This window comes from Barbus barbus (genome assembly GCF_936440315.1).
Source record: "Barbus barbus genome assembly, chromosome: 18".
Lineage (NCBI taxonomy): Eukaryota > Metazoa > Chordata > Actinopteri > Cypriniformes > Cyprinidae > Barbus > Barbus barbus.
This window is the reverse complement of record NC_136746.1, coordinates 20908552-22061984: the sequence shown is the minus strand read 5'-3', so window position 1 is coordinate 22061984 and position 1153433 is coordinate 20908552. Positions and strand designations below refer to the sequence as shown.

At 37.5% G+C, this 1153433-nt stretch overlaps 27 protein-coding genes and 2 pseudogenes across 47 annotated transcripts; 14 read left to right on the top strand and 15 right to left on the bottom strand.

The window, feature by feature from the left end:
- Nucleotides 1-98539: 98539 nt before the first annotated feature.
- Nucleotides 98540-105101, top strand: LOC306884642 (BTB/POZ domain-containing protein 3-like; the record flags this gene model as incomplete). The annotated part of the gene is made up of 4 exons (XM_079440701.1): nucleotides 98540-98850; nucleotides 99801-99891; nucleotides 102160-102278; nucleotides 104069-105101. 4 exons carry the CDS (start codon nucleotides 98540-98542, stop codon nucleotides 105099-105101), a joined length of 1554 nt encoding a protein of 517 aa, XP_079296827.1.
- An 86823-nt stretch (nucleotides 105102-191924) lies between these two features.
- Nucleotides 191925-225390, top strand: LOC306884722 (serine palmitoyltransferase 3-like). 2 transcript variants are annotated; one of them, XM_079440868.1, is made up of 13 exons: nucleotides 191925-192022; nucleotides 194380-194508; nucleotides 195164-195364; nucleotides 199028-199182; nucleotides 200028-200176; nucleotides 204353-204477; nucleotides 205894-205987; nucleotides 213231-213336; nucleotides 213708-213927; nucleotides 215806-215932; nucleotides 219802-219937; nucleotides 221226-221355; nucleotides 223027-225390. In XM_079440868.1, the coding sequence occupies exons 2-13, from the start codon at nucleotides 194398-194400 to the stop codon at nucleotides 223138-223140; spliced, it is 1668 nt and encodes a 555-aa protein (XP_079296994.1). In that variant the 5' UTR covers nucleotides 191925-192022; nucleotides 194380-194397; the 3' UTR covers nucleotides 223141-225390. The 2 variants fall into 2 exon arrangements, with proteins under 2 accessions (XP_079296994.1, XP_079296993.1); XM_079440867.1 differs by lacking the exon at nucleotides 191925-192022 and having other exon boundaries at nucleotides 194059-194508.
- A 1790-nt stretch (nucleotides 225391-227180) lies between these two features.
- On the top strand, nucleotides 227181-245163 carry LOC306884542 (isthmin-1). Its single transcript, XM_079440490.1, has 6 exons — nucleotides 227181-228250; nucleotides 234947-235162; nucleotides 237435-237702; nucleotides 239946-240089; nucleotides 240228-240317; nucleotides 241349-245163. The coding sequence occupies exons 1-6, from the start codon at nucleotides 228122-228124 to the stop codon at nucleotides 241864-241866; spliced, it is 1365 nt and encodes a 454-aa protein (XP_079296616.1). The 5' UTR covers nucleotides 227181-228121; the 3' UTR covers nucleotides 241867-245163.
- A 2665-nt stretch (nucleotides 245164-247828) lies between these two features.
- LOC306884272 (threonine aspartase 1-like) lies at nucleotides 247829-274860 on the bottom strand. Of its 2 annotated transcripts, none has more exons than XM_079440010.1 (14): nucleotides 274640-274860; nucleotides 274077-274276; nucleotides 273100-273167; nucleotides 272346-272414; nucleotides 269828-269948; nucleotides 269257-269341; nucleotides 268134-268213; nucleotides 266593-266684; nucleotides 260940-261113; nucleotides 259743-259821; nucleotides 256395-256505; nucleotides 254276-254383; nucleotides 253303-253376; nucleotides 247829-249779 (listed from the first exon to the last, which is right to left on the bottom strand). In XM_079440010.1, exons 2-14 carry the CDS (start codon nucleotides 274204-274206, stop codon nucleotides 249687-249689), a joined length of 1284 nt encoding a protein of 427 aa, XP_079296136.1. In that variant the 5' UTR covers nucleotides 274207-274276; nucleotides 274640-274860; the 3' UTR covers nucleotides 247829-249686. The 2 variants fall into 2 exon arrangements, with proteins under 2 accessions (XP_079296136.1, XP_079296137.1); XM_079440011.1 differs by having other exon boundaries at nucleotides 247835-250196.
- A 61071-nt stretch (nucleotides 274861-335931) lies between these two features.
- Nucleotides 335932-868225, bottom strand: macrod2 (mono-ADP ribosylhydrolase 2). 2 transcript variants are annotated; one of them, XM_079440480.1, is made up of 21 exons: nucleotides 868208-868225; nucleotides 867995-868104; nucleotides 866056-866160; nucleotides 852601-852702; nucleotides 720641-720670; nucleotides 666477-666593; nucleotides 516145-516266; nucleotides 480334-480364; nucleotides 462905-462978; nucleotides 389371-389452; nucleotides 376103-376147; nucleotides 373101-373154; nucleotides 366916-366951; nucleotides 366167-366211; nucleotides 362626-362691; nucleotides 359349-359444; nucleotides 357044-357118; nucleotides 348180-348248; nucleotides 341037-341093; nucleotides 340214-340288; nucleotides 335932-337490 (listed from the first exon to the last, which is right to left on the bottom strand). In XM_079440480.1, the coding sequence occupies exons 2-21, from the start codon at nucleotides 868029-868031 to the stop codon at nucleotides 337459-337461; spliced, it is 1350 nt and encodes a 449-aa protein (XP_079296606.1). In that variant the 5' UTR covers nucleotides 868032-868104; nucleotides 868208-868225; the 3' UTR covers nucleotides 335932-337458. The 2 variants fall into 2 exon arrangements, with proteins under 2 accessions (XP_079296606.1, XP_079296607.1); XM_079440481.1 differs by lacking the exons at nucleotides 866056-866160; nucleotides 867995-868104; nucleotides 868208-868225 and adding an exon at nucleotides 865310-865534.
- Nucleotides 763396-774403, top strand: LOC306884729 (leucine-rich repeat transmembrane protein FLRT3-like). The gene is made up of 3 exons (XM_079440881.1): nucleotides 763396-763700; nucleotides 769372-770096; nucleotides 771220-774403. The coding sequence occupies exon 3, from the start codon at nucleotides 771248-771250 to the stop codon at nucleotides 773195-773197; it is 1950 nt and encodes a 649-aa protein (XP_079297007.1). The 5' UTR covers nucleotides 763396-763700; nucleotides 769372-770096; nucleotides 771220-771247; the 3' UTR covers nucleotides 773198-774403.
- Nucleotides 868226-870324: 2099 nt separating the features above from the next.
- mad2l1bp (MAD2L1 binding protein) lies at nucleotides 870325-872732 on the top strand. Of its 2 annotated transcripts, none has more exons than XM_079440203.1 (3): nucleotides 870325-870694; nucleotides 871280-871557; nucleotides 871643-872724. In XM_079440203.1, exons 1-3 carry the CDS (start codon nucleotides 870355-870357, stop codon nucleotides 872171-872173), a joined length of 1149 nt encoding a protein of 382 aa, XP_079296329.1. In that variant the 5' UTR covers nucleotides 870325-870354; the 3' UTR covers nucleotides 872174-872724. The 2 variants fall into 2 exon arrangements, with proteins under 2 accessions (XP_079296329.1, XP_079296330.1); XM_079440204.1 differs by having other exon boundaries at nucleotides 870333-870586; nucleotides 871643-872732.
- A 306-nt stretch (nucleotides 872733-873038) lies between these two features.
- On the bottom strand, nucleotides 873039-877006 carry LOC306884198 (epoxide hydrolase 1-like; annotated as a pseudogene). The gene is made up of 9 exons: nucleotides 876963-877006; nucleotides 875641-875850; nucleotides 875232-875412; nucleotides 874867-875061; nucleotides 874564-874693; nucleotides 874176-874390; nucleotides 873970-874068; nucleotides 873351-873519; nucleotides 873039-873247 (listed from the first exon to the last, which is right to left on the bottom strand). The product of its transcript is annotated as an epoxide hydrolase 1-like (transcript).
- A 2244-nt stretch (nucleotides 877007-879250) lies between these two features.
- Nucleotides 879251-881011, top strand: cst3 (cystatin C (amyloid angiopathy and cerebral hemorrhage)). The gene is made up of 3 exons (XM_079440209.1): nucleotides 879251-879578; nucleotides 880439-880549; nucleotides 880643-881011. Exons 1-3 carry the CDS (start codon nucleotides 879378-879380, stop codon nucleotides 880718-880720), a joined length of 390 nt encoding a protein of 129 aa, XP_079296335.1. The 5' UTR covers nucleotides 879251-879377; the 3' UTR covers nucleotides 880721-881011.
- Nucleotides 881012-881496: 485 nt separating this feature from the next.
- Nucleotides 881497-883458, top strand: LOC306884390 (glycine N-acyltransferase-like protein 3). The gene is made up of 5 exons (XM_079440206.1): nucleotides 881497-881887; nucleotides 881987-882094; nucleotides 882184-882304; nucleotides 882376-882505; nucleotides 882620-883458. Exons 1-5 carry the CDS (start codon nucleotides 881813-881815, stop codon nucleotides 883017-883019), a joined length of 834 nt encoding a protein of 277 aa, XP_079296332.1. The 5' UTR covers nucleotides 881497-881812; the 3' UTR covers nucleotides 883020-883458.
- Nucleotides 883459-884417: 959 nt separating this feature from the next.
- Nucleotides 884418-886592, top strand: LOC306884392 (glycine N-acyltransferase). Its single transcript, XM_079440208.1, has 5 exons — nucleotides 884418-884699; nucleotides 884893-885009; nucleotides 885097-885205; nucleotides 885294-885420; nucleotides 885647-886592. The coding sequence occupies exons 1-5, from the start codon at nucleotides 884625-884627 to the stop codon at nucleotides 886041-886043; spliced, it is 825 nt and encodes a 274-aa protein (XP_079296334.1). The 5' UTR covers nucleotides 884418-884624; the 3' UTR covers nucleotides 886044-886592.
- On the bottom strand, nucleotides 886009-888387 carry mgme1 (mitochondrial genome maintenance exonuclease 1). Its single transcript, XM_079440205.1, has 4 exons — nucleotides 887218-888387; nucleotides 886921-887143; nucleotides 886669-886801; nucleotides 886009-886436 (listed from the first exon to the last, which is right to left on the bottom strand). Exons 1-4 carry the CDS (start codon nucleotides 887741-887743, stop codon nucleotides 886305-886307), a joined length of 1014 nt encoding a protein of 337 aa, XP_079296331.1. The 5' UTR covers nucleotides 887744-888387; the 3' UTR covers nucleotides 886009-886304.
- Nucleotides 888368-896339, top strand: LOC306884387 (sorting nexin-5-like). The gene is made up of 13 exons (XM_079440202.1): nucleotides 888368-888526; nucleotides 889145-889249; nucleotides 889402-889512; nucleotides 889700-889821; nucleotides 889912-890035; nucleotides 890493-890588; nucleotides 890697-890802; nucleotides 890907-890982; nucleotides 892036-892075; nucleotides 892158-892244; nucleotides 892669-892828; nucleotides 893120-893205; nucleotides 894087-896339. The coding sequence occupies exons 1-13, from the start codon at nucleotides 888491-888493 to the stop codon at nucleotides 894135-894137; spliced, it is 1200 nt and encodes a 399-aa protein (XP_079296328.1). The 5' UTR covers nucleotides 888368-888490; the 3' UTR covers nucleotides 894138-896339.
- A 9496-nt stretch (nucleotides 896340-905835) lies between these two features.
- Nucleotides 905836-925856, top strand: rrbp1a (ribosome binding protein 1a). Of its 2 annotated transcripts, XM_079440676.1 has the most exons (28): nucleotides 905858-906089; nucleotides 907699-909549; nucleotides 912197-912351; nucleotides 912484-912606; nucleotides 912987-913139; nucleotides 913480-913598; nucleotides 913858-914011; nucleotides 918197-918335; nucleotides 918603-918730; nucleotides 918837-918871; nucleotides 919090-919144; nucleotides 919276-919313; nucleotides 919412-919493; nucleotides 919592-919629; nucleotides 919732-919807; nucleotides 919922-919962; nucleotides 920093-920180; nucleotides 920962-921054; nucleotides 922089-922181; nucleotides 922300-922389; nucleotides 922474-922566; nucleotides 922795-922866; nucleotides 923553-923648; nucleotides 923879-923962; nucleotides 924106-924186; nucleotides 924848-924931; nucleotides 925139-925282; nucleotides 925368-925856. In XM_079440676.1, exons 2-28 carry the CDS (start codon nucleotides 907716-907718, stop codon nucleotides 925404-925406), a joined length of 4227 nt encoding a protein of 1408 aa, XP_079296802.1. In that variant the 5' UTR covers nucleotides 905858-906089; nucleotides 907699-907715; the 3' UTR covers nucleotides 925407-925856. The 2 variants fall into 2 exon arrangements, with proteins under 2 accessions (XP_079296803.1, XP_079296802.1); XM_079440677.1 differs by lacking the exon at nucleotides 924106-924186 and having other exon boundaries at nucleotides 905836-906089.
- Nucleotides 925857-926109: 253 nt separating this feature from the next.
- cfl1l (cofilin 1 (non-muscle), like) lies at nucleotides 926110-929494 on the bottom strand. Its single transcript, XM_079440678.1, has 4 exons — nucleotides 928707-929494; nucleotides 927245-927540; nucleotides 926671-926747; nucleotides 926110-926540 (listed from the first exon to the last, which is right to left on the bottom strand). Exons 1-4 carry the CDS (start codon nucleotides 928707-928709, stop codon nucleotides 926428-926430), a joined length of 489 nt encoding a protein of 162 aa, XP_079296804.1. The 5' UTR covers nucleotides 928710-929494; the 3' UTR covers nucleotides 926110-926427.
- Nucleotides 929495-953681: 24187 nt separating this feature from the next.
- On the bottom strand, nucleotides 953682-1001740 carry jag2a (jagged canonical Notch ligand 2a). Of its 2 annotated transcripts, XR_013785469.1 has the most exons (26): nucleotides 1001491-1001740; nucleotides 1000654-1000974; nucleotides 984135-984195; nucleotides 977773-978027; nucleotides 974017-974077; nucleotides 972801-972931; nucleotides 969942-970061; nucleotides 969641-969754; nucleotides 969413-969526; nucleotides 966687-966733; nucleotides 964781-964954; nucleotides 964548-964698; nucleotides 963614-963778; nucleotides 963395-963508; nucleotides 962699-962812; nucleotides 962505-962618; nucleotides 962307-962423; nucleotides 962086-962113; nucleotides 961749-961834; nucleotides 961268-961381; nucleotides 960317-960432; nucleotides 959836-960090; nucleotides 959581-959712; nucleotides 957729-957882; nucleotides 956203-957340; nucleotides 953682-955799 (listed from the first exon to the last, which is right to left on the bottom strand). XR_013785469.1 is itself a non-coding variant. In XM_079440807.1 (25 exons), the coding sequence occupies exons 1-25, from the start codon at nucleotides 1001551-1001553 to the stop codon at nucleotides 956874-956876; spliced, it is 3588 nt and encodes a 1195-aa protein (XP_079296933.1). In that variant the 5' UTR covers nucleotides 1001554-1001740; the 3' UTR covers nucleotides 953682-956873. The 2 variants fall into 2 exon arrangements, 1 of the variants encoding a protein (XP_079296933.1); XM_079440807.1 differs by having other exon boundaries at nucleotides 953682-957340.
- Nucleotides 1001741-1014204: 12464 nt separating this feature from the next.
- ftr81 (finTRIM family, member 81) lies at nucleotides 1014205-1017748 on the bottom strand (the record flags this gene model as incomplete). Its single annotated transcript, XM_079439917.1, has 7 exons — nucleotides 1014205-1014713; nucleotides 1014911-1014952; nucleotides 1015042-1015095; nucleotides 1015344-1015500; nucleotides 1016224-1016457; nucleotides 1016754-1016849; nucleotides 1017158-1017748. The coding sequence occupies 7 exons, from the start codon at nucleotides 1017746-1017748 to the stop codon at nucleotides 1014205-1014207; spliced, it is 1683 nt and encodes a 560-aa protein (XP_079296043.1).
- Nucleotides 1017749-1020953: 3205 nt separating this feature from the next.
- ftr80 (finTRIM family, member 80) lies at nucleotides 1020954-1032160 on the bottom strand. The gene is made up of 8 exons (XM_079439890.1): nucleotides 1032108-1032160; nucleotides 1027525-1028140; nucleotides 1027207-1027302; nucleotides 1026824-1027057; nucleotides 1026363-1026519; nucleotides 1023089-1023133; nucleotides 1022959-1023000; nucleotides 1020954-1022499 (listed from the first exon to the last, which is right to left on the bottom strand). Exons 2-8 carry the CDS (start codon nucleotides 1028113-1028115, stop codon nucleotides 1021931-1021933), a joined length of 1734 nt encoding a protein of 577 aa, XP_079296016.1. The 5' UTR covers nucleotides 1028116-1028140; nucleotides 1032108-1032160; the 3' UTR covers nucleotides 1020954-1021930.
- A 3071-nt stretch (nucleotides 1032161-1035231) lies between these two features.
- On the bottom strand, nucleotides 1035232-1077139 carry brf1a (BRF1 general transcription factor IIIB subunit a; the record flags this gene model as incomplete). The annotated part of the gene is made up of 19 exons (XM_079440035.1): nucleotides 1077089-1077139; nucleotides 1075010-1075225; nucleotides 1073885-1073965; nucleotides 1071208-1071381; nucleotides 1066237-1066268; nucleotides 1064874-1064946; nucleotides 1058479-1058628; nucleotides 1056488-1056581; nucleotides 1056157-1056283; nucleotides 1055984-1056023; nucleotides 1055768-1055860; nucleotides 1052999-1053268; nucleotides 1045323-1045384; nucleotides 1044961-1045042; nucleotides 1044801-1044856; nucleotides 1044449-1044711; nucleotides 1038764-1038815; nucleotides 1037294-1037453; nucleotides 1035232-1035269 (listed from the first exon to the last, which is right to left on the bottom strand). Exons 2-19 carry the CDS (start codon nucleotides 1075185-1075187, stop codon nucleotides 1035232-1035234), a joined length of 2025 nt encoding a protein of 674 aa, XP_079296161.1. The 5' UTR covers nucleotides 1075188-1075225; nucleotides 1077089-1077139.
- On the top strand, nucleotides 1060367-1064369 carry btbd6a (BTB (POZ) domain containing 6a). 2 transcript variants are annotated; one of them, XM_079440703.1, is made up of 5 exons: nucleotides 1060367-1060593; nucleotides 1061806-1062023; nucleotides 1062187-1062277; nucleotides 1062434-1062552; nucleotides 1062860-1064369. In XM_079440703.1, exons 2-5 carry the CDS (start codon nucleotides 1061812-1061814, stop codon nucleotides 1063890-1063892), a joined length of 1455 nt encoding a protein of 484 aa, XP_079296829.1. In that variant the 5' UTR covers nucleotides 1060367-1060593; nucleotides 1061806-1061811; the 3' UTR covers nucleotides 1063893-1064369. The 2 variants fall into 2 exon arrangements, with proteins under 2 accessions (XP_079296829.1, XP_079296830.1); XM_079440704.1 differs by lacking the exon at nucleotides 1060367-1060593 and having other exon boundaries at nucleotides 1061372-1062023; nucleotides 1062860-1064363.
- A 12932-nt stretch (nucleotides 1077140-1090071) lies between the features above and the next one.
- On the top strand, nucleotides 1090072-1100289 carry LOC306883947 (butyrophilin subfamily 1 member A1-like). 3 transcript variants are annotated; one of them, XM_079439488.1, is made up of 5 exons: nucleotides 1090072-1090329; nucleotides 1091413-1091760; nucleotides 1092314-1092589; nucleotides 1096224-1096371; nucleotides 1099144-1100288. In XM_079439488.1, exons 1-4 carry the CDS (start codon nucleotides 1090290-1090292, stop codon nucleotides 1096346-1096348), a joined length of 789 nt encoding a protein of 262 aa, XP_079295614.1. In that variant the 5' UTR covers nucleotides 1090072-1090289; the 3' UTR covers nucleotides 1096349-1096371; nucleotides 1099144-1100288. The 3 variants fall into 3 exon arrangements, with proteins under 3 accessions (XP_079295614.1, XP_079295613.1, XP_079295615.1); XM_079439487.1 differs by having other exon boundaries at nucleotides 1096224-1096393; XM_079439489.1 differs by having other exon boundaries at nucleotides 1090082-1090329; nucleotides 1092368-1092589; nucleotides 1096224-1096393; nucleotides 1099144-1100289.
- Nucleotides 1100290-1109676: 9387 nt separating this feature from the next.
- Nucleotides 1109677-1111234, bottom strand: LOC306884196 (butyrophilin-like protein 9; annotated as a pseudogene). The gene is made up of 3 exons: nucleotides 1110925-1111234; nucleotides 1110238-1110537; nucleotides 1109677-1109977 (listed from the first exon to the last, which is right to left on the bottom strand). The product of its transcript is annotated as a butyrophilin-like protein 9 (transcript).
- A 5394-nt stretch (nucleotides 1111235-1116628) lies between these two features.
- Nucleotides 1116629-1119812, top strand: LOC306884537 (CD276 antigen-like). 2 transcript variants are annotated; one of them, XM_079440482.1, is made up of 5 exons: nucleotides 1116629-1116745; nucleotides 1117395-1117478; nucleotides 1117610-1117954; nucleotides 1118063-1118332; nucleotides 1119069-1119812. In XM_079440482.1, exons 2-5 carry the CDS (start codon nucleotides 1117439-1117441, stop codon nucleotides 1119182-1119184), a joined length of 771 nt encoding a protein of 256 aa, XP_079296608.1. In that variant the 5' UTR covers nucleotides 1116629-1116745; nucleotides 1117395-1117438; the 3' UTR covers nucleotides 1119185-1119812. The 2 variants fall into 2 exon arrangements, with proteins under 2 accessions (XP_079296608.1, XP_079296609.1); XM_079440483.1 differs by having other exon boundaries at nucleotides 1116639-1116888.
- LOC306884540 (uncharacterized protein) lies at nucleotides 1119577-1123684 on the bottom strand. The gene is made up of 2 exons (XM_079440486.1): nucleotides 1123362-1123684; nucleotides 1119577-1122992 (listed from the first exon to the last, which is right to left on the bottom strand). Exon 2 carries the CDS (start codon nucleotides 1121819-1121821, stop codon nucleotides 1121261-1121263), a length of 561 nt encoding a protein of 186 aa, XP_079296612.1. The 5' UTR covers nucleotides 1121822-1122992; nucleotides 1123362-1123684; the 3' UTR covers nucleotides 1119577-1121260.
- Nucleotides 1123562-1126834, top strand: tmem234 (transmembrane protein 234; the record flags this gene model as incomplete). Of its 3 annotated transcripts, XM_079440488.1 has the most annotated exons (6): nucleotides 1123562-1123624; nucleotides 1123730-1123872; nucleotides 1124230-1124381; nucleotides 1124481-1124547; nucleotides 1125605-1125697; nucleotides 1125783-1126834. In XM_079440488.1, the coding sequence occupies 5 exons, from the start codon at nucleotides 1123860-1123862 to the stop codon at nucleotides 1125887-1125889; spliced, it is 432 nt and encodes a 143-aa protein (XP_079296614.1). In that variant the 3' UTR covers nucleotides 1125890-1126834. The 3 variants fall into 3 exon arrangements, with proteins under 3 accessions (XP_079296614.1, XP_079296613.1, XP_079296615.1); XM_079440487.1 differs by lacking the exons at nucleotides 1123562-1123624; nucleotides 1125605-1125697; nucleotides 1125783-1126834 and adding an exon at nucleotides 1124905-1125315 and having other exon boundaries at nucleotides 1123832-1123872; XM_079440489.1 differs by lacking the exons at nucleotides 1123562-1123624; nucleotides 1123730-1123872 and having other exon boundaries at nucleotides 1124217-1124381; nucleotides 1125783-1126298.
- Nucleotides 1126207-1131687, bottom strand: LOC306884535 (doublecortin domain-containing protein 2B-like; the record flags this gene model as incomplete). The annotated part of the gene is made up of 14 exons (XM_079440479.1): nucleotides 1126207-1126511; nucleotides 1126852-1126923; nucleotides 1127147-1127323; nucleotides 1127402-1127473; nucleotides 1127536-1127645; nucleotides 1127755-1127932; nucleotides 1128052-1128111; nucleotides 1128440-1128479; nucleotides 1128973-1129119; nucleotides 1129241-1129372; nucleotides 1129460-1129530; nucleotides 1130219-1130276; nucleotides 1131202-1131400; nucleotides 1131606-1131687. 14 exons carry the CDS (start codon nucleotides 1131685-1131687, stop codon nucleotides 1126401-1126403), a joined length of 1509 nt encoding a protein of 502 aa, XP_079296605.1. The 3' UTR covers nucleotides 1126207-1126400.
- A 2437-nt stretch (nucleotides 1131688-1134124) lies between these two features.
- Nucleotides 1134125-1137190, bottom strand: LOC306884538 (IQ domain-containing protein C-like). The gene is made up of 5 exons (XM_079440484.1): nucleotides 1137105-1137190; nucleotides 1136641-1136784; nucleotides 1136182-1136482; nucleotides 1135961-1136082; nucleotides 1134125-1135124 (listed from the first exon to the last, which is right to left on the bottom strand). The coding sequence occupies exons 1-5, from the start codon at nucleotides 1137144-1137146 to the stop codon at nucleotides 1135086-1135088; spliced, it is 648 nt and encodes a 215-aa protein (XP_079296610.1). The 5' UTR covers nucleotides 1137147-1137190; the 3' UTR covers nucleotides 1134125-1135085.
- Nucleotides 1137191-1137637: 447 nt separating this feature from the next.
- On the bottom strand, nucleotides 1137638-1144257 carry ccdc28b (coiled-coil domain containing 28B). The gene is made up of 6 exons (XM_079440485.1): nucleotides 1144063-1144257; nucleotides 1142189-1142441; nucleotides 1141891-1142063; nucleotides 1141528-1141682; nucleotides 1139829-1139851; nucleotides 1137638-1139329 (listed from the first exon to the last, which is right to left on the bottom strand). The coding sequence occupies exons 2-6, from the start codon at nucleotides 1142422-1142424 to the stop codon at nucleotides 1139275-1139277; spliced, it is 642 nt and encodes a 213-aa protein (XP_079296611.1). The 5' UTR covers nucleotides 1142425-1142441; nucleotides 1144063-1144257; the 3' UTR covers nucleotides 1137638-1139274.
- Nucleotides 1144258-1144774: 517 nt separating this feature from the next.
- Nucleotides 1144775-1151770, bottom strand: tmem39b (transmembrane protein 39B). Of its 7 annotated transcripts, none has more exons than XM_079440475.1 (10): nucleotides 1151588-1151770; nucleotides 1150348-1150386; nucleotides 1149165-1149357; nucleotides 1148840-1149059; nucleotides 1148666-1148749; nucleotides 1148419-1148573; nucleotides 1146464-1146806; nucleotides 1145949-1146136; nucleotides 1145267-1145387; nucleotides 1144775-1145134 (listed from the first exon to the last, which is right to left on the bottom strand). In XM_079440475.1, exons 3-10 carry the CDS (start codon nucleotides 1149293-1149295, stop codon nucleotides 1144901-1144903), a joined length of 1476 nt encoding a protein of 491 aa, XP_079296601.1. In that variant the 5' UTR covers nucleotides 1149296-1149357; nucleotides 1150348-1150386; nucleotides 1151588-1151770; the 3' UTR covers nucleotides 1144775-1144900. The 7 variants fall into 7 exon arrangements, with proteins under 7 accessions (XP_079296601.1, XP_079296602.1, XP_079296599.1 ...); XM_079440476.1 differs by having other exon boundaries at nucleotides 1150348-1150437; nucleotides 1151588-1151757; XM_079440473.1 differs by having other exon boundaries at nucleotides 1149165-1150386.
- Between the last annotated feature and the right edge of the window lie 1663 nt (nucleotides 1151771-1153433).

Sequence of the window (1153433 nt, the reverse complement as noted above, 5' to 3'; positions counted from 1 at the left end):
TTTCACCTCCCTACCTTTTCCTAGAAATTTTTTTCCCACTTGTGTTAATCTGACTGCTTGTTGATACAAATAGTTACAGTCTCCCTCTCAAGCGTGCTTCAGTTAGCCTAAACAAATACCTGGTCTGTGGTCCTCGAGATACGTCTGCTTATGTACAATACACCTCTTAAGACATCTGTTACGAGTCCAGCCTTGTACACAGCGCTGAGAAGCTTCCTGTTGCTTACCCTGTGTTTACTCTACAGCTCACCGAAGGAGGGGAATATCCTGTCACTCCATGCTTTCTCACATCCATCTCCCTCTTTCTCTCATTCGGCCCCTCCAAGGATCTAAACAACAGCAGAACCCTGAGAACTGACCTGTGAAAACTCCTTCATTTTTCCCTGCGCTGGCATTAACAGAGACTTTGATGGAAGTTCTTTCCCTGTCACCCGGAGAGAGGCTCATCCACTCTGTCTATATGGCACTTAACCACGGCTCTCAGACAAACACAGAGGGTATAGCGTGGACACGGAACATCCGTCATGGCCGACTAGCGGAAAATAGACCCCTCAAGCCCTATTACTCTCTCCTCTGTCAGGAAGGAGTTAACCCCGCAAAGACTGGACATTAGGGGCAAATGTTAACAGAGCGTGTAATTAATGTCATGAGTCCCCTTGACCAATGGGGCGGACTCGCGCTGTCTGTTCTCAACTAGCCAACATGATCAGAGCGTGCAGGAATTCATTCAGATCTCTTAATCAATAAGTAACCCTTATCAAAGGCAGATTGTATCCTACCTGTTGTTCCAGAGAAAGTAAACAGGATTAGCAGCTGTAGCAGAGCACCTTCCGTTTCCAATCCTTTTTACATGCAACGCAGAAGAACTCACGAAATAGAGAAGAAACTACGTGACTCAAGAAACTGAATCAAACTCACTGAACCAAATTAAGCATCAAAGGTGAGCAGTTGTAGTACTGGGGATTTATTTATTTTTTAAAGAATTCACAGTTCTTTTAGAACAGGTTAAGAGCGTTAATCAACGTATGTAATTATGATCTAGCAAAAATATGATCTGCCATAAATATGGAAAGAACAGACACAATCTGGCCTCAGGCATCGTAGAAACATCTGTCTGGTCCACAAATGGAAAAATCATTATGCAGCACATTCCAGGATTTAGTAAAGCATTCCTTTTACAGTAATTACAGTGATGGCAGGATTGGACAAAATTTGGAATTTAAGAATTGGCTTCTTTCAATTCACAAATTGGAATTTGAATTAGAATTGGCCATGCTCTACAGTATGCTAAATTGGTTTTTGAATTGGAATGAAAGGTAGTTGAATTTACTGAAGTGCAATTCAAAGAAATTCAATAGGCTTTCTGGGAAATATGTAAATGGGAAACGTCTTGGGTTACGTATGTAACCCCAGTTCCTCGAAGGAACGAGACGCTGCGTCAGGAGACGCTTTGGGGAACGCCTACAGCGTAACCAGCTCTGAATACCAATGAAATCTGTCCAACGGATGGGAGGGATGTCACAGGCGAGGTGACGTAATGACCAGCTGGTATAAAAGCACGTGCAGTGCAACCGGCGTCAGCTTCTAGAATGAAGCAAGCGCTGGCAGGGATGCCGGAAGTATGGCCTCGCGACGCAGCGTCTCGTTCCTTCGAGGAACTGGGGTTACATACGTAACCCAAGACGTTCCTCTTCAGGAACTCAAGCTGCGTCAGGAGACGCTTTGGGGAACGAGATACCCACGGCACCAGACTTCCAAATCCCTGCCCTGTGTGTATCCATACGGAGCACAGCTACGGCAAGAGAATGGTTGGAAATCACCCCGTTGAACTGAGGCGGACGAGAACCGAACTGGATTCTGTAGCCTCTTTCTACAGTGCGCAGGACCCATCGAGACACATTTGGCAGTAGTTTCCACGTTGCGAAATAGTCTCCTAAGGGAACCAGTCTCTCGAGACTGGCCTCTGGTGTAATCACCGAACGACCGAACCAGCTGCTCTAGAGACCCCCGAAGGAAGAGACTGAGATATGTGCTCGCTGGAGACCGCTGCGCCCTGAAGCACCATAGGTGGCAGGGTTGGCAGAACGATCTCCTGAGGGCGCTGGGGGGCGACGACCGCTGTGTACTGCAGCAATCGTCGCTTTACCCCAGCGGGGGCTACCCTCATAAGCCCTGGTCCACCACCATCAGGGCTTCTTGGCCGAAGACCTCCTTGCCTGAAGCATGGTCCGCAGATCCTGCTTAGGCTGAGAGGTCCTCGGCCACGCACCGTTCTTTCCACCCCTCTTACGAGGAGGCGCACGGGTGGCCACGCTCTCCTTTTGCGCCTCCCTATGCGAGGAGCCAGCACGCGGCAAGGGCTGCTCTCGCCCAGCAGCCCCGAGAGCCGGAGAGCGGCGAGGGAGAAACCGCTGGAACGCCGCCACCTGCCTCCCAGCCTCCTGGTGCCTGCTGACAACCGAATCAACAGCGTCACCAAACAGGCCGGAAGGCGACAGCAGGGCGTTCAGGAGGAAGACCCTGTCGCGTTCTTTAATATCCGACAGGGTCAACCACAGGTGCCTCTCCGCCGCCACCAGGGTCTGCGATAGACCGCCCAATGGCATGGGCGGTCTCCTTGGTGGCGTGGAGAGACAAATCAGCGGTTCTGCGGAGCTCACAAATGCCCTCCGCAGAAATTCCCTCGGTCCGCATGTTGTCAATTAAGGCCTTGCAATAGCTGAAGTGTGCAGCTAAATATTGGGAGATCAACCATATCCTCAATAATTGAGACATTTCGAAACAGTCTCTTTCAGTCAGTATCCCACATACAGTAATATGTAAATTTGTACTTTTGAAATGGATATATGTGCAGCCTTCTGCGTTTCAGTAGGCCTACAGTAACTGTCATCTAAACTATTGTTATAGTTTGCCTCAGGTAATACTACACACAGTTTTCTACAGTCATGGTGAAAAAAACAACTAAACATTTTGACCAGTGTGGCTCACACGATGACAAAAATACTTTATATTTTGGTGGCCTTGGCCAAATTACCGACACGTTAACTAGGTTTTGAAGCATGAATGAAATGTTTTGGGTGAGTAACTACATTTTGCAGACATGCAATAAAGTTCTGAAGTTCCAGCAAACAGTTTAGAGAATGTTAAGACTGTTTCGGAAAATGTGCCAAAGCAATTGAAAAAAACTGTAAATTGAGAAATAAAACATTTGGGAAGTACCACACTTATAACTGGTTTTTGTAGTATTGTTTTGAATTGATCTCATCAGTGTGTAAAACTGTTCTGTAGTGTGTGTGTTTTTGACTGTTTGTGTGTCATGTCTGAGAGCAAAGTTTGTTTTTTCAGCAAGATTGAGATGTTTTGAGTGGAGAGATTCATTTTGACCTGAATATAGGAAGTTTGGGGGATTGAGTTAGAAGTTATGGATTCGTGTTTACTGTTTTGAGAATACGAGGTATAGTTTCAAGAAATGTGTTTAAGCAATCGAGAAAAACTGTAATGCTTCATTTGAAAGAGTGCCTGTTGAATTTTTTGAAACCGACTTCAAGAAATTTAAAACTTAAACAGCAAGAATTGTTCAACTTTTAAACTAAAATTACTGTCAAACATAGCTGTCAAGCCAACATTCAGAGCTTGACAAACCTTCCTTTTTTTCTTGTTACAAATTACGCTTAGTTTATGAATTTTGAGATTCAACTAATTTGAATTCCACTTAAAATTCCATTTTTTTTTCAGCATAAAAGTAATTTAAATGAAAAATGCAGATATTTATGTACTGTAGATACTTATTTTTTAAGTTAAGATTAAGATTTATTATTATTTAAAATATAATAATTAATTGAATAACCATTTGAATTTGATTCTGACATTAGGACATTAGAGAATGTTCATGAAGATGTGGATGGTACAAAGCAAACAAACACAGGCACTTACTATTCATTTTAATTCTAAAAGAGCATCAAGGCTGTGAAATGCTCTGGAAACATTGGAAACTAGATCTGCTGGTAATTGACATGGTTTCATGACATCCAAAAAAATCGCCCCTCTACATTTCCTCGGTCTAACCCAAACACTGATAGCAATCACAAAAATGATCGCATTGGTGTTCTATTCCATGTGCGGGGAGAAGGGCCCTGCTTTTCCTCTCTGAGTGCTGTCTCACTGTGTGGCATCAGTCACACACACAGATGCTGGGCTTTATCTCACCTTTTGCGTTAATTTCCCAGAACCTCTGGCACACAAGGTCAGCTACACCAGCCCAGTATTTCATTCTCCATTCTCCAAGATGTCTGGGTAATATATTTAAATAGTTGACATGCTAGCCTGAGGTTTACTGATAGACATATCAGGGAATGCTTAAAATATGTCCACATGTTTTATCTTTATGGGTGAAGCTGGAACAAATTCTCATTCCTTGTAGCAGACCTGAAGTTGAGATTTTATTGATGAATTCACAAAGCATACCATGAGCTTATCACTACAAGTGTTGTATTTGGCATTGGTTATGAATCCCCACTTTCCCCCTTATGTTTTCTTTCATTCCCACCTTTTTTTCCATTCACATCCACCTCTGGATGCTGTGGCTGTGGAATACAACTAGAAATATATTTTTCTCCACTTCTGGGAAATATCAGTTTGGGGAATGCATCTCTATGTTTGTTCCTTTAAAAGGGGATTGTATCACAAGCAATTAAATTTGGACTTTGATATACTATGAAAAAGAGCTTTTATTGAAATTAATCAGTTTAATGCTAATGTTGCCAACGACCAGAATAATTATGATAACAGTTAAATGGGGGGAGGTTTATCAAATCTTGTGTTGTTTCTGGCTGCGCGTAACACCTACAGCTCTGTAAATTCTTCTGATAGATCCCAAAGTAAGAAACGTTTTTTTGTACTAGAAGACGTGCCTTTTTTAAGCTAATGTTTATGACTGAGACTCAACCAAAGGTCCTTTCAGAAATGATTGAGATGTGGATGGATAGATATGTTTTGTAAAAAAAAATTATATATACTACCATTCAACATTCTGGGCTCAGCAAGTCCAATTTTTTTAAAGAAATGAATGCTTCTAGCAAGGATGCATTAAATTGATCCAGTCATTGTCCATATAGAGACTCTCCATGTCCCTCATATGTCACCGGCCAGCAGTGATGACGAAAGTCTCCTGACTCTCTTGTCAATGGCGGTTAGTGGCCCTACCACATGAGAGCATTCCTAAAACCCTGCAGTCCCACCACAAGCTCATATTTACTGCATGTGGTAGAAGCTCCACACTGGAACCACAGAAAACACATGACCCAAACATAAACTGCGTACACAGATGCACAAACACACACACAATACATGCAAAGACTCACCATCGATAGAGTATATCATCACACTAACAACATGCAAATTGTTTTGCTCTCCTCTTTCTGTTTTAATCTTTCTTTTTGTCTTTTTCTAGACAACTCAAACCAGACCATATGGTAGAAGACTAGAGGTTTCAACATTCTCAAAGCTAATGCAAACAGATCTGTGGTTTTGCAGTGTGTGAGAATAAAGATATAGATACTACATCTGCAATCTTGAACTCTGGGCTTCATGCGGCTGACATTATCCAAAAGCAAAGCTGCTTTTTACTTGTAGCCTCTGTCATCAAAATGACATTGTCGACCTTGTCATGTGAAATTAGTACAAATCCTGTTCTTAGGAAATTTAATTGACCCTGGTTTAATTGGGTTAAATCGCTTTCACAGAAAATTTCCTCTCCTTTACGATGGTTGTTGGCCGTGTTATGAGATGGACATCCTTTCACATAGAGCTTTCCTTCATATAGACTTCCCATTAGCAGCCAGTAATAAGTGTGGGGAGTCGTTCCTTTGATTGTGAAGTGTCTCAGTAGTTTTAGTGGTACTTGGCTATTATCATTCTCAGAGGTAACACGCAAAAGCCCCTTTTATGTCTTCCCTGAACTTTGGCCAGCTGGATGTGTTTAGGAGGGTTATAATGTAACAGAGGTTCAAAAGACTTCACTACCTTCCATTTACCTCTCCTGCCGTTCGTGTTGTGTTGCTTTAATATGCTTCCATAGGGGTCTGGCTGTTATAAAAGCCAGATGGGTAAAGAAAAGAGAGTGGGGAAAGTGGAGATGAGAGGGAGAACATGGTTAAGAGTGAACATGGTTAAGAGTGAGATCTTTAGTGAGGAAGATGGAGATTTTGTTATGGCATGTGCCATCAAAATTAGATGAAGTCAATGGTATCTTTCAATCATGTTTAAAATTATCACTAAAAATGTGTCCTAACCAGGCATGAAAAGCAGTTTTCTCTGTGTAAATCCAAGTTTCTGTCTCAACAGCGACAAGTTAAATTGATATTTGCTGCTCTCTTGGTTGCTCTTTCTGTGCTCTTTCTGTGGCGTCGTTGATTGAGATAAATATCAAATTATTTACAGTTTATTTATGCAAGGTACTATATATGGGTTAACAGACTATCTATAGGCTACCTGCTGATATTGGATATTTAATTGGGCATGTCAAATAATTTTGATCAAATCTGAAAATAAATGTAAATTTTTGTAATATTATGTAAAATTATTGATTTAGAGATTTATTCATTTTGTTTATTTTTTTTTTTTTCATAGTCTTGGCCATTTCTTGTTTAGCAGCCATCATATTTTCCCTTGTGTTTTCAAGTCCTTCATTTGTTACAGTTTTTGTGCTAGTTTACAAGTAAGCGTGCTTCATTTAAAGTGACTGAGATTGCTGCCTCGTTCAAATGTTGTTGTCTCCTTAAGTGAGGCACTTAACCCTAGGAAGAACCTTACTTTGGAGCAACTGTCCCTGTGATTAGTCCAATGTAACTTAGACCACCTCCCTGAGATCATGTAAGTAAATAATGTTCTCATGAGGCTTGCGTCACTGAAACCAGATTTCCATGGATACATGGTGGGATACTGTAAAATTTTACAGAGGTCTGGTGGTGTGACATGGGCGAGCCTGCACCTCACCTCCATTATAAAACTCTGGACCAGGCTGCCTTTGCATAAAAAAAGTCATAAATAAATAAAAAACCTCAATTCCTTCCCCATCAGCGAACAGCAAGCCTGCAAGGAAAAGAACAAGAAAGCGGGAGAGGGAAGTCAGATACGAAACAAACTGGCTCCCAGAGCACTTTACTGGAACCACTAATACTCGCTGGCCCTCCAACGCGGCCTAGTGTTTCAGCCAAAACCCTACTCTGAGGCAGAGAGGGCCACCAATACAGTCATTATAACAATTCTGTTTCTCCTTTTCCTGGTTTACAGTCAAACAGGGTTATGTCATTCAGACTGAGAAATCATAAAGCTGACATTGCGCAGCTGAGAAGGTTATGGATTCTACATTTAGTTACAAATGTTGTTGACATGAGTAGAACTGGCAACCACTTCCACTAGTTCCTCTTTCAACCAACCGTGGATGTTCTTGAAATGTTATGCTATGCTCAGAGGTATGCTCAATGTATTTTTTACTATTTTTAAAGGGTTCTCTTACTCACTGTCGTTCCAAATCCGTATGACTTTTTATCTTCTGATGTTGTAACAACACCAAAATTTCAGTAGTTACCAGTGCTTCATAAAATTTGAGGTTACCATAGTAAAAATTATTGGAACTACACTCTCATGAAAAAGGCACGTAAGTTGTCACTGGGGCAGTACATTTTCAAAAAGTACACCTTTGTACCTTATTTACCCGTAAAGGTGCATGTTGATACCTTAAAGGTAGATGTTAGTGCCTAAATTGTGCATATTAATAACTTTTGAAAGGGTACCGCCCCAGTGACAGCTTTCGTACCTACTATTTTTTTGTGCTATTATTTTAACTATTTGAAAATAAGAAATATTAAATGAGTTAATTATTAGTGGTAATAATAATTAAATACATTAACAAAACATTAGCATTTAACCTTCACATGTCTATTTTGATGCACATTTGTCACTCCCAAAATTTTGCATTGTGTGCTTAGCAACAAGTAAAATATGACTTTGAATGGGTGATAATCACTGAAGCTGTCAATCACTTCAGTTTAGTGTGAGCTCACTCTTGCAAAAACTTGTTACAGTCAATGAAGCATACCGAACTTAATGAACGCACTGTAACCAAAAACATCAGTGTTTTGAGTGGTGTTGTGTATAATTTAAACATGTCTGATTGGCCATTGCATTCACATGCTCAACAGACAAGTCTGTGATTGGCTACAGTGCTCAACACTTAAAAAAAATGTAATTAGAAACCTGTGAAGCTTTTTACAGTGTTCACACAAAAATACATGGTATTAGGCAGTGCCTGGTATCATCATATTTTTTAAATTTCAGTATCGGCTTCGTACACTGTTGACAACACTACTTTATCGAGTGTCCAAGCTGCTCTCTTCCATACAGTGAATGTCAGTGGTCACAATGGTTGCCAAAAAGACCATAATAGATAAAAACTTAAAAGAATGAATCAATTTGACTATATTTCAAGTCTGTGATAGCTTTGTGCACAGACAAATTTAAGTTGAAAATCATGTTTATCAGCTGTAGTCACCATTCACTTTCCTTGTATGGAAAAACTGCTTCGACCTTCAGCTAATGATATATGTTTTCCACATACAATGGAAGAATGAAAATCATATGGTTTTGGAAACGACATGAGGGTGAATAAATGCTGACAGAAGTTTCATTTCTGCGTGTTCTATTCCTTTAAGCCCTAAGACTTCATCATAAGATAAGGAGGCCCAGACATGTTCTCTGACATGCTCAATGGCTGAAATTCTTGAAGAGCAGATTGATGGAGTGAGATGCTTTAGATTCAAAGTGGTTTCATGCGGTACAGTACGCTGGTCCTCTGGATCGGAGGTGTTATGCTGCTGTCTAGTCAGACAATGCCCTGAAGTGAGATGGATCTATGTTAATCGCCAATAACAGCACTGACAGCGAGAAGAATGAAGACTGAAGAACCGGCTCCCTTATAGCGCCAAGAGTTCTTCATCTGCGCTCGGGAGAGGGAGTGAGAGGGAGAAAGCGTGCTGTGTATTTACTCAGGTGTGTTCCTGTTCTTGGCAACTGTGCTACAACAATATTGAAAACAGGCTGCTGAGCTTCATGAACAACCTGAACGAGGGTATGATGTTTCAGTCAAATCTCGGGAGCTCCCCCTCCTCGCTAAAACATTTCTTTATCCGAAATGCAAGTCATGGAATGTGTGGCGATTCGAGTGAGTGCCTCAAGAAAATAGTCTTTTAATTTTTTGTAGTCAGTGCCAAATTTTGCTTTTGATCATGAATCTGTTTGAAAGTTGAGTTTGTCTTTAAACATTTACATTCATGTGTTTAACAGATACTTTCATCCAAAGTGGCTAACAAATGAGAAACATAAGCAGTTTGCCTTATTTACTTGACTAGATTGAACTGAATAAATGAGTCGGTTCTTTTCAGTGAACTGAATGATTCCTTTATGAATCGGACTGATTCGTCAATCTCACTGACTCTCTCAAGATTAAGTGATTAAATAATCACTTAAAAGGGATGTTATTTATTCACTCTCATGTCTTTCTAAATCTGTTTGCATGTTTTTTGTTTTGCAGATATTTTGAAGGAAGGATGTTATTAACGAACCCATTTTCTTGCATTGTATGTCCATATAATAAAAGTCAATGTGAATTGAAAATGCTTGGTTACCATCTTTATTTAAAATATCTTATGTTCTACAGAAGAAAGAAATGCATTTAAGTTTGCAATGAAATGAAGGTGAGTAAATGACCAAATTTAGATTTTTGAAATTTTGGTCTGTTCCTCACACAAAGCTATGACTTGGAATATGGGATGCAAGTTATATGGAACACTTCCATGACATTTTCTCAATGTTAATAGAACAAATAAATAAAAAAGGTTCTATTCATTCACTCCACTGAAGAAAAAAGGAGGTAAGAATGATGAACAGTAAGGGTGAGTATAATGATGCAATTTTTACTTTTGGATGCACTGTTCCTTTAATTGCACAAATGTATAACCATCCCACTGTTATCTACAACTACTAGCAGATAAATTATGACTTTTAGACATTAAAGATTGCAAATTTCCATGACTCCAAGTTTCGTGATTGTAAATTGAAACGATTGAACCTATAAATTTGTCTTTTACAGCATCAGTTTTTGATACTGGGATCGCTGCAGTGTAGGGATACAACTGTTTAACAGTTTCACAGAATGCCACATTTTATCCAATGACATCATTTTCTGGATGAAACTTCAATCGCCTGGGGTCTGTGGAGTTGCATGCCCCACACAATGTGCCTGCAGTGTGCTAATGAAAATAGATGTTTGTTCTGCTTCTCCTCAGAGCTATCCAGACCATTACCAATGCTTTTGGATAGAAGTTTTCCAGGAGACGTTTTTCCTTACTTCTAAAAGGAAGCACACAGCGCGTTGTGTACTCACTTTAAAAAGTAAAGCAGTCTCACATGGCCAAATAAGCATAGAGAACTCTTGCCAAGAGTGAATACATAATATTCAAAGTGCAGAAAATGGACTCACTTTTAATTGTTTCATGTAACAAATAACCCTGCTAAGCCTGAAATTTATGTCAGATGCTTGGAGACATGTCAGACTTCACCCAGCAGAGATGGAATGTAGAGAAGACAGACTGGGTTAGGGTGTGTCTTCATATTGGGACATGTTTGTGTGTGCAAGCTGTGAGTAAGGCCATGTCTTCTGTCTGGTCCTTGATGAGGACCTCTGCTAGTACCTTGCCCCATGGACTGTTCATGGGCTTGCTATGGGAGACTGGAACTGTGGCTTCTTTTCTCCAGTGGCCTCCAGGCTTCATAAGGACATTCCAAATACTTGCTTTGCAAGTTAGGAAAGGAGAGCTAGAGAAAACTTGTCAAGAGCCCACAGAAGCAATTATTGCATTATGAATCGCTAGTGTTGGAGGTAATGCACATAATACAAATTATTTTTTTTCAAGTAATATGTTTACATTTGCACCCTAATATCCAAGTTACTGTTTCAAATAATTAACATGAATTACATATTTTTCAGCAGAAATTTTAAACAAAGAAATTAAATTAATTTGGTTTATCGATTTACTATTTAATTTATGTATCTATGAAAATGCTATTTTCCTTAACATATGTTTTTAACACAAGTCATGCAGTTTTGTAAGACAATACTTAAAAGTAAATATAACATTTGAACTTTTCAAATGTAAAAAATATAAGTGCTGAGCTGAGCAATAATATAGTTACATTTTTTCAATAAAATATTTATGTAGCATATGTGTATATTGCGTGATGTCTAATTTCTGATATTTTATGCAAAAACCACTGTCAGTGACTAGTGTTAACTAATTTCATAAATCTTTTTTTTAAATAATTCATTAAATGTGCAATGACAGCTAGTGGTTGAAATTTGTACTGCGGTCTAAACTCAAAATATTGTTTATTATATATTGGTTGTCAGATTGAAGACAACACGAACGAGTGCAACTGACAATGGAAGACAACAAACCTTACACTGTAAACTGATGAGCTGATTTATTTGCATTTTAATATGCCTGTGGTGATAGTGCTTGTTAGATGGAGGCCAATTAAGGCTTTTTAGGTCGGGTAGAATCTGTGATTATTGACCCAGTTCGTTTGCTGACTTCCATGGCTGCAGTATGCTGTGTTTTCTGCAAACTGGCAACCCAGGCTGTTGAAATATTCTGGGGTAAACTGTAAGTGGGCGGAATCACAACAAAAAAAAAGACCAGAACAGACCAAAACAAAAACAGATATTCCGACACAGAAAACACATTTCCAAAATAGAACAACTGGCTGTAGCGCTGTTTTTCGGAGAAACAAGTATGTGATCTTACCATGTTTCCTGAATATCTGCAAATGTAATATGGTGTTTTTGTGCTTTATTACAGTCAAAAAATTACCTGCAGCACATTTAAAGTCTGAATTGCTAAACTTTAGGGATTTGATTCTTTAATGTGTGTAGTTGGCAGGGAGGCGACACTAGTTCTCTCCAGGCCAAATTGACTCTGACGTTAGGGAGGATATTCCTCATCTGTTGCCATTGTTGGAGATAATGGGAGCCATATTACATAAACACTACATCATAGGTAGCCTTTGACCCCGTCTTATTTCCAGTGATGCCGCTCTGTGGCACTCCCAAGACGGCAATCATGCGTGAAGCTCAATGGGATATACTTTCACCTCAAACCCACCAGCTCAGAGTTGGCAGAGGCTCTGCATATGAATACAGAATGACTAGAAAGTTGGGGCAAAAGCAGAGGATTTGGGGTGGACACACTCGATGCAAAAATACACCACATGTTAGCAACTGAGGGCAAGTTATCCGGAAAGCTTTATTAAACATGGGCATAGCCGTTATGTCTGTGACCATGAGCTTTTATAGCACCAGAGCCTGTAAAGAGGCTTTACTCAATGGCCTGTGTAATCTATCAAATGACTTATGTCAGCCATAACCAGGGCTTTTGCGGAAATTGGCTCACTTGCTTTCCTTCCAGACTGGAAACTGTGGAACTGTCGATCTGTTTTGTATTTTTTTTCTTAACGAGGCATGTTTACAAGGTTTGTTTACAATGATAGAATCAAAGCGCTGCTGCAATACAGAGAGACTTCGCCCTGTGGTTGGTTGTGGTTATCGTATGCAGATTTTGCAAGCCACTCTGAAATTCCAATAGGTCAGGTTTATAAGCTGCCAAATAATTTTAGTCGGATCTGTTTCACGTAATAGCTTTGAAGATATCACAAATCAGTAAAATCACAACATCTGTAAACGGAAACAGAGTTTGGTATTAAGATATTCCACATATTGAAATATTTTTGTAGCGCAACTGATAGAAAATGCCGCTAACAACGTTAAGGTCAAAAGTTCAAATCCGAGAGAATATAATGATGAAAATATTTAGCTTGAATGCACTTGGATGTTGCTTTGGATGAAATGGAAACGTACAGCACAACAAATTTCTCTTGAATAGAATTTTATAACATTGATTTTTGAAGTCTTTGTTGTGTTCACTGAAGTTTATTCAGCTGCCTTTCTAACCATGTTACTTTAAATCCATGATGTTATGCTTTATAACTTATTACAAAGCGCTCTGGAATACTTGATTTGGATTGTTTTTTTTGCAGCATTCTGAAAGTCAAATTAAAATTCCTTGTAAACAATTTCATCCTGGTCTATAATAATTTAAATTTAGTGTTATTTTAGAATTGAATATATTATTGTTATTTTTGATCAAATATTTTGAAATGACTAATTTATTTATTTATTTACCACTAAAATTTTCTCACTTATTGGAAAAGAAGACTTAATGTGAACATTCTTCTCTTCATCCGTGTATTCACCATGGAGGTCCGTGTTAGTTGTTAGCATTTACTGAGTACAGAGAAAGCGAGACCTCAAAGTGTTGAGTGTGTACCCCCCAGACCGCAAAAGTTATTAGTTGTGTTAGACGGTGTCTATAATGGTTTAAGCACCAGGGGCCTCCGAAAGAGCCGTTTTGCTGTTAATTAGAGAGCAGTGATTTAGCCCCGTGGAGAGGCAGGCCACCAGTGCACTCACTTCCTCTCATCTTCACACTCGTAGTCACGGCTCCTCCTGAGCAATGAGTCAGGCCTGCGCGGCCCATGCCAGACAGGAAGCCCCATCTGCCCTGCACCCAGGCTCATCATTTGCCAACGGTGCATGGCCTGATTTCAGGTGAAACTGATTAAGTGAAACAACCAAAGGTTCTTCAGCAAACCCCCGCTGACTGTGTGCTTGATCTTTATATCTTTCGTGCATCTTTATACTCTCACACATGCTGAACAGTTTCAGAATTCATCTCGTTTCCTGCGCAAATTGGTTATAAAATTTGGTCTCATCTTCACCTAAATCAGAGGTTCTCAGACTTTTTCAGGTGGCAGATTAACTCAAATTCATCATTTTATTTATCATTAAAGTTAACTAGACTGCTGTTAAACCTTAAGGAGCTGACTGCTCGCTACACTGAAAAAAATGGTGTAGGATTTACTTCGAAAGTACATTTAAAGGATTCACATACTTTCAAAAACTTGCTACTATAATCTACGCGCATCAGTGTTCATGCATAATGCTGACATAAACACATTTGCAAAAAAATCCCAGCGATATTGTTGTGGAGTACAGGTGGTTTATATGATTTTTCCTGTCCCAGATGTGGTCAGTTACCTTAGATGATTCACTGCCTGTCAGCATGGGTCGATTTTAATCATGGTTATATGTTTTAGGTCTTCCATATGTGTCCTGAGGACCTGCATGTCCCTCTATCTCTCTGCTGTTTACACTACAGGAAAAAACCATCGTCAGATTAGAGTGGTCTGCCTCATCTCAACTGCTTCCACATTACTGCAGAAGTCACTTTTAAAGGATTTCCTTGAGCCATCAGATGCAGGTGCTCTTCAAAGATCAAAAGAGACCAAAAGTAAGCCCGCTCAGATCTCAAAGAGCCTGGTTTTATCCTGTCATGTACATTGTAAAAATGCTTTCTGTCTCCAGCTGTGATTTGAATTCGTAGAACATGAATTTTCTCCACATGTTGTTCTGGCTCACAGACCGGGCCTCTTGTGGATACAGAGAATGACTGTCATTTGACCTCTTTTCATCAAACGAATGTCGGGCTGATTCCAGTTAACATAACGGTAACTGAAGTTTAAGTCGTCATTTTTACAACACTGTAGCTATAAATTATGATGAAATCTTGTGTTGGGATGCGACTTGTTTGAATGATAATGGCAGGAATGTTTTGCCAACCGGCATCCGCAATAGGCAAAATTAAAGATAAAATAGAAATGGTAAAACTGAAACAGTCAATGTGTTTGTTACCAACCTCCATATGAGGAGTGTGTATATGTATGTATTAATTTATCATTTTTACATTTAAGTCCAATGTAAGTAAATTCATATCCCATTTTTAATGTTTTTACAATTCAGAGATTGAAAATGTATGGAAACCCATTAACCTTATGCTTAAATCATCATGTAAACCAATATTTTCTAAATTTATTTAGGGATGGAGTTATTTGAAGTCTTTTCAAGTGCATTTTTGATGCATAATATGTCTATTTTTAACTTTACTTGAAAAGTAATTAATCTGACAATTTGTCCAAAACATCCTGTGTAAATAGTGCAAGTAAAAAAAAAAAAAAAAAAAAAAGAATGTGCACTATGTTTTGTTGGGTGTTGACACAAATTTCAGAATTTATATTGATTCATTTAGATATATATCAGTTATAGTACATGTCAGTTTCTCTCAAGGAAAAATCTCTCTCAATTAATACTGTAAACTATAAAGGGAACCATGCCAATAAATATATTACTGTAATTTTAAAAGTTAAAATTAATAAATGATTTGCATTAAAATAAATTAAATTGCACATTTTGCACATTGCACAATTTCAGTTTTTGTAATAATTATGTTTATAATAACTTTAAAGTGTACTCCAGTAAGTTTTTTGAAATATAAACATTTAAACGGTGGCTGTCAAAAAACTTTGAAACTAAACGAAGCGTTTAACAGATAACTCTGTGTTTTATTGTGTTAGTTATCTGTATATTTTTTGTTATTTTTTTACTTAATCAAAAGAACCCAACTGCAGTTTGATTGAGATGAATTGAAATGCCCCCCCGAAAAAAACAATATATTGGTTCATAAAAACGAGAATCGATTAATATTGAGAAGTTATTTTCAACCCAGCCCTACTGTACACACCATTTAGATTATTTATTTATTTTCAGAACTACCTTCTCAAATCTACTATAATTTGAAAATGGTCTACTATAATGGAAAATGGAAAGAGGCAATTACGTATCATTTGCCCTCTTCCATCAAACCCAGCAAGTGAGCCATGGCAAAGTCCAGCAACTCGAACCACTGAGCAAACACAAATTACAGTTTAGACTTTCTGTTGGACTCTGTTTCCATAGTTTCTCACAGTGTTTCATTGAAGAAACCTTTTTTAATAAACTCAATAAATAAAGATTTAACTGTAGTGTTGTAGACCCAAGTCATGTCAAGCCTATGAAATCTGGACAGGAACTTGGAATCTCTCTTCCTCCTGGCATATTCTAGGGCACCTATTGCCAGCCGTCCCAAAGTTACACCCTTCTGACTGACTCTAACCACCACCGTCCTCTCCAACGTTGATGTCAGCATTTGGAGAACGTTACTACAGTGTTATCCTCTGAGTGCGTGCAATGTCTTAGGGGCCCTTTTTTGATGAGTGGGATCTCCCAGAAATCAGTGCGCTTAATAGCTTTTATATTGACAAAATCTATTTAGCTCTAAATCCCTTGTTGAGAACGAGCCAAGAGTGCCTGGATAATCCTATAATCTTTGAGAGGTGGAAAAATACACCATAATTATCTGGGGAACAGTTGCATAATTATATTTTGTTGCAGTTATTAACGACTGCATTACATTGCTGATTATGTCACAAGACTCTTCTCTGATTATGAAACCAAACCCACAATATAAGATATTTTTGAGCTTTCAGAAGTTTGGGCTCTGTAAGATTTTTTAATGGTTTTTAAAGTCTCTTCGGTTCACAAAGGCTGCATTTTTAATAAAAAATGCAGGAAAACAGTATTACTGTAAAATATTTACAATTTAAAAGAACTGATGCTCAGCATTTCTTATCTTGTTCTTCCCAATGTTTTTGTGGAAACATTGATTCTCCCCACTTCCAAAAAAGTCTACACTGAATACATGTATGGTTTACAATATACTTTTGTAACATAACTGACTAAAATTGAATTAAATGCATACAGTCTTCAAGGGTAAATATGATATAGGTAGAAGAATATGTGAGGTCAGAAAACAATCGTTTAAGTGAAACCATGTCCTGGGCCGCACCATCTGGTGTTCTATGAGGGGGGAATCCCACACTGCTGGTCTGCTTTTTGCTCCGTGGCCGCTTGGTAACACCACTCTGGACCACAGTCATTAATCTTTGTGCTTTTAGGTTAGGGCCTCCTGCTGAGTCCAATAAACATAATGCAAAGCAAACACATAGTAAAGTTAGGTTGATGTAAAGCATGAGAATTTGTTTTTCTGAGTAGACCATGTCTTGTTAGGTGCTTTGTTGACAGGAGAAATCATGAACATGGACAAGGTATGAAGAAATTTGGTCAATAAGGTTCTCTTTATTAACATTAGTTTGTGGAAAACATCATACTTTTTTTTTTTCAGGATTATTTGATAAACACAAAGTTCACAATCAATTTAATGCATATTTACAGAATAAACAACATATTAATTTCTTCTTACTGACCCCAAACTTTTAAAACAGTAGTGTATGTAGAAATAAAAGTAAAAGTATTACTCATTGTCAGTTCATGTTAGGTATTGCAACTAATGTTGACATATAAAACCTTATTGTAAAGTGTTTCCATTTCTTTCACATTTGCATGAAATAATGTGATAGCATGTTTGCGTAAATACTTTTTTGCCTGTTTTCGGGCTGGTTTTTCCAGGCCTCATCTAATGCCTCTAAAGCACTTTCCATCTCATTGCCTTCCTAAAGATTAAATAACAACTATGGTGGTGATTGATTGAAAGAGAAGTGTTATTTGCCATTCATGCGACAATATAAACCCTCCCATAAATACATTTTCATTCTGTGTTTTTACTGCTCATTGAATTTTCTGTTCAGTGGTTCAGTACAAATTGGTAAACACAACTCTTTAAATATAGGTTGAACCACTGAGCTAGAAAAAGCATTAAGACTCGCCACACCCCAGCCTGAATCGAGCCTAGAGGTATATGGATGTCTCACTGTTAGATGTGAACAATGCTGTCTGTCATTCCCAAGCTTACGGAACATATTCCTACTGATGCGAGGAGTCAAACAGTGCGCGGTGCACGGTGCCCCCGACCCATCCCTGATTCGGAGAAGTGTCATTTTCATGACTGAGTGCTCTTTAGTGTCAGATAATGACTGTTCTCAGATCAGGGGGGAGAAAAGATAAACAAGTGGATTTTCTGGTTGGGTTGACTCTAATACCACCTTCTCTTGACCGTCGATTTGTATTAAGTGAATGTATGGTGAGAACTGACACTGGATGTCACACATGAGCGTCTCCACTTGGTGTGTTTTTTCAGAGACAAGCAAACACAGAGGTGGAAAGACGTTCTGGAATGAGGCTTTTCAAAGTTAAGACGCTGAGATGCAGCCTAGGCTGATAAACTAGATCCAGAAGGAAGAGATAAATGCCTTCTTTCCTTGTTCTGACATGTATTCCCATTGATAGAAGGGTTGTGGGAATGTGAATGAGCACAGTTTAAACAGCAAAAGCTTTACCCATTAGCGTCTACTGTATGAGGCACACCCAAGCTAGGCATTGACTTTCCTGTCATTTCTGTTTGACTTATGGAGGGATACTTATAAAAAATGTTTTCTTCACTTCTTTCTGCTGTGGTTTTTGGTCGAACCCTTGATTCTCCAGAGCTTAAGTCACAGATTCTTTTGAGAAAACTCTTATACAAGATCTTCCTAATCTTTGGGTGTTCGTCAAACTCTGATTTCTCGAGGTGGTCCAGGTGGTCCTTCGTTTGCGAGAGAGTCTACTGTTTGAACTCAGTAGGAAGGGTCTTTGTTCCCATTCTTATTGTCATTCACATATATTGTCTGTGGTTGTTTTGTCAAATTCCTCTGTACTTCTGTCAAACATTCCTCTCCCCTCCATTGGCCTACTCTTTTACTTGTTTCTCATTAAAAGTTCAGGGGGAGACAGACAGAGAGGAGAGGGGGGAAAAAAGCTTGTTTGGTGCTGGCCTGGGGGCCTCGTGCTCTGTTGTGGGAAGCAGCGTGAATGGTAAATGGAGGGAGGTCTCACTCAGGGGGAGATGACACCCACGTTTACAGAGGAATTGAGGTATTGTAACACGCACTGATGTCAGAACGTGAAATGGAAAGTATGGTGCCCTTTCGGAAAGGAGGAGAGTGACTCAGGTGACAGGACGAGAGGAGAAGAGTTTAAACGCAGTGAGAACTCTCTTTATGGCTCTGGCTGGACCGTTTCCCGACCTCCTGTGTCTCTTCATGAAACAGAGCAGACCTTCCTTACATGAAAAGCCGCAGTGACAGCACCTGTTTGTTATTTGGCCTAATGGACTGGGAGCTTTACTCACCAACGAGCAAATCAACTTGGGGGGGCTTGTTGCTTTGTTGCGCACTCACCCACTACCTCTTCCATCTCTCTCTTGTTTTCATCTTTCTCTCTCTTTTTCTTACCAAGGTTATTATAGTTTTGCAAATTGCTTTTTTTTCTTTTTTTTTGCTTTAGTTTAGGTTTAATCAGTTTCAGCAAACCAATCAGCCATTTGTGCAAAAATACATAAAAGGTGGAGGAAACCGTTTAAGTTGTCCAGTTTTGGCTGGTTGCCGTGAACTCGTTAGTCCCTCCTGGTATATGTTATAATATATATATATATATATATATATATATATATATATATATATATATATATATTTCCAAGCCACATGTACATTATTAATATGTATTAATTTCTTATTTTTTAATTGTTTATATATTTATATTTTGTGATTAGTAGTGATTATTAGATTAGTAGAGTGATTTGTATTGCATTTTATTTATATACACTGCTGTTCAAAAATTTGGGATCAGTAAGATTTTTAATGTTTTTTTAAAGCTTCTTATGCTTGTCGAGGCTTTATCTATTTGATCAAAAATACAGAAAAATTTTGTGAAATATGATTGCAGTTTAAAATAACAGTTTTCTATTATAATATACTTTATATTTTATTCCTTATAATGTATTACTGTGAGGCAAAGCTGAATTTTCAGCATTACTCTAGTCTTCAGTGTCACATGATCCTTCAGAAATCATTCTATTATGCTGATTTATAATCATTATTATGATCATTGTGCTGCTTAATTTTTTTGGAACATGATACTTTTTTCAGGATTCTTTGATAAACATTAAAAAGAACTGTGTTTTAAATGCATCTTTTAAATGCTGTTCTTTTTAACTAGTTATTCAGAATCAAAGAATCAAAGAAAAAGGTATAACAGGTTTAAAAAATATATTAAGCAGCACAACAGTTTAACACTGATAAATTAGCATATTGGCATGATTTCTGAAGGATCATGTGATACTGAAGACTGGAGTAATGGCTGATGAAAATTCAGCGCTGCGTCACAGAAATAAATTATATTTTAAAGTATATTAAAATAGGAAACCAATATTAGAAATCGCAATAATATTTCACAATATTACAGTTTTTTATGTATTTTTGATAAAATAAATACAGCCTTGATGAGCATAAGAGACTCCATTAAAAAGCATTAACAGCATTTTGGGGGACTGAGATGCAAACTTTTGAAAACAGTACAGTTATCTTCATCTGTGTAAACTACAAAAAACACAAATTTGTGAAAATGGTGACATAATAATGCGTATTATGTCTTCAGTCTATAGGCATGTGCGCAATTGCGTGGTGTTTCTTTCAAAGTGTTGCATACCTTTGCATTAACTATTAATGAAGTTTTCATCTCTTAGTCTTCACTTTTAGTATCTAATAATAATTTTATTGATATGCTGTATCTCTACCTGTCTTCACCCTTTAAGCTGTGCAGTCAACATGTTGTAATGCACCCATGTGGTACATTTTCTCCAAGCGAGATAGGGAGGACCACATGAGGCACGGTGCACAGGATCCACCAATGACTCGCACATATAGACCACATCCTTCCCTCGACTGCTGACAGACAGCAGCCCAGAGCATGCACAGATAAATGCTTCCACCAACAGTCCTCTCATACGAGACTTGCTGTTTTGAAGTGTGTCTGTGATTTCAGAGAATCCCTAACTTCACTTTTTCCTTCCACCCTGTCTCTTCCCTCTCCTCTTGTGTTTTTGGAGTCTGTGGAGAATGCTGACATGAGATTTCCTGCCAGTGTGTTTTCCTGTTCAGAGCACTATTACTTCATTCAGAATGTTTTTTTTTTTTGGCAATGTGCTCATCCATCATCAGATTCCTTGAGGACAGAGCTCTTTGTGGACGTACAGCTCATATGTCTTCAAATCTGTACGGTCCGGTCGATTATGCCTTAACCTTGTTCTCTCCTCCCATATCCTGGGAGAGACCGTGCCTCTTTCCATTGTAAAGTGGTTTAGATTACACTGCCTCATTGTTGATTTCTGCCTCTTTCATCCTCAGTAACTAAAATGACAAACACATTTCTCTTTAGACTTCCAGAACACAGTTCATTTGTCATATCTCGCTCGCATCTCTCTCCAGGCCTGCTGTGAAGATACAGCGGCTCAAAGGGGGAACGGCTTCACTCTGCAATCTGGGGTCTCCTAACAAGATATCTGTGTATCTAATATTCAACATGTGTTTTAATGTTTCCACAGGAGGTCTTCGTAAAAATAATTTTTTCTTCATCAAAACCCGAACTTGCGAAAGTGAAAATAGGAGAGGAGCAAAAACAAAGGTCTAAAACCCTGAAAACTTCCAGCTCAGCATTCGGTCCTTTAAATCAAAGTGCCGCCGTTGAGACCAAACAGTGAGTCAGACACTGGAGGTAACACAATTTCCATGCAAATTCGCCATGCTTAATAAATCCAAGTTGTCGAAAAACCACCCTTCGCGAGTGGTGATGGCCTCGCTCGCACGCCTCCTCCGAAACGGTCTTTCCACTCGCCTTCTCGCCGTCTCTCTCTCTCTGTCTCTCTTTCTCTCTCTGTTTAACAGTTGAAACTCGAAGAAAAGGATCAATAAAACATTATGTTTCATCATTTTTTCCATTCTTTAATTTTCACCACAAGGCTGACATGTTTTAAGAGGTGCAACCTAATATTGCATGAACTCCTGGACCCACCACAAAGATCTCTGGGTAACGGCAAGGGGAGGAAGTGCACAGACAGGAAGACGGGCGTGTATGGAAAAGCACACTCTGCTTGGCTGCAGCAGCACACCCTTAAGTAACAACATATGGCAGCGGAGGAATTCTTCTGATTGACGGTCGCATGAATGTCACCCTGCCGCTGTGGACACATGTCCATGTTGGAGGACTGATAAGAGTAGCCGTACCTAATTCCTTTCCATGTTCTCCTCTTGGAGTAGGCATCACAATGGGTATGATTCATGGGGTAATTCCGACAGCTACTGACTTGGCTCCCGCTCGCATTTGGGAAGAATGTGACCTCACAATACTGTTCTTTCAAAGGCCTATCCCTGTCTGTTCTTCTCCCAGACCCGGCCTGAAGCATGCCTCTGTTCCTGAAGAGGGAGAGAGGGAAGTGGGGAGAAATCGAGGGAGAGAAAAAGTGGAGAGAGTGAAACTGTGTGTGTGTGTGTGTGTGTGTGTGTGTGTGTGTGTGTGTGTGTGTGTCTTTCCCTAATAGCCAGTCTGGAGGAAGGCAGGTCATTGTCATTCCAGGGCAAAAGCAAGCATGGACAGCATTATTCTTCTTGCTGTACATGACTATGTCTGTACATGACATAGGTCTACATATAACAGACCTCATCTGTACAGCTGCGTCACAAGCAGCTCAACTGTTGAATCAGAAATAAATATTAAGACAATAGAGTTCATAATTCATAATTGAAGAATTGGGTGCTATGAATTGAAGTGTGAATTTGAATTCGCCACACCCCACAGGAAGCTAAATTGGAATGACAGAAAGAGGATATTAATGAATTACAATATATTTGCAATGATATATTCAATTTCTGCTAAATGACTCATTATAAATAAAAAGCAATATTTATATACTGTATGACTGTTTTTGTTGTTCGTATATAAAGCCTATAAATCTTTTTAAAACTATAACCTTTCAGAGAAAAAGTCATCAAATTATAAATATTATTTTCTGGTATTTTAAAAATTTGCAACCCATGATGGCAGAGACACTGGGGTACTTTCAGACCATTAGTGCTACTAATTAGCTCTCCTGAATTAGAAAGATAGTTATTTTATAGTTATTATTATTATTCTTATTATTAGTTTTATTCTTATTCTTATTATTATTTTAACTGGAGTGCAGAGTTATCAGACATGGGAAATAAATTAGAGTTGACAGAATCTATATTTTTCTTTTAGAACAGAAGATCTTGAGACATCTTGGACATGTCTTGGAGTGTTTTATAATTACTTATAGAATATGTATGTATCTTCGACATCAATAGATTGGAAATAAGAAAATGAGAGATTGTACAGTGATTGAGTTCCCTCTATGTATAGTTATCATGTATCATGTATTGTTAAAACACAGACCCTAATATGCACAAAAATGTATTTGTAGAATTTAAATATCTTGACCCTGGATATTAGCCATATAGAACCCTTAAAATAGCGAGTCTCTAAACATCTTTCTCAATCTCAGTCTTAAATTCATAGTTTGTCGAGACCCTCAGCGCTGGATCTTCACATCCAGTTGAAGTGATGGAGCGTCTGCTAACAGTCTGTGTTGAATCAAGCGTGTTCAATATCACAGCCAAATAGGGCACAATGTACTGTTCATATTAAGACATTTTCCATATTCATTTCTCACAGGTGCTTTACCTGTATTTTGAGTTATGCATTGCATTGTTTTTTAGGGTTAATGTCCATAAACTTCACAGATAATATCATAGCAAAAACTTATCAGCACCTTCTTTCCGTTTTTCTACCGATTTTTTCTTATAGTGTGAGAGAAAGAGAGAAGGCAGGAGGAGATGTGATGCTGTAGACTTTCCTCATCATGGGCCACAAAACTACTCACCACAAGCCTTCATTGGTAAATGCATACTTTTCAAACACATCACAGATACATACATAAAAGACAATAGACTCTTCAGGCTGTCACTCACTAACTGGGTCACTCAAAACAGCTGGACAGACTTTTGTCTGGTGTTCACCCACACATCTCCCATGGTAGGCCAAAACCACCACGTGGTTTGTCATCCATCTACGCCAACTGTGCATGTTAGATCTCAAAGCAGTCATCCATCTCTTTCTTATTAGGCGTCTCACCATACAAACAGCTCTGAGTCATGTCCTAAACTTCTTATGATACTCCATTCAAATTGTTTATACAGATTTATTCCAAAATCATCATGTTAAATAGCAACTCTACAAGTGAGCACCTTCAATCAGCACTAGACCAAACAACTAATTTTTTAAGACAGCCAATTTTAAGACAGAGCCAGAGCCAATTGCATAGCCATTTAAGTCATTTGTTTTTTCCCCTACATTTTTCTGCAACAAAAGAATGAGGCATTTTGGGGCAGACAATGCATTGGCAGGGGAAGAAAGGTTGAGGGAATTGTTAAAAATGGGCTCCTGGGCAATCTCTCAATTCTTCCATGAGCGCACACCCCTTGGCTTTGAAACGTTTTAATCAAGACATCACACTCTTATTTGCTCTCTTTAGCCACTTTGCTAAGTGCTAAGTAAGTTGATTTCCTGGAATTGTCTCCTTTTGTAAGTCAAAGAAAACTGGCCCTTGGTCATAAAAAGCAAGATAGTCAAAATAACCTTAATTAAAAATAAGATCCTTCAGAAATGGCCAGGCTTCTTTTTTTTTTGGCAGCCAAACAGACTCGTTTAAATACATTAATGGTAAGAAATTATCAAACTGAAGTGTCTGTTTTATATAAAATAGTAAATGAGCTGTTTTCAGTTAGCATAAATTCAAAACTTCACTGTTTGATGACATACTTTGATTTGCAGATGATCTGGGCTCCTAGACGTCCGGTGAAGTTGGAAGAATTTGGCATTGTTGGAAGTCTCAAAAAAGCATGTTGGCTTTTCAGAAGTGATGATTTCAAGATCCGCCAATTCATTCTTATCGGGACCAAGAATGAATGTTTGATATATGGATATATTTAACTTGCTTGGAGTTACAGCATATCTGATTACTGGTGTTAATGACAGCCTTGAAACTAATGTTATAATACATTGTGAAATAAAATAAAAGCTGTCCAGTTTATAGCATTGCATGAACTTGCTGTTTAGAGGGAAAGTGATTCACTTAAAAGGCTACAGTGAATGTTATTCCTTACAGCAAGCTTTTATTAGCATTGTTGCATTACTATAAATAGCTTTAAAGACTGAGGAGTTTACACATGGTCTGGTTCCATGAGAGTTTCTTTTTGTCTTTAAATATTGGTCAAGTGCATGAGAGTAGCTGTTGGTTCGACAAGCAAGTAGACTAGACATCTATTTTACAAAACTAGAGCTTGGTTTATTTCCAAGCACAGTAAACGTGAGTCAAAAAACCATCAGTTTAATGACTCTCAAGAGGCAGGTCCCACACCAGAGCGGTCCAGAACAGCCCAGGAGGTCAGATAGCAAAACCATCTAGCCAGTTTCGTGGCGCTGTACAGATATAAACCCAATAATAGGAGCAGATGACGTCTTTTAATAACCTGAATGTTTTTTTGCTTAATTCTTGAGAAAATATTGTCTGAGCTTGTTAAATGTCTACATCAGTGTGTTTTATAGGCCATAATTGCTTGTAATGCAACACACAGTAGAGCTGGCAAATGCATATGAACAACACTTCTGCAATAGCAATGGTTTTCTTTATATGCACAATAAAATGTGTATGTAGTCCCGTATTTCCCGTATAGACGCAACAAAAATAAATATATGATTTGCACTTAAAATGTTGAAACTAACGGTTTAACATCATTGCTGTTACTATTTACAAATCCAAACAATGTCACTGTTTAATTTTACAATGTGGCTAGCATCTTCAATAAAACAGCATAGCATAATGCAACTGTTGTTAAGCATCCAGAAAAAGACACACCGCACTCAAAAAACAAAAAACAAAAAAAAAACAAGTTAGGGCCTGGGACTGCAGCATTAGCTAACTTCCACATGATTAACCATTTTGAATTCCTCATAACAGTGTTTCTGTCACAATAGCTTCTCAGACATTTCCTTGAAGATTTCTATCTGCAATGCAAGCACTCCCTGGGAAATATCACGCTAATCACCGTGATTCCAGCATGTGCCTAATTTTCCCCTGGGAGTAATGTATCTGGAGCATAATGCACAAATGAAAACAATCAAATCGCCTATTGAGGTAAGAGGAAAATCATGTTCAGGAGGCCATGCTGGTAAAACCACAGATTAAAGATGCTTAATTGTATGTAGGGTGTGCATACAACTAAGTAAATGCACTGCAAAAATGTCTTTATCTCTTAAGCAGTGTTACTTTTCAAGTGGAATCATTGTTTCATAAATAAATACAATCATTGTGTATTTATTTTTGCAATATGTGTCATTGTGTTTTACGGAAAAAAAATAATTTTTCAAATGTACTTCTATTCTGCATTGAATGCAGTGCAAGTTTGGCAGTAAGTGCATTTTCAGCAGCACTGCACATTTTTAAAGCTCACATGATTCACAGATTGCACATCTGTGGAGTCAATCAGTACTGCAGTCGCTGAGCCAGTGTGTAATCACAAAACCTTCCTCAAGAACCGGAAGACAGTAGACACTGAAGCCTTTCCTGTCAATGAAAGTACATATTGTAATGAAACAAGGAAGCATAAATTGGGAACACCTAATACGAAGTTGGGTAGAACTTCCCTTAGAGTTAGTATCTGTACTTAAATGAGGGGTTATATGAGGATTGAGAGATCCACCTCTCATTGTTTGAAGGGAAAAAAAACAATGTTAACAAGATTAATTGATGTTAGAGCCCTGCAAAGGGCCTCAAATTTAGGCCCTAGCCCATCCCTGGCCCGAGACGCTCAGGCCCTAGCCCGGCCTGTGTCCGACAGCTTATCAGAATTACCAGCCCGAGTTCGACCTGAGCCCGTCTTTTTTCCCCTACTCCCAAACCAGCTTACTACTGTTTCAGCTATTAAAATAGTTCAGATTTGTATGTAATGGCAAAGTGATTATATTTTGTTTAGTTTTTTTATTAAGTTAATTTAGAAAAACGTTTGGAGCATTTTTTTGTTCGTTATAGCCTAAGTTTTTCTTTTTTTAATGTAACGACCAAGCGGCAGACAGTGAGCTGATCATAGTCTAAACAATGTTTAAACGTTAAACCTAGATAAATGTGCGCTGTATCCAATAGTTTGTGCGCAGAGTGGCAGCTAAAGCCGCTTTGCAGGACATCAGTGCAATCACTTTTTTCAGTGGATAAGCCATCATTTTTGCTCATAAAGGTAAGAGTAATACATCATTCGGGACTGTAAAGGGTCTACTTTTATTTGTGTGCACTCACAATATCAAACGTTGTGCTTTTATAAAATTAAGAAAACAAACATGATGTGCTTTCTGCCGTCTTGTCTTGAACAGGAGCACTTCACAAAAATGAACCGATACTCAGCGAATACATGCCTCACAGACATGAAAATTTTAATATCTATAGAAATAATATCTATAGAAAAATTAGCTAGGCTGAAATGCAGGGCTCTAATTGATATTCACATGTAGAAAGACCAAATAGGAAAGATGTCAATATTAGAAGTCTTGCAATTACTTTCCTAGGCCATGCATTTGAGTGATGAACTATATCTATGCATATTTTAATCTGGCTGTGATTATTGTTTTAAGAGCAGGCCTGTGTGTTTAGATATTGGATGATGAGATTTTCCATTATGACTGAAGGCTGGAATTAAAGGAATAGTTCACCCAAAAAATGAAAAAACACCCTCAGGCCATCCAAGATGTAGATTAGTTTGTTTTTCATTAGAATAGTGAAGAAATTTAGCATTATAATCACTATCTCATCAATGGATCCTTTGCAGTGAATGGGTGGTTAGATAGATAGATAGATAGATAGATAGATAGATAGATAGATAGATAGATAGATAGATAGATAGATAGATAGATAGATAGATAGATAGATAGATAGATAGATCTTTATTTGAAAGGTCCACTGGTCATAGCCGTGTTTATATAGTAATGCTCATGTGTGTTGACCTACTTTATCATGAATCCCACACATGAGTACAGATGTGCATGTGCAGTGATGCCTGCATAAAACTGTTATGTTTGTGTGAATAATACTGTTCTTTCTCAGATTTGGGTCCATCTGTTACTCTTTAATCAGCTTAAGCTCAAAGAGGCTTCAGCGCCTCTTGTCTGTGCTCTATTGCAGTTTCTGCTTTAAACACTTTCAACCATACCACTGTTTAGCACTAACATTACAGTCTTTATGGACTGTGGACTAAAACCTTGAATGGCATTTAAATGAATATAGGGGAATCACCTCAGTATTTCACAATAAATGATTTAATCTTATTTACCTTAATTGTAGTGGAAGCTGATTGGTGCCCATCAGTGGGTCAGTGTGCCAGCGTCAGTGGGATGATGACCCATCTGTGGATGTTTCCACATCTGCACACTCTTAATACTGTAATCCAGCATCACACACATATTACACTCATACTGTTCAGTGTTTAGCCGAAACCAAGTGGACTGTGCGCAGTGGTTGGTGCTGTTATATGGATTTCTGACCACTATTCAAGAAGACATTGAATGTGAGGTGAATTTTTTTTTGTCTTTTGAAAGCAGTTTTTTTTGTTTTTTTGTTTTTTACCTTTATTGGGTTTCTGTTTTGTTGTGTTGTGTAGAAAATACTTTTGTTACTTTGAGTTTGATGTGTTTGGTCAGGTGTTGCAGTAAGGATATTGTTGTGAGTATAGAGAGATGGTTTGGCCGCCACACATGGTCTCATCCACAGCAAGTGTGTGCTAATGGGTTTACATTACGCTAATAAATCACCATCATCCATAAACTGGTTGTGAGAGTATGTTTACGAGGCTTTAACAGCTCCTCACCTGTGCCAGCATCTCTCATTTAGCCGCCCTGGCAGCTAGCATGCCTGGCACTCCTCATCTGAATCCGACACAGTCATGGGTTTAGTGAATACTGAGGATTGTTTCAGGGTCTGTTTTATGCACATGTTGTCAGTAACTGTTGCTTTCACATTTTCACATCAAATACCAATGCATATTTTCCTCAATAAATGAAGCAAAGTTCTGCCGTTAGAAGTTTGAAGTAGGTAAGATTTTTATTACAGTAAAAACAGTAATATTGTAAAATATTATTGCAACTTAAAATAACTGTTAAACATATCAATATTGTAAACAGTTATGCTGCTTAATATATTTTTGTAAGCAATTATATTTTTGAGCATTTATTTGAAATAGTAGACCATAAATAGAAACCATTTGAAACTACCTGTAGTTAATTTTCAAGGCATCCAATGCAGTTTGGTTTTAGAGCAAAATACTCAACGGAAACCGCAAATTGTTTTTTTATAGAAAATATTAAAACTTTCTTAGATAAAGGTGGTGTAGTTGGAGCAGTGTTCCTTGATTTAAAGAAAGCATTTGACACCGTTAATCATAGAATCCTTATGTCTACGTTATCTTGTTTTAATTTCTCATCACATACACTTAACTGGATAGAGTCATATCTATCAGCTAGATTTCAGTGTGTTAGAGTACACAATCACCTATCCAATGATTTAGGTACATCAACTGGTGTTCCGCAAGAATCTATCTTGGGTCCAATGCTTTTTGCTATGTATATAAATGATTTTCATCTTTCATGTCCTGGCATCAATATACAAATGTATGCGGACGATACAGTAATTTATGGTAATAGTTTGACACAAGTTGCAAATGAACTTACGAATTCTATGGTTAATGTGTCGGCATGGCTAAAAGAGAATTGCTTACAACTAATTGTGTCCAAAACAGTATGTATGTTTTTCTCTAAGTCTAACAGTATTATTAAAGAGCTGGATGTTTACGTGTCAGGGGTGAGGCTGCAGGTAGTGCCTCAATATAAATATCTGGGAATACTGATTGATTCTAAACTTACATTTAAAGCTCAAGTTAAAAAAGGTTTGTAAGCAGGTTAAGTTTAATCTCTATAATTTTAAGTTTATTAGAGATTACATGTCATTAGAGGCAGCTAAGATGTATATGTATTTTATGGTTATTTCTCACATGACATACTGTTTATCCACCTGGTCTCAGGTGAATCCTTATACAAACGTACACTTAAAATCGATAAGAAATCGGTACACTATCATCATTGTCCAATACTGACAAAATATAATTTTTCATCAAAAAGCATGATTAAATATGCAAATGTATGCTTGATGTATAAAATAATTTATGGTTTATCTTCTCCCCCTCTTGGTCAGTTAGTTCATATTAGAACAACTGATTATCGCTCTACAAGAGGCGCATTAAGAGGAGACTATATCATTCTGCTTAGACAAAGTAAATTTAGTCAGTCTGCTTTTTTCTGTCAAAGCTGCACAAGAATGGAATACTATTCCAACAACTATAAGAGATCTAGACACATATGCTTTATTTAGGGTTCAATTGAAGAATTGGTTAATCACTACTTAGATTTGTCAACACTAGAATCTTATATCTGCTAGCCATCTTATTATTGTTTGTATTTTGTTTGCATTGTTTTTAATTGATCCTATATTGTTTTCAATAGACTACTGTATGATTGTATTGTGTAATTATAAAATTTTCTATTATGTATTTTTAATCAAATATTCTTTAGGGTGACTTGTAACATCTTGTCCAGGGACTACGGATGAAACATAGCCTTTGGCTAACTCTGGTACATTTACAGGAATGTAAAAAAAAAATAAATAAATAAGAGTATTAATTCCTTAAAAAAAAAAAAAAATCTTACTGTCCCCAAATTTCTACATTTCAGGTTTGATCTGGAGATTTATCATTTGAATCAAGGCGTAACCATTTCAGTGACATAAATGCAAAGTGATTCAGCCAAAATCCTGGAAACTTGTTCTAAAATCTTTGCTTTGCATGAAAACATTTTACCTGGAAAAATCTGCCTCCGCAGCGTCTCTGCACTTTTGAGAAACAACAGCTCAGTTAATCAGAGCATGTCATGTTGTATTTGGACGACTTTCAACAAGTTGTAGGGTGGTGCTGGTGGTTTTATTGCTAAACAGTGAAACTAATCAGCTCTCTTGTCTATCTTGAATGTGCACAGACAGGTGGATTCTCAGTTTCTCTCCCAGCGATAACTGTGTTCTTAGTTCTTATGTTGTATCATGGATAAAACATATCACTGATAGTAAAAACATGTACAAAGACCAGAACTGTCAATTCTGTGATGACCCTTTTTGATCTTATTCTATCCAATGATTTGTGTACATACCAAAAATCTGTTTGTTTTTTCATTTTAGTTTTCTAGCAAGCAATGCAGGTTGATAAAAACTAATCATGATCTTATCTACATTTATTCACATTTCAGAAACCTGAAAGATTTCCCTGAGAGAACCCAAAGCAGCACAATAAAGGTAAGTATTTCTCATGTCACATACCAGACAAGTGGATTTCTTGCTACATTGAGCAGTGCCTGCTTCTTTCGCTGACAGGCCAGGTAGTCCTGGGTCAGATAATGCCTTTGAGAGGCACAGACACAATAGTTCAAAGGAACAGCGCTGGCATTTGATCCATTGTCCTGACAGGCCTTTGGAGACCACCACCCACAGAGCATCATCTTACCCGGGTGGAAAGCCAGAGAGCACAGCTTGCTCTGGATTAATTGCAGGTGAGCCGTATCGGTGGACTGTAGTGGGCGACAATCAGCCGAGCCATTGTTTCGTGATCTTTGATGAGGTTTTGTGTGGTTCTCGATGACTTCTTGGGTTGGTATGCACATTACTTTCCTCTCACACTTTGGTCAGAGTTATCTCATATGGCTTGAATGAGTGACTCAGGTTTGATCTGAGTACTTTTATCTATCTTGCATGCATCTCTGGCTGTCTTCAGCCGAGCTCAATCATTCTCCACGATGCTTTGATGTGATTTGATGGAAAGTCTGTTTGTCTGTGTGGTCCTGGTTGGAGATCATGACCCAGACTGATGTCATGATGTCACGGGTCATCAGATCAGAACTTTTAAATCCACCCTTCTCTTTTTTTTTCTCTCATCAGGCTCTCAGGGAGCTTAAGCAATCTGTCGGTTGTCATGAACAATGATCATATGACAGGATTAGCCACCCAACAATCATGACTGAACAGCTTCTGTTTATTTTCAGAGCAGTTACCTCATCATTAATAATGCACGGTACACACGCATTTACAAACCTCACTGTTTGCTGTAACAGTCTTGTCTCACAGCTTAGATTCCTGTCAAACATGTAGCAATTAATAAAATGTAATCCTGCTTTCACTGGAAGTGTTCACGTGATATTTATCAGATGGCATAATTAGAATGATGCAATGCCTGATGGCAATTAATAATAGCACAATACTATAATTTTTAGTTCTTTAAATGTAATCACAGTCTATGGTATCCGGTGTAAATGTTATACAAGAAAAACAAATGTCAAAGTAAAAAATGAGAGAAAGATTATTCTGGATGGTAGGCCATATAATGAGATTAAAATAATAACTATTCTATACAATGCATTACTACAAGTGGATATATTTTAGTCCTAAATCATTGCTAAACTTTTTACAGAAATGCATGGCTATGGGATTCTAAATTCTGATTGGATAAGCCTTGAAAATAGCCAATAAATGTGCACCTTTGACAGTATATCAACTGAATTCCTGTACTATATTCCAAATTCTGTATTTGCTGCTGTAAATATCTTGCAGTTAGGCTAATGAACTACAGTGCTGTAATTTTTGTTATATTTTGATTGTTATTGAGAAACATTCACTTTGGCACTGCTAAAAAAATAAAAAATAATAATTTAATTATTTACTTGAAAATTTTACTTTTCAGTGTTTTAGTAAATGGTGCAAAAAGACTATGCACTTAATGCTTTGTGTTCATGATATTTTAGTTGTATTTATTGCCTAAACATGTAAAAATATTGTTATTGCTGCACGTTGCAATTTAAAAAGAGATCTGGTTCTCCCAGTTCCTGAGCCATAATATTTCCACTGCAAATGTGTCACTCTCTCTTTTTTTGTTTGTTTCTTTGCCTTAAAAAAATAGTTTTTATTCTCGTAATATCATAACCAGCAAGTCTGTGTCATTGCATGCTTGACAGGGTTATCCTGAATGTGCATTTAGAGTTGAGAAATAAATTCCATTGACGTCAATGAAGTCTTTCTCTAAATTTTTTATTTATTTATTTTTTTCATCTACACAGCAGACTTTTTTTGTGTCACTTTTTTTCCTAGTAAAAGACTAGACATGTGTTGTCATGTACTTTTGTTTACTTTTCACTTTTAGATGAAAAAAACAAACACAATTATATTCAGTTAATAATAAATAACATTATATTCAGGGACACACAGGTTTTTAGATTTTTAATGTATTTATTTTACTGTGTACAGGCTGATGCTCTATGGCCTTTCTGAGTTTTTGAGTCTCAGTGGCTGTGTGAATTGCATGATTTATGGGGTTCGGACAGAGGGCAGATCTTTATCTGCTGGATGGGATACTTTAGCCATTGAATAGGAAGGATAACTGTTGACTCAGCAAAAATCTCTAAACAGTGTGAAAGCAGTTTAAATACATTCACAAACATATCCGCAGACACCCCCCCCTCCCCCAAAAACCACCTCAGGCACGAGCTTTTGAGGTCATGGGTGAATAGATGTTTTGAGAGGTATGGGTTTGTGGGTAATTGGACTGACAGCGGAGTGGAGTCAGGGCTGCTTAATGTTTATTTACCTCTTTTGTTGTGCCATGAGCAGGGACAATGAAACGCTCTGGCCTGGGCCCATGATGACATCGCCTCTTGTGCTGTCAGGGCCCGGATGCCATGAGCTTTTGCAATCCAAACTTCCTCTTTGCCAAAAGATTTCCAGGGATTCTTCTGCTACGTCAGCCTGAATGAAGGCACAGGCTGAATCTGGATATGGGATGAGGTCATGAAAGACCTGAGAAGCAAAATAATGATGTCTGAACTTGTTAAGCTGAAGTCATTGTTGTCTTTATTGAAGGTGCGGTGACTGGATAAACAAAGCTTCTCTCTTTTTAAAACACGCTAAGTTGCTAATGTGTTTTTAAATGCTTTTTCATGGTGGAGTTTTGTTACAGTGCAGGTAGAGCTACTTTTGGGGCGTCTCAAGCATTTAACACTCTAGTGTTTTTGTTCTCTCCATTCTGTTGTTTTGTAGGTCAAGATCACACGCCCTTATCAAAACACAACTTTCAGGTCTTTGCTGCCCTTTGGCATTCTGCTCCGGTCGTTAGCATGCAGCGTTGGTGCTCATGGGCCGTTTCTGTGATGCAATGGAGGGCTGTGCTCTTCCAAGGAGAGGAACTTCCCTTATCTAGCGCATTCCTGAGAGTAGCTGCAGGAAAGGGTTGGGCTCAAACCTTGTGCATTTATTACAAGAGAGAAATATAATCAAAGCCTGTGTGACGCAACACTGCCAATCAATGTCTTGACAATTATTACACCCCAAGCTCATTTCCACACTTTGAAAAAGATTTACAGGCTTGTTTAACGTCACTTTATGCAGTGAACCCAAAGGTGTGCTAAATATATTTTTTTTTATTGCAGGATTAATGCAAACTTGTTTAACTATGAAACATATTCAAATTCTACTGTAAAGCAGCTCTAAAAGACATTAGTGTCATTATTCAGCTCAATTTTGTTCAGTGTAGATTCAGTTAAGCTCAATAACAGTGTCCATGTTGCAATATTATAAAAAGAAAATCGATTCAGCTGTAAAGCAGCTCTAAAAAGACAATAGCATCATTATTTAGTTCAAGTCAGTTCAGTTGTGGGAAGTCGTGGCCTAATGGTTAGAGAGTCGGACTTGTAATCTGAAGGTTGCGGGTTCGAGTCTCCGGCCGGCAGGAATTGAAGGTGGGGGGAGTGAATGTCCAGCGCTCTCTCCACCCTCAATACCACGACTGAGGTGCCCTTGAGCAAGGCACCGAACCCCCAACTGCTCCCCGGGCGCCGCAGCATAAATGGCTGCCCACTGCTCCGGGTGTGTGTTCACGGTGTGTGTGTGTTCATTGCTGTGTGTGTGCACGTTGGATGGGTTAAATGCAGAGCACAAATTCCGAGTATGGGTCACCATACTTGGCTGAATGTCACTTCACTTCACTTCACTTCAGTGTTGATATAGTTCACTTCAATAACGGTATTTTCAATTGTGAAAAAAGTTCAGTTCAGCAGCTCTACAGAAGGTGATATTGTCATTATTCAACTTAAGTCAGTTCAGTGTTAATTCAGTTCAGTTCAATATCAGTGCCTATGTTGCAAAATTATTAACAAATTTGATTTAGCTGTAAAGCAGCTCTACAGAAAACAATAGTGTCATCATACAGCTCAATTCAGTTCAAGATTTGTGCTTATCTGACAGTGTCAGTGCAGTCTAATCGATAACATTATATTCAGTGCTTTCAAAACCCCAGCTAAGCAAGCCAAAAGCAACTGTGGTAAACATGACAAAACATGAGAAAACATGAACAAAAACCTACTGTTTTCATTTTTAATATTAATTTTTGCATAAAAAGGGAACTACATGTTCTACTAAAATGCTAATTTATCAAGAGAACAGTATTGATATTTTTTGTGCGTCTACCAACCTTTTAAAAAATTTTTTTAAAGCATTACATTTACAAGAGGCAACAGCAGTTTATATCTTGCTTTCTAAAATATCATTTAATCTGCTCTAGAAAGAGGAGTTTTCATAGTCACCACACCTTGAAGAGCAGATTTTATCAGTGATTTTATCACTTCTTGTATTGTGCACGGAAATTATTCCAAAAGGCATACAATAAGGTTGGAACGGGGAACATTTTGGGTGAACTATCCCTTTAAGTACTGAAAAATCAGGACTATAAAGGGATGGTTGTTTGCTAAGGTAAACTTGCTAAAGGTTATCAAATTGCTGACACGCCGTGTTGTTGGTTTTGTGCAGTGAATGACTGGTTTTGCCTGTAGGCTCACTGACAGATGCTGTATAAAAGAATGAAATGCTGTGAGGAATGCAGCGTTTGCCTGAGAACACGTCATTGGCAGCATCGGTGATCCTGAACTAATTCGGACAAGAGCCGGAACGGGAGACAGCAACCCAAGCACCGCTCGTTTAACCCTCCATCTCTACATTTCAACATTACACCGGAAGAGCGTGAGAGAGCTGATTGTCAGAAACCGACTGTTGCCGTTTACTCTGCTTTTGGCCTCGGATTCCCATAGGCTTAGAGGTCACCACAACCAAACAGCAGGGGTGTAAGAATGATCCTAATGTTGCTTCTTGAAGGAGGAATAAAAGATGGCTTCAGGCGGATCGGGTGTCAGCCGGGGTCAAGGCAAGTGGAGGACCTTTGGCAACTTGAGTATGTAGCAGCTTGCCGCTGTCTACCGTAGGATATCATACCCATGAGACGCCAACTGGGCGGAACAGGAAAAAGATCACAAATGGTGCCTCCTTCAGAAACGGTGATTTAAATTTCCCCGGGTGTTTGGCTTTTATTAGCTAAAGAGATTTGTTTTATCCTGTACCAGACAGGTGCCAAACATGGAAACATACATATTTTTTCAATATTTCTTTGTTTAAAAAATCACTTTAAAAGCAGCAGTTCTTAATTATCTTTGCTCTTCTTCATCAATTTGATTAATATCTGCTGTCTTAATCAATATAAAATGCACAAAAACATATATTAAATTTAAATGATGCACCAGGCAAATAGCTTTAATTATTATTATTATTATTATTACTATTTTTATTTTTATTTTTATGTTTGGAGGCCTGTTTTTGCCCCCCCCCCCCCCCCGTGATGTATAAAGCTACAACTGTGAGATATAAAATAAATTGCAGGATACAAGTCACACTAAGGGATATTAAAGTTACAATTATCATAAAGTAAATGCCTATATAAAAGCCATTTAGCTGAACTGTTTATTAAATTTGCCCTATAGACTTTCCAACTAAACAAACAAAGCTTAAACAAGCTCGCTGAGATGCAAGTCCTGTCTAAGCAAGCAAATAAAGAGATCTGTCTGGGTTTTGATTATAAGTTGAGCATGAATAACCCTCGTGGCTATTCTTGGTCATTTGAAAAGGCCATTCAGTGTCAGGAAATGAAACAGTACTATTCCCTCATAAGCTAATTGGCTGGATTGCAGGTGTCTAGTTTCCTATAACCGTTTCTCCAGCACAATAAATTTAAGTTCCCTTGGTTACAGGGCCTATTGGCAAGCTGAGGATCCGTGTTTGTTTCTGATGAGGTGGAGAACTGCACTTTTCTGTATCAGGTGTAGGTGCTCTATTCCCAGGTTTGTGATTAAGTTTGTGTTCCTGTGCTGAAATATATTGTCACGATGCTCATTTGTGCTGCAGGGATCCAGCAGGACACCACAAGCCTGAGAAATGGTTCTCACGGCTTTTGGCAGCTGATCGCAGGACGTTCATTAGCCTCTGTCAACATGCATAATGTGTGTGTGAGTGTGTGCATGCGTGTTTGTGTTCTTTCAAGCACCGGCTTTGTGCTTTGTTAGCGGTCTGTTGCTCCAGTGAGTTTATATGATGGTACTTTGAGACTCTAGTTGGCAACATAATAGATTCTGAGGTCGGCTTGGATGTTTCTCTGATATTTATTTTATACAGCAAGAAGTTAATATAGAGTACATGTAGAGTACACTTGTTTGGATTAAATTTGGCCAGTGAATTAGTTTTTTCAAATATAGTTCCAAAAGAAGTTCCACACTTGTGGTTTAGAAAAAGCAGAGTGATAGAAAAAGTGAAATGTTGTAACACTGCTCAGCCAATCAGATTGGAGATCCAGAACTAACTGTATTTTTGTAATAAACAAATTCAAGAAATTTTAAACAATTGCTTCCAGCTAAAATACAAGTCCCCTATCCATGATATTGCTTTCTCCAAGGAAAAGTCATCTCGTCTGAATCAGGAGAGAAATATGTACAGATCGAGCACCATTTACAAGCAAAAACAATTCTAAACAAATATGTTGGTGGGTTTTGTTGTGAAAGGACAACAGTAGATGGACTTTTTCATTAGAGGAATCATTATTATGGATTATGGGCTGGTATTTTGGTCAGAAGCAAGGGTTTAAAGTTAATATGCCTTAATGTTGGATTTGTTTCTTACAAACACAGCTTTTCACTTCACAAGACGTTAATGGACTGACTGGAGTCGTGTGGATTACTTGTGGATTATTGTGATGTTTTTATCAGTTGCTTGAACTCTTATTTTGACAGCACCCATTCTCTTCATTGCACAGCAAAGTAATTAAATGCAAAATTTTCTTAAATCTATTCTGATAAAGAAACAATCTCATCAACATCTTGGATCGCCTGAGAGTACATTTTCGGCAAATTTAAATTTTTGGGTGAACTATTCCTTTAGCTCTGATCATGTTTTAAAATGAAAGTTTTTTTTATTTCAGAGAAACCATTTGAAGTGGTTTATGCTTTCTTTCTTTTTTCTTTCTTGTTTAAAGTAATGTCTTTATTTTAAGGGTAAAAATATGATTAGAAAAGTGTAAAACAGGTGGATAAATAATTACATTCGTCACTGCAGGTTTCCAACGTCACACAGCTGCCTGTAATCCGGCTGGGGAAATTACACCATGTCCAACAGCAATAAAAGAGAGAGGAGGGGTAGTCACATGATAACTCTCGCTCTTTTGCTGCTTTCTCTCGTGTACATTTCACACACTGACCCACAGAACACTGTCACACAAGCTGAACTGAGGATGAATATTTTAAACACAATTTTATTATGCTTTCTGATTCATGGATGAATACAGCTAAAGGGATAGTTCACTCAAAAATTTAAATTCTGTCGTTATTTACTGATTCGGTTGTTCCAAACCTGTGTGACATACTTTCATCTGTAAAATAAAAGAAGATATTTTGAAGACAACAATGGATAGCACTGACTTTTTACTGTAAGGATAAAAAAAAAAAAATATGTTAAAAAATCTTTCCTGTTTATCAAAATAAAAAAATGGCATGATTTCATTCATTATAGAAGTGAATTTGCAACTCAATATGTAAAAATATTCCCACGTTTAGTTTTTTATTGGCCTCAGCATCTCTGTGTGTTTTTTTTTTTTTTTTGGTGCCTTGGGTTCTGTCTCATGGAGCCCATGGCAAACCCATTTGGTGTGAGTAAACACATTCCTCAGCTGCAGAGCGTGCCACAAGATTAGTTATGACTTTGGAGAATGATTTTAAGAGGGAAACTTTGTCTCAAGGAGAAGATTTGTGTATGAGGTAAGCCATGAGCCATGTGTGGCTTTCATGAAATGCATATGTTTGCCCAAAAATAAACTCATCAGTATTAGAAGTTCGGCCCATAGAGCAGACACAAAAATTAAACCGGATTTAGCCATCATAGCGGATGTATGTGAGGAATGTGACACTGTCATGATGCTATCATGTGAGAATGAGTTGAATGATGAGAAATTCCAATAACAACTGTCTTTCATTAATTTGACTTTTTGTTTTATTAAAGGGACAGTTCACCCAAAAATAAAAATTCTTGGGTAATTCCAAATACGTAGAAGTTTTTAATTCCATACAGTGAAAGTCAGTGGGATCAAATGCTGTTTTGGACACCACTGACTTTCATTGTATGGACAAAAAGCAGTTGAAGCATTATAAATATCTTCTTTTGTGAAGAAAGTCAGTCATACATGTTTGGAATGATCCAAGAATTTTTGTTTTTTTGGTATCCCAAAAAAAACAAAAGACAGCTCTTTAGATAGCTGTGTGCAAATAGGTCAATACTGTTTTTGAGGTTATGTGGTTGAACTCTGGATGTTTCAGAGTTGAAGATCAAACTGAAACAGAGATTTTCTTTGATTTAGAAGGAGCAGTCAGGTTTAGGCTCTTCAAGGCCTGCCAGAAAGCCTCCTCATTTTTATTCATGAGCTCTTTTCAGCCTTTGTCCCATCAAGCGAGTGGACTTGTGGATTAGAGCCACCTCGTGTCAGAATATCGTCAGGAAAAACTCATGACACCCTGGGCAATTTGTTCAAAAAGGAGGGAATTTAAAGAATAGCACTGTAGCCATCTGCTCGTTCTGCTTGTCTTTCTTTGAAGAGGAGGTGTCTTCCTCCATCACTTCCCCTGCTAGTGATCAATATGGGCCGTCCAATCAATTGCCACACTCAATTAAACCTTTATAATTCCTTTCAAGCAACATACTTCTAAAGAAGCGTGAAGTGAAAAAGCAGCCCATCCAAATTACACTCTAGTAGCTCTTTTATTGGGCTGCCATACAATAGAGCTTGACGGAAAACAGTCCTCATGTTTTGGAAAATAGGTCAGGCTGTATTGAAAAGGAGAGTCTGCCAGGCAGCCGGTGTAATCGGGTGTGGACGGACTCGTTTTCTGAACTGCTGCTTGCCATATTTGATGTCCTATTGTTTCCTCTTCTAATCTGCCCATTCTCAAAGTGTTGCAATTAATTTGGGCTGATTTCTATAGAAACTCAGGCGCGAGTGCCATTAAAGGACTTTAAATGGGCGTGAAGGTTTACTAAATGGTGCATTGTGAAAGTACAAGTTAAGATACTCCATATAAAGTATGTAGTGTTTGAAGTTATGATTTTTTTCACCATTGTGATTTTATATCTCATAATTATGACTTTACATCTTAAAATTGTGATGTTATATATCATACTTGTGACATTATATCTCACAATCATTTATGCACACAATTGTGACTTCATATCTCATAATTGTGATTTTATCATAATTGTGACTACATTGCACAATTATGAATTAATATTATTTAACATTGACACTTAATCATTATGATAAATGTGATTGTCACACATTTGTGACTAAATCTTATAATTGTGACATTACATGTCTGAATACAGTCATAATTGTGATTTTATATCTTATAACAATGACTTTATATTTGACAATCATGAGTATCTCATAATTGTGATTACAGCTCACAATTATGCATTTAAACGCACAACCATAACTTCATATCTAATAATTATGACTTCATTTTTTACAATTATGACTTTATGTCTCATAATTGTGACTTTACATCTCACAGGTATACATTTATGACTTTATATTTCACAATTATGTCGAAATGTTTCACAATTATGACTTTTTATCTCAAAACTGTGACTTTATATCTCACATTTATGACTTCAGTAATTGTGACTTTAGACCTTAAAATGACTTTATTACATTGACTTTTTCTCATAACTGTGACAGTATTCATAATTGTGAATTATATCTCATAATTATGACTTGCACACAATTGTGATTTTACATCTCAGTTATTTATACTCACAATTGGGACTTAATATCTTCATTGCACAATTATGACTACATTGCACAATTATGAATTAATACAATTTAACATTAAAATGTAATTATTTTCATAAATGTCACTATATCACACAATTATACCTTTAATTCTAATAATTGTGACTTTACATATCTAAATACAGTCACAACTGTGATTTTATATCTTGCAACTATGACTATATTTCACGATTATGAATACATCATAATTGTGACTACAATTCACAATTATGCATTTAAACTCAGAACTATGACTTCATATCTCATAATTATGACTTCATATTGCACAATCATCAATATGAAGTCAATTGCCTTTATTTATTATAAGTTTGTCATGATTTTGACTTTACATCTCACATCTATGCATTTAAACTTTTATTTTTTTATCTCATAATTGTGACTATATCTTACACTTGTGCATTTTCACACACAATTGCGACTTAATATCTTGTGCATTTTGTGCATTTATACTCACAGTTATGACTTCAATAAGTGTGACTTTAGACCTTAAAATGACTACATCTTAGAATAGTGACTTTACATGTCAGTTGGTAATTGAGACCATGTCTCATAAGACTGTAACTTTGTTTCTCACAGTTGTTTCCACAGTCCTATATGTCTCGCAATTGTGATTTAATTTCTCAAAATGGTTATTTTGTTGTAATTGTGACTTTACATCTCACAATTGTGACATTATTTATTATTTATTTACTCGGTGTACAGTTCTTATGGCTGTTTTTGTATTATGTTATGAAAAGGTTCATTAGAAAGATCATGAGATTGACAGTGAAGACAGACAAATTACCATGTTTTGACAAGAAATTCAAGGGGCTTCATTTACATTCTCTCCTCCCTCTTTGAACTGATAATGCGTTTGCCACAATAGGACTTTTGACCAGACCGCAGCTCCCCCTGGTTACCACAGAAACTATAGAGACCCTTCTCTGCTCATCTGGGCCCTCTCCCTTGTTTTCCTCTCTCTGCTTCTTGTCCTCTGTAAATTATATTGACTGAAATATTTTACATCTGATTTGAGAAAAACAGGCAAAGTCAAGCTAAGCCTTTTTATCTTTACCAGTGAATCCTTGATAACAGTGGACCTGCGTCTTAAAGTAGGAACTGGTGGTCATAAACACCATTCCCATGGGAAAGTTTGTAGAAAGCCTCAGTTTATCTTTTCCTTCAGCGCAAAACGTTTCCACTGCAGCTCATAATGCCATTAAATGTTTGTGTGGGGAAAGTTGGTCTAAAGAAAGGGTTTGGGACACGTCAGAAACCCTGGGCAACCCACATCCTGTAAATCAAGTCTTCATGAGCCACAAACACACACACTTTTTCATTCTTTCGCTCGTTTTCTCTCTGCATAAAAGCGAGGGGAGGATAAAAGAAACGCACAATGCTGACATGCACGAGACGAGTGGCCCCTTCTATAAAAAGATAAACAGGGGACCAACCAAAGAAAGGGAGGGAGAAAGAGAGAGATTAATTCATGTCATCATCTTTACACACTGAGAGCCAATCAGCTCATTTTAAAGACAAATGAATTGGGTTTTCTTTTAACCACACTAGGCGTGGGAAAAGCACGGGTTCTTATGAAAAGAGGGAAATAAACTATTCCTTGCCTTTAACACAAAGCCAAGTAGTGTGTACAGTTTTTAACTCTCATTTTGTGCTGAGTACATGTTTTTCTACATATGTTAAAAATTTAATAAAATAAATATCTGTAATTATTTATATAAATTATTTTAAATTTATATTAAATTTATATTTTATATTTTTAATGTTTTATATATTATATATTTACATTCAAAATATGAATAATACATTATTAATGTAATAATAATAATTTTATTGTTTGATTTTTTTTATTGTAAAATATTTTTACTGTTACACTCTCTACTGTTACATATTTTGGTTAGATCATTAGGATTATGAATATTAATTGATGGATTTTATAGAAGCTTCAAATAGTGCCACCTCTTATCCCTGGTAAAATTACTGTAATGCACAGCCTCTTGTTAATTATCACTTCAATTGACCCAATATGCTGAGACCTACAGCTGTAGCAAAGAGCACAGCAGTTGTTTCACACACACATCTGAATAGCTTAGTTGCTCTTTTTAAATGCAAGTTGAAAAAATATCTCATTGCTCATTCACACAGAAGTATTAAAAATTGCACCACCCCCACTCATTCACACACACACACGCACACACACACACACACACACACACACACACACACACACACACACACACACACACACAGTCCAGCAGCCCTATATTCTCACTGCAGCTAAACTTTGGTGGTCTCCAGCCTTCAGTGGATAATTGATTATGGGATTGAAGCCACAGGGCTTTAAAGGGGGAGAGGTGAAAGAGGTTTCCAAGGTCAATGCCTCCCTTCTTCTTCTCTGCCTCCTTTCTCTCAAATATTTGGACAGGGTCTTCAATGTGATGGTCATTAAGGTTCAGCCAGCAGGGGAAACTCCAAATATTTGGCTGTACTTGCTGCAACTTTGGAGTCAGGAGCGCTGCAAAACATGAGGAATGTGTTTAGGTGCATCTTAGTAGTTTCTGGTTCACAGGCAAGGAGAAAGCAGACTTCTGAAGAAAACACAGCCGGTTAAGCCATACAAAGCATGCTTTGGCCTCGTCATTGATTTTTTTCTTCATATGCTCCTTATTTTGCAGCTTTTATGTGGATGTTGTTTAATGCACTTTGTATTTACCCCTGTCACGTTCAATGACATTTGCATTGAGCACTTTTCAAAATATTGTGTTAAGAAGATTTTTTTTTTTAACAGAGAGTCATTTACAGGAACAGAATTCCAGAAAAAAAGAGTCACGTGTTAATTTAATCCCTCGAATCACAACATGGCAGATAAACAGCAGATAAACACTCCTGCAAAAATCTGTCCACCATCCATCCACCGCACAGACTACAATTTTATTTCTATAATTGCATCCAGGAGGGGAACTTGAGAGCACGAGTTGAATCTTGTGCTTAAGCCTTTGTGAACTTGTGAATGATCATTTGAAGGATAGTCTCACACTAGTCATGCTAATTATTGTCTTGGTGAACAGTATTGGTTAGTTGCTTGCTCAAGACCAAAATGTACTGGCATCTCAGTAACTCTCTAATTTCTGGATTATGCGTCAGTGGGAAAGCATGCTAGAAATCAAAATCTTTAACCGTCATGCAGTGTTGCCAGATCTCACTAGATCGGTATCGCTGGTCTGTCAAAACAAACCCATAAGTGACTCACCTCACCAAAATAGGCTTGCACAACTGAAAATAAATCCGTTTTATTTGTTTGTTTTTCACAATGCACAGTTTCAGAGCAGTTTTATAGAAAACTACGATGTTAATGTTTAAAACATCATAAAATCTTCATGCATTTTAGTTGCATTTAATACCGGACGATAATATAGTTTACACTTTGCAGCAAAACAAGAAATCGAGCAGTTGTGATTTGCTTGATAGTATATATTTCACCCTATGCATTGTATATTGCGATTAATATAGTTTATAAATGAGATTTACTATAGTATATATTGCTTTACGTGTATGGCAAATTGTGTTGTACTATATATATCCAAATTTTAGTAAAACACTGGACGTTAGTATAGCTCGCAGTCGCAACTATGATATTATTTATTTATTTATTTATAATAACAGCTAAAGGTTGCTTACAATTATAGAACAAGCAACACTGGCATTTTATGCAAATATATCCATGTTGTTTTGTTTTGTCTTTTTATTTATTCTCTTGTTCACTGTCACTATCTTAAATATTATGCATAATCAGCATTTGATTAAACCTAATGTAAACTGCATTATTTGTTTCCTTGCATATTGTTGTAATTTAGGCAAATTCCTTGAAAACAAGGCAATTAAGGAATCCATTGCCTATAGTTTTTGAGGCCTGGGAAGGTGGTGAAAGAACCTGACTGTAAATATGAGTAAGACTCAACCAATTAGATTTGCTAAACCCAAAAGGGGGCGTGGTCATACAAACCAGCTTGCTCCGTGACAGTGAACAGGAGAGCGGCCCAGGGAAACACGAGCAACACAGGAAATGTTCAATATGTTGGAGAGTGTTAAAAACCGTGCTGCAGCTTTCTTTAGCGAGGAGCCCTTTCTGACAGTGCTGAAACTCACTGTTGTTCTTGGCTGGGAATCTGGGCCCTCTCCCGGATCTACCTCTCTCTTTCTCTCTCTCTCATGCTCTGTGGCAGCGAGTGCAGTCAAAACCAAAAGAAAACATGCTTCGAAAGAGAAAAGTTGGGAAATAATAGAAGGGGGATAGTACCCCTCTCCTCATTTGCCATGAAGAATGTATTTATTGCATGTATTTAGGACCAGTGCCTAAGAGAATCTCATTATATAAGATATATAGCCAACCACTTAAAAATGATTAACATGATTTCATTATTTGAGTGCAGAATGTGTTACGTTAGCTCATTACGAGAGAAATTAGTGTGAAACATCTTTGCAAAATAATCTCATCTGAAATATGAGCTCTTGGCAAAAGCTTGTGCATGAAAATGTTTGACAGTGCAAGACAGCGTTCAGTTTGCAGTTGTTCTCAAACAGCGTTTGAATATCGTGTAAAAGAAATGAAGGGGAAAATTGCTTTTGCTACAAATATTTGATTAAGGTATCATGCCATATCTGTTTTGCTGAGCGGTAAATGAAAAGCATTTGTGTGGTTCTTCAGTAACACAACCCAAAAAATGGAATGCCAAGTTGCAAAACTCGCCTCTCCCTCTCCTTCCTTCAACTCTGATAGCAGAACATCTGCACGCTAGTGACACTCTGTGGCAACCGTAGGGAATCCTCTGTCTCCTTACTGTGCACAGATACAGCTTAAAATACAAAATGTAAACTAAATACAGTACAATTTGGTTGTCCATATGAGTTTGACTGCCTCTCAGAGATCTGTCAGAGGTGTTTCCACCAGGTTTCCTGAAATGAGACCCCAGTAGTGTTGTAGTTCTTTATCAGTCTGTAATGTGAACGTGTGTACTGGATTTTGGAATCTGGAAGGGGGATGAAAGGAAAAAGTTGTCAAGCTTTAACTCAAACTCTTTAAAAGATGCTCAAAGCCATTAAAAGTTTAGGAGCTACCGCAGCCTTGAAGGAACACACTCAGTCTCTATTGACTGTGGGTTCCTGACAGATAGCTGCAGTCTGACAAATGCCATGTTTCCTCAATAGCAACTTATAATTGGCATTATTGTGAAAGTGGCTGCTTGATGAAGATTGAACTGCAAGATGGCTGAAGTAAATGTTTGTGCCACTAGAAATGACGGAATGTGCAGTAGTTGCTTTATTTAGTTTTTTGTTTCATTTTGTGTTTTAATTTTATTTTATTTTTGCTCATTATAAATTTATATATTTCATTGCGGTATCGTATAATCATGTTATTGGGCATGAAAATATCATTATACTGTAAAATACAGAACATGATGAGTAATTATTTTATGGCAAATCTTCTTCCCTCTGACCTGCTCTGCTGATTAGAAACATTTATAGTACCAGTTGCTCTTTTTACAAGCCTGGAAAAGCAACTTCTACCTGCCAAGAAAAGTGAATGACGCACATAAGCCACTGTGCAATCGTTTCTCAAAAATGTAATGTATGGGTAAAATATTTCATTTTAGTCATGACTAGACGAGTTGAAATCATGAAAATGCACTCCAGTACATTCTCAGCATAGCAGCTGACTCTCTCTATTGTGTGGTTTTCATTGGGTTCCTGTAAAATCCCATTTGTTAGAGTACATAAAAGTGTTGTTTCAAATTCTTTACATGGTTATAACTAGGCCTACAAGGAAACTGTGCACACAGAACTCCTTTACACATCCCTTGCCCCTTATGTGTATATTAAACATTTTGGCAATTTGATAACTTTTTTTTAGCCACCAGTTGGTAAATACACTAGTCAACATCTGAAGTGGATCAAAAACCTTTCATCACAGTTGTCCTAAAGCCTAAAACCAAAATGCGTTCTTATCTTAGGTCAACTTTTTAGATCCACTTCAAATGTTGACTACTATATTAACCTTTTTTCAGCTGTTTAACATATCTTTCATTTTCTAAATAAATTCCACAGAACGTCCCACAAAATCAGAAGGAAATGTAAGAAGCAATATGCAGATTGTTGTCTTGGCCTAGCTTTAATTGATGCTTAGTCATGCAACACAGTTACTGCACAGCCAACCATGTCATCCTTTATTGTGCACAAATGTTTTTGCTTAAATACATATATAAATATCAGTGGAGCCTTTGATCAATGGGCTTAACAGCTGGCTCTTAAAAAAAGTACTGGAGCATGGCGACTTTTTCTTCTGCGTGGAGTGCTTGATACAGTGCTTGCAGTTCTTTCTGCTCCTACTGTGCTCAAAGGCACTGGTGATAATTAAAACATTATGATTTGTACTTGCAGGCATTTTATTGGCCCTGAAATATAAAGGTTATACAAAAGCAATCCTCTAACAGCAATACATTTTTGTGTTTTATGAATGTACAGTATATTCCTTGTACTGTAATCCTTCTTTGCAGTTGTATGACCTTTAAAAGTTTGGGGTCGGAAAGATTTTTTCCCTGCCAAGGCTGTATTATTTTATTATTTTGTATTGTTAACATTAATGTTATGAAATATTACAATTGAAATTACTGTTTTTTTGTTGTTGTTGTTTTTAATAGTTAAAATGTAATTTATTCCAGACCTTACTGTCACTTTTTAATTAATTTAATGCATCCTTGCTGAATAAAATTAGTTTCTTTCAAAAAAAATTAATGGTAGCATCTCAAATTATGAATCTGTATTTCAGTGCAAAAACTTCCGATTTACTCAGCTACCTACAGTCCAGTTTAGTCAGATGTGCTAAAATACCACATTCAAATTAAGTCATTGTCATTTATTTTGATGTAAACACGCCTGCTTTGTGTACTTATGCTCATTAGAGTGCACCTTATTCACAAAATAAAACCTGGTGCAATTACCATTGAGCTATTGCTAAATATGGAATTTTGTTTAAACTAGATTTTTTTGTGCTCATTTTCTCAATAATAACTCAAAAATGATCAAATGAAAGTGAAGAACATTATAACCAGACAAATTGTATTCATTCTTAGTAGCTTCCTAGGGTATCAGGTGATCCAGAATGCTTGGCATTAGCAGCAAAGCTTAGCAAAACACAGCAACTTTGTAGGTGGAACAGATTTCACAGTTGTACCGTAACTACTAAAGTTTATCATATTGTTTCATATAGTGCTAACTGTAGTGAACTGTAATTTTTTCTACATACACACGGTAAGGTCAGCTATGCTCTTAATTGTATTCACACATCTCTTTGAGGGCTGAGCAGTGTCCTTTGTACTTTCCATATGAAAGGCTCTTAATTGAAACTAGCATTCATCTCAAGTATTCATCTGAGCCAAAGCATAAAGCCTCATCCTGTTCTCTTTCAGGCCACTGCTAAGCAACAACCTGCAGAGGATTTATTTTTTTACTGCTAGAAGGGTTTCTGTGAGAGAGGCTTGCATAATGATGCTTTGAGGGGGTCTGTTTTCCTTTCGATGAAGGTTTAGGTGATAGAGGTGAAAAAGCTATGTTTATATCTCTGTGATCCTCAGACTTTTAGTTTCTTCTGGGACTGAAAGTGTCAGAAGGGCTTTTGGTGAACATCAGGGAATGGGGAGGAAGTAGAGATGGACATAGCAAAGCATGCGGATAACCGACATTCCAGACGAGAAAACACCATTGGCGTTGTACAAAGGTTCCTGTGTTGCTCCTGCTTCCAGACGGGTGAGAACGACTGCTTGGAGTCCAATCAGGAAAAGCCACAGAATCCCAAGGCTGTCGTGGATGAAGAGAACATCCATATCGTTGTTGAAAATTTGGGAATAGACAACCCTGGATTTAACCTTTCTGAAGTTGAGCACTGCGGTCCACCTCAACAGATCACCATGGGCCGTTCTGTTAGTTCTGTGTCCATGTGCCAAAGAGCAGCTCTGAAGAAGAAACTCGCACCACTTTCCTCTTTACCGCTTCAGTGTAGAGAGATCCAGAACAGTGAGGACGACTCTACTGTTGAGTCTCTTCTGTATGGTTCTGGCAGCACTAATGTTGGAGATGGTGGTCTTCTCACTCCACCAGTCATTAACCTCATACCTCCGACACCTTCTGACGTAATAGATGATGACCAGTTCTTTGACATAAACTCAGAAGAAGAGAGTTTGCAGCAAACCTCAGGCAGCGAAGGAGTGGACAGTATTGGCAGTGCTGCTATGGGAGAGCAAGAGAGCGAGGAAGATGTAGACCAAGACTTGGAGTCTGAAGGTAATCATAAGACCAAAGATGAAGAACATCCACAGGTGGAGCCTCCAGAGGAGGAAATGGCCAAGAAGAAGAGCATAGACAAGTCTCCAATCCACTTCCTGCGTAGCACCTTTCATGTACCCCCACTTCCTGAATACCCACGAAAAAGTAAGCGATGTGATGATGCCACTGGCACGTTCGAACATGACTGGAGAGTAGTTTTGCTTTAATCATGATCAATTCTGAAATAGTCATGTGTGTTTGCATTGTCAGGAAGCCTCAATACTGGAATCAGTATGCTGCAGTTCACTGAACATAATCTGGGTGAGTCTGCTTTGATTTGTGATGAATCTTCACAGTAGTCTTTAGTGCCTTGAGGACCTATGCATACATTTTTTTAAAATATATAGTATTCCATAGTGATAATTTTTTGTTGTAATTACTGCAAACAGTCTGTATTTTATTAGTCTATTTTGCATATTTAGCTGTTGTGATATTGTAGTAGCTTGGCAAATATTGCGAAGCTGATGTCTTATATGGCACTTTTTATGAATATTGTACAAAACGGGGAGAAATGCTTAAAAAATATATTTTTTCCCATGTGAATGTAGGTGTATACATTAACCTTCAGAAAAATGTTCATCTTCAACCTTGAGAGGTCATATTAAATTAAATATGATATTTTTATGGGGTTGCATATCGAGTTATTTTAAATATGACTTAAAATACAAAAACTATTGCAAATTCAAATAAAGAAATGAATAAAAATGTTTACTACAATTAATAGAAAATCAATATGAATAGCAAAAATTCAAATGATTATCAAACTTTTGACATTGTATTATTTTTAATTATTGAATACTGCTGTAAAAGGCAAAATCACTGATTTTGATAGGCTGAAATCCATATATATATATTTTTAATCTAAAAAATCTTAAACCTTTTTTTTTCTAAACAGAAATAATCAATTTGTGTTTAAGATAGTTTAGGTAGTTTTGATAAAAAGTACATTTATATATTATTAAAAAGTACTTTTATCAAATAGTTCTAATATTTAATATATTTATCTAATAGTTCTAATAACAGAAAATGGGGTTGTGTGTCTAATGTTTATAAAAAACTCATGGAACACTGAAGTACACTGTTTTGGTGGAATGTGCTGTTTCATTAGAGACTCTCTAATAGAGAGAGAGGGAATTAAAAATGTTGAGAATTTAACCTAATAACAGAAGAATTATGGTGCATATACATCTACAAATATTTCAAGGTTAATAGGTAAAAAATATGTAACCTTTGATACCACAATTTTTTTCGATGAGGCAGAAATCTAAGACAGTCTAAATTGTTCATCATCTGCGTATTTTTTCTGAAATGCTGAAAACGTTCGTGATTCTTTTTTTTTTTTTTTTTTTACTCATGTCCTCATCCAGGTGTGGTTTTCTATGGAAAGGGCAGAGGGTGTGGGTGGACATGCCACTGTGCAGGTCTCGTCATGCATAAAGCAACTCCTCACAGCAAAGATATTTAGACCCTGAAGTGAACTGTTGTTCCTTACTGAAAACTAAGATGATTATTGTTTGGTCTAGAGAAACGACACCCACTGATGTGCCGTTCTGTGACCAAGGGCTAATCTGTTTAGGACAATGGTGTCTATGCTGTTGCGAAGGGCAGCTTTTGTAGATATTTATCCCAAGATTCCCTAGCGTGAAGCCATATGACCTGTTCCCAAGCATTGTATTCCAGTTAGAAAATTTGACACAGTTGTTCCAGACATCTTGAAGAAGTTGTCACAGATCTTCTATGAATAAGTCTTTCTCAATGTTCGTTATTCTTTTTTCTGTTGTTGTTTTACTACACCATTGGTGCTGACAACACAGGTGCGTATTGCGGTGCAGCCCTAAATCGATTAACAGTTGAATGTGTTTCTTCATAATTCACTCTTCTGAAAGTTCAGTGAGTTTGGTTCAGAGGAAACTGTATTCTCTGGTGCTGTGTTTCAGAATATTGGTCCAGAGTACAGTGGGGCCCTGTGGAAACAGCTGGCAGGGCGGAAAGACCTAGATACTTCCCATGATCCAAAAGGCCTCTCTCGCTCTGATCCTCCAAATATCTGTACCTCTACATCCCTCGGCCATGTGGTTTTCCATTAATCCATTTTGCAATTTACTGGCTGTTTGCAGGGAGGAGAATGTGTTGGACTGCAGCACATATGCGTGTTATTCTCCTGCAGCGAGATCTCGTTGTCGGTTCCCTCAGATCTTGACCTGTGTTAAGTCCTTGGCTTTACTGAGTTTTCCCTGCAGTCTCGGGGCAGTCTCTGCACATATCCTCTTCCTGTTCACTGTCTAGAACGACCAGAGGCTGTCAGAGGGCTGACTGCACCACATAGACCGTGTGAAGTGGCCCAGTTTCTATAAAGCCTCCTGTCCTTTGCTGGATCATTTTGGCTCTGTCTGGGAACTAAACAAGCTGAGACACTGTTTCGTTTTTTTTTTTTCTTTCATAATTACGATCTGAATAGATGTAGTTGATAGAGCTTAAGTTAAGTGCAAGTTTTGCAAGGAAAAAAAATGTTGTTTGGACAATTTCACACAATTAGTCTAGGAAGTTGGACCAATTCTGAATGTCAGTTTAAAGGTCAAATTAATCTCACAATTTAATTGTTCTAGAAGGAAGTCACTCTCCCTTCTCTTGCTTGTCAAGTCACATTTATTGTCATTTCAAAAGTATAAAATGAAATACATTTTAGCAAGTTTGCAGTGCAACTTATAGAGATGACAGTGAAGACTTGAGTCAACAATCATTATTCTTTTTCATTGCAGTCAGAAAAATTATTTTGCTGGTTGTTCAGTGTACTTATGTACCCCCGTAAGTGCTGACCGTATTTTCCCCTTGTTGTGTTTTCTGTCATCACCATGCATGACAAAAAATAAGTAAAAATAAAATAAAGTACAAAAAATGTTTAGCATTTAGCATGCTATTGCTAGCTAGTATTTAACTGTAAGAGATTCAGCTGAGGTCGATGTGTCTAATTAGGCTAATTAGGCTTTGCCTAATTCAGTTTCCACCAAAAGAGATGTCTGAGTTGAGTTTAAATGGTAATTTTATGTTAAGAAATCTCATTTCCCACCACTGTCCACAACTGAATTAACTTTACCCAAAGAATTGCTACTTCTTCACACAGTCAGCCCTATCTGCCTTGATCAACAACTGTCACAGTAGACTATTACTGCTTTTGGAAATAAAAAAAAAGTCATGGCTGAATGGTAAATGATTGAACATAAATCTTAAAATTCTCCAGTGAACAGACACATAGGCCCTGATTAACCAACTTTCTAAATGAAGGATATTAAATTGCAGTCTATTACGTTGTTTGTGTTTTGGTCATAATGTAGGTGATGAAAAATTGCGCAAAATAATGCCCTGGTAACAGTAGCAGAAATTCTAATAATAAAATTGTGGTGCAGAGGACTGGTATAAGTAAAAAATGGCATGAACTGGTCGCATCTTTATATTTCAGCAGAACAAATTTTATATTGCTTCTCTAGCATCATTTTTTGGTTATGGAGAAGTGCATCCACACTGCTGACATGCACCCGCTGTAGCTTATTCATTTATATTTACATTTACATTTAGTCATTTACCAGATGCTTTTTTATACACATTAAATATATGCTGAAATAGTCAAATTATGTCATTGTAGATGTGCTTATTCAATGTGCTGTAAGTGTCAATGTGCTGTAAGTGTCAGGGCATTGAGGAGCTTTAAGGGGAAAAAAAAACTGTTGCAAAGTCGGTCAAATCTAGTATACCTTTTTTACGGGTCGAGAGTTCATTGGAGAAACGAATGGGGTCTTATGTGATGCTCTAGGTCCTGTTCACACACTGTTTGTGGCAAATGTCTGATATGGGAGGGAGTGAGCTTCCAATAATTCTCTCAGCTGTTTTTACAAGGCGTTGCAGGGCCTTGCGGTCTGAATCATTGCAACTTCCAAACCATGTTGTTAGGATGCTTACAATTGTTTCTCTGTAGAATGTGGTGAGAATGGGTGGGGGGACGTTTGCCCTCCTCAGTCACTGCACAATGAGATGCTGCTGTGCTTTTTTGGCCAGCGAGGTGGTACTAGTGATGTGCAGACACAGAAACGTCTCCATCCTGACTGTCTCTACAGAAGACTCATTGATGTGCTACGGGAGGTGGTCATTGCAGTGTCAGTTTGTTTTTGTCAACATTTCGAGACAAATTGTTTTTTTGCACAGCAGTCTACTAGATGCTCCATTCTGTGTGATGACTCATCGTTGTCGCTGATGACGCCCACTGCTGCGATTTCATCCCTGAACTTGATGATGCGGTTTGTACTATGTTTGACAGTACAGTCATGAGTCATTAGGGTCAACAACAGCCCCGTGGGGTTCCAGTGCTCAGCATGATGGTGCCAGACCAGTTATTGCCTATCTCGAATATCTGAGGTCTCCCAGTAAGGAAATCCGGATATAGAGGGAGGTGTTATTGTTGTGCAAGATCAGTTTATCTGTGACGTTTTAAGATTGTGTTGGTTGTGTAGAATATGAATTGCGCAACTGATGAATCTATAGGCCCAAAAAACAGATCTCTATGATATACATGCTCCACAAAATATTTAACTATTGAATTGATATAAGCCAGTGATATTCCTTAGGCAATGTACAGTACAAACGTGGCACTGATGCCAAAAACATACTGATCCCTGTTATGCAGAACCAACAGGAATCAGAGAGTGGACTTTTGACAGGACTTAAGACCATCATTTCAGTGTCAATTCCCAGCACTTGTTTGTTTTTCCTGCTTTTTTTTATGAAGGAAAGGGAGGGGGTTCAGAAAGCAGTGCGGTTATGGGAATGTTAGAATGTCTGCTGTCTGTGGGAAAACATAGCGTGTCACTGGTCACTAAAGTATGCCACTGGCCAGACAGTCCCTGACTTGTCCTTTTCACTGTCAGCCAAGTTTTGCAACATCCCACAGTATCGCAGTGTGGTTTGCTGTGTGTTGGCATGTATTTACAGAGTGTGAAGACAAGGCTCATGATAAATCAGTGATGACTGATGCTAAGGAGCCCATGTAAAAACAATCATAGTGAAAAGAAAGTGCTTTCATTCCTTCCTCAACATTATTAGCTCAAGTATTAGCACTAGCAAACAGAGATTAAGTAGCTGTTTCCGGCTGACATTATTAATTTTACACAAATTCCAACCAAGCTTTCAAGTGTGTTCCACAGAGCACAATACACCAAATATGGAGCTCTGGATTGTCCAGACTTGAGTTTGGGACCAATTTTTCCCATGTTAGCTTGAAGTTCTACTTGTTTTGTTTCCCAGAGAAGGACTCAATGACCCAGACAGAGTTAGGGCTTCTCCGGATCCAAAAGTTCTTTCCCATCAGCTCAGAGGGCATCTGTTAAATGTGTTGACATCTTGGTGATGTGTTGTTTTACTCATTTAGATGACCTGAGCAACAAGGATGCCTGCAGCCATGAGTTGCTAAAGGAAGAGTTGAGGCTACTACCGCTGAGCAGTAAGATAAGCATGCTAAGTCACCAAAAGGTAAAATCACTCAGCATTACCTTTTCAAATAGTACCTGTTTAATATAACCCATTAACATAATCCAGATTTCACATGGAATATATCATTTAAAAGGGTTTTACATGTATGAATGCTCTTGTTTATCATCCTGTCACAGAAACCAGCCACTAGGTCCTGTAGTTTGGGCGATACGGTGCCAAGAAGTCATACCTTTCACTCCACATGTCAAGGAAGAGATGAAATCCTTGAAGATGAGGAATCCCCACGTCAAAGGAGGATAACTGTTGGTAAAGACATGATGTGACATTATATTGTGTGTGACCCATTGCCTGAATTACAAAGGCTGTGTAGAGGCTTCCCACTAGACATTTTAACTAGTGTAACCAGAAAGGCTTTCTTGGTTAAATAGTTTAACCAACACCAATCTTTCCTGGTAAAAAGGATTCTTAAGGTGGTCCACCAGCTAGACCTGTCATTTTTCCTCTTCCCAGCATCGTACATTCCGCAGTCCAAGGACAATACTGGAAAAAGTGTAGTGAAGGTAAGGCCTTTTTTTGTGTGTGTGTAAGACTGTGAAAAATAATCTCTTTTTTATTTTCTGCTTCAGATTCTCAAGATTCTCATTCACATTATGTAAGATGCCTCAGAGCATGTCTCATGATTTTTTAATCTGAGTCAAGTCAATAAACAGCAGGTTTTTATTCCTTCATAATTTTGAACATACACTTATTTTTTATAACCCCACTGACCTTCTGAAATGTCAAAATCTGTAAAATAGCATAGGCAGTGGAAAAATATAACATTTTGAAAAAGTGCATGCAGTTTAAAATTTTTAATTTTAAAATACCCCTCATTTTAATGTGCAATCAGGGCATCCACGGTGATAGGGTATACGCAAGTACACTCATGCTTTGTCTTTCGTAGGAGCGCAGAAAATTCTACATGGTTAAAAAAACTTCAGTCTTTTAAGGTGGAATGTTCTAAATTGGTCTTTTTTGTGTGGACATGTCTGTCATTGTGTTAATTCTCTGTTAACGTGCAGGGGTATGTTCATGAAGATTTATTTCAAGTTATGTGTATACATGCATGCATGTTGTATGTGTTTGTCTATCTGTCTTATCTGTCTTTATTTAGTGGGATTCTAATGGGTACAGAGCCAAACCTTTAGCAGAGCTGAACACGGAGGAGGTTTGCCAGTGGTTTAGTAATATTGGTCTACAGAAATGCCTGCCCTTCATTAGAGGTAAAGTACATTTTGCACATTTGTTTTTGTCATATCCCCACCCTTTTTAAATGTTTGAATTCACCAAACATTCAAAGAGACAAATGCATAGCCGCAAACCAACAACTTAAGAAGTATTTCCATGCATCAACTGAAAAAAAGAGGAAAAGCAACATTTACTAGCTAATACAACACCATAGAGACTTTTACCATTTCTAGCTAATGATTTGCAATGCCTATTTGTAACACATTCAAACCAATAAAGAGCTATTTTAGAGATCCATTAGTGTTATTTATCATAAGCAACAGTTTGAAGAGATGTTAATAAAAATGCTTCGGGGGGATCCAACCTTACAGAGGCAGAGTTCAGTGGATCTCACATCGCTTCTGTTGATCTCAACACCCTCGAAATCCTTCAAGTGTCCAATCTGGAGGAGAGAGAGAGGCTGCTGTCTGCCATTTACCATGAGTTACACCCGCCAAACTCCACCACCCAAAGACTCGACTCCCTCCTTGGTACCATAATACAACCATGAACTGTTTGAGTCCACATCTAAGTACTTTGACTGCAAACTTCTGGTACCAAACTTGTTTTCTTTCCCTCAAAAGAAAGGTTTGGTCCACACAATGTTGGGAAATTCACAGCAGCTTTGGTGTCCATGACCAAGTCAAAATCTTCTCCTCAAGTTAGCAGCCTCAACATGAACCGATGTTCATTCAAATTCAGGTAGATCATCCTTTTATGTAGAATGTAAAACACTGCATAATCACAAATCATTACCAAAATGACATTTTCATAACCGTATTTACAGGCTGACTTGAATATCTACCCTGTTCTCTCTCACAGACAGAAAGAACAAAATGCAAGATTTCAGAAGAACTCGCATCTCATTGAAATCACAGTCAATGGTTAAATTCTGACCATGTGATTTTGACATGTAACATTTCAGCATATAATTTTAAAAATTAATTTTAAAGTTTTACAAATGCCTATATCTGTCTGTTATTTTGATTTAGTGTCAGATCGAACAGTTCATTTAAGGACACCCAAAGAGACAAGTGTGGGAAAAGTGGTGGAGTCCTGTCTGAGGATGCTGGGAATTAAAGAAGACAAAAATCACTTCAACCTGAAAAACAGTGAAGGTTTTGTATATAAAACAAGCAAAAATGAGTATATTTATATGTGCATATGTCTTTGTATAAGAATCATGTAAAATAGAATACTTGTATACTACTTGCAGTAAAGCAGATTATAAAATAATGATGGATATTTGCCTAGCATGTCCATTAGTGTGTCCTTTGGGATAATGCAAACACACACATACACACATAAAAGCCTAGGAGAGTATGTATTAAAAGTTAATCAAATCAATCTGACTTACGCTCAATTTATTGTATTATTTTTAGGGCTTTTTCATTTGTCTTCTTTGGAAAAGATCAGCCAGTTAGTCTTGCGTTTGGAGAGAATCATATATGGCTTGTGGCTTGTAAGTGCTCTGGAATTTACACAGTGAATTTACTTTTACATACCGTCTCTATTTTTCCACGTTTTTCAGATGAGTTCTCCCCTGAGCAGCAGATTGGAGATTTGCCTGGCTCAGAGACGAGACTAATGGAGCTTTACTTATATAGGAAGGTAGACAGAGTTGTATGTTTTAGCTGAGTATTTCAATGTAGTAAAAAATACAAACATAACTGTCTTAGGAGATTTATTTAATTTAAGATTCAACTTTTGCCTCTCAAAACTTGCAGGAAACACAGAAAGCGGGTCATTATTCATCAGATAACAACATTATTTGTACCACTGACAATATTCAGAGCACAAATCTGCTAAACAACACTGGGAAGATTCAAGAGCTAAATCAACAGGTGGCCTCCCTTCAAAATGTCATCATACAGGTAAATACATCCTGTCTTCTGTTTTACCATTGTAAATAAACACTGGGGCTGGTTGTCACACAGGAAACTATAGGTCAAATTACGCAAATCCTTATTTTCTCTAGTAATGGATTTCTTGTTGGTTTCTTATTCAAAGCCCTCTTAAATAAGAAGAATTATTGTGATTTTTTTTCATAAAACTTTAAACATTTTTAGAATTGTGTCTACTTATAGAGCATGTCATCACAGAGTCTGTGTGTGTTCAATGAATTGTATCTTTTTTTTCCCTGGGCAGTGGAAATGTTCAATAGTTTTTTTTTTGTAGCCGAAGTTTAGAGGTATGTTCTTACGCAGAAATAGACTTGCAAAAATAAACCTACTCTAAGGGAAAAAAATGTGACAACTAACTCTGTTTTCCACTATTGTTTTTAGCTGATCTGTGTCTGTATGATAACCAGGTTCAGGAGCTTTACCATGGTCTGGTAGCCTTCTGTTCGGAGCTGAAGAAGATGGAGGGGGAGATGGATGCAGTGCAAACAGACAGCTTTGAAGTGAAGAGGCTTCTTGGTGAGGCCCAGGACAATTTGCAGAGGAAAAGACAGAGCCTTCAAATGCTCAGGGACAATCTTAACACTGCACCAGTGCAGAAGAATAAGTAAGTATGTGCTCTTACCATAGTATAGAATAAATCAGAATAGAATGTTCTGGAGGTTAATACAGAGCCGTTGGGTAATTATATGGGATTATCATAGGGAAAAGGAAGAGGGAAAGGAACTGTTCATTAATGCATTGGTCTTTATGGATAATGATGTGTTCCATCTTCCAGAAGGAGAGGCTGGAAGAACTGATGATCAGAGTTGGTTTTGGATGCCTTTAGTGTAATTTACTTGTAGAGAGTGCACAGTATGTCCTGTGATTTTTGATGCTCTGTTTACAGTTTATTTTTCTGTGGCGTCAGTGCCGAAGGTCATTTGAATGAGGATTATGGGTAGTCCACAAATCTTTCCTAATGTCCTGAAGTGCTGAGAAAGCTGCTCCCTAGTCCACCTTATGATTGGACCCATAATGCCAATGTTTAATGTCATTTCTTAACATCTTCATGGTTCTGACTATGTTTAAAGGAATAGTAGTTTGCCCCCAAATGACAATTTTGTCATTATTTACTCACCGTTATGATGTTTCATGGTGTAGTTTTTTTTTAATGGAAGACAAAAGCACATTTTTTTAAGGATCTGCCTTATCATATGAAAACAGTTACCTCTGCAAAACGGGAATCCGTACCTGTTTAATTTATGAGGTGTGCAAATAAAGAGAGGGTGTTTGAGGAAAAAACCGGTGTGGGTCTCACCCAGTAGTTTCCTGCTTTTTCTCAGCATTACGGTCATTGATTTATTCTGACATCTTTTTGAGCTGAACAGATTGAAAGCAGGAATGGATAAGGGTGTGAGAAAATAGCATCATGAATCAATATGTCCAAGTCCTCATTAATTACCTGATAAGCCACTTAAGTTGAAGGCTTATTGTTTTATGTTACGTTATGTCCTTCAAGTGCTTGGCCATTTCCCCAGCAAAAATGCAAACGAATCTTTCAAGTTTCAGAGTTTTTGGATGACATTAATCTAAGATATTTGGGTCTGAGAACATGAGAGGTTTAGACCACTTACATTTATTTTAGATCGAGCTGCAGAATAATAAAAAAAAAACTAATGTTTGATATAAAGTGACGAATATTGGAAGTCTGTTGGAAGATGAGCTTCCTAATCCAAGACAAAGATTACAGGAATAGTTCTGTAAAAATAAAAATTCAGTCATAATTTACTCCCATTTTGTTCCAAACCCTTATGGGTTTCTGTTTTGTGATTATAAGAGGTACATTTTTAAGAGAGTATTGAAAACTCTTTAGTATTTAAAGTATAAACGTATCATAAAACTAGTCCATATAATTTGTGCGCTATATTCCAAGTCTTCTGAAGCCGTACAGTAGCTATGTGTGAAGAACAGACCAAAATGTAAGTCATTTTGGGGATACAAATTCTCAGTTTTAATTTTTTTAAATTCCCACTTTCTAATTTTTAAGAGAACTATTCCTTTAAGAGAGCTCAAGGGAGCAGCTTGTGTTTGTTTACTCTTCAGACCATCAGAGGTCCGACTTCTGGAGAAGATGAGGCTAAACTGCCAGGTGTTTAAAGACGAGATCACACTAGTCCACCTCAATCGACAGGTGGCTCACCTGCATGCAGTTCTGGAGAAGACACAGGCTAAGGTGAGACTGGAACCCCTGATCTAGTTTCTCAAAGTTTTCAGAGTTTCCTGGTGCAGTATGAAATGATATAGTGCTGACATGTGAACGCAGGCCAGAAGTTATTATTTTAGACCACATTTTAATGAGGCTGAACATATGGCACTAATGTGAGTATTACAGTCTTGGCTTTTCCCAATATGCAAGCACTTTGTTGGACATACAAAAACATTTTGGGGAAAAATGAACACAGTTAATCGACATGAAGTCTTGAAGCTTTTCTTGTAACATATAAGTTACCTCTTTCAAAGTTTTTAAACAAATCTTCACAGGAAGCAAATTAATTGTCATTTCGCAATGACCACACCAGTGAGTCATTGGCACCAACGCCACTTGTTTTTCAAAAGCCAGGATGACACAAAATGCTAGTGTAAAACTATCCACGTCGTGGCCGTACCTGTGATTCTTTCCCACCTCTGTGCTCTTAAAGCAGCTCTTTCATCTCATCGGTAGAGACCTAACGAGGTGCCATGAAAGGACACATGCCGACTGGGGCTTTGCAAGAAAAGAGCGTGTCACGTTGCCGCCCTCAGGCCACAGTCTTTAGGTGCTGAGTTGGTGGGAAAGAAGCAGTGGTGCTAATGTTTATCATATGACCTAATCAGGGGAAAGGCGCAGGTCAGGACACAGAGCAGTCTGGGAACTAATACAAGCCTAGGACCTAATAAGGAGCAGGCTGCCATTTATTTATTTTTCCCTAGATTATCTAACAATAAGGAAATATTTCATCATCGCCTCTAATCTCTGCGATCCGTCGCGACTGCAGTGCATCAGAAAAGACAGGAAGAGGGCGGGGAGGAGTTGTTGAAAAAGAGCGAAAAGTAATGAGGCGGCAAACGTAAATACAGGGATTTGGGGGAAAACACCTCTAAATAATATGGCCCAAACCTTTTCTAATCTTCTCTTTTTTATTTCAATTTCAATACACTTAATTTGCAGTCGTGGTTGCAGACTCAGATTAGGTTTCACTATTCTCATGGGAAAGGTGGTCGAGATACTGTGATTGCGGCCAAGCACGAGAGCTCCCAGTAGTTGGGCTCACTTTGATTGTTCCCTCTTCCCGATGTCTTGGCGGTCACCGTGTTGAGCTGCACTGGCTGCTAAGAGGTCCAGTGGCTAATAGTTGTGGCAGCATTTGGCTCTCTTATGGATTTATAGTCCATCTCCAGCTTGCAAATCCGTTATTGTAACTGACAGTGCCTCACTTATATCAGTAAAACCAGCCACGCTTTTCTAACCAAGTCCGGAAGCCTTTCTTATGCGAAACACAATCCTACAATTCGGGGCTTGGCACGGCTTCCTCTCCCATCTCATAAGAGTTAGGGGATTTCTGAAGGTGTGCCCATTTCTCAACCGATTGTTCTTCGCGCAGCATCTCCCAATTCTCTATGGTTTAAAAGTCAGTTGCCAAGTTATATTCTGCATTTCCATTGTTCAGCTTGCTCTTCTGTCTGCTCTGTGGCCAGTAGCTATTCCATCACCTCTCTCCATCATCAGGTTAGGATGACATTATGAGCAAATGAAAGTTGACCAAAATGATTAATTCTTAAGTACCTGCCCTTATGCTACTTCTCTTAAGTAATTGAGCAAGGCCCGAGCTATACGGCCTGCCCTAGGGAATCCAAACAGTGTGGTGATAAGGGCTCCTAAGCATTTCTGCAGGGGGGTTTCCTGTGTGAGCGAGCCGTCTGGTGCCCCTGTCTGGGGAGAGGCTCAGTAGCCTTGGCCGCAGGGCTTTCACACGCTAGGAGACTCGAGCCCTCACCTCGGTTTTCTGTTGCGTGTTCAGAGAAACCTGATCACTCTGCATCTATCTTTTCACTCATTTCCTGTATTCAGTCTTTGTCTCGGCTATTGGTTTGGGGGTGTGGGCTTATGTGATCCTGCACGTTTACCAGTGATGGACTCATTAGTCATCATGAGTCATGACACGTTTTGGCCCCTTCAGTGACCTGTTTTACAGCTCATTTTGTATATACATTTATACTGTATTTTAAATATGTTAAATTTTACCTGTTTTATGACAAGTCTGAAAAAAATTCAGAAAATAATACAAAAAAGGGTTTAATGGCTGGTACACTGTAAAAATAAAAAGTTGTAATTAAAGATTTTTGGAGTATGTTTTACAAGAAATTAAACATTTTCTACTTCAAAATTTCACATTAAGTTCAATGTGTTACTTTTCCATTTCTTTGTGTAATTGTTTGTGAAATTTGCTAGCAATTTCTGACTGGAAATTGTTTCTACACCCGTTTTTATTTATTTATTTATTTTTTTAATGAAATGTTCTCTCCTAATTCACACGCCATTAGTATGTGTGATGACAACTTAATTTTAAATCCTGCTTACTCCACAAATAATAAAGCTCATTTTCTCTACGGCAGTCAGATGATGGAGGCTGTCAGCTTTAACACTGTACACTTTTAAAAGTGTTGTTTCAAGGACAGATCCCTTGGCTCTCCACTTCTGTTACTATAAAATGGGAGCAGTGTCTCACTGAGGTGAGCTGCCAGCTATTCACTGCTTTTGATGCTTGTTAAACAGATTTTTTTTTCTTTTCCTGCAGGAGAAAGCCGAGAGGAAGAGCCCTACTCTGACTCAGCTGGTCTCTTTGCAGTCTCCTGTCATGCTGGTGGCCACCCAAGTGAAAGCAGACCCAGATGGTCATCACGGTTTCTCTGCGCACTGGGTGGAGGGCCAGGGTCTGATGGTGGTACACAGTGAGGATGCTAATCTCTGCCTGAATGACAGGTAATTGTCCGCCCAATTGATTTAAAAACATCTTTTAATGATTGTTTGAATCTATATTATTAATATTTTTAACATATTTTCAAGCTTATATTTACCTGCACCAAAATGTTACAGAAACATTTAAAGGAACAGTTCACCCAAAAATGAAAACTGGAACATCATTTTTGAGTGATCTATTCTTTCCATCATCCGTAACCTTTGGGTCACAGTCTTAAACACAACTGAAATGTGAAAGAATGTGAGATCAAAGAGGTCATTTCAGTGCAGTAGATGTTTTGATGAATTAAGCCTCTAATTGGCCTTTCATAAAACATACCAAGAGACATCCCAACTTTTCCAGCTTTTAAGAGCAGAGAGGATCACAGAGGTTCCATCGGCTCTTGTGTTTTTTCCCCTGTTGCTATGGAAATTTGTAGGAGACAGGGAGCATAACAGGAAAACACTGAAATGTAAAACTTGGATGACTACGTACAAGGAACAGATAAAAACATGAATAATACATGGCCATGCAGTTTAAATATTCCATTTGTGAGCTAGCTTTTTTACAGAACGCATAACAATATACATGCAAACACATGTACGAGGAACAAAGGGAGGGAGGGGCAAAAAATAAGAATTGAAAAGGGGGATCTGAGAAACATGCATGTATTTGGTAGTTAATTACCAAACCTCTGGCAAAACTCTTTTCACAGTCAGTGAACAAATATAAAGGCAAAAGTAATTTTCCTATTTTCAGAAACACATCACATTAAATAAAAGCTAATGAATGCAAAAAATTCGCAGGCTTAAAAATTGTTTTTCATGTTATCCATTAATTGTTTTTTATCCCTTAATATTTTTTTTTACCAATGCTGCTTCCATATATACAGTAGATACAGTCAGGTCCATATATATTTGGACACAGGCATGAATTTTATTATTTTAGCTGATGACCAAAACATATTCAAGTAACAATAATATAATGTATATTACAGTAATATAGGATGAGTATTCTCATCAAAATTGGAGGAAAGTTTAATGAATTACAACTCAAAAGTTGTTTCATGGACAGGCGTGGGCTAGTCTTTCATTATTTTTACATCAATTAAGCAGGTAAAATGCCTGGAGTTGATTCAAATTGTGCCATTTGCATTTGGAAGCTGTTGCTGTGAACCCACATCATGTAATCAAAGGATCTCTCCATACAAGTGAAATAGACAATTGTTAGGCTTAAAAAAAACAAAAACAAATCCATTAGAGAGATAGCAGAAACATTAGGAGTGGCCAAATAAACAGTTTGGTACATTCTGAGAAAAAATGCACTAGTGAGCTCAAGCAACATAAAAAGGCTTGGATATCCACGGAGGACAACAGTGGTGGATGATCGGAGGATCCTCTCCATGGTAAAGAAAAACCCTTTCACAACATCCAGCCAAGTGAAGAACACTCTCCAGGAGGTAAACGTGTCACTGTCAAAGTCTACAATCAAGAGAAGATTTCACAAGAGCAAATATAGAGGGTTCATCACAAGGTGCAAACAAGGCCAGAGTAGACTTTGCCAAAAACCATTTAAAAACCACTTCTGGACAATCATTCTTTGGACGCCTGAAATTAAGTTCAACTTGCACCAGAATGACAAGACGAAAAACGTACGGAGAAGGCTTGGAACAAGCTCAAGATCCAAAGCATGAAACATGGTGGAGCACTGTGAAGGCATGAGCATACATGGCTTCCAGTGGCTCTGGGTTACTGATGTTTAGTGATGATGTGACAGAGGACAGAAGCAGTCGGATGAATTCTGAAGTTTACATGGATACTCTGTCCAGATTCAGTCAAATGGAGCAAAGTTTATTGGGCGGCACTTCATAGTACAAATAGGTGATGACCCAAAACATACAGCAAAAGCAACCCAGGAGTTTTTGAAGGTAAAAAAAGTGGGATATTCTGCAATGGAAAAGTCGAACTCCTGATCTCAACCTGATTGAGCATGCATTTTACTTACTGAAGACAAAACTAAAGCCAGAAAGACCCACAAACAAACAACAACTGAAGTCAGCTGCAGTAAAGACCTGTCAAAGCATCACAAAGGAGGAATCCCAATCTCTGGTGATGTCCATGAGTTCCAGACTAAAGGCAGTTATTGCCTGCAAATGATTCTCAACAAAATATTAAAAATAAACATTTCATTTATGATTATATTTATTTGTCCAATTACATACATATATTACATATCAAGATGTCAAAGCTGTGAAGATTTGGATTTTGTGTTCTCCCTATATCAAAAACTGTATAACTAGACTTTTGATACTTTTGTTAAGAAACTGTTGAGTTGGTAAAAAGTAATAGTACCCAATGATCCCTTTATAAAATAGGTACATGGCGCCCGCTAGCACTGATGTCAGTGTTGTTGTTCTGAGAATGTGGGTGTTTGTTTCAGGCTGGTGGAGGTAAATGGAGTAAACGTCTTGGGGAGCAGTGAGGATGAGTTGGAGCTGATGCTTAAGACACACACTGCCCATATCGTTGTTCTTCGCCAGCTGGCCCAAGAACCTTCACAGGAAGACCCATCTGCCCCCACTTCAGACAGACTTCAGCTCTGAGGGATCACCAGGATATATAAATGCTGCAGAAACACCAAGCAATGTAAACCAACTAAACACTGTCCAGATTAAAACTTTCTTTCCTATTTTACTGGAAGAACACACACAGACACACCTGACTTGGTCTTATATTATGTTTTATCCCACTAATTAACTTAATGACATTTGTCTTGTAAGATAAGAGAGTTATATGTTCACCCTGCATTACAGTCATTTCAGGTCAGTTTAATTTTTGGGTGGGTATGACTTCGTGTTTTTGGGTTGATACAAATGTAATAGCCATAGTCTCAATTAATGGATGGGTCAGTCAAAAACTGCTCATAAAAATGGCAATTGCATGGGAAAAAGGCATTTTGAATTCTAAATTGCATTCAATATGCATATGATTTTTGCCTTAAACTCCTAATTTGCTGATTATTAGTAATTAGTAAGGTAGTTGTTACGTTTAGGTATTGGGTGGATTATGGATGTAGAATATTGTCATGCAGAATATGTGCTTCATAAGTACTAATAAACAGCAAATATGTTAAAACTAGGCATGCTAATAAGCAACTAGTTAATAGTGTGAATTGGTCCCTATACTAAGGTGTTACTGAATTTGTAAATTATGAGCTTCATGAAGGGAATTGTGTTCAGGTATGGAATATTCTGTTAGGAAGGACGCAGTCTTTGTTATATACCCTGACCTGACATTTTTTTGTAGTGTCTGTCATAGATTTAATCAAAAATCAGTGTTAGAGAACACACACACACACACACACACACACACAAACACTAAAGTGTGACAGATGTGTGGGTTTAGCCCCACATCTTGCCTCTGTGGACCCCGTGTATCCGGTCTTGTTGTTGAACCTTGTGGGTTTCATTGTAAGCCTATTAATAAGAGACTGGGCATTCTAGCTGGCATGCCTATTAATAAGAGACTGGGCATTCTAGCTGGCATGTGGGACCTCCAAATGGAGGGATGTGACCTGACCCATGACCTCTTAACCTTTGTGGTGGAATTTATGTGGTCATGTGAATCTAACTGTGGGAGTTGAAGAAAGTCTTGAGGAAAGGAATCGTGCTATTGCTGACGTTGTGGAAGAGAATTACACTCTGTATAAGTATGTTCAAGTACAGTGCGTGATTCATTTGCCATTGTTCAGACTGTGCTCACAATGTTTTTCTCACAGGCAACTGAAATGTACAGAACATTACATGAACACTAATCTAAGGTACAACTATTCATCAAAACTGCCACATCTGTCATCAAACAAATGTGCCTTTGGTGAATCGGCCCATGGGAAGTATAAAACAATCAACAGGAAGTGTCCATCCAAAGCTAACACGATAAAGATAAAATATGATTTATCTGCACAAACTGTTCACACAAGGGAGGGCAATCCAAACACACTTTCATAAACAGTGCTCCTGGCAAGGAAAGAAAGACATTGTGGGATTCTCAATAGCCCTTCCCCACCCTCTCTAGTCATGACATGTCTCCTAAAAATGTTCTTTCTTTATTTTCTTTTTGATAAAGAAAAAAACAACCAATGCACCCAAATAAAAACAAGCATAAGAATAATGAAGAGAAGATTGATTTATAATACAAAAACCATAGTTGCACAAGAGTCAAAAATGCAAGAAAATGAAATAAAAAAGGATACTATTAAATATCTGTATCAGTTGCTAAATATTAAGAAAGCGAATACAGTTCTCTCATCACTTGAGGGCAAAACATGTTTCTGATTCCTGTGGGATTTTTCTTTGTTTTCTCTCACAGCAAAACAAATCAGATAACAAACCCACCTAAAATAATAATTAATGATCTCTTGTGTGTAATTCATTAAGTTAATACTGCAGTATATGCAAATACTTAATCATTATTGTGCTGAGTACCAGTGCTGATCAACTAAAACACGAACATATGTTATTGTATGTTAACACTTTACAATAATAGGACTGTTCATTGTTAGTTCATGTTAGCTCAGGGTTATTATAGCTGCAGTCCGTAACTTATTCCAGAATTCCAGTTTTAAATGTGCTTCTGATTACAGATAGCCTGGGATTACACAAGATTTTTATTTTAAAGACAACCAGTTCAAAGGGAGAATAGTTTGCTTTTTGGGTTAAAAGAATTTCTTAATATGAAATTCGAATGGCATGACAATTAGAGATTAGACTGTACAGGAATTGAAATCTACACGCTAATACACACTAGATTCATTGTCAACTCATTGTCATGCAATGCTGATGTTGTTAACATTAATAATTTGAGAATAAAGTATAACAATAGTAATAATTTGCATGGTTAGTTGTGATATGAGCTAACTGATTGTTAGATTTAATCACCATTGGTAGCGCAATTTATTGTAATGCTTTTTTCCTCAGTTGGTCAGAACAAACATGGCAGATTTGTTACTTGTTCAGATGGCAATATACTGTGAAAATTCTTATTTGGGTCATATATTCCAAGACGTAGACTAGAATCTGTGATTCCTAAGCACAGTATCCACACCGGTGCGGTGACTGACAGACTGACACACATACTCCTCAAACCGTTATATTCATCCGCGCTGGAGCCGTGCCGGAGCACAACCCCACGCTAGGAAGATAATTCCGCACAGAGCTGCAATTCCAGGTTTTCAAACAGAGATGGCAAAAAAGAGGCAAAACTTACGGACTGCAGCTTTAAATGATATTATCTATTAATAATAGATCTATTAATAAATGTTCAAATGAACATTAACTAGAATTAACAAATGCCTTAGAAGTATTTTTCATTATTTATTTATGCTAACTAATGCGGTTAATTAATGTTAACAAATGGAACCTTATTGGTATGTTGTTGTTGTTGTTTTTAATATTTATTAATTAAATGTATTTCTTTTTTTTATATATGTGTTTAAGTAAGCACATTCAAACATGAATTATGCTAATGGTGCTATTTCTCATTTTTCTTACACTGCAGTTCTTGAAATGCGTCCAGACCTGTCATCTGTGTATGGAAGACCTAAGGATGCCACAGCATGAATATTCCCATCATCACAGCAGGAATTGCTCCAGCGCACCGACTGTCAGACATAGCTGCTAAAGTTTATGGAGCAGAAACATTTGCCACATGCAGACGTATAGCGCATTTCTGAGGGATTGCCTTCCCTCTGGCCAAAAACCTCCATATATGCATTCTGTTAGGATCTAAAGCCAGTAAAAATAGTTTGGCCTCTTTTAGAGGGAAAAAAGTTTTGCTTAACAAACGGAGGGGGCAGCTCTGCATTTCAGAGTTGTTTTTTTGGTGAAAGTGAGGGTGGCTGTGGCTTTTCGGAGCTTTCTGGCAGGCTGTACTTTAACTTAACAGCCAGTGCAATATGTCTAGAGGACACCGACTGGCATGTGTGTACCGCATTCAAAGACTATATCAGCTCAGTCTACAGGGCCGCTGATGTATCGTTTAACATGGACACGTTTATCCTTGTAATGTATGCAATGTGTATTGTTAGTGTCAGTTGATATTTAAATATAAACCCAGAGCATTTCGACCTTATGGTGTGTGTACAGAGTTAAACAGCTGCAGCCAATCGATCCAAGTACACACAATTTAGCCATCTATCCTTTCACTCCCTCTTTACATCCGAATGAGTAATTCAAGGCAAGGGCATTTAGATATTTGCCAAGTTCCATAATAACCTGCAGTGACAATCTTGTCTCCATTTACTCCAAACATCACTGGATAGACTCAGGACTATCGCCCAAAATGGGTCACTAAAGATGATGGAAAGGAGTCGGTTATTAACAACATATGCTGTTTTAGCATATATGTATTTTTGGACGGTACTTACAGGAGGAAGATGTTCTAGTTGTGCACTCTTGCATTTCGCTTGTTGGCTGACCCTCGAATCGTACAGTAACACCCCTGGGCATCTGTTCTGTTTTAGTATTGTAGATATGACCAACTCCAGCTTTCCAGATAAGCAGAAGCAGACATCTGTCTCTCTCTCTGAACTCAGCACTTCCAGGTTCATCTCTCTCCCATCTGCCCCCCATAACATGAGCCCCACTCCTGCCCACCCGACATTTAAAGAGCTCCTGGCATTTGTTTGAAGTTAGTGTAGGCATTAGCTCTGGTTTCCTGCTTCAAATCCTTATGCAGACCCAATAAAAGGTCTTTAGGTTGAAAATTCACTAAAGTAGATTACTGTCTGTACAGAAATGTAATACAAACAAACTTGGCATTTACTGGCTATTATGAGGAAATTTCTCTGGCAGCCAGTGACCTTGTCCCTCATGAGGCTTTATGGTTAGTCTGAGATGGGCAGGAACTCCTTGCAATCCCCACCAGCATTACTAGTTTTACCACGTAATCGACAGCTGCCCAGTTAACACGGGTTTGTGCTGTATATAAAATATTACATATAAGTAACATTGCACGAGTAAGATTGAATGAGGGTGAGACTTATTTTATAAAAATTCAATAAACTAATAAAACCACATCCAAAGGAAAATTAACCATTGTGTCTCCAAACAACACACAGTAGTGGCATTACTTAATAAATCATTGTTTTTGAATGAATCGGTTGTATGAATAATTCAATTACTCACTCATAATACTGTTTTTCCTGAATGATTCAGTGCTGTTGAATGCATTAATGACTCATAAAGATTGGGCCTGTCCCAATACCCACACTTGTGGTTTTTGCACTTGAACACTTGTCCACTTACGATAACATTTCCTGTATTTGTCCCAAGTGTTCAAGTGTGTGTGAAGACCACAAGCGTGAGTAGAACTTTTGATTGCTCAATGGAACACAATTAGTGAAGTTTTTACAAAGCTTTATTTACACATTTTGATTTTCAATATTTTGTACTTTAAAATAGACTAAATGTCTTTTCAGTAGTCTTTACATCACAGACAACTTAATTTAATTGTGGTATATCTAATAAAGTGATAAAAGCAGTTTTGCAAATGTTTTACAAAATTTCTGCACAAACAAATTCTGCAACACTTTACATTTTATTATTAAATTATGAGTAATTCTTACATATACTTACACTGGCAAGTTTTCCTCAAACTTTTATGCTTTTAGTGCATGAGTTCCTGAATTCATGTGACAAATGATAGATGGGATACCCTTATCCTCAAATACCGCTCCATAGCTGTATTATAGATAGAGTGTATTTAGTGTGCACTAAGGACACTGAGCATTGGCATTTTCAGAACTGGGACAGTCAACTTTCTCAAGTGGACAACACCGCAAGCGTAGGTACTGAGACAGGCCTACTGTCGCTTGTCTCGTTACTGAATGGTTCTTTTTTTATTATTAATTGTTTCAGTGAATAATTCAATGATTCATTCATAAGGAGTGTGAATTTTTTCCTTACTGAACAAATCAATGTGTCCAAACAAATTAACTCACTGAAACCACCAGTGACTCATGGGAGTGATGCAAACAGTGAAAAGTCCCAGCGTAAAGAGTATTAATAATATTAATACTATACACATTCACATGATTTGTTCCGGTGTAATAAATTACCTGTATTCATCCACATTTTAAAAGTCACTTTCGATAAAAGCATCTACTAAATGATGCAAGATGCATTAGTATAGCAGAACGGAGCTGAAAGGAACTGGTTTGTCTTTGACATCTGGGTTGACTGATTTGAACCGCATACTTGGTGAGACAGGGAGTATGCTTATTGTCAGGAGTCAGAGCCAAAGTTTTTCTGTTATTGAGGGGAGTTTTCAGCACGTAAATCTGGCCTCTTTGGGACCGTCTGGCTGGCAGGCAGGAGCACGGTTCAATCTTCGAGGACTGCACATGCTCTTCAAACACATGGAGACAGGCCAAGGGCCGAAATCAACCCCAAGCTCGCATTTTGCGTGTGGTCAGGAAGATGGTTCGTAATAAGAAATAAATCAGGAGTAACATGCCGTGGGCTGTGAGGAGCTATTAAAATGGGAGGCGACGAGGAAAGTTGGACAGTTTGAATTGGAAATGCCTAAACTAGTTCTGACAGGTAGCCTATAGGTTTCTAACCACCTGGGGGAGGATGATGGCATCGAAATAGTTGTAAAACACGTTGGGGTCATCCAGCTCTGAAATTTTCTGTGGAAATTCTCACCTGACAAATTCTCACCCAAAATTTTCTAACAGTCAGTCTGCTTTAACACAACTCTATCAACATGAGTATAATGGAATTACTAGGAAGCCTTCCTGCAGCTCAAACTAGCGATAGAAACGCCAAGGTCATGGGTTTGATTCTCAGAAAGCAAGAACTGATGAAATGTGAACCTTGAATGCTGGCTCTTTGAATTAAAGCATTTGCCAAATGCATAAATGTAAAGAAGTCATAGGTGTCATGCCTATTCAACCACACCTCAGATTGAGCCTTATGTATTTTGAATGCGCATAATGCATTCATACATATTTAACAGTGCTACAAAATTGTTACCTTTTGGTGAATTTTACCATTTTGAAGGCAAAATATGTGGCCCATGTGATTTATGTAGAACCAAGAAGTGTTTGTATGCGGATGGTTGAGGGAATATGGACAAAATTATGGCCATAATTTCCCTCCCCCCACTCATGAAACACAAACAGTGTTATCAAAAATCAACTGTATGTTTTTCTACATGTGAAAATGCAGGGCAATCACTGGCAGTCAAGTTCAGGTGAAGTTTTGGTTGGTTCATTATAAAAATATACTATATTATAAAATAATTCAACCTGTCCTTGTTCCCATGTATACTATAACACCACTATCATGAAAAGAAACTAGGTGCATGACACCCCTGACCAGAATCGCTACAATACACTTCCAGATTGCAGTAAATGAGTCAGCAATGGGTCTGTTTAAATTTGCGGATGGATCAGTCACATGACAAGACAGCAGGAAGGTCAAACACGCACTCAAAATTAGGGCCAAAGGGTTTCATGAAAGGGGGCTGGGTGAAATAAATAGGGGAAATCCTCAAGGCTTCCGATTTCATTTCCCATGCATTTACAAAAAGAGTTTCTCCATTCAAACTGGTAGATCTCACACTACAAGGAGGCCGTAGACACTTGAGAAATTCCCTTAGGATGTTTATGTCTTGACCTCACAGTGATTAGCGGTTGCCCCATGACTTCTCTTCTGACTTCCAAACAACAACTTCAGAGTCTGAGATATTGTAGAGAGTTTAACAAAACATCTACTGCCATCTTCCTGTGAAAAAAGATACCGCATCAATGTTATTGTTATTTAATTTGGTATTTAAAAAAATATGTTGTATGCTCTAATCTATATTAGTAATTTTCAAAGGAGATGAGATTGCAAAAAAGTACATTTTTTGATGATGTCTGCCGTTAGAAGAGTTTTTCTGTCTAATAAAAAAAAATAAAAGAAATGAAGATCAAAGGCTTTTCGAGCCTCTGGGGATCTTTGGCTCCTGGATTTGCTGGTGTTGGGTTTTCTTACATAATAAAAAATTCTTCCCACACTCTAAACAAGCAGTTCATTTATAAACACTGTACAATTACTGGCACCGACTATACCACTGAAACTGGGAGAGAGGCAGATTGGGTAAGGAGGAGGGAGAGAGGTAGACCCAAAACGAGCAAAGTGCTAAAAGAACTGAGCGGTGTGAAGTCAGAACTGCAGGGCACACTTGAAAGAAAGTCTATTCTGATGAGATATAAAATGCCTAGTAAATCTTAGCCTGGTCAGAGAGAGCAACCACAGTTTTATGTTGACATGCAATTTAGGACTCATTTTAGCTTTACGTCATAATTATTTGGTTAAGAATCTTATTTATTTATTTACTTATTTATTTATTATCAACTTAAAGTCTGTTAACTACTAGCCTATAGGCTATAACTTCCTAGACGGCTTTGAACATAATTTTAATTTATTATTAAGATGTTATTAAATTCTATAGATAGATAGATAGATAGATAGATAGATAGATAGATAGATAGATAGGCCATGAGAAAATTGTAAGTGTTACCTCATGTTTAAGTGATATGATGGATCATAACGTAGCGATACTTTCTTATGTGTACCACCAGGGGGCAGTACCGAACTAAATAATCTGTAAACACTTGAAGCGCCACAGGTAAACCACACTACACTTAATTTTACCGACCTTTAAGTGAAACACATTAAGTATACATGTGAGGGAAACTTTTAACCTAGACACGATTTAGATTTAGAGAGCCACCAATAGTAATACAAATTCCAGTGTGAGGATCCAGTGGAAAGACAATAGCCTATATAGACACCCTTAACGTTTTCTTATTTTCCAGTCATATGATATAATATTTATAGCATCAAATCTATCTATCTATCTATCTATCTATCTATCTATCTATCTATCTATCTATCTATCTATCTATCTATCTATCTATCTATCTATCTATCTATCTATCTATCTATCTATCTATCTATCACTTGAAATGCTTTATCTCGGAAAGTTCACAGCTGTTTCTTTGAGAATATTGGAATATTGGAAAATTAGGGTTTAATGATACTTTTTTTTATCCTTTTTATTTTATATAAATCAATCCACTATTTGTTGGCACTTTAAATTCTGAAGGTTTTTTAATTTTTTCATGTAATTTTTTTTCTTTTTTCCCCACAACACATTATAGACTTGAACTCAAAGATAATCTGAATAAGTCAAGGATCACCTTTGTCATTTGTTTTGTAGTGTAACAAACAACTGTGTTGTTTTGTTTTTTTCTCAAATGGGCACTTGATGGACTGCAACAACCTTGACAAGATCAACTTCCTCTATGAACCAGAGAGCAACAGAAAGATGGACTGTGACTGTTCATGGCAGTCAAACTCTCAATGCCTGATGGAGAGAGACAGGCTAGTAAATAGAAGTTAATCGGTCAGAGAGCGTGAAAACATCCACAGCTCCATAGAGGCCTGCACATCCGAGGCCCCTGGAGACCACCCCTGGACCTGATGCCGCCTGACACAACGCCAGCTTTTCTGAGGGCAGCAACTCAGCTACCAGCCGGTGTTCTTGTCATCTTGTACAGGAGAAATTAAAAAGGAGAGATAAAATATAATTTCAAGGCCGAGTATAATATGTGAGGGTTTGGTCATTCCTTTTTTTTATCACACACATTTGTTATCTCTTTGTGTTTTCTGTCTGTTTCAGTCTAGGCCGTTTTGTACTCCCTGAGGAAGACTTGGAGGGGAGGAATAAGAGGTTGCTGAAGTCCTGAGCACTACTGATCTTCACCCAGAGATGGTGGAACTTTGCCCAATGTCTTCACAATTAAAGATGGCATCTCTTCTCCATTCCGACATGAAGAAATATGTACCCCCTGGATAGGGGGAGAAGTTCACACATGAAAGTCATTCAAGGACAACGTTTGTCAGGGTAGTTTGGAAATGCAGTTTGAATGCTGGCAAGGAGAGAGGGTAACTGAAGTCTGCCAATTTGCTGGTGCCTCATGTGGCTTGGAACCAACTTTATCTGCAAAAGTGACATTCCATTTAAGCTGCTTGTCCTTCATAATTTAACTGGACACATGTTCAAGCCACTGGGATAGTTTTTTTTTTTTTTTTTGTGACATTTCTCTGTCCTTTAAAACTGAATTATAAGAAGTGCCAATTCCAAAATCAGTTAATTATTATTATTTTTTTTTTGGTTGTTATACTTTTGTAAATATGTCAGCTTCCAGTTTTTGCAGTAGGTGATACAAATATGAATTACGGGATAATGGATACTGATGTGTTGCAGGCGCTGAATGATTCCATTTATTCATGCAGACTCCTCTTTCTCGTTCCCATTTATCAAAGGAGACCTCGCTGTCACCGCTGATGCGTGGCTGAATGGAGAAATTACATGTTTCTCTGGTTGTTGAGTGACTGTATCACTTTGGAGAGCATTTGTGTTTTGACAGCTTCCTGTCGACCAATTTTCAACCTGACATTACTCTGTAATAGAAAATTGTAAGGGGTTGGTAGAGATAGTGTTTGCACTTTAGCCCTGTTCAGTGAAGTCCCGTCATGCTTGGTTGATGGCTACCTAAAGCTGCCTTACTATGTGGTTTGACTAGACCTGATTTGAGCCAATTTCCCAATTTGTGGTGGCTGTGGAGAGATAGTGGGCACTAAATCAGAGTTTATTGGGCTGTTGTTGTGATGGGGTAAATCAACTTTTTGTATAGGGCTGCTTTCACTACTCAGGATCTCTATATATCTTGAGATCTCCACCTCAGAGTTGCTTCACCTTCTGTTGCCAGGCATGATTTATTATATGCAAATGGTTGTATTTTAACAACATTTCTGAAAACGAGCTTTCCAAATCTTTGCCTGTTTTATTACCTTCTATTGGATCTTCTTGCAGATTTTAACTGTTGATTCTATTGAATTCTTAATTATCCACTGTTATACAAAATAAAACAAAATCAAATCAAATACAGATCTTATTTTTAAAAGCTATTTAGCAAATGTTCACAATGCTCTTTTTCATACAGGGGCTGTTAAGCTCCAAAAATGATGAAAAATGAAAAAACACCGCAAAGTAGACCATACAATTGCTATATTTGCAGTCTTCTGAAGCTGTTCAAACCTTGCTTGAGAAAAATGTTTTATTATGAAAATGTAAATATGTGCATATTCAAATTTCAGGAGATTTGAGAGCTTATGTTTGGGAGCAAAACAAAAGACAGTATAAATTTAGCTCTGCTCCTCACTTAAAGCTTTTCAGAACACAAATCATATTTATGATACTTTTATGTTCTTTTTTTGGTCATATTTAGGGGTTGCCAGCTCCTGGTCTCCATTCACTTTAATTTTATGGCATCTCCTTTTGTATTCCACAGATGAAAGAAAGTCTATTGGTTTGAAGAAGAAAGATTTTGCACAATGCATTTTTGGTTGAACTCTCCCTTTAAGGAACTTGAACATATCCAGTGGTCACACATGGTCTTTCTCCAATGTTTATCCAAAGTCGTGTTTAAATGTAGAGTGATAAATAACAGACGTGAGTCATTCAGCTTTCCAGCATTCTAAGAGCTCATTGGAGAAGCAATGAACTCTGTTTCAACTCCTTGCACTTTTGACACGTGTCAATATGAATAAAGTTCAATCCTCTGAAACGTGACCTGTGAAAGTCGCTTGTGTGGAGTTTCTGTGCCTAAAATGAAGCCAGCTCCACTAGTATGTTTCCATAAAAACTAATTTTCTACATCAGTACATCAGGTTTACATTATGCTGGACAAGATACAATGGAAAAGCACAAATGGTCAGAAATAAGTAATGAAATCCTTCATTTTTCTTTTTCTTCATTTGTAGTTGGACCAAGCACATGTCTTTAAGGAACTCCCTTTTGAGCACGGCCTGTCTAGACTCATTGTCCGTCTGCCCACCGCCTGGAGATGTGAAATATTGATTAGCTCATTCACCCACATGATCCAATGCTGGCTTCTCCTGTCAGGCTTATTTAAACTCTCACCCGTGAAGGGGCTCCCTTGTGAAGGCCAGTTGAAACCAGCAATCAGCAAGGAACCTGAAGGTGAGAGACGCTTCTCAAGGACTGGATACAGGGGGGAGGGGTGAAGAGGCAGATTTCTTTCACTATAATTACCTTCATAATTCCTAGGAATGTCTTCATGAGAATAGTTTTGGATTTGAATTTAGAAATACATTTAAAGTTTCAGTTAAAGTAAAAGACAGATCCTGTGTGTGTGTGTGTGTGTGTGTGTGTGTGTGTGTGTGTGTGTGTGTGATTAAAAGGGGGGAAAAAAGAAACAGATGACCTGCTTTTACTAAACCTGGTGCCCCCATACACACTCCACTTTCCTTTCAGATGTCAGTTTGCCAAGATGATGGCCTTTGAGGTACCAGATAAGTGAAAAGGTTACAACTGCAGTAGCCAGCATGCTAAGCTGTGTTAAGCCTCTCGTTTGTCTGCCCAAAAGGTCATTCATTTCTTTCGCAGAAGTCAACCGTTTTGGTAATAGTTTTGCTCTCTTGTGCTGAAGCCAGTGAATGTGAGTCAAGCATTTTTGCTGGTCCTCCTTCCTTGTATTTTCGACCCTTAATTCTCTTCAGTATCCCATTAATTTCCCCAGGGTTATGTTAAAGGATCAGTGTAGCAAAATGAAAGGATCTGGAATTTTTCAGTGAATTCATGAACAGGGATGGTGGAAAAGGCAAGTTAACAGGTTACAGTACAGTAAAGATCAAGACTAGAGAACAACCTACAATTTATCTTAAATTTCGAGGTCACTGCTTAGCCCTATTTGTAGTTAAATATAAAAAGTGAAATATATTCTGATGCACAGTATAAAAAAACATCATTTGATAAACATTAGAGAACACTTTCAGATACCTCACAGTTATTGGTGTTAATCTGGCACCTGGTGCTAATTTCCTTAATTATCTATACAAATATAACTGGAAGCTTAACTTTCCAGTTTTCACTGACTTTGCAAGATGGTGAGCCATTCTGAAGTGACTCAAACCCTCCAGTAGCAGGTTTTCCAGATGAAGGCCAATAGCAGCCATAGAAAGAGAAGTTGGTTATTGCAAATATGTGATTTCTAGAATATTGCATCTTTACTGTGCAACTAACTCATTCAAGCCCCCAAAAAAGGCTGGTCATCCACAAAAGGCAAATGCATGAGAGGACAGGATAATGGAGAGAATTTCAATGGCCAATCGGTTCAACACTGCAGCTGGAATTGCTCACCAGTTCAGCACTGAACAGGGTAAGTATCTGTCTCTGCATAAGGTGTCTCGTCTCTATTTTTAACAGTCAACCTAGTATAATTTTTAATGTTGACCATTTATCAGTTATAGGACAAAACACAAAACCAATTATTGATTTTGCTGTGTCTGCAAATACAAAATAACTGGTGTAAGATTGTAAATGTAAAAACAACATTTAAAGTAAAGAAAGCATTGATGAGAAAGTGAAAGTGAGAAAAATGTACAAAGAGACTCCAGCAGTGTTGTGATTAAAAGCCTGATATACAGAAATCACCCATTCAACTAAATCTATAAGAGATGAGAATTTTAATTCCTGTGCTCAGAATATGACACAATGCATTCGAACTTAAAGGGGATTCCTCACTTTTCAGGCGGGCTCATATTTCAGGGCAGTAACAGGGAAGACGGGCATTTGGACATAATCTCTCTGAAAGGGGCTAACAAGCCGAAGAGGAAAATAGGATCAGGATCCATTATGCTTTTACAGAGCAAGATCTAAATCCTTCTCTCATTATGTTATTAGGCTCTCTTGTGTCCCAGTTTGCAAAGAATTCTCTTCCACCCAGACACACTTATTTATTTATTTGCACAGAGAATATAGGTCACACATTTTAAGTACTACTTATAAATTTTTTATGCATTGCAGCTTTTATTCAAACGGGCACCAGCGTTTGCAAATTGTTTTTGCTGCAGAATGACTTTGGCGATGTCAAATGTTACAGTTTAACAAAGAATATCACTTGGTATGCTGTATAAACTCCGTTCACTATGTCTCATAGTGTCATTGTGGTCATGAACATACAGATTTGAATTTGAACTGCAGAAACATGCTGAATATCAGATCAGGTATAGATGTACATTTCTAGATTTAGTTACTGAGTGAAATAGTTTGAATTAAACTGGTCTGTCTGATTCATATGACTCCGCTGTGAACCCATAGGACTTTTCTGCTCTTTCATTATTATGCTGTAACCTGCCATATCCAAATTTTAATGAAATCCACATTGTTAGTGATAGAACAGAATCTTTTCTATTCCAGCTTTCGTCTCTTTTTGCAGGCAATTTTCTGTCATGTTCTTCAGTGCCTCATTGATTCTCTCTGTGGATTATTTGAAAAGACATCACAGGCGCTACAATCACTTTATCATTTATTGTGCGTCTTACGTGTCTCAGATCAGAATATGGCATATAGATTTCCATATGGATTCAGTAGTTTGTTATTTTCCTTGATGTAGACCTAAATATGTCACTTGTTGCATGCAGTTCTGTTGACTGTATTTTTTTTTCTTTCAAGTAATGGATTAATTACACAGGATTGAGTTTGGTTACAGTGGGTTATAAGGTTTCCTTTGGCCAATTTTCAATCCCATGAAGGAGTGACCCATGAAACGGTGGGTTACTGAGATCTATCAGAATTGTGCCCTCAAGCACAGTGCTCAAGCCAGAGTTAAATTGCAATTAGTGGATGATAAACTGCTGTGGGTAAAAAATATATTCTAAATGACAAGCAAGACTGGGTAGTAATTAGTCAGTTGTTTAAGTGGAAGAAAATTAAAAATCTAATACAGTTTTGAGCATACTAAAGGTGTAGAGCAAAGCTCAGCAGCAATGTACCAATGTTTCCTCACCAGACCTTAGCAACTGTATTCGCTCCAGAAAAATGCACAGCTCATTAGCGGCTAAATGCTATAAAATGCACATAACCTGTAAAATTGATGGCCTTCACTAAGAAAACAAACAATTTTGAAATGGCTGATCCATGGTTTGATGCACAGCTGTTGATCTCAAGAAGGTATATAATACCTGGAGAAAGTTAGAATACCCATTCATCTCAAAGGCAGTTGCTTAACTTATGCAGGAAGTATTAAATTTGAAATGTATCATCGTTACTTATAAGAATTCATGGCATATTTTGAATGGCTGATAGTTTAGTTACAGAATCTACCAGCAGGAGACAGTAGACAGAATTCGGTATACTTCTCTAGAATTCTGTACTACACTTTACTTTGTAAGTAGAGCTTTATTGTTTTCTTTATATTTCTGTCAATTATATTTCCAAATTCAGTTTTTGTTGTTGTTTTTCTATCCATAAGGTTTGTGTTTCACATTGGCAAAGCATTTCATATGAAATGTTTTGGTCACCTTTACATAACATAAATTGCTCACTTTCATGGTTAACCTTGTGGTTGACTTTGTGGCTGACCTTTGCTGCAACTTGTGTCTCATTCACATGAATCACATGTATCACATGTATGTTCAGATGTTTCTATTATGTATAAGAGAGATATAGGTACTATTTGGCTTTGGTTGGAGAGTCTCAGTGGTGAGGCTTCCCTCCTGGAGCTAACTATGGAACGTGGAAGAGTAATTCCAAACAAAGTATTAAAAGGTATAAGGTTGTTTATATACCATAGTATTGTATTTGGTGGAGATATGTTAACATGTACATATATATATATATATATATATATACTAAAATATGATTCCTCTATCCATAATATTGCTTTCTTCAATGAAAAAGTCATCTCATCTGAATCGGGAGAGAAATATGCAAGAAAGAAGTATCAAGTAAATCTGTTTACAAATGAAAACTTGTCCAAAAGTCCCAAAAATTTCTAAATAAATATGTTGGTGGATTTTAGAGAGGACAACAGGGGATGGACTTTTTCACTGGAGGAAGCATTAATTATTATAAATTATGGACTGGTAAGTTAAAATGCATTAATGATAAATTTATTTCTAACAGACACTGAGATTTTCACTTTACAGGACATTAATTGATAGACAGGCTGATTTTCATGGTTTTCCTGGGGATTATTGTGATAATGAAAATGTTTTTATCAGCTGTTTGGAATCTCATTCTCATGGCACCCATTCACTGCAGATGATCCATTGGTGGAAAAATGAAGTAATGCTAAAATCTGTTCTAATGAAGAAACAACCTTTTCTACATCTCAGATGGCCTGAGGTGAGTACATTTTCAGCCAATTTGTGTGTTAAATATTCCTATAACGTGAGTAAAACTGTCTTTATTTTCCTTGCTGAGCCAAGTATGGGATGAAAGGGAAGCTTTGCAAATCAGACTTTCACTTCAGACTCGTCAATCACTTTGATCTGTCAATCTGTATTGTGTCTTTATTTGTACAAAGTATAGTTATGAAGCCTGTTTAACTATAGAAGAATAAAACTCTTAGGATTAATCAAGCTAATTGTAAGCTAGGGAAGTCGTGGCCTAATGGTTAGAGAGTCGGACTTGTAATCCAAAGGTTGCGGGTTCGAGTCCCCGGCCGGCAGGGATTGTAGGTGGGGGGAGTGAATGTCCAGCGCTCTCTCCACCCTCAATACCACGACTGAGGTGCCCTTGAGCACCTCTGCACTCGTACTTCACCGAACCCCCAACTGCTCCCCGGGCGCCGCAGCATAAAATGGCTGCCCACTGCTCCGGGTGTGTGTTCACGGTGTGTGTGTGTTCACTGCTGTGTGTGTGCACGTTGGATGGGTTAAATGCAGAGCACGAATTCCGAGTATGGGTCACCATACTTGGCTGAATGTCACTTCACTTCACTATTTGTGATCGCTGTGCTATCTGATCACAGAACTGGAATAGTTGGAGGTGCTGGGAAACAGAAATGAACTAATCTGTTTCATGAAATCCTACGTGCCACAAATCAAGAGGTGCTCCCCTGTGGAGATATCCGAAGAAAAATACAGCAGCTGTGTATGGCTTTCATCTCAACACTCCGTACCTTCGCCCTGGGTTAATACCTCGATCTCCATGGAGACCTTTGTGCTATTTTGTAACCTGCGTCTATTGTGGTTTCTTTTCATACCGTTGTTTATTGACTTTTCGGTCGTACTTCTCAAATGGAGCCAAATATATCTTGAACAAGTCTCGGTTCACTGATGTTTATTCTTGTAATATTCTCAGGGACTGAATACACGGAAATGTTTTCTTTGAGTTTAGGCCTAATTAGCAAGGTGTGTTTGAAAAGAAGGAACATTAAGCCTTAATGAATCTTCCGTTGCCAATGAAAGAATATAACCTAGTGTTTTACCTTACATGAGCAAAGCAGCCTATGGAGCATCTAAGATGGTGAACCTTAAAGAAAGTGTTTTAACGTGAAGAAATATGTTGTTAGTGAGTCAGATGCTGAGCTTTTTCTGCCAAATTTTATGAACAGCTCGATTCTCCCCATGTGTCTGCTGCATGAGTCTGTATTTTTTGCTTGTGTACGCGGTAGAAAAGGGCAGCATGCGTTTTGCCTTTAATGTTAACACCTCATTATCCTGATTAGCATGGCTGTGATTATGTTAGCGCTGATAAAAACTGAAAAGGTCAGACTGAGGTGACACATGTTGTTAAGCTTAGAGGAAATCATTAAGAATTAGCTCTGAGAAGGTTAACCAATCCTGGTCTAAAAACAACTGGTTGCTGATGTGGACTAAAGATTTGGGATGGAATACTTAGTGTTTGGGAGTGTTTCTTCTTAAAAGTAATGTTGTACAGTATTGTGTTACTCATTATAAAAAGTAACTAATTATGTCTTTTTAAGTGCCAAGTTACTTTTTAATGCTTTGTTGCATGCAGTGTCTAATGCTATGTTCCATTTACTTCGGAAGTCAGAGCTGACGTCACACCCAAAGTGATCTCTTTCCAGTGCACAAGTTGGAAAACCAAGATGGATGAATGCCTTGTTAGCAATACCAGTCAATAGAAACACTTAAAAAGGATTATTTTGTGCAGATAATGCTGAAGTATCACCTCCACAGATAGAGGTTGGATAGTAGTGCACCACTCAGTTTAGTTAGACAGAAACATAAGTGCTAATAAACAATATATTACTTCTGCTTCACTTATGTTGATACACTGAGCAGCTATTTTAGGTCTGAAGTTGTTGCAGTTCCTTTGAGTTTCTGAGACTTTGTCCACACTAATGTTTTAATTTGAAAACATATTTTTCTCTCCATTTTGGCCTTCCGTCCACACTGAGGCTACATTTACAGTAGTGCGTTTTCGTTTAAAAACGTATAACATTTGCTATGGTTATACCTGTCGTTTACACTACTCTGGCGTTTTCGTTTGAAACGCCATTTTAGTTTGAAAACTCTGGGGTTGCTTTTCAGTGTAAATGGACCAAAACAGAGACTTTTGAAAATGATGGTGTGGTTACCCACATTTACTGTACGCATCCTTGATGACTGTGTAAATAATAACATCATGATTACTGTTGTACGTGAATGAATGGTCATGTGACATGTGTTTTCGTTTGTGTAGTGTGGATGGAGATAATTTCTGAAATGCAGTGAAAATGCCAATGTAGACAAGCACTAGTGTGAACAGGGCCTCTGAGTGAACATTCCAGTTAAAAGTTTCTACTAGGAACTTGGAATTTCCAACTTCCCCGTACAACTGGAATGCTCCATAAAAGATGCTTTTCAATGTGGCAGTGCATTGTATGTATTTACACAGGAGCCCCAAAACATTGATGTGTGTTACTCGCTTGAAGAAATATTACTATATTAAAGGTGTAAATTTAAGAAGTAACGTTACTTTACTCTTTACCCGAAATATGTAACATACTCCACTGGAAATGTTTGGTTCCATCAAAAACAGAAACATACAGACGAGCTCCAAACTTTGATCAGAACTCAGCTTTTGGGATTTTTACATTGCACCACTTTCTAAGCTCCTTTGAAAGGTTTGAAAATGTTCCTCGTTAATTGCTATGGATATAGCTTGTCAGATAGACCCACTTTCACAAAACCCAATTTTCCACGTACAATACCTTTCATCTGCACAACTGCTCCCTGAGCCTAGCTCTCAGCTCAGGACAAAAATAAATGAATTATCATAAATATATGACAGAGAAAGCTTTTTAATTGCACTGTGTAAGAAAAAAAAAGCCAGTTACATTTTTATAATGATCCACCCCTTCTATAAAGCAATAGGCTGACTTGCTCCGAGAGAAGCGACATTTCTGTTGTTTTTCCTTTTTTCCCTCCTTTCACTCTCTTCCACATCTTTTTCTTGAAATGCCACAAATGTCATTGGCAGAAAGGGACAGCATCATTATTGTTATCTTAACGACGTCCTTGCTCTCTTTTATTAAGCCAGAAGAGAGCTTTCTCCTCCTCCTCCTAACAAAAGTGTATTCATTATAGACTGTCTGCCTCCTTTCCCAATGTGAAGCTCAGAACAGAGTCTCCGAACAACGAGACCTCATTCTAATACTCCTACACCTGGTTAGACAACCACGCACACCTTCAAATCCCCTGGGTCGATAGGATTGAGGCTGATGACCTGAGTGGAAAGCAGTGAAAATCTCTTATAAGGCCATCAATCCATCAAAAAATGTATATAATTGATTTCATGGCATGCTTATCAGTTAATTGCATATATTAATATTGGTTAAGATGCCACCCAAATGAAAATTTTGTAACAGAAGCCTTTATATATAATGGGTTATAAAATAATTTTTAATGCATTAATTATGCCTTGTGATGCACCTCATAATGCATTGTATGATATCATGAATAATTGTAATCATAGTTATATAATATAATACTTATCCCTTCATTGTTACACCTTTAAGAATGCATTAAAACACATGAACAATCAATTTCAGATGTAAAAAGGATATATGAAAAGATGTAATGTAATGCATTACATCAAACATTACAGACATTTATAATGCATCATACATGGCTTCAAGAAAAGTGGTAGCAGTAATTCAAACACATTTAAAAATCAAAAATTGAGATGTGCAGTAGGTAGACTTCATCTTTAGTTTTGCAGTTTTTATATAAAAAAAGAATTTTGGCAAATGACTGATAATATAATTGGCTCCTAATGCTGTGAGGGGGCCCTGCATAGGGCAAGGGTGTCCCGTACAGCAGGGGGTGAGAAACAGATCGTTTACAGTGGTAAAGATAGACTCTGGACTGAAGAGGAGGAGTGACATGATGGTGTAATGAAGTAAAGTATGTAGGTGTGGGTGTGTGTGTGAGACAGAGATTGTGAGAGAGCGATATGAACGAGTGGGTGGTTGTGCTCTGTGATGGTGGGCTCAGGGTGAGGAGGTCAGCTCTCCATGAGGTCTGCTCACAGCAAACACACTCCTCCTCCACAAACAGGACTCCTGGCCAATCCCGACTCCGCTTGACTGCAATGTGTTTCCAGTTTCCGTGAGCATCTCCCTACGTACCTATCGGCTGATTCTAATTTAGCCATTTAAGAGCTGAGAAATACATTCATCCTTATGTGTTGTTGATACCTGATATAATAGCAATAATGTACAAAAATGTAACAATGCACTTAGTATTTTTTTCTGATTAAAGAGTTTTTAAGCATCAATGGTACTTAAAAAGCGGTGGTACTGGTGGTTACCCAGTACATTTTACAGCTGAGGTCAACTAAGAGTGAGTTTGATCTGACTACTCTCTAGAACTGTAAAAGTGTGTGAAAGAGAGAATCATAGTTGGTTGTAGTCATATCCATATGAAAGCATAGTTTAATTTTACATGGAGCGCAAAAATACCATTTTGAGATCACATGACCAGCCAAATATTACTTGCTTATATCTTTGTCAGTAAAAGTTCAAACTGCTATATTGGCCAGTGCAACATAAATGTAAAAAAATAAATAAATAAATAAATTGCAACTTTAGTGATTCTTTCTTCTTTCCGCTAGTTGTGATGACCATAATTAATCACTGATTATGTATGAATGGTATCTTGGGATGCATTAATTAGCATTTATACATGGAAATAAGGCTAATCATTCAGAATTATCGAGAGAAACAAGCTGATTTAACTTACCTGTTAGATAAAAACTTGTAGGAATAATTATCTAATGAAAATGTCATCCTTATCCCCTAACTGCCAGATAATAATTCTCTTAATTGCGGAGACGAGGCTTGCGGGTGATGAGGGTCCAGATAAAGGGCATCATGGGAGTGCCAGTTTCAAACACGATGCTAAAAAGGAAAAAAAATAAAAAGATAGAGATGTTGCCTTGGTACCTAGATAAAATAAGTTTAAGCAGAAGTAAAATAACTAAATCTAAAACGTGTGGGGGACAACAAATATGTGTCTTTTCTGTCTAATACACTGCTTGGGCATTATGGGTTTAATCAAATCCTATTTTTCCTTAATTTTATTCAAGTAAATGGGTTGTGAATGTAATTTTTCTTTGAGGTACAGTGGACATAGAGAAAGACAACGTAAATACTCAAATGTCTTTTCTACTGACTGACTTTGTTCTTCTGTTTTGTCCATTTAGCCATCACCTGCTTAAGTTATGTTCTTTTTATTTAAATATTGTTTCATAAATAAAAAATGGATGGTCTTTTGCAAGCAAGAAACCAGTGAATTTAGATATTTTTGCTGCTGGCCTCGACCAGATGGCAGAATCACCTCCCCTCCCACACACAGCTACACACACACACACACCCTCAGCAGAGATGCTCGCTCACACACACCTACACACAGCATACTCGCTCATGCACCATAATTGGTCCTATCAGTGGTCCTATCGATGTACAACCTACTGGCCCACAGCATGTAACAGTAAAAAGACACAATTTAGCCCAGACACATTGTGTCATTGTCCCTCTCTCAAAGTTCAAAGATCAGTGCAGCTAATTGACATGAATATATTTAAACAGAATTATATAAGCAACCGAGCAGTTTATTGAGTTTAACTACAACTTGTTGTCACTGAGTGTTAAGGAGTTTTGAGATTATCATTTGAGTTGAAATGTTATTGTATTAGGAGAGAGAGCAAAGATACGAAACTAGTGTTGGAAATTGGTTGCCATGGACAACCATCAAATACACAGCTTATTGTATTTATCTAAAACTATTTAACCAATCAGAATCGAGTATTCTACACAGTTGTACAGAACTGATTCTTTTCATTAATGTCTGATTTTGAGTTTTCATTCTTTTATACAGTAATTGAGGTCAGTACGAGTGATGTTTGGTTGAATTTTAGTCATTATATTGAAGTACTAGTGTGGAGATTTGATTGACAAATGAGGGCTTTATATTTAATGAAATCTAGATGAGTTTGATTGAGGTGATGCCAATGATTGTACAGGTCTTTTTAATTTTTTTCAATTTGCAGAGGTTTAGTCCCACTTCTCCCCCGCTGAAATTATTTGAACCACTTCAATGTGACCTCAAAATGCTGGATCATGTTTGGAAATTCCAGCTAATATTTTCTTCAATTTTAAACATGAATTTGACACTAGATTGACACTGGTTTGATTCTGTTGAATGGTTTGGTTTGGTTTGATTTAATTTTCATTTTAGGCTAAAGGTTTATATATAAGGTTTATATTAATGTGCTTGTTATAGATATGCTGTTATATTACTATTAATGAGAACCCTGTCATTTTAATGGTTTAGGGCTTGTTCTCATTCATTACTAGTTCTGCATGTGCATGTTTACTTGAAAGTTCAATGTATTGTTTAGCTAATGTCTTAACATTGTTTATGTGCTAAGGGTTGTTAGTAATAGTATTTGTTATCATTATTGTGGGTTTTGTGTACCATTTGTCTTCAGAGATGAACTAGCATCTGTTTCTTCAAGACCTGGCTCTCTTTTGGAGTACTGGACAGGTTTTGTCCAGATTGACTGTCGATGTCCACTCTACTGCTCTTGCACAGACTGGCTCTGCTGCCATCCTTCTGTGAGGGACAGCAGAACCAGGTCATCCACGCAGAACAAACACTTGATTTCAGTGCCACATAGAGTGAGACCTCTTTGTCTCTCACACTGGACAGATCAGAAAGTACTTTTTAAGACACCCAGTTATTTAAGAAAATTACTCAGTGATTGCTGTTTCCTTTTGTCTGGAAGATATCTTCACCTCGGGTCACCTTGTTCCACTTTACTGTAAGTCTGTAATTTAGTGTTTGGATGGCAAAAGCGTTTCCAGAGCAAAACTTACAGCTGCCCAGGTAGATAGCAGTAATCACAACACATGTCCTTGTGCCCATATCTGACCACAGCATGGGGAGATGGACGCTTGTTATCTGGTTTGACTGGACCAGAGCTGCGCTGCACACGTGGGCACAAACAGACCGCCGGCTCCCTCTGTCCACCAGCCCCCTTCTGCCTCAAATCCTCTCAGACCACTCTACCCAGCAAGTCTCCTGTTTGGACAGCAGCGTGAGCCCTGTCCCTGGTCCAAAGCCACGGCTTCCTCCCCTCTTCCCACCTGTCAGGTGCTCTTGGCTCTTTTAATGGGGGAGGAAAGGGAGGGGAGGGGGGACAGCAGCCACCCTGCCGAATCCGGCGCCTGCCTGCCTGCCTCTCCGTGCCAACCTTTACGGCTGTCTCTCAGCTCCGCTCCACTTCCTCTAAGCCAAGACTCCCAGCAGGTGTCCCCACAGAATGGAGATCTGTCCGAATTGCCGCGGCGGTCCGGCTCTTCTCGTCTTCCCTGGCTGTTGTGAGAGACAGAGAGGTCATACATTTCCACGCACATTCATGGAGCTCTTTTTCCTCAGTCGTGCAGAAAGAGTCACAGAAGTGTTTCTTTGATGGATGTGTGACTTATTAACATTCATAAAATCGCATAGCTTGTCAGTTCTGTCGAAATTACTTTGTGAAAGATGAGAATCTCATTACCATGATTACATAAAGCATTGTTTTGCCATTGTTATTTCACGCCATGTGTGGTGAAAAAATGGGAAATGCAATTTGTTGTGCTTGCAAAGTGTTAATGAGGCTAGCAAGCCCTTAGCGAAATGTGCAACCACTACACTGCATGAAACCATCAAGAGACTGAACAATTACACAAACAGCACAGCTTTTGAGAAGAACAGGCGTCTGTATATCGTTATAAGATGGATTCATTACGAGTCTCATTATAAGTATCAGCTTTAAACATTAGTGCAACAGTTTATATTCTGTTTCACTAATGGATGGATGCCTTGGAAAAGTATAATAGTAAGGGCTGTTCACACCAAGGACAATAATTGTAACTATACAAGATTTAATCATTCTAAATCTATGAGAATCCTGAACATGGAAGTCTTGTCCACCTCATAACGGAAAGATGCTTTACATTTCCAGTCTCTGGTGTTTCTAGTCAAATTAACGCACAGCTTAACCCTTTTCGCATTTTTGTATTTAGTTATATTTACAAAGTTTCAGTTTAATTAATTCAGTCATTCTTTTTACCCCATTTTAATGGTTAACGCTAGAAGGGATACAGCTGTGGCTACTGGGCATGCACACATCAGTATAGCGTCATTTATGTCACACTGTACACTTTGCATTATTGTAAGGGGTAGGTGTAGACCAGGGATGGGCAACTTCGGTCCTGGAGGGCCGGTGTCCTGCAGAATTTAGCTCCAACCCTAATCAAACACACCTGAAGAAGCTAATTAATGTCTTCAAGATCACTAGAAAGTTACAGACAGGTGTGTTTGATTAGGGTTGGAGCTAAACTCTGCAGGACACCGGCCCTCCAGGACTGAAGTTGCCCATCCCTGGTGTAGACGTTAATAAAACACAATCTAATAGTTAGAAAATTGTATTTATTGTTAGCTTCCGGCCGTAGCTGTATCCCTTATAGCCACAACCCATTTTAACATGAATTTCTATGGAGACCGGAACAGGAGAGCATCCAAACGAAAGTTAGAATCTACCGTGGCAGTGTTCTTCGGTTACTCAAGAAAAAGTTGGATAGGTATAATGATAACATCACAGAGGAATGATATAGACATTTTCTATTTGATTTTTTTTTTCTATCTAAAGGATAAAAACCCACTTGATTTTAAAGAACATGCTAAACAGAACATTACCATGAATGTTATATAGTTATATAACGCACCTTCCAGGTGTCAGCAGCTATTAAAATCAGTATTATTAAAGGCAACATTCATACAGAACTCGCACTGGTAAATTTTCAGGACTCACAACCGCATTTTCGGTGAACCTCCGCTGTGTGAACGGAACCTTACTGGACAACTGTGTCACGTTATTGCCAAAGCCACTAGAAGGCAAGCTTGCAACCTTTAACCAAAAAAGCGTAACAGCTAATGCTAACACTTCCGGTTTGGCAGTACGTGGGAAAGGAGACCAGAGGCGTTTTTTTTGTGTGTTTTTTTTAATGGATATCAATGGAGGAGAGGCTTCACTACGCTGAATGAAAAGCTTATTAGAACAAACAGCTTATCATTTAATGAATCGACTGTCAACTAATCTTCAAAATGTTTTACACTAAACAATACTTTTGGATTGAACTTTTTAAAAATTTTACACCGAAAAAAAAAGCCATTTTATAAGAGAAGTTACTGACATTTTGCGACAAGTGGGATTCAGCTTACAGCACTTTTTATTCATTCCTATGGTATCCGTAAACGGCGATTGAGTGTGGCACAACTGACTGAAATCAACTCTTTCAAATTCAATGACGTCAAGACTGTAATGTGATTGGTTATTACGCCACACGTGGTTCAAGTTGAACGTTACACTTTCTCCAAGAGTAAGTAATACAGACCCTTTCATCTCCCAATAGTAAGACAATCTCTATCACTGCATCAGTTCTGGTAACTTACAGAGACATAGATATGAGCTGCGTGCCATTTAAAGAGTTAAATATAATTGCAGCAAACAAAAATGCGAAACAGAATGCGAATTACATTTTTGGAATCCTTGGGTCAAGGCAGACAAAAGCCTAAAAATCCGATTTGCGCTTCGAGGTAAGTTTTTTCCGCAAAATTGAGCTATGTCCAAAACCTACTTTTGCGAACTAGTCCTAGGTTTTTCACCCAATCTGAACCAAACCAGTGCAGAAAAATTCTCTGGACAGTGAATATCAATAATTATCGAAAAAAAGTAGAAATTTCGACTCACTGTCGCAATGGGGTGCCAAAATGTTCGAAAGTGGAGGCCAATTGTTTACGAAAAAGGCTATAACTCGTGAACAAAATGAGATATCTTCACCAAACTCGGGTAATTTAGAAAAGGGGTGTGGTCACATATACACAAAAGCCTATAAAACCTAAACAAAGACTTGAAACTTTACAAAAGTTGGTGAAAACGTGGCACGTGGCTCTTAACAAGCATGCAAAGTTTCATGGAGATCGGACAATAGGTGGTGCTATAACAGTGAAAAAGGCCTCTAAAACACCGTATTTCTATAGTAAATGACCTCAAATTGCAATAAAATGTTCATAATATTCACTTATACACTATATCTTCATATCATACGATAGATCTCCTCATTCTGAACAACTTTGCCAATGACCAATGCTATCAATCAAACTGTTCATTAAATATTTGAGATTATTTAAAAAAACCTACTTGAACTAGGGAATTAGACATGGTTTTTAAAATCAAAATCAATAAAATCAGTACAGTACTATTCTCTAGACTCTCTAGGTCAATAATTATCAAAAAATGTTGAACATATGCATTTGGACTTATAAACCGGCCATTTTATAATATCTTCTTTACATAGTGTACCCAAAGGCCTATGAATCCTAAAAGAAAGCCCACAAATTCACAAATCTGTGTAAAATGATGCATAATTTAATTTTTAACAAGCATACAAAATTTGAAGAGAGATTGGGCAATAAATAACACTATAATAGTTATAAAGGTTAAAAACAGTCTTGTATGAGAAATTGCAATTTATAACCACTAGATGGCAGCGGAAGACCACTAATGGGCTCATTCAACTAACTCAGTAAGTTAGTTCCCTTCCAGGAACTCGAGCTGCCGCGCTCTGAACTAGTGTAATCTGTCCAATGGAAGGGCGAGACGTCATAGGCGGGTGACGTCACCGACCGGGAAGCATAAAAGCATGTGCGGTGGAGCCGGCGTTTGCTTTTTGTCATTCAGCAACCGTTACTCTGTCTGTCGATTTCTGTTGTGAGTCTTATTTAGTGTTGTCTGTCCTGGCACAATCACTTGAAATAGGTTCCAGCAATATGTGCAAGCACTGGGGCGAAAGCAGATCGCATTACAGGCTGTGTGTTCCTCCCTGCACACGTTATATCACTGCTGGGGATACACGCAGTCTGTGTGTGGTCTGCTTGAAAGCAGAGCACGCAGATTCAGCTCTCGAGGGAGCTGACTGTCCGTTTTGTGAGCTTTTTTCATTGCTTATGCTTGCTCTCTGAAGGCTCTCTTTGAAAAAACAAAAAGAGAGGAGTGAGGTTTCACTAGCGTTGAATGAAGACGGAATGAAGCACCTATCTTCTTCCCTTCCCTAGACCTGTCTTCCTCCGAGGAGGTGGACGCGTCAATGAAACAGTGTTTGCACAAGCATATTATGAATGAGAACTGCGCGCAGTCAGCTCTAAAAAAAAAAAAAGAAGAAAAGGGGCTGATTGTGCTTCTCTCCGCTGTACATCTCGCATTCCCGCCGCTGCTGAGGCACGGCGGCCAGTGAGATTGCGGGGATCACAACATGGATCTGGCGAACGGGTTAGAGACGGGTTCTCCCCATCTCCTCCTGCATTCCCCAGATCTAGCGCTCTCGCTCGTGGAAGCCCGCGTGTGCGGTTCTTCCCCCTTTGAGTGAGAGCTCGCTGTTGCTGCGCGCGTTGCCGAGGCGACGCGTGCATTATGTATTCTCATTCATATCAGAGCGATGCCCGGGGTGGAACAGACGCTCGCGAGCTATCTGTCCCCTTGCCCGGCGTTGTCTCTGAAGGCTCGCGGCTGCAGGTCAGGCTGGTGCGTGTCTGCACACCATGGCAGTGTTACAGGCGCACCAAGCTGACGTACCTGCTTAGAGAGTTGGATGAGGGATGGGGCTCAATTTGACTGGAATATAAACTGATCTCTGAGCTCCCTAGAAACGCTGTCAGTGGTCGACCCTATCTGACATGGAGAAGATAAGGTCTTCCTCATGGGCGCCCCGATTGCGCCTTCTGGCCCGTTCGGCGAGGCCGTAATTTGAATTTGAATTTGAATTTATTAAGGGAAAGCCCCTTGAGATGCTACATCTCATTTTCAAGGGGGACCCAATAGCACACACAAAAAACAATACAAAACAGCACACAAATAATTCACCAAAAAAAAACAACAGCTCACTACCCTATTCACCCACCCACAGTCTGCAACTATAAACAAAAGCATATACATACAAGAAAACATATTTTTTAAACATATAATTTCCGTCGTCGACAGGTACCAAGAGACCTGTATACTGGCGGCGGCATTTCAGCGGTTTCTCCCTCGCTTATCTCTAGGTCAGGGGGCTGCTGGGTGGGAGCAGCCCTCGCCGCATGCCAGCCCCTCTTCAGAGAGACACAAAACAGAGCGTGGCTACTCGTACCCCACCGAGGTGGGGCCGTGGTGGCAAACGCTCTGGGTCGGGGACCTCTAAGGCTAAGCCGGCTCTGCGGACCGTTCTTAAGTCTAAGAGGTCCTCGGCTAAGAAGCCCTACGGGCGTAAGGCTCCGGGCTTATGAGGGCAGACCTCTCTGGGGCAGAGCGGGTGTCCATCTCCCCCCAGTGCCCTTGGGAGACCAGTCTGCCAACCCTGCCGGGGTTCCAGGGTGCAGCTGGCTCCAGCAAGCAATGTTCTCAGTCTCTTCCGCCCCTAAGTGTAGCGGAGCTGAGAAACTCGCCTCCCCTGCGGGGGTCTCTAGAGCTCCTGGTGCCAGCAGCTCTGAGTACACCAGAGGCCAGTCTCGAGAGACTGGTTCCCTTAGTAGACCATTTAGGCAGCATGGAAACTACTGCCAATGTGTCTCTTTGGGTCCTGCCTTGCAGGGTCTGGGTTCTATCAGCCTGATCTTCCTAGGAATGACGCGGGTCTGAGGACCGTCGTTCATTAGGGGGCTTCAGCTGAGGCAGTCCTGATGCTATGGCCAGGACTTACGAGGGCAGACCCCTCTGTGGCAGAGCGGGTTATACCTCATTATACGGTACCAGTACCCCCCCCCAGTTGAACCGCTCAGTCACGTGACTGAAGTTCAGGGTGCTTACACTCTTCAGTCATGTCTCAGGCCAAGTCCGAGGACTGGTTTGTCACGATAGATCTAAGGACGCATATTTCACTGATTTGCAGGCCCTTCATGGCCCCTTCTTATCTCGTCTTTGCCCCTGGTCTGGCCAAAGTGTTTATCTACCCTCGAGCGGGTTATTTCCTAGAGACCCTCTTCTATACCACGGCCTGTCATGCTGCAGGCCTTCAGTTCTCCTCCCTTTGGGGAGCCCGACCAGAAGCTTAATTGTATGTGCCAAGGAGTATGGCGACCTCCAAGGCCTTTCTGGCAGAGGTTTCAATGCAGGATATCTACAATGCTGTGGGTTGGTCCACGCCCCTCACCTTTGTTCGGTTCTATGACCTTGATCTTAGGGCCACTCCGGGCTCTTCTGTTCTTTCGCCCTCGTAGTGCTCCTGAGGGATACACACAGGGCAGGGACTAGGAAGTCTGGTGGCGTGAGCATCTCGTTCCCGTAGCGTCGTCGACGCAGCTCGAGTTCCTGGAAGGGAACATCTCAGGTTACGTATGTAACCCCGGTTACCTGAAGGGAACGAGACGCTGCGTCCCGAGGCCATACTTCCTGCACCCCTGCGAGCGGTTGCTTCATTCCTAGAAGCAAACGCCAGCTCCACCGCACGTGCTTTTATGCTTCCCGGTCGGTGACGTCACCCGCCTATGACGTCTCGCCCTTCCATTGGACAGATTACACTAGTTCAGAGCGCGGTCACGCTGAAGGCGTTCCCGTAGCGTCGTCGACCGGGGTTACATACGTAACCTGAGACGTTCTCAAACACTCAAACACAGTACCCCCAGTCCTGCACATTTTGTATGTCTCCCTCATCTATCACACCTGATTCAACTCATCAGCTCATTAGTGGAAACTGCAAAACCTGAAGTGGGTGTATCAGATATAGGGAGACATACAAAATGTGCAGTGCTGGGGTACTTCATGGAGAGGTTTGAGAACCACTGAACTAACTTAAACTGTACTGTTCATAGGTTTGATGGATTCATGCTTAGATATTATAAAATCCCTGTTATAACATTTGAAATCACATTTAGTCAAAGTTTATAATTTTGTTCATACAGATATATCAGTTTTTACAATTATGCCAGATTATGATTACAGTAAAACCGGAAAATGACATATAAACTCTTAAAAGGGAACACTTGCAATAAGTATTGTCACTTATCATTTATTTAAAATTGTGTATATATCTTATAAATTATTTAAAATGTTTAATGTGTATATATATATATATTTTATATATATCTCTGCAAAAAAATGTGTGTGTGTGTGTGTGTGTAAATATGCTTATAGAATATTAATATAGTTCAAGTTCAAGTTCATTTTATTTGTATAGCACATATACAACAGCCAAACAGGCTGACCAAAGTGCTTTACAGAAGAAACCACATACACAGACAAACAGACCAGACAAAATTTTATATAACCCGAGTTAAAAAAATAAAATAAAATAAGCCATATCACAGTAGTCAATACACTAAGGAAAACAAATACGTTTTTAGCAGGGACTTAAAAACAGACAGTGAAGGGGCAATTCTAATCTCTAGAGGCAGGGCATTCCAAAGTCGAGGCCCTGCCACTGCAAATGCACGCTCACCTCTGCGCTTAAGCCTAACGTGAGGGACTACCAACAAAGCCTGGTCACAGGATCGAAGGCTTCTGGACGGAGTGTAGGGATGAAGAAGTTCAGAGAGGTAGACAGGGGCTAGGTTGTGAAGGGATTTATATACAAAAAGTAAAATTTAATTTTTTACTAGTTTATTTAATATACTAGTTCAATCATTTAATGTGAGTGTATGTATGTTGTGTGTCTGTGAGCCTATTCTCCATTTTGGATGTGTTTAACTGTCAGCCATAAATCCAGGTCCACCTTATGTTCTGATACCTTGAACCCTGGTAATCGCTGCTTGCAGCTATATTTATATTTACATTAGTATTAGAGGTGTTATTCACTGCTAGCGCTGAAATATAAAAGAGGATTGACAGCAGTTGCTTTTTCATACAGTTGCGACTTGAATCAGTTTTCATTTAGAAAATATGCTTCTTTTTTCTTCTGGGGAATAGTTTCAATTTGGGGAAGATCAATTTGCAGGTTTTTCTGTAGCTTGGTCCCAAGCTCAGTCTGTCAGTTGGTCAGACACTGGGAGACAAGCTGACCAGCCTTCTAAACCAGTTGAGCACCATCTTGGCCAGGGCGGGAGCTTCTAGACCAGCTTAAATCTGATTTAAGCTTTTTTTTCAGCAGGGGCAAAGCTCAGATCCAGATCAGACATATCATGAAAAGAAAATCTCATTTAGCCAGTTTCTCTTAAATCTCACCTTCTCTCTGGCTGTCCCCAACCATCCTGTGAACACCGTTTCCAGGGCAACATCCCTGGTGGCCAGCAGACGCAGAGAACAATGATTGTCCAAAGCAGAGGGACCTCTTCAGAATCTGCAATGTCAAGACAGGTGCCAGATGTTCTATTTAACACTTTTTTTCAATCAATTAATGAATTTTCAGATAGATAGATAGGAAAAGTTTAAATCAGTGTTATAAGGTTGTCTTGCATTGTACAAATTCAGACCCTGCTGCAAGCAATCTCATCAGATTTATGTGCTTTTACAGAAATGTGTTCGGTTCCTTGATTTCTGTAATGTGTTTCTCAGCCAAGGAACAAAAGGCTTAGCAATGTAATTCAGTGAGAGCAGGAAAGATGTCTAGAGCCGAGCTGTGTGCTACATGCATTAAACATGACATGTAGGGCAATGTGTATGGTAGTAGCCGGGACTTAAAATGAAAATGCTCTTCACATGTGAAGAAAGGATGTATTCTGTGCTGAGCCACACATCACTGAGGAGATTTAAACTTTAATTTAATCTGTGACAGGAAGAATTGGCAGCAAAACACTGTGCTTTATGGTAAGAAGCACCAGTTATAAGGGTGAATATAAAACAGAATATACTATTATAATATATTTAATATTAAATAATTTTTTAAATAATTATATTATTATAATCTAAATGGTTGGTTTTTCCAGTACAACTACTTAAAAAAATCACTCTGAACCATATTGTTAAATAATTTGAGCCATACTCTTTTAAAAGTGACATTTAACTAGATGAAATAAAGCATTCTGCACTCACGTGAGTTCCCATTTCTTTCACAATCTTTATATTTCATGACTTCTATTACGTTATAAATATTAATCAACAATAGGCTGCTTAGAGAGATGCTGAAGATCAGAATGCATCATTCTAAGGGGAAAGGGGCTGGCACTTTAATCAAAGAGGTCTTAGCATATTCTAGTAGGTGCTGCTCATGGTGGCTGCAGCCAATCATGGCTCTTGAGAGTGCTTATTGGTTGGGCTGTGGGGGATGTCTGGCTTCCATCTGTAGGGGGTTACTCTCTCCACTCCATCCGTCCATTCAGCCCCCACAGTCAGCAAAATACACATCAGAGCGCAGGTCCACGGCAAACGAATCCTGCAGAGCTCCGTGTATGAGTGTTGATGTGTGTGTGTGTGTGTGTCAGAGTGTCAGGAGGAGAGAGAGAGAGACACACAGCGTGGACTAGCTGCTTCTCAACCACTGCAGGAGTATTAAATCTGAGACCGTCTCACATACTGAAGGAGAGAGAGAAGACATTGAAAGAAGGACGTTTATCTAGCAGCACAGTTATGGAGACTCATCTCTGCTGTCCACTGGCGGATCAAACTAGAAGCAAAGGACAGAAAAGTCAGACGCCGAATTGACTTTAATCTTCTGGTGGAAGAAGGAGATTATATTCCCTGACAGTTTGCTTTTAGAAGGTGAAGATTAGGAGTGGATTTTTCTTCTTTCTTTCCTTTTTTCCTCTGTTTTAGTTAATTGCTCTGTTTTTGGGGGCTCCTCACCCTCTCCACAAGTCGTCACCTCTCTCAGATCCTTCCTTTCCTTCCCAACATCTTCTCTGCATGCTTTTCCACTGCTCTGCAGGTGAACACACTCATGGTGGATGCCAAGGGAAGGAACATGAAATGTCTGACGTTCTTGTTGATGCTTCCAGAGTCAGTTAAGAGCAAGTCCAGTAAAGGCTCCAAAAAGGGGAGTCCCAGCAGCTCGTCCAAGCTGCCCCCTGTGTGCTATGAGATCATCACCTTGAAAACCAAGAAGAAGAAGAAGATGGCAGCGGAGATCTTCCCCACTAAGAAGCCGGCGTCGGCCACCACGGTGCAACAGTACCAGCAGCAGAACTTGAACAACAACAACACCATCCAATGCTGCAACTGGCAGGGTCTGTACTCCACGATCAGGGAGAGGTAGGTCAACTTCAGATGTGTTCAGAGAGGGAGACGAGAATGGTATTGTTTGCGCAGAGAACATCTGCCGACAAACACAGCATTTATACTGTGATAGCTGATACAGTGGAGTCCAAAAGTCGAAGAGCACATTTAAACCTGAAAATGCGAAACTGTAGGTTTAATTGAAGAAATATTCTGAACTTTTTCTAATTGATTTCTAATCAAAGAAGCACATTTGTGACAATGATCATGTGAACTTTCAGATGGTCACATTCTCAAATCATACTGGATAACTTTTTGGAGCTCACGCTGCTGTAATTAAAAAAAAAAATCTAACAAATTGTTATGCTATTTAAATAATTTGCCATAAATGTATTAGTTATTTAAAAAAATATTTTATTAATAATTTAAACGATTTATTAAATGAGCATTTTCACAAGTTCCGCCCTGTATGCATTGTCCCAAAAGAGGCAAAAGAAAGGAACAAGTTTTGTTTTATATGCATGGCTTTGTTCTCTGTCAAAGGGTAATGTTTACTTTGTCGTCATGGGAAAGCCCCATGCCGGCCAAAACAAATGTGCGCTCTCGGACCTGGCTTTGTAGTCACTCTGGAATAGCGTTCCTTGTTTACCTACGGCTCCTATGTGGCCTGGACCCCAATAATACATGAGGAAGATACCATTGTGGACTCCCATTGACAGGGCCCAAGGATTTTCCTGAGAAAAACGTGTGTAACCATTTTGTACGTGAAGTACTGCTAAAGTACAGAATTCTGTTGAATTTATGTTTTGCCAGGTATAGATTTTGTTTCCAAATAGAATAAGAGTTGACCATTTCTGTTTATTTCAAGTTCTATGATCATTTCTCGTCTATAGAAACAAGAGAAGAATTCACTTCTTCTATACAATCAAGTAGAAATCTTTCTCAGTTTTTTAGTCTAAAATCATTCTCCTCAATCTTCTCTACAGAAATGCTGTGATGTTCAATAATGAACTGATGGCTGACGTTCACTTTGTTGTCGGTCAGTCCGGAGGAACTCAGAGGCTTCCGGGACACAAGGTAGGACCACCTGATCTGCACTGTGCAGCAGTACCAGAGAACAGCTTTAGGATTTTCATAAGCGATGTGCGTCACTGCTGTTGCTAATGACAGCTAAATTCTTTCTCTTGTTTTCAGTCTAGCTGGCCATGTGCCTTTCTGAGACACTCCTCAATTATTGATGAAAATCAGGCAGAAGGCAGTGGGGAGATGTCTGTCTTTTGACAAAGAGTCTTATTTTCATGCTGGGTTTGTGCTGTATTAAATAATCAGATTTTGTGGTCAAAGTTTTTCAACTGTACAAAAGCATTTTTCATAAATATGTGAATAAAGTTCTGATGTCCGATGTTTGTACACTCAGTGGATGTATCTCCCAAAGGTTTTCTCAATAAACTGCTTAATTGGTCATTTGTAAAATGAAACATCATCAGACTTTGACCACACAAAACAAATTTGAGCCATCTTATTTTTTTAAATCTAAATATTGCAATATTGGTTACATATTTAGTCATCTGGTTTTCAAATTGAGGCAACAAAGGGTTCTAGGGTTTCCATGGAAAATTTCAGATAATTTTTTTTATAATGGTAACTGTATCAAACTGTTTACATTTTTATATTTTAATTCAACATTATTATTGAGATTGATAATGAATTTTCTTTCATATTGAGAGGCAAAAAAAATATTTTAGAGCGGAATTTGTTGACAAATCACTATGAAAATGCATTCAAAATATGAATTGAATTAAACATTCTCTAAATAATAAGTGTGCAAACCCCTGATCCAACTGATCTCCACTAAGTAAAAACCATTAGAGGTCTTCCGCTGTGACCTCTTCAATACTAGATTTCCAATAGCTTTTGTTGTAAAATGTTCATGGGGACTGGCATTATTACATAGGACATTATTATTTTTTTAACCTCAGGCCAATTTTAACTGCACCAAAACCCCATTTAAACCAGTTCTTGTTTCACTCTCAGACTTTATTTAAAAAGACAGGGCTAATCTGGTGCCTACAATTCAGGCATGACTCATCTTTTTTCCATTTAAGAGGCTAGAATTGAAAGCTGTGTTCGGCTGATATGTGATGCTTTATAAAGCACACTTAGGCAAGGGCATTGTATTGCTTTGCTGCATAGCCACAGCCAATATTGCAATGGGCCATGAAGAGTTATTACAGAGCACCTTTTTTATGATGTCCATTTGGCTGGCGTTCTGCTATGCATTATAATTTTTATTTGAGAAGGTTATGTTTGCTTCTAGGATAGGCTTCCTTGCATAGGAGCGCTTTGCTAAATTACTCTCGCCATTTATATGATGTTCCTCTTAGTTACAATACATTTGTCATGGGCTTTTCACATCAGGGATCCTAAAGAAGAACACACCTTTACTTAAAAGGCCAAAATTAAGTTTGCTAAATGGAAAAGATGCACGTGTGAGAGTATTGCTAAAATGAATGGTAAATATTCACTTCTGCTCCTGTTATATAATGCATCTGCAATGCTGTGTTGGCCTCAGATTTCATCATTAGCTACGTGCGCCCATTAGCATCAACGAGATAACTTTTAGCTCTTTCACACCATTGTGAAACACTCTTTGCTTTGGAGGGAAAAGCAAATGCCATTCACATGAATGGCAATCACGTGTCTTGTAAACCCAAGGGGAAATTACAGTCGTAATTAAGCATGGGTCTTTGTGGGTGAAATTTTGTGTGTGCTTCATGCTCAAATGACTCCAGGGGAATGGGATCAAGCTGAAATTTAAAACAGCCAAGCGTTACCTATACAATGCAATCGACTCAGAAGAAAGAAAACCTGAAGGGCAACTTCTGAGGAATTAAAGATCGCTAGCTGTGCCTTTCTGATTGCGGTTTATAAGAAAGAATGCTTCATTGTATGGGTTGTATGTAATTTAGAGGTGATTACATGAAACCATCACCTGCCACCTGGAAAGTTCTTTTGATGTGTGTGAGTGTGAGGGGAATAATCAGGGGTTTTTTCTTTTAAATCGAGGAGAGACATAAAACCACTTTAGTGTCAGGTCATAAAAAATAGGTCACTTTGGAAAAGTACAGACTTAACAATAGCTGAATGCTTTGAAACCGTTTCCATCTACACCACATGAGTCCTTCAATATACAGCTGATTTTATAGGTTTGCACTGGTTTTTGTTTGAAACTCAGTGCTGACGTGTATATTATTTAAAATTAAGTGATGGATACTGTTGATCCTTATGATAATTGATAACGCAAGTCATGTAAAATTAATTTATACTTCTTGTTTTTCTCATTAGTATGTCCTTGCTGTGGGTAGCTCGGTTTTCCATGCCATGTTTTATGGAGAGTTGGCAGAGGACAAGGATGAGATCCGTATCCCTGATGTAGAACCTCCAGCCTTTCTGGCTATGCTGAAGTAAGTCCCCTTATGTAATTGTACCTTGTCTGTCAGGTCTGTGCTGGCTGACCCTTTTCTCATCTGCCTGGTTAAACCATTATTATCTTTCTGTACAGATTATTTAGTTATTATTGTTTTTAATTAAGCGCAGGAGTGAAGAAAATTGTTCTCTCTGATCTAAGTACCCCTCTTTGGACTTCTTCCAGAGGGTTAATCGACTACACTGACATGTAATTTCTTTACAGCCAACAGTTCAAGACCATTAAAAGCAGTATTTCCTTTGGAAGAAGTCTTTTCTGATTGAAATCGACTGTGCAATTAGCTTCATTTGAATATACTGAAGATATCAAATAGTTTAATTTGACTTCATTGAGTACCCAATTGAGATCATTTAAGTTCAAAAAACTCCCCAGCATGACTTATGGAGCACATTCACTAAAAGGTTGCACCGCTAATAGAACAAAAACCTGCATATTATTTTAATCACACGCAATTCAGTTTAATCAGGTACCAATGTACAGCATGTTTGCTTGTTAACTGATTTGCATAATTTCTTTTAGTGAATCAGATGCTAAACCTGCACAAAGCACGTGTCAATAAACAGTATCACTGGCCACAGTTCATTCTTAGTTAATGTCCCCTTATCTCTGCTGGAAAAAAACATAAGTTGATTTTACTTGGTCTTCTAGCTTGATCAAATTGGCTATCAGCTGGCCTAGCTGGTCTTGAAAAACAAAAAGACATGTTGAAGCAAACTAAAATGGCATGGTTACATCAGCCATTTTTGTTTTAGCATGTTGGCTTTTGTTAGAACTATCGGTTAGGTTTAGTGTAGGAAGTACATGAAAGGCACTAACCGTTTAGTGCCAATCACTGGACATTTGAACTACTACAACAACCATCATAGTAAAATGTTGCCAGATTTCACATTTATCTATTTCATATAAAGCGAAACACGCTTTTAAAGCCACTCACTAGAGTCAAAAAGTGGACCAAAGTGAGCTGGTGCTGTGTCTCCAGAATTGCTGTGGCTCATGCCCAAAGTCTTTTATATGTATCAGGGGGAACTCTGAACAGTAATGGCACTTGATGCTTAAATGTTGAATAGAACTCTAGCTTAAACAAGAAGAAAATAAATAATGAAGTGAGCTTAGCTTGTCCGCCTCTCAGAGGGCGTAGGACCATGACAGAAGATCTGATAGATCTTAACTCATGCTTTACCCATCTCTCTTGAGAGTCCTTCTGTGTTCTCCACTCTCTCTCCTCTTGCGCTGGCTCATCTCTCACTCCTTCCATCTCGAGAGATTTTTGTTCTCTTTGCCTCTGAGCCTTTTATCCCTCCTCCCCCACTCTCCTAAAGAAGTGTAAATTATACATGTTGTTTCTGTTTACAGAACACGTCTATTGAACATTGTGTCCATTATGATGCTTCTTTATAGGTAATGACTTCTAGTCCAGAATGCGTTGCAGGACATAGTATTAGATTTGCAGTAGATCTGCGTAATGCATTATACTATGATCAATTCAGCCTGTTCTGAAGGACACAATCAAAGCCAAGTTAATTCCTATTCCACAAAGTTATGGCTATTGTCAGAATAGTGCTTTTTGTTATAAGAGGTGTTGCAAAAGACAGTATTTCAATTGACTAAAACACATTGTGGTTCATGCTGGTAGCACATCATAAAATAGTAGCTTCTAGCTGGGCTAGTAATAGCAGGCTACAATGCAACTGAACTATATCCATTTTGAATGACTACGGCTGATGATGTACGACACAGCTCACCTTGTTTTTTTTTTCTGTTACTCAGGTACATTTACTGTGATGAAATTGACTTGAGTGCCGACACTGTACTGGCAGCATTATACGCAGCCAAAAAGTACATAGTCCCGCACCTGGCTCGGGCTTGTGTCAACTTCTTGGAAACAAGTTTGAGTGCAAAGAATGCGTGTATTCTTCTATCTCAGAGCTGTCTGTTTGAAGAGCCAGACCTAACGCAACGCTGCTGGGAAGTCATTGACGCTCAGGCTGAGCTGGCACTTAAATCCGAGGGCTTTTGTGACATTGATGCTCAGACCTTGGAGAGCATTCTCAGACGAGAGAGTCTGAACGCTAAGGAGATTGTAGTGTTTGAAGCTGCACTAAGCTGGGCGGAGGCCGAATGTCAGCGGAGGGAGATGAACTCAAGTATCGACAACAAACGCAAGGTATTGGGCCAAGCCGTCTACCTGATCCGTATACCGACCATGGGTCTTGATGATTTCGCAAATGGTGCTGCGCAATCAGGAGTGTTAACGCTAAACGAGACTAATGACATTTTCTTATGGTACACAGCAGCTAAGAAACCCGAGCTGCAGTTTGCCTGCCAACCTCGTAAGGGATTGACGCCACAGAAGTGCCATCGCTTCCAGTCGTGCGCCTACCGCAGCAACCAGTGGCGTTATCGCGGACGCTGTGACAGCATTCAGTTTGCTGTAGATAAGCGAGTGTTTATTGCAGGTTTCGGGCTTTATGGTTCAAGCTGTGGATCTGCTGAGTACACTGCCAAGATCGAGCTTAAACGGCAAGGAGTCGTTCTGGGAACCAATCTTAGCAAGTACTTTTCTGATGGATCCAGCAACACCTTCCCAGTTTGGTTCGAGTATCCGGTTCAGATCGAGCCTGACACTTTCTATACGGCCAGCGTGGTTTTGGACGGAAATGAACTGAGTTATTTTGGACAAGAGGGTATGACGGAAGTTCAGTGTGGGAAGGTGACCTTCCAGTTTCAGTGCTCTTCGGACAGTACCAACGGCACAGGAGTGCAAGGCGGCCAAATTCCAGAGCTCATTTTCTATGCCTAAGTTTCTCTTGGGAAAACAAAAAACTGCCCACCATACCAGTGTGATATAGATTTACATTACGTACAATATATGTTTTTGTATTACATGGCAGAATTCAACTTCTCCAATGCTGCCAGCTCGAGCAAACCGAGACATAACAGGCATTACAAGGGCCTTGTTTTGAGTTCTTAGTAGTTTTTTCAGCGGCTGTCAAAGCACGAACAGTTAGACTGCATTTCCTCCTTGTCTTAAAAGTGAATTAAATAGTTTATTTTGTGCTCTGTATAAATCTGCACCTGTTTACAAAGGAAAATCTCATTTCAATGGGATGAAAGTTGTTGTCTAAGCTCCTTTGGGTGCCAGAGCCTGGCTGTTGCTCTTTATCTTGATTGATTTAAAAGGGTTTTGATTTATTTAATTTGAGAGGGGACATTGTGCATTGTATATATTTAAATGTGTGAACTAAATTATAAATATATATAAATATATAAATATTATCACTCCGTGGCTATATCCACTGTTTACAATGACTATACGCCATGTTAGTGAACGCTTGCACATGTATATTGTAGCAATAGTGAACAAAATATCCAAACTCATGATAACAGACTAACTTCAGTATTTCTCCTCATCACGATTCAAGGCAATCAAGATACCTAACATCAAAGATACTGTCTCCATATCTAATTTTTTGATTAAATGTCATTGTCAAGCACAGATTACCTTAGACACATATTGTTTAGAATAATCACATCATTTAGATTTAGAAACATTCATCCATTCCTTGCATCAGTCATAATGAGAAATATAAACTATATGTTTTTAGGATAAACCTATGTAGAGTTTGCACTGGAATAAACAATTTTCATTCAGAGTCTTTGACCCTGCAGTAACCTTAGTCAAGAGACAGATGTCATATTTAATGTTTCGTAAGTGAAAACAATGCTGTGAGGGACAAATGTATGGGTTATACTGTTTTGAAATAAATGACTAAAGAAAAATGGTGATATTGCTGTACATCAATCCTTAACAGTTTTCATTTTTGGAAGCTAGATTAATATGACCTGACTGAGGTCAGTGGAATCAATTGTACAGTGCTTCATGTTGTATTATATTCAGCAGAATGAACATCCTAAATATTTCTTACAATAAAATGTTTCTGTTCTCTAATGGATTCTGTGAAACGTGACTTAACAGTTCACCACGCACCAATATGTTTTAAGTCTCTTTCATGTCAGTTTAATAAAGTGCACTAAGAAACTAACTGAACTACCGTTAATTCAGCTGAAATAACAGGTTAAATATTCACAGGCACCACCATCACACAATCTGACGTTTTGGGATATTGTGTCATCATTTCCACCTCTATAAATGTTGTGTTCATGCCTAATTAGCAGCATAATTAGCTGTCACCCAACAAACCCATCTTCACTTCTACTAAATGGGATGTTGTCAACTAACATTTATATCACGTATTTGTAAAGACAAGATAGTTCAAGCATTTGATTTGGATTGCATTGGGCTGTAATTACCAGCATTGTTGTTTTCCCCCTCTTATTTTCATTAAGGTGTCAAGAGCAACAAGGAAGCAGAATGCTAATTCTATTCCCTGCTGAACTTTTAGTGACAGACATAATAGCGATGAGCAGAAAACAAATAATTGCTCTTTAAACTGATCAAGGAATGACCAGTCACATTTCACTGACAAAATCTAATATTACAGCTTTCATTTTTTTTCCTTCTAATTTTACACAGTGAGCATGACAGCAGAATATTTGGTTTGTGAATCAAGTCAGCACTGTACTGAAGTCGAAACACTAGGGTTATACAGATCACCAACCAGGTGCACTATAAAATGTCCTTGAACAGCCATTTTTATACATTCAAATCAACTAAAATGTGTTCTTTTATGGACTTTGGTATGTTGAGATTTTGTTAACGTCTTTTTTTCATCACATGAGATACGTTAATCTTTGTGCACTACTTAGAAGAAGTCATTGATGGAGCTTGCTGTGCGTTTATGATGAACACTTCTGTGAATGTGTATAAAGCATATGTTTGTGTGTTACAGTACAGAGAGACTTATGAATGTGTATGATAGTCGAACATGCAAATAAACTGAACAAGCAGTTCTGTTATGACATCAAGAGTGACTTCTACTTGTATTTATTTTTTTATATTTTTAGATGTGCTCTGGCCGGATTTTTGATGATTATTTTATCAAACACGTTTACATGATCAAAATATATATCCATTTTGAAAACTATGCGTCTTCCTCCTTCAGCAGTCTGCATGATAAAGATTTGATCCATTAGAAATGGATGCAGAAATAAAGCTAATTGGTACACCCTTCATTATAAATAGTTACAAATAGGGCATGCAAAAAGGTTTTACATACAGTAATTGATAGAAACATACAGTGCTTCTATTTAGCATAAATAATACGTACAAGCTATAAGTAGTAAGTAGATGGTTAGAATGTAAGACACCAGAATCAGAAAATGTCAAAAAAAAAAAGCAAGAATGCAGCGCAAAACAATAACATAGTATTGGAGACATTTAAATTAATAGTTCTCCCAAAATGTAAATTTGCTGAAAATTTACTCGCCCTCAGGCCAACCAAGCTGTTTCACTGGACAAAGCAATATTATGGATAAATGACTCATTAAATGACTCATTAGCTTGAAGCAACTGTTTAAAGTAAAAAAAAAAAGAAAAAAAAAAGGTTTTGTTACAAACATGCAGCTTTTCACTTAACAAGATCTTAATTGTTAGACTGGAGTCATGTCGATTACCTGTGGATTATTTTAATGTCTTTATCAGCTTTTTGTATAAACATTTTAAAAGAAGAAACAAACTCATGTTTTCATCAGCTGTTTGGTAAATGCTATTTTAGAAGAAACAAACTCTACATCTAGGATGGCCTGAGGTAAGTAAATTTTCAGCAGATTTTCATTTTTGGATGAACTACATCTTTAGAGTAAAATGTAGATGTTTTCTAATAGCATTCCGTACTCTACAAAGTCTGACATGATCACTGTGAATGGGAAATCTGATGAATTCCACACAGTATGTTTTGGGACCAAACATTTCAGAGTGATTTTACCCTGTTGCTAATATGCACATGCAATATTTTTAATTGCCCACAAAGGCAGAGAGAGAGAGACACTCGCCTCTTTAGGGGACCTGGCGTACTGGGTTTACAGACTGTCAAAGCTGTCCCCAGCAAATGCAGATGATATATTGAGCTTGAAATTACACTTCAGTCAGCTAGAGGAGGAAAAGTAGAAAGGAAATCTGAAATGGAGGAGGGAAAGACAGGGCAAAATATGTGGCTCTTGCAATACAGCATTTATCTTCATAACTATACTGGATATTGACTTTATTTAAATGAATAATTTGCAATGAGGGAAGTGGTGTGTGGCCAAGTATGGTGACCCATACTCGGAATTTGTGCTCTGCATTTAACCCATCCAAGTGTACACACAGTAGTGAACATACACCCGAAGCAGGTAAGCATTTTCGTTACATGTTTACCTCTCCACCCCAGTGATAGTGAATAAGGAACGAATTGATAGTTATGACTTAAAATTGCTTTCGTCAGTTCAAGATACCTTTTATACAAAAAATACAAGGTTTTTGAACTGTGTTTCTTCAAAATGATGAATAAAGTTAATGCATCAGGTGTGTTTATTTTTAATATAATATAGTTTGTATTTAATATTTGAAGGTGCTGTAAACTGACTCGTCATGCTGAATAATTATATTATAGTTGAACAATAATAATTTCCACAAAATCTCTATCAATATAGACCTTATGCATCAAGGAAACAAGCATGCAACAGTCTTTAGAATTTTGTCTTTGAACTTACGTGTTTGCAGTAATTAGCTGGTGGAGTGGATTTACTCATTGTACAGTTAACAAAAGTTATCACGAGCATTGTAATGTTCGAAGTGAATGTCGTCATAAATGTCGTAGACCGGAAAGATTTTAAGGCGAGACGCTGCAGGTGAATAGGGTAAAAAAAAATAACTAATAGTTATCACCTTACTTACCTAGTTGATTGATTACATTGATAATTGCAAGCATTTTTTGTATTACAAGCTTTCTAAAATGTTAAGTTTAAATATAGAAATTAGGCATTATTTGATGAAATATGTGCTAATTTTCATACATGTCTATAACAAAAATCTAAACACTGGATGAAGTTGGTTTCAAAATTCTTATTTCATTTTATTGACATATTTGAGTCAAACGTTTTTACAGAGGGAATTTTGGGTATCTCATTTTGTCACTGCATAATTCAGAAAATAATTAGAACAGACAGAAAACAATATATTTTCACATTTTTTGGGGGGAATAAAATGTTGTATATAATCAAGCAAATTATATATGAACAAATCCCTCTGTAAAAACCTTCAGGATATAGACAGGAATAAAGATGTAAAGTTTGGTGTGTGTAAGTGCTACTGAAGTGGAGATATATGGCTCAATGTAGGAGAGAAAACTCATTTTGAGAAAACGGCCTTTAAAAATATGTATTGTAATTGAAATCTATTGACACAAATAGATAAAGTGTTATAAAAGAAACACTTAGTGTCTTTTGGATGTTTTCTTTCCACTAGTCTGAAAAAATACCCAAAATCTCAAATTTGACAGGTGCATGAAAAAAACTGTGTTTTTGCCTGCAGTGTCTCCCCTTAAAACAAGGGTTCATTCATAAATTCGTGCAGCCTTATATCTGTAGAAATACAAACGAATACAGAAGACAACATGTGCAGCGCTGAGAAAGGGGTGGGGCTACATGATGTCTATATGCATTCTAAAAATAAGAGCTTGATTGACAGGCGATCCGACCAATCATAATGCCAAATCTGCCATTTTGTCCGACAAACAAATCAGACAGAATAGTATAGATCGGTGGACTTAAACTTGAAAAATTGTGTGTAATGTTGTCTTGAAATAAAAAACATTCTGATGTTCATTCATGTGTATTTCATGCTTTAAGTAAATATGAAAAGACGATCGCGTCTCGTGCTGCTTGAACTGATGCAATACAGTGATCTGTCATGACATATTGAAGAGCCACAAATCTGTATTTATTGTTTGGATTTCTTAAAAAATGACAAATTTGAAAGCTTGTTTTACAACCCGAATTCCGGAAATGTTGGGACATTTTTAAAATTTGAATAAAATTAAAACTAAAAGACTTTCAAATCACACGAGCCAATATTTTATTCACAATAGAGCATAGAGAATATAACAAATGTTTAAACAGAGAAATTTTATTATAAGACCACATTTTATTTAATTTTTATCTACTTAATGAGCTCATTTCAAATTTGAAAATTTGAAAATTTTGAAAATCCTTACTAGCTTGTACTTATTTGAACAATGACTGAGACTTGGTGTTACGAGCACTTCCTCTGTCTGATTGCCTCTTCAAGATGAATCGCTTTTTGTATTCCCCAATTGTAAGTCGCTTTGGATAAAAGCGTCTGCCAAATGACTAAATGTAAATGGAATACTTTAAAATCATAGTTCTTCAACGTCAAATTGCAAAGGCTTTGCAAATCTACAGTGCATAACATCATCAAAAGATTCAGAGAAACTGGAGAAATCGCTGCGCTTAAGGGACAAGGCCGAAGACCTTTGTTGGATGCCCGTTAGTCTCAGCCTCAGACGTCACGCCCATGGACCGTTGGCTAAATGTCTGATGCATATGGCACACTTTTCTGGAAACACTTCAGGAATGTCGAAGTCGTCATCTGACTGGTTGAATTAAACCGGATTTCCAGGAGACGCGAGTGTCTCGTTTATTTTCAGTCCGCCGGGAAACAAAGATGCCAATGGCGCCAAACCCCCTCACGAAAGAAGAAAGCCATCATGTTTACAAATGTGACGGCGAACACTTATCAGGTCAAGTAAATGCTGGATTTTCAAAAGTATGTGAAATATTTAAAGTTCGCGGTATATAAACTTTAAAATACATCCGAGTTTCACACACCAGTTTGTTTTTGTGGCGACATTTCCACGCCCGAAACGTGACGCTGAACGAAACGAACTGTGATTGGCTATTTGACATGTCGGTCAAACGGCCTTATGGGCGGGCCTTGGCCAGTGAAACATTCTACGATACATTCCAGACCTTCAGCCGTCAGTCTGAGGTCCGGCTACGCGAGACTGGATGCCCGTGGTCTTCAGGCCCTCGGACGACACTGCATCACTCATCAGCATGATTCTGTCATTGACATTACTAATTGGGCCCAGGAATACTTCCAGAAACTATTGTTGGTAAACACAATCCGCCGTGCCATCTGCAAAAAAGGAAGTCATATGTGAACATGGTCCAGTAGCGCCGTCGTGTCATGTGGGCCAAGGCTCTTTTAAAATGGACTGTTTCAAAGTGGAAAAGTGTTCTATGGTCAGACGAGTCCAAATTTGACATTCTTGTTGGAAATCACGGATGCCATGTTCTCCGGGCTAAAGAGGAGGGAGACCTTCCAGCGTGTTATCAGTGTTCAGTTCAAAAGACAGCATCTCTGATAGTATGGGGGTGCGTAAGTGCATACGGTATGGGCAGCTTGCATGTTTTGGAAGGCACTATGAATGCTGAAAGGTATATAAAGGTTTTAGAGCAACATATGCTCCCCTCCAGACGACATGTATTTCAGCAAGACAATGCAAAACCACATACTGTAGCTATTACAACAGCATGGCTTCGTAGTAGAAGAGTCCGGGTGCTGAATTGGCCTGCCTGAAGTCCAGATCTTTCACATATAGAGAACATTTGGCACATCATTAAACCTGGAAACCTATATCAGGCAAGAATGGGACCAAATTCCAACACCAAAACTCCAGAAACTCATAACCTCGATGCCCAGATGTCTTCAAACTGCATAGAAAAGAAGAGGAGATGCTACACCATGGTAAACATGCCCCCATCCCAACTATTTTGAGACCTGTAGCAGGCATCAAATTTGAAATTAGCTCATTTTGTGCATAAAATAGTAAAATTTCTCAGTTAAAACATTTGTTATCTATGTTCTATTGTGAATAAAATATTGGCTCATGTGATTGAAAGTCTTTTAGTTTTGATTTTATTCAAGTTTAAAAAACGTCCCAACATTTCCGGAATTCGGGTTGTATACCAGATGTAACCTGCTTTGTCTTGTCTGTCAGCATGTTGTCAGTTTCCTCTTTGCTCCGCGAGGAGGGTGGGTTTTTGCGAAGGGTCCATGTCGTAGTTATGTAGTCATAGTTTTCTATGAAAAATACAAGATTTTTGAACTTCTTAATCATTCTTCAAAATGAATTTAGAATTTTGTCTTTGATCTTACATTTTTGCAATAGTTGCTAAATTTTTTACACCCGTATACCTTCATGCTGTGGAAATACAAACAGAAGAAGACAATGATTGCAGCGCTGAAAAAGGATCGGAGCTAAGGTCTATATGTATTCTCAAAGTGGAGTGTTTTCCACACATAACCAACTAGTAATCAACTTTTCTCTTTCAGTTATCAACTAGTTTCCACGCGTTGTTAAACTTGTTAATACAGTCTTTTTGACCTGACTTGAATGCATCAAAAATGCAGATTTTTTGCTCTGATATACTACAAGCAAATGTGGTCCAACTGTTTAATGAATACCTAATTTTTTCATTAGCTCTCAGCATGTCATTAACCTAGCATCTAAACTTGGCATCTGTCTCATTTTAATCTGCACCCTTACCTATTGCCTTTTCATCTACCAGATCATATTTCTCATGAAGGTCTGTGCAGCCAAGCTTTTATTAATGCAAAACACGGTTTCATCAAGCCTCTTGTTTTGCTTTGTACCGTTTAATAGAAAGCCGCTTTTCCCCAGAGCGGGCCATCAACATGAAGAGGTGTGTTCAGAGCCATCTTGTCAGAGCCTCCATTTACCACACCTCCAGTGATCAATACTCTGTCCGTAGATTTCTTTTGTAAGAACTCTCAAAAGGACAGTAACCAGCCTCAGTGGATCGAGAAAATGGAGCGAGTAATTTGGTGAGCTTTGATTGTTGGGGCTACATGGCATTTTTTTGATTACCTGTGAATAGGTTCTCAGATGAGTTCAGGACTGTTAAATGGCTGTATATAAACAGATCAATAGGCTGTCATGTCAATCAGCAGACTTTCATTTAGAATTAGTCTCAAGAACTAATTCTTGCCGCTAACTTTGACAGGCTCATTTTGAAAGTGCTTGAGTGCTAAGTGCCGTTCAGGTCACGTATTTTAAAAGAAGAATGTGGTCTTATATAGATTTTAAGATCATGGCACAGACACATTTTTAATGCTAGAAAAAGTGCTACGGTTACGATTTAAGAGGAAATGTGCACTTTTCTCCAGCTGCCAAATGCCTATATTTTTGGTTGCATACATGAAAGCACTTCACCTGAATAAAAAGTCTAAAAATACCCTCTCATCTAGGAGGAGTTTTTCCTCATTTAATGCAACAAAGTTATAGCTGAAGTAACTGTTCTGCACTGGCTCAATTTAGATGATCTTTTGAACCATACATTTCATAAAGCATCATTAAAGATTCATTAAACTGCCTCTACAAACGGTAGACAGTAGTAATGTTCATTTTTATCTAATGTGACAATGTATTATGAACCATAGCATCATCCATAAAGGTTTCTTTTCAACTGCATAGGCTAGAGATTACTTTCTGACAAGAGCTACTCAAAATGCACTAGAAGGCTGGAGAAATCCCTGGAAAGGGCTTTTTTTTTTCTAGAATCATGTCCACACTGGCATGTTCTTTGTCACGAAATGTCTAGTAGCCCAGCCAGAGAATCTAGTGTGGATTGACCTTTCAGTACATAATGCAGACACAGTAATAACCACTTGAGTATCTGCTTCAAGCAACTCGGTTAGTCTTAAATCCCAGAAAAGCGGTGCTCTCAGAATGAAAGGACACAGACTTTTGGGGCCCTATTTTCATGGGTAATCAAACAGTGAAAATTTTACATAATTTACATTCAAGTAGCCTACATTTCAGATATTTTAACAAACAAATAAGGGCAACAATGTGGCTGTACAGGTATTGTCACCCATTTTTCCATTAAAAAGTTTTCATTTACTCGCTATAATAGTAGTGAGTTCATTTAAAAATGCTGATACATTGACGAATGAAACAAGTGACTGCCTTTATTAACTGAATTGACTGAATGATTCTATGACTCATTCATAACAATATATATATATATACATACACACACACACACACACACACACAACAATTTATATATGTGTCTGTGTGTGTACATTTTTTTTTCCATTTTCATTTACAATCCAGCTATTTTTTTCCTGTCTTGTTAGCGACAGTAAAAGACCACGCTAAAGGGCAAAACTGTTGAAACACTGTAGGTACTGACAAGATAAATGTTTCATGTTCTCAATTAAAAGAACACACTTGTTTGTTCGCATGCAGTGAACAAAATCATTTATCTTTCACAGCCAATTTTGGTCACATGCCATAGAAGATATATTTTGGATCTTGGATGAAGTCATCGGACTGAAATCTGTCAGTCAAGGTCATTTTTCATTTAGACTGGTGGAGCAATTGCAGGTAGCAGATTGACTTTGTCATCATTTTTTGTGTCTGTGTGTGCTTTTCCATTCTGAAACAACTTATTCATGCTGCTCACCGTCCCAGAAGTGTATCTTATTTGAATATAAATTAGATAACATTCTGTCTTTAAAATCTCTCCATCTGAAATAGCAAGCTTAAGCCCAATATTTTGTGGCACTTTTCTGCAGAAAAAAACGAATAATGTTATTATAACCCTCACAAATCTTACATCAGTATTTGAAAGCAGTGTCTCTGTATGCTTTATTTCTTGGTGATTTGGTTTTCCTTCCTTTTCCATTCTCCATCATAAAACCAGAACAGGTCATTTTTATTCCTCCAACAATTATCTCATCTTTACTCACACCAAAGTATTAATTTCCTCATTGTAAGAAATAAAATCTACATAATCTCTCTTTCACATGCCTCTTAGCTTGCAGTCAGTGTATTAGCCAGCTATCAGTTGACCCTCTGAAGCCTTATATTGACTAACATGTGATAAATAAAAACAATCAGTCAAACAATCACACCTAAAACATCTCGTCTTTAGATGTTAACTCAGAGATCATAGATTTGGTTGATCATGTTTGGAAGAGGGAATTTCAGGCTTGAGAAACAGTGGACTAAATCAAATGATCGCAAGCTAATGCTCTCAAAGATCAATGGATCTGAGAAGCAATTACACTAATGCAGCACACTGGAAGCTAAAAATCCCATACTACTTGTGCACGACAGCTCTGATCTAGAATCTTCTGTTTGTTCTCCAAGATTCCATGATGTAAATCAATATTAAACTTTCCATTATACTGCATAGTCAAAATATTATGTTAAGATTCCTTTTTGTTTAATGTGTACCTGTAACATACTGGAAAATATATCTTAAGATGGTAAACTGTGTTGGTAGAAGGTTTCTAGCTGGTCTAAGGTGGTCATTTGCTGGTCCATCTTAGTCATACTATGTAAAGGTGGTCAAACTGTTTTTTAGAACATGAGTGTAGATCAACATAGAGCAGCTAGAATCCAGCTACTATATTATAAAATGCAGCTAACACAGCCATTGTATTATACCTCTGTAGGATATCAGAGACTGAATCAGACAATTTTAAGATGCATCAGAACATTGAAACCTGAGGAGCTGGAATGCAGAGAGGCCTTAAGGAACAGGACGTCATAAATCTAGTTTGGAGCAAGCAAATCCCAACTAGCAAGCCTCTGTCACCAAACAACTTGCAACACCGAGGAAAAAGAAACACTTATTGATAATTCCAATTCAAGAAGGAGACTGTCAAATTTGTTGCAAGTAATCAAGACTGATGTTCACATGTAAACCTGTGATAGAAAATCATTAGCTACAGACTCTTTCGGGCGTGTCTCCACATAGAAGACAGTCCAACCAACATTCCTTTGTCTAAAAGAACATGCCTTCGTTCTCCTTAGAACTATACAAGACTTTCTTCTCCATATGCACATAAAACCATCCTAAAAAGGACATTTTTTTAATGTTGTACCCACATATCATGTTTTAATCAAATAGTATGTCTTTTTAATCATTATTGAATAGCTCGAGCCTTAAAGATAAATATTGCATATTTAGTATGTATGAGCTCGAAGATTCATGCTGTGAATGTTTCTTCCAATCAATTCTTTGTCAAATGCATCATAGTCTTGTTATGAAATCATGTTCAAAAAGGTATACTTTGCCAAAGCCTGTAAAGTTTGGACCTCTGACTGAACGGATAACAAGTTGATTTATGATTTGGTGGAGAAACAGACCAACACCCCAAGCAAGGACAGTATCTAATTGGTCAAGACATCCAGAGGGGATGTGTCCAGAAGCGAGTTTAAAACTCTTGTCCGCTTTCTCCTCTCTCTCTCTCTTACTTTTTACGCTCTTACCCCTGCTCTCCAACCCTTGTCTCTCTCTTCTGGCCCACGTGCCATAATGAGAACAGAACAACTTAGTCTCGTTACATCCTTTTATTTTTATTCTTTTACTTTAGTTCTTTTCTTTCCGTGGAGTTTCGTGTGTTAATGTAAGTTTGATACAAAGTCCAGCTTCGACTGCACTTGCTTCAACTTCCAGCAAGCCAACGCCCAAGAGACATCACTTCAAAGACTACTGAACTTCCAGCCAATCAGATACTTCGGGAAACCCCCTGTCTGCAACGAGGACACAACCCCGTTACACAGGCAAAGCAAGCAACACACACCTCCAGATTCTAACAGGTTCTAATTGGTGTATTTAATATAAATTTTAGCCTCATTGAGAAACTCAAAGCGAGGGTTAAATAAGTGATTGATGGTTGTTCAGGTCTATGCAATTGAACATATTGCTGTGAACTTGGGATTTCACATTTCCATTCTCTTAAACTCATCCTTTCCTTATTTTCTCTCTTTCTGCAACGTGTGAATGTGTGAATGCTTGTGTTCATGTGTTAGATTAGTTTATGTCTTTATATAAATAAAATCTGATTTATATTTTAAAAGAGAAGTATCTTGTGTTTTCTGCTCACAAGTTAATGCCTTAATCTGTCGATTTCGTTACTGTGCTATTTAATAGTGTTTTCACTATATTTGGGATTTTAATATCCAGTGCAGAGTTTGTCATACGGCTCGTTCAGTGAATCGCCGTAACACTGATTCTGTTCAAATCCCTATAAAATCATAAATGATTCCCTTTGAGCTAAATTAAACTATTTCTTTAAATTACGTATTAATATTATAAAATGTAATACCCCTACACCTCTATTGACACTACTTTGTATTTACAGACCTAGTTTCTTTCAAACTAACCAGGATGGTCTGAAAAAAAACCTTACGCTTTGTCATGTAATGCATAATGAAAAAACTGTGGTGTCTATAGCCTATTTGCATGTGTGTGTGTGTGTGTGTGTGTGTGTGTGTGTTTGTGTGTCTGGGGTGAATGTAAGGGTGAAATTGCTTTATCCACTATTGAATGAGTGTAGGTTTTACTCACAGATTGTGCTGCCTCTGAGACACGTTTCTAATGACTAATTTAGAGGGTTTGTGGTTTTGAAATGGGGGTTGGAAATGTTAATTTGGTAATATTGATCAGAGGTAAAGAGAAAGACTTTGAGAAAGACTGAGAGCGAGAGAAAAGCCAAGGCTTTTACGGATGCTAGCGAAGTCGATACTGAAACCTTTCTCACACTCTCTTTATGCACAGTTTCCCTTCATAGCACAGAAATGTCAAGTTCAGCCATACATGAAACATAAGTATTGGCTATTTGGAGATGTATATAGATGTCTGAGATATGATTTCTCATCTAAAAAGACAAATTGGAAATAGGGTGATTGTTGTATTCAGCAAGAACTTTAGACAGATTAAATATCCCATGAAATTGCTTTGAAATGCCAGTCCTCTTTCCTCGGTTGATGTATTTCCTGTTGAAACAAGAGGTTAAGGCACATAGAAATACATATCTACAGTGCCCTCCAAAAGTATTCGAACAGTAAAGACAAAATTGCTCTGTTGGCTGAGGAGTCAAGACATTATGATTAAAAGATGAATATGAGACAAAACTACAGAATGTCACATTTTATTATTGGGTGATTCAACACATAGATGTTTTACCAGCTAAGAAGTCCAGCACTTTTAGAGTTTCATCCCCCTATCTGATGTGAGCATAAGTATTGGAATAGTTGCCTCACAGGTCTTTCTAAGTGATCAGCTGTGTCCTGTTGCATTAATTCTTCAGATATTAAAAGCAGGGAATGTGTCGTATCAGTTATATCCATTACTTCTGTATTCTGAATCTTGCAATCGATGATGACCCACACAAACCAGGATGAAGATGAGGGAGCTGACTTTGAGAGAAAAAAAACAAGCAATGGTTTTGGATGTTTCAACTAATTGGATGGTAAAAGAAAAGAGGAAGTCAATTAGAGCTATGGCAAAAACAAAGGGCATGGAGAAATCAAGAGTTTGGAAACCACCAGCGACACCAGCAACCAACAACGACATGATTAGCTGAGAAAAACAACAGTAGTTGATGACAGACAAATCATAAAAGCTGTGAAAATTAACCCTAAAAGACGTGTCTGTAAAATCACCAACAACTTCCAGAAAGCTGGGCTGATGCTCTGACAATCTACTGTCCTCAGGAGACTTTGACACAGAATTACAGATGCTACACAGCAAGATGCAAACCTCTGACCAGCACCAAAAATAGAAAGGTGAGATTAGAGTTTGCAAAAAAGCACAAAGGTGAGCCAGAAGAGTTTTGGAACTGTGTTTATGGACCAATGAGACAAAGATGAACCTTTATCTAAGTGATGGGAAAGCAAAAATGTGGAGAAACTATTCAGAATTATTTTCCCCATGGTACACAGCAATAAAGAAGGCTGTGAAATAAATCTGTATTGTTTATCCTTTTATCTCGTTTTTTTTTTTTTTAAAATCACAAAAAACTACCCTTTCATCAAAGTAAAACAATTGAAATTGGGAGGGGGAAATCACATCATGAAATAAATGTTTTTCTCCAATACAAGTTGGTCACAATTATAATAGGATAAGACTCAGAGCTGTTATCCTGACGAATGGAGGTTGCAAAAATTACTTTTTTAATGTAACACATTCCATGTGACGTTGGTTAACCAACAGTTACGATCGCTCTCAAGTTTTTAACAAATTGTTTGGACTAAATGTCACATTACACTTACAGGCCCATTTATTCAAATGAAATTTTCCGCACGGTCTTCTATTTTTTCCAGACTTGTCACCTCTATTGCACAATTAAGGCCCACATTGAATAAAATCTCTTTTCTCTGTTTATTTATTCATTGTGAGCGGGCGGTGGTAAATCGTCTCGAGAGGCAGTGGGCGGACACGCAACCTGGCTTTATGTAAGATTATCTTTGCTATTACCAAGCACAACAGTTTCAAATAGATCAATATGACAGGGATTTCTGAGGAGGAAAACATCCCAGTCTGAGAGAAAATTGGGATTTCACTTTGGATATATATCTTGGAACATAGTTCGTATGACCCTCAGTGTCACAGTAGTTTATCTCTAACAGTCATGCATAGGTTTCTCTCGGACTGCCAAACAGCATAGCTGTCATGTTCAGACTATCATTACTCTGTCTGCCTCTATATTTTTACTCACAATAAGTATCATGTTTACCAACTCTGCCTGTTTGCTATCAATAACTCCAATATATGCTTAGGATATTATCTTGTGTATTGCAAATAGAATCGCTGTTTACTTCTCAAACTGAGAGATGATTCTGTAGGTGATGCACTATGCTAATCTGCATTCTCTTGGAAAGCTTGCCTCCATATACCTGTCATATTTTGCCATAATGGTGAGACGTGATCAAAACCCTAGATTCTGGCAACAACACACACAGAAAGAAGGGCTGAGCAGAGCACTTTTTTTTAAAGGTAAGGCTCTTTAAATCAGCCGTGCAAGCCTGCTCTGAGTCCTTAAAGTCAGAGCCATGAAAGCAGCAAATCAGAGGCGCCGTGTCCCAGGGGCCCCGTATAAAGATGCTAAGCTAACTAAACAGGATCTGGGAGCCACTGAAAAAAGACATAAAGACCAAGAAAACACTAATACCTGACACACAACACGCAGTCCAAACTGCTCTCTTTCTCCATATTGAAAGATATTACTGTGCATGCATTCATACAAAGATGCTGATTTTGCATCAGTCAGTGTTTAAAAAAAATCTGAATTTAAGAATGAGCTCCTTTCCAGTTAATAAATTGGATGGGGTTTGAATTTAAATTGGAATTTAGAAGATGAATTGGAATGATGGGAAGTGGAATTTACTGAATTGCATAAAAAAAATTCAACACAGTCACAAAGAAATTTCCTTTGTCCAAATTGTCCATCAAAACATAAATTAGTTAAATCTTTAGTTAATTAAATAATTCACTTTGACTAATTGTGCAATTCTCAACTTACTAGACAAAATTCGTTTGACTAAATTAAGAGTATAGAGTTCACCCAATAATGAAAATTTGCAGATTTTGCTTCACAAAATGTTAATAGATGGACTAGAGACATGCAGATTATTTGTAGATTATTGTGATGTTTTTTTTCAGTTGTTTAAGTTTCAATCTGACTGCACCCATTCACTGCAGAGGATCCATTGATGAGTAAGTGATATAATGCTGAATTGCTCCAACACTGTTCCGATGAAGAAACAAACTCATCTAAATCTTGGATGGCCTGAGGAAGTTTTAATAATGTTAACCTTGTCATACCACAAAATGTTTTAAAAAATAGAAAATTAATATAAATGTAGAATATAAATTAATATAAATATTATGTATATACATTATTTGTATTAATTATTTACCTCAGTTCAAATTCAGGAAATTAATTCTAATTTAAAAAGGCATTCTGATTCTGAAATCAATTCTGAATGGCAGCCCCAGCCACTAGAGCTTTGTAATATGACAGTCAAGCACAAAAACAACTACAATGGATATGATGCTCTTTTGTGATGATATGCAGTGTGAATAACTGACCTCAATTATCTGAGTGTCTATAGAGAGCAAATGTAGAATCCAGTGTATGCTGAAGCTCAATAACCCTTTTAGCCAGGCTAAAGATGGCGTAAGCTTTTGGAAAATACCAAGACCTAATTAGAGTTAATGGAAAATACACTTTATTGCCCTGCACTGATGGAGATGAATAGCGTATCAAACAGCGAGATTATTCAAAATGATTGCATTTCGCTTTTGCATTCAGCACAATTTGAACGGCTTAATGCAAAAACACACACTGACAGGTGAATGCTTTTACTTATTGTATGTTTATCAGCCATATTCATCTTATTGTTAGGCACCGGGCTGCTTAGTCTCGGGAAAACATCATCTCTCCAAAAGCCATTCTTTTGTGTCTGAGAGAGGGATTGAAGAAATGAACGTCACTTAGAATAGGAGTCAGCACAATTTCACAACACCAGCATAATGTGTTTTTTGGCCCCTCCACCTACACACAACGTGCACAGAATTCCAAGCACCTCGATCCATGTTTCCTCCCTTTAACTGACCAGGATTATGCTTGGAATATTAGCCTGGTTATGGAAATGTGTTAAGGTTAAGGTAAGGAACTACAGTCCAAAAAACACTTTAAAAGAATAGTTCAATGAAAAACAAGATAATTTACTCACCCTCGTTGTTCCAAGCATATATGACATTCTTTCTTCATCGGAACGCAAAAGGAGTTGTAAAGCAGACATTCGTGTGTTATATTCCAAGTATTCAGAATAGCTTCATTTGACAAATAAACAAAAACTGCTACTGTTTTAATTAAAAAAATTTAAATTTCTATTATAGTAACTGTTTTAAAAAGCAATAAGGTACTTGAGGGCCGTGTTAAACTGTGAACAGTCAAGGCTGAAGTGATTTCATTGTTAGATTCACAATTTAGGCAAAAATCTTGTATCGAAATATGCTACATTTTTGCAAAACAGGACTGTCACTAGTTTTCTGCTGTTTGTCATCTTCTCCCAGAGGATACAGAGTGGTGAAAACAAGCTCTTCAGTTTTATGTTTTCCTAATGCCTATGCTGAAGGAATCCAAATATAGTCACCCTACAAGCTCTTTGCAAGGTATCACATTGTTGCCTCGACAAGCACAAATGCAAATGTATGTTTTGCATTTAATTTTGCCACCTTAATACTTCAAAGAGGCAGATGACTACTTGTTTGGATAATGAAGTGCATTTCTTTCACATGCAGTTTTAAAAAGTGAATTAAAGTTTCAGCAGTGTTATAGAATGATAGCTATTTAACCTGTAAAGCAGTAAAGGTCAACATAGTAAACAAGATGTAAAGAATAACAAGATGTCCCACAGTAAACTCTAGAGCTTGTTTTTTGTTACATACTGTATGTTAGATACTGACAGACACACAACTCAGTCAAAACATTTTGGACGCACTGCTCCTTTGAGTTCTATTTTTAGATTCTAATGTTTACAGCATGCAGTGACAAGTACTGACTACAGCATTAGTGCCAATGATTTAAAAACGCATTATATGAATGTGATAATTGTCTTAAGCGAATGATTTTAATGAAATTCCAGTTGTTTATCTTTGAGATGTCAATTCCAGTTTTCCTCATGTTGAACCTGCATAACACAGTTTTGTGGCAAATTGAACCTCTTGTACGGAACACGTTATGCCAATTTTATTTGGCTGTCAGGAGAAAAAGCACAAATTATGCTGTGTATTTCCACTCCGACACACTCCATCACTTGCCTGAGATGGAAATTTAAACAAATAAATGAAATGCTTACCTAATGCCCCCGTGCTTTTCATGTAATTTGTTCAGAAATATTCTCAGAAGCACCATTTGATTTCGCTCATGGCAAACCTACACAAAGTATCTGACTTATACTAATATTTATTGATAGATTTATTTAGCTTGTTGTTTCACTGAACTATTTGTGATGGAACAGTGGAAACACTTCACCTTATTACATTTGAACAAGTCTTACATATAGAAGTAGATCTATCTATGTTATAGCTTACAGCACACCTTTAAACCTGATATATTATTCTGTAAATAATCAATTCTTAACTATTTTTTTCAGCGTATCTTTTGTACGGTAACTATAATTTCAGTAAAATTACCTTCATCCCATTGTTGATATAATTAAAAATAATGAATTACAATATTGAACAGCCAGTGAGCTCAACTCATACAATATAGACTCATGAGATGATGCTGCATGAAGGTTGCCATCCTCAATTTTAAATGCACAGCAGAAATAGCAGATTAATTTGGACGGTGCATTAGAAAAGCCTTCGTTTAATGGTGCCATTGGGGAAAACTGCATTTCCTTTGATCCGACTCTTATGTTCATTCATGGCTCTTTCTGCAGTGGTACATTCCAAATTAGAGCAGCTCAGTTAGCGACTGTATCATCAATAACTGTCAAGAATAGCAGCCTTACCCCTCCATCCATCAAATAGGCCCATATGACAGGCAGCTAAAGGACCAACTAAACAATGATGACCAAACCCAGAGTGAAGCACTTACCTTGTATTGGCTCTCCATTCCGCATGCACTTACCTAAGTGGATAAAAGAAGGGAATAAACAGAGCAGTATAGTTAAATGAGAATAATCAAATGAATGAAGTCTACTCGGGAAGAAGGGATTTTGTGCTTCCCTCTAATACTAAAAAAACATGTTCGTTTGAAAAGTTGAACAGTTTTTGATGAAAAATAGATTTGATATTCTTCTAAAGTTCACCCGATAATCATTATTCTCTATCTTATGTCGATCCAAATAAATATGCTTTTTTTTTGCTGTAGAAGACTTCTTTCTGTACTTTTCCCTTCAAAGATGCTTCAAAGCATCAATAAAGCTCACCATAAATAGTCCATATTACTTGTGTTACTTCTGAAGCCAAAAGACTGATAAACAGTAATTTTGGAACTCATGAACTGGATCACTGAATCACTGAGTTGAACTCATGAATGAATCGAATGGTTCTTGACTCACTAACTCAATGATTCAGTCACAACAATTTGAATTAGAAGCTCAATGGAGGAGAAGATTATAAGTGAATAATATTCTTTTTTGGATAATAATATACTTTAAACATTTGCCATCACTTCCTCAACCACAGTATTAGTAACGCTCATGCAGTAACATTAATAGATTTATGTATTTTAAAGCCAAGGAAAGAAAACACAAAGTATAGTGTTATAAGTGTAAATCATAGTGTGAATAGATTTACTAAGTTAATAACTGTAGAAATGCTTTATCACAGTCTGTGAAAGGGTCTATGATATTTTATTTTAATTATGAGTTACTATCTTTTTTGTCATGAATTAATAAAACTTGTAATATGATGCACAATGCATGTGGACTACTTTTATGATGTTTTTTGGAAGGACAGATAGGGTCACTATAAACTATCATTATATGGAAAAGAGTGTGTGAAGATGACATGAGGCTGAGTAAATAACGAAGGAATTCTTTTGAGATGCATTTCAGAAGGCAACAACCGGCTGAAATTCATACAGTTGTGTGAGAGCATATAGTTTTTACATTGCATTAGATGTCTTTGTTAAAGCTGCACAATGTCACAGCCTGTCAGAGAGATGAATATCACAATGCGTCTAAATGAGTCAGGCAGACAGAAAGCAGCACACACACACACAAAACATGTACACACACAAACATACTTATTCTCTGATGCTGATCACTTACTATGAGCAGCGCTCAAACATTCACTGAAACTGTGGCAGCCCTTTTCATTATTTAACACTACCTCAAGGCTTCGATCCCCCTCTGTCTCTCTTCGCCTGTTGGAGACAAAGACAGGAACAGGAAAGAGGATCCCTAAACACACCCTTCAGTCAGACCACAAACTGTGGCTTTGCAAATGAAAGGGAGCACACTTAGCAGGAGACTACTGTGGAATTAAAACCAATCCATACTTTGTAAAATATCTATTATTAAATGAGCACTCCGAAATTTATTAGCATACGCTGTTTATGTTTTGTTTTTTATTCTCAAAAGAGGGCTGACTTCTTCAATATTTCATGCTGAGACCAAGTCCCTCTGACGACACATCGCCGCATGATGGGAATCAAAGGAAGTTGCTCTGGTTGAAACTGGAATGGACCTTCATCCAAACTGTGACGGCAACGCTTTACAATTTCATTTGTGGAGAAGAACAGAAAGACCCCCATGGAGAAAACATCTGTCTGTCAAGGCAAAACAAGTTCATGTAATGCTTTTTATGTGTTGTAGCTTATCAAGAGCTAAAGACTTTTTTTTTTTTTTTTTTTTTTATCTGGGCTGACCTATTTACTTCTGAGGAAAATCAAAGTCTACAGCACTGTATGTGTGGAATTCACACACCAAACCCTTGAAGGACCCTTTTTCTCGTGAAAAGCACAGTTCATTAACTAACTGAGCATAAAATTATATTTTATTGGCTTTTTCTTTGTACAATTTAAATAGCGAAAGAGCAGGTTAAGCCACTTCTATTGTACTGGAGCCATTATCTATTCAAAGATGCTTTCAAATTCTGAACTGTTTCTTTTTATTATTTATTTTAAACGCTTTACTGAAAATGTTCAGATTGACACTGAATATTATGTAATTGTGCAGTGGAGAATTAATGTTTGCCTCATTTTGAATGTTAGCTAAAAGATTAGCTCTGGAACTATAATAACTACAATTTAAAATTAGTTGAAAGTGACATTTGCGGAAGATGAAACTTGCTAAACAGATTTTTATACTTGTGGCAGAAGTTCACAGGACTCAATATTGCACTTTTTGTTTAATGTAATATATTAAATATTTGAAATAAAATAAATTAATTAAATATACTCTTATATGGAACATAAAATTCATTTTCAACCAACTTAATTTTAAATTCACAAACATTTTAGATGTGCTGAAAAAATTCATATGCAAAATTCAAATAAATGTTGATTTTAATATCTCATCTCTTGGATAATTTAACAGTTTTAGGATGGTAGGTTTCTTGCACCAAACAGTAATAATTTAGTTGTTCACTTCCTCTCTTAATTAAACAGGGTTTATGCCACTGTATTACTATTGTATGCTGGGTTAAATACAACCCAGTGCTGGGTAAATATTAGACAGAACAAATGCTGGGTTGTTTTCAACCAACGGTTGGGTTAAATGTTTAACCCAACCTTCTGGGCAGTAACCCAACCGCTGGGTCTAAACAACTCAATCGCTGGGTTTGTCCATATTTTACCCAGCACTGGGTTTAACCCAGCATTTTTTAGACCTCAATGTAAATGAACTGTTATCACTGGCTAACCTTTTACCATTTGAATGTCGCTTACAGGTTTCGAGTCTAATCAAGGGATCAGGGTTTGGGGCACAAGCCAAGCAGCTGCCTTTGAGATTAATAAGAATGCTATCGGATAACTTTCTCCAGGTATTTTAGACTTTCTTGGGACCAATACAGTTGCTGCTGCCCCATCCATCAATAACAGCCTCTTGGCAAAGCCTGCATTTCACACTGGCAGGTTCACAAAACATCTGAAATGGGCCACACAAACTGTGAAGGTCGTATTGAAATGATCAGGGACCTTGGTGAAAATAAACTTATAAACAGCCAAAAGTCTAATATTGGGATATTTCCAAAACATTACGCAGAGCCGCAGGTGCAAACCAACTGTGGTCACCTTAAAGCTCCTGGCCCAGTTGCAACAAACCCCTTAAGTGAATAAAACCTCTAAACTAGTTAGGTGTAGTTTTATTGTAATTGATTTAAACCTTTGGTGATTCTTAAGTAGGGTTTGTTGTGATCTAATACAGGTTTGAGTTTAAGGTGATCAGGGTTATTTTAGTGTTATTTACACTATTATCGTATTTAGTAATATTTTGAATTGCCTTTTTAGTAATTTTGTAATTTGTTTTTGTCATTCTTTTTAAATATTTCTATTTAACTTTATTTTTATTTCAGTTCGTCATTTTAGTACTTCCTCAAATGATTGTATTTTATTTCAGCTTCACTTCAATAAACAAATACAATTTGTCTGCAACACAAAAGAAACAAAAAATCAGAATAACAATGGGATCCAAACAATAAAACCGTAAAACTGTAATACATATAATGTAATGAATGATTCTCGATGATTTCACTCTAAAAAAGGTTCTGCAAAAATATGAATTTGAAGGAATTTTCCGTATTTATTTATTTTTACAGGTGTTTTTTACACTGCATTAAGTTGTGTTTTAGAGTTATAAATATCCGTAAGCAGAAATATCCATAATGTATTAATGGATAATGTCCCACTAATGAGCTGCCAGTTCTTTTTCTATTTCTTTACAGATTTATTTCTTACAGTGTTTTTACACACTTCTATGAGCATGACATATGTTAGTTTTTTTTATTAATACCATAAGAACACAAATTGGTTTGCAGTTCTTGTGTGTTGATCCTTTCAGCCACTGCAGCTAAATAAATATATTTAATAGCTCCCGAAATCCGTGAGCACTTGCCGGAATGAACCTCAACACACGCATACACTGCATTACATAAATTACACTTAAGCAGCACATCTGGTTCCTTCAGGTATTCAATACGGCACTTCCAGCAAGATTTGCAGGATTAGAAACAGTAAGCTGGACGTGAGATCAATACATTGATTCCTCAACCCTTCCCACCGCTGGTTACAAGACGCATTTAATTTCCCAACAATTAGCAGCTATGTGTGCATGATTTTTTTTCTCTATCAAAGAACTTCTTTTCAACTTGCAAACAATTCTCACTTAGCGTCTGGAAAAAGACTCTGCAGCATCCGATGGGAGAGCGCGACGGGAACTATGATGGATGCTGGGTCAATATCTGCAGGGCATTAGCAGCTCCCTGAAGGCTTGTGTGCTAGCGGTTAGCAACACCCATCAGCCTCCATTATTCACTCACACGGGCAGAAGACATTTCTAAAATGCACCAGAGATGCGTCCTTCAGGATGTTGACCCGCAAATGGAGATCATCTGTAATTTAACAAGGTCTCTTAATAGATTTGGCCCCAAAGGTGTTCAAAACCACATTTCATTAGGAGATTTGGAGTTCAGTTCATGGGACAAGATTGGTAAATGTCTGCTGTGTTTTTTTTTATAAACAAATAGTTGACAGGTGACTAATATTGTGGATATAAGCCTTCCGTAATTGAGCCCTTTTCATGCATTGGGAGCAGGGCCATGTATCTAATGGCATGAAGCGCGGATGTCACGACACTGTGGGAGCTGGTGAGACAGGCATTATGGTGTATTAAAACGAGCTGGAGGTGATGGAACAGGAATGCACCATGATGAGAGTACTGAACAGCACAGCACATAACCCACGTAACCCAATGAGCTGTCAGCCATGAACGCCCATTACCCACCCCACGCTACAGGACTACAGATAAACAGCCAGGGTGTTGTGCGGTCCACTGAGGACTGAAACAGAAAGAAACCGAGAGAGTGAGGCACAGAGAGAGCAATAAAGAAAGAAATATTAGTTTTAGTAAAAGCAAAACAACATGTTTGAGAGGTTAGAGGGCCATTCGAACAAGGCTGAATTTGGAGAACATGGAAAACAGCAATGATGGCTCTGAACCCCTAATGGATCTGCCTACATGGTCAGGTAGATGCATTGAAGTGTCATCTTCTCCCACACTGAATGTGTCACTTCGCTCTAAAAACATACCCTGCCTTTCATGGATTTCCAAATGTCTGCTTTTCTGAGAATGATGGATAGATAATTATAAGATATTAAAGGAAAGCTAGTACAGCTAGAATAAAATACTTTCTGATGTTGTTTACTCAATAAATGCCCACAAATTGTCAAATAGATCTACACATCCAATAATAAGATTTGCCTGCAAACATCAAATCACAAAGAAGCATCAAGCGCATTAATTAATTCAGTAACACAGGGACCAATTCTCACTATTAACTAGTTGCTCATTAGCATGCCTATTATTAACATATTGACTGTTTATTAGTATAAGCACATATTCTGCATGACTATATTCTAAATCCCTAATCTACCCAATACCTAAACTTAACTACTTCCATACTAACTATTAACAAGCAGCAAATTAGGAGTTTATTGAGGCAAAACTTGTAGTTAGTGGTTTGTCAATGGCGAGAATTTGACCTTATAATAAAGTGTGGCCAATAACTCAGATGTTTATGTGCCTTGTGAAGACTTAAGAGGTCAAAATAAATATATATATTCAGTGCACAAATGTCTAGAATCTTCAGTAAATGCACCAAATTAAAGATGTACATTATCTATTTGAATGTGGAAATCGATCTGCTAGAGAATTGCATCTCAATTCCATATCAGATATAAAATGACAACAATGGCATTATACATTTTGATTATAGCTCAGAATTTGCAAAGAAATAGTATGTTTTAGACTAAAACATGCATATTTCAGCGTTAAAAGGACATGTCTCTGTCAATCAAAAGCTGTAATTTCATATGAAAGGTGGCACTTCCAGTCCAACAACTACAAGTCAGTGGGTACTGCTACAAATCATATATTTATGTCATGAAGCCTGTATACTTCTCCCTCATTTTCTTGTCTCCGCTTTAAAATGTTTTTTGAAGGTGTGAGAGTGCATATCAAGAATTAGTGTCAGCTTCCACAAGGTACCAAAATGCAAACAACTTCATCTTAATCACTGCCAACTGCAAATCATTATGGAGAACGGCTCTCTCTATCAGTCTAATTGACACACATTTCTCTACATTTCAAGACTGCAGGTGATGGCACGCTTCACCCTGTGAAGGATAATGTTCATCAGGAAAAAACCTTTCACCTGTAGTCCAGCCCAGTTTGGGTGAAAGCCAAGTCTATGTTACATTAGCTGAATGCAAAGAAATAGAGAAGTTTGTGCATCATGCAGGGGACAAAAATAAGCATTTTGGACACATAAATTCAAAGCATTTGAGTAAATGAATGATTGTCAGCACTGGGAAAATTAATACTCAGAGTGGAAAAATGACTAGGAGTGGAACAGACACGTCCTCATTCATTATAATTGATTATGGCTCTCTTATTTTAAACACTTTCAGCAAAAGCATTTGTCCCAGCAGTATCTCTATAAGAGCAGAGTGAAGGTCACATATGCAATATAATGCAATGCTGGGATCCAAAAGCATTTCAAGATTCAAGATTTTTATTTGTCACATGCAAAATTATACAGAGTATAACCAGCAGTGAAATGTAGGTAAATTTTAGGGAAAAATTGCAATCCGAGAGACTAAGTATATATTAAATTATTCATGTAATTTAATATTATTCCTTTTTTTCTTTCTTTCCTGTTTCGTCCTCTTCCCTCTGGTAGTGGCCAGGGGTTTTGCTGTGGTAATTGCAGAGCTTCAGAAACATGCAGATGAACCTCTGAAGTGAGGAAGGAAATGAAAGAGGAAGAGGAAGAGGGGGGGTGGACTCATAATTAGCTGCTCACCTCCCTGCCTCTCTGCAGGCATTTCCCAGGAGGATGCCTTCCCTAACTCTCTCGCTATATGGCATGACACCATTATATTCACTTCAGCATTAGGTGGATGGTTCTCACCGCCACCGGTTGCCAACACTTTGGGAGACCTGGAGGAGACACTTTGATTTAGAGCACTGGCTGCGCTAGACTCTCTGTGGCAGGGAATAAAAGCTGGCTGGACATGAAATAAATACCAATTTTATTTACTTCTGAGCGTTTGCCTCTTTGTATTAGACAGATATAAATAGTGAGCCACCAAATAAATGAGAAAAGGATTACTCATTTCATTATTAAACACATATTCCTAATGATATTTACAACACTAATTGTCAGTAATCTTGCTCAACAGGTCTAATTCTTGTTTTTGCAGATAATCTAAAGGTGTTTGTAGGTGAAACATGGTACAGCAATATATTTTCTGAATGGCTGAAAAAAAACAACAACCGGGAACAGTTTTTCAGAGGTTATAACAAGGGAAAAGGAAAGTAATTTCAGCTGGATGACATTCATTTCCTTTGAGGTGCCATAGCAAGGATATAAAAATAATAGTTTTTTAATGTAACATTCTGCACTGCAAAAGGTTGTCCGTGGAACAATTTGGTATTTCTGCATAATGTCTTATATGGTGCTTCTCATATACACTTCTCACAAGAATAGTGGGGTGTTTCTTCAACTTCAATGTACGAGGGGTTCAATATACCCCCCCCCCCCCCCCCCCCCAATTAATACTTTATTGGAGTAGGCTACTCTTCACAAGAAAATACTATTTCAGTCTTACTTCAAAAATGTCAGGTTTAATTCAACGTCAGTTGCCATTTCTTTGTAATTATTTGTTCAATTTACATGCAATTCTTGGGTGAAAATTGTAAATTATACACCACATTTTTTATTCAGCATATATGAACATCACACTATTTTTAGTTAATTTTCAAGTGCATTTTTTGTTTATTTTATATAATTATTTAGATTATTCCAAAGTTAAATTTTTCAAAAATTCAATTTCAATTTTTACACAATATATAGAATTTTAATAAATAGAACAGATATAACTATCATTCCCATATTTGAAGAAACACCATTATTTTAGCTGGAATAAGAAAATATGTTGCCAGTATATCTGTCAAATATACATCTAAGAAGAACTACTCAGATGGTTGAAATTTTCAATCCTGACTTTAAAAACCTGATCATGTGTCTTTAATACAAGTGCCAATATGAATACTTTAAAGAGGCTTTTAGCATTTTACATTCCTTAGCATCCTTTTCAGACCTAGAGAAGTGTGAACTATTCAGCAGCACTCTGGGCTTTCTGAGCCACCGTTTCTTCTAGCTTGTGTTGCTGATGATGCAGCAGCCGGATGTGGTAAAATTTCACACCTTATTCCATCTCCTAAACACATACCATCTCAGCCGAAGACCCAATTTCCCTGAAATGATGGGAGGAAAACCTCACCAGAATGTTTGGCCCTGGGTTAAACCAAGGCCAATGGAAGCTCGCTTTCTCCGGTTCGTTCTTTGTGAGCAAGCCAGTCCTCCTTATCGCCGGGCTGGGGGTAATAGGATTGCCTTTCACACCAAAGGTCTCCTGCAAAAGAACAGGGAAGGAAGGAAACCAAGGCTGGGCACACACTCACGCTCTCTCACGGACAAACAAGAGAGCCCGTCACACATGGCGAGCAGTAAAGCAGTGTATTTTTTCAGAGCTTGGCTCAGCTACGGAGAGTGACGGGTCACCTCAGCAGAGGCTTAGCTGGGATATCTGAAGGCCAGATATGACAAAATGAAAACTGCGAACAGTGCAGCTTTTAGAGGAAAAATTCGGAGGAAAAAAGGATAGTCGGCAGCTATGAGCTCAGAGATTTTCCCTTCTCAGTGATTCTTATTTATTTATTTGCTTGTTTCTTTTAGAAATATAGATGATGGTGTGAATTCCTTAATACTCTGCCGGAAGCTTCAGCTTTGTACTCGAAGGTGAAACATAAAACAGTTCACTCGGAAGTACGGGATTGTGGGAAAACCTCCACTTTGACCAAGATCTCACCTTGCATTCACAGATGAAATATTGATAACCCATCATTAGGAAATTGATTCACAATCAGTTTCGCATTGATTGGAGATGTCAGCCTTGAAGGTGATGGAATGAAAATATGCTTTGATGTTACCCTCAGCTAGCCTCATTATCATAAATGCAATCTGTTTTACAGGCGCCATGCGTCAACTTACATCAAGCGGTCACCTTGAGGAAGGAAACATGGAAAGAGAGGCGGATTAATTGATGAAACTGGCAGAATAAGCAGGTGATGACTGAGTTGACAAGCCCTGTTTTTAAAGGGATAGTTAACAAAAAAATTAAATAAAATTCTAAAAATAAGAGTACATGGAGTCCTAAACTACTCACACTGCATGGAAAAAGAGCAGCTTGAACATTCTGTCAAACGTCTTTCCTTTGTCTTCCATGGACAAAAGAAAGTCATACAGGTTTGGAATGGCATGAGGATGAGTAAATGAATTATTGGTTGGAGTATCCCTTTAAATCTAGAAATATAAGCAGCCTAGGGCATGAGGCAGAGCGACAGAGTTCTCTATTAGGTCTCACTGATAGCTGTCTTGCTCCTTCAAAGTCACAGGGCGGAAAAAACCTGCAGGTTAAACAGATGTGTCTGATAACAGTACCTTATCACGTCCCATCGCTTTCTTTCCAAGGTTGATAACTTCATGTGGAAACCTCGAGGCCAAGTAAGCTGGATGTGATAAACTACAATGATAAATATCTTAAATAAATGAAGTCATTTTGAAATGGTGTGGGCCTACAGTTTGTCTAAAAATATAGAGCTCATAAATGTAATCTTCAAAGATCTAAAACAACAAAGGAGAATGCGGACTGTAAACAAAAACTCATTTTCATGCATTCAAATGTGCATTTCAAATGGTGAAAGTTTTCTGGTTTGTACATTACATGGTTGGAAAAAAAATATTTAAAAACATATGTATAGTATTTATCACAAAAATCTCATTTTGCTTTTCTGAATTAAACAGAACCATTTACACTAAGCAGCATCAATACAACAAGACAAACTATGTATATAACTGACCAAATAGCTTGTGTTCAAAAAATGTATGCGTACAAGTTCAGTCACAAAACTATTAAAAATCATTTTAAAATTAAGTTAGCAGCTTTGCAGTTTTCTCCATAACTGATTTCCATATGTGTGTGCATACTGTACTATTCCTCTCTTCATTCCTCCACGCACCCTAATTGATTTCCTGACAGGCAAGACCCCGATAAGAGCTGGTCAGGGATAATGGAGAAAAGCCAAGGCGCAAAGACTCTCGCTCTCTCCATCCTTCTGCTCCTGGTACTTATCAGAGACTTTGATCTCAGGAGTCTCGTGACCCATTGTTGAGCATGAATCCCATTCAAGGACTGAATACAGCAGAAACACAAAGCCTGACCCGTTACGAACACTGCTGCTGTCCTACCTGTCTCTTGCACTGGACCTGAATGAATGAAAGAGAGAAACCAATTAAGAAATCTGCCCAAGAGGCTTCATGGCAGCTGGAGGCTGCCTTTGTGTAGTTTCCTCAAATATCTGAAGTATCAACAAAATGCACCTGCCTATCATTTATACCTGCATTTTTTAAAAAGATCAAGTTTACCTGATGTTCAGAAATTATTTACTCGCTCTCATCTTGTTCCAATCCTGTATGCAGTTATTTATTCTGTAGAACAAAGAGAATTTAAACAAATGTTAATTTTAAACAAATGTATATTCAATTATCTTTTTCACATGCAGTTCCAATATACTAAAACCAATACTGATTTTATTTAGGTGTCACTTTATTTTGCATTCCTGTTTCTCATGTACATACTTGTAGTTATTATAGTAATTATAGTTATTATGTATTTATTAATACCTAAGTATTTATTGCAACCTAAATCGTATGTACAGTCATTTGCACTGAGCTAGTCTCTCCCCATCTACCTCATAGCTTGCACTATATGTCATAAAACAATGTATATACACATTTTTATATCTATTTATAAACCTTGTTATTTGCACTTCTGGTTAGATGCTAACTGCATTTCATTGGCTCTGTACTTGTACTCTGCACAGTGACAAAGTTGAATCTAATCTAATCTAATCTAATTATAGTAATTACAATAGCTAGGTAATAACTAGGTACTAACCCTGAACCTACCCCTAAACCTAACCTTAACCCATGTAGTTACCTTATATTACCAATACCAGTACACTGTAGGTACACCATAAGTACATGTAAATACACACAAATTTATACACATTCAATTTCAATACATCCAAAACCATTTATTTTGGTAACACTTTATTTTAAGGTGTCCATAATACAGAGTAATTACCCAGTTAAGTACTTAAACGGGGGAAGTCGTGGCCTAATGGTTAGAGAGTCAGACTCGTAATCCAAAGGTTGTGGGTTCGAGTCTCCGGCCGGCAGGAATTGTAGGTGGGGGGAGTGAATGTCCAGCGCTCTCTCCACCCTCAATACCACGACTGAGGTGCCCTTGAGCAAGGCACCGAACCCCCAACTGCTCCCCGGGCGCTGCAGCATAAAATGACCGAGTCTGTTACACAGCTACTTATGTAACTAAAATATTGTTACGTATGTGTTGCAGACTTTATGCAATGTAATGATAAATGTAAGTACACAAACATAAGCTACTTAAAATGAAGTGTATCAAGATTGTACACCTTATCCAGCTGCACCTTAGTTTGGTTTAACCCACCAATACACAGCTAAAATATATGTAATACATTTCTAATTACGTTACAATTACAGAAAATACACAGGCATAAGCTACTTAAAATAAAGTGTATCAAGATTGTTCTTAAGTGTACTAGTAGTTGTGTAACAGACTCTGTTACTGCCTATTACATCTACATAATTACAAACTGTAATTACAAGCTGTTCCATAACTTAGTTACATGGTAAGTACATTTTGTTCCATGTAAGTACAACGGCTACTACTAAGTACTTAATTAGGTAATTACTCTGTATTATGACACCTTAAAATAAAGTGTTACCTTTATTTTAATTATTCTTTTATTTGTCCTCTGTTAACAACATATAACTAAATTGCTAAATAAAAATTAAAACCATTTTATTTAAAAAAACTATTTAAAACTAATTAGAAATTATTCATTCATTCATTCATTCATTCATTCATTCACTCATTCATTCCAGTAGTTATTTTAGTACTTCTAAAATGTTGCCTTGAAAACTAGCTAAACAAAGTTTGTTTTAGTTCACTATAATAACCCTACTGCTATACTTATTTTCCATCTTAAACATTGACTTGTCATTAAACAGAGAAAATTCTGCATTTTTAGACATCAAGACTATTGATTAATGCAAAAATTAGGTTGATTGTTATCTTTTAAAATGTCTAAAATGATCAATCACAAATCACATTAAAAATACATATGAAATGCAGACTGATGAAAAGTTATTTTCTCGGCCTTCAACAGTTGTGTATCACTTACTTTGATATATTACAGTAAAAGCATATTGGTAACGCCATTGAGTGCCAGTCTCCTACAATTAAATTCCCATAATTTGTCCATATCCTCTGCTTCCTATAACTCCTCTGACCTGAGTTCAGGTTTGTATTATGCACACCAGGATGTATTTCCATTAGATTAGGTTGTGTTATCCCGGCATTTCATTTCTAAACGTGAAATCTGGTGACATCAAAGCCCGCCTCTGCCCTCTGAATTCCCTTACTGAGCCTCACACTGTTTAATGGCTGAGTGAGCCATGCTCATATCCTTCCAGAACAATCCACTTCGCTGCTGAGCTTTGAACTGGTGAGTTGCTTCCACACCTTTGATTTATGTGGCGAAGGCACTGTAAAAGCCCATGGGAGACATGCTCGATTGGGTGGCTTAGTGTGGGTGATCTCATGCATACATACCAATATGCAGGGCCTAACGCATAAGGCGAGCACATGGACATAATGTCCACATATGGCAGGACAGACACTCTTATGCTTCAGGACACACAATCCTTTTCATGCTGACAGAGTCTGTCTGTGCCTGCTCATCATCACAGGCCCATATATCGCTGCATATTATGAATATATGGATTTGTTCTTTATCTTTATTTAACTGCCTGTTCAGTAGAAGATCCATATGAGAATAAAATGCAAGGTTGAAGAAAAGTGTAGCAACCATATGCCCTTCTCCCACTATAAGTATACCACTTATCCCACTATATAAGTGATGTGAGTAATCCAACATCTGGCTTTAAGCAAATCAGGTAGAACTAATGAATGAACTTCACCTAATTAATATTCATAAGCTCAAATCTAACATCTTGTTCATTCCAATTTTCACATTATTAAATGTCACGAAACTGTACAACTCTAATTTGTCTTGGGATACGTAGGGTGTATTAACCCTATGTAACTGAACACACACTGTGATGGCATATTTTTTTCAAATTCTGTCATTTCATTATATATGTATGGGAAAATGTGCTTTCATTATCGCAAAATAAACCCGGACCGGGTGAACAGGTCTTGTATTACCCTGAAGGGGTTTAATTTGTGGTAATAATGGAATGTAATAATTTTGTGATAATGACTGTACATTATCCTGCTTAATACAGGAAAAAATGATCATGAAACATTTATTTGAGTGAATTTAAAAGATGATGGCATGAAATGATGATGACTAAGAAACTAGCACAGTTTTGTAGGATGCTGGTCAATTTTACAGTTCAATGTATATATATCATATGAATGTAGGATATTTAGGCTTTACTATTCTTTTGGGTCACCTTTCTTCTCACCTTTGAAAGCAAGGTTTTCTAAAGAAAGAAGCAGTTTTTCAATACATCCAAATCTGATCCATCCAGACTGATTCAATATCATTTTAAATGAATCTGCAGTGCATCATAAACCAACAATGGAAATTTGGAAGCCTCACAACCTAAAACGCTCTACATTTGTGGGGACAAGCCAACAGTTCCAATAAACCCGCTAAATAATATCTTAATGAAAATCTAAAAATGCAAAAAGGTTTATGTGAGGGAAAGATTTAGGGGTTAGGGGATAGAATATTTCATTAGCTCAGAGAAAAAAACAAAACAGCGGAAAGATCCCACAATGAGAGAAAAACAACTGTGTGCGTGGACGTGCTGAAAGTGATGCCTGCTCTGGCTCATCCATCACAGATAAATGGCAGATGGCTGGGACAGGACGTGCGCTAACATCATCACGACGGAAATACAGTGAGAGCTTTACCTGCTGCTAATCCACTTAGTCTTAACAAAGCTGTTTTAATCCATCCTTCCCTCCTTCACTCTCTCCCTCTGCTCTGTGATGGACAGAGTAAAGCCTCCCAGTACAGAGATGAAGGCAGAAAGAGCTTACTCTGCATATTTCTGTTACCGAAACAAGCTTAAACAGATCTCTCTCCCTCCTTCGTGTACCGATTTTAATAAGAAGCAGCACAAAGTATTGATTTTAGAGGATTATTAGTTCAGGGTTATACATTGTTGTTTTCTAAGTAGAAAGAAATAACTTTGTATGTTAAAATAAGTTAGCAAAACTAGAAAAGTGAGTAAGACTTGTTTTAAAAGCCTGAGATGTGACCAAGTTTGTTTGTGGGCAGGTTATGCATTTCCATAGTCATTGACGTTATGTCATGTTGAAAGAACATTGGCAAGAAAACAGTTAAATATTGCTTATTCATATTCAGCTTTTGGTCATTTGTATTACATGAGCATGTTCCACCTGAGTTTTTGTTAGGACCTCCATTAGGAGAAAAGGCTCTTAAAATCAGGGTTTCTATAAATTGAACCAGGCGTTCTTTTTATTAGACCAATGTCTTCAAAGACTTTATGTTGAAAACAAACATAACATTCAGTAAAAAGTGAAGGACATTCTTTACTCTGTCATCTGTAGTGTTCACCTCAATGAAATGATAGCAGATGCAATAAATGATTTCCCAGTTGTAAATAAGCTGGTGGCAGGTCAATGCCTCATCCAGCGGTCTCAGGGGGTAAACCCCCTCATGAGCTTATAGCCTAGTTTTATACTGACTAATTTTCACAGTTTGTTTAATGTATTAAATGTTTCCTTTTTTTTCACTAGGTCACAGAAAAATCATGCCACACCTTTAGGCATCCATTATTATGAGGGTTAATATCATATGTGTAAAATACAGATTTTCTATATTTTCTAGGTTGTATAATAATGTAGTAAAAGTTGTGTTCAGCAGTATTTAGTACAAACCATGGGTGGCTTGTTAGACTTCCAAAAAGGGCAAATGAAAGAAGTCCATTTAGCAAAAGCATCTGTAACCTTAAAGGGATAGTTCATTCAAAAATGAAAATTCTGTCATTAATTACGCACCCTCATGATGTTCCAAACCCATAAGACCTCCATTCATCTTCGGAACACAAATTAAGATATTTTTCATGAAATCTGAGAGCTCTCAGACCCTACATTGACAGCAAGGGTCCTTACACGATCAAGGTCCAGTAACGTAGCAAGGAGATCGGTAAAATAATCCATGAACGGAGGTCTCACGGGTTTTGGGTGAACTAACCCTTTAACAGTCTAATGTTTTGTGTTTTAAGAACAAAAGACTATGAAAAGATTATTTGTACACAAAGCATAGCAAGACTTCAGCAAAGAAAAATTGTGGGCAAAAACTGAAAGTGAATGTCAGGAACCATTGAACACGAAGAAGGATTGTGTCCAAACAACACAGAGCTACTGCAGCAAAAGTGACATCAAACATCAATATTCACCTTAAAGACTGATATTTTCACATTTAAGAGGTCATTGAACTATAAAAACATCCTGTAAGTTTCAGAACTCAAAAGTTCAAAAACAGCTTATAGGCAAGGCAAGTTTATTTATATAGCACATTTCATACACAGTGGTAATTCAAAGTGCTTTACATAAAAGGAAGTGAAATAGTCATTAAAAATAATAATCACAACAATAAAAAACAAAGAATTAAAAATAATAATAATAATAATCACAACAATACAAATAAAATTACATAAAAATTGATTTAAAAATAATTTAAAACAGTTAAGAATAGAAAATAGTGTGATATTATATTGAAGTCAATCTGCCAAAACGACAGATTGTGGAATATGCCACTTTATGATGTAATAGTGTGGCTAAATGCCATCTCCGCAGAAGATGATCAATGCCTGCTTTTACATCACTGCCTGTTTAGCCCCGCCCACCAATTTGTGCATGAAAAACAGTCTTTGCATTGCCTTTCTTCTGATCCCAACGTTAGGAAAGAGTGCATTAAATTTCCAGTTCCATACCACATACATATTGTTTGCTAGCATAATCAGTCTGTGGCATTGCAGAAATATTAGGTTATTATTTATAAATTCTATGCTATTGCATTGCATTTATAAAAACTATTGCATTCACCCAAGCCGGTGGCTCACGCTCAGTGGCCAGGAACCTGTGTTCTGTTGCTAGGCAGCCTTCAGAGAATTGATCATGAAATCATGGGGGAGTGAGAAGACTGATCTATCTATCAGAGATCTTGGCCTCCATTAGGGGCTCTGAATTAATTAGCATCAGATGAAGCTCATCCAATCTGAGAAAAACCACAGTACTTGTTCAAAAGAGAGAAAAAAGTTTGGGTATTGGGAGAAGCATCTCTCTGATTAAAGAGCCACCAAACTTTGGATTACACATCTAATTAAAATAAGAGATTAAATGGATAGACCCCCCCCCCCCCCCCCCCATCAATTTACTAATTTGCATGTAATTTCAAACCTGTAACCACAAATTTTAAAAATGATTTCATTAAATAATGGTTTAATTTTGTTGTGTTTTTTCACAAAACCCCTTGTAATAATGACACTAATGACAACATTTCCATTTTAGGTTAATTATTTCTTTAAGGCAATCATGAACGGCAATTAAAAAATGCTAATTGTATGTCTTCTGGAAACAGTGGACCTCGCCACACTGTCCTTGTGAGCTCCGAGGGGAAGCAGGTGTGACTGCTTCACTCTTCCAGAGCTCTTGACAGCGAAGCAGAGAGAGAGAGAGAGAGAGGAAGAGATCATTTAGCCCTAGATACGCACACTGAATACTGAGTCGCAACAGAAGAATCGGCTATTCTGCTTGTGGATGCTGAGGTGCCCTTTCGAGCTGCGGGGATCTGCCAAGTGAAATGCACTGCCAATGTGTCAGGAGAGGCAGTGAATACTGAGACAGGAAATCAGGTCTAGAAGATGGGTAGCAACCTTGATTACAGAATACTCTGACATGTAGCGCCTGCATTTTACAACGTGGCTTGTAATATTGCTTTACAGCCCTTTGAAAGCTTTGTTTCTTGGGGGTATATAGGTGAAATATATAGTTGTATTAAAGGGATATTTCACCCAAAATGATAATTCTGTCATTAATTACTCACCCTCATGTCGTTCCAATCCCTAAGACCTTCTTCAGAAAAACACAAATTAAGATATTTTTTTATGAAATCCGAGAGCTCTTACGGGTTTGGAACGACATGAGGGTGAGTAATTAATGACATCATTGTCATTTTTGGGTGTTTTGTTCAAAAGTTTTCCAATAAATCCAAAAATATATATTTACATTTATTTTATATGTTATTGATAAGCAAGCTCAAATAGAATCCACAAGTCAAGTCACCTTTATTTATATAGCGCTTTTAACAATGTAAATTGTGTCAAAGCAACTGCACAATATCAAAAAAGGAAAATAGTGCGTCAATAATGTAAAATGAAAAGATTAAAAAAAAGATTTTCAGTTAAAGGCATTTCATTATTGAATTCAGTGATGTCATCATCCAGCTCAGTTCAGTTTAAATAGTGTCTTTGCAATCAGGTCGACGATATCGCTGGAAATGAAGTGTCCCCAACTAAGCAAGCCAGAGGCGACAGCAGCAAGGAACCAAAACTCCATCGCTGACAGAATGGAGAAAAAAACCTTGGGAGAAACCAGGCTCAGTCGGGGGGCCACAATACTTTTTTTTGCATTTTCTTTGCTAATATTGGAATGTAAATGTACTTAAATGTGGTTAATGTGTTATGTACAGCTAAAACACTCTAAAAGCTCAAGCAAATTAGTGAAACTTGACATTCAAATGGTAGTCGCTATATAGAATAATGGATGTTTGAATTCTGCACAAATGTTCTGAGTTTTCTGTGAGCACCAAGTCTTTGTGGGCCTGCTGATAAGATAGATTTTACAGCAATTAATTTTAAAGATACTTTATGGCTTTAATATAGACATAATTGAAGGAATAAGAAGGTACATTGATGCATGATCATCTCTAAACATACTTAGCTCAAATACAAATTACTGTAAGAATTATGATGACGTGAAGATGAGTCTTCAATAAGTGGGAACATATAGCGTAGATGCCTGAGAATTTTTAGCATATAGTATCATATTTGTTACATGAATTGCACTGCATTGTATGTTTATCTTTTTTCCAAATTTTAAAAATTCAAACAGTGTTGGGGATAACGCATTACAAGTAAAGTGAGTTACATAATAATATTACTTTTTTCAAGTAACTAGTAAAGTAACACATTACTCTTTAATTTACAGTTTACTTTTACAATTTAAGTTACTTTTTTCCCATTTATTGTGTGAACATGCTGTTACTGTAGTCCTATACTAAATGTGAATGTGCATTAATTCATCCCACTTGCAAAAAACAGATTTAATATTCATCAAAATGAATTAAAATAGTGAAATGCAAACTCAGAATATGACGCAAACCTGCAATAATTAAATATATTAGATACACAAATGTATCTAATCCCATTTTATTAACCAATGTATTTGCTGCTGACCTTTGATGATCCAGTTCAACCATACTAATAAGCAAAAATTAGCTTTCCTTCAGCCTGAGGTTTTATTCATTACACTTTTTGGTGTGAAAGGTGTAACGGAGCGAACGAGACGTGCGGATCCAAGTGCAAGCTTTTATTTATAAACGTAGTCAATAAACTGGCAGGGTCAAACAACGGCAAACAGATATGGTACGGGCAAGACACAGAGCAATCCTAGGGCTAGCGAGAGTCGACGATCGGCGAACAATATCCAACAGGACAAGGCAGAGAGATAATCCAGGTATACGAGCCGTAGTCCAAGAGAGGTGCAAACAGAGTCCAAACGGCAAGGCAAAGGGGTAAAACCAGGAAGCGCGGGCAAGAATCAAAACACTAGAAAAACACACAAGGCAAGACTATGACAACAAAGGCAGCTAACACTAGGGGAGTGATAAACGCAATACAATACTCAGCAGAGAGGAAGAGGAAGTCCATGGTTTATGTAGGGTGTGTGATCAGTGCAATCAGCTGTGTGTCATCAGTGCAATGGATGATGGGAATTGTAGTCTGAGGTGGCGTGCAACAGTTAGTGTGGTGCAAGAGTCCATGTGGTCAGCGAGTGACCTCTGGTGGTGAGTTAACGGAAGTTCATAGACCAGATTCATGACAAAAGGCCTTTTACATTTGCTATAGTTAGAACTTCTTGTATTAAAAACAATCAAGCCCTGCTCATATATAAAAAGTAATGCAAAAGTAACGTAACACATTACTTTCCATAAAAAGTAGCTAAGTAACGCAGTTAGTTACTTTTTTAGGGAGTAATACAATATTGTAATGCATTACTTTTAAAAGTAACTTTCCCCAACACTGAATTCAAATATTTAATATGTCAAGCTTTATAGGGTTAAAAGTCATGACAAAAGACATTGCTCAGTTTTAAAACACTTTTAGCTGCAGTATCGGACACATAGAGCCAAACAGATACCTTTTTTGGAAGTTTTACCCACCACCTAACAACAAACAGTTCACATATATTACCTGGGTGACGGTATAGTGCAAAGTTCTGCAAACTTCTTCTTACTGCCACTTTTTGCTAGTTCAGCTGAAATTTTTTCTGCATTGCTGTCTGGTTTTTTGGAAAATCTTGGCTCTCAGCGTCTCTGCCCACACTGTCTGCGGTTCAGAGTAAACGCTTCAAGTACGAAGTTGGTGCATTCAAGATGATGTCCTTCACTATGAAGAGAAAATTTACAAATTTACAAAAAATATACAATACTAATAATACATTCTACACTTATACTAAATCTGCAATTGTTCGAAGTATTGGTAGGTATTATTCAGTACCGAAAAATTCACCCATGCATTACAGTCTCGTCTCGTTTATTTTTCTTTTAAAATGTTGCCATTAGAGTCACCTGACATAACCAGTGGCATCACATGCTGTCTCTGTTGTATTAGCTCTTGAGAAGCTAATGTGTGTTTTCTCCTTTTTCTTTTCCAGACGTCAGTCTCTTGACCCCCTCAACATCATCTCTCGACTGGGTCACTCATTCCCCTTCATCACAGCATTTGTATTGATGTGTGATGTGAAGTGTCAAGCTATTCATTTCATGTTTCTTACATTGAGGAGTGATGTGTCTCAGCTTTACACGTCAGTATGCGGCAAAGCGGAGGGGGGGGGGGGGGGGGCAGCACAAGGCATGACAGGCTATGATCTAATATTCCCATCATTTTAATGAGATGGTAATAACAGAGGAAAGCAGATCCGTCCTGTCTCCCACATTCCTGTAATTCAGCGCCGTGGATCCCTGTCCCTGCTCTCGCAGGACTCTGGTACAGCCTTATTATAATAATGACCTGGAGGCAACACAGATTTAAAGGTGTTTGAGAACATTGTGTAATCTGGTTATGGAAGACAGAGATATATGTCATGATTTTATATTCAGAAGTCTGAGTCATTATATAAATGCTACAATGCATCTCATGGAACAACCCAGAAGACTATGCAATTCATTTGACATAGGGCTATACAAAGACTGAGGTTGACAGAAAAACATAAGGATGTTAAGCCTTTGAAAAGTTTAAAAAGGCCAAATTCGATTTCACACTGAATGTTTGTATCCTGTTGATTGGTACGAGGCAAAAAGTTTATTCCTTCAGCATAATTATTAATCTTGGCTACTGGATAGATTATGGAGTCTTTCCGGAAAGAAACTGGGTCACTCAGTATGCTGTTCTATACATACAAATGAAGGAGTCAAACTCAGTGCTAAATCTGTTCTTCAGAAGGTACTTCAACGCATTATTGACAAGACTGTGGAATTTTCTTTTTAACATGATCTTTTTTCCACTACCACTGGCCTACTTAAATTTCAGAGCTTTAGTGCAATTGTCTAAACTGAAAACTCTGCATCATAGGGCTACACATGGATTTGAACCATGAGAAATCACACCAGTGAAATAAGCTTTAGCTTGTACTTGTATATCAAACTCTCCTCAACTTGGAAGGAGGCCAGTGCATTCAGTGTGCTCTACAAATACTAACAGCAGAGATTTTGTTCAGAATGATCAATAACAGCCGTATTTTTTCACCCAGCTGTCTAAAATGGTACCCAACCACATGAATTCACACTAGACAGAAGCATTGTCTGTGCTCCAAACCAATGTTTCAGGTAGTTCACTGGTGCAGAGTAATTACAAAAGGACAGATTTAAGCCACCTTTGCATTCAGCATTTAAATGCAAAACCTACATCTTATTAATTATCCATCCAATAATCCAGTTCGACTAGCTGCTAAATGTGCTGAAACAGTGCTGTGCAATTAATGTTGTGGAATTAGCAGCCACAGAAAGCAGGCAGTAAAGAAAATTCTATAATTCTATGCAGATAAACATCAAATTTTCATTATTGGGTGAACTATCCCTTTAAAGGTACTAAGTGTACATTTCAGTATCTAAATGGTACATACTGTATTAGTACCTTTTGAAAGGATACTGCACAGTAACAGCTTCTGAACCATTTTTTTATTTTCTGAGAGTGCTGGGGTGATGATTATTCAACTGATAAAACATACTATACAGTATACATATAGCGCTATGTAAACTGTATTATTGTCAAGCTCTGATTTGCTAAATGTGACTAAAAGGCACATTATAAACGCTGATAACAAGATTTTCTGTAAACCTTGTTTGAAACAGTCTACATCATGAAAAGTGCTATACCAATAAATTTTGACTTGGCTGTGATAACTGCACTCTCTTGCTGTTTTCTCTCAGAAGAGCATGCAACTGTCATTTCCAATAAAGCTGTAAAATCCAGTGGAGCTGTAGAGTTTCCTCATTATCTGACTTGAGTGGACATAAATGCCATGCAGTCTGTTCTCAATAGGCTTAATCTTTTAAAAACTTGCAGAGCTACTTAACTGGCCTCCATTACACCTATTTTTACCTGCATGACTTCCTGTTCTATTGAGGGGTGAAAAGACTGATACATTCCCCAAGTCTTCATCTCTCTTAATATGAAGTAAATGACCTAGTTTAAAAAGCATTTAGTTAGAAATGATGATGCTAATTATCTCAATTACCCCTTGCTATACACTAATGGAATTTTGAAAGCCACCTCTGAAACTTTTATAACTAGCTTTTATTACTTTTTTTTCCACTTCTGAGAGTTATAATCAGTCTTTACACTGCCTTCAGAATGGCTGTCTGATTGGACACGGTTTTTAATATAGTGTTATAATTCATTCCACACTTCTCTTCAAATAAACGCCCTGCCTTGAATGGCCTTGCTGCACAGTTGGTCTATTTGTCCGGATTGAGCAGTGGCTGTTGACGCGCGGTCTTCTGTGAGTTGCCGTTCATATTGATTGGCAGTGGGTTCGCTGTGCTAAATTCACCGTTCTCGCTCACAGTGGCTTTCAAGTTCAGTAAATGCGTCTCTGTGACGACGGTCCTTCTGAAGTGTGTGTCAAGTGCTGTTTGTTTCTCAGTGCATATTTACTTCCCTCACAGTCAATTTCCACAGTTCATTGACTGACCTGAAAATATGCTGAAAAAGACTCAGGCTTGTTCACAGAGGGTATGATGGTGCTTCAGAATGTAACAGTCCATGCTCCTTCAACGGATGACTCTTGAGGAAATAGATATCAGACAGACACAGAAAAATAAAAAAATATATATTCTTAACGGTGAATGTTAACTCCTAGTGTAAATAATATGGTAAATACAATGAGATTGCTTTGTTTATCTTGAGGGCCTTATACAGTCTTATGGAGCATGTTGAGAAAAAAACGCATACACTGAAGCATACAATATGGATGTGTTGACAGCATCTAGAAGGTAAAATGTATTTACATATACAAAGCTTTAAATAGGTAAAAAGTATACAAAAATAAAATCGGTATAGTTACATTTTATTATGGTATGATTAGCTAAAATGAAATAATATATTTCATATTATTTCATATTTAATAACAGCTCTAAAGGTAATCAAACATAAACTGCTTCAGTCAGTATGTCAATAAATAGACATTACTGTCTATGCAGACATATGAAAATGAATTTGTGCTAGAATCAGACTTTATGTATGAATACCTCCAATTGTCAATGAGATCACAGTGAGTTTACAGAACAGGGTCCAAGTCTCTTTACCTGCTGTATAGCACTGATGGCCCCTTAAGCTTGACTTTCGGAATGATTTGAGTCAAATGAACATTAATTTCAGGGCTCCATACCTCAGGCCTCCTGCTGCACTCCGGCTGCTCAAAGTGTAATTACGTTACTGTATCAAGCAATGTAATAGCACAGACTCTCCTCTCTCGAGGCGGTAGGTTTCTGCAAAATTCTCTAATAAATGAATCGCGGGTTTGATGCTTTTGGACTCAGGTACATGTAGGGTTCTACTTCTGCTCTCTGAGCTGCAAAATGAGATTGATCTTCATGGCTGCAAGAAGCAAAAATAGTTTTTAGCGTGATCTTTAAAGAGTAATGAAAGAGTCCAACATTTTTTTTTTTTGGGAGATATTGACAGATATTTAGTTACTGCACATAATAGAAGACAATATTAGTCTCAATTATTTGAAAAACACCTAGTTTTGATGTACCCTACAAATGCAAACCATTTCATATTTATTTATGCATTAAATTACAAATACACTGTACACTGTAGCCATGTGTACCCTACTAAAAAATAAATACACAAATGTATTTGAAGTACATTTATTTCATGCTAAGCTAAATAATTTAGGTACTTTAGGCACTTTAAGTGTGCGGAGGTCCAACTAAAGTAATATAATAAAGTAAATTTGATTAAAGTGGAAAAATTGTGCTAAAGTGGAACTATTGCAAGTATACTTCAGGTACACTTTTAGATATCTTGAATTTAAACATCGATATTGATATTATTCAAAGATCATACAATTCTCATCAATAGTGACATATTTTGGGCATAATATTAAGAATAGTACTCCAAGTAAAGTTAAATTATATTTTTTTATATCTGTAAGTCTCAATCGATATGTTGGTAAATATGTTAATAGATTTGAACTAGCATGAAGTAAATGTATTTGAAATATACTTTTTTACAAGGGTATCTGTGGAATATCTTGAGAGCTTACAAATCAGTCTATAATATTTTTGAGCTTTTTGTCTCAGGCAATTGTGAGTCATATATTTATGAGAACCTTTGATGCTGTTAACTCCTTCAAAGTAAAAATAAAACTGACTGGATCAGACAGACAGTTGTCTTTTTTTTTTTTTGCTATATATTTGTCCACTGTCATTCATTGATTTGCTAAGAAAGCATCAGTTAACAACAAAATGGTGTTATTAACTGAACATAACAGAACATAATTTAAACTGTATTCACATTTGTGACTAATTGTGATTCAATGATAACATTCGGGTCTAATTATCTTGTATGGAGAAAGGGCATTGTATGAGCTCAGAATACTTGAAATATAGCATCATACAGACTGTTTTATGGTCTGGAATGACATAAGAGTGAATAAATATTTCAAAGAACTTTCATTTTCGGGTGAACTATTCCTTTAAGGTCAAAAACAGAGTCTGTGGCTTAACAGCGTGCATTAACCTTATATTGTCAGAGAGGATGGATCCTTAGAGACAACAAAACAAAGATAAAGAGAGAGCGATGACTTGCTTTGAGACGTTTCGGTGTGGCACTCAGATGAGCGTTCCATCTCAGGATCAAAGCCGACAGAGAGCTCATCTTAAGCAAGATCTAAACTCACACAGAGGAGTCAAGTGCATCTCTTTCCCCGCAGTCCAGACACAACTGCCACTCTGGAACAGACAGAACAGACAGCAGAAAAGGCCACAGGGCAGAGAAGAAAAAACAAAAGAGCTTTTTGAATCCACACACACACACTTTCATTCCTGCTAGATGAGGCTTTGCACCACAGGATCACTTTCCCCTGCAAATCTCATTAAACATGCAGCGACTCTGTGTTTCTGCTGATGTGGTGTGCTGGAGATGTAATCTGCATATCTGCATGTCTAATGCCAAATTATTAAAGATTGTGTTAAGCGCTTCAAAAAATATATGCTCAGGTGAGAATAAGGGGGAGGGCAGCATTAGACTCAAGTCCTTGATCTTTTCCAGCTTTTAAAACGCATTCATGAGGACACAAATGCTTTCCGTTATCCTCTTTAAATGCACAGCTGCATTCATTTGACCCAATAAAGTAAGCTGTTGATCTTTCTTTCCATTTCAGAGAACAAAAACAGTCTTTCTACACTACCGTACGATGCTCTCAGGGGACATAGCATCTTATGATAGAAGAGACAAAATCAAGTGGGCCAGAAAAACTCTTCGGTGTAGTCCTAGTTTCTCAAGGTTATGTGTAAAGATAGCTCCAGTTTGCCATTGCACTGTTGTTGGATGTGGGTTAGTATTGGGCTAAGCAAGCCCTGTCATTAGAGACATGTTCAAAGTAGCCGAACAGATGGGAGCATTGTTAATTTAAACACTGGGGAGTCTAGAGTACAGGCTTTTTTTTTGTCTGCCCAGACTCCAATCAGACCCCTCTGACACATTGTGTGTGTTTTTTTTTAGTTTTTTTTTTTTTGCTGGTTGGTCGTCTAGCATGTCTGCATTAATGCGCTGGATCTTAATGAGTGTTGAATACTTAGTGACACTTTCAACTTATTTTTAAGAGGAAGAAGACATCAAAAGTGCAACGCCAGAATCCTTCTAAAGTCATAGTATAGATAAGTGCACATTTCTGCTTCAGTAAAAACTGACAATACTCCAGATAATACATCTGCATCAGAGCTCAGGCTGATCAGCCAAGCATATATCATTTATTTCTTATTTTACTATGGAATAACGAGCTACCTTCACTTAAGACTCTCCATGAAGCAGAGCTGAAACTCATAAGTCGTTCCAGCACATAAAGGCATGGAAGAGTTTAAGGAGATTCTGTGGAAGAAAAATAAAGAACATTTTTTGATTTTTGCATTCAAGCCACCACTGTTATAAGAATGGCTCATTCAAAATAAATCATTTACTCACTGTCATGTTATTCCAAAACCATATGACTTTCTTTCTTCTGCAGAATACAAATGTAGAAATTATTAATAGCAATGTGTTGGTCACACTTTTCCATGCAATTACTATGCACAGTGAGATTTCAAGCTTCAAAAAGTACTAACATTCAAGTTATTATTCACTAATAATCTATTCATTCAGTTCAAATAATACAATTTATTTGTGAATGAATATGTCAGACTGATTTTGTGAACTGACCAGACCAAATTATTGAAAATTCAAATTTGGGCAAAGTTTTTTTTTTTTTGCATCTGAACAATTTTTGTTCAGCAAAACAAAAACTGTTAGCTGACAGTTCATTTTGAACAAGAGAAATCTCATTTAAGTACAGGGAATAATTTTTATTAGTATTCTTGTGGAATAATCCAACTTCATCATGTTTATTGCATATGGAACAGCTGTGAAATTAGGTGGTGGTCATTGAAAGGTCAGTATAGTGTATACATTAATATGCATTACAGTCATAAAATATCCTGCTTTCATAATATAACATTTCCTTAACAGCCATGTGTGTATGAATGTGTTATGACATATGCCTAATGGGCTGCAGGCACACACATAAAACACACACTCAACCAGTGTGCTGATAGTCACATGATATGTCTCCATCTTGTGCAACAGGCAATCAGTCAGAGAAACTGACCAGAGGGTTGATCACTTTATAGCAGCACAAAAAGTAAATCATATGGGCTGATAATATTCTTATATGGACAGCAAAATGACCTCACTAGTAAGTCGTCTATACAATGACTGCACAAAATGTCAATTTTGTATTCTAAATAATCTATTAATTAAAAATGATCGTAATGGTTGACTGACATTCAGTCTAAGTGTGAATAAAATGTAATTAAGTACTAGAAAAAACATAACAAATATGTAATATTTGTTATACTGTAATATTTGTAATACTGCAAAGTTCCTTTGCAGGGGGTAGTCATGGCCTAATGGATAGAGAGTTGGACTTGTAACCCGAAGGTCGTGGGTTCGAGTGTAGGTGGGGGAGTGAATAACCAACACTCTCTCCACCCTCAATACCACGACTGAGGTGAGACCCTTGAGCAAGGCACCGAACCCACCGAATGGCTGCTCACTGCTCCAGGTGTATGTTCACTACTGTGTGTGTATTTGGATGGGTTAAATGCAGAGCACAAATTCCGAGTATGGAACTTCGCCACACACCACTTCTTACCCTTAATATGCATGTCATTAGTCTCATTTTAAGATAAATGCCATATACTGAAAATGGATCAGAATATGTTTTTACCCTTGTATCAGATGGAGAATAATAAGGGAAATGTGTAAACTGAATCTGTCTTGTGTGTGTTTTTATATTTATTTATATATATATATATATATATATATATATATATATATGTATATATATATATATATACATATATATATATATATATACACATATACATATACATATACATATATATATATACATATACATATACATATATATATATATATATATATATATATATATATACATATATATATATATATATATATACATATACATATATATATATATATATATATATATATATATACATATATATATATATATATATATACATATATATATATATATATATATATATATACATATACATATATATATATATATATATATATATATATATACAAAATGTTGCCTGGCTGCTAAAAAATAATTGACCTCAGCCACAGAGAATTGCATATTGGCTGACTGGAATTAATATATTTTAGGCAGCCTGACATTTATGCTCAATTAGACTGTACTGTTGAAATGATTAAGGCATGTATCGCAAACGCATAAAAATTACATGAGCCTTTTAGAGAATGAAAAAAGCATCTTTAAGTCATACAGGTCTATTTTCTTGTTCTCTTTCTCTTGATGAAAAGAGAAATACAGACAGTCATGTGCAGATATCTGGTGCAGCTCAATTTAACCAAGGATCAAATCCTCTGGGAGTAAGTATGGCACCTTTATCAAAAGCATCACTCTCAGCAGTCTGCAAGAGATACACCATAGATGCTTGTTTGAACTATATAGCAGCTCTAAATGTAGAAAAATGACTGAAATTGAAATTTTTTGTAAAACGTTTGGCAAAGCCGACACCAACAAGGAATGTTCAATTAAATAAAGCTAAAATTTGATTCATTTCAAGTTAATTGTTTTAAATCATTTAAACAATCAGTTAATTAATAATTCTTACTGTGTGCTTCAATGCCCTCTATTATGATTTTAGAGGTACTGAGCCTGTTCTATGTCCATAAAAACGTTTCTAATAGACCAGTATCAGCACAAGAGGAAAAGGATAGTGACCTATTTTCAGCAGGCTGCTCTATTTTCTTGCACACCTGGGATGAGAATACAAGCCGGCATAAAGTTTATCTGTTTTTTTCCCCCCTTCTTTTTATCTGTCAGTCGCTCCCTGTTATGTCCTCTTTCAGTTCATACACATATGACCCATGTTTATTTCCCCAGGTTCAGAGCAGCAGAGCTCCAGTGTTGAACCACTAAACCGAAATGCAGTTGTACAGATGTGGTCTCTGAACGCACACAAAAGAAACGAGCAGGCTTAATTGAGCTGGGTAATTGGCCATTATTTACCACCGCTGGCTCCGACACATCTGTAGAGCTCATTAGTGTGAGAAACTCACTCAAACGAGGCAGGAAAACGTGACAGGCTGCTTTGTTTTAGCTGTTATGTAACTGCAGGGTGCTCTCGTGCTCATAATTGACCTGGATGAAACATGTTTCAATCTCTGTACCTTTGTAGTTAATGGTGCTTGTGTAGGCGGGTTTACAAGATGTGAGTCCTGTACATACAGTACATGACTTCTCTGATTCTTACATTTGACAGTAATAGCAGGCTGCACTAGCTAGCAATAAATCTTTTAAATGATTAAATTGGACAAGGTTCAAGAAAAACACTTTTTTTCTGGCCAGCAGTTCAGATTTTTATCATTTTCACTAGCCTACACACACACACAAAAAAGATTATTCAAGAAAAAAAAACACTTATTCTTTTATCTGATTTATATTATAGACTTTTATTATATTATATATTTTCTTATATGTGTTATACAGGAGCGTGGTCTTTATTTAGTGTGAAAAATAAAATATTTTATATAATGTTCCTAAAAACAATGTCATATTTTGTGTGTGCGCACTAAATTTAAAATAAATAAAAAACTAAATACTTACTTAATAAACCCACTTTTATTGGAACACAGTGCATACGGTTTAAAACATTACTGATTTGTTTATCATTTTCAAACAAATCTAATTGATGCTTCCAAGACAAGTCATCCTAAGCAAAATTTTAATAAATATATAATCTAACTAGGTGAAATTACTTTGGTGATAAAAATTCACAACAATAATGTTCAATTCCTCATAAAACACCAAATGTAGTTTGCCAGTTATTAAAACACATGTACATCAACAAAGTAAAATGTAGTGACAATACGGATGGATGTCAGATACAACAGCAAATGTTCTGAGCAGATTAAAGCTGCTATACGCAGTAAAAAACTAAATTGATCCAGAACCAATGAGTTTCACATTGAAATTCAGCCACTAGCCTCAGATGGGAGTAAATGTATTTTCCCCAGCTGCCCCTGACAGCAAGTCTCGGTTCTGTTTACGTGCTTCAGCTCCCATTACAGCCCTGCACCAATTGCCATCAAAATAGATCTCCAATTTTGCAAGTGGGATTCAGACCTCCATCAAAACAATTGCCTGTCATGCGGAACAACAGTTGGCAATGTTGCATTTGATGAGGCAATCAGTCCACTGATCCCATTGCATATTAGCAGATCCTAATGACTCTTCGCATCAGAAAGAACCATTCAGCACACTGACCACACATTCTCATCAAGGGCTGGTAAAAAAATAAATTTTTCTTAAAGACATAGACTGAGACATTTCTATTAAAAGATGTTTAAACAGCTCATTGAAATAGCTGATTAGTGATTACATTGTATAATGCATAACGTAGGAAACCATTTGAAAAAAGTATTTACTTGCTGTTTTGAAAGCAAATATATGTAATATTTTTATTATTAATAATAACAACAATTTCAGCATATAAACTTGACTGCCATTAAAAAAGCCTTTCAAAATCAAAGTTCCCAATATTTGCACCAATGAATTTGACTGAAAACGTTTCCTTTCACTTGCAGGAATTATGTTGTTTCGAAATGAGGAGCCAAAGTCAACAAAGTTTATTTTTATATTTATTTAATTTTTTAATAAAAGGTCAATTCATGTTCCAGTCATATTTTTTTGATTAAATGAACTATCATAAATAAAAATAACAATTCTATTTATTTATATTCTGACAATTCTATTACATTAACAATTTAATCAATATTCTATTTATTAAATCCAAATATGAATCTAATCAAGTTAGTGTTTTTAAGCATTTTACATTTATTCCAAAATAATAACTCAAGGCAGTAACATTTTAAAGAATATTTATTGTATTTGTGAACTTATGTTCAGCTATTCTTTTCAATAATTAACTTTAACTTTTATCATCAGTCATTAAAGTACAGTAAATACTGGTCACAGATATGGATATTTACTTTAAATTTCACCACTCACTAAAAACTTCCACAGATCATTTTTTCATGCCATTTTAACTCTTATTTTGACGTAAAAAAAAAAAAAAAAAGTGGTTATATCTAAGTTTGTGAGTAATTAGCCATTATATTGTTATATTACATTGTTCATCCAGACTGATTCACGAATGCAGAATGTACACAAACACAAGAGGTGGGATTTATCACATAAACCAATAATAGGTAAACATAATCAGTCATATTCAATCATATCATGTTGGAGACATTGCCTCCTCTCATGTGACTTTTTCCATTCATTCTCAATTACCCCCCCTCCAAACTCACGGCAAGCTTTAGAACTCAATGGGCTCAGGGGAGGTGAGAGAGATGCGGGCTCTTGCTGTAAATTTACCTGCTTATGTCACTGTTGGACAATGTTTCTTTAGAAAAATTTGTGATTTATTAACTTTTTAATGTTATATTTTGTAACATTGGCATTGTTTTATTTTTGTACTACAAATTGTTTTCTCATCCAATATTTTGAGCAGGCACTGCCTCCCTTGCCTCCTCAGAGGAAACACCCCTGATATATACAGACATTTTTCATGAATTGCACTCATGAAAAGAACTCTCTAGCTGAGAGAGTTCTGGCTAGTCAAGCAGAAATAGAAAGAAATTTGTTTTTTTATTTACTACAGAATTCGACTTAAGAGCTTGAATTCTTCAAATCTGGATGTCGCTAATTAAAAAATGTCCTGATATTTCCTGGTTTTCCATGAATAAATCCTAAAGAGAAGATTGAAAAAGAATAAATGCATGCAAAACAAAACACTGTGAAAATGAAAAAGAGAAAGGAAGAACCCACTGCACTGAAACATGACCATTTAAAATTCAAAGCCTCTTTCATTGAAGAGTAACTCAACTCTGAAATGTGTTGCTTCAGTAGATCAAATAATAGAATTATGTGCATGTCGACCTCTGTCTTAATTACTGCTTTCAAAACATATTAATCAGGCAATCAGAGCAGGTCGGCCCTCTGCAAGGAACAAGTCGCGGGGAGCGAACAGGGAACTCTACATTACTCTCATTAGAAGCACTTGGATATTATTCTGTATGTGATCTTCTTTAATTAAATAAAAATTTGATTTAAAAAAGGGTGAAGCACTGCTGAGCTGCATCGCCAAACGCATAACATGCAGTAATCTCACACAATCAGTGAAACCTGTGAAGACACATTGTGCAGTCCACAATGGGGAAAAATGATTGTAGCATCAAGTGCTTTGACAGAGGCAGATTGTTTTATGACTGTACATGTGTATCCTAGCAACCTGGGCCCCTTACATTTGCTCTGCATGAGTGGCCTGTAGCTCATGTCACCATGAACATTTCCTGTGAACATAAAGGAGATAAGAAATATGGTGTCATAACAATTTTTCCCAAAGTAAAAATAAAATTATTTATTATATACCAGATTGAACAATGAAACATCTAGATTGTTGGTACTCAACCTACAAACTGGTCACAGTGCTCTCTCTGGCCATTTGATGCACATTGTAGAATTGCTCTGGATTACTGCTGGGTTCTTTCCATAATTAGCTATCAACAGCAGAAAGCTATTGTGGACTAAGGACACAACACAATTATTTTTTTCCATTGACTTCTATTTGTCCTTTCTGCAGGTCTATATGATGAAAAAAATGCTAATCTGCACAATAGGCACAATTTAGCTCAAAACTGGAAAGCACTTATCCAATCGGTTAAGCACTAATCTTAATCAGTCCACCTGGAAACAAAGTTATGTCAATAAGAGCTTATGAAGAAAAAAAATGACTGGGTCTGCTGGGTTGGTGACATTAAATCTATTAAAGATATTCTGAGTTTCGTTTGAGGCACTTGAACTAGCAAATAAACTAAATATCCACATGCAAAACCAAATTCGTTCATTTTTTTTCTGTATAATCATTGTATGTCATTGTAAATCAACTACAAAGATATTATTTCAATTCTTTTTTTTAACGCCGCTCTATAATTCTGCCCCTAAATGGCACATAAAACTGAGGTTGGTCACTTTACAATTCAGTCAGATGGTTTCCTCCTTTCAAAACAAGACTTATAATTAATGTTGTTTCAAAATGAAAAGTTGAATACTAAAAAGAATTTGCTGAAAATGTACTCCGGTATACTCAACCATCCAAGATCGATTGTAGGGGATTTGTTTTTTCAAGAAGCTTTATCTTAATTTGCACATTGTTAATATTACTGCTGCTATTATGATCATGTAGTTGCACTCAATTTGCTACGTTACTGTACTATTGTTTTGCACATAATTAAAAATGTGCACACTCACATTTTCAGATGTACATAGTCTATATTTCTATATTTATTTCTACTTCTGCAACATAGCTTTACTTTTATTATGTTTTTGTTTGTATGTGTGTGTGTGTGTGTGTGTGTGTGTGTGTGTGTGTGTTTATTATTATTATTATTATTTTTTACATAGTTTGCACTTGTATTGGCATTCACTGTGGACAGCAAAGAAAGAATTTAATTGTATAGGGAAACTTGTTTTTCTTGCTGTGCACATGACAATAAAAGCTTTAAATCCCTGAATAGAGGTGAGTTTATTTCTTCATTTAAACAGATTTTGAGAAATGTAGCATTACACCACTTGCTCACCAATGGATCCTCTCCAGTGAATGGGTGCCATTAGAGTAAGAGTCCAAACAGTTGATAAAAAACTTACACAATAATCCAAGGCGTTTTAACCTTAAACTGTCGCTTCTGGAGCGCTTCTGGATTTTTAGAATTCTCAGCAATGAATAGTGAAAATTCTATAGTAGGAGGGGATTTCAATTGTATTTTAAACCCTGTTATGGATAGATTTCCCCCAAAAATATCCCCACTCTCTCCGCAAGCAAAATCTTTAAATGCAGTTTGCAGGGACTTGGGTTTTGTAGATGTCTGGGGATTTTTCCATCCTCTGAGCAAGGAGTTTACCTATTTTTCAGCACCCCATGTGTGTTACACAAGAATAGATTATTTATTTAGACCAAGAACCTCTCTGGACAGCATATCCGATAGTTGTATTGGGAAAATAGTTTTATCAGACCATGCTTGTGTAACAATAACTGTTAATTTGAAAGGAGATTTTGGACAGATCAGACATTGGAGATTTAATTCTACCATTTTGAAGGACACCAATTTCACATCTTTAGAAATGAGATTAGATATTTTTTTGATATAAACCAAAAATCTACAGATGACCCATCTCTTTTATGGGAGACAAGTAAGGCCTATGCCAGAGGTTTAATTATTTCATTTTCAGTTAATATGAAATGGAAAAAACAAGAGAAGCAGGAAGTACTAGAAAAAGAGCAAAGAGGGGTGGATGACTTGGTTCTTTCACTGGACGCTGAAAAGGCCTTTGACTGCATAGAATGGCCTTATTTATTTTCAGTACTGATATGGTTTGGACTAGGAGACAATTTTGTAAAATGGATCAGAATATTGTATGTTCATCCATGGGCTGCGGTCGTTACCAATGGTCTTAGATCGGACAGTTTTATTACACATAGGGGACTAGGCAGGGTTGCCCTGTCACCCCTTCTCTTTGCGATGCCACTAGAGCCACTGGCAGGTTGGCTAGGTTGCTTTATCCTATTCAGATGATCCCAGTTGCGTTCTTTAAAAGGGTCCTAAAAGATTTGAATGGATGGTTAAGCTCTTTCATATGGAGCAAAAGACGACCAAGGCTTAAGATGTCAGTTTTACAATTACCAGGATCTAAAGGGGGTTTAGATCTAGCCAATATTACAACATATCAGTTAGATGCCCATTTGAGAAATATTTATAATTGGATAACAAAAGATGTCTCCTCAGTATGGTTAGATATTGAAACAAGTTTATCCAAATATTCATTACCAGACCTATTGTTTTTTAAAAGTTTTAAAATCATTAAAGAAAGTCGTGTTAATCCTGTTACTCTTAATACACTTAGAGCATGGCGGCTCTTTACATAATACAGATTTTCAACCAGGAATGGTGGATACTGGCTTTAAGCTCTGGTGTGAAAAGTGCATTGTTAAGCTACAAGATTTGTTTACTGGACAAATAATGGATAAATATGAGTTATCAGAATCAGAATTTTTTTTTCTTTTTCTTTTTTTAAATATCTCCAGTTGAAAGGCTGCTTTTGCAAACAACTAGGAGAACATCGATTAGCCTTTTCTATAACACTTTATGCTCTATGAATGGCACTGACTCACAGAATATTAGGAAGAAGTGGGAAAAAGAACTATCAATTCCGATTGATGAGGATGTTTGGGATGAAGTCTGGGAGTGTGCTAAAAAAATATCAGTCTGTAACCGTGCAAGAACAATTCAGCTAAAGATACTGCACAGACTACATATATCTCCTAATCGTAGACATACTTTTAACAGTTCTTTTTCCCCATTATGCCTTAAATGCAAGACCGAAATTGGTACTCAGACTGTTCTATGGCCATGCCGTTTGATACAGGATTACTGGTGTAAAATCCTTGAAATGTTTGGATCTAGATTTAAATCCTTTGTCATTGTTACTAGGATTGCCTGATAGTAAGGTAACTTCTCTGGCTAACAGAAGGCTCTTTGATGTCATGACATTTTCGGCACGGAAAAATATTCTTTTGCAGTGGACCTCTGATAAAGCCCCCTCTGTGAAGGGTTGGCAAAAAGTGTTAATGGAGCTATTACCACTGGAATACCTTACTTGTATAATTCGTTCAAAGATGTGGACCTTTTCTATAAAGTATGGGAACCATTTGTAAATTATTTGGACCCTGGGATTGCCAATATTATGTTGTTTGGATTTCATGGATGAAAACTTCTGTAATTCTGAACGATGAGGACTTCGACCAATATGTTGAAATTTGGACAATTGAGCTGTTTTTTTTTTTGTTTTTTTGCTTGTTTTAGTTACTTTTCTTAAGATCAAAATTAAGGGATGTTGTTGATGTCTTTGTCTATTGTGACTTGCAGTTTGTGGAAAATCAAAAAAAAAAACATCTGGTTGCAACAAATTCTTGCTGGAGGGCTGCCCGCAGAAATGAAGCAATGAAGAGAGACCACGGAGCCCAAGGCTAAGGGCCCAAACTCACTGTTCTGCAGCTCTCAGCTGTTCAATTTACCCAGCAAACCACAAAATATCCCAGTCAGCGAGGATGTCCATGATTTCACTTCAAACAGCTTCCTTAATGGCAGGCATGAGGGATTCGAGAAAAGTTTCGGACTACTGGTTTGCTTTTTTCTAATTAATTCATTAAGTTTTTGCACAGCAGTCTAACGTGCCTTAAGATCACGTCTCTCCTCGTTTGCCTGGGAATCCTTGAAGAGGCAATAATCTCATGTTTAAAATATCAGGCTTTTTGTTGTTGATATTTCCCCTTCAGCTATAATTAAATTCTTAATTATCAAGACGCAGTCACAAGGAACACAGAAGCAGGGATTTCAATTTGGAGACCCCCTGTATCATCCCGAGGGTCAAGAGAGGATTGTGGGAAGTGAGTGGGGTATGAATTGGAAGAGAAAGGAGAAAATAAGAGAGTTATGGATTCTTTTGATGGATATAATTCGCAGCGCTGCTTTGCTTCCTGCTGCCATGAGCTCACCTGATTCACTGACATCTTAATCAAGTGTTCCTCTGGAGGAATCGCTCTAGATTACGGCTTGGTTCTTTCTATTAACGGCAAGCAACAACAGCAAGCTCCTGTGGACTAAGGACACAACACAATTAACTTTCCCTTCGTCCTTTCTGTAGGTCTATATAATGGGACAACTTTGGGAAGTGTGTATGTTGGGCAAAAATTAAAGTTATAGTTCAAAGGGGGAAAAAATGATTATTTGGTCACCATCATGTTGTTTTAAATCTGTATGCTGTTCTTTTTCCTCTGAACACAAAAGGACACATTTTGAAAAATCATTATACTAGACGTCTTTTAAACAGTGTTCCAACCAATATGAAAATGAACGCTGATTTGTGTTTAAATTAATGCACTACCATTTAAACTTTGGGGATGGTAAGATTTTTAAATGTTTTTGGAGTCTCTTTTGCTCACAAAAGCTGCATTTATTTGAAAACTGCTTTCTGTTTTAACATAATGCATTTTATTCCTGCGCTGTGATTATATGTCTTAATTTTCAGCATTTTTCATGCTCATGCTCATTTATTTTTATTAATGCTGAAAATAGTTATACCGCTTAATATTTTGTGGAAATATTGTTGATTTTTCAGAATGGTTTTTACACATGATATTTCAGGATTCACTGATGAATATAAAGTTCAAATGAACAGCATGTATTTGTAACATTATGAATGTCTTTGAATGAATGTAATGCACCCTTGCTGGATAAAAGTATTTATTTTTTTAAATAAATAAATGACAGACACAAACTTCTGAACAGAATTGCCTATAAAATGTGTAAATATTTGGCTTAATTTTGAACTTTCTGGTCAACTAAAATGGTTCATTATTTGTCTAAAATAAGATGCAATTATGGATAAAGTAAATTTGACTAAAAATGAAAGAATATGACATGACAAAATATGGACAATTTTAAAGGATATTTGGAAACTATGGCTGTAAAAAACTGTAAAAATGAACAGTGCTTCAAAAGCCATATGATATATGCTAAATGGAGTTATAGTTATAATGACAGAATGTTCATTATTGGGTGAACTATTCCTATAACATGATTTCAACACACATATACAGTTCTTTTTCATCTATTTATGATTAAAGCACTGGAAGGAAGGGCGTAATGTATAAACTTTGACTCACTGATTGCTGAAATGCAGGTTCTGCCATGGTCACGAGGATAGCTGAGGACGCTTTTCCCTCTCTCACACAGGGATCTTGATGATTGGTCTATTTTGGAGTGTGTCCGGGACTCAAAGGAATGAAGCTGACACTAATGCAGAGTGGAGGTGGCACAGAGGTGCACTGCGGATGTGCTTGCACTCTTTAAAGTGTCAGCACTGCTATGCCGGCACTGCGCCTACCTCCTCCAGACATTACAACGCAGTATGTGCCTCGAGGAACATGGGTAAAGGATTGCCCCCGGCTAATTCAACATACCTCCTCAACATTTCATTCTTGTCGGCCATTGTGCAGGACCTCAAAGAAATGTTTGACTGTGCTCAATGCTTGAACACTGATATCTTCCTGCATTTTCTTCAAACTTCTTTTTATCTCTCTGGGTTTTTGTAAGCTGCCCCTCTTAAAGCAGAGATCTCCCCCGCAGGCCTCGTTCCCGCCTTCTAGGTCAGCTCTTCTGTGATGTCATGCATTTTGCTGGCCAGATGCAAAGGTGGCACTGACTCCTCCAGTTCTCTGCAGCACGCATCTCCCACGATTCATAGGTAAAGAGTTCACATCCTGGAATGGTCAGATACGCTGAATGGGCTCTGTGGGAAACAGCTTTTGCAGTCTGATTAGTTCTGACCCATACAGATGAGTAATTCAGATAAAGCAACACATGAAACCATCCAGTCACAGGACATCTGTGAAACGGGAGTCTAAAAGGCAGGTGAATTCTCAGGGTCATTCTGGTACTAATACCACCAAAACTTGAGTTCACTCAATAATATAAGTTTTGTCATTAGTTGACCTTTTGTGGTCAAAAGTTTACTTACACTTTGCACTATCTGCAAAATGTTAATTATATTACTAAAACAAGAGGGATCATATAAATGCATTTTATTTGTTTATTTAGTACTGGCCTGAATAAGATAATTAACATAAAATATGTTTACATAGTCCACAAGAGAAAATAATGGTTGAATTAAAAAAAAAAAAAAAAAAATGTTTTATTAAATTAAATTTATAAAAATGATTCCGTTCAAAAGTTTACATATGCGTGATACTATGTTGTTACCTGGATGATCCACAGCTGTTTTTTCCCCTTGTTTGTCCTGAAAAATTAAATTGCCTTCTGTTCTTCAGAAAAATCCTTCAGGTCCATACGCAAATTCCTTGGTTTTCCAGCCTCTCTTGCATATTTGAACCTTTTCCAACAATGACTGATTTTGAGATCCATCTTTTCACACTGAGCACAACTGAGGGACTTATACCCAACTATTACAAAAAGTTCAAAAACTCACTGATGCTTCAGAAGGAAAAACAATGCATTAAAGGAACACTCCACTTTTTTTGACAATAGGCTCATTTTACAACTCCCTAACAGTTAAACAGTTGAGTTTTACCGTTTTTGAATCCATTCAGATTTCCGGTTCTGGCGGTAGCACTTTTAGCTTAGCTTAGCATAGAGCATTGAATCTGATTAGACCGTTAGCATCTCGCTCAAAAATTACTAAAGAGATTTGATAATTTTCCTATTTAAAACTTGACTCTTCTGTAGTTACATCGTGTACTAAGACTGACGGAAAATTCAAAGTTGCGATTTTCTAGGCCGATATGGCTAGGAACTATACTCTCATTCCGGCGTAATAATCAAGGAACTTTGCTGCCGTACCATGAGTGCAGCAGGCGCAATGATATTACGCAGCACCTGAAAGTAGTCACCGGCTATATCATAACTAGTCTCAGCCTCAGACGTGACGTGATGCCCACGGACCGTTGGCTAAACGTCTGATGCATATGGCACACTTTTCTGGAAACACTTCAGGAATGTCGAAGTCGTCATCTGACTGGTTGAATTAAACCAGATTTCCTGGATACGCGAGTGTAGCGGTTGGCCGGGAAACAAAGATGCCGTGGCACCAAACCCCCTCACGAAAGAAGAAAGCCGTCGTGTTTACAAATGTGACGACGAACGCTTATCAGGGTCAACTAAACACTGGATTTTCAAAAGTATGTGAAATATTTAAAGTTCGCGGCATAGAATCTTTAAAATGCATCCGAAAGTTTTACACACCGGTTTGTTATTGTGGCCACATTTCCACGCCCGAAGCGTGACGCTAAATGAAACAAACTGTGATTGGTTGTTTGACATGTCAGTCAAACGGCCTCATGGGCGGGCCTTAGCCAATAAAACCTGTCATAGATTCCAGACATTCAGCCATCAGTCTAAAGGTCTGGCCATGCCAGACTATATCATAACTAGTTACCTAGCTGGGGGACTACTTTCAGGTGCTGCGTAATATCACTGCGCCTGCTGCACCCGGAATGAGAGTATAGTTCCTAGCCATATCGGCCTAGAAAATCGCAACTTTTAATTTTCCGTCAGTCTTAGTACATGATGTAACTACAGAAGAGTCAAGCTTTAAATAGGAAAATTATCGAAACTCTTTGGTCATTTTTGAGCGAGATGCTAATAGTCTAATCCAATTCAATGATCTATGCAAAGCTAAGCTAAAAGTGCTATCGCCAGACCCGGAGATTGGCGGAATGGATTCGAAAACGGTAAAACTCAACGTTTAACTCTAGGGGAGTTGTAAAATGAGCCTATTTTCAAAAAAGTGGAGTGTTTCTTTAAGAGCCAGAGGTGTATAAGATGTGTACATTTTCTTATTTTGCCTAAATATATATTCTTTTCCCATTTAGTACTGCCCTTCAGAAGCTACAAGATACTGTACTTATGTTCCCCAGAAGACAAAATAAGTTGCATTTATCCTGATCTTCAAATTCAAAAAGTTTTCACCTCCAGGCTCTTAAAAAACTCCACATATACATGAATTAATAAGACACAGAAGCACCTTAAAACTATAGCAAATAGCTATTGATTGCTGCAGAAAAAAATGAACTGCTATAATAGAATTCTAAAAATTTGTGAGTTTAAAAGTTTATTGAAACGGAAAAGAGTGAGAGAAAAAAGAAAAACGTATATGTCACGTTCAACAGGAGCAAGGAGTGAAGAGACTCTGGAGATAATGTTCACAATGTCTTTAATAGAAACCAAATGCCAAGGAACACTGAGAACGCAGAAGACATGATGCACACAAATGACATATAACAGCAGACACCAGACTCAGGGAAACACAGCGCTTATAAACAATTAGATAAATAATGACACACGGCTGGAAACTAATGGAACTAAATCAACGAGAGACAGAAACTGGGTCACGGAGCACATGGGGAACAAAACACAAGACAAACGCGAGTCTGACATCATGCTCCCCTCCGGAAGGCACGTCCTTGCGCCATATAGCATCCCATGGGGAGGGGGGGTGGGCGCTCTGGAGGCCTCCAGTGACAAGGAGACAGGACAGATGGCCTCCATGGCGGTGCCCATTACGGGACCCACGGTGGAGCAGGGAGCTCGGGCGGCCATGGCAGGTCAGAGGACTCGGGGTGCCATGGCGGGTCAGGGGACTCTGGAGGCCATGGCGGGTCTGCAGACTCTGGAGGCCATGGCGGGTCAGGGGACTCGGGGCACCATGGCGGGTCAGGGGACTCGGGGGCCATGGTGGATCAGGGAGCTTGGGCGACCATGGTGGATCCAGGGATTCAGGAGGGCATGGCGGGAGCGCCTCTGAGGCCGCAGCCCCAACCCCAGCCTCTACGGGCCTCAGTCAGTGGTGGCCGGCAGGGAAGTTGGCCCCGTACCAGAACAGCGAGTTGATGGTGGCGTTATTGAGAGCCGTCGCCGCGGTGAACTCGCATAACTCCCAGGAATACACCACAAAAGGGAGATCTCGGCGGGCAAAGGCGATGAAACGAGCGGCGACTTCCATAGCCGCGGAGAGAAAACAAGTAAAACAAAAACTATGAAAACGGGTGGAAAATTGCAAAGGTAACTGTTTTCGGTCCGCTGTTCTGTCACGTTCACCAGGAGCAAGGAGCGAGGAGACTGAGGAGATAATGTTCACAACGTCTTTAATAGAAACCAAATGCCAAGGAACATGGAGAACGCAGGAGTAGAATGTACACGAATGACTTATAACAGTGGACACCAAACACAGGGCTTATAAACAGTGGAGTAATTCGATAAATAATGACACACGTCTGGAAACTAATGGAACTAAACCAAAGAGAGACAGAAACTGGGTCACGGAGCACATGGGGAACAAAACAAGACAAACATGAGTCTGACAATATATATATATATATATATATATATATATTTGCCCATTTTTTTATCAAATTGATTGTTTCAGGGAGCAGAAGAATTTAATTATCTTTTCTTAATTTAATTAATTTTTGTTCTTCATTAACTATTATTTATGTTAATAGTTTGTATATTTTTTACATCTTTTGAAGCCATTCAATAGCTTTATGTGAGGAACAGACCTAAATTTCAACACATTTAATACAAAAGAGTAAGTTTTAGCATGGTTTGAGATGTCATCATGTGAAAAATTTTAATGCCAATTTTATGGTGCTTCTGTATCCTTTTTGAAGTTTGACAAGCCTCACTTCTAATTTATTGTAATTGCATAGACAAAAAAAAGATATTTTAAAATTTCTCATTTTGTGATTCACAGAATATAAAAAAGCTCATATGGGTTGAAAAGACACAAGGGTGAGTAAATGACAGCATTTTCATTTTGGGGTGAACTAATCTTTTAATGGTCTGACCTACTTTGCAACCTTTGTGTAAGTAAACTGCATGTCACCAGTTTAACTCCAAAATAAGTTTTTACAGAGATACATTTTTGCCGGATGCGGATGGGCTGCGATGAAGGATGACTCCGCACTTGTTTGATGAGCTTTAGCTTTAGCTCATCAGACACGCCTCACCAATCAGCAAATTAAAACCATCCGAACAGCTGGCTCATCCTGCCGTTTGAATCCGGCTCATAATTAGGGCTGGAGATGAAGGGGGTGTATCATAATCCATAAAGTACAGATGCATTGCTGATCATTTTTATTGCTGCTGTTTTTCAAACATCTCAAAAGATTTTTTAATTGCAAAGTCTTTGCAAAAGTTCTGTTCAAGAAGTTCTGCTTCTGTTTCAGTTAAATTAGGACAATTGCTCCGACTTTCATAATTGACCAGTTTTGCCCTATTTATAACCTCATTTTAAGTCAGCAGGTCTAAAATGAAATAAAATGAACTTAAAATAATAGTTTTAGTCAAATAGCCAGTTAATATACCATGACTGCTTTTTCTTTTATGTGATGGACAACAATAAACTTTCTATTGTTATTTTGCTACAAGAAAAGCTGAAACTAATTGTGGTTCTATTGAGACCCAAACAGCCTCTTTCAGGCATATAAAAGTTTTGAGAGTTTATGAGTTTGCCCACAAAATAAAGTGTTGACCAGTCACCTTATAATAAGCTTCTCACAATGTTTCCTCTAAAATCAGTGGAGAAATAAAAGAGGCCGAATGATAATGATGCTGGTAAAGTTTGTCAGCCCAAACCTCATTTAGTAGTCTCAACGGAAATTTTGTATCAGTAAAGACAACGGCAGCATTTAAAATGGATCACTTGGCTCATGAACTCGCTGAACCTCAGTGTGTAAAGTTTCTTTCTACTGCAACATTTAGAAAGACATGACTGAAGTTTTGCAGCAGCTCAATCTGGCTTTCTCTTTGACTCTTCGGCGCCTTCCCGGTTTGAACGTCCCTCAGGGAGAGAAGATTGGAGTTCACAGATGCAGTATTGCACAAAAATAAATAAATATATGGATTAAAAACGGTAAACACTGATGTCATTTGCAAAAAGAAATGGGCTATAAGTATGTATTGAAGTGTCTCTTTTCGCTTATTTATCAGCATGTTTATGTTTTCTAAAAAAAAACATATATATATATATAAACCTGTGTAAATGAGGGAATGTCTCTGAATGTTGCAGAAATGCAGTGAGTCTTTGTGGTCATCAGCTTTTACTGTTGTTCACACAACCTTTGAGTCCGGACAGGTTTCAGAGATATTATTTTATTTTGCAATAAAACCGAGAGCCTTTTTGAAATGGCAGATGCAAATCGAGGTGCCAAAATCATCCTTTATCTTTCTCATAACAATGAGCAGTTAATTTCACCTTCAAGAACAACATGACCCTGAAGATGAGATGATGCAATTGCCACAGTAATATTTCCATTCTAAAATTAGGCTTCTATTATTTGGGAAAAGAATAGAGCCCAAATTGAGTTTGGAATATGGAGAATTTCAGAGAGATGATAATCATATTCAGATGCCTTTCAGTCTCATTTGGCCTAATATCAATGATAACACATTGTGTGAACATGCTCACATCCTGTGCAATTTTTATTCCACTATATTCAATATGGACTTTAGACAGACAGTATAATAGAAAGACAGACTGACTGATTACTATTGGGTCTATACATATACAGTTCGAACCAGAAGTTTACATACACCTTGCAGCATCTGCAAAAAGTTCATTATTTTACCAAAATAGGAGGGATCATACAAGATGCATGCTATTTTTTATTTAGTACTGACCTGAATAAGATATTTCACATAAAAGACATTTACATATGGTCCACAAGAGAAATAGTCAAATTTATAAAAATGACCCCGTTCAGAAGTTTACATACGCTTGATTCTTAATACTGTGTTGTTAACTGAATGATCCATCTTTTCACATTGAGGACAACTGAGGGACTCATGTGCAACTATTACAGAAGATTCAAACTTTCAGTGATGCTCCAGAAGGAAAAACCATGCATTAAAAGCCGCGGGGTGAAAACTTTTGAACAGAATGAAGATGTGTAAATGTTTTCTTATTTTGCCTAAATATCATATTTCTTTCATTTAGTACTGCCCTTCAGAAGTTATAGAAGATACTTTCATGTTTCCCAGAAGACAACATAAGTTAAATTTGCCCTGATCTTCAAATTCAGAAAGTTTTCACCCCCTGAATCTTAATGCATCATGTTTCCTTCTGAAGCATCAGTGAGCGTTTGAACCTTGTGTAATAGTTGCATATGGGTCTCTCATTTATTCTCAGTGTGAAAAGATGGATCTCAAAATTATCCAGTCATTGTTGGAAAGAGTTCAAATACACAAAAATGCTGAAAGCAAAGAATTTGTGGGACCTGAAGGATTTTTCTGAAGAACAGCAGGCAGTTTAATTATTCAGGACAAACAAGGGACTCATTTATTATTAAATATTATGATATATTATTGTTATTATTACTTTAATTTTTTTTTATAAAATTGAAAATAATATAAAACAATCTCAAAAAATAATCCCATTAGTGTTTTTTATATTTCAAAATTTCACCTCAAATTGTTTTCCTGATAATATAATTATCATAATTTTGTTTTAAAATGTAAAAACGTGGTTTAGTTTTGCACCCCACTGTATGTTGATACTTTATATGAGCTTTCCAAATGTCTTGTTATATGCAAAGCACCTGCCAACCTCGGGACAGTTTGAAGACAAGGTCACTTCATTGGACTGACCCCTCTCGCAGAGCATTGAGCAGTTTCATAATAAGGTGTCCAAATTTTGCATTTTAGACACCTTCTTGACTTGTGACATCTCCTCAGCTAAAGTCTCTTTCTCACACTCTCTCTCTTTTTATATGCAGTGTACAAAGACAAGAGGAAAGAAAAATGACCAACAAGATTGGGGTGTTTTTCTGCATGCAGTACTCAGGGTTAGTGAAATTAGGGTTGGCATGAAAAGAAGGAACATGCATGTTTTACTTTACTCAAGTTGATGCCAGGTCTCTGTACCATTTGTTTGTTTTGTCCCTCTTGTCACTGTATGGCTTTATTAAGTCAGTCTCTACAGGCTGTTAGTACACTGGTCTTTGATCCTCTCCATTATCATGAATTCCTGCATGATTTTATATGTGTAACCATGAGCATTTGGCTCTGAGATTCAGACAATCAGCTTTTTAAAATGCTGGAAATGTATTCAAACACTCCGCACAGGCATATGTTTTGGATATATGCCTGATTACAACACTCTTTTCCATAATTTGATAAATTACTGCTGCCATAATCAATAGTAAATGTACACAAACATATCTTTTAATTGGAATTACATTTACTGTCTGATTTGAATACAATAATGCATGCTTTTTGTTAATAAATAAAAAATGATGAGCCTAATTAACAGAGAAAGAAGGCATTTTTGCATAAAAAATGTTCACTGTACTATGTCAGAGATTTTACGCAAATAACTGTTTAGTGAATTTGCCACCGAGTATTACTTCCAGTGAAAGTCGTGTTCGTGAAAGTAACATCATCAGGCAGATTCAGAGTCTCACAGCTCGTACTAAGTTGCTAAACTATTCTCATTGATGCCCTTGCTGAATCTGAATGACGGCTTTCATTTCCCCCAGCGTTCAGAGGCGCACACAGCGCAGAGCTCCGATTGAGTTGTTCACTTCTCCTCCAGTGAATTCTACCTCACGAAATGTAGAGGATCTGTAATACCATAGGAAATTTGCATATCAAACATTCCATAGTTATCACTCGAGGGAGGTCCTCCAGTGCACATTCTCATGTTTGTTTGCGAGTTGATAGTCAAAGTTGTTTTGGTCTTATGCTAAAAGTGAATGCATTATTAGCTGCACTGTTAATGTGGTGTGTATATTCTAGGTTGCTGCTGATTTTGGGTGAGTTGATTCTGAGTTTAGTTAAAAAGGAAGCTGTCAAAAATGATTGTGCTAGCCTTTAATATAATTGTGAATGTACATCCAAATTGCACTAGTAACTGATCATAATCCAAATAGATGGTGGCTACCTGCAATACAGTTTACCCAGGTGCTAAATATTCTAAAATGGTGCTGTGTTGTGATTAGGTTATACACCGATCAGATTCGAATTGAAAATGACTCTTTGAATTTTAATTTAAGGAATCAAAAGAAACTGAAATTAAAATAAAGAATTTTTTTAAGTAGATATGTCAATCTTTTTTTTTTATGCTGACAGTGTATAGATTGAAATTATGTACATTTACATTGCATACATTTTCACCTTGCATAATTGATCAAATGATCAAGAAGAGCATTATAATAAGAACATATGGGCATAATGAGTACGCTTTATGCATTATAAAGAGACAATACAGATGTTTGACACAGTATCTGAAGCGATTTACATTACACATTGAGCATGGTATAATTAATTCATCAAATGATTATCAAATGATGGGGAAGAGCATTATAATCTGTGTTGGGGAAAGTTACTTTTAAAAGTAATTTTAAAAGCATTACAATATCGTGCTACAAAAAAGTAACTAATTGTGTATCTTAGTTACTTTTTATAGAAAGAAATGCATGATACACTTTGTTATTTTTGCCACCTGAGCTGGGCTTGCTTATTTATTTTTAAAAACAAAAACAAAAAAGTTGAAATTAATAAGTCTCAGCCTGAATGAAGTGCCTCTGTCAAGGTCAAGGTCAACTTTATTATCCCCGAACGGCAATTAGTTTCACAGTAAACCATATGCAAACAACAAACAAGCACCACAACACACAGACCAAAACAATGACTTCCATTAATAATATACATAAAATTATTTGTAATTTAAAAAACCGATGGCAGCTGGTATAAAATAATTTTTAAATCTATTGGTCCTACATAAAGGTAAATAATATCTGCGAAGAAGGAAGCATTATGCAAGGGTTGGCTGGGATCATTCATAATTAACTCAGTCTTCTTCAAAGTCCTGGCCTTATACAAGTCATTCAAATCATTTAAAGTGGTGCCAACAAGCTTACCACACACTTTAACAATACCCTGCAATCTGTCTCTGTTTTTAACATTAAGTGACCCATACCAACGCACAAATGAGAAAGTAATGACAGATTCAATACAACAAGAGTAAAACATCTTCATGAAAGTACTGTCCACTTTAAAACTGCAAAGCTTCCGCAAGTAGAACCTACGCTGGTGGGCTTTCTTACACACAGCATCCACATGAGCCTGAAAGGTAGCTTTGCAGTCTTTGTCTCTGCACCTAACTCCCAATTTCTCTCAATATGGGGACAGGAGAGGTGTTACGTTATGCCCAACACTGATTATAATAAGGTATTTATACACAACATATTGGGTTAAACTTAATGAGCACACATTTGGTGATAATTCTGTCAGTGAAACAAGCCCTAACATAAACAAAAAACCACAGCAACTCTTCATAAATCACATAAGCAGGAATGTACAAGTAGGGCTCGCTGCAGTCCACAACATCCAGGGGGCATGGTTGGATCCACATGTAAGGGGTGGAGATTGGTAGGTTTAGGGGTGGAGATGGAGTGGGTTTAGGGATCAGGGGGTGGAGATGGGTAGGTTTAGGGGTGGAGATGGGGTGGGTTTAGGGATCAGGGGGTGGAGATGGGTAGGTTTAGGTATATGTAAGGTGGGAGGAGTTTGATCTGGATCCAACCACGCCCCCTGGCTCTTGTAGGCTGCAGCGAGACGCTTCTCGGAATGTAGGAAAAATAGAAGCAAGCAAAAAGTTCTGAATCCTGCACACTGCTATAACTTGCAAATTTTATATACAATATTTTGATCATGCGACCTTCATCAGGCATCACTTCTCTGTTGATTCAAGCCCTAAAACAACACAGGCAGCACATGCACAATTTCACCCATGTGTGTTTTCCCCTATGCGTTCACCTCCCTAATGTATAGCCTTTTCAGAGTTCTATAAGAGCAACCTTCAAGCCTGATCCATTCTGTCCTTCTTAATACGCCAACAACACAACCTCATCATGTGTGACAAGACTGTTTCTGCCTCAACCCAACACTGCTGCCCTTCATAAATAATTAAAGATCTAATCTGTGATATTTCCAAAGGTCAGCAGCACAACAAAGCGACAAAAAAAAATGCCAGCTGCCCCATTTCTCTCAACGTTTTCACTTTCTTTTCTACTTCCGGCCTGAACCTTTTGAGAATTCCAGGAGAAAAATATTTTTTTTTCGTTTCTTTTTTTTTTTTTTTGTGAGCCAGCAACTATTGAACTCTCAGGAGTGACCTACAGTCCGTTTTAAAGCTTTGTAGATAATGATACAAAATTCTCACACAAAACCATGGTCTGCTCTCTCGCACAGCTCACAACCTCAGTTCAGCTAAATGCTAAGGAGCAAAGGTCACTAAAGCCTTCCTGCATACCAAACTGCCTAAATGTATTATTTAAATACATTTGAATATAAATATGAGTTAGCGCTAACCTTGATTGGTCTCCTTGATGTATTATCTATAAGTTTCCACAAATCTCCAGACTCAGGAGAACTACACTATCTTCCACCCAGCTCAGGAAGTTACTTTTAAGTCTTTCGGATGCCAGCAAAGACATTCCTAATCCGTGAGGTATTAACTCTACAATACTATTATTCACATCACGAATGCAGTAACACGAAACTTTCAGAGTTATTAAAAATTAATCCTTGTGTATGATTTTAACGCATGCGTTGTTTTACTAGCGACGATCTACGCTGTAATTAGCGCAGTTATCATGTCTGTGTCCACAGACTGAGTTATGCAAATGAAGCACGCTGAATGAAATGTTTAGTGTGCTGGAGATTTATTCAACTGTTTAAAGCTGACAGTGAGCTTAATCATTACAGCTTGCTGAATTTTTTCTGCAAGCTAGGTTTTATCTTGCCTTCTCGACAGAAACGTCAGAGAAATACACAGAAGGGAAAGTTTTCTTTAGCCTCGAAAACATCATTCCCACATTCCTTTGTTCACTGTATCGCATCGGAACAGGAGAGGAACGCTGCCTAACTGAAAAAAGTTACATCCTCAATATGTCAGGGAAACCACTAAATTGAGAGTGTTTGGCATGTTTTTTGCAAGGAATATCATATCATCTCTTATGTTCTCCTCAGAAACCAAGTTTATATTCATGATCAAAGCCGACTCTCCCTTAAACCTGGATATCAACAACGATATTTGGGCTAAAGTATAGCAAAATTTCACAGTTTTATAGCATAGAAACACACATGCTTTGAGCTCATGGAAATGTAGATACGCACTTCTCAATTTCATGTTCCTGTAATATTTCTACACCACACTGACCTCCTGTAAAGTACCAGAAACTGCATATTAAGAGGCCTACAGTGCAGATGCATTGACCTCTATAAAAGGCTTTCCGTAAAGAAAGAAGACTCAAATATTGGTACTCAGTACTCTGTTCATATAGCAGCCCTCTAGCACTCTATAAACTTTCATTAGACTACGCTGAATATCATTTGGAGAAGCGTATCTATGGCTTACTGAATGGACTCAAAGGTTGTGTGAACAACATTAAACTCTGGTGACCACAAAGACATTTCTGCACATTTCTGCAACATTCAGAGACATTCCCTCATTTACACAGGTTTATATATATATATATATATATATATATATTTTTTTTTTTTTTTTTATAGAAAACATAAACATGCTGATAAATTCAAGTTCAAGTTTATTTGTTTAGCGCTTTTTATTATACAAATAGTTGCAAAGCAGCTCTACAGGAAATTAAGTTTCCACAATATATTTATATATTGCAGAACCTTAATATATTTAACTTATGGCAATATTTGGTAATTCTGTATGTTGTCTGAGCATTGGCATCCTCTGAGGTCCTCTGAGGGGTTGGCATTATCTTTTCTCAGGTGTTCAGTCATCTCAGATCATTTAAGGGTTGGATCCAGATTGAAGTTTCTGTAATTCCTAGTTACCACGGGATGTTAATCCCATGACAGAAACAGAGAAACAAATAGAAACATAATTAGCGTAGCTGCTGTACCATCTAAGCAAAAATGATTTGTTCAACCCAAGCTAAAGAATAATAATAATGTACATTTGATCAGATATAACTGCAGTATAAGATTATAAGAAGCATTATGTGAATGATTGGCTAAAGAGATGTGTCTTTAATCTAGATTTAAACAGAGAGAGTGTGTCTGAACCCCCGAACGTTATCAGGAAGGCTATTCCAGAGTTTGGCAGCCAAATGTGAAAAAGCTCTACCTCCTTTAGTGGACTTTGCTATCCTAGGTACTACCAAAAGTACAGAGTTTTGCGACTTTAGGGAGCGGGTTGGATTGTAGCGTGGTAGAAGAAGAGTTAGGTACGCAGGAGCTAAACCATTTAGGGCCATATAGGCAAGTAATAATATTTTGTAAATGATACGGAACTTAATAGGTAGCCAGTGCAGAGACTTTAAAATTGGGTTAATATGATCATATTTTCTTGACCTGGTAAGAACTCTAGCTGCTGCATTTTGGACTATCTGTAGCTTGTTTATTGAAGATGCAGGACAACCACCTAGCAGTGCATTACAATAGTCCAGTCTAGAGGTCATGAATGCATGAACTAGCTTTTCTGCATCAGAAACAGGTAGCATGTGTCGAAGCTTGGCAATGTTTCTAAGATGGAAGAATGCTGTTTTTGTAACATGGTAAATATAATTTTCAAAGGACAAGTTGCTGTCTAATATAACACCCAGATTTTTTACTTTAGAGGACGTAACAGTACATCCGTCTAGTTGCAAATTGCAATCCAAGAGATTCTGTGTACTGTTTTTGGTCAAATAAGTAATATCTCTGTCTTATCTGAATTTAATAGGAGGAAATTATTGGTCATCCAATCCTTTACATTTTTTACACAATCTATTAGCTTAGATAGTTGAGAAGTTTCATCTGGTCTTGTTGAGATATATAGTTGAGTATCATCAGCATAACAATGAAAACTAATCCCGTATTTTCTAATAATATTACCAAGGGGCAACATGTATATTGAAAATAGCAGAGGATCTAGGACAGATCCTTGTGGTACTCCATACTTTACTGGTGATAATTGAGATGACTCCCCATTTAAATGAACAATGTGGTAGCGATCGGACAGGTAGGATCTAAACCATCTTAAAGCCTGCCCTTGAATACCAGTATAGTTTTGTAATCGATCTATGAGTATGTCATGGTCTATAGTGTCGAACGCAGCACTAAGATCAAGTAATACTAGCAATGAGATGCAGCCTTGGTCTGAAGCAAGAAGCAAGTAATTTGTAATTTTAACAAGTGCAGTTTCTGTGTTATGGTGAGGCCTGAAACCTGACTGAAATTCTTCATAGAGACAATTTTTTTGCAAGTTGTTAGGAGTTTGGACTTTAGTTCTATATGTTTCTGGTTTTTCTATCTGTTCCTGGGTTTCCTTATTTGGTTTTGTTCCTGTTCTGTTTAGTATTCATTTGATCATTAGCCTTGATTAAGTTAACTCCCGTCACCTGTTCATCCCTCATCAGCTGCACTATTTAAGTCATCCTTTCTGTTCGGTTTGTGTCCGTGATTATATATATGTTACACCCTTCGTTGATCTTCGCAAGTAAAAGACTTATTATTTATTCCTGCCTGCCTTGTCGTGTTTTCCCTCCCTGGATTACAAACGTAACACAAGTAGGAACACAATTGAGCAGACACAACTTTCTCTAAAATATATTATCTTGATAAATAAGAGAAAAGAGACACTTCAATACATACTTATAGCCTAATTACTAAATGTAATTCACAACAGTCAGATGGAATCAGTAAACCAAATGTGTTGCTATAATAAATTAAATAAAAAAATAAGTGTTACTTAGCTTTCGGATAATGAGGCTGTTTTGCAATCGTGGATCATAGAAGGGTATAATTTAATGAAAAATATGATTAATTTTATTATATAATATTAATATAAAACATATTATAATAATATGAACTAAATTATATATATGTCAAAAGTTTGTTGTGAGTATGAATTTTTAAAAAGAAATTACTATTAATTAAGGAAGGATGGATTAAATTGATCAAAAGTGACAGCAAAGATTATGTTGTTACAAAAATGTTCTTTTGAACCTCCTATTCATCAAAGTCTATTCATCAATCCTAAAAATATATCATGGATTGCACAACAATTTTAAGCACTGTTAACTGTTTTTAACATTGTTGCTCAATAAACATTATCATCAAATTATTCATTTCTAAAAGATCATGTGACACTGGAGACTGGAGTAATGGCTGCTGAAAATTTAACTTTGCCATCACAGGAATAAAATATATTTTTGAAAATATTAAAAAGTAGTTATTTTATGTTATTTACATGACTGTTTTTTACTGTATTTTTGATCAAATAAATACAGGCTTAGTAAGCATAAGAGACTTCTTTCAAAAAGATTTAAAAATCTTAATGACCCTTAACTTTTGAGTGGTACATATTCATATAAACAAATCAGATAATAATAATAATAAATCAATCCAATTTTACACATATTATAACTCTACTCAGTTCTGACTCAATGATCAGGTTGCAGTGGTTACCAGCTCATCAGTGAGTAACATCTTAAATTTAAGTTTGTTCCTTACACAAAGCTATCGTGTCTTCAGAATACTTGGAATATAAAGCACAGTATGATACAGATAAGTTACCCACAATCTTTGTTCTGCAAGATGATGCTAATTTGCCTGCACACTAGTTAAGGCTAGACCTTGAGATTTAGTTCATGACTAGGAGCTTCAAAGCCAAGAGAGGAAAATATTGCCTGGGTGGATTGAAACATTCATACTGAACTATTTACTTCTCTCCAGGATGTGCCTTATCTCTGGCTACAGCAAAGCAGTGCATGTGTAGGTAAATATCACGTGGTCCGTGTAAGCGTGTGAATATGCAAAAGCATCATCAATGTGTGCCACTAACACCTCTGCTCATGTGTGACGTCCTCTCTCTGCCCTCTCCTTGTGTTCTGCTGGCAGGGTTGATCATGCCGCTTGTCCTTTTAACCCTGCGGCTTTGAGTTAGTGTCATCCCGGGTCTCTCATTAGTCTCTTTTTCCCATTAAACATTCATGATCTGCGTTTCCATGTCAACAATGCACAAAGGTCACTGAAGAATGATAACTCTGGACGGTTATGGTTTTTGCATCGCACATAAACTGTAGCGCTAGCGTACTTTATTTCTCAAATAAAATCTCTGCCTTCCACCAGCTGCGGCTGCCTCTGTGAGCTTTCATAAACCAAGAAAAATCATTGGGGTGTCATATCGTAACTGGGCTCAGACTGTCAGAGGTGAACGAAATGCAATTTCTATAGGTAAAATGAAAATTGGATGGTTCCTTCCATCTCCCATATGTGTCAAGGATCCAATTTTAATATATTTGCTGTCCCCTGGAATGATTGTTTGCTTGCTGCAACTGCTCACGGTTCTCTCCTGCTGCATGGCTGCAATTATCAATTACTCATTGACGTTGATGTCTCCTTTATCATTGTTACACCTCTGCGTGTGGTTTACACATTCTATTACGTTCACTTGGTACAAGCCAGTGCTATTGCAGGCATGCCGTCCATGAAACTTTTAATGTTTTTAAACAGCTTGTTTTGCAGTTCACCCTCAGTAAAGAGTTTGTTGCCTCATATACAAAATCCACAGAGAGGAATCAAGCTTAAAAAAAAGCAGTGGAGTGTACTTGCATGGCCTCAGAATGAACAGATACATAAAATGAGAACAGTGAAGTTCATAACTGTGCACATTTGGGTGTTTTATCAAGCACTTTTATTGTCCCAGGAGTTGAGAAAAACGGTACAATTTTAAGAAAACGTTAAAACAAAATATTTTAATTTGTTTTGGCTACTTTTCATTTTATTTATTTAATTTTTTAACCATTTATTTATTTATTTAGTTTTTTTACCCTTGACCCAAACCTTAGAGTCAGACTTTAATCTGAAACTACAAAAATCAATTAGAAAATTATATTTAAAGAAAAATTATGATCATTTTTACAGCTAGTGAAATAATCATAATATTTATTGTCTGAAAATTATTTTTATTCAATTTTAGACAAACTGCATCACTAGATCAATTTTATCCCCCAAAAACGTTTTATTAAAGTTACATAGCTAATACGGTATAAAGTTAACCTTAGCAAACCAACTGATTCAGCGCAGGGTTATTTTACTTTTACATAAATATTGTTATAGTAGCCTATTTTTTACATTTTGTAGTAGCTTTTATTTATTTTTATTTTTTGTTTTTTTTGTTATTTTTTTAATATCTCTATTTAGCTAATTTTTATTTCAGTTTTATGTTTATGTTTAAGATGAAGCACTAAAATGACAAATTATTTCAGTCAGTTGCCAAGGCAACACTTCACATTTTTAAGTTTATTAATTTTAATATTTCAGTTCATTAAGTTTAATATTTCAGCTGTATTTCAATTAATACGAACGATTTTTAATAGCTTTAATAAACAATAACAACACTGGGTGTGGGCCATTGTATTCCAAAGACTGAACATTGTTAGTGGACTAATTAAATGAACCAATCAAATAATGCAAAGTTTAAAAGATTTTCTAAAAGTCCAAAGGGCCAAATGTTATTATAGTTAAAGAAATTATTGTCTTATCCAAAAAAAGAAAAAAAAGAAGACAAAAAAAGTTGACACATTAACCAATATCCTGTGAGACCTGTTCTTGCCTTTTCTTATCTTCTCATCATTGGACATAAAAGATTGCAGTTTTTTTTCTACAATGCCAATTCCCCTTGTCTTGCTTGGCTAGTTATCAAGACTCCTGAAGGCTAAAGATCCAATTAGCCTGAGCAGCGCAGAAGACACTGTTCCTACCAACAACCCAGAGTCGCCACATGACTACAGCCAATTACACACCTGCTGGATAAGGATGGGTAATCATGCTGAAGTAGCTACTACATTGCTTTCTGACTTTAGGTGTTATGGAAATGAGGATCTCTCAAAGAAGCTTACTTTAGGCCACTGGACTCAACAGTCACTGTTTCAAGGGCATCAATGACCTCCAGAGACATTCAGCCGGGAATTTGAATAATCCCGACCGTTGAGTGCTGAATTTGGCCATTATAAAGCCATTAAAATGATAAAGGAAAGGAAAGTGGCTTTTTTTGCTTTGTGGCACACACACTTTCAAATGCTTTTGCTAGGTGAAACCAACCAACAAAAACAGTGCAAAATAATCTAATCTCTGCTTTCCTGTTACATCCATCATAACCAATGACCTTAAAATGAGAGCTGTTATTTGCTGCATCAAGTACTTCCTGTGTAGCTCATATCCACGGCAGCGGTGAAGAGCAGTTAAGGCTAATGAAGCTATACTGCAGCACTAAAAAGCTTTTAAACTGTATTCATTTGTCCTGTCTGTTATGCAACCGCTCACAAATGACTGTTTTCCAGAGGCAGCCGGCAGGTCTTTTAAATCACATAGCGTATTCAATGTCGTACTCCACTCTGTTCATTTCCACTGGGTTATTTCCCACAGGAGGCCACCAAGGGGTTTCGGTGTACTGCAGCAAACAAATAGAGGTCAAAGAAGACCCCGCAGTAACTGTAGTAAAAACTCATCTGTTATGACTTGTGTCGAGCCTTATGTTATCAGTGCTCTTAGTAGTCCCTGAGCTGAATTTCAATTTCTACTAAAAAAGCTTAGACGGCATGCATAACAATGAGATAAGAGTGAGTGGAATTTATTTCGATGACTTTAAGATTGAACACTCTACTGTAATTACATTTGTTCCAACGTCTTGTAGTGTAGTTTAGTTTAGCGAAATAATTAAAAAACTGCTGATTCCACACGTCGTGTTTTAGTTGTATTAATGTAAATCTGTCTGCTTAATATTGGTACCATATTGGTTATTGGTAAATATTAGATTTTTTTTATATACCTGTAGATATAATTATTATTTTAATGTTGGAGCTGATATTAAAATTCTAAATACTATTTTGTCTAATTAAAGGGATATTTCACTCAAAAATGAAAATTCTGTTAATAATTACTCCCCCTCATGTAGTTCCAAATCTGTATAACCTTCATTCATCTTCAGTACAAAAATTACAATATTTTTGATGAAATCCAAGAGCTTTCTGACCCTGCACAGAAAGCAACGCAGCTGACACGTTCAAAGCCCAGAAAGGTAGTAAGGATATCGTTAAAATAGTCCATGTGACTTCAGTGGTTCAATCGTTCAAAAATTCAATGTTAAGAAGCTTCGAGAATACAAAAATAATGAATTTATTCAACATTTTTTTTCTTTTCCGTGTCAGTATTCGATGCGCGTTCACAAGAGTATCACAACGTTGTTTCATTTTGTTTGCTTTGCGCACAAAAAGTATTCTCATAGCTTCATAGCATTACGGATGAACCACTGATGCCAGACAGTCTATTTTTACAATGTCCTTACTACCTTTCTGGGCCTTGAACCTGGTAGTTGCATTGCTGTCTATGCAGGGTCAGAAAGCTCTCCGATTTCATCAAAAATATCATAATTTGTGTTCTGAAGATGAACAAAGGTCTTATGAGTTTGAAACGACATGAGGGTGAGTAATTAATTACAGAATTTAAATTTTTGGGAGAACTATCCCTTTAAATTCAAAATAAAACAATAAAATCATTCATTTTTAATCAGTGTTTCTCAACCAGGGGCCTGGGGCCTCAGCAAACTTCCAAGAAACTGTAGGATGACAATTTTATTCAAATTAATTTTCATTTGAAATAATTAGAACCACTGTTTAAATGCTACAAGTAAACTTTGTCATCTCAATACTATAATGTACTATATGAAAAATGTTTAGATTTGATCATGATTACATTTAACAGTGTTTATTATTAGTGCTGTTAAATAGTAACTTTATGCAAGCTTTACATGACCGATAATTTAATTCAACTTAAATGTAAAATAGGGGAAATGAGTGTGCCCAATTAAATATCCATTAGGGATCAATATACCACCACAATGGTAACACAGATGGAACTCCCCAGTTACCAGAGCTTTTACCACTACATTATCACACAAAACATGGTGAGAGAGTAGGTGGCAATGTGTGCTGAAGGTCTCTAGAACATCTTCCATCCTTGTCAAGGAGAGTGCTAACCTTCTCTCCTTTCAAACAACGCAAGGGTGTTGATGGAGCATCGGAATCTAAATGAAAATGATGATAGTGACGATCAACTTCTCTGACACCTTATGCCAATTAGAAGGCGAGAGTTTGTTATGTGCTGGGGGAGGTGACACAATCCTGTCGCTCAATCTAGTAACCCCAGGCTTTGAGAGTGCCACCCATCTCTCCACACATCTCACCTCTGATGATCTGTCCAATCTGATCCCAATTCAGTCCCCTGTGTCTGAGCTGTCTTGTTATCCATCACAAGCTGCCTTTCCAACAGCGAATTCACATAGTGCAACACGAACAGGCTTTTGCACTTGGGCTTTTAGCACTTTGTCTGCTGTTCAGAAATGTTGACCTTGCTGAAACTATTATTTTAACTTTCCTTGACACAAAACTATAAATCTTTAGTTTAAGCTGATTTTTCAGTATGTTTAATCAATAGTGGATTAATTTGTAGATTGTTTAGAGTCCAGAAGTTGCCCATGAACCTTGTTTGCAAGAGTACATTCCACATCGTTTAACGCATTACGGGTAGCTACGAACAAACAAATATTTAAGTTAAGTCACTGATAATCTTGATTGCCACCATATGTACAACATACACTACCGTTCAAAAGTTTAGTGAGTATTTGTTAATAAAGGATAAATTAATCTTACATTGTTACAGAAGATTTCTAATAAATGCCTATTCATCAAAGAATCTTGGGAATAAAACGTATCATGGTTTCCAAAAAAAATTATTAAGCAGCACAACTGTTTTCAACATTGATAATAATAATAAAAAACGTTTCTTGAGCACCAAATCAGCATACTACAATGATTTCTGAAGGATCATGTGACACTGAAGACTGGAACCATGGCTGTTCAAAACTAGGGAATGAATAATAATTTAATATCATCAAACAGAAAACGGTTATTTGAAATTATTTAAAAGACTGTTTTACTGTCTTTATGATCAAATAAATGTAACAAAGGTGAGCCAGATGAGACTTGTTTCAAATACATTAAATAATCTTACTGACCCCAATGGTAGTTTATGCAACAACTAATATTATTCTGATATCAAATTTGGCAAATCAAGCAGGAAATCTAAAAACGATCTGAGAGACGCAATAGAAGAAATGATTGAATTTCAGTCTCTTTCTAAGAAATTATTTCAGAAGACTTGAAATGTATTGCATGTGTCGCATTAACAACTTTATGCTTTTATAATAAGTGAAACATTCCCATTCTTGTGCACTATATGAAAAGCAGCACAGCAGGGATTTTTCTAAAGTTCTCCTTTTGATATCTATGGAAGAAAGCCAAAACAGGTTTGGACTGACACAAATGTGAGTAAATGACGACATTTTTAATTTTGAGGTGAACAGTTCCTTTAAGACTAAAATTTCTGAGAAAACAAACCCTCTACAAAACCAAACACATCAATGTTTGAACAGCTTAAACAAAGTGCTTATCTTCTATGAGCGTCTGATATGGTGAAAAGTCTTAACTGTACTCATTTGTTATATTGATCATATCTGATGCAGAACAAGACAGGGCCATTAACTTCCCTCGGTTCTGAGAGCTTTTCCTGCATTGATTGTTCTGTGTGGGTCTCTGTGGAACTGACGCCACATGAAACACTGCTCTGAAGGAGAGTCTGCTTGTCCAGATGCACACTAGGACAAAGATTAAACGAGATTGGTCTCCTCAGGGTCACCTACTGGCACTTCCTTTGGACCAGCACTGTTCCACACGGACAAAGCTCGAATAAATAGGAACTACTTCGATTGATCAGAACTATAAATAGACTTGGGCGATGAAATACATTTGTTTTTCCTTGTCAAATAACTTTTATACAAAACCACAAAGACCGATGCAGTATCTTAGATATGGATTTACCATTCAAGCATGTCTTTGATGTTGAAACGGCTATGTGCGTTTCTCAAAGGTCCCCAGACCCGACTGCTACAAATCAATGCAAATGACTCATCTCTGCCATGAAAATCTCAGTGAATCACCTGCTCCCACTCAGCCAGCAATGTTTATGTGATTAGTCTTGAAATTTATCATATGCATGCATCTTAAAGGGAGAGTTCACACCAAAATAAAAATTGTCATCATTTACTCACCCTCACGTCGTTCCAAACCCATATGGCTTTCTTTCTTGTGTGGAACACAAGGAAAAACCCTTTAAGAATGTGAGACATGTATTTATGTATGTGGTTTGTAGATACATACTTTTTTTTTTGTTTGTGACATTTTCCAAAGGCATGTTCACATACTATTTACAGTCAGGCCACTGCTGACAAATATTATACAATAAAGCGCAAGGGATCTGACTGGCTGTCCCTATATGCAATTTTTGAAAGTTAGTGTCAAATAATTGAAAGTGTTTCTACTAAATCCACACTTAAATAGCAAATAAACCAAAACGAACTGTGATTGGTCAGTTTATGTCAAGTAGACAGACATTTTCTGTCTAAGTTGGCAGTTCTTGGCAAGAATAAACTGCACACCAGACTTTTATGGCAACAATCAAAAGAACATTTGCTGGCCTGCTGACATGTTCAATGAATTCAGCCTTCTCTGTCTATCTTTCTGACATTTGTGAGATTTCCTGTCTTCTCTGCATTGTTTTGTTTTTCTAGTTGCATGACTACCGTGATGGTTTTATGATGGTTTTAGAGAAACAGGGCTGTTCAATTTTTTAAACGTGTGCTCTGGAATTTGTCAACGGTAATCTAATCTTGGTCAGAAAATGTTTCTGTGTGGTTGTCTGCCGTTCCTGCATGCGTTTTAAAAGGATTTCCATTAAGTTCAGGTTAAACGCTCCCAAAATATTTATGACAGAAACCACACTTTTTTGAGAAAACAGAAACTGGAGCTTGGATGCAAATGTTCAGTTGAAAGTGAGGGAACATGTTTTTGGATTGGAGACAGATATGCTTCTACATCAAGGACAGGTCTCACAGGCAAAGCCTAATCCATGGCTTTTTTGATACATATTTTTAAACTAGTGCACAAACATCATGTTGGAGTAACAAGAGCCGCTGAGACATCGATGTCTTGCATTCTGATTCAGTATTACGTGGTAGGCTTACACCACGATAAAGACAGACACTTCTAAAGGCTATTTTCGCTGATGAAATTGTTAGAAATGGTTGATGTGATGTTCTTTGACACCTCTTTGTTGAGATGATAAATGACAAGATATGCAAATGAGGCCTGGCTTTCAGTAAACATCTTTGCTTCCAAAGGGATTTGTGGTTAGATTAGGTGTGGGACGACATTATCTGATTTTGCTGGTGATTTGTTATCAAAAAACTGAATCCTTTTCATGTATTTCTTTGTCATTAATGTGCATTTTTCAAAGTCAACAGATTCCCGTTAACGAGTTCTCATTTTATTCTCATTAATAATCACAATTCTGATTTATATACTGATTTGTAACTTGCTTTAGATTTTTTGTTTTTACTGTATTTTTGATCAAATAAATTCATTCTTGGTGTGCATGAGACATTTTAAAATTCATATCTCAATGCTAAAAAACGCTCTTGAAAATCAGTTTCAGCTGGCAAATTTGTTCCCTTATAAAGAAAAACTTTGTTTCCAGCAGTGTTCATGGCCTTCATATATTTCAGCAAATTCATCTCCCTTCTCTCCCCAAACGACTCACACTTCTAACCGAACAGCACCTAAGCCTGCTATTTCTCTATTGCATTTTCCCCATCTCTCTTTAAGACACCTTCCCGGCAGACTGAAACGTTGATCCATCCTGTCTACAGCCTCACTGGCCTCTGCAAACAGCCATCTATCTCTTAAAAGCCGTGTGTACACTCTGCCTGCCAACAGTAATACATTACTACCAGACATTGAGGTGAGTTTCCTGGAGTCCATGCATCAGTACCCTTATGGCAGGCACCATCACAGTAGTGTTGTTCCAGAGAAGGGCAGTCTTCCAATCCCAATAGTTTATAGATGGCTGCAGCCTTGGATGGACTACAGGAAGGGGCATCAGAGCTCAGCATCACTCACTAAACCCCAAAGATGTTGTGTGATACAGGCCATGAAGCAAGCAGGCAGTCAAGATGAATAGTTTTTGCTTTTAGCAAAAAAAGGATTTGGAGAGAGTGTGAGTGAACCTGGCAAAAAAACCACAACAAATACTGATGGATAGGAGATTTACTTGAGTAAAATCTGGTCAAACATTACAAAGAATGTTGAACACATCAAAATAAAACAAAATTAGATATCAATTAAAAGAACAATCAAGTCCAGAGAACATAATGTCAAGTTCAGACGCAATTTTTTTTTTTTTTTAAACTACCTCATGTTGGGATTTGAACTCTGTTCACGCTAAACAAAAAATGTTCCACTAGTCTATCCCATCTTACACTTATATGAAGCAGTGGTTTTCTTAACTTTGTTCATGTCTTATCTTGCCCAAGTCACCAAAAGTGAGACAGGACAGCAAATGGTGCAAAACTCTTTGTCTACAAATACATTTTTCTATGCTTTGGTACACATTGCACATACAGTATGTACAATGAGAATGCTTGTGAAATGTGAATACTTTTCTATATGTACTGGAGAGCTAAAATGATGGCCTATAATTAAACATGCTATACTATTTTAGCTTAAATAATAATAAAAAAAAAACATGAAAATGACTCTACTACCTAATGACTTATTGTAGTGTTAATAGGGGAAGTCGTGGCCTAATGGTTAGAGAGTCGGACTCGTAATCCAAAGGTTGTGGGTTTGAGTCTCGGGCCGGCAGGGATTGTAGGTGGGGGGAGTGAATGTCCAGCGCTCTCTCCACCCTCAATACCACGACTGAGGTGCCCTTGAGCAAGGCACCAAACCCCCAACTGCTCCCCGGGCGCCGCAACATAAATGGCTGCCCACCGCTCCAGGTGTGTTGGATGGGTTAAATGCAGAGCACGAATTTCGAGTATGGGTCACCATACTTGGCAGTATGTTACTTCACTTCACTTAATTTTGTCAGCCATTTTTAATTTGTTCTTTCAAATTAGTCTTATTTTAGTCCTGTGTCAAATGTACTTTTTAGTTAAAATCATATTAGTCAACCATGTCCTGCTTTTGTATAGTCAAGTTTTAGCCAACTAAATGTCTGAGCATTTTAGTCTAGTTGTATTTATTAAAAACTTTTCATCATGCTGTATAGTGGTTAAATTAATTTAAAAAAAAAGAATTCACAAAATTATAATCGCAAAGATTGCTCTGATTTGGGGATTTGAACTCTTGATATCTGGCAACCGCACAAGAAACCTTGCGTAGTAGAGGCATGTATACCGCAGTCCACAATAATAAATGTGTCTCCTTTTTTCGATGAAAATAAGAGTTTTTCATACGATTTTTTCGTTTTTAAAGATATATTTTAGTCTTGTCTTATCGTCAAGGATACTGCATATTGTCACAGCTACTGTTTATTGACCTTATTGTCTTCTCGTCATCATCTAGTTTTATTCACACTAGGAAAAAACCTTCTTAATGAACATTTTTCATCATAGTTTTTACTTGTCTGTAAAATAAGTCACTTACAGGTAAAACTTTATCCAATAAAGACCTTTTAAATGGCATATTTACAGTATAAATTAAATACAGAAATGCAAACTTTAAGTTTGTATTTTTTCCTTGGTGGATTCTAAACAGACCATTTATAAATATCTGTATGTACATCTTAAAGTTGTACATACGAAATGCAGTTTAAATTTTAGAAGGGATCTAAACATTGCTATATTGTACAGTGTCTATATAAAAAGTAGTAGTGCAAGTATGGCTTTGAGAAATAAACTCTACATACACCCTAAAATACTAATGAAATCACATTGGAAAAAACAGACAGAAGCAAACCATAGCCATCCTGATTATGCATAGCTTCATTGGCTTTCATAATCTGGGGTACGGACTGAAAACTTCTAACTATTTTTATCTATACAGTAACAGACACAAGCATCAAAGCATGGCTGCCTTAACACAGACATTCCTCACCGTTTAGTCAAACTGAGACTGACTTGCTGCAGAAGCAGGTTGGAGGAGATAAAACAGCAATGCAAAGGAAGAGAGGGTTGGAGAAGATGCTGTCTGATTGACAGCAAGAGAGCAAAAAGATATGAGAGAGAGAGAGAGAGAGAGAGAGAACAAAACTAGGCAGCGAGAGGAACGGTGAGAGGAAGCGCCTCGGGATATTGCCTGAAACTTTCATTAGTCAAGGCAGTTTTTTCCTCAATAATAAACGCCTGCTTCATCATAATTGAGTCATGTGCTTTGGAGATCTTAATTAGAGCTGCTAGGAAGGATACAGCGGCTAAGAGACTTTTCTGACCCTCTGACCATGTAAAGAGCTGTGAGACAATAAGCCCTCTGTTCACTTCCACTCTCATTATTTCATTTCTTCCACAGTTCTTCCTTTCTTTCTCTTACTCTAATCATAAGACTACAGCAAGCTGCCTTCGCCATTTGAGTTCCTTCTTTGAACCACCGCTTACAGCAGTTCCCAATGGTTTTGCGTCGAGACCTAGATTTTATGGTTAACATCAAAGGAGACTGTACCAAATCATACAAAAATGTCCTTAAAACTAAAAATTTGAAATGTAATATTACCATGAAAAAGTACAACAGTTCAGGGTTTCCCAAGTCTTAAATTTGATGTTTCCCATTCTCAGCAGCTAATAACTCACTGTACAATTTTGTAGTGGGAACAACATCAATTTTAAATTTATACGTGCATTTAGGCTTCACAACAATGCACAACAACACTTAACAATGTTATTAAATTATATTCATTATATTCAATTATCACTTCAAGTGAACATAATATTACAGCAAATGTAAACTAAATAAGGGAACTAAGGGAAATGAGAAATAAATAAAAAAATTTAAAAATAAATGCATCCCTACTAATTTGGCTAGCTTCCAACAAGCAACAGTTGAATTTATGCCAACGATTTTTCAATTCTTTTTACAATTTGTCTATTTAAAGTGTAATAAAGTCAATTTAATTTGCCACAATTATGAACAATTTAAATAAGTTGAATGGTATTGTTTGTATTTACCATTGTTTTGTTCCTGCGATCAAAACAGCCCTATGACCCAATTTGGGTCATGACCCACCACTGGCTTACAACACCTCTCTCTTCTCTTACCATCTGTTTTTCCCTCTCTGACAGACAGAGGGTGCTTTCTTTACCGCCCTCCCTCACCAGCACTGACAGCTCTGAGGAATGTTACGTGGCCGTCGCCACCCCCTGGAGCTCACCTGTCCAATTCAAGGTTGGATAAACAGCCATGACCTTACTGCACACTTCACAACACCTCAGGCATGGCGCCCTATAGTGCACAGCCATTTACTTGCAACCTAAATTTCACCGTATTTTAATTATCTAGTGAAGGTTGTTCCTTGATCGAAAATAGATTTGGAGAAATTTAGCATTACATAACTTGCTCACCAATGGATCCTTTGCAGTGAATGGGTGCCGTCAAAATAAGAGTGCAAACAGGTGGACAAAACATCACAATCATCACAAAGTAATCGACACAACTCCAGTTCATCCATTAATATCTTGTGAAGTGAAAAGCTGCATGTCTGTAATAAACAAATTCATCAAGATATTTTTAACTACAAGCCATTGCTTCCGGCTACAATACAAGTCCTTTATCCATCATATTGCTTTCTCCAGTGGAAGAGTTGTCTTCTCAGAATTAAGAGAGAAACATACACAGATCTAGCATGTTTAAAAACAAAAAAACAGTCCAAAAAGTCCTAAAAACAAGATGTGTTCACAAGATGTTAATTGATCAACTGGAATAATGTGGATTATTGTAATGTTTTTATCAGCTCTCTCTCTCTGTAAACTTCATTCTGATGGAACCCATTCATTGCTGATGATCCATTAGGGAGCAAGTGACGTAATACTAAATTTCTCCAAATGTGTTCCAATAAAATAAAATAAAAAACATCTACATCTTGGATGGCCTAAGGTTGAGCAATTTTTTTGCAAATTTTTATTTTGGGGTGAATAAATAATTTGATCCAACCTTTTCTATAGCACACACAAAAAAATGTCAAGTTATTAAAAAAAAAAAAAAAAAAAAAAACTATGTACTGTAAGAAATCCATGATCAGTTAAAGTAAAGTTCTATAGCATTTTCTTTCTCTGCAGGGCAAAAAGAAAAATGAAATGCACTATTACACAAATGTATCTACATTTCCATACCATTTATTTTTTTTCCCCCACATTGCTTGAGGAGGCCATCTAGAAAATCAGGTCAGACCCAGCTGATGAAGAAATTATGTGATTTAATGGCCCCTGAGGGTCAACACAAATATAGCATTAACTGCATTAACTCTGGCCCCTCCTAGGACAGAGCAGCAAGGACATCACCCATAAACATCAAGAGAGACACGACACAGACGAAGCACTGCCTACAATGAATAAAGCGGATGGTGAAATGATAACGAACAAAATTACATTATGCCATTCATTTCAATTCACATATTCACTTTCTTTATACAAACTATCATAAATGTTCATTTCATTACCTGATTAAGTGCAGCTCTTGAAATATTCTGTATTACATATCCTATTAATGAAAGAATGTAGGCCTACTTTCATTTCCATGACTACTTTTATTCTGTCAGTGCCTTACTTACTTCTTTGATTTGACCACTAGGTGGAGGAGGAACTCTTTTACAGCAGGTGTGCTCACCTTTCCAGGGGAATTTTATCTCATTTTACCATCACCACTAAGAATGAGCTACACAATCTGGAAGAAAACACAACATGAGTCACAATACGGCTACACAGAATAGAAAACATCCTCATTCAAGATCAAAAGAAATGAGAACGCCATGCCTTCATTTGATATGAACCTTTTTAGGAAGAGGCTTTGAACACAAAATGAAGCAATGCTGGATTAACGCTCCCACTGTTTTCCGTTAAGAATAGATTTTTTATTCTAGGTGCTGATGCTGCGTTGTGAACTTCATTTGCATAGTCATTAGCAAAATAAGAATCTACCTCAAACACAAACACACCCAGACATGTAGTCTGGTAAAATGAGGTCAGGAGAGCAAGGTTTCCTGAAGCGTAAAAGTGATAATCTTCTTCTTTTATCTTTGCTTAACATGTCACCTTACTTAAGAATACTGCCGGGAAGGGTTTGGTTAGCAGGCAGACATGTAGCTCAGCGGGTATTCTTGTTAAACCATCACAAAGATTCTATCAAACTGCATCTGGAGAAATAGAGAATTTTTTATTGTAAGTTACCTACAGTGCAGTCCAAAAGTATTAGACCACATTGTAAATCTAAATCATCATAATAAGCCAATTTTTAACACTGCCCATGTGAACTCTTATACATTATGTAAGACATTTAAACATTATTGCATATTCTTATTGAATAGTTTACAATTTAATTCATAACATGATCACCAGGGTTTACATGAAGCTCAAGTAGCTCTGTTGTTATTAAAGCCAATAATGGGAAATACCAAAAAAGTAAATTCTGAAAATGCTGTTTCCCTGCTAGCACAAGTACATTACGAAGATGTTTATTTGACATCTGCAAGACGTATTTTTTAGAGTGTTTGCTCATCTGCAATATGTCTATTGAACGTTTCCTATTAGATGTCAAATAGACCTATATTAGATGTCTTTAAGATGTTTGTGGTTTAGAATGTGTGTAAAACTGACATCTTACAGATGTCTGAAGATGTTTGTACACAGCAGATGCTTTCCAGATCAAGAGATGTCTAGCAGACGTACGTGTGCCTCAAACTGTTAGGAAAATGATATAATGAATATGATCTGTTTTGAACCAAGGAACTACAAAGCATATCTGAAAGACTTATGCAAATACATCGCGGTATTTACATGGTACTCTAAGGTACATCTCCCTTCGATACTAGGGAGTCTTTACCTGCGATAGGCCGACTCAGTCGTCACAAGATGCACTTGTACTCTCATATCTTTGTGCATGTCGGTAAACTGTGTCGTAAAGCAGACAATTAAAGCATTTAGTAAAGCAGTAAGCGAGTGAGCAACTGCATAGAACGATACAGTAGCTGATTCAAATGACTTACTCGCATGCTAAATCTCGAAACTATTCAGATAGTTTTGCTAACCAGGCGTGCGTTTCCCAAAAGCATCATTAACAAATGGTTGCGAGTTCCATTGAACTCCATTGGCAACAACAGAACTTGTGACCATAGTTAGATCTAGGAAACGCGCCCCAGAATGGACCGAAGAAACACTGCTGACGCAAAAAGAATGGTTCGTTCTCGAATCGGGCATCGGTACTTCTGATTCAACCAGCGGGAAATGATACCGCGCGTTTTGAAAGAGTTTGAGGGCAAATACGTTTGTCTCGTCCGATAAAAATATATATATATTATTTATTTTTTGGCACAACACGAGGCCTGATTATTTTTCAAGACATTGATTGATTTATTGAAATAAAGTCACATAATGAATCGCGAACCGATTCACTGTTTTGAGCGATTGAGGAAAAGAACCGACTCAAAAGAGTGATTCATTCTCGAATTGGGCGTAGTGATTTGTGTTTGTAAACAACCGGGAAAACGGACGTGATTTGGACATGACTTTTAATTGAATTATCGTCGAGGAAAATGTTTCAGGTCGGTATATGGTAGTTTCTTATCTAATAAAAAATTATTTATTAGTATAATTTTACCGGGGCAAGACGCGCAAAGAACAGTTTGTCAGACATATTGAAATTAGCGTTACCTACCGACTGCAGCTAAAGTTATAAAAGTAAAAAAATACCACCTTTAAAAAAAAGATGTTGAATACCCAATGAGGTAATATCAAAATTAATAAAACAAGTCCTCTCTGCATCAATAATTGTAAGCCTAACTGATAAGTTATTAGAGATCTAACGTTATAGGGAGGGCGCATAGAAACACCTGTCATGCAAATAAGAGATACATAATGAGTGCTAATATTAATAAAGCTAATGATGCTTGACAGATCTAGGCTAGCACAGCTCTCTGAGCACGAAGTCTCTGGTAGAGAATTGGGAAGCTCATTGGATGTGAAGAAATGAGGGATAGAGGTGGACAGAGGGGTTTAGTGAGGAGAGAAAGAGAGGGAGAGCAAGACAGAGTGGAGCTGTGGTTAATTAGCAGTGACAGTTCCACAGTTGGTCCAGCATTGGTTCAGACAGCTGCAGGCTGCTGCCAGCTACCAGTGCCACACATTGCCATTCTAATTCAATCTTCATTTCCATCTAGATAGATCTGTTCCTCCCATTCACTCACTCAGGTGGGGTTTTTTTGTTGGTGGTGAGTTTTTTTTTTTGGCCATCCAACAGCACAAACCCATTGAAAAGGCAAGGGAGGAAACTCTGGCTTCAGACTTTCTTCATTTGTGTAATCACAATGACTTCTTGTTCTGTGGTGAAGACTTCCCACATTCTGCTGAATGCAGTTGGAGTGGTAGATATTCAGAGGGCAGCAAAAGATTCAAAGATAGCTCATCTTGGATACCAGGAAGAAAAGCATGTCACTTCTGTTATAAATTTATGAAATGCAATGTAAGAATCATACATAAGAATGCTATGGAAGACAAAAGTACTTAAAAATACAAGTTAACTTTCACTTATTGAGAAAAAAATGAGACCACAAGAGCTCTTCAGTGCTGTCATTTTTAATAATAAAAGCTAATGATAATAAAAATATTGCTAATTAAATAGTAGATGAACTTAAAATGAGAAATGTTTCAACTAACTGAAATAATATAAGTTAAAGTAAAATTACTAAAACTTAAATGAAAAAGATAATTAAAGCAACAGAAGTTTACCATGCGTTTACTAAAGTAACACTACCTGGAGTAACTATTGTATCTGAACAAAACTGTTGTCCTAATACTAAATATATGAACGTTAATGGAAAATAAAGTGTTTTTATTTCTATTTTCTCATAATAGTTTGGCTAATATCACCGTTACATTGATCTAACGACAGCATTTCATATACCTCTTAACAGCTATGACTATATACCTCTTAACAGCTACGACTATATACCTCTTAACAGCTATGACTATATAGTCATAGCTGTTAAGAGGTATATGAAATGCTGTCGTGACTTAAAATTTGTGACTTAAATTTGCAGAATTTTGACTTTATCTTTCAAAATGATCCCTGTTAAAAATTATAGGAAATTTTAAGCCATGTTTACAATGAAAACATGAATTGATAACCAGCACACACACAAAAAAAAATCAAATATGTAGATATTGATTTATAATATGTATAATGTATGTAGATTATTATAATATGTAACAGTCAGAGATGTAATGCACGAGGAGAAATGGCACCACAAATATAAGACAATGTTAGTTATTTTTATGAAAACACCATAGAAAAAAAAACTACAAATTATAAAGCATTCTCTTCATCTTATTCTAGTTTGCACTTATTATCATATATCACTTTACATTTGTTTTCTTATTTTATTTGTTCATTTATCTATTTTTCTTCTCTCCCTCATTTTCTGTCATTGAATCTTAATTGTCAATTCTAGTTTAGAACCCCAGGTTCAATATATATATATATATTTTATCTGACCCCCAGGTTCAATCCTGTCCTTTCTCTTTTGACAGCTCAGTTTTATTGGCTGCAACAATTTTACTTTTAGTTTTGCTTTAAATTTAGGCTATTATAAAACCCATTCAGACGCAGATTAAGAACGAGTGTAGCCAACTTTGAAACTACCACGTCTTCACTGCGCGAGCCTGGAACCCTTCCCTTATCATCAACGACGCTGTCAAAGGCGTCGCCCAGTCGCGTCGTTCACCTGATGTCGTGAATACTTCCTGGTCCAAAGTTGTATGTACAAAAATCAAAGTCAATTGAGCATGAAGTCGGATGGTGAAGTCACATCAGGGAAATACACTTCAACCGAAACACACACACTTCTCTAAACTGAGGGACAGAGAAGAGAAGTTCAATAGCCTGTCATAATTCATTTCTCAGTGTTGACGCTTCGCAAACATGATACGAACAGATGAACATCATTCATGCAATGGAACCCTGAAGTCTCATTCTAACCTGAAACAACAGCAAAGCAACAGTTTGAAAAATGGATATCATAGAAATGAAAAGGTAAGTCAAACCGCATCACTTCTGCGCAATGCGTCAAGTTATAAGTATAATAAAAAGAAAAGTTAAAATACAAGGAGTGGTTCTTAAGGCGGACTTCGAGTACTACGTAGTTTTTACAGATGACGCTGTAACTTTTACAACATATTCATCATAGGTTTGACTTAGTATAGAGTTGAGGTCCGATTCATTTCGGTGAATCGGTTCGGTCAGATGGTTCAATTAATTCATCCCTTCGAAAAACGAGTCACCATAGTAATCATTGAAATATGCTAAGCGCGTTTTGGTAATGAAATAAATGTTTACTCTTATGAAGCTAGTTGCATTAGTAAATACGGTTACTAATGTAACTATTTTCATAAGAGTAAACATTTATTTAACTAAATACTGTTTAACTGTAAAATTTGTGTTCGTAGCCACAGGCAAAACACTGCTGGGTTAGTTTCTCTCTTAATTTAACTATGGTTTCAATAAAACAAACTAGTATTTGTCATTTAAAGTGACATATTGGCTATGGAATGTATGGCTTTAGCAAACATAGAAATTAGATTTATTATTAATATCTATACATTGAGGTGTTTATGTTTGAATGTCTTTTATCTATTAAAAAGTGCAATTACAATAATATTAACTTTAATGTTTTGGCAATGGTATTTAGGTGCAGAAAAATGGCAAGGGAGACCATTTTCATCAACCTCAAGTTAGGGGTGAAGATTCATTTGAACAGACCCCCATGTACGTGGCTGTCCTGACATACATGGGTTATGGAATTGTCATCCTGTTTGGCTATTTCAGGGATTTCTTAAGAGCTGTTGGCCTAGAGAAATGCCATCAGGCCCAGGAGAGAGAAGAGCAAAAGGTAGGGTTGCTCTCCATCTATTTCTCAAACTGTGGTACCATCATGTGGAGAAAAGTTAGTTTGTTCAGTACACACTGGGGGAAAAACATATTTGTTATCATTATTTTTAGCTTTACTTCATGTATACCTTACACTTGATTGGTGGAACTTTTATTTTTGGATTAGAATTACAAATTTCGGCATGTCTAAATAGCAAATGCTCAGAGAGTTACATTCTTAACATTTAGAAATAATAACTGTAAAAAGATGAGTATATGTCAAGACAAATTTATTGTCAAAGACAAAAGTGTTTCCTTTCATGTCATATAATTTACACACTGTTCACTACGGAAAATCTCCATGATGTGTGAGGTGATGCTGGGGAGGTTAAAGACTCAATTAAACCCCAAAGGAGAGTGGGTTCATTATTTCTGCTCTCAGTCTGTCCGCTGAGAATGCCGCCTTCACAAAGATGCCACTTTCATGCACATTTCTAACTCAAAGCTGGTGGCATTACATCAGAGCGATTATTCAAAGGCATAAATTGAGTTTTTTTAAGTTTAGTTGGCAAGATTATGCAACGGTAAGCTTTCAGATGGAAGTCACACCTTTAGCAAAATTAAATGCTAAAATTGTGTTATACTGATATGAGTAACACATTGTGGAATTTCTGCACTGTGCTTGCCATATTTTCCATAATCAGCGTGAAACACTTCAGCCAAATTGGCACTGTCTAAATCTTCTAACCTAGCTCTAATCTGTAAAGTGCAAAAACACAAATCAGTTAGAAAGGAGTGCAACAGACTTTTCGGGGTAAGAATGCTTATATAGCACCATCTTTTCCCATTAATATCCAATGAAAATAAATATATGAACCAGAAAAGAACAGTTTTTACTTTAGCACTGCACATTTCACAGAGTGTACTTGATATGTAGGCCTATCCCATTAGCATTTAAGAGCAAAATTTACATGTGGCCGCAAATGATCTTGCAGCATTTCTGTTCTCCCTTTTCCTGTTTAACAGGCATTTCTACATTGCCGTTTGAGTTACACTCCAGCAAAGCTTTAGACCATTGGTCTCAAACTCAATTCCTGGAGGAATTGCACAGTTTAGCTCCAACCCTAATCAAACACACCTAATCAAGCTCTTCAGGATCACTAGAAACTTTCAAGCAGGTGTGATTTGGAGCTAAACTGCGGCCCTCCAGGAATTGAGTTTGAGACCAATGCTTTAGATTGTGTGCGTTGTGTGTTCTTTGTGTTAAAAGAGAATAAAAAATGCTATGTAGTTTTTTGTTTAAGCTTTCTTGGTGTCTTAAAATAAAGCTTTGAATGCATGTTCTGAAATGCTGGGCAAAGATCAGACACCTCCTCAGTGACCAGAAAAACGTATGAGTGGCAGTCAAAAGCTTATGCAAAACTTGTAAAAGTCAGGCGGCAATTTGTTGCGCCTTTGTTATTTTCTACTGTTTTAACTGTCGCTATATCTAGGATTCTGAGCAGTTCAAAGTAAATTTAGTAAATGCAGCACAATGAGGAATCTGATTAGGCTCTCCCTTGTTCTTTGGCAGAGTTTACTTCAAGTTCAAGTTGAGCTTTATTGTCATTCCGCTACATGTGGGGACATACAGTGGAACGAAATGTCGTGCCTCGCAGGACCACAGTGCTACATAAATACAGACGTACAACAATGAAGTAAAAAACACTATAAACCTATAAAAAACACTATAAACCTATACACTATAACACTATATACACAACTAACCTACTGATAGATTTTAACTATAAGTATACTATATATAAATATTTACACTATACAAACTAAAAAAAATAAGATACAAACTATATGAATGCTTCACATAAATACTGTATATGTGCAAAGAGAAACATTTTGAGTCAAGCAGCTGTTTGGGGAACAGTGCAGGCTGATTTGTAGTGCATGAGCATGTAAACATACATATATTTCTGAGTCTTTTGTGGGATTGTGTACACGCAGCAGTGTGTGTAAAGTGTCTATTGCACATAGAGGAGAGTGTGTTACTACAGGTGGTTTGTACAGGCCCACTCACCTGTGTGTAGCACACTTCGAATTGCACAAAAAAGTTCCATACAGTTTTTTCTTTGGTGTGGTAAGGTTTGGGGTGGGGGGTGGTCCATGTTTCAGGAGGTAGGGGTTTACATGAGGTTTCAGAGGGGGGCGGGGTGGTTTGAGTTCAGGGCTCTCACAGCCTGGGGGAAAAAGCTGTTGAGCAGTCAGGCGGAGCGGGCTCTGATGCTCCGGTACCGTCATCCTGATGGTAGGAGCTGGAAGAGACTGTGGGAGGGATGGGTGGAGTCCTTCAGGATGCTGTTGGTTTTGCTGGAGCATCGTGTAAGGAAAATGTCCAGGATGGAGGGGAGAGGGGCTCCGATGATCTTTGCAGCTGTGTTCACTGTCCGCTGGAGTGTCTTGCGGTCAGCAGCACTGTAGTTCCCGTACCAGACAGTGATGCAGCTGGTCAGCACACTCTCAATGGTGCCCCTGTAGAATGTGGTGAGGATGGGTGGAGGGAGACTTGCTCTTTTCAGCCGGCGGAGAAAGTGTAGGCGCTGTTGTGCCTTTTTGGAGAGTGACATGGTGTTGGTGGTCCAGGTGAGATCCTCTGTGATGTGCACCCCCAGGAATTTAGTGCTGCTGACTCTCTCCACGGTCAAGCTGTCGATGGTCAGTGGGGGGTGGTCAACAGAGTTTCTCCTGAAGTCCATCACAACCTCCTTTGTCTTCCCCACATTGAGGGACAGATTGTTAGTGCCACACCATTCAGCCAGCTGTGCCACTTCCTCTTTTAGTCTTTTAGTACCACTGTTGTATCATCAGCAAACTTGATGATGTGGTTGGAGCTGAACTTGGTAGTGCAGTCGTGGGTCAGCAGCGTGAAGAGCAGCGGACTGAGCATACAGCCTTGTGGGGCACCTGTGCTCAGTGTGGTAGTGCCCGAGGTGTTGTGGCCGACACGGACTGACTGAGGTCTTCCGGTTAGAAAGTCCAGGATCCAATTACAAAGGGAATTGTTAAGGCCCAGCAGGTTTAGTTTATTTATGAGCTGTTGTGGGATTATTGTGTTGAATGCCGAGCTGAAGTCAGCATTCAAACATAGGAGTCTTTATTTTCTAGGTGGGTAAGAGCCAGGTGAAGGGTGGAGCAAATTGCATCGTCTGTAGAGCGGTTTGGACGGTATGCAAACTGGAGCGGGTCGAGTGTGTTGGGGAGGCTGGTTTTGATGTTGTGCATGACTAACCTCTCAAAGCACTTCATCATGATTGGAGTCAGTGCTATGGGACGGTAGTCATTTAGACAGGACACAGGTGATTTCTTTGGTACCGGTATGATTGTTGTGGATTTGAGACATGTGGGGACGACTGCCTGGCTCAGCGAGGTGTTGAAGATATCTGTAAGACAAGGACAAGATGTGGGTGAGTCTCTCAGGACTCTGATACTCACAGAGCAGATGGTTGAAACATTCACCCGGTTGTAACTGCCCACATACAAACAGTGTCTTTTTATGGCTGGTCTTGTGTCAGCCGTGCCTTCTATTTTATAATAAATAGGGCATATTGTGGTGAGGAAAGCACAAAATACTAATATTAGGTTATATTAAAAGTGCTTGTGGTCATTATGTTGTAACCAATTTCTTGTATTACAGGATTTTGTCCCCCTGTACCAAGATTTTGAAAACTTTTACAAACGGAACCTGTACATGAGAGTCAGGGATAACTGGAATCGGCCTATATGCAGTTTACCTGGTCCGGTTTTTGACATCATGGAAAGGGTCTCAGATGATTACAACTGGACTTTCAGGTAGGTACATGCTTTGCATTAAAACAAACAGTGACCCTGTTGTAAAAACCAGGATGTGTTTTAGGTGCTGATTCCTGCAGGATGTCTGTGTCCTTGCAAGAAATGCTGAAAACTAGCTTCTCAACTAGCAAGTTGGTGAGCCAACTTTCTGGACCAGCATCATGGGAGAAATATATGAAAATATAATATTATTATAACTACAGCTGAAACGTTTTGGGGGAAAATGCATCATGATTTCCTCAACAATACAAAGCAGCACAACAGTTTTCAACATTGATAATAATGCAAAATGTGCATTATTATAGACACTGAAGACTGGAGTAAGGTCTGCAGAAAATTCAAGCTTTGTCATCAAAGTAATAAATTGCATTTTATATAAAATATATTCAAATAGAAAACTTAAATTTACAATTTAAAATAGTTATTTTAAATTGTAAAAATATATTTAAAAAATATTAATACTATTTGATCAGATAAATGCAACCTTGGTGAGCATTGTGTGGTGACTTATTACAAAAACCTCAAACCTTTGAATGGTAAATTAAATAATTATAAAATAATTCATCAGGGGATAAATATATTCATATTTGATAAACTAATTTGGTGTGCCAGTTATATGATTATGGCTCTTTTTTCTCATTTTGTAATTTCATCTCATTTTTTCTTCCAACAGCCACCACTTACTTCCACTTACTCACACTAACTCCTGCTTTGCAATACAAGCAATTCTCCTATATTACACTCATTGATTTCATTTGCAACCTGGAACAAGAAAGATCTATGTATGTGCTATAGTAAAAAATATCGATATCAACAACTGGGTTGATGTGTTACTTCTTTGTCAGGTTAACAGGGAGAACCATTGAGAACGTCATAAACATGGGCTCCTACAACTACCTGGGTTTTGCTGAAAACAATGTCGACTTCCTGAAAACTGTGGCAGAGGAGACCAGACAGTATGGGGTGGGCGTCTGCAGCACAAGACAGGAACTAGGTATGTGTGGTTACACCACAAACGAAACGTACCTACAATCACAGAAACCGGTCACCTATAGGATCCAACATTGTTTGTTTAAGAACAAGCATAGTAGGTTGTTGAGCAACTATTTTGGTTTAGTTAATGGTATCATTAACCTGTCAAAAGCTTTTTTTCCACTTGTGATCAGACCTGCTTTGAGCAGCGTTTATAGAATTCCTCCTTCACAAATGGATATGACCAGATTTTTTCTGGGTGATTTATTAAAGGCCCAACCTGTTTTTGAATTTGCAGCATAAGTTGATGATTGACTGAACTGTTGCATATCTCTCTCTACAGGAACATTATATGTGTTATGATTAGTCAAATGATCCGTAATGATTTTCCTCATATTTCCATGCTGAAATGTTTATTTTAGGTTAAAAGCTGGCTTGTTTGTATTAAGGCTAAGAGGTGAAATGGTTATCTGAAACCAGGTGAAATGGTTGAAAAGTCTGTAGTGAATATATATCTATTTTTTCTTTATTAATGTTAAGCTCTAAAACATTCAATTGGTTATAAAAGTACTCTTTGTGAGTGCAGTCTCTTTAAAATGACTTTTAAAAATGCTTATTGTGTAATCACAAACAACGTACATGGAAATCCATTGGTAAAATGTCATGGAAATCCTTGATGGGGGTTTAGAGATTAGACTTGTTCAGGCACAGTTGTATGTACTTTTTGGTGTGACAAATGTTCTAGGGTCTGGTTATTCTGGTTTGTTGCATATGTGACATTTTTCAGCTGCTTGATGACTGTTGCTACCTGTTCTGACATCAGCAAGGCTGTAAAACATCACGTGAGCACAGTCGGGTCAAGACAAGACCGGAAATAGACCTGGAAATATTTTCACCACTGTTTTCTCTCACTTTCTCTTTCCGTCACTCCTTTTCTGTTTCCTCCTCTCACATACATACTTACACAATATAAATACACGCCCTTCTTAATGATAAAATAGTTTCACCGGATATCATTTTCACCGTAAAGTAGGTCATGTGAGATCTTTATCTGCAGTGACTGTGGTGAATCTAAGCCAAATACCACAACATTAGAAACACACAAAAAGAACACGTGATCATGAGGCATGGGAATATTTGTGTGTAAAGTCTTTTTCATATCATTCATTATTCATTTGAGGGATTCATTTATTTTTTTTTGCATCTCTCAGAGGTTGTCGTTTCTTTCTGATATTTTTCTGCAGGCCTTCTGTAAAATGAGCAATAACAACTAACCCCACGACTCCTTATTAAAATGCAGTTCCTAATTAGATGCCTGTGTATGTATGTGCATATTAGGGATGGGCATTTTTTTTTTTTTTTCATTTTGTAGAATTCCAAAACATAAAAATTAATAAAATAAGTATGGAAAAAAATAAATTATAGATTCTTAAAAACGAAATATATGAAACATGTAAAATATTATATTAATAGAAAAGTATATACTTATAAATATAAAAATACAGAAGTTAAATAGCTACATTTATTTAATCAAATGAAAACGTATGAGTAATTCTTGCTTTAAAATGTTTTACTAATTGGAGATTTGTGAAGACGTTATTGTATATTTCCCAAGTTACATTAGGTTACTATTTTACAGAAAACCCATGTGATGTTGGGTAATACATTTTTAGCTATAACATTATGGTCACAGTTGACAACACTTTTTTTTCTTCCAACTGCAAGATCAATAAGGTCCATGTTTGTTTTTGGTGACAGGTTTTAATACTGGTGCATCAATCATTTACATAAATTCTGCTGTAGGAGTGTCTGTGTGTCTTTATATTTTATTATAATGTGTGTGTGTTTTCAGTCACCATGGACTATTTAAATGTACAAAGAGTTTATAGGTTTAACATTGTTACAGTTGTCAAATACTAATATCACTGAAGCATGTGGGACTCAGGTATGGAGGAGTTCGACTACATAATGGGCCATTTAAGTGTCACAATTATTGTAACAAGAGAGCTCTTTCACCATGATGACTCTACAACCAGTGAGTTTCCTATTAGACAAAAGTTGTCTTCCTCTTGAGGGTTCTTAAGTGACTTGTAAACCAGAATCTTTTGAGCTACATTCAAATTTGTCTGAGATTTGTTTGTTTTTTTGTTTTATAGGAGATATAAAAAAAATGCATTTCTATTTCTAGTGACAGTCTCTAGAAGGCTTAAAAACAAAAATGTGAAGCTTTAAATGCGATTTTAGTGGTTTCATATGAAAATGTGTGTGGCGCAGCTGACACAGAACAGCGTACGCAGTTTGCGTACAGCGGATATTCTCCAAAATGGTGCTAAGCTGACACACGAATTGTTGAATAAAGTCATTATTTTGATTTTCTTTGAGTACAAAAAGTATTCTCGTCGCTTCATAACATTCAGATTGAATCACTGATGGCAGATGTATTTTGACAATGTCTTTCATGCTTTTCTGGGCATTGACAGTGATATTTACTTGACAGTCAATGGGACAGTCACAAGCCTCCCGGTTTTCATCCAAAATATCTTTAATTGTGTTCCGAAGACAAATGAAGCTTTCACGGGTTTGGAACGACATGGGGTAAGTGATTAATGACAAAATTTTCATTTTGGGGTGGATTAACCTGTTAAAGAATGTACATTTACATTCATGTACTATGATGTTTATTCTGGCACAGTACTTTGTTTCACTTTGACTGTAAATATTACTGTAAACAATTTTCTGTGGTAATCTGTAGTCAGAGATGATGTTGTTTGGACTTAATTTGTATTTAACCTTGAACGTCGTTCCCACTGATTTAAATTCAATTAGGTTAAGATGCTTTGAGAACTTAATGTTTTATGGGTAGTTTCTGCTTGTGTATCCATTCCCACCAGGTGAATGAGCTCTTCATGGGTCTCGCTCTCATTTCTCACTTCATTAGACTACTACAATATCCTGGTTAGAAGTCAAGACCCTTATGGGTTTCCTCTGTAGAGAGAGCTCCTTAGTTATCACATTGAAGTGCAGTGTAACCGCCCGGCCCTGAATCAGGTTTAATCAAATACATCATGCTTCAGCTGCCGCTGTGAGAGGGAATAATTGGAGGTCTGGAGTAATCAATGTTGTTTTAGAGTACAAAGCTCTCTATAGGAATCATGTAAAAGGAGAGGCGTTTTCTCATGGACTAGCACTGGGTGTTGTACAACCACTCTGGACTGCTGTCTTATTCAGTGGGAAATATATCTTTAGCCAGAATTTCATGCTTAAAGCTGTTAAACATTTCTAGCGGTCAGACCATTATGGTGTTTTTGCTACTTTGATGGGTAGGAGGGGTTCATGGGATCAGGAAATGATGCCCACATAAGCACTGTGGCTGAGCATGCGTGTTAACATTGCTACAACTACATTGTGTTTTTAAATTAGTTAATTTATATTTGTAAGCATGTGTGTTTAGAAATTGTGCATGACTTAGATTTGAATTAATAATGTAATTAACATTCCAGAATTTTAATGAATTTAAATTAAGACAGCAAACAGGATGCAGACCTAATTCGAAAAGTTAATTTACCCAATTAATTTACTCACCATCATGTCATTCCAAAACTGTTTGATTTACTCTCTTCTCTGGAACTTAAAATAAATTTTAAGAAACGTTTGAGTTTTAGTTTTTAGTTTTTTTTTTTATCCATACAGTGGAAATCAAACTATCTTCTTTTGTGTTCTGCAAAAGAAAGATAGACATACAGGTTTGGAACAAAATTACAATTAGTAAAAAAAAAAATATATATATATATATATATATATATATATATATATATATATATATATATATATATATATATATATATTAGATTATAAGATTTTTTTTTTTTATGATTTTTAGTATCCATGTAAAGTAAGTAAAATAAATAAGGGCTACAGTTGACTGCTACTACTGTTAGTGGCCTTGGATTTTATTTGTTCAAAAGCCTCCTCTAGGTATTGATAATCTCAAGAGCAGATTCAGTTTCTTTTTCTCACAAATCACTTTTGTCTTGAAAAATTGTGGTCTTGTGGTTAAATGAACCAGTCAGTACGTGTCCCTGACATGTTGAGCTGTGGCACTCATGTAGACTCATGTAGCCAAAAGTCAACCAGGAGACTCTTGTAATTTTGATAAAAGTGTCATCTTAATAATACATTTCTTTTTATCTTTTTATAGGCAATTTAAGCATCCATGAAAATCTGGAGCGGCTTGTGGCGGAATTCTTGGGGGTGGAGTCTGCCATGGCATTTGGAATGGGTTTCGCCACCAATTCCATGAACATTCCGGCACTTGTCGGAAAGGTGAGCATTTAAAAATGAATCTTCAAAGGTGACTCTTTATTTTTACACCTGTCTTAAATCACTCATCTGTTGAAGTGGACTTACAAGTGTGGTATTAATCTATTATCTCTGGGCGCCTGCTATTAATTGCAACTATAAACAGTTTTTCACGCACCACAGAATAACCCAATGAACCAGCATACTAAACAAACCCTTGTTAAAAATAATGCTCAATCAGATAGGCAAACACAGTTAGAACTGACAGTGCTTGTTTAGGGTGTTTTATAAAGTTTGTTTATGCTGGGTGCAATGATGTGGTCGGTCATAATCAGCTCAGATTAGAAGACCTCAGGATCTGGTTGAGATCCAGAAGGCTAGAGGACTGTCTTGAGGTGCCAGAAAACTACAACTGGTTGGATTGCATTTGGGGGTGGGGGTTGGGGGATTCCTCAAGCTAAGTCTTCATGATATCGCAGCCTCAAGAGAATTGGTTAAGCAGTGGGTCCTACAACTTCTGCCTTCTGGAGGAGGTGTCAGTTCAAGGCCTCTCAAGGTGAAGAGGAGATGACCGCAACTATTGTTGAATCAGGCAGTGCTCTGTAGCTATTGAGACTTTGGCTTCCAGTTCACATCAGAAGATACATTAAAGAAACGTTAGGAAGTCCAATTCTTTTTAACAACAAAGGCATGGCGACACCTAGTAACACCCAGTATGCAGGTTCTATTCCCAGGCAACATGTTTAGTGATAAAATGCGCTGTAAAATGCTTTGGGTAAAAGTTTCTTCCAAATGCATAAATGTAACAACTGATTAAAGTCATTCATTACTCAGTAGTGTTCTCAGAAGTCTTTGCAAAGTATATATGTCTTTTTTGTAGACTATATAAATATAAGGATGGACTTAATTCTCTTTTCTCCTTAAATGGTTTTTATTACTATTGTTTGAGTAAGTGGTCAAGGACCACCTCACTGGAGATCACTGCAAGAGGCAATGAAGTGGATCTGGGTTCCTGAATCCAGGACAGGATTGAACCTGGGGTTCAGATAAAATATATAGATATATTGAACCTGGGATTCTAAACTAGAATTGGCAATTAAGATTCAATGACAGAAAATGAGGGAGAGAAGAAAAATAGATAAATGAACAAATAAAATAAGAAAACAAATGTAAAGTGATATATGATAATAAGTGCAAACTAGAATAAGATGAAGAGAATGCTTTATAATTTGTAGTTTTTTTTCTTCTTTTATTTTTACCCTTTATACTAGGACTGTTTTTTTTTTTTTAAGGGTGCTACATAAATAATGCTTTATTGTTTGTGATTATTTGTGATATTTCTGAATGGACCCTCACAACATTATTCCACACATTGTGTTATTGATGGATTCCTGCTGTGTTGTGTGTTCAGAGCTGTGCAGTAACAATGTCTGTTTCCAGGGCTGCCTGATTCTGAGCGATGAGCTAAATCACACGTCCCTCATTCTGGGAGCCAGGTTGTCTGGGGCAACTATTCGAGTCTTCAAACACAACAGTGAGTACATATTCAAAATATGAAGTTTAAAGACACCAGGTCACGGTGTGTTCATTTACCCACACAGCTGCTCAGTGTCCAGCATTTGTAAATACTGAGGTCAATCGTCTTCACAATTTGTGATGGTTAGCAAACTAAATTTAAGCGAGGCATTTTTGGGTTTTATAAAAGCTGTGCTTTAGGGAGTGGTTAATGGTATTCTTGTGTAGCTCCTGGAAAACTAGTGTGCATCTTTCTCCAGAGGATGGATGAGAATACATGATGCATGAACAACAAAAGCCAGAATGTACTCTGACAGCGCTGTGTAATACTTGGTTGTGGGTCCTTACAGCAAACCCGAAATCCTCCACATGCCACTGTCTGACTTGAAAACGGTCTTATAAAAAGTGACAGAGGAGTTTAGCAACCCTAGTCCATTGCGCTTGGCTGCAATTGTTCAAATTAAACTCAAAAAACTTTATTAGCTGGTTCAGATTTGTTTAATTATGGTGTAAACTAATGTCGTGTTCAGCTTCCTCAGAAAATGAAAAAGAATGCTGCATGAAGTTGGACTTTCAACTTAGGAACTCGTGCAGAGATTCCCACTTCTGATTTCGCAAAGATGCCGGTGTATGATGTAACATAAGCGGATATGATGAGTTAATGATAACCATTTACTTTCAAGGAGTTAAAGTTCATAATTATACGATAAGCCAACCTGTTTATCAAGCATTTGCCGAGACTGGTGTAAAATACAATAAATGTTCTTTTCTGTTGATACCTGTACACCCACAGAATAAATGTTGGCATTGCATGACAAATACCTACCACGCTAAGGTAGCATTGCCATTTTAAATCTTTATCTGTCTTCATTGAACTTGAAATGGAGAAGAACATAAAAAGATACCCAAAAGCAGAAGAGGATAATTTATCTGTTTTTCTGAATGATCGCTCATTCAAAAAGCTCATTTGAATGCAAACAGACTCGGTTTGTTCAAATGCCCTAAATGTGTTGTTGACATCAGGAATATTTAGGCTTTTGATTTAGCTTTTTTAGTTTATCGGTTACATGCTGGAAGACTTGTGTTTTCTCAGGGGAAAGATTGCAGTTTCATTTGCACATCATTGTTTTGAATAATGATCATTTGTATATATATCAATGAGTTATTTTGAAGCGAGTGGGTGGATTTTCCCTGCACACAGAGTATGTTTTTGTAATACCTACACAATTATTCTGGCTCAAAGTCTCCAAGCTGCAAATACTGTCATTGTCATCTTGAATTAACTAGTGACAACATAACACACTTCAACAAACATAGTTTGCCATTTATGTCCACATACAGTCTACTTGACATTCTTTATTGCATAGTTGTTCTCGGCCTGAAACCTTTGGCGGATCTGTTTTGGTGAGTGTAGCATTTCAGGACTGCATGGATAGTGAAAGCAGGCCGCGTCCACATTGGCCTTCACTGGCCTAAATACGTCCACCTGTTTGAAATGAGGCCACTTTAATGAGAGACTATATGGAACATTTTTTCTTTGGGCTTTTTGTCACTTTTTATTCATGGAGACAGTAGAGAAGGCAGTAAGTTAATAGGGTAAAAGGGGAGGAATGGGATCAGATGCAACAGACCAGAATTAAACCTGTGTTGGCTTTCAAAATCTGTAATTTTGCAGTTAAACTCTGCCATCTGTTGGCCAGGTTGTAGTGTTGCCATGTCTGGTTATTATAAGCAAATTCAGGTTATTTGCTTATAAATACAGAATACAGTCACACATTTGGGCTTACACAATAAAACTTGGCCTATACCAATAATAGCATTGATGAATATCCCAGTGTGCTGTTAGAGCTCAGTTTTACTTAACATCTATATTAATCAATGTAATTTGGTTCCACTTTCTTTCAATGTTTCTGGCATTTCCAGCCTTTCCTCTAGGATACAATTATTGGAAATGCTTTTTTTGTTGTAAGATGTAATTTAGCCTCTGTTAGTGTTTGTTTTGTGCAAGTTTATGCTATAATAAGCCTTCATAATCTTAGAATCACAAACATTATTAAGGCTTATTTTGAATTTATTTTACTAGACCATATTCCTTCTTTATCTAGCGAGGTTTGGCAACACCGTCAGATTGTATCTCAGTAATCTAAAACATTCAATTTAGGTCTCTCAATTCATCTAATGAGCTGTTGAGATGTGCATTGATAGGGCGTCTCTAAAGAAGGAGGGTTGAGAAACACTGTTCTGTATATCCAAGACCAAAACTTGTTGGCCACATACAGAAGAAGCATCTAGAAACATGTTGGGTTGTTCAATTTTACAGCCATATATATTCCTGAAGGTGTACATGACTGGCACAAGAAAATATTTGAGAACCAGCCACTTAGTATTTGTAAGTGTATCTTTCTCATTATGCTTTAACCCTCTGGTTGTGTTCGGGTCAAATTCACCAGAAATTTTTTTTCTTTTTCCTGAAAATACTAGTTAACGTTATCGCATTGGACTCAAACTTACTGACTTTGCGCACATAGGGTACAAGTATTTCTCATAAATTTTTTTAGAATTTTCGTAATTTTTTGTGGGTTTTATTTCACCTAGTCACACTCGTTGTGTTCCCGGTCAAAAATGACCGGACTCCGAACAACTGCTTATAAATCTGTCATTATGCTATATTATCACTAAATATTGGATTCATTCTTTTTGTCAACTTGTTTTCTTTCATTTAGGACTGGTTTTGTGTTTCTATTTGCTTCTGATTAATCGTAAGCCTCATTTATCTGAGAGTAGGCACCTAATTTTTTGAGTGAAAAAAATATTTTTTATGAATAATTTTCACAATATTAAACAAAAAATTATAAAAATTTGCACTGTTTCTCACACTAGTGTACTTTAATGTTTAATCAGGAAGTTTGCTTTTAAATGCTTTTATTTTGTACAAAATTGCAAAAAGTCACACTCGTGGTGTTCCCGGTCAAAAATGACCGGACTCCAAACAACTGCTTATAAATCTGTCAATATACTATATTATCACAAAATATTGGATTCAATCTTTTTGTCAACTTGTTTTCTTTCATTTAGGACTGGTTTTGTGTTTCTATTTGCATCCGATTAATCGTAGGCCTCATTTATCTGAAAGTAGGCACCTAATTTTTTGAGTGAAAAAAGCATTTTTTATGAATAATTTTCACAATATGAGAGAAAAAATTATGAAAATTTGCACTGTTTCTCACACTAGTGTACTTTAATGTTTAATCAAGAAGTTTGCTTTTAAATGCTTTTATTTTGTACAAAATTGCAAAAAGTCACACTCGTGGTGTTCCCGGTCAAAAATGACCGGACTCCAAACAACTGCTTATAAATCTGTCAATATACTATATTATCACAAAATATTGGATTCAATCTTTTTGTCAACTTGTTTTCTTTAATTTAGGACTGGTTTTGTGTTTCTATTTGCATCCGATTAATCGTAGGCCTCATTTATCTGAAAGTAGGCACCTCATTTTTTGAGTGAAAAAAGCATTTTTTATGAATAATTTTCACAATATGAGAGAAAAAATTATGAAAATTTGCACTGTTTCTCACACTAGTGTACTTTAATGTTTAATCAAGAAGTTTGCTTTTAAATGCTTTTATTTTGTACAAAATTGCACAAAGTAACACTTGTCAAAAATTGCCGGCCATTGAAAGTGAATGGGGAAGAATGAAAGAAACAACTAGTGTTCAGGAGCATGTTGTGCTTGCAAACAAAGACCTTGGACCTTTGCATGTGTGGATGCATTTATACTCAAGCTATCACACACACACATGCGCACACACGCACGCGCACACACACACACACACACCCATCCATCCATGCATACAAACTATTTTATTACACCTATTTCATCCTACCCTGAACTGCATGCAATATCCTTTTATGAATAAAAAAGGATCTCTCTCTCTCTCTCTCTCTCTCTCTCTCTCTCTCTCTCACACACACACACACACGCTCAGACTGCCTTGTCTTTAGCCTGCATTGACCTCAAAAATAATCTTTTCTTTCACCACATATTCTAGACTACGGAGCCCCTTAGAGCTCATGGTGGTGGAAAGATTTCGTGGTGGGTGAAAAAAATTTGGGGTGGGAGGAAAAAATATTTTTCAAATCTTTTGCGTTCTCTCGCAAAGATGTTTGCGTTCTCTCACAAAGATGTTTGCGTTCTCTCGCAAAACTTTGCGTTCTCTCGCAAAGATGTTTGCGTTCTCTCGCAAAGATGTTTGCGTTCTCTCGCAAAACTTTGTGTCCTCTCGCAAAAATGCTTGCGTTCTCTCGCAAAGATGTTTGCGTTCTCTCGCAAAGATGTTTGCGTTCTCTCGCAAAACTTTGTGTTCTCTCGCAAAAATGTTTGCGTTCTCTCGCAAAGATGTTTGCGTTCTCTCGCAAAACTTTGTGTTCTCTCGCAAAAATGTTTGCGTTCTCTCGCAAAGATGTTTGCGTTCTCTCGCAAAGATGTTTGCGTTCTCTCGCAAAGATGTTTGCATTCTCTCGCAAAGATGTTTGCTTTCTCTCGCAAAACTTTGCGTTCTCTCGCAAAGATGTTTGCGTTCTCTCGCAAAACTTTGCGTTCTCTCGCAAAACTTTGCGTTCTCTCGCAAAGATGTTTGCGTTCTCTCGCAAAACTTTGTGTTCTCTCGCAAAGATGTTTGCGTTCTCTCGCAAAAATGTTTGCGTTCTCTCGCAAAGATGTTTGCGTTCTCTCGCAAAACTTTGTGTTCTCTCGCAAAGATGCTTGCGTTCTCTCGCAAAGATGTTTGCGTTCTCTCGCAAAACTTTGTGTTCTCTCGCAAAGATGTTTGCGTTCTCTCGCAAAGATGTTTGCGTTCTCTCGCAAAGATGTTTGCTTTCTCTCGCAAAACTTTGCGTTCTCTTGCAAATATGTACGCAAAGTTTTGCGAGGGAACGCAAACATCTTTGCGAGAGAATGCAAAGTTTTGCGAGGGAACGCAAAAGATTTGAAAAATATTTTTTCCTCCCACCCCGATTTTTTTTCACCCACCCCGAAATCTTTCCACCACCATGAGCTCTAAGCGGCTCCGTACTAGACAAAACATTATGACAATATGTTTAGAGGCTTTCGTGTTCTCTCAGAGTAAACAAAAGTTTACAATTAAATGCTAGAGCATACAAATGCCTCACAGTGCCTTGCTTGTCATTTACACGAGGAAGAGACAACTGAAGAAGAATTTTACAGTGACGATGCATTGCAAGATATATTGGAAGATAAAAATATCACTGGACAAGCTGAAAACCTTGCAACAACTGAAAAGAAGCAATCTTCTGATTTTGAGGACCCAGCTGAAGTTGATGTAACGTTCTGGTCGAGGGATGGAAAAAAAAAGATTATTTTGAAGTCAATGCAGGCCAAAGACAAGGCAGTTTGAGCATTTGTGTGCATTGTGTGTGTGTGTGTGTGTGTGTGAGAGAGAGAGAGTTATAATATGAGATTCATAAAAGCATATTGCATACAGTTCAGGGTAGGATGAAATAGGTGTAATACAATAGTTTGTATGCATAGATGTGTGTGTGTGTGTGTGTGTGATAGCGTGAGTATACATGCACGCACTGGTCCAAGGCATTTATGTTTGCAAGCACAACATGCTCCTGAACACTAGTTGTTTCTTTCATTCTTCCCCATTCACTTTCAATGGCCGGCCATTTTTGACAAGTGTTACTTTGTGCAATTTTGTACAAAATAAAAGCATTTAAAAGCAAACTTCCTGATTAAACATTAAAGCACACTAGTGTGAGAAACAGTGCAAATTTTCATAATTTTTTCTCTCATATTGTGAAAATTATTCATAAAAAATATTTTTTTCACTCAAAAAATGAGGTACCTACTTTCAGATAAATGAGGCCTACGATTAATCGGATGCAAATAGAAACACAAAACCAGTCCTAAATGAAAGAAAACAAGTTGACAAAAAGATTGAATCCAATATTTGGTGATAATATAGTATATTGACAGATTTATAAGCAGTTGTTTGGAGTCCGGTCATTTTTGACCGGGAACACCACGAGTGTGACTTTTTGCAATTTTGTACAAAATAAAAGCATTTAAAAGCAAACTTCCTGATTAAACATTAAAGTACACTAGTGTGAGAAATAGTGCAAATTTTTATAATTTTTTGTTTAATATTGTGAAAATTATTCATAAAAAAATTTTTTTTCACTCAAAAAATGAGGTACCTACTCTCGGATAAATGAGGCTTATGATTAATCAGAAGCAAATAGAAACACAAAACCAGTCCTAAATGAAAGAAAACAAGTTGACAAAAAGATTGAATCCAATATTTTGTGATAATATAGCATAATGACAGATTTATAAGCAGTTGTTTGGAGTCCGGTCATTTTTGACCGGGAACACCACGAGTGTGACTTTTTGCAATTTTGTACAAAATAAAAGCATTTAAAAGCAAACTTCCTGATTAAACAATAAAGCACACTAGTGTGAGAAACAGTGCAAATTTTCATAATTTTTTCTCTCATATTGTGAAAATTATTCATAAAAAATTATTTTTTCACTCAAAAAATGAGGTACCTACTTTCAGATAAATGAGGCCTACGATTAATCGGATGCAAATAGAAACACAAAACCAGTCCTAAATGAAAGAAAACAAGTTGACAAAAAGATTGAATCCAATATTTGGTGATAATATAGTATATTGACAGATTTATAAGCAGTTGTTTGGAGTCCGGTCATTTTTGACCGGGAACACCACGAGTGTGACTTTTTGCAATTTTGTACAAAATAAAAGCATTTAAAAGCAAACTTCCTGATTAAACATTAAAGTACACTAGTGTGAGAAACAGTGCAAAATTTTATAATTTTTTGTTTAATATTGTGAAAATTATTCATAAAAAATGCTTTTTTCACTCAAAAAATGAGGTACCTACTCTCGGATAAATGAGGCCTACGATTAAACAGAAGCAAATAGAAACACAAAACCAGTCCTAAATGAAAGAAAACAAGTTGACAAAAAGATTGAATCCAATATTTGGTGATAATATAGCATAATGACAGATTTATAAGCAGTTGTTTGGAGTCCGGTCATTTTTGACCGGTAACACAAAAGGCGTGACCGGAGTCCGAACACAACCAGAGGGTTAAGAAGACCTAAAAATAAGTAGGCTTTTTGTTTGGTTAGGGTAAAATACCAATTGACAATGTGTATTTATTTCAATACCTGATTGTGTCATAATGGGCCTGTGTTTTGTTTGGTTACAGACATGCAGAGTCTAGAAAAAATGCTCAAGGAGGCGATATGCTCGGGTCAACCTCGTAGCCATCGTGTCTGGAAGAAGATCCTCATCATGGTGGAGGGCATTTACAGGTCAGTTCCATTCACTACAGCCTTAAAGTAAGAAGCTATATCAAATGAAAGAGGATCTAATTAAGTAAATTAATAAAAACAACATCTATAGAGAGGTTTCCTACAAATGTATAGCTCAAGATGCTTTACAAAGCATCAAAATGTTAATTAAACAATACTAAATACCTCTGTCTGTCTCTATATTTTGTCTATCTGTCTGTCTCTATATTTTAATATATATTTATATATTATATATATATATATATATATATACACACACACACACATATTTATAGTCACATATTTGCCTTGTGTTTACAAGTTACCATTCTATGTCCATAATCTGATTTCTTACACCTCCTAACTGAATTGTCTTTGTCTATTTCTTTCAGTATGGAAGGCTCTCTTGTCCAGTTGCCGGAGATCTTAGCACTAAAGAAGAAGTACAAGGCTTATCTGTACCTTGATGAGGCCCACAGCATTGGGGCCGTGGGCCTCACAGGTCGGGGGGTTACAGAACATTTTGGGGTGGACCCCAATGAAGTGGATGTTCTAATGGGCACCTTCACTAAGAGCTTCGGGGCTGCTGGCGGGTACATAGCTGGGAAAAAGGTAGGAATTATGTAATACATTACTGTCAGGCTTTTAACAAGACATTCCCTGAGGCAGAAAGCCCAAGGTTTTACAGAAATTCAGATCGTTGAGCTGCTGGTTGTCATTTGGTGACGCTCATGGTACAGAAATGACTTGCGTCACCTTTACTCAGCATGCATTCACCATTCTCGCACACATGGTCTTGTTTCATGATGTGAAACTACATATGTTCTCCAAATGTCACTCACACTCCTGTCACAACGCCTCTCTCATCTCATTACGCCTTTAAAAAAGACCACTTCACTTCATAACCACATCACGGACATAGCAGTTGATTATAAAAGACTGAAAATGACTGCAGGTTTTTTGAATTACACATTCTTTGGAGAACAGAGAGAGAGAGAGAACCCATACATTTGTTATGTAATATTGAGAATTTAATAAGGTGGGACTGTTGGCCGATTGCCAACTCTATTTTATGGGACAAATCAGAATTGCAGGTTTTCACAGGATGCTTCCAAACATGGTACTTTTCTGTAATGTATACTACAGTTTAAAAGTAAATAGATAATCATTACAATCATAAAAAAAAAAAAAAAAATTAATATCATTTTTCTATCTGAAAAATGTAGTGAAATGAGTGGGGCAGCTAGTCAACAGATCTTAGTCATACTTGTCAGCTTGTCAAAGAAAACTTCTGTTCCTCTCCCGTAGGTTTATTGTTTTTTATAAAAGGTACTCGACAGCAGCAGAGTAAAACACATGCTCTCTGCAGCAATAAGGACACTACAGAGACGCAGTGGGAGGTTTGCAAAGAGAGCCGCCAAACGGCTCCAGCCAGTCCCTCGCTCCACAGATGTGGGGGGATTTTCGGACACGTTCTCTTAACTGACTTATCTTATGCTGTTTCCACAAAGCTCCCAGGACCTAAAGCACTGCAAATCTTGCACTCTAAGTGGAAGCAGATGTTTGCTTTGCAGATTTTTCCCCTAAAAACCCCCTCGCCCCCATCCTCAAAGTAGAGGACACATCTGGATGCAGAGGGCCGTGTGCACCTCGAGGTGCATCCCCTCCCCTCATCCTTCCACAGTGGATGCAGATGTCTGAGGACAGAGATTAAGAGCTGAGTATTGGCCCCGGCTTCTGCTCAGAAGCCTTATAATGGATGCAGGACAGACACAATCTCCAAAACTGCTTGTTTGTAATACACAAAGTGTCATCTTATTCAATGACAGCTGTAATAGTTTGTACAGAAAAGCCTGTATTTGTGACCATGTGTGCTTGTTTGCCTCACTGTCAGATCTGCTGTTTGCAAAATGAACATCCTGTATTAGCCGTAACAAACAAACAAACAAATAGATTTTACACAATGACAATGAATAGAGAAGCTGTCCTTAATACTGGATGATCAGCGTCTCAGGTGTGTGCTGTGTGGTTTCATCTCCCTCTAGTGGTGTAATTTGGACAGCACAGTGTTTCAGTTCAACTACTCTCGCATATAGTCATTTTAAATGACATTTTAAATAATTATTACAGGTTTTCCTCTTCTGAACAAACCTGAGTTTAAATATCTTATTCTGGGGTGCAATACACTTCTCATGGATCACCTGCTCAAGTGTTCAAAAGTTCCAACTTACAAACCAGTTAAAAGGATAGCTCATTCCAACAGTTTTGTCGTTAATTACTCACCATTACAGAGGTATTAATTTATTTTTTCAATTTGATGCAATTTATTTTAACTACATTTATTCAAGTTAATTTAATTTGTTAAATTTAAATGTATTTAATATAATTAATTATTAAAGATCTTAGGCAGAATGTCAACTTCAGTGACATAAATATGAACAAATTATGAAAGTATTCCTTTAATGATGGTCGTGTTGTGTTTTTCTGTAGGAGTTAGTGGATTATCTGCGGAGTCACTCTCACAGTGCGGTGTACGCTACTGCCATGTCCCCACCTGTCGTGGAGCAGATTATCAGGGCAATTAAATGCATCATGGGTGTGGATGGAACAACAGAAGGTTGGTCAAAAAGCACTGTATAGACATTGAAGCAATACTAAGACATAAAATCATGAAAGAGACTGTAAAACAACTTTTAGAAAGTCACATGACTGAAGTCATTACTTTGCACTTGATGTGTCAGGATGTTGAGACCCAGATTTCAAACTAGTCAGTCATTCTAAAATCGGAAGACACTGAAATTCTCCACCCAACACTTGTTAAATGTGGGAATCACATGGATTTAATAACAGTATAAATATATTTTGATACAGCCTATAACTCATGGAAAACAGATTTCAATAAAATACAGGACTGGCTTAAAGGTCTTATAGACCTTAAGTCAAGGAAAAGTCGCATATTTCCAGGTATTAGGAGTCAGCAGAATGGCACCAGATGTTAAAAAGGGTTTTCCCAAGCTGTCTTCTGTTTTTGATATGCATTAATCCATATGTTCATGTTTTTAGAGAATACATCATGTTTCATTGTAATTTCACGGCAGTTCACAACATGATAGGAAGGAATTCAGACTGTACTGAAGGGGAGCGTTCAGCACACTACTGTTAAAAAATTTGGGGTCGGTGAGAATTTTTTAATGCTCTTGAAAGCTTATGTGCAACAAAGCTAAATTTATTTGATCAAAAATACAGAAAAAAAACAGTAATTATGTTTTTTGTATTAATTTGATATATTTTAAAATGTTATTTATTCCTGTGATGGCAAAGCCAATTTTTCAGCAGCTATATCTTCAGTGTCACATGATCGTTTAGAAATCATTCTCAGATGCTGATTTGCTGCTTAAGAAACATTTCTTATTATTATCAATGTTGAAAAATTGTGCTGCTTAATCATTTTTGTGGAAACTTTGAAACAATTTTTGATGAACAGAAAGTTCAAAAGAACAGTATTTATTCGAAATAGAAATAGTTTGTAACATTATAAAATTCCTTACTGTCACTTAATTCAATGCATCTTTGTTGAATAAAAGTATTAATTTCTTTAAAAAAAGAAAGAATCTTACTGACTCCAAAATTTTGAACAGTAGCGTGAGTCAACAGAAGAGCAATTAAACTGGGCAAAAAAAATAAAAAGGTTTTATCCATTGAAAATTAAATATGCGTTAAACTATATGCATAAAAATTTAATGAATACAAAATAAAGAAGTTGTGGAATCATCCAAATCAAACTTTTTAATTCAAACTGAGACATGAATATTGTGTTGAGTTAATTGATTAGCTAAACTCCTCTGCTTCGGTTGGACAAATGATTCTAGTCCAAACTTGTCTGAAGAGAATCTCTCTAGGCTGTTTTGAGTTGTTGAACACTATGATGTCTATATCATACTTGGACAAGCCGCCCATGTGTGTCATTACTGGCATGATGTGCAGCTCTGTGGAGGGTGAGTCACACTGATCTGAGAGTTCGCTTTACAATGCTGTAGGCTGCAGAAGACCTGCCACATCTGAACTTGTACCACGTCTATGACTAATTGTTTGGTCTGAGCTTCACCTGCTGTTTCTAGCGTTTGCCAGTGTTCAGTGTTTCTGTTGAAGAGTTTCTAATGTAATGAAAGTTAACAGCAGTTGTATTCGTTCTGCTGACATAAGGTCTTCTGAGCTTTGCTTTACAGCCCACCTCCTTTTGAAATACCTGCCAATCGGTTCACAGGTAATTATATGCAAACATGCTGTTGTTTTCCAAAAACTCAGGCCATGGTGCCAAAGAGTGCTGGAGTCGGACCTGGCCAGCCCCCAGAACTGCATGATTCACACAATTAAATCTGGAGGAGGGAATGAGAGGTAGACATAAACTGAACAAGACAGCGAGTGAAAGGAATTGATGTTCATTGAGCAACTGATTGTTTCCAATCGCATTAAGTTTATAGAATTATCTCTGTGGTTCGAACCACCAAAGGTCAGATTACTAGTCCAGAGCGGTAACCACTAAGCTACCGCTAACCGCATAGTCCCGTTCGCATCTTAGTCCATGCTTCTCAGTTTACCCCAGTCTCTAATTGTGTGCCAAATCCATTGTATCCTATGTACAAGCCAAGAGTGTCTTGGCAAAGGAGGAAATTTGTCTACCATTCAGCCTGACAAAACAAAACCAGCTGGTACTGTTTTTCACATCGACTGACTCCACACACACATTCTGAGGCGTTTTGAAGAGAGTACAGAAATGAGCCTCAAAATGTAATGAAAATGTAAAACGTCCGTAATACTTTATTGTTTTCTGTTTTCTTCCTGTTTTTGTTTGTTACTATGTTTTTGGATTACGTTATGAATGGGTCTGCTCTGTCTCACTTAACTACTTAATGGTCTTAATGAGGGGCTATTAAAAGACCGATCCTGGGATTTGAACGGCAGAGCAAATGATGTCATTTCCCGTCTCCTCTTTTGGGCCCCTTTCCTAGTCTTTCACATACAATCAGCCTGTATCCTAAAGGGAACTAATAGTTGTTTATAAACTCTTCTTGATTAAGCCTACAGAAAAAAGGGTGAAATGTATACATTCTAGTTTGTCTAGGAAAAGGAAAGTTAAGGTATTGCTAAGACTGTTTTGTAAGGGCAATAACTGCTGGTGGTATGGCTGTATGCCACAACATTATGTTGCAATTCCTTGGCCATTTTCCCAGTGTTTTCAACTATATTTAAGTAGAACAACTATGAAACTTGCAGGCAAACAGTGTAGACAAAAAATTGGAAAGAAGTTGGCTAATCTCTGTGCCAGCTGTTTTTAGGACTAGTTTGTAGACATATTTGTTCTATGGTTTGCCTGACATGGTCTGTTTGGCATTCATGCTACCGCAGAGTGGGCGCAGACTCTCTGAGTGCTACAAATTACTGTAGAATTACCAGTGTATTTTCAAATTACCATCAAATTCAAACCGTTTATGTTTATACAAACTATCATAAATAAATGATCAAATCATCAGTCACAGCCTTCAGGTTGTGGGGACAATTGGGAGGCAGGTGCACAGATGTGCTGCTTGTTATGTAACAAAATAGTAAAGTTTATGAATATTAATCAGGTTGTGCACAAATGAATTTAAAGAGTTCATAGTTCACCCAAAAATGAAAATTTGATGTTTATCTGCTTACCCCCCAAGGGCATCCAAGATGTAGGGGACTTTGTTTCTTCAGTAGAATACATTTCCGTCTTGTCATTTAGAATATTTTCATTTAGAATATTTTCAGTCTGGTACAGAGATTTGGTTTGATTCCCAAGCTGCACATAATTACATTAAATATAAAAAAAGATAACAGTAATAATAGTATTATTGCACTTTTTGATAATACTATTATATTTTTAAAATATAAAAATTGAGTATTAAAGTAATTTTATAGTACACGTAAAAAATACAATGCTAATATTTACATTATTAATTTTTTTCAGATTTTTTAAATTTTCACGTGTAAAATCATTTAGCTTTTATGCATTGTTTGAATGAAAATCGTATACAGTATTACAGTTAGTCGTTCTAAAATGGTGATTGTATATTAATAGCTGTCCAAAATGTCGGTGTGCAAATGAGCAGCCTGATCTTATTTACCCAGTGCATTTGTTTCTATTTTGGTCACGCATGTGCACCTGCTCACCACTCATGTGCATGATTTTTGTCAAAAACTATTTTACTGACTATTGTAGTCCTTTGTAGTTCTTTTCTGACAACATATTCTGCATCCCTCTCATCTTGAGGACAATCAAATCCTTCAGATACAGTCCCAGTGGAGGAGCCCTTTGAGATTATTTACACTTTTCCTTTCGACCTGTGCTTGCTCTGTTGTAAATCATGACCTTTATTGTAGACTCCCATTTATGTCTCTCCTTTTCCAATGAAAGCTAACAAATTCTCCTCGATGACGCCTCTGTCTGCATCTCCCCCACAGGCCAGCGAAGAGTTCGGCAGCTGGCTGAGAACACACGCTACTTAAGATCTCGGTTGAAAGAGATGGGCTTCATCATTTACGGCAACCAGGACTCTCCAGTGGTACCACTTCTGCTCTATCTACCTGGGAAAGTTGGGTAAGCAGCTTCTAAAACCAGTGACCTGTTCGGATTACCAATTCTGGCCACGTCCAGTTCGCACAACATGTATAAAAGAGCATCAATTTACACTACAGCATCTCTAAGCTCGCATTTACACAAACCCTATTTAGTCTATTTGAAAACCCTCAGATCGCTGGGCCAGCGAAACATTGTGTTTCTTTGTGAGTTTTTTTCGTGTGTTCTTTGTGATTAAGGACAGTTTCCACTGTCTGGACACTATAGTAATCCTTCTTTGAACTTGTGAACCTGCCCACATTTCGGGCTGCCAATAAATCAACAATGCCAGGTTTACATCGGGTTACAAAGGTGATAGCTTTGAATGCCATGTGGAAAATGTACTGACTGCTTGAGGACACCCCAACAAAAGCTGCAGTCATCTCCACTGGTCATTCCAAAGAAGGCGATGTGGTCTTTTCAAGAAGACGTTGGACCGTAGCCATCTTGGATGGTCTGGTTGATCCATGAATCAGTGGTGAGGAAAAAAAACAAGAGAGGCAGAAAGAAAACATGACATGCGAGAGGCTCATCACTGCACAGGCGTTTCAGACTCCTCCAAAGATAACAGCTTCCTGGCACACCAACAAAGACGACGGCAGCTGTGAGGCCTTTTAAATCCAGCTTTCACTCTCCGTCGCCGCTCTGTTCTCTCACCGCTGTCGTCTCTGCTGACAAAGTGGAGGCCTACTCTCCTCCTCTCGCTCTCAATCTCCATTATACCTTTCCCTTTGCCTTTCTCTCCCTGTCAATCCATTTCTTTTTCTCCCTCTTGGCTAATGCAAATGACAGTCCAGCTGTGCGGTTTACAATGGATTTCCCTTCACTCAAAGGGTGAGGAAAGGTAGCAGACAGTGCAAACTCTGAATGGGATTCTCGACAGCTTTACCCTGCATAATGCTTCTACTTTAAATTCTAGATATGCTAAAAGACAGACAGTGTCTTTCCTATATCTAATCACAAGCTCAGTTTGTAATGAACGTTGTCATATTAAGAGCACTGATAATGTCTGGAAACGTGAATGCAGAAAACACTTTTGGATAAGGCATGTACTGCTTTCAGGATTAGTGTGAAAACCTCTGCCTGTTTCATACCATAAATCATGACATCAACACTAAACAGCCCTACCAAAAAAAAAAAACTTGAAGATGCAAGTTGTTCTAGAACATTTGATTGCTTGGCAGTAGTACATTTGCTAGTGTGTGGGAATAAACTTCATTAAAATCCGTAGTGATGATAAGCCAAAAAGTTGTTAATCATCTGCTCACAGGGCGTTCTCACGGGCCATGTTGAAGAGGAAGATCGGTGTTGTGGTTGTAGGTTTCCCGGCTACACCTATTACAGAGGCCAGGGCTCGCTTCTGTGTGTCTGCCGCCCACACCAGAGAAATGCTTGATAAGGTGATAAACTATAACACCCAACATCTCATAGACCTATCTATCTCTGTCTGTATTCTTTGTTGTTGTTTTTTCATACACTGTCAGTGTTAGACCTTTTGTCTTGTGAAATAAAAATGAGTGTTGAGGCACAAAGAAAATTTTTAAAACATAAAAGCTGAAAATCTAGTTTATTTCCAAAGATTTCTTAATAGGGAGGCACCGATATACAAATTCTGTGATGCATATTTACAGAATTATGTTATGATATATGGCCAGTATTAAAATTCTATACTCTGTCATCTAAATAATGAAAAAATAAAACACTACAAAAAATTATGTGAATGCTAAATTATAATGAAAAAGCATTTCAATTTGAGATTTGCTAATGATTACATTTAACAATTAGTCAATTATCAGTGTTTTTTTTAAACAATTAGTCAATTATCAGTGTTTAGATCAATTTAGAGTGAGAAATAGATTATGATGAGATGAAGTACTTTAAATGTTAATATAGGAAGCAAGTATCACAATTAAATATCCCAAATTGACCAATATGATTTTGGTATGGTAGCTGGTACCGATATGATTTTTTTATTGTTCACTTAAAGGACTTTTGATGAAGAAGTGCTTTAAATAGCATAACAAAAGACAGTAAGCTGTATACTAGGGATGCACGGTATTGGATTTTTGTCGATATCCGATATGCCGATACTTTTCAAATAATTTTGGTCGGTACCGATATATTTACTTTTTGTTTGGAAATAACACCAAGTCTCTCCTGTGCAGAAATTATAAGCAAAATATTTTTTATTTTAGTTAGTTTTTAAAAACTAAACTATATATCAAGTTTTTAAAAATTTTAACTATATATCAATCGCTGCATTTTTTTCCCCCAGAAAGATGCAGTGTTAACCCTAACATTTTATTTTATTTATAAGATTTAATATTTGTGGTCTAAAGCAAGAGTTGTAAAAATTCTGAAAATCTTTGAGCTTTGATTTGTTTAAAAAATAAAACATATTACACATTAATGAATAAATCAGTATATATAAAATAATTTAATTTACAAGTGTCATGTTTGTTTTTTGTTTTTTCATGCAAGCTATAGCTTCTGACCTTTTAAATCAAAACATACTCATCATTTTATGACCTCAATTACTGCTTTTTTTTAAAATCAGAAACAGTCTAAATGTTACTTGTGTAGGCTATTTTACTTTTAATTTAATTAGAAGTAGGCCAACAGGGCCCCCTACAGATTAAAATCCCTTACCGGTCGGGCTTTAGGACCCGGGGGAGGCTGTCACTGCTGCCACTGCACCTGCTATTACTGTTTACTCTATCATACACCGAACGCGATATTTACATTTAAAGCCATTATCGGCCGGTTCCGAATATCGTGCATCCCTGCTGTATACATCTAAAGAATTGGCTCAAAAGAGTACTTCATTTGATTATCAGTTGGACTACATGGGTTGCATGAATGACACTGATTGAACACCTATTGAATTTTATTTTAGATCAATTGATTTAGTGGTTCTTACAATCCAAAGCAGATTTAATGCCTCAGAAAATGTCACTGGAAAGTGCAGCAGAAGTGTCGTAACACATCTCAGACATATTCCCAACCAAAAAAAAATCTATATAGCAAACTCTGATTTTCTTAGCTTCACATTTCACTCCATGTTCTTCCAGGTTCTCCACTGCCTTGATGAACTTGGAGATGACATCAAGGTGAAGTTCTCCCGTCAGAGACCTTCCTATCGGTCAGAGCTGTATGATGAAACAGACTTTGAGCTGGACAGCTAATCACTCATCGTCATCGCTGTGAGTGTGAAGGCTTGTCCAGAGACTGTCAAGATGTGAAAGAAAAAGTGTCCTGCAATTCCACACAGGACAGTTCAGCTTTTCCAAAAAAAAAAAAAAAAAAAAAAAAAAAAAAGTTGCATTTTATTGGTTTTTCAGGTGTGTTTTACTATGAGGCATTGACTTTTACATGTATATTTTGTTAAATTATTTTTAATTCGGTTTTTAACTGTTTTGAGAAGTTTGTTTAATGAGTTTGTCCTCAGGGCATTGTGGGAAAAAGTTAGGGGCAGTGTTTATAGAACGTATATCAAAAGCTGCTCTAAATATATCAAACAATTAACTCCCTTAACACTGACCTACATCAAAACTCTAGCTGAAATCCCTTGAAGTGGCCCTATTTTTTTATCCTGCTGCTAAGATGGACTGATGAAAGACCTCCATTCAGTGCTGGATTATGTGTTTGTGTGATCCACAACTACATTGATTGAACGAGATTGAACAAGGCTGGGCGTTTCAGACCCAGCGCAACTCATTCACAGTCATTAAACATTCATGCATTGCAGCTCTAAGCTCCAAGTCCTTCAAATTTATACTGACATGAATTTATTTGTATTTCATGAGATGGAAATTACTACTGATTTTAAAATAATAATAATAATAAAAAAAAAAACATTTATGGACTGATTGCACTTGAAAATCAAATGTTTGCTTGGAAAGTTTGAAAGGGTTTTTGTGACATTTGTTTGCATATTTCAGATGCAGAACTTCTGTTCATTTGCAGGACTTTAGATTTTATTTCACTCATATTTTCTTCAAAAATCAAAACATCTATTTTGATCATATCTAGGACTAGGAAGCAAGAAAACTTCTAATTCAAAAACAGTTACACTTTTCAAAAAACACCGGTTCGCTTCGGCGTACTCAGATTCTCAAATTAACTCAAGTCTGTTCTTTTTAGTGAATCAGTGCCATACAGTACAACCAATGCAGTACAACCGATTCCCAAACAGATGACAGATTTTGAGCTGGTTCTTTTTAGTGAATCGGACACATACAGCTTACTGTCCCATGTTATGTTATGCTCTTCCAAAGTTCAAAAGTACTTTAATTAAACGATTGAAGAATCAGAATCATTAAGAGGAATCAGGCTCAGAACTTACAATTTCCATCCTTAATTATGAAATGCCACCACCACATTCACATGGTCTCTATAGTAACTGTGTTTACCACAGTAAACACAAAGCATATAGTTATTACCTCTGACTTTCATTTGCTGCTAACTTATTTGTACAAAAAGTAGTGTCTGCACATGTTTTACCAAACTGTTTTGAATGAGACAAAACTTAATTGTTACATTTGGAAGAGATGCAAAATCACTGTCTGAACGCTGGAGCTCAACATGCCAAATATGTTGCACACGAGCCAATGTTCACCTTAAACTAGCAATTAGTAGAGAGATGCACATTCCGCAGGTGTGGGGTAACCGCTTGATTAATGCTGGGAGGAATCAAGACAGATAGTAAATGCTACAGACAGATGGGGTCTAGTCTGCACTTGTTTCACTCATGTTTGAAACAATGTTTGTTATTTCAAGAATACCAACACCATAGTGATGAAGATTTCTCAAGAATGAGGTGAGAAACTAGTGAGATGTCTTGGGGACTAGACTCATCGGACAATGCACGTTTTTGTTCTAGCTATTTCAGGGACACAGTGGGAGTAATTGTTGTTGCACTGGAAAACATTTGCAAACAGCTGGAAAACAACATTTATCAACCAAGGTTGTGTTACTGAAAAAGACATCCAACACACATCCATAGTGTACTACCTCCTCTTCCTGTCAGAAATGAACTTTTTATTAAGGGGCAATTTTAAACCTTTGAGGATGTTTTTTTTTTTATAACCAAAAGTCTTTCTGTCTGTCATGTTATGTATATACACCATGCCAATTAAAACTTGTGAACTATAAAGATATTAAAATATTATTGCAATTAAAAAAAGTTCTATTTTAATATATTTTAAGATGTAATTTATTTTGATGGCAAAGCTGAATTTTCTGCATTTATTACGCCAGTCTTCGTGTCGCATCATCCTTGAGAAATCATTGTAATATGCTGATTTGATGCACAACATTTCTTCTGATCACTGTTGAAAACAATTGTGCTTCTGCTTAATATTTTTGTGGACACCTTTACTGCCAATTTTGATCATTTGAATGCATCTTTGCTGAATAAAATTATACATTTCTTCAACAAAAAAGCAAGCAAGCTATATATATATTTTTGTTTCTTCAAACGTTTATCAGACATGAAAACCAATACATATTAGCTACACATTCAACAGCAACTAGACTGACATAGAAGAATAATATCCATTGTGAAATATCTAAAATATTACACAACAGGTTAAAACTGGAGGCATTTTTAATGTGTGGTATTTTTCAGTGACATTTTTTTCCCCAAGCCCAGGTTATCTGACCCTGGTGTGAAGAAATCCTTGTTGGGAACTATGGCATCCTGCCTTCACCATTGTCTTTTAGGTGGTTTGGTGCAGTTGTATAAGATTTTGGCCAGCAACTGAAAAATTCGAACCTTGCAAAGGATGACTCAGGAGCTATCACTTCTGCAAAGTACGTAAACCCAGACTCATTCTTTGATTATTGACATTTTGGAATTTTAACAGCCCAACTTGGAAAAAAAATCTTTGTTGTTTATAGGAAAATCAAGGACGGACACACATATCAGCAGAAGTGCACAAATACACATGCACACGCAACAGGATGGGCCTCTGTCCATCAGTTTACCCCCACCCTGTGTGTCAGAGGGTCTAGCCGGTCTGGAGAACAGATGTCAAGGCTCCTTCCATCTCCTTTGCTACCAACACAGCAATGTGCTGCTCCAAGAAAACATCTGTCTAAGCATTGACCATCAGCAAAGGGGCCCCAAGAATTGGCTCATCCGCCCTTTGAAACTCGCAAGACTGTGTGCCACTCTAACTGCAAAGATATTCTGAGCCCTGCCAGATTCTTCTCCCTTTTACTTCTTGCTCAACGGCACTAAATGAGATCATTTTTAAACATTACTGAGATGTGAAGTGTGTAATACTTTAGCTCTGCATACCACCTTTTCATCGATGCAGATTTGTGTGCTTAATCAGAAGGTAGACAGTCCAAACAAACATCTTTCAAAGTTCAAGTATTCTTGAAAAAACAAACCCCTTTGAACCACGCAATACACAAGTTCAGGACAAGAGCGATAACATTTGTCGCCCTTTTTTGGGCTCAGACGAGCCATGAAGAACAAACAAATGCAAATCGTGATACACCTCGGCCCCTCTTTCCTCACATTCCTGAAAGTGAAATTTGGAGAAGGTAAAGAAAGCCTCATATTGTTACATCACCTCTCAATTTAGAATCTACAGTAAGTTCATTAGCACTATAATCACTCAAACAAAGGCAAAGCCTATAGGACTTTACAAACTCTGGCCCATTAATCACTTTTAATTAGTGTTTTAAATTAAATGAATCACTCAAGTATTTAGCAGAAATGATGTAGAGTTGAGCAGGTTTTTGGTCTAATTACAAAATGCATGTTTTATCTAGCAGTATTTATTATTGTTAATATTAAACAGTTTGCTCAAAATTAGGGTTTTGTTTTTGTGAATTGTGTCCTGCATAGATTCTAAGCTATATATTTTTATATAGAACTTATCAGTTGAATAGATTTTCAAAATGAAAATTGTTGCATGTTTTTGTTCTGATTTTTAAAGAAGATACAGATTTATTTATTACATTTTTATTTTAATAATAGTTTATATGTTAAGCCATCTAAAATGTTGGTCTGGCCTGCAAAAATATAATCTCTTCATCTTTTCCTCATCCACTGTATTCACAGTAAACCACATAGGACAGATAAAGACATTTGGTACGTGTTCTGCTGATGAGTGCACTAGTGTAATGGGACATGAAGGGTTAAAGCGGTGGGGAGGGGAGGTGACAGCAAACCAAAAGAAGAGGGGGATATAAAAACACCAAAGGCTTTGTGGGCACGAGTCTGACTGTGTTTGTGCTGGACTAAAGACACACAACGACAGAAGGGAACACACACAGACACACTAGTCCTGAGCTGTGGTGTCGTGTGTTATTTGACAGCGCGCTTTTACGCAGAAGGTGTGTGTTTGTGGATACTCTTGCGCAAGAGCGGCTCATACACCCTCCTGAGGACAGAGCTCAGATGAGTTAGTCAGAGGAGGAACTTTGGATCTTCATTACACTGAAGATGGGCTTATAGTGAGCTACACTTCATTCTTGTAGACACAGTGGCATTTGGAGAGGATGACAGCACTTTGCGCAAAGCACCGGAGCGCAACTATGTACCCAAAGTTGTGTATTAGACGTGAAGGACAGACCACGAGGATTTGAAGTGGTTTGAACTGGATACTTTGTTGTTTTGTTTTATTTTTATTTTCAAACATAAGAGGAATGCTGCAGATTCTCAGAATTGTGTACTTGTGCCAGTGTACCTGATTTACCTGCGCACAAGTAAAACTCCAGTATTTCCTCAATGAAGAAGTAAAACTTCTTATCTCAACACATAATCTACTTTTGCATTTTATACTGATGCTCAATGGAATGGTACACAGCTTTGGAGTTTGTGGGACTTACTTTTTCGCTTTTTAAAGGTAATTCAAGTTCTTTTTGGACGTCGGGATTATACCATTTTTAAGATCAGGAGCTATAGATCCCTCATTGATCTGATCAGTTTTCAAACGTGGAGTGATTGGGCTTCTTTGAGATCATTTCTAGCCAGTTACTCTTTTTCCCGTGAGTATTGCTCTTCTGGACCCCGAGGTGGCTCCGCAGTGGTGTGGCGGCTCCTCGTCCGCGGCGGATCCGGAGATCGGAGTGTCTGCAGCGGCAGGAGGCGGCAGCGGTAGCCCGGCAGCGGCGGCGCAGGGTCCTAAGAGTGCTCGAGTGAAGAGGATGGTGCGGCTGGCGGCAGAGCTGCTGTTGCTGTTGGGACTCCTTCTTCTAACGTTACACATCACGGTGTTGCGGAGCAGCCCACTGCAGCACGGCAATGACACTGTGAGCTCGGAGCAGGTGGCGGAGGTGAGTTTTATGAAAACACGACCAGATCATATTTTTTTTTCTCCCAAATCAAAGAATTTTCATTTTTTGCTTCAAGAAAATGAATTGTAAGACTATTCAAATTTTTTAATCATCACATTTATTTATTTATTTTTAGCATAATTCTTTTCCTTACCATAATGACAATTTGTGGGGGAAATTTCAAGAAAAAGTCATATGGCAAAAGAAAACACTCAACGAAAGTAAAATCTATTTTGTTGTCATTAAGAATATATTTCATTTGACTGGGGGTTGACATATGACTTTATCTTAAACAATAAATAAATACAAATTAAAAAGTTATGTGCATTACAGTAAACGAATGACAAATATGAATATGTTTCACCATCTCTGCATTGCACTGATCGATCGATCCACTGATAGACAGACAGACAGACAGACATGAATAGAATATGCATACACATTGTGATGGTAAAACAACCATAACATCATTATTTGTAATGTTGCACGGATTTATGCACTGTGTTGTATCTAGTCAGGTAGTTTTGTCATAGCATTCAAACTGAGCTGGGGTTCAGCCAGGGTCAGAGATGTTCTCTTTCTCTGTAGTTGACTAGCTGCAGGCTATCATTTATCACCACTGGTTCATCAGTGTCACTCAAGCATCCTCTTAATATGTTCTAGTTTCAAACCATGCATTTGCCAAGATTAAAAAAAGGGAAAGCCAATTATAGACTCTATGTTTTCAACACATTGGTGCACAACATTAAAATAAAGCAGGGTGATTTTCAGGGCTACAGAATACATTCTCAGTTTAGACTGTCCTCTAGTGCCGTTAGCCGAGATTAGACCTGGCTTTAATGAGTCTGTGCAGATTTCAGCTAAAAGTGTTCTGCCATCTGTTTACGGAGCAAGTGCAATGCTCCCAGAGACCGGACCAAGGGGTCAAGAAGGGTTTGAGATCAACAGGGCTTTGTTGGGTGCATTAAAAACCCTGCGGCTGGCTTTTTGATGTATTTTTAGCATGACACCGAGATGCCTTTGTCAGTCTGCAAACGTTGGTATAGCACCATGATGAATGTGTGTGTGTTTATCCAGTAGGGTGGCTCTGTTGTAGAGGAATAGCAGCAGCAATGTGATTCAGCTGAACAGTTCAATGATATCTCCTTTATTATGTAGTTCTCCAACAGCTGTTTGGATTTTCAGAAGCTGAAAGCTAAAAGTTTGATTTTGAACAGTCTGTTACTGGTTTTACTACAGTCAGTGGCTGATATAGGAAGTGAATGAATCCCGAGTGAGTCTTTACAGTTTAGCCCTTGAGGTCAAGTCTGTGGTTTTGTACAGAGAGTCTTGGGACAGAACTCACTTTTCTGGGAACACATTTATGACATACACGGCTGTTGGAAATATTTCTGGAATGTACATAGGATGTGTCAAACGTAACCAGGTTTAAGGAGAGTTGGGGGCAGCAGTGAGGGTTGGAGGCTGAAGAGTCTGGAGATGCCCAGTTAAGCCTCACTGGCAGTTTCTGATCTTGAAGAACTTAATGCACAGATGCTGTAAGAAAACCACCAGCACCTGCAAACCTTTAAACATAAACATCATAGATTATTAACTTTTTTTATCTATAGGATTCATAATGTCATAAAAATTGGGTTAAGTAATTGTCTAGACTACAAGAAGTTGTGTATTTCCTCAGATATTGTCAGAAAAACAAATATCTTACTGCTTGATATAGGTGCTGCATTGAAAGGCCTTTTGCACTTTGTGTTTAGCATTCGTTTCCTGTCCAGTCTCCTGGGAAGACCCCCTGAGAGGCTTCTAATTGAATTGCTGTCATGCTCCTTAAGCAAAGGGAATGAAGAGGAAGCAGGAGGTGGAAGTAGTCTGAAATGTGACAGGGGCGTCTGTATGTCACCCGTGTATCTGTTTTCCTAGTTAGAAACCCTGTCTTTTTAGGTTTTTGTAGGAACTGTAGTTGTTCACGTCCTCATTTACACCAAATTAATCTAGAGTAATCTGATATATCTTGGATTCTCTAGGATTCTTCATATTTTTCAGTTGGACGGTAGTCGTGCCGTGTTCAACTTGCAAAGTTCAAAAGCCTTGTTTTAGCAGGAAGATTGATTGACAGGCGATTAGGTGGTCCTTCGCTGTTGTTATTTTATCAATGATGCTGACTATCTTCGAACCAGCCCTTAATGCATTGTCATCATGCTATTAAACACCTAATAGTATATTGTTCATCATTTAACACTTACATACTTATGTAGCTTTACTATAGTTTAACCACTTTAACAACCGTAAAACAACTGTTTCAAAGTAGCTTTGCCAAAACTCTTGGACAATGTTTGTTGTTCCTTTTACCTGAAGTGAAGTGCATTTTACACTACAGCTTTACACAGCACTCAGTCAGTCAAACAAAATGGCTTGAGTGAAAAATAGGGAGGAGAGAGAGACAAAAGATTGATGGTGCCCTTTGATCTTATTGTCTAGCTCAGTATGCATGATTACAAGCTACTTATAGCTGTCCAATTGTGGAGTAATTGCCCCCTCTGTGTGTATGTGACAGCGAACACATGCCTTGGCAGTCTTAAGGGAAAACAATTACAAACCTCTTTGACAGGGAAAAGCGTATTTTTTTGTCAGCCAGCGAGGTGCACAACAATTTTGCAATATGGGCTCCGTTTTATATCTATTTCTAGAGTAGAACAGTGCAGGACTGCAGCCAGAACTCCTCTCTAGAGGGAAGACAGAAGCCAGGCTTTAACATCCCCTCAAAATAACTAAAGAACATTTTTTCTTCAGAAAGAACTTCATAAAACAGACAGTAGTTTTGTTTTCAGACTCTGTCGAGACAGGTGGCTGCACATCTGAAACATAACAGAGGTCATGGGGTCAATATTATCTGTTTTTACTGCATTTATTCAGCCAATTAAAGAATAGTTCACCCAATAATTAAAAATCTGTCATGATTTACTGTTGTTTTGTAATATATATATATATATATATATATATATATATATATATATATATATAAATATACACACACACATATACTGGAAGGACACAATCTAAACATTTATAATGTTACAAAAATTTATTAATAAATGTATAAATAATAAAAAAAAAAAATGAATAAAATAAATAAATGCTAAAATTCTTTTGAGCTGTCTATTAATTCAAGAATCCTGAAAAATGTATCACAGTTTCCACAAAAATATTAAGTAGCACAACTGTTTTTAACATTGATAACGATAATTGTTTCTTAAACGTCCAGAAACGTAGCAAGGAGATTGGTAAAATAATCCATGTGACATCAGGGGTTCAACCGTAATTTTACGAAGCTACGAGAATCCTTTTTTTACACAAAGGAAACAAAAATAATGACTTTATTCAACAATTTGTCTCCTCCGCGCCACTGTTGCACCATTTTGGAGAGTATCCGCTAAACGCAAACAGCGTATGCTGTTCTGTGTCAGCCGCACCACATGGATACGTTTTCTACATTTATTTATGCTTTGATTTGAACGAAAACAGCACATCCGTGTGGTGCGGCTGACACAGAACAGCATACGCTGTTTGCATAAATAGCATTAAAAAAAAGGATTTGAAACAGCATGAAAGACAGAAAACTATATTTATAATAAAACAATGAATTTAACATTTATTCAATCCCTTTAAGTGACCTGGTCAGATTTTTTTCAGTAATCTTATTCATGAGGCTTTTCTGTGAATTGTCTCTCAGCAGGCTTTAAATGATGGGCTATTGTCATGGTGCTCTCTCAAGATTCACAGAAAGTCATGGTGTGTGTGTTTATATTAAGGGGTGATAAAGAGCAATATAGCACCTGGGGGTATTTAGGCCATTTGAGGTGAGATTGAGTGAGTGGAGCTGCTAATGTCTCTAATCTCTCTCAGTATAAACAAACAGTTCTGGGCTGAGCTGGATGAAACCAGTATTTGTTTCCCTTGATCTCTAACTTCAAGGTCTCTTTCGTGAACACATGGCTGGTTAACACTAGAAGTCCCAGAAATTTGTAACCCTCCTTTAGCCAAGTGGATGCTAACTGGCTAGTCTTTTGGCTATCATTAGCATCAATTCATGTGTAAATGTGGTCATTACCTGAGCAATCTGCAGGGGGGTTGGGGGGGTGTGTGTGAATGGTTGCTGGTGGCTTGTTTGTATGTGTGGGGGAGGGAGGGCTGCTAAAAGCAGAGAACTTCATTGACCATGTCTCACATTGGCATTGCCAAGTCAGCAGTCTTCTCCATTATTGTTGTTTCAGCGAAGAGATACCCAGAATTTATACTGTAGGGATGGTCATTATTTGAAACTCAAATGTAAATATTCTAATATTTTGAGATACTGATTTTTGACTTTCATCAGCTGTAAGCTATAATCAAACAAAAAACAAAAAAAAAAACTTTTGAAATGTTTTACTTTACATGCAATGAATCTAAAACATATGAAAGTTTAACTTTTTGAAACAACTTACAAGAAAAAATGAACTTTTTCACAACATTCTAATTTATTGAGATGCACCTGTATATTTAACCGTGGTAATATTTTAATCCCGGTTTGTACTAAACTCATCTGGTGGGTTTGCTGCCAAAAAGCTCTTTTTTCAGTTTCTTCTGACCATAGAAGCCAGTGCCATTTGAAGTTCCAATCGTGTCTGACAACTGAATTTGTTGGAGTTTGTTTTTGGATGAGTGAGGAGAATTTTCCTTGAAACCCTCCCGAACATGTAGGGGATGTTTAAATGTTGTTTTTAGGTTTCTGACCCAAAGACTCAACTAATCTTTACAATTTTACAGCTGTGTCCTCTTCCAGGCAGATTTTTAACATCTTTAGTTGATTGGAAAGAATTTTTCAATGCTTTAACTAATTTCTTATTCTGCACATCAGAATTATATTCTTAGGTTTTACTCCTTGTGATGGATGATTAAGGGAATTTGGCCTTTGTGTTCCTCATATTTATAATCCTGTGGAACAGGAAGTCATGGCTGGACAATATCATACTCTTAGTCACCCTGGTGTGCTAAAAAATATAAATGGGAATATATGCACATACACGTACATATATAGCTACATATACGCGTGTGTGTGCTATATTACACAAGTCAAGATAAGGGGGCAGGGAGGGCTGCTAAAAGCAGAGAACTTGATTGACCATGTCTCACATCGCTGTCACTTGCGCATAAACTTCTTAGCCGGAAAACCACCATCCTCGGCGCAGTCAACAAGATTCGCCGGGAAATCCCTCAATCCGCTAGACACACAGATCGCAATGAATTCACCACTCAGGTATGTTGCAGGTCTTTTGTGGTTCTATGTTTATGTGTTTCTAATTTTTAGAATCAACACCGCCAAGTGTGTCATTGTGTCATTGTGTGTAAAAGTGCTATGAAAATAACAATTTATCTTATTTATTAGGTGTTTTCAACCACTGCTGCTACGCTGACGGCGTATGCGCCCAAACGGAAGAAGACCGTCTACATTCTTAGCAACATGCACAGCGTGATTCAGACTGATAATACCACCAAAAGGAAGCCAAACACTGTCACCCTTTACAACACCACAAAGTGCGGCGTGTACTCACTCACTTTTTAATATTATTTGTAAATGTGTACAAATGGTTGGTTTCTTTTTTATTTTATTTTGTACTGTTTTTATCAATAAATCTCAGCAACAAAGGAAAAAAAAACATGTGTGTTGATTTCTCCCTAAGATGGCAAAGTGAAACACCAGTTTCCTTGAAGTGGCTCAGCATGGCCCCACATTGTTTACATAACAAAAGCAACTGTTCACAGCCAATTAAGGATATTAGCCTAAAGCCTTCCAGCCCATCGGCTGTCCTGCGGGTTTTATAGGTAGAAAAGCCAAATGGCTGCTCTCTGGGACTTCTAGTGTTAAAGGGGTGTTAAAGACTAGGTTGCAATCGCACCTTTCAGGTGGAAAGAAAAATATGATGTTTGGGTAGCCATTTTAAGGCATTTCCGATCATTGTTGATTATCAAAATTTATATCACGAAGTCACTAATTTTCCCGTTAATTAACTTTCTGAACAGATTCGATGAACAATTTCTCTTAGAGAAACCGGATTAGAACATTGTAGATGGTTTGTGAGGTTGTCTACAAGCACCAACCAAGTTGGCCACAATGTCAAAACTCACAAAACAAGGTTGATAGACAATCTTATCAAACATCTAGAGCAACTAATGATCATTGATGACTAGCTAGGGAACACCATTCCATTCTATCATCCATAGTGCACTCCTGCGTGAGACTTAAATTGTGTAAATAGACCCTAAGCCACTTTTAACCACTCTCATCTGTACGCTGTTTTTTTTCTTGGTGGGAAGTTACACAGTGTAAATATACTTCTACACTGAGTGTAACATCAATTGTAGAATGTCTCCCAAGGTCTGGGTGGAAACAAGCTGATAATTGAGATGAATTTTTGAATCTGTGACAACAAAGAGTCAAGAATTGTATACAGAGGGATGATTCACTCAGAGCAGTTTGCTTTAACATTTATCATTCTTCAAAATGATTCAAGTCCTTAAATATCTGTGAGGATACTGGTGGGTCACAGGTTTGTGACTATGCTAAATGCAAACAATAAAATGGAACTTTTAATAGGTACTGAGAACCACTAATCGAATATTTTCCATGTTTTTTGATTATTATTATATTATTATTTTATGCAGAATAATGTCAATGCAGAAAGCAGCTCCTCTGTTCAGTTGGGGCCGGGTGACAGAAAGTCCCGAGTGCCTCATATTTCAGCGTCTCAGCCGTGGGTTCAGAGTCACGGGACAGGGGGCAGCCTGCAGAGAGACGGACCTGGAGCTTTTCTGCTGGACCTGCAGAACTTCCCTGATCTTTCCAAAGCTGATATAAATGGGCAAAACCCCAACATTCAGGTAGGAAGATGCTCAAAATCAATGTGTTTTTCTTTACATTTACCAAATCACTTGTAATGCTCATTACTGTGACATATAATATATTATGTAATATTCACGTATTATATGGTTTTTCTTAACACATTAAATAAACACATTGTGTAATCTGTCTTGGTCTCAAAAAAATACAAAACAGTAAAAACAGTAATATTGTGAAATATTATTGCAATTTAAAATAACGTTATTCTATTTTCATATATTTTAAAATGTAATTTATTCCTGTGATGGCAAAGTTGAAGCCATTACTCCAGTCTTCAGTGTCACGTGATCCTTGAGAACTCATTCAAATATGCTGATTTGCTCAAGAAACATTTCTTATTATTATCAATGTTGGAAAAATTTGCTGCATAATATTTTTATTGTAAACTGTGATACACTGCCAAGTATTTAAGTTTTCAATATTTTTATTCAGCAAAGGCGCATTAATCAAAAATGACAGTAAATACATTTAAATGCGGTTCTTTTGTTCAAAGAATCCTGATATTAAGCAGCACAACTGTTTTCAACTGATAATTGAGCACAATTGATAAAAAAATCACTTTTAAAAAAAATTTAATCTCAAATAAATGTATCTAGTTTAAGTATGTTAAGATTTTTGTATTAGACAACGATTAAGAATTTTTTTTTTGTTTTTTTTGCTGTGCACAAACACAAAGACTTTTAAAGGAGACATGGTTGGCTAAGCACATAAAGTAAAATCTTGGCAAACAGAAAGTGGCAGAAAGCCTTGATGCACATCAGCACTTCTTTTCAAGAAGGGAGCCTTTTGGTCCCCCTGCTTTCTCTCTATCTTTACACACACACACACACACACACACACACACAACTGCTAACATTCACCTAGCTTAGTTTTAGCAACACATACACCTGTACAGCACCGGCCGCCACCTAATCCACCACGGGCTCCATCCACATCAGAAGGAAAAACATGTGAATTTTGACCAAGAATGGCAGAAAGGATAAAGTGTATAGATGTCTTAAGATGGCAGCGAATGTGTGTGTGTGTGCGTGTGTGAGAGGCTCGGGGGTGGGGGGCATGGGTATCTTTGATCCAAAGCATCATCTGGCTTTCATGGTCTTAAGGAGGCTGAGAGGCCCTTTGAACTTGATGTTTAGGTGGAGAGAGCGAGAAAAAGAGAGACTAGAGAGGGGAAGCCCACCCCTTGCCCCAATATGGGAGGCACATGTGTTACTGGTGGGGTGTTTGAACAGGGTGGGGTGGGGGTGTCACTGCAGAATGGCAGCGTCTCAGAACGAGTCACGGAGCATGACCATGACCTAAACCAAAGTCCATCTGGACCTCCACAAGATCACACTACCCCTCACTGTTTGATGTTCCACAAAACCCTCTCTCAGTACAACAAACACCCTTGATCTGTATGATTATTCTCAACATGTGCAAGTAAACAAATTAGATTCGCAATAAAAGGGACCGATGCAGACTGCAGTGTTTGATTTAGTTTTATAGCACAGCACGAAATTACTGTTTTGAAATGTTTCTTACAAAAGGAAATTGTTGGAGGCATGATGGTATCAAATGGTACTACCAAAGTACTATCATATATCATGTTAATAAATAAATAAATATGAATATATAACTTGTTTAATATATATAACTGATATCATTTGAAATGCATTTATTTGTATTCAGAAATAATTTTAATTTATATTTGAACACTTGAACAGTAGTGTGCGTTTGAATAGAAAATATATTTACTTCAAAATAATATTTACTATATTTGTGAAATATTAAGCAAAATATTATCAAACATATCGAAAATTAAAGTATTAATATTTTTAAATATTTTTGCAATTTAAAATACCTTTCTCTATTTTAATATATTAAAAATGCTGAATTTCCACCAGCCATTACTACAGTTTTCAATGTCACGTGATCCTTCAGAAATCATTCTCTAATTTTGTGCTCAAGAATTATTATTATCAATGTTGAAAACAGTTGCGCTGCTTAATATTTTTGTGGAAAATATAAGAAAATATTTTGTGACATTATGAGTTTACTGTTACTTTTGATCACTTTATGCGTCCTTGCTGAATAAAATAATTTATTTAAAAAAATCGTTATGACCCCATTTTAGGGTTAAGTAACTATGAATATATAATTTCTATTATACATAAATATTTGAGGTATTAAATCCCTAACCTCAAGGATGAGCAATAAGCGATGTTTGCCTCAGTAAACACTACTAATGTTATTATCCTTTAAAATCTTTAGGTTACCATAGAAGTGGTGGACAGCCTGGAGGGTTCGGAGCCAGAGAAGGGAATACACAAAGAAAACAAGCCTGGCTGGGCAGCTCCTAACTGGAGGAACTGGTGGCAGCGTTCGTCTTCCTCGTCCTCTGTGTCCACCCCAAAGAGTCCTGATGAACAGGATTACCCCTACGAGAGCAACACGGAGGACAGCAACTTCCTCAAACCGCTTGGAGACTGGGAGCGAAGAGGGTCTACTGGCACAGGAAGCAGATCCCAGACAGAATACGGTATGTTGCAGACAAGCGTGTGTTATGGAGTTATTGTTTTAATGAAGGGCTCTGCAAAACATAAATATTGCTCTGCCGTGAGGTGATGGAATCTGTAATTTGCTCATCAGATGATTTACGCTGTCACTATAACAAGGACAGCGCTTCTGACAGAGTCTGTGATTGTAGATTGCTTCCTGTAGGAGAGAGATTCCTGTGTGGCAGAGTCTGTCTCTGTGATAGAAAACACTCCTGAACATCAAAGCAGGAGAGAGAGAATCCAGAGCATCTGTTCCTCTGGTCTAATAGAGGAACAGCTCTCTCTCTCTGTCTCTTTTGGTAAAGTGGAGTTAAATGAGTGAATGTGTGTTGCTGTCAGAGACTGCACTTCCTGTCAAATGCATTCTTACCCTGTCACCACTTGCCTAAACCCTTTTGCTCTAGAGGAACTCTCTTTGATCAATGTGTTAAGGTAATACCAAATCGAAGTTAAAAATTCTCCTTATAAATGTTCCTCATGACTAACACATGGTCTGTTGTGGCCGTGACTCATTCCTGAGGGTTTGCCGTATCTGCTTTTGATTGGCTTATTCGTTTCCATTAGCGGTGTGTGGGGAACTGTGGCTTGTGTGGGTTTCAGACATGTTGTTGCCTGTGAGTTGGCCCGCACTCGACTGTGACCATGCAGCCTGACGGCGCTGAAAGTAATGTTGTCTTTTTAAGACCAAAGGTCTTTGTTTTTCTCTCATCAGGGGCAGTGGATATAGATTGTGGTTGCTTGCTTGCTTGGTTTGTGAGTGAGTGAGTGAGTGAGTGAGTGAGTGAGTGAGTGAGTGAGTGAGTGAGTGAGTGAGTGAGTGTGTGTGTGTGTGTGTGTGTGTGTCTGTGTACACTACCAGAAAAGTTTGAAATTATGTAATGACCAAAAGAAATGTTAAACAAATGAAAACGTCCTTATAATTTAGCTTTTTCAAAGTATCCACCCTTGGTTTGGCTGCTTTTCTTTCATTATCTGAAAGAAAGAAAGAAAGAAAAACAATATTTTAAAAATATTTATAAATTATTATTAAATTATTTTAAAAAACAAAAAATAAAACTATTTTTATTATTATTATTATTGATTAAAATAATCTAATAAATTAGTGTTGCATATAAATATAAACACTTTCTTTACAAAACTGATATTAACAATATAATTTAACAACAATAATAATAATGCTTTTGTAAATAATTTTCCTAGCCACAGTTTATATATTTTAGAGCATATACTTATTATTAGATTGATGATGATGATGATAATAATAATAATAATAATTTTGTAAAGAATCTCCTAGCCACAATTTATATATTTTAGAGCATAAACTTTTTTTATTATTAGATTAATAATATTAATAATAATCATAATCATCATCATCATCATCCTGTAAAGAATTTTCCTAGCTGCAATTGATACATTTTAGAGCATAAACGTATTACATTAATAATAATAATAATTTTGAAAAGAATTTCCTAGCCACCATTTATATATTTTAGCGCATAAACGTTTTTATTATTAGATTAATAATAATAATCATCATTATCATCATTCTGTAAAGAATTTTCCTAGCCGCAATTGATAAATTGTAGAGCATAAAATTATAATAATAATAACAAAATAATAAATCATGTTAAACAAATACATTGTTATTATTAAAATTTCAGCTTTGATGTGTCTAAATTTCTTAGTTAAATTTAGAAATTATATTTCATTTCTAAACAGAAAATCTTAGGTTGGTTTCATGTTAATCCAGCAAGAACAGATGTTTTTGTGTCCAGCAGACCAACTGTAAACGCCCATTGTAAGGATATAAAACTGTATTGAAGGCCATAAAATTATGGGAATGTCAGAAAACGACATTCTAGAGTTTCTAGAATACTCCACCTCAATACTTCAGCTACTGTTTTGGTTGCCCCTCATCACTGAATCAGAAATGTAAGAGTAGTACTTGTATTTTGTTTAAAAAGCAGTTGGAAGTTGGCTTAAGTATGCAGACTTGGCTCATTCGTTCACCCACTCCCATGTGTATGAGCCAATTAGAGAAGTATGCTAATGGTATAGGCCAGCAGGCCGAGTTTGAGCGCCTCAGGTATTTGAAGCATACGGTCTGAATCAGGATCTGCTCCGTGGGACAGGAGCACAACACAACCTATGCTTGAAATCACATCATAGCACTCAAGTGCCAGTGAATGTGTGAAATATAATTTTTTTTTTCACTCTACTATAGATTACATAGATGGTGACGGTGACTGGAGTGGTTGGTCGCCATGCAGCATATCCTGTGGAAATGGCAACCAGAAGCGGACCAGGTCATGCGGCTACGCCTGCACAGCCACAGAGTCACGGACATGCGACATGCCCAGCTGTCCAGGTAAGAAAGCCTTACCTTGCACCATCCTTTGGAGGCCATACAAGCAAACTCCTGTTCCTAGATTACAAGTGGAATATGCTGCCAAAACGACCATCTTCGAAATGAATGGCACGGAGTAAAACACTTTCTTATGTACAGGGATTGAAGATGCTTTCAAGACGGCAGCGACAGAAGTCAGTCTTCTCGCCGGCACTGAAGAGTTTAATGCAACAGAACTCTTTGGAGTTGGTAAGTTATTTGTAATTTAACACCACCTGGTTAACTGGTCACTACAAAGCAAGCAAAACAAGCTCCTAACTCTATAATGGTACTCTTTTTACCCTATATTGTGCCATATTCAGGCAGAGAAACAGGAATACAGATGAGCTTTCTAATACACCAATAAAACCTACTAGCTTCCTATTGTAAATGTAGAAAAACATATATTGGTAAATGTTGCTTACATACCACAACACCACTACTGAATCCACATCTCAAGTAGTGTAGTCTGATTCCTGAACAAATGAGTCTTAAGAGAATCAAAACCAATCTGACCTCACTAGTTGTATTGTATGGTTTTGATTGACTAAAAAAACAAACTTAGTCATAAGGTTCATTCATGAATCAGAATAATTTCATGTGCTGTTTTAAGTCAGTCCAAACCAAGGGTGAATAATGTGGTCCGATTCCCAATCAAATGACTCATATGAACAAGTTCTTTTTAGTGAATTAAACACATTGTGATTTATTGTCATACAACTTGTGACTTATTGTGTTATGTTGAATTTAAGGAGACTATTTTATTGTATTTCATTTTATTATATATATATATATTTTTTCTTCTCAATTATTATTCAGTCAATTATAGTAGTTTTTCTAAATATTTCAGTCGCACTTCAATTTAAGGTCCAATTCTCGCTAATATTTAACTATTATCTATTACTTTTGCCTCAAACTCCTAATTACTGCTTTGTAAGGTAGTTGTTAAATTTAGGTGTTGGGTAGGATTAGGGATGTAGAATATGGTCATGCAGAATATGTGCTTTATAAGTACTTATAAACAGCAATATGATAATAATAGACATGCTAATAAGCAACTAGTTAACAGTGAGAGTTGTTTCCAGTACTAAAGTGTTACCAATATTTCTTTATCAAAAGATAAACTTCCGGAATTAAAATTCCTTTTAATTGTTTTTAGAGACAGGAAAAGTGTCAATCACATATTTAAAAATTACTTTAACTGTGTGATTCTGATTGTGATGTTGCTTACTCCTCCTCAGATACAGACAGCTGCGAGCGTTGGATGAACTGCAAGAGCGAGTTCCTCAAGAAATACATGAGCAAAGTGGCCAATGACCTACCCAGCTGCCCCTGCTTGTACCCAACCGAGGTGGCCTACAGCACTGCAGACATCCACGATGCCACCACAAGACGCAACTTCCGCTGGAAGGACGCTAGCGGACCAAAGGAGAAGCTGGAGATCTACAAACCCACCGCACGCTATTGCATCCGCTCCATGCTCACGCTGGAATCCACCACGCTGGCGGCCCAGCACTGCTGCTACGACGACAGCATGAAGCTCATCACCCGAGGCAAAGGGGCCGGGACGCCCAACCTCATCAGCACCGAGTTCTCCGCCGACCTGCACTACAAAGTGGACATCCTACCATGGATCATCTGCAAGGGCGACTGGAGCCGCTACAACCAGGCTCGACCTCCCAATAATGGACAGAAATGTGCAGAGAACCCTCAGGATGAGGACTACTACAAACAGTTTGAGGAGGCCAGAGAGTTCTGAGCTGATGCTATGAACCTTCTAAAACAGAAGCAGAACTCATTTTGAAAACTAGCTGTACGTTTGAACAGGACTTGCTATGAGAAACAGACGGCACAGTCAACAACAAGCACAGAAGATCTTCATATGGTTTCCCTCAGAACCTCTGGTTGGAGTGTTTTCATGGAAAGAATAATACCAAGTAACTCATCGTGGTTCTCTTTGTATTGTGTATCTGTATTACTTGGGCTATCAGATTTTTTTATAAGGAGTAAAAGGGAAAACTAAAGGGAAGTCATATCAGCAATCACCCCACCAATGATCAGCTGACAGCGAGAGTTTCATGTGTTTTTGCATGCTTGTATAATGGCCAACATGCGGTTGGAAACAGTCACCTCAGGATTCTTGGACAGAAATAAGGATATCGGATACAATATTCAGGTTCCTGTGTAAACATGCATATATTTGTCTAGTTGGAAGAACAGAATTCCTATATTATGTCCTGTTGTACCACTTTTCCCTTTTTGCTAAAAACAAAACAGTCCTGCATAATCTTTGAAAAGTATTTATTGAGTCATAGTTATGTCGATGGTAGGGGTTTGTGCATATAGATGTATGGACACATTTTGAGTGCTAAATAAATAGTCCATGTCACATTAAATGTTAATTGCCGCTGATTCCATAGTATCTGTAGAGGTCAAAGAGTCTTTCACCTTGTATCACAGTCAAATAAGATCTGTCCTCAGATATTAAACACTTTAAGCCATTCCACAAGACTCCTATTAGCTCTATCCAGAAAAAGGCCTAAGCTCCGCTTTTGATGTCTGATGTCAAATACTCTGCCCTCCCCTTTAAATGGGGCTCGCATTCTTTTTTGCAAGCTCGCTTATATTCTTAAATTCCTCAGTAATTTCTCTGACTATGATCATGCAATCACATGAATAGAGGACCGCATTCTTAGGGCAAATGCTGAAATTTGCTCAATTATGTTAGCCAGCTAGATAACATTATCTTGGTTTAATATTATCTGGACCACCAAATTCAAAGAGTGGCTACCACCTCCCTGCATTTGGTGCCTGGAAGGCATGGTTGAATTTTGATCCATGTTCACAGTAAGTCAAATTATTGTACATAAAAGCCATAACACGTCACAACTTGCTCACAGAGCCCACAGCGGGTGACACTGAGCACAACCACATCATGAGCTCCAGAAGACACGTTCGGCAGGACGCCGATCAAGCGGGTTTAAAGTACATCTGCTGTTAGTATCAAGTGAATTCTCATGGTCTTCTCCCATCTCACCTTCATAAAAGCACTTTGGAGTGAAGGCTAAGCTTACAGCATGGAGCGGGATAAGCAGCATTGATCTTTATTGAATCAGACCGTCTGCTTCAGAGGCCCCTCGACATCAAAGCCAACAGCCTGCTTTATTTTAAAACATCAGGCCTGTGTTAGAGCGGTGGCAGATCCTGCCCCATACCAACTCTATCTCTCACTCTCACACACAATCCACATGTCTATCCAGAAGTTACACCATTTCTATTTACAGCTCCGCTCTTGCTTCTGACTTCCTAATGGCTGTGGATAATAACAGACTTCTGCCTTCACAGGTGCTGTACACTGGATGGTATTTCAGTAATGGGACATAATACTAAGCTTACAAATTTTAGGTGTTATTTTAATCCCTAAATGACAAAAGACGATGATATTACCACATTTCACTAGTCATTACTGCTGTATATTCGACTTTGGTGTCCAACAATAGTGGCTAACCATTAAGCATTACATCACTTGATCACCAATGGATCCTCTGCAATGAATGGGTGCCGTCAGAGCTAGTGCTTTAAATAAATATTAAAAATTCAAGCATGTAGAAATTTAATCTCTAAATGCTTTTAATTATAAACCTGCTTTAGAATTATATGCATTGTTAAAACCGCTATAAATATAGAAATTAATTGAACTGAATTATCAGCAATTATGTAATTATTTACAATAATTTACAATTGATATATTTACAATGTGTTCTCAAGAACTGATCCCAAAATACTTATTTCTAAGGTATCAAATAAAATCTACTCAACTTTACAGACCCATTTTCCCAGCATGCACATAGGCATGAATCATTAATTAAGTTGCATAAAGTTATAGATGATTTTTATTATGTTTAAAACTTGTTTTGTCATATCTGGAGTTCATTTTCATTCCAAATGCTCAATTTTTTTTTAAAAATATCTGATTTGCAAATTAATCATTCTTTTGTATTGAATCATTTAAGTGAATCACTTCAGTGAATCCAGTTCAGAAAACCAGTCGGAATGATTCTCTCAAAAATAAATTTATTTTTCAATAAACTATACTATAGATTTATTTCTATATAGAGTATGGCTTCTGTTCTGATGTTTTTATTTTTTAGAAATATTTTATATTTTACATTGCATCGGTGTCATTTTTAAAGCTCGGAAGCCTACAGTAATGGTTAGATCATTCTACAATTGCAGAGAAGGAAAAAACACACTCAGGCCCAAAACATTTTGCAATGATGCAGAACTACTATTTGGCTTTTATGAAAGAAATCCCACAGTGCAGCTGACCACCCTTTTCTCGTGTTATTCTGGTGAGAGGTGTAGAGTGGTGGTTTCAAGCGAGGTTGTTTTTAGAGCAAATCCAATTCGCTTTTGCACTCTTTCTATCAGCGCTGGCAGTTTATGGGTGATGTAGCACATTTCAGGAAGTGTCTGGCCCGCAATGCCGCAAGGGCCACGGCTGCTTGGCGGGCTTAATTAGAAGGCAGCTCGTGCTGCGTGGAACCTGGAATAGCTGACCTGGACTGCCAGGACTAGCTCGAATGCCTGGGCTCATAGAGAGAGTGCTGCAGTAAGTGGCGTATTATCTGGCCCGATGCCTGACCTAGAGACGGCTTGTTGGCACAGGGTGCACCGAAACTGGGGGAGGGGTCCGGGAAAGAGGGGCACGCAGCTGAACAAACAGGTCAAGTAGCTGACAAACACCTCAAAGGACTCTGGGGCTCAGATTAACCCTTGAGAGAGGTTTGTCCATATAAGAACGGCTGAAAACGCACACATGACCTTATAACCTTAGCCGTGACCTCAGTCTTTCGCCTCACAATTGTGCAGCCTTGCAGATAACAGGATAGGAATATCGGAAAAAAGTATACTTTGCAGCTTTAGGTTTTCTGTTGAAAAAAATGTGTATTGAAGTGAAATGTGTATGTGTATTAATGTGTTTTTTAATATATTTTATTTGCACTAAAAAGGTTATATAAATAGCTAAATATTTGAAAATATAAAATAAAATAAAAATTAACAACTTACTGTTTCACAACAATTTATTTATTTTTTTTTTGGTGTGTGTGTGTGTGTTTACTCTGAAATAAGATGTCCTTTCACCATCAACCACTGACAAAATACTGAACTAGTCGGAGAGAACAGTTATGCCAAGTTCCCTTTACTTCTGTTCTGCACTGAAGGGGCGTCTGCCTGCTATTTCCAGCACAGAATGTCCTTGTGTGACATGAGCAGTAGAAGACGGTCTGTGAGGCTCTGTGTACGTGACTGTCTCGGTACACACAGATCAGATAAGGTGCAATAATAAAGAGTTTTTAATGGAGGCGAGCGGTAGCTACCTATTGTGTGCAGAAAGACACAGTCCACATGGCAGCGATTCAGTCTGACAGGAGAGCGGCCGAGCAGGGCCATGGCCGCATGCTTTGATCTTGACTCACACTGCCGTCTGTTTTGCGTTTTAGGTCTCGCTGAGCGCAAGGCATTGGTTACACCTTGAACGTCGAGGGGCACTCACTTCTGTGCCCTGCCACCTCTTAAAGACCAAGTATCTCTTTTCAAAGTCGAAAGGGCCCTCCGCAACCCTACTGCCACAACCTTATAAATAACATTACACCGTGCACGGCATAAAAGTGCCACTGTACTGGAGGATTGAAATGGAAAGGGACACAGGGAATATGCTTGTGTTAAGATTTCAAGGTGAACTGTTTTATTTTATAATGCGTTTGTGCTCAGGCTGTAAAGAGCAACAGGTGGAGGACATCTTCAAGAACAGAACAAAAATTTGATTTTGTACACTTTCGTAATTGACCATCTACCATTCTTTAAGATCTTGAGTGACATTACATATTTATCAAATTAACAATAAAAATCTATCAACACACCCCCATAAAGGCTACATATACAATTCACATTTACAAATTAATCTATTGAACCTTCCTTAAAAAAGAAAATTCAGTTGCTTTGTTTCCAGTTCATTTTTTAAAGAAAGAAATCAAATTATGTGCAAAATATGAGAAAAAAAAAAACGGAATTATCTTTGCATTCACACTGTTCCTGCATTGTTTGACTTGATAGCATACCAAAGTCTCTTTAAGACCTGAAGGAACGTGTGTTATTCATGTATAAGTGGGAATGCAGTGCATAATCTGCATTTGCATATTTGATTGACAGGCAGATTTATTAAGAAAGCCGAATTATCTCATCCTACAATAGTGTAAAAGACGTCAATGTTGTACCAAGCTCTCTATAAAGAACAAATGTAAGTATAGTCATTACTGGAAACAGCACACCATTCAATGAAGAAGAAAAAAAGCATCACTCTTTAAGGCGGTGAAAGAAACCAAACATCAATGTGGCACTAACCCCAAACAAAATGGGATGGACAACAATGGGAATCCACAGACACCTCAGGACAAATTTCAGGACAACATGGGACAGCCACAGGATTGTTACTCATGGATCTTAAAGGAAAGCGCTATTAACCCAAACCTTCCAAACACTGACTAAAAAACAACATCAATCCGCGATTTGACATCAAACTAACATTTGCGAGTTATTTCGTTTCTCCAGACTCGCTGGAGAGCTTCTATTTTCACCTCTGGGTTATTGTCGAGTGTGTAATTTATTTCTAGACTGTAAATCTTCGGCAGCCCACAGTTAAGATTATAAGATATGTGGGGAGTAGAAAAGGCAGGGGGAAGACAAGGATAGAAATGTTGCTGTCTGTTGGAGCCTCAAAAACAAATATGATGCTACAAATAGAGTAGTGTTTTTCTCTGGAATACAAGGGCTCACGGGACATGGAGACTAAAAAGAGTGAATACAGTAGACAATAAATTTGACTAAAGAAAAAAAATTACACTAACACAGGAAGCATTCAAATGGTTCAGCATCCAAATCACACAGTTAATGGAAAGTGGATCAAAAAAGAGATCAGAGTCCACTTCTAATGCCAGGAACAGTGTGAATGCAAAGATAATTCTGTTTTTTTTGCCACTAATGCACTTAAAGAGAATTGTAAAGCAACCACAGTTTCTTACCAGTGTTGATGTAGTTCCTATAGAAACAGGAAGTTTGGGCGGGACATACAGAGGTACTAACGAATCGGGTTTAGTTACATCACAGTCATGGACCGTGATTTGCTATTTGCTACTCTGCAGCAGCTGGTGTTAGAGGGAGGGACATTGTCATTTTAGAGAACATCTGATTGGACAAAAATCTGTAGTACAGGATGAATCATCTATATTTTTGAGAAGAGAAAACATACTTTTCAGAAGAGAAAACAATGTACATCTAGTAACTGATTCTTTTGAAAGTTTTCATAAACATTACGATCGTATTATGTTCTTTGCTGTCTCCAGAGCCAATTAAATTAACATGATTTTACCCAAAGCTGACACTCCCACAAAATATCAGTTAAGCTTGTGTTTATTTACTGAAATTGCAAGAAAAGCCTGGACATGTAATCGGTTTTCACATGACAGCCTCAATAATAGGGTGACCTATTTTACTTTGAATACAAAAAGTATTTTTTTATGCTATTGATATGACTGGAGCCCTCATTCATGAGACTGTAAAAATATTAGCACATGAAGTTATGCACAAAGAAATGAATATGACTAAGTAAAAGGAAGTGAAAAGAGAGAGTCAATGAATGAATGAATGAATCAGTCAGCACTTAACTACAACTGCACACCATTTCTCATTTTTATTGAACATTACAATAGCAAGAGGTTAGTACAACCTGCTGTTTGAAAAGTTCACAGACATTTCATTAATAAATGAAGGGTCATTTAAAACTAAAATAAGCATATATATCTTACATTTTTATAGTACTGCAAGAGTTTTAACTAAAGAAAGAGTCTTAAACTGCAAAACACTCAATGTAATAACCTTCAACCTATTTGAATCAGTGTAATTTATAAATACATTTTAGAGATCCTCTCATTTTTCTGCCATTATAAAATACACCTAAAATATATTTTGTATTTTCAAAGATGGACTAACAGTCATTTTTTTAGCTTGCTTTTTGGGGTCTCATCTGAGCACTACACATGGCATTAGAAAACACACAAAGCTGTTCACCTGTTAATACAGCTCAACCACAGAAGTGCACGATGCAGCTTTCAAACAAGGTCAAGTGAACTCGCAGTACGCAAAAGAAATGCATACTCGGATTACGCAACATGCGCCATATTCTTAGTACACTCATGAGCAGTGCAGTTAGTCAAAGTAGTGCACTTAGTAAGACGCTGGGCAAAAGTGCATGTGCATCTAGTCTCAGAAGAAGATTTTTCTGAGATCCTATTGCCATCAAATGTGGTGAAAGTGTAACAACCACAAATCAACTTATTTTCAAGTGCATATCATTAGATTTGAGAATAGTCCCACTCTTTAAAGGTATAGTTCACCTAAAAATTACTCACCCTCACGTCATTCCATTCTGCACAAACTTTTTGCATGAAAAACAAAAGGAGGAAAAGTCACCCTTTTTCATGAGATTTTAAAAAATGTGGACTGAATCTTTTAAGCTATAAAGTGGACATAAAAGCACCAAAGTATCATGTGACTCAGAACATAGAGCATAAGTCATATCTACCATTTTTTTTATGATACTTTGGTTCTTTTTAATTGTTTTAAAGCTTACTATATGGAAAAGAATGGCCAGGATACAGTTTGGAATGACATGAGAGTGAGTAAATGACAAAATCTCATTCTTGGGTGAACTATTAATCCAACTGAACTGTTGTTACATAGCTTTAAAAAGTCAAATGAAAAGGCAATTCTTGTAATTTCAAAAAGGATTTTATCCTGTATGCCACGTTGTGTACACATTTGCAATTAACCAGACTCACATCAAGCACACGTGTCAAAAATCTCCACTCAGAGCTTTTTTTAGAAGTCCCTAAACTAAACTTCTGCACAAAACAAGCATCTTGGCTATATATAAAAACATAAAAGTAATATTAAACGTCAAGTAAGCAAAAATCCAATAAGCCGTTTACATCAATGGCCACCCTGTTTCAACAACCCTTAGCTTATTTACAATGATAAGGACGGTGCATATTGTTTCAAAGAGGAATAGAAATGGAGCATCAAGTCTTATCCAGCACATACTAGAAGCTGAGTTTCTTGGAAGCCCACTAAAACCAGAGCAGTACACTAGACCCGAAGTGCACTTGGCATGTCCTTTTCTTAGCAGATGCCTTAGACAAATTACCCTGCTAACCCTGCCCCCCCGCCAACCGCTCTCAAGTGACAGTAAATCAGATGACACTGTCTATGCTATGCTTATGAACGGAGAGCAAAAGTAGTATGGTAGGTTTTTTATAAAAGACTGAATAAATAAAATTGGGAATCATTGTGAATAATCGTGTTTATATCTGTGCAAGAAAGAAAAAGATGGAAGAAAAGACATATTGCAACCTTTTTGTCCCTTTCTGATTGTGTCCTACAATGACACAACATCAAGCTCTTGCTTTAAAGATTCCGGCGCTGGCATATTGCTGCAGAAATAGAAGATGATTTCACACAGCTTCAGTCACTCACGGTCCCGAGTCGACAAACTCCACCTTCGATTGCCAGTGACTGTCCGGCCACCGCCCCTGGAGGAAGTCTGGATATGTGAGTCTGGCAAACAGAGAGAGAAACAGAGTGTTTACAGGGTCAAGAATGAGTGTGGCGGGAAAGCACACAGCTGTTGGATGTGGGAGTGAGGTGTCCTCTTTGCAATCAAAGGCAGCTGCCGCCCGCCTCTGGTGCGTGCCCTGGTTGTGTTCTCTGACAGGCTATGATAACTCCCCTCAGGGAGTCAGAAGCAGACAGCTCCCTGCCCATGTGTGAGGAGAATGAAAGCGCTGGTATCATCCCAGAGTGCCCCAGGCCACCTGTCGCTAACATTGGTCCATTACAAGAGGACACGCATACGGTAAAAGTCAGTGGAAAACTGTGACCTCTCTCAGCACATCGGTGTGTGTCAGTTATCGTAGTGATCCATATCTCACTCCCACAGTCTCGTGACTTCCCAGCACAGGCTCAGGCAGATTACTGGCAAGGTAGGAAACAAAAATTCAAAACTAAATCAAATAAATAACAGAACCCCACACAAACACAAGCAAAAATCTATTCTGTGAAAAGACATAAGCAATCCACCAAAATAAATAAATAATGCAATTTAAAAATAAGTGTAAATATAAATAAAATATAAGGTTCAATGATTTCTGCAATGTGGAAAACACAGACACCATGGAATCCAGTAATAAAAATGGAATTTAAAGCATAATGCAGAATTTGGCAAATTTTGGATGAAGAAATCGAGGAAAAACAAACAAACAGGGATTTCAGACTGGTTTCAGCTACCCCATGGAACGCTGTTTCAATGTTGTTTCCATTCACAGTTTTCCTTGGTAACACTTTATTTTAAAGTGGCCTTGTTTACATTTATTCACTTCATTTAGCTGACGCTTTTATCCAAAGCGACTTACAATTGCTATATATGTCAGAGGTCGCACGCCTCTGGAGCAACTAGGGGTTAAGTGTCTTGCTCAGGGACACATTGGTGTCTCACAGTGGATTCGAACCCGGGTCTCTCACACCAAAGGCATCTGTCTTATCCACTGCGCCATCACAACCACGCCTTGTTACATATGTTACTTGGACTTACTATTATAATAACAATAAATTATGCATAATTACAGGAAAGTAACCCTAATCCTAACCATTTAGTAAGTATATGTATTACTTGATATTACTCAGTACTTAAATGTATAATTACATTGTAGCAAGGACACCTTAAAATAAAGTGTAACCTTTTCCTTTATATGTGCTGATCACATCGCATAATTATTACATGGCCCCAATATTCTGGACTGTAGAGTTCGGCAGTTTTTGCATCGACGTTAACATTTTTTTGTGTAATAAATTTACATTCAGATTCTGAAAGCTCAAAACATTCATGTATTCCACCGCAAAGGGTGGTTGTGACAGGGAGTTGCTAATGTGTTCTGAATGGTTTTTAGCAATATACTATGTGGTTACCAGGGTGCTTTGGGTGGTTGCTTATTGGTCCAAGTCTCCATGATATTGTGGTCCTCAACTATATGGTTCAGGTCTCCCCACCAATAGAAGTCTACAGGAATTTTTTTTTAGCAGTCTAAATATAATTCACAGTGGTTTAAAAAAAAAAGTAATAAGAATTCATAATTAAAATAAATATTATACATAAAATAAAATACAAAATAAAAACTGAAACAATTCACAGTGGCTTAAAAAAGTAATTTGAATGAAAAAATAAATAAAATAAAATGGAAATCCTGTTCATGCTACATAACGGTGACGGTGGAATTATTGTATTGTCAGTTTAACATATCTTGAAAAAGGAAATGTAAATTCACCTCTAATCATAAATCCTAAATCGGACTGATTCTTCTAAATGACAAGAGTTTTAAAGTTGAACACGTTTCAATCTACTCAATGGTGTTTTATCTAAAATGGTTCACATGTGGTTGGGATTACCACTGCTGGAAATAATTACGAAGTCTTAACGCAACCTGGAGATTAGACGCAATTCTGTGTGGCAAACCAGAGAAACTGACTGAGATGGACATCAAGATGCAGCCAAATATTTAAGCAGTTCTATATAATCAGAAAACTGCTTTGTTTGGGAGACCAAAAATATGCCATTCAAATTCTCTCTCAATTGCCATGTAAAAAAAATGTGTGTATGATGTGTTAAAGAGCTGAAAACCAGAATGTTCAAACCAGAAGTGGGGCCGCAGTGCAAAAACAGATCTATGACAATGACCATGCTTCAGCTGTGGTTTTCATATACTATTTCGCTCTCAACCACAATGTGTCATCTCTCGTTTCGAGAGGATAAGTGGAAAAATAGAAAAGTGAGCAGTGACACCGATTAGTCAACAACCAGAGCAGGAAGCAGAGGACATGAGAAGACTAGTTGCTCTCCAGATCCATGTGGATTTGGGAATTGCGCTGGAAGGTTTGAAATCTTGCCATCCCATTGCTCCAGTAGAAAAAAAACCATGTAATCCACATTCCAGGCTATCTATTGGATAACATGTTTGTCAGTGCACCAAACAAAGAGGCTCATCCGTGTCCTAAGTGTGCACAGTTTCATGGCCACAAATATCCTGTATACATAGCAATAATTTTATGCTGTGCAAAGTTTAACTTGACTGAAGGTTTTGGATCAGATGGAAATCTTACAATTAGACTGCAATTTTTTTATTTATTTAAGTATTAAAAATAAAATAAAAAAACTTAAATTGAATTAAATTTTAAATTAAATTAAATTAATGACCCAACAATGGTGCAAACAGATTTACAAACAGAACAGGTTTAGAAGTTCTGGAGCTAAATAGGCTTGCTAGTGTAAGAAATTCATCAATGCCAGGCATGAAAGCCAAAGAGCTTGAAGCAACAGAGAGCCTCTGCTGACAATAGATCCTGGATAAAGCATACACTGGCTCCTGCAAGAACTGACTAGAGCCCCTGTTCAGAACACAAACCCAACAAAAGACTATTCTAAAACGGGTCAATGCACACTTCCAGACATGCTCTGAGCTACTAGCGTGAATACAAACGGTTAAAACGGCACACACTCCAAGAGCTACAGACTGTGTTCTCGCTGAGCTGCCAGTCAGTTCTGGGATTTCATCTCATCAGACACACACACATACACAGCGGCACAATGTATACAGGAATGAGAGGAATGTTTCTGGAATGGTACAGGAATGAGTTGGTGTCTTTTTGCTGCAAGGAGTCATCAGAAGAAAGACCCGTCACCATCCAGCAGCACTGTTCATTCTGAACAGCTTCATTTTCTAAGTAACTGCTACCCATTATATATCAGAGACGACTGGACTGAGTATACTAAAAATATAAAAAGTATATTAGTGGGCATTTGCTGTGTTCTTCCACTGCCCACTTCTTGTGCATAAGGACTTTTTTAATACTTCAATAATAATTTTGAGTAACAATATGAACATACATTAAAAGTGATGACTGTAAAGGCAAGCACTGCTATTACTATTGCTCACACATAAACAAACCCTTTACCCTAAAGGTGTGCTCACAAAAAATGGTCCATTGTCAATAGTGTAGTGATGAAGAGTTCTGATGTAGAAATTCTTACCCTGGCTTTACTGTCCTGGGCAGACATGTATCCCACACACATGCTCTCTGTAGTATGGCTCCATAGAAATTCCACTGTGAATAAAAGAGAAACGAATGAAATACTATATTTGTGTCATTTATATACTCGTATCTGGAAAACCACTATTCTAAAAATCTATTTGAAACTCCAAAGGGATCCCCAAAGGGGTGAATTAGCCTTCTGAGTTGGCCTGCAAATTGAAGTCAAGATTGAACAATTGATCAACACAACGGACAAAGACTGATATTGAAAAGTACATTTCATATCTGTCTCAAATGTGTTCTTCCATTGAGTGTCGGCCATAATCATAACAATTCCTTTATTCTCTGAGGCCAGACCACACTTTGAGACCTGTTTGTGAATGCAGGGAGCTGCCATGTTTATCCCTGAATGTTTAAACAAAGACGCCTGGAAAAACAGTCAGCATCTTTAGACAAGAATGTGAGGGAGGCATCAGAAGAAAGAATGGGGGGGGGGGGGGGGGGGTATTATGAATGGCTTTCAGGGAATCTTCAGTGACCCAGATGTTCCTCAAAAATCTTCCGTAACTGCATTTTTGTCATGATGTTATAAAAACAACCCTTTAAATATTACATATAAATTAAAAAATAATAATAATTAATACTTTTGTATTACTTACATTTATATAAATTATAAATTAGATTATTTATCATAATTTGAGGTAATAAATTTGAGGTCTTTAAAATTAATTAATACTGTTATTCAGCAAGGATGCATTAAATTGATCAAAAGTGACAGTAAAGACCTAAAATTATTCATCAAAGAATCCTGAAAACACACTAAACAGAACCGTTTTTGACACTGACAAATGTTTTTGACATTGAGATAGGAAATGTTTCAAATCAGCATATTAAGATATTCAAATGATTTCTAAAGGATCATGTGACATATATATTGGATTAAAGCTGAGGCAGGACAGAGCAGCACGTACCCAGCAGAGCCTGGATGTCTTCAGAGCGCTGGGCTTCTCCACATGTGCAGCACCTCAGAACGATCACCCCACCCAGAACACAGTCCTCGCCAGCCAGGAACGGCGAACCTTAAACACAAACAAGCCACCTGCATTTCAACCATGACCCTCTTTCCACTACAATCAGTCTATTTAGATGTGAAGTAGAAATGAAAGCACATTGGAGGCATCTACGAAAATCCAGGGATTCAGTCAATGATTTATTAGTTATGCTCTGTTCTGAGAAGTTAATGAAATGAGCGGAAAAGCAGTACATTTCCGTACTTTCCCCTGCCAACCTAAACGACTGAAAACAATTATTCTTTCCAAAGCATTTGTTTTATTAACCAAATGTGAAAAATTGGGAGCAGAGCCACTTCTCACTCTTTAATAGGTTAATGATGGAATGAGTTATTTCTGTAACCCCTCACGGAGCCCTGATAAAGGGACTCTGTTGAGAAATGCATACTTTTCCAAAGAGGAAAAAACAAAAAAGGTTTTGAGCTGCAAAACGGGCTTCAAGCCCATTCAAATGATTACATCTCAAAACCAAAGGAGTGCTGGACGCAGCCTAGGTTTGAAGCACTCAAGCATAACATCAATCCACAGGAGGGAAGAGTTCAAATTTCACCTCATATAGGTGCTCGGTTTATTGATTTTGCACATCATGTCGTCTTCAGCTTCTTTACACAGAACACAGCTCTTTTTATGACACCTCTCAATTAAAACCCTTCAATGAAAACCTGGACGGCCTTCACACAGAACACATCTTAACACCACACTTCAAAAGACATCTTTAAATGGATCTTTATCCAACATTCCATTAAAAAGCCTTTTATTCTTTTCTTCTATTTCATCCCAACAGTTTGATCAAGTTTATTACACACCTTTCAGAAACACTTGTTTCTGATTGGTTAGTCACAGCATCCTGCAGTCAAATAGTGTAGCAGTATAAACATAGTGGCACTCCACAGTCTCTTTCTTCTCACATAATAAAAGAATTTAAAATTAGATCAATTAGATCTTTTCCATATTAATCAGAGACAGCAATACATGTTGATCATCAACAGATTCTATTTTTGGATTGGTTTCCATTTCTGTGAACTTGCAACTGACAGCTTAATGATAACCTCATGTACGTCTGTGCACAATATTTAAGTTAGAGTTCGAATATGATTTTGAGTGACTTCAATAGCCGACTATAGGATCATTTACATTAGATATTTAAACAAAGAACTGTGAAACAAAGATTTTATCAGTCACTTGGTATTCTGAATAATGTTAAAACATTTTAAATTTCATTCCATTTTGTTGTAAGTGTGAGACAGTGATGCACTTGCAGAGAGAGACTCCACCCACACGCTCTTCTGATTGGCTATGACTTATGAATGATTTTGATTTGTCACCACTGACAAAGAATTGCTTGTCACTGGAATCTCATCGCATCGTGTTTAGTTAGTAAATGGTGCAAGATCCCTCCAAGACCTGTTTGCAACAGTGCAGATTGTACATAATACTTTATTTTCTCATGAATTAATTTCTTAATTATAATAAAATATTCCACTGTTTTCTTTTGGATATTTATGTCGATTATTGCATCTCCCGCAGTTGTGGATTTCCGTGCAACAAAACTATAAAGGTCACAGGCCAAAACCAGCAAATATTCCCACATGTATTTTGTGTGCTACATTCAATAAGAAATCCAAGCGGTCACACGATTTCACAAGGCCAGAAACGAGCGAAGCTTCTGAACATGAAAGCAAGCGACATCTTCAAATGCCCTGTCAACAGAGTATTTATGGCAACTGAAAATAACTGTGGCCAGAGAAATATGATTTAACCAAAAACTTGTGGAGCCCATTCAAAAGAATGTTATTGATCCCCAAATCCAAACAAATAGAAAAAACGTTGTGGCTGCTGAATTTCTGTAGCGCTCATTTCCAGTCAAGCAAGTTGTTAATGATTTTGTTGTTCAGTTTTAGCTCAGAGCTGCTCTTACTCATACATACTGTGGTAAAGTGACACTAGCTTGCCCAAAGAGAGAGAGAAACATGAAAACAGAGTGACAGGGAGGGAAAGACAACCTCTGAGAGTCACTCACTGATGAATTTGTTTTGCATAGCCTCCAATAGGGCCTGGTGTGCGTTTTCAGCCTGCATGGCAGTAGAGCACTCTCTGGCTAACATGGTGCGAATCAGATGCTCTCCAGAACCTGCAATAGTACAGAGAAGACAAATGTTTAATAATCAGCATTTAGTTATTTGACAAAAAACAACATATTGCATAATCTGATTTATTTGTCCAAAAGCACTGAGATGTTTCACTGTTTGCATCACTCTGTTTGTCTGTGTTTATGGTGTTTCAGAAAATGTTACTGTCGTACTGAATTGCAACTGACGTGTATTTGCATATTAAATGGCAAGTGCTGTTTCTGCATTTGCATTTGAAATTGAGATTGATCTTCCAATCACAACAATGTGAAAGTCTCTGTCACTTTTGATCAATTTAATGCATCCTTGCAGAATAAAAGTATTAATTTATTTTAAAAAAAAGTCTTACTAACACCGAACCTTTGAATGGTATTGTATAAATTTACAATTAAGTTTATGAATCAATCATGAACAATTCATTAAAACAAACCACTCTCAAGAGTCACCTGCTGTAACAAAAAAAGAGAGTTAAGAATAAACCAATTCCTATAAGACTGGTTTTGATATAACAATCTAAAAGACAGACAGACAGACAGATAGATAGATATAGTTAATCTCACTGTCAAGAAACTTAAGACCGTCACAGTCATTTCCCTTTCAAAGGCGAATGTGTACAGCAGCCAGTTTTCAAAAGGGAGTGTAAAGAAATGCCTTGAACACAAAACGTCTGGCAACCACTCAAGCCTAAGAAACCATAAAGCCTAAAGAAAATAGCCATGTTGTTTCTGTAAACACAAATGCGGGCCTCATAAAATATCAGGTAACTACAACAAAACTATGTGCAGGGTTTGTTGCCATGACAATTAGATGCTAATTTCTTTTCTGTTCTTCTTTTTTTGTTATTTTAACAAAAGAACGAACAAACGACTGGCTCCACCGTTGGCTCACTATTTTCAAGTTACCGTAAACCCTCGCGTTCTCTCTGGAGAAATGGACGTTACTGGCAACAATACCACAAGTTAACAGTTAATTTAACAAGCAAACAGCGCCATGATAGTGCAAACTCAATTTCCAGTGGAAAGTAAATAAAACACAACAAGCCAGAGATGGCATGAAACGGGCAAACGTAGCGAAAGGGATCAACACCGACTCGCCTTTCGCCCTCAGCGAAACCGCAGCGAGCGCTGCAGAGACTAACAGGGTTGACCTGAGAGAAAGCGAGCTCTTTGTGTCAGTTTGAAGCCAGAATGATTGTTTTTCTCCTCCTTTTGATAGGAACGCCTTTTAAGTTGGGAAATGAAAAGCAGGTGCACCGCTGGAGCGCACACTCGAACAGCCTGTCCTCACCGCCATGCGTTTTCAATTTTGAGGAGGATGAAAGAGAAATGCATGCTGAAATGGCCATGGGGGGAGAAGGTGATAAAATGTGTGATTCTGCTTTTGTTTTTGGAATGGCGGACGATCAAAAACAAAGAGGCACAAAATAGAATGTGATTATAAAGTAAAAATGTCAACAGGGAGCACACATAAAATAGCGCTCGTAATATTTCAGACCTGTTGAATCAGGCAATAGTGTATATCTCACAAAACCTGTCAAGAACATGTCTGTGTAATATTTCCCATCAAAATCAAGAACATTTTTGAAAAATTGTAATTGTCTTTTTTTTTTGGTTTTCATCCAAAAATTTTAAATTATATTTTTATGAAAACCAAAGCCAAAAAAAATGACAATTACAATTAGGCAGCAAAAGACTGAGCAAAGTCTCTTAAAAAGTATGTGAGACCAACATCAGCGCCAACTTTTTTTCTTTTAACCAGGGGAAATCATACATGCTGCACCCCTGTGCAACATGCCAAACTTGAATGAATCCCAGTCTCTCTTCAATGGGCCAGGTGTGTGTTCACTGCAGGGCTCAGGCCAGGCCAAAGGTGCTTTCACACAAGGGTGCCGCAGGACAAAGGATGAAGAAAAAAAAAAGAAATATGGCCTTCATCAAAGTGTAGTACTCTTTGGAAGTTGTGTAAGTGATTATGGCACGGGGAAGCATATTAACAGAGGCTACAGTTTGACAATTCAAAGCCAAGCAGAGTTTTTTTACAAGGTGTCTGGTTGTTAAAAGCAACGTAGTTCCTTGTGAAATATTATAATAAAGTTACAGGTGCAGTTACGCTGAAAAAGTTCTTGTACCATGTCGTGGTGGTTAACAAAGTAAGTGCAAATTTACTGCACAGAATAGGGGAGATGGAATAAATTAAATGTTTAATAATACATTGCACTCACCATGGCCATATCAGGTATGTGCACATGTAATTCAATCCCTTACTGCCCCATCAAAATAAGAGACAGCTATGGAATAATACAATTTTACACCTAATTATTTAAAATATTCATTACTGTTCAAAAGCTTGGGGTCAGAATGATCGTTTTTACGGAAGCAAGTCTCTTATGTTCACTAAGGCTGAATTAAAAAAAAAAACAGCAAAAACATCCATAATATTATTACAATATAAAACAACTTCAATCCATTTTCATATATTTTAAAACGTAATCCTGCCCAATTAGCAAAGAAGTTAAAGCATGTCTGAGCAAATATTGCCATTAGTTGCTAAAAGGATATTCAAATCCAAAAATCGTATACTGTGCGCACATCAAAAGAAGTGACGTGTTGTGATGCAACATATAAACCCAAACACAGATTTCTTCTTTACTTTAATCTTGACTTGAAGAGAATACCTCCTTTAGTATTCAAACACAATTGTCTCGTTCTCTTCCATGTCTAGCCATGAACAAAAATCTCTTATTTCATGATTGCTTTAAGAAATGCTTTATGGCACAATGGACATGCGTGCCTGCATGTGTTGTATGAAGATGTGAATCATGTCTGTGGCCTATTGGCTTGGGCACAGAGAATGTAAGAGAGAAAATCTCGTTTTATTCATGTGACAGAAAGCATTAGTTTAAAACATGAAGAGCAAGGCCTTGGGCCCCGCTCACGGCAAGAATAACAAGTAAAGCAGAAAATCTCTCTTTTTGCTCTTGAAATATGTCCCTACTAAGCAATTGGCTAATGGCATTAAGATGTTGGAGGAAAGGATTGACATCTACATTAGGGCCAAAGAAAGGAGATCAATTTTAAAATTTTCAAGTTACAAATTAGCTATATTCATCAGGACTGAATTTGTGCACAAATTTCTTAAACAATGGCCCATTAATGGCTGACTGAACCTGTGCAAAACCTGTCAAAAAGCAGTAAATGTACAGTGATGTCACACTAATATGACTCCGGTGTTTTTGATACCTGAGGTACTCACAGCTGTAGAATAAAGGCTGACATCACGGGCGTTTTCAGCCCAGCAGCCACAACCATAGTGAGCAGCCTGAGACAGAAACATTTGAAGAAAAATGTTTAATAAGAGTATCTCTGCTGCAGCAAATAAAAAACATGTATGATTATGCATCTAACCCATTTATAAAGCACTTATTACTTAGTGCAAATGTTTGCAACATATAATACTGGGTAACACTTTATTTTAAGGACCAATTCTCACTATTTACTAGTTGATTTATTAGTATGCATATTACTAGCATATTGGCTGTTTATTAGTACCTAAAAAGCACATATTGATGCCTTATCCTGCACATTACCATATTTTAGATCCCGTTATCCTACTCCATCCCTAAACTTAACAACTACCTTACGAACTATTAATAAGCAGCCAGTTAGGAGTTTGTTCAGGGAAAACTCTTAGTTAATAGCGAATATGTGTTCCCTATTCTAAAGTGTTACCCAATACAGTTTAAAAGTCTGGGGTAAGATTTTTTTTTCAGCAAAGATGCACTAAATTAATCAAAGGTTGCACTAAAGATTTTTACATGGTTACAAAAACTTTTTTAAATAAATGCAGCTCTTTTGAACTTTCTATATCTCAAAGAATCCTAAAAACTAATTATGGTATTATTCCACCAAAATATTAAGCAGCACAACTGTTTTTAACACTGATAATAATAAGAAATGTTTCTTGAGCACCCAATCAGCATATTAGAATATAAAAGTTATTTTAAATTGTAATAATATTTTACAATTTCACAGCTTACATTACTAATTATTAGTAATTACTAAGATTTTCACTACACGTTTGATCAAATAAATGCAACCTTGAGCATAAAAGATTTCTCTCAAAAATTTACAAAAAATCTTACAGACCCCAACCTTTGAACAGTAGTGTAATAATCCATTGTTAATTTGAAAATTTGTTGTGCTAAACATTTTTGCTCAGTGAATAGGCCTTAATTATGAAAATCAAAGTATGCTATAATACCAATGAACATTACTAATGGTAATTACAATTATAACAATATAGTAGTATTAATAAATATGAATTATTACTATTAACAGATTTTTCTCAAATCACTACATCACTGACATGCTTATTTATTTAATGTATAGCATGATTAAATATAATATGCTCAGACTTAGGATCAAATTCAAGGTCACCTGTCCCACCCGACCCGGGTGTTTCATGGCCAGGCCTCCGCTGGAAACCGCAGCCGCCACATTCCCTTCCCTATCCACCACGACCGCACCAACCGTGTCCAGACAGGCCGAGTTATTCTCCTCACCTTCCACCATGATGTCTCCTACTGGCTCCAAGCAGCCAAAATCATTCTCCTATGCACAAAATAGCCAATTGATTAGAATTTCCTATCGTGCAGATAGAAATTAAACAGCACTTTTCTGCAGTCTAACATCCTGAGATCATTTACACAGTGAAATCAAAAATAAATGTAAGTGTCAATGTATCTTCATGCTAAACCGTGGGCCAAAAAAGTGGAACAAAGAGGCTGTGGTTACTGGCAAGAGCAAAAAAGGCACATTTCCAAAGCCCAGAATAATACTAGACTGAAACACATTGAACATTGCTTTTTCTTTTCTATGAAGTTGGCTTTTAGACCCAGGTGGCTACCATATCCAAACTTGAACTTTCTGACAAACCTGGGAACTGTAATACATGTCGCTATCTAACTTGAGCAAATAAAGTCCAATTACATATCAGCATCTGAAAAAGGATCCTCGTGCTCTCATTTATAATGAGTAAAGTGGTCATTTTAAAAGGACTGTTTTCATTTGCTGATTGCTGTGTACTTTGGAAAGAGCGTTGATGTGGACTGAAAGACTCGTAGAACTGTTTGACAAATTGGCCGTTCTTGAGAAACTGCGGAAGGGGACAGGATGACTTAGAATTTATTATTCCATCTTCCCATGAACAGAGTGTCATTACTGGGCCATGGATCTTAAGACCTCGGCTGATTATTATATGCAATAACTTTCTAAAATATGAGCGAACGGGCAAAAACAGACCATTATTATTAATGATCTCACCATCAGTGATAAATCTGACAAAATCAACTCCAATACAACATCTGCTCACAGAGCTTTCAAAAGAGGAGCATCAATTTTCCTCTTTTATGGGTAGCTGTTTATATAACCTTCATGTCTTAAAAATGATTCTGCTTTGTCTCTATTTTGATGTGTCATGAAAGCAAGTTGGTAAATCTTCAACTGACTTGAGAGAAGTTGAAATATTTCCATCTTTGTCATCTTTTTCTGTAAAACAGAAAAATAAACGATCAGACTATCCATACTTTTGGACCAATGAATTCCCAGTTGCTCACAATTAATGGCTTTTTTTTTTATCTCCATTTCATCAAGACTTTTCAGGCAGATTTTCATGTCATGCTATTATTTAAAATAATTTTTAACAATACTTCGTATTGACAGTAGATATTAAGACTTAAGGCAATAAATTCCATGACATTTCCAAGTCTGAAAACATGGGCGGCACTAGGGCTGGGTTTCCGGGGCATGTGCCCTGAATAGATTTAGTTAAGCCCCAAATGTTTTTTAAGCACCTTGTCTTTCACCCCAAGTTCATGAATGGCCATTTGTGGTTTTTGCAGACATAAACCTCGTCATGAACCTTGCAAACTTCTGCAAATCCAGTAATTACTTTTCTTCTCAAAAGCCCTCATCGTGTGAACTTCAACACAAAATTCTAAGATTCCCTAATATTCCCAAGTTTCCCAAGACTGTGGGAAAAACCTTCAATGCTAAAGTTATGTTTCTACAAAGCACGAGTGCACCCACCCACATAACAGAAATTACATCTTAGTTCTGCAAAGCACTTTAAATGCATTAAAAATGAGCGAGAACCCATAGGCCCCAGGCTATCCATGCAATACAAATGCATTTCATCCCCAGTAAAACAATAAATATGGCACTTATGAAATCAAACAAACCACAGGCCACTTGAGAGGAGACTGGGGGATGTGTTGTTATCTTAATGACCATTTAATGCATAGCTCTGGAAAAAAGTCTTTACTGAACTGAACTAAGAAAGACCATGTGGCATCACAGAGGCACAGATCATTCATGCAGACAGAGCCAACAGCAATCACTTACTTCAAACCGATGCTATCTTTAAAACAAACCGTACAAGGTTCGAACACCGAACATGAATACCGCAAACACCAAAACAAGTTAGACTGCAACGTATTTGTCTTTCTTGTCGAATAACATTTTCGCCCACATTTTCAGACACTGTAATTTGCAACTAATGACCCTGGAGTGACCCACGTTTCGCTTTCTCATCGGGACCACACAAGCGACGCATCGTGGACGGATCTGCACTGGAACCCATTTTCCCTCAACACCTGCGTTCCATGTGTACCTGTCAAATCGCTTCCTTGAAAATCTACCAAAAAAGTAGGAGAGATGCTAACATGTTCAAGCACATTACAGGAAATAATTCGGTGAAATAACTTCAAGATGTGGGCGCGGGAGATCGGGCGGCAGAGTGAAGGTGGTGCTGAAGTACCATGGTCTCAACAAGTCACATTGACGATTGTCTTAAGGCCACAATCACCCATCACCCAATATATTTTATATATATATATATATATATATATATATATATTAGGGCCGGGACTCGATTAAAAAAATTAATCTAATTAATTACAGGCTTTGTAATTAATTAATCGAAATTAATCGCATTTTAATCGCATATAAATATTTGACCTGAGAACAGTGAGAAGTAAGTTTTTTTTATATGGATTTTTAAATTTCCCATCCACAGGGCCAACCAAAGCGGTCTCATCAGCTTCTTTGTCCATGTTCACTGTGGTTTGTTTTTGTCTGTTTCTCAATATGCGTTCTTCAGCGATCTTGCGTCCTTGTGTTCTCGTTAACCGTCGAAGTTCAGTTCCAATTCTCAAGAACGCAAGTACAGAGGATGCATGAAAGTGCCCGGATATGTTCTTGAAACTGAGGATGCATCGAGTGCAGACTTGAGAGAATCGAGCCGTTAGAAATCCCAGAAAACGCTGTGGGTGGCCGGTGTACGGAAGCCTGTAAGCTTTAAAGTCGCTCTCACAAATACTTAACGGCTCTTCAAGTTGAAAGTAAACATTTATCGTTTTGTTTTGGTTAATTTTAATAAAGTTATAAGACCCGGAGAAAGTCTGCATTTTTATTGGCATATTAAAATGAATCTTAACAGTAAAACATATAACGCTGTAAAATAAAACAATACAATTATATGAAAGTAATATCTATAATAGTATGAAATGTTTTAATAAGTTATGATATGACATTTTGTAATATTTATTGTTCCTTGGCCGTTTCTTATGCTGAGACTATGTGGTCAGTTAAGCAGGAATGCAGTAAGTTACATCTCAATTCTCATAAGTGTGCGTTCTGTGTTCTCGCGTCCTTCCGAGTTCTTCCAAGTAAGCTTGCCAAGACTAGGGCTGGGTATCCTTCAAAAAATTTCGATATCGATACCGATACCTTGAGTTCGATACCGGTTCCTGAACGGTACTTTTTTCGATACCAATTTTATAAAATCAGTTTTAATAAGATTACATTATCTGAAAAAACTATTTTTTTTTAGCTTGTTGATATTTATACAGACTCAAAGTCTCATCTCCTGAGCCACTGCACAAAGGAACAAAATATATCCAACACAATAAATAATTTTAATAAAGTTCAAATAGTCTTCAGTTTACACATCTGTTAGGCTACGTTTACATTAGTGCATGTTCATTTTAAAACACATAGCTCAGACAGAATCATCATTTCTAGGTTGTTAAAGACTTCAAGAAATGTAAAACCTTCATCCACTTTCATAAGTGGGTGTTTTCTTTTCTTTCACCATATGTTTTATTGTTATTAAATTCTGGTGTAGTATGTCTAATTATTTGAATGCATAAAAACAACTTAGTTTATTTAAATTTATTCTTAAAATAGCCTTATGAAATGTTTTATTTTTCCTCAGAAATTCTGTGCTCTGTATCTGGTTTTCAAATGAAGACATAAAACATTAATTTAATTTCTCTTTAAATTACTGAAAATCAAAGTTTATTTATTTTGGCAAACAAAGGGAGGTTACTATTAAAATTAAAACATGGAATAACTGTTGTGTGATCATTACAAAAAAAAAAAAAAGTTTTAATAATTTTAATAGTAGCATATTAGCAGTATGTACTGTCTGCTGAACAATATTAATACCGTTAATATTAAAACCGAACTTTTATTTTGACGGGTTGCCTGGAATACCTTTACAGTTCTGTGTGTATATGAGATGAGTTAGTTTTACTCGAATCAAACGGTAAAATGCTCATGAAGTGACTTTCAGAGCAGGTCTGGAGATGTTGTTCATGTCCTCATTTAGAGAGGCGGCAGACGCTGAAATGACCGCGAACGTCACTCGAGCTTCAGTCTGTGTATAATAAACAAACCGCGCGATTTAAAGAGCTGACTGCTCCGTGCGCTTTCGAAACGCTCTCGCGGAGGTCAAACACTGATCAATCTGCACGTCGCCGTTTCTAGTCAAACACAGCTAGTGATGCAGGCTTATTGGCTCACTGATGTGATGAGATTAACCCCTTAGGTATCGGAATTTGGTACCGAACGACAAGACGTTTTTCGATACTCGGTGGTATCGAGGCAATTCGGTCGGTGCCTAAAAAGTATCGAACTCGATACCCAGCCCTAGCCAAGACCGGTCTCCACGAACGCAAGTCCGTTCTGACGCTAGTTGGTGCTCCAGTATAATCGGTCCGCCGAAACTCATCCAGTGAGAAACGTTCCGCGGTGCAAAAATAAGTGCGATTAAAATGCGTTAAAAAAAATTAACGCGTTATTTTTGTGTAATTAATTAATCTAAATTAACGCGTTAAAGTCCCGGCCCTAATATATATATATATATATATATATATATATATATATGACTTGACATAAAATAAACATAAACTGAAGTGAAAATAAAATTTTAAAAAATTATTTCAGTAGCTGAATGGAAACATTTCTCAAGTTTAACTAAATAACTAACTAAACCTAATATAAAAATTAATTTACCAAAAAACATTTTTTACTATAAAAACCTACTAAAAATCACAAACACAAAAAAATACAAAAACTAAATAAAATTAAAAAAAATTAAATGATGCATTTGAAACAGCCCCAAATTAAATGCCCCAAGTTGATCTTTTAATATCTATCTGGTGAAATTATGCTTTTCAGGTCAGTGACAAGAAGCTACAAAAGACCATCAGAGAACTGTGTCACCCAAGTCAAATTCCTTGTGTGCAGTGCCATGTCAGCAGTGCAGTAAGTATGCGTATGTGTGTTTCCTGTGATTGTGAGTAATTGAGGTCTCCACACCCCCCTTCAAGGTCGTTATTACCCGACGGGTTTCCTCCTCTGGGTATATGTGGTGGTTTTGAATTAGAGGACTGAACAGATGCAGATCCTGTTATCAGTTGAGTAATAATGTCAGAGCAAATGCCTCTGCTGCACTGTGTTTAGACCTAATTAAATGTGTTGAACTGAATGGGAGGGTGGAAACCTATAGATCATGGAGCCTTTATAGGAGAAACTCACATATTTAGCTGTCTTTTTTTAATCAGGGAGAACGCCTCTGCCAAAATTCAACACCATATCCTGAATCTTAAAGTATTTCCTTTTATTAAAAAAACATCAGAATATTTTGACGGAAAAGTCAAACTGGATAGCCCCGCCCATACTGAAATCTCATTGGTGCTCTCCACATAATTAAATATCAAATATGTACAACAGTGACTTCACTCACATGTCCACACGATTGTCTTTTCCTCTTCGTCTCAACCTGCTCTGCCAGCTCCATCTTCCTCTTGTTCCTCTTGTAGCCTGACAAACTGAACTCTGTAAAGTGTTGAAAAAGGTGACAGTCAATAACAGATATTAGTCTACTGCCTATTCAAAAAACTGTGTGCGCGCGCCAGGACCCACTAAATGCTGACAACTGCTTTGCTTCTGTGGCCTTATTGCTTTGATTATTGGTATTATTCTTCATGATAACAAGGGTGTAGCAAGGGTGTGTGTTTGGCAGGGGAGCCTTTATTCACATAATAAATCAGTCTGTTGGTGGAAATGTGGTTTAAATCCTCAAAGTCTCCCTAAATAATGGGACATGTGTTGGAGTGAGGTCATGGTTTTGGCATCAGATCATTTCCAACACGGTCAACACACACTCTATCTCAGTCTGACACACACACTGGGAGTCGGCATGGAGCCCTCTATTAAAGTATAGAAGCCATTGTTTACCAAGCGCTGCATTCCACTCCTGTGAAAATCTCTTAATCAAAGAAATGAATCAATGAAATAGGCACAATTAAGTCATTTTGCTGAATTTAACGGAACACAATTAGAGCTGGTAAAAATAACACTCGAGTCAATGACTTAAAAATACTCCAGCAGATGAGATTACATGCCTTCTTGCCAATCATTATTCAAAGAAATTATTACGTGCCACTGTCAAGACTTACATCTGAGATAAAAAAAAAGGCAGTGGTTTTGGTAAGAGCCTTAACATAGAAAGCTTTCAAGCTATTCCTCATCTAGTATATTTCAATCAAACCTGTGTTAAAGGACAATAAGAACTAGATGTTCATTCCTTGAAGGAAATACAAGCGCTTGTAATAAATTGCTGCATCAGAGCTACATTGTCACTGTCACTGAGAATTAGTGGGTGTCTTTTTTTCAGTCGGCTACACTTAATAAACATGTGGCTATATGGTTAAATATATAAAAGGAAGACAAACGATCATAATTCAGTATGCAAACTAGTGTTTGAAAGAAGACAAATCACATTTCAGCATTCACATTACATCAATGCTGCCAGTAACAATTTCTATGCTGAACAATTACAACAATAACAGACTTAATAAACTATAATCTTATACTTTCAAGTCTAAACTGAACACAAAACCAAAACAGATAGACACACATAATGCTATAATTCAGCCTTAATAAAATGCAGAATTGTGATGCTTAACATTAAGTAATTCAGTTACCACAAGCTCTTCTATTAAAGGAACCTGGAGTGACTGAAGGGCATCTTGTTGCTCACACAAGACCTTTCATTTCACTTTAAAACCGCTTTAAAAGAGAAATTTACTAAAAATGTATGAATCTGGTAATAATCTCCCGTTTTCCCTAATAATGTGAAATGATGGATTTCTTTTACCAGTATCCAATATCCAAAGATGTGTTCTGCTCTTTATTAATGCACATAAATGTAATTTTTTTTAAATGCTGCATTCAAGGACACAGCAGCAGCTGAAAGAGGATTCTGGGTGGTCTGATACTCACTGGTGGTCATCTTCTCTGTAGGGCATGCTGGGATACCATGGCTCATGGCCCACTGTTCTGCTCCTTTGCCCACTAAAAAACTGACAAAGTAAAGATGTGATTTATTTGGAAGAAAAACTTCATCACAGTTCAAAGCTTTGTATTATCTTGAATGTTTCCTACCTTCATTTCGAACAGTATACACATATTGTATACCTATATAAAAAATATTTATTTCTTTAAAATAAATTATTATATTATGATATTAAAGACTTTTACAGTGTTACAAAATTCTATTTCAAATAAATGCTGTTATTTTGAACTTTCTATTCATCAAATTACCCTGAAAAAAATGCAATCACAGATTCTACAAAAATATTAAGCACCATTTTGAACAGTGCTACTAATTAGAAATCAGCATGTTAGAATGATTTCTGAAGGCTCATTTGACACTGAAAAATTGTGTGACGGCTGCTAAAGATTCAGCTTTGCCATCCCATGAATAAAATAAGGGCTGCAAAACGATTAATTGCATTCAAAATAAAAGTTTATGTTTACATACTACATGCATGTACTGTGTATATTTATAATGTATATATAAATACACTCACATACTGTATATGTACTTTTTAAATAGTTGTATGTACATATACATTTATACTTGTAATATTTAGAATTTATATCATATATAAATCTAAATATTTTATGTATAAATCTAACATATTTTGCCTTAATATGTACATGTCTGTGTGTGTATTTATATATACACATACAAAACTTACAGTACACACATACATGTACTGTATGTAAACAAACTTTTTTTGAATGTGATTAAACGTGATATTAAGCCCTAAATAAAATGCATTTTAAAATACATACAAATGGAAAATAATTATTTTAAATGCTGTCTTGGCGTGAATCAATGTGACATGAGTACATTTTTTGGACCACTTTATCTATAGAAAATGTCTTATTCTATGAATGTTACATTACGTTCATGTAAAATAGAGTATTCGGTGTATACTGCAATTGATATGCTGATGTTACTTGTTTTACAAATGTATTTCCCCTTAGGCAAGTATGTCAGTCCATCTATATGTCTAAACTGATAGCCAGAAAGCCAACATCAGAGAGCTTGGCTCACCAGGGAGGGATCCTGCCAGCTGATAGCTTCCCCTTCTGAGTTTCACTTAATAGTCTTCTGGCTACCAGCACCGGGTTCTTGATTCCTGATAGAATGAGCAGCATTAGTATCGCTTTCACTCAAGACAGCTTTAAATATGGTAAAAGAAACCATTTGGCTTTCTCATGCGTGTCTATTGAAGAAAAATGCAGTTCATTGGAGTTCACTGCACCAAAAAAGCATTCTAAAACAACACTGCATTAATATCAATGTGAAACCAGATGATATTTTATGTAGATGAGCAGAATATTTCAAGACATTGCATGTTAAATTGTGTTTTGCTTGTTTTAACAGAATCAATCCTGTTTTGTGCTTGTTTCAAATGTTAAAAAGTACCACATATGCCACAGATCAAGGCCAAAAGCATAACTAAAGTATTTATAATATATACAATTACCATCTAAAGTTAAAAAAAAAAAACTGTTGATGGAAATTCTGATGTACAAAATTCATTTAGCCACATTCCAATAAAAAGTTTGACACGTGATAAAAAGCTCCAACCAACCTTGCCAATGTTTCTAAAACCACTCACCACTCAAGGCTCCTACAGCTCCATAGTTTAAGGACTTCCCATCCATGATGCTGGCATCACATTCAATCTCACCAGAGAGGTTTAGGTTGGAACCAGTACCCGCATTGGTGAACGGGGAGTCCTGTAAATAAGCATCAACCTTGACATTTTAATGCCAGGAAACACTGAAAAACATGAGTAAAAATGTAGTGTAGACTTTCTGTGTAGTCAAAGATCTTAGTCAGAGTAGACTACATATTGAATTTTATGCAGTTGAAAACAAGGCTATGAGGTATAGACTTTAGGGAATGCAAGAGTTTCTTCAGCTGATAAATTGGCATGTTCTTAAACACAACAACATCAGCATTATTATTGTTAACTAAAACTAAAAAAGTTAATTAACTGAAATAAGGCTGAAATAAATTGTACAATAATTAGCGCTGTCAAACGATTAATCGCAATTAATTGCATCCAAAATAAAAGTTTTTGTTTACATAATGTGTATGTATACTGTGTATATTTATTATGCATATATAAATACACACACATGCATGTATATATTTAAGAAAAATATATAATGTTTATATTTTAAATATATTTATTAATTATATATTTTATTATAAATATATACATGTAAATATTTTCAAAAATATACAGTGGGTACGGAAAGTATTCAGACCCCCTTAAATTTTTCACTCTTTGTTATATTGCAGCCATTTGCTAAAATCATTTAAGTTCATTTTTTTCCTCATTAATGTACACACAGCACCCCATATTGACAGAAAAACACAGAATTGTTGACATTTTTGAAGATTTATTAAAAAAGAAAAACTGAAATATCACATGGTCCTAAGTATTCAGACCCTTTGCTGTGACACTCATATATTTAACTCAGGTGCTGTCCATTTCTTCGGATCATCCTTGAGATGGTTCTACACCTTCATATGAGTCCAGTTGTGTTTGATTATACTGACTGGACTTAATTAGGAAAGCCACACGCCTGTCTATATAAGAACTTACAGCTCACAGTGCATGTCAGAGCAAATGAGAATCATGAGGTCAAAGGAACTGCCTGAAGAGACAGAATTGTGGCAAGGCACAGATCTGGCCAAGGTTACAAAAAACATTCTGCTGCACTTAAGGTTCCTAAGAGCACAGTGGTATCCATAATCCTTAAATGGATGACGTTTGGGACGACCAGAACCCTTCCTAGAGCTGGCCGTCCGGTCAAACTGAGCTATCGGGGGAGAAGAGCCTTGGTGAGAGAGGTAAAGAAGAACCCAAAGATCACTGTGGCTGAGCTCCAGAGATGCAGTCGGGAGATGGGAGAAAGTTGTAGAAAGTCAACCATCACTGCAGCCCTCCACCAGTCGGGGCTTTATGGCAGAGTGGCCCGACGGAAGCCTCTCCTCAGTGCAAGACACAAAAAAACACCTGAAGGACCACAAGATGGTGAGAAATAAGGTTCTCTGGTCTGATGAGACCAAGATAGAACTTTTTGGCCTTAATTCTAAGCGGTATGTGTGGAGAAAACCAGGCACTGCTCATCACCTGTCCAATACAGTCCCAACAGTGAAGCATGGTGGTGGCAGCATCATGCTGTGGGGTTGTTTTTCAGTTGCAGGGACAGAACGACTGGTTGCAATCGAGGGAAAGATGAATGCGGCCAAGTACAGGGATATCCGAAGGAGTGGCTTCACAACAACTCTGTGACTGTTCTTGAATGGCCCAGCCAGAGCCCTGATTTAAACCCAATTGAGCATCTCTGGAGAGACCTAAAAATGGCTGTCCACCAACTTTTACCATCCAACCTGACAGAACTGGAGAGGATCTGCAAGGAGAAATGGCAGAGGATCCCCAAATCCAGGTGTGAAAAACTTGTTGCATCTTTCCCAAAAAGACTCATGGCTGTATTAGATCAAAAGGGTGCTTCTATTAAATACTGAGCAAAGGGTCTGAATACTTAGGACCATGTGATATTTCAGTTTTTCTTTTTTAATAAATCTGCAAAAATGTCAACATTTCTGTGTTTTTCTGTCAATATGGGGTGCTGTGTGTACATTAATGAGGAAAAAAAAATGAACTTAAATGATTTTAGCAAATGGCTGCAATATAACAAAGAGTGAAAAATTTAAGGGGGTCTGAATACTTTCCGTACCCACTGTATGTTGTATGTTTGTGTCTTTATAAATACATAATAAATATGCACAGTACACACATATATTATGTAAACAAAAACTTTTATTTTGGATGCGATTAATCGTTTGACAGCACTAATAATATTAAAAACGTACATTTAAAACTTAAATTAAAATTAGAATTTTTTGACAACTGAAATAGTTTAAGCTGATGTAGTAAAACCCAAATGAAAATAAAGCTAATTCAAAATATGATAAATATTTTTTTTGTAGATTGTTGAATTTGACTTTCATGCCATCCCATTAATATCTGAAATGTTCACTCTTATGTTTTCCATTTATTTTTTCTGAGTCTCTATTCAGTCCTAATGAGTTGGTGTGTTGTTGTGATCCACCATCACCTCTAGCTCTATAAGAGCTGCTGTCACAGCCTCCAGCGCCAGTCCTCCAGCTCTAAGCCTGTCCACAGCCTGAAACACATTAAATCACAACTGATGACAGCAACTCCACGTCTACCAATTCATAAAACCAACTCAATGTGCATTCAGTGTGTATTTTGTTCTACTTAGGATTCAGGATCTTTCTGCAGAAAGGATTGCACTAAACTAATATATACAAAACATAGAAATGTGATAATCCAATACAAAGAGCTTAAAAAGAAAATAAAGCTGCAGTGTTTTCCACTTGACAAGCTTCAAGCAGAGAGCATGGAACAGTATATTAAGCCGGGCAGCAGCTTGGGCCACTGCTGGTGTCATGTTATCAACACATAACTCAAATTCCCTGGCACAGGTGTTTTACTCGAGCCTGATCCCTTCTTTTCATCCTTTACACTGCACTTTGGACGGGGAAAAGCATTGCACTGCAGCTTGCCAAACTATGCATTACTGTTAGCTCCAAGCATCTATTACAATTTAGTTTGCATATCTTAGATTTTGTATATTGGCAATATAAGATTCTGCAAAAAAAAGTATCCATCTTTGTATTAAAAGCGTTACACAATCCATATCAGAAAATCATGCAAACTGAGCTGGGAATGAAAACTGATTAAATCATTGAATTGACGTCTTGTCGACCTCTGGCAGAGCTATCGAAAGGTTACAGTTCACAGCAGAAGAATCTTAAGTTTTGAATGAAGTATCACATGCAACTCACTCTCTGGCACGCTCTCTTGCACACATGTTTGTATTCCTTGGCTTTGGATTCTGAATGATACCCTGCCCCTGAGGAGGTAAAAATCATCAAAAAAAAAAACAGTTTAACAGTCTGTAGTTTTGCTTGTATTATGAGTTTTTTTTTATAAGCTATTTTCTTACAAATAAAGTTAATTTTATAAACAAAGTCTTTATGATCCATTCATTTCCACCTTAAGCATAAAAAAGCAGTTATTTAGAAATTTATTTAGAAAACTTCATGTCATTCCAAACCCATTTATTTTTCCGTTATTTTCAATACAATGACGGTTCATAGTGACCATCTGTCAAGCTGTAGAATGCACAAAAACACTAGAAAAAGTTCCATACACATAGTCCATCCATAGACTTATATTTCAGGTCTTCAATAGCTATATGATAGGCTGATATTTAAGACCGTTATTGATGGGTCAAATCTCATTCATCAGGATTTTTGTCATTAATGTCAAAGGTCACGGATTCTCAAGTATGTTGTAACTAGATGTGGCATTCTGTTTTGAATATCTGAATGGAGAATGACATTCGAGAGCTGCAGCGGATGAGAAAATTATCAGTGAATAAGAACTTAAATTACAGGCTTTTGAATGGTTTCAGAAGACTTGGAATGCAGTGCACATGTCTTATGGACTTCTTTTATCGTACATATACAATGTTTTTGGTTCCTTTCAACGCTTGACAGATGTGGCCATTACATGCTTTTTTTTATAATCTGTACGTTTATATCCCAGTAATAACACACTGGTTTGAAATGACATGAATTTGATTTTTAAGTGACCTATTCCTTTTAGGAAATCTCTACATCTAAATCAGGAATCAATCAACAAGCCTAAATTAGACCATTACTCATTCAACATGTAACTGTGCCAAAACACAAGTTTATGCAGTTTTTGAACAATGGAGAAGCATTTTTACATAATTTCCAAAGGGACACGCATTCACCTGCATGCACCAGCACAAAACCCATAGTTTTGCCGTCATGACAGGAGACGGGGCTGTTCAGCGTAGACCCTGAATTGTTTAGTGGAGACACTGTCTCCTTGCAATCTGTCGAGTTTTCTAGATTTTCCATGACCCGTATTCAGTGTAGCCTGCATTTTGACCCATCATTCACTCATAACTCCAAAACACTTCTCCAAGTCCTGAAACCCAAGAAAGACAGAGAGTGAGTTATCATACCTTCAGAATTCAACTCACACATAAAGGCAATTCTATTATATCTAACTCAATTGGTAGTAATAATGACATACACATTTTGACAATCACAACAATGACTTGTATTTCAATGCATCCCTTTAAATCTTTCTTCATCTCTTCTGACTGTTATTTTGAAAAGTAATACTCTGATCAGAAAAATGCTTTCAGGAACATAATTATTAGCCAGGCAACTAACTGTTTGCTCAAAAATTCATATTAAATTCCCTTAATGCTCTTTTTATATGCATAAACCACTGACAAATTCAGTCCTACAAAACAGATGAAAGAATAAAGATTGCCAAACTCACTCTCGTGAAGACTTCAGGTGCAGACGGAAGAAGCGCGTGCATCTCCACAATCATACGCACGGCTCAGCATCTCTACTTATAAAACACTGACACAGATTGCACTAAATTATGAGTATAGTTGTGTGTCTGCTGCATGATTGTGATATGATGCGATGGTAAGCGGCGCATATGCTCGCGTCACACCAAAACACTTCCTGGTTCAGTTGCACATGTGACCGTGTGACCCGAGCAGCGGCCCCCAGCGGCAGATCCATGCACTGCGTTTATCATTATTATAATTTTTTTTTTAAAGGGACAATAGTTTTTACACAGACAATAAAGGTCATTTTTTTCACATAGGAGTTACTTAAGATCATACTAATTACTATGAGTATGAAAAATAATGTAAAATAATGCATAACATACAGAACAGTATATGTAACATAGTAGTAATATAGCATACAAAATAAACAAATACTGAAACAGTATGAATTGGCATCAAGAATATAGCGCAGTATATAATCTCCAAAATATCAGAACATGCGTTACATTACAAAGATTAAGATATGAAAAAAGTGCATTCCTTTACAATGCCCAACAGGCTACTTCAAGAAAACAGCACATAGGCTACAACACAATCATATCATAATTTGACATAATATGTTTAATCAGAGAATTATCTCAAACAACTATATTGCTGCTCCAACTGTCTTCCAGTATTACTGACACTGTATTTTGAGTGTTGTCACTCAAATCTTTATAATCTTAATATCAAATATACTGTATATTATGTACATATGTATAAACATATTTTTTTTAAATATCTTGCCTATGATGTCAATAGATTGATAGCAATTGTTATATATGTTGTTATATATATATATATGTTATATATCTGTCAAATCTGCAAGTAAATCTATTTCATCTTCTTGTCTCAAATCAGAACATAAGGAACGATAAACAGAAGACAGAAAAGATTGGCAGACAACACAGAACTCTACATATCTGATATTTTATGAACACAGTTTGGTGTTATTTATGCTAAACAGATGGTATTACTGCCATGTCAAGCAAACCGGCATTGGCAGTGGAATTGAAAACACTACTCTTGGGACTATAAGCTTACATAAATGTCCTCCGACTGAAGTCAAGTACAGATGACCCCACTGTTTGAAAAAACATATTCAAAAAAAATGATGCCAGCAAGAAGTTGCTTCAAGGTTATAGCTTTTTACTCCTGTTGGTGCTCTTTGGAGAGATAGCAGAAGCACAACATACATGAGACTCATGGGGTTTCATATTTAAAAGCCTTTCGGGAATCAGATCCATTAAAAAAAACACACAATCAATGCATTGCGAAGAAGAGAAGAGTGTGTCTCAATGTGTGGATTACAACACTGTAATTAAAAAAAAAAATCAATTGTAATATCCATTTACAGCTTGGTGTCTTCTGGCATGCCCAAATCAACGAATATACCATTTAAATACAAGTTATTGTCATGTGTATACTGAGAGACAGACAGAGAGAGAAAGTGTGCGAGAGAGTGTGTGAGCTGCTTGATCAACTGATTGTTTTATTTCTGTCAAATGAATCTATCATCCAGACATTTACCACCTTTCAATTCAGATTTAATCATAAAACTAATTCTGTGAAACATTATTCACTGTTTTGAGCTACAAACGTCTGGCCTGTCAGAGCTAAAATAAATGTATTCCTTATGCTGTCTTATTATTTCTTTCTTTTGTGATAGATTTCATTCTGCCTGTGTCTTTGTTCTGTGATATGGCGTTTATTGATGCTGAGATAATTGTCTTTGCTCGGATGATTATCAATGTTATAGTCTCACCTGCCATTCTGATCTATGCTTCTGTGACAAGGCTTTCAGAAACAGTCTTTTTATTTTTACAGTGTAAAATATTACACAGTTTTACTGACTTAAAGATTGACTATGCTTTACCATCTAAAATGGCACAATGTAGTTTAAGTCAACAACACTGAGGGTTAAGTTTAAGAATGGACCGTCATACTTTTTTCTCCCTCCAAATTCATGCAAAATTGCCAGGATAATATAGAGCTAAAATTCTAAAATAATTTCAACCCAAATCAATATTTATCATTTTGATCAATATCCACATATTTATTTATTTCATGAGTAGCTGTGTTAACATTTCTACTCATTTCAACATTTTTAAAACCGGTTGCGGTTTACCTTCACATCTGGAAACAATGAAAGTGATAGCAGAGGGTGATAATTTTACCACTCTCTGATATTTGATATCTGCTTACTGGCTACCAAAAACTTTCAAAACTGTTGTGACAGTGCAAGTATACTTTATACATTATAATGGACAAAATGGACAATCAGAAGCATTTCTCTTAATACAGGGAAGGTTTTCTATGTTTTCATCAAAGTATTGCATCCAGATGTTTGTGCATTTGCCAGCCAACAAGTACTTTCCTTTAATCATCTGCTCTCTTAATGGTATTTAAGTTGGCTAACATTCACACCACAGTTCAATTAGTGCAATAGTGTATATAAGGCTGGAGACAGAAAGATTTTGTTCAACTTATGGAACGGCAGCCTTTGCCTCTTGCTATCAAAGCTACAAGATCAAAAAAAGAGAAAGACGAAAAAAATATGAGCTGCTTTCAGTTTTTTGATGTAAGTGAGTTGATGGTACAAAGCTCGTTTGTTCTGGCAGAACTTCATACAGTACAGAAGGAATAGCTGAACCCCTTTTGCCAACCCAATTTACCATGATTAAGGTTAAGTTATTTTTATTGTTTTCTTTGTTTGCTATTTTTTGGCTTCCATCGTTAGAGCCAAGATGCTATGTCTTATTAGGTATAATAGATTCAAGTAGCAATGGCACCATGTGTACAATTTTAAAATGACAGCATAACTTTATACAGTTCGGTTCAGTCTGTAAAAGTCTTCTGCTTCAATGAATGTCTAAATTATTACACATTCTGAACATTCTGTTGTTCAGTGTCAGGGTATATATACATTTTCAGCTGAGACATATGTATGTTGTATGGTCAAATGGGATTCTGTGTGAAAACACATTCCTTGTCATAAGAATCAGATGTTGAACTGCCTATAGTCTCAAGTCTCCAATTACTAACTCTACAGACTTTGTCTAGATAGTCTAGACTTTGTCAGTCTCCAATCTCTTCTCATCGAGCTTGAAATGTTCAAGCATTCCTCATACAGAACAGATCCAATCTGTGACTATTCTCAGGACCTCTGGACCTCTGACCATCAGGAATTTGTTCTCGAGCCTTGTGATGAGACAGGCCTGCAAAACACGTCTTTTCACAAATGGTTGGGACAGAACCCATCAATAAAAGTAGTCCTAAAAGTGCCCCATGAATTCACTTAATGGCCTTGTCTCTTAATGAGTTTTTGATGATGATGATTTGTATGTTTTTAGCTATGCCTTTAAAAAAAACCATGCCTTGCTAATGTAGCAGACTCTCATTCATGGTCTGGACTGGAGCTTCTCTTGAGTGGGTGTGAGGAAACGCTTTCAGCTGTGATATGAAGGAGTGTGATGTGGTGGGAAAAACTGCTTTGTCTGACACTATAGCAGAAGGAGAGTCTGTACACCATGTGATCAGTGACTGACAACTTCCTTCCCTTTTATGCTTTGTAATAAATAAAAAATAATCGCTCAAGGAAAGATCTATGGATGAGCAAAGCATCCCCAACATGCTCTTGTCCCTCAAACCACAAGGCCTTTGTCATTGTGACATGAGTCGATGTGTTGCGAATACAACACTTCACAGGCTTACTCACATAACTATCAAACACACATAATACAAAACCACAATCTATATGACTACAGCTCCTCAACATCACTGCACAGACAGATTCAAAAATGATAAAAAAAAAATATCTGGAGAACTGCCCTCAGAAAAGCAATTTTTATTGATTCTTCGGCCATCAAAAATATGATAAATATTTATTAGTGAGTAAACTTAATAAACAGTAAGATTCATATCTATGAAATGAGGAATAGTTGCTTAATTGCTGTCACAGTGGAATAGATGGGCCTGTATCAGTGTTGTCATCCATGTAGTCGGTAGAGAGGAGATTGCAGTTATGTTGTCCTTTACTTTGATTTTTTTATTTTATTTTTTATATTGCATTATTGAAGTATTTGCCTTTTAGTTTTACTTTGCACTGTCTAAAATAGTAAGTAATAGAATTATAAAGTTAAACTAGGCCAGTTCTTTTAGATTTAGCAATCAGTGTACATTTTACAGTGCTGTATGAAAGATGTTACCAGAGAAAGACTGCCATCTACAGGACATAACTGCAGTGAGGGGCTACTGAAAAAAACAAGTATCGTTCTATACTGAAAGCTAATAAAAACTCATTTCAGAATAATATATTAGATATTTAGCCTACTTAAATATAAAAAGTAACACTAATGAAGGACCCTTTTTCTGAACAAAACGGTATGCAGTCTCCGGAGTCCGGACGATTGCACTCCATTATCTCCAGACCTCAGGTACAAGCAGGTAAACAAGTATTAACTCACATATGGTTCTGTAATGATGATAAATTATGGAATCTCGGGATTTTATTTTTGAAGTACCCAAAACTGATTTAACATGAACTATGTTAACTTATCACAACTATGTTGTTACAGGTACAGGTGTTTATGGAAGTGCATACATTATAGATATGATGCATAAGACGTAACGTTAAAAGGCAAGCAGGTGAAGTGTCCAGTCACCGATGACCCATGGCGTCTGTGCGCGTCGCGGTGCGGGTTCGTCCGCTGAGCCAAAGGTTAGTGTGACTGCTCGAAACCAATATAACTAGCTACTATAGTGGCATAAATTACCTACTTTATTTATTAGATAACATTATAAGCGCTGGTCTGTTGCCTAACGGTGGCAATTCGGCACAATGTGAAAAATAATTGTGACAATACAATATTAATATTAGTAAGTCGAAATGCAGATTAAGTGCGTCTGAAAGATTAATGTATTCAGTAATTAATCTCTATCATGAATCTATTTCACTGGAGAGCAGTTCTCACAGTTATAATTATTTTATTTTATACAAGTTCATTTTTTCACTGATTGAAAAATAGTTATTATGCAAAAAAGTTAGTGGCATTATCATAGATAGTTTTTTTTCTACAATTTCTCTCTCTCTCTTTATTTCTCTCTTAGGGAGAAGAACTTGTCAGCCAAAGTCATTATACAAGTGGATGGACATAAAACCTCTGTCCTCAACACGAAAGTGGGTCATTCAAGTTGATATATAATAGATTTTTGTTTATATGCATTTGTAGCTCACAAAATTCAGAAATGAACCATTGCTTGGTCAAAAATCACCCTTTATTATAATTTTTTATACCTGTCTAAAATGTAAAATATTTTCATATGTTTGCCGTTCAGTTTGTTGATGTGATTTATGCTTTTTAGGACAACTACCACTGCATGAATGGAGAATCGTTTGGAGAGAGCGCAAAATCTTTTTCATATGATTTCTCTTATGATTCAATGAACAGCACAAGTCCAAACTTTGTGACCCAGAAAAAGGTACATATGCCCAGTTATAATAATGACAAAAGTGTTCCAACACTCATAAAACTAGCTGTTCTTATGTTTATTGTCAAGGTTTGTTTTTCAGTGTCATCTATTTCAAGTTGAGGTATGGATTACTGATGATAGAAATGCCTCATTTTGCTAAATTGGTTTATTTACCTGATCTGCAATTGTACGGGGGCTAGCTGAGCTGTTACTCATGCTTTGAAAACCTTAGAAGATAATTCCCAGTAAGATCTCGTTAGTGTCTAAAAATAATTGTTTTTGCACAGCAGACAGAGATTCCAGGTGTGAGTACTAAAGAAAGTAACTCTTTAGCTCATTTTTCTTTGTGTCATCTGTCATTTCAGATTTTTGAAGATCTCGGGACCGATGTCCTGCAAGCTGCTTTTGACGGTTACAATGTGTGCGTCTTTGCTTACGGCCAGACAGGCTCAGGAAAGTCCTACACCATGATGGGCAACCCGGTTAGGTTCACATCTCATTACTGTGTCCTTCTCAATGTGATACCAATCACAACTAGTAAAACACTCATACTCTTCAGAAGAAGCACATAGTGGTTCTCAACCCTGGTGACTGCTGATCCGCTTTTTCACTGCATGCTTCTCATGAGTAATCACAAAATGTGACAAGGGCAAAATATGAAGAACACGTAATTATAAGCAGTACCTGTCTGTCATCCGAGAGACTCATTCAGATTTGTTCAGATGATAATCATTCTATTCTATCTGATATCCCCCCCTTTGTCCTGGTTAGTAATTAAAAGCCGCCAATTGCAGATCTGAGAGGAAAATAATGTGCAGACTTTAATGGAGTTCTGATTTATTCAAAGTGCTGGTGAAAAGCGCAGAGTGAAGAAATATTTGAGAGAGAGAGAGAGATGAAATCAAAACTGTGTGGATGTTTGAAAGGGCAAAAGCACCATGGGAAATCATTCTTTGTCCTAAAATGTTATACTTTTAGATTTTTTTTTATATTTGAAAGATGATTATGTGGAAATACTTGCTTCTATTCCAGCTTAATGTGCAAATCAATAGATGACAATAAGATACATAAATTACATTCTTCACTTTTAGAGAGAGAGTTTACTGGTTATTTTACAGCAGGTTTTGATTGCACAGTGTCACATCTTTGCTTGTTCGTCTTATATGGTACAGAATGTCTTATGTACATTCTAACAATGTCCATTATTTCTGACCTTGGTCAAGCTTAGCTCTATCTTTGTAGTTTCTTTGGTTTATTGACATTTTAATAGCTAGTATATATGCCTTATGCTATGTTTAATTTTATTTATTTTTGCAATAAAAAATATAACTTAAGCACATTTAGCTTAATATTTATTTATTACATACCTACTGTACATACATCTATTACAACTTTTCTTGCTTAAAGGAATAGTTTAGCCCAAAAATGAAAATTTTGTCATCATTTACTCTCGTTCCAGACCTGTATGGCATTTTTTTTCTTCTGTAGATCTCAAAAGAAGATATTTTGAAAAATGGCTCCTGTTTTTTTTTTCTTTGTCCATACATTGAAAGTCAGTGTGGTCCAAAACTACATCGTATGGAAAAAAGCTGTTGAAACATTCTTCAAAATATCATTTTGTTAGTGGTCATAACACATAGGTCATCCCTTGTGGGGTTACATTTAACCACCTGGCTGCATTTAACCACAAATTTTCTGTTTTCCCTCTCTCAGGATGATTATGGACTGATTCCACGGATCTGTGAGGGGCTGTTCCACCACATCAGTGGAGTGTTACAAAAAGACAAGGCATCATTTCACATGGAGGTCAGGTATGAAGGCGAAATGTCTAGATAATAGCATAACCATGCTGCGGGTAGACTGCTAAAGGACTGAGTAACAGAAGTAATTCAGATGTGTCAAGAGAGTTACCTACATGACCACAGTTGTCAACGGCTGCTCCTATCATTTGCTCCATTGGTGGTTTATTGTAGGTTGATGATCCCATCAAAATCCCAGGAAAAAGGACAGGCAGATTGCAGTGTGTAAATGAGGCGTCCATTATGGCAGCTTGTCCTTTCTTATGGGCATTGTAAGATAGCAGGAGTGTAATTACAACCAGATGATCAGGAAGGTCAGTGTACAGCCTCCGTCTGCTTCCACCTAAAGCAGTTATCATAGTGGCTTCTCGATAACAGCCATGTGGTAGATTAGATGAGAAAGAGACGGACAGTGAGACCAGGGGTGTGACTAGACATATTAAATGTTATTTTAGACATCAGAGATACACTGTGACCCAGCTATTCCAATTTAGTTATACACTAGTTTTCAGAAGTTTTTGATTTTTTTTATGTTTTTGAAAAGGCTCAATTTATTTGATCACAAATCAAATACAATAAAAACTGTACATTTTTTGTTTCCAAATGGAATTTTCAGCAGCCTTCAGTATATTCAAAAATCATTCTAAAGAAACATTTCTTATTTTTATCAACTGTGCTGCTTCTTTTTTTTTTTTTTTCAAGATTCAATTCAAATATCAAAACAGCAGCATTTATTTAAAATAATACTAATATTTTGTAATACCATAAATGTCTTTTCTGTCACTTTTGGTATGTTTAATGTGTGCTTGACGGATAAAAGTATTTCTTTCCAAAAAACGAAACAAAAAAACAGTAGTAAATGTCTATTAAATTTACTGCTATACTAGGGGTTGGTAAGGTGGACAAAAGTCAAACACGTTCTTATAAAGCTATAAAAGTCCAAAATGAAATTTATGTTGATATGTAGTTCACCAGAGGCCTTGATTAACAACAATATTGACCAGAAACAATATTGTACAAAAATACTATTAATTGTAAAATATCTGTTACATGTTGTAAAAAACGGACTAATTCCACATTTCAATGCAAGCTATTTGCCTGCGCAGATTCTAGATGTGAATGCGCCCATTGTAATAAAGTTACACCTCTTGCTTGTGGTATAAATGAGGTCTTAAAATGCAGTTATTGCGTATTAAATCAATTGCTATTGCAGTTAGAATTGCTGCAGTGCAAAAAAGGACAAAATAGTCCCAGCGCTTTCAAATAAAACATCTGGGGAAAAATATTGGCGAATAAAGTTCAATAGCCTAGTCACGCTCCTGAGTGAGACCTGTCCTTTTCAATGGACAAAAGACTGACTTTCTTTACCCTTTCTAAATGACTTGTCTTGCAAATGACTGTGGTTTGCAAGTGCCTGCAAGATGTAGCTTAACTGCCTGGATTCCCTTCTTTAAACAGTGCTCATTCACTAGGGACATTTCTAGCAGAAGAGGCATTCAGGATTTCTGACTGTCACGTTTTAATTAGTTCACTGTTAGTTTGTATTGAGCTCAAACTGATGCTGTCTCTCTCTCCAGCTTCATTAGGAGATGAAGAGGGACCAATCTGTCTTTCATTTCAGGAGCCTGTTTAAACATTCACATTTCTGCAGACAGCCCGAAATAGGTTTATCGTCTTGTGGGATTTTATTTATTTTCTGACTGGCGAGACTTTTTTTCCCCCTCACCCACGATTGCTGTAATAAGCTCTGTTGTGAGATACTGCTGCATACTCCAATTCAGGGAAAATGTGTGGCATCTAATTTCTTGTCAAGTCGCCGTGTTCCATCACGCCAGAGTTTTCTATCATTTTATTTACGCACGATGATATTCAAACAGTGGATGGTAATTGATCTGAGTTTTCCAGGCAATTGCTTCATGAATGATTTAGTCAAAACAAAGAAAATTGAATAAGCAAATAAGCTATTAAACCAAAATATAACCTAAACCAGTGGCATTTAGCAAAATTGCTAGAATGTACGTCATTTAACCAGCCTAATTAGAGGATCTCATCTAGAGACTGAGTCAATGTTAAAGTTTGTGTGGTGAAAGCCTTTTTTTCCCCATTAAATCCTAAAATAGTCGATCGTTGCTGTCCTTTCTGAGATACAGTCATGTTTCAAGAGCAAACTTTCACTGCTTTGTTCTTGTCTTTGATGCTTTGTGCTTCCAGCTACTTTGAAATCTACAATGAGCGGGTTCGAGACCTCCTTCCCAGCACAGATACACGAAGCTGTGAGCTGAGAGTGAGGGAACATCCTAAAGATGGACCATATGTGGAGGGTAAAATGACTATAATACTGCTCCTCACATCATGATGATTGACAGCTTGCTCATGTTTTAATGTTACTTCACTGAATACTAGAAGACCGAAACGTTGCAGAATGTACATACTGTTGTTTATATCTCTCTTATGCGCACATATATGTTGTCCAGCCCTCTCCAGACACCATGTGCAGAACTGTACTGAGGTTGGCCACTTGATGCAGGAGGGCAACAGAAGGCGTGCCACTGCCAGCACAGGGATGAACCATGTCAGCAGCCGATCCCACGCCATATTCACCATTCGCTTCATCAAGGTCGTGAGTCCATTTACCCTCTGCTGAATGCCATCTGCCTCTCTGTTTGTACATTTGTGCAGATAGCTGTCCCAGCTTGAAGTTATCATCTCCCTGTTTGTATTCTCCAGTGAGCTTTCTCCATTTTCTGTATATTGGGGATGTCTGGGTAATGATACATGGATTATTGTGATTTTATTATGCATGGGTTATATTGCACAATGCAGCTGGAGTGACCTTTGAGTCTAGTTAGTGTGTCGATGGCTATGTTTGGAATGCAATACTCGATTACTACTTTTCACAGTATGTACTATATTAAAACATAGTCTGCACTCAGCAGTATATAGTCAGTACACAAGCTAATCAGCAGGCAAGAAGTGTTTCAAATGTTTTGAGTGGGATTTAGTTATCTTCTTGGATATTATTATGGTTATTTACGTTTTTATTCTGTTCTTATGTAAAGATGTTTTAACATTTGGAAATATTGTATGAACAATAAAAATGAGTCAAGTAAGAGATGCTAAAAATCATGGCTGATAATACTTCCAGTTTATCCATCACACTAGAAATAGAGTATTATGATAGTATGCTGCTCCAAACAGCATTTTTTCACTTTATTTTGTCAATGTTCTGTCTGTCTTCTCAGTTTTTCCATGTTATGAGACTAATATTTTAAACTCTGTAAGGTTTGTTGGTTCTAAATTGGTAAATCCAGCTATTGTTTTTATATTCATGATCATGATCAAGCAGTCATGCAGCCTTAAGCTTTTCCAGTCTTACTTTGTTTCAATCAAAAGCGTTTTTGCCTGTTTATTTTGCCTATTGCATTTTGGTTCTGCGCTTTGAATTTTGGAATGAGAAATATCTGACTGTATCATTTACCAAAATATGTCCTTATAGGCCATGTTTGATGCAGAGTTACCAAGTGAGACAGTGAGTAAGGTACATCTGGTTGACCTGGCAGGAAGTGAAAGAGCTAATGCCACACAGGCTACTGGCATCCGACTTAAGGAGGGCGCCAACATTAATAGATCTTTGGTTACTCTGGCCATCGTCATCTCAACTTTAGGTAAACCAGCAACTTTCAGAAAGTTACTGAAGGATATGTACTACTTTAGGTTATGATTACATGAACTTTGTTTTGTTTGTTCAGTGTTATTTCTGTTGTCACAGCTGATCTGTCTGTTGGGGGTGGAATGAAAAAGAAGCAAAACTTTGTTCCATATCGAGACTCTGTGCTTACCTGGCTCCTAAAGGACAGTCTTGGCGGGAACTCCAAAACCATCATGATAGCTAATATGTCAGAAGTCACATGTATCACTATCATAGTTCTACACACCCTCAAATTTCTTTAAAGATCCAGGAATTGTTTTTTCTTCCATAAAAATAAGTTATTTTGCAGAAGGTTCAAGCTTCTCTTTTCCGTACAACAAAAGTTTGGGCTGTAAAGCTCCAAAAAAAAAGCACCTTAAAAGGCCATAAGAAAAAGCACCAGACTGAAATGTAACATTTTTTTCATTAAGAGTAGCTCTTAAGATTGTCTCATTGTGCCTTTGTACTTTGATCTGCTGGTTCTACTTTTTAATATTCCGTTTCAAGGAGATTTCTCGCCTAATTACGTATTAAGTATTCATTTTGCTTTATCTTTTTTGTCACTCCAGCCATCTCACCTGCTGACATAAACTATAGCGAAACTCTGAACACCCTTCGTTATGCCAGCCGGGCCAAGAATATTTTAAACAAGCCCACTGTGAATGAGGACAGCAATGTAAAGATTATCAGAGAGCTGCGAGCTGAGATTGCCCGCTTGAAAGCGCTGCTGTCTTCAGGAAATCAGGTGATTTAAATTTGACTTCATCCTCCTCAGACATCACGGGCTGAATTTCAATTTATATATTATCAGTATTATATGGTATGCCAGGATTAGTTTGTAGGAATGAAAAATCACAAATGAGATCTCTTTAATATCTCGGTTTCTCTTAGACAGCAATGAGATGGAGATGGAGTCTTTATCCTAAGCAATTTTGGGAGTTCCCTATTGACAAAATAACTGAATAACTCCTGAGTCTGAGCTATGAAAGGAACCTCTGAGCATATCTGCTTCCCAAATCATAATACACAGAAAGTATTATGCCAAAATGACCCAAGTGACATACTTCTGTGAAGTCTATGCATGATTTTTGAGTGTACAGATGTTTTATGCAGTATTAAGATGAAACTTTATGATATTGTATGTCCCGATACTGGCATATACACAGAAGTACCTAATTTTGTAGTCGGAATTATAGCCTTTGTTTTGTTTCTTAGTGATCACACATGACATGCTTCAGTCTTTCTCTTTTCAGATGGTGTTGTTTGAACAGCCTTCAGGGTCGAGTGTGGAGGAGAGGCTTCATCAGGATGAAGCCAGAGTAAGTGTCTCAATTTCTCTGCACATCCCCAGACTACTTGAGCGGATCTTCTGATGATTAAAAATTGGGTAAAACCGAGCATTGATTTGCCCACATCTCATGGCTTTTTAAGTATGATGCATACTGATTTAAGGAGATAATTAAAGCCTTTGTGTTAGGGGAGGTCAGCAGCAGCACTGTTGTTTTTATTTTAATTTAATATTATGATGCTCTTGCGTTTAGATGTAAATCGCATGACCTACAACTGGGATTTTAGAGGGCTGTGTTTATTTCAGCGCCCAGAATGCTGTTTTCTGTCCCATTTTTGTGATAAAGATTTCAGATGTTCGTTTTGTATCTATTCTGTTTTTTTTTTTTTTTTTGGGGGGGGGGGGGGGGGGGGTTTACCTTATAGAAGTAATGCGAAGGATCTAACTTTTTTTTCTCAGGTTCAGGAGCTGACAGAACAGTGGGCTAATCGTTGGAAAGAAATCCACAATATACTTGGGGTTGGTAGTTAATATTAATAATATAACATTAATATACGCCTTTTTGTTTTCCTTTTAATCAAGAATTTCTGAAAATGCTGAAGAAATTAAGTGCCACGTCCCAACCCTTAAACCGGTATGTGCCACTTTTTTCATGTGCATATAAACCATAAAATATACCATATACCTTCAGTCGAAGTGAAGAACAGGTTTTATTTGGTATTACTCAGCTCTCACAGCTTGCATGCTTCTTTCCCAGAATCCACTGTAGTCGGAAGAGCACAGCATCGATTCTACCACTATAACTAATTTGCTCATCCACAGTGATCTGAGAAAGATTGCAGTGAATCCAGTCTGCACTTCTCTGAACAGCAGCGTTCTGTGTAAACAGTGGCAGTTAGTGAAGTAGTCTGCTTGTGAGGTGGAAAAACAATATCACTCTAGCTCTGTGCATCACTGTGGCTACATGTGCTGCTAAATAGAGAGCAAGACATCGCTGGTTAGTCAACTAAATAACCTGTAGGTGTCACACACACTGATTTCTGTGTCCTGATACCAGATTTTTGATTTAATGCCTTTGTCCTTTTAACTGTGCAGTGAAAATGGGTCAAGTATTTTGTAAGTACTTTGTTTATTTGACAATTAAATATTCTGTCGCTGGTCAGAGCTATAGTTTAGCAAATAGAGCCGTATTGCTTCTACAGGTATACAGGTTCGAGTCTGGAACTATAGAAATTAGTCAGGGTTCACTTTTGATGAATTTGATGTGAATTTGAAGTTCAGTCTGATTAATGTGTGTTGTGTACTATTGTAAGTATAATGTACTGGTGTAACATAGTCAGCATTGGTTGAGTTAATGTTGTTATAAACAGAACTGATATTTTTTGCAGTATAATTAAATAAGGTTTTAGAGTTAGTGTGCAATGCCCTTTTTCCCTCTAGACAAAACATGCATTTCTGCCAAAAGTCCAAATTTTGTCTCAACTGTTGTGGATCAACAAGTGTTTTAGGGCATACGACATGTCTCAATATGTTGTAGACAGCTCTTTCATGTTGTTCTTTCATGAACACCAAATGAAAGAATTTTTTTTTTTTTAATAGTTGACATGAACATTGCTGTTCTCCTAGGTTCTGCCTCACCTCTCATTTTTACATGATGCAAGACAGAATTTTCTACATTTGTATATAGGGTCTCTTAAGAGATCAAATGTGTGTGTTATTTTAGTCAGTTTGGTCAAATTGTATTTGTCTATAATTTTAACTTAAATGAAGATCATTCCACATTTTATAAATAATCAATGCAGACATTCAGATAATTTCAAAGGGTTTACAAATGTATTCTTGCCACTATATATAAAATGTTTATTTAATATTCCTATAATATTCTGTTTAAAAATTAGGAAGATTTAACTGAAGTAGATGCTGTAGTCTTTGTAAATATTAATTTCTACATAAGCAGCAATCGGAGCATTTTGCCTTAATACACCTCAACTATTAATGTGCACCTTGATCTGGTTTTCCTCTTCTGCAATAGTGTTATATGATGATGTGACGATGTTAGGGAAGGTTTGATGGTTTGATCCCCATGAGGAATCATTACAACTGTGCCCTTGAACAAGGCACTTAACCCCAGGTTGTTCCAGTCAGATTGTGCCGTAATAAATTCACAGCGCTGTTCTATGTCAAAAGTTGTGGAGGTGCAACTGGCCCTGGTTGTGTAGCAATAAATAACAGTTGGATTCTTCTATAAATATCACGTTTATTTCAGCTGGTAGATTTCCCACCGACGGGTGGCAGTGTTGCGCTTGATAAGCGCAGTTTTTGCCTTTGGCTGGTTGTGTGTTTGATGGGGTGCTGTGTAGCAGCCTGTGGTGTTGTAAATGGAGGTTTTCAGACTGTAGCTGGAGTCTGGGGGTCAATGTCAGGCCACAAGCTGGAACTGTCAGAATGCCACAGCATTAGCTCATTGGTATGAGAGTCTATTACCTCTGTCTTGCTCCTGCGCGTATGTGTCTGACAGCGGATAGGGAAAAAGGGAAAGAGTCCAAGATAGAGGAGGAAGGAGAGCAAGAGTTGCTTTTGGTCTTTTTCTCTCTCTCTTTTTTTTGTGTCACGTCTCCTCTCTCCCTGTCTCATTTACACACATACACACCCAAATCTATGAAGCAGAGAGGAAAACAGAGATGGCAGATGGTCACGCATACTCGCTGAGCTTTTAGCTGCTCATCTGCTCCAGTCAAAGCAGCAAGACATGAGCCACAGAGGGCCAAATAGCCCAGACCTCTATTTAGCTATTACTCACTTCCTGCTATGCCAGCATGCCAATTGCCTCTCTAACCATCCAGCTTTTAGCCAATCGAAATCAGTGTGCACGTGTTAGGGGTGAAAGAAAGTTGAGGAAGTATCCAGGGACCAATTTGTCGTCAGCTTCTGTAAATTTCTGCTCTGTCCTCGCCAAGCCACCTAATAGCATGGGGACGAGCCGTTGATGCATCAGCTGAATTTAATTGCAGATAATCACTTCAAATAGCACTTCTCCAGGGCTGTTTTCTCAAGTCCCACCATAATGAGCGTGTTCGCTTCTCAACTGCTTATTCTTCGCCACCTTTTTCAAGTGCTTTGACGTCTTATTTGATGGGAAAGTGTTGTGGTGAGAAAGAGACAGCCCACAAAGAGAAGAACAAAGGCACAGATCTCAAAGCTCACTTTTTTTTTGGTCCTCCTCTGAGCTTGACTGAGAAACAGAAGATTTAACAATGCAACGCGATTTTGCAAACCCCAAAACACAGATGATGACTATTTTTATGGTTGTTTTTTTTCCCGGCAATGGCAAGCGATTGCATATTAACCATCTGTTGTCTTGTGTGATTATAGTATTATATTGGAGGTAGACAATAAAATGCATGAAAATGAACAATTCAATAGATTTAAATATTAAAGTATCACAATCAAATCCAATTCAAATTGAATTTTGGGATACAAGAAAATATCTTTACAAGATGTGCAGGACAAGCTGTGTTCCAAAGTTTAGTACTTACAGTACTTATGCTTCTAGAGTGTTAGATTATGTTGTCATATTACTTGTCATTCTATTCTTTCATTTTGGTTCAATGTCTTTTTGAAAATTCGAGGTGAAAAGGTTGAACCAAAAGATGGCACTGTAGCACTTTGATGTTTTTTGCTCCTCCACATGGACTTGAAGCAATGAAATAAACAAAAGAAAGTCTACCCATGGTTTATATTTAATTTTCAAGCTATTTAGATTACCATGTCATCCAGCCACCATAAAAACTGCTTTAATGATGTTGAAGTCAACTTGTGGCAGAGTGAAGGGAGGGGGGTTTGTGCAGCAGATGATTAAAATGGCTTCTCTTGGCGAAGAAGTATTAACTGAGATTATGCGTACCGTGCTTTGCGGTTTCTCTTCCTCAATCACCCTAATGTCTGCAATGGCCACCCAGTGTGTGTATATGCACAGTTGGAGCGATGGCCATACGTGACGATTAAATGTATGTTTTCAGAGTGATGAACTTGGAGATTCTTCAGTGTAATAAGGTTCCTTTCTGTGAAAAAAATGTGCTGTGTAGATTTGTGGGAATTTTCATACTATTGGATATCATGGCCAGTGTAACGTAATCTGCCAAGTACTTATTTGAAAAGAGTCCTTTTGGATCTTAAGCTTAAAATATACACATATTTTGCTTTGGAGGCTAAAATCATACTGAATATATAAGCTTCCTTGTGGCAGTTCAACAAAAAAATCTGTTATGTTGTTCCAAACCTGTATGTTTTTTCTCTCTTCTGCAAAACCGAAATGAAGATCTTTTGAAGAACACTGAAGTCAATACAACACTGGACCTCACTGACTTTCATTATGAGGACAAAAAAAAAGATATTGAACTCTCATGAATGTGTGGCAGAGACTGACATGTAATAGAAGAATCATTGAATAAAGTCGTTAATTTTTACTTCTTTGCGCATGAAAAGTATTCTCATAGCTCTCATAACTATTGACTATTGATGATGTCCTTACTACATTTCTGGGCCTTGAATGTGGTAGCTGCGTTGCTGTTTATGGAGGGGTCAAAAGCTATCGGATTTCATCAAAAATATCTTAATTTGTGTTCTGAAGATGAACGATGGTCTTACGGGTTTGGAACGACATAAGAGTAATTAATGACAGAATTATAATTTTTGGGTTTCTCATTCAGATCCAAATACAATACATGTAGGTTCAGTTTTACTTCATATAGCTAATTCTGTGCTGGATTTACAAAAGGACTTTAATCTCATAAAGCTCTCAGTCAATAAAACGGTTGGTCATGTTGATACTGACCCTGACCAGGGAGTGCTAAGCAGAAAGCAAAGCTGGCGGCCTGTCTCTAGCGAGCGCAAGACTTCTGAACACATGCCAAAGGTTGAACTGTTTCAGAGCATGTTGCCTTATACTACATAAACTCAATAGAAAAGCTGGCTGAATCAAGAACTCCTTTGAGTATGTGCTAAAAGGACAAAAAATTAGTTTATAACAGGTTAATTCAAGAAGCCCAGAGCGCTGAGGCTCATCATGAGACAATGCTTCGGTCCTTAATTAAGATATTTTGATTAGTCACATATGGCGGATTAATCTCAGAGCATCCAGTGCTCTAATTAATATGACCGTGTTGTAATTCTTTCCATCACTGTTCGTTGTGGTTCCAGTTGCTAGCTTGCTAACAGCACATGGCATGGTCTCAGTGGGTGTGTTAAACAGAATGCTAACAGACATGCAAACAAAGGATGTGTGGCCACAAGATGGATACTTGTCTCTATATGACACACAAACAGCAAGGATGCAAGCAGTCAGGACCTCTGATTGTGTTTTATGAACTGGCTGAAGCTGTTCTTGTTTTGATGAGCATGATGGCATCTTGAAGACATTTGGTGAATAAAAAGAAAAATCAAATTTCAAAGATGTCTTTTTGATCAAACTTTTAGCCCTTGAACAATTAAGAGTTATTTGAGAATAAAAGGCCAGCTGTTATACGATCCCTCACTGAGGCAGAAGTGGGACTATGTTCAGAAAGGTCATCACTAAGAATAGTTTTTACCTCAGCTTATATGCGGTGCCCTATGATTTCCGTGATGTGGAAAACATGGATTAAATGGCAAAATATCGTCATAAAAATGGAATTTACTGTATAATGTAGAATGTCACAGAATTTGGAAGAATAAATCAAAAGTAGGGCTGTACACTCTGTGAATATAAAGACTGTGAAGTCTCTGTGTCTTTGTGTGAATGAGCAGAGCAGTTTTGTCTACTACACATACTCAAGCACACATTACGCTCATGCTGTTTTCAGCATCTGCCATCTCACTATATGAGGCCACTCTACGTGAACTCCAGAGCAGTTTTGAGAGTTTACTTTATGAGCATTTCATGAAACTATAATTTTCACTTCAATCTGCCAAAATACAATTTTGGTTTAACTTGAAGAATTTATGACAGAAATATATTTGTCATGCATCCCCTGTGTAATGTTTGGACCTTTATGTTGTAGCTCTAGTTTCCTGTTTCCATTTAGTCCTTTTGTAGTTTTATTTGTGATTGGTGTTCCGTGATTGCCTTACCAGGTGTTCTTTGTTTACCCTTGTGTATTTAGGGCATGGTCTCCCTGTGCTTGGTTGTCAGTTGTTGTCTTTCCTATGCATTCCTATTTGTGCATGTTCTGTTCTGTTTTCCCCTTTGTTCTTTGGTTTCTTGAGTTCATATGCCTCTTTGTGTTATTATTAGTTTTATTCAATTCGGGCTGTCACGATTCCTCGATTCAATTCAAGTACTCAGCTGTAAAAAATCCTTAATTGCATTTTGCCTTGATTACCAAAATAATCGTTACTGACAGCCCTAGTTACAAAATTAGCTACTTCTCAAAATAATATTTAGTACTTTTTTCCCATGTTTTAATTTAAACAGTAAACCTCTGTTGTGCAGCACTTTACAAAAAAAAAGTGCTCAAATTTCATTTTAATACTTTAGATTTTTACTGTCATTTTTGATAACCAATTTGTATTAAATCAAAACACAGAATCCTTAAAAAATATATTATTAATTTTTAAAGAAATTATTAAAGTTTCAACCGAATTCAATTACTGAAATTAAAATGGACAGAGCAGATTTTTATATTTTTATGTGCAAGCCTGTCAGTGTATCTATCTATCGGTCTATGTGCATATCAATATATAGATGTAAATATAGTATTTATCTATATATTTTTACATTTGTTCATATAGCTTTTATCCATCCATTCATCCATGTGTGGGTGTTTTATATATATAAAAATGAATATGTATATAAAATGACCAATGTATGAATTAAATAGTATACTTTTCAATCATATAATAGTGTAGTAAGTGATATTTTGGTAGATGTCAGTTTTATTTGAACTCGTAAAATCTCTTTTCTGCCTTTTCTGCCTATTTTGGTTTTCACTCTTTCAGCACGCTCAGGGTTAACTTAGTTGATGCGAGTTGATTCGCTGCTTCACAGGAGTAAATTGTCGCTTTTAGAGAGTGACGGCAATTCTCTGGCTCTGGAACGTAAACAGAATCTTAATTCGCTTTCTGAGGCAGATATGGAATGCAAAATTATGCAGCTGTGCCGTTGTAGATTGGTTACAGGGTGGCTAGGGAGGAGACAGCAGTTAATAAGGAGATGTGGTTCAATAGTGGACTCTCAGAGAGAGACAGAAAGAAAGTGTGAGGGAGGGAATTTGCTTCTGTCCAGCGGCTGTCCCAGTCTTCGGCAGCTGGCGAGGTGATGTGCCCTCATCGCATTTGTTAATTTAGGAGTGCTCATACAGAACTGAAGAGAATAGCGAGGATTGATGACAGATATGGCAGCCTAACCAGAGCAGTTTATCTTCCAGTCGATTGTGCCATTTGTTTTCATATCGAAAAAAAGATGCATCAAATCCCTGGAGCCACACATACACACACACTAACACACACACACACAAACACAAAAACAAGCGCTCGCTCATTCTCATCTTGAGGTGGCTCTGGAAGAGTATTTATTTATATACGGTATCAAACGTCTCTCTGTCCTCCTCTCACCTTTCCAATTTCTCTGAATTTCATTTTTCTTCTTCTCGCTTCTTTATCACTTTCAATGTTTATTAAAATACACTCTTTAATTATGCATGACAACTGTTTAATTGCCGTGTTGTGATTACAACACATTCTTTTTTTTTCAGCCTTGGATAGGTGTGAAATACCTTCAGATAATAAAATAGGATGGAAATGAACAGCGAATGACAATAATTAAGCGTTTCTTTAATGAGCTCTGCGCACGTCCAGTTTATACCTGATGAAGCGGAATAAATAATGTAGCATTTCTTTATTGGATGTCACATCAATCTGAGAACCATATCAAGCCCTGAAAGGAAAAGGATTACACGCTTTCATTGGTAAATCAGCAATTGGCCAACATGGAGTCAGGGATTTGAACAGACTGCTTATGCTGAGTAATAGATTCCAGGGCATAACCAGTCTTGTTTATGTACTTAAATGATACCTGCTTTGTTGAACAGAGGTGTGCAGTTACTTTTGAAAGCAAATGGAAGATAAAATTGCACGGAAAATCCAACAGATTTGCTTTGAATAAGAAATCTGAGTCATACTTAGGGGCCACAATTTCATAAAGACTTGGGATTGGATACTTTTGACTAGGCTAACCTACCTAACATCCATCCAGAACATCATAGCAACATAATCAAATTTATTTTACATGGTACACCCTGGCACCATAAAAGACATCAAGTTTTGCATGGATAAGCATTACTCGGAATGTAAAACCGGAATTATTTTTTGTTTTTGTTCTTGTGTATACTGCCCTATACAATAACAAAACATACCATCTCCTGCTTTTTATCCGCTTTATCTCCTCTCTCTCTCTCTCTCTCTCTCTCTCTTTCCCTCTTTTTATAGTCAGTGCACCATTTTGCAGTTCTTATCCTCTCTTGATCTCTCAACCCATATATATTCAGAGCTCTTTTTAATCTTCACCCGGTGCATCTGCCTTGTTTTCAGACCACATTCAGTGCATCAAGTAGCTGAAGTCTTGGGCACCAGAACCACCCTTAATTTGCCAAGAGAGTGAAATAAATTAGCGGTTTTATGATGAGCTTTTAAATGCCAGCCAAATCTCATTTGCTGCAGAAGTTTAGAGTGCATGTCATTTTACAACCACCACACACACCATGTTTAAGAAGTTCTCATGGGCAGAAGGTACCTGGGAGGCTTGCTCTGTCTCTCTCTCTCTCTCTTCCTTTCCCTCTGAAAAAGTGATACAGTACATTAATCTGCCGACATGGTTCCTATCTATCTCCCTGCCTCTCCCTCTCTTTCTCTCTCAATATCTCTCTCTCATCTAATGAAGTCTTGGAAGAATTCATTTAATTAAGTGTGGAGAGAAGACCCTCCACACAATCGATGCTTCTCCCTCTTCGTTAGGAGAAAAGGATTTTGCTCCGTTTGCTGCTGTCGATGAGGTGGAAATAGACACATTGCTCTCTAGCCTGAAGAGGCAGAGAATGAGGGAGGAATGGCAGATGAGGGGAAAAAGCACACATTTTTTAAAGGGGACATCGGATGCCCATTTTCCACAAGTTGGTATGATTCTTTAGGGTCTTCATGAAAAGTCTATAACATACTTTGGTTAAAATTCACAGGAAGTTTAAAGCAGTTACTTTTGTTTCACAGAGAAAGACAGACATTTGAGTTCTCAGGTCAGTGGGCACAGTGAACCAAAGCACATTAACTTTTATTCTGAAGAGACAACCTTTGGTGCCCCAGTCTCCACATATCTGAATTAATACTAACACTCTATCCAAGTTGAAAACTCCTTTCAAGACGTCACCTGGCCCTCTCCCATTTAGAATGAATCCTCACAGGCAAATTGGTATGCAAGTGTTTTTCTTTTTGTTGTGCTGCTTCGGTATGCGTAGAGCATCCGAAGGTCTTTTCTCATTGTTCAGTCAGGTGGATTGTTGTCATTATTTCCTCTCTCGTATTGAAAACAGAAGCGTGTTCCCCGGTGAAAGCACACATTATTCAAAGCAGAGTACTTATTTGATGAGGCATGACACTTTCTACCATTTTAGTGATGTTTGCATACAATGTGGCTGGCATAGAAATGTTTCAAAGTTAGACAGACCCTGAGAAAAGATAGGAATTAAAATGAATAGAGGTTATGTTTATTCTGTTGAGGTTATACAAAAATGTGAAGCCTATGCATTCCTAAAATATGCTATACTGCATGATACCTGTCATATCAACCAATGACCACCATTTTCCATAAAAGCTGAATTGTTGCATTGTGGGATATAGCACCTTAGTTTTTGGGGAAAAAAACAGCATATGATGTTCTTGGATGTTGGTGTGCTGGTCTACACCAGAACCAAACTAACACTAATCAGGAAAAACCAGCCTGGAAATTAATACTGCTCTAATCTGGTCTTTTCAGCAAGGATTTTCGCAAACGTAGTATGTCTAGGATTTGCATCCTGAAAATGAACATGCAAAATCCTGCATGCTGAATCATATGTGATAGTGGTTCCTTTGAAGCCAACATGCATTAATCTTTATACTGTATCTGCATGTACCATCATGGATGTCAAATGGCCTTTGAAGAATATGTGCGCTTTGATGGCATGCATGAACATGCAAGTGCCTCCCATCTCTGTGGAGAATAAACTAAGAGGCATAACATGGACACATGCTACCATATTTAAGAAAAAAGATGTCCCACACAGCACAATAATTTTTCTGCTTATCATTACCATCCTGTGAAGGGCTGTTGAAATGTCATTAAATACATATTTAGATTCGTCCCCCCTCTTTCCAGTTCAAGTCCAATGGATTTTTTCCTGTGAATATTGATTTAACTGTGACTTTTAAAGTTTATGATGGGGAGTGTTTGTGATGGAGTGTAATGGTTTTTAATCGAAACGTCAACACTGTGCTATATCACCGCATTAATCACAAGCCATGTGTAGAATAGCGACACCATTTCAACATTTTTCACAAGCTGTGAGCACTTGGGTATATGAATACCCCGTCTTTGGTGGGCAGATTCTTCATTTTAAAGCCAGATATGTCAAAAATTGTCTTTTTATTTATTCGGTATAGCATTATTTGTTATCAAATATGCATTTTTCTATTGCCCAACCGAATTGTGGTTGCTAAGGACGAACCGTCATGTTTTAATCACTTATCAGAGTTTGATGCATCGTCATACTGTGTGACATTTGTAGTTGCAGTTTTTAAGGAACACGTACAGCGACATCCCACAAGTCACAACAAAATTGCCCTAAATCCCTCCTGCCTAATAATGATAGCTCACATTTTCTAATTTTTTCTTGCAGTATTTGATGTCTGGGAGGTTGTACAAGTCCCCTTTCTGACCCCTTCTTCATGACTATTAGCATGTCCCTATAATATTTTCACGAATGATTCAAATATCTGTGATATCAAACTCCAGCTTTACAGTAGGATCAAGTCTTTTACACATTGGAATTGTCATACATCAAATACCAAGTGTCTTTTAGTAGTGTTATTTTCTGAGCATGTCCTTGTTTTGACAGTATGTCTCTGAGATCGGTTTGGTAGAATGCGGATTCCTTCTGCAAACTCTTTGAGAGTTTGAGATGGACCCATAATGATCTAAATGATTTATGGTGTTTTCTTCTTATTTTCACTTCCCTCCCTCTCTCCCAGCATCCCCATTCCCCCAATCTTTCAACAGATAGCCAAAGCCAGATATTATTCTGTTTGGCCTTGGGGCATGACAAAGACAAAGTCATAAACAACACACACACTGTTTCCTCTGCTCTGACGCTTTACAATTAAATGTCTGTCATTTCAGTTTTATGCACTGGTTCCGTTTCTTCAAACATTTTTTGTTCTTGTTTTTTTCTCTGATGGTTTAGCTCATCATCTTTCTTGCCAACCCCCATCAATCTCATCTCATCTCATTTTCTCTGTTGACTTTAATGTTTCTTATCTAGGAGGATACAGTAGCTCTCAGAAAAGAGGGTATTGGTGTAGTACTTGATTCGCAAATGCCCTATTTAATCTGCATTGATGAAGATCGGCTCAGCACAGGGGTCGTTCTCTATCATTTAAAGGTAAGCCGCATCCCATGTATGCCCAATGTGTACAGTTGAACTCATCTCTCATTGACATGGTGTCAGTTTTGCCCAAGCAACATTTCTTGTCAATAACTAGAGGATTGTTTGAATCGTTATTTGCTCTTGTGGGTTTTCTAAGAATTCCCTGATCTGCTGTTTAGGAAGGTAGAACTTCAGTTGGGGCTGGAGGAACCGAGCCAGAGCAGGATATAGGTTTGTATTCTGTCCACATCGATTTTGTTCCTGACTGGAATCTGTCGGCAGTGTCAGAGTCTTTTTCACTCTGAGGTTTCTCTGTTCTGCAGTTCTCCATGGAGACGCTCTTCAGAAGGAACACTGTATGTTCGAGAACCAGACAGGAACCGTCACACTCGTGCCACTCCCAGGAGCCAGATGTGCAATTAATGGGGTGGAGGTGACCCAGCCATATGTTCTGACCCAGGGTAATGAACTGTTATGTCTAATTTTTTGTAGGATCTGTGGCAAATTATGAGATGCTGTAATTTTTACACATTAAGGGTTTTTGGAGTTGGTAAGAATTCAGTAAGAGTAATGTTTTTAAAAGAATGCTCTTATGCTCACCAAGGCTGGATTTATTTGTAAAAAAAATAAAAATAAAATGAAAAAAGAACCGGTTGGAGTTCTATTATCAATAGAATATCACACTCTTATCAGCCAATCGGATTCGAGGACCAGAAAGAACTGTTGTATATATGAAGAGTTCATTTGCAAAAAAAACGATAAACAACAGCATGTTACAATGGTGAGGGAAAAGCTGCTCCCTGTATTGCGTGTAACAGTCTATGATCACAACAACGTTTGTCAGGTGTCTACATTGTCAAATGAGGAGATTACAAAGATTAAATGAGTGAAACACTCTGAACTCTGAAACATGAAATGTGGAGTTATCTGCTTTTTATATATAAAAAATATATTAATTTTGCAAGTTACCTGTATTTGTTAGAGTGATTATTACGTAATCAAAACAACCCAACTGCAGTTTGATTAATATTACTTGGAATGCACAATAAAAAAAACATGGACATGTAGTTCTCTTATTTACAGAAGCTTATAATGGGTTCCAGCCAATCAGATTTTAGAGCCACAATCAATTTTATCGTTGAACCTTAACTCTACAAGCAAACTAATTTTGAAAAAATATAGAAAATATGAAGTATATCAAACCCTCTGGTTTTAACTGGAATTCAAAGCAGCTATTTGAGTATGTCTGCATCTTGCCACTGCAGATCTCCTCTCTGCATTCCCAGGCTCGTGGAGTGAAACAGTCCCACCCTACTGCCTCTATCCTTGTACATGTCCACCAGAGCGACTCTCATCTCAGAGTGAGACTCGCTGCACTTCCAGAACAGCCAAACATGACTGAGGTTAACACTCTGGCGGACAAAGCACCCGACCCGCAGTTAATTGGCAGATGAAACAGATAGAGTGCAGAGGGGGTTTGAAGTGCATGTGTGGGATTAACCTTTCAAAAAGGGTAAAACCTCCAGAATTCAGACAAAACAAGCTAGATCTATTCTGGGTGTAAGATTAAAAAAAGAGAGAGAAAAGCCAACTAAAAGGATGGAGACTTATAAGAGAGTGAGAGAACCATGCTAGTCTCCTTTTCACAAATTTCAATTTGCCAATGTTCCCCTCTTTAGACACGGTGGCATCTGAAGCCATTTCCTTTGAACAAATGATAGTAATTTCCACAGCAACCATGGCCCAAATCCATCTGATGCAGGCCTTTCAAGGGCTTTGTCACCCCTTGGAAGTCATTAATAGAGGCAAGATTAGTTTTTTTCACCACAGAAAGAGGGAGGAGAGAAGGAGAGAAATGGGCATCTGCTCCGGGAAGAATCCAGCGTTCTCACAATCCCCCGGGAAAGTTACGTTTCACTAACGTTTGGCATAATGTGTTTACTAGAAAGGAAAGCGATAGGTTGGCCAAATGGACAGGATTGCATATGTACTCTCTTTTCATGTCTATTTATCATTATTTGTGTTTGCCAGATTTGCTAGACTGCTTCTCTTTGGCTTTTATTGTGAAGGCTTTTATTGTGAAGTTATTTACCATACAAAAGTGAAATAGAATTGTGAAACATAGATATAGAAACATAGATCATTACAGGCTGCCAGTCTTTGCATTTGTCCAATTTTTTATTTGGAATTATTAAAAAAAAAAAAAATTGGCAAAACAGCTGCCTATGTTGTGTCTTAATTAACAGCTATTGCTTAATTACTGCATATTTCTGTATTTGTCAGGAGTGAACATACAACTTGGAAAGGCCACTATGTTCCATTTCAACCATCCTCAGGAAGCAGCTCAACTTCGAGAGAAACGCAAGGTGGGGAAAACGCAACCTCTTCTAAAGCTATTAGTAAAAAATATGTATTAAAATGCTGCTGGATAAAGGGTGAGCAGAATTACAAATTTATGTAAAAAAATGCAAGTCATCAGAAACCGCTCTCAGTTGTAATTGCTATGCCGATTGGCTGCGTGCTCCTCCATGCGAGGTAGAACAAGAGCTTTCTTCTTCAAAGAGGCACATATACTCTTCCCTCAAGCTAAAATTATAAATCCCTCTTGGTATGTTTGCAAAGCGCCAGTTTTCTTTTTTCTTTTTATCTTTTACACCTTTTTTCTTCATTTCCTCAGAGAGGTAAAGTAATTGTGCACCTCAGTGTCTTCTGATAAGAGACGAACACGTCTCTGTCGTTTGGTTTGCAAGTATGCACCTTCACTTCCTCTGTCTTACTGCCTCCGCCAGCCTCCGACACTCTCTCTCTAACTTTCCCTCCCTCTCTCTGTTTCTCACTGCTGTGACAGGTAATTAAATATTTCCTGACTGTTAAGTCTCTCATTGTAAAGTTAGACAGCAGCTGTTTCCTCTTCTGTGCACGGAGATTACAGCGCCTTCTCTCTGCGTGAACTATTCTTATGCTCACAAACAACTGTTAACTTGCCTCACGGAGCTCTCAGCGGCACCATTCAGTCATTTTTGTTGTGCGAAACTTTGTTTTTACTCAGACAAACTGCTAATTTCCATATTATACAATGGCATATAATAGTTTGAAAATTGCTTGCATAAACTAACTTCCTCTGAGGGCTGTTTCCATTGATGTTTTGTGCCCAGATGAATCTTATGACTGAAATTTTACGTTAAGATGATGTAAAACAAGCAAGTTTGAAATGGTTATTTATCAGTATAGATTATGAAAACTTAACAGTAAAAGCGAGCAACATGAAATATCATGTCTATATTTGCGTCTCTTTCTCAATTGAAGATGAATTGCCACATTAGGCATCCAATTTTCTGAACAAAAAGAAGAAGATAAAGTCATTTTCTGCTCTAGAAAAATGTTTTCTTCTCACAAATTCCAGATTCAAACAGAGGGGGCACTTGTCTACCTCAGACTTTTCAGACAACTGAATTTCAAATGCAATTTACAAAAGTTGAAGTGCCACCATTAGTGTACATTCAAAAGTGTTTGAACATATTTGATAGATTTGGATGTATAAACTTGATCATTCATCATTTGTATACCTATATGACTTCTGTCTTGAGAGGAACCTAAAAGTAATGGATGTTTTCCATAGAAGTGAAATTAAACCTTTCATTTTTGTCCTTGCACAAAGCTATTTCATTTTTCAGAAGACTTATCTTTATGGTGCCCAAAAAAGCCCATGGTCCCCTTCCATTTTCAATTTATGGAAAAGAGCAGCTCAGTCATACAGCTACACATCACCTTTTGTGTTCTACGAACAACAGAAGGTAAGTCATACAGATTTGGAACAACATGACAATGAGTAAATGATGACATTTTTTATTTTTGTATGAACGATCTCTTTAAACTTTTATTAGAACAAAGACAATTTGCTATAAAAGTTTCATTCCCATGCTCATTGAGGCACGTTGCAATCATGTTTACTAGTCTCTTCGCATTCTACTCTCTCATTTCGATCTGAATGATGGTGATTTGTAGTGTTTTCTAATGGCATGTTTGCTTTAATTAGTGTGCTGTAATTGCGTGTGTTAGAAACAGCTGTCTTTCTGTTGTGAGAGTGGTTTGTATCACAGTGCTGTGTGTATATGCTCAACCATCCATTTGTCTGTATGTTCTCCACAGTCTGGGCTCTTCATGTCGAGTAACTCCACTGAGTCTTTCAGTCATTTCAGGTGAGTACACCTGCTGTGAGACAGACTGTGCTCTATCCCCATCCATCCTCTGATTCATTATGTTATATAACGTTTAGTCAGCATGGAAGCTTTATCTTCTTCCATAAGATATTTTGCACTCCACTTATCTAGGAAAAAAATTACTTTTAATGCTTCACTTAATACTTTTTATGAATCTAGACTTGCACTAGGTGGATATAAATAGTCACACCCTTAGTTTCTTCTAGGATGAGACTTGAGGCCTGTTCACATTAAGTAACAAGGTATTTTGCATTTTTCTGCATGTTCACATGGAGTTTAATGCTGAATTTTGTCATCCTCTTAAAAAAAAAAGGGTTGGACCATAAGTGAATTGTTTAGAATTCAATAAGAAAAAAATGAACATAGCCTCTAATGAAAACATAGTGATGTAAAGGAGTTAAGAGATCCACTGCTTTGCTTTAAAATTATGTTTTTCATACAATGTTTGTCTTTAGACTGTGAATTTGATTGACAGACATAATTCAAAAAATTAAAAATAAAAATTTATATTAATCTCTAAAATGTAGTGATTCTCACTATGATTCTATAGAAATATAGAACAGTTTTTGAAATAAGTCTTTCTTGGCTGTATTCTAAATCAGTGGCTTAGTCACTTTTCTTTTTGGCTCTCATTCAAAGTGAATGTTATTTCCCTTTTTTAATCTTGGGCTAACAGACACAATTAAAAAACTAAATTAACAACAGATGTGGTCTGCTGCTGTTTAGAAATACAAAGCATTTTGACATACAATTAGATGATACAACATTATATAAAGTTAAATATCAAACATCTAAAGATAAAAAAACTACATAATTTGATATAGTAGCATATTATGTGTTTACTCAATGCAAAATGCAACTCGAATCAATTGTGAGAGGTACTTGTACTTGTGGATGGCAAACCATGTCAAATGCTGTTGTATATTTACAAAAGTGTTTGTAAAACTGGACGTGTTAGTCCAGGGGTGTCCAATCCTTCTCCTGGAGGGCCACGTTCTTGCAGAATTTCGCTCTAACCCCAGTTAAACAACCCGGAACCAGCTAAGAGAGGTCTTCAGGATTGCTGGAAATATTCAGGCAGTTGTGTTAGAAGAGGTTGGAGTTCAACTCTGCCGGACATTGACCCTCCAGGAGCAGGACTGGACACCCCTGTGTCAGTCAGTTTAAGAATTCCCCCACATATAAGAAAGTTTGATAAGAAAGAGAACAAGACATGTGGACAGCTAGAGAGGTTCAGGCTGTTCCATGTCATGTGTGGCAACAAATATGACAATGAAGAAAGCTCCCAGTCTCCCAGCTGGGAGACTTCTTTCTGACATGCTACTGTTTTCAGCTGGAGCCGAGAGACATCAAGAATCATCTCTGAACCTCCAGACTCTTCACATGTACACCCAATCTATGTGTGCCGCTTTAGACGCCTTCAGCAATGTTCTGCACGCTGTTCCCCCTAATTGTTCCTTTTTCGGTGTTTACAAAATGTTTGTTTGCTCGGTCGTCTTTGGCTTTGTTGTTGAAAGCTTTCTATAGATAATGGATTTGTGTTTGATGTGAGCACCGCAAGCCGAGCAGATTGCTAATTTATTTCGTTCTGGCTTTCATTGATAGACTGTGGAGTTGGTTTCTGCAAAAGCATCAGAACGGTCCAATAGGATTTGATGCACACATCAAACACTGCTAAATACAAGCAGAGCAAAAACAGAAAAGCATTACACGGTCCAAATATGTTTTAATTTATCAGCATGTCAGTTTTGTACTATATATTTATAGCCTGCCCTGTACAGTTTTAGTGGGCAAGACGAAATCAAGTATTTTTTTATGGGTCTCAGTAGTCCTAGATTCATGTTTTTGTCATTTTAGAGTTTTACAATTTCCTAAGGAAAGCTTACACACATGTATCAATAGTTTCCTTAACACTACAACAACAAGAATATTAAATATCTGCTTGGTTTATAACCAGTTCGAAAACCTTTTTGACACAAATAGCTGTTTATAATTTTTCTTGTTCATCAGCAGAGATGGATGTTTAGTTTTTCCATTCAGCTCGACTTCTGTTTAACCATAAGTCTTTAGTAGTCTTTGTCTTTGCTTTTTTTGCGCTATTAAACCATTGCATTTGATCAGGCTATATATATATATATATATATATATATATAGGATGAGTATCTTTCCTCCAACCCCTTCCTCCTCTTCCTCTCAGTTTGCAAACAGAAGGTGTGCTCCAGCAAAAGTTTAATCTTCAACTAGAGAAACAGATGCTTCTCACCTATTCTGACGCTATTCTGGAAACCGTTTCTTTCTCCTTTTTTCACTCTTTGATTATGTACATTCACAATTTATTAAATTTTCTGGAGATTATGAAGAATATCAACATATGAAGCTTTCAGGAGGCTCTAACTGCCATTTTATTTTCTCTCAGAAGAGGCTTCCTCATTTCATAAGAGTTCCCATGGGCTTATACAGGATTTATTCATAGCAAACGTCTTGGTAAAAGAGCACCTGTTCAGTCCCATGTGCTGATAGATCACAGAATGGGACACAAGTCAGGGTTTTGATTGCTGTAAAGTTTTTGGGCATGCTGCATCTTTCCTGAAAAAGTTTGTTGCTAGGAAGCTAGGAAGCACATTCAAGGTCTTCTGAAGTTTGTATAGTTTTGCCCTTTGTGAAATTTGTGCTGTGGTTCACATCTTATCTGTATGATGGGCTACATTTTAATTGACAGATTTCCTTCAAAAATACCATGCACTTTTTCTGAGCCTTGTTTGAATGCATAAAATTTTTATATTTTCAGACAGTGCCATTAAATGACAGCTGTACAGCACATGGTTGAAGTGCTCATCTAATACAAGTCATTCTCTTATTTGGGTGAAATATTGCTGTATCAGTGCATGTCGCTTGATATATCTACTAATCTCAGCATCTGTCTGCTTCCCAATCAAAAATAAGATCAGTTAAGATTAAGGATATCTTACTAAGGATAAGGGGGTGTTTAATGTTTATTGCCCCCAAAACCCAGCCAATAGAAGGTGTGCCCAATGCTTAAAGATCTGGGCTGTTAATTGAACGGTTTCATGTTTGAACCCTACAAGGACTGACAAGGTTGTATCTTGTACAAGACCAATGCACTTAACCGCAGGTATTAAGTGTACTGTATTTTCAATAAATTGCCCAAGTAGAGTCTGTAGTGTGAACTAACCCATAAACCCATTCTTACTGGCTTGAATTTTTTGTAATTTTATGTTAAAACTTGCAGGGCCTTATTTGTAATGGTGAAGCATTTGTTAACAGTGCTGTTGGTTTTCATTCATATGATAAATACATAGAAAATTTATTTGCTATTTGTGGATATTGTTTTTTTTTGTTTTTTTATCTGATGAAGTTAAATTTTGATTATACCTACACATTTATTGCAGCTTAGGGTATTTGATGTAGCTCTTTATTGAGTTTTGGTGTTTGTTTAGTTATTGATTGAAAAATGAAAAAAAAAAAAGTTTTTGGCATTGCTTCTTTCACTGAATTGTCTTAGAATTCCTACCTATTTACACTGTACTGCTCAATGTTTAAAAAAATAGATGCGGCGTTTACTAAGCAAATAATGAAGATAATGCTGTTGTTAATTGTTTTGTGAGCCCCAAAGGGCATCAAAAATGTAGAAGCAAGAATATCAGTGGGAGATTCCACCTCTGTAAACTCAGAAGATGACAGAAAGACAGCAGAGAATTTGGGAGGGAAAAGATCACAGACGGTGTGAATAGAGGAGGAGAGGATGCATAGAAAGGTGAATATACAGGAGACAGACCAAAGGAGTCACACTGCTTGGGTAGAAACCATAGAGGATGATTCTTTGTGGCACCAGTCAAGGTTCAGAATTTCAATGTCCTATCAAATGCTTCACTGTGTCTGTAGTCTGGAGTGTATCTGACCTGTACCTATGTCGAACATGTTTTTTATTTTTTATTTGACCTTTATTTAACCAGGAAAATCTCTCTGAGATTAAAAATCTCTTTCACAGGAGAGTCCTGGCCAAGAATGGAATGTCCATTGCATGCACTACTAAATGCTATAAAATCCATACTAATGTTGCTAGTGTAAACGCGTGCTATGACAAATTATGATTCCGTAGTAAAATGATGCATTTCATTTTTTTTAAATCTCTGTTTCACAATTTTACATCCCCAACCCAGTGTATGAAACTGCCTTTGCAACCTGCATTCTAAATATGTTGTATTTACCTTTGTGTCTGAAATGCTCTCAGTAGATGCTCTGTTGTTCAAGATCCCAAGCTCGAGAATAAGATCAGTACCCTGCTGTTGTTTTCTACTGGGGGTATTTCTGGCATTTTACAGGGTTTTGACTTGTACACGCTCTGCTATCCAACAAGTTGTGTACGAGGCTCCATTAAATATTTGGCTTTCTGTCCAGAATCCTGTTGAGCTTGACAGAAAGTCATCATTTCCCACCAAGCTGCTTTTCCATCCCTGTGCGAACGAACTGAGAATGAAGTGCTTGTATGTAAATCCTCAAATCTACATGCGCACATTCTATTTAATTTCACAGCTAGCTGAGTGGCCCTAATCGCATCCAGACATTTGGGTCCTTTGCTATTCAAATCTAATAGACGCTTTTGGAGATGCGGGACATTGTACTGTTTAGTCTTTTTGCCTTGCCGCCTGTTGGAGGTCTCTTGTGTCAAAACCGTAGCAAAAATAATTAAAATCACTCTTCAAAACAAAGACTACAGCAGCATGGTTTTGAATATAAACCTAATTGCTTCGCTCTTTTGTGGCCATGTTTCAGTGTAAATATCATTTAGTAGATATGTTTTTTTTATGTTTTATGTTTTATATGTTAATGTTTTTTTTTCCCTCTTTAATCCTTGTAATATAATTACAAATTTTGAATTCCTATATTGTTGAATCATCTCAAATAGAAATGTTTTCCCTTTGCAGCTCAGGAAAGGTTTCTGACCAACCCAAAAGTGAAGCAGAAGCACTAAAAAGCAGTTGTCTCTCAGGAGAGAGTCACAGGGTAAGCATGTGTTGTTAGTCTACACTTTGCGCTTATATCTGTCACTACTATATCTGTTTCACTACTGAATGAAATGTGCTCTTCAAAAAACTGTACTTTAGATCTAAAAGATTGCTACATTGTGTTTGTGACTGGCTGGACAGTGCACTTTTTTAGGGCTTTTGTATGGAGACATAATATTAAGAATACACCATTTTGAAAAACAAGCATAGATGGAGTTGATCATTGCCTGAAGGCAGTGCAGCTGCCTCAGGGATCTAGTGGGGGTCAGAGCTGTTTTTATGTTATGCTTCAAAATTAAAAAATGTTAATGTAAATTGTCTGTTCGAAGCCTCTGATTGAGCTATGAACATACTGTCCTATTCCTGTCATGTTATTTAATTTCAGCTCAAGAGCAGCTCATTATTTTGTTCAAATAATACAGTGAATATGTGAATATGAGCCACACTGTGTCTACTATTATCAATTAGACCCCAATTAATACAGCTACTGGCTCAGTTTTTAAATAAAGCAATGCCATCCAAAGTATAATGTTGGGTTGAACTTATATCAAAGCTATTTTAAATATAGACAGTGTTATTGGTGGTTGTTTCTTATTACCACAGAAACATGTTATTTTTCCTACAAATATGAACTGACTGCTTTAAGCATTATTTGCCTTCCACGGAAATAATTAAAATGCCAGATATTTAACTTGTAAAAGGCCCCCTTTTCCACTCTCAGCTAGCTTTGATTATGATGTATACATTTTTATACCTATTACATGTGTTTTACATGACTTTATGGCCTCCCCCTGGAAAGAGAGTGCATCAAAGCAATGGCTTAATCATATTTTCATCTGTCAAAAAGCAGCTAATGCAAATAGCATGCAGAGCCTTCCTAACAAATATAAAGATTCATGAAGCAGGTGTTTCCAACCAATTATGTCTCACTGCTTTTAGCCGTGACTCTTCTATTTATATTGGCTGAAGTGTTTAGTCCACTTAAACAGAGATAAACAGTTGCAAGATAAACAGAAGTGAGCAAGACGAGAGGTTATTTTCACGTCTTTTAAAGCACACTTCTGAGAGATTAGACTTAGGTAACAGTAATAAAAAATGTAGCAAAACATTTGCATAAAAGTACAATTTTGAGAACATGAATAGACTTTAAATTTATTGAAATGTATTGGACAATGTATAGTGACCTAATAACTAAATTCTCTTGACACTATTCCCTTTTTCTCCTTACAGATTTTTTCCACATCTCTTGCTTCTACAGACATACTGTTTCCACAGAACAATACAGACAGTAGTTTCAGTGGACCGTCAGAGTCTCAGCACGTTCCTGAGATGCCCAGGGCACTTATAGAACACTGTACCACTAACAACCCTGCAGGAGATGCCAAAAGTCTGGGAAAGTCGCTTCAGACAAGTCTCGACATCCAGTGGGAGAAGCAGCACTCAGCCCATCATAAATCAGAAACTGAAGCTCCGTCAGCGGACGCGACAGATAAGGAACTGGAGGGGGAGAAAACAGGGGTGAATGGAGGACTCTGGGATACTAGGGTACTTCAGGAGTGTCGTAACGGGACCTCTGGATTCCTGGATGTCGAGCAGCAGTATCTCTGGCACCCGGTCGTGGGCTCAGAAGGGAGCTTGTTAGCTGAGGAATCCCATATACAGAGCAGGCACTCCACCACGGGAGGAGGGGCAGCCTTTGTCCCTAGCTTGACTCGCTTGGAGCACTTTTCACAGAGGCATAGCCCACTTACCATGGGGGGCCAATTTAGCAAGCACTTTTTATCCAGAACATCTGTTGAGAGCCAAGAAGCCAAAGCCCAGCCAGAGGGAAGTGGATTCAGCTCTAGCCTAGGGAGCCTTGTAGGAAGAGTGTCCTGGATGCTGGCGGATGCTGGACGTGTGCTTACAAACTCTTTGAAGGAACAAACTGGTGGTAGAGGAAGCGCTTGGTACAATCAAATGTGCTCAATGGTAAAGGATCTTCCTCTTGTACACCATATCCAGTTTGAGTTGACTCTAAGACCACAGGCAAACCCAACTCTGAAGGCAACCCAGTTTCGCCGCAATCTGTCTCATAGTGATATTTTGGCAGTAAGAGAACAGAGTGTAGCATTGTCTTCCATGCAAGATCTGTCACGATCCAGTACAGGTGAATGGAAGAGCCCCTTGATGGCTTTGGAGGCAACTCAGACAGGGTTGACCACCCAGAGAAGTGAGGGGCTGAAGGTATGCTGCCAAAGACTTCACCCCGTACCTGAATTCTTGCTCCATTTCCAGAAGCTTCCACCTCAACAGCTTCTCTCCTGCCTACATAGTGTCATCCCTGCCCCCTTGCTAATGGAAGAGCGAGTGTTCGCTCTACACTGGCTCAGTGTAGCCACCTGTTCTCAACCAGATTCACAGCCTGCAGTTACTATTATTTTCCAGACTAAGCTTTTGGTGATCACCTTTGATCCTTTACCTGATTCTGCCAGCCCCACACACTCTTTAAATGTTTACTATGAATTATCCTTTCAACAACTGCAGGAGATCCACATAGGTTTTGCTGGGCAGACTGTCAGACTAACGGGCAACACAGAGAACAGTATACTTGTCTTGCACACCTGCAACGCAAGCTTAAGTCAAGAACTGTCCCAAACCTTACTCGAGGTCATTTGCCCTTTCGACAGCGGTGCACTGGACCATACATTGCTGTCAAATGACATAGTACGTTTGTCCCTAAACTGGGACTCCCATGTCAAGGATTTGCTCCTACCCTCCGGTGGACGCATTGCATGCTCATTCCAGAAAACCCTGGCTAAGTTGGTCTTCCTGTTACATGGTAACATGCAGGGCGAACGTCCGGCACTTGCACATGTGCAACTACTCCTTTACACAACTGTCAGATTTCAGAGATCAAGTCTCAAGCTGCACAACAACCCTGTTGTACCTGATTCACATGTGGCACCAATAGATTCTGAACTTGTCCAGCTTGTCCTGACTGACACCCACCTGGGTCTCTTGCGGGAAAATGCTGTTTACCACCCACCTCCACGTTCAGTAGCTGTGGTGGCACGCGAGGCCCAGTTTAGTCTAATAGACCTGCGAAAGCGCTCTGATATTCGTTGTGTGCTGGTCAGAGATGGATACGGCAGTATGCGTCTGGATGTTGTGTTGGCTCAGAAATCCGGTGGTACTGGAGGTCACTCTCAACCTCCAGAGGTCTGCAGTGCTGATGACGCAGCTGCCCAATCTCCTACCAACTCTGATTCATCTCCCCGGAATGAAGTGTGGAAATTAACTTTCAGCAGCTCCGCTGAGTCCACCTTCCTGATTAATAACTTGTCAAACATTTGATCAAGGACCTTCCAGCAAAATAATTAACAGCCCAGTGAGGAGAATTCGACAGGAGACTACAAAAAAGGCTGAGTGCACCGAAAACATTCCGCTAGGATTTGAGGAATAAAGACATTTTATTGTTGTTGTTTTTTTTTTTTTTACTTTTCCATTAAGTTTTATATGACTTGCATTGTGATCAGTTTTTCTGACAGGGAAGAGTAATAAATTGAAAGCAGTGCCAATGATCAAGATCATAAATTCATAAGGATGGTTCAGATTGCATTGACATTAGTAATGATGTTTGTCTAGCAACATCATATGGGTGCATCAAGAATGATTATTGTTTCAGAGTTACGTGTATAATGCCTCTATAAAAATGTATAAGATTAAGAACCAGCACTCAACCCTAATTTTCATGTTCATTCTCTTCAGTGCCAATTAGAGAAACTTAAGTATGAGATTGCTTCTAATTTGCATTTGATGTATTTAGCCCTGTGCATCACCAGTATGTTTTTATATTGCAGTTCATTTTCTAAGATTGCACAATTTAAGTTATATCGTTTCGGTTGGAGAGTGATGTACCACCCGAGCATAAAAATGTAAAAAAAAAAAGTGTACGCATAAAACTGCTTCTCCCTCTCTTCAATATTCACGCTCTTCCCTACGTGGTCTTTGACTCATATAGCCTTTCATCACAGAAAATGCATGTTGCATGCCTGCAGCATCCAGCAGCTATCAGTATTCATCTCTTGAACTCATCATGGTGTGAGGAGATGCCAGGGTCAAGGTGATTTTTTTTTTCCATTGCTGGGTCATTTAAGTTCTCACTGCATCCTGTTGCTAGCTAATAGCTCACAGTCCCTTTTGTTTCAGACCCTGCTGTGTAAAATATTAGTTATGGTTCTCTTTTGCCTCCTCTTTTGCCAGTCATGTTCCGTTGTAGACTTTATGCCACTGAAGAAGAGGAGCAGGAGGAAGACATTCTCCCTCCTCCCTTGTCTAAAAAATGCTGCTATAGTGTGTAGAAAATCATGGGCACTTGTACAGTGCAATCAGCTAGGGGTTTTCTTTGACAGAATGCCAGTGAAAGAGGGAGAGAGATCCTTTTAATACAAGTATATCATGTGCTTTCTCCGAAATCAGTGCTTTTCACATTTTCAGACTTAAAATACTGTCTGAGTGAAAAGCCCCTGTCCTAAGGACAGATTGCCACAGAAAAAAAGCTTTTATGGGAGACTGTAAGTAATATCAGCTGTTGTGTCATGTGTTTTCATTGCAATATATATATATATATATATATATATATATATATATATATATATATACATATGTATATGTTTTATGCAGGCTTTAATCTGCATCCATTATTGTCATCTACCTTGCATTGATATGTAAAAGATGCACTCAAGTTCTTTTTCCCTCAAAGTTTTAGCCTTGAAATTTTTAAAGAACTAAAAGTACTAAAATGCAATGATGTGCACTCACATGAAATGAACACTCATCATATTATTGCCCTAATTAAAGCTGTTTTATTTCACATGGAGCAGGTGAAATTTAGAGACAGAAAGAACATTCTTTTATCATCAAAATTGCTGCCATCCTTGAGCTTTATGAATTAAAGTGAAATCTGCAGACATAGAAAGCTGTTCTCCCTCTTATCATCTTCACTGAAAGACTGCTAACTACAGTACTTGCTGTAATGCATCAGAGACTCTATACTCCAAACCAGCACAATCCTCATAAAAATGGGGGCGACAGTTCTTGATTAGTTAGTGGCCGTTTGGACTATTTTGTTTCTAAAATTTAATATCTAAACAAGCACTCCTAAAAACCGTAATGAGAAATTACCACCAGCTCCTTTAATTGCACATATAACATCAAGTGAACAATAAAGCAAACAATGAGTTATCAAGCCATTTAGCACAAGAAGCGTGATTAAAGATTCATATTCAGCCATTTAATTACAGTCAATAAGGTTTTCAAAAAACATTTTTTTAAATATATTTTACAGCAATATTATGTTATTGTTTGGCATAAGAGGTCCTACTGTAAGATTGCACCAAAGAGAAGGTTTGTTTGGGTGACAGTGGCATTGAGACCATTTAGACAAAAACTCTCACATCATTAAGCTAATGAAATAAAGTACAGTAGGATTCTTTTGCTCTTGTATTGTGCAGATAAAGAAAATGGATCTGTCACCGTGATGAGAGAAAAGCTCATTTCTGCTTGTTTTATTTGATTTGGAGTCATCACATAACAAATAATGTTATTGCAGAATGGGATCTGTGTGATGCCGAGTACCATTATTCAGCCAAACAGCGGCCCCAACTACCGAGATAACAATAGTAGACGCTGTAATTAGTAGACACAATTGTACAGGCCAGAGGGCTCTGTGCCACTGTAGTCTCCTTATGGGCACTTTTTGAATGCTTTATCCATCACATTAGACGCAAGCCTGTTTGAAATATAATAAATAAAGTAAAGATGACAGCGCAAATAGAAAGGCACCCTCTTCCCGCTCGGCACCGCTGATCAGGTCAAGCGGACAAAAGGCAGGGAATGATGTGTGGGGCTTTTTTTCTGAGAAAGTGTGTGCGCACAAGAAGAGCTTCTCCTCTGGTCCAGAGAGACCTCTTATCTCACCTTCGCAGGCCCTGTGAGGTGGGACGCGTCCTCTTTCATTAATATACTTCACACCTACTCTGCTTTAATGGCTTCAGGAAGTGCCCAGTGCCTGATGGGAGAAACAGGTGGAGCCTCTTTGTGAGCTGACAGCTCCTGAGAAAATTTCTCATTTTAGATACCTCGTCGCTTGGCTCTCTCTTTCTCACTCTCTTTTTCGAAGAGAGCCATCAATCATGCATGTATGCCTTTGTTTGCAACCTTAGCTGCTTGATCCCAGAAGATCCATCAAGTTAGAGTACAGTACATTAAGTTAAACAGTAATGACATTGAAATATAGTGCCGCTTCTTTCTAATAGGGTCTCTAAAAGGAAAGCCATATTTAGTAATAAGTATTTAGCAAAAATGTAGAGGAAATTGTATGAGCGAGAATTCATACGTGTCATGAAAACACAATAACAGTAACCCAGATGGCAGTTTATTGGTTTGTTTCTTAGTAACATCTTACTTAACTGTTCTGGCTACTCCTGACGCTGTTTTGATAAGGAACATGTTGTTTGGCTTTTTGTGTCTTTAGTCCAATTTAACAATAATTTAATATTGAGGATAATGCTGTTGTTTTGTATACATGTTAATTGGTGCCATTTTTAATTTCCATTATTTTTGTTTTGGAAAAAAAAAAACGTTAACAAAAAATCCATTTTATTTATTCATTAAACAGATGCTATTGTTGACAATGGGCATAAAGTAGCCAACAGCAAAGTTTTTATTACATTATGTTACTAAAACACAATAAAATCTGCATATGTTCTTTCAGTTTTCATTGTTTTGTTGATATTGAAAAGTTACACTTCAATGCAATAAAAAAATTACTTTTTGCCATTTTGATTATTTTCTGTAAACTTTCTTTGTTGCAAAACACATAAAACATATTATTGAAAATGGCTTTTAAAGCATCCAAAAATAAATGAATAAATGAAAACGCGACACTGCTACGCAGGAACGATATTAAAAGCATAGTTCACTCTAAAAATTAAAATTCTGTCATCATTTACTCACTCTCGTGTCATTCCAAACCCATTTTTTTTTCATCCGTGGAACGCAAAAGGAGATAGATGAGGAATGTGAGGATGGTGATTGTAACTGTCAAGCTCCAAAAAGCACATAAAAGTACCATTAAAGTATCATTAATCCATACGACTCGCAAGCTGTAATACCAGCATTGGGTGAGAATTAAAACAAATTTTAAGTCGTTATTCACTGTAATGATGCACGTGCGAGCGCTTTTATACATAAGTGAGGGAATTCAACACCATATGAAGAGAAGAAACTGTCCTCAAACTTCACTTGCTTTCAACATGACAAGATTCTTTGACTTTGAGGGTCACTGTGTTACAAGAATTGGAGCAAACATGTCAGTAAACCTTGGATTTTGGTTAATTTAATGGTGGTAGGTGATGTTCCCCATATTCTAGCTGTGAGGGTACTTTCCCAAGTTTTATAGTGTCTTTGCAGTGAACAATCGCAGCAAAGCTCCATCGATTCCCTGTCTGTTAATTCATGTTATTGAAACACTGGTCTGTTATTTTAACCTCTGTATTCCTGTTCTCGTTATTGAGACTCAATCTGTTGTAGTCAGGCTAGTCTTTGCATTGGTCACTCTGATGGAATTTGGCAAGTAAGGGAAGTCTCTTAGGGGACACACACACACTTATTATGCCAACCCTGAATGTCATCCGGCTCTTTGAGCCGCGGCACATTTGTGAATGTCTGTCCTCTGGCCAAACGTATTTCTCTGCCCTTTAGAAAGATGATGTTGTCATCTGATGTCATTTTTTAAATTGGAACACTCTATCCCATCACCCCCCTCCGCACTTGCTTTTTTCCCCCTTTTTTCTGGACTCTGCACGAGTCACATTAGCATTTTGCAGAAACTGTGAGACATTTTGCCACTTCGGCTTTGTGACAGATTTCACAAGCTCAATTTTAACCGTTGCCCTGGGGGGCAGAGGCACAGTTTCCATCTGTTGATAGTGTAGCTGAAGCCAGCAGGTCGTTTAAGAAAACTTCCTATCCTGGCTGCCAGCTGCACTCCAAATTCTAGATATGGAGTGTTCGTTTAAGGCCCTTGTGGTGCTGGGCTGTGATTTCACTCGCTGCATGAAAACGTGAGAATTAGAGTTTCAGTAAATGCAAATGAAACCAGTACTGGAGATCAGATTAAATTATTTTTGGAGATGCTAGCAGGTTTGTTCTGCAAGTCTTGTTCAGCAGTAATGGTAAAAAATTATGTTATAAAAAAGACACAAGGAAAAGCACATATCTGTAAATTAATACAATAATCTATTTTTTTCTATCTAATCTATTATTGATTGTGATTTTTTTTTTGGAATTGAGAAACATATTTTAAAACATTAACTCTTTTTAATTATCAGAAAAAAAAAATGTTGCCATGACTTATTTTACAGTCCACAATTGTATCCCTGTTACCTAAAGAGTGTAATTTAAAAAAAACATGTATTAAAAATTAACGATGTTGCATTAACTAACAATGAAAAATACTTAAAGCATATCATCTTAATTAATATTCATTGTTAATTAACATATCTTAGTTAATGTTAATTTCAATATTTATTAATACATTATTAAAATTAAAAATTGCATCTATTAATATCATTTAATGGACCTTAGCTAACATGAACAGTGTTTTTATTAACCAATATTAACTACAACGAGCAATACATTTGTTACAGCATTTATTAATCTTTGTTACTGTTAGCTGATGCATTAACTAATGGTAAACACAATATTAAAAATGACAACTTTAGTGAATTGTATTAACAAATGTTTATTTAAAATTTTTTAAAATAAACATTTTCCATACAAATGAATGGTGACTAGGGGCTGTCCAAAAAACAAAAGCATAGCTAATAAAAGTACCATAAAAGTGTAAATTTAAGTTTTATTTGCTGATTATCTACTCCATAAATCTCATTTGTGCAGTCTGAATATTCACATATTCAAATTTGATGCATTTTGATAGTTATGATATACATGAGAGCCAATGACATTTCCCAACGTGACATACACAATTAAATCAACACAAATATGGAGTTTGACAGCTCCTAGTGTAAGCATTACATACATCTAAACATGCCCTTTTGTGTTCCACAGAAAAAGAAAGTCATGAAGGTTTGTAATGGCATGAGGGTGAGTAAACGATTGTGGGTGAACAATCCCTTTAAGTCCACTCAGGAAAATTTAAAGATCAGATCTCTAGTATCGCACTGTGCACAGGAGGGTCATTGATTCTAAGACACATTTCTATACGTCATAATTTCAAACTGCCTATTGTGCCTCTGTAGCACTGATGAATCAGCGGGGGGCAATAATCTCCAACTTCTACAGTGGAATACAGCAGAATAGCAACGTTTCTTGTCAGTTTTGCAGTTTCTTAAAAGACTGAACCCAGAAATTGGATCCGTCTTGAGAGGTTGTAAGTTACAAGTTATGGCAGCTTTCATCCTTTAAAGCTTTTCGGTCTTTTAAGGAGTGAATTAGTAAAAACTTTGAGGTGGCAGGCAGTTTTTTAAGTGATAAAAAACTCTGAATTATATTTGATCCATCTATAAATTCAGATGTTTCTTAATTAAGTGGTTTAAAATCTTAATTTCTTTACGCGCACGTAAATGCTGCTAATAGAGAGTTATTTTTGCTGTTTTACAGGGCTTTAATGGTTAAATACACACACTTATATGTGCCAGAATGCCCTTTTTGCAAGTATCCTCAAACAAAGTAATTTAGGTCTTAAGTGGAAGAAAACACCTGAGAAAGAAAACAGTAACAGTATAATGGATCCGGGCAGCTCTTAAAGTGACAGCAGTCTCACATTCCTGTCTGTTAATTCATGTTAATCAGACAACAAAAGAGAGAAAATCTTTCACTGCTCTTGATTAAATCACTTTTATAACTGTATCTATTTAATTTACACAGTAATGAATATGCAGTGTTTCTATACATTTGATTACCTCATAGCATTTATTTATTTGTTCTACTGTATTTTTTGTCCTGTTGCTTGTAATTAGTTTCTTATTCTTATTTAATCGCTGTCTTCAGTGAGCTTGATTTTTTTTTTGTCTTTTTTTAAGCTAGTATTAGTTTTGTTTTTTGTTTTTTTGCCATGTTGACACTGATGACAAGAATTATGAAATTTCTATGGTATCAAAATTTTGATATCATAAAGACCTTATTTAAAGCAAAAATAACGCTACCGTGAAATAATGAGATAATGAAATAATTTTGGTCATATCGCCAAACCCCTAGTCTCTACATATAATAATGAGAATATTAATAATAATTTAATTTAATGGATGAGTAGGAGGGACTGAAGCCAACACATATTAAACAATAATTCTATTGAGCAATATCTCCCCACATTCTCCCCTCAATACCTCTCTCTGCCTCCCAATGTGTCCCTCCCTTATTTAGACCCACTCCCACATGTCTTTCACTGTCCATTATGATCCACCCTTCTGCTTCCTGCAGCATCAGAAGCATCCGCCACCGTGTATGGTGTAGTGAATTTTAAATCATAAATACTGCTGTATGTTTGCCCAGTGAAAATGAACTCTACCTAACTTCCGTTCACTCCACTCCCTTAGCGCCTTGGCACACTCATACTATTTACTCTGCCCTCGAGCACTCTCACAAACAAGACAAGGTTGTTTTCTGAAACCCGCTATGCTTTCCTTTTTGTGGCCTCTGGGTTTGGAAGCACTCTCCCATCAGAATGCTGAAGTCAGAGAAGTTTCTCTCTCCGTCTCTTGGTCTCTCTCACTGTCATTTCTTTTTGACTATGGTCTGTTCCTCCAATATCAAGTCATTAATCACACCGCAGAAGTTAAGTGTGACTGCAGCACGTTGTTATGAATTGCACAAGCAAGAGAAGCCGTAATTAGTTTGCAACAAACTTGACTCATGGGCCGTGTTGTGTAACTTGTATTAGTTTTTACTACTTCTTTATTCAGATTAGTTTTTCTGCACAGCTAATTAGCCTACTAGTATTTTAAACAAATAATGATGCTGGTACTAACAAGCAAACCTAATTGGCGAGTCAAATTTTTGACATTGAACAAGTATTGCAAAAAATTCACAGTATTGCAGTGCAGTATAGACCTTAGTCAGGTTAAATGCCGTCATGAACTGGCTTTTTTATTATTATTATAATTTATTTATTTTATTTTTACTGTTCTCCGATGTCCACTTATAATGTTATCACGATTTTTACATCAAAAAACAATTTAGGATAGGCTATTTTCTGTCCTGTTTTGACCCCCCTCATCAGAACGCTCTGTTTGAATAGGTGTGGTGGACTGTAGACTCGGAAGTAAACGCCCACTGCTATGATTGGCTAACAGTTTTGCAGTTTTTCATAGATGAACGCTGCTGTGATTTAGGTTAAAACACATAAATACTCAATACATCAAACAACCTGTAATATCAGACAAAGCAATAGTAGCCTAAATCACGTAATAAAAACAGTTACTCACACTTGTGTGGTGCAACATTACTGTCAGATCCAATATAGTTGGCACAGCATTGTCTTTTAGTTTCAGTCTTTCTGAAAATCTTGCATCAAATTGTGCTTGTTCGTAAACTTTCTTTTGTGCATCCACAGTGATGTCAGCAATAACCACAGACTAGAGTTGTATCACCCAGCAAAAAATATTGCTTCACACACCTTGAGTCATTCACCAAAATTCTCCAACAAATCATTTTCATAAGTCAGCACAGCACCTTTTACTATTGAAAAATATCTTTTGTAGATTTGGGATTTTCTTTGCACACCAGATCTTCCGTAAGGTCTTTTTGTACCTTAGACCTCAGTCAAGCTCAGTTCCTTTTTGATTTCAAATACAGCTCATGAACTTCAGTCTACAACCCAGAGGCTAGCTTTTGCTCCAGGACACACTCTTCCACTTTCCCAAGTGCACAAGTGCTTCTGTTTATTCCTGGCTGCTGAGATATTCAACACCACACGAAGTAGATTAATATCTCCTTTGAGATATCCCGTGCTTGTCTTTGCTGCTGGAGGTTACTGTGTTAAATATGAAAGAGAAGTAGGCATGTTTAAATGATTGATGCATTGCCTGTCATTAGTGTTTATTGAAGTGACAGCTCACGCTGGAAAATACTGCAACTGGCGTGCATCGGCAGATAATGTAATCTTACCCAATGCAGTTCAGATATTTATTTTCTGTTCTATAAGGTCAACCGAAGAGGAGACAAAAATAAAGACGGGTCAAGTTCACATGAGTATATTCAGAGAGGATTTATATGGCTGATCATATATACAGTTATTGGAAAACTGATATGTATATATATGTGCTAAGCTGGGTTTGTCAGCTGTAACACTAATTAGAGAGGATAAGTGATGCCATATGCCTTCTCCTGATGGATTTGTCAACACCATGATTTCACCTGCGTCTGATACTGAAAATGAAGGTTGTGCACTTTTCTGTTTTAATAATCAGGAGTTTCAAAACACTCTGAAACTGTAAGAGACAATTCAGCCTCACAGAAGAACTCCTTCAGCCAAGAATCACATTTTATCAAGCCAGATGAAAAATGGCCACTGCCGCACTTCGCACTTGACAGCTCTCCAGACGGCAGAATAACACTGCCAAGTTTACACAATAGATTGAAAGTTCCCAAGCTGCAGTTCTCTGTTTAGATTGTTAGTGATTGCTTTAAGGCTGTAAGGAAAGAAGTTCCTCTAAAATGTCAGCAAAATGCAGAAATTGCATGTGCAAATTATCTAGCCTATAAAGTATATCACTCTTGCTGTGCTTCATGATTGTAGCAAATTAAAGTATATCCCATCGCCAAGAACTTTCTCTCTGTTCAGTCAATCAACATGATCCGTGGGAAGTTGTGGCCTAATGGTTAGAGAGTCCGACTCGTAATCCAAAAGTTGTGGGTTTGAGTCTCGGGCCGGCAGGGATTGTAGGTGGGAGGAGTGAATGTCCAGCGCTCTCTCCACCCTCAATACCACGACTGAGGTGCCCTTGAGCAAGGCACCGAACCCCCAACTGCTCCCCGGGCGCCGCAGCATAAATGGCTGCCCACTGCTCCGGGTGTGTGTTCACGGTGTGTGTGTGTGTGTGTTCACTGCTGTGTGTGTGTGTTCACTGCTGTGTGTGTTCACTGCTGTGTGTGTGCACGTTGGATGGGTTAAATGCAGAGCACGAATTCCGAGTATGGGTCACCATACTTGGCAGTATTTCACTTACTTACTTACTTAATCGACGGGAATATGTTCATTATAGTAGAAGCAAATGTTATTGATTTATAATTCGTAACAATTTAGTTTGGACGCATTTCACTAAGAAGAATAGCAATAAAGCTTGGCAGAAAACATTGGCTGACTTGTGCAACCAAAGCTGTGGCAGCATGAGGATGATAAAAGAAACAGGTAACACATCAGTTGTACACCTAATGTGCATCATTTCTCTTCATTCTCTTATGTTAGTGCTAAAAACATTTTGTCTTTCATCGAGAAGTTAAAAGAGATGTATAAATAAAATTGTCTATTGAATTCTTTTTATTCAGACCAAAATCACTAAAGCATACACGATGATGTAACTTCCATTTCCCAGCTAGCAATAGGAATATCCCTGGAGGACTTCAAAGCAGAATAATATGCTGCATTGGAAAAAGCACCTGTTGTTTTCTGGTCATTGGGCTTTCAATCAATGCACTTTTCCCAACTGGAAGCCTGGTTTTTCTGTAGCACCTTCCAAAGATGATGGGTGGAACTCCCAAATGAACAGGAATTGGCAACAAATAGCCAACGGTGATGTACAGACTGAAAACACTTGAAATTTAAACTGAGCAGTGCTCAGAGACAGGGACGTGCTGCCTTTGGAATTATTATAAATACGATTTTCCAAGTTGGAAATTGTACATGAACAGCCACTCAGAATAACTGACATTTGAGTTTCCTAGTTGAGCAAGCCATAAAATTTAAACTTAGTGAAGTAATGCTGTACTGACTCTTACGTTACATTTTCCCCACAACAACTATAGGCTATTGCCTTTTGCTTGCTATTACAGTCATGTATATTTACGTATGTAAATATCAATTTGATGCATAAATAATTTTACACAGCAAATGGCCAAAAATCTGAAATCATCAATTTGTGAATGCTTAAAATACGGTGAATGTATGCAATGGCACGGGTAATGTTTATATGTGTGAGCAGAGTGACTACACACAAAAAAATAAAAATCTTCCCCAATCAGAAGCCCTGGATGAACAGAGAGGTTCGCCTCCTGCTCAAAGCAAGAGATGCAGCCTTCAGGTCTGGAGACCAGGAGGCTTACAGCTCAGCCAGAGCCAACCTGAGGAAGGGTATCTGCCAGGCCAAACTCACACACAAACAGAAGATTGAAGAACACTTCAATTCTTCAGACCCCCGACGTATGTGGCAAGGCATACAATCTATCACGGATTACAAACCACCTAACTCTGTGCCCCCCTCCAGCTCTGCCTCCCTCCCAGACGAGCTCAACCACTTTTATGCTCGATTTGATCAAAATAATAAGGAGATCTCACTCAAAGCTGAGCATCAACCCAGTGAACTGCCTCTCACACTCTCCACATCAGATGTTTACTCCACTTTGCGTAAGGTGAATGCACGGAAGGCAGCTGGCCCTGACGGAATACCTGGTCGTGTGCTTAAAGCCTGTGCGGAGCAGCTAGCTGAGGTCTTCACGGACATTTTCAATCTGTCCCTGGCCCAAACAACTGTCCCCACTATCTTCAAAACCTCCACCATCGTACCAGTACCGAAACACTCCACTGCCTCGGTCCCTAACGACTTCCGTCCTGTTGCACTCACCCCCATCATTGCCAAGTGTTTTGAGAAACTGGTTGCATCCCACCTAAAATCCTGTCTCCCTGCTACACTAGACCCATTCCAATTTGCCTATCGCCACAATAGGTCAACAGAGGACGCCATCTCAACAGCGCTTCACTCTGCCCTCACCCACCTGGACAGTCAAAACACACATGTGAGAATGCTGTTCATGGACTTCAGTTCTGCATTTAATACAGTAGTCCCCTCCAAGCTGATCTCCAAGCTCAGCCAGCTTGGAATCAGCACACCCATCTGCAATTGGATTCTAGATTTTCTGACTAACAGACCTCAGTCCGTCAAGTTAGATAACCTCTCCTCCTCCATCATCACCCTGAACACCGGCGTGCCACAGGGCTGCGTACTGAGCCCTCTCCTGTACTCCCTCTTCACCCATGACTGTGTTCCTGTTTATGGCTCCAACACCATAATCAAATTTGCAGATGACACCACGGTGGTAGGTCTGATCAAGGATGACGATGAGTCAGCCTACAGGGATGAGGTGCAGCACCTGGCTGTGTGGTGTGCCACCAACAATCTACAGCTAAACACCCAGAAGACAAAGGAGATCATTGTGGACTTCAGGCGGACTAGGAGTCATGCACACACACCCATCTACATTAACGGAGCTGAAGTGGAGCGTGTGTCGAGTTTCAAGTTCCTTGGCATCCACATCTCTGATGACCTCACCTGGTCCCATAACACCTCTACTCTGGTCAAAAAGGCACAGCAGCGCCTTTACTTCTTAAGGAGTCTTAAGAAAGTTCACCTAAATCCCAGGATCCTTGTGGAATTCTACCGCTGTACCATTGAGAGCATACTCACGAACTGCATCTCAGTATGGTACAGCAATTGCTCCGCATCTGACCGCAAAGCACTCCAGCGGGTGGTGAAAACTGCTCAACGGATTACCGGCACCCAGCTAACTGCCATTGAGAACATTTATTATAAGCGCTGTCTGGGCAGGGCAAGAAACATCATCAAGGATGCCTCTCACCCTAACCATGGACTTTTCACCCTCCTTCCATCCGGCAGGCGTTACAGGTGCCTACGCTCTCGCACTAGTAGGCTCAGGAAGAGCTTCTTCCCCGAGGCTGTGACACTTCTGAACGCCACACCACCAATCTAACCTGCACCTGCTTATTACTGCACTGGTCACAGTACTTTACACACATGCATTTGCACTACTCATATTTTGCACAAACTGCACATTGTCAAAGTCATTACACTATAAACTGTCTAAAGCTGTTACTGTACAAGCACAGTAAACTATTTCTAAAATATTGCACTACTGCTATTTTGCATAGAATACATTGTTCTATCAATACTTTGCACACTCATCCAGCTGTATTTATTTATTACCACTGTTCTCACGTTTCTGCTGTTCATAATGTGTATATATAATCTGTAATCTATATAATCTACATTGCTCTGTTCATAATGTACATACAATCCCTACATTGCATTGCTATTTATATTCTGTATATACTCTGCTCAATACTGTACAATACTGTATATAGCAATTCCACTGTACATTCTGTAAATCTTATCTTCATTTACTCTGCACTTATATGTATATAAAACACTATTCTTGCACTTCTGGTTAGATGCTAACTGCATTTCATTAGCTCTGTACTTGTACTCTGCATAAATGACAATAAAGTTGAATCTAATCTAATCTAATCTATATGGGTTTCAACGAATGGACCGCTGGATTTTAAAATGTGTTGGATATTGACAAAAAACAAGGTATCTGCAGCACAGTTGCATTGCGAGTCATAAAGAGTCACAAACAAGCATCAAAGAGACATTTATATAAGTTCACTGTAGGCTATATCAAGCAAATACCATACACATTGCATGCTTCTCTTATTTCGTCTGAGCAGCAAAACACAAGAGTAGTATTAGCAATGGTCAAAAATACCTAGACCTGTAGAGTCAGTTAGGCTACCTAATGAATGTAACAAACCAATCAGCACTACATAAAACACAGCTTTGAGTGATATACCTCTACCCAATAATTTTTCATAGAACAAAACTAACAAATGCCTAAAACAACCAAGGCTCAGCCAATGTCAAACTACTAAACTACAAACACAAATACTAAACTACTGCATGCAAACACAAACAATTAGCATGGCGGCCCCAAATGCAAAAAACAAAAACTACTCACTCATTTTAGCTGCATTCTCCAGACCTTTCTTTCGGGAAATTCAACCACAATCAATGTCCTTTAATTTAAGGCTTCACTGATTCTGCAGATGTCCCTGAAGCTGTGATATTCTTTTCAACTAGCTGGTTACCAATTGTATTTTATTTTAATTAATTAAAAAGTCCCCGTCCGACTGCGTCCTGCCCCACGTACCCATACTACGCCCTTAAACAAAATTCACTCGCTTACAGTAATATGGCTTTAATAAGACTCCCCCCACAAAAATAAATGAATTAATTAATAAATAAATAAGCTACTGAAGACACTATGACTCCTATTCCTTTGGACAACAAAGCAACAAACTCCAGACTTCAGAAGTGGGAAGTATGACATTTCCGATGACACGTGAAGGCTGAATTAATTTAGCTTTTAAAAAAAATATTGCCATTTGTTAATATTGTAAACATAGAGCCTACAGTTCTTGTCTTGGGCAGTTATTTTCGTTAAGTACTTCAACTGTTTAGTAGTAGTTTAAAAAAACAACAAAAAAAAACATTTTGAGTACACATTTTGCTAATGATAAGTGCCATCTGTGCTTTCTCTCTCCCGAAAAGCTCCAACTGAAGCTGTTTTAGAAGAACCATACAGCATTTCCCATCCCTCAGGGCCAGACTCACCTCTTTGACCCTGTCAGGGTCACCTAATCTGAATCGGTGATGATCCACAATCTTTGCATAACTGTGTAATTGTCACTTCAGTTACCCAGAGTTCTCTCCACCTCTCTCTCCAGGTGCCAAGCTTCGTCTCTGAACTGTGTAAATTGAGCCAGTGAGTTCCCCAGGCACCCTCCCTCTGGTGGAGACCTGCCACAGCGGTGGTGCAATTTGTCCAACCTGAATGCTCTCGGTGCCTCCGGGAACTCTCTCTAAGTGCTAAATGACCCGGCTGAACCCAATAGTAATCCAACACTAGAAGTTATTCCAATTGGGATTGCCTGCATTTAGAGCGTGTGTATCTCCATCTGAAGATAGTTTATGCTAATTCAAGGTGATCTGATTTTCCCCTTACTGCTTAGTGGAGCCATCTCTCTCTCAGCCTCCCCGGAGAGACCTGCAGTCACTCCTGCTCGCTTATCTTCCTCACACTGACTTTATATTTCCTTTTAAACTAAGTATATTGTTCCAAATGGTGTGTATAAAATGTTTTGTGTGGTCATAGTGTATAATATCTTTTCTTACATACCTTTAAAGGCGTCCTTAATGTTCAGGCCTTAGAAGTTCTGCATTTTGTCCTCACACAGGGATAAACAGATTACACTAATGTGGTCAGATGGGGGCAGTAGCACACTACAGTTTTACTATCGCTATCACTTTCTGTCTTTCTCATATAAATGAGATGGTGCCCTGCAGACATCTGGTTGCTTGAAAAGACAGTGAGTATAAATACACACACACAAAAAAAAAAAAAAAAAATTGGGAGCGTATATATGCTTTTTCATGTGTGTACAGTGATTGTCAGCATTTATCCACTAAACTGTATTTTCATCTGGGCTGTTTTATTATAAAGGGAAGGCGGCCTTGTGATCTTTATCAATCTTTAAAAAAGAGGAAGTGGTCCAGAGATGAGAGAAAGCAATCAGGGAAGTGGAACAGGAACAAGAAAAACAGGAAGAAGACGGGAGGGTCTGTGACAGTGGGAGTGAGGAGCATTAATTAATATAGACCCCAGTGTGAAGGGAATCGATTCCTCTCCTGACACACGCTCGGGTGGGCAGACGGGCGGCTGTGAGCTCGGGTGGAGAGAGTGGCAGGGGTGGGAGCATCTGTGCCAACAGCTTCACCTCCATTTTCATCACACTTCTAATTGTGCCACATGTCAACTGGTAAATGGCACATCAGACCGGTCCAAAACTTAAAATTAGACTTCTGTTCTCATCCAATGCATTTAAATTAAACATATATTAGGATGTGTTTGTGTTGATGTATTTGAGATGGATGTTTCATGGAAAACACAATTTTCCAACTTGTTTGAATTTAAGTTCAATATACTGTGAAAACAACTGAAATGTTTAATTCAGTCACCAATAATAATAATAATAATAATAATAATATTAAAAATGCTTAACTTTACAATTCCTTGTAATTTACAGTATATGAAAGCCGTTTTTTTTAATTCTGTAAGCCAAAATATTGAGAAACCTGCTTATAATTGACATCTCATTATATTAAGAATATTTCTTATAACAATGACTTTCTCATGGCATAGTCTCATAATTATGACTTAATTATGGTAAATCATCAAAACCATAATTATAACGTAATAATGACTTTAATGAATTTTGACTTGAGAAAGTCTCATAATTATGGGTTAGAATCTCATAAGAAAATTATGTTGTAAAATTGAGAAAAACATATAATTCCTATTTTTTTATTAAATAAGTTGTTACAAGAAAGTAATATATATCACTATGACTTGATATTTTCACTGAACTAAAATTAAGTTCTATAATAACAGAATACTTGTATGTAAAAAAAAAAAAATTGTATTCTAAAATGAACCAATAGCAAATAGCAAATTCAAACTTTAAAAACTTGTTCACTTCATAAAGCACTCCATTAAAGGCACTGCACTTGTGTAAGAGAGTGTGCGCAGAACAGTATATACCCATAATGCATGGCAACATTACCGGCCTATCAGAACTATTTAAACAGTATGCTGGAACATAAGCATTTAAACTGCCACACATTATTAAATATAAATTTGGTCTGCCTTCATGATCGACAGCCAAAGTATTAAGAATTTATACAATAAAAAAAGGGAATTCTTTAAAGTAGTAAAAACTCTTTAACTCTATGGTTGAGAGGGAGGCTGTTTATGATGTAAGAGAGCTTGACGGTAAACTTCAGAGAATGGAATTAGTACAAAGGTGTAGAATAAGGCCCTTTAAAAATGTGTGATTTTTCTAATATATAGCTTGGCTATAATAATATAATAATATAGCTTGGCTTTTTCTGGTTTTCTATCTAGCTCGGTCATGAATAGGCATGACTGGGGCGTCAGGGTCTGTCAGAGGAATGACAGCTGGCCAGCAGCGTGAGGTGCTGGGCACTAGCAGCATCATGTGCTGGAGCGTGTCCACCAGCAGGGAGAAAACTTTGGCTCCGATCCCCCACCACCATGCGCTGCATATGGGCCCGACCAGCCGTGGCGGCCCCCCTCCCGACCTCCCCAATTACTCCAACAGCCAGCTGAGTCTGGGGCCTCTGTCTCACCCCACTAACAACATATCATCTCTCCTACCATCGCAAGCCACCAAATATCACTTTATGAGCCTGGCTCCACACAGCTAGCAAAATGCTTTTAGATGCTCTGTGGAAAAGCCAGGAGTCTAAAATGCTCAAAACTTCAAGGACTATTTTTCCTTGATGTGGAATTTTAATAATAAAAAAAAAAAACATACAGTATGTAAGCAAGGATTGTTTATGATTTGTAGCAAACAAATTCTGCTGAATGCCTTGTTAATATTTTCTTTTATTATAGATAGATAAGAGTTGAAACTAAAACCCTCATATTGTTTCAAATATATATGATTTTATTTCTTCTGTGAAACGCGTATCATAAACGTGGTTCATACATAGTGGCTCTCCATCTCCAAAATCTGAATCTATACTATTGCAGTAAGCTGTCATTCACCTATTATCAAATCAGTCTGCATATTAGATAATCTAATTAATGAACAAATGTGAAATGGATCAACTGATTTATTGCTATGATCCATCTCCATGAATGATTATATAAATCAGATGAACACTGCAGAGAGAGCTAGTTTCAGTTAATAACAACTTGAAAATTAGCCTATTCCCTATGCAAAGCTTGTACGGTTTCAGAAACTTTATTGAACAAGTCATGGACCACTTTTTTTTTTCATGTTAGAGCTTGATAGCCCCAGATCTCTTTTACATTCATTACATGAAAAAAGACTAGTCAGAATATTCTTTTAAAAAATATCCTTCTGCATCCTTTCAATGCAGAAGTCAGTCAGTCATGCAGCTTTGGAATGGCATGACGTTGAGTAAATGATTGAATTTCGTTTAATTTGAAGTCCTGGATTATTTTAATTCCCCACACTTGTGTTATTTTTTCAGCCGTATTTCTGAGTTTCTGACTTGAACACAAATGGGCACAGGCACTTAAATAAATGAACTTTTAGGTTCATCTAGACTAATCTCAAGGCCGATTGAACCTCAACAGCCTTTCGGGAATTCATCTGAAGTCTCATTTGCCAAGACCATCTCGATATCTCACTAGCAGTGATTTGGCTTTAGTTCATTCTGAACAACAAGAAGTAATCTCAATCCATCTCAGCACTATGAAGTCACTGAGATTCAACATCAAACGGTAGCGCCCCCCCACTGGAACGGATGGAAACTCAAAGGAAGTAGTTTTCCAGGCGTTTCCAAATAATTGGCACTGAGCGTGACAGGATTCAGGCTGTACCGTAACCATTGATCATCAATTTCATTACATAATGGTGCAGGTTAGAGTTCAGCAGAGAGAAATCTGTCTCTAGATAATGAAACGTCTGTATGGTCTCAAAGCCTGGGGCACAGCAGCCCGTGGTGCGTGGAGAAATGGCATTGACTTGGCCCCTGATATCCTGCTTGTGCATGGATTGCATGTAGTCTGTTATTTCTTAGATGCTAGACACTAATATTCCCCTGCTAGAAATTCCCATTAAGAAACCTCTGACCTTTGAGCCCTTGTTTCATTGTCATTTGAGACACGAATTCCATCACCTTTTAGTTTCGATCACCAACTCATAAATCACATGCTTGGAATCATACAATCTCTACATCTGATGCAAGTCTCAATTTATTTTGATTTGAAGGCGATTATGAGACAAGCACTTTGTGCTTGTGATCTTCACTTAGAAATAATTCATATATGTGTATAATTTTTATTATTTATTCTAAACAATTCAAAAAAATTGTTTAAAAAAGTTGTTTAAACTTAAAATAATTTGTTACCCTGCTGACTTAAAATTTTTAGTTTAGTCAACTTGAAATTTTAAGTTACTCAATGTTAATTTAAGGGACAACTGGAATATTTTAGTTGATAAACTAAAAATTTTAAGGCAGATTTTTTTTTTTTAACAGTGTAAAAGGCCTAGACCTCACGGTACTCAAAATTACAGATGGTGTAATAAAAGAGCAGTAAAAGTAAATTATCTAAGGGATTATAAATTAAGACGATCACGGAGATATGAAGGTGCCAAGTTATGAAGAGACTAAAAAGTAAAATCTTAAATTCAATGTGATATTTAACTGGAAGCCAATGAAGCTGTTGGAGAACAGAAGTAATATGCTCAATATAAGTTGTTCGCATAATGATCCAGGCCACCAAACTCTGGATGACCAAAGAAAAAAAACAAACTTTTCATTCCACTGAGAAATGAATTACAATAATACATTTAAGAGGTGACTAAAACTTACAAGAATAGTAGTAGTATTAGCCGTAAGCCAGATGTATTCTGAATACAAACTATTTTCCAAATGTAAATGCAATTTTATCCATCTGTGGTTTGTTTTGTTACCATCAAATAAACTACAGCCCCTCACCCAGAACAGATCTGCTGCTACTAAACAATGGCTAATTTCTCAGTTGTGTTCTCCTCCATCTTTAGATGATCAATCATGCCAGCGGTTCTGACTGGACAGGAGGCGGCCTGTCTCTCGTCAGGACAGTGACAAGTGAATGCTTTGTGTCAGCCGATCTGATGGCCTCTGCTGGGATCCAAGGCACGGACCCCAGGGACGAACCCGTCTCTCTATCTGACACGCACCTGAAGATAGAATGTGTTTGAGAGTCTTTAGAATGGTGCCAATTGATTTCTCCTTTCACTTCCCTGCTCCGGCACATTCTCTCTGTCGCTCTCCCTTCTCTATTTTCTTAGAGGAGGAATAGACATATGGAGCATGAAGTTTATAGCGGAGTGACAGTGCTCTGACAGATAGTCAAAAGCAGCATTATCAAAGGCTGATGGAAGTCTTGAATGAAGTGGTTAGGATCTATATTGGTTTCTGGAGAAGTAATGGCCTCATATCAGAAAGGAAGGGATCTTAAACGAGGTGTGTGTGAGATGAATGGAGACCTGGCCAAATGATGTTCAGATTAAAATGAATTTACGGCAGAGAAGGTAAGATTATAGATGAGGACATTTCCAAGTTTTTACCCTCTTTTTGCGTAACCTGTGGCAAATATATCACTGATTGTTTTACCGATTACAAGACATGTCTGATAATGCAAGCAGAATATAAAATGAAAAAAAAAAAAACATTATTACAAGTCTCAAGTGAGCATAATGCACTTTTCAGGTTCAGACAGCGAAAATGTCATTTTATAAATAAAAATTGCAGGTCTATTTGCAGAGATAGTAATTTTGGAATCAAGTGCACCTCGCACAAAGCAAATGTGTCCTTGTGTAATGACTGAGCGATCCAGCCTGTAATTTGAGACTATTTGAGGGGTGAAGCACTACTGTTCTGGGTGACAGGAATAAAATGGAAAGAAAATCGTAATTGTGATCTTGATTCTCATCAGCTTTATGCCAGAGCCACTGACTTAACCAGACGTGGGTTTGTTCATAATGACAGCAAGCTTTTAACTCCAGAACAAAAAATGAGGAGAAAATGCCACATTGCTCCACTGCTATCAGCTCTCATCTCAGCTCACTGTCTGTAAGCCACACCCCCAGATCTACGGCCCTGTTTAAAGCAGAATGTGTGCATAATCAAACAGGTGTTGGTGCTAGTCATAATGACGGAGTGTTACAGAGAAATGTCAGACAACTTTTAAAAGAATAAATCACCCCAAAATAAATATTCTGCCATAATTTGCTCACATTTATTTTGTCGCTCTGCAAATATTGAATTTTTTTAAGTAATAAAGTTATATACAATTGGAACTTCATATAATTTATGAACTGGTGTTCGGTCGAAGTCTGTTCTTGTTCCACTGGTGATTCCAAAGTTAATGGTGCTTTTTTAAAAATCCCATTATAATGTTTATATGTTTAGGTATATACATGTAGAAAACATTATAATGTGATAATACAATAACGTATTATATATAATATTGCCAAAGCATTATACAAAAAAAAAAAATAATATTTATGTTAAATTTATATACAATTTAACAATAACAAATAGCAATCACTCTGATTAAAAAATACCATTAAAAATAGACATTTGTGACCCTGGACCACAAAGCACTTAAGTCGCTGGGGTATATTTGTAGCAATAGTCAAAAATACATTGTGTGGATCAAAATTATCCATTTTTCTTTTATGCCAAAAATCATTAGGACATTAAGTAAAGATTGTGTTCCATGAAGATATTTTGTAAATTTCCTACTGTAAATATATCAAAACTTAATTTTTGATTAGTAATATGCATTGCTAAGAACTTTATCTGGACAACTTTAAAGGCGATTTTCTCAATATTTTGATTATTTTACAGCCTCAGACTCCAGATTTTTAAATAGTTGTATCTCGGCCAAATATTGTCCTATCCCAACAAACCACACATCAATGGAAAGCTTATTTGTTCAGCCTTCAGACTGGTTTTGTGGTCCATGGTCACATTTATCATTAACACCCATGTTTCTTATACAAGAGGTTTTATATTTCTCAAACTGATATTGGTTAAGCTCAGTCCTCAAACAGTGTAGAATCAACTAATTTTAAGCCACTCCATCAACATCTTTCACCATGTGTTCATTTCACTAGTGTTTGTTAAAGGTTTCTCAGTAATTATGGCCTGTATGGCTTCTCATAATAAACAGACATTTGTAGTCCCATTGCCCAACAAAAGACTCTTATTAACAGGTTATTTTGCGTGAATCAAAAACATTGTGCAGCCAGTGTCATCCATTCAGTGTCTGTGAATGAATCTTGTGAACCAGTTCCCCTGAACTGAATCGAAAACATACAATGCAACCAAGGTCTTATGAGCCTGTTCATTTTAGTACATCAAAAACATACAACACAATGTAGCTCACCTCCCTTTGAAATGAATCAAAAATATACAGCACACCTTGTTTGCTTCAGTTTTGCAGATTATTTTAACAAGTCAGTTGTTTTTAGTGAATCAAACTCATACAGCTTGATTTGTGAATCATGAATCCTATCCAAACTGCCTTTCCATATACAGACAAAAATGCAGTTCGCTGCTACACCAAAAAATTAAAAGGACTCGCATCTGCACCAAAAAACTCACCTGCCTGTAGCCCTAGTAATTCTGAAGACCTTGATAATCTACATCTATATCAGGACTGCACAGAATAACATAATATTATGTATTCTAACACCTCCCTAAGCAACCCACTGTCAAAACCAATAAAACATCCAAAATACTGCATGGAATCAGAGGCGATGCATTATGCACCTGCCAAGCAGACCCATATGAGCTGCTTTTCTCCTTTGCTTTCTTCCCTTCTCACTGCATTGTTGAAACATATCAGGATGCCCTGTTCTATTCCTCATCGCATGCAGCACAGCTGAGGTCCGGGGCAGAAGGGGTCGGGGGAAAATGTCCTGCTGGGCTGCCAGACTTCTTTTATTCGTCCTACCTTGATGGAGGAATTTGTTATGGAAATATATGGTGCGTTAGTGGTAGCAGCAGGCAACCAGGGTGCAATATAATGAATCGTGCTGGGAAGCCACAGCTCTGGCCCATTTTATCTATGAATTTGTAATTGCATATTCAACACCATCTACAGCACTAGATTCGGCATATTTATGCTGTAGCTTGGGTGTACAGTAGCCTTCTTGTGGATCTTTTGATAGGTTTCTCACAAACAACAGTTATGCGTGGATTCATTTGATGCGGACGCCTCCAATGTTTTGTTTTGTTCAGAACACCATATAACATTCTCTGATTTTGCACCTTTCCAGGTGCCTCGGTTTCTCTCTAGCAAGCGACCATAAAAAATCCACTGGCCTTGTGGATCCATCTACATCCTGAGAATTCACAGTAAATGACACAAATCATTTACTGTGTGTAATAATTCATAGTAACGGCACTGGGGACAAGTTATCAGCAAAGTAATTACCGCAGACCACAGAAAGAACCTTGTGCAATGGGCTCCATGTGTCTCTCCGGCTGCCAGTGATGAAGGTCAGTCTGCGTCTGCTGAGAGGTATTGATAATGTACCGCAAACACAGACTGTGACATTAATTTAAGGGTTTTGTTCTTACTGTATAGCGGAGAGCAGGGAGTGCTATAAAACATGTAAGAGTTAGTTAGAGACACTATTAATTTAACCAGAAATGAGCAAGAGGTTCATATGGAATGTGTGTAAAAATCGAGCAGATAGGTACAGGAATATTATTACTGATAAGTCAAGTCAAGTCTGCTTTAGGAACAGGAATATTATTACTGATAAAGAAATACTAGGTAAACGTCTCACGATTCCATTTAGAAACAAAGCTGTTTTCCTTGTTGGCAGGTTGTCTAGTAATATCCACCCCTGCTGTAATCCTCAACAGGTTGCTGGATCATTTTGAAGAGGAACTCTGTGGCCCTCGTAAGACACGACAGCACTCTGCACCTCCTAAAGAGAGGTCAGGACTAGAGGAGCACAGCGGCATGTTCCTCTCATCTCTGGAGATCACAATACTTCAGTGACATTTTATCTGTGCAAATCACAGCTGGGAGATTAAATATGATATGAAAAAGTATAGCCAGGCATTTTGGGTTAGGGTTGTAACACAATAAATGGTTTTGATTTGAATATTTCCTATAACTAGGGCCCTTGCACAAGGACATTAGTTAAAGGTGTGCAATTATCAATTTAGGGAAATAATTTTGCCATCTATGAGCATGACCCTCAATGGCACAGTAATTTAATTAATCTTACCTGGGATTTCAATTCCTCAGTATATGCAATAGTCATTTTAACCAAGTAATTTTGTGATCCTAGCTGACACATCCAAGCTAAAACAAATTAATTAAGACCTTTGATGGGATTTTAAACTTCTCAATTTCTCTTGGACTATAATTAGAAAATATATCTCACATATTCACATATATTAACATTTGCTACTGAATGCCAGAGAAATATTAATAAAAGACATCGAGGGGTGAAATATAACTATAATTTACAGCTATTAACATTGTGGAAATGTTATAAAGTTAATATTCCAATTGGCCCTCTGTAGGGAGCTTGATTGACAGGTCATCTGACCAATCATATCACAGAATCTGCCATTTTGTCCATCAAACAAATCAGAGAGGAGATTAGATCAACGTTGTGGACTTAAACTTGAAAAATGGTATGCATTGAAACAGTTACTTTCTGATGTTTATTCATGTTCAATTCGTGCTTTAATTAGTGAATATGAAAAGGTGATCGGTTCATGTGCCGCTAATAATCGACACATTAAAGAGCCACAAAATGGTTTTCATTGTTTGAATTTCTTAAAAAATTTGAAAGTTTGAAAGCAGAGACTTTGTTTCATACCAGAAGTAACCTGCTTTGTCTTATCTGTCGGCATGTTGTCAGTTTCCTATTTGCTCCGCAATGTATTTTTCTGTGTGTTAGAACATAATGTGTGGCGTGAGAGTGGCATGGCTTGCCGGACATAGCGACAGTGACTAAGGGGGACGGGTATTTGCGAAGGGTCAGTTCCAAAAAAAGTACCACTGACATGTTGTCACATAAGTGTACTGCCCTACACCCTTCAGAGTGAGTACACTATAGTTATGCCCCCTTTCAAATGGAACTCACCCAAGATTTCAGTCTCTATATATTTTTTGTAAATGAAAACAAATTAAATTCTATATCTAAAGTTTTCAATCACAAAAATTATTTTATAAATTAAGTGCTTTAGAGAAGTTATAAAGTGAATGCTGCAGGCACATTAAATTATAATAGAAAAATCTCTCACATTTGAATAGCTTACAAGCATGTACAAATTTGCTGATAATAATTCTGCGAATACAAAGATATTCATGGATTAATATCTGCTGACATTACCTGCTGGATACGGTGCAACCATAAAACACGCAGACATCATGCCCAGGGAAACAACTTTATAACTTTATTCATAGTTGTTCTATAGCAAAGCAAACATCAAAGGATGAAGGCAGAAGTTCATCTGATATACAGTATGGCACCACTTAAAGGAGTAAATCAACCTTTTGAATACATTTTTAATTATCACCCAAAAAACCATATGCAAGATAACCAAACAACCAAATCAAAACCCAAACAAAAGGACAGAAAAAATCATTTTGTGTGTTCAAAGAAAGAAATGCATCATCACTCATCATCTGAAGTAGCATTTAATTCATTCAAAGCCACACACTTACTATTTGCCTTTTATTTTAGCTATCACCAGTTTGTGATTATGTACTACTTATTTCATAAAATAAGGCAGATTTTTTTATTATTTTTTTTAGAGATGCAGAGACAATCTGGTAAAAATATTGAGAGCTTGCAACTGAGATCTGTTTCTGCATGTGAAAGGGAGGGAGACCGAGAGAGGGATTGTAAATAAAACATTTGAAACAATGCTGGCATGCATCTAGATACACTTGAGAGAATTAATTTGTTAGCGCACTCGTCAAAAACGGCCACATCAGTCTGACACAACAGGTTTTCCTTTTTTTTTCTTTTTTTAACAGGCATTCGCAGTAGTCAGAGCAGCTTTGAAGATGAAGCATGATCAGTGCTCGTTTCAGAGATTAAAGGGGGGGGGGGGGGGGGGGGGGGGGGCTCTGCGAGCGTGACGTGTCGTTCCAAAGCAGAGGAGCACACAAACGCCTCTTATATAACGTGCAGAAGGTAGGAATGCCACCACTCGATAGGAGATTAAAATCAAGCGATGTTCTCCTCGTTTGACCTGACTTGACTTTAAAGCTCACACGCAAAGCGAAAACCTCTTTAAAGTGACATCATCGGTATATACGCACACTCACTCGCGCACAAACTGACATTTATAGCCATTTTAGTGTTTTTCACCTGAAAGAAATCTTAATCGGTGGACAGGCCTGCGGAATCCAATCATATTTGGTTTGAATCTTGCATTATGAGTGCTCTGCAGGATGGAAAATTTAGCCTTGGCTTTGCACTTTGTAAGAAGAATTACAAATCAGCGCGTATCTAAAAGCGGCAGGATGATTTTAGGATGTGTTTTGAGCAATCTATTTAATTTAAACCAATTCAAATCCAGCACCAAGATGCTATATTGAAAAACAAAATGTAAAAACTATTGATCAAGCAGCATGTGAGGTATAGCAGTCCTCCTCCAGCTCCACAATCCCTGCACTCTCTCTGATATGTTCAAACTCTCATTTGATCCTTTTTATGTAGCTATATATATGATTTATTATCAATATGAGGAAGCGGTAAGGAAATACAGGTTGAATAGAAGGAAAGATGGTGAATGAAGTGTGTGTGTGTGTGTGTGTGTGTGTGGTGGGGGTGGGGCTCAACTCTTTTCCCAGTGTTTGTGGGCGACTCCCTGGCGTGGGACAAAATTGGTGTGATGTTTGCCTTCACACAGTTTGCCGGCACTCGTTTCTATGAGGCTGATTGTCGACTCATTCCTGTGCATTCTTATCGCCTTGGCCGTCTTGAAGAAAACAAACACGAAAGCAGAATTAAGTATACATGTTAGCAAACAAACAGTTAAACCTAATGCACAAGGCTGACAGATTGGTGTCAACGTGAAAGCAACAATGAGCCTATTTACCTTTTCTTTGGCAAACCCCCCATTTCCAACTATCTAGGTTCACTTTTGTCATTTCCAATATCAATTAGAAATGGAGCTGCAACTAAAAGTAATAAATTATTTGGTTATTGATTCAATAATTAATCAGACAATTATTCAGTAAAAAGTAGTTGTTGTTTTTTTCAATTTATTCTTTATTTTATTTATATATATTGTGTGTGTGTGTGTGTGTGTGTGTGTATACAGAGGCGTCATGCCCATTCAAAGTGAGGGGGCACGTTCCCCCTCAGATTTTTGAGCCTAGTGGATTTTTAATGTAGCTTCTAAAAGACAAAAAATAGCCGATTAATGCTTTCTATATTTATTATTTAATACAGTCACAGCGGCATGATTAGAACATTCAGTGCATCACAGCATCAGCTGCTAATTTCAAATCTGTTGAGTTTATGAATACAATGACCAATCAGAGGCATTCAGATGAGTCATCGCTAAATTGACAGTGTTTTCTTCACTCACTCGCTGAATATCTCTTTCTTGCGGAATTCTCTCGTAAGAAACAACAAAGTGCAATGTGTGTCTGTAAGTAAGATATTAATTTCACAGTGCAAACAGCTTCAGAGATTTAAATGATTTTTTTGAGAGTGCTTGACTGTCAGTGAAAAAGTTCTTTGATAATTTAAATGTTCTTTGCTCTCCTTCTGTACAATGATTAGTGGCCTAACTTACCATGTTTTATTCACATTAAGTTTAAATGTTAAATTAACATTAAATATAAAGCCAGTCATATTAAAAATATGTAATGGCATGACACCCATATCTGTTAATTAAGTAAACAAACAGGTTTTTATGCATAGTTAATAGATTACATTACTTTGACCATCACCCATAGATCTAACATAATGTATAAAGGTGAGAATCAAGATATTTCATGATATAGTTAATGTGTTTTGGGAATGTTTTGAATAAAAAGGAAAAAATAAATAAAACATACGTGCTGTTGCGGCTGGTGTGTGTCATATGACAACAAATAGTATATATATATATATATATATATATATATATATATATATATATATATATATATATACACAGCTTTCAGATGATGTATAAATCTCAATTTCTAAAAATGTACCCTTATGACTGGTTTTGTGGTCCATGGTCACACACACACACACACACACACACACACACACACACATGATAAGGGTACAGCGAAGCAGTGTTGCCAGGGTCGCAGTTTCCCCACATAATTGGGCTATTTTGAAAATACAGTCGCGGGAAAAATGAGGTTGAGGTAGGTTTTTTAGGCTACTTTTATAATGTACCACGGCCGTCCAAAATATGCACATGTGATCGCAAAAGGAAGTTATTACAAACACTCGATGGTAGTTTAAAGTGAGTTCTGAGTAAAAGTGTTCTATTAATCTCATAAATTGTCATATGTAGCATGATGCTAATGTTAGCTCTAATGCACCTGCAGAACAGGTCCAATTCTTCTTCATAATGCATTTTATCATAATACTTCATGTAAGGTCGCAAGAAAATGTTTTGTTGTCTTTATTTAGAAATACTTTTGATAATAGTTGGGTAAATGTGTACTGGGATTGAAGCGATGTGGCTTGGTAAACGTTTTATTGCCAGTATAAAGGCTGATAATGGCTGAATTAAAACAAAAGAATAATAAGGATTATGTCTCATTCCTGGCGGAGATGTGAAAGATTCTGTTTCCTTAAACTAGTTTGTCATGCATTCCTTTATTTCAACACATTTACAGGTAAATCCTACTATTTTAAATTAGCGATTAATCGTGATTAATCACAGTCCAGGACTGTGATTAACGCGATTCAATTTTTGAATCGATTGACAGCACTAATATATATATATATATGTATCCACACACTCACACATTACTAATGTATATTGAATATTAAATATTCAAAATAATTTAACAGCAACTTAATTTCTAATTTAATAATAACTTGCTGTTCAGACTGTCTGTTTTGCCTTAAATTTCATGTTGACTTTACTATGATGCAGAATATACTTTCTTTGAATTAAATACAAGTCCAAATAAATTCTACCTGTATACCTGTGTTTGTACAGATACACACATAATGATACTGTACTAAATTATTTCCTGTCAAACGCGAAGGGAATTAATATAAATGGCATGCTGGGAGTTTGAATGTGCGGCCCTAAGAGGGAAACTGACCCCGGGGTTCCCGAAATGACAGCACAGCAAAACTCTTATCACACATGATTTATCAGCTTTCTCGCACTGCGTCATCTCTGCGCTCCGATCACACATGCTTTGTGTTTGATTTATTAATGTCCGTGAGGTGGGCATGCAGGTAATTCATCAAACTCAATTTAAGGAGGCATGCCAACACGTTTACTCTGAAAAATCAGGGTCACTCCGCAGTTCCAGATCAGCAGAGAGAAAGTGAATGAGAGAGAAAGGAAGTGAAGGAATTGCAGGTAAAGCATACAAGGCAGAAAAAGTTGGCCACTTTTAGTTGAACGAGAAGGACAATGAGAGAGACGGGGATATTTACTGAAGATGAGAACTGCGTAAGTGTGTTTCTCTGTTTTATTCACAGCTTTTATTGATTTATTGCTTTTACCTTCAGAAGTTGGTCTGGTGTCTGGTGGAGTTGCGTCGGGCTCTTGTGAGCTCTTATCCTGGACTTTCACATCATCTAGATACATATTAAGGAGAGAGAGAAAACATGTGAAGAAGGCAGAGAGAAGGGAATGAACGACTCAAGATCACAGCTGAGCAGAGGAATTAAAAGTTAGATGCCACTGGGTGACACCTCATTGGCTACTGGGCTTCTCCTAGCTGAAATGAATGCAGCGGATACTAAAGGCTATGCCTGGGGCAACAGAGGCTTCAAGAGAAGAACATGAGACTGCAGAGCTCAGGATGACGAGATACACCTGTGCATGCATCTGAAAATACATCCAAACACTTTCTTCTGTATAAATAAAGCATGCATTTGAGTTTACTTGAGCAAATGTAACATTTACGATCTTGTTCCCTCCTGTTTTCCCTGTCATTTCTTGGGTCTCTCAACTGTCATATAAATAAAAAGTGGCAAAAAGGTCCTTACCCTGAAAATTCAAGTTTAAAAATGCATTCACACATGCTCTTCTTTCTTCTGTATAAATAATGAAACATGCATTTGAATTGGAGTCGTGACCTAGTGGTTCACGCACATGCTCAGAAATTACTGGGTGACGTGAGTTCCAGTCTGACCCTGTTGCCGTATTTTGTTTTCTCTCAACTTTCATATAAATAAACTGACTAAAAACTCATTTACATCTGGAAATGCACACACACTCTGCTTTCTTCTGTATAAAATAATAAGCCATGAATTTGAATTTAAACCATGAAATGATCAAAAGGACAAAAAATAGTTTTAATTCACACATCTTTGTTTTTACCTTTAGTGCTGTTGCTGGTGTTGCTCTCCTTGGCTGTTGTGACCCTCTGATCAGCATCTAAGTAAACAAAAGTCATAAAATAATGTGGTAATTCTATGTGCCTTTTATTTCTTTTGATTTTATTACAATTATATTGGCTCCATATGCAGGATTCCTCATTATCATCTTCAGGAAGAACAGCAACTACATTCTTTAATCCCCAAAACATGATTTATGTATTTATTTATTGGTTGGTTGGATGTAGACCATCCTTTTAAAGTTCATATTTCAAATCTCAAATTTACATAGGTATGAACAAAATAAAGGTATTTTTTCCTCACAATTGCAAATTTATTTTTGTCTCAGAATTACAATTTTATATATCATAAAATTCATTTTTTTCTTCCTCAGAATTTTAGAGTGTACATCTCGTAATTCAGTTTTTTTTTATTAAAAAATTAAATAAAAAGGTAATTCTGACTTATGAATTTTCCACAATTCTGACTTTTCTGAATTTTCTTGCAATTGCAAATTTATCTCTCACAATGCAGATTTTTCTTCTCAGAATTGCAAGTCTATTTCTCACAATTTTAAGCATATATTCCACAATTCTGACTTGATTCTCAGAATTGCAAGAAAAAAGTCTGAATTGTGAGATAGAAAGTTGCAATTGCATTTTTAATTACCGCCCTTTTTATTCCTTGGCAGAAATAAGCTTCCATAAACTGGTGATTCCACTGAATATATTGGACTTATTTAGAACTCAATTAAAGTGACAGTCCATGTGGAGTAACCTTTCGGGGTTTGAACTTACAACTTTTCCATTCCGTATCTTTAACCACTGCATCACACCACCCCAAGTGTAGTGTATTTAGACATCAACTTCAATAAGAGATTAGTTTATAGCTAGTGCTTCTTTGGTATGAGACCAGTGCATAATATTTAAACATGAAAAATATGGTCCAAAAGCCTCGCGCCTTCAAGAGGAACAAAACAAATGCAGACGAAAGGGGAAGCATAGAAAATTAATTAGAAACTGCCTTGAGTCTATATCAGTGTGAGCCTCGTTCTCAAACTCGTGTATAACTTTCTCTCTTCTATCTCTCTGCCTAAATACCAAAGCAAACCACAGCATGAAATAATCTCCTTCCCGCGGCACATCCACGGATGATGCAAGCGCACCCAATTCACTGCTGCAGATTGTCTCCGCACTCAAACCACAGTGTTTGTCTGCAGAATAGTGATATTTACCTTCATGAAAATCTTACAAACATCATCTAAACACACTGGAACATCTTAAACGTGCAATAGACATCACTGGCAGTGTAACAACATGGCGTCAGTTTTCGCTGTGATGCTACATGCTTTCATGCTTATTTCATCACAAGCTCTGAAGCTTCGCTTTCAGCCGGAGAGACAATTCTTCGGGTTACGGTGGCAATGTTTCAACAACTACAGACGGTGGCTTTAATGCAACGAGAGCTATCCAGACGCTTCGCTCTCCCTGGTGGCCAGCCCTCAAATTCAACTGATTTAACGGCGCAAAGCTGCAAGTGATGGATTTGTGTTTCGACCGTGAAAAAAAAGAGCTCTTTTTATTGGAGAAATAGAGCAGCATCGGAGTGCCTGGATGAGGTGAGGGAGAGCAAGGGCAACTGCCGCCGCCATGATTTCATTTCATTCTTGTCTTGCGGCACTGTAGAGGGAGAAATTGAAAGCGAGTACGATACGATTCAACAACGCTGTTTCCATTACCGCCCACTTCTGGAAGCAAGTCTCCTCTCTGTCCCTCGCTTGGTGTTTTATCCAGATTCCAGCACAAATGGGGAGCTGGAGTAAACAAAGAATCACACACATTTTGGTCTTGTTTTTCCAAGTAAAATATCAAAACATTTTACTTGAGAAGAAAAACTACATTCAAGATGAAATCAGAGCTGCGTTTAAAGTCCATGGACAGGCACCAAAATAAGAAAGTTAAGGCTGTCGCTCCAGTGAACCTGCAAGCTCAATTGAGACTTGGCTTCCTCCTGATGCTCCGCCTGTCTCTCTTTTCATGTAATAATGTCAGGGCTGAGAGGGAGCCCTGCCACTTTGGGCTCCTAATAAGAAGCACTGATCAAAACACAACAAAGCAGCCTTTAAAAAAAAACGAGATGCTGGAATTTCAATCAATGCCTGTGCTCACTTCCAACTGCTGCCCTGTACGTCAGGAGATGCAGCAGAAATTTGCCAGCTCTCTAATTTAGCTTTACAGCCGACAACACTATGAGTTCGGTCTTTCGGGAAGAGAGTCTGACGTGCTGTGAAACAAATAAAGTAGCCAGAAGCTGTCAAGCAGGAAAAAGTGTAAAAATGTGACATGGAGGATAGCTGGGCACTTGAGTCTATTTCTCGAAAAATGTGAGAGAAAACAACTGAATTACATTTCCGTACCCAGGAGCCAATAGATTGATTTGAGGCTTCTGATGCAATCTGACGTTAAGGTTATAGTATCGTGCCATTACGATTTAAAATCCTACCAAATAGTGATATATTTGGTCTTAAACATCAGACTAAGTCTAACTCAAACTATGTGTTTTGGTTATTTATCCTGATTTACCTGACAGCAGTCCATTGGACACTCAATTCTCTTCATCACAGCGGCCGAGCGAGCTCAAGATAGTCTGAGCGCTCCAGCTTCAATAAATTGTTGTATTTTCTTTGCTTCATATGCTTCCCTTGAAATTAACTGCACTTAGGCATAATGAAAGTTTGATGGTCTCGTCGTGTGGGTGGTATCTTTACAGTCAGTGCTGGGCAACTCACAAAGCAGGGAAGACGAAACAAGTGAGCGAGGAAGATAGAGAAAGGGAGGGAAGTGTGGTGGGGGGGTTGGAGGCAGACGTAAGTCATATTCATATTCAGACAAGCAGAAAATTAGATCCTCCACCAACCATTCGCTCTAGAGATTGTGAGGGGCTTGTGGGTCTATTGTTAGGCAGCATAAATTGTCTGCGCCACACAAATAATGACCGGTCTTGTCAGGCGAGCATCAACATCATTCCTCGTCCCCTCCAAATCCTACAATGACGTTACAGACAAAGACCAAAGCAGATGTGTTGTCATCGTGAAGTAATCCCCAAGATACGATATGTCTACTTACTGGAGACTCAAATGGTGGTTTGGCCAATGTCTTCAAAAAATTTCCATGATAACCATCAGGTTTATGCGCTATCCATGATATATATTTGTGTTTTATTAAGTATATATAAATACACACACATACAGCATGTTTTGAAAATATTTATATGTATTTATATGTATATATTTATATTCATATAATTTATATTATATATAAATATATTTAATATATAAACATAACAGATTTTTCTTAAATATATACATGCATGTGTTTATTTATATATACATAATAAATATACACAGTACAGACACATATACTATGTAAACAAAAACTTATTTTGGATGCGATTATTTGCAATTAATCATTTGACAGCACTAAATATAATATAGTATAATATAATATATTTTTAATTGCTAGAAATTCCACAAAAAAGTAAAATAAAAAATAAATAAATTCATATAACTGGGATAAACGTTATTTTAAAAGGGAAGATTTGCAAAAACCAGTGGTGTCAAATAAAATAATATAATATAATATAATATAATACAGATTCAAATTTGCAATCAAATCGTGATAGTATATCACAATATTACAAATGCAGCCTTGGTGAGCATAAAAGACTAATTACTTTTAACTTTTGAATTGTAGTGTGTTCTAAATATACTTTATAAGTTGTATTTGCATATGTCAACAGGCACATAAATGTCTAGTGAATTTGTCAACTGTCAAATGCAACTGCACTTTATATTAATTTATTTTAGGAAGGTCACTCATCTGTGCTGCTTTAACAGAGTTCGAGCTCTTTTTCACAGCCAAGGCTTCTTTGGTCATTTCATTTATAACCTTTTTCTCTGCACCAGGATTGTTTAGGTTCTCAAGGCTGTTTGACTCTCACAGTGTGCCGGCAGCTGAAAGCCGAACACAAACAACCAAACCAATAACCCTGGCCTAACTGGGGCACGGGCCCAATGTAATCAAACCAGTGACTCACAAAAGCACCTCGCCAGACGGTTTTCACATGTCGCTCAGGAGGATAATGGAAAAGAACTCGGCTGAAAGGTGAACAAGAGAACAAGCTTACAGCCATCCACATGTTCACAAGAGGTTTGTTGAGTAAAACCACTCAATATCTTTCAAGTCGAAGACATTATCTATCCGTCCTTCACTTGGAGGAGTCTGTGGATGGCATGTTTGGTTTATGGAGATAATATAATGAACCAAACTCTTCACATCTGGAAAAGATGAGCAGTGTAAGCAGCATCAGATATCTCACTTTAGGTAAAAAAAAGCTCAGGGTGGTCTTCAAGCTGTGTGTTCATCATCTAAGATGTAAATAACTGTATTTAGCAAGTGAATAGCCACATTTTAGACCAAAGTGCAGCTTTCGTAGCGTTTTGTGCGAGGTAACAGCAGAGTTCAGCTCATCATTAAAACATACATCAATGTAATTCCAGGCCTATTCATGCGCAACAACGGCAGGCAACCTTTTCAAAGAGCCAGACCATGAGAGCTAATGAAGTGCTAAATGTGGAGAGCAAACTTCATTTTCATATGTAAATATTCAAAGGTTGCCTGGTGAGGGCAGACATATTTTGTCTGGAACAATATTGAGGAGAGGAAGAGAAAGAGAAAAGCATTCTGGGAGGCACTTGATTGTGTGCGGGGCTTTTTTCTTCGTTGCGTCGCTGTGTGATGGTGAAGCTTCAAACAATTAGAGCCAATTAAAAGGTATTGAGTCGAAACAAACCCAGTGGGGGAGGGCTTCAGTGTAAATACCACAGATCCTTCTCATGCACGTTCCTCTGTGAAAAGCCAAGTGGTTCCTCTCATCTGTATTCCGCCCTCTCAAAGCGAAGAGTGAGAAATACGAGGAAGGGTTTCTACAGAGCCAAGTGGCATTGTATTACCGGCCACATTTGCCTAAAGTTACAAGATGTGCTTTGACGAGCTGCCATTGTACGAGCAAGAGGTCCTGTCTAGGTCTGAAAGGCTTCCAGTTCTCTCTGGGCCAAGAAGGCCATGCTTGGAAAAACAAAAATCCTTTAAAAAGATGTGAAAAGAGAACATGGGGTCGCTTGGTTTAAGTTCACATTGAAAGCGCTGTGGAGAATTGAGCAGGGAGGTTTGTGGCAGATCAGTGAAACAAATTAGCAGCGAAGGTATGGGAAAAGTAGCCTTTTTTAATGCTGTACTTGTCAATGTAGAACCATATGGTTAACTCATCATGTAACACAAGTCCAAAGTGCGTTTTCACAGCTTAACAGCAATGGTTCACTCGAAAATAAAAATTCTGTCATCGTTTACTCACCCTTCATGTTGTACCTCAATGGAAATTTTGTATAATGCACTGGTTGCTATTTTTCACACAAATAAATGTATACTAGAGCTTTCAAGCTTCAAAAAGGTCGTGAAAGCACCATTAAGTTACATTAAAAGTGGTTTATACAACTTGTGTGCAGTATTTTAAGTCTTCTGAAGCCATGTACAAGTCATTGGTGTTTGGTGATGAGTTTTTGGCTCAAGGTCTGCATTAAAAGTCACACCAGAGGTGTTCAGCTGGGATCAGGACTTGGCTTTCTGCAGACCAGTCAAGTTCTTCCACACTGACTGAATCAATCATGTCTTTTTGAACCTTTTCTTTTACACAGAGACATTGTCCTGTTAGAATAGAAAAGGGTCCTGTCCAAACTGTTGCTATAAAATTAGAAGCACACATTTCCCTAGAATATCATTATATGCTTAAACATTAAGATTTGTACTCATAGAAAGTACTAAAGTAGTCAAACATGTTCATTAGAAACGGGTGTCCCAATACTTTTGGCAATATTGTGTAATTTTGTTGGACCAACATACCAAAATGTAATTTGTTATTCACAGATAAACAAACTATATCTTTAAGTAGGTGAGCTGAAAGAACCAAATTAGTCTGATTCATAAATCAATCATTCAGACTTGTTTTGTGAACAGAAACTCTTCTCTGCTTCAAATTACAACTCTAAAAACAATTCAAAAGCACGAAACAAAAAGGGAAAAAACAACAATAAATATAAAGCAAGCAAGAAAAGAGGGCGCCCCCTTTGCCATGACCTCAAGAGCCGCTAGACGCAGCTGTCAAAGGTAGCAGGGCCTGCTGCGAAAAACTTAACGAGTGATTTAGCATAATGTGGGGTCTGCTTTTGAATCTGACCCACCACAAGTGCTTTGGCATGAGATTATATGCGCAAAGTTACAGCAGAAGAAAAAAAAGGGACGGAAAACCTTGTTGTTCACCTTTAGACCTTGCTGGAAAGAGATGTGAGAATATACTGTAGAAAGCAAAGTTCTTCACATTCAAACACTGAAATGTTAAATTTGAACAAATAATTTTGTACTTAATGCACTTTAATTGTGTGCATGTAGTGCTGAAGTCTAATTAAAAATGAACTGAAGTATATTTGGGCTAAAGTGGAACTACTGCAAGTATATATCAGGTACACTTTAAGTATCTTTCATTTAAAGACTGATCAAAGATCATACAATCCTCATCAACAGTGAGATTAAAACACATTTTAGGCTTAATATTAAGAAATGAACATTGTGCACAAGTAGTACTCCAAATAAAGTTAAATTATAATTTTAATATCCGTAAGTCTAGCGATATGTCAGAAAATATGTTAATAGATTTGAATTATACTTAGTATGAAATAAATATATTTCATACTCAGAATAGTTCAAACCTATTAACATATTTGAACTATACTTAGTATGAAATATATTATTTTTAAATATATTACTTTTTACTAGGGAATGTATGTCTTTAATATCACTTTTGATCAATTTAACACATTCTTGCTGAATTTCTTAAAAAAAAAAAAAAAAAAAAACCTTACTAATCTCAAACTTTTAAAAGGCAATGTACATTATATATTTAATCTTACATAAAATATGTTTTTGCTGCTAGCATGCACCACATTAGTGCACTGTTCTCATTATTGTAAAAATGATGTGTTGAGCCTTAAAGATGTGACATTGAGGTATATTACACAAACTGATTTAGCACATACCCAGAACCTCCATGGGAACCCCAGGCTCCTGACTGGTGTCTGCCCCGGTCTCTTCACTCTTTGTTGACTCTATTGACACAGAGAGAGGAAAAACAGAGAGAATATTCTGAACATGATGGACATTAAAACAGAAAAGAGGGTAAAACAGCTTCCTATAAGCAACACTATACACAGCTCTAGTTTTAAAGTGAGTGTGTCACATTGTTTGCTGTTCCTGACAAACTGTCCATGCTTTTTCTTCTCTCTCTTTTTTTCTTTGTTTAATATGCATTAAAGCACCTAAATTCAATGTGAATTTTTAATGGATTTTGTGTGCCTTTGCAAGGAGAGAGATGTGTGCGAGGGACAAAATGAATAGGCATGAGCAAAACAAAACTGCCATCAAATATAAGCTCTGCATCCTGTGCCTCAGCACTCTTCACATTCGTTGTGATTTATCCTGCCTCCATATTCCTCACACACTCCCCTGACCCCCCCCCCCCCCCACCCCCTCTGGAGGGCTGTGGGAGGGACGAGCTCGCTGATCAAAAGAAGATCTTCAAAGCCACAGTGTGAGAGCCATGCTCCTTCCAGCTTATTTGAGCAGGACTCCTCTTCTCCTGCATTCTCCCTGCTTTGATGCTAACAGGGTTGTGGGCCATAGGTGACTACATAATGGAGAGCACACAATGCATTCTGGGTGCTCTGCCGGGGCACAAATGACAGTCGTATCAGGTGTGTTTGAAGTCCAGGGTCCATCAGCAGATGGTTGTGGTGGCTGAAGAGGGTCATATTTATGTGTGAATTCATACAATGGTGGCGCCTCTGCCTGAAAGCTCTTATATGGCTTGGTTTCCATCAAGCTTGTCCTCTAAAAAAAGTTTAACATGGACAACAAATTACTTTAGCATTAATAATTGTGTGTTCCATATACCAGAAGGTCAAAATATTTTGTTAAATATTGATACTTACTTATTTATATATATATGTGTGTGTGTGTGTGTGTGTGTGTGTGTGTGTGTGTGTGTGTGTGTGTGTGTGTGTATATATATATATATATATGGACTGAGTGGTATAAAGCATACCACCACTGGACTCTGGAGCAGTGGAAACATGTTTTGTAGAGTGACGAATCATGCTTCTCTGTTTGGCAGTCTGATGGGTTTGGCGGATGCCAGGAGAATGTTACCTGCTTGTAAATTTCAATGGAGGAGGGATACTGGTATGGGGTTGGTTTTCAAGGCCCATTACTTACAATGAAAGGACATCTTTATGCTTCATGCTTAATGCCTAATACCAAAACATTTTGGAAAATTCTAGGCTTCCAACTTTGTGGGAACAGTTTGGGCAAGGCCTTTTTCTATTCCAGCATGACTGTGCTCCAGGGAAAAAAGCAAGGCCAATAAAGACATGGTTGGATTTGTTTGGTGTGGAAGAACTTGACAGGCCCACACAGAGCCCTGACCTATCTAAATTCTATCTATCTAAATAGTCATTTTTGCACCCTCACCAACTAAAAAAATTCACAAATTCAAATAAGATTATTACTATTATTATTATTATTAACAACAACAGTTACAATACTACTAACAATTAATGATCATGGCAATGAGGTATTTTAATCAAATAATAACAAAAACTCCTGTATGACTAAAACAAAAACTTAAAAAATGGACTCTAGAACTTAGTAAGAATTTTTAAGGGACTGGATTTGAACCTGCTTCTCTTATATGAGAACTACAATTGTATGAGCTAACCTAGATGTACAAAACACATTAAAGGGTTAGTTCACCCAAAAATGAAAATTCTGTCATTAATTACTCACCCTCATGTTGTTCCAAACCCGTATTGTTCATCTTCAGAACACAAATTAAGATATTTTTAATGAAATCCGAAAGCTTTCAGACCCTTCATAGACAGCAGCAGAACTACCACGTTCAAGGCCCAGAAAGGTCATATGGACATTGTTAAAATAGTCAAATAGCTGAACCACTGATGTCACATGGACTATTTTTTTATTCTACCTTTCTGGGCCTTGAAAATATCAGCTGCATTGCTGTCTATGCAGGGTCAGAAATCAAAAATATCTTAATTTGAGCTCCGAAAATTAACGAAGGCCTTATGGGTTTGGAACGACATGAGGGTGAGTAATTAATGACAGAATTTTCATTTTTGGGTGAACTATCCCTTTAAAGTACTGTGCATGTTGTCCTTGTCGTTGTGTTATTTAATCTGTCCTGCTCCAAAGCAAAGTGCTAGGACAGTTTTGGGGCAGGATGTAGACACAGTGCAAGAATATTTGCATTTATGCTGAAAATTTGGCTAATGCCCATTTCAAGGACCGCTGCAATATATGAGCCCAGGGCAATAGCTAATTGTGCTGTGATAAGCCCTAGCCACAGGCTGACAGAAGCTCTCTGAGCTTTGCCTTCACATCCACAATCTCCCCTGGCACACAAACAGAACAGAGAAAGTTGCATTTAAACAGCCAATTAAAAAGGCCCTTGCGTCCAGCTGTCTCTCCACCATGTAAAGCCTCAATGGATGGTGGATCAGAGGAGCTACCCAACAGGGGTCCATCGAGAGGAGAGTCACAATGGAGAAAGGAAGTGTGACCTCGCTCAAGTGATTCTACTAAAAACAGACACCTTGCGTAGTCAATGTTTCCCATTTCACGCAACAGAAACATGACAATTGGGAAAGTACTGTTACAGCTTTGAAACTATAACATTCCATGTTACAAACAACTTGTTATTTGCTAAATAATCATGCTAAAATTTGCACTATAATATAACTTCCACAAGCACTATAATAACTGCTCATTTTAAATAAATAATAATAATAAACTATATATATATAAATATATATATAATAAATTATTATAAACATATTACTATCAATTAAATAATTAAGTTTACAAAGAAACAAAGGAAATAAATCTTTTCTCCTTCTCTACTTTTATCTTTAATCTGCCATTGTAAACTGCAAATATTATTGACTTATATGAGAAACTGCTTGCGATGCTCCTCAATAGGTCGCTTTGCATAAAAGCATAAATGCATTAATCTAAAAAATAAATGCATTAAAGCTACATTAGGGAACAATCTTTTTATATATATTTAGTTACAACTGGCACAAAAACAAATAAGGGGTTTTTGAACAAAGGAACAATCTAAATTAGTGTGACAGCAATAAATGAACAGATAAATTCAAGCTAAATATAAAATAAAATGGAAAATTAATACACTTTAATTCATAAGTCAGTCAAAAACAGTAGCATATAACCAAATATATTAATTTATAAAAAGATAAATGATTTTTTAAAATGAATTCATTTGCATGAACTGTTTGAATTAACAGATTTACTAGAATGAATCAGACCTGCAAAAGAATGTAACAAATGCAATGCTTAGTCGCACTACACTGCCCTTCAGTGGAGAAAACAGGTCATTACTGGAAAAGCTACAGTAAAAAAAAAAAAAAAAACAGCTTTGTCACGCTGTTGAAAAATAAATACTCCTCAATGATGGGGAAAAAACTGAGGCAAAATGAGAATAGGCCAACAAATCAAATTATGTGAATGATAAACAAAAAAGATGAAATGGTGTCTAATGATGACTAAATATTAGCAGTTGGCAAATGCAGCTCCCTTTGTTGTTCGGTGGGTTTTGCTGAACTGAGAAGCTAGAAATGCGCAGGACTTCAACACAAGCAACAGATGGCCACAGCGGATACTGTTGGGTTTCTGCCTCAGGGCCACATTCTCCAGGAGGCTGCGAGCGACTAGGATGCCGTCATTATCGCAGTCTTGAAAACTTGGCCGCAATCAATATTTAATACACAAGAAACAAAAACCCAAGAGATCCAAACCCGGGCAACGTTACATGGAGAATCCTGCGTGTGTAGCTTCAAGAAGTAAACAAATAAATAAGTGAGCATAGCCCTTAAATAAACAATGATTTCTTTTGATGATTTCCTGAGTGAATATAAATTCTTATCGGAGGGGCAAAAGAATGGCTTTGAGAATGGGTGCCGTGTGATCTCACTACAGTGGATGGAAGACAGGAAATGATGAATATTGACTGCTATCCAAGAGTTAAGCTGGCAAACTACTCCATTTTAGCCTCACCATGACATCAGACAGAAAACAAAGTGCTGGAGCGAGTAAAAGAACAAATATATATAAAAAAAATGTCCAAAATGAAAACTCTGAGCTGTCGTCTTCTCGCTGAGAAACACTGATTGCCCACTGTGCTTGAGAACAAAAGACAATGGGAGTGAAAGTGTGTGTTCTGCCTCCCTTTCAATTTAGTCTTCTCTCAAGTTTTTCCTCACACAACATTGGCTTTAATAATTCTAAGACCTGAAACAAACTTTACACCATGTAAGTATGTGCAAATGTTTCTAGCTACATAAGCTCGATTTCTACTCTAGCACAATATAAAAGTAACTTGTGAAAACTTGAAACTATTTCAAATGTTAGCTACATAAATAATAACACACCCAGTTTAATGTAACAGAAATACTGTATGAAGATAACTATCAAGTGTACACACATGAAGCCAATGACCATTGGACTACCAAAATAAGGAGGATTTCCAGTTACAAACAGAAAACAAACACTATATATTAGGCCTGAATAATCACTACAAAGTGCCCTTAAAGTGCGAATTAATGTGGAATTAATTATATTTTAGTTTTGTTTAATGGTGACTCTAAAATTAGTGCTTAAGAAACATCACTTAACACTCTTTAGAACGTGATATAACTATAAAATATACACAAGTGAACAACATGACAGATGCACTAGAATGCTCTCTTTATAATAAACAAAGAAATTTATTGTGTACTTATTACATATTATGTTATAGGGATGCCCAATTAATCAATATAACCAAAATCACAATATGGTTTATCAAATTGCAAAGTCTGCAATGAGATTTTGTAATTTGATAATGAGAAGCGTTTATCAACAAAAGAGAACCTTAAAAGGCTCCCTGTGATTATCAAAATAAAAATAAATCCATAAAAATTTGCACTGTAATTTTGAATTTATGAATGTGAAATAATAATAATATTACGAATTCAGAATTTTTTTTATTTTACAGTGAAAAATGACAATGGTAATATTTTTTAATTTTGTATTTATTTAGTTATTTTTATTTAATAATAATAATAATAATAATAATAATACAAATTTTAATAATTCAAAATTTAAATAATTTTAATTTTAAATAAATTTTCAAGCCCCACAAACAAAGCATAAATGTGACCCTAGACCACAAAATCAGTCATAAGGGTAACTTTTCCGAGGTTTCCATTGATGCGTGGTTTGTTATGATAGGACAATATTTGGCCGAGATACAACTATTTGAGAATCTGGAATCTGGGTGCAAAAAAATCGAAATATTGAGAAAATCGCCTTTAAAGTTGTCCAAATTAAGTTTTTAGCAATGGATATTACTAATCAAAAATTAAGTTTTGACATTTACAGTAGGAAATTTACAAAATATCTTCATGGAACACGATCTTTACTTAATGTCCTAATGATTTTTGGCATAAAAGAAAAATCAATAATTTTGACCCATACAATGTATTTTTGGCTATTGCTACAAATATACCCCAGCGACTGGTTTTGTGGTCTAGGGTTACAAATGATAACCAATATAATATCAAATTTGAAAAACATTTTTGTTTAACGTGCAGCAAAATCCCAATTTCCATCGTCAAGCGATACATCAGCACGTCTTGTGTACTTAGAGTGTATTTCTAACCTTACAGTTTGATTCACACACACAAACTCTCATTCTCCCACCACTTCTAAACCGACTGAAGCAATTTACACAGCACAAGGGATCCTTAAGCTTTCCAATAACAACCCTTTTCTTAAGATATCTTACACCGATCTAAAGATCCACCTGTTCTCCAACCATCATTTGAAGTAGTCTGGTCGATTTACTTTACCACTGTAACATCAGATTTAATCAGGCGAAATAAGTCTTGCGGTTTGCAATATGTAATCAAAAAACGACATGCAGAAACAGGCTGAACCTCGGTTGGTGCGACAGAGTGAAAAAGCCCACCTTCATCAGTCAGACAGTGAGAGATGTGGAGAGAAACTCTGATTGGATTCAGAGCCACTGAGGCTCAGCAGCCGTTGCAGTAAATCTCACCTGCATGCAGGCGAAGAGACGATATCGACTCCCACCGCAGGAACCGCAATACACCACGGCCGAAAAAATGGCCTCCATTAGCAAAGCCAGACTTATTCATAGGTACCTTCAGGCTAAGAGAACTTTGTTTAATTTATGAATCTTTCACAAACTTATCGAGTCAACCGTACAGGGCCGGTCGAGGGGAAAAGCCTGTGAACAAGTCGAACGTGAGATTCACTTCGAGCACAATTTCAAAAAGTAAATAAGTCAAGGCACTTTACTAAGCAAACAATTTGTTGTTTTTAATATTGATGCAGACTTTCGAAACAAGCCTCTCAAGCCGAGGGCTCCTTATTTGTGTTACTTGCGTCCACGTAAGTCAGTCATTTAGCAGATAGGTTTATTCCGAAGCCGATCCCATGCTAACACATGCAGAACCATTCGACTTTATAAGTTACACAAGCCGACACACCTGCTTAAAATTGGCAGCAGTGCCCTAATGACCATGTGCCAACAGCGTTCAGAAACACTCGGCAGAGGTGTTATGGAAGGCTGTTTGTGTGTGAACGTGAGCGTGTTTTTGTTAAAAGCACCATATGGTGAGGTGTTGAGCTTGGCTTTACCATCTTAAATATGTTGTATCGATCTCACCTTCTCCGTGTTTAACATCTGGTCCTACCACGTTTGTGTGTGTGTGTGTGTGTGTGTGTGTGTGTGTATGTATTAGTCTGTCGCTTGTGTCTAAATGGGAATCGTTATCCATTATCTGTGTACATAACACTTTGATCAAGTTTTGTGTACACAAATAGTGGGCATAATTGAATGAATGTGCAAACATGTTCCAGACATGCCTCTGTGTATCTATATTATTGTATGTGTATCTGGTTATGCGTAACATTGCTTTACATGAAGACTTAATCACTTTCACTTACCATGAATAGGGTATACTGTAAATAGGAATACATTTTTTTATTTTTCAAATGGTCAGTGAAACAAATGTATGTGTAAGCTTTCTTTATATAAAGACTTAATGTGGCACTTTCACTTACCATGAATAGGGTATAAATAGGGATGCATTTTTAATGTCTTGTGGTCAGTGAAAGAAATGCTTAACCTTTAGAAAATAGGTTATACCTTCCATGCATTTTCTATTTATTTTTTGCCAACCTTATACAAAAATATACAAAATACCATGTTTAAAAAAAAAAATTAAAATAAAAATCCAAGAATTGAATAATAATAATACGAAGAGAGAGATGTATCATATTTTAGTATTAAATTATATATTTAATATTTATATTCATATATATTATTAATGATATACATTTAAATATATATATTTGATAAACTACTATGTAAGCTATAAATGATAAATATAATAACATATTTGGTCCCACTTTATATTAGATGGCCTTAACTACTATGTACTTACATCAAAAAATAAGTACAATGTACTTATTGTGTACATATTGTATTGCAAAACACTTTTGCTGTTATTGAGGTTGGATACGGGTAAGGTTAGTGTCACGAATCTGGTCCATGCTCTCCTGTTTTACCACCACCAGAGGTCACCCGTTCACCACATTGACTCTCACACTACACAGCACATTGGACTCCATTTCCCACTATGCATTGCACAGATCACAGCTGTCACCATTCACTCATCACACGCACCTGATGCTCATTTCACAATCACACACACTATTTAAACCATGGACTTCCTCAGCATCAGGGCCGAGTATTGTTAGCGTTTATCACTCACATAGCGATAGCAACTCTACAGAGCCATAGTCATTGTCTTAGCCTTAGTCTTGCCTTGTTTTCCTGCCGTGTTTGACCCTGCTCTTGTTTCCTGGATTTACCCTTTGCCTCTGCCGTTTGGACTCTGTTCGCTCCCTGTTTGGATTATTGCTCTCGTCTCTGGATTATCTCTCTGCCTTGCCCCTTTGGATACTGTTCGTTGATCGTCGACCCACGCTTGCTCCACGGATTGCTGTGTCTTGCCCTTGCCATACCTGTTTGCCATTGTCTGACCCTGCCTGTTTCTGACCATGTTCTATAATAAAGCCTTGCATATGGATCCGCACGTCTCACGTCTCGTCAGCCCCGTAACAGTTAGAGTCAGGTTAAGTGGTATGGGTAGATTTAAGGGTGGGTTAAGGTGTAAGGGATGGGTCAATAGTGTAATTATAAATGTAATTACAGAAATGAATTACAGATGTAATTACATATAGGTATGTTTAAAAATAGAAGTACAATGTAAGAACATGTATGTACACAATAAGTGCATTGTATCAAATTATTAATTTATATGTAAGTACATAGTAGTTAAGCCCACCTAATATAAAGTGGGTCCAAATATTTAATTACAATATATGTACATAACATATTGATAGTTCTTACAACAAATACATGGGATTTATCTTCTAAAGCCTTTAAAGGATAGCCAACCCCAAAATGAAAATGATCATTATTTACGCACACTCTCGTCATTTCAAACCTCTATTTGAGAGAAAAGATTTTCAAAAATGTTCGTACCAAACCGTTTCTGCGCATATTAATTGTTTTTGTTGGAACCAAAACCAACATTCTTCAGAAATATTTTCACACAGAAGAACAAAATAATTTTTGGGAATCCTTTTAACCAAAGAAATTGGACACCAAAGCATACGTGGAATGTGCCATGTACATCTCTCTTTTTCTTTCATTAAGTAATCATACTAGTCTTACCTTCCATCTGTTTTCCCGCTTCATCAGGCTGGGCTGTCTGCATCTTCTTTTCTGGGCTACCCCCTTTCTCTTCCCCTTGACAGAACGAGACAGATTAACATATTAACGGATAAAACAAAAAAAACAATACTAATCCAATAACATTGTCCTTTCCGATTTGCTCTCTTCTCAAAAAGCTCCATTCATAATTCATCCAGTTCAGAATTACCGTCCCTTTATTTCCTCATTCAGTTCCGGCAGCCGGTGAGATTATAGTTATCATTTTTAATAATGGGTCTCCGAGACAAATTTGAAGCCCTGCCCTCGAGTCTGAGGGGAGGACAGCCTCATCTGGGTTGAGTAATCGATCAAGGAAATGGCAAAAGGAGAGAGCGGGCCTTGATGATGCTCATCTGTTGCCTAAGGTGCCGCGCGCACACACACACACACACACACACACAAACACAACGCATTTACTATCTGCCAAATGCAGGAGAAGTGCATTAGACTACTGGATCTCCTGTATGAAACTTAGAAGATTAAAAACAGGACAGCTGTTTCTTCTGCCCTCTCATACTGCCTCAAACGCCTGACAGCTTTTTGACAGCATATGCCTGTGAGAAAACACAACGCTGTGTTTTTGTTTTCAGTTTTTAAGTTGTCTGCGTTTAACAAGGCAGTGTGGTCACAGATAGCAGACTCGTATTAAGACGTCAGTGCTTTGTATGTCTGCCGAGTTTTGTAAAAAAATGGTTAAACACACGCAATGCCAGATTTGAAAACCTGTAATGGCTTTAGTAAGAGGATTTTCATGACAAATTGAGAGATTAGAAAATTCCTTGGCATCCAAGCTGCTAACCAGCCATCACGACGGACTCTGGAGATGCTTCCAATTTCTGCACAGAGGCTTTTCAAAAATGTTCTATTTCAGCACGCATAGAAAACAATCAATCAATACACAATTAAAAAACATAATGCTTTTTTTTAAGAGGAAAAAAAAAAAATTGGCTTTCACATCTTGATATCAGGAATAGAGGCTTCCAAGCTGTAAATTCCTGGAGGAAACCTATAATGACTTTACAGTGGCTGATGAATGCCATTATGAACGCAATTATATTAGATAGCAATATATCACATCAAACACATATACTATTCAAAACTGTATTGGACAATTTCTTGTTTTCAGACTAACTGGAAAATGTGCATCCACTAAAAACCAGCTGGTTAAAGAACATGAAAAAAAAGCTGAGAAAAGGTTAATCATTTCGTGGGGAAGTCGTGGCCTAATGGTTAGAGAGTCGGACTCGTAACCCAAAGGTTGCGAGTTCGAGTCTCGGGCCGGCAGGGATTGTAGGTGGGGGGAGTGAATGTCCAGCGCTCTCTCCACCCTCAATACCACGACTGAGGTGCCCTTGAGCAAGGCACCGAACCCCCAACTGCTCCCCGGGCGCCGCAGCATAAATGGCTGCTCACTGCTCCGGGTGTGTGTTCACAGTGTGTGTGTGTGTTCACTGCTGTGTGTGTGCACGTTGGATGGGTTAAATGCAGAGCACGAATTCTGAGTATGGGTCACCATACTTGGCTATATATCACTTCACTTTATCACTTTATCATTTGTTTGCAAATGCCACAAGATTTAATATTTTGTGTCTAATGATGTTCATTTTTAATGGCTTAAGTGTGAAAATGCATTTTAGGCCGTTCTCATAAACATAATTCCTCATAAAGTGAACAAGTCTCACTTAGTCCATTAGACATTCAGTGATAGACTTTTGTCATTATGAATTAATTTCATATAACAGCTCCTCAGCTCTCCTTTGATCAGTGTTGTTATAGTTATCAAGTCACACATGCCTGAAAACTTTTCACATCTGATTAAACTTTCAGCAAATTTAGATACATTTTACTTTCTAACTCTATACATCATTACTGGCCTTATCAGTGTGAGGAATAATCAGATTCACAATATAAAAACCTTAGGCAATTCAATAGAAGTGTGATAGATGCAATGTTGGAGCCAGTATTAAGATGCACAACTATCAGATTATACTGGTCATGCTAATTATTATATATAGATTTTTTGATTATCAACTTTTAAGTCGGTGTTTACACTTGTTGAAGGAAAAGGAGCTATTAGAAGGCTTATTTAAAATGACCTCCTGCTATTAAGCTGGATAAAATATAAACATCACGTTTAACATTGTTTTATGTGTGTCTTTTTTATCCTGCAAATCTAAGCTCTTATTTTCTGCGATCTGTGTGTATTGACATGTTCCTTTTACATCCTGTGGGAAAAAACAGTGTGTGAATGATGTGTAAATCTCACCTGCAACTTGTGGGTCTTCACCCTTGCCTTCTTTCTTCCCGGTATCTTTTTCGCTCTCCTGTTCAGCTTTCTTCTTTGCTGTTGGACTCACTTCCACTAAAACCCAAAGAGACACACATAAATAACATGCACCTGGGAGATATATGCGAAAACGTCAATATCAGTCAATGTCAATATCTTATGCTTTGAAATAATATTAGATTATTGAGTTCTCTACGTATCATGGGTTAATACTAACAAACTCAGTATGTCCTACTTCTAGTTGAACACATAGAAGTAGGACATACTGAAGCAGAATAATCATGTTTTATTAAATATATTTGCTGGATTTCTGCTATTAGCATTCTACCATCACACAAGTTTAAGAGTTTAAGATTTGATTGACACCTTTACAGTGTGAAACCAAGTAAATGTGGAAACTAAATGCAAATTTTCAGTCCTTCACTTTCTCGCTATCATTGAAGGAATTGCTGTAGGCGTTTAATTGATCAGGGACGGCTGGAAAAACTTGCAGCATCTGGGAGACGGAGACCCTTTCTCTGGTACTCAACTGGATGCAGCAGATGTTCTTCCGTGTGTGTTGTGGATTTGTATGTATGGCACTGATCATGGCTTATGCCTCTGATTAGTCATGTCCTTTCAGGTGCACTCTGGGTATGAACATGAGAATGTAAGTCTATGATCTCTGTCTGTATGTGAGTTACTTAAGCAATGAGGATTAAGGCTTGCATTGGAGCTGTTGTCTTACAGGTGGATCCTGTGGGGAATCAAACCATTTTGGCTAGCTTGTTGACATTTGTGGACCTTGTTGAAATTGATAAAGATTCAATTTATTTGAAGCTGATTAGAAACTTGCCAGATTTTACATTGCTCAGACTGCAGTGGATTTTAACTGTCACTTTAGTGGGCTGTAGTTGGATTTTAGTGGGCAGGACTGCATTAAGTAGGATTGATGACGAAACATGTAATATGTAAAAAAAATGTGCTTGTTATTATAAATGGTGCATCTTCCTCTGTCCTGTGGACACGGTTTCCATTTTCATTTAACAAATCGAGTATGAGAGCCAAAAACGCTCTGCATTCAGCAGTCCATTTAACACAAAAGCAATAAGCAGCGAGAGAGACTGTTACAGTGATTTGACCATGATAAAAAGTGTTCTTAGGCACCAATGTGAAAAAAAAAAAAAAAAATTAATCCTAGTAAAATGACGATTGTTTCAACAAAAGCTATTCTGACATGCAGGTTGTAAAAAACTGGCATTTTATGGTTTTAACTTTTTCTCTTATATATATTTTTTGTTCTTATTACAATCTTTGTTTGTAAACCAATAAGAGATAATGCTTTTTATTAATCAGAAGACTGTTCAAAAGTTTAAGGTCTGTAAGATATTGTAATATTTTTGAAGATTCTTCTGTTACCAAGGCTGGCTCAAGAGTAATATTCTGAAATATAATTACAACTGAATATAACTGTTTTCTATTTAAACATATTTTAACATGTAATTTATTCCTGTGATGCAAAGCTGAATTTTCAGCATCATTACTCCAGTCTTCGTTGCTGGGGAAAAAAATAAAAAATCAAATTATTAGGAATGTTGAAAACAATTGTGCTGCTTAATATTTTTGAGGAAACCGAAATAATTGTTTTTATGTTTCTTTGATGAATAGAAAGTTGTGCTACTTAAAATTGTGTTCTACTATTCTTTGATGAAGAAAAAGGTTTTTTTTTCGTAAAACTTATCACATTTGATAAATAAGTATATAAAACTGACGGTAAAAAACTTTTGAACAGCAAGTAAATGTACACCTGCTTTGGTCCCCATTCCAAAATAAATTAATAAATTCATTTTTTTATTTGAACAGCCAACTTGTCAAATAAATAAATAATAATAATAAAAAGAAAAAAGTTTTTTTCAGTTTGAGGCCCCATTGACTTTCATTGGCATTTCTTACGTTTTATACTCAAATGTACAACAAATTTGATGTTTGAGCCAGCAAATCACTATACTCACTAAAAATGGCTATAAATGAAAGGAGTGTGCAATAAGATTTAATAACTGTATATATTGTGAGATGAAATATTGGTGGACCAGCGCTCAGATTAACTTGATGACTTCTAAATGATGTTTTTAATGGAGAGGAAATAGGCGACCCATTGCTTAAGACCAAGCGGTATTAAGCCGCCACTTTAGGATGAACTGGAGCAGCTGTTTCAGCCTAATGTCTTTAATTTGTGTTTGGGTCTCTCTCCCTCCCCATCTCATCCCTCTCTCTCTTTTAAAGGGATGGAGAGTCAGAGTATCCATCTGTGCGGTTCCAGCTAACACCTGTGTCTTCTCTGGAGTGGGATACAAGGCCGCAAAAGACATCAATTTTGCCCTCGCCCACACACACATACACACTCCATCAGATGAAAGACACAAAACAGGATTTAATGCACACGTGTCCACCCTGACTCCATCTGCGTGGAAAGCGTTTGAAGTCGCAGTTCAGAGGGACACAGACATGCGTTGACAATCAGTGGAGGACTGCAAAGTGTGTGGGGTAGTTTGGCTGTTTGTGCGAGGCTCATATCGCACCACCTGGGCAATATGGAGCCCTGGAGGCCTCCGTCCTTCACTTACAGATACCGAGACTCATGTAGCATCCTGCAGGAAGGTAAGACTTATATCACCCACACACACACTTGTAACAGCCGCCCTAATAACAGCCGCCTGAGGACTCTCGATCTCGCAGCATCCCAAGAGGAGCCCAGATTGCTGACTTTATTGCTAATTTTTTAAGTGAATGTATTTCTGTGGTGTAGGAAAGCTGGTTTCAAATATTAAACCCAAGGTGTCAAGGTGTTTAATCACTTACTGTCAGTGACGCAGGTTTTATTTGAAAATTAAAATGGTATTTACCTAATTTTAAAACCACAGGTGGTAACAAACATCGTGGGTAGGAGTGTGCAATATCTCGCACTTATTGAAATATTGCACATATTGTAAAACGTAAATGCTGAATATGTCATTTTCTGTTTTTAAATACACTAAAAATATTTGTCTTAAACACACTTTATTACTTTTTATTGTATAACATTGATATATATATATATATATATATATATATATATATATATATATATATATATTGTGCAGTCCTAGTTGTGGGTACATTACATTTAAAAATATATTTTAAAAATGTTACTGTTTTTACTGTATTTTCATAATATCTTGAATCAAAGTTATGTTTACATTTGCAACCAGAAACTAGAGCATATGGGAGCAGTTGTTACCTGTAGCGTCTCCTTTTTCAGGAGGTTTGGTCTCCTCATCCTTGGATTTGGCATCAGGGCTCTCGCCTTTGGAAAACAAACATACAGAAAACAATTACACTTGCCTCAAAAAATATCTGGACACCCTAAAGACCCACATGCACCTTAGAATGATAGACACCAAGGCTGAGACAACAATATGGGTGTCATTCATTTTGAAGATAAATTGTTTATTTTTCCCAATCTTGGTTTGTTTTTCCTGCTGAAATGAGATGTATTCAGCTAGGGTATGAATTTTACTCCTGTGGTTGTGTGTAAAACAGCTTGTATATGGAGGTAAAATTCATACAAACTCTTTATCAGTAGGATTTAATACTGTTTGCACACAGATATACGGTCATATATATTGAGAATATGTGAAAAAATAATAATACATAATAAATATTCAATTATATATATATATATATATATATATACACATACAGTTCCCTCCAAAATTATTGGAACAGTAAAGACAAAATTGCTCTGTTGGCTGTGGAGTCAAGACATTTACAAATATGATTAAAAGATGAATATGAGACAAAACTACAGAATGTCACATTTTATTAGTGGGTGATTCAACACATACATGTTTTACCAGCTAAGAAGTCCAGCACTTTTAGAGTTTCATCCCACTCATTGATGTGAGCATAAATATTGGAACAGTTGCCTCACAGGTCTTTCTAAGTGATCAGCTGTGTCCTGTTGCATTAATTCTTCAGATATTAAAAGCAGGGAATGTGTCGTATCAGTTATATCCATTACTTCTGTATTCTGAATCTTGCAATCGATGATGACACACACAAACTAGGATGAAGACGAGGGAGCTGACTTTGAGAGAAAAACAAGCAATTTGGATGATAAAAGAAAAGAGGAAGTCAATCAGAGCTATAGCAAAAACAAAGGGCATGGAGAAATCAAGAGTTTGGAAACCACCAGCGACACCAGCAACCAACAACGACCTGATCAGCTGAGAAAACAACAGTAGTTGATGACAGACAAATCATAAAAGCTGTGAAAATGAACCCTAAAAGACGTGTCTGTAAAATCACCAACAACTTCCAGAAAGCTGGGGTGATGCTCTGACAATCTACTGTCCTCAGGAGACTTTGACACAGAATTACAGATGCTACACAGCAAGATGCAAACCTCTGACCAGCACCAAAAATAGAAAGGCAAGAGTTTGCAAAAAAGCACAAAGGTGAGCCAGAAGAGTTTTGGAACTGTGTTTATGGACCGATGAGACAAAGATGAACCTTTATCTAAGTGATGGGAAAGCAAAAATGTGGAGAAAAAAGGGAACTGCAAATGATCCCAAGCATACAGCCTCATCTGTAAAGCATGGTGGAGGTGGTGTCATGGCATGGGCATGCATGGCTGCGTCTGGAACAGGCCCTCTCAACTTTTACTGATGACTTAATGTATGATGACAGTAGCAGAATGAATTTGGAAGGGTACAAAACTATCTTGCCTACCAATATTCAAGAAAATGTCACCAGATTAATTGGGAAGTACTTCATATTGCATCAGGACAATGACCCAAAACACCCTGCCAGTTCAGTCAAGGAGTTTATAAGGGCAAAGAAATGGGAAGTCTTAGATTGCCCAAGTCAATCTCCAGATTTAAATCTGATTGAACATTAATTTCACCAGCTGAAGAGGAGAATAAAGGCAGACCCAAAACAAGCTACAATTGGAATTGGCTGCATTAAAGGCTGGGAAAAGTATTTCAAAGGATGAGACCAAGAGTCTGGTGATGTCTATGGGTCACAGACTCACTGCTGTGATTGTGCTCAAGGGATCTGCAACTAAATAATAGATTTTAATCTTTTATATCTGCCTTATGTTCAACTGTCCCAATACTTATGTTCACATCAATGAGAGGGATGAACTCTAAAAGTGCTGTTCTTTTTATTTGGTAAAACATGTATGTGTTGAATAACCCAATAATAAAATGTGACATTCTGTAGTTTTGTCTCATATTCATCTTCTAATCATATTTGCAAATTTCTTGACTCCACAGCCAACAGAGCAAATTTTGCCTTTACTGTTCCAATACTTATGAAGGGCACTGTATATATATATATATATATATATATATATATATACACATACACATACACACACATTCACACACACACACACACATACAAATAGTATGTGTGTATAGTAAAACACATGAATGAACAAACAAACATGAAAACCAATGCAAATACGTCTTTATGTTCCGGTTCGGACTCGTGATTCATGCTACACAGGTGCTCGTCACTCAGGTAAATTCAGATTTAGTCTCTGTCTTTTCAGCTCCACCTCACCTGGTCTTAAAAACCTCTCTGTTTTGCTTTTCTCCAGGGAACATAATTGCAAGTATCTCTGGCTCTTGGGTTAGGTCCAAGCAGAACATTTGCTTTGCCTCCTCTGCTTGGTGAGACTACTATTAATAATGCTCATAGCTACAGCCGTCAGAGCCGGTAGGGGAAAAGTAAATCAAAAGTTTGTGATAAGGATGTCAAAAAGCACTAGTACTTCAGTACCAAGTCGATAATCCCAAGTCCCAACCCAAAACAAAACAGCGGCTTATGAGTGTGCAAATGCAATTCAGAGCTCTGCAGTCAAAGTGACATTTAGTGCAAGCTCAACGTTAGCCGAGCAGAGACAGGTTGCGGCTGGTTTTGTCCTCGGGTTTGAATGTAAAGTTTATATCGCGCTACATGAATACCCAGAGGGAGCTGGGCCATGCGCCTCTGAGTGTATGTGTGTGTGTACAAGCGATCATTTCAGCGTGTGCAGTGGTGTGTGTCTGTCGATGCACATGTTCTGATGTCTGTCTGTGTAAGTTCGTGTGGATTGGAGCGAGGTGTCTCATTAAACAGATGCGCCCCCAAAACACACACACACACACACGCACACGAGCGTCACGGTAATAACTGTATCTGACAGGCACTCTCTCTGTCCGTAATGAGACAAGTTCAAGGACAACAGAGCCAATCCAGATCCTTCGGCGAATGTGTACAGTGTGACACGTGAAGCGTAAAGACCGTGGAGAGACCCAGTGAATTTTTTCGCTCACTAGCATGTAGACTCCATGTTTTTGGGTGATATATATGCATACTGAACTGCAAAGATGGACCTATTTTGCATGTTTTCTGATATTCCTATTGTTCTTGGCTACTGGATATTATGAGAAATCAGGAAATATGTATTGGTCTGAAAAAGTATTGGTAGACTTTTAGATACTTAAGTCATACTTAAATATGTATGAATGTCATGAATATGTATGACTGTCAAATATTGAACCATCTGCAAGCAAATGGTGCACCAGACAGTGTCCAAATACTTTATTTAATAATGTTGAATACTGCATCTCGTTTTATTACTTAAAAGCTTTTTTTTTTTTTTTGTGAAACGATTTGCATGCTGTATTTCCTAAAATGATCTGATATTTTGTTATCTAATGCAATTTCATTCACACATTTTAAAATAAGAGTGTCTTAAGTGTTTAACTTTTTAGACGATGACAAACCTTCTGGATCCTGGCTTTGCATAGTCACATCCTCAGTGGATTCCTCTGAAATCACACAAGAGAAATATACTTAATGACAAGATTTTTGTCTTTCTTCTTAAATCCCAAAAAAAAAACAAGCAAGAAAGTCTTTCTTTTTTTGGTCCTTTCATCAGACTGCAGTGTCTAATCCCATATTAAAGAAGAGAGGATGATTGTTATCTAATCACTCCTGCTGCTGGCAAGCAGAAATGAAAGCACAGGAAAGATTCCAGCTGATGTTTAATTATCAATCATGTCTTTTTCCTAATGGCTTACTGAGGATGAGAAACTTCAGTGTGATTTTCATATTAAAATTTAATGTTACAACATCACACAGATTATTTAATCCCATTTTAAATTTAGTTAGCAAAATTTCAACCATTTAAACTCAGGATGTTGTTTGGTTCTAGATGTGGAGTTGAATTTGTTCCGAGGAGAACAAGACAATAATTAAGTTGTAGTAGATAAAATAATTCATTAGGTACAGACAAATTGCTGTTGCTCAGAAATTGTGGTGACAAGTTGATAACACAAGCTAAATACTAGGATAACAAGACACAGGAACATTTTCAGAGACAAGCACTGAAGTAAATCTGCATACCTGCTCTTCTTGCTTGTAAAATATAACTACTTGGAAATGACTCTGTCTCAGGGTTTTGTACGAGAAGGTCAATGCCAGGAAAAACACAATTATCTTAGCTTTGAACATTTCATACACAAAGGCCTACCTTGCTGGTTCATAATTTCTTCATCCTGTTTTTCATCTAAAAAAAAAAAAAAGACAGTCATAGATAAACACAGATGTTTTAAGAGTAAACATGCTACTGAAATTCTGTTACAAACAAAAAACAGAAGACAAAACCGAACAAGAGAACAAGAAAAAGTGAGAAAAACACAAATAAATAAACCAAACAAAATGAAAAAAAGAAAAGAAATCTAAGCAAAACCAAACAAAGAACAAAAAACAAAAACAAGAAAAGGCAAAAAAAAAACAAAAGAATAAGAAAACGAAACAAAAAAAGAATAAAAAACAAAACAAAAAACAACAACAAGAACAAAAACACAAAGAATCTAAGCAAACCAAAACAAAATAAAACCGAGTAACAGAAAAAAGTCTAAGCAAATCAAAACCGGAAAACAAACAAACCCCTAAAACAAAACAAATCACGTTACTACACTACTACAGTATCATAACCCCAGCACATTGATGGGCATGTTAAAAAAGCTGTTTGGCAGATTTATCTTCCCTCAAGATCCTTGATAAAGTAGTCCACACATTTGTCTAGAGGAACGCTCTACTACTGTGATCATGTTTTACATCAAATATTTATAATAGCTCTGGCATACTGGATGTTTCATGGTTGCACTAATTTTGTGCTCTCTCAATATCTCTAGACTGCACCGAGATAAATACATCTCAACAAACCCAACACACAACTCCCATGAGCCCGCAGCCGTGCGTCTCACGGGCTTACATGAATGCGTTTATCCCAGGTGGGTTTAATTTTGTCCCTCTCAGTCACTTTAGTCCTCTAAACTCGACATCTCCTTCTCCCTCTCTCCCCTCTTCGGTTATATCATGATGCTCTACCGGACTCCCTCTCTCTTTAACCCAGATGGGGTTTGGGATGAATTGGAAAATGAAGACCCTGACACATATAATCCGCTGTGCTTGACAATGGCCATTATGCTGCTGACATAATTGGCTTGGTATGAGAATTGACATAACTGGTACGAGAAGCTATTTTCCAATGTCTGAGCAATTTATTTTCTCACCACTCTTAAAATAATAAAAAAGAAAAACAAACACAATATGCCAAATGATACCGCAGACCTTCATAAAAGGTACCTTGTTTTGTTATTAGCCTTGCCTCTCTAGTGCAGCTGTCAATCAAATTCGGCTTTACACACACTGGACCTTCTTCGTCCACAATACTGATAAACCAATAACAGCCGATTATGATATAGTGACTTTTTATTCAATTAGAGGGCAGAGGGCAGTTCTCCAGTGACTGAAGCTCAATGTTTTGCTCACTATATGAATTATTATGTGGGAGAAGGTTAGTCACCCTGTGGACTTTGAGAACATAACTTTAAACTGTAAATGCTGCATTCACAGGAAGGAAGGAAGGTATGACCCACGATGCTGTGCGTGGGGTTAAAGCACTGACTAAGGCACAGTCATAGCATCCTTTTGCTAAAAAGGCAGTCGTCTTTGATGATATTCTTGTGAGGAACCTGAAGGTAAATCGGATTCTGAAATCCTAAAATGATCAATTCTCTCAGTTTCAATGTGAGGTCATACAATCACCACATACACCAGTGAAGGATGTTGTTTATAACCTGCAGACAAAAGCAAATTATTCTGAGAGACGAGAGCTGAGTCATGCATGCCTTCGCTATGGCCTCTTTCATATGGGAAGCAGTAAAAAGCAAAGAATGCAAAGTTAAAATAGCTAACGGGGGAAGGTTTCAAAACTACTTCCTGATTTTAAAATTAAACCGGCAGTTTTATTAAAGAGAGAGACATTGAAATAACCTTGTATAGAGTAATCACATCTATCAAAAATGATTGTTTATTGTTGTTTATTACACATCCAAACAACAAAAACTAAGGCGAGCAAACACCGGAGTACTAACTGTGAAGCAAGAGAAAGGACATTTGAGGATGTGGAAACAAGCATTTGGTGTCATGTTTTATTATTTTATGATTTTATAAAGCCATAATGTTGAATAAAGATGTGAAGCTCAATGCAGCGACCCAGCAGTGAGTCGTTCTAGCAGCAGATGGCAGTAGTGTAACAGAGTTCAGATGAAAGACGCTACCGCACACAAATAAACACACACACGTTCAGGAGGATGCTCGCTTGCATACAGAAACGCTTCTGTGAGCTATCTAGAAAATATTTCTAATACCATACATTTACAGTCACATTACTATAGATCCGTAATCATACAGGATCGAACAGCAGCACTGCCTCCTTTCACACGGTGGGGAACTCTCTTTCCTGTCAGTTAGGCCCTATGAACACAGTTCATGGTGAAGAAAATCGGCACCATGAAAAATGTATGAGACATGAGAGAGAAAGGTGAGTGAGAGTGTCACAATCAACAGATGCTGCTCAGCGGCCCAGAATCTACCTTCTGCGTGTGTGTGTGTGTTGGCTACCTCTTTCAAGAGAGGCAAGTAGCTCACGCGGTGCGGAGTCTTTTGATTCAGTGTCTCGCTCTCTGCCAGGGTCGGAGCTTAACGGCCGTGTTTCCAGCTGTGCAAAACCGTGGACTCGGAGACACTTGAACCACTATCTACAATATACAATTGTAAAACTTCCCACCCTCTGTATAAATGCATCACTGAAGCTTCCTGTCGCTTGACCCCTCCTGCTCTGTTTTTATTTCCATCCTTTTCTTGTGTTTTCTTTTCTATTCCATTGCCTCTATCTTTCCTGCACACACACACACAATTTTATCTTTCTTTCTGTCAAACACATTTGGTTCATATCATTTTTTTTTTATTTTGTCAGCTTCAATGACACAAAAAACTATTTATTGCCAAAACATTGGCAACGTGTGTGTAATAAGAAATGTGTGAAAATATGGTAAAGTGCTAATAATAGTACAAACAGGGTAAAAACTAAAAATTCAAGCAATGCAAAATAAAAAAATACAATTAAAAATTAAAACTGAAAGATATAAGCAACAGTTCATTTAATAAAAGGATTTTAGTTTTGCTAAAGCATTAGCAGTTAATCTGTGGGAATTCAAAAAATGTTATTATAAAACAAAATATATGAAATAATAAAATAAAATCAATAACAAAATTTCAAGTGTAAAAATAAATCAAAATTAAAATACAAACAAAATAAAAATCTAAAGTATATTTGAAAAAAAAAATCATATAAGATAAAATCAAATAAAATAATTTATCTTAACATGGCGGCCTCCAAGAAGTGATTTTACATTAGGCTACTGATATGCTGGATTCTTTATCTCATAAGAGTGTATATCATATTGAACATTTTTCAAAAGTGCTATTTATTTCTTCAGGGGTAAATCTTTTTATTTTTATTTTTTTTTAATAAGGGAATAATACTGAGAGCATGTTTAAATGTGTAATTAAGAAGGTTAAACTAAAGGAAAATAAGACTAAATGCATTATGAGCATAAGTTTAGCGATATAGATATGATGCCTGAAGTCTCTTTCTTTACTCCACACACAGACCTGCTCTCTTTTTCTCTCCCTCTCCAAACATGGCCCCTCTGCCTTCTACATCTGCTGAGTACACAGTTAACAGCTCGACCTGACGCTCCGCATCCTGATTCACTCATCTAACCTGTCACCTCCTAATCTCTGAAATGCCACACGGCACACACACTCACCCCACAGGCCATCTGAAAAGCTATCCGGGGGCGCTAAAATGCTCAGTCCAGTTCTGTGAAGAATCCCTCTCATTTCTCGGCACACCGATCCCCCCATGTATGGATTTCATGTGGATTACATCACAAATCACTTTATCCCCCAAGAACTCTGTCAAGAAGTCCAGTCTCTCCACCCAAGCATCTCGTCGGCTCTCTTAGGCCACAACCCGGCGCTGATGGGTCGGATTGAACGGATCGCCACAGCCGGACTAACTGAGACTAAAGCCGCCAGCCGCAGCTAATGCCCCTTTCTGTCTGTTTGTCTCACGATCTGACTGATTTCTCCAGAGCGTCTGAGATTCACACATTCCTTTGCTGTGAAGAAAGGCAAGTGGGAGCTTATCTGGAATAAGGTATTGTTTTCCTTTACGCTCCTCACAGGTAACCCGTTGAGGAACACGGAGAGAGTTCCAGATCAGTGCTTTCGGGGCCAGTTGTCCCCTGAGCATGTGAATGTATGAAGTGCTGCTTTAGGGAGAACAGCACTAATGCTTCTCTGTCATTAGCGGGCTGTCTAAAAGGCCCTCTTGCTCTAACCTCAGTTAGAGAGCATCCCCTCAGGGAGAGTAGTGAATGTGTAATACAAAGCAATATCCCACCACGGCTGTATATCAACTTCCTCTGTTCTTGAAAAACAAAGTTGCGGCCGGCAGAATCCAAAAAGCGAGCCTTAGCGACAAGCTCTAGAGGAAGGGTAATGTGCATGCAAAGCTCATTTTCCATGAATCAGAAACGTGATTTCAAAAACATATTTAATGTGCCGCTGTAGCTTGTTCTCTGAGTGACACCGCATTAGAGCGAGTGCATTTGATGTTGGCGACAGGACAAGGGCTGCGGCTAACACCTGTGGATAAATCATAGACTGTGCCGCTTTAACACGCTTTGTTCTGCTCCTCGCTGCCTCGTAACAAACGCTGCCGTTTGTTGTTTGAGCTCAATGTCTGCAGAGCAAAGCTTTAATGTTTACGCTGTCCTGTGAAGGTTAAATGCGGGGCTCTAAACAAGGGTGTTTGTGACTAGATTGGTTCCCATTAAGATTTTAAATCTGCAAGAAGTTGTGGAGGCAGTGACACAAAATACAATCTGAATTTCTGAACTTTTTTTTTTAGAAACAAACTGTAAACAAAAACAGCAAAAATGCTATGAAAAATGCTTTGTAATTTTACAGTAAAATTCAAATTTGATCGCTTTTTATTTAAATAACTATTTCTTCTTTTGTCTTATTAGTTACATGCACGAGGGTTTCATATGACATATTATGTTGTTAAATGAATGTTTACTGTATATTATTTTAGTGTCATGTGTGTGTTACCATGCTGATGTTTTGTCTTTGTGTGGATTACACTGCACAAAAAAAAAAAAAAATAGGCTGCTTATAAAGATTACTGGCGAATGTTTTACTGTTCTTTTTTTTTTTAAATTATGTTTAATTCAGTGTTACTTGCCATTTCTTTGTAAATGTTGTGAAATTTGCAAGCAATTTCTGAGTGAAAATTGTACACCATTTTTTTTCAGTGTGTGTGCACCATTATATGTATAGTATTTACCTCAGCTTATGGAAAAGCTATTTATGAACTGCATTTCATCATGTGGCTTTCCCATTACCACTTGTGTTTTGTGGTGGTTGTCAGTATATTATAAAGGAACAAAACAGATTTCAGTAATTTAGTTTTTATTTTAAGTTTGTCAGTTTGTCAAAAAAAACAAACGTTTAATTTTTTCTTGTAAATCTAAGCTAAATTGTAGCTAGCATATTTTTTCGGTAAAATTCTGCCATCCACAGCTGCAGTGTTTTTATTATACACATAGATTTTTTTTTTACAGTGTACCCCTACAAAAATACCATGTTAACCATATAGTTTCCAGCAAAAGTGTTAACTTACTAAAACAACTGTAAAAATATATTTAAAAAAATATATCGTTACATACTGACTTTATAATAGCATCAGTATTTGGTAGAAACTATGGTAAATGTTTGTAAGGGTAGTCCTGGATTATGTTTGTTGTTTAGAAAAGCAAAATCTGGTAGGTTGTTGTTTGCTAAAGTATCGGTTTACTGAAAAAATTACTTTTTTTCTTTGTGCTGCATATTGAAGAGAGATACCAGCCTGGGAAAATTTCCCCAAAGACATCAGTGCTGCCTGCTTTAATATTAAAGAAAGAAGGAAAAAATCCCATCTCCAACCCTATGGCTTTAAGACAAATGGAGAAATTGTGGTGTTAATAGCCTGCTGCTGCCCTTCAGTGTACGAATTTAATTATCTTTGGTCCATCTTATTGAGAAGCGAGTAATTGTTTCAGTGCTACACAACCGAAGAGGCTGAATGGCAGAATTCGAAAGCTAATGGCTCCTTAAACAGGTTTCCACACCCTGAGAGAACATCCCAAAGAGACTTTTGATATTATCTCAACAATGCTTGGAAGATGGGAATGCTGGGTGATACTGACTTTGACAGTTGAACTTTCGCTCACAAGAACACAGATCTTCTCATACCTTTTTTATCAGCAACATCATCATCTTCCTCTCCTTCCATGGGCTGCGTGTTACCTGTCGATAAAATCACACCACTCATTAGAACTTCAAAAAAAAAAAAAAAACTTCAAAAAAAAAAAAAAATTCTGGGTGATTGAAAAGAAGAAAAAAAAAAACAGAAAAAAAATTAATAAAATAAATACTAAATTAATTATGATTTTACAGTAGTATCAATTATTAGTGAGCACTGCTAATTAAAAAGAATTGCACAATAAATATTAAGAAGTACAGTTATGGGTAGATTCCATTAGAAATTTTACTTGTCTAATATACCTTAGTCACTGTAGTGCCATATTTAATTGTTGGCAAGAATAAAAATGAGGCTGCATAGGATAGATGTGCAGTACATTCAATGGATTATATACTGTTGTGTAAGAACATACCAATTTTTGAGCTGAAGAAAAATCATTCCAAAAAGAAATATTCAGAAGATAAAACCTCCATAAAACAAAGTTGTGAGCTGGTGAAAATCTAGGACTTTTATACATTGTCTGCTATAGTAGACTTTAAGTCTGTCCCTCACAGCCTCATTTTCATCAGCACTCATTACATTCAATAAAACTCAATAAAAATATCAATATGGTTATGAGTAGCTGTTTTCCTTTATACATGCATAAACAAAAAAAAAGCTCTCTATTAATCCCAGAACTGAAATAGGGCAACTGCCAAGTTACAAGGCACAGATTGCTCATACTGAAGAGCTCTGATAAGGGTGAAATGAACGAAGGAATATCCTGCTATTGTGTCGCAGGCCTTGCTGGAGTGCATATACATGCACCAGGTGATTCTGCATCAACAGGGGCTTTTGTGTGCCTCTGTAAAAAATGGGGCCTGTAAAAGTGTAGCGTAAGGGATTTCGGTGAAAGACAGCAAGAAAAAAAAGGTGAAACAGAGAGAGGGAGAGAAACGGATTGATTGATAGAGAGCAGGAGGAGAGCTGATACAGGGGGATAAGGGAAAAAAGCCTCAATTCCATGTGAGAATGGCAACCATTTGAGCCTTTGAATTGGTTCCAGAGAAAAAGAGAGAAAATCAGAGCCCCGGCTAAGTGAAGTGCTGCTAAAGGCCAGGGCTTGGCTGCCAGTCAGACATTCACTGAATGAAACTGAGGCTAAGCTAGCCGAAACTGCTGGGGCAGGAAAAGCAGGGTGCTGGGAGCTACGGTGTGTGTGTGTGTGTGCGTGTAAGTGCAGATGTGATACTTGGTGTGTTGTGAACAAGATAGAATCCTGATAGGTGTTGCCATGTCGGGTCATCCCGGTCCAGTGTTTACAATGAGGTATAACAGTGCCCACAAAAGAGGTGATTGGTCTCTCTGGTTTTGTGCAGAAGTAAACACAACCGCACAAAGCCCCAACACAAGAACTTACAGTAGTTCAGAGGGCTATTAGACGCTTGTTGGACTGCTTCAAAATACTGCTTTATAGCCCGCCCGTAAAAAAGTCAAAGCTAGGTGCTTAAAAAAACGCTTGTTCTGGATCTGGTTTTGATGGGCGTCTTGGCTTAAAGCTCCAGTCCTGTGAACAGCTTCTCACATTTGTAGTAAAAATCACAGCATGCTCCTTTTTTCACTTCATGTCGTTGAGGTATGAAAATGTTCTCCTCCTTTTAAGATGCTTCATTTAATACTCCTTCTCTTTCACCCTCTGTGTTTTCAATCATCTAACTTTTGTGGAAACGATCAATGCAGGCCTTGTTACGCTGCCAGCAAACGTCCATATCATAATTCCATGGAGTTTAAGTGACTGCTGGAGACATGTTTGACCTGGGTTCAGTTTTCCATCTTAACTGGAAAAAAACAACAACACTACTATACAGTGTTATTTTAGTATTATGTATTTACAACTATAATATTTATTATTTTTATTTTAAATTAGCTGATATTTCTATATTTTTATTTTAGTTCTAGCAATTTTGTTATTTTTTTGTCATTTTAATTCACATTTAATAAATATTTCTATCTGATTTGTTTTTTCACCTTTAGTTATAGTAATTATAGTACTTTCTAAGTACTTACTAAGGCATTTCTATGTTTTTCATCTAATATATTTTATTTCAGTTGAATTTCAGTTTTTTGATAGCTTTAGTTAACAATAACATCACTGTTACTGCAGTCTGACTGAAACTCTTGCATAGAGTTCTCAGAGACTGGTATCATCCAACCTGTACAGTTTTGTAGTCCAGCCTAAACCGAGAGATAAACCCAAATTAGATTACCATTGTGCGATGCTCAGTTGTCTTTTTGACAGTCGCTTAAGCAGGTTTGGGACCATTGTGAGTATGTAAGCTGGATTTAAGGGTCTAGCGCTGGGAATTAGCTTAGCACTGAATCGTCTGTAATGCTGTACCTGCCACCGTCTATTTAGCTCCTGTAGCAAACGCGCATTAGTCACAATGAAACACCTTTATTTTCTATCTCTTTTTGTTACTGTTAATGTACAGTTAAAGAGGCTTCCAGATGAAGGCCTTGTAATCTCTTCTGCTTTTCTGAAAGTCAACAAAGAAGGTAAGGTGATTTGAATCTGAATGGACCGCCGGTAAAAGAAGTAGTGCCAAGCAAATTGCATTCCCCTTTAATAATGTTTGATTGTGTCATTGCCGACAAGATGGCGAGCGAGTCCGATTAGCTTTCAATCAATCTGACTACCGTCCAAAACAATTCAGGCCTGTAAGAGCACAACACCTGGCAACCTTCATCTCAATTAACTTGCCAAAAGACCAAAGTTGCACATGGTGATGCCAGCAAAACTATTTCAGGCATTCGGCGAGAAAATGCAGACTCTTGTTTTCTTGTTTATAGGTAATTGTAGAGCTGCCACCCACAACAAAAGGCTCGATTAATCATAGAGAGAGCGATTCAGATGCCGTGGATTAAACTTGGTCGGGCTGCAGGATACTGGATGTGATAATTTCCCATCTTGTTTGCAATTGTGAACACTGCATTAGGAAACACTGTCACTCACCTTCTTCCATACCGGCATCTTTTTCATTCTTATGGTCGTCATTATCTGCAAGAGACAGGAAGAGAAAACAGAGGTCAAAAGTTACGACGGCAAGCCTGACATGATCAAAAAAGCAGCCCGGTGAGCATGGATTTCTATGGGCTTACTCCTATTAGTAGTATAACGAGAATTTAGCAAAGCAGGAATTCAACGCATTTATTTACAGAGATGCCCCCTTTGCGAGACCTCAGAACAGGGCTGAACAGGAAACAGAAGCAGAACAAGCATTGATTTTTACATTAAATCCAAGGTTTCTCTAAGGATTGAAAATATGTGGTTTGTTGAGTCCCCCAGGCAGTTAGCTCTAATGAAATCTGAGCAGAGACAAGCCGAGAGCTCGCAGTCTGTTTGATCTGGATTGATGTATTATTTGAGTTCAGGCTGCTATCAAACGCTCATCTGTGGAAAGACAATCGTGCTATTTGATATGATCCAAGCAGCAATTAAATTCAGCATTTGGAGGAGCGCCGAAATTGTTTCAGCTGAGGTTGAAGGCAAAATGTCTATATCAGTGGTTCCTAAGTGGTTTTGCTTCAGAATCCAAATTTTTCATTGGACATACTCCATCCCAATAGCAAAAAGTTTTAAAATACAAAACTAGAAAACACTTTGTTAAATGTAGTATTGCAGTGTCACAATTAACTGCACAGACCCAATAATATACACAAACATTTACATGACATTATTAGTAAAATTGACAATTTTGTAAATGTAGCAACAGTGTTAATCTCCAAATTGGGCCAAACAGATAAATATGAGGCATTTCAGTAAACTAAAATCATATCATGGGCAAATCAAATGGCACAGTTGTGTGTTACTTTTATGTTTTGTTTTTTTTTAAGATAATTTGAATTGTTATAGTCTTCAAGGATCTGACTAGCTTCAACCAAGTCACTAATGAGATATACTGATTTTCAAACTTTGACAACAACTAAAAGTGGCAAATGTTTCTCCCTCCTTTTAAAAAGTTGATTTATTTTGCCATTACAACTACTGATGATTATACAGTACATTCAGCATGGTTTCTTTCCTGCAAATGTGAACAAAACAGGCCTGAGACCTGTTTTTTGTATCCTGATGATGGTCATGATGGTGACCTATTTGTCCAACAGTAAGTTTTTAAATATCTTTTTTATGTATATATTTGATATTTAAGACTTACAAAAATTTTGTCTACAATTTTTAAATAGTAGACAATCATCCGTTGTAGTCCATCTAGCTCTTGTCAAAGACATAGTTTTATATATCTCTAATCTGAAAAGACTTGAGACTTATTTCTGGGTCCCGACCCAACTGTTGAGAACCACTGATTTATAGGATTTGAGCAATTTAACCTGACTGTATGTAAAATTACCCGTATTTCAGCCATCTGCCAGCTAAATATGCAGGGAAACTGCAGCTAAAACTTCAGTTTTGGGATGCTACGAGAATACTTTTTTTTTGCGCAAAGAAAACAAAAATAACAATTTACTCAACCATTCTTCTCCCCCGAGTTAAGTCGTCCACCATTTTAGAGAGTATCACAATGCATACGCAGACTTTCCCCTAAGCATAAACAACGCTTAATACACAGATTACGTTCATGCGCGTGCTTTCCCCCCGAACGTAAACAACGCTGATTGTGTCAAATACGTTCTTAGGTACTCTCCAAAATGGTGGAAGACATAACTCGGGGAAGAAGAATGGTTGAGTAAATTATGTTATTTTGGTTTTCTTTGCGCAAAAAAAAAGTATTTTCGTAGCGTCGCAAAACTGTCTACGGAGGGTCAGATAGCTCTCCGATTTCATCAAAAACATCTTAATTTGTGTTCCGAAGATTAAAGAAGGTCTGAGGGTGAGTCATTAATGACAAATTTCATTTTGGGGTGAACTAACCCTTTAACTTTGTTGTTTCTTCTTTTTTTTACACTCAGCTCAGAGTTCTTGCCAAAGTAGTCAATATGTCCCCTGAATTTGACTCTTTCTTTTTCTGCTTGAGTCTCTTTTCTCTTCTTGTATAATGCCAAACCTAGTGGACCTGAAGCCTAGCGTCTGCAGCCAAGGCTGTTCCCTGCCTGGTTACGGCTCGTTAGCCATCCTTGACGACTGTTAGCTATTACAGCAAACCAAACAGGTTCCAATTCATACACCGCTAGCTCATAATTAGATCCATTCTCCCAGACATCTTCTAGAAAACTAAATGTTTAAAAGAAATTCTAGCTAAAAGAGAAGGTTTTTTTTTTTTTTTTTTTTTCATAAAATCAATGTAAAATCAAAATGATTTACTTTGTTCACAATAAAACCAGGAACAAGTAATAACAATTTAATCAGTGCACCTTATTCTGAAGAACAAATATTGTGTCTTTGTAAAACATAATTGCTCTTCCTTTAAAATTAGTGAAATTTTGTGATCTTTTAGCTCCATTCTGGTATCTAACACCTACTTTTTATAATCCACTGAATTAAATCAAGTCCACTATACATTTTTTTTCATTGAATATTACGTTTCACTCAGAAATACATCACATATGTTGACATGTGACATAACAGCTTTTTTTATTTCATTTTCTAAGCCTCTCGCAGTCCTCATCAGCATGTCATCCTCAGACAGGCACATGGTCACACACAGAAAAACATGTTCACACTCACACATCCAGCCTCTAGCAAAAGCTCCTGCTTTGATAAAACACTACTGTCATCTGTTCACGAGAAAAAGACTGTCAAATCTCCCTCAGGATGGTGGGGCCATGTTTCTCCTTTTGTTTAACACAGAATAAAAGCAAAGCATGCATTTATCTGGGGAAAAGAGGGGGAAAACAGTGACATCATAACATGCTGAATCACACTGGACAGGGAGCAAAACCCTTTGGACAACCTTCATCAAAGAGCAAGTGCCCTCATGTGCATATGCTAGTTGATTATGCAATATCACAATGAAAGTGCTGTAAATGTAATGCACTGCTATGCTGTTGTATGATTTTTTTTTTTTGCACGTTATGCTAAATACACAAAGCATGACATTGTGCTTGCTGCATCATTCTGTCACTGTAAAGCCCCGTTCAGACTACACCATTTGGCAAAGATGGATGAATGAATAGACGGACAGACAGATAAATAGATGGACCAACAGATGGGCAGATGGACGGATGGACAGACAGAGAGATGAATGGACAGAGACAGACAGACAGATAGACAGACGGATGGAAGAATTGATGGACAGACAGACAGACGGATGGAAGAATTGATGGACAGACAGAGACAGACAGATAAATAGATGGATGACAGAGACGGGGACGGACGGACGGACGGACAGACGGACAGACGGACAGACGGACAGACGGACAGACAGACAGACAGATAGACAGATAGACAGATAGATAGATAGATAGACAGACAGATAGACAGATAGATAGATAATTTTTAAATCAAACATGTTGCAGTGATTATGTGAGCTACAACAATAGATGCTTAAATGATTTGGAAAGAAACAAGACATCTAAGCCAACTAACTAGAGACTGTTCTAATTTCACTGACCAGATGGACGGCACGTGCACAGATACCAACGTACATCCACTGTCTGTGCTCCTCAAGGAGAGCCAGACATGGGCCCCTGGGGGCCAGAGAGTGTGCTGGAACATGCTGCCTTTCAATCTGCTCATGTCTGAAAGCATTTTAATCCGTTGCAGGGCCTCCCAAACCAATCTATTACTTTAATCAATCAATTAGAGCACTGGGGTGCGACGAAAACCAGCTCACCACCCACCATTTTCTGCAATTGGATTAAAATTCCAGGCTGATGAAAAACCAAAAGAATAATAATTATAATTGAGAGGATGTAATGTTACATAGCTAGGACAGAATGAAAATACACAGCACAACAAACATGTCAACGCTTTTCTTATGATCAAGTTTCCATAGAAATTGCAAATATTCAACTGCTGCACTGAAATATTTTATTTTAGAAAGTTAGAAAAGCTGTGTACGTAAATGATTCTGTCTCTTGAAAGTAACACACAGCTAAATTGCTGCTAGCTCCTCACCACTAGCGTAATGGCTGTATTCCTAGCTGTGTAAAGCCCCACACATGGTGGCACTTCAAAAATTCCCATGGTGTGTTTGATGATATTAATACACCGTAACACACTCAACATTTGTTCCCTGGAGACCGAGGACGTTGCGTGAGCAGCCTTCATTTTCAACTCTTTTGGGGGTCCAGGGGGCCCCGCCGACTTACAGCGGACGACCATCATCTCACCGCAAACACCCGGCTTTTCAAATGATAGGCTTTCTGACATAGTAACACTGGGAGAGGAAAGCCTCCATTAAAGATAGCAGGAGGGAGCTGTCGTTTGAGAACACGGCATACAAACACCATGTAAATATGGATGTGGCTGGTGGACGAAGAGTGAGTGAGAGAGTGAGAATGAGATTGAGAGACAAAGAGAGAGAAACAGAGCTTCATTCCCTGACTGAAAGTATAAAATGATATGAGAGCGGACAAAACACTTTGATAAAATTGTTTAAATTGATAAAATATCTATCTATCCATCCATCCATCCATCCATCCACATATTAATGAAATCTTTCTGCTTTTATACCTCACTTTTTTGAAAAAACATTCTATCATCTCTTTCACACGTTCACAGTTCTTTTTTACAATATACCGAATCTACTTATTTATCATATGAATATAGAACATTGAAACACTGTGAAAGAGAGACAGAGAACATTAAATAAATTCTGCCTGCTTTTTTCATAGTTGTAACCCGCTGAAACACAATCATAACCCATATTAATGAAACACAGAGATGGCACACCGTCGTCTCCGAGCTCTTTCACACATCTGATTCATCCTCATTTTCTGACAAACGTATTCTTCATGGTCTCTTCACTGACTCATAAATGACTGTAACAGGACAGCAGGCAGTGATGTGCGCTGTACTCACTTACATAAGTGTCGGATATTCTTCAGAATCCTCTCGCAGGCCTGAACCCACGAACCCCCATATAATGGACCTCAAGCTGCTCTTTTGGGGGTTGAGGCTCTTGAGGTAGGATAACTAAATAATGCTAGGGATGGGATCGCAGCTAAGCGGAGTTGACAGGGCGACTGTGCTGTCTCGGAAACTGACAGGACTTCAAAGACATTTCTCTTCTAAGCAGAACTATGTCTTGGAGGTAGGAGGAGTGGGCAACTTTGCGACATTGGAGATGTGAGTGTGTGTGAAGATGATGCACAGAAGCGTAAAGGACACAAGCATTTCATTTACAAGACTGACCTCTAAATAGCTTCACTGCAGCTAGCTACTTTTTGTTTTGTAGTGCAGCTAACTGCTTTGTAAAAATGTAGTCTACTACTTTTAATGATTTAAATGAGTAGCTTGGAAATAAAAGCTTGGAATAAAACTTAAAACAACTTGCACTAAAACCAAAACTAAGCGAAAAATGCATTATGATTTACCATTTAGGAGTCAAGATGGAGAAAACCAATATAAAAGCATCTGTGAGAATCTGGTGATAAGGAGGAGGAATATGTCGAGATGGAGCTTGATTTGATGAAATTCCATCCAAGTTGATATGTCTAAGATTACAGAGCCAGGTGTCATCAGAATCGCTGTGACTCGATGACAGAAGTGAGTGATAACCCCAACAAACAAACTGAGGGATAGGAAAAGTACAGAATTCAAATTACAGAAAAGAAGAATCTCATTGATGCTGGTGCTCCCTCCTCCTCATCTGAGACCGCAGAGGGAAAATGAATGGGTGAGTGTAAAGAAAATAACTTTTAGAAACATCAACACGTGTAGTACAGGCAGAAATTGAGCTTTCACAACATACTCTCACATTTACCTCTTTGTCTAATCATGTCTTTGAACAATAAAAACAAGAGTGTGATAAAAATGAACAATAAATTAGATGCCATTTACAAGGAACAAGCAAGCAAAGTGGTAAAGAAAGATTTCCTAAAGAAAATGTACTCACTGTTGCAATGGTGTTGTGGAGGTTGCCAGACTATTACTGTAGTTGCTATGATGTTCAGATTTTTTTTTTTGATTGTCTAAACAAGCCACAAAACAATTTAAGGAATAATTCATATTTGTAGCACAAATGTGCAAGTTATATGCCTGAAAGAGGGGTTCTGAAAATCCCCAACCCTGTGCATGAGTAATAGTGATGCAAGCACTAAAAATAACATACTGTACTGCACAGTCATATTAAGATCTCTGGATAAGAATAAACCAACAAACAATAAACTATCTAGGCCTTTCTGACTGTACTACTTTCTTTTGTGACAAAAAAGAAGATATTTTGAAGAACACCCTAGTGAAAAATAAATATACTGAAATGCATTTGAAATACATCTATTTCATGCCAAGTCTACTACAAATACATTTACACATTAATGTACTTAATATAAATACCCTGCAATTGTACTAAACTGGTATACCTAAAGTCTGCTAAATTGGAACAACTCATTTTATATTTAATGCACTTTAATTGTGCGGAAGTAGTGCTGAAGTATATCAAATATATTAAGTATATTTGATATTTGTGCAAAAGTGGAACTATAACAAGTATATTTTAGGTACAATTTAAATATCTTGCATTTAAAGATTGTTATTATTCAAAGATCATACAATGCTCATTGATAGTGATACATTTTAGGCTTAATAATATGAAATATTCATTGTGCACAAGTAGTACTCCAAATAAAGTTACCAAATATTTTTTATCAGTAAGTCTCGAGTTATATAAATACTATATGTTAATAGATTTGAACTATAGTTAGTATAAAATAAGTGTATTTTAAATATATTACTCTTTTACTAGGGCACTTTTGTCAATACATTGAAAATCAAAACAACATTGGACTCCATTGACTTTAATGGTATGGGAAACTAAAACATTTAAACATTTAAAAAGATCACAAACAATTTTCAAAAAATCTTTTAAAAATATCAATGGAAATAAAGTAATTAGGTTCGGAATGGCATAAGGGTTAGTTTCCATTTATCCCAATTTTTATCACCTACTGTTTTAGAGTGGCATTTCTCTTATCTAAACTTTTAAATCAACCACATAAAAATATAAAACAACTACATAAAAATAAGGCTTTAAAATACTTGCATCACACATTACACTTTCCAAAATCTGTTATTTGCTATCATCTAAAAAAGAAATGTTCTCATTTCTGCAGTTGATTTTTTTTTTGTGAAACTGACAGCTGGTCGGGAGGCAAACACTGATGAGACAATTTGCCATATGCAAATACCCCGTTTGCATGTCCCGGCACTATTCCTTTCTATTTGCCAGTTGTCAGACACTTTTAAGGCTGCATAGGAAGAGATTAAAAGAATACACAAATCCTAACAGGTAACACACAATCCACACAAATAAAAGTATTCAGAAGAATACATGGAGAAATTGTTTTGCGAAGTGACAGTACAACAATAACTTCCCTTGTTTAGCAACCAGGACAAAGACGATTTTTCTTTCTAGTTGTATAGACGCAAAAGCAGACGAGGGCTTGTATGAATACACGAGTGAGTGAGTGAGTGAGTGAGTGAGTGAGTGAGTGGGAGAGAAAAAGAGAGAGGGAGTAAATGTATGCGGCGTGCCAGAGAGTAGCCACAGCACGAGATGCCGAGTGCAGCTTTAAAGCTCAGTTAAAATGAGCACGTCTCTTCCGCAGCTCTTGGCACGCTGGTTCCCATGGTGATGATGATGATGATGAGGTGTTGGGATCGAGCTGTCAGGCCCTTGTTATTTTCACACATTGTACAACTGGTGCTATCAGGGACACCAGCAGAGCTAATTCAGTCCTATTGTCTCTCTCTCTTCATCTAAAAAGCACTTCAAACCTCACTCCACAACGATTCGCCCCAATATACCATCCTCATGATAATTTCACTCTTCTGGAATGTTCTCTCCATACCCGCTCCTCCTGCGTCAATCAATATCTAATACGCAGTCAGAGAAACATGCTAATGATGTAGCCAAGAAAACACAAATGATGTTGCTTGTTGAACAGCGAGAACACTGAGCATGCTTCACTACAGATAATAACTCCATATGTCACTTATAACGATTCTCACATTAAACACAGATACCGTCACGAAACAAGCAATTTAAATACTGTATAAAATACAGAATAAGATGAACAACTACTTTAATTACATTAAAGTTTGACTGAAAATGAGAAAAGCCATTTCTGTAGTGGATTAGAGAGTTTAATGGCGGGGGAAAAAAACAATGTTGAAATAAAATTTAAGCCTCACGAACATGAAACACGCTAAAGGTTTGCAATTACTGCAGATGACCCCTTCTCTGCATCGCTGACCTCTGACCCCATCAGACCACTCTCTCTGTTTATTAATCAGTGCTCGTGTCTGCCTCCTCGACCCGCATTTTAATGATAAAACCATTTGTGTGAATTTGGAACTATTAACTTGACCTCTTAAACTCCTTAAAAGCCCAGACTTTGTGAATTACTCTTTACACTGTAACTTTACCATTGAGATTCCTTTTAAAGAGGTCATATAATAGAAAACAGTACATGAAAGTCAAAAGGGCATGTAGACATAGTCTAATGTTCACAAGGAAAAGCTTTCTAACCACACCATTTATTCAATATAAGAATTAGGTCTTACGGAAATGGCTGTGATTTCACAATTAACATACAACTGCATAATTAATCAAAAGTGAAGCAGAACATTGTGTAATTTACATGCATTCATCCGAACTAATCTCTGTACATACTGTGAGTTCGGGTCATTTATAACAAGCAAAAAGCCAAACCATCTTCTCAAACTTGTAATCAGAAGTGCTTATAAATCAGCTGTTGTCGACAAAACGGAAAACGGTTTTCCACCAAAATACAAGCTTATGGTTTGATGTTTAATGTTGTGAAAATAAATAAATGAAGACAGCCATAAATATTATAATACAGTGTAACTGGAAAATAAAATTATTATTATTATTTTTCTTAAATACTGATTTTGTTTTATTTTAAAGTTTTTTATTTTATTTTAAAAAATTATTATTTATTTTATATTACATTAATAATAATATTTCTTATTTTGTTTAATATTTTTATTTAATAATAACCATAATAATCTGGAGATTTAATTTTTAAATTCAAATTGCAATTTTATCTGAAAAATCTTTTTCTTCCCCCAATTTCTGCAGCCCTCTAAAGAAGCCCTTTTCCGCCACTGAGTAAAAAATAAAAAAGGTTATTGCGAGTTTTTCTCTCAAAATTCTGACTTTTTTTCTCAGAATTGCGTGATATAAACTCATATAAAACTCATATAAAAAGTCATAATTGCGAGACATAAGGTCGCAGTTCTGAGAAATAAAGTCAGAACTGTGAGATATAAACTCGCAATTCTGAGAACATATCAGCCCCCCCCCCCCCCAAAACTGGATTTTAACTCGCAATTGCGAGTTTATCTCTCACAATTCTGAATTTCAAATAGGTCAGAACTGATTTTATAAATTGTAATTCTGACTTTTATAACTCGCATAAAGTTTATATCACGCAATTCTGAGAAAAAAGGTCAGAATTGCGAGTTTATGGCCCGGTTTCACAGACAGGGTTTAGACTAAACCAGGATTAGTCCATAAGTAATTTTTATAAACATGCTTAGAAAAAAAAACATTACTGGGTGCATCTTGAGACAAAATAAAGGCACTGATATATTTTAAGATCAGTCAGTGCAAGTTTATTTCAGTTGAAACAGCTCAGATTTAGGACTAGGCTTAAGCCTTGTCTGTGAAACTGGGGGTTAATCTCACAATTCTGTGAAAAAAAAGTCAGAATTGTGAGAGAAAAAGTCACAATAACCTTTTTTTATTTTTTTATTCAGTGGCAGAAATGTAACATATCCCATGTTTACATATTCTGTTATTTTAGTATTTAGCCCATGCAGACCTTAATTATTATTTTTTGGGCAAGAAATCTTGACTAACATTATAAAGAACCTTCTACGTGACTCATGCCTATGTCACATTTCCCAGTGACCTTTTCAAGCACAGCCAATAAATACTTTGCATGATGTATCAAAAGGCTCATTCACTATTTCCTGTGTATAGCTCCTGCAAAGCAATGATGCAAGTCATGTGAAAGGCCCCTAAGTCAAAAAAAAAAAAACCTTCACGTACTGCAGAACTATAAAATATGGTCCCTTCAAATTTATGATTCGTTTCAACAAAAAGAGATCTCAGTGAGGTCCAAATAAAAATAGAGAATGAGAGAGAAGGAGAATGCTATCCTCTAATTTTGAGAAAGCTGAAGTGGGGTGACTGGCTCATTCTGATTGGTAGTAAACTAAGAGAGTAGCGCCTCTGCCATCTCATTTCTAAACACTAATACAAAGAGACACGCCTGGGGAACACAGACCTGGCTGATATAATTACAAATTCTCCGGTGAATTCTATCTTTCAGCACGACCTGGAAGAACGAAAGTGTGTGTGTGTGTGTGTGTGTTTGTGTTTGTGTGTGTGTGACAGGAACATGACAGAAACAAAACATCCAGCAAGTAGGGAAAAAGTGAGTGTCTTGACACTTATTATTCCACCCGGTTCACGAGTCCTAGTGTGTGTTTGAGGGTAGGTAATGGTGGATTATATTATTCTCCCGGTACTGTGCATTCACCATTCCCCTGTTTGTGTATGTGTGTGTGTGTGTCCATACAAATGATGAACCGCCAGGCAGCAGCTCATTTGGAAACCTCCAGGGGGTCTTGTCATGGAAGTGCAGTGAGCTTCAGGCGGAGCGAGACAGCAGGACATTTGGGAAGGTCCAAAAGGGCTCCGGCATGGCCTGCACTCACATCATATGTTTGTTTAGCACTCAGGGAGATTGAAAAGAGGCTTCCTGAGAGAGACTTGGCCTTTAAAGAGAGAGAAACGCTACATGGGTGCACAATAGACAAGTTCCCATGGAACTAGATAGTGTCACGTCTCATAAGGAGGGAAAGGGTTTAAAAAAAAAAATTAAGAGAGACAAAGTGAGGGATTGGGTGAAAGCAAAACAGTCATATTGACATTGACAGAAGGCCAAAGTGCAAGACAAAGAAAGTGAAAACCGAGGAACCGACTTCTAAAGTTCCATCACATGACGGTTCATCTATACATAAACCGACACCAGCACCAGAGACCACATGATCCAACCAGAAACAGACAAGCAAAAGTGTGAGGTGGAATGTCACTGAGGAGGTGCCGTCCTGCGTGCCTCCGACATCTGGGGCTTGTTGTCTAGGCTCAGGATCACTGAGGGTGTTGACAGAAGTAAAGCCCCTTTGAGTCATGCTCTACATATGGACCTCCGGGCTACAACGATTGCGCTTCAGAAACAAGCAATCTGTACTGTGAAATACTAGACGTCAAAATGCTCCACACCTGCTAAACTCATACACTAGAGTATTTCCTTGGATTCTCAATCAGCAAGGAAAAGCGAGATGTTATAGGGGTTTAGAGCTTAGTTATGAATCGAGTTTGTGGAAACACCAAAAATCACTCAAAGGCAGCTGGTTACAAACTGAGACGCGAATGCAATGAGCCATAAGATGTAGACAGTAAAAACACGTTCCAATGCACAAAGCTTATCCTATTCCTCTCCTTTCCCCTCGGTGTGTGTTTTTTTACTTACTTACTTTACTTACTTTACTTTTGTCATTTAGCAGACGCTTTTGTCCAAAGCGACTTACAAATAAGAAAAAGTAACTAAAACTAAAAAGTTACAACTCTATAAATACTATCTACCCACATATTTAAGAAAATAAAGAAATTAAATAAAAATTAACATGCATATAACAACAACATTTCAATAATAAACATATCAATGAAAAAATTAAATAAAAAGCTACTACTATCCCTTGCCGGTGTCCCTGCCCGGTGGAGTCGCACGGTAGAGTCGATGGTCTTTAATATGTAGTATTTTATATATTCTTTAAACATGTGTCTATGTTTTTTTTTCAGTGTTGAAATGCTTTCTCCTAACCTGGTTTAATGTGCTATAAGTAAGCCATTTGTAGGTTGATTTCCCCTGTGGCAGCTTCAACATTACTCTGTTTGCCCGACAGAGCAATATTGATTCTGGGAAACTGGTCTGAAAATTATTTTTGCAATTACACAAAAAAAACATTGTCATCGTTTACTCATCATCACATTGCACCAAACTTTCAATGACTTCCTGAGATTCTAAAGACCGTGCTTGGTCACTCTTTTCCATGGAATAAGCATAAAACTCATCCACTATATTTCAGGTCTTTTGAATGATGAAAAATAAATTTAATTGATAACTGCCACCTCTAGTGGGTTGCTAACTGTTGTTACTGACTGAGTGACAATAAACTAATCATTCATGCTAGTTTTGTGAACCAGATAGAATTCATGGAATAACTTACATGTATATTTTATGATGCTTTTCAATCTTTTTTGAAGAATGAAAGTTCTTTATTCACAGCAAATGGTAACATTTTACAGTAATGGTTCATTCATGAACACTAGTTAATACATTAGCTCACAATATACAGAATTTATTAAGCTTTGTTGATGTTTGTTAATAAAAAAATATAATTGTTCATTGTTAGTTCATGTCAGTTCATAGTACATTAACTGTTATAAATCTTGATTTTAAAAATCTAATAGCAAATGTATAAATTTGCATTTAATAATATTAATAAATGCTTTAGAATTATTTTTTTAATTGTTAGTTCATGTTAACTAAAGTTCAGAAATGAAACCATATTGTAAAGTTTTACCCAGTAAATGATTGGAAAAAAGGGACCACAGTCTTTATCTTTTTACTTTTGCATTGTACACAAGAAAATAAATTGTGCAAGTTTGGAAAATCATATAAATGGTGACAATAAATGAGCACATGATGTCATAACATACATTTTTGGATGAAATAGACCTTTAATTGGAAGACAGTCTGACTGCGGTTATCCTGATTGCATTCTATGATCAAGGTTGTGTGAAATCATTTTCAGTTTAAATAATCCAGCCTGGGCGGTACATTACCATAAACAGGTTTTGGTTATGTGGAATCCAATCACTGCCTGCTGTGCTGTATTTGTGCACTTTGACTACAAAATATGATACAAATTCTTCCAGGCGTCACGCCAGTCAGATGCCTGACATTGTGAATCCTGCCTGATACCCGAGTAACAAGCTTTGAGCTGAGTGGGTGTTACAACCAACAAATAAAATGAAGTTAGATTCCAATAAGAAGATACAGTACCTGGGGAGAAGAAATCTGACATCTTCCTCTTGTAAATCTCATAATCGGTCTCCAGAAAGACACAGAATATGACACGGTCGATCTGCAGAAAGAGCGGAAAAGTGGCATTTAGCATAATGGAAACCTGGATCAATGCATCTCTGGGTAAACACATGGCTACGGGCAACACTATTAATAAATATGAAAGTACTAGTACTCAAACCTGTCATAACTACAGCTCAGGGGACTCATTTATGACACTGAGGCATTTTTACAGACATTTCTTACTTTGTAAAACATCCAAAAATGTCTAAAACAGTGCAAAAGTTTATTTAATGAAACAATTTTGGCAAACTATTGATATACAAAGAGTAACAGTGAGGCATCATCAAAACAGCCAAAACATTTGTTACATGTGTAGAATTTTATTCTACAATTATTCTTGCTCGATTTGCAATAGCGTGATGGAACGCATATGATTGGACAAACTTTTTAGGTCCTACACCTTCCACAGATGATATAAATACATATCAATACATTTAGACCGCTTTACTTAGTGACAGCTTTGGATTTGTGAAGAGACTTTCAACCAGCAAAACAAAAAATGTTTTTGAACCAAATCACCTACCCTGCCTTTAAACAGTGTACATTATCCACTACTAAAATTCTCGGACAGTCGCATGCTACATTGTTGCCACATTTGTCCACGTTTAAAATAGTGAGTGCTGTCGAGTTATCATTTTGGAAATAAAAAAAGGGTATTTTTGCATGTACATTGTACAACCTAATTTATATAAAAATGTCTAAAAACAGGTAGAATCACACTGGAAATAAAAGGTCAAGATCATTGAACTGCATTATGGGACATACTGTGCACAGTTTACCAACTGTATACTGGACTGACAGTATTTTCTTTAAGGTTTTATAGCATGACCAAGATAAGTGTTATAATAAATACACTCAAAAAAAATAATGGTGCTATATAGCACTAAAAGTGGTTCTTGGCTCGTAATCATAGGGGAACCACTTTTGATGCTATATAGCACCATATCTTCAATGTATTTCTTCAACAAAAATGGTGCAAAACAGCACCAACAGTGGTTCTTTGGCTCGTAAAGAACCTTTAAAGAAGCTTAACAGGTTCTGTATATGGTAGCTGTGCCAAAGAACCGGTGAAGAACTGCTGAAGAACCACTGAAGCACCAAGATTGGGTGCTATACAGCACCAAAAGTGGCTCCCCTATGATTACGAGCCAAAGAACCACTTTTAGTGCTATATGGCACCATTTTTTTTTAGAGTCTACATAGAAAAGAAGAGAACCCATTATCATTGGTCTCCACCCTTCACTTCCTTCACTTAAGCTTAAACTTCGAGCCATCTCTAACCACAGCTCACCAGAATGCAAGCACACTCACGTAGGAGCAGAATATCAAGATTGAAATTAAAACAAAAAACATAAAACCTTCCAGCACTCCCTTATCACTGCGGAGACCGGATCCCATATTCAAGTCCATCTCCTTCCATTCCGGGCCACCCAGACCGGCCATCCTGCTTAAGATCTTTATGATACACTAGTACAGCAGGGATCTCAACACAAAACCCTCTTTTGATTCTTCCCATGTTCCCAAAACAAAGACCTCATGTGAACAAGAGTATAAAACAACACAAAGAAAGATTGCCGTCAACCTGTAGGGAATACACTGTATTACTAAAATCAAAGATCCAACAAATGTTTAAATAACAAACATTTCCTTCGTATTTGCATAATAGTTTCAGCAGGTTTTAAAAGGCCACACTGAAATTCTAGAATTGGAAATGTCACTTAAACCTGAAAATAAACAGAAAGGTTTAGCATTGTGAATTTATTTACATAAAGAAGTGTAGAATGAATAAGCAAAGAAGATCCTGCATTTTTCTTCACTAATCACAACTAAATTCGCAAACCTCTTTGTACAGACCTTCAGATGATACCAAGAAATTTAGAAATGCATCTCTTTCAATTCAACTTCAACTCAAACAGTTACGCTGCTAAAATATTTTTTAAATCAAAGAAACTATATTAGAAGTTAGAACAATGCAAAACAGAAGCATTACAGCTATTAAACACTGTGGCGATCACCTGTAGATTTTGAGTGCCTATATAAATATTCATTCCTGCCCTGAAAGACTTCCTTTAAAACCAAGAAAGGTGATACTTCCTCTCTGTCAACTCTAAGAGTCCTTATCAGCCTCACTCTCTCCCTCTGCCACAGGTACGCCTCTCTCTCCTTCCATGGAGGAAATGTGCCTCCCAGGGAGACGTAGGATAATCGCCCTGCTGAATATTGCAATATTCCCAGACAGCCTTGTAATGGCCTCTCTCGTCTCGTCTGCTGGTGGATGGAGAGGGAGATAAAGCAGGACTCCCTGCGGGATGGCGAGAGACCGGACCACCTCTTCTACCCCTTACTGGCAAACCACATGAGGATTCAATATAAAATCATTCTCCCTCACAGCCTTGTACAGACAGACAGCTGTCTATTAATAGTTTATGGCCTGCCCTTTGGAGTAAATGTTAAGACTTGACTTGAGACTAGTAACATTTTTATTTTTGTGCAGGAGAATGTCTCCGGGGGTGGGGGGGTTCGTGGCCATAAAGAGAGAGGGAAAAAATGGTCCAGCTTACTTTTTTCCGCCTCTTCATCCTTTCAACTCGGAATTGGAATGAGAGACATCTTTAAGATGACTATAAAGACCAAGGGATAGGACACAAAAAGGGGACTACACAACCACAGGCATCTCTGCAAATACCTAAACGCCCATTGAGAACAAAGAAGAAGAATCTAGAATGTCAATAAGCCAATGGTTCTCAACTGGTTTTCTTAAAGGATCCAAATTACCTTAAAATGAAAAAATGATGTGTTTTTAATATAGTCTGGTTCATATTTTCTTTGACCTTGGAATTTTTCTCTTGGTTTTTAGGACTAGGCATTGCCACGCAACATGTTCATGAAAGTATCCGTCTAATTTTGCTAGCATCTACAAAATGACATGAATTTGCAGCAAAATAATGTTGTTTGATTGGACAAATGGCCTATTTATTCACAATCCTAACTATACATGAATATATTAGTTGCATTTAGCTTTTTTTTTTTTTTTTTCCAGAACAAACCTGTGACCCATTTTTGCATGGCAGAAGCATTTCCTGCTGGGAACTCTTCTGCATTTATTTAGATCATTACATCTCTCTCTCACTTATCCCTCAGGCAGAGAGTGAATGGAAAGGTGAGAGGTCCTGATAGTAGAGGTCGTCCGCACCTTTTTCAGGCATTATGTTCAGAGAGTGGGGCGCCTAGACTTTAGGAGAGACAGAGGAGAGATGGAGAGAACCGCCTTGTGCTATTTATATCTAAATGGCCCCAGAGTATAGATGTCCAATGGTAAAATAAAGGATAAATTAACAGAGGGATGAAGAAAGGAAGAAAAAGAGAGTAAGCAATCCAAACTATTAGTCTTGAAGCCCAATTACGAATAATCAATACTATACTTTTATACATGTAGTAATATAAACATTATTATATGTCTATAATACTAAACCTAGATTTACACACACACATACTCTACATGAATATATACTTTATGTATGTGTGCATAATATTACAGATATTAACGTATTTTATATTACTCTTTGTAGACACCGTGTGTGTGTGTGTGTGTGTGTGTTTGTATTTAAATGTGTGTATAAATTTAAGTACAATAGTAACGTGGTAGGGGAATTTTGCTGAAATATAGTCCCATTTAACTCATTAGCATAAATATAATTTGTTCATTTGGATATGAGACTCACAGGAGAGTGTTTTCTCACTTGTTTAGTTAAGTCTCATAAACATTAATTATTTTATGCAAACTGTCCTAGGTGAATTAATGCAAGTTGTCCATTGCTCCAATCTTCTGTGGTCATGGACACACACACACACACACACACACACACACACACAGTGAACTGCTACTAAGGGACTAACCCTGATCATATGATCACTTTTATCACATCAGCCTCCCAGAGTCCCAAACTTAATATGGCAGCCACCAACATACCAGATATGACTTTTAATTTGAGATCTGAGATCAAAAAACAGTTTTGAAACATTATTACCTCATTTTTTAAACCTGCTGAGGATATTTCTATATCTATATTACAGATATCCTCAGGTGAACACAAGGGCATAAAGGTATAGCAGTGCCTATATTCCTCATTGTTCGAGAGTCTCATTTTTAAAGCTATTGAGGCATCGCAGAAGGGATATTATTTGTCAAAATAATGACGTGCATTTGACACATCCAAAAGCAGTTTCTTTTCATGAATGTGTCTGTGCAGCACATTAGGTCAATGTATGTCCCTCGAGCCTTGTATGTCATTTTACAGTAAATGTGCTGAAAGCCCAGCACTGAACCACAGTTCCCGTACACTGTGCTGAGCAGCAGGGGATTGTGGGAAATGAAGAATGGTGTTCAAACACATCCACTGGTAAGCTGAGTGGAAGCTCAGCTTGAGAGGGTTAATGAAGGCCTAATGAGGAAGCAGAGATCGCTGTGTGTGGGCCAGACTGGTCATAACTCAACCCTGATTGAAGGACTACTGCGAGAGGGAGAAATGCAGGAAATGCTTTGCCACACAGAGGTCTATCTCTGTGATAGAGAATCACAAAAAATAATAAAAAAAAGGTTTCAACGGTCCCCCATCCACCTGTGTTCAGAAAACAGGTATAGTCCTCCATCGTGCCATACAGAAATAAATACAAAGTAAAAATTAAAGTAAAGCTAAATCAAAATGAACTGCTGCACTTCTCTAAGAAAAATACAGTAGTGGTGAAATTATTTACCAGGATAAATCAGAACAAGCAGTAATATTGTGAAATATTATCACAATTTTAAATAACTGTTTTCTATTTGAATATATATTAAAATGTAATTCATTCCTATTATGCAAATTCAGCAGTCATTACTCCAGTTTTCAGTGTCACGTGATCCTTCAGAAATTATTCTAATATGCTGATTTGTGGAAACTGATCAATTCTTTGATGGATAGAAAGTCAAAACAGCATTCTGATCAATTTAATGCATTCTTCCAAGATACAAATATTAATACTTATACAAACAAACTAAATTTGGTGATGCTACTGTAGTTGCACAGTTACACACTTCACATGGAAGTTTATTTGAGCTAATTTTAAAGGAATAAACTAATTAAGTAATTAGGACAGATGCTATAAATGTTTTTGAGCCCTCGGTTCATGAGAGAAACTCGACAAAATGATCTTTGAATGTTATGTTGCTCAGCAACAATAAATACTCTACAGTCAGGTTAACAACTATTTATTATTATTACTATCAATAAATGTAATTATTTATTGAACATTGGTATATTTTATCATCTAATTCAAAATTATTCAAAAAATAGCCATTCAAAATTGCCAAAGCCTTTCAGTAGAGTATAAATCTGAGGAATTTCAAAGCAGAAAGACACAACTGGAATTGTAGGTGAAACACACCTGGCCAGGTAGGACTAACTTTAATCCATTCTCTTCGCTCTGATACAGTTGCTTGTAATTTGACTGTGGCTGCAGCCAGAACCAGAGGCTCGGGGAGCCCAGCAGGTGCCACGACATTCAGCTGGACCTCTTACCAGCGATCTGTCACCGCTAGGCACCCAGGCTCGTAATTACATGGGGACAGTGCCAGAAAAACTTTGACGCACTAGCTGTGGCACGTACACTCTTCTGCTTGGACTTTCTTATTGTTTCTGTCAGGCGTGATGAAAGAGACGGGTGGGCCACCGCAGCTCTTGAACCGGTGTATATCGGCCTAAAGGTAGTAGGAGATATGAATGAGACACAGATTTGGTGTGTGTTTTACGATAATTGTAATTACTGGAACACTGCGGTCCTTTTTTCAACAAACGATGAATGTTATCTAGCGAAGAGATGGCTGTGTAGCTCCACATAGTGTGTGAGTGGGTTGTAAGCAATTTGTCATCATTATGGGAATGCTGTGCAGCTGAAACTATGTGCACAGCATTGAGGAACTTTACTATTAAAAGTAAAGCATTACAATATTGCATTACTCATTTTAAAAAGTAATAAATGACATTAATGTTTTTTTTGTTCTTTTTAGTGAAAGTAATGCTTTAAGATGCAGTGGACAAGTTTCTCAAGACTTTGCATTTAAAGTAATAAAGGTTATACCAAGAGGTAGCTGGTGTTTTATTTATTTAATATTTTCAGAAGGGATACATTAAATTGTTCAAATGTGAGCGTAAAGACTTTTATATGATTACAAATAATTTTATTTGAAATAAATGCTGTTCTTTTGACCACTATTCATAAAAATCTAATAAATAAATAAATAATCATGCTTTCCACAATATTATGTAGCACAACCATTTTCAACTTTTATACTTGAACACCAAATCAGCATATTGTAATGATTGCTGAAGGATCATGTGACATTGAAAATTTGGAAACTTCAGATTTGCTATTACATGAATAACTACAATTTGATGTCAATAAATGCAACATAAATATTGAATGACATTTATGCAAAACAATCTATTGTGTAACCTAACGTTTTATTAGACATTTATTTTATTAATATTTGATAAAAAAAAAAAAAAAAAAATACAAAAATATCATCTATAAACAGCTGTATCTGCAAAATCTGGATTCCACAGAAAGCATTTATTTTGGATTTTCTTTGTTTTTGTTTTCCAAAACTATATTTCTGTACATCACTAATAAGCTTGATACACACTCTACAGAACTATAATACCCATCATCACATACACACCCCTATGAAACCTTAGGTGAAATTAATCTTTTATACATCATTTAAAGTTTTTTTTTTTTTTTTACTAATGTCTATTATTATGTTGTAAATGTAATAAGTAACAAGCTACTTGTTACTTGTAGGCAGTAATCTGACTAACCCCAACACTGTACACAGAGACACGGCACTGACAAAGAGGAAAAAGGACAAGCATCAGCGCTATGCTTTGTTCATGAAGAGAGAGCTGGCTCATAACGGCACGATGAGAAACGATGAAGAGAGTCCTCTCTGTCAGCATAAAGAGAGCAAGAGAGTGAGGAAAGACAGTGGGGGGGGGAGCCAGAGTGCCCAGCGAGAGGCAGGTGGAGACTTTCCAGGCCTTATTACCAGCATAATTACACACACCTGAGCCAGCCCTGCATGAGAGGACAGTAATTAAAAGAGTTGGGAAAAGCATGAGAGAAACAGACACACACACACACAATAGTGCTCACATCCGGAGATCTGCCAATGGTTAAAGAGGGAGAGGAGATTACATAAACAGAGGAGATTAAGCGATGCATGAACACACACAAATGAACACACCTACATCAGGCGATTTGTCAAATATTGGAGAAGCGGTGTGGAAGATGTCGCTCTGTGGCGGTCACAAATTAAAAGGCATGTGTAATTAGACTGTCAATGGCGATGTTTATATATAATGTAGGGGGCCGAACACAAACTTTGAGCCAAAATCATGAAGTGATGCGGTAAAGACTCCTGGCGGTACAGACGATTAGCCAATGATAATGCTAACCTCTGAGTAAACTTGGTTTAAAATATTTAGACAACCTTCTGCGCGTCAATATCTCTCCTGACTGATCCACAGATACTGTGATGAGACCAGCAATTTGAAGTAATTCATAATGAAAATATTAGCACAAGCTAAGCAAAGTAGCCTATGTAGCCAAAGTAGACTACATTTTATATATATATATATATATATATATATATATTTTTTTTTTTTTTTTTTTTTTTTTTTTTTTTATTAATTAAAATATGCATAAAATATTTGTAATTAATTTCTTAAAATGTATTACAGTATTTTTTTAAATAATGATTATTTATTATCATTATTATTTCAAAAATGCAGGTAGGTCAACAAAAGTGAAGAGAGATTTTATATTTGGTAAATAATATTGAATAATATAATATTATATAATAATAAAATGTGATGAGCATTTGCCTCCTTTACACAAAAAAGAAAAGAAAATCATAAATAAATAAAACAAAGCAAAAATAACAGCATCTGCCAGCAGATTCTAACAATTCTCGGAAACAATCCATTTTGTATCCTAATGTGCCATTTATGACAAAAATATTTTATTTAAAAATATGTAAATTAGGAAAAAACAATACAATATAATATACCCCTAGATCTCCCAAAATGTAGAAAACTGAGGTAAATTATTTAAAATGGTACATAAATTACATAAATAGAAAAGTACTGTGTGTGACAGAAACTGTTTGAAAAATTAGCTCTGATATTATGTTGTAATTTTAACAACTTGCTATTGTACTGACAATTAAGGAAAAGGACAAACATTGCCACCTTTCAAAGGATATAATACAAATATAACAAAGACATTCAAAATTCGGAATAGTTCAAACACTATCAAAACAATAACAACATTGTGTATCTTAATGCCACAGGGTAGATTGCAGTGTAAAAATGGCAAACTGTTAAGTTCCACCTGATAGATAAACCAAAACAAAGACAGGCAGAAACCACTTAAGAGGGTCGGGCAGTGGTCAGTCAGTCAGTTTGACATTATTTTAACCTTGTATGCCTCAAAGAGAGAGACTGGAGGTTGGGAGTTGTTGGAATCACGGTTAAAACTGAATTATTATTTCAGAGATGGGCTTTTGAAAGGTTTGGCTTTTGATCAGAACAGCTGGATCTATACATCAAAGAACAGTGGCCTAACAACCCCGCTTAAGAAACCAGCAGTCATCAGGTGGACCGTGGGGAAAGTGCAGGCCAATTTTTCAATGATTGAAGGATAAAATCTAATATAAATGGAGCTAAATGAAGAAAATGTTGGCAAATGTTCAACTGTTAGCATATGCTAACTTACATCCCCTGCTCGTAAGCTAGTTAACGTTAACCCAAAGAAGTAAAAAGCCATTTGCTAAAGGGTGTTATTTGCACTTTTCTAACTGACTTTTATATTAAGGACACAAATTTTCAATAAAATGCCACTTTATTATCCAAAATTTTATTTTAAAACAACTGCAATGCCATGATGACCCATTTAGCATCCAGGACTCATTTAGGATCAGTTATATAATATACATTTTAACACGCTGCAAAGTGTTTTGTCTTATTAAAAACCATATTGCATAACATTTTCTGCATAAAACATTCAAATGCAATGTTCCTAAACTGTGCCCATAAGATGAAAAACTGATAATGAATTAACCACCATACTGCGTAAATCAAGCCTGGGGTTTATGGCTAGCTAAGATATTCTTCACAGATGTATAATAGAAAATTAAAATAGCAGCTATAAAACTAAACGCAGAGGATGTGAGGGAATTAAAGTGAGATATCTTGCACCATTAAAGCTGCATGTAAGCAAAAATACACTGCTCTTGAAGTCTCTCCTCACAAGAACCCTACTTCAATGGCTAAACAACAAGACATGCCTTTTTCAGCATTCATTCCCTCAGGAGCGTAAAGAAAGCCACGTTTGAAAAGCTTGCATTTATATACGCAAAAATACAGGCTACTGTAAAATGTCACAGCAGGGGCGTAACTTTCGCCACCACTCTGGGGCTCTTGATCTGATAGATAATACGGCAGTAAGTAAATGTCAACTAGCACACGCTGTCCTCCCAACGGATGAAAAATGGAGTCCATTTCACCTCAGCTGAAATGCTAACAGCTTATTTGACAATAATGCCATAGTCACTTTTTCAGGAAAATAGCCCGCAGCTGGGGAACATGCAATTTCTTGAGGGACACATTGCCACTTTTTGGCTTTGTAATGGATTGGATAGGTGTTGTGAGAGCAAGGGGAGAACGAGGCTCAACACAAGTGTGTGTCAGTGTAACATGAGCATACAGCTAACAGAGCATTGATCCATTAGAGCTGGTTGTCAGACTGTGGTGTTAGACTGTAATTAAGGTGATGAAAGGGGTTATCCATTGTGCATGGCTAAAACAAAAGGATGGAGGGCAGAGAAAAAATGAAATATTCACAAAACATTTACCAGTTTTCAAGTAAGTTGTCCTTGCTCGTTAGAGATGCACTGAATGTTTGGCAACCAAAATTTGGCCTAAAACAGCAAAAAAAAAAAAGCTCTTTCGGTCTTTGGCCGAATAAGTGAAAAGACAGAATAAATTGTAGTGAACAATGACATGTCGCGATCAAATAGAGGCACGCACTAATTCATAACATTTTTATGAATTTCTACAAGGCATGTGACAATGTGATACGGGCGACAAACATCTTCCCAAAATCGTAATGAAAATCATTTATAAATCTGCTGTTGTCAACAAAAAGCACTGAGGTCTTCCTGCGGATTTCTGCCAAAATAAAAGCTGAGAAAAAGCAAGAACTCCAACATTCTTAAATGTTCATATTGTATTTTTACTGTTGTTCTGTAAAATAAAATAAAAACCTAAGACAATAATAATTATAAGAGCTCTATTAATACATTTATTATAACATTCACATATAGTGTTCAAATTGGGATCTGTAATATTTTCTAATGTAAGTCTCTTCTGCTCAGCAAGGCTGCATTTATTTGTACAGTAAAAAAATACATGCCTGATTCAAGAAGGGGGTCTCACAAATATTATTATTTTACTGACTTATTAATTTTAAGTTAAATTGTGCTTTATTGGTATAATGTCTGCTAGAATGTTAAAAAATGTTCAGTGATAAGTAAATATTTTTAAATTGTTGTTTTGTAATTGATTTTTTTCTTTGAAAAGCAAGACAAAACAGTAAAAAGCACATTTTGGCTATTTAATTTATGCAATTGTGAAAAAAATTGGCAAAATACATGGGGGAAAAAATTTGAAAAACCATGTTTGGTATTCGGCCTTTGGCCCAGTGTTTCATTTTGTTCAGCTTTGGCCAAGAATTTTCCTTTTGATGCATTCATACTGCTAATTAGAGTAAGCAAGTAGGTAAGTAAATAAATAAATAAACAAATATATATGTGTGTTCATTAATTCTCCAGAAGTCAATTATATCAAGAACCAAGGGCATACCTATCGATAAGTAACAAGTGCCTGGCTTTATGAAGGAGTCATTAAATAATTCACTCAACCAATTTGTTCCAAACCCGTGATTCATTCAGGAAAGAAAAAAACAAACAATTTACTGTTTTTATGAGATGAATCATTCATTGTTTTGTCACATTGTATAACATTTTCTGCATAAACATTCAAATTCAGCGTTCCTAAATTGTGCCCATAAGATGAAAAATGTATAATGACTTAAGCATACCATACTGTGTAATCGAATTCTGGGATTTAAGGCTAGCCAAGATATTCTTCACAGATGTATAATAGAAAAGTATAATTCATTCAGGAGCACCACTAGGCCTACTGTGTGCTGCTCGGATATACAGTATACACAGACAATTGCGCATATGATCGTATATTTTGTATGCAAGACACGAAGATAGAAATGGAAAGAGAAACAGAGTCAGTTTATGTTTGTGTGAGTTTACAACAGTGACAGTTCTCTTTCTCTACAAGATAATAATGCTAATAGTGCCCTCTGATGTGGGGTCAGATAAAAAAGAAGGCAAATGATCAGTTAACATGACAGCTGAATGCACGATAGCATTTGCCAACAAGCTGTCTGCCACACAACCCTCTATTTTCTAACAGAGACAGACAGACAGAGATTGAGAGCCTCGGATTCCCCACTAATGAAGGGTGCTCCAAAAATGACAAGTGGAGAGGCCACTGGCTCCATCTCTTTTTCAAGACCAGCTAGTGGTGTCCAGTAGAGCCACCATAACCCAGCATTTTAATCAAACCTCTCCTCATGAAAGATAGCATTCTGCCTGCACTCGGCATAAATCACCACTTGTTCACAAGATAAGAAATTGCTTCAAAACTGCTTTTAAAAGTCTACATTTTGTTCCTGCAGCAAGAATGCAAACTATTTTGGTGGTCAGGTAAGGATTAGCATTCATACTGCACATATAAATAATGTGCATTGCCATTATTATGTAATCCAAAAGAAAATCACTCTTGACTGGTCCGCAATTACTTGAAAGTAACTTTATGCTAATATTTAGGTCCAAATGTTGCTTTGAATAACAGTGCCTTGCCAAATACAATAAAGAAAGGAGTAAAAATATGAAAGGAGTGAAGTACTTCCATTTTATTTGTGATGCACACAAATTATTTAAAATGTATTATTTAACATTATATTTGATGGCTATTCAAGTTTTTCATTTTTAAAGGAATAGTTCACCTAAAAATGAAAATGTACTTACTCTCAGGTGATCCAACATAAAGATGATTCTATTGTGATGTTTTTATCGGCAGTTTGAACTCTCATTCTGACGGCACCCATTCATTGCAGAGAATCTATTGGGATCCATGAGTTTGTTTCTTCGTTGGAACAGATTTGAAACAATTTAGCATGACATGACTTGCTCACCAATGAATCCTCTGCGGTGAATGGGTGCCATAAAAATGAGAGTTCAAATAGCTGATAAAAATGTCAAAATTGAGTCATCTACATAAATCTTCAGTGAACATTCAACTGAAATACTCGGAAGGGAATTCACTAAGAATGTACTTTACCTCTTTTAGGTTAATGAATAAATGCAGGTTGCAATATGGGAGAAACTGGTCTAAGACTAAGGCCAGTTATTCAAAAGATGTTACTTGCATGCAAAGCACCATTCAGCAACACCATGGATAGATTCAGCTGGTTGCAGATTAAACGACAGCAGCCACGTCTGTGTTCTAAACATAGTCTGCATTCTGGAATAACTGCAGACGAGCGAGGTAGTGTTTGAACCTTTGCAGAACATTTCTCTACCTTTTTTCTTCTCTCAGTTATGTGGAGTCATGCTGGGTTTCCTCTGCAGGAGGTGCGTCCTCTTACAGGTAAGAAGCGGAGCAAGCTATACTGGAGATACAAACATGACACTGACAGACATGTGTCTTCTTCTCTGGAGTGCCTCTGGCACTTCTCTTGTGCATCTTTGTTTATCCTGTCTGTAGTCATCCAGAGTTAGTGCTTCTGACATCATAGGTAGGAGCTCGCAAACAACTAGAGTATGTGAGAATGTCTTGTCCTGACAAGAACTGTCAAAATCAGCGAGCATGTTTCCTTAAACAGCTTGCGAGAAGCAGCGATGTCAAACTGAGAAAATTAGAAGTAGTGTATTCGCTGTCAAAGCCTGCTTTTTCATTCTCTCATAACTAAACGTAGTAGGTAAACCCACAACCCTGTGACTTTGTGAAGGTAGTGTGTCAAATCAGGGATCCAACATGGTGGGACAAACACAGAAACCCAGAGAAAGCGGCTGACAACGCTTGTACATAAATAGCTAAAGGCCAGAGCCATGTACAAGCACATGTAGAGAATGGTAGGAATCTGAATGAATTAAACTGAACAAATGTGAACAATTTCAGACCTTTCTTCAAACCGATTAGATCAAAAGAGTAATTCATTCACAATCTGGTACCTCTAATTCTGATTCTAAACAGCTCACTGAAAACATGATTGCTGAAATATTATCAAGGAGAAAGATTTTCAGGTTGTTATATGGTAATCTGACCATACAAAAAAAAAAAAAAAAAAGTCTATAAAGACTCATGGATCAAAACAAGTGTTAGTCCACCAAGCAGGTAGATACAAAACTATACTTTTCCCCACAATGATTCCTCTGTAGATAGGCAGAACCAGAGAACCGGACACCCTGGAAACCAGAGGGGCCAGTTTTAGCTCACATTCCTGTCATCTGACATTCAAATATATAATATGCCCCTCTTGGCTTGCAATAAAGCACCTTTCTGATATATGCAATAATTCACTATAGTTTTAGCACCTGGTAATATTTCAAACAGGTAGGTGGGGGGGGGGGGTGGGGGGGGGGGGGGGGGGGTTGCGCCCCTTGCACTAAGGACAAAAAAATCCAGATGCTAGATCCAGGTGTCTATACATTTGGACAGATGAAATAAAACTGAAATAGCATAAATGTAAAGTAATAAAAAATAATAAAACTAAATTGAAATAAAAAATAAGCTAAATTGAAATAATAAAAAAATAAAACAAAAGCACATAAGTTCCTAAAATTTGAACTAAAATGCAAACCCAAAATATAAAAACAAAAGCTAATTCTAAATAATAATAAATACTACAATAGTACTAAAAAAAAACTTATACCTGTCTGTCTGTCATTATTATTATTCTGAAAGGTAAGGATGAAATGATTAAATTGTCGTGTACATGTGTGCTCAAGAAAAGAAAAAAACCCATCACAAATCACTTTTCAAAGCTGAAAGTTTATGCAGAGACAAATCCAGTATGTGCTCCGTTTACAGCAACTGTATTTGCATAAATAATTTTTACATCTTATTTCTAATCATATCTTGTTTTTACATTGCTGACATTTGAGTTTTGACATCTCAGAGACAAGCACTACTACAAACTCGATCTCTGCATTATTTATTCATTAATATTAAAAAGCAATGGTGAAAAAAGCATCTGAGCAAGCATAAATCTCAATGCCAACATAGCGTGGATCATCTGCAAGGCCATAAAACTCAAGCACATCTGCACACAATAACAATTTATTTATGAACAGTACAAGGCAAAGGTTTGGCTCGTCAATATTAATTAGGTAAGTGACTGGACCGTCTAGAAAGATTACCTATCAACAACAGCCAGCGCTAATTAATATTCATGGGTTCAATCTCAGCCATATAGTGAAATCACAATGCACCCATCTTCAGCCCCCCTCGCACTTTAAAACTCGTTCCAGCTCCACTGTGTGGAAACATCCTTGAGGGCAAAATCCCACTCTCCACACATGAATTGACCACACTGCACACGCAGCAATAAATGTCAAGTGGGTGTTTGTGTGGGAGAGTGGGAGGAGGCTCTGTTGTCCTCTCATCTTCGCACAATCATTTATATGACAAAGCTGTGCGCTTCCTCTTGGAGGACTGTTATTTTCCCTCTCTAATTTGAATAGATGAGCAGCCTCTACACATTCTGATAGGAAAGTAGCAAAATAAATTCTGAATAAAAAAAGTTTGCATAGGGAACATTTCTTAATTTAGTTTATCTTAAGGGAAGTCTGTCACTGGAAGATGAAGAGGAAGATTCATCCTCTCTCCAGCTAAAACAATAAATATTAGTACTTGATATGTTTTAAAAAGATGTCTCAGAGGATTATTCTATCTATAGGAGTCTTTAAAGTTTCTTAGAGGCAGAAAGGAAAAGTAAATTTATACTTTTTTTGTTGACTCTGCAAAAAACTTATCTTTTATAAAAGCGACAGTTCATCAAAAAATGAAAAATTAATCAAACATTTTGTGCGTGTGTGTATTCCATAAAAGGCAGAAAGCCACACGGGTTTGGAATAACATGAAAGTGAGAAAATGATGAACTATACCTTTAAAAATCTGGGAGTTACATATATCTGTTTTCTTCCTTCGCTTTGACAGATGCAGCTTCAAACCATCAATAATATTTGAGGTTTTGGAAACTTAGTGGGTGTTTATTTCCACATTCAGCTGAGTCATTAGAAGTTTCCACAAGCCTTTGTGGAGTATCTGAAATATCTGATATGATCCATAAAGTGGCCTTGAGATTCAACAGCGGAATTAGCTCAAATCTTGCCAGAAATCTGGTAAACGCGATCAAAAGCTCACGTGGAGTTATAGCCAGTGATCTGTTCAAGGCCAGACTGAAGATCAGAGAAGAGATTTTGGTGGCTGGGTGTTCCAGGAGACGGGTCACCCCACTATCAGCATCAAGGGTTTGTAGTAAATCCTGTTTCAACTCAAACAAACTTGTTAATCACTGACCTTGAAATAAATGTGTGTAAATGTTATCCGATGAATAGAACAATAAGCTTCTCTTATCCAACAGTACACTAATCATCACCACCTCCAATTGAAACGTTCCCTCATGTACAACCAACATTATCACACTTCACCCAACAGGCCTGTATTGGCAAACTCATTAAAACAGGACTCATTTTTCATGTGTCCTTGGCCACGTCTATTACTCCGTTTTTACTGCGGCTCACTTTACAAGGGTGTACAACTTAAGGCTCAAACAATACCAGCTCTGAAATGCCTCCACTGAACACTTACAAGTAAAATATAATTGAGAACCAGACCCCTAAAATTTAAGTGCTTCATTAAAGTTGTGTTTGCTTTCAGTGCTGCCGGTACTTTCGCCAAGTGAGGAATAGGTCATGGTCTAACCTTATGGGTCCTGTGAGACACACTCTGCCTTAAAAATGAAACTAAGGTGCCCTCTAGGGAAGTGTTTGTAACAAAAACCCTAAAATGGGTAGTCTGGTAAAAATCTTGGCTGAATTTGGTTTTAAAGTATTTCTGAAAAATAATCAAGGTTTCTTACACTTTTGAAAGAGAAGAAATCTAATCAGTGCATGCCATTGTTGTGGGTGTGCATTTTTGTTGAGGTTAAAGTTCAAAGCAGGACAAACCGCACAGATCATTTGTACCCAAGCACTGGAAATTAGCTCATAATACAGAAGCAAAACAAGTTCCGTTAAATAAAGCCTTTGAAGTTTTTGAAATCAAGACCACATCCGTCCCAATCTTTTCTTTCCTAAAGACATGGCTTTAATTTAAAAAGATCAAATGATGCCATATACAGCAATATCTCCTTTCCATTGTTTTGAACTGCTAACTACTGCCATATGGATGAGATAGACACTATTGCCTCATGCCAGACTTATGCAACTGATCATCTTGCACTATTGTCACAGTTTAAAAACAATCTGCAAAAGATTTGTGTTATATTAAAAGGAGATAATATGACACACTACCAGTCAAAAGTTTGGAGACACCTTCTCAGTCTTCATTATCACTCAGTTTGTGTTTTCAACTTTTTTTCATTATAGTATTAATAGTATTTATTAATAAAAGTCATTCAAACTACAAAACAACAAATGGAAGCTGAGAATTCTAACCTAAATTTAAACAAATCAAAACGTTCTATACTTTGGCAAAACACTACTGTCTTCAGCTGTGCTGCTTATGGGTGAATTGAACTTGTTTCATAATGAATTAACTTTACACAGTTATTGAAATGAACTGAATTGTAATTAAAAGACTGGAGCTGAATAATGACACTATTGTTTTGCTACATCTGCATAACAGCAGCATTCAGATTTGAACTTTGCATCATTGATATTGTTACTTTCCTGTTTAATATTGTAAAGGTACTTTGAAACAATCTTTATTGTATAAAGCACTATAAAAATTGGCTTCTTTAAAGTAGTCACCTTCATACAGGAAAAAAAAAATTGACAGGAGTGACATACTTATTTCTTAATAAATATGTATATATGTTTATTTTTCTGTCAATATTTCTGTTGTGTGCTTTGGTACTCCAAAACTGAATATTTTCAAGTCAAGTCACCTTTATTTATATAGCGCTTTTAACAATACAGATTGTGTCAAAGCAGCTTTACAGAATCAAACAGAAAAATAGTGTCAATAATGCAAAAGGACAATAGTTTTAGGCTTGGGAGCTACAATAATTCTGATACTCTAGGGGGTGCTCTTTCTACCACCGCACATTAATTCATGCGTTGTGTATTTTTATTAACATGAGTCCTTCACACTGTTTCATGCTCTGATCTGTAGATGAGCTGGCTGCTGCTGCTGCCCTCCAGGCTGGGGCCAAACAAAACCCTGTCCACTTAAAACATAAAAAGGGTCTCTTGTAGCGGCTCTTAAACCATTCACACCCGAGACAGACCTTTATCTCTCTCCTCCCCACTCCATCTTTTCTCTTCCCTCACCTTTCTCTCCATGCTGCGAGGCCTCCTGCTGGGCCTCTCTTTTTCTGTCTGCCTCTTGAAAATCAATATGAACAAACACAACCACCTGATAACCACCTAAAGAAACAATGAATTCAGAAAGCGGATCCAATTAGAATTCTAAGTGGTGGGCAGCACTGCTTTCATAGCTCGGCTGAACAAACTAGTATGCCGACAGTCAAACAGAGGGCTTGAGGACATGGAATGCTCTGTTTGATTGGTCGGTTCAGGGTCTGTCTGGGTTGGAGAGCTTCTCTCTGATGTTTTGTTCCTCTTCTGTTTATTCAGATGGACCTAAGAAAACAGGTTGAAATTGTGGGCTGTTAAAATAACCAAGCACTGGATTAAATGTGAACCTGACACACCAGAAGAAAACTTTTGTTTATGTGTATGTCAGGATTGTGCTCCATTCAGAAGTGAATCGAGAATGTCGTTTAAATCACAATTCAATCCCTGAATTTCAAGTTGAGGCAGCAAACAGAATGTAGAATTGCAACTTGAATTAGACTAAGAGATGGATAGATGTAACGACAGACAGGCAGACAGACAAATGAACAGAACGGAAGACGAAATAATAAAACTAGATAGATGGACAGACAGACGGTCCGATGGATGAATAGATAGAACAACAGAATGATAGATCGATAGAATGACAGATGATAGAACGACAGACAGAATGATGGAGGGCAACAATGACAGATATATTGATAGAATGACAGACGATAGATGACAGACACGACAGAATGATGGATGGTTGGATGGATGGAAGACAGACAGAACAATAGATAGAACGATAAACGGACGGACAGACAGTCAGACGGACGGTCGGAGAGACAGACAGACAGACAGGTGGATGGATGGATGAACAGACAGACAGAATATTACTTAGAATTGCGGACGGACGGACGGACGGACGGACAGACAGACAGATAGACAGACAGCTATACATTTTGACAGTACACACATTGATATATCCCAGAGGCGCAATGCAGCATTGTGCTAGTTAACCCAGAAGCCTCCGCTGCAGAGAGAGATCCTATCAACACGGGCGGTACCTGTTAACGAAAGTGACCCTCGAGTGCTGCTGCGCTGTACATTTCAGAAAATACGCTTTAAATTATACTTTTATGAACCGTAAAATAAGAGGACCCACTCTAAATACTGCAATCAGTCTGTAGCTTTTCAAACACGTCTACCCAGAGACCATTTTACATTCATAATGTTTTATCTGCATTTGAGGATGGTTCACATAATCCATTTTTTGGAAACGACTCAGAAATTCAAAAGAGACCCATAAAGTAAATGGAACCAATGTAGATACATAATGCAGTTAATGGAAGATTGAATCTAATTTTTGATTAATATCCCTTTGAGCTCTTTAAATGACAGCTCATTTCAACGAGAGACCTTTTAACCTTCAGTAATATGCATTTCACCGCTTAACGCATTCCTAGCTATAGGATCTGAGCAGAGTAATGTCATGAACAGCACAGGATCATGTGACTCAAATACAGGTGCAGCTCTTTAAAAGCACAGCATCAGAGAGCTCAAAGGTCCCGAGACACCGTCTGCTGATCTCGATATTTAATTTCGAGTACTACCTCAGACGCCTTGACATGTCAAGCCATTTCCTGTCAGATGGTGACAGAAACAGGCTGTAGTTTTCACAGTGCTTTCAGCAGGTTTGATGGACAGTTTATGCACGCGGGGGATGAGTAATCCTGGGAGTATCTGAAATGGCGTTATGCCGTGGTGGTTTGTGTGCGATTTATGAAGCATCCAGTCTAAGAGCATTTCACTAACACACCCTCCCTCCCACCCTCGGCTCGCTGTGACTACCCCATGAACTCCCTAATCAATAGCGAATCTGTCTCAGTCCGGGTCTCGCTGAGAAAATCAATTTCCCCAGGCATCTCTGGCAGTGTTTCCATTGGCTGGCCGGTAGAACCATCCTTGTAACCAACTGCTAAGAAAAACACATTTCTTTCAAGCTATGAATGCCAGTTTTGCCAGACACCACAAGTGTGATTCCACACATTGAGATCCTTAATGAATAACACATACTCTGGGAAGGTGACACTTCGTGACAGCAATACTGGGACAAGCTAAAAGGCAGTAATGCTCATACATATTTATAGAGTTAAAATAGCAATGTGCCAAAATATTAAAAAGGTCTTGTGGAAAGCAGATGAAGATACATGTAAACATACTTATTTAATGCATAAATGTACATCTAAATGCTAAAGGTATTGTTCACCCAAAAAAAACTCGCTATGTATGACTTCTGTGGAACACAAAAGCAGATTTTTAGAAAAATGTGCTTTTGTCCATATAGTGAAAGTCAGAGAGGTGTAATGTTGTTTCTTACCCCAGCTTTCTTCAACATTCTTGAATAAATATTAACAGAATTATTATCTATTTTTAAGGTACTATCATACCTTAAATACCACGATGCTCTAAATATAATCTCTCACACTAAATAGGATAGATGGTATGCAAATAACGATGCATCCGATCTTTAAATTATGCTAAAAAATAAAAAAGTCCTTGTTTAAAAAACAAAGTCAGAAACCCGCAGGACTTACATAACTAAAATTCCTCCACCTAGTCGATTTAGACACATTACAGCTGAAATAACAAACTGAAAAATAAATGAAAGTGTTTTAACAAAAATACAAGCTTCACATTTCTGCTTTTAAACCCTCTGACTCTCTTGCCTGTTATGCTTTCATTGTAAGTGCATAAATTAAACACATTTCTGTCCTTTTTTACAAAACCAAGGGACGAGTCATAATACAAATATTTTCTGGTAATCAACCACAAGCCACAGATGCTGTGGATAGAATGTAACCCACATTTAACCTGGAATAGAGTTTTTAGTTATGATATAGAGAAAAATACACTACTGTTCAAAAGTCTGGAGTCAATAAGATTTTTTTTTGTCACTGTTGTTTAAAGATTTTTATTTATTTATTTATTTTTTAGCAAGGTCACATTAAATTGATCAAAAGTGACAGTAAAGAGATTTATAATGATTCAAATGATATCTATTTTAAATGTTCTTTGAACTTTCTATTCATAAAACAAACTCATGAAAAATGTGTCGACAAAAGTATTAAGCAGCACAACTGTTTTCAACAGTAAAAATAAGAAATGTTTCTTGAGCACTGAAAATTCAGCTTTATCATCAGAGAAATAAATTACAATTTGAAACATATTACAAATAGAAGATTTCATTTTACATTTGAATAATTTTACAGAATTATTTTGATCTAATAAATGCAGCCTTGATGAGCTTAGACTTTTTTTTTAAACTAAGCATCTGAATGGTATTGTAACGTACTTTCTAAGTTACTAAATCAAATTATAAGGAGTAAAAACAATTACTAACCAAGTTCCATTTACTAGTACTAATTACTATTTCCTTGGAAAAGTAATTATTCAACTTCAGTACTAAAAATTTCACAAAATACTACTTGGGTATACTAATGAAATACATTTGCATATGTACTTTACAATCCTGATAATGTGATGATTCATAGAGGGTTCACAGGCAGACTGTTTCTGATCGTCTAAGGTGGCATCAGTAAGTCTGGGACATTTTGTGTGTGGAAAAGAATGCTAACGCAGATAAAGGGATAAAAAGAGCCTCCTCCTCATCTCTCCCGACTCCTTTTTCTAAACCTCTAATAAACATGGACATCAGCTATATCCCTAAGAATTATATATGTACCCAAGACACTAATTAATGTTCTTGATAAATACATAGTGTTAAGCCACATCGGGGGACTAATTAGGCCAGTGGTAGAAGGAGCCAGTGGGTGCTGGGGCCCTCATCATGGGGGACGGGGAGAGAGAGAGACGGAAGAGCACATATTCCGTCATGATCTTCTCTCCGGCTCCACTGAGAGTAAACCGCACTAACTTAATACCCCCAGATCTATAAGTAGAACCCCTGTTGATGCATCAGTGGTAAAATAATTAAATGTAATTCATCTTTACCTGGCCAACAGCCACTTTAAACAGAGAGTGTGGTAGAGAGCCAGTAGGGGAGGGGAGGGGAGGCTGGGGAGTAACAGTGGGCCGGTGTGTGTGTGAGGGGACGAGTCGACTCCACACCCCTTAACTAAATCCAGGTGGACACCCTCAAACCGTCTTCGGTGCCAACTACAGACAAAGTGGGTCACCGTGACCAAAGGGGATGAAGAAAGGAAAAAAAGGTATCAGATTTCAGGCAGGGCTTTCAAGCATGGCCCGTATTAGGACAAGCACATCCATAATGAATGTCGATTCACATGTACGCACACATAGAGAGACCGATAGAATGGTAACTCGCCACAGAGGGGAATAATGGAATATTATAAAAGAGCACAGTGGTGAACGCTACTAAAATTGATTCAGCTGCATTGACCTTATGACGTAGCAACTGTCGTGAAGTCTGAGCGCGTCCCTTATTTTCTTACCCAGCCAGCACAATTGCTTTATTTTAGTGCAGTCAAATGATTAATTGTTTCATACATTGTTTTCAAACTGTTGAGGGGGCCAGATGGAGAAAAGAATAATAATAACACAAGTATATACTAAAGCTCCTTTAAATGATAAAAAAACGCTCCGGTATTAAAGAAATGCAATCATCACAATCTCAGTTTTTTTCCCCTTCAAATTACTTAAAATACTTGCCTTTAAACCTATCTTGGAAACTTTTTTTTGGAATGCCTTTATTATTTTTTTCAATACTTTCTGCTTTTCAAATCCTGTTCATGTAAAGATTTAGTTTTATTCTTGTGTCAGACTCAGTGTTTTAATCATAAACTATGCAAATCCACCATAACATATTAATTATTGCATATAAAATAAGACATTCTAAAGAATATTTACAGTATGAAAGTGATATCTATTATTTTAAAATAATAATTTAATTAATAATAAAACATTTTATGCATTAATATTTTTTACCCCAATACATTTTTTTCTCAAAAAATTAGCATGCAAGTTTACCATAGCGACAACATGAAATGAGTGGTGACATTAATTTTTACTGTCTTCAAATCAAATTGTCAAATTACGCAAGAAGTGTGCAAATGTAATTTAATAATGTATGTGTATTTATGATACTGTACACAAAATGCTAGTTGTAAAATTACTCTTATCAAGGCAAATCATTTATCACGGATGCTTTTAGTTGAAAACTGCCCATAGTTGAAGAAAAGGCCTCATATGAAAACATTTAGATGTGGTTTGCCACAGAGCATCAGCTGCTTTGAAAAGCAAAGCATTTCTACACTGAAAAGAGGAAACCTGGATTTCTACTCTGACTCCTCAGCGAAGCACCAAGGAGGCATAAAACATTACATCCAGTGAAGTGAACTGCATAAACGCATGCACAGTCAAACAATTATAAACATAAATTTGAGTCGCCAAAGTGGGAAACATTCCTACTTTATTTATTAGCTATTTCTCTCACAGCTACATTTTTACATCTTGGTGGGATGCAGATGACAGCTGCTTTCCTATCCCTGTGTTCTACAGAGGAAAACATTTATATAGCTGGCGGTACAAGGTTATTAGTCCACAGCAAGTGTGTATGTAAGTAGACGTGGCCAAGGAGGCTAGAAATAGATGGCTGCAATCATGCTGTATGTACCCTTAGGATACTTTGCATAAAGACTCCTATTCTTCGTTCAAACATCTGACACTTGATCCACATCATCCACATCTACCCTGTACGAGGGCAATAATCTGAAAATCGGCATTCAGTGCTTTGACAAACCGTTGACAGCGGTTTATTCCCTAGCAGTGTGGCAGGTAGGGGTCATCCATTTAGAAAGGAACCTTGAACCTCTGGTTTTCAGGTTTGGAGGGTAGGTAATCAGATATAATGCCAAGGGCACAGGGCACAGGCATGCAAGCCATCATAGCAGACTAAAAGCTGATTCATAAACATACGCCCCAGAAAACGTCTCTGATTCCACCAATGGTTTGTGAGTGTCCCCCATAAAAAGATCAGGAGAAGCTTAAAACAAACCCTTCCAAAGCATTGGACACTACATTTAAGTTTATAAAATAGTCTTTGCGGTTTTGTGGTTGTTGGTGAGATTCGAAACCGGAATTAGACCCCTTTCAATTCACGAGATGGAATTGGCCACAATTCCTGTGGGGAAGTTAAATTGGAATAACAGGAAGAGGAATTTACTGAATTGCAATGGACACTTTTCACATTTCCAGGGTTCGCAGAAGCGGAAGTTATCATAGTTGGATAAACTTCTAAAATGGTTAATGGAAACGTCAAATAATTATAATATTAATAATTTAATGTAATAAAACATTCTATTTGAAATAATTATTTAATAATCAAATTTATAATAGCAAAACACAAACACACGCACACGCGTGTATACATTTATATATACACATCATCAAAATCTGTGAAAAGGGTCCAAAGAAATTCAATACAGGTACAGCATTCTTTGTTGGTTTATTAAAAATGGTGAAACATTTTAGCTAATAACAAATTAAATATACCAAACTTCAGCTTTTTTTTAACTAAACTTTAAAACACTTTCAAAAACCTTGCCAAAGTTTGCGTTGAAAGTTGCTTTACTTTCCTAGTTATATTATATTATTATTTATTCATTTTAATTCTACTTCCTTGCATTGCATTGCAAAAAAAAAAAAAATCAATTATCTTTTTTGCAGCTTCAATTTAAAATCATTTAAAATACAGGAATTAAATGAGAATTTAAAAGCCATTCTCAGTTCAATTCTGAAAAACGTACAACCCTAGTAGGAGGAGGAAAGTGGGAGGTTTTCATAAAGCTGTTGCATTGCACCTAAAATCTCTTCAACCCTTTATTATGGGACGACTCCTCCATAAGTGATATGTTCCCAAGGCAAAAGAAGGGCCAAACCAAGTACAGCAGTTTTGGACACAGACACAGAACATTAGGTATAATTACATTGTTTTCCTTCCTCGAGAGAAAACGATCGTAACTCAATCCAGGCCAGTGTTTGTCGGGGCACTCCAACAACAACATGATTCTTCCCTCCATCCAAACCGCATGTGCACAGGTGAAGGGAACTTCCTCGCAGTGATCTTCATTAGGTTATCTCTGTAGCCTCTGTGCTGTTTTCTTTGGGTTTGCTGTATCTCTTCCTCTCATCTCCAATGTAGCAACACTGATCCTTTGTTAATTCCTCCAAGGTTGGCTAACAATGCTATCCCAATGAGACGAGAACAAAAAAGAAAATAAACTCTCAAAAGACTGAAGCGGGTTAAGTAAACAATGGATAACCGACGGGCATAACACGACAACTGAGGGCATGCTAATTTTCTGGCAGCACGCGCACAGCAAATTTTCCACCGGGCTATTTTTATCAAGACTTCTTCTACACACACATACACCTATATGTATGTATGTATTCATTTTATTTATATATATATACACATACATACATACATACATACACACACACACACACACACACACACACGCTTCAAAATCATTGTAAAAACTGCAATTTAGTCCAATAATGCTGATCTGTCGATGCCTGATGACTGCCCTCGGGTTGCCCATCCGCTGGCATCTGCAGCACATGACACAGACAGATGGCAGGATGTGCCACTGTAAGGGACTTCACTTCCAGATCAGGGGAGTCGGGCAGGTCAGCAGACAGCTTTACCCACTGCGGTCCGTGTCACGCAGGCAGGAAACGACATAGTAACCTTCTCTATCATCCAGATGCCCAGAGGGGGGAAAACTAAGTGTAGAATCATAGACTGGAGTCTAGAGAAGACACTAGTTATTTTCTTTGACAAATATGAAGGAAATGACTGCACAATGATGACAGGATGGAAACCCTTCTGAACTGATGTGATGATAATTTGATTATTGTTAAAGGAACCGTTTCCCAAAAACTAAAATACTAAGACCATGTAGACCCACTAAAGGATGAGCTAATTGCATTTGTGTAATGACTATTTTAGCTCATTATGAATCATTGCTGTATTGATTACGTTAAAAAAAAAGCAACTGTGTATTTTTCTTTGCTTTCTAGCTAATGTTATTTGTTATATGTTTAAATAACAAATGGATCTTTTATTTGCACTTTTGCAGCTTTGAATAGAGGCTTTGAATGGAATATGTGTTGTCGATGAGATATTGAGTGCACTTGTACTTGTTATTTATCTAAAAATAATTAAAGAACTTTAAAAAACTACATTTAGTGAATGTTAATAGTTTTTAATGTAATTGTAGCAGTGAAGCTTTAATAAATAAAATTGTTTATAATTTTTTTTGCCAAATTATATAAAAAAATGGCCCATTTCTGACACAAATAGTGTGATTATAACAGAGTAGTGTATAAATGATGTAAACACTTTCTGTGTTAAGAGGGTTAACACACTGGCTGAGTTAAAAGTAACACAAAATGTGTTGTCCTTATCTAGAAATAACACAACACATTTTTTTTTAAGAGTGTGCATATAGTTTCTAACCTTGTGACTTTCTTCTGTGGAACTGAAAATGTGATTTTTTTTTTTCCTGGACACTTTTCAAAAAGTGAATGAGAACTGAGACTGTCAAGTTTTAAAATGGCACAAGAAAATAGAGAAAAGAGAAAGTGTACTACAAAAGTGATTCATACAATACATGCTCTACATTTATATGATATGCATATGCGTATGATAGCTTTGTGTAAGAAACAGACTGAAACGCAGCAGCAGTCATTTAAGAAGTACATGTAAATCTTCTTCTTTTAAATCAGATTTTTTTTCAATGAATCGCTTGTTCCAAGTAACAAAATTGTTCAGGAATTCAATTCTCAAGTTCAACTCATTAACTAGTACTTTATGATACTTTCATGTCCTTTTTGAAACTTGAAAGCCCCCGTCTTCATTCACTTTAATTAAACAGGAAAAAGTACCCAGGATATACTTTGATATACCTTTTGTGTTCCATGGATGAAATTTAAAATGACACGAAAGTGAGTTACCGTTCATTAATAACTTTCCTTTTATTTTTTGGTGAACTGCAGTATCACTCTGTGGAAACAAATCACTTTATTAAGTGTACGAGACAGGTTGTTATATTTAATAAGGGAAAGTGTCTCAATTCAACATCTTAACTCAAATTTAGTGGATCTGCAGCAAAATCAAGACGAGCTTCTTAAAAAATGTACAACTATGCCAGCTGTTCCTTCCTAATAGCAAGAACATGCTGCCCAAAAAGGAAGCTTTTTACACTTGAAGCATCAAATTCTGCCAATCTCTGATCTGAGAGAATCTACTAAATCTGCCAGCTTTTACAGGGGGACATCTGAAAAGCTTTTCCAAAGTGTTGAGCTGATGTATTTCAGACAGCATCGTTAAAAAAAGGTTAAAGACTGCTATAAAAATCGACGGCCTGCCCAGCTGTCAGAAGACGTTTACAGACATCCTACCGGTATAAGTTCTGTGTGTGTGTGTGTGTGAAATTTTAGATGCCAAGTCAAAAACGCTGATGGAAACCTCTCCACCCCAAGCAGTGGGATGGCCTCCAGAACGAGGATTAAGGGTTCAACTTCCATCTGGGAAGGACAGCAGACATAGCACTTAGCACACAATTATAATCCGTTAAAAGGTAATAAAAGAGTGACCGCACAGCCATTTGCACTCCTCCTTTTTTGCCCTCAGTAAGAATCGGTCTTGCATGCACAGCATGATGGGATGGAGCAATGACCGCACTGTCCTCACTTGTATTGTCAACCTTGAGTACAAAATAACTGCTGCTTCTAGGAATGGATCACGACGTTTAACTAGTCATCAATTAGTGAGGTTCATCCAGATTTCTTCTTATATACTGTACACACACATATACAGACCAATAGAGATATATAAAAATGTACAATATACAAAAATAGATAAAAAATAATCTGAGATATAAACTGCATATATTTATAATGTACCAATAAAAATTTAATCTTGCTAATCAATAGTCTCCAAATTAACTGCTGCTTCTAATGGATCACAACAATTGACTAGTCATTGATTAGTGAGGTTAACTAGTTTATCCAGATTTTTTCTTATACATTACATACACACACACACACACACACACACACACACATACACAGATAAATATATAATATATATAATTATAAAATCTACAAATAATTACATTTAAAAGATATTAAAAAATAATCTCACTACTCAACTAGTCTCCTATTGGGAATCGTCTATATTAAAAGAATACACATATCTTCCTTAAAACTTTATACCATCAATGCTATAAAACATCACTTCAACATAAAAGCATTTCGGTCCAGTTTGGTGCATTATTTCCACAGCTGATAAGACTGGTGTTTCTCTTCCTTTTTGTAATGAATGTTTCTTTCTTTTATTTAATTACATTTCACAGTGCTTTAATCAGTACCGTCCCTGTGGGAGTCCAGCTCTCTGGTTATCTGTCCATGTTCCTGGCATCAAGATCACAGGTGGCAAAGGGCCACTCGAAGGCCCTGGGCACTAAACACAGCTTGGGCCTCAGACCAAGACGTGCGGGAATGAACCTCTATCAAAAGGATGTAAGCTTAACCTCTGGACATGACAATGTGAGTCCAGATCAGATAACACTGTACTTCCACAAGTGTTTGGAGTGTAAAAGAGCTTCAGAAAAGATGAGATTGAGATATACATCCATGTTTCGATTGAAGAACCTGCTATCGATCAAGTGATCAGACAAACAGGTAGCTGGCCTGGTTAGGATTCTCAAACAAATGAATTAGTATTTTGATAGCACCACTATTCACTTCACCAATGTAACCAAATGCATAACTCCCCTAGAGTAAACAGTTCAGTTTTACCGTTTTTGAATCCATTCAGCCGATCTCCGGGTCTGGCGGTAGCACTTTTAGCTTAGCTTGGCATAGATCATTGAATCTGATTAGACCATTAGCATCTCGCTCAAAAATTACCAAAGAGTTTTGATAATTTTCCTATTTAAAACTTTGTTGCGATTTTCCTATAGCTATATCAGCTATATCATAACTAGTTACTTAGCGGGGACTACTTTCAGGTGCTGCATAATATCATTGCGCCTGCTGCACTCATGGTACGGCAGCAAATTTCCTTGATTATTACGCCGGAATGAGAGTATAGTTCCTAGTCATTTCGGCCTAGAAAATGGCAACTTTTCATTTTCTGTCAGTCTTAGAACACGATGTAACTACAGAAGAGTTAAGCTTTAAATAGGAAAATTATTGAAACTCTTTGGTCATTTCTGATGACCAAATGCTAATGGTCTAATCCGATTCAATGATCTATGCTAAGCTAAGCTAAAAGTGCTACCGCCAGACCCAGAGATCGGCTGGATGGATTCAAAAACGGTAAAACTCAATTGTTTAACTCTAGGGGAGTTGTAAAATGAGCCTATTTCCAAAAAAGTGGACTGTTCCTTTAAAGAGCTGCAACTATATATAAGTCTTTAAACATGGGATCTCATTTGAAATAAAATATGAGTTTTTTTTAGCCAGTCAGTTGGACTGATGTATAATCAACTCCTAAAATATGTACAAAAAGGGTTTTTGTTGTTTTTAATATAAAGCAAATGTAGAACAGGACTGTATTTGGGTTTAGTACACATATTTAAAAAAAATGATGTTTGCTACACTTCACTGCATGTGCTACACGTCACTCCAGTTTTAGCCTCACTACACTGGCTTCCCGTCCATTTTAGAGTTCAGTTTAAGATTCTGCTGTTTGTCTTCAAAGCTCTTAACAATCAAGCTCAAGTTCTTCTTATCCCTTTGTCAACTACCAGACATTTAAGATCCACTGACAGGGCTCTTTTATCTGTCCCTCGCTCCCGTTTGAAAACCAATGGTGACAGAGCCTTTTCAGTCAATGCCCCTCGTCTATGGAACCAATTGCCTCTAGAATGCCGCCTTGCACCTTCCATTACCAGTTTTAAATCAAGATTGAAAACATATTTTTCCATAGCATTTTAATTTCAATTTATTGATGTTTTATTGGATGTCTTGTTTGCTTCTTTTTTGTTTTCTTTTCTCATTTAAATTTATGTTACATTGTTAAGCACTTTGGATATCTTTGCTATGTTTAAATGTGCTATATAAATAAAATTTACTTACTTAACTATGTATTACATATTCTTTGCTAGTTACAGATCACAAAATCATATATATTGATATATGTTTTGAATATTGTATGCCACCATAAAAAAAACACAAATACAGATAAAAATATGGGTCCCTTATATTAACTGAAAATATATTTACTCCTTTATCTTTCTAAGCCACAGCTCTGAAAATACAATAATGTGTCATGAAAAAAAATCCCACGTTTTAAGCTTTTTAAAAGTGTTGTTGGTTGATTTGTGAAGAGCTTTTTATAGAATAGCTGATTTTAACAGTTATCAGTGATTTGGTGTACATATAAACACTTAATTGTTCTAGTCGTTTATGCCTTTAACATTTCACAAAGTCCTAAAGCATCATCATTAATATGAATCATCATCCACCATAGAAAAAGTGGGTTGTTTGTCTAAAACATTTCCATAAAGAAGCACAAAAGATTCCTGACACAACAGGGCATCAGTCAGGTACAAAATGCTATAACTGTATAAAAATAGGAAATATAGCCATATACCTCCTTCAAGACTATACATTAAAGTTGGCATCCTTCTTTCCTGCCATGTACCGTAAAGTAAACGAGGTCTTCATTAAAGATGGCCAGGGGCAGAGCCTTCAGAAGTGTATTGTGGTTAGAATGCAGCTAAATCTGCATAGCAGTGTTGTTCATGTGTTTCCATTCATTCCCTTTGGCTCCAGTGCTCATACTGTGGGGAGCAAGTGTAGATTTCAGAGAAAATAACATAGTTACATTGCTAACCCTTAACCCATTCCTGAGACTATAGGTTTCCTCTGAATTTCCTGAGCTGAAATTGTGGAGGTGGGTTTGTTTTGATGAAGCTGTGCGGGTCACATTAATATCGAACAACTGTGTCCTATAACAGCAAAAGCAGTATTTAGAATGCAGTGACCAGCAAAGTCATCTAACTGTGTTCTCAACCTTGTCAAGGAGTTTACTAAACTTTGTTTGCAAGTCCAATTTTGCAATGTGAGGTAGGGTTGAAGCTACACAAGCCAGTGTGCGTGTGTATAAATATAATATCAAAAGTTTGGGATCAGTAAGAATTTTTATGTTTTTTAAAGAAGTCAAGGCTCATCAAGGCTGTATCTATTTGATAAAACATACTGAAAAAACTGTCATTTTTTAAAATATTATTTCAATTTAAAATAACAGTTTTCTACTTTAATATACTTTAACATATAATTTATTCCTGTGAAGCAAAGCTGAATTTTCAGCATCATTACTCTGGTCTTCAGTGTCACATGATCCTTCAGAAATCATTCTAATATGCTGATTTATAATCAATGTTGGAAACAGTTGTGCTGCTTGATATTTTTTGGGACCTGTGATCCTTTGATAAATAAAAAGTTAAAAAGAACAGTGTTTATTCGAAATAGAAATTTTACAATATACACTACTATTCAAAAGTTTGGGGCCAGTACATTTTCTTTCTTTCTTTTTTTTTAAAAGAAATTAATACTTGTATTCAGCAAGGATTAAATGGCTAAAATGTGATTGCAAAGACTTAAATTGCTGGAAAATATTTTGAATACATGCTATTCTTTTTGAACTTTTTATTAATCAAATAATCAAAGAAAAAAAATATCACAGGTTTTAAAAAAATACATTTTAAATAAATCAGCATATTATAATGATTTCTGAAGGATCATGTGACACTGAAGACTGGAGTAATGGCTGATGAAAATTCAGCGCTGCATCACAGAAATAAATTATATTTTTAAAGTATATTAACATGGGAAACCAATATTAGAAATTGCAATAATATTTCAAAATATTAATGTTTTTTTTTTTATATTTTCGATCAAATAAATAAAGCCTTGATGAGCATAAGAGACTCCATTAAAAAACATTAAAACTATTACTGATCCCAAACTTTTGAACAGCAGTGTATATATAAACTATTTTATAAAAATTTTCATTTTGATACATGCAACTTTTCAAAATCAATGAAGTAAATGGCAAAAAATACATGTATATGTATTGTAAGTATAATTAGGATTGATTCCAGTGATTTAACATCAGTATTATAAGTATTTATATTTTAATATTGATCTGCCTCTCCCTAGTGTATGAAGCATCAGTGATCAGATGCAAATTGACACAATTAGCACAGTTAGCCCAAAACCAACTTTCATGTTATCGGCTACTGCAATCGACAACTCCACCAACCTTCCATCTTAGTCCTGGGCTTCACACCACTTTCACAGTCTTAATGCTTGATAAGTGACGAGAGACAAACAAAGAGTCCCTCATGAACGCCTGCCACCGATTCGCTTTCATGCCTGTGATGTGGCTTTAACCTTCTCCGACGCCATTTTTACTGTGTACAGTAGCTAGCTGAGGAGCGGGCTGCTAATTGTCTGCTTAACGGGGGCAACGTGCTGGAAAATGACAGGATTATTTGATAAAGAGGTGCGGATTAATGTGATACTGAAGAGAAATCTCATTCCTAACACCTTTAAAAGTGTACATAACACAAGTCGGTGCTGAGGGCCATTTATTATTCACACAAACATACATAGCTGTCACGTTCATGGACAAACACTAGGCTTAGTGTGTTTTGCATGTAAAACAAAATTGTCGATGGTTATCTCTGAAGGTCTCGCACCGCTTTCGACAGGAATTCTTGCTCAACCCTGAACCGTCGGGGGCGTTTACGCGTCTCCTAACCTAAACATGTTAAATTCAATAAAACCTTGATACTATTTTAATAACAGGAATGGCTGGAGGCTTAAAGAACTTTGTTTTTTTCCAATGAGCTGATATCACATTTCTCAATTTCAGATGCTCTTTTTTCCCCTCTCTTTCTTTCTTTAATATCCTCATTCCCTGCAGGGAGACTGGCTGTGCCCTGCATCTTATATTCCCTAGCCTAACTCCAACCATGTGTTCCCCAGTCTCTCTCCATGCGATCCTGCAGATAGCAGGGCTTACGCACACCGCCGCTGCTTATCTTACCATTCAAATTACAACAATTACACATCAATAAAAGACAGATTCTGATGTTCCTGATGGACAGCGAACACAAGATGATCCCCGACCCGAGCAAAAACAAACAGTCCGGCCATGAAAGCGTGGAACGAAGTCGGTTTGCCAAATCAACGGGGGTTTAGTAAAACAACAAAATTGGAGAACTAAAAGGGAACAGGGAAGAACAGCAGTGATAAAGATGGAGACACAGATATACGGCCATACTGGACTTTTCCAGGAGTGCTTAACTATGTTTAAAAGAGACTTACGGTACTGTATAAAGACAAGAATTACCTCACTGCTCCCATCCGAAACATCCATCATTTTTCACTTCTGATGTGGAACATGATGTCTTCTTTTTTTTAATAATTGACTTAAGTTTTATTTAATTTCTTTATAAATTGAGACCGAACTAAACATTCTTTAATGCTATCAAAGAATAAAATCATAACATAAGCAAATGGATTTATTTATGCAGATACACTAACATTCAAAGGTTTGGGGTTCAGTAGTTTATACTTTTATTCAAAAGTGACATAATGTTAAAATATACTGTCTATTTTAAATACATTTCTATTCACATTCATACGTATTAAAAAAACAATTACAGTTTATACAAAAATATTAAGCAATGAGAAATGTTTCCTGACCACCAAATCGGTATATTAGAATGATTTCTGAAGGATCATGTGACACTGAAGTGTGGAGTAAAGACTGCTAAATATTCAGTTTTTTTATTCTGTCACAGGAATAAATGACAAAATATTAAGTTATTTTAAATTGAAAAAATGTTTCAGAATACTAATATTTTTCCAGCAATTTCGGTCAATGTAATTTCAATAAACAACATTACTGTGAAAAACACTGCTATACTGAAACTTAATAATAAAGTTATTCTTAATAAAGTTTTAATAGAAAAGAGACTTTGTAAAATGCATAAAAAAGTCTTTTTACTTTATGAAGAACATGGATCATCCACCAGGAGGCAGAAGATAAAGTAGATCATTAAAACATTTTCCAATGGTTTCTTTTTTTATTCTGTATCTATTTATTTTTTTACCACCTGCTATAATTATTTTATACACTTTTATAAACTAATTTCTCAACAGCTAAGATATGGGAAAAAGTGCTAATAATTAAAAGAAAAACAACAACATTGGACTACTACTAATACTGGACTAATATTACTAATATAGTATTAAAACATCCATCATGAAATAGATATAAACATACAGTCCCTGTGTACAAGTACATGCCTCTTATTTTTTACTGGCAAAACTTTGGTGGCTCTAGCTGATATCACTTCTCTCTTCTGTTTATTTGCCCATCTGGCCTTGAGGAGTAACTAAAAGCACTCTGATGATTTTACTCATCTTGCGGTATGTGGCTCTGCTTACTGACGAAACTTTTCCCCGTAAGCGATTAGTCATTATTTCAGGAATACATTTCTCAAGTATTCCTCCCGTCTCTGCCTGCCAGTTGATTATGGACATGCCTGAACACAAAATCACACACATGCATGGTCGGTCAGCTCCCGGACTGGGCGGCCACTGTGTGCTAGATGATTGCTTGTGCGTTGGTGTGTGGGAACGAGAGTGTGTTTGATGGAAAGCGGCCCACTGAGAGAGACACCAAGACTCAGCAGATGGTGTGAGAGATGAACCAGCAGCATGAAGCATGAGCCAGACATGACAAGAAGAAAAAAAAAAAAAAAAGGATTCCCTGAGACACAAATCCCGCCAGATTACACAGCAGTTGGTATAGAGGGAATTGTACATTTAACAAAACTTCTGCATATAAACGTCCTGTCTCCACCGAAGTATAGACATTAACGTGTTCTCATTGTGGGTGGCAGAGCTTCGCCAAGATCAATAACTTCGAAGGCCATGTCTGCGTTCACAAAGACAACTTTGTGGAGCTGCAAGCTCAAAAATACCAGGTCTCTGTGTCTTTACAGACGGTGAAATTGTGGTGCCATTTAAAACCATTTATTTAATCCCCTAATTTGTATCAGGTGCAATTAGCTCTGTGACATAAATGTATCACAGATGTGAGGTTGAACAGACCGAGAGAGTGTATTCAAAAAGCTGCCGTCTGTTAAAAGACAGAGAGAGATGCTGATTTGTGGAAACTGGAGGGATAGCACAGGACTTCTCTTTCTGTCTCTTTCACACATACTCGCCAAATATGAGTCGCTTTCTATGAGGGTGTGAAGGTCAGTGTGTGTGTACGTGTCTGATATAGACGAACCGGAAAAACAGAGAGGGGGAGAGGGGAGAGCGAAAATAAAAGAAATAAATGATGTGCTGTGGGGGGGCAGCCAAGCGAGTTTGATACCATATGTGTGCATTTGACCGCACTTTAGAAAAGTTGCTGATTTTGTGCAAAAGGCCATCTGTACCGTTTCCCTGACCTTCAGCGGGGCTGAAATGGACGGTGAGCACTTAAATGTGTGTGTGTGTGTTCCAGTGCTCTTTAGTTCATCTATTCTGTGGTATTCACACTCGTTTTACATTCCCAACCTTTCAGTTCATTCGGCTTTACTAGGTCGAAGAGTGACTCTTTCTAGTGCAGGGGTTTTAACCCTCTGGGGTCTAAGGTTGTTATGGGGACCTGGAGAAGTTTTGACACCCTGACATTTGTGCTTTTTTCAGTTGCTTATAAACATATAAATGGTTAAAGTCTAATAACACTGTAAACAGCACAAAGTGGGCTACAATAATATGTTTGCGGCATTTATGTACATGATTTTGTTTTTGAGAAAGCAACGTTTATGTGTGGTTAGTGAAAAACTAAAAATTACTGAAATAGGGCCATAACAAAAACATACAGAAAAACTGGCACCCCGGGTAAAATTGTGTTAAAAAATAAATAAAAAATGTAATACTAATACTAATAATAACAAAATCTTAAAATAAATTAGTAAATGAAAAATGTTTTAATAATTGTGTAAAATAAAAATAAAATAAAATACTGACACTCGTAGTGTTCTAATATAACAGTAATTCTAGGTAGAAAAAATACACAGTGTCGACCAAAACTAACAAAAACAAATTATATTTTTCAGATAATATTTTAAGACACATTAGTAATATATATATATATATATATATATATATATATATATATATATATATATATATATATATATTTTTTTTTTTTTTTTTTTTTTTTTTTTTTATTCAGATAAAAAATCTTAACAGATAAAAAAAATATACAACTGTCATAATATTCTAGAAAGGGGGTACACTGTAAGGAAATACTTTCAAAAACCAGTTCAATTTATTTTTTCCAATATTGCTTTATTTTGTACCCTAATGACTCCTAATTTTTTTCTATAATTTCACATATTATTTCAAAATATACATTGTATTACCATTCTATATTGTATACTACTGTAAAATATACCAGGTTATTGGAATGATCTGTAATCGACTGGAAATTAGCGTCTTGGTGCCTTCTGTGAAAAAAAGGTATACACTCTTTACTGTATCTGGCTGAAATGATGTTTTCTCTTATGATGTGTTTCTTATTTAATTTATACTATAAATAATCAAAAGCGTAATCATAATAACCATTACCATCCATTTTCTGCACTAACGTGTGAAGGTAATCGCTTTGGAATGTCATGACTGTGGAATTTCGGGATGGAAGGCATAACAAAAGATTATGATTGCAGTTTATGTGCCTCCAACGCAGATTAGAGGACGATGTTTACAGAATGACATCAAGAGGGTCTCATATCAGCATGGGCTGTGAAACCAGCGCGGCGTGACGGACCATCTAAAGAACTTAATAGAATGTTGGCTCAGAGCTCGGAGGAATGGCACAGAGCATCTCCCTGTTAAAGGAAGGAAGGGAATAAAACATGCTATGTTTTTTTGCATTATGCCACCAAATTTTTTATTTTTTTTTCAAAACAAGAAGTTCAGAAGCATTGTGTTTTTCTGGCACTTTTTGGACCTTGCCCTTCCTCAGAAACCCAGATTAAATCTGGACATGTTCTTTTATACCAGTCATCGTGCGGCCAGTTTTCGGATGAAAAAAAAAAAAAATATATAGAGTGGACCAACAGTTCATCATAAGTCGACACTGAGAAAATTGTTTTTATCAAATAGGGCTGGAGTGTGTGGTGCTCTCTCTCTCTATCCCCTCCCCGCGGGCAGGGAGAAAGACTTGACCCCGTGATTTACTTCCTGCTTCTCCGAAGCCGTTGTACTCCGTCAGTGCAGCCACACACACACACACACACCTGAGAGCTCAAGGACAGGGCAAGAGGACTTTGCATCCACACACTCCACTTCCTGTCGTCTTTGATTCATGGCTTTCATGGCTGAATGCTTAACGACCTAACAGTGACAAGGCCAACGTGGAAATAGGGCTCTTTTTTATTTTACAGTCATACGTGAAGTTTTAATTCCATCCGTCGAATGTGCTTTGATTAAAAAGCACTGTTAATAAATGACCACGTTGTGTTTTCACTCTGTGTCATTGAAGTATTCTCCTTTAAAGGTGCACTTGGTGGAGTGTATTAGCGAGTCCCACACGGCGGTGGACAGGCAGTGTCACGCTGATGTGGACGAGCTGCCCTACTTTGGAAAACACAGCAAAGGGGAGAGAGGAGCTTCTGAGGCCTGGGGTAACTCAAGCACATCTCTTGCTCTGTCTCTGTTCTTTCTCTTTTGCTGTATGGGTGAAAAAGGGGGCAGTGCTAGCGGGCACACTAGGGTGTCCAGGGGAAGAGGAGGGGGCCCCAGCTGCAGTGCTGCTTGGGAACGCTTTCTCGCTGTGAGCTGGAGAGCACCAGCAAACTGGCATCTCGGCAGCCGTTGCCTCTGTGAGAGAGAGAGAGGGGCAAGAGGGGCAGACTCACTGGGGCCCCCCTACTGACTCCATACTGCTGGTGAACTAGGGCAGCAGAGGCAGAGACTCTACCCATCATGCCACAAGACAGTCGGTGAACTAGGACAAAGCTAGAAAGAACAAGCACGATGAAAAGCCAATGAGGGACTTCTTTTATTTGTTCCCAAGGACCAAATTTAACTTTAACCCCACCTGCCAATGCAGAGTGAACTGAGGAACTGCACTTCACATGATCTTAGTAAAAGTAAAAAAATTGTATTATAACAATGAGATCAGTTCTTCCATTATTAGGCACAAACAGCACATGTATATAATATTTATTTGAAACTTACATACACATTGTGACGAGTCGGCTGCCTCCCCCTTGTCCATCATCACCACCCTGTCCCGTATTCGCCGCCCTTCACCAGGCTCCCGACGGGAGTGGGTGTATGAGAGTGGAGGGGCGCTGAAACAGCCAGGGCTGGCAGCGTGTGATGAGGCGCACCTGATGTGAATAGAGCCTCATCACCGCCGCCGTTAAATGCCGAGCGCGCCTCTCCTCGGGAGACCGGTCTCTTCCCCGTGCATGCACGCTGGTGTCCTCGTGGGTCCAGGAAAGGGAGCGTAGAGGGAACTACCCGCCGCCGCCAGAGACGCGAGCCGCCGGACCCGCAGTCCGGTCGGTACCGCACCCGTGATACGGCCGTCGGGCCGTGAAATCCCGTCGAGCACCCGGGGATCAAGGAGTTGGACGAAGCCGCCACAGAAGCCGCCGTCACCCGCACCCCGGGACCTCCAGACGGGAGCGCGTGCGGCCGCCGGACTCCGCCCCTTACCTGGACCCTTCCCTCCTGAACACTGCCCTCCCTCACAAGCCCCGCAGCACAACGAGGACACCAGATCCCTGTTTATTTTGGACACTTTTCCCCCTTTGGACACTTTATTTTAATATTTTGTTTAATAAAAACCTCTCCGAGGCTTGACGCCACGCCCACTGTGTCTGTCGTTGGCTCCTCCCGCCACAACATACATATATCAAAACCTACACAGGTATGATGACATAAGCCTTCATTTTTATTAAAAATATAACAAAAACAACAATAATACTACTAATAATAATAATAATTTTGTTTTGTATAATTTATAATTTAATATATTATAAATAATATTAAATATAATATAAATAACATGAATGTTATATGATTTAATTGATTATGGATTCTATTAATGATTTTTTAATACTTTTGAATTATTATATTACATTATATTACTAATTATATTGAATTTATTAATGCGACAAGCAGGCAGGCAGGCAGACAGACAGATAGAAATAATATTTAATGTTATTATTAGCATTTAAAACATTATTGTTAGCTATATTTTTTTTATAAAAGATAACATCAAATAGGAGCTTCTTGGTAAATTTTCACATTCCACCCTGCAAGGTATGTGTACACACACACACACACACACACACAAATATATATATATAAATAAGATGCCAAAACCAATTTTACTATTTGATTAAGTGTTAATTTTGGAATCCATCAATTTCTCTACATAATCAATTCATGTAAAATGACTGGTGCAGTTTAATTCTTGTGGTTATAGCAATTAATGTAAAATTAGGTTAATGTACCCATTCATTGAACAGATTCATTATAACATTTATTAAATCAATTTCAGAGATACTTCACACTTTTATAAAAGATTGAATGAATTGACCGATTACAATGCTAGCAAAAAGAGTGTGTAATTAACCTTTCATTTTTTGGCTAGGCTAATTAAGGGACATTGTGCTATAGATACATGCATGACTCTGTCTCATCCTTCTTGAATTGTTCTTCTAATTACGTATTTATTGATTTTTTGGATTTCCGCCTGTCTCATACACCCGCTCTCGACGTAATCAACAACAATCCGAGCCATCGTTTCAGCCACTTGGTTGTAACAACACCATCACTGGCCAGTCTCTCAAAGGGCTCCGCTCAAATGCTCTTTCAGGGGCCTTCATTTATTTGTGAGTGATGTGAGCCACTCTGGCGGGAAGGGTGCTGCAGCGGATTGAACGCCATTTTCCAAAGGCCTGAACGTGATCTAATGTTAAATCAGTGTGCCAAAAGAAAAAAAAGGGGAACGGAGGGAAATGAAAGAGAAGGGAGAAATAGAAAAATGTAATTGCTTTCTCCCAGACTCCTAGGACAAGCTTTAGTCTTCGGAATGACACAGGCAGGTGCGCCATTATCTGAACACAAAATAGAATATAAACTCCTTTAACGGGAATATGCCAGGTTAAAATGAATTTAAGCTCTATGGACAGCATCTGTGGCATGCTGTTGATTACCACCGAAAATAATTTCCACTCAATTCTCTGTCTGAAAAAACAACAAAGAGTATGTTTACAGAAATACACTAACAAAGGATGTCAATGGGGAAATCATACAGTAGTGGAATATACATCACAAATATACAATTATCTCACAGTTTAACGAGTATAGCAACTCTTGAACAATTTAAATGAGATATTCACATGCATGATATAATACAATCAACTTACAAACCCTATCTATTAGGGATAATGAATTTAAATTGTTGAATTGAATTATTCTGATTCTCCTGAAATATTCTATTACCTATCCATTGCATACATTTGAATTATGTAGGTAATTCAACAGGAGATGAAGTGCTTAAGTGCCAACAAAAGTACAAGGCTTACATTTCTACTTTTCAAATATACAGATTTCCAACGTAATTCCATTTTATGTATGATACAGTAAGCAAAAATGGCAATCAACAACACACAGCAGATGTATACTTTCTTAATGAAAATCAATCTATGCACAGCTAACTTGCGGTTCACTTCATATTAAACTGGGCCAGAAGAAAGTATTCTGCTCTGCATCTCGATATCACATCAGTTAGGTCCTCACATACCCATCTACCTGAATTGCACCAGCAGGTGCTACTATATCAGAAAGAGAGCAGGTTTTAGATGGGCAGGTTATCAAGTTTTATGAATTCTTATCAGCATCAAAAGTAAGATTTCCCAGTTGAGATGCGCCCAATTCTATTTCCAACACAACACAACTCTCAAACCGAGAGCAGCGGCTATCTCGTCTGTATAATTGACTCCATCTAATTCAGCAGTATGTCTAAGCCCTTCCACAGAGCCGTGGGGCTTTAGTCGTACTCTCATCTGTCCTACCTGTGTCACTATTTAATCCTCTCATTCCTTATGACCAGACACAGCAGCTCTTTTAATTAGTGACCCAATTAAACCTTTTGCTGGTGTCAGCTCCCCTTTCTTCATTAAGAGCCAGATAGATAAGATGTCTCAAGCTGGAGTTCTAGGCTTTACTTAGTCACGGGTGCGGGCAGCCACACAGGAAATGTAGATTTATCAGATTAAATCACACACACACACACACAGACACACACACACACAGACACACACGCACGTTGGTTTTTGTGGTTTATGGGGACTCTCCATAGGCGTAATGGTTTTTATACTGAACAAACTGTGTGTGCTATTGCCCTACACCTAAACTTAGCCCTCACAGGAAACTTTGTGCATTTTTAGATTTTCAAAAAAACACCATTTAGTATGCTTTTTAAGCCTTTTCAATTACGGGGACATAGGCAGTGTCCTCATAAATCACTTTCATATTGTTATACCTCTGTCATACCCATGTCATTATACAAATTTGTGTCCTCATAAACCACATAAACACGCACACGCACACACACACACACAGAGGTTAAAATTGGGTTGCACTGAGTCAGAGTGCAAGCTCAACTTCTGTGGAATACTACTCAATTTCTGTCTTCTGGCTGTCACAATACCAAAAATTTTACAATCCAGTGCATTTGGAACCAGAGTCAAACATGTTGAGCTAATGAACACAACCATCAAGTTAAAAAAGTTAAAAAGTCATATATAATTCATGGTCGATAACTATGAAAATGAAAAAGCATTTAATTGATTAATTTTCATGTTATTTTCATTTTAAATTTCATTTCATACCCAACAATTTAACAGTTTTTTAAAAACTTTTTTTTTTAAAAAGAATTCAGGCAAACAATCCAAAAGCAAAGTACGAAAGTATGCAAATATTAAAATAAAAATACTAGGGCTGTCAAAATTTATGTGTTAATAACACGTTAACACAAATTCATTTTAATAGCACTAATTCTATTAACGCACGATTAATGCATTAGTGCGCATTTTCCGTTTGACCCGTGGCTTAGCCCGTAGTTGGAGAAATGGAGATGCACATTGTGTCACTTAGCGACTTTAGATTTAGCAACTTTTTTTTCCCCAAAAAAGCACCTAGCAACAAATCTAGCGGCTTCTTGGACAAACCATTTATAGTTTCTGAGACTCTCTAATTCTGCCGTACAAGCGTGAAGTCTTGCTCCCAGCACGCGCCCATATCTCTCTCTCTCTCTTTATCTGTGCAGATTAACATCTTGGGAGGGAGAGCTGGTTATAGTCTTAAAGGGCCGCATTTCAGTCACTATTTCATATTCAATGTAATAATAAATGTACATTTTGCATGTTCAGAAGAAGTGAGCTGCCCTGTCCTGCAAATAATGTAAACAGGTTTGCGTAAGTAAATTGCTCAGTGCAAAGAAAGAGAATGGGAACCTGGTATTTCTACTTTCTTTTTTCATGTGTCTAATAGACATGAACGAGTTATTTGAAACAAAGTCCTCATGCTCTATGTTGACTATGGTTTCACTACTAATAAATATAAATATAAATAATAAACATACATTTGCATAAGGCATCCATATTTGTCCATGCCCATGTTGATAAGAGTATTAAAAACTTGAAAAGTATTGATTTAAGGTACATTTAGAACAGACAAAAATGTGCAATTAAGTTGCAATTAATCACGAGTTAACTCATGACAATCATGCGATTAATCACAATTTTTAATTCACGAAATATTTTAATTGATTGACAGCCCTAAAAATACTAATACAATTGAATAAATAAACAGGCTTTAGTGCATGATTATTAACACATAAATGCTGATTTGATGCACTCTGGGTTTGACTGATAAGGATACAATAAAATGTATCACACAGTTGCTTTTTGTTACTTTGCTTTTTTTTATTTTTTATATTGTCTAATTAGTAATTAACACCGCAGTTTCATTTGCCACATTTAGTCAAGTCACATTTGGAACATTTAGTCAAGAAAAAGGAGTTGTGTGGCATTCGAAAGCAGTCCAGCAGTGGACAAATGAGCCGCCTTGCCAGGAACTGCTGCCTCTGCACTTTCGACTCAGAGCTTGTGTTTCCCTGAACATGTTTTCTTTGATAAAGCGATAGATTATATATACGAGGGAGGGTTACAGTGGATGGACTCCAGATCACTGGTGCTAATCAATGTAATTAGCGGAGTCTGAAGCTGGCGACAAATCACTTTCATTTGTGTCAATTGATTCTGACCTTTTTGTAATTATGACTATCAATTGGGAGTCAAAAGGGAAAAGAGACTCTTCCATTCCCACTTTCCATCGGTCATGCTGTGTGAGCCACATGGAGGCCTAAAAAAATTATCAATAAAAAAAATGCTGGCACATCAATTTGATCAGAGTGCCAACTTTTCTGGGCAGAAGGAGTGTACATTTCATTTAGCATATGTTCCTGGGGCACTGCTTCAACAAACAGGTGGTGGCAGAGATGCAAGGTGGGAATGTGCAGCTCAGACCAGGTAGGAATCCTCTCTCTTCCTGTTCTCATAAAAGCTCATGGGGAAAGCCAGAAAGCTGGCTTGTTTTTATTTGTTTTTTATTGCATTAGCTCAAAAAACTAATTTTAAGGAGAGCTGGTACACTACTGGTACATACTGGTTGAAGTCTAGCTTGGCCATCATTATCTAGCATGCATTTCAGACAGCACAGGAAAGTTAATGAGTCAAGAGGATTTTTTTCCCCTTATGATTTTTACTTGCTCTGCCCAAATTTTCAAGTTATTATTCAAGATAAATATACAAAAGAAATTGGGTTTGTTTGTTGGTGTTTTAATGCCAGCTTCTGTCTTTTTTCCATTGCAACATTTTGTTATTTTTATTTTATTTGACCTTTATTTGAGTCCCACTGAGATCAATGACCTCATTTACAATACACTATACAAGTTTGCTTTAGATAAAAACTCTAAAATGGATTAATGACTGACAAAGAACTTTTTATTTGAAAGTGTTTGCTGAGTAATATATTTTCCTAAGAGAACTTAAACTAGCACAATTAAAAAAGAAAGAGGAAAAAGTGTACTCTGCAAAACTACGTTTTTATTTTTAGCAATCTCTCTCTCTCTCTCTCTCTCTCTCTCTCTATATATATATATATATATATATATATATATATATATATACATACATTGCTAGAAATAATATTTATACATTTCATTAAATGTTTTATTCACATTTATTACCAAAATAAAAATTGCATACAGATAACAACAAAAAACAAATATTCTCTTTTTTGTAGATGGCATTATTATGAGTGAATGACCATGGCAATATTGTCTAAAATGTAAATTACTCAATTTTAACTTCACTCTTAAAAATAAAGGTGCTTAACAGGTTCTTCACAGCAATGCCACAGATGAACCATTTTTGGATCCACAAAGAACCATTCAGCCAAAGGTTCTTTAAAGAACCATCCTTTCTCACCTTTTTATAATCTAAAGAACCTCCTTTCACCACAAAGAACCTTTTGTGAAACAAAAGGGTTCTTCAGAGATGTTAAAGGTTCTTTATGGAGCCATTTCGACAAAAAGGTTCTTCTATGGCATCGTGAAGCACCTTTATTTCTAAGAGTGTTCCTGTTTAATACACTTTTATTTAATACACTTATAGCACAGCTTCTTTTCGAACAAACATTAAAACCATATGCAAATGACATAAATAAAAAGTGTACAACCATGACAGATAGTTACCGAAGGACCACAAGTAAACTTCTCAGTCTGCAGGTCTTTAATTGCACGGTAGAGCCCACTGTCAGGTCTTCAGGCAGATGAGGGTCCATGCAAATCACTTCACCTCTCACCTGAACCTCCTGCTAACAAGACGCATGTGGCCAGTCAACTTCCTCTGTGATGGCTACACATGGCGGTCTTCATTAATACCGGCAAAATGTATCTCTCTGAGGTCATCCTTCATTATGCATTTCTCCAATAGCATGCTGCAAAATAATGGCCTGCCATATTTCAAGAAACCACTGGGGCAAATCCTCTCTAATACAACACCAAAATGAGCACTGGACCTCCGGCGTTCCCGTTTACACATGCTGTGCTGAAATATTATACTTTGCGATGATCGATCAAAGGTACATTGCTGATTCGAGAGTATAAAAAGGCAAATACTGATGGCTAACAGCATAACCCCTCGGTATAAGTAGGACCATCTGTCACCAGTCACCAAACATAGGCACGGGACTAGAGAGCACCAGAAGCCTTTCCGCTAATGCTGCACTTTCCACAGTGATCCCGACCAAAGCGGTGACAGACACTTCAGTCAAAACATTCTCCCTGAAGCACTCTCGTCCATGCAAAGAGAAGAACATCTCATTAGAAGGCAGGAACTAAGAGCGAGAGCGGTATCAATGGCACGTGTGTCATTAAACATTACAGCCTTTCTGGCTAATGCCTCCAAATGAGGCACAGCCGGGATTTTTACAGGAGACCAAAGTACTGTGATGTTACCGTCATTCAGGTAAGAAGGATGTATGTAAATGAGCATCGGAGGCAGCTTCAGTGGCTGAGAGGATTCAGCTTCACCCGTGGAATGCAGACTACAGGGGTCTTTGTTTATGGGTAATAACAAATGCACTGTGCAATTTGTATGTTTATGGCTGCACATAATGCAGGCAATTTGACTGAAAGGGTTCGGAGTAATTTAGTGAGTTGTCAAAACATGCTGTAATAATCAAAGGCTTGCTATTTGCTGTTTAGGACCGGATTATGGCTGATGAATGTACTGGAAAACAACATGTGAATCAAGTGAGTTAACGCCAAATGAAAGTTCAGTGGCCACTTTAGAACATGTTAAAAATACTTTAGTGAAGTGAAACGACCACAGCCAATCAGCAACCTCGGGAAAACCCCTGTCTGCAACGACAATGAAAGGGAATCCCTTTACGCAACGCAAGCAAGTAACCTCCAGATTTTTGCTGAGCTGGTGCGTTTAATATAAATACTAGCCTCATTGAGAAACTCAAAGCGAGGGTTAATTAAGTGATTGAAGGTTGTTCAGGTCGATGCAATAGCACATATTGCGGTAAACTTGGGATTTCACATTGTCATTCTCTTAAACTCATCCTTTCCTTACTTTCTTTCCTTCTGCAACGTGCGAATGCTTGTGTTCATGTGTTAGATTAGTTTACATGTCTTAGATTTATCAAATAAAGCCTTATTTATATTGAAAAGATAAGTATCTTGTGTTTTTTGCTCACAAGTTAATGTCTTAATCTGCCGATTTTGTTACTATGCTATTTGATAGTGTTTTCACTATATTTTGGATTGTAATATGTGCAGAGTTGGTGTTATACGGCTCCTTCAGTGCATCGCTGTCGCCTCAGTGATCAGCCGTAAAACAGTGATTCTGGTCAAATTCCCTATAAAATCATAAATTATTCCCTTTGAGTTTAATTAAACTGTTTCCCTTTAAATTACATATTACGTTTACGTTACATAATATAACTCTGTAAATAAATACAATTTAAATTCATGTCTCGCACACTTAAATGCCCTTTGTATGGAACATATACGCTCGCTTTGAACTAGAATCATGGCGGAATATCTGGTGATGCCCACTTCGCAGGGTAATTAATGACTTACGGTCGAACAGAACAAACGTCGGACGTGATAAGATATACAGTACATATGAAATGTGCAGAGCGGGGAGGGCGCGAGGACTGTAATTGGGAACCATTGATGTAGCCTATTGTAGTAATTTAATGTTGTCCCTGGTATTCTGCTCTTTGAGCGTATGTGCGTTCAGGGGGCGTGGCTTTGGTCGGCGATTGCAGGGAGGGTGGGACGTTCGCTTTCAGTGCTATGAGGCTAAAATTGTCCTTTTCTGAGATCTCATATTGCACCTTTAACATGAATCATGAAAAGCCTTTGAATCAAATCCCACTTTTTATCAAATCTATCTGAAACAACAAAATAGTATTTTATCACTGAATAACACTGGTTATGGCCGTGGGCTGTCAATCATTAAGATCAGAGCATCTTGCAGTATTGGAGGTGACTGTGACCTTCATGACAGATGTCCAGTCCCATCATCCTTAGCGGCAGTAATGGCACAGGAAGAACAGGAAGTTCTCAAGGTTACGTTATTCCTTGAAGCCTCCGCAATCACATTTCCAACCATTGCGTGTTAGCTCTAAACCCTTTTCACACTTCAGTTCCGCTAAATCAAGCATGACAAATAAAAACAGATATATAAACATGGTACCTCCGTCAGGATGAAGTCAATTGAGAAAATGGCAGGAGTGTGTGTGTATGTGTGTTTGGTTAAGCAGTGACATATTCAACCTCTGGACGAAATTGGCGAGAAAGATGACAGCGGCGTGGAGTTTAATAAAGCATGAGAATGGCAGAGTCTGAATCTCGTCATTAAGTTAATGCATTAGATATGATCACACCGTAACCCTCCCCCTCTTTCAATTTCCAGGTTCTCAGCCAAGAGGAAATCACATTCATAATTATCACCACATTAACCTCTAACCGCCCTATATTCACACCCTTCATTTGAATTTATTTAGATGTGGATTTTCTTACGATGCCTTTAGAGTCACTCACGGCTGCACACATCACATAATAAAACGAGCTGACATACCCACAACACTACGCATGCATAAAAAATGGGATGTTAAAAGTACTGGTATTTGGGTATCAAATTGATATTAAATAAAATATATACACGGTCTTAAAAATTCTGAGTTGTTTGAATGACAAAGAAATCTACTCATGATGCATAAAAAATTTTAGCAACTAGGGATGTCAAAAGTACTGGTGGCATTAATCAAGCATAACTCTTATAATAAACTGAATTATTTATATAAATTATGTAAGTTATCATTTAATGCCTCATTAACTTTTATTGTATTTCTCTGGTCTTCAAATTAATACCGAAGCGCAAAGTATACTTTGTGAAAATGCAATTTGTTAATATTTAAATTAATATTTCTCTAATAGGTTACATTTCAGTTCAAGGATCACTTCTCATTATTAACTAGTTGCTTATAAGCATACATATTATTAGCATATTGTCTGTTTATATAGCACATATTAATGACTTATACTGCATGACCATATTTTAGATGCCTTAATCCTACCCCATACCTAAACTGAACAACTACCTTACTAACTATTAATAAGCAGCAAATTATTAGTTTAGAGGCAAAAGTGGTAGTTAATGGTTAATTAATAGTGAGAAACCAAAGTGTGATCCAAAAAGACATTGGGTTTCAATATTGGTGATGAAATTTAACTGGTGTAAATAAATCACTACTACAATGCAACAATTCTTTAAGTGACAACTAGACTATAAGACATTTTAATGAAGTCACAATCAAAATACTGATCAACAAGAAAGTCTGGGCAAAGTAAGAAGTGTGCAAATGTGAGTTTTAGTCTTGCTTTCTGAGCCTTGCTAACATAATAACCGCTGGTGCCACTAAACGGCAGCCCTTCTCACCAGCCCGCCCGCATGTCTGTGAGAAAACAGAAAGAGGCCTGACTGTTTTTTCAAACTGCCTGTTTAATTAGAATGTGCACAATGAAACTGAAAATGAGGCATTAATTGATTCCCACCTAGCTGGTAATGACTCGTTTCCCTGTGTATTGTGCTGCTGTTTGGATCCTACTAATGATGTGTGTGTGGTAATTAGATAGGAAGTGATGGGAAGCCAAACACAAACACACACCCAGCCTCTCAATCTCTGCTGGCCGTCCTCTCCCGCTCACGTCTTTCTGCACTCTCTCCATTTCTCATTTGACACACAGCGCCCAAAAACAGCTGCAGCATTGAGATGGAAAATTAAAATGGATTTCTAAATGCAGAGGGTACACATGTGAGAGGGCCGGGCTAAATCTGGAGATGTTTATTATCTCAGAATGATAAAGATTGTAATTATCAACCCCTTGATGCAGAGAGACGTGTTTGGGATGCTGCATTTAAAAGGCCTAGAATCCCAGCGTTTGGAGCATGTGAAGACTATGTTTACAAAAATCACCTTTTCCTTTATCTGGGATGTACCCGTTACAAAAAGCCCATTTGTAAGAGTAAAAGGACTTTAATTCAGTTAAATATACTCAAGAGTCAAATAATGGGGTCTAAAAGTACTCAATGGTATAAACAATTGAGTCATGCATTTTCACCCTATGGTCAGTAAAGTTTTTTGTGCCGAAACACAGTTGAGATGTATTCCTTATGACAATTTTCACTCTCTCTCCGACCCTTAGAATTAAACACGTCTATATAAATGTCTGTTTTGTATGTGAAATGAAATACAGCACTTCATAGGATGTACTCGCTTCCAATTTAGTTTTTGAATGAAAAAAGGAAATGCTGTCATCATTTGCTCAACCTCATGCCATTTCAAATGTGTCTGACTTTTTCTTTTGCAGAACACAGAAGAAGATACTTTGAAGACTTTGTCCATAAAATGAAAGTCAAAACAACATTGGACCCCATTGACTTTTATTGTATGTCCAAACAACATTGACACTCAAATTATTTTCAGTTGTTTTCCACAGATGAAAAAGTCGAGAAAAAAAAAAAAAAAAAAAAAAAAGGAAAGGGAAGGGAAGAGGTGTGTGGCCAAGTATGGTGACCCATACTCAGAATTTCTGCTCTGCATTTAACCTCCCCCCACCTACAATCCCTGCCGGACCTGAGATTCGAACCCGCAACCTTCAGGTTACAAGTCCAACTCTCTATCCATTAGGCCACAACTGCCCTGGAGAGTTATCCTTTTAACTATCCTTTTAACAAACTAAGTTAAGATCAGACTGAAATGATCTTGGAAAAAACAGTAACTTTGTGCATCTGTTCAAACGCATTCATCTGTCTGATGTCGGACAACTGCAGAGGAACAAAACAAGCTATTTTGCAGCTTAGTCTGAAGAAATTGTGAGTTCTAAAAGCTACTGTATGTTTCCATAGTACAACCAGCTCTTTCATCTCAAAAGATCAAGGCAAGAAATTTGATTCCTCGAGATATGACCACTAAAACTAATGGGTTTCAACTTCTTAAAAGTTTTAGATGAATGGTCCAGGGCACATTTCTAAGGTGTAAGTATAAGAATAACTTTAATAATACAAAAGAGTCCTGACAATTTCTGTCCCACTATGCTCATAAATGATTGGTTTCACCTCTATCTTTTTGAGTCGACTCATTTTGAGACTCCAGTAGTCTCTGGAAAGCAGAGAGGACTTGTGGTTTTATACTCAAGAAGAGCGTGAGATGGATTACTCTTGACGGGATAATGGCTTTTAATGGCACCATGTGACATTAGGACCCAGCTGTGAATGTATGCAGACAGGTTTCACTGCTCTGAGAGTGACAATTACAAGCTTTAAGACTTTATCAATGCAAATAATCAAAAGGGAGTGCTTCAAAATATCACTTAAATTTGCACACGTGCATAAAAAAGGCCTGTATTTTTAAGCAAGCCTGTGTGTGTGGTGTGTGTGTGTGTGTGTGTGTGTGTGTAAGTGTGTGGCATGCCTGATAAGGGTGGCCAGTAATGACATGGCGTTCCCGAGAGCATGGCAGGCTTCATAACACAATATGCCATTCGTATTTGCCCTGATTTGCATCTAGATTGCTTTAATTATAAGTAAAAGTCAACTTTCGTCTCTGTGACAGAAGCAGGCTGAATCGATTGGTAGGCGTGAATAATGGCAAAAGTCAAAGCGCGACTCGCTATCAAAACATCGCCTCCGTATTAATCAGGATCGCCGACATGTTTCCTTTCCCCACTCCCGGAAGACATGCAACTTCAGCGGTATGAAATGAGAACGTCTCTCAGAATAGTTCATTAAGGAAACATTGTTTTCCTTTCCTCCATATTCATATCCTACAGAAATGACCAGCAAATGAACAGCGAGGTTCATTACAGCTAGCGAAGCCAGTGATTTTTAAAAACGTTTTTTTTTTTTACAACTCTTATGGCTATGCAATTCTGCTCTGTTTAATCATGAAGTTTCGGGGAGATGCTGGAAACTTTTGAGATGAGAGAGAGAAAAGCAAAAAAAAGACCAGGGCTTGGAGAAGAGCAACTAAATAATTCAGCTTTAAGTTGGAGGTGACATCCAGCCATCACTGTCCAAAACTTTCAACTGTAACCTGGCACTCGTTCCCGCTGCTGTTGTCACAAGGTCAGAGAGAAATAATGGTGGCTAAACACTATTCTTCACACAGCCACAGACTTCAAGCCTGGCCAGTTTAAAGGACAGCAATGAGATTTTTCAACTACAGCTCTGTTTGTCACAGCAGTGACGTGCTGCCGGACGCTAGCGTCTCTCATCTTGATGTTTTGGTCGATACGGAGTCATTTTGAGTCAGTGTCAAGTGTCTCAAAAAGAGAAAATGGCTTTTTTTGACTGCGGGACAAGTTCATAGTTCTAAAAGCTTCAAAAGTCCATAGACTTATCAAATTCAATGAAAATAAGAGAGAGAGAGAGAGAGAGAGAGAGAGAGAGAGAGAGAGAGAGAAATATACATAAAAACACGACCACACATGCAGACTCAGAATTAACTAAGGGGTTCTCTTTCAGTTCAATAATTACATCCAAATGCCTACAAAACTTTATGCCAAAATGTGTCACACTAACTTCCAAGTCATGCATCTATTTGGCGAAATAGGAGGGTTAAAATACAGGTTTTGGCAAAGCTACTATAAAGCAGTGACAACAAAATATATGTATATATATATATATATATATATATATATATATATATGTATATATATATATATATATATATATATATATATATATATATGTATATATATATATATGTATATATATATATATATGTATATATATATATATATATATATATATATATATATATACACATACATATATACATATACATATACATATATATACATATACATATACATATACATATACATATACATACATACATACATACATACATACATACATACATACATACATATTCTTGATTAGGGTGAGAAGAAACTGATACATTTACAATACATATAACAAATAAAACTAGAATATAACTGTGAAAAAAAAAAATGGCTATCTAGCGATCCCCTACTGTTTGATTTTGGGAGCTTTGTGATTGGTTGCTCCGCCTACGACTTACTCCAATCTGCAATCCATTAGGTACACCTGTCTCTGTGGTTCAGGCGCTCCTTCAAACTTTGGACTTGGGCTTAGGACATTGTTTGTGCTGTGCTTGGTTTGAGTTTCTTTTGAGCACTTTCAACACTGAAACAGCACATTACACATTCAGCCATGCAGGCACCCCGCATTACACACTGATGATACTGATGCTTACAGAAAATATTTTTTGGGTTGTGTTTTTGTTTCATTATAGAGAGTTAATTTTGTGATTAATAAAGCCTTATATGCTTTGAGCATAAATTTGGTTAATTGTGCATCTCATTTTGTTGATTTCCTTTGAGCTAGGGGTTGTAACAAACAGACACACACACAAACACACGCACGCACACGCAGACGTCAAAAGAATGAATCATTTGAACCAGTTCATTTCAATGAAGTTTGAGGTTGGTAAGTTTTATTTGTTTGTTTGTTTTGAAAGAAATTAATACTTCTGTTCAGCAAGGATGCAATAATTTGTATTGTTGCAAATAAATGCTATACTTTTGTATTTTTTTATTCATCTCTTTCTATTCATATTCTGTTAATTTTGAACAGTAGTGTATAAAAAGTTTGTCAATGAGTATGTTTACATAGACAACAATATTCCGAATTTAACACAATTAAGACAATACTCTGATTAAGAATCTACCATGTAAACAGAGATTTTTGATTACCTAAAATCATACTCAAAGTAAATAAATTGAATTAAGATGTGGAGTATTCCAATTTCAGTCGCATGTTTAGACATGTACACAAAATTAATCACATTATTACCATCATGTAGGACTTTCCCTTTCCCCGGGCGCCGCAGCAATGGCTGCCCACTGCTCCGGGTGTATGTTCACTACAGTGTGTACACTTGGATGGGTCAAATGCAGAGCACAAATTCCGAGTATGGGTCACCATACTTGGCCACACACCACTTCCCTTTACTTTCCCTTTCCTCTTTTCGTTGCATTTCGCTACACACAGGATACACACACACTGGTGGTCAAACGTTTGACGGCAAACAAAAGCGCATGGCTTCTACAATGCCGTCATCTGTTTGCACGTATAGCATGACAAATAATTAACTGCACTTGAAGCTTTCAGTAAATTAAAAATGAAACAACCAAAACTGTATATATGTTTATATGTGAAATTCTGGAGGGGACATCGGATGGCGTTGCGTGGGGACAATGACGTGTGCTATTAATCAATCTTTGTACTATAACATGTAAAACGGGAACATGAAAGGAATATTCTAAAAGCAGCTCATGTAAACGCCTTAATCATAATAATGTCTTATTCAGAATAAGATAAATAATTAGATTACTGATGTCCATGTAAACATAGTCAATGTCTCAGTATTAGACAATAAAAACAGCAGTGCACCGTTGCTATGGTCTTAAACTCTTATGCAAAGATTACAGTAAATCTTTATATAGGTTATACAGCAAAGACTCGCTAGAAACATATGAACATTTTTTGCTGTGAGAGAAATAGAAAAAAAAAAAACATTACCAAATATTGCACTTCAAAAAATGCTCAAAGCGGTTTTTCAATTAGCCTCTTAAGGGAAATCTTCGTCTTGCTTCCCTCCAATTGATTAATATATTTCCTTTGATGCCATAGTATGGCTTAATAATTGTGATTTAAAAAAAAAGATGAATGGAAAGTCTTTGACAAGATAATCCATAAAAGGTGCTACTAATTAATGCATGAAATGATAATCGTATTGAACCTGTAAACAATAATTGTACATGCAAACAAAACACCTTTATTTATTCAAATAAAAGCTTACTTTAATGTGTGAGCTTACAGCTCTATTAGTACTAATCATTTATTAATTTCATTGCAAACCACATAAAATGCTAACTGTTTCCCGTTTACTTGCTGCAGTTTCAAATAGTTCATTTCGGTTAAACTGTAATTGAATGTGCTTATCAGGACCATTATTTCCTCTTATCATGTTTAAGAACAGCTCATTCTGCCTTTTTCAATACTACTTGTTCTGTGGAGGACTACTGTTAACGAACCCTGGGTCGGTTTCCACTTTCCAGTTCAATCACCTACTGACAACAATCCTCGATAGACCGATGTAACCGCCAAACCAGCAACAATATCAAGACCACTTTCATGCAGCAGCTGTGGGCTCTCTAAAAAAGAAAATATCAATAGCAATTCCACCAATAGTGGTTTTCATTTCACATTTACTCAGGAAATAAACATCTGTTTGATGGTCCAATAACAGTGAAGATCACTGAGAGTAAATAATAGATGAAGACGTGGAAAAGAAAAGAGGGGAAAGAGAATTTGACCTTTGAAAACCACTTCCCTTCATGTTGTTAATTTGTTTTGACTGAGTATCTCTTCTCTCCGGCAGTGGTAGAGCTGGCACAGGCTGGGTGCAAATGTGTATCTCCATTCCACTTCCAGGTAAGCACACGCAACTTCCTACTTTGATTCACTGTCATCATAGACGATGCTTTCATTAGCCCGCGTGGCACTTATGAAGAATGACAGCGCTGATAAGTGGAGAAAGACTGGGATAAGAACGAGGGGGAAGGAAGGTGGGCCGGTGAAATTAAAAGCCTTCTCAACTGTTGTAAATGTTATTACAGCCAGCCCCCTTGAAAGCCAACCCGGTGCCACAAAGCACTTATGATTATTTCATTTTCTGTCGATGCAGAATCCTCTCTAAGCTGGTGCCTCACAGGGTTAACAGAGTTGCTTTATTATAAAACAATGTCTTTCATTTAGGCTTCGATAAATAAAACCGAACCAACGTTTTGAATTCAGATTTAATTCATTTTTCACCAACTCTTTCAGCAAAAAAAGCAGTTGCCGAACTTTCACTCAAATGATTCGTTAAAACTCACTGATTCCTTGCAGAACAAAACAAGTGACTTCCTTTATGAATGAGTCATTCAATGCTGTGTGTTGCTGAGAGACGTGCAACAACTTTATTTGCATGCATTTCCGTTGGTGGAAAAAAGAAAAAAAAAGACAAGCAAGTCTGAAATATTAGAAGATTTCTCTATATTAACTTCTTGTTTATTGAACTGCAGTATAAAAGCAATATCACATTCGTAATTGTGCCGCTGATGACACTGGTGATTGATTGCATCAAAAAGTTTCAGTTTGTTTTAAATCAGTTCTTGTTTCCCAACCCCGATACACAGAGTCCTACGCACACATAACACGTCTGTAAAACTTTTAGCCATTGTTTTCTAACTGAGAGAGCTATCTGCTTTTCTAACTGAGAGAGCTATCTGCTTGGTCCTTTTCTGTGTTCTTAACTCACTCTATATGGAATAATTCGCAGCTCATTTATTCTAACAACAGGACATAACCCATTCAGAGGGCTTTCTTTGAAGCCGTAATGACGGCAGAGCCCACAAAAGCCACGCAACAAAATTATCTATTAGGGTGGTGATTACCTATAATGCGTCTGGGATGAAGAGGTTTTCAGTTCGCATAAGAGGTAAATGGAGACGGCGAGACGATGAGAAGCATAATCTAAATGACTCACAGGGGTTTATGTTCAGCTTTGGGTGGCAAACAAACAAATACACACAGAGACACACATATGCTTGTATATAATGTCTATATGAGTAACCAATGGAATAAAACAACCTCAAACTCGAATTTAAACTACAAGAAATCACAAATTGAGTCTCTATGTACTTACATCAAAGGCCTGTGGAAGAGTGAAAGTAAAAACAGGCTCACGCAAGAACCTGTCAAGTGTCAGTACGTTAAGAATCCCCTTCAACCAGGACAAGAGATTCCTCAGGTAACTTAGACATACTTCAAGGGCTCTAGAAACCTTCAGGCTTCTTAAAATTCGCATACTTTTTAAATAAATAGCCACCTTGCTTGGGTATCTGAGAAGCCTCAGAGAGTGTGAAAGCAGAATTTGTTAGCAAACTACATTTTAAACTAAGTTTTTAAGTTACACTAGTGCTGTGGCTGAATTTTGTGTTGTTTTAAAGTTTAATCTATAATAAATCAGAGCTATGCAACTGCACAAACAACACTTCTTTATTATGATGTGAAGTATTTTCTGGAATATAAAGCACTGCTCTCTCATTTTCTTAAAATAAAAAGTAGAATATCGACGTTAAACTGAGATACTTACAATGGATCGATGAATGGGGCCAAACCTTAAACGTTACAATACTTGATGTTTAAATAGTATGGTATTTTAAATAGTATTTTATTATAATAAAACTATAAAAATTATAGTTTTATTTAATGCTATAAAACTATAAGCTTTACATTTATACAAAAATTCCTCCAAAAAGTTGCCCTATTCATTTTTATTGCTTGCTTTTTCCAAAACAAGACATTAATTTTTGGACACAAAATACAATTTGCAAAATACCTCAAGAAAAATTACTGCTTGGAATGGCAATGGGGGTGAATATTTGTGTGAGCTATCCCTTTAACGCTAGCCTTACAAAATCCACAAAATATATTTTTTATATAAGATCTGTTTCATACATCCTGTGTCTGTGGTGCGTATTTAATCCAGCACCCAATATTAACATGTTACAGAATCCCCACTGAACGGGGGGGTGGGGCAGTGGAACGTCCCAAAAGCGGCACTGAAAGTAGAGTTTTGCACATCACATGCTGAACTCAGCAGAAAACATGTTGAAAATGCACTTTAAACCTATTTATCAACAGGATATTGTGCAACATAGACTTTTACGAAGAAACATAAAATAATGGAACAAACTATTCATCCCTTGTTTGAAATGAGGTCTGTTGTGCGTGATGCAAAACCCACACACAGTGACAGTCACACAAATAGAATTGAATCTGTTCACTTTCTCCTCATACATGACTGAGTCCAGTTCAAATGAAGGAGCTATTTTCAACAGCTAATTCACAGTGAATGCACAATACTAAACGAGTAAATTTTATCCACATAATCACACAGCAGTCTTCTCATGTCAGAAATGGTTCTCCAATTTTACAGTCAGTCAATGTTTATCCTTGTACTGTAAGTCATACACTGTCACAATAAAACTTTTCAACTTGCAAAATAAGTCACAGCTTGTGCATTTGAAGGGTCACAGCACATTTATTCCTGCATTTGTGCTCAGTGGTTGATAATTAACTGACCAACATTTACATCCCTACTTTGAACATCTGTCCAATTATTTTTCTGAAGTTAAGCCAGCTACAACACAAAAGGATAAACTGCCAGAGCCAGTTCAGCTTATCTACATATGAAACAGTAATTTTAAATATTTAAAGGAATAGTTCACCCAAAATCAATCAAGCTCCATCCATTTTTATATACTTCTTCTTAGAACTGTTGCATTAATATACCCTAAGATATAAATAATTTATATTATATTATCTCTTAAAACTGGACACTGCAATTTCAAACTATGTACTATGAATCTATTTTTAGTGTCCTTCTCTCTTTGGAAGAGTTTCACTCTGAGCTAGTTCTTTATATTCCGCTCCTTGTAGTGAAAGGGAGTCTAATCAACGCTTCAGCTAGATTATATGAATTGGGTGTCCAGCGGTTATGCTTCTTCTCGTCTAATTTATGAGTCTCTCAATCTTCCTGCTACAGTTTGAGGACTCCATTACCCTTGATGACCGATGGAAAGTAGCCTACCTTCCCCTTCAGACAAAAGATGACTTTCAGACTCCTTTTACATGTGGTAAAAAAGGCAAGGCAGGTTTAAGAATTGCAGGATGTAATTGTTATGTTTCACAATGGTTTGCTTGATTGATTTAGATATTAAGAGGAAAGTATGAGTGTTTCTTCAACTATAAGCAGGCACTTTTTGGTCTTTTTTGCAAAACATTCTCTTAAAACACTTTTTTTTATATTTGTCAAGGAGATAATTTATAAGATCCATTCTCCAAACTGCTTTTCCTCTTTTTGGATGTGGGGGCTGGTGTTTTAATTTGTATAATGAAAAATCCACACAATAAATACTGAAATGGTTTATTTACTCTATAAGTAACCATATCTATTAAAATATTTTTTCAATTATTATTTATGATGTATTTTCATAGTTTGAGATGAAAAGTCTCAAACTATAAAATAAGGAATTTGTCAAGTAGAAATGTTTCCAAGACAGTTCATGTGAACTTCATATACTGAAAAAATAAAAAAATCTGTTTTTTTCTTTTCTTTTTTTCTCCCTGGGACATAAAAAAAGGTGCCTGAGAAGCTGAATAAACATCTGTGAGTGAGATCTGGAAGTTGGTTCTTCCATCCTGAGGTTTCTCTCAGTGCGAGACAGAACTCCGAGCACGAGTGTCTTATATCTCTGCACTAGTGTATGTGCGTCAGGCAGCAGTGAGCTGTCAAAGATCAGCATATAAATAGTAATTGAGCGCTCCGGGCGTCAGGAGCGGGACATAGAGACACTGTGGCCCTTCTCCACAGGAGCACCCAGCCTCAAACGGCCTCTGCTGAATGACAAAATGAAGGGAGGAGAGCATGTCAGCTCCCCACAATTACTCCATCTCCCTGTCTCGCTCTTACAATGGGGCAAGAAGTAGCCCGCGGACAACAACGTTGAGTGTCAGTCAACTTTTTGCTTCACCAGACATACATGCGCATACATAAACCCAACTATCTTACCCCCTTACTAAATCAATTCCCACACTGTTTAAGTGAAGTGATGCTCTACACAAGTACATACACAAATTATGACCAATGTTCATAATTATGAACGCACATTCACGTTCCTGATTTACATATTCACTGTAATAATTTACATACTGTGTTCTTGCTTTGCTGAGGTGGTGCTGTAGGGGTAATATAGCAATTTGATTCAATATAGTTTTTTTTTTTTTATAGATTAAATGTAGTAGTGGAAATTAGGCTAAACAAAAAAAAAAAGGTAGGTAACCTAAGCTAAGACGTCAGCCTACACCTTTTACAGTTAATATGTAAAATTATGTCTAATTATAATGAAACTGTGTATAAGGACAAAATAAAAATCTTGATGAAAATGATATCAATTCATAAGGTAAAATATGTAAATTTTTCTTAAGGAAAACAATAGCTCTACTAACGCTGTAAAGGGTCAAATTAACCTAAGTACAAACTATATAATTCAATTGCTATATTACTTTATATAGAATAATCAACATTCAAATAAAAACTGAGTTTTATACAAACATTTTAAGTACACATAAGAGAGTTTTTACACATGTACAAGCAAAAAAAAAACAAAAAAAAACATACATACACAGGAAGATAATAATAGGAAAGGACTTGTCCTGTCAGAGACCTTCGTAGTGATAGAATGCCATGTGCTCCTATGTGACAGTGTGATATTGGTTCAGGCTGAGTTTGATAAATGCATTGGTTATATGAGAAGCAGAAAACCAAGGCCTCGTTGAGCAGATGTCCTATATGAGAACACCGCCAGGCCCAACGGCGCTCCCACAGCGGGGCCGTCTCTGCGGCCTCAAACATGCCTCTCTGGAAATGAGATTGCAAGCCGTTCCTAGCTCCTAAAGGAACATTCGCACTTTCTGTTATCGATATCACCTCCTCAGGTTTTGGAGGAAGTTGGTAACAAAAGAATGACTTTGCGGAGTCACTTGAGAGAGGGAGAAAGATGTGCCTGTTTTGGCAAGAGCCCAAGGTGAACGAGAAGAACGATGAACAGAAGCGGGTGACCTCTCTTCAGACAGGTGCGACCCCCCTCTCAAGACCACCTGCCTCTCCTAACAGGGTCAGCCTATTAATTCTGCCCCCGTACGGCCACTGCTACAGCTGCTGAAACAGTGAGAGAAAGACTGTCTAACCTGCTCCAGCACAAGTGACAAAGCCCATCGCTCTTTAGTTCAGTGTGCCACAGACCATTCCAGAAAAGTACTTTGGTGGTACCACAGTGCAGCACTGAAGAAAACAACTAAAAATAGAAATGCGACTAACTTAACTACATTTTTCAGTAGTGTGACAGTACCTCAGCTATTTTCAAAACAGTGCATCTTTTCTAGAAACAAATTACCGTTTCCCTACATAGGTGGTGCAGTGTGACAAAATGCTATATTGCAGTTTTTTGACACATTGTATTGCACATACAACAATGTCCTCTCTCATATGTAGCATTATGAAATCCTATTCATTTACATGAACCAGTTCAAAAAGTGAGTATGCACAGAAAGCCCTGTGCGGCAATTTACAGCTGAATACATTTAGTTAAATGCTGCTGTGCATTACTATGTTTTTATCCAGCTATAGACCGTAAATGGGGTCATTTCTAGTTTCAATAAATGTATTTAATGTAAAATTGTCTGTTCAAGTTAAGTGCTGTCACATTAGAGGTCCTTGTTTTTGTCCAAAAAAAAAAATACTATAAATAGTTACTGCTGATTATGAAAATAAATGTATATAATCTGGCAGTTACATATTTTTTACATGGCCTCAAGCTGTTTAGCTAGTTTTTGTTAATCACTTGATTATGAATAACTTGGGAAGTTTCAAAGTAGCTTCTCCAACACTGGTAAAGTAATAAAGTGTTAGATGGTAATGCCATGGTACTTTCGAATATATCTACTTTATTCATAAACCTCTGTATTTCAGTCGTAGTCCAAAGCATTTCACAGAATACCATGGCATTTCCAAGGCACTTGTCTAAACACCCAGTAGGCAACATCAGATGTACCTGGTCTTCAAAGAGCTGCTCTGAATGTATCTCCCTGTATGACACCAAAGGCGTCCTTATGCATTTTCTGCAAAACTTTTCATACAGAGAAACTAAAGGGTGAAATGTGATAAATGATAAAAGGACAGCCTCTTCGTGCAGGTCATCGAGAGAGCAGAAAAGCTCCAGATGTGTTCTTGCCTGTAGGAATATGGGCTAGAGAGGGGGGTCGTGCTGTCTGTGTTTAGTGAGTTTGAAGATTATTCATGTGTATGGAACCAGAAACATTGGGAAAACTTACAAAAAGGGCAAAATATTTTCTTCACTGACTCCAAATCAGGGTCAAAGTAAAAAAATCCTCATCTTTTTTTTCATTACAAATTATTAGTATAACAATTTCATAATTTGTTATGCAAGCACTATAACACTAAATGTACAACAACAATGCAGCATTTCAATGAACTCTACAAGTTTGTGTAGAACCTCATGATCATGTTCTCCTTTAGAATGTAAATTATTACTTATTTCTTCAACAGTCCTATTTAGGAAAGCATTTCTCATCAGTTTTCTTTCCTTTCTGCACTCACTGGCCTTGACACCACATGGACAATATAAAAAATCATGAGGCTAGCAGAATTGTTATCAATCATCCATATAAAGGTCAAATAATGTGCTGGAGGTACAGTGACACCACTTTTCTTTAAGGACAGCTAACAACAGAGAAAAAGAGAGACCCTGATAAAGTCTGAAGCTTTACATCTTGCATGCACAAACGTGTGAAAATACAGCACTGTACTGTATCAGTGAGCACATTTTAAGCAAACAAATATTTTAACTCTTAACAAAAAGGCGTTTGCAAGATAAACTGCTATCTTTACGTATGAAAAATAAAATCAGAAATACAATATCTGTCAAAACGTAATTAACTAATGAAAGCATTGACGCTTAACCCCACCGTGGAGACAGGGATAATTGGGTTCACCCTGTTTAAATTGAAAAATATGTTTACATATCTAGTGATACAACACTCCAACAAATTAGCTGCATGGGTTTTGTCATGTGTGCAATTTGTTGCCCTGTGGATAGCAGGCAGCATATTGATGAGCATGCCATGTTAAAGCTAGCGGTCTAAACCCATGTCTGGTTAAACCGCCTCAAGCGGACAGGTCTGCCAGGCCGTAATTAATGCACAAACATTGACTTTCAAACTGGCTGTGGCCCCAGGCCATGCTTTGAGGCTGATTCTGATTCCTCGCTATGCAAAGGTAAGAGATGAAGATTATTCGGCTCACCTATGCTGATCTGAGACCTGTTGATTTATATTCAGTGCCGGCCCACTGGCGTTTCACCTTTCTTACCTGGATATAGGTAAGAAACTCAGTACAGCATCAGATCCTGAGTAGTGTTTACATAGAGGCTCAGAATTGTAATATAAATCAATACTGAAAAAACTAAATTATGCCCAAAGAGACAGGATTGGAAAGGACAACTAGTCTAGTCTAGTTGGGGAAATATTATCCAAATAGGACAAGTGTACCCATCAGCTTCCTTCTTAGCAACAGTAATGGCCAGAGTGTGGGCAAAATAGAGAAAGTAATCTATGCTTTGCCACACAATGTCCCTTTTATATCAATATAACATCAAGCCAGTGAAGGGAAAGAATGATGCCAAATGTAGGCCAGTCAATTGATGGATCTGTCTGTGACATTGAACAGGCATCTGTCTGGAACGGGCGCATCATCAAGATACAAAGTGAAATCTGTCACTGCAATTTGTGTTCATTTCAGTGTGTATTCAAATTAGTTATTGATTTTTTTTTCTCTTTTTTTCAGAAAACTGCTCATTCTAAGAATAAAAAATAAATTAGTGAAAGAATGATGTGAGAAAAAGAAAAAGTAACAAAAGAAATGAGGAAATAAAGTAAAAAAAAACTAAATAAGAATTTAAAGGAGGGAAGAGAGAAAATGAAGAAAATAAGTAAAAATAAATTTAGGGGGAAAAAAAGGTAAACATGCATGAAAGAAGAATTGAAGTAAAAAGTAAAGGAGGCAGGAAATAATGTACTTGATGTACTTGAGAATGATCTATTCTACCATAATCTCCTGTCAGTCAAGATATGCAACAGATCCTCAATAATAGCGACGCCTTCTCATGAAGGACAGAAAATGCTGACAAGTGTCTTTTCATTCTAAGGCCTGAGGTTTACGGCTTAATCCATATTAATACAATCACCAGGGAGAGAGGCAAAAAAGTGGCCATTACATTTTTCATAATCTTCCATTTCTGCGAGCCACAGATAGCAAGCGTAATTAATCCCTATGATAAACGACTCACTGACGAGGATGTCATCACTTTATTTTGGAGGATGTGCGCTGGCTCTCTGTTGTTTCTGCAGTAAGTTCTCTCTAAGCCAGGCCGTTCTGTTGAACAGAAATATGATAAGGAGGGTCTAATGGGATCTATATGCAAAAGCGATGAAAACTTTATGGATCAGGTGCAAGAGTTTGGAAGCAAGTTAACTTATACCTTTAGAATCGAGACAGAAATGTAGCAATAAATATAATTAGTAAAGCACATTAAAATCATATCTAATTCTTTTATCAAGAGTGATAATGCTCAAAATCTTATTGATGAGCAGATTTCTCTCCCATATTAGACAAAACTAATCCAGGCATGGAACTGAACAGTCAAATTGGTCTTTTTAAATAAACTTTTATCTTCCTGAGTTCAGAGGCGTCATCGAAATTGATTTTCATGCTACCATATCACGGAGGGCATATTGACACGGTGAAAGCAATTGGCTGTAACCTTGGGCTATGTATATCTCTCATATGATCCGCTGATTAATTATAACCCTCGCTGCCTGTTTACGCTACAGTTCTCACATTATTTCTTTCATTTAGTGCTGTTATCAACGAGTGAGGAAAAAAAGGTCACACATTTCCAGATTTCAAAATATCATTATTATAAAAAAAGTGTACGTTTAAGAAAAACACACTGACAATGTAATTACACTGTTTTGTGTGATGCAAGGCTGTCAAACACTGACAACGACAGAAGGAGAATTAAAGTAACTGTGTGAAGTTCATGCCCTTCTCTTGAAGATTGTAATGTACCATAAACAAATTAAACAACTGACAATTCAATCTCTCTCTTCATGCTGATGAATGAGTAATACAATTAGCATTGTATTATTCTTACTGTAGTCAGATACATTAGGAGACAAACAGAATTTCCTCAAGATGGCTGTATACATATTATGTATTATAAGTATTTAAAAACATTATTTATAGATATAGATAATAGCATAAGATGGATTTTATATTAAAATAATGTAACAGACATTTCGAGGCCGTCATGCAATAGTTGTTGTGCCCAAACATTCAATACTGAGACATAGCCACCAGCTGTTTCTGACAAGTTTTTGCGCAACAGTTCAATAAACAAGAAAATAATATTAATAAACTTACATTTTAGATGAAATATTATCAGTTATTTTGTTTTTGCTCTGTCAATGAAAATAGATTTAAAAAAGGCTGCTGCTTATCCTGAATAAATCACTGTTTTTTTAATGGATCGGTTGAATGATTCAATGACTCACTCATAAAAACAGTCACTTGTTACATTGCTGTATGAATCAGTTTATTTGAATAAAACCGATCCAATGACTGTAAAATCAGTCACTTATCGCTACCTACTGGTGTAACAATATGTATATGCTCTACCGTTCAACAGTTTGTAGTCAGAATATTTTACTTAATTCTTTTATTTTATTTAAAAATATTCAGCAAGGATGAATTAAACAGATCAAAAGTGTCAGTAACAATCATGATTTAAACAAACATATTAAGCAGCACATGGTTTTCAACACTGATAATCAGAATAAATGTTGGCATTAACACTAAGCGAGAAAGCGAGAAAAAAAAAGTTTGGCAAAAGGCAGAGTCGATTGTGTCAAAAAGCATACGCCTTACCTACATCACTGAAGTTGTGGATTGGCTATCGTCTTTTGTCATTTTGGCTACCCCAATCACACGTTGGTGGGTGGAGTTAGTGTAAATAGCCTCTGCCAACAAGGCGGGCTATTTGCACTTAGTGTAAATAGACAGTCCGATAAATGTTTGAGCTCAAATTCAAAATTTTAAATTGAAATGTTTCAAAATAATGCTTTTTTTTACTGTACTTTTGGTCAAATTAATTCAGCCTTGGTGAGCATGAGAGAGAAAAAAAAACATTAACAAATCTTACCAACCCCAAATGGGAATAAACCTGTCCACTGACATCTGTGCAAATATATCTACCATGGTATAAACAGTACAGCTAAATGCTACCGACTGACACATAGCATCACACATCCCACCGCTAACGCAAATGTTCTGAAAGCCACAGCTGTTTCCTTGTGGGACAGTGAATAAGTAATAGAGGGCTGTGTTAGATAAACAGGTTATGACCTCTTCTATTGAGACAGATAGTCCCATGTCAGTAGAGAGGAAAATAAAAGTGCACCCTCAGCATTGTGCACTCTGATTGGACACGCCGAGAACAAGTGAGCAGTGCTTAAAGAGGTCTCTGGTGGCAGAACCCTGGAGTGACTCCAACATGGACTACTGGCTATTCCATCATGGTAATGTATGTATATACAACAACGTGAGTATCTCGCTGTCTTCAATTTGTTCTTGACCTCACCCTGAGCAGCAGGTTTCTCTGTGGCAGCATGGACCAAACTTGAAAAGGAAGGCCAGATAACTTAAAAAAAAAAGCCTGCAGCTACTCTGAATGCAGTAGTAGTCTTATGGGTTAGCTTTAGGATGTGTCTGCACACCACAGATTTCAGCATAGTGATGGCAGTTGTGACACCAACGTGAGATACAAAAGATATGCCAGCGTCTCAGTTCGGTGAGCATCTTGAGGAGAAACATCTGACATTTCCGTGTCTTTCTCACTGACTTCACCTGAACTGAACCGCACCGCCTAGCAACCAGTGAACGCCCCCGCCTGGTCTCCAGTGTCCACCTACAGCAATCAAAGACATACGAACCGTTCCACACCAAAGAGCACTTCACCCTTAAGTTAAAAATACTTTAGATCTGTTTCAAAACCTAGTGAGCTAACATGCTGTCTACTGCCTTCTACCTGAAACAAAACCTAAAAAATTACTAACATTCAACATGGAGCCAATTGGATCATTCTCAAGAAGAGTTGATTTTTTTCAAAAAACAAAAAGTTATGAATTCACTTAAGTTAATATACATATATGGTACATATAAATGTTAGATATAATATTTTTTTTATTATTCTAAAATATGTTATTGACACTTTCAGAGGCTCATGATGATTATAGGTCATATATACATAGCTGTTTATTTGGAATAGCCACAACGGGAAGCCATTCTGTCCAATTCTCTGGTCGACATTTTCAATATATCTTCCTCGCTGAAATGACATCGACTATCTCCCTGATGTCATATTACAGTCTTACCTGCCACAGCCCCTGCTGAAATTTAAATTATATTTACCATTCGGATGGCAAATCGCACCATCACGACAGGCATTTGTTTCTATCAGCCATTCAATCTCAGCTTCCGGAGCTCCTGTGGGGGATTGTATTTATTATCCGCATCCCTTAAATGACAGATGGCATGAAATAAACAGACATGTTTATAAAAAAAAATAAAACAGGAAAAGCACCATAGTCCTTAAAAGCCACAAGTGCAGTGACAACAGCATCGCTTAGTAACACTTAGTTTCTCGGAGCATGGCATGGATTCCTGGTTCGGTCAAGGTTTTATTAGCAGGGAATCTCCACAATCTGTTTCATGTGTCAGAGCCGCGTGGGTGATGCGGGCCGTCTGGACCAGGGTCCAGTCTGCTGGTTGCAAATTTAGAGGCGGCAGCCAAATAAAGTGGCACACTGCATTTTTCACCAGCAGATTAAAGCAGTGTAGGTCTGAATTACACTGAATTAGATGTGAAAGTGGGAAATAAAGCTAACAGATGACTGAAGCTGCTTGATGCAGAGGAGAGAAGTAGCACGTTGGTGACATATGGACAATCAGTGGCTGTGATTGAAGCAGAGTTTTCCAGGCCATGGAACAGCCCCGATAAAGGCCGCTGCAATCACGCTGCATGAGATGTCAGTCATTCTTCCCGTAACGCTGCACAATTTGTAAGATGGAAGTGATGCATTATACAACAAATTTGAGATGTATGGAAATTCAAAGGATTTAATGTAGAGGCTAAAAACAATTAAATAATAGTTAATGTATGCTTAATTGTGGTGTATGTATGTATGTATATGTGTGTGTATATATATATATATATATATATATATATATATATATATATATATATATATATATATATATATACACACACACTCACTGGCCACTTTATTAGGTACACCTTGGACCCCCTTTTGCCTTCAGAACTGCCTTAATTCTTCGTGGCATAGATTCAACAAGGTGTTGGAAACATTCCTCAGAGATTTTGGTCTATATTGACATGATAGCATCATGCAGTTGCTGCAAATTTGTCGGCTGCACATCCATGATACGAATCTCCTGTTCCACCACATCCCAAAGATGCTCTATTTGATTCAGATCTGGTGACTGTGGAGGCCATTTGAGTAAAGTGACCTCATTGTCATGTTCAAGTAACCAGTCTGAGATGATTTGAGCTTTGTGACATGGTGCATTATCCTGCTGGAAGTAGCCATCAGAAGATGGGTACACTGTAGTCAAAAAGGGATGGACATGGTCAGCAACGATACTCAGGTAGGCTGTGGCGTGTCAACGATGCTCAATTGGTACTAAGGGGCCCAAAGTGTGCCAAGAAAATATTACCACACCATTACACCACCACCACCAGCCTGAACCGTTGAGACAAGGCAGGATGGATCCATGCTTTCATGTTCTTTACGCCAAATTCTGACCCTACCATCTGAATGTCACAGCAGAAATCGAGACTCATCAGACCAGGCAACGTTTTTTCCAATCTTCTATTGTCCAATTTTGGTGAGCCTGTGCCAACTGTAGGCTGTTTCCTGTTCTTAGCTGACAGGAGCGGCACCCGGTGTGGTCTTATGCTGATGGGAATGGTCCTATCCGCTTCAAGGTTCAACGTGTTGGAGTTCAGAGATGGTATTCTGCACACCTTGATTGTAACGAGTGGTTATTTGAGTTACTGTTGCCTATCTATCATCTCTAACCAGTCTGCTCTGACATCAACAAGGCATTTTCGTCCACACAACTGCCACTCACTAGATATTTTCTCTTTTTCGGACCATTCTCTGTAAACCCTTGAGATGGTTGTGCGTGAAAATCCCAGTAGATCAGCAGTTTTTGAAATACTCAGACCAGCCCATCTGGCACCAACAACCATTCCACGTTCAAAGTCACTTAAAACCCCTTTCTTCCCCATTCTGATGCTCGGTTTGAACTTCAGCAAGTCATCTTCACCACATATATTTGTGTTACCAAGCAATTGAACAGGTGTGCCTAATAAAGTGGCCGGTGAGTGTATATATAAATAGAGGTTTATCCTCAATGTTAGAGGTAATTTTTTTTTTTTTTTTTTTACAATTTTCTGTCACATGTATGTGATATAATTATATGTATACTGCACTAAATAGACAATGTACACTAAACAAAATACACAAAAAGAAAGAAGCGTAAATGAGCTGCTTTTAAAAAATCCAATATATTTGCACTGGAATAAAAATATTGTTGCATGGTCAAAGTAGCACAAACTATGTGAAGGAATAGAATGAAAAGTACATTTGCTCTTTGCCATTTCAGTTGACCTTACTAAAGAAATAACTGCACATATTTTTAAAACATGCAGCGGCTGAACATTTACAGGTATGTGACCCAGTTTGGTTTAGGAACCTGTACCTTAAGCAGCATTGAAATAGAGCAATAGAGTTTATTAAACCTCTGAAAACAGGGCAGCCACTGTAATTGATTCATCATGTTGGTTGGGGCAGGGGGCTCAGTGAATGTCTACGGCTGCCACAGTCTGTCATATAGAAATCAGACTGATGTCATACGTCCGAGAGAAAGAGGGTGCAGTGTTGTCTGGACTTATAAGAGCAGATGAAAGCTTGACTTCCTACTTTGATGCCCTCAGATGTGAGAGATCATGACAGAGCTGGAACACGCAGTGCTGAAGACGATATGCTCGTCCGCTTTTGCTTAACTTTAACACAATAGGGAGAAAAAAAACACCCACTGCTTGGCTTTTCAGAATGATTTCACGCAGGGCACAAATGCCTTCTGTGAAGCTCTGTAAATCTAGCAGGGCCATGGTGAGCTGGACCAGGGCTAAACACAAAGCTAATCTATCTCGTATTAAAAGAAGAACTTCCAGAGTGAGCGTGACCACAAAACCAAGATGGATGAGGTGCTTGTATGTATTTTATGGTCCCTTTTGTGTTTGTAACACTATTTTGTGTGGGTAGGATTTTCAAGAAGTTACCTTTAAGACGAGGGAATATAGTTTCTGCAAAGTTGAATCTCTATGTCAAATCTACTGCAATCCATCATTCTTATTTGAGAGTGTTACAAAAGAGATGTTTCAATAGTACTTGATTAAACTCTAAATATTACATTAAATACTATATATCTATAATCTATATTGGGTGAAGCAAACCAACAAAAATATCATAGTTTTGTTTGTTTTAAATAAATACAGTAAAAATGTTTAAATATAATAAAAATTTAAAGCAATATTATAATAATATAATGACTCTTTTCTATTTGATTATATTTTAAAATGCAATTTATTCCTCTGATGGCAAAGCTGAATTTTCAGCAGCCATTACTTGAATCTTTAGTGTCACATGATCCTTTGGAAATCCTTCTAACATGATGATTTGGAGCTCAAGAAATTTTTCTTAATAAAACAGTTCTTAATATTTTTTTAAAATGTGACACATTGTTTTCAGGTTTCTTTAATGCATAGAAAGAACAGCATTTATGTGAAATAGATTTTTTTTTTTTGGAACAATGTTAAGGGTTTACTGTCACTTTTGATCAATTTAATGCATGCTTGCTGAATAAAAGTTAAAAATAATAATAATAATAATAGTAAAGCATTCTAAAATGTCTGTTTTTTTGCGTTCTATATTTCTGTGGGAAGAACCCAACCCTCTTCTCACTGCAGCCCAGCTTCCATCAGAAAACCCCATCTCCATTACTCTTCCCCAATGCGGTATAGTGAACATACAACCTGGCCTGCGAAGGTTAACCTTCAGTCATCAATCACAATTGTCGGAGTGTGAGGTGCTGCGGCACGGCTGTACCATGATATATTACACATATAAGTGGAGGCACCTTAAGGTGGCTAAGAGCCCGGGCTCTAATTTACAAGCCAGGCCTAATGCACCTTATTGTGAAGTTAACAGTGTAGTGCATACATGCACTTATGTCCCAGGATGCTCTCTGTGAAGTAATGCACCTCTCGCCCATAATGGCTTTCTCACTGTTATGGATAGAGATGGTATCAGTACAGCAACTTACCCTTCATGCATGGGGTTTCAACTGTGTATTCAGGGATACCTGACAAAATGGAATAAAGTGAATAGAATAGAACAAAATAGAATAGAATACAATTTTAAAAGTCTGTGGACCTAGTCACATGTCAAATGCTCTTCTCTTCGTTTTTTACTGCTTGGCTCCTGGACTACTGGAGGTTTGCAGGTCTGGGATTTTATAACTCATCTCTCTTTTCTGACTCTTGCACGGACTAGAAAGGACAGTGATGAATCTTTAAATATTTTGTGAAAGATCTGAGTGGAGTCATCCATGTTACCTATGAAATGATCTCTCTGGAAGTTGAAGTTTAGGGGTCTCCCCTGAGTATATAAACAACAGAACCAACATATAACCAACATAACCAACGATTACAAAAAATGTTTAGTGACCAACATTCTTTACAAGATCTTATTTTGTCTTCCACGGAAGATAGAAAATCATACAGGTTTGGAAAGACATGAGGGTGAGTAAATGATAATAGAATTAAATTTTTTGGATGAACTATCCCTTCAACTGAAATAATATTACATAACATCTGCAACAATCAGCAGGGAACATCAAATAGGCAGCTGCCCTTTTCCATAAATAATTTAGGAATCGTTTTTATGCTCTGCTTTATCATTATGTTGAAATATTACCAGAGTATTATCAGAGTATCTCCCTTCTGAAGTTTATTGTAAAGTATTTATATTAGGTATCAGAACGATGGCCTAGTGATTTAACACATTGAGTCCATACATATCTGCACCTATAAAAGGCATCAAAATATCAGAAATTTCTAAAGGCGCTCATCATTTGATCGTCATCTGAAACATCAGGTTAGATAAAGTGTCTAAATAAACTAGATATCAGGCGAATATATGAAAAAGTTCTAAAAGTTATATTCCTAAAAAAATGCAGACAGCATGGGGAAAATATATATATATATATGTGAAAAGCAGTGTCAGCAGGTGAAATTAATTCAAATAACAATACTTATCCTTTACTTAAAAAACAATAAAAATTAAATGAATAAATAAAACAGAAGCAATATTAGAAGTCAGTAAAAAGATGTGGGATGAAGACAGAACAATAAATCCCTCTTACGGCTCTTGCTGTGTTTTGTGCTCTCTGGCTAAATACTGTTGTAATTAATCCTCACTTCCCTTCAGTTCACAATCTACCTGCAGGCTTTGCTTTGGCCTAACAATCACAATAAATTAAACTGCCCTCTGCTCCCGCAGGTAAAGGCCACTCAATAGAAGCCCAGAAATCTGTTATGCAATCTATTCAGAGAAACCCGGAAGAATGAGAGTGGCACCCACAAAGTTTTATTTGTTTGTATGCTTTTCTAAGTGAATATGTGACTACGGGTTGTTCATAGAACTACGCAGTTTATATTCCTTTTGCTCAGAGTACATCCTGATTAATGAACAAAGTTGCATATTAATGCTGTTCATTTTTAGGAAACCCAGGATTTCTTGAGCACGATAAGGCTTCTTTTTCTTCCATATGCAAAGTGTTAGTATTGTAGCTGCTACACGTCCTTCATAAGCAGTCTGAAGTCTTAATTTAATTCTGTTTATTGCAAATATGAGCTTACTGGGATTAAGATAATAGGAAAATACTGCTCACAAGGCAAATTCCTAACTGCAGTGTCTTAATGGGGTCAGCAGATGGATTGCAGCAGTATATAAACAAAGTGAGTGTCAGCGTTACATGACTGAAAGTCTGAGATTTAGAGTGGAAAGCTTAATTATTTATTAAGTTCTTTATTCAGCATGGATATTTTATATGTTTTATTAAAAAAAAGATACTTACAATTAGCAACACAGTCAGACACCCTTTTGGTGGCTGTGGTGCCTGATTAATAAATTAAACTTGGCCCAGGTTTTATTTATTGAATTTCTGAGATTATTATACCCATCCTCATAGCTTTACTGATCGACTACCAATTAAGGCGAGTACACAACAGACAAATCAGTACACAGTTTAAAGAGGCTTTATAAAATAAGTTTTATATCCTCAATGCATTAATTTCATATTTAATGAAATGTGTTTTCATAGTTTCTGTTGTGCCTAATTGCTGCAAAGTCACTAAATGATAAGGATTTGTGCTACTATTGTGCAAAACTTCTGAACATTTAAAGGGCACTGTAAGAGAAAAGTGACAATAAATGACAATATGTATTACTACATACTTATATGAAAAAAAATCATCCTTTGCAATTATTTCATATTCCAGAAGGGGTCCACAGACCCCTATTGAAAAACTCTGCCACAGTACCACTCACTTGTCATCATCAAAGTCAAATAACTCAAGAGCAAGCACAACATTACAGTTTATGATTGCTGAGTGATTGAGTTATTGATCTTGTTCTTTCTAACAGCAGGATGATTAACTGGCAGGTCAGCAGCTGTACTTCAGTTAATGTGAAGTTAAGGGGGATTTCATTTATCCACTTCTTCAACTGTCAAAACAAATCATGCAATATGCTTTGTACAGTCAATTTGGTCTAAACATACTGAAGCAATCTTTATGAAAAGACAATGACGTAAATAATCACAAATAAACCTGTCAAGTCAAACACTTAATTAACACATCCACCTGTCAACATCACTACACATTCATGCGTTCAGTCTTTCAATAGCACTGTAATGACTTAATTGATTTACAAATTCATTTTGCTTATTTTATTCACACTTCCTCCTTACCTTCATGCACCAAATAGGCAGCACAATCCCATTTAAAAAGCCAACAGACCATGTAAGGACTTCACTCAAGCTGAAACGCTTTCCAATTCAAAGCGTGTGAAGGTAACTAGCTGCACAGATGATCAAGGCAGCTTAGTGTGGGATTTCACAAGGAATATAAGAATAGGCAGGTCATTAATGCTTTGCTAAAAAGTTCTCAAACCTCAAAGTTGTGTAGCCAAGCATAATCATACGTCTTTAGTAGTGGCCAAAGACAAACATAGAGAGACAAACATGCCAATTGAAGAGAGCAGTTGCCACTTCACATTTTCCTCCTGGAAGAGCGGTAAGCTTTAATTGATTTTCCATCAGAGAAATGGACTGTGGATTCCGGTTCCAACACATTCTTTTCTTCACAAGCATTTCCTATTCTAAAATAAATCTACCCTTCAAACCAGGTGTTCTCCTCTAACTTGAAGCGCGAGGACATGTGAAATAAGAAGGGTTTACTGCTCCTACCTCATCTTGGTTGCTTAGGATCCAGTCATGCGTGATCTTCAGGGCGATTTCTGCTGCCGGCTCATTGGGAAAACCTGCAGATAGGAAGGAGAAGGAATCAGTTTTGAAATCGTGCCATAGACTAGCTTATGTACTCACACTTTAACACTTACGCAAACATCTCCATATGGCTGTTTGCTGTTCAACTCTCTCCACACTTTCAGCAGTTACTACAAACAACAGTCTGTTGAATATGCACACAAATACAACACTGAACAATCTCACTACTTATTCGTCCAAAAAACGCCCACTTCTTTATTAAACCAGCACCTCCGTTGTCATATAATTCACATGACTGTTTGTACATACCCATTTCACATCCCAAAATGTGGTCTATTAGCCATATTTATCACGGGTGCTTGCCAATTCCTTGTAGATTTACTGAGCCATTAAGTTGCTTCGACATGATCATTTACACTGTTCTGCCATCTGTGACAGGTGCCGGGGTCGTCACACCGCAAGAGATGAGAAAGTAATGACACATTGACCAGTAAATGTATGAGATGGTGCCACTAACTGCCATATTAATCACCAGAGCCTGAGCCGAGATGGGAAGCAGTCTTGGTGTTAACACAGCGTATCGATTGAGAATAAATAGATTGAAGGAGATTAATATTTAATATCGCTGAAGGAGGGAAGGAGGAGTCATCAAACAAGTGCCTTTTCCATTTTAAAAAGGTAATTTTAAAGTACATTCAGACAGAAAAATGTGTTCAAGCACTGAGAAATTGGATTGTGTGAGATTAGATCACTTAATTTGAGTTGTCAAGATTGTTTTTTTTGTTTGTTTTTAAAGCTGTTGGAAAATATAATGCTAAAAATAATTCCAATGTTCTATAAAATCTTAAATATAATTTCAATATTCTATGTAATCGTAAATATTTTAAATTAATAATTGATGCAAAATAATAAACAAATAAAAATCCACAAATAATCCAGACAAGATGCTATAATATAAAAATTCTATCAATGTATAAAATATATATAATAAAAAGTATTGAGATTATATATAAATTACCGTTCAAAAGTACTGTCCTTTTATATATATATATATATATATATATATATATAACAATTAATCACGATTAATTGCATCCAAAATAAATGTTTTTGTTTGCATAACATAACGTTTATATATACATAATAAATGTACACATTACACACACATACAGTATATTATGTAAACAAAAACTTTTATTTTATTATTTATTTTATGTGATTAATCGTTTGACAGCACTAATATATATTAAGCAACACAACTGTTTTTTGATGATTGATGATTAGCATATTAGAAAGATTTCTGAAATATCATGTGACGCTGCAGAGTACAGAGTAATAGCTGCTGAAAATTCTATTCTATCATTAAAAATTTTTTATTTTCAATAATAATAATAATCAATAATAATAATTCAAAATATTACAGTTTTACTGTGCTTTTTAAAAAATAGTTGCATCATTGGTGAGTGAATAAAATACTTTCAAAAACATTTAAAAAATAAATAAATAAAAATGTTAACTGACCCCAAACTTTTGAATGGTGTATATTATTAGTAGTAATAATAATATACAAAAATGAACTAGTTGGGATGCTATAGTATAAAAATGAACTGAGACTCAAAAAGGACCCATTTGGTACAAACGACCCATCTGTTGCTCAGCGAGTGGCGGCACTGACCCTGAAGGTCCATCTCAGCTCTCAGCTCAGGGTGATAGGAGACGTAATTAACACACGGCTTCAGAGCGGCTGAGGAGATGTTTTCACCGTCTGCTTCCCCTCTCTATCTGCTCAGCAGCCTGACACTGCGCTCTCCGTGTCTCCTGACGTCCCGTCTGGGCCTTTCAACACCAAATAATTTGGGGATCCGTTGGATGTGAGGGAGTCTCACACCAGCCCTATCCTGCCAGTCTCTGCTCCATTCGTTCCCTGTTTGTACGCTGCTGCTGTCTTCTAGCTCTCTCTCCTTCTGACAGGCAGAATCACTGACTGATTTCTTCTGCTGGCTGGATGCCGTCAGACCTGAACTTTGGGTCAAGAATGTGCGTGAGAAACTGATAAATCTATTATCTCTCTTGAGAATAATCCCCGTCCAGAATAATATGAACACTAGCACATTTTTGGCTCATTTTCACAGTAAACAAAACACAGAGAAACAGATGAAATTAATATTTACAAACAAATGCTCGACGGCGGCGCTTCCTGGCTCTTCAGGTAACCCGTAAAATAGCGGTTTTAGATTAGTGTTTTATTCATATTGTTTTGAAAATGACCACAGCAGTTTGTGGGGTTGAAATACTAAGTTTTCAAAAGATTACTAGAGATTTGGGATTTTTTTAGACTTCCATCAGGATCAGTGCTCTGGACAAAAGCAGGATTTGACACAAATTCACAGGCAGCAAATTAATTCAATTACTATTGGTGCTTAATTATAAAAAAAATGGTTCTCATTATTACAGGTTTTGCTGCTTAAATTGTATTCAAATAGAAAACAGTTACTAACTGTAAATGTACAGTACAGTTGTACTAATATTTCACAATCTTACTGTTTTTACTGTATTTTTGAGCCTTGGAGAGCATAAGAGACTTTTTACACAAATTATTCTAATACATATATATTTAAACTCACACACATAATTATATAATTGACATGAGTAAAGTTTTTTTTTTTACCCATGTCAAAGATAGAGCAAAATATCTAAGCTTTAGGCTAAACAAATGAGAAGAAAACAAAGTGTTGCTCTCCCCTAATTAAAGTGTTATGAACTTTAACTGTTTACTGAATAAAAACTCACAGACTTGTTACTCACATTTCCCTGTGAGAGAACGCTGATGCATATCACAATGTCTTAAGGGCAGAAAACATGGCAGAGGGCTCTAGACTCATGTTCATATCATGTCTTCGGTGTATTTCTGTTTTTAATGTAAATTGATGTGCTCCACGGGCATTAACTATACGGAAAGAAGAAAAAAGAGAAAACCAAAGGAGCGAGAACCACAGAGGTCATTGAGAGCCGTGTTATATCTGTCTGTAGAGATACAGACAGGCTCACTAGAGGTCAGAGCTAACCGAGTTAACAGTCAAAGCTCACAGAGAGCTTCCTCTGATCAAACGGCTCTCTTCAGACTGCTTAACATTTTCCATACATGTTTGAGAGATGCCCTCTCCATGCAAACATCACGGATCAATCTCAAACTACAAGAAAATCCTCCATGGGAACGATATTCTTTTTCAGTGGATACACATCAAATCTGTGGATTCAGGAGTTTTTGTGGGATGGAAATGCAACAATGCATGCTATAGCAGAGCCACAGAATAACAAAACATTTGAGAGATGAGAGAAAAAATGCAGTCAAGTATAACCCTTCAGGGCTCGCAAAATCGCTAGCCCGACGTCCCGGGGCTATTGTGTTCTCCAGTCGGGCTACCAAAATGTATCACTGCCCTGCTCGACGGGCTACCTTAAATACAGGGCTCCCACGCAATGTTCCCTCTAAGCTGAGCGCGCGCGTGACCACGCTCTTCTTCCGCCGCGGCCGCGCAGAAGAAATAACGTGCCTCGCACACACACAAAAATGAGTTGGGAAGCCATTTGATTGAATGCCGCAGTAAAAGGGAAAGAATAGCAATGCTCGGGCAAACCGCTATAGAGCTGATGTCACGACAGAGTTAGAACCGGTGAATGCGGTTAACAGGTTTCATAGAAAGAGAACGATATGCACCAATGAGTCGCTGTAGAAACTGAATACTTCAATGGTTGCGCACCGCTCAACACGAGAGCCAACGCAAACGCAATGATGTGAAATAAAACGTCCTCATGTATTAAAGAAGAGTGGCTTGATTCAGTGCTGGAAATAGCAGAGGATGGGCAAAGAATGGTAACAAAACTCTGAAACAGGTACAGTCACACACAAGAGTATTGTACAAACTGTACTTCATAACGATGTTTAGACAGCTATAGAAGAATTCATGTGTTCACGTTTTTTTTTTAATATTTAACTTACAGATCTCAGCTTAAGTTTTGCTTCAGTTTGTATTCTATTCAGTTTAAATAGTTTGTTTTGATCATATATTATGTTAGGGCTATATTATAAACCTGATAAATAATTGACCTTGTTTTTGAGTCTTTGACTTTGAGTCTCTTGCTCATCAAGGCTGTATTCATTTAAAAAATACAGAAAACAACAGTGATATAGTGAAATATTATTGCAATTTCTAATATTGGTTTCCTATTTTAATACCTATACTTTAAAACAGTATTTATTCCTGTGATCAAAGCTGAATTTTCAGCATCATTACTCCAGTCTTCAGTGTCCCATGATCCTTCAGAAATCATTCTAATGTGCTGATTGATTTATTATCAGTGTTGAAACTGTTGTGCTGCTTAAGTTTTTTTTTTTTGGAACCTGTTACTTTTTTCTTTGATTATTTGATTAATAAAACATTTAAAAGAACAGCATTTATTCAAAATAGAAATATTTTCTAACAATAGAAGTCTTTACTATCTATTTTATCCATTTACTCAATACCACGACTGAGGTGCCCTTGAGCAAGGCACCAAACCCCCAACTGCTCCCCGGGCGCCGCAGCATAAATGGCTGCCCACTGCTCCGGGTGTGTGTTCACGGTGTGTGTGTGTTCACTGCTGTGTGTGTGCACGTTGGACGGGTTAAATGCAGAGCACGAATTCAGAGTATGGGTCACCATACTTGGCAGTATGTCACTTCACTTAACACATCCTTGCTGAATAAAGTTTATTTTAACTTTCTTTAAACGAAAAAAGAAAAACAATTCTGACCCCAAACTTTTGAATAGTTTATATTGTAACACAAAATCTCTATTTTGACTAAACACTGTTCTTTTTAACTTTTTATTTTTTAAATATCACAGGTCCCAAAAAATACAGTAAAAAAAATTAATTAAAAAAAAGCAGTACAACTGTTTCCAACATTGATTACAAATCAGCATATTAGAATGATTGCTAAAGGATCATGGTACACTGAATATACTGCTTTGCTTCACAGGAATTAATTACATTTTAAAGTATATTAAAATAGAACACATTTATTTGAAATTGCAATAATATTGCACAATATTATTTTGTGAAATAATATTCAGTATTTTTTATCAAATAGATACAGCCTTGATGAGCATAAGAAACTAAAATGGTAACCTAAAATGTACATCATTTAGTTACATCAAGGGTCAAATCAAATATTGATAAACAAATCAAATAAACACTTTTTTGTGTGCGTGCTGTACAGGTCTGGTATAAAGAATGCTTTTGCTCAGGTGCCCGAAATGTCCGCCCAATAGAGAGAAGTTTTGCTCAGCAAGAAAAAAAAATTAGAGGGAACATTGCTTCCATGGGGCCTTAAATTTGATACAACTAAACTGAAGAGTTTTTAAGGCCTTAGACAGTTTTAAATACGATAAATTGTATAAGAAATTATTTTTCAAATTGCCTTAAATAGATTTTTAAGAATTCTGCAGATACTCTTTCCTTGATATTCGTTGATATTTGTGTATTGAAAATGTTTTTGATTGACATTTATGGTCTTTATTTTATTTGGGCTAGTTCAATTCATTTTCGGGCTACCAAAATCTGAAGAGTACCTGCCGGGGATTTTGAAATTTTGCAAGCCCTGTCCTTATGCATAGCAATCACGAAAAATGCACAAAAGCGCTGTGAGCGCATCTCAGCATTTGCAATCAAATAATAAAAGGAAACCTTATTTGACTTCATATTAAAAAGCACAGCATACAAATTCTCTTTTCTCAAACAGTGAGAGGACAAAACAAGTGCTATTCATTTCTTTATTTTTAAAAAGATTTTAAGGAAAAACAAATTAGTATTGGTTTAGTGACTCTGTCTTTGTGCCACCAAATATAAATAATATACAACACAAATAGAATAATGTGTTGTTGTTTTTTTCATCCTGAATACGATGCTACATATAAATACACAAGGAAAAACAACTAAATAATTCAATTGTCATATGGGCAAAAATATATATTTTGGCATAAAAATAATGCAAAATACAGTTTCATGGTCACAATGAAATATTTCTCAAAAAGATTTGTTGTCAGCTGATGGATGCCCACCAGTGTATGGGCTGCTGATGAGGGCTCCAGGGATTTCCTTTACTTCACAAGAGACTCTACGGTGCTCTATATAGGGTGTCAGCATTTTGTAGTGCTGTCCAAATTCTTAGTGAACAATTTCATTCCATATATATTCACTGGTGTGTACCCATAATGCAATCTGATTTATAGAGCACAACTGACTTTAACTGGCTTCCCATAAAGCAGTGCGAAGAGATCTGCCAAATGCTCAAGGAAAACTCAGGCTACAACTTTAGTTTGTAAGTTGCATCGACTGAAAATATAATATAATATAATATGCTTTACTTTGCCTAGTTAATTATATTAACAACAAATTGAAAAAAGAAATGATAGTTTAGTGGATGATTTATATTTTCTGTTATTGTCTGAAGGTGCCATATTCATCTATATCTAATCAAATCATTTCATTTCCTATTCTATCACTGCTTTATAGAAGAATGAGGATTTTACTTGCTTCATTAAAAGAAGATCTGATATTTCTCTATAAAAGCTATAATCAACTAATTAACTTCTCTAGAGTAATGAAATGGTTACAGAATGAAAACTTGATCTGAGCCCATCTTAAATTATTAACTTTATAGGTAAGAATGCATCTACCAACACATACAGAACAGCAAGCTGTTTTCCCAAGTCAAGTCATATTTATATGAACTGTGTATGAATGGACACTGGTAGACGCTACCAAATAATTTACGTGCACCAAACAATAATCCAAAAACAGCTGAGCCAGAACCGCAGGACCTGGAAGGACTGCAGAACTTGAAATGGTCATGATTTGCCTGATGGGTGATAAGGTGATGGAGGTGAAGTCCAACCAAATCATTATGACATGTGTCCAATCAGACCCGTGGGCACAGGACTCGTAAGAATGTAAAAATGTAAGAAGCTGAACGTGTCAGCTAGCGGATGAAGGTTCAGACAGACACGTGTTGTTTTAGTGAATGTTCACAGAAATATACAGAACTGCAGAAGACTAGCAGCAGATTTTAAAGAATAATGCTGATGTGTAGGGGGGGGGGGGACTTAAGGAGATGTGACCCACATCCAAAATGGATAGAGAGACACATATAGATGGCCAAATCAGGCCTGTCAGTGTGTGACCTTGAAAGGCCATACATATTGGTAGTGACATTTTTGTCCCACATGCTAAAATTATCACCTACCATTTACTTTTCACTAAACCATGTCACACAGCAGAGCAGTTCCTATGGTCATTCGGTTGTTTTACCATGTGAAATCAACCCTCTCACTACATCTGGGCCTAACAACAGGCTACGAAGTAATTAATACTACTTAATTTTTTTTTTCATGCAAAAGTGTATATTTAACTGCAAACATTTACAGAAAAAAATCAGTTAATATTATCATTATTATTATTTTGTGTTATGACATTTTCAGAACCAGTAAGTTATTTGAATGATTATCCACATTATTGTACCATTTGTTCATAATATATATAATTATATATTAATCTTTTTTAATAGAATGAGAATGAGAGTTGTATTAGAATAATGAGAAAGTAATGAGCATTGGGTAAAATGTATTAACCTGCAAATAACGTGAAAAATAAAGAAAATAAAGGCAAAAATGACAAACAAACAGAAAATAAATAAATAGAGTCCTGACAAGTATTTTCTTTATGCAAACTATTACTACATACAGTGTCCTCCATAGTTATTGGAACAGTAAAGACAAAATTGCTCTGTTGTGCATATGAGACAAAACTACAGAATGTCACATTTTATTATTAGCCGTTTCAACACATTCATGTTTTACCAAATAAAAAGAACAGCACTTTTAGAGTTCATCCCACTCATTGATGTGAGCATAAGTATTGGGACAGTTGAACATAAGGCAGATATAAAAGATTAAAATCTGTTATTTAGTTGCAGATCCCTTGCACACAATCACAGCAGTGAGTCTGTGACCCATAGACATCACCAGACTCTTGGTCTCATCCTTTGATATACTTTTCCCAGCCTTTAATGCAGCCAATTCCAATTGTTGCTTGTTTTGGGGAATTTCTGTCTTTCCTCTTCAGCTGGTGAAATTCATGTTCAATCGAATTTAAATCTGGAGATTGACTTGGGCAATCTAAGACTTTCCATTTCTTTGCCCTTATAAACTCCTTGACTGAACTGGCAGGGTGTTTTTGGTCATTGTCCTGATGCAATATGAAGCACTTCCCAATGAATCTGGTGGCATTTTCTTGAATATTGGTAGGCAAGATGGTTTTGTACCCTTCCAAATTCACACTGCTACTGTCATCATACATTAAGTCATCAATAAAGATGAGAGGGCCTGTTCCAGAGACAGCCATACATGCCCATGCCATGACACCACCTCCACCATGCTTTACAGATGAGGCTGTATGCTTGGAATCATTTGCAGTTCCCTTTTATTCTCCACGTTTTTGCTTTCCCATCACTTAGATAAAGGGTTATCTTTCTCTCATCGGTCCATAAACACAGTTCCAAAACACTTCTGGCTCACCTTTGTGCTTTTTTGCTAATTCTAATCTCACCTTTCTATTTTTGGTGCTGGTCAGAGGTTTGCATCTTGCTGTGTAGCATCTGTAATTCTGTGTCAAAGTCTCCTGAGGACAGTAGATTGTCAGAGCATCACCCCAGCTTTCTGGAAGTTGTTGGTGATTTTACAGACACCTCTTTTAGGGTTCATTTTCACAGCTTTTATGATTTGTCTGTCATCAACTACTGTTGTTTTCTCAGCCGATCAGGTCGTTGTTGGTTGCTGGTGGTGTCCAAACTCTTGATTTCTCCATGCCCTTTGTTTTTGCTATAGCTCTAATTGACTTCCTCTTTTATTTAGCATCTAAATTGCTTGCTTAGTCAGCTCCCTTATCTTCAATCTGGTTTGTGCGTGTCATTATCGAATGCAAGATTCAGAATACAGATGTAATGGATATAACTGATAAGACACATTCCCTGCTTTTAATATCTGAAGAATTAATGCAACAGGACACAGCTGATCACTTAGAAAGAGCTGTGAGGCAACTGTTCCAATACTTATGCTCATATCAGATAGAAGGATGAAACTCTAAAAGTGCTGAACTTCTTAGCTGGTAAAACATGTATGTGTTGAATCACCCAATAATAAAATGTGACATTCTGTAATTTTGTCTCATATTCATCTTTTAATCATATTTGTAAATGTCTTGACTCCACAGCCAACAGAGCAATTTTATCTTTACTGTTCCAATACTTTTGGAGGGCACTGTATGTCTTTTTTCTCTTTTGATTTTTGAGGCAAATATAACCTGGAAACGTCTTTATTAGATTCACCCTAGTATCAATAACCATAAAAATTAAATCAAACAAACACACAAATGACAGTATATACAAACAAGAATAGTACTGTAGTAACTATTTATGGTTCCCAAACCACACTGTAACTTTACATTAATAATGAAAGTGCTTCAGCTTATCAACTCAAATCAGAATTTAGCATCAGAACTGTTCACTATTAATCTGATGTTCAGTGTGGGAGTCAATTGCTAACTCAGTAATAAACTCTGAGCTGTCTGGATGTCCGATTCACTCAGCATACAGTATCTCTACGATTCAGACCGATAACTAGTGAGTTCATTCAAACTGATTCATGAAACACTTTGACCAATTCATGAAAAAGAACTCAAACTCAACTTGTTTACGAATCAGACATCACTAGCTGAACAATGTCACACTCTGTTTACAGTTGTCACATGCAATTGAAATTCCTTGCCTGTTTACCATCTTACTGCACCCAATCTTTCTCTCGTGTCACTTTCAATTCAGACTGCGAGTTCACAGCTCAGCTAAAATATAAAATCTAGTTGCCGTAGGGCTGTAGATTTAGATTCCTCTAAAACAACTGTGATCTCTAAAATATGTCCTCAACCCTCAAAACCTCCCAGAGCAGTGTCAATTTTGACAATGATAAAACCATGAAATTGTAAAACACTAAACATTCATCCGTTTCCCTAAATGCAACGCTAAGGTTTCCTTTTCCCCTGCTTGTGCTGAGATAACCCCACATCAGTATGTGATCATAAAAGATTCCCTCCCTAAGCCTATGTTCACACTTCCACTCCCCAGCATAAACCTCTGGCTTTAAATACAGCGCTACCCTGAGAGGGAACCCTGTACCATATCAAGGTAAAGAGATAAGGGGTTCGGCCCTAATCCACTACAGAGATGGACAGGGGAATCACCGAGTGAAGACACTTAGTCGGCTGACCCTGGCTGATCCCTAACAGCCATTCGGATGCATTGTCTGGATTACAGCTACCTATCTCACACTACCAGAGTCGCAGGCTAAAAAAAAATTCAGTGTCAACACACCGCTTGTTCAACTAAGGGTAAATATTTGTCAAGCAGGGTTGTGTACTATTTAGAAATGAACAGAAAATGGCTTTTAAATTTGAGTTCTTTTCAGAATTTGAAGTGAATTTGAAGTGAGGTACACAGAAAAAAAAGTGTCAAAACAATTTTCACTCAGAAATTGCTAGTAAATTTCACAATTAAAAAGAAATGGCAAGTAACACTGAATTAAATGTGAAATTCTGAATAAGAAAAACTCAAATATTATTTTCATGCAAACCGTGCCACAATAATCTTTGTTTTATTTAAATGTTGTTTACAAGTTTTTTAATAGAGTATAGGAAAAAAATTCTAAGTTTAAAACTGTTTAAAAAGTCAAGTAGGAAAGGTTTATAGCCTTTAGAATGATAGTCAGATAAATGACAAAGAAAATGTATATTTATTTGACATATTTAATATTTTATCTATGTGTGCACTTGTATGTCTAACTGTCTGCATGCCTGTCATTCTCTTTCTATATATAGTTTACAAAACAGTAAGAGTTTTAATGCTTTTTTAAAAAAATACAGAAAAAAGATTCTATTTTGAATAAATACTGTTCTTTTTAAGTTTTTATTCATCAAAGAAATCCTAAACAAACAAATAAAAACAAACATAAAAATTAAGTGGCACAACCGTTTCACAACGGTTTTTTTTATTTGATAAAACAAATCAGCATATTAGAATGATTTTTGAAGGATCATGTAACACTGAAAATTCAGCTTTGCCACCATAGGAATAAATTCTATTTTAACGTACATTAAATAGTTTTTTAAACTGTAATAATATTTCATAATATTACAGTTTTGGCTGTTTTTGATCAAATAAATGTAGCCTAGATGAGCATAAAAATGTCTTTAAAAAACATGAAAAATATTACTTTTGAACTGTATGTATCACAAATGATGTCTGAGGTCAAATATCCATAGACTTCTTACTATTATATGTTCATAGAGGATTTTTTTGTAATATAGTATGGCTGAATTAAACTGCCTCTTATTTTTCTCGACAAGGCCTTGGGATGGTCTTTGCAGTGGATTTCTGAGGGAAAATAAATAATAAATCATTCCTTATAACCATGTGTACACAAACCTTAAATGACCAGACCTTGATATGGTGATGAATGTTTCAAGTCAATATACCCCATTGAGCTGGATTATGAAGCAATAAAGAGCTCTCTCCAAATGGTGATGACAGTAATCTAATGAGTGACACGTTTTGATGTCAGACAGCTCCTGTCTTTTCCTTGACAAAGTCGTCAAGCGGTTAAACCTCACGGGCACAGAGCGAGGTTTTCTCCTCTAGGCTTCGGTGAAAGATCAACCGGCGTCTAATTCATTTTCTCTTTGTTGCTTATCTAAAGGCGGGGCTGGATATATCATGACAGATTGTGACAGCGCTTTAAGAAGGAGGCTGTTCAGATGCCCGGATGGTTCAAATCTAATTGCAGTTTTCTCCTTTTTGACTCGTCTCTCTTTCTGCAGGCTAAAATAATAATGGAAGAATTAACCTGTGGGGTTCAAGGCTATTGGACTTGAGTTTCACTGATATGAATCTTACACACAGAAGTTGTGAACAGCATCTTTAAGTTGTCAGAATCAGAATAACTGCAGGGAAGGCTGAGGCCTACTGTAACACTAAATATCTTCGATCTCAAACCAGGTAAGAGCAAAGACACATGCTCGGTATAGTTCTCTGTCTGAGAACAACTGATTTTGAAGAAAAAAATGATTTTTTCCTCCCCAGATATCAAGTATTTTTCTTCTGTATAAAGTTATGATGCTTTTGAAACTTTTCACTTTTGTCTATTTCATGTGTAGGTTGTTGGGTAAATATTAGTATCAATGGAAGATGTTAACACTGTATCTAATAAATAAAAAATGTATGATTTCTGTGAGGCTGGAGACAATATTAATAGTTATTATTATTATTATTATTATTAAGTGCTGTCAAATCGATTAATTGTGATTAATTGAATCCAAAATAAAAGTTTGTTTACATAATATACTGTACAGTATGTGTGTGTATTTATACAGTTGGGCAAAAAAAGTATTTAGTCAGCCACCAATTGTGCAAGTTCTCCCACTTAAAAAGATGAGAGAGGCCTGTAATTTTCCTCATAGGTACACTTCAACTATGAGAGACTATGGGGGGAAAGAATCCAGGAAATCACATTGTAGGATTTTTAAAGAATTTATTTGCAAATTGTGGTGGAAAATAAGTATTTGGTCAATAACAAAAGTTCATCTCAATACTGTGATATATACCCTTTGTTGGCAATGACAGAGGTCAAACGTTTTCTGTAAGTCTTCACAAGGTTTTCACACACAGTTGCTGGTATTTTGGCCCATTCCTCCATGCAGATCTCCTCTAGAGCAGTGATGTTTTGGGGCTGTCGCTGGGCAACACGGACTTTCAACTCCCTCAAGATTTTCTATGGGGTTGAGATCTGGAGACTGGCTAGGCCTCTCCAGGACCTTGAAATGCTTCTTACGAAGCCGTTCTTCGTTGCCTGGGCGGTGTGTTTGGGATCATTGTCATGCTGAAAGACCCAGCCACGTTTCATCTTCAATGCCCTTGCTGATGGAAGGAGGTTTTCACTCAAAATCTCACGATACATGGCCCCATTCATTCTTTCCTTTACACGGATCAGTCGTCCTGGTCCCTTTGCAGAAAAACAGCCCCAAATCATGATGTTTCCACCCCCATGCTTCACAGTAGGTATGGTGTTCTTTGGATGCAACTCAGCATTCTTTCTCCTCCAAACACGACGAGTTGCGTTTTTACCAAAAAGTTCTATTTTGGTTTCATCTGACCATATGATATTCTCCAAATCCTCTTCTGGATCATCCAAATGCTCTCTAGCAAACTTCAGACGGGCCGGACATGTACTGGCTTAAGCAGGGGGACACGTCTGGCACTGCAGGATTTTGAGTCCCTGGCGGCGTAGTGTGTTACTACGGCGTAGTGTGTTACTACGCCGCCTTTGTTACTCTGGTCCCAGCTCTCTGCAGGTCATTCACTAGGTCCCCCCGTGTGGTTCTGGGATTTTTGCTCACCGTTCTTGTTGTCATTTTGACCCCACGGGGTGAGATCTTGCGTGGAGTGGTCTTGTATGTCTTCCATTTTCTAATAATTGCTCCCACAGTTTATTTCTTCACACCAAGCTGCTTGCCTATTGCAGATTCAGTCTTCTCAGACTGGTGCAGGTCTACAATTTTGTTTCTGGTGTCCTTCGACAGCTCTTTGGTCTTGGCCATAGTGGAATTTGGAGTGTGACTGTTTGAGGTTGTGGACAGGTGTCTTTTATACTGATAACGAGTTCAAACAGGTGCCATTAATACAGGTAACGAGTGGAGGACAGAGGAGCCTCTTAAAGAAGAAGTTACAGGTCTGTGAGAGCCAGAAATCTTGCTTGTTTGTAGGTGACCAAATACTTATTTTACCGAGGAATTTACCAATTAATTCATTAAAAATCCTACAATGTGATTTCCTGGATTCTTTCCCCCCATTCTGTCTCTCATAGTTGAAGTGTACCTATGATGAAAATTACAGGCCTCTCTCATCTTTTTAAGTGGGAGAACTTGCACAATTGGTGGCTAAATACTTTTTTGCCCAACTGTATGTATGCATACATGTATATATTTAAGAAAAATTATTATTATTATTATTATTATCATTCCTCAGCATTACCAGGCTTTTTTTTTTTAAATTAATAAAAAAAAAAAAATTATATAAGAAATAATTTAAAAATTACACTTAAAAATGTTTGCATTTACAAATAAATCAATAATATGAACAAAATATAAAATAACATATTTCTTTATGTACAATGCAATTTTTGTGCCATCCTAAAACTTCACATTTCGAAAATAAATATTAAAAGGTTTTGAGAATAATCTTAATGCTCCTTTTTTTTTTTACAATAAAACTGCAACATAAGATTAAAACATTCATATTTTGAGAATAAAGTCAAACTTACTAAAATAAAGTTGTAGCTTTTTCAGATTTTAAAGTGCCCCAATTATGGGTAATGAAAGGTTCATATTTTGGTTTTGGGAGTCCCCAACAACAGGCTGACATGCATGCAAGGTCAAAAAACACTTTCAATGTCTTATAATATGCATTTATTTTTACCTTATTTGCTCAACGACTCCCAACCGATTAATTTAACGATGAATTTTTCCAAACCCCTCCTTTGCGTGACGCAAATCTGCGGTGATTGGTCCAATTGGTCTCGTTTTCATTTAATTTAGCCTGTAATGCCTGATAAAGCAGCGTTTGTGAGCGCAGTGCTGCTTTGTATACAGCCTTACAGGGAAACCGCTATTTTGGCATCTAGTGGCAAAGAATGAATTTGCATTTTCATTCAGACCAACACGAAAAGACCAACAAGTGAGCGGGCAATATGCTAATGTTTCATGTTGACGTTAACATGAAACGGCTTGGGATTCGTTTTAAAAACGTTCGTTTGATTCAGAGTCGACTCTTTCTTTTGAGAGACAATAAATTTTGCAGGATGTTTTCATTCACTTAGAGCTGTGTTACACTGTATGAAAGGTCATTTTCAAAAATCCATGATAGGGGCACTTTAACCCTTAATAGGGATGCTATTTATTTTAAGATATATTTTTTGGCATTTTATGCCTTTATTTCGACAGGACATTAAGTGGACAGGAAGTGGATTGGAAGAGAGAGGGTGGCGGGATCAGGAAAGGTCCACAAGACGGGACTCAAACTCTGGACGCCCGAAACGCAACAGTACTACATGTCGGCACGCTGCCCACGAGGCTATCGCAACTGACGGGTCTAAGATTTCTATTTCAGATTTCAAAACAGAGCTGTAAAACTAAAAACTGTTGCTTTTAATGAACCAATTGCATATCCAGGAAAAAAATAAGAAAAAAGTGAATGAAAGATCCAGACAGAGTAAAGGATGATGCAACCTTTGTCCACCTCTGTGCTTTGCCTGTGTCCGCACTATGTAAGACACTGATAGATTTGCCAGTCCTTCCCATCCTCACTGAAAAAGAAATAACCAGTTTTAACCCGTCTCTCGTGGCATTGATTGATAGGCTATGAGCGTGGGACTTAATAACCTCTATCATACCATCCAACCCCTCTGCTGGCGGCAGGCACCAGTTTGTTTATGGGTGGCATCTCCTCCAATACGCCATGTGTGTGAAAGCTCTACCTGTGCTAATGGTGTGGGCTGAGGGATTGGACTGTCAGCTGGGAGTGAGGCCTCATTTTTCTACCTGCCTGCTGTCCACGTTTCCAACCCCACAGAACAGCCCCTTTACGCCTTACCCTCTGTACCCTGATCATCTGTCAGCCTGGACCTCAGCTCCCATGATGCAGCGAAAAAGAGAGATGGGGTGTCAGCTCCGGTTGGCTGTGAGTGACAGTTCTACATGTTGGAGCTGGTTAATCTGGTGACGTGGCCACATGGATCGTGTTTGTCTCGCTTGGCTAGCTTATTCACATTGAAGAAGAGAGCAAATGTTCCTTCAGCTTATTTGAGAATGTTTTACAAGCAAACGTTCATGACTGCCACGATATGAAGTTAATTTCCCTCCTAAATGAGCGTTCACTGTCTTTTTGGCCAAAAGAAACAAGAAAACGTCAGGTTGGGGAAGTATTCTAGGTTATTAGTTCTTTGATCATGATATTCGAGCGCTCGTCTTACTTTCAGAGTAAATGCTTTCTCTCTATGTGATGATCTGAACAATTACGCAGTGCTGGAGAGGCAGGTTGAAGATTATTTATTGAATCAAACATAATTGCATTCTTTCTGAAGTGCTGAGATCTCAAAGGCACTTTCTTGTGGCAGAATCTCACACACACACACGTACATTATACACTATTGTTCAAGTGTTTTTGTCTTTAAATTGCATACTTTTATTCAGCAGAGATTAAATTGATCGAAAGTGACAGTAAAGACATTTATAAAGTTACAAAAAACATTTCACGCAAATGCTGTTCTTTTGAAGTATCAATACATAAAGGAATTCTGAAAAAAAGTATCATGGGTTCCAAATAAATAAATAAAATAAAATGTAAAATATTTTATTATATAAAATTTTATACATACATATATATACATATACATATATATATATATACATATACATATACATATACATATACATATATATATATATATATATATATATATATATACACATATATACACACACACACACACACACACACACACACATATATATATATATATATATATATATATATATATATATATATAAAAATTTGCATATCAGAATGATTTATGAAGGATCATAAATCACTGAATAAATCACATTGAAGACTAAAAAATGGCTGCTATGAAGTCAGCTTTCCCATCACAAGAATAAATTATATTTAATAAATAATTATATTCTATATTAATAAATTATATTTATTAAATAATTATATTCTATATTAATAAATTATATTTATTAAATAATTGATTATTATACAAAATAATATTTAATAAAATTAAATATTAATAAATTGTGTCACATAATAACTGTTTTACTGCATTTTTGAGGGAAAAAAGCTGCCGTACACACACATACCAGGCACATTATTCATATATGAAGCCTTCAACATACATTCTTTCTTAAAAAAAAACCCCCACAAACAAACAAAAAAACAACAACAACAAGAGGCAATTTTGAAAATGAAAGGGCGAATCAGATGATAGGAGAATTTAAAGACATGAAAAGACTGTAGAGATAATTTGCTCATCATCAGCTTTTCATACCTACATTATACTGTATGCTCACATTACCAGCATACATGTAAGTTGCTATCTAAACGGCACACATGCTTCTTCATGTACACGCTCAGCATCACTCAGATACATACACTTAAAAAGGTTTAGAGGATGAATAGACATTTTCCTTACCATAAATTCCTGTCGATATGCATGGAAAGGCCTGTAATAGAAAAAAAGCAAAAAGTAAGCCAACTCTGAAATTACATTCATATAAAATCACATCAATTCTGACCCAATCCTAATCAGGAAGGAGAAAACCAGTTAGTAATTGAATGTACAGAGTTCAGGGAAGCAGGCAATGAAATGAACCCAACCTTACAGTTTTCAGCCTTAAGTTGTTGTCTCTTTCCAATTCCTGCTAAGCTTGCATTTTAATAACATGCATGAATTTCATTAAAGCCAACCCTATGAAATTCTACTGCGTGAACTGAAATTTGACGTTTAGTTAATAATGTCAAATGTTTCATTAATAGCCAGTGGGAATAACTGCTAATACAAGCTTACACCAAACATCAAATATATATTAAAAAGTCTAAAGACACGGGGCGTTGCTTTTTACTGAGCAGACATGTTTGTTTTTGTGGATCTCTAGGCTATACCGAAACACTTCGGCTTCAAAGAAAAGGATGAAATGAACGATTCTTCCTGTTGGGGTAGACAGAGCGCTTACATTTGGAGCAGTGCTTTGGATGCATCGTGACATGCAGATATAACATCCACATGAATCAGTTTGATATAACACACATTGCCATATACAATAACAGTGACATCGCCACCTGTAGGCTTCGCCACCTGCTTTTGACACGCACCCAGTGAGAAAGATCCTTTTCGATTTACTTCCCCTAGCGAGAGACATCAAAAGCAACATTTTGCCTGTCGTCTGGTGTTGATCTAATTAATCTGACAGTTAATTAAGGGACAGTCATATTTCAGTATGTCAGGACACATATAGTAGGTGGAGAAGAGATGGCCTCTGGGAAATGTACATCAGTCTGTAGAATACATCCAAAAATTGTGCACAATAATTCAATACTCCTGGAAATGATAACTGATCCACTTATGGCCTTTACAATATCCTGGACAATTCTGAAGGGTAAATGGGGCATTGGAGCCGCGTGGAATCTGTTTGAATCTGTTATGATGGAGATCTGAACTGTGATAATCTCTGAGAAAAATTATAAACTGAATACACTAGGAGTCAGAACAACACATTGTGGAAAATGTTGCCAGTGCAGGTGTACATGGCAATCTCAAAGTGGATTTTTGCCTCATTTCAGTTGTGAATTTGGCACATGGATGAGTCAATGAAAGATTCAAAAACGTCAACGTGTCAAGACTCAACAGGAAACACTAAAAAAAAAAAAAACTTTCTTAAACGTTATATTTATTTTGGACTGTAGGTTAGTTCTACATATTCATGTGAAATGTATGTTACAATGTGACACAGACACAAAGATGAACTAGACGTACTGAACCAAGCAGGGATAAGTTTGTATTACATGGACCCATGTAACCCAATATTTATTCGTTTTAAATCTACATGATTTTTATTTTCTTATACAGAACACAAAATAAGACATAAAAAAAACAATGGAGTCCATATAAGACTTGGTATTGCATTTTTTCAGGTAAGTATCAAGAATGTCTTGCATGGACTCCATTGTTCTTAAAAAAAATAAAAGAAATAAAAAGAAATAATTAACCATTTAAATTTTTTTGATAAACTATCCATTGTAAGACTAAATATTGATCCAATGCAAAGTTGTATAATACAGCAAATTAAATGTCTTTAGCTATGAATGCGAATCTAAAGAACACAATTTTGGAACCTAGAATTTGAGTCATGGACCAAAAAGTTGTCAAATCAAATTAAAAGTTCATGAAAACTTTCTTTTTGAGAAATACTCACTGATCAAGAACACGATGAGATGAGAGCCAATGATTTAGGGTCAGCTCTAGAATATGAAATCTGGAAATTTAGTAATGAGAGACGCTTCATCTCTCATTTATATTTTTGGCCCCAAGATGTTACGTGATATCTCATTTGTTGCTCTAAAATATTGACTATAATGACAATAAATTGTCCCAAGTGCAAAAATGTCTTAAAAAAATAATAAAAATGTGAATAAAGTGATGTTTATTTAGGGCTGTTTGTGTCTCAGTATGCACTGATAAATGATATATTATTTTGTGAACAGGTGCGTGAGAGTTTTTCTACCGTGCAACAAAAAAGACCAGCGCGACTGAGGGAGAAACAGAGCAACTCCGATATTTATGGCCATATTTTTTAAAAGATTAAAAACTTACCATACTGTAATAGGTCTGGCTCTGCGGCACTTTGCACCAGATGTATTACTCAAGAGCAGGTTTAGAGCTGCAACAACCATCATTTTTCCATACGACCGCGTTCCACGCACCCTGTTCCACATTCATCATTTTTAGTATATTAATAAACAGTAAAGAGGAGATATTTATTCAAGGTTCTCATTTGTCTCCACAAACCAGCTGAATCTGTGCTTTAGCATAGCATTTATCACAAAAAAACAAAGTGTGACCACTGCGTTAATGCAGTATTATGACAAATGCAAATTCCGCTATCATTTCCGTTTGTTTGGATCTAGATTAGAACAGGAATAACTGCTCGACAATAAAGCGGTGTGAATGCCGGTGCGAGCAGCGTTCGTTGACGCGTCTCTGACCGGGTGAGACACTGTTTAATGACACTCTAAAGGCTGCTAATAAGACTTTGTTTTAAAAAAGTTTGAAGTGCTAAAAGTAGGTATTTTCCATATCAAATGAGCTTTTGTGCTGCGGCGAGAGCTTTAGCACAAAGCAGACTGTAATTGCAATAATGCTTCGCTAACAGAACATTAGAGGAAAAACAACAACACGAAACAACGGCGATATAACTTCAGGTGACAGCTGTACAAATCAAAGGCAGTTGAGCTTTTCAATGAGGAACAGATGAGGCTCCTGCTGAGCTGTGTACCTCTGATTATAAACCATAACTTACTGCTACAATAAAAACATTACGGCCGTACGGCAGATGATGCAGCATTATAGAGCATACGCGCTTCACCTGACACCAGACTGTACTTGCAGATTTCCCCTGGAGATTTGGTACTTTCTTTCTGGTTTATCCCAGTGAGTTTATCCTTTGTTTGGCTGTTTATTATTTTACAGGGTTGTGTCAAAGCACCGCTTGTCAAGATCAATATTTCAGCTGAGTCTTTCACTAAAGCTTTGACCTTTCCAGGTGTACATCTCGCTTGGGCTCAAATTCCCCATGATGAGCAGCGGGGAAGGGCCATTTTTAGAGCGCTGCTCAGCTCAACACAATGTAAGCAGACTCGTCTGAGTCTCTGCGGGGTTCAATAAAGACATGCTCGAAAAACATATACACAACGGCATGAGAGAACTGTCCAACATGCTGGAATGTCATTCTGATGATAGCAGGGCTACTTCATGTGAAGTCAACATGAAAGCAAAACTGACCCCATTTACTTTCTAAATCCATTCCTGGTCTTAATTCTTAATTATCCTAATAAAATCAAAATAGATGGATAAAATCAAGTCTGATGCTGCATTTTTCTCTCACTCAGAAACTAAATATAGCACATTACAAAAGTAACACTGGAAAAGTTGCTTTAACTGTGTAGTAATGATACCTTCTCAATTTTTTCTTTTTTGATTCTGAATTATTATTATTATTATTATACTACTACTGCTACTATACTAATAAGAGAGCTATTTTTATGATTGCTTTTGTTCTAATTCCAAAACAGATTATATTTGTAATATTAATGCCATTATTTATATACATTCCAATCCAATTTTTTTAACATTTTAAAATATATATTACAAAAAAAAAAAAAAAATGAATGAATGAATGAATGAACGAGTGAATGAATTAATAAAAAAAAAAAAATTGGACTGCAGTGTATATAAATACTGGAATTTATATTGCAAGTATAATCTGTATTGGAATATTGACACTGAAGCAAATGTCCTCAAAATCATTCATACCATATCAGCAAAATCAATTAAACAATTTTCAATTAAAAACATTCTAATAATTCGCAGTTTAGCCCTTAGCAACAGATAAACACATTAGATGATATCCAGCATGTTTGTCCTTTCAGCCTCTGTACTGGCTCAATAGAGTATAAAGTTTCATTAGAAAATAAGACTTAAGAACATGCACATCCATTGGCTTTACATGGCCACATATTGATTGAATACTCAATACTAATCAATAATGATAACACTCTTGAATGTACAATTTCTACATCCCTTGCAATTACAAGTAAAGAGCAGAGAGACTGTCTCGGTATTGAGTTCTGTGAGCAAAAACTCACAGCTGGTGTGTCTGACTAATCATTTCTAGCTGGTGGAGGTGATAACTGCTTCACAGTGCAGCAGGATACACAACAGCAGAAGCCCACAACTCACTAGTTGATTTAGTTTGGCACAGTTACGCCACTACAACCATGACCAGCAACACTTGTTTATATACTCTATATATTACAGCGGTGCATTTATATCAAAGCGCTGCCTTAATTAACAAGGCTGACATTATTACACCTCTGCAATGACTTATGGTCCTGTGGCTGGATTATTATTTCTGATCTGTCAGTTCATTAGGACCGAATCAGACACACAGCCCACTTGCTTTTGCCTGCTTATAGTGTTTCGTGCTTTATTTGCTTGCAGTAGCTTGTTGAAATTGGTCACAAGGGAAACAATTCCACTGCAAATCGCTCTTCTCTAATCAATCATTGCTTCTTGTGTTCTTCAAGTTGTTTATTAAGATTATTATTGTTATTTATAAGAGATGCACCTGCTTTGCTGGAACTCCCACTAGGTTTAAGAGCAGCTCTTAACTGAACGCATTTCTGTGTGGGTCTGTGTTAACTTGTCATCAGGCCAAATACAGTTTCTGCGTTCAATAAAAAATGCTTTTGATAATTGAAATAAAGCTGAAATAAAATGTGTGTGTGTGTATATAGATGGTTAAATATATATATAATATATTATATATATATATATTAGAATATAATTGATATTAAAATATAAAATAGGTCATTCAAACTACTAATAAATACTATAATCTATAACATATAATCAAAATACTATAATTGTATGTAAATAACAGTGATAATATATGCTGTAAAAATGCAATGTCTATTGTTATTTCATGTTAAATATACAATAAAATTAACAAATGAGGACTTGTTGTAAAGTATTACAATATCCAGATGAATTCACTAACTTAGTCAGGATGACTAGTCAAACATATCACCCCACTGACCCTAAAGTATAAATTAGATGCTCTTTCACCCTACCTAGTTTATCTTTAACCCTACACCGGCATGTCTTGCTTTAATCAAGTGAAACTCAAGACCTTGATTAGCCGGTTCAGATGTGTTTGATTAGAGATGGAACTAAACTGGTACAGATGAAGCACTGATACAACACTCTGAAAGCCTCCAAAAGTCTTTTATTTGCACGCACAGCTCCAGGTCATCCTTCTAATTAAGGAAATATCCACTTTAAAAAGGTTAAACCCTTTTATTTAAGTGTATCCATTTAGGTAACAAAGCCATTTGGACAGGACACAACATGACTTGGCCTGGGACATTTGGCATGGCCTAGTTGTGTAGAAACTCTGCTGTCATGTGCGCATGTAGGCTCTGATTGCTCATAATCATAGATCTGTTCTCACGTCCAGCCCGGGCTGAAGCAGTGCATGCGGGTTGCCATGAGAACACAGTGCTAAAAGCACCAGAGGCGAGGAGATGACCCACTGGCTGCAGTCTTATCCTGTGTGTTTGCTCAAGGCAAACTCAAGTTTGCTCTCGCTGACAGTAACAGTGCTTTAACACTTCAGCTTCATTTACCACAGGCACAAACACCGGATTTAACAAAAATAAGTCAATACTCTATAAATAAGTCTTAAAGCATCCATACACTACACTAGGGCTGCACAATTAATCAAATTTCTAATCGCGATTACGATTATGGATGCCACGATTACATAATCGTTCAAAGCCGCAATTACAAAAATAAATAAACAATTAAAAATGCCCACTTGCATTATTCTGTGTGCTTAAGAGGTGTTTGCAGCACGGGGTTTAACAAACTCAAACACACTGGATAAAATAGTTTTTGTCTAACTGATATTTGTAATTGACTGAATGTCTTTAGGCTACTGTTTTTCAATGCAAACACCATAGAAACCATATAGTTAGGCTACTTTTTTACCATGGTAATGAGGTGCTGTACTTTTGGTTATGTATAAAAGATGATGCTGTTACAGTTTTCACAATGGTACATCTGCATCCCAACTCAAGCTCCTGTGCTAATATGACACAAAACTTGTAATATTACATGTTCAGCGTTACCAAATCAGGTGCTGGTGCCACTGCTCTCTAATGTTAGTCTGGAGCCCTGATAATATAAATTGCACTGTAAAATGTTATTGTAATTTGACATTTCGTCTGTTTAATTGTAAATGAAATATATAGCTTTAGTAAACCATTTTTTCTTTTAGGTTTAGTATTCCATCTATTATTATACCATGGAAAATTTGACCTTTTTGTGGTTAAAGAAGAAACCAAACCAATGTATAATTGATATTTGAGGCTCCATGCTATAGAAAAGCAATAAAAGTTCAGGAAGAGTGTTTTCAGCCTTTTTTTTTTAATATATATTTTATATAAAAATATGGCATGCAGCTTCAAACAAGGGCATAAATATGTTCAAAATAATCGTTATTAATAATCGCAATTACAATGTGAAGGGAATAATCGACAATTATGATTTTTGTCATAATCGTGCAGCCCTACACTACACTAAATTTAGTCATTTCTGCTTTTGATACAAAATGATCAATTTGATACAAAATGAGCAATTAGCTACAAAACTTATAAGCAGATGCATTATGAATCATAATTATTACTGATGCTATTTTATCTCGCAAAACTTCACAGTTATTTGTAGCCATTTCCAGTGACTTTCTGTTGATTACATCAATACACCAGTAGGTGGCGACAAGGGACTGTCTTTAAAAGTGAGGTATGGATCATTCTCTCAACTGATTCATTCACAAAAATGTATAATTTAGGAAGATAACAAATTATTTTTTTGTGCTTGAACTGTCTTAATGAGGGGTATTTAAAATAAAGCTAAAAATAAAATTAAAAAATAATTATAAATATTAGATGACAGCTTGAACAAAAATGAGAAAAGCTAAATAAATATTAATATTAATATATATATATATATATATATATATATATATATATATATATATATATATATATATATATATATATATATATATAATATACTAAAAATCATAAAAATGACAACTGCTAAAACTGAAACTAAAATACAATGGAAATTTTAAAAAGCTAATTCAAAATATTGGTATAGGGGCCAATTCTTACTATTAACTAGTTGCTTATTAGCATGTATATAATTAACAAATTGGCTGTTAAATAGCATTTATAAAGCACATATTCTGCATGACCATATTCTACATCCCTAATCCTACCCAATACCTAAACTTAACATCCAACTTACTAATTATTAATAAGAAGCAAATTAGTAGTTTATTGACGCAAAAGTCGTAGTTAATGGTTTATTAATAGCGAGAATTGGACCTTAAAATAAAGTGTGACCAAAATAGAAATAATAGAAATGACAGCAAATAATACAAAAAACAATCGATTTGTACAAAAACAATTATTCATTCAGGAACAAAACAAGTGATCATCTTTATAAGTGAATCATTCACTCAAAACACTGATTCAGAGACAGACTGGTTGGTTCTGCTGTGGCTTCGTTCACAACTATTTTAGTTGGCAGAATTAGACAAACTATAGACAAGCATACTTGCAATTTCATGTGTGTACTGTGCAATTTCGACATCAAGTTTTCAGAAGCACTTGGTCCATCTGCCATTGTTTATACAGTATGATTTCAATAAATAAACGGTAGAGTCCATATAATTATTTCAATACAAAAAGAATTTGTATGGCCAGTCTAATCTAATTCAATATTCCACAACACATGCAGGTCCAGCTAGTGCTGCTGATAGACTCCGTCATGGTACATGAGAATGACAGACAGACTCAGGGGAGCATCAGAGAAATCCTAGTGAACAAAGGCCAGTAGCTGACAGAGCCACTGGTGCAATGATCCTGATTAACACTCAATCACCACTTTTATGGCTGACCAACTGCTGCTCCTTCAAGCAATCTAACAGAAGAGTTCGATATCCTCTCAACAACTGCAAGTGCTTTACTGAAAACGAGGAGTAAACATTCACAGATAGCCCAGTACCACACCAGTCCATCAAATAGGCTGAATGCAGGATAAATAAATAATATGAAAAAGACAGTGCTTTTGGCCTTTCAGCTAATGAAAAGTAACGTAGTGAAAATACAACAGTAAGAAAATACACTAGCTAAATCTCTCTAGCTCTCCAGAAATGCACAAGAACAAATATCTCGGGTGAGACGTTTCAACCGAAACAACGAGACAGTAAGCAGTTCTCACAAGTGCACCAACACGTCACTTTAATTATGTCCACTGCCTGAATTTTACAGTTTAAGCTCCAGTGTGTTGTCAGCAACGGCCCCCTTTAAAAAATGTATCATACTGATTGCTTTGTTTGTGGCGGCGGATCAAGGCTGGTCTGCCCGGCTCTGCAGCATGTTTATCAGCAGGGCCCTGGAGATGACGCTTCACCCTGACAGGCAGAATAATAGAAGCGATTCTCCTCTAGCCGCCGCACAATCTCCCTCTCATTACAAAATGTCCAGATCAATTCCTTTAAAGCCCTGAACTTTACATTGATTAAGATCTTTACTCTGACACGTAGCTAATGGTCTTATTAAATGTTTTATTGTATTTATCATGAGAGCTATGACATTATAAATTGAGGATGGCATTCGAATCAGGGGTTTAAAGGGGAACTGTTAAAATGGGAATACAGAAGAAAAGAATGGCGTGAGAAAAGTGAGAAATGATTATATGATGTGTATCTGCACAAACATCTGCTACTGTAGAGTGTATAACTGCAGCTTAGCAATGCCTCACTCTTATTTGGATTTAGTTTAGATTTGTAGAGACAAAAAATACAATGGCAATGTGAAAAATACAATAGATACAGTACCAAATCAATATTAAAATAAGGAAATGTTCTGGGTATCAAGCACACAGTACCAGTTCTTTTCTGTATGCTTCTATTTTTATATACAAATTTCTCAAAAAATTATGAAAAGAAATAATTAAAACAAACTAATATAAACAGTCAAATCTACTTGGTTTCAATGCCAGTCCTGATAAAAATCAAGATAAAATCAATTTCAACTAAGCAGCATTTAAAAGATGAAGAAGAAAATGACAATAAAGCACTGGTTATAATGTCTTTATTAAGGAATATGATATCAACCTCTGAAATTGTGTTGACCAGTCTATTGAGGACTGATGTCCAGTATTTCTTTGAAGTCTATTTCCAGTTATGTAATTTTCTGGATAGACCAGAGATTAAGACACCATGACAAGTGCTTTTATTCCACATCCCTGAAGGATTATTGGACGTAGACGAAGAGTGAAACTTAGAGTAATTGTGCATTTAAAAACAAAAAAAGTAATCTAATTAAATCTGCAGCAATTTCTTTCAGAAGTAACCCAATTTTAAGCATTAAATAAGAATGAAAAGCCTCTTTTCAACCGACATTAGGGCCCATTCCATCTATAAATCGACATTTACTGCATATATTATCATGTAGAGGACAAGAGGCCATCCTTTCTTCATTCCTTGTCGTGGTTTCTCTCCTGTGCTCTGCTCCTAGTGTAAAACAGCTAATTAAACATTTTCTCCTTTCAAGACATCCTTCAGGAGTTCAAAAGCCACATATCAAAGGACGGTTCAAAGGAAATCCAGAGTCAGAAAAGCAAAAGGTGCCAAAATGTTCTGCATTTAAAAAACAAATGTGGGTGCCGGTTTAGTGCTGTTTCACTAGCATACAAATGTCCAACAAATAAAGATGGAATGTTATTTCTGCACAGACACGTAAGTGCTGTAAAAATGAGCTTTTTTAGTCTGTGGGTTTGTCCTAATGATTTTAAATTATGAAACGACTCGGAGCGACACTAAGGTGGCTGAACCTCTCCTAACATTTCCTGCCTTCATTTCAAGCTGCTCCATAATTGATTCTTGCGGTACCCAGCATTTTAAAGGCATACTAATGACTGCAAAAAAAACAGTTGTCCTTGACTAATGGGGGGAGCCGTGGAATTAAACAGGGTGAAATATGTCTCTCTCCTTTTCCACCTTTGACATTGACTGTATTCATATTTAACCAATCTGAGTAGCTGATTTGAGCATTAGAGAGAAAAAATACATGCCGATTCATATTCCTAATATCCAATGTCTGGTTAATTACACTCACAACGGGAGGGGGTCATTTCATTACAGCTAATCTGTGGTCACAAAACCAGACTGAAAACACATGATATAAAATATAATATACAAGAACAGATGATGTTTGCTCTGGCGGGTACAAGGCGGCAGCGAGGGAGCATGGGAGGTTAGTGGGGTGATGGGAAATCAGGAACAGGACACTGGCAGAAAGGTCACTGATATTGTGGCGCTCGGGGAGAAATGGCTGGCCGGCATCTGGGGTGTATTTTTAGACGAACGTCCAGTGCTAAAGGAGGACACAGGATTGCTGTCATTGGGGAGTGTTACTCAGGTGCAGAGTCTAATTGTTCCAGCTCTATCTCTGTGATGCATGCTGGGAAAGCATGCAAGCGGAGAGGCAAGTAATATTAAGAGTCATATTGAATTTGTGAAAGAAAACTAATTAACTTTGCTTTATCTGTTATTTTCTTCAATATATCATTTATTATTCAAGCACCTACTAGCCAAACTCCCATTAAAAAGTAAAACTGTGGACCAAACTGTTTTGTTTGCTACCTGAGCATGTTTATCGATACTGTCTGTGGTCGAGAATCACATGAGCTGCCTTTGGCTGTCAGAGACCATTAAATATCCAGGAGATGACATTAGCTATTCTGTCTCCGACTTTCCAGCCAAAAACTTCACAGATTCCGCTCTTATAATTCCACATCTAATTAACATATCTGCAGTGTGGAGAGATTTTAATATCAGATTTCACTCTGACTACAAACGTTCTTGAGGGTATTCATTAGATGTTCTTTGCACTAAATCAGGGTTATAAAGGCCATTTTAATTGATCTTTAAAATCTGGAAAAAGGGCTTCAAATTCTGGTTTAGGAGTTGCTGTGAATGGTGAGAGATGTGTAGAATATCAGTACCTTGCAAATGAACAATTAATACGGTGCATCTGTATGCTTTTTTCACTGTGAACCAAAAACCATGGCACATTTTTAAAAACATAACATTGTAGAATGGATTCTTTCATCCGATTTATTTGAATGCTAATGTTTTTCTTGATACACAAGCAGCTACGTTCCACAAGGTAATTATTTTAGTGTTGTTTTCACTATTACATAAAGTTAATGGCATTTCTGACTTCTCATACAATGTAAAAAGGCATCAAAACACCATGCAGTGTTATTATTGGTAACAAGTGCAACATATAATGCTATAACTAAATAAAGCCTTTTTTTATTAATACATTACATACAATAATTAATTCAACTTCCTTGCCCCCAATTCCTTAATTTAATTATGTAAACCTCAGCACATCCAATTTAAATTGCCAGCTGGGATCAGACAAACCACTTTCTATCAAAATACCATTATATTTAAATAGTGTTACTTTATTTACATGCTGTACTAATGAGCCTAAAATGGCAAAACCGTAATAATAATCCTGGTGAAAATGACTATCACAGGTGTCAAGTCAAGTCACCTTTATTTATATAGCGCTTTTAACAATACAGATCGTGTCAAAGCACTTAACAGTATCAAATTGGAGGATAGAGTGTCAGTAATGTATAATAATAAGATTAAATACTAGTTTAGTTTAAATAGTATCTGTGAAATCAAATTGACGATAATTGCTAGATAAGTGTCTATAGATAAGAACACTTCGGAACTGTTCAGTAGCTCTTTGCTTCAATTAAAGAAGAAAAAGGCACATGCAAGTACATGGTGTGTTGTATACAAAGCCGGTAAATTAACTTCAAAGCCGCATCTTTACCTCTGAACAAACAGGTTTTTTCCAACATTTCAGCCCATCCTGACCGAAAGCGCCTTTGGGAGTGTGGTGTGTTTGAACAGAAGTGCAGCGCATATAGTCTGCGGGAAGATCCACATGATGTGGTTGGCTCTCTCCCGCTGTGTAAGCACATAAATCTGCTTGTGCCCTGGAGGTGGGAACCGGCAGCACTAATTGACTGTAGAAAAATTAGGGGTCAGGGCCCCAGTAATATTAAGATTAATAAACTTGATCCCTCAAATGAAAGCAATCAGCCGAGGGGGTAGTAAGGTCCCTTTCTGCAGCAACGTGACCCGGTCAAATTACTCTTAGATCCCCAAAAACAGATGGATAAGTGTAGATGCATGCCTGTGTTTTTAATAAATACAAAAAAAGTGCATCATGACAATAATTAACTGAATTTAATTAAAACATACACTACATTGAAGAAGGTCTATAAGATTTATTTAAAGCAATTAATCATCAAGAACACTTCAAATTAATCAAATTTGAACGATTTTTATTTTAAATAAATGTTGTTCCTTTGGACTTTCTTTTGGACTATCTTTCTTTCTTCTGGACTACAGTTTCCCCAAAAAATATTAAGCAGCAATACTGTTTTCAATACTGATCATACAAAATGCACCAAATCAGCATATTAGAATGATTTCTGAAGGATCATGTGACACTGAAGACTGGAGTAATGGCTGCTGAAAATTCAGATTTGCCACCACAGCAATAAATAATATTTTAAAATGTATGAAACAGAAAATAGTTATTAGTGTAATAATATTCCACAATATTACTGTTTTTGCTGTATTTTTATAAATGAGCATAAGTTTTTATCTTCTTAAAAAACCTTAGCAACTTCAAACTTTTTAACTGTAGTGTACAATTTCATAAAAAATTATGCAAGATATATTTTTAAGAATTTTTTTTAAATCAATGCAAATGCAGATGTTATAATATAATGTAATAGAAAAAAAATAGAAAAAAATTATGCAAGACATATTGAATTTTTTTTTTTAAATAATGCAAATGCAGATGTTTATAATATAATATAATATAATATAATATAATATAATATAATATAATATAATATAATATAATATAATATAATAGGGGGTAAAAAAAATAAAATAGCTCACACATTTTTTACCTGCTTGTAAACCGCAGGTACTGGGATATGATGTGGGAATGTAATAAAAGGTAAAGTACTGAAACCTCAGCTCAGCGACATTGCATCCAATATCTCAGTCAACCTTGGTGGGTGTTCAAATGTTTTACAACAAAGCATCATCACTAGAAAAGGTCCTTGGCGAGGACGAAGCACAAATGAACAGGACACACATTAGCCCACCCTGTGGGCAGCCGTGGGGCTCCTCTACAGAGGCACTGCCACTTTGATCCCACAGTCTCACTGCTGCCAGGCCCAGAAGAGCCAGATTAGACAGCCGAAACGACACAAAGCACGCCGGCTCACTTTGTTCGCCCTGGCTCAGTAAAATGACACAGAATGCCATGGCGCCCCAAAAAAGTCTCCTCTGAGGTTTCCACTTCTTTTGAGGCAAACTCAGTGTTGTAAAAATGGGAGATCAAAGGACAGCACAAGTCACTGATAACTACAGCATATAATGACCCACTTCGAGAATGACACTTTTGTTGCTACAGCGCATGGTGCCGGGACCCTTCGCTATTAGTCATGCTGTTGCCTCATTTTCATACGACCTTTATTTGATTACATTAATTTCACTGAGACGGATTTAGAGTAATGATGGCAGAAATATGGTCACGATATTCTAAAGAAGAACTTTTCAAAAGAAGAGTCTTTTCGAGCCAAAGGTTGCTCATTTGGAATGATTGCTAACTGATTACTCTGAACTTTCCATGCAAAATAAGGTTGTGCCTGTGGTCTACTACAGGAGCGCAGTCGTTTGTCATTCACTGAAATGGAAAGTGGAAATGACTATGTTTGTTCATAAGGACAGGTACATCTAACCCTGTGATTGGGACTATTCTTAAAGAGGAGATTTCACCCATAGGTCTCTGAGTCTTGAGTAGCAACACCTGCCACAGAAAGATCAAAGCTGTTTTCACAGTCTTACTCTTCCCCTTTGACAGTATTATTTTGTGGCAAGCTGTGAATGGGAATAAATGTGTGAGAACCATGAACTCTCTACCTCTCTACCTTCTACTCTGCCTCCTTCCTTTCTCAACAACATAATCATGAAGGGTTTCTTTTTCTTACCAAAATTCTCAATGCTTAAATTAATAATAATAAGTCAAATGTGCAAAACAATCAATTATATACAATTCCTTTTGCTTCAATGAAGCATTAACTGCAACAAAGAAATATTGGTTGTTTTAGATAACTCATTGTCCCAATAAATCCAGTACAGCACTGCTATAATTAAACATTCAAATATCTTCAAATTATGATTTACTAACTGCAAAATGAAGCCACACATGGGTTCACAACCCCTATATTACTGACTGAACCTGTTAAACCACAGAATGTTTGAGATTTTGCACTTTTAGGGTTAAACGTGGGAATGAAATGCCATGTGTTTTCAATAATTTATTGCCATAATCAATCCAGTACAGCACTGTTATCAGATAGGAATGATAAACCACATGAAAATAATATGCTATGTCAGCCAATCCAGAAAGGTGAGCGGAGCTGTAAAATGCAGGAGTGATGTGGGGAAAGAGTGACAATATAAAAACTTTAGGTTGGCAGAGGTAGGACAAAGAATAGCTACCAGTATACAATTAATATTAAGAAATTGCAAAAAATCAGAAATAGGAAGTTGCATATTCAAAGTGAATTAAATGTTGAATTGAATAAACAAACTGAATAAACTAGGCATTTTGCTCATGAACAAGAGTATTTCTCATTCAGGTTGGTTGTAAGTCAGTCTTGTTTACAACAATCTTTTTGTCACTGAGATGAATCAAAATTTGCACCACTACACTCTCTGAATTTCTTATAAACTCTGCCCATGTGCACTGATTGACATGACTGATGTAGCATGTAATTTGCACTTGATTTATCATTTGTCATCAGCTTGAGCTTTTTATTCATAAACTGAACAGGCAGTTTAAGCTTTTAATTCATCATTTGAGTCATTCATTTGATTCATCATTTGAGATGTCAGTTTGAGCATTTGATTCATCATTTGAACATTCAGTTATATTTTTAATTACGACAATAATGTACTGGATTGATTATAAAAATGAAATATCAAACCCAATTGATATATCATTTCCTTTCTGTTATGCAATCCCATTACGAGGAAATATCATTTCATTTGATTTATCACTTTAAGAAGCCTTACGAAAACAAAAGTGTATCTGCATTTAAAAATTATTGACCATCGTGTATTTTGTTCTGATGAAGAAGAAATAATAAAAAAGGCTAAAATAAAGTGTTGTGGTGAAAGAAGCACAGAGGATGAAAAAAGGAGAGAGAAAAGATGGAGGGGTCTCTCCAGTCCGCATGCAATGCTGTGCAGGCCAGCCCCTGGCAGTGGTCATCATTAAAGTGCTTAATAGACCGTGGCAGGTCCACAACAGCTGACAGCCGACGGGTCCAGCGCTGAGTTTCCAGGGAGTGAGGGTCACCTTCAGGGGAGGAAGTGCTTTATCAGACCCTAAGGCCAGCCTGGCATTACACGTTCCTTCACCTTGCCCAGGTGCTCTGGATGGATGTCCACCGGCAGTCAGGTGGAACTGCAGAGTCCGACCTCCACGCCATCAAAAATAGCCAAAAAACATTAAGCTGGAAAGTGATGCAATTCCTCTACAAAAATGCTCGAACCTGCCAAGCATCACTTTCAAAGCCTCACACATTCCTTTCTATGCTTCTTTCTTATTTGATTTCTGTCATTTGCTCTTCAGATGAAAAGTAGCTCGCCTCTTGAGGAAGCATTGATTGGAAACGAGGTAAAAACGATACGGCTCGAAGCTGATATTTATAGAAGGCTGAAAAGAAGTAACTGTATTTAACTTACTAACATATTTAAAGCTCACTTGTAAAATGAAGCCAATCATTTTGCAAGGGTCACAATCGTATATTACCGACTGAGCCTGTCAGCCCACAGAAACGTGGAGTGTTTGAGCTTTTGCACTCCAGCAGCCGTCATAAGCCTCCCTGTTGTGTGTGGAGTATCCGTTTTCAGTGTGAATTGTGTGAATTAAATGCCTCGAAGCAATATGTGTGCGGCGTGGGAGAGGCGCGCGCCACGGAGAGGCAGGTATTCCATAACTGTTCAGAAACCGCCGCTCTGCTGCCAAAACAAATTTTGCTTCGGATGACTTTTGCCTGGAGCACAGATTAAGCTTTTGTCAACATCTGTGAAATATCCATGAGTATTAAATATCCATGAGTGAAGACTAATAAAAACAGTAGCTTCAGGAAGCGTGAACCCTGCCTGAATCTTACGACAAAGCTGACTGTCTTATAGCTGGTTATTAAGACTATTCCCCTCGGAGAAACATAATTATATACCTTCCTTCCCTCCAATGCATTTTAAATCACCTTGCATGGCCGGTTCGTGATTGGTTGGGGCTCCCAGAGTACAGCCTTGTTGCACTTCCAGAGAGGCAGGGAAGTGGCCTGAGCAGTCTCGGAGGACACAGTTTATCTGGGTCTGGACACAGGTGCGTCTCCAAATGAGAAACACTGAAGAGGGAATAAGCTCCCGGACGAGACCCCAAAACGCAGAAGCAGGGGAATGTGATTCAAGGTCGGCTGTGGTAAGCAGCAGCTCGGCACCGCTGATTGATTGGGTATGCAAGAAGCATCTGGCACACAGGAAACAGGAAGGTGACTGGGGGAATCACCAGGTGGTTCCGATGAATTATAGCCACTTTGCCCAGCGCCTTCCCCATCTCCCAGCCTACATACATGCCGTTATAAAGCGGCATTGTCGAGCCGCCGATACCTCGTGGATAAAGAGAGATTTGCGTGAGAAAGCCAAATGCATGTGTGGCACGCTTTCAGAGAAAAATCTTTAGTTTTTTTGTTCATTGCAGGAACCGCGTCTTTAAAATGTCATGTAAAAAAAACAAAAAACATTATAACCTTTTTATAGGTGATCGCCATGAATATTGATGACGCATTAATTAACACCCAAATTTAGCCATTCAATTTTCAATTACGGCTCAGACGTAGCTAGTGTGAAACTTCAGTGATTTAATTACATTTCACAAGAATGAAAGTGATGGATTGAGTCAAGTCAAGGCCGATAATAATCTCACATTTACAAAACTATAAGAAAGCCAAAGCGACTGGGTCATACTGTAAGCACTTGGAAAAAGTCTACAAGGGGAAAAAGAGTCATCAGGGAAGCATAATCAGACCACCGTCTGAGAGTTGCACAGTTCGGGGCCATTTTAAGACAATAAGAGGGGACTTTCGGCCAGGCACCCACACGCTTCCCACTGAGTCCCTAATCAGCTCTGCTCTGCTGGAGAGAGACCTCAGAGAACACAGCATACGGAGAGGGACAGGAAAAGCATCACCCCTATCGCTTTATATATCTCATGCCTCACTAGTCCGTAATCAGTTATGTATAATGATGGTTTGCAAAACACATCAAAATAGAAAACTGTGTAAAGACATTGTGGGTTAACTAAAAACAAAAATATAGAAAGTAAACACGGAAGACTGTTAACAGCAGTTGTGAAGGCTGCAATTCATTATGGAGTAAATCTAGCCCAGAATGTGTTAAAACATTTGCACTTTTGGCCCATAGGGAGAATAGTTCACCCAAAAAATGAAACTTTACTCACTCAAACAGGCATCATTACTCTCTCCTGGCTCAAATTCGCGAGCTCAAATATAGTCGCAAAACTACCATTTTCAGTGACTTCAAAATCAATAGTTTGATCGCTGGCAGCTTATTCACCACATCCACCATCAAATGACGGTTACATTTGTATTTTATGGCATACAGTAATTGCTCTGCAGTATAGCCATTCAAACCAGTTCAATTTTTGCTTATGATTTTTTTTGCTTACGATATTTATGCTTATTCTTTTCTTTTATGCCTGCAGAGATTATGAGCGAAACGTCACGTCATTGTCTATTAAACAGTGCCATCTCGAGGAGTAAAGAAGAATTGCATGCATTGAGTCAGATATTTGAATATTTTTGGCGCAGAAAAAAATATATACTTGCACTAATACACACCTCGGGTCTCAAGCGACCCTATACACTTTTTATAAAAAAAATCATCAGAAAACAGACATTCTTTTAAATTTTTATTATTATTTTCTTGTTATATTGTTTATAATGAATAGATTGAGGAATACTAAGAAAGTTGATGTCTATCTTTAAAAAATGAAGGAGGGAGAGGGTAGTGAATGACGTCCCAGGTCGCTAAAGACCCAAGGTATGCATTTAAGGGTTAATGGCCCCTTTAATAAATCCTCTTGAAGTTTCACACTAATTTTCTTCATTTTGTCTAAACAAATTACTCGTGTTTTTTCTTGCTAAGCGAGCACTGTTTTCATTATTTGACAAAATTACAGCTTGATTGAAAATTATACACAATAAAACATTACTCTGACTAAAGTGACATTTACCTTTTTTGTTTTTGTCACATCTCATATACCATATGAAGAATGCTCTTCACTGACACCCTTGTCTTCTTGGCAACCAATTAAATTAACTTATTAGGGCAAAATTGTTATATAGCCTATATTTTATACATATAATGTTCGAAGGTCTATCTATCTATCTATCTATCTATCTATCTATCTATCTATCTATCTATCTATCTATCTATCTATCTATCTATCTATCTATCTATCTATCTATCTATCTATCTATCTATCTATCTATCTATCTATCTATCTATCTGTGTGAAAAGTAACAAAAACGTAGGCATAGCAAAAGGTTTCCAACACAAAAAACAGCCTTACTATTTTATTTGTCTGTGTGACAATACTCTGCTCAAATACTATTAAGAAAACAAAACTTTTTATTTATTACATGTAAAATAGAGGACTATCGATATTTCACACAATCTCTAAACGACCATTTGTCTTTCCACTTATACAGTACATTAGCTACAGCACCATAGCTACTAAATTTAAAATACAAATAAATACATTAAAAAAAGCAGCAAAACTGAGGGAAAATCAGCACCTTGTTGTCTGACTGCACTTGCCTCATTAGGTAAGGATAGTACAAATTGTGTATCCCAGAAGGCCACGTGACACCTCAGACACTGACTCTGGTCAATCGCATGCAGAGAAGGCCTGCGACGTTCAGCTCATTTATTACAAGTAGTACATGCAGTAAGATGCCTATATGTCTCTCTCTGCACGTTTTCCTGGCCACATTTATAAGCTAATATAACCGTTGTGACATTTGATAGTTTTACGCTTCACAGATCACAGGTTTTACTATAGAAATATGTCATGGACGTCTCTATGCTCTGATCTGCGTGTAGTGGAAACTTAACACAGGAAATGACCTTCCCTTTGAAGAGGGAACATTGTACATTGTGTTTCATGTACTTGTCTTATTAATTAGTAAAAATTATGCAACAAATGTATTCTGTGTGAATAGAAAAGAGATCTGAATCTTCATTTCAAGATGTGCTTAGACCAAACAGCGCACATTTGCATTTACATTTACAATCTCAGGTCACCACCTGACAGCGAGACGAATGGTTAACCTGTCAAACTACACCAAGAACTCATCAGCAGGGCACTAGATGGCAGATTAATGGAAATGTGCCATATCATTTTTAATTACCTCTAAAGAGCAGGAGCACGGATTCACTTCAAGGGCTGTCAGTCTGTTAACGAGCAGAGAGCGAAAAAAGACCAATATCTATAATCTCGGATCTATTCTGAGCTCAATGTCACATATTAGAATCTCATTACATGCTAAATAACTGGTACACGGCTCACCATTTTATGAGTGAGCTATGGTGACAGAGGACATAAATAACATTACAACCATCTTAGAGGCCAAATCAACCTAAAAAAGGAAAGACAGGCACTCTCGAGTGGTCACAGCTGATTCCATTTTTACAATGACTTCATCTGTGATTTGCATACAGTCCAAAAGTGGCTCATGAGCATGTTGCTCATGCTGCTCTCTTTCACTGAACATATTGACCTCTGCTGTAGAAGACAATGCTTAATGCATCGAGCAGGCTTTGATGTCAATGGCAGACACGTAAGAATCAGTGATTTATTTATTTGTAGAAAACATTTAGTTAAATACTGCTGTATATCACTGTTTTGTTTTATGAGTTATAAATTCAAATTAGGGTGTTGCTTAAAAAAAAAAAGTCAGAATTGAGAGAAAAGTTTTTTAAATTTCCTTTTTTTAGTTTTTATTCAGTAGCGGAAACGGGCTTCCATATAAAATTGATCAATAGTGACAGTAAAATATAAAAAATGTATACTGCAAAAAAAAAAAAAAAATGTTGGAATGTTTTAAAGAAAAAAAAATATTTTCTTTACACACTGTTGTTTGCTGAATCATACATTCTGAGAAATATATAATTTAAAAGATCCTGACAAGAGACCCCTTTAACAGAGTTTTGTTTGTATATTTTCCTGAGGGTAGGATCGACTATAGTTTAAATTCTAGTTTGAACTATTGTAAATAATGCATACCTTGAAGCTTGCCATACAGTTTCAAAGTAGCTTCCCCAACACCGCATGAGTCATATGGAGCGCGTTTACAGCACATTTATGGTGCTTTTTGGAGCTTGACAGGCTATTCTTCAAAAATGTCCCTTTTGTGTCCCACAGAGTAAAGACAGGCATACAGGCTTGGAATAACATAAGGGTGAGCAAATAACAAAATAACTTTCATTTTTAGGCAAACTATTCCTTTGCCACATTAAATTTGAAGAAAACTTTGTGTCTAATCCCTATGCATGACCAGAGAAAACCAACTTAAAGCTATGAAATCTACTCTATGAATACACAAGCGATATATGAGGATGGATTGTGGTGCCTCTCTTGGTATTCATGGTTGTATATAGGGCTGATCTACCTTCATCTTCTGCATTAGGGCTCGCCGCGTCTCTCATAACCGCAGCTGAAACGCGACGAGGCTCCCTCATGAATGTGAGAGCAGACCTTGTTTTGTGCAGCAAAACCAATCAATGGCGTGCAGGCTTAGTGAAGACCTTCTCGTTAGAAGTGACCTTGAGAGATGGTAATGCCACTAAACCTGGTGATGTGCTGGGACGGTGGGTGTGATTAAAGAATTACGGGCGTAAACATCACTTACTTAGAAATGAAAGCGCTCAGTCTCTCTGCCTGGAGGGAAAAAGCAGTAAACACAAAAGTAGCACTGCTGTCTATGGGAGAATTAACACTCGTGAACAAACGCAAGCCGTGTGTACAGAATTAACATTCACCATACATGTATAATTTGCATAACGTCTGTATATATTATGTGAAAATCCTATTTAAATGCCAAAGGATTTCGTTTGGTTTCAAAGAAGGGCTTTGTTTTCAATAAACGAAAGCTATATACAGCAATGCACCAGAATATGAGAGATCCTCCTGCCTCTTGCAGAGAGAGAGAAAAAAAGCACTATTTAAAATTAGATATAGAAATGATATAAATATTGACATTATTTTTGGAAATGTGTTGAAAATGCTGCAAGCGGAAAAGAAGTGTCAATGCTGACTAATCTAGCCATATGGCAGATTTCTTAATTTTTTTTTTCTTCCATGTGATGCTCAAATGCGTTGAGATACCATATCAAGGGAAAACTGTTGAAGAGTAAATGTCAGTTACATGATAAAAACCTTGTAACGTGATTAAACCTAATTTGGTACATCATTGCTCAACCAAAAAAAGCTGAGGTACTTTATCGCTCCAGTGTCTCTCAAGCACCGAACAAAGACCAGGTTATTTCTCCCCTCGGCAAAACTCCCCAAGACCTCATTCCTCTGTCCACATTTCTGTCAACACTGCCAAACATGGCAGCTGGCCATAGAAATCACTCAGCACACCTGTCAGCATTACCCTCCAGAAAATAATTTGCTCAAAACTATAACAAGCAGTTATAATTAGCTGAGGGTTATTAAATATGTCCAACACTGGATATCTGGACTACAAAGGAAATCTAATAAGATGTGCCGGTGCATTTTTTACCTCCTTTCTCTGAGTCAGCGGCTGTGGTAGGCATAAATTAATGTGCATATGGAGAGCGATGTCACAGGATGTGAGGCAACCACTGAGGCCTTTAGCAGCTCTGCGGGAAAGCAATCTGTGTGAGTCTGGAGGTACAAATATACCACGGACACCTGTTTCCATACACATAGTGCTAGCGTGGATGACACTCACCTCTGCGAAACAGGCAAAAAGTTCACAGGTGTGTCTTAGTCTAAATTACAATCAACTAAATATCATAATCAACATTTAAATTTACACAACCAGTGAAAAGTTTGGACACACCTGCTCATTCAGTGTTGTTATAGCAAAGAATGAGCACATTTAGAATAATAGTCAAGTCATTTTACAAATTATCAATTTATATTATACATCAATTCATCAATATGAATATAAATCAAACATCATGAAATACATGATTTCACTCAAGTGTGCTCAAACTTTTGACTGTTAATGTAAAATTTCCGTTTTAAAAACAACAACAAAATTACTTACAATTATTATTATTTTTATTATGAAAATGATTGCCTAACTAATAATAGTATATAAACTATAATTAAGTGTATGTATGCATGTATGTGTGTATACAAAATGATACACTAAATTATTATTACTGTAATTATCAATAACAATAACAACATGTGAAACAGATTGATCATAAAGTACCTGTTTTAATTAAATAAATAAAAAATGAATAATAATAATAATAATTATTAAAAAATATTGTCTGATTATATATATATATATATATATATATATATATATATATATATATATATATATATATATATATATATATATATACACACACACACATACATACATAAAATATATATATACAGGGCCTAAAATGAACACTCGCCAAGTGCCAAATGCGAGTAAAAATCGACATTGGCGAGTAAATGTAACTGTCGCCAGTTGGTGGGTAAAACTTTTCCGAAATATAACATTGTAATGTAGTGAGAATAACAGCTTTTCTGACGTAAGCGAATAAAATAACCTTTTCAGAAAATTCTAATTACTTATGACTAAATTATTATTATTAGCAACAACAATAGCAACATGTGAACAGATTGTTCATAAATGACTACTTAATAATAATAATAATAATAATAATGTTGATGATAATAATAACAATAATAACAGAACTTGTGAAACTGAGTTTGTCCATTGACCAACTGTTTTACAATGCTCTGGAAACTACAGTAGTTTCTTTCAAATATTGTTACCAGGAAAACATTATTCAACTCTATGGAAAAAGTATGAAAAACAGTCATTAATTCCATGTACAAAAACAAGCAAGTACTAAACCCTTTATTTGTTGGTGTGAGATAATTGGCTACTTTTTCCTTCGTTACTTGTCGAGCAGTTGTCTGATGCAGTGGTGGTGTCGTGTTCCATGTCACGCCCTGCAACTTTAATTAAATGCGTTATAAAGAATGCACAGATTCGTAGACCCCATTACGGTTGATTCAATAATAATTAAAATATCCATCTGCGAGCATTAAATTGAAAATGCCCCCATGCGTAACTGCGTTGAAGTGTAATGATGAGAGTGTAACTGGGAGGGAAGAATTAGGAGACGGGTATGAGACAAAGACGGGCTTTCGCATGCTTGACGGCGCTCTGATTATCTAATCAAATCATTCAGATCTAGACAGGCTTTCTGCAGCTGATCTGGACTCATGACTTGTGGAGGTGAGCAACTCTGACGGCCACCGCTGTGGGAAAAAACAGTGACATCGCTACCGATGTCATGCATGCGCATATACATGTCAGTTGAGTCCGGCCCCACCGGTGTCTGCTACCCGCTGCTCTACTTCTGCCTGTTAATTAACCGTAATGATGTAAACAAGAACTCATCCTGACCACCTCACCACTGCCACAGGAAAACCAATCTGTTAAAACAATCACCAGGGACAGACCACCTCTTGCACCTCACACCATCCTCTCACACTGCAATCAACACTGACGGCCGTGATAATGACGGCAAGATGGAACTCCGGCTGCATGAACAGATTAGGCGATTTCTTGCACTTTTCGCAGCTGGGTGAATCTGCCTCGCCCAAGGGATGAAAGCTGTCAGGAGGTGTTAGTGGCAGTACGCACATTGACAGACCTTCATATATCTCGAGACCAAATGTCTCTAATGAATGAAACATGCTCCTCTCTCACCAGGGCTCTGATAAATAACGATCCCTCCCTCTTTTAAGACAAGAGTTCCTCAGGGTTTTATACTCTGTGGTCGTGCATTTCAATGACAGTCGGTTCTACCCCAGAAGCCTGGTGCACACTGATTTAGACCAGCAATTTAAGAAATTGTAAAAGATTACTTTCGTTCTTGAGCAAAATCGTCAATCTTAGATTGCTTGTTTTGACATGCTCACTGAAAGCCAATTAATTGCATTTACGATGAAGCTTAGCCTCAGTTGAAGTTTTGGGTTGCACTCCTCAATGCCACTGTTGCTACAATGGCCTACATGTATTAGAAAGAAAGAGAGGTTTAAATGTTAAATGTTAAAAAAAAAAAATAAATAAATAAATCACAAGACAGTGTATATTGGGCTTAGGGAAAACAGAACAAAAAACAATAGGAAACAACAAATTATTTTCCAAACAAACTTTAAAATTACCTGTTAATTGTTTAATTAAACTTCGTTTAAAATATGTTTAATAAAAAGTCTTGCATTATACAACATGACAACATGTGATGTGTGGTTTATCATCAAAAACACTGATTCTCAAGTGATATCTCTCTATACGAGCCATAGGGAATCGCTTTGGCACGCAGAATTCTTTCTCTTGCCATGTGTCATTGTGAAACACAAAGGAGATGAAGTCTCTTGTTTTGCTTCAGATTGTGAAACCCACCCTTGGTAATGTCTAATTAATATCCACTCATTGTGGAAGTCTCGTCTCCCACGGAGCCACTGAGACCAACATCTGTTTAATCAACATTTTCCACTGACAACCTCTTGGCTGTCGATCCTGTTGTGGTGTGGCAGAGGAATACAAACAATTGAAATTCACTAGATGATCCCAAAAGTTTCCTCCTCTGAGAATTCACTCGACAAGTTGACAGACACCACATATCAAAGCCTAGCAAAGTGCATTTAGGTGAAGAAAGTCCACTGGCATAAACTTTTCCAATTCAAACTTTGTTTCACTTTTGTCGCACATAGCTCAGTGCCAGTTTTTTCCCCCCCACATACTCTAAAATTACCTCCAAAAGGAAGAAAGATAATAGTACACAGTCACAGATGGCTCCCCAAGGCTCGTAATCAGTTAGCCACACCCCACATGCTGGCTACATGCTTTATTTCCCCCACTATGCCCCTTCATCAGCCTTGATTAGACCGCTGGAGTAAAATGTCACATTTTACATACCTCCATATTTCAGGCCAACACCAAACCTGACTACGGCTCCTGGATGGTCGGGGTGAAATGTCAAGGGATGCACCGATTCCTCTGTGCCCTACTTTGCAATTTCACAAATTTGTCACTTTCAGAGCAAGGCTGGCCATGGAAATCACAGATGAACTCTTCGTTAATACGTGCTAGGCAACCTGAACGCCACGGCCCTAATTGGAGCTAATTGGCTTTCTGTTGGCTTTGTTTCCGGATCAGATAAATAGCAAAGACAACACTAAGTGACACCCGTGACCTTTTAAAAGCTTCACTCTAATTAACCTTTTAGATGCATGCAGGTGTTTTTATGTAGGGCAGAGGGAACAAACTTGGCCGCAGAAGTCTGGAGGGGGGCGCGCTTTGACTCCGGTGGAGAGCACGGCATCGCCATTACAGCTGCTCGGGAAAGCGCGGATATTAAAACCATAAACACGAGAGCGTTCCGAGATAAAAAGGTCCTGCAGCAGAGTAATTTTACATCATCACTCAAATCGGCTGCTCATTACCAAAGCTCTCATCTTCACGCATATGGCTTATGGGAAACAAAGCGGCAGGCTGTGCCTCATGCTCTCCTGATTAAGTTTACCGCAATGTAGTGAGCAAAATAATGAAATTAAAAAAAGTTATAATTTCGCTTATTATAGCTCATCGCACGGTTCAATATCCCAGCACGCGCGAGCAAAAGAAAACGCCGGAGTGTTCCAGTAAAGAAGCATTAAAAGTCGATCAGCAGACACAGAATAAAACAGAGTTTATATGGATCTACCCATAAACCCTTCAATACTGTCAAGCTTTTATTGCGGTTTGCTTAGCGGTCTTACGAGCTGCCCGCGCACACCCACAATAAAAGCTTTATGCCACTCACAGCTATTCTAGAAACGAAGCTGGTGCCACTTACGTACAGGGACAATAATTTATGAGCAAAAGGGGGGAAAGGGCCAGAGAGAAAGTTGCTGTGCGATCCGTTAAGCACATAAATGTACATTAATTAATCACTCGGGGAGCTGAATCCCTGAAAGCGAGAGAGGATGGGGTGGCGATTTTACATGCAAACATTTAAATGCATAAATAATGAAGCGGCACAATGGTTTTAAGTGCTGTGATAAAACTCTTTAGGGGTCCATTCCTACATTTGGAGTGTTTATAACATTGTTTTCAGGAGATTTCTGTTGTTGTTGTTACAATAAGCTGGAACATGACTGGACATGTTCATGCAATAAAACATCACCACAGGCGCTTTGGTACAATGCTGAGTAAAATCATTCAGTTCAATTATTAATTACCTCATGCATGCATAGGGTTATTAATTATGCATGCCCCTCCAAATGCATCGATTAAGCACCATGTAAATGAGATGGTGTCAGAAATTGCTCCCAAACAGTGAAGGCAACACTATTGTGATTGATTCTCTATCCTCAGACGATTGCATCAAAGAATTAGCTCTCTTATCGAGGTCCACTCGTTCAGGAGTGAAATAGCCTTGATCCAGTTACACCACATTAGAATTCAGCCTTTGAGCTAAATGAAGGAGTGAACGGTCATCACCTGTGATCGCTTTAGCGTTAGCCCTATATAATGTGGTCGGCCCACCGTTTAGCAGTGCTGGCTTTAAAAAGATAGTTCATCCAAAAATTTAAATTCTGTCATTTACTCATCCTTGTGTTGTTTCAAATCTGTATGACTTTCTATGGAACACAAAAGATACTTTGAAAAATTAATAATGTTGTTTTGGACTCATACATTCATTGTATGGACAAAAACAGTTCAAATGTTTATCAAGACATTTATCAAAAGTGATACAGGTTTGGAACAACATTATGGTGGGTAAATTGTATTTTTGTACAAATCCCCTTATATTAAACAAAGCCTTTTTTCCCTCCTGGACAAGGTGTAAAGTCTCTCGACCCTAAATATATAAGAAGATAAGCTGAGGGGTTCCCACCAAACGGTAGTTGGACTGGAGGCCGAAAAAAATCATCACATCTTACAACACAGAGCCAATGGAAACTTTGAAGCTATCTAAAACTGGACACTCAATCTCACCGCACAACACCATCAATCACTCATTCTGCTGGGCTTTCAGTATTTCAATCAACAATTTGTGGTTACCAGACAATCTAAAAGTAAGCTAGTGCTATGATTACACATCTGTCTGGGAAAAGAGAGGCCACAAAATGCTGCCCGGCTCTTTATTCCTTACGAAATGATAGTAGACCGCCCAGGAGTTTGTTTAATGCGTATTTACCAAAATATCTCAATGATGTAGCACTGTGGAAAGCACCTACTCGTGGTTCCCTGTGGGTTTAGAAAGCCTGGAGGAGGTTCGTTACTCATGGGACTATTAACGGTGCAACAAAGACATTTGAGGTATATCAGATATTCATAATGGGCCAAATGTAAGGGGAAAAACCCTCATTGTTTTGTATCTTATTATTTCCCAGTAATTTTCATAACAGACCATTTTAGTATGGCGGTTTTGTTCTTTAAAGAAAAATAAGAGGGTTGGAAATTTAATAACTCACATAAATGTCATATAATGAGCAAAAACACACAAAAAAAATCAATGCAAAATGAGACGATGATGATGTTTTGGGTAAACATAGTTATTTCTCTTTGTAAAAGGTCAAGACTGGAGGGTATGTTATGAGTTTGGGGGAAAAACGAATCACTTTGGAGTGGGGAATGGCTACCAGATGGCGATGTACTCAAGCAGGAGTGACTGGCTGTTTTTACAGGAGGGGAATGGGAACTGGCTGGCATGGCTAATGAAGACAAGAGACCTATCCACCTAGAATACCTTCAGGCATTCAATAAGCCCGTATGGAGATGAGCTGCTCTCTGAGGGGTTGACTATTGAATTGCTATACATGCAAATACATGCACAACTACCTCTGCTACAATTCAATGAATAAAAAAAGAGAGAGAAAATACTATTTAAAAAGATCTCAACCAGATTATGCCAATTTTGGCACATAAAACATCAATATGGGGGTAAAAAAATATAAATAAATAAATAAATAAATAGGTCCAAGACTTGCATAAATATAATATAAATAATTATTTTAAATAATAAATTGTTTATTTTATAATTATTATATTATTATTATTTTTATAAATCATAATTTGTTATGAGGAAAGTCGTATGACTTTTTTGAGCCTCATATAGCAATTTATTTGACTTTTTTCCCTTAATTGTAATAATTGTAAAATAGTTTTTTGATCAAATAAATGCAGCCTTGGAGAACATAAGAGCTTTTATTCAAAACCATTTAAAGTCTTACCAACTCCAAGCTTTTGAACAGCAGAGTAGCTAAATAGCAAGTGTTTTTCATTCTTCCACCAGTGATTTAAAAATCTAAAAACAAATCTGACAATTAACACCCTGGTTAATCACAAAGTGCGAATGCTTTATCAGCAACACTGTCTGCTACGTGGTTCTATTCTCTTCTGTTCTTCACAACTGTTATCAAGTCTTCGCTCATTAACAATGTTACAAAAAACCTCTACTGCTTCCCCAAGCTCTCACTGTCCCAAAATACCCCAGCATGTTCCGTGCATTTAATGTCTCTTGGCTCTCATACATATTGACATAGAGCAAAACTCCTCCCACCCCGGCCAGTTCAGACAGTTTTATTATCTTGACTGATTTTGCGATTTGTACTCACCCGTCCCTTTGATTTTACCACAGCACCGCCCATATGAGCAACTACTGCTAAGGGTGCACATAAGCAGAGGCCTTTGCGGCAGCGATTTTTTTTATCTAGCCAGCCGATCGAGACAAGGGCCACCATAAATTATCGGTTCTCAGCGCCGTAGAGCATTTTGTGGCTTCATGGGTGCATGGTAAATGCACTTCGCCAGAGCCACAGTTCCCACTATTCCCCATGCTGGCGTTCTGGAGTGTGGTTAGCTCTGCTGATGTCCTCAGACCAGGCCGCGGTCATACGTGGCTCCAACGGGCCTCCAGGGGAACATGACAGATTGCTCACTCGGTCGCAGAAACGAGCCGAGCACAGAAGTGGGAGTGTGTATCCGGGGTTCACATGGGAGGCGTGTGACCGGATATGCCGGATTTTAATCACATTCTCTCACATACACACAGCAGCACACTTCTTTTAAAACACAAAAGTACTAAAAGTAGAATAATAAGAGTTTGGCATTATATATAGGTATGGTTTGAGTGTGGTTTGAGGAAGTTATTAAGTCAAAAACTGAAAATCAAAGAAATTTATTACTATTTTTTAAGTATAGAAAATGCCAAATTTAAAAGAAAAAAGTTTAAAAAGCCATAAAGTTGCAAAGTCTGTAGACTTATAGAGAGAGAATAATAGACGGATAGATTGATGCACAGATTGTAAATAAAATAAAATAAATAAGATAAGATAAGATAAGATAAGATAAAAAAATATTAGATGAAAAAACTTAAACGAAAACTAGAAATGCTGCATTGGTAGTTTACAGAAACAAAAGTTTGTTGAAACACTAAAAATTGCTCAAATTAAAACAAACAAAATTGAATACTAAAAATAAAAAAACTTAAAATTTAAACATTTAAATTATAAAAATAAAATTGAATTTAAAATATTAATAAATATTACATAAATAATGCAAAGTAACAGATCAATAACACCGAAATGTTATAATCAAACTCATCCTTGCTCTCAAACCCTCACTAGGTTTACGCCGAATCTTTCCCAGCATTAATGTGGAACAGAGCAGAAACGGCAACACCCGACAGAGAAGAAGAGTGAGAATCCTCCATCTCTTGCTCCTGGTCCAAGAAGTGTTAAACCACATTCTGGAGGTTAAGCATCTTGGCTGTGAGAGCTTGTCATTTCTAAAGATGAAGCTCATCCTTTATTCAGCTTCACGGAGCAAACACAGGTGTCATGCTAAACTAATGTGCCCTAAGCTATCGCTTCCAGTAAAACATTACTCATCCCAATCTCCAGGAGTGTTTGTTGGCAAGCGACAAGTGCATCAATGCTAACCTTCTAACCTTTCCTGCAGATAACACACCTGTCTAAAGATATGCAGGGTGATACAAATGGTATAAATGATAATGACAAAGAAAACAAGCATTCAGTTCAGCATATGGTGCTCAGAAACAAAACATTACTGTAAAACACTACTGAAACCATTGAAGCAGTACTGAAACTACTATTACAACTACTGATAATGATAGAGAAGTTTCACTGTAATTCGCAAAATTATGTGTGAATTCTTTTCACAGATAACTTGTACTCATGTATTCATACAATTTCAACTATGCTTTCAGGAACGAGGGGGGAAACGCGAGGAAGTGAGGGTCCTCATACTAACATTTCAGCACTGGATTCCTCCTGTCTAAAAATATGTTCACGGGACCCTATCGCTTGAAATAATCAAGGGGAATTTGTCTGCGCAGCACATGTGGGCCACAGCACATGTTTAGATCTCTCTCTGCCTCAGGGGCTGTCTTTGGGCTCTCAAGAACAAGGATTAGCTCGAGAGCTCATCCAATTCCCATCTTTTGTTGCACATGTTTATGTTTTTTTTTCCCCCTCATGTTTCAAATCCCCTTGCAATTCTCTGGCATCCCACTAGGCGAACCGTTCCTTTTCTAGAAACATCCACTACTCTTCCTTGTGACAGATTCTCCAATGAGTTTAGCACTAATCTACCAGGCAAGTGGTCTGGAACCTCTGCTATAAATCAGCCACTGACATACCATAAAAACAGTGGATTCTTATAATTTCACCGTTCACCGCAACTTACACTAAATGTGCGCATACACTAAAGCACTCGAGCATAACGGCTAGCAAAACTCACCGGACAGACATCAGTCAATCAAAACGGGCAGCAATAATCTGTAGCAGCTGTCTAAACATGTCCCACCGAACCGGACTTGCCTTAGAGTAAAAGCAGAGCACTGTTTCATGTCAATATGTGAATTATTGAATAAATAAATAGAGAAGGGAAGCCAAATACATGTGTGGAATGTGCATGTAAGAGAGCGGGTACTGTAACGAGTGAAGAAATATAGAGCGAAGGATGCACGGCCCCTTTCCTGGCTACTCCTGTGCTACCTAATGAGGCCTGTAAGAATCTCTGGGCTATGCTTTGGGAGTAAATATACATCCCAGACCCCCCAGACTCATTCATGACCTTCTAGGTGGGTTGCAGCGGTGAAGGTCTGTGTACGCCATAAGATAAAAATGAGTAAACATAATCGCTAATTAGCACTTAACTCCCAGTCACTCGTGGAAGGCATGTGCATTTCTCACAGCCATAAGTGAATCCGTGCAACCTTAATCACGCCATTCCAACCTTGTAATGACGATGACGCCAGACCTCTCCATCCTCACGGTGAGATTAAAGCAGTTCGTCAAGTGCCGAAGTTAGCGATTTGTCCCGCAAAGACGGTCTCATCATGGCTAATTGTGAGAGATCCTCTCAGGGGCCTCTGCTGGTCTGGATGGAGGAGCTGATTGGTCTGTCTAGCGCACGGCCCCTCTGGTTGTGGCCACCATGGATTAAAGCAGATCCACAACTCATATGCACCAGATGGTGGAGATAGGGTCAGCAGCTGGAACAGCGCACGATCAGACTCTATGTCTTCCCGGTCCAAAGCTGCTGGTCTTTAGCCAGCTTCATTAAAGCCTGAGGTTGTCTGGTAATTTACAGAGCTGAGAAACAATCTGAACATAGTTGCAATATGGAAAATATGAGCCTTATCCATTCCAGCTGTTTCAATGGCTGTAAGACATACAGTGTGCATGGTTCTTTAAAAGCTAGAGAGCAAACTAACACCTTTGTTATGATTTACTAAGAATAAAAAAATATTTCCTTCCTTGATTTCATAGGAAATGTTTTGCCAGTTAGTTAGCAATAATTGACCCTGACACTTAAATATACATGAGAATGCTAATCAAACTGAGGAACTGCATTCAAAATATAACAAAAATTGTTCTGATCCAATGTTCTTCAGCAATAATTAAGATGTCACCAAAAAAATGAACATTATGATGATAATTAACAAACTTTAATTAAAACATACTGTAGACAGAACCATGACAAGAAAAAATATCTCCGCAATACATTAACAACGCATTAAAAATGTTTTTGAATAATTGTTTTAGGTATTCCTAAAAAAATTACTTGTCCCTTTTAGACTTGCACTCTATTCATTTACTAACTGCTTGTTTTCTTAAAAAAAAAAAAAAAAAAAACAATGGATAAAAGCATCTGCTAAATGACTAAATGTAAAATGTAACTGTATTCCAATCATAGTCAGTAATGCTGGGGACTGAACCTATTTGAACACACCTGTAAAGCACTATATATACTGTATATATATACTGTATATATATATATATATATATATATATATATATATATATATATACTGTATATATATATATATATATATATATATATATATATATATATATATATATACACACACATTCACATATATATGCAGTCCCCTCCATACGTATTGGAACAGTAAAGGCAAAATTGCTCTGTTGGCTGTGGAGTCAAGACATTTGCAAATATGATTAAAAGATGAATATGAGACAAAACTACAGAATGTCACATTTTATTATTAGCCGTTTCAACACATACATGTTTTACCAAATAAAAAGAACAGCACTTTTAGAGTTCATCCCACTCATTGATGTGAGCATAAGTATTGGGACAGTTGAACATAAAGCAGATATAAAAGATTAAAAGCTATTATTTAGTTGCAGATCCCTTGCACACAATCACAGCAGTGAGTCTGTGACCCATAGACATCACCAGACTCTTGGTCTCATCCTTTGAAATACTTTCTCCAGCCTTTAATGCAGCCAATTCCAATTGTTGCTTGTTTTGGGGAATTTCTGTCTTTCCTCTTCAGCTGGTGAAATTCATGTTCAATCGGATTTAAATCTGGAGATTGACTTGGGCAATCTAAGACTTTCCATTTCTTTGCCCTTATAAACTCCTTGACTGAACTGGCAGGGTGTTTTGGGTCATTGTTCTGATGCAATATGAAGTACTTCCCAATGAATCTGGTGGCATTTTCTTGAATTATTGGTAGGCAAGATGGTTTTGTACCCTTCCAAATTCATTCTGCTACTGTCATCATACATTAAGTCATCAATAAAGATGAGAGGCCCTGTTCCAGAGACAGTCATACATGCCCATGCCATGACGCCACCTCCACCATGCTTTACAGATGAGGCTGTATGCTTAGGACCATTTGCAGTTCCATTTTTTTTCTCCACATTTTTACTTTCCTGTCACTTAGATCAAGGTTCATCTTTGTCTCATCTGTCCATAAAAACAGTTCCAAAACTCTTCTGGCTCACCTTTGTGCTTTTTTTGCAAACTCTAATCTTGCCTTTGGTGCTGGTCAGAGGTTTGCATCTTGCTGTGTAGCATCTGTAATTCTGTGTCAAAGTCTCCTGAGGACAGTAGATTGTCAGAGCATCACCCCAGCTTTCTGGAAGTTGTTGGTGATTTTACAGACGTCTTTTATGGTTCATTTTCACAGCTTTTATGATTTGTGTGTCATCAACTACTGTTGTTTTCTCAGCCGATCAGGTCATTGTTGGTTGCTGGTGGTTTCCAAACTCTTGATTTCTCCATGCCCTTTGTTTTGCCATAGCTCTAATTGACTTCCTCTTTTCTTTTATCATCCAAATTGCTTGCTTTTCTCTCAAAGTCAGCTCCCTCATCTTCATCCTGGTTTGTGTGTGTCATCATCGATTGCAAGATTCAGAATACAGAAGTAATGGATATAACTGATACGACACATTGCCTGCTTTTAATATCTGAAGAATTAATGCAACAGGACACAGCTGATCAACTGTTCCAATACTTATGCTCACATCAGATTGAGGGAAGAAACTCTAAAAGTGCTGATATTCTTAGCTGGTAAAACATCTATAAGTTGAATCACCCAATAATAAAATGTGACATTCTGTAGTTTTGTCTCATATTCATCTTTTTACTCATATTCATACTTTTGGAGGGCACTGTGTGTGTGTGTGTGTATATATATATATATATATATATATATATATATATATATATATATATATATATATATATATATATATATATATATATATATATATATATATATATAAAGCATTATGTTTGAGATCAGTCACACTATGAATAACTGTCTGGTTCAGCTCAGCTACCAAATCTGACCTCAGAAGACTACGGAGGGTAGTCCGGACTGCTGAGCGAATCATTGGTACAACCCTACCCACTCTCCAAGAACTGTACTTATCCAGAGTGAGCAAAAGGGCTGGTAAAATCACTCTGGACCCCTCACACCCAGCACACTCCCTCTTTGACCTGTTACCGTCTGGTCGACGCTACAGAGCTCTGTGCACCAGAACGACCAGACACAGGAATAGTTTCTTCCCTCAGGCTATCCACATCAGAACAGCTGAATGTGAGCTTGAGGTAGATTTATGTGGAAAGAGATTGGGTTTTACACAGACTAAATTATTGATATTCTGTACGTCACCAGAGTATTCTACCATTTCAGAAGTTCAAGTTATGACACTGTAACATAAAAAAAGAGGCCAAAGGAATGTAAAAATAAAAATGACACATGCTTGATTCACAATAAGATTAGTAACATGCATTTATAAAACAGAAGCAATGAATATGAAATGATGAAATATTTAAGGACATTTAAGAAATATTTTTATCAAAAGAGACAGATTTGTCTAAAACAAAACAAAGAATGTAAAAATTGCCCAAGTGTGAATTCCGTTCAACATCTGGCTTTAGATCTGCTTCATGTTACAAAATGTGAGAATTAATACTGCAACAACAACAAGAGCAACTGTTAGTCACCAAGGAGGGCACGGCAGCCCAACCAATAAAACCCTTGTGGAAACCAACAGAAAATGTTGCCTGTTTGTCTTTATCTACATTTTTTTCCTCAGGCCCTGCTAAAAGGCTGTGTTGCAACCATACAACGATCGACAATAAATGCACAAACAAGGGAGCATGTCTTACAGCAACATCACCATTGTACAATCATCTTCAAAACTGTTATTTTGCTGACTTCAAGATATCAAAACACGGTCTTGAATGCATCAACAGAGTCACAGAGCTGCTTGTCTGAAATGGACTGTTTGTAAAGTCTGTCTTAAAAGCTTTTATACTCACCACAGATCTCAAGTTATTGTCCTTCATCAGCCTGAGGGAGTATTTGTAGCATGATTCAAGGTCATCTCTTTGGGACTGGCCCACATTTCCTCTGGCGATTGGGCCAACAGTATGGATCACATCTGAAAGAAGAAATAAGCAGAGTGGTTTATGTCTATACAATGTCAAAAACTTAAACCTCTGTGTGTGTAAATCATAATGGAAATATGTGCCACTGTAGCTAACACAACTTTTCAATTAAAACTGTGACACTGCTCAAACTGTGACACTGCTCAACACCAGCAGACAAATCCCACGTCAAACAACAACAAAACAAAGCTTCCTGTCATATCTTCAAAGGCAAGTAATACAAGAGAATGACAAATAGAACCGTTTCAGAACTGCCGAGGCTCATGGAAACGCACCCGCACATTCCCAATTCTATTGGGTACAAAACAGCTTATTTTTCTGCAGCGTTATCACGCTACAAAAACAAGAGTCAACCAACAATGACAAAAACCAACAATGGAACAAAGGGGCTGATTTGTACAAGCCAAAAAAATGCCCCAAATCAAGTACATTTATTCAGTTAATGAAATGGAAGAGCAGATAGAAAATCAATTACTCCGTCCTTTTATCCTATCTATTCATACATTCATATCTGCTCGTAGCTGCCCTCCTGCTACTTGTGCATAGTAATGTGTTGGTTGTCAGTCAGCGTGAGGCTGGTCTGAGGCGAGAAGGCTGAGGGAAGCGGGCTGGTTTAATTAAATCATTGCAGTGATGACAGGGGAGTTAAGGAAGCTGCGCATGAATCTGAGAGAGAAATAACATAGCCCTTCCTGTCTGACTCCTCCAGGCCCTGGAAGCTGGGCGGCAGTGGGCAATTAATAACAATAAACAGGTCGCATTGCTAGGCCTGTTCACGCTGCCTCTGTGGCCCTCGCTTCTTTTACAGTCAGCATTTTACAGCAGACAAGCAACAAGACAACTTCACAGAGAACTCTTTGTTATTATTAGCTGTGCATTTTATATATTACCAGCATTTTTAAATGTGAAAAACAGGGAAATATAAATGGTTTTGGTTAGGTGCAACCACAAGTGATATTTTGTCTGCTGCTCCGTTTCTCTTCCTGCTGTGTCACACTGAGTAGCCCTGCCCATACTGAAATCCAAACTATGCTGCACATAACTGTATATTAAATACCAAGTATGTTCTGATTGGCTGCTATTGTTCCACACTGCACACTTCACATTCTTGCTTTCAGTGACTAGAGAATTTAACTCATGTCTGGTCAGCACACTACTTTAGCCCCAGCTCTAGCTAGTGAACACAATAGTGCATCATAAAATACAATAAGCAACTAATTTGGTAAATTCCAGAATTCTGGGTTCTCTATCAACATCTGTGATTGAAATCACAGATTATTTGCAGAGGAAAGTCTTACAAGATGTATATCTAGCATGTACAGTAAGTATCTGCTTTCATAATAGCCAGATCTTCTTTTCTTAGCTTACAGACATGATGCAAATGGACAAGGTCGAAAGAGCCTGAAATATCCTGTTAATTCAGAACTAATCTATATATAAATGTGCTGGCACAATAGCTCATTTCTAATGAAATATTAGAGAAAACAGAAATCGTCTGAGTACTATACCTTTTAAATATTTGTAAATCTAAGAAAAATGTAAAGTGGCAAAATGCGGAAAGAATGAAGGAAAGAACAGCCTGTCGGTCGAGAAAACTATCATGTTTTTTTGTACACAGCTCTGTCTTTTGTACACAGTTAACATAACCAAAGATCAGCTGTTAATGCTGTCGTGGTGAATGTGCAGAGACTGTCACATGTGTAAATTGCCCTTTGCCGCACACATCTGTTCAGCTAAAGTCTGTGTACAGAAAGGATCTGGAACGAGGAGCGTGTTTGCATTATTCAGGCAAAGATTTCTATCTTTAGTGGTTCGGCAAATGAGAGCTGGGAGTGTGAGGAGGGAGTCTGAGTGCTTTTCTCATTACATAATCCTGTTCTTTATGAATAAAAGCTCAGTCAATTATTGATGTGTTCTCACCAGTTGTCATTTCTATCCACCAATGACAAGCTGCCTTTAAGGGTATACACAGACAGACACATTTCAATAGCTTCTCTCACTCTTAAAATAGGACATTTCTAAGGAAGACATAATGCAGACAGTGTTATGGAAGACACATAATGCTTGTGCAAATTGGAATAGAAACTTCACTCTATTCACTCAGTCACCTTAAAGCACAAAATTCACAAACCTCACTTAATGGCCTATTAAAGATTAATAAGGTGTGCACTTTTAATTTGACATCCCTTGCAATGCAGTATTTGCATCGTTGATTACCTACAGAACATCTCAGTATGAAATGGAGGGCGTTGAGAAACTCTCCCAAGAGAAACAGAAAAAAAATTTCAAGACATTTCATTTATTTTTCTTCACTCAGAACAGCGTACCGTGTGTTATTTTGAGGCTTTCAACACTTATATCAGATAATGACAATGAGACAAGACAATACTCACAGCGGTGATCTCTACGGTCATGGCTACATCAGCAGTGTTGCTTAAACAGCATGCTGTCCGGGGTGTGTGTGTGTGTGTGTGTGTTCTGGCTGTTAGTGTGGCCCCTTAATGAGGCTGTAACTATATGAAATATCATCTCTCCCCATACCAGCAGGACCCAGCTAACATGATGGGACCATAATGTAGCCTGCGCCCAGTTGTTTTTTATGCATAATACATGAACGTCCGGACCACTAGAGCAACAACTCTTCAATTAGAGGATGGAGGACCAGAACAGACCATTTATAAATTCATGAAACTAAACCTATGGTCGTATAACATGTGCATGATATCTATGCATGCATATATAATCAAGAGGTCATTTTATTTTTTCATTCAAAACAAGAGAGTTCATACTTGTTCTCTTGGAAGCCCATCATGTATATGCAATTTATTTTTGATTATGTGCACTCCATTTTTGTTTTACAAGATGGGCTTCCAGGAGAGCAAGTATGTGTTACATTTTTCTAAAAAACTAAACAAAAAAATGAAACATATACACAACATATGGCATGGTAGCAAGAGAGGGGGTCTGCAATATATTCGAGACATATAAAAAATAAAAATAAAACCTCTGCTGCAACAGCAAAGAAAAAAAAACCATGCATAAAGTTTTGATTTATCCTTAACATTAATCTACTTCTGTGTAAAACAACACACGACTGAAACAACGGTAAAAATGGCCCGAAAAAATATTGGCTTGACTATGAGATTAGACAATGCTGAGATGAAAACAATCATTACTTTTACTTATGCATGAATAAGGGCATGTTGACAAAAGATTATCATTATTCTTGCTTGGCTAGCTTCAGAATGAATAAATGCAAATGTGCACTGAGAAGACACTTTTATGATGGCCTGTTTCTATTCTATGCATTCACCTGGCAAACAAACAGCACCCAGGGGAATATGTATGTTTGGTGGAGACATTAAAAACAACAACAACAACAACAACAATGATTGACAAGTGATGTTTCCCTTCATATTCCTGAAGGTTTTCACTCCTAACAATCTCAGCTCTCTCAGCTGTGAGGATCACTAGTTCATATAACTTTAAGAAGGTGTATGTGAATACAAATGCAATTAGAGGAGCATGGAACAATTTAGATCATTTCACACAAGTAAAGGGAATAATCGTGGTTGGAAAAGTGTGCTATTGTGCAAACTGTTGTTGAGGACTATCCAAATGAGCAAAAATGTAGACAGATCAACCTTTGAATTCACAGAAAGTGTGCTTATGTTCAGGGTTACTGGTAGGTCATGGACTGTGCTTTAGTAAGGAAGTCCACCGTGCCCTGGAGATAAACTGGCAATAATAACCTGCAGCTGATGAGCTTCCCGTCTGCCTTTTTTTCTCAAATATTTCCATTTGACTTATCTACTGTAATTTCCCACTTGAGGCAGTGAGGTGGTCGTATAATTCACCTCATAAAGATATTTAGGCAGCTAGACTGACCAGCACTCACCAGTGAGGATGAGGGGAAAAGAGCCATTATTCTGAGCGATACCTGTGATTGTTTCTTTACGGTTCTGTTTGTGGGAAGTGTTTTCTCACTATGGTTGTGCTTCGAGTGTTGACCGCTGAATGAACCCCCGTGAAGATACACGTTTAACAGTGATTGCAGTATCTCTGGCCATTAACAATTGCTATGTTTCCATGAACCGCAGTAATCTGGTGTTTGGTTTAAATTTAGAATTTATATAGTGCTGTCAAAATTAGCGTGTTAACGCAAGTGATTAATTTTTCCAGTTTAATGGCATTAAAAATAGTAAACGCAGGGGCGGAGCTATGGTTGACCACCCCACTCACAACTGCTGCTACAGTGTCTTTTTTCTTGTCACGTTCAGCAGCGGCAGCTCTTAAAGTAATAGCAGCCAAATAACCTAATAATCCAGCTGCTGTGATGTCTGTTCATCAAAGAACAAAAGAGGAAATTAATAACTTTTGTAGCTCTAAGGATTCATCTATTTAATTTAGAATTAAGTGTTTGATAACTTTATTCAATTTCTGTATATTTCCTACTTGCTGAAGGGCACAGGTAAATATTACATTTATTATAATGAGTTTATGTGAATATTGTTTTAAGCTCACTTAAATTAGAAGTTATTTTTTAAAGTCTAATAAATGTTCAAATTGACAGCTCTCTTAAAATTGACACTTATAATGTTAGTACAATGAACACTGCATACAGTCCTTGGTTAAATATTAGGGAAATTTCCTAGGGACATCAATCGTATTGGTATCAGTGATACTCGCCTTCAATCTAAAAAAAAGATGCTATTAAACAAATATTAAAAATACACTGTCTTTATGTGTTGTTTCTACATTAATTTGATGATTTAATGTGAAATTATTGAAATATAAAAGTATATTTAAAAACGTTAATGTTAGGTGGGATTAATCGTGATGTGTATATACACACATATTACAATGATCAAAAGTAACAGTAAAGACATTTACAATGTAACAATATTTCTGTTTTAAATAAATGCTGATCCTTGGAACTTTCTTCTATTCATCAAAGAATCCCAATAAGAAGAAGAAATTATGTTTGAGCATCATCAGCATATTAGTATGATTTCTGAAGGATCATGTGACACTGAAAACTACAGTAATGGTTCCTCAAAATTCAGACTTTGCAATCGCAGAAATAATATATATAGTTTGTGTAATCCCTTGTCAAAATGTTCAATTTGAAAGAAATGCTAATGTAAAACAGTTCTTTTCTGGGGTGCTGAAGTGCTGATTTTATACTGATTATTGAAGTCCATGTAACCATAACAATTCTTAATATCGTCTTGCACGTCTGCGGCCTACATACTTACTATTCTATTCATGTGCCGGCCACAAATCGATGCGCACAGATAATGCTACTTGTCATATGGAACCATGCATATTATTACCGAATAATAAAGGTGCATGCAACTATTGTTCAGGCTTCCCTTTCCACACATTAGCTGTAGCGTAAAATAAAAGGCGTTGTTTGGATTGGACTAAAACATTCAAACATCCGCCATAGCTTAATCATGCAAATGAACACAGCTTCGCTTATAACATCTTTTGTGTAAAGGGGACATACCTCCTTTTTTCTCAGCTCTGTTATTATACGCTGTTCTTTAGCCAGGCAGAATTTCATTTGCATAGATTTCAACACCCAAATAGCTGGTAATAAATAAATAATTGAGCGAAGAAAAACACAGACACATACAGAGCAACTCTGTCCGTCTCAAGCTTGTCAAAGCTTGAAAGGAGTGAGAATGGAAAGGAGGCGAAAACGTCTTTCTGTACAGCCGTCAAGAATTCTTTTTACAGGAAGAGCAGATAAGACCGTCGAAAAAAGGAGAGGCTCACTAGGTGTGGCGAGTAATCGCCCTCAGGAATATGTGTCTGGCCCGCACCTCAACTCAATCAACGGGAATAATGCATAAAATCACTTCACAATGAGTCTGTCAAGGGCACTTACATAAGAGAATGGGCCTAGGGAGGGCGGAAAGCATGGGCTCTGAATATGGATGCCTTTTCGCTCACTTTACTCGACCGACCTCTCAAGCATTTCTTCTCTTCAATGCCTCGTTCTAATCAAGCGAGCCGAGAGACTGTTTTATATGCGTCGGCCGCCTTGAGGACAGAGGTGCGGGCAGCAGGGACTTATCTTATTCCAACGGACACAAGCCGCCGCCCATGGGCTACCATCCACAACCATTAATAATGAAAAGCAGGGTCTCCCGGTGCTACTCTCGGAGGGCCAACTTCGTCTCCTTTTCTTGCTGGAAACTCTGTGGGGAGGATGGAAACCTAAAAAGATAGTTTCAACATGCTAGCATTGCGTTGGGTTTATCTCGAGGCATTATATCTGGTTTTAACATGCATGTTAACAGCACCGTCCGACTGAAACCTGAACCACATGTTTTGTTAATACTTACGATGATAATGCGAGCCATCCGGGCTTTTTGAAAACATCGTCTGAGATCGATTTAACATTCGCGTATTGGCTCCTTTGATGTGTGAATTTAACCTAAATGAAAGCCAAAGCAAATCGAGAGGTTTTGGAAGAAACAAGAAAGTGAGGTGGGTGAGAATTTCGGCAGGAGGTCCTCCCGTCCGTTGCTTTGATGGGATGTGTTTTATAAAGCTCTTTGGGGACAGGACAGATCGCTCGTTCGGCACAGCCCTGTTCCCACGTTTCCTCTTTTACCGCCGCAGCTTGCGACATGTACGGCAGCTGGCGCCGGGATTGATCGTGAGGTACATCAAACGTCACCTTCAAACAGCCGGCTTGGGGGAGACTAGCGCGGCTTCTGTTCTTACAGCCCCTCTGCAGCAAATGATGCTCCACCAAAGGGACGCACACACATTAAAGAGACGAGACACCATATTTAGATGTGCGAGCTGCTTTGGCAGAACTTGAACATGGTCTATGATTGCTATTTCTAGACTTTCCCACACATATATTGTTCTCTGGGCAGAAAACATTGTCAAAAGGCAGATTAAAGGAATAATTCTCCTAGAAATGAACATTCGGTCATGAATTACTTTTCAAAATAATGTTATTTCTTCCATAAAACACACAACAATAACAGTTCATAGTGACCACCGGCTACAAAGTTTTTGTTTCCAGCCCCCACCTCATTTGTTCTATACGACTTCTGTATTAGAGTCTTCTGAACCCAAACGCTAGTTGTGTGAGATGAAATTGATAGAAATCTGACATTATTCACTATGGCTCAGGTTGGATGTGAACAGCATCATGCCAAACATCATGACGTTAAGAATGCACCAAAGGTGCCATATTTGATTTGAGAGCTGTTAATAGTGACTTGACTTTCAGATAAAGATTTCAAATTACTTCAGAAGAGCCAGAATATACAGTACCATTCAAAGGTTTGAGGTCAGTAATTTCTTTTTTTAGGAAATGAACACTTATTTACCAAGGACACATTACATTGATCAAAAGAAACAGGTAAATGCTGTTCTTTCAAAATGTATATTCATCAAAGAATCCTGAAAAAAATATATCATGGTTTCCACAAAAATATTAAGCAGCAACTGTTTTCAACATTGATAATAAGAAACCAGTATATTAGAATGATTTCTGAAGGATCATGTGACACTGAAGAAAGTTTTTGTCACAGGAATAAATTTCATTACATTATATTTCATTATAAAATTTCATTATATTTTCATCATAATGAAATAGAAAATAGTTTTGTTAAATTGCAATAATATTACACAATATTAGTGTTTTTACTTGTTGTTATTAAAAATCAAATCAAAACAAAAAAGTAGCCTTGGTAGACATAAAATACTTTCAAAAAACAAAACTAAAAAACCTCAAACTTCTGAACAGCACAACTTGAATGAACTGTTATTTTCTTTTTTGATTTTGACAGCATGCGGTCACTATGAACTGAACTGAAAAAGGTAAAAAAAAAAAAAAAAAAAAAAAAATGAATGAATGAATAAAAATGTATAAAAAGGTCCTTTTGTATTCTGTGAAAGAACAAAATACAGAATTGGAAGAACTATTCCTTTAAAGAAAGGCTGAAAGATCAGATTTTGCTACATTCTGTAATAAAAATATTAAACTTAGTCCTTTATCATACAACATAACTTTTTAGATATTCTGAACTCCTTTTCTTTTGTCGTTAGATGGGCATGACAATTGTGGTTAGGGACTGCGGCGACTCTGGGGCCCGGGTCCCCTGATGAACTAGAGCACACTTCTGAGAGAATTTGAGTCAAGACTAATTAAGATATCCCAACAGCAGATTAAACAATGACAGGGCAGACATGAACTTCCACTGAATCCACAACCCAGACTCCACCTGCAACCTTGTGCTTGGGAGCACACAGATAAAAGCTCAGAAGAAAAACATGATCTTGTGGCAAGCGACAGTGATGCAGCAATGAGAAACAACAAACGCACTGAAAAACACAAAGGATTTTGTGGAGCTAACAATACTTTGGCACGTTAACACAACTTCTTACATTTTACACTATCGTTACTTTTAAGGGGGCACCTGCTCATTCATCGTGGTGCATTTAAAGCTTAGTTAATTTAGGAGAGAAATGAGGCTCAGATGATGGATTGGAAAGGCAAAATTAGATCTATTAGAATTCAGAGGAACTGGCAGACAATAATCAAAGTACTTTCATCCTACTTGGTGCAATTATCTTTGCACTTAAGAATCAACAAAGCACGTAATGACTTTCGATACAAGTTGTGAGGTGAAGTCAGCCGCAACGGCACATAATGGGTTAACAGAGACACTGCTAACTTGCTGACTGGATTGTTGGCGTAATAACGGAGAGAAGCGCACACTCTTTGATAAAATTTGACTTTGTATCTCTGTTCAAGCATTTCAGAACCACAAAGAGAATTCTACAGTGGAAAAACCTATTCACTGTGTTCACGTCTACACGAAGACATTTCTGAGTCAACAAAAGGCTTTTCTCACAGCATGAAACCATTGCATTTTTCAGATTTTTTCTTTTTTTTTCTTTTAACTCTCAAATGGTCAATCCAAGCCATATGCAGGACTTGATTTGTAAAACTGACTTTGAAGCTAAGTCAACTGAAGCACTGCATATGGTTAATAAGAGCTAATCTGAGCAACAAATAAAAAGGACAGTATATGTACTGTAGCATTTACCAGTGCCATTGCAGAAATGAACAAATGAGTAGTATTCAAAATGGTCATGTGATCTCAACATGGCTGAATACTCCTTATTTTAAAGAAAAAAATAAAATAAAACGTATTTTCATCAGTTATTTTGGCTGTTCAATCAATTACATCTGATCTCAGTTCTTTAGGACTGCACATATTTTGGCCATGACATCAGACAGTTGATCTATTTAAGGAAGATGAGAAGCTTAGTTTTTCCTAAATAGCTGGGCTTTAATGGCAGATTTCTTCAGCAGAATGGATTAGGTATGACAGCTCATGTAAGGCTTTCCATGTTAAACCATGGAATGGTTGACCTGAATCTAGGGAGAGGTTAAATATTGCCATGTGTTGTACGAGCATACTGCCAACCACTCGGTGCTCGGTATCCTCACTGCATTTCCTTTTACTTAACATCTTGATTGTGAAGCAGAAGCCAATGAATCTGCAAGATCGACTTTTAATAATGCCAATATCATGCCTAAATCCTGACATACATACATGCACAAAAGGTATGGTTAGACCATTTTACTGCTGTTTCATGCAGGAACAGAATTCCCAGAATTCCACAGATCTGTAACAGCCATTTATTTCTTTAATATCTTTCAAAACAAATCACTTACCACAACGCAAATGTGGTTGTTTATATAAACTGCAGCCAGATTGCAATTAGCACCTTCAAAAACGAACAAACCCTCAGAGAATTAAGGGTATTTTAAAAATCGGAGTTGCAAAATGATTTAGAACAGTAACACTCCATGTGCACAGAGCAGCATGGCAGTTGTACACACAGAGATAAGTGTATTGATTCGACGCAGAATGAAAGATGGGTGTGTAAAATGGTGTGAAACGTGAAATAATGCCACGCATGAGCAGATGTGACAGCTAGTCCCATCTTTCACACTTAAAATAGACAGCCGGCTCAACACTGACAAGACGAGTGTTATTATTGATAGCCAAGTCAATCATCATAATATGAAAAATTCATATCTGATATGTGACATTCATAAATCTACTAATTTGAGTGGTTGATGCTGGCTAAAAAATATATAAATTCACTCTATTTAACCACTAACAACATCGCCTGTGTCTGTCTCTCTCGTTAACTTCCATCCCATATCTCCTCTGAATATCAAAATCAATACTGTCCAGAGAAAGAAGTGGTGAACGAGAGAGAGAGAGATAGAGAGAGAAAGGAGGGAAGATCAAGGCCACTAATAGAATAGCAACTTCTCTCACTATCCCAGACTGTCTGTGCATATTCACATCATAACACTTCACTGAGATCCCCCAACACTTCACATACAATAAATGTGAAATATAATAAATCATAATCTTATATATATACTGTATATATATATATATATATATATATATATATATATATATATATATATTAACACCAGAATTTTCAGTCACAGTCTAGTTTAAAACAAGCCGGTAGGCAGGAGATGTCAGTGGTGTGCACAGGACCGGTGGGTTGTCCTTATAATTCGCTTCATGGATGAGTGGTAATAGAATTCAGAGTAATCAGCCATGGGGTCTGACTACTCTACCTACCCCTATCAGGCAGGCTGGTTTCACACAGCTGTGAGTGAATAAAGCTAACAGGAGGGAGTATGGAGCCCTGTGGGGCTCAAGCGGTTAAAACGAGCCCCGCTTCTGCCCTGCCCACAGGGGCGGCACTGTACCCACTCACTGGAAAGACAGTCTCTCTCCGCCGTTATGCACTTAGCTGCCACTTGCGTGTTTGTTATCAAAGATTACAAAATGAAAACACCCACTCAGGCCCAACCTGATCAAACCCTTGTTGTCATGGTGACAGAGTTCTGTCCTGGTTCCCTTGTTGATTGAGGCTCTCGCTTAAGAAATCATCCTTTTTATTCTTACTGGTGCATGCAGAATTTGTAAAGTAAATGGCAATTACTCTAATATGGACACAGTTGTTAGTGCATTAATTCATGCTTCTTTCAAAAGGGATTAGGGTTTTCCTTAATGATAATTCATGGACCTGGATTAGAAGTGAGAACAAAGGTGTGGTGGATTTTCAAAAGAGCTGGAACACTCAAAGGAAAATCTATTATGTTTATGAACATTTCGCATCGTGGCAATTTGACTAGAGGTCGACCGATATGGGTTTTTCTCTGGCCGATGCCGATATTTAGACATCAGGGCAGCCGATATATGATGCCGATTTTTGGCCGATATGTTTGGCCGATTTTCTTTCTTTCTTTTTTTTTTCCCCTTCATCTCAGGGATGTTAATTTTTTTTCAGTAATTTATCAAAATATTTAAAAAGGTTTGCTGCATGGTTAAAATATGCTGTGCGTATAAAAAATTGTGTTTTTTAGAGAGAGAGAGAGAGAGAGAGAGAGAGAGAGAGAGAGAAAAGTCACGTATAAGTCTTATAAGCATTTTATTATTTTTTTACGTATAAGCATTTTATTATTTCATTCAGAAATAGGCTTAATGCCGACGTGAAATGTTTACAAACATTATAATAAACACTGTAAACATAGCTAGGCTATTTTAGTTCCCTCACTCCACAACATATGCTTTCAATTAACAGTATTTAGAAAAGAACAAGAATTAAAAATATAAGAAGCTAGCTATAAACAACAAGCCAAAACGAATTCATTTAGGCTAAAACGAAACTGAAACCAACGTTGGGTCTCTCATTCGACACAAGATCAAATGTTTCCGTATTCGCGATGTATTTGAATGCCAAAATATTATTCATTATGTACAGGTGAGACGCGGGAGACGTTTCAGCGTGGGGCAGAGTGAGCGAGTATGAGAAGCATTCAGAGACACGGGCTGTGTGTGCGGTCTTCTGAATTAGCGAACATGCAGTATATATATATGTGTTTTCTTTAGTTTTAATTTGCCTAACTTTTGATCTGACCCTTTTTAAATGGTGGGTGTTTACGCAGTTGACTAGAGCAGTGCTGATCGGGGAGAAGGTGCGCTCACTCTGTTGGTTAGTAAGACTGTCACTCAAGGCTGGCAGTCGTGCATATGATCTGGATCAGAGTAATATCGCGTCCACATCGCAGGCTTTACGATTAGCAAATCGCAACGTCTCAAATCGTGATTGTGATTCGATTTTGATTAATCGCACAGCTCTACCAGGTAATACCAGGTAGCCGATTAATAAAAAAAATGCCAAAAATCGGCCGATTAATCGGTCGACCTCTAAATTTGACTAAATTTAATCATAAGACATGCTGCTTATATCATTATCAGTAGTTATAATACTGTCCCTACTACTGCAAGCAGCAGGGGAAAATACAAGTACTAAACTCTCATTCTATGAGCATGAGTTCACAATCAAGTATACATAGGCTACTATGCTTGAACAGAGACATGCTTTCTTCTGTGGAACACAACATAAGATGTTTTGCACAATGCTCAAGCTGCTCTTTTCCACACATGAAAATGAAAAGTGACCAGAATCAGCAGTGGTCAACATTCACTTTCACTCTAGAGACTTAATTTATCCAATTTAATCTCCCCTAAACATCACAAAAAAAGCTTGTCACATAACACTTTTCAGTCCTGTCCTTTTTAAAATGAACGCTGTTGCCCTTAAAAAGCTAAAATGCAGACTGCAGTGCGCTAAAATATCTATTATAAACCTTTTAAATGCATTAGTCTGCATTATCACTTTTATTCATTAACCTCCTACATTTGCTTTCAGTCAGTTTTGTGTTACTGCTGTGTTTAGCTCATATATTCAATCTCGTAGTTGTCTGTTATGCTGACTGGCTGGTGTCTGGTTACATTTATATCTCTTATATTAATGTTTGGTGCCTTGTGTTCCGCAATGTCAAGTTCACTCTATTTAACCACTAACAACATCGCCTGTGTCTGACTCTCTCGTTAACTTCCATCCCATATCTCCTCTGAATATCAAAATCAATACTGTCCAGAGAAAGAAGTGGTGAACGAGAGAGAGAGAGAGAGAGAGAAAGGAGGGAAGATCAAGGCCACTAATAGAATAGCAACTTCTCTCACTACTCCAGACCGTCTGTGCATATTCACATCATAACACTTCACTGAGGTCCCCCAACACTTCACATACAAGCCAGACAGTTTGCCTTCCAGCAATATCACTGTAGTCCCAGTGATATTTGACAAGAATACCATACTGCACGATACATTCATTCTTGAGGGGACAGCGAATTCAATTCCATATAGTCTTCTGGTGTTACTCTGTATCTAGCAGTTCAGGAAACAGAAATGGCACATGTAATAAAAGCAACAAGAATCAGAATGTGTGATTGCAACATCTGTTCAGTTCTCTACAAATAGCATCTGTGCAATCAAGTCAACAATTTTGCCAAATATTAAGAGTCCCCAACAGTAGTGCACGTATTTGTTTTTTGATTTTTTCATAGGTTGCACCGCTGTACTGCTTCCATGAGTCACTGTACTGGACAAAAGTGAAGTGGAACACACATTTCAAAAATCAGGTCAGACATGCTTACCCCAAAAATATTTCCCAAGCCACCTGTTAATTGGTGGCGGGGTGAAACACGTTGATGTAAGCGCTGAGTAATTGCGGGACGCGACTGCCAAAACGCTAATCTGCATGGACGAATAAAGAACTTTTCCTAGTCCTGTTGAGACACAGGGGCATTATCATAAATAAACAGGCAGAGATGAGGGCCGTCTGCGTTTGAGATTAGTACAGGAAGAGGACTCTGCTACACCAAGCTGTTCTGGAAAAAGCACTCCCAACGGACCATGAGGCTAATGAGGGAACACAAAGATGCGAGTCTATGCCTTTAAGCCCACCATAGCATTTGAAAGACAGAGGACAAGACTCTTGTACAAAGAAAAATAAAAAAGTTACAAGTTTATTATTTCGACACCAGACTGGCAGTAATGAGCTGTCTGGACTTGTCAAAGTATTTGCATTACCGGTCAAAATGTGGAATAATTTAGATATTTTGTAATATTTTTGAAAAAGTCTCTTGCACTCACTAGTGCTGCATTTATTTGATCAACATACAGTGAAAATAGTAAAACTGTGAAATATAATCAGTTTAAAAGTACTGTTTTCTATTTTACTATATTTTGAAATGAAATGTATTCCTCTGATGGCAAATTTAAACTTTCAGCATCATTTCTCTGGTCTTTAGTGTCACATAATCCTTCAGAAATCATTCTAATACGCTGACCTGGTGTTCAAGAAACTTCTCATTATCAATGCTGAAAATGGTTGTGCCGCAATATTTGTGGAAAAAACATGACATTTTTTTCAGGATTTGTTGATGAATAGAAAGTTCAGAAAAAAAAGATATATTTGAAATATAAATCTTTTGTAATGCTGTATTATAAATGTCATTACTGTCACTTTTGATCAATTTAGCGTGTCCTAGAGCTGTCTGCCTGCCTGTCTATATAAATACATTAAAACAGAGTTAAGAGTTAAAAAGAGTTAATTTAAACTGTAATAGTATTTCACAACAGCATTGTTTTTACTGTATTTTGGATTAAATAAATGCAGCCTTGGTGATTATAAGAGACTTCTTTCAAAAACATTTCATAAATTTTGAGCGGTAGCGCACATATATTTATGCATTAATGGATATGTCAACTAAATTAATTAAGTTCATTCTAATCAATCTTATAAACAAAAACATGTTCTGCAAAAAAAAAAAAATTAAACGCTTTCCTGTGCAAAACTCACCAGCACAATTAGGGTGTTGTGGGTGGTTGCCAGGGCATTGCTATGCAGTTGCTAAGGTGTTCTAAACTGTTTCTAAGGCTTTGCAGGGTGGCTGAAATAAATAAATAAAAAAGCCCACCTCCAAGGTTTCAATAATATTCTATGATAAGCACAAGGTCCTGCAGCAGCTGTTGGAGTGGCACTGATCAGACTGTCCACAGGGAGACACTGCCTGCACAGAAACACCCCCAGCACTTCAAATATTTACCATTACTAAACACTGACTGCTCTTCCAACAACCCTCACTCTAAAACAACTACTCAACACTAACATTAGTGCGCTGATAAATAACATGCTGCACCTGGATTAAATACACTTTACTACAGCCACAAACACTGTTATTGTTGCTCTCTGAGAATATAATCATCTTTCTTTAAGTGCAGCGCATCCTGGGGGATATGACTTTGATAACTCTTTGATAGAACATTATTCAATAGCCCAGTCTAAATGTAGAATGTGATAACTGTTTAATTAACAAATGAAATTAATTGTGAAGTGGCCTTTTAATTTTCATAGCCTTTAATGGATTTAATGTGGTGGAGTCTGACACCGAGTGGAGCGGATCCTGTTTTAACAGGAAGCTGCCGTATAAATGTCAGAGAGCGTGAAACTGTCACCCTGCTAATGGTTTAATTCTTCGTTTTTTCACCCCCCCATAGCCTCGACAAACAAGAGCTTAATAATGCAAATGACGTCAATATTTCAGTAAGGATAAATGCCGTCAGTTGTACAAAGATCGATTATTAACATGCCTTATGATACCTTGATAAAATGAGTCGCCTGCATTAATGGTGGACTGTAGCCATAATCAGGAGGATAAAAGAGAAGATTAATTTAACTGTCTACTGAGCAAATCAAGAAAAGAATCCACCTAAAGAAACATGATACCGTCTGAGAAAGTTCAGCATTCCTCACACACAACCTCCATTGTTTCACCAAACCCTTTAATCAAAGAAAATGATCAACCATTTTAAGTAATGAAAGAAAGGGATAGCAAGAGACTGGCTAGGTAAATGTCCAACTTAAGAGTTATTTGCCTCAAATAAATGTAAGAATAAATAATATAAATATGAATAAATGTAATAAGTTAATCAAATTATATATTCTTTTAATAATAATAATACAAATGGAAACTAACCATGACAAAAACATGTAGGTTTTCTCTTCATTCCCTTCAGTTGGTGGTACACGCCTGAAATGAATGGTGCTGAAAGTATTGTGAATCTTAGAAATAGGTGACCCGATCCTTGAATAAAACATGTGTGTGTGTGCGCTTACATGCTTATTCCATTATCCTGCTCACCAGCAACAAGCTGAGCATGAACTGTGACAGCTCTGGACACACCATACTGCAAAACATTCCACAAAATCTATGATCACTGGGTTAAGTTATATTTATAAAATTTGTAGATTGATAGTCATCAGATGAAGGAAGCAAACAGACATTTTAATAAGCATATTAAGTCCAAAAAAAAACTGCTGCGACATTAGTGGCACCAACTATGACTGGCAGATTTACTTAAGAATTTCAATACTTTTCAGCCTTTTGACAATATTAAACATTTTATTGATAGTTCTAAATTGACTGTAATGCGTGATTTTTTTTTAATCAGAGGAACAGCCTTCAAGAAATTTTAATTAAGATTTAAAAATTTATTTAAAAATTAATTACAATAATTTTGTAATGAAAGAACTAAAACAGAATTAAAGAACTAATATCTAATTAAAATAAAGCATGTCAAGACATGACATGTCCTCCATTGTCACTAAATGAACAAGAATTATATTGAATTATTTGAATTTATATGAACAAACTATATTTTTGTCTCTGAAGGACATGGTGTGCATTTGTGCTTTTTTACTGCAAACCAAAATACCAATAAATTATAAACAGCCATGTTTGCCTACATACATTTTTAAACGAGTGTTGACACAAACAAAATAAGAACAGATTCATAAAAATGAAACTTAGTAGGTTTTTTTCTATCAGTTGTGTAATTGTAGCTCACCAGAAAATAATCATGAAAACATTGTGAATAAACCATATATCACTCAACTCTGTTCCAGAAACTTCCATGCAATTGTATTATTTTTCTTGACTTGTTTTCTCTTTATCCCCGTTTTACAGTCCCACTGGGCTTCTGTATGTTTGAATAGATCATTACTTTTGCAATTTCATTTGGAGCCACTAGAGCTGACACGCTTAAAGTGTTACTGTTGATCAAAACAAGGGCACAATGTGAATATTCAGTGGAGTAAAACCAGTGAAATCAAGTGATCTGTCTCCATTTGTTCACTCTCGCTTCTTTCAGAAAAACAGGGTCTTTCTCTGACATCAGCCACTGCAGCTGACATCTCTCTCGCTCCTCCCTCTCGTACATACAGTATATTTCAACTTCCAATCTTGTGTTTTGTGTTTCATTTTGGTAGCACTGTGGGTTGTTGGGTTCTCTGCTCGGTGTGTCAGTGTTGGCCGCTAAAGCTCACCGCACTGTAAATGATCATGCTGCGATGCCATGGCCCCCTTCTGATCACGCACGGGGATGGTAAGACAGAAATCTGCTCTGGCCCATGGCTCTCTGATAATGAGAGATTGAATTGAACAACATTGATGGGGGTTTGTGCAGTGACATGTTAATATTCTGTTCTGTTGTGAGTTCAGTGCCTGGATTTATGGGTTTTGGAAGTGAGGTGTTCAGAAAAATCCGTCTTTCAGTTTATTATGGTCTTACTGAGGCTTTACAAACCTATTTATATTTCCTTGTGGTACTTTTTATCCACTTAACATTGTAAAACGCTAATAAAACATCATAAATATTCAGAGAATATTAAGCAAGGTTGTCATTCAGTAAACATGGTTCCTCACGTGTGTAAGAAACACAGCTGTGGAAGGCTGATGAGACTGAAGAGGCTCTTTTCACTCAATAAATTAGCAGCCATTTCAATTAAGATGCTCTAAATGCTGAATTGATGGAGGAAGATGCGGCTGGTCCAAAGATTAATGCAATCCGTTACTCAACAAAGCGTGCTACATGCCTGAAACATTTAGCTAACACCAGCAATTAAAGGATGTGCAAATCACTTTCTGGCTGAAAACTGAGAACCTTACAGTAAATCTTCTCAATATAGTCTTAAGAAAATTATATCATCAACACCTTTGAATAGAATTAAAGGAAGGGTTCACACAAAAATGAAAAGGGTCATGATTTGATGTTCCAAAACATTATACTTTTGTTCTTTGGAACAAGAACGGAGATGTTTTGCAGGATGTTCATGCTGCTCTTGGCCATAAAACGGAAACATATATTGACTATGGGTTGTCAAACTTCGAAATGACACAGAAGGATATTAGAAGCACCATAAATAATGCATAAAGCTATATATTAAGTCTTCAGAATCCAGCGTCAGGAAGCTTTTTGGTTTCTTTCATTTTTCACTGAAAAGACACAAACCTGGCATGACATGTTTAAAAATGAGATTTAAGAATGGTCATATGGAGTATTTTATTTATCTATTTATTTTTTATCCTGTCCTATCACTATATTCTTCGGTTATACCCTATTGTTGAAATGTTCAGGATATCACATTTTTTTCCCTCTATTTTGGATTAAATCAACTTTGGTGAGCCTTCTTGGAGAGACTTCTTAATATATTAAAAAAAAAATCTTACAGACCCCAAACTTATGAACAGTAGTGTACAAGAGCAGCATTAATATTCTTCAAAGCAGCTGGTTTACACCTATACTAATCCATAAAGCCAAATGTGAAAACCTTCCAGGACAAACACAACACAAAAATATACATACATACATAAAAAGACATTTATGGCACAACCGTCAAAACAAAACAAAAGTAACAACAGGTGAGCGCGCAATCATAAAGTCCATAAATAGCAAATAGACATGAAATCAAAATTCTCATCTCCACGAACGGAGTGAAAATTGTTACCGTGAGGGAAGGACTAGCACTCCCTTCTCCTCAGAGGACACGGAATGTCATTCCCATCATCCACTCCCTCCAACACACGGCAGCATTTATCAGACCCTGCGTAAAATAACTCATTACACTTTATGATGTTAGGATTGCATATCCCGCAGCTTCAAACTACTGCAGTGAGAACCGGATGAACTCAACGGATAAGCTGGAAGATTCCTGGTCTGGATTCAATCAAAAGATTATAGCGTGATTATAACAAGTAGCATCCAATAAAAATGTGAATGGCTCTTCTTTCATTCAGTTCCATCTAAAGTGCTTTCAAGAAAAGAGATGATTCATTCAGTTTTTACATTTTAAATTCATTACCAGGGGCCAGATCTACATTACATTTTGTACATTTTTCTTATATTACCTAAATATCTTTTTGTTTTTTTTCCTTCAGAAGCTATGGAAGATACTCACATGTTTCCCAGAATATAAAATAATATAAATTTACCCTGATCTTCAAATTCAAAAAGGTTTGTTTGTCTTCATGTATATATCTTCTGTAGCTTCTGAAGGGCAGTACTAAATGAAAAAAATATATATTTAGGCAAAATAAGAAATGTACACATCTTCATTCTGCTCAAATGTTTTCAGCCCCTGGCTCTTAATGCATTGTTTTTTCTTTTGGAGCATACATGAGCATTTGAACCTTCTGTAATAGTTGCATGAGTCCCTCAGTTGTCCCCAGTGTGAAAAGATGGATCTCAAAATTATACAGTCATTATTGGAAAGGGTTCGAATACACAAAAATGCTGGAAAACCAAAGAATTAGATTTTTCTGAAGAACAAGAGACAAAATGTTATTTTCTCTTGTGGACTATATGAAAATATTTTATGTGAAATATCTTATTTAGGTCAGTACTAAATAAACAATAACATACATTTTGTATGATCCCTCTTATTTTGGTAAAATAATTAACATTTTGCAGATTCTGCAAGGTGTATGTAAACTTTTGACTTCAACTGTAAATGTTTTATTAGTGATTCAGCCTGAATTTAAATGATTTTTAAAAATTCTTTAATTCTTTTCCAGTAATCACATATAACTAGAAGAGTCATGAAAACATGTTGATCAAAAAGTGTGGGAAGCTTGTTATTGTTACATATAGAAACAAGAGCATAATAAAGAATTCTGCAAGGTTTCTAGAAATAATTCTAGAAATAATTTTAAGGCACAAAAGAACCAGAAAATGAATATTTAGATTAGAAATGTAGCATTTTTGCATGACTTTGTATGATATTTTTCATACATAGATAGATATATAAAAAATATCAACACACAACAAAATATAATCTTTACATAGTAAGCAAATTTCTCACAATAACTCATAGCATGAGTATGACAGACATCTAGGAATAAATAAATAGTCTGAGAAAAGGGAAGGAATGAGTGAGTGAGTGAGTGAGTGAGTGAGTGATGAGCATAAGGAAGGCAGAACTGTCTTGCTTCATGAGTGCAGAAACGAGTCGATTAAGACGAGAGAAAAAAGATCCCAGGTTTTTCCCCATCAACCTGGACAGGGATAGCATCAGTGTCACGGGTGAGGAGACGGGAGCCCCCATGGCATCTGCTGAATCTAGCGTCATCAACGCTCCATCGACTTATCATCTACAATCACCGCAAGGCTGTCATTCAAATTGCTTCTTCATTGACTGTCATTCCACTTTAATTAGATGGCTAATCAAAACAAACTGCACATACACACATCCACCGTGAGCCACGTGATGAATGAGACAGCTCATCAGCCGGACTCGGCCCATAGTCCATGTCTTGTATTCATCATCATTACCCGGCACTCAAGCACTCGACGACGCACACATTTACTGCATTTCCCCTACTTTATCCTCCCATCAAGAGAAACCTTTGTTCTCTTTGCTTTTTTTTCCCTTCTCAGTTTGATTTTTAGGGTAAATTGAGAGTTGGTTATCTTAGCTTTAGGTTGAGTTTTAAAGCATAAACCAATCATTTGTTGTCTTGATTTTGGGATGAGCTTCTTTTTTTGTTTTTGTTTTTTGACGAAGTCAAAGAGAAGTAAAAGATCAAATCACCAAGCTGTCAAGTTTTTTTTTTTTATTATCTTTGCTCAAACACCACTAAATTAGTTTTTTTTATACTTTTAAATTTTTTTAGTCTTATGTTTGCCAATGGTAGCAATTATTTGACTAAAATACAGTAAAATATGTGAAATATAATAAGTTAGGCCTTTAATAAAGCAGAATTCTGAAAGTCACATGATCCTTCAGAAATCATTGGAATATGCTGATTTGGTGCTCAAAAACAAAAACTATTTTAAAAACAATCATGCTGCAGTCAATTTAAAGCATTCTTGCTAAATATGTATTTCTTTCAAATAAATACGTTAGCAAGCAAGCATCTTACCTCAAACTTCTTAACAGTAATATATGACCATATAAATGCAGAGCTAAATGAAATCCACCTTTTTCCGTGTCTTATTTCCCATTTATTGTTCCACTCCTTTTTGCCACACAGTCTGTCTGTTTTCACATTAGCCAAATACCACTTCTGCTGTTATCACTTGAGACTGGTTTCTCACAAAGCTTGCCTTTTAACCACCTTCACTCATTTCATCAGAAATGAGGGGATGTTTAGTATTAAAAAAACACAGAGTTGATACAAATAAACCCATCATTTGATAGATGTAGATGTTGGAAGATGATAGAAAACAGCAGTGCAAGAGAGCAAAGTTGTAACAAAGTGGTAATAGCTTTTCAGCAAAGATTCCATTTAAATAATTTTTCATGCTTCAGGAGAAAAAAATAATGATGTGTTTGGGATGAGAAGCTGTCACTGCTAACAAAGAGAATATTCATGCATTTTTCGGCTGAGCCACCAACAGCCCTGTGTTGAAATGATGGTCTGTCCAGCCTCGGACAGCCAACATCAGCCAATCAGCAGTGAGTCCTGAGAAATCTCCCATCAATCAGTGTTCATAGTGACAGGGCTCAGGAGTGGGCAACATCCAAATAAATGGAGGTTGCACCACATCTCCCTCAGAGGCCCATCCGATGCTGTCAGTGAGTGGCTCTTAGCCAAAAAAACAAAAAACAGCTTTAGTAGCTATGAGTCCTGGAATTCCAAAAAGAAAAAAAGAAAGAAAAAGAAAAAAGGATATTAAAAAACAAATAAAAAAAACAACTCAAACTGCAGTACACAAACATAGAAATTTACAAGGTCCAGTCACATTTACCCTTGCTTGGCGAAATTTTGTCTGCAAAATTCAGTGATTTCAGTACGAATCAGCACAATCTGGAGTTTAACGTGAGGGCAAAAAGTTCCCACACAGATTTTGCTTGTTCAAGTTGCTCACACATATTTGCCAGGAAAGTTATGACTATAGAAAAATTACACAATTCATGAAAATTATAAATAAGGAAAATATATAATATGTATAGACAATATATTATTAAATATTACAGTACATATTACAAAATTATTTTTGCATACAATATAATTCATTATAATGTATAGATAAATCTATTTTTAATTATTTAATTTTATAATATAATATAATCATTGCATTTACACATATGATTTAATAATTTAGTTACTTGGCCTGTAATGTTTGAGAACCACTGTAATTAAACACACGGAGTCGTTTTTGAGAAGGATAAAGACCATCCATTTGGCTGACTTGTTCCCCTCAAGTTTTATTTGGTAAATTCTTCCCAAAAGGTCTAAAATGGGTAATAGGCACAACCGGACTTCAATGAACAACAGATAAGATCTAATCAGAAAAAGCCGTCAGAAGTCGTGGCCTGAGGCCTGTCTCCATTCCAGCTGCAGAGCTTGCACACATCAGATAAGCAAAGCAAACAGCAGATCATCACTGGCAGCTCTATCTTTCCACTGACCAATATTAATAGCGTGAAATAACATATGGTGGTTTGGCAGATGTGAAAGATCTTGGCAACGGACGCTGACATTAGCCATTTTCCCAGGTTAAACAAATACAGATGGTGGTGTGGGGTAAGAGGATGCTCGCAAGGGTTTTAAGGCAACATCCATGAGCGAAGAAGGGCCTGGTGAAGTGACCGCTCTAACTGAACATCAGCATGACAACAGCCTTTTGTTTGAAGAGTAATTTGGAAATAGGAGCCAGATGCTTCTCCCTCATTCCTTACCGCTGCACAAGTATGTAGGCTTGATTGGATAATTTTGTTGTGTGTGAGAGAGAGAGGGAGAGAGAATGAGAGATGGTGGTTGTTCAACTACAGAAGAAATTTCACTCTCATCTCAGTGCGTGTGGTCTGTAAAAAGTGTCTAAAAAGAAGCTATTGTACAGCTGAATTTACAAAAACATATTCATTTATCTTTATCTGTCAAGAGGCCAATGTTTGCACTGAGGACCAAAACTACAGTACATAGATAAATATAATTCCCAAGCATAATTATGAGAGGTGTGGTGTAGGAAATGTGGAAATGTTATAGGTTTGAATTTCCTGGTAGTAAGCTAAAAACTGCGTCTCAATCAGTATGATGTCCAAAAACACACTATAATATAATACTGTTCAAAAGTGAGCACCACATCAGAATATTTCATTAACATTTCTGTAGGATCATGTGACACTACTGAAAATTGCTTTGCCACCACAGGAATAAATTACTTTACTTTCAAAAAACTAAATAACTAACATTATTTCATAATCTTCACAACACATTTTTTTTTTTTCTCTTTATTGTATTATTTTTTTTGATCAAATACATAAATGCTGCTTTGGTGAGGTGATAAAATGCTTTTTTTTCTCTTTTTTTTTTAAGCAAATAACATAACTATCCTCACTATATATGCCAAACCCTTGTCTCCTTAGGGTTAAAGGTTTAGAACAAACACTAATGTTTTGAAGAATATCAATACAGTGCTGCCTTGCAAAATGCAGTTAATCTGGAAAAGCCACACGGCACATCAGAAGACAAAGTTTTAAGATGGTACAGTTGGAGGTTATGGGTCTTCCGGCATCACATGGCTATCAGTGAGCAGGAAGAGTCTGCCAGCACATCCCCCTCGGCACTCACTGGAATGATTTACACTCAAGCAGAGCATCTAAAGAGCTTCTCCAGCGCCCATCAGATCCAGCTCTGACCTTTAGATCTGCCTCGCTGTCTGATTCATATAACACCAGCACTAATAGAGTCCTTGAGCACTACTCTGCTAATGCTCTGCGTCTGATCTGAGGGGACTGATGGGGGGTTAAGCATGAAATAAGCGGTCTGAAATAAACTTTGAAATTGCCTTAGAATCGCGAGTTCAGCTGACAGAGGTTTTTCCACAGATTCTTCCAGAGTTTGTGATGTTTTACAACACAAACGTGATCCAAAGCAACAATAAAAAGCACTGGAAGAGAAAGGGAGAAGAAAGAATGGCACGCTTCTCTGTCTTTTGTTCAGAATCCCAGCGATGCATCCGACATAGACATCAGTGAGTTAGACTGGGGCTGGAAGCAGCCGTGCACGCAGGAAATGAAATGAAATGATGAATAGCTCAGAAAACAATGCATACATCAGAGCTGTCACTCAGACGGAGCGTTTAGTAGCACCGAAAATCTCTATTCCCTGTCTATCTATCTTTTCCGTTCGTTCTTGTCTGCACACCGGCTCAGATATTCTTAAACTCACACACAATGAAGTAACATTAGGTGTATTAAACACGGTCTAATATATTAAAAGTTTCATCTTTGTGAGATACAGTCAGTCGCACAGCACCACACAGGGAAACTTATTCCTCTTGTTTAGAACAGTATACATACTACTCTTACTATTCCTGTAGTATATACAGGAAAATGTATTCTGTATACACTGCAAAAGAAATAGATAAATTAATCATTATAATAATAATAATGATTATTATGATTGTTATTATTATTAATGATAATAATAATAATAATTCATTATTAGTAGTAGTATTATTACAAAACCTTACTAAATTGTTCATATATTTATGAAAAGAAGAAAAAGTTAAATTCATGATTCACTTAAACACTTTTTTTCTTCTTAAGCAAATGTATTTTATGTATTAAATATCTGGATATTGTTACCAGAAAACAAGAAAAAATAGTGATCAGCAAATTATTTCAGTAAATGTTATGTTTGAATAAAATACATAATTTGTTGAAGTAAATGTAAAAGCATTTTAAACCAATTAATTAATCATGTAAAATAACTATATTTGTTTCTATGATGAACAATCAATGTCTCCCACATGCAATGTGACAAGGTCATGTGATAATGTAGCATACTACTTGTATGGAGTGGACAGTATTATTAGTATTATGATGTTACACTGTGCTATGTGCATAATAGTAGAGACTGTTAAATATGCTCACTCTAGTTCACTAAACAATTCTGACCCAGTCAATAACAGAGGGTGGAAGCAGTGACTTTAAATTGAACCGGTGTCACAATATGTTTGCACAGCCTCAGTTTTCTTCATTAATTAAAATACCATATGTTAAATGACTCCAGTTTCCCCTCAGATTAATTTGAGGAGGGTTCAGGTTGGGCCGAAGATTAATGAGTGTCCACTCAAACCCTTCCTCGTGTCCTTGAATCTGCTGGTAGCTCTTTGTGAATGAGCCTTATTTCAATGCCTTTAGAATGGCTGTGTCTACTCCATTATCACACAACTCTTAAAATGTAATCAGCTGATGCTGACATTCAAATAAAAACAAACAAACAAACAAACGAATAAATATGTTGTTTTATACCTCAAAATCTATTTATTTTGTTTAAAACTATGAACAAAGGGATACGAAATCAGAAACCATTTTAAGCATAAATTTGTTTTTGGAGGAAAAGTTGCAATGCAGTGCTGGATTATAGTATTAAATGCATATTTTGTTGCAAAATAAGTCAAATTTAGTAGACAGAAATGTGGATGGTGAGAAAGGAACTTTAAGTCCTGCCTTATTAAAAAAAAAAATATATATATAAATAAATAAATAGCAGTGCTAGGCAATGATTAATTGCGATTAATCACAATAGTTTTTGTGTACATAATATATGTGTGTGTACTGTGTATATTTATTATGTATATATAAATACACACATATGCATGTATATATTTAAGAAAAAGATGATATGTTTATATATTAAATATATTTATATATAATATAAATGATATAAATATAAATATATACATGTAATTTTTTTCAAAATATATACTGTATGTGTGTGTTTTTATATATACATAATAAACATATACAGTACACACACATATATTATACAAACAAAACCTTTTATTTTGGATGTGATTATTTGCGATTAATCGTTCCCCAGCACTAATAATTAGATTTTAAAAAAAGATTAAATTAAAGAGGTTATAAAATATAAAAGCACACAAAATAGACTGTTCATAAAATCGAAAAATATAATCTGCGATACAGTGCATCACTGTCACATTTATACTACTTATGCTATCTTCCTCCTCTCCAGATGCCTTTAATCCGTTCACTAGTGCTATGACAGGAATTTCTGAGATGTGAAATCTGAGGTCCGCATGACCTCAGCCTTTATGTCAAAGTCTTGCTAATATTTGAACACCTGAGATGTTAAAAGACATAGAAGACAGACACTTCCCTGTAAATGTCCTGCAAAAAAGCCTTGATTCAGACACAAGGGTCCAAAATGAGGTAGAAATACACCATTAAGACAGCCTTATTGAATTTACCGCACCATCAGTCTTTTTAGAGTACAAGCAGGAAATTTAAAGTAATTCAAGGAAAGTAGAGACTAATCATAGATCGAATTTCCAAAGAGAAAGTTTCAAACTTTCAAATGCCTCCTTCACCTTGAGAGCTTTTGTTTCTCAGATGCTGCTCACACCTTCTAAACCTGTTTACCTGAGCTAATGCTGTTCGTCTAATACGAGAATGAGTCTCACATAATAATGTCTAATAGCCCAGAGATATCTCCTGAGCGATAAGATGACGGTCGATTTGAGCCAGGCTAAATATGTTATGAAGTAGCCAAAATTAGAATTAATAGTCATTCCTGAAAGAAACCGGTTTACTTTCTCATTTTACTATTCAAAGCAAACTACTTTTTGCCAGAGTCTATCTTATCGACTTCTTTGGATCATCACACAGGCTGAGAAATTACCTGAGGGAGTGAAAACAAAAGCTAAAATCTGCGACCATTTCAAAAAAACTTTGAATCTATTCTGCTCCGTGCCCTGAATCCGCTAAGTCTATCTCAGTGGAGCGGAGAGCTAGTCACTGCTTCCCATCGGAGTGGGATAACAGAGAGAGAAACACTTCTCCCTCCGCTGGCTGTTGGCGAGGACAGTAATTTGAGGCTGGCGGCCCGCTCCCATGTTGCGACTTGGATGGAGATTTTCTGCGCATCCAGCAGAACGGCTTTGACAGGGCGCTTCATTATGTGGGGCTCTGCAGCGAGGGGTCCGCCTCAGACGCCTGCTGCTGCCTGAACGAGCTCTGGTGCCAGGCTCTCCGGAGGTGTGGAGCACAGCACTACAGCGGCACCCTGGTTTGTCTGTGCGGGTGACCTCCTTACAATTCACCTCAGCTCTGTTGTGCATAAGTAACTTGAAGAATAATATGTCTACAACAGGGAGAGAGATAGAGCTGGCATTTCGAGGGACATGAAAACAAGTTTTGGACAAACAAAGCTACTCTGCCATGCCAGAAATGCTCTGACGATACCATACAGGCAGGCAGGGCACCTGCAAGAACCTAAAACTACCAAATGTTGGGACAAATAAAAAAATTAAAAAAACACCTCTAGGTTCCTCATATATTATGCATTGGACAGAAAAAGGCCAAACACAATGTTGCACTGCTAACAATAGATTCAATTTGTTAACATTAGTTACTGAATTAGGCATCACCAAGCAGTAACGAACAACATTTTTTACAGCAATTATTAATCTATAATAAATGTTAATTTATTGTTTATTCAATTTCATTCATTATTTTTAATAGATCAGGGTTGGTTAGGCATCTCTTATGCTCACTAAGGCTGCTTTTATTTGATCAAAAATACAGCAAAACAGTAATAGTGTGAAGATGTATTACAATTTAATTCTTTTTTTTTTTTATCTTTTTTTAATATATCATAAAATGCATTCTTGTGATGTCAAATCTGAATTTTCATATGAAATCATTTTAATATGATGATTTGGTGTGCAGGAAAGATTACTTTTTATTATCAGTGCTGAAAATGTTGTTATCAATGTTGTGCTTATTTATTTTACAGACTCTTTGATGAATGGAAAGTTCAAAAGAATCATAAATCTTTTGCTACATTAAATGTCGATTTTTTTGGTCAAATTAAAGGAGATTTCTTGAAATATAATATAATATAAAAACCTATAATACATTGACTAATTTTAACAAACTGAATATTTTTGTACTCTTCCTGTAATATTTTATGCATTTTCAATGCATTCGTTTATATATGATTGTACATGCAAACAGCCTCCAGAATTGCCGAACATGGTAACCACCTCTGTTGGGGTTTCCATAAATCACAGTGCATCTTGGGAGCAGCTACACTGGTCTTTTTAGAAGTCACATGCTATGTGATCACTGGCCATTTTTGGTAGCCTTACTGCTAAACCTAGTCTGTTATGTATGTGTCATATCCTCAGATCCTCAAGTAATAACCTAATGTCCTTTTTAACTTTAGCTCTGGTAATGTGCTGGGGCACGGTGTTCTTGGGGAAACCATTAAGCTACTAAAAAAAACCTCTCGGGTCACGTCAACCTAAAAACTTTTTTGAAGCTCAGTCGTTGTGTGGGGAGAAGAGAAAATGGGCTCTTTACCTGCAGTGAGGCAAAAGGCATCCTTAGGCCCATGTTGACCCATCTGTGGCATCTCAAAAAAAAATTATTTGAGTTTAGTTGAAGAATTCAATTACTACCATTCAATTACTCCATCTATTCTAGCCTCAGGTGGGTTAATGTCCACCAATTACTAAAACAGCACTCCACAAAACAAGCTCCTTACCCTCTAAGCAGACTAAAAGCAATACAGATCATCTCTCTATTAATCCAGGGCTCTGCTGAAATGGTCACGGCAGGCGGGAGGCAGTTTCCAACCGGCAGCGCAGGAAATGAGGTCGCTGACAGGTGGCGAGGGTGGAGGAACAGTGTTAGCAGCCCGGCTTCCTGTTATCACAGTGAGGACGAGCTGTTTGAATGAGTGTTAATTAGAGCTCATCTTTCCAGCCTCGTTCCTCCTGCCCTTGGCCAAAGTCTTAACCCCATGGTGTCAATACAACGTTTATATGGGCGGTTCGTGAGCACACTGCATATGATTGACCAGAAGAGACCTCAGGAGGTTGGCTGGCCTCTGAATATGATGTAAGATGTGTACATTTGACCTTTGACCACTGTGGGTGGAGATGTGCTGTGGTTGTTCTCTGAACTAGACATGCACAATACAGCTGCACCATTATTGGGTGTAGGTGGGGTACATTGTAACATCTGAGGGGCACGTAGTAACAAGACTATATGAGAGTATAAAACATTATCTGATCTCATGAAAAAAAAATACAAATATACAATATACAAATATATACAATATAAAGACAAGCTAAAATATTTTGTCAATAAAATAAAATAATATATATATATTTTTTCAAATAAAATAATGGCGTTTTTTTAAGAATTAAAAATAATCCGATTTTGGAGTTTGACAATGAACACATTGCAACCAGGCATGGGACGGCCCGTCTAAATGAGCCAAAATGCTTTACATGTCTTGAAATAATAATTAAAATAAACAGTGTAAATTAGATCGCTAATGTCAGAGAATAGCATAGTTTAATAATAGCGGGGCACATTGTAATGTAGTGTTACAACGTACCCCATCTGCACAACTGAAATTTAAAACTGGTTAGTGTCTTCTGCTAGTTATTGAAACTGTTTAAACTCATAAATAACAGATTGGATATTAAAATAATAGCAGATTTGTCTAATTTTAAATGAGAAATAAAAACTGAGATGAATGGTAAAATAAATGTTCAGCGATATCTTCAAAAGATTGTCGAATTTTGGCACACTTTTTCCTCTATATAATGTTGATATGGTACCTAGTAAATACTGTAAATTTTGTTATGCTAGCATGTGTGGAAATATTTAAACCACGTGTGTTACAACTAACCCTGTGTTACTTTGTGCCCTGCGCTGCCCTAAATGTCCTCAGTGTCTACAGCTCGTTAGTTCGCGAGAAATTAAGTCTAAAGAAGAACATTTCACGAAATATGATGAGTATATACTCATATTTTACTCTGCCTGTTAGTGATGTCTTAACTATTAACTAGTATGTTTAAATTAATTTGTAATGAAATATGTTATGACAGCCACTGTGTAAATGAATATATTTCAACAAATAGAAATTTCATTTAAAAACTGCATTGTGCACAATTGACATGTTTACAATTACATACATTGCATTTTTATTTATTTTTTTAAGTTGAGTGATGATTATTATATTTAAAAAAAAAAGGTTTGGGCTCTGTTTTTAATTGTAATCTAGTAATGCAAAAAAACGCTCCCTATTGTTTAGGCCATAACATGAAAACAGTTATCGGCTTCTTAAAGAGACATGAATTCCTGTAACTAAAAAAGATCCAAACAGAACACAGATCGGCTATCACCCTTAATCTAAAACAAATATCTCCATATAGTCTATCAATCTAGCGGCTGAAATCAAGCATCACGAGTCTGGATGGCAATCAAACGCTGCGGTTGTGTCTAAGCTTGTGTAGTCTCAGCCTCAGACGTCACGCCCATGGACCGCTGGCTAAACGTCTGATGCATATGGCACACTATCCTGGAAACACTTCAGGAATGTCAAAGTCGTCATCTGACTGGTTGAATTAAACCGGATTTCCAGGAGACGCGAGTGTCGCGTTTATTTTCGGTCCGCCGGGAAACAAAGATGTAGTGGCGCCAAACCCCCTCATGAAAGAAGAACACTTATAAGGGTCAGCTAAACGCTGGATTTTCAAAAGTATGTGAAATATTTAATGTTCGCGGCATATAATCTTTCAAATACATCCGAGAGTTTCACACCCCGGTTTGTTATTGTGGCGACATTTCCACACCCCTAAACGTGACACTAAACAAAACAAATTATGATTGGTTGTTTGACATGTCGGTCAGACGGCCTCATGGGCGGGCCTTGGCCAATGAAAACGGCCATATAGACCATTTCAACGGATATTCGGCGGTATAAGGAAGTGACGTCTTTGTTCCTCGGACGTTTCCGGTTAGCGTTTGAGCGCATTCAAAACAATAGCGGCAGGCGCTTGATGCACAGTGGGATTGCGATTAATTTATTTAATCCTGCTGTTTAAAATGTAGAAATTAAAACTAGATCCTTGTTGCTCGGTGCTTGGGTGCTCCCTCTGGGCTGGAACTAACATTAATTTATAAATAATCGGAAACTAAAGGGTTTAGATTTCCGAGAAACGCGCCTGGATTGCAGCAGTGAAGCGAAAAGCAGAATAGCCAACTAGCAGCTCTAGGATATAATGTACAGCACATTTCGATTCAGGTAAGGACAAGTTCTTGTTTTTTTTCCATTTGATTCGTTGTATTTATTTACGTTAACTCTTCAAGTATGATGCAGCATTGTGTTTTCGTCATTGTTTACATATGCGCCTGGCATTTTGATTCTTTTTAGTGAAAAGGGTCAAGCTTTTATTTGCGTTTTGTTGGAAGCGTTATGTGGGCTATAATTAAACATGAGTTCTCATTAGTTGTCTAGCTATCTTGTCAGCAGATAAATCCAGTGAGTAACATGTTATAGAAATGTATTCTCTAAACTTGAATGTTGAATAGTGAAACAGTTAACGTTAACTGCAGTAGTTTACAAAAGCTAACGGTAAACATTTTTCATCACTTATGCTTGTCTAATGTTAATTCCAATATGTACTGATGTATTAAACAATAGTATTATTTGTAAATACTGTGTATTAAATAAAATAATTGTTTTTTTACTTTTGTCTTTAGGAAAGTCATCATCTGTAATGTAAGACACATAACCCAGTGAATGCTACAGGGAGACGGGACAGTGCAAAACCACATGAGACCATATGAACACCCAGATGTGTTTGAGAGCTTGAGGATGAAATGCAACGTAGTACTCAAAGCTGCTCATGGTTAGCCTGCTGCTTTTGATATTGATCACATGTTAATAAATTTGCTGGAAACAGTCTCTGTCTTTTGTTTATATGCAGTACTGGTCAAGTGTCTGGACACATTACTATTTTTTTTTATGTTTTTGAAAGAAGTCTCTTATGCTCATCAAGCCTCCATTTATTTGATCAAAAATACAGACAAAATCAGTAATATTGTGAAATATTACAATTTAAAATAATGGTTTTCTATTTTAATAATCTTTATATTTATTTCTGTGATGCAAAGCTGGATTTTGATCAGCCTTTTCCCCAGTCTTAAGTGTCACATGATCCTTCAGAGATCATTCTAATGTGCTGATTTGATATTTGGTTATTGTCAGTGTTGGAAACAATTGTGCTGCTTAATATTTTTTTCTGGAATCTGATACTTTATACAGGATTGATTGATTGAATCCTGACAGGGATTTTCAAAATAGAAATCTTTCCTAACAGTATGTCTTTACTATCACTAAACAAAAACAAAACAAAAAAATAATTTAATATCCTTGCTGAATAAATGTATTCATATTCTTTAAAAAAAAAAAAAAATACTGACCCCAAACTTTTGAACAGTAGTGCATGTTTTTACAAAACATTTCTATTATAAGTAAATGCTGTTCTTTTATTCAAAGAATACTAAAATTATCTCTGTTTATAAAGAAATATTAAGCAGCACAACTTTTTCCAACACTGATAATATATCAGCATATTAGAATGACTTCTGAAGGATCATGTGACACTGATAACTGGAGTAATGATGCTGAAAATTCAGCTTTGCATCACAGAAATAAATTTTATTTTAAAGCATATTAAAATAGAAAACCATTATTTTAAATTGTAATATTTCAAAATATTACTGTTTTTGTATTTTTGATCAATGAATTGCAGGCTTGATGAGCATAGGAGACTTATTTAAAAACAGTTAAAAAAAATAGTAATAGTGCCCAAACTTTTTACCTGTATGTGTGTTTACAGTAAATGTGCATAAAAACATACATACCCACATATATACTGTATGTAGTGTGTGTGCATTTATTAATATGCATGTAGGTTATACTTTTATCTAAGAAAAAAAAAAACAGGTTTATGTATAACACAGTAGCCAGCATTGAATTTCATTCATCTTGTTTATTTGTGACCACATGATGGCTCAGATAGAGCATTCAAATGCTTTCTAGCATTGTTCCACAGCAACAAACCTGACCAAACTATGCACACATTTTAAAACGAATGCAATCAGTAATAATGGCATGAAGTGATTAGCTTACTAGCATTCATTTAGCGCTGTAATAAACATGCATGTTCTGTAAATCTGCAGTGAAACGATATGTATTGTGAAAAGAGCTGTACAAATAAATATGAATATTTGCGTAGACATGCAGACTGACCCAGCAATGCAAGTGAAATGTCCACAAAAACCTCCCCGGACATCTTAGCACAAACCATGATAAGTTCGTAAGTAACACTGTTTGTCTTGCTTCGGTTTAACCGAACATAAGGCTGATGTCATCCATTGTACAAACAAATGATCCCAACTTTTCCGCTCAGGAGTTAATTGTAAGCATCTAGTATGCGATACATTTACTGCCATCTCGTGTACACCACAGCATCAATCAGAGCCGCTTTGATCCGTCCGGAAGACTTTTAATGTTCTTTGTTAGTTTGCACCTCAGTCATATTTAAAGGGTAATTCTATTTTTTTTTTTTTTTTAAATACCTAACATGCGTTTTCGCTAGATTTAAAAAGTACGCGCTGTAGGTTTTGATAGATCTGAGATTTAAAAATGGTGCTACCGGAAATGCTTCAGGACCAGACATGCGCAGAAGCGTTCCAACGCCTTTGTTATTGTTTACATCCTTGAAATGGTCTATATTCCAGACCTTCAGCCGTCAGTCTGAAAGTCTGGCTACGCGAGACTAAAGCTTGCGTAACCAGGCAACAGAGAGATACAGTGAAAACGGGAACACGGCTTGCAGCTGTTGCTAGGTAACCACTGGAGAGCTTTAGAGCTTGTAAACGGAGAGCTGCCTGGATCAGACTCTAATAGTCTGGGTTTGACGGAGCCGCACATACAGGGAGATGAGGGATCGCAAAGAGGCAACGTGCTTCATCCCCCCAACACGCCATGTGTCAAATCAAACCAGGCTGGAGGTTGTCTGGTGTGTAAGCACATATAACCGCCTGAAGAGAGAGAGAGACTGAGAAGAGGAATAAGGATATCCTATATAGCACCTCATTTGCATAAGAAGCAGCATCTAAATAATTGAACGGTGAGGGACAGAACTGGGTGATTTAGAACTGGGAGGTAAAAGAGGAGACATGAAGAACGCTGGAGATCCAGCAGAACTCGGTTTATTGGAGAAGAAAGGTGCTGGAGGTAAGGCAAGTCATATGCCCTCGGATTGAGAGAGAGAAACACTGCGAGAAAGAAAGAGAAAAGATAAGAGACATCATCTGAAGTGAAAGACAGACACAAACTCGAGAGGCCGAGGCCCAAAGCAAAAGCAGAACCGCTGAGGGAAAATCTCTCGTATCATTTCTCAAATCGACACACACACAAACAACTACAGTCCTAAAGCTGTGAGTCGCTCACTCGGACGGTTTCACAATAGTACCACAAGAGCAACGAGACACTGAAAGAGCCTATACAACAAAAACAGCCTCACATTAGTTCAGAAAGGCCATTCAGAAGGGCAAACGGCTGATTCGGTATTGAGCGCAACTCACAGAGGATGTACAGAATATTTGCTGTTCATTAACAAGTCATCTGCTACGGAGAGATAATTCGGTACTAATAGAATCAAGTGTGCAGGCGAGAGGCAGTCAACAGCTCGTGTCAAGGACACACGGAGAAAAGCAGTACAGAAGACGCAATTGACCGGATGTGTTCATATACCGCATTTACTGCTGACGATACCACACACAACAATAAATTGTAGTAGTTTTTCTTCTTAACTCAAAATAAATTAATGAAATGAAAGAACAGGTTTCAAGTAGAGCTTTGACCTTTAAAAAGAAAGTTTGCTCGAGGGGGAAAAATCAGGAAAAGAACAGAACGAATGCTGAATCTGTCATCTGCCATTGGTCTTCTTGTGGGTCATATCTTGGCCAAATATTGCCATATCCTAACAAACCATACATCAATGGAAAGCTTATTAACTTTTTTTGTGTAAATATCAATAAAAAAAAAACTGACCCTGTTTTTTGGTCCAGTGTCAAATTTTTATTTGTAAATTATAGTGTTAATCTTTAAAATTGACAGGTGTCATTGTAACAATTTTTTCTTTATTTTTTACAGAATTTGTGTGTGTGTGTTTTATATATATATAGGGTTTTTTTCAAAAGTTTTTTGCAAGCAAACAACTGTCTATGTGAAAGAAAGAGAGCAAGAATCTAAAAATGGGAGGATGGGCCAACATTTTACAAAAGTGTGTCACTGCAACCTGACAACATCAACACCTAGAATGTGTGAAGCTCAAGAGCTCCACTTACACAATGTCGCCCATCTGTCCTTAATGCTTCATCTTTAAAAGCGTCTGTATAGAAAAAAAGTGTTTCATCAGCTTCACAGACAGCATTCAGCGGGTCACTGTGCAAATAGAAGCAGCACAGCAATTAAAGCAGAGACTGAACATGGGTAATTTGTCTCCCGGAGTTGTGACACATCTCAGGGTAAACTTCGGGGCGTCTTCGAAAAGCTTCACCTGAACACTCGCTCGCCTCTCAGCGAACACGCGTAGCCTGCCGTCAATCAAGGCAACAGAATTAATTAGATCACTTCTGTAGAGGAAGCGTAGTCAAATATTAATCATAATCACACTCAAGTCAAAGTGCAAAAAGGTCTTTCTGCCTCATTGTCTCCATGAGTCTTAAAGCGTGGTGATATGAATATACATAACAATGGCCCTGCTTTGAATCATAACAAGTCTGTTAGCGGCGTGCCCTAGGAAGTCTTCCTAAGAGCTCAGAGCAGGGCTTATTTGCATATTTTCATATTTAATTTTTCATAGGGGAGACGGGAGCTTGATGTGGCCTAATGCAGCTTCTGACACTTTTGCAGGCCTGTAATTACGCTCCTGCCCCCCTTCCACCCCAACCACCTCATCATCTAGATTCTCCCCAATTAATGGCTTACGCAAATAGATCCTCTGGTGGGCAGAGGGTCATCCGGACCGCCGCACATACACAACAACTCTCTCATTTCAAAGTTTCATTCAACACCAGAACTTTCAAATAAGACATTTCTGTTCTATGACAACAAAAATGCACTAATGTTTGAAAAAAGAGAGTGGTTGTCTGGGCATCGGTAAGGTGTTCTAAAGCAATAAGCCCCAAGAAGCCATGGTTTACAGTCAATTTATAACAGCTAAGGGGTTTTGTTATTGTTTTAATACTGTGTTTTAAAATGAAAACTATCCTTGTTTACACTTGCGTTTTCACTGAATTTCAGAAACGATCTCTGTCCACACTACACAACTGAAAAAGCATGTCATATGACCATTCATGCAGGTACAACCATAGATATGTATAGGTAGATTCCTATTATTTAGATGGTGGACGCATCTACGTGCTTGGATTGGTCAAATGGGAAATCTACCTATACAAATCTATGGATACATGATGTTATTGTTTACACAGTCATCAAGGAAACGCAGCGCGAATGTGGGCAGCCACCCCATCCTTTTCAAAAGTTTCCGTTTTGGTCCGTCTACACTGAAACGCAACCCCGGAGTTTTCAAACTAACATGGGGTCTTCAGCATTTTTGAAAGACTGTATTCGAGGGTCAAAAATTCTGGAGTAGTGTAAACGACAGGTGTAAACGTAGCCTCAGAAATGATTGTGGTTGCAACTGTTTCTATGGGCCATTTTACGTAAGCCATCCGCCATATTGTAATGGTCAACTTGACGTCATTCACCATAGTAACAATGAATATTCGAATTTGCCACAATCCTGCACAGCCGATGGTCTGCAAACTCATAGTAGTGAATGACATCAAATTGACCGTTCCAAGATGGCGGATGCGCTTGGAGCAGTCAAATGGGGCGTCTATGGGGCGTATACAAGTCTATGGTTGCAACAAAGTGATTGCCGAGCAACACAGAAACAAAGAGATATATGTTTGTAGAGTAATTTACAACAGCTTCGAACGTGACTCAACCGATCAGAATCAAGGACCGGAACTAGGCCTATCCATTGTATAATGAGTGCTATAACGTTGTGAAAACAATTAGCCTCATTTTCTAAATTCACATAACTTTTTATTTGAAATCTAAGGTATTTTTGGCCAATTTTATCATCTGCATATCATAAAAATAAATCATAAGTCTAATCAGTTTGCCAATTAAAATAATCATAAATGTAGTGCATTACAGTGCAGAAGGAGTTACAGTACAAAATAAATTTTAATTTAAGGATTTGCTCAAATTGTATAGCAATAGTGATGTTTGCCTTAGCAAATACCCCTAATAACTGTTAAACACAGCTGATCAGCAGGCTAACGCAACCTCTCTATCAGAGGGATGCTGGGTGTTTGTATTTAGTCTCTCTAAGGAGAATGTTGCAGGGAGAGATTTTAAATATGTTGAGAGAGCGAGGGAGAGAGAGAGAAAGAGAGAGAGAGAGAGAGAGAGAGAGAGAGAATACAATACCATCTGTTCAAAATCAATACAGAGGGCTTGCATTGATGCTGAAACTATGGGTCCATGTCTCACACTTGAGGTGGAGAGGTTAAGTGACAGCTGAGAGCAGATGTGTGTATCCGGTGTGTGGCAACATGAATCCTTCAATTCACTCTCTGAGTATGTACACACAAACCTGCACAGGGGCGTTTCTCACATGACAGGCTCTGAGTCACAGCTAGTGCCTTCAGCTCAACCTGCTGTTATTCTCACCTGAGCGCCACAACTGATTCTTGTTAAACAGAGCTGTTGAAAGTTGGCTGAAAAATTAGGGAATTATGTTAAAAACAAGATGTACAGAATGTTAAAATACCACGCGCTATGCTCTGTGCCCATTCAACACGATTAATTTTGCACATATTTTTACCCTGAATATTCATACTGCATTTTTGCTGCATGCAAATATTACATAAACCTCTATTATTAAATTCAAAAGGCACACTCTGTTTAACCCCAGGGTTCCCATACCTTTTGACCAATGAATTTCCTTGACTCTTCCGGGCATTCACGATTACTGAGGGGTTTTAAAATTCACTTTACAGAGGTTCTACTTTCAAAAAGCAATTTCCAGTTATGAAATATTTTAGAGCCAAGCGTAACTTTAAAATATATATGCACTATTGAGATTTATTATACTACTAGAGACCTTGCAGTCGTACATGATTACTATAGATTGCGAATTTTTAAAAATCATTTTATAGCGACTGCACCCTCAAAAGACAATTTATAGCTGAATATATTTTAGGCATAACTGGTGCATTCACAATAGATATTTTATATACATTTATGCGTTTGTCAGACACTTTTAACCAAGGCAACTTACAATGCATTCTGATTAGTTTGGGAATCAAATGCAAGACATACAGGAATGCTCTCCATGACATTTTAGATTTTACTTTCCCAGATTTCCATGACATTTCTAGCTCTGTAAATCACAATTTTATAATTCTCTGATCTTTCCAGGCCATGGCAGAGTCATGCATCCATTGCCAACTAAACCGAGAAGGCTTTGCGATAACACATTAATTTCACACTTGCATTCAGACACAACAAAAGCATGTTCTTCCCTCATTTCCAGGTTTTCCCTTGACCGTGGAAGCCCTGCAACCCCTTTCTATGTCCCTCTACCTGTTTTAGCTTCCACTCAACCAAAAAGGCTGATGCCCCAAACAGATGCCAGCTAATGTGTTTGTCTGAGACAGGGGCCTCATTCGCCACAGCAGATGGAGAGAGAGCAGCAGAGTCATCTTCTCTAGCCCCTAAAGGCAGCAAACCTCTCTAATGGGGAAAATAAGGTTGTTTAATTGAAGTTTATTTTGCAGTGTGACTGGTTTTATTGAGTACCATTTTTCTTGTTAATGAGCCTGTAATGTGAATGCTGATATCGTAAAGAGTGGCCTCACGGAGGTAAAGTTTCTGCCTTTAAAAGACTCCGGACAGCAAAACGCTCCATACCTCTGTGTATTTCAGGAAAGGTAATGGACAATTTTGCAAATGCACACATGCAATCCGTACAGGGATGTAACTATTATGATAACCAGTGCTGCACGCAGACTGATGGGAAACTAATGCCACACATTTCAGAGGCAAGCCGTGGGCACGTCGCTGCCAAGGCATTACTAGAGACTAATGCTTCCCGCTACCAGTCTGGACATGCAGTAAAGTGAATGTCAAACCCGATTTTAATACACATTCCTCAGCTGATGCACACCACCTATTATAAACTAACAACTGCTCCTTTCCTTTTCCCAGCGCTCAACCATCCATGGTGATAAGCGCAGGCAGAGCGTGACGGCTGCGAGCATAACTTTGCTTAAAACTGTCAGACGGATTCTGCATGAAGAATTTGGAAAGCTAAAAAAAAAAGTCTATATTGTGAAAGTAACCATTTTTAGAGAAATGTTTCCTTCGGTGTGGTTGGCTGAAGCGCACTCGGTTTGTGATACATTACGTGGCATCGCAGGGGTGTGGATTTTGAGGTGGAACGCAGCTGGTCCTTCATTTCCCCTTTTCAAACCTTTTAAAAGACTTTCTCCAGAGAGCCTCAACCTGATAATGATTCCATTATGGGATTACAGTGCTATCAACTCTGAAAATGTGGCCTCCATCACAAAGACACTGTATCTGGTTTCATCTCTGACATCCAATAATCAGACTCTAACACAGGCCTCGAACTGTCAGTATCTATCAGATCTAAAGCTGCGGAATTATAGTTATCAAACTGTCTTAATAAAAACTGCTAGGCACACACAGAACAATGCTAATATTATGCCAAAGTCTCATTACACAGAAACAGATCATCGTGTCTTGGACAAAACAGCTTATTTTGTTCATTCTAACACAAAATGTGTTTTCCTTGTCTATTCCATGAGATACAAATGTAATGTGTTAAATGTGTATTATAAATACTGACAAAACCACAGGATGGTTTCAGTCTAATTTTCAGCTTCATTTACTGAATTGTCATCACAGTCGGACAAACTAAATTCACATAGTTGACAAAATCATATTTTGACCTACAGTAAATGCTATAGTCTTGATGTTACTAGCTGCTACCTCTTATGAGAAAATCTATTAGTTTGGTTTTCACATTGTGGTACTTATTTCTCTTGATCACAGATGGCAGTGTTTTTTTTAATACTTAAATACTTATACTTCGTTTAATATTATATTAATGATATATGTATATAGACAAATTAGTTTTACACAGTTTTTGTATTAATTTTACTACTATTTAATAACAATATCAAGCCAATTGAATATGAATATTAATTTGAAGCATTTTAAATTTAAGTAATTGGTGTCAATCACAATTTGTCAACTTTAAATAGGTTATACTAAGTAGGCCATTGCTGTGACTACCTGGGGAAAAAAAGGGAAAAAATATTACATTATAGTAGCTGTTGTCAAGCAAAATATGTCAACTGCATAGTCTGTCAAATCTGTCAACTTAATTGTTTTGGACAATAACTGTTTAGGATAATGTAGGTAGGTCATACTAAGTAGGTCCTATATCAAATATGGATTAAATTTTGAGGGAAAAAGAGAGAAAAAAAGTTTTAAAACATTTAAACTTCAACAATGAGCATGGCAGAAAAACGGAATTAAGCTAAGTTTCAAGGCTTTTCATAATGAGGGATTTGTTTCGGTGTGTTATGGTTTTTTGACCTATGAGATGAGTGTAATAGCTGATGTGCCTGAGCAGAGAGAGGGACACCGTCAATCTCAGCAAACAACACCAGCAGCTCTCGTGACTGAAGCGTGCATTTGTAAAGCTGTTGATTGCTTTTGCATTTTAATCAGGCATTTTATCAGGCACAAACTAAACAGGGCCCTAATTTTCCTCTTTGCTACTCCGTTATCTGTGTTTATTTTTTTCCTGTGTTCCTGGTCCTTCTTAATGATGCACTAGATGTGCATCTTTGACCACAGCACCGTATTTCGATGGCTTTTCAGTATTTTCTATGAGTTCAACAATGAAAAATGCATAAAGCACACAAACATGGTTTTAAGGGATGTATAGGCTATTATGGTAATGGAGTGGAATTTGAAAAGAATCAATGTACTTTAATGGTACTGAACACTCATAAAGACACTAACAGCTTTTGGAACAAGTGCAGCACAAAATGGGAGAATTGTATAATTTAATTGTATAATTCTTGTCAATACTTTGTAGCGTAAGCTAGGATACTGTTAATGTTGCTTGTAATGAGTATATAAAAGCCTCCTGAGATTAAAATCAAAGAAAAGAAAAAAATGTATTCTCATTTAGAGGTGCTCTCCTCCTCTGCAAGAAATCTTTCTACAGCCCAGGAATAGTAGCGGCACTTACAGATGTGAGAAATAGCTTCTATCTCTCATTAATCTCTAACCTTGCTATTCACTTCCACACAATTCATAAAAAATATGAAGCAAGCAAAAAAAATCCTTATTAAGGGATATAACAATAGGCCAAAGAAAAGCCCCCTGAGCCCTGTAAGTCTTGGAGCATGGAGTACGACGGAACATGTATAACAATTATCGGAGTAGACCACAGATTATACTTTCCAATTGAAGCACAAAATAGGCTAAAACAAAATTTATCACAACGGTTAAAGCATGAAATGTGAACTAAATTCTTTGTGCAGAGATATAATGAAAATGATGAAGGTGAGGGGGTAGTATTTAGAGCATGAAATAACATTGAAAAATGTTGTCTGGCTGATTAGTCTCCTCTCTTAAATCTACTTCCTGCCAAAATGTCTCCATGAAATGTGAACTGCTGATTCTGGACAAGCATGATGGGGGGAATATGGGAGGGAAAGCAGCTGGATTTTTCCATGGCTCTGTTTGGATCAAGTCCACAGGCCCAAAATGTCTGTTATAAGGATGGGTCACACAAAAACTTAAAAGGAAAAAAAAAAAATTGAATGTGTAATAATAACCCTTAATGACTTTCTTTCCTCCTTGGAACACAAAAGAGGAAACTTGGCAGACACATTTAGATGTTCCCTTTTTCTTATGATGAAAGTTAATGTTGACCAGTGGTTTCCAATAAAATTATCACTTGAAATCATCAATGGTAAAATCATCATGTAATGTTTAATTATAACCTTTAATGACTTCCTTTCCTTCTTGGAACAAAAAAGGGGAAATTTAACAGATTTGTTAGATGCTCTCATTTCCATACAATGAAAGCGAATGGTAACCAAAGTCATTTCAAATCATCTTTTTATGTGTATAAAATACATAATAAATCTAAGAAATAATATAATATAATAATCACCTTTTAATGTGTATAAAATACATAATAAATCTAAGAATAGAATAGAATAGAATAGAATAGAATAGAATAAGCCTTAATTTTTTTTTGGACCTTGCTGGAACCAGTTTTCATTCTGTGCAGAGAGCAGCGTGATTTTATTTTCTGTTCCATTGGAGAAGAAAAATCATACAGGTTTACCACGACACGTTTTTCTTTGTAGGGTGAATAAAACCTAACCCTTTTTAACTAACCCTTTAAATAAACTAACCGGGCCTATTCCTGAAACTCTCTCTCTCTTTCTCTCTCCAAGTACAAATGGTATATACCCAGAATGCACGAATGCCTCACAAGCAGCATGTTCGGAGGCTTTGTCAACAACCTTGCCGACCTCACAGTCCCTAATGGCTACTCTTCTTCAGGCGCGGTGGGATTCAGCAACGGGCCTTTATCATTCTTCAAGTTTTGCCCACACCTGTTTAATCTAGCTCTGCTCTCCCAGGAGCATCATAACAACCCTGTCTACCTCCTCCAGCGGCTGCAGCTGACCAGCTAAGCTCTGTGTATTTCCAATGTTTACCCTTCTCTGGACTTGAATCGCATCGGCAAGTAAGAAACAGTGGAAAGAGTGGTGAGAGTAAGCATCTTTGGGGAGATGGAGAGAGTAAGACAGATGATTTATCTCTTCGGCTGTAGATGTGAACAGAGGAGGGAGCCAAGGAGGTTTCACCAGGGCCCATAAAATGCCTGGAGGGGTAATTTATGGTTCCGGTTGTGGCCGTGTTAACGCAGCGGGCCTGGTAGAGAGGATTCATCTCTATATATGGGACAGTCCTCTCCACGGCAACTCACCCCTTTCCCCATTCTCCTTCTTTCCTCCAATCTGTCATCAGAACAGGAGCCCTCGACTCCATCACCTGGCAGAATGCTAAACAAAATCAACAGAAAAGTTGAAAGGGGCTAAACACTTATGGAAGTCCATAAATTAAACCCGGTGAACACAAACTGAAAAAAAAAGAAGAAAAGAAAAGAAAAAAGTGAAAGGGAGAAATTAAATATAAAATCTGATGCAGTTGCCATTGATGTGCAAAACCATCTAGAAGTATTGCTATTTCTCATAATGATATTGTATTCATGTCACAGTTCATTATTTATTTACACAGATTTTTTGTCTGGATGTCTTTTGATAATTTGGTGATGTTCTATTTATGTAATTATTATAAGTAGCAATATCAATGTTTATTATTATTATTATTATTATTAACATTATTCTTAAAATGTGCTACAATCCTTGTTGGTCAAAAACAAACATTTTAGATTAATTTTAAAGTTGAATGCTTTTTGATGTTAAATAGCCATAATAAACTGATTCTATGCAAAGAAGAACATATTACAATATCAAAAACGCATGTAATGTTTGTTATTATATTGCAAGTTGTACAACTACAAAATGTTTTGACAACAGCTCCATATAATTTTATTATGACTCTCAATTTTATGACAACTCACTTTATTATTTAATTAATTACTGATTATGTTTAGGTTTGCTAAAGAAGACACACTACTACTGTAATTTTACCCTCCGACATTTCTGTAGTCATACACATTATTGTAATGGTTGCATAAAGAAAGTGATTTAGATACACTCATTTTCTTTATGTCACCCTTATTAGCGAAGGTATAATTAATATCAGGCTGAACAAATTAAAGTTTCCATACTTCACACCTACACTCCAGAAACCTCCATTAAACCTTAAAATGTCTCTGAGAGATTATGAACAATCCCTGTATCTTACTCTTTACAGAGTGTTTAACACACCAAGACTGGAAATTGTGAAATTAACAAGCAAATAATCTAACTAAATGTATGTAGCTGGTACCTTAAATGCCCTGCTCACTTTCCATGTAACTAAAATAAGAGTAAGACTAAAATAAGAATCCAAGACAACAAAACATATTAACATAAGCAATCCATCTTGTTTGGAAATCGTAAGTGCAGTATAATGGTAATAATTCATCAAAGACACATAATTCTGGCTTGGAAAAGAGGGCTATACTAAAAGAAGACACAGTTCTCATTAACAATACAAAACACTGTGCAATTGGGGGTTGTTCCCTATTCTCAAACATGGTAAACATCATTTTACTGCCAGTAAAACACATATGAACTAAGCTGCCAATTTTATAGGCTTCACCAAGGCTACAACCACAACTTTAGTACCATTAATACAAGAAAATATGGGCACGTTGGTGAAATAAGACTAACAAGACAACAAATGAAACAGAAGCCAGAGAAGAGAAGAGAAGAGAAGAGAAGAGAAGAGAAGAGAAGAGAAGAGAAGAGAAGAGAAGAGAAGAGAAGAGGAAAAAAGTTGAATAAGATGCTAGTGTGAGAGAGAGAGTGTATCAAGTGTTGATATTTAAGAGGAAGATGACTGTGGTTGGTGTGAGTGCTTTAAGAGTTTACTAGTTGTGGCTGACGTCCAGCAGATACTTGGCTATGATGAAGAGAAGTGTCTAGTTAACAGTAAAAGACAGTGTGGCGTTCCATGAGAGGTTACCACCCTGCTGTAGTGCTTGCATTTTCAGCAAAACAACACAAGAGGCCAGCCAGAAAGATGGGATGGACTGTTTATAGACCCTGGAGACAGAGCCACACAAGAACACAGCAGATGGAATGAGGGAATGACAGATAGATAGAGCAACAGACAAAACGATGGATAGATGGATACTGTGGATGATGGATACTATGGATACTATGGTTGGATGGATGAATAAACAATGAAATTGTAAAGGTCCAGCAAACAGCACAGCTAAACAATACATGCCTGATTCTCAAAATGAATGAAGAGAGACAGATGGACATACAAGCAACTAAACAAACAATATGTAAATGAGCGAACAACATAAAAATCAGTTATATTTAGGTGCAGACATTCATCATTGTCACCCGGCACCGAACTACCCAGCATGCCCCAACATGTCCCATTTCTCTCCCATCATCTTTGTCCTGTTGGTTGATAGGCCACGCTTCCTCCGAGTTCATTTATAGCACATTCTGTCACTTTTGAGCTATTTACTTATGGAAATGTCCCCTGGATTAAGCTGCTCTCCGACACGTTCCCTGGCTGACAAGTACCCTTCGAAAAATAGGCCCAGGCCTGCCTCATCAGCTTCGAATGGGACGCGCTTGCAACTTGCGGGAATGGCGATGTGAGTAGCAGGATAGGACAGCGGAACTGGTTTGAAGGTGACCTTCAAACCTTCTTTCATACTCGCATGACACTCAACTTACTCTGTTAAAAATTAATTGCTCTGCTCCAATACAAGCAGGCTACCTATGGAGGCATCATACATGTGCTCTGGACATGACGGCTCTTCTAAAAGGCAGTTATTTATGCCTGACAAACCTAGCTCATTGAAAATACAGAATCCAAGATAGCATGCAAAGTGAGATAAATGCTGATTAAAAAAATGCATTAATAAATTTAGTGTGTGTATCATAGTTTCAACAAAATGTTTTTTTTGAATGATTGATTTCTAAATGATCATGTGACACTAAAGACTTGAATGATGACTGAAAATTCAGATTTCTGTCTTACAAATAAAAATAAATTTTAAATATATTAAAATAGAAAGCAGTTACTTTAAATGGTAATAATATTCCACAATATAAAATTTTTTACAGTATACATTATATAAAAATGCATATATGAACATGAATTTGAGCATAGATTGCTTTTGCAAACTAGTAAGCATACTCTCAGCTCTCAGTTTTCTTTTAGAGTTTACTTAAATATATTTGTTTGAATTGAAATTTGCCCGAAAAGTTTGAATTGCTACACAGAAGGTCAGGCTCCTGTTTGGAAGCGGCATTGTGTACAGAAGCAGAAACCTAATTTGGACTCCCTCCTCTATAATGTAATCTATCGGAAACATGGGGAAGCACTTATTTTACCGTTGTGTGTTTGGGATGGGAACGGGTATAATGCCTTCTCCAAACACAGAAATAGAGGGAATGGGATAGTACTTTAGAAAGCAGGTTTTACCCCATCCAGGCTGAGACCACCAGTCGCCTGTGTGTTTACAGAGACGGTTCTCTAAAAGCTATCCGCCCCGTGTCTAATATAATTCTCTTCATACGTTCATGTACAAGCACAGACTGCCAAAAAGAATATGTGAAGGTAAACCCAGACCTAAAGAATGAAAAGACACTGACATTAGACTTTGCATAAGGTAAAAACAACATTTTGCAGCATAGCTGTTTATAATCTAATGCTTTTTATTTTTCCATTAAAAGTAACCAATCAAGTAAGAGACCATTACTGAGAGGATGAGGATGAGAATTCTTATGGGGGGTAAGACTGGAGGAATTGCACATGATATGAAAGCTAAAAGCCATAAGCGCAGTTATTTTGTGTGGGAGGTTTTTATACTTGCACCTGAAAACCTGCTTTCGTGTTGCATTACTCAAATGAAGATAAATGAAAACAGTAAATTATTTTGATAATTCGTAAATTGAGGCCAGCAGCTGGTAATTTTATCTCTTCTCTCTCTCTCTCTCTCTCTCTCTCACTTACTGACATAATTAGCTAAACACGCTCTCGTCCTTTCCAAAGGTAATAAACTGAAGATAGTGAAAATATGTACACATGGCAGAGTGTTCTGGATCGTGCAAAAGAAGGAAGACGAAGACAAGAAAACTGGAAAAGGAAAAAAAGAATGAAGGAAAGGGAGAGTGGAATAGTGAAAAACAAGAGCCCACAGGGTTTTCGGATTGGCACCGAAATGTCTTTAGTAGTATGATTGACATAGCAGGCAGCCGTTTCCTCAGGGGCCGGGAGGCCCTCCTCTGTTTGTAATGAAATGTTGAAATGTTTAGCGGCGGTCTCTGTTTATATGTGCGACACAACTGGATCAGCAAATCCTCTTGTCAATCAAAGCCCAATGACTCCAAAAAAAAATTAACACAAAGATTAATTACACATTTTGTAGAGTGCTAAAGTCTACTAGTGAAACTGCTAACATTCAGATTTTTTTTAAATGCATATACAAATTTATTTTTCTTTTAATTTAACCATCTTATTATTCACTGCATATTAACATATCAGCATAACCAAATGAGTGAGAAGTTAAATAAATGTATAAACATTATAAAATGTTTTCCAAGTTTAAATTGACTGTGGATATTTGCACTGAATTATTCTATGATATTTGCAGTGGTTACTCATGAAATATTTAGTGGTGGTCTGTTTTATTTTTCCTGAAATTGTATTATTTTATTATTCACTGCATATTAACTTAGCACAACCAACTGAATGAGAAAGTGCAATAAATAAATGTGACTTTTAATTTAATTTACTAATTTAATTGTATTTATTATTATAATTTTTCATTGACTTATCAGCATAAAAAAAATAAGAAGTTGAATTAAAAAAGTCAAATACATCTCTCAGTTTAAAACTCAGATTAAATCTTACTTGTTTAGATTTACTTTTCCTGTATATTTTTGACTTTTGCTTTTAGTATGATTTTATTGATTGTGTTTTGTAATAATTGTTTTGCATTGCTTTGTATTTTATTGATTTTGTCATCTATGTTGTAGGGTGTCCTTGAGTGCCTCAAAGGTGCAAACAATCAAATAATTAAATAAACAACAACAACAATAATAATAACTATTATTATTATAAAATGTTCTGCTTATTTCCAGGTTTAAACAAATTCATTGTGGACTTTGGCACTGTATTTTTCTATGACATTAGCAGGGGTCACATTTGCAACTGCTAATAAAAGAAATACTCTATCATCTTGTGCAAATGAACTGTTGAGGTGCAGAGTAGACAGCCTAATGGAGTGTTTACTGTGTCAATACACACAGTTTGGAGTGTCATACTGCAGTTTATGCACCTTGTTTGCCTTTGTGCATTGCGTCAGATCATCTCCCCGACGTGAGGCTCTTAGGAGAGCCATCATCAATAATTCTGAGTATCATAAGCATGACTATAATTACAGAACAAGAGGCAGCGAAGAGAGACAAAGGGAGGGAGAAAAAAGAGGTTCATGAAATGGCGCACCATGCGTCTGACACAACGAGACGAAGAATGAGCAGGACTGCTGAGCAGAGTTCACCGAGCTCCGTGCTGGATTTACCAACAGCAGAAGGAGGCTGTCACATCAGGTTAGCGCTGAATGTCTCTGCTTCACGCAGGCCACTGAGAGACTGTGGAGCGGCCGGGCCGAGCCCATGCACACGGCACTGCCGATGGAACACACGAAGAGACCCGAGCCCTGGGGCCAACTACCCACCACCCTGCCATCAAAGACCAACTGTCAGCTTCAAAAACCATCAGCGCAGGAGATATAGGCTAAATAGATCAAGGGCAGGAAGAGTAGAAAGACTGCTGATGATACAAATAAACTCAGATAGTGTAACATTAAACTGTAAAGGAAACTAGGAAAGGAAACCTGAAAAGTCAAAACCAAGTTATGTTGAATTAAAAGCACACTCATGACAGCCCTGCTGATGGCACAATTTAGACGGTTTTCAGACGGTTTTCAACATATGCTAAGCTTTGTTTACCTTATTAAGAAAGTAATAGAATATTCACATGAATTGCACAACCTCATCACTTTGGGTTTAAATAGAGTAAAGGTAAAATTTCTTATTTTATCCACAGACGAACAAAAGTCATACAGGTTTGGAATAACATTAAGATGAGTAAATGATTACACAGTTTTTTTAATTTTGGGTGAACTATCTCTTTAAGTGCTGTATTAAATATACACAAAACACAGTTTGTACTGGATTTGAACACCTAATATTTTAACACCTTAACAGTTTTTTGACACCTATCTTTGTCTTTCATCCAAATAGCAGAAAAAGCTAACAGTAAACATTATATTGCATGTGAATCAGTTTCGCATAAAGGTGTCAATGTTATAAATTACAAATTAGAATAAAATTAAAAACTGGTTATTTTTTGTAATGTCTGACAAAAAAAAAAAAATTCACCATACCTTTAAAATAATATATAAGCCACAAAATTCCAAATAGGCATTTAATTTCTAACATGAATATAAATCTATAATGAATACTAAAACTATATACCTAAAATTCTTGAAGGGATAGTTCACCCAAAAATCATCCAAAAGTCATTAATTACTCACCCTCATATCGTTCCAAACCCGTAAGACCTTCGTCCATCTTCAGAACACAAATTAAGACATTTTTGATGAGATCCGAGAGCTTTCTGACCCCTCATAGACAGCAACGCAACATTGTTAAAGACATTGTTAAAACAGTGCATGTGACGTCAGTGGTTCAGGCTTAATTTTATGAAGCTATGAGAATACTTTTTGAAAACAAAACAAAAAAAGACGGTGAATTAATTTGGGTGAATTATCCCTTTAATAAATCTGAGTCTTAACCACATTTGTACACAAGCAACAAAGCATTACATTGGTTACTTGGTTTTCCAAATCTTTAACAACTTTGTCAGATAACATACTTAAATTTCATGCAAAACTTCCATTTAAAGAGTATTTCAAGATACCTTCTCTTACGTATGCCAAGTACTTTCATATGACAAGCACTATTAATTTCACCAAATCATCAAAACCAGTCCGTCTGAGCTCTGACCTCTATAGGCATTTAACACAGATCAACAACACTGAAGGGCAAAGCTCCATCCAGGCACTCTTCCCCTCTGTGAGCTGCCACTAAATAAATTCAAAGCTAATAAAAGGTGAAAAGCCATAGCCCTTATTACTAATAATGTGTTTTGATGAGCTTATAAAAGAAGAGTGAATAAATAAACTAATGAATAAAAGAATTAATTAAATGAATGGCTATATAAAACTCCTTTTATTCATTTTAATCTTTCAGGCATGGCTTAATTCAAGGTCAGGCCTGTAAACAGCCTCTCTGCTGAGGCAATATGAAATCCACCTATTGTGTTTGGGTGTGTTAACTGGAGGACTGGGATCAGGATTGAAACTCTTGCGCTGCAGGAGATATTTCCAGTCTAAACACGTTTGGAGTGATGCAACTGCAAGACATAACGTGAAGAAAGTGGCAAGGTTGTTTGTTTGCATCCAAAAGCTTTATAGAGTAAGCAAGTAATGGGGAGGTCTCAGTTACTTTTATCGGAGTTCAACGGGGATGGCATGAGCACAGCTGAGGGTTATCATGAAAACCATCACATTAAATCTGTCAAGAGCCTAAAGAAACCTCAAGAAAAACAACACCCAGTCACCACTAACTACAGGCATGGGTGACCAAATGAGGAGTCTGGCAAAGTGTGGCAGACAAATTGCAGATCTTCACAGATTTATAAACATATGCAATTGTGTTTGTCATTTTTTAGTGCTGCAGTTAGATGGGTTCTCTCTCTCTCCTACAACATGCTTTTATAGTTATTTCCTCATGACGAATATAGACATCAGCAATAATATTTGATTACATTATAATAGATGTTTTAGCTCAGGATAGAAATAAAGGCCTGTGCATGGTTCTTTCAAAATAATGTTTATATATTTTTGAGACATCTGATTTTTTGGTCATATTCATGATTTATAGATTTATAAAGCTTTCACTTTGTAAAATATGTTAATTTCACATCCATGCTATTTCTAGCTTGCTATTAGATTACTTATACATATCAAAATAAAGGAATATTAACAGAAAATAAGGCTTACAAATACACTACTCCCCAGTCAAACTTATCAAATTATTATTAATAAATACATTTTAACTACTAATATTTTTCTTTGTAACAGCTCGAAATTGGATCTGGATTGAACTCTTCCATGAGTCGTATTCAACCCGCAGGCCATGTTTTTGATATCCCTGGTATATAGAAACGAGGGAAGAAAAAGAAAGAAAACAAGCTATATTGTGTGTTATCATATTAGTTAGCTTCACAGCCCAAGGAAAAGGCCTCATGGCAGAGACAATGGAAGAACACGGTGTTCTGGGTCATCTGAAATTGAATTCACAGCTTTACAGCTTTTGACTGTATCTCCATCTAGCTTCTGAACATCACTTCAGAAACGTCTTTTGAATAATCGACACTAAAGCCCCTCCAGACCAAATTCTGGCCTTGGATCAGTGAAAGGGATTGGAGAGGATCATTTTGTTTGGGTCTATGTGCTCAAGACGCTCTAATCTTTAGGACCTGAATGAAATCACCTGCATGAACATTGTTTCTCATGACAAATAAAGACAAGAGAGATTAGCTATACTATTCCATTGTATTATAGTAGATGTTTTAGTTCAGGCCAGAAATATATGCCTGTGGATGGTCCTTTCAAAATAATGTAAACAAACTATGAATATTATTAATAAGATTCGCCATAGTAATTATGACAATTAAAATGACCTCAATCTGCATACTGATTACATGCCGTCATAAATATTAAAGCGAATAAAAACCTAATCCCAAATGAAAATCAAGCATGTCTCTCATTTCTGTTTATGAAAATGGATTTGACAAAAGGTACTTTAGATCTGGCGTTGTAATCCACGCTGCTGTGAGATGTTTCAAAAACAACCGCAACTAATGCATACAGCAAACAGCTTTCGCAGAAATGATAAAAAGGGAAACTCAAATTAAATAAATTAAACAAATAAATAAATAAGTCCCAATCAGTGGAAAGCTTATGAGCAGAGGAGAATGAATAAAGGCATGGGGCTCACAGTAAGCGGGTGCTTTCACAAGGACAAATTTACATTTATAAAGGGATTCGCAACAGGAGCGCACACGCATTGAGGTGCTTGCAAGCTATTTGCTTCCGTCTGATTAATAAAATGAAGAATAAGTCTATTTTCCAGCTTCTTTAACAAGCTCCACATCTAAAGTGGAATGAAAGAGAAATGAAAACCTATTACAGATGCATAAAGCAAAACTATAATCAAACTGAATATGATTCATAGTATCAGGAATGGATACTTCATAAGTCAGAGTGAAAAAAAAAACAATATTTGTGGAATGAACCACCCTCATAATGCAATTAAACATACGCGTGGTACTTTTTGAAAGTAAAAACAATTGCACATAATCAACTGAAATAAGATGAGATTTTTGTTCATGGAAAGTAATGCTGAATAAATGCTATGATGAAATGAGCATTTCTTTTTTTTAAATGATTTCATGAACAAGTACAAATAAGAAAAAAGTTCAATAGTTGGTAGATTGTATAAACTAATTTCACTCAGAAATTGCTAGCAAACAGTTACAAAAAAAGGCAAGTAACAATGAATTAAATGTGAAATTTTGAAGTAGAAAGACTGAAATGGCATTTTCTTGTAAAACACTAATGTTTTTTATTTTGAAAAATATTTTTACAGCGTGCATGAGAAAGAAAGAAAGAAAGAAAGAAAGAAAGAAAGAAAGAAAGAAAGAAAGAAAGAAAGAAAGAAAGAAAGAAAGAAAGAAAGACACAGCATGAGTGGAGCACCTTTGGCATTCCTGCCTCATAACCATGAGAGGAAAAAAATTATGTTAAACAACTTTGTAATTCAATTTTGCATAAATAATTACTTAAATGAAAGTAATAAATAAATGATAATATGCAGCATTGTCACTGAATTTAACAGTAAAAAAAGCCCAAAGGAACAAATCACTGGTTCAAAAGCCTGAGTGCCACGTGGTCACGTTTGAATAATCTATGTGAAGCTCTCCTGAGGGAAGACAGATAGCAAAATCATAATAAAAACACAAAGAAACAAAACAAAGCTGGGCTTGTTTCATCAGAAAAGGGGGGGAAAGGAAAGATTAAAGCCATCACCTATAGCATGTGGCTTGCATAAGAATAACACTGGGAACCAGATAAAAAGACAAGCCCCACCAGGGAAAAAAAAAAAATCCCTGGGATCCAAACTTCCCACAAAACATCCCTAATTAGTGACAAGCCTGCATCCCAGGAGCCTACAGGGATATTTGCGTTTGATTATTTTGGCATGATATGACAACAAATGACGATGGAAGGAAGGACTGGGAGGTTAGGAGAGGAGAGACAGGAAAGACAGAGTTGAAAACAAGGCCGTGGGGGCAGCGCAGAGCAGCTTTAGGCTCTCTTTGGAAAGTCGCTCTCTCTCCTTCAGATTTACACCCCACAGAGAAGCACAAGGCCAGAGCAGTCGAACACCTATCTGTGCGGCAGATAAACATGGCATGACTGATTTAGCAGCTTGACTGGATCCATCACACCTCTTTCTCTTCCCTTGACTCTAATATTCCCCACAGTCACGAGCAGCAAAACGGATGATATATTTCTCTCCTCTCAGAGGCTCAGAGTGATTTAAGATCATTAAACACTTCCCTCCCTATTCTTCTGTTTTTCCTGGTCCTATTCCCCCTTAGCTAGTTGTCGTAAAGTGGCGCTGGATCCAAGTGCAGAGGCCCGGTGCGCTGAGATGAAGAATATGGCAATCATTTTTCCTGATTAAAACTCTAATGGATTTTGCTCAGTGGAGGCTGGGTGCGGGCTGTTAATGCATTGCAGGTGTGATAAGGGAATCACAAAAGCTCTGCTGTATCATGGAGAGCTAAACTGGATACATTTACATTCATGCATTTGGCAAAAGCTTCTATCAAAAACAAGTGACTTTTGATAGAAGTATATTCCCTGGGAATGCACCGATGACCTTGGCGTTGCGGAAAATCTGAAATATTGGTTGTCAAATTCTCTCTTTGGTCTCTGATTATGTACTACTTATTTAAATGGTTGGTTTTTAACTTTAAAAGCAAATTGAGTCAATTTTTTTGGCTTCTTTTACTGGGTGAGTCAATGGTGATGTTAGACGTTATATTGACACCTACTGGCATGGATGAAGAAATACACTAAAATGCAGTTATTGATGCTGTATATGTGCGAATCTTTGTCGTCCGTGATTAATTGTGGTTCGGAAGCTGAAAACGTCTGATAATAGAGGGACTATTATATGTAGTAAAACACATACAATACAGCTCCTCTTTACATCAATGGACAACCAATTTTGTTTCAATAACATATTTCAAAATGCAATAAATTGTGCTGCTTTAGCTCAAATCATGTCAAAGACTACATTTTCAGGGTGGCAACTCTTTAAAAAAAAAAAAAAAAAAGCAATTGGCTCTTTTAACTGAAAGGTGGGACTTCCTTTTCAGTGAAAATTTCCCAGAGGCCAAGTTGTGACTTTCTTCAGTAGAAGAGAAATAAGGGTCACCAATCAGATAAGGGTCTCCTCTAGAGAAACAATCAGTCATTTTTCAGAAAAAAAGAAAAAGCATTTCCAGAATATACTTATATGATGGTTTTGCTAGAAATAAAACCCTTATTTGTCGGCTGGGGTCATGTGTAAAAAAAATTATATGTTGAGCTCTGTTCACTTGCACTAGATGGAGAATAAATTCTAAATAAATATGAATAAAGAAAGGCGTATACATCTTGGATGGCCTTGGGGTGAGTAAATCAGGAAATTTATATTAATATTAATTTATATTAATGTTAATAAGTTATTAACAAGGTATGCAACAGAGATATATATTGCTATAGTGGATGTGTTAGTTAAAAAAGCAACCAAAAAGCACATTATCTTGAGCCTAGTTCACTGTACTTAACATGTGGCTTTTTGGCAGTCATGCTCATGACACCAAAGACAAAGTTCTCAATGCGGTAAACCACTAGGTCATGACAGTCCATTGGAGACGTTGTGTTTTTTTCCCAGGGACTGGCTGCCAAACAGTCAGTGTGCTCTGGCCCAGTGCTGCACATAGGAAAAAATCTAAAGCGCCACTTTCTTTGCTCATCCCATCTGTTGGTTTTGGCTCTGGCATCACAAGCAGCCAAAGAGATCTAAAGTCAGCCTCAGCAAACAAGACAGTAAGCCTGCCAACCCTGTTCCTCACATCAGCCACTGTTTCTTACCCTACAGAAAAAAAGACTTTAGAAGAAGGGCTCTATACTGCATGTTATTCTCATGACACATGTATCTATACGACTCTGGAGATGGCAACACTTTTGAAAAGATAGATATATTCCTGAGAATATAGACAAAAAATCCTTTTCATTGTCAATACGTGTATCTGAATTGAACCACAAATCATGTCAACTGCAAAACTACAAATTATAAACAACATATGCAAACACACAACATTTAGCATACATATAATTAGTACTTTTGATTAGCAAGGTTGCATTAAATTGATCAAATCTGACAGTAAAATTAATTGTAATGTTGTAATGTTATTTCTGAAGGATCCTTTGAAGACTGAAGATTAGAGTAATGGGTATTAAAAATTCACCTTTATCATTATAGAAATACATTATATTTGAAAATATATAAAAAGTTATTTTTAAAATGTAATCATATTTCACAATATTACGCTTTTACAGTATTTTTGACCAAATAAATGTAACCTTGGTGAGTAAAAATGACTTCTTTCATTAAATATCTTAGCAACATCCACACATACAAACACAAACATATATACAATGTGCTAATGCTTTGAGATCTGTAATAATAATGAAAACTCAAAGTCTTTGTTGCTAATTAACTACAAAGATGGTCACAAAGTTGAACACAGTGTCTCAGCAACATTATGCTCTGAAGAAGTCATCACTTTCCTCAACAGTGCAAATCAAACGAAGCCGCATTAACGAATCTAAAGGGGGCAAATTTCTCAGTATTGTGGATTCACTTATCATGTCTATAACAATACCATACTGTGACAATCTGCAGCGCTATTGTATCTTATTCAGAGACACAGGGGCCTGAAGAACCTTGCAGATATTCATTAGATGCTCTGCCCCGAGACACAAAGATATCTAATTATTCACTGTCAACAGCGGACCCCCCGGGCTCCCCACTACATTGCCGTATCGAGCAGTCAAAGTCAAATGAACACAAACAATGAAATTAAAGAGCTGGTCATGAGACAAATGATTGTTTTTAGTCATCCGCACGCACAACAGTCGTGAACAATGAGAGCGGGGCGTAACAAGCTAATTTAATTAGCCAGTGCCAGTGAGGCGGAATTGCTCGGAGGGAATAAGTACAAATTTGGGCTGCCAAGAGGCTCTATTTGCTCAGTTTGAACTTGGCAAAAGTTCTATATTGATTTTAATAAACCGAAGGAAAAAAACGGCCGACATGATTAGCGAATGACTGACAAATCGCAAGAGTTACGTAGAGGCGTGCCAGCAACTAAGTGGTAAACAAACAGACTAGAAAAAAATTAACCAAATAGCCAAGCATCACCACAAGCTAAAATACGCTGGCACAGGAAATGCCGTCTTGTTGTTCTAATCCGTTGCAGATGACACATGTTTTCGCTACCGCAAGGGGCCTCTTATGAAAACACAGATGAGTTTTTGTAGCACATGCCCCAAACCACAGCAGGCGGCGGGAAGCCATCGAACGCACGCGGCAATTGGATCAGATCGAATCAGATCAGACACGGGCAGAAGCAATATAGGTGTGACTTACCTTTGAGATGATGTTCAACCGAGTGAGGTAGATCCGTCAGGCCCAGGCAAGCAGAACATGAGGGAGAACAAAATGAGAAGAAAATCTGGTTGGCAAAACTGAAGACAGAAATGACAAGTTTGTTTTCATCGTGCTGTTGACATGACATTTCTCTCTATTTTTTGTAACCGCAGAACGGCAACGGCAAAAAACTAACATGCGCATATTGACAGCTGAGATATTTGCGTTAGTGAGGGGGATTTTTCTTCCTAAACATTTGGATGTTCATCATTATAACTCGAGTAGATCCATTTCAACAGTAGGCTGAGTGCCCGGGGCCCCTCTGAAGTAATATCTACACAGAGACGAAAAAAAAAAAAAAAACAAGCAAACCGTTTGACCAAATTGATATTTTGGCAACCAATTTCGATTGCGCACTCCTCTGGTGATATGTTACCTGCCACAGCTGTGCTATAGCATGTCTTTAATGTTTACTCTGATTTATTGAGCTGTATTAGTGTTTTGACATTTTGACTAGCTCGGCTCACAGATACTAGTTCAAAGAGTTACAGACCGTCAACAGCACTGGAGCGGAAGCTTAATCACGCGATACTCAGCCACTGACAGCCTGAGAGTTGCCATAGCAGCTGGCTCGTACTGCGACGGTGCCGGAAACGGACCGAGGGATGTCGAGGGGTGATTGGAGGGATATTAGAGAGCGAGAGAGAGAAAGAGAGGGAGAGGGAGAGATGAGTTAAAAACCCAGCGGATGAGTTTGTAGACCATCAACATTCCTGCCACATTTTTCTACATCCCTGACAATTGACAACAGATGCCGCAGGCAGCGAAAACGCAATCCCAAAATTGGGAGCCCATCTGACTGAGTGCAAGGTCTGGCCGTCGCTACACAGTCCATAAAGAGCCAGCCAGATAAGCATTTAACAGGACGCAGATGGAGGAATAATATGCAGTTTTTCTCTTAATTTCCAACCGTTTCCTGCTGCTTTTTTGGTCTGGCAGCAGAGCTGCTTTTCCTTCCCCTCTTGATTCACTCTTCAAAATTCATCCAAATGAAAAAAGGACCAATTAACTTAAACAGCTCACATCATTTCTTTCAAGGGCAATGATAGTTCTTTTTTGTTAAAGCTGTTTTTTTTTTTTTTACTGAACTGAGCAAGGGCACCTGGTCATTGCAAAGAATATAAGCCATTTTTGAGATGATGACTCAGAGTTCATTTGATATCTGTCATCGTTGTAGAGCAGCCAAAAGCTTAAGTTGTCCCTAATAAAAGACATGCACAAGTCATCTAAATTTATAACAGCACACAAAATGGGAAGTTTAGTACAGAATTACAGCAAAATAAAATAACAAAAGAGTCAGATGATGATGACAAGCTTGCCAAATAAAGCTATATAAATAGTTCTACAGACATACTAGATGTTTCTGCAGGAAACACATGCAGGTGCAGGCGTACATGATCATTTTCTGGCAAAATAAACCTGTCTGACAAAAACACAATGTGTACTGTCTGACAATAAACAAGCATCACAGACATGCACACTTTGTATCTCTCTCCACACTCAGCCTGGGTTCAGAGAACCTTTCACTCCTGGACAAACACACAATACAGCAGACAGCTATGCTTTTCCCAGCCCCTCATTCCCCCGAGACAGGAAGTGACATCAGAGACACAGTCTGTGTTCTGTGTCTGCAGGTAGAGTCACAGAGAAAATAAGAGAGAGGTGGCTAGAATGATAGATAGAAAGAACGATAGACAGATAGAAAAACAGATATAGAATGGCAGAAAGATAGACAGAGTTGCATCTATCTATCTATCTATCTATCTATCTATCTATCTATCTAATAATGATCAAACAGAAAGACAGACAAAAATGGCAGACAAAAAGATAGAACGATAGATAGAACTTGCTGTTTGATTTGTCTGGCGTTTTGTCGGTCTGTCTTTCAATCTATCATTATGAATCATGATTGATAGAAAGACTTTTAGACAGACATAGCAACAGACAGATAGAATGATACACAAATAAACAAAACAACAGATAGAACAATAGACAAATCGATGACAGTTAGATAGATAGACAGACAGACATAATGATATTTAGATTGACAGCCAAATCAATCGACAGACAGACAGACAGACGGACAACAGATAGCTAGTTAGTAAGACAGACAGACGTCAGATGTGTTTCTGGCTGTGGTTTGAGGTGGAGTGTGTGCAGATGTCCATGTGCAGTGAGTTCATTATTACAGCACTTACTCTAACAGCATCTGAACTGTGACCAGTGCCTAGCCATTAAACATCCCATCTCACACCATCTGCTTGGATAAACCAGCAAATGACCAAATACGCCAGCAAAATATCCAACAGAGCTCCTCCTATTAGCTCTTTGAGTTTGGGCTTGTTTTTGAGGATGAATGACAGCTACAGAACTTCTTACATCAAAAAATATCTTATAACACTGCTTAAAAAATCCATTATTAGTAGGAAATGTAAGCAAGTGTTTATCTCCTAAACATTCTAGCAACAAAGCACTTATAATGAAATTACAAAATGTGGAGCTTTAAAAGGCCTCGTAGTGCCTATGTGTCACCCCCTGCTGTATCCTCAGCAAGACCATCATTCAGAAAAAGGCAACAGTTGGTTGATTACTCCAATTTTTGGTCCTAATGACCAGCTGCAGCAGCAGTAACGCATGGGTCTCAACTACCCACAGTCATTACAGGAGCCAGTGAAGGCTGCGTGGTAATTAGCACAAAGAGGAAGACACAGACAGCCCGCATGACATGACACTGCAACTGCACCGCCGACTCATCCCTCTTTTTAATTAGCAACATTAGCAAGCTAATCCCGTTCCTTTCCCTCACAAGTAGCACCATGGGTATTTGCCACACGCAGTGAGTAAAATGTGGCAAGACACAGATCAATAACACCCAAACAAATTCTCTTGTCTGAAAAGATGAATTCCAAACTATTTGATCATGTCTCAATCATGAAGGCCAAATCCTGATATGCATACTTCAAATGAGAACTAAAAGTATGTACTGAACTGGCAATGACAACGTTCATATTTATAAGTATGAAGTAAGCTACTATGAAAATACTGGAGCACATCGTCATTAATATACGGCTTCAAAGAACTGTTTCAAAGGTTTTGGACAATAACAGTCACAAAATCATGCACAGATGCACTTTGTAAATCCATTTGGAATAGTGCATACTGCTGGCACCCTTTACATACCATTTTCTAGTGACAGACCAACTGACTAATTAGATTAATTTTGAGATTATTATATCAGATAATAACTATGCCCAGCTGAAGTGTTAGATTTCCCTTGTGTCAGTTCCTAAATCTACTAACAACCCAACCATGGATAATTCACATTTTTCTTTTGTGAATGATAAGTACACATTGTGTTACAAATAAACGTTCATTTGGTTTAAGTGTTCATTTAATTTCTGCAATTTCATCTCATTTGCAGGCCCACACAGAACTCTTCAGAAAGAATTTCAGTTCTTTGTGAAATTCTTCACATTCACGGACCATACTTGTTCATGAAATTTGGCTAATTTGATCATGCTTTCAGCTAACAAAAAGTAAAGTAAAAAAGTAGTCGTGACGTATTGTCAAGTATGGTGACCCATACTCGAAATTGGTGCTCTGCGTTTAACCCATCCAAGTGCACACACACAGCAGTGAGTAGTGAACAAATGCACACACACCCACACACCGTGAACACACACCCGGAGCAGTGGGCAGCCATGCTGCGGCGCCCGGGGAGCAATTGGGGGTTCGGTGCCTTGCTCAAGGGCACCTCAGTCGTGGTATTGAGGGTGGAGAGAGCGCTGTACATTCACTCCCCCCACCTACAATCCCTGCCGGCCGGGGACTCGAACCCGCAACCTTTCGATTACGAGTCCGACTCTCTAACCATTAGGCCACGACTTCCCCCAGTGTAGTGTTCTCAGCTCCATTTAATACATTTGAACAGATTTCTCTTGAATTTGCATTTTACACTGATACTATACTAGCCATTGTCCAGTCTTCTCAACCCATAAATCGACTTCTATCATAAATGGTAATTCCAAAGTGGTTTACTACACTATCATGGTTCTTTTTTTCCTGAAAGAATTCAATAAATTTATTTAGCAATAATGCCCATATAATACCATACATGAATAGTGATTCAGCCTAAATGTGAATGTCACCAGATGTGGAACCTTAGAATGCAGCTTTGATTCCCTTCACAACTTAAATTCATGTGGCACCTGCTTCTTTGAACTCTATCGATCTCTGGCTGTATCCGAAATCGCCCCCTATACCCTATTCACTATTCCCTACATTAGTCCACTCATACAGTTCACTTGAAGGAGTGAATGAAAACGAGTGAGTGAATTCGGACACTCGGTGCACCGGAAGGACTGCCGCTTTTGCATAGTTTGCTTCCTGTTAAATAATAATTTGATACGGGCAGCTCCAATAGTAAGATTGGAGGATTTATCTAGAACTCAGTCACGGAAATTATGTATAAACCCTAATAGTCAATTTACAATTAATTTGTACCTGTGTTGTATTACGCCGTGGATGAGCGCTTCTAAAATTAATGAATGGATGATTCAGCTGCGGGCGCCATCTTCTGGTGAGACGCGGGAATTCACTCGGCGCGCGACTCTCTCCGTGCATTCTGGGGATTCTCTAGCCGTTGAGTGTACATCGCTTGTACACTCGTTTTTGCGGTGCATTGTGGGATTGAATGAGTGCACTCGAGAACATCCACTAAGGTTTCGAACACCACTTAAAATGGCTGTCCCCTCAAATAGTGCACTATTTGAGGGTATAGGGGGCGATTTCGGATACAGCCTCTGTTTCCTGATTGGCTGTTTTGTGCAAGCGCAGGATACATTTCACCAACATACTTCACATCCATCACTGTCACAGCTAATACATCCCTCCACTTAATCTCATTGTAAATTCAACCCTCATACACACATTTTCACATGTTAATTATTTGAAAAGAGCATTCTTCATCCTGAGCCGCTATCTGAGAACAGCAACACATTTGTTTTTGGAGCTATAACACACTATAATGCTAATTAATGCATAGATTATAACACCCTTTCATGGTTCCACTAATACAAAGAACAATGCATTATATACATGGTAATTCAGAACACATTACATTTGGTGTTGATTGATTTTTGAATGCTTAAAAAACTATTTAAAAAACGAAAGGCAAGCATTAGAATCTCTTAGAACCGTGGTTACAGTAATTCATAACAACGTTAAGCTGATAATAGTGTGTTATACTATATGTTTTCAATTCCTTGTGTTGCTATTATAATTGTGTAGAAGTCAACAACTCTACACTATTACACCCACACAACAAAAGGCATAAATTATAGAGTAAGTTGGATGCAGGTGAGCTCTTCGTCTGTAATCAAGACCACAAAAACATAAAAAAAGAGAACAAAAGATGAGGGACTGAAATAAGAGAGTGAAATCAAACTGATATCAGTCCTGAACTGACTGTCTGATGCTTTTGATATTTACTTGAAAGACGCAAAGGCTGAGCGCCGCTTGTGTTTTGTGGGTGGTTGGCTCTTGCCTTTATTCTTTTACTTTCAAAATAATAAATGAATATATAAATAATACAAAAAAATTTATAAATAAAAACAACCACATCCATCTGCTAGGAAAGAGTTGACTAATTGGCCCACTGCTACATGTAAGAAGCTACCTGACTATTAAAAATGATATTTACAGGTTCACAATCTAATATGTGCAAGGGGAAGTGACGAAGAAAAAAATCCTGAATGCACCATCAGTTATTGGATGAATGAAATACTTTATGCCAAACTGATGAACTATCCCATTGAGAATAGTCTCAGTAATCTTTTACAAGCGTTGCAGTTTTTTTTCCAAGAGCAAATTGTTTCTTGTTTTGACATATTGTCAGGTGAAATCTAATCACGGTGCAGGTGAAATATACTGTAATAAAGTCTCTCCTGTCAAATCTTAATTTCAGGCATAAAAATGTCAAATGAGGGTAGCGAAGGTATGAGCACGACGCTGAGCTCTGGAGTATGTGCCATATGCATGTCACTTCCCTTTGATCTGTGTTCCTATCCTTTGTGAGTTCCTTGACTGTTTTGTACAAAAGCTGAGTGTCGATGCAGCAAACAAAACAAATAATGTTAACGCAAAGTTGGAAATTTTCTGTCTCTGGGGGTGGGATGACTATTTTGTTTCATGTTGAGCTGTCAGCGGAGCATTGAAGGAACACTGCACACGTTTGGGGCTGGATCTGAAAGGCCTGTGCTCTCTGTAGAAATACATCTCATTAAAATGGAGGCTTGAAAGCAGGAAGAGTGGAAAAAGAGTGGAAATGAAAGGGGAAACAAGAGTAAGAAGAGGGCCAAGTGGGCTTGAGGGAAGGGGAAAAATGAAGCAGTTTGGAATAAGACTGAGTCCAAGGATTGAGGAAGAAAGATAAATGAAAGAGAAATAATAAATGTAATCAGAGAGAGAGAGAGAGAAAATAGACAAAGAACTAAAAAAAGAGAGAGATGAAAAAAATCACCTGCAGAGAGGCAGCTGTAACAGGTTAGACTGTTTCTCCTTCAAAAGGACAGTGAGAGAGAAACAAAGCTTATTTAAAATTTAAATTATATATAAAAAACAGTATTATGATAATGATTATTTATTTAAAATATGAGGTAAAATCGGCATTATGTAAATTGTTTTACATTTAATTAAGCCGTATGCTTGTATAAATATCAATTATAATATTGCAGTAATATAATATATAAATTCTAAATTTAGACTCATTCAAAACTTTGATGTTGATCAAAAGATGCATTAGATTGATTGTGTTGCAAATTTTTTTGATGCACTTTTGAACTTTCTATTCATTAAAGAATCATGAAAAAAATGTATCACTGTTCCTTAAAAAAAAAATATATATATATATAATAATATATAATGTCCTCTGAGCACCAAATTAGCCAATTAGAATGATTTTCTGAAGGATCATGTGACAATGAAGACTGGAGTAATGTGTATATTTTAATATATATTAAAATAGAAACAGTTAATTTTTCACAATACTACTTTTTTACTGGTTTTTTTATCAAATAAATGCAGCCTTGGTGAGCAGATGAGATCACCTTAAATACATTTAAATATTTTACAGACCCCATCCTTTGTAGACATATTGTCTCAATTCACTCAACATGCCACAAGCAATATGTACATTTTTGGAAAATATCTCTATATAGATGAATCTCTCTACGCAGCAAATAAAATTGCTCTTGTTAGGCTGCTACATAGAAATACAAAACCACTGCTGTGTATAGATGTTAGGACTGGATATGATTCTGTATGCAGGTCTACTCAACCTCCAGTAGATTAAATGAATTGCCTTCTGTCTGAACTGTACATACACACAATGTCTTCCCCACCTGCTCTAAATAGCATAGCCTAAAAACATCATGCTGTTGCTGACTAGCAAGTGACAACTACGCTGCGTGTATTGCTGACTACGTAGCACTACTCTGGTTTCCTTAATTCTCTTTGGCATCAGTGGCTCTCTGCTGTTCAGTTTAGATTTGTTAAGCCATCTGGACCTGAGATTACATATCCGCAGCACGTACAGACACGTTTCCAAATGTAAGCCGTAAAAAGAAAGCCAACCCAAATAAACCGATTTAATCCAAGAACTCAACGAGTCCCATTGACATTGACACCTAAGCTCCAAAACCTTCACGCTCTCTTAAGATTATGATTCGAAAGTTATCGTCCACCAAGAGGAAGTGTTTAATGTCATCTCACAGTCTCACCTGCTCTCTGCGCCTAGCTCTAATCAAAAACTGCAAGCGTTTCTAGTAATTTCCACACTTAAAACTTGTACTTTACATATATAATACTTGAGCCCACTTACTATTCAAAATCAAATTTCAAATAATGCTAATTTGACATGTCCTTAGGCTGTTTTACATTAGCCTAGAGCCTTAACAGCATTGCATTTGCAGGCTTCCATAACTTACCTCCAGAGCTGCCCTCAAACAGCCCCTGTTAAGCATGTTTTGGTTTGAGAGGCAGGCCATTTCACAGCTCTTTACATCCTTAAGCTTCTTTTCACCTTCCTATGTCTCAAAGAACAAAAGCAACTATCAGAAGATGGGACCCAAACGACGAGAAGGCCGACCTCTCTTAAACATTCATCAATCATCATTGGCAGACTAACTAAGCAGGGCATCCTGGCTTAATTAAAAGGTAACATGCCAACCCAATTAAACAAGCTTGCAACTGGACACGATTACACATTTTATTTTAATTAATTGTTGATGGCGGAACCCGTAGATAAACATGAACGAGAAATCATCCATATATATATATATCATTATATCCATCTATCCATCCATTGAAATCAAAACTGGGTACTTATGGTGAATTTTTATGCAATCTTTAGCTACTGCATAAGAAATTCTTACAACTATGGCTTAAATAACCCTTCCCTTATTTGAATGTACCATGCTAACCATAGCCTCGGCCAAAAATACCACATTACCATAGATTTATTGCATTATTTTGGCGGAAACCGTAGCATCATGAATCACAAAGATCCTGTTTTGTATTTGATAGATCATGATCTTGCGGGCTTGCTCCAAAATCATTATGAATAATGAGAGTCACAGCCGCATAAAAATGCTAACACGCCTGTTTATGAAGATACATTCATTAGAACCCAATAGGGAGAATCTTGGAAATATCCTGAGAAATATTACATCATATAACACACGAGAATACACACTATTCCACCGTGCATTGTGCACCCCATAATCTCAGAATGCTCAAAGTACCATTTCCTCATTACAACCCTAAAAGCATCTAGACGGCACAAAGCAGAGATTCAGACACAAAGACCAATATTTACCATCGCCCAAGGTCATACGGGGCTAAAGCTTCAGCTGGAACCTGGCAGCGCCATTCTTCAGCCATATCCCCAGAACGCTCATTCAAAAGGTCAGTCATTTACTATGCTCGCAAGAATAGAGCTCTCAGCACTGCGCCTAAGCCTTTTTATTGACGACTGGAGAACCACTGCCATTTCCTCTCAGGGTTAAACCTTAAAAAGAACGCTGTGCTGACACTAAAATAACCTTTGTTACTGAGGGAAGCTTATGGGGTTAATTTAACAGTGCCCAGGTAGCGTTGCGGCATCGCTTGCCGAGGTATATAATTCATGACCTCTGCTGGAGTTGAGTCCAAACGCTAATTAGCCTCTTATCACTGTTAAAACGCTGGGACATTGGCAGCCATTTTAGCTCCACTCAGAGTGCTTCTCGTCTATCGAGCCGGGAGTTTCTCTGAATGGAAGGCCATTAGCAGTGCAGCTGTAGACATAAGACACAAATCAAGGATGCTGACAGTCAGACATGCATCTCTGGATAGTAACGAACAAATGCTGGACCTGCAGGCAGACACAGCTAATGACAAGATGTCTGAGAAATACAGTAGGGTTTGAACGCATGCTACAAAGCCTGGCTGGAGAGCGATAGAAAATGTGCTGCAAGGTAGGTTATTCCATATACAGTGGCCCCAAGTAGTTGGATACTTTAAGACACTTACAGTAAGTCACACTGAAAAATGTAAACAGTGTATCATCTGTAAGCATATACTGTTAAACCAAAACTTTCCTTAGTCATTTTTGCGATTACTTTTTGCCAGCTGGTCCGAAGGTCCTAAAAACATGAACAATATATCGAGGGTACTCATCCGGCCCATCTGTATTCTTTTTGTGGCCCGTGTCATGCTGAAGATTAATGCATTTTTATTATAATTTTAAAAGTAGTGCAAATATTTGCAATGTGACTATGTTTGTCACTTAATAATAATAATAATAACTCATTATTTATATAGTGCTTTTCTAGGCACTCAAAGCGCTTTACATTGTGAGGGGGGAGATCTCCTCCATTAGCTGGATGCCTTTGTCCATATAAGGGGTTTCCTAGAATATCATGAGTTCTATAATTTCTGTGCTGCGCATGTGGAGTTTTTACGTGAAGATGCCCTCTGGTGTACAGTATGAATGGAACAGATATTACATGTACTTCGAGCTTAATCATGCGCACTCAGTCCTATTTTGGGCATAGATAGGAAAAATAGTATTTCTTTCTAAAGAATAATATTTCTGACAGCAAGAACATCTTTCCCTGCGGCTCCTCTATTATCAGTCCTGGCATCAGTGAACCTGAATACCGTCCCGCCTGTGACAGGGACAAAATAGGAACTTGAAAATTAGAGGAATATGCGACTCTGTTGACGTGATGCTTTTCCACTGTATATCATCTCTGTACAAAATAAATTTTGCTGCAGATCAGGATTGAAGCAGCTTTGTGAGAGGACTAGAAGAAGGGCTGGTGGGCTGCGGAACATTCCAGCTGTCATCCGGGAGAAGATTTAAGCCTTAAAAAGTGGTGGTATTGTCAGTGATGATGGCTATGAGCCAAATGCTTACTTAATCCTGACAGTAAGATGCTGTCATGCTGTCTAAGAGAATACAGAATGCTCACCACTGATTTGAAGCACAGTTGTTATACGATTGAGGACATTGTCTCAAGAAGAACTCTAAATTAATGTGTGCAATTTGCTGCTTTTTAACACATGAACAATTATGATGCATCATCTGATGTGATTAACATACTAGATGTGGAAATGATCAAGCCTGGTATGTAAACTAACTACGTAAACTAAGCATTAACCCGCTGACTAACTAACTAATAAATCATTTAATTAACAATTTGACAATCTAGATTGGTTTCATGCTTGTCATTTGAACGGCTTGTTCTTTAGTGTGGATTATTTTAGATTCTGACAACAAAATTGAATATGCCATCTGTCTAGACAGCTTTCCTCCACTTGTTTTACCCTTTAAGTATTTCAATCAGAGTAAGAAATAGGGCAGAATAAACAACAGCAAGAATGAAATTTGTTGCTCCATCTGAACTACAAGATGCTACACATTGTTATAGGGTTTATAGTAAATCTGATGTAATGCACACAAAAATCTTAACACCATGCTTCAGTGAAGCCTGAAAGAAGATACATTGCTTTTAAAATAGTCACTCATCGATGGAGCTCCCTCTCCTTATCCTTAATAGGTCGCGTGAATCTTATTAAAATGATTATCCTGCCAAAGTTCTTGTATCTTTTTCAACATGTCCCATTCTGTATCAATAAATCCTTTTTTACTAATCTAGACCAGCAATTGAATGGGTTCCTTTGGAGTAACAAGCCAGCTCGTATTAGAAAAACAGTCCTCCAGCGTTTCAAATCTGAAGGGGGTTTAGCACTTCCAAACTTTCGATATTACTTCTGGGCATGTAATATTACTAAATTACTTTATTGGGTTGACCTTAGGTGTTGTGCCTCTAGCCTGCCCTGGTTACACATAGAGATATCTTCTTCTCATTCCTTGCTTTCTAATATTTGTTCGCAGCTTCCTCTTGAAGTAAACAAAATTTCGAGCAATCCAGTAGTTATCAACACTATTAGGATTTGGCTTCAATTCAGGAAACAATTTGGTTTGCACAGAGCCTCGATTTATATGCCAATTTCAAATAATCATTTATTTCCCCCGTCCCTCTCAGACCGTGTCTTTGATATTTGGGCAAGTAAGGGTCTTTGTACTTGAAATCTTCTCTTCCTTCTCTTCGTTATCAATTAGATTTAATCTTCCTAATAGCCATTTTTTCGTTTTTTTCAAGTGAGGCACTTTATTCAAAAGTTATTTCCCCATTTTCCCAGTCGGCCCCCTGAATCAGAACTTGATTCAATTCTCACCCTTGACCCTGGTCAAGGACGGCTGATATCCATTATTTATTGTAAAATAATGTCCTTAACCTCATCTCCAGTTGATTCTCTTAAACAAATTTGGGAACAGGATTTGGGCATTGATATACCCGAAGACCAGTGGAAGATCATTCTTGGTTTAATTCATTCTTCGTCTATTTGTGCTAGACATGCTCTAATACAATGTAAAGTGCTTCACAGAGCTCACTTCACTAATGCTAAACTGGCTAAAATATTTCCTAACAGAAGTGATGCATGCAACAGATGCAAACAATCTCCAGCTGATCATATTCATATGTTCTGGTCTTGCCCGAGGCTAATGGACTACTGGTCAGACATTTTTAGAACACTTTCTCAGGCCCTTAACACCACCATTGCCCCTAATCCATTGACTGTTCTGTTCGGCCCTCTTCCAGATTTAGTTGCATCATCCACGGTGCACTGCGTCATTGCCTTTACCACTTTATTAGCTAGGCGTGCCATCCTTCTTAAATGGAAACATGCCTCTCCCCCATCACATGAGGATTGGATGCGAGAGGTATTGCAATGTATCCACCTTGAAAAAATCAGACACTCTTCCAAAGGATCATTGAGATCCTTTTACAAAATATGGAGCCCTATACTGGGTACTATCGAGAACACAACTGTAACATCAGGGCCTTCTCATTAGAATCTTAGTAGGGGACCATTTGACTAGACCTTAATTTATTTTTATTTATTTATTTTTATTTATTTATTATTTTTTTTTAATCAATTTTGTTTTTTTGTTTTTTTTGTTTTGTTTTTTGTGTGGCCGCGGGCAGGGGTTGTGGGTGGTGGTTTTGTTGTTGTGTATTTGTTTTATTTCTTAATTTTCCTCTTATCAGACATGTTTCATTTTGTAATTGAGGTAATACATTGTATATGTCTGCAAAATTCAATAAAAAAATTTTGAAATAAGAAAAAAAAAAAAATAGTCACTCAGTAAAGGTACTCAAACCTGTCATGCTATTTATGCAACATTAGTGAGCAGAGAAAGACGATGAAAGCAAAAAATGAATCATACGGCTGCCTTGATATCCAAAATACTGTTAGTCACTGTCAACACGTACAAGATACCAGCTCCTGGTTAGATTTTTCTGGGTTCTTTGGATGAGATGGACACTGCTCCAAAAATGGCATCTACAAACTCTATCCATGTCAATCTTAAATACAAACAGATGTGTCTTTTCAGTAAATCGATCGCAGCGCCACCTCAGCAATACTTGCATGTGTTTACCATGTATCTTCATTTCATTGTGAAAAGCTGTTTTATTACAAGTAAAAAAAATTGCGGAGAGTGAACCAAACAGCTTTCTTTTGCAGATATAGGCATTTTCATCTTAATCTTCCACTTCTGACAGTATCACTGCAGGGAAGATACAAGATCAGCTTCCACTTATTGTGTTCAAGAACAAACATATTTCCTCAGCTTCCCTTAAGGCATATGCTAACATTTTGAGGGGGAAAATAATAATAAAAATAATAATAATAATAATAAATAAATAAATAAATAAATCTGATTGACAGAGATTTACAAAAGACACTATATATTCCTCTGTTGGAAAAGCTGAATTTTCAGCAGTCATTACTCCAGTCTTCAGTGTGACATGATCCTTCAGAAATCATTTTAACATGATTTGGTGCTTAAGAAACATTTCTTATCATTATCAAGCAGTTGTGCTACTTAATATTTGTGTGGATTTTTTTTCCAAGTAACACTTTACTGCATAAGAAGTTCGAATAACAGTTCTTGATTTTTTTTAAACATTATAAAAGTCTTAACTATCACTACTGGAAAAAAAAAATCAATAGTATACACTACAAAAAGAAGTACACTGCAACATTTGTGAGTAACTGATATAAGAGTGGAGAATCTGACTTGATTGCTTAATTAGTTTCCTAGTGCACTTCCTGACCAGCAGAAGTTTGGTTTAGATTGGTGCATCTGCACTTTAATGGGCAGAGCCAGTCAACTGCTGTTTCAAAGTAGCAATGAAACAGAAAATACTAAGGAGGAATACTAAGCAGGCCTTTGTTTTTAAGCCTAGGTGATTGAGCTTTAACTTCGGAATTTTGCATGTCATCACATATGACCCAAACAAGCAACAGCCAAGGGGGTTATCATGTTATCATGCCCATTTTGAACTTTACTGAAGTGTATTAGTGACACCCAGTGCTCCAGTCACCATTAGACCAGGAAACAAACCCTGTGTACTCACCAGTCTATGGGATGATAATCAAATTCAGTACGACTCAAACCCTCCAGTCTTCATTTTGATATATATATATATATATATATATATATATATATATAAACAAACTCCTGCACTGCAAAAAGCACACAAGCCTTACATCTAATAAAAATAGCACAAAAAGACAGACAAATACTACGTTGTGCTCTATGGGAAGCAATTACCAAAACAAAGAATATGAGCATAGCGGGAACGTAAGGATCACTGTTGCTTAGAAACAAGCTTTTGCAAAACAGATATCAGATTAAGAGGCAGCTGGGTAAGTCCTGCTTAAAACGCTCTCGGCGGCGTCCTTCCTCACACTTGTGTTGAATCAGGGAATTAGGTGACTGAGGCTGTTCGGTGCAGATGTGAAGAGCCAAGCTCTGTTTCTTTCATCTTCTAACTGCCCAGCTTGCGTCCTCATAAACCCGAGGCTCGGTACACATCTCTTTCCATCCTGTGGCCTCATTGCAGCACGTTCCCATTGAAAACGCAATTATGGACTCTCCTTAGCTAGGTGGGCCTTTTCACGGCATGCCTGAAACATATGCTCGTCTTGTGAGAGTGAAAGAAAGAAACCAGCTCTTAACATGACAAGCCCCCATGGTCCAATGAAGTGGATGACCTGCAGGGCACTGGAGTATGTATTTATCCTTAATCAGCACACAATGGAAAATAAGCCTCATTTGTATCATGCCTAACTCCTTGCAAGCTCAAGAAGAGATGAAAATGCTGTACAATTTTATACCGCAGGAACAGGCTGCCGACAAGCCAAAAGCTACGCATTTCAGATGAAAGGTCATGTTTTCTAAAGTAGAAGCACAATGGCAAAATCCATTTCCCTACAAATGAGTCATTAACATTTGGCTGGTTTTACGCTCCACTTGCCCTGTTGGACCGCACTGCGTATACGTCCAAGAAATTGATCTTAATCCATCTCTGAATGGAGAATCTCCATCAGTACAGATTACATTAGTTAAATTTATTCTAATATCGCAAGCAATCCATACAATAACCCAGAGAATTGACCGTGCAATGAACTCAGAGGTGGGGACATTTATCATCTGTAATTACTAATGACCCTGAGATTAACCTTTCTTATACTACACAAGATCCAGGTAATGATCATTTTACAAGGTTTTCTGGTCAAGGTGTTACCTTGTAAAACATACCACGATCAATCATAATACACTACCTTTTAAGCTTGACTGCCTGGTAGAGCAGATCGCTTTTACTCTTGAATAAGCAGAATGAAAATGTACTCTTCTGTATTCAAAGGTTTTCACTGAGCAGTTTCTCATCAAGAACCATCAATAGGCAAATACCATAGTCATATTATTCAGTACAAGTCCTCATCATACTGTATATGTCTCAACTGGAGAAAGTATTTAACTTGCTATCATATTAGTTTCCTTTCATCACAATATCATAATTAAGTGAAAATTTTTTAGTGTTTCCAGGTACTTTGCAGTTCTAACATGGACAACGGAACATTTTTAAAGAATATACGTATAATCAAAAATAGACCTATTTATAAGCAGTGTGGGGGTAACACGTTACAAGTAAAGCGAGTTACTACTTTTTTCAAGTAACTAGTAAAGTAACACGTTATTTTCCATTTACAAGAAAATAGCAGAGTTACTTTTTAAAATAAGTTAACTGGCAGCTCCCCTATCCCTATGTTGAGAGAAATCGGGAGTAAGTGCAGAGGCGCTGTGTAAACAGGATGGTTACTGTAGTTCTAGACAAAATGTGAACATGCACTAACTTCTCACAAAAACAGATTCAGCATTCGTCATAATGAATAAAAACAGTGAAATGGAAACTCAGAATATGAAAGTTCCAAAAGGTACTGTATCACAGAAATGATGCACCCTAATCTCACATACAGTCTTAAAGAGGCTACACAGATTTTCTTCCAAAACAGGAAAATGGTTGTGAGGCACTAGAAGCCTCCAGTTACTGAAGTCAGCTGATGAATTTGACATTACCAATATGGTGAGCGAGCCCAGCAGAGCATTTATCGATTAGGGGTTTGAGAAATGGAGCAGAGCAATACATGCACTTTGCTAATAGGCCTTTACTTATTCATGTTGAAAAGCAGGAGGGAGGAGGCAGCCGATCTATCTGACAAATGCAGCACAACACAAGTAAACATGTAGTAAAATGCCTGAAGAGGCTACTGTAGCCATTATTCAAGTCTAAAGAAAAGAAAATATGGTTGAACTGCTGTAATACAAACGTGTGCTTCTAAAAGCAATGCTGCAGATTTAATAGCAGTTAAGCTCTATCAGCAACAGTCATGGCATAATGTCAGCAGGTTTAAAAGGCACTTACAATGAAAGTAAACAGGGCAGCACAACAAGTTTCTACAAAACTTAAACATAACATGCTTACTAATCTTAAATGTGCAAAGGTACATTCTGTTTCAGACCTGTTTCATGAACGTATAAAGCAAACATAAATCACTACCAAATGAAGCAATTAATAAACTTGAAGATCATGTGCCTAGAAAAGTAGTACCATAAAAAGGCACAAAATGGACAAATTAAGATAAAAAATACTAAATAAATAAATAATTCTGCATTTAAATCCTTGAAGTACCCCTTGTATTTCCAGCCTGAGTAAATTTTTGTAGCCAGGATAAAAAAATTAATAAAAATACAATGTCTTAAATGCTGTTGATAAAGGTTAACTTATTCTGAACCTGGAACATTCCTTTTTTTTTCTTCTTCATGTGATACAAGACCTGTAACACACCTGAAGATGCCTGGCTTTACCCCTTAAGGATTCTAACTAATAATACCCTATTTGAATCACGTTTAATAAGTTTAGGTATTTCCTGCGAATGGAGTGACTGTGGTGTGAAATATAAGACTGAATGTTGAGCAGGAAAGCCAAGACAGTGGAATCCGAACTACTCCCTGAAATCATTACAACAATCCCAGATGTATACAGAAACACATCTGAGAAAGACTGCAGAATTTAACTTCTGAGAATTAACTGAGATTTAACTTCTGAGATTTAACTTCATTTAAACTAACCATAACATCCTCTGGCACTTTTGCCTCAGTCATTTGGTGAGAGGGATTTCTTCTCAAGACAGCTCCATACACGGACATGCTCTCATTCGCAGCTTTCCTACAGATACACTCAGTAATTTTTTCCTCATTAAAAAGTTTTATCCCAAAAGAAATGAATATGGCTTTTTAAAAAATCTGTTTATAATCATGTCCGCTCACAGGAGATGAAGACTTCAGTCAGTGGCCTCATAAAGGCTGTTTTATTTATTTATTTTATTCCCAGTGAATACACTGGGAATTAATACCTACACTACTCCAATAATAAACCATGCAAAAACCAAAAATAATAATATCTTTAAAATATTGCCAAGCAATGTTGCAAAACACAATAAAATCAGAGAAGGACAGAAAGCGATACAAGCATATAGAAAACAAACAAAAAAAAGAAAATCTTCAGAATGTTCTAAATATTCTGGGGATTTTATTATTTCCTCTTTTTCCCCTGATGTTTGAATTTTATTTACATACCTATATATATATATATATATATATATATATATATATATATATATATATATTTTATTTACCACTTCGGCATATATATCTTCAACATCGTCTAAAATTTAAGATATGTTTTCAGTGGACTTTCAAAATTTGCTTTGCTTGAGGAAGCATGAAAATGTACAGTTACAAGGTTTTTCATTTCATTTAGTCGAGTTAGTTTTGCATCAAACACAATGTGATTTTCGGCAATCGAGATCTGGTAGCAACAGCGCATTTTTCGTGGACAGCTTTGTTTGTGCATGAAATCAGCCACATGCCAGCAGAACACTGGGAACGCACAACAATCCTAACGAGTCACAGCAATAGAGTGGAGGCGCCAAAGCTGCAGAGAATCCGCTCACCCAGGAGCTTCCGTACCTGTTGTAGATTTACAGAAAATTACCGTTGTTTATCAAATATATAATTAGACGTACTTATTCCCTACACTTTATTAAGCTTTAAGTGACATATCAAATGACAAGGGATCAACTTATAATCACATATACATATATATATATATATATATATATACACACACACACACACTACACACACATTCACTGTATGAGTATATACAAAAAGGCCACTGAATTGAAAGGCAGGACTTCCAATCCCACAGGTGCCATATTAACTGTTGTGATTTGTCTGAGTGGTCTGTCTCCTCCCCTTATAACATCTCTGAGGGAAAGGAATCTGCCGACATGTGCGTGAAAGTACCGCAGCTGCTGTGAGGATTGTACCAAGCAAAGAAAAAAAAACTGCAACAATAAGAGGAAAGCAATCCTTCGATGGTGACATGTGATCGACTGGTCAAATGACAAGACAATTTGCCCATCAATAGAGTCATGCTGACCGGTATATCCTCATCGGATCAAAAGCAAAGGCCAAGCTACAGGATACCCCCCTCCTGACATGTCCAGAGAAAGGATGACTTCCCCAGTCTACACCACCCATATTGTCCCACTCCGTGAGGTCAATGAGGAACAACTGAACAGCAGGGATCAGTAAATCAATAACCTTTCACTTCTCCTGCAGCCATGCGCTGTTTCCACCATGAGGCGTCCATCTTGTCTCTCAATAATGACCTCTTAGGAGACCATTATTATTGTAAATTTACAACCGCTGAGCCCACCTTCTAGGTCCATTGGGACGATCGGTAATGTAGATTAGTCCATAGAGGAACATTTGCTGTGGACCTCCTCCATTGCTTCCACAAGGTTTAACCGTCACCAAGAGGTAGATGAGAGGAACAATGATCTGCGGTCTTTCAAAGAACGTGCTCCTATACATTGACCTCTCTCATGCAGGAACAGACAGGACATTGAGAAGAGGAATTAGACGAAGCTATTATGACTTCTTACAGTAGTAGGGGCAAAGAGGTAGAAAATGTTTATAGATCTTCACTCATCTATGGGTTAATAAAGCCCACATTGAGGGATCAATTATGTCAGCGTAATAGCTTTAGACCAATCTCTTCCATGTGGCTGAGCACAGGGAACCGCCTGGAGTTTCCCCTGCAGAGTGATTGATAGGTTGAAGACTTGTGATTGAGTGACCCATGGGAGAGAGCAGCTGAAAACATGGTCTGACATCAGCTCCACTGCATTTGGATCCTTTTCATTGTGGAGGGTAAAAACAACAGTGCAAATCGAGGCAAATCCTCTCGGAAAGCTCTAGGAAATCTCCCGCTCGCTAACACACCTTCATTTCTCCATGCATCTGGTCAAAATGTGCTGTTGTTACTCGGAATCGATCTTTTATTTTCCCTCTTCTCAAACTGAGAATATTTTATGTTCTCATTTGAGAGCTACAAGCAGCTACCAGCCCCCACAGGACTTCATCCACTACTTCGTAAGTATTTGAAAGTCAAATATAGAATTGAAAATCAAAAATGAGGCGCAATCAACATGTGTTTTCCCCTGTCAGTCATTCTTCTGCTGGAAACAATATTGGAGATTTTATATTTGTCGGGGGCATTTCTTTGCTATAATTTATAATTCTAAAATTACTATATATATCAAATTTTTATGAAGAGAAGAGGGCATTTCCATTTCACATATAATACAACAAATGAATACTATCTATAAAGAGTATTTATTTTATTTTATTTTTTTAATATGGGATTTGTGTAAGCGTAAAATAACCACATTCTGCTTGGCTGCTCTCATCTTTGATGGAGATGTCACATCCAGATCTCTCCATCTGTCTCTCACACTGGGCACCTTCAGCAGCATGTGATTTCAGTGAACTCCAAGCCTGCAGGCATTTCATTAACCACCCGGCCATATCCCCAAACGAACACTGAAAATGAGGAAGCTAATCAAACAAACTTTCTTACAGTGGGGTCTAGAACTCTGTGACTACATTGATAATCTGCATTTCTTCCTTTGAAATAGATTATAAAAATACATTTTTAGAACTTAATTTGTTTACATTTATAATGTAAAATGAACGAATATTTATGATGGAATGCCTCTAAATTGCTAATCAAAATTCAGTAAAAAACATTTCTCCAAAATAATAATTTTTATAACAATAAAAAATTTTTTTTTAAAAATGCTGAAAATATGTCATACTATAGAAAATATAAATGCACCCAAAAATGAAAATGACCTCGTGATTTACTCACCCTAAAAGCATCCTAGGTGTATGACTTTCTTCATTCAGATGAATACAGTCTGAGTTATATTAAAAAATGTCTAATAATTTGTCTTACACAAACACATCGGTTTGCTTCTGAAAGCATTTATTAACCCCCTGGAGCCATGTGGAGCACTTTTTTTGATGGATGGATGCACTTTGTTGACTTCAAAATCTCAACAGCCATTCACTGCCATTATAAAGCTTGGAAGAGCAAAGACATTTTTTTTAATATAGCTCCGATTGTATTTGTCTTATACTCCTAGGATGGCATGAGGGTTAGTAAATCAGGGGGTAATTTTCATTTTTGGGTGAACTCTCCCTTTAAAGCAAAAGTGGACATACCACATACTTGAAATTCATTCTAATTGTGTATTAAATTATATAATTAAAAACAGAAAAAGTTTCACTAGTGGTCTCAGACATAAGAACTGCACTACATCGAAATAGAAGGCTAGTAAGAATCTGTTTGAGAAAAGGTGGCAGGAGTGACCACTGATTTGGGAAAAATGCTGGAAAATGGACCACTGATGTCCTCCTTTTTATGTGGCTCTGAGACTTTAGTGGCACAAAACACTTGCCCTTTAAAAATGGACGAAGGAAATGATCTCCAGGGGTGATAAGTCGAGAGGTACTGAAACAGAGCCACCTTGAACTTCAGTAGCTGAACTATTGATTGGTTTGCCTAGGCATGGTTACAGAAAGTAATTTTGAGAAAAAGATAGCAGGGAGGAAAGAAATGATCAAAGCACTTTGGTTCTATACCCAATGGAGCAACACTTACGAATTAAAGGGCAACAGGCGTTTATGTCTGCCAGGTCCATGAATGAGACTTCCCCAACAAGACTGAAACTTACTGAAGATGCTGCAGTAATTGGAGGTTGTTTTGAGACAGTAGATGTGGTAAGAGCACACTGAACTAAATTTGGCTCCAACAACTCAAATCTAAACTTGCTACACTCATGCCCTGAAGTCATATCAAGAGTTAGCCGTTTTGCTCTACTTGGTTATTGATGTACGTATCTGAGACGTCTTACATTTAGAAAAACAGTTTAGATTGTTTAGAGCTAATAAAATAGTGAGATCCCTCATATCAGATCAAATCAGATTCACGTGTGTCAGTCAGTGAAGTCTGATTCCTGTTCTCTAGTCGGAAAACAACCTAACGAAGATTCAAACAGGAACATCGACTTGTTCCGGTCGCATGAGTGATTCCTAGGATTGACGGACCGTGGCAAGAAGAAACGAGAAAAGAAAGCTAGCTGATACCCAAGAGAAGACTGTAGCCGAATAATTGATTTATTGATCCAGCGTTGCCAATAAGTGATGTGGGACTCATCTCTCTGAATCAAGAACTCTGGATCACCCCTGCTGCTGTTATTGGATGAGTGGATGAGAACACAAGAAAGACAGCATGAGGGGATTGTAACCATTTTATATACAATTTATATGATCACCAAGATTTTAGTAGTGTAAAGAGTATTTAAGAATTACTGGCTAAAAAGTGCACTATAATTTACATTGTATATAATGTAACAATATAATGTAATTTCTTTCAACAAGTAACACATGACAAATGCAGATTTCATTATATCATTTGCATGAACTATCTTCAGATCATCGAATACACCAAGAAGTTTTTTCTAAGCTATCAGCTCCATTTAGGAGATATCTCCACATTTTTTTTGCTCTACCAACGCACTATAATAATTGGCTGGAAGAGCGCTTTCGTTTTTGGTCCAAAGTCCAGTTTGGTCCACATTTCAACACAAGATGGTCAGATTTTAGCAAGTAAAACTTTCACACTGACAATCCTGGGCAGTACAACCAAATTACTTTATAGTGGTATTATGGTTTGTTCCTTATTTTTCTCTCTAAAGGGACTATTTTCTCAGCCTGTCTTCACACTATTATGAGCAACACAATAAGTCAACAGAAGGTCAATGGACATATGAGGTAAAGAAAACAGGAGCTATATTCCTCAAATCCAACAATAGCTCATTATCCATCCTCTAAATGCGTAAACGTAAATATACAGTGCCCCTGAGGACATTTAAATTAATTAATTAATTATTTTATAATATAACTGGAATTTTAAATATGCTTTACTTCATTAACATAAATGAACTTGGTTTGACATTTTATATCCAATGCAATGGCATACATATTTAAATGTAACTTAAGTATTCAATTACTTTTTGAAGCCACAGTGCAACATCACTACAGAACAATACTCCACTAAAGGCCCGGCACTGTCTCCAGACAGCCTATTTGTAAGTCGTTTAGATCTACGGTTTCTATTTCCATATCACTTGTACAAGTACTAGAATAATGCCCAGATGACAAAATGAGTAACAACAGCAGACACAAATACAACATGAGCTTTACTGTAATGTCAACATTAAAGGACTCAAACTCTCGTCACTGAAGTGACCCACAGGACAAAGAAAACAATTCCCACTGCTACAGGCTCAAAAAAGGGGGTCTTTCCTGAATTCCGAAATGATTTTCCCAAGAACTGATCCATACCTTCGTAAATATGACGTGCCTTTGCTGTCCTGAGCCTGGAAAGGTCAAAAGAAAAGAGCTGAAAGTGCAAGCACAGATTCTAATTGAATTAATAACATTCTGTTGTAGATTTCTGCAGCTTGGGGGGTGGGGGGGGGGGGGGGGGGGTCATTGGTCTTGGCAGAATAATTACAAACTCAGTTTCCCACATTGTGAAAACATACATCGTTAGACCTAATTTGCTCATATATGATACCAACGCTGTAGATAAATCCAAAGCTAATGGCTGCAGATACACATTTGTAATTATTAAAATCAACAGCACCTAAACCACGTGCATTTACATTAGCACACACTGTTATTCTCTGAAACGATTGGTTGTTGTGCTATTACTCGATACCTGACTTATCAATTATAGATTGCCCCTTTCCCACTTTACTCGAGCATCAGCTAGTTCTACAGCCAGAGCTCTTTCCTGAATGTTTTATTATTCAGGAAGTTGCATTAATTAATGTAAGTGTACAGCGATTTTCCAGCAGAGTTTTGTCTCTTTCTAAACCCAGAGTCTGTTTTGAGCACAGGATAATCCAGATTCCCAGTACCCGCTTTTGAAGGCATCTAAACCCCCTTCAATTAAGTAGCATTACTTTGCATAAATTTTACATATGATGTGCCTGCTGCATTTAAACCTCCACTTAGGGAAGTAAAATGAAAAAAAAAAAATGAACCGAAAACTTGTCAACAGAATTCTCCAGCAGGCAGCAGTGAGGCTGAGACTGTCTTTATACTGTAAAACAGGCCTGGGGGGTGATATCAGCATGCTCGAGTCCGACATTAGCATCTCGCTGCTAAACCTTCTAGAGTTCCTGCTACGCTAGGGGCAGATCAAAGAACAATTCAGTCACAAACTCTTATCGACGCACAAAAGCAGCGTCGCGCCGCTGAAGGAGGAATACGGCCATAAAAAGGGATTGCCACTTTTCAAAGGAATAGTGTTTTTTTCTAGGAGAGAAAAACAGCAAAATACAAGCATGTGGTTGCTGCAGATATCAGAGAGAGAGAGAGAGAGAGAGAGAGAGAGACTGCACAGTTAAAAGGATATTTGTGTTTTCTTGCAAGCTCGGTGACAGTCTCTGTCTTCTAAAAACATGAACACAGAGTTCTGCTGTTTGCATATACAAAGTAAGTGTTAATGTAACTCTACTGTAGAAAGGAGATACAGAGGCTGCACACAATGTAATTATGCTCAAACATTTGAAGATGCTCATAGATTTATGATATTTACATAAGCCGCAAACGTCAGTGTCACTCAGGATAACAACACATGGCGCTGGATTATGTAGTTTGTCACAATGTGTTACGCAACAAAGATACTAAAGAATGACATCACCCAATGGATGGTGTCAGGATTATCATCTGACACCATTTACTCCATTACTTTAGAGCGGCTGACAGGTTTTTGTAAGGGAATAAGGGCATGGGAAACTGTGCAGAAGGATGGAGTGGAACAATATGTGCCTGACACAAGCAAACAGAAGCTCACCTTGCATAATTGTCTAATTGCATGCAAGCACATCTGGCTGTTGTAACTGCATTTGTTCATGTAGTCAATTTATTTCATTATGGCCTCATCAGTCGACTTGAAAGTCAGTATTATAGACTGACTTCTCATTATAATCACACACAGTATGCTACATAATGTCAAAGCTCCAAATGTTTTCTCTCTGCGCACCGATACATACTTCTTACAAAAATGGAACACATTTTCTCAATCTGGTATGCTTTGATCTGACTGGCTAATATTATATAACTTCTGAGTGTAAAGTATGCCAACTAACTATACTTTTACTACTGCCTTTGCCTGTTAATGTTTTAGATCGCTTGCCTGACACAATAAGAATTTTATATCATAGCTTTGCTTTTAATTAACTGTCGTACAGCTTACATTGACAAGACACTTTTTTTTTCTTTTCACGTTACTCAATATCCATGACAACAAATCGATAATTGAGTAGCTGAGCATTTGGACAGGATTTCCAATCATTAGCTCATCCTGTCAGTGTCTCGCTGGCTCAAAAGTCAAAGTAAATACTCTTACACTGCACTCCCCGAGCCTTTACTCTTAAACTGACCAGTACACTTATCTACAGAAACACTGGCCAAAAGAAGCACATCACTACAGATTTATAAGTGTAGACACTTTTATGGAACTCCTTTTTCCATATTTTCAATAAAATACAGTCATTATTATTAAATTACACATATGGAAGTGCATCATTTGACCATAAATTCAACTTTTGCCTGGTAATGCACTTTTGTTCATTTTAAAGCTCTGCTTTTGTTTTTCTGATTCAAGTGTAGGTTTGTTTTAATTCTAAACCACTATTACCAGCTATTAGTTTGATGCAGTCAACCTCTTGTGCATAGAAACTGAATGTCACACGGGAGAGAGAAAAGCCTGAGATTACTCTTAAGGTACCATGAAACTTATTTTCAGCTACTCCTCAGAGAGACAGAAAGATGTTTTTGGATAAAGAAGTCTCTTATGCTCGCCAAGGCTGCTTTTATTTAATTCAAAATACAGTAAAAACTGGAATATTGTGAAATATTATTACAATTTAAAATAACTGTTTCTATCAGTGTCACATGATCCTTCAAAGAGCACTCGAATATGGTGGGGAAAAAATTATATGTATGTAATTAGTATCACACTTACGGACAAGCTGCTTAGAAGCTCAATGCAGTACAATAACAACATGCTAAACATCTCAGTACATCAGTTGTTTTTCCCATACTCTTTACAGGAGCAAATTTGTCAAGCAAAGGCTATAGCGTTGATGTGGGTTGTGAACTGAAGCCCTCAGTTATCAGAGAGAATGGTAAAATCATTCGCTTCTCTTTTCTGCTGGAAACGATCAATGTCGACCTCTCTGAGGATCAAATAATCAGCCGTAGGCTATTTTTCCCCATGCTTCCTAATGACAATGCTAGCAAATTAGCTGGCTTACATCTCCCCATGCTGAGCAGCTGTAAAGTTATTTGAATGTCTGCGAATCCCTCCGTCTGAGCTCTTTTTTTTCTGAAACCCACACCAAAGGCCTTCGTTTTGTCTTCATAACAGCCTGAGAAAGAGCGGGATCTATGATAAGCGGCTGCGTATTAATTTATGTTATTCGCCATCTGTCTGAATCTGTGTCTGTCTCTGAGAAATCGACAAGTATGAATTATGAACGAGGCAGTATGCTGTTTTCAAACTTCATCTGATCCAGATCTCGTTGATACTATTTTTTAACATGAGACTATGAGCCGGAGAGCAGCACATAAAACGGTTCATTTCTCACCATTACAGGTAAAAGCATAAAAAATGAACTTCTGCTGGTGGCCGAGATCCCCCCGCTGCATTTAAATGACAGCCATATATCTCTGTCCCTTTAATTATTAACAGGACTCAAATTAAATATGATTACAAACTATGATCAAGGATGGAATTTTAATTATCACTAATAAGTGACCATCTGCCTGGCAGCCAAGGGGCAAGAAGGGGGTGGAGGTCCGGGCCAAAGAGAATAGAAGCTGGCATTAGTGACGGTGTGCCTCGCTGATGTCATCCATATGAGTAAAGAAAGCATCTCAGCCCCATGTGTGTCCCGGGGTAGGAGATATTGACCCTTCCGTCCCCCAGACATAAACGCATACATGCATACAAATACAGTGAAGACTCATTATCGGTCTTCATCTTCACACTTTACTTGGAATGGCATTTTCTTTCCCAGCAGCCCCTCACCGGTACCATAAAAAGCATGAAATTATTGGGGCTGTGCATAGATGGTAACTCTTTCAGCAGAAGTCTCATGTACATTTACAAGTGCTATACTTTATCCTCACCGTGTTAAAGTCAAGGCATTTTCTGTAATATGACGTATTTACAAAAGAAACAGGATATTGAAAGAGGAAAAATTATTTTATGCATCTGGAATTGATTGGATTGTGAAAAGTGGGCAATTCATACCAAAACTGAGCCAGAACAAAAACAAGCTTGCTAAAAGATAACAAGATCTGGCTATAAACTATCCAATATAAAAATATATTTATATGACTATATTAATAAAGAATTGTTATATATGCAGTACATAATGTATTACAATACCACAAAAAATTTAATAATATTTAACATAGCATTGTGCATGTAAAATATTGTGCAACTGATTAGTACCATTACCACTGGCTGACTGAATGTAAAAAACAGCATTGATTTGAGACTTAATGATAAAAACAACCTACTTGTGTACAAGGCTATAATAATGAGCACAAATGCTTCCTATTGCTACTGGGAAAATAAAAACATGAGTTTCAGATTAATTGTGCAGGATGAAGGTTACCATTTTTACACTTCAGGAGTGTCTCATACAAAGAATGTGTACATATCTGTGCTCTGCATACAAAAATAGTTCATAAAAAATAAATACAGTACACAGAGCCATTGTGTGCATGGGACTCCCTTGGTAATCCAGAAAAAAAAAAAAAAAAAAAAAATTAAAAAAAATACGGAACAGAATGTAAAACTGAAACGTGTGACCAGAGGCCTCCTGTGGGCGTCATTTCATATCTCTGACTATTCTGTATGATCTCTTGTTATCTCTCACACAGTTGCTTGCGCGGTGTACATCAGCATGCTACACAACCGTGCTCTACACCAGGGACTTCCATATGCCTTTGCAGCTCAAAAGGTAAGATAAATGCCCAGCTCGGTCAATTCAAACAGAATCTCTCTTTAACTTTCCCTCGCTATCTCAGTGGGCATCCTGTTAACATTGATGAGTTCAAATGCACCTCCTCTCTCTCTCTCTCAACAGCATTCAACTCTCACTACTTCACTCGACGATGCTTTATTTGCCAGTAAACAGGTGATTGGCTGCCGTGTCAATGAGAGCGAGAGAAAGTTAGAGTGAAACGGAAGGTGTTGACAGTGTCTTTAATTGTCTCTGGTTTAATGTGCTCTCAGGATCGTCACTGCTTTTACTCTGCATGCAAATCAATCAGAGTGTATGCGCATGTCAAAAGCGGCCTGGAATTAACCAGAAGCAATTTCCTCTATGCTTGTCTTTCATTAGCAAATAAGATGGACAGTATTTGGATGAATGCAGGGTTTAGACCTTACTGTGTGAAACAGCTGATCTTTATTGCATGTGACACCAATCACTCGAATGCTGTTAATGATGTAAACACACAAAATTAAATATTAAACAGACATCTGCTGCAGTAAGGGGAGAAAACGCATGGGCCAGAACATATCATCTAGTCAATGGCATCCAATAAAGATAATTATGAGAAAAACTATCCCCCGGTTTCACAGACAAGGCTTAAGCCTAGTGCTAGACTAAAATGTTTTTGTTGTATTTGTTCTTAAAATCTTTCATTTTATTTATTATTAATTTACATACACTTCAAGATTATCCAAATGAAGTGTATCCCAAAAATATAGTCTCCCTAACCTGATCTCATGGGAAAATTATTTTACGAGGTGGTGATGCCTTATAAATTTGTATGATTTGAATTCAAAGATGGGTAGTAACTGTTTTATCTGGATTATGTAATCAGATTCCAAAATTTAAGTACTTGTAATTAGATTCAATTACATTTTAAAATACTCAGAATCAGACTACAGTTACTTTTTATTGATCATATGATTACATATTGTTCACACAATAGCAATAAATTATAAAGCAATATATTATTTCATCTTAAATACTTACTTGAAGTACCCCTGGGAATTTAAAATAAATATTTTAATAATTATGTATCACATTTGCATGTTCATGATTTTGTGATGTTGGTTAATGGTTACATGACATGGGGCCTGTTTCATAAAACAAGTTTACCAAATACGGCAGGCTTATTTCAGTTAGTCTGACTTATTTTGAACCAAATCAACTGACAATAATTCAGGAAGTAAACTGAAGTAAACCTGGCTTATTTGGTAAACTTGTTTTATAAAACAGGCCCATGTAGGTAAACAAATAAAATATTGTTGTTGTTGGTTTGTGTGTGTGTGTGTGTGTATGCGTTTTATTTGGATTGATGCTATTTTAAAATTATTTATTTTAATTGACATTTTATGATTTTCATTAAACTCACGAACCCCAGTTCTGGAATCCTTGAATGTACTGTAATGTTTAATGCACTTCATGTTGTCAATAGCAATGTATGAAAAATATTTTCTTTTTCTTTGTAATTTATATCATTATGGTACAAGATTATCCTATTTAAATCAATGTAATAAAAGATTTACATCAAAAGTAACTTGAAAAGTAGTCTGAAAAGTGTCATGCAATTTAGAATCAGTAATGCACTACAGTTTGTAAGTAATGTTTGAAACATTCCAACAATGTAAGACATTTTTTTTCTTGGTTTTATTTTTTTTTACAAGTACTCATGAAGGTCCACCCCTAAACAGAACCATCACTGGAGTGTCAGCAACAAATGTGACTGTATTAATTTATATGAACTAGCCACCAATTCGCCAAAAAGTAAAATAGTTTGAATTGCCATGAGATTGTGTTGGTCTTCCTCTGAAACGTAGCATCATTTCGTTATACCTTCCAGCTCTAAACTAGTTTCAGCGTAACACACTAGAGAGTAGGCTGTGAGGCAATTATACGTTACAGAATAGTATGATTTAATGAAATGTGATATCTATTAAATTAAAACAAACTGTAAAATGCCAGGAAGGCTCCAAAAGGAATCATCTTAGCCTTTCCAGGAACACAATCATACTAGAGCCCTGCATTTCGGCCCGGGCCCGACGGGCCCCGACTTTTTTACACCTCTAGGGCCGGGCTTCGGGCCAATTTCCACGTCATAGTCCAGAGGCGGGCCGGGCATTGGGCCTGTTTTGGGTTTCTCATTTTATATTGATATATTTTATATGATGAATAAACTTGCCGTGCTGGTGGAAACAACAGGAGACCGTGCCGCGACTGAGAGCAGCTCGATGGTGTTTAGTGTCCCACAACAGCAGCGAGCGCAAGTGACATCAGTGCAGCTGAATAGTTCTGCGTTCAAATGCACGCAATAGGCTAAAGCTTGCTCCAGCAAACTCCAGCAAACATAACCATGAATGTGTCTGCGGGAAATAGTAAGGAGATATTTGAATTATTTACTAATAAACTAATGTTTTCTGAGTCCGTGTCGCAAGGATGAAGTTGCTGATCCTGACTCGCTGTCTCCTCATTAGACGCGCCTTTAGAGAGAAATGCATCTTTATTGATTATGATTAAGATTATTATAAAAGAGTTTTTGTTTTCGATTTTTTTATTTCGTTAAGTGGTAATTTAAAGCTTTCTATAGATATATTTATCATGTCTGTGAGGCATGTATTCGCTCAGCTCCGGTTCATTTTTGTGAAGCGCTCCTGTTCAAGACGAGACGGCAGAAAGCGCATCATGTTTGTTTTCTTTGTTTTATAAAAGAACTACCTTTTGTTGGTATTGTGAGTGCACACAAATACAAGTAGACCCTTTACAGGTCCGAATGATGTATTACTCTTACCTTTATCAAAAAATAAAAAAATGACGGCGTAGGCTATTTTAATTTGTTTCCACTGAAAAAAATCCAAAGCTGGTGCCTCCATGTCCTGCAGAGCGCGCTTTAGCTTCCACTCTCTGCTAAAACTTAGATATAGGCTAGCACACATTATAATTACAGCGCAGGTTTAACGTTTAAACATTGTTATATGCTTGAACTGTTTTAGTATATCTATAGATTTTATTTTAGGCAAGTCGTGATGATATGAGAAGGCTAAATTGATCAAACATAGGCTATGATCAGCTCATGCCGCTGGCCGCTTGGTCATTACTTTAAAAAAAACGTATAGGCTATTTAACGAACAAAAAAAGACGGGCTCAGGTCGGTAATTCTGATAAGCTGTCGGACGTGGGCCGGGCTAGGGCCTGAGCGTCTCGGGCCAGGGCCAGGCTAGGGCCTAAATTTGAGGCCCGTGCAGGGCTCTAAATCATACCACACATAGGAACATGAATAAAACCTCAAATCATGCTAACTTACAGACCTGAGCCATTTGGACTGATCTAGCAACCACTCAGAACACCTTAGTAACCGCATAGTAATGCCCTGGAACATTCCCATAACACCCTGGTATTATGGCAGCAAATTTTGCACCACGTATTTCATACATCCTTAAATACAAAAACATAGTTCTGAATACTGTTAAATAACACTATTACTGGATTTAATAGACACACTCTTTAAAGTACAGATAAATGCCATCTGTTTCTACAATGACAACAGTTGCTAAGAAAAAAAAATGTACAAAATGTGCTGGCAGGTTTCACTGTAATAAACAGTGTTAGGAACATTTGTTTAACAGCATCACTTTGTTTTGAATTGTTTACAATATTACCCACAAGAAAAATTACACATACTCGTTCTTTTAATGAGACTGCAAATAAGAAAAGAAAGCAACAAACTGAGCCATAATAATCGATGCAATAATATGTGAGTGCATTCTTATAAACGCTTCAAATATCCAGTGAACATTAGGAATGGATATTGCTAATCCAACGTAGGACTATATCAATGTATAAAACAGCTATGTACACAATTTAAAATTGAGAAATGCACACAGGAAATAAAACAAACAAAACAAAGTCCCCTTCAAAGTTCCACTCTGCCATAAGTCTTCCCTGTCTGTCCAATCAGTGCTAATCATCTTAGGTTGGCATGTAACGTGGCGCCACACAAAGCACAGCGAGGCTGGGAAATGGACACCTGTCATCAAACGAATGCAGATTTATTCCACGGCCGAGCATCCATCCATTTCCACAGCAACAATGCCACCTAGAAAGAGGGCCGTGCTGGAGAGAACGCGCGAGAGATGAATAACTACACCTGGAGATTTCATTACATGGACGTGGAGCACAGGAGCCAGGCCTTAACTGGTATTTTTAGCCTGGTACGCCCTGTAATGTCTAAACACAGTGGAATTTCTGAGCGATTGCCTATCTAAATAATGCAAGGATGCTCTCTCCACTGAGCTCTCAGGCCAAGATGCAGGAAACATCTGAAGATGACAGAAAACTGGAGGGGGAGTAGCTTTCTCTCTGGCCTTCTGCACAAGTCTGCCCACGTTCATTTCTAAACACTCCAGTGTAGTGGTCTCAAAGTGAGCCGTTGGCAAAGTGAACTTCCTTGAATGGGGGATAAAACCATTTTCCTACAGTATAATCTTGAGCTATTATACCGCATTTCCAGAGACATGGCTGGCCATTGGCCTGTGGGCATTTCCATTGCTATGCATTGACTTTGCCATCTAGGAGTTACAGGAATCCTTTAGGGCAACGGTAGGTCAGTTTGAAATGTTTTTACAGTCTATTTAAGCGACTTCAGGCTCTCACTAAACTGAAAGCAAATAAAACTACAAAACATGATACTACACTCAAAAATAAAGGTGCTTCAAAAGGTTCTTCAAGCGATGCCATAGAAGAACCATTTTTGGTTCCACAAAGAACCATTCAGTCAAAGGTTAGTTAAAGAACCATCTCTTTCTTACCTTTTTATAATCTGAAGAACCTTCTTTTACCACAAAGAAGCTTTTGTGAAACAGAAAGGTTCTTCAGATTCAGGTTCTTTATGGAACCATTTAGACAAAAAGGTTCTTCTATGGCATCTTGAAGCACCTTTATTTTTAAGCGTGTATGTTATAAAAAAGACTTGTATAAATAAATACAATTTTAATTCATATATTTTATATATTTATTTTTGAATTTACAAAAAATAGTATTTGGTTTAGAAATTGTATTTAATAGTTGTTCAAAGTCTTTTAAATATTTAAAAATATAACAGTTTTATTATTATCAAGAAAACTAAGTTGCCAAATGACAAAATTTAAAACAAAACTTCACCCATAAATGAAACTTTGTTCATTACTTCTCTAAAGAATCAGTCAACATTACTCAGTCAACAAAAAAAACCAAAAAAATTCTGAGTCTGTTGATGTATTTCATTGGATAAATATTAAATAATAGCCAGACCAATAAGGAAAATTAAATGGATTTTTTTTTTTTTTTTTTTCACAGTCATCTATTAATTATGTCCCTGATGCATTTTATATCATAGAGGCAGAAAGTTAATTGACTTGTTATATATTCTAGTGGTACAAAATGGAAAATTTGGAATGGAATATATGTAGAATATTCAAAAAAACAAGCAAAAAAAGAGTTTCTCAAACTCTCTGTCTCTGTAAGAAAGAAAGAAAGAAAAAGAAAGAAAGAGAAAGAAAAAGGTGGTAAAGTCATGAGAAGTCTAGAGCAAAACAAACTCATCTGATGGATATAATATCTGCCTAACTATATCAGTGCAGAGAGTCATTGAACATTGAAACTGTCATTATGTGCAATTGATATCAGTGTCGGAATAGAGCGGCTTTGTCTACTTATAAAGAACCGCCAAAACAGTTGTTAAGAACAAAAACACAGGGAGTTTAACTCAAAAGGCCCACAAAGGGAGAGAGAGACACTTCCATCATTATCAGTGGGAAGCATAGAGGCTCTCACAAGGACACTGGATGACTTTGAAACTGAGGATCAAACAGCTTCATCAAACGTGGCAGAATAAACAGAATCAAGACTGGTTACCACTCAGCTATGATGTGTGCTCTTCCCATCAAAGGCCCTTGCTCACATGATGTTCCTGAGACCGGATAACACAGAGCAAGGACAAACAGAGAGATGCAACAGACAGACGTTGAAATTATACTTTGTGGTTAAAGCAAAGATGAAAACAAAAGGACAAAAATACACACAGCAGCATCTGTTGTCGCTGGGAAAAAAGTCCATTTCAAGTAAGTCAATAATGAGATTTGAGACAACGGCTGATTCATGTCATTTTACAAATCGCTACTGTTGAATTGCTTTTAAATTTGCAATCGCACGCAGCATGCAGATATGAGGTTGGGCCGCACCGTTCTGTACTAAGCACCGCGATCGCTCCTCGCGAGGAGAGAAACGCAATATCTCTTAATTTCATAAGGATTGGCTAGTCAAAGTTCATTCCTCATTCATCCGGCTTCCTGCGGCGCGATCCATATCTGCAAATCTGACAAATAAACTGAAGACGAGGGACTGAAATTTTATTCTGAGGTGAGTGGAGGTGGGGGGGGTGAGGTGAGGAAGAAAGAGAAATGAATTTATAAAGAGAAAGAGAGAGAGATTGGCCAGAACAAAGAGAGTTGAGATGGGAAGTTTTGTCTTCCCAGCATGCCGTGCCATACGTCAAGTGAAGAGGAATGGCATAATAAGTTTTAGCACTCCCGTGGGCAACCGCTGGCCTGTCTGTAATATTGCTAGCAGCTCGCACACGAGTTCCGCGGCAGCAGAGGTGCCATAACAGAGCCCAGGACAACCCTAACCGAGTCCCACTGCCACTCTGCCAGAACAGAACTGCTGTAAATTCACAGAGGTCCCGGTGGACTCACTGGCGATGCCAGAACCGCAGCCCGAAAGAGGGAGTCGTAATCAGGATGGTCTGGAACATAACCCTACTACAACTGGAACAAACATTAATCACGCTCAATGGAGAAGTTTAGTACAGAACCTGAGGAGGGAGAGAGAGACACTCAACAGTCAAGTGAGCACATCAGCCTTCACAGTGGGATCTGAATACTTCTGACATAGTGTCTAACAGTTTTCTACTAAAAACATCCAAAAGTGTATTTTATTTTATTTCGTTTTATATTATTATATTGTATTATATATTATATTATTATATTTTTAGTTTAATTTAGTTTTTTAATCAAGTTATTTCCACCACACCTCCAATTAGTTAATATAATTTTGTGACGGAAATAATATTTGAAACATTTTAGGAATAAAATGGTAGACTAAATACACATCAACTAAATAATATTTTCAAAAATAATAAAATTTAAATAGATCTATATAATTCTATAAATCAATAATAATATTATAATTTGACTAAGAAATTTAGACCGGAAATGGTAAATAATAATAATAATAATATATTCCCACATGAAAAAATACTATAGGAATTTATAGTAAATACTATAGTGTTTTTGAACCATACTATAGTAAAGTGTATTATACTGTATATTTTATAGTATTTACAACACTTTGTTAATGAATGCTACAGAATACTGTATACTAGTATACTTTAGTTTTTACTACAGTAAATTGTAGTGTATTGTAGTATAATATACCCTATAGTTGTAGAAAACGTAGGACAGTATTTGGTAAAGTAATTTGTTTATATTACTATAGTTGTTATATTACCACAGCAAATATAGAATTACCACAACAAATTAATAGTACTTTTAAAATGAAAAGTACTTTACTATAGTATGGTTCAAAAACACTATAGCCTAGTATATTACTATAAATTACTATAATTTTTTCATGTGGGTAATAATAATAATAATAATAATACTGTCATTAGTCTATATTTACTTCACTGACACGGTTGTTTCCTTGGTAAATAAGTGCATGAACTTGGTAAAAAAAAAAAAGAAAAGAGCATTAAAAAAAGAAAAATAATAAGAAAAAGTGAAGTGAAAGTGAAGTAACATGTGGTCAAGTATGGTGACCCATACTCAGAATTGGTGCTCTGCATTTCCCCCCACCGACAATTCCTGCTGGACTTGAGACTCGAACCTGCAACCTTTGGGTAACAAGTCCGACTCTCTATCCATTAAGCCACGACTGCCTTGTCATATACCATATAAAAGGTATATGAAACTGCCAGTAAGGGCATTTGAAAAGAAATGATTAAGGAGTGTTAAAAAGTTTCAATTTTAGTTTCACATAACAAAAAGTAGTAGTTAAAATCTGCTATAATGAAAATCAACACCTCAGGCAAAAACCAGCCATTTACGGGTGAGACAAGTTGATTTGTGATTTCATTACCTTCACAGGTCACATCTAAAATAAAGCGACGAAGGAACCCAAACTCAGTAAAGCAAGTAACACAATGAGGGAACGGGGCGATCGGCTTTCAGAAATCACAGCAGGAACTCTAAGCGAGGGAATTCTCCTGAAAGATTTCCTGTGATGGAAAGGAAAGGCTTGCAGACCCTACGGCACACAAGGGGCTGATGGGAGACTCTGATTTGACACAAAGCAGTTCTTGGGGCACTCCACAGAACTGCCAAACACAATCAACATTACAACTCTCACCTAATACAACCCCATTTTCCAACAGCTACCCTTTTTTTTAGTATCATCTATACAAATAATCTCTAGAAATGCTAACATTCTGAGTACAATTAATACAATGAAGCTAGAAAACAGGTAAACAGCTTTCCCTGCAACACCAAACACTGTAAATACCAGCTGCTCAATCATCTCATTAGAAAATACACTATATTGCCAAAAGTATTGGGTCACCCACCTTCTAATGAACATGTTTGACTACTTTAGTCATTTCTATGAGTACAAATCTTAATGTTTAAGCATATAATTATAATCTAGGGAATTGTGTGCTTCTAATTTTCACCAAACACCAGTGACTTGTACATAAGGGTACTGTAATTTTAGACACGTCCAAAACTGTTGCAACAGAGATAGAAATACAATTTTTAAATACAAGAATTATGTTTCCAACTTTGTTGCCACAGTTTTGTTAGTGCCTTTTTCTGTTCTAAAGAAGGGTCTCAACACTTTTGTCCTTATAGTGTCTATACAAGTCATTGGTGTTTGGTGATGAGTTTTTGGCTCAAGGTCTGCATTTAAAGTCACACCAGAGGTGTTCAGCTGGGATCAGGACTTGTCTTTCTGCAGACCAGTCAAGTTCTTCCACACTGACTGAATCAATCATGTCTTTTTGAATCGTGCCTTATACACAGAAGCATTGTCATGTTAGAATAGAAAAGGCTTCTGTCCAAACTGTTGCTATAAAATTAGAAGCACACAATTCCCTAGATTATCATTATATGCTTAAACATTAAGATTTGTACTCATAGAAATTACTAAAGTAGTCAAACATGTTCATTAGAAGCGGGTGACCCAATACTTTTGGCAATATAGTGTAGCTTTAGATGCTGATTGGTCATTACAGCATTCCTAAACAAAGGATAAAGTAACAATGATGACACAAAACACCTGTTAATGTAGCTACTATGCATTTCACTGTGCATCATGCATTGAAAACACTTTTTTTCTTTTACTGTTTCCATGACATCCAGTGGTGTAAGAACTGCACTCAGTGAGTTAAAATAATGTTTAATAACATTTCTGATCTTAACACTTCCATTGCTCAGTAACTGTTCTATCAAATCAATAAGGCAGAGCTATATTGTGAATATATAAGGTTACAGCCACAGCACTGTGTCTCTATTACCTCACTGTTTTAATATAAGCTTGCTACAACGGGCCTCAACGTACTTTCATTAAAACTGCATTAAACCTGCTTTGCTGTAAATCAAATGCCAATATGCATGAATAACAACAGTGTGTCTGTGGCAAACCAGCAAAGCTGATTTGGAAATTTTAAGTTTCATATTCATCACATAGTTGTAAACGAGATTCAAATCGATGATGAAATGACTTGAGTCATTGGTGACTTGGTGATACAGCAGACTGTCCATCAAAATGACAAAACGCTCAATTACAATGCATTAAGGGACTTCTATATAGCAACAGCTAATGACTGTTTATGAACAGGATGCCAAATTGCCTTTAACAACTAGTTTTGAGTAATGATGAAAAGATAACGCAGCGCTGCCTGTTAAATGCATCTTTCGCCGTCTGATGCTTTGCAAAGCAGCAGTGATCGATGCGTGATTTGGAACGCACAAATCAAGTGACCCTCGACAAGCTCTTAATGACAACAAATGAGCATCTCACCTCGTTCTTCACCGATCCCTCCGTTTCTCTCTTTGTTTCTCATCGCCCATACTAGGCTGTCATCAAATCCAATATCACAATGTTATTAAAACAAATGAGCTGATCTCACAACAGTCTGCTCCAGATCCCTGTGATGTAATTTGGTCATCTGACTAGGTTAGATTCAGAGGAAACAAAGCGATGACTGGAATTCGATAGTAGTTTCGTCAAATTTATGAGCATGGCTGCTTAAGTGACACTAAGTTGTTGACGAATCCTTTTTGTGATTTCCGCCATTGTTAGCACAAGAATGGGATTGAATTTTTCATGTCTGTAAGCATGAAATGAGCAGAAAATTACAATATCTGGAGATGTAAGAAGTAATAAAATATATAATTGATAAAATAGGCTTATATAGGCAGGTAGTCCAAAACAAAATTAAAAATAAATTCTTCTTTAAACTGAAAATAAATTTGAATGGATGGATGGATGAAAAGCATTAACGATAAACATGCAGAATTTTTCAAGCCTATATTTATTCATGGAGTTCATAAAAGTTCATACATGCTTAATGAAGAGTGAACGTGCATAAGGTTCAAAATGCAATACTCTCACTGAGAACCTTTCACTGCAATTTCACATCGCTCGCCACCTTCCTGTGTCTTAAACAGGGACCTCACGGTGATGGGGACAGTGAGAGCAGGAGCGCAAGTGAGAGACTGAGAGAAAAAGGGGAACATTAGCACAGACAGACACTGCTACTCCAACACACTGGGAAGTGATGGAAAGAGAGGAAGAAGAACGTGAGCGAAGACTGGAGCCTCTGCGTTTGACACGTGGAGACATCAAAGCCGTGGAGGTGGAGAGAAAGGCAGAGGAGAGCTCATTAACATCGACATGCCAGTCTCTGACACGGCACCATGACACCATAATTACTGCCACGCTCGATAGTCCTTCAGCTCCACCCTCACACTGCTCCAGACAGACAGAGAGAGACACAGACGAAGGAAAGAGCCAGATAGATGACACCCATATACACCCATGCAAAATGCTTATTTATAATACTGTAAAAAATGCTAGGGCCCTGGCCTTTGTGCATATGCTACAGACAATTCATGGTGCTTATTTGGGAAATGCAGGTTTGAATCTGGTCTAATTGGTGTGTTCAAGTCATGTCAGAAAGATAGTATTTATAAGTTGAATATATATCAGTTGCACCACAAAGTTGGAATTACAAGTGAGAAACTGAACTTTCCTGAGACTGATGGTATATTTGTTGAAATATTTTTTATTATTATTTTTCTTTATTTCTTTCTTTATATTTTTATGATATATATTTTTATTTTATTTACAATAAAAAGTCAAATATACAATCATATTCTACAAATACAAATTCGGCTCCTTCATAAACTGAATAAATAACATTTTTAAAAATAATTTATGTATTTATTTTAATTTATTTATTTCTTATTTGGTAGAAAAAGTACATTGTCATCTTGTGCTGACCAAAGTGATGTCAAAAATTATAATTTCCCAACTACATAAAATAAGAACTTCCCAGGAGAGCATGAGCTTTATTATTAACACAATAAGTTCATCCCAAACTCCACTTTCTACAAAATAACTTCCTACTACTGCTTCCGGATTTAATAATAAATTAAATCCAGTTATAATAAAAAAATACACTTTTTTTTAAATACACTATTATTAATAAAATACTATATATTTTAGTGCATTGCCATGAAGAAGAAAAAAATATTTCTTGGGTGTTTTGAATTGTTGCTATGCAGTTGCAAAGGTGTTCTGAGAGGTGTTTAAAGTAGTTGCTAAGGTATTAATAAAACATTGCTAAAGTATCCTTGGTAAGAGTGACTTTTGATTTGTAGTCGTTTAAATAAATACAATAAAATTTAATTATTATAAGCAGATATTTATTTATTTATTTAGCGATTCTGGTTGCATATGTCTCCAGAATAAAATGATATGAGTCCTCAGTCATGTCATTCACGTCAGGCAGTACAGTTAAATATTTTCTATTGTAACTAACAAAGCATATATGCAGTGTTTTGCGGTTATGACTCTCATACTGTAAACGCTTTCCTGCGGACCTGTCAATGGAACAGCACTATCCATTTCCCTTCCATTGTCCCTACATGACAGCGCTCTCCAGATTTGAAGGCAGGCCAGAAACCTGACCACAGCGTGCCTGAGGAACCTTAGAAAACAGCTCTCTGCACACTAGACTACAATGCTGACATTTTGAATGGAGTGTCAATAGGCAGGAGCGTGCCGGAATTGCAAGCATGGCAAAGCAGACACAAAAGAGAGGCATGGCAATATAATTAACATTTAGAGGAGGAAAATGCAGTATGAGACATTGAGAGCACAAACACGCACAAAGACGACAGCCGGCGCAATAAAAGGCCATGTTGACACTACATCTCAACCTGTAGGAAGGAAAAAATTAAAAAGGAAGTGTTTTTTTAAAGCCAGACTGAGCCGGTGCTGGTCGTACCATAAACATGCACGCGTCAAAGCATATGTCGCATAAGCTGTAGTAATTACAGGAGAAAACACGTTCGCTTTAAAACAACAGTGACATGCGCCGTCGTTGCCATAGTAAGATCAATCACTACATTCTCTATTGATCTACGAGCTGATGGCTGCATTAATTAGGACAGTTGGGAACAATTACTGCATTAAATCAAAACATCCACAAATGCTCACAAAAAGTAAAGCAAAACCCCCAGGGTACATTCATTAATGTGATCAATTTGATTCACAGGATGGGGTAAACCTTCACTCACCTTGAACTTTGACCTCTCAGACTAAACTGGTTATTGTCACAAAAGAGATGATTGATGATCATAGTCAAAAGGCCTGTCATGGCTAAATGGAGGACTAGCAAATTAATGAGTTAAACAGAAAGGCAATAGAAGGAAAAAAGGGAGTCCGTTCATGTAAAACATTCACGTTTCCACATTTCCTAAATGATTATGAGCCTTGGTCACCCTCTACTCCAAAAAGGCACCAGTGTCTTATTTTGGATGCTTTCCATCACCTCATACATTTTTTTTTCTTCTGTAAAACAAAGACCTAGAGTTTGTTGTGATTGACAGGCCAATTAATTTGCCAGTCTTAGTCTAGAGTTGGAGTCAAAGAGCTGTAATCAGACGAGTGCGGATGTGATGCTAACAAAACCATGGGTTACCTTGCACTGGTCTGCAGCTCCTTTCTTTGCTAAAGAAATTTGGAAACATGAATGTCATAATGGAAATTATTACAATTACATTATCTACGTAACAATTACAATCAGGATGTGGAGATTTTAATGTGAATAATCTGTAATATTTTTGTTTATATATTCCATTATATATTACATTTTTGTCATGTAATTTTGGACATTTTGGATCATTGATATGCTGGACTTTATGATAAATATATGATAAAAGGGGAGGGGGACTTCATTGGAAAGCAGTAGTGAAAATGGCACAGCAACAAAGCCTTGTGCATTTTAATCAAGACAATGTGCCATTGCTGGAAATACTAAATACTTTTTTCATTAGAGACAAAAGCTCATAAATGAAAAGGCTGATGCACAAAACAAATGCATTGCTTGGCATGTTTCCTCCACGTGTCAGAAGCATGCACCTGTCTTTCATTCCCGCGCTCTACCTTCTTCCCTGCTGTATTTGCAACCTGTTCAAAAGTACATTTCTGCTTCTTTTGTGTTCTCATCTCCATATCGCATGTCTTTGAGTGGAGCCATGTTCTATGCTGTGTGAATTGTGAACAAATGAAAGGGCTCCCTCAGGCACTGCTGCTCGGTCTTATTCTTGGCACTTCACCATCATGAATTCTCACAGAAGACGGATTCCAAAAGCAGAAATGGAGAGAAAGAAGGAAGATGGGGGAAAAAAGAGGGCAGGGAGAATGTAATTGAACTGCCATGAAAAATTAGCATCACCTAGCTCCTAAACCAGCTCTATGAGGTACTTAGTGAAAAAAAGGTATTTGGACTTTAAACCATAGTATCAACTGCCAGATTTCATGCCACCTTTGTTTACGAGCCCAAAATTGATTTATGGAGGAGAAAAAAAAGAACGAAATGAAGGATCTGTGTGGTAATTGACCCTATGGCAGTTCTGGTCCGGATGCACACGATTGGTCAAATGTGAAATCCTTATTATCTCATTTAATCAAGATGGATGAAGAGATGGCTCAATATCATCTAAGCCCAAGAGGCCACATGGAACGACATAAAAGCATCAAGTCCTACCTGAAATCCCATTAGGTCCAAAACAACACGGCCGACCAATGAAAAGACATCGTGTACATCTGTGGGCCTTTAGAACAAATTTGGACGGATGGTTTTTGGATGGTGCTTCATCTGAAGCAGCTTTGGCAGAGGATTTCATTAGCCACATTGGGTCAACAGATCCTGCTAATGCTTCCATCGGATGTTAGCGTCCTCTTAACATAACCCTTCATTGAGCAAAGAAGTTCTCCTTCGCCTACGTGCACCTGGATGCGGACGAAGTGGATGCTACAAATGCCCACGTGTTTTGGCAATCTGTGGGAATATTCGTGGTGCATCCAGACCAAACATCCCGAGCAGGCAGAGAGAGAGACTTTTTTGTTTTGGCTTTTAAAGCAGTCAACACTGCTGCAAAGCTAACAGCAGCTTTTTATTCACTCACCACCTCATTTCAGAGAACAATGAGGATCATGAAAATTGCAGGGACCGCTAATTGACTGGCTTAGATGACTGGCGTGAGGCGCTAGCACCGCTTGTCTGGTATCTGCTAACGTGTGCACACACACACACACACACACACAACACTATCTCTCTCATTCTGTCAATGGTAACACTAAGGGCCCTCTGATGACAAAAGCTGACAGCAATGACAGAAGCTCAATTAATATCATAGCAGCGGTAGTTTCAAAGACTAGAGCACCTATCTGTTCACTCCGGGCATATGGGCTACACACAATGCTGCTGACAGGTTAAAGCAATTACACTGAGGGGATCAGATAATTGGATATTTTGTATACCAAAGCAGGGGAGAGGGTATTAATATTGTGCACACTGATTTATGAATGAATTGTATTTTATTATTTTAAGGAAACGGTTCATGCTAAATTACGTCGTTCTAAACCTGTATATTGTATTATGAAAGACATAGAAAATAATTTCTTTTTTTTTTGGTGCTTTCTTTAGTTCATACAAATGACAGTCCATAGTGAAAATGCCAAGCAAATAAATAAATATAACTAAAAGGAACAGAATGAATATATTTGTAATATACTGTATTTGTTTTCATAAAGATCTCTCTAAAGGTCTCCAAAGCCGTATGTAAGCTGTATGTAAATATTTAGCATTTTAGATACTGTCAGTGTTACATGTGAATACTTATGAATACTAATGAGATCAGGCAGACCATGGAGACTGCCAACAACATTATATGAAGAAAGAAAGAAAGAAAGAAAGATTATAGGTTTGGAATATACTACTATATAATACTACTGCTTTTTTGTAAGCTATTCTTTTAACAGGCTAATCATGGCAACCTCTGGAGAATCCTCTCTCACTGAGACAGATGTGTCAATCAGTGCAAATCAAAAAAACAGCAAACAAATATTAACAAATGAAGGCAACGAAAGAAACAAAATGCTTTGAAACTACACCACACACACAGATGCTAGAGCTCAAAAGCCTGGCCTCAGGTGACTTAAGTCTTTAATAATACACTATGTGATACCATAATCCATTTTGAAACTTTTTTTTCAAGTGCTTCAGTCATAAATCCTCCATTATCCTTTCTGCCTGTTTCTCTCACCCCCATAAAATGTCATTTCTGTCAGTCGATCAGCTGCAACAAAGGCTACAGTTTGTTTAAACAATACATTACCACATACACTGCCATACGTGAGGCATCCCAGCGGACTAGACATAAATAGAAATAGCTAACAATATAAACAATCTCCAAGAAATAAAATATTCTTTGATGTTCAACAATAAGATATAACAAGATAGGAATCTGAAAAGATATGAGGTGAGTAAATATAATGACAGAATTTACATTTGGGTTGAACTATTCCTTCAAAGAGGTTTTAATCCCTATTGGTAACAAAGCCACGAGTTCTTTGACAGATAAAGAAGATGGGAAGTTTTGGTTTCTTTGGAGCTTCTCTACATTTGCAATTTAGTTCAAAGTTATGGACCTTTTTCATCTAGCGTTTCGTTATTTTCTTGCCTTTTGTTCCTGCGTATATAAATTGAAAATTCTGAAAGAAAAGAAAAAGAAAAAAAACAACAAAAGCAATCCTTATGACTTGTCCTCTCTCTTTACCTGAAGATGACATTCAGCAACGGGCAGAGGGGAAAAAGAAAAACTTTGAAAGGGTTTTCATCATCTCGTACTGAAGATGTATGACTGGCGTAACATGAGAAAAATTAATTCCCAATGGAGCGGGTTATCAATATTCAACAAGTGTACGGTAACTGTCCTCCCACTATACCCACCGGATCCGCCTGCCCGCGACTTTAAAGATCACTAAGGATGACGTGCTGCACATCAGCAATGAAGGGATGCTGTGAAGGAAAAAAATGAGGTGAAAATATGGCCCAAGCGTCTCATTACACCACTCGCTCGTTTCATTTTCTCCTCTGTATTTTCATTTTAGCTCTCTGTGTTGGGGGGTTTCTGAAGCCATCAGAGGTTGAGAAGAAAAAAGAAAAAAACTTCACACCAGCACAAAAACACAAGCAGCTTTTTCTGACAAAATCCAATGGATTTATGACAGTTACAACAAAAAAAAAAACATGTCTTTAGCGAGCCCATCTTTCTCTCTGATCTCCGACGAAGACACACCAATTTAAAGGTAGCATACAGAGGGCAGAACCAGGTCAAGCTTGACCATCTGCCTCAAACGATTCAGCCATCATTCACAGGGAGACCAATTTCCTGTTATTACAATCAAAATCACCATGGATGATCTGGAGATAACTTTGTGTTACAAAAACAATAGTGGGGCATCTGTCATTTTATGTCATCTCATGTCAAAACCCATATAACGGTCTTTAGTAGATCACGTAAGAAGTCATTGTACATACCTCACTGACTGTATTGTATGGACAAGAACGGTTTTCGAAATATCATCATCTGTGCTTCACAGAAGAATCAAAGTCATACGGGTTTGGATCGACATGAGGGTGAGTACAAGGTGACAAAACTTCCTGTCTGTAATTATTCACCCTCATGTCGTTCCAAACCCGTAAGACCTTTGTTCATCTTCGGAACGCAAATTAAGATATTTTTGATTAAATCTGAGAGCTCTTAGACCCTCCATAGACAGCAACACAACGGTTGAACCGCTGATGTCACATGGACTATTTTACCGATGCCCTTGTTTCTGGACCTGGGAAAATTGCAGTTGCGTTCCAGTCTATGGAGGGTCAGAGAGCTCTCGGATTTAATCAAAACCATCTTAATTTGTGTTCCAAAGATGAACAAAAGTCTTACGGGTTTGGAATGACATGAGGGTGAGTAATTAATGATATTTAAGATAATTAATCTATTTAAGATATTTTTTATGAAATCTCAGAGCTTTCTGACCCTTAATAGACAGCAACACAACTCACATGTTCAAGGCCCAGAAAGGTAGCAAGGACATTGTTAAAGGGTTACTCCACCCCAAAATGAAAATGTTGTCATTAATCACTTAAAATGACACTGTCAAGGACCAGAAAAGTATGAAAAACAATGGCAGGAATACTCCATCTGCCATCAGTGGTTCAAACGTAACGTTATTAAGCGATGAGAATACTTTTTGTATGCAAAGAAAATAAAAATAACGACTTTATTCAACAATTCGTCTCCTCTGTGTCAGCGTAGCGTCATTTTGGAGAATATTCGCTGGACACAAATAGCATATGCTGTTCTGTGTCAGCTGCACCACACAGATCCATTTTCTACGTTTTGATTTGAATGAAAACAGCATATGGGGGTAAGCGATTAATGACAAAATGTTCATTTTGGGGTGGAGTAACCCTTTAAAATAGTCCATGTGACATATGTGGTTCAACCTAAATTTTATGAATCTACGAGAATACTTTTTTGTGCACAAAGAAAACAAAAATAATGACTTTATTCAATAATTTTTTATCTTCCGTGTTAGTCTTAGATGCACGTGCACAACAGTACCACGATGCATGAGTGTGCATTCCTTTGCTTGTGCAGCGCATCCGGGTTCTACGTCAGAATGCCAGCTCCTGCATCAGCAGCATTGGTTTGTTTGATAGTCTAAAACATCTTTCACCTCAGATAGTAAATAACCACATTAAAAAGTAAACTTGTATATTTTACAGTACATTCCAATCAGATTTCAGAGGTATTCAAACTAATGAAGGTGGTGATGATTATGAATACAATTTGCGTACAAATTTAGAAGAAAGAAAAAAATGACATTGTGGGGCAATAAAATAGACTAGGGGGTAATAAGATTTGGGTGTGTGAAACAGCATGAAAAGTGTCAAACAAGAATGATACCTAAACAAATTTCACACTATTCTCTTTAATGGTTATAGATTTGAGGATCCCGCAGGGTGACAAAGTACTTCAGACCTGCTGAGCAGTTTTTATATTCTCGTTCATAAGCTCCTTAAATCATTCGAAGGCCTGAGAGAGCTCACCAAACAGTGTTTTGGATGACTGTTTCAAAGTTTCCTGTGAATGAATTTCCAGTCTCCTCAGCCTCTGACCTCTACATGGACCTCATTACTGAAGTTGGCATGTCTGATCTTTGACCTCAGTTCCTCTGAGTCCCTACAAACTTTAAATGAGGGTTATTCATATATCTCATACATTTTCTCTCTGTGAATAGACATTCAGTATGGCAGACCACCTTAAAGGCCCATTCACACCAAGAACGATAACAATAATGACAAGTATTTTGGTATTCACTAATGGACACCAACGGATATTGTTCTATTTATCTAACAAGCACACGCCAAGGTTTTAAAGGTGTTATGTCGTCTGCCACTTTAAATGTTCAAATTCCTTAAAGTTGGGTGGCTTTAAAACTCTGACTGGCTCTGTTTTTTTATCATTCATCAGCTGGAAAATAACGTTTTGAAAATGATTCCAACCAGACGTGTAGCATCTTGGCAAACAGCAATAATCAAGCAAGTCTGCACAAGCAGTGCACAATATCTTTGTTAAAGCTGCTCAAACTGAATCTCTTTGCATAAAACTTGCCTTAACCAGCACAAACCCTCAACACTCACAGAAGACTGAAACGTTTTCCTTGAAATTGCGATTAAAACGAAGCAATGCTCTCTATACATCGCACCTTCCCCTGTTTTGGCCCTAAACGAGCATTGCTGACACACCGATTAATCAGGCCACTTGTTTACCACATTAAGAAGCTTTCGCACAGGCATTTCTCTTGTGTGAGACGAGTCATGTGGGGTAGAGACAGAGAATGTGGAAAAGAAAAAAAGACAGGCAGAGAAGTGGAATCTCTTCACGGCAGGTAACGGCGCAAGATTTACGATCCGCACAACACTCGCCACATTTCCCCGTCCCTGCCAGGCGACAACTGCTTCATTATCATTTTAAATTGGGCTTTTTGTTTCCAGCGACATGAAAACAGCGGCAGGGTAATTGAAAAGTAAACTGCCGTTCGCCAACGACCTCTACACAGCATCCTAATCTTCACACAGCAGAGAAGACAAGAGAAAGAGAGAGTGAATTTTTTTACCAATAGCGTAGAAACTCAAAATATTAAGCATATAAAAAAAAAAATTTAAAAAAACAATTGCTTAGTGAAAGAAGCCTTAACATTCAGAAATTGTTGATTGATTGTCAACCTTGCTAGAGGTCAAAATAAATGTAATATTTAATTTGACCCCCTGAGGTTGATAGTCAACACTTGTCACTTATTTGATATGCTAATTCTCATTCATTGTTATTATTATATTTGAGATGTTTGCAATTTTTGCAAGCTACCCAAATGTCTAAATTTAATTTACAATCCTGTGTTGTTATTTTTTTGTGACATTATATAAGCAACATATTTAAAATGAATTTATACAATACTAATATGGGAATGGATGTAAAAAAGAAGTTGATAATCAATACTTGTTATATATGCTTCATCTTCTTATATGCATCAAATTTAAATAGAATTCATAGAATAATAAAAAGGGAATGGATAACAGGGTTGGATCATAGTTATTAACTAACAAATGAATGAATGATTACATTATATTATAATTATTATATTATATTATATTCAGGAAGAATATCCAGGAAAATAATTGTATTTATTCATTTATTTTTTTATGAAACCCCTTTAAACTGCTATGTTTTGAGAGTGAACAAGATAAATACAGTTCGAAAGGAGGCGAGAGAGACCGTGTGAATTAATATGTACATTTTAAGTCAGTCAGTGGGCATTTATGTAAATGAATGCAAAAGCTCTGCCAGTGAAGGATTGTGAAAACCTGGTGAACGAGAGAGAGAGGGAGAGAAAAAAAAACAACACCGAGGACTAAGTAGTGACAGCAGGGGGACGCGCCAGTGTGCCTGGAGGTGGCAGTGTGCATTAGTAAAAGTGTCTTGTCTGCAGGCCAGGTGTATTCATGACCATTTTACACAGCCCATTTCCTCCTTAGTCACTCCTCACAGCACAAAGCCGCAGAAGAAGTCCTGTTATTACAGGAGCTGTTAGCCAACACATCCTCAGCGCCAGAGCTCACATATCTGCTCGTCTCGGTCCCCCCGCAGCCCGACAGTTGGACAAGGCTAACTGTGCAAGGAGGTCCGAAATAAATAATTGACACAGTCGGCTTTCGGATTGGGCAGGGCGTCTGACAAAGGCTAAGATTAGCCACCGTTGCTCCTGACAGATGGGAGGCAGTTGTCAGAGGAAGGAGAGGAGCAGAGGAGGATCAAATGTCAGCTCATTACAAACTCACATTGCTCTTTTTGCACCTAACATCCATTTAACCTTTCACCTCCGCACACATGCCTCATGCATACCGACACCAGCGGTTCCTTTATTGAAGAAAGGTATCATTTACTTCTGTGTTCTCAATGCAACAACTCATAACTGTATGCAAACACTTATAAACACAAAACACTATATTCAAGCATTCCATAAACTCTCTCCACAACAAAAGTATCATCCTCTTAAACTATAATAAGTATTTTGTCTGAATTTATTGTCAACACACATTAAGATCAGAACAAAAACTAGCATACTGTTTTAATTGTCTCTCCTTGGTATGGCCAATATATAATCGTCTATATTATATATTGTGTTTTTGCTGTTTTGTACATTGCCTATTTGGATATTTGTATCATTCTTTATTATCTGTGTCCTGTCCTGTTGCTGTCTCTCTGTTGCACTGTGGAGCTTCTGTCACTACAACAAATTCCTTGTATGTGTAAACATACTTGGCCAATAAAGCTCATTCTGATTCTGATTCAAAAGGATGTTCTCAATGAAAATAAAATGTGACCTATAGGGCAAAATAAACCTATAGGGCAAAAATAAACTTTTTTTTTTTTTTGCTTATTGTGGTTTGAGTTAGAGACTGAATGCGGAGAACATTAGCCAACATATATTCAGAGTGGTTGAGTTTAATGAATGTAAAAACACTGAAGGATCTGCCTGCTGTTAATTGAAGGCCTGAGAGTCATGCTAAAGACAGCCAGCGTTCATTAGGACTGTAGACTTGTTTGAGCTGGAGGCAAGCTCATTAATTTCTGAGGACATGTGACATCAACATATAAAACAGCTTCTGGCAAGTAAACAATTGATTGCATGACAACAAACACAACACCAGCTCTCCAACCAAACCCAAACCTGAGGCGCTGAATGTTGCTAAAATCAGCTGCTATGCTATACATGTCTGTGTTTAACTGAACACACATAAAAAGACTAAAATGTCCAGCCTCTTAATTTCCTTCCCTGCAAAATTATAATCATAACACTGCTATAGCAACTAATTAAGCTCATGAGTTAGGTATGTATTATGTAGTTAGGTATTTTATTATATTTTAGTTATAAATTGTCCTTAAAATAACCCTAACATACTTCTAAAAATAATCATAAGAAAAGATATAATTGCAAATAATAAATCTTAAAAAGTTTCTCCAAAACCTGAAGGTTTGTCCAGTATGCACTTTAAAAAATTTAAATATGCATTTGCAATAACATAATAATGCATGTACTTTATTTCCAAAGCATATAATTTGATAAAATTTCCTCTGCAATTCCTCGGCTATTTTATAATATCAAGCAATTTATAATATAGATGCATGCAGGCATAAATATAAACTGAAAGCAAAGATGATATGCAAGGCCATAGACCAAAGTTTAATGCAACAGACAGGAGCTATTTTATGGTATAAATGAAAAGAGTTCTAAGAAACCAAAACTTAACATTTGTAAACAGAATTATTTCACTTCAGTCAGATAAAAAAATGAAGTGGCTAGAACAGCTGTACAGTCAGTGTAGCTTCTAGTTAAATGCCTGACTTATGTGTTTGTTTATAATAATACTAATGTATTAAAACGGTTTGCAGTTCAGTTGGAACTGGTTGATGTTGATTTTGTAGTTAGTTGAACAGTAAACGAACAGCTTGCTTTTTGTTTTCAAGTCCCCTTTAGGCAGGTCAGAGAAGATTGCCACAGAGTTCAACCAGTTACAGTTTTAGTGCAATCCAGAGGGAAGGAATTACATCGCTTGATCAATTCACCCGCTAAAATTCCAAAAACATCCTACTACTCTATGCCAAGATGCAAAACTGATTTAACGTTCTGCATCTGGTTCTAAAAGTTCAGTCCAACCTCCATAATCTTCCTCTTCTTCTGTTTTAGCTTCAGGGATCAGAACATTGAGATTAGCAATGAATTCTATTTCAAGTCTCCATCAAACGTCAGCGTAGGAGAAGGATCAGAGGTCTCTATGGGATTATGAGCTCTGCTTCAAACGTGACAAACACATACCGGCTAGAACTGTCCGAGCAGACATCGGAAAATCTTGCTCTTTTCATCCACCGTGCGCCATAAAATAACAACCTGACGTGGGTTTGGAGGGCTTTTATGTGGATATGTCGCCTTTTGTCCTTCTTAAAAAATACCCTCAGTGTTTTGATGTTTCCTTTATTTATGACTACAAAGAACAGCATTGTGGGAGTGAGGAGAAAAATAATACTTGGCAGACCTTCTTAAAGCGTGCTTTTGTATTTTTTCCTTAATAAAACCCTATTCAGCACAGGGGTGACAGATAACAGGCTGTTTGTATACACAATAAACAGCCATATTCTACATTCGCCAGGCTTTGATTCTGTAGCGGTGATAACTTGCATGCATGAGCTATCAACTGAAGCCTGAAAAATCAGTCTTTACAGTCCCCTAATGAGCTCATAGCCAGGCCCAATCTCAGGGTGTGATGTGAATCGCAGCGCTAACCATGCGGGAGAGCCGTCTCTAAAGGGATATAACAGTAGCGGCTTTAGAAAAAGAGGAAGAAGTTAAAAAAGGGACAGGATCTATCATCAGCCACCCTACACCAGTGCTGAACTGTGAGCGACCTCAGAGGGCTGACCACAGGGAAGCAGAGAACAATATGCTAGCTGGATTTTTCTGTATGCTTTGCCCTGTGTCCTTCCGTGTTGTTTTTTCGGCCGCCTCATGGTGGAATGACGGACGCGGTGCAGAAGGTTGGGGTGCCAAATCCATCACGGCTGGCTAAAAGAGGGGGGCTGATGGGGAGTAAGGTGGTCAGCAGTTTTCACTAGATCCATCATGCAGTCGGTCGCACTCGGAAAAAGGCATCAGAAATGAGACTGAAAGGAGGAGGCCAGAAGGATGTAATCATGGAGAGTTAAATCAACGATTATTGACACACTGGAGCCAATATGGCAGCTCTTGTCTAGGGTATTCAAAATAGAAGACTGTATGTTTGATGCAGTGATTAAAGGAATTTGAAGAACACCAAAAAAAAACTGCGAGTGACAAAAATATACAAAACAAATACATAAAATACAAAATAATGTAGGAAATAAAACAAATACCTAAAATATTTAAACAAAAAATTTAAAATTAAAATAAATTTGACTCTGGAAACCTGTTATAACTACTAGTTAAATTTTCAAGAGAGAAAGAAAGAAAGAAAAACTTTGCTGCATATAAATGCAACTATATGCATAATTGGTTCTGCGTATATCAGAAAAGGGTGGACATTTGGATGTTTTTATCTGTGATTTCACAGAACTTTTTTCGATACATTTTCTGCCCAGTGGTTTACCTACAGTACTCTTTCCAACCTGGCAACTACGCATACCCTCGCTCTACATTACAGAAACGCTGTTGAGCTGACAACTCTGGGGAACATGTAAGTTGGAGTTTAGAGATATTCTGCTCAGATGAAAGTATAATACATCCAGTTTTCTTTCACACAGTTGTTTGCACCATTTCCTGTGAGTAAATCTGTACACAAATCATGCAAGTTGACGCTCTCTTGATTTGCGCTTACGTGAAAGTACAATTCTGATCAAGTGTAAAAAAAATTAAAAAAATAATGACAATAATCGTATTATATATTTGAGCAAAATAATTTTGATTAACTGTTTAACCATTATCATACACCTCTACTAGGGTACCAGAGGAATCATGATGTTTAATGTAATGACTTTCAAGCAAATTCACTTGAAAAAAGAGAATGTCTCAAACAAAAACTGGACTGGAATCCACAGGATATAGAATGGAATGCTGAACAAACTGCTTTTTTCCACCCGGTATTTCGGATTGAAGGAACCACAACGCCATTCCAGATCATTACGCCCCAATTCAACCTCTCGTTTAAAGACAAACTGAATATGTATGAAAGTCATAAAGAGGAAGTATTTATGTGAAGGGAATGAAGCAAAACTCCACAGGAACCCAACCCCCTGCAGATGATCCAAATTAGAATTGTATACATGTTCTGGGGGATGTGTTTTGGCTGTATGTGGCATTGTAGGCTCGTAGAACAGCACTATTCATGGCAGAATATAACAATGTGTCATATTTTTTTAGTGAGTGCTTATGCAACAAAACTGACAGCCATTGACACTCATGCATGACAAAGAAATGTGACTTCAATACAGAAACAGCAACAGGAAAGCACAAACTCAGCATTTCATCCTGATTAGCTGTGTTTAACGCAGCTGAAAATGGCCTACATTTTCCAACCTAGAAAATGGAGCCGTGTCTGTTAGTTCATACTGTATACTGTTAACCAGAATATTTCACAAATAAATCTTCGTTTCACTGGCTTTCAATGCTACAGCAAGCCGCAAGATCATTTGTCAAGCAAACCAGCCAAGGAGACTAGGGCAAGAAGCCAAGGAGCCAGCACGGACTTCGACCTCTGACACTAGCAAAGCAAGACACTGTCCAGAGAACATCACACCACAACATACCAACAAGACGGCCATTTGAATTTACAAAGTCACTCAGCGATGATTGATAGTATCATACATTTATAATTGGGTCTGCTGCACTGTGCTGTCTTCATAAGGGTCTAGTAGTTTATGACTGATGATGATACACAAGTTCTGAACTAATGGATACTATATGGATTATAAACTGATATAAAACTTAAAACATACATCTTGTACTACTTAAAGTTAATATTTTAGGGTTTTGTATGCCTATGTGACAACAATTAAAAAGTGTAAAGTCAGCATGAAATTAATTTGGGTCACACTTTATGTTAAGGTCCAATTCACGCTATTAACACACCATCACTCCTAATTTGCTGCCTATTAATAGTTTAAGGTAGTTGTTAAGTACTAATAAACAGTCAATATGTTAATAATAGGCATGCTAATAAGCAACTAGTGAATAGTGAGAATTGCTCCCTAAACTAAAGCGTTACCAAAATTTGTTGTTGGTAACACTTTATTTTAAGGTCTCTTAACTAGTTGCTTATTAGCATGCATATTACTAGAATATTAGCTATTTATTGGTAGTAATTAAGCACATATTAATGCCTTAATCCTACCCAATGCCTAAACTTAACAACTATTAATGCGTGTTATAGATCTTATTGTGAACATTTAATTTGTACATTCATTCATTCATTCATGCAATTTATTTTCATTTTAATAAAAAAATAATTTTTTTTGGACCTCACAATGTTTAAATCAAGATTATAACTGGACCAACTGGTTAAAAAGTAAAGTAAAATAAAGTAAATTAAAGTAATAAATACAAATAGAATTTATTCTGTGAGGTATTTTGTCATGTGTGGTCTGTGAAAAAAAACTCAAAAGCACAATGTATACAAGAACTTTCTAATCGTTGAAAAAAATTCATCACATCTTCAAATGCACACAATGAACTGAAAATAATGCAAACTTGTTGTCACAATGACGTCCTTCTAAAAAGATTCTAAAAATAATTTCTTTAGAATAATGCGCACTGAGACATGCAGGATCAGGAACATTTGTTAAGACAGTTAGTGGGGCCTATTTTGATGTCATGCTGTCTTAGAATTAGGATGTACTAAGCAATGTCACGCATTCGGGAAAAAAAGAAGAAAAATCCTCAAAATGTGACAGAACAAAATGACCTCAACTGTAACAAACAGCTTTAGGAGCATAGCAGGTTCTGAATGCTTTGAAAGCGTCATTTAAGTCAGGCTCATTAATGAGCGCTCAGGCAGCAGAAAACAAACAGGTACAGTATGTGGCGCTAATGCTTTCATGTAGGAAGAAAGTGGGAAGAAAAAAGCAAAGAGGAAGGGAGGGAGAGTTGTTCTTAATTGCACTTAAAAATGGCAGCAGCTGGCAGACTGCAACAAAAAGTAGCCTGTAGTCATAATGCATATCATAGTCAGACAGAGAGAGACATTGACAGGAACCAAAAAGAGAGTGAAAGGGAACACCATTTTCATGAGCACAGCCAACACTGCGGGGGATCCTGATCTATGTATGCACTCTTTATTTATAAAAAAGACTATTAACAGCAATAAGCTTTCATGTCCCGGTGCCTCGGGTGTGTGTTTTGACAGGGGAGATGAGTCCCAGACACAAACATGCTGCCTGCTGTGAGCTCGGAGACTAGCACATTTCAGAACTGCACCCTCGAGCTCAACGACTTCCACTGCAAAGGCCCTGGCAGGTGGCCAGACACATGGCTACAAACCCTCAAACAGACCCTACAATAACAAACACAAGCATCTTATCCGAAATAGTCAAGTCAAGTCACCTTTATTTATATAGCGCTTTTAACAATACAGAAATAAAGAAAATAGACAAATTAAAACGTATAATTGCTCAGCAAGCAGTCACTAATCTTATCCCAGTCTAAACGCCTTGATCTGGCAGACGGGTTTTATCCAACAGAGTGTGCGAACGCTGTCATTTATTACGTATTTGAGATGTTCGAAACGCAAATTCCTCTCGTGAGCCTCTCTGACACCGTGCCAGACGTTGCAGTGGTGCATAGATCAGAATTTGTGCTGCGCCATCCTGTGCTTGACAAACCTCTAAAGCTCAACCACTTACAAGTTTTTTTTTAGGCGGCTTTGAGAAAACCCAGCATTTGTTTTTAAAACATCTCAGTTACATCATTACATATCTGTAGCGAACATTAATTATATGCAGTTAGGTAATATCCTGCTACAAGCTAATCCCTCCGGGAGCCATTTGACTCTCCAAAAAGTTACCTACTTATAACTTATCCGGATGGATCAATTTCACTGTGAAGGTAATGGGGTAATGTAATAATTACCAAAGCTTCTCTGTGATTTGGATTCTCTTTGAATTTTTTCCAGACTATGCGCTCCTGTGCTGGTGTCTTCCCTAAAATGCCCTGGAAGATTAAGTACAGGTTATAGCAGTCCTGTGTGAACTGGCATGCTGGTAAAACACTTGTGAATCATCTTAAAGCGGCTCATGTCTAAGCTGTAGGTTGTGTAACTGTCGTTCTACATCAAGCACTTCAAGTGTCTCAAGTGGGTGTTGGCCAGTGAGAAAACACAAGAAAACGAAGTCACGCTTCAATACATCTCAAAGGGATAGCACAGTTACTTTAAAGTCTTTAAAAGTCTACTTTAAACCTTGATTTTTTATAGTTTATAGTCCAAAATTGAAATCAAATTATTCCAAATAACATCCAAATCAGCAAAGCTAGTGAGATCAGCAACACAAATGCGATGCATTAGACAAGCCCATCACAGCATTTTCTACAGACGTTGCTTATCCTCCCATGTGAAATGACGATAAACAGACATCTGTTGGACAGTAAACGTCCTTAAAATGTATCCTGTCCAAACAGAGCTTTAAGCAAGCAATGCTCCCTCATATTCAAAAAGGGTGTTTTCCTAAAGCATATCACTGAGATAGCATTGTTTTCATTTGAATGTAGAAAATTCATTAAGAATTTTTACTGCTGGTAAACAATTTGAATCCCAATTCAGTGAGTGTGAACACTTGAATTTGTGCATAAAAATCTCTAATAAATATTGTGTTATGCGAAGGTGACTTCTGCAGGTCCTCTCCCCACAACCTTTCCTACTTTGAACCAAGGTGATCTAGGATGAGAAATAAAATAATGCAAAATGAACTAGGGATCGAGCCACAGGCAAAATAACGTGTCGCACTCCTACAAGAAAATGATCAAGTGCAAAGTCACACACAAATCAGGTTTTACCATGGCGAAGACGGGGAGGGAATAAACTGTGTTTTTATCTACAGTAGGTCATGGGGTCGGTCTGTCCGTGAAATACAGTAGCAAAACCGCAGTCACGCATGTGTGAGCATATGCATACGTAATCATGCACCTTAATTGCGTGTGGGGGAAGTGGGTACTATAGAGCACAAATCTTACAAAATTTGTCATGACAATATAATTAATCACAGCAGGAGTTTTAATAAATGCCCCGCACCGACGGCTGAACTGTCTACTGGGAGCTTATGTATTACATTTTAATTTGATTTCAACATATAATCATACTAAAGCTTATAAACTAACCCCTTTCACAAAGCCACATTTCCAGCTTTGGGTCAGGTCACTTAATAGAGCTGAGAAATGTTTCCTATACGTCAGAAGTCTCTGGTTTTTGCCTTCTATTATGTTATTTGTGTTTTAACATCAAGAAAATGTGCCATTTTCAGCTCATGGATTGCATATTAAAAGCAGGATATTTCATACCTAATGGCTTCCATTAGGAAGTGGCCGTTTGGTTGAGCTCAAAAATGAATCATGAGTGTGTGAATGAAGCATCAGTCATTTAGGCCTGTGAGTAAAAGCCAACATAGTTCAATACGGAATCATTATGCAAAAGAATGGAGTAAAGCAACACACACACAGTCTGTCCTAATGACTGAAACTTCTCGATGCAAGAGCTACAATGTTTTTGTCAATGACTAAAGCTGAGCACCTGGCTGCTCTAAGCGTTTTTTTCTCGCCTTTAAGCTCTTCAACTACGAAAAATATCATGCAAATGAGAGTAAAGGTTACATTCATAGTGAGTGACAAAGGCCTCGTTTCAGGTCTCCGGCTCATCTTCCTGTAAAAGCTTGAACAAGGTAATCAGATCAGCTATTTAGAGGCATGATTTCATTGCTGCTTGAGTCTGAGAGAAGCTTTGGTCCTCCAAAGGTGCATAATGAGAGCTGTCTTGAAGAACTCATCACACGCAGACGTCTCATGGAGCAAACACACACACATTTAGATTTCTCACAATCCACTCTGACTGGCGCTAATGAAAGCTGCTCATGAGCAATGAAATCAAAGGCTCATCAATCCAGACAGAGCGATAGACATTGACTTCACCCCGCTTCCCAGAGGTCTATGCAGCGTCTGAAGTGGACCATATTCAGTAATCTCTGTGCTTTGGGATTCACAACAATTACAGTTTAACCATAGTTTCTAATGAAATATAATTTTGTAATTTCGACAAGTGTAAATGAATAAACAGTTAATTAATATAATTTATTTAGTGCTGGGCAACGATTAATCCAAAATAAAAGTTTTTGCTTATATAATAGGCCTATATGTGTGTGTACTGTTTGTATTTAATATGTATATAGAAAGACACACACATACAGTATATATTTTGAAAATATTTACATGTACCTGTATATATTTATATTCATAAAATATATATTATATATAATATATTTAATACATAACATAAAATTTTTCTTAAATATATACATGCATGTGTGTGTATTTATATATAAATAATAAATATACACAGTACACGCACATATTATATAAACAAAAACTTTTATTTTGGATGCGATTAATCACGATTATTCGTTGCTCAGCACTAATTTTTTGGTTTTATTTGAATAACTGTATATATATAACATATGTTATATATAAAATATATATATATATATATATTTATATAAAATATATATATAACAATTGCAAATATTTCTTTATTTAAATCAGCAAAGAAATTAATCGGACTGACAGACCAATAGATAGCCCGACAGACTGATAGATGGATGGAAATGGTACATTTTGTATTGGTTTACTTAAAAATCCTGGCAAAACATACAAGAATCGACCACTAAAAAGCTTCAGCATGAAAGAGAACATGAGAAGACATGTTTTACAGGGTGCCTTGAGGAGCCATCAAACTGCTGAAATCCTCAAATCCACAAAAATTCACTACTTCGATTTTCTTTCCCATTGCAGTGGTGCATTGTGGGCCAAAAGTTCCAGCACCGGCCACTCCCCATCTGTGTTTATTATTGCTGCACTGATTAATTAGAGTTATTTCAGCTCCCCCTGATAATACCGCATGTCTGGAGAGCTATGCTCTCCATCTCACCTCAGATCCCCCCGTTGAGATGAATAAGCAGTTTGAAACTAATAGAAACAGAAAAAGAGAGAGAGCGAGAGCAAACACCTTTTTCTATCAAGCGCACATCTATGAGAGGCTAATTTGCTGAAATGGCAAAGATTATGTTGCCGGCACTATACTCCACACTTCTACAAAGATTGTTCAATAATTAAATAATTTCTGTATGATTAAAATAAACTGGCTCACTGAAAACAATGAGAAAATGCTGCAAAGCCTCACACAGAAAACCACAGCTGGATGCTTCAGAACACGATATGAATATAAACGCCATGTTTATAGCATTTGTGTTTTGAAATTTGCATTGTGCCTTTATAAAGTGTTCAGATGAGAAAAAAAGGAGATTCATATCAGGACTGCACAGGCTCCCAGAGAGAACAGCAGCCCCAGTCTCACTTTATCACGAGAGCTTCGGTAAATAAGCGAATCCACTTGTGTTTACACAGGAGTCAGACGCTTTGGCTTCTCTCAGAGCAGCTCTGCTCTCATATGGATAATTAATGATTGAACACATGCAGCACTAGATTACCCATCCTGCTCCTTGCTTATGTCAGAACATACTTTTCTCTTACTTGTGCTGGCTTTCTAGTGTGGAAACTCCCTTCCAGTCAGGTCTGTAGTTCTCAGAACTAGTAAAAAGACTTCTTCAAAATTATTTTTTTGAAGGGTTTAACCAGCGAGCTAAGAGCATTTCCCAGTTCCCGCCCAGGAGCTTTCTCTGATGTAGCGATACAACACAACACCAAGCTAGCACTGTTTAAGGACAATTTGATTTGTCAGGAATTGGACGGAGTGCCACCAGAACGAATCGAGGAGAGAGAATAAAGACAGGGTGAGAACGTAAAAAAAAAAGTTGCAGTGAAGTCACCTTCAAAGGCATGCCCCCTTGCCACGGGTTGAAATGGCTTCTCAGGGAAGAGGCAGCGATTCTATTATTCTTTAAACTGCAGGCCAATGGCTTTCGGGTGCGTGTGGAAAAGCCATTTCAGCACGAGGTCAGGGGCGGCAGGAGGCAGTGCCTTGAGAATATTGTCTTCTCTGCTTCTTCATTTCCAGTGTGGAACTGCTGTGTAATGGTGAGACCTCAAGCGTGGCCTCACAGGCTGCAACAGCATCCACATTCAAAAAGCATCATGCTGTTTTAGGGAAACAAGGACAAATTATGCTAAGAACAAGCAATTTCAGATCACAGTACTATAGTGACACTGCAATAGACAATTCTGTGGCTCTGTTCCAAAACCTAGCGAGCTGTCTACTTAACGAAAAAATATAGGAATCTAGATATAAGTAATTATTATATTATATATGTTAGTTTAACATTTCAGAACATTGCATATATATGTATAAATGCTTTCTACATTTTTATTTATTATTGTTTTTAAAATGTATTTTCATGATTGTAAACAAATATTAAATATAAATATAAAAAAAATACATACAATATTAGGAAAACACAGAAATCTAGAAATTAATAATTAGTATATTATCTGTATTATTGTAAGATTTCTTATAATATATAAGGATTTTTATGGTATTTTATTTATTTATTTTTTAAGAGTATCATATGCAAACACAATACTCCATAAATAAGATATTTTGGAATTTTTTTTACAAAGAATATTTTAGCATTATTTTTGCATTATCAAGAAACCTGAATCAATTATATAATTCTTGTTTACTTAATGAGAGTTAATATAGCTAAGTGTTAGCCAACACTGCTGTCAACAAGTTGACTAAATACCATATGATCACTGACTTAGCATAACAGAGTCGAACGTGGCGGTTGCCAGCAACACTGCTAAACTCATAGTCATCTGCCCACAATCGACAAGACGCTACGACTCAGTAGGCTGCTGCTGGAAGGGCTACCGGGTTCAGCGTAGTAGCACATTCATTAAAACACTTCACAAACATAGTGAAAACAGAGTCAAAGCCTGAGCGACTGCAACACCTGTCCACTCCGTCTATAAAAGCCCCGTTGTCTAGACGAGAGGGCCAGAGGCGGCGTTTTTAGTGCTCGAATCTCAGGCAGCAGCAGTGATTTAGGGCAAAGTTTTCTCTTTGCACGTGGGTCACAACACGACTCCTGACATTATTAATCATGTGGTCGTAAACCTGTATTACATGAGTACCGTATATAAATGATAAATCAAGTTATGAACACCTTTAGAAAATTGTAACAGTTTTACAGTCACAAATGCACAACTGAATAAGTCAAAAAGGGTATATACTTACAGTTATCATATGTACCTAATCGTATTAAAGTAAAAACTACACTGGTCTATAAGGCCTAGACCAAAAATGCATTAACCGTATGGCTAAAAGCAAGGTGAGACCGAGCATTTCCAGTTAGGTTGTCTGAAAACCAATTAGGCCAATTCCAAGACTAAAAGGATTTGCAGTGTAGATCAATGCAACTGTAATGGAAACTAGTATTAAATTAGATCTAGTCTTCAGTGACCTTCTGCTCACTGACAAAACCATTATCATATAGTAACAGTGACTGTACAGTATATCTCATAAAACAAACAGGCTATGTTTGAAATAGTTCATATGTAGGCATAAAGCATCTATCAATCAAAGTGGCTTATATCTTTATGGTTATTCGTTTGTGTTGGCTGAAGTGTGGCCAAAGTTTTGTCTCATTACTTGTAAGTCGATCTGCTCAATGCTTGAAGAGTGAGAGAACTTTACGATGATAAATGGGATGTCACGCAAGGCATGGAAATGTAGCGCATTGAAATGGTACCTCAATGAAGGAAAGAGCAATGGGCAGGGGTTTTCTGATTACATTACATTGGGTGAGGATTAAGCTCTCAGGATAGCTGAGGTGACATTTTCCTTCTAATACTCCATGTCTTCAGCATAAGCGCTCCTTTCATTCGACCCATTACTCCTAAACAATGCCATTCAAATTCATGAAGGACTGTAGACTGGTTTTCCCATTCAGAAATACAATGTAACATTTCAACCGCAGCCACAATACACTTCAGCAACATAAACAGCATCTTCAAACTAATTTTAACATAATGGTTTCTTAAACTTAATGCTGAAAGCGACCACAAGACTGAAAAATAAGCATGGTCTGATTAAAATGTTACTAAGGTTAGATAATTATATTGATAGTCTTAGCATTAAAAATAGGCCTACATTAAAGTATTATTATTTAAAAAAGGTGATATTATTATTTTTAAAAAAATCTTATTGTCCCACAAACTAGGGATGCACTGAAATGAAAATTCTGGCTATAAGCAGATAGTGCCTCGAATTCATGCAGCGCTGTTTGAATACATGCAATTGGTGCGTGTGTTAGAAAACAACATTCTGCAGTTTATTTACCAACTGTTTAAGGCCATTTTGCGATTTCACTGTCACTGCTTGTAATGATTTGTGTATCTTTCTCAGACAGTTTTAAATGCTTCCACATTGCCAACATGTTTGCTGCATTAGTGCACGCCTCCATTTGATCGCTTCACGTCAGTTTGGTAAAATGTATTCGTACTTGTTTGGTTCTTCTCTTACAATTTCGGTTGCCGAACATTCAGTGCATCCCTACCGCAACCAAGTGTTTATGTAAGCTTTCATAAAATGTTAATGTATTATTCTTTTTTTGATAATATTTGATATATAAAAATTATTGTATATCTTTCACAATCTATAATATAATATAAAATACTTTCTTGTTGCACAACATTATTTTGGGAGAGGAAAGAGCACACCATCTCATTCATTCAACACCTAAAGACAACACATCCAAAATACAGGAAAAAGCATAATATAATCAAAATGAATATTATGAATTATGACAGTAGCATAAAATCAAACTCACACCGGGGGTTATGAGGAATTGGCCATTTCTTGAGATTCTTTTATTGCAAACATAACTCAATGGCCTAAATATGTTGAAGTGCTGTCTTGTGAATTTGAATCGCTGTCATGTATAATAAAAAGAATCTCATCCTGTGGAAAAGGAAATTTGAAAAAGGAAGGAAAATCTGGGCAACAAACTTCAACCTAAGAAATAATTTCCACTTATGAGAGAGAGTCAAATTGTGACATTGCTTTTCTTAAGTACAGTGAAAATAATACAGCTGAAAAATCATTTACTATAGATACGATTTAGCAAGAGCATCTTTAAAGCACAACTTCTCCAATTGATACAACAATGACCTCGCTCCTTATTGAGAAGCAAATAGAAACTGAATAAAGAAGTCCATGATTGGACTGATGTGACTCAACCTGATAAACCAACACTTTGTAGGGGCAATAGGGGAAAGAAAGAAAACAAACCTTGGAATGTTAAATGAGACTCATTGATCGTTTTAATCAATCTCAAAGCTGGGTTAAAGCTGGCCTGTTCATCTGAAGTGGCCTGCTCTTGCATCACACAATATTCCTATAATCCCCTTTAGATGAGGGTTCAAATGGCAAATTGAGCCACTCTCTGTGTATCCAATGGGATGGAGGAGTACATACACACACACACACACACACACATACATACACACACAAAATTTGGCTAAAAGCTGGGTTTGAGATATATCTATTAAATTAGTGTTTATTGTGCAAAAGAAGCACAAAAGGAGATATGACGACAAAGTTTGTGATGTAACTTCCCATCAGAGATTTTGAGAGAGATCAATTTAGTGAAAATATTAAACAATAGTGCTTTTTTTTTTTTTTTTAGAGGATTTGGCAGTGCTAATCTCACCTTACTGTAACCAGTGCTCTGTTTGAAGCCAGGAAGTTCATAAAAGATGTGATTGATGAAACAAAACATCAAAGGGTCTACACAGAGGGGAGAGAAGAATGACTGAGGGAGAAGTGGCAAAACCAGAGTTTTCTGTACCCTTTCCAACTCTTCCTTTAAAAACAAACAAGCAATTGTTCTCTCGTTCCCTGACCATAACTCGCTGGTGCCTTCTTGATCCAGACCCTTGAGATGAGCCACTAGAGTCAGTTTAAACCCACACACTTCCCCTACTTTAAAACGCTTGACTCTTCCAGGCCCAGGAAGTGTCATCACTTGTGCGCACACTCAGGAAGCGCAGGAAGAGCATGTAGGGTGTGTTGCTGCCCACACAATATGCAATCATCAGTGCATCTAGAAGTTTGCCATACTCACTCACGGCCACTCTCAACAAAGAGCATACGTCACAGATTCATGTGGGTGGCCGGAGCCACACTGCCGTGAAATTCAAGTTAACCCTGCTGAAGCAAATATTAATTTCACACCTTCGGGTTACAGATTCTTGCCCACAGATATGTCCACACACTTACACAGTTGAATACACAAAGAGGCATACATTTGTGTGTTTATACTGTATATTATATTTTATTCTAACATGATATTAGTTTGATTTCACAATCAACTTTCACCTATATTTAAAGATTCATTCATTCATTTTCAAGACTGTATTAAATAAATCAGAAGTGACTAAAGACTTGCTCCAAAAAAATCCAAATAAATGCTTTTGAATAGGGATGCACGATATTGGATTTTTGCCCATATCTGATATTTTTCAACTCATTTTTGTCGATAGCCGATATATTTCCTTTTATTTGGAAACAACACAGTCTCTCCTGTGCAAAAATTAAGCAATATATAAACAAATTATTTTTATTTTGGTTAGTTTTTAAAAAGAACTTGTTTGTTAGTAGTAATAATCAATAATGAAGTTCATTTATAATGACAGTACATTGAAGAATAAACTATATTCAGTCGCTGAATTTTGTTTTCAGAAAGATGCAGTGGTAATCATATTTTATTTTAAGATTTAACGTCTGTAAATGGTCTAAAGCAAAAGAGTTGTAAAAATTCTGAAAATCTTTTAGAGCTGATAATTTGTTTAAAACAAAATAACATGATGCACATTAATGAATAAATCAGTGTATATAAAATTATTAGTGTCATGTTTGTGATTTTTTTTTTTAGTTCATGTAAGCTATAGCTTCTGACCTTTAAATCAAAACATAGGCTACTCATGATTTTATGGCATCATTTATTTAATCAGAAACACAGTCTAAATATGATGTGTATTTTGCTTTCATTGTATTAGAAGTAGGAAGTACTCCTTACTAAACGGGCATTAGGATCCGGAGGAGGTTATCGCTGCTGCCGCTGCACATGCTAATACTGTTGACATAATCACACACTGAACGCGTCATTCTGTACGTGCATTCTCAGTTTAAATGCAGTGATCCCAAACAATAAATCTAATCATCATTCAGGCAAAACTTTGCTTCAAGAATGAGCCACAATGCTGACGTGATCTAATTGCACTGTTGATGTGATCTAATCGCTAGCACACCATGAGCACCTGTGAGTTAATGTATTCCCCTTATAGGCAAGACATATCAGCATAATTTTTCATATCGGGCGATGCCGATATTTATATTTAAAGCCATTATCGGCCAATTCCGATACTGGTCCGATAATATTGTGCATCCCTACTTTTGAACTTTCGATTCAGACAATACTGGAAGAAAAAAGAAAAGTTCTAAAAAAAAATATTAAGCAGCACAATTATTTTCAACATTGACAATAACATAAGAAGAAAAGTTTCTTAAGCACCAAATCAGCATATTAGAATGATTTCTGAAGAGTCATGTGACACTCAAGACTGGAGTAATAACGTTTTTCAGCTTTACAATAACAGGAATAAATTGCATTTTACAATGTATTAAAAGTGAAAACAGTACATGAAATTGTAATAATATTTTACAATATTACTGTTTTTTTCTCTCGTAACTTTTGAATGGTTGTGTATTTCACTGGAAAATTGGGTTTTTAATTTGCTTTTTTTTTTTTTTTTTTTCTTTTTTTTTTTTTTTTTAGAGTGTCAGGTTCTTTGTTGTATCCACAACAAACATAATCATAAACTCAAACAAAAGTGAACATAACATTGCATTTTGCTAGTGATGTTGCCCGCTGATCCACTTAACATTCTCCATACGGCTGTTTGCTACTGGAATGGGTCACTGGCTGATAAATATTTCAGTCAGTTTGAGAGGTTGTACAGAATGCACACTAGGCCACAATTTATCAGGTAGCACAGATACGTAAACAGGCATGTCTGTTTTAGCATTGTTAGCGGTTTCCATCAGGGATATCGACATATTTTCAGGGTGATGGCAAAAGCGAACAAAGCTTTCTACTGAAGCTTCTTCACTGGGTAAATAATGCATACTGAATCATTTATTCATCTCAGAGTGATGAATACTCAGGGACATTCAAGTCAGAGGGAAGAAAGGCAGAGGCGAAGAAAGGGAATAGAAGAGAAATAAACAAAAGCACTGTGCGTGTTTATGTCAACACTTTAGATTGGTAATTCTGATTGCAGCCATTGTTGAGATTTGGGATGGCTTCTGAGAGCATAACGCATTCTAGCCTAAGTGAAATTAGATTGAAAGAAATGAAGCTGATTTGCCTGAAAAGCAAGACAATTCCCTAAATGCAGGCGGAATCCTTGAATGGTTTATGTTTTAACATGCTGGCATGTTTAATGCTGGAACAGAAGTAATAAAATAATCTCAAACGTTCACATTTTTCATGCTGATTGTAGCTCAATGCTGCAAATCTTGTGTTTAGAGACGTTATAGAAGTACCTTTGGGCCTTTTTTTTCTGCACCATCACACAAAATGCAGGATCCAATTTGAAAGAGATTATTCTGGGAGGAAGAAGGGAATACTATGGCCTCTGGCTCTGGGTGTAATTGTATGTCTTGTAGGATTCTTCCCAACACAAATCAAACAGCGGATGTAAACAAAGTTAGTGAGAGAAAGAAAAGAGGAAAAACAAACAAAGCACATGAGAAATGGGCCAAACAACTATACCGTCCTAATCACGGTGGCTTGGAAAGTCCTTACAAGGACTAGTGAGCGGAATATTTTCAAACATCCAGACTTTTTTCTCAACAGCAAGGAATCTCCAGAGATACTTCCTTTCAGACTGACCCTCTAAGGACGACTGCTGGAGGGTGTTCAAGCACATCTGACAAATCAATTAAAATGGAAATGATTATCTTTGGATTCCAGGGAATGGACGATGGCAACAATTTCACCCTAAGGAGAAGCCAATTTGTGCACCAAGAGACGGGAACAACTAAAAAGCACTACTGTAAATATTAACATTTGTATGTTACCAAAGGCCCTCAGGCACTGATATACACACTGGATGATCACACCGACATATATATATATATATATATATATATATACACACAAACCCACATGTCCTGTGTGAACAACCCCTAAAAAGAAAGTGTGTATATAGTTTTTGGACCAGCTTCCTATATTCAAACATAACCTGCTAAAAAAATAAATAAACTAAAAATAGAATAAAATAAAATAAAAGTAAAAATAATGTAAAAAAGTAAAAATAAAATAATGCAATTGAGTATATTTTACTGGTAAAGGTGGATAATGCAGTTTAATGTTATGGCAATAAATCACTGAGAACCAAAACAGACAGGCAGTTATACATTATAGTTTAGTGGTCAATAACCACAGAGCAGGCAAAGATGACGGGAAACCTGTGCTTTAATGATGACTGAGAGTTCAGGCCTGATGAAGAAGGTGATGACATTGGCCTGTTGTGAAACTCCTTGCTTTACAAAGACATGATCAATGAGCTGTTGACACCAGAACATCCTTTGAAAGATGAACTGCCCAATATGGAGACAATCTCACTGTTGTGGTGTCAGCAAGGACTGAGCAAAGAAAGAGTCTTTTGAAAATTAAGCATCTTAAATATTTGATTGCAAAGGTTAACCTTGCACCTACTACAAAAGGCATGCACAGGCATTCAGAGAAAAAGAATATGTGCATTTAAACATATATAATTTAAGACATCTCATATATTTAAATATACATAACTCCTCACTGATCTCATTTATGTTGATGTCAAGATGTCATGCTCCTTTGAAGAGTGATTAAAGAACATTCTGAATATAGTTTTGAATTATAAACTTTAAATTATAATTTTCTTGTAACTTTACCAGCAAGTTTCAAAGCAGATTGTCAAACACTGTTAATAATATATGCAACATACTGATACAAAATTAATACAGCACACAGAACAACCTCACATATCAATGTATAACATTTAAAACGCACTATATCCTAGACAGAAGCAGAAAAGGTATTGACATCAAAGCAGGTACTGAACATCTTCAGTGACGAGACCCAGAAGTTGCTTGTAGCTTTAGGACAGCTCCAAAGAACTTAAATAAGAACAACTTTAAAGAGCGAATGAGAAAAGATATGCAGGGAGGAGAGCGCAGACAGCTAGTTCATTCAAAAAAAAAAAAACGAACGAAGCAAGAGAGAGAAAGAATATATGCTCAGGGAGAAAAGGAGTCATTAAAATGAGAAAAGAGGAAGAAGGGAAGGAAGGAAAAGGTGAGAGGGTGAAGGAGAGAGAGAGAGAGAGACAGAGATATCTTGGCTGTGGTAAAGGTGTCTCCAGGACCGTGGATCGCAGCCATTCTGTTGTGAAGCCCTATTACCCATTCCAGGACCATCTTCAACCAAGCCTGCTTGGCTAGGGGCCACAACGAGGTGACGAATCGCAGGGGAAATTCAGAAAAATAATTGGAAGGTCAGGTTTGATAATGGCCACTCCAGTGAAAAACAAGCTCTTAATTGGCGAGAGGGCCGTTTGGTCAGTTTTCAAGGTAAAGTGTGAAAGCATTCATTATCTCCCTCGCTCTCACATGGAGGGGGGTGCTGTTAGCTTGCGATCTAAGAGGGATGACACCTACACCTGCACACTGTTCAGCCTTAACGCAGCTCCTGCGCTCGCTCTGTCCTAATGAACCGTTGAGAAACCATTACAGAAAACTGCTAATGCAATATGGCTTTTCCATATAGGTGCGAGCCGCAGATGTAATATCGTGCGTACATGACTAACGTGGCTAATGTACTCTAACGAGGAATTGTTAGGCAGACCGTCTTTAAATGGTAAACCGCTTTGTTCACGGTGTGCACAACAAATTCATTCAGTCTAGAAAAATGTCTCGGGCAGCATAGTGGCATCATTACATTAACATTCTTACAACATTACCATTCATGTTTTTAAAACACTACTATTTTCTTTATAATACAGCATACAAATAATATTTACTAAATACATTTGCTAGCTTAGCTAGATGAACTACGCCAATGGAATCTTGTGTCAAAGTCAGCAAAATGAAGAGAAACACACCTCTAAACCTCTTAAAGAAAACATTAAAGAACCTAACACAGCACTCGAGTGCTGATTTTTAATGTGAATACAACATGATGATCAAACAGTATTAATTCAACAGTGTCAAATCTAAAACGGTGAAAAGAGGAAAATAACACAGCAACATGGTTCATTTAAAAGTCAGTGCCTTATTATTCACCAAATGATGCAAATTGATGACAAAAAACAAAGACAGGAAGGAACATGCATTATGCATAATGCTAGCACATTTAAATGGCATTAGTATCTCTAACTTAGCATGTTTAAATATCCCTCATTTTAATTTTAAAAATAAGGAAAAATAGAGAGCTGCACCTTTTTGTGTTGTTTCTAACAGTGGATGCATTAATAACAATAAATAAATATAATAATAATAATAATAAAATATTTTTATATATACCATTTTAGCTGTTGCAAAAACTTTTATTCTATTTTATTTTTTTGTATTTTTATCTGCAAGGCCAAACAGAGCTACTCTGAAATACAACACCATTACAGTACACTTCAGTTATATTCTAACTCTACAACTTCAGTCAAAACAATCAGGCCCCATCAGGCCTCACTGCTCGATGCTACAGACCTGAAATAATGGCACAAAATATTAAAGTGCAACAATCCACATGAAAGTAAGGCAAGTTCTTCACACCCCACATAAACACAGCAAATGGCATTAGTACTTCTGAAACACCTCTGCATGCTTGCATGTCACAGAACAAGAGAAAGAGCCACAAATTCACACAACCTGATCCTTCTGATTGCCATGATGCCATCTGGGACAACAGGTGATGCTAATGAGGGATCGCCTCAAATACCGCACAGCTTTGAAAGACACACTACCGTCTTTGTTTTGAGAGGTCAGTTTGACACTGCAGACACACACAGTGCTTCATCAATGTCTTGGTGGTCTTGGCCTTTCTCTCTTGCATTAGCCCTGAACATTTAATGGAGTGAGTGAGGAAAGACTTGATCGGGCAGTGAGGAAGTCAAGCGAGGGGCTGTCATATTGATCTGCATGATTAGAAAAACACAAATGTGGGCCACACAGCTACTGAGATGGAGATAATAAACCCAGACCATCAATACCAGCAGACTGTACTAGAACACTCTACCGAGATTTCAAACCTTCCATCCATCCATATCTACTATTAGAAATACCATTACTATTAATAATAACTTACTGCTGAACATTCAAATTAATTTCTAACAATAATAATAAAAAATATTATTATTATTATTGTTGTTTTATATATTGTTATAATATATTTTCACATATAATAACACAATTTCAAATTAAAAATGAAAAAATACAAATAAAACCACTAATAAAGGCAACATGAAATTTCCAATATAGCAATAAGTGTTTAAGGAAAACAAATATGAAGCCTCAAAATAATAATAATAATAATAATAATAATAATAATAATAATAATAATAATAATAAGTTGGTTAATATTTATTTATTTATTTTGCACATACACATAAAACTAATCTAACAGCACATTTTAAAATTTGGAATTCCCAATCCTGTAATAATACGAGTGTATAAGAAAAATAACCGTAAAAGTATATTTTCACAAACTATAATTAACAGCAAGGCGAATGCTAAGCGACCAAACTGAGAGGGTTGTTGAGGGAGATAAAAATAGTTTTCATTTGATTTGCTGGACTCATTGAAGATATGTGGGTCAGAGAAGGTTAATGAATGTGCTTCCTAATATCTTACCCTTGGCGATTTCACCCCAATTCTCACCTTCAGAAGGCCCTTCCACAACAAGCATAGCAATCCATTGTGGGAAAGTTTAAATGTGGACGATTTATCACCATAAGACAACTCATAAAGTCTGGATGAGCATCAAAACGTCTTCAGCAAATCAATAACCAGGTGCCTTTGCTTTTAAATGAATTTCACTTGGCATTCCACAAAGATGTGGATGACTGAAACCCCTCAAAGACCTAATGAGCTCTCTCCTTATCTTCCACAGGCTATTAACAAAGTGATGGATGGAGTGATGACCATTAAAGCAGCAGAGAGATGGACATAAAAAAGATAGACACGGCTATTTGTCTATGCACCCTTGCCCATTACCTGAAAAAACTAGATGCATTTCAAAGCTTCTGCACATTTCTATTTGACTTTCACAAACAACGGTGCCAAATGTCTTCAACAAGCTTTGTCTCATAAGAAATAAGAAAACGTACTCAGTTACGAGTACCGCTTCGCCGCCACATCTCAGATTTCTTCGAATGAATCGACTGAGGCGTGCAGCTCATAGCACAGCCAGGAACGCAGTACTCGTTCCTATATCTCAGGGAACTGAGGTTACGATAGTAACCGAGTACGTTCCCTGTCGATATTCCACTCGTACTGCGTCGTAAGTCCTGGTACAATCACGCGCCGTGCTATGATGGGGAACGACTCAAAACCATAACTCACAAGACCCAGGGGAGTTAAAAATACACCAAGCACAGGCTGAGCCATCAGGGTCATCCGTGGCCTGGGTGTCGTCCCGTAAGTTGACACTTGGTGCCCATATAATATGGCCATCCAAGAGAAGGAGGGACTTGAGCAATGTTGGTCAAGTGAAATACTAAGACTGCTTAACTAGCCAGAGGCGGTGAACTAACCAGAAAGGACTCTGGCCTGCAAGGCGGGGACGTCCAGTTTGTAAAACCTTATAAATGAGGACCAGCCGGCCGCCTCACAAATTTCTGAAATGGACACCCCGCTGGACCATGCCCAGGTAGAGGCGATACCTCTGGTGGAATGGGCTCTGACTCCAATGGGGCACTGCAAGCCCAAGGAGGAGTATGGCAGGGTGATAGCTTCCACTAACCACCTGGAAATTCTTTGCATCGTAACAGGGCGATCTTTAGCGCGGTTACCAAAGCTGACAAAAAGCTGTCACCGTTGAGTGGCCTCCTCGCTGGCGAGCATCTTGGCCTGAAAGACCTGGAGGACAGCCATCGGGTGCAGCCGCTTGTCCAGCCGCCGAAGTAGGCGCGTCCATCGAGTGCAGACGTGGCTCTGCTCAACTTGGACGGATGGTTCGCCCTCGCCTTCCATCCGATAGCCGTGGGCAGGCAGAGAAGCACGGCTACGGACTCATCCAGAGGGGGCAGGTGCTCATATCCCTTCTCTTCGGAGCCGTCAACGGAGGTGAGGGCGGAGGAAGCAGAAGATCTGATGAGAGACAAGTAGGGGACACGCCACGATTTAGTGAGCTCGTCATGGACTTCTGGAAAGAAGGGGGACGAGCGTTGGCAGGGGCTTGCTGGCGCCCCGGGAGAAACCACTCGTCCAGCCTGCTGCGAGACGGCTCCTCAGGCAGAGACCACTCGAGCCCGAGCTCACTAACAGCCTTTGTCATGATACAGACGAGTACTTATCGAAGTCAGAGTCAGCGAAGAATCAGCGAGGAAGAATCTTTGTCGCTGAAGAGAAGAAATCTGAGATGCGGCCGAGCCATTGGTTCGATTTTATAGCACTGCATGAACCACTGCACTGCATGAAGTGATTGAAAAGGCTTCAGTTGAAGATGAAAAAATGAGTTTTTCCCATACAAGCGTCTTACGACGCAGTACGAGTGGAATATCGACAGGGAACATAAGTTGTTCCACCCACTAATTTACAGTATGGACTATCCTACAGCCAAACGGAGCCTACTTTTGCCTCATGAGACATCAGTAAAAGACATCAGTAAAAGTGGGTAAAGTGCCTTGCTGTTCAGCAATAAAACAGTTTATCAATGTGACCATTTGGGGAGTTTCATGCCCAAAACCAAGGTCCTTGAGAGTGATTCTGCTCATTTTTTTCTTAAAACATCTCGCCTCTTAGTGTTTTAGCAAATGACTGGTAATGTGTTTTAAAAAGTAGGCCCTTACTACAAGAACAAGCATTTGAGGATCTAATAACTTACTGAATGGAGTTTCAGGGTCCAAATAAGGGAAAACTCAAATCAATTAGTAAGCACAAAGGAATATATTTGTAAATGTCAGAGAATGCCAAATGGAAATAATTATAAACTCTGCACTATTATAAAAGCCTAAAACCTCAGGGTGCCACCCTCCCCTCCACTCTTGATTGTCTGGTGCTATACCTCCGAGGGTAATGAGAATAGGATGCTATAATATGCCTTTCTTATGACACAATAGTGTGTGCCTGTTCTAACAATGAAGATTTATTGCGATTAATACATAAAATCAACATTGATCCCATGTATTTCCTAAATAAATGTTTCTGATAGTTATTCTGCGTAAATAAATAAATACTTCAAGTCTGAAACATCTGACATTTTTTGACATTTATGAGAGGATGTAGAGTGTCACCCTACAACTGGACATTTTATTTTTAATAGCACCCCTATTCCTCCATAAAAAATCACTTAATATAATCAAAAGACCAATTAATATAATCAGTATTACATCAATTATACAGTAAACAAAAATAAATAAATAAATAAAAACATAATATACAAAATATATACGGAGGTGTTTCACTTTAAAGGTGAGTGCTGGAAACGTCACAGACAGGAATTGTAGTCATTTACAATTCATAGCAAACACAAATGTAGATCTGACATCCAGGCAATTTCCAATTAATAGTATCAAATCCTTCCCTTTACTCCATTTTTCTCAGTGAATGACAAATAGAATTGGTTGCAAATGTCGCTGCATTTGAATCTCTCCTTTAATAGATCTTTCTGTTCCTATCTTTTATCTCAACTTTTAAGTGGGTTTCAATCAGACATCATGATCATGAAGAGGGATAACAAGGAACACACAGTGCATTAATACTCCTGTATCCGCTGGACAAACATGCTTCTTGTACATCATACAGGCTTATGAGTTTTTTTTTTTGGTCACACTTGTGAAAAACGTTTATTTCTGGAAAATGCATCATTGCTTGATACTCAAATCTACACAGGACGATACAAAAACAAAACCCAGTTCAAAACAAAGGCATACTGAATCTACTTCACTTCTGCTGGTAGGTTTATTCTGTATGTGTGTGTGTGTTTGTGTGTGTGAGTGTGTGTGTATCAGGCATCCAGCCCGGTTCGTCCTTTTACCATCATTAGGGCCCATCATCCCTTGCTAAAATGAGGCATAGCACACAGGTACACCTCTCTCCTTTGATCATAGCCAGCGCTCTCTCTTTTTCGCTCTCTGCTCGATCCCCAGTAAACACCGTGCCTGCAGCGGCGGTGCTCGCTAATGAAGCATTTTACAGATGTAGCGGTGTGTTCCGCTCAGAGAACCTCCACTACAACAGCATTACAGCCGGTCACAGAAAGCTTTCCTGACTTTAATCTTCAAATATCCTAATGAACACCCCCTCTCACGTCCTTCCTCCCAAACACAACTTCTCCATTCTCTCACTTGAATTCCCTCCGTTGAGCCGCCCGCAGGTAGTTGGGTTGACCCACGGATGGCGCTGTCCCTCCTGGGGGGGGGAGGCTGGAGAAAATCTCAGCTCAGGCGGCTGATGCACATTGTTAATTTAACACTATTGATTCGGGGGTCTGAGGTGACAATTGGACCTGAGATCAGATAACTGTAAACATAAACTGCGGTGACATGTGAAGGGACACTCAGTGTGCTCCAGGGGTCTGCAGGCACTGAGTGACGATAAGCATCTTGCGGCGTCTTTCTGTCTATTGTACGTTCTGGAAACAAAATGGAAGCTACTTGAGATGGAGAGGTGATAGGAAAACAGCTAAATATTTCGTGCTGTGACTGCAGTAATTGTGACAAGCACCTGAGAGCAAAGGAAAAATGCATAATTTCTTACCAATGCTATGAATTGTCATCATTAAATAACTTATATGTCTGTACTTTAAACAAAACTATTGTGCAATGTGACAAATTCACAGCCAATTAAAAGAGACTGTAATGACGTTTATGTGGTGGGATTTGGACCAATGGGATGGAAAGTGGGTGTCTAAGCATGTCACTGTGGAAATGAAAACTAAATGATCGACGAAACGTCCTCCTGCTTGTCACGATCATGGCTGCTTAGAACAAAAACTCAAGTCTATATGGAACATACTTTAAGACATTTGTGATGATTGGATAAGGATTTTAAAAAATCAATTTATACAGACTGTTAGCAAAAAGAAGTTAAATAAATTTCAGGATTATAATGAAAACCAAATAAACAGACAGATAGACAGACTTAGAAAAAAAAAAAAAAATGACGGATAGACGGATAGATAGTTCCCTGATATATATGATAGTTGCTGCGTTTGTCATCATATTTTAGTGGAGCCAAGTCTGTAAAAGTGCTTTTTTTTAACTGCATGGCAGAAGGAACTGAGTATCTGACAGGCACACAACACAAATCTGTCTTCTCCACTTTGTCTTCCTCTCTCTCTTGTTCAGAGGCCACTGTGAGCTGAATTTGCCTCCCCTCTGCCCCTACCCTGCAGTATTGACATTCTCCTTATTTTCCCCAGTGCTGAGTGGAGTCCAGGGTGTTGCACATGAATTATGCAGGCTGGGACACCACAGAGCAGAGGAACACCAGTGCCATCATAATTGAGACAATTGAAAAGACAATACTAGTTGGGTCAATAATTAGGCTGCACAAACAGATAAAAGTCACCTAGGTGAGTGAAGGGCAGTTCCTCTTTTATTGATTTGTGTGCTGAGGGTAGAGGGTAACAGGAAGGAAGACCTCATGACAGGACATAACTAGTTTCCATACTTAATGTCCCTGCTCAGACCAGGCTCCATATTTTTCTAGAAGTCCGCCAATTTGTGTAAACTACATGGCATTATTCATGACAGAGGTCTGCAGAAGAGGAGGGCTATTGATTTCTAGCACAGGTCCGGCACTGATTCATAAATCCACTCAGCCACTCGAGACTCCCAGAGGATCTATTATCCACACTGGTCTCCATCCCAAAACAACGGCTCAAGGTGATCACCATAAAAGTGCCAGCCCTCATCGTTTTTCATCAACGCCAGGCTAAATACAAACGCCTCAGGTTTTCCAGGAACTCCAGCTCTAAAAATCCTGATATCGTTGATCTTAGCTGATGAGAAGACTTAAAACTAGGGATGGACAAAATATCTATACCATCTCAGTTATTTTTAGGTGATACTAGAAATGTTTACATTTAATTTCTCTATATGAGCCAAAATATCAATATTGGTTGACACAGCTGAAGTATAAATTGGAAAAACATGTACATATGTGTGTTCATGTGTGTTTGTGTAATAGAGTAGGATTAAAATATGTAGAATTTTTTGTTTCTGAAAGAAGTCTCTTATGCTTACCGAGGCTGCATTTATTTGATCAAAAACAATAAAAATGTAATATTGTGAAATTGTTGGGTGCTGCCCCTTTAAGAACGTTGTTTCAGTAGGCTCATGTGATCGTTAGAAAAAAAAAAGGTCATGTTGTTCTCGTGTTGAAGCTTGCTGAACTTCTATAACAATTCCAGATTGAATTCATAACTTAAACTATATTCCCAGCGTGGTGAGTAATTGTTGTTTTAGGTACAGATAGTTTCTGAGGTATTGCTATGTAGATTGCTATTTGCGATTAGCGCCATAGCGCCTAAACGGTTAATATATATACGCTTGTGTTTGCTGTTTGTGTAGACATATATTGTTTATTATGCTGTTTAAATATTTGTGCAATATGTTGCATTTAGTTAGTAAGCAAAGTATAACGCTTTGACACGAGAGATTGTTCTAGAAATCCGTATATCACATGTGATAATGCTTAATTGTGATATGTGAAACATTACTAAATGTTAATTGTGAACTGTTTTGTGTTTTACAGTTTGACCACACACATACACGTATGCATGTATAAATGTATACAAATTCTAAACTACAAGTAAACAACAACAATGACCAAAACGTGTACAGTGTGAGTTCTGCACTAGTGGAATAAAGGACAAAATCAAGTTCCAAGTTAATGTTATCATTTTATGGGTAACATAAATAGTGTATACAATCTAATATATGTATTAACAACTTTCAAATTTTTTTTTATTCTTGGTTAAGAAACATTTCATTTGTGCTGCAAAACATTTTCATGGAAATGATGATGTATTTATTTTATGATGAACAGAAAGTTCAAATGAACAACATTTATTTGAAATACCATTATAAATCTCTTTACTGTAACTTTTGATTCATTTAATGCATCCTTGTGAAATAAAAGTATTGATTTCTTAAAAAAATAAAAAATAAAAATACAGACTCCAAACTTTGGATGGTAGTTTAAATACATAAAAACGAAAATAGGATGAATATTTTTATGAAAAATTAACAAACCATTCATTGATGGAGTGAATTACAGTCAGACTAATAGTGTAAATGGATAAATGGGCTCTCTAAGCTTTTAATGTGCTACCATTCTGCAGGGGGTTTTTAATGTTTTTTTATTTTTAGGTAAGCTATTTCAGGGTCAGCAGGATGTTATTTGCTTTTCACAGGCACTGTTTGCATTATTTGCATTTTGCAGCCTTTACTATGCAACACAGTAAAATCTAGAGACATTAACCCACATTTTTTGCAAGTCGAACATAAATGCAATGCCTTCAGAGCAAGTGTTTTATGAGCGCGAGTTCAAATGTATCACTTGCTACAATTCCGAATAGAGGGCAAACTATTTCATAGATACCGGTTTATTTACAGGTTTTGACAGTGTATTTTAAGAGCACTTTATTTTCTGTTTTATTAAGTCTCATTTCTGAGTTTTCGTCAAGGTTTTCCCTCCTGAATGCACACACAAAGGACTCAGTGTACGCCTTGGTTCGCCCATTAGGCTTTATGGACAGCTGTATGCACTTTTATTAGCGGGTTAATGGCATTTAAAGGAGCAAGTGCTGAGCTAAATCCACAACATTAAAAACCAGAAAATGGCACTGTGGGATTCCGTCGAGGTCAAACGAAATGGGTGCTCGAAGCAGCATCGAACGCAGCTCAGCTTCGACCCTTGACATCTCTCCTCGGCCAAGCCGTCACATAAAATCGCCCCCGCCGCTAATGCTACGTTCGCTACATCAAGCTGAGAATTTTATGAGTGAGAGGAGCGAGAGGAAAATACCCAAACACTCAGGCATTGAGCATTCAGCCTAAGCCTTAAAACATAATGAGCGGAAGTAACGCAAGTACCGACTGCAATTTAGCGAAAGGAACATCAAGGACTGAGGAGAAACTATTTAGCAGCCTGTGTTCAGACATAATTAGCGGGAAAATGGCGCAACAGGACTTGCCTACTTGCTAGTCTTAATTATCTCTGCTGCTAAATCTTCGCTGAGAGGTAAACAAAGGCACTAAGCTTGAGGATCATCATATTCCGGTGCTTTTTCTTCTGTGTTTCTGTAGACGTGCAACATAAAAGGAAGATGCTAAAGCGGTACAGTAACGGTCCCAATGCTGCCTCTGTGATTTTCACTACTTGGCTGCTTCCAATTTGCCCATCTGTTTCCTAATTATTGACTGCATTGACGGCATTGCTTTTGACTCTGGTAAGCCGCAGGACCACGTTCACACTCACTCTCCCGTGTCTGTTTTTATTAAACACGGGGGCTTACGGTATGCGCAACGGCTGCTTATTTTTACGGTGGCGGGCAGCTTAATGAAGGATTGCACAACACTGTAAACACCGTTTGACAAATGCGATATATTAGTCTTAAATCAGTTCCAGAAAGTCACTTCCGCTGACAAAGTCATGAAGATGATTTCTGGACAGTTGTAAACCCGTTTCCGTAAGAACTAAATGTCTGAAATTGAATTTCTGGGGAGGAAAACTCAAGCCACGTGCCTTTCTGGTGTGATTTCAGTGAAATTATGACCTGCAGATTCTCAACAGAACCTAGACTCCCCAACCAGGGAGAGACAGATAAGAGATGGAAAAAGGATGGAGTGATGATGGTGCAGAGAGCAATGGAGGATGGGTAAACGGACAGATCGAGCCCTATGCGAGCATGTGGGCAGAACAAACAGACCCGCATTAGTCCACCGCCCTCTCTGCATTCCTCTTTTGAAAGCTGACCTTCCCAGAATCCCTTTCAACACTGATGCATCCCCGTTATTAAAAAGTACCAGTGCCTCTCTGCTGCCCAAACCAGGACCCTTAGACACTCACAGGTACCCTATTACGCCCCCAACCCAACCTGCCCTTTGCTGCATTAAGTTCTCCATTCCAGTCTATCGGAGTACCCTTTTTTTCCCCCAGTAGCATGTTTGCGGTGATGGATGAGCGTTGAGCGTCGCTCTGACAGGCCTGCAGCTGATGCCACATAATCACTGTATCACCGTTTAGGCAAAATTACCAAATTATACCAACCCCCCGGAGGCATCGGTGCGACTGACAGGTCCAGCCAACAAAAGAAACACAAATATTCTGGATTGGCGGCGAAAGAAGAGGGGGAGGGAAGAAGAGAAATCTAGAAAACTACAGCTTCCAATTAACAGAACGTTCTGATGGTTTTGGTGACTGCTCGGTAATTACGTTCAATAAGGCAATAGAGCAGGTTTTGATTAGCATGTGAGAACTGAAGTAATTCGTCTCTCTTGATACAGCAGATGGTTTGAGCACATTAATATATTTCTTTAAAGACCCATTAAACTTATTTCCATAATGACAACATCAAGTATTCAAATGAACAACAAAACTGCTGTGTGCACGTTTGCGTTTTTATGTTGACAGGAAATCTACTGCTATAGGTGATCGGTCCAGCCATCCAATCCATCAAGCCTACAAAGCTTTAACCGTTTTCATTCATTTTAAAAACTTTAAAACAAGATTTTGGTCAAACGTGGTCAAACAAACAAAAGGTCAAACAAATTCAAAAGTGGTCTTGATAACATTCCTACATTTCACTGCTGGTTATACCCTGTATAATTGTGTATGTGACAAATAAAAATCTTAAAAATCACATTTTTATAAATCTAAGTTGAATTTATCTTAATTCACATTTGAATTGCAATTCTGCATTCCCATTTTCCACCTCAATTCAAATTTAGGAACTGAATTAGAATTTAAAAAGGATTCTCAATTCAGTTCCGAATGGCACACAACCCTGAGGCTAACAACAGGATATGACGACCTGCAAGACTCTGGTTTTCCACAAAAGTTTGAAACAACTATGTGTGTAGGTGACATTTACGATGTGCCCACTTGCTGTTTCCAGAGCCAACATGTTCTTTTCTGCTCTGCAAGTGACTGCTGAATTATGGGGGGGCCGCAACACCATTTCATAAAGTCGCCTGAAAACACAAGAGCACTTAAATTGTGAAAATAAGTTTAATGTCTCTTTTTTTCAGTTTAATTCAGGATATGAAAGGATAAACATGTACCTTAATTTCTTTGCTCTCTTTAAGTGGATAATTTGCGTCATGAAACTTACCCAATGGAACATGGTCTAACACCTGCTGCTTTTTGAGAAAAAAAAAGTATATATATTGTAATTACATTAAAACTTATCAGTTTAGAAATAGCCGTGGAATATTCTTTTACATTTGCCAGCAACAAAGCATTTTCCACAGTTGCATAATGAAAATATATCATATTAGAGCACATATTCAGTGCTGAGCTATCAAATCATTCTAAACCATGAGTAGCTGAGAAAAAAAAAAAGGACCTGAGGCGAAACTCTGACTAAAGCGTGAAGTGAGAAATTCTGATTCAGGAAGATCACAAATAGCACCGTGGGCCACTTCAACAAATGGAGAAAGAGCTCTTTGAATTCTAACATCCAACACGAAGGAATTTCCTCTAATGTTTTTTTCTACTTCTTTTAATAGAGCTCGTAAACAAACTTTATCCTCAAAACACACTAACATACACTTAAATAACCATGTTAAGAAAGGGTCAATGCAGAAAGTTTCGGTCTAAACTGAAATGTCATGTGCTAAAAGGGTGGCAAAAAAGGGCAGAGTACCAAATAACCAAATTAAAAAGAGGAGAGAGCCGTAGGCAGACCACCAATAACCAAATTAAAGTGGACAATCATCTTTGAAGGAGCGTCAGGTATCCAATCAGATGACAGGATGGAGCTCCGGGTGACAAACACAACCCAGTGAACTGATAATGATTCGGAGGGATAATTTAATCTAAATGAACTGTGTCACTTATCAATAGCTGGTACTTTGGTGTAATTAATTTTCATTTGCAGGGTAAAGAGGGGCGAACAGACGGTCCTTGGATGAAACGGGCATACGAGTGATTTCTCATAGCTAACCTACCCGAATTCATCACACTCACTAAGACATGTGCTAATGATTAGTATTATTGCTCCAGGTGTGTTTACTGTAAATATCAGAGTCCTGGCATCTGGCTCGGGGTGAGAGTTTGACGCTGATGGAGATGATGACGAGACGACCTTCAAAACTGGCTAATAAACGCCGCAGTGCGCCCGATCCAACGCAATTTTATTTTCTGCTGTAATTATTGAATTTTGAATGCAGTGAGTTAGTAAAATGTTAATTGGTATTGAAGACAGCAAACTGAGAAGGTAGTTATTTTACCAACAGAAAGAGACTGTATAAATAGAGATTGGGAGTCTGATTAGAATAAATTAAAAAATATATGAAGCACAATTTAACAAAAAATACAAAAATAAAAAGCACGAATCATGTATATCAGATATCTTACATATGGTGAAAGAGAGGGAAAAGAAGAGAGATAAATTCATGAGTCACTATGAATAGCTCATCCTAGAGAAAGAACAACCAGCTCAGTCATGACTGCCCATATTTTAGATAATTATCCATTAACTTGTTGAACTTGTTGAACATTACTCACACACCGGTCCTGCTCTTGATCAAGACCTTTCTCAGTCTGTGCTGACACAGAAGAAAAACATACATTATGTAACACTGTCGTTACATGAATATATATATTCCATAGCAGCTCACCATATGAAGCTGCCAGCAGAATTAGAAATGCAAATTAGAACAGTCCCCCCCCACCCAAAAAAAAAAAACCCATGAAAACATGTTTTGACATGAAACCCATCATTATGAGGTTTATGAGAATAGAACTATTTGAAAAGAAAAATAATTTCAGCAAAAAGAGTTGCATAGTGCATTATCAACTATATTTGAAATGTAAATCTTACACATACTTCCCACTGACTCAACTTACCTCTTGACATAACAGAGCTACACATAACACTAGGCAAGTTGTTACATTTCAATGTCCCTATGTTCTAGATGATTTCTTTTGATTTCAATTAATAGCAGACATCCTAAAACTATGAGTATTAGTTTTACCTCTCTTATCTGTCGTCTCTCATTTCTCCTTGCCTAGAGGACAACGTAAGTAAAAACTGGCATAGCTTACCCCCTCTCTCCCCTAATCTATTTTTAGTTTTTGTTTCTTTCAAGTTTGCACTCAGATAAGATGCTGAAAGCTATAAAACTTTCACTGCATTAATTTCAAAGGCATTCAGTGCGCTTTTGAACGACTCTATAATAAAACATTCCCTTCTTGAGCAGCCTGTCTGAAACTGCAAGAGCTAATCGTCGAGCCGGCGACCCCTGCGTGTTTGTGGTCAAAGTTGAGACAGACCAAACAGGCTGTGTTCCTCACTCGAACTCTGAGGCTTGTTTTAGCCTTGGTCACCACTCACTTAAATCATTTCTGTCCATCCATCACGCTGCACCTCTGACACGCACTAATAGCAGGGTGTTTGAAACACAACATCTGCAGGGACGTCTTTTGCCCCCTCTGAAACCCCAGATGCATTAAATGGGGGCCCCCACAGTCCTGCAATTGCTCGAACCAGGAGAGCCTGCGGCATTTATTAGAAATTAACACAATAAAAGATGTAAGAAGATAAAAGAATGAAAAAAGATTTGTTTTGAAAGACTGAAAAACGTATTGCCTTGATTAATCAAATATTCAACATAATGCTCAGCTGCTTTATATATATTTATAACTCATAAATGTTATAATATAAATAACACCAAGCTGTATTTCAAGACTTCTAAATGTAATTAATTGTATTAATTGTATTGCAGATATTCTCACATTCAATTTCTCCATTACATTTTTTTTTACAAAAATTGTGTCTAATGGCTTGACTGATGAAAAATTTAATTTTTCATCAAATGTTTTCTTTATCGATTATCACCGATTAGCTGTAGCAGCATGTAGTGTGTTTTTGAGCATTAAAATACTGTGGCATTTGCATAGGTGCTTTGTTGGCAATGTTCAGCACTAGACAGAGAAACAAACATGTTTGAAAGCACTGCAAACATTAGAGCGATGTCTAACATGGTGTCTTGACCACAACAGACCCAGAACCACAATTATCGAACGATCTGCACAAACGAAAACAGAAAACACACGTGACCCTGAATCCTTTGAGAATGTGTAGTTTCTGCGAATTTCAACACCAGCGCATAATGTATTATTTAGAGCGTACATTGAGGTTTTATCTTAAAGAAAATGAGAATAAAAGCCAAACTGAACAATAAATGACATTGAAAGGATTTTGAACTGTCAATCTGTGGCTGCCTCAGGGAGAAAAACAAAAAGCAAAGCGAGAGTGGGTGATTTCAGACGAGATCGGCGAGCGAGAGTCCCTCTCTTCCTCCTCCGTTCTCTTCCATCCTTTTCTGTCTTAAACGTTCCTCAGGGACTTTAACTTTTCCCAGGCAGTCCTCTTCAGCTTTAACAATTAATGTGGTGGAGCTCCACAGTGGCAGCTGATGCTAAATACTGCACAGTTTTGTTTACGTAGAAGCGCATTAATAAAGATGAGACCCTGCTGGGTTTGAGGAGAAGAGACCAAGAAGATACTAGAAGAAAGGGAAGAGGAGGAGGATAAGTTTCCTCCTCCATTCCTTCAAGTAGCCCACAACATTTTGGGCAGCTGAAATCTACCCTGCAGTGTTAAATAGAGAGAACTAGATAGCGTGAATTCATTTTTAAGTGATATTATGTATAAATATTTCTGACTGATCATAGCAGATGTGATGCGGAAAAGCATTATAATCGAGCATACATTGAAATGTGCAAGTAGACGTACGTACGTTTTTACTCACTAGTAAACAATCAGATTTCACCTTGAACACTGAGTGAATACCTTTTGACAGGAAAAAAAAGAAGATTTGATCTAAGAGAGTAAACTCCAGTGTGTGGCTTAATGTTAGCTGATGCATCAAAGTCAGAGATGTGTCCTTGGTCAAACGCTGAACTCTCGCTACAGCTACACAAACAAACCAAGCTGTGCTTTGTTTTCTTGAAAATGAAAACGGGACTGCAGACACAAAAATGGATCTGCTGTTGTGTGATGGTTCAATAATTCATAACAATGCTTCATCTAATGTTTCCGTCTGTTGATTAGCCAGAGTATTTATGACCACATTGCCAAAGTGTTTTGAAGTGATATTCAAGCACCATCAACCGTTGCATTGATATTTGATATTTTTACAAATGATCTTTGTCCTTTTTTTAATGTGTTGAGAGACAAAGGGTTGTTTTAGGGATATGAGGAATATTAAAGTACAGAAGGATTTTGTTAAAAAGGAAATTTATGCTGAAACTCTAGACAATAAACATGCACTCTATAAACCTTTACGCTGTATTCAACTTTCAAAATTTCTGTTTAAATACATGTTTTGTGGAATGGATTGGACCCACTCACTTTTTTTTAAAAGTACAAAAGTACAATGTTACAACATTTTAACAATATGTAAAAAAAAACCACAATGACATGTTTTCTGTTATATCCAATTTTACAACTTAATTACCATGATAAGAAAATTCCATGAATACTAAAACAACTGTAAAATCATGATTAAACAGCTCAAATAATGCATATTCTATGACAGTTGCATAACCCTAATGAAATTATCATCAAACTTCACATTTTGGGTAAATAATTAAATAAATAAATAAATAAAGGTAATCTGGAATAATGCTGTCAGTTAAAATGAACTTGAACTAAACTGGGAATATTCCTTTAAGAAATCAAAATTAATTTAATAAATTCCACATGCTTTATCATACAGCGGGCCTCTGAATATTACACAGTACTGTAAGTTACTAAATAATCAAATTTTTCAAGCGTGCACCCTTTAGTAAGAAATGATTTACTGAATGGGACTAACCCTCAAAAAAGGCTATTGTCCTAAATAAATCACTGGCTTCATTGTCAGATTGAGGTAACACACGCAGTTTTATTTAGTGCCTTTTTCCGCTATAGTGGGAGGATAATTACTGTCATTTATTAATAATCCCAGGGCCAGTCTTCAGTAATGTGTGCCACATGTGACAGCCTGATCCTACAAGTGTCCCATTTGCCTCTGAGATACACAAGTCTTGGTTCTATCTAAGCCAAAAGAAAGTGAGACGCATGAAAAAAAATGAGAAGAAAGAGGTCTGCTGATCACTAATAGCGCCCAATTTTCTTGTCTTTGGCAAGAGAGAATCAAATGATGGGAACAGCGATCCAAAAGGGCACTTTTTGGATGTCATGTCCCATCGGCTTCAAGTAAAGTATGCTTATGAGAAAAAGAGCCAGGCTAGCCGGGTTTTAGCTCATTACTTACAGGCACTTTCCTGAGGCTGATAGTGGGTTGTTTCTTCTTGGCGCTCAGAGTCTCTGTCCAAACACAAGGAAGCATTTTATCCCTTAGGCTTTGTTTTTCCTCCCCTCTCTTTTGCGTTTAATTTCAACATTAGCTAAGGCAATATAATTTGCCATCCGGTGACCTTGACAGATTGTAGCAGGGACACAGGCCAGCGCTGATGCCTTTGAGGAATTTAGCTCACTAGGTACAACTTTAACTGAATTCCCCTTCCAGAGCTTTCAGCTCCTTCCTGACCACACAAATCCTGCCATTTATTTGTCCAATTTTTCTTTTAATCAACAATGAAAGCCTTTGAGATACAAACAGGTATAAAAAAAAACATGCTGAAGATAAACAGATATCTAATTAAATCTGTTATCTTTTCAGCCTTCTACTCATCCTTTCAAATTGAATTTATTCACAAAAAAGCTAAACAGACAATAGGAACCTTAAACAATGTTATTTTCCCTGTATTTCATTTCATCTTATTTTATATATAAAAAAAAATAATAATAATAATAATAAATATAAATAAATAAATATATATATATATATATATATATATATATATATATATATATATATATATATATATATATATATATATATACACACACACACACACATATACACTCACCTAAAGGATTATTAGGAACACCTGTTCAATTTCTCATTAATGCAATTATCTAATCAACCAATCACATGGCAGTTGCTTCAATGCATTTAGGGGTGTGGTCCTGGTCAAGACAATCTCCGGAACTCCAAACTGAATGTCAGAATAGGAAAGAAAGGTGATTTAAGCAATTTTGAGCGTGGCATGGCTGTTGGTGCCAGACGGGCTGGTCTGAGTATTTCACAATCTGCTCAGTTACTGGGATTTTCACGCACAACCATTTCTAGGGTTTACAAAGAATGGTGTGAAAAGGGAAAAACATCCAGTATGCGGCAGTCCTGTGGGCGAAAATGCCTTGTTGATGCTAGAGGTCAGAGGAGAATGGGCCGACTGATTCAAGCTGATAGAAGAGCAACTTTGACTGAAATAACCACTCGTTACAACCGAGGTATGCAGCAAAGCATTTGTGAAGCCACAACACGCACAACCTTGAGGCGGATGGGCTACAACAGCAGAAGACCCCACCGGGTACCACTCATCTCCACTACAAATAGGAAAAAGAGGCTACAATTTGCACAAGCTCACCAAAATTGGACGGTTGAAGACTGGAAAAATGTTGCCTGGTCTGATGAGTCTCGATTTCTGTTGAGACATTCAGATGGTAGAGTCAGAATTTGGCGTAAACAGAATGAGAACATGGATCCATCATGCCTTGTTACCACTGTGCAGGCTGGTGGTGGTGGTGTAATGGTGTGGGGGATGTTTTCTTGGCACGTTTTAGGCCCCTTAGTGCCAATTGGGCATCGTTTAAATGCCACAGCCTACCTGAGCATTGTTTCTGACCATGTCCATCCCTTTATGACCACCATGTACCCATCCTCTGATGGCTACTTCCAGCAGGATAATGCATCATGTCACAAAGCTCGAATCATTTCAAATTGGTTTCTTGAACATGACAATGAGACTATACATGACAATGAGGCACTGTACTAAAATGGCCCTCACAGTCACCAGATCTCAACCCAATAGAGCATCTTTGGGATGTGGTGGAACGGGAGCTTCGTGCCCTGGATGTGCATCCCACAAATCTCCATCAACTGCAAGATGTTATCCTATCAATATGGGCCAACATTTCTAAAGAATGCTTTCAGCACCTTGTTGAATCAATGCCACGTAGAATTAAGGCAGTTCTGAAGGCGAAAGGGGTCAAACACAGTATTAGTATGGTGTTCCCAATAATCCTTTAGGTGAGTGTGTATATATATATATATATATATATATATATATATATATATATATATAAATATTTTAAACTAAACTGAGATTACAGTAATTATAAATATAGATTTAAATTATATATAGCCCATTTTTATATATATATATATATATATATATATATATATATATATATATATATATATATATATATAAGGGCTGCCAAAATTCATGCGTTAACACAAACTCATTTTAACTGCATTCATTTTATTAATGCGCGATTAATGCAACGGGCACTTTCTATTTGACCCGGTCTAGCCCGTAGTTGGAGAAATGGAGATGCTGACAGTGTTGCCAACTTAGCGACTTTGTCACTAGATTCAGGGACTTTTTTTTTCCAAAAAAGTGCCTAGCAACAATACATAACACATAATTGGAAAAACCTTATTTAGTTTCGGAGAATCGCTGGTACTGCCACGCGAGCGCGAGGTTTTGCGTCTGCTCTGTTCTGAGAGGAGCAGCACTTTTAGTTAAACCAGATATTTATGTTGCTTCTCTAATTTTACATGCAAGTATAACCGAAATCACAAAACAGCTATTGGGAAGTCGTGGCCTAATGGTTAGAGAGTCGGACTCGTAATCCAAAGGTTGCGGGTTCGAGACTCGGGCCGGCAGGAATTGTAGGTGGGGGGAGTGAATGTCCAGCGCTCTCTCCACCCTCAATACCACGACTGAGGTGCCCTTGAGCAAGGCACCGAACCCCCAACTGCTCCCCGGGCTCTGCAGCATAATGGGTTAAATGCAGAGCACGAATTCCGAGTATGGGTCACCATACTTGGCTGAATGTCACTTCACTTCACTTCACTTCACTTCACTTCACGTCTTTGTGTTATGTGTATTTGATTTCAACAGATGACAGCAGCTTTTTGTGCAGATTAACATCTTGGAAGGGAGAGCTGGTTATAGTCTTAAAGGGCCGCGTTTCAGTCACTATTTCAGATTCATTCGGTTGTCTGACAACAGAAACAGTATTATACCACAATGAAAACAGTTTTACTGAGAATTTGACTTAAAAACTTGAAAAGTATTAATTTAAGGAACAGATAAAAATGTGCCATTAAGTTGCGATTATTCACGAGTTAACTCATGACAATCATGCGATTAATCGTAAATATTTTAATCAATTGACAGCCCTAATAGTGGGACCTGTAAAAATGTTTTCAGTAAAAGTAACAATTTCACCAGGCCAGCAGAAAAAAAAAATATATATATCTTATTGGTGAGACCTGTCATGGGCTACATGCTTGTTTATGCAAGAGCAAAAATAATAGCAAAAAGATGCTAATAATCTAGGATGAATTTCTTTCTGTGGCATCTGCTCTACATCACCAGAGACTTTAGCGCCTCAGTCTATGACGCAGTCTCAGGTCAACTGAAACTAGAGGAAGGAATGCAGGAAGGAAGCAAAGAAAAGGGAAAGAGTGAGATAAAGTGGCCTTGCACACTGTAAAATCTCTGTTCTCGTCAATTCCAGAGGGAAGAGAGAAGCCCGCAGGTAAGACTCCAGAAAAGGATGAAGTAGTAGAGCTCATTCTCTCTGCCTCTCGACCAAAAAGAGAGGGAAACACTTTCTGAGAGCAGATTGGAGGGAAAAGGCGCTCGTGTTCTGGCAAATTATGGAAGCATAAAAAGCCCATGCTGGAAATATTTGACTATGCCAAGATATAAAAGGTAAAAGGACCATCTGTGCCATTTGCATCCCACTCTCCCTGGTTGTATCTGTGGTGCAGCAGAGTAAACCATCTCTCAGCAGATGCCAATGGAACACAAAGTTAGTAATGCTGAGAGAGCTTGTGTGTCCAATCAGAATGAGCCTCAGAGATGATAAATATGCATTATAATGTGATGCAAGTTGCAAGTATAACCATGGCAACTGCCCCAGCCTGTTTTGTCTACGTAGTGTTGTTTGTAGTGAGCTTCCTTCCTCCGCTACCTTGAAGACCATGCCATAATGAAGCTGTTTTTGAAGACTTGATTGCATTAGTCAACTCATCTGAAGCATAGGGATTAGAAGAATCGATTCACCAATGCATTGTGATTCTCTCTCGAACTATTAATGATCCTCAAATTGATGAAATTATTACTAAATCTGTTTCTTGAAATGATTCACAAGATAAAATATTACGAATACAAGTATGGTGTGCAACACTACAGAAAGTCAAAGACATACCGTAATCACTGTTGCTACAAACCTGAGAAGCATCAAGAATCATTTGTAACCCTGGACCACAAAACCAGTCTTAAGTCGCTGGGGTATATTTGTAGCAATAGCCAAAAATACATTGTATGTGTCAAAATTATTGATTTTTCTTTTATGCCAAAATCATTAGGATATTAATTAAAGATGTTCCATGAATATATTTTGTCAATGTCCTACCATAAATAAATCAAAACTTAATTTTTGATTAGTAATATGCATTGCTAAGAACTTCATTTGGACAACTTTAAAGGCGATTTTATCAATATTTAGATTTTTTTGCACCCTCAGATTCCAGATTTTCAAATAGTTGTATCTCAGCCAAATATTGTCCTATCCTAACAAATCATACATCAATGGAAATCTTATTTACTCAGCTTTCAGATTATGTATAAATCTCAATTTAGAAAAAATTACCCTTTTGACTGGTTTTGTGGTCCAGGGTCACATTTTACAATCAGATTTAGGCTCACTGAATCTAAACAGAATCAAATCATGAGCAACCTAAAGATTTTCAACCCTAATAGGTAATGGTCATTTGTTATTTTCTGTTTTTGGCTCTGGTTTCACACATTTGGAGTGACTGACTTTCACCAAAAGCATAATTATTACTTCCCAATTCATGAATTATACATATTTCATTCAAGAATAGAGGTTCTCTGAGTCGATGTCACAACCCAAAAATGGATCACAGGTCTGTTCTGAAATGATAGCTGACAACAGGGTAAAAAACAATAAATGCAAATAGCTATTAAACTATTAATATTACTTTTAACTATTAAAGCAGGAGAAAATGCTTCTAATTTTTTTACTGTTGACATCAAAAGCTAAACCATCTGTATTTTACTGCAACCGTAGATGTAATTTAATATGAATTAAATATTTAGTCCAGAGTTTCTTCTAATGTAATAAAAATGTAGTCAATTTAGTAAATTTTAGCTGACTTTGCTGGGCCTGTTCTGGTATTTAAAAAAAATGGCTCATAATTGATTTGGGACATTTTTGTTTCTTTTGAGCGCTAAACAAGTTTGGTACTGTGTTGGGTCACCACTTGACGTCCAATATAAAATCCCTGTCCTGGAGCAAAACCAGCCGAGTACCACTAGCATACAATTAATTATGCTAATCTGGTAACAACTTCACTTGGCGACACAGCGTGACTTATTTGTAAAGCATGATTTCAATAAACTACAAACAAAGCAGTGAAATAGACTTCTGCAATTATGGAATGAAGGCGCTCAAAAACATATTCTGACATGATAAAAAGAAAATAAAGAAAATAAAAACACAGACAGTCTCAGAATGGGTGTGTGGGTGGAAATTAGTCACAGAAGAGTAAATGCTCAACACAAGAAAACCAAACGATGGGTAGAGTATACAGAGAGAGAGAGGGAGGGAGGAAGAGAGAAGCGAGGGAAAGCTCGAAGACTTCAAGTAGATGTCGGCTTTGACAGAGAAATAATGAAGTGACATGATGCTGATGTAGAAAGAGACAAAATGCAGCTTACTCGTTTGATGTTTTTAGGGCTGATGAATCTCCTAAGGGCTGAAGAGGAGACATACAGTATGTTTCTCTCGCCGAGATTCTGCCTTTCCACTAATGAATCACATCATCCAGCCACAGAGGATTCGATAAGCCTATAAAAAGCTTTAGCTCAGGCATCACTGTCTGAAAGATTGCTTTAAGGTTGCTGGATGCTGTTACATCCAATTCAATTGTTTCAACTCAGAAGTGACATAACATTAAATCAAGGACAGTAGAGAAAGCCACAGAGCTTCTCATTTAGTCAATATCAGCTTCTTGTTAGAAAAGACAGGTAGCAGAACACAAAACATTTAACAATGTTTGCAAGATATTTGAGCTGCTCCACATTTCAACGACAGGAAAATCAAATACAGAATAGGATATTTAAAAAAAAAAAAAGAAAAGAAAGCTTAGGTTTAATCGTACAGTTTTAAGAAAGCTAGAGGAAGCAAAAAGGAATTGAACATACTGCAAAAGTAAACCAATTTTACAAGTTGTAATGGTTAAAAAAAATCAGACTAGTGCATGTTTACTTGGAAAAACTTTTTTTTTTTTTTTTTTAAACAGCGGCGATAAAAGAATGCAAGGATATAACCTTAAGGAGGTTAGTTGGTCTCCTACCCTGGCATAGCTTGCTAGATTTGTTTGTTTTGCTAGTTTTAGACAGGTTATGGGCACTAGTCAGCTGATAAGGCTGAAAAACCAACTGACTGACTATCTAAACAAGGTAAACCAGGCTGCGAGACCAACTAAATTAACTAGAACCAGCAAACCACATCATTTAAGAGCACTAGTCAGCCGGTAAGGCTGGGAGACCAGCTGATTTCCCAACTAAACCAGCTTAACCAGGCTGGGAGACAAAGAAACTTATCTAAGACCAGAAAACTACATCATTCAAGAGCACTAGTCAGCTGGTAAGGTTGGGAGCTGGATATCCAACTAAACCAGTTTAATCCAGCTGGGTGACTAGCTAAATTAACTAGAACCAGCACACCATATCACTTAAGAATACTAGTTAACTGTTAAGGCTGAAAGATGAGCTAGCTGACCAACTAAACCAGTTTAATCAATCTGGGCAACTAGCTAAATTAGCTACAACCTGCAAACCACAAACCACATCATTCAGGAACACTAGTCAGCTGGTAAGGCTGGGAGCTGGATAACCAACTAAAACAGCTTAAACAGGCTGGAAGACAAGGTAACTTATCTAAAACCAGTAAACTACTATATTCAAGAGCACTAGTCAGCTGGTAAGGCTGGAAAACCAGCTGGCTGACCAACTAAACCAGGTTAACCAAGCTGTGAGACCAACTAAATTAACTAGAACCAGAAAACCACATCATTTAAGAGTGCTAGTTAACTGTTAAGGCTGAAAGATGAGCTAGCTGACCAACTAAACCAGTTTAACCAGGCTGGGTGACAAGCAAAATTAGCTACAACCCACAAAACACTTCATTCAAGAACACTAGTCAGCTGGAAAGGCTGGGAGCTAGATAAACATCTAAACCAGCTTAACCAGGTTGGGAGACTAGCTAAATTGGGTAAAAGTAGTAAACCGCATTATGTAAGAACACTACCCAGCTGTTAAGACTGGGAGACCAGCTGGTTGACCACCTAATGACCAACTGAAAATCCACATAGCTGACTAAACACAAGCTTGACAAGGCTGGGAGACCAGTTAACCATCCTAAACCAGCTAAGACCTGCAAATCACCGTCTAATGGGGTTTAGTAGAGCAATGACCTTGTTTATCTACATCAGACCACCTCAGGAGAAGCCCATAGATTAAAGTCCGTTAATGTTTTAAGCACATCTTCACCACAGCAGGCGGACGGCACGACACAGGACACCCTCTCTCATTCTAAATCCCGCAACGCCGCCTCGTAGCAACGCAGTCTTCCAGCCGCTACCAGCGTGACGCTCATCATCACTCACGAGTCAGAGAATGCCATAAGCTAATGGAATAAATCAAGGATGAAATATCAATCAAATTACAAACTAATAGTTCCCTTAATGTCTTTGTTGGAGTACAGATGGCCCCTTCAGCCAGCCAAGCACACCACAGCAAGTCATCATGATAATCAGCACACTAATAATACCACTCCATTAATCACACATACGCGCTCGAACTGCGTCGCTGCAAACAACGGGTGCTCTGCTGCAGGAACATCACAAAGTTGAAACATGGTAACACTCACTCATTACACTGGTAATTAACTTCTCTAGAATCATGCTTATTGTTTAAAATAAACGACAAGGTAAGATATCCGATGAGGGGGGGCTTGTGAGCGCTGCTGTTCCCTGGGCTTCTGCATACAGTGGTCTTCATTTCATGCAACATAATAAAATAAAAAAAATAAGGGCAACATGCTGATACTTACATTTAGCAGGGAGGTCGTAGCCGCAGGTGATCTTGGCTCTTCCAGTGTCACAGCCGTTTAACGAGTGGCACTCTTCATACAGGAGATGACCCGCGGCTCTGTGTATGCAGCCATCCACTGAAAGAGAGAAACAACACTGATGTGACAACAGAAATGTTTTTTTTCCCAGCTGAAATAAAAATGCTGCCATTTATTCACCATCATGTTGTTCCAAAAGCACAAAAGTAGAACTGTCACACACAACAACAGTTCATAGCCTGTGACAAGGTCTGTCTATGCCCAATAGGGACAAAAAAATGGTGAGGAAAAAATATTATATTCCTGAAAGGATTCTCCTTTTGTGCTCCACAGAAGACAAAGGCATTCAGTTTTGGAACAAAATGAAGAAATGATGATTTAAATTCTGTGCTGAGCTATTCTTTACAAGTTAATGTTTGCTTGTTTACTTTACAAGGCATGACCCTTGAGCTACTGATACTAAAAACCACTTCATATCCCTGACCACTGTTGATTTGTATAAAATGAATGTATTTTGTCTTGAAGCTTTTGTTTGGTGTGTTGTTTTTCTCTCCCTTGGTTGTCCCCACCTCCCCATGTTTTAATTTCACATAGGTAAACCCAGGATGCCTTTGACTGATGGTACAGCTTACATGAGTAGGCAGAGAAATAGAAATACAAATGATTTCCCTCCTTCTAAAAGCCCATGACCCATTATCAATCACAGAGAAATATCATAAAGGTACAGTCATATGAAAAATAAATAAATCTGCAGAACATGTAAGCAGAAATACACGAACAGACGCAGAGCTCTTGTACTACTCTCAAGAAGAGCATTATAAAGAGAACATGAACTGAACTGACCCCATTTGCAGTATGTACACGTCATTCTTAAGAAAAAAAATATTTTCATCAAAATGTAATAACTTTTTCAATATCTGAAATGTATTATCTGTTCTATTAATGTAACTAAGGATGACATTAGAGAAACACTTTAACCAATTATAGTACAGTCTACCTTTCACGACCCAATCAAATCTAGCCCTGTACTACTGGGGGGGTAATAACTTTGGCACATAACTTTCCAGGTAGTATGGATATGAATAATGTGTCAAATCATATGTATTTCAAATCATATGACAAAATAAAAATGTCAACCACTTGGGATCAGTCACATATTTAGGATAAGAACAATCTATTTTCTGCATAAAGCATAAACATCTACTTAATATTTCACACCAAAATGTCACATTATTGACATTAAATGCATTCAGAAAGGTGTTGATGTTGACTTTGCACAAATTAAGACAAATCATTCCTGCTTCACAACCTGTGATTGATTGAACGCCCCAGCCAACAGGTCGTGATACATGTGACCTAAATGTATGTTTTAGCTGCTGCCACTGATCTGGTTTACGGAGAGATGAACAGCATGTCATAAAGGAGATCAGTCTCAGTACGCTAATGACACAAGCAAATGAGAGGCAATAAAGATGACAGACAGCCCGCTGTTACAGAAGAGAGGATGAGCTCGAGCTAAATTTCATGATCGACCTGATCCACTCGCTCATTCATTGTGCAATGACGTTGTAAATGAGTGTGAACAGCTTCAGTAAAAAACAAAGCCCCATTTTCCTTGCTCTTGTTCCTTGTCAGAAACTCCACCTAAGTTGACAAAAACTACATACCGTTTTTTCGTCACAATTTTCTTTAGGAGACACCAGCTGGAGGGAAGACTTTTCCACCACGATCAATCATCTTTAATGGTCTGAGCGACAGCAAGTCGACAGATACAGATTCTGATGGCTTTTGAGAAGGCACTCAGTTCGAAAAGATGAAGACAGTGACAGAGCTTGCAATGAGAGAATCGGTTGCTCAGACAGCCTGACAATTACCTCATCAAACGCCATCAGAACGCAATGAACATGTTGACAGAGTTGTGTAGGCGTACTTCTTTACATCCTGCTGTTATGTGAAGATTGTATGTTTCTTTAATGCATACAGTTACTGATAAATGCTGAGAAATCAGCATCGATCACATGGAGGGATCACTCAAGTTCAACAAAGCACATTTTATATAACAGCTCAATATAAAAGAAGTTAATATTGAGAAACATAGATTTTAGAGATTGCCTACTTCTGTTCTGTCAATGAAAATAGTTCCAAATCAAGGCCAAATCAGTACTGGCTGTCATGTCTCCCAGCAAAAAACAGCATTTGTGTTTGATTCCTGAATGAATCAGCATTTTGAACAATTAGATTTTTGTGAATGATTCAATGACTCACTCATAAAGAGAGTCATTTTTGGGGGGGTTGTGGCTAGCAGAGATACAGCTATGGCTGGAAGTGATGCAAAATCTCGCTGGATGAAAAAAAAAAATAAAATAAAATAAAACAGAAGTAAATTAAATGCAAATAGCAAACTAACCAGTCTACATTGTGGCAAAGTCCACTGAACCAAAATCTTTTAAAATCTCACTAGATGGCCAGGAAAAAAATTAAACAGCCAGTGAAGAAGACAGCTAGCAAAGATTTTGCAAGACGTCCAGCCATAGCTGTATCCCTTCTAGCCACAATCCTTATTTTGTTCCTGAATGAATCAGTGAACAATTCAATGCTTCACTCATAAAGATGGATATTAATGAATCATCATTTTTAAATAAATTGGTACAGTGAAGAATTCAATGACGTGTTTTCTACATGAATAAATTAGTGTTTTGAACGAAACAGTGCAGTGAAAGACTAATTGACTTGCTCAAAAAGTCTCTTGGCGCCACCTACTGGTGTTACGATGTACCCTGCATAAAGAATCACTGACTATACTTCATTTACAGACTTGAGAGTCAAAGTTACTCTGCTATTTATCAGCACTCTCTGCTAATCAAATTCGCGGACCATAACCAACTATTATATAATTTTGAACACTTTATAAACCAATGCCTACAATATAGCAGGCCCCTGTAAACAGAGTCCATTACGCATAAAGCCTCTTGCTCAGCAAACAGCATTACCATAAAAACAGCATATTTTGCTGCATGTAAAGCACATTATTACAGCTCTAATGCGTTAGCATTAAAAGTCGGTTGGCTGTGAATCACGCCTCTCGTGAATACGCCTGGTCAAGCACACCACAGCCTTTGAGAGATGAGTGTTACAGGAAGTGGAGCATGTTATTGCAGATTGCAAGCACGGTTAAAAGGCAATAAATTCTTGTAGTATGTTGAATAGGTAATCAACATGCATGTGTGAATGTTTGGCCTTCAGCAGGAGAGAAGCATTTAAGCAGGAAATAAACCCTCAGTAATGTCAGTCTGTTAGATGTGTTTACTCAAAAGCAAAAATTAATAACGCTTCGCAAAATGCTTGTTTTTCATTAAGGGCAGTTAAAAGAAAAGCTCATGATGTTAAGGTTCATCCCACTTGCTGACTGATCCTAGTCCTCAAGCAACCCACTGAGGAGGTTGATTTAAATGAATAGTATTTCATAACATATTCATATTATTTTATATAAACGGTTATTAATCTCTAACGTTTTCCTGATTATGATTATGGACATGTTACCAGTCTAGAAATATTTTGCACTAATACAATTTTAATACAACTACATCATAACATACATATAGATTATCCATCACCTAGAGATGAGCACTAGCATAATGTCTTCCTCTAATAATGTCAGAGTTCAAATCCTGAACATCCATGCTTCCTATTTGTACATAGCTGTTGAGCAAAATCTGTAACTGGAGGCCAAGGAGCGGATGGAGATCGGGAAATACAAGTCAATCAGCACATGATCAAAATCAAGATTTTCTCACCCTCTCACAGCCTGTCAAAGCCCATTATTATCTGACCTGATGCTGCTGGTGAACACATCAAATGTGTTTCAGCTTTTGTGAAGCCTTCTCTCCTATATCTGATTATTTGATGGTTATGCAGCTCTCGTATCAGTGCCCTCTGCATGTCTCAGGCTGGTCAGAAAAACATCACAAATGCTGATTTATTCTGTATCCTCACAATCCCACGCCAAGCATGTACCATAATGGCCTGATAGCTTTCATCTTCGCTCGGATCAGCCTAAAAAAAGTGTTTTTACTTTTTTTCTCTTGCTTATTTTGTGTTTATCACTGACAAGGCCAGTGACTCGGTTGAGTAGTTTCTTGTAGAAATATGTAGATTTCTACAGACCATCAGGGTTAACGCAGACACACCAATTTCATGGATGCAAAAATGCATGTTGCATTGTAAAATCAGCAACTCTGTAGGGAGCACTGTAAAATGGCTTATAGGCATGGAAGATTTAGCTGATGAATGTACTACATATAGACAGGGATGGCTTCAGACTAAATACAGTCTATGTATGTGTGTGTGTGTGTGTGTGTCAATGTAAAAACAGCTACTAAATAAATAAAAATAATACTACCAAGTTTTGGAGTCAGTAAGCAAGAAAAAATTCACAATTTTTACAATAAATGTTGTTCTTTTGAACTTTCTATTTAACAAAGAATTCTGAAAATAAATGTATCATGGTTTCCACAAACATACTAAGCAGCACAACTGTTTTCAACATTCATAACAATATGAAGTGTTTCTTGAGCACCAAATCAGAATATTTGAATGATTTCTGAAGGATCATGTGACAGTGAAGAGTGGAGTAATGACTGCTGAAAACTAAGATTGGACGTCACAGGAATAAATTACATTTTAAAATATATTCAAACTAGGGGTCGACCGATATGTGTTTTTCAGGGCCGATGCCGATACCGATTATTACAGGCCAAGTAGACCGATAACCGATATATTGAACCGATATATGTCTGGTGTAAAAATGAAAATGAATGTCAAAATTAAGAATAACAAGGGCTCTGACAAAAACGGCCTTCCCTAGTGTTGGTTGCACTTCTTACTCTTGTCTTCCCCCATGCATCCATCTACAATAAGGGTAATATATAAAGAGAGAGTTAAAAGTGGGGCCACTGCATGCTTCATGATTAAGCCTATGAATACTAAATACTACAGCTAAACAGCTTGGGGAAATGTAAGTATTTGGCTTCAATAATTTACATGTTAGAAATGTATGTGTAATAGCATAACCTCTCATAATTCTTCATTAATTATTTTCGGTTGACTAAATCATAACCTACAAGAGGGGACTATTCAATTCATCATCTAATGCACATCAGTTGATTAATTTAAAAAGCGCAATGTATATAATAAGTGTAAATAATTTAATTGTCTTCATAGCTCCATTGTAGAAGTTGTGAAGAAGACCGCAACTATTTTAATGAAACTATAACACTAATAGCCTGTTATAGGCTCACTTGCTTCAATAGCCTATTGAAATGTCCCAATTTCCGTCATCATAATCTTGGCCTATGTGACAGTATCTTAATCTTGGCCTATGTGACAGTATCTTAGTCTTGGCCTATGTGACAGTAATTTCCATTAGTTTTCATTTACAGAGCAGTGCAAATGAAGGCATAAAACATTAATTTAATTGATATTTTAATCAAATGAGAGTTAAACTATTTTTTTTCAGACAAATGTTTACTATTAAAATTAAAACATGTAAGAAATAGCGTATTGTGTGATTGTTCTTTTAAACAAAAGTTGTAATAATTGTAGTAGCATTAGTAAATAAACCAAACTTTTATTTTGACGGGTTGCCATGAGGACCTCTTAAGTTTCTGTAGCCTATTTATGATATGACGATCGTTTTACTCAAACGAAACAGTCAAATGCTCATGAAGTAACTCTCAGAGCAGTTCTGGGGATGATGTTCATGTATTTATGTCCTCATTTAGTGACATGGCATATGCGGAATACACCGCGAGCGTCGCGCACTTCAGTGTGTGTGTGTGTGTGTGTGTGTGTGTGTGTGTGTGTGTCAAAACCGCGCGTCTGTGCCATTCACATATACAGAGACACGCCGAACATGCTGAATTCATATTTAAATAGTCTTTTTGCAGCTTAATGTTTACAGCTAGTCCATATCATGAGTCGATTTAAGTGTACTGACCTACTTTTGATTAATTCATCCAAACTTTGACTAATTCCGTGACTCCGCGTTATACAGTAAATGCTATTTATATGACTGGATTCCGCGATTCCCCCTGCGTTTCCCCCATCTCGGAAACCATAAATAGATAATATTGAGGTTTTTACAACTTCAGTGTAGTGGATTGTAATTTCTTGCAACTTGAGCAACGTCTGCTGCTGCCTTTGAGAGAGAACTGATGCGTGATGAAGTAGCACCAGTTAGCAAGCGCTTTCGGTGTGAGAGCGCCTTTAGTCTTCCACGTTGATTGGTTGGACTCCTGACTCTCAACAAATCAGATGCGCGGTGGGCGGAGACTGCTCTAGGCCACAGAGTGGTGAGTTCCGACAGGCTGCATCAGAGCCAAATTGCGCGTTTCAAAATTAAATAATTTTATCGGCACATCGGTTTTGAAAATGACCGATGCCGATTATCATAAAAATGCTTAATATCGGTGCCAATAATCGGCCAGGCCGATAATCGGTCGACCCCTAATTCAAACAGAAAACAGCTATATTCAAAATCTAATATTTCACTGAAGCACTCTATTTTAATTAAAGAAATGCAGCCTAGGCGAACATTAAAAAGATGTTCAAAAACATAAAAAAACAGTAGGATATAAAAACTTTGCTGTGCCATAGCTGTTTTTATATTAAAAGCTCAATAAAATTACATAAATCTGGAAAATAACAGTGATAGAAATGTTTTAAAGATTTTTTTCATGCTCCTGTTGTGTTTTTTTTTTTTTTTTTTGATACGTTACATTTCATGCTTAAGATAAAAAATGAGATAAGGGACATAAAAGTGGCAGAAGTTAAAGAAAACACCCAGAAAGGAATGCTGGTAGATTGAACACGGATGTGTGAGAGTTCAGATTTAGTCTTTGCGCATCTTCCGATCACCTCTAGCAGGTGCTAGGTGAACTCTCCCCATGAGAGAAGAGAGCCAGGCCGGGTGAGAGATGTCTTCAGGTGCCTTGGAGCCTTCACCAGCTGCTGCTGAATCCTCCTCCTCCTCTTCATCATGTTCTTCTCACTGGGCTCAAGTCCCTGGACTCTCGTCTTTTGTCCGACTGCATGGAATTATCTATCACCCACATGCACACCAACACTCACATTAGGGGTGTTTTCAGACTCTCATCAATATTCTAGGCGAGAGGCTGCTGGACTGCAAGGTCTGAAGCAAGTTCCCGATTAGAAAATATCCGCAATACAAGAGCTTCAGAGCAACATATCTCTGGCTCTCTAATGCGTCGCAACCAAACGTCTGTTTGGCATCAGCCTACGTGACTTCCCGAGGATATTAAACTGATTGCATTGTTGTATGGCGCAAGTAATGATTTTCAGAAGTAATCTGGGAGTTCAGCTCACTGTGACAGCAAATCCCGTTAGATGCGTTGAGAGGCTTCAGCTGATTTCTGTGGCCTTGCATCAAAGTAGCTCAGGTTTAATTTCGCTCCATTTGTTTGGAGACTAGTTCATACATCTCTAAAGACAGGCAATCTGAAATCGCTTTGGGCGCTAAAACTGAAATCGTCTGCTGGCTCAATACCGTAATCTCACTAACCCCCCACCTCACCCACCGCAGGTATATTTAGAGATGAATTCCGATAAAAAATGGCTTTCAAGATGAGAAAGCAGACCCGAGAGCCTATTCTCCCATCCACCCCAGGTAATGAGCCCTGGGGCCCGGCCTGGATCCCGGGCGCAATCATGTCCAGTCAGCCGATTCCTCGACTTTCTAGTCAGACACAACAACACGTGGCACAAAACAATGTAATTCTTTGCGGGAATCAATAACCGCGGCTGTCTAACCAGGGGAATTTGTTTACGGCTCTGAATGCAGGACTTACTGTTCCCAATCGTTCCCTAGCGACTCCGATGATTTCTGTTCATGACAAATGAATTAACAACACCGAAAGCAGGTCTCAGCCGAGCCGCAGCAGAAGCGTGACCCAGATGCGAGCCGGGGTGTCAATTTATTTTCTAATCTGGGGAGGATTTAAGAAGAATTCCCTGCTGATTGCGACGCTAGCGAACTTACAAGGGCAGCCTCTGATCGTCATTAGCTAAGTGTGGTGTTTATTGTCACTTTTGAGCAGAGAACGTGTCATTAAGAGATATAGTGTGCTATTTGCGTCTTTCTGGTGCAATACTAACAATTAATGGTCTTACCGATACACTTAAGCAACACATTCGTTTCTGTATTTGGCTGCTTGATGTCAATTAATACTCGGTGAGCGCAGTCCAAGACGTTTCTGAGAGCTTCTACAAGTTGCCATCATCTGCTTTGTGGCTCATTATGCAAACTGTGACATCACAACAGAGGTCATCAAATAAAACCCACCAACAGCATATTCATGCAGTCCCCTAAAGTCTAAAGACTGATCGCTTGGCTATTAAAGAAATTTGCAATCCCTGGCTTCCTGTGCTTTCAAGACAGCTGCCAAGGCTCTAAAAACAGCACTTTCAGCCTGTAGTAATCCTGCAACTATGCCGCCCAGTGTAATATTTCACTCCTCTTCAAAAGCCAAGATGCCACCGCTGGACCTTTCAACAGCGGATCTGTCATTTATCCACTCCCCGACTATGCAGCATAGCATCTGGTGTTGTCTACCACGCCATTCCAAGTCTCCTCCGCCATTACCGCTAATGTTGCATCGATCCGCTCAAGGTGTGACTGTAGGATGTGTGACTCAGCGCCAGTTGAGTTATTAATTTTGAAGGTGTTCTGCATTGATTTTGTCAACAATAATGAAGACGAGATGAAAAATTTGCATCATTACGATAATTAATCAATTTTCAACAAAAACACTAAGATGTTAGGACTAAAAATGCACAAAAAATGTTTGAAGAAGAGAAATCTAGAAAGAATATGATTTGCACCAGTAAACTGAATAATATTATATATATATATATATTTTTTTTTTTTTTTTTTCTCTCAATCATAATAAAATATTTCCATTGACTAAAATTAGATGTTAGATTAGAATAAAACTTATTACAATGAATGAAACTGATTAAGGATTTTTCAGCAAAAAAAATACTGTACAGTGTGTAGGTGCTTCTCTCAGATCCTTGCAACCTCAATATCCTAATCATTCCTCCTGCAAAAGTGCAGACGGTGCCTGGGGAAAAGTCAGATACCTGTTGGATACATGCATGAGTTTCAACATTTTCCCACAAGCGCTGCGGCGAGACAGTAATGCCTCACTAACCCCCCAAAGGCCTTTCTCGCAAAGTCTTTCTCTCTCCGACTCTTTTCCTTTCAATTTTTCCCTCTGACACAAAGATCCTTGCTCTGCTTTCATTACAATACCCTGCTTTTCAGAAATGGTGTCAGGCACAATTTTCCCTCCCTAATTATTTTCCGTCCCCGTTGAGGTTTGGAGTTCAGGCCTGGGGGAGCAGCTGCCATTAAGTGCAGGCCGGGGTGGGTTAGGGTGGGCTGGGTGAGGAACAGAAACTCTGGAGGTGGAAAGAAATAAGAAGAACAACTCTTCTGTAAATTGTCCTAAATTAACTGCTCTGAGAGGAACACCTCCATGCCAAAACAGTTGGCAAACACTTGGTGGTCCCGTGCCATTCTGTTGGGCCGAAAGTCAACTTTATGATTAGGTAACTGAAAGTGTTGATTCCAACTCTATGCCTTATTTCCCAGCTCCACCCTGCCCCTCCTGTTCCCAGCCCCTGTGATTTACCACACAATTTTCTACCCAGCTAATTCTACTGGAGGAGATAATGGCATGAATTAGACCCTAATCAAGTGCCAATCAGAGATCCTTACAACTCTAAATGTCAGATATTAGTTGTCTCGTCACCCGTCGCTAGTTTCAGAGCTCCAACGAATTGTTATATTAGCTAATCACACTCACTGTTCAGGCAGTGGGAATAAAGAGAGCGACATTTTTCAAGTTCCCTTCAAAACGGTGATGAAAATTATAAAAGTCTCACCTGTCTCAATGTTAATATCAGATTTAACTGGGAAGATACAGATAAGAGTTCTGTCTTTTATGTTTGGTTGTGTCTGCATTTTAGCCTCTCATCTACAAGTAATTTCCGTTCTGTACACTTTAGACTTCTAAAGAGAAGACATGTCTATGATTCACGTAAACAGGTAAGATGTTTTTCATAATTTTAGTCATAGTTTTTATCGTTTTAATTAAATAAATGTAAATATAAATTTACATTTTGTCAATATTTCTCTGGCATATTAATTTTAGTCAGTTTTACTGTTTTAGTATAGTCGTACATATATTATAATGCAGTGGTCATTGAGTTTTTTTAATTTTATTGGAAAGGAATTTTTATGTTTATTTTGCAAGGATGTTTTCAATTGAAAAAGTGACAGTAGGCTTTTACAATGTTACTAAATATTTCTATTTCAAATAAATGCTGATCTTTTAAACTTTATATTTATCAAAGAATCCTGAAAAACATCAGTTAGGACAAAAATATTAAACAGCACAACTGTTTTCAATATTGTTAACAATAAGAAATGCTTCTCTAGCAGCAAATCAGCATATTTGAATGACTTCAGAAGGATCATGTAACACTGAAGACTAGAGTAATGACTGCTTAAAATTCAGATTTGCCATTACAGGAACAAATTTCATTTTAAAATAGAAACACCTAAAATAAGTATTTTAAATTGTAATGATATTTAAAAAAAATTTAAACATATACATATACATACATATATACAGGGTGCGATTTGTAGGGGGGATTTTCCCCCCTCTGGTTTATGCATCCCTGCCCCTGCTGAATTACTTTTATCCCCGGTGGGGATAAAAACATCCTGCGAAGCTGCTCTGATGTCCCGATCTATATCAAATGATTGGCGATACACGCTTTGAAGTCCCGATCTGAATCAAATGATTTGCGATCCGATTGGAGCGCTTCGAAACAGTGAATCATTTTGCGAGGCAATGTTTCAAAAAGCGCCATTGTGTTCTTTGCTCGTTTTCTCTATATAATTTATTCGTTGTTTGAATAACTTTCAATTACAATTAATAGGCCTAAGGTATGCCTGCAATGTTTTTATTGAACTGTGATCATGTTAAATACAGTTTTTGTCATATTAAAAACATTTCATAAAAATTTTCAAAAGCATACCCCCTTTGGGTTTTTCACAAATCGCACCCTGCATATATATATATATATAGAGAGAGAGAGCGAGAGAGACTTATTTCAAAAACCTTGAAGCATATTCAAATATTTCTCTAACTTAAACATGTATCAACATTTAGCAAAAACCTCCTGAAATAACATTGAGTATCCTACTGTGATACTGTGAATAAAATATTGCGTATATTTTATGCTTTGGGTATTTATTGTCTGTGGTTTGAAGCTTTTTAAACACTTTGGTTTTTAAAAAAATCTGAAAAATGTGTAGACAGGCCTTAGACTTAGAAGTCATGCTTGCTATGATGGATATCACAGGGTGGAGTAGATCTCACTTTTAGACATATTTCATTATGGAGGAGTACAAAACAGGAAACAAATGCTCTAAAGGGTCAAGTACAACATAGATCAACATGATTTGTTTCCACTTTCTCTTGTCTTCATTGTTACAGTGAACACATACTACGTACTTTTAGAGGCAACAATGTAAAAAAACAACAACAAAAAATGCACTGAAACACAGTGCTCCTATATTTCCAAATAAATATGTAAGATAAGCACAGCCCATTCTTTAAAAGGTCCAAATAGTGCATCCAGCAGCCCTGACTATCTTTAGAAAACTACATTTGATCTGTCTTTGTTGTGACTAAATTCTTTCAGTGAAGAAAAAAGCTCATAAAAGGTTTTAGTCCTCAGTCTCTCGCTGTGATCAAGCTGCTTTTCAGTGCACTCACATATCAATGTCATTAGGCCGGATCTGTGAAAACACAACCAATACACCTCTTAAAGCAACTCTGAGAAAGAGAAAAAAGACAGGAACCCCATTCCGAACATTCTTACTGGATTAGAAGATCTGCAGACACATCATAATGCATTTTCTTTAATGTTTTGGCCACAGTTGAGGAAAAAAGGAGGATAGAAACAAAGTCATTGGGGTAGCACTGGAATAACACTAGTGTCTAGGACCCAGGGGGTCGGGTCAGGCATTTCAAAGAAAACACAGGATTGTTCCCAGGCTCATAAAGCGTCCTGGGCCAGGTTAGGTTACCAAAGCTCATCTGGTGCTGGCGTTTTGCTGCACGGGACTCTGACAGCTGCGGACGGCTCGGTGCCAGACCTCGCCGGAGCCGGATTCCTGGGGACACCATAGCCCTGACACTTGCCGGTCATTCTGAATGTTTTGTGCTGTTTTGTTAGACTTGTATTTCTGGTGTGGGCTCTAGAGGAAGCAGAGTCTGTCAAATAAGGGCAAGAGATGGTCCACATTCTCAACAAAACATCAAGGCTGAAGAACTGTGGTTTGCGATTTCCTTCAGACAGTCATATTTACACACACACACAAACTTGCACCTCCTTTTTCCAAACAATATAACAGTGATTTTTCACCTTTGACTTCTCATACAGTGTCTTATTACAAAGAAAATGCTCTGCTGATATGACCATTATCACCTGCACCCTCAGGTCAGATTGCCTTTAGCACCTTTTCATACAGTCGCAATTACTCTTCTCCAGCAAAGCCAAAGAAACACATAAACACAGAGTCATTCAAGCATTCATTCACACACACAAATGTGCACAAGAAAACCACTTAAATGTACCACCAAAATATATTAAGTGTGAAAGAATATCTTGTCATTTCAAAGACCTTGGACAACTATGCAAGTGTTTAATTATTGCTGTTGTGCTACTGTTGCCATATGAATGCATGACTAGTGACTTGTTTACTAGTTTTTTTTTATTATTAGATTATATATGTGTGTATATATCTGTGTGTGTGTGTGTGTGTGTGTGTGTGTATGTATAGGAAACAAGTAGCACAAGCTCTGCATTTCCACCAGTCAGGTATCGCCATCAATGAATAAAAATACACATTAAATCGTCAATGATCGCAGTGTGACAAAAAATGTATTCCATTTCACTTCCAATTGAGACAGCAAAGCAGCTGTGTCTCGACCAGCACAAGGACACCAGTGAAGTGAATTCCATCCCAAGTTCAGCCTGGTGCCGTGAAGGTAAATAGACGGCCAGTCAGAGGTGAGTCCTGGGACAGAGGGCTTCTGTTCACTTGTTATTTCTGGGAAAATGACAACAGCGCTGGCCGCCAAACCCAAGTAATTACAGGCAAAAAGTGAAATTGAGCCTGTCCATCAGAAAGAAAGAGTGAGAAAAGGGGGAGAGAAAACACTATTCTGTCTCTCGCCGTTCCTGGCTCAGATGGACTTTTCCACAGAAGCAGTAATTACGGAAATGAAGAGAGATGGAGCCAGACAAACAAAAGCCACAATTTCAGATTAAAATGCATGAACATCTGCTTCTGTTGTGAGGCCGTGTACAGCCAGTGTACAGCCAGCGCATACAGAGACTCCACTGTGAGAATGATGGAGCCTGAATCTCCTGTGCCAAAATAAAATGAACTTAAACAAAAAACGGAAGAATGCAATCATACGTACTGGGTCAAAGGTCATGGGCCTGAAGTGAGGGGAATGAGTAATTGGACCGGAGCACAAGCGAGAGACGCACCTGTAGAGCAGCTCTATGTTTGACGGTCAAAGAAAATGTGTGATGACCTGAAAATGTAAGTTGCCAAGGCAGCCGAGAGTTGAAAATAAAAATATATACATAACAGACAGCAGGAAAAGACACTGAACAGTTCAATCAAAGATTGAGTGCCTACTTGAAATAGTTATTAGTAAAAACAAGAAGTCTTACGGAAATATTTATGAAGGACTAAGAATGTCATTTAAAAATAAAAATTAAAATCACACACATTATATATATGAAAAAATTCAAATAAAAAATATAGGTAAATATAATAGAAATCTATAAAATATAGAAATAATCAAATTAAATGTCATTTTAAAAAAATCAAAAAGTGTATTTTCTATATTTATTTATCAAATTTATTAATGCAGTACTCCTCTCATACACTCTAACTTGCACAGTTAAAAACAATATTGGAGAAACTAAGCATTAATCACAGCTGCCTACATCTGACATTTCTCAGCGGTTTAAATGATGCAGGTTAACAAGCAAACATCAGTAGATCAGACTCAAAGTATCTGTACCTTGAGACATGTTACCTGTCCGAGCATTTGAAATGTGTCAGCACGCTGATGTCTGAAATTCCAGCTGCTCAAAAGAACAGTAAATCTAAAAACCCTGACATTGATCAGGGTTAAGCTATTGCTGCCTGGCATCACTACTTAAGCAAGAAAAAAGGATGAAGTAACATTGCGTAGGCTGATCTAGCGGAGAATATTTGTGTGGAAATTGGATGAGATGGCTTTCCACATTCAATGTGATTGTGAAGGGCTAGAATCGGTCGAGACGTCGCGCAACATTAGTAGGCAAATGTGACAGTGAAACAATACCCTTGCGGTACACGCTTGCTTTGGTTTGAACGCTGTTTTTTTTTGTGAAAGTTTAATTGATTTTTATGTGTTAATCTCATTAAGATCGCAGTGGCAGTTGAGAGTGTAAACATCAATAAGGCCCATGCCAAAAATAAACACATTGTTGCAGTGATAAACATTAAGTCTGAATCAATGTTTCATATAGCAGATTTTTGTGAGAATAATCCAGCAGGAGTTTATTTTCCCCTTTTTTATTAAGAAGGAACAGCAGAACTGCTAAAATAAATTATTAGAAGGAAAATTGGTTTGGTAAGCTACTCTGCAGATCTATAAAAACCAAAAGTTTTGTGATTTTAATTCCATATCTATTGGAATTAATGTGATTTAAATGCTTGTATACTCCTAAAAGTTAATAAACCTTTGCACATTTAAAATTAACTGCAAAATGAAGTACAACAGCATGGGAAAGAAAACTGCACTAGCCAAACCATTTCATGTCATCTTTAAAATAACTACTCCAATATCAATTCCTCTCCAAAGTGTTCACTGTGAGCCCTAGAAATAATGCATGTGTACATAAGCCAGAGCTGGAAGAGCCTTTTTAGTAGTGACTACACAAATTAACATACATTCCTGCTGTTTGTACATTAGCTACTATTAGTGTAATCCTTCTATTTTTCTTTCCTATCTTCTTTACCACTCTCGATCATAATTAGTAAAGGCTAAGTATATTATACTACAGAATCCAAGTTTTTAGCTAGTCAAGTATCAGTCACTATGGAGAATGAATGCATTGGTCAGGAATCTTGTAAAACAGGAAATCATACTTAGCCATGCAAAGCTCAGTTAAGTTTATGTCTTAATTGTGAAAAATAGGTTCAAGATGCAACTTTGTCTCCATCCTTTATAAACATTTTAAGTTAACTGTCTTAAAAGGCCTCAAACTTCCTGTAGAAATTTCAACTGAGATTAAAATTTACATTGGTGCTTTAACGAAAAGGAAATTAAGAAACCGACCATGATGTACAGTACTGCTTTCGGTACAACTGGTTACACATTTCAGTTTCTCAATGGGTTGGAAAACAAGGAACAATCCAGTGAACACGCGCAAACAAAACCCCACTCTTTTGACTGGGCTTTATTTTTCTTTCTTTCTAACCCCCCTTCTTGTGACCGGCCACATGAACACACAAAGACAAAGGCGGCTAAGGCCAGAGTCAGTAAACGACAGAGAGGAATCCTGTCCAGTGATTTATCTGACGGGCCCTGACAACTTTCCAGCAGACTTCCAGAGAAAACTATCAATTAATTCAGCCGGTGTCAGCATGGGAGAGATTAAGCATTAGCAGCTGCCCACTAAAACACCCAGCGCTCCCCTACACACCTCCTCCCGCCCTCTGCAGGCCCAGCTGTATGGCACAAATCACTAGCCTCGTGCTGACCGGCACCGGCCCTGAGCACCGAGCACCTTCAGGGTGAAGCAAAAACACGAGTGCCACACGAGTCGCGTAAACATTTATAGCAAGATGTCTGTCTGAAACGTTTAAATGGTTCTTCAGATGAGTTTCCAGCAGATAACTATTCAAATACTGTAGTACTTCTGAGTGGGATTAATTTGATCTATTTGATGCATTTTCAATGACAACTGATGTTTTGCTCTTCAAACATTGTAATATTTTTGAGTGGGATTAATTTTATTTGATGTATTGAAGCAAAACAATAGATTTTCGATCATTTCAGTGTACAAAAAACTAATTTGATGCTTTTAATGTTTTTAAAAGAAGTGTTATGCTCATCGAGGCTGTGTTTATTTGATTAAAAATACAGGGAAAATAGTACTGTTATGAAATATTATAACAATTTACATTAACCGTTTTCTATTTTATATATATTATATTATATATATATGTATTCCTGTGATGCAAAGCTGAATTTAAATTATCTTTCAGTTTTACATGATCCTTCAGAATTCATTCTAATAAGCTGATTCGGTGCTCAAGAAATGTTTTTACATTTAATTATTATCAATGTTGAAAACTGATATTGCAGAGACGGATATATCTTTTTTCTGCTTTTCTTTTCATGCTTTGATGAACGGAAAGTTCAAAAGAACTGCATTTATTTGAATTAGAAATCTTTTGTAAATGATTTCATGCATCCTTCCTGAACAAGACTATTAAATCCTTGAGAGAAAAAAAAAACATTTTGAATGATAATGTATAAGTAAATATACAAATCTGTGAATCAAAATGAAAAATCCAAACAGGTGGTCATATGCATTAACATTTTTGTTGCAAAAGTACAAGACATGAAAACATGAAAACAAAACAAAAAGCTAAAATCTTAAAAAAAAAAAAAAAAAAAAGTTACATTTTAAAAAAGGACAAAAATGTCAATGTGCTTTAAAAATGCATTCATGAAACAGAGGAGCAGTTTATGAAACAGAGGAGCTGTCTGTGACTCTTGAGGAAAGGAACTGGTTGAAACAAATTACAGACGTCTATGGAGGCAAGATTGTGGGTTTCCAGGGTTCTGCCATCCTGAGCCCATAGCTAAAGTGCAGCGCATTAGCACGAGCAAGACTTTAATTATTATACCATCTTGATCCCAGTCTGTTCCTGCTGGTCTTCTTAATTAACACCATCATTTTTCTATGGGGGAAGGGGGAGCGACGAGCACCAATACTTGCAGGACTATTTCACATCAAATATTGGAAACTCTATTTACACCATTTAAAGTAGTACATGCTTCAAGAGATGAGAGTCAAAATAAAACTACTTTTACCTACCCAAACCACACTCTGTGTCGAGTGGGAATAAAATAAATATTGCACATTCAAAGAAATGTTTTTGATGTCCTGATCAATTCATAAAGGCTGAGGGTCTTCTCCCTGGAGATCATCTGTTAAAGCAATTGTGTGAACTGTCAGTCTGGCTTATGATTGACAGGAAGGATACACATAATGGCCAGCACGCTTGGTCGCCTTCTCATTCAGTCGTGTTTCTCCACGCCTGACTCATCACTTTTTCTTTACCCTCTCCCTCTCTGCACAAGCATTCATGCAGGACTTCCTGTTATAAAACCGCCTTTAGTGTACAAGCGCCACTGAAGAGTGACTGAAGAGAAACAGCAACCATTATCCCGAAACCCTGTGGCAGTCGCTCTCTGAATTACAATTAACATGGGTTGTATTTTAAAACAATAGATCACAATTCAACAAATTAATTGCTCACAGCACCAAAAGCTGATATGAAACCACACTAGGTGGTTTCAAAATTATCTCAGTGGGGTAAATATATTTTGAGCCAAAAACAGAAACGGGGACAGAAACTGCAGAAACGTATAATTACAACTCTTTCGATATGCTTCAAAAATGTCTATTTTTCTCTTTTGATTCATTTTTGATGTGTCATTGTGCCAACAGCCCTGCAGCAAATCAAATACACAGTGTGAATTTAAAAGGCCCGAACAGAATTTGTGTTCTCGGCCTGAGCGCATACGACTTTTAAATGCCCTTTAAGCACACAGAGAAAGCTTTACTTTGTGGCAGTATTTCAATGAGTGGGATAATCAGCTGTGTTAAAGGTTATGACATTTAAATGAGGTAATGAGGTGAAATCAGATGAGGCATTCATAATCTAGTTGGATCATCTTGCACATATTCATACCAACACTCTCTGGTGACTGAAATGAAGCTACTGTCAATGAAATCTACAAGAGTTATTCCTCTGACTTTATATATTGGATTTTTATTTAATTTAACATGGAGCTGAATTTCATCTTACTATAAAATATTTCACTGATATCTGTTGAAAAAATCATATAAAATAAGTAAATCCATATTCATCTCCGAAATGGCTGCATTCCTACCCATGCCTATCAAGGATTGACTGAGCTGGCAGACTAAGACAGCTGGTTTGGCTGAGGTGGAGAGATGTGTCTTTACCGGTGCCAGATTTGCCCATGAGCACCGAGGGCAGCTCTAGTGCTTCCTGTCAGCCCAATAGCAGAGGAATATTCAGCAGCGAATTCCCTGAGGTTCATTTAAGAGACATAACATGTCCAGCGTGTCAGTTGGAAATGACAAGTGGTGGATTCTGACACAATTTTTCTGTGAATGTGTGTGCATTGGGTGAAACCTTCAAGGACTCAAACCACAGTCACATTTCCGCTGTCCTCTAAGCAGACCTCACAGAACGAACTGACCATTTGAAATACTGCTTCCTACTGGAAGCTGTATCAAGAAGGTCACTCCAAGGGCTACGCATTTGTCCGAAGGGCCACATTTTGTTTAAAACAAACATGCTGACTGAGACAACGTGACCTTTAAGGGCCAAGGTTGTTGCATTTCCTGTCCGAAGGGCCATGGCTACTGGAAAGAAAAACTCTACTCCAATACCTCAAGAGTCCAATATATATAAAATACTTGAGATGGGAATCATGAGGAATTTTCCGATTCTAGTTCCTTAGTGATTCCATAAATGTTCATATTAGTAGTTACTATATGAGGAGTCAGTCTTTGGGAAAACAACAACTACTACAAATCAATCCCACAGCCAAATGACAAAATAATTTGGATACTAAATTATGTCCAAATCAATAAATTAAAAACCTTTTCATAGACACGCAATCCAATAACTGCAAATTGTGATATAAACACCCAGTCAATAATTACTCATTTTAAGTCATAAGCTTTAAGTACTACATAAGACTGTAGACTGTAACCTGTGTGTGTTTGATTCACTAAAAATAATTCAAAAGAATCTTTCATTTGGGAAACGAACTACCATGGATACACTTAGTTAAAAACAACCGTCTCAAAACAGTCGATCATTTGGGAATTAACTAAATGGTTTGATTTGCTAAAAAGAACCGTACGAGCTCATAACAGTCATTTGTCCAGGAATCAGAATACGACGCTACGGTTTCATTTATTTATTAATTTTTTTTATTTAAGCATTAGCAGCTATATATTCATTAGCAGTGTTGTGGTGTTGTAGCTGCATAGTAGTGCGGGAAACTGTCATTTTTTAATTTTATTTTATTTTATTTTGTTTTTATTTTATTTTTGTACGATATCCCGTCCGTATCGGAGCAAGAATGCATGTTGCAAGAACATCTTAAATGTTATTCTATATTAAACAGTTGTTTCCCAAACCCTACTTCTAATGTTACTCTTGCGCATCCATTGTGGTCACTTAAACATTACTTTTATGCACGTCAAATTCATGACAAGATGGCTTTTGCCTCTCTTCGGTGCTCATTAAAAACACTTGATTTAAACCTTACTTTTAGACAATAATCACAGTTCGGTTTACGAGATAAAACATCCCCTTTAGATCATCTCATAAATGCATCTGTTAGAGTGCAGTGGATGCACAGCGCTTCAAATAAATGGCTTCCTCTTGCTCGATATATTTGAAAGCGTCTATTGGCCGTCAGAGCAAGCACACACACAGACTGGGCCAGGAGCTTCAGAGCCGTTTCTGCTGTCACTCAAAGCTCCAGCACCAGTAGCTCAGTCTCACCTCATTGTCTGGGTTATCTGCAATTCTAATCAGGGAGGCACAACCTGGCAGTCCGGCAGGGGTTGTTTTCAGCCGACTCAAAGATTATCTCACCTCTCACTGTCTACCTCTCTTTCTCTCTCTCTCTCGAGCCATTTGTCTCTGTCAGAACATATAAACCTCCTTGTCCTCAGCTAAGAGGTCTTGGATGAACCTGCACAGACAAGAGACAGCCAATCCGCAGCCTCGTTGGACATCTCTGCCCCATCGCTATTAGCCAAATGGACTTGAGACCGGATGAATTATGGTGAGTGTGGCGATGAGGAAAGCCTGCAGAGAAATTGATTTATTTAGCACAGTCATAGCCACACCTGAGGTCTAATGGGTTTGCGCCTCTCATTGACTAGATTTGGATGGAGACCACCTACCGTTCGCACCAGGAAACAAAAGCGAAGAGACAAAAGACACCAGATTGACACGTAGCCGATAATGTTTCTTTGTCCCGTACGAGACAAAATAGCGTGCATCGGTGTTATTTGGTAAATACACAGTTAAAGGTCTATACTGTTGCCATGGCAGCAGATAGAAGTTTCTGTTTGCAGTTGGCCATTGATCAGTGGGTTTAAACTTTCATCAGATGGAGTGGAGAAGGTGGATTAGTTTATCGAATTGTTGCGCTCGGGTCAGATTTGATGAAAAGCTATAGAAAATGTCACCTTGGAGAACCTGAGATCAGGATTAATTATTTGATATGCCTAACAGACTCATAAGCACATTTATTCTGGGCTTAAGCATGAACGCTCATGTCCAGTAGCCGCATTACTCTAATGATGTGACGGAAAGCAACCCAACTCTCGAGGGTTCAGACGCAGCATATTTCTCAACAACACTTAAGATATTTAATAACCTATTTAATTGATAAATATAATGTTTGAGTATATTTCTAACAGGACTGGAGGGCAGACATAATGAATGGGTTTTTCTGAAGTCATTTAGAACGGGTTGGAAACTAGTTTAGTTTAATTAGATCCTCCAGAGATGGGGGAGGAGGTGTCCCAGTTCTATTAGAAACTATCCTTTCATAACATGTTTGCTAAACGCCAGGCCATTTCATTAAAAGAACGATAATTCTAGCTAAGAATGAGTAAAGGCTCTGGGGGGCACACTAGAGTCTCAAGATTTATACTGGTACAGGTAAGATCCTTAAGACTAGACTACCTTAATATGATCTGAAAGAAAGAACATAAAAAGAGGAGTGTTATGTAATCTGAAATACAGTGAATTATCAAAGCTGGCAGAATGAAAAGCATGATGTCATAGATTTCAGTGGTGCTTGCCAGTGCAAAACATGCTAATGGGGTTGCTAAGGTGTTCTGAATGGTTGTTGCATTTTCTAGATGATATTTTGAGTGGTTGACAGTTGTTAACATGTTTCTATGTGGTTGCTAAGATGTTCTGAATGGTTGCTATATTGCTTGGTGCTTGCCAGGTATTTGAATAATTAATAACATTTACTAGATGGTTGCTAACGTGTACTGATTGGTGGCTATATTGCTAGGTGGTTGTCAGGGAGTTGCTATGGCAACCAGAGTTTGTTGCTAGGCTCTCGCTAAGCAGACGTGTTCTGAATGGTGCTAGGTGGTTACCAAGGTGTTCTAAATGGTTGCTAGGAACTTGCTAAGCAGGGGTGTTCTGAATGGTTGTCAGCATGTTGATAGGTGGTTGTTGGGGAAAATCATCAAAGTATTTTTCGCATCTCTTCTCAATATGTCACACAATTTGAAGTAATCATTCATGACTGAATCACAAACGGTATATGGGACGAGTTGCAGAGTGAAGTTTATACTCAGGCCAAATAACAGGATGTCATGTTCTTGGAAGAACAAACACAAAACGTACATCACAAAGTGACAGAGAGCCTGTCTGCTGACTAAGTGAGTCACTTTCAACACTTGAAACAGAGTTTTGTGTGTGCATCGCGTTCATGACAAGGTGGCCGTTTCCTCTCCTTTCTGCTCGTTAAACACGCTTGCTCACACAGAAGGCACAAACATTCTGCCAGCGGCCTTGGGTTTTACACTCAAGAGGTGCAATAAAACACGCTATTTCAGCATTCCCCTGTCAAAAACACAGACCCCCCCCCCTTCAAACACTCACACGCGTTACACAGTTCTCACACCGAAAGTGACAGTCATGCCTCTTTTATGATCTCTAATACAAGACCGGCGGTGTCTAGACGGGAGCTCACACACACCTGTGAGTTGCCAACAATTACCAGAAAATCATCACCGATAGAGGGAAAAGTGTGAGCAATGTTAGCTTGCCGAGAGTGATTGCAAGCTGACGGTAACAATTTTCAAGGTGAGAGAAGAGAGGCTAAAGCACTTGCAACACATACTGTACTCAATCTGTGTGATAAAGCTGCTTTACTTCTTGCATGAACCTCTAAAAAATTACATGAATGCTTAAAGTGGCTCAAATGAAACATATTGGATTTAATGTTTTATATAAAGAAAAAGTGTATATATATATATATATATATATATATATATTTATATATTAGTTAAATATATTGTTTTGTTAAAACCAAAAACTATTGTAAAAGCACATAAAAATGACCAAAACTTCAACTAAACATAAAATGAAAATTAAAAATATAAAAATAAAAAAGCTAATTAATAAACACTATAGCAGCATCTAAATAATAAAATAATACTGATTCTATAAATTGTGCTATATATAATTCTATAAGTTTTTTGTGAGAATTACATTTTCTGACAATTTTTGCATATTTATGAAAATGATAACATTAAAAAATGGACAAAACCTTGTTGCAAATACATTGACTGTTTTACCGATATTAAAAAGTCTTTTAAGTCTAAATATTAATTTATTTTTCAAGAATTATGAGCAACACATTAGGAAGAATTATATTACTGAGAAAAAACTAGAAGAAAAAGCCCATTTTGGTCAATCAGCCCCCCTTTCATGTAGCTAAAAAAAGAAAAGAAAAAAAAAAATCAAGATTTAAAGTTTGCTAATCCAGGTGGCAATAATTTGCTGATTTAGATTTTTTTTTAGCCATGTACTTTTCTTTTCATCATCCGGATGCAATGATTACTAGTGTCCCATCTCGATTATTAACTGTATCATTGGGCCTGGGGTTCCACCTGACCTTGGAGTCAGAGGTTGACAAATACCGCCCTGATTAACCCCCTGACAAATGACCCGGTTGGAACATTTAACGTGATTAATACGCTCAAGTCAAGCAGAACTATTCAGGAAGACGCTTTAGGGAGGTCACGTCCTGTATTGAGAAAAAAAGAGTGTTTAATTAAAAATAACACAAGAAGCACCTGCGATCAATCATGCAAAAGTGGCTTAAGACATTTAGAAAGTAGTATAACTTGGCATTTCATTTTTGATAATGTTCGATCATCTAGCAGACAAGGCAGAAGAGTTGAATCCATCGGTGTAAAATTACTTCAAAAACTCTCATCCTGCCACGAGAATACACGCCACCAACTTTAACATCGCCAACATGTGCAACAAGGCAGAAACATCAGGGGGTCAGCTGCTGCAGGGCATGGCATGCAACTTTTTTTCATATTGTGATCTCTGTTGAGAAGACATGCACCACCAATGAGTGAGCTGCTGTCAGGAAGCTTGCTTTTCTTATTTAGGTGGAAAGCTAAACTCATTCTATCCTTCCTACTCCGATGTTTTCAGAATGTTTTTCATGTCTTCAATCTTTCATGGAGACTTAGGTTCCCTGTCAAGAGTCAGATTGGAAAAAAAGAGAGGTTGAGTATCTCTTTGCAGGTTTTCAACAATAATGGTCTACTATTTGAGGACCTTGTAGTAAGACACTCAATCATCATCAGCATCAGCAACAGTTCTGGCCAAGGAAACTCATAATTGTGCCTGTGAAATCTGACTGTTTCAAGACCATGTTCCAAAGAGTATCTGCTGATGAGCTGGCTGTGAATGCAAAACAGAAAATAGTAGACATCTGTAGACATTCTTTCATTATTGATTTCTTGTTCGTTTAGAGCACAAGCTGATGCAAATTTTATCCCATATCCTTTTGATTCAATCTGCAAAGTATCGATTGGATAAAAGATATGCGGATCTGACATGTTTTCCACTAAAACACTTCAATATGTTCTCATTAGATCCAAAGGCCAAAGCCTTCTTGATTTACAAGAGCTGATGCATGCTAATATGCACAAGTTCTTTCAAGCTGCATTTCCATGAAAATCATGAGCTGACCTCTTGAGGATGGTGGAATCATTTATTTTATGGATTTTCTGTTTCTACTATAAAAGACTAGCCTCCTAACCCAGCCTTCCTTCTTCCCTGGCTTAATTATTGACCGCTTGTTTTTCTTCTCACATTATCATGAGATGTTCGGTAACATGAATAGTCCATGAAGAAATTAAAACAGATAGGAGTAGAATACCTAAAACCTTTGCCATGCAATGACAATGAATAGGAACTGGTGCTTACAAGCTTCAAAACATGCAAAAGCACCATGAAAGCATCATAAACGTGTAGTCAGCTCACTTATACAATGCTATGGTTTCAGAACAACTGGAATATAGTTCTATAGTGTATATATTAATCTTGACATGACAGAAGTTTCAAAATTAGGTGAACTATCCATTTAAATAACCAAATGAATCATTTTATTTCCAACAACTGCTTCATCAACATGGCGGCAGAGTAGAAGAAGTCCAAAAAAAGGCACATGAAGAGGGTTTCTCAAGGGTCAGGTTGGGGATTTTCATTGGGCCATGTCTAATATCATTATCGTTCATGGTGCTTAGCCAGAGATGTGCCAGAGGTATTGTTTCTGTCACACCGCCACGGTTTGGCCATTTTTAACATCAGTCAGTCGGCACTTTGATGCTGCTCTTCTATCTCTTTTTCCTTTTTTAAACAAACTAATTTTTTCAAGAGGGTCTCTCTGAAGAGGCTGATGAAGAGGCAACATCTGCTTTCAAAGGGTTTGTTCATTATTCACCAAAGAGAGGGAGAGAGCGAGAGAGAGAGAGCGAGAGAGAGCGAGAGAATGAGCGAGTGAGAGAGAAGATGAAGAGGAAAAACAAGGGAAGGAGAGGCACCTGAGTAAACAGAGTGCCATTGAGTACATCAATTAAAGGAATATTTCACCCAATCATGAAAATTCTGTCATCATTTACTCACCTTCATGTCATTCCAAATCTGTATGACTTTCTTTCTTCTGTAGAACACATAATGTGATTTTCTAAAAATATCTTGACTACTCCAAAATGACAAAAAAGCACCACAGAATCATGGTCCACAATTTATGGACAGGTCTTCTGAAACTATAGGGTAAATTTGTGAAAGAAACAGCCCTGGCTTTCCAGAATGTATTCATAAGTATTTCAGATATATGATTTTGTGATTGAATCATTCATCTAAACTGGATCTTTTCAATGAATCAGTTGATTCAGTTCACACAAACAGTCTGAATGATTTGTTCACAAAACAGACTCCTCTGGTTCTAGAGTTAAACTCAGTCAATGATCTAGTCAAACAGCAACACCTCACTAGATTGGAAGATTATAAGTGGCATTTCTTAAAATTCAACTTACATTTCAGTCTGTTCTTCTTTTAATGACAATTTCATGGTCCTTTTAGCTTCCTTTTTGAAGCTTGACAGCCCCCATCCTCATTTACTTTTACATTCACACTTTTGTATTCTACAGAAAATGGTATGGGTTTGTCAAAACAAGAGAGTAAATAAAAATGAGTACATAAAGATTATTTTCATTTCGGGCTATTGCTGGAACATTTTATTTTTTTCTACAATGGAGGCTAGAAGAAAATATCAAAAATCACTACATGCTCTTGAAGTTCAAGGCCTGAAAACAACGATCCTGACAAAACAGTCATGCAAATACACAGTAAACAATAAACAACCCAAAGGGGAAAATAGCATATCAGAGCTTTTTATTGTGTGCAGGATCACAGTGCAGTGTGATTCGCAAGGAAAAAGTTCTCTTTTTTTGTTGCAAAAACACTCAGTCGGCCAAAATGAGCTCTGCCTTCCCAGTGTCCTTCCCAGGGTAATGGTATTTTGTATAATGCTATTAGTAAGCTGAAAGCATGAAATCGCAGCACTGAGACACACTTTTGTGGAGGCTGATAAAGGAGAGCGGGGGAATAATGCCCTTGTAGGCGAGGTTTTTTGAATCTGCACTCTAAATTCTGGTGAGAAGAGCTTAACGTGCAGAACGCCCGGCACATCTCCCGGTAGCTATGCATTCTAAATGAGAAAAAAAAAAAGTCGTCCCCAAAAAACAGAGGGCTGCCGTCTGCCAAAATGACACTGTCTGGTGTCCGCTGACAAGTTGAGAATGACCTCCATCAGGGACTGTCACTTTTTGTGACAGTTCACTTATCCTGAATTGATAAAATGTAGAAAGCTGAGAGACAGGCACTTAAAGGATGGGCCAATTCGAATCCAGAATAATATGATGTAAAACATCGATACATGCTGCAAAGTTTCAGCAATGATGCTGGATTTATTCTTGAAATAACAGTGATAAGCAATGGACGGGACAAAAATGCCTCAGTGATTTATTCTGGAAGCGGTCTTGGCCAAACTCACACAGACAGCGCACGTCCTGAGCGAGATCCAGTTTTTGGACTAAAAGTGTGTGTAAACTTTATTGAGATCGGGACATATCAACCAGTAATTTCATTTGCAGTAACAGACGGTAGAAAGTTCAGAAATTAATGGTTTACGATTTATGACAATAGTCCCACAACTGATCGCTTATTTTTTTCCTCACTCACCACAATGATTCAAAACGAACAAATTTCAAGTGACACGGGAAAAATACATGAAAAACTTAAATGAACATCAGAAAAGCAGCGTGCACATTTCTGGTTAAAAATGAAAGGCCATCAACTGACACTTAAAACGGGAAGCATCGCCATTCAAATCAGCAGCAAGAGTCAAAGTTTCAGTTTAGTAAACGCAGACAATCTCTTTAAGTTTTTCTTCACTGTGCTTTATTGACAATGTGTTGCAATATAGTAGCGCATTGTTTTGATGCATGAGTACCTAATAAATATTAATAATTACTTTCATAAATCGTAATGATTACTTTAACAAATTATTATCTACTTCTATGAATAAATACATAGTAACTGACAAATATTAAATATCACCATGAATGTATTATTAATATAAAAACCTTATATGTATTTATTTTATTTATATTTATTATGTATGCATTTATGAATACATAATAAATATGAATAATTACTAAATATTACTTTATTCCTATAAATATTTATAAATTACAGTTTTTATATTTATTTGTTTATATACATAGCTAACATCTGCCATTTGTTACATTTGACATTATAGCATGGTTATGCAATATTTAAGGCAATTTGGGTTTGATTGTCAAGAAAAAATAATCTTGAGATATAGTATCATTGTAATGTGCTACTTTAAGTGTTACTTTAATATAAAATAAGCCATTTTGTTATATAAGATTCTGGTCATGCAAACCATTTGTGTTACAAGAAAATAATAATAACAATAATATTATCACCAGTGTCAGTACCATCATCGCAAATAAAATAGACTTCTCCGAGACATAACATGAATAAGTATCAGCTTTGCCGTTTAAACAAACATCTGATGCATTAAAGCAAATGAAACATTCAATTTCAAGACTGCAGATTCTCCCAAATGCAACGAAATAACTTCACACAGCACATTACCAGAGAAGGATTCAGGCGCTTTGGTGTTTTCTCCCTTGTCGCATTTCCTTCGTCACCTTCTGCTATACAGCCCATTAGTAATGCAGCTCTTGCATATGGCTTTAAGAGACTGTAGAATAATGAAGGTGCAGTCATACACTGGCTAAAGTCTTTCATATTATGCATGCACCATTATCAGTAATCAGAAAGCACACACTTATGGAGAGAGAAAGTGTCCCGAATCAAGTCAAAGCCAAGGCCATTTAACACTAAACCCAGAGGAGGCCCAGTGCCTTTTTTTTTTTTGGTAGTGAATTCTGTCACTTACAACTACAAATGCCCAAACAATGAGTTTCTGCTTTGTTGTTTAAAGTCATGAATATGCATAAAAAACAAGTAGAACCAGAGCAGCTTTACATTTAGTCATGTAAAAGTCATTCTTAGCAGCTAAAACAAACTTAAATTGATTGTTAGATTAATTTTTGGTGGGAGTTGTGGGACACCTAAAATGAGGCCTGTTTCAATTCACATGACCCCTATCGGATGAGTTTTGGACTCATTCATGCATTCAAAACAACTAGACGGAGCAAAACCACTATCACTGTTAACCAAACTGATTAATAATCAACAGGTTGATTGTTTACACACATAGCCAGTGTCATCCTATTTTTCCCACAGATGTTTTGACTCAGCTTCCTGTAAAACTCTCAAACTAGTAACTGTGTCCTTGATGCTGTGGGTATCTTGCTGATCATTAACTCCAGGGTCTCATCAATCAAACCCTCCCATTCGTGTCCACTGAAAGAACCGAATACAGATACTTGTGCCACAAACACTTCCCAGCATTTACAGAATAAAGCGATGGGGAGAGAGATACATTCAGATCTGGCAGCCAAGAGAGCCATAGTTAAGAAGATTCAATTTCAGATCGTTCCTTCAGAAGACAGATCCTCTCCCCATCACCGGACGCACAGGAAGCACGAGAAATCTCTGAGCTGAAGGCTATCTCTGTTCTGTTGTGACAGCTCGAGAATTACAGAATTTTCTTTTAAAAACACCTCATTGACTGTCTCGGGAAATTCCGACCCATTCTTCACAGGCTGAATATAAAGCAGTGGGAGTGTCTGATCCGTGACAGTGTCTCCTCACCTGGCACGTCTGGAAGCACATCTCATCCACCTCTGCTGTCGATAAGGACTATCTGCACAGACCAGACGAACCTTCCATCAATCCCTACAATGTTGTGGAGGCCACAATACAGTTCATCTTGTATTCACACAGCAACATTACACAATCCCAGAATGCAACTACTTCACATAAGTCAAAGCAAATATGAATTTGCAAAAACCAACCTCAATGATGCCAAAAAGATACACAAACAGCGATTTACTGTTATTATTTATATAGCACTTGATGCAATAGACTGCTTTAAAGCAAGTAGCTTTATAGTGTTAAACATGAAAAAAAATGTCATTGCCGCTTTTAGTTAAAATTACAACTTACTGTATTGTACTGTAATCTGGTGATGGCTTGCATTTTTCAGTATTTGTCAGTGCAGTGTGAACTAGCCTTTACTGCCAAGTCAAACATAGTATAGCTCTTGTTCCTAGATATGGCTTCAATGCAGTTTTTTTGGTCTCATTTTATTGTCCAACCAGGAAATCGTCGGTCTAATCGTTAAGGCAAGTAATAAGCACGCCATCTCTCAAGAAGCCGCTCAATGTGAGCCATTAATGTACGCAGCACAGACGTTGAGGGACCAGTTCCCTGCCTAAGCATAATACTTAGTGTTTGGTTCAAACCCCTAATCCACACAACGAGCAACAGCAGCAAGCACTACTAATTAAAAAGGTGAGGCACATTTAACTGATACCGTTTTAGGCAGAAACAGATCTACAGTCGATATGCCTGTAAAAGACATCTAATAGGACCTTTAATGATCCGTTGCGCATGTGAATTATAGTGTTCCTAATTGCTGTGGGTTTTACAGCAGTGTACAGACTATGGTGAGAGTGGCTTAGTTTTCTGCACTGTGGTTTCGGAAGGTTGCTGTGAAAGGCGATTGCGTGAACGGAATCTTTGTTTGTTTATGACTCTCACCTCTAACTTTAACGGCTTGTGACAGGCTAGCTTTATTAAAGTGGGCTTTGAGCATGCGCTGAGAGCCAGTAAAACTTCCCTTACTGCCGGTCAGGGATCAATTTTGTCTGCCGCTCCTCAAATTAACAAAACTCAATAGCCGAGAGTGAACACCCTGCAAGGCTGTGTAAGAGGGTTAAATGGAAGGGTTTAATACTTTAATCAACCTTAATAGTTTGCACTTTATTCAAATTTAATCATTGGTTGAACAGAGAAAGACCTCTTCCTGTGTCTGATGTTTGCATATTCTAATGGGGATAATGTCAACAGAAGGGTGTGTGCGTAGATTAAGCGCTCAGTCTTCCCATGTCATGGATCTGCTGATATGCAACAGCCTCTCTTCATTTCCTGTTGCTATTTTTTCATTCTCTCATTTCCCACTTCACTGATGTCTGATGAGGTTTACCAGCAGGTCCCCTATTGATCTCACCAACAAATATGCTCAAGGCTTCAAAGCGAACCAACATACTAGCTACGTATGTCTCTGTAATTGTGTACATCTGAGTTTTCTTGACTCTTTTATCTCTTTCATTTTACCTGGGAAGCTTTCCATGTGCTCTAAAATCATCAAAAGCCTGCATTTCCACATCAGTCTTTGGGGTTTTAAGTCTGTGGTATAAGGTTAGGTCTCAGGAGATGTTTTGTGAAAGCTTGTAGTAAGGATGGGAAATGAACTATCACGGATATATTAACTATTCAGCTACATAGCAACACGCTACAAACACTCTTTTGCTACCAAATAGAAAGACATTCAAACAACCAATCATGATTCATTAGCAACCACATAACATCCTGACAAACACCAAGAAGACCTACGTAACTGCATAGCAATGCACTGGCAAACATCCACAACAACATAGTTTCATACACGTGAGTTTTGCATGAATAGTGTCTTTTAATCTACAGTGTGAAAAATGAACCAAATATATTTTTATGCATCATAATTTCTCTTAATCACAGGTAAGATTTAGCTTTTGAAAGAAATTAATACTTTTATTCAGCAAAGACGCATGAAATTTATCTTAAGTTGCAGTAAAAACATTTATAAAAAATGTTACAAAAGATTTTATTTCTAATAGAGGCTGTTCTTTTGAACTTTATATTCATCAAAGAATCCTGGTTAAAAAAATGCATCACCGTTTCCACCAAAATATAAAAAACACATATGTTTTCAACTGTGATGAATGTGAAGAAATTAGCGCTGTCAAATGATTAATCACAATTAACCGCATCCAAAATAAAAGTTTTTGTTTACATAACATACGTGTGTGTGCTGTGCATATTTATTATGTGTATATATATATATATATATATATATATATATATATATATATATATATATATATATATATATATATATATATAAATAAATAAATACACACACATGCATGTATATATTTACGAAAAATTTTATATTTGTATATTTATAATATAAATTATATAAATATAAATATATACATGTAAATACATGTAAATATTTTCAAAATATATACTGTATGAGTGTGTATTTATATATACATAATAAATATACACAGTACACACATATATTATGTAAACAAAAACTTTTATTTTGAATGCGATTAATCGCGATTAATCATTTGACAGCACTAGAAGAAATGTTTCTTCTAGCACCAAATCAGCATATTAGAATGATTTCTGAAGGATCATGTGACATAGAAGACTACAGTAGCAGCTGCTGAAATTTGCTGAAAACATCACAGGAATACATTACATATGCCAATACTACTGTTTGTTCCTGAATATTTAATCAAATAAATGCAGCCTTGGTGAGCATAAAAAAACTTCTAAAATCTTATTGACCCCAAACTTACAGTAGCCTAACAGAATTGTCTGAACAAATAATTTCATATTAAACAAATGTTGCTCATTTGCCAGCACAAATGAATAATTCAGTTAATGTTAAAGGCTTACTGCATTGTCGAGTTTATTCTACTCTTGGTGACATTCTGCTTGTGTCTGGTCAGTAGGGATGGGTACCGAAACTCGGTATTAAATCGGTCTCGGGGCTAAATTATGAAAGACCGGAGTATCGATAAGCTCTGACGTTATCGGTACTTCTGTCGGTATTGGAGAAATTAAGAAAACACATACATTTGTTTCTCTCTTTCTCTCTCTATATATATATATATGTCGCCAGCTGTTTTTATGTGCAATAATATTCAAACATTTGTCTATGATGCATTTTTGCTATGCGCAATTCAGAAGCCAGATCGCGCTCACGCGGAGCTTCAGCACACGCAACATGAAAGTCCTGTTTAATTATGATAGAAGAGAGAACCAACTATTCAAACATCTGCTCACACTTTAGGCCTGTGGCTGTTATATTAAGCTAAGTATTTATTTATTTTTTTTCGATCTTGACTTCCAAGGATTATAGCCGCATTTCTTCTAGCACAACTCCCTTCCCTTCATAGCGGCGCGGATTCGTTCCTCCAAACCAAAACTTAACATCTGAATCAGCTCAATCAGTGATTGTTATAAAATGCCGTCTTTACTGTTGCTACATTGCAGGACATATTTGATAGTAAAACGTTGAAAGTACAATCTGCTGTTCCCCAGGCTGAAATGTGTGTGCGCGCGTGTGCCTGCGTGGCGGCGTGCTCCAAAACGGACAAGCACACTTTGAGCTTCGGGCGCGTCGAAATAACACACAAAAATATGCCAAAAAATACACACACAATGTGTCAAAATGGCCGGTTATGAGAGTCTTCACTTTTTTGTTTTAAGTGGACGAGAACAGTTGGGAGAAAATCCGATGCGTGTCAGTATATTGTCTTAAAGTGTCAGACTGGAGCTTGAGCCATCAATGTTAATCAAAGAACAAAATGCAAAGAGAAAAATCACCCACAGCTCTTAATCTGAACAACGTTATAGCTTTAATAAGCATAAATCTATCAGTACATACAGTGAAAACTATGCAGTGCTCATTTACATTTGATTACTTTTGTAACTATTACTTACCTGAACATTAATATTAGTAGACCTTCATGGAAAAATGAAAGCACTGTTTATTTCATTTCGTTTGTGTGTTTGTTTTATTGTATTTGTCAGTTTGTTTTACTTTGTTTCTTTGTTCATGTTGTTACTGTATCTTATCTTATGTATATAAAACACTAAAAATACCTGCACACTGGTGCATTTACAAATTGATGAAGTGCAGGCATTTTTAGTGTTTTATATACATAAGATAAGATACTGTAAGAATATGAACAAAGTAAAACAAAAAGTACCGATAAGAATACCGTTAAAGTACCGGATCGATAAGCAGTATCGATAAGAGTAGTAATACCGTTAAAACCTTAACGATACCCATCCCTACTGGTCAGTCAGTTGTGCTCAAGGATTTGTGAATGCTACTAAAAACCAAAACTACTTAAAACAAAACTTTAGTAAAACTTTTTTCAGTCAATGCATATTAAGCTTAACTATAATTCTATGTCTTCACAAAGACGCCAGATGTACATTTGGCCACATGCTATAATCCTGAGTCGACTGTTTCATTTCACTACAGATACAATGACTGGCTTGCCAAGGTTTCTGCAGCTGATCCTTAATCTGCTAACAGTAAAACAGGCCTTTTCATTTTTTGCCGTAATGAGAATTTTCAGCTTCTCTGTTTTCACCAGACGAACATCCTTATAATTTGAATTTAATAACCTCCTCCCAGGATGTCAGTTAAACTCCTGTTCTTTTGAGCCCATCTTATTTACGATATAATAAGAAAAAAAGGCTGCTAAGCTGCTCTCGGTTTTCATTTCTAATTCATTTTTGTTTTGTTTCGGAATCCGACAATAATTGATTGGAATTCCTTTGCAAGTCTAAAACTCTCTAATCTAATTATTCCTAGGAATTACCATAATAGAAGTATTACTTTAGATTTCACTTAACAAAACCCTAAAAGAAAAGAAGGCTATATTTCTAAGCCTAGCCATACATTATGATTAACCATTGTTTCCTTATTAGTGGTATCACGGCAAATAAATGCAAATCATGCAGAAATATTTTTGTGCAACAAATAAACAATGCAACATGACCATCCAATATTGTCTAACAGTTTTTAAACCTGTGAAAAATGAAAAAGGACTACAAGTACTGTTTGTACTATGATAATGATTTTTGCTCCAAAAGACACAGAATCTGATTAACTTTGCTGACTAGGCACTGAACGAACAGATGGGTAAACAAAGACTGAGCCAGATGCAGGCGGATATGAAGCTACATGCAATAAATGGCCAGGTAATATTAAACCCCTCGTAATGATGTTGCACACCCGTTAGCATATGAATCTTAGCTAAATAAGACCCACTGTGACATATTATAGTCCTTCTCACCTCTCTTAATTGGATTTGGTAGAGGCAGGTCAGGTGTGAAGGGCACCAGTGAGTGCTGATTAATACTCATTAGAGTAACTAGTCCTAACGGTGCCATTCTGCCGTACAGCGCCCCGCTCTATGGGACACTATTGTGAGGTCTAACCGCACACAGAATGAACCACAAATTGCCTTGTCAGGAACTTTGGCCTTTTTTGCCCCATAATGCACTGCCCTTTGACCTAAAATGGCCATCTATTGTTGAATAGGGAGGGTAAAAGTTGAGCTCCGCCTTCCCAAACAACAAATGCGCTGATGCCGGTAAACGTATGTTTGTGTGTGTATGTGATCCTGAAGATTCATTCAACTCTGGCTGGGTGATGGATTCCAATCCACAACATTTATCAACAACAGATGCATCTGAGAAAGGAAAGCAAGTACAACAATAGACCACTGAATCATGATATATTAGATATTATTCCGCTGTGGTGTCAGACCAGGAGAAGAAAGGAACAAACTCCACAGGGTATTTTCACAGATAATACTGCCGTGAAAAAATCTGGTGGACATGGAATTGTGGCTGCAATCCCGGCGCTGGGCCCGATCCAAAAGAACCCTATTCATTCTGCGTAATAATGCTTCATAATATTCCAGCACGTAGTTAACCAAACCACAGATGTGGTCTCGTTCTATCACAAAAGATGGTCTGATCATATTCTATTTGCAATAAGAGGATAAACCCCTCTTATTCTCGCAGTAAATTAAAAGTTATCAAAGACATCTAGACACAGATTGCAAAGTAGGTCAGGCTATGGTTTATGTTCATAATGCTACTCTTCCTTGCCATTTTTTAGGCTGTTCGGTCACCCAGTTGTTTGTAAAGAAAAATGTCTTGGGTTTTAATTGTATTTTCCCTCTTATCCCTACTCCCAGGTGGTCAGTTAGCACCAAGGCGAGCACAGGGCAGACATTATTAAAGTGATTTTTTTTTCCTTTCCACGTTGTGACTAATCAAGTTGGGGTAATTAGACCCACACGCCTGTGTAGATTGACATGAAGATTAACGAGTATTTGCGCCACGCTTGAATGGAGGTGTGACATTCGCTGCTTGTTGTCTGAGCAGACCTGCGGAAGCGGCGTGTTCTAATCCAGCAAGAGTGTGCGCTACAGTAACTAAACACAGCTGTAAACGTGTTTTTCTCTTTCAAGAAGTGCACTTAAACACACTGGCCGTGACCTCCTCTACAAAATAACCAAACAAAGACTCATATTATTCTCCAATAAACTACTGCGGCTCAGGTTATAGGCAACGCTATACATTTCCCCCTAGTTCAAAGCCCAGACAATCAGGTTTAATCAGATTCACACGTCCAGTCTACTGCTGGTCTTTGTTTTGTCAGAGTCAGGTCTCGAACAGGGAAGGGGTTTGACTGTGGAGGGAATTACAGACAAGATGAGTGATTCTGATAAGCATTTATGAAACATTTCTCTTCTTGTTGTTGCATGCTGAATGTTTCTAATCAGCGTGCTCGGCCTCCTAAATGACTGCAATAAAAGGACTTGTAAATCTTCAAGCCACGTTCAAGTAAAAAAAAAAAAAAGCCGTAAAAAATAAAACGGTAAATTTAATGGCCATCTGCTCTCTGCTGGAGCGGACTTGGGTGTAATGTTGTTTTTTGAGCGATCAAAGGGATCATCCGCATCATGGTGGTTTACCTTTAGAGATCTCAACAAATAGCCTATAGGTAAGACAGCTTCATTAACACAAAACCAAGAGTGTGACATGGGGTACAGTACAAATGAACAAAAACAAACACCGATAGAACACACAACACAAACATTAATTCAAGAACTTCAAATCTGATGTGATTTCCTGGATGGAATACTTTTGAAGCTTTTCTATAAAGCCGATAAATAAACACCCGTGACCATATATTTTATATAAGGGGTCCTTAAAAAGGGGACTTTATTTTAAAAAACATTAAACAATAATAATAAAAATAACATCAATAATAATTTAGAATTTAGCTACATTTTCTTCTACTAATAAAAAACTAATTCAGTTTTGTTTTAAATAATCAAATTTATTTCTGTGCTAAACTGAAATACAACATTCAACACATTATTAAGGATTGAAAGTATTTAATTAAATACATATGTATTTAGAGTATAATAATTTATACATATTAACAAACATATCCACCTTATTTTTCAACGCGGAAGTAAGCCGTTTTCTGTGAATGTGCGAGACTTCCGGTTATTTAAGTTAAAATAATATGGTAAGACACACCAGTTTTCAATATCAAGCAGCAAAATTAGCTGTTTTGTACAGCTAAAAATAGCTGGATGCGAATGAGACCGGAAGCTTCATGCATAAAATAAAAAATGACCAAATGCATTTGGCTTTGTATCTCTAGTCTGGGACACGTTCTCATCACTGGTCACCTCTTTACCAGCGTCCTGCAGGATCACCTGAAAGCAAACAAACAATCGCTCACGCAGACTTCAAACTCTGTGCTGTGTAAACAGCTTCTCTGCAGTCTATCAGGGGGCACAGCCAAAGCTCTTTGAAGAGTGTTTCAGGGCCAAAAAAAAAAAAAAAAAGTACTACAGCACTTCAAACAACACTGAAGGGACGGCAGCAGTTGATCCCGCGCTTTCAAGGTTACAGAGCTGTGTAAACGTATACAAGTCCACACTACAAATACAGAGAGAAACTTTGGTCACAGGAGTAGGACCACCGTGGCCGTACCGCCCACCTCATAAACACTGATCTCCTCTTAAGCCTGTCTCCAGCTGGGGTCTCTGGTCCACAGGGGCCCGCTGAGGACCCAGGTGTAAGTGCAGATTTCACACAGTCATGGTGGCCCACCTCTGGAGTTCATTTAGCCACACAGTAGGGATATAAGCGAGATGCGGGCCAAACCAGGCACAGCCCACCTACTATTCCCACAGCAGTGTGAGGAACTAGTACTTTTCTAATGGAAAGGCTTTCCTGTGCAACTCTGTTGATGGTACTTGATTATACTTGCACAACTGGGATAATAGTCACAATTATTGGGCTTTTTATTTCACATTATAACTAAAGGCTAGATTTGCATTCCACGTAGAAAATCCCAGTGCTTGAAATTAAGAAAAATAACAGTGTTACAGTATTATGCTATTTTATATCAGGGTTTGAGCTGTGTGTAAATTAAATGTTATATCAAAGCTGATCGACACACAGGAGGCGTTTTGTTTTCTGTCAGCTGTGTATGAGAATATGTGCAGTAAATGAGGAAAAAAAGGGTTAAATAGCTGCAAAATAGAAGACTATGAATATGACTTATCCAGGCTGGAAAGTCTCAAGTCATAAAGAGAAATTTAAACATGTCTGATCAATAGAGTGCGGTCTTCAAGTACTACACGCCACTGGCATTTAGTATTGCATAAACTGATAAAAAATATGATATTTTAAAGTATGCTATTTTTAAATGGCCAATAAATGAAGAACAACTGAGATAAGGAGGAGATAGATGCATAGAGATTACCAAGAGGTTGCTCATTTATTGCTCAGGAGAATTAATGGTGGAACAGTCGACAATTAAAAAAAAATGTGCTGGCTCAATTTTAAAAAAAATTGCGTCCACGCCTTCATATGATTCAGATTTATCAGTTGACTTTCAAAAGCGTAAAAATAAATACACTGTGGAAGAAACACATCTTATATGCATTAGAAGTGTCATTATTATTCAGCCAATTAATTACTTGCTCTACAAACATAAACTGCAGCAGCTGAAGGAACAGAAAACCTCATCTTAATTAGTTCATATTAATCTCATCTTTCCCCTTCAAAATTGTTTTTATATTTCAACTTTGTTCTCCTGAGAGAATCGAACAAATGGTCAGAAACTATTTTATTTTCTTAGCTATGAGGAACATGAAGAGAAATTGTCTTTATGTTTTGGTTGGCCATTGGGATCCAGACACCATTTGAAGGCCTTTAATGGTTTGAACGATAAGGTTCCTGGTGACTGACAAATTAAAACAGCCACTCTGGAAATGTAATGAGTATAAATCTCATTTATGGAGAATATTTCAGTGAGTGCTTTCCCCATGTCTTTCTCATTTTGGAGTTCACAGAGCGGACTGTTTACAGATACTGAGAGATAAGAGCCAATTAGGACTAAGAGCTGCAGATATTATTGTTGAAGAAAATTTCTCTTTTGCTAATCTCTCTTCTTCGGCTCATAAATCTCCTCACCTGCCAAAAAACTTTGTCCCTTCCTCCCGATTGGCCCTCGCCGCTTCATTCCTCACAAAATCTGTTTCTCAGGCTTACTTTTCCACCCTGCTTAAGATAACATCCTCCATCTGTGGGCTCCCCACTTCACAACGTTTTAACCAACTTCCTAACTGCCTCTTTCCTCTACATCTTGTTTTCCCTGCCTCATCTTCTTGCTTCCTACTGATACCCTCTTCCTGTCTTTCTAACTAAACACCCGTACCTTTCATACCAGAGCTTCCAGGGTGTTTCAGAGTACTCCAATTACTCACAATTGTAAAAGTGTTTAAGCAATATAGCATTTTAACTACATAAAATATGAATTGATTATAAATGATGGTATCCTTTTCATTTATTTTTGGATGAACTGTTCTATTATGTTTACACTGACTCATGTAGCTTCCTGTAGTTATACAGTTTGTGCATGATAAATCAGTATAATTACTGACTCATTGTCCATATGCATTTTAAGGGTCATTTAAATAAATTATATTTTAATTAAAACATTTTATAAATCAGTCAGTAATTGTACTGACATTAGTACACATGCTTCATTTCAATAGGAACATCCCTAAAAGTAAATAACTTGCAGTTCTGTGAGCTCATTCAGTGAAGGATTTGTCAGACTGATTAAAACCAGTAACTTGTGAGTCTTGTTGATCAACTCCTTAAAAGAAACAGAAACTATACTGTTTACACTGTTTTTGATTCGCTAAAAAGCATCAGATCATAAGAGCCATTTGTTCTGGAATTGGACTACAATAGTATACGAAATTCTTTGGATTCACTAAAAAGTGAATTAGTGAATTTGTTCATTAACCAGTCTACACTGGTTGTATTTCATGTTAGTGATTCACTAGATCAAAGTCAGTCGTTTTGGGAATCAGAATACAGCTTGTGGTGTATGTTTATTTTGTGCTAGCACTTTCTCACCTTTATTTCATGCTACACAATCTTCTTCTCACATTCAATTTTGAATTCAAATCTGGACTACAGCATATTTGAGTAAAACTTGAGTAATATGGGATTTTTCTCACTGTGGAGGTATACAGTTGGGGAGGTTTAGCTTTTGAAAAGTTGTACAGGAAATGCTCACAAACGCACGAGTCCAGTCTCAATGCTTCTCCCTCAGAAGCACCTATTATCCCTCGGAGACCCACATCCACAGACAGGAATGTATGTGCACGTATGTGTGTGCCTGTGTGTAACGTGTCGGCTGGCGGTACCGTGGGGTTAACGGCATGAATGAATTCATTCTGCCCCATGGGAGCTGTCTCTGTTTTGCTTGAGTGACACTCTCTAGACAGATGCAGCGTTCTCCAGGACAGCCTTCACCAGCTGAATATCCAGAAGGAAAGATGCCCTCTCTCACGTCGGTAACAGAGGAAAGAGAGGGAGAGAGAAGAAAAAAGATGACAGCTTCTCTCCTGAGCTCCCCTTCTCTCCTTTGCTCCATCTCAGGGCAGAAACACAGCATTTGTTGGCGAGAGCGCAACCTGACAGATAGCACTAACTAGCACAGCCTCTTGAGACGCACCGAAAGGCTGACAGTCGGTTACGGTTTGGCTAAAGGGCACGACTCCTGGTCTGTGTCTGCTCATTGGAGGTGTCAGGGAGATGTCACCCAGCACAATGTTGAACCCACAACCCCCTTCATTGCCCAACACCCGCAAACCCCGAAATCTCCACCCCTTTCGGTATTTTCTTTCTAATATCACGGCATAAACAGACAGACACAACAGATGCTGTAAAAAGACCATCTACTTAGAGTGAAGACGCTTTTATCGTGAGTCAGTCTGCGTAAATACCAAGGGTCTTGGATAATGTCTTTTTGAGCTTTTGTTCTGGTAATCTGATAAGTTTTTTCAGACAGTTTTGACATCTGTCATAATTACAGCCTTTGTACTTTCACAGAAGAACCGACAAATACGACATCCCGTTTAAAGACACTGTTGTGATGTTATGTGTGTCCATGTAAACACACTCACACAGACATAAGACACATTCTAACATTGTATCACGCTTGAAACTAATTGCTTCCTATGGACGCTGGCATTTTACAAGACTGGGGTTTGAACGAATGCTAATGTTTTCTTTTGTATTGGCGTCATTAAGAGCGTCCAAATACAACCCTTCAGTGATCTGGTCTCCCGCCTGTGCAGAAAATGCGGTCTGCTTCACACTTCACTTGAGAATTGTAGAAAATTCCATTTAAAATTGAATTAATTTGTAGTAATTACTGAAACCTTCTGAATCTGTTCACTTTAGAGAAAGCATCCTGCTCCATAGAGTCTGGCTAACTCTAGCCCATTAAAAGCTAATAGCACTGAACCTAATCGTTTTTGTCCCAAATCTATTGCTTGAGTTAATGCTTTGTGCACCAGACGGGCTTAATGTTCATCTCGGTGATAAAGATCACATAAATGCTTTGTGAGTATATGGGCACATCACATCAGATCGGGCTTATCTATTTAGCCATCTATTAGCCAACAGTGGGTGGTTATCTTCTGATTATAGTGTTGAATTTATTCCCATTGAAGATGCATTTAAATAAATAATATAACGAATTAAAGTTTCTTTGATGGTCTGAACACAAGAGTTCAATTGCATAAAAAACATTAAGGGAGGGCAAACATATCATATGAAAAGGTGACTAATGAAGTTCTCAAAAGTGGTCCTTTTAAATTTTAAAATACCAGTAAATTTTTAAATAGTTTAAGTTGGTATTAAAGAACAGTCTGTAGTTTGAATACTTGATGTAACCTGAATTGCAGATGGTTATTATTAAACCGTATATTCTTATAATCTCTGCCTCTGTAAAAGTTACTTTTTAAGAAGGTTATTCTGATAATGGGCTTTGTATTCCCTGTGCTGTCTGGTAAGGAGTTGACAAATTAAATTACGAATATTTATATCTACTCATTTCATATTGTTAGCTACTTTTTTGTTGAAAAGAGATGGTCTTCATCCCTCCTGGGGTGGTGCCGCTCTTCTCTCTAGAAATATGGCACATAGTCTTAGAGTTCGTACTTGACTAACTGGAGCCCAGGTCAGGAAGCAGACAGACTGGCTAAACCGACCGTCTGCTAGCCGCCTCACGTCACAGAAGTCAGTTAATTCTCAACACATAGAGACTCTCTCACCTAGATATCACACTATAGAGACGGTGTCTGTTCCCCAAACTAGAAAATACAGAAAACTTCCAAACCAAATTAAGAGTAACAATTTAATTTAATGTTCAACAAATAAAAAATGTTTACAATACAGAGAAACAATTGATAAAACTTGGCTTACTGAATATCAGGTCCCTTTCTACAAAAGCACTTTTTGTAAATGATTTGATCAATGATCATATCCTAGATTTGCTCTGTTTGACAGAAACATGGCTAAAACCAGATGAATACATTACTTTAAATGAATCTACCCCCCAAGATTACTGCTATAAAAATGAGCCACGTCCAAAAGGTAAAGGGGGAGATGTTGCTACAATTTATAGCAATATTCTCAGTATATCTCAGAGGGCAGGCTTTAAGTATAACTCGTTTGAAGTTATGGTGCTGCGTATAACATTATCTAGAGAAACACATGTTAGTGATAAATTCCCTGTGATGTTTGTACTGGCTACTGTATACAGGCCACCATACAGTATAGACTTTATTAAAGAATTTGCTGATTTTCTATCCGAGTTAGTACCGGCTGCAGATAAAGTCTTAATTGTTGGCGATTTTAATATCCATGTCGATAATGAAAAAGATGCATTAGAATCAGCATTCAAAGACATTCTGAACTCTATTGGGGTTAGACAACACTTTTCAGGACCTACTCATTGTCGAAATCATACTCTAGATTTAATACTGTCACATGGAATTGATGTTAGTGGTGTTGAAATTCTGCAGCAAAGCGATGATATCGCAGATCATTATCTAGTCTTGTGTAAACTCCATATAGCTAAAACTGTAAATTCTACTCCTTGTTACAAGTATGGTAGAACCATCACCTCTACCACAAAAGACTGCTTTGTAAGTAATCTTCCTGATTTATCTCAATTCCTCAGCATATCCAACAGTGCAAAAAAACTTGATGATATAACAGAAACTATGGACTTTCTCTTTTCTAGCACTTTAGATACAGTTGCTCCTTCACGCTTAAGGAAGAACAAAGAAAACAGTAAAGTACCCTAAGTAAAGTACACACTCTGTCAGTTTAAATCTAGATTAAAGACACATTTCTTTAACCTGGCTTACACATAACACGCTAATACACTTCTATTATTCAAGTCCGTTAAAGGATTGTTAGGCTGCATTAATTAGATCAAACGGAACCGGGAACACTCCTCATAACACACGATGTACTCGTTACATCGTAAGAAGAATTGCATCTATGCTAATGTTTGTCTGTTTCTTTCTTATTCTGTTTCTCAGTCCGTGTCCGGATCAGATGGTGGATCGGCGCCAGGAGATGTCTGCGGCCCTGATCGTCGGCGGAGGCCGGACACCTGGATGAGTACCGGTGACATATCCCCAGTGAAGACCTTGACTAAAAATACAATAAAACTAAAAATAAAACAAAATAACTAAAAATATAATAAAATACCTAACTACATAATATTATTATTGTTAGAAATTGTAACAATGTAAAAATAGAAATATAATACATTTATACATTTAAAATTTTAATTAAAACAATAAAAAACAAAAACAATATCCTGTCCAGAGGAGAACAGGCCCCCCGACTGAGCCTGGTTTCTCCCAAGGTTTTTTCTCCATTCTGTCACAGAGGGAGTTTTGGTTCCTTGCCACTGTCGCCTCTGGCTTGCTCAGTTGGGGACACTTAATTTATAGCGATTATCGTCAATTTGATTTCACAGATACTATTTAAACTAAACTGAGCTAGACAATGACATCTCTGAATTCAATAATGAAGTGCCTTTAACTGAAAATTGAGTGTTTAATCTTATTATACATTACTGACACTCTATCCTCCAATTTGATACTGTTAAGTGCTTTGACACAATCTTTATTGTTAAAAGCGCTATATAAATAAAGGTGACTTGACTACTTAAATTTTCTCACCTTGACTTTCTTACATTTCTTGAAATTAAAATAATTAGCATGAGGTCTTAAATCGACATTTAAAGAACCATATCAAGGTGTTTATTTTTGCCCTTTCCCTCACATATTGACCCCTCTGTCGTCCCCCTGTTCAAAAACTTTTTTCTTTTTTTCTTTTTTTTTTTTTTTAAATCGCTACTAATGATAACTACCTGAAAAACTTTCTTTATCATGAAGTTTCAGTGAAACTTGCAAACTTGGTGGCTTTTGCAAACCACCTCTTTCTGGAGTGATAGACAAAGTAATATAATTTAATCTGATTGGGCCTTTTTTCAAAACAGTCCATTTGCGACATTAAAAGCGGTCATCGATTTGACAGATCAAACCAGCGTTAAAGGGATTGTGGATGACTATCATGCTAGGTCTGCAAAGTGGCCTGTTAGTGAGACTATGGTGCTCTTGTGGGGACTGTTCCTCACTGCTCCTAAAACTGTCAGGATACATTTTTTCCGCAGCCAAGGGCTAGGGGATGCAAAAACTGACCAATGAGTAAACGGAGAGGACGACTCATCCTCCAAACAAGAATGACTCCCAGTGGGCAAAGCCAGCGAGGCTCAGCGACCGCAGCACCAAACACGAGGCTTTTCAGAGCCAAATCTGTAGTGACATTCAGAAAGGGAATGCTCGGTTTTGTCTGAAATCGATTGACCCAGAATAATGTGGAAGGGATGGGAGGATGCTCCTGCACTCGAGTGTTCTGACGCGTCATAGAAGAATGATAATCACAACTTATCCAACCCGTTTCTCAATGACATGGTAAAACACCTATATATGCGTCACACAGGCCTTAACTTCTGTTACCTGGAGTCCTGCGGATCTCTTCCTCAAATATGTTGTCACGGGTCAAACTGGAGGTAATTATTCCCTAGAGGGTATTTTCTCCACAAGAACAGAGATAAAATTATAGATACCAGTTACAGATTTTCTCTAGTGTACTGGAGGTTGCAGGTATCTAATAACAGAGCAAATCACATATTTGCACATTTGAAACGCACACATACGCACGTCACCTCGAAAAGGGTGCGTAACAGAAGTGCAAACATCAGAAATAAGCAGAGAGACTGTGTATACTGTTGGTGTATATCAAACAAATGACTCAGGCTTTCCACAAACATCATTACTCGGATCATGATTTCCTGGGATCACGATTGTTTACTGTGAATGGGTGAAGGGAAATCCATTTACAAGCCCCAACAGGGTTATTCCCATGGGAATGAAGGGCTCTGGTGAAGTAGTTTGTTTAGGTGTTTCCTGGAAGATGGAAGCTGCACGGGAATGTCATGGAGTGTCTGTTGACATTTACTCTGAAAAGCTAAATACTGCACATCCGCCAACCGGTTGATCATGCGATATAAAAAAAAACCTGCACCTGTAACCAGCAAATAGTCACCGTTTCAATAATTTATCCTTATTTTGACTTCACCAAATGGAAGTATTCATTTGTGTGTGCAGACAGAAATTTGCTGGTAAAATTAAAACACTTTCCTGGCATCGTGCACACAGACAGAGCCCAAGATGCCATTGACTAACTAATGACATGGTTGCCGATGGCGATGGGATGACAGTGGGGAGATTTATGTGTGGAGACACAGATGAATGATTCATCAGTTCTAGGGAACAGTGATGCGAACACTGAGTCCAGCATTGGCGGCAGAAACCCCGCACTTTAACCAAGATGTGACAGTAGATCTGCCACCTTATCCGACACCTGCATTAATGTGTCCTTCATGAAGCTTTAGAGGGGGAAAATATCTGCCTTACAATATATTTGCTAATAATCTCATTAGTTTGTTCATATTTATAATTCCGCATTTTGTGGTAATGTTTGCTAAGGTATTTTTCAAATTTAGCAATTAATGCATCTAGATCGTTGCTGGCTATAATTTCTCCAAACACTGGCAGATGATAAAATGGGGCCGAAAAAAATCCTTATATTTAAAGAGGAAAATGAGTCATATCTAAGGACTTGAAAACTATGAAAATACGACCTATGGGTGGCTATTTATTCTAGGAACTAGCCAGAACACCCTAGCAATCACATAATGAGTAGAAAAAAACCCCACTCAGAACACCAGTACCATCAGTATATATAGTTAATGTATGTATATAGTAAGTAAATTTTATTTATATAGCACATTTAAACATAGCAAAGATATCCAAAGTGCTTAACAATGTAACATAAATTTAAATGAGAACAGAAAACAGAAAAGCAGCAAACAATACATCCAATAAAACATCAATAAATTGAAATTAAAATGCTATGGAAAAAATGTGTTTTCAATCTTGATTTAAAACTGGTCCCCTGTCAGTGGATCTTAAATGTCTGGTAGTTGACAAAGGGATAAGAAGAACTTTAAGATAAGACGGAGCTTGATTGTTAAGAGCTTTGAAAGACAAACAGCAGAATCTTAAACTGAACTCTAAAATGGACGGGAAGCCAGTGTAGTGAGGCTAAAATTGGAGTGACGTGGTCATATTTCTTTGCCCTAGTCAGCAGCCTTGCAGCTGCATTTTGTACCAACTGGAGACGTGAAAGCAATGATTGAGGAAGACCTGAGTACAGAGAATTACAGTAATCTAAACGTGATGTAATAAAAGCATGAAGAACTTTCTCCAAATCTTGAAAAGACAAAAACGATTTAAGTTTGGAAATGACCAGAAATTGATAAAAACTGTTGCTAACGACCAAATTAACTTGTCTGGATAAACATAAGAGTCTATAATAACACCCAGGTTTCTAACCTGTGAGGAAATGGAGGGGAAATGGTTGCCCAGCTCCTCAATGATATTCATTCTCGTTTTTTGGGGACCAAAAACAATAATTTCTGTTTTGTTATCATTTAGTTGGAGAAAGTTATTCGATAACCATCGTTTAATATCTGAGATACATTCCAGCAATGGTTGAATGGACACACCAACTTTTAGTGGGAGGTACAACTGTGTATCATCAGCATGCAGATGAAAAGATACTACAGAGAAATCATATGACATAATAAGGTCAAGTGTGTGACCAAGGACATGAGTTGCTTGATTTAAATGTTGAGAAAAACCAAACGATTCCAATATATTACTAAACTCAGAAACAAAAGGACGCCCCGGGCAGCAAAGATGCATGTTAAAATCACCCAGTAGCAACATACGATCATACAACGGAGCAACAGAAGTTAAAAATTCAGAAAACTCACTTATAAAAGTTCTACCAAAATTAGGAGGCCTATAGATGAGAGCACAGAACAGCGCGGAAGAAGTAGACTGCAATGCCACACACTGTACTTCAAAAGATGAAAAAGTCTGAGCAGAAACTGATTGAATTTTAAGTGATTGCTTAAAAACCATTGCAACCCCACCAACAGATCTTGGGGTACTTATAAAACGACAGTTCGATGGACAAAGTTCTTCAAAAACTGACAACTCACCAGCACCGGCCCAAGTCTCAGTCAAAAACAAAATGTCCAGATCCAAACGGGTGCAAAAGTCATGTAGAATGAACGTTTTATTGCATAAAGACCTAGCGTTCACTAAGGCCATATTCAAAGGAGGCTGTGATGACAAGTCCAAATCCAGATGTTGACCAAGGTCCAGTTGGCGAAGATTTGAACAGTTCACTCCTCTTTGACGAATCCGTAAACGCGGAGGAGCAGAGAAAATAGATGAGTGATAATCTGGAAAAACCGGGAGATGAAAAACATATCTGTAATCCCATGAACGTCGCGACAATTGAAGATCCTCCAAGCTCATACTATCCAGAGGAAACTCCATCAAAGACTGTATGGAAGAAGCAATTGCCCTTCTGATTCTCACATGAACACCACCACGATTTCCTCTCTTCCTGCGTCGTTTCCTTTAGGTAGGAACACAGCACGGTAACCTGCGAACGCATTCCAGCGCGGGTTGGTTGAACGAGGATTGAGAATGAGAATGCAGAACAGGGCACCATCCACAATAAAGTCCCATACAACTTTTGATATTATGTAAAGCTTGGCGATCGTAGGTGAGCACTGAAACTGCATGGAACCAGTGCAAAATCATGCATAAAACGAACTGCACAGATGTCCGATGAGCAGGTACCACAGGTACACCAAACTGAGACAAACGAGAGACAGAGAGAGGGCAAGCTGGGTACACTGGCGCCATCTTGGATTTAACTCACAAACCCCACAAGGAGGCACAGTGATCTAATATAATATAATATAAAAATAATAATATTACATATATAAACGTATGCATAAAATTTATATTACGTAATAGTTTGTGAATGACAAACTATTAAATATAGTTATTACTTAATTAAATATTAATATTTATTAATGTAAGAAAAAGAGATGTTTTAAATGACAAATTAATCAACTGTACAGTGTAATATACGCACAATGTCTCTTTTAAAAAAAATACCACTCATCTGAGAACATCCTTTGGCTCAGCAGCCTCAAAAAAAAAAAAAATCTTCTGATGCATATTTTGATGATAAATTAAAAGGTCCTAAAAAAAAAACCCTGCCCTCTCCAAGATACCATAACACATCAGCATATCTAAATATAGCGCTCACTGAAGTAGCCCAAAAACTAATGGTGTGATAATTTCCCATCAATTAGTCCATCCATCACTGCTGATTGGGCCAGAGTGTGATAGCAGTGCCTATTTCAGGATCCTCCTACAAAGACCTGTGAACAAGCATGCAGTAAGGGATTCTGGGTAAAACTCTCCCCTCCAGAAGAATACACATTCATGTGCTTGTGTAACAAGCATCTCTATCAAAGAGTAAAATAGCCTTGTTGAGATCCATTAGATGTATCCACATGCTGCCGTTCGCCTTTTGACAGCCGCATGTGGAGGATGTTTTGGTAAGAGTTGGGACAAAAGGATGGGTTTTGCATCATTTCAGGCTGGTTTGGAGCATGGATGTGGTTGTAGCTAAAGTGGCAGGTGTGGTGCTTTTGTTCCAGTGAGCCAAACATGGATAAAAGCTGCCTCGCAGCAGGTGCATGGATGAAACCGTTTTAAGCACTGATGATGTATTAGCTACTAAGCAATACTGAGGTAACCTGAAGATGAAGTGTGATTCACGATGTTCTGTATTAAGCGCAAAGATGAAAGAATGGATGAATTGCGCAAGAGTTCACGCACACACACAAGGATAAAACAGTGAAATCATGTTGATTTGATATGAGAGAGACAGCCGGTGAGATGAGAGAGAGGCCGCTCTCACTTTCACCCTTGCAAAGTAAAAAACAGAAGACTCGTTGCATTCAGCACCAGATCAAAACACCAAAGGGAGACTGTTTACAAATGTGTCTGGTCTAAACTGCCCTCTGAAAATGATATTCATATTGAGAAAGACTGGATGGGTAGAGGACAAAGTATGCGAGTGGAGTGGAATGACAGCATTTTCCCCTCCCTGCTCATAAGCATTATGTAATCACTCACTCAAATCCACTCCAGGTTTTCCCTCTCACAATCAGGTAAGATAAATCTCACTGCATAAAAATGTTTATTTACAATAAGATAATTTTTTGTTAATAGTTAATGCATTAAGCATTATAAACTAACAATGAACAACATTTTTTACAACATTTATTCATTTCACTATAAATACACTTATGTTCATTGTTAATTCATGGTCATAATACATTAATGTTATTTTTGAAATGCTAAAAATTTATTAGAGTAGAATGTAGACATTAACCTAGAGATCTTGATACATTCTGTATAAACACTGTCCATATTTTTTCATGATACCAGATGCATTAATGTAATGTTTTGTTGTTGCTTTTTAAACATGAATGAGATGGGCACATAAAACTGTATTATCCATTTTTAGATATTTCCATATGCAAAAAAAAAAAAAAAAAGTCCTCAACATTTTTTTTTAATCCCAATTATTCTGTGATCATCCACAATAGCCTGTGAAAACACTGCACCCTGGGATTTGCCCAAACAAATTGTCTGAAATCTGACTAAACCAAACCCTTCAGTTGTGATCGCATTGTAAAAACAATCTTTGAAATGAAACAATGTACATCTGGTATAGGCTCCATGGAGATATATGTGATGAAACAATAATAACATGAGCTGAATAAGACTAAAATAGAAGCTCTATACAGTGCACTTCTTGCAGCCAATTTGGAAAACATACAGAACAGTACACATCCACACATAAATTCAATGTCTCTAAGAATTAGCAAATCCCAACATGGCACTTGTGCAGGCCGTCAGGTATCAATAGGCTGCTTTAATGTGTGAAAAAGCAATTTAAAAAGCTATCCAATGGTTGTGTTCTGTCAATGGAGTCACTTTCACCCCCTAAAAAAATACAACGATTAATGCCCGCAGGCTAACGGATGTTGCTGGCAACACACACGGTCTTAATAGCTTTTTGCAAGGTCAAGCAACCTACTGCTCCATAGCTCAGAATAAGTAGACATAATTCAAGTATGGAACATGACATGTCCTTATTCCAGCAAGGAGAATCTGGAACTTCACTGGACCACATTACAGTCATATCCACATTTAGAAAAAAAATTTGATGAATTTACTTTTATGATATATTCATTCAAAGCATAGTATAATCAAGTAGTATGATGTAATGTAATATAAATTTCTATATGTGATCCTGGACCACAAATCCAGTCTTAAGTCGCTGTGGTATATTTCTAGCAATAGCCAAAAATACATTGTATGGGTCAAAATGATCTATTTTTCCTTTATGCCAAAAATCATAAAGATCATGTTCCATGAAGATATTTTGTAAATCTCCTACAGTAAATATATAAAAAATTAATTTGGGATTAGTAATATGCATTGCTAAGAACTTCATTTGGACAACTTTAAAGGCGATTTTATCAATATTTAGATTTTTTTGCATCCTCAGATTCCAGATTTTCAAATAGTTGTATCTCGGTCAAATATTGCCCTATCATAACAAACCATACATCAATGGAAAGCCTATCAAATGATGTATAAATCTCAATTTCGAAAAACTGACCCTTATGACTGGTTTTGTGGTCCATGGTCACATATTTAAATTCATACAATTAGACATTCTGAATGGAATTTAAAAAGATACAACACTATGTTGCTTTCATATACTGAAATTGCATATTCCACATGATTTAATTTTATTATTCCTAATAAATTGCTAAAATGTTCATGGTGAAACTAAAAGATATATAAATAAAAATAATACATTAGTGAATACAATGCAGTGCAGTAGTAACAGTGCCAACTATGGTATACTTATACTGCAGAAAAGTGATACCAGAATGCTTTGAGCGGGATATATAACTGCTATCACTTCTACTCCACTCCATCTCACACAACCGTACACCAAAAATGCTGTGATCACCAAAAATGCTGTGATTTGTCTGGGTGGTCTACTTGACACCTCAGTGCTAAACAGGCAAAATTGTTTCAGTCAGAATGCAAACAAGCCAATATCCCCTCTGGATGAAGACATCAAAGTTCTCTCCACTACTGAAGATTCATAGCTAAGTAAAAAGCAAAATCATTGTGTTCAACACCAAGAACCAGACTGACAGACATCAGGACTTGTTTATGTTAGACGTAGCCCATCAGGACTCCATCAACACCCAGCCATCAAATTACACCAAACAGTTTATATGACCAGATGCATCTCAAACTGCTTCATTTAGAAAGCAAAGGTCAAGATATTGCGATTGGTTGTGAATTCGAAGGATGCTCTAACTGAAAAACACATTCTGTTTTGTTTTGTTTTGTTATGATCACTTGCGTTAACCAAATACAAGATTTAATCATCTCCATTTAAAGTGGAAACTAAATAAGTGCTTTGCTGACCACACCAATTTTATTTTAATTGCATTTGTTGTGTGTTGCACTTGTGGCTCGACAACAGGAAACCACACGACCACAGGTATGAAACCCTGTGAGAGACAAAAACTGGGTGGAATGCTGGTTCGCTAAAGCTTAAAATATCAAAACAGTTTACTAGACAATTAAATGACCGTGACCTTTTTTCCCCACCCAGAGTTCAAAGCTCCATACAGTAGAAACTTTCCCTTCTATTTACATTAGAAAGTCAGCTTTTCTCCCAGATCTTAGGTCATTAGAAAGCAAAACAAGAGCAGGGAAAACCTTCCAGAGATAAGAGGAAGCCTAAGTCTTTCTTTCTGAAGAGTAGCGAATGAAATGAACTCATCACAGATGGAGGTCCTCGCCTCGATAAACGATAGGCAGTCGGAAAGGGGGAGGAAAGAAAACAGGTTTGTGTAACTGCCACCCCATTGCTGATATCGTAGGGTCAAGAGATAAAGCCACCCAGGACATACAAATTTTTTTTTAGACTGGAGAGAGTGAGAAAGAAAGAAATGAAGAGCTTTGTCTCGAGTGAAACAGAAGAGACGGATTAAAAAAATGGGAGAAAAGTCGCCTTAGATTGAAGCCTCCAAAAGATAAAAGCCAAAGAACTCTTGCTACCTGGATCATCATTCAAACCATAGAATGAGCTTTGCTCATGTCAGTCTGCTTTTGTTTTGGTTTTGCAATTATTGCCAAAGGATTACACTTGGCTTTGTTCAGACAGGCAGAGAAAATCAGAATTTTTGGTTTAAAACTACTCAAATTAGTTTCATTTTTGTAGTATGAACAGCAAAAAAAAATATATATATAAAAAAATATTTTAAAAATCTGATTTCAAGGTTTTTTTGTCGTTGCAATTTGCACAATGTATATGAGAGCAGTGTTCAAATACTCTTTTAGATAGAGATGCATGATATATCAGTAAATGGATATTTTTTTTAATCTCATTTAATCTTTTAATTAATAATGCTGTACTAAATGTATCTTTGGCAAATACCAAAATGAATATTCATACTGTGAAGAAACTGTGAGGCTTAAATTCAGCTGTAGCAATTACAACTACCGATTTTAGTTTTTGGTTTTTTAATTATTATAACTTTGATACTTTTATTTAACAAAGATGTGTTAAATTTATCAAAGCTAACAGACACATTTTATTTAAAAAATCATATCGTTCCAAACTTTTGAATGGTAGTGTGTGTGACATTCGCTGTAAAAACAAAAAAAATCTATAAAAATAGTAAAAAAGCATTGTTGAAACTCACATTATTACCATAGGAACTGTCCTAGAGATTGGGTGTGAAATCCAAATTGGATTTGAGTATGAACAAAGCCTAAATTCTCCCCGTCAGTCCATCCCAGACTAGTGTGCCTGCTTCATGCTGTTTTCAGACTTTAACATGTGCTTTCTTATGTTGCCAACCTTGGATTAGCATTTTTGTTATCTTCTTTGACACTATACCAAATGTCTTATAGCTACGGGTTAATTGGTTTTCTAGCACTGGCATCTGGGGATGGCAATTAGGGGAGACAATGCTCTTGATATGGGCTTTGATTAAACTCCCTTCAGTGCTGAACACAACAATAAGCTCTTTTTGTTTTTTGTTTTTTTTAATCGGGGATGTGAGTTTTGTTTGCAGGCTGACATGTTTGAGAAAAAAACACCTCCAGATGCAATGCTAACAGGCATATTTCCTTTCACAGATCTTTTTCAGGTACAAAAATATTCCCACAGAGTGTAACATCAGCCTTCGTTCACCTGCCGCTGCTGATGAACATCCTCTAATAGTCTCCCTTACACACATATGCGCACATACACACACCAATATCAAAAGCCAATTACAGCAAAATAATGAAGAAACCAAATTGCCCTAGAGACGTTTCGCATCGTGACAAATCAATAAAAGGACCATGATGACATACACAGAGGTGCCAATAAAGCACGGGGCTGCAGAAACATTTGACTCCCAGGCGTGTGGGTCACACCGATTCACTGACAAGTGCTGTGATAAGTAGTTTTGTCACAGACGTGTGACCTCTGGCCTTAATCAGCCCGTTTTTTTTTTTTTTCGCCACTTCTCCAATCAGAGAAATCGGTCACAGTGGCTGATAAGGGTCTATTCTAGAGCTATGATGTAGAAAGACGGGGGTTTGGGGGCTTTTAGCACACATCAGATAACATAAGAGCCGTACTAAGGAGAGTGTGATGCGAGACAGATAGTGTATCACGAGTGGTAATCGCTTCCTCACGAGGGACCCAATCAAGCGCGGCCGGCTCCCAAATGTGGCAGGGGAGAAGGACCCTCGCTGACACTGTGGCACAGATGGATAAACAATGGATTGTGCGAAAAGGGGCACACGACTGACCTACATTAATCATCTGGGGACTAAACGGATTCCTCTTTAAAAGTGAGGTAGATCAAAATTCGAGTTGTAATTGGGTTGATTCCCGACACCACACCCCAACACTTCTTTACTCCTTCGGTCATGTCTAGTGTTTTGTGTGTAATTACTTCAATCATGTCAAAATGTGTGCAGAAATGTTTCCAAATGAGGGCATGGGTAGTGTTGCTCCATTAACCGCCCACATGGGCAACCACAGACATGGTTGGAGACCTCAGATTTCAAGTGCCAGTGGTCGGCAATGTGTCGAATTCATGGAGAAACCACCTAATATCTCAAAATGATGTCACAATGAAAATGTAGTAAGATAAGACACTTACCTCCTCCACCGCCGAGTAGAGAAGAGTTTGCTGTAGAGGAAACAAAAGAGAGAAAAACATGAGTGTCTGAATTAAGGAATACATTAAAAAGAAGCACTTTAGCTCAATGCGGAACATACTATCATTCAGATGAGAGCCAACAGAGATGTGGAACCTGAAGGTCAAGAACACTCCAAAGCCAGACGTTTGCACTGAATAGAGGTTTGAGGTACCAGTGAGCTGGCAGCTGTACTGCAGAACGCTATCATTACACTCCTAAATTAATGCCATTGAGCGCTAAACGCTCAGGCTGCGTGTTTTCTGTCAGAGCCGAGTGGGCTACACGTAGAGCTGCTGTGGTGAGTTTAAGCAGACGTGGCTGGGGCCCGGGCATTTCTTTGATGCCATGTTTCTGATCTGCGATAGTGCAGTGGGTGGCCCAGGGTCAGCGGCCTGTCTAAGAAATCCCTCCCGCCGCCCGGATAAGAGTGCTAAAAACAGACAGAGTAAAACTATAACTAACTCCTCTCTACTTAAGAGGGACAATCACCCACACAGGAGAGTTTGGCACCACATGACACCGTTACACCTTTTTTTCACTATTCTACAAGTGGCGAAGCCAAAAAGAGGTTTCATTAGAGAAATAAAGAGGAGTCAATGAAACATTTCGGATTATATCTGCTATAGATTATACTACTTTAGAAAAAAACAATGAAGTGAATTCCAATTAAATTTATTTATTTTTTTAAAGAAAAAGAAAGCCCTAGTATATCTATAATACTAGTTTTAGGAAATGCAGTAAAATTAATAAAAATTTATGTTACAGGTAGGTACACAAACAATACATTCAAATTTATGACAATCATTTTTAAATTATAAATTATAATATGCATTGGCACACATATATACATACAGGTGAAATAATGTTAATCATACACACACATACAGTACATACAGTACATATTACTTTTATAATATTACATATATCATATAATAGCATAGTATATTAAATCTGCACTGTTCAGAACAAATGCTAAGAGATACATCAGCGTTTTAAAAGCAAAGCAAGATCCTAATGGTGCGACTGTGTTCTTCTGTCTGAGCTTTCCCAACAACGACAGCGCGGCATCTCTTATCCCAGTGGGGACACCGAGAAAGTTGAGAATAATGACCCACGAGGGCCCTTTTATTTTTACTTTCTTAAATGTTTCTTTCCCTTTATGATGCAAGTCTCTCTGTGGGATTCTTTTGATCTCTCTTTCCCTCGCTCCTGCTCTTTTTTCTTAGAGAATAAGCGTCTAGGTAAGCATGAAAAAACCCTGCTACCTCCACTGAGATCGACAACAAGACTAACCCCTCAGCAACTGATATCAAGGGAGACATTAAAATCCTCAAAATGGATGGGGACTTTTCCTTAGCAATCTCTTATCATAAGACAGCGAGCAGGAGAACAGCTGCTGCGAAGAAGCAAAAGAGAAAACGTGTGCACTTTCAGAAGAATATCTCAGTGCTGGGGTGCTGTGGAACTTGCTACTTGCAGTATGATCCAAAGTGACAGAAACTTGAGTCCGAACAGGCCACGGTTAAAATCTAAACAGAAATCTACACCAGAGGCACAATCATGCCATATTGCAGTTTGATAGAGTTATTAATCAAAAAACACATTAGCTCCCTGCCCAACTTGTTCTGTATCCAAGCAATGAAGTACAAGAGGAAAACAGTCTAAAAGTAGTGATTGACCCATACAGACATGTTAATAAAAATGTAAATAAAAATTTATATAGCAACACAACTATTCAGTGTGATTTTTTTAAAGAAATTAGAAAGTTTTTTTTATTAATATTTCACAATATTACTATTTTTACTATATTTCAAATTCAAATTCAAATTCAAATTTTATTTGTCACATACATATACATACGTAGTACGACATGTAGTGAAATGTATTGTACGACTGTCCAACAAATTGTCCAACAAAATTAGAAAAACCTCAAGTTTACAAAAATACAAATAGAAAAAGTACAGTAACCATATATACAGAATAAACTAGCAATAAAATAAAATAACAAATAGATATGAGAATAAAAAATAGAATATGATTCTATATAGATTCTATAAAAAGTAAAGTGTATGTCAGTGATAAAGTGTCCGTGTGCTGTGCTGTGCAGTGCAGTAAAGTGTATAAGTGAGTAAAAGGATACTAAAGACAAAGACAAATGGTATGTAAGTCCCATTCATTTATCCTTCCGTAACCTTCTACAAATTAGTGCAGATTGTACTTGAAAAATGTGCAAAGTGGAAGTGTGGGGTGATGTGATTATAGTGGAGAGTGGTTAAGACTCCGAATGGCCTGCGGGAAGAAGCTCCTCCTCATTCTCTCTGTGTTCGCCTTCATGGAGCGGAAGCGTCTCCCTGAACGCAGCAGAGAAAAGAGTCCATTGTTGGGATGGCTGAGGTCCTTCACTATCTTCCTGGCCCTGGTCAGGCACCGCTTGCTGTAGATGTCCTGCAGGTTAGGGAGCTCGGTGTGAATGGTACGTTCCGCTGAACGCACCACCCTCTGGAGGGCTCGTCTGTCCTGCATAGTGCAGTTCCCGAACCAGGAAGTGATGCTGCCCGTCAGGACGCTCTCGATGGTGCAGGTGTAAAAAGTCTTAAGCACCCGAGAGGGAAGTCTAAAGTCCTTTAAGCGTCTCAGATGGTACAGACGCTGCCTGGCCTTCTTCACCAGGGTGCTGGTATGACAGGACCAAGTCAAGTCCTGCGTGATGTGAACACCCAGGTATCTGAAGCTGTCCACTCTCTCCACTGGAGTCCCGCTGATCGTGATCGGCTGGTACGACCGCTCCTGCTTCGTACTGAAGTCCACTATCAGCTCCTTAGTTTTGCTGATGTTCAGGTGTAGACTATTCACCTGGCACCAACTCTCCAGGTTCTTAATCTCCTGTATGTAGGCCGTCTCGTCGTTGTCTGAGATCAGGCCCAACACAACAGTGTCATCAGCAAACTTAATGATGGTGGTGGAGTTGGAAGTGGCCACACAGTCATAAGTGTACAGTGAGTACAGCAGGGGGCTCAGAACACAACCTTGAGGGGCTCCAGTGCTTAGGGTGATGGAGGATGAGGTGTGTTTACCCATCCGTACGGCTTGCTGTCTGTCCTTCAGGAAGCTGGAGATCCATTGGCACAAGGATGTGCTGAGACCAAGGACCTCCAACTTGGAGGTGAGTGTGGAGGGAATTATGGTGTTAAACGCTGAACTGTAGTCCACAAACAGCATTTTTACATAATTCCCTTTTCTGCAGTCCAGGTGACTTGTTGTGGTGTGGAGGAGGTGTGAGATGGCATCCTCCGTGGAGCGGTTATGTCTGTATGCAAACTGTAGTGGATCCAGTGTGTCTGGTAGTGATGCAATGATGAAGTCTCTGACCAGTCTCTCAAAGCACTTCATCACCACTGATGTGAGGGCTACAGGGCGATAGTCGTTTAGGCAGGTGGGCTGCGGTTTCTTGGGGACAGGAACAATGGTGGACTGCTTAAAGCATGAGGGGACTATGGACTGTTCCAGGGAGAGGTTGAAGATCTCGGTGAACACCGGTGCTAGCTGGTCAGCGCAGGCCTTCAGAACCCGACCTGTGATGCCATCTGGTCCTGCTGCCTTCCTGATGTTCACTCTCTTGAATGCCCTCCTCACGTCATGCTCCGTGATGGTGAATACGTTGTCCTCACCGGCTTCCTCAGCGTGCATGCAGTTAGCACTGCTAGCGCCGTTAGCGTGATTAGCTGCAGCCTCGAAGCGAGCATAAAAAGTGTTCAGCTCGTCAGCCAGAGAGGCGTCCGCATTCCCCGATCTGGAGGGTGGTGTTTTATAGTCCGTGATGGTTCTAAGTCCCTGCCACAGGCTCCTAGAGTCGCCATGTTGGAATTGCGACTCTAGTTTCCTCCCGTAGCGCTGCTTCGCCTCCTTCACCGATCTGCGCACGCTGTAAGATGCAGCCTTGTAATCATCCATGTTCCCGGTGATGAGCCCTGTGTTGTAGGCAGCGGAGCGGGATCTCAGGGCGTCGCGGATGGTTTTATCCACCCACGGCTTCTGGTTGGGAAACGTCCTGATGATGGTTTTCTGCACCGTATCATCCATTAGTTTCTCTATAAATCCCACAACCGCTTCCGTAAACAAGCTGACGTCATCAGAGCTGCGCCGGAACATGTCCCAGTCTGCGTCATCTAGCGCGTCCTGCAGAGCGGCCACCGATTGGTCCGTCCAGCGTTGGACCTCCCTCTGCACCGGGGCTTCCTGTTTCAGCCTCTGTTTGTAAACAGGCATGAGGAAGATGGCGGCGTGGTCCGATTTCCCAAACGGTGGTTGTGACTGTGCCTTGTAGCTGTTCTTGTATGGGGTGTAACAGTGATCTAATGTCCTTTCGCCCCTGGTGGGGCAGCTGATGTGCTGATGGAAGTTCGGCAGTGCACGCTTGAGGTTGGCACTGTTGAAATCTCCCAAAACAATGAATGCGGCGTCCCGGTGCTGTGTCTGGTGAAGGTGTAGTGTTTCATGTAAATCCCATATCGCAGTGTCCGTGTCCGCTTGAGGTGGAATATAAACGGCACTGACGATGACCGAGCTAAATTCCCGAGGGAGATAAAAAGGGCGACATTTGATGGTCAGAAGTTCAAGATTCGGTGTGCAGGAGCGTGAGAGGGGAACAATGCTCGCGCCGTCACACCAGTGTTTGTTCACCATCAGACATACTCCACCTCCCCTAGTCTTCCCCGAGTCCAGCGTTCTGTCCATGCGGTAAACCGAGAAGAACTCGGCCGGCTGGATGGCGTGGTCTGGTACCGCTGGGTTCAGCCATGTCTCGGTGAAGCAGAGAAGGTTGCAGTCCCGAATGTCCCTCTGGAACCTGACTCTTGCCCTGAGGTCATCGAGTTTGTTATCCAGCGACTGGACATTGGCGAGCAGGACACTTGGTAAGGGAGCGCGGTGTGCGCGAGCCCTCAGCCTGTTCCTGACGCCGGCTCGTTTCCCTCGAGGACGCCGGTACGGGTCGGGTCCTTTGTTCCTCCTCAGGATCTCGCTTGGCCAGGATGGGTCCGGGTTCAAAATCGGCGAAAGGTTAGTGCATTGTGCACCAATAGAAATAAGAGTGGCCCTGTCGTATGTAAGAATGGCCATCTTACAAAAAGAAACCGGTGTTTATAGTTAACAATACGAAAAAATAACAAAAAAAGACAAAGTTTGGTCGGAGCAGTCGTGACGGCAGCCGATCTCACCGGCGCCATCTTAAGAATTTCTGATCAGATACAGTAAACGTTTAGAGAAATTATGCTTCTAGCATCACAAAAATATTTATTTTTCTTATGTATTTCTAGCCTCACAATAGTTACTAAAGAGCAGTTACAGGAGAGCAGACAGAAAGACAACACGTGCTACTTCCTGTGTCATCCTAGACCTTTGCTCTGCTGGGTGTCCACCCTTGATAAGACCACAATGCTCAATAGACAAAAACAAAGCTCTGTCTGTACATGGTGCAGGTTTTTTTTCCATCTTGTTCGGGTCATAAATCCCAGTCAAAGCTTCCTGCTCTCTCTTAGAGAACTGACGAGGGCCGGTAGGACTCACAGCAGTGGGCGTCCCGCTAAGCTCGTAAATCTAACAATACAGAAACACAGAGATTGTGCTGGTCATTATTTAGTGTCAGAAAACAACACAGACGCCGGCCTCCACGGTGACGACATCCTCACACGTTCCCACACTTACACACACACAATCGCATCTTTCCTGTGTTTTTCCTTTTGTACTCAGGGTTGATACCAAGCAGCTAAAAGCTGCTCACACTTTGCTGTCAGGCCCATAGGGAAATAGCGCATGTACCCCATAAAATAAAATAAAAAGAAAACACTCTGTATTAATACATCACAGACAACACACAAACAAAACTTTTAGCAGACTCCAAAAATGAAGACATGCAACAAAACCTGGAATGTGTCTATATGCAATGGGCTGACACTTAAGTATTCATCTGTATTGTCAGTATACATTATATTTATTTAGGCTAGTTATTATATTTAGTCATTTAGCTAAAGTTTTTATGCAACAGAAAGCAAATTTGTTCTCCGAAATTTCACTAATGACCGCACCTTTAGGATTCCATTTGAGACAATATTATCTTTCAAGAGCTCACATACTAGTACAACCTGATATAATGAGAAATGTATGGATTTATATTATTAACATGCCAAAGCACAGCATCAACCTGCTAAAACACTCTAAGAACTGCGAGCTTCCAGAGCAATTTCATTCATATTTTTCTCAGTTGCACAACAATATCAGAATATGTGATTAACTGACTAACTCCGTCTGGCATACAGAATGAAGATGCAAAAGTCAAGCAAGCACAGTCTGCATTAACCTGAGGCTAAACGAAAAAATGATCTGCCAAGACCTCAAATGAACCAAGCTAAAATGCTTCAGTGGAAAACAACTTGATTTTCTTGCCTGGTTTTATTCCCCCTTTTTCCTGGCGTTTGCTTTTAGATTCACACCAAATCTTCAGCTTTTTCACATTTATGATGCCAAGTTCAAAACAGCGATATAATTTTCCTCCGAGATTTTGGCCTTCCTGCTAAATTAAAGCGAGTACAAATAGAAGCACGTTGACGGAAGAAATGAAATCGCTATACTTAGCTTGACATACTGAACATGCCAGTATCAAGCTAAAATTACTTGCTTTTTTTATGAAAAAGAAGGCTAAAAACAGGATGCCAGAGAACATTCAAGTTTTAATATTCCAAGCAGCTTTCAAAGTGTTGGAACTAGTTACAGCAGTAGTGAATTCAATACTTTAAATGCTCAGCCATGTGAAAATAAGCTCAAAATAAGGATGATAGGTGAATCGCCCTTCAGTTTACACACACACTGGACTTTCCACTTCACAAGACAGCTTAACTAGGTCTGCCAGTCAGCCCAAAATTTTAGGGTGAAGTCATTAGTACAGTAAGCAATGGGCAGTAGACCACTGTACACAGACACACACACACACACACTCACAAAGCACACCTGCGAAATCGCTGAAGGCTGAAAATATCAGTGAGAACCCATCTCATGTCAGCAAAGCTCGGCGTTAAATTGAACCAAGTCTTGTGGGTAATGATAAAACTCTTTATTAGCCACAGAGAAAGAGAGAGAGAGAAGAAATCTAGGCTGTATTTCTTATTTGCAGCACATTAAAAATACATGTGATTTTGCCTGGCCCAGACGCAGCACAGTGCGATAACTCTGCTCGGCTCTTTTGTTCTTCATTGCGCCAAGCGTTCCCAGAGGAATCCGTCTGCAACTGCTGAGCACCAGAGCAGGACAAGCTGAATCAGAGAGTATGGGACCAGAACAGATCTCTCATCACATCTCTCTCTCTCTGTGTATGTTATATAGCAGTCAAGGGAGGAAAGGGCCGAAAGCACTCAGTCCCGAACCACACTTGATCAAAGCTCCACAGCAGTGAGGTCCGTTCACCAGGCACAGCAATACAGTCCTGCATCTCTGACACTAACAACTGCTCAAGGAGGAATTCTCAATCTTCTGGTATATGATGATCAAGAGATCTTCAATCCTAACTCCCAAGGCAAGCTCGAGCCAGTTTGGATAAATCTTGAGGGAAACGAGTCAATCTAATTGGCATTGTTCTCATCAACAAAAATGACTGGCTTTTGTTCGTTAACAAAAGGTTTCGGTCACGAAATCTACGCATCGTAATCATAATTCATTTTAATTTTTCTGTTGACAGTGATATTGCACTAACAGTGAAAGAATATGACTGTTTCAAATAAATCAAGCTGTAAATTTAATAACTAAAATCAGATACAAATTTTTAAAAATAAGTAAAATCAATTTAAAAAACATCAAAAAATGTAGTATTAAAAAAATGAATCTGAATCTGGCAAACAGACAAACATTTAAAGATGATCCTAATGTACTGTATAATGGCCTTTTACCACAAGTAACCCACAAACACAGAAGATTAGGTTATATAACGCTAGGAAATGCATCTAGTCACACAGAAACCCCTTTTAAAAACAATATCAATCACAACAGTTGCCAATAACAAGCCAAGCTACTGCTCAATACTAAAATGACCTTCAAAGTTGTATTAATTAACAAAATATACTTTTTGTTGCTCTGATTTCACGCCGCTTCCATCTATACATGCAAGGTCAATGCATGTTTTTATACATTTAGTCATTTGGCAGACGCTTTTATCCAAAGCGACTTACAATTGGGGAATACAAAAAGCGATTCATCTTGAAGAGGCAGTCAGACAGAGGAAGTGCTCGTAACACCAAGTCTCAGTCATTGTTCAAATAAGTACAAACTAGTAGGTGGAGAGAAAGATAGAAGGAAAGTTTTTATTTTTTTTTTTTTTTTTTTTTTTTAGTTTAGGATGAAGTCAAGTACTGCCGAAAGAGATGAGTTTTCAGTTGTTGCTTGAAGGTTGCCAGAGATCCGGCGTTCCGGATAGGGGTGGGAAGATTATTCCACCAGCCAGGAATGGTGAACGAGAATGTTCTGGAGAGTGATTTTGAGCCTCTCTGTGATGGTACCACAAGGCGTCGCTCACTAGCAGATCTCAAACTTCTGGAGGGGATGTAGGTTCGTAATAGTGAGTGGAAGTAGGAGGGTGCAGAGCCTGTGGTAGATCTGTACGCAAGCATCAGTGACTTGAACTGGATGCGAGCTGCCACTGGTAGCCAGTGCAAGGAGATGAAGAGTGGTGTAACATGCGCTCTTTTGGGCTCGTTGAAGATCAGTCGTGCCGCTGCATTCTGAATCATTTGTAGAGGTTTAATTGCGTTTGATGGCAGACCAGCCAGAAGAGCATTGCAGTAGTCCAGTCTAGAAACAACCAGGGCCTGGACAAGAAGTTGTGCAGCATGCTCTGTCAGAAAGGGCCTGATAACTTTTCAGAGTACGCTATTTCCCATTCCCATAAATACATGCCCCGCAGCATCTGTTCTTCTCAACAGAAAGTTATACCAAGAGATCTGTTCTGCTTTTTGTGCAAATCAACATATCTCGGTTTCATTTGTGTTGAGGACAATTAGCAGACGCAACACTGGGGCACGGCATCACAAATAATGATGGGGGCGTCATGGGACCTGTTGAGAATGGAGGCACGACAGATCTCTGATGGTTATGTGGAACGTCCCTTTTTGCTTCATTTTAATCACAATTTTTTTTTTAAACGTGTCAGAGGCATTCCGGGTGGCCCCATCGTGCCTGGTAAAGTAACATTTCTCTGTACTTCTCATCAAAAGTGCAGAAAGAGAAAACTAGGCTACATAATTTATCAAGCAGCACAATTTTCATGCCATTCTTAACTTGGAGTTTTCCTCTGAAGGACACGAAAAAGCGCTTTTACTTTTCCTCTAAAGGCCAGAGCAATATGGATTTCTCCGAAAATTACATAAATAAAGTATAGTCAATATAATCCTGTAAAACTGCATGCAAACAGAAATGTGAAGCTGTATCTAAATTAGATTAGTCTTAATGTCCATCATGCTGTTTTCAGGTCTAAAAATGTTTTCTGTGTTGATGCATATTATCCTACTGAAACTGGCGTGGGATATTGAAGACGTAATTTAATTGACAAATAAATTAATTAAAAATAAACATCTCTTAAAAATCTCTGTAGTAATTGCCAAACAACAACAAATTAATATTATATTATAAAATAAATAATGTATTTAAAAACTGTCCACACTTTCCTGTATAAAAAAAAGATCACAAATAAATAAATAAATATTTTTATTAAATAAATATAACATACATGAACTATCAGCCTAAAAGCTACAAAATGAAAATTTTAATTTTACAGCATCTTTAACTTCTTTCAGAACTATTATTAAAATTGTAAAATAACGCCAACTTGTGTTACGTTACCAAGAACTTGGACCAAAAAAAAAAAGTCCTATTTTCGTGTCTGCACTTCATGTCTTTATCACTACCTCCACGCAGTCTTATCACAATGGCTTAATTCATTCTCACCTTTCATCTTTCGTGTGCCCCCTTTCCGGGCCCTTAAATTTGATGTGCAGAAGAGAAGGCAATAACAAACAATAGTGGTAAAAAAAAATAATGATGCTCCTGCTGGTGAATGCAAAGATGGACTAATACATTCTGCAAGGGTGTTATGATTCATCATCTGAGGCAAAAAAGAAAAAAAAGAAATAGGATAAAGTAACAAGGACAAAAAAAAACAGACAGTCTCTTTCACTTAGTCTGGCCTAAATGACTTCTATCCTTGTAGTCTGAAACAACATTATTTTTGATTCAAAAAGAGGTAATGTAGAAGACTTATATAACAGGCAGGAAGTGGGTGAAAACTGCGAGAGAACGGACTCATCAAAAAATTATTTGTTCAGTATCGTGCAAGCCTGTGTATGAGAAAAGATCTACTGCTGATATATTTTTGAGACCGACTGTGAAAAAAACAAAAAAAATTGCTTCATGCCATGGAATTAAGGCAATAGCTTTTATGTGAGCTGCTACATATGGCCACATGTACACAAGCACCATAAAAATCAAATCATTCTGGTTGTATTTAGTCTGCTGTTGTTGACGGAGAACAACTTTTCTTCAATAATGCATTCCGGGATTCACTGTATATATGATTTTTTAATCCTTAAGTAATTAAGCTGATAGTATCATGCAGATGATTTCTATTTAAACAAACACTTAAACAAATAAATTGAAAAAGGAAAAAACATAACATGTTGATATTTTCATCTGATTTCCCATATTAATCATAACAAAATCTTTGACTTTTTTTTTTTGTCAAAATTAGCAAAAGCCTTGACTTGGCAGACTAATATTCTACACAGTTTTTAGAATATTAAAAGAATAGATCACCCAAAAAGGTAATTATGTGATCATTTACCCACACTTATGTTGTTCCAAACCCATATGAATTTCTTTTTTGTTAAGTGGAAAAGAAGATATTAAGCTTTTTGTCTAAGCTGCTCTGATACATGCATTGAAAGTACATGAGGACCAGCTGTTGTCCATCCACTTTCATACAGAAAACATCAGCTTTTCATTTTTGAGTGAACAATTTCTTTAATAAGCAAGTATCATATGTAGGATACTGGCATCTCAACCTTTATGCAACCTAATCGCTGCTGCCCAGTTCAAAACATCCAAAATAGCAGGTCTAACATGGAGGACATTAAGCTCATGATGAAAGCTAAAATGAAGGGTAAAGGGGTTTGCTTTGTACTCTGTCTGGGATTAATGTCATTTGGGGTCATTTAAAAAAAAAAAATCAAATCAAAGAAAAATCAGAAGAACTCAATGAAACAGGTATTCACTTCAAACATTGTTCTATGTTTCTGCCACTTGAAGTTAAAACTAAGGTTGGTCTTTACACCTCAAAGGAAAGATCACGCTTGGGTTAAAATCGCACGCCGATGGCACCCACTGTTACTCGCTGAGCCATAAAGAGGAGATAAACAAGGTTATTACCTAAACCTGCATGCTATCATTAGTGCCCAGGGCCACACACAAATAAAGGCGATATCAGAGCATCATGGGCACTGAACGCTTACAGCAGCATTCACCTGAATGCAAAACCATCAAAGGAAAACTAGCGCCTGCTTATTTTGGCATCTATTAATGGTGCACTATTCAAAAACCTAGCCGAACTTACAAAGCACATGTGCATCTCATATGGTTGTATCTTTATAAACTTAATGAGCACAAAATAAAAGACAACATGCAACTTTTTAAAACACAAACCACCAAGATAATCATAACCATATTTAGCAGAGTCTGAATACTGAAAAGAAAAAGTGAAAACAAACAAGATGTTTTTAATTATATAAAAAAAATGTGAAGCAAGACAACAAAAAAAGTGTTAAATCAAAACTAGCTCTTGCATCTGGAAACAAAAGATCTGATTGATTACTTTAGATCTTCACAGATGTTTTGACTGGACCAAATGACATTTCAAAGACGTTTTTTAAAAGGGATCTTTTGAAGGCCACTGTGGCATGTTTATGAAGTAGTATGTTGGGTTAAAAATAAATCGCAAGCACAAAATCACTCTGATAATGCATACTTTAGTTCACTGAAGCCATCTGTTTGCAGTTCAAAAGACTGTATTCCAGTAGGCACTTAAAAACTAGATTCAAGTTTCAAGTTGAGTAGTAAAAAAAAAGTGTTTGAGGGATGCATGTTATGTCTGAGATAAGTAGCAAAGGGAAGGTTTGAAGGCCAAGTAAAAGGCAATCAGCCCGAATATTAACGACAGAGATTTGCATAAGCTTCTATTTGAATTTCAATGGCATCTAAATTGAAGTAGGAGAGGAGGTTATTTTTGACAGCCAACATCACATACACATAAAATTAAGTAAATAAATAAATAAGAAAGACAGGTACTGACATTTTGCTCCCCTATTCAACAAGAGTAATACACAAAACAATTTTATAGATTTGCAGAGTCTGTACATTGTTTACATAGCAAAGCGTAAGTACAGTGGTCCTTCAATTTCTCTTGTATTGATAAAATTGCTTGTAAAACACTTAGATATCAGACCCTTGAACCAAGGAACAAGAATTTGTATCCTGCTTTCTCAGTGACTTCCTGTCTCCCTTATCATGGCACACAAGACTGAACTCCACAAATGATACACCTTGGTATCGCCTTTAAAGCATTTAACCATTAGAGGCACAAATCCCATGCTTTTTCTTGTGTGAAATACATGCCTGATAGCCTCTTTGCCATTTTTCATTTTGGACTGTCACATGCATCATGACCTTTTTTATTGGATCCAGCAAATAGAAACAAACAAAAATTAGTTCTATTAATTTGATATTTCAAAATAATTGTACACTGGCTCCCAAAACAGCTAGTGTATACTTAAAAATAAACTACATTTTTGTTTTATGTATTTTTTTTATTCATTATATCATTATAGTTCTATTTCATTTAGATGTTTGTTTAATATATAAATCTCTAGAGTATATTTATTTATTTTATTTATACATAAAACTAACAAAAATATCAATATTTTAAACCACTTAAATATGTCCCAATTTTTGATAACAGGAAAGCAAAAAAAGTAAACAAACTTTGTGAGATTTACAATGAACATTTTCTCACTCACCATTAAAAATGCTTCATAGACTTCACAATGCTACATGTAAACATCTCTACAATAGAGTGTTTGGTCTCACTTTTTCAGCCACCCTAAATCTAGAGAGCCTGATGAAATCGTTTGGGACAGTTTTCTCCTATAAAACAATGCTAATATTAAGTTAGAGAGGATTCAAGTGTACATGAGAGTGTGTGTGCATATGAGTGTGTTACATAAAAGATAGTTTGCATTCAGCAGTGGAATTCCCACAGTGTGGATAATTGGCTTACGTCTCATGAGCCTTTTATTCCTCTCACAACTTCACATCTCCAACGCAGGCCAAATAACGACTAACGTCTTTGCATCACGCTGCCACGGCATCTGGCAGAATTCATTTTCGGAAGCCACTGACAGGAAACAGTAAATTGTTATTGGAGAATAAGTGATAACAAGCTTGAATATGCGTGGGGGTTAAGTAAGACACAAGATTCGACTCCCTCCTGCTCACCAGGAAGAACACAAACGCTAATCCTGATGTTGTTCACTCTGGCTGCTAAACATGGGAGCCAAATGTGTCACCAAACATTCTTGGACAGCTTCAGTTTCTATACAACGAAATTATCTAATATTAAAACATTAGCATTACACTCAATTATGGAAAATCTATGGCATTATCAACTGATGTGTTGGTTAGCATATTTTATATATGACCAGCAGACTGTAAACCACCATACAGAGAAAAGGCAAACCCCAAAATCCCTCTTTTAGAATGGCAGTTTTTACTGATACTGAGTGACAAAGTAATACATTAAAATGAATGAAATGGAATAATCTTTAAAAAATAAAATAAAATAAAATGGTCAGGAATAGGTCCAAATCAATGTCTCTCTACATTGACAGGGTGCTGTTTCTGCAAATAAACCTCAATGTCTAGATCACACCTCAGCTGAAATGCTAATAGAAGTGTCTGGCTGACAGAAAATGAAGATCCTATGAAAAACAGCTCTTTCAAACCTTCACTGGCTGAGCATGGCACAAATAGGAGAAACCAGCAGGTTCATTATATAGATGCGAATAATGAGATTAAGGACAAGTCAAAACTAGCTGCTTCCTTCTGATGGAAAACACCTTCAGTCTCTACTAGAGACTGTGAAATGCTCTACAAATAAATTCTCTGTAATAACAGTCGATGACAGAAAGACAAGACGTTCCATTGCCCTACATTTCTACCAGACAAACATCACAGCTCAAGAAAAATTAAGCCACCCAACAAGAATGGTCTCGGCCTTTAACTAGTACACCTCCATGACCTTGCATCTCAAGGACACTCCATTTGAAATGCATTGAATGTCACAGCATTCATTTCAGCACGCGCTTAACTCAACTTGGCTCTTCTGTCAGTGGCCAATCGGTTTAGACGTGCAGAGACAGGCCCCTTGTTTCCGAACCCCAGCCTGCTTGTTTGCTGTCTTGTTTGATCTTATTTTCCTTAACCAGATGCGGGTGAATAAAGCGCATTTTGAAAGATTCCATTTGCCAAAAAAGCCCTATGATCTCTGTTGATTAATTAGGGGCTTTTGGAATAGGGGCTGTAAATATTAGTGTCACTTCCTGCCAAGCACCAAGCTCAGACACGTCAGGACCCTACGGTGCACCTGTCACCAGCTCGCTAAGGTGACCCTCCATCGCAGGTAGACCAAACTAACCCTCCATCGCAGGCAGACCAAACTAACCTGAGCTATAGGCTACACCTGTCTCATGTCTGAGATTTCTCCCTTTCTGTCTCTTTAACTTCCTCTACCTCTCAAAGCAAGATAAAAATGTCACAGAAAGTCTCCATCTGTTCAATAGTTTATTCAATCATCATTACTTTTGGATGCTTTACTTGCAGCTGAGTGAAAAATTGCCTCTAAGTTGGACTGGATCTTGATAAACTGCTTCCTCTGGGAGCGGATCATGTGACCTTAACTTTCTGCACTCCTATTGCTAGACATTACATCGCCTTGCTGCACATTTGAATAAAATTGAAGTCTAAACTTTGTCACCTCAAATTATTAACTCAAACTTACTACTGTAAGGTTTTCAATGAAAATTAAATTAAATTAAATTAAATCAAATCATTAATGCAGGTTTTTTTAAAGATGAGGTCTATTCAATAAAACGATCAACTAACCAAGTACTGTTCTTTTCCTGCATGCTGCTTTAATTCAGGTATTCACATTCAACTGCTATAGCAGAGTTTTAGCCAACTGTAAGCTACTAAAAGCTAGGGACTAGATATGCTGCTCTCATCCCACAAATCTCGATTTTCAATTTAAAAGGCCCAGAGAGAGTCTGCAGCTTGATATAATAGATGCACCACTGCTAAATTGGGATTTGGCATCAGATTAAGCTCTTTATGATATTTCTCCCTGAGCAGACTAAAAGAACGTGACACTGGTAGGATTAGAAGAGAACTTCAAAGCAGTGGTACTTTGTGATCATTAATGGTCGTCCTAATTACTGAGAATGCACCAGAGATCTCATCATTCATGAAGCATGACTTTGGTTTAAAAAAAAATGCTTCATTGGCATCTCTCAGATGAATTCTGCCACACCACTGCACCTATAGATGTTAAAGACTCTTCAAAGTCCTTTTCGCGCACAACTGAGCGCTGCTCACTCAGAAAAGATGATCTGAGATATGTCGTAGAACGTTATTTAATCCTAAAGTGACACAAAACATTTTTCACCCTCTTCTACTTCAACTGTGAGTGTAGGCTCACTCCCACACACAAACAGAAACAGACAAAAACATTTTATCTAACTAAGACACTCAGAAACGTAGCCTATAGCTCATCGCTTCAGCTTTCATCTCAATTTCTGTCTTCCTGTAATGTGGGCATGCCACACACAGCAAGGAATTCAACATGAAACAGTTTACAGATATCTAAAGCTCTGGAGAACGCGGCACACCCTGTTTGTACTTGAGGTGGATACATCACACTGTGTATTGAACTCCCAGAGTGCCTCTCTTTCTCAAATCTCCTGACACACTTTCAAGTGAAGTCCTATCAGTCAGTGCCAGACCTGAAGGAGGAAATCTGTCTGGGCTCTGCTAAGGTTCTTGTCAGAATGACAGGAAAACCCCAAATGTATTGTTGTTCAATATGATCGTCCAATCAGATACATCTTTTAGGATGGCAGGCATGTTATATACAGGCTCCTGAATTTATAAAAAAAAAAAAAATGGAATAAAAAAAAAAATAATATAATAAAATATAATTTAATAATACAATACAATAAATTAAAGATTAAATTAAATACAAAATCTAAAATAAAAAAAATAAAACAAATAATAAAAATCAAATATAAAATGAAAAAATACAGAAATATAAAAAAACAAAATGCACAGATTCCAACAGAATAAAAAGATGAGGGTCTATTCAATTAAATCAACAACTAGCCAAGCTAGGTATCGTGGCATTTTGATTATAATGCACTTCCATCATTAATTAAAAAAAGTAGAGTAAAGAGGTTTGAGGAAGGACTTTGTGGTCTGCCCTGGCTTTTAAAGCATTGGCCTTAACTTTAGCTTGATATCTCTGTAAAGCACAACCCATTAAAACATGCCCTCGATTAGATCTGTGGTTACAGCTAACTGCATGGATCGCAGAAGTTCAGGATGTTTTGGTTAAATAAAGCTCTTTTATTAGCGAGCTCTTTATTTGGACGGGGGCAGACGCAGATGTGACGGGCAGTGTGACAGGGGAGCAGTTTAAGTCAAGCCCTGAGTGACTGGATCAAATGTCACCTCACTATTTTATCCAGAGGGGAATAAAAGGCACAGTAGTCTAGTACTCTACTGGACAAATGTTCCCCCGAGTGCCTCTCCCAGCAGCCAGGTTTTTCTCTGCTTGCAGGGCCTGTTTCAAGGAAATGTAATGTCGCCATCGTCGCTCTTTCCCCTCAATCCCTGTCCTGAGTGGAACCCATTCATTCTTCAATTGGACTTAATCAAGTTTGAATCGAGTAACAGGCCTCTGTCAATCTTGGCTAGCACTCGGGTTGCAGATATGCAATCTCCGATCGGATCCCTGAGGCATATTTAACTCATATATAAATAAGGGGATTGTCTCCTGCAAATATATGATATGTCACTGCTGGCCAGACGGCAAGGATATGTTACCATCAAACAGTCTAGACAGCTAGCACAGAGATCTCCAGGAAAATCAAGGAGGGGGAGACTGGATACCTTTCAATCTTTGCGTTCTCTGCATCTCGTTTTGCAGTTAGCATCCATTTTGGGTGAAAAATAGGTTAGACGAAATGAAAGTTTAAAAAAAAAAAACTTTCCAGAAGACTAAAACAATGTTTCATGCTCTGGATCGCAGTCAGGGTATGAGACACCTCACAAAATGCAAACAGTGTTTCCTAAACCCAACCAGCTTAACCCAAATACAATTACACAAATTGAGTTAGGAGAATATTTTAATAGGGACTGATACTGTAGGTGTGCAATACACATTTCTGATTGGCTGCTGGATGTGCTAAAAAAAAAAAAAAAAAAAAATATATATATATATATATATATATATATATATATATATATATATATATATATATATATATATATATATATATATATATATATATATATATATATATATATATATATATATATATATATATATTTACTACAACCAAAAACTAACCACGCAAGTGGCAATTATAGTGGGATCAAAATAAAAAGTTAAAAATAAAGGAAAATTAAATATATGGTATATTTACTACAACTAACAACTAATCATGCAAGTGGTAATCACAGTGGGATTAAAAAGTAAAAGTAAAGTAACAAAATAAAATAGGGCATAATCACTGCAACTATCAACTTACCATGCAAGTGCTAGTCAAAGCGGGATATGGTTTATTGAAAAACTAAACTTCAATCACTATTTCAAAAAAGCAGATGAAAGAGGTTTGAGGAAGGACTTTGCTGTCTGCCCTGACTTCTAAAGCTTCAGATTTCCCATATACATTTTGAAAAAAAAAATTCTAAAACAATTTTTCATGCTCTGGATTCCAGTCCCTAAGATACAGATAAACCTATGGATACATAGGTATGGCTACACACCCAAAACACAATACCAGTCAATAGACCAAATACACTATCACTTAGTAAAACAGCATAGTGTTTTAATGGAGACTGATACAGCAGGAGCCTGTTTATAAGCTCGCTGCTCGGACAACACGCCAAGGGAGACGACTGATGCTACTGCGCTAATGTAATCTATGATCTCTCCCATCCCAATTAAAGAGAGAAATAGCCCCTAAACAGCTGGAGGAGAAAGGCCTCTTAGGAAAGGGCAAACTGTTTTTAATGTCAGAAGTCTCATTTAAGCAAAGCATCTGCTTTTCGGGCAGTTTTATAGGCAGCGCAGTTGTGGCTAACGCACACATAGACCCGACCATCTGGACTGACTGTAAAATAGTGTCTGTGCAGCAGAGACGTAGGACAGCAGCGCAAAAGCCCACTCACAGTTGAGTCAGCGACGACCCCGATCTCTCTGTCTGTATTATCCGCAATCAGGTTACTCCTTCCTGTCTGCTACAAATTACAATGCCATGCTGTCTTTAGTCTGATTACGGTCGGCTGTGTTGGAAATCTTTTTGTACTGTGATGAAAAATTATTTCTCTTCCCTTGCACTGTTTCTTGCTCATACAAGTTTCGCTATTTCCAATTCAGTATCTTATTGTGAGACTTCTAAGATGGCATATAATAACCGACATGCAACATGTTATTAAATGTTATTAAAAACACAGTTCCAAAATAATAGACCTTTAATTTAATTTAGACATCATGAAATCATGATTTCCTAAAGGAATCTATCAGCTCTGCACCGTAAGCTGGCAGTCCGTCTTACCTAATGGAGAAATGTTGCTACGTCAGCGAAAAATGTAGCCTGTATTTAACTCTGTGAAAGCACCGCTTGTATCTCCATTTAATATTCTTTGATGGAGACTTAAATGCTTGAAATAGCTCAGCTATTCGTGCATTTGCATGAATAACATTAGCACCAATTACTGAGCTAAAGCACCTTACTGATAAATTAGCTCTATTATCAAGCTCTATTTCTCATTATTCAGTCGATTAATGCTTACTCAAGTTAAATGCTAGATTTGATTTTCATGGACGGCATCAGTCATGAGTTAATAAACGCCATCTTCCTTTTAAACTTTTAAAATAAACAATAAAAAATTTTCCACAAAATCATCTGCAGAAATACAAAATGACACCAATTACAAAATACGAACAAAGCATAACTATAACTTCTAATTATTCTAACTTTAAAAATCAAACTCAATTTAAAAATGAATACTTTTATTCAGCAAGGATACAAAAAGAGACCAAAAGTTACAGTAAAGACATGTTACAAACAGTTTCGATTTCAAATAAATGCATTTCTTTGAACTTTCATCAAAGAAACCTGAAAAAAATGTATCACAGTTTCACCAAAAATAAGAAATATTGCTAAAAAAGAAGAAATGTTTAAAATGTTGACCACCAAAACAGCTTACCAGAATGATTTCTGAAGAATCATGTGACAGTGAGTGATAAGATTAATGACTCACTGACAGGAATCATCACAGGAATAAACTACATTATTAAAATATATATTTAAACTGAAAATAATTTTAAATGATAATTTTTCATGTTACTGTATTTTCATCAAATAAATGCAGCCTTGGTAAGTATAAGAGACTTTTCAGAAAACAGAAAAAATCTTACCGATCCCAAACTTACCAGCAAAGAATAGTAAAAATGCACCATAACTAAATTCCAAATCAGTGAATATCCCTTCCCATGTTACCATACTAAACATTCAAACTAACGTAAGATTCAAAAACATAGTTCCAATAAGCACACACATCCATTCAGGGGCTGTGGTATTATGAATAAAAGAACAGAACTGTTTTCAAAGCACTTAAGGCTTTGAAACATTAAAAAGAATGAACTGGTTGCTTGCCTGTGTAGACTGAGATCTGAATACAGTGCAAGAATACAGATCTGTATATGGAGCAGCACAGAAATGACAGTGACACTAGGGGAACTTCATAAAACAGGCCACAACATAATAAATGAAAACTGAATTAGGAGAAAATTATGATATTTACGAAAAAAATACAAGTCATAAATACCTTTATTCAGCACTGCAAACAAACAGCACAGAGCTAACAAAAATACACATATTTTCAGTGCGAAAAGTTACTGGGAGAAGGACTGTCTAAAGCAGACTTGTCTTTAATTAATAAGAGAGGGATTTGTCTGCAACACCACTGACATACCATTAGCTCTGTCAAACTGTCTCCTCATTTTAACCGTGCAAATGTACTTTCAGGGGAAAAAACAAAGCAGGAGGCAAAACTGGAATGAAAATGAAAGTTTACATTCAAACTGACATGTCTGCTCTCCATTGCACTGTATGCAACAACACAAAAAACTGCAAGTTTATTACAAGAGAAACCAGAGCCAACACACAAGACAAAGCTCTGAAGCTTTTTTCCTCTTATTTGCATTGCATCTCTGATTTGCATGCATTATTTGTAGGCCACATGACCTCTCCTCATTTCTCTTCCTTTCATCAGGTCATTTAAATACTCAGAATAAAAGCTGCATTTGTATGCAGTTCTAAAACTATATTTCACTGTTCAAATCATTATAAGAAAAGGGGTAAAACTGGTCTAAAATGAGCATCAAATGCCAAATCTACTTTAAAATGAAATTCAGAGCAGTTTACATCACATGGATCATCTCATCTGTGTGAAGCAGCACAAAATAGGTACTGGAAATATTCCTGAAGACACGACAATTCATGACAGAGATTTACAGAGTGAGAAACGGCTGCTAAAATATATATAGCGTGCCACGTAGACATGTTATGCCATTCCCACGATATGGTGATGCAAGCTGATATGACATGAGAAACTATAAATGGTTAATATGAAAAGCATTTTTGCTTGACTCAGAAGGGTACACTGCAACACCACCTACATGCTTTGCTTTCTTATCTCCCAAATGGCTATGTTACATAAACAGCCTCCTTTCACTCACTCCAGGCAATGTGCCATTCCTTTCAGAAACAAAAAGTGTGCTCTCAGCTTGAGATCTCCACAATAAAAATGTTTAGTCAATATCAGGGTTCATATTTACCTTTTATGAAGGGCATGACATTTGATTATTCCTGGCTTGTCATATACTGTGCGTCAAAATGGATGGAATAAATCCAAGATTAGCATATATGGACTTGGCTTTTAAAAGGTGCATTTAATTCTACAAATGGGCATTTGAAAATATTGCATAGCTCAATTCTGGAGTGAGGTGCAGTCCATAACTCTAGAGCGGTGGTATGAAGATTTACAATTCCATTTAGCTTAGCATAAGTGTTAGATAATGAGGCTAGCCTATTGTAAAACAATAAGAGCAACTTGTTCTTTAGCTCAAGCAAAATGGCCTTGCACAGAAAGAATGAGTGGTTTAAACTTGACTCTAAATGATCAAGCAGGACATTTAGCTTGGCTGCTTTCCTAATAGACGAAAGAGAACATCTATGCGTCCCTCTGAAATCTAATTCCTATTGGCCATTACAGTTTTGCTGTGGAAAAAGACTAGTCTCTGTCATTATAGTTTAATAATGCTACATGCTAGACATATATCACATTTGATTTTACCATGCACAATATGCATAATTAATTAAATATTTAATAAATAGATGCTATTTTTACTGTCAAGTATCTTACTTAAAATTAATATCCAAATCTTTGGATTTTTTGCCAATTTCAAAATAAAACAAATCTAATTTTAATCTCTTGTGCGGCCTAAATTCGCATGTAGCATTTCAAAAGATTCATTTTAGTTTGTAGCGTATAATTAGGCTAGAATTTTTAAATTAGCCATAACATGAAAATAATTTTTGGTTTATTTGTATTGGTTAGTATGTTTAAATCATTGGATCCCTAATTAAAACTTATAAATAATAATAAAAACTAATAAAATTAGATTTTCAATCAGTTATGCTAATTGTAGAGTGTATAGGGTGCAATATCAAGAATTGAGCGATGAAACAATGTTTCAAGAAATTACTTTTTGAATGATTTCAAAGATAACTGTCAGCAAATTCTTCTCTCGGCTGAATTTTGTAGAGATTTCAGATGTTTTTATTCCTACGAGTTAATGAGGCAGAATTAGCAGATGAAATAACCCATAACTAACTCGGTGCTTAAGCAGTGCTAGTGAGGTGGAATCTCTGGAACTGCTCCTTCTGGCCCCCAAATGCCACAAGATACCTAATCTTCTCGATTGAAGGATGAAATCTAACTCCTCAGGGACAATGCACCAGTGGCCATCAGAATGTCATGCACACTTCTTGCCTGAGGGTTTAAGACATGTAACCAGCAATTATATTCTAGAGAAAACAAAGACCCTTTCAGACATGGAGAAGTAAATGTGCAGCCACAGAAGGCAATGATCCGTGTTCTACTGTATACGACAAGCAAATTAATTCTATTTGAATGCAGTTTGACTAAAAACCTTGCTTAGCGACTCTCTTTGCCTGCAAGTTGTGTAGTTTGCAAGTCGAAATGGCCTCGATGGAAGTCTCAGGTGGTTCAGAGTTAGGTCAAGTAAATCTCATGTGTGATTTAAGGGCGACTTGTGTAGTCATACTTCCTTACTACACCAGATTTCAATAAAAAATAAATAAATAAATAAAAAAGTCTATTTCAGACGAGCTGCAAATCTGAGGCATGACTATTACAGTTTAGGAAGTTCTTACCGCTCCGCATGCGCTTCCAGGCACACTAGGGTGTGCATCCCCATCTGCAAATCCAACCTCTGCTTCTTTTCAGATGAGGATTAGAGCTTTTCCTAAAATGGAGGTATTAGGACGTGGCCCAGCGGCTGCGGAGGCTAATGCATGTGGAAACGGTGGTTGCTCTGGAAAAGAGCAGTCTAGGCCTGACTAACTTCACGGCAGAGGGAGGAGGGATGAGAAAAGCTAATGATGACACATAGCTTTTTTCCTCTTTGGAGAAACGGCTGGAGCCTTGCTACTTCCCCAAGCCCGCTAGCCCTGGAGAACAGGGATTAGACCCCGGATCAGGAGAGCTGAACTTACTGGCACTGAGTAAAAGAGCTCAAACAGTCACCAGTGTTGCCTTCTAATCCTGCTCTTTGTCATTTGAGACAATGAGCTTTTAACCCCACAAAATCCTCGTCTTTCCTTCCATATTATGAGAACTGGTCACTAACGCATGATCACAGATCTAGAACACGCCATTAAGTAATTGGCAGATAAGCATCAAGAATTAGACAAAAGATCTTTGAGGAAAAACGCCCTGCAGATGTTGTGGGAACAGCGGTTGGATCTTACAGACTCCTGGCATGAATACGGATCAGTCTAAATGTAAAGAACATGAGGAGCCAATGTGGATGAAGCCTTAGGAGTAAATTAAAGTGTACAGTGAGACGCGGCAGCAAACGGAGGGTGACCTCTGCATTTTCTGGGGGTGTTCTTAAAAGTGCGCCTTCAAAAAGGAAGCCATTTACTTAAATACCCCTCACGCATGCCGTAAAATTCCCTTTAATGGCTTCTGATCTGCTGACTGCAGGGCAGTGTATGCGGAAGATCAAATCCCACCCTGGATGCCAATTATAGATGCTCTCATCATCTCCCTATTTGACTCTTCGTCATAACTGAGGGAACTGAAAATGCAGCTCTATGTAAACACGAAGGTCTAATAAATGAGCCTGCCACTCATAGTGGAGATCCAATTACATTTCAGCATTGAGCTTTTGATTATGCCCTCAATTATTAAGTGGGTGTTACATCCTCAACAGTTGCTATCACAGACCGGCTAAAAGTCAGCATTCCTGCTCATCTCTCTCAACAAGTCGTGACAGTCTGATCGGTAAAGTGACATCGCAATTAAGGCTGACTAGGTCTGGTGCTTTAGGAAAAAATTCACCAAATTCACAAAAGGACAGTTGTGTCATTTATGTGCTATAAATAAAATAAGATGAAATACACACATACATATATATATACATATATATATATATATATATATATATATACACACACACACATATAATATTTATATAATCCCAGCCCCCTCTTCCCAAAATGTAAGTTTTTCTTGACACATTTTGCGTTTATGGCCAAAAAGCGACAGACTGATGAATATCTTTGAATTTAAATTCATTTAAATTTCTTTACATTCAAATTGGAATTGTGAATCCTGTTTGCTACTTCAATTAAAAAATAAATTGAACTTAAATAATTTAATTCTCAATGATGCACAACCCTGGTGGCTAAGGCACAGTTCACCCAAACATGGACAATTCTGAAAAATAAAAATAAAAATCTGAATTATCTTGTGGGCGTTTTTTTTTGTGTTTTTTGCAAAAAAATATAATTCAGCTTTCGAACAACATAAGGTTTTAATTTTGGGTGAACTATCCGCTTTTAAAATAAACAGCTACCAATAAACAATATAAGCAAAATAAAATAAGCACGCAACAAGTTGAAGCATTTCGAGATCTCTCAAAGACTTGGCTGAGGTGTTACAGAAGTTAGAAAGCGTATGGGGGAGTTAAGTGTGATGGGGATGTTAGAGGGCTTGAAAGTGAGATTACTCGCTGACACCTCATCTGTAATATCTTCCTGCACGCTTCTGATCCTCAGAGGAAACGGCACAATAGGTGAGTGTGTGCTAATGAGCTAGCATTGTTTCACACAACAGTGGAGGGTATCTGCGGTTGCACACAACGGTATCAAGTTCCGCTATAAAGATTAAGTAGAACACAGATGTTTCCTAAACAAGTCGTACTAGAGAATACAGCGGATATAGAACAAAGTCTCTTCTGCTTTCCAAACAATGACTATCGAAATATGATGAATATATGGATTATTCACCACTCAGAATTGAAATTAGAGTGAATTTTTAATTGGAATTCAATTTCTCAATTGGAAATGGATTTGAATTGAGGCATTTCAAATTTGAATACAAGAAATAATTAAAATAGAAATTCATAAAGGATGGATGGAGAATTTGAGGGTACAAATTAAGTCTTCAAAAGAAGGCATGGATAGTAAATCATAGCCACGATTTAAATAAAGCAAAGGAACAATTTAATACAATGAGGTAACAATTCTTAATTCACGGCAACAAATTGTTAATTTGGGGCCACAATAAATATATTCAGGATTAATAAACAGGATTTAGTTTACGTCACAGGATAGAGACAACACAATGCATGACAATCAAAAACACACACGCACTCTCAAAGCTTAGCTTCTTCATTGTCGGTTTGGTAACACTTTATTTCAGGGTTTCTTAACTAGTTGCTTATCAGCATGCATATTACTAGAATATTAGCCATTTATTAGTACAAATTAAGCACATATTAATGCCTTATTCTACATGACCTTATTCCACATCCATAATCCTACTCAATACCTAAACTTAACAACTAACCTTACTAACTATTAATAAGCAGCAAATTAGGAATTTATTGAGGGAAAAGTCATAGTTAATAGTGAATAGCCTAAATGTTCCCTATTCTAAAGTGTTACAGATGGTTTTTATATGTTTGACTGACCATGGATCGTAGGTCGTGTTTAAAGACGTGGTACAAATTCAGTCTCTGAAGCGTTAGAGCCGGTACCGCTGAAAAGCTTTATCGCTCTTGACCGCTGCTGCATAAACATGAGGGAGCTTCTAGCCTCAGAGAGGTGTAAAATTTGGCAGACACTTTGCATTCTAATAAAGGATGCAGAAGGGGCGATAAAATCAGTCATCTTCCACGTATAATCCAGGACACTCTGTGAAACGCGTAAGCACATGCGGTTAAGATGTTGGTCTTAAAACGATAAAAGCACCCCACAAATGGATGCAGGGTGTGCACATGCACACAAGTGCTGGCAAACTCAAAGGGTTAGTGTCAACAGCTCCACTAATGCAAAATCTAAACACATTTCAGGAGAACCGTGGAAAGCCGGCTGATAGGAGTGATGATGTCTGTCAGTCAAAATGCGGAATTAGTTTGAGCTGAGGTGGTGAAGTGAACATTAAAAACACGATTACTGCTGCGCATGGAGAGAGAGCCCTCTTAAATCTAAAATATAGCATAAGAAAAACAGGCACGACGTCACTCTCGGGGCATATGTCATTTTAAGAGAGCAGGAGCTCAACAATCAGCTGAGTGCGCGGAGAGGGGCCGTTGTTTCCAGGCACATTGAAATTCAATCGTCTGAGCTGATTCGATGGCTTTGAAAGGAATTACCTGTGCAGAACTGGAGCTGGAGGCAGCTGGAGAGAGCCGTCCTCCCTCTCTACCCCTCAATCAAGCAGCATTTTCTTCCTCTGTCGCTGTTTGTTTTCGCCCCACTTTCCCTAAATTAGTAATTACAGTCACACAAACCAATCTTGCCATGGCGGCTTGTGAACCCAGAGACACACCTGCTGAAGCTACATAAACAAATAGCTTGTTAAGCACCGCATAACACCCCAAAAAACTAATGAGGAGCACGGTGTACAACCGCAGTTTAAGAGCGTAAATATAAAAGGGCCAACTTGAGAAATCACAAACTGCATCTCGGGCTATGAGCAAAAACACCCAACCGGTTTACTACACGGTTTAATAGCCAGTTTGATATATAAAAAAATGGTGACAAAACCAGAAAGAAGCACTCTGCAAATAATAAAATAAAATAAAACAAACTGAAAATTACTGAAAATAATTACTAAAAAAGTAAATATAAAAATTATTACAAACCTGAATTTTGAATTGAATCTTAAATTATCTGAATATTATTTATATTTTTTTATTGTTATTGAGTCTTTTAAAACAGGTGTTAAATATGAAGCTTTTTACATAATGTTTTAATTTATTTTAAAAAATCCAAATATATTCATTTCTGTCATTATCATTATAGGTGTGGTGTAGACTTTCTCTATACATACAATTACAACAATTGTTAATACTTTATTAGTTATTGCTATAGCTAGATATTGTCTTTGGTGTGAATGGCCCTTTAGACTACAAATAAAAAGAGAAAATGAAATAAAGTACCTTTCATTCATAAGGAATTTCATTCACTGGATTATTAAAAAGCTATTTTCTTAATAAACGCCCAGAAATAAAATAATTATAGGCATATACACAGTACACTGTGTTACAAAATTGTGGTCATATCGCTCACCCTTGACATAGACAAATAGTTGTGCCCATCACTGTTCACAAACTTCTAATCATCTTCCCCAGAACTTGGCAGCTGTTTACTTTTTGTTTACTTTCCGTTTACTAAATCAGAAAAACTCGTTTGAGGACAAACCCGAATCTCAAATGAATCTTACTCTGGGTTAATGCCTTGATTCAAAAGGTGATTTATAATCTAGGACATAAAAGGAAAGCGAGGAGGGAACTATTCCAAAAATCCCTCCAAAATAGCCAAAGCAGGATTACTGGACCACCATCTTTGTCCTTATTGTTTGGTTGGCTTTGTTTTGTTGTCAGAGGCATCTACAGCAGGAGACCAAGAAAAAGCACCATGAAGTTGCAAACTGCTGTGTCTGGCTACAGTCTTACACAACAAGCAGATGGACTCCCAAACACAAAATCAAAAGACGTAGCAATGTTCTCCAAAACACCGCAGTGGCACAGGTTTGGGATTCCATGCAAGATGAGTTAGCATTATAGCACAATGCTCACCGAGAGCCAAACTTTCAAATGTTCTCTTCACATATCAGACTTATTAGTGAACAGTCTGAACTTTTGTTTGTTAACCAATGAGCACACTAGGGAGCCGCACATGAAAATGTGTTTGGCACCATGACAGCACTGTAAACCTTGACGCTTTGATCTCTCCTATGGCTGTGACACACACAGAACACACTAACTCAAACTTTTTCTCTACTTTGGGTTCACACTAAAGTTCTCCAGGGAAACCCTGGGTGAATAAAGGGACAAAGACATTTACTAAACACAGAGGCTAAAGGTTCAACTCGCAGACAGGAAGTGTCAAGAGTGAGAGCGGCAATGACAGTTCAGGTGCAATGAAGCCAGAACTGTGATCTCCACATTAGTGAAGGGGATTTTGTTGGAAATATTTTAAGCAACCAAAAACAGTAAACAGTGTTAAAAAAAGCAAGTATGCAAATTCTATTTGATTTTTATATATTTTTCACTTTTATTGTAATTTCAACTTTATATTTCTCACCATTGCATCGCACAGCATCACTTTATAAATTTTATAAAGTGACTAGGTCTAGGTCTTCTAACTCCGAACATATTACGGAAACTTGTTTCTGCCACAATCAAACACGCATACACACAAAGTAGCTCCGCTCACAACTAAATCTTATCTTAACCTTAAACCCTAATCAAAGTATCTTAAATTCTTGACAAACCTTCCTTATCCAGCTAAAAATTACACTTCCAGCATTTATACCGTAGTTGAGGTTAGTGCTTTTTAATGGTTCTGCAGAAAGCTTCATGCTCACTAAGGATGCATTATTTCATTGGCGAGTAGAAAGTTCAAAAGAATAGCATATATTTATACTGTTATATAAGACATTATGAATGTCTTTATCACTTTTGATCAATTTAATAAACAAACTTACTGGCCTCAACCTTTTGAACGGTATTCCATTTCAATGCGTTTTAATTATACTTTCATCAGATTAGTATTGATGTATCCTGTCAGTTCCTTTGAGTTCAATTCAAATTCAAAACTTTAAAAAACATTCTCAAATAAATTTTGAACTGTGCACAACCTTGATACATACATAAACACATACATACACAATAAATAATGTAATGATAATAAATTCACTCCTACACCTAAAAGCAGTTGTCACTTCCAAAACTTTTCAGTGTGTACATGGTCACATAAACACACACACCCCAGCATAACTGACATGTTCTGACAGGGCATTTCAGGGTCAGGTAAAAGACAGTGAGGAGGTAAGGATTAGGTGGACCACCCTGCACATTTGCGCACTTTTCTTTAAGCCCCATTACTGCCATGTTGATGTGATCGCTCCTGTAGCGACTAGTTCATGCGCACATCACAAACTCCATCCTACTCTATGCAAAATCCCCACACCATGCCCTAAAGACAGGAAGTCAAAAGAACAGGAGAGAATTTTTCATGAGGCTTTCATGTGGTTTGTCACCATATGAGGGAAAGTGAGGAATTTCTCTCCCAGAATTCCCCTTGGCCCCATCACAAAACCTTCCTTAAATACTGTACAGCAGCGCCTTATGATGACAGCTCGCAGAAAGCACATTTCAAACTCGCCGGGAACGAACGTTAGTGCTTTTACACGAGACTCCGACACAATCTCAAATGGCTTGGGTAAATTACTAGCAGGCTCTTTTGCGATAATGTGGTCAAGAAGGATCGAGTGAGCGCTTGAAGGACTGAAAGCGGCTCCAACTCTCTGGGGGGCACACCGGGACTGTGCTAATTCCCAGACGAGCCTCTCTTCTCCCACCCACATCGAGGTGGGGAGAGAATATTCATTAGCGAGGATAGCGCACTCCAATTAAGAGAGGTGGAAGCACACACACACACTTTTGCAGGTGTACATGCACCTGGACTCCTCCAAAAAAAAAAAAAAAAAAAAAATCAGTCTTCCGAGCTTCAGCCGTGTTTTAGCTGATTAAATTCTCGCCTACAATGACACGTCACTTTTGTTTTCTCGTATACCGCTCCTCCGCCACCCTCTTTTCTCGAGAGTGACACTATAGGTGTGAAATTTCACAACATGGCGTCTCTGGGCAGACATCCATGTTGTTAAAAGAGAGAAAAAGTGAGAGGGAGAGACACTCCGCTCGTGGCAGCTTGACTGGGGTCTGATTAATGGTTCGGAGGGTTGTGATTGGGAGGGCGATGATGAGATAGATATGAATGAATACACAAGCGCAGCTGTTCTGGTTGCCCCCTCCTCGGGCACTGTGCATCCATGAACCCCATTCTGCTATTACATCAGTGCCACAACACCTGAAATAAACATTAACTACAAACAACGAGCCACATCCATCCACAACAGCAGGGAGAAACGGTGCACGGGGAAGGAGATCAGACAGCCAAGACTAAACATTGTTATGGAGTACAGCATGCGTGCACTCTAAATGTGAATGACAGCATTATGAGCCGAGGGGCTTGGAGAGTATGTGTACACACGCGCAAAGTCTCTTCCAACTGTCTTGACTGGCTTAATGGGGCCTCACCTGTTGGCGTCCTGCGCGAGTGTGTGTTTTAGCAGTTGCTGGCATATGGTTGAAAGGAGAACTGACGAAAGCCAAGCCAAACACGGTGGGGGAATGTCAACGACCGTCTTGAGTCAACATTGCGGAGACGCAGTCGTCTCCGTAGTTCGACCTGCATGCCTCCAGGGGTCAAATGCTACGGTGGGGAATGGCAGGCGTACAAACACACGCACGCACATTCAGTCTGAAGCTAATTCTTAAATCCTGACTTGAATGGCAACAGCAGGTTTAGCAGGGAATCACTCTCCGTTAGAGGCATGTCAACCCTTTTTGACAAGTTGAGACCAGCTTGATGTCTAAAGTCAGGCTTAAGTTGATCTCAGTAGGCTGAGGGTAGCCCATATCGACTGGGTGTGTTGAGACATTTCCCTCTTAGCCTTGCTAAAGCAGGCATGAGGACTAATCCTGCAGAGGTTAAGTGGAACCCCCTGCACTTTTTCTGTTCCTGTGCGCTTCTTTACACAAGTCAAGAATGGAGACCTGGGACTGGAAAACTCTGAATCGTGTTCCACTGCTGTTCCCTACACTGAAAGGACACTTCAAATTGACACAAATACCACAAATACTTCACGACAATGTGGTTGAAAAAGAATTACAGGACAAAATGAATTTAGCAAATGTTTGCTTGCTCTACCCTTCATTCAGATGAAATTCTAAAATGTACTAAACATTAAAGTGACCAGTGTTATGATCTATGGGGTTGATATCACAGTGCTATACGGTTGCTAAGGTGGTAGAACACTGCTAAGTAGTTGCTATATTGTTCTGGGTGCATATGACAGCCCAGGATCCTTCCTTCTAGTATTTTTCCCATTCAATTTCCCCATATGAACTCAAAATGAGTTCTCAGCTTTAAACCAAAATGACCAAACCAACCAACTCTGATATAAAATCACAACATTGCAAAGTTTGAATTGAAGAAAATTTGTATTCTTAAATAAGGGGGAAAAAAATAATGACCTATTGTACAGTTCCATGAAGCTCTGTGAAATAGCTACAAAAAAAAAATATACTATAGATTTTTTATTATTATTATTATTATTATTATTATTATTATTATTGCAAAACTCACAACCATTCAAATGTCTGGGGTCACCAAGTGTGTTTTTAATTAATTTGAATTAAATTGCTACTTTTATTCAGCAAGGATGCATTACATTGATTAAAAGTTACAGTAAAGAAACTTATGTTACAGAATATTTATGTTGCAAATAAATACTGTTCTTTTGAACTTTCTATAAATCAAAGAATCCTAAAAAGATCATTTCAACAATGATAAGAAATGTATCTTGAGCACCAAATCTTGGAATGAGCTTTATAATCGCTGAAAAAATAGAAAATATTAAAACAGAAAATAGTTTAAATTGCAAAACAGCTTTTACAGTAAAGCTTACTCTAAATGTTTGAATGGTAGATTACATAAACAAACGCTTGCTTACATCATTGCCAGTGCTTCAAGGGAGTGGGTGGTCACTGAAGACATCTTTTGTCCAGATTTGTTTGCCAATCTATGAAAGGTAGATCCATCTCTTCAGAATTCATTGCAAGCGTTATTCTTTACCTGGAATTTAGCTGTAAAATTTTTTAAGCTAAAAAATGGCTTCAACAGAAACATATACCATCTATTAATAAAGTGCTCATTTTACATCTGTCTTCAAAAGATTAAACAGAATCGCTAAAATCAGTTTCTTTATGAAGAAAATTAATATAATTTTTACCTCCGGAATTTTACAGGTTGCGCTCTATTGTCATCCCTAGATAAGACTTAAGGTATCATTTACATCTGTAGCTGAAATGGTGCGGAACAACATTTAAATCACTCTAAATTAGCAATAGTAATAGGGATGTTTGCCTAAGGAAGAACCACTAATTGAAACATTGAAACATTTATAAGTTCCTCAAGTCGGATGAACATCACTCTGTGGACTTGTTTGAAAATGAGAAAATTCTCATTTAACATAAAAGGTGTCAGGATGTGAGAAAAGCATTAACATGCGATTGTTTTCAGCACTGCAAGGTTATACCGCACAATGCAATTTAGTTGCTAAAAGCTTCCAAAAAGAGAAAGCTGACATTTTTGCATTGGAGAGATGACCTTTATGTAGCTAAGAAAAGCTGTGCAAAGCTTTCGCTGGCCATGGCACAAACACACACCTTTACCCACCCGCACACACAAAGCCAGCTGCCAGACATTAGCTTGCAAATGGCCCACTGTAACGTGCCAAGTTGAAAATTTGCAATCAGCCATCTTAAGCACTGTAAAGGCAACAAGAGGTTGCAATGTCCTAAGACAAACTGGCGAGAAGCGTATTTGTATGGCTCTTTCCACATACACACACACACACACGATGTACAAACATTACAGACCACACTGAAAATTTGGGAGTTACAATATGATTATATCAGGAAAAAAAACATTTTAATTAGGGGGGGTGCAGAGGGGAAGTTTTGACCAATAAATAAATACATACAAATTAAGTTTCTGCATTATTTCTAGGGCACTAATCAAAAAATGAGATGTTTTGTACATATGGTCAAAAATTCCTGCCTCCATTACAGCTAAAAATATCATATTTTATATAATAAAATTAATGTAATAAAAAATTACATTAAATGCTAATTTATATATTATCATGCAAATTAAATAATATAAAGATAATAAAAAACTTCAATGTAAGTGTGTGTGGGGGTGTATTAGTAATAATATAATATTACATAATACACACTCTAATATTATAACTTTTTCACTAGTGGTTTCAGATTTTTGGACAACAGAATAAGCTTATAAGTTTTACCAATAAAAGGAGATGGAAACACTATTGCTTGCTGGTACTACAGCTAAAAAGTACAGCGGTTGACAGATTTAACACTTTTTATTCAGTTCTGGTGCACATAATAAGAGAAAACACTTCTCTATACACCAGCCATTATGTTTATGCAAGCACCATGATAAAACCATGATTCAGCACATCGCCACCTACTTCTGCTGTTTTATTTTGTTAAATGACTATATGCAAGTCTTGGGGAGTTGAATGTCTTGGTTCTTAGACTAAAGGAGCAGCCTAACACACACACGCGGACCAGGTTGTGGCCGTAGGGGACAGTGGGGGCCCAGACAGCACTGAGTCAGCAGCAGAAAGGAAACAATCAGAGCCCTAGAAGAGAATACATCAACACCGCAGAGACGCCTTCATAGTCCTCTCCTCCCATCAACACCAGCACCACCACCATCCATCTTTCCTCTTCACCTCAAAGGGGCCCCGCATGCCTGCTCATCCATCTCTCGCTGACCAGGTTTCTGCAGCACAGACTCAGCGCTGTGGGTCTGATGCAAATAGGTCCTTTTTTGTCGAGGCTAAGACATGTAAAACAGCGTGAGGAATATGTAAAAACAACAGACTGACAGAATCAGACATTGTTCCCGCAAAGACTGGTGGGCGCCACACATTGTCACTCATTCACACACATACACCGACCGACATCCTCGCACAAAGACGAGTGATTTCACTTCCTTCATCACAGCTGATCTCAGCAGGATAGTAATTCACATACTGTAGGAGAGCAGCTGAAATGTCATCCTCGCATTATTAGACTGACCTTCAATTTGAAGGCGAAGCTAGCGGGAGTTTCTGCTTTACAGAGCAAGCTAACGGTAAAAAAATTGTATCTTGTTCAAGTCTGAAAATCCGTAAGTGGTAAGTAAAAAGAAAAGCTATATTATGTGGGCAATTCTGAGACTGATTTAGACTAGAGAATGCAAAACATAACTGATATGGGTGACAGGATATCTAAGGCTTCTACTTTAAAAAAATAAAAATAAAAATTACAATATATATATATATATATATATATATATATATATATATATATATATATATATATATATATATACACACATATATACACACACATACACGCACGCATACATTAATGTTCAAAGGTTTGAGGTCATTTCGTAATGTTTTTAAAAGATGCATTTATTCAATGAAAAATACAGTAAAAACAGTAATATTGTAATACAAATAAAATATTTCTACAATTTAAAATATTTTTTATATATTAAATATATATTTATATAATAAAATATATTATATTATTATATTCTATATATACATTTTTTTATTTTAATATATTTTTAAATATTTTAAAAAGTTTTGTTTATCCCTGTGATGGCAAATCTGATTTTTTTGCAGCCATTACTACAGTCTTCGGTCACATGATCCTTCAGAAATCCTTCTAATCTGCTGATTTGATGTTCAAAAAAAAAAAAAAGTATTTTCATTGCCAATTTTGAAAACAGTTGCCTAATATTTTTGTGGAAACCGTGATTCTTTTTTTTAGAATCATTCAAAGAAAGTTCAAAAGAACACCATTTATTTGAAATATAAATCTTTTGTAACATTATAACGGTCTTTACTGTCACTTTTAATTTCTTTCCAAAAAAAATCTCTAGAGCCAAAATTCAACACAAACGCATAGGTCAGACAGCCACATATGGTCTCAGAGTGATGGGAAACGGCACAAATAATCACGCCTCACTCAAGGACAAAGCGCACTGGAAAGGAACCTTCTCCAGTTTCTTTAATCCTCAGCTTTCATCGTCCCAAACGGCAGCGACAAATTGTTTAATGGAGGGGGGGGCTCAAGTAAGAAGTGTACACAAACCGTTCCCCTCATTTACCTGTCATAATTCCATTCCTGTCTGCTCTTGAGCCGTTCTTCACAAAGACATGGGGTACATCTGATACGTCGCTCACACAAGCGCTCGAGAACGCTGAGGCACGCAGATGCTTCTGAGGTGTTAAGAAAAACACCTCCAGATCTGACAGAAGGACTCAAGTTTCATTATGGGAAGGTTCAAAGCCAATGTCTTGAGTTAGAAGAGCAAGACACTAGTCTGTAATGTCCTACTTCCTTTTCACAAGTAGCAGAACAACAAGTGATGCCTTCAGTGATTTACAGTGACGAAATGATCGGAAGTCATTCGTTTTTAATATGGTTGCAATTTCTGCTGACTTGTGTTGGCCGTGTCTACTGAGTCGACAAAGAAAGGTTTACAACTTAATGTAAACAGTACAATGGCCTCATGACCTAAATTCACTGCTCTTGAAGCTCAAGAGTTAAATTTCTAAGGTTCTGCAGAAACCACTTAGTATTCAGTCGTTCAAGGTTCATTACCAATAATGATTTTCCTCCATTACAAACACTGCTAAATAATTTAAAAAGAAGAAAAGCGAATGGAACTCATTGCAAACATGTAGCCCTCCTGTAGATACAACATAATTCAACGCGAGGTGAGATGTCGTAAAATCACATAGCTCACAGAGCATTGTTTGAGCTTCGTTTGGAGAACATGAAAACACAATGGGCGCATTCTTTCTTTCTCCGGCACACTGATTCACAGCAGATGTGATTCTTTAAAGTGCTATAAAGATCTTAGTATATGTTACTCGTAATAGCAGCAAGTTTTATGAGCAGCTGTAAATGGCGGTTTCTGTCATATCTCAAGATAAAAAAAATTGGGTGATAGAGAAAAATTAAATTTGGAGGATTTCGCAAAAATAAATACCAACACTGATTAAAAATATATTCAAGCGAAGCCTATTTGCATTCTTCTTGCTTCATAAAAAGTCATGAAGGCAGTAAATTAACAAAGGCATGAACTGTTGTTTAGCACCTAGTATACTAAAAAATAAACTTCATACCAACAGCTTTAATCATTGTGTAACTCTCTTTGTGTATCATTGTGTATCTCTGGACTTCCTGAAATCTAGCCACAACCAGCGGGAGTAAACAGGTCTGTAGAATGCTGCTTTATCAAGCTTATCTACAATTTCCATGTGTGTGTTTGTGTCAGCGAACCTTTAATGTCATTAAGCATCGCTTCCTCTCTGAGGAGCCAAACTAACAAAAACCACTGGCGAGCTCTCTTTGATAAAGAATAAAGACCAACCATCAAAAAAGATTGTGTGTCTGTCTGTGTAATATATATATATAAATTTATTTTAAATTCAACTGATTTTGGATATTAAATGTGTACTGTATTATAACATTACAATACTTTAAATTAGGGGTGGGCGATATGGGAAAAATATCATGTCAGGTTTTTTTTTTTTTTTAGAAATATCATGATTTTATCACGATTCTTTGTCATGTTAGTTTTACCATTTTGGTTTTACAAGTTGTCTGAGCATTACATCCAAACTAGAAAGACAAAGCCTTTCAAGGTTAAAAATAAAAAATAAAAAAGACATGGCAGATATTTAGGCCAAAGTGGGCGAAGATCAAAATCTCTGTCATTATTTTATCTTTTTTATTAAAAAATTAGAACAAAGATATACATTACAAATACACATAATATACAAATAAAACAAACAGTGCTTTATTGTCATCTGTCTGTCAATTCTGTCATAATGTTTTATTTTTATACCACCATTTACTCAAAAGTTTTTTTTAAACCTGAGTGAGTTTCTTTCTTCTGCTGAACATAAATGCTATTTTGAAGAAGGTGGAAAACCAATCAGTTGCTGATCCACAGTGACTTCCATAGGATTTTTCTTTCCTGCTATCAAATTCAATGTAGACCAGCAACTGTTTGGTTACCCTCATTCTTCAAAATTTCTTATTTTGGGTTCAGCACAAGAAATTAATAGAGGGTTGGAACAACATGTGAGTGAGTAAATAATGACAGAAATTAAATTTTAGGGTGAACTATCCCTTTAATGACAGTCGACAGCATGTTTAGTGTCCTGTCCCTTTAAGACCGGCACGCATCTAATATACAGGCACGCATCTGTTTCTCTCTTAACTATTTACTTTCATTTTAGAGATAACCAACTGAGTCTGTATGTAAACCTTGTGTGTTTTGACAGTATTAGCGCAAAAGATAACTTAGTTTAGTAACCACGCGCTGCTATACAGGCTTTTTAGTGCGCGTGCTTCAGGTGTATGTGCTCAGAAAAAGCGCACGTCAGACCAGCGCGCGAATTAAACATTTAACCAGCAAGGCTTGTGTGCAAATAATGCACTTTTGCGATCACGAATAAGTGCAGTGTCCTGTCGGAGTAACTCTACTGCTGTATGTCGTGTTGTACAGTAAATAGAGACTGAGGCGCCAGAACTGTATTTGACATAATGTGTGCTGTAGCACGATACTACGATATTTCTTCAAAAGCAGATCGTGGAGACATTTTTATCGTCTACGATCAAAAATCGTCATAAATCGCACACCTCTACTTAAGTCTATACCAAATACAGCATAGCGTATACTTTCAAACTGTGAATAGCAGGGCTCCCAAAATTTCTAAATCCCCGGTAGCCCTTCGGGCAGGTACTCTTCAGATTTTGGTAGTCCGAAAATGTATTTAACTAGCCCAAATAAAATAAAGACCATAAATGTCAAAAACATTTTCAATACACAAATATCAATGAATATTAAGGAAAGAGTTTTATTTTACTATTTACAAGGTATCTGCAGAATTATTAAAAATCAATTTAAGGCAATTTGAAAAATTATTTCTTATGCAATTTAACGTATTTAAACCTGTCTAAACTCTTCAGTTTAGTTGTATCAAATTTAAGGACCCGTGTGAGCAATGTTCCCTCTAATTCTTTTTCTTGCTGAGCAAAAATTTTCACTTTTGGGCGGACATTTCAGGCACCTGAGCAAAAGCATTCTTTATACCAGACCTGTGAGCCCTGAATAGTCTTTATAAATATGTCCTTAATATTGAAATGTATACTTTTAAATAGTATTTAAAATAATGTATGCAAGGTTATAATAAAAATATGTAAACAAATATATAAATACAAAATATAAAAAATACATATATACATACATACATACATACATACATACTTTAAAGTAGCCCTATTGAAAACTTTTTGAAAACGAGTGCATTTCAAACAAAAGAGAAAGTCATCCAGAGACTTTCAATTGCACAGCTAAATTCCTACTGTGAAGATGGGGAGGCTTCTATATTTGAAAGAGTGAGAAGATTGTTATTTGGCTAATTACAGATTTAGAGCTGAAACCGTAAACCGTTGGAGAGGAAGAGAGCGAGGTGCTTGAGTGAGTTACATTAGAGCGCTGGAGTGGCGAGACTGTGGATTCACTGTGTGCTGATGGCATCTTTTATCTCTAGCAATACTGATAGGCCTAACGGAGTAGTTTGGGCTGTGGGGGGGGGGGGGGGGGGGGGGGGGGGGGGGTTATCTAATCTGATCAATGGCCATTGTTTCGAAGCTCATTTACCACTGGGGGGTCCTAAGATTTCCACGCACCCGACAAGTCAACCCAACCCCCCCCCCAAATCCCTGCAGCCAACACAAGAAGGTCCTTAGAAAAACAAGCGACAGACACAAAGGGGAAAATGGAGAAGACAACCCAGAGGGCTATTTGTGAGGATTTGCTCATTCCTCACAAATACACAAGAGTGCTGACCGCTGACTCAGACCTTTGGTTTCAGGCTTGAACAGCAGGAAGTCAGCTTGGTGAGACTGTTGTTGCTGCTTAGGGGATCCTAGTCTCCTGAGACCAAGGAAGTTAATGCTAAACATCTGGGATCTGCATTAAAAAGGGGCGAGGAGGAGACAGTATTGACTTGTCACGTAAGGCACTGTCCCATCTCAGAATGGGGCTGTTGGACTGCTCATACAGTACAGGAAAGGGTAGGAGATAATTCATCTCCACTCTATCCTGCTTCCATGAACATGAACACTTGTACATGGAGCTGGACCCCATCCTGCAACCCACATTCTGCCATATTGCAGAGGTCTCTATGGAAGTCGCAGAGAGGATGAGAAGTCAGCAGCACAGAGATCACTGCTAATTGCTCATGGTGAATGATTATGGAAATGAACCAGAAGGATATAGCAAAAATAAGACACAAAGCAGATATTTGGCAAAAGCTTTTCCAAGTTGCCGTTAACTGGGCATGGGTTCAACATTTAGAAAGCCCTGCAACTATGTATTCTAAACAGTGTGTGTATGTGTGTTTACAAAGCCATACTTTGCTAAATTTGTTTTAAAAATACCCCAAAAAGTTCTAAAAGAAAGATCTCCATGTGCTTCAAAAAATAAATAGCAAGCCAGTGTTGCGCTGACACTGAAAATCTCACATTGGTTGATCTTGTGCATTCTTTTTTTTTTGCCTTGCAATTATAAACATTTGGTTTTTGGTGATGTATTCTACATTGCGCAAGCAAATTCTGCTGATTTGTCACCAAGACAATGTTATTTAGCTGGCCAACATAGATTACGAAAGTGACGTAATAGTTTTGGAAGAATCAGTAACAATGTATTAAACTAAAAACCAATCAGTAATGTTTAGCATTTATTGCACACAATGAATTTATATTAAAAAAAAAACATAGCTGTATAATTAACAAAAAAGAAATTATTTGCATAAATTGATTATGATGCATGCATATATTAAAATGAAAAAAAAAGTGTTTTTATTAAATACTCTTGTTCTAGGGTTGAGGTTTGGGTTAGTCTATAGTAATGATAATTAGCTTGTCTAAAAACAAATCAAGTCTATGGTATGTCCACAGTCTAGCTAGGTAAATATGAGTATGTGTGTGTGTGTACATGTGTGGAGCCGCTGGAGACATTAGAAAAATACTCCACAAATCTCCTGGAGCTGGACAGCACAGCGCTGAGCTCAGGATTGTTTGTTTGAGAGTGGGCCGGGGGATGAAATATACACTCGAGGTGTAAAGATCAGAATGACAAACCCTTCAACGAGTCTTTGAAAAGTGCGACTTTAGGTATGGCTTTGATTTTGACATACTCGCGATGTAAATTCCATTCAAGTGAAGAGCACCATATAAGAAACACGCGTCAGAGAATGAAAGCCGACTTATTTGCTTGTCACGCAAAGAATGTAAAGTGAACATCCCTGAAAGCAGAGGTCAGACGTTCTTCAGGCATAAAGCCTGAACTAAAAATGCTCTTGTTAGCACTTAACCGCATCAAGTGCTTTAATAAACTTAGCTATGCTCGTCTCCACCCCCTAACTACAACGAACGAGAGAAGGGCAGCGGGAGGAGAAGGGCCTGAGCTCCTTCAAAGTCATGTCTGTTGTCAAAACACATTGAGATGGAGGAGATAAAATAAATGGCATCTTTTGGAAAGATGAGGAACGCTCATCCTCCCAAACAACAGATGACCCCAACCAAAGACTCCCCCAACTGTATTGAAATAGTGGTAATCGGACCCTCTTGGGGCCCTCCACTGGGGCCCTTTGTACGTCTAAGAGTCAATCAAGGGCCGATGACAGACAAAGCCTAGTCAGATTTAGGAGAGAAAAACACCGGAAGGGTCGATGCAGAGGACGGAGTCGTGATCCGTCCTGAGGCGGGGGGACAGACGGGCCTCTGCCCACAATACCCTGCACTGACCTCTTGTCACATATGACTGTGCCCTGCTTCTCCACCTCTGACCCTAAAAACACGACACCTAGACCTGCTGTAAAAACCCAGGGTGGATAGGACATTATTCAGCTGCTTAATCCTCCAATGGATGCTTGTAAAGCTATACAAGACATGGTCTGGCAAAGGCGGTAAGTAACCCTCATGCTAAATGAAGTTATGTTACAATACTTACCATATAACAATATAAATATTTTTTTATATACATCTACCAAAAAAAGTCAAATAAATAATTAAATAAATAACTACTACTATATAAATTAATCAATTATATGCAGTATACTACATAATCGTTATAATAGATATTATGAAAAGTATATTTTACACTGTTTTAGTTATTCTTAAAAAAGTAATCTATGACAATTTATATCTATAAAGTCTATTAGTACCTAAATAAGACATAGTACCATTTAAAGGAGTACTGCACCAGTGACAGCATTTTTACCACTCCTTGTATATTTTACATATTTAAATACAATTTTCAATTATTTTTGGCACAGGAAAAGACAAGACTGGCCATTTTAACAACCAACCATGGTGGTTCTTAGGAAAGGGACAATGGTAGCTCTCCTTCATGTCAGTCCAGTAAACAGTCAAGCCACACAGTAGTGAAAGCAGGTCAACCTTATCTATTCTACTGAAGGACACCAGCATTTAGTCAGCGACTGAAAAACAAATATGTAAAAAAATCATCAAACATGCAGGTAAAGCAAGCTGGAGGAATTTCATGCAGTAATTAAAAAATTATTATAATGATGATAATTTGAGCACTTAAAAAGTCACAATGAAGAAGTAGTATATCATCCAGTTATTGTTTTTTTTTTTTATGGTAAAAACAATCCATAAATGGGATAGTTCATCCAAAAATTTAAATAGTCATCACTCACCATAATGTGATTCCAAACCTGCATGCTTTTACAAATTTTTTTTAAGAATTTACTGGCCACTCTTTCCAATATAATAACAGATGGGGGAAAGGCCCCTTGGAAAGTCCATGGAGAATGGACCACATCATTTACGTAGCTTTTTTGTTATTTTAGCTTGACAGACACAGTCCTTATTTACTTCCATTATATTAAGAGTGGCCTAGAAATTTCCCCTTTTTTGTTCCACAGAAGCATTAAGAGTCATAGAAAGACTCATATTTTGGGGTAAACTATCTCCTTAACAAATAGTGTAGGAGAACTGTATCTCCTGGCAAAGAGTTTAGACAGAACACAATAACTGCTCATCCAGCGGGGTCTGCTGAGGTCAGGAACAGACTCCACTGTACAAAGGTCTTCAAAAGCCCTTTGGAGACAATGACACACACAGTCTCTACCACTGGTTTATGAGGGAGCAAATTCGCCATTTGGAGCCACTTTAATACTTAATAAGCATAATGAGGCTGAATATAACGTCTGACTACCGAGCTTAAAAATTCATAATGTGCTGTGAAACTTAGATGCCATTAACAGCTCTCTCTCTCACAGAGTCATACTCATATCACTAAAATAAAGAAAGCTCACTGTTCTGATTTAAATAAGCGCATACCTGTGCTGATAAACTGCTCTGCCTTTTCTCAGCATCTAAATCTAAATCCCATTACTTGATTTTTAGACACACACATAATGCTCATATAATACAAATAATGCTTCTTGAGGCCTTCAACACAAACACATGAAGTGCCCACTCAAGCTGCCTATTCAAGGCTGCTCAATACTCATCCTTCTTTCTCCTGCTCCCCCTAGCGTTCACAGTAAATATAGTGGGAGAGAGAGAGAGAGAGAGAGAGAGAGAGAGCGAGAGAGAGAGAGAGAGAGCGAGAGAAAGAGAGCAAGGGCGAGAAATGGGAGGAAGCCACAAGCTCCGCCCCCCAGATGACATCAGTGCTGTGTTGAAGCAGAGCTGGAGGCAGATGCAACCTCACACTTGTAGTGAGCTCCAGACAGCTGACCAGCTCTGTCGACTTCTCTATCTTGTCTCTTCTGAGCCAAAGGAGTGTGTGTGTGTGTGTGTGTGTGTGTGAACAAGTGTGTGTGGAAATAAAAACACACCCTGCTATTCGCACCATTGCTGCAACTGAGCCTTTCTGACACTGGGCTCTTTTTGGGGATTGAAATCATCTTCCATCGTATTGGATTTATCATACGGACTGACTTTTTGCTTTGAGGATATTCTTTTTGATTTGCCTTTTTGAATTATTGCTTGGGCAGGTAAGTGTTTTTTTTTTTTTAGTTCCCCCTTATTTTAGGGGTGTTTTTAACCCTTTCCCTTATGCATTTCAGCACTCTGAGTTGATCAAATGCCTTCAAAACATGCATAGAGCAAATTTACATCTATCCCTTACATCCCAGACACTCACAAAGCTTCAAGCAGTAGACTTTGCTTCTAAACTTTCAGATCAATTGAAAATTATTTGCAATGGGAAAAGGCGTTTTATAGCGAATGTAGGCAGACCCTTAGGGATTTGAGGGGGATGTAATAGCTATTTGAACTCAAGTACAGCAGTAAAGAAATTTAGCAGCAGTAGATATCCCATCATTTGCCATTTAGCATTCAGCATGTATCTCCAAAATAATTTTACAACAACAATTTGCTTTAAAAAGAAAATGGAATAATTTAATAACCTTTATGTTGTTTCAAACCTCTGCGACTTTCTTTCCTGGAACACAAAATGATATGTGAGGGAGAAATGTTCAGGGCTTACAGCCTCAGTCACTATTTACTTTCAATGCATCCCTTTTTCCATATAATGAATGTGAATGGTGACTGAGGCTGTCAATCTGCCAAACATCTCATTTTACAAAGGATTTTGTTCAGTCATATAGGTTTGTAACAACTTGAAGATGAGAATACGACCGAATTTTATTTTTATGTCGGGTGAACTATCCCTTTAAGTCTCCATGCCGCTGCGCGCGAATAAACGCACTAAGGACGCTCAACTTACATTTATCACCACCATCAGCATTCTATATCAGTTAGCCTGATATCGAGTCCGGGTTTAGAAAAAAAACGCAATGCAGCTTGTATTTTTACTGTGTAATCAACAGGAACGCATAAACTTAATGCGCTGCGTCTTAAATCTGTTCTAGTTTGAGAGGCTTTAACGCAAACGAAGCGAGCAGACGTCGAATCCAAATGAGGAAATATCTATTAATAAAGCCCAACCTGTGCTTTAGAAGTGTGGTGGAAGAGTGATTGGAATAAAGAATGGGGAGAATCGAGGATGCGGCGCGTGACACTCCAATGTACACTGCGCGCGACGCGACAAAACTAGAACGCTCTCTTTATCGAAACCGCTCGCAGCGCAGACAGCTTCTTTGATTATGAGGGTCGCGTTCTAATTTGGAATACTAACGAACACTCAAAAGACTACGAGATTGGCGCGCAATAAATGTGCGCCCTGTGCTTTTCCGTGAGAGAAGTGAGTGTGTGGCGCAGTAAAGAGATCTGAGGCTGTCAGCTGCTTCAGGATTTTCCCATCAAACGAATTTCTCTTCTTTTAAGTAGCCTTCCGAGTTATATGAAAGATAAGCTTTCATATCTGTTAGGCAGAAAATGTCAAGATTGAAATAATAGTTTTGTGCAGATAAAGAGTGAGGGACTGTAAGATAATGATAAGAGCCAAAGCCTTCAGTCAGAGCTGATTAAATCAGTTTATAAGACTACTATAAAAGAGGATTCACATCAGACAGCTATGCAAGAGATTCAAGTGAACAAGACCTCTTTTTTGAATCCCTAAAGTACTAAGTACATGTTGTTTTCCCTAGCTTTGAGCTTCATATGTGCAAATGCACTAAAAGACTGTGTATTCGGATAGGTTAGTTTCTTAGCATGATAATAGCTGAGAACCACAAATGGTCTGTTTTGACTTTGTAAGGAGGGTGATAAAATTAACTAACCCATTGTTCTTTGTTGGATGTGTCAAAGCACTCTGTGGCAGTCTTTTTCGCTTGCATAAACAATTTGTATCAGCAATTTACAAATACCACTCCTCTGTGCTTTAAACAGACATAAATACCAGTCTCCCTTAGATAGCAATACACAGGAATGCAAATGAACCAACTTTCTATATTTTAATACAAATATCTAAGCATCCAGTGTATGTTTATTGGTAGCCAGGCGGACAGCACTCTTTGTTTCAAGCCACGAATGCCAGAGGCTAAACCCAGTGGTCCGTGGCATTCACTCAGTCAACATGAAATGGTCATGTCTTTCAGGCCTTCAGAAAAAAGTCTGTCACCCTTTTGTGCTGAGGACAAAAACAAATCATTCTCATATAATCCTCCACTCATGTCGGCAGCCAACCTCTGACCTCAATGAGGCCGTTCTTCAAAACGTAAAAAGAAATAAATAAATAATACAAAAAAAATAAATAAAAATCAAGCCTAGAAGTTAATTTCCTGAAAATTATATTTTAAATATACTGTCTTAATTAACAAAGGAAAGGGCTGCAAATTTTACCTTTATTACAGATGCAATTTACCCCCCTTTGGAGTGGAAACCGAAAAGTACAGTGCAGTAAATCAACCCAACCCTTTATGCCCTTGTCCGGCAACTGCTGCCCCTGTACCCTAGCAGGGGGTACATATGTGGTAATTAAAGCGCTGGTTCAGCCTCCAAGTGTCTGTATGTGTGTATCTGACAAGCACAGGCCTGATACAGAAGCACCTACCACCCCCAAGTGGGGAAAACAGTGCAGCTGCCACAGACCACTTTCTTTTCAGTGCAGCACAAAAGAAAAAGACCCCCTGTCTCCCCTAGAATCCACTCTCACTGCCTGAACGCAAGCCAGGGAAAAACCTGCGGATCATCTTCCCCAAAACCGAACCCAGAGGGAGCTGCCAGCACAATAGCCTGCTCTTAAATTAACGTTAAATCCGTGCCCAAACCCTTCTTCTCGTTTCCAAAATGTTTCATGTCTCGGCCCACTATTGCTCAGAGAGGCTTGATTTGGCTTCATGTACATAAGATACATGACAAAGAGGCGCATTTAGTTCAAATCCCGCCTGGGGTTCAGAATCTATTATCTATTGAAAACAAGAAAGCTGTTTTTCATAGTCATAGCCCAGGACCTACCAATGAAGAAGCTAATTTAATTTCATCCTAAATGTCTTCGTTCATGCTTGGGCACTGATCAGATGTGACAGCATTTTTGGGAACTAATAGAAAACATCTCAGAACAGTGTAATGTTTGCCATCTTAAGCATTACCCTAATTTCTCTAAAAATGCAGAAAACTCAAATAAAAGCATTGTCATTATAGAAAAGCAAATATTTGTTTGTATTTAATATTCCAATTTTCAAATATATTAAGATTTAAAAAACAAAAACACTTTCTCTGCACTATGTTGCATAATCACATTAGAATATGATTGTTGTCCCCCTTAAATGCCTTTTTAACCCATTTCTCAGACCCAACTCTAATGTTCTGAACTCAAGACACTAAACGAGCATAAGGTAGTTGTGGCTGTGACCGTTTTAACCAGGATGCTCGATTGAACATCACTTTGAGCAGAGCAATGGAGCAGAAGCAGGCCCGGCCATTAGAACGATCTCATAACGGGAAATATGGCCTATTAGAACAATAGTGAGAGGTGCCCGTCACATTCAGTGGCCTTTTCTCTCTGGCTATGAGCAGTGGGTGGGGTAGGGGGCTTGAAGATTTCTAAGTTTCTAAGTGAAAGGAGTTCAGTAAAGCAGAAGAACGAAGGCCAGGGCCCTTATGCTTAACTTGTAATGAATAATGGGGCTGCTGCCACTTCAGTGAAATCGGAGGAGCCAAGGGAAGAAGAAAGGATAATGCAGCCAATCATCCAGCCAGATCAAGGTTTGCATGACCTCTTGAGACAGCTAGTATGACAAGCTTTAGGTGAAGCGTATGAGGTAGATGCCCTCCCTTCTTTTCTGTTTAACCTCTCCGGCCATCACATAATACTGGCCCACATATATTTCCCAAGACACCTGTGCTTTTATCAAGGTCACCTGAGTAAGATCTCAGCTGAAATATCATGAAATACACAGCCACCTGTGAGTGAACCCCGATCATTTCAGTAAGCATCTTGGGAGAAAAAATCCAAAGGGGCTTGCATTTTTCCAACTTGCTTTTGCTCGCTCCTGTGCCAGGAAGTGATTTACATTGAGTATAGTATATAAAGCAAGAGCAATTCCATCTCCACATAATTTTGCAGTCTATTATTTGTCAGATTTCTGGAAAAATGGCAAGTTACTTTACACACATAGTTCTCCAAATCAATGCAACATTTCCTCAGAACAGTTGGAAAATTGCACGCCGATTGCTAACCAACCATTCACCATTCCTGCAAGTACTTATTTTCCTCTTCAATTTATCTTGCAATCATGAAGCAAATCTTTCAAAATGTTTCAGGATTCGACAAAAGGAAGCAACTTAGTCAGTGTCAGCATATTAAAATCTCAGTCAACCATCACCTGTCCTTAAAGTCAGGTCACAGCTGCTGTTTCCGAGCTCTTGGAAATCTACTAATACAAAAGCATGCACATGGAGCACTTAGGCTCAACAGAAGGATGGGGTGTATTATTAGACTGCACTGGCGAGACCTGTAATCAAGTTACAGGGCCTTCAATTCCCTAATCTCTCCTTGTCACTCCATACAACGGTTTCAAAGTTGCTTGACATACTCCAGCGTGTTCTACAGCAAGGTTACCATCCGCAGGTCAGCAGAAGGGTTTCAGGCAAGGGCACAAACTGTGGTGATGGCTGTCAGTTGTAGAAATACATATAGTCAGTCTATGTAACAGGAAAGTATGGAAGGTGCAGCACGGACGTTTCCGTGGGGCCACCGGAGGTGACTTGCATGAGGATCCCATTTGGGTATTCATGAGTCTGCAAGACATAAAGCGCGTTCATCTCACATGTACATTTTTGAGCAGTGCGAGGGCGTTGTGTTCAGGCGCTGTCGGGGCAGCCCGAGGGACCTTTGGTGGCTGCCTGACACCTCAGCAACAATATGCTTCACCATGACTCTTATTTTTACCTTCACCTTCTGCTTCCAGCACGTCTTTGAAAGCACAGCTCCGTGGAGAACGTCACCAGGCGGGAGGGAACGGTCTTCGGCCATTGTCGCAGGGCCCAAACCGTGGTTGCTTTTCTTATGCAAAAGGAATTCTTTTCAGCCATCACTATAGAGAACACTAGAGGGGGGATGTTAGGGTTAGTGGCAGACAGAACAGCGAACGCGGCTATTCTGGCAGCACAGGCTTAAGGCAAGGAAAAATAAAGGTTTTTATAAAAATCTACACAACATCTCCACTAATCCAGGTTTCACAAACAGTGTCCACTATCAAAGGACTGCAGCCCAGAGGCTTTTCTCTGTGGTCATTTACCCAGAGGCAAAGAAATCCCCTGATATACAGAAACCCAATAAGCTTAAGGGACTTTCAAATTCCCATCTCAACCACACACACACACACCTTTCTTATTTTTCCCTTCCTTCCATCTGATAAGTCTCAAATGCAGTGGAGCAATCTACAGGCCGTAACAATCCATAAAAATCCAACCCATTGTGGTGTACGTTTTATGTTGGGTGCATACCTTGAAAAGAGAAGCTAAAAAGCTATGGGTTTACGTCAATTTATTGTCGATGGCGACGTTAAAGTGCTCTGTTTGAAGGACAGTGGCCAATTGCAGCTGGCTGCATCGCTGTCTGACTCAATCTCAGCCTTGGCACTATCTCAGAATTAAATAAACGCTGCCTAACAGCATATTATGCTCAGTCAATAACTCATTCTCAACAAGCCCACGTACCTTTCCTGGCGCAATGACGTATTCAGATGTCATATGCTGTCAGTAATATAAGAATTTGCTTTTATTGACTTCTTTTTCTTTTCTTTCTATCCCTGCCAGGAAGTTCAGCATGTGAGAAGGAGTGGGCGTCTGCACATCGGGCACAGGTTTGTGAAACGAGACCCAGGGAGGCGGAGTGCTACAGCAGCACAGGAGATTCTGCTTTCAAGCCACGAGGCTGGATACTTTATTCATGCTCCTGCCGGGAGTGAGGCTACAGGATTCGGGGCTGACTTTGGAGCCTGACTTCAGAACCGAACCGCCCTGGATTTGAGCCCACCGTACTGCAGACGGACTGTGGTCTTTACGCCATGACCAGTCTGCTTCGGGAGAGACGGGAGCAGTTCATTTCTCAAAGAGGACTCTCTGATACGCACAAAAGGGTTTGATTAGGAATCGTAACTTAAAATAAAAGGATTCTTCTCTCTTTTTTTATTTCCATTCTTTTTGTTTTAGTCCTTTTTTGTGATTAAATTCACTGAAATTGCATGCCTGCACAGGAGAAGGCTGCCTGAGGTCTATCTGGAAGCGGAGCTTCTTGCTTTATAGGTTTATCTACCATGGCAAAGCCTTTGATTGCATGAACTGTGGACGCTGCAATACAAGACAGGAGATCAGCGGTACAAACAAGGATCAGTTCAACAAATACCAGCCTGGTCAGGATATAACCAAAGAGACCCCTTTGACAAGACGGACAAACATCTCCTGAAAGAATAGAAAGGAGAGCTTAAAGCCTCATTGGATTTTGGGTGGCAGCAGAGGATTAACTGGCATTTCTAAATCAGGTATGACAAATATGGATGATCTTGCTGTGGTTAAGTGCCATTTTTTTGTAATATTATATATATGCATAGATAAAAGTAACAAGATTTTTTTTTAAATTAAAATAAATAGATAATTAAAGAATGTCTTACTTAGGCTTCAATAGCCTATGGAAGTAAATATAAAATGATCTATTATATATTCAAAAATATATAAAAGAAAAAAAAATGAATTATTATACATGAAATACATTTTATATATGTAACATTATATATATTATAACATTATATCTAAGCAATAGTACATTATGCGCACAGAAACCTTAGAAAGATTTGTCTATATATATAGCAATAGAATATATATAGCAATAACACATAACTGCCATGTCGCAACAAATGTAAAGGGTAGGTTTGTAAGTGATACAGTTTTGGCAGGCATAATTCAGAACGCTTCTCATTTGCTTTCAAGTTGCAAGCTTCCAACATTTTGTAAATTATGATACCCTAAATTCATGCGCAAAGACGGCAAAAAGACAAGTCAGTTTTACAATATTCAATCAACAGGGCCTGACTGTGTTCTGCCACCAGTTTCAGCAAAGAAAAGCAGCCTCGAAATGCTCTGGCTACCAGCAGAAATGTGTAAAACAGCAAGAGCCTGCGATTACATTACACACAGCAAAAGATAAAACCTCTCACACACAGGCATCTCATTCAAGGAAAGCTAGTGGGTTTAAGGATTTGTTATCTACATCCACGGCTGATTGGGAATATCCTTCCACTTCAATTAGACTTGCTTCTGAACCTCTCAGTCCTCCCTTTTTCTCTTATTTTTTCTCTCCTCTAATCCCTTTTTCCCTTTTTACTACTTTGTATTGTTTTGATATAAAAATTATTTCAATCAAGATAAACACCCCAGGCATGTTTCGCTGCTATAGTTTTTTTTTTTATTTGTTCATGTCATTGGAAATGTTAATAGCCTCTTTTCATTAATTCAGCAGAAGAAATATTGTATTCTTTGTCTTAAATTGAATCATTTACAATGAAAGAGGCACTGCAGGCACCGTACATAAAACAGCAATTAGAGCAGGACACTGCCTTTTCTTCAGACGGCATAAATTTTACTTTTTCCCTTCTTTTTTTCTCCAAGGGCAACGACCACAAGGAGGACATTAGCGATGGCAAGCAATTACAAGTCCTTCTTCGTCTTCTTCATCAGAGCTGGGCTTCTGCTTGGCCTGGCCAATCCGTTGGTGACATCAGCCTCCTGTCCCTCACAGTGCCGGTGCGATGGAACTTTCATATACTGCAATGACCGGGATTTGACTTCCATCCCTTCGGGCATCCCAGAGGATGCTACAGTACTTTTTCTCCAGAACAACCGCATCAAAAGTGCAGGGATCCCTACGGATCTACGACGGCTAAACAATGTCGAAAAGATCTACCTGTACTGCAACAATCTGGACGAGTTCCCCACCAACTTACCGCTGAATGTCAAGGAACTTCATTTGCAGGAGAACAATATCCGGACTATCACCCAAGCGTCCCTGGCACAGATTCCCTTCATTGAGGAATTACACCTCGATGACAATTCCGTGTCAGCTGTCAGTATCGAAGAGGGTGCGTTTCGGGACAGCAACCATTTGAGGCTGCTCTTCCTGTCCCGTAACCACCTCAGCACCATACCTTCCGGCCTGCCAATGACTATCGAGGAGCTTCGCTTCGACGACAACCGCATCTCTTCCATCTCTGAGGCATCCCTGCAGGATCTTATAAACCTGAAACGACTGGTTCTGGATGGCAACCTCCTGAACAACAGGGGCATAGGGGAGATGGCCTTGGTGAATTTAGTCAACCTGACAGAGCTCTCATTGGTACGGAACTCGCTGACTTCCCCTCCCGCCAACCTGCCGGGCGCAAGCCTGGAGAAGCTAAATCTTCAAGACAACCACATCAATCACGTGCCAGCAGGTGCCTTTGGTTTTCTGCGACAGCTGTACCGTTTGGATCTGTCAGGCAACAACTTGAGCAGTCTGCCCATGGGTGTATTTGAGGACCTGGATAACCTTACCCAGCTGCTCCTGCGCAACAACCCCTGGTACTGCAACTGCAGGATGAAGTGGGTACGTGACTGGCTGCGCAGTATTCCATCTAAGGTCAACGTGCGTGGCTTCATGTGCCAAGGTCCTGATAAGGTCAAAGGGATGGCCATCAAAGACCTATCCACAGAGCTGTTTGGCTGCTCGGACACCGAGATCCTAACCACATATGAGACCAGCACAGTCTCAAACACTTTGCCACCCTCTCGACCCCAGTGGCCCTCATATGTGACTAAAAGACCTATGGTTAAGGGTCCAGAGCTGGGAAGAAACTATCGTAGCACTACGCCGTCCAGTCGAAAGATCATCACGATAAGCATCAAATCCAGTAGCGCAGAGACGGTGCACATATCCTGGAGAGTATCCCAGCCCATGACGGCCTTGAGGCTCAGCTGGCTAAAGCTGGGCCACAGTCCTGCTTTCGGATCTATAACCGAGACCATCGTCCAAGGGGAGAGAACAGAGTACCTGCTCACAGCTCTGGAGCCAGAATCCTCTTATCGGATATGCATGGTTCCCATGGAGACGAGTAACATTTACTTGTCCGACGAGACACCTGTTTGCATAGAGACAGAAACTGGTTCCCTGAAACCATACAATCCCACCACAACCTTGAACAGAGAGCAGGAGAAAGAGCCTTACAAAAATTCCAATCTGCCTTTAGCTGCTATCATCGGAGGGGCGGTGGCCCTTCTGGCTATCATCATGTTGGCCCTGGTGTGCTGGTACGTCCACAGGAACGGTTCCTTATTTTCCAGGAACTGCACTTACAACAAAGGGCGCAGGCGGAAGGACGATTACGCCGAAGCTGGAACAAAGAAGGACAACTCCATCTTGGAGATTAGAGAGACCTCTTTTCAAATGATTCCCATAAATCACATGCCCGTTTCAAAGGAGGAGTTTGTGATACACACAATTTTTCCTCCTAATGGCTTAAGTCTTTACAAGAGTCCACACAGCGAAAACAGCATCAACAACAGAAGCTACAGAGACAGTGGAATACCAGATTCAGACTACTCTCATTCATGATAGTGTGCGCAGGTTACAAAGACGTTTTATTGCAAATGAGTGACTCGGAGACTGCTTGGTCTTTTGAAAAACACTGGATTGAAAAGACTGAGAAAGCATCGTTATGTACATTTGCCATATAATTTATATTTAAGGACAATTTATTAAAAGGTTCCGATTGCAGGCCATCACTGAGCTGTCGGTGTATGCTGCCACAAACTGCAATTCTATATTTTAGATATTTGTAGTCATTTGTACTGTATTTCCTTTACCTATGGTTTTAGACCAATTAAAAAAAACTTTGTGCTCTACTGAGATATGATGACTTGTCAACTGTGAAAGTGGGTTTTCATTGCTGTGTTGAACAATCAGATTTTAGAAAACCATGTAGTATAAGCACAGGTCAAAATTATCGCTACGTTGCTGTCAGTGGAAAAAATAAAATACAACAAAAAACAAGGCTGTGAGAATATAGGGCATAGGTGAGTGATCAAAGGAAATAAAGACACAAGTGTTTTGTTAATTCTAAGGATGGCAGGCACAGGCTTACTCCGGTGTCACAGAAACCTTTGGGCTTCTTTAAGAATCCTGGTTGCCCTTTCCAGAACGTTGCCAAGTTTTACATCACTGCAACATTTAGGAAGCAGATATCTATTACTTCCTCTCTGCCCTGGAGGAGGCAGCAACACAGCACAGAATCCTAAATCCTTTGCAAATGAAGCACACAGATCAAATGAGAGGTTACATTGCAGTCAAATCAAAGTGGATGGGCAAAAACACAACACAGAACTCAATGTCGCTCATTCAGCAAAGGAAAACAGCATTTACCGTATCACTCAGTACAGTTAACCACGTCATGTAAACGTTGCCCTCCAAAAGGGAATATTGTGGGCAGAAAAAATATGGCAAAAACACATTTGGGCTCTTTTCTATTTGGAATATAAAAAGTGTCAACTATTTTTTTTGTTCATATAATTCTTATTTGTATTTTTTTGTTTTCTAATTCAAGCCACTTTTAAGTTGCCACAGTTAAATTGTTCTTTACAACTGAAGACCAAAGTGCATTGAATGCCCTTTGGACAGTCTTGTATGTGCCTTGATCCAATGCTTATTGTATTTAGCTTTTTCAAAAAAATAAATAAATCAGTGACTTAACTTTTTTTCATACACACTTGAATATGATAGGATATTGGTCATATTGCAAAATAAAAGTGGATAAAACCCCAACTTGATGGTCTCCTTTTCCCCAGGAGTATGATTTGTATTTATTTTTAATCCCTCTAAGCTTTGCATATACCATTCTGGTTCTCAAAAGTGTTCATCTAAAGCATACAGAAGCTTCTTCCTAGTGCTGCATCTGCTTGGGGTTCCAAGTGCTCTTTTGTGTGGTTAAGCCATGTATGACTTATCTGATTGGCCCAAGTGGGAAATATCAGCGAGTACGGCATAGAAGCTAAATGAGGCCGTTGGAGAGATGCTGTGCTGGATTTTGATGTGTCTCACAGCCACAGGGGGAGATGTACGTTTATAATGACTATATAGCATTAGGTTGATGGCACAGCCCAAATCACAGTAGGGATCACACAGGTGGCTCACATGAGCACATGGGTATGCATCTACACAACATATATGTGGGCCATGAGTGTGTGAATGCACACAGATGCATATGCATAGATGCGCACGCCCTGAGATTTAATTACAGTCCAGAGGAGCCTCTAAAAACAGCAAGTCTGATCCAAACCTTAAGTATACTTCAACAGTCCCATGTACTAAATATACCACATCAGCTAGAAATGAAAGTAAACACCCTCTGTGAGCATGCGGTTCAGCAAGGGTTCACATATGTGAATGCTGTTGATGTTCCACAACTTGCCTTGTCATTTATTTATGTGGTTTCCTGAGGTATTAGTGAGTTTTAAATGCAGAGTGATTGCCTTGCTAAGTTTCACTCACTTCCTTTCAAATCTGAAGACTTTTTCTTAATTTTTAATCAGCCTTTATTTTTAAAATTTTTCTGATAAAAGGTGCATTTGATTTTACTTCTGAAAAGAATGTAAAATGCAGACATGTGAAAGTAAACTGTGTTTGGTATTTAAAAAAAGACATTTAAAATTTTATAATTACCATAGTACTGTATTACAGTATGTCTAATCTAATGCGTTTAATCGAGAATCATAGAATTATTCATTATTTCTTCTCTCTCCCTTAAATCCTCAAAAAAATGTTTCTCCATCTTTAACTTATATTCCCTTTGTAATACTCTTCTGAACATTAATTCAATACTCACACCAGCTGTTGCAACTTACAAATCATTCATTCTGGAGATGAGATGTCGACCAGAACTGAAGGTATAAAGCAGCATCAAGCAAAAATGAGATCACAGCAGTTTTAATTATCAAAGCGCACAGGTGTGCGAGAGTGTTTGAGTGTGCATTTTCCCTTTATGGACGTTTTGCATGCAGTAAATCAATCTCCAGTTTCCTAACAGTTTCCAGAATTTGTTATAGCTTGAACTACGAGCAAAACGGCTTTAAATATTAATATCGTGTGCTGTATGGTGAAAGCAAATCAGTTGGACACGAGTGCACACAGCAATTTGTATTCTCCGGTTAGAACGACCTATTCAGAACACTAACCTTAAGTATTGGGGGAGGGCGAATTGAGCGGCTGCTACTGGGGGTGACCTGTGGAGACCCTTTTAAGACAATGACCTCACCTCTGTGGTCTTTGTCAGCACATTGTTGGGGCTTACAGATGATCTCATTCCCCCTGGGATAACCACTGATCAGGTCTGATGTCCATGAAGCTGGTGCACACTGGAAATTCTACCTTAAATAGGGCACTTCACTTTAGACACAAGGATAAAACTTCTTCAAAATACCTTAAACTATGGACATAATGAGGAGGACCTTGACAATATCAGCCTAAATACTCAATAAGAAATTGGACATTGAATGGTCAGCTCATTTGCTGTGGTCAAATAAAGCCATGTCTGATCAGGGGTCAGATAAAGCAGGTGAAACAAGGGTCACAAGCCTAAAAAGATGAAAAATTAGTGGACAATCTGGATGTTTGACCTCCTTTTTAAGCAATTAGACATTTTTCATCTTTTTAGACACCTGACCCTTTTTCAAGCAAATGGTACACATTTTTCATTTTTGTGGACCTTTGACCCCCTTTTTAAACAACTGGTGAACATTTTTCATCTTTTCAACTTTTGACCGCATTGGAAATCAACTGATAAACATTTTTCATCTTTTTCTAAGCAAAGGATCAGTAGAGATCAGGACAGGCATTGTTATCACAAACAATGGCAGACCCCTAGCTCTTTAAAACAATGAATAATGTGAAATGTAATGCAGCTGCTCTGTTTTTTGGATCATAAAACGTTTATAAGAGCAACTAAAATAAGGCAATGAGAGTTGCCTTTGACAAGAAAGGCAATTACAGGCAAATGCAGAAGCCACATGTCATTCAATTATTTTTAGAGTTTAATTTACCAAAAGAGCCATAAGGGAGCTGACTTTAAAAGCACCATCTTATTCTGATCTCATTTTGTTTCACCTTGCAGGAAGATGTAGTCATCAACTCCTAGCATATCTATTCCCAAGTGTGTGACGTGTTTGCTCCCATTCTGCCTGGCCTCGCGTTCGCTGCAAAACCTTTTCCCACAGCTCAGCGCAAAATTTTCCAAAATAAAATAGCAAAAAAGCCTCCTAATGAGCCATTTGCTTTCTGTTCTTCTTCTGCACCTTGTATTCAGTCCAAGACATCTTGCACATCAAAGCTTAGACCCCTCATTGTATGCCTTTTAGAAACAAAAGAGAAATTGAGGTCAAAATGTCAGGCTTAGGGCACCAGTGTGTCCTCCCACATGCCTGGACTCTGGCCAAAGCATGTGTATGAATCCCATCAACACATGATGCAGACTAAAGTATCTTTTCAGAACTATGCTTGCGCGTTTGCTTGTACTTCTGTTTGTATGTGCTTGAAGTTTGAAGAGCACCTATTAAATCATCATAGACCACTATGACATTTCAGTGTTAACATTAGTGCATACACTTTTCCTCCCTTCGGTTATGTGTAATGCAAACCAAAGAAGGACAGAAGAGTTTTTAAAAAAATGGATACATTCTCTTTCCTGTAAGCTTACATTGGAGATGCTGAAACCACAACATAACTTAAGCATGTCTTGAAGAGACAGCTGCGGTCTGGGCTTGGAGCCACGGCCACATGTGCTCTGCTGTCACCACGGTCATGTGGTGAAAAAAATACAAGGAGTCAAAGCAAATGTTTGAAGAACCAGACAGAAGACAGTGGCCAAAAAATAAAGGAAACCACAAATAAATAAAATGTGACAAAGAATGATACTAAAATGGAAAAATACTTTTGCTTTAGGGCTGGGGGGGGGTAGTTTATCCAATTATTAAAAAAAAAAAAATCTTAATTTGAATATTCTTGATCCTTTTTTTTTAAATTTTGAAACATTTTAAAACAAAGTTTCAAAAGAGCAAAAGAGTCTCAATACTCAAGTGCTGATGATATCAGAAAGGTAACAGTCATTATTCAGCATTAAAAGAGTGAGAGAAGTTACCTTCTTAAAGCTGCTTTAAGCCTCTACTGTTAAAAGTTCAGACTCAATTTCTGAAAGATGTATGTTTTTAACATCACATCACCTGAAATTGGGTGACGTGTTTGCTCCCATTCTGCCTGGCCTCGCGTTCGCTGCAAAACCTTTTCCCACAGCTCAGCGCAAAATTTTCCAAAATAAAATAGCAAAAAAGCCTCCTAATGAGCCATTTGCTTTCTGTTCTTCTTCTGCACCTTGTATTCAGTCCAAGACATCTTGCACATCAAAGCTTAGACCCCTCATTGTATGCCTTTTAGAAACAAAAGAGAAATTGAGGTCAAAATGTCAGGCTTAGGGCACCAGTGTGTCCTCCCACATGCCTGGACTCTGGCCAAAGCATGTGTATGAATCCCATCAACACATGATGCAGACTAAAGTATCTTTTCAGAACTATGCTTGCGCGTTTGCTTGTACTTCTGTTTGTATGTGCTTGAAGTTTGAAGAGCACCTATTAAATCATCATAGACCACTATGACATTTCAGTGTTAACATTAGTGCATACACTTTTCCTCCCTTCGGTTATGTGTAATGCAAACCAAAGAAGGACAGAAGAGTTTTTAAAAAAATGGATACATTCTCTTTCCTGTAAGCTTACATTGGAGATGCTGAAACCACAACATAACTTAAGCATGTCTTGAAGAGACAGCTGCGGTCTGGGCTTGGAGCCACGGCCACATGTGCTCTGCTGTCACCACGGTCATGTGGTGAAAAAAATACAAGGAGTCAAAGCAAATGTTTGAAGAACCAGACAGAAGACAGTGGCCAAAAAATAAAGGAAACCACAAATAAATAAAATGTGACAAAGAATGATACTAAAATGGAAAAATACTTTTGCTTTAGGGCTGGGGGGGGGTAGTTTATCCAATTATTAAAAAAAAAAAAATCTTAATTTGAATATTCTTGATCCTTTTTTTTTAAATTTTGAAACATTTTAAAACAAAGTTTCAAAAGAGCATCAGTAGAGATACGTAAATGGACATTTTAATTGAAATGAGCCAAAGTAAACAAACTTAATTGAAACTGAATCTCAACCTGAATCAAATCTCATCTGAAATCAAATTAAATCAACAGCTTGCAAATCAGAATCTATTTGGAAAAAAAGAAGAAGAAAAAAAAGAAAAACAGAAATTGACATCCAGCCCGGTTACGCTTCTCATATTTTAAGACCTTCAGAACTATCCTTAGTAGAAACACGGCCACAAGTCAACACAAGTGATGTTTTAAGACATGTTACTGCCAGATACAAAAAGCAATTCGTCTCGGATGACCATTTTTGACAAGACCACCTGAGATGGATCTTAATATCAAGTCTAAATGGGGCCGATATTTCTTTTCTTGTCCTCAATGTACCTCTCAATCTCTCTCTATCCATTTTCATCCCTAACTCTAAAGTTCTCAAACACAAGACTTAGTATTTCTCCTCATTATGACCAACGACCTGAAACTCTGAGGCTGCAACAACTACAATCTCCCATCATCTAAATGAATCCAATTTTTTGCTCGACAGCACACAGCGTGCATACATCTATCTCTCCTTAAAATCATCTGACATTAATACAAGTTAACAAAGGCTCGTCTATTAAGGTGGCAACAGCAAGCGACACTTTGCCGGTGGAGCGGGTTGAATTATTGAACAGGGAAAATGACTTACAACTGCACTGAAGTGAATTCCTACCTCCAGCCAGCATCTGTTAATGTAATAACAAGCGACAACGACCGATTCCTGCAGGCGAGTGCTGGCTATGATAATTTGATGTAGAGCATCATATGTTTGGAGAACGTCCATTTAATTGACTTTACTAGATGAGAGACATTAATTCCCGTCATCCATTAACTAGCTTAAATGATCTTTTAAAAGGTGATATATCTTCCTGTGCCCTTTAGCAGATTCGTGCGGCCCATTCTCCGCCGCTGCATCGACCCACGGGGGTATTTGTCCAGAACGTCTGCCCTTGCTGGGAATAATCATTGCATTCCCCCGGAAAGGTCCTGTGTGGTACAATCGTCCTTTAGCCCTCCGTGGCGGCGGGGCTCCGAGGACCGTGTCGGGCCCAGCTTCGATCTGGTTAGCATTCCCGTTTGCGTGAGGGCCAAGGTTTAAATGTCAATTGCGTATCTGCATGCCGGTAAGGCGACCCGCCAGATATACGCAACTGACAGATGGTGAAGACATGCTGTAATGCCAACTGGTGCATTAGTGTTATGTATGCTGATTTGATGTAGCCTGATATGACCGAAAGAGGGAAATGCAATCAGATTATTTTGACACCAATAAGGCTCAGTTTAAATGTCAATGTGTTATTGGTATGGAAATAGGAGAGAATGTTTATTCCACCAAAATTGCAACAGAGCATTCACTTAAAATCTACTGCCTGATGAAAGACAAAAACCTTAAGAGAGCCTGGCGACTGCTAGTGGGAGATTATCTGAAAAGGACCAATCAATAGGAGTTCTCTTTAGATTTTAAGAAAACTGGCGGATAGAAGACCTGCTAAAGGTCAAATAAAGCCACTGGGTCTCAATACTCAAGTGCTGATGATATCAGAAAGGTAACAGTCATTATTCATCATTAAAAGAGTGAGAGAAGTTACCTTCTTAAAGCTGCTTTAAGCCTCTACTGTTAAAAGTTCACACCCAATTTCAGGTGATGTGATGTTAAAAACATACATCTTTCAGAAATTGAGTCTTGGCAGTTCTCTGATGATCATTCCAGCAACAGTTATGTTCATCAAGTTCAGACGCAGTGTCGCTTGGTTTATTAAAAAAATGAGGTCAGGAATTAAACTCCAGTCACCTTGCACACTGTCAAAACTGTACCACAAAACTTCTGTGTGTAAAACTATTAAGCTGTTGAAAAGGCATATAAAACTAAGTTGTTTTTGGTCATGTCCAGATCTAAATTTTATCTTAAACAAAAATTCTGCAGAATGCATTTAATCACAGTAAAATGCATTAAATAGAGCATTGGAAAACAAGCCAAAACATTTAATTTATTAATAACACTTTTTGGTAAGGTTTGATTTGCTAATGCATTAGGTATGAACTTACAATAAACAATTCTCTTACAACATTTATTAGTTTAGGTTATTGTAATTTGTATATATTAATAAAACATTTTTAATATTCCAAGTTGCTTTAAAAAACAGTTAATAGTACATGATATTATGAAAATATTAGTATTATAATCAAACAAGAATAAACAGTGAGAAATAGTATATAAATAAATTAACTAACACAGATTAATAAAACCCCTAAAAATATCTCAAAAACAAAAACAAAAAGTGGATTCCATTGCAAACCAAAAACACCAAAGTATATCATCCCAAGCACGTATCAGCGTTTTTTTAATATGTAGCTCTGTCTAATAAAAGTTTTTGTACTTCGCTTACTATGCGAGTGCCTGGATGTGGATTTTTTTGGTTTGCAATGGAATCCACTTTTTGTTTTTGACATTCTGTTCTTGCTCTGGAGCACCCATAGTCTCGCTTGTGATCTCTTGACATGCCCCTGGTCTAGATCATTTTCTTTGAGTATTATCTGTAAGAATATATGTTTATTGTTAGGTCATGATCCCTAATGCATCAATTAAACATCAATGAATTTACCTTATAATGTTATTTATTTTACACACCATTTTAAATTATTTCCATTTGAATTCTTGAAGTATCTGCTAAAAGGATTTTTGGGTACATAGATTCCATGTGGGCTTGCTTGTGTCATATCTCATTTAGGGCACTAAACAAGAAGGGAACACCACTGTTCTCCACTTAAAAGATGCACGGCGCACCTGAGTTCTGATTCAAGAACTTCTTAAGTGGAATGACTCGGTGCATTAAGAAAATCCTCCACCATTATGGAGCAGGAAAAGCATTGGTCATCATGAAACCGGACACTTGCAAAGAGAACTTATTGCTCCATTTCCAGTCCTGAAAAAAACATCAAATAAATGAAAACTCTGAGTGCTTTTAGAAACAAAAAAAAGATTCAGAGGGAAAAGTAAAGCCAGAGGATAAAGTACCATGTGGATTCTAAAGGGCCTACGACAGTATGACCTTCTGCAGCAACCATGAGACTAACACCGCTTTCTCTACAGGCCCTTCTTACACAACACTTCAGTCAGCATCAATGCACTTACACTTAACTACAACATAGGCCTGTCTTTCCCTGCGGCCTCTGCGTCTCTCTTCGGGACGATCTGGAAGGAGGTTGGCTGCCTCCACTGCGTCCTGGACAATCAGTGGTGTCAGCAGGCTCTAAATACTGACTGTCACCATTCATCTGAACATCGGCGCGTGTCACAACAACACCTCAAGGTCTCTGTATCATTGCCCGTGCACTAAGTGAGGAGAGTTGGAAGCTGTGTGCTGAATTAGCTCTGAGTCGGAGTTTGCTAAAGGTCAATGTGAAGATTTACAGTATGTCAATAAAACTCAAACAACTTAGGTAGACAAGATTATTTAATTATAGGCGCTGAGGCAGCTTGTGATTTAATTTTTTTTAAATTATATATTATTCATCTGTAACACTTTCTGCTAAATGGTACAATAGTGTTACTGATGGCAAATCAGTAAAAAACAATTATGCATTTTATTTTTAAATGATATTTCAGCTGTTTTATTAAAAAACAATAATAATAATAAAATGTCAAATTAAATTATTGTGAATGTTTGTGTCCTTTTTTACACATGAAAAAAAATTAACATTAAATTACTGTGTATAATAATAATTTATTAAAATATTTTACTTTTGGGAACTTGTGTAATTCTCTTTAGATTATAATTACTGTACTTGCTAACAATACGCTGTGCTTTAAATGTGCCACTTCGGCTTGAATTGGATGTAAATTGTAACTATTGTTCTGGGCATTTATTATTGAGCATTACAGCCTGGATCAACTGACAGGTCTAATGTCAGCCTCGCTCGCCCACACAGGAGAACAACCAGCTGCTGATTTGCCAAAGTTTTCAGAGTTTGTGGCACCAAATATTTGAAAAGTGATCGATTTTAAGGTTGTTTGCAGCAACATATATTTTTCACAACATTTAGCTGAGACTATTTTACCATTAATTAAATAAGTTACCAAAGTTCACTTACCCTGAAAGGTCATGTACAAAAAGCTGATCGATTGGCTAATGGGGTGCTACTGTTTGACAAAATGCACTCACAGTCAACAGTCAGGGTTAACTGAAAAAGATCACCCACCACTGACTGAAATATGAAATATAAACTCCATTGTGTCTGTAGTCTTGAGACTGGACATCATATGTTCATTTAGAACTGTCCTAGACAGAAAGAATATGTGAAATGATCAAATCAGTTCTTAAGTGTACCATGGAAGGATTATATTATTTGCGATACATCCAAACAACAAACCAATTATTTCCCACCAAGCAATTCTTAAATATTACAAAAACAAGGTTAATCTGCATGTTTATGAAGTAACACTGTAGAAATTACATTTTCAATTCCTTTAAAAAATCTAGCAAAGCAACTGCAATCCAATGATCCACTAGAAGAGTATAAGAAATAAGCCGGTCTAATCCACGTCTCTCAGCTGCTTAAGACCTTCCTATGACTGCCTATCCCAGATGACAAGCCTCCGAGTCAGGACAGTCCTTAAATGGACACACAGACGGCTTAAAGTGACAGATGACGGTTTACCACACCATTCTCATGGTCTGTCCACGCATTCTTTAACACACGCGCACATACACTCGCTCAGAAGGCCACTGTTAAATGAACATGAGGAGATGACAGGAAACCAGGCGCCGCTCGCTGGCAAAAAAAAAGAACTCCATTACAAATCTCTTTGGGATCATTTGGCCATGGACAAAGCCGGTGGCGTGCAATTTGACTCTTTGATGTCGACAGTCAAATACTTTCTCTGACCCCCGGTGAAGACCAAGAACAGATCGCAGAATGAATCAAATGAAGCACACACTAGCCATTGAACCGTAAAGATACCAATCATGATAAAAGCAAAATGATAAGTGATTTAATACAAAAAAGGGCCGGTAATCTCTAAAGAGACATATCAATGACCACAAGGCCATTTCCGTCTATGGCATTAACCCCCCCACACACAAAAGTTCTTGGACTCTATGAGCTGAAGGGGTGCTGAGATAAAAGGCTGGACCTGCTGAGATTCTGGATGCATTAAAAATGAGGTCAAAATCCTGATGATGTAATAAAACAAAGGCCTCGGATTCTAGACATGAATCTTTCCACTGCCAACTTGCACGGTTACAATTATATTTCAAGTATCATCCAGGCCTGTGAATAATACAGATGCACCACGGCAATTCACATGAGGGGGAGTGTATTCTAGCTTCCTGCACAAATGATGATGAGCTAAAAAGAGCAGGAGTCAAAAACACAACAAATGGACAACATTAGGAATACACCATTAATAAAGTTCAGGCTGATACAATGAACTCATAATAGTTTTCATAATTTGATAACCAACACAGGTTTTGCCCGACTAAACTCTAAACTAAACAAAAAAAAAATGCCCAACTGAACATTATAATCTGAAGTATGAAGTGAACATTATTTGCCAAAGACTATACATTTAACACTATTTACAATATATAGCATTAGAGTTTGTAAGATTAATATCATGAGAGCATTAGATGATGACAAAAGTAGTCTAAAATGTGTAAATAGAAACAAAATGAAATATAGTAAATATTTTTTTCTTTTCATCGTGTCCTGGCTGCACAGACAAATATTCAAAAGAATCTCTCTTTCTCAAAAAAAAAAAAAACAATTAAGTTTTAAATATACACAAAGTTTTGTTTTAATAAATGGAATAACCATAAAAAAAAGAAAGCTTAAAACACTGGTGTATTCATATGAAACATGAAAAATCTTGTCAGTGTGTGACATGGGTAGTGAGAGGAACTAGTGAAGGTTTTGAATGTCACAGTTGTAAATGTGTTCAGGAGCCTGACTTCATTTAGGGGCTGACAGCTGTGCTGATAAGAACAGGATTATGGAACGACAGGAAGTGGCACAGCGTTCAGTCTACAACTCTCTCTCATCCTGCTCAAGAGAAAATCTTCTTCCTGAAGGAGGATATTTCTCTCTAGGGACACTGGGAGCTAAGACAGCCTTCAGTCATTATACTGTCACATATATTTATCATTAATACATTCATACGTATATATATATATATATATATATATATATATATATATATATATATATATATATATATATATATATATATATATATATATATATATATATATATATATATATGCCCAAGACCTTTATGAGAACTATGACTATGGAAAAAAACAAATCAGTTATGTCTTAAGGAGAGGAAGGCAAAACAGATGAAAAAACCTTAGGCTTACACTAACAGAAAGAACAGAGCCTTGTTTCAATTAGTAAGCAACACCCAGAACACCCTAGCAATGGCATAAAAATGCCCTGGCAAGCACCCGCAAAACCCTAGCATCACGACAGCAAGATTTGCACAGGCAAGCACCACTCAAATTTTCTTGGGGGAAAAAAAAAAATCTTATCTGTTATGCTCACATTAGCATTTTTTTCCCCCTCCCTCTTTTCTCAACGAGTGAGAACATGACAACAATAATTATCCTGTCTGGGGCTTAGAATGAAATTTTAATATTTCGCCCAGATTTTTTTTTTCCTTGCTAATTATTTCCCTGCTCTAGTATGCAGACGTTTCATTTAAACACAAAATAAGATGAAGTTTTGCTCTCCTCAGTTTTGGAAAACTCTGCCGGGTTGCCTGGCAGGCCCGTTCTTCATTTTCAATTAATAAGCCATACTATTATTAGCAGGAAGGAAAACTGGTTTTGTATTAATGGCGGCAGTGTTGTAATGAAACATTAAATATCTGCTCACAAGATGAAACTCTGAAACGTCAGTTGAAAATGGAAACGGCCGTGATTTGTGTGGAACAGGTTTTGAAGGCACACGTTTGATCAATGAGGTGATCCAGAACTTGAGTAAGGTTCTATAAATGTTTGCCTGAACTGCCTAAGGAGAGATGAGCGGGGTTACAAATCTAGTGTCAGTCTAACAATAGATCATATAAATTTTTTTCCCCTACCACAAAATGACAAAGCTCTCGCCCCGTGTCCCTGCCCTTTCTTGTTCCTCTAAGGAAACAGCTTCCATCTATAATAAACTGATTTTATATGTTTCCTGTCTACGAGCGCCATCCCTAAACCTTGGTTTCCTTTGAGGCTCCTCAACATAATGCTTTGTGTCCCTCCACCCAGCTGACCGCTTCTGGAGCGAGAGGTTAACGTGACGGGGTGTCTATTTTGTCCTCGTCACCGGTGGCTGACAATGTCTCCAGTAGTTCGGTCATTAATCATGCCTTTCCTATGTGTGGCGACACAACAACAGTGGGGGACTGAGGGGGCGGTGGGTGGTGTCTAACGTGACACGGGCCGTCCCACCAAAGCCCGATGAACCTGTAAGAAGAGGTCCATCACATTCATGCTTACCAGGTCACTAATCGAATTACGTCAAAAAGGCGAGAGAGTATAAGGCACCAAATTCATTTAGCTATTGTAAGGAGGCCAAGACCTCCGCTGGGACCTCAGCAAACAGGGGTCCCTTTTTGCAAAAAAAAAGGAGAGGGAAATTATGCACTATTATGTGTGGGTAGTCAGTAACTTTTTGTTGTGGACATTGGTGCCAAACAAAAAGAAAGCGCTATGCAAATTGATCATGTAAATCTAGTTTCTAACTCCTGCACTTCTCCCTCCCTCCTCGCTCATTTTCATAAGCCAGATGGCCGTGGTTTTGGGCTAATTCACTTAGCCAAGCATAAGTAATTCCTCACATATATGCATGGCCAATCCATTATTAGATAACGCACAAAAAGAGCAAATACGCAGTTCCATTCAAGGCGGATTCAGCCATCTATCATCGGGGCCGGAGGTGGGGAAATAAGTCTCCTAGGTCAGCAGGCATCGTGCTTTGGCACACGGTCCGTCCTGCAGGGCCTCGGGACCCTAGCTGGGAATCAGTTTAATTATCCCTTCGATGACAGAGAGGACGATGGCAGGTGAGAGGAGGTGGGGGAACGCAGCTGAGGGTGGAATGCCAGAGTGTCCAACAGGGTCCAGCAGCCGCACAAAGGTGTGGGAGCCGAGGCATGTTTTTGGATTCATGAGGGCGGCTCATGCATGCATTTCTCCACTGTCAAACAAAAGGACAGCTGGAAGAGCAGAGAGTAACATATCAATCAGGATTAATAATAATGTGATCAAATATTTCTCATTTGGCTAGCTTTGAGTACAGCGTGTTTGACAGATTGAATACAGTTGCAGGGCTACAGACTAAAAAGCAACAAAAATAAAATGCACAACAATCATTTAAAACCTAGTCACCAAATGTAGCTGAAAGTTGTCGTACTGAAAAACTGTGTCCCTTGTTCTTAAATTTATTTTAAACAATTAACAAAAAAACTATTTAAAAAAACTAAACTAATAATAATAATAACGATTTGGTTAATTTCATTTTAGCTTTATCTTATGGTATTTTAAAAAACTAAAATATTTTACATTGGTGTATATTAAATAGCATGTGTATCAATACATTTGATATATTTATACATTTAACATTACATATTTTTTTACTTAATAGGTTATGCTCTATGAACTGAAACAACCGCCTTTGTCAATCAATTCTCCAATATGCCGTCTAAAAAAGTAATTCAGCACTTAAATGTTAATTTTAGGAGCTAATGACAACTTTGTCTTCATCTGAAGCCCTGAATTATCAGCGATAATATGTTTTTTACTGTGCAAGTCTGTGTGAGCTTTAATTTTACAAAGGTTTAATTTGAATGTTGAGTAGGCTCAAATTGAAATAAATGCAAAGAAACGGTCCTCCCAATGATTAAATGAAACCTTAAGCGCCTCGTCCATTCATGTTTTACAGCTACAGCTGGGTTCGTGATGCAGAGTGTACAAGCTGGGGAGAAAACAGGAGCCGACCAGCTCCGCATTCACCTATGGCATACTAAACAGGCTGAAGGTGAACTCCAGTGACGGACTCCAGATGAGAAAAGGCTATGTCTCACTCTTTTCTCCTTTGAAGCTGACTGACGCTGACCTCCAATCCGTGTGTGTGCGGCCTTGAGTAAAAAAGAAATTCAGCTGGAAGTGGCGCACACAATTGTTGTTCACAGTGTGAATGGCCAGATTGACAAGACACTCGATCCGTTCGTCAATGCCACGGATATCGATCATGACGAAATCAGAAGCAGCGTTTGCAAGACATCCAAGCTTTCCCATCACTTTAATTAACAGCTTTAGCATTGATCAAACAGTGAGGAAGCCGATTGAACAGATGTGTTTCATTAGAATGTGCCCATTAGCTTGTTTTGAACAAGATAACGTACGTTGAGGGAGCTGAACAGACTACACAGACACTAATGAAAACCATCAAAATGAGTCATCTGTTAAAAACAAGCATGAAAAAAAAAATGGACATAAATTCTCAATTCAACTGCCGTTGGCAGGCCAGAACCATCTCAATCCTAAAAGATACTCAACCTTGACTGTCCGACATTTACAGGCCTCTCTGGAGAGCCCCTCCGGGAACGAGTGGCTTCCAATAAGCCAACGCTGTGGGGCGTTGCCTGACAGCGACAGCCAATGGGACCGTGAGGCCTCTTTAAAAACACATCGTTCCACACAAACAGGAGTGTGAGGTCACACTTTGCTAGGGGTGAGAGAATGACAACAGATGTAGCGAGTTGGGAACAGACACTGGAGCCAACAACAGCAACAGAGGGCAGGAAATAACAAAGTGCGCAGATGGGAGAGATGACAAGGTGCTTGATGTGTTTAAAGCATGTTAAGAGTTGTTGAAAGAAAGAGCCAGCAGTGGGACTGCGAGACAGAGTCATGGGAACTATCAGAAAAGATGAGGTAAATGCGCTAATTTCATTTCAGCAAGTTTATTTCGCTTGAACCTGGAACCCTATTTGGTCATCAATATTCAGTATTTACAGTAAACAATGTTAAAAAGTGAAAATCAGCATACAGAATAACACAAGACCCTTCAACTCACTCAAAACCTCATAAATCTTCTCATAATCAGTTAATGCCCAAACATCAGGCCCAACACCTTCACTAACACACTCTGTAACTCCATTAAAAGGTTTTGTTAAGAGGCGGCTGGAAATCTGTGGCGTCTGAGAGGCTCCTGATGCCCAGGCGCCAACTGTAGCCTCGCAAGGATGTTTTCCATCAAAAGGCCTCCTGGGGAGGTTCGCACAGTGCCATATTCAAGGGCTTTGTGATCCATTAGGCTGCCAGAGAGCAGCAAAAGCGCTGAAGGAGTGCAAGCTTCTCCTAACAGTGTCCGTCCCCCACCCCGCCGAAAAGCTGTGAGATCAGTTACTCCAACATCCATCTGAAATCCGTTTCTGCAAACACCGTCATCACTAATTTATGGCTGGGGAGGCCCTCGGAAACTCATACAATTACTACTGAACAAAGAGCTTTACTTCAAACTGCAATGATGATTTAGGCCCGATACACCCTCGGAGCAGATATTTCCCATTAAAAGCCCATTCCAAAGGCTTCCAGAGGACATAAGTCAATAGCTTAATGTTTGCCGGTGCAGTCATTATTAAAGCCCTTGGAAGAAAAGGTACGCCCTATGAGATGCTAATAGAATTGATTAAAACATAATTCAATGGAAAAGTATTTCTAAAAGCAGATCTGGCTTTGTTGATAAAAGTACCGCCGAAAGTTATAAAGCTCTTGCTTCTTCTATCACAATACTTTGATCGTGAATATTTATGCATTATGAAAATCATTAATTGCAGTCGTTAAAAAAGTACATTACTGAGAGGAAGACTAGACTTCAATTTTTTTTCTTTGAAAGGAATGGATCAAAACATGACCTCATAATGCACTCACTGCCAGTCATTAAATGTGCCCAGCTGAAAACCAGTCTTGATTCAAACACAACTGAAAATACCCTTTTTGTGTCTAACATTATTAAAAAAAGTATCCATCAAAAATTTGTATAATAATTTGAGTGAAAGCTAGATTTTCTTTAAATGGAAAATAAATATATATAAAAAACACAATTCATCCATTTATTCAATAATTTATTTTCTATATATTTTTTTTTTGTTTGTTTGTTTGTTTGTTTTTTGTAATTTTTTTATTCCATTTCCATTTTTTGGACCCCATCATATTTTAAGTGTTTCACAAATTAAGGTCACCAAGGTAAGCAACATTAAAAGTCATTGAATGAAAGGTTGGCTGAGGGGTTGGGTCAAGGATAAATTTAGAAAATTAAATTTAGATAAAGTGATCCAACTTGTGTACTAGACAATACCTAAGAACCAAAAAGTGAAATCACATTTAAAGATTGAAAGAAAACTGAAGGACAGCTTGCCTAAAACAGACAAAAGAGACTAAAGCTTCACAGATTATGAGAGCAAATAAAACAGGAAAAACAGTAACAGCACTTCATAGCTTTGTGACCTTGTAAAACTGTATATTCGCTATTCTTCCCATTTCACTGGATTTTGATAAGCTCTGATGAGAAAATACACAGCGAGACAGAATTTTAAACAAGCAACATTGAATGGAAAATGTGAGTGAGTTGCATATTAGACACTCTGGTAAAACAGGGCTAATAAAACTCCATTCAAGTGAACAAATGCAATCATTTCTGTTCGTAATAGATAAACACCAGGTAGAGGTGCAGAACGGTTGGTACCGAACAGATCTGGTATTCACAATCTCTCCCAGGGTAATCCGTATCGATTTGACAATGGAACAAGAAAGGGGTTCGTCCTCCATCAGGGCAAAACACTCAAGACAGGTTATTTAAAAGTTTCATTGTTCCGAAGATTCCCCAGGCGAGATGAAATGAGGTTTCTGTATATTTTTATTAATGAATTAATTCAAATCAACCTGATGATCATTTACAGAATCTCCCACGTGAAAACAAATGCTAATCACGCGCACAAAGCCCGGTCTTTAAACCCAAGCACGAAGAAGATACTTTCAAAGGCAATTTATTTACACAGCCTGGAGATGTGCATTTCAAACAGCAACCTTGAGCTGGTTTTCTGAGGCAGGAAGAAATAGGACAAATGGACTGACTCCACGACTTCCGTGCATTATTAAAAAAGATGAGACAACCCGACAGTGAGCTGCACTTAATCTATGAACGAATTTCATGACTTAAATATCCCATAGTGACTGACGTAAGAAACGAGAGGGGTGAAAAGACAAGCAAGTTTCTAGGTAATTGCGCTAGTACAGGCTGTCGACTACGGCTGTCTGTCTCCCGAGGTCCTGGAGCTTCCATTTGCATCAGAAGCACTCTTACCCCAGACCTAAATTACCACAACATCAGATAAGTGTGACTTGAAATCAGAGAACATGAGTAAACCGAAAAAGGTTTTATGAAAGCCTCATTTAAATTTTGGGTTGCGGCAAGTGGTAATCGTTTTCCCTGCGATACCACAGACTGGAGCTTGTTTAAATAATACAACTCTCTTATGCAAAAATTAGCAGAAAAAAAACTACAGCGACAGTGATTTAATTAACATGCCCTACTGTTCCGGGGGCGCCAGGTCCTCCTCGTGGAAACAACAAAAGTATTACTGCACAGAATTGAATCATTATCTACAATTTCCTCTTGGCAAAAAAATCAAGATCGTCAGTAAAAAGGACAAAGACAAACCGAGGAAGGATAAATTGCAACAAAGTACCATTAATTAAGCTGTCTTGAAATAAAAGCCTGCAAATATTGTCAATAAAGCAGGACATAATGTAATCTCTAATGAGTCATTTAGAGAACAAAAGACTAAATACTGAGCTAAATATATTAACGAAGGGAAATGAAATTCCCTTTAAAAATGTTCCTCAGCACCGGACGTATAAACGCACTCATTGTGTTAAGATAATGTACCCCTCAGGTCCATTTCCTTACCCGGGCTCCATTTCAGGGGACAAGGCTCGTTAGCCCCGGTCAGTAGATCGGTGCTTAACGTATGATGCTAAATGGCCAAAGGGTATCGAGAGCCGCAAAGGACCAGTATCACACATCATAAAGCATGAATATTAATTAACATCAGTCACACTCATGTTTTTTATTGGCCAATACCTTTTAAAATGGCACTTGCTTTGACACAGAGATTCAGCCCATAATGAAGGAGGGAAGAAAAGACAAATTAAAGTCAATTAGTTTGAGAAGGAGTGAAACTGCAAGTTTGGTGAGGCGTGGTGGGGGAAAGGTCTGGCGGCTAGGATAAAACTAAAGCAGAGAATGTGGCACATTGCGTGGCTGCAGAGCAAAACAGGATTGAACTTAAGAAGGAAGCTTCATTCACTTGTGCTGTGCGAATGTAAAGGAACCAGCCGGTTTTGCTTCCAATTGCACAGCATTCTCATAAACAGGATAAATAACAAAGAAGCTGTTCCAAAAACTAGCGAGCCACCTTGCTGTCTATCTGTGTCCTTTTTTGAACCTCATAACTAACAGATTTGAAATGCTCTACATAACCAGAAACTCTTAAGTAACATGTGGAAGTGCATAGGAAACTAGACTTACAATGGATTCCAATAGAATTGAATGATAGGATGTTTCTAAGCTAGCAACACAACACTCTAATGAGCATAAAAATAATAAGTGCACACACAAATTTTGTAAATAATTTAAATAGCACTTTTTTATTGACACTTTTCAGTATTGAAAGCAGCAAGTGTGCTTAAAATTGACATTTCCTTCACCAACTTGGATTAATTTCATCAGCCAGCTAAACCCAGCTCAATGCATTCTGGGACTCTCTTCACTTCTAAGGATATGGGCCAAAAGAAAGTATCTTAGAAATCCATATATATATAAACAGCCTTCATGTCAGAAGAGAGGAAAAAGAAAAACAAAGAAAAGGGAAAAATATCTGCCTTTGAATAACTGTACACTAAACTTTTACATCTGTAATAAAAAATATAAACATTACAAGATTAGAGAAAGAGATATTTAAAATTTAACTAAAAAATAAAGAAATATAAAAGAAATCTGGTGTCTGGTGTGTGTGTGTGTGTGTGTGTGTGTGTGTGTGTGTGAGACCTGACCATGTTTTGCTAAAGTGTTTTTTTCTTTAATTGCTAATGCAACCTTTTTGCACCACAGACTGAAGAAAATTAAGCATTGCTTGGTAAATGGTTGATTTAAATTGGTATTTAGGCTATTCAACCTAATTCATTACGTTACCTTTCTATCAAAATTATCTGACATTATCAAGATGAATTTGTTCTTACACAGTCTAACTGTGTTCTTGTTCTTGTCATATTTTACTACCATTTTCTAAACTATAGTGAATAAATGGTGATAATGTGAGAAATGTTGAAGGTGTCCGAATACAATTTGGTTTGACTATGTATATTTTTCGAGATACGATGCCTTAAAATGCTATGTAGCTCACTGGGTTTTGGAACAGAGCTAGTGTTTTTAAACTATTGGAGGGTTAGTGGGGGAGTCGTGACAGAGAGGGAAAAGTTAACTGAAAATTTGAACAGCCAGAACTAGAACTAGAATCCGGACGTGAGCTCTAGCCCTCAGATTAATGGTCTGCTAATGGAGAGAGGTTGTGAAGAACATACCTTGGAAAAACTGACAGAGACCTCACATAAAGCATCCTTGACCATCTTAGATAGGGGGCATACTGACTTAACCTCGGCATGCCTGAGGTACTTATTAAGAATAAAGCATAGAAGAAGCCATTTTACCTTGAAACTACTGCTAAAAAGGCTACGGTTAGGGGCCGCCCTTGAGGTTCTCTAAGATGAGGCTGTAAAAGCATAGGAATCGCGATCCAAGAAGCACAAAAGTGCAATCTCGCTCACACTGACACACTAATTACAGTGATACCACTGTAAGATGTAAGGGGGAAAAAGGTATGAGAGCTTTACAGTGGAAACTGTTTCATGGAAACTGTCCAAAATAGCTGGCAGGCTATCGCCAATCACTCAGCGTAGATTAAGGTTCGAGACGGATAAAGAATGAGATGGCAATGACCTATGGTAGCTGTTGCAAAATAGCTTGTTTATTTTGGTCACAGTGGGAGGCTGCATTCAGTGGATGTGAGCTAACGTTCATATCTCTTGCTCAGATATGACAAGAGTTAAAACAAAAGAAATTATATAAAATCAAGCCACATGATGAAAAACTGTGAATTCCTGTCTTAGCAGCTTCGATTCGAGCAAATTCTACACCTGTCAAATCTGTCAAAATATCATCCGGCCGGTGTATAAATTCACAGAATAACCTTGACAGAATCAGGGCTGGTCAGAGCTGGCAAATACTGCTCTTCTAATATTGCATCACCCTCATCAAGAATTCATATTTTACTGAAAACAAGTAGCCTACGCACATGATAAATTAAGCAGTGGAATGTTTAAAAACTAAATTAAAATATTAAAAATATGTAGACACGAACATCCCTGCTTTATTTACACATTAAAACGCTTTGTTGTGGGGCTAGAGACGATGCAAGTGAATTGAATTCATTACAAACCATCTAAGATTCGCCATTTGACATGAAATGCTGAAATAATGTGCCACCCTGGGAATAATGGGCTGGGCTGCGACACATACTAAAAGTACGAGGGTTTTAAAAGGGAGCATTAATCACATTCCCCCATCAGCAGTAAATCAGAGGAAGCTCTGTTTGAACACTAGCTTGTTCAGTGATGCATAGCAACATCCCCTGACAACATATCGAGGCCTGTATTTGTGTGACTTTGCTTTGAAAAGAAGAAAAACCAAATCCACCGCAACAACTTTCTTTTTGGTGCCGTCAATTTATGCAGACACCTCGAAATCTCCGCTGGGTAAAGAAGAGCACATTGGCAACTTCCTCACTCAGTAGCCGTGAAGACGCATTCACCACAAACCAAGCTTCGCAGTCGTATCCCTGCTGATAGGCCTTGAGATAAAGACATGGAGGGGGAAAAACTGAACACGCTTCTAAAAAACTTACACGAGTCCCTCCTAAAACTAGCACAACTAGCGGCATGTACAACATGATATACAAAATTGTGATTACATGGTAATTGCCATCATCGCAGGCAAAGTACACTACAATCCTTACAAACAAAAATGGGTTTGAGCACTAAACTATGATTATGCATCGTTAAAACAGTTAGCTGTTCCTGTTATTTGATTTGCCAAATCAGTTACAAGAAGTTGAATAAGTTAAATAAGTTACATTTATATAATTAATTGATTAGTTTGTTCTGATCCTCTAAATCAGTGCTTCTCAACCGGGGGGCGTGAGATAACTTAAGACTATAAATATATTTATATTTAATTCAAGGTTTGGTGAATGACTATTGTAATCAAGTAAGGACGATTAATGACATACAGCAGTCATGCATTATGCGTGCGTTTATCTATTATTATTGATGCGCAAACAAATAGTGTATGTGCACTCTTGGCACATCTAAAACAACGTATTTCTGCTTGAACACAGTTCAGTATATTCACATTGGTGTCAAAATTAATGTACAGCAAGTGTTTTGTAACGGATGCTCGCCGAAGAAGTGTTTTGGAGAAGTTTGTGAGGATCAGTGATGTTTATGTAGGCCTATGGGTATCAGAAAAAGCTCCAAAAAGCCTGTTCTGACAGAGGACCTGACTGCTGACTGATGACATTGAGCCGCCTTCAGATCGCTGAGTTTGCACACATTCAGAATGGTTTCATTTTTCGTTTGTATTTTGGTGTGTTTAATGATTCTGAATAGATCCGTATAGTGGCTATATGGCGTCTCCCTGTGGTCTTTTTTGTTATGGCAGGTTGACTTGTGCTTATTTGTGCTTATTTGTTAATGTTACGGTATAATCTAGCTTCACATACTTTTAAGTACTCTTAAGTTGCAAAGAATATCTGCAGTGACATTCTTGCTAAGTATTTTTGCAAATATAAAACACTGTTTAAGTCTATCTTGAATTTGTTCAGTTTAAAAATAATTACATGGAATTAAAAGGTAATAGAATACTTTATTTTTTTTTTTAAATAGAAAAGGTTGGGGGGGGCTTGAAGTATTGACTCGGAGAGGAGGGGGTCTTGGAGTAAAAAAGGTTGAGAACCACTGCTCTAAATGGATTTGCCAAATGAAAACAATTACTATTCATGCTGTTTTTGTTATTTCAAAGAAAATAACAATAAAAAAAATCGAATAACTATATATATTTATTGTAACAGCACTGGGGAAATGTAAGCATTCTGGACCAAAGTATGTGATTGAGAGAGAGAGAGAGAGAGAGCGAGAGAGCGAGAGAGCGAGAGAGCGAGAGAGCGAGAGAGAGAGAGCGAGCGAGAGAGCGAGAGAGCGAGAGAGCGAGAGAGAGAGCGAGCGAGAGAGCGAGAGAGCGAGAGAGAGAGAGAGAGAGAGAGAGAGAGAGAGAGAGAGAGAGAGAGAGAGAGAGAGCAGAAAAGAAAAGAAAAAAAAACCTCATTGGGGTAGCAACCTTTCAAGGGTTACCAATTTATACACTTAAAGCACTAATATGTACTTTTACACTTCTAATATGTACTAAGCACTGAATATGTACCTTTAATGAGCTAATATGTACAATTTAGGGATAGCTAATGTACGTCTTTGTACATTTTCTGTAGCTTCTGAACATTAAAGTACTGCCTCAATGACAGCTTTGTACCTTTTTTTCTGGGAATGTGAGTAGTAGCTCATATATGTTTTCCCTTCCTGCAGGATCAGCTATGATTCTGCTTGAGTGATATTTCTTAAATGGCACACTTTACAATTCTCCCATTTTCATCCTTTCCACTAGGGATGCACCGATACCACTTTTTCCAGTACTCGCCCGATACCGATACTTTAATTTTTGATACCTGCCGATACCGAGTACCGATACCAATATTTTCTTGTATTTTTACATTTTTTACATATTGGGTAAAGAAAACAAATGAGTATGTAAAATGTTAGTTGATTAACTTCATTTATCAAATAGATACTGTCAAACCAAAATTCATTCAGACACCTTCAACATTTCTCACATTTTATTCGCTATAGTTTAGAAAATGCTAATAAAATATTACAAGAACTCCAAGTTAAACTGTGTCAGAACAAATTTAGCTTGATAATACCCTTCTATCAATCAATCAAAATTATTCAGACAGCTGTTGGTATGACAATATTTACACAACTATCAATACTTTGTCGGGCCACCCTTAGCCTTAATGGCAGCCTGTAGTCTCTTGGGCATGCTGTCAACCAGGTTCATGAAAGCCTGAATTTAAATTTTTTCAATTACTTGGTCTGAATAATTTTTGGTCTCACTTTTGTATCAATTTTACTGGTAGTCCACTGTATGAAGAATTTTGGGGTATAATTTGTCACAGTTTACTTTATTTTGCTATCCTCAGTTACTTAAATTAACTATAGTGTCCTGCACCCACTAGTAAAAAAAAAAATGATATCTGGTCTCTGAATAATTTTTGGTTTGACTGTATATCCTTCGGTTATTTTTCACAATTATGCCCATTAAAATGTAATTTACAATTTTTTGTTACTTTCACTGTTAATTTTTTATTTATTTATTTGCTCTATGGTACATCATCTTAAATAGCATTAGAGCTGCTCCATTGCAGCGGCTCAATGCTGTAACCACGCTTTTTGCTGTAATTATGCAGGGAACCACTCGTTATAAATCAATCATTTTCAGATATATAATTTTATTTTATTTTTTTCATCTGAAATATTTAGATTTCAAAGCCATATAATTGCAGAAACACGCATGAAGCAAGGAAAACACGCACAGCGCGCGCACTTATATGTACCGGAGCAGATGAAAGGGACAAGTACAGAACAGCCTAGCGCATTTCACACAGGCTGATAATTTCACTTGTGTTTCACTCGTGTTCAATGCTTAAGGTTAAAAATAAATGATGTTTAAAGTGAATGAATGTCCCTATATGTTGTCATATATTTACGATTTAGTTTTAATTCAAATGATGCGTGCTGAGCGAACATCAATAAAGATTATTGATAGCGCGTGCGCTCTCTCTCTCCCTACTGTTAAGTAACTTGTGCATTGTTTTACTTACTCGTTTTTGACATTTCCGACCGAAGTACAAACTTTCCAGTGATATCTGTGAGAAAGGGATATTCACTCGACAAGCTCGCGCATCTGCGCCGCCACGCGCTGGATCCACTCAGCGTGTTTTGCTTATCAGCTTGCTCACATCAGCTATACAGGCATTAATACTGAATGTTTAACATTATATTCATTGCATGTACATTTTTAGACATCCTTAATCTCTAATAACTACATTCTGCTGTCTGTTTTTCTGTTGTTGGTGTTTCTTTGTCTGAATATGGCACTGATCACATGCGTGGTATCGGCGTTTAGTATCGGGGCATTTTAACGAATACGAGTACATGAGCTCAGTATCGACCCGATACCAGTATCGGTACATCCCTACTTTCCACTACTATAAAGCTGAAGTGCATATATCCTTTTCTATGTGCAAAAGTGCAGCTGATGAGTGTGAAGAGAGAACCGCATGTGAACCGGTGATAGCAGAAGTGTGGTGATACAGGCCTGCAAAAGGTCAGGATCCGCTTTCGAAAGGGAAAAAAGAAGGTACTTTCTGGATTCCCTCATTGAGTCATTAACCTTTACCCAGCATGCCATGAGCTCCGCTCTTATTGTTCTACACAACAGAAGAATCCTATGAATATTTGCTGCATATTCATGAACGCTGATGAGCAACTTCTGTTTATGGTGCTCTTTGACAATTATGCGCGCTTAATCAAGCTGTGTCTGCGTCTCGCTTCATTGGCACTACGTCTGCATCTCCAGAGAAGAGGGTTATGGGGCTTTCAAAAGTGTGAAATTCATCTTGAAAAAGTGCACAGAATATTCTGGAGAAATAAACAGCAGAAATGTTTTTTCCAAACACACACGCACGCACACAAATTGCACCCATAAACTGCTGTTGTTTTCTACTTACTGTGTAAATAAAACCCAGATTTCAGGCTCAGGGATCTTTTTAACAGTTCACAATAAGTCTTTATATTCACACTGGAGCAAAACTGCAGACATGAGCAGCGTTTAGAGCCAATGACGGATGGACTAGCTCTGAGTAAATTAACCCTGCCTGGCCTGTCATTTGCATTCTCTTAACTAAGCAGACTAGCCCCATCATGCAGAGAAACACAAACTTTATTTGCGCACGGCTGAAAGCCGATTAACGGGAAGGGAGACTGTGATAACGCAGCTGGGTTGGGCCTGTTATCTCAACACGGCAACCTGCATCCCATTGCAATACTGCAGGAAGCCCACGGCTCAATGAGACGGACACTGGACAACAAACGCAAGACTGAGGCTAAGTGCATGACATCGCTCTGTGAGACTGAGGGTAAAAAGCCTCAATGTGCTAAGCCAGATGTACAAACCCATAGTCCGTGTCCTCTGCTTAAGCAGGGATTGGATTCATGCCGTAGTTAAAACTCAAACACACCGAGACATCCACTGAGATGCTTATGAACGTGTACTGTTGGCTTTTGGTAAGGGCTTTTATTAGAAGATACTACAGGCAAAACCATTGTTTGTTTTGTTTAGTTTTTTTCATGCACTGGTCAATTTAGAGATTTTGCTTCTGTAACATGTCTTCTCTCAGGCAAGTGGAAATAAAACATCCAAAAAAAACGCATGTGTGTATTTTATTATACTTTATATACTTGCATCTGTTGACTTCAATTCCAATACATTTCTTTTAAAAAGATAGTTCATCCAAAAATGCAAATTCCTTCATCATTATTCACCCTCAAGTCTTTCCAAACCTGAATGAGTCTGTTGAACACAAAAGAAGATATTTTGAAGAATGTGGGTAACCAAGCAGTTGCTGGTCCCCGTTGACTTGTATGGAGAAAAAAAAAAGTCAATAGGGACCAGAAACTGCTAGCTTACCAACATTCATCTGGTGAACTTTCCCTTAAAGGCTGTTTCTTAGTTTTGTTTTCTCCAGCAATGAGCCAAAAATCTCCACTAGTAGCATAAACCAAACTTTCCCATTTTATTCCTAATGATATTCTAAAGGTCTTTACAGAGGGATTTGTTCATATACCAATCACCCGATTTTATTCCTACAAACATGACGACAATTATTCTTGCTGTTGACAGTATTTTCTGATTTATGGAGTAATAAAATAGTTATCCAAAAAACCCCTGTGTAAAAAATAAATAAATAAAATAAAACTTTAATATGAAAACAAAACTAATGTTGAACCTGACTTTATCCAACGTTCAAATTTCTGTTCTCCAAATTGATGCATATGAGTGCATATTTAATTAGATAATGCCTCATTTGCATATTTAAACAACAGTTTAGAAAACTTATAATACAAAAACAATTGTTTTAATGTAATCCAATTAATCAACTGGGGAAGCATTGTGATATCTGTGAATTAAATTAAGTTTTGCCTTAAGCAAGAGGAAACCTGGTTTGAAGGCTTACTGAGGCGACAGATAAAACTAGCCGAACATGGTTTACAATGATCTGGTTAGTTTCCCAGCCTGGCTAAACTAGTCTGACCAATGGTGAAGAGCCCAAAACCAGTGAAACAAAGCAGACTTACCAAGCTGGAAGACCAGATAACCAACATCGGCTGGTTTAAGCTGTTTTTCTTCAATAGAAATGCTTATACTTCGTTAAATCATTTCGTGGTGATGCCTGCAGGGTTGTGCTCGGTCTAGGTGCGATCACATGACTGGTGAGAAGCGGTTAAGGAGTGCCATTAATCTTCAGGTGTTTAATACCAGAGGGGGTCTTAACCAACAACACATCTCTCTGCTTCTCAGCGCAGAAATGTTTGCAATGTCAGCACACGCACATCCACATCCCCACCAAGGAGGTGCTGACTCCAGCCTTGTCTCTGTCCATTAACTGCCAGCTTGGGGGGGTGGGGGGGTTTGGGGGGGGGGGGGGTGCCGTGCCATATCCTTGAGAACATACAGCTTTGACTTTGAAAACGCAAACATTAACAAGGACTTAGCAACAGGGAATTCGTGTCTCGCCCCCCTCTAATTACTAAGCTGTAATTAAACAAGACAATTAATATCCAACAGGAACAAATCCTGTTTCGTAACAACCTCCGGTCAAAGTGTCATGCTGCACTGCTGCTGGGAAAGCATATTTTACTCAAGAACAGAGCAGTGTTCAATGTCACGGTCACTTTCTGTTTGTTTGTTTGTGTGTGTGTGTACAGTAAAATCCATTGAATCATCTTAAATAAACTAGACTGACTTTGTTGCTCACTGCCAGCTTTAATGATAAATAATTAAGCTCTCTAGCTCTATTATTACAAAAACAAGCAAGATGCCCACCTAGGCAACATAACATTATTATAAGAAAAACCTAATGCAGCATTTAAAAATAATCCAAGACAGTGAGTAAGTGAATAAATGAATGAATGCTATTTTCAAAAAATATTTAAAAATAATATTCAGTACTATAAAGCATTGATAGTGAAATAAATAAATAAATATAAAAATATTTTATGAAAAAAAGAAAAATATTCAGCACTAAAAGCACTGATTGATAGATTAATTTTTTTTTTACAAATGTTTAAAAATGTAGAAAAATATTCTGTACTAACACATTAAATTGAAGTTCCATTTAAGTTCCACAAAAATAATTAAGTATATATAAAAGTATTTCTGTACTTATTAGAACATCAGGGCCCGTATTCATGAAGAATTTGAATGCAAAAAGTAGCTCCTAGTGACAAAATTCTAAGAAAATTCTTAGAAATGTGGGCGTTTACTCTTGAAATTAAAGAAAAAAATCCTAGTAAAGAAAAAAGTAATTCAGAAAGCATCTTAACCCTTAAAAGAGGTCTTAAGGTCAAACTTGTTAGGAGTATGGACGAGGACTTTTAAGGGGCTTAAGAGTTTCTTTAACAGCGGAGAAAATGGACGAAAATGAAGAGGGAGATGAAATGTGCTGCACACAATGCATGACAGTGAGTTAATAAGACACTACACATTAGATCGTGCAGGGATCATGTTTGTGACCGATCTTATTAAAGACATGCTAACATCTCAGACACCGCGCAGAATTGCCATAGCGCCAGAAATCACTACATTAAAATATTTGGCAACTGGAGAAATGCAACTATGCAGCAGTGATGATTTGGGTCTGTTACAGCACTTATTAGGCTTATATGTCTCTGTTCATTTCCTATAAAACACAGTAAATATGCAGGGCCGGCGCCAAGGGGCGTCGCGGGTCATGCCCCCCCCCCCCCCAAACGAGTTACTGTGCCCCCCCACTTTCCATCCTTTCCCCTCCATGCTGAACGCGATCGATTTTGAAAGCGAAAGTACCGATAAAACAGCGCACATAATGCGATTGCATGCTTTAGCGAGCATCAGCAACTGCACGAGATCACAGATTTCAGCCCCCCTACCCCCCGACACACACACACACACAACGTGATTTGTGCCCCCCCTAGAAATTGAAATGCCCCCCGATGGAGGTGCCCTGGCGCTGACTCTGTAAGTATGACAGCATGGTAAATAAAAAATTAAGAATATATACACATATATAATGTGTGTGTGTGTGTGTGTGTGTGTGTGAGAAAGAGCGAGAGGAAAAATTCCGCCTGTAATTTCAAAGTGAAGGCTTATAATATACCCTACTCTTAAAAGCACTCTTTTATTTCCTTCTTGACAACCAACCAATCACAGTCTTCAAAAGATTGTGTCATACATAGCAACAGGGTCAACCCCGCCTCCTCACTAAGATGAAAGTTTTTGTCTTTTCCTCCTTACTCAGAGTTGCTCTCAGATCGGTCCCGAATCGCTCTTAAGCTAAGACTCCTACGTAAAAGTTTTTAAGGTAAATTAAGAGTTTTCTGAGAGGATTCTTAGAATCTTTATGAATACGGGCCCAGGTCATTAAATTAGGAATATGCTAAAATCAAACTACTGAAATCAACTGTGATTCTGTATCCACAATCCTGTACCTCAGAACAGATATTGAATTTAATGAACCCTATTCATGACTTCTTGCCTGTCGATGAAGTCTACAATCTACCATGTTAGCACAGTCCTGACTGGCATGTGTTTTTGATCTACGACATTAAATTCAACGAGTTATGAGTTTAACTGCGTAAATAACTGCAGACAGTAGACATAGACACTAGATTTTTGTGCTACAGAACCACAGCTTTTCAAACATGAATTTCTCACGTTTTGTCAGTAAGTCACGGGTTCAGACAGGACAAACTGTTGCCTATTGAGTAGCGAGTCTGAAGGTTTGCTTACACAAGTTATTTAAATACCATGCCTAACACATACGGACCGAAAATATTTGCAGAGTTGTGTGAGGGCTCCTCTGTGAGAAATCAGACTAAACACTCTTTAAGCTGCAGGGAGGAACAGTGAAAGATTTTCCGAAGCACGCTCCGTAATCTCACAGATGCTCTAAGCCAGTTGGTTCGAGTTTTTTTAAGCATGCCAACTGTGCCAGAAACTCAATGTTGTGATGAAACGGTTGAATTTATTCCAGAAAAAAACCTGACTGACCTGCAGGATAAGATGTAGAATTAAAACACAACATCACGGCTGCAACAAAGAAACTACTGTAGCTCTGATCCAAGCATAGTAGTATAGCATAGTTCCCTACAAAGGCAGCAGTCTTCTAACACAGCATCCTGGAACAACACAAGTGGTTGATTTGAAATTCTTTACATAGGCAAAAATGCTGCATATAATCCAAAAAATACTTCACGTAGTCTGATTTCAACAGAATATGACATTAGTATGTTGCTAAAAAAGGCAAGATAAAAGTCATAACACTCCAATAACAGTAACTAAGCACTGTGCACAAAAATAATAAGTAAAAAAAATAGATATTATAACAGATAATAGATATTAGACATTATAATAGATAATAAATCATATATTTAATAGATAATATATAACTGAATTATTAATCTTTAAATGTTCATTTCATATACTAAAACATTTCTGCAACACAATGCAACGGGAGTCAGAAGTGAGTCTATGATGAGTTAAATGCTCCCTATGTAGGCAGCTCACTAGATTTTGGAACAGAGCTTGTATCTCTCACTTCGTGCACACATTTTTTTTTTTCGCAGCATGTTCTAGTAATGACTCTATTCATCTCACACCACAGTTGACAAACCTCAGAGTATGACTCTGCATGTTTAACCGCTTACTAATTAGCACTACGATGTTTGCTCTAAACTAACACGGGTCAGTTTAGATGCAACTCTGAGTAAATGACTCAAATATGATATGCGTCAGTGACGAGTTAATTTCCTGCGCTCATGTTCGCACAGAGATGTGCTCACGACACCCGGAGTCTGAAAGCCATAAACCATCTTTCAGCACATCATCACGGGAGGCGTAAATGCGAACAGACTAACCTCGAGAGCATAATAAACAGCTATCCTCAAGGACATTACTCACTGGAAGAGCGTGTATGCGTGCAGTCACACACATGTATGAGCACGACCCGTCTACGGCATCAGACATCTACAGTAAGTGGACAGCCAGACAAACATTTCCCAATTAGTCGTCCATACAAGCTTTTCATTAAGTGCTTCCTCGTAACAGCCGAGGAGGGCAAATCTCCGTCTCCATGGCCGTCTGAGGCTAATCAAATCTCGACGACTGAGAGGGAAAGCCATCCCGGGCCCGCCATTATCATTAATCTGTATCGCTATCTCTTCGGCACTGTGGTTAACGAACAATGTTAGGACTCAGAATTCAATTTACTGCAGTTAGCAATAGGATCGGTGATCAATTGAGGCTGCACGGAGATGAGAGATTGTCAGGTCCGGCTCCTGCACCATTCCATTATCGGGATGCTCAGATGAGCTTCAAAATGCCATTTGCACATACCGGGTCACCACGATCGCAAGGCATGATGGGAAAAAAACTACCCTCTTTTTATTTACAAACTCTGATGACAGTTGCACAAGAGGTTGCACGTGTGTAGTCGACATCCATTTAATATACTGATATACTAAAGAATACAGAAACGGTAAAAAAGAGAGACCTTATTTACCAGCAATGATATGAGGATCACAGGGTTTGATTACAAGATAATGAAAATGACGATTTTTATCTCAATAATGCTGGCATGTAATGCTACTGTAAGGAGTGCGTGTTTTTTTGTGTGGATGAATCATGGTGGATTGAGGCAGTCATTCTGATTCACTCATACAGCCGTTAGTCCTACTCATTTCTGACCTACAGGACACACACACACACAAAATAGTCACCATGCCTCCCAGCTTGCAGATGTTTTCCTGCTCCATGGTTCCTATCATCCTATTTTAATTCCCCAGCTACAAATGATGTAGGTGTATATTCCTAAATAAAGGGAGCAAATACGTATATAGTGCAAAATTACTAAATCAACAAAACTTGAACAACAAATCAATCAAGATTCAAGTTACCATTAATCATTATGGTTTGTTAGGATAGCACAATATTTGGCTGAAATACAACTATTTGAAAATCTGAGGGTGCAAAAAAATAAAAAATTCTAAATATTGAGAAAACTGCCTTTAAAAGTTGTCCAAATGAAGTTCTTAGCAATGCATATTACTAATCAAAAATTAAGTTTTGATATATTTATAGTAGGAAATTCACAAAATGGAACATGATCTTTACTTAATATCCTAATGATTTTTGGCATAAAAGAAGAATCGATCATTTTGATCCATACAATGTATTGTTGGCTATTGCTAGAAATATACCCGTGCTACTTGTGACTGGTTTTGTAGTCCAGGGTCACATGGCACAAGAAATTTGCATTTCTTCAAATGTTTTAGATATTTAATTGTGGCTTTTTATTCTGTAAGACCCATAAATGACAAATTAATAATTATAAATACAATAAAAATAAAAAAGTATATAATATGTAAAAAAGTAAGCGCTTTAAAAATGCAATGGAAATGCAGTATAATTATTTATATTACAATCATACTGTAAACGCTTTATATTTTTGAAAAGCTTAATAACAATTCTAAGTAACATCGAATTGAGTTATACTGGTACTGTTAAAAAGTATATACATGAACACATGCAGGTCAGCATAACACCTAAAAGCAGAACAAAAAACATTTAAACAATGGTGAATGTGAATTCTATTCATGGATCTATAAGATGGCTAAAGAGATACACATCCTACACAATGGGCAGACCTTTAGGAGAGGAGAAACGACTGTTACACACCCGAGGTGTTTACACCAGCTGATTGGTGTTGCCTGCTCTGGCAGGTTTAGACCATCATCATCTTATATTGTCGAAAGAAAAGCCTGCAGAACTAATTTCTATGTGTTTCTCCGGGTTTTGTCCTGTTAGTATAATAGACATCAAGGGAATGAGAAGAACAGATGTGGCTCATTCAGCTTAGCATCTGCCTTTGCCAGCTTTACAGTAATCTCATTCTCGAGAACGTCAAGGTGACCACACCAGCCAGGAAGTGAGAGAACAATTCATACAGGATACACAATTCTATTTGAAGGCAACCGAGCACCTTTGATTTTCTCCTTACCATCAGTGAAGACCACAACTAAATTAACCTGGCTTCATGCAGCAATCTGCAGTTGCTTTAAATGCATAGAACATCTAAACACAACCATATAAACATGCACACTCCTAAATCACAAACATACAAGGCTCCAGACTGCAGCAGCATTTTGTAAGCATTTTTAAACCACCCCCTTTTATTTGGTTACAAGCTAGGGCTGGGCGATATGAGCAAAAATTCATATCTCTGTATTTTCTGGCTGATTTGCGGTATACAGCATATATCTCTGTATTTATAGGCATTTGTATTTGGATTAAACAAAAACAAATAAAGTGAATGGAACCATAGGCATATATTATGTATTAAAAAGGGTTCAAATCACATTACATTCTAACATTGCAATCTAAAAACAAAAATAATGCTTTTAAAGCAGAAGTTATATTTACTAAACTAAAAATGAAAATAAAAAAGCACCCATTAGTGACTTTACAGTTAGTGCTATCATACAAATACACTTGGTAGGTTTAAAATGTTTAAAATGTACAGTAGGCCTACAAACTTAAATTTAAAATGAAAATGTAATTTAATAATTTTTTGCAAAGATAAAGGACAAAATATGTTTGCATTTACATATTAACAAGGTCATAGTCATGTATATTTAATAAAAACAAGAGTAATACAAAAAATCTAGCTTGTATTGTTGTGTTTCTTTTGACCCATCTGTGTGTTACTTCCGTCCCAACCGAAGGGGTCGAAAGTAACAATGTGCAACTTATGTTCAAAGTGAAATTATACTGAAGTCTTTCTTCATTTGTACAAAATACCACCTGGTATTGATAGACAACACTTCTGAGTTATAGGGCACAGCAAAAATATCTCTCTGTCTACAACATTATCTTTTTAAATATTGTTTTTCTGAAAAATAGTACTTTCGTCCCTGCTCTCCCCTACTATTTTCTGCTACGTATGGGAAATATGGAAAGTGAAACACCTTTTCAATCCGCAGACCACACAAAAATTGTCCATGGATTGACTACTGTGTTCAAGCAGGGCATCATGCAATATATTAAAAAATGAAATGACAGTTGTATTTATCATTTATAAAGTGCACTTAGACAATATAAATACAAAAGAGAAATAGGAAAGATCTAACCAATCATGATTATTGATTGATTATGAAATTATTATTACAGATACATTTGAACTATTTAGACATTTAAACAGTGGACATTATGCAAGAACTACCGGTGATCTTTAAATCCTGGAACTTTTAACTGAGACTATTAGTTTTACGTTGTGTGAAAAATCAGTTATGTCCAAATATACTCTGATTGCAGAAAAACAACCTTCGGATAATCCAAGAGCCTAAATAAAAGGAAAACCATGTCTGATTAAGGAATATCAACTCAGTCCCACTGTCAGAATATTTTAACTCTACATTAATTAGCTCTATAAAAAGCACTAAGTTAGTTAGGTGATAATTATGTTTAAATTACATCTATATTGTATTCAAACTAAACATCAATTGGTCTGTGTTTTTATAAAACAAAATGTGCAATATTACTGCTAATTTCACTTGGTCATGCTTACTATTTTTCCTCCCCCACCAGTGCTACTAAATCAGTTTTTACCATCTGCAGAACTTGGTGCAACCAGTGCCAGCACTTTCGTATATTAGTCTCAAGCCCTTCTATGATTAATTCAGAGATTTTACAGTATCAGCTTACACAAATCTAAATCTCTCAACAACAAATCCCTCAAATGCACACATTCAGATTAAACAACAGTGTTTAGATTAAACACTCAGCAGACTGGTAGCAGTGAATTAGGGATTAGAACACCAGATCAATTGTATCAGCCAATTACTGCCAACAGAAACCAGATTACAGAAGCTTCTGGCTTTGTTATTCAAATGAAATATGCATAATGGCTATCTCAAAGAAATGCACACTGAATCACATAAAAGGCTCAAAATAAAATACTCATTTTAAAAACTTTTAGAAAACTTTAATTTGCATAACTTCTAATAAGAGCACTATGAAACCTAAATACACTCTGACCACCTGTAAACATGTATTTAGATGTAAAACATGTAAATACATAATAGATGAAGTTAGGTGACAATTAAAAAAAGTTCACATCTAAAGATTCAAAACTTTTCTTTTTTTTTTTTAAATGGTATGATATTTTAGAATCTTTTTTGCAGTTTACTGAAATAGTGAATAAATAAAAAATATTTTTTTAAATGTATCTACTATTCTATACTAATAGTAATAATTTAATATAATAGTATTTTTTTAAAAGTACATTTTCCATGTAGTCCCTAAAACAGCATGAGGTCATGAAAACTACATATGGAATAATCATGTATAATTGCAATATGAAGAATTATTAACCCCTAAAGTACAACTTGCAGTTAATTACAGGGTTAAAGTTTGTACAGCAAAGTACAGCATGTTTCACTGCCTATTTCAAAATCTTGCATAAAATATAACAACGATCAAATCCTAATTTTAAAAGAAAGGTAAAGTTTAAAAGAAGGCATTAGTAAAACATCAATTTTTATAAAGACAGACAGACAGACAGACAGACACATTACGTTGTGGTTACGTCACAGCCACTCTCTCTCTCTCTGGATTGTCTATGCATTCAGTGCGGCCCCCTCCTGAGCAGTATGAACTGATCCTGTGATTATTCTCTGAGAGACTAATCCTCTGAGGCCCCTGCCGCCCCCCTCCCCTCTTCAGACACACTCCACTGGACACACAATTCTGAACTACTCAGCCCCAAAACTGTGAAAACTTGCCTCAACAAAAGACATAGAGGAATCCTCCCCAAAAACTCCCACCCCCACAAAAAAAAAAAAAAAAAAAAAAAAATCACCCGTCCTCGGTCTCCCCAGCATCTCCCGTCACACCTCAGGAAGCAAAGGAGCGGAAAGCAGTCGCGTCCCAGGAATCCTGCTCAATATCCGCGAATTAGGGGCCAGGCCCCTCTCTGTGCCCTTCTCCTGGAGCCCTAACAGTCTCCGAACCCCACAAGGAAAAGACAATCAAATAAACTAAAAAGTTTAATCCTTTATGAGCTCATCGTCTTTAACTCCCCCTGCCAAGCCAGGCCAAAGTAGCCGAAACGAGAAAAGAAAGCGCGAAGATGTGCTTAAAAAGACACACTGCTAAATACTGAACTGTCTTTGTTGGTAAGAGCAGCAAGATGCTAAGACACTTTCCTAGTGCATCGCTAAATCTGGTGGGTTTTATGTGTTTTATGACAAAAATGTGTCCCCAAAAGACATGTTTACCTTGTCTGAATTCATTCAGCATCCTTGCGGCAGAGAGCGGCAGCGCAACAAATGCGTTAAGTTCATTTGCACATTTAAATGTGAGACGTAATCACATGCCATTCAAATGTGTTTGTTTCCCACTGCTTTTACTAAACAATAAGCTAAATCATCGCACCTGGAAGTTATTCTTGGAGCAAACGAATATGCAAATGAAAAGTCAAAGCAAGAAGTCACCTGGATTGTAAAACACTACAATATTGGAATTCTCAGAATGCCTGAATTTCACGAAGGAATGGTGATTGCTTCATGGAATAAAAAAAATTAAAAATAAATAAATAAAAAACTTTGTAATTTTGTATGTGCAAATCCCAAAAGGTGAACGCTACACTGATAAAGACATTGTGTCTCGAGTATGCGCTCAAACAATGGCCACCATTATTGTCAATCTTTTTGTGTGGTTCCTATTTTTACCTCTCTCCAGGGAATTGTATTTAGTCTGCCGGATCTCAGAGTGGCAAAAAAAACAGCATGGCTGGAGCTGTTTATCTAGCGGAGGGGCAGATGAACAGACTGTGAAGGGCTTGTTTGGTAGTCCCAGAGGACTGCTGGGTAACGGCAGGCGCTCCTGTGCGAGAGAGTATTTCTGTGTGCGTGGCCTGGTGAAGGTTACAAGCTCTCCCTTGTTAGCCCTACTGGGTTTTGAAGGCCTTGTCTTCATCTTCAGGGCTCCTCCATCGTATGGCTGATTCCTGCGTGTACAGCCAGTTGTGAAAATACAAGCGTCACCCATGTTGAGCAGAGAGAGCTGATTCTTCCACTACTGACACCCTCCCGTGTGACTGAAATCTTTCAGAAGCCATCTGTTGGAGCTGTGAACATACAAGCGAAAATTCTGACTAATGCTGAATTTATGGTCTTGACATAACACAACACGTTTTTTGGTCATGCGCCGTGAACAAAGCATTTGTGAAGAGCCTCAACGTACGCTATTCTATTTCAAGATATTTAACAAGTGAAAGGTGAAAAACTTGATTCAATGGTTAAAGGTGCCCATTATATACCAAAATGTAAAATTGATTAGATGATAAATAATGGATATTAAATACCAGAATGTTATGACAGTATTTAGATAAAAGAAAATAATTATAAATAACTATAATATACACACATACATATATATACATATATATACATATATATATATATATATATATATATATATATATATATATATATATATAAATAAAAAATTGGTAGCGTATAAATATAATTGCTCAGAAGTTTACGTAAGATGTTTAATGTGTTTTTTTTTTTTTATAAAAAATAATAATAATGGTCATTCAGACATCTGTCTAATATGCTGATTGGTGCTCAAGAAACATTTCTTATTATTATCAATATTGAAAATAGCTATGCTGCTTATTAATTCTTGGAAACAGTGACGCATACAGTGATGAGTTCAAAAGACCAATATTTATTTGAAATATTTTGAAAATTTATTTTGTAACATTAGAAATCTTTACTGCCACTTTTATACAATAGTGTATAATGGGTAAAATTAATTTAAAAGGTCATAATTTGTTTGATATTTTGGATATAAATGAACTAAATGTCATAATTTTTAAGTGTGACTTAAGTGTCTGAATACTTTCGGCTACTGTAAGTTCTAAACATTCAGTTCCTCCCGCTCACTCAGGAAGTCTGTGCAATCTTCCGTCATTTTGTCTGGAACAAGGCTTTGGCTACATTCAGATCTTCTGAGTATCCCACCTTTTGGTTTAATTAAAGCTTTTTCTCAGGCACCCTGTAATCTCCATTCAGCCACATCACCTGCACACATTGTTTAGACTTACAGGCCAGCATCCTGTTTGTGAAAATTTGTTTGCTTCTGTGCATCCTGGTGATGAGGATTTGAGGGATACAACAAACAATAAACTGAAAACAATTTTCAGAAGAAAAATGTGAGTGGTGCTTGCCAGTCCAAAAGCCGCCGCCACAATGTTTGGGCTTTGTGGGTGGTTGCCCAAGCATTTGCTATGAGGTTGCGAAGGTGTTCTAAGTGGATTTACCATGTTGCTCTGGTGTTCTGGGTGGTTTCTAAGTTGTTGCTTACTGGTCCAAGTGAAACGAGTCCAACTGCATACGTCTCTATGATATTCTGATCCCTAGATATGGCTCTGTTCATAGAATTTTGCCAGTTTTAGGGCAAAAAAACAAGTCACATGATTCGAGTTATTCATGTTTGAAGCACAAACACTGCGAAACGAAATGCACTGAACTTTAATATTCTGGGTTAGGAGTTTTGAACAACTCCTAATGCATTGTATGAGTAATAGTAATAGTGATGCTTGCTTTAACAAGCACAACTAATGAAAAGCGTTAGAAGAAATGCATATGACAGAGTAAAACGGTAGAAGCCAAGACTCATTAAGTCATTGTTCATAAATCCACTCATGCAAAATAACTCTTGGGAGTCATGTATGTAAATCTGACCACAGGGAAAAAGGCACTTCTTCCCCCGCTGCCCGGACTGATAATAAAGAGGCAGCAGCAGCAGAGAGAGAAATTAGGGTTTCAGCAGTGTGGTTCGTAGATGGCCCAGAGGAGATGGAGGAAGTCCCAGTCCCCTGGGTGGACACATGGGCCTCTATGGAGAGCTGGACTAGGAGACCAGTGAGGCAAAGGCATATAGTGGATCAGAAGAGCATGAAATACAATTCAATAAAGAGTGCTCAGAAGGACATCTACACAGGTGTAATGTGATGTTTTTAAATTGAAGTGAAGAGGTTTATTGGCAGATAGATCAGGGAGAAGGATGCGAGTTACGCTTTCTCATCTTCTTTCAGTTAGCAAGGGTCTCTAAAACGAAACATTCTCATTCCCTGTGTGCATTGCTTTCTCCTCTTTTTTTTTTTTCATACATTTTTTAAACAGAATAGCTCAACCAAAAATGAAAAATTCTCATTATTTATGGACATTATAACTTTCTGTGGCACATAAAATGTCAATATATGAACATTTTCATGACCATTTTTTAATTCCAGTTACAACTCAGACTTTTTTGTGCTTGTATTTGAACCGGATGATGCAAGTTTCTTCTAAAGTGACCTTAAACTTAGGAAAGGCAATTTAAAAAAACAAACAAAAAGAATGTATTATTATCATTATCATAATGAGTCTGCATGATTAAATGACTCAATGATTCGGTTGCAAAAGTTAACCTAAGAAATTAATTAAACATATCTTTTGAATTTTGATTGATTAATTAATTGAATGGGTTAACTTGATTCAATAACTAAATTCTGCTACAACAAGCTACGCTTGTCATTTTGGTGCTTGACAGTCCCAGTCTTCAACGACTTTCATTATAGAAAACTGTGGTCAAAATGTTTTGTGTTGCTTTTGTGTTACACAGAAGAAATTATTCACCTTTGGAATAACATGAGGGTGAGTAAATAAAGACAGAAGTTTCAGTTTTTGAGTGAACTATTTCTTTAACCGAGTAGCCAAAGTAGTTTTTTAACTCCAACTTTACCAAAGAAGCCTGTCCACAGAAGTCTTTATCTGCAGAAGGTGGTTTTAATAGCTGCTAAAGGTGGGCTGCTAGTCGTTCTTGGCCCAAATCCACAAACTCACTAAGCTATGGAGAACGAGAAAGAGAAAAAAAAAAGAAAGTGTGAGGGAGAAGATGAAAGCGTGCAAGCTGGAGAGAAGGCTCGGGTTAGAGGAAAAGCGACAGACGTGATCTTTCATGGCAGGCGGTTGAACCTTCCCTCTCGGCAGAGTTTAGCAGAGGACCTGGCACTCTGCGATAGGCAGTATTCAATCCTGGCTCTTTTCTCGTCCACCCATTTAATTCATTATTACGCTACCTTGACACATTGGCAAGAGCCCGGTGCTGACTGAAACAGAGCCACACTAATGGGAAGGAGGGCCATCTTCATTTACAGAAAATCTGCCCAACTCCTGACAGAAACATGCTTGGGCATTCAGGATTCTTCACACAAGCCTTTCATCGTTTAGACAAAAGCAAGAATTTCTTAATTTTTGTGATGTGAATTAAAAAGACATTTCCTTGCAAAAACTGCACATTAAACTAATTAAATTAACATCCATTTACTTACCAGACGCTTTCGCCTAAAGCAACTTTACAAATTAGGAATACTACTACACAAGTGACTGGATGATCTGTTTAGGTTCAATTTAACATTAAAAGATCTATATATTCAGTACTCAATTCAATGTATAAAAAGCCAAAGCAAGAAAGATTCAAATGCTGTGCCTGCCACATTCTGTATTATTTTAAAACCATCAACTGCAGATTTCATTTCTCAAGACGTGACATCAAAAATTTGTTCTTCTGAGAGCAGAGCACAGGGAACGGGGCAGAGCACCTATCAAAGCTGTTCCATCATGCATGGCAGACTCTGCTCTAATCCTATTCATATCTCATTGGTTGGACGGCCATAGAGAGGACAAGATGAGAGCTTTGTAGGACCCCAGGCTAAAATGATGGCTGAAGATATTGCCTGCAAGGCTGGTGGACTGAGAAGAACTTCATAATGCCCGCCGCACTCACCATATGTGGAAAAGTGATCACACTCTTTGATTTTAGTGTCGAATGTCTCATATGTCTCCAGTGGTTCCAACTTTTAAGGCGTTCAATAGCATATACAAAGACTTACACAGTAGCCAGTGCTTGTTACTTTGCTAGAAAGAATATTAAAAACAAAGATGAAAGATGATTATATTACATTACTATATTATCTATATAATCTAAATTTTACACAACAATGTATATACACACAGTATCATTCAAAAGGTTGGAGTCAGTAATTGTGGCTTTTTAAAGAGAAATACTTGGATAAAATCTAGGATGCATTAAAATGATCTAAAGTGACAGTAAAGTCTTCAATTATTTGAAAGCTATTTCAAATAAATGTTGTTCTTTTGAAATTTCCATCACTGAAAGAATCCTGAAAAAAAGTATCATCGGTAAGCTTCCAAGAAAATATTATTGATGCTAAAAAGAAATGGTTCTTGAGCACCAAATCAGCATATTAGAATGATTTCTAAAGGATCATGTGCAACTGAGCACTGAAGTAACGGTTGCTTTGCCATCAAAAGGAATAAATTACATAGTAAAATATATTCAAATTATTTTATTTTAAACATACCATGTTGTGTATGTCTATATATAAACTGGATTCTTTTTGTATTGGTTTTACTGTATTTTGATCAAATAACTGCAGCCTTCTTAACCATAAGAGACTTTTCAAAAACTTTTTTTCTAAAAAGGGTCACACTATATTTATAGGTCCAATTCTCACCATTAATATACCATTAGCTATGACTTTTGCCTCAAACTCCCAATTTTCTGCTTAATAATAGTTAGCAAGGTGGATGTTAAATTTAGGTATTGTATATTAGGGATGTAGAATATGGTCATGCAGAATATGCTATATAAGTGCTAATAAACAGCCAATATGGCATGCTAATAAGTAACTAGTTAATAGTGAGACTTGGTCCCTATACTAAAAAGCGTTACCAAAAAAATCTTACAGACCCGGAATATCCCATTTGACTGACAAAAATGTTTTGTTTTGTTTTTAGGTTAAGATAACATCAAGATGCTTAATAATTTAAATAAAGATGCTTACAACAATAAATATTGGTAATCGCACTAGTTGGCTTGATGTCATGGACTTCCAACTACTTAACACTTTTATTGTTTGTGATGTCTAAGAATCTCTTATCACTAATCTTTTAGATAAGGAGGTGAACACATGCTTCATGATTACAGTACCCCCCCCCCCCCCCATCTCAAAAGCAACAGCCACAAGAAGAGCTCTCAAACGTTTTGATATTGTGTCTGGTTACATCCAAGCTACATTACTTTGAAATGTGACAGTCAGTTCCTGCCTCTGTTTGGTACAGTGTACCGGTCATGAACCATCATGGAAAAGGAAGCGTGAAAGACACTAGATCTTCCACTCTGAGAAGTGAGAGGTGTCCAGGGCACTCATGTTTGATCTTTTCAGCTCTTGGATTCAGGTGCGAAACCTTTAGCGTCATGCATGAGGGTACTTTTACGGGCCCATATCCATTAGTGGTTATTTACATTCCAGTAGGGCTTCTGTACGTGTAACTCAAGTCGGTGAGTGGTAGACACATTAAAAGCATCCCTTGGATAGGTCACCAGCAATATCTCTTCTCACAGAGCAAGGCGGCGGCCCGAACATACAGTACTTTGTCCGTAACAAAAACTAAGTTGGTCTTCTACAAAGTGGTCTCATTTTTCTATTCTTTTCTACACTATTGAGGGAGCAGGAATGCTCTGACAATGGGTGGAGAGGCATATCGCTAGCCAAATTAAGCACTTCCAGTACCATGGAGTATTATATGGCAGACTCGCGCAGCACAATATCATTATTGATTCCTCTCTAGCTCTCCAACTCCCCGTTCCCGCTTGCTGGAAAAATAACTTAATTACCGTTCTGATGAAGCTCTCCCCATATACAGACAGACACCTCATGCAAGGGAAAACCATTTCCATGACAACCTACCTGAAAAATGCTGTCTTTTATAAGAGAGATTAAAACCTTTGTCAGAGTTAAGTATTCCATCTCTCAAATCCAATAGAATTAGGACGTGAAGTGTAATAAAATGGGTGGGGAGGAAGACCGAGGTATCGGATGAGGTAAATCGAGCTCCTTGCTTTCTCCTGCACCTTGGACTTGAGGAAAAAAAAAAAACATAAGGAATACTGCCAAAAACTGCTAAATCTATTAATAAACTGATATGATTTCTTTGGAAACCGGTGACCTAAACCTAAGGCCATTTGAAATGCACATCCAAGTTGTGAAAAGCGAATAATAACACTGCCATGAACCAGCCAAGAAAATGTCACATCTGAAACTCTGTAATATCAGGGTATGAATATTATTTAAAGCTAGACTGTGGGGGAGTGGGGTGGAATAAGACTCTCTTCCTGCCATTGTTAGGACTGACCGCGGATTAATTCTCCCATCAGAGCAAGTCAAATGTAATTACTGCCCACTCTTTCAGAATGGAGTTGGTGGCTGATCGCACACTTAGATTTCCAGCGGGTCAATTGGTCTAAACCCTTCTTAAGTGCCTGCGCTCAGTAAGCTCTCTCTATACAGGTGCTGAGGGTATTGGACTTTCTTTAACCTCCAACCAAACTGCTAGACCAGAAATTTGTTTTCTTAAAACGTGACTTTACAAAAGATCGGCTTAATTACAAAGTCAAAGATTGTTAAAGGATGCAATGCTGCTTGTTGTAACAACAAAGTCAATGAACAACTTGATTATGAAAGGAAAAGGCTACACTGTGTCATAATACACCATAACACCTTCAAGAAATTCCTAAAGAAAACAAACTTAATTTTTTTTTAGTTTTAGTCATAAAACATACGAGATTTGAGTTTAGTTTCAGTTTTTCCTTATTTGTTAGCTTTTATCTTTAACTAACACAAATGTTTCCACTTAGTTAACACTTGTAGAGTCCTCATAGCAGTGACAAGAAGAGTCAATGAACAATCGGATTATCAAAAAATGCTATAAACACATTGTCAAGAAATTCCCATTTATAGTTTTTTCCTCCTAATTTATTTTTAACATACTGCATGTGAGTTTAGTTTGTGTTTTTCCTGTTATATTAGTTTATTTCAATTAACACAAATGTTGTCACTTAGTGTCCATGTATCGGTAGTCTGAACAATTGATCAAAAAATGCTGCAACCTGTCAAAAAATATATATATATTTTTTAATTACCAGTAATCTGAATAGTTTGCATAGGAATCTGTAAAATTGTGATTTATCTGGCAATTATTTACTCATCAGTGGGCACTTTAAAAACACAACACGTATCGGATTTAATCAGTATGCACTTCAGTCTTACAAAGTGCAATTATGTCAACCTTCTCAGGAAAAATTGCACATTATATTCTGACACAGCATTTGGAGAATGCTCTTTAAGTAAATGAAGGGATAGAGGCTGTACGCTCCACAGACAAAGACAACTTGCTTCATTTTGAGCTCACCGACACTACCCATGTGACAAAAAAGTGACTTTTCTTCAGCAGACTATGAGTAAAAAGAAAGATGAAAGAGAAGGAGACAAATGGAAAGGTGGAAGGCACAGTGTCTCACTAAACGTAGTGATTGAAGCAAGTTTTAGAGCACTGTCAGATAATAGGATCAGATTGCAGAGGCGTGTGAGGTGCTTGCAATTTCGCCCCCTCCTTCCCTCAGGACCACATACAGAGGCTCCCTACAATTACTTTAAACATTCTCTGATGAGAGGGAAAAAAAAGCAAAATTTAGATTCATTAACATCGCTACCATCGTCCTTTCCTCCGGTTATTGAATGTCGCCACAAACCAGAGGATAAGGGGAGAGGGAATAAAAAATTATCACAATTACAGAAAATTCCGAGTCTCTGTCTGAATAATGGCATTAATTTTCTGAGTTGAATAGAGACTCCCAAAAAAATTTTTTTTTCCTTTCAGAGTGACAGTTTTTCTCCAGATAAAGGTAATTTAGACCAGGTTTTCAGGTTATAATAGGGGAGGAGACTTTGCTTTTTCTGTAGAAAACGGTGCCTTTGGATATGCAGTGACTGAAAGGGCAGTCTTTGATTCAGAGTTAAACATCATCCTCAGGTAGGATATTTATCTTTCAAATAACACATCTAAGTGACCAAATTCCCTCATTTCCGCTAGGATATCAAATACAATGACAGGTCATTCAGCATCAGCTGAGCAGTAAGTGGTCATTAAACTTGAAGTAAGAAGATGAGAGCCAAAATAAAATCACCTCAGTGCTTGTCACAGTGCATGCTAGCAAGTACTGAGACAAATGGAGTAATACAAATCTAACAAAAATGGCCAAAGGCAGCATTCCACAGGAAACTTTGTGGTTTGACTTCTCACATGCTGTCATATTCACTGTTCTGGACTGTGCAATATATTTGTGCTTTTGTTCACATTTAGGTTAGACTTTACTCGCAGTCTCAATGGGGCAGTGCAATTTCTAAGTCAATTGGGTTATTACCGACTGAACTTCCAATCGAAGTACTCATAGTTGATCCAAAACATCCTAAAATAAATAAATAAATAAATAAAGCAGCAAACCCTGCAATGAGCATCAATCGAATGTGTCAATACATTCCGTCTGGGACCATAACCCAATCAGGACTGCATGTGCAGCTCCGTTTGAAGGAGGGAACACAGCAGACTTATCCGCGGCCTTGAGAATAAACCTCACTGGGAGGAGAATAAACGGGTGCCTTCATTTGCAGAGCCTGGAGAAATAGCACCTGCTGTAATCTCTCCCCTTTCTAATTTAGCCAAACAAGGTAACGGGCCAGAGGAAAGGGGGCAAATTGTGCTGTTGCTGGGTAGGAGTATGCTAGCAAGGGATTTAACTGGCAACATTCCACTCATGATGAAAACGTGCCTATGTTGAGCATTAAAAACTGCTTACACATACAAGATAACAGTCATTAGCCAATAACTTCTTGAATAAAGAGCTGATGTAGTATCAAAAATATATCTGATCATCAACTGAATGATTTCAATATTGATTCTTAATCTCAAAATTGATTCAAGAATAAATGACTCTTTTCTGGTTCTTTTAAGAGAATTAAATATATACAGTATACTTTACAAAATACTGTACAGCCAGTGTAGTTGTCTTAATGAATCATTTAAAACAACTAAACCTCAAGATAAATGGCAAAATGAATAAAAATGACAATGTAATCTAATTAAGAGCTCGTTATTTAAATAGTTTTGTTAGTAGTATTACCTAATAGTTACTTAACTAATAGAAGACAAGCTGCCAAGAAAAACAAGACAAATTTGGAAACTACAAAAAAGTTAGCAAAGAGGTAAGAAAAACTAGTTTCAAAGTGGGAGAATTACAGTCATAGTATACATGCTCCAGCAGTGTCCCGTCAATGAAGAGTCCTTTAAAAAGCTACAACACCTGACTGCGCACAAGATATAATTACAGGCTGAAAACAAAGCATACTCCAGCCTCACAGTAGCTCAAGCATAATTACTGGAGTTCTGGACTCCAAATGATGGTGTGGAGGCTGAATATCTCCTTGGGAATAAAAGATCCCTCTCACTGTATCTGGTGATGAGTTCTCTTGTGTAGATCCACAGGCATTGATAGCTATGCTTCAATGAACAATAAAGAGAGGAGTTAGGATACAATTTAGAATAGACAGCACAAAGAAACTGCGTGGGTGATGTTAGCGTCTTTTTCAGCGTGGCTATAAGCACTAGACCTTTAAATAGTCATAGAAACTTTGAGTCTGCAAGGGTATTATCCATCCAGACAGATCATAAGCAAGCATAGTTCTGAAAGACAGCTGTAAATTAACACTCATTTGCAAATGCATGCAAATGTATGCAGATTTTCCACCACCTCGCTCCTTTTGTATTTAAACCTTTGGTCTTCTAATACTGCAGGCAGACAACAGCACGCAACTTAAAATTCACGAAACACCATTTAAGTGGTTCAACGCTGGCCTTTCCAGAAAACCTTTCACTTTCGCTTCGGCAGCTTCATGGTTGCAGCAAGGATGGCTTGACATTTGTCACCCAGGTGTGGATTTTACACTCTTTCAAGGGAGATTATACCTCTGTCACTCACAGTGGCGTTCTGCCATAATCCGCTGCCGCGAGAGTTGACTGACATCAACATTCTTCGACTGTTATTTTGTTGCATGATTGCACGCAATTAATGCATGACGGATCGTGTAAGAAGAAGGATTTTGGAGGCTCTGATGTCTCTTCAACAAAAGATGAAAGGCTTCTTGTCCTGTGATCCCTCAGGGATGGTCTGAAAGGTCGGATCCTCATCGACCTTTGGGCTAAAGGGTCAAGAAAGTAATCACGATTATGGATGACAAATTACTAGTTTTGTTAAAGTCAATGCCTCCAAGCTCATCTCCTAATGTCCATCAATGCCAGCTCCAATCGCTCCAACAGTTTCTCTCATGCTCCCACCACCAGACTTGCAGCTGTTCTACCCTGTGATTGACAAGTGGCTACAGAGAGAGAGAGGGAGTGACTGATAGAAGAAAAGAAATGTGTGAGCACTAGCCCGTGCATATGAAACCCACTCACAAGCCTCTGGGTTTTTCATCGAGTGCATGCGGCATGAAAGCTCATCCACGCCTACAGTCCGAACCCGCAGCTAATAAGCAGCCCTACTGAGGCTCGCACAGTCCCACTGAGGTAATCGATCAGTACGTGGCCCTTCTCCTACCAGTGATGGTCTGGTATTTACAGTAGCCCTCTTCTTCCTCTTTTGTCCCGCACTTAAAAAGAAAGACTCGCTCTCAAACATATGGCCCAAACCCCAAGAGTTGAGCCAAACTAAGTCAGGACAAAAAGCTGGGACACTCCCTCACATGCTGCACTGAGCATTCACAAAAGAGGGCAGGGGAAACAAAGGATATACCTGTGAAAGTAAATAAGATACTTAAATCCTGAATCTAAACAGTAGATTTGCACCATCTGCTGCACACATGCTTCCAAGGCCTCCAACAAAGGACAATTTGTGTAGGAGAGGATTCAGCACAGGGATCAAGATAACCAGGCTAAACCACAAGCGTTGAGGAGGTGAAACAAAAGAGTCGATGAGATAAGAAAGCAGAGTTCTTCAATTTAGTCAACTGTGTCTGTAGAAGGCAACTGGACTCCATATTGAAACCCTGGCAGCCATTTGCCAACACACACGTTGGGTACCCAAAGTGTGTACAAATGTAGGCAATAAGTGCATTTACTTTGATTTCAGTTTGACTAAAGCAACAAAGCATGCCACATAAAAGATTTAGTCTGTTTGAAATCGTACAGGTTCATTTTTTGCAAAGTCAGACTAGCGAACCTAGATAATGCAATCAAAACTCAAATTCGTCCATCATGTATACACATTAATAATAGTACAATTGGCTTGTGCTTGTTTGAAAAGACAGATGATGTGAATGTAATCCTTCAAATATTCGATTACAAATTGTGTCATGTATATTTGGAAAGACTGCAGCTTGACTATGCAAATCCCGGTTGTAGCTAACTTGTAACTGCTCATGTAAATGTACTTCTTGAGCAACAAACTTGAATAAGCTTAAAATTATTCCATCCTTCTCAGTGTAACTGGTTTAATTCAGTGCTCCCCGGTCCTGGTACATCATTGACTTGATATTTTCTTTTTTTTTTTTTTTCTATTTGCTACTTAATGAGGTCGATCAGTCAGATTGAGGTCGGTGAATAGTATTGCAACCATAAATTCTACAAACCTTGTTCAGTCCCTTCAGTGAACGGCAATTGCAATTCTGAATACTGTTTTCCACCTCAATTCAAATTCAGAAATTGATTTGGCATTTAATTCTAAATTAAACTTTGAACTGTGCACAACCATCATTTAAAAAATACTAATTGTTTTAGTCCAACTGAAAATCAAACATTTAAAGATAATGTAAACACACCATAAGATGAGACCACCATTGGACATGCCATTCTGGTAGATAAACCATCTACCAGACTGGAACTTAACCGGTCTCATTTGTGACTACTGGGAAGCTGACAGGTCACATATAAGCAGAATAGACTGTGTTGCGATGGAAGAGATTGCATCATGTTACGTCCTAAACTGCATCAAGAAGGTGGAGAGTGTCCAGGGGAGCGAGATGGGACCTGAGGAGAAAGGGGAAGGAGGATATTGTTCGGAGGGGCAGGAGCGTAATCAGCGGCTCCCAGACCCCATCTGGACGCACAGCAGCTTTAGTTCTGCGAACTTCAGTCCAAGTCTGTCAAAAAAAGAAGAAAAAGTTAGCCCTCCATGTCACGCTTGATCAGAGCCCTGAAATTTGCCAATTGTCCTCGGCTAATGAAACCAGCTCTCGTCCACACCCCTCCCCGCATCCGACCCTCTCAGACTGAGTGGAGCAGGCATGCAGGCTGCCGTGTTCATTACCAGAACACAGGAGTCGCCACAAAGACCGCCATGCTGAGGACACAATGGGATGGGGAGGAAGCCAGGCTTGCCCAGAGTCAGGGCTGTGTGCAATTTTACTCTATTATCCCTGCGCCCGTAGCCACAGGGGCGATGCAGTCCTCCCTTTGATTCCTTTCCCTCTCCCTCCACCTTTCCACCTCCTTCATTCCGCCAGAAAGACACAGCTGTCCCCTTTCTCTACTCTCAGATGTATTAACACCTACAGAGATAAGGCGGATGAGGGACGGGGGTGACAGCTCGGTGATGATCCAGGCATGCAGTACACTGCACGTAAACAACAAGCAGTTACCATGGTGAAATTTCAGGCCGACGCTGGCTGTGCGAAAAGTTAATTAACCTGACCATCCAGCATAGAGGGCTTGATCTGAAGTACACCAAGCAGGTGGACAGTGATTGACTTAATTGATGGGATGGTCTTGAGACAATGGCCTACACTGATCTTTCTATTGCAGAGGAGTCTCATTCTAAGTACTTTTGATAGATCTGTCATTGATTTGATTGATCAGAAATGACAGGGGAGAGGGGTCAATTGAGTGTTCAATGAATATTTAATCATGCTCCTGTAGTGTTTGGGCCAAAAGGACAGAATTGCAGTTAAAAAGAGATCGATGTTCCTTTAAAAGATAGCTGAGGGCTAAGCTGGGTCTAGAACAAACGCTGTTGTCCTACAAATTTATATGACCTTCAATATTTTTCGAAGTCCTCCCATAATCCCTTAATTTAATTTTGTCAGTTTCTTCTCTGACCTGCATCTTAACATCTTCATCCACACCCAGCAACATCTCAGAACCACCACCGATATTACCAATAGACCTCAAATAAAATTATTCCCTTTGGCCTTCTGAGTGCAAAAGAAAAGATTCGCTATGTCATTATAAAGAGGGAATAAGCCCAGCAGCTCCCCTGCTTTGAGCGGTGGTTTAACCCGAGGCCTAACAATAGACTCTGGAGAAAGCAGAGACTTAAGTCAGTCAAAGGGAGATGACGAGGACAACAGGACCCCTTTAAATCCATCTTCAGCACAACACCGGTAGGTATGTTTGTCCACTAAATAAATTGTGATCTTTTCCCAGGACTGGGGGTGGCACTAACAATAAAAAAAGTGTATGTATGTGTGTATATATATATATATATATATATATATATATATATATATATATATATATATATATATATATATATATATATATATATATATATATATATATATATATATATATATATATATATATAATATATATACACACACATACATACATATACAAAGATACTAAAAAATTTAATAATAAAAAAATACACACACTAAATATAAAAAATAGGCTATGTATACTATACAGTTGTGGTGCAACAAGTTTCCAGAGAAGTTATTTCTCCACACTGAAAGCCTATAACAGTTGCAGCCAATTAGAAAATAGTTTTGCCAATTAAAAAAAAGTTACAAATCAATAAATGTACTTAAGAAATATCACTCAAAAATGATAAACACTCATAAGAGTGGAAGATATCAACAGTCATATCAGCAAAGAAACTGATTTTTACAGTTCATGCATCTACTGAAAGTTGTCAATGTAAAGTCCACGACCAATGGGGCAAAAAGAACTAACAAATAAAACTTAATTAAATCAAAATAAACAAATAAAAATATTACTATAAAATGATTATTATTATTATCAGCAAAAATAGACTTGCTGCACTTACTGAGTGCACTGATACATACAGTACCTAATTAAAAAAAAAAAAAAAAAAAGGTAAGGTAAGGACATTGTGCAAGCCCTAACACATCCACTAATAATAATTTTTTTTTAACTAAATTCATCCCCACTTTTGCAGTCATGTATTAGAGCCATCAATTCTAATCTAATCTTCAAGAGTATATGCCTATATGAGTATGACTATATGAGATAAATCCTAAACTAGAACTCACATTACCTCATGTGTTTCTGTGCACGCACATAAACTAAGAGCCCAAAGGTTGAATGTCTGACCAGGAATCTTGTTGCCAGAGCAGCTCCACTCAAAGACCGTTCAAGGCATCACCTAGATTATATCACTGATATCCATTTTCAGAGGGGGCCATCGCTCAGTCTACAGGGATGGTGAGACGGCAGTGAGGGGGGCAAGACTGCAGAGATAAGAATCATTTTTGTCTCGGAGAGATGACCTTAGTCTGTGGGTCAGTTTGGAGGGGAAAGACTAGTGTGAGAGATTTCTCAAGTGAGGAACGTGTTGTGAAGAGAGCTGTGGTGTTCTGGGAGGGGTTTCAGGTTACCACCAGGGGTAGAAGGAGCTGGTGTTAATTGGAAACTTGAAGGTCCTTTGTAAAGAATTTCTTCAGGCTACGCCTCTTCCCCAGGTTCATCCAACCTTAACGACAGGAGGGCGACACCTGCCCCCTGTAACAGCTGCCTCAGAGACTAATCGAGACTTGAGCGCTCAGCAGACAATCTGTAGGTTCTCTGAACCAAGTATTGTGTCGCATAGAGGCTTCACACTAAAGAAAGAAAGACCAGGAAGTGGCTCTCCAGAACCAGAGAGGTATTGAGTAATATAAAGACAGGTAGAGTAGACTTGAGGTAAAACCCACAAGCCAAGAAACTTTATATAGATACTTTTTAGTAAAGATAAAGTTCAAGATCAATGGAGCTAAAAATAAATAAATAGAATAAAATAAAATAAAATAAAAATAGAGCAAAAACTTGCATTTTCAAAGGGTCACATCACAGCAGAGTGTACAGCCCCTCAGAAATGGTCTTAACCACGGCTTGTGTACTGCAAAAACATACGGGCATCATCACTACAACTCTGTTCGCCTTCCGGGCTTGTAGGGCTGTAATCAACCAAAGAAAATCTTGGTCGACTGAAGTCCTGAAACTTTCGACTAAAAATCGACTAAAAATGACGTTGTGGAGAAAAAAAAACGTACGTTACATTAATTAGATACGCACTGTGCTCAGTACTTGGTAGCCTTGTTGTCTGCCTAAATTAATTATAAATAAACATAAAAAACTAATAGGCTATTTGCAGTATATTAAATCGTTTTTGACCTAATTATTTTGCACTGAAATGAGTCTGACACACGAGTCTGTCGTCTCTGACAGCGGTGCATCAGATGCACCTGCGCAATATCATAGCCTGTGATTTCTGAAAACAGTACTATGTTGTCAACTAGTGATATCACAAGAACTTTTGAGGAATGTGCAACATAATTTAGAAAATTATTTTTGTCATATGTTATAAGTATAACTGTCAGACACTATCATTTCAGCCGCTCTGCGCAGCTCGCACAGAGCGAGGCTGAACATAAGAGCTCAGCTTCGCGGCTGAGACACGAATAGACTTAAAGCTTTTACTCTTAATAAACACAAAATGCGCGTCCACTTTAATAAAAAAAGAATATTTATTAAACAAACAAGAGCAGAAACCAAATAAAGTGCATAACTGAAAAATAAAGCATCTTAGGCTCAAAACTATCACAAACAGTGGGCACAGCGCAATTGCGCAATATTGTGAGAACTGAGAACTGATCGCGCGCTGTGTGAGAACTGAGAAAGTGGAGCACTTCTATCAGAGTGATTCCGCCTATCGCGCCTTCACTAACTTTAAGTTAATCAACAACGAATTGTGACTCCTGGGAAAAACGGGATGTCTGGTCACCCTATCCCTATAACCATTCAGTTGCTGAGGCCATTGTTTCAGATCGCTAGTTTGCGTTTTGGTAGCGTATCCGCCCACTGCGGCTGCCATACTGTGAGATATACAAACGCCCCTCATCTGATTGCGATCCAGAGACAGGGACGCACATTTTAAAAGACAAGACAGTCAATTTAGCCTATAGGATGTATTTTGAATGTCCGGTAGTCCTCAAATAACATTTTAGTCCCGTCTCGTCTCGTTAACGAAGACGCGCATACATTTCGTCATAGTTTTTATCATCAGATATTAATTTTATCTCGTCAACTTCTCGTCTTAGTCACAGAAAAAAGGTTCGTTAACGAATATTTTTCGTCGTCCTCTTCGTTAACGAAATTAACACTGGTTCTTTGGAAGGAGACAGCTTCTTGTTTTTACACTAGCTTGTTATTAAATAAATAATATTCAGCATCAAACCTTCTAAAGCCTATTTATCTGTCTCTCTTCTCCAGTGGGTTGGGCTAATCCAAAAAAAGTGAAAACAATGGGGGTGTTCTGAAAACAGACTGTTACCTGTGAAACAGGGGTGCTCTGAAAACACCCCCATTAGCAATTAGTGCTTTCCACCTGATGAAATGAGCGCGGCCAAACTGATGAAATGAGCGCGGCAAAAAATCGACCAATCAGATTTTTGGTCGAACCAGACCATATCGACCAATTAATCGACTAATCGACTGGGACGTTACAGCCCTACGGGCTTGAACTGATAAAACTAACTTGAAAGCTAAAACTTGCGATTATGGTAAGGGTCGTTACATTTCCGACACATGCTTGTGGTGTTCGGCCAATCACAATGCACTGGGTTAGTTGGCCAATCAGAGCAGACTGCACTTGTTGGAAGGAGGGGCTTTGTAGAAGATGACGCATTTGAGAGAGGCGGGGCATACAGGAACTACAATAATGTACAGTATTTGAAATAATGTGTTTTTTGAACATTAAAGCATGTCAACATATTCTGTTACACCAAATACACAAAATAATGATCTTTAAAATAGAATCACATGACCCCTTTAATCTCTTTAACCCCTTTAATGTTTAAAAAAAATAGTAAGGGCACTGTGTAATACTTATCACACTCACAATAATGGCACTGAAATTAGTATAAAAATGTTTAATAACACACATGAACTACTTTATGTCGACTTGTAAACACACACACACACACACATTCCATGAGCGTGCCTCCACACCGGGGCCCATACAGAGCCATAATTGAGGTTGGAGTGAAAGCGAAGGTCATGAAAACAGCACTGGCACAGAAATAGTTATTACTGCTTGGCAATCTCCTTTTCTTCTGCCATTTATAAGTGAAGGAAACGCTTATTTTTATTCTCCACCTCTGCAAAAGAACCACACAGGTGGCCTGTGAAATAAAAGTCATGACATTTAATCACACGTTGCTGTGTTTAAGACTTCATTTAAGCTTTTCCGCCCTTCGTAATGGACGTTTTTGAAGAAACACAAGCAAATGTGAAGAAAAAGCTAGTAATAAGAGCCCATAAGTGGCTGTTAAAATCAAATAGGCAGAATGTTGCTCCATTTTGAGGGAGAGGAGATATTCCTCTGTGCCTAGGACTGCTCATTTATAAAATATGCAGGCTTGGCCGTGGCAATGCTGTAAACTGCCCGTTTGCTCGTTTAACAATGTCTGGGGAGAAAAGCTATCAGGTATTCATCTTCCGACTCGCACTCTTTTTCGTAGGGCCCAGGCTCCAAAGACAAGCCTAGCAGTCATAAATGCATATATGAATGAATAAAATCTCCAGTCAGTCAACACCTCTTCCTGCAAATGGCAATTTATCCCTGAGAAATGTCTTTTGAAGTCAAGGCTGCCTCTGTAACGCAGACACACTCTGTGGCAGTGAACAGTGGTATAAATCAGCTCAACTTCAGCCACAGTGGAACGTGTACCATTCTGGTTCAGAAATGAAAACGTTCTCTGACTTTGGTGGATGGCTAAATCTTATTTTGTTTGTCTACAGGGTAATAAAATGCAGAAAAAGGTCAAACTTAAGAATAGTCTCACTATTTGTCATGTGTGCCTATTTTATTATGTATCGTACTCAAATATAAATAACAATCTTAAATATTATGAACAAGGTCTCTGAATTACATCACTGTTAGCAGAGATCCTTGGAACCAAAAAACACTTGATTACAATCAAGAGAGCTGAATTAATTCCACAACATTCTCCTTGACACTTAATTTACATGTTTTTATGATATGCTCAGTCACACAGTAAAATCCCTGAACTAAAAGCATTTTCAACATTTGCCCCCATAAACCCAGCCAACAGCCCAAATTGAAAATTAAAAAAAAAAAAAAAAAAAAAAAAATTTAATTCTAAAGTACAAAATGAACCGCTATCCATCTTGCCTTTTTGAAAAAAAAAACAACGTAATCAGAGGGTAACGTTCAGGGTAATCTGTTAAACGCTAATTAGAATCAGAGCATTTCCATAATGAAAACCAGACCCAACCGCTTATGCCGAAAAGCAAAGCCTCCTGGAATGCGTTCAAATGGTCCGTGAGCACGCATGTTTGGGGAAAGAGGTGAGGGAATGAGGAAAAACCTTAAAAGAAAATGACACTGAACTGAAGAGTCAGATTACTGCTTTCCATTGACAGTTCCAGTCAGTAAAGGAGCCACAACAATATTGCCTTCAATTACCCGTCCATGCATGGTCAAGTGAAGAGAACGTGCAGTGCCATTACGAAATAACCTTGCAGTTGTTTGGCAGCAAGTGGCGCACTTGAAGAATGACGATCAAATCTTGGACCACTCCATTAAACCTCAAAACATTTCATTAACAGCCACTTCAGCTCCTGTTCAGATTGTCACTGTGTAGTTAGGCTCTCATCCCAAATCAAGGCCTCCAACTTCATTTTTCAATTTGATACAGATACGTATCAGACAGTTGGAAGGGTGCTTAAGCAATCGTTCTAGTTGAGGTTTCTGGTGGAGAAGTGGGAGACATGTGATGCGATTGGTAAGGAGACTTGGAGGACACTGTAATGTATCTCAGCCTTTTTGATCATCTCACCCCGACGTGTTCTTTATCTCCCATTTTTAGATCTAGGCGGGACACGGTGCTGTTGGCTTTTTATTATGATTAATACCCTCACGTCTTTGCTTTCTGATTTTTTTTCTGCTCCCTTCTACCATTTCTTTGAAAACCCATTACTGAAGAGCACAGCTAAAAGCGCATCTTTCACGACCCCCTACCAACTCCCCACAAAACAGGAGTCATGCGACCAGACAGACAACGTTTCTCAAGAAAAAAAAAAAAAAGACAGAGGCTGCATTTATTAAGGCCCGACAAGGAATACATGAATAGATAAGTGGAAATCGGGTCTTCATCTTTAGAAACAGGAGCTCAAAGGGGGTCATGTTGATTTTCCTGCATTACCTGTCTTAGCTGTCACAGACTCTTGTGATGCCCTTGTGTAAGGAGAGAAGTAAAGGCTGTGTGATGAATCACTTGGCTGATGTTAATCTGAGCAAGCCGAATGCATACGCATACAGTGATGTGACCTGGTGTTAGCCGGTGGATGAGGGCTCGTCAGATTGCCATCTCTTACAAGATAAAAGTCATGTGGAAAAAGGCCCAAACTGCCAAAGTAGCAGTTGCATAATACAAAATTCGGATGCACTGATATTACAAATGGCCAGTATGAAAAATGACACTGTTTTGTCTAAAAACACTAAAAACATCATTTTAAAAACCACAAGTAAATTTAGGCATTAAACAAATAAAAACGGAAAAAATAAATAAATCAATCAATAAATGAAAAAAAAAAAACGTTTTATTTTAACATACATTTTTGTTGACTTTTTTCAAAACATACATTTTTGTTGACTTTGTCCAATGCTGAGTTTTGCAAGCTTTTGAATCCTCTTATTAAACAAAACTTAATAAGATTGAGAACTGATACAAAGGAAAGTTTTTTAGGGATTATAAAGGGAGTGCTCTTTGTGTGCTTTCTAGACTTTTAAAATGTTTTTGTGTTTCTGATTGCGAACTGAGTCCTTCATCAAGTGCACCATTGCGGGGGGAAAAAGACTTGAAAAATGTATAGGCCTAGTTTAACACTGAGTAATGAGTCCATATTATGTAATGAACACATATTATTTGCTCATCCAATTATATTTGGTTGCTAATGTATTTGCGCTTTCAAAAAAAAGAGGGGGAGGGGTGTTATGGAGGGTGGGAAACATAAATTGGTGCCTATGCAAATACACGTGTTTGTGTGTTTGTTGATATGTTTGAATCTCTAAGAAAAATGAAAAATATAATAAAAGTACTTCATTAGCCCAACTTCTGGTTGTTTATGGTTGTTGTTTACATAACCTGCCATCTATTAAACATCATGTGAACAAATGATTGGCAGAGAATTCAAAATATTTTTATGGAAAGGTAAGTGTAAAACATTTATGCTTGGAATTTTCTTTTTTCATTATTTTTTATTAAAAATATTTTTGGTATGCTGAATTATTCAGTTATTTTCCTGCATATTTTTAAAAGAGAGCACATGTCACTCGTGGCATCATATACAAAGTCTTGGTCTCTTAGTAAAACTGCACCAGTAACAAAAACGAGATTTTTTTTTTCTTCATATTTTTATTTTGTTTGCTTAAATCCAAGGATAATTAAGTCCATGTCACAGGTCTGGAGAAGAAAAAAAAAAACAAAAAAAAAACAGGCATCCTAGATAAACTTATAATGATATTCCAAAAGATGCACAAATCATGTTTTATTTTTGGTGGGTGGGCAAAAAAAAGCTACAGTCAGAATATAATTCTTACCATTTCATTTAAACCATCCATTACATTGCATTTGATAAAATTATTAGCCAACTGGTGAGTAATTCTTGCCAAAGTACATTTTAACTTTTGGCACATGACAAGTGTCAATTTTGGACCCCATGTGTAGACACATGCTTGCATATATTGACCATTCTATAATAAATTGTAACATTCAACACCCAACATTCAACATCAGACTTGAATGAAACTATCAGTTTCAAACATGGTAATCCTAAGCATAATATAGCTAGCTCTGTACGTAAAACAAAAGGTTGTAGGTTTCATTTCAATGTTAGCTAGACTTTTGCAATGACAATGACAACCATCACAGAGTCTGGAATCCATGAGGGAGACAACAGCAAAGAGCCTCCAAAAAAATCTAAACTTAAAAAGGAATTCACTTCCCACTGTATCCAAAATTTACTTGGCAAACAGTAACAGCAGTCTGCTGATCCATGTTAAAATTGCACAGCAGAACACTGTAATTGAAATAGCAGCTAGTGTTTATGAGTTTGTGAGGTTTGACTCTCGTAACTGAAAGACTGATAGTCAATAGGGAGCAGTCCTGTCTGCTTCTGACATACAGCCATCCTCCATTTTGTTTAGTTTGTGCTTTTTTTTTAACATCTCCATAGGGCCAACCACCGGCCCGGGCCAAGTGCTCAATTTACAGCAAATGACAGCTTCTATATCAGAGATGACAGGCAGGTCTGCTGCTGTGCCTGACATTGATGAGACTCTGGAGACAAGGCAGTGTGATGGTGTCAGTCAATTCCATTCAGAAATCCTCTCTGCAATGCGCTCGGCATTACAAACCCTTGGAGATAGCTGACGCTCGTCACTTCCAGAGCGAAAGGACTGCTTCTCAAAGTCTGATTTTGGCAAGTTTAGGAGAATATGTTATTTTTCTGAAACTTTATACAAGGTTTTGGGTTTAAATGTGAACAAGACATTTTTGGGGGATTTTTTTGCATGATTTGAAGCAGAATAACGGCACAAAATGTGAAAAATAATAGCCTATGTCACAAAAAGTTGGTTAATAAGTAGACATGTCCACATAAAAAGTTATTGTGGTTGGCGTTTTTGACCAACTCTTGAACGGATGCATTGTAAAAAAATATTGACCTGGCTTTAATTTAATTAAGATGTATTCAGATGCTCGTTGTGAATTGAAAAAATAAAAATAAAAAAATAAAAAATAAATGGCATATAAAGCTTTCATTGTCCGCACAAATGCATGGTTATAGAGAATATGCCCAGTGCACTCATTTATTAAGGTTTCCTGGGAAATGTCTGGGAAAAATGACTTCTTGACAGCTATTCAAATGCAGCCAGATTTTTACAGAAGTACAAAAAAAATTCCCAGTTTCCATATCTGCTGCAAAGGGTTCCAGTAAAGAGTGATCAATCACATGGCATTTTCAGCCTATGTGATTGATTCAAAAATGTTTCTACTGAGTGGCCGTGAAACAAAGATGCCAGCATCCAGATTGTGTGCCTGCGGGGCTGCCATTGAGCTGAATGGGAATAACGGATCGTTTTCTCCAGGTATTATAGAACTCCATGTCTGTGCCGCCTCCGCTGAACCTGTAGTGCCACAGCAAAAAATAGATAAACAAATAAAAATGCAAATATGTAAGGTTAGTGAAACTAACTTAAGCGCTACCAAATGGAATTGCCAGTGTTAATGTGGTGGGCTGGATGAGATGCTCAAACAGCACAATTTTTTAAACCAGAGAGTCACAGTGTATACACTTTTCCCTGAACCAACAAATGGCTTATAGCTGTTTCTGCATATTATGCTAAAAACACAGTAAAATATTTTAAAGGGGTCATATGACTTCACAAAAACAAAAACATTATTTTGAGTATTTGGTGTAATGCAATGTGTTTATGCGATTTAAGGTACAAAAAGCACATTATTTTCCACATACTGTACATTATTGTTGCTCCTCTATGCCCCGCCTTTCTGAAACTCGTCGATTTTACAAAGCTCATCATTCTGAGAAGCGAGGCGTGCTCTGATTGGCCAGCTATCCAGTGCCTTGAGATTGACCGAATACCAAAAGCGTGAGACGGAAATGTTACGCCGCTTACCGTATTGTGATGCCATGTCCCGGCACGATGAAACAAAAACAATAAAACCCATTATAAACGAGGCATTTGTTGCATCCATTGGGGTCACAATTACTGATTATAATGACTTATACCAGCGGTCGGCAACCCGCGGCTCTTTCATCCCTCTGCGGTGGCTCCCTGTAGCGTGGTACAATACGCAGGTGAGGTGCCCCCCCGACTTTTAACAAAACCCAAACTCTTCCACTGTACTTTTTCTCAGGCAAGTGTATTAAAGTAGAGGTTTTCAAGGGCCAATGTGAATAAATCTAGGTTTAAATTAAAAGAGAAAAGATAGTCACGTCGTTTTAGATACGTTTTATTCATATTCAAAACGATGTGAACATCACGGAGCGCTGAACACTCTCATGAGGTGTATGCTTCATTCATACTCGAAGCGGGAGGGCGCTCTCACGCAGAAAGTCCAAAACGGACTCATATGGGAAGTAATAGTAACTTTTTAGTAAATCCCTAATATCAAAGAACTCTTTGCTAATATGGACAAAGGCATCCAGCTATAACTAAGCTGAATAACAAACATAAACCTTAACTGATGAAACGTGAAGATATGGTTTATGTGTGTTTTTCAAGTCTTCTCCAGGTAATATGAATGATCCAGTGGTAATTGACAGCATTAATTACAGGACAGAAGCTATAAAATATAGCTTATTTTCTGCTTTATTCTGTGATAAAAATTGAAAAAAAGTGTTTGTAGTATATATAGTGATTATACAATCATAACCATAAAATTGTCATTAGTAAAAATATATCAAATATAATATAGAAGACAAATTACTGGTTATTGTCCAGCAGTGCATTTTAATTCTTAGCCAATTAAAAGTAAGAGATAAGTTTGTTTTTTAGTCAATTATGCATACATAATTATTATATTTATTATTATTATTAATATTACTACATTTTACATTTCTGTCCCCCTCACTTCTGAAATGATTGCTATATAACATAACTGAATATAAAACTTTAGCTATATGCATTGTTATCTTTATTTGGGGGTCAAATATTTTGTGGCTCCACGTGAATTTTATTCAGTGGGAAAAGGACCAAAATGGTTCTTTTGACGCTGAAGGTTGCAGACCCCTAACTTATACTGTCTTTTTACGCGTCGCATTGCACCACGTAAACATCACCATGTCTCTGCATTTGTGATCGGAGAAACGACAAACAAGCAGCGCTACTCTACAAAGCTCAAAACTCTCATATGAATCTTCAGTGCAAAATTCTTTAAATAAGAAACCGTACTTGCAGGTTGTGAGTCAGAAGCATCAGACTGTCCTTGCAAAGTTGGAATTGCCCCACTTTATAGAAACAGCCTTTGTGCAAGCCAGTATTGTAGGCTACTCTTCCAGGTTCAGGAAATAGCCCTCCGTAAAATGCGCTGCACACACTCTAATATTTGGTTTGAACTGTTTTGAAACGTAAATGTAAATACAACTTAACCACTGATTTTTAGTTGTGTCCTGTTTTGGAAGCCCAAACAAAGTACTTTCGCTTTCACAACGAATCAGCGTCTCCAGGACATGGCACAGGCAGCAGTAACAACCCTACAGCGAGAATAATAGTTCCGCCTTCTTTCTTTGCGTATACATTTGGGCGGTGTTCAGCAAATCTTCACACACAGTGACGTAGACATGTGGGGGTGTGTTTAAATGAGCCATTTTAGGAAGGCGTGGCAGAGTCTTAACTTTTATAAAGAATATCTATTTGGTTTTGAGACTTTAGTCTTTGCAACTTCAGGGATCTCATCTATGCACAAACAGCTTGTAACATTAATAAAAATAAATGCTTCTAACGAATGCAATAAATGCAATAAAACAAAAATTAGAAATCTTTACAAGTTAAAATACTTCTCTTATAATAATAATAATAATAATAATAATAATTTATTATTATTAAATTGAATTACAATAATAATAATAATAAATTATTTATAATAATCTTACTACTACTACTACTACTACTACTATTACTAATACAATTCAATCAATTATTATTACTGTTTTAACAATAATAATAACTTTTGAAAAATAAATAGGATTTTTATTGCTTATCAAAATGTTAGGTCAAATTTCAGATATCCTCCATATCCACCTTGGCAAAGGGAATTAAAAAGAAAAAAGGGATGAGCTACAGCCCCATTTTACTGTGCCACACATTTCCTCAGAGCCCTGCACTCATGTTAGGTGAAGGCATATTGTGGCCTTTAAAAGCAAAAGTGACCTCGAGCAATTATTCCAAGTTTACCACTCGCTGCTAACTGACGTTGCAAAAAAAGCAGAAGTGACATAGTCTTTCTACAATAGGGCCTGCTCTTAGCCGGTGTAAATTACTCTGAGGAATTTTTTTCTCCTGCTTCTTGATCTCACATTGCAGTCTATTCACTACTAATGCGTCACAGCTTCGCTTTCAATTAAACCGTCCGCTCGGCAGCCCTTCGGCCACTGTCATCACTCAGACGCTCACATTCAGGGCTCGTTCTGCCGGAGTTGTTGCCGTACAGATGTGAACAGCGAGTGCTCTGAGCAAGGTTCCTTGTAAAGAGCAATGCGGAGGCGGAGGCAGAAACGGGGTGAGAGTGGAGAACAGAAATAAGACAAGTAATGCTTCATACGTGTGTCAAGATGACAGGGCAGCAGTTAGTAGCCTTGTCACTTCCTGTTAAACCATCCACCTGCATATACTTAATGCTATGTTAATTAATCATTAAAGCAAACCACTTCAATCACCCATTAAAGAGCGGTTTACGCAAGATATTAGACTGTGAGTGGACACGACAAACATGCAATTAAGTTCTCCTGACTGGAAACACAGTCTCCTTTTGCTGTTCTTGCTTCTGTTATTTGCTGTGACTGCTGGTGCAGTTCTGAGAATAGCACTATAAATACATTTTCCCTACGAGGCAAAGACACCTTGTCTTCCTGTTTGTCAAAGTAACAGAATCCATGATGAAGAAAAAAAAAAAGAAAAGAAAATAAACACCAAACGGCAAAAATGCCTCAGCGAGAAAAGGAGGAGGAAACAGAGAAAGAGACTGAATAAATGTATCTCACATTAAAACGGCGAATGACATTCTTTCAAATCAATCAACACCTGCTTGCCGGAAGGATTGTTGAGAATGCTAGAGAGACAGAGAATAGGAGTGAGAGAGAGACAGAGAAAGAGAGAGAGCGTGCGTTAAGGAATGTGCAAGTCTGCTTGCTGTTTCATCAGAGTTGAGACATTTGAGAGTATCGTTTGGGTTGTTAAGAATGAAGCCTCTGATGTTTCATGGCATGTTTAACTCAGGAGATGACTAGAGATAATTAACGCTGTGACATTCAGTCTTAGCTATGGAGATAAAAGGCTTGAAGCTAAACAATCCCAGAAAGTTGGTATCAGCAATAGAGATATAACTTGGTCACTGTGTGATCAGCGAAGGTGGTTTTCTAATTGACTTAAGTTATTCAGCACAAACACTTCTACTCAATCAGTGTTCATTTCGTTGACGAATAATTTGTGAATTTTCGGCAACGACATTTTTTTCAACTGACGGCAACGAGACGATAACGAACGAAAACTCTTTTTGAATGACAAATTACGTAAATTTATAGACATTTTCATCAACGAATAAAAACGAGACGAAAATGTTAAGGGAGGGATGATTTGGGAAGAGATTCATTCAGAACGAATCTGCTGCATAGGAAGTTAGATGCATACATATGAACCGGCGAGACATAAGCTAAAATACACTTGCTGCACGTCTCATAAAGCGTTCAAAAATGTCAATATGTGGGAGTAAGAGGAGAGCAGACATATGCATAAATCTGACGACGCAAGAGAGAACTCAATTCGGTCCGGTTTTCTGAGCTCAGACACTGAAGTACACACACAAAAAGCGCGTCTCACAGCACGTGAGTACTCTTTCACGTCGCATGAATGGAGAAATACCCACAAAATGATGTTGAAAAGTCGAGTATTCACGTAAACAGTAGGGTAACGTGTATCAGTACATTGCATCCATTGCCCCCTTCACCGTGCATTCGGTTTTAAAGGGATAGCAGCCTAATTTAGTTGCTATTGTCCGAGTCATTGATGTTAAATCAAGCAAAAAAAGAAAGACTGAAAATCACTCACTGCTCTTGACTGAAAAACTTTAGTGGCCCTAAAGATGAATCTAAATTTATTTATAGAAATACATATGTCTGCTTGAAAGAATGAAGAATATGGTAAACAAGTTGTTATAAAGAATGCATAACTAGCCTATATAACCATTGGTATCTCATTAAAAAGAGGATGTTCTTGTTCTTTATGAGAAGTGGTTTTACTTCATTTTAACAAAAGGCATGTGTGTCACCACAGTTAAATTGCAGTCTATCATGATAAAAAAAAAAACAATATCATATAATGAGTTTGGAAATTTTAGAGAAATGCTTAATAAATGCACTGTAACTGAACCCATTATATTTTAGCCGACTAAATTTACTGTAGATTTAGCCGACTAAAACCATATGATAAAAAAAATTATCTAGACTAAAACTAAAAACAATTCAGATGACTAAAACTAAATCAAAATTTGCTGTCAAAATTAACACTGTACTCAATGCACCTCAGGGCTCTGATCAACTTAGTTTATTCTGAGATAATAATGGACCAGTTGTTAACATTTACTATGTTTAAAATGCAGCAGTATTCTCTATATGGAACAAAAAGTCGTGTTTACAAGGTTTAATGCTAAACAGACATGGCATGAATGCATTTAAGAAATTACGATTGATCATGTTACGATGTCATGATCTAAATGGTGGAAAAATATGAAATTATAAATTAATGTTCAGCGTATGATGTCAAATATTCGTAATAAATGGGCCTTTTCCACAGACAGCATCATTAAAGGGGTCATTGGATGCCCATTTTACACAAGTTGATATTTACATTTACATTTATGCATTTAGCAGACGCTTTTATCCAAAGCGACTTACATTGAATTCAAGTTACAATTTTTACATTTTATCAGCTCTTGCTTTCCCTGGGAACCGAACCCATGACCTTGGCGTTGCTAGCGCCATGCTCTACTATTTGAGCTACAGGAAAGCCTGATATGATTCTTTAGGGTCTTAATGAAAATTCTATGACATACTTTGGTTAATATTTCTCAATGGTAGTGTAAACTTTACCCTGTCAAAATCAGCTCTGTTTTCAGCATGCTGATCTAGTTCATGTTGCTTTAAATCCTAATGAGCTCTGCTGACGTCCCTCTCTTCCATGGAGTGAGGAGCAGACCATAGATATGTGTAGATTCCCTATTCGACCGCTCCAGATACGTTGACGCGTCAGCCATCTCACATTCACCATAATAAATCAATGAATATTCAAAGAGATACTACTTCTATCTGATCAAATGTACGTTTATTATTATTCTTTAGCTTGGGTTGAACATATCATTTTTGTTTAGATGGAACAGCAGCTACGCTAATGATGTCTCTATTTGTTTCTCTGTTTCTGCCACAGGATTAACATCCTGTGGTAACTAGGAATGACAGAAGCTTCAGTCTGGATCCAACCCTTAAATGATCTGAGATGACCGAACACCTGAGAAAAGATAATGACAACCCCTCAGAGGACTTCGGAGGATGCCAATGCTCAGACAACATACAGAATTACCAAATTTTACCATAAGTCAAACATATTAAGGTTCTGCAATATATAAATATATTGTGGAAACTTAAATTCCTGTAGAGCTGCTTTGCAACGATTTGTATCGTAAAAAGCGCTATACAAATAAACTTGAATTGAATTACCGTATAACTTGCTGTTGTAGTCAACACAGTCAATGCGCTCAAAGATTCGCAGACCATTACAAAATTGGCGGATGGCTTACATATCGCGGCCCATAGAAACAGTCAATAATGAGGCATCTAGGTATATATCCATGGAGCATACTAAACTTCAGCCACGAAACTGTCTAACTAGCACATTATTAGGAAAGGCAATTTGCAAAGATTCATAAAAAACCCTTATACTTACTTCTTCTGTAGATAAAGCTGGATCACGAATGATTCGAGCGAACATAGATGCATTTATGTAGATCGGGGATCGTCGCATTCCCTTCAAAACAAAAGTAATGTTAATCTTCTACGTCTTCAGCGGCTCAGATGTCGGGAGTAAATGACGACTGCTATATTCATTATTACATCCAACAACAAAACGCCTCAATTGTTTAATCGGAGACATCTTGTCAAGCGGAGCTGGACAGCTTTCAGATCAATCAGGGCAGGTCTAAGATAAGACGGTCTTGTCAATCAACTCTCCTGAGAGCGGTCTGTACAGAACTACGTCATTCTGACAGGAACCTCAGAACAGCTTGATTTGAGAAAGGGGATTTTAAAAAAAACTATTGGGTAGATTTTTATCATAGGATGCACACTTCCAACACACATTTATGTTCAAACAACTTGTAAAGTGAATTTTGCATCCGATGACCCCTTTAAACTATTTTCACAAAGCTTTTTTAGTTCACAAAATCACAGGTGCTTTAACGGGATAGTTCACCCAAAAATTTAAATTCTGTCATAAATTACTCACCCACATGTCGCCCCAAACCCATAAGACCGTCATTCATCTTCGGGACACAGTTATTTTTGATGAAATCCAAGAGCTTTCTAACACTGCATAGACAGCAACACAACTACCACTGTTCAAGGCCCAGAAAGGCAGTAAGGACATCATTAAAATAGTCCATGTGACAGCAGTGGTCCAACCGTAATGTTATGAAGCTACAAGAATACATTTTGTGTGCAAAGAAAACAAAAATAACGACTTTATTCAACAGTTCTGCTCTTCCGTGTCAGTCTCTACTGAGCATTCGTGACAGTACCACTCAAGTACATTCACAGGAGACCCCAGAATATGTTGAATAAAGTCGTTATTTTTATATATATATTTTTTTTTTTTTTTAAAACACACACACACACCAATTCACCATATTGGCCCTTTTATTTCAATCAATTTTTCAGGATAATCTTCATCTGCTCTGATCACAAGTTCTTTCCCCTCTCTGTCAAACTAATTGTTTGCCCTACTGCCAGACATTTTCTCAAAACAAACAGGGCTATTAGTTTTGGCTACTACTTACAATGAGCTGACAGGAAACGAGGCAGCATGTGATAATTTAGCATCTTTACACAGAATTTGCATATTTATTTGCATTTATCTCGAGTAATTATCCAACATGTAGTATTTATCCTTCATGTCGGTCCTTCCTGCCCTTGTTGTTTTTTTTTTTGTTTTTTACATATCCCTGTAGTCCCATCAGTAACGTTCTAGCACAATCATTGACATAACAGCTGTAATTGTGATTTTATAATCTGATGCCACTGTTGACTTGAGAATGCTGCATTAAAGCCAAAGTACAAAAATAAAAAAGTTGTTTGATCTGCAGTAGTGTTGTCAGGTTTATAGTTCCTGTCTTCCTGGTTTAAAAAAAGAAAAAAGAACATCCAACAGCAAATCACTAGAAATCTGCTGCAAGACGTTCCTGCATGTCTCAGCATGTCAAAACATATGAGCATTGGACTTTCTTTTTTTATATAATAATTCTGCGGTACTTAAAAGACTTCATGTTCATGTCACAATGGCAGTCTTAATCTGACAGGTGGGCTTGCCAACCATGCCATCAAAGGGCAACAAAACAGCACGCCGACAAGCTTTGCCGCTTATGAGGCAACACTTAAGTCACTTATTTGGCCATTTCATCACGGTAATGGCAGCAGCCATCATCCAATTATTACGAAAAACCAGAGGAGGTTAAACAAATGCAGTTTGTGTAAGGTCACAACTTCTGAATTGTGCTTCTGACAAACTCATCCAGCAAGTGCTGCAAATGAACAGCATTTCTGCATCTCCTCTACATGACCCTGTGCTGTCTTTTAATACATAGTTCACGTGTACTTTAAATGACACAGTTCAGCCACTGGCTCCATCTTATTTAAAACAGGGCCACTTAATGGACGTCATCAAGTCTGTTTACAAAGACCCTGGGATTAATATTCATTTAAAAAGTAGCCAATCCAACCAGGTGATAAAAATTAGACAGAAACAATTTAAGGGAATTCAATTATTGGATCTTGCGCCTTTCAAAATCCCACAATTACCACTTGAAGAAGATATTAAGGCATGTGTTATCAGAGGGTTCAATGAAGGGCCAGTTGAGAAAACCAATAAACAGTGGAACAGTGTCTCCAGAACACAAAACAGACATTGCCCATTGTATCCAAGGCAACCAATGCTTTCCTCTTAGCTCTCTCTGTCTCTCCTTGCTGCATAACAACAAAACTGAGTGTGTGTAAGCAAATGTGTCAGTATGTTACACTACATGTATAAAAGTAGCAAACTGCATCAAAATGGTTAAGTTACTAATACCTTGTTTAATTAACTTAAAATTGACAGAACGTTGTGTTGAAGCATTTTGAAATGCTAAGAATTGTATGTTTGTTTTACACTTATGTATATTGTCAGGGATCATTTTTGATGCCTTGAAAGCCTGAAAAATGTGTGTAAACATTTATTCTAAAATGAGGATCTGATCATGGCCTTTTACCAACTTTCAATTGTTGTAATGTGAAAACAAAGAAAAAAACGTAGTAATGGATAGATTCTGAATTAAATTCTCAAATACTGTGCTATTTGGAAATTATACTCTCAGATCACCAAATAAACTCTTAATGACATTTGACTTCTGAAAGTTTGGAAGTTTTGTAAAATGCTTGACTTTATGCTAATATTTGCTAAATAAACTTTTCAACCTTCTAAAAAAAACAGCAATTTAAGTAACAAAAGAAATCTATACTTACAACATTTTTATAGCATTTCTCTTTAAAATCACCCTAAGGGACAGAAAATTTCCATTAATTAAAGAACAACCCACACATATTTGCAGTCAAGCAGACTAAAAAAAAAAAAAAAACACCAAGATTTGCATTAGAAGCTAGCAATACTCAAAGATCATAATTCCACCAACTACATCAAACACCACCTCTGTTGTTACCAACAGAGATCTGTACATCTACAGTAAAGAGCTTGTTGAGACCCTGTCATCATGTGCTTATACATGCTTTCCAACCTGCTTTCATGCAGTACTTCCTGGATTTGATTACAAAATATTATTAGTCAGAAATCACATGAAGGCATTTGAAATGCTATCTGCCCATAACAGCATTAAACTTCAGTGTGCTAAGCCGAAAAGTGGGGCTGGCTTATGCAGTTGTGCAATGAGAACAATAATATAACTCCTGTCAAGTCAATTGAAACTAATTTCCTAACAAACGCCATTCGTCTGGCATTAGCATACAGATGAAGGAGAACGAGAGAACAGCCATGAAGCAGAGATCCATTCAATTCCATCTGTTAAAGTGCAGGACAACTACACCACCATCAAAATCAATTTCCTCATACCACCATTTGATCTGCAATCAAGCACAGAAGCACAGATAAAGTTACGCGCTAACGCAAGGAAAGTGCAGCCGCGTTTTAAACATCAAGTCTAAATTCCACCCATTAATGCTGCTCAGCACTGAGTGCTTTATAATTATGGGCTGTTAATTAAAGCTCAATTCAACTGCATTTATCCCAGAATTCAATTCATTTATCCCAGAATTCATTCTGTATAAAACAGCTCACTTTGCAAAAGGCTCCGCACAACTATAGACAAGACGAGCGTACGGCAACATTCAAATATTCTCAGGCTGATTACAAAGAACAGTGCGCAGAGGGAATGACTGACTGTTATGAAATGAGCAATGAACATTGGGAGAGGTCCTTTACGGAGAAGGGGGGAAGAAAATCCAATTGTATCCCAGGCTTAGGGGTATTACTGGAAGGCGTAACTCTGATAAGCCCATTGGTGGTCGACATTAACCGACATGTCTTTTTCAAAGAGAGGAAGAAAGCCCTCTGCTCAGCAAACAACCCCCTTCAAAAACAGCACATGCTTTCTGAAATCTGTATTTGTGGAGCGCTGAACGGCCAATTATGAAAATGTTCAGAGGGGCCATTACTGCAAATATTCCCACTGTGGGCATGTAACCAAGCACCTAATAAGCATTTTTGCTAAGGCACACAGTTTCCCAGAGTCTTGCGCTGGTAACTCGAAAGACAGACTTCAATGAAAGTCTGAAAAACTAGCGTTTAGTCATAAAAATTGACAAAACGGCAGGAAAAATGAGGAAGACATGGACGTATCTTGGGAAATTCGCAGCAAAGCAGAGGCACAGACAACGGGCTGCCAGCAGGTGGCTAGGCCGAACTAACTTCAGGGAAAATGAGTTTCTACGAAAAGGAATGGGATGCTGTCGGGAGGCAATGCATATATCATCGCTCTATGCTTATTTTGACATGTTTTTCTCTTTGCTTGTGCATGTTCCCACTCACAAAACCACAATTGATTCTACATGTTTTGATTGATGCTTTGCTTTCTCTTAGATCTGAATAGATCTTATTTTCCCTTCTCGTCGAAATGGTTTAAATTTTATTTTATCTTCCCCGAAAACCAACTGCATGTCTGCAACTGCCCACGTGTACAAATATACAGAGCCGAAGAGCTACATCCTCTCATCTCAGTAACCTGAGAATAAAGTAAGACGAGAGCCATCCGTCACAACCGCGACATCCCTGGAATACAAGCAGCTATCCAAACAAGCGCTGTGGATTTGGTCAAAACAACAGAGATGAGCACTGCATGAGAGGTCTGAGCCGTTTTCTCAGATTGCACTCAGGGTCAGGTTTCTCATGGATGCACAGTGCCCCCTTTAGGCCAAGATGTCAAACTGCCCAGCAGCTCTTGTGAAGGCTCAAGAGAGAAAGACTCTTTGATTCATTAGCATTTGACACACTCTGACTGAGAATGCAGTTTTGTAGAGAAGCTGGAAACACATTATAGTCATAAGATAAAAAATAAACCTGATGTTCAGAATGTTCAGGTTGTTTCACTTTTACATTTCAAAATTCTAAAAATTATTTAATCTCAATTTTTTAAATTAAAAAAATCCTTTATACCCCACTGTATACAAATACATCCATCAAAATCAAATGGTACTGGCTAAAATAAAGCTCTTTTTCTCTCTGGTAAATCCAGTATTTCCACCAAAGATTATGCAAACATCAAATTCAGAGGTAATTATATAACATAAGAATTAAATATTTTGGGGAAACCATGATACACTGCCTTTCAAAAGAAAGAAAGATTTGCAATATTACTGGGGGGTTTTTTTTTTATTTTTTGGTCAAATAACTGCAGCTTGAACATGTAAACAAAGAGACTTCCTTAAAATATTGTTAAATTCGTAATGATTTCAAACTTTTGAACAATAGTGTATATAATATTTATTATATGTTGATTCATCAGTGAATGAGACTACATTAATTTATGCAAATTAAAAGATGTCCGGTCAGTATCAGAATTGAAAATTAATTCCTAAATTCCTCCAGTTCCCTAATGGGATAAGATCGCTGGCAATACTGCAAAGGACAAACAGCCCCACATAGTTTCACAAAAGATGCAAACTTCATCTCGATAAACAGATTCACAATCAGCTTTTGAATAGACTGGTCCATTCAGAGAATACACTGGAAGAGGAAAGGCGGACCATTGCTGATGCTTGGGAGGACATCAAATCCAGATCTGACAATCCTCATTCCCTCCTGTTTTAAATTACACAGGTGCAAGTAAAAAATCTGTTTGCACAGTGACACCTATTTAGCATGCACAACATTATGACATTCAAATCTTAGACAACAAGACTCAGCCTCCTAAAGGATCCTGAAAACACCTGAGAAAATCCCTGCACTTTTGCTTTCAAAGATTAAAAGGTCAAGCCACAAATCTATGAGAGCGCGAGACAGTTTCAGAATTGAGGTCAGTTTCGTTTCCATTTGCAATCAGCAATGCAAATCTGGGGGAAAAAAAGGGGAAGGGAGAGAATGTGTGCATGTAGTATTACAGAAAGCCCTGAACCTGAATCCCATCATGCTGACAGTATTAACAGGGCTTTTTAAAAGTGAATTCAGTTCTGTGCTCACACACACAAACACACACACGCATCGTAGTTATTTCACTGTTCATTAGAGCAGCAACTGCCATGGGCAGCAGCCATCGATTTTCATTCCTGATGCAACATTGCAACAATCACAAGTTTGCACATCAACTCACTTGCTACTGTCCAGCCTGAACTGTGGACTTGGATCTGAACTCTGTCAGTAAGTGTGTTTTTTAGAGGGTCTGTAATCAATATAAACTTGAGAGCGGAGGTCAGTAAGGCATTATATCAAAAACTGATTTTATTAAGTGCTAAAGCCTTGACCAGAAATACCAAACAAATGTTCACCTCGCTTCCCTTCTTCATCCAGTCAAACACACACAGGCACAAACACTCCCTCCACCACCTCAATGCAGCAAGAACCCTCAAACACACAGTCTTTCTCTTGCTCACATCACTGCAGAATCAATACTGCTGAAAATGCCTTGAAGTCTTCAAATTGCGCAGGCTCTCTTGCCCTAAAACAATCACAGACATCAAAGAAAAACATCCTTGAAACAAGAACTGCTGTTACTGAACTTCTGCAAGATGTTTTACTGCGAGTTGAGAAGACTTCAAGCCTGACCAAAGTTTTCCATCTGGGCTAGGAGGACAACCACTGCTGCTATTACTAATGCCACCATTTTTCACATAGTGGCAATAGTAGTAATGGTTGTCTGGGCTGATTTATGCATACTAAGAAAGTTTTAAATATGGTAAAATGTGTTAAGTTGAACTCAGATCACAACACTACTTTTGGTACTGAGTGATGTATCGAATATATGACAATATATTTGCAGTGATTTTGTTGGCAACAGAAAATAAGCAACATTGTGAATACCACAATGATTATTTCATGTTTTATGTGACCATTAAGATTCCAAAAAGCATATCCTAAAGAACATGAGTAATTTTGCGATCCCTCCAAGTGAAAATAAGCGCATTCAGAAAGAAACAGTTTTAAAGGGAAATTCTGAAAATGAAATTCTGTCATTAATTACTCACCCTCATGTCAGTCCAAATCCATTAGTTTATTATCGGAACACCTTTTACGATATTTTTGATGAAATCTGAGAGCTTTCTAACCATCCATAGAGAGCAATGCATATACCAAGTTTAAGGCCCTGAAAGGTTGTAAAGTAGTCCATTTGACATCAATGGTTCAACCTTAAATTTTATGAAGCTATGAGAACACATTTTGTGCACAAAGAAAACAAAAATAAGGACTGTAAAAGTGACAAAAACATTTGTAATGTTATAAAAGATTCCTTTTAAAAAATGCTGTTCTCCTGAACATTCTAATCAAATAATCATGGTTTGATTAAAAAAAAATTAAAACAAAGAAAAATACAACAACAACAAAAAACAAGAGTGTAGAAGGATTTCAATTGCAATAATATTTCACATCAAATAGACTATTTAGTGAACTAAAATAACAAAAGGTTTTATTCAGTTCCTGATGTCATTCAAAAAAAACATAATACTAATATTATTGCATACTGATCAATGAAACAATTTGTAAAAAAATGTAAAACCTGTTTTAGCTATACCTCAAAGCCTTATTTACTGGTTTCTGAAACTGAAGCCAAATGTGTAGCACTTTGTGAACGTCAAGAGTTCTACAGGTACAGGTTCCATGTGCCTGGTCATTACCCTCTAAAAGATATGTCAAGATGTATACATTAATCGTGAATTTACTTTGTCTTATCAAAAGATGCCTCTAATGCTTTTAGCAACTTAAGCTCCGATTTACATCTTAGGGTCCTTTTTTTGATGATGACAGTGCACGCTGGCCCTCCCCCCCTTTGCAAGTCGTGTTGATAAGGAGTGCTCTTTTCCCACTTTCAAATGTCAATTACAAAAGAGCTGCGGCCCGTCTTCGGTTAAACATGCAAGTGCTCTCCATTAAGCTTTGTGACTCATAGAACATTTAATGTGCAGAGTGCATTAGACTCCATTACTGCATTCATCTGTGGCTGCGTCTCACCACACTACAGGGCAAAAGACACGGCTTTCCGATCCTTTCTGAAGAGCTCCCATAATTACAAAACGACACTCTCCCCCTCCTGAGCACAAAGCCTGCACACAACATCTTCAAATGTTGGAGCACTCAACCGTATGCTTCACACAACTCAAGTTTGGCTTTTCTTGTTTTTTTACATATTTATTTTTAGTTTAAGTTTTAAGTTCCCTGCTTGTTCTCATTTTTTGCCAGACAGATATTTTTGGCATAAGTTTCAACGCTATATTTAACAGCTTCACCATCTGACCGCCCCGTCAGACTTCACCATTTCTTTATTCGGTGTTTGTTTTGCTTGCTTTGCGAACCGACACCTTGTGTGAAAACAAGAAAGGGAGAGCAATTAAAATTTCTGCACCTATTACGACCCTGATGTCAGCTGCTATTTCAATTAGCAGCTCTGACAAGAAATTTATTTCTATGAAAAAATAATTGGCCATCCAGAGAGTGATTTAAAAACCCATTTAACATGCTTACAGCCTCACCTCTCTCAGCATGCAGCATGAAGCCGCCCAGAATTAATTACTGTTGCCATTTAATTTCATGCTGCCTGACATTTCCAATGCAAACTCTACAGGGCTTGAGTGTAAAACCAGCACACTTAACTAATATTGCTGGATTAAAACTAATTTTTTGTTTTCAGTAACTCAAATGGATGTGAAGACAACAAAACCATCTCGAGGGGGAATTCTCCAGAACCAGATGCTGATCGGTTGGCCTAATCATTACAGTACAATCTATCTAACTGAATGTGGAAATACTGAAACATCAAACACTAACTGACAAACTCATATAAATAATATTTTAAATAAAATCTGACATGAACCGTTACATAAATACATTTTTTAACTCTATTTGAGCACATTTTAGATTGGCCCAGCCAATTGCGAACCTCATGACATTGACTGTTTCTATGGGAAGTGGGAACCAGAGTTTCTAAAGGCAGTTGAAATATCAGGATAATTAATCAATTGGCTATTAGCTCTTCTATTCAGAAGGCATTAACTATTCCTCCATATTGTACATTGTGGTTTCTACCATTCATAGTAATACGAGTGAACTGTCTTGGTATACAATATATACACAGACTCTGCAATCACCCCTTTGTCTCATTTAGAACAGTTCTCACAAAGTCTGTCATTCTGAAGCCATTTAATATTTTTTTCAGTGAAGAAGAACTTAAAGCTGTTGTATGACTTTAAAATTTTATGGTGATTTTTTGGCCTTTTTCCATGCTTTTCTGGTTATAAGCATATGTAAAAACCGTATGATAGCAGCCACAACTTTCTAATACAGAGAGAACATTAACATCAAATGAATTAATCCTTCTCACTTTTTGTCACCAATAAAATCCTCAAACTCAAGTTACGGAATATAATATTACATGATCTGAAAAAGGCCTTTTGAGCAGAAGCCTCAAGAGGTTTCTTTATTACAGTAATATTCCTCAACGTAACCAGCAATAAAAGCACCACAGGGGAGTAAAAACTGTTATAGTCGGAAAAGACAAAAGAAAAAAAGTTTATGATGGCAGGGCGGCTCTTGCGTCAACCTCTCTGCATGATTAAAAGAATAACCATGATAATCACTCAATTTCACTCCTTCTTCGGATTTTTTATTGGCGTTGTGTTTTTTCTGTGAGGACCAGGAGACAGACAGAAGGCTGTTGTATGCACCGTGAGGACAACGGATATTAGGCTCATCGAGGTTCGTTGGACTTCTAAGTGCAGGAAAATAACTGTGATTACCTATAAACCAACATACTGAGAAGAAAAAAAAAAAACAAAAAACAAGAGTCAGACTAAACGCAGGGGAAAGCTGATTCTGACTGAGCTGGGAGTTTTTTGGGGAAGGTGTTTGTTTTTCTTCTAACATGTAAGATGTTCAAAAAGAAACCGAATCCATTAGATGATGCAACTCTTCTTCTCAAGGAAGAAATTGGCAATCAGTACAACAGCCCAATAGATTCATGAAATCTCAAAGGGATTGGAAGAGTCATTCCTTCATCCACCTGTTTCTTCCAAAGAATAGCTGCATTCAAATTGCATACTTCCCTCCTATAACATAGGTGAAAACAGTATGTGAAAAGAGTAGCATGTCCAAATTCACAGTATTCATAACACAATAAGCATATCCAAATGATTCTAAAGTGTGCATCCTTCACTATCCCATGAGGCCACAGGAAAGGCATTACGCGTGCCACAACTGATGCTGGTAGGTCACATGACAATAACAACATGGCCAACGTAGTACATCCATATTACATTTATATTACACACATTCATACTATGTAGAATACATTTTTTAATGGTCGCAAATGGTCTTAATTCCTTACTCAAAACTAATACCTTTACAGAGAGTATGTCTATGTGATTTTGGACACAAGCAACGACTGTTTAGAAGGGAAGGACATGAATATTGAGATTTACAGTGGGGACAAAACCAAGACAGGCAAAATGTCTGCCACACAAGCAGCTCAATTCATGCCAGATCCCACTTTTCCGGTCAAATGCAATAGTTAGTTGGATGGATTAAAGTGAAAGTGTTTACAAGCCATTTTGCTATGTAAGATGACATATTTCTGAGTGAAAATAGGCTAGATATTCGACAAGAAAAAAATAAATCTATAGAGCAGGACTTAAATTGAATCGAAATCCACTAAGCAGAATAAAATGACTTATATGATTACAAAATCACAGCACATTTTGCATGAGCAACCGTTTTCTTTTTCCTAAGAGTACAATGCTGTTTACATTTTCAGCAGGACTACTGGAAGCAAAAAGACAGTTCCCCGCAATCACAGAGATGCTTTCCGATTGTTCTTATCATCATAGCTTAGAGATGGAAACATCATTCCAGGAATCTAAACTTAAAAACACTGGAACAAATGGAGCTTTAAGAATCAGTCCAAAGCACTGTTGCAATAATGCGATTACTTTCCTGGCCTGAGCCACTGGCCTTTGATGGATGAACAGCCACCCGTCTGCATGATAAGTCATCTCCCTCATACTCTGAAGCCTTTAAACCAATTACTTTCCTAATTCAATGCCACAAACCCTACGAAATGGTTTCAAATTATTTTTATGCAACCACTGATGTGAAGAATGCGCAAACAAACTTGTTGAAATAAGCACTGAGAGAAGCTCAACCACGTTGCAATTGAACATGTGATTCATTTTATTCACTTTGCTTACTGTTGCAGTTTCACATCGGTATGATTGCGTCAGACACCGAGATTAGACCAGAGTACCATTTGGCCTGTTCTCTTATTTCCATGTTGGCTGACCTTACAGCAACCTTGCAGAAAGTTTCAGAGGGGAAGTTGTCTTATAAACAAAAACTTTACAATGCAAAGAAGGAAAAAGTCCCTTTCATCTGTTAATATGAATTCTTGAGGTGCCGGAGGTATTTATAGCATAAATACTGTTCCAACAGATCAGTTTTTATATGTGTATGCGCATATATATGTATGCATGCATAAGTGTGTGTATGAAATTGAATATGAGTTGATGAGTTTTTGGCTCAAGGTCTGCATTTAAAGTCACACCAGAGGTGTTCAGCTGGGATCAGGACTTGGCTTTCTGCAGACCAGTCAAGTTCTTCCACACTGACTGAATCAATCATGTCTTTTTGAACCGTGCCTTATACACAGAGGCACTGTCTTGTTAGAATAGAAAAGGATCCTGTCCAAACTGTTGCTATAAAATTAGAAGCACACAATTTCTTAGAATATCATTATGCTTAAAAATTAAGATTTGTACTCATAGAAATTACTAAAGTAGTCAAACCTGTTCATTAGAAGGGGGCGACCAAATACTTTTGGCAATATAGTGCATCTATATACACTACAGAATGATATATTAAAATATACATTTATTGTTTACTGAAAATGTCATATTTTGCTGTATCAGCCTGCAGTACTACATCACACTAAGAAAACTGTAGAAATAACCTAGTATGTGAGAGTAAATACACATAACGGAAATGTGAAACTCAGACAAGATCCAGTAATAATGAATCTACTAGTTTGCAAGGTTCATGGCTCACAGAACAGCAGTAAACTCAACAGAAGGTTTAGATTCGTCTAAATATCCCAAAGCTCATAGGCACCATTACTTCAATTAGATTGCATAATGCCTGAACTACACGGAGATAAACAAAAAACCTCAATCATTCACAAACACATTTTTGTACATGTAGTAAGCAGAGCACAACACAGCTGTTAAGAGTTTCCATTTGTTGTTAGAGAATCAACGGTCCAGCAAAAATCACATTTCACGGATGCTCTTGTCAAACAGACAGCAGTTTTGGACATGAACCACAATCACTCTCTGTGGCAAGAATTTTAAACTATTCCTCTCAATGAATGGCACTGAGATAAACATCTTGAATCAAGAACATGTCTAATCAATGACAATCTCCCACACAATACATACTAAACGCATAAGTAAGCACTTACATCGGGTTACCACAATTTTCGATCTTTATTGCCAGGTTTCCATGACTTGAGGTAAACCATGACAGTGTTATCTGTCTGCTCTCACCACAGCGGAACCCAGTTAACATGTCTATTTCTGCAGAATGTCTACTATATAACCACTCCTTTCCTCTCAGAACAGATTTAAAACAGACCCCCTACTAGGTAATAATAGGAACAAATCAATTGGTTTTATATCACTGTAACATGAAAACAAGACAATTAACAAGCCAGAGAGACAGATAATACCATTTCATCATGTAAACAAAAGGGGGAAAAAATATTTTTACAAGTTTGTTCTCTGGCATGCTGTTTCATCCTGAAAAGGAAAGGCATCTTTCCTGTGAAAGTACAATCAAGAAAATAAAAATAAACAGCAAAATGCACTACGGACAGAAAACACACTGCACAGACTTAAATATACAGAAGCAGAAATCTCATCTGTCCTGTAAAATGCATCAGTACAAACAAGGAAAATAAAAAAGTAGTAATGCCTGTACCACTTATAAACACCAGAGGTCAGGCAAGCACAACAAATGCAAAGTGGATCCTAGACTATGCAAAACATCCAGCTTAAAATTAACACATAGCATTAAAACAAATTAAAAATAAAAATGAAAATCATAGTGCCACACTTGTGCACTAATTGCATTGCTAAGGAAATGAAGCTTTAAAACTGCAATTGATCAGAAACCGCAAACTCACCAGCATTCACTATGGCATCCACCTCCAGTGTGGTGATGTCACCTTTGTACAGAGACACTTTGTCAGCCAAGAAGAAAGACTTCTGTTCTTCTTCCTCAGTAGCTGTATGGCAAAGATAAAGCAAAGATTAAATTTACAGAAAATATTTTATTTCAGCTGATATTGCATGTTGACTTTCGGTATTGATCAGAACAATACAGGTTCATCAAAGGTTCTACAACACTCTACTGACCTCACATCTCACTCTATAATGACAAACATTGAGCTTCTGAAAGATGGAACTGGACTGAATGATATCAAATGAGAAGCTGTAGAGTGACGCCACACTGTGGCCACAAAAAAAACAAAAAAAAAACAAAACCTTGTCATAAACATGGCATATTGGATGAACATACGTCACACTGTGGTGCATTTTGTGGGTGAAAAAAAAAAAAAACTTCTTTAAACATTTTAAGCAATTACTTTACAAATGTGCTACAGATCTCTGTGCACTAGAACATCTAGGCATAAAAAGTTTTTTCCCCCCAGGCCATTTCCACTTTAAATAACTGACATACTGATTTACGTACTTGTTATATTTCAGTGCTCTTGTGGCATTAGGCAATATGTAAAAATTTTTATTCATACAGCTGCATTCTACAAAAAAAAAAAAAAAAAAAAAAAAATGCTGGGTTATTTTTTTTACCCAAATGCAGGGTTCAGCTTGTTGGGACATTTTTTATATTTTTTACCCAGGTGCTGGGTAGTTTTTCTGTAATGGGTCATTTTTACTGTCAATATAAAATGAATGCACGAGCAGGGCCAAAACATGACGCAACTTCATTGGTACATGTATCAAAGTTTCCATGCGCTCTACTGACTACAATATGAGTGCTACTGATCTAGTGTGCCATTGTTGCAGCTGTGGTTGCCTATGCTATGGGTTGAAGCTTAACGTGGTTGTGCACGAGGTAAAACTGTTTTTGATGTAACTTTTCAAAAATAAATAAAAGGTCACGAATAAGTAATTTAATGAACTGGAACGGCCTACTGAGAGCACTTTTCGTCTGAGACTTCAAACCAAGACTTCAAAAACATAAAAAAAACAGACGCCAAGCTTCTGAACTGTAGTGTACACACACATACACTACTTAAGACTACCATCTCATATACTCACTGAGATAACACTAAACAACTTTTTGATCAATCAATATAATCCACATTCTTCTATTTGTGTCGTTTGGCTTTACTATTATTCTAAAATATATAAAACAAATAATAATAATAATAATATATTAATAATATGAGCAAGTCTGTCCATACCTTTGAGTGTATAAAATTAAATGTCAAACATGTAAGCAAATTGCACATTTGAACCAGCTTCACTACGAGTTCTCTATAGTGGAAAAGGTGTGTAAGTTTATATAAATCTACAAATACTAGTTACCTTTTCAAACAGCTTTGTACCAGCTCCCAGAACACTGAGAGAACAAGAACCAATGAAATCAGATCTGGTTGGTTAAAGTGCTGGCATGTAACACTGTGCATATGGGTTAACAGAACAGATAGTAGGCCAATGAATAGAACGTCCAAACCATCAGGCCTCAAAAACTGCTGGCACTGGCCAGTCGGTCAGCTCTATTTGATGCCATAGGCATGCAACAGAATGATATTCAAAAATCACATGAATATTTGCAAGCTAAAATAAGCAGTGTTCATTACGCTCATTTAAATAATTGCCTATAGACCATCCTACAGTCTGCCCTTTTATATTAGTAGAGCCGGAGCAAATATCTGGCTCTAATGTGAAAGGACTAGATCAGCTCCTGTTAGTTCATCTCCAGGCCTGCTGGCACAGGACGTAGCCATTTGGTGAAGCACACACAGGATGTGCGAGGAACAAACCTCATCCAAGGCAGTGGAAATGTTCCATTTAGCATTCCCGACATTCTCTCACTATACTACAGATGAAAATGGCCTGAGGATTTTAAGCAAGATGTATTTTAAGGATTTCTTCAAATCATCTTTTAACTAAGATTGTGCTTAACGAAAATAGGTCCACACAGAATCTGATCATTCTTTCACATTTTCCAAGCTGATGTTGGACTAAAAGAATGGATTTAAACATGCTACATGTTCAAGATGAACTCTGATCGGCATTTGTAGGTCAATTTGATATCCGTTAGAAGAATGCCACAATGTCGGCACCAACAACCTAGTGGGCAAGTGCGCTGACATGTAGCGGCGTTGTGTTACGGGCATCGTATACGCATTACGTTGTGAATCCCGGCTTGAGGACCTTTCCCGATTCGGTCTTCTCTCTCTCTCCAACTTCACTTCCTATCTGCTCTCCACTGTCATATCATAATAAAGGCAAAACACCAAAAATAAAAAGAAGAAGAATGTCACAATACAAGAATATTTCCCATAAAATATTGAGCATCCCAACCAGAATGGCACAAAAAAACGCCTAAAATTTGAAATTGGAATGAAAATGCCAGTTTAAACTGACCAACAGCAGACAGGGAAGCATTTAGGAAATCTATTTTAAAACATTCAGAATTAATGCAATTCTGTTTTGTGCCACTAGAGTGGAAATTACATCTTTAAATAATATGAGAATACTAATAGCATCTCACCAATTAAAACAAGACCATTAAAGGTTATGAGTTTAAAAAAAAATACCAATAGCCTTGACTCATCCTTCAGCTGAAAAAAAAAAATTGAAGAAAAGGCAAAAACGGCAGTGCATTGCTCTCGATATTGCTCTCCCCACTGGTTCTCCACTGTCCTATCTAATAAAAAGCAAAAAGCCAATTAACCAATAAATAAAAAAACAAACATAAATTAGTGTCTATTTACATTGAGTGCACATAGCCACCCTTGTTGGCAAATTTTTATTAACCTTGCTCTGCCTTTAATACAAATAGCATGTTACTTCTCTAAACATATTACTTGTGCAAATTGTATCTACCACCATTTATACTCGGTGTAAATAGCAGCTTTGTTTGATGACAAAGGCAGTAGCATTTACAGTAATATACATACAAATGTAAGCACCATTGCTATGTGAGTCCGGTTGACAAAGTTGTGATAAATGTAGAGTATAACACCCAAGTTCCTCTGCCTTTTTTCAATGAACCATTTGTAGGATAGATGAAACCCAGAAACTCAGAGCTGTCCCTTATGCTGAATGATCTGTATTGCTGAATCATAGCAATACAGCACTATGCTTACATGCGTTACTGTTTCATTGAAGCACTTTCTTTGTTAATTCTAGAACATTATGTGAGAAAGCAAGTAACATTTCAAGAACTGGAGCGTATTCAAGTCTTTTATAAACGTGATTTGTATGTTTGCACTTTGTATGACTTTTTGTATGAAACCTCTGTCGCACTGTGCTTCAGAAAAATCAAATGTAATTTATGCTTTTCTGGATTTTTTGCATTCAAACAAGCAAGATGAATAACATGAAAAAGAAAAGGCAAAGGAAATGTTCACCCAAAAATTAAAAAAAAACACCCAAACTTATTCATCCTCGTCGTTTCAAACCTGTACGACTTGACTTTCTTTGATGGAACAAAAAATAATTTTTTAGACTAAGTTTTAGACTAAGATGAGACTAAGTTCTTGTCTCACTGAACTTCTTGCTATCACAAGCTGAAGAATTTAAAGAGGCAGATGTGCGTGCACCTAGAATGAACAGACAATATTATGTGTTGGTGTGGACTAATATAGTTATCTTTATAGCTATCGTTCTTGGTGTGAACGGGCCTTAAGAGTAGGTAAATTATGACAGAAATTTCTTATTTGGGTGAACTGTCTTTAAAATCATCCCTGATTTTCTGGGGCCAGTTGCATAATTGGTCTTCCGATTGGTCCACTGTTTTAATTAAATTTCTTCAAGCAATTATCACAACCTGTTTCTTTAAAAAACTAAAATTAAAATAAAAAAAACTGAGCCTTCAGAGAAATATTTGTGTTATTGTGTTAAGTCTCAAAAGCGCATCTCGAGACCCTCACGTTCTATGCTGTCCGTTTTTTAAAACCGTTCTTCAACCGAGATTTCCCTTGTGGTGATTTTGAGTGGCTCTATACTGCAATATGTGAAATTATCAGCATTTATTTATTTATCTATCTTCAGGGGTGGGCAATATACCGGTAGACACAATTAAAGGGTTAGTTCACCCCAAAATGAAAATTCTGTCATTAATTACTCACCCTCAAGTCGTTCCAAACCCGTAAAACCAATTCATCTTCGGAACACAAATTAAAATATTTTGATGCATCCCATGAGCTCTCTGAACCTCCATAGACAGCAAGTGTCCTTACACGAACAAGGTCCAGAAACACAGCAAGGACATCAGTAAAATAATCCATGTTACATCAGGGGTTCAACCGTAATTTTACGAAGCAAAGAGAATACTTTGTGCACAAAAGAAAAAAATAGCGATTTTATTCAACAATTCGTCTCCTCCATGTCACCCGAACGTAAACGGCACATGCTGTTCTGTGTCAGCTGCGTCACGCAGATACGTTGTTTTAGTTCAGATCAAAGCGTAAATAACGTAAACCGCGTATCCGCATGACGCAGCTGCCACAGAACAGCGTACGCCATTTACATTCAGTGGATATTCTCTAAAATGGCACTAGGGTGACAGAGGAGACAAATTGTTGAATAAATAGTTTTTTTTTTATTCTTTTGCTCACAAAAATATTCTCGTACCTTCGGATTTGTGCGTACAGAAAAATGTATATCAGAAATTTTAATTGACATGGCTTTTAAACGCGTGATTTCAGCACGATGTACATGATAATAAAAACCAGACAGATGTTTTTTGGCAGAGATCTGAGATATGAGCTAAAATTGCACAGCCCTGTTCTGGGAAAGAGGGTGGGGAGCAGCAGCTCACTTGCATTTAAAGAGAAATGGAATAAAACAGCCTGTTTCTGCTTCCACTCAAAATAGGCATTTTCAAAATGATATAATAAATGATCTGTGGGGTATTTTGAGCTGAACCTTCACAAACACATTCTGGGGACACCTGAGATTTATAATACATCTTGTAAAAAGTTTTATGTGGTTCAGCGTTCATGTTTTTGATTTGCATGTTTCGGTCACCTCAATCCTTACAACAACATTTGATTAGACTGCATGCCAAGACAGGAATATAGGGTAATTACCTTGAATGTTAATGGGTTACTACATCCAATTAAAAGAAGTAAACTCATTGCTAAAATAAAAAGAGAAAATCAACAGATAATCTTTTGGCAGGAGACTCATCTTTCTGACACAGAGCATGGATTTAGAGCTTTTTTTTCTTCATACAATAATGGTCGTAAACGGGGAGTAGTAACATTAATTTCAAACAAAGTTAATTTTCAGTTGCTTTCTGAAATTACTGATAGGGAAGGGCGATATAGCCTTGTAAAAGGGACTATGACTAATGTGACTTCATTTTGGTCAAATGTATATAGACCAAGACAAAACATTTCTCAAAAAAATATTTACTATCATAGCCAAGGACGCTTCTGGTACATTGATCTGTGGGGGAGACTGGAATGTACAACTCCAACCTAAATTTGACTCCTCTTTCATCAAGCAAATTAGTCGGGAAGCTAGAAAAATGAGAAATATGAAATAATTAGGCTTAATAGATGTGTGGAGAGATCTATATCCCTCCAAAAAAGAATATACTTTCTTTTCCTTTGCCCATATGTCATACTCTAGAATTGATAATTTTTTTATGTTTGGTTCAGAACGACATAGGGTGAAGGACTGTGAAATAAGAGCAAGAGACATCTCAGACCATTCTGGAGTATATCTTAGTGTTCCTGGACAGTAAACCTAAAAAGACATTCTGGCGACTCAATGTTAATCATTTAAATGATTTAGCATGTGTAGAATGTTAGAATGGAGAGGTGACACCCTGTACCCTATGGGATGCAGCTAAGGCTGATATGTGAGGTAAACTCATAATGTGGGCATCACAGAAAAAGAAAAAAAAGAAAAACAGAAATATTTAAAGAATCTGAACATACAACTTAAAGAGTAAATATGGTAAGAAAAATTATCCAACTATTTTGAAAAGGATAAAAGAAGTTAAATTGGAACTTAAGATACATGATGAACAAATACAATTAAAACTGAAATTTATAAAGCAGAGATTTTATGAAAACGGTCCAAAAGCAAAAAAGCTTATGGCTTGGAGAATAAGGAAACCGCAGGCGGAAGGGAGTATAATTAAAATGAGAGATCCCAGAACTAAAAAGATATGTCATAAATTGGAAGAAATACAACAGGCTTTTGGAAGGTACTATAATATTATATACTCAGAAAAATTATATTCACCCTGCAAGCATACAAGAATTTTTACACACATTGGATTTAACATCAATTGGATCAATTCAAAACAAAATAGTAACTCAAAATATAACAACAGAGGAAAATAAGTAAGGCTATATCAAAACTTAAAACAAATAAAGTACCAGGAATGGATGGTTTTTCTGCCGAGTGGTATAAAACATTCAAGGAACAATTGATGCCAATGATTCATGAATGCTTTAATTACACCTTAGAGGAAGGTGACCCCCCGAGATCCTGGAGAGAGGCTGTAAAATCTGTAATTCCAAAAGAAGGAAAAGATCCGCTAGAATGTAATTCATACAGACCTATCTCAGTCCTAAATATTGATTATAGACTTTATACATCCATACTGGCTAAGCGATTAGAATATATTCTTCCAGATTTAATAGATACAGATCAGACAGGTTTTGTAAAACAAAGACAGACATATGATAACATATGGCGAGCCTTACACATAAATGATTATATACTGTATTTCAGAATAAAACTAGCACCCTTCTAATTAGTCTAGATGCAGAAAAAGCGTTTTTTTATACTTGGTTCTGCTACGTTTTGGGTTTGAAAAGGAAAGTATTAGAATATTTAAATCTTTATATTTAACCCCTATAGCAAGACTTAAAATTAATGGTGACATTTCTGAGCATATTACTTTAGAAAGGGGATGTCGACAAGGGTGCCCGTTAAGCCCTACCCTATTTGCGTTATTTATAGAACCGTTGGCACAGCTAATCAGAGACGATACAGAAATAAGAGGAGTTTAGTTAATGATACAGAACACAAGATTTGTTTATACGCTGATGATGTATTATTGTTTTTTATATACCCAGAACGTAGCTTACCCAAAGTGATGTATTCTCTTGAAGAATTTGGATTATACTCAGGATTAATTGTATTATACTCAGTGTTTACTGGATACGAATCCCTGTGTAGGAGCCGTATTTTTAGACCTTAAGGCATTTGACAGTCAACCATCCAGTACTTCTGACCAAGCTCACATACTTTAATTGTTCCACAGACGCTATATCATGGTTTCAATCATACTTATCGAAGAGAACACAATGTGTCACTATAGATGGTGTAACATCCCCCTGCCTTAGTAATCACATTGGAGTTCCGCAGGGCTCAATTCTTGGACCTTTATTATTTTCCATGTACATTAATGATCTCCCAGGATATCTGTCCTGAATTTAATGTACAGATGTATGCGGATGATGCTGTGATCTTCATACATGGTACAGATGCTAAAACAATACATTTACATTTACATTTATGCATTTAGCAGACGCTTTTATCCAAAGCGACTTACATTGAATTCAAGTTACAGTTTTTACATTTTATCAGCTCTTGCTTTCCCTGGGAATCGAACCCATAACCTTGGCGTTGCTAGCGCCATGCTCTACTATTTGAGCTACAGGAAAGCTATTTGAGCTACAATAGCTACAAATCTTGCAAATGCACTAACTAAAGTTCAAAATTGGTTAATCTTTGTTCAATTCTAAAAAAGTATCAACTCCTAAATTTTGAAAATCTTAAAGTATTTAAAACTAGCTGTCTTATATATACACATCAACGAATGGAATGGCCCCACCACCTCTGAGGGATTTTATTTAAGAGAAATAGCGAGACTACTGCTAGGTCAACAATTCGGGGGGACTGTGAAGTACCATTTAGAAAGACTACTTTTGCACAAAATGTCCTTTCTATTAAAGGCTGTACAAGTTGGAATACTCTCCCAACTGCAATTAGAGGTAGCCTCACTTTTGTTTCGTTTAAGAAACAACTTAAAAGATGGCTGAACAACAATCAAAACTGTGAACACTAGTTAGAACTATGCATAGGCACTTTAAAATATGCCTTTCAAAATAGGTACAATTACAACAAGTACATTGGAATGTCTATGCATAGGAATTTTAAAATATGTATCTTAAAATAATTATATAATAAGTATTTTATTTAAGCATGGGGGGTTTTTTGTATATTGTTTTAAATTCTTTGTGTTTTTCATGTCTGGGACTACGGATGGAAATTAGCACTGTGCTAAATCCGGCATATTTACGTCATTGTACGTTCATTAATATGCATTGTCCCATCCAAATAAAATAAAAGTAAGTAAGGATATAAATTAAATATACATAAAACACAGACTCTCGTGTAATTATAACCCAAGTAACAAAATACGTAATGAATACACATTTAAATGGGATACATCCTCCTGCATTTCGTTGCCCTGTACCTTACATGTGCAATGACAATAAAGTTTAATCTAATCTAATCTAATCAAATATCTTGGAGTTCAAATTCCTGCAGACCTATCAACCATCTATAAAATTAACTATTGTCACATTACAGAAATTATATTTACATTTATGCATTTAGCAGACGCTTTTATCCAAAGCGACTTACATTGAATTCAAGTTACAGTTTTTACATTTTATCAGCTCTTGCTTTCCCTGAGAATCGAACCCATAACCTTGGCGTTGCTAGCGCCATGCTCTACTATTTGAGCTACAGGAAAGCTATTTGAGCTACAATAGCTACAAATCTTGCAAATGCACTAACTAAAGTTCAAAATTGGTTAATCTTTGTTCAATTCTAAAAAAGTATCAACTCCTAAATTTTGAAAATCTTAAAGTATTATAAAAATGGACTTGAACAGATGGCTTCTCCTACATTTAGACCTACATAACCGAATAGAGATAATAAAGATGAATATATTGCCACGATTACTTTTTCTTTTTCAAGCTTTACCAATAGAAATACCAAAAAGGCAATTTGATGAATGGAAAAAACTAATATCCCGTTTCATCTGGAAAAGTGGGCAACCTTTAACTTCCTAAAGATCAGGGTGGGAGAGGTCTACCATCATTAGACGATTATTATAAGGCAGCACAGCCAAGATAGCTTGGTTTGCTGGTTAAACGATGAATATTCTGCAAAGTGGAAAGATTTTGAATAGTCACAACTTGAATTACCCCTTCAAGTATTACTAGGAAATAGACATTTTCAGCAGACACAGTTACATAAATTTAACTGTTTGACAAAGATTCCATTGGAAATTTGGTATAAAGAATTAAGGAGTTCTAAAATTGAAAGACAAGGAAGGATACTAAGATGGGTGGAACATGACTTGTGCATGGCAGTTTAAACCAGCAAGACTGGATCTTAGATTTAAGCAATGGAGTTTACAGGGTATAACATCCTTCTGCCTTATCTCTAACGAGAATGGACTAGAGAGTCTCCAACAACTTTCTCACAAATATAACTTAGATAAACAAGACTTTTTCCGTTACCTTCAAGTTAGACATTATTTTAATAAAAATATAAGAGACCCTGAGGATACAGGATCAACAATAGTACAGATCTTTGTAGATCCTAATAAAAAGAAGGTGAATAAGAAACTTGTATCAAGAATTTATTCCTGTTAAATGTCAACAAAAAAACATTCAACAATGTATGTGAAACAAAAATGGGAAAAGGAAGTCAATATAACTATAACAGAAGAAGAGTGGTTAACTATGTGGAGAACACATGGGGTGGGGTGGTGATGGCGCAGTGGATAAGACACATGCCTTTGGTGTGAGAGACCCGGGTTCGAATCCACTGTGAGACACCAATGTGTCCCTGAGCAAGACACTTAACCCCTAGTTGCTCCAGAGGCGTGCGACCTCTGACATATATAGCAATTGTAAGTCGCTTTGGATAAAAGCGTCAGCTAAATGAATAAATGTAAATGTAAATGTAACACAGATGAGCTAGAGGTGTGCGATATGACAATTTTTGATCGTGGACGATAAAAATGTCTCCAGTCTCCACGATCTGCTTTTGAAGAAATATCGTAGTATCGTGCTGCAGCGCACATTAGGTCAAATACAGTTCTGGCGCCACCGTCTCTATGTACTGTACAACACGACATACAGCAGTAGAGTTACTCTGACAGGACACTGCACTTATTTGCGATAGCAAAAGTGCATTATTTGTACACAAGCCTTGCTGGTTAAATGTTTCATTCGTGCGCTGGTCTGACGTGCGCTTTTTCTGAGTGCATACACCTGAAGCACGCGCACTAAAAAGCCTGTCTAACAGCGCCTGGTTAATCAACTAACTTATCTTTTGCGCTAATACTGTCAAAACACACAAGGTTTACATGCAGACTCAGTTGGTTATCTCTCAAATAAAAGTAAATAGTTAAGAGAGAAGCAGATGCGTGCCTGTATATTAGATGCATGCAGCTCTTAAAGGGACAGGACACTAAACGTGCTGTCGACTGTCATTAAAGGGATAGTTCACCCTAAAATTTAATTTCTGTCATTATTTACTCACTCACATGTTGTCCCAAACCTCTATTAATTTCTTGTGCTGAACCCAAAATAAGATATTTTGAAGAATGAGGGTAACCAAACAGTTGCTGGTCTACATTGACTTTGATAGCAGGAAAGAAAAATCCTATGGAAGTCACTGAGGACCAGCAACTGTTTGGTTTTCCACCTTCTTCAAAACAGCATTTATGTTCAGCAGAAGAAAGAAACTCATTCAGGTTTAAAACAACTTTTGAGTAAATGATGGTATAAAAATAAAACATTATGACAATTGACAGACAGATGACAGAATATTTAGTTTTGGGGGAACTATTCATTTAACGTTAACAAAACAACAAAACACAAAAGACAAAAATCACCCACTATTCTTGACTGAAAAACTTTAATACAGTTGCTTTAGGAATCAGTCTATGTAGTGTTTTATTGAATGCTCCTTGAATGCTCCTGCTAAATACACCTATTGTACCTGAAAATAAAGCACTGTTTGTTTTATTTGTATATTCACTTCACTGAATGTCACTTCACTATATTATGTGTATTTGTAATGTGTATCTTTGTTCTTATTTTTTTAATAAGAAAGATAAAATAATGACAAAGATTTTTTTATCTTTGCCCACTTTGGCCTAAATATCTGCCATGCATCTTTGTCTTTCTAGTTTGGTTGTAATGCTCAGACAACTTGTAAAACCGAAACAGTAAAACTAACATGACAAAGAATCGTGATAAAATCGTGAATTGTGATATTTCAGAAAAAAATCGTGATATGATATTTGTCCCATATCGCCCACCCCTATGAGCACAACTAATTCAGATTGATGGAGGGAATTTACTTGGAAGAATATAATAAGGTTTTTCATAACTCCATGAATAAAAAAAAGTTGGTGAATGCTGGAGAAAATGTGGAAATGTAATGGCTGACCATTTTCACATCTTTTGGGACTGTAATATTATTCGTACTTACTGGCAAGAGCTGAATAGAGAGATAAATGCAATAATGGGATTGAATCTTCAGTGTAATTTTAAAACAATGTACTTGGGAATTTCTTCTTCAAAAATAACAAAGAAGGATATATACCTCTTTAATATATTATTAGCAACCAGTAAGAAAGCCATTACAAGGAAATGGCTCAAAGAAGATCCCCCATCTGTATGTGAATGGCAGAAAATTGTAAATTATGTGTACAGTATGGAAGTGCTGACCCTTTCCTCAAGACAACAATCTACAAAAATTTCATCATGCTGGGGGAAATGGTTGAGAAGAAGAGAAAAGATTTAATCGGTTATCTATGTACGGTTTTTTATTTATTCTTCTCCTCTTGTCTCTCTCTGTTATGTCATTTTATATTAACCTGAATCATTTTTGACTCCTAATCAATAAACTGTGTCAGATATGTAACTCTTAACATAACCCTGTATGGCAAAATCTGATCGAAAGCTAAATACTCATGAATACACTACAAGTTGTATTTGGTGACCGTTTGTATGTATGTCTGTTATGTTTATAAGTTGCTCTTAGGAATGTGTTCTTTTGTGCTGTATTTGTTTGGGGGGAAAAAAATGGAGAAAAAAAATAAAGTAAAAAAAAACACTGATTAATTCATAATTGAAACGATGTGTTGAAATTAATTTAACTTTGAGTGCTACTTTACAAGGCTCAAATAATGTTCAATGCGTTTCCTGGGTAATACTGAAGCTAATGTTTCATTTCATAGAGAACAATGCTATTGATTCAATGCACTGAACAGAGCTGATGCCAGTCATAGAAATCTCCTTAAATGCTGAAAGGATGCTACGACAAAACTGAACTGATGAAGGACAGACACGGGTAATCATGCATGCTCAGTTTCTCTCTCTGTGCAAATCTACGGACCCTCTGTACAAATTACAGAGTCTTAAAGACGTAAAAAAAACAGCCAGTTGATGCAGAAAAATTAAATGGAAAAAAAAATGTGAACATTGCAATTGTGGCAGATCGGATCACCCGAGTCGGAACTTAAAAGAATAGTTCACTCAAAAAAGAAAAGTCTGTCATTATTTAGCTACTCACCCTCAAGTTGTTCCAAACTCGTTTTACTGAACACAAAAGGTGATATTTCGAGGAATGTCACCATCTATTTGCTCAACTAAATCTACTAATAAAACTTACATAGCTGGTCAGGATAGCGCAACTATCTTCATCCATAAATAAGCTATGATATCTGAGCTGTCAGGGTCTCACTGATCCATGTGTCCTTTCTCTTCAAAAGGGCAGCAAGTCACTTGCATGCAGAGTGACTATCGTGCCTTCTGGTAGAGAAAGATATGAAACAACCAGTACCTTCTTCTAGAATGACTATGCAACTTTAATGCAATAGAATACACTTTAAAGCTGTTGTCCAAGACACATACTAGGCACTACTAAAAGTTAAATACATGTGATATTATAACATTAAAAAATAACTGTTTCAATTTTAATATATTTTAAAAAGTAATTTGTTCCTGTGATGACAAAGCTGAATTTTCAACATGCATTACTCCAATCTTTCGTGTCACATGATCCTTAAGAAATTCTAATATACTTATTTAGTGCTCAAGAAACATTATTATTATTATTATTATTATTAATGAAAACAGTTGAGCTGCTTAATTTTTTTTGTGGAAATCCTTTCTTTGATAAACATAGTTACAAATAACAGCATGTGGGCTACTTAATGAAGTGTGAAATTTCTGCAACACAAAACAAACTGCAAACAATTTTCAAACAGCTTTCCCAAGGTTGAAAAACAAATAAGTCAGAAAGGCGTCTAGATTTACCTGTATCGTCGTCACGATTTGCCCAGGTGGGGATCTTGTCCAGTGGCACATAGTTTCCTCGATAATCTTTGCGCCTATCCTCAAGACCAAGACTGAGTAAGCGCTCTGTGCAAAAGAAGAAACAACACTGTCATAGTATACAGACAAGCGCATGTTTTGTGAAGCAAAGCTAATCAGTTTGAATCAGAGGGGTTCATAAAGGAACATCTGCGACTAGCTCTGTGCATCGTGTCAGAGTGGTACTCTTTGGTGTGGTAATTGTGGCAGCCATGTATGTGTGTGTGAGAAAGAAGTGACAAGCTAATGAGGGTACACTGTTCAGCATACAGCTGCAGGCCTAACATGGAACCAGACTGTGTGTGATACGTTTTATGTAATGTACATGAACAATAAAATTAAATAATTTACTAATATTTATGAGGCCATAATTTGAGGACTTGCATTCAAATAAAGGCACTGACAAGTTTAGACTGCAATAAATACTTTTGGTTTCTGATTACAATCTATACCCTGCTTTCTCTATTCATTCTCCATCCACAGGTTCATAACTTTCTTCCTAAGGTTTTAGTTTCACTTTTGTTTCTCGCCTTAATGTAACCTTTGTTGACACTAAATGACATACGACTTACAAACGTTTTATAGGAGTGAGGGTACAAAACCCATAATTCTACATTTAAAATAAATGACAATTAAAAATATATATATAGTAACAATAGGTTTTAATTTTGTTTCTTATTTTTTATCATAACCCAACACTTTTAGAAAATTGTTTAACTTTGTATTTTCACTTGTCTACATTTAACTATATTTGTGCTGACTAAATAAAACATGAAAATAAAATCAGAAATATACAAAGCAGAGGTACTAGGAGAAATTAATAACTCAAATGCAACATTTGGTATTTCTAGAAATTGGTGCAATAAAGTAAAGTTTATGGGTTCACATTACACTTATTATGCAGTTATTTTGTGCTAAAGTAAGAAGTTAAATTAAAATAAAATGTAACAATTTCTAAGAAGCTCCCATTGTTTTGGACAAAACAAAACTTTACCTTGATATTCTTGATACAAACCAGCTCCAAAGTGTCCTTGCCGACACTACTGATTTTTCATGCCGACTGCCCCTACATCTGCCTTTTCAACCATCTTTATTCATTTATTTTTGTTGAGTAACATTACTGTCAACCTAATGATTCACAGTCCTTTCAACAATCAATAATAAGTGAGTGATGTTTATGTCAAGAACAAGTGACAGTGCTTGCGCATTTCAAGTTATTATAAATAATCTTATTCTAATGATAAAGGTTTGAGTTAAAATATGATTATATCAAACAGGCTTGGACAGTATACCATCCTGTCCCTAGAACTCTAATACTTATATCTCCATGCATGATGTTCACCTCATTAAGTGTTTAATTAATACACCTTTTAATTTGTAATTTAACTGATGCATTTATGCAAACTGACTTACAGTGCACCTGTTACAGGTTCAGACTACATCACAGAGTCAGTTGCACAAGGTTTGTCGTCTTGATCAAGGGTGCAACATATTCATGCAAAGCAACATATTGGGGCTTTTATGTTATCATACGATTTTTCACTGACTGCACCAATCTAACACGTGCATATTCCAATATATTCACAAAACATTAAACACTAATGAATGCTTTTGATTTGCATTTAAACAGATTTTAACGCTGGACACATCAGGGCCTTGATCACAGCATCATGTACTGATGCTCTACCTGCATCTGAAAGTGTGCATCTGTCCATGCTGTTGATTCAAGAGGCAGAGAATCTATAAGAAGACATTTCTCCCGCCACGTGCGTGCCGTGACCCCAGGTTCAACCCGGTGGATGTCAAACCCCAGACTGACACTACCGTTATGAATTCTGTCTTTAAGCGGAAGAGACACGACCAGAGTCCAAAAGACCCTTACCTTTCTCCGCTCTCCACTCCTTTTTCTTTTTGCTCATGGTGCCGTGGTGTGAGGGCTTCTGGTAACTGGTTTTTGAGTTAAACAACCCCAGGCTCACAGTGATATGCGCGCTGAAACACAAGAGAAAGTGAAAGAGCTCCTATAGCGTGACTCCTCACCTGAGAAACTGTCAAATTGTAGTTGGTGGGGAGACTGTGCAGTGATGCAACCTACCTTAACGCTAACTTTGGAGGCTGCGTGGAAAATGGAGCGCGGCGATTGGTCGGCTCGAACGCGGAAGCGGTGTTAGGATTGGATGGTTTCATGCGGCAGTCCGATAAAACGCGCATACGCTTGACGTAGGCTAGGTTGAGCGTCAAAGCGTTGTAGGGTTGGTAGGGTAGCAACCGAGGAGGGGAGTGAGTGGAAAAAGCTTCAGAAGGCTGCAGCGCCGTGCGTGGTAGTGCGATGCGAGGATGGAGCACCTTTTTGATAAAGCTGTTTATTGATGTGCAACTTTACCGATGTGCTTTTTAAACAAAATACGGCGGATTTGTAATATACTGGAATAGGTAAATCTACAATAAAGTTACCTCCTGAGGCAACTTCTGCTTTAGCGTTTTGGTCAATGCCAAAATACTTTTTTTTTTTTTTTTTTTGCAAAAACACAAATATAATAAGGCAATGCAAGATCAGAATACGATCTTTGAGAACAGAGCACCAAACAAAATTAAGAAAAAATAAATACAAATAAAATACAAAAAAAAAACACAAAAGAAAAAGTAAAAAAAGAGAATGAATTACTTACTTACTTACTTACTTTTACTTTTGTCATTTAGCAGACGCTTTTGTCCAAAGCGACTTACAAATAAGAAAAAGTAACTAAAACTAAAAAGTTACAACTCTATAAATACTATCTACCCACATATTTAAGAAAATAAAGAAATTAAATAAAATTAACACATGCATATAACAACAACATTTCAATAATAAACATATCAATGAAAAAATTAAATAAAAAGCTACTACTATCCCTTGCCGGTGTCCCTGCCCGGTGGAGTCGCACGGTAGAGTCGATGGTCTTTACACTCTTTGGTCTTCACACTAAGAGGGCTTCACACGACGACTGCCGCGACCGCTGCCGCGGTATAATAACCTTTATTATACCAAACCAACAAATGATCATTTCAATTCAGCTGGACCCACTTTCCTGTTTATCAACTACAAATGGCCAAGCAAGTGCACACACTGACAAGATACACGATACAGTACGAGACCAAACGCGATACACGATAGGGTCTTCTAAAAGTTAAAATTTCTGCAATAAACTAAACAGTTTTCTTCCATTTTTACATTTTAGCAATCTTACCGATTTACAGTACATCCAAAATTCCTTTTGAAAAACAGAAAACAATGGCTTTGATTTAAGGCACTTACATTTATGAATATAAAATTTGCCCAAAATGAGAATACCAAAATACTAACTTGTGATAAAAATTACTGGAGCTTTTAAAATCCATGACTCCTCACATACTTGCATGAACTACAAAGGGTCAAAAGTTATTGCTTCCACTGAAGCACAAGGTGCAACATTCTTGTGTATCTAACTATATATTATTATTCAGCGATATTTACTCTATGTAACAATGGAAAAGATAGATCTGATTATATTGGTGATTTACTAAATGAACCTTTTTGTACAACAGGTTTGCTGTAAATGCCGTGTTTCAACCATGATAGATTGCATATGATTCTTTTATAACTATTAATTACTGCTTAAAATATACGCTATTTGGTTATTTGAGAGAAAATGTGGACATCTCAAAACTTTAATGTATTTATTTATTTTGTCATTCTTAGTATTTTCACTCTGTTCCAAAAAGACGTTATTTCATATTATCAGTAAATATTTCATTAAGAAAAAAGTTTATTTTACGAGACGTGATTTAAAGTGCAATGCATGGCAGAATCTGCAGGCTCCTGACTAGAGCACAGAATGTACAAAAAGCTCAATTATTGTGACATTTCAGTAAATCCGGCAAGAACTTAATAACATTTAGATTAGATATTATACAATGGCCAAAAACCTGAAAGTCCTGACAGGATTGTATGAAAAATTAAACCTGCAGAGGGCGTCAGGCACCGATTTAAATCAGAGAATAAAACAAAACAAAAATCTAATGAAAACACAGGAAAAATTGCCTGGCTATTAACAAATAAATACATCTGAAATAACACGCTCAGTTAACCAAATATGTATTTATAATATGAAAAATGTTAAGTAAACATGCAAGGGAGGGGCTTTTATTACATTTCTCATGATTTCCGGTTCCAGTGTTTCCCATGATGCCGTGCGCGTTAAGCAAATTCAAACAGTAGAAATGGAAGAGGAATCGAGGAGAGGAGAGTTTGACTGTGCAAACATGACTGTCATCAAACATAGCAACACCAACGAAACTTTTAACAACAGCTACAATAACACAATTATTCACACCGATCAGTCTAAGGTTTCATCTGATGGAGGAAAGGAATTGAACGTTTTGTGCCATGTCGATGATCCTGAATCCTCCACTAAATCTAAGGTGGAAAATTTGAGCTTGCTGGATAACAATGGTGAGTTTGAGAGAGACGGGGACACTTTAAACCCAGCAGAAGACAAAGAAAATAAAAATATCCTCACACATGCAAGAACAGACCATAGAGGTGACGGTCAAGATATAGGTACGTTGTGGTAAATGGTTAGAATTCCTGTATATTCGTCTCATTAAATAATAATTGATAAACAACGTGATTACAAATGAGAATAATAAAAATAAACTTAATATATATATATATATATATAGAGAGAGAGAGAGAGAGAGACATACAGTCACGAGTGGCATTTTAATGATTTTTAAAAAAAAATTATAAAACCTAGTTTTAATTCAGCATAATTATGCAATTTAATGTTTTACTTTTCATTTGGTGCTATATCTTTGTTCACTTATATTTCCATTCACTTACAACATGTTAGAACTTTTGGTCAGGGTTCATTTCATCTGGTTGAAACTGATGATTGTAGTATGTGTTTTTTATAGTTTGTATGCCCAAAGCATCAGGCAAAAAAAAAAAAAAAGATAAATAAAATTATTTAAATAACTCTTTTATTAAACCGTAAATAATTATTCGATCTAAACCCAAAAGAAAATTGGGTGTCACATCATTGACCTTTGTTTATCTAATTTAGTCTGTGCCTCAGGAAAAACTATGAAATTTTGGTTCCGCTTATTTTATTTTCATAATGTCATGTGAATGTCTTATTTATAGGTTGCCAGCAGATTGATCCTTTGGCCAATTCTTCTGGCAGTCGGAGAGATTGTGAATCTAGTGGAGTGTCTGCAAACCATGTTGATGATGAGGAAATATTCAGGAAAGCCAGAGAAGAAGGACGAGTGAATGTTGTCTTTCCCGGCCGTATCACCCAGGAGGGCTGCTGTAGATTTGTTTGTGAGCTTCTGAAGTGTGTCCTTTACCAGCGGCAGCAGATGCCTATGACATATGACCAAATGGTGTTCCTCCAGAAACAGCAGCATAATGCCACTCAGGTATTACAGAAGACCTGCTGTGTAGATCTACCTTGATTCATAATTCTAATAAAGTTTGACTTGATTTGTGCTTGCTTTCTCACAGACGGAGGACATGGTAAACCGACGGTCTGCAAAGACATCTGAGGTCTTGGACTGGCGTCGATGCCAGCGGACATTGCAGGAGCTAGATGAAGTGCTGGCCAACCTTGAAGTATTGTTCTCTCTTAGCCAAGTTCCTCGCGTGCTTTTCATGCTGGGTGGGTCTACCGTCCTTCCCACCGAGCTGTATGAGGTGAACATGGAAGCAGTGGCTGTGGGGGCTGGGGAAAACTGCTTAAGGACCTCAACCTGTCTAAGACAGCTTTTCCGCACGTTGTTTGTGGCTGACCTGTTGTCGGATGCCAAGTCTGTGCGCCTCATGACTACCACGGTCATGGCTCTGGGTCACCGGGATTGTGGCGTGACCGGGTTTAAGCCCAAAGTGGATTTTAAAGTTCCCACAAAAGTGAAAAGGCAAGTCATCTCTATATCCAGTGATTTGTCAATCATCGGGGAGCTACAAAAAAGTAAAAGAGATCTGGAGGACTATATATGGTTTCAAGCCCCTGTCACTGTGAAAGGTTTCTGTAAATGATGAGGGAATAAAGAGTAACAGATTTCAGGGAATGTTGAAATACAATTCATTCCATTCTCAGGGATCACAGCTGTATGATTGGCCAAAAAGTAAATGAGTTATTGTTTTTTATTATTATTCAGGAATTCTGTGTGAATTTTACTTTTTTTTTTTAAACCCTCAGATTATTTATGTCATGTTTACATTGTCATCTGCTAATCTATATATTTTACATTATTAATTTTTTACAGTATACAGTGATGGTTTTCTAATGTTTAATAATCTTGGCTGCTACTCACTCCAAGACCATTTGTAATCACTATTAATTAAAACCAACTGCTATATGGCAGCTTCTGGAAATTGATGCATGTACATGATTTTAATTTACTTAAAAAATTCATGCGTTTTAGGCTCTTTATGTCTGTCAGTATATTTCATGAAAATAATGAATTTTAACACTTCCATTTGGTGCTATATCTTTGTTCTCTTTGTTTTTATTTGGAATCCCATTCACTTACAAAAGAACATTCAATCTTGAGGTCAGAATTCATTAAATCTTGTTGAAAAGATGCAAACTGACAATTGTAGCATGTATATTGTTATGTACAATGAAACTAAATTTATTTTTAGCAAGCAGAAGTTAGTGGTTAGATTTTAACAGTACACAGTAAAAGTAATCAAATTTAACTTTCACTTTCACAAAAACAATTACAAAATTATATTGTACAGAACTTCTTCATATAACTTTGGTTCATTGAAAAACCACAACATTCCTTAATGTCGAACCTTGCATTTCCAACTGAATTAACTTCAGATTGTTAAATGCACTAATTACACTAAACAGAAATGATCATAGCAGTGCATTATTTTTTTTAATATACCGCTGTTATTTGTGATCTTTGCTCTCCACTTTCTCCACAAACTGAATGATGTCTTGAGCCATCAGCTGAGGTTCTTCAAAGGCAGCAAAGTGTCCCCCTCGAGGCATGTAGGTGAAAGAACGCACATCTGTAAACTGAGCCAGCCCAGGCCCTAGGGCAGTGGAGTAGCTCATAAGGAAAGGCAGCCAGGCCCGTGGGCACATACTCACTCGTCCTTAAAGTGAAAGAAGAAAACACTTTTTTAGCCATACAAATCAGGTTTCAAAGAACTACGCGGTATATGTTTTGTAGTACGAGTATGAGGTATGAGTATTCACATTGGGTCTCTATGAAGACTTTTTTGAACTTCCACTCTGTCCACCCTTGTCTTGAAATCTTTCTTCAGGTTCTCTTTGTAGAAGCGCATTGAGGGAATGATGGAACATGTGGTCCAGTAGATCATGACATTTGTAAGGAGGTCATCTAAACTGAACTTTCGGTGATGGAACAATTAGTGACAAAGCTACTTAATTCAAATTGAACTAAACCTTTACATTTTTAACCTTTATATTTTGCTAGCTACGCATCCAAATTCATTAATGGAACAATCAAAAATATGTAAGTTTCAATATTGATAAAATAAAATTCTAAATATTTCAAATGTTTCTAGAGCATCAGTCATGTGACACGGAACACTTGAGTAATGATGCTGAAAATTCAGCTTTGCCGTCAAAGGGATAAATTATATTTTTAAATAAATTCAAACAGAAAACATTTTAAAACTTATTTCGCAATTTTACTGAATTTACTGATATAAGCAAATGCAGCTTTGCTGAGTATAAGAGACTTCAAAGATGAAAAAAATATTGTACTGACTTTGGAAAAGTACAATATATTTATATTTGTGCAAAAATGACTACAACTGTATGAGATTAAGCTTTCTTCATCTCTATAAACCTCCGTCCTCCAAGTCTCTGTTTCCCAAGTCTGTCCAAGAGGAGAATTTCTCCAAGATATAGGCAGCCAACCCGACTGGTGAATCATTCAGTCCACAACCTGCAGGGGTGACAAAAATGCACAAAACATATTTTAAAGTTAAGTTTTCAATTAAGTGTTAATCTGACATTACCCAAAAGCATAGCATAATATGTGCCAAGTATTACCTGCTGTGTCTGGTTTTGTGGCTTGAATGTGTAAATAGCCAGTTTCTCTCAGCATATCAAATATATTCTTCTCCATGTAAGGATAGAGTCGTCTGACATCTTCTTTTGTGAAGCCCACCAGGAACGGCAGGTAGCGACCAATGACTAAGGAGAGGAGCTGTCCAAAGCTGTCTGTCCTGGCAATGACCATGTTCAAATGCAGACCACGAACGCACCTTATTTTAAAAAGAGCAAAAGTTAGCTTTTTAATTGACAATTAATGCTTTTATAAAAGGCACTCTATATTTAAAAAAAAACATATTACAGAAAAAGAGACAAACAACCTAGTGACAGACTCATGTCATTAAAAGGACAGTTATTAGGATAGTAAGGGGCGTGAAACTCTCACTCTGGCTTCATCTGGGCCATGTTGTTTGTAATGAAGGCTCCCCAGTCTCCTCCTTGCACGTAAAACTCAGTGAATCCCAGTCTTTCCATCAGCTTATGGAAGATGCGGGCAGCCTCCAAAGTGTTGAATCCTTTATGAAATAATGAAAAGAACAGAAGGTCTGTTCTCCATTACCCATCTACTTGCAAGTTTAGATTGTATATTATTCATATGCCATCATGCTTTGTGTTTGTCTGTGCAAAGTTATCCAGGTCTTTGTCTAGTAGAACTAGCCATAATTTCCATAAAACTTAAAAGGCTCACCTTTTTTATGTGGTGCTTCTGAGTAGCCGTAGCCTGGAATGGATGGGCAGATTACCTCAAAGACCACATCTGAATCAGTCTTAGTGAGCAATGGAATGATCTTGTAAAACTCGTAGAAGGAACCAGGCCAGCCATGAACCATCATGAGAGGGAGAACTGTCTGTTCAGCCTTCAGGACAAAATGCACATCTATTCCTAAGAAGCAGTACAGGCTTTCACTAAAATGAACAGTGTGTAATAAACATAATCACATTTTATGAATGCAAGATGTGGGACTTGAAGCACAAAATTAAAATTACATGCTTTGTTTCTACATGTTTATCAAGTGCGGTAAATTATCACCTTTGAAAGTGTTAGGTGCTTACCTTCAATTTTGGTTTTGAAGTGAGGATACTGGTTAATCACCTTCACCTGCTTTTCCCAGTCAAACTGGTGCCTCCAATGAGAGACCAACCGTCTAAGATAGTTAGAGTTGAATCCATAATTAAAGCGTCTATCATCCAATGGATCCGTGAAACGTGTTTGATCAATGCGTCTGTGTAGATCCTAAAGAAAACAGCGGGGGATAATGATGCCATTTAAATATATAGTGGTTGAGTGAACGTATATTTAACACACATGAAAGTGGAAGGGAGTGATTTTGTGGGGATTTATGTGAAAACCTCTTATTTGATTCTAAAATTGCTGATTGCCACACCATTCTTCAGTCAAAAGATGCTGACTCGCATTACACACTGAAATAAAACATTATTACTGTTTAGGTTGTACACCCACCTCTATCTCTTCCACCGAGGTCGTCACTACAAATCTGTGAATGGTTTTGTCCTCAGTTAAAGGCTTCTCTCCAGCTGCCCACAGCCATCCCCCACAGGTATGGTTTTGGGGCCTTGCCTCCATGCCAAGTAGCACAAAACAGCTCCAACCCCAGCAGAAGAGAGTGCTAGGAGCTGTAGTTTAGACCGATCAAGGTTACCAAGGGTCTCTCTGAAAGTGAAAAAAGTTAGTTGATAACAAACGACACAAACTTATGGATAGGGAACAGATTTTAAAAACTGGTCATCGTACAGTAAATGATTGAGAATCTCACACTACCAGACTTTCAAGTTGTTCGAACACAACAAATTCATGCAGAAATATGTGCCTAGTTTCTAGGAGACACACGACAAATGAAAACACCAGGATTAGGCCATAGTTCAATTAGGATATTTAAGTATTTTTTTATGAACATGCCTTAGAAAAAACATTACTGGTGTGCATCTTGAGACAAAACAAAAGCACTGATATATTTTAAAATCAGTCAGTGCAAGTTTCTTTCAGTTGAAATGGCTCAGATTTACATTTTAGTCTGGGACTAGATTTAAGCAAAGTCTGGGAAACTGGGGGACTATGTAATAAATTGGCTAAAATTGATGCCTGTGCCCATCATACTCTACAAGGTTTTGTTTGAAATCAGTCAACCTCAACTGCCCAAAATCATAAGAATGGCTTTATTACTAAGCAAATAAACATGTTTTTTTTAGTTAGTTAAAAAAGGGTTTTTCTTATTCAGCCTCATCCACCCTCTTCCCACCATGCACTGTTATTGTTGCATTGTTTGACCATTTGTCAGGTTTCTTTACATTGCTGTTGTTGATTTTGTCATCACATTACACAAGGTGTCGTCTTGTGATGCCAGGATGAGTTTCTCAAATAAAATGATATTTTAAGGTATTTCATGACTGTTGAGTCTTGATTCTACATGTCGTTTAAAATAAACACGTTGATCTTTATGGCGTGTACATTTTTTTCAGACAAAACTTGAGACAATGCAAATTATACTGGCTGATTTACAGCTATGCAACTAGTGTAAATAATTTTTATTGACTAAAGTCACTATGACTAAGTGAATGAATGCGCAACAAAAAATAAATGCATGCAATCAAGACAAACAATGACGAATGTGGTGAACTTGCAGGAAACTGGTGAAGTACATGTAGTGACCTCGAAATGATTAGGCAAACTGCAGTACCCCAACGGAAGTGGTTTAACCGCACTTTAAACAGTAAGAGAGGCTGCACCGGCAGTTCTAAACTCTAATCTACACAATTTTTATTCACTTGACGTATTCAATTGTCTGCATAATAGAGTCTTCAAAGGCCATCGTATGTTAAGCAGCTTTGTCTTTTTTAGACAAAGCTGTGCTGAACAGTTTACAATCAATTCTTATGTAACGTTCAAAGTGCAAATACGGTCAAGATGCGAAGGTGGTGTTCCCAAACGTATTTACTTACTAGCAAAAGCCAAAACCCCACCCCTTGGCCGATTTTATTGGTCGATTCAGTCACGATTAACAGTAAGAGTGTAACTTTAGTGCTGTTATGTATCATTATGTTTTATCAATGCTGTTCTCTAAGGTTAATGTTATGGTTTAGGATAACGTTAAGGGTTAGTATTGGTTTCAGTGTTGTGTACTAGGCATGCAGCTCTTTGATTGACATGACCAATGAAATCTTTTGAATCGGCTGCGGGGCAGGTTTGAGGACTATTTTAATTTTTATGAACTCCTGTTCTTCTTCATTTATCTTTCACTAATTTGCAGTTAGTCTGAATTGCTCGTGTCATGCTTCCAGCAACATGTTTATAATGTTGCAGTTTTGTATTTTGTAATAGGCCTATATATCAGTTTGTGAATCCACAAATGACTCTCTTTGACTGTAGTTACTGTCATTTCCAAATCAGTGGGTGAGATGATAATACATTATTACATTCACCATAGTTTGCAGCTGGGCAGCGTGTCTCCATAGTTTGCAGCTGGGCAGTGTGTCTCCAGAAGCAGGGTTGAAGCCCCTGGGGGCTCCAGAAGCAAGTTCGGGCAACTTATTAACAATTGACTAAATTGACGCAAATCTATTTAATCTTTAAGTCTATGCTAAATCCTGCAGCCAGCTGCAACAAAGCCCTTTTAAAATCCTTAGTGATTATACCTGTACCATTACAGCTGCAGTAAACAGTTTCTTTACTTAAGAGGGTTTGTTGCAACCCTACAGTGGTTTTAAATAATGATGTAAACGTCTGTCTGGTTTCAAGACCACTTGTTGTAAAATAATCATAGAAAATCCAAGGAAGGAAACTGAAGGGTCACTCCCCGTTTCTTACTTTCTGCAAATAGCAGTGATTAGTTTAGTGGTGAGAATCAATCATTGGGCTGCTTCAGACATTGATTAAACATATCGATCATTAAGAGTTGAGACAAAAGATTTAACATATGTGAATAAAAACAGCATTATCAGTGCCACGATATACAGTATATATATATTTAAGAATCATAGTACAATTCTAGAGAAACTGTAATTAGGTTACAGGACTACCATCTGGTAATTGGAAGTGCTTAAAAAATATTCCAGGCCACTGACTTACGGTATCATCACTGTGACTTTGCATGAGGTTAAACCCTGCTTACTCAGTAAGTTAAAATATCTTGCAAAGGCCTGATTCTGTATGAATGAGCAATTTCTTTAAGAATTGCAGTGAATGAAACCATAATAAACCATTAGGCTTTCTCTCAAAGGCAAAATTGGCACCACTTTAATTTTGCTCAGCAGTTTTGGATTTTGTTTTATATAGACAACAACAGACATTCATGCTTTACACCTGCTTTTGTTGAGATCACAATAGCAGAGACAGATTTATAAAACCATAAGCCATAAAGACCTGCATGTCTTAAGCTGCTTATACAAATGGGGTCAACAGAAAATAATTTGTCAATACAAAAATAAAGAAAGAGGGATTTATAAAAATTCAGACACAGTGGCTGAAGCAGACGGCCTAGTTTGAATTGTAAAGACTGGTAATTCAATTTGGCTTAGTATCAATTATCTTAAACATATATTCTTTATAAAATTACAAGTTAAGATTTTTTCTCAAATATTTCCAGGAGCACACATATAAATAAATAAAACAAAACAAATAAATAAATACAATATACAATATTAATAGGCAACGTTCAGTAATTTAATCGCATTATTTTTCTTCAACAAATATCAACCAACTAAAAAAAACAGTATAACAAAAAAGCTTTTTTTAAGCTTTATCTTTGTGAATACATTTAGCAATTATTCCACATGAAGAGCCCAAATTACATTCTGATATTTAAACAAACATTTCAATCCATAACATCCTTCATAAGGTCCATAGCCTAAGGATGAAATTATCCGCAAAACGATGTCACTTAATTTTAGTTTGTAAAGAGGAAGAATAAAAAGAATGTTCCAATACAGTGTTTACCTTAAAAGTGCTGTAATTGAAATAAAAAAAAGACAAAACAATGAATTTTTCCACAAAAAACAAAACAAAACAAAAACATTGCCTCTCCCTGAAACTGTGATTGGTGGAGGCACGACGCCCCGCCCCTAAACGCAGAGCTACAGAGAGTGACGTTTGTTTATATAATCTCGGAGAGCAGATTTGGTTACAGTTTGTCGACATAACAAGGAAGAATCAAGACAGGGCGAGTCGATTAATCCGGTTCGAGCATGTATTTTAAGATGATTGTGCCGTTTTTGGCCGTGATTTTGGCCGTGGCGAGCGCTGGGATGACTGGAGCCCCAATAGATGCAGATATGAACGAGGAAGGGGTTCAGAATGCGTTACAGTTCGCAGTGGCCAGCTACAACAGACAAAGCAATGATGCGTTTGTACGGCAGGTTTCAGAGGTCATCAAGGTCCAAAAACAAGTAGGTACTTTACACGTTTATGCGGTTTGTCATCGTTTAAACTGGGAGCGTCACTGAATCACTTCTAGTCATACAGTTCCTCCTACAGCGCTGTCATGGTGACCGGGCCGGAATAATGATCGTCATCAAACCTGATTTTATTGTCACAACGGACCTGTTTAGTGCAAGACGGGTTGTAATAAGTATTTCTTGCAGTCAAAGAGGTGTATTTTTTTATGTGTATTAGTTTGAATATTTTATTTCTTAAAAGTACGTTATTTTAAGTATTTTTGTCCAGTAGCCAAGTAGTGACTAGTGTCTTTTTCAATGTAACCCCATATGCCATCATGTTATAATGACTCGCAAACTAATTAGATGCTAGTCTGTATTGGAGTTAGTATCTAATCTGTCTCTGATGAGTAGTTACTGGAGAAACCGATAAAGTTTCAAGGAATAATGTACATTTTTAACATGAATGTAAAGATTTGTTTAGAAAAACTGTATGAAATCTCAGAACCATGACAATTGTTCCCAGTTTTACAAAGAGAACAACAGAACTGTTTGCCTTAACATAAAAACTATTTATATTTTATGCTACATAAGGAATAATTATATAAGGTAAGAGAGTAAAGGATTATTCAAATGCTATTTGTTAGACGTTTTTTCTTTCTTTTTCCTTTTTTGGTGAAAATGACAAAAATAATGTAGCATAAATAACTTATTACTAATTAAATAAAATGCCGCCTTTGTTCACATAATGATATGTGTATGTATTCTGAAAGGTCCTCCTTTTAAGCATCAGTTGATGTTGGTTGCCTGTGTGACACATACATCAGGCTTGACCCAACTATGTCTGAACATGTTTCTGGTCGACACTCTAGGTTGTCTCTGGCCTGAAATACATCTTCACTGTGAACATGGGCAGAACCAACTGCAGAAAGGGTGGAGTTGAGACCCTGTGTGCCGTTCATGAGGATCCCAATTTTGCACAGGTAAGAGACACTGTGACACACTAATTTACAGTATTTGTATTTCTTGATTTCCATGTTAAAAGAGACTGACCCTTTTTTATCTTTTCCTACAAGGTCACTCAGTGCAAAATAACGGTCTGGAGCCAGCCATGGTTAAACTCCATTAAAGTCCTAGAGAACACTTGCCTGTAGAGCTAGTGCAGTTTGGGGCTTTTTAACATTCATGCAGCAATAAAATTAACTTGCTATTGGTAATAATGGTGACCTTTTAAGTCTTTACTCTTGATAAAATATACATTTTATTTGTCCTGAAAACCTGCCAACAACAGATCATGAAAAAAGATGCTTCATTAACACATAATCATGTAATCTTATTAGACTCCATTGCTCTGAAAAAGCTACAATTTGTAGGAATTTCTAAATGATAAAACGCATGTTTCTATATTAGTTCTTCCTTTACTATTAAAACTTGGTTGAACACAATATGTCTGTGTGCTGTGTTTATTTGGTTCAATTAATTATAGAAGTCATAATTCTATAATGTGTTACTGTAGACCTGTGTATTATTTCATGTATTTACATGAATATAAAGAAAACAAGTAAAATTTATGTTATAACAACAGTTTAAAAAGAGCTACCAGAACTGATATATTTGTGAGTTTACATTCAGATTTCATAAATTATTAAATATTATCAGTAATGTTGCATTCACACTTTTACTCTGTGCATGAAATAAACCTCTGGAAAGTTGCTGCATTAATACAATCATGTTATAAGTGTTATAATAACTATACTTTTGCCATCATGTTTTGATTGCCACAACTGCTGTAGTTGGAATAATAGTTGTTATCTATGGATTTAAAAAAAAAAATGCAATTTTTAAGATTTTTTCTAAGGTATTTTTGTTTGTTTTATGTGGGTTCTTCTCATAGACTGTAAAGGGTCTGCTTGTAGCGCCCTCTATTGGTGAAAATAAACGCTGTACGATTGCTCTGCTAACCAGATGGCTACTGGGCTATGTTGGCTTTTTGCAGTGTATTTGGGGGGTGTTTTGAACGTGTAAAACGGGGAGATTTCCGAAAACATCTCGAGTGGGGAATCGCAGGACGTCAAAACGGGTTGTCCCGGGAAAAATGGACGTCTGGTAACCCATAGGTTAAATATTATCCTACGGATTTCCCCAACTTCCGTCTTCTAAATCTGGTCTGGAAAAGACGTATTTGATCTCTTTCTGACAAAATACATTCACTCTACAGATTTTACAGACTGATTTCATTTTCAAACATGAAAATTTTACATTCAGATGAGTTAAAACTAGCGGAGACAACTTTATATGCACATCTGCCTAAATCCATAAAGGTGAGTAACTTAGTCTGCGTCTGTTTCACGTCGAAGGAATCGTGTAGAGCTTGTTATGCTTTTACAGTCGCACTGAATCAAATGCCTGATGGTTTTTAGGTGTATGGATTTGTTTTCGCTATGAACAGAGGGAAACCACACACTTTAGAGGTATTGGTGGATACGTGGCCAGATTTTACCACTATCATTGTTCGACCAGATCCAAATGTGAGAAATATTGTTCTTTATTAACTATTTAAAACTTTGTCCAAGTAAACCACTGTTATGTCAATATCACTAATGTCTAAAATCGTTAGAATAATCGAGCAAAGGACTTTATGAAGAAGGTGACTCTATACAGTACTGATGAAGAAGTCCTGAGAAGAATGCTTGCTGTGGAAGATGCAGTTGACTGGAGCACATACTTCCTAATAGGAGGTATGACTATTATATATTATTAATATGAATTATGGTTATTTGAATAAATTCTGGTTATTTTTAAACTTTAGGATGTGATCTACGCCATTCACCAATACTGAAGGAAGCTGCTGTTTCTTGGGGTGTCAGTATTAAAAGGTTGTCCTTGGTGCACCTTATGACATTAACTGAGCCCAGTCATTTACCTGAGCTGATTACCAGGTAAGATGGTAAGCTTTTTGAATAAGTGATAAAAATATCAGTTTGTATTTGTACAATATGATATATTTAAATAAAAGCTTAAACTTTCCTTTATATCTTTGCTTCCTTCCTCAGTGACCTTGAGTCCAGATTGTCTGTCCTCAATGAATCGCATGCCAATGTAGTTAATAAGACTTGGAAATTTGGTGGGGATGACAAAGGTTACAGGAACATTCTGAATCTCATTAGACATTTCCCCACATGCTGCATTACAGATGAGAACAATCAGCCTGTGTCCTGGGTGCTGTTGTATGATTACTGTGCCATGGGGATGTTGTACACTCAGCCAGAGCATCGTGGCAAGGGCTATGCCAAAGCCCTGGTAACCACAATGGCAAAGAGGCTCCATTCTCAGGGCTATCCTGTGTACTGTTTCATTGAAGAATGCAATCCACTTTCCTACAAACTTTTTAAAAGCCTGGGTTTTACAGAGGACCCCTCTTATAGGGCTGTCTGGTATGAATTTATTTGTTAGCGTGAATACTCTTGTATTCACTCTCACTACTCCTATTTTATAGAAAGAAAAACGTCTTGGACATCATCATGAAATCAGATTTGACTGTTCTAATTTTTTTACGGAATACAGAATGTTTAAAGCAATTATTTCTTTTTTTAAATTTATGTTCCCTTGGAATCTTTAATCAAAAGCATTAACTTCCTCTTTCCTTCTCAATCACGTCACGTGTGCATCATCACGAGGGTTGGACAATAAGCCCTCAATCGATTCCTGATGGGCAACATTTTTTCTTGTTTGAGCAGTTTCACTTAGGTATACATCACAATAGAGAGTAAAGACGATTGCAATTAATGTTTCACACTCACTATGTGATTATTTCGTTTTTGGCAATTCATATAAAAAGTTGTATTTTTGAAACATTTTTAATAAATTTTAGTTGAAAACTATACTTTCACTTAAAATGTTGTATGAATGAAGGTCAAAATATTTACATGATAGCCATAAGAAGGTAATATTTCAATGCTGTGAAATAAATCTCAAGACACTACTATCATGCTTGCAGAGAAATACAAAATGTTGCCAAACATATCATAATTTTACAGGAAACAGTTTCTTTGTAAGGAGAGATTTTCTTTGCTGTAGGGCTACTTCAGTACTTCAATAATATTTGTGTGTGTTCTGTGTATATTATATATATATATATATATATATATATATATATATAAAAATACACACACACATAAAGTATATATATTTTGAAAATATTTACATGTGTTTACATGTCTATATTTATATTCATATAATTTATAAATAAATGCATATATATATATATATATAATTTTTCCTGAAATATGTACATGCATGTGTGTGTATTTATTTATACATAATAAATATACACAGTACACATACATATATTATGTAAACAAAAACTTGAATTTTGGATGCGATTAATCGTTTGACAGCACTAATATGAAGAGTTCAGATGCAAAAGTGCCGTTTGATATTCTCTTCTAAAATGAGCAGTTTTATTAGGCTCCTATATTCAGTAATTTCCATTTAATTAAATAGGTTCAGTAAATACGTTCTTTTCATTGCCATTAAAGTGAAATAAGTGAACATAAACATATAAGCCTGAGAAATATGCTAATGTTAGAAGAAAATTTAAAAACAGGCACACAAACAAAAAGCACATAGAGGCTTTTGGCTCTGAGCTCTTCATATTACAATTTAACAAATTACAGTATAATTAAAATGTTTAAAGTGGCTCTGACACATAACTTTTATCTGCAGTTTAAAAAAAAAAAAAAGCTTTTCTCATGTGATCTCTCTCTTACAGATGTTTTAATCACATATCTATTTGAAATAAATATTGCTTAAAAAGTAAATAGTCTAAAGGTCCCGGAAACGATTCTATTTGGGGGCGCAACCTTCCAAAATGAATCAAAGACTGTAGGAACGAATGCATGAAGACTTTTAAACACTCAACTTTAACTTTTACATAACATATCCCCCAACCTGCCTACCTTTGTACGTACTGGGTCTGTCGTAAGTGCCTTTAAAAGCACCGAAACGCGCTGACGCCAAGCGACACGTGAAATAAAGCTGCTGGCAGGACACCTCGCAATGCGTCAGCTGACTACAGAGGATCTGAAGACCCTGGAAGTAGATCTTAAAAACTACTTTCCACAGTCGCTGCAGGTTTGAAAGTTTATTGATTTATTAAAGTACCTCACTTTACAATGATGTTTGTTACCGTTAAAATCCATAGGATGCTCTACATGCTAATTAACTGTTACTGATAGCAGTACGTCATTATTTCTGGCTCTTTAATGTTCTGTAGGCTTTTGCAAACATTTAATACATGGTCTTTTTCTGTCCTGAATATATACAGGTATATGGGTGTATTGTCCAGCTCATCAGGAATGGACAGAGAGCTGATCCTGTTAGTGTGCTTGTTGACCAGTGGCCAGAGTTCAGAGTTTTACTTTTTAAACCACAATTCCGTGAGGTATCAGGAATATTGGGAAATATTAATGCTTGGTTGAATGTTTCACAGTGATTTGAGAGATTCAACAATCTATTTATTTAATTTTAGAAGGGAGACCTTTTCAAAGACTTGACTGTGTTTTCAAAAAACGATGTCTGCCTCCGAGACCTGCTGGCACATTCAGATGTCATTGATTGGAAGATGTTTATTTGCTTGGGTACTTTTGTTAGTTTTTTTTACATTAGTATGAATCCCTGAAAATCTTTAAGGTCTCAAACACCTGTTCCTTTTTAAACTGTCTTAAGCCGCTGAGCTTCATCATGAGAAGATGCTGGAAGTCGTGGCAATAAACAGAGATGTACCTATGAAAAAAGAAGCTGTGTGCTACATGTTGGTTCTTCGGGATCCATCAAAACTCTTACACGTTGATAGGTGAAGTATATGAACTGTAATCATTAACATCACACTTCAGACAGCATTTTATGACAGGTCATAGTTTAAGCCAAGCTACACTATAGCTACAAAGTAATATGTCACTCACTTAACTGAAATATAACTTAGTAATGGCTGTTCATTGTATTCACCTTTTAACCCCCGGTGGTTATGGCAGTATATTCATTTAATTAAAAGTTGTTAATTTTATTTTTTTTCCCCACAGTTCATCACTGAAGATGTCTTCTCTCAATGAGTCTCATCTTGAGCTAGTCAACCGTAGCTGGAAATTTGGCTGTGAAGACAGCAAACTAATGATTAAGAATATGATTTTAAACTTCCCCTCTTGTTGTGTCCTGGACTCAAATGATCAACCGGTAGCATGGATTTTAACTTATGCTTCCTGTGCACTGGGAATGCTATACACACTTCCAGAACACAGAGGAAAAGGCTATGCAAAAGCACTGGTCGCCATTATGTCAAAGAGACTCCACTCTCAGGGTTATCCTGTGTACTGTTTTATAGAGGAAGAGAACCATTTATCCTACAGCCTCTTCACAAGCTTGGGTTTCACAGAAGAACCGGATTACAGGGCAGCCTGGTTTGTCTTTAATGACTTGTAACTGGGTCCCATCAAGCAGCCAATCACAATTGTTTAGCTTCTGTCTGAGAAGCTATATAGGGTTATGTACAATCAGTTTTTTTACATTTAAAGATGTCCGCAAGGCCACCATCAACAACAAAAATATTTGATTTATTTAAATAAAATCCATGAATAAAATGTAAAACAACCGTTTATTTTTTTGTATCAAATATAAAACAATTACAGTCAAGCTACACATTGTGTAGCATCAGTTAGATTTGTTATACTAGTTAAAGGCATCTTATTTTTCTGTATATTCTTCTAGTCGAAGCAGCCATTTCTCCCAGAATGGCAAAATCAGCTCTGAGTTCAGGAAGTGAGCATGTGCGGGTGATCCATCTTTGTAGGCCACCACAATTAAGCCGTTTTCTACCTGTACATAAATGACATAAGATGGAAGACTTCAATGAAGAATACATGTATGCATTTAACAGCATTTATTATTCTTTCATAACATTGGAAATGTATTTTATCTCACAATTTAATGCATACTTGCTGAATAAAATTACTAATTTCTCTTACTAACCCTAAACATTTGTACAGTAGTTTTTGTTTAAACTTTTGATCTTAATGCCAGGTGTAAAATGTGTCGGAGTGATGTTTACCTGGTAGTTGTAGTTGTGGTCACTGTTCAGAGCTCCAATGTATGCAGCTACTTGTAATGGATTATCGTAAGTGTGGCGAAGGAAGGGCTTAGGCTTCTCTGAGGTCTTCCAGTCAATGACACATAGTGAACCTCTGTATGAAAAATGATAAGATTTTAAATTCAACATGACAAACATACATATAAACACACATTCATAGGCTATGCATTAAAAGGTGTACATGACTCTTTGATTTAACAAAAAGAATCTCACCTGTATTCGGCAACGCAATCTACAATGCCAAGGTACCGTAAAGCAGAATGATCCACAACACTCTCAATAGCTCTCACTCCTGTTATATCATTCAACACATTAGATACACTCTCCATATATCCGGACACCTCTTCTGGACACTCGTGGTCCTCCTTAGAAGGGGTTTCCTGGGTGAAAGTGTCCTCAATGGCAGCATGGAACAGCTTTCCTTGTCTGAAAAGGTCTTAAAGATCACACAGATTAATTAAAAGGTGTTATTTTAAAAAGCAATAATGAAAGAAAAATAATTATTCTCACTCGTGCTGTATTCTCGAAACCCTTCCTCTCCGAGTTCAGCAATCATCCTTCTCTTCCACCTTTCCAGGTAAAAGGCTTGGTCAGGAGGCATGGTCTTCTGAAGGATTCGGGTCACACTGGGTATAGATGTCTTATTAGCGTCTCTCTTTAATGTTATATGAGCCAAAGGTCCCGGCATATACTCCGACTGACCTTTGGCCTCATTTAACAGAGGATGCATGTTTTTAGGTACTTTGGGCTGTTGTGAAGGCGGTCTGGATCTTATTATTGGTCCGTAGAGCTGACAGTCCTCATCCTCTATGCTATTGGGGGTCTGGGCGCTGGTTTTTGACGACAACACCTCTCGCACCAGAGATGAGTACCGCTCTGTGTCCACTGTGCTGTACTGACTCACCTTTTTACGTGCTCGCCATTGACAGCTGGTTGAAAAGTTGTCCACACGCGAGAACTGACCAGAGGGGAATCCTATTGATCTCACACACTTGCATTGTATCACCAGCTTCAGTACTTGCATTGTAATCGCCATACCTTATGTTCTTATCCTGTTTCTGTAGTAATTGTTGCGGCTTTTTGTGCATGCTTTGGAAAACGGACAGATAAATTAAAATAAATAAACCAAAAAGTTTTGGAGTGGATTAGCGATCATGAGGTTGTTGCGTTCCGGTTTCAAATGAAGCGCAATTTGAACTGGATCTACTGGGGAATTATGGGAATTGTAGTTCGAACTGCGTCGAAAATACGTTTAAACACGTTCCCATAAAACACAATTTCCCACAATGCAACTTTTTGGTATCAGCTTTAAAAAATAGTCTAGATTTTTATTCACAGCCAGAGCATAAGTTATGTATAAATATGTATATAGGCTCACATTTCCAAATAAAATAATTGTATTGAAATCACTCGAAACCTTTCAACACGCTACTACCACCTGGTGGTCAAAACTCTAAGCAACTCTACACAATAGCTTCTCAAACGTCATAGCATATTGTTAATATAGTTGTTAAATACTTTTGTAGGTTTGTAAATTGAGTATGTAACTCTCTCTCTCTCTCTCTCTCTCTCTCTCTCTGTTTTCACGGGGTTTTTGTCAAAATTCAACCAATTTAAGTTTCGAAGACTTTTATTTTGACGTGCTGCCGGAAAAATATTCGAGCCGGATGTGAACGGTGACAGGCGAAAGTGGAGAGCGAAGAGCAGCGAGCTATTGAAAAGTTAAAAGTACAGTTTAATATACAGCCCTGAGACGATAAAATAAGCGAAAGAGTTTCTGAACATGACATCTATCTCAGAGGACAGTGATAAGGAGAAGGTAAGTGTTGTCACATCTCTCTATTGTAAAGATAAAGCTTATTAATTGATGTTTTAAGCCATCATATTGCTCGGTTGCATACTAACCGCCCAGCTCTGTTTGCACTTTACAGTGAGTAATCGTACGCTTGTCACTCATAGCATTAACTCTTTACAAGCTGTTCCTCAATAATAACTACAAAACAGGATTAAAATAGTCTTCGTATCAGATCTATATATATGTCTGTCTGTCTAACAATAATTATATTGTTTTATTTGTCAGTGTAATTATACTTTAGTGATATTGGCCAATGTGTTAGTTATATTTGTTTTGTAGTTGTATTGTGATTGCTCTTTTCTGCAGAAATGATTTGAGGAAATTTCTCTTTTTCTGTAACTACTGTTACAGTTTGTGGGATAGGTGACTGAAAAAGGTTTCTTTGCTAACATGGCTTTTGAACAGAGCTCATGTGTTAAGCATAGACAGCAGAATCAAATATTTGAGCATTTTTTCCTCCGAGACTGTTCAGACAGACTCTAGTCTACATGACATAACTATAGTTCTCAGTCTTTGTTTGAAGCTCTCTTCTTGATTTGACACAAGATGATTAAGTTTTCAACAAATCATGTTTTTATATAGATGCGCTCTGTATCAGTCGACTTGAACAATGATGCATCTCTCATCATTGATATCCCTGATGCCCTCTGTGAACGTGATAAAGTCAAATTTACCGTCCACACCAAGGTGAGACAACAGATCTAATTTATAATCATTCAAAAAAGTCAGTAACTTGCACATATTTCTGAGTTTGATAGTGTAACTTACCATTGCCTGTCGTAGTAGAGGACAGTATAACTTTGACTCATGGTGTTGATTTGCTCTTCACTTCCTCACAGACCACGCTTAGTTCCTTTCAGAAGCCGGAATTTTCTGTGCCACGACAGCATGAAGATTTCATCTGGCTTCATGACACAATCGTGGAGACTGAGGAATATGCTGGCCTCATTGTAAGTTAAAACCCATATTCATATTTTCTAGATTTATGAAAGCTCATCATCAGCAGCAGGCATTCTGTCGGCCAACATGGAAAACACAAAGTTTCTCTACTGACCATCTGTCTGCATTGTAGACTGTTGGAATAGCCAAAACGTCTTACACTGAATTGAATTGTCTTGCATTTACCATATTCCTTAGATTCCTCCTATCCCACCAAAACCTGACTTTGAGGGTCCCCGTGAGAAGATGCATAAATTGGGAGAGGGGGAATCCAGCATGACAAAGGAGGAATATGCCAAAATGAAGCAGGAACTTGAGGCGTGAGTTTAAATTAAATACATTTTTAATATTTTTCCTCTTTCTTGCACATCGGTTGACATGCATACATTTAAAACATTGTATCCTTGCAGGGAATATCTTGCTGTTTTTAAGAAGACTGTGCAGGTTCATGAAGTTTTTCTTCAGAGACTCTCCTCCCACCCCATCTTCAGAAAGGACAGAAACCTCCAGATATTCCTGGAATATGACCAGGATGTGAGTCTTCCGTTTTGTCTTGGCCAGTCATATTCTTCCCAGACCAGGAAACAGAGAGACAGTGAGAGGGACTGGTGGCACTGCTTATTTCCTGCGAAGCTGCAATGTTGGCAGTTTATACACAAATGTGGATGAGTGCAGAAGATATATGGGGGAGGAGATCCACTTCCTGCTTAGTTCAGCGTAAAAACTGTCTCTGACCGGACAACTGTTTTTTGCTGATTCATATATACATATATATTATATATTTAAATATAGAAAAAGTCTCTTTAAACTCATAAGTCCATAACCCGTAAGTCTTGTATTGCACTGATAAGTGTCAGTTATACTGATCACAAAGACAAGTGACCTCCTTGGATCCCAGCAAGTGGTGATAAAGAGTGCGCACTATGGTTCTGCCTTCTGATTGGTTCATAGTGTTCTTGACTCTGTAATCCTCTTCTCATTTGTTGTTTAGCTCACCGTGAGGAGGAAAAATGCCAAGGAAATGTTTGGAGGGTTCTTTAAGAACATGGTAAAGAGTGCTGATGAGGTCCTCATCTCAGGGGTCAAGGTCAGTGTGCTAATCAACTCTCTGTGGGTGTGTTTTTGATATCAACACAAGGTAGCAGTGTTCTGTCTCATGTCAGTTTTTTTTTGTTTATTTTTTTTTTTTTTGCAGGAGGTTGATGAGTTTTTTGAACAGGAGAAGACTTTTCTGTTGGATTATTCCATTAAAATCAAAGATGCCACTGCTAAGGCTGAGAAAATGACGCGTTCGCACAAAAGTGAGACCATTTCATCCAAATGAATCAACTGACTGCAAGTATTTTGGCTCTTTGTTAATTCTAAGAGACATTCCTATTCACAAAAAATGTCTTTCTTTTCTAAGATGTTGCTGATGATTATAACCACATTTCTGGGGCTCTGAACAGCATTGCTACAGACAACAACACTGCCTTTAAAAAGTGAGAAATACATTATATTTCATATTGCTTGCAGTAAAAACACCATTTAGTGAACAACAGTAATAAATGTATAATTCGTTACAGGGCATGCTTAATTGATATGCAAGTGAAACTAGCTTCTTAGTATAGTTAATAGTTGTTATATACACTTTCTGGTCAAAAAAAGTTGCCATTTGGATTTAAATAAGCAAATAATAAAGAGTCAAGGATCTGATTAATATGTTTCTGGCATGTTGTATGTTTGGCAACAATTTCTTTTTAACCCTAACTAATGCAGTGTGTAGCTTTTTATTTCACAATCAACCATGTTGGAAGACGAACCCATGTCCATATTACAGGATGACAATGTCGAGATTCATTGGGCACAAATTGTGAAATAGGGGTTGAGTGAGCATAAGGAATGATTTTCACGTATGAATTGGCAACTGCTGAAAGTTTTTGGGATTTGCTGGAGACGACTTTACAGAGTGCTTTGACTACAAAAATTAACGCAATTCTTGATGGAAATAATGTTGTGATACATAACGTTGTCGAAACAATTCCACAACAAAAATACAGTATTATCAAATCTGAAGGTCCAACAAAATCTTTCACAATTTGAACCTGGTCAATCTTATCATCATGGAATAGGTACATGGGTAAACCTTCCAACATGGTTGTTTGAGAAATAAAAAGACACGCACTGCATCAGTTAGGGTTAAAATAATTGTTGCCAAACATATAACATGCCAGAAACATATATATAATATATACACACAGTGGGAGAAAAAAATGATTTGATCCCCTGCTGATTTTGTATGTTTGCCCACTGACAAAGAAATTATCAGTCTATAATTTTAATGGTAGGTTTATTTGAACAGTGAGAGACAAACAACAAAAAAATCCAGAAATAATGTTGGGAAAAAAAGGGAACTGCAAATGATCCCAAGCATACAGCCTCATCTGTAAAGCATGGTGGAGGTGGTGTCATGGCATGGGCATATATACACATTCACATATGTCAACAACAGTAATTTTAAATGAGTTTTTACTGAATCTTTTTTCTCCTTCCAGGCACTTAGAAAAATGTGCTGACGTGTTTGAAAAGCTTAGAGTGAGTATCTGTATAGGATCGATCTTACCAACCTACCTAATTTTTATTTACTTTCATAGGATCATAAGTGTGTGTTTTGCAGAAATTGGAGGACAGGGGCGCATCAGATCAAGACCTCAAGCTGACAGAATTGTTGAGATACTACACAAGGGACATCCAGGCTGCTAAGGTGACACCTTCCTGTTTATTTCAGTTGTGTAACACTACATTGGTTACATACATTGGAATTTATCATTTAACCAAATGTATTAGATTGTATGTTTTATAGTTATTTCCAGAACGGGGTCATTGTAGAGTGGAAAATTCTCAGTTTGTGTGATGAATAACCCAGTTTTACCAGCTGCCTAGGTTTTTTACCAGTCAATGAAACATGTACATTGTTCTTCAAGTGCACGTTACTGGTTCTAACAGCAACAGCATTTCTTTTTAATCAAAAACATTATATACTGCTGCTTTGCCTGCAACTGTTTAAAAAGTACCCGCATTTGGCTGACCACCCTGGTCTCATTGTGAACTCAATGTTCACTAACTACACTAACAACAGTCGATTTATCCTGATTATAGGTTGAGTAATAACGCATTCCTTCCTTCAGGACCTGTTGTATAGACGTGCACGGACACTTGCCGATTACGAGAACTCTAATAAAGCTCTTGACAAGGCTCGTATGAAGGGTAAGGATATCGCACAGGCTGAGGAAAACCAGAAGCAGTGTCTGCAGAAGTTTGAAAAGCTCTCCGAGTCTGGCAAGAAAGGTGTTGTACGATCGAAATTAATTTTATTTAACTGTCAAATAACCTTGATGAATTACTCTGATGATCTGAGTTTATAGTATATGAAGAGTTAAGATGGTGATTATAGATCTTGCCTGGTAGCCAAAAGATTGTAGGTTTACATCCTGCAAGGAGCTATGTGTGAACTATTACCATTGTGCCTGGTAAAATGGTCAATTACAAAGAAAATCTGAAAAATCATCAAAGTGGTTCAATTATCAGTTTTGGGTGAACCCTTCCTTACTTACTAACATTGATTTCTTTTGTTTGTAGAGCTCACCAGCTTCAAGGCGAGACGTGTAGTAGCCTTCCGTAAGAACTTGATCGAGATGTCTGAGCTGGAAATAAAACATGCCAAGGTGAGGAGGTTGAAGTATTGTGCGTATCATTACATTTACTCAGCAGTGTTTAGGTTCTCATGGAAAACCTGGTAATATGAGAGAATTAAAAAAATGTGCTTTCCAGGACTGAAAATGCCTATATTTAATTTCTATATTGAATATAAACTTGCATTCAGTAGATTGGGGTCAGTAAGATTCTCTTTTAAAAGAAATGAATAGCGCAATGGCGCTATATATCGGGGTTCTGCCTACAAGGCTATCAGTGCTGACATATAGCACCATTGCGCTATGGGCGTCCCGAGTTTGAATCCTGGCTTGTGAACCCTCTCTTTCTCCCCTGCTTCGCTTCCTGTCATTACTACTGTCCTTTCAGTATAAAGGCCAAAAATAAAATCTTAATATATATTTTTTTTTTATTATTCAGCTACGATTTTATCAAAAGTAAAAGTTCTACAAATAAATGCTGTTTTTTATTTTTCCATTTATCAAAGAATCCTAAAAAAGAAATCGCATGATCATGTGACACCGAAGGCTGGAGTAATGGCTGCCGAAAATTCAGCTTTGCCATGCCATCACAGGAATAAACTGCTTTTAAAATATATAAAAAATTAAGATTCTAATAATATTTCACTTGACTGTATAAATTAATCCCAAATAAAATGTATTTGTAGACCAAATAAATACATCCTTGGTAAACATAACATACATTTTTTAAAAATTTTTAACAAACCTTCAGCACCCTTAAAGTAAACATGGTAGACTTGGAAAGTCATACAGATTCATTGGTTAATAGGCGTGAAAACCTTGTTTTTTTTAGTGTGGTTTGGCCCAACACATTAACTTTCTTCCATGTGTTCTCTCTTCTCTCTGTTGTTCTCTCTTCTGTACACTCCCTACAGAACAGCGTGTCCCTTCTGCAGGGCAGCATTGAGATCCTCAATAGCAACTGACCCACACGGTGAGGTCACTGGATCATCTTGAGCTCCTTGCATTGTTACCAACCCATTAGAGGAGAACCTGAATGCACCTACTTCAGATGTTTTAAATGTGGTTCAGTAACCTCTCCAAAACGTGAAAAAGAGCCACTACCAGCAATGTCTCTACCATGTTTACACTTTTACACGATTATCTTGTTTTTTTTCTCTCATGCCCCCTTTTACTGCTGGTACCTTGCCACCAAACTGAGGGCAGTGAACATGACATCACCCAAATGCTCTCCCATTTATTTGAATAATCAATAACACAATGTGTGTGTTAGCATCGTTTTTTTTTTTTTTTTTTTTTTTTTAAGTATTCCAAGTTTTGCAAGATGAGATGTTTTAGCTAGGATTATGCAGACTGATATAAGTCACCACAATGACAGAAGAAAAAGTGCATAATTTCAGCGATTTTCTGTTGTTTTGATTATGACTGCAATTTCATACCTTTAAATGTGATTTACCTGCTTTTTGCGGTCACACTGGAAAGCTGATGCATACTAATCAGGAACTATGACGTAAATTGACGTGTGACGACAAACAAAGCAGTATAAAGTGTTACGTGACATGAAATACTTCAGATATCTTTCTTTATAATCTTTTTCTGTTCAGTCGAGATTCATCAGAAGACACAATCCAATGTCACAGACTACTAGATAAAAATGTAAAGGAAATGTTGACATTAATTTACGATCAAATACTTTCAAATTACCCTTTGCCAGGGTCAAAAACAGCACTTTTCGTTTTGAATCTGGTTATTTTTGTTTTAAATTGTAGACTCACTCTTATGTCCCCATTTGGTGTGTGTGGGTGAATTGCACAAGTGTCAATTTTCAGTTACTATTAGTAGTTTGTGGAATCCAGAGATTTTATGGTAAAGGTTACACAGCCATGAATAAGTTTAAGTTAAGATTTAAGTTTTAGTTCATTTAGTTTCATAGTTAGCCTTTACATCCTTTCACTCTTAGATATCAATCAGAATTCCCAATTCAAATTTATTTTTTTACTCGACTAAATGTTTTCTCTTGATGTTGTTACTAACAGTGTAAGCTTTGCTACATTTAAGTTGGACCAAAATATGTTGAAGGTTTGGTTTGATGTAAAACCACAAAAAGATGTAACTTTACAGATTATGGAGATTGTTTTGTAAAAGCACTATTACAATCATGTCTCAGAGAAGACCATTTTTATAAATGATTGTATAGACGAAAAAGTTTTTTCATATGAACCATCATCATTTTTATGAAAGCTTGCAATAATGAAAATAAATATGCCCTGCTTTCCCATTTTGTGGCTTTTTATGTCTTTTTTTTTTAAACCTGTTTTTGATAAGAGATGCTGAGACATGTCAGTTATTAATGGTTTGAATGTTCTTTTTCCACCAGAGGGTAGCAGTGATTATGAATTTCAATGACATGTCACTTATTTATTGCTTGCTGTGAGAAATGCTAAATATCAGACATCGTATTAAGAGACACTCTTGAGAGTCTCACAGCTTGAGATCAATTAATGGAACGAACAGACACATCTACTGCATGCCAAAAGCAGACTGATTGATGTTTTTTTGTTCCCAGTGTCTTCCTTTCATTTGGAGCTGAAGTTGCTGTCAATGTTTTGGCTGTAGGTCTCAGTACATTATTCACTGATTCATATTTTTCTGTCGATGAGAAGAGGAACTGGTTACTTCTCCATTCTGATTATATTTCCCTGTCATTGGGCTCTAAACTTTAGGTCTTCTGACCGCAACTCAGACCTCATGACCCGCTCATGATCTACCCTTCCCAGAGACATAACTTTCTGCCTGTTGATGAAAGTTTTTGTCTCGTTATGTCTCAGCTCTCCCAAGCCACACAATAGATATGGTTGAGGTGGAAATTTTGTGGTTTTGCATTTGAATATTTGTGCATAAGTATAGAGTTCTTCATCTACTGTATATCTGGAGGCTACCCAGTGATGTGATCAGATGTGAATGTCGATGAGTAACTTTATGGTCTTCTTTTTCTTTTCTTTTTTTTACTATTCACCATTTCAAGTATTTTTGTGTTTTGACCCTGGAGAATAACTGAAACCTTGAACACCAAACACCAATACACACCAAATACACCAATACACACCAAACCTTGTGTCCATTTTACCAGACCCTATTTATCTATTCCCATAATAAAATATGAACACATACAATGTTAAAGACCTTTTCCACAACACTGTAAAAAGTATAAGTTTGGCTTTTAAAGTAACATACATAGCTAAAAGACTGTACTTGATTCTGATCAGTAATTATATTTTTTAACTGGTAATCAGTTAAGAGAAAAACGGCAGCTGTGTTTTCCAGAATAATTCTATAATAATACAGTAAAAATGCAAACGTACAGAACAACCTGTGAATTTTACGGTTTACAAAACAACAAAAACATTTTAATCTGGTAAATCCTACAGCCTTTTCTGCTTAAAGGACAAGGCCAAGCTGCTACTAATATCTGATTTGTACTTTTAACATAATATCAACCACTACAATAACATAGGTGGTAAAGAAAAAGCCACAGGAGAAAGCAAAGTTAATTGCAAATCCTTTAAGCTGTAGTAAATAATAACATGTAGGCTATGGTGCATACAGTGTCACAAACACAAAACACCATCATGATAACACATTGCACTAAAATAATGCAATAAACATTCATTAAACAACACAAGTTATAACATATAATCCTAATATACATAACTGATATCTGATACAAAATACCATCAAATATGAAGTGTCACCCAGAGGGAATGTCATTTTGCGGGTTTTCACTGTAAATTATACGACATTTGGAATTTTTTACTTCCAAAAATTGTACATTCATCAGTATTTTGCTGTAAAATTACATTAAATGTAAGGTTAAATCTATTGCACTTTTTCCCTGCATAGAAAGAGAACAATGCTACCAATTAAATTTTTTTGTAGTTTCATGTCTTTTATGTCACTTAGCAGTGAACACATAATAAAATAATTTCAACAGGTCCATTTATTTATTTGGATAGTTGTTCAATAAAAATGAGAATAATGTCAATCTGTCCATCATAATACAAAAGCAACCCCCCACAGGTCGATCAGGACCCTGAAGAGAAGTGTACGGGCTGAATATACGTTCTCCCTTACATACAATCAGGGGCGCAACTGCACATTTCCCGAGGGGTATGCAAGATCAGTGTCGGCGCCCCCCTGTATTCTAGTAGCCTCTAACACTAACTCATGCAGAAAACTTTCTGCAAGTCAATAACCAAAAGCTCATTTCTAGCTTGTGCACGGAAGGATACAAACTCATCAGGAGTGTAAAAAGTGGTTTGAACCACCTTCCCCCTTTTTTAATTCCATAGGGAAAAAAGTGAAAAGTAAAAACAAGAAAGTGTGTCACATAATATCCCCATTAACTGCTGATGGCAGACCCCAGACTGTAGAACACATTTTTTTATTCATTTTTATTTTCAATTGCTCACTTTTTAGTTCATTTTAATATATATATATATATATATATATATATATAATTTGCCTCAAAAGTATTAATATTTTTGCCCATTTTTATATAGTAAAATTTATTTGAAAGAACATCTGCATTTTATTTTTTAAATTTTTTACTTAAAGAGAGAATTCATGGAAAATTTGCCATGCTAAGAGGAAGATTTCTGCCAAGATTTCACCTGGCAGAAAAACAAATACTGTTAAAATGAATGTCATGATTCCCACTATGACCACTAAAAGGCAGCAGAGGATAATTTATTGTCTCCTTTACCACTTCCACTCTGTAATATAGTTCTTTTCACATGTTTTGCTAATGGATTTATATTTAAACATTATAAAAGCACTATTATAACATTTAAAAATCTATTTTTTTGTCAAAGTCAGCATTGTTTTGTATTGAAGTATGAAGTAGCAAGAGTTTTCAACTCATCTAATGTACTTGAATTACACAGATGGCCTATTTTGAATTTACAATGGCAATGTTCAGTGAAAGGTGGCTAGTTTGTCTCCTTGTTTACAATTTTCTCAGTTTCTCTCAAATGTAAATCAAATGCCCATTCACCAACGTGTAACACAACTGAATACAATTAATTTGTACTTAATTGTAATTGAGATTACAATTGAATTACATCAAGTAATACTGAGTGAATGACAATTTTTGTGTTATTTTTGTATTACCTAGGCTCCAGGTATTTTAATAAAAGGGCTCACTAGCCTATAGCTTTATTGCTCGGTAAGCTTGGTTCTGGGTCTTAACACCCCCAAAACCTTGTTCTCCATCACTGCATAGGCCCACTCATGGATGAGACATGCAGATAATAGTCAACCTTCACTGAACTTTATATAATCAATGAACTCTGAAAAAGTTATCAGTCAATTTTTAACATTCTATTAGTTGTCGAAATGAATTTATCGCAGCATTTTTGTCATACTTAAATCGAGCTCTGTACAAAGGAAAATAATGTAAGAATGTAAAATTAGTTATTTCATGCATTCAAATATGGTTTCATTTTCTTTTCATTTTTGTACTTTACAAATTAACGAAATTATTCTAATTAAATTAGTGCATATTTTCTAGTACATTTAACTGCACTGTGCTTACATTTGGCCTACTTGTGCATTAAATTATAAATATTAAAAAAAATTAGGCTACATAACATAATCTTGCGCCCTATTGTGATCTCCAATTGTAGAATATTTCAGTAGACTTCATGCATTGGAGAGATGTTCATAAATGTAATACACATACATGAATGCAGTTTTGCCGTTTTAATCGCCATTTTGGTCATTTCGTGACTAAACTGACGATGTATGCTCGCAGTTTCTAGTGCGGTTTGTTTATGAAATGCGCGTGCGCTTGAATATTCATGTACGAAGTTGAAGAGCGTGCGCCGTGAGCACAGTAAAACGGCTGACATGACAGGAAAGTTTGTTTTACCGACATATAACAATATCTCATCAGACCGCAGTTTCCTGTTTTTCTACTGAAGCTCATTTGGCACCTGTAGCCTATCCGCGCTTTGACTCACCTGGTGCTGAGGGAAAGCTGAAGTGCGCGTCTGAAAAGTCTCCCGTTTGTTGTGGTCGCAAAGAGACATGGCCGTTCCGCATATTAATAAGTTTTTAATAAATGCATCTTTGAACTCATTAAAATGCTAAAAAAAAACATTAAATAAAAATCTTGCATTGATTATTTTTAATAACTAAGCTTTTGATTATTTATAACGTTTTATTAAAGAAGATTTTCACAGAATGATTTTCGCCCCTATATGCCCTGCATGCCCCTTTTTTGCGCCACTGTATACAACACAAAGTTGAGCCGCTGAAACAGAAATATAAGACGTTAAATGGGTCATCCAATACAATTCCACCCACTTTCCAGTCATACTAGACTTTCATCACGCTCTTACAATGCTATTAAATCTTTATATACTTCTGTCCCAGTTTCCTTTTAACCACAATATAAAAATCATTTTACGGACCTACTTTCCTACAGAGTTTCAAGATTGTCTTTGGATTACCCAATCACATGTCAGGATTCTGGGTCAGAGTGCCTTGTCCTGTGCCAAATGACTGCACCTGCACAAAACAGAAGATGGCAAGGGCAATGTACCTGGAATCCCCCACTTTTTTTTTACTTTTTTTTTTAAAGAAAGAAAGGAAGGCTGTGAACGGTTAAGAGAAAAAATAGTCTCAGGTATAACTGGGAAGGTAATAGATAAGTCAATGTTATATAGAACTTAGTTACTTCTTTGTTGACTGATATGTAAAAGGATTGTTGACTGATAGTTTAATATTTGTACTTCTTTTTAAGTGGTGCAAACAGAACTTAGATCTTGAAATGAACAAAAGAAATAGAGGACAGTGAAGTTGTGACATAGTGACATTAAAAGTGAATATCAATCAGAAGATATTTAGGAGTATTTCCTGATTAATGGAGCGTGTTTTTTTTGGCCAATGAGATTTCACAATGGGCGGGGCTACCCAGCAAGGCCAAGGGAAAAAAATCATGAGCATGCAAATTGACAGAAAATTTTGCTGTAACCCAGACAGTATGAACAGTTAGAAACTCAGATGCTGAAAGTGCGATAGTGTCTCAGCTGTTACTGCAATGTTTGATGTGTGTAGAGCAAACAAAACTGCTTCTCCAACTTTATCAAGAGAAGTGGACAAACTGGTCTGCTTTTTCAAGGTATATAAAAGCACACTATATACATTTCTGAGAATCATATATCCACATTTCTGTCAGAGCTAATTTTACTTTCTGTTGTTTTGTACTGAGTTTCCAACATATTTTCCTTAGGTCCATTTATGATGTTAGTTATAAAGTAATAATTTAGTTTCAGGCCCATTTTTATTCATTTATGCATGCATTTATTTATTTACACTTTTACTTGTATCTAATATGTATGTGGATTGAACACCCTGAAGCAGACCAAGCAGTGCCAAGAGCACGCTCTTATCTAACCACTCAATGGACTGGACACAGGGGAATCAGAGCAGATGCTCTCACTGTCACAGATGCAGACAGACTCAAAGGTAGGTGCAATAACAGTGACTTTATTTACAGGACTTGGGTGCTGGTGATCGTGAGACAAGGTGAGTAGCTTCTTTATAGTGAATCTTGCGGGTGTCGGATGACAGTGCTAATAGTGTCTTCTTGCTTTGCAGGCGGGTGGTACGTGGCCGGAGAGGAGTCAGATCTCCGACTTGCAGCTCACACACAGACGGGTCTGAAGACAGAGAAGAGGACGGAACGGAGAACAGGAGGTTAGTACACAAGGTAGGTAATCAGAGGGTATACTCATCAACTGGCACGCTTCCGAGTAGAGTCCATTGGGTAGCAACGAGATCGGACAGTTTCTGTGACTGGGGTGAGTGCTTATGTAGTGTCCATGATGAGGGTGATGACGAGGTGCAGGTGCGCGTGATTAATGACTGAGGGAGACCAGGTGAGGGCGTGCATCCGGATTGGAGAGAGGGAAGGACAGGCAGACTCGTGACACTCACTGACTTCAGAGAATATCGTGGAGTACTCCAGAGCATATAGGTTATATGATGTTCTGGGCTCCATCTGTGCTCTAGACCAGAGAACAATGCAAAAGACTTTAAAATGACGTGCTGTTTGCACTGTATTTTTGTGTAAATGCAAAAACATTTTTAGAATATTTATTATATTTTTGTTTCCAGCTTGATTTTTAAAGTGAACGCATTTAATATGAACAAAGGTAACATTTATTATTCTTTTGCATTTACGTCCATGTGCTAATTACAACCATTAGGGTTAGACAATAACAAGCAATGAATGAAAAATTGTGAATAGTCCTTTGACAGTACTTTTCTAGACCATGCACTACTGTAACTCTGACTTTCTCACTCACTAAGCAAACAGACCACGTTGACTTGATCTCGAATGGCTGACCGATAAATCCTTGAGTCAGCAGTAAAACCAAGAGTTTCATGCCAGTTTTTCTAACATTTACAATACATATGGGACCTGTTGTAAAACTCAAAACTATTATGACGCAAATACATTTTGTGGGCACTGTTTTTTATCCTGAGGGTGAATAAACAATTGAAAATATTGAATTAGGATATGTTTGGACATGTTGATTTGATAGATTTTAAGAAAATGCATTTAACTTGTATATCACAAAATATATATTTTGCAAATATGTGATCGTAACTACAAAGAAACTGAAGTCTGAATAATGCAGTAATATGTACTATTGTCACCTATCTAAGAATATTCTGTGCGAAAAGAAAAAACAACAATGACAAGACATTTCACCTTGACAGTAATTAAATGAAAGCATGCCGGAAATTACTTGTGTTTGTTAGGAGAGGCAAGAAGGTGTGGAGTGACGCACTGAATCTGCTTTGCTGTATATTTCTTTCAACGCCCTCTTATTCTATTTGATTCTGTGAGTACTATTACACCATGCTAGTACGCAATAAGCAAATGAATGCGGAATGTGTGCATCCTCTCCTTTAAAGTAAACTTTAGTTCAATCACATGAATCCTCACAGTTCTTAAAATCTGCTTTGAAGAGTACAGTGATGTATGTTTTACTTCTACAAAGCATGATGTTTTGAAGCCTCATTCATGATTTTTAAAGTTATAATTAAATCATATAATTTGTATAACATTTAAATGTTTAAATATTTAAAAACATTTCTACTGACGTGGAAACCCCACCCGCTGATATACAAATGAATGTTACACCACACACCTAACACAACACAACCACACCAAAGAATAATCTTTGAAAAGTAAATTAAGATATTTGTATGTTCAGTATGCTCATGTTCAATAAACAGCTCCATAACGTTGGCTAGTGTCATGGTATAAGCTAAAGGCAAATAAAGATAAAGAATATAAATACTGACTTGTCTTGTATTGATTTGTAAAGGACATTAGCAATAAATAATTCACACCTTCATTTACACTTTACTTTTAAAACAGTCTTTGCCCACAGTCACAGGATATTAAACAGTTGTAAACAACCTTTAAAGCAGTCTCATGATATAAATGGTGGTTAATGACTCTGAAAAAGCTGGATTTTCTTTTGTATAAATGTTCACAGCAAGGTATAGTTTCTTATTTTCTTATTTTTCCAGACAACTAATCCGTTAAATATGGAATTATTATCCATTAAAAGTTATTTTCATGTGAATTAAATTAAATTTAGTCATAATATATTTGAAAACAATTGTCTGTGTTCCTATATATATATATATATATATATATATATATATATATATATATATCGGAATCGTTTGGTAGTCAATTGAAATCTGCGACGGTGTTTTTTGAAAGAATTGTTTAACAACCCGAGTAATAAAACTACAACTCCCATTAAAACAAAAAAGACCCGCCTTCTTTTACGACAACAAAATTCTATTGGTTCGCATCTGTTTGACTGACTCCACTCTAGCCAATCAGCTGTCTCCAGGATGAACGGAATCTGGGCCACTGACCGGTTTTCTTTTTTTTAATTGAATGCCTGAAAAAAAACAAACAACAACAACAAAAACAAAACAAAAACAACAACAATTGTCATCGTCAAAACACAACAACCGCTCGGGGACACCCAGTCCTTCAGTCCAAAGGAAGTGCCAAGTCGATGACGACGATGACATCCCTAAATCATCAATGAACTGACTTTAGCTGGAAAATGACTGTTGCTGCCCTCTATTTTCCTGTTGACACTGTAAAGCTGCTTTGACACAATCAGCATTGTATAAAGGTGAAAAATAATTCAAATTATATCACTTTTCACAGCTTTACAATACACACACACACACACACACACACACACACACACACACACACACACGTTGGTTTTTGTGGTTTATGGGGACTCTCAATAGGCGTAATGGTTTTTATACTGAACAAACTGTGTGTGCTATTGCCCTACACCAACCCTACACCTAAACTTAGCCCTCACAGGAGACTTTGTGCATTTTTAGATTTTCAAAAAAACACCATTTAGTATGTTTTTTAAGCCTTTTGAATTACGGGGACATAGGCAGTGTCCTCATAAACCACCTTCATATTGTAATACCTCTGTCATACCCATGTCATTATACAAATTTGTGTCCTCATAAACCACATAAACATAAACACACACACACACACTACACACAAGCAGGACAAAGGAAGTCTTCCTCAATGGTACACTTCAAGTGGTTGAATTAGATGTTATAAATGTCTAATAATTGTGAGCAATTCTAAAGCAGCACAGATGTTTTGTGGGACATTTTCCCCATGCAACCTCTTAGTATGAAAAATGAAATGGGTAAATAACTTAAAGAATTGAAGATTTTTCAACAATTTTATTTAAGAATTCTGTGCTACAAAAGAAAATGTAAACAAATGTGATTCATTTTACATGTGATTTTATTATTACATTGGTGTCAGAACAGTTTTAAAGGCAAGCACTGGCCAACACATTCCCTGTGAAACCATAGTTCACAGCTGCTATAAATCTGGGAAGACTGCACGTTGCACTTTAAAGCCAATGTGCCCATGTTAATTTGTGAAATATCTTGTATCTCATCTAATTTGTTTAATAACAAAATATATGAAATATGAACATTATCAAAATTCAGCTGAAAAATCTGAACAAAAACAACAGCAAAGTTTCATGAGCTTTAATGGTTGTAATTGGAATGGCCATCTGGGTTCTTGTGGCGGCCATTCCCATTACAACCATTAAACATTTTATTATTAAACAAATTAGATAAGATGAGATTTTTCATACTAAGAGGTTGCATGGGGAAAATGTCCCACAAAACATCTGTGTTGCTTTAGAATTGCTCACAATTATTAGACATTTCTAACATCTAATTCAATCACTTGAAGTGTACCATTGAGGAAGACTTCCTTTGTCCTGCTTGTGTGTAGTGTGTGTGTGTGTGTGTGTGTATGTAAAGCTGTGAAAAGTGCTATAGAGGTATAATTTGAATTATTTTTCACCTTTATACAATGCTGATTGTGTCAAAGCAGCTTTACAGTGTCAACAGGAAAATAGAGGACAGCAACAGTCATTTTCCAGCTAAAGTCAGTTCATTGATGATTTAGTGATGTCGTCCACTTCAGCTCTCTTCCAATAGTGTGCAATCAGTCAAGTGTCCCCTACTAAGCAAGGCAAAAATTTATTTTTATGTATTAACCAGTGGAATGAACAACGTCTGTGTAAAGTCTTTTGTAGCAGGATTTGCTTAGAGCATTAACGTCCATTTATTTAATTATATAATTTCATTTCTTTGTTGTATTTTTGTCCAGTACACAAAGACAAATTCCTTGTACATGTAAACCCATTGTATCTGGCAATAAAAGGGATTGTGATTGTGAAAGAACTTGTGGAGCATTGATTGAAAGAGTTTGGAAATGTGTCCTTTCCCTGTTTAAACATTGTGGCTAGAGGTTGCATGGGGAAAATACCCCATCAGATATTTGTCCATATCGAAATCCTGATTATTACTAGTACTAGAAGTTACACTTTAAAGGTTGTCTTGGATAGTTAGCAGATGTTATAGGGTTTTTTGTGGGGTTTTTTTTAACATTGTAAAACAAGAAGTGTATGTGAGCAGCCTGCCAGTGTAAGAATGCGTTTTGCCAATGATCCACTGCAACATAGAACTAGACTTAAACTTCGGGGTGTTGTAATGCAATAACAGTGTTTACATTAATGGGATTCGTTGCGACGATGTGCAATTTTTCTGATCGTATGATCAAATCATAATCATTCAGCAGCATTAGAAGTGCTTTGGCTGGAGAATGACGTTAACTTATTGTGACAGTAAAACTAGATTGTGGCTAGCAAACAGGTCACAAGTTAACACAGGCACATTTCCTGGATTCAGCCATATGGCATAATGTTAACTTACGCCGAGAGTAAAATCCTATTTGAATCCAAAAATCCTCGATTGAATCAATGCAGTTCATTACTGGCGTCTCCCAACAACTATTTTTGGGCGTGTTCCAAACCCATGCCAAACAGACTTTTTTTGTTGTTGTTCCGTAATTCAGCCGCTACGGGCGATCATACCATTAATTTGTAATCATAACAAGAACACCAAAATCGCGTAATGAGCAAGTGTTATTAGACAGCTTAAAATCACGCTTTCAGAATCGGCGAATCTGCTGCGGTCGTCCATCACATCTGGAGCGAAGGACCTGAACCAGGAAGCTGGTCACCAGATAACACGGAAACCAGTTAAACCGTAACACCGGCGTAATGCCAGCGCGAGAAAGTGCCACGACTCCACACAGACATCGACTGACTCCTCAAGCCGGGGATAAGATTTTTTTGTTTTGTTTTGTTTAGTTTTTTTGGCTGGAGTGGATTCGAGATAATCACTTCTGTTTAAACTCTTCCTGAAGCGATTCATCCAACGGAAATCTGCCGCGAGAAAAGGTGAGATTTAAAGCTTTTGTTATGGCGTTATTCATTAGAAGCTTAAACGATTTTCAGTAGCAGTTAGCAGTAAACTTTGATCTCTCCCGTTTATTTACTCCCCTCTCGTGGGTTGAAGCTATCTTATTGTAGTTACGAAGCGAATTGCATTATTATAATAAGTAGTTTCACAATTTGGTTGTAGGCAGACAGTTAACGTTAACTCCAGCTTTTCCTTTGTTAGCATGCAAAAAAAACTTTATATTAAATAACACATTTCGGCTGTAACAACTTTAATGTCTGTGAGAATTATCCGAGATTTGTTTAAACATAATTTTGATAGATCATTCATACTTCAAGTAAGTTATAGCTGTAACGTTAGTGTTCATAAACTCTTAGCCTTGATTTTTTATTGTATGATCATTGATCAGCAACATTGTGAATAGGAATCAAATGAGAATATGGAACAAATCCTGTTTCATCTAATATGAATCAGCCTTTTAATTCGCTTTCATAGCAAATGTTTAATCTCCTCGTAATTTCCTATTGGCTCATGGCTCCCAGTAAAGTCATTGCAAATGAGCCATGTACTATTACTATAACTATTATTAATGATTGTTTCTTATAACATATTTAAATATGTAAGACGGAAATAAACGTACAACATAAATGCAGTCTGTCACATTTTAGAGACACAATCATTGAAATTTCAGAGACCCCCCCCCCCCCCCCCCCATTATCTCCTGTTGGTGCATTTCACTATAAATGAGCGTGTCAATAAGTGGATTTCAAGGAATAAACATAATGCAAATAATCTTATGGTATACAGTATAGATTTTTTAAAATCTAATATTAACTATGCTTTTTCCTAATATTAATTTAATTTCCCTGCATAATCTAATCTAATAATTAATTGGCACCCAATCAAGTCACAAGAAAACATAGTCTAAGGCTATGGAAAATAGCAGTTTATGTACAAATCTGTTAACCCAAAAACTTAGGATTGCAATGTATAAGTTACCGATTGCCACTAAACCTCTATTGTGCTCTGAAATTTGTCTAGATTGTTCTTGATTCTGGGATATGTCAAGTCCACAGCTTTTTTTTGCAACGCATTTGTGATTTGGTGGACATTTGAAGTGTGAGATTGGCATGAATTCCATGGAAGCAGCAGAGTATAGAAATTTGCAGACAGCAGCACATGGTGGAATGGAAAACTCTTACATAACTCCTTTTTTTACCAAACAGAGTGTTTGCATATTGTAGGGAAGCAGCTTTTCGTCAAAGTTTTTGTAGTAGAAGCTGAGGGTGGCACACTTGGACATCTATACTTGTTTTTTTTGGTTGCATGGTCCTCTTCTACTAAATGCAGTGTTTGCATATTGTATGGAAGAAGCTTTTCTTCAGGTCAACATTCAAAAGCCAACTTAGTCCTTGGTGTAAAATTTTAACTAGTACAGAGACAAATATGTGTTTGGTAAAGATAATCTGAAGGTAAGAGGGACTCCCGTTACTGGAAGCTTTAGGTGCCTTAATGTGGAACTTTGAAATATATGGAATATATTTGAATATACAGATATTATTGACATAAAAGTACACCAAACCTTACACTTTTTTTCTTTTTAATCAGAACGGAAACTAGCAGTCATGGATATCTATGATCCTCAGACCCTTGGAATTGTGGTGTTTGGTGGCTTCATGGTGTTCTCAGCCATTGGGATTGCTCTGGTCTCAACATTTTCCATGAAGGAGACCTCATATGAAGAAGCTATAGCCAAGCAGCGAAAGGAGCAGGGGAAGACTCTATCTAGCCAGCGGTCAGACAAGAAGAAAAAGGATAAGGCAGCTGAGAAGAAAAATCGTGCTAAGAAAAAGGAAGATAAGCCCAACGGGAAGCTCCTGGAGTCAGAGGCCACCCCTGAGGTTACAGAAGTGCCAGCTGAGCCCAGTCCTCCAGCCCCGGAACAAGTTTCTACACCAGTACCTAAACAAGAGGCCCCAGCTCAGAAGTCTCCCCAGTCCACCCCTTCTCAGAAGCCCACTCCACCTGCCCTGGCTCAGAAATCAGTTTCAACTGTCCCAGCCCAGAAGTCAACTCCACCTGGCCCGGCCCAGAAATCTGCTGAACCTATCCAAAAGTCTACTCCAGCGCCTCTTGCCCAGAAATCCTCTCCAACTCCCTCTGCCCAGAAATCTGCTTCACCTCCTCCTACCCAGAAATCTTCATCGGCCCCAACCCAAAAGTCTGCTCCAGCTGCCCCTGCACAAAAATCCACTTCACCTGCCCCCGCTCAGAAGTCTGCTTCAAATGCCCAGAATGCCCAGAAAGCCACTCAACCTGTTCCAGACCAGAAAGTCGCTCCACCGGCCCCCGCACAAAAATCTGCTCAAACTCAAAAGGCTGCTCCAACTGCCCCAACACAGAAATCTTCTCAGCCTGCCCAAACCCAAAAGGCTGCTCCAACTGCCCCAACACAGAAATCTTCTCAGCCTGCCCAAACCCAAAACGCTGCTCCAACTGCCCCAACACAGAAATCTTCTCAGCCTGCCCAAACCCAAAAGGCTGCTCCAACTGCCCCAACACAGAAATCTTCTCAGCCTGCCCAAACCCAAAAGGCTGCTCCAACTGCCCCAACACAGAAATCTTCTCAGCCTGCTCCACCCCAAAAGGATGTTCCAACTGCCCCAACACAGAAATCTTCTCAGCCTGCCCAAACCCAAAAGGCTGCTGCAACTGCCCCAACACAGAAATCTTCTCAGCCTGCCCAAACCCAAAAGGCTGCTGCAACTGCCCCAACACAGAAATCTTCTCAGCCTGCCCAAACCCAAAAGGCTGCTCCAACTGCCCCAACACAGAAATCTTCTCAGACTGCCCAAACCAAAAAGGCTGCTCCAACTGCCCCAACACAGAAATCTTCTCAGACTGCCCAAACCAAAAAGGATGTTCCATCTGCCCCAACACAGAAATCTTCTCAGCCTACCCCACCCCAAAAGGATGTTCCAACTGCCCCAACACAGAAATCTTCTCAGCCTGCCCCACCCCAAAAGGCTGCTTCAAATGCCCCGACCCAGAAAGCTGCCTCACCTGCCCCAGCCCAGAAAGTCACTCCACCAGCCCAAGTGCAGAAATCCTCTCCACCTAACCGAAAACCCAGTCCACCTGCCCCGGCCTCTTCCCAAAAAGATTCTGCAGGTCCTACACCTCCTGTATCCCGTCCTGCTCCTGAAGATGCTCCGCCTGCCCCATCTCCTAAGGAAAAGAGGAAGAAGAAAGCCAAAGCAGAGTCTGTTTCTGCTGAGATTCAACCCAAATCTGTGGCTCCATTGGAGATGGTGACCAAAAAGGTTCCTGTTATGGCAGTGCCTCCAGTGGGTACTCTGAAAGCTGTCTCCGCAACTGCTGTGCCGGCCAAAGCAGAAGAGCCCAAACAGGATGCTCCAGCCAAGAAGAAAGGAGGATCCAAGAAGAAGTCAGAGCCAGGTATGCTATTATCCTCCCCAAAATCACCTATATTAAGTGGTCAGATTCTTACTAGGCAGGCTGCACAAACCTAAAGGACGTGGAGGAGGCTGCCCTCTTCTGATTCTCTTTGCAACTGTAAATTTTTAGACATTTCGCTTAATTGGCATAATAAATAACAATAATATTGTTATTAATAAAAGTAGCTTTCGATGGTAGTCAGTATGATGCACAAAGGCATCATCATCATACCTTAGGAGTCGTAGTTTTTCTATTACTCTGTTTCCTATTCCTCCAGCTTACCCTTCTTGTCTTTCTTTTGCTACATTGAAGGACTAACAGGTGCTTCTGAAAATGAATGCTTACATTACAATCTTCATAGGCTCTAAATTGCAGCTCATGGACTCTTTAATGCTTTAACCTAGTGATTATATTAGGTTAACATTAATTTTGAATGATAATTTGCCATTTTTTCATATTTGTCTGATCCATGATGAATGATTTTTGTATGCGCTCTGCACACGTGGAGCTTGAATTCAAGTGCCAATGCTTTCCTCTTATTTTGACAATATCTGTTTGTACGTAATATGTAATGTAATATGTATTATCTTTAATATATTTATTATATATGAATAAATAATTATATTTAAAATATATACTTATAGCTTTCATATTTATAAATACTTATGAACAATATTACATATTTAATTATTATTTATTATATATTGTATTTATATTTATTATAAATTATAACAGTTTTTAAATATTTTTAATACATTTTACATTATCAGGCGAATACAGTGCAACTTTTCTGAAGTGTAGCAGATGCTAATTTAAAAAAGCCAGTCCAAATGAATATATTGGATCCAGGTATGTTAAAAGAAGTATGGCCTAAGTGTGCAATAACAGGATACTTCTAATTGGTTTGCCAGACGCTTAAATACAGAGATAAAACTGTTTTGGCTAGACCACACAGATGACATCTACATGTAATAAACCTCCAAGTGGAGCCTGGAAAAACTGAAAATATGGTGTATGTGAAGTGGCTGACTCGTAAGTTTATATACGTGTCACTTCCTGATGTCATTCATCTCGTTCAGAGTACCGTCTGGATTGTTTCTTCTGACAAATAGCACTGAGGTGCTCTATTTCCTTTGTGGGCGGGGTGTTGGAATAGCACTACTCCTTATTTGCTGATGTTGGCTCTGATTGGTTGCAGAGAGCACAGAGTGGGTTTCTGTCTGTGCTACTCTCAGGGGAATGGAGTCAGTGAGCTGCATTCTTTTGCTCTTGTGCTGTTTTTCATGCACGCGTGTGTGCTAGTTCATAGGCTCTTAAGCACATAGATTGAGTTTCATTTAATAACAGTTTCACATTTTGCCTTGCCATTGATTGTTATGCGTAATTTTGACTTCACTTTATTCTCTGTGCCTTTCTTTCTCTTTTTGCACTCTCTCTCAACTAGAGATGTGAAAACTACATATTGTCAAAATCGACCAACCTAACTCTTTAGTTTTTGTTATATAATTATATATATATATATATATATATATATATATTTATTGTTAGAATAGTCAACCTTTCAGTGTTGGTGTCATTAAGTAAAACTAATAATAAAAAACATTTATGGTAATTGAAATAAAATATAAAAAACCATTTTAGTTAGCTGACATGTTAATTTGTAGTAAAATTACTAAAACTAGAAATGCGATAGATTTATCAAAACTAAATAGAGAAAAACTAATAAAAGTGACAAATTACTAGAACTTAAAGTAAAAAATAAATAAAAATGTAAATAAAAACAAATAAAAAATTTGATAAATACTTTAATTTCTTTTTTTTTTTTATGTGGTCAAACATTTCTTTCTCAAACTCTTTTGAACTCCATGCACACAGAGTCAGTCCTTATGAATTTTCCACTCACTTGTGATGAGGTATTGCTCTGATTTGGCCATGGGAAAAAGCTGAGAGTTTGTGGCAGCACACAGGTGCGTTTCTGTGCACCCAGAATTCCACTCCTCTTCACGAAGCACAGCCCTCTTGGCCCTGTTCAAACAATACTTTTGCCTCAGCTGCTCCATTAGGGGAGCACACAAAGGACTTTAGTGACTGGACAATAGGAGTTTATCATCAGTCCTGGGTGCCATCTCACCCTGGTGCCACACTGCACTCATGCCATGTTGGCACTGTCTAAATAACACAGCGAGTCAATAAAGAACATGAAAGTGCATGGACACACCACTGTACAAGCATTCACTTCACTGTACTTGTACACGTCATTCTCTGGAAGCTGCACTTGTTTTGGTCTGTCTGTTTTATTTTATGACCGTGCTGTTCTCAACATGTTTGATTGGATGTTGGAGATCATGGTGTGGGTGTTTAGGGAATGTTTTGGAGTGTAATAAAATGATTTGGAGAATTCGCTCATAAACGCAATTAGTTTAGTTTAGTGGACACCCTGCTGTGACCAGAGACTGTTTTGCAGAGCACTTCTTAGCTTTCTGATTTAGTGTCTCTGAAATGCAGAATGACGCACTGGCACTCCAAAAGGATATAACTGTGTTTTCTCAGTAGAGTCTGTGAGTTCTGTTATTTGTATTTGTATCTTTTTTTTTTTTTTTATGCATGACCTTAATAAATGATCTGTTTTTTGTTTCTTTCTCTCTAGCGGTGGCTGCAGACCCCGTGGACAGTCCACTGTACCTGCCTTACAAGGCCCTGCTTTCCACGGTGAGGAGTATGGTGTTCACTGAAGGAGAGACCCAACAGCTCATTGAGATTCTGTCTGATAAGGCTGGCATTATTCAGGACACCTGGCACAAGGTATGGCCAACTTCCTAAAATAATTTTTTTGTCTTGTTTTATATTTTTAAATGAGTGATCTTTCACTTTCTATCACTTTATTTAAACTCAACCAGGAAATTTGTCTAAACTGAGTTTTATGCATGTTTATAGGCCACACAGAAGGGTGATCCGGTAGTTGTGCTGAAGAAACAGCTGGAAGAACGAGATAAGCAGCTGGCAGCCGAGCAGGAGGACTCAGCAGTTGTTAAAAGCCGACTGAGGGATTTGACTAAAGTGAGGCCTGAAACACTCATGCCAGTCTAAAAAAATAATCACATACAAATTAGGAAAAGTTTGATATGTGCACACGCATTAAACCTTATATGGACTCTATTAGGGGAAAACAGGCCAGTCTCTTGATTAAATATTTTGCTTTGGTCTGATGGTGATAGTGCCAAGGTTTAAACCTACACTACCATTCAAAAGTTCGGGGTTGGTAATGTTGAAAACACTCATTACTCATTTTCTTACTGACCCCAAACTTTTGAATGGTAGTCTACATTTTTTTATTTTTTTACTAGCTCTACACAACCCTACACAAAAAGCCACAAGTATTGTGATGGCCTGTTTTCACGCCAGATTATGACCTGTGTATGATTTATGTTTGTGTATAGGAGCTCTCTGTGGAGAAGTCAAAGGTGGCGTCTGTAGAGACCAGGCTGAGCTCTCAGCTGAGTAAGCGAGAGCAGGACATTATCGCCCTGCAAGCACGCATGCAGGCCAGTTATCAAGACCACCTTGCAGAGGCTCAGCAGCTTAATGCCAAAGTGAGATTCCCTGCCGTACACCTGCATGGTAGCAAGACGCTCTAAAAAGTCATGCGATTACAAGGACATCTAGCAAAATATTTATTTAGTAGGACAGAAAATTGTGGGGAAAAAAAACACGGTTAATCTCAAATTATGAAGTGACCAAACAATTTTTCTTCCAAAATATGCATTTATTTGTTATACATTGTAACATAGATGGAAGTTTTCTCATTAATGTTAGGTATAAGTGAATGCATTCAATTTAACAGGATTGGATGCTTTTAATTAATCACATTAGTGAGCTTTGGCAGCCCTAATATTTACATGATGTGCCTAAGCCCTTTCTGCTCCTTTTTAGATCTTGGCTCTCCAGGACCAGCTGGAGAAAGGCCCTAATGCTCAGCTGGCCCGTCTAGAGCAGGAAAACTCTATCCTCAGAGATGCGCTTAACCAAGCTACCAGTCAGATGGAGAGCAAGTATGAACCTACAGCTCCTGCCAAACCCAATAATGTCCTGCTTGCTTAATTCATCTGTTTCACAATAGTGGCATTGTTTTATATTAGAGACAACACCTGGGTGATCAAAACTTTTGATCAATAAGATTGCAACAGTAGTATCCAAGCAGCCGTCAAAATGTCTTCATGTTGGTTGTTGATGATTGCCACTGGTTATGATGACAACTACACTGGCTTGTCCAGAACGGAAATTTATTAATTTTTTTTTTTTATCCATTAGACAAAATGCTGAATTGGCCAAACTGCGTCAGGACTGCATTCGACTGAATAAAGAGCTGGTGGAGAATAACGAGGCCTTGCAGGCTGACGAACAGCTCAGGAAAAATCTGGAATCTAAAGCTGCCATGGCTGAGAAACAACTGACTCAGCTGCAGGTCAGAAACTCACCCTTCTTTGCACTACAGACTCCAATCATTCCTGTTGTTTAGTTTGCTGAGTTGTAGTTAGTTTTGTGATGCCTCTTATGAAAGAGATCAAAATGCCACTCTAATTCTTATAAAACATCTCCCAGCATGAGCACCAGCCTCATTAGAGCTTTCCACTACCTCTCGCTGGGCTGTTAGCCTTGCACATCCGCAGGTAGGCAAGCTTAGTTTCGTGCAATCTGTGTGTGTATTTAAGAAGCTTGCTGGTAAAGCTGAGGCTTTGACCCCCCTGTGCTGGTGCCTCTACTAATGGGATTGTTCACATGCTAGCAGAACATTTGATTGCCAGTTTGATCGCTCAGCAGTGCTCTGTGGTTTGGAACATGGCCCACACTACAGGGAAGCGCTTCTTCGAGTGATCTGGAATGTAAGCCTGCCTGAGCAGTACAGTTTCAGGCAGAAGTATCTGATTATTATATCGTCCTTATCTAGGTCTCTGGCTGAGCTTCAATCCAGAGCGGCAGTTTTGCCCAGCCCAGATTTGTTTAATAAAATTCTTACAACATAAGCTGAATTCGATTTGCTTGCAACAAGTGATGCAATTGAAGCTCTTCACAAATCTCGTTATAACTATTATGAATTTGGGGACAAACCAGGTAAATTGCTCGCACACCAACTACGTCAATCTTCGGTCCTGAATCATATTACTCAAATTGATACATCTTCCAGTCCTATAATCAATCCTCTTACCATGATCAGTTTAGGGATTTCTATAGCTATTTGTATACCTCTGAAAGTTCTACTGAAGAATCTCATCTTGAAAGTTTTTTTTAATTCTCTAGACACTCCTATTATTGGCCTCTAAACTAAATGAACCCCTTGCTTTAGACGAAATCAAGACTTCATTGAGCTTACTGCAGAATGGAAAGTGTCCAGGCCCAGATGGGTTCCCCACAGAATTCTATAAGACGTTCTCAGATAAATTATCGCATATTTTATTAAACATGTTCAACGAGTCGTATAATTCTTGTATCCTTACCCAAACCTTACGCCAAGCCGTAATCTCCCTAATTCTGAAAAAGGACAAAGATCCTCTCCAGTGTAGTAATTATCGTCCAATTTCTTTACTGTGCACAGATGTGAAACTGGTTTTATTAAAAAATAGGCATTCTTTCCATAACGTCAGACGTCTCTTGAATATCCTTTACTCTACTTCCCATAAAAAGATCCCAGAGTTAGTTATCTCTATGGATGCTGAAAAGGCGTTCAATATAGTTGAGTGGGATTTCTTGTTTTATACTTTAAAGAGATTCGGAATTGGTGACTCTTTTATTTCTTGGATTAAGCTTCTGTACGCTTGCCCCCTAGCTTGTGTGCGCACAAATAATCATTATTCAAAGTTTTTGCCTCTTGGCAGAGGGACAAGGCAAGGTTGTCCACTCTCCCCGCTTCTGTTTGCTCTGGCTATCGAACAATTAGCTATTGCTCTTAGATGTAGTCCGATGTCAGGCGTTTTCAGGGGGGAGTGGAACACAAAGTGTCCCTATATGCGGACGACCTTTTGCTGTTTGTTTCTGATCTGGCCAATTCTATTCCACCGGTGCTTACCTTGCTGTCAGAATTTGGTCAAATTTCTGGCTATAAGATTAATTTGACTAAAAGTGAACTAATGCCCATTAATAACGCTGCCTCCGAAGTTCCTCTATCTTCTATGCCCTTTAAGGCCTCTTTACATAGTTTCAAATATCTAGGCGTACAGGTGACAAAGTGTTTCGCAGATCTATTTCATCATAATTTTTCACCGTTGCTCAGCCGTCTCACAGCCGTTGGTCTCTTCTCCCTTTGTCCTTAGTAGGCAGAATTAACTGTGTGAACTGTGTGATCTTTATCCCAAAGTCCTTTTTTGTTACACTAGATAGCTCTATTTCTCAATTCATATGGAATGGTAAGACTCCAAAGATTTTCAAAAACCAAGGCATTTGGGTGGTCTTGCCCTTCCTAACTTTCAGTTTTATTATTGGGCAGCGAACATGCGGTCCATGCTACACTGGATTAATTCAAACAAATTGGACAGCCCTCCAGCATGGTTAAACATTGAACGCCCTATGTTTTCCAATCACACTCTCTCCTTTGACATATTCGGATAATATAATAGTGAAAAATTTGGATTCAGTTTCTACGTAATTTTGGCTTTCAATTTATGCCCCTGTCCCCGAAACATTTTAATCCGTTGTTTCTTCCTTCTGCCCTGGATGGTGCTTATGCTCACTGGAGGAATCAAGGTGTCCACTCTGTATCTGATCTTTTACAGTGAAGGCACATTTATCTCATTTGAACAGCTAAATGTTATGTATAACATTCCGAGAAGGCACTTTTTTGATTTCTACAAATACGCGACTTTGATAAATGTTTTTGCAAATTTCCCCAACCAATTTGCCTCTGTCTGCAATTGATACCATCCTAAGTTTTGATGTCTGTTCTAAAGGCTCAATTTCTAAGTTAATCAATACTTTTGCCATGTTCCAGTCGATCCCTGCCGATAGTTTGCGTATCAGTTGGTCTTCAGACCTCAATATGGAAATAGACCAAGAAACATGGGAGGAAGTGTGGACAGGGTCCATTCCTCGTTTATCTGTGCACGCCATTGCCTTATTCAATGTAAGGTGGTTCATAGGGCTCACTGGTCAAAGTGTAGGCTGGCACGAATTGATCCAACCATTGATCTAGAATGTGACTGGTGTCACTTAGGTCCAGCCACATTAACCCACATGTTCTGGACCTGTCCAGCTCTTTCTTTGTTTCTTTGTCAGTATTTAATTCTCTCTCAGGCATTACCTCTGCAGACATACCACCATCACCTATCATAGGTCTCTTTGGGGTGTCGCCTAGTGATTATCCATTGCCCACTCACTTTACTAACTTTGTTGCTTTTCTTACATTGCTTGCTAGACGTGTAGTCTTATTAAACTGGAAGAGCCCTCAGCCACCATCTCACACACGCTGGTTGAAAGATGCCCTGTATTTCATGAAACTAGAGCAGATTAGACACTCTTTACGGGGACCTAACAGTACTTTTAATCAAATTTGGAAGCTTTTCCTTGCACACGTTAAAACTCTCCAGCTGGAATCGGTCTGATTAACCCTCCCCTTGATAATATACATACTCACTGGTTGATTAGTGTGTAACCCTCTAACTTTTGAGATTTGACTTGGGATGTGTATCTATATATGTAGAGAGATCTCTTTCTTTTATGTGCGCTTGCATGTGTACATTTATATACATCTCACTCTCATCATAAAAGATATTCCCCCTTTGTTTATTATTTATTTATTTTCTTTTTACTATTATTATTTTTATTTGTTTATTTATTATTATTATTATTATTATTATATATATATTTTTTTTCTTCTCCTGTTTTGGTATTTGTTTTGTAACCCTCTGTCAATGTCGTCCTTTCATGTGAATTCTTGTTTGTAAAATGTTTAAAATAAGAAATAAATCATAAAAAAAGTAGTATCTGATTATTCATACTGGAAACACAGATAAAATGTCTCTTCGCTAATCCTCTGCTACAAACCAAAGACCACTAAATAAAAAGCAGCCTTGTGTTGAAGTGTGTCCTGAACCCACTTTAAGCATCTGGACGGTGTACTGGCTTAGGAGAGACATGGGTAATGTCTGGAGAGTGTGAGTCAGTGATCTAAAAAATGTTTGTGTAGAGCAACCTTATGAGAAGCCTTATTTTTTTATAAGGTTTTGATATAATCTCTGAGTGATCAAACATGGAGAGATTCAATGTTCCTGTTATGTTAGTTCCCAGTTAGAAATTAGTCTACATAAATATTAGGATATAAAATAAATTTAATTTACATTGCCTCCCTCCAAAAAAGAAAAACTTTGAATGTTGTTTATCATATTAGAACACAAAATTGTGGCTGTTTTTAGGTGTTTAAAATTTTTAGGTGGTTATGGTCCATTGTGTTTATCCAAAGCGACTTGGATTGCATTCAAGTTTCACATTTCATCAGTTCTTGCTTTCCCTAGGTATCGAACCTATGACCTTGGTGTTGCTAGCACTGTACTCTACTGTTTATGAGATATCACCTATTTGGTTCATAAAGACTCTGAATTTAGTGACATTGTGCGACCAAATCTGAACTATGTTTTCTGCTTTCATGCTTTGTCCCCTGCAGGCGAACTGGGTGAGCAGAGAACAGGCCTTGCAGAAGCGTCTGGAGGAAGTGAGTGAGGAGCTCAGACAGACCCAGAGCAGCAGAAACAGCCTTCAGACACAGCATGAACAAGCTCAGAAAGACGCTACTGCTCTAGCAGGTCAGCACCCACTTGGTTCTTAAGCAAGGAAGCACTCTGTAGAACCACAAGATTCAGTCTGCTTTAAAAACTTTCCTTTATAACTGAAAAAGTTGGTTAGATCTGAGCTGCAAATTGTGCAAGGTGTAATGCTTGCAGTATCCATAATATGTCCTCTAATAAAATGCTTAACATCAGGTTTCTTGTGTCGCTTTGGACAAAAGCATCAGCCAAGTTATGAATTAGTAATTAGAAATAATTGCTCTCTTCGTAACTGCACTGTTTTAGAGGCTCAAGCTCGTGTGGCCAGTATGGAGGCTGAAATGAAAGAGCAGACCGGACAGTTGGAGAGTCTGCAGAGCCAGCTGAAACTACTGGAGGCGAGCCAGAACAAAGAACAGAACCACAATTCAGAGGTGACGTGTCAATGTGTCAAAAGTAATAAATGTGTTAATGTTTGTTAAGCATTATGTAAATTATGAAATATGGTTGTGAGGTAATTTGCATGTTTAATATTTACAGGCTTTGATGGCTGAACTGGAGCAAGCAAAGAGCAGGTAAGATATAAGGCCATATTTGCTTGAGATGCAAAAATTGTGTAAGTTGATAAGACTTGTTTTCAGATGAAAATGAAATTTCAATTTTCTTGTTTTTTTGTATAAGTCACACAATTTTAGTACAATTCAACTAAAACAAATATGCATCAATACATTTTCATCAGCTTTACAGCTAACATTTGATAAACATGAATTCACATTGATTGTTTAATCTCTAGCCTGAAGGAGAAAGAAGAGGAACTGATCCAACTCAAAAACATCATATCCAATCAGGTGAAGCCGAACATACTGCTTTTTAGACCTTTTCAACTCATTTTAGTATTTCGTTAGTAACTTTGATTTCTAATATGTGAAACGTGATTTGTTGTGCTACCTTATTTGAACCAATCACATGTCCTCTTCAGGTGGATAACGCAAAAAAGGTGCAGCAGTTGCAGCACAGGTACGATAAGGATGTTTTCTAATGCTTCATTAATACATTTCAGTAGTTGATTTGAATTATTTAAATCTGCTTATTTGATCTTTTCTTTTTAACTGAAGCATTAAAGAAAAGCATGACCATATAGCAACTCTTCAGGGAGAGCTCCAACAGGTTAAAGAAAAAAGTTCAGACCTCAACAGAGTAAGTTTATCATATGCAAACCATCACACTTCAAACAATAATTCAATTTAGACTTTAATCCTATTTATACCGTTGATCCCATTTTTTATTATTCCTAGCTTGAAAACACAGAAATTCTGGAACAGCTTCAAAACAGGTATGCGTCATTTGTGATGCAAACAACAGCTTCAAATTCATGTTTTTCTCATTCTCTTATTAAGATTTAATGCCATATGTTCTCTTTTTCCTGTTCCTGTAGTTTGAAAGAGAGTGAGTCTCGGGTGGCTCTGTTTGAAGAAGAGATGAAGCAGTGTAAAGAACAGTATGACACTAAAGTAAGTGAGACTTCACTGTTATTTTTATATTAGTATGTTTCTTTTAAAGCTGGTGTATCATTTGTTAGTTTTAAACAATCCACCATTTTCTAATAATGCACTTTTTATTTACAGCTGGCAGACAGCACAGCCAAGCTGGAGTCACTACATAAAAGGTACATATTCAGTCCTACGGTAGGCCACTGCATACATATGTTCCTGTCAGCCACCCACATTAACACCATTCTGTGATAAGTGTCTTCCTCTACAAAAGCCGAGTGTTTTTTTTGTTGTTGTTTTTTCTAGTGTCACTGAAAAAGAGAGCCTAGTGACATCACTACATCAGGAAGTGCAGCAGCTCAAGGAACTAAATCAGTCACAAGGCAAGAGTTACGTAAGTAGCCAACTGAGACAACTGTGGACGTGCTTGTCATTATCTTACATGTACACAGTGATTCATAAAACATGCGTAGGCACACATTTTATCTCATGTCAGCTGGGTATATGGTCTTGCTGTACAAAACAAGATTGTTGTAGTGTTCTTCCATTTCTATTTCAGGACTTCTAAAGAACCATATATAGGTTTGTCTGTGAGTTTAAAAATGGTGACAGATAAAAAGTGTTAAAAGTGCTCAACCTAGTGGTTGAACTAGGTATTGCAGTCCAAATTCAAAATATTGGAGAAGGGTTTTTTTCACCCGGCCCCTCCTCCTCAGACTTGAGGCACACACAGGTTGCCAGATTGAGGACACCAACAGAAATGAGCGCACCTCCCTTGGCAGCTTCCATGAGTGAAATGAAAACGCTGTGTTTTCAGCCAACTGGCAACCCAGGGTGCCGAAATACTATTGGGTAAACTGGCAGTGAGCGGGTTACACTGACCAAAACAGAGACAGACATTCTGACACGGAATGCACATTTTCAAAGAAGAATAACTGACACTAGCATTGTTTTTCAGATAAACAAGTATGTTAACGTGTTTCTTACATTATTTGCAAACATATTATGGTATTTTTATGCTTTAGTAGAGTCAAAAACTTGCCACCTTTAAGGGTAATCTTTTTTTTATCAACCGTTTTAGTTTTAAAGAAACCTCAAATCATTTATGTTTCATGTTAATCCACTATTTATTCCAGTGTCTCTGCTTTTAACTAAGACATATAATGTTGTTACAGGAAAGTTTGGAGGACATGCTGAAATCTGTCCAGGTTGAGACCAAAGAAGTTCTTCATTCTCTTTTTCCACACATCAACATAGAGACAGAGCAGGTGTCTAGGATTTCAGTTTTCTCATGGTTTCATATCACAGTTTTGTTTTTGGATCCACTTGTAATATTTGACTTATTTCACACTGCAGGCTAAAGTGGCCCAAATCTGACTTTTTTGCCCAAATGTGACCCATATCTGATTTTCTTATGACAGTCTGAACAGCACAAATCTGATTTTTTCAAATCAGGCCCAGGTCACTTCCATATGTAGTCCTAAATCGGATACATATCGCATTTCACGGCCAACGGCCATGTCACATTTCATGTGATTTTTACGTCATTGAAATGCAACAGATGTCACAATTCTGCTCTGGAGGAGGCGGGAAGATTAAAATTACAATGGCAGACAATATATAGACAATAATATCACTTTGTTATTTAGGCTCCGATTGCACATTAACTTAAAAATTGCTAAACACACGCTAACACGAGCAGCATCCATTTTTATTTCTGCAAACAGTGCGCTGTGTCTGATGTCACGTTGCTTTCTGCGCATGCGGGTCACTTCAGGGCCGTATACGGTACACACTTGAGACTGATGGCAGTTGTATTTAAATGACAATGTGAACAACAACGCAAAAAAATCGGATTTCAGCAATCTGAGCATTTTCAGCAATTTCCGATCTGAGCATTAAGACCTGCAGTGTGAACTAAGTCTTGGTGTATTTTGGAATTCTATACACAAAGTACCATTCAAAAGTTTGTTCACCAAGTTTGTTCATTTCTTTGATCAAAATCACAGTAAAAACATTAATAATGTGAAATAGATTACCATTTAAAATAACTGTTTTCTATATTAATATTTTTTTTACAATTTTAATGTATTCCTGTGATGGCAAAGCTGAATTTTATCAATAGATTAGAATCAGTAAATGTTTTGTTTTTTTTAATCAGTTTTGTATATAAAAGTATTAATTTCTTTAAAAAAAAATCTTAGTGACCCCCAACGTCTGAATGGTAGTGGACTTGATACACTTTCCTTATTCACATCCTTGAAAGCTAGCTAATCCTGAGTCTCTCATTCTCTTCCTTCAGACCAATTGGCTGCAAGACTTTGCTGTGAAAGCACAAGAGATGCTAAATCAAAAGCAACAGAGCCAAGAATCCCAGCAAAGCACAGAGATGGTGGTAAGTGTGCTGTGGTTTCTGGCCTTGCGCTATTATCGTCCTAAAGTGGGTCTTTGTTGCCCCCTACTGGGGATGTAAGGCATATTTGTAGTTACTACAATGTTGTTTTTATTATTAGGAGATAATGGGGAAACTACAGGCAGCCCAGGAGAGTCAGTGCACATTACAGTCTGAGTGTGAACAGTACAGGAGTGTACTGGCTGAGACGGTGAGATTATACACCAAGAATCTGTTTCAGCAAAGCCTTAAAGGGAATGAGATCGAGCCGGATATGTTTCCTGATGTTCTTTAGGAGGGGATGCTGAAAACACTTCAGAAGAGTGTAGAGGAGGAGGAGAGAGTGTGGAAGACCCAGATAATGGAGTCAGAGGAGAAACTGAGAATGGTAGGTTTATTCACTCTATTAACACACACGCATATAAATCTGCAGGCACAGTGTAAGTACGATAATAAAGAAGAAGAGTTTATTCATTTTTCTTTAATTATAGAAAATAATCATGTAATGATGTGGAAAACGTTCATAATATTTCAGGGGGAATTTGGTGGGTCATTCCACCTCCAAGTGACAGCGAGTGTGTTTCATTTTATTTTTTCCATCTGTCATTTTATGTAGGCACTCAAAAAGGTGCAGGAATTCGAAGAGACAACAGAGAGCTTGAGAGAGGAGAACCAGAGAACCCAACAGGTACAGATTTCAGAAATGAGTTTTTGTACAGCAGGAGACTATAGGAGTACAAAAGATGTGCAAAAATGTGTCAGGCTCTATAAATAAACCATAAACTAACAAAATCCAGTGACTAAGAAAATAAAGTATTATCAAAATATGAAATATTTCATATTAGGACTCAACTAATGCATTTTCATTTATTATTGATTTACATTTCAAATGACTTTTTCTCCACTTGAGCAAATTTAACCATTTATATGCAAGGTCCTCGTGGGTCCTTAACTCAAATTTAAGGTCATAAAAGTTTTTAAAAGTCCCTTATTTCAGTTATCAAACTTTAAATTTGATAACTGAAATAAGGGAATTGTGACACAAGCTTTTAAATGTTATGTTAAGTTATGATTTAATTAAATGAGAGTGGCAAATGTACCGGCATTTAATTCATTGTAAACTCCTGTAGATTCCATCCAGGCCAAAACGTCACCGAAAGGAAAGGCTAAGGACGTTAACAGATTCAGTATATAGATTTTCCTGGTATTGCCACAATAATTAGTTTATTGTCTGGTTCATGCTACCTTAGAACTTTGAACCCAAGTGTATATAAAGAAGTACATTTTAACGGCACTCAATATTCCTCATTCTCTTACCAGAAATTTTCATTCAATCTGTATTTTGTATCTATCCATTTTTTTCCCCCTGTGCAGCTGGAGGAGAAAGTGATGTTGCTCGAGGCCCAGTTGGAGAAACAGCTCCAGTCAGTGTCCACTGACAGCCAGAGTCAATCTGAAGAGATAACACAGGTGAGTGCACACTCCTGCCTAAAGGCTTATCCACTAAAACACAATATGAGATAAAAAAGCAAAACAAAGCCATAATAGTCAGTCATTCAGTGCATTTTATTTTATTTATTTTTTATAAATAATGGTTTTGCCTTTGTGAAAAGGTTGTTTTAACATCTGACGTGGTTGTGAAAAGATCTTGAGATGTAGTCCTGCTCTGCCACTTAACAGTTAATTTTGTTTTTGTTCAGCTGAAGCAGGTTTTAGCAGAATCAGAAAGACAGCTGAGTGCGGCTCAGAAGGAGATACAGACGCAGAGGGAGGAGCTTTCACAGGTTGGTTTCTCTTGAAGTCCGAAGCATTTGCTACAGGTTTACACCTACTATTCTTTGTTACCCACAATCATGAGGCAAACAGGAGATTTTGCCAAGGAAAATAAACAAAGTTGGTTTTGTTGAGTGACAGCTTTTATTTCCAGGTCAGGCAGCAACTGAGTGACGTGACAAAGCGAGCTCAGGGAGTGGCCGAGAACGGGCAGCCTGAGGCGGAGGAGTGTCAGGTTAGGGTGCGACACTGAAAGGCACCCTGCACCTCACTTGGCAGTTTTAGATAGATTTTTCAGTACTAACTGACTGTCTCTCAAAACCTATCAGTGCCTATAGAATAAGTCTTCCAAAAATGGTTGACTGGAATATTGCTTACATTTGCTGATTATGTTATGAGACACAGTCGCCAAATATCCATAGAAAAGTTAATTCAAATTTATTTACATAGTTCATTTCACTCTACACATGATATGATTTTACCCTATACAAGAGGCTATATTTATATGCCATATGTTATTCTCCCTATCCAGTGCTGCCAGTGAGGGGATGTTTTACTCATAATTCTAACCATTCATATTTCAGCATTTTGTTTCAGCAGCTTCTTTTAACCCAGGCGCCTGTTTTCATCTCTGAATATCTGTGCTCTTGGGTTCTTTGTCACTCACCTTTTTTAACCACTAACATTTGTCTACTGTATTTGAAACTCATACTTCTTTGATGCTACTATTTTTTTTTTTTTTTTTTGAAGATTTTATGCTTGTTTTTACTCTCATTTTCTGGATCCATTGTGCAGTATTGCAGCACTTTTGTTGGCTGGCATGGAAAGTTTTTGCAGTTGTTAATGGATTAGCTGCAATAACTTATTAACTTGTGTGGTATTGCTGGTTTGGTCAGGTCCAGGCTCAGCTGGAGCAGACTTTGGAAAAACTGCAAGGTGAACAGGCTCTAAACCAGCAGCTCTCTGCAGAAGTGGAGCAGGTACAGTAGTGTCCCAGATCTTGTTTCGTAAAAACATGTTATTCATTAAACGCGTTATTTGATCCTTTATAGGCTCAGGAAGTAGGTGTTTTTTACTGTTAAAGTGGTACTGTAGATATGTTTTTCTCAAAGTAAATTAGTGTTTCTTGTTTAACTGTTAGAAGTGAGTTTCTATGTAAATCCCTAATGCTCATGACTTTGTTTTAGGAGTGTCTAGAAAAAGAACGAAAGATGACCAAAGATTTGGGCCAGGCAGCCACCAAAGCCCAACAACTGCTTAGAAACAGTCAGGACCAACTTTCCAAAGAGAAAGAGGAAGTGAAGACCCTGCAGGATCAGCTGCGAGACGAGGTACAAACATCATACACATTAACAAAAGTGTATAGGACAAATAGCTGTATGCCTGTGTTAACGTTGTTTGTTCTTTGTTTTCCAGGAGGGTGATGGAGAGCTGAAGCAAGGAACTTCTGTTTGAGGTGTAAAACAAAAGAAATTGCCAAAATTGCCTTAAGATGACCAAAATGAAGCATTCCGAAATCTTTCTTCACTTTTTTGTCGTACTATAGTCTTGGGAGACATTGTTTGAAGACTTTTGGAGAAATCTAACTCATGCAAACATTTTATTTCGGAGATGTGCTGGACATATTTTCACTTCACATTCCATCTGAAATCTTCTGGCTATGTCAGAAAATATTCCTCAACTGCCTTATATATTCTTAGTGTTCCCGCACCTCTCCTCCTGATGTCAGTGTTAAAAGGGAAACCGCATGTACGTTATGCGTACATTAACTAGTGCAATTAATTTCTTGTAAGTGAATGAGTATGCATAATTGTATTGGTACATGAGTACAGCATTTGGAATGCCCTCTCTGCAGCTGGCTTCAACACCATTGTAAGTTCAATAATAAATGGCAACATAGCTTTATTTTTCTGTCATGTTTCCTGTTTTTTTTAAATTTGAAGAAATAGTTCACCCAAAAATTTAAATTTAGTTTTTTTATATATATCAATATTAAATAGAATCATTAGGTTTAAAAAAAATGTTTGTTTTGGCATAGGTGCATATATAGTAGATCTAGAATTAGAAAATACAGAAACATTTCATAATGCCTAACATGGCCGTAATTTTTTTGGTATCTTTTCTTTTGTACAATTCCAAGTTAATTAAGAAACACATTAAAAGTTTTTGAAAATCACATGATTTTATTTTTCCAAGTACACAGTTGCTTCAGGTAACTGTCCAATTGTAATTTCTAACAGGATTGTTGCTGTCATTATACTATATTTGAAGGTTTGTTAGTAAAAAGGGTTGGTATTTGCTTAATAATGATGATCATTAATTGTAAATGGATAAATATGAGTTGTTCTCACTTGGTCAAATGACAAATACTGGATGAAATAAGTTTATAAGCATACCTAAAAAAAAAAAAATTAGGTCAAATTTCTCATTTTTACTAACAGGCTGATAAGGGGGATGTTGGGTCACTGGTCTAATTTTACACACTGTTCCCCTCCAAAGACTTTACTGTGTCCCTTCCACCAAGTTTCTCCACAAGACATGATGCTTCTCTGTCTGCAGGTTCATTAATTTGCCACTCAAATTTCAAACCTATAGAGAAAAGGCACAGGTTATCTTCTTTCATTTTCTATTAAACTGCTTTGGAATGGTGTGTACTGTAAGAAGCGCTTTACAAATAAATTTAAATATTAATTGTAACATTAAAAGGACAATAACCAACCTGGCATTTTGGCCTTAAGAGCAGCCTTTGAGCTTGCGTAGACCATTTTGCTCTTTAAGGGGGCAGTTTCTGGGGCACTGTGGAATAAATAGACACAAGAAAATAAAAGTAGGGAAAACTTATTTTGTAACGGCTGCTTCTTACAGAATGCATTTTGTGTTCCATTGTGCTGCTTTCTAATTGTTTTTCTATGGAAACATGCACTAGATTGACGTATTTGACCATTGAAAAAATTGTACATTGGCTCACTTTTTTATTATGAGCCGATCTTACATATCCATGTTTGTTTCTGCTGGATGCTCAAGTTCCCACAAAAAATTTACTTCAAATGTCACCAATAAGCATGTATTGCCAAAGGAGGCATAGATTAGGCTTCAGTGGGATTTTTTTCAGCCCATTCCTATAGAGATATTTTTGACAGCCTAAATATGTCCACTTATTTTAAAAGGATCTGATTGAAAATGGCATGATTTACACTTGAGATATTCTTAGTACAACCAAACAGTCGCATGGAACACAAGCCGTCACATGACTGCAAAAGTAGATTGATCAGTGAGATGCAAAGGCCTCATACGATAAGATGAAGACTAGGTCCTCCTTCACGCTCTCCTTGCTCACATAAGAGCAGTCGTATAGGGCGTAGCGGCACTCATTGGTAGGAAGCTTACTGAGGATCTTCTTTAAGACATCCGAGTTCCCCACATCTTTGACTTTCAGGCACTTTTCTTCGTCCACTACAATGCTCTTTTGGTCTTTGCTCAAACACATGACCACAAGTTTAAGCCTTTGCCCCGCCTCAGTTCCCGCTTGGCGCACCCGGATTGAATTATAGTGTTCTATCACCTCATCACTGATGGCTACACCTGAGGCCTGGGTGACATGGGAAAGAATAATGATAAAACATGCAGAAGTGATAACTATACAATTAGACGGTTCAGTAAGATGGCATTTTCTTCCATCCAGATGACTTTGAGGAAAACATAAAGAAGATCATTGTATGAACCTCATACAATTATCTTTATTAGATTAGGCAGACATATGACTACCACTAAACAATTTTTATTCTTTTTAATCTACATTCCATAGGTATTTCCCATATTTATAAATGCTTTAGTTTAAGATATGAGGTGAAAATCTGAACCAGTTTGCTGCCTTCACATTCCATTCCTTTACAAACAAGTCGAAACAAGAAGCTGATTTACACCTCAAAACACTCTGGTGTGAGAAAACTCAGGAATGTCTCTGAATAACTTTTTGGTAACACTTCCCATTACAGTGTAGTTCCTCACCCAGGAACCCCTATTACTACATTATTTAATGTTTAAAAGATTATAATTAAGAAAGTCAAGAAATAGCTATAAATATCATGAAACCTTATGCTAGATCTTCTCATAGGCCCCCTGGAGTAGCTTGGTGGACCCCCTGTTGAAAACACTGGTAATAGTAATGATAGTAATGCGTGATTGTATTCTCCACAATCACAAAATAACACATTTAGTAGCTATATCACAAGTAATTCATAAGCATTACTCAGACCTTATGACACATGAACATTGTGATGTAAGGTGTGGCCCAATTCTTTCTGTCCTATCCAAATAATTCTCTACAAAAGCATGACAATAATTAAAAAAGGAAATATAGGAATAAAGGAGATAACATAATAATGACTTTTCTGCGCAACATGTCAATAAGCATGTAGTATTATTTTTAGCTAAAAATTAAATGGGTCCACCATGACCTTTTTCCTTCACTAGTTTTCCTTCACTAGTTTCCATTCAGATTAGTTCATGATTAGTTCGCTTTTTTAAAAATAATAATAATAATAATAATATTACATGTAGTTTCTTATTCTAAGAGGCCATAAAAATCGCAGGAATTAGTTTAATGCTGAAATGCTCAAATTAGCACGACACGCTGTAGCGCAGGTATATAGCTAATGCACCTGCATTGCATGAACACGAGACAGTTTTTACGAAATGCTTGAACAGCATGCAAAATGTAGACTGAAAGAAAACTGTCCAAGTCTGAGGACTTACCATGGCTGACGCTTGCTCTGAGACGGAGGAGAGAAGTATTTTGTTGTCCTGCACAGTAAAGAAGGGGATCTGAGCACACCCTCTTCAGAACAGATCGGTCCTGAATCACCTGACTTTCTACCTGCTGTGCGCAACTGCAAACACTTATAATTAAAAAAAAGCGTCTGCCAAATGAGTAAATGTAAATGTAATTACAGGATGGTTGCGTTAAATAATATCCTGTTGTCGCCCGATTCCGATTATTTATATATTTTGTGCTTATGATAAGAAAGCCATAAAAGTGATTGATGGGCGGCACATGTAAACGCTTAGGTGAGTCAGATGCAGTTTGGAGTTGGAGACTTAACAAAACAGCCTAATAAGGAAGACAGAATCTGACAAAAACCCTTATTTGGTGAGAGGAGAGGGGCACAAATATTACGTTAACACGAATGGAAGGATCCAGGTGTAGAAATGATCGACACATGACGTTTAATCATGATGATTATTATAGACCAGCAACTTAATGTAGCCTAATGTTAGTAGTGTTTCATGTTAATGATCAGAGTAAGTCTTCAACTGCTCAGTAATTTAGTAACGCGATTCTTCAGGCCCATTTCAAGATGCACGTGCAGATTTGTCTGATCTTTGACGCGATCACGCGCAGCAGTGCAAATTTGATTCTGTGCTTTCTTGATCTAATATATATAAATATATATATATATATTAATGTTATATGAAATAATCCGATATGTACAGCTCCGTCTTCCTTTTATCTGTGCGTACAGTTTTGGCACGATTCTCTCACTACTGAGATTTGCGAGCATGAGGGAGAGGGCGGGTCCACCTTCTTTTTGTAGCCAATCAAATGAGGCTCTCGCTGACTCTCCATTTACTCTTATCTGATTGGTTCAAATAAACACATAATATGCTAAGACATTTATCTTCATTTAGTTCGGGAACATTCTCATACTTTTAACTTGCACATACAGTAAAAATAAATTAATAATTAAATAAATAAATACCAACTTAATTAAAATATGAAGTTGTGTACCATTAGGCTATGTGGTCATACTGATTTTCGAGCTGTGTAGTCTCCTTCTCCTAAACAGGCTATATGATATTTATTGTAATATTATATTTTAATTTTGATGATAATTAAAGAAGGCCTAGTATCTGCACCAGCCTAATACATGCATAATTTCACTTGTCTACTGATCAGGGATGGTTCAATTTTTTCAACAAAAATTTGCAACAAAACCAACAGTAATATTTTTTTCTTTAACATGTTGTAAATTAAGGCGACTTTACAAAATATTACTAAAATATTTATTAAATATTTATCTCTAACTTATTCACCATTTATCATCTGTAATACCATCGTGTAACCACTAGATGACTGTTTAGCTCTCTCTATATAAACACATAAACATGGCTGTGTGGCTGGGAACTTTGGATTCCACATAATTAGTTACTTGAATTTGGATATATATTTAGACATGATTAAATACATATTTATCAAAGTTTTTGCATTAGTCAAATCTGGACACAAAGAAAGCATTTTGTTATTCTTGCTTCATATAATAGCTTGATCGGTCACATGAAAGTAATCAGAATCAATACTGAAATTTCAATATATACAGTTGGGTGTTAAAAACATGAACAGAGACACGGTTTGAAAAATTGACTAATTCAGATTTAAGTAGCTTTATTGGCATAGCAAAAGAAGGTTTTACAAAGTGGAGCACTCTGATACCATAGTGTTGAGCATTGTCGCATAACATCATTTTAATTATAAAGTTTAACAGCAGTGGTGCAAGCAGATTATGAAATTTCAATGTAAAGCAAAACCAAACCAAATAATGTTAACAACAGCTCGTAATTCAGAATTGAACACATGGAAATCTAGCCACATGGCTATTCTTTAAAACTAAATTGATTTTTTTAAAGCATTTTATTTTTAAAGCATTTTTTTCTACAGTTTTCTACATTTTTATTTTATTATTTTGTTTTATGATGTTTTTTTTTCATAAATGTGTTCTGTTTTTTAAAAATTCATTATATTGTCTCAAGTAGATTCCACATGAAAACTACCACTGAATGAATAAGAGAATGTAGTCAGATTTAAAATAAATTAAGTTTAGCAAAGTACCAAACTAAAGGAAAGTCAAAACTGAGTCTGCATAATTAAAAAGAAAAAGTATAAAACTTGCAAAAATCTGTATATAATTGTACTCTACACCAGTGGTGTTCAACTCCAGTCCTGGAGACCCACGGGAGACACTTGGAGCAGTACATTGCTCTACACTGGAGAAAAGGGAAAATGATCACAGTCAGAAGAGGGCAGTGTAGCCCACCCAATAATCCTTCAATTTCAGTGCATTTATTCTAAAGTCCCCATGAAATCAAAATAGAAGTTTTTTTGGTGGTTACAGTAAAGTTATGTATAAACTAGTGCATTCCAAAAGACAAAATGACAAAATATGCATTAAAATGATATATGTAGTCTATTCAAGATTGAGTGTTTTCACTGGTCTATATAATCTAAATAATTATTATAGATCAGTGGTGTTTTTCTCCACCACCAATACAGATTAACAAATTTGATGACTTCGTTCTGCATTCTGAAAGAATCTGCAGATGGAATTGGTCACTTGTTTGCCCATTTACAATATGGTGAATTGCAGATTTTAAATGCTATTGGAGGAGTTCAAACATTACAGAAGGTTAGACAGCCCCAGTATTATGAACTGCACTGATGAGTAGAAGTGATAACACTGCTTCTATGTGCCAACATAAATGAAAAACTTTTCAAACAAAACATTGTCAGCTTTACTAAAGATAACCGCTTTGCTGTAGTAAAGGGGAATAAAGGGGAATCTTTTAGACTTGGCTTTTAATATCATTTAATATCAAAATGTTTTCATTTAATGGCACTTCAGTAGGACTAAAATACTGACCTAAAATCTGATTTTATAAAGGGATTTTCTTGAGGTTACCCAAGTGACCAATAAAACTAGTATTAGGTCAGCCACACTGAAGGAAAAGATAAATGCAAAATAAGAGGTGGAGAGACAGAATCAGGAGAGAAGAAGTGTGATAAATAATAACAGAGCTAGTTGGGCATCAGTGTTGCACAGAGGAATTCCATTTCACTCTGATCACGCTTTCAAAACACACACACATGCTGTTACATAAGCAAGTTATAAACTCTCACTCATCTCTCACTCACAGATCATTTCAGAGGTGAATTTCCTCCAGCAGCAACATCTATTTTCTGACATATATTATCTGTTCATGTATGAGCAATTCTGTGTCATATGCTATACAGGCAGTTGTGAAAACTCATGCCCTCATACCCTCATACCCTGTCTTTCATTTTTGTGTGCTGTTGTCAAAGACAGAAATGAGTTGCTGTGAAAAATTACTGAAAATTAAAGGAATATTTCACCCAAAATTTTGTCATTCTTTACTTACCTCCAAGTTGTTCTAAACCTGCATTAGTTTATTTCTTGTTTTGAGCACAAAAGAAGATATTTTGAAGAATGTGAGTAACCAAACAGTTGACGGTAGCCATTGACTTCCATAGTATGGGAGGGGGGGGGGGGGGGGGGGGGGGGGGGTACTATCCAAGTCACTGGCTACCATCAACTGTTTGGTCACTCGCATCACTTGTGCTTCTGCTTTAAGAACATGCATGTCTGTTTCTGTGAATTTCTGTGAGCATGTAAATGTGTTTTTCATGATAGAGATTTAATTAGAATATGGACCCTAATCAGAAAATGATATGCATTTAAGCATGGTCAGAGAAATTTGTTTTCAGAGAAACCTTCTGTAAAATGTTCTAGCATTTACCCTCGTGCAATACTTCTTTGCTGTGCATCAAGCCAAAGTTTCAGCATTGTAATTGTTCTCTAGTCGTGCACTTGTGTAAGTGTGTGGTTATGCAGTTTTGCAATGCTAATTTAAAATGTCTTTATGTTACGGAACCGTTGCTTTGTAGGTCTGTGCCGAAGCGACTGTTAAAATGGAATTACACACAGCGTGCAGATGAAGCAAGTGTGGCGATTGCTCAAAAGACTCAGGGTAGAAGCGTTTGGTTTGTTGGTAAAAAAGAGATAGTCGAAGTTTGATTGGGTGCTGAGAAGGAGGCGTTACCCATCTGGTGCAGAAAGAGATGATCTCTTTGAACCCTGTTAGTTCAGGGGTCTCCAGGGCTGCTGTGAACTTACACAACAGGCTTGATGTCCACTGGGTCCTACTGGACACGGCCAAAACATTTTCCCAATCAAGAGGGTCCTGTGTGTACTAGTTTGTGCAAGTGTGAGTAAATCTGCAGCAAAATCAACCTCAGCACTGTGCATTCATGTGTGTGTGTGTGAGTGTGTTTTGGGCAGATCTGTTATTATGAACGCCATAACCCAGCTAATGCAAGGGAGATGAGGTCAAAGGTTATTTCAACACAACTGTTTTCATCCCTCCGAGCTTATTTCCAACATATGAAACAATTAAAGATGATGACAAACATTCAGGCCCATGTGAGAACATTTCATGCTTCTGACGGCTTTGGAAACATCTCCCCTCCCCAGTGTTACACTCTGTAACTATATTATGTTATGGTATTATTCTGAAAATGGCAGTGCTTACACATTCTTTGGGGGTTGTGGTTATATGAAGTCAGTCTTGTGGCTGAAAATCCCTATGAAATGCCAGTGTTGTGTAACAATGTCAGTTTTGAAGATGAAGATTACACTGCATGTGTGTATGTGAGTGACTTTCAGCGACTAAAACCAAACATTTAATATTAATGCTGCATGCATTTGATTTTAGGTTGTAAAAGGAAAAAGAGCCTCACTTTTAAAGCTGTGAATGAGTGAATCTCAAGTTACCATGAAGAATACACAAACACAGTGTGTTTAAGTTGCAGTTTATTGACCAGCTGCTATGGTTACAAAGCAGAATGGCGGTGAAATTATTTCCCAGCAGTCAGATAATGATTTATGGCTTCATAAAAGGAGCTGATTAAAAGAGTGTCATGGAAAATAACATGAAGGGGTGCTGGTGGCACCAGTGAACCCCAAGTAATTCCACTTCTTCCTCGTCTAGTTACTTTCTTGTGGATGCTCTGGAAAAACAGCTTTTGAGACGGGCAAAGAAACTCTGTGAGAATAAAATCAGAGGTCCTTTTAAAAGTTGTTATTAGGGCTCTGAAATAAGGTTGGAGTTCAACATTAAGCTCTTTTCATCTGAGAGTTCAGGCCATTTAAGAAACTGTTTAAAATGTCCTAGTTGCCAATGAAGGCAGTTCACAAAGGTTTATAAGGGGAATTAAAAGAAGCACCACAAAGTACAGATTTTAGTTTGTTCCACAAACATGGAACCTTCTTTGTTTTTTTTTTTTATTTTTACATCACTGGTCAGAATTAGATTTGATTTTGACCCCAATATCATAGGCCAATCAATCAATCAATCAATCAATCAATCAATCAATCAATCAATCAATCAATCAATCAATCAATCAATCAATCAATCAATCAATTTGCATTTTATATATATATATATATATATATATATATATATATATATATATCTTTGTCATTTGTATTTCTGGCATTTGCTCAAATTCTGATACAAATGACATTAAAATTTATACAAAAAAAGTCTTGAGATGAACAACACACAAGTTTTTTATTCCTAAATAAATCAATGTGAATGAATAAATCAGTTGAGAGACTGATTCATTGAGTCACCATGACAGATTTGTTTCTTTCCAGAATTTAATAGTGGCTGCGTTCGAAATCCCATTCTCTCTGAGTAGGCTGTTCTTTTGAGGAAGTAAATACTTCATGACTGTTAAAAAGTATGTTCTGTGTAGTATGAATGTTACTATGACATTAATACAGATATACTACATTCACCATGTTGCCACTGCCATGTGATCCTCTCCTGTGGCCTCAGTATGCGAAGCATCCAATGTTTTTAAACAAAATGGTTAAATGAACTTGACTCAGTTATTAGGACAGTCACCTGCTACTGGTCTAAATATGTAACCCGCCGAAATTCAAGGACTGGAAAATTCCAATTGAAATTGTCCATGAATATTTCTAAAGGACAGTTATTTCAGATTTACCTCACAAAATTGTCTCCCGACTGCTGACAAAGCCCACACATTCTCCTTAAGTTCACGCAAATGCGCTCCCACACAAAACAGCAACTGATAATGAACTGTTGAGAGCAGTTGAGTGGACAGTAATATCAGTTTACATCCCACCTGTCTGACTTCACAATCAAACCTAATCTGTCTTGCACAAGTAGAGTATTGAATGAGTAGAATAATGAAACACATTAAGACTTATAATGGACAGTGCTCACTCTAGCTAAAGGGAGCACAATCCTCCTGGTCAAAGATGAGTGATAAAGGACTATAAGGCGAGATATGATGCTTTGAGAAATAAAGAGATACAAAAGGAAAAGATGGAAAGAGAGAGAGAAAGAGGAAGAGAGAAAAAGTGGGTATGAGGTATTTCTCACCACACCTGTCCATGTGGAGGATATCCGTTCTAGGTCCATTGTTCCTGAACCTTGATGTGGTAACAAGCCCCCAGGATATAAACACATACATATATACACACAGAAAGGATGAGGGCAAAGCATGGGGATCTTTACGTGCATCCTGTACGGCTTCAGAGATCTGAGTGCTGTTCTGTGTGTTGTAGAGCTTCATAAAATAACCTGACACTTTTTATGACCACATTTCTTTCACATCTGTTTGCTTTTGTTTTGATTTTCCATTCGATTTTCCAGTCTATTTTCCAGACTTCCTGCATCTGATATGCCAGAAACATAGCATAGATTGATTTTGAGGGCTATAAAAAGTTTTCAATTTGATTTAATTAAAATTATTTAAATCATACCATATAATAAATACATCTGCTATGCAAAAAATAATAAATAAATATTAAATAAATAAAAGGAAAAAACAAAGCAAAAATTTGTTTAAAATTTGTTTCCAGAAATACATGGATCCATTTGAAAAATACTGTAACCCCCTGTCAAACCCCATCACTCACAGTGCAAACAACACGCCAGAATGGTGCATGTTAAAACGATACTCTTATCTTGATAGCAGGTGATCATTTCAGACTCCGCTGACTGATGCATTGTGGGGTGAATGGTGATTCTTGTAAGCGACACAGTTCCACCTCTGAGGTTTTGTTCTTTTGGTGTGTTGGGCTGAAATTTGCATCCCCACCCTGTTACATTGCGACAGACGGAGTTCTGTTTTCTACTGTCTCTTATGTTTTTGCTATATAGGCCACACCAAACCATTCAGCTTTTATTGAAGACAAAAGACTTCTTGTGAGTTCTGAGTGAACAATGATGTAGGGGAACACGAAACCTTCAGAAGAGTAGTTTAACACCAAACAAAACCCCACCATGATATAAAGGTGTCTAAATATCTTATCACTGGAGATTTTCCCATAAAGTCATCTTAAATTTAACATTTAAAAATAATTAAAAGAATGACACTTTAGCACAAAGAGACCATTAATGTTATAAACATCCTAAAGAATCATTGTTCAGTAAATTCACTCAAGAACTGAATTTACTGGACAGCAGCAAATGCAACAGTAACAAAATACACAGGCAGTACTGTGATGTTCATCAGCAATGGAAGTTGATAATAAATTCTTGAGATTTTAGAGCCATCTTTAGACAGCTGTTTGGCACAGAAATCAATTACAAACAGAGAGCACTGCTGTTTAGCCACATGCACATTCTTCTGGCCAGGAGGAAAATCAATAACACAAGCCAACTTCTGGGATTGCACAACAGGTGTGTAAGATTTCTGTGTCTTTTTAAGTGTCAAGCCTGGGGTCTGATGCAAAAAAAAAAAAAAAAAAAGAGTAAATCCATAGCTGTTCAGACCCCTCCTGTCCAGCAGGAGGCAGTGTTGGCAGAGAAATTGTGCAGGTGCAGATGCAGGGAATAACAAGAAGATGCCACACTGGGATTAAAGACAAAAAGGCATAGCCCGAAGGCACCTAAAGTCAGAGTTTATGGCTGGGCGTGACGCACACAAACAGACGCACACACACACTCATGCACGTATATATTTGTACACACTGCCCATTCAATAAGTATAGCTTCTGGCTAAGTAATACATGTTTATGACAGAGTGTCTGAGACTCAGATTAATGGCCAAGCTTCCATTACACACAATACACCTTAACAGAGTGCAGACAGGTATGAACACACACACACTGAAGAGATCCCAGAGAGAGATGCATGGATTCACATTTTGACACAGTGATTCTAATCCCTTATTGCACATGGTGTACATTTAAAGATGATACACAGAGGAAACAAACCTCTTTTGGGGGGGGTGTGGGGGTGGGGGTGGACAATACAACAGAAAATGTATTTCTGAAAACATTTAGAAACGTTTTAAGCTTAGGCTCTGTGTTCCCCATGCAGGGATGTTTTATATTCATATAAATTGTATGGAATGAGCCAATATTGACTCTGATTGGTCACCTATAGGGTTTGTGTGCAGGAAACAGGCAAATGACACAGGTACTCCATTTTATGGGTGCTTTTAGTGTAAGTGCATACATGTGTGTGTGCTTGTGTGATCTGAAAAGAAGGGCATGTCCTGGCTTGCTGGTTGACCCAGGTCAGAAATCCCAAGGAATGTGTGTAACACAAAGCGGATATGTCTTTTTGATTCATTGGAAAGTTGCCTCAGCCTAGCAGCCGTATTAAAGCAGAAACGTTATACAACAGAGCATTCAAGACAAGCAAAGCTGATTGGTGAAAACAAATGGAGTGATATTGCAGAGACCCCTCCCCACACATTTACTATCTGCACTCTGCTTTTTGTTCCAGTGTCATTAAAACATAATTAAATAATAGTAATAATGTAATAAATTACAATATAATTCAAAATACCCATAAAATACAGAGTCAGTTACAGGATTGTTCAAACCATATTGGACACGGCTCATTTGAACCATATAGCTCTAAAACTTTCAGTGCTGAGAGGATCACTTCCATCAGTATTATGAAAAAAAGCCACACTGAAAAAGTCACTCACTGAAAAGTTGAAAGAAAACAAATGTAATCTAAAATTGTAACTTATAATTTAAGTAAATTAAACTATATTCAAGTCAAAATATATTATTATATTATTAATTTTATAAAATATTATTTAACAACACTGAATTAATTTTTATGGGTTAAATCAGGAAATTGGAAAATAGAAATAGGAAGTTTTTTTTTTGCATAACCTGACTGTGATGATTGATATGCATTCTCAAATTTGATTTATCAATCATTTAAAACCTTCTGCAGTGCAGCATAAATTGGAGTTTTGTGAGTCTTTAGGCTGTAACATGTTATGTCAGATATTTTTTGTACAGATGAATTGCTAAACAGACATAGCTTATATATGCTGTACAAGCAGTTAGTGTAGTAATTTGAAGTGACTGGATGTGTGTCATTTTCATGGTCACGGTCCCGATAAAAAATCACTATGAAAAAACAGAGACAAAGTGACAAGCAACTGCTGTTGAAACACACACACACACACACACACACACACACACACACGCACACATATGTTTGTTTATGGGAAAAGTGGGGACATCCCATAGGCGTAATGGTTTTTAAACTGTATGTGCTACTGCTCTACACCTACCCTACACCTAAACTTAGCCCTCACAGGAGACTGCATTTCTACTTTTCCAAAAAAAAAAAAAACTCACTCTGTATGACTTATAAGCGTTTTGAAAAGTGGGGTCATGGGGCAATGTCCTGAAAAGTCACCTTCATCTTGTAATACCTGTGTCATACCTGTGTTATTATACAAATTTTTGTCCTCATTTGTCACAAAAACGTGCGCGCACACACACACACACACACATACACACACACACACACACACTGAGGGATAAACAGGCAAACAGCAGTGTCAAAGAGAGGATGTGAGTTTGTGTGTGTGTGTGTGTGTGTGTGTGTGTAAATGAGCCAATTAGAGAGAAAGAAAGAAATAGCGGAGGTTGTGTAGGTCTCTTTTTATGGTCAACTCTGACCCCTTCTCAGACAAGCAGCAGAACCCTAAAATAATAGACAGCAGAGACAGACATAGATAATTACACCTTTACTGATTACTACTGTACCGATTCAGTGGATACTGAAAGCTCCACAGTGTGTGTGTGTGTGTGTGTGTGTGTTCAACATGTTTTAGCTACACTACAGTTTTAAATGGATCCAACAATGTTTAGGACATTAAAAAACAACAAAAAAATTATTCACTAATATATATATACTATATAGTATAATAATATATACTAGTAATGGCAAGTCAAAGTTCCTCTCCGTGTGACCTTTAGTCCTACATCACTGAGACTTTTCAGTGTTTCTGTCTCTACCAGTGTAATTTTACTATTATTCATACATTATTATTGATGTTTTGAGATGTAACAGCTGCCAGCCCATCATCAACTGTAGTGAAAACTAAAGATGTTGGCTGTGTTAAACGTGTTCTGACCAGATTACGGCACACGTCAGCACAGAAAAAGCTTCCAAGAAGCCCATCAAATAACCTGCTGGTTACTGTGGGCAATTTTAGCTAAAAAGCAATAACTGATAGATGGTACTGCCACATCCTCTTTTTTAGTTCCTGCTTCTGTTTTCCTGGAAAGCTGCATCCACCCAACTTAAAGCAGTGAGAAACAGTGTCTGAAAAATATTACTGACCAGGCTATGGACGGGGAGGACTATGACAATATAAAATGTAATACCAAATGGGAAAAGGTCAGTGTTTGTGTCACAGTCTTTCAGTGATGTCCCAACAACTGTCACCTGCCTTTCTAGATTTATCCAATAGACTAGTGTTGAATGAAGCATCATCACAGCTGCATTGCAGATGTGTCCTAGATTCAAACAGATATTTTGAGGGGTCTGAAGAAGCCCGCCGTCATATTGAATGGATTTGAGATGAGAATGCATAGCACTTTAAAAGACTCCAGGTGTTTGGTGCTTGGGTCAGTCTCAAATCAAACGATCCTGCAACTGCTAATGTGAAAAAGCTTTATGCTGCTGTTGTTGCAGTGGTAAGACTTACGGTGAGAGGGAATTGCCAGGAACCTTATGACAATACATGGATTATGATATGACATAATTTCTTTATGTGATAAATAAAGTATTGTGATAATACAGTCAATCGAGTCTTGTCAAACCCATTTACTCGTTCTTAAAGGGTTAGTTCACCCCAAAATGAAAATTATGTCATTAATTACTCACACTCGTGTCGTTGCAAACCCGTAAAACCTTCGTTCATCTTCGGAACACAAATTAAGATATTTTTGATGAAATCTGAGAGCTATCTGACCCTTCATAGACAGCAACGCAACTGAAATGTTCCCAGGTCCAGAAACGTTGTAAATACATCGGTAAAACAGTCCATGTGACATCAATGGCTCAACTTCAGTTTTGCGAAGCTGCGAGAATCCTTTTTTTAGAGCAAAGAAAACAAAAATAGTGCTCCGATTTAATCAAAAATATCTTAATTTGTGTTCCGAAGATGAACGAAGGTCTTAAGGGTTTGGAACGACATGAAGGTGAGCAATTAATTACATCATTTTCATTTTGGGGTGAACTAACCCTTTAACCATGCAAAAGCAGAACAACACTTTTAATCTGAATCTACTAAAAAACGAATCTGCACAGTAGAGGATGCCCAATGTAAGCCTTCCAGCCCACTACACATTTCTACTACTATTCCAAATAAATCATAGGTCTCCAAACACCATGTTCTCAAGTTGCATATTCCCATGAAAACACTAGAAAGGCTGTAAGAATGATAGAATCAATGCATTCTTTGATAAGATAGCAAGTGCTGATTTGAAAACCCTAGCAGTGAAATTCTAACAGACATCAATGTCATGCTCTTTGCCAAAGAATGCATTAGTTTGAAGAGATGATCTTTGCCTTGCCTCTTGCCAAAAAGGAAAAAATAAAAATCTGAAAAAGTATTGCAAGTTCCAGATTTATGTTACCCACCTCACTGCTGCTTACAGGAGCTTCAGTTTAATGTTTATAATTTGGCTGATTATGCTCTGTGAGTTACAGGCAAACAAATGAGATAAGCAACTGCAGATTGCCATTGAAACATAGATTATTTTTTTTATTTTTTTTTTAAATAAGCAACACTCCATATAGGGCAAATTTTTCCTCCTAGTTACACTACTATTCAAAAGTTTGGGGTTGGTGAGATTTTTTTATTTTTAATTATATTTTTTATTGGTTGTATTTATTTAATTTTTATAAAATCAGTAAAAAAAAATAAAATAAATAAATATATAAAATAAAAATATATGCTGTATTTGCTGTCACTTTTATCAATTTAATGCATCCTTGCTGATAAAAGTATTAATTTGTTTAAAAAAGGGTATTTTCCCAAAGCTACAGAAAGAATACGTGTAAATTAACTTTTTATTCAAATACAATTTTCAGTAATATTCTTAATTTCATCAGTATTTATTTAATTTTTCTTAAGTGAATAAACTGTCTCTGTCTTTTTCCTTTTTAAATGCAATCACAACCACCATTAATTTGCTTTCTCTTGCTTATAGTCATGGATACAGTTTCTGATCAAACATCACACACTGATTTCCTGTCATCTTAAAGTTCCTCTCATGATGCATTAGAAATGAAAACACACTTGTTCTCTTTCTCAAACACTCCCTACTTGCATGTGACAAAAAAGGACAAAAAGCATGCACTTTTGTTTTTTTAGATTCAGAATATGGATATTGAGTCACATCTCAAATTGAAAGCTTTACTGTAGATTATAATAACCGATCTTAACTTTTATTCAGTCATCAGCCTCATTTACATGATCTTTCCGAAAAAGATCCTTTCAAGTTGTAAGTCTTTCAAGTATTATGTCTGTCAGTTGTTGACCATCAGCTCAACTCCCTGCTGAGTTAATAGTCTTGCCAACTCTTTCTTTCTTGGTGACTTATGGTGAGTATGATGATGAATTTATGACCTTGTCGGTTGCCAAACATTATCTCAGTTGTGTTGAAAATGTATTGTCCATGACCCCAAAACTTTTTGCTGCATCCTCTTTTTATGCATTTGCTCAGAACTGGCACATATTGCATGCAGCAATATCGCATGTACTATTTACATGATGCTCCTTTTCTTATTTTAGTTAGCTTAATGTTGATTGGATGACGAAATGTGGAGTTGTAATGCGTAAAATGAGGAGTGAACACAAATGAGGAGTGGCAAACATTTCAGATGTAACAGACAGTGTGTCAATACATTAATGTCACAGTGGCCCAGTATTAGTGATCACTTTAATGGCTCAGTTCCCTTTGAACTGATCTGCATCCTTTAAGGATCCCTCTCAGGTAACGCATTCTGTAGTAATAATGCACGCTGCAGTGTGTGTTTATCTATGTGTGTTGGATGGTTTATTTTAGGACTGACTCCATTACCAAGGCTGGGAAAAGTCTGCTTCTCATTGAGGGAGACAGTAGTCTGCCACACCCATTAACACACACACACACACACAATCCCAGGCTACACCCCACAGCCTAGGGCCAGTTCCCATGACTGCCAGTGTGTTTCCATATTACAGAAGCTGGTTAATGACAGACCCTAATAAAGACATGACTGACTGAAGACTCACAATAAATCAATAAACCACTATAATACTCTCATCTGAGACGCACAATAACACGCCACACACACACTTCCATGACTCCAGGGATAAACACTTGGGTAAATGATGACATCATTGAAGTGGATCGAGTATCAGCAGAGAGAGAGAGAGAGAGAGTGTGTGTGTGTGTGTGTGCATATACCAGAATGCAAACAGATTATTCAATTTTGATTTAATTCTACTACATTCAATATGGGGTTCATTGTACTGTACAGATGTAAAACATTACCCTTAAATCTGTAAATAATGATAAATATTTGCAGGTGAAAACATTGTTATTTGAATTTTATTTATATACTATCAGTATTTAAATTAACATTTATTTTCATATTTGTTTCAATTTTAGTTTAGGTTTTAGTAAAGTGCTTTTGTAATTTTTCCCCCATTTTTTATGTTTCCGTTTAGCTGTAATTTAAGTTTTAATTTTACTCATTTTAATACTTTAACTTGAACTTTTTATATCCGTTACTTTTTTTTTCTACATTTTTTATATTGAATATTTTTTACATTGAAACATTTTGATTTTGTTTACAGTAACAACACAGGATGGAAAACTTGATGCATTCGGAAAATGCATGTGAGTGTGTTTACAAGTGGATGACTTGGCTTTAAATGAATAGAATTTGATTTTGCTGATCACGTTTTCTAATCACAATGCTCAACACGTACAGGCACATACAATCACACATACCACTTTCTTTCCCAGAACAATATTTTCCATATAGTGGCCAATCAGACTGACTGATGATGTGTTATTGCTCATCTCTTTCCCATGTAATATTTTTACAGCTTTTGCCAAAGGTGTTTAGGTAAAGTGAGTGGGAGGAGCGCGTTGCATCTCAAGAAGCAAGCTTTCAGAGTGAAACTAATCACTGAAATATGAAATTGATTAAAGCTCAGTCAATGCCACAGTATTTGCTGCCATTTTTAATTTTTGTGTCTGTGTAATAAACATTTTTCTTTAATGGCAGGTAATGTAACTTTGCACCTTCATGTTAGTGATTTAGTGAGGTTAGTGAGTTTCCTTTGAAGAAACACACACATGCATATGTTCAGTGCTCAGAAGTGGAACAGCTGAGGAATGATTGGACTCATCTGAGAGCAACAGCTGCAACCTAACTATTGCCAGAGATATGAGAGAACAGATATATAGACACAGACACTAACGCACAGACACATGCTACACTTACATGTGACACTGTAAGGTTATAGATCTGCAGCACGCATACAGGGGACATTTATTTCCAAATATCTTTTCTTAATTATAAATATCTTATCAGAACAGCATAGCTGTGGCTTAAAGGGTCACGGACAGATTCCCATTGTCAGTGGGGTTACTGTACACACACTATCATATTTAAGTTGCAGAGGGACCTCCTACCACAGATGCATGGGTATGTGCTGTAGGTGCATATGTCAGTACAGAGGAAATTGACAAAGCTGCCAGTGTGTGATGAGAGGCACCATTTATTTCAAATGGTCTGTCTCTCTACTGGTGAATTTTGCTTAAACAAATACATGTGCAAAGTGGAGAAACCACCCTGCTGCATTCTCACTGATTCACACTTGGCACTAAAAGGACAGTAGCCTGGAGCATTCAGAAATTCAATGCTTCTCACAAAGGCAATTTACATTCAGTGTAGTTTTTCAGTCGGAAACTTGGCTTCACAAGTTTTTGACATTGAACCTGCAGCCCACACAAAGTTACATGGATGCATTACAATGCATTCATCATTAACCATAAATAGGTTTGCATATAGACATAGAGACAAAAGGAAGGAGAACAAGCTATCGTAACACTTGCTGTAACATAATGCTTGTATTTGAAAAAGCACACACATTCATGGTTTGTTTATAAAGGAGTAATGATTCATTGATAGGTTGACTGTGGCAGCTGTCTGTAAGACGATGGACAGCTGCATTGGTAAAGACAGCTGAACGATCGCTCAAACACATGTATGTGCTCATAGACACACACACTGCTCTTTACTTTGTTCGGTTTACAAAAACAATACACATGCATCTTATCATACAGGCTATTTGGTGGATGGGGCTAGTTGTCTCAAAACACTTTTTTTTTAGAAACTGTAAGGTCAAAAGTTCAGTTACCCAAATATGTGTTTTCCTCTAGCAATTGTTTTACATGTTGGTTGCAAAAATATTAAATTATGAAATTTGGGAATTCTATTGTAAACACTCTCAGGTAAATACATTCTTGGTAGTTTTGTTTTACTGTGTTTACCTAAAGGGATAGTTCACCCAGATAGGAGTTTCTTTCTTCTGCTGAAAACAAAAGAAGGTATTTTGAAGAATGCTGGTAACCAGACAGTTGATGGTAGCCATTGACTTCCATTGTATTGTCCCCCATACTATGGAAGATATTGGTTAACTCTTTAGTTACCAACATTTTCTAGTGTGCAGCTTGTGAACAAATCGTTCATGAACCAACCCATCCATCACTACATGACTGAAAACTATAGTGAATATTGCTACATTTAATGAACAATAGATGTGCAAATGCAAGTACTGAGAATAGCCTCTTCTCACTTGCTTGTTTTTGTTTTTGGACCCTCCCAAACAACATGTGCTGTTTGACATTTTTTTAAAAGGTTTTCTGACCCCGAGACTCAACTAATTTCTGCAATTCTACAGCTGTGGTCCTTGGAGAGTCTTTAGCCACTCAGACTCTCCTTCTCACCGTGCATTAGGACGATATAGACACAAGCCCTCTTCCAGGCAGTTTTGTAACATTTTATGGTGATTGGAAATTCTTAATTATTGCCCTGATAGTGGAAATGGGAATTTTCGCTGCTCTAGCTCTTTTCTTAAAGCCACTTCACTTCACTTCACTTCACTCATTTGTGAAGCTCAATTATCTTTTGCTGCACATCAGAACTATATTCTTTGGTTTTTCTCATTGTGATGGATGATTAAGGGAATTTGGGCTTTGTTTTCCCTCCCATTTATATTTCTGTGAAACAGGAAGCCATGGCTGGATAATGTCATGTTCATAATCACCCTGGAGTGCTCAAAATTGTGAATATGAATGGGAATATACTTCAGAGTGACAAAGAACAGCCTGATCCACATCCCAGCCAATCTCAGCGCACCTCATCACCAGAATACTGATTACCCACACCTGTCACTCATTTATTAATTCATCAAGCCGACTTCATAAGCACTCACAGCACCTCACTCCAGTGTCCTGTCTTGTTTGCACGTATTGGACTCCTACCTGACGCAAGTTGATTATTCCAAGCTATCTTCTTCAAGTGTTATCTCCTGTACTTACCTCCTGTGTTTTCTCCAGAGTGTCCTCCTCGTCTTCATCGTCCTCCGTCTCCTGGTCACTCTTGTCTCCGATCTCGACACTGGTGTGCTCTCTTATTCATCCACGATCTCCATCTCCATCTCCATCTCCAAGACAAGTCGTACCATCACTTACCACATCAAGAAACCCAAAGTATCATTGCCCTGGTTACTCACCTGATTCACCTGCTCATATTGTTGTGTGTTTCAATAAACCCTCTAACCGTCTTCTCTGTGTCCTGGCATACTTCCGTAACAGAAGACCGGACCCAAAATAGAAGAGGATCGCCAGCAGTATGAGTAACCCAGATCCATTCCAGGAAATCGTAGAGAATCTCTGACGGATTCTAACTTCCACCACCACTGCTACCGCTACCACTTCTGTCACCACCACCACCACTCCTTCTTCATCACCATCACCTGTGATCGCTAGTCCCATGGCCAAACCGGCACCCTACTCTGGTCTGGTGGAGGAATGCAATGGATTCCTGTTACAGTACTCGCTGGCTTTGGAGATGCAGCCGCAGTTATATCCCACAGAAAGAGCCAAAATTGCTTTCATCATATCGCTCCTAAATGGGCGAGCTCTCCAATGGGCCGAAACCATCTGGGCTCAGGCTGGCAGTGTTTCTCAATCCCTCAACAACTTCATCGCCCATTTCCAGGAAGTATTCGGAACTCCCACAGGAAATTCCTCCGCTGATGAGCAACTCTATCCATTAATGACTATACTTTGAGATTTAGAACTCTAGCCACCGCCAATGGTTGGAACGAACGTTCACTCCTGACTACTTTCCGGCAAGGATTGGAGCCCAATCTGTGGCTGCATCTCGCAGCATGTGATGATAGCATCGGGCTCGAGCAATTTATCCAACTGGCCATCCGAGTGGCCAACCGTATACATTCATGTGTGGAAGACCAACTAGGTCAAAAGAATCTCACTCCTCTACTCCGCCGACCAGAGAATATCAGTCCTCCAGAACCATTCCATGAACCCATGCAAATGGAAACCACCAGACTCTCGAATTATGGTGAGTGCCATCAGACCATTTCCCATCAATAACAAACCACTCACCACTATAGCCTTAATTACGGCATCTAATGTGTCCTTTCCAGTCAGTGCCCTTCTCGACTCCGGCTCGTCAGGGAACATCATCTCCGGTACTCTCAGCCACCAACTCAATCTCCCAACCTCGTCTACCAAAACATTACACCACGTAATCTCCATAACCGGAAGACCCCTCAGCCGTAAGAATGTTCGCCAAAGTGTTGGACCTCGCCAACTTAGAGTTGGCCATTTACATAGGGAAACCATCCATCTTCTAGTTCTGGAGGACTCCACCGCGGATATCATCTTAGGGCACCCATGTTTAGTGCGGCATAACCCCATCCTCTCTTGGAAGTCTGGAGAAATCCTGAAGTGGGGCGAGAGTTAATAATAATAATTCGTTACATTTATATAGCGCTTTTCAAGGCACTCAAAGCGCTTTACATAGTAAGGGGGGGTATCTCCTCGTCCACCACCAGAGAGTTGTTTTCCTTCCTGTTTTCCGCAGAGACCTCATCCTCCTAACCATACTCTCAAACGTCTCGTTGAGAGCCCCATTGAAAAACAGTCCATCGATATATCCACCTATTACGCCCCCTTCAGCGACATGTTCTGCCTGAAAAGAGCTTCTAAGCTGCCTCCACACCGGCCATGGGACTGCGCCATTGATCTGCTTCTGGGTGAGTCAGTGCCACGTGGGAAGATATACCCACTTTCCATCCCTGAACAGAAGGCCATGGAGGAGTATATCAAAGAAGCTCTCCAACAAGGCTACATCTACCCTTCAACATCCCCTGCTGCTTCGAGCTTTTTCTTCATGGCCAAGAAGGACGGTGGTTTGCGGCCTTGTATTGATTAACGGGAATTAAATAAAATAACAGTCCGTTATCCCCTTCCCCTCGTCCCAGAGGCATTGGAACATCTCCGCGGAGCCCGAGTATTCACCAAGTTGGACCTCCGCAGCGCTTATAACCTCATCCGGATACGTGAGGGGGACGAGTGGAAGACCGCCTTCGTAACACCTACTGGCCACTATGAGTACTGCGTGATGCCGTATGGACTGGTCAATGCCCCCTCCGTATTCCAGGACATGCACAAGGTACTCGGGAGTTTCTCCATAAATTTGTGCTTCATCTCTGTGCTTTATCTCTGTGTACTTCCGTAACACAGAGATATTTTACTCAAAAGAATTTCTAGGGGTGCCAATAATTGTGTCCAATGTGTATTTGAGAAAAAAAACATTTATTTCATAATGATATTTCCCCCCATTTTAAATTCTTATTATCCAATGAAAGGTTAAATTTTTGTGATTTAAAAAAAAATAAAAGCTCAAAAGGATTAACAATGCAGATTAATTTTCACAGCCGTTTTTGATCATATTTACCAAGGGTGCCGATATTTTTGGCCATGACTGTATAAATATATATATACAGTCATGGCCAAAAATATCGGCACCCTTGGTAAATATTATAATATAAATATAATATAATATTACTTTATATAAATATAAAGTGACATAAATATCAATCAATTTTATTTACATTTTATACAATTTATTTAATACATTTTATATATATATATATATATATATATATATATATATATATATATATATATATTTAAAATGTATTAAATAAATAAAATAAATAAATAACATTTAAATAAAATTGATTGAGTTTGTTTAACATAACATTATTTGTTTAAACAAACTTCTTAGAGTCTCGTTGTAGAAACATTCGAAACATATTTCTTATTTTAATGCAATTCAACAAATTTGTTTACTTGTGCACTGAAGGTAAATTTTTATCTGAAATGTGTTCTCAGGACAAAGGCATTTTCTATAAATATCACTAACCCTGAGCTTTTAACCACTACAAATCATCATCTGTGATTAACTTCTACACCTGGTCTTGAATCACACAGATTCAGACACTGATATAGTGAAGATAGAGCGGTATGCTTAACAACCTGTAATGAGTACAGCTTCAATTAAGAGCTGATCTTGGATCAGTTTTTCCCATTATCTAGCTAATCTACTCCATTACACATATGGCAACTGTTCAGGCCTCATTTAGGAAGTGAGCTTTGATGAAAATGACTTGTGTTTGAGACTCTGCTGTAGCTGTACCGTCAGTATTATAGTAATTAAGAAGAGACAAGTGAAGAGAAGTGGGCCAGAGGTGGTAAAGGACACAAATAATGAATTTGCTTATGATCATTTTCTCGGAATTCGTGCTCTGCATTTAACCCATCCATCGTGCACACACACAGCAGTGAACACACACACACCGTGAACACACACCCGGAGCAGTGGGCAGCCATTTATGCTGCAGCGCCCGGGGAGCAGTTGGGGGGTTCGGTGCCTTGCTCAAGGGGGGTTCGGTGCCTTGCTCAAGGGCACCTCAGTCGTGGTATATTTAGGGTGGAGAGAGCGCTGGAAACCCCCCACCTACAAACCCTGCCGGCCCGAGACTCGAACCCGCAACCTTTGGATTACGAGTCCGACTCTCTAACCATTAGGCCACGACTTCCCCAATAGTGCTAAAGTTAAAAGTGCTATTTGTTGCTATAAACTCAGTAATTAATTTTGCATGATCTGAATCAGGGGTGTAAAATTAAGATTTTATATAGTGTTCACTTCCATTTATACACACAAATGTAGCAGAATGGAGCCAAAAGCATGAGCTTTTTCATTTAGCTTTTTGACCAATAGAGGAGGATCTATGTAAACATCACAGGTTCAGTCTACAAAGAATACAAACTTCAAAGCTGCATGTTCGGTAGTGTTGCAAAACAGTATTTTAAAATATTTTGAATTTATTATTTCCAATTTACTATTTTATAGAAATAGAATGTGACATAATCTCCTGTAGCGAAAATTTGTTGCAGGTTCAGAAGAACTTTCACATTCTCAAAGTGAAGTGTGACCGCACCTTTAGTGAGACATCTAAACTGTGCAATGGTGGGACGTCCAGGAGGAAGATTGAGACATGATGCCACATGAATGCCTGTATCACCATTCTTCTGAAAAGAGAGAGACAGGAATAGCCAAGTAAGTAAAAATGTGCATGCGCGCATGAGTGTCGAATAGGAAACTGTTTATCTTGCTTTTCTTTTCTGCATTACCGTAAGGATGCATCCACCCTAAAATGGAGAAAAAGAAAGGAAGAATTGTTTAGCTCGTATTTATTACCTGCATGGCATAGCACTGGATATGAGATCTTAATCGCGTCAGTAGAGAGGTGAACGTTACACCCTCTGTGTCAGGGCCTGGAATAACGCAGGTCTTTTCTTGTCCCAACATCAAATGCAAATTACTCCAGCAGTTTTTTGTTTTTTTTCCAAATAGAAATTTAATTCAGGGTGTGGCATGTATGTGTGTGCATGTTAAATGTCATCCGTGCCGCTACATGATTTTTGTAAGCACAGATCAACTGAACACACACATGCTTGGATGCTTTTGTAAAGTTAAAGCTTGTGACTCAGCCTGACAAAACCTCTGTGATTTGAAAGATTTTATTCACAGTACGTTGTTATTCAATTTGGACAGAATTTAAAATATGTTTATACTTCGAGATGTGAGTATGTGTCGTCTTACTGTCAGACATCTTGCTTTGAGCCACTTCAAATCGCTTCTTATACTCTGAACTCTGTGACGTGATAAAGTGCTGATATATGCTAGAAACGTTGGTGGTGTCTTCTGTAATAGTCCTGGAGAATGTTTGATCTAGACCTGCACGGCTCTTCATATTTGGCACGAGGTAAGAGGGCAGATCAAAACATGCCCAAGAATGCAGAGCAGGAATTTAATGATTAATCGGGGTAATAATACAATCACTGTCCATTCAGTTTCTCAGAAACTCACATCTGAAATGCCCAACTATATGTGCTTGAAGCAAAGGTTGTTTTTTAGGGGTGCTATTTAACAATTATGCAGTATTTCATTATTTGGTTTTGAAGTTTTTGGTTTTAGGATGAGAGGAGTTTCGATTGGCAGCTGATGTGGTTTTTTGCCAGCACTAGATGAATGAAGTTCAGTTGAGAGCAAGAGGAATTCTGGGATGTGTTCAATGCCAGCATGGAGTCTTAAACCAGCAGAGGGTCTTTAGCAGCTGTTTCCACAAACAAGTAAGGTATTGAGACGAGTGAAACGCAGGCTTTGACCCATCTTTAGTCTCCAACTGGAGATCCCTCAGTGTTTCATACACTGGTCTGCATTTAAACTAAAATATCCAACACTTCAACAGCCTCAACACACAGGCTAATAAAAGTTTAAACAGTTTACTTACAAAGCTTTGCATTCAAATAAGTCAAATAAGGTCAAATAAGTACTCTGCTGACAGGGTTTTTTTCTTACAATTTCTCATTTAATTTATTTTTCTATTTCTACTTTCTTTTTTGTAATGTTCAGAGTTTATTTTTTTAACTGAAACTTGTTTGCTCACTGTCAACATTTTGTATGCCGTGTTTGAGCATGTCTAGTATTTATTTATGACGAATGAATGAATAAATGAGGCATTTCTATTTCTATTTCTGAGAAAATAAATAGTTACTTAGGACACTTATTAAGACAAGCTGAGAGAGCCTAAAAATTTGAATGCATCATGTTGCCTTGAATTTTTAATTCCTTTTTACAGTATTTATGAGTTAAATGTGCAATATTTCTCATGGACTTTCCAAGCATTTTCAGTTGACTCGAAACCCTAACATTAATGTTCTCTGAACTACTTCAGTTGCATTGATTGTTGAAATTAATTTTGAGTGCAGACAACTTAAAAGCAAGGGCACTTTTTACAGCATAGCTTCTGATTTCATTTTTTCTTTCTCTCTGTCATTCTCCCTCAGCTTATAAAACAGGAATGTGAGGTGTACCTCAAGTTTCAGGTACTGAAGACTGAGATGCCAGATTCCTGTTGGCAGAACAAATGTGTTCGCTAAGTTCTTTTCTTTATGTCTGTGCATGCAGCTCAGATTGTGAATCTGATACCACTGCTGACTCAGCAATAATACTACAGCTTAGCATGGAGCCAGCAAGCTCGCTCGCTCATACACACGCCAAAGTACCTACACGTAAACCTACTACTGTTGACATTAGTCAACTCCGGGTGTGTGTTCACTGCTCCGGGTGTGTGTTCACGGTGTGTGTGTGTTCACTGCTGTGTGTGTGCACGTTGGATGGGTTAAATGCAGAGCACGAATTCCAAGTATGGGTCACCATACTTGGCTGAATGTCACTTCACTTCACTTCACTTCATTAGCAGTCAAGTGCTCTTACTGTCCCTTCATAAAGTAAGCTTACCAGCACCTGCTCTCCCCATGAAGTATATATTACAGTACGGCAAGAAAAACACGCTCCTAAAATAGACACCTTTCCACAGACATGTTACAGGATAAAGTCATTTCAGCACAGAGTTCAGACCAAGGGCACCAGGCCACCTAACAAGACCTGTGGATGCAAAACCACAGACTGGGGCTCTTCAACTCCAGTGTCCTGCAGTACCAATCCTAATTTAACCCAACTGTCTGTAATTCGCAGTCAACACATTGTTTTGAACACCTTGACTTGCTTGTTCGGGTGTGTTTGGATAGGACCAGAGCTAATAATTTGTTACATTTATATAGCCATCTCTGGGTACTCAAAGAGCTTTACATAGAAGGGGTGGGGGGGATCTTCTCAACCACCACCAGTGTGCAGCATCCATCTGGATGATGTGACGGCAGCCATATTAGGCCAGAATGCCCACCACACACCAGCTAATTGGGAGTGATGAAGCCAATCAGTGTATGGGAATAATTAGGAGGCCATGATGGTTAGAGGCCAATGAGCAAATTTGTCCATTTGGGATTTTTAATGACCACAGAGAGTCAGGACCTCGGTTTAACGTCTCATCCGAAGGATGGGCAAAATTATTTCTGAATTTCCCAGTTGTAAATACGACTTGAGTGTCTGTTCACGTCCAATTTCCGATTAGGAAACTCGTATTTACAATAATTCCGATAGAACGTGAAGGCAGCATAAGTGGTTCACCAATCACGCACTGGGCAAGCTAACCAATCAGAGCACATTTCTTGTTTCGGAAGAAGAGTTTCATCGAAACAGACAATAAATAGGGCGTTCGAGACTGGGAAGAGAGGTGCTGCAATAATATACAGTGTGTAAAAACAAAACAAAAAATAAAGCATGAAAACTGTATTATTGCAATTTAACCGTTTTAACTGTTAACTTAATATACACTAGTCAACGTTTGAAGTGGATCAAAACCTTTCATCAAAGTTGTCCTAAAACCTAAACCAAAATGTGTTCTTATAGGACACTCTGATGAACTTTTTTGATCCACTTCAAATGCTGACTACTATATTTCAAAAGGTAATTTATTCCTGTGATGGCAAAGATTTATTTTCAGTGTCACATGATTCTTCAGAAATCATTCTAATATGGTGATTTGGTGCTCAAGAAACATCAAGAATTATTATCAGCCTTGAAAACAGTTGTGATGCCTTTAAAAAAAAAAATTTAAATTTACTGGTTGCTTGCCAATGCTTTACACCCTCATCCTCCAGAAAGCTCCGGTAATCCAAGGTGAATAGTTCTGAAAAGAAATGTAGGAATTGTTTATGTGGGTGTGTCTTTTTTTTTCCTTGGGGAAATTAAAGCCCTGAGACCTAAGATGAGTTAGAGCAGGTTAATCTTTAAGAGAGATGATACACATCGTTACTCTGACTGAGTCAAAACAAAACTCTTGTTATCAGCCTCTTCAACTCTCAGAGGATTCTTCTGCAGCTCTGTGGATTTCACGGTCATGCGTGAAGTTGACAGAGGAGGCATGAGCTTGTGTTTTGGAATGGAAAAGCTACATGAAGAATTACAATGCTACATATGAAATAAAAATGTAAACCTCATAGGTACAAAAGTCTTTAATAAATACTTGGGAAAATCAAACAGATTTAACAGATGAAATGCCAGATTCAGAATGAGCATCAGTGCATGTAGAACTAATCACAGCCAGAAATGTGATGGACTTGTTTTCCCATGTTAGGGGAGTGTTTCATTTCCTTAATATTACAATAATGAAATTTTCATTGAGGAGTGACATGATTCAGAATGTAAACTCATCTTAATGTCACATTTTGCATCATCCAATCATTTCTATATTCAACTGTATTGTTTTTCTGTGCACTAAAGACACCAAATGAAAGACATGACAATGAAAAACATAAATTGTTCCCTTCATTCAGTCACAGCAACATGCACTGACACAATTTTTCTGACCTTCCAAAAATCTTAATTGCATTTGATTTGACCCCAATCAAATATGACAGAACAGCTCATGAATAAAGGAGGGGAAAATACCCCAGCCACCCCAGACAAGGGAGCATTTCTGATAACATAAATCTTTACTCATAGTGTTCTTTTGAAAAATGGTATTATAGTAATATAGTACCATTTTATAAATATAAAATCTGATATTCATCACAATACTCAGACAGAAGATACATTTTGAACTCAAGTGTTTTCTGTCTTTGACATGGGTCAATACTCTGGTCCGTCTGTGGTTCATTTTGAATTGTAGCATAATACAAAGCAACGATGTTCTGAAAACATTAAGAATAATAAAAAATAAAATGTTCCAAAGTCTTCCAATATCCAACTTAAAAACCAGACAGCCTGGGACACTAATATAAACACATAATTGTATCATGACTGACAGTGGCTTGAAAATGCAGGTGTTGGATTTTTCCAAGGAAACAAAGTGCCACTCGAAAATGCAGCATATTTCTTTGAAGTTTTTGAGTCTTTCTCCAATGAAGTACTGCAGACCTTCAGAAGAAGTCAGCATTTGATCAGTGGCAAAACATTCTTTCAGCACGGTCAATGTATCCAATCCTCAGTCGACATTCATTTGGAAAGTCATAAAAACAACATAGATAATCTATTCTAACATGAATTTAGATTTTTTTTATAGAGTCTCCACAGATAGACTACCAACCTGTGGCCATTTTACATCTTTATATATAAAACATTTTCTAACCAACATAAATAAAAGGAATGACACTGTTGAAAAGGAGAGCGACTAAAGAAGAGAATAAGAAAAAGTAATAATTATTAGAATGACAATGATAAAAAGGTGTCACATAACTTACTAAACTCGAATATACACAGCTATGTCTTTTTCCACTATTTACATTTGTACATATGAATATTTTTTCAATATAATGAACTCTCTCTCAGTGATTAAAGAATTAAAACCATTCTTCCCTACTGTGTGACCAAAAATCTAAGTGTTTTGCGACAACACTCACTGAAGTGGCCCTTGATTCTTTATATCATGACTGTTCTGTTTATATGGCTGTCGCTTGAAAAAAACAAAAACTGAGCAATAATTTCTAACCATCAAGAGCTGAGTGAGAGTTTATCAGTCAGAATACTCTTACTGTCTGGACTATGAGTACCAATTCCCAAAGAAGGTGAATTTCAATATAAAACAGTAAACCTTTTATACTTAAAAGTATCTTAGTTCACCGAAAAATGAAACTTGATATCATATATATACTCAACCTCATGTCGTTCCAAATGATGTTTTATTCTCTTTTCTATGTAACAAAAATGAATGATGCCTGAGGCTGTTGAGCTCTTTAAAAAGACTTCTGACCTCATACAACAGATTTGTGTGAAGGGCAAACTTCAGACATTACTCACATAATATCTTGATATAGGTCCTTAATCTCCTTATTGAAATTGTTAGAGATTTTTTGATTAATGAACAAACGATGCTTTTGAGTTGGAGCTTTTCAATGAATCAGTTGATCCAGTTCAACTCTGAATGATCTGGTTTTCACTCACTGACAACAGGTAAACAGCGCAACAAAAGGAGAGATATTAGTGAATAATGATATATATTTTGGTATGTTCTTCACACAAAGCTATCACATGGCTCCAGATGACTTGGAATATAACATACCAATTTTATAATGCTCATGATACTTTTATCATAAGCAGTGTCGGCCCAGATCCGGTGTTCTGTCGATTTGTGCTACCCTGTCAGATTTTCCTACCTCCCATTGAAACAGTAGGTAGTACAATTCGATAACGAAAAATGCTACCTGTTCAATTATGATTTATTAATGTCTACACCTACCACAACCCTAAACCTACCCTTACTGTAATGCAAATACAGTAACTATGTTTTATATTCACGGTGGGATACAGCTACCGGAAACCAACAATAAATAATTTTTTCTACCTATTAGATTGTGTTTTATTAACGTCTACACCTACCCCAACCCTAAACCTACCCCTTACAGTAATGCAGATGCATTAAATATTGTTGTTCAGTGTGAGAAAAATAACAAAATATTGATGTGCGCATGCGCAGTACGCCCCGATAGGAAAATCTGACGGGTAGGATAAAATGTCAGGACACCGGCCCACATCTGGCCCGTATGGATTTCACGCCAATAAGAAACATTCCCGCTATGTTGCTGTCTGGGACACTCTTATGTAACTTGTGTTATAGAGAAGAAAAAAAGTCATATGGGTTTGGAATGACATGAGGGTGAGTAAATTCCTTTGGGTGAACTACCCGTGTGTCAATAAACTTTGTTTACAAAAACAAGAACCAACATATGTGTATTATTATACGAAATGCATTTAAATGGTAAGCGCTATCGTGAAGATTCAATGAGGCACTTGTGTATATATACCTCTGAAAAATTTTACGGCTTCTAACACTTGACTTTGGGCAGGTCTGGACATAATCAAAAACACTTTAAAGCTGCCTATCGCTGATTCCTCCTCAGCCCCAAGGGTCAAAGGTCACTCCACAGTTCACAGACATAACCTCAAAGATCAGCTTGTGTAAAAGATCTGATTTTTGAGTAAAAATGTCCTTCTTTTTAAGGAAAGTGAGTGCAAGTGTAAACAAAAGAAAAGGATTTTGAAAACCATTCTTTGAATGTCTCATTTGCTCCATTTTTGTGACACAAATCCCCGTTTCATTTGACTACCCAATGATGAAAAAAGGATGAAAAACACCAATCGCACAAGCCTCAGCTCAGACAGCAAAAACATACTTTTCCAGTTTATCTGCTTCTTTCATACGTAATGATCTTTCGTGTGCTCGCTTAAACTCTTGTTCACATTGTTCTTGCAGCGGTTGTCTTTGCTGGTGTAGTGTGTCCTGTTTGGCTGATTTTGGGCTGTAGTGTGAATAGTGTACACTGCATCCCCTTTAGTGTACGCAAGAGATGAGCACTTATGCAGAACCAGCCCTCTGTCGCTCTCTTCATCTCCTTCTTCCTCCTCTTCCTCTCGCTCGGCTCCGTCTCCAATCCGATCCAGAGGGTAAAGCAGGTTCTTGTTCTCCTGCAGCGGGTCTGTGTTGCCCCTGTGAGGTGTGCGAGTGCTCAGTAGTGTCCCGCGCTGGTTGTTGATGCTCTCCTCCATCTGTGTGTCCTCTCTTTGTCTCGCTTTCCTGCGTCTCCTGAACCACCACACGCAGACGATGACACATGAGATCCATAATACCACAAACAGCACACAGAGCAATGGAATGAGGTAACCTGTAGAAAGAGACAAAAAAGACATTAAACATATTCACTACCATTCAAAATTTTTGGGGTCAGTAAGATTTTTTCAAAATAAAATAAAATAAATGGATTAAAAGTGACCGCAAAGACATAAATAATGTTACAAAAGATTTAGATTTCAAATAAATTCTGTTCTTTGGAACTTTCCATTCATCAAAGTGTCCTGAAAATGTATTGCAAATTCCTCCAAAAATGAAGCAGACTGTTTTCAAAATGATAATAAAATGTTTCCTGAGCATCAAATCAGCATATTAAAATGAAGGATCATGTGACACTGATGCCCGGAGTAATGATGCTGAAAATTTGTAAAAATATGTTAATAGATTTGTTATGATGTCTAAAAGAGACACATCTGACTCACCGACTTGGGGACGCGGATCCTGAGTGTCAACTCTGACCTCTCTCACAGCCAACAGTAACGTGCTGTTGTGAGGCTTGGACAGAACATCAATGATGGAGTGGACAACATCCTTTATCTGAGCTCGTCCCTCAACAAAGGTGTTTTGCTCATATGACTGCAGAAATCAAAACAGAGAGAATGAAAAAGAGAAAATGAAAATTTGCAAAGATTCAAGTCCTTTCTCTTAGCTATAAGCCTGTTTTACTTGCATTCACATATTGTAATTATATCACTTGTTGGAAAACTCCAAAACAACAACAACAATGTAATGCTATTTGGCCCCAAAAAGACAGTACACAATGGCAGAATATCTGTAAACAGTAAAACAGGAAAAAAACAACAACAACAACTAAGAGCCAAATTGGTAGAGACACACAACCTCACTACTGAAACAGGCAGACACAAGAATAAAAATTACGACATCCAGGAAAAGTTTAATCACAAACTAAAACATAAACAAACATTTGATTATGTAGCAAGCAATGAGAAAGTCCCTGTCCTATTAGGATAACTACGAAGGGAAAATCTCCTTTGAATCTGGAAATAAAATTGTGACATAATAAAACCACTTCTTTATTCACTTTTGGTTTCATAAGAAAACATTCTAAAATTGAAACTAAAAAAATAAAAGGTACAGTCAGAGAAAAGGGAAGGAGGAAAGTAAAGGAATTTAGAGTGAGGAAGGAAAAAAAGAATAGCTAGATCAGAAATGAAAGAAGTTAGACCTGACTGGGCAAGTTATTCACCTTTCCCTTAAATTTCATGACCAGCCACATGTAATTTGTCTTTGGTAATAGTCAGGGTATAACCACGCTGGAGTCTGCGGGGGATGTCCCAGTGCTGCGCTTATAACATCAGCACATAGTACAACCTTATGAGGGCTCACACCATAAAAGGTTACCGCTCCTTTTCTGGAAAATTTTCAATGTTACAACATAAATCTTAACAGCATTACAACATCACAGAAAGAGTAGAACTAAGATTCTGGCCATTAAGGGCTTAAAGTAGAGGGCCAGACCTTTCCCCAAGAGTCTGCATTACTACAGCAATGGTCTCAGAGTGAGTGAAGGAGATAAAGAGAAAGACAAGAAGGTGCAGAGCAGGACAGGTGAGGTATGTTAAAGGATGAAAAGCTGGATTTTTGATGTGAAAGAAATATTTAGATGAGAGAACTGAAAGAAAATAAGTCACAAAAGAACTCACAAAACGTTCAGAAAAATAATCAAATTTTACAAGCGCTCTCTGGAAGCCGTTTGACGCTGATTTAAAGGGCCTTTTCTGAAGAAAGTGCAAACTGGAAGAAAGGCAGGGAAATGTTTTAAAGGACAGACGAGACGGAAAGAAATAAAACACTCCAAAGTGAAGGAAAACAGATGTGATGCTTTCAGGAAGAGCGTGTTATTGAATGAAAAAAATCTGTATTTTGATGCACACTGTTTTACGCTGCCTTCAAGTTATGTTAGAGTAATTGCTTTTACGAGATAAGCACACATAAATGTCGCCACAGTTGTGTTTAGCAGCAGGAAACTTGGGATTTTCTTCAAGGCCCACTTTCCAAGTAAAAAGTTTGTATTTGTTGGCATTTGAAAACAGCTTCTAATAAATAATGAACGGACAACTTGAGGTACAGTAACAAGAAACAGTTAAATCTTCATCATTAACCTTCTTTTATGTTCAGCCTTTATAACAGTGTTTTTATATGACACGTCAAGATCTGAGACTGAACACGAGTACCAAGCAGACAGGGATTGTTTACAGCAGATGAGGTAATTTTATAAGATTAACAACTGATGATTAAAGAAAGTGAGCTCACCATAGCAACCTCCACTGCATTCTGGCTGGAAGGTGATTGGTCGCACAGAATCGTAAGGGTGTGGTCTTTGGCCAGGCTTCGTGTGATTGGAAGATACGTTAGCTCTGTGCAGACTCTTTCAGCAGTAGTGCCCTGTTAAACAAACCCAACACATTTTGAATGGAAAAATCAAGTGTGTCTGAGATAAAGAGCTGTGCGTATTTCATCTATCTGACTTTCAGTACTTTTAGCATTTACTAAATGAAAAACACTTACCTGCGGGATACTGTCAGAGTCAAATACAAGTGTAACACGAGCACAGTTGTCGTCTAGGTAGCCGTTGTTGGGTAGGCACCGAGTGCCGATGGGCTGTGGATGTTCACGAGTGGAGCATATACCCAGATGATTGCATGGTGGACGAAGGCAAGACAGGAAATGATGCTCTACACACTCCTGTCCTAGTGGACACAGGGGGTGCTGTGGCTCACCAGAGTCTGACTGCAACAAGCAGGGCTGATGACCACAATGCACCTGTGGTCACAATAAAAAAATCTTAATGACGTATCTATATCTACATGGAGATAAGAATAAATAATAATGCAAATAAAGGAATAAATGATAACATACACAAAATTATGTCCTTAATGCATTTTCACCTTTTTAACTCCATCTGATATTAACATTTTACACTGCATGTGACTGTAATTGGCATTTTATCGCTACAGTAGCACAGTCTGAGGTAGCTTGTTGGACTCACTTTAGTGCATCTGCTGTTTCCGTTCATGCATTGACAGCTGTTGCACCCATCCTCCCAGCGATCACCGTGATGAACCTGCACCCCAGAGCGATTGCATGCCTTTCCAACACCAATAACTACAGGAGAAGAGAGATGGAGAGGAACACAGAGAAAGAAAGAGAGATCAGATCATAAACATTATAGTAGTTTGAAAGTTTGGAGTTAGTAAGATTTTTTTAATTAATACTTCTATTCAGCAGGGATCAATTAACATGATCAAAAGTGACAGTAAAAACATTTATGATGTTTAAAATAAATGCTGTTCTTTTGAACTTTCTATTCATCAAAAAAATCCTGAAAAATGATTAGGGTTTCCACAAACTGATAAAAAGCACAAAATTTGCATTTTAGAATGATTTCTTCATTTGACACTTAAAACTGGTTTCAGCTTTGCCATTATAGAAATCAATTACATTTTAAAATATATTAAAATAGAAAAGAGTTATTTAAAATTGTAAAAATATTTCACAGTATTACTATTTTTACTTTTTTTTGACCAAGTAAATGCAGCAAGATGGAGCAGGGACCTCCATTATATATTGTACATAACTAAGTGTTGCATTTTAAGCCTGTCATATTATAATATGCATCAATAATAACATGCCATCCCATTTCAATAAATAAATAATCATAACATTTTACTTAATGCATTTTAATTTCTAAGGGACAATGAAACATTTAGTTGAATGCTTTTAGCTGTATTTAAAAAATTCCACACAAAAGTTGGCGTAGCCTGTGCACTACCACCACAGACCCCTGTTGAAAGCCGCTGAAACAGGCAATTTAGTCTAGTCCAGTTTTGTTTGGCTGAAGTTAAGGTGGGCACACACAACATGAGTAGACAGCAAAGATATTCAACACTTAATTTCTCATAATGCAAACAAGTAGGGTGGTCTTTCAGTGGGAACTCACACTCCTGGCAGCGCGGTCCACCTCGTCCCATGGGGCAAAGACAGCGATATCCATTAATCTCATCCACACATGTGGCTCCATATGAACAGGGAGAGGACTGACACTCATCTATATCTGCGATCGAGTGAGTGACAGAAGTAGAGTGTGTTAGTCTGAATGTATCGAAAGTAGCATGAGATCTTTCCTCATTGTGACATACACCTGAGTGAAAGGGCTCATCGACAAATAAAAAATTAATTGTAGGATGAGGACTCATTTGGTTTTGACTGGATACAAAGTAGTCCACTAGTTGCACTAAATGGAACTGCAAAGGCAATGTCTATGTTCAAACAGGTTTTCCGAACATTCCACTTGTAAATTATTTAATATTAATATTTTAAAATTAATTTAAACAATAGTATTTATGTTAAGTATTTAAGGAATGTCATGTCATGAATATTCATAATCATATTTAGAGATATTTGCATATTTATTTACTCACTGATTCGACAGTCAGGTCCTGCAAATCCAGGTGCGCACTCACAGCGAAACCAGTTGACCCCATCCACACACTGTCCCCCATTATAACTACAGAACAAGAGGGACAGAGAGACAGCATCTGAGTATATCTTACCAGCTTAGAAAGATAAAGATGCTACAGGTGCATTAACTAGTAGCTTTCTTGCCCATGTTAGATGGATGTGTATAGACACATTTATATTCTGTATTCAGACTCAAAAGTTCAACTGAAGTTTTGTGAGTGACATGTTTACAGGAGTGATTGTTTTGTTCTCTTTTGTGTACTTTTCTTCACTTACGTTATCTGTTTCATCACTTACCATGGATGAGGGTTGCAGTCATCAACATCTGAAAACAGAATGAAAACATCTCAAAGGCAGAACTACCAGATGATATATCAGAACTAGACCTGTCAGGGCAAATCACAGCCTGCCATACACGTGAGAGTAAATCATACTTACACATGCACAAGGTTTAGTTAGTGGATATTTTGGGAAAAGAGAAAGAGCTGCGGGAAACTGGTAAGTAGGCGTGGCCTTACCTTGAGCACAGGTAGGCCCCTTCCATCCATCCTTACAGATGCAGGTGAACACGCTGCCCCCTCCAATACAAGTCCCACCATTTAGACACGGACCAGATTCACACGAGCTGTTCATGGCTAGAGAGAGAGAGACAGAGATAGTCAGAAAAATATAGATTAAATGAGGTCAACATGGTGGTGTTCTGGTTTCTATCTCACCCGTGTTACAGGTACTGCCACCCCATCCAGAGGGACACGCACATCGGAATGAGTCTCCATGATCATAGCATGTTCCTCCGTTAGCGCATGTACTGGAATCACACTGACTGTCTCCTGTAACAATAACTCTACTTTCAGTACAAGTGCATAAAGTTAAATGCCTAAAATGGAAACTAAAACATACATTCACTTACGTGAGTTACACGTCTTTCCTTTCCAGTTGTCAGTGCAGCGACAGTAAAAATCATTCAGCAGATCGATGCACATACCCCCATTAAGACAAGGCTCACCACTACACTCATTCACCTCTGAAGAGAAGATTATAATCACAGTTAAAAAATCTTATACATCATCAGTAGTGGTTCGCTCCTGTAAATTAAGCTGGAGCACTTTAATTCTGATGGCGAATATATGCTAGACCCTGTACTAAAACAAACTCAGATCAGCATTGCCAGATCTTGCTAGAACAGCAAGCAACCTGGTTTGTGGAAAGAACCTAAAGGTTGATAAAAATTTCTTACTTTCAGCAAGACTGCATGTATTTGATCAAAACTGTAATACTTTGAAATATTATTAAAATATAAAATACTCAAAAAATGATTTGAATATATTATAAAATATAATTTATTATTAAGCTGAATTTTCAGCAGCCATTACTTTCTTCAGCAGCCACTACAGTCTTTAGTGTCACATGATCCTTAAAAAATCATTCTAATATTCTGTTTAGGTGCTAAAGAGACTATTATTATTATTATTGTTATTATTATTATTATTATCAATGTTAAAAACAGTTGTGCATCTTAATAAATCTCTATGGATTAAATGTGTTTAGAACTCCTCTACTAAAAGAGGCAATAGTTAAGTTAAACATGTAGAGCCGATATTTTTACCCAGCTCACAGAGCTGCCCATCAAAGCCATCAGGACAGACACAGCGAAAGGAGTCAATGTCATCAATGCATGTTCCTCCGCTCTGACAAGGAGATGATGCACAGTCATTTATATCTGAGAAAGAAAGCAAAAAAGAAACCCCCATTAATTGGTGTGTGTACTGTAAATACTGTTATAAAGCTGAAATAATGGTGTGTGTTTAGATGTAATATCACTCACTCTCATGACAGTATGTCCCAGTGAATCCTGGTTGGCAGGCACAAGTGAAGTTTCCTCCTGACTGACTGATGCAGCGCCCGTGAGGACCACACACATTTGATAAGATGTGCCGAACCACTTTCGCTGTGCCATTGGTTGTCATGGCAATAGTACAACTGTCAATCACTAATGAGGAAAAAGAACATCATCCAAAAGAAAATTAACCAAACATTGATATTAATGTCAGGAGGGGACATACAAAAGGCAAAAATAAAAAATAAAACAAAGTGTCTATTTACACTAAGTGCAAATAGCCTGCCTTGTTGGCAGAGGCTATTTGCACTAACTCCACGCACCAATATGTGGTTGGGCTGGACAATATTACAAAAGGTGGCCATCAATTAATGGCTTCAGTGGTGTAGGTGATAACGTGCTTAATGCATTCTAACTAGTTCTTCTCCCTTTTCACATTTTTTATCATTTTCAATAAAAACAAAGGAAGGATCAGGTAGGGTTAGGGTAGGTGTAGGGAGGGCTTTATTGTCCCTATATGGCAGCATCTATTTAATAATTCTAATAAAAATGATTATTTACACTCAATACATTATTATTGCATACTGTTTTATAATCTACAATACTGAGGTGCAGTTCTTTGCTACTATTAACAAAAAGTAGTATAAATAGCAGAAAATACTGCTATTTTTACATAGTGTATATATAATCTATTGCTATTCGCACTTGTAAATAGCATCTATCGTTAAGACAATGCTATTTTCACTTAATAGCCACTGCCGGAGAAAATAAAATCAGTTAGAAATAGTAGTTAGCTTAAGCATTGTAATACACAACTTTTATCTAGTGCTTTCTCTGGGAATCAAACATCGCTGTGCTCTAATAATTGAGCTACAGGAACATCATAAATTTTATGAGGCCTTCAGTGAGGTCATTTGTCTACCTTGGCAGGTGCTGGTTTTGCAGTGGTCTCGTAGCTGACTACATGTCTTCCCTTCATATTCATCTGCGCAGGCACAGTAAAAATCTCCCTGCATAGAATGACACTGGCCTTTATTCTGACATGGGTTTGGACTACACAGATCCACCTGCACCTTCAGAGAGAGAGAGAGAACGAGAGAGGAAATGAGTGATTGAGAAAGAGCAAGTGTGCATACTTGTAATTATTAGCCTCACCTCACAGTTGGTTCCAGTGTATCCGTACAGACACTCACAGTCATAACCCATGGCTAGTGAACGGCAGCGTCCACCATTCTGGCAAGGGGAGCTGGCACACCTGCTTTGCTGCACTTCGCAGTGTCTTCCCATGAAACCTGGCTGGCACTGGCACACGTAACCATGACGACCATCCTAACAAAAACACACAGAGGTGGAGATGTTTTGCAGGTGTGCGAGGCAGAAGCCAAAGTAAGCTTGTAAAAGTTAGGGAGCAAATAACCAAGAAATGATAACCTACTCCAATATAAATTCCATTACATGGTATTTTCTTAAAGGGATAGTTTACCCAAAACTGAACAAAAAATTAGTTACTTTTGTCCGAGGAATACAAAAAAGGATATTGATAATCAAACCATTTTGACCTCCATTGTATAGACAAAAAAAAAAAAAAACACTTGAAAGAAACATTTCTCAACAGAAAATAAGTCACACAGTTAACTATCCCTTTAAGAATATCTGCATCGCCCAAAAATCTTAATCATCTACGGAACCAACACCTATTTAATTTCTTTTAATTTAGTGTGCTCACACTTGTGCCAACATTGATTCTTTGAGACGAAACATGCAAATTTTGCCATAAGAAGTGTAACTTAAATGCCGGCAAAATCTGTATGGTTTGAGTTTAGGTTGTTCACGGTTTATTTCACTAAATTCTGCTATTCTGAAAAAAAAAACTTTTTCTTACAGTAGCACCGTCAAAGGCAATAACAATCATGGAAATGTTAGAAAAACCCATAAAGGGAGGAATTCACTAATGTCTTCAATAAATTCAGTAATGAATCTGACCTCGAATTGCATCATTTATTTGCACACACTGTTTTTTACTAAATTGTATTATGTAAATCAGAACAGTGTAAAGAACCACAAATGTGCACTGTTTTGAGAGTTGGTTGTGGAGGATGCAGTCAGGGGCATCATGTACTCATTATTTTTGAGGGGGCACGAGCTGGGGAGGGGGGGTCGTCATGTAACAGATAGCAGCCACAACAGCACTGTTTTATTTTTTATTCGAAACATTCCCAAACGCATTAACTATATCATGAAATATCTTGATTCTCACCTTTATAGATTATGTTGATCTATAGTGGGCGATGGTCAAAGTAACCTAATAATGTAGTCTATTAAGCATACAAACCTGTCTGTTTATGGTTGTCATGCCATAACATATTTTTAATATGACTGATTTATATTTAATGTGAATTTAACATTGAAAATTAATGTGAAAAAAACATTGCAAGTTAGGCTACTAATCATAACACTTACAATGAAAGAGAGCAAAGAACATTTACATTATCAAAGAACATTTTTCCTGACAGTTCAAGCACTCTCAAAAACTTCCATTAAAATCACTGAAGCGGTTTACACTATGAAATCTTACAGATTTGTATATACATTTGCACTTTGTTGTTTCTGACGAGAGAATTCGCCAGAAAGAGGTACTCGGTCAGCGAGCAAGTGAAGAAAACACTGGCATTTTAGTGATGACTCATCTGAACACCTCTGATTGGTCATTGCATCCATAAGCTCAACAGCATCGTGTGTGATTGGTTAAAATGCGCAGTGCTGTAAAAACGCGTCTGTATCTGGTTCAGCGCCAGCCAGCGAACGCAGATTTGAATTTAGCAGCTGATGATATGACGCACTGAACATTCTAATCAGGCCGGTGTGATTGCATTAAATATAGAAAATATTAAATGGCTATTTTTTGTCTTTTGGAAGCTGCATTCAAAATCCACTTGGCTCTAAAATCTGAGGGAGCACGTGCCTCCTCACTTTGAATGGGCATGACGCCTCTGGATGCAGTGCAACTGATTCATCCCAGAATGTCTAAACAGACATGCCAAATAAAAAGACATATGCCCACCTGACAGGTTCCTCCATTCTGACACTGTCCGTAACAGCTATTGACATCTGTAAAATAATCATCAACACAATCAGCACATCATTCTGGTCTAAATGTGTAAAAATATAAAACAAAAGATCAAAACAGCTTTTAGACATGCAAGAGCAGGCAGATTAACAGAACACATGCACAATTAGGAGAAAACTCGTTGTTAGAGACAAAGCAATACAGAATAATTGAAGATGGAAAATACATCTTTCTCAAATACTGCTTTCTCAAAAACGACCACATGTTTCTGTTATATACATTAATTGTAAAGACTGTGGTGGTCACTATTTTATGTAATTAAAAATAAGCTTTTAAGCTTCAAAAAGGACAAAAATGTACAATAAATGCCTCATAAAAGTGGTCTTCGGAAGCTATATGATAACTTAGTGCGATAAACAGAGAAATGTAACAGACCAGAATGCTTATTTGTGAACGAATAATTTATTTGAGTTGGATATTTTCTAAGAATTAATTGATCCATTAGGAACTTTTGGATGCACTATTGCTTTAAAGCTGTTTCTGCTTCATGAATAACAAAGCAGCTTTAATCAGCGTTACAAAAGAGAAGGAAGAGCAAAAGTTTGCTGCTTTGCTGAAAAAGAGTGAAAAAGTATAAGGGGTATAGACTTTGTAGACTTTATAGAGTTTGAATACTGACTGATATTACAGTTCGGTCCCGCCCAGCCCGGGTAGCAGTTGCAATGATATCCACCAATTAGATTTTTACAAGCGTAAGCATTTAGACAAGGTCTTCTCGTACACTCATTCACATCCGTGTGAGAGAGAAGAGGATGAATGAGGGGAGCTAAAGAGAGCATGGAAGTTCAAGCCCCACCACCAAGCACAAGATCTCGGATATGTCAAACCACAAAAAAACTCAGATTCCCATGATGCACCGTGGCATAGTCACATCATCTGTAAACAGCTTTACAGTTTCCCCTGTTTGTGTTGTTACTACAGTATCAGTGTTATCACACCTCCAAAACACATACCAGAAGCTCATAAAAAGGAGGTAAAACTCTACTAAATATTCATGTTCTCTCATAAAAGCATTGAGACACCCTAAAACAGTAGAGGGGCAACAAGGGAGGCTTCCAAGGGGGCCTCAAGATGATTTAAAATTATTTAATATAAGGCATAATAAGCATAAATAGTTGGGGTTATTAAAAATCAGAAATATTTAATTTGTATTTGTTTATTTAATTTTTATTTAATTCATTGTTTATTTACAAACCAGGGTTCTTGGAAAACATTGATATATGAGGAAGACTGATTTTGAAAGTGGGATTTCTAAATCTGGAAAAGTCATAAAGTAAAAAAAAAATTAATAAAATCTTTTATGTCTATTTTTATTTTAAATTTATATTATCATATTTATGCCAAGCTCTAAAATACTTAATTGAGTAGAAATTATGAGTAAAATATATTAAAAATCATTTTTTAAATATATAAAATTCCTTAATCTTTATCCAGTAAAGGGTGGGGTGGGGGCAATATTTACTTCAAGTACACCCTGAGATTTTAATAATAATTCTATAGATTTATATAACAATATATATTTTAATTAAAAATAATAATATTAATATTACTAGTATTTTAGTATGTTTGAACTTAATTATAAAAATAAAGACAGCAATTACAACAGTTTTCTTATTTGATCATTATAATAATTAAATTTTCATTATAACTCTGAAACATGCAGAACATCTATACCCCATTTATTTACAGTATTTTTTAATTCACATTCAATATTATTAATTATTAGCTTTTTCAACAACTCATGAACCATGTGCAGGTCCCTTGCAAACCTCCATTTAGTAAACCCTGCCAATATGTTTAATGTTTAATAACATATTTAATATGTTTGATGTGTATAGGTGGCTATAAGGAGTATAAAAAGTGAATAAAAGTTGTGTGTGACTATATGGGACTGATGTAGTACCACAGATGAAATCGAACTCTCTTCTTAATGCTGCACAGGTAACCCTGTCCGCTACACAACTGAGAACAGAGTGCAACCTGGGAAACCCGACCTGCCCCCATAACCAGACACCACGGCTACAATTCCACACTGTGCTTGTTTACAGGTTATAAAGCATTTCCTGTCGCACTCGCAGCAGCGGAGTAAAATACTTCCACCACACCCTTTTGACCGTCTTTCTCCACCCCATGATCACTCTAATATAGTCGTGCAAAAAGATAAATTTAGCCCCCGTCTTGGCAGTTGCCAGGCCTGTTGATATATATAGCTTTACTTAAATCACCTAGGTCCGGTTACAGAAAATATTCAGCTATCTGCCATGACCACACAGCCTCAGACGAAATTCCATATCACACACATACTGTACACCCGCAAACTCAGGTTAAATAAGCATACAAGCACGCGATGCCAAAATATATACATAGTTGCAGGCATATCACATACTCATGCACTCACAAAAACAATCAAAACACACACTCGCACTGTAACACAATCAACTGTGAGTAATTTGTGGTGTAATATGTAAACGCGGCATTCAGTTACACACCTCATTATATTAAACAAGCACTATGAATTGCACACTCAGAGAACTGCTGATATTTGCGAGATGATTATTTAGACATGGTATGATACAGTTAAACATGGTACTGTTTTGTGGCCCCCAATAGATTTGAGCAAAAAATCAATCATATGAATTCATGCGCACACTAGGTCTCACCTATCTGACAGGTCTTGCCGGTCCACTGTGGGAGGCATAAACATTCAAAGCCATTCTCCAGATCAAAGCAGGTCCCCCCATGAGTGCACGGGTTTGACGTGCACTCATCTTTGTCTGAAATGTGCATACACAAATGAAAAACATACAGAAAAATAAGTATGCATAATATGTACATTTCTAGTATAGTCTGTCTCATCTAGAGTCAATAAAAAGGAAATGACTTCTGACCTTTAGCACAAGTTGGGCCGTCCCACCCTGGGGGACACTGGCACTCAAACCCTGAAGCCAGCTCATGACATTTCCCGCCATTTGCACATGGGTTTGACATGCATGTATGCTCGGCTGTAAGGTATAAACACACACACACACACGCACGTTTTGGTAGACCTTGTTAAACTCAAATCACAGGTTGGCATAAGCATTTCTTATCTACATATTATTTTTTGCCATTCCTACACTTGTATATTAAAGCTATTAATTTTGAGAATTACATGACAACTTTTGTCAGAGTTTTACCAAGCTTTCTTACCGATATGACAGTTTTTGCCGGAGTAACCCTCGGGGCAGGAGCAGAAATATTCATCTGGCTCTGTATTCAGACACGTGCCTCCATTTACACAGGGCTTGTGTGTGCCGCAGTAATTTAAATCTGTTACAGAAACACATACATAAACAATACACAATCAATCTTTTCCAACAGGAAAGAATATGGCAGAAAAAGCTGCAACACTCCACTCAGACAAAAATGTGTGTGGATGTCAATGAATGTGTAAAGTGACAGGGAACAGACCTCAACTGCATTCATTTACTATGTTAACAAAACATTTTTGAGCTAAGTGAGACATTTCAGGTCATAACACCAGAAATCTCCTATAAAAGGTGTTAAAAAGTTTGGGTTAAGTAAGATTTTTATGCTCATCAATGTTGCGTTTATTTGATCAAATATAAAGTAGTAATATTGTGAAATATTATTACAATTTAAAATAACTAATTTCTATTCACAAAACCAGTCATAAGGGTACATTTTTTGAAATTGAGATTTATACATAATCTGAAAGCAGGGTAAATAAGTTTTCCATTGATGTATTATTTGGATACTATTTGGCTGAGATACAACTATTTGAAAATCTGAAATCTGAGGGTGCAAAATCACCTTTAAAGCTGTCCAAATTAAGTTCTTAGCAATGCATATTACAAAGCTTAAGTTTTGATATACACTCACCTAAAGGATTGTTAGGAACACCTGTTCAATTTCTCATTAATGGAATTATCTAATCAACCAATCACATGGCAGTTGCTTCAATGCATTTAGGGGTGTGGTCCTGGTCAAGACAATCTCCTGAACTCCAAACTGAATGTCAGAATGGGAAAGAAAGGTGATTTAAGCAATTTTGAGCGTGGCATGGTTGTTGGTGCCAGACGGGCTGGTCTGAGTATTTCACAATCTGCTCAGTTACTGGGATTTTCACGCACAACCATTTCTAGGGTTTACAAAGAATGGTGTGAAAAGGGAAAAACATCCAGTATGCGGCAGTCCTGTGGGCGAAAATGCCTTGTTGATGCTAGAGGTCAGAGGAGAATGGGCCGACTGATTCAAGCTGATAGAAGAGCAACTTTGACTGAAATAACCACTCGTTACAACCGAGGTATGCAGCAAAGCATTTGTGAAGCCACAACACGCACAACCTTGAGGCGGATGGGCTACAACAGCAGAAGACCCCACCGGGTACCACTCATCTCCACTACAAATAGGAAAAAGAGGCTACAATTTGCACGAGCTCACCAAAATTGGATGGTTGAAGACTGGAAAAACGTTGCCTGGTCTGATGAGTCTAGATTTCTGTTGAGACATTCAGATGGTAGAGTCAGAATTTGGCATAAACAGAATGAGAACATGGATCCATCATGCCTTGTTACCACTGTGCAGGCTGGTGGTGGTGGTGTAATGGTGTGGGGGATGTTTTCTTGGCACACTTTAGGCCCCTTAGTGCCAATTGGGCATCGTTTAAATGCCACGGCCTACCTGAGCATTGTTTCTGACCATGTCCATCCCTTTATGACCACCATGTACCTATCCTCTGATGGCTACTTCCAGCAGGATAATGCACCATGTCACAAAGCTCGAATCATTTCAAATTGGTTTCTTGAACATGACAATGAGTTCACTGTACTAAAATGGCCCCCACAGTCACCAGATCTCAACCCAACAGAGCATCTTTGGGATGTGGCGGAACGGGAGCTTCGTGCCCTGGATGTGCATCCCACAAATCTCCATCAACTGCAAGATGCTATCCTATCAATATGGGCCAACATTTCTAAAGAATGCTTTCAGCACCTTGTTGAATCAATGCCACGTAGAATTAAGGCAGTTCTGAAGGCAAAAGGGGGTCAAACACAGTATTAGTATGGTGTTCCTAATAATCCTTTAGGTGAGTGTATTTACAGTAGGAAATTTACAAAATGTCTTCATGGAGCATGATCTTTACTTAATATCCTAATGATTTTTGGCATAAAAGAAGAATCGATCATTTTGACCCATACAATGTATTTTTGGCTATTGCTACAAATATACCCGTGCTACTTATGACTGGTTTTGTGGTCCAGGGTCACATATATTTAAAATGTAGTTTATTCCTGACACGGTAAAGCTGAATTTTCAGCAGTCTTCAGTGTCACATGATCCATCAGAAATCATAATAATATGCTCATTTGGCACTCAAGCAACATTTCTTCTTATTATCAGTGTTGATAAAAGAACAGCATTTATATGAAATAGAACTTTCCTATAACATTATAAATGTCTTTTAAACTGTTTTACTAACTCTGCTGTTCTAACTTCTAAACAGTATTGTGTGCATTACTACAGATTAACTTTTTAATGTTCTTATAACTATTGCATTTTTAATCAATTTAATTACACAATATGCTGCATAATTTTATCTACACTATATCTGCTGTTAATGGGGACATTGGATGCCCATTTTCCACAAGTTTGTATGATTTTTAAGGTATTCACGAAATGTCTGTAACATGCTTTAGTTAAAATTCCTCAATGGTCATGTAAAACAACACCCATTCTACCTTGTCAAAAACACCTCTGTTCACTGACTCATTTTGGTGCATGTCTCTTTAAGTTATAATGAGATACTACTCACCCCACCCCTCAAATTGCTGCGTTGGATCCCATATATGGTTTGGTGGTGGTCTTATTCAAATAGCTAGCTATCTACGTAGAAACCGGCTACAAATTCAGACTCAGACAGCCCACAACGAACTGGCTTGTGTTTTCAGCTTTTCTGAGCTGGCAGACATGCCAGTAACCTAACTAAATGCAAAAAAGTGACAAATTAATCTGATGTCCCCTTTAAAAGAAAGCAATTCAGCCTACCTTTGTCACACAGAAGTCCTCCCCAGTTCTTCTCACAGGTGCAGGTCCAGGGTTTCATGCAGGTGCCATGCACACAGCCCGGGTACGGCAAACACTCATCGCACATTGGGCCCTGCCAGCCATACATACACCTACAAAACCCAAACAGAGCAAGAGCAGGAGTGTGTGTGTGTGTGTGTGTGTGTGTGCGTGCGATATTTCTGCACAAGTCTCCCTGAACTGAATCTATAGCATTGAACACATTTATCAAACAGCAGTTAAACCTATTACATCATGTCAGCTTAGTATGATTTTCCACCTTCCTTTTATTTACACATTTGAAAAGTCTTCCATTCACACAGAAATATTAGCAATTTTGATAGTGTCACACATTGTACATGTACATTACACCGGTAACTTCAAGAGAAGGAAGTCTGAGTATCACGGAGACAGGAGTGTAAACTTCTTTCCAGTAGCAGACACAGTTCATGACCTCTAATCTTAGACAGCAATGAATTCCAGACAGACTGGTGGTCAAAGGTCACTTCCACCTCACATACTTTAAAAGATGGTCGAATTAACGCAGAAGAAAAGAAGCATCACTCAGACACACAAAACTGGAGGTGAGAATTCAAAACAGCATACTACTCTACTATTTCTGTACCATATTGTATAGCATACTGTATGCAAACTTTCAGTATCCATGTACAGTAATACTCAGATGGCCACTTTACAATGTTTACTATATCAAAGAGCAAACTTTTACAATGAACTACTATTTTGATCTATTTCTTTACTGATTATTTAATTAAACAGACAAATGTTCATTTAAATATGTTTCTAATTACATTTTTAAAGGTGATTACTGGCCAAATTAAACATGCACATGTGATCATATGTCTCTAATTGTAAACAGCACCATAGACTCTTGAAATGTTTAATACTGTCATTTTTATATATTTAAAAATAATATCCAGAGTATTCGGTAATAAGCTAGTATTCCATTCTGAATATAGACATTCATGAGGAAGGCGGAGCTAATATTATCATATCATCCTTCAGTTGTCTGCTCAGCTCATTTAAGACTATTTAAAGCTGCTGTGCATGCCAGAAAATGTGCGTGCGAAACAATTTCACTTTAACGAACAGACTCATTCATCTCGTTGGGATGCATGACCTGAGAATAGAGAGAGAGAGAGGGAGAGAGAGGGAGAGAGAGAGATCACCTAACACTTACACACATTCTCCCGGAGTGTCACAGCTTCCGTGAAGCTCACTGCAGCCTTGATCACAGATAGCTGAAAGACAAAGACATTATGAATGAGCTTTATTATATTCCATTGCTCTCCCTTGATTTACACATGTAAATTACATTACTGATGACAACAATACACATATAACGAGTTTATTTCTGGAGGCCAAGGAAAAATTTAAATTTTATCATTAATGGGATGTATTACCTGTAAAAAAAAAATGAAGTTAAGGCTGGCAATGTAATCACATAATATGAAGTGTAGGGGTGGGAATCTTTCAGTACCTCACAATTTGATTCATATTGACTCTTGGGGTCATGATTCCATTAAAAATTGATTCACAATTTTTAAATTTTTAATCACGTTTTTAATCACAATTTTCACAAATTTTTTTGTCCACACTAGATGTCAAACGTATGGAAGCCTATGGAAGCCCGTTTCCGCCAATGAATAAAAAATAAAACAAGGTAATTGCGACTTTTTATCTCACAATTCAGACATTTTTCTCAGAATTCTGAGATATAAACTCGCAATTCTGACTTTTTTTCTCAGAATTATGAGATATAAACTCGCAATTCTGACTTTTTTTCTCAGAATTATGAGATATAAACTCGCCATTCTGACTTTTTTTCTCAGAAAAACCACTCTCTTCACGGAGAGTGGTTTAATGGTGCGAGAAAGTCAGAGTTGCGAGAAAAAAAGTCAGAATTGTGAGAAAAAAAGTCAGAATTGCGAGAAAAAAAGTCAGAATTCTGAGAAAAAAAGTCAGAATGGCGAGTTTATATCTCATAATTCTGAGAAAAAAAGTCAGAATTCTGACTTTTTTTTCTCGCAATTCTGACTTTTTTTCTCACAATTCTGACTTTTTTTCTCGCAACTCTGACTTTCTCGCACCATTAAACCACTCTCCGTGTAAGGCTTTGCAGTGCTTTGTTCAATTTGCTATAGATGAACTATATATTGGACTAGATGAATGTTGCGTCCGAATATGATTTTTGAACAAACATAAAAATTACTCATTATTCTTTATTTCTGTGTTTTGCGCTCGCGGTTGGACAGTACCAAAAAAAAAGAAAAAAAGTCAGAATTCTGAGAAAAAAAGTCAGAATTGCGAGAAAAAAAGTCTGAATTGCGAGTTTATATCTCCGAATTGCGAGTTTATATCTCCGAATTGCGAGTTTATATCTCCGAATTCGGCCGCGTGGTTTTTTTCTCTTGTTTTTCTCAAGACATGTGTTTTCAAAACATGTCTTGTTCTGTGTGGCACGCAGCTTGTGTTTTTTCACTGGATGCGTGCTTTCATGTTTGTCATGTTTTGTGAACATGCAGCTTATGAGTCTCCTCATTAGCTGTGTGTTCGTGTCCTGTTTTGCACATGGCTAGTAATTTTGTTTTCCTGGCCATGTGCTTGTGTTTTTGTTTTGTGTGAGCACATGGCTTGTCTTGTTTGGTTCGATGTGCCATGTGCTCTCATGTCAATTGTCTTGACCCCACCCACCTTTTTTCCTGATTATTGGTTAATTTGCCCCACCTGTGTTTACTCTTTACCCTCCTCATTGAGATGGTCCTCACTGCAGAACACAAGATCCAGGGGGTGTGGTTGGATCTAGATCCAACTCCTCCCACCTTACATTTACCTAAACCTACCTGTCTCCACCCCTTGATCCCTAAACCCACCCCTAAACCTACCAATCTCCACCCCCTAGATGTAGATCCAACCCCGCCCCCTGGATCTTTGTTCTGCAGTGAGGGGCTACTGTCCTCATTTGCTCCCTTTATAATCTCCTTGTGTTTGCAGTCCTGTGCCGGTTCGTCATCGATGTTACCCTGTGTAAAGTCCTGTCCAGCCTCGTCCTGCCTTGCCAGTCTGTTTTCCCCTACGGGGTAGTTTTTGTTTGTTGATTTTATTTTATAATTAATAAAGCCCTATTTCCTCCTGCAAGTGAGTCCTTGCTCTCATCCCTTCACCCACACCTGACAGAACGAACCGGCCACTATGAGGACTCAGCGGAGGAAGGGCTTGTGCCGTCCACCACCCTCCACTCTCTCCAGCCCCCTGAAGCTGCAGCGCCCCCAGCGGTGGCTGACGAAGCTGCAGTGTCCCCAGCATCGACCGACGGAGCTGTAGCGGCCCCAGTGGTGGCCGACGAAGCTGCAGTGCCCCCAGCGTCGACCGATGGAGCTGCAGCGCCCCTAGTGGTGGCTGACGATGCTGCAGTGCCCCACTCTCGGAGACGGAGGAGGAGGAGGAACAAGAGGAAGGCTTCTTCCACCCTTCAAGGCCTGGAGGCCGTTCCAGAGCCCTCTGCTGGCCAGGAGGCCGTCTCTGAGCCACCCAAGCTCCTTGCCCTGCCGGCTCCACCCAAGCTGCTTGCCCTGCCGGCTCCACCCAAGCTCCTTGCCCTGCCGGCTCCGCCCAAGCTCAAGCTCCTTGCCCTGCCAGCTCCGCCCAAGCTCCTTGCTCTGACGGCTTCACCCTTGCTTCCTGTCCTGCTGGGGCCGCCTTTGTTGCCTGCCGAGCTGCTGGTGCCGCTCTGGCCTCCTGCCGGGGTTCCAGAGGCGCTAGAGCCCGCCTGGTCCGTCCCTCCAGCTCCACCCTGGCCCTCAGCCAGGACTCCAGAACTGCTGGAGCCTCCCTGGCTCAACCCTCCAGTCCCTCCCTGGACCCTTCTAAAAACGACCTGGGCTTATTTACTGGCAGTGGCTTGGCTTCCCTCCCTCCCACCCTTCCAGGTGGCGTCACTTTGGGGAGGAGGTAGTGTCAGGGTCACTTCGGGCTAGTTTATTCATGGTTTTGTGACGGAGCCCTGACACTCCCTTCTTGTCTTGTTTTCTGGTGAGCGCGCGGTTTCGAGTGTGCTCAAGCTGCGCGCTCTCTTGTCTGCGTGCTCTGTTTCATGTTGGGGCGTGGTGGTCCTGTCTTGTTCAGGCTCGGTTCTGGTTTCGTGTCGGGGTTCGGACACTCACGCTCCAGGTTTGTTCTCGCTATGGGAGCGTGCGATTTCGAGTTCTTATTTCCTTTGTCCTCTGTGTGTGTGTTTTGTTCGGCACGCGGTTCGGTTTCGGCCGCATGCTTTTTTTCTCTTGTTTTGTCTTGTTCTGTGTGGCACGCAGCTTGTGTTTTTTCACTCGATGGGTGCTTTCATGTTTGTCATGTTTTGTGAACATGCAGCTTACGAGTCTCCTCATTAGCTGCATGTTCGTGTCCTGTTTTGCACATGGCTAGTGATTTTGTTTTGCTGGCCATGTGCTTGTGTTTTTGTTTTGTGTGAGCACATGGCTTGTCTTGTTTGGTTCGATGTGCCCCATGTGCTCTCATGTCAATTGTCTTGACCCCACCCACCTTGTTTCCAGATTATTGGTTAATTTGCCCCACCTGTGTTTACTCTTTACCCTCCTCATTTGCTCCCTTTATAATCTCCCTGTGTTTGCAGTCCTGTGCCGGTTCGTCGTCGATGTTACCCTGTGTGAAGTCTTGTCCTGCCTTGCCTTGTCCTGCCTTGCCAGTCTGTTTTCCCCTACGGGGTAGTTTTTGATTTTATTTTATAATTAATAAAGCCCTATTTCCTCCTGCAAGTGAGTCCTCGCTCTCATTCCTTCACCCACACCTGACACGTATATCCATGTAAAATTGTTTTTTAACCTAGAAAAAATGTAGGATGGGACTTGATTGGATTGTTGGATCATTGTCATTAGCTAATTACTGCGATCTCATTTGAGTGTTAGCACATCTCGCACACCTTTTTTGCAGTCTTTCCCAGTCCAGCCCTCCATGCACTGCTGATTTCCGAACTGATCGCATATGTAATGGCCAAAGTAATCATCTCGGGGGCGACACTGTTTGTTGCACTTGTTGCCGTAGTAATGGCGGTCACAGCGTACACGCACACTGTACTGGATGCTGGCTGTTCGGCCCTTCTGCTGAATGAGCTGTCGCTCCTCTCCAGGGTTAATTTCTCCACGATTAACACTCCTCTCGATCAACAGATCATCACCTATGAGAGAGACAAAAAAACATTAATTTATATATATATATTGTGTTTGTGTTTGTATTACGAAGCCTGTCTTCCTGCTTCAGTGGAACACACACTTGTCTCAGACTGCTTGGGAGCCAGTGAGGAAATAATACAATCAGGAACAGACCAGGAAGAACCCCACCCCCCACCCCCCTTCCCAAAAAAAAAAACACACACAGCCAAACTCCCTCTCAAGAAGCAAAGACAAATGCTGTGACCTTGCGAACAGCTACAGTCACAATGTAGGGGAGAGGGAAAGTCTGTTTGTGGGTGTGTGTGGGTGTGTGGGAAAAAGACAAACAGCGCCTTAAAGTGCGAGAGAACATAACATCAACAATGATTCAAATCTAATCTGTGCCGTTCATGAAGGTGGGTGTTGGCTTGAGATTCTCACATTGCAGCACTTTCCATTCCACACAAGAAATTCACACCTGATTAAATTAGCAATATCATCGTCTAGGGATATGATAGGGATATGGCTGAATGAGGGGGTGACATGATCATCCGAAGCTCAATCACGTACCTGAGGCCAGAGACTCATTTGCATATTACCAAAATGAGCAGTACCATTTACACTCATTTGTCTAAATAAATGACAATAAAATAAATCACTAAATCACTACAAATGAATTTGGCCATTAAACTGTACAATAAATTATGTGAATGGATACACATACACACACACACACACATAAAATCACTGTTTTTAGTGATCAAAAGATTTAGTTGATCAAAAGTGACTACTTATAAAAATACTTTTTATATGGTTGCAAAATTTGATTGGAATGAATTCTGTTCTTCTGAACTTTATTTATTAAGGAATATTAAAAAATATTATCATGGTTTCCATAAAAGTATTAAGCAGTAATATATTAAAATAGAAAACAGTCATGTTAAATTGTAGTAATATTTCACAATTATTATTATTATTATTCATATACACAATTATTACATTAAATTCAGCATTAAATATTTTCTGCATTCAAGTGGGAGTTTATGGGAATGTGTGTGTGTATGTATATATATATATATACATACACACACACACACATTCCCATAAACTCCCACTTGAATGCAGAAAATATTTTAAAAACCTAGGGGAAAAAAAGGTCAGATAACCAATTTGAGGATGTTTTAAAGATATGGCAGTGGTATTTCTGACAGGTCGTTATGTTTGACTGCTAGCCAAGGTGCTCTATAAATCGTCCTTGTGCGCGTTCTCTCACGAATCCTTCCCCACAGCCGAAATCACCCAGCTCGCCCCATCTCAGTCCACTTGCTCTCTTCCTTAAATGGACACACGATTCCAGAAGTGGAACAAAAGCTTTGACATACTTTCCTACTTTCCGACTAAAAAAAGGAATTTGACACGCTCTTTCATATCAAATGTGCCATCCCCCCTTTTTGCTGTCCTCTCTTCCCCCTCTCACTCTCCCCCCACTTATAAATATAAAAAAAATCTAGTACTCATCTCCTAATTCATCTACAGCAATTAGTTACAAAAATACACACCAATCACTCCCTCTCTATAAGCTGAAGGAGACACTTAGAGACTGTTACTGGGTAGAGTCATAGTAGCGTTTGTGTGTGTGTGTGTGTGTGTGTGTGTGTGTGTGGGGGGGGGGGAGAGAAAGAGAGACCCTGATGATAAGTCAGCTCAAGAACACAGTCACACACACGGATAAGAGCTCTAACTATCAGACAGGTAAGCAAATGAACAGCTCTCGCCGAGTCTGAAACGTAATAAGTCGTGTTTATCCATGAGCTCAAACAACACTAGAACTTCAGCCTTGATCTGAGAGGCTCTCTTTAACTCATAACAACAGCTTTAGATAAAGAAAAATTTCAGGAAACACAGATGATGGCTGCTGTTAGCCTTAAAAACAAAGCATCTTTTCTTAGTTTCTTTTCTTTCCTATTATTTTCTTTCTGTCTCATTCACATCTCTCCATCAGTCTGTCTCCAGTTTGCTCTTTTTGACTGCCTCCATCACAATGGGTGCGATTCGGCCCCCATCGCTACTGCGATAACAGATCACAAACAATAGACCAAAGAGTCGGACAAGGCCAAATAATTTCCCATATAACTACATAACGCTCACTCGCCCACTTTTCTAAGTTTTCTTCCATGTTAATGTACCGCACCTTTCTTAACTTCCCTTTTGCAATTTTTTCCACTTATCCACCTTATTACCATCTAGCGATCTACCAGCCAGCACAAGTGAAACACAATAACACCCCTGTCTCTGCCCCTTGACGATACGTGAACAATGCAGTTGACCTGCTGGCCAGAAAGAGCTGTTTAGAGTCCAAACGTAGAGCTGGAGAGACGGACTTCCTGAAAAGTAAACAGCCCCACGGGACCCTCTCCTCCAAGGGCCCCCGCTACCTGATGCCCTGCAAATGCCAAAACCGGCTTCTTCTTACATCTGAAGCCAGATTTTTTGTTTATTTCTTCAAGGCCTGAACTACATCTGTGAGCTAATTCTAGAAGGTAGACTTGGAAAAAACACCTGCAAAAAAAATGAAACTGTGAGGCATTTATGACACCAAGATGATGAATTGATCTCCGCTGACAGCAGATACAGTATGTCTGTGGTGTCTAGGCAACAAAAATATGCACAAATACAAACACAAAAACCAGCCACTGTAATGATCATTTTTATAAAAGAAGTACTTAGTCATTATTATAACTATGTAAAATGATAACAACATTAGCATGCAAGACCTGGGGCCTGTACCATGAAGCCGGATTAGCGGGCTAGCCAGCTAAGTTTCAGTTTAGTTTGCAACAATCCTGGGTTTTAGGTACCATGAAAGTGGCTTGGCTTTAAGCTGCGTTCACTGCCATAGTAACTTACACTGCACGGCTAACCTGCTCCTGGGAAGGTTATGTTCTGAGTTAGAGATCTCAAACTGAAATTGGGCCAATCAGATGTGAGCAAAGTGACACATGTCTGACACAAAAAAGTCACTCCCCCAGTTTATATTGTACAAAAAACTAGTAAAAACATTGTCTGGCTTTAATGATAATTACTTAGAGTTATTTTATATGCTTTATATAATTATATGATATATATTATTATTAATCCATTACACACAAGCAATTTTAGTTTAACAGTTATCATAAATCATTTATTTTAAATTAATGTAATATGTGTAATATTGTCACACATACATGTGCATGTGCTCCACAAACTCAAGATCAAAGCCTGAGTTGACAAAGAAAGTTGATGATCAGCATCATGATACCAACAAAGCCGGATTGCAGTGCTTTGGATTTATCAACTCGAAACTAATCCTGTAACTCTGAATTTGTTCATCTACCATCATGGTACAGGCCCCTGAAGTTGTGTACTTAATAATAAGAAATATGACTTTAAAAAATCAAGAAAAATATAAATAGTTTCTAAAACAATATAATTAAATTAGATTAGGTTTTATTATTATTATGTATTAATTAAATATTACCAACTATTCATTTAAAAACCTATCATAGAAAAAATATTACCTACAATATGCTTGCAAACAAAAAACGTTATTAGCAAATAGTAATTCTTGGCACCATTCCACCTATAATGCATCATGAACATTCACGGCCTCTCATTGCCTCTTCACCTGTTGATGTCTCAACATCAACATCATGTCATCTGGGTGATCATCTAAAAAAAAATGCAGACTAGATCTTGCTCATGGTCTGTCTGTCTGAGATCTAGTCTCCATTTGAAGCAAATTCATGTCCTGGGCTGAACTTCAAAAAGTCACATGACATCTGTCCGACTGTTGTGTCTGTGAACATATCAGTGCCTTGTTAGTGTTGTGTGTATTTGTGAGAGTGTATATTCATGCCAGTCCTGTCAGTAGCCCTTTGCTTTATGACTAATTGGTGGCAGTATATTTGTTTGTATGTGTGCGTGTAGTGTAGTGTGAAGAATAGTAGCATTGCAGCTGCTCAGACAATAATTAGCTCTTAGAAGAAAAAAAATTGTTCTTCTAAGAAATATGTTTGGCTTATACAATAATATACTATAAGATGCTATTGGATATAATGGGCCAGGATTTGCTTATTTAGAGCATCTGTAAGTTTTGTCTAATAATTTGTTTCTGACCAAACCACAGAACAACCTGCTTATAAATCCTCACATAGCATCAACATTAACACTAACTGATCTCCACATCACTTGTTTGTTCCAAAACACAAAGTAACAGTAACAAACTCTTCCCATCCAGTCGAATATGTGAATCTCCAGTCCATTCTCAATAATGTGAAAAACAATTTGTTTTTAATTTAAGTACACTTGCAGCTACTTCACTAGTATCATTTACTTATCTTCTTATTGAGAAGACCACATTAGGTGAATTTGGCTTATTTGTTGTGTTTAAACTACCATTCAAACGTTTGGGGTAAGTTTTTTTTTTTTTTTAAGTTTTTGAAAAGTCACCAAGGCTGCATTTATTATTGAAATATGTGAAATTTTATTTAAATTTGAAATATATTTTCTATTTTAATATATTTTAAAATTTAATTTATTCCTGTGATGGCAAATTGAATCTTAATTTCCTCAAGGTAATTAATTACCTGAAATTCTTTGAGTGTATTCAGCATGTTAGGGTTTATAGTGTACATTGTAAATGATCAGCTAACTCCCAGAACATGAATTCCTTCATTAATGGTACTTCCTGTCAAGAGTCATCATCTATTATGGAGCAATGGAGAACCACAGGAGGAGAAGAGGAAATCAGGACACATCTGGATAAGACAACACATTCATGCACATATCAACATTCACACTGTGTGTTAACATGTCCTGCACACTGGGTTTCCGTACCATTAGAGTGGACCAACAGAGCTTTCTGATCAAGAAAATGTTCGCAGTGTTGAAAACTATGAACCAAAAAGATGCACTCAGAAATGTTTTTGTTATAAATTTGAACTGGTCGATATGCAATGAAACGTTTTCAGTTACTGTTGGCATTAGAGAGAAATGGCATTAGAAAAAATATTTAAACAAGCATGTTAAGGGAGGATGTGTAGAACTGAATGATTTTCTTCTTTCAGACAAATACAATTAGAGTTATATTACAAAAATATCCTTGCTCTTCCAAGCTTTATAATGACCGTGAATGGCTGTTGAGATTTCAAAGCAAAATAAAGTGTGTAAATATCTCATAAAAGGTTTAAAAAAAGGCCTTCTGAAGTGAAACGATGCATATGTGTAAGAAAAATATCCATATTTAAAACTTTATAAACTGTTGTACTTGCATTCACTAGAGAGTGGCGTTCTAGCAGATGACGTAGGCAAACGTGGAAGGAGAGAGCAAAACAACACACCAGTCACAAATTAGAAGTACAAAACGAGGATTTGTAAAGAAAAATGTTAGAGGATTTGATATAAGCCAAGAGGAGAATACTTTTCCTTTGCTTGAAACAAAACTTGGTTCTCATGGGACTAGCATATTCTCACCAAAGCTTACGCTACGCCTACATCCTACGTCAACTGCTGGAATTCCTCATGAATGCATGTAAAACAGTTACCAGTAGCTAGGGATTACAGTTGCTTCAGGAGGACTTTATTAACCCCTCAGAGACAAGTGGAACACTTTTTATGATGGACTTATGCACTTTATTTTAATTCAAAATCTTGACCACTATTCACTGCCATTATAAAGCTTGGAAGAGCAAAGGACATTTTTTTAATATAACTCAGATTGTATTTGTCTGAGAGAAGAAAGTCATATAAACAAAGGATGGCTCGAGGGTTAGTGAATCATGTGGTAATTTTCATTTGTGGGTGAAATATCCCTTTAATAACTTGGGAGAATTTCAGAACGTACGGAGAATTTTACATAAAAGCATAGCATACTTCAAACCCCAGGCTAATGCATCAGTGTAAGGATATATCTCGTATGTTGCTCCACAAAGAATGTTTACCCTGTTATGTATCCTGGTATGTTTCTTATACAGTGAAAGGTTAAATGTCAAATCTGACTTTGTGAACTTGCTCAAGAGAGAGATTGTCGGTACTGATGAGAAAGAACAGCACTGCATGTTGGTGTGTGTCTAGGTGTTGAGAAATCATTACTCACTGCTGTCTGGGATCGTTTGGTTGTCCCAGTCCCAAGCCTCCACGATCAGAGTGTATGCTCGCTAGGAGATAGAGAGAAAGAGCCAGTTAGCTATATACACAGACATTTAGGTCTCCAGAGTCAAAGTCTATGCGGAAGACAAACACAAATGATCAATAAAACACCACACAAAAACAATGGCACAAGAATCCAAATAAAACTGTTCAAAAGGGGTCAGTAAGGCTACATTTATTTGATTTAAATATTGCAAAAACAGAAATATTATTACAATTTAAAATAAAGGCTTTCTATTTGAATAATGGCTTTCTAATTTACTATTTTCAGCAGTCATTAGTCCAGTCTTCAGAGACAAACGATCCTTCAGAAATCATTCTAATATGCTGATTTGCTTCTCGAGAAGCATTTCTTAAAATGATCAATGTTGAAAACAACACTGCTTAATAAACAAAGTGGAAACTGTCATAATTATTATTTCAGGATTCTTTGATGAACAGAAGGTTCATTTATTGGAAACTGATTTATTAACATTATGAATGTCAGTACTGTCACTTTGATAAATTTAATGCATCCTTGCTGACAACAAGTAATATATTGAAGAACACATCTTACTGACCCTAAATTTATGAACAGTAGTGTTATATTGAGAGAATATAAGGAGGAGAATACAAGAAAGTATAACACTTGGTATGCCAGCTATATGGAACTCATGCGTTTCAAATAAAACAACAAAACTTCCTTTCTGAGAGTTTTTTCACATTAATCGGACAAAACCACACTTAGAAGGGCATCAGGGGACATCTTTGAAGAAAAAAAAAACTTATTGATGAAGTATAATATCTAGGGATTTTTTTTCAGTTACTCTAGGTTCGGGTTAGTATGTTGCCATTATCAAACAATGGAAATCTATTTAATGTCCTTGTATTGATACCTTGTGTATATGCGTGCATGCCTTTTTAACAGGATGCAAGTCATAACAGCAATGTGAATAACCTGGTTCCCACGGTCTGGTGACTGATTATCTGGGTTATAAACCAGATGAATGATGAGATGGTGCAAGGATGTTTGTAGGAGCGTGTATCAGGTCACTGCTGCAGTCAACAATTCATAAATGATTGCGTGATGCTTATGCATGCACTTTTTTCACACAGACATGTGCTTCAGCAGTGTTCTTTAGTTCATTTATTTAATGGGAAAATGGTTTGCTAAGTCAAGTCAAATAACAGCATGGGCAGAATGACTTCAAAAGGTTCAAAACTTTTCTCAAACAGCAGTACTTCACAGTGACTGAGGTGAACTGACTAAGATGGGAGAGGTCATGTTTCTTCACTCAAATGAGGAGTAGTAACGTTTCTTCCCTTTAATCTGACAGAATTTGAGTGCTTTTGGATTACACACATTGTGCTGGATGAACATTCGGGAAATGTCTGAAACATTAGGAAGAAATCTATGGGACAGGATAACATTCAACAGAGTGTAATAAGATTCTGTGTAGTTAAGAGTTTTTTCCTTAAGCTTAAGTCTGTATAAATGAAAAAGAAAAAATCACACCACCATTAATTTCCAATACTTTGGCACAGGAAATGCAAAGGAACAGCTTTATATGATTTATGATCTAAAGCTTCACAAAAATAATAATAATAAAAAAAAAAAAAAGCTGTGGAAAACAGAGAACATTTCTGAAGCGGTGATTTTAGCAGGTCTATGTTTGGCTGAAAGGTTGTATTTTTTGGTTTGGGCAGAGATCAGGTTTACTGTGGCAGCACGGCATGTGAAACATGCCCATGGATTTCATGTGCAGACACTCACGCATCTTTTCCCTGGAAGCATGAATCAGCACGCTAACATCAGTGAAGCCAAACCACTCCAACTTGTAGGTGCATGCAGTAAATGGTAGAAAGGAAAGAATCCTGATACAGGCATGGCTTCAAACCTTTCACTAATTCTCAAACAAAATTCATGTATCCCAGAAAAAAAAATGTTTTGGCATTTCATTGACATTTATAGATGTACATTTTTGTATGTACACAGACAGGCTACAACCATAGCCACGGGAACATATTTTATCTGGGGGGTGCTGGGGGCGGGGCTTGATGTTGTAGTGCGGGGCCATGGTGGGGGATTTTTGACAAAATCCTAATATTAAACGGCCCAAATTCTTATAGATTATTAACATACAAATGAAGACCAATATATTTTTGTGCTTTTTTTATATTAGTTCAATGATGCTTTCTTTAATATTTCTATTATTTAAGGGGATTTTACCAAATATGATATGCAAAATCTTTGATCAGTGCACTTCGGCGAATTCTCTCGAAACAACAAAGTGCAGATGTATATGCGATGTAAATAAGAGATTAATTCATCATACACTGCAGACAACATCACTAATTATAGCTTATAGCTTTTTTGTGTGCTTATACTAACGCTAGACCGAATTCAGTGATATTCTTTGCTCGCTGTATAATTTGTTCGTTGTTTTAATAATCGAGGACATGCTGCGTTATAATTAGCCTACTTAAAATTTATTTTTATTAAACGTGATCAGGTTAAATACAAATTCTGTCTTATTAAAATATTTTATGTCATAATATGGTAGCCTGTACTTGCCTAAAACGTTATAGATGTCGCCTACATTAGGCTTGTTTGAGGGCGTTTGAATATGAGAGTAGAGTACAATTAAAGAGCTGTGCTTATGTGATTGTCCGTGGCCATCTTGAGAAGCTAGAAAGCTTCGGAAGACGGCTCATAAAAAGGACAAGGACGTGAATGGATTTTACAAGTCGGAATGTAAAATTACGGTAATATTGCGTGAATATTTCACATGAAATTCTGTCAGTGTGAAGGAGAGATGTATGGACGCGCAAGAAAAATAGAACCACACTAGGCTATATATTTTTGGTCAGTTTAGTAAATAATTAATCCCAAAACTATCACAAAAATGAAGTATTTTAAGGATGATTGAGCTAGGGGCACAAGGAAAATCTCAGACCCGGCCCTGTGGCGGGGGTGCTGCAGCACCCTCAGCACCCCTAGTTCCTGCGGCCATGGCTACAACAGATCTGTAAAGTATGCAAAACCCTTCAGAAAATATTTAACATGTATGTTAGGAGTAATGGTGGTAGAAGGATGTTCATGAAGAAACAAACATTAAAACTGATGGGCAACTGCTGGACAACTACAAAATACTATCACAATTTAAATATAAAATTATTATTGAACTTAAAAGTGTGACAGTAATATTGCATCAGAAATGTAGTCACATTTGATTTTTGTTTTTAAGTTGTTTTCTTTTGCACTAGGTGTCCTGCTGTTTGTCCAGCTTCTTGTTAAAAGCCACAAGTATCAAATCTGCCTTGAGAAACCAGCTTTCTATTATATTCTGCCGCTCTGCATCAGTAAGTGTATATGCTGTGTGAATAACAGTAACCAGCAAGATAATTACTTACTCTCAGAGAAATGTGAAAATGAATCACAACGTAAAAGGTGTACAGGCTATGCTTTTAAAATGGGCAAGGCATTATGGACATGGTGTATCTTGAATTGTCCACTGCATGAATTCATGGTGCAACTTGTACCATGAATGCATGCAGTAGACAATTCAAGATTGTAAGAAAAGATTCTGATCGTAAGAGAGAGCACCATTAGTCATTAGGCCCAAACTTTGGAGAAACCCCCAAACTTTTTTCTCTTTCTTTCTTTCTTTCTTTCTTTCTTTCTTTCTTTCTTTCTTTCTTTCTTTCTTTTTTTTTTTCCTCTGGTCTTTTGGCTTGGTTCTTCTTGTTCTCGTTTTCTTTTTATCGTTCCCTGTTCAGGTTGTAAATTGCTGATTTCTACCTGTCATAGACTTCTTTCAGCGGTTTTAGTTTAAATGCCAAATTCATGCCCTTGCCTTAGATGTTTATATATGAATTTAGTTGAATATGTGCATTAGTATTTGCTTAATTTTGTATATATTTTTCTGCATTGTTATCATTTGGTTGTTTTATGTATTTTATGTCATTTAATTTTCTGTGTAACTGACAAGTGTACCTTATTATTTATTTATTTATTTTTACTTTATTTTTTAAATTCATATTTATTTAGGGTTTTATTTACGTATCTGTGCAATATTCTTTTTATTTGTTACTGCTGTTGTGTCCATCACTTGCTGTTGTATGGCTGATTGTTTGTCTGCGTGTTTCTGTATGTTTAAAAGAGAAGAAAATAAAAATAAAAATTTGATTAAAAAACAAAATGGGCAAGGCATACGCAAACTATTGAGCCAAATCTTATGTGTCATGAACTGAAAAACAAGAGTTATTTGTTTCACTAGTTCATGCGATTAAGCCTGAAGCTCTTCGCAATCATCACATCATCACATTATGAAAACTTCAAACAAACTCCAATCCTCAAAGACAGACTTCTTGATTTATTGATCATTACTCTTTATGATTTCGTCTCATTTGGGCATGTGTCATGAACAATGAGCAAACTATAATGAATACGGTAAATATACACTACGGTTAAAAAATTTGGGGTTGGTGAGAGCTTTTTTTTTAAGTCAACTTATTCTCATACAGTATCTCATACAGTCATACAAGATAATTTATTTGATCAAAAATACCGTAAAACTATATTGTAAAATGCAACAATTTTCTAACTTTTTTTTTTATTTTAATATATTTTAAAATATACTTTAATTTACTCCTGCAATGCTGAATTTTCAGCAGCCATTGCTCCAGTAATTACTCCATTTTAGGGTCACATCATCCTTCAGTAGCTGATTTGGTGCTTAAAAAACATGTCTAATTAATTTCAATGTTTAATACAGTTGTACTGCTGAATACTGCAAACCCTGATACATTTCTTTTCAGGATTTTTTGAGGAATTGAAATCTTTTGTATCAATATAAATGTATTTATTGTCACATTTGATCAATTTCATTTGATCAAAATGTCTGTTTACATAAAAATCTAATCAGCTTACAAAATAAAATGATCTGCATGTATGCATTACTATACCATAATAAAGGGACACTCAACCCAAAAATGAAAATTACAAGTTTAAAACCATTTAAGAGTGAGTAAATGATGACAGAAATTTCATTTTTGGGTGAATCTCTTTAATAATGTATTTATTTGATGCAATGCTTTCTTTACAAAGCCTATAAAAATAATCATTACCCTGGTAAGGACGATGAAACTAGCTTAACTTATGTTTGGTTGTTGAAGTTAAATTAATATTGTATTTTTCTGCAATGTATATTTTATTTTTTCACAAACATTTTGTTTGACAAGAAACAATAATTGGCTGACCACCTGCTGTTCCCCCACAGACTCCCTAGGGGATGCCTACTGCTTTATAACATCAAGAATAACATCTAAACCCATTAACTATGTCAGGATGTTGAAGAATCAGTGTCAGCAAACTAATGATAGGCTTTGTGTAGCATTAGTTTGCAGCATAAGCATACTGATTTAAACACCTGATCAAGTGCACTGGCGTAAAACAAAGTTACTAATCTCCAAAGACAGCCATCAGATACCAACCACCAGCCAAGGGAGGAGCAGGAGCAGGGAAGATTTTATCTTTCCTTAGTTAGAGGGAAATAAGACACCCACATGCATATACACATGCCAGCAGATACACAGGAACACGCAAACACTGGCAATGAATAAATTACACCTCCTAAGTGACACGGAGCAGGCAGTGCCACAGTTTTTACACCTCAGAGGGCCTTGAGGAGGACGTATATTTCGAGAACAGAGCCGGCATGTGCCTTTTATTATCATATACACTCAGAACAGATTTTAATATACTAAGGATTCAGGTCAAATGCAAATCAATGCAAAGTAACACACTTACATGGGAACTGTTCCAACTAAAAGCTGAATGTGATATGTGCAGGCTGGTAACACACCTGTGTAAGTCTCTTCATACCCCATGTGCTTGGGTTTCTGTGGCACAGAATTAACAATGTAATTCTTTTGTGTGCAGTTTTTCAGTGAAAGAGGTGTTGGTTTATTAAAGCAATAAGCTATGAGAAGCTGTGTATTTGATTTGATCATGAATAAGGTGTGTTGTTAAAGCTTTTTAAAAGAAATATTTCACACAAAAATCTGCACTGTCAAATGCCAAAATGACATTCACTGACATTTCATTGACATTTAGAGATCTGTGTATGCAGACAGACTACAACAGATATATAAAGTATGCAAAACGCTTAAGAAAACATTCAATATGAATGTCAGAAGTAACAGTGGTAGAGACTGAAGGCTGTTCATGAAAAAACAAACATTGACACTGTAAATGTCAAAACATGTCATCACCATCTTTTTATAAAATTATTCATGAGTCTTGTTATATAAACTTATAAATGTGGAAGAATATTACACCAAAAGCATCATAGCACTTGTGTTCTGCCATTTAGTTAATTTTTTAATAGTTTTTCCTTTGTAAACATGCAATAGGCGTCTCAATGTTTGTCCATCTTGTTAAAAGTGTCAAGTGTCAAATCTGCCTTGAGACACCAGCTGTCTGCTGTAATCACCTGCTGGTCTGCGTCTGTGTGAGTGTTAAAATGCTAGTAGCCAGCAAGACAATCATTTTGATATTTTAATATCTAGAAAAATAAAGGTGCGAAAGGTATACAGGGCTTTTAAAATGGACAAAAAAAGTCTATTACAAATTACCCGAAGGCATATTATAATTTTATGTGAGGACAAAACTCACATTATTCATTATATATACACATTATATATAAAAAGAGTCTATTATTCTTGTAACTTGGAATTTTCTCCTCCGGTGATATTAGCCAGTTTAGGACAAAAAATAAAATAAAATAAAATGAGAATGAATGAATGAATGAATTAATTAATTAATACAGTCTGTTCCATAAAGATACCAAGAAAACCAGCCACAAATCATATGGACTGCTTTTAAGTTACTGTAATTGTGATTTTTCTCTCATATTGGAGCTTGAAATTGTCAAAAAAAAAGTCAAGTGGGTTTTGGAATGACATCAACGTGAGTAAATACTAACAGAATCTTTAAGACGATGATTTCTTTAACATGGTAAAATCATTGTAATAAATGGTCTTGAGTGACTAACAAAACTGTATAGCAACAGCAATACGATAGAAAACCCTATGTTAAGTCAATATATTTAATATTTAATAATCATAACAAGCAATATTTCTGCTAAATAATAGATTAAGTCAAACTTTAAAGATTAAGATTAAGTCAAAATTAAAAATATAAATTGACTGCATAAAAAATAACATGAACATGCAACTGCACCAACATTAAACTTCTGAAGACTATGGGAACATGTTTGCATTAATAATTGTCAAATATCGACTATTATCACTCCTGTTACCAGTAGACAACATCACAGTCCAGTTGAAGAACACAAAGCGGGTTTGCATCAAACACATGTGATCAAATGTGCAGCCAACTATACAGAACGCTCACAGAAAAGCGGAGAGAGAAACAGTCGTGAAACAAGAGACCCAACACTCATCCAAGATTTAAAGAAAGCAGGATGGGGTGAAAGGAGGACAGGAAAGAACTGAAAATAAAATAAATGGAAAGAGTAGAGCAGATCAGATAAAGTTTGAACATCTAGTCAGGCCCTGTTAACCGTTTTAGTTGTAAAGAATGAAGGAGTCAGGTTTGTCTGTCACTAGCATCCCTCTCTCTTTTAGTAAAACGAAAGAATCAGTCACCCTTGCATCTTGGCAGGTCTACATATATGCGATTTAAAACAGAGACAGAAATGACAGAGCAAAGATGCTTTTTAGAAAGAGCTAGCATTATCTTTGGTAAAGATACGTTGCTATTGTATATTTCTGTTTGGTTTGTATAAGATCTCTTTTCTTAACTGTGTATTCAAGGTTTAGATTAAGTCTGAGAACTTATCGTGAAACAGAACATGGACTTGTTGAGCTCTTACTTGGAAAAGCTTAAATAAAAAATATAGCTGCAAGCAGCAATGACGGGGCCAAGCACATCAGCTAAGCATAGCACGGAGCATCAGAACAACTGCAGAAATTAGTAACTGAAGGCATTTTAAGATTATTGCAGTCCAAATGTGTGAAAAATCACTTAAAACTACCAGTAATATGATTGAATCACTTTTCGCTGTTGACCAAGAGGTGGCACCGTCATCAAATTGATGTGATGTGTTCTGTGTGACGTGACAATGGCACACACACAGTTTGGTGTCAATATGCCAAAGCATTGTAGAGATACAGCCTCAAGTGTCATTTTGGCATCATGCCTCAAATTCGTTATTGTGGTATGTGAAAACCAGCTAAGCATAGCAAGGAGCATCAGACCAACTGCAGAAATGAGTAATTGAAGCCATTTTAAGATTATTGTAGTCCAAATGGCTGAAAAATCATTTAAAACTACTAGTAATAAGATTGAATGACTTTTCACCTTTGACCAATAGGTGGCACCGTAATCAAATTGATGTGGTGTGTTCTGTGTGAGGTGACAATGGCACACACAAAATTTGGTGTCAATATGCCAAAGCATTGCAGAGATATAGCCACTTTGGCATCATGCCTCAAATTCGTTGTTGTGGTATGTGAAAGCGGTTTTGTCTATCAACACAAAATCCATAACTTTTTGTCAGCTTGGTCTGAAGATGATATGCTTCGATTTTGGTGAAAATAGGACCAAAGGTTTAGGAGGAGTTTGAAAAAGTAGGTTTTCAACAGAAATCAAAATGGCGGACAGGAAGTTCGACTTACTATGACATGATTGGTATGTGTGTTGTCAGCATGACCCAAGGAATAATTTGAGACCAGTTTCATTACGATAGGCTAATGCAATCAAACGTTATTAGCATTTTTGTAAACTTCATTATTAATCATTAATGAATGGCTTATTACTCTTGACCAATAGGGGGCGCTGATACCAATCTGATGTGGCGTGGTCAGTGTGAGGTTACAATGTCACATACAAATTTTGGTGTGAATATGTCAAAGTTTCGCTGAGATACAGCCTTGGAAGGAAGATGGCGGCGCGATCGATCGCTGCGGCTGCTCCGGGTCCCAAAGACGGTGCTTTTATGTCGTTTAATGTCGTCTGTTCGTCTCCAAATAGTGTCAGTTTACCGCTAACTCTTAAGGAAATCACCCCAGAATTCATCTATGATCGCCAAAGTCTTTTGGATATCAGCAACGCTTACGTACACCAACTCTCGCCGGCGGCTACTGAGAAGCTACGAGGCCTCTGTTTACTGCTGGAGCCGGACCTCGAGACCGCGGCCTCGCCTACTGACGCTACCCGCACAAGGCAGCGTCGCAAGCGGTGTGAGAGAGGACGGAAACGCGGTAAGCGCGGAGGTATACGAGCTAGGCTAAGAGCTAACCCCTCAAGACCAGCTCTTCCAACACTCATGCTCTCAAACGCCCGCTCTCTGGAAAACAAACTGGACTTAATTCAACTCAGTCGATCTACACAGCATGAGGCAAGGGACTGTTGCGTGTTTGTTTTCACCGAAACATGGCTAAACGACAACATCCCGGACTCCGCCATTCAACTGCACGGGCTTTCCAACTTCCGAGCGGACAGAGATTCATCACTGTCTGGTAAGACACGCGGAGGTGGCTTATGTGTTTATATCAACAAAGACTGGTGTAACAATGCTGCGGTATTATCAAAACACTGTTCATCGCTGGTGGAGTTTATGGTTGTGAAGTGTCGACCGTTCTATCTGCCGCGGGAGTTCACGGCCATTGTTATCGTTGCGGTTTACATCCCCCCGTGTGCAAACGCTAAGGACGCGCTTCGTGAACTGTATAGCGCCATCAGTGAACAACAAACAAATAACCCCGACGGCTTTTTCATCATAGCCGGTGACTTCAACCACGCAAAATTAAAGACAGTTTTGCCAAAGTTCTACCAACATGTGAACTTTGCAACAAGGGGAAACAACACACTGGACTTTGTTTACACAACAGTTAAGGACTCTTACAAGGCTGAACCCCGCCCCCACCTCGGGTACTCCGACCACATCACTGTTATGCTAATCCCAGCATATAGACCACTTCTCAAACTCACCAAACCGGTTGAAAAGCAGATCACAGTATGGCCAGACAATGCCACCTCAGCACTGCAGGACTGCTTCCAGGACACAGACTGGAATATGTTTAAAGAGGCAGCCACCTACAACAACCACACAGACCTGAATGAGTACACTGAAACTGTGACTGCTTACATCAAAAAGTGCACTGATGATGTGACAGTCACCAAAACCATCACCACACGTGCAAACCAGAAGCCATGGATGACAGCAGAGGTTCGTGGGCTGCTAAAGACCAGAGATGAAGCATTCAGATCAGGAGATAAAGCAGCCCTCAAAACAGCAAGAGCCAATCTGTCCTGTGGCATCAAAAAAGCAAAACGGTCATATGCCCAAAAAATCAACAACCACTTCACAGACAGCAGAGACACACGGAGCCTGTGGCAAGCCATTCAGACCATCACTGACTACAAGCCCCCGCCACAGGCCTGTGATGAGGACACATCCCTCCCCGATGCACTCAACCACTTTTATTCACGGTTTGAAATGCAGAATGACACCCCTGCACAAAAACTGCCCACACCTCCCAACGACCGGGCGCTCTGTCTGTCCCCAGCCGACGTAAGGAAGACCCTATCTAGGATTAACCCACGCAAGGCTGCGGGTCCTGACAACATACCTGGCCGTGTTCTGAGAGACTGTGCTGCACAGCTGACAGATGTCCTAACAGATATCTTCAACACCTCGCTGAGTCAGGCAGTCGTCCCCACGTGTTTCAAATCCACAACAATCATACCGGTACCAAAGAAATCACCTGTGTCCTGTCTCAATGACTACCGTCCCATAGCACTGACTCCAATCATGATGAAGTGCTTTGAGAAGCTAGTCATGCATAACATCAAAACCAGCCTCCCCAACACACTTGACCCGCTCCAGTTTGCATACCGTCCAAACCGCTCTACGGACGATGCAATTTCCTCCACCCTCCACCTGGCTCTTACCCACCTAGAAAATAAAGACTCCTATGTTAGAATGCTGTTCATTGACTTCAGCTCGGCATTCAACACAATAATCCCACAACAGCTCATAAATAAGCTAAACCTGCTGGGCCTTAACAATTCCCTCTGTAACTGGATCCTGGACTTTCTAACTGGAAGACCTCAGTCAGTCCGTGTCGGCAACAACACCTCGAGCACTACAACACTGAGCACAGGTGCCCCACAAGGCTGTGTGCTCAGCCCGCTGCTCTTCACACTGCTGACCCACGACTGCACTGCCAAGTTCAGCTCCAACCACATTATCAAGTTTGCTGATGACACAACAGTGGTAGGTCTCATCAGCAACAACGATGAAACGCACTACAGAGAGGAAGTGGCACAGCTGGCTGAATGGTGTGGCACAAACAACCTGTCCCTCAATGTGGAGAAGACAAAGGAGGTTGTGATGGACTTCAGGAGAAACTCCGTTGACCACCCCCCACTGACCATCGACAGCTCGACTGTGGAGAGAGTCAGCAGCACTAAATTCCTGGGGGTGCACATCACAGAGGATCTCACCTGGACCACCAACACCATGTCACTCTCCAAAAAGGCACAACAGCGCCTACACTTTCTCCGCCGGCTGAAAAGAGCAAGTCTCCCTCCACCTATCCTCACCACATTCTACAGAGGCACCATTGAGAGTGTGCTGACCAGCTGCATCACTGTCTGGTACGGGAACTGCAGTGCTGCTGACCGCAAGACCCTCCAGCGGACAGTGAACACAGCTGCAAAGATCATCGGTGCCCCTCTCCCCTCCATCCTGGACATCTTCCTTACACGATGCTCCAGCAAAACCAACAGCATCGTGAAGGACTCCACCCATCCCTCCCACAGTCTCTTCCAGCTCCTACCATCAGGAAGACGGTACCGGAGCATCAGAGCCCGCTCCGCCAGACTGCTCAACAGCTTTTTCCCCCAGGCTGTGAGAGCCCTGAACTCAAACCACCCCGCCCCCCTCTGAAACCTCATGCAAACCCCTACCTCCTGAACATGGACCACCCCCCACCCCAAACCTTACCACACCAAAGAAAAACTGTATGGAACTTTTATATATTTTTTTATTTATTTTATTCTTATTTTTCTTTACACTATGGACACTCTCCTCTATGTGCACTATGGACACTTTACACTATGGACACTCACACTTTACACTATGTGCACTATGGACACTCACACTTTACACTAGGTGCACTATGGACACTTACACACACTGCTGCGTGTGCACAATCTCACAAAAAAACTCAGCAATATATGTATGTTATGTTTACATGCTCTTGCACTACAAATCATCCTGCACTGTTCCCCAACCAGCTGCTGACTCAAATGTCTCTCTTTGCACATGTACAGTTTGTATTTTTTGTCTTCTATTTTTTAGTTTGTATAGGATAATATTTATGTGAAGCATTCGTATAGTTGTATTTTTTATCCTTTATTCTTTTAGTTTGTATAGGGTAAATACTTATATATAGTATACTTATCGTTAAATCTGTTAGTAGTGTATAGGTTTATAGTGTTTTTTCTTACTTCATTGTTGTATGTCTGTATTTATGTAGCACCGTGGTCCTGCGAGACACGACATTTCGTTCCACTGCATGTCCCCACATGTAGCGGAATGACAATAAAGCTCAACTTGACTTGACTTGACTAGATGCAGTTTGGCATCTTACCAGCAAATTCGTTGACGCGCTAAACGATAACTGTTTCGTATATCGACACAAAATCCATAACTTTTTGTCAGCATGGTCTGAAGATGATCCGAGTCAAATTTGGTGAAAATTGGACTAACGGTCTAGGAGGAGTTCGAAAAAGTAGGTTTTAGACATGAATCAAAATGGCGGACAAGAAGTTCATCCAATTATAGCAAAATTGGTATCGATGTTCTCGGCATTAACCAAGGAATCAATCAATATGAGTTTTATTACAATAGGCTAATATAAGCCAACGTTATTAGCACTTTTAGAAATTTCATTATAACTTTTGACCACAAGGTGGCGCTGCCTCCAAACTTTTTGAGTACCATCAGGGCATTGTGCCGAAGAAGCATACCGAGTTTTGTAACAATATGTCAATGCGTTCGTAAAATAGAGCATTTTACAACAAAATGCAACATGGCCGACGCCCAAAATGACTGACATGTGAAAATTGGACATGGTTGGACTTGGCATGATCCATCGAATCTAAAGAGACCATTTCTATGATTTTTGGCCAAACCTTTCACAAGTTATAAGCAAAAATATGCATTTTTCATATCTCCTGACCACTAGGTGGCACAGTGCCGAAACACTGCCGGTAGCCTCAGGTCATGCTTATTATAACACTCAACAAGTTTTGTGTCAATATGCCAAACCCTTGCAGAGATATAGACTCAGATCTATTTTGTGTGCTTTTCGGCGAATTCGTTAGTGTGGTATTCGAGAACACTTGGACGAATCGATTTGATTTCCATAACTTTTGGCCTCCATGGTCTGTAGATGATCTGAGCCAATTTTGGTCAGAATCGGACAAATCGTCTAGGACGAGTTCGACAAAGTAGGTTTTACGAACAATTGAAGATAGCGAAAAAACTAAACCTTACGATTTTTTAATTTTGGACTTCATTCGACTCGGCTTGAGCCAAGTATTCAGAGGAAAAAATAATTTTCATTTTGTGGCTTACGGTTCAAAGGTTATTAGCATTTCAAAATTGAATTTTTGGACAAGTGGTGGCCCTAGAGAGTTTGATTTAGAGACTCCAAATTTGGTGTGGTTACTATTTACAGTATCATCTATGAGTGTGCCAAATTTTACAACTTTCCCGCAATCGGGTCTATGGGCTGCCATTCATTTGCGGCGGAAGAAGAATAATAATAGGAAATCTAACAATAACAATAGGTGCCTAAGCACCTTCGGTGCTTGGCCCCTAAAAATAATTGTGGTGTGTGTGTGCTTATTGGGATGGGATTTTTATCCAGAAACAAAGGATGGTATGCTGGAAGAGTATCAAAGATCTCACAGCTGTAGGACGTCAGGCACAGCAGGACTTATAAGGCTCATAAACATCACCTTCCGTAAACTGCGTTCCTCCCCAGGCACACCCGATTCGCTAAGAAACTATGGACAACAGCAGATGTAAGTGTCTTGGCAGATTTCAGATTAGCTGATGTTCAGCTAAATAACACTGATGATGCACCGAGTCCAATGATGCAAGCAATTGTTTATCCAACAGTATACCGTCTTACATAATTTCCATTCATTAAACAAATGCTGCAGAGAACATTATGGGAGGATTATTCCCATTAGCAAATGTTTGCTTTTTGTGGTTTGCCAGTTCCAAAAATAAGTATTAAACATCACAGCAGGAGGATTTTCTTCCTACTATGGGCTGTCTTCACCAGTATTAACACAAGACTGCAAATATCTCTCACTTCAGACTTCAGAGTTACAGCAGGGAAGAATCTTGAGAAGTTCACCAGCTCAATGTGAGACCAGTTTCTCAAATGACTCACCTGCAAAGCTGTTTAAACAGCACTTATGAATCTATTTGCATGCAGGTGACCAGATAACGGTTCTGAGACACAGTCTAGACCTAACTAAACTCAATAAGTAGAATTGTCACCTGTGAAACAGTCCTAAATTGAATAGGGAAACCATGTTTTATGGTGCATGTAAAAACACAGATGTTCTTATGCATACCTGAAACGACAGCAAATCAACAATATGGTGATAGATAATCATGCACGGTCCCAAAGCGTCTCATTACTGTGTACATGATTTTATCTTCAACCGAGCAATTACTGTGTGTTTAAAACAAAGGCACTTTAAAAGACGTGTACATAACAGAAGAACACAGGCAGCGCTCACCACAGCACTACTGTTATCACCACGGCCAAAATCTGGAAGCAAACCAGACTCAAACACAGTGATTCAGCATTTTTCACTACTTACAAAACATATTTACCAGGTTTAAGAAAACAACAACAAACTCACACTGAGGTAAGCGCTGTGTGGTTTGAGTTAAATGTTTTACCCACTGTAATGTGCCTTGCGTTATCTTACAAACTATCTGTTCTGGTCTATTTAGCGACAATGCTGCTATCTGAAACATGATCGTGTAGACAACTCCCACTGCCTCTCTCTTTCTCTTTGGTTGTGATATCACTCCATGAGCATGCCAGCTCTAGTCAAGAACTCTGTCTTGTGTAAATCGTGCCTTTCTTAAAAAAAAAAAAAAATGCAATCTCATTTTTGCCTAAAACAGCATTCCTGTGAGCTCAGGCGACTGTTGCCCTTCACTAATGACCATATATTGAAATTCATTCACTAAGAAAAATATGCTAACATGCTCAGGGTTGATTTGCTGAGAAGTGACATGTTCATTAATTATTTTAGACTCACTGATTTTCTGATTTTCTGATGTGATTGATGAATTTAATCATAGACTTGCTGCTGAAAAAAAGAAGAAACTTAAATCAGCCTCTTTTCAGCTAGACCAACATGATAGATAGATAGATAGATAGATAGATAGATAGATAGATAGATAGATAGATAGATAGATAGATAGATATCGATTGTCTTGCTTTTAAACTCCACAATACATGGACTTCTTGCAGCCCCGTCTGCATGCTATGAAGTAAAACACACTACGTCCTATAAATACGACACGATCAGTTAAGCGTGTAACTGTACACTCCGCGCGCGCGAGAGGCACGCACCAGCCGCCGCTCGCGCAGCCAAACGCACGCCGTAACCGGAGATGCTTTACTCATCATCTCTACGATTAACGCCAGTGACCACCGTGACACCGAGCTCTCCTCTTTCCACCGAGTTAAACATTTGCTTTGCAATGCGTGTTCAAAGCGTAGGCTACCGGTTGCTGTTGTTAAGACAGTAGCTAGTTGTATGTTCACTTGTGCGTCTTGACCATCTGCTGGAAACAAGTTTTGGATCAAGGTGGTTTAGCTGGTCTAAACTGTTTGTTAGCTGGTACAAGCTAGCAGACCATCTTGGATCGACAACAAACCAATCTTAAGGTGGTCAGGCTGGCTTAAAGTGGAAATATCAACCAGTTTGGACTATAGCTTTATACTTAATAATAATCTTAGACTAGATAATAATTTTCACAGATTCCACCTTAAACTGGATAACGTGATAGGCTATAGAAAGAAATCGCTTTGATTTGATACTTCCCAAATGTCATAGAGCCTAATGTGTTTTCAATTGCAAGGCTAGTATAGGAAAAGCTATATGGTTACGATAAACACCCTTATAAGTTTAGCTACTTGCTTTCTTCTTCTTTTTTTGTTTTAACTCAAATCAAAGTTACAACTAGCAGTGTAAAGTTTTGACACCCTTAAGAAAATTCGAGTTCAAACTCAAAACCGAGCAGACATTTTTCCACAATGTAGCCCATATAAAGATAACTGTATAGAAAATGCTCACAAAAAGGGTTTGTTTGTTGTTGAAGGGCTGACGAAAGAACACCTACCGGCCAGGCGAACCGAAAGGGGATGATAACGGTCCCGAGGTCATTGGCCTTGTTTGGGTTTCCATTGAATCCTTTCAACTGAAACGTATTCCCCCCGATCACGCCCAAGCTTCCAGTGCCGAACGTGCATAAGCCAGATGTGGTGACCTCCACTTGGTATTCCTTTAGACACACTCTCAAGTACGTGTCACATTCGTCCTGGGCGCACAAACCGTTTTGCGCGCTCCGTGCGCCGTCACAGCAGTTTCCATTCGCGAGCTCACCTCTGTCATTCTCCACGCTGATCAACTGGAGCTCCAAATAACCCGACGACTGGCACACCTAAAAATAACATAAACAGCAGTTAAAATATGAAATGCAAACAGTTTGGCTTTGTAAGACTGCACGGAATAATTTGTCTTGCTCCCATTAAAATACAAGCCAGAACATGCAGCAGAACACAATATAGCGGATACAGCGCACTGACTTACATTTGTGTTAAAGGAGGGATCTCATGGTTATACATGTATTGCAAACATACCAATCAAATGCCCTTGCAGCAAATATGAATAAACATGTTTGTGCAATAATGAAATATGCACTTTATTTAGGCAATGCTTAAAGTTTCGATGTACACGCATTACAGTGCACGCGGACTGGTTTTAAAACGCCTTTAAAGTTTAAGGATCACATGATTCCACCGACAGCAGGATAATTCTATTAGGACAAGAATCCCAAAATCTAATTTGACAAAAATGAATGAGTTTCAGTTCAGTGTCAATCGGTTGTTTAATCTTTGACTTTACAACTAGTGAAGAAAAAGGTGGACTTAAAAAGGCATAAGGAAGTTTAACTCACCTCGGTCCAAAACGTCAAAATTAAGAACACTACTGAGAAACAAGCTTCAAAATAGTTATGCATGACTCCTATGAAGTTAATACGACATGATTAAAAAAAGAAAACACACATATGCATCATTATCCACAAAAATCCAGTCATTCAAAGTGATTCCTTTCTCCGCAAGACCTCCAGAAGATGAGATGAAAGTCACACGCATACATCCACTCGCTCCTTCAGCGCGCTGCTCTCACTATATCTGTCAACTACTAGCCGTCCGAGCGGGCTTGATTGACAGTTCAATACACCACTGGCAAGCCATCAGTTGTAGTAGAAAGTCTGCGTCAGCCAATCGCATAGTCAGAGGGCGGAGCCTTCCTATAAATTATAGATCTGGCAGTAAAGGAAAAAGATTTTAAAACGACAAGAAAAACTATTAAGAATTTTCATCTTTCACAACATAAATAATTTTCGATTCTAAAATATTTGACAATTGAATGGTTTTGTAATTACTTTTTTTTTTTTTTTTTTTTAGCATTTTGCCCTGTTTGTAATCTCACAATCCAAATCTACACTCATGTCAAGACACGGGTGAATGATTGTGGGTAACAGATATAGAGCGCCCTCTAGTGATTGATTACTGGCGTATTTGAGTTAAAGGTACTGTATTATAATTAGGTTTCCTCCTGAAAACTTCAATAAAAACACTGTCATTCACTCTTTGGCCTCATGTAGTCCTGGCTTTTTGTACGCTTTATTTTTATATATATAAATAAATAAATACATTTATTTTTCGTTTTTTCGTTGTTCATGTTTTTAGTTCAACATAATCCAAAAAGGGTATTTTCGAAAATTCCCTGACAAATAGCCTACATGCTGAACAACAACTTGCAAAGACTTTTGAAGTGATCATCACAATTTGAAATAGTCATAAAACAGACTAATCGTGTTTTTGAGATGTTCTCATGAATTTGGTAAAAAGCAAACATGTCTGTTTGTGTGTGTTTACATTAAGCACTTGCCCATATCACTCTCACATCTCTTTATTATTTGGAGTCCTTATTGGGCCTGATAAAACAGCGTGGGAATGTTGTTGTTTTTTGTTTGATTTTTGGTGGTCAAAGGCTTCCCACCCCTCAGCCATGATACCAGACCTGAACTTTTCCTCTTTAGTAAAGCCAGAACTAAAAGAGTTTGTTAATAATAGACTAAACCAGATGATATCACAGATTTACTGTATAGCTGTGTCACGTCCTGCTTTTTGTTAATGTCTTTCTATGTCTGTCTGTACTCTCGCTCTCATTCATTAGGAAATGTGTGACGCTATAGTGCTAATCTAGCCGTCAGACTCCATCCTGCGTTCCTCTAGTGCCGGTCCATACCCAGAATAAAGAGAGGAAGTCAGCCCGAGAGCTGCATGCAGAGTAATGAGATGTTAACAATGCTTGCTGCACTCTGAGGATGTGACACACTGTGGCTGTGATAGAAAGAAAGAAAGGCACCTGCATTCTGTTGAGTTCATACAACATGTACAGACTGGGGAGGGGGTGGGAAACTTGGAAATATTTTGCACATGGAATAATATCTACACCACAGAATCACACATTATTTGAGCCTAAGGGTATGACTAATTGAAGTGTTGTTGTTGTTGTCATCGTCGCCATTGTAGCTCTATTATAACAGCTGAGGTTTGGCCTGCAGTCAAAAATACAATTGTAGTTTTGATACAGTGTTGTTGATTGATTTGTTTGGTTGCAGGATAAGATAAAAGATTACAGCTCTGTCTGTTAACATAAGAGATTAGCTCACATATGAAATAACATTTTTACATGTAGTGACCCTAAAAAGCCTGTATCATATTTGATAATATCTTAATTTTGAAGGCCTTTAACTTCCATGATAATATGCTGAGAAAACTGTTGTACACAATTTACTACATGCCTTCTGCCATATTATTAACAATTCATACTTTTTTTAGGAAGTAAATGGCCTTATATCATTCCTAAAATGTGTCCACGTGTTATATAATGATATATATAAATATATATATATATATATATACATTTCATTGATTTACATTACAAACTATCAGAAATTAAACTTTTTGTTATATAAATAACAGCAACAGCAATATATATTTAATAATATACTCAATCTATCATACTTTAGGAGCCATAAAAGACTGATGTTTCAAATATGATATAAAACATTTAACATTTTTATATTTTGTCTAAAGGTTTTATAAACTGTTCCATTTCAATAGACCTTTTTCACATTTCCAGGTCTCTCAGCAGCGGAAGCCGTCATAGTTAGGTAAACTCAGAGCAGCAGTGAATGGGAGAGTACCACAAATATATTTTTTGCATTCCCATTTGCTCAAATAGCAAAAGAAAAAGTCCACAACAGTGTTTTCATGACTTTCAAAAAAAAGGAAAAATAAGAGACTGATTAGTCAGAAGAGAGAACGATGTCAAATTTATCGCCCTGATCAAATTTAGTTATAGATGCTGCTTTAGAAACACCCTTGCATTAGCATTAACTATTTATTTTTTTTATTTGGTGTGAAGGTGTTATAAATGTACATACATTTTTTACAAAATCTAAATATAAAAAAACTTTACAATGCTGATGACCGTTGAAACGTGTCATCACAGTCTTGTGAAAAGGGTTCATATTAAATTTTATTTTAAATTATTATTTGTTAAATCTATGGCCACCATAAATGCATTCACTCTGTCTTCATCACATTCTCTCTCCTTCCACTTGAAGAAGCTGAGAGAAACAGAAGTGCAGCGAGCAGGTGTGTCATTGGGAGGTGTGAAATTCTGTCTCAGGTTTATAAATGTCAGTGATGGAGTGCTTAACCTCTGACTTCAAGTCAGACTTCAATTACAGCTAATGCAGATTCCCTCAGTGTGTGCACTCTATGCCTCTTTTAGGGTCACTGAAGGGGTGTGACATGTCAATGAGTTGACCTGAATATGTCATCTTCAGAAGAGCCTCTTACAGCTCACCTCAGCTTTCCCTGTTCTGATTGATATCTGAAAACTGATTTTAGTTCCTAAAAGGGGTGAGTTTTTACATTTTGTTTTTGTTCACAGCTGTGGGTTAGAAAAAGCAGGACGTATCTTGAATTGGACTTAACTGTTGTGTACACTCACAGAAAATATTTGTCTTATGTCTTTCAAAATCAAACACAGATGGTTCACAAATACCGTGTTTTGGGGTTCCACTGTGCGGCTTTTTCATGTTTTAAGTAAGCATGCGTAGATAAAGGTGTTGAGAAACAATCCACTAAACTTTGATACAGCTTGTAGGCATATTAACCTACTTTTATTTTAATGGTTATTTCTGCGGCTACTGGCACCATTGCACCAAACAAAATTGCGAGCAAATATTTGTTGGGACAAACAGGTAGTCCAGTACCATACTTAGTGTCAAAATGAATTAACTTAAAAAAAAAAAATCGTTTTTTTTTTCTTTTTTTTTTCAGATATCCAGTCTGAGACTGTAAACCACTGGTAATTAGACATCTATGTGACCCCACCATGGCACAGGCCATTTTTTGAAGCCCAGCTGTGGTTTTGATCCAGGCTTCTGGGAAAAGATGCCATGGCAGAGTATAGGTATGCAGCCCATGAGGGTTAACCTCAGGCGGGTATGTGCGTGCCTAGCAGTGGGTGGGTATGTAGAGGATGGAGCTGTTATCAGCTCAGTCAACTGTGCCAATCATTCATTGCATTAGTGTGCTGTAAGAGAGGGAGGAGTACACACGCACGCACGCACACATAATGAGACATTGTGTTGCTTATATACAGTGCTGAATAGAAGGAGATAGGCAGGGTTGGTTAAGCATGGATTATGTGTTTCTCAGAGAAATCCCTAAGGACCCTTTGTGTGTGACTGTGACCTTCTACACATGAGAATATTCTCTAATGTGTGTTTGTTTAATATATTACATACATAAAACATTCCTTCAATTTGACTAGGACTTTTCACAGTTTTTATGCACATACAAAACAGAAGGTCTGTGCATTAGTGATGAAGATTTCATCCACTAGGGGCCTCAGCAAACTTCCAAGAGGGTCGGAGGATGATTAATTTAAATTAATAAATTATTATCAACGTATTAAAATAATATAACTTCAATCTAAACTAAACTGCTAAAAACACATTAAATTCACATGTCTTCGAATATTCTGTTGAGTCAAAACTGTTTGACTCTTTCTGCAGGTTACATCGCTAGTGGATGGCATCTAGAGGAGGACAGTACTGAAGTATTTTTACTCTGCTTTAAAAGTACTTTTCAAGTGTTTGTACTTTATCAGAGTGTTTTTCTTTAGAAAACGTTACTTCACAACATTCCAAAGCATAATATTGAACTTTTTACTGCACTATGTTTCATATTAAATATCATTTAATACTTAATTACATTGGAAATCTATTACTTTCTTACTTTTACTCAAGTAAAAGTAATTCAAAGATTTACACGAGTACAAGAAAGAACTACATTTTTAATGTTATTAGGTATTAAATGTAAAACGAACAACAACTTTTATTTATGAAATGTAGTGCAGTAAAAAAGTATGACATTGTGCTTTGGAATGTAGTGAAGTAAAGTTTTCCAAAGAAAAACACTCTGATAAACTACAGATACTTTTTAAATTTACTTGAGTAAAGTAAAAATACTTCACAACTGTCCGGCATCTAGTGACTTTAATCAGTCCTTTAATCATTTATTTAATAGATTTGTTTAAAAACGGATTCAGTCAAGAATGAAACAATTTATTAAATCATTTACAAGCAGTTTGTTAAAAAAAACAAAGTGCATCCAACTTAATCTCATATGTGATTTCATGTGAATTTGTACAATGTGATTTCTAAGGAAAACACGATTTGTAGAAAAATTGTAGGAGCACGATGGTTCACCCCTAAACCTAATTGTCAGAATGTACAAAAAAGTATGAATGAGATTGTATGAACTCATACCAGTTAAGTATTACGAAATGACATGAGAATGTGTTGCAATATCACATTTGAAATGTTGCTGTTGGTTTAAATATCAGTGATTTTTTTCTTATTCATATAAAATAGCTTAACTTGCTTAATAAATAGGCTGCTCATTTTTCCAGAAAACCTTATACCGAATTAAGTTCCTCAGCCTTACCGTGTTATTCAAAGGCATGTACTTTCACTTAATACCTGATGCTTGAACATGTTTTTCTCTCTTGTTAAGACATGTTAAGAGTTTCTTTAATGACTTATTGCACACAGTCCTCTGTCTTCTCATGTTTTTTCGAACAGGAACAAGAGAACTGTTGGAAATGTTTTTGGTCAGGGAAAGATGCTATGCAATTGTGTTTCACACATAGAGGTATTTTTCTGTATGAGGTAACATTTCCTGCGATAGAGAGAGAATGAGAGAAAAAAAGAGGAGAAAATGATCGAGAGACTTGTAGTGAAATCTGTCAAAGGTAGGCCTACTACATGATGCGGGGGAATCAAGGGGAATTCCACAGCCATTCCATTCTGTTCCAAACACTTCACAGCTCAGTTTAGCAGCACAGGAAAACACAAAGAGTCAAGGTCATATCACTCTCCCTCTTCCACGGTAAATCTTAGCCTGTACAATCCCATGCCAAATCAACATTCCAAGTTTCTGCATGAATGATACTAATTCCTGAACCTTGACATAATGTTGGAGGGCATATCTTTATATGTGAGGCAATAATCCTTTCATGTGCATGATTCTGGTATTAATTTCCCTGGAAAAGGAGACAGAAAGTGTCAAAGAGGAGGAAAGTCTGGCCTCTACATGTCAAGAAGACTACAAAGTGCACACTCACATTTGCCCTAATGCCATAAGTAATGCCTGGGCAGATCTTATCAATCAAAGCAGAACAGAAGAGGGGAAAACTCCAGTCAAACAAGAGAAGATGAGAATGGCTCTTATCTTTGTTTACCGTAAGCACAGAACACTCCAGAATTCTCTGAGGGCTCTTTGTGACATCACAACTCCGAGTTCTGGATTCGGTTCTAAATGGAGTCAACTTTGTTGACAGTTAAAGGCCAATTCACACCGCACAGACAAACGCCAACAAACTCCAACAAACAAGTTGGCTCGAGTTGGCTGTTGGATTTAGAATCTTGTGAAAAAAAACTGTCATGTTCACACTGCATATCTCTATATCTATAAGCATGTTCAGTCGGGTGAAAACAAACTCCAGCTAACTCCAACCAATGCCAACAAGGGTAACACACTGATCCAACAAACTCCAACAGACTAGTTTGCTGGAGTTTGTTGGCGTTTGTCTGTGCGGTGTGAATTGGCCTTAAGAGTTTAAAGAGCCTGATCTGTTTGTCTTTGACGCCTCGGATCTTTGGCGCTGCTCAGATTCACGGTGGTTTGTATTTCAGAAGCTCCCGAGAGCATCATGTCTCTCGGAAGATAAACATGCCGGTCTGTGATTGATCATTTTCTGATTGTTCTCATATGAACTGATAATGTGGCAGCTTAGTGGCATCATGCCAAAAGAACGCTGTGGTGTCATGATTGAAATAACCTACCTTGCTAACAGTTCATGGAGGGTCAATTTCTTCAGTGCTGCAAGCATGATCCATAAAGGAATTATTTAAAGAATCTGGCACGGAAGAATTTTTTAAAGCTTTGACCTGAATCCCTGTGAACGGTGTAAACCAGGACTCATCGCCCTACATTACCACTTAATCTCCCTGATGCTCTTTTGTTTGAATGATAGTAAACCCACAGCTGTTCCGACATGCAGCGAAAAGCCTTCCCAGAAGTGAGGAAGCTGTTATAGCAGCAAAATGATGGTTTCAGGATCATGGTTTTGAATTAAAATGTTCAACAAGCATGAATGGGTGTGGTGTCAGGAGTCCACACACTTTCATTTAATGTATACTGGAAAACATACTGATGTTTTGATATAAATATCATAAATGCACCATTCATCTGAAAGATATATTATGATGTGCCTTGCTTCAGCACACCTTTTTAAAAACACTGTGACTGCTTAATAGGCTATTTGTTTCTACATTTCTTGTTCTATTAATCTGTTCTATTGTGTGCTCTTCTATTCATATAAAACAGTGTTTCTCACTTAGTTTTATTTTGAGACCCAAATTTCCCTTTGAACATCAATTCAAAATGTCAACATAAATGTCTTTACATGAAATATTTATATGGAATATTACCATGTTGTAGGATTTACTCTTTTTTTTTGTAAAACATACTCCAATAATCTTTTATTAATTTTGTACATTGGCCAATAAAATATGTGAAATCATTAACATACATAGGCTGAAGAGAAGCACTGGCATTTCTAAAAATGCATAAATGCATGTAATTTACTAGGAGAGCACATGGAACAAACCCTGGGCCAATAATGTATCACTTATAATTTGATTCAATGCACATTCTTTGAAGTAAACATAAATATGAAAGAGTGTTTTCTGTTTTCTTTTAAAAGATAATAAGCCTTATTTTGTCATCGTAAACCAAGCATGATTACATGCTTACTGTCATTTTATTATTTGCATTTAGTATTGTTTTTTCCCTGTTGCCCATCTATCAGAACAGCCCTGTGAAAACTACAATTTGAGAACCACTAATATAAACCAATATGTTTTTTTATTACTGTCCAGGGCTTTGAAGGGGATCATTTGCTTTTCTTTTAGGCTGATAGATGACAATCCCACACACAGGACAGGTGGATGACGCTGATTCAACCTTTACCTGAGCATTACTGCTCTTAAACACTGCTAGACATAATGTCTCCAACACTGCATCAAAGACACACACACACTCACCACCTACATCCACTGAACTACAGTATCATTCATTAAAACCCCACGATAACAGACGTACCGTCTCCCTGTGCTTAGAGAGATCTGTGAAGGTGGGTCCTGCAATAATAGAGCAGCTGTCTTGACTTCAGAATGTGTGTGTGTCTGCAAGTCTGGATATGGATTAACTTAATAGTGTGTGTGAACAGAGAAGTGTCTTTTAAGTAGGATTTTAAACTGTCTGGCTTCAAAATGCAGTATTACGGTCAGTCTTTTACACAGAAGCCAATTATTACCTGACCACATAATCATGCAGTGTTACGATGTAAATCACTGCCTTTACGATAAATAATTTCATGATTTCAGCACAAATGTGTCACATTGCACGCTCACCGAGATAACAAAAATGCTGAATGTCAAACTCAAATAAAATGGACTGGTATATCCATATTTTAGATATCTACCACAAAGATAATGTTAACTAAATGTAAATCCACCCCTTCACTATTTTAAAAACTTTTTATAGAGAAACCTAAACAAAAGCTTTCAAGACCACAAAAGGTTTCTATGTAAAGTAAAAAGGAAATGAATTACACTGAAAGGTCACATACTCAAAATATGCAAATGTTTTTGCTCTTAATTTATAATCAAGTTTAGATTTTGATGTGCTCAAACTATGTATCCCAGCAATACCCTTCATAACAACTTGAGGGAGCACAGAATTAGTTTGTTGAATAATTAAAGAAAATTCTTCCTAATTAGTCTTTAATTGCCCTCCTTTACACAGAGCTCCTCTGCAGGGACTTAACGAGGTTTCTCTCATCATTAACCCCTCATGGGTTTAACGACCACCGGGCCTTATTTGAATTTGAAAAGATTATAATTTATGCAGATTTGTACAACCCCAGGCTCTTTTGAGAAAGAGAGAGAACCTCACAAAAGACAGATTTAATGAGTGATCTTTTCACAATAGTGTGTCAGATAGAGAAGGAGAGAGTGAGCCACAAAAAAGGATTTTATTCTCTCATTGGACCAGCAGGTGTAGCTGTACACAAACACACAGTTTTACTTTTCGTCTCAATTTGCCACGCATTTGAATTTTTTCCTACGCACTAGTATACTATTAGATGCATAATCTTTAAGAAATATAGATTTGGTTAATATAAATACCAGTGCCCCCTCCAATTCGCTAGTTTTATTTGCATAGCGCTTTTCATAATCTACATTGCTTTACATAAATCCATGATGTTATTCTTTCTAATACCTATATGTCTCATAGTCCACATTTAGCAGTTCAGAGCTAAAATAAGAATGCTGACTGCACAAAATATGTTTGGTATGACCCCTGCTGACCTCTGCCACACTTTTTACACACCCTAAATGAAGCAGACCACAGCCAGTGTGTGTGTGTGGGGGTGTAAGGTGGTGTGTGTAGGTACCACCTACCCACTGTTGGGGAGTAAGTAGTTACATGTAACGGAATTACGTAATTTAATTACAAAATAAAAGTAATTGTAATTAGTTACAGTTACTAAGAAAAAATGTGTAATTAAATTACAGTTCCTTATAAAAATGTTAAGGATTACAAAGGGGGTTGCATCTGATTTTTTCACACACACTCCCACATACAGATTTAATTGATTTCTTTCATAAATTGCAGTGACTGCTCTAAAATATGAAACACCAATGTTTCAGAAGTTTATAACATGCTTATCCGATAACTCTTATATTTCCTATATGGGTTTATGTATATGCTTTATTTTTTTAAGATTAGCTGTTTTTTCTAAGGCATTGCTAGATTCCAGTGTTTCCAGTCATAGCTATGCAAATATTTGATTTAAAAAAAACAGTGTCATAACTATTAAACTATTTCTTATGATTTTAAATCTGTATTTAAGCTCAGAATGATTTAAAAGTAAGTCTGATTTTGTGATGGCTGTGCTTCAAAGGGGATATCGGATGCCTATTTTCCACAAATTGGTATGATTCTTTAGGGTCTTCTCGAAATGGTCTCAGTGGTCGTGAAAAACAACACCCTTTTTAGCTTGTCAAAAACAGCTCTGTTCACAACGACTCATTTCAGTGCATATCTCTTTACATGCTAATGAGTTCTGCTCACCCCGCCCCTCTTTTCTGTGGAAGAGCAAAGGCGATTTGCAAATAATCATAAAAAATATAAAGTTTGAGACGTATTTCTTCTGGAGGTGCAGCTGGATCATGAACAATGGGTACTGATCCATCCTTGAGTTTGAACTTTTAAAAAAAACCTGCCTTGAATTGTCCCTCATTCAGAAAGCAGTTTGGAGTAAAATGATTATCGCAGCAAGACATAAATGAATTTAGTGAAAGTGAAGTGACATGTGGCCAAGTATGGTGACCCATACTCTGAATTTGTGCTCTGCATTTAATCCATCCAAGTGCACATACACAGCAGTGAACACACACACACCGTGAACACACACCCAGAGCTGCTTTCTCCTTATTCACTCCAAAATCAAAATGGCTTGATAATTGAGACTGTTTAGGTTTTTGGGTGAAAAAAAGGAGTGACTTTTTATCATTGTAGGGTGGTTGTGTCCACATACTGCTAAGATTTATATGCAAATGAATAATATGATTTTATCAATGATTATGAATAATAATCTCCTTTAAAATTAAAATATTATAATCTTAATTCAAGTCATAAGGGACTTTGAAAGTCAGACAGTTATCAGTGTTGAGTTCTACTGTAAGGTTAACCCTGCCTGGTTTACATGTTTGAAAATGATTAACAGTTGAAAACATTAGAAATTTAGAAAAGTAATTAAATGTAATCAGTTACATTAATAAATGTAATTGAAAAGTTACACTACTCATTAAATTTTAAGTAGGGTAATTTGTCATCTGTAACCCATTACATTTCCAAAGTAACCTTCCCAACACTGCACCTACCACTGGATGCCTCAGTAATCCAGGTGTTCTTAATCTCTGACCTCTTACACACAGGTTTTGGCATCTGTCTTTTGAAACCAAAAACCTCAGATGCATAATGCAAGTAGAGGTTAAAAGGTCAGATGGCATCTGCCACTGCCATATAACACTATTCTCTGTAATATGATGATCCTCTTATGATCATTTGCCAGTTATCATAATATTATTGATTTGTATGTTATTTGAGATAAAATCACCAGTGCCCGTATTCATGAAGAATTTTAATGCAAAAAGTAGCTCCTAGTGACAAAATTCTAAGAAAATTCTTAGAAATGTGGGCGTTTACTCTTAAAATTAAAGAAAAAATCCTAGTAAAGAAAAAAGTAATTCAGAAAGCATATTAACCCTTAAAAGAGGTCTTAAGGTCAAACTTGTTAGAAGTACGGACGAGGACTTTTAAGGGGCTTAAGAGTTTCTTTAACAGCGGAGAAAATGGACGAAAATGAAGAGGGAGAAGAAATGTGTTGCACTGTTGCACACAATGCATGACAGTGAGTTAATAACACACAGTTCGTGCAGGGATCATGTTTGTGACTGATCTTATTAAAGACACGCTAACATCTCAGACACCGCGCTGAATTGCCATAGCACCAGAAATCACTACATTAAAATATTTGGCAACTGGAGAAATGCAACTATGCAGCAGTGATGATTTGGGTCTGTTACAGCACTTATTAGGCTTATATGTCTCTGTTCATTTAAAACACAGTAAATATGCAGGGCCGGCGCCAAGGGGCGTCGCGGGCCGTGCCCCCCACTTTCCATCCTCTCCCCTCCTTGCTGAACGCGATCGATTTTGAAAGCGAAAGTACCGATAAAACAGCGCACATAATGCGATTGCACGCTTCAGCGAGCGTCAGCAACTGCACGAGATCACAGATTGCAGCCCCCCCCCCCCACCCATCCGACACACACACACACACACACACACACACACACAAACAACGTGATTTGTGCCCCCCCCCCCTAGAAATTTAAATGCCCCCCGATGGAGGTGCCCTGGCGCCGGCTCTGTAAGTATGACAGCATGGTAAATAAAAAATTTATATATATATACATATATAATGTGTGTGTGTGTGTGTGTGTGAGAAAGAGCGAGAGGAAAAATTCCGCCTGTAATTTCAAAGTGAAGGCTTATAATATACCCTACTCTTAAAAGCACTCTTTTATTTCCTTCTTGACAACCAACCAATCACAGTCTTCAAAAGATTGTGTCATACATAGCAACGGGGTCAACCCCGCCTCCTCACTAAGATGAAAGTTTTTGTCTTTTCCTCCTTACTCAGAGTTGCTCTCAGATCGGTCCCGAATCGCTCTTAAGCTAAGACTCCTACGTAAAAGTTTTTAAGCTAAATTAAGAGTTTTCTGAGAGATTCTTAGAATCTTTATGAATACGGGCCCTACAAAACAAATACATTCCCTGGTGCTCTGCAAAATCAAGCTCTGAGAAGATCTCAGTTCTGAGAACTCAGCAATAACTTTGATGGTTCTTTTGTAATACAGATCTATAAACAACTTCTCATTTGGTACAAGAAGTTTACTGTTCATAATACATTCAATTAACCAAGTTTAGTCTAAATCAAATATAAGGAAATCAGAACAAACAAAACAAACACAAGCAGTGTTTAGCATAACACCCTGTAAAGTGACTGAAACAATTTACAGAATGTCACTGAAAAATAAAATAAAATAGAGCATTCCATGACATGTCAAATTTCACAATCACACCAAAAGACAGAAGTACAAGTGATTGGTATTTCATAAACACCAACAGGAATCATCATCAAAAAAAAAAAAAAAAAAAAAAAAAAAAAAAAAATCACAATTAAAGAACTTAATGCTCTATAAGACGCCATCTAGAACTTGACACTAGCATCAAAAATACTGTTTGCGGCTGTATACTGTTACTGATTGTGTTGTATTTAGTGCCCATTCGCTAATTGTCACGTTTAGTACAGATCAGATTTGCATGTTTAGCTTTGGGAGATCACAAATTGTCACTGATGACTTATTTTCTAAATTCTTAAATGAAAACCCAGGGTAGAGGGGCGCAGTGAATGTGGCCTGGATTCTGTGTAGGAGGGTCATTTTGTCAGAGACATTGTAAAAGGACACCGTTCCTGCTTCTTGATCAAGAAACACTCCAATTTTAGAGACCAAGGAAATGTCAGTCTGCAGCCAATTGTGCTCCACACGAATATTAGATTTCGGAAAGTCACATTTCCAAGATTTTTTGTTAGATCCAAAGACAAAACTTGTAGCACTGTTTTCACATGAGAATGCAACAGAGCAACCTGATCCTTCCCACTGAACTTCAAAATAACAGCGTCCAGATAGTTTCTCTTTACACAAAACCTGCAAATAATCCCCAAAACTCCCGTAACTGCCATTACACTTTAACACAGATTTGTTATTCTTCATAGAGAGTGAAGAGTAGGTTGGAACATTCAGATTCAGATCAACGGAATCTGTTGATAAAAAGAAAACTCAGTTAGCAAGAGCTTTCTCTAAAAGTAATTTTACAGCAGATCTTGGATTAATCTTTCAAATAAATTGACTTTATTTGTATTCTTGTTTAATAAAAGCCTCTCCAGGGTTGGCATCCTCTAATTCCCCTTGGACTTCACTCTAGCACACATTTATAAACAATTACAAGGCAACTTACATATCAGAAACTCTTCTCTGGTCTTGGGTTGAGATGGCAAATCTGAACAAAAAGAATACAAGTAAGTAAATATTATTGTATCTGAGTGGCATGTGAGAGTAAAAAAAAAAGAAAAAAGAATGCTGACTTACACTTTTTGATCTTCTTATTGTTCACAGAATTCACCATTACATGGACAGTGGGAACTAAAAAGATAAACAAGAAAAATTTGTTTACCATGATTTTTACAATCTGCCGGTATATTGTCAAGTCAGATTGACTTGACTCGAGTTGACTTGATTTGACTTGTATATTGTGTATGTTGTGGTGTAAATTCTAAATGATGATTACAATTCTGGCTTCAAACTTTTTCTTGGCTTTAAACATGAACTATGCAAATTAACAAAAAGAAAACAGTAAAATTAAATACATAAACATTTAAAAGACATCTCACCTTTCTCTGATATCCTCACAATGTCTTGTTTACAGAGTTCATCCAGTTGGCTTTTGAGCTCATTGATGACTTTTTCTATTTCCTCAAATGTCAGTTGTTGGCTGACAGATGTGTTGCACAAGTCTGAAGATTGGTAGTGGGAAAGAGAGGAGAAATTCTGTAGAAAAAAAAGGTAAATATATATATATATAAAACATTTCATGGTAGGGCTTTAAGTGCAGACCTTAGTCTGTCTGACATCACAGCTCAGTTTATTTGGTTGATTTAAAAAGTTTTTTACCCATTTAAAAAGGTGGATGCAGTTCAAGAGAACTCTGATTTGCGCTGGATGTTAGAATGAGAATTCAAGTGTCATTCAGATTTAAAAATGAAAAAAAAAAAAAAAAAAAAAAAAAAAGATTAAAACTGTGAAGCTGACACCTTCTCACCCTGATTTATTTCCAAGCCCTTGAATGACCCATTAAAATAGTCTATTAGCCTCTCTGTTAACAGATTTTAGTGATGTCCTAGTCTCAGTACAAGGATGTAAATTAATCAGATTCCTTCCCTACAAGATTTTTTTACCACTCTGTCTGCCAAATAAAAAATTAATTTAAGCACAACAATTACAAAAGTTTTATAAGCAATCGTCAGGCATACAACCTGTTTGAATGTAAAATGCAAAGAATCAAACCAAGAATTACAACCAATCGATGTTCACTGAATGTAAATATGCTTATAGTTTATATATTTTGAATATAAACACTTTAATGCCTCTGATACTGAAAACTCCAATGTTTTATGAACTTGAGTATGAACAACAGGTAAAAAGTTAAAAAATCAAAGTTGATTTCAGTGAGTGTCAGAACAAACTTAAAAGAAAATAGATGATCAGAGTTACCTGAATGACATAGATGTCATCCTCTATCAGTGAAAGCTGCCCCAGTTCATCATGTCTCTTTCTTAGGTCACTGATTTCCTGCTCCAGTGTATGTATGAGTTTCTCAACTCTGTTTATTTCTGCTTTCTCCTGAGCTCTGATCATCTTTGTTATCTCTGCTCTGCTTTTCTCCATGGAGCTGATCAGCTCAGTAAACATCTGCTCACTGTGCTCCACTGCAGCCTCTGCAGAGCACTGTTAGACGAAAAAAAACATGCAAAACTGATTTCAGAAAGTACACCATTTGTGTAAAATATTTTAGCTTATATCATGACTTTCTCATTTTATCAATCATAGTCAAAGGAAAATTCCTTTTCTCCAAGAGACATAAATTACTAAATTATGAAATAGTATAACTCACTTTAGCTTAGTATATATATATATATATATATATTGTACTATTGTACAATCAACTGCATATGCACATCAATATGAGGAACTAATGAAATAACAGTGGTAAAATTTGTAACTACATCTTACAATCAGCTCACCTTGTGAGAGTCCACAGCTTGTCTCAATTCTTGTACCTTCATTTCTCGCTGACGCATTTCCTTTTGTAGGCCATCCTGATTTTCTTTCAACTGTACCTGAGATTAAATTTGCAATAGTTCAAAATAATTTCCGTAATATGTTTGTTATGGAAACTATTCACAAAGTTTTTGACTGTTCACAAAGTGAAACTGTCTTTGTTTTTTAATGAAAGGTATTTTGAGCTAATGAGCTTCTTTTGACAATATTATAAGATTATAATTAGTCTAATATCGTTTACAATATTGTTCAGAAAATTATCATCTGTCAAAAACAAGTTTTCTCTGTTTAATATATTTGACTGACTAATTTTGATTCAGTGTATTTACTGATGCAAAATATTACGCAGACGTATCTGTCACTTTACCTGTATTTTTTGTCTTTCTGCTGCAGGTGAAGTCATGCTATGGTTCTGGTGGTTGATCAAAGCGCACTGCATGCATATCAGCTGCTGATCTTTGCAACAGAACAGCTCCAGCAGCTTACGATGTTGGGAGCAGATCTGGTCCAGTAGATGTGGTGAGGCATTGACCATTTTGTGCCATTTTAAAGCAGGAGATGTATAATGAGTTTGAATGTGAGATTCACAGTAAGACGCCAAACATGTCAGACAGGATTTGATAGCTTTTAGTTTGGTCTCTGTGCAGATGTCACACTCCACATATCCAGACACGGCAAAACTCAGGACAGGAGAGGCTGTTCCAGCTTCTGGTGCTTCTCTCGTCATTCTCTCTACAACTTCAGCCAGCACAGTGTTTCTGCTGAGCGCTGGTCTTGGGCTGAACGTCTGCCTGCACTGGGGGCAGCTGTAAACACCCTTCTGATCATCCAGATCCCAGAATTCATTAAGACACTTCATACAGAAACTGTGACCACAAGTTGTCGTTACTGGATTCTTCAGAAGATGAAGACAGATTGGACAGTTAAAGAGATTCTGATCATCAGAAGATTCTGCCATTTTGCTGCTGTGAAAACAGTAGGAAAAACTGTAAGTGATGTAACTGAAAAAAACTGGATCATGTAATCAAAGTTTGAGACAAATCTTACTTAACAACTTACAAAAATAAACATACCTAAACATAACATTGTCATTTATGGATTACTCAATATCGCCACTATAAGATTTAAATATCTTGTTATCTCCCCATAAAGGTGAGCACAGTAATGTTGCAATAAATCAATGTTGGCATAAACTCAGGCAATGGCATATGATTCAAGTACAGGCATAAATCTTTGTCAAAAGTATTATTCCTTTCTTTAGGACTAAAACTTTTTAATGTAAAGTGAATGAGTGCACATTTAAATTCAAGAAATTTCACAAAATACAATAGTAGTTCAAACAAATTCAGAAATGCAGCGTTTTGCTTCAAGCTACACTTGGTTAAACAAATGAATTATATAATTAATCTAGTTACAGGTGATGCAATTATTAGTTTATTGCTCTATAGCTTTTCAAATCAAACCCACCGCCTTTCTTTCTACTGTTTTCTTAACAAAATGAAATGGCAGCGAGGGTACATATCATGTTTAATTGTTTAATATTTAACTAGTAACGTTAATAAACTTCGGTTCCATAACGTTCTACTCTCATTAAAAGTGTCTGTGTACAGGTGAATCTCTGTAACAGTTACTCACGACACTTCTTCAGAAGAGAGGCAGGCGAGGAGATGCAACACGATGAGCACCAAAACATTTCCTTCCTATTTTGAAATGAATACGTCATAGATACAAACGTGGCTGCTAAATAGGCTATCCCAAGATTCAAAGCGGTTCGGAAAATGCATAGAATAATATGATTTAGCGTGATATTTATAATGAGAATAAACTAAGGCATACTAGATACGTCTAGAAATTAATCAGAATTTTATGTTGGCTAACATTACGGTAACCGTGGAGATGCAAGTTATTCACAATTAACTTGCGGTAACACTTTACAATAAAGGTATATGAATATTCATGTAATACTTGAATGAATGCTTACTTAAATGTGTACTCATGTTTATTGAAGACATGAGCTAATCCTGAACCAATCAAGAGCTATGGATTCATCCATGAATAACTCAGCCTTAAAGGGATAGTTCACCCAAAAATGAATTATGAAAATGAAGTAATTCTGTCATTAATTACTCACCCTCATGCCGTTCCAAACCAGCAAGACCTTCGTTCATCTTCTTCTTCTTCAATGGCTGTTCACTCCTGAGTATTACCGCCTACTGTATAACTTACTCCCATGGGTGATGAATCTGAATTTATTTTAAAATTTAAAATGAATTTAAATTTAATAAAATTGTAATGACCCACCCACCCCAGAGGATCAGAGCCCATGCTTCAGCTGGCGTTGTGCTCCTTTGGCTCCAGCATTATGGGCAGAAACATCATGTTCCTCATTCTCAGACAATAGTCCTAAATCCTGTTGTCTAGACCTGTAAGTTCTAAAAATGTTAAAACCGCCATATATAGAGAATTAAATGGCCATAGCAGAAGCTTGGTTTTGTGCTCAGTGACCCATTTTTGTGTTGTTTTTAAGGTTTTTTTTGGAATATTGTCTGGTTGGAAGATCCAAACATGGTCCTTTATAAGATTTCTAGCAGAGTCAGTAATTAATAATTTTTTTATCTGTTGGTATTTGATAGAATCCATGATGTCATGCGTCTAAACAAGATGTCCAGAACCTCCAGCAGAAATATAGGCCAATGAAATACAGCACTATATTTCATTGTACACATGGGGTACTTTTTATCTATGTTCACCAAACCCATCTTGAGTGTTTGCTGCTAAAAAGCTAATTTTTTTAGTTTCATCTGACCATAGAAGCCAGCCCCACTTGAAGTTCCAGTCGTGTCTGACAACTGAATATGCTGGAGTTTGTTTTTTTTGGTGAAAGCATTTTCTTTTCTTGATTTCTTACTTGAAGCTCTCCCAAACAACATGCGGTATTGTAGGTGCTCTTTGATGATTTTTTTAAAGGTTTTCTGACCCCGAAACTCAACCTTTTTCTGCAATTCTCCAGCTGCTATCCTTGAAGAGTCTTTGGCCACTCAAACTCTCCTTCTCACGGTGCATTAGGATAGACACATTTCCTCTCCCTCCCTTCCTGTCGCCACCTAATTGATGGTTGTGTAATCATTTTTTTTCCTGTTTAATTTTCCCGTTGCTAATTATATTAAGTCATATCAGATATGTATTTTTATTATAGAAATACATTATAGAAAATGCCAATCCATGTGTGAGATAATATAAAATGTAATAAGTATATATAATATAATAAACATTACCTTGTCATAGTGTTTTATAATTTATACAGATAACTGTTATATATGCCAATAAAATAAATAAAATAACCATATTAGAATAATATATTACCTTATTACTTATATTAGCGCTTTATATATATATATATATATATATATATATATATATATATAGGCTATATTATATAATCTAATATTATATAATGTTGTGCGCTATCTGTCAGGCCCACTGAAGGCTGGTCAGTATGTCATGCGTGCACTGATAGCACTGAAGTGAACTAACCCTGGAACATAACCTGCTCCGGAGCAGGTTATCTTCAGAAAGCAAGTTACTATGGTTACTTACCCCAAAAGTAATCTCCGATTTTGGAACCGAAAGCTGAGGTTATCCGCTCGCTTATCCTCAAACCTACCTGGGTATGTCACATAACCTGCTTTCTGGCAGATTCATAACATTTTATGCTTAAATTATTATGCTTAATTATTGCCTTGATGGAAATGGGAATTTTCACTGCTCTAGCTCTTTTCTTAAAGCCACTTTCTAATTTGTGAAGCTCAATTATCTTTTGCTGCACATCAGAAATATATTCTTTTTTCTCATTGTGATGGATGATTAAGGGAATTTGGCCTTTGTTTTCCCTCCTATTTATATTTCAGTGAAACAGGAAGCCATGGCTGGATCATGACATGTTCATAATCAAGCTGGTGTGCTCAAAATTTTGAATATGAATGGGAATATATTTCAGATATATTTTACTCATAAGAATTTCTAGGGATACCAGTAATTGTGTCCAACATGTATTTGAGAAAAAAAAGAAAAAACATTTCATAATGATATTTACCCCATTTTAAATTCTTATTCTCCAATGAAAGCAAAAACAAACAACAACAAAAAACACATGCAAAAGCTTTCAAAACAAATGCAAGAAAGACTTTATTTTCCATTTATTTCATGGATCTGTTCTACTGTTGGTATACAGACAATTCCTCAGTTTGTACAAAAAAAAAAGTGCTATTATGTGGTAACAAACAAGACACATATTGTACTTGGTATACACGTGGTAAATATGTAAGTACTGGTGTATGTACCTATTAGTTAATGTACAGAAGAAGTTATGCCGTACTCAAATTTGGGGTATAAACATGGACTTATTGAGTAATTGATGGTAGATGTACATAAGTATATAGAAATATGACTGTAAAATAAAGTGCACCATTTTACATAAACATTACACAGGAATTACCAATTCTTCAAACTTTGTAAGCACTGTTGTGGTGAGCAATTTAACATTAACACACACTTGTTTGTAAGTACTACGTATTTACCACGTTTATACCAAGTACAGTATGTGTCTTGTTTGTTACCACATAATAGCACATTTTTCCCGTATAGGTGCTACACATTTACCATGTACATACCATTAGTATCTACAGTAATGTGTCTCAGTTACCATATACTGATACTGTAAGGACGTGCCTGTTTGTACCCACTTGTCCGTTAAGTACTACATATTTACCATGTATATACATTAATAAGTACAGTAAAGTATCTAATTAGTTACCATGTACGGGCATTACCTGTAAGTGACCATTCTTACCCACACTTGTCTGTATGTACATACTAATTACCATGCATGTGCGACTGTTAAGTACAGCCGTGTTTCTTATTTGTAACCTTGCACATACACTTCAGGTAAGTACCTAGTGTTACCACTCATTTGCCTGTAGGTACAATATATTTACCATGTATGTACCAGGGACGTACACGTACTGGACGTACACATGCGCGCGCACGTGCACACAATTTATACTGTATATAAACCTCTTTCCGTAGGATAGCCCAGTGACTGACATATATGGACAAAAAAGAATATCACTTTTAATTAGATTTACTCATTTTGCTTTGGAGATGACAGATCACAAATTGCCACGGAAGAGTAATTTCCCCAATTCTGAAATGAAAACCCAGGGTAGAGGGGCTGAGTAAATGTAGTCTGGATTCTGTGCAGGAGAGTCATTTTGTCAGAGACATTGTAAAAGGAAACCACTCCTGCTTCTTGATCAAGAAACACTCCAATTTTAGAGACCAAACAAATGTTAGTCTGTTGGTTTTCGTGCCATACTTTAAGATTAGCTGTTGGAAAGTCACATTTCCAGGATCTATTGTTAGAGCCAAAGATAAAAGTTCCACCTCCTTGACTAATTTGATCATATGAGAACAAAATAGAGCAACCTGTTCCTTCCAACTGAATTTCAAAATAACAGCGTCCAGATAGACTCTCATTACACAACACCTGGTATGTACGTTCCTGGAATGTACTAACATATGTCTGTCCAAAAGAACGTGATGAGCCCATATAGTTATTGTATTGTTCAGAATTAATTCTTGACACAGACTTGTTGTTTACAGAGAGTTGACTGCAGGCTGATGAGCGATTCAGATTCAGATCACAAGAATCTGTGAGAAAAAGAAAATGGAATTAAAATTCATACCACCAACTTAACATTGTTATATACAGTGATCGGGAAGGTGCATTGTTCGATTCACTTAGTTTAGTGTGTTTTGGATGACCAAACTAATATTCAACAATTGATATTTAGCATTTATCTTATCAAATTTCATTTCAGCTATGCTAGTCATTAATATATTAAGGATGATTATAAAGTTAAGACTTTTTCCATTCATGAATCAATCTGTTTTTGAATTAATCTTTTAAGTAAACAAATCAGAATATGAATGCAGCACAAAGTTTTATGTTGAGTTTTCTCATAGATAAATGTTAAGAAAATTCTAATATATGCATTATGCTGAATTTCTCAAAAAAATGTGAACCAAACATGTCCCCTTTCAGTCGCCATAGTGTCACCCCTTTCAATGTACATTTATATGTATTATTGTTTTATAAAAGCCTCTCACATATGAGGAACTCTTCTCTGGTCTTGGGATGGGATGGCAAATCTGAAAGAAAAAAAAAAAAAATAAGCAAGTACGTGCGTTTATCTACTGTAAGTGTTTCTGGTTATAAAAAAAAGCATGTTTGACTTACACTTTGGGACTTTTTCATTGTTCGCCATTATATGGACAGCGGGAACTATTGAATGTAAAATTTATATAACATTATTATGACAATCCTGCAATATTATGACAATATAATCTGCATCTTCAATTTGTACTATATATTTTTTTAGACATTATAAAAAATGAATTTCAATTCTGGCTTCAGTTTTTTTTCTCTTTTTCAAATAACTGAAAAAGAGACACAGCTTGAAATCACATTTTTTCCTTAAACTAAAACATTATAAAAAGCTCTCAGCATGGGTAAACCAGTAAAACATCAATTAGATGAAAGATAATTGCTAAAAACGCTCCGTTTTTCTGACGTAACCTCGATTCCCTGTGATAAGGGAACGAGCGTTGTGTATGGGGTAAACTCCTGTTTACTCTGTTACTGAAGCCTGATTTATTCACGTTTGTGTAGCTGCACAAACCAATGACGCTTTAGCCCGCCAGAAAGGGTGAAGCCGACGTGTATATAAGTCGGCTTGCAGCGCCATTTCATCAGAATCATTCTACTGAAGCGACAGTCATCGTTTCGCGTGCAGCTTATAGCACGGCAAGTGACACACCGCTCGTTCCCTTATCTCAGGGAACCGAGGTTACGTCTGTAACTGGAGTGTTCCCTTTTGAACGTTCACTTCACTTTGTGTATGGGGAACGTATCCAATCACGCCGTGCTATGAGCAGAAGCAGACTAAGCTGCTCTGCGAGCTCAGTTCTGGAGCACTTAAGTTAAGGACCCCTAGAGAGCATGAGCCAACTGAGTCCCGAGCATAGCTGAGGACCTTTGGACATAGCTATTTCCACCGTAGGGAGAAATAAGCAGTTCAAGCAGTTTAAGCCGATAAAATCCATGCCTGGAGAGCAGGGACATCTAGGCTGTAAAATCAAATGTGGACGGCTACGAACTGCCAGCGGCCACACATATCTCACCAATAGAGATTCTGCTGGACCAAGCCCAGGAGGAGGCCATTCCTCTAGTGGAGTGGGCCCTCACACCTATGGGGCATTGCAAACGTTCTGAGGCATAAGCCAAGGCTATTGTGTCAATTATGCAACGGGACAGTCTTTTCTTGGTAACCAGCAGCCCCTTAGAGCGGCCTCCAAAGCAAACAAAAATCTGCAGAGGGGAGCACCAGAGGGCTAATAACCTGGGCTCTGAACGGAGTTGAGAGCACCTTCGGAATGTATCCATGTCTAGGCTTGAGGACGACTTTACAGTTGCTAGGCCCAAACTCCAGACAGGAAGCACACGCGCACACACACACACACACCCATTCATACAAACTATTGTGAGTTTTACACCCATTTCATCCTACCCTGAACTGCATGCAATATGCTTTTATGAATCTGATATTATTACTCTCTCTCTCTCTCACACACACACACACACACACGTTCAAACTGCCTTGTCTTTAGCCTGCATTGACTTCAAAATAATTTTTTCTTTCATCAACATATTCTAGACAAAACATTATGACAATAGGTTTTGAGGCTTTCGTGTTCTCACAGAGTAGACGAAAGTTTACAAATAAATGCTTTAGCACAGAGAGAGAGAGCATACAAATGCCTCACAGTGCCTTGCTTGTCATTCAGTCAAACCGGATTTCCATCCAAAGTTGCGAATTTAACTTATGCGCAAAACTGGAATATTGCATAAAACATTTGCGAACAAGCACCGTTTCCATACAACGAGTCAAAGAAAACAAAATAGTCACTTCCTGATAAACCTGCACTATAAATCACTAAGAAACGTAGGAGAATATAAAAATTTTCATTTATAATAAATTATTTGCACCTCAGAGCGAGCAGATGAAACACAATGAATGCGGTCATTGCCTTTGGAGGTGGATGCTACTGTTTGGGAACGCAGTCGTGCAAGACATTTCTGGGAAGAAATTAGAGAAATACTTTGACGACAGACTTTACTCGGGCATTTGAGAATGACCATAACAACATTTCAGATGTTGTGGAATGACACCAGTCTGCTGGTTAGTCAGGTTTTGCCATCCCATAGCACAAAGTCACATGACTTTTTTGATGCGCTTGGAGGAATTTATTCGCAAAATGCGTTTCCATCTCCCATTATTCGCATCAACCCTTTTTCGCACAAGTTAAAAACCACCTCAAGGAGTGTAAAAACATTTTTTGCAAATTAAGGGATTTTTATTCAAAACTTGGCGTTTCCATCACTTGTTTTTCATGCAAAACATTTTTTGCAAATTAAGGGATTTTTATTCAAAGTTTTGCGTTTCCATCACTTGTTTTTCATGCAATACTTCAAAACGCGCATTAAAATAGGGTGATGGAAACCCGGCTAGTGATAGCACAATAGCAAAGAAGCTGTCTTTACAAGAGATTCTTGATCATATAACTGATCAAGAAAATAGCGAGGAAGAGACAACTGAAGATGAATCTTACTGTGAAGATGCATTGCAAGATATATTGGAAGAGTAAAACATCACTGAACAAGCTGAAAACCTTGCAACAATTTAAGAGGAGCAATCTTCAAAGCCTTTATGTTTGCAAGCACAACATGCTCCTGAACACTAGTTGCTTCGCTTACTTTAATTCTTCCCCATTCACTTTCAATGGCCGGCCATTTTTGACAAGTGTGACTTTGTGTAATTTTGTACAAAATAAGCGCCTTTCAAAACAAACAAATTTTCATAATTTATCTCATATTGTTCAAATTATTCATAAAAAAATGTTTTTTTCACTCAAAAAATTAGGTGCCTACTTTCAGATAAATGAGGCCTACAATTAATCAGATGCACATAGACACACAAAACCTGTCCTAAATGAAAGAAAACAAGTTGACAAAAAGACTGAATCCAATCGTTGGTGATAAAATGAGTGATTTAGAAGCAATTTTTTGAGGCCAGGTCATTTTTGACTGGGAACACCACAAATGTGACAGGAATCTGAACACAACACAAGGGTTAAGCCCATAACTGATCCCATACTGTTTGAGCTACAGACATGAATGAGACCGGACAGTGTGAAGCTTTCTGAGGTAGAGAAATGGATTGTGTACCAACCGCATAACAACATGCCAAATACCACATAGAACACCTTAGGAACTGCATAGCAACACCCTGGCATTCCCCCCCAACACACTAGCAATATGGTGGCAAATTCTGCATGAGTTGAGCAAGATCAGCAAGTTGAGTAAGCACCAGTCACTCCAGAAAGTGTATAAAAAAAATTAAAGCTCGTAAGATTTATAAAAAATTCTAGTGGTCAAAAATATGTAATTTTACCTTTCTCTGATATCCACAATATGTCTTGTTCACAGAGATCATCTAGTTGGCTTTTCAGCTCACAGACAACTTTTTCTATTTCCTCAAATGTCAGACGTTGGCTGATGGAGATGGTGGACAAGTTTGAACATTGGCAGCGGGAAAGAGATGAAAATTTCTACATGCAGAAAAAAAAGAAAGAAAAAAACAAGGTGTATTCGCAATAGAGCTTTTGGTGCCAACCACAGTTCATTTGATGTTTGATGAATACAGCTTATTTGGTTCATTGGTTGGATGGTTAGAGAATAGTTTAGCCTGCTTGAAAGGCAGTCTAGGGGGCAGTTCATGTGAACTCACATTGTTATGTGTACTGATACTGCAAATGTACCGCAGTTTGGATCCAAATGTACAAAAAAGACATTAGTACCCCACCTCTCATCACTATTGACACTATTAAACCACTATCAGGTAACTTTTGTTACCTGAATGAAATTGATGTTATCGTCTATCAGTGAAAGTTGCCCCAGTTCATCATGTCTCTTTCTCAGGTCACTGATCTCCTGCTCCAGTGTAAGTATGAGTTTCTCAACTCTGTTTATTTCTGCTTTCTTCTGAGCTGTGATCATCTTTGTTATATTAGCTTGACATTTCTCCATGGAGCTGATCAGCTCAGTAAACATCTTCTCATTGTGCTCCACTGCTGCCTCTGCGGAGAGCTGTCAGAAGACACACAAAAAAATAAAATTAAAATAGAACTTCTAACTATTGTTAGAAGCAGCCTATTGACTGCACTTGGACATAGCTAAGTATTAATGTAGCAATGATACTACATTACATAAACTATAACATGCTAAAATGCACTTACCTTATAAGAGTCCATGGCTTGTCTTAGTTCCTTCACCTTGATCTCTCGCTGAAGCATGTCCACTTGCAGATCATCCTGATTTGACTTCAACTTTTCCTGTGTACAATTAAATTAAAGGTCATTTTAATTTTTCAATGCAAAACACAGGCAAAATACTAACAACAGTATAACTATTATTTCTAACAATGTTTTATGTCTTTGAAACAGGTAAGCACACACACACACCCCATTCTGATTAAAATATTTATAGGTTTTTTTTTAATTATGTCAGTCTTCTAACTGCTACAAATTATCACACAGACAAATCTGTCACTTTACCTGTATTTTTTGTCTTTCTGCTGCAGGTGAAGTCATGCTATGGTTCTGGTGGTTGATCAAAGCGCACTGCATGCATATCAGCTGCTGATCTTGGCAACAGAACAGCTCCAATAGTTTATCATGTTGGGAGCAGATCTGGTCCAGTAGATGTGGTGAGGCATTGACCAGTTTGTGCCTCCTTAAAGCAGGAGATGTATAATGAGTTTGAATGTGAGATTCACAGTAAGACGCCAAACATGCCAGACAGGACTTGATAGCTTTTAGTTTGGTCTCTGTGCAGATGTCACACTCCACATCTCCAGACACAGCAAAACTCAGGACAGGAGAGGCTGTTCCAGCTTCTGGTGCTTCTCTCGTCATTCTCTCTACAACTTCAGCCAGCACAGTGTTTCTGCTGAGCGCTGGTCTTGGGCTGAACGTCTGCCTGCACTGGGGGCAGCTGTAAACACCCTTCTGATCATCCAGATCCCAGAATTCATTAAGACACTTCATACAGAAACTGTGACCACAAGTTGTCGTTACTGGAATCTTCAGAAGATGAAGACAGATTGGACAGTTAAAAGGATTTTGCTCATCAGATGATTCTGCCATTTTTGTACTTTAACCTTCAGAAGCACTGTAGAAAAACAGAAAGTGATGTATAAGTGATATACTTATTTGTTCTATTTGAGGGTATATAGGGGGCGATTTCGGATACAGCGACTTTTTTTTTTTTTTTTTTTTTTTTATTAATGCCAAGGCAAAAATAGAAGTACAGAAAATAACAGCATTACATACAAAGAGATTACATTACATGCAAAGCACCATTTCTAGATGTATGTAACAATTAAATAATCCAAAACCAAGTTTAACAAAATAAGTCAAAAAAGATTAAATAAATTGAATAAATTAACTGTCTTAAGAGCTTTAAGATTCTTGGAAGCTGAAATAGCTTGGATATACTGTTGAACCTCTTTTTTAAAAACAAGAAATAAAGGATTTTGATGAGTAAACTTACTGCGGTGAATATGAAACTTTGCAAGAAGTAATAATAGGTTAATTATAAAATATTCATTAATTTTATCTTTTTGTATATTAAAGAAGCCAAACAGTACATCCTTGAAAAGCAAAGAGAAACCCTGGAGCACATTGCGATTGATAACATTAGAGAATTCAATCCAAAATAGCTGCGTGTGAGGACAATCCCAAAAGACATGCATATCAGTTTCATTAGGGTCACCACAAAAAGCACAGCTTGTATCTATATCTGATTTGAACCTTTTCAAAAACATTTTAGTTGGGTAAAATCTGTGTAACAATTTGAATGAGATGTCTCTAACCTTGTTAGTTATGATGTATCTTGAAGACAGAGTCCATACTTTTTTCCAGTCAATATGATTAACAACATTCTTCCAGTAAGACATCACATATGGAGTTGTTACAAGCTCCTTTTGAAAAAGGGATCTAATCTTACAGTTACGTGATGAAGGATGTGACAAAAAGCATAGTTTTCCTACTGGGATTTCAAATGGGTCTAAAGAAATGGGTAAAGTACTGGGTGATCTAACAGAGTCCCTTAAAAGCATGACAACTCCTTTAGGAATAGCATCCATGACAATGGAGAATTCTTTGGGAGTTACTGGGAAGTCAAATTTACACTAAAATTCTTCGTAACTTAAAATAAGGCCTTCTGAGTTAAATAACTGAGAAACTATCAAAATGTTTTTATTAAACCAATTACTGAAAAACAAAGATTTTCTCTTATAAACAATGTCTTGATTGTTCCAAATGAAATATCGGTGTGGGGAGAAATTGTGCTTAAAGATTAATGACCATGCAAGTAATGACTGTTTATGAAATTTAGATAAATTGTAAGGGATTCTAGCAATATTGTAATTACAGATCAATAAGAAAGGGAGACCACCTAATTTAGAGAAGTAGTAATTGGGGATAAAATTCCAGATTGAATTTGGATTACACAAAAACTGCCTAATCCAATTAATTTTGAAAGTGTTGTTCAAAGAAGAGAAATCAAGGAAATTCAACCCACCATACTCATATGTGTTCATTATTACAGACTTCTTAACATAATGAATTTTGTTTTTCCAAACAAAATTAAACAGGATTTTATCAACTGATTTACAAACTTTGTTGTCCACATATAGAGAGAGTGCAGCATATGTAAGTCTGGAGATGGATACAGCGACTTGAAATGATCAGTGTAGGACATCAAAGTACCGCGAGAGCAATTCAAAAGCTTAAGGATCCGTCTGCTCTCGCGGTACTTTGATGTCATTCTGCGCAGCGCCGCTTCAAGTCGAACACACCTAAAGATTAGCTGGATCAGGCGTGTTTAATTAGGGTTGGAGCTAAACTCTGCAGGGCTGTGGCCCTCCAGGAATTGAGTTTGACACCCCTGCTGTATATAGCTAATTCTATATCATTGGTCTCAAACTCAATTCCTGGAGGGCCACAGCCCTGCAGAGTTTAGCTACAACCCTAATCAAACACACCTGATCCAGATAATCAAGAGGCTTGTTTGAGATGAGCAAAATCTGCGCAGAACCGATCACCGGTGATCAGCGCGAGATGCATGCCGGTTAGAAATGTGTCCGAGTGCGGTCCGCCTTGCTCTGATGTCATGCTGACGTATGTCAAAAATCTCTCGCGAGCGCAAGACGCACGTGTCGGATTCTGCAGTCGAGCGCAGTTGCTCTCCACTGACTGCGCTGATCAAAAGCATCATGGGAAACGACTTGCTGACGACACAGCTTAATGCTCATTGGCTGCGAATGTCATCTGATATTTTTTCCCCGTTAATCCTAAGAAGTCCATTACCTATAGCCTAATACTATTTACTTTTACATAGTAATTTATTAGTAATTAGGACATGTGCTATTTATTTACCCTTTTATTTTTATTTTCTTGGTTTGAAGTCCTGTTTGTTGTAATTTTCTCTTTATGTATTGTATGCTGGTGTTAATTTTGTACATTTGCATTTTTGTACAACATTATTCCATTAAATATATTAGTCAATCCATCAATACATGCATGCATAGCTACATCTAATGTGACGGTTTTGCAATTAGGCCTCATGTTTGTGTTTTATCTGAGATCTTTATCTGGGTATGTCTTATTTCAGGAGTGCAGTAAACAAAGCCCACACATGCATGCTCATTTCTTCATTTAGAATGTGTTTTTGTTTCATATTAATTTTGAATAATAATTTGCTGTACACACTTTTCCTAATCATTAAACATGAAATTCAAATTTACATTAAGGTGACAAACAATTGTGTAATATATTTATATGGAATATGTTTCATGTAAAAAAGGGATAGTTCACCCAAAGATTTTTTTGGGGGGTAAACTGTCCCTTAAGTAGGATACACATAATTAGGTTAATCAGCTGTGCCATATCCCACTCTGAAATGTTTAGCCCATAATTAGGGATAACAGTGTAAATTTAGTGCAGCATCTGTGTGCTCCTTATTTCTCATTATGACTTTGATTATAAAAGGCATCCACAAAGTGCGATAAAGAACGCGAACGCGATCTCTTCCATTGCTGAGGTTTGCAGTCCAACAACACAACGAGATTCAGGAAGTGTCCGGCTTGCCTGCACTTTTTTCACTCCTCCCCTCACTGCAGCCGCCTACTCTTGACTAAATTACAGGCGAGGCAAGGCGCATCTCAAACAAGCCTAAGGTCTTCAGGATCACTAGACACTCAGGTGTGATTTGGAGCTAAACTGTAGAGCTGTGGCCCTCCAGAAATTGAGTTTGAGACCAATGTTCTATATAATGCAACATTTACTCTTGGCCCATGGCCCTCAATCAAGTTTGAACTTTGGCCCGTGGTGGTAAAAGGTTTGGGCACCTCTGCTCTAACAAAATGAACGGGGGACCTACAGACCATGTTTACGTGCCTTCTCACAGATATGTTTGCTTAACCCTAACTCACCTTTAGAGCAAACCCGATCGTTCCATACTCTCAATAAAAGTGCCGCTTGGTGGACAACATGCATCGACATCTGCAGAGCCTCGCAATTCGCTATGAAAAGCTGTATTATATGCTATTTTTGTTGTTATAATTATTAGCAGCGCAACATTATTTGAGGGAAGGGCAAATTATCTCTAGTATCCCTACCCGCACTATGCAAAATAAAAACGGCAAGGATTTACAGACCTTACGAGTTCTAGATGTATTAAAAAGAAATGATCTTAAAGGACAACGGCAAACATCTCTAAGTGACCACTTCCTGGATCAGTGAGAAATAAAATAATACAAGTTCAAATGGTCAGTCTGTAATGTCGGCACAGACTTTCACATGCATTGATCAGAATTTACCCTTACAACAAATGGCTTATTTATTCATTGCGTTAATCGCATTACAATTTGCATTTAGTGAAAACAAGATGCTATCTGTTGCAATTTACAGTTGGTTTAAACATCAGACCTATCCAAGACAAATAGCATCTACAGGCTATTACACTAACTTACTTCCGCAAAAATAATATAGAAAAATTAGTTTGTAAAACCAAAACAAACAAATAAAGGGTTCAGATTTACACAACAACACACTCTAGCTTGCCACAGCCACACTCATCATCTCCTGCACGCAGCTGAAATAACAGATCATTTCACTTTTGTTTTCTGAGAAGAGGGAGGGGTGGATCGATCACTCAAATATATTTTTTAAATAATATTATTTTATTGGTAACAGTGTTTAAGTAATTGTTAAATTTCAGAATTGTACATAAATAACAACACAGATACTTATGGTAATAATAAAATCTGCCCGTGCAAAGAAGTTTGAAAAAAAAAAACCTGCTCTACACTACACTGCACAACACCGCCCTCTTGCGCCGTTTTGTATTTATATATTGTTTGCATAAAAAGGAACATAATTCCCTATAACTCTCTCCGCGTTCCTGAAGAAATAAATGAATGAGCACACATACATCATTCTTTTAACAATATTCAAAATGCGGATTTTCGCGGAACAAGTGACTTACAGTATGGTTTGCCCTTTTTTCTCCTTTTATGTTGACAGGAACTGTCACCTGAGTGTGTATTAGTGTTGAATAGTATTCACCATTATAGGTAGGCTACATTCCTAAACAGCCTGGCAAAAATCCTCTCATTAGCAAAAATCAATATTTTCTCACCTTTCTCAGGATCTCGGGAAATCCTGTCTCTCTCACATGCTTCAACAGATTAACCCCCAATCTCTCCCATCAAGCCTGATCAGCGCTGTTTTCTCACGTGTGACGGTAAAAGGTCAGAGTAGTAAAAAAGAGCTAACGAGAAAGTCAGAAGTGTGAAGAGGTGTGTGGACCGTCAGGGTCTGTGTGGTTATTGATCAAAGCGTCATACAGATTTCCTCCCAAAGGATGCAGAACCATCATATACCATTAGGATCTGAGGCTAAATATTTAAATACACAGAAAAACTGTGTAGTCTCTGTGTCCAACATGTAAAACAAAAGAGAATATGTAATAAAAAATGTGTTGTTACAGAGTTCCCTTCCTCTCAGAGCTTTCACCAGCCTTGAAGGCTAGCAAATACCCTGCCACCACATCCAGTAAATACATATGACCTGAAGAACTTCAACTCCCAGCAGCCCTTGCCCTGCAGACATGAGAGGGAGGTCACTTCTAGGGTCTCATCCAGTGGGATCATACAATTACTATTTCTCATGTTTCTATGCCAACCAAAACATAACAGCCTTGAGCTCATGAACCTAAAAACAGATGCTCAACTCTTTCATTGTCTTATTTCCCAGAAAGCTTTACCCACAGGCAGTGAAGATAGCCTGTTTTAGGCCATAGTGTCAGGCAGACAGCAGACAGATTATAACCAGCAGACAAAAAAATACAAATATACAGTGATCATGCTGAAAAATAAAGACATAAGACGTAATGCGTAATTATTCTTTATTCTCTGCCCATAAATACTCTGGTGGTGATGGCGCAGTGGATAAGACACATGCCTTTGGTGTGAGAGACCCGGGTTCGAATCCACTGTGAGACACCAATGTGTTCCTGAGCAAGACACTTAATTGCTCCAGAGGCGTGCGACCTCTGACATATATAGCAATTGTAAGTCGCTTTGGATGAGTAAATGTAGATACTTTAGGTTTACTGAACACTTTTTGAGTCTGTTTTACTGTTGCTATTACTGTTTCAAGACCAAACCAATTGACTCCAAATGAAACTAGCTCTAATGGTATAGAGATGAAACTATAAATGTGTCCAGTTTTTAAAATCCTGATGGATTGCATATTTAAGATTTTTATTATACATGCAAGAATTCACCAAGACATCAAGTATTTATCAATTGTTGATGCAAATACAGAGGTTTGGTCTATATTGTAATCAGAATTTGCTGTCCAACTTGAGCTAAATAATCCCAGCCTAAATGCACTATTTTTATGTGGTTACCCTGTAACCTGTACTGTTATTTAACAGATTTGGTTTTGCATCAGTAATATCTGTTGTGTGTATAGTGGCATGACTGATAGAAGAAACCCTTCAAATACTTTTCTAACCGAAGTAAAAAAAAAAAAATCTTACTCCTATCTTTTGATCTGGGAAAGAGCAAACTATAAATAAAGTAAAATGTTCTCAAAGAGCAACTTTACTGAGAGTTCAGATATAAGTAATACAAATAAAATACTGTTCCTCCTCATTAACAGACCAATACTAAACTATCGATCTATTATTTCTTTGACATCAGTCCATTTCAAAACAATCCAACACCGTAAACATTTTTCTTTGAAAAAAATAAATAAATTATATAGCATTTTTGTGAATGTTCAAAATATTTAAACAGTGATAATATGATCGAGCCAATGACACTTTAACAGCATTTATCAAGAATGAATTTTTTTTTTTAAGTATTCTCATTTGGTTTGATATCCATGTCTTATATTAAATAAGAAAAACAGCAACCATCAAATCAAAAATAACTATATCCCAATTAAGAGTACCATTTAAACATTATATTGAAAAATATCCCAACTGGAAAACCCACCTGACCAGTAGGTAATTTTATAATAATTAAAAAAAGGCACTAGAAAACCAGCCAAGCAGCAGAACAAAATTTAACACTGTTACTAATCATATTTGACACCTCTAATCCATTCTAACTCAATACTGAGTTACATCTGGTTTAAAGAATAACACTTTGGCTCTGAAAATCATCACAATACTATTCCAGACAAGTATACTGCAATATTTAAAGGCACGTGTACATGCACACATTTGTCCACACAGAGGCCTGAGCCTCATGTGGGCTAATCGCTTTAGATGTGCAAGATCATATGTCATCATTAGCCTAAAACACACAGTAATGCAGTTAGCTAGCAGGCTTACACACTCCAGAGAGAGAATCATCACTCTCAATCACCACACACACATCCACTTACTCTCATTCTCCTGTTTGTGTGTTGTGAGTTTTAATGGTGTTTACGTTACTTGGTGCAAATGAGCTCAGAACACACACCTATGAAAAAGCAAGAATGTGGGATCTTTGTTCTTGTTTAGCTGTAGTTTTCCATCCTCTGTAGTGTGTAAAGTTCACATTTTTCTCATCTTGCAAACATAAGCACGGAGACTAGAGGTAATGAGATAGAGGTTGCATGTGTGTGTTTAGGGGTCAGAATAAGCAGCAGGGTAAGCGTTAGTGTGTCCTCTCCACTGGTGCTCCCACAGGCACTCTGGATTCAGAAGCCATCATCATCATCTACTTCATAGCCGTAATCTGTAGACAGGAAAGAAGAGGAATGCAAAAAGGTTGGGACAAAACTTAACACTCTTTTCTGAACTACAGAAACTCACAAAAAGAGCATAAAATGAAGATGTTTTTGTCAAAAGAAGCCAAAGTTTTCAACCAGGAGTCTGAGAGGATTATATATAAATGTGACCCTGGGGGCGTATTACAGAAAGTTTCTTATCTTAGGTCTTAACTTAAGATATGATATGTTAAATTAGGATTTTTCTCTGTATTACAGAAGCAAATCTTAACTTAATTTGGGATTCTTATCCTATCTTACAAAATAGTATCTTATCTCTAGTTAGGAAATCTTAAATGGCATTATCAAGCTCGGCAATCCACTCTCAGGTCTCTTACCACGCAACCAACACTGCCCAGCTGCTGATGAGGTAAACAAAATAATAGAAGCTACTTCACTTTGAAAATCACCTTTTGCAAAAAAAAAAACGTAAGGCATTAGTCACTTGCACTACAACCAGTAATGCTCCATGATGCTTTTGTTGGTCTCTGTAATGGTGGTTGCAGTTCCTGTGCTAACTGTAATATCATGCGCAGCAGTCTGTGATTACTTATGTTTTGTCATCAAAATGTAACATCTTCAGGGTCCTCCAATAGTCTTTCTACCATTAAACATCTCCGTTCTTATTAATAATTAATAATAATAATTAATAAATGTAATACCATTGTCGGACAGCACAGTTGTAAGTGTTTTTTTTCCGTTAGCTTTCAAATAATTTTGAAGTTAAGACAGCTGTGGGGTTGTCCTAAAGTTAAGACAGTTTTTAGGATTTTTTGTCAAGTTAGAAGGTTTCTGTAATACCCCTTTCCTATTTGTAGTCAAGATAGGATAACACACTTAGGAAATGCTGTTCTGTTAGCTTTTGTCCTAAATGTGGTCCTAACTGAAATTACCATGGTTACCAAACAGATAAGATAAGATTTTAAAGTTAGGATCTTTCTGTAATACGCCCCCTGGACCACAAAATCAGTCTTAAGTCGCTGGGGTATATTTGTAGCAATAGCCAAAAATACATTGTGTGGGTCAAAATTAGTGATTTTTCTTTTATGCCGAAAATCATTAGGATATTAAGTAAAGATCATGTTCCATGAAGATATTTTGTAAATTTCCTACCATAAAATATATTAAAACTTAATTTTTGATTAGTAATATGGATTGCTAAGAACTTCATCTGGACAACTTTAAAGGCGATTTTTATCAATATTTCGATTTTTTTGTACCCTCTGATTCCAGATTTTCAAATAGTTGTATCTCAGCCAAATATTGTCCTATCATAACAAACCATACATCAACGGAAAGCTTATTTATTCAGCTTTCAGATGGTGTATAAATCTCAATTTTGAAAAAATGGACACTTATGACTGGTTTTGTGGTCCAGGGTCCCAAATAGGTTCGTAAATATTCAAAATGTAACGTTTTTTGAATAAACATTAGCTAATGATCTGTTAAGCACATAAAATAGTAAAGGTAATGTTCTTAATGAAAAGCAACATTAATACAAAGTGTAATGCAGAACATCTAGCTTTTTTTATATTGAAAAAGTTGGGTCAGAAAAGGATGAAAGCCTCTAAAGCAATGTTGTTATTATTAATTAAAACTACTTTTGTAGAAGAAATTTGAAATAAAATATAAATATTAGATAACTTTTAACTTAAATGAAAATTAGAAATATCGTGTTGGCAACTAACTGATAGAAACTAAGCTTAAATACTAAATTTGCTAAAACTGAAATTAGAATAAAGCTAAATTCAAACATTTTAAATAAAACAAACAAAAATGACAAAAGCACAAAATTACTAACAATACAATTAAAATGAAAACTGAGATTATACAAATAATTAAAATTGAAACATTTAAATTGGCAATTGATAATACTATTAAAACACTATAGTAGTGTAAATAATACTAAAATACCACTGGTCTAAAAGGACCTTTATGAAATGTTAAAAATTTATCCTAAAGGTGAAAAGAACGACTTTATTGCATTTCATACCAGTGCCGCCCATTAACTGCATGGCACTGACACAGTGTTCATCCTCCTCATCCTCCTCTTCTTCATTTGCAGGCTCTTCGTACGCCACCGGTCCACTCTCCACAACAACAGCATTCTGGGATGGGGCAGCAGGAGTGGCCACTGGGGCACCAAACCCTTTCTGAAGGTAGAGAAGGAAAGACAAAGTCAACATGAAATGGCATTCTCAGCTCATCTTATGCCCATCATCCAACGTGTTTCCAAGTGAAACAGGATATTCGGTGAGCTGTAAAAATGTAGTGTGGAATTGACTGATTGGATAGACAAAGTGGTTAGTTGGGGAGGGGTTGAAAAATTCAAGAAGTCAGTCAAAAAGGAATGTCTTTTCAGAGGCAGAGCAATTCTAGAGTAATTTTTTTACTGAGGCTGTTTATTACAATGAAGTTGCTTTAAAACAATCTGTATAAAGTACACATTGTCATAAATTAAAAATGGCTTAAGAGCAAGATATTTAAGTGACTGAACAATTACGAATACGTTTACCTTTTTGGATATCGAGCATCAATGAATTGCGCACAATAAGATAAAAGTTATGTATTAATAAAGTCAATAGGGTCAACTTGGATTTGGTGACTTCAAAATACTTACAAAACACCTTTTACCAACTCTAACTGTGTACTCCTGTTATCATGCTCCTGCAAATGTGGATAACACTTCATCACAAGTTAGCTTAAGATTTAGCAATAGTTCACCTTGTTAGTGAATTTTCAAATGGTTTACTTTCCCAAGGTACGAAGGGAATACCATCAATCACAAAGCTTAATTTCCCATTGTCAAGTGATGGTAAGAGGTTGTCTAGTTACCCGATTATTGACCCCTGGAGGTAGTTTTTTTTTGCCATGGGTTCAAAAGAGCGTTCTCACACACACAGAAGTTTAAAAGTAGACAGAAAAACCAGAGACCAAGATAAGACGGACTGACTGACTTAATAACAGAGAATAACAAGACAGAGAAGAAAAGATCAAGGACTCTGACATACAGAAAGATGAAGCATCATGGAAGACACAGCCAGAGGGAGTGACAGGGCCACTCAAGAGCTCCGGCGGTCTACGGGCCAGAATGACGGCAAGGGATCAGTAGGATTCGAGAGAAAAGAGCATGTGTCATCAAGGCCTCTTCAGAGTCAAGATGTCAGCAGCCCACTTTCCACTGCAGTCCGAGCCGGTACATTAGCTTCAAACTGGCGCCTTTGAGTATCGGCTCAGAGTTAGACTGCTGATCTAGAAGCAGCTCGGTGGATCAAAATAATTCTCTTAATTTAGACATGAAAAGGAAAAACCTGTTTCTAGGTCAACTTAATGCGGTTTTCCTGTGCCAGAGTGAAGCTCCGGGCCAGAGGGCCATTTGAGGGTCAAGGAAAAGTGGTTTAATATATCCAGAGACCTGCCAAGGATGAGCTAGTAGGAAGGACGGTGATTTAAATTCACTCACCTGATCGAGGGCCAGCTTCTTAGAGGGCTGCGCACACACCAGGGGCTGTAACCTTGGAGACGGCAAGACAGAAAGAGAGAGACAGGGAAAAGACATATAGACAAGATCATTAAGAGAACATGACTTATTTTTCAAAAGCTGCTCAGATTTTTTTTTTCTTAAATCAAAAGTTGACAAACACAAAGTCAAAAATTACTTACTGTCCAGTCCTATAAACTCAATATTTATATCAGCTCTGCTCTTTTCAATTCACTGCACTGCTTAAATCACTGACTTATTATAATGCAAATCTTGACACATTATTTAAATTAATTCCCTAAATGTGCGTAATTTGAATTCTATCAACCCAGAAAAGCATACAGACCCAGAGAGACTCTAACAACCCCTGCTTCACAATGAAATGTCACTCTGTATATTTAGTAAAAATGTATTTACTGTTTTTCAAAACCAAAATGCATGAAGAACAACAACATTTGTGACTCTAGCACATTTTCATAGGTGGTGGCAGACATGGAAAAGTCCCGTCTTGAATTACAGTCTACCTCAAATCTCTCACTGCAAAATTCCCAGTGGAATAAACATGGCAGCTCGAGTGACAACAGGAGGGGGAGATCGAGAGACAGAGAAAGAGGGGGCAGGACAAGCACAGAAGAATCCAGAGACGCACTTACGATCTCAGTATTTGCAAGTCAACGTGCACTGGCACAGTTCGAATAATGAGTTTACTCATTATTCCAACAAATGTAAGATATGTTAATGAGGTATGGATATGATGCACTAAACCCGCAGCATAAATACACGCTAATCAGAATCATATGATTCTCCTGATAATACATCTGAATATGCAGAAGAGATTCAGCTCTCATGGGAGAAGTTCTCTTTATATAACCGCAAGCCGTCCCGAATCTACTAAAACGCACATAATGAACTCAACTCAAACATCTCTCTCACAGACAGACAGAAATATGAAGAGAAAGAATGATAGAAAGATGGAAAGAATGACAAAAAGGAGAGAAAGAAGGATAGAATGACAGAAAGAAGAGAAAGAAGGATAGAACGACAGAAAGAAGGAAAGATGGATAGAATGACAGAAAGGAGGATAGAAAGAAGAATAAAAATGGATCGAATAGGAAAGGAAACAAATAAAGAAAGAAGGATAGAACGACAAAACGAACGATAGAAAGATGGATAGAATGAAAGAAAGGAGGATAAAATGATAGAAGGATAGAACAATAAAAAGATGGATAGAAATATAAAAATATGTAGATCGATAGAAGTTTAGAGCGATAGAACTTCAAACAGAATGATAGAACGATAAATAGAAAGATATAACGATAGATGGAATGTTAAATAGATGAATAGATTCCTTCAGTGAAGTCAGTAAGACAGGCATGCATGGCTGACAGTCCTTCACAGCCCAGCATGTGAGTGTCCTATTGATGCTACAGTGCATTCTGGGATGGGGAGCGGTGCGGTATTTGGCATGAAAACAAGCAGCCAGAGCCAAAACCCAGCGACAACATTCTATTCCTGAGAAACAGTCTGTTCCACACACACACACACACAGATTCACATGTGCGTCAAGGGCTGATAAACGGTTTACACCACTGAGTGGGTCAATTATTCAAACACAGAGCACAACAATAATGATTACGGGTGGGAATCAGGGACCTGCTGATGCGGTATATTGATATCTGGGTCACAATACAATAATATTGTGCTTCTTTGTGACAGCTATTCAAAACTGTGATATATTGTGATGCGCTACTCTATTATTGAACCTTGGTGCTTTTCAGAATTAGCCTAAAAACGATTTGAGAGTATCACTATAATACTGTGAGACTGTTTGATATCAATTTTTTTCCTCTCACCATTTGTAATGATGTGCACATGACCTCATTCCAAAGTCTCTGGTTTGTGGTTGTAATGACTCCATTGCTTCCTCACAGAAGATTATAAACAGTTCAGCATTTACTCTGACCTTCTGCATCACGCTGCTCTCAGTGTATGACTAAATGGCTGATGTCAACAGGGGCATTTATTTTACTGAGCTGAAGGTGTATGACACCAGGCTGACACTATTACCGCTGAGTGCATGAAAGCATGAGCAAACACTGACTAAGAAGTAGGTTTCTTCATCTCAGAAGCTTGCCTTGGTTCCAGGCAAAGATAAGGGTCTCTCTTTTCCTCAAGGATGACGAAAACTTCCTCTCGTTTTTGGGTTAACTCAGCCTTGAGAAAAACCCAACTTTCTTTGATCTCGCAGACAGCAGACAGCTCACCTCTCAGTCTCTCTCTCGCTCTCTCTCTCTCTCTCTCTCTCTCTCTCTCTCGATGCAGGTTTTCTGCAAGTAAGCTGATTAAGAAAGAAACTTTGAGCCGACAGCAGAAATATCCTCAGAGGAAGTGAGACGGAAGCAAAAGAAAGAAAGGGGAAAAAAACGGAAAGAGAGTCTATAACAGCTGTCTGAAAGAGGGAGAAAGGAGACTGTTTAATTACCAGATGTGTGATGGTGCGAGATGGCGATTTCTGGCACTCCAGGTGTGAATGTCTAGCATGAGATGGTCTCATGTATGCATACAGAGGAAGTGTTGGAAGAACAAAGGATCGGGGGACTGCAAAAATGAGCGCAATCCATCTCAGGTTCTCACAAAGCCTTACCTCTAACTCTAATGAAAACCTTTTCATTTCAGCCAAAAAATGAACACTGTCTCACACAAACACTCATACTTTTGTTATCTCAATGGTGCCGTATAAATGCTGAGCTGTGGGTATTTGAGAGGACAAGAAAATTACCAGAAAAGGTGGGAGGAAAGCAAGGGAGAGGGGGTTAAAACAGCAGGGGGCAATTATACAGGCTATTTCTGGACAACAGAGTGAGAGAAAGTGAGAGACTTATTAAATTTAAGGTTCAGAAGCATGGAGGGACGAACAGACCAGCAGATGGGTAGATGTTCAGGTAATTGCAGGATGTCGGGAATATGCTGTAAAAAAAAAAAAAAAAAAAAACAGCAGAGAGGCAGAAAAGGAAGGTTGCATGTCTATGTGCGTGTGTGCGCGCGTGTATAACAGTACACAATACCTCAGTGTGTCACAGAGGGTGGATTGAACGGAATACAATGGCTTTACTGTTAGCAGAACATCATGCGCACACACACACACACACTGAACTACACTAATTTGAGTTTCTGTGATAAATTCAGGTTCAGCTGAAATAGGACTGGAAACCTCTTAAAACCTCTTAAAACAGAGTGAAGGTTGTGAAATATATTGAATAGTCAAAGTGTGTTTTCAATGACTTTGCTGGCAATACAAAAATAAGAAATAAATAAAATGTGCTTATTTGGCCTTTATGCTTCATAATCAGAGTTCTGTAAATTAAACTGTGAATTTCGGTCAATATATATTAATCATAAATATAATATATTTTATGTTAAATATTGTTTAATACATAGGAGATTACAACAGTATTCAATTTATTTTTTGTTCACCTTTTTTTTTTTTTGCCCACCTGAAAAATGAGTCTATGAATGAATGAATGAAAGGAGAGGTCATCTTTGAGCTGTAAACGACAAGTCACTGAATAATACAGATGCTCTCGTTCAGGTAGACTCCATTCAGTAAACAGACTGTAGGCTGTTATGAGTGAGAAAATCTGAGAAAGAGAGAGCAAGATTGGCATGGTAACAGTGTAATGGCTTTTAAAAGGATGTTCAGATTGCTCACCTTCCCATTCAGAAAAAAACTAAACATAAAAGCTACTTTCAGAATGAATGATTCAACAGATCTATCCTGTTCACTTCAAGAATTTATTCAATGAGAAAAACACTACACAGATAAAACTGGCCACTCAAAGAGAGAGAGACAGAGAAAAAGAGAGAGTTGCTCATTGTTCCATGATACTGGCCTCACTGTGTCAGAGACAAACTGAAGGTGGAGCACATTTTCTGCGCAGGGCCACCAAGAGCCTCTCCTTAAAGAGAGAATATATCCATGACTAATGACAACCTAGAAGAGCACTCAGCCAAAGACTAACAGCATGAATGGAAATGAGTACATGGTAGTACAACACACACACACACATTCTCCGAAAAGGAGGGTACAAGGGAGTGGGTCGTAGTGGGGCCTCACTTTAAATATGTGCTCTAAACTTTAATGTGTTCCATACCAGCATTTAGAGACTAAATATAGAGCAAAACGGGGCTATTCTGACTGACCATATGCATGAGACTCTCTCTCTCTCTCTCTCTATCACACACACACACACGGCTAATTTAGCCCAGATTGGGCTATTCTTAACAGACCTGCCCTGTACTCAAGGGCACAAAAGGGTAAAGGATATAAAAAAGAGAGAGAAACAAACATAAGAACCTTTCACTAATATGGGAATTTCCAGTTTAGATGAGGATTTCTTCTCTTATCTAGCAGATTATACTACTACGAGAAGTGTTGCTTTATCAGATGACAATACAACGGTACTTAGATATTTGCTGTGGTCCTGAATGATTGAACTGTTTATACACCACAGTTTTTACATGGTACTTCAAAAATACCACGGTATTACTATCACAGCAGCAGAGGTCTGAAAAAATGGAGCGCGACATCATAAATCTATCTATCTTTCTGAGCACCAAAAACCATGGTAATACCATAATATTATTCGTGGGTATAACAAGATGCTATATTAGCGACAGAAACCAGCATCCACAAGACCGATTCACTAGTACAACAACAAAAACGTGATCTGCACGATATGCTTGACTAATGCAGCATGGAAAACGTCAAAGCAGAGAGCATTATAGCATAATAGGATAATTTTATTAGACTGCTTGCTGTTACTAAGCTGAAGTAAAGCTTAAATTTTTCTTTAACCCAATTATTATTTCAATGATTTATGAAATGAAGGCAGACTCTGTCTAGCAGATGCACATTGTTTAAACATTGTAAAATGGTGAAACCAAAAAAATGCTTTCAATTGAAATTATATAAAGATAGAATAAGTACAGTTACAGTCTTGTACCCTGCCATTGTGTATCCGTAGGTCTATAGTTAGCATAGAGAAGAAAAATAGCTGAGTTGGTTATAGGAAAGAGTCCAAAAAAGGGGTGTGGGCAAATGAATAAATTTAGGGCGTATCAATAGGAGTGGATCTGTTTTTAGACTGTCCACATAAACACTAAAAGACACACATTTCACAACATTTTTGTTGTATTAAAGTAAACCACTTTCTGTGAACACAAAATCTCCCCATTCTAAGTTATCTGTCTGTCTCATAACATTGCATAATGTAACACTATCACAGCCAATCAGAATATATTTGAGTGTGTTTTTGGACAATAAAGATTTCTCAGTGGGAGGGGCAACCCGGGTTGACACAAAATAGTAATAGAAACCAAACAAAATGTCTAGTCACTCACTGTGGTTGCGGCAGCTTAGGATAAAAACTTTTTACATGAAAGAGATTTTTTTGCATCATTACTGGATAGGATGTGGTGTTAGACTGTGATGGTGGGATTTTTCTAGGACAGATGGCTAGTTATGTAGTATAAAGGAGTTTTAGAACAGAATGTGTAATTGAAGGTGTGTGGGCAAATTTTTTTTTTTTAAAAATCCAAAAAAGCAGGGAGTGAGAGAAAAACAGAAATAAATCGAGACAGGACACCCGTTCTCCTATAGTTCCATACCTCTTGCCAAAGCTGCTGATTGTTTTGCCAATATTGGGTGAAGTCAGTTGGGGTTTCCGTTGGCGGGCCACGGGGCTTCTTTTGGCTCCAGCAGAAGCTTCATCAGTCTGGCGAGTGGGACTTTTTGGGCTGGATTTATTCAAGTCTTTCAGAACATCGTAGTTTATTTTAGTGGAGATGCGTTTTTGCTCCAACATCTTTTCGATGGCTTCGTCTGCAGTGCTGGCATTGATGGGCTCACGCCTCTGTCCCTTCTTTCTAGGCTTTGAGACAACATAAAAATAAGAAGGTAAACACATAAACATTTGAGATCCTGACAACTGCACCTGCATTTATGAAGTGCCTTTTTTACCTTCCGCTCTTTATATGTACCGTCCTCCTTTTCTTTTGCTATTCTCTCCTCCTTTTCTGAAGAAAAACAAGTGTTTGTTTTAACAAAAGTGTTTCATACTCAATTTAAATGAATCGGTCATGGGTAAAATGAACAAATTGGAAATTTCAATCTCTTCCACCTTTCTGTTCTTTGAGGTAGTCTGCATTTTGAAGCATCCACAGTTCAGTCTTCACCTTAACTTCCTTCTCATTAAGGATATACTAAGAGAAAAAAAAAAAAGAGAAACACAATATATAATCCCTTATGTCATGGTGGACTAGCTGAAGAGAGTAAAATTGCAACATATCCAATTCAGCTCTTCTAATGCAATCCCATTATTCAGTTTTGGATGTGAAATCCCATCTCAGATTTCAGCTTTATCGAACCACAATGACGTTGATTTTCTCAACGGACAAGACTTCAAACATGAGCTTATGTAACCTCTGTATTTGCTTTCAAAGAAAATTACCATGGCGTTACCATAGTGAGGTCAAAACTCACCCGATCGATCTCATCCTCGTCGATACCGCTCAAGTCTAGCTCACCGTTTTCTGCCTCCACATCTGACGGAGAGAAACGAAGACAGTTCCGAAATATTTAAGATTTTATTTGTAGACATAAGAACATCACAAGTCTGAATAAATTTGTGCACAGACACTTCCCTGTTTAATTATCATATGATCATATATATATATTTTTAAATTATAACAAAAACCACAACATAAAAAGCATTTAAGATAAAATAAACACTCAAAAATAAACAAAAAGTTGTGAATCTCATTCAGACTTCTTTGGCAAAAGAAAAACAAAAAGAGTCTTGCCTTGTGTTTTCTCCACATAATTAAAGTGTATTCAATGTTTCACTTTCCTAAGGAGAAACACATGCGGATTATGCATAATAAAAGCTTCAGCATTTATATTTTTGCTGCCATTCATAAAACAGTTCTCTGAGCCAGTTGTTCAATTAGGTTAGTGGATATATGCAGAAAATCCCACTGCAGTCCAACCTTAAAACCTTCACATAAAATGCCCCTCAGCAAAACCGCGTGGCAAAATAAAGTGTTTCTCTGTGGTTTCTGCCCTGTAGCAAATTTTACTGGATAGCCCACTGGGGCTGCTGGGATCATTATAACAGTGGCACTACAGTAGCAACTTCCAGGGTTATTCTCCCTCTGCCTTCCGTCTTTTTCTTCGTTTCCAGGTCCAGTTCCTCCCTTCCCCCAACTTTACTCTTTTCTTTCTGCCTGGAGATTACTGGCAATGCTTCAGAAGTTTGCTTCATAGAGCATCCCTCTCTCTCTCTCTCGTGTGTTGAATTGGGGATGGGGCTAGGGGGAAAAAGCACAGAAAGTGAGGGAAATTCTGGTTTTCTCGCTACTGAACGGGGGGCCCTCAATGCCAGCAGATCCCGTGAGTCGTGAAACCTGACCTCCTCTCACATCTGAACACGCACAGACAAAACACATTCAAATCAACACACACAGATAGTCCTGCAATACCGCACATCAAAACACACTGTGCCATGAGTCACGTGTGTGATGTGGTGAGAGCGTGAATAGCAGAGATTAGTTACAAGAGGCGAAATAAAACCACACCAGAGAGACTACCAGGTGCAGCTGGATTCAAGAAAAGAGCATATGAATAAAGAGAGACAAACTGTAATAAAACCAGCAGTGCAGTGTTTGTCTTTTCCATTAGGCCTAACTTTGTGTTCATGCTCAAATGTTGTTTTTTGTCCCGTCTGTTTTCATTTACTTAGGACATACCCAGCTGTGTGTAGCTTGCAAGGAAATGCATTTTGACTAAAAATAGCATTTAAAGTGTTCACATGTGCAGCTGCGCTACCTTAAGACATATGCATATGCATGAGTGTTTGACAGCAGCTGCTTGTCAGTCAGACAGCACTTAGGGACTTATACTGGTAAATATACCTGTAGAAAACTGGTAGTGTTACTTTTTTTCAGTATCGACTTGGTAATGAGTACTGCCACTTAAAGGGATAGTTCATCCAAAAATTAAAATTCTGTCCTCATTTACTCACCCTCACGTTAATCCAAAAACAGTACTGTTTTTTCTTTAGTGTCATTTGCTTGCAATTACAATTAATTGGGACTAAAGGATTTAAACGTCAAAAAAGATGCAAAAGCACCATAAATGTACAACTCATGCACTATATTTCAAGTCTTCAAGTAACATGATAATATTAATAGTAATATGATGCTGAATCTTAAGTCCGAAACCGAAATTGCAATCATCTTTTCTTCATTACTGTAATGCATTTCTGAGTGATGCACTCAATTTGTTTTAATAAACACTGCAACATTCCATAAAAACTTAAAATGGTCAATTTTGATTTCATTATGACAGTAGTCAACATTAATTCTAGAACTGAATCAGTCCAATTTGTGAATGAATAGATCAGACTGTTTTGTGAACCCGATTAATCGCTTCAATGAAAAGATCTGATATAAAAGAACAATATATTCACACACTGGACAAAACTAAGACAGAGAGCGGGGTTAAGATTTTAAATGAATATTAAATAAATTTGGTCCATTCTTTGCACAAAGTAATTGTACAGCTTCAGAAAGCTTTAAATATAGTTGCATGGTTGCTTTTATGGTGCTTTTTCAAGTTGTTTTTAAGCCTTTTTCAAACCATTCAAAAATGTATAATTTTGTGTTGCACAGAGGAAATAAAGTCACAGGCATTAGTAAACAATAACAATTTCAATTTCTGAGTGAACTGTCCCTTTAACCTCACCTGAAAGTCACAGAGGCAATTAAAAAAACCTGAGAAGCAGAAAAAAGGAGCCAAGTTCAACAAAATTACAGAGAAGAGAAACAACAAATGACAGACTCCACCTAACACTAATCATTCTCCCTCTTCATCTATTCCCCTGTTCTTCAAATCTAAAAACGTCTCCATCCTGAGGCTAAATTTCTGAATGATGTTGTCTACCTAGACATTAGCGTTTCCGCGTGTGTTCAGAAAGAGTTCAAAGGCCCCCCTCATCTCCAGAGGTTTCACTGACACCAACACCTGTTCAAGAAAAGACTAAAGACGTACTGATATTTCAAGATATCAACAGATGGACACCTCCTTTCTTTCTCTCCCTGGACAATTCTCACTCTTTTGTCGTGACGTATTGTCAAGTATGGTGACCCATACTCGAAATTGGTGCTCTGCGTTTAACCCATCCAAGTGCACACACACAGCAGTGAGTAGTGAACAAATCCACACACACACACACACACACCGTGAACACACACCCGGAGCAGTGGGCAGCCATGCTGCAGCGCCCGGGGAGCAATTGGGGGTTCGGTGCCTTGCTCAAGGGCACCTCAGTCGTGGTATTGAGGGTGGAGAGAGCGCTGGACATTCCCTCCCCCCACCTACAATTCCTGCCGGCCGGGGGCTCGAACCCGCAACCTTTCGATTACTAGTCCGACTCTCTAACCATTAGGCCACGACTTCCCCCAATTGGGCCACTCTTCAGCACAAGCAGAAGCTCACTAAATGTAATCATCTGATAACGTCAATCAAACTGACTGGTGGGTCAGAAGAACAAGTGCTGAAGCCCAGGGAAAGGAAAAGACGCACAATGGAGATGCAGAGATATGGAATGAGAGAGGAAGGGGGGTTTCTTCTGGAGGCGAAGAGGGCAGACCGGCCCATTAAAAACTGACCCCTTCTTACCCCTGTGACTTCCCCAGGGAAACTCCTCGCCCACTCACACACCTGCTACTACTGTCTATATCGCCCAGAGGCTGGAAAGAGAGAACGAGGGAGAGAAAATGTCAAGAGAAAATATATGCATGTGCTTTTTCACACTCTACTGTACATCCATAGAGCAGAAAAAGGGGGAGGGTTGGACATATTTTTATACAATAAAATTGAAATGGAAATGGAACAGCAGAGAGAAGAGAGAAAAAGATTTGAACAGACTTTATTCATGAGATTTCCCATTCCCACATGTTCGGTTGCTCTTCAGGTGTTAAATCTAGACAGGAAAACAGCCTCACGGGGGTCCGCACACAGATTTTTCTGTCAGTGCATGTCAGTGGTACAGTGAACGTGTCTATCACATGGATCGGGCCTCCCACAGTCATTTGTTTTTTTTCCCTCTCTACACGTCTGTCTGTCAGTCACATGTTTATGATGTCATATTTTCAGATGACATCACATCACTGTCAGTGCTTCACAGTGCATTTCATTATGAGAAAACATAACAATAAATGAGTGACAAGGATTAAATGTGTCCTGTTGAAAAATTCACTACAGCTAGCACAATGTTGCTATGACAACAGTTTTACAGCTTTAAAAAAAATTTTTTTATTATACTCTAGTTTAAAGTTGAGGCTATGGCTTGAATTTAATATGATACATTCATGCAGATTTCGCTGGAGATTCATGTAGATTTTGCTGGAGAAGTAAAATGAAGTTACACCATGAATATTGTACAGATTTTAATGCGCTTTTGATGAGAGATTTAAAATGTTATATTTATATATGTCTATATGTACAGTACCATTTAAGAAACATTTATTATTATTTTCAATGTTGAACAGTTGTGCTGTTTTTTTTCTTAGGACACACACACACTCTCTCTCTCTCTCTCTCTCTCTCTCTCTCAGTGCATGTGAACTACATAAATATCAATATCGTCAAAAGACAGATAATTTTTTTGCTACATCACCAAGACCTAGCATTAAACATAAGACCTACAACTGTACACAGCACCTCAAAAGCATGTGATCTGTGACATTATCCTAAATATTGTGTTTATGAACATCATTATAAAGACTAACAAAGGCACATCAGTGTGCATTATAAAGGCCTTATGAATGTAAATTACCATCACTTTTGGCCCATCTGTCCTTTACAAACCCCTAACAGCTGTCCCGGGGATGTGTTCAAAGAGAACAAGAAGAATAAATGTCACTCACACACTTACTCGGTCTTTCATTCTCCTTTGAAAGGCACCTCTCCCTCCCCGCCTCTCTCCATCTATCTCCTAGTGTAAATGAACAAGTCTTTTCTCTCCTCCTGCTCTGAAGATCCAGGAAGACTCTGACAGATGTGAAGAGGAGGGCAGGATCTATCTACTTTTTTTATGTTACAGGCAAACAGTGAACAGCAAAAATATGCAAAGGGACTAGAAATTAGACAGAAATAAACTTAATGGACTGACTGGTCAATAAACGAAAGGAAAAACAGAAAAAACAGAAGCACAGTAAAACTAAATATTCTGGCATCTCCTACTGTGTGATCAGCAAGGGGGACAGTGAGTGACCATCTGGAGACTCACACTCACTGCGGCATTGTTAAGATCACAGGTCCTCCGCCCCCTCAGAGAATTACACTGCATTTCACAGCAGCACCGGATTTCTCTCCACACACACACACACACACACACACACACACACACACACAAGGGAAACCCTTCTGACATCCTCACAGAAGAGAACTGACCTTAGAAACACAGGAAAAATAAAAAAAAGAAAAGGTACAAAAAAGAAAGACAGGATGAGGAGAGGATGGAGACCTTCAAACACCAGTATACAACTTGCTCTCTCTCACACAATTTAAACTGAGTATCCTTTATTGGCATATATATATATGAATGAAGAGACATTTTGACACTCCTTAGTCACTTTTAGTTAACACCAAGTGAGAAACACATTGAAATGCTTCCTTTAGTTTAGTTGAAAATAAAACCGATGCATTTGAGTCATTATTACTCTTTGAAAATTCATACACAACAGTATATACCGTAGTACACAGTGTAAAGGGAAGTATAGTAAATAATTTAGGTTCTGAGGAAATATATTAACATTGTGGAGAAACATAGATAGTAGGAACTGATGAATTTAAATAAAATGGAATAAAGATGATGTAATATTCATTAAAACAAGTTACAGTGATAATTCACCCAAAAATGCCAATTCTGTGATCATTTATTCTCCTCATGTCAGTACAAACCTGTATGACTTTCTTTCTTGTGTATAAAAAAAAGATATCTTGAGAAATGGCTCAGTGTTTTTTGTCCACACAATCAAAATCAATGGTCACAAAAAGTATTTGGAAATCAACATACAAAATACCTTATTTTGTGTTGTGGAGAAGAATGAAAATCAAACAAGTTTGAAATGACAACAATTAGTTAGTGAATGACAAACATTTTACATTTTTGAGTGAACTATCCCTTTAAGGAAAATTATGAAGTACAAGACTAATGGTGCCAATAATGGTGATAATGAAGTTCTCTATCTCTCTCTATGCACATCACACAAACATTTTTGCATTTTTAAATAAGAACATCCTGCTCACATTCTCACACAGAAGAACTAGAACACTCTAACAAGCATCTTATTGTCTGGAATGGAACAATGAGCCTAACTAAAAATAAACAGACAGAATAGACAGAAAAAGCTGAAGCAGACAGAACCAAGGCAGAAGTGCACACACACAGAGAGCCATATTGTCAGTGCCCATATACAATCACAGAGATGAAATAAGCAAATAGAGGGAAATAAATGACATACTGCTGCCAATTTATAAGGCATTCACTTGAGTTTACACAGATGCTGGGCAAAACAAAAGCACTAAAAATACCTCCACTCCGAGTCATGATTTTTCCTGAACTCAACTCAAAAACCAAAACAAAATATACACACGCACTGGGTCTCACGGGCAAGTAAACTCGCACACAGCCAACCGTAGTGGGTGGATGAAAGACAGTGTGCTAATGACAAGGTGCTGTGTTCAATTAGTGCTTCAAAGAGTGGAGGGGGGCTTCCTCTTCCTCCGCCCCATACAAATCATCCACAATCACCACAACCAATCGAAAACATGACAACCTGCTCGCATAGCCAATCACACAATCTGACAACCTGCCAGCACACTATCCCCAGGTGTTTACCAGCTGCAGCTCTTCTGCCTGTGATCAACAAAGTCTTATTCTCTCTCTCAAATGCTCTAGTGCTATAGTGTAAACGCAACAACCACAAAAGATAACGCAATCATTTCAGATAAATAAGTCACTCTTGAGTTCTGTTATGCAGAGGCCCAGTAACTCTCGCGATAGTGTAGATGTGGTATAAGAAGTCACTCCCATTTCACTCCTCTTCCTGTATTTATAGCATAACAGCACAAATGTGTGAATGAAGGGTGAATCTAGAATAAAAGTGAATTAAAAACGAATAAATGTCAGTGTCTACAAAAGGAGTCGCTCCAGTTACACTCTACGTCATATACTGTATACATGTCATAAAACAATTGTTTGAATGAAGGGTGAATCTAGAACGAAAACGGATTAATGTGAATGCTTAGAAGAGAAGTCACTCCAGTTCCACTCCTCTTCCTCTATCTATGGCATAACATTACAAATGTGTGAATGAAGGGTGAACCTAGAATGAAAGTGAATTATAAATGGATTCATGTGAATGTCTAGAAAAGGAATCACTCCACATCATCTATTTTATATCTATGGTATAACAGCACAAATGTGGGAGTTGAATTTGGAATCATAGTGGAACAATGCAAGTTTAGAATAGGAGTCACTCCACTTACACTCTTCTTCTACATGTCGTAAGAACTAAAATGTGTGACAACTATGAAAAGTAATGAAAGCAGATTAACATGAGGGTTTATAAAGAAATACTCCAGTTCCACTTTTCAACGTCTACTAATGTCGTAATAACACAAATGAGTGACTTGACAATGAATCTGGAATAAAAGAGAATTAATGTACAGTAAGTGATTTCAAAAAGAGTCACTCTAGTGCTATTCTTCTTCTACTCATGTGGTGTTAGCACAAATGTGTGGCTAAACGATGAATGTGAAATGAAAGATTGGATTAAATGAAAGTTGATAAATGTGAGTGTTAAGAAAAGGAGTCACTCCAGTTCCATTCCTCTGCTTAAACTCATTACAAAACAGAAAAAAATCTGTACATGTGTGAAGAGCAAATGTGGAATGAAAATGGAAAGTGGATTAAATGAAAGTTAATTAACATTAATGTTTCACAAAAGGTGTCATTCCAGTGCCACTACTTCTCCTCTGCTTGTACCTTGTCAATGTTTTGACAGCAAAAATAGTGATAATAAAAAGGGACTGTGAAATTAAAACGGATTAAGTGTATATGCAGTTTGAAAATACAAGCACACTCCTACCATTCTCCTTTTCCTCTCTTTCCGCTCTCATTTTGGTGATGGACTGGGGCAGGCCCAAACTGGCCGCAGTGGGAAGTGCTCCAAGCAATAATGCTAACGAGGGCCGTTTGGTTGGAGAGACTTTCTCTCCATCTCCATCCTGCTCATTGCCATCTCCATCCTCTCCACATATAGTACTGCACAGGTGAGATGCTGCTGCCCTCAGCTCGTCATCCTCTCCTTCCTCATCACCAGCTAGGATGCTGGACGACGCCAACGAAATCACATCATCTGGAAAAAGCAAACAAAAAAATATGCACACATCACAAAAGAATCATTGCAGGAAAATCAATTAAAAGAGTATAATGAAAGAAAGAAAATCACTGTATAAATGCAAAGACAGTGAATTTATTTTTGTAATTAAATTATTTTGCTAATTAAAACAAAGCTAGATGCAATCGGCCTTTGATTTTGCACATCACTATGATCCAGCTGAGAAAGGGAGAAAGTAATTATACAAACGCACACAGTTGACCGCAGTAACACACATGCATGCACACACACTACTGTAAAGTGAACAAACATGCATGAAAAGAGACACTCAAACACGCATACAAACACTCCCACGCTCGCGGTCTTAATTAGTTCCCTCCTGTAATCACTACATTAGAGAGAGAGAGATAACACGCACGGGGAAGCACTGGATCTCTGATTGTGGGTGCTGCTGAACACGGAGCTAATTGGACAGCAACATAAAGAATTTCTGCACAAGGGAAGTAACACTCCATTTCCTGAAGAAAACAGCAGTTCTCACCATGCAAAGACCAATTCTGACAACAAGATAATCATTTGTTTTAAATGTAAACATTTTGGGTGTCATTCACCAATAATTTTGGTTCTCACTGGCATTTTCCAGTATTCATACACACATTGATTACCCATTTCGTACCCTTGTTTTTACCCATATTCTAATGAGAAATCTGGAATATCCTAAATGGCAAAATACATGCTCAAACAAAATTCATTTAAAGGGGTCATATGATGCGATTGATTGTTACAAACTGTTTGTGCATATATATATATATAAGATCTGTAAAGTTGCAAAGATTCAAGTCTCAAACCCAAAGAGATATTCTTTATAAAAGTGAAGACTCTGCCACGCCTTCCTAAAACAGCTCATTCAAACACGCCCCCACATGTCTACGTCACAGTGTGGGAAGATTTGGATAACACAGTCCAAACGTATACACAAAGAAAGAAGGCGTAACTTTTCTTCTCGCTGTAGTATTGTTGTTGGCGCCGCTATGTCCTGGAGACGCTATGTGTTTCGTTGGGAAAGCGAAAGTACTTTGTTTGGGCTTCCAAATGAGTACACAATTAAAAATCAGTGGTTAAGTTATATTTATAACACTGTTCCAGAACAGTACAACGCAAATATTCGAGTGTGTGCAGCGCATTTTACGGAGGACTGTTTCCTGATCCTGGGAGAGAGTAGCTTACAATGTGGGGCGCGGCATGGCGCAACGCGTAAAAACACCATATGAGTCCATATAATCAGTAACTATGTCCTCACTAATTGCAACAAATGCCTCCTTTATAGTGAGTTTTATTGTTTTAGTCTCGTCGCGCCGGGACACGGTATCCCAACATGGCAAGAAGCATAACATTTCCTTCACGTGCTTGAGGTATTTGGCCAATCACAATGCACTGGATAGCTGGCCAATCAGAGCACACCTCGTTTCTCAGAACGATGAGCTTTGTAAAAAACGACGCGTTTCAGAAAGGCAGAGCATAGAGGAGCAACAATAATGTACAGTATGTGGAAAATAATGGGTTTTTTGAACCTCAAACTGCTTAAATCACATTGCATAACACCAAATGCACAAAATAATGTTCTTTTTAACAACATCATATGACCCTTTAAAGGCTTTCCACACAACAGCCATTCAACACTCTTTACAAAAGGAATTCTTTCGCTTTTAGTTTTTTTTGCACAATCTTCATTTCACAATCTGTATTTTATAGCTTAAACAGAGGAGTCTAAATGTTCAAGTAAAGCCAAGTGTGTCATTCTTGAAACCAGATGATACACAATTAACTGGCCTGAACTACTCTTGATGGTTGTATGTGCATGCCAAGTCTATCCAATAATGAATTCTATATTATATAATTTTTTACACAGTTTACTTAATTTTTAGTAAGAAGTAATTTTAATAAGTTCAAAATAGATTTATAGATTAACATTTATAAAAATGTTAATCAATGCCAGTGTAGAGATTTCTTTAAAAGAAATGAATGCTTTTATTCAACAAGGAAGCAATTAATTCAATCAAAAGTGACAGTAAAGAATGTGCTATATGATGTTTTTATGTAAATGTTATATAAAATACTTCTATTTCAAATAAATGCTGTTCTTTTGAACATTCAACTATTCAAAATATTCCTGACAAAAATGTTACAGTTTCCACAAAACTGTTGCAGCACAACAAGTTTCAACTTAGAAGAAAACAAAAAAAATGTATTTATCAAATCAGCATATTAGCATGATTTCTGAAGAATACCATAAAAACTGAAGACTGGAGTAATGGCTGCTGAATATTTAGTTTTATTTTTTTCTAACTTTATTTTAAATTGTAATAATATTTCTCAATATTACCGTTTTTACTGTATCTTTGAACACATAAATGCAGCTTTGGTGAGCAAAAGACACAAACATGAAAAAGTCTTAATAAAGCACAAACTTTGGAATGTTAGTGTATTTTTCTGAGGGATTGTGTGTGAACACTGTACCATCTTTGGAATAGGATGCATAAATCCCCCTGGCTTTGGGCCTACAGCTCTCCAGCTCAACTTCAATCTCATCCTGATATCCACAGATTTCACCTGCAGAGCACATACACACGTGTACAAACAGAAAAACACATCAACAACACAACGTATTAGGTTTGTTCAAACACCCATTATGTTAATTAAAGCATAAACACCTGTCGAAATGTTTCTAGCTACCTTCAATATCATCAACTTTCTTTGCAAGCTCTTGCTCAATCTGTGGAAGGATTCGGGAGGAGAAAAAAAATAGATGGATAAATTTTACAGATACTGTAAAACAGAGACATATTGCAAGAATGGCTGCTTTAAATGCTAAAATCTCTAACTTTAAGTCCCATGTGATGTGTAACCTGTTTTAGCTTATGCTTCCTGAGTCCAGCCGTGTAAGAGGGCGGGTCACACTCCTGCTCCAGATCCACCCGCATGAACTCTTCAATTGTCAGCTCACTTGTGGGCGTGTCCTCAAATTCATTCAGCCTGTCAATCAAACACACCGGGGGTCAAGACATACAACTGAACAGCAAAATGGACCCTAGATTTAAAAAGAGTGGAACACCAAAATTCAGAAATGGCACCAATTGTATACTATAATATGAATGATATTGCTACAGATTATAATAAAAGTATTAACTGAGCACAGTTGTGGCCATACTGTGATTATTATTTTAAGACAAAACACACCTTTTCCTCAGTGTGGCTTCACAGACTTTCACCACACTGATCACTTCCTTAATTGTGCGACGGAACTCGTGCATACGGGCAGCAACCAAGAGCGCTACAGGGAACACAAATACACAGCTGTAGGCACAACATACAGCCAATGGCAAGAGAAAAAGAGAGGATGAGAGAGAGAAGGAAAGGAGAGAGGACACATAGTCAAATATGAAACATTAATAGGGCTTCAGAAAAGTGCATCCGCTGTACCTGCCCCCCTACTGACTCACCTCAGGCAGAACAAACAGACATTAAATGCACCTGCAATACCGCAGAACCCCTGATGCCTGTTTCACTCTGAATCATTAAAGAAACATGAAGAGTCAGATGCACTTCTGAGATACCTGACAATCTGAAGAATGTCCAACACCACAAAGCATGCAAGCATGTAAAAGATACTGAAAAATTCTAGAGCTTAATGATTCAAAGATGAACCAATTAGAAATATGACATTGAGGTTGTCATTCTCCAAAATTATTTTACTGATTTTTTTTATTTTATTTGAATCTCAACAACAGCTTAAACTGACATAATTTTAATGGATAAAAGGGTAAAGTGTGCCACTTCTGGTTTAGAATGTCCTGCAATTAAGGAGAGAAGATATTAAAAACAATAACGCAAGGTTAACCTCTCCAAAAAGTGGAAAGGCAAAACACTATTTAAATTTCAAATCCAAATATGGACATAAACGAGAAAAAAAATATGGTCTAATTCATAATCTCATCAGTATCATGTGATACTGAAGACTGAAGTAATGGCTTGCTGAAAATTCAGACAACAAACAACAGTTATTTGAAATTGTAACAATATTTCAGGACATTACACTTTTAACTGTATTTTGGATCAAATAAATTCAGCTTTAATGAAGACTTTTTTCAAAATATTTTTTAAATCTTACCAACCCTAAACTTCTGGACGATAGTGAATATGTTTAGATCTATATAGACCTTTTCATGAAAAATAAAAAAATTAAAATACACTTTTCATAAAGAAAAAGAAGAGTCCTTACATCATATAAATAGATTAATGCAGTAACACATTTTACTCTGCTCTCCCCTCCATGTCCAGGGTTATCAGCTACGTCTAACCCAGTGCAATCCTGTGCTCAAATTCATGTTGTATAATAAAAAAACAGCTGTTTCCTCCTCTGCTGTTAACCCTGAAGGATATCAAACCAATCTGTGTTCCAGCTACTACATGAGGACTATTCAACAAGCTTGAGGCCTTCATCACGCTCAGAAGTTCTCCCTGCCTCACAGTTTGTCTTCATTCTGGGTCTTTCTCACATTCTTTCATTCTCTCTGTTGGCCTGCCTTTCTTTCTCAAGTCTCTGATCTCTCACTGCGAAACAAACTCTTTTAGGCTCATGCTTCCTCTTTTCTCAGCACTGCTTCTAAAAGATTAATGGGAGATTAATTATTCAGGTTATGCAGTGGTGGTGGGGGGGGGGGGGGGCAGAGAAACTCACGCTGAGAGTCAGAAGGAGTCAGTTATTCTAAAAACTTAATTACTGGAACTCAGTCTTAACAGACTGCGTCAAGTTTACACAAGTCTGAAAGTGTGAGAAAGTAAAACCAATACAGATGAAAATGCATTAGAAATTAGCTGCACTGGATCTCTGAGGCAATTCACAGTGCCAAGAAAGGCCTCAGCGAGTGGGAGAAAACTAACACTTTCAGGAATTCTTCTTCTTCATCAAGACTGATTGGTGATTTTGGAACCACTTCAAATGGACCAAGCTGATCGAATTGCATATTATGATAGATATACTGCATCTTAAAATGTTTCCTACAACAGACACAAAACTTTACATTCTGGAAGGGGTTTCTGGAGCATGCATTTCAACTGTGGATGTTTCAGCGATGGTGTATGTGCTTTTGCACATCTAACAAAGCAACCCTTCACTAGCTCACATCATTAAAGAGGTCGCACCGTTAGGGGAGGGTTGCCATGGTTACCTGCTCCGCAGAGGCCTGAAGGTCTCCTTCCCGTGTGCATCCAGTCTCTCTTCATCCTCTGCAGGAGACGCAGTGCCATCATTGAAACCTCATGGCTCTTCTCTCCAAATTCCAGCATTTGCGCAAAGCGTGGGATATAAAGACAGGGGTCTGTAAGAAACAAAACTCTTAGAACTATAAAGCTAAACAGAGTAGATTTAGACCTTCTCAAACACACTGTTGGATTTTCAGTTCAATTACGCTCAGCCGATTAGTGTCAAATCTAAAGTTTTAAGCTGCTAATGAGTCTATGGGAGGGTTTGGAAGATATGTTTTATTGGGCACAATATCACACCCTTACCTACAAGTTTAAAGTGCTAATACTTTGGCTCATGACCACTGATGAGTGTTCAGTCAAAATGTAATTATTTATGATAATGCAACAAATATTACCTTTATGCTCACAATTCTCATTAAATACTACATATAGAGAACCTCCATTTATCAAGCTTTGGCAAACTGCTTGACTCAAACACTATAAACACTGTTTTAATAGTAAAAGAAACATTACAGGTAATGGAGGGAGCTCAATTTTTGACAGTTTCCCAATAATATTTTCAAAAGATGATGACACTGTGTGAGAAACACAAAAGTTTTTCTGCTCAACAAAGCATCAGCAAATCTTCCATCTAATCCAATGATTCCCAATCAGGGATATGTGTAGCCCATTGGGTACTTAATCAGGCTTCATGGGGGTGATTTTGAGTTGTTAAAAACTATAAAACAGAAATGACGACATCAAAATTATTAGGGCTGTAAAGTTATTTTTTCCCTTTATTAATATATAAATAAATATAATCTTAGATTTTTATGGTAATTAGACTCTGGAGAGAGAGAAATTTTACTCAACTCTTACTCTTCTGCATAAAATACAGCATTTTTTTTAAGATTCTTCCCATCAAATTCCTCAGTCACTGAGTCAAACCAATACCAATCTAAATACAGTTTTTGTTGTTGTTTTTAAGAAAATGTGTCCTCTCATGCCAATGGGAATTGGATATACATTTTTAGATGTATGTCAGATATCAGATATGTATCTGATTTAAAGTGGCTCAAAACTGTTGTGAAAATGTGTATGTTTGTGCCTGTACATGTGCAACAATATCTAATTTGTGTCTGATGAGTTTTTTGGTGCTAGTATAAAAGCAGCTAGATTCAGTAAACTGATTCAGTTTGAGGAGGTGCTACAATTTTGAAAAATAAACATCCCAAAAGGGGGATTTCATAGTGATATTACAGAAGAACCATTTTAGGTTTTCAAAAGAATCTTTTGGTGATCCAAACCATTTTTTTTTCTTGTTTGGAAGAACATTAAAATAATCTAAGGATACATTATTCCACTTTTTGTGCAATGCTAACATTCCATGGAAGTTAAAATTTCTTGTGAAACCATGCATACCAATAAAAAAATCTTGTACCGGGATATAATTTTTAGTTTTCACCAACAATTTTAAATGTTTTAGTTTGAAACTGAATAACCGTATAAGTATTAATATGTTTTTGAATGCCATGTAAGCAACTGAGTTACAAAATATACAAGTGTTGCATAAATATAGTAAAATATAAACTACACAAAGAAAAATGCAGCTGTTAAGTCAATGATAATAATAGTGTAATATTAGAATAATGTAATAATGGTTATTTTAATAATGTCAAATATGCTTACAGTATATTCCGCACAATAAAATGAATACATTTTGGATTAATTTTGACTAAGGGGTGCTTGAGCCTAACTGATGAGTCTGTGGGGTACACAAATCAAGAAAGATTGGGAACACTGATCTAATCCCCACTACATATGTTCACTATAAGCCGCTTAGATCCGTCTGTGGGAAAAAGAAGAGACCGGGGGAGAGAGAGAGAGAAGCATCATGCTGCGTGAGGACTTTACTGGGAAAACGGAGAGCAGTCGTGCGCACTACAGTATTTCCACAAGTCCAGCCCTCGTCCGGTTTCAGGCTCCTTCACGACCGACCGTGAACCGGAGCAATAAAACTTTTTACATCGCTTTGAATCGCGCGCACGGTCTCAGCTGTGAGATGACAACAAACTAACGCGTAAAATACAGAATTTAAGGTAAGAACACGCATGATCTTTTCTCGTATTACAGCAGAACAGTTGACGTGTGAGGTAAACGTTACATTATAGAACGCAAGCTGGTTTGTAACAATCTGCAGCTCGCGAATTGACATTTATGGAAAGAGATACCTGTTATACGCGAAACATTTCCACCTCAATACTTTAAATAAATACTAGTTCTTAATAAAACCTTTGCCTGATATAGCATATAAATAATGGTAATGCATTTACTTAAGGAGAAACATATTGTAGAACGAAACAAACGACGTGTACGGACGAACTTGGCATTTGATTTACAAAAATACCCCCACAAAGATCCTTTATTTGATTCGGATCATATAAGGAGACGTTGAGATCATTTATATTATAAACATGCACGTGTGTATATATATATGAAGAATTAAAAATCCTCATCACTGCATAATCCACAGAGAGATTCATAAAGGTTCTATTTTCGCAGTGTTGCCAGATCCCGCGTGAAAAACACGCAATCTGATTTGGGGAAAATGGATATTTTTCGATAAATATATCCTATAGAGAAAAATAGTATGCATTGTGTAGGTATAGCCTATGTATATATTCACATATACATAATGTGAATATTCCCAAAAAACAACACATAATGAGAAAATCCAAGCTAAGTGTTGCTTATAATAAACAGACATGGCAACACAGAATTTATAGGAGGGATAGAGCGCTCTGGGAGAGACAACCCTCCAGTCTTGACGTCAGACGAGAGAGGGAGAGAGAGCTCAAAATAAACTCAAACTTCATCATCATTCCGTGTGGCCATAGCAGAGGAAAGACCTGCTTGGATGCCATAAGACTATAAGATTCGTTTTGGAGTTTTCGGTATGGGATTGGAGAGGATGTGAAAAAAGAGGATGACATATCTATGAAATCCGAATATTTATGTGACCGTTTAGTGGAGCAGTTTTTGTTTTTAAACGGAAAAAACGCAACATTATTAAGAATACCACGGACCACGGTTGTAGCTGATAATTATTTTTTCTACACATATTGTGGCAAACTTTTTTTTTTGTTCTGATGCCCACTGCGCCGGAATGCAAGCTGTCCCATCATGGCCGGATCATGAAATGCGTTACTTTTTTACTCTTGCTCCCTGAAACGTTAAAGAAGTTGAAGCGGGCAAGCAAGCACCCCGGCAGGTTGTCTCTTTGCTATAACATCTTAACTCTTTCCCTGAAGAAAAGGATGGCAGCGGAACTGTACCCCGTGAACGATCACGCCACAGTGCAGAAGAACGGGACCGTGATGCTGAGTCTGCCAGAGAAGAAGAGGAGCGTGGAGCCGGTTGCGCAGTCCACCGCGTCCATCGCCACCACACCGACCACAGAGCAAAACATCAACAACAATAACGTGGAGATTCCCAGCTGGCAATCCGCGCACCCGACTTTACGCGAAAGGCAAGGCATAAAAATCAAGTGATGCATAAAGTTTGACATATTTGACTTCTAATTTTCTACCCACACACGCATATATCTTTAATATATAGGGCTATAATTTCTTTATTGTATTTATTAATAGAAATATCAAGACTTAATATATATTTATTTTTACTTCACGCAGGAATGCACTAATGTTCAATAATGAACACATGGCAGACGTACATTTCATTGTTGGTCCACCCGGTGAATCAGAAAGGGTCCCGGCACACAAGGTGATCCCACACACCTCATAATTTGGTTGTCTCTTGAATAGAACACACCTGATTCAAACCATCAGCCAATCAGTGGATCTGAAATAGGTGTCAGAAAAAGGAAACGCTTTGAAACTAGATGAACCACTGACGGATTGTCTCTTCCCCCTCTCTCAGTATGTGCTGGCAGTGGGGAGCTCTGTTTTCTGTGCCATGTTTTATGGGGATCTCGCAGAAGGAGACTCTGATATCCATATTCCAGATGTGGAACCCGCTGCTTTTCTCATCCTGCTCAAGTAAGACTCACTCACTAATCACATCCGGGCATTAATAACAGGGCGACTCTGCTTTCATGCCAGGCAGCACAGATGGGTTCACAGAGGCCCCAACAGTGATGTCTTGATTTAGGAATCGCCCTCTTATTTCGGAGCTATTAGAGATAGTTTTTTCCCTGGGAAAGTTGGAAGTTACCATTTAAAGCAGTAGTGCTGCAATAAAAAAGGAGCATGTTAAATAGATCAGCTTTTTATTTAGCATTTTATTCTTTTCCTATGGGGCACTTGCAATTTACCTTAACCTCTCTATCTCCCTCTTCTTTAACAGATACATGTACAGTGATGAGATAGAGCTGGCGGCCGACACAGTACTGGCTACGCTTTACGCTGCCAAGAAATACCTGGTGTCTGCTCTGGCTCGCGCATGTGTGGGTTTCCTCGAGACAAGCCTGGAGGCGCGAAATGCGTGTGTGCTGCTTTCTCAAAGTCGGCTGTTTGAGGAGCCGGAGCTCACTCAGAGGTGTTGGGAAGTGATAGACGCCCAGGCAGAGCTTGCGCTGCACTCAGAAGGTTTCACTGAGATTGACTTGCCCACACTAGAACACATTTTACAAAGGGAAACTCTGAACGTGAAGGAGGCGGTGGTTTTCCAGGCCATTCTTGGATGGGCTGACGCAGAGTGTCAGAGACAAGGCTTGAGCCCCACTTCACAGAACCAGCGCTCCGTGCTGGGGAAGGCTTTGCACCTTGTGCGTCTGCCTTCAATGACACTGCAGGAATTTGCAGATGGAGCTGCACAGTCAAACATTTTAACCCTTGAGGAAACGCACAGCATCTTTCTCTGGTACACGGCTGCTACAAAACCTGCGCTGGAATTCCTGGTTGCACCCAGAAAGGGGTTGACGCCGCAACGCTGTCACCGTTTCCAATCCTCCGCATACCGAAGCAACCAGTGGCGCTATCGCGGGCGCTGCGACAGTATCCAGTTCGCTGTGGACAAGCGCGTGTTTATTGCCGGACTTGGTCTGTATGGCTCCAGCGGAGGGAAGGCGGAATATAGCATCAGAATTGAACTAAAGAGACAGGGAGTGCTTCTGGCACAAAACTTGACCAAATTTGTGTCAGACGGTTCTAGCTCAACATTCCCCGTGTGGTTCGAGCACCCGGTACAAGTGGAGCAGGATGCGTTCTACACGGTTAGCGCCGTTCTAGATGGGAGCGAGCTGAGTTATTTTGGACAGGAAGGAATGACAGAAGTCCAGTGTGGGAAAGTCACCTTTCAGTTTCAGTGTTCCTCTGACAGCACTAACGGGACAGGGGTGCAGGGGGGACAGATTCCGGAGCTGATATTTTATGCATGAAAACTTGGACTGATCCATTAATGAAGAGACAGCAGGGGGATTTTTCCTCTCGAATAAATGCCTTTACTCACAACATAGCTGCAAGACACTACTAGAAGAGGAGACTATACCCTCTGATTCGATTTTTTTACGTCTCACATATAATGGAATGCTGCCCAAACTTATTTATTTCTTTACTGTTTTAAAACATGTACTTTAATTTAAGCACAGTTTATTTCTAATTATTCATAATCTGCCTGTGTACAGTGAAACATGGGCAGTTTGCACTTGAAACTAGGCAGCTTTTTCTGTCTTGTTATTTAATGGTTTTTTGTTGACAGCTTGATGCGGAGTTACCTAAAAAGGGTTTCAAGAGCCTGCAAAATCATAAAATATTTGTTTCTATTCATCAAACAGTATTTCGTTTTCTTTTGTCTAATGCACAGTTATAAGCCCTATACTGTTTCACTCTGGGTAAAATATGACCTTTCAAAACCTTAAAAATGAAAAGTCTGTCATCATTTACTCATTCTTATGTCGTTCCAAACTTTATTGACTGACTGAATTCTTAAAAAACAAGAGACAATATTTTGAAGAATGTTTCTGCTATTTTGCCCAAATAATGAAAGTAAAGTGTTCAAAACGACATTGAAACCCACTGACTTTCATTGTATGGACAAAAAAAACTAAAAATCTAAACATTTTTTTTTACCCAGACACAAAAGAAAGTCATATAAGTTTGAAATTACATGAGGGCAATAAATTATGTCAGAATTTTGCTTCGTACTGTTGATTGAGCAGAGTAACTGACTATCGCCAATTAAGTGTTCAATTCAGGTTTCGAATTTACACTGCAAGCAAAGCTTCACTTACAGTTGCACAGCACCCTCTGGACATTAACAGCAGCACTACACAGACCAGCTCACATACTCATTACCAGTACAATTTGGATGAGCAGCAAAGCATCATGGGAAACTACAATGTCACTTATGTGATGCTTACCAATAGCTGGCGCGTTGATACACAGCTCTCTGGCTAACACAAGGAAAGTTTTTCCCAAAACATACACATTCACCTAGGGCAATAGAGAAAGATGGAGTAAGAAATGGACACAAATTTGTGGTCAAGAAAAAAATTACTATAAATATAGAAAGAGACAGTGGGAACATTTATCAGACAATGAGAGTAAGAGATATAAGATAAAGGGACATAACAGAGTGTATTTTAACAGATGCTGAAGGTTGCAGAGTTCGTAGCTGTGGGGTTTGGATCCGTACCAGTCTTCACTTTCTCACAAAAAAATATCGGTCTTATCCTTAGAGAATGAACTACAATAACAAAAATATTTAATAAAATAAGCTTTAAACAACATATAACTCAATACTTATCTTCATGGACCACCTTAATTATATAAAAAAAAAAAAACGATATCCATGAAGAACGCACATGCACAAACACAGACACCCTATTTCTTCCATCTGGGCCCCATGACATTAAAGAGGAATCTTTTTTGGTTTATGTCAGAGGTCATGACCACTGAAAAGTAGGATGGCCCTCACACACTCCTGACCTGAGAGGGGCGGCGACAGCCTTATGCCTCAAAAGAGCTCCTCTGTCTGGGGGAGAGCAAAGGAATTTATGGGTCCTTTCTCTGGTAAAATCCCCAAATGACTCAAATACTGCAGTGGACATGATCTGTGTGTTAGCGTGTGGGACAGGGAGGGGGTTTAATAGGACAGCTGGGAGGGTAAAAATATAAAACAGACACACCAGCTGGAGGAAAATGGCTTTCGCACACTAACTGGGTTCAAACCTCTGGGATTGCTAGTGAAAATGCATCTACTTTACATTATATTATTTTTAACACAAACTTATTCATTCTAAATTATACTAACATAAAAAGTTTGAGTGAAAAGCTGTTATTAAAATGTTCATTATCTTCAGAATTTTCAGTATTTTGTTTGGCCCCCTTACACATGACTAATGTAACAAATTTGGGTAACATTTTAGGGACCAATTCTCACTATTAACTAGTTGCTTATTAGCATGTGTATTAATAATATATTGGCTGTTTATTAGTACTTATAAAAGCACACATTCCGCTTGACCATATTCTACATCCCTAATACTAACCAATACCTAAACTTAACTACCTTTCTAACTATTAATAAGCAGCAAATTAGGAGTTTATTGAGGCAAAATCATAGTTAATTGTTTGTTAATAGCGAGAATTGGACCTTAAAATAAAGTGTGGACCAAATTTGCTTTTATTTGACCTAAAAACAGTGCATAACCTTCAAAGAAAATTTCTTTGTCATTTAATTTATTTGAAAATATTATGTAAATATATAAATGTTGAACTTACTTGCAGGAGGTCACTCAAGTCCAGCAGCATGTCTGAGAAAGTGCATTAAAGAAATCATACAGAATTTAATTTGACACAGTTTTATCCAAAGGCCCTTACAGTGCATTCAAGATATATAATTTTCAAATGCATATGCATATATATATATATATAGAAAGAGAGAGAGAGAGAGAGATAGAGAGAGAGATGGAGACAGACAAGCAACAAACAGAGGGATTTTTGTCAGATTTGGTCATTTCTTTGCTTGACATTTTCCCTCACTGAGCAAAGCTCCACTGAACCATCACCCCATGAACCCTGGAATTCCCCGTCTCCCAGCAACCGAGTACTCTGTGTCCATGGAGACTAGCACACCTGTCCAATCATGACAAAGTGTATTAAAACATCCCATTAAAAACGTTTGTGGGATTTTCAGGTCACCATGGCGGCAATAAGAGATAATCCTAAATTGAGGGATTATGGATGACCCTGTTAAATTCTTGATCATTTTTTAGGATTTGATCTTTCCAGGGAGAAATCTCACATATGGCAAAATTTGCTAAAAGCCACTAATCACTTTACAGATAACATTTTACAGAATTTACAGTGTTTAGGTGTCAACAAAATTACAGATACTGTAAAATAATACAAAATCATATAAAAATAAGTATAAAAAAAATTGTTAAGGATAAAATGGGGAAAACAGCTACAATAATCCATAAACTCAGTCGGATTGGTGTTTTAAAGCTAACCTGAGAGCAAGAAACCATTTCGGCGGCTGACATTTGGAAAATAATTCTAGTTGTTTGACTAAATTTACCCTTTCCAGTGGAGATCGAGACCAACAATACTCTCTCACACACAAACACACAAACACACACACACACACACACACACACACACACACACACCCATCCCCATCCTCCTGGGCAGAAAGTGAAAGCTTATTTTAAAGTTCTTATGTAACCCTACCAGACGTCTGACTGAACACGTACGTTACGTAATCTCAGAGAGACGGAAAGATACACACTGTCAGCTTCTGTTGCCTCTATTTATGCATTTTTTGGACAAGTGAAAGCGAGCAGCATCGTCCCTGAAAAACCAAAAGCACACATACGTGAGTGCCATTTTTAGACTGTAGAAGGCATATGAAAGCTGAATAAAATCTCCTCATACTCAAGTGTTTTAACATGTAGAGTTTATATAACAGAATAAACTGGTGCAATTAAACATCCATCCGTAAACATGTCAATGTTATTGATTGCACCTCAAGCTGGTAGACTGAACGTTTTGAGTTGGTCTCCATGAGAAAGACAACACATTCATTCCCACTTTACATTAAAAGAAAAATTAATCCATAAAGCTTTTATTTAGATATATTTGCAAATTTTTATCGACCAGAAATGATCATGATCTGGATTTGAACTTGGGTCGCATGAGGCAAATAGCTGGATTTTGTGCACTTACTGCCAGGCTTAGTCCCCGACCCCTCCAAGATTATTAAAAACTCAAACTATAATAAACTAAAGCAGGGTGTTCCAGTTGAGTTTTTTTTTTGTAATGCAGTCTCTTGAGAGACACACCCTGCCTTATTTCCTGCCTCACTTTAAACGCACATAAACACCGTGAAAAAGCCAACTCTAGTACAAGCGAGATCCCGTCTCGAACACCAGATGAGGTCTTGATGCAGAGTAGGCTAAACAGGAAGCTGATTATTTTATACACATAACACACTAAAGATAACAACCTGTGTTAGACTCCAACTCAGTGAGTCAGTGTGAGAATGTAGGATAATTATTACAAAAATAATCATGAGTGTTCACACACAGGGGAACCAAGGCTATATGACTAAGCATCAGACTCTGTGAGAGTTTGTGTGCGGTATGGAATGCAGACAGACATACATGAGGAGACCAAATCAAAACGACTGACTAACACCATTGACTAGAAGCTCCCACAGTGGACCCCTCTTGCTCAACCTCCCTTCTTCCGTACCGCTACATTTTCTTTCTGTGAAACGCAATCTGAGTCACTTTATTTCTTCTCATTTTATTCTTCCGCAGTCTCTCCTTATATACATTTGCAGATATATACACAACAATTTTGTAAATTAGGAGCTGTGAACTCCACTAAGAAAGATGTTAATGAAGATTATAGTGTACAAACTATGCAAAGTAATACTGGAATACTCATTACAAAATACTACACAGTATACACTGTGTATACTGACCACTACTACAAATAGCATAGCACAAATAGCATGCATATTACAAATGTTTCAAAAAGTAGTACATCTGTTATCACATTACTATCATAGTGAAAGTAAAATTATATTTTTTTGTATTCCACTAAAATAAAAACAGCAGTGTCTACCTCCACTTGATTCATCATACTGGAAATAGGTGGACAAGACAAGCGCACTGCATTGTGGGATACAGTATTTTATGCAGTGCGCTCTGGTGTAACCTAAGCAATTACCAAATGTACTAGGTTGCCTGGGTATCTGTATACAGTACACATATTACAACTGTAGCGATAGTAAAAGTAGAATGTTAAAGGGCTCCTATTATGCCCCATTTTACAAGATGTAATATTGGCCTTGGTTGTCCCCAGAATGTGTCTGAAGTTTCAGCCCAAAATACCGCACTGATAATTTATTATAACAGCTGGAAAATGTCATTTTTGGGGTGTGTCTAAAAAAGACCTGATTTGGAATTTATGGCTTTAAATGCAAATGAGCTGCATATCCCCCCCATCTCCAGAAGAGGGCGTCGTGCATACGTCTCTCTGCATTGCATATCTACTGCGATAAATAGCCGGTGGAAGCAACATAACAGAGCGAGAGAACCGGTGTTCAGCCGTACATATGGGAAGTCAAATGCACTAAAAGTTGGACAAAACAGCGAGATGTTACAGAGCTCGCACCGCGCTGACCTGTCATTGGCGTGGATCAACACACAAGAGCTCTCACAAGCACGGAGCTGATCAGTTAAAAATACTTAATGTACGCACACAAATACGGTTAAAACGGCAAGCACTATAACGACATGACATTCACAAAGGAGTGATACACGTATCTAGGCAGATTTTGAGGCGCATTACCTTGATCAACCCCCGTGGTCCATGCCGAATTCTGCACCCTGCCAGATTATGCACCCCCTCGTTGAAGTTGCTACCTGATTGCATAATCCTAACCCCTCCCCCACACCTATTCCTAAACCTACCAATACTGGGGGATGCATAATATGGCAGGGTGCAGAATTCGGCATGACACCGGCCCTCTGAAATGTGACGTCACACTGCGGTGAAAATCAAAACGGCAGGACTAGTGAGACTGACTTGGTTTAAAGGGCATTAAAAAATGAGGAGTGGGTGGATTTTTATTATTGTAGGGTGGTTGTGTTCACACACTGCCAATACACATTTATGTCCAAATTAATTTAGCATTATAGGTGCCCTTTAAAGGTGGGGTAAGTGATTTATGATAGCCAATGTTGATATTTGAAATCACCAAAACACACACGCCCCTACCCCAAAAGGGTCTCGCCTCTATTTTCATAGAGCTCTGCCCTACACATATGTAAGCAAACCAGGCAATTGATAGTTTTCACGTGACGTCACACCCTCATAGGAACACCCACCTGGCAGGCAAAACAAAGCTTTGCTCCACTGACCGCCAGCTATTTTTACGCAGATTGCATCAAGCAATAATGTAGTAAAACGTAGATATTAAAAGGCAAGATTAAGTGGACACCTTATTGATGATGTATATTTTGTACAGGCAAGAAGATGAAGCCAGAATATAAATGCAATGTGCAAAGTTTCACATTAAATGGCTTCCCATAGAAAACCATTATAAGGAAAACACTGAACCGTTAAGCAGACTGCGTTCATATTCTGGCCTCATCTGCTTACCTGTGTAAACTATGCATCACTAATGTGGTGATTACTGAATCTTATCTTTTAGTATTACTGTTTTAAATATATTAAGGCACTTTAAGTGTTTTTACAAGGTTTTGTCGCACTGTTTAATGATTGAAATATTGCGGCAGGTGCTTAATATGGATTGCAAATGGCCAAAACTTGCATTTTGTTCAGAAATACCTTTGTTTTATTCTTTTGAGAGGTGATCTAAATATTTGCGGCTGTGAAACAAATTAAAAATTGACACGCTTGTGCAGCAGTTCTATGGATGTTTTGCCCTCCAAGTCTTCGAGACGGTCACGTGATTGAAAACTATCAATAACTAGTTCTGTGAAACAAAGCAAAACCAATGTTTCACCGTGTACACAATCATTATAATCAGTTATGCTGTCTACACTGGATGCTGCGCGTCGCGGCAAATCCCCGACAGAAAACTGCTGGCACGTTGTATTTATGACGAGCTGACACAAATTTCAAATGATTTTCAACGGTCGCTTTATCACTTCCAGTGTAGGCAGACGCTGTTGCGGCGCTGCGTGTCCGGTACTCACCTATCGAGAAAAAACAAAACAGCCTCGGCGTCCGATCGTAGGCCTTTCGCTCCTTGAGTTCTCTCCAACGCTGGAAAGCTGATCCGATATTTACGGGTCCTAGTTCTTGCCTTATCGTTCCACAGGCATTTTCCTCTTTTGTTTTTCATCTGCCATCTGTCGCTCGGCTCTGCTGTTTACTGTTTACATTGTTGTGGCCAGCCTAAGGCACACCTGTGCAATAATCATGCTGTCTAATCAGCATCTTGATACGCCACACCTATGAGGTGGATGGATTATCTCGGCAAAGGAGAAGTGCTCACTAACACAGATTTAGACAGATTTGTGAACAATATGAGAGAAATAGGGCATTTGTGTACATAGAAAAAGTCTTAGATCTTTGAGTTCAGCTCATGAAAAATGGAGGCAAAAACAAAATTGTTGCGTTTATAATTTTGTTCAGTGTATATATATATACCACCATTCACCCTCAATAACAGACATTTCCTTTTCTCTCTAAATGCTTCCAAAAGGATACGAGGTGTTCCCTCCGTTCGGCAGACGAGGTAGAGGCAGGCGGCAATGACATGGGATGATTTGCGCCCTCTGGTCAGATGCTTGCAGAGGGCCATCTTGTAAAAGTTGAAGGCAGTGTCCAGACAGTGCTGATTCATTTGAAGCTGATGACCAAGATGGTTTATCTGTCGCTTAGCTAAATGAAACCCAACCAAAAGATCACAGTCAGGGTTTTTGACAGCATATTTACAGCAGGTTTAGTTCCTTTAGAAGTTAATAGAGGAAACACAAAATAGTAAAAGCCCCTGTTTTGGCCTTCTGGGGTTTGAACAAATAATCTTTGGGCTACCAGTCCAACTTTATGTTGTGTTTAACTTTAAATTTAAACAAACAAGAACAATCGAAGCACTTTAGAGTTAATTATTTTAAACCAAACACTGCCAGATAGATTATTCTAAGCGAACCTGAAACCAAAGTAGTGACACGTTTTCTTCCCTATTTCAAAGTATGTAATTTCAAGTGTAACATTAGCAGAAAAAAACTATAGGGCAGGGGAAATACACGTTCACTACATTTAAGGAATAAAACATTGTATAAATCATTAGAATGATATGAACAAACCCCTCTGTAAAACCCTTCACGATATGGATGTGAATAAAACTAGGGTTAATAAAGAGGAGTTTTTCAGTGCAGTAAAACCTATTCATTTTGAAGTGAAGTGAAGTGACATTCAGCCAAGTATGGTGACCCATACTCGGAATTCGTGCTCTGCATTTAACCCATCCAACGTGCACACACACAGCAGTGAACACACACACACACACACTGTGAACATACACCCGGAGCAGTGGGCAGCCATTTTATGCTGCAGCGCCCGGGGAGCAGTTGGGGGTTCGGTGCCTTGCTCAAGGGCACCTCAGTCGTGGTATTGAGGGTGGAGAGAGCGCTGGACATTCACTCCCCCCACCTACAATCCCTGCCGGCCCGAGACTCGAACCCGCAACCTTTGGATCACGAGTCCAACTCTCTAACCATTAGGCCACGACTTTTTAGATACGTAAAATGTGATAAATGCTTACATATCTATTTTTGATGTCCCCCCCCCCCACTATTAAGACTAATATCTATCAGTCAATCAAAAAAAACTTACCAGTGTATTGTAGAAAAACAGTTTTGCCTATAATTCCTTGCTTTAGGCAAAAAAAAAAAATTACACTAAAATAACACTAAAAACTAATAGTTTTACTATAATCAAAATACTTACAGCAATTATGTGTGCTTCTACAAAATTACTACAAAATAAAGGTTTATTTAGATTCTGTATGAGCACCTGCTGTGGATGTGCTGTTTGAGAACAGATATGAGCCTTTTAGAGTGGGAGGAGAGCATCTTCAAGATGAAAGCAGGTCTGTTTATACAGACTCAAGATCTCACAGAGCATCTTTTGTTCTCTCACCACACACAGATAGTATAAATCTCGATGCAGACATGAGGCTATTAATCACACGTGTACATTCCCACACACACACAAATAAAGTGGCCTCTGCAATTCCCTCCCAGCACACACACAGACATACGGTTGTCTGACCAAACTGATTCATCGGTTACTACACAAAAGCACATAAATGCACCACAAGACTTCTCAGGCTTAATAAGCTTCTTTGAAAAACAACCATTACCATCTGGCTGAAATGAACCTCACACACTTAACTTGAAACCACATTACACAAACCCACAGTTTCCAAAGAATCCCCCTTTCTTAAAAACAAAGAACGCATATATTTAACCATCTTGCTCAATAGTGTTGTTCAATGGAATGGAACATTATACGAACATATCTAGAACACGATACTGTACAAGTTGTAAATTGTCAGTGACGCATAGTAATGTCTAATATTCACAGGAAATAAGTTTCGAAATGCTTTGGAAAACTTAGGAACTACATATTACAAAAACCAGTTTATACCTTTAAATAAAGACAAAATAGACTTTACAATGATACCTATAGAAGGCAAAGAATAAATTAACATCTATACCTCTTGAAGGAGTCAAGACAAAGCAATTCAAACATTTAGACTACAAACTCTATGAAAAATGAATGAAAGTCATATAAAGGGTACAATAGAGATAACTTAAGCATGTCACAAAATCGAAAAAGTTAAAACCATTAAGAAATTTGGGATCCCTATAATTTAGTTTTTCAGAAAGAAATTAACTTTTATTCAGCATGGACAGATTAAAATGCAGAAAAAAAGTGACAGTGAAGTCATTTATAATGTTACAAATTCTATTTTAAATAAACACTACAGTTGAACTTTCGATTAATTAAAGAATCCTAAAACATGTTTTGTGTCTTGCACAAAAACTTCAAGCAGTTGTTTTAACATTTATAAGAAGAACATTTTTTGAGCACCAAATTAGCATATTAAAATTATTTCTCAGGGATCATTTGACACTGGAGTAATAGCTGCTGAAAATTCAGCATTGTCATCACATAAATAAATAAAATACATTAAAATTGAAAATATAGATATTTTAAATGGTTATTATGTTTGTCTAATCAAATAAATGTTGCTTTGGTGTGCATAAAAAAAAACACCTTTCCAAATTCCCTTTTGAATAGTAGTGTCTGCTTTCTGACTGTCACGAAGAGTAAATAAAGGCTAGATGAATGGCATATACTGTACATGAACGCTCACCATTCTGCAGAGTGGCAGCTCTGGACTCCCTCCCAACCCCGGTGTGGAAGTTTCCTCCCAATGATGGCACATTTCCAGATGCTACAACACAGCAAAAAATAAAATATATTAGTAATACTAATATTATGAGAACAGAAACACACACATTTCATAACCAAGCTTTATACTTTAGTTTTCCTTTTTTATTTGTCATAATGATTTTGAAATGATTTTTTTCTGTTTTTAATATTTGTATGTTATTCAATGTTATCAAATACACTTTGCATTACCATTGAGCAAATAAATCTGCCTTGTCTAGTAATCTTCAGCTTACCTAATTGATCTTAGAAGAAAGAAGAAAGGTAAAAACAACATCCATATTTAAATCTAATATTAGCCAAATGTAGATAAGCTGTTGAAAGTAAGCTTTTCCTATTAAAGTCTTCATTGCAGGACTTTATTTAAAAAAAAACTTGACAGCCACCTGCTGTTAGAAGACGGTACTGCCGTTCAAAACCAAAACCCTTTTCCCATTTAAATGAGTTTTAAGAGGAAATATCTGTATTTTTTCAATTATATTAATTTGATTATAAACCATTTACCCCCCATTTGATTTATCACACCAGGTCATTAAAAAAATATGCTCTGTACACAATTTAAAAAAATCTAGGTTATTAAATTCAGAAAAGATTATTCAAATCTAGAAATTTTGTCCAAGACTAAAAATTTCTTGAAAGTTTTATAAAAGCATAAGCAGATTGTAGTAGCATAAAATATCTTACAGGCTGACAGTCGACAGAGAATATTACAGATAATTTAGATAATTTACAACTTAAGAGAACAGTTTGCAGTCAAGGTTCCTAACAACAACCCTATCTAACTGAGGCCTCCGTTTGAACATTTCAGACAACAACTCTACAAACACTTTCCCATGTAATTCCTTATGCTAAAGAGACGGAGACAAACAGACAGACAAATAATAATACAAGACAAAACCATATAGCTTTTGTTTGGTCTGCCCCTCATTCTATGTACATAGAAAACATATTCAGTTTCTCACATTGATTATTCCTTCATTAATATATTAAAACAAATTAAATTCACCACAAAACTGGCCTTGTTTGGAGTAGATGAATCATCACTCACAGTCACCAGCAACAAACTGGCCAACGGCGGACGATCCTCCTCCACTGTTCTCCACGAAGGTTACCTCGGAAACGATGATGTTGTCCTCCAGCACGGAGCCGCAGCCCATGCACACAGCATCACCCCGTGCCTGGTCCACATCAATGTCCGTCCCACCACAGTTCATACACTTCCTCATGGTCACCACCGATCAGCACACACAACACTGGGAATGATCTTTACATGCATGTAAAAACACATGAGAGAACGCAGAATGAATCCTAGGTAGAGCTACATCTAAGATGAACGGCATCAATGGCAAACTGCGAAAGCACTATTATGGATAGAGGACACATATTTTCGCCGAAGCAGTGATTTGAAGTTAAAAACATCTTAATGATGGATTTGTTTATTACAAGAGCTTTTTGCTTCTTGAGACTTTAATTGACGGAGTTGTGTGAATTATTGTGATGTTTTTTATGAGATGTTTGAACTCTCTTTCTGACGGCACCCATTCACTGCAGAGGATCCATTGGTGAGCAAGTGATGTAATGCTAAATTTCTCCAAAACTCATGCACATCTTAGATGGCCTGAGAGAGAGTACATTTCCAGCAAATTTTCCTCTTTGGGTAAAACCATTATTTTATTATTTTTGGCAATCCTAGTTTTAAACAAAAGTAGACACCAAATCAATTGTATTATATAATTTTGGTAACACTTCACAATAAGGTTTCTTTTCTTAACATTATTTAAAATGAACAATACCTCTACAGCATTTATTAATGTAAACATTTACTAATAGATATTTTAAAATCTAAACTTTTTTTGGTTAACATTAGTAAATACACTGCAAACAAACATGAACAAACAATGAACAACTGTTCTATTAAAAACAACAATAGGCCTAGTTAATAAATTCTGTAAATGTATATTGCTCATAGTTAGCACATATTTAGCATACTACAGTAACTAATGTTAACAAAAGTGTTACCAATATTTTAAATGTCTGAACATCTCACTTTAACGGATATAATACAAGGTAAATATTCTTCACATACACTCCTGGGCAAAAAATTATATATATTAAATACCCTTATTTAATATATATATATATTAAATAAGGGAAGCCCAAAACAGCTGAACGCTAAGCTTTTAATAGTCTTAACCACAAATTACAGGCAAGGAAATTAGCAAGAATTAAGCAAATGCACTCCTTAAAAAGCCATATGATGGTTCAGAAAAATATCAAAAGACATTTTTGGCAGAAAACGGGGAGTTTGACTGGTTCAGCAGAATTGTGTGGAGTCGTGAAACGTGATAGAAAGGGACATGCGGTGTCTTTGAAGATCTGGTGAGAAATACAAAATTGAATGCATCTCTACCACAGTGAAGCATGGAGGAAGATGCATCATTATGTAGCCTAGCTGCTGGTCCTGTTGAGCTGCTCGTTAATATATAACAACTGTGAAAAGTCAATTAATGACTAGGAGTGTAAAAGAACACTGCAGAATAGCATGCTGCAATGAAAATTAGTGTCATCTAAAGAGGAATAATTAGATGTTATTTCTCAACAAGGAATTGCTCCTGCCCAGAACCGAAAAGACAACCAATAAGCGGCTTGAGAATAAGTCCATTAGGCTCATGATTTGACCTGGTCACAGTCCAGATCTGAACCCTATCTAGGGGTCCTTGGTATCAAAAAGTTATAAAATATTCAGCGTTGTGGGCTCCCAGGTGATGCTTTTGACATCACTGGTCTAAGAAAAGCTCCTAATGTTAAAAGCGGCACAGCAGCGCCGCTAAGAGGACACAAAGCGAACTGCGCCACTAACAAGCCACGCTGCATTCTGACACGCTCGGTACCGATTTAAACGCCCAGGACCCAAATCAGATATATCAGATCCTAAAAAAATGAACACGCTCGTTGAGGGTCAATGGAAGGTAGGCTCTTCTAATCATTGTCATGCAATCAGTACCGTTGCATCGTGGCAATCGCCTACTTGACAAGCAAATCTGAATTCCTCCAAATCTGTTGAATAACTGCGCCGATCCGTGCAGATGTAGACTAGTTAATCATTATGATTTAAAAGAAGATGTACCTCGAATAGTTGGGAGAGAACCAAGCGCAGGCTTCACCTGTCTGATCCAGAGAGCCCGTAAAAGGCCTTTCAGTTCCTGTCTGTCGAGGTAACAACTGTGTATTATTGCTTCTCAGTCGTTTTGCAGACTGTATCATTGATTAATTAATCAAAAGTCGTGATATATTTCTCTACATGACAAGCCGGTAAAAAAACAGCCACATGTTTCCAGTCAGCGTGAGATGCGGCTCATACCAATGTGAGTGAGTGCGGGGGGGACAACTGCTCGCCTACATTATAATATACTGTAAGAGACAATGACACCATATTATAAACGCTACCTTTCTTTTTAAACGAATTATTATTACGCAGAAATATGCAAATATAAAAGTATACGACGCAAAATATACAATAGAGTAGTAATTCATTGCTAGTTTCCCCTGTGTGATAACATGGTCGGAAACGCACCGATCACACTAAAGTAACATGTAAACGTAGCTTGCAACTTTGTGTTCAATAGAATTCAGCAAGATAAGAAAATCCATAATGTGCATAGTACAACACTAAAATGTAATAATTAGGACTATATAGTACTACAGGTTAAAGTACTGCAGTAAAGTTTGGACTTTGAGGCTACATGAATATTTCCAAGTCATTAAAAATTCCTAGAGACCCAGCTGGTAGCCTTATTCCATAGCTTAAAATGTGTAATGCAGAGTATATGAAGAACACAAGGCAAGTATGGCCTTCATGTTGGAGCATCTTGCTGAATGCCACTCTTGAACAAGAAGAACACAAAAGGCCGACTTGAACATGCTAAAATTCATTTGGATAGACCTGTGGAGTTCTGAACAAATGTTTTATGAAGTGATGTGACCCAACTAACTTTTTGGACCCATGAATCAGCATATGTCTAGTCCAAAAAAGGCAAACGCTATTGAGCAGAAGAACACCATGGGGGTGTTTTATTCTTGCAGGAAATGGAAATCATGACTGTATGAAGGGCATCATGGATGCTTTGAAGTATTAGGCCATTTTTGCAAGAATTGTGATGCCTTTGGTGCAAAGACTGAAGATGATGATCAATAGACTTTCCTTCAGGACAATCATCCCAAACTATTCAAATCTGCTTATGCTTGGTTGGTTCAGGGATCGGTCGTAAAATGTTCTTGAGTGGCCTGTTAAGTCTCCATATTTAATTCTCATTGAAAATATTTTGTTGAATTTGAAGAAAGCAGTGGCAATGTGAAAGCCAAAGATTATCAGTGACCTGAAAGCTTTTTCAGACGAGGAATGGTCCAAGATTGCAGTAGAGAGGTGACAGAAACTTCTAAGCACCCCCAAGCAGTGTTTATTGGTGGTTTTAAACAAAAGACTTCTTTTTTTTTTTTTTCATTATTCATCAACTACATTCTTAGAATTACTCATATGTTTCTTTGTCTACTTGCGGAGTGAAACGTGAATATATATGTATGCATGATTATAGTACTTCTAAAGTTACTTGCAATTTGTAATTGGACAGAAGTGTCTACTAAATGAATGCCTTAATCAGTGCAAATGGCAAATTTCCATTACTGTTTTACATATGTCTTTAATCTGCTGTCTGAATTGTTGGAGTCTGATGTCTCTGAGGAATAAATGTCAGTCAACTATCTATGTAATAAATGTAAGTCAAGTCTCTTCATTATTTGCATAAAATTTTATTTATTTAAAAACCTTAATATTTAATTATTATCAAAACTTCTGTTTAAGCTTGCCTTGGAAATAGTGACTACTGTACTCAAAAGCATTAATCTACTTAGTAGGGATGTGACGAGATCTCGTGGCTTGACGTATGGCTTGGCCTCATATAACTTGACGATATCTTCGCAAAATATTTTAACAATTTTTACATTAGAGCTGCACCATTAATCATTAAAAATTGCGCTTGCTATCTTGATTCAAACACCCACGCGATCTTATTGTAGGGGATCTACAAATTCTATTACGTGGAGACTTTTATTTTGTCTGGTGTTACGGGCGCCGCCATTGGGTGTGTGTGCACGAGAGAAGCAGACAGAAAAAAATGGTTGAAGAATGCGTTAGTCTTCGGGTAGTATATAACAGAAAAAAGTTCCGTTTAGACCCGTGAGAGACATCGGAACTGAGTGATGCTGCTTTAAAGTGTTTGATTGTGCGAACGAGTCAGTTATTGAACGCAACATAACGAGTTTTTCTCCGTGTTTGCACGTGAAGTTGTGAAAAAGGCCTGCTAATGGTTAGCAAGTGATTCGCTGTAGGAGTTGAATATTCTCGTGTTTTCTTTGTATTTTCATTCAGTTTTTGTTTCATTTGTTCAAACGAACTTGAAACGCAGTAAGTGCTGTAACTGATCGTGTGAAGAGGATTCGCTGAGTCCTCGGATGGGGCCGTGTATTGTTCATCTTCTCAATACGCCTCCGTCTGCTGGGATTGCAGCCTCATGAGATCAAGCTGCCGTCGTCAGGATCTCGGGGACAATCGCTGAGAGTCATTGAGTAAATAGACATTACCTGCCATCCACGGGGCGTCATTCAACACCTCATCCAGAAACTAAGAGTGGTGATGTACATTATTTTCTTCCACTGAATGCTGTCTACGAGCATTCTGACTCATGAATGGACTGAATATAATTTTTCCGGGATTTTTGACGCGAACTCTTCAAAATTTGACCTGAACCGATTGAATCAATCTGATTGTGAACGTATAACTTCTCGGTGTGGTAAAAGAGGAACACTGATTGTTGTTTAGGGTTCAACAGAAACAGTCACAGATTGTTGACATTTTCTTTATTGTTTGTCAATATTTGATTTCATTCTGAACTGACTGAATTTGAAATACTTTCACTCTTCCAGTGACAAGACAAAAAAGAAAAGAAAGAAGTCACAAATCATTTAATTAATCTCTTAAAACCAAAACCTTTCATGTAAATAAATATTTTTGTTTAATTAAACTGAAACTGAGTATGCTAAGTTAAAGTCTCTTATACTAAGGAAGTGGGGGTGTCTGTAACACCTATCCTGTTAGACCTGGGGAGGGTGGGTTGTGCAGTCAAAAGCTCTTATTTTCTTATCTAAGTTATCGGCACACACACACACTCCAGGGGGGCCACCATGTATAAAGTAAATCCTGGATCCCACCTCACCATTTCTGTAGCACCACATAGCAACACGATATAACCAACATATAACCGCCTGTTATACTGAGACCAAAAGCATTGGGTGGGGGGACTAAGTTCCTGGCACTCACTCAGTCTTCCTTAGTTAAGTGCTTAATATTTTCCCCACAAGGCGGTGGCATATTCCCCTCCGCCACATATTGGCATCATGAACAGAATTAAAGAGACAGTTTGAAGAGATGCAAAGGCGGTTCGGTGAGCAGATAGGCATGTTAGAGCAAGCCAGAGCCGAACAGAGAGAGGCACTTTCCCTTGCTAAAACTGTTATTGAGCAGCAGCCTGCCGCTCAAAGAGCACCATCTACAGTGTACATCCTAAGAGATCGTAAGCTTCCAGAGTTCAGCATTTGTTGTTCCAAGCCTGGTGAGTTGAGTATAGAAGAATGGATAAGTTCAGTGAAGTCCCCTTTCAAGGTGATGAAAATTCCTGAAGAAGACAGAATTGAGTTTGTTAAGCAGTATTTAAAAGATGAGGCAAAGATGAGTTAAGTTCATGCTCAACGGTAAGGAGAAGTCAGTGGATGAGATTTTCGATGCTTTGGACCAGACTTATGGGGACAAACTTCCCATTGGCAGCAGACTGAAAGAGTTTTATGACCGCAAACAAATGCCTGGAGAAACCATCCGATCTTATGCTTATGACTTGCAGGAGAAGCTGAGTATCATCCAGAGTCGAGAGCCATCTAGAGTTCCTGATGATGATGGCGTATTGAAGGAAGAGCTTGTGTTAAGCCTCAAAGAGGATTCACTATGGTGTGAAATGAAGAGGAGAGTTAAAGCTGAGAAGGACCTGACATTCATCCAGCTAATGCAGGAAGGTATTACCTGGTCAGAAGAGGAGGAGGTGCAAGTTCCAAGCAATTTGAGAACCAGTACTCGTTCACACGGTGTCGTTCATGCTACCACTGCAACAGAGAGCTCTTCAGCCCCTCTCACCCTAGAGTCGCTTCACAAAGCTATTCAACATTTAGCTGCTCGACAAGAAGAACTGTTTCAGATGGTAAACGGCAAAGAAAAAGTGAAACCTCTCGCGAAGGAAAACAAGACAAAAAGCGAACCTTTAAAGGATAGTGAAAGAAGATACATCTGCTATACGTGTAGTAAGCCAGGGCACACAAGCCGACGTGTTCTTTAGAGCAGAGAAAATTCAAGTAGAGTGCAACCTTACACGGCAGAGATGGAAAAGACAGCTGACCGGGACACTTCAGTGTTAGAGAGCCCAGGTCCATCCGTTATTAGGAGTCATACTGTAGATTGTAATACAGAGAATGTTTTGAAGTCCCTTTGTGAAAGTGCTTTTGGTGATTGCCTGACCATTGAAGTGAAAATTGCAGGTATCAGTACTATCTGCCTCTTGGATACAGGGTCAGAAGTGACTACTATCACCGAGTCACATTTTAAGAATAACTTTGGAGAAGTTGTGCTGTCATCCGCCAACTGGGTCCGTCTTACAGCAGCAAATGGCGTAGACATCCCCATCATAGGATGTCTGGAGGCTGACATAGAGTGTATGGAGAAGACATTGCATGGAAAATGCGTGTTTGTTATCAAAGAGATTGAATCCAATGTGACAGAGTTGAAAGGATTGCCTGGCATTGTTGGGATGAATGTGTTGAGTGATCTTAAGGATCTATTCATGACCACTGAAGACATGAAGAAGATGTATAGGTATAGTCATGGTTTCAAGGAGGCAAAGGTCCAGCGAGTGTTGGCTAACCTTAAGATGCAGACTAAGGCACTAAGCTGCAGTGACGAGATTGGATTTGTGAAGGTTGCTGGGAAGCAACCGATCACTATTCCTCCATTCAGTGAACGTGTTTTGGAAGGACGCTGCAGAATACCACCAAAAGTGAGTTGTCAAGTGTTGGTGGAGGCCTCGCCAAACGTCAGCTTGCCTAAGAGTGTTCTGATCGCTAATGTACTCTCCAAGACAGCTGATGGTAAAGTCCCAGTCAGAGTGTTGAATTCTAGTGAAAAGCTTGTAAAACTCCCACCACGATGTAGGATTGCTGTGCTGTCCAAGCCACAGGACGTTGTGCCAAAAGAGCTTGTCGAGTTTGAGGAGAAGGAGGGTGCTTTGCATGTTAAGGTTGTGCAGCAACGTCAGGTGAAAGCGGAGGTAAGCACCACAGAGCAGCTGCCAGTTCCAGTGCACATTAATTTAGAGAACCTCACAGAAACTCAACGTTGCAAACTTCAGGACCTACTGGTTAAGCACCGTGATGTGTTTTCGAAGAACGATTGTGACTTTGGTTATACGACTCCCGTCACACATAGTGTCCCAACTGGAGATGCTCCTCCTATTACGCAAAGACATCGTAGAATTCCACCTCAGGTGTTTCAGGTAGTGTTGCTTTTGTCAACGAAAATGGACTAAATATCGTCGTCAAAGAACCGTGAAAGTCGTGATGAATAAAAACGAGACTAAATGTGGTTTACAAAATAAAAACTATGCTAAAATGTCTCTTCATTTTCGTTGACCAAAACGAGATGAAACAAAATGTTATAACGTTGTTTAGTCGCGTTATTATTATTATTTTGCAGTATTTCTTCTGGGGCTGCATCAGGTTGCACTGCGCAGACGCAGGCGATGTCACTTCCTCAAGCCCCACTCGCAGCATTATTTAGAAGACGACAACAAACATGTTAACATGTTAGGTTGGTAAAATAAATGTTACAAATTCAAATCAGAGCGTCTTCCTTGTCTGGAATGGATGTATTCTTAAGTCTATAAGGTAACAACAATATAATAAGATAACCTTGTTTGAAATGGGTTTGGCTAAAAGAAAATTTTGGTTTCGTCTATACTACTAGCGCAGTGGTGGGCCGTCAGGGGAAGCAGGGCCTTCTCTGCTGGCCCTATAAAAATGATATATGTTTTTATTGATTATTTAGGTATCATTTTCATTTGTGTAATGTCCACTAAATTGCCTATGATTAGTTTAGTTGAGGTGAACTGGAATATTCTACATAAAGTCCGAGGCCAGCACTACAGATAATGCTACCCTTTTGTTGAAAGATGTCACATCTGATTTGTTACAAGCATTAGTGACAGAATCATCAGCCAATCAAATTTTGACTTTCAATGACAGCCCGCCCTCTGGGTCTAGCGACGTGCCCAATGCTTCCCCTAGCGTTAGACCGCCCCTTTAATCAGGGATTTCCAAGGTACGAACATGAAAATAAACGAAAAGAAAATGACAGCTGTAGTCATCGGCGCCTACACCAGATCTTGTTGCCGATCTACTAAAATCGCCTTTTTCAAGGCGCTCTTTTGCAGACAAAAGAGAATAACTGAGAAAGGAAGACCTACACCCAAAGTGAATTCGCTAATAAAGGCCAGCAAAGGTTTTGTGCACCATTTCAAAGATTGCAACTATGAGTGACTAACAGCTAGCACCAAGCACAAGTTATTTTGTTTGCTGTGTTTACTTTTAAATCCGAGTAAAGGGGCATGGAATGACAGACCCATGGACTTTATTTACAAGTGACAGGTGAGTGCTTTATAATTTGATGAGTATTGTTTAATGCACATTGTTATGGAGGTGTACATGGTGCATTGATAATACTGTGGTGCGGTGTGTGGATGTCCAGCATTTGTACAGTTTTGCTGGTTTGGGCACGTCGTCATTTTAGAGTGACATGAATGTGCATAGTGACCTGTGTATTGGTGGATTACTTTTACTGACCATGTAGGGAAATTTACTCTGCATTTAACCCACCCCAATCTAGCCTACTATTAAAATAGTTGATCACCCGTCATTGTTTGTTGAGAGCCTGTGTTCGGCATAATATGTGCATTATATGCATATAGCTGCGTTAGCTGTAACAGAGATGTGTAAGATGTGTACATGTAGTTTAAAGTTGCTTATTGAAGGCCCTGACTAAAACCTCAAGGCATGCCACTGCTACTAGGTACTTATACTATATTGACTGGGTTAAATAGAATTGCATTAATAAAAAGAGACTAAAATGCAATTTTCATTGACTAAAACTCGACTAAATGTCATCAGTTTTCGTCAACTAAAACTAGACGAAAATAGTCATGGATAATTCTGACTAAAATAAGAGTAAAATGCTCAGACTTTTAGTGAAACTTGACTAGACTAAAAAGAGTATGAACGTGACTAAAGAGCTGTGATTGTGATTAAGAAGGATGTACGTTTTTGCTGCGACTACAGAAAGCTGAATAAAGTGACCTGTAAAGATCCTTATCCTCTCCCTCGCGTGGAGGAATCGCTGGATGCCTTGGGAAATGCACAGCTGTTCTCCACCCTTGATCTTACTTCCGGCTATTTTCAAGTGGCCATGAGTGAGGAAGATAGAGCAAAGAGAGCAGTCACCTCTCCCTTCGGACTGTTTGAATGGACCAGGATGCCATTCGGACTTTGCAATGCTCCTGCGACATTTCAGCGTCTGATGGGGCTGGGGCTCATCTACCTTGATGACATTATCATCTTTTCGAAAGACTTTGAAAGCCATTGTCAAAGGCTTGAAATTGTGTTCAACCGATTGAGACAACATGTTTGAAACTAAAACCCAGCAAGTGCTTCCTTTTGAAACCCGAAGTGAAATTCTTGGGTCACCTTATTTCCTCCCAGGGAATAAAGGTGAATGGAGAGAAAACTCAAGCATTGGAGTCCTGGCCTGCACCCAAGAATGTCAAAGGATTCATGAGTTATTACAGGAGATTTGTTCCTGGTTTTGCTCAGTTAGCCTGGCCTCTTCATGCCCTGGTTGGTAAAGGAGGGAAGGGGAAAATCATTGAACCTCTTAACTGGACAACAGAGTGTCAAACTGCATTTGACAAACTTTGACTGCATTTGACAAAGCAGTGTTTAATGTCTCCGCCAGTCCTCGCATACCCAGATTTCAGTCAGTCTTTCGTACTCACAATCGAGGGGAGGCTGCATGGTCTTGGGGCCATGTTAAGTCAACGACAAGAAGGAGCTGAGCGTGTGATCGCATATGCAAGTCGAGGTCTTCGTAGGTCAGAAAAGAAAGACCAAAATGACAGTGCTTTTAAGCTAGAGCTACTTGCCTTAAAATGGGCTGTAACCGAAAAGTTCAAAGAATACTTGATCTACTCCAAGTTCTCTGTGATAACAAATCACAACCCTTTGCGTTACTTGGAGACAGCAAATTTAGGAGCAGTCGAACAGCGGTGGATGGCTCAGTTGTCGGAGTTTGATTTTGAGGTCAAATATAAACCAGGACGACAAAACACAAATGCAGATGTGTTGTCGAGGATTCCATCATGTGAGGAACCTGAGCAAGAGGACTTTCCTAGAGACTTTATAAAGATGAATTCAGAAGGAAGTGCGTGCATGCTTATGGCCAGTCGCCAAACAGCAGCAGAAAGTACAAGCATCGGTCCAGGTGTCAGTGACAAGAAAAGTCCCTGGATATAGCTGGAGTGATATAGAAGAACAACAAAAGTTCGACCCTCATATAACTCCAATCTACCGTGCTGTACTAACTAACAAGAATCTGAGTCCAGTCGAGCAGCGCAACATGGATGTTGAGTTAAAAAAAGCCTACTATACAGTTCATACGACTCAAGCTTAAAAAAGGAGTGATGTTCCGTACTATCTTTGATCCCCGGGACGGAGAAGAAATTTGTGAAGTAGTGCTGTCAGAACCCTTGCGTTACGAAGTGTATGAGAGTCAGCATGATATTGTGGCCATTTTGGAGAAAGAAGCACGCTGGAGCGCATGAGGCGGAGCTATTACTGGCCGACAATGAGTAAGGATGTTCAAAGCTGGATTCAGGAATGCAAGAGATGTGCCCTCGCAAAGGATGTTTTTCCTAAAATTCGAGCCCCAATGACGTGCACCAATGTAACTGCACCGCTGGAAGTCCTCGCTATGGATTATACTGTCTTGGAGGAATCTGTGGGAGGATATGAAAATGTCCTCGTCTTAACTGACATGTTTACTCGTTTCATGGTGACAGTGCCAACCAGAAATCAGACTGCCCACACCATGGCAAAAGCCCTCGTGCAGATTATTCCTGAATGACAACGATTCAGCTATGTCTATTAAGACTGTTTCACATCGCCAGTGTCAGTGGAGCGTGAGAAGCACAGCTGCCCGTGTTAATAGGTGTGTTCGACTTAATGCAGCGCCATAAAAACCGATCGGCGTCTGCAGGGCTCCAAACTGCGACCAAAAATATTAATTTGCGAGTGAAGTTTTTGCTGAGGTCGCCACTGGCGACTATATATAATTTGTATGAAAGGACTTTTTTCCCGATTGTTTTGCGCTCACATCTTTTGTTATGTTCACGTATTAAACTTACATAAGACGATGCGCATCAAAGTTATACTGGAAAAGAGTTTCAAACAGTCCTCGTCTCTGCCGCACACAGTCTGCTGAACGCAGTGAGAGAGACCTGAAAGGTGATAATATAAACACCAGTACCCCGCGTCCACACGGTCCGTGTATGCGTCCGGATCGCGCGAGCGGAGAGTATCGCACTTAATGCTCAGGCGCGATCTCTTTAGCACCTCAGTTAAAGCAGCAAGTGAACCCATTATATATTTCGATTTACTACTATAGTATGAAATGAACATGATCAAAAGGTAGGCAATAAGAAAGCCTATAGTAGCTACAACTTACTGAAATGTTTTATGTAAAAGCTCATTGTTTCAAACTGAGGAAATGTATAAAGCTTGTAAACATTGCATTGTAATACATTTACCTCAGAATAACCACTCAGTGTCCATAAACTCATCAGTCAGCTAGAAAAATAACTATAAAGAGGAGCGTTTTGCTATATTTATGCGCTGTTGCATATTAATATTTTTACTTATTGTGTTGTACATGATTCAACTCCTCCTATAAAATTGCATTTTACTAATGAAGAAAAACAGACTGAATGTGTGAAAGACGTGACAACATTTATAGGATGCACTGCACTCAGTTGCCAAGTGATGCGTATGGTCCATGATATTGGTACAGATTCTGTGTAACGAACAATTCTTTGTGACTGTATATTTCAAGTTGTAAAAGACATTTAATTCACACTTTAAGTGAACCTTAGTCCCCCGGTCGACCTGATCATCTACAAGATGGATTAAAATGCTGATAAAGCCTAGAAAAGATAAGACATAAACACATGACAAAATGATTGAAATGTTAAAATAGGGGGGAAAAATAAAATGATAATAATAAAATAAACCACTTTTATTCTGTGGCACCTAAAAAAATAATTTGGCGCCTAAGTTTTTCTTTTATAGGAGCCAATGGCTCCTTACTCGATTTTTTTTGTCTGGAGCCCTGGTCTGACTTGAAGCAGTGCATGCCGGTTAGAAATTTTGTCCGACTTGAACCGGCACCGACGCCACGTCACTGTCATGTGTGGCAGCAAAGTACCGCGATAGCGTTTCAAAAGTAGCCGGCTCACTCAGCCTGCGCAGTTTCTCCAGAGCAGGGGTCACCAACGTGGTGCCCACGAGCACCTGGTAGCCCGCATGGAGTCTCTGAGTCGCCCGCCAGCCTGAATTAGCGCCGGAAGATAAACAATATCATATCGAGATTATGATAAAAAATTATGTTAATAATGATGATAAGATGGATATTTTTACTCAATATGGATTAATGTAACATCATATCACACAACATAAATGAATGCTTCAGCAGCCAGTCAGTGCATGTCGCTAATAAGTCTGCATGTTCTGTGTGAATGTGTGGAGTAGTTTCGTCTGATACACAAACTCAAACACACATGACTCGCGGTGTTTTCAGCATCTACGTCTCAATATATGAGGACATGAACACACTTCATCTCCAGAGCTGCTCTGAGAATCACTTCACCAGCTTTATGCAGTTTCATTTGAGAAAAAATACTGTCAAATACACGATGAAACTAAAACCAAAACTGAAAGACCTTCACGACAATCCGCCAAAATAAAAGCCCAGTTTAACTTTTGTATAGATTATACATTATATATTTTACTTTTGTAATATATTTTAACCAACTATATTACTACTGTATACCAAAATGCAAGTAATAATAATATTAATAATATAATTTTAAGGAATATCATACAACCAAGTAATTTTTTTTATTATTATTAATTTATACAGTTCCGTTGGGCAGCATCTTATCTGATAAAATGAAAATGCTTTTTTTTTGTACTGAATCATAAAACACAGAATCCATAAAAAATCTAAAGGAAAACACATAATTTAGGGAAAAATTAAATGTATTTTGTGGGGCCCTAAATTAAAAGGTAGGTCCTCTGTGGAATTTAATTGTGAACAAAGTTATGTTTACCTTTATTGTCAAGGTCTAACAGACGTGGAAAGCCTTTCCTTCCCCATTAATGGTAAATTAATATCATGAGACATATTGTATGACATGGAAAAAAAATTATTGTGATAGCCTATTTTTATAAATTTCTGGAAATATTTTCCTGGATTGATTAAAAACATTGAAAATGCTTGTGAGAAAACAGTAATGTTATGTATGTAGGTATGTATATGTGACAATGATAAATAAAATTATATTTAACAATATAGTTAACAATTATATTTAACAATATAGTATATTAAACAAGTAGCCCACCATTTTATCCCTTCAGGGAGCCCTCACTCACAAAAAGGTTGGTGACCCCTGCTCCAGAGCGACTGCTGGAGCGCTGATGACAACACAGCTGTTACACGATTGGCCAAATGCACCACATGACAACAATGGTGTGTTTCTAACATCTTCAAATCCAATACAGCTCACAAATCTTATTTTACTTGGAAAATATCACATTCATGTGAAGAAATGGACTAAACAATATGGTACTACATTTGATAAAATTAAGAACAAAAAAGCAAAAGACCTATGAAGCTTTTTGTTAAAATTGTTGTAATTGTACCCCTGGCATGAATTGTTTCACTTATTCTTATGAATGTTTATTTGTTTTTGTACTTGCTTGTACAAACCCTTGTATAATTTTTGCATAATAATAATAAAAAATGCTGTTTTACTGTTTTTTTAGAACAGTAAAAGCTTTTTTACTCTATAGTCACAATGTTATATTGAGTTACATTTAATAAAAAACACTGCTGATCCAGAAAGAGCAACACAAACGGTCTTTTCAACCACACATCAGTATTTATGTGTTACAGACATTTAAATAACAGAAGTACTGGGATAAAAGTTTGTAGTTTGGGTATAAACACTTATGGTCTACAGTAGCGATCACTTGAATTGTAAAGCTTATCATCTTCTGCCAGGAGATGGCGACAACCCGTTTAAAAAAATGTATTTGACATTGAATCATTTATTCAGGAGATTCCAATAGTAAAACAAGTCTTTATGAACCGAGACACCGACTCCATTGAATTTTTTTTTTCAAATGAATATATATATATCTTTTTTTTTAAAGACTTAAGCAATGAACATTTTGTCAGAACCACTAGTAAATTGTTATTTTGTTTTACAAAAATTGTGATTCTCAATTTAACCCGTCTCAATTTTATAAATTTATCCAATGTATTGTATAAATCGTGCAGCTCTAGTGTACATGTTGTTACCGCATATAATTCATTAAAAAAGTTTAATTTAATAAAGTATGTTGATTTCAAAATGCACCAACATTTTTTGCATTTTGTGTTTTTCAGTTGAATAACACTATTTTTCCCTATATATTTCATCATTGAAGTTTTTTTTTTTTTTTTTTTAAGTCTAAAAATCTCGTGAACCCAGTGTCTCGTCTCGTGGGATAAGTGCTTTGCAGTACTGCTCTTTGTACTTTTGATCACCAGGTGGTACACGTATCTTGTAGGTGTGGACTGGGTTGTCCTAACTTGAAAGGAATTGAAGCGGAGCGCTCAAGTTCTACAGTCGGTGCACACAGATACGCGTACTTTAGCTTCTGACCATGGCTTTATTACAGTTGATGTAAATCATGAAGAATAAGACTGAAGAAGATTGATGAATATGTTTTATTTCTGACTGGCATGTGATCATCAGCGCTGCACTGAACTGCTTCGTTATTCAAACCATGTTCCTGAACTCCAAGCGACAATGCGTTGGCTCCTTTTGTGCGTCTTGGGTGTCCTTGTGGGTAAGACTTACATTTAATGAAAAGATATCGAAAGACATTATAATATACAAAAGTGTCACTGTGTCATGCTTATAGGCTATGCATACCTTGGAAATCAAGTAGGCTACACCAACTTGTAAAAAAATACAAATTTATTCACAGTTTAAGATTTAATGTCTGTGCCTGGCTGGAACAATGATGAAGAGCAATTTTTTCAAGCAACATTTAAAGTTGAAATAATTCATAACATTATAGATGTTTTACCAGTGATCAGTTACTTTTAGGGCTCTTAAAAGTGTTTTGTTTTTGTTAGTTTTTTTGCTTTCACATCACAGCTCAGGATTGTTTGGTAGTGAAGGGCTTGTGGTTGTGAAGATTTTTGCTGTACCATTGCTATCCAATGTTTATGTTTTCATAATACATAAAGATATGAAGGAATCGTCCCCCTATTTATTTATTTATATTAAATAAGTACTTTTTAATAATTCACAATGTATGTATAGTGCCACAATCAATCAATCAATAATTAAATAAAGGTTTTCAATACAAATTAGCACAAGTCAAGCTGCGACACCAAACAGGACCACTAATCTATCTCCTGCCGGATCCATTCAGAATCACTAAATCTCTGACCACCGCATAATCAGCGTTCATTATAAAACACTCTTGCTTTTAAGCCAGATACACGCTAAAAAGAATAATTTTACTGACATCTGGACGTAAGTCACTATTCTCTCCGTAATCACTGATTAAATCGACCGTGTTTTCTCTGCATTAGCGCTGTTTTGAGCTTACTGTTTCAATTCGTTCACTGGATCCTTGGACTTTCCAGGAGTTTACGGTTTAAAATGATGTGATTGCAAAAGCCTGCTTCTTTTCATTTTAAGATATGATTTTCGTTATAAAGTACTGATTCAAATTAGTAATCAATAATTAATTATTATTCTACTATGTCAGAAGTGCCACACAAAAAAGTGCAGGTACTCTAAAGGCTAAAATATAGAAGTGCCGGTATTGCGTACCGGTGCATACCGGCCCACTTCAAGCACTGCCCAGGGGTGTTTCTTCAAGCAACTCTAAATTGTTCTCACTGTCTATTTTCAGCCTCATTTGAGGTGACTGTCCCTAATAATCATCTGCTGGCAATCCGAGGTCGTCCAGCTGTACTGGGCTGTGAGTTCACACCTGATCCTAACTTCTCCAACTTGGTTGTTACCTGGCAACGACAAGAGGATGCACGGGTTGTCCACAGTTTCTATTATCAACAGGACCAATTGGACCGACAGTGTCTAAAATACCACAATCGGACCTCATTGAACATTTCAGAGCTTCATAAAGGAAATGCCTCTCTAAGAATTGCAGCAGTTAGACCAAAAGATGCAGGGTGGTACCTGTGCATAGTGACAAACACAAAGGGAACAGGAAAAGCTTTGATGCAAGTGACTTATGGAGGTAAGCATATGATGAACACCGAAGAGAGTATGTTGTGCAGTGTTTCCACTTTTCAGGAGCTCCCAGCTTAATTTTCAGTTACAAAAAATAAACAGCTATTGCAGCTACAGCTTGAGCAGCTAGTTCAAGTCCTTTTGTGATTCAAAAGCACACAGCTGGACTCTTAGGAGTCAGTTTGTTGAATCAGAATCACGCAGTGCATTTTGACACAGATAAAAGTAATTGTAAACAAATAGCCATTCATCTTCCTTTTTCATTTTATCTTTAAGTTTATTTTTATTTGAGGATTAATAAACTGAGAAATTTGCAAAATATGCCAACTGTGGTTTTGCTGTGGATGTATCATATTTCAGCTTTCTCACGGTCATGAAAAACCTTGGAATATAAAAATACATTTTAAATTTTGATTTCCTGTGAACATAAAGTGTTCTAGTTATGCTTTACTGTAAAACATTCAATCAGCTAAACTTTATTGCTAAGATCAATTGATATGCACTCTACATAGATGCATACATTTTAACACAGCACAGCTGATTATGTTTGTCTTTCTCAGCTCTTTACTCTGAGCCCAGGTTAAGCATCCATGTAAACTCCTCTGCTTTGAAAGTGCAGTTTGAGACGGAAGGTTTTCCCAAACCTGAGGTGATCTGGATGGGGGAACATGACCAGAACCTCAGCTGTCATCTGGAGATCCATGGTCAGACAGAAGATGGACTTTATTTCATAAAGAGCATCTGTGAGGCCCAGAAACCAGTGGTTAATATCACATTTACACTAAAGAACCACCTTCTTAACCAGAACCTGCAGAGACCAGTTTTCCTCAGCTTTGGTAAATATCTTTATTTACTGTGTGCAATTGGTGTGTGAGAAACTGGCAGTTAGAGGCATGTCATTCGTTACTTTATGTAATTAAAGCATGTATGACTTGTTGCAAGTGATTTGTTGCCTTAATCTTCTTGCTATATAACAAAGAACTGCTTTGTTTGCGTTAGGTGGAATTTTAAACTTGTCTAACCACAAATAATTATGGAAACATAAGACAAGTATTCAGTTGATACATAAACATGATTTTCTCCTGTTATGAAATGCTGATGTGAGTAATAGAGGTGGAAGCACATATTTGTACACTTTTTCATAATGTGGAAGAAAGCAAAGGCATATTAAATTCATAGTAGTGAAGGATTTAAAGAGGCTTGGGTGTTGGTAACACAACTTTGGAGTGTTATTTCATAGTGCAGTTTCATCTTTCCTCTGCAGCACTGAAACTGAGACTTATTTTGTTAGTTATTTAGGCTACACCCTTTTCAAAACCAGAAGGTAATTACATTTACATTTAGCAGACGCTTTTGTCCAAAGCGACTTACATTGCATTCAAGTTACAGTTTTTACATTTTATCAGCTCTTGCTTTCCCTGGGAATCGAACCCATAACCTTGGCGTTGCTAGCGCCATGCTCTACTATTTGAGCTACAGCACTCCTATTAACCAATAATTAATGGTTAATGGTTAGGTTTAGGGTTAGCCTGTGGGCTATGGGCTTGAACAATCATTTCCATTTTATTTAACCCCTCGTTTGTGGTTTAAGTACTACTTCCACCATGTTGGCCGTGAACCCTGAACATCCTAAGCTCAAACTTTTACAGTTACAGTCTACTTCCCTTAATGTATATGAAGTTGCTCATGTCATAACAGTGTATGTTAATGAAGTTCTGACACCTAACTGTCTGAGATGGTTTTTGGTGCCCCATTCCCATTCTACAATTGGTCACCATTTGCTCAGGATGTGGTTATCCCAAATGATCTAGAAACAATATAACTGTTGATGACTTTCATCATCTCTATAATAATTAAGCCATTTTGGGAAATGAGTATGATCAAACATCTATTGGAGTGGAATCTGGGAAGGGGGAGACTAATAGTTTCTTACACTGATCTTCACAACCCAGATGCACACTTTAGAATCTTGTAATGCTGTGGTTACACTAGACGTGGGCATGTGGCATTTCTACGGAGACTGCAACATTTTTGATATGAAGTTCTGCATTCTGCAGCATCTTTTTAAAAAACTTGATTTTACTGCACAGCTGCAATCCTGCAGATTTAAAGTTTGCATTCTTTTAATATGGTCACATGACTTAATATGTGATGTGAATTCACCAAGTTTGACCTCCCACATTTGTATAATGTATGAATGAAAGTCAGTGGAACAAGAAGCGTAGTGTATTCGGATGCAGTATTGTAGTCTTGACTCACTTAATGAGCTGATGTGTCAGGAAATAAATCAGGGATTTTGATTAGGAAGAGAGTATTGTGATGTGCCCCTCCAGGAAAAGGGTTGGGAAACACAGATAATTAGCAGTCCTGGGTTTTACCTAAATATTTACAAGAAATGGAATTGTGTCTTATTTGGAATCATGGCAGCTGTTTTGCAATTTGGGGTATTGTATTGGCAAATTATGATTGCAGCTTCTGTAGCCTCATTACTGTCTGCAAACATTGTCCATCAGTGGAGACACCTTCATGCATTTATACAGCACAAAGGATGTAGAACTAGCCCACCAGTATGTCAACAGGGTCAGTGATGTTAATAGTTAATCTGTATTCAGTTTATTCAAAAATATATTTGCCTGCATAATGATGGCTATTTTTCCTCTTAGAGACTGTAAAACTCAAGACTTTTTTGTAATAATAAGTTTGAATGATTTTGTGCAAGCACAGCTGCTTTTTATATGCTGTGATTATAATACTTTATTTACAGTCAGGTCCATAAATATTGGGACATCGACACAATTCTAACATTTTTGGCTCTATACACCACCACAGTGGATTTAAAATGAAACGAACAAGATGTGCTTTAACTGCAGACTGTCAGCTTTAATTTGAGGGTATTTATATCCAAATCAGGTGAACGGTGTAGGAATTACAACAGTTTGCATATGTGCCTCCCACTTGTTAAGGGACCAAAAGTAATGGGACAGAATAATAATCATAAATCAAACTTTCACTTTTTAATACTTGGTTGCAAATCCTTTGCAGTCAATTAGAGCCTGAAGTCTGGAACGCATAGACATCACCAGACGCTGGGTTTCATCCCTGGTGATGCTCTGCCAGGCCTCTACTGCAACTGTCTTCAGTTTCTGCTTGTTCTTGGGGCATTTTCCCTTCAGTTTTGTCTTCAGCAAGTGAAATGCATGCTCAATCGGATTCAGGTCAGGTGATTGACTTGGCCATTGCATAACAGTCCACTTCTTTCCCTTCAAAAACTCTTTGGTTGCTTTTGCAGTATGCTTTGGGTCATTGTCCATCTGGACTGTGAAGCGCCGTCCAGTGAGTTCTGAAGCATTTGGCTGAATATGAGCAGATAATATTGCCCGAAACACTTCAGAATTCATCCTGCTGCTTTTGTCAGCAGTCACATCATCAATAAATACAAGAGAACCAGTTCCACTGGCAGCCATACATGACACTACCACCACCATGCTTCACTGATGAGGTCGTATGCTTAGGATCATGAGCAGTTCCTTTCCTTCTCCATACTCTTCTCTTCCCATCACTCTGGTACAAGTTGATCTTGGTCTCATCTGTCCATAGGATGTTGTTCCAGAACTGTGAAGGCTTTTTTAGATGTCGTTTGGCAAACTCTAATCTGGCCTTCCTGTTTTTGAGGCTCACCAATGGTTTACATCGTGTGGTGAACCCTCTGTATTCACTCTGGTGAAGTCTTCTCTTGATTGTTGACTTTGACACACATACACCTACCTCCTGGAGAGTGTTCTTGATCTGGCCAACTGTTGTGAAGGGTGTTTTCTTCACCAGGGAAATAATTATTCGGTCATCCACCACAGTTGTTTTCCGTGGTCTTCCGGGTCTTTTGGTGTCGCTGAGCTCACCGGTGCGTTCCTTCTTTTTAAGAATGTTCCAAACAGTTGTTTTGGCCACGCCTAATGTTTTTGCTATCTCTCTGATGGGTTTGTTTTGTTTTTTCAGCCTAATGATGGCTTGCTTCACTGATAGTGACAGCTCTTTGGATCTCATCTTGACAGTTGACAGCAACAGATTCCAAATGCAAATAGCACACTTGAAATGAACTCTGGACCTTTTATCTGCTCATTGTAATTGGGATAATGAGGGAATAACACACACCTGGCCATGGAACAGCTGAGAAGCCAATTGTCCCATTACTTTTGGTCCCTTAACAAGTGGGAGGCACATATGCAAACTGTTGTAATTCCTACACCGTTCACCTGATTTGGATGTAAATACCCTCAAATTAAAGCTGACAGTCTGCAGTTAAAGCACATCTTGTTCGTTTCATTTGAAATCCATTGTGGTGGTGTATAGAGCCAAAAATGTTAGAATTGTGTCGATGTCCCAATATTTATGGACCTGACTGTAGATTTGGATCTGGATTTAACAGTTGATTGAATGCTACACAATAAACCAAACAATCTTTTCCTGTTTCAGATGAGGACACCACAGACCATATGAGCATAGCACTTGCTGTCCTCTTAGTGGTTTGCATTCTTCTGGTTATTGGCATCATTTGTTTAGCAGTGCAGAAGCAGAACAAGCAGAGATCTTCCCTGTGATGAACCCTAAGAGTTAATGAATGGTGATGTAGCTGTTCCCAAAAGGTCTGCATGCATGTTTCGACTTGTTGTGTTAAACATTACTGGTGTTATTCATGAAATGCGAACAGAGCACACGCTCGTTAAACTGTTCTTGCATAAACTGAAAATAATTGCAAAATGCACTAATTTTATGCAAGAATGGATTTCGAACTAATTTACAATAGACCGTAAGTGGGAGTCATATGGATGTGTTCCAAAAGTAATTTCTTAATCTTTTTACAGCTTATATATTTATTGACCATTGTGCAGTTTTATAACATTTTTTTTATTTTATAATATTGTATATGGAATTTATTTTAAATATAACAATACCACCATATATGTTTATCCTCACCCTTTTTTTTTGTCAATTGTCAATGAAATATTTCATATTTTAACTGCTGCAAAACATGATTCTGTACTGTACAAGGTAAAATGACTTAATGTATATACCTTGACATAAGTAATACACCAAACATCTGCACATGTTAAATTTGTACTGGATATCTTAAGCAGTAATAGAACTATGGAGACAATCAGGTGAACTTTAAACCATGCATACATTACAAATCCAGATCAAATATAATTACACACAGGCTAAGCGTTGTCCGTAAACCTTTTCAAAAGTAGGTCTCATCCTAATTCTCTGTTCTCTTGTTTCACAATAAACATAGGGAAGGGACTGCCATGTTGATAGCTTTGATGAATTGAACAATTTAAGCTTATCATCAAGGTGGACCATGGACCATAAATAATAATATTAAATGTGTATATATATGTATATATATATTGTGCCATATTATTATTATTATTATTATTAATATCTGTGTCTACTTAAGGGTTTACAAGGACAGCATATTATATATATATACAGCGGGTAAAATGTGACCCTGGACCACAAAACCAGTCATAAGGGTCAAGTTTTCGAAACTGAGATTTATACATTATCTGAAAGCTGAATAAATAAGCTTTCCATTGATGTATGGTTTGTTATGATTGGACAATATTTAGCCGAGATATAATTATTTGAAAAACTGTAATCTGAGGGTGCAAAAAAATCAAAATATTTAGAAAATCACATTTCTTAGCAATGCATATTACTAATCGAAAATTAATTTTTAATATATTTACGGTAGGAAATTTACAAAATATATTCACGGAACATGATCTTTACTTAATGTCCTAATGATTTTTGGCATAAAATAAAAATCAATAATTTTGACCCTTACAATCTATTTTTGGCTATTGCTACAAATATACCCCAGCGACTTAAGACTGGTTTTGTGGTCCAGGGTCACAAATATGTATTGAACACGTCATAATTTTTCTCAGTAAATATATTTCTAAAGGTGCTGTTGACTTGAAATTTTCACCAGATGTCGGTAACAACCCAAGTAATCTATACCTACAAAGAAAACAAACCAAATAAGTTCAGAAATTAAGTTATGTGTAATAAAATGGAATGACACAGGGAAAAAGTATTGAACACATGAAGAAAGGGAGGTGCAAAAAGGCATGGAAAGCCAAGACACCAGCTGAAATCTTCCAGTAATTAGAAAGCAATCCTGCCCCTTGTCAGTGGAAATTAATATTAGCTGGTTCAGTCCCAACACCTACAGTACAAGGATGATGAAGATGAAGCAAGAGTTGACATTTCAGCAAGACAATGATACCAAACACAGCCAAGGAAACTCTCGATTTTTTTCAGAAAAAGAAAATAAAGCTGCCAGAATGGCCCAGCCACTCACCTGACTTGAATCCAATAGAAAATAAGAACTAAAGATCAGAGTTCATAGAAGAGGCCCAAAGACCTTCGAGACTAGTTTCTCCAGGAGGTGTCTTGAAGCTGCCATTACCAACAAAGAAGTGTTAAATAAATTTCAGCATTTCAATACTTTTTCCCTGTCATTCCATTTTATTACACATAACTTAATTTCTGAACTTATTTGTTTAGTTTTCTTTGTATGTATAGATTACTTGGTTGTCACCGACATCTGGTGAAAATTTCACGTCAACTGCACCTTTAGAAATATTTTTACTGGGAAAATTAGTAACGTGTTCAATACTTATTTTGCACGCTATACATATATATATATATGCTATATATGCATGTATATTTGTAAGGTTATGGTCTTCATGTTTCTCTTCCAGGCATCTCAGTGAAAACAGTATTTGTAGGGAAAACAGACTGAAACACACAGGAATAGAGTTTCATGAGGGCATCAGATTATCATCACATTTATATCCTGGTAGTTTACTTTAAAAACTGAAATTCTGTCATCAGTTATGTCATTCCAAACCTGCATGACGTAACTTCTTCTGTGGAACTCAGAAGATTATATTAAGAGTTTCCACTGTTTTGTCCACACAATGAAAGTTAATTAGATCCAAAACACCACTGGACACCCCTAACTTTCAATGTATAGGCAATAATACAATGATTGCAGTACTTCCATCTCATGTTTCCATCTTCATCTGAAGATGAAAAAGATATTTGTTAGATGTTAGCTGTACATCAAAGACTGTATTAGTCCTACATCATAACCATAATTATCATCAGTGAGCATCAGTGACCTCAAATTAAAGCTGACAGTCTGCAGTTAAAGCACATCTTGTTCGTTTCATTTGAAATCCATTGTGGTGGTGTATAGAGCCAAAAATGTTAGAATTGTGTCGATGTCCCAATATTTATGGACCTGACTGTAGATTTGGATCTGGATTTAACAGTTGATTGAATGCTACACAATAAACCAAACAATCTTTTCCTGTTTCAGATGAGGACACCACAGACCATATGAGCATAGCACTTGCTGTCCTCTTAGTGGTTTGCATTCTTCTGGTTATTGGCATCATTTGTTTAGCAGTGCAGAAGCAGAACAAGCAGAGATCTTCCCTGTGATGAACCCTAAGAGTTAATGAATGGTGATGTAGCTGTTCCCAAAAGGTCTGCATGCATGTTTCGACTTGTTGTGTTAAACATTACTGGTGTTATTCATGAAATGCGAACAGAGCACACGCTCGTTAAACTGTTCTTGCATAAACTGAAAATAATTGCAAAATGCACTAATTTTATGCAAGAATGGATTTCGAACTAATTTACAATAGACCGTAAGTGGGAGTCATATGGATGTGTTCATCAGTCATAACCATAATTATTGTTAAACTGGGTTTGATTTAACACTATATTGAGGTCAAGCTTGAAGCGCATGTTATTTGAGGAGTAAATCCTAATACCTCAGATCTACTGATAAACTTTGAAGACCCTACAGGGACATGGAGGAAATTCAATAACACCATTAAAAAGGCCCCGGTGAGCTTGGGTATTGAAAAGGTTCAGTCACCCTTGAGCATCAGTGACCTGAAAGTTTCATCATTTCATGAAACTCCTGAATATCCAGTTCAGTGGAAACTCTGTTCACACGGTAGTGATACATTTCACAAATATGAATTATTTATTCAGTCCATTCTTACAAAAGGGCAGTAAAAACTAAGTGACCTGTATGGGAAAAAATGTGTTTTATTTTGTTTGCATTTTTTTTTTTGACTAAATGTAATCTCTGCAGCCAAATCAGTGACACAGTTTAACACATTGTGAATGGCGGTTACACAGCAAATCTGTACAAACTAGGTTTTCATGTTGATGCTGATGTACTGTAGCATTAATCTCACATAGTTGGTTATTAATCAAATAAAATGTGTTAAATGCCTGTGCCTGTGTTAAATGACTATGGCCTTTAGTTTCATCTTTTTAAGACCGTCTTTGTCTTGGTTAAAAAACATTGTTTTTTTCAAACAACTTGGTTTGAAAAAAAGAATCAGACAGTAAACACATTTCCTCCTAGATCACAGTACTTAGATCACAGTACTTTTGTTCAAGTGGTAGTGTGGCATAAGGCTAAATTAAACAGTAATAATATTTAAAATGACTTGTTTAAAATGACTGTGTCATTCTTTTCTTCTGAGGTAATGTGAAGCATGTTTTTTTCCATTGACATGCAATAGACTGTTATTCTTATGATAACAAACATGACCTCATGTGCACCATGTGCCAGCAGCAAATTCTGCAGGGTTAGAATGAATTCATAAACCCCTCAAATGTTTCAGGAATTTGGTAATACTCTTAACTTATTTTACCATGTTTAAATCCTTTTAGTAATGAAGCACATCACTTTCACTGTGACTTTGAATATCTTATTGTATACAGCATACATTTATTTTGGACAATGAATGTTTTCATGGCTACTATGACATTTCACTTCTATTTTGAAAGGTTTTAGCTTTAATATCACCACTCACCCCATTCTATAGTGAATACCTTCCATGAATGTAGTTTGAAAGGGGTTTACAATAGCTGAGGAAGACCAGTCTCTGAAGGTTCTGTTTTAGGAGGTGGTTCTTTAGTATATTGACCACTGGCTTCTGGGCCTTATAGCTGCTCTTTATGTAATAAAAGCCCATCTTCTGTCTTGTCATGGAGCTCCAGGTGATAGCTGAAGGTTTTTGTGTTACCCCAGCCAGATCACCTCAGGTTTGAGAAAACCTGTCTCAAACTGAACTGTCACAGTAGAGTTCATATGAATGATGAACCTGGGCTGTGAATAAAGGGCTGAGAAACACACATTCATACCGTGAGTTCAGTCTGAGGTTACCGAACTCACTCTCTGAATTTGCGTGTGAAGCAAAGATGCACCAGCAATAACTTAGTCCATTTAAAACCCCCTCAAATTCTCCAATTCTTTACTGAATAAGCTGTCTGTATTGGTTACTGTATAACTCAGAGGCATTTGACTATACAACTCTGCTGATATTAGGCTACATTTATTTGTAAAGAAGATACACATAATATATAACCAGTTAACATGTTGAATTTGCCATCAATTACATTTACATTTATCTCCTTCCTACTGCGCACTGTGTATGAGACCATTCCTTCACCATCTCATCTGCATACATGGGGGTTGAGGGATGACCCGTACTGCAAACTTTGCTGCCAAAAAGGAACACTGGCATACATATTGTCAGGGTATAAAATCTTTCATCAGGGTATAAACATCTTTAACCCAAGGTCGATACAGGTGGTGCCACGACAAGGTGCCCTTGTCCCTCGCCGATACACTTGAGCGTGAGTGGTGCAAGAAGAGGCTAGGCGGCACAGGCAAGGAGGGAGCCAGGCTCTCAGTAATTAAGGCCTTAGCAAAATCAAACTTGCTGCAGAAATGAGATTTCTTGGGAAATGAGAGTAGACGTCGGAAGAAAGCTGCAGTTCCCAGAAGTGGTTCACACAGCTCTTCGCCCAGACATCGTCTTATGATCAGACAAAGACCGGAAAATCATCTTAATTGAGCTGACTGTGCCATGGGAGGAGGGCTTTGAGGAGGCTCACGAGAGGAAGGCCTTGAAGTATCACTCAGCCTTTAATTCAGGAGTGTAAAAACAAAAGATGGCAGGCATGGCTGTTTCGTGTGGAAATTGTAGCCCAATCAGTATGGCGGCTGATGTCAGCTTTAGGCATGGACTAGAAGAGCAAGAAACATGCTGCTCATAGGATGGGAGAGGAGGCTGAGCGAGCTTCATGCTGGATATGGAGTAAGAGAGAGGAAGAAAGCTGGAAGCCATGCGAAAATGCCACCACTGCTGGCCCACCAACTGGAGAGTGTTATGGTAAGGGTCGAAACACACACAGGAAGGTTGCCTGATGACATCTGTTATGGCGGAAACCTATGGTTACATAAAGGAGTAACTGAAAAAAGCACCTAACAAGTGTATTTCACAATGTCTAGCCTACCTTTAGTCATTTAGCAAACACTTTTATCCAAAGCGACTTACAAATGAGGACAACAGCAGCAATAAATCCAACAAAAGAGCAATAATATGTAAGTGCTGTGATAAGCCTCAGTTAGTCTAACACAGTACACATAGCAAGGTGTGTGTTTTTAATAATTTAAGTAGATGGAATAGAAAAAGAATAGAGAACACTAGTGTTAGAGAGTTCTTTTTTTACTAGCCTATTAAGTTTAACTAGCCTGTTCTCATTTACCCAAAGATGTAATAATAACAAGGCAAACAAAGTGTGTGTATAAGGGCTGGCCTAAAGGGGGGTTAGGATGATACTAAGGGCCCAATAATGGAGGGGGGCCCCCTAGGGGGACCTGTATATAAAATGAATCACGTTTCGAATTTTGTGTGGTCTTTCTTTTTTTAAGTAAAACATAACTTGCTATTCACAAGCTTATTTGGCTTGAGATCATATGCAAAAGTTACCGGATAGTTCACCCAAAAATACAATTTACTAGCCTGTCATTTCATTCCAAATGTAATGCTTTCCTTTGTGAAGAAAAAAAATGACATGTACATGTGGCTGCAAAGCAAATGATCGGTTTCATTTTGGGGTGAATTATCATCATCGGGCTGAATTATACCTTCACGTTTTAGTGTAGTCACCACTGCGCCCTATGTACTTTAGAAATATATATTTAAACCAAGATTTAAACCAAATATATCATTTTAAACCAAGATTTTGTTAACAGACATTAAGACAATACGTGTTACAGCCCTCAGTGTCCCCTGCAGTAACAAAAGATCAAGTGTGTACCAAATAATATAAACCATAAAAACATATTGGCAATTGAACTGAAACTAATGTCAATTATCGTAACATTGATACTAATTAATATTTCCCCACGGTTTCACAGACAAGGCTTAAGCCTAGTCCTAGACTAAAATGTAAGTCTGAGCTGTTTCAACTGAAATAAAACTTGGACTGACAGATCTTAAAATATATCAGTGCCTTTGTTTTGTCTCAAGATGTAATGTTTTAATTCTAATACTTTAATAGTAATGTTTTTTTCTAAGCATGTTTATAAAAATTACTTAAATATCCTAATTGAACTATGGCCTAATCCTAGTTTAGTCTAAGACCTGTCTGTGAAACTGGGCCTTTAAATTATTAAAATTCTCATGTTAGCAGACATTACATTTTCTCATGTGACGAAAACCTGAATTTGTAGTCATTTTAATATCAAATATATTGAATCAATCAATTACTGTATTAAAACAAACACAACAAACAGTGAGTATGTTATTGTTTATACAGCTTTTATTCAAGATTCACATTTAAGTGATTTACAATTAAGTGTTCATAAATGTCAGCTGTACATCTGCTCTAGTAACAAGGTAAGTATTAAAAACAGAAAAATGAACAAATAAAGCAATTAGTTGTTACTTCTATCCATTTACATTCACTAGGATCTTAACATTCACATTAAAACATTTTACAAATGTATCCAAATTATCCAAAAATGATCAGAACATATATGATCAGAATACAAACAAACTCTTTTATGTATAGATGTGTTTTATGCAGTGTTATGTTCTCCCTCAGCCTTGCTCCCTGAATCTTATGCTCCCTCAGCCCCAACTCTGCTAGAAGTGATGACTACCAATCAACAAAAGCAATATATGCTGTATATTTAGTATTTATACATCATTAGAAAAATTAAACACTATTTTATATTTAATATAATTAAAAATGACTTGAAAACCACAAAAATATGATGGCCTGTCACCACTGTCAGAAAATCTTATGGTGTTGACAAATTTGGCATTTCTTTTACAAAACAAATGTAGTTCATGTAGTAGCCATTTTTCTTTCTCTGTTGATGCTAGATTCTAAAAGAACCTGCTTCCGGAGAATAAAATCATCTAAATACTTCAAATTGGAAGATGGTGTTGACATATCACGGTTGTGACACAGGAAATATTAACATTAGGATTTAAAGGCCTGGTTTCACAGACAGGGCTTAGACTAAGCCAGGATTAGGCCATAGTTCAATTAGGACATTTAAGTAATTTTTATTAACATGCCTTAGAAAAAACATTACTGGTGTGCATCTTGAGACAAAACAAAGGCACTGATATGTTTTAAGATCAGTCAGTGCATTACATTTTAGTCTGGGACTAGTCTTAAGCCTTGTCTGTGAAACCGGGGGAAAATATTATAAAAGTATAAAACTTACCAGAGCCTGACACTGATGTGCTCTGCAGAGGTGGAATGTGGCAAGGGGTCCATTAGAGTGACAGCTTCCCCTGATATTTGGTTAACATTTTAATGAATGTCTGACAGTGTTGACAAAAAGTGGGGACACAACTTCTAAACTATCAGGTGTTGCTTTTGATAAAACAAGCTCTTTTTCATCATTTAAAAAAAGGAAAAAAAAACAATTATAGAATATGGATGATTGAACCCTTCTCTGTGGACAGATTTTAGATGTAGAGAGAAGGCAATGATTGTCATAGATTTGATGTAATGATGATAAAATTAAATTGAAGGAGATTGTGTTAAAGGAGATTGTATTTAATTGTGTTAAATACATTCTATTATTAATCCCTCAAACATTTACAGTTGAATTTATTTATTTTTTTAAACCTAATAGCAGTTAAAATTGCTGGACATGTTTTGTTCCATGTCTCAAAAAACGTTTTTGGTCATTTTATTGCATATGTTTGGATTTTGCCCAAGACTACAATCTAAGTTTAAACATGAGTGGGCTGTTTTTCCTTTTAAAATATGTGTACAGCAGCCTCTGTAGCCTAGATACAATCTACAAACATTGACCATAAGAGGAGCTCCAGACAAGTAATTGGCATATTTCTAAAGGTGAACTAGTGTACACAGTTTATATTACATTTTAAATAGATACAAATGGCTGTAAACTCAGACTACCTAAATTCTCTATACCAGGGGTGTCTAACTCAGTTCCTGGAAGGCCACAGCCCTGCAGAGTTTAGATTTAACCCCAATTAAATGCACCATTTAATGATCCAGCTAATTAAGTCCTTCAGGCTATTTGAAAACAATCTGGTACAGTATATGTGTATATGTGACACCTCTGCTCCATCCAATACTCAGTGCATGTTTCAATTTGTTGCATTGTTGTGGTTATACATCACATGCACAGATGTAACTTTACATTTGAGCGTGTGTGTGTGTGTGTGGGGGGGGGGGGGGGGGGGGGGTCAGTTGAATTGGTCAGTCACACTTTTAAACACATTTCATTGTTTACATATCAAACCTACAAATTCATACTCTGTACTATTAAAGTAATTTTACTATATAACAAATTGGAATATCCATTAATGCCACTAAACAGGCAAGCAGTATATAAGCTATTATCCACCAAAATGCGGTGGGCACATGGTCATATTGATGAAACACAAGCAGAGCATGTCTGTTCATACAATCATTCTTGCATAAAATTCTTCAATAGATGTCATTTTACGCAAGAATGGTTGTATGAACAGCATGTCTGAACAATTTACACTCATGCCCACAAAGTAACAGAGTGTATGTAGGTGTCATATGAGTATGTTAGAAGCCTTTTCTTTAAATGTTCATCAAAATTCATCATATGAAATTTATTTAAAATATAACTCAATATCAACAAAGGTATTTGTCCACACACTTTGAATTTTCAATGAAATATTTCATATTTTAACCACTGCAATAAACATGATTCTGAACTGTTTGAATTAAAGTCAATTGAATTAACATCGTACTTACCTTAACATAAGTAATACACTAAACTTCTGCATATTTTTGGGTTTGTTAAGGATACTTAGAGCAGTAACACAAATACTGAGCACTTAACTTTTGTCTAACAAACAAGAAAGGGCTTAAACAGTTATTGGTTATGCCATCCATTCATTACAAATACAAGCCAAACCGCCCACATACCTACCGTTGCACTCTGTCACTACGCCTTTGGCAAATAAGCATCATTCTTAGATTATTCTAGAAAATACAGTATCAACTCCTGTCTGTCTAAGAGATTTTTCCTGGCGCCATCTGTGTTGACACTAGGCGCTTTTGTAGGTGCTTGTCATTCAATAGCAATAAACAGGGAGAAAACTGCAGTGATAACAGAATAGGCAATATCTTTGATGAACTGAACTGTTTAAAGCAAGTTCACTGCCTAAGCATAATATACCATGGACCGCAAATAATATTTGTGGGTATTTAAGGGTTTATGAGGATGATAAAAAGGCTAGAAGTCCCACAAGTTTACACTGCTTTTTTCATTCTCATTCAATATTGTGGCTTACAAAAATATATAGTCCTTTAATCTCTTTCTAGGCAGCACAGTGCAAAACAGTATTTTTAGGAACAACTGACTTAACACATAGGAATAAAATTCCATGAGGGCATCTGATTATCATCTTCATTTATATTCTGGATCTTGGCTTACTCAAAAAATAATGTTTTGTTGATCTAGTTGAAGTAAAGGAGATCTAGACACAACTTACTTTCACTGTATGGTCAAAAAGTTATTTTGTGTTTCAGAAGAAAGAAAGTTGCTTGAAACAGCAGTATGGCAAATAAATAAGTATATCATTTGAACAATATGCATTAGTTCCTTTTTTTCTTTGCCATAAACAATGCCAGAAGTTTTATTTTGGAGTAATTATGGTTCAACATGCCAGAAAGGACCATAGTGATGACAACGCGATTGGAGGATCATAGGTAGGGCTTTATTTGTTTTCTTAATAGTAAAAACATCACAACAGCAAACAGAATGACACTCAGTATTGAGAGAATAATGATTGCAGTGCTTCCATCTCCATCTGAAACTAAAAAAAGATGCATTTGTTAGATATAAGCTACATCAAAGCTTGCATCAATCCTACCTCAAGCCATAACTATTGTTAAACTGGGTTTAGATCATTTAACTTCAACTTGAAATCAAGTTTCAGAATCTTAATACCTGAAAACTACCAAAAAAATGTGAGAACCCTGCAGAGACATGTAGGAAATTCAAAAACAGGCCACAACCAGCTTGTGTATTGAACAGATAAAAACAGATAAACACTATAGCTCTGGAATTGTACTCTATAGTCAAACACACTCAAACCACTGTAGCCCAATGTAATCTATTAACTATAGTTTACTATATATATGTATATGCACAGCATAATGTTTTGGGCAAGTACAATGTTATATCATAAAATATTTTAAAAGACAATTTATATTTAAACTGATCGTATAAAAAAAATAATTTTAAGTTTAATTATAATGCTGCATGTCCACGATTATTCAAACAACAAACAAATTATACAGCGAGCAAAGAACATTACATTTTCAAATAATATAATAACAGAGTTCAGTCTAGCGCGAGTGTAAGCACTCAAAAAAAAAAAAGGCTCCAGTAATAATAAGTGAAGCTGTCTGCAGTGTATGATGAATGAATCTCTTATTTACAACGCATGTGCATCTGCACTTTGTTGTTTCTGATGAGAGAATTCGCCAATGTGCATAATTAAGCCAGTGAGCCACGCACTGACCAAAACTTTGTTAAAGGCATCCCTGGGTATTAAGACATGTATATCTTAATATAACGTAAATTATGTCTCTTATTTAAATATGTAATAGAAAACCCATGAAAATGTTATTTAAAAAAAAAAAGTTTTTGGACAATGGGGGGCGAAATTATTTTATTTGCACAGTGCACACTCAGAATACACAACTCAGAAAATAAAATACTGATACGATACCCCATTGTGTGGCTTTTGGTTGTCATTTTCAGTCAAAGTGCAACAAGAGAAGCAATGTAAGACTGCTTTCCTAGCGATAATAGGAGGAAAAAAAGCATGGGAAGATGCCTGTGGACGAATAAAACTTCATAAAAACCCCATTCTTTTTTCTCTCCACTTTAGCCCCGATGCCTTTGAGTCCAAGTAGACCACAGCTACTGAAAGAGCTTACAAACGGCTGTGACAAGAAACGCTAGATGCCATCTGTTAAGATGTAAACATGTCGATGCTAATCATGACTCGCGGTCGCTAGTTTCTCAGTGCTGATTTCCCTCAATATCTGGGGCGTTTAGACTCCTTGTGTGGAACAATAGATGGTACCGCATTTGGTTTAAACTTATATCCATCGCCACCTGTAAGCTCTTTCAGTAGCTGTGGTCATCATATCAGTATTTTAATTTCCGAGTTGTCTATTTCGAGATGTGTTGTGGTAAAAATAGCATCAGTTAGCTAGTAGCTTACCGAGTGCAACCATTTTACGCCCCCCATAGTTCAAAATATGTATAAAATGATGTGATTTTTTAAAATAACAAATCTTTGATGGGTTTTCTACTACATATTTCAGTAAGAGACATCATTTACGCTATATTAAGCCATACAAGTCTTAATACCGAGGGATCCCTTTAAGTAAAATACCCTTAAATAATAGAAATATTAAAGAAATAAATTCTTGAACTAAAATCACAAATATATATATATTTGTATGTTCATCTATAAGAGTTTGGGCTGCTTAATATTAGGATTTTGTCTAAAATCCCCCATCGTGGCCCCGCCCCACCAAATCAAGCCCCACCCCCAGCACCCCCCAGATAAAATACGTTCCCACAGCTATGGTGACACAATGTAACCTAAATGTCAGTTACTGCACAAACTAGGCTTACAAACCAATCAAGTTGTATGACTTGTGTGTAAATAAAAATCATTCACTGTAACCTGATGCCAATGGGGTTTTTTCCCCAAACACTATATTTAGAAGAAATCACAACACTGCATAATTTTCCTCTTGTTAACTGTAGCAGTAATTACACATGATATATTTCTAGCTTTTTGTTGAGCAAATGAAGCTTAGGCTAACCACTGTGAAATGGGTTAAAAAAAAGTTAATCTCCTCACAGTGTGGTTGTCTTCATAAGACAATGATAAAACTAACAGAGCCAAGTTAATTTTTTTAAATGTCACCAGTTCATTTATCATCTTTTCTTTTTGTAAATGTAAGCCTATAAGCCTGCTTTTCCGTTTAAGCTGTAATGTGGTATGAGGATGAATTATCCAGCAAAACTGGTTAAAAACCATACGGTTACATTCTTTTCTTTTGAGAAGAATGTGACATACAATGAACTATTATTCTTATGATTATAAGCATGGCCTCATGCACACAGGCACGTAGAATCTGTGCCAGCAAAGCAGTTTGCAGAATTGTATTCAGAATTGAATTTACAAAGTCCCTCACATGTTTGGGAAATTTGATATTACCTGTGTATTAGTTGCGTTTAGCTATTTTTAAGTCATTTTACATGTTAAAATCCATTCATTCATATAGCACGTATTCAGTGTCATTTTCACAGGCTTTGAACATCTAATTCTATAGAGCATGCATTCATTATAGACAAACCATGATTACAATAGCTTTTATACTTCCGTTTTTATGGTGCATAGATTTGAATTATAATCACAATTTTACATTGCTGACCCCATACCATAGTGAATGCCTTCTGACAACTTCAGAGAGAAAGAAGGTCTTTACCATATCTGAGGAACACCAATCTCTGCAGGTTCTGGTTCAGGAGGTGGTTCTTTAGTGTAAATGTGACATTAACCACTGGCTTCTGGACCTCATAGCTGCTTTTTATGTAAAAAAAAGTCCATCTTCTGTCTGGTCGTGAATCTCCAGGTGATAGCTGAGGTTCTGGTTGTGTTCCTCCAGCCAGATCACCTCAGGTTTGGGGAAACCCTCGGTCTCAAACTGCAGTGTCACTGAACTGGAGTTCACATGAATGTTGAACCTGGGCTCTGAATAAAGGGCTGAAATACACACACATTCAGAGAGTGAGTAAATACAGTAGTAAATAACATGCAATAACATGGCATTCTACACCACTCTGCACTGAATATGCTGTCTATGTTGGATACTTTGTTATTTTGTGAGCCATCTACAGATATTTGCATGGAAGACTATATATGATAAATTAAGTCACCTCAAATTAAACTATGCTCTTGTTCAAGTTATAATAATATAAAAAGCTTTTTAAAAATATTCTATTTATATTAAGCTTATAACATACCTCCATAGTCCAGTTCTATCAGTGCTTTTCCTGTCCCTTTAGCATTGCTCACATGACACAGGTACCGGCCTGCATCCTTTGGTCCAAATGGATGCATTCTTAGAGAAGCATTTCCTTTACCAAGCTCAGAAATATACAATGAGGTCCGATTGTGATATTCTGGACTCTGTCTGTCCAATTTGTCCTGTTGATAATAAAAACTGTGGACAACTTGTGCATCCTCCTGTCGCTGCCAGGTAACCACCAGACTGGACAGGTCAGGATCAGGTGTGAACTCACAGCCCAGTACAGCTGGACGACCTCAGATTGCCAGCAAACACCTTTCAGGAACATTCACCCCAAAAGAGGCTAGAAAATATGATCCGGCAGTTTAACAGATGTTCATTAACAACAGTCTTTTAATTCAAACACATCCAGTGGGGGAAATAAGTATTCAACACTTGAACAAATTTTTTATTAAACATTACATTTCCAGTACAGCAATTCACATGAAATTGACTAGAAATCTACACAGAGAAAAAATATTAAATATTACAATCCATTAAAAAGTTGTGTAATAAAGTGAAATGACACAGGAAAAAAGTATTGAACACATTAACTGAGATTATACTTAATACGTGGTGGAAAAGCCTTTGTTTGCAATAACAGCTTCAAGACGCTTCCTGTATGAACAAACTAATCGTTCACAGTGCACAGGTGGGATTTTGGTCCATTCTTCTAAACAGACTGTCTTCAAATCTTGAATGTTCCGCAGGGCCCTCTTGTGAATCTTGATCTTCAGTTCCTTCCATAAATACTCTATTGGGTTTAAGTCTGGTGATTGACTGAGCCATTCCAACAACTTTATTTTCTTCTTCTGGAACCAATTCAGAGTTTCTTTTGCAGTATGTTTTGGATCACTGTCCTGCTGGAATGTCCATCCATGTCTCATCCTCATCATCCTGGCAGATGTTAACAGATTCACCTCAAGAATTTCCCGGTACATGGCTCCATTCATCTTCCCTTCAATAACATGGATTCTGCCAGTACCATGAGAAGAAAAACAGCCCCATACCATGATGCTTCCACCTCCAAACTTCACTGTTGGTATGGTATTTTTATGGTCATACACAAAACCATTTCTCCTCCAAACATGGCGTGTGGTATTATTGTCAAAAAGTTAAATTTTTGTCTCGTCTGACCAGACTACATTCTCCCAGTAATTCACAGGGTTGTCCAAATGTTTTGTAGCAAACATCAAACGAGCTTCAACATGCCTTTTCTTCAAAAAAAGAAAAGGCATGTCAAAAGAGCCTTCCGAGGTGAGCGTGCATGGACATAAGTAGCATACGGTATAATATGCAGTAGGGTTTGAAAGGGCAGAAACATGCACAATACATTATATTGTTATGCATACCTCTGGAAATAGAACACCGGAGATTAACTGCACTTCATCCATGAAGCTCAGTTGTGTAGGTGTTTCATGTAGTACTGAAGGTTGTCCTGTTATTCTTCACTGTCAACGTAGACAGGCACCTGGCGAAAGGACTTCGGAGGATACCACTTTGAAGTATTCCCGTTGAGTACGTCCTACGGGCAAATTGGATTGTTATGCGTTTCTTGAAAAACATTTTTAAGTAAATTTCATATAAATAAATAAATAAACATAAATTAGGCCTAAGCCTAGTACTTGACCAATTTATTTATCTTTTGTCATACTATTGCCTGCCCTGAGCTGTGTCCTTGAAAGCAATTCATATAGAGTACAGTACACAGTAAATGACAATCTAACACGTGGTATTTTAACATTCAATTATTATGATGGCCTCTCTGTTATGTCTGACTATTAAAATGCCATATGTCTCAACCAACATCATAAAACCATGTCAAAATGAAGAGACGTACTCATAACATGCATTGTGGGGTAACGTTAAACAGGCTGACTGTGAGCACGTGGCAGTTAAAACATTAACATTATTTTAACTTAATTAAAATGGAAAACAATGAATAATTAACAAGCTTTCACAACGAACGTGCTACAGCTTATTGTGATGTCAAGAAGTCAACACAGGCTTATCATGCAATAGTTTCGTTAAATTAATGTGCTAAAAATTCAATTTACATCATTAGAGGCTAATATATGATGTCTATGCATTCAAGACTATTTAGCAAATCACGATCACTTCGGCTACGTTAACTTTCCATTGAAATGCATCACGACTGTTTTTAATATTAAACAAATAAAAATTTATTCACATTTGATACTCACACTCTGATTGTCATCCATCTTCGCTGGTCCTCTCTAAACCGGTAGGTGGCGTTGTCACTAAAAACCTAGGGTCCTAGAAATGCGTATGGAGCGATTTTTGTGCCAATATTTATCAAACAAACCCAGTGTTTTGCAAATAAACAATCTGCTTTGCAAAGAAAAACTCGACTTTCAAACAAACGCAAAGTGATTTTCAAATACAAAACTCTTTGAGAGAAAATGCAGAGGTATGGACAAATATATGTATTGTGTGTTACAACTGTGAGACTCGTTTGCCTTTTTATGAGGAAACTTGGCTTGATTTTCTCACAAATGCGGGCTGATTTTCTCACACGAGTGCGGGCTGATTTTCTCACATGTGCAATTGAGCAACTTTCTTTTCCAAAAACAGCAGATGGCGCTGTTGGTCAATTTACGCTAGTCTCCCGAGACCTGAAACACCTCTTTACCTTTTCAGACCAATACGAGTGGGAACAGGTGAGTTTCTGTCTTACTAGATCTATAATTAACCATTTAGATTTAGATTTTCACAAAGGGACCCTACTACAATGTCAGTGAAAATCACAACAAGTGCTGTAAAGTTGTTAACATGATTGATTAGTTCAAAAATCAGGAGTGACATGGCTAAACATTTAACTAGGCAGTCTTTCCCTATAAAAACTGATCCATTCTCCGTACATCTTATCCTCTGTTGGATCGCGGGATATAGAATATACATATATATACATATATATTGATATATATTGATACAATTGTTCAACATTCAAAACGATGCAAATGTATAATAGATAGCAACAATATTGTGTACCAAAAATGAAAGCTTAGACAATTTAATTTAGTATCAGATATAGTAATATCCCCCAAGAGGTCATTAATTATTAATAAAAAAATGAAAACAAATCACATTATTTAGTGCAATATCTAAAACTTTTATTTTAAATGATGTAACTGTGCAATAATTTGTCTAAAATAATCTAAAAAAAACGTATTTTTTAGCTTAGCAAAATTATGAATATTTATTTTCTGGTGTCACTCTTGTCCTGTCAATTGGGGAGAAGGATCAAGTGATAGTATCACGCTGATATAATACTAAATTCAGCATTTTAATAAACAGTGGTTTAATAAACAGCGTGCTACGCGGGTGAAGACACACTCTGGACAGTGAGGACTCTTCTAGGAGTGACTCAGATGACGAACGTTTGCATTTTAAAGAGCCACTAATATAATTCCTGACGGTAGCCTTTTATTCTTAACTTCATGAGTTAAAACGTTGAACGGCCATATATAAAAAGCTACATCATTTTAGTTGAATTTTTCCAAACAGGCTATTGTCAGACTAAAATCTGCTGGTATATTGGTTGAAATAGGAAATATCTCCTTACAGGCCACTTTTAGTTTTAAATGTTGTACAAGGCATGTATATTACTATATATAAACATAAATATGATAAACTATGATATCACTTATGAAAATTTAAATTGTTTTTACTATTGTAAAAGTGTGGTAACCATGTTTTTTTTGCAGGTTACCATTTCAATATAGGCAGCTTTACTACAAATACCATGGTATTTATTTAGTAAAACCGTGGTTAATTTTCGTAAGGGATATTAATGTTTAGATTATATTTTGGTACATTTATATAGCTAAATCACAATAAAGCTCACCTGAACTTAAACTAGTTTGATTATAGTAGCCTAGCCTATTCCTGGGGAAGTCGTGGCCTAATGGTTAGATAGTCGGACTCGTAATCCAAAGGTTGCGGGTTCGAGTCTCGGGCCGGCAGGGATTGTAGGTGGGGGGAGTGAATGTCCAGCGCTCTCTCCACCCTCAATACCACGACTGAGGTGCCCTTGAGCAAGGCACCGAACCCCCAACTGCTCCCCGGGGCGCCGCAGCATAAATGGCTGCCCACTGCCCCGGGTGTGTGTTCACGGTGTGTGTGTGTTCACTGCTGTGTGTGTGCACTATGGATGGGTTAAATGCAGAGCACGAATTCCGAGTATGGGCCACCATACTTGGCCGTATGTCACTTCACTCACTTCACTCACTATTTGTATAATTAGTTTAGCCTACTCCTTTCAGTAGGTTGTTTGTGTAGTTCTATACTTGTTTAAACTTTTACCGCAGAGGTAGCCTACAGCATTTCTCTCCAGTGTAGGCTATGTTTCAACATATACAGTGGGTACGGAAAGTATTCAGACCCCCTTAAATTTTTCACTCTTTGTTATATTGCAGCCATTTGCTAAAATCATTTAAGTTCATTTTTTTCCTCATTAATGTACACACAGCACCCCATATTGACAGAAAAACACAGAATTGTTGACATTTTTGAAGATTTATTAAAAAAGAAAAACTGAAATATCACATGGTCCTAAGTATTCAGACCCTTTGCTGTGACACTCATATATTTAACTCAGGTGCTGTCCATTTCTTTGGATCATCCTTGAGATGGTTCTACACCTTCATTTGAGTCCAGCTGTGTTTGATTATACTGACTGGACTTGATTTGGAAAGCCACACACCTGTCTATATAAGACCTTACAGCTCACAGTGCATGCCAGAGCAAATGAGAATCATGAGGTCAAAGGAACTGCCTGAAGACCTCAGAGACAGAATTGTGGCAAGGCACAGATCTGGCCAAGGTTACAAAAAAATTTCTGCTGTACTTAAGGTTCCTAAGAGCACAGTGGCCTCCATAATCCTTAAATGGATGACGTTTGGGACGACCAGAACCCTTCTTAGAGCTGACCGTCCGACCAAACTGAGCTATCGGGGGAGAAGAGCCTTGGTGAGAGAGGTAAAGAAGAACCCAAAGATCACTGTGGCTGAGCTCCAGAGATGCAGTCGGGAGATGGGAGAAAGTTGTAGAAAGTCAACCATCACTGCAGCCCTCCACCAGTCGGGGCTTTATGGCAGAGTGGCCCGACAGAAGCCTCTCCTCAGTGCAAGACACAAAAAAACACCTGAAGGACCACAAGATGGTGAGAAATAAGATTCTCTGGTCTGATGAGACCAAGATAGAACTTTTTGGCCTTAATTCTAAGCGGTATGTGTGGAGAAAACCAGGCACTGCTCATCACCTGTCCAATACAGTCCCAACAGTGAAGCATGGTGGTGGCAGCTTCATGCTGTGATATTTCAGTTTTTCTTTTTTAATAAATCTCCAAAAATGTCAACAATTCTGTGTTTTTCTGTCAATATGGGGTGCTGTGTGTACATTAATGAGGAAAAAAATGAACTTAAATGATTTTAGCAAATGGCTGCAATATAACAAAGAGTGAAAAATTTAAGGGGGTCTGAATACTTTCCGTACCCACTGTATACTGTAGAAGAAAGACAATAAATCTTACTTGACCTAACGTAAAAATAAAATTCAAAATGCTTTCATTTTTGGTACACAATATTGTCGCTATCCACTATACATTTGCATTTTAGTATTACAATATATTGTGTCACGATATATTGTTATACCCCTGCATTGTTTTGAATGTTGAACAATTGTATCAATATATATGTATATTCTATATCCCGCGATCCAACAGAGGATGAGATGTACGGAGAATGGATCAGTTTTTATAGCGAAAGACAGCCTAGTTAAATGTTTAGCCACGTCACCTCTGATTTTTTAACTAATCATGTTAACAACTTTACAGCACTTGTTGTGATTTTCACTGACATTGTAGTAGGGTCCCTTTGTGAAAATCTAAATCTAAATGGTTAATTATAGATCTAGTAAGACAGAAACTCACCTGTTCCCCACTCATATTGGTCTGAAAAGGTAAAGAGGTGTTTCAGGTCTCGGTAGACTAGCGTAAATTGACCAACAGCGCCATCTGCTGTTTTTGGAAAAGAAAGTTGCTCAATTGCACATGTGAGAAAATCAGCCCGCACTCGTGTGAGAAAATCAGCCTGTCGCATTTGTGAGAAAATCAAGCCAAGTTTCCTCATAAAAAGGCAAATGAGTCTCTGTAACACACAATACATATATTTGTCCATACCTCTGCATTTTCTCTCATAGAGTTTTGTATTTGAAAATCACTTTGCGTTTGTTTGAAAGTCGAGTTTTTCTTTGCAAAGCAGATTGTGTTTATTTGCAAAACACTGGATTTGTTTGATAAATATTGGCACAAAAATCGCTCCATAGATGTCCTCTAGTGGCAGAACCAGTGAAATGTGAAAGGACGTAGCGTCACGTAAATGACCCTGTTTACAAATGTTTGCTTTCACTTTAACAGGCTTTAAACGACTTTGTCAGATATGGTAAGGCTAAAGTTTTTTCTTAAGAATTTACGTATAGTTATTATGAACGTATTTCATAAGTATGTGGAAACCAGTTTCCATATAGTTTGTCAGGTAAAAATCAGTAGACAACGCTGTGGGATAGGCTATCTGTGGATGTGAAGGTATGAAATTAAGTGAAATCATATGGCTGTGAGCATTGTTCTGTATAATGACTATTTTGTTTGATTCTTGATAAATTTTTTTATTATTATACATTATAATTTTTCTTGGATAGCATGATGACTGCAAAATATACTAAATCGGAGGGGGCAAAACTGAACAGGTTACAATTGCAATCTTGTAACTAACTACTGACACACGTATACATTTAGATTCATGCAATTTTCAGATGTATTAAAGTGACTTACAGTGCATTCAGTGCTTACATTTTGCCAGTGTTTTTGTCTTTTGACACAAACACGTGACCATGACGTTTCTGGTAGAGCCAGCTGAGCTACTGGAACTGATAGTGTTATGGTGCAGTCTTGTAATAAACTGGAAAAGATCCATTTAGTTTTGTTGTTAATTGCGTTTGTAACTATTTTTTGGAGTGTTCTTAAAGATGTTATTTTGATTGTGGGTAGTACTAAGCTTCTAGCACATGTTCTCTTTTTCTTTGTATTTGTAGAAGAACTAGAAGGAAGTCTTAAAATTCTTATTGGGCTTAATAAAATGCTTCAACTCCTGTTTTGCATTTTAGCCAGAAGTGCAGGTATGATAATCAAAGTTTGTACCTCTTATGTGTCCGTAATATTACATGTAGAACTGATGAACAGCTATACATCTATAAATATTGCAAATGCAAATATTTCTCATGTTAAACTTTTAATCTTCTCCTTTCAGCATCTTTTATAAGCATACCAAATGATCACTTGATTGCAACCAGGGGTCATCCAGCTGTACTTGGCTGTCATTTTACACCGCACCCTGACCTCTCCAGCCTGACTATAGTGTGGCAACGCCAGGAGGACTCACAAGTCGTGCACAGCTTCTATTATGAACAGAACCAACTAGACCATCAAAGTCCAGAATACCACAACCGGACCTCATTGTATATTTCAGAGCTTGGTAAAGGGAATGCCTCTCTCAGGATAGATGGTGTTGGACTGAAGGATTTGGGTTGGTACCTGTGCAAAGTGAACAACGTAAATGGGGCAGGAAAAGCCAAAATAAAACTGGACTATGGAGGTATGCAGGATTGTGAACACTCACTGTCATTTTTCTATAATGTTATAATGAAGCAAAATTAAGCATTAAGATCTCTCAAAACAGCCTCAATGTGTATGTATTCTTCAGCCTTTTACTCTGAGCCCAGGTTGAGCATTCATGTGAACTCCACCACAATAACAATGCAGTTTGAGACAGAGGGATTCCCCAAACCTGAGGTGATCTGGCTGGATGAATATGGCCAAAGTCTCATTCATCACCTGGAGCTCCATGACCAAACAGAAGATGGACTTTATTTAGTCAAGAGCAGATATGAGGCCCAGAAGCCAGCAGTTAATGTCACATTTACACTAAAGAACCACCTCCTGAACCAGAATATTGAGAGACCTGTGATCTATGGTAAAGACCTTCACTCTGAATTTCATTTGTCTCGAAATTTGTGAATTGCATAAAGAAAACGAATTGGTTTTGGTATCCGCTTGTTAAGTGTGACCACTGGTCCAAACAGTCCTTTGGATCCCAAAAGCAAACAAGAAAAGGTGGTAATTTCATGGTGTGCTGTAGTACTATCAAAAATCATGATCATAACCTTTCTCTCTATACCAAAATATTATTGAGCAGACCGTGATTCATCTTTTCTGAAAAGTTAAAATGTCAGCACCTCATAAAAACCTCAATTTAGGGATTTTCTCATTTGTAAAAATGGTATAATAAGTAAAGTTTCTTTTTAAATATGCAGAGGGTTTTCTCTATAGTATGTACAGTCTGCGTATAACAACAACAGAAGTCTATGCAATGTCCCCATTTAGATAATAAACGTGGATTGGTGAGTAGGGTTAGAATGTGGCTTAGTGTTAGGTTATAATATGTATAACTAGCTGCATATAAGGTAAGGAATTAGAATTTAGATAGATAAGGAATTGTGTGCGTTTGTGTGTGTGTTGACAGGTTTGACTGTACTTGTGAGGTCCAAAATGCCCTCACTTTTCACAAATGTCATCATTAATATATATAGTGAATCTTTTTGAAAATCAGTAAATTGCACTTGTAAATTTACTATTAAATCAAAAAGCTAAATTAATCTAAAATGAATGCAGTCTTGATATTAACAATCTAACGGATGTGTCTGTTTTAGTTCCAGGAGATGCTGGAGATGGAAACATCGCACTCATATTTCTCTCAATTCTTTGCATCATTTTGATTGGAATAATTGCTCACATGAAAACACATAAAAGCAGATTTATTAGCTAAATGCCAGAAGCGTCAGGAAGCATTTTTAAACCAGTATTGAACCAGATAGATTCTAACCTATCTAAAGCAATATTGGGGTATACGAGCTGCAGTGGGCCGTGAGTATCAGGTGGCTATAGTATAAATCTTTCAACAGTAGGCTTATCTTTATCTACTGTACCTTTGCCAGGCATACTGTTTTGTTTTCTCTAATGAACCCGAACTGTTTACTTATCACTTTTCCCATTTTCACGTTATCATACAAATTACAATTGTCAGAGCATATCAGTTGTTTATTTTTATTTATTTTATTTTAACATTTAAGTCTATTTATTAAATATTTTACTCTTTAGAACACAGCAGTAATTACTGCTGACAAAATGTTTTTATTTATTTTTACTTTATTTCTATAGAATTGTGATGCTCAGTGATGTTAAAGTGAATTAGACATGATTTTGTTCTGTTTTTAGAAGATCATCTCTGTAAATAAATGATGACAGACTGTGTTTGAAGCTAATTATTCTGTTCGATAGAGATGCTAAACCACTATGAAATCTGAGACTCGATTTATTTTCTGGATACATTTTCAAATCAAGCTATTTATGAACTTGTGACACATTGATTCAATAAAACAAATTACTGACTTGGGATTCTAGACTTTTTTTATTAGTTTGCTTTTAAAACCGATAAACTTTTCTACCTTTTCAGGGGGGTATTCCAAAAAGCAGGTTATGTGACATACCCGGCTAAGTTTGAGGATAAGTGAGCGGATAACCTCAGCTTTCGGTTCCAAAATCGGAAGTTACCTCCATTCCCCTTCCTCCAGGCTCTGTCTCGAGAGCATGTCCGCTCCAAAGTTCAGGTGCCCCGGAACGTGAACCGCTCGGATCGACAGAAACCTGTCCTGAGTCCACAGAAGGACATTCCTCGCCAGCCTGCATAGGGGGCGAGAGCGTAATCCTCCTTGGTCATTCAAATAAGACACAAACGTTGTGTTGTCCGTCCTGACTAACACATGACAGCCGTTCAGCAGTCTTGAAAAATGTTGGAGAGCTAGAAAGACCGCTAGCAGCTCCAATCTGTTTATGTGCCACCCTCACTGTGCCTCCGTCCATGTTCCGTGGGCTGGGTGTTAACAAACAGCCCCCCAACCTGTCAATAACGCGTCCGTCGTGACAGTCTCACGGTGAAAACAGGAACCCAATCGAACTCCTTCTTGGAGAAACTTGGACGACGTCCAGGTTTTTAACGTGAGAACACACCTCCGTGTTACCGAAATCATTCGATGCAGATGACAACGGGGAGAAATCCTTTGGCTTTTTGTCAACCATTGAAATGGGCGCATGTGAAGTAAGCCTAGACGGATTAAACCCAAAAGTCTGAGGCACAAACTCACTGTCACTGTACGACCTACTTTGAAGTGGCCAAGGCATGACATGAATGACTGAACGCGCAGGGGAGACAATCGTGCCCTCATCGCACGAGAATCCAGATCTATCCCCAAAAAGGTTATCCGTTGGCAAGGGATCAGAACACTCTTTTGGAGATTCGTGCGTAAGCCCAGGCTGCTTAGATGATTTAGCACGAGATCTCGATGAGAGCGTGCTTGAGTCTGTGATTGTGCTAATATCAGCCAATCGTCCAGGTAATATAGCACACGAAAGCCCTAGAGCCGCAATGGGGCCAGAACTGTGTCCATGCATTTCGTGAAGGTTCGTGGAGCCAGGGCTAACCCGAAAGGAAGAACACAGTATTAATATGCTTTGCCCTCTAAAGCGAATCTGAGGAACTTCCTGTGTCTCTTGATGGTCTGAATATGAAAGTATGCATCCTTCAGATCGATCGTGACAAACCAGTCGTTTGGTTGAATCTGAGACAGAATAGATTTTACCGTCAACATCTTGAATTTGCTCGTTCTGAGTGCAAGATTCAAATGGCGTAAATCCAATACTGGTCGTAAGCCGCCATCTTTTTTGGGCACAACAAAATATCGGCTGTAAAACCCTGATTCCGTCTAAGAGGGGTGTACTTCTTCTATAGCCCCTTTCCTCAGCAGAGATGACACCTCTTGTCGCAGCACTGCGATTTCTTTTGAACTCATAATTGTGGGAAGAATCCCGTGGAAAGGAGGCGGGCCTTTTCGAAACTGAATGGTGTATCCGTAACGAATTGTGCGTAATACCCATTGCGAAATGTCGGGCAGTCGGGGGGTGCCATAGGTGATGGCTCTTCTCGCAGGGCACCCTGTTGGCGGTGTAAAGGCGACGAGCGCGAGCGCGCCGTCAGCATCTGACGTCGCTCTATTTCCCTGGGCCTGCGTGGAATCAGCTGGCGGAAAACAGCAGATTGCCGCTTCGCTGCCCTGAATTTCTCCACCACCGTGGTGACTGAATCTCCAAACAGTCCATCCTTGGAGATCGGGGCATCCATAAGAAAAGATTTGTCCTTTTCCTTTATGTCGGCGAGGTTGAGCCACAGGTGGCGCTCAACCGTCACCATCCCCACCATCGAACGGCCGACTGCTCGAGCGGTGTGCTTGGTGGCACGTAGCGCCAAGTCCGTAGCCTGCCACAGTTCCTTCTCAGCCTCCGGAGTGATGCCTTCTCCCTCATCGAGCTCCTTCAATAGCTCCGCCTGGTAGGCCTGAAGCACCATCATCGAGTGGAGCGTGGCCACCGCCTGGCATGCAGCCAAATAAGATTTCCCGACAAGGCTAGACGTGACTCAACACGGCTTCGATGGGAGGAGGGGGCGAGACTTCCAAGCCGCGGCCCAGTTTGGCACGAGATATTCAGCCAAAGTCTCTTCCACCGGCGGCATCGTAGCATAACCACGGCCCGCCATGTCAGTAGATGCTGTTTGCCCATCATCCTGCGCGCAGTGATTATGTTTATATTCATAAAGGATCAATTAAGTTAACTTTAACTTACATGAAATTTTTTTTTTTTTACATTTCTAATTGTCATGCTTTAATAAATTAAACAAACTGACAGTTAAAACTCAACTGATTGTGTTATTTCATTGCCAAATTTTCATGAAGTTATTTAAGTTAACGTTAAAGTTAAACACAAGGATAGGATATTCGGACATTCAAGTTATTTAATAAGATTTCATACATCAAGTTAACTAATATAACGTTAATTAAAATACTTTGTGAATATAAACAATTTTATAAACAATCACTTGAAGTTAAGGTTAAATTAACGTTACATGATTAACATAATATGACATTTCAAAAGGAAAGTCAGTAAGATACAATATAGTTAAAGCAAAAGAAAGATGTCAGGAAAGAAAAAAACAGTACTCAAAGGAGAAGTTACAGGAGGCAGTTGAGGAAGTAAAGGGAGGAGCAAGTCTAAGGGCAACAGCGAAAATATTTGGCATTACCACACCACTCTACAGGACTATAAAAAAATAAATATGTCCACAACCCTCATCCTAATTCGGCCCTGACACCTGGAGAGGAAGAGGCTCTTCTTTCCTTTATATTCTGGATGGTGGACCATGGCTTCCCAGTGACAAGATCCCTTGTCAAGGTGCTGGCAACTGGGATCATTAAGGAGAGTGGTAGAACAGAGACCACCACTGTAAACCTGGAGAAGGGGCCGAGTGATGTGTGGTGGTCCAGGTTTAAGGCCATCCAGAATTGGCCTCAAGGACGGCAGATTCTCTGGACAGAGCCAGAGTCCATGGTGCCACACCAGAGGCCGTTGAAGGGTTCTTCAAGTTGTACGAGGCCCTTTATGTGAAGCACAGTTTTGGAGGACAAGCCACATCTCCAGAAGTGGAGGAAGTGCCAGACACTGACTGGCTTTGCCATAAATGTTGTCTGTCCACATAAAAACACACACACAATGTAAATAGTACACACAGAAAATGAACATGTTATTTTCTAGTTATGGTATTTTTTAATCAGTTTAGTGTTAAATGTAAATAGTTGTAAACACACACACACACACACATCCTTATTTATGTTTTGAAGTCACATTGGTTAATCATTAAATATTTTGAATCAGTTCAAATTGTTTGCCCTTCTTTGTCTTCAGAAAGATATGGTAATGTTATTCACATGGTTCATACTTAACTCGCACAGTCCTCTAGCTTATTAAAGCAGCAAATAGCTTACATTTTAATAAAAAGGTACTCAGCTCTCTTATTCATTGAAATGTTGTTTTCTTCAGTTAAAATAAATAAATACCTCACAGTTGATCCGTTAAATGTCCATTTTCGTCGTTGAAATCAAAGTATGCGTTCTGTACTGAACATCATCTTCTGTACACGTGCGGAGGAGGTACTTTTCCCCACTTTTCTCAAAAACTATTGGTCCAAAAGACATCAATCAAAGTGTGGACTGTCCAATGGGTATTCCCCCAGAGAATGATCACACAAACATGTCTTGCTTTCAACAACGGAGGAGTGGTCGCTGGCGTGCGGTGAGGGGCGAAAAGTGTACGGAGCACGGTTAGTCTAGGTTACTCTTGGTACGGATGTTTTGTGTTCTCATCTACCGAACCATAGACTGTAAAAAAAAAAAAGACTTTTATTTTAAAATCTGTTGAACTGCAGATCTAAAGCTACAGTGGATAGACAAAAGCCGCTTGAAACGATCTGCGGTCATGTTGCTGAAGCCAATTTATCTGAGTTAGATATCAACAGGAAGAAGGAAGCAGGAGCTAGTTTGCTTGGAAAAATAGAAATGGTGTCAACAAGTAAGACGGCTGTGTATTTTGAGTATTTCAAAGGTTTTGGCAATGTTGTTTACAACCGTGTCTTTCTAAACTAATAATTGAGTGCACCTCCACACAGTGTTGAAGATAAAATTACAGTCATTGGTGATGCTTTGCTGCTGTGTCTGAATATAAATACGTTTACATCTAAAAAAAAAAAACAAGATATGTTGGTGCTTTTTCTGAACTGTGTATTGAATAAACAAAATAACAATTACAATAATTAGTTGATCAGCTGATCTGCATAGTTTAAGCTCCACGTTGCGCTTTAAAAATGTAATTGACTGTTGTTTTTAATGTATGTAATATAAATGTCCGTCCTAATAATGTTCTCTGTAGGTGAAGTGTTTTGTCTGTTGTTGGTCGCGATCTTGTGGGGAGGCACGAACCCATTCCTGAAAAAAGGCACAGAGGGAATTGAAGGGGTTCAGAAGGACAACAAACTCCTCCAGTTTCTGGCTGAGGTCAAATTCCTGTTTCTCAATATCAAGGTGTGTTTTTATCATTCTTTTATGCACGTATAACAAGTGCTAATGAGAAATATAGTGTGTGTAATTATAATTATTTGATCCATTTTTTTTTAAATATAGTATTTGATCCCATTCCTGTTGAACCAAAGTGGATCATTAGTGTTCTACTTCACTCTTGCTTCTACAGGTGAGAAATTAATTTTTCTTCACAAGTTTCTATTGACTATGTTCTTAGTAGTATAGGATCATAGTACTATTTTTACAGTATATATGAGGCTGACACTGGATTCATGCAGTACATAGTATACTGTGCACAATATTCAAGTTTTCTGTGTGTATGGAATATCTGGATGACATATTACACTGGCCAAAATGAGCAGAGAATTTTGTAATACTAATCTACTGTGCGATGCACTTTTTTCAATCAGGCTGTTAAAAGATAACTTTTGCACAAAGACGAGTCGCTAAAATCTGAGATTGGTTGGCAATTGCCAAATTAAACATAACAGTGTGAAATGTCTTTTTTAATTTAAACTGTAAGCAGCATACACTGCCCTCCAAAAGTTTGGAAACACCCCAACCTTCCAAAAAGACAATGACCCCAAGCACACTTCCAAGCTGTGCAAATCCTATTTGGAGAGGAAACAGTCAGCTGGCATCATGTCTGTCATGGAATGGCCTCCCCAGTCACCCAACCTCATCCCAATTGAGCTACTATGGGAGGAACTGGACCGTGATGTCCGTAAGAAGTGTCCAACCAGTGTGAATCATCTTTGGGCAATCCTTCAGGAGGCTTGGAGTAATATACAGTATCAAGACAATGTTTGAATAAACTGACAGCTCGGATGCCCAGATTATGCAGAGCTGTAATAGCTGCTAATGGTGGATATTTTGATGAATCGAAAATTAAAGTTTTTTCTATGTATAAACTGGTTATGTAATAAAATATGTTTTCGTAGTTTGTGTTGTCCCTCATCACTGCAAAATTATCACAAATGAAAAAGGATTCATGCCAATATTGTCCAAATCCCCATTTTTCTAGGGTGTTTCCAAACTTTTGGAGGGCAGTGTATGCTTGCTGTGTAGTATTCAGTTAGTAAGCTGGTATTCTATTTCAAGCATAACCACTGTGCAGCCATGAAAAAAAAATGTATTCAAAATATTAAGGAAGGTTTAAACTCTTTGTGAGCACACACACATAGCCAGCATGAGTGTTGAATTTTGAAGTGCTGTTTTATTTGTAGATCTCTCTCTGGCTGTTCCCATGGTGAACTCCCTCACATTTCTGTTCACGTTACTAATGGGTAAATTGCTTGGAGAAGAGTTTGGAGGAAAGAGTAAGTAGCTCTGTGCTACTAACATCACTCTCTCGCTCTCTCTGTAGCTACACAGGTCTTTGACTCTCTGTCTCTGCTCATGTAGGAGCTGTGCTGGGTATGTTACTCATCATGTCTGGAGTGACTGTGTGCGTGCTGAGTTCTGTCTCTGAGACAGATGGCGCAGGAGCCCACAACACAAGTGCTCTTTGAAATGTGCCACTGGACTATGAGGTGAATGAGGACTGTGGATCTGCTCCAGCCATGTGATCACACCTCACACACACACATATTCATCTGACACAATATCTGTGCTACTCCATTTTCAGTATGTGCTGTGAACTTGTGCTGAGAAGAGGTGATGGTTGTACTTTATATCTGTACTTGAACCTGTTGGTGAAATCCAAATGTTTTGCACTTTAAAAAGTTACTTTTAAGTGTATGTGGATTGTGGAACATACAAAATACTTGTATATATTGTATTATTAACTGATATTTATATGGATTCGTATTAATAATGTGAAAGTGCCCAGTGTTTAAATACATTTATTTTAAACGTCTTTTACATTCAGAGGTCTTTTGTTAAACAGAAGAAATAAAAAAATAAAAAACACTTCTCAGTGAATCTCTGCAAGCGGTAAGATCATTGTTATTTTCAAGGGTACATTATTTTAAATGCTATTCATTCACCAAAACGATGCCAATTTCATAATGAACTCCATGTTCAGAGAATGTGTGTGGATTGTAAAGGTGTGTCTCTGTCTCCTGCATCATCTTCAGCCTGGAGAGGTCGCTCAGCATCTCTGTCTATCTGTTCCTCATGGGAAACCCTAGTCTGATACACACACACACACAGAGCAACAAATTGTCTTTAGATGGTTAATATTTACACACAATTCTAATAATAGCAAAATATTTAAGTCTCCCACATCTAATAGTTCTGTCACTGAGACTGAGGCAGTACAAAAAAGATCTATGTACCTTATTAAATGCTACATATTAGTACCTTGAAAAGGTACCACAACAGTTACAGTTTGGTACCTTTTTTGAGAGTGTACAAAGGCCTTTAATTTAAATGACACTATATAAGGGAAAATACATTTCAAAACACTACAGCATCATTTGCAAGTATGATTAAATGCATTAAATATATTGTTTAAATCTTGTTGTGTTACTTCACTTCGTGGGGAATGTTCAGAGACTTTGGGTGATGAAGAAGAAGATCTGGAATGCCGTGTGGGTGACTCCTAATTTTAAACAGAAAGAAAAAAATCTCAACTCATCAAGGCTTTTTACTGTACATAGATGGCAGGCCTGAAAAACAATCTGCATGATTTGATAGTATAATGTATAATAATACTATAACCATTCTATAATATATATACATACACTTTAAGCTGATTCAATTCTATGCAAGCCTAAGTGAAACAAATGCAAAAAAAGGTCAATGCTCAATGCGCTGCATCTTACAGCATCATGTTTGTTTGTATCATGCTGAGACTCTTTGCTGGACGTGTATCCCTGCTGTGCTTCTCTCTGTGGAGCTGACGTGTCGTCCCATGTCTCCCTCTCAGACGCTACAAACTCTTTCTTTCCGTTCTCACTGGAGAGATCAGCTGATTGCCTGTTTTGTTCAGCTGGATCCTTCTTTAATACAACAAACAATGAGTTAATTCATGCTCGAGTCATCATTACTTTCAATTCCTGTGTATTTAACACACTCACATGATTTATATTGGCTGTATCAAACTGATCCTTTTCAAGAAGCTCCTCATCCTCCACAACTTCTGCTTCTCTCTGAAATTATAAACATTTTTATAGAAGATGAGATGAGATGAGACAGAAGATGAGAGGTGTACCTGGTCAATGGGAAGCTCTACAGCTGTGTTTTCATCCTCTGCGACCTCCTCAGCACCTCGAACCTCCTCCCTCATCCTGCTCTCAGAGGCCTTATACACACTGGGCTCATCTAACACAATTAAACAATACCACACAAGAAAGAATGCACCAGTTTAATAAAAAGTTACATTTTAGACAAAGAGTGAGGTACAATTTTGTTTTTTTTATTCAGCATTCACCTATTGCGGCTCTAGGAGGGGGTCTGTTTGTGGGAGGGTGTCTGCGAACTCTCACAGGTCTGGCGTAGAAAACAGAGTTTTCCTCTCTTTCTCCTCTCCTTCCTCTCCTTTTAACCGGCTGAGGGGAGCTCTCTCGCTCCACCTCATCTCCTGTGGACTTCACACGCCCACCTTGCCTCTGAAAGCAGACAACGTTTACACAATATAATATATATATATATATATATATATATATATATATATATATATATATAAATAACAATGCACAATGAAAATAACTATGTATTTGGTTTTTACCTCAGGTGAATTAATCAGGGTGGAGCCACTGTGGCTGTCCTGAGGAAACATCTTTCTGCTCTGAGTTGGATCGTCAGGACAGAATATTAAAGAACTTCAATAGAACATTTGTCTCATGGAAATTTATTTTCCTAACATGTTAAAAGTAAATATACAGTGGAGTCCATAAGTCTGAGACCACATTAAAAAGTCTAAAAGTACAAATCTAATTTAGCCCTGGAAATAAAGTTTTAGAAAAAAATATAAGAAAACCTTTTTTATAAACCTTCTTACTCAAATAAATGTACAAATTTTTATGATTTGTTATGTTTTTAGTTAAAAAGCTAATAATTAATTTTCTCACATGCATTTCAACTGCAGTGCACTGTATACTGGATATAAAAAGTACCTTGATTCTTCTCTGTAATCCTCTGTCTCCAGCATAATGTCTACAATGAAGACAGACAGATCCTGTTTTATTTAAATGTACACTACCGTTCAAAAGTTTGGAGTCTGTAAGACTTTTTAATGTTTCTGAAAGAAGTCTTTCATGCTCGCCAAGGCTAGATTTATTTGCTATAGAGTAAAACAGTAAAATTCCAATATATTATTGCAATTCAAAACCACTTTTTTCAGTTTGAATACATTTTAAAATGTAATTTATTCCTGTGATGGCAAGCTGAATTTTCAGCAGCAATTATTTCAGTCTCCAGTGTCACCTGATCCTAAAGAAACATTTCTTATTGTTATCTATGTTGAAATCGGTTGCGATGCTTTAAACTTTTGTGGAAACTGTGATACATTTTTAGGGTTCTTTGATGAATAGAGAGTTCAAAAGAACTATTATAAATAATAAAAGTATTAATTTTAGACCCCAACATTTTTAATAACTTACTGTCTGCCCCAACATTACTGTCTATCCCAATTATTCACCAACATCACCTGCCCGCACTGTTGCCTGTTGCTTTGTTCAGCAGTATCTCCACATATGGTAGCTTCTTGAACCTCTCTGTTCCCACAGCTACATAGCTTTGCCCACTCTCCAGCTCCTCTGTGGAGGTCACTGTGAAACCCTCCAGAGTACAAAGCCTGAGAGGTGAAAGGTGAATTGATTGTGGAAATGAAAACCACCTTAAACAATGTGTGAGGATATAAATATGACATGCTTCATAAGTATATTATAAAACAAACGATATGTGTGACTGAATACCTGCGCATGGCTCCTGTGCGAAGCATGGCTTTTTCAGAAATGAAGCTCAGGATCTGCTCTAGATTTTTCTGCATGTGGCGGGTAATGATCAGACGCATGGCAGGACTGAGGATGTCTCCATTCCTAAATACACTATGTGAATGTGAAAAGGAGAATGAAGTTTGGATCTCTTGTGAAAGTATAAGAGAAACTGGTTTAACAGAAGAAAAGAGTTCTCACTGTATGATGCAGGGCAGAGTGATGGCCTTCCTCCATTTTTCAGACACATTAGGCCTGACAAGCGCTTTAACCTGGGAAAAGAGTTAATTATACTAATTAGCAATATATTATGACAACTACAATCAGAATACTTGAATCTAATTAGTCAATCGCAGCATTTCTAAGGTCACATGTTTTTGTATAATGACAGTTAAACAGGCCGTTTTCTGAAGAAACTAATTTCCCTCAAAGCTTCATGTCTCTTATATCACTTTGTGGCCTCATTATCGCCACATTATCCATTTATTTATTTAATAAAGAGCTGTGGAATAAGCAGGTTAATGTGCAGCCCGCGATTTTCCATCAGCGTAAATCAAAGATGCAGTGTGTGTTGACGCTGAGTCAGTGTCCCCTGCTCTCAAGGCTATTATCAACAGTGGTTTTAGCAGCTCTGTGTGCAGCATTAAGGGGTCAGGCACTTAAACAAGCCCTAACAAGCTTTCTAATCTGATAACACGAGCAGCGTGTCTCCCCTGGCCTTCTATTGTTGGAAGGGACAATAACATCCCTCACTCCCTCTCCTCCTCTTTATGACACACTTCAGCTAAGCATCCACAGCAACAAAAAACACAAACACAACATAACAAACAAGAAACACTGACTGTATCTTGTATGCCTAAATTTAAACTTTAGAATACCATGACATAAGTTAATTGCACAGGTCTATTCAACTGAATAAAAAAATAAACAGTAAGAAGAATTGAACTCTCACATGTATACCTGGGCAGGTTCCACAACTCTGTACAGTGGACCTTTCTTCAGTCCCACAGTCAGATAACTGAACATAAACAGAAAAGACAAGCCAAATATGATGCATCTTTTAGACATTATCACAATATTAAGCCTAATTTCATAATGCCAGATCATAAATTCTGCTTTCCAATTAACACCTCTTGAAAAAGGTCATTTTTCTATAAGGGATTTTAATTTAAGAGCATTTACATTTAATAAACTAGTTTGTAATTAAAATGATAAAGAACACTTAACAATTAGGATATAATACTTCTTAAGCAAAACACTGCTCAAAATGTGAGCCGAGGAACGTATGGCAAGCCGTTTTGACTTTTATTCATTCTCAGGATATGAATTCTTGATATCAACAGTTCAGTTTTTACTAGTTAAAATGTTAATACTTGATATCAGGAATTAGATTTCTACTAGTAACAATGGCTATTTTTGATATCAGCAATTGTATTTCCACTAGTAACAATGTTAATTTCTGATATCAAGAATTAAATTGTTGATATCAAGAATTAAATGGTTGATATCAGAAATTACCCTCCCAATTGTTGATATCAGAAATACATTTTCAGATATCAGAAATGAACATTTAATTCTTGATATCAAGAATTAGCATTTTAACAAGTGAAAATTGAATTGTTGATATCAAAAATAGCCATTGTTACTAGTAGAAATCTAATTCCTGATATCAAGAATTAGCATTTTAACTAGTAAAAACTGAATTGTTGATATCAAGAATTCATATCCTTAGAAGGAATAAAAGTCAAAACGGCGTGCCATAAGAATGTGACTTCATACATCTAAAACTGACTGACATTTATTGTAATTCATACAATGTTAAGTGTGGCTGAAGTGTCCAAACACTGAGACCACTGAGTCTCAGCATCTATTTCAGATAATTGAACATTGATGAAAAGCATTATTATTCAGCTTATTCTCAATATGAATGAATTTACACTTACTCTAGTTTCTTAAAATGCTCAAACCCTGCAGCCACATACTGTGCTCCTTGCTGTAGGTCACCAAGGTCTGCGACCCGATGACCGCAGCGTGGCGTATAGAGAGTTCGAACAGCTAACGGAGCTCCAATACTGAGAGTGATGTCATTAAGAAACGTATCCATAGTGGAGATTTGCCTCTGGTTTACCACAAACCTCCTTCCTGATCCAGAAAGACATTCATATAGAGACATATATTTAAAACATTTTCATTTTAGACATATGCATGTTTTTGAGAATGCTGTGAAAGTTATGAAATAAAATGTTGATGATGATGATGCACATCACTGCAGTTATACAGTAACATTTTTAAGCACTGTGTGTGCAACAAAACAACCCACTAAAACTGTTTCAGAACCAGTTCTAACCTGAAAAGAAGGGGTCTCCATTTCTGTAGACCATCACACTCTTGACTGGAGGCAGGTGATTAGTGACACCAGTGGATGCCATGACCCAAAACTAGCCACATTAACACACACCTGTAAAATAAACACAAACTGAGAGCAACTCCTACATAGGATAACTTAATTATGCCATCAAAATTTTAACAAAAATGTGTTAACACTGTAAAAGTACAAATCCAAACCATCATTCACACATTAAATGTACAAAAAAACTCACAAATTGATTCACTTACAGCTCAGAGAAGCATTCACATGTTTATGTAAATCCACACACACTCACAAAAATACTTACAGAGAAAGCTAATGTAATCCAGTTAATCACCTGGAGAAAAACTCTAAGTTCATCAGGTCTTTTATTTGTGATGACTGTTTTTCATTGTATATTTCTAATATTAAAGCACTGAGTGTGAGAGACTCAAACACCTCACCCAGACTCCCTCCCTCTCGCACACACACTGGAGTGTTTCCTGCTTGCCATGGCAGCATTACTAACTATGGCGGCGGCCTTTGTGGGGTTTTACAATCAGCAACAAGAAGAGAGACCGTGCGTCCCAATGTGCATACTATCCACCCTATCTGCCCTAAATAGTACTGAAAATTACTACTATCACACAGAATTTAGGATGGATAGTATTCACATTGGGATGCAGGCAGAGACGGTGAGGGAGGGGACAGCAGATATAACTTAAAATGATTAATTACATAATCTAGAAAATTAAATTAATCGCTTTATTCTACTTGAATATGCTAAATAAATAGGTTTCGAAAGTCCTACATTTAAAACGGAAATTTTGAAGGTGTTGTTTTTTTGAAGAGGTTGTTCGTGTCTTTAGGGAATTATGCCCCTTATCACCCACAGACAACATAAACATTCAAACACAGGGACATAAAGAGCCTGTGCAGTGATAAAGAAGAAAAACAGCCCCCTGTTTATATTACCAATAAATAAACACCAGCAAGAAATTATATATGACATTGTTTAGTCAAAAGCTTAAGCTTAGATAGCTTATTATAAGCTTATATAGCAGACTCTATAGCAGCAAACATCCAGTATGTTGTCCAGTTGAATTAATTTTATTAGCTCTTCACAATTGTTTCAAAGTATGTTTGTAATGCCTAAATATCTTCAAAAGTTATAGCCTAGTCAGATTTAGCTGATTCGAGCTGGGCGATAATATAGTTTAGGCCTCTATGCCGACATAAACTATCAAACAGTCGTGATTTGCTATACACTTCATATCGCTCCGTGAATGTACAACCCCAATTCCAGAGAAGTTGGGACATTTTGTAAAATGCAATAAAATCAAGAATCTCTGATTTGTTCATTCTCTTTAACTTTTATTTAATTGACAAAAGTAAAAAAAATAAAAAAAAAAAATAAAGGATTTCTAAGGTTTTCACTGACCAACGTAAATGTATTTTGTAAATATGAACAAATTTAGATTTTGATGGCTACAACACACTCCAAAAAAGTTGGGACAGAGGCATGTTTAAAACTGTCACATCAACGGTCCTTTTAATTACAATGTGTAGTTGTTTAGGAATTGAGGATACAAATTGCTAAAATTCTGCAAGCAAACTTTTTGTCCAATCTCGCTTGATACAAGACTTCAGCTGCTCAGAGTCTGTGATTGTTGTTGTCTGATTCTCCTTTTCATGGTGAGCCATACATTTTCAATAGGAGACAGATCCGCTGGCCAGTCTAACACATTCACTCTGTCTCTACGAAACCACCATCCATTTTGCGGAGAAACAAGTTGAAATGTGGACTCATCTGAGTACAGGACACATTTTCACTGTCTTTTTGACCATCTGAGATGAGCTCTGGCCCAGAGACCCCATCAGCATTGCTGCATAGAATTGATGAATAGCTTTCTCCTAGAAAAACAGATATTCAAGTTGCATTTCTTGATGCAGCAGCAGACTGTGGTAAATGGCAGTGGTTTTCTGAAGTACTCCTGAGCCCATGTGGCTATATTTAACACTGCAGCATGACGGTTTCTTATGCAATGCCATCTGAGGGCTCAAAGGTCAAGCACGTTTCCTGCCTTGCCCTACATGTACTGTGATTTCTCTGGATTCCCTGAATCTTTTCACAATATTATGTATGGTACTTGGTGAAAGACCTAGATTCCTTGCAATTTTGCATTGCAAAATGTGATTTTTGATTTGTTTGACACTTCTCTTGTGAAATTTGGCACGAAGTGATGAGTCAACATCCAGCTTTGCTCACAAAGACTGAGATGCTCCTTTTATACCCAAACATGATACCTTGACCTATTTATTACCAGTTCACCTGCTTACAAAACAGTTTAACATGGATATTCTCCTTTTCACTTTTATTTTGCCTCTGTCCCAATTTTTTTGGAGTGTGTTGCAGCCATCAAAAATAAAAAAAGTTAATATTTACAAAATACATTTACGTTGGTCAGTGAAAACTTTGAAAATCTTTTCATTGTACTTTTGTCAATTAAATAAAAGTTAAAGTGAATGAACAAATCACAGATTCTTGATTTTATTGCATTTTACAAAATGTCCCAACTTCTCTGGAATTGGGGTTGTACTGTATGATATGCAAACTAATAAAGTAACTGTATTTTTCCAACCTAATATATAGACCAGTGAAATCATTTATCCTAGTTTACATTAAGCGACGATATAAACGATCACGCTGCCAAAATTTGCTATATAGTTTATCGCTTTACGTGCTAGTATGTGTACAGGTAAAGTAGATGTAATAGTACTGTCTTTAAATATACTCCTAGGCGATAATACGGCTTACATTATGCGACGATATAAACAATTTATATAATATCAATTATTCATATAAATGACATTTAAAATGTTGATTATGTCGCTCACCCATCAACAGTTAAACTGATGAGTAAATTGAAAGTCATGGCATATGTATTAAACTATAGTATAAGTACTTATACTATAGTTTACTACGTGTTATGTATATATTATATTTTATACCCATGGTGTGCAAGCCAAAGGCAGCTCTAGCAAGGCAAGAGTAACACTGAATTTGGATAATGGTGGAAAAACCCTTGAAAGAAACCAGGCAACACCGAGAGGCCACTTGTCATGTAGTTATGCAGTTAAAATATAATGACAATAATTAAGCAGATGTTACCACATTGACTGAGCTGTAAGATTAAGTTGTGGGAGTCTTTATGATCCATCCAGGATTGAACAGTACAGGCTTTTTTTTCTCTCTCCCATCTCCATCCCATGTGCATAGTATGTTTATTTCTGAAATGCCATTTATACAAAAATAAAAATCTTCTTTAACACATACCTGTTTATGGACTACACAAGTTTATAAATAAATATACTTTACAAAAATTCTCAAACATTCTGTGCTGTAAATGACACAATAATACCAGAAATAATGAGAAAAGATTTCATAAAATGTTGGTCCGCTTCAGAACTGGTCCAGTATCAGTGTGACACATCCATTCCCCGTTTGAGGGTAAGATACTTCAAAAGAAGCAGAAAAGAATAATTTTACAGACTATAAAACACACAGAGAGACATAGATACAGGTGCATCTCAAAAACTTTGAGAAATATTGTGAAAAAGTTCATTTGTAACATTTCAAAAAGTGAAACTTTCATACAGTCCAGTTATTTTTCTCCTTTGGGTTAGATGCTTCTGACGTTGTCAGAAGTGGCTTGGTAGCCCTTTCCCTGAAGACGTCTGAGCTTGGTGACTCTTGATGCACTGACTCCAGCTTCAGTCCACTCCTTGTGAAACTCTCCCAAGTGTTTGAATCAGCTTTGCTTGACAGTATTCTCAAGCTTGCAGTTATCCCTGTTGCTTGTGCACTTTTTCCTACCCAATTTCTTCCTTCCAGTCAACTTTGCATTTAATATGCTTTGATACAGCACTCCTTGAACAGCCTCCCCTTTCAGTAATGACCCTCTGTGACTCTTTGTGGAGGGTGTCAATGATCGTCTTCTGGACCATTGCCAAGTCAGCAGTGTTCCTCATTATTGTGGTTTCAAAGAACAAGGGATACCCAGAATTTATACTGTAGGGATGGTCATTAATTGAAACTCAAATGTAAATATTCTAATATTTTGAGATAGTGATTTTTGACTTTCATTAACTGTAAGTTATAATAATCAGAATTAAAACAAAAAAAACTTTTGAAGTGTTTTACTTTACATTTAATGAATCTAAAATATATGAAAGTTTCACTTTTTGAAATAAGCTACAAGAAAAAATGAACTTTTTCACCATATTCTGATTTTCTGAGATGGACCTGTACATACATATAAACATTAATGTTAAAACTTCTAAACTTTTCTCACTTTCTTTCTGCTACTGATGGCTTGCTGAATCCACAGCAGCTCCATGGCTAAAGTGCTCCGCTGCTGCTTCAGAGACTCAGGGGTATGAACTGTGTCTTTAAAAACTGAATGCAAATTTGTTCCTGCCAAAACAAAACAAAAAACAAAACAAACACATTAGTGTCTGTTTTTTAAAAAAATCTCTGTATCCTTTTTAGCATCAAAATCTCTTCTCAAAGCACCTGTCTGAAATAACCTGTAGTGGTTGACATCTGAATTCACTGAACTGCAGAGTGTATTAGATTCATCCATCAGGTTTTGTCTGACCACATTCTCTCCTCTCTTTTCCACAATACCATCGACAGATGTGGAAGTGTCTCTGCTGGCTGTTTCAGTAGCATCATCTCTCTCTGGTACCTGAATTTCAGACTGTGGGAGAGATTTCTCACTGCCCTCATTCTCTGTCTTCTGTTCTCTCTCTGAATCATCCAGAGGGTCATGGGATTGAAATCTAGAGCGCTCATACTGCAGCAATAGGCTTTCCTGTAATTACATCATACATATCTATCATTACGCAACATTAAGACATTATCTGAAAATCTTAAAAGTTATAATGAAACTTTAAAACATACTTTCTACAAGTAACAAATAAACAGCTTATGATGTTTTAATAATAGAAGGGCAATGACACAGTGGCTCACAGTGTCAGTGAAGTGAGGTCTGGGAATGATGTTTCCTCTCCACTGCAGGTGATCCAATCCTCCATCAGTCTCTCGCACTATCTCTTCAAACTGAGTCCGAACCAAACTCAGACCTTTCCTCAAAACATGACCACGGCACTGAGCCTGGAGAGGACGCAATATTAGCTTTACTTCCCTGATACTGCGACTAAAGCTCTAGTCATGTTTATTATAAAGCACAAAAAACAGAAGAAGTAGAAAAAAAGAATTGATTGAAAAAACAGACACCTCAGGACTAAGGAAAATCAGATAACAACTTTATAAACAAATGAAAACAATGAACTTGGTGACTGTAAACAAATACAAACTGACAACTTACCCAGGTTATTTTCCGACACAGGGCAAAGTAATTTACTTAGAAAATATTTACAAAAATTCATGCACGCTTGAGGACCTCCAATGGTAATAAAAAAATAAAAAAATACCTGAAATCGAGTTGATGTCTGAATCCATTTCTGTTCGTTCATAGCGCCGCTCCGTTTGAACGGCTGTGTATTTCTTCCCCTGTAAACAGACCGAGGAACAGATTCGCCTGCAGCTCAGTACCGCCACCCGCTGTTTGAAAGAGGTATTAATCCAGTAATCCATTACCATTAATCACTACAACATGTCTTAATTTATTGGATAAAATGTTAGGCTTTTTTATTTAGTTTGGTCTTCTTATATCACAAATTGGTGAAAATAGAGATAAATAATTAAAATAATAAACATTGGTTAGAGTGCATTGCCATGTCTCTTGGTGCTTCTAAACCTCTAAACCTAACAAGGAAACTAAAAAATTATATATAAAAAAAAAAAGTTCAGCTGTTTCTTCATGTTTCCTTTGTCCAATCAGAATGCTTTAAATAAAATAAAACTTATTTTCCTATCATAATTTTTAATCTTTTGCAATATCCTATTAATTATTTGTAACGTGTGTTTTTAAAAAAAGCGGTATTCCTTTTTTTCAACTTCTGTGACTTTTATTCAACAAAATGTCATGTCCCATATTTGCACAAAAAGTCCAAAGTCAAAGTGAGTGAATTGTTCCATTAAGTTTTATTACTTAAAGCACACAAATAGAAAATATAGTTTATATGCATAAACAAAACAAGACATGGACGAAAAGCAAAGCACACAAATATTTTCTTTTTGAAATATTTGAAATTCACAGAAAGAATACAAATGTCATTTTTCAAATGACTCTTTCAGTGCTTTAGACTGAGGGAAGAGAAACCGGCCTGTACATGCTGATGAAGGATCAGAACCCGTCATGAATCAATCTGATATCGGTTTAAACAGACCTGCCCTCAAGGCAACAGTACTGACGCTCTGTTGAAATATTTGGAGGTAGGCGTAGCAGAGGTTGGATGTAAAGCGATATTACTGCATCATGAAATATAAAAATTCTAACTGGTGTAGATCATTTGCTTTTACTCAAACCTGTTCATATCTTGTGCTGATGGTTTATCACTGAAACTGGTGTAAAATGGGAAGACTGGCTTTTATAGGGACGTTAGTGAGGTTGTACTATGTATTATGGACTAGGTCACAGTTGTTGTTTTTTTGTCCTACATCCACTGCGGCTTTTCTGACCTGTAGTATAGATGTTACTGTACTCTGTTCTTTTGTGCTTTGGGGTCTTGTGCTGCAAGAAATGGAGGAATTCTATAGTGAACTCATATCTAATTCTAGAATTACCCACTGGATGTTTAATTTTTAGAACCTTAAATTTGAAATGCTTGACTCCATTAGGTTTTCACTTTAGTTAATGCAAAGATAACACACAAATACTGTACATTTCCATCAGGGGCATCAAGAAAAACAAACTATCATAATTTTTCCTAGATCAATATTAAATAGCTATTTTAAACTCTAGTTTACAAACAAGGTATATAACATATTAGGTTGAATAAGTGTATGTCTATTTTAATGTACAAACATCTACAAAAAGATCCAGTTCCATCATTTAGAGAGTCTCATGAAAACCTTACGGTAAAACAATCAATGTAATCTAGACACTGAGAAGAGGCACTAAGATCACTGATTTCAAACAGTCCTGAGTGAGTTTATAGCTACTCCACAGCCATTTACGACATCTTTCCAGAGAACACCGATGAACTAAAATCAGTTGTGTTATGATGATTGACTGACAATGTAAATGTTCATCTTCTCATTCACTTCTGACATTGTTGATCTAAAATTCTAGATTTCAATTTGTTATGAAAAAAAAGAGTCAGCCTTTTACCAGTGATGAATGAACATTTGAAATCAACTCATGCAATTCCTAAAGTAAGAACAATTGTTATTTATCCAGATAAACCACTTAAACACTGTAACAAAGAGGATGTAATTTAGCTTTCAGGCTCAAAATTGGAAATATTCAAATTTAAATGCTAAGATCAAAACATTTGAAAAACAAGAAGTGCATTTTTTTTCAGTTGAATTTCGTTCACATGGAGAATGTGCTTTGATGCTGCTGTTGTCATTTAGCATTGCACTATACACAGATCACGGTGATGGTGCTTCATTAACTTGCAGTTGAGTTGTAGCCATGGCATCTTGGGCTTTGGTCGGCACAGTGATTTGATGGTCAGCTGGGTTTGGTTTCCTGCTTCAGGTGCTGGAGGTCTTGGGTAAGTCTTGATTTTCTGCCAGGTGGAGTTTCTGTCTGGATAAACCGCATTAAGGAGATATGCACTGCTAATGTACATCTAATGTACAAGCTCTGGAGCTCCTATTACACATAAAAATGCTGACTTCAGCTTTCTTCCTGCACATATACTGGATTTATCCAATAGGCTTCCATTAGGACACAACTGATCTTAGAATAATCTCAGCTAATATGTTTTGAGAAACACAATCCCTAGTTGTACTGAAACTAAAACTAAATGCTTAGCTGAGAGCAGTGAGAGCTTTCAGTGTAACACAAACCCTTGAAAACAGAAATCCTGGGAAAACACCAAGTATTATTTCCACAAAACATTTACTTGACCAGAGCTGATCAAGCTGAAAGATTTGTTAAAGTCAATAAACTGTATTTTATTAGCATAAAATGGGACTTAATCGTTCTTTTTTTGTTAACATCTTAAGGACTCCAAACACTTATTGTCAAAGGTAAAGTAAAATGGCATATTTTAATACATAGAACCCATAATATTGAAGGATACATTGAGCTGCTCAATTCTTCCAGCTAAGAGGAGAAAAAAAACAGAGATGCCTTCAAAAAAAAATCAATATAATCGCTGATGCTTTAAAAAGACCAATATATAACTGCTGAGCTGACAGAATCAGTATAGCAACAGACTTCAAACAATGGGTTCTTTTGGAATTCATCCTGTATGTTAACAAAAACTGAGATGACAGGCTGTCCATTTTCAAAAATTACAAACTGCTCTGCAGAAATGCTTTTCTTTACACCATTCCCTAACAGTATACTAATTTAATATATGCTAAATTGTTTATTTTTGTTTTATAGGTGTTACTAACACTGATTGTCTATTAACTAGCTTCTGTGAATTCCTGGACACTATTTTACATTTTACATTTACATTTATTCATTTAGCTGACGCTTTTATCCAAAGCGACTTACAATTGCTATATATGTCAGAGGTCGCACGCCTCTGGAGCAACAAGGGGTTAAGTGTCTTGCTCAGGGACACATTGGTGTCTCACAGTGGATTCGAACCCAGGTCTCTCACACCAAAGGCATGTGTCTTATCCACTGCGCCATCACCACCACCGCCATTTTATAATAAATACCCCCAAAAAAGGAATACATTTAATATTAAGATCATTTTTGCATCCCAATTTTAATTACTGTAGTACAATAATATCTAAATAAATACTGTATTATTTACATTTAGAATTTTTGGGGGGAAATTTTGAAAAAAAAGATCATGGTAATATCTGTAGTGCTGCCTTTAATTAATGCTGATTAAAAATGACTGTAGTACAGTAATGAGAAACTAACAAGAGAGTCAATAATCAATAACGTGAATTATGGAATAAAATAAAGACACTGAGATGCATTATGGAGTATGGTGAGGGGGTGTGCTTAGTTATCATAAAAATACTGACACAATGCAAAAGTCTTAATAGTCCATAACATAAGATTTATGAAAACGTGGGGTAAAACAGACCTTGCTTAAGATTAATTATACACTCTGTTATACTAAGTGAACAACCCATAATGAAATTCACACGCACACACACTCACACACCATAATCTGCTGGGCTCTCTACCACATACCACCGAGCTGACAGCTAGAAGGGAAATACTATCAATAGCAACTGTCCAGCCCTTCACTGACTGATGAAAGAATACAGTCAGACAGTGAGACTTGGATTTGGATGATAATACAAGATTCAGCCACAGGCCTGTATTCATATACAGGGTATTATTGTGTCTAGTCCTTTAGTATCTGTGTGTGAGAGAGTCAGAGTGCTTGAATAGTGGAGAGAGAACAAGTAGACTGGTGTTTCATATCCATTAGATCCAGACTCTACTAATGTGTGTGTGCATCTACTCTGCTGTAATGAACAAATATAAACTTGTGGGAAAACGAATGTCTGTGGTTTAAGGTTCAGTATGAATACTCAAAAGATTAGGGCTGCACGATTTGGGATAAAAATGTAATTAAAATTGCGAATAAAATAGGAAAAGTTCCAAGTTTGCTGTGCTTGTTTATAGGGCTGCACAGCCCAAAAATACAGTGATTTTATATCAACATGACTAAAAAAAAATATTTAAATTGCAGCCTTTGCGATTTGATAACACATTAAGCCATATCACAATTCAGTTTATTTAGATTAATTGTGCAGCCGAACAAGAGATGCATTATTAAAGAAGATTAAAAAATATCTTACATTAGAAAGCAAGTGTTCTAGATTGCGGTCCGAAGCGTTTTTTTTTTTGTCTTCAGACAGCTCCTCCACATGACTGTCCAGACTGAAATGCAGCCGGGCCAGACGTTCCTGCATCTCTCTCACATGCTCTAGTTGCTCAAAGGAGCACACCTTACCTGCAGACAAACAGTGTTATACACATGGAAACAGTACTTTTCTAGACTTCTGAAATCTGAATCAACTTGCTGATGAATTAGGTGTTGTAGAGGTTCCACCCTTACACACCTTTGCATTCCTTAAAAATACCTCAACGGTAAACACTGCAAAAGAATTGTAATGACATCCCAAACTACTAAGGTTTCTGAATAAAACCCTAGTACATACCGAAAGCCTGTAGTTTTCCAGAGTGAAAGTCATTGAGCAGGTTGAGCAGTCCTCCCTCCATCTCTCTCACATCAGAGACGTCAGTGAGGAATGAGTGCTGGAGTGGTGAGGAGGACTGGGACATGCGGCTGGGTCCGGCAGGCTGCGGAGCTCTGGGTTTCTCTCTGTGAGGCCTACGAATGGAAACAGAATCACTGTTAGACAATTTCTTGTGGCACAATTTGGAAATATCAATTACAAACTCAAACCAAATTAGCATCTATGATATGTAATTTGAAGAACACACACACACACAAACCTTGTGTTTTTGGGGGGAACCACAGGAACGGCAAGAGCTTCTTTAGACGGACCCATTGCCCCCAGTGATCTCTTGTACTTGCCCCTGGGTTTAGGGGAGGGGGGCTGGGGTAAACCCAACGAGAATGTGGCGCTTTTACTCGCCGGGAGAACGGAGAGCTTTCGAGGGTTGATTGGTGGAGGAGGGGGCTGGGGAAGGGACACTTTGGGACTCCTTTTCTTCCTCTTGTCTTCCATGAGGGCAGTGGCACTTTCTAAGACACACAGACAAGAGCTCTCAGCTACTGAGAAGTATGAAAAAACAACAAAAGCTGATACTAAACTAGTGGAATAGCCTACATAGTGTGTAATTTCTTTCAAAAGGCACCACATAAATTGCAAAAATATTGTTAGTAGTTTTACCCAAACACTGCCATTATTGTAAAGAAATCTACTTTAATGGGAAACGTTTAAGCTCTTTCTGCTTTGGCCGTGGTGGGAAAGCAAACAGGAGCATAACATAATAATAAGGGCCCCTACAGAGACAGATTAAATAATGTGGGGCCCTCAATGTGAAGGTTTTTCCCATGCTTTAGTCCTGTTGGTATCACTGCACTAAAGTCAATTTTAGCTTTGTAATGAACAGGTTTCAATCATTACAGCAGGTCAGTGAGAACCAGTGCTAAACATTTACAGGACACGCAGCAATTATTAATATCTGACCTTGAACTGCTAACAGATGGAATGGAAAATTCAATTTTTGTGTGACTGCATGAAGCCATGTTAACGATATCAGATAACATGCTTAATAAATTTAACTGGTTACCAATACATGCCTTCTTATCATCCTATTTAAGAAGGAGCTTGATTCAAACTCCACCAAACTTTATGGATAAAGTAAGCCTCTCTGTTATTTTCTGGTTTGTTTATTCTGCTGCTCTGTTTCTCACCCTGGCTAAAGAAATACAGTGTAATCAAGCTGCTCTCCAGTGCTGAAATATTTTTAGATGCTTCAGATCTCTCTGGGACTCTCGGGTGCCTGCAGTCCATCCGCCAGGGATACAATAATATATGTCTGCCATAAGGTTTTTTTTTTAATAATGTTTTTTTTATTATTATTATTATTTTTTTAAATTGCAGCAATTTTAATATGTATATTTGGTTACTGCAAGTATACCAATATTAAATATTGTTTCTCAGAAACTGCAACTAATCGGGCCAAGTAACTAGCTGTAAGTACATCACTGACATTTTTTACCTAAACCTATTGTTTAAGTCCTTATAAGTTGGGGTAAAAACTATAAATTAGTTTTCGAGCAAATGTTCCTGCCCACAAATAACTCCATATCAATGGAAGACGTAAAATAAATTACATTTTAAAGAACAGACTACATGATTATACAATTATATATATATATATATATATATATATATATATATATATATATATATATATATATATATATATACACATACACACACACACACACACACACACACAGAGTGACACAATATAAACACTGCATATTATGAATGAATATGTGCATTGTAGATATTTGTATATTACAGATTCTACATTATAATAGCCAGTAAGCACTAAACAATCTGGGTCAATCATGGTGCTTTTAGATAAATAATCAGCCCCAAAATCTCCATTTTAATTAATGCACTATTTTACAAAACAAATATGAATATTTTTAGCGTCGTCCTGTATTATTATTTCATGCTAGACTATTTATTTTTTCTTCGCAGTTGTAGAATCTGATCAGTTTAAGACCGCATGCATTTGTCATTTAGCGAAGAGGGTTTTATATTGAATGCAAGGGATTTGCACAGGATGCCCCATCAGGCACAATGCGCACATCGTCATGTCGCTGAACAAAACGATTTACTCACCGTCTCGAGGACAAGGATGAGGCTCTTTGAGCTTTCCAACGAAAATTTAAGGCGCCCCTGTTGGGTTTTCCATACCTATAACTCAGGATTTATACGCGGTCTTGTTTTAACAAACAGATATCCAGTGCTTGCCGTCTCCCGACCGCGATTCAGCGACTAGCACTATGGTGAAGCTTCCTTATTAATATGAATGAGACACGCTTTTGCTATTGGACGGTATTAAAGAAGCGTCACTATTATCTAATTAATATTCAAGAGTCAAGCCTCACCAATTGGTTATGCTTCTGAGTGACGTCAAAATACCAACCTTAATATTCATGAGCTGAACCTTCGCCATAGTGAGAGCATAATCACAGTTTAAAGAACCTCACACTAATTATTAAAACCTCATCCACACATAGCTAGCTATTTTTATAGCGGCTTTTAATAATCCATTATATACCACAAAAACGAAACAGCTTTGTAACAACCAGTATTCATTGCAGTCAACCGTTGACCGAAATCTTTAGCTTTGAGAGATGTTGTGTTGCCATCTAGAGGCGGTTATGATAAACCTGGGAAATATTAAGATAATGATAAAACTAGTGCTTGCTGGTTTTAAAACAGTATTCGATTCAAAATAAATAAACATTAAAATTAAATATAAAGAAAAACACCGTTGTGTTTGACTAGGACATGAATGTTATTTAAAAGAAAACTTCAGAGAACCAGCCATAGTACAAAAATATGATTCCTTTTTATTTCATGGCAAGTCAGAACAGACAGAAATTGTAGAAAAAATAAACAGCTCTCATGCATGTCTCCTCATCTGTGATGACTGACAATAATTTATCCTTGTCTAACTGACTTTCTGATTGGAGGCACTGGCTGAATACGAATACGCTTTTCCCAGAACTATTCTGTCTCTGAGCAGTTTGAAAAAGGCATAATAATTACTGAATAATATTAGAGCTAATGATATCGTCTGATGCCATTTCTCTGAACACATGAGTGAATATAACTGGTAGAATATCATTGCACCTTCCAGGATTATAAGAATGTTCAATATTCGAAGAGGTTTGTTGAAGAAAAACTGTTAAAAGAAAGGAAAAAAAAGAGGGGAACAGTGGTTATTGCAATATCATTCCCATTAATATATTATTAATGTTTCTAAAAACATTTCCATTCAAACCTGTTCTAGAGTTCATCTACAACTTATACTTACATAGAAACGATAATGCGAGACATCTGAGGGGACTGCTACGTTATAATGGCCCATGGCCTTATAAACATTTTTACTGTGCTTGACCAAAACTCCTTGTGGCCACATGTACTCTTCTGTCCATCTGCAGGAAACAGAAAAAGAAAGCTATTAACACCTTACAAAAAATCTAAAATGTCATAAAAACATAAAATTAGCTTAAAACAAAGCATTTTGACAATTTAAGAAGAATATTACATGCAAAAAAAAACCCCCCAAAAAAAATCATTCAATGAGGTAATATTAGCAAAAACAGGTTAAAATCAGTAAGTAACAGAAATCTGTTCTAGTTGTGATTTTTGAAAACCAATGTAGGTTAAAAAAAAAAAAAAAAAAAAAACTATCAAAAAAGGCTTGGCTTCAAATTTCTATAACATGCTATAAATAAATCTGTTGTTGACGGCAACACCCAAGATCAAAAGAACATGTTGAAACATGCAACACAATGCAGGTATTCTTTTAAAGTGCACATCAGACTGTGGACACGAATTTAAATTAGGCTCTTTTGTAAATGCATTTGGAATCATTAAGCACCTGCTTTAATTACATTTTAGCACTAAAACGAATATTAACCAAAACCCAGCAAAGACACAAACCTAACACAACCTAAGCTTATGCCATTTTTATAACCCCAGGTCAGACGTACATGTGTTGGAGGACGTTTGAGCAGAGGGAAGGGTCGACCTTCTGCCAGCAGCCCAGGTGAGCGGCAGCTTTGTGGAGCAGGTCGCAGTAGCGGGGAGGTAACAGGTGCCGCATCAGAATGACAGAGGTACTGACAGATACCAGGATGAACAGCTCACAGGACCAGCGTTTATCTACATATTGTGTGCTCTACACACAAAAAGAAAAATTAAGAAAGCACCATATGCATGAATGTAAAGCAATTTACTCAAAATATTTATGTCAGAGACAAAACCCATGACACTAAAACCAAAGTTTTGCATTGAGGGCAGATATAAAACCATAGAAATAATATCTGGAAAAATAATTTGCATATGCTGGTTTAAACACCAAGAATGATTTTTGCCTACAGCCAGTCTGATCTGAATTATCGACTCATTACACATGAATCACCGGATCCTCATCAACCAAACCTGTTCTCAGTCCACACACTGTATGTGCATTTATGCACAAAAGACCACCTGTCGATGCACTCACCTTGACGAACCAAACAGGTACGAACGCCACGTAGTAGGCACTAAGCATGGAGCTAACCAACACCTCCTTCATCCTCCAGTTGAAGTCCATCTTCAGGTACTCCACTTCTTTGCGGATGAGGTCAGGAGAGAGACAGCAGGCGTGGGTGGGCATGGGCTGAACACTGTACAGCTGACTGGTGTGCTGCTTCCATGTTTCCTTCAGGACGGACAGATAGTCCCGTCCCCCACGGCCCAAAGCAGCACTGCTCACCTCTTTAGAACTCATGCTGCTCAACGGGGACATGGATCCAGCCCTCCGGAAGTCACAGCTGAGTCGGAAGAAAGGGATATACATTCCAAACCTGAGAAGGAAAGATAGATGAAATATTACAAAATAATACAATTGAATTAAAAATATTATAAAACAGATAGCTATGACTTTAAAATTCTGAATGGATGACTCAAATCTACTTTAAAATAATTTCATTTTCATTTAAATCTATAAACCAGCCAAAACATCAAAGTACTACTCTATCTACAGTATCTCACAGAAGTGAGTACACCCCTCACATTTTTGTGAATATTTTATCATCTTTTCATGTAACAACACTCATGTAACAGCACTAAATAAATTACACTTTACTACAATGTAAAGTAGTGAGTATACAGCTTGCATAACAGTGTAAATTTGCTGTCCCTTCAAAATAACTCAACACCTTTTATTGGCACCTTCTCTCGCCGAATTACTGGTCTCACATTAGTTTTGAAAACCAAAACAGAAACCATACTAAAACAGCATGTTAAGTTCATTTTTGAGAAACGCGCGTAAAAAAGGAACACACATTTGTAACCTCAGAAATCCATCTTATAGATGAGATCCATCTGGAAATCCACTTACTTCAGTACGCTGCATTTTAATGCAAGGCTTTTCTTTTTTCTGTGCAGAAGCCCTTCACGGGAAATTAGGTAAATAACGTTGCAGACAAAACCAGCAAATCCATGATTTATTAACCTATCGATTTAATTTTTATAAAACTATCACGTTTAGGCTATATTTGAAATCCACTGGTTACAACTGAAAGCCAAACTCAGAAATAACATGTATCCATCAGGCAGGCTAAAATATAAAGTAATAGGCTAATAAATAAGTAAATAAACTGAATGAAAGTAATGGAGCAGCAGCCAAATCAGTCAGCAGGACCCCGGGATTTTTCCGGACCGATGCGGGGCTGCAGGCTGTGTACACGTCAATGCCGTTTACGTTCGGGTCTAGTCGGGTTCGAAAATAAATGCGGTCAGGTCGGACTCGGGTATAATTTCATCGGGTCTGTCTCGGGTCGGGTTTATCTTAAAAAAAAAAAAAAATTATGCACATCGGGTTCGGGTAAGAAATGATTCAGGTCGATTCGGGTCGGGTACAGATTTTAGGACCCGAGAAGACCTCTATTGTGAAGCTCTGGTGAACTCAATGCCCAAGAGGATTAAGGTGGTGCTGGAAAATAATGGTGGCCACACAAAATATTGACACTTTGGGCCCAATTTGGATATTTTCACTTAGGGGTATACTCACTTTTGTGGCCAGTGGTTTAGACATTAATGACTGTGTGTTGAGTTATTTTGAGGGGACAGCAAATTTACACTTTTATACAAGCTGTACACTCACTACTTTACATTGTAGCAAAGTGTAATTTCTTCAGTGTTGTCACATGAAAAGATATAATACAATATTTACAAAAATGTGAGGGGTGTTCTCACTTCTGTGAGATACTGTATCTATCTCTAGATTTTATATAGAATAGAAATCTGTGAGGGAAATCTTTCACCTTCACAAGAAATTCAAGATCACATGGATTCCTGTTGAAATGATTGGATTTCACCCACAAAATCTCACAAAACAATGGTAAACATGGTAAACATGACAACACCTGAAAACATTTGAATCAACAGCAGCGAATGTGTAGATTTGTTACTCACGGATAGCAGAGGAAGAGCAGGCTGAGTACGGAATATGTCTTGAAGAGATAAATAAGTGAACGGCACAGACTCCATCCTGCAAGAGTCAGAACGGCAAAACGTGCCGTCACCAGGAAGACAGAGTGGGGGAAGGACAACTTCCCACTTTGTGATGCCTTTGAAGCAAAGAAGAGGCACAGAATGCACAACTTAATCATTTTTAAAGCTATTAAAATGGAATGAGGAGCTAGGAGATAATGCACATTACCTCTTTTACAATGGCAGCAATTAGCCTGCGAGCCAGCACTATGATGGTGAACACCAACAAATTATAATCAATGAGGTGAAAGTTCTGCAGAGACAAAAGAAATTAATTTCATGGAAAAATTTACATTGGATGCTTCTGTGGAGTTTAATTGAAGACTTATGACATGTGACTCACTAGAGAGGTGTGTGAAGGTGGGTGTGAGGGGGGGTACCACCACACTGTTTTGTAGATGTTGACGTAATGCACGAACAGAGCTGTAAGATGACACACAAACAGGTGGAGCTCAAACAGGACGTTCCGGTCCATGGAGAGTTCTGGAATCTTACAGTGCTTCAGTGGCACCACCGTCTGAGTGGCCAATGGAGGGCTGGACATTCCCGTCCCAGATCCATTCCTGATGACCGTACAGCATGTTATTTTAAACATTGGAGGTGAATGTTATCATAGCAACAGAACATTAGTTTATTATGTGTACCATTTTGCTCAAACGTGCCCCCACCTGGTTCGAGACCTCACACCTGTCACGGGTGAGCTGGTGGAGTGGTTACCGTTGCCAACAGAACCCGTCTCACTGCTCAGCGGAGAACGACAATATGTCGTTCTATTCGCTCCTCTTCTTCCTCCGGCCATTCCAGATCCACTCTCCCCCCTCTCGATTTTTTTCCACTTCTACTTAGTTACACTTTCGATACCTGCAGGAAAACAAATAACACCAAGTTCCAAACACACTATAAGAATGAGTTTTGTATTGAATATGCTAATATTTAATGTTTTTGAAATACAGTAAAAACGGCAATATCGTGAAATATTACAATTTTATTTTCTAATTTAAAATGTAATTTATTCCTGTGATGGCAAAGCTGAACGTTCAGTAGCCACTACTCTAGTCTTCAGCGTCACATGATTCTTCAGAAATTACTCTAATTTGCTGCTCCATTTCTTATCATTATCAATATTGAAAACTGTTGTGCTAGGAACAGGAATAGTTCAAAATAGCCCAAAAATGAAAATGTTGTCATCTTTTACTCACCCTCATGTTATTCCAAACCTGTATAAGTTTCATTATTATGTTGAACATAAAAGAAGATTTTTTGAAGAATTTTTAAGAACCAGACTGTTGGTCCCCATTGACTTACATAGTCGGGGATAAAATTCTACAGAAGTCAATGGGGACCATCAACTGTTTGATTACCAGCATATTTCAAAATATCTTAATTTTATGTTCAACAAACTCAAACAGGTTTGGAATGACATGAGGGTGAGTAAATGATGACCATTTTCATTTTTGGGTGAACTATCCCTTTAATAATTTTGTGGAAACCGTGGTTTATAGATTTTTAGAGAGTTCGAAAGAACAATTTATTTGAAATGTAAGTCTTTTGTAGCACTGTAAATGTCTTTACAAAAAAGTTGCATTTTGAATGTTTGTGTATCATGCATTGTTCATGACTATACTTAGTGTATGCTTCTATCAGGATGCTTATTACCAGATATTATCATATGCCAATCTTGCCATTGTTTTATTATACAATAAATCATTGGCAAAGTTCATCTTATAAATTCCAACATGTTTTTTGTGTGTCAATCCCTCTTTAGTAATTTAATGCTTATTACAGATACATTATTCTCATCATTACAGGTTGTTCAGAAGCTCAGAATGTTTGCAATAGCTACTACCATACTTATCTTGCTATTTCTGCAGAATTCAGGATGAATGCCGTCTGTGCACAGTATGCAAATTGTCTTAGTGGATGGAATATGTGGACAACCAACTACATTTGATAAATTAAAAATGCAAAAAGCTAATTTTTGCTTAATGTGATGTATTAAACGCACATCTAACGAGATTATGTGATAATAGGTTTCTTAGTAAACTAATCCTGTCCAAACAGATCCAGAGCACTGGGCACTGAATGAATTCATATACCATGGTATTTTAAGACACTGTCACGACATCATACTATGTTATTACAAGTCAAATCACATTTAGTTTATTGTCATTCCAGCAATATGGTGGCACAAAATGTAGTTACCAGGTCTGCAGGACAAATTACAGCCTGAGATGGGTCCACTTTTGGTGTGGACCCATATGCTGCAATATCACATTTGTGATGTCTGAACAGGTTTTAAAGAAAATTTGTTTGTTTTTTAGATCCTGGCCAGTTCTAACATAATGTTACTGTCAGTTACCAACACGACTGTTCTTGAAATGAATGAATAGACTAATTGTATATCGTAAACTCTTCCTCAAATGGCTCATAATTTAAGTTTAGGCTACTTTCACTTGTGCCTTGGGCTTACTTGAAGGGTTGGTAACTTTTTTTAGATGGATTGTAAAGCCTTTTATGGCAGTAATAGTCAAACCAGTGAAACTTACTGAATCAAACCGGTTTGCATGGAGTCTAATCAATTTTGTAATTTTAGGGCTCATTGCTCACACGATTTATCCCCATGCAAACCCAGTCAACCATATAGAACTCCATCACCACTGGTCTCATGCACAGGACACTAATAAAGAAGACCCACATGCATGCACCACAACTGGCTTGCCAATGCACGTGCCACAATCGGGTTTCACTAAAACAAGCATAACAAAAATGCATGTGTTATTGTTAGTTTTTAAAGGATTTTGTATCCTGTTTAAAATAGGGAATAATCTTTCCTGGTCGCTCTGGTGTTTTGCAGCCCAGCCTTTATTGATAGACAACTTTTGCGGAAGCGTTGCTGTTAACGCATGTAGGTTGAAAGACATGTTGTTTTTTCATTCTGAAACCAAATTGCCTTAAAATGCAACAAAAATCTCTCGGGTCTGGATGAATCTTAACGCCCATAAAAACAAATGCATGCTCGATTGTAAGACTGCGGCCTAGCACTGTTGCATTTACACAGTCTACTTTCAAGAAATCGCAGAAAATCTCTTACCACTTTCAACAGCGAAGTTTAGTCCGGATAAGGCGACTCTGAGATTTAGGTTTAAACGCACTCAATACTTAAATACAGACTTAATTACTTGGGATGTAAAGGGTTTGATTTAATTTCTGACAGTAAACGAAGAGAGCTCATTCTGTTGATGTTGTACAGCAGACGGACGCACGCGCAGAGCGCAGGGGGAGGAGGCAAGCGTGCGTGCTTGCGTGTTCTCTGTGTGTGTGTGTGTGTGTGTGTGTGTGTGTGTGTGTGTGTGTGTGTGTGTGTGTGTGTGTGTGTGTGTGTGTGATCAAAACACACGATGTGGCTGCAGTACATTACACAAAACCGCTTTGGAAAGGTTAACGCATTCCGTGTTTTAGGCACATTCATTTAACTTAGAATAGCTCTGAGTCAAGCCATAACAACAGGCTACTATATTTATTCAGTGCTAGTGCAATAAAACTATTGTCAGGTTTTTAAATATTTATTTTGTTTAGCTGTTTGCATTCCACGCGTTGTATATTACTAATACAGTCATCCATTTATTCAGTCAGTAATCTGTCCTTATTTATATGCAAAATAATCAAACAAATCTCCCTCCACACGTGTCAGTCTCCTGTATTTAAATATATTTAAAATATATATAACAACTGTAGTTAAATTCCATACACATACGCAATTGTTCAAAGGTTTGAGGTAATATTTAAGTATAATACTTGAGTAATATTTTTTAATTATTATAGAAATTAATATTTTTCTTCAGCAAGAACACATTCAATTGATCAAAAGCGACTAAGTCATCTCACAACATTTAGACAAACTCTGTTTCAAATAAATGCAGTTCTTTATTTAAAAATAAATAAATAAATTATATTCATCCAAACATCCTGAAAAAGCAGCTCAGCAGTTTTCAACATTAATAATAAGAATAAACGTTTCTTGAGCACCAAGTCTACGTATTAGAATGATTTCTGAAAGATCTGGTGCATGAGGAAAATTCAGCTTTGCCATCACATTAATAAATTACATTTGAAAATAGAAAACATTTGTTTTATATTGTAATTATATTTCACAACATTACAATTTTACTGTATTTTTTATCAGATAAATTTAGCCTTGGTGAGCCTAAGAGACTTCAAAGCTATCGTGACTTTAAATATTTGGAAGTTTTTCCTAAATATTCATGAACAAAATATTAAGAATGTGAATTATTAATTTTGATTTATTTTTTCACGTGTCTTTTTTTCTATCTTTCTCTTGGTTGTTATTTATAATGCTGCTGTTAATTTTTCATTCATATAAAAACCTCTCTTCACCCCAGAGGGCGGGTCTTGTTCCCCTGAAGAATCGCTCGGCTGTCCAATCAGAGCGCAGACAGCGATGCGCGCCGGAAGAGCGATGCGGCAGCAGAGCACACGGGACCGAAATGGCGTAGCACGGAGTCCTCCGCTGCAGCAGCGCAGCGGGGCCAGGCTCACCGAGCATCGCGGAGCCTGGCCCGTCGTACTCAACCGGCGAGTATGATGGAGGTGACTTTTAGTTCCAGTTCACTCGGTTCGAAACCAGCACGAGATCACCGGAGACGGTAAGTGCACGATGAGTGTTGGCATGTATTACAGGAGCTTGTCTTTGTCTAATCTTTGTGCTGCAGTTTCGCATTCCAGCACTTGCGTCACTCGATAGATGGTCGTGCATTGTGCAGGAGAAGAGATGCACATTATTTGGTTGTGTATTAATATTCATTTTCATTGTTCTTTCAAGCACTTTGTCCTTTCCTTTCATAAGTCCTCTAGAACTGATAACTATATTGCCAAACGAGAATGCAGATCTTTAATTAACCTGCTTTGTCTTATTAAAA

What these genes read in the sequence shown, in the direction of transcription:
- btbd6a (XM_079440704.1), top strand. Translation starts at nt 1,061,644, where the DNA reads ATGCCCACTGCGCCGGAATGCAAGCTGTCCCATCATGGCCGGATCATG. An exon ending in AAAGGGTCCCGGCACACAAG is followed by an intron (nt 1,062,278 to 1,062,433) that starts GTGATCCCACAC and finishes CCCCTCTCTCAG; the next exon opens with TATGTGCTGGCAGTGGGGAG. An exon ending in GCTTTTCTCATCCTGCTCAA is followed by an intron (nt 1,062,553 to 1,062,859) that starts GTAAGACTCACT and finishes CTTCTTTAACAG; the next exon opens with ATACATGTACAGTGATGAGA.
- macrod2 (XM_079440480.1), bottom strand. Translation starts at nt 868,031, where the DNA reads ATGAGCAAAAAGAAAAAGGAGTGGAGAGCGGAGAAAG. An exon ending in CTACGACCTCCCTGCTAAAT is followed by an intron (nt 516,267 to 666,476) that starts GTAAGTATCAGC and finishes TTCTTCTTTCAG; the next exon opens with ATGTGATCCATACTGTTGGC. An exon ending in AGAAATTATGAACCAGCAAG is followed by an intron (nt 366,212 to 366,915) that starts GTAGGCCTTTGT and finishes GTGTGATTTCAG; the next exon opens with AGGAATCCACTGAGGATGTG.
- cst3 (XM_079440209.1), top strand. Translation starts at nt 879,378, where the DNA reads ATGTATTTTAAGATGATTGTGCCGTTTTTGGCCGTGATTTTGGCCGTG. An exon ending in TCATCAAGGTCCAAAAACAA is followed by an intron (nt 879,579 to 880,438) that starts GTAGGTACTTTA and finishes TCGACACTCTAG; the next exon opens with GTTGTCTCTGGCCTGAAATA. An exon ending in AGGATCCCAATTTTGCACAG is followed by an intron (nt 880,550 to 880,642) that starts GTAAGAGACACT and finishes TTTTCCTACAAG; the next exon opens with GTCACTCAGTGCAAAATAAC.
- cfl1l (XM_079440678.1), bottom strand. An exon ending in GACCTAGTCTTCATCTTATC is followed by an intron (nt 926,748 to 927,244) that starts GTATGAGGCCTT and finishes TTTATTCCACAG; the next exon opens with TGCCCCAGAAACTGCCCCCT. An exon ending in TCTTAAGGCCAAAATGCCAG is followed by an intron (nt 926,541 to 926,670) that starts GTTGGTTATTGT and finishes TTTTCTCTATAG; the next exon opens with GTTTGAAATTTGAGTGGCAA.
- mgme1 (XM_079440205.1), bottom strand. Translation starts at nt 887,743, where the DNA reads ATGGCGATTACAATGCAAGTACTGAAGCTGGTGATACAATGCAAGTGT. An exon ending in GTTTCGAGAATACAGCACGA is followed by an intron (nt 887,144 to 887,217) that starts GTGAGAATAATT and finishes GTGATCTTTAAG; the next exon opens with ACCTTTTCAGACAAGGAAAG. An exon ending in ACCACAACTACAACTACCAG is followed by an intron (nt 886,437 to 886,668) that starts GTAAACATCACT and finishes ATTTATGTACAG; the next exon opens with GTAGAAAACGGCTTAATTGT.
- LOC306884392 (XM_079440208.1), top strand. Translation starts at nt 884,625, where the DNA reads ATGCGTCAGCTGACTACAGAGGATCTGAAGACCCTGGAAGTAGATCTT. An exon ending in ACTTTCCACAGTCGCTGCAG is followed by an intron (nt 884,700 to 884,892) that starts GTTTGAAAGTTT and finishes GAATATATACAG; the next exon opens with GTATATGGGTGTATTGTCCA. An exon ending in GAAGATGTTTATTTGCTTGG is followed by an intron (nt 885,206 to 885,293) that starts GTACTTTTGTTA and finishes AACTGTCTTAAG; the next exon opens with CCGCTGAGCTTCATCATGAG.
- ccdc28b (XM_079440485.1), bottom strand. Translation starts at nt 1,142,424, where the DNA reads ATGGAAGACAAGAGGAAGAAAAGGAGTCCCAAAGTGTCCCTTCCCCAG. An exon ending in TGGAAAACTACAGGCTTTCG is followed by an intron (nt 1,141,683 to 1,141,890) that starts GTATGTACTAGG and finishes GTTTGTCTGCAG; the next exon opens with GTAAGGTGTGCTCCTTTGAG. An exon ending in GAAGAATTGAGCAGCTCAAT is followed by an intron (nt 1,139,330 to 1,139,828) that starts GTATCCTTCAAT and finishes CGGTTTATCCAG; the next exon opens with ACAGAAACTCCACCTGGCAG.
- rrbp1a (XM_079440676.1), top strand. Translation starts at nt 907,716, where the DNA reads ATGGATATCTATGATCCTCAGACCCTTGGAATTGTGGTGTTTGGTGGC. An exon ending in CTGGAGCAAGCAAAGAGCAG is followed by an intron (nt 918,872 to 919,089) that starts GTAAGATATAAG and finishes TTTAATCTCTAG; the next exon opens with CCTGAAGGAGAAAGAAGAGG. An exon ending in AGAGGGAGGAGCTTTCACAG is followed by an intron (nt 923,963 to 924,105) that starts GTTGGTTTCTCT and finishes TTTTATTTCCAG; the next exon opens with GTCAGGCAGCAACTGAGTGA.
- jag2a (XM_079440807.1), bottom strand. Translation starts at nt 1,001,553, where the DNA reads ATGCATAACTATTTTGAAGCTTGTTTCTCAGTAGTGTTCTTAATTTTG. An exon ending in CGGCAAAAACTGTCATATCG is followed by an intron (nt 969,755 to 969,941) that starts GTAAGAAAGCTT and finishes TATACCTTACAG; the next exon opens with CCGAGCATACATGCATGTCA. An exon ending in GAAACAGCAGATGCACTAAA is followed by an intron (nt 960,091 to 960,316) that starts GTGAGTCCAACA and finishes TTGTGACCACAG; the next exon opens with GTGCATTGTGGTCATCAGCC.
- LOC306884390 (XM_079440206.1), top strand. Translation starts at nt 881,813, where the DNA reads ATGAAAATTTTACATTCAGATGAGTTAAAACTAGCGGAGACAACTTTA. An exon ending in ATCTGCCTAAATCCATAAAG is followed by an intron (nt 881,888 to 881,986) that starts GTGAGTAACTTA and finishes GATGGTTTTTAG; the next exon opens with GTGTATGGATTTGTTTTCGC. An exon ending in TTACCTGAGCTGATTACCAG is followed by an intron (nt 882,506 to 882,619) that starts GTAAGATGGTAA and finishes TTCCTTCCTCAG; the next exon opens with TGACCTTGAGTCCAGATTGT.
- LOC306884729 (XM_079440881.1), top strand. Translation starts at nt 771,248, where the DNA reads ATGGCAAGCAATTACAAGTCCTTCTTCGTCTTCTTCATCAGAGCTGGG.
- LOC306884387 (XM_079440202.1), top strand. Translation starts at nt 888,491, where the DNA reads ATGACATCTATCTCAGAGGACAGTGATAAGGAGAAG. An exon ending in AATGACGCGTTCGCACAAAA is followed by an intron (nt 890,803 to 890,906) that starts GTGAGACCATTT and finishes TTCTTTTCTAAG; the next exon opens with ATGTTGCTGATGATTATAAC. An exon ending in GGGACATCCAGGCTGCTAAG is followed by an intron (nt 892,245 to 892,668) that starts GTGACACCTTCC and finishes TCCTTCCTTCAG; the next exon opens with GACCTGTTGTATAGACGTGC.
- LOC306884272 (XM_079440010.1), bottom strand. Translation starts at nt 274,206, where the DNA reads ATGGAAAATCTAGAAAACTCGACAGATTGCAAGGAGACAGTGTCTCCA. An exon ending in AGCTGTAGGAGCCTTGAGTG is followed by an intron (nt 269,342 to 269,827) that starts GTGAGTGGTTTT and finishes TCATTCTATCAG; the next exon opens with GAATCAAGAACCCGGTGCTG. An exon ending in ACCCGGGTCGGGTGGGACAG is followed by an intron (nt 259,822 to 260,939) that starts GTGACCTTGAAT and finishes TTTCTGTCTCAG; the next exon opens with GCTGCTCACTATGGTTGTGG.
- LOC306884722 (XM_079440868.1), top strand. Translation starts at nt 194,398, where the DNA reads ATGATACGAACAGATGAACATCATTCATGCAATGGAACCCTGAAGTCT. An exon ending in TCGAGTCTTCAAACACAACA is followed by an intron (nt 205,988 to 213,230) that starts GTGAGTACATAT and finishes GTTTGGTTACAG; the next exon opens with ACATGCAGAGTCTAGAAAAA. An exon ending in CCAGAGAAATGCTTGATAAG is followed by an intron (nt 221,356 to 223,026) that starts GTGATAAACTAT and finishes ATGTTCTTCCAG; the next exon opens with GTTCTCCACTGCCTTGATGA.
- LOC306884537 (XM_079440482.1), top strand. Translation starts at nt 1,117,439, where the DNA reads ATGCTTCAACTCCTGTTTTGCATTTTAGCCAGAAGTGCAG. An exon ending in CATTTTAGCCAGAAGTGCAG is followed by an intron (nt 1,117,479 to 1,117,609) that starts GTATGATAATCA and finishes TTCTCCTTTCAG; the next exon opens with CATCTTTTATAAGCATACCA. An exon ending in TGAGAGACCTGTGATCTATG is followed by an intron (nt 1,118,333 to 1,119,068) that starts GTAAAGACCTTC and finishes TGTCTGTTTTAG; the next exon opens with TTCCAGGAGATGCTGGAGAT.
- LOC306884540 (XM_079440486.1), bottom strand. Translation starts at nt 1,121,821, where the DNA reads ATGATGGTGCTTCAGGCCTACCAGGCGGAGCTATTGAAGGAGCTCGAT.
- LOC306883947 (XM_079439488.1), top strand. Translation starts at nt 1,090,290, where the DNA reads ATGCGTTGGCTCCTTTTGTGCGTCTTGGGTGTCCTTGTGG. An exon ending in CGTCTTGGGTGTCCTTGTGG is followed by an intron (nt 1,090,330 to 1,091,412) that starts GTAAGACTTACA and finishes GTCTATTTTCAG; the next exon opens with CCTCATTTGAGGTGACTGTC. An exon ending in ACCAGTTTTCCTCAGCTTTG is followed by an intron (nt 1,092,590 to 1,096,223) that starts GTAAATATCTTT and finishes TTCCTGTTTCAG; the next exon opens with ATGAGGACACCACAGACCAT.
- LOC306884538 (XM_079440484.1), bottom strand. Translation starts at nt 1,137,146, where the DNA reads ATGAACGAACAGAAATGGATTCAGACATCAACTCGATTTCAG. An exon ending in GACCTCACTTCACTGACACT is followed by an intron (nt 1,136,483 to 1,136,640) that starts GTGAGCCACTGT and finishes ATGTAATTACAG; the next exon opens with GAAAGCCTATTGCTGCAGTA. An exon ending in CTACAGGTTATTTCAGACAG is followed by an intron (nt 1,136,083 to 1,136,181) that starts GTGCTTTGAGAA and finishes TTGTTTTGGCAG; the next exon opens with GAACAAATTTGCATTCAGTT.
- LOC306884542 (XM_079440490.1), top strand. Translation starts at nt 228,122, where the DNA reads ATGGTGCGGCTGGCGGCAGAGCTGCTGTTGCTGTTGGGACTCCTTCTT. An exon ending in GGCAAAACCCCAACATTCAG is followed by an intron (nt 235,163 to 237,434) that starts GTAGGAAGATGC and finishes TAAAATCTTTAG; the next exon opens with GTTACCATAGAAGTGGTGGA. An exon ending in AACAGAACTCTTTGGAGTTG is followed by an intron (nt 240,318 to 241,348) that starts GTAAGTTATTTG and finishes ACTCCTCCTCAG; the next exon opens with ATACAGACAGCTGCGAGCGT.
- tmem39b (XM_079440473.1), bottom strand. Translation starts at nt 1,149,295, where the DNA reads ATGGCCGGAGGAAGAAGAGGAGCGAATAGAACGACATATTGTCGTTCT. An exon ending in TCAAACGTCCTCCAACACAT is followed by an intron (nt 1,145,388 to 1,145,948) that starts GTACGTCTGACC and finishes TGTTTCCTGCAG; the next exon opens with ATGGACAGAAGAGTACATGT. An exon ending in TCTCGCATTATCGTTTCTAT is followed by an intron (nt 1,145,135 to 1,145,266) that starts GTAAGTATAAGT and finishes TTCTTTTAACAG; the next exon opens with TTTTTCTTCAACAAACCTCT.
- mad2l1bp (XM_079440203.1), top strand. Translation starts at nt 870,355, where the DNA reads ATGGAAGAGGAATCGAGGAGAGGAGAGTTTGACTGTGCAAACATGACT. An exon ending in AGGTGACGGTCAAGATATAG is followed by an intron (nt 870,695 to 871,279) that starts GTACGTTGTGGT and finishes TCTTATTTATAG; the next exon opens with GTTGCCAGCAGATTGATCCT. An exon ending in AGCAGCATAATGCCACTCAG is followed by an intron (nt 871,558 to 871,642) that starts GTATTACAGAAG and finishes GCTTTCTCACAG; the next exon opens with ACGGAGGACATGGTAAACCG.
- ftr80 (XM_079439890.1), bottom strand. Translation starts at nt 1,028,115, where the DNA reads ATGGCAGAATCATCTGATGAGCAAAATCCTTTTAACTGTCCAATCTGT. An exon ending in ATTGTGGATATCAGAGAAAG is followed by an intron (nt 1,023,134 to 1,026,362) that starts GTAAAATTACAT and finishes TACATTCAATAG; the next exon opens with TTCCCGCTGTCCATATAATG. An exon ending in CAGAGAAGAGTTCCTCATAT is followed by an intron (nt 1,022,500 to 1,022,958) that starts GTGAGAGGCTTT and finishes TTTTTCTCACAG; the next exon opens with ATTCTTGTGATCTGAATCTG.